Source organism: Dipodomys merriami, unplaced genomic scaffold, assembly GCF_024711535.1.
Source record: "Dipodomys merriami isolate MVZ:Mamm:240054 unplaced genomic scaffold, mDipMer1.0.p SCAF_37, whole genome shotgun sequence".
NCBI lineage: Eukaryota > Metazoa > Chordata > Mammalia > Rodentia > Heteromyidae > Dipodomys > Dipodomys merriami.
In genome coordinates this window covers 5397963-6551395 of record NW_027205270.1, presented here as the reverse complement: position 1 = coordinate 6551395, position 1153433 = coordinate 5397963, and the positions used below count along the sequence as shown (strand labels likewise).

At 34.1% G+C, this 1153433-nt stretch overlaps 1 protein-coding gene, 1 non-coding gene and 2 pseudogenes across 4 annotated transcripts; 3 read left to right on the top strand and 1 right to left on the bottom strand.

The window, feature by feature from the left end:
* Positions 1 to 103076: 103076 nt before the first annotated feature.
* LOC138804601 (DNA polymerase epsilon subunit 3 pseudogene) lies at positions 103077 to 103512 on the bottom strand (annotated as a pseudogene).
* A 193853-nt stretch (positions 103513 to 297365) lies between these two features.
* Lrrtm4 (leucine rich repeat transmembrane neuronal 4) lies at positions 297366 to 1039299 on the top strand. Of its 3 annotated transcripts, none has more exons than XM_069989098.1 (4): positions 297366 to 297673; positions 298021 to 298103; positions 300151 to 301697; positions 1038206 to 1039299. In XM_069989098.1, exons 2-4 carry the CDS (start codon positions 298100 to 298102, stop codon positions 1038425 to 1038427), a joined length of 1773 nt encoding a protein of 590 aa, XP_069845199.1. In that variant the 5' UTR covers positions 297366 to 297673; positions 298021 to 298099; the 3' UTR covers positions 1038428 to 1039299. The 3 variants fall into 3 exon arrangements, with proteins under 3 accessions (XP_069845199.1, XP_069845197.1, XP_069845196.1); XM_069989096.1 differs by having other exon boundaries at positions 297951 to 298103; XM_069989095.1 differs by having other exon boundaries at positions 297366 to 298103.
* Positions 631012 to 631107, top strand: LOC138804726 (U6 spliceosomal RNA; annotated as a pseudogene).
* Positions 793123 to 793229, top strand: LOC138804736 (U6 spliceosomal RNA). Its single transcript, XR_011365330.1, has one exon. It is a non-coding gene; the product is annotated as a U6 spliceosomal RNA (small nuclear RNA).
* Positions 1039300 to 1153433: the final 114134 nt, after the last annotated feature.

Genomic DNA, 1153433 nt, shown 5'->3' with positions numbered 1-1153433 from the left:
AGAAAATTTTTCATAAAAGAAAACAGGCTATTCATAACTTAAAACAACTCTGAAATTCCATCTCAACCCAGTTACATTGGCCAACATTGTGAATTTAAACAATAACAAATGTTGGCGGGGATGTGGGGCAAAGGGAGTCTTACTGCACTGTTGGTGGGAATATAAACTAGTACAACCACTGAACAGCTATCTGGAGGTTCTTCAAAAAACTAAACATAGACCTTCTCTGTGACTCAGCTATACCACTCCTAGGCATCAACCCTGAATAAACAGGATATGATCAAGACACCTGCACATCCATGTTCATTGTCCTACTATTAGTACTAGTCAAGATATGGAAAGGGCCAAATGCTCACACTACATGAGTGGATCAAAAAAATGTGTGCCTACATACAATGGAATTTTACACAAGCATTAAAAAGAATAAATTAATTTCATTTTCAGGGAAATGGATAGAACTAGGACAAATCATGTTAAGTGATGTAAGCCAGGCTCAGAGAGACAAATGGCAAATGTCTTTTATATGAAGAAATTAGATAATAAATGCACTGGAATATGATAAATTATACAGTATTCTAGATATTCACACACAGTGAGGCCAAAATAGGATACCTTTAGTAGAAAATCACATAGGTAGGGTGCCCAAGTGGTTCTTCATATTTGTATAAAATAATAGACATATCAAAAGAACTCAGTCTTGGTGACAGTGGTTCAAGCCTGTAATCCTTGCTACTCAGGAGGCTGAGATCTGAGGATCATAGTTCAAAGCCAGGCCAGACAGGAAATGCAGTGAAATTCTTATCTCTGATAAAACCACCAGAAAACCAGAAGTGGCACTGTGGCTCAAGTGGCAGAGCGCTAGCCTTGAATAGAAGAGCTGAGGTTCAGAGCCCAGGTCCAGAGTTCAAGCTCCATAACCAATACATAAATAAATAAACAAATAAATAAATCCCGAGATATGGAAACAAGAGCCCTCTTTTTTCTTGTTTTAATTTTTTGTTTTATTTTTTGATGATTCTATCTTCTTTACCTTATGCATTATGTATTCTTCAGAAGGGTTAGGAGAGGGCCCAGAAATTGAGGGAAATGGGTGAAAAAGTGAAGCAGTGGACCTCCCTGGACACTCATGAATCTGAACTATAAAACTTCTGGGTGGAGATGGAAGTGTGGGACTGGGAAAGAATGAGGAAACAGATGACAATGTATTTTTAAAAATGCACTCATTACCTGAATCATGTAAATGTAATCTCTTTGTACATTACCTCTATAATAATAATAAAGTAAATTAACAACAATTAAAAGAGACAGAGATGTGCACCATAGATTTATAGGGTACATATATACATACCACAACTCTCTATATACAGATATATATATATATAAATATTTACACATATATACCATACATTTCTAACTTTCCAATATGTGTTTGTTAACACATATATGAATAGAGAGGCAGTTGTGTTCTACTTTACACATGCCCTGTCCTTACTACTATCTGTGTTTAGTACAAGATGACCTACATGTTACAAAGAATAGTACATCATTATCACTCAGAATAAAAACTCACATTAGGATCTGTGTTTGGGATGAAATACATATACATTATTATACTAAAAATTCAGCTTGCTCAATTTATTCTTCTCTCTATATAGCTAAACATGTCTTCTCACTGTCTCCATAGAATTGAATTTTCCAGTCTTTCAAATAATTTTAATAACATATGACATTCCCAATAGCTTTGTTTCCATATGTACCTATATACATGTATGTATATATAGAGATATGTATATATGTATATACATGTATTTTTGTAGGTATGGATATGTACAGGAATATATGTGCATATCTATATCTATAAATATATATTTATTCCTGTTCTGGTAAGAAATTCCTTTACAGTACTGAAAAAAATGTCCATAGGCTTAATGTACCAATTTATTTTCCTATTCACCTACTGAAAGACATCTTGAGAGTTTCCAAATTATGGCAATTATGAATAAAGCTGCTACAAACAGTGCTATGCAGGTTTTTACAGACATAAGTTTTAAACTCATTTGGGTAAATTCCAGACAGGGTAATTGTCAGACCATATGGTAAGAATTTGTTTAGTTTGGGAAGAAACTGCCAAGCCATCTTGCCAAGTGTATGTACCATTTCTTGTTTCCACTAGCACTGAAGGAGAGTTACAATTCCACTGATCAAGTTTGGTTTCACTAATGTTGCCATACTCACAATTTGTGGTAGTATATCAGTTTTTAAATATATAATTACTCTAATGATAAATGATGTTTTAAATTTTACATCATATATATATATATATATATATTTGCTATTTCTTTATCTTCTTTTTTCAGGTATCTCTTTAGATCCTTTGCAAATTTTTCATTCAATCTAATTATTATTTTAGTATTTTGAGTAACAGTTATTTTCAGATATATCTTTTTATAATTTTTTTAAATTTATTTTTTCTTACCATCCCTGACCTCCTATCTTCTCCCTCCCCCCGCCAAAGTTGTAAAGTTCGTTTTTCGACATAACGTCTTGTATGATGGGTCCACCTATAACCCTATTTAAACAATTTGTTTTTTCCCTTCCACTACCCAAGTTATACCAACATCAAATACAGTGAAAACTGGGGTTATACCGTGGGGGAGGGACATACAAAGCAACAAAAAAATCATCTTATAAATATGTTAGAAAAAATAACATAACCATTTGACTCCTTATCTTGGGGTTCATTTCACCTAACATCAACTTATCTGACCTTTTCTGCTTGTTTCAGACATATACTAGTTATTGAAAATAAGGGAAACTATGGGACCTATGTTTCTCTGGGCCTAGCTTACTTCACTTAATATAATTTTTTCCAAGTCTTTCCATTTCCTAACAAATGGGGCAATGTCATTTTCTGATGGAGGCATAGAATTCCATTATGTGTATATACCACATTTTCTTGATTCATTCATCTACTAAGGGGCATCTGGGTTGGTTCCATATCTTAGCTATGGTAAATAATGCTGCAATAAACATAGTTGTGCTGGTAGCTTTAGTGTGGTCTTGTTTGTGATCATTTGGGTAAATACCCAAAAGTGGGATTGCTGGGTCATAGGGGAGCTCTATGTGGAGTCTTTTGAAGAACCTCTATACTACTTTCCAAAGTGGTTGAACAAGTTTAAACAACCATCAAGAATATATCCTTTGTCAGTATTTTCTCTTAGACGTGTCTTCTCATTTGTTATTTGAAAAAAAAAATCATGAACTGAGGATTTTATATTCAATACTGGGGATCGAATAGAGGGCTTCAAATATGTTAGAGCTATTGTTCTGGCTTTGTGCAAAATATATGTAATATAATGAAGTTAGCATGTCAGTTATCTTTGTCATGGATCCTGTCTTAACATCTTGAGGATTTATCCAAATGTTGGTATTTTTATGTTCTCCCTTAGAATTTTGTAGTTTTGCATTTTAAAAGTATAAAATCCATTTTACATTAATTGTTGTGTCAGGTAGTTAGGTTACTAAGATTTATTTTAGGTATGTGATCTCCACTTGTTTAAGAATAATTATATATTTTGAAATTGAACTTTAGGATAGAATTCATTCATGATTATCATATTATTTTGTTCTAAAAATAATGTTATTAAATTATTAAATTATAGAGAATTTCCAAGATTTGCACAGTTCTTTAATGAAGTGAACAAACAACACATGACTTAATAATCCACTAAATATTAAATAACATTTCTAGTTAGTAACATCATATCCTTCTGAAGTTCAAGAACACAGTTTTTTTGGGTTATATGTTTTTTAATACCGGTTTGTATATTTTCTTCATTTCTAAGAGATCCTCAATTTCTAACGTGTAGTGTCAATATGTACATATATATGCTATTATTAAATATGTTATATAGAAATGTACTAAATACATAATTCATAATATAGAAATTATTATGAAAAATAATGTTTTTAAATAATATATTTTACATATAAAAAGAATTACTAAATTTGTAAAATAAGTATGAACAAAGAAGTAAACAATTTTGGCAAATACTTATTTAAGAACATTTTTTTCTTTTCATGGGAAAATAATTTTTCAAATTAGATTTTACAGTTTTCCAACATATCATTTAATTGTGGGACAATTATGCTCAAAATATAAGAACTAAGAAATTTTATCACTTTTAATTTCCATATGAACAAATCACAACATCTCCCATTAAATGAAAACATATAAATAGTAGTTTATAATGCATATAGGTATGTACATCTACATTTATACATTTACATATATATATACACATGTATATATACATATGGAGAGAGAGACAGCCCACTCTGTTAATTTAAGTTTTATGCTACGTAGTACAGTATCCTACAACAGTTAAGAATGTATCATTTGATATTGTTGTTTTGTGTTACAGATATATGATTAAATACAGTCTTCTTGCCTGGTGCTGGAGCCCCATCCCAACCTACTCAAGGTTTAAATCTAGGTATTGGGGTTTGTAGCTAGCCTGGGCAAAATGTTTATGAGATTCTGATCTCCAATTAATCACCAAAATCTGAAAGTGGAGCTGTGGCTTAAAGGATGGAGTGCTAGACTTGAACAAACAAAAATCTGGGGCAACATCTCTTTCCTGATTTCAAGCATCCAGTACTGGAGTTCAAGCCCCCAGACCCTGAGTTTAAGCCCCAGGACCAGCACACACACACACACACACACACACACACTTCAGACACACATATATACATATATTCTTTTTGTATGAGTACATTTCTTATCAAGCATTGTTGCCTCCTCCTTTGTTTTTCCCCTCCCATCCCTTCCCTCCCATCTCCACAACTACATTCCCGCCCCCCCACCTGCCCCTCCCTAAATTGTAAAGTTCATTTTTCAACATAGTGTCTTGTACATTTCATTGGTGCAATGGGTCCACCTGTATCCCTATTTAAACAATTTGTTTTTTCCCTTCTGCTCCCCAAATTACACCAACATCAAATACAGTGAAAACAGGGGTTATACCGTGGGGGAGGACATACAAAGAGACAAAAAATCATGTGGTACCTTATAAATACATTAGAAACAATAGCAAGCAAGAAAGCAAAAACCACTTGTGTCCTTATCTTGGGGTTCATTTTGCTTAACATATTCTTATTATATATATATATATATATATATATATATTCTTACAAATAATTTATATACATCAAATATTTCAGAAGTTAGTAATATAAGTGAAGAATCTAGGAGCCACATTTGTGCTCTGAGCTATTAAAAAAAAGGAGAATCTAGAGGTGTGGTTTGAAGCCATCCTATACAAAATGTCTAGAAGATTATATTTTTCATTCCCATAGTAATGAACAAAAGCAAAGTTGAGTAGTTGCTCAGTTCTACCTTAGCAGGGAAGCCAGACAAGCAAGGATTAGGCCCTGAGTTCAAAATACAGAAATGGGGGAGAGAAAAGAAGACAGAAATAGAAAAGATGGAAGGAGAGAAAGTAGAGAAGTTAATGTGATCAAGCTTTCAGACATTAAATATAAAAATGAGTATTATGTACATTACCAAAGGTTATATGTACATGGGTAATCTATTGTCCTACTGTCAAAGTATGTACATTATTTTTCTCTGTAGATTTTAGACATGATACATGTTGTGAATATCCTATGAATTGAAATTTAATTGTTGATAAAAATCTTTTCTTTCTATGGGCATACTATTTGCAATTTCAATATCTAAATATATTGAGTATATTTCATTATTTTTAATATTTTGTGCTTTGTCTTTTAAAATTAAAATATCTGTTTCAAGCGGTTTCAGTATATCTGGAATAATTTGACATTTCACTATTAGTTTTTAGATTATCTCAAGTAATAAACTGTAGGTTCGAATTTAGGAATAGAAGAGCTAACCATAATTCAATTAAAATTTCAATGTTTCTGGGCACCAGTGGCTTGCATGTATAAACCCAGCTACTCACCAAGCTGAGATCTAAGGATTGTTGTTTGAAGCCAGCCTGGACAGAAAAGTCCATGAGATTGTTATCTCCAATTATCCACCAAAATGTCAAAAGTGGAGCTGTGACTTCATTTATGGAGTGCTAGACCAATGTTCAGGCCCTGAGTTCAAGATCCAGCATCATCACAAAAATACTAACAACAATAATAATTATTCTCGATGTTCAGATATGCAAAAATGTATCTCAAATATCTAATAAGTAGTAAGAACACTGCACATCAACTTTTAAATATCCAAGAAGTCAGTGTTGCTTTTTCTTTCTCCTTTACCTAATAGATTGAAACAGAAGAGCAGACTTGCCAAAGAATGTACCCTGATGAGGTGTGTTTAATGTTAATTTTCTTGACACCATTGTCAAAGGTGGAAGGGATATTTGGATGGGTCAAGAAGTGTGGTATATGTCAACAACAAAATTTTACTCATTTTTTTAGAATGATATTGTATCATTTGTAAAGAAATGAAAGGACCTAATGAAGTGATTCCAGCCTAGAAAGAAAGTCTGCATGCTTTCTTGCATATGCAGAAACTAGAATTCATTTATAACATATAAGTAAATGTGTTGGGTGGTATGCAGGCTATATACATGTATTTACTGAAATACATTGGATCCAAGGGAGAATTCAAATAGTGTAATCCCTTAGAAAAGCAAAGTAAAAGTTCAGCAAAATGATCAACACCAAGAAATAGGCACTCTAAAGGAGTTGGGTGGGGTCAAAGGAAGAGGTGTAGACAATAGAAGAGGAGACCTAGGGAGAGAATACAGTCAACATTTCAATATGTGTCTGGCAAAGTTAAGAAAAATGAGAGATGGGGTGGGTTGAAAAGGAAGGGCAAGAATTTTGAAAGGGATGACAGTGATCAAAATGCATTGTATTCACAAACTGTTTAGTTTCATGTCAACTCTTTTCTACAACTCAAAGATAAATTTCTAAAAAGATAATGTTCAGTCTAAAGTGATTTACTGTCTCTTTAGTACTCAGTGACATCCCTCATTGTCATCTTTGCTGTACTTTTCTTTGACATATTTCATCTATGAAAGTCTCATTCAAAACAACCTAACGCGGAATTTGCTGAGCCATTTTTGTGGAGGTACACCGATTGCTTACGTTTTCTTTGCTGTGCAATTCTGGTTTGGAGTTTAGGAATTACCAGACTCCATTTAAATTGTCTACCATTCACTTCTTACAAGAAGTTGTTTTCAATTTTAGCATGATTTTGTATAATTTACTGCAATGTTGTTTATTTTTTCTTATTCTCTTCAAATTGTAATATCAAATTCTGGAAACTTTACCTCAAAATTTTTCCATCTAAATTATTCTTGTGAAAAGCATGTCTATCTTTTTAATCCTTTATTTTCTTTTAATGGTTTATAAATTTTTGTTTTTACTTGCAAGTTTATAAAATTTACTGAAAATAAAATATTTTTTTTAAAAAATCCTTTGGAAAAGAAATAAAAATTAAGAAAATTAAACATTGAGTTTTTTGTCAGCCAATTTTTAAATGTTTCCCTGGATTGTACTTATGGTTTTGATGTTAGTAAGCATAAATATATTAACATATATTTATAATTACAAATACATTGTGTTGACAATTGGTTTTCAAATTTGATTCATGTCTTAACCATTTAACTTGGAAAAGCATTTTCAAAATAGATTGAGTCTTATTTCCTTCCTGTACAAATTTCAGTCCATATTGTACCTTTCATAATTCAATATTTTATATTGATTTTATTTCTGTTTTATTGTGTTTGGTACTTTTCACAAACGTATAATTGTTAAATAAACGTATAATTGTTAAATTTTAAATTCTTTGTTTTTAATGAGGTTAAGTCTGCTTTTTTCTTTTCCTTTTCTCTGTATGTTTTTACATCTTTTTTTATTTTTTAAATAATTTTATAGAGACTAAGTGATTACATAAATTTCACAAATTTCAGAGTATTGTGGGATAGTGATACTTAAAGTCACAAATACATTTTATCCTCCACAAGGCAAATTGTCATTACCATGGCCTATAAAGTTTGTGAATTTTATAAACTTTGAGAATACAACTACTTTTCCATATTGCATGAAATGTACATTTCTTTCCTTTTGCTTAGTGTGAACTGTTCCATCTTTCTCTCTCATTTCCTCCCTCCCATCGCTGCCCTTGTATTGCTTAGTTCATTTTCATCAATGTCTAGCACAGCTAATGGGCCCTTTCGTTGTATATTTTCCTGTTTCCCTCTGATTCTGTGCCCACCTCCTACTTCCCTAAGATGTGCACACGCACATACCATATATGAGGTTAAGAACATGGAGTCATCTAGAAATGAACCTTTTTTATTTTTTATTTTCTCCTCTGTTGTTGTCTAGCTTTCTCTTTTTTAAAATAAGTTTTTTTTATTGTGAAAATACTGTACAGATGGGTTACAGTTACATAGACAAGGTAATGAGTACCATCCCTTCCACAACTACCACCTCCCCCTTAAATTGTAAAGTTCGTTTTTCAACATAGTGTCATGTACATCTCATTGTTACAGTGGGTCATCTTGTATCTCTACTTAAACATTTTATTTTTTCCCTTCCCCTCCCCAGATTATACTGACAACAAATACAGTGAAAACAGGGGTTATACCGTGGGGGAGGAACATGCAAAGCAACAAAAAAAATCACATAGTACCTTATTAATAGGTTAGAAAAGAAGAAAGGAAGAAAGAAAGAAAGAAAGAAAGAAAGAAAGAAAGAAAGAAAGAAAGAAAGAAAGAAAGAAAGAAGGAAGGAAGGAAAGAAAGAAAAAACACGTGTCCCTATCTTGGGGTTCATTTTGCTTACTTCATCTTATCTGGTCATATGTACATAGCTTTTGACCTTTTCTACTTGTCCCAGACATATACTAGTTATTGCAAATAAGGGAAACCATGGGACCTATGTTTCTTTGGGCCTGGCTTACTTCATGTAACATATTTTTTTCCAAGTCTTTCCATTTCCTAACAAATGGGGTGATGTCATTCTTTCTGATGGAGGCATAGAAATCCACTATATATATATCGATATATGTATATATATATAGATATATCGATATATATCACATTTTCTTGATCCATTCATCTACTGAGGGGCATCTGGGTTGGTTCCATATCTTAACAAATTAATTACTTTTACAAAGGGATTTCATCCCTATATTTTGTCAAAATACCATTTGATGTTTTGAGCTTATCATTTTCACAGCATTATAAACACAATCTTTTTTTTTTTTGTCGGTCATGGGGCTTGAACTCTGGGCCTGGACGCTGTCCCTCAGCTCTTCAGCTCAAGGCTAGGGCCCTACCACTTGAGCCACAGCACCACTTCCAGTTTTCTGGTGGTTTATTGGAGATAAGAGTCTCAGACTTTCCTGCCTGGGCTGGCCTTGAACGTGATCCTCAGATCTCAGCCTCCTGAGTAGCTAGGATTACAGGCATGAGCCACCAGCGGCTGGCTAAACACACTGTTGTGTTACAATAAAAATAATATAGTTCTCAGAAAATATTGTACTCATTTACTCAGTATTTTGGGGGGTAGTCAGTCTTATTTACTTATTTATTTCATTTTTGTGTCCATCGTGGGGTTTGAACTCAGAGAGTAGTCACTGTCCCTGAATTTTTTGCTCAAAGCTAGCACTTTACTACTTGCAGGACAACTCTACTTCTGGATTTGTGGTAGATAATTGGGTATTTCACAGATTTCCTGCCCAGGCTAGCTTTGAACAAAGATCCTTACATCCCAACCTCCTGACTTAATAGAATTACAGGGGTGAGCTATCTGTATCTTGCTGTAGTCAGCCTTTCATAAAAGTAAACTAAGATGATCTATTCACTGTACAGTAATAAGCATACTTTTCTCTTGTTGGTTATTAGTGCAAAATTTCAGTACATTTATACAGCCATAGGCTTTTTATTAAGTTTTTTTAAAATACGTTTTTATTGTAAAAATACTGTACAGAAGGGTTACCGTTACATGAGTAATGAATATATTTCCTGTCAAGCATTGTTACCTCCTCTTGTTTTTCCCCTACCCTCCATTCCCTCCCACCTCCACAACTACACTCCCCTTCACCCCCTCTCTCCCCTCCTAAATTGTTATTTGGGGGTTTTTTTTGAGGGGGGGTTCGGTCGGGGGCCTGAACTCTGGGCCTAGGTGCTGTCCCTCAGCTCTTCATCTCAAGGCTAGCGCTCTACCACTTGAGCCACAACGCCACTTCGGGCTTTTTTCTTTTTGCTTATGTGGTGCTGAGGAATTGAACCCAAGGCCTCATGCATGCAAGGCAAACGCTCTACCACTGAGCCACCTTCCCAGCCCCAACCCCACCTAAATTGTAAAGTTTGTTTTTCAACATAGTGTCTTGGACATCTCATTGTTGCTATGGGTCAACCTATGTATCCCTATTTAATCATTTTGTTTTTTTTTCCCTTCCCCTCCCCAAGGTACAGAAGTGTATATACAAGATGCAGGGCACTGATATCAAAAACAGTGAAAACAGGGGTTATACTGTGGGGGGGGACTATACAGAGAAACAAAAAAAATCACATGATATATTATAAATCCGTTAGGAACAATAGCAAGAAAGAAAAAAACAACTTGTGTCCCTATCTTGGGATTCATTTTGCTTAACATCATCTTATCTGGTCATGTGTACATATGAGTTTTGTTTTAATCATTCTATTTCATTCCAGGTTTCTGAACAAAGTAGCAAATCAGACAACCCTCACTTCTTTTCATAGTTCTTCAAAATTCTAATTTCCACATTATACTCATGTTGTAGCTATAATATGAATTTTTAGTTAGTAATAAATCAGACAGTTTGAGAATGTAAATATTGACCACTCTTTTCTTACATTTATAGTATCTAAGGTAATTTGAACCACATCTGTGATGATTCTTAAGTTGAAAAAAATCAATGTTAATTAAGATGGTTCTCATAAATATTTTATTTAAATCTATATTGGAAACCATAAGACTCAAATAACTGGAAATTTTACAGAGTCAGCACTATGACCTATTTTTTTTTAATTCAAACTTAAAAAAATTGACTAGTCAGCAGTCAAATACAGCCTTTGTTTAATAATAATAAAAATTTTTGAAAAAGTCCTTTTGGACATATTGTAATTATCAACTAGATTGTTTCCTGTCTCCCTGATAAATCACATTAGAACAGAATTGAAAGCACCCATAATTTTTCTTGTTTAGACTTTTGCTTTTCATCCTAAGCACATTAAGTGATTGAAATTCAAATTTTAAAAGCCCAGCTTTTTATTTCCAGTGCCACTGTTATTCTTTCAGCAATTCACTTGACCTTTCCTTTCAGTCGGTAATAGTGGTAGAAATAATGACTTTCTCTACAATAATGATCATGAGAGAACAAATAATTTTTATAATGACAGCCTGTACTTCGTGAAGAAATGTTCTATAAAAGAGAGATTTATTATCATTATTATATAATTTTCTTGTTTGTAAGGCAGTGTAATCGTGAGACCTCATTTTTATTTCTGGTACATTTGGATGATTGCGGAATGATCTGAAGTGTGGTTTTCAAACCCTTAATTTTTCAGAAAACAATGAAATCAATGTATATTTCATGCTCTAATTTTTTGAAAGAATTATATGTATTTAGAATGGCTTTTTTCCCTGTCCTCATTCCATTAGTTTTTCCCAATTTTTGATGAGCTGCAATTTTTTACTCACATGAGAATTGTCCCTGATGATTTCTTGAGTTAATTCTCCAAGAATTGTTCCATTCCCTTCTCCTATAATAATTATATTCAATGAGTCTGCTCTTGAAATTTTTTTCAGAACATTAATTAATTCAATGTTTTGTAATTTAAGTTTTTAAAGAGCTTTAACTTATGTCAATTTACTGTAGTAACTCATAATTTTTAAGGATATAGTATCTTTATCTAAGAAACCTTTGTGAACATAGATCTTCCCTTTCTCAAAATTATTGTACTGTATTCTTGTTTTGTGCATTTGTGTTTGTGTGTGTGTGTGTGTGTGTGTGTGTGTGTGTGTGTGTGTGTGTGTGTGTGTGTTTGTGTGCTTTTCTCTGGGATTGGTCTTTTGGGCTTGGGTATTGTCCCGTAGCATTTTTTTTTTTTGCTCAAGGCAATCTACCATTTGAACCAAGGCTCTACTTTTGGATTTTTTGATAGTTAATTGGTGAGAAGACATGCAGACATTTTTGCCCTGACTTTGAACAGAGATTCTCAGATCTCAGCCTATTGAGTAACTAGGATTATAACCATGAGCCACCAGTGCCCAGCTATTTGTTGTTTTTATAATAAAATGTCAGTATCATAAATGTTATATATATTATTGTCATATATTATGATAATATAATTATCATCTTAAAGATGATAATTATAATAAGCAACATTTAGCTCTCAGCCATATTAAATTAATGTACTTATTTAAAAATATTATGTTTACTCAAAGAATACATTTAAAACATCATGTCAACTGTTATGTATCCTGGACAGAAAATATAATAAGATCAGATACATCAAAAACTTTCAAAGCCTTTCTAATGATTAGAACATACAAATTAAAATATTTTATTTCAGAAACAAAGAGTAGTTACCAATGGGAAGAGAAAATTTGCCTATCCTATCATACATAATTTTCACTTTATTAACTTGATTATGTTATACTAAATGAATGGTACTGGATTAAAATGCAATTTATAAGGCAGATAAATTTTATATCTGGATTGATCTTGAAATTGGGTTAATTGTTTTAAATACATATTTCTATCATCCTTATACATTTTTATGTTATTTCAGAGTAATTAAAATGGAATTCGGATATACATGTGAGTTTTCAGTCTCAAAAGATAATAAATTAAACTCTACTTAAGGCAACATTTCTCTAATCTTTTCCTATTTTCCTATCTCTAATTCTTCCATCTCTCCCTGAAACTAGGATTCCTTTTCTACTAGGCAGATTATAAAAATCAGAAACACTTTTTCTCAAATATTAGCTAGGAAAAAATATAATAATTTCCCCCTGCCATTCTACTTAACAGCTAAAATAGAATCAAAACTCTCATTCCAGAAGAGTTCTACAATGATACAAATGTGTGGCCAAAAGTATCTTGATACATGTGCTCTGCTGTTTCCCACTCATCTACTATTAGATCATACTGATTTTTCATGGCTGTCCATAATTTATTGAATCTCAGCCAGAAAATGAATAGTTCAGCCTGCATCTTTGAGTCTTTAATTTGAAAACTCTCATGTCATATAAAACTATAATCAAATAAACTTGTCAGGGTTTGCTCTTGCTAATTGATCATTTGTTACAGAGATTTCAGCCAAGACTCTTTTCCGTGGGCAGGAAAGTGATCACTCTTTTTGGGGTAGGGGAGGAACTAGAAAAGAGTTTTACTACAGAGCAAAGGTACAAAGTACACACTCAAGAATCATTGATTATACCTTTTCTGTACAGAGTTATTCTCACAAGAGTTCCAGAGGTATTTCAGACGTACTTCCTTTCTTCATTTTTTTTCTCTTCTCATTTGTAGTGGTAATTTTGTTTCTTTTATTTACTGGTAAAACATTGAACTATGAATCACTGATTCTAGTTGGCCTGAATTTATGTATGTTCCTATAATATTGGCAATTAAGGGATAATTTAAAAAATCTCTTTCTTGGATTCAGATATTTGTGTAAGAAGTCCATCTTTGAATATCCATTGTTTCTAGAATATTCTAGCAGGCACAAAATCTGTAAAAGCTTCATATGCATGAGTGGTGGTAATTAGTTATACCTAGCTTCCCTCTGCAAATAAAAAGTGTCTTAAAGAAAGAATGAGTGCTATTTTGAGAAGTAGAGAAGCCAGCAAGGAAGCACATAATAATTATAAATAAATAAATAAATAAAAATGGTAAATAAAAATGAATTATGAACTTATAAGTTTTAAATACAAAGAAGAAGCTTCTAAGAGACAAGAAGTGGAAGGTATATTTGAAGGAATAATGTGAAGAGCAACTGAATAAATTAGCCAGGGAAGATACTTGATAATCACAAAATAAAATATTTATCATGGATATGAAGTTTAATTTTTGCTGTTACTGGTGATGGAGAGAGTTTCAGGGAGAGATGCAAGACTTGTACACATATCTGTCCTTCTTTTATTGTTATTATAAAGGTAAAATAGAGATGTTACAGCTACATCAGTCAGGTAATGGGTACATTACATATTGAACAGCATTATCTCTTTGCCTGTTTTCTCCAAGTTTTTCCTTTCCAACCCCCTTCTCCCAAAAAGTTGTATAGTTCATTTTCAACATAGTGTTCAGTGAGTATCATTGCTGAATTTGTTGACTCTTTGTCACACTATTTCTGTGTTCCCTTTACCCTCCCCCAAACAGATAAACTTACACAAAAGAGAAAAGGTACAGAAATCAAAACCAGAAACAAATGAGGGGAAAAAAAGAATCAAAATGACATAAAACCTTGTTTCTATTTTTTGGAGTTCATTTTGATAACCATCATTTCATATGATCATATGCCCATAGGTATTTAACCTTTGTGTTCCTGTACTAAGAATATTCACCTTTGGTCTCATTGTGTGAATGTCTATAGTCCTATATACTTTATCATGTCCAAATATAATTTTTGTCTTTTACCCTCCAGTGTGTTTATTTGTAGATGTTTTGGGGGGTTGGTCATGAGGCTTGAACTCTGGGCCTGGGTGATGTCCCTCAACTCTTCAGCTCAAGGTTAGCACTCTACCACTTTAACCACAGCACCACTTCTGGCTTTTTCTGCTTATGTGGTTCTGAGGAATGGAACCCAGGGCCTCATGCATGGGAGGCAAGCACTCTACCATTGAGCAACCTTCCCAGGCCCTACTTGTAGATTTATAGATGTTGTTCTGAACGTGGCCAAAATAGAATGCTATTACACTGTTGGTAGAAATGTAAACTTGTTCAACCACTCAGGAAAGCAGTATAGAATTTCCTGAAAAGACAAGGCATAGAGCATTACTATGACCCAGCAAGGCACTCCTGGGCATTTATCTTATAGAACAACCAAAAGGCCACACTAAAGCTACCAGTATAAGCAAGTTAATTGCAGCATTGTTTTCTATAGCCAAGATATGGAATCAACCCAGATGCCCCTTACCAGGTGAATGGATCAAGAAAAGGTGATTTATATACACAAGGGAATTCTTTGCTTCTATCAGAAAGAATGTAAAATTCACAAAGAAATGGAACAACTTGGAAGAAATTATATTAATGGAAGTAAGCCAGAACCAAGGAAACATAGGTGGCATCATTTCCCTCATCTATTGCAACTAGAAAGTGTCTATAAATCTACAAGTAAATGCTTCTCCCCTCTCCTCCCCTCTCCTCCTCTTCCCTTTTCTTTCCTTCTTTTCCTACCATTTTTGCTCCCAGTCCAGGTCTTGAACTTGGCCTTGGTGCTGAACTGAACTTCTTTTGTTCAAGCTAAAGTTCCACCACTGAAGCCACAGCTCCAACTCTCACTTTTTTTTGTAGTGGAGATAAGAACCCCGTGAACATTTTTGAAACAGCTGGTTTAAGACTGATGATTCTCAGATCTTTGTCTCCAGAGTATCTGAGATTACTGGCATGAGCCACTGGCATAGATGTTTACATAGATTTTCATCACCCACAGAGAAAGAATTCAGAGGTTGGGAGGAGGTTTTATTACAGAGTAATAGCAAACCCTCAAGGGAGAGTGCATCTCATGATGAGTCGCAAATAGTTCTTATGAGCAAGCTTAATGAAGGAGATGATTATGCACAAAATAAGGAGAGGAAAAGGCAGGGGATTTCTGGAATAAAGTCCACTCTCATTCCTGGCTTTATGTGGATTTTTACGATGTCATAACATCAGATCTCTGATGAGATAATCCAGTCCTATAAGGCTCATGATGGAGAGATGACATTTATAATGAAAAAAAGGACAGTTTGGAGTCATCTATATAGGCCATATTGGTCCTACTCAATGCTGACAGCATCTGATTTTTTTACCTTTTAAGCAGTTCCACTGTTATTGGAAAGTCAGTGCAGTAGTCAGATTCAGTAGTCAGGTGATGGAGATTGCTAGCAAAACGAAAAAGCTAAAGAAAAAAATAGTGAAAGTGACAGTGAAATTTCCTATAGAACAAGTACACTTTCAATTTAGTGAAATCATGTCATGTCTGGATTGAAAACTACAATTATTTTTACCCTAGGCTTTTGTTATTTTTAATTGAAATTCAGGGGTAGGTGCTTAAATCCCTCCAGGAAATCAATCCAAATGCACACTACTAGGGAAAGTTCACTAAATTATACTGCATATGTGAGAACTAGGTCCTTCTGACCCCCCAGAGTATGGTTAAAAATAGGCCTCACTCTCTGTTTATGGTAGATATCTGTTGTCTGAGGAATGTTGGTTGTACCCTAATCTTAGCCTCTGATCAAGCCTTTTTTTTAATCCTAAAGTGGCTGAAGGACTCAAAGATATGTTCTGAGCTGGGTGCTGGTGGATCACTCCTATAATCCTAGCTACTCAGGAGGCTGAGATCTGAGGATCAAAGTTTGAAGCTGGTCGAGGCAGAAAGATTCCTATCTCCAATTAACCACTCAAAAACTTGAAGTAGCCCTGTTATTCAAGTGGTAAGAGTGTTAGCTTTGAGCACAAAAAGATCTCAAGGACAGTGCCTAAGCCCTGAGTTCAAGCTTAAGAACAACAACAACAACAACAGCAACTACATCTGGCTCTTGGTGAGCAATTTCTCAATGTATTGAGATCCTCTCTTTACCTTTTACCAATGGGGATCTCTTCTACATACTTACTGACTGATGTTTTTCAAAAACAGGGAGCCTTGGGGAAGCCTCCTTTTAAGTTTCATTTGTTTATTGACATCCTTTATGGCTAGCTGCTATCAGCATGGGGTCTGCCTACCACCACTCTGCTCTGACTTCCTGTTGTAGTTTTCTGTTTCCCCCTGCTATCTAGCCTGCCTTAACAAATCCACTATGTATGTAAATGTCTATACACATTTTCAATTGTTTTATTTATTTATTTTGCTTACATCAGTTCTTTAATATTGCACTGTGCCTCTGTTTACCTCTTAACACCACCTATCATGTGAGGGCTGGCCTCATATGTACTCACTGAGCATCTCTAGCTTATTCTTGGCTGTAAAATTAATGGGATAAAAGCCCAGAAACGTAATGACTATAATTGTATGCATTCATTCTGCTGATCTGTCTTCTGTGGGATCTGTAATCTGGGGGTTCTCTTTGTCCATTTGCATACAATGATGAAGCCCAGAGCCCCTCCTACCATGCCCTACCACCCCATCATGACAGAAAGAATAAAATTGAATTATGAGGGTCCCGCTGAATGTAGGGAAAGCGAACAGGAAACCAGCAGGGAAGGGTTGGGTTGCTTTACTTACCAAGGGTACCAGCGAACACTTCTTAAAAGAGACAGCTTTGAACTCAGAACCACAAATCTTATGAGTATTTAAATCATAGCTGCTTTTCATTGGTCCTAAATCAAGGAATTGAAGATAGGCTTTGTCCATCTCGTTGAAGGGCTTGTGTTCATTCACATAAGCGAGTGAGCACACGCATTGTGCACAACTCTGCTTGTAGATTACCCTGGTTCTGGAACCCAAATCAACCCAGCCTCTGTGTTTGCATGTGGGCTCAGTCCAGCAGCATCCACCAACCATCCTCCAACTTGCATTGTAACACGTGGGGTATGCAACTTCTTCCAGGGCTAAAGGTTAGTGAAGACAGAGAAATGTACGTTCATAGCCCTGATAAGAGTTCAGCATGAACCCAAGCACTGTGAATCAATAAATTCCAAAGAAATATATTCCATAACAGTAGAAAATAGATATTATCAGCATACCACATCACAAACACTCTGATGAGCTTCCCTTCTAGATTTGCAATTAGGACAAAGCAATAAGATTGAATATAATCTATCCAAAGTTCTGCCTATTAAAATTATTTCTACATGGTTGTTACTGTGTCACATCATCTCTTGACAAAATTTTACTGAGAAAGAGAAATGTAAAAATTTCAAAATATGATATCAGGCTTTCTGAACAAGACATTTTAAATTCATCGGGTCTAAGTTTAAATGACTGTTTCTTTATTGAAAAAAAAATCCTTCGAGGTCTATAATTCAAGTAGTGATTTTATAGAAAATTAGTTATTTTAAATTTGTATTATTAGTTCCAATAGTCCCATAATGTGAAGGATTGTTTTATTCCATAAATGATATCTTTAGTGCTTTCATCTGAATTACAATTTCTGAATACTTATGGTTCATATCTGAAGTATTTGTTTCCTTTTTAATTTTTTATTATTATCTTTAAGTAGTTATGCAAAGAAATTCTCATTCTACAAAACAGTATGTGAGTACAAGGTGTCTGACAACATTGTCACCCCTCGCTCCTTACCCATCCCTTCTCTCACCATTTTTTAGATTGAGATTAGGCGATTACATAAATTTCACATATTTCACAGAATAGTGGAATAGTGATACTTAGTTAAAGTCACAAACACATTTTAACCTTCAAAAGGCACCTTATCATTATCATGGTCCATATAGTTTGTGAATTCTATGAGCTTTGACATTACATATTATTTTTTTCTACATCAAGTGATGTTTACATTTCTTTCCTTTTGCTTAGTATAGGCTATTACCTCTTTCCCTCTCATCCCGCCCATCTAATTGCTGTCTTTGGGTTGTTCAGTTCTTTATCTTCTATGTCCAGTGCAGCTGATGGGCTACTTTTTTGTATGTTGTTCCATTTTATATTGTTTTCTTTTTTATATGTTTGTTTGTACTTTGTATCTCTTATCATTGCTGTAAGAAAATGAAAGTAATGCAATTTTTTCTTGATAATATAAGAAGGAAATTCTAGCTGAGCACTGGTGGCTCACACCTGTAATCCTAGCTACTCAGGAGGCTGAAATCTGAGGATCATGGTTCAAAGCCAGTCCAGGCAGGAAAGTCTGTGAGACTCTTATCTCCAATAAACTACTAGAAAACCAGAAGTGGCACTATGGCTCAAGCAGTAGAGTGCTTGCCTTGAGCTAAGGAGCTGAGGGATAGTGCCCATGCCCAGAGTTCAAGCTCCATAACCGACATAAAAAAGGAAACTCTTAAGATTTAAGCTAGAAAAATAATAACTTGTTTCATAAGAAAAATCATTTTAATATTGTAAAGTTAAATATAAGCAGCAAGGAGATTAAAAACATAATAAAACAAGCATGAGGCAAAAAAATATTAAAAGGTTAAAGATATAAAATAGAAAGTAAAGGAATTCAATAAAGCTAAAGGGTAAAAGTAAAAGAAAGAGATGTGAATAAAGTTTAAAATAAATGATGCATATCTAGAAATAAAATTAGAAGCAATATACTTTCTATAAAATACTAAGGTGCTCTGTGTTCATTAGATAAAAAGTTTAAACTGAATAATTACAATACTTGGAAAATTAAGAATAAGTATCAAACTCTAAAAAAGTTAAATTCCTGAAAATTAGGTATAACAAAAAGAAAGAATGTCCAAGTTTTACCAAAACCACTTTTACATTAATATTTAAGTCTTTCTGATGTGGTAGCACATGCATTGTCATCCATGTATTTGGGGGGTGGTTCACAATTACAATTTCAGGCCAGTCTTCAATATAAAGTTTCAGGTCTACTATACTGAACAGAAAGACCCTGTTTTGAAAAGTGAAAACAAACAAAATGAAGAAAACAATAAAATGTAGAGCCTATACAAATGGTGATGATTGTTTATACCTTCAACAAAAATGATTGCTGTGGATATTATGCCACAAATAGACTCAGGTAAATGGCATAATAGCCAAATTTTTATTCTGAATCAATCCATCATCTATGCTTGTGACTTTGAATGTCTCATTTCAACTATTTTATTTTATTTTTTTCTCACTGAGTGTGTTTGTGTGAATTGGGGCTTCAATTCAGAAGCTCCTTGTCTTGTTTTCCTTGTTCAGGGCTGGTGTTTTATCACCTGATTCTCACCTCCAAATCTGGCTTTCTGCTAGTTAATCAGAGATAAGAATCTTGAGATTTTGTCACTAGGGCTGGCTCGGGACCTGACACAGCAGCCTTCTGAGTTGCTAGGATTATAGGCCTGAGCCACCAGCACCAGATTTCCACTATTTTTATCTTCACCCATTCATGTGTCATTATCTTCCAAGAGCTGCATTAATATATATATATATGTATATGTATATGTATAATTGTAAAAATACTGTACAGAGGGGTTACAGTTACATGAGTAAGGTAATGAGTACATTTCCTGTTGAGCATTGTTCCCTCCTCCTTTATTTTTCCCCTACCATCCCTTTCCTTCCCACCTCGCCAACTGCTCTCCCCACCCCTCAAAAAACTGGAAAGTTTGTTTTCAACAGTGTCTTGCATATCTCATTGTTACAAAAGGTCAACCTGTACCTTTATTTCAGCATTTTGTATATGTATGTATATGCATATACAATGAATATACAAGCTGCAGGGCAACAGAATCAAATACAGTGAAAACACAGGGGAAGATCATACAAAGGAAACAAAAAAATCACGTGGTACATTATAAATGCATGTGTCCCTATCTTGGGCTTAATTTTGCTTAGCATCATCTTATATGGTCATATGTACATAACTTTTGAACTTTTCTACTTGTCAGAGACATACCCTATTGCAAATAAGGAAGACCATGGAACCTATGTTTCTTTGGGACTGGCTTACTTCACTTAATATAATATTTTCCAAGTCTTTCCATTTTCTAACAAATGAGGCGATGTCATTCTTTCTGTAGGAGGCATAAAATTCCATTATAAATATATATATATATGTATATGTGTATACATATATATATATATATATATATATATATATATATATATATATACACACCACATTTTCTTGATCCATTCATCTATTGAGGGCATCTAGGTTGGTTCCATATCTTAGCTATGGTGAATAATGCTGTGATAAACATAGTTGTGCTGATATCTTTAATATAGCCTTGTTTGAGATTGTTTGGATAAATGCAAAGAAATGAGATTGCTGGGTCATAGGGAAGCTCTATGTGGAGTCTTTGAGGAATCTCCATACTGCTTTCCAAAGTGGTTGAAGAAATTTGCACTCCTGTCAACAATGCAGTGGGTTCCCTTTTGACCACATCCCCTCCGGCATCTGTTATTAGATTACTTTATTATAGTCTTTCTAACTGGTGATGTGGAATCTCAATGCCTCTTCAGTAAATGGTGCTGGCAGAATTTGTTAAACACCTGTACAAAACTGAAGCTAGATCCTTATACATCACCCTACATCAGAATTAAATCCAAATGGATAATAGACCTCGAAGTCAAATCAGAACCCTTAAAACATTGCAGGAATAGGAGAAACCCTAGGGCTCCTTGACACAGGCAGAAATTTTCTTTAAAAAGACCCAGAAACACAACAAATCAAAGAAAGGTTGGACAAATGGGATTGCATGAAACTGCAGAGCTTCTGCATGGCAAAGAACATTGCTAACAAGATCAATAGAAAGCCCACGGATTGGGAGAAGATCTTCACTAGCTATACAAAATACAAGGGTCCCATAGGGGCTCATATCTAAAAATATACCTGGAACTCAAAAACTTAAATCTCCCAACAACAAATCCTCAAAGAAACAACTGCCCAATAAATAAGTGTGCTAAAGACTTAAAGACAAACTTCTCTGAAAAGAAAATAAGAATAGGCCAATAGACATATGAAGAAATGTTCAACTTCTCTAGCCATAAAAGAAATGCAAATCAAGAGCTGCATTCTTTAGGACAGATTTCAAATTCTCACAAAGTTTTGCTGTAATGAATTGTTATTGCAAGAAGAAAAAGGAAAATATGAAGGCAATCAAAAGTCAAAGTTTAGTTTATGGTCAAACTACTTGTTTCTCTTCCTCTGATACCTCTATACCGTTTATGTCATCACACTAACATGAAATACATTAATATCTCATTTTTAGAGCCTCCTGTCTACATTCAAGCCATTATTCTCCTTTTCATCTCAACTTCTCCCACCAACTTTAATTATTTTTAACGTATCCTCAGACTCCTCTTCTTTTATAACAAACTGTTCTAATCCCTCCTCCAGATACTAAATATGCCATTACAACTGACTCTACTCTTTACACTATAACCAATTTTGCCTTTATACTTTTTCTTTGTAATTTGCATAACTATAATTTCATTTTTTAAATCTTGATAAAAAATATTCTCTTTTGAACTTAAATAATTTTATGTCCTCTTTTATGGTGAAACTGGTTAACTTACTATATTTTTCCATCCCTAATTTCTTGTTTTGCAGTATGTTATAAAATCACATCACTTTTTGTTGTTGTTGTTCTTGTTGTTGTTGATCATGGAGCCTGAATTCTGGGCCTGGGAGCTGTCTCTGAGCTCTTCAGCTCAAGGCTATTACTCTACCACCTGAACCACAGTGCCACATCCAGCTTTTTCTGCTTATGTGGTGCTGAGAATTGAACCCAAGTCTTCATGTATTCAAAGCACCTCTTTACCACTGAGCCACCTTCCCAGCCCTCACATCAGTTTTTCATTGTCTCCACTGTCTTCCAATTCAATGCTTAGTACTCATTTTAGTTGGTTGTGATCAACATTTACAAAAGGTAGCTTTACTTTTTATTTGTAATGATGAAAAATAGCAATTATAAACAAGTCAGACACAATACTGATAAGATTATTTCAGAATATTTTGAGTTTAGTTAAAAATATGTGCACAGATATTTATCTTTGTATGATGTGTTCTGTGAGAGAGCCTGTTTTACATGTATTTTGCATATTGTTTGCTTCTTTGGAGACTCTAGCCAAATAAGACCATATGATAAATGTTAGCCCATGTTGGAATGTCTCTATAGTTGTATATTGGAAACCATGGTTGATAATTGTGGTATAGGCATTGTATAACAATTAGGAAGGGAAGAGAACGTGTGTGAAACAAGAAACAAGCAACAAAGAGGAGGAAGATGTATAACCAGTAATATGCCCAAGAGATGAGAAACAGAATTTCAATGTGAGAATGCTCTAAAATGTGAAATGAATGAAAAAAAAATGAATAAATTAAAAGGCAGAGTAAAATCCTACTGACTGAACAATACCTTAATTTGCAATGAAAAATCAAGTTTAAATTTTTAATAAGCCAGGATAATCATATGCAAATTATTATTTTTACTTTCAACCATTACTCAAATTGACCATTCATCATGTGTATTTACCAATATATAGAGGTATCACTCTGTACGAATTATTGAGTTCAACTAAAAATAACTTTTACTTCTGCTTTTACCACCACATTATCCCTAAATTGAAGGGAAAAGCAGATTCCAGAGCTGGTTCTTATTATTTCCATAATGATAGGACTGTAATGGCAGTCTAATGATAGTAGTCCCAGTGACTCCATTCTGAGAAAGAAGTGAGAATTGCACATTTATTTTAGCAAATAAGCACACAGTTAATTATAGCTTTTGGCTTCAGTCCGCCTTTCTCCGGATTCTTTGGAAGCTAGTTTCACATAGTTCATTAAAATAGCAGTTTTTGTTAGAGTGACAATGTTTTTTTTTAAAAAAATGATGTAGGCATAAAACTCTTCTGTAACTAAGGACACAGGTCTTCTCTTTCATTGTAAGGATCTAATAACTATTTATTGCCTAAACAAAAGAACAACTACATGGCTAAGAATTATCTCTATGGGTTCATCTTGCTTTCAAGAAAATGTGCTTAACATGATATAGTCTTTGCTTTTGTTGTGATCATTAATGTTTGCACTAGATATGTCCTGAATTCATTTGTGTTCCTCATTGGGATGACAACAGATTTGTACATTTTTAATGAGATCACAGTGAGGGTACTCCTGTTTTATATAGATTACTGAAGTAGTCAAAGGTGCTTCAAAGGACCAGTAATAAAGAACACAATGGAGGCTCACTGGAAGTGAGACAAGGAGGTAGCTTCAAACAATCTAAGGACTAAGGACTTTACTAGAGTATCATGAGGAGAATGTCATTTTCAAAAGTGAAAATAGTGGAGATTGAACCTAGAAGTGATATGAAAGTTGGACAATGCTTAACTGTGACACTCACCATACCAGTTTAACTGAGGAAGTGGTTCCTTAACAGACTCTACCTCTAATAAAGAGAAGGTTGGAAGAAGTTTGTCAATTAGCCACACACACACACACACACACACACACGCACACACACACACACACACACACACACACACACACACACACACACACACACACTGGAATTTTACTCATCCATCAAGAAGAATGATTTTATGTCATTTGCAGGAAAATGGATGAACTTGGAAAATATATATTAAGTGAAGTACATCAGACTCAGGGATACCAAGGACACATTTCCTCTCATATATATATATATATATATATATATATATATATATATATATATATACCCATACATATATATTTATGTATACTTATACATATGTGCATGTATATATATGTATATATAATCATGCAAACATAAAGGGTCATGTGAGTAAACTCACAAACATCTAAAGCACAGTATGTGCTTGGAAGGATTGCAATGTTCTAATTCCTTCAAACAACTAACTTACAATTTAATAAAATGAACACCAAGAAGGTGGAAGGTTTGAGGAATAAGATAGGAACTGCAGAGTAGTAGAGAGAGAAAGGGTAGGTAAATGCAGTCATAAGAGTCAATTCAAATTTGTGAAAATAAAACCAGGTAACTTGAATTGGTGTGTGGACTTGGGGATGATGGAAGAGAATGATGATGGTGATAATTGTTCAAGATGTTCTGACAAACTGGCATGTTGATTTAAAACAACTTTGTACAATTGCTTAAAGATAATGCTAATAAAAATGGACTATGTTAGATAATCTCTATTGTAATTTCTTGCTGAATCTGAAGCACTCAGATAAATGTGTATCTGTACATATCATTTAAGTAGCTCTAAGAACACAGATCTAATGAATATACTATCTAATGAAAATCTGTCAATTAGGGATTCATTGTACCCGCATGCCACCTACATAGTACCTATATAGTAACTAAATAGTACCTACATATATTTGGCAACATCCATATAAATGAGCTGCTTAATTAATGTGGATCAAGAACACTTTGTCACCATTTTCCTGAAACTGATAAGAAATCAGGATTTCTAACAATGACTCCAAGTTTGATGTTTTCAAATTATAAAATGAATACAGAAATACATATTTTTGTATACTGTAGATTGATGTTGAAAATTATATTGCAACACTATGCTTGAAATCAAAGTTCACAAATTATTAAATCTGTGATTACAGTGAAAGAAATTTCCAACTAGATTTATATTGATACTTAGATTCATAATTTTAGGACATTTTCTTGGCTAAATATCATAGATGGAATAACACAAAGAGATCTTTCCAGTGATGATATAGCTAACCATGTCTATACACACACACACACACACACACACACACACACACATATATATATATATCCACACATATATACACATATATAAATATATAGCTATAAACATTATATATTCACCTACGAATACATAGCTCTAAAACATATAGTTAAAATATAAGTCAATTTATAGAAATGAATGAAGCCCTTTTCAATAATGAAAGATATCTCATAATCTCATCTCCATTAAGCTGAAGAGCATCTCAACTACCCTCATTTCATAGGAGCACTGAAATGACACTAGCCATAAGTAGCAGGAGGAAAAATAGCCAGATACAGCTAACGAAATGTCCTCAGGCTTCAGGAACTTCAGCTGAAATTTGGTCATCATAGTCATTTCTGATACATAAAACAAGATGACTTCATCTTGCTGACCTCACAATTTTTTTGAGAGACATCAATGTGCAATCAGCAATCACAAGCCCCTGATTATATGTGAGCAATCCTGAATGTTGGAGCCAGGATACTCTATTATCTCTTCCCTACAACATTCCCCATCAATAATGAATGAAGATTAAACCAACAGAACATTAAATGTATCCTGCACAGCAATTTTGAAGAGGATGAAGGACTAAAAAGCAAATTCTATTTACTAGTATTCATAGATCTGAATAAACTAAAGTGTACAAGAGAAAAACAAGGATATTCACAATCACTAAACAATGTCTTGCTAACTAAAATATTAAGATATTTCCTCTAAATATGCAAAATCAAGCAAAACCTCTGGTTGGAATTTCAGGCTCAGGGCAAATTTCCTTTAGTCAATTATTTTTTTCCTCAGACTATAACTAATATAATCTATGTCCCTTTCCTCTTTGAATAAACTTTTTGTTCAATCATATAAACATGTCCGCCTTAATAGCAAATGTTTTAATTTCTAATATTGCTGAGTATAACAAAGACTGAGAGTACACTAAAATGTTGCCATTTATTAGTATTTAACTTTAAAACAAAAGAACTAGAAATATTTTGTTTCTCTATATTCATCGCGCACACACTTATTGTTTCATTAGATTTTTGTGAAGAACAGGAAAATGTTAAACAATTGAGAATCCCAAGACAAATCTCAATATTTGTTGACTAATGAAGTCTTTCTGATGTTTACAATAATATGCCAATATGAATGCCATGTATTACCTAATATATGGAAGATGTTTTTGTTTCTTTCTTTTTTTCCCATTTTTGCCAATCCCTGGGGCTTGAACTCAGGGCCTGAGAACTGTTTCTGAGCTTCTTTTATGCAAGGCTAAAACTCTATCATTTGAACCACAGCACCACTTCTGGCTTTTTCTGTTAACGTGGTACTGAGGAATCGAACCTAAGGCCGCATGTATGTTAGGCAAACACTCTACCAACTCAGCCACAATCTCAGACCCTGGAAGATTATTTTGTGATGTAGAATAATCTAATTTGCAACCAATATTGTTGTTGTTAAATGCAATTTTTTTTATATTTTACCATCTTCAGTTGAAGGCAGATCTCCACCTTTCTCTCTTGACAAATGCCCATTACTTATTTGACAGAATCTATGAGCCCATTGTTTTACATGGAAAAAACGAAATATCCAAGTGTGATTTTGTTAAGTATGTTGAAATAAACAGGTTATTCTAGTTTTTTTTCCCGTGGTATCACTTTCTTACCAAGAATCTGGTAAGAATAACCTTACTAGATAGAGTTAGACGGAGGTATATGAAGATGGAACTAAAGCATGGAAAGAGTGAAGGTTGTAAAGATAAGAGAAGTCAGACACTAAGTCATTCAGATGTCTTCAGGCTAGAAGAGTCAAAGATTCTCCAAAGAGCTTCAGAAGAAGCTGTGGAGTAAGTCTATCCAATGCTTTAATTTTAGACTTAAGAAGGCAAGCACATTTATGTTTATTAAACTATTAAGGTTATGGTAAATTTGAGCAAGAACCTAGCATAATACCTCAGAAAGGCAAAGGTACATTCAACAAAATAAATACCAAGAAATAGGGTACTGGGAAGGGATGGGTTAACTTCAAGGAGAAAGGTGAATGAAGAATATAGATGAATGAAGAATAGATGAATGAAGAAAAGGGGAGGAGAATGCAGTTAAGAACTCAATGTAAATAAGGGAAACCATGGGACCTATGTTTCTTTGGGCCTGGCTTACTTCACTTAATATAATTTTTTCCACGCCTTTCCATTTCCTAACAAATGGGGCAATGTCATTCTTTCTGATGGAGGCATAGAATTCCATTGTGTATAGTATAACCCCTGCTTTCACTGTATATGATGTCGGTATAATTTGTGGAGGGGAAGGAGAAAAACAAATCGTTTAAATAGGGATACAGGTGGACCCATTGCAACAATGAGATGTACAAGCCGTTATGTCGAAAACGAACTTTACAACTTTGGAGAGAGGATTTTGTGGAGGGGTGGGAGGGAGAGAGGATTGGGTGGAGGGGTGGGGGGCGGATGAGAAGGGATAGGAAGGGGAAACAAAGGAGGAGGCTACACTGCTTGATAAGAAATGTACTCATTATCTTGCCCATGTAATTGTAACACCTCTGTACAGTATTTTCACAATAAAACAAAAAGAATTCAATGTATATCCTACGAAACTGAGAAAAGTGAGGGATGGGTAAATTGGGTAGGATGGGCATGCATGTTGAAAGGGGTAAGGGTTGATACTGATCAACGTACATTATACTTACAAACTGTTTTGTTAAATGGCAACACCTTTGTGAAACTACTTAAAGATAAAAAATGATTGTGGTATTTTATTTCTATATTAAGAAGAAAGAAATTTAGATTTTATCTTAAAAATCTAAAAAATGTAGAGTATTTTTTCACCTAAAAATGGGCATTTGTCAGGGAGATTGTTCATTGAGTACAGTCTTGATGAATTTTGAAAAGTATAGTAGAAGAAGCCTGGATTGCTTTGAACAAACTTTTGGCAAAAAAATATGAATGTGAAAAACGTTGTCCATGAAGCTGCAGAAGGAAATAGTTGGGTGACAAATAGACACAATCTGACATAATCATTCTATAGAGATCGTCAATAAAATAATACATTGGAATATTTTGAGAATTAGTTCTTGGATGTGTTGATCATCACCAATAAGAGTCTTGCCATACCTAACTGAGGTGGTGTGGGTGATTGAGACTTTTTAAGGATCTTGAATTGAAGTGGAGCTTCTCACGGACGTTGGGTTTGGATGAATGTATTTGTAATGGATGTGAATTTCCCTGAGCTATTGGTCTAAGTATCAACATATTTGGGGGTGTTTTTGTATTAAATATGACAATGAGAGGAATTTTCTGCCGACATCTTTGGATCCCTTTTCATTTTAAGGTATAACTGTGTCAGGTTGAATTATTATTTTTTTCTAAATGTGTAATTTTAAAATTCCTAAAGTCTTTTTGTCAAGTGTGATTTTTTATTTTATTTTTTAAATAAGTTTTTTATTATGAAAATACTGTACAGAGGGGTTACAGTTTCATGACCACGATAATGAGTACATTTCAAGTGTGATTTTTAAATGGCTTAATTTTTACATGCTCAAAATTCATATATGTATTTTTTCAAAATATTTGTAGTAACCTTGTTTAATCACTTTGCAGTATGGAGGTTCCTTAAAAGATTACACAGGGGACTGGGAAGGTGGCTCAGTGGTAGAGCGCTTGCCTTGCATGCATGAGGCCCTGGATTCGATTCCTCAGCACCACATAAGCAGAAAATAAAAAAGCCGGAAGTGGCGCTGTGGCTCAAGTGGTAGAGCACTAGCCTTGAGCTGAAGAGCTGAGGGACAGCGCCCAAGCCCAGAGTTCAGGCCCCATGACCAGACCCCCCCCAAAAAAAAAAGATTGCACAGGGGACTGGGAAGGTGGCTCAGTGGTAGAGTGCTTACTTTGCATGAATGAGTCCCTGGGTTTGATTCCTGAGCACCACATAAGCAGAAAAGGCCAGATGTGGCACTGTGGTTCAAATGGTAGAGCACTAGCCTTCAGCTGAAGAGCTGAGGAATAGTGCCTAGGCCAAGTTCAGGCCCCAAGACTACCAGCACCAACACCACCACCAACAACAACAACAAAAAGACTACACAAAGGGCACCCCTATGACCCAGTATTCCCACTTTTGGGCATTTACACACACGATTACAAACAAGGCCATACTAAAGCTCCCAGCACAACTATGTTTATTATAGTATTATCCACCATAGCTATGATGTGGAACCAACCAAGATGCCCCTTAGTAAATGAATGGATCACGAAAATGTGATATATATATGTATATATATATATATATACACATATATATATAAATACATATATACATGTATATGAATATATATGTATATATATATGAATCTATGCTTTTATCAGAAAGAATGACACCTCATTTCTTAAGAAGTGGAAAGACTTGGGAAAAAATCATATTAAGTGAAGTAAGCCAGGCCCAAAGAAACATAGGTCGCATGTTTTCCCTTAATTGCAATAATCAGTATACATCTAGGATAATCTTACCAGACAGGCAGAAAATGTCAACAGTTATGTACATAATACCATATAAGATGATGATAAGTGAAATGAACCCCGAGATAGGGACAAAAGAGGTTTTATCCTTGTTGCTATTGTTTTTAATGTAATATGTGATTTTCATTTTTTTTTGTTTCTTTTGTATGTTCTACCCCATGGTATAACGCCTGTTTTCACTGTATTTAATTCCAGTGCCCTACATCTTGTATATATTTTTTTCTAATTTGGGAGGAGAAGGGAAATAACAAAGTGCTGAAATAAGGATATAGGTTGACCCATTGTAACAATGAGACATACAAGACACTATTAAAAATGAATTTTACAACTTCGGGTCGGGGGATGGAGGTATTGGGGAGGTAGGGAGGGAAGGGATAGTGGGTAACAATGCTTGATAGGAAATGTACTTATTACCTTACTCATATAACTGTAACCCCTCTGTAGAGTATCTTTACAATAACAAAATAAAAAAAATATAGTCATCATCTCACTACCAGTCATTTTACTAGATACTTCTGGCATAACAGAAAACAATAGAAAGTACAATTCTTAACCAAGTACAATTCTTTAACCAAGCACTAGTATCAATATCAATAACCCTAGCTATACAAGAGTCCTAAGATTTCAAGAAGTGTAGTGGATGGTGTAGAAAAAGTCCAAGAGTACCCATATACAGAACAATCTTCCAAAGAAAAAGGGCTGGAGATGTTGCTACATTGTTAGAGTAGCTGACAAACAAGCAAGCCACACAAGCACAAGTATAAGACCTTGAGTTTAATCCAAAATACACACACAAAACACAGTTCATAAATTCTTTTGTCTAGTGGAAAGAAAAAAATCAATTATTTAAGATGCATGAATGGCTAGGCACTGGTGGCTCACGCCTGTAATCCTAGCTACTCAGGAGGCTGAGATCTGAGGATCATGGTTCAAAGCCAGCCAGGGCAGGAAAGGCTGTGAGACTCTTATCTCCAATAAACCAATAGAAAACCAGAAGTGGTGGTGTAGCTCAAGCAGTAGAGTGATTGCCTTGAGCTGAAGAGCTCAGGGACAGCACCAAGCCCAGACGTCAAGCCCAACAACAGACCAAAAACAAAAACAAAAACAAAAAAACCCCAGATGCATGAATGTTTACAGTGATCAATTCAACAAATGGAAAAAGCATAATTACATGAACATTAAAAACAGAATTAATTTAACTTAGCTGAAAGTTATTCCCTGAGATTTCTTATATTTATGAATGATTGCAGTTAATTTAGAAAATCTTATAGTGTCATGTGTAGCATAGACTAATAATTAGTGAAAATGTGGCTTTGGTGTTTAAAATATTTGTGAGAAATTTATTTCTAAAATAGAAAACAAAATATAGTCAAAGCTCAGCAATAAGACAAGAAATAAGCATAAAAATATCAGATGGCATAAATAAAATTCTGATGTGAAAATAGGGCAATATAATTTAAAAAACATTAAATATATGTTTTGATTGTATCTCTAATACAAATTTTATGTATTTCTTAATTATTTTAAGCTTAAATAGATTTTTAAAAATATAAAAATCTTAGAATGATACACATGGGAATAGAATACTTAAAAACTCCTGAAGAAAACAACAAGAAGAACAACAAAATACACACAAATGCAAAAGCAAAAATAAACCCTTAGAAGCCTCAGTAACCAAAAAGGAACATGTCAAGGTTATTGTAGGCTGAAATACAAGATCACTCTGAAAAATGGCTATAGTAGTTAAGTTGCCAAACAAACCATACTAAAAATTAAGATGCTTTGTTTTTTGTTCAGATTCAGTTATATGTTATTTGAAAATGACAGTTTTCAATAAAATCACTTTTCTCCCCCAGGATAGTAAGCAGCTTACAAAGTGAATCTAAATAATCCCTGTCTCCTAGTATCCATGCCTGTACCTAAATATGTCTCCTGGGTATGAGCTGGCTCCTAAGAAATGAAACATACCAGAAACACATTTTGAAATAAATATGTTAGTATAACATTGAATTTCAATTTGCATCTGACACTTGTTTATCAAACCTCCTCTCTTTTATAGGCTCAGAGAATGATATTTGTGTTCAGATAAAAGAGATAAATTGTTTGGGGGGGCCTGGTCCAAGGACTTGAACTCAGGGTCTTGGCACTGTCCCTGAGTTGTGTGATAAATGTTAGTGCTCTACCATTCAAGCCACAGCTCTACTTCTGGTGTGTGTATTTGTGTTTGTGGGGAGGAGCATTAATTTGAGATTAGAGTTTTACATACTTTCCTGTCTGGGCTGGCTTCCTATTGTGATCCTCAGATCTCAGCCTCCTGTGTGGCTAGGATTATAAACATGAGCCAGACAAGTTCTACAATTTTAAGACATATTCCATGATTTTTTGCTTATTTGATTAGTTTCTTGGGTGGGTCACATATCCCTGCCTGCCACAGGTACATTAGTTAAAGAGAACTTCATGGTGGATATGCAAAGGCTTCATAGGTTTTGAAAAAAATAGAAAGAATGGAGAAGTTCCATAACATTTACTTTCTTAACTATTTAATTTTACCAGTAGTTTTTTTTTTTTGGGGGGGGTCCAGTCGTGGCGCATGAACTCTGGGCTTGGGCACTGTCCTTCAGCTCTTCAGCTCAAGTCTAGCACTCTACTACTTGAGCCACAGCACCACTTCCGGCTTTTTTTATTTTTGCTTATGTGATGCTGGACAATTGAACCCAGGGCCTCATGCATGCAAGGCAAACGCTCTACCACTGAGCCACCTTCCCAGCCCTTTACCAGTATTTTTAAAGCTTGAACCATCCAGCACGTTTGATAACTTAGAACTGGTTTGTCAAATCCAATATCTGGTATTTTTCCTCTTCATCTTGTGATAATCCTCACCAAAATATCAAAGTATTCACTGGCAGAAAACTTCCTTCTACTGTCTAGCCTCATTCCTTCCTGCTGCAGGAAACTTACTCTCTCCCCTGAGCCCCTTTCCCTTGGAAAAGAAGGATATCCATGGAAACAAAAAGGTGAAATCAGAAAACAGAAAAATAAAATATTGTTAAAGGGCAAAACCTCTTGGAAAAGAAAAACTCCAGGCTAAGGCTGACCAGCTTAGCCCCTTCACATCCTTGCTGAAAAGCAAAAGAACATCTCTCCCTCTCTCAAGCTTCCCAGGCTAGCAGCTTTGCAGTTTACTACAAAGTTTGCTGAAGCCACTGACAACCTTGAGGCTTATCACCAGCTGTTCTGAGTTACTGTATGAGTCAGGAGCTTATAATAAAAATCATTTCTGGGGCTGGGAAGGTGGCTCAGAGGTAGAGTGATTGCGTTGCATGCATGAGGCCCTGGGTTGGATTCCTCAACACTACACAAGCAGAAAAAGCCGGAAGTGGTGCTGTGGTTCAAGTGGTAGAGTGCTAGCCTTGAGCTGAAGAGCTGAGGGACAGTGCCCAGGCCCAGAGTTCAGGCCCCACGACTGACAAAAAACACGACCGACCAAAAAAAAAGTATATATATAAAATTTCTGTAAAAGAGACTAATCCCATCCAAGGTTGTATTTTGACTTCTGTAATCCAAAGATATGTTTTGACTTCTTGTAATCAAGTATCAATAGTGTCAATTGCATTGATCGAATGGGTCATGCTGACCAAGTCAAGATTATGTTTTGCCTATGCGCTTGTGACTCAAGGCTATGTTTTGCTGCTGTAACCTTGCTTGCTTGCTTTGGCCAACATCATCTATGTGAAACCCCTTCCTATAAAAATCCCCTATGAAAAACAAACAGGGCTGGTCTCCAGCTCTGTGAGCTAGGGACAAACGCCATTGTGGCTAATAAAAGGCTTCCAGCCAATTTGGCGTACTGGTTCCTCCTGTCACTGATTGTGGGGTCGAGTCCCACCAGCCTCTGGAAGCTGGATATTTCAATCTTATGAAATCAAATCCTGATTTTATTATGCTACAGAGAGTAATTTCTTAACTTCAGAGAGTCTAATTGGCTGCTTTTCAGATACAGGTACACTTAGACAATACTGTCAAATCATAATCTCTTGTAAAATACAAAGAACCAGTAAAATAATGGCACATAAATGTAACTTGGTGAGGAAGGCCTATAACATACCTGTACCTCTCATTTGTCTAACAAAATAACTTGTTCTAAATATAATCTGTTTGGGCCCCTAGGGCTATAATGATGATGTTGGTTATAGTTCTTATTTCTGGCTAATTTACCCTCATCGCGTTTATTCCTTAGATTTTTTTTTAACAGTCAAATACAGAATTTGTGATGTTAACCTAAGTCAAAGTTCTAAAAAAAGCAATGATCTATTTTAGAAGTGTAGAACATTAAACTATGGAAACAGAATGTAAATGTATTACCAATACGCTTTAGTAACACAATCTGTATGCATTATAATATACGTTTAGTTTTAAACTACAAACATGTTATAATATTTATAAAGACCAAGAATCGGTCTGAGAATTAATGAAAGCATCATACATAGCTGGTTCAAATTTTTTTCTAATAGATTTATTTGCTCCTTAGAAATAAAGAATTGATTTTAAGGATTGACTGAGCTTAAATGAGTTGTACAAAATCATCAGATATTTCTACTTATGTGTGAACCAGTCTAGAGAGAATAAAGTGAACATAGAAATTTTGAATAATTAATTATTCAAACATTAGTTTTAGATTGCTGATTGGTAAGGAGTTATTTCCTGAATATATTTGATTTAAATTTTGTCACTACTGTTTCTATTTTACTAGCATAGTGTGAGGCCACATGGATTGGTGTGAAGAAAGCTAATTTGGCTTGAGATAGAGCTGAGTTTACTTTTTGATTTTGGCACTTATATGTGTGATCTTGAATAAAACTTTTCTGAAGCCTAATTTTCTTATGTGTAAAAATACGGAAAATCAAGACTAACTCATTGGAATATCTCATAGTCATTAATGCTCCTGAGTAAATTTATTTAATCTGTTCCCTTTCTGACCACAGGCTAATTATATCACTTTCTTACTACTGTGGTTTTTAGGACCAGGAGACACCTGCTGATCAATAAGTTGTGAGTAGAGTGCTTTCCTTTGGACTGGAAAATTTAATTTATTTAAATGTTGTCCTGACCTCTGTGGTGATGATAAAAGGTGTTATACATAATAGCTATCCTATATCCATAAATGAAGCCAACATAAAGAATAATCCAAACTACATTCAATAGACATATAAACTTAGCGAGCAATAGGTCTTTCTTTCTTTCTTTCTTTCTTTCTTTCTTTCTTTCTTTCTTTCTTTCTTTCTTTCTTTCTTTCTTTCTTTCTTTCTTTCCTTCCTTCTTTTCTTTTCTTTTCTTTTTCCTTTTTTGTCAGTTGTGGGGCGTGGACTCTGGGCCTTGGCTCTGTCCCTCAGCAATTCAGCTCAAGGTTAGCATACTACCATTTGAGCCACAGTGCCACTTCTGACTTTTTCTGTATATATCATGCTTAGGAATTAAACCCAGAGCCTCAGGCATTCAAAGCAAGCACTCTACCACTGAGCCACCTTTCCAGCCCCAGGTTTTTATTTCTTAAGCTTCTGGTATTGACAATTTTATTGTATCAAATGCTAAAATACATTTAGTGACAATTATTGACAGGGCAAGAGCTAATACATAAAATGGAGATTTTTTGATAGTAGTAGATATTGGAATGTCTAATAAATGATAGTCGTATCCTATTCCATCTTGTAATTTTTCAGAGTGTCTGCTTTGACTCCAAGGTCTTTGATCCATTTGGAGTTGATTCTGGTGCAGGGTGATATATAAGGATCTAGCTTTAGTTTTCTACAAGTAGTTACCAATTTTGCCAGCACCATTTACTGAAGAAGATGTCTTTCTTCCATTGTATTTTTTTAGCTCCCTATCGAAGATTAGATGGCTATAGGTCTGTAGGTTCATTTCTGGGTTTTCAATTCTATTCTATTGGTCGTGTGGTCTGTTCATGTGCCAGTACCAAGCTGCTTTGATTACTATGGCTTTATAGTAGAGTTTGAAATTTGGTATTGATATTCCTCCAGCAGAGTTCTTTCTGTTGAGGATCGTTTTTGTTGTTCCAGGTTTCCTTGGTACAGCCTGAAATTTTCTTAATAGAGACCAGAAACACAACAAATCAAAGAAAGGTTGGAAAAATGGGATTGCATGAACTTGCAGAACTTCTGCATGGCAAAGGACATAGCTAGCAAGATCATTAGAAAGCCCACGAATTGGGAGAAGATCTTTACTAGCCATACAACAGAAAAGGGTCTCATATCAAAAATATACCTGGAACTCAAAAAATTAAATCCCCCAACAACAAATCTTCAAAGAATCAACTGCCCAATAAATACGTGGGCTAAAGATTTAAAGAGAAACTTCTCCCAAGTGGAAAGAAGTGTGGCCAATAGAAACATGAAGAAATGCTCAACCGCTCTAGCCATAAAAGAAATGCAAATCAGGTGGACCTGTTGCAACAATGTGAAGTACAAAATGTCATGTCAAAACCAACTTTACAATGTCGGTGGGGGGGGAGGGGGGTATAATTGGGTGGGGGGAGGGGGGAGGCTGGGAAGGGATGTGAAGAGTAAACAAAGGAGGAGGCTGCAATGCTTGGTAAGAAATGTATGCATTATCCTGCCCATGTAATTGTAGCCCCTCTGTACAGTATGTTCTCAAATAAAATAAAATTAAATTAAAAAAAAAAAGAAATGCAAATCAAAACAACATTGAAATACGACCTCACTCCAGTTAGAATGGCTAAAATCAAGAACTCTAATAACAACAGATGCTGGAGGGGATGTGGGCAGAAGGGAACCTTACTGCATTATTGATGGGAGTGTAAACTTGTTCAACCACTTTGGAAAGCAGTATGGAGGTTCCTCAAAAGACTCCACATAGAGCTCCCCTGTGACCCAGCATTTGGGCATTTACCCAAATGTTTACAAACAAGCCCACACTTAAGCTACCAGCATGACTTTGTTTATTGCACCATTATTTACTCTAGCTAAGATATGGAACCAACCCAGATGCCCCTCAGTAGATGAATGGATCAAGAAAATATTGTGACCAAGTACAGTTCTAGAAGACTTGGATAAGTTTAATAAAATGTAATATGTGATCTAATTTTGTTTCTTGTTGCCATTATTATATTTTTCTGCGGCTATTCAAATATCATTTTAGAATCTTGCCTATAGGCCATAAGGTTAGAATCATATATATTAAACAATAAGTTCAAGCATATAAAAAGCCAGATTAATATTGGAGGAGAATCATGCTGTTGTCATTTGGAAAATTAAAAAAAGTATTTTGATGTCATACTATTTTTCAGTTGCACTATCAATTAATTACATTGTTTTATCTAAAAGCGAAATTATTTTTATTCACCTTCTTTGACCTAGTTTACTAGCCGCACAATTCATTGCTTTGGGAAGTTGATTTAAAGCCATGATGTCTTGTTAAAAACCAAAACAAAAACAAAAAATAAAACAATTTTCTTCCTTTAATGTGTGTTCTTTGGAATATCTTTTCTCATGTAGTAATTTATTTGTGGAAAGAACAAAAGAAATTTCTCTTTCTACCATCAACCTGTCTCTTATCTTTATAGGCATATGACTGTGTATGATAGGGGTGTGTATGCGTGTGTGTTTGTATATCTGTGTGTGTGTTTATGCTCTATATTACTAGGTAATTGCATATATAACAACAATCTATTCACCTTAATGCAAGTATCTTGATTTTGTGTGCTGTCCCTCTAGGATATTTAAGATTAGTAGGGCCATCTTAGTAGGGCCATTGAATATATAATCACTGGACCTCTCCATAGAGAATTACTTGTTTTGGCATTTTAAGCAAGTGTTAATCAGAAATGTTTAAAAGGTCCTGAGATTGTTTCAGTAATGGCACACCACATACACACACATACACATACACACACACACACACACACACACACACACACACACACACACACATACATACCCATAGCCACATGCAAAAAATATGTAATGTAACAGATTTGTTGGGAAAATCAAGAGGCCATCATGGTTTATATTCATCTCCCTTTTCCATCATGGTTTATCTTCATCTCCCTTTTCCATCACAAACCATATTCTTCTTGCATTCTATTATAAAAGAATCTTCACTGGATTTGTTCCCCCATTCATGCCATGATCCCCAATCTCTTCCTTTGGTCTTGGTAGTAGAATGATTCAGAGAATGTGATCCACAATATGTTATTTCAACTCTTTTTTATTATTATTGAAACAGTGATGTACACAGGTTTCCAGTTGCATAAGTCAGGTAATGAGTACTTTTCTTTTTGAATAGTCTCACCTTTTCTCTCATTTTTCCCAGTTTTTCCTTCCTGACCACCCTTTCCCACAAGTTGTATAGTTCAATTTCAATATGGTGTCTAGTGAGTATCACTGCTACATTTGTATCCCAACAGTGACTTTATATATATTTTCTTCTTTTCAAAACACCATCGTTCCTTGACCTCATATATTCTTCTTTTCTCCCTCAATCAAACTTTTCATGACAACCCAGTTTTCCATCTATTTCCTTGCTTATGTGGCTGTTGATTCTCAGATATACATGTACTCTACTTTCTTACCACCTACATAGATATGTTTAAATTCAACTAAACACATAAGTTTAAATTAGAACACAACACTTATTCAAAGCTATTTATTTGTATTTTGTTTTTCTTGAAAAGGTACTGAACTACCTGGTATTCTTTACCTTATACCTGTATGTTTCTCCCAGTATGAGCATAAAGACTCCAATAAAACAAAACTCTTCTTTCGGGCTAGAATTTCACAGTGTTTGGGAAATTATAGTCTTTAAAACAACATTCCCTTCCAAAAATACTTAAAATACATGTACATAATTTGAGATAAATAAAATGTAGAGAAAAGGGATAAATAGTGTTGAGCAGTATAATTTCCAGCTATTGGTCCCTCTGTTTCTTTTCAGACACGTATCCAAATGCAATGCTGTGAAATAACAATTCTTATCTTTGTTGACCTGAAGTGCAAATCTTAGTTTTCACTCTCCAGTGTGCAAGAATTGTTTACATCTATCACCTTGATAGAGGTAAATGATAAAAATGGACTCACCCTTACTTTAAATAAAGTTTTCCCAATGAAATATAAATTATTTATAGTAAATTTACTACAAAGCCTAGATTGATTTTGTGCACTAATGCTGGGCATGATGTCACATTTGTTTGGCATTTGTTGTAATCTCAGCACTATGAAGGAAGAAGATTAGAAATTTGAGGCTAGCCTGGACTATGAAGGAATTCTAGACAAATCTAGGTTAAGTAGTAAGAACTCATCTCAAGTCATTCAACAAACAAATAGTAAATAAATAAAAGATGGTTTATTCTTACCACTGCAAAAAAATTAAACAGAATGGCTTCAGAGAAAATGAACCAACAAACACAATGCTTTAAATTATCGATAGCAGAAGACTGAAACTTATTTATAATGATTCTAGTCAATCTTATCTATGCCTACCTAACCACAGGAATACTGCACATACAGCCATAAAATCAAATTTAATAATTATTTCAAGAGGACTATATGCTTCTTAGTTGCTGTTTTCTTGTGTGTATAGGCCCAATAGATTTATTGGTAAAATAGCAAAAATGAAGTAATATTCATTTCTTTAAAGAATCTTCAGTGGTAAAAAGACTATAAAAGTAAATTTCATGCATATAGTGGAGCATATAGTGATTATTCAATAAAGAAACATGTAAAGACAGGTTCCAGTAAAATCCTGGTTACTTAGGAGTTTGATAAGTCCATGCCAGCTCATACAGGAAAATCTGTAAAACTCTTATCTCCAATTAACCACTAGAAAACTGCAAGTTGCACTGTGGCTCAAACTGGTAAAGATCTAATCTGAGATCTAATCTTAACAAGAGTTTGTAAAGATGTTTATATATACATTTTTCGAAACCATTTCCTCCTGTATAAATTCACAGAAGTCTTACAATTTTCCCATATTACCCACAAATGAAAATTAAATGCATTGAATGTAAGAAGAATTTCTGTGGAAACATGTCATTCCAAATTAAAAGACATTAAAAGTGATATAAAACTCTTCTTATTATTTAATAAGTATTTTTCATTTAGTAATTTAATCTCTTTCAAGCATTTCAAAAAAGTTAATGCACTTTTATTCTTTTCCATAACAATTATTTTTGTTCATTGTAACTGTAAAATTCTATAGTAGCTTATCAACAGCTACCTTCTTCTTTTAGAAAATGCACTTCTGTGAATCTTCAGTGTAATTATTGTGGTCCATAAAAACTGTGTTTTTATATTGGCTTAGGATAATATGCTTTTTACATAAAAATAACTTATGGTTACTCTCTCTTCTGTTGGTAATTATAACCCAAGTCCATAGTGGTAATAAACTTTAGCTGAGTACTTGATGTACCACTTTATTTTATTCTAACTGCCTTTTTTCTATTATGACTATTTATTATATCTTCATAAATGTGATACACTGCAATAGTAAAGTGCAAAGCCACAACATTTCTAACTCTTGTCGTTTTTTTTTCCCTTAGCAAATGTCTCAAATTTTATTTATTTGGAATATTGGAGACTATCCCAAAGCCATAACATCTCAGGTGCTTTTATCATGAAAATAAGAGCTGTATAAACACAGATTATTGAACAAACCATCATTCCTTTTGAGACAGGCCTGTTGCGTCTGTGGCTTTAGTTTTAAGATTCTGCGAAGTAGAGGAAAGCATTAGGATTGGAAACAAAATAATTTTATCATGAGGAAATATGATGAGTGGTATCAATTATTGTTCTTACTAAAATGGAGAACTAACTTAGTGTATTTCTTTTCCAATTCACTTCATAGAAAGATAAAATTTATACATTCTGTTTTTATGGTTTATCTCAAATATGCCTCTTCCGTACCTTCCAAGAATTACCACTCGGTTTTGGTTGTTTTAAATAATTTCTTAAATTGTTCTTACTTTAATAAATATGTAAATTTATCTACAGAGATAAAACTGTTCCTGAAATTGGAATTGAACACACTGGATTAGGTGACTATTTTGTCAAAGAAGCAAAGAGGGATGTGGCTTTCTTCATTTATCTATCTTTGAGAGGGTAAATAGGGCCCAGAGATGGTGGAACACAAAATAAATGCAGCAGTGATACTCACTAGACACTATGTGGAAAATTAACTATACAACTTGTGTGTAGAAACAGCAAGAAAGGGAGGGAAGGGGTGATATTGTCCAAAAAGAAATGTACTCTATCTGACTTATGTAAATTGAACCCCTCTGTACATGACCTTTACAATAACAATTTAAAAATCAATAAATATGAATTAAAGGGAAAACCACATGTAGAACACTTGTGGCTCACCTCTGTTTAAGTAGTTACTCAGGACTTCATGGAATTCTCAATTAGAGATGTGGCACAAGTGGCAGAGAAGGAGCCTTGAGCACAGAAGGTCAGGAAGAGTGCCCAGCACCCAGGCCCAAAGTTTCAGCCTTAGTAAAGCTAAAAATTAATAGATAGATAGATAGATAGATAGATAGATAGATAGATAGATAGATAGATAGATGATAGATAGATAGAATAATAAAATCTATCATAAATTTTGAAAACAAATAAATAAAACCAAGATGAGTGAGATGAGATGAGATACATAATAGAAGGTTGAACCTTGGCTTCTCCATAGAATCACTGGTTTCTTCTGGGTATCAATAGCTTATTCCTATAATCCATCTGTTCAGGAAGGTGAGTGCCAGAGGATCTTGGTTCAAAGTTTAAGCAGAAAAGTCTGTGACAGTCCAACTGTAAAATAACCAGGAAAATACAGACTGGATGCATGTTGTTAGTGATATATCACCAGCCATGAACAAAAAAATGAGGAAAAGTGCAAATTTCTGAGCTCAGGACTAGGCACAGAAAAGAACAAAGGGCTGAACAGGATTAAATACATTATATACACACATGGAAATATCACAAAACTCTGCCCCCTTATACATTAATAAAAAAAGAAAGTCATTTGATTATTTTATTTGTTTGACTGAGGCATTATTAACAACAGAAAATCCCTATTCAATTATATTGTTTCAGCATTGTGTTGGTTGGTATTATATTATATTGCTTATAAGTTTGTATGTGGCAATTTGGTGAAAAATTTCTACATCTAATGACATTGTTATCAACATTTTAGACTGTTTGCAATCCATCTTGCTTTTCCTTTGTTTTTTTTTGTTTTTAATATACTATATGATTTTTTGTTTCTTTTGTATGTTCTTCCACCTATTGTATATCCCTTGTTGTCACCATATTTGATTTTTGTAGCCTAGTATTGCATATACATTATTTGAATTAGGCAAGGAAAGGAGGCCAATAGAATGGTGAGACAAAGGACAATGGGTGGACCAATGCAATAGTGATATAAACAAGACAATATGTTGGAAATGATCAGTACAACTTGCTGGGGGGGGGGAAGTAGAAGAAAAATAAGAGAAGGGGTAACAAGTTTGACAAGAAATGTACTTATTACAGTATGTTAACCCCTCTGTACACTACCAAGACAGTAAAAAGTAAATAAATAAACTCAGTTTTCTTATCCTACCTTCAATCAAACCTTCTGATTAAATATTTCAAAGTATCTACATTATCTTCTTGCTTTTCTTAGGATAAAATTAGCTTTTTATTCTATGCCTTTCTTTTCTTTTGAGAGAGAGAAAAGTATTAGCACCTGCTGTGCTTTCCTTTTAGTGTTTACATTTTCGGACTCCTTATGAGTCTAGGATTGATGGTGTTATGTAGAAAGGCAACAGCAGCAACAGCAAACAACAGAATTTCATTTGTACAAATGCCTTCTGATGTATTTTTGCTCATCCTTTAATAGAGTGAAATCAACCAGTGAGGATATTCTTTCTTTAGGCTGGGTCTTCTATTCTGAGTTAATTGAAGTTATAATTAAAATTCTTTTTTTAAATTTTTTTAATTTTTTTTTTATTGTGAAAATACTGTACAGGGGGGTTACAATTACATGGGCAAGATAATGAGTACATTTCTTATCAAGCATTGTAGCCTCCTCCTTTGTTTCCCCTTCCCATCCCTTCTCATCCTCCCCCCCACCCCCCCCACCCAATCCTCCCCGTCCCCCCCACCAAAGTTGTAAAGTTCATTGGTTACAAACAAGACCACACTAAAGCTACCAGCACAACTATGTTTATTGGAGCATTATAATTAAAATCCTTAAGAAATATATTCTCGGCTGGACACCGGTGGCTCATGCCTGTAATACTAGCTACTCAGGAGGCTGAGATCTGATGATCACGGTTCAAAGCCAGCCGGGGCAGGAAAGTCCATGAAGCTCTTATCTCTAATAAACCACTAAAAAACTGGAAGTGGTGCTGTGGCTCAAGTGGTAGAGCACTAGCCTTGAGCTGAAGAGGGCAGGAACAACACCCAGGCCCAGAGTTCAAGCCCCATGACCAACAACAACAACAAAAAGAAATATATTCTTGTGTTTCTGAAAAGCTACTCTTTGGCTCAAGACTGACTTCTGAGCATTGTAATGTGGAATTTACTGAAGTTGTCACAGTTTATACTGTTATGTAAAATAATTTTAATTAATTTTAATGTATAAATAATACATGTATAATATCTTTCATTTGACTTTTTCTGCAATGAATAAATGTGGGAAGTTATAAATTGGAAATAAACCAGAATTTAAATGAATAAATCTATCAAAAATTTCACAGGGAATTTTTAAATCTGATTGCATAAAATGCTTTCTTTTTAGTTTTTTTTCCTGTTCAGTTTTGCTTTCCACTAACATATAACAAACCTTGGGAGTCTTTCATGTGTATACGTGTGTAAGGGTGGACGTGTGTGTGTGCATATGTAAATGTGTTTTCTCATGTGGCATTTTTCTGTTTGAAGATTGCATAGCTGATTGCATAGATTATCTTTTGTTGGTTTGTTTTTATTTTTTTTACTGTTTATGAAGGGGTACTGGAGTTTGAATTCTACACCTTATGCTTGCTAGGCTAGAACTCTATCAGTTACTCATGCTTCAGAGCCTAAATTTGCTGGATATTTAGAGATTGAATCTAGCAAACTGCTTCCTGGACTGGTTTTAAACTGTGCACCTAAGGATATCAGTTTCCTGGGTTCAAATGTATGAGCCACTTGTGTGAAGCATTCCTGGCTTCTTATGTATTACAATGTTTTGTTTTCATAAATTTTGGTAAAGTCTCTTCTACCTATAAAAAACCATCTGCTATGCTCTTCTACTATCTATCAAAAAACATATTTGAAACCACATCCTATTTGGGGAAACATACACATACACACACACACACACACACACACACACACACTCTTAGAAGCAAATTTTATAACTAAACTGTATGTACAGTTTGGAGTTTATTGAACATGTATCAAGCACTGACAATAAGAGTAAGAATGGCACATATTTAGTCATAACAAAAGTTATAACTGGAACACTAAGAACAATATTACTTAAGTACAAACATTTAAATGATCCTAATATCTCCTGATTGGTAAATGGTGACTACTCATTTGAAGTACAGACTTTATACTGGAAAGCACACATTATTATAGATGTCATAGCATATAGATCTGACAAGATATATGATTAATCAGTTCATTTGGGTGATTATGACCTTAAAGTCCAAGTAGGAGAAGACTATAGGATATAGATGGATGTTATACTTGGAACATATGATCACAGAGGAAGTCTCTGTTCAAAGTATACACAGAAGCAAACAGAAAAGAATGTAAGCACACACTAGCAATGTTAGCATTATTCGTTACCTAAATATAAGCTTATGAGACCTGTTTTTAAAAGAGAGAATAGAAGACATTTTAAGAAGAAATACAATTGTATAAATTGCTTAGAAAGATACAAGTTGGAAAGTTTAAAATTATTTAAGATAATATCACTACGGAAATTAGTCAGTATAGATAGTAACAATGACTAACTTGAAATTTCCCCCAATATATGTGAAATATATCTTCAAATGAGAAAAATGTCACAGAAGCTTCAAATGTGGGTGTGTCAATGCACACTGCAAGAAAGAGCCGAATAAAAATATTTGCAAGAAAGTAATCAACCCAACATCTAAAATACATTTCCTTGTGTAAAATTGTGATGACTAAGAAAAAATATCATTCATGCCATTATTTTTATTTTGTACTTGGTATCATCATGATGTCAGTCATACTGAATGCATATTAAGTATGCCAAGATAATAAAAGCATTAAATGATAGATGATTATGGCAGTATGATAGAAGTATTATTTTGCCAATATACTTTTAAAACTTCATCATTATTAATATCATATTATTATCATTAAGTAGTTGTACAAATGAGTTGCCATTCAACAAAGCAGTTTATGAATACAGTGAATCATGATCAATGTCACCTCATTCAACATTCTCACTCATCCTTCCCAACCTATCTCTTTCCTTACTTCCACTTCCCTTTCCTAATTTTGTAGGATTGAATTCTTGACTATGTTTTCCCCTGGGCAACATAGTTCTCACTTTTACAGGTATATTACAATTAGGGCTTTATTTTTTAACCATATTGAACAGAATTATTTATATATACCTTCTCAAAGTGATTTATGTATTGATTGATTTTTTTGTGGCCATGGGACTTGAACTCTAGGCCTTGGCCCTGTCCTGAGCTCTTCAGCTCAAGGCTAATGCTCTACTGCTTGAGCTATAGCACCACTTCCGGTTTTCTGAGTGGTTTATTGGAGATAAGAGTCTCACAGACTTTCCTGCCCAGGCTGGATTTGAACCGAAATTCTCAGATTTCAGCCTCCTGAGTAGCCAGGATTATAGGCAATAGTCACTGAGGACAGTCTCTCAATGTGATTTTTTAAAATTTTGTCTTCTCTAACTTTCTTCTACAGTTTTTTAAATAAGTTTTTTTATTGTAGAAATACTGTACAGAGAAATTACAATCACATGAGCAAGGTAATGAGTGCATTTCTTTTTTTTTTAGGCTTTTTTTTTATTGTGAACTTTACAATATGTGGAATAATGAGTACATTTCTTATCAAGCAGTGTTGCCTCCTCCTTTGTTTTTCCCCTACCATCCTTTCCTTCTTCCCATCTCCACAACTACATCCCCACCTCCACCCCCACCCCTGCCTAAATTGTAAAGTTCGTTTTTTGGCATAGTGTCTTTTGCACTTCATTGTTGCAAAACAATTTGTTTTTCCCTTCCACTCCCCAAATTATACCAACATCAAATATAGTGAAAACAGTCTTCTACAGTTTTTATATTTCACATTATATTTCTTATATATATTGATATATATAGAGAGAGAACTAAAACTTTTTAAAGAAAATAATTTGTTTCCCAATCTAGCATATTTGACAATGTGTTTCTGAATAATACACAACAAAATAGCTATATATTTTCAAGTTCATTTTGAAAATAAGTATAGCATTAACGAATCTAAAGAGATTCTGATCCTTTCTTTTTCCTCCTCATAGCTATCAATCTTGTGTGTCTAATCTACGCTATTTTATTGTTACTATGTCAATATTCCTAACAAAATATTCTTCATTACTATAGTGTTACTTTCTGTGTCATTTATTTGATTGTACTACTGTTTGGAAATTTAGGATTGAAAATGATCCTTCTTTCTTTATTTTTATTTTTTTTTTATTGTGAGAATACCATACAGAGGAGTTACAATTACATGGGCAAGATAACTAGCACATTTCTTACCAAGCATTGTTGCCTCCTCTTTGTTTCCCCTTCCCATCCCTTCCCAAACTTCCCCCTACCCCCCACGCGCTTTTCCCCTCCCCACCCCAAAGTTGTAAAGTTCGTTTTTTGACATAACGACTTGTACATCTCATTGTTGCAATGGGTCCACCAGGTTGCTCAATTTCACCTTTCTATCTGGTAAAAATACATAAATTATTTCTTCATTTTTTCCATTTGACAATTTTTATTTTTCATGTTTTTGTTCCTACCTGTGCAGTAATTTCCATGAACTTATTTTAATTATTTTTATAAATTCATTTAGTTATTCCTTCTTTCCCTGGTACCTATTTTGATTTCAGTTATAATTCATTTTGTGTAGTTAATTTACAAAAGGTACCTATATTTATATGTTAGTGAATATAAAGTTTTCTGTGAAATATTGCATCATTTATTTCCAAAGATAATGGCCAGACACATATTTTTAAGAAACATGTAAATCAAATTCCCATTGGTCCTGTTTAGTTTTTATTTCTACAGTTGTAACATCAAAATATTTTTCCAGAAGAGTGAATGTACATGTTGCTGTGCTGAAATCTAAGTCCATGTTATAGTTTTAAAGATAACTCCCCAGTGAACACTGACACTTGGTTTCTTTCAGTGTTTTCTGTTGCCTGCTATTTTATTCAAGTAGTCCAAACCAGAATGACCATCTTTATTTGTTTAGAATAACATAAAAGAATGCTAAAAATTTGGAATTGTTAACGTTAAATTTTTACTTGTGCAGTGTTTTTTATTTTTTCTTCTTTTATTATGTCTAAGGTGAAGAGAGCATCTAGATTACACACAGGATTCCATAGAAAGCAGAATCGAACACAGATTTGTACATATGTATGCCATAAGCACTGTGGAGTATGTAGGAGTGAACAGGATTGCTTACAGGAAAGAATTATGCTATGATAAAGATTACCAGTCGAGAATCTGGTTGAAAATCTTAGTTCCATTTGTCTTTGTGTAGATGGTATGGAACAAATAAGACTGTAAAAATATGTGGTTTATAAGGAAAACTTACTCTCAAATACCTTGAAGGAATGTGAGAAGTCAATTTCCATAGAGAAATAAGTTGAACTGAGCTATATTTGCATTTGCCTTGGAAATTTCAGATGACTGTTCAGAGCTATTCTGAAGTCAAAAGACTCTGCCTCTGTTTTTTGTTTTTTGTTCTTGTTTGTTTAAATTGTTAAGATGCTGTACAAAGGGGTTGCAGTTACATGAGTAAGACAATGAGTACATTACTTGTCAATCACTGTTACCCCTTCCCTCCCTTCCTTGTTGCTGTCCCACTATCCTTCCCTCCCCCCATCTCCCACATTCCCCCCTCCTCCCCCCACACCCAAAGTTGTAAAGTTCATTTCCAATAAACTGTCTTCTGTGTATCCTTGTTGCAGTGGGTCATCCTGTGTCATTTCAGCATTTTATTTTTCCCCTTCCCCTTCCCTGATTAGACATATGTATATATAAGATGCAGAGTACCAAAATCAAGTAGTGACAACAGGGGATAAGCCATAGTGAAAAGAACATACAAAGGAAACAATCACAACAAAAAAGTAAAAACACATGGTACATGTAAAACACTACCAATAAAGACAGGCCTTTTGTGTCCATATGGGATTCATTTCACTAAGTAATGTCTGATATGGACATTTGCACATGGTTTTTCAGCTTTTCAGTTTATCTGATAAGATTATCCTATATGTGTATTAATTATTGCAAATAAGGGAAATCATGGCATGTAAATTTTTTTAGGACTGGATAACTTCACTTAATATGATTTTTCCAAGTCATTCCATTTCCTAACAAATGGGACGGTGCCGTTCTTTCTGATGGAAGCATACAATTCCATTGTATATATGTACCACATTTTCTTCCATCATCTACTCCTATAATCAAAAATCTAATAACAACAGGAGGGGTTGTGGCTAAAGGGAACCCTACCGCATTGTTGGTGGGAGTGTAAACTTGTTCAGCCACACTGGAAAGCAGTATGAAGGTGGTTCCTCAAAAGACTCCACATAGAGCTCCCCTATGACCCAGCAATCCCACTTCTGGGCATTTACCCGAATGATCACAATCAAGGACATACTAAGGCTACCAGCACAACTATGTTTATAGCAATATTATTCAACATAGCTAAGATATGGAACCAATCCAGATGCCCCTCAGTAGATTAGTGTTTCTTGTTTTAACAAGTTACTGAACATAGGAAAATCTAATGGTGTATGCTTGGGTGAGAACTTAACTTTCACCCAGGACCTGTGATAGATTTATAGAGTCTTGTGCTATCAGTAAAGTCTCTTCTCTGAAATGAGCTTCCTTGTCTTAAAGAGTACAGTAGCATCCGTGTATTCTACAGTGATATAAAAATCCATGTAAAATGTTTACTTATTCATTTCATGGGAATCTCCATATTTTGCATTATAACTCCATATTGATTGTATCAATATATAGCTTATACCATGAATAATCAAAATAAAACTATTCATTTAAATGTCCGAAAGTTTCTGTGGGAGCCAACATAGCAATGATGTCATTTTGAGAGTAATTTCTTATAAAATAAAACGATGATTTCTAAATTCCTTAGTGCATCAGTGAAAAGTCACAAGTCAAGACTGCAAGGTTTATATTGCTTTGATACTTCATAGAACTGAATGATGAACTGAAGAAAGCATCTATTTTCCAAGTCAGAGGACTACCATCATGGAAAGAGACAGCTCTGCTTGTCTAAAGTCTTTTTCTCTCTGTTTACTTCCCATGCGATTAACTTCAAGGAGACAGAAACTCTCTCTCTCTTTCTCTTTCTCTCTCTCTCCATATATATATATATAGATATAGATATATATAGATATATATATGCCAATAAACCAATCAACTAAGCTTGAGAGATGACATGCCTATATTTGTTTGCATTGCCTATGAGATATCAAACCTCTAAGCTACCTCCATTATATCCTGTGAGAGAAAACACACAATCTGCACAGAAATATGGCTTAATTGACAATCTTGCTGAATATTTCTTGTTCAGCAGGTTTTGTAAAGGGTATGAACACTTCACAGATATCCCAGAAAATCATAAGGGAACGTGAAGAGGGCCATAAGAGCTGGGCTCTAACAAAGGCAAGTGGCAAGTGTGGTGCCTTTGGAACTGGTGAATAGTCTTGAATACAGAGATGATGTGTTGAATACTGTTACATATCCACCAGTTTAGATTGAAGAAGTAGAAAGTAGTGATAATTAATATAGGACTGGATCAGCATAGACCAGTACACACAATAGTAATCATTGCTTCTAGTGGTAGACTATTTTCCAAGCCCTCTCTAAGGATGGAGCTAAATGATCAGTAAGAAAAATCTGTGCATTCATTACAAGGAAACTGAAAAAAAAAAAGAGGAGTTCAGAAAAGAACTGTGAATCTGGGATGATTGCAAATTTAGACTTCCTAACTCAGACTGAATATCATTGTAAACTCATGATTTAGCAAGTTCCTAATTGGATAGCAATCAGATGACATGGGAAATTATCTAGTTATTGAATATAAACATGCTACATATTGAGAGCTTGTTAGGCTGAATTTGTTTTGCTATCCCAAATATGCTGGTAACTTAACTAGAAACTTCATTTAAAATCTTACCTTTATAATTCTCTTATATAAATATTTTTTGCATGTTCTAGTTGTTTTTATTCCTCACTCCAGACACTGGTAATTTCATGGTAGTTCCTAAGAAACAAGTTACCTTTTAATTAAATTTATTTGTTGATATTGTAAAGGTGATGCACAGAGGAGTTGCAGTTATATAAATCAGAAAAAAGAATACATTGGTTTTGAAATTAGTAGCTTCAAAAGTGAACATTAGTAAACTAATTAGTTCCCAAATACACAAAAAATGTCACTCCCTTCAACATTCTCTCCCATCCCTCCCTATTTACCCCTTTCCCCCTATTCTTAATTTTGTAGAATATGCACTAGATTCGTTACTACATTCAAGCCACCTTCTCCTCTTCAATCCTGTACCTATATCCACTTAACTCTATCCCAAAACCTCCTGGTGGTATAAAAATGTACTAACCGAAATATGTTAGATTAAAGGAAAAAATCAAATAATGTAATTCTTTAGCAAGTCAGTCAATGTTTAACAATGTAATCACCAGAAAACTATCTTCAATAGTCTGGTATCTTCTATCTTTTTATTCACTTTAAATAACTTTATGGTACATAAATGTAACATGCTTTGTAAATGTGTTTATCTGATAATTTAAATATGTGCAGTCATTTTATGGTTAGCATTTTAATTGTTTTCTGATTTGAAAATAAACCATATATCTCTAGTTCTTTCAAAAAATTCCTACTTTTCTCTCACCAACCTTTAAAAATAAGTTCAGTGAACCAGTGACTCATATCTGTAATCCTAGCTACTTAGAGAACTGAGATCTGCAGATCACGGTTCAAAGAAGGCCATGCAGGAAAGTCTGTGAGTCTCTTATCTCCAATTAATCATAAAAAAAAACAAACAAAAAAATTAAAATAAGCTCATCTGCTGAGAACTATACTGATCCAAAAATACAAGTAAATTAAAAAATAAGATCATTGGCTGAGAGCTATACTGATCCAAATTCACAAATACATACAGTTTTAAAATATGAAAAAGGATACTGGAAGTCAATGTACCTAATGCAAAATTACAAAAAGATGGAGATGCTTATAAAATGAAACCTGCTTAATTTGCAAATGTATGTGAAAAATGAATGTGTCCAAAATAAGAGGAGATATTTAATATCTTATGAAGCTTTTGCACTTCAATGTTTGGGAAACATGAGAATTTTCATTGCAAGGAAAGGGTTTACTTACTTACTATAATTGAAGCCTATTATTTAAGAAATTCCACAATGAGCAGAGCAAGGTAACTCTCTTTCAGCTCTTCACAGTTATCTAGAAGCGACACATAATAAATACTATTATCTCAATAAAATGCATTGAATATTTTATTTGCGGCTTATGCAGACAGGTAGGAAGCCCACGATTTGTACTTGTCATTGGAGACTGTTGAATAAAGACTGGAAGTGAGAAAAATCATATACAGGTAGGAAGAACTATTATCATTCATTGCTGAAGAATGGCATATTATTTATCAAACAACAGCAATGATGTGATAATCTATAATGTGTATGGAAGGACAAATTCATATGAGAGGAAAACAAAGCATACAACGGTGGAGATCAAGATAAAAATTTGAGATATATTTTTAAAAAACCCTATCCGTGAAAAGGATTTTAATCATAATGAAACATCTGCGTTTTAACAATAACAACAATTTTTTTCTGAATTTCAAGTATGTGGATATATGTTGATGTACTTACATATGTGTATATGTAAACATATATGTTTGTGTATATATTTATTCATTTGAACATTCATATAACTAACTATGTCTTTAGAAGTTAAATAGACACTAAAAATTCACATGGGTATTTCTGGAGAGGGCTTTGGTTGGATTAATTGGATCTAAGAGAATAATACAAATCTAAGATGATTTCATTAAAGTGAAACATTAAAATGCAATTTTATGTAAATATTTTCTGTTTCTGATTGCTCCTGGCATCATAATAATACACTGAATTTTTATCTTTATGTGCATATTTACTAATTTAATGGAGTCTGTTTAGGTTTCAGGCACAAATCTCAAATCTTCATAAATTACTTCTTTTAATCAGTGAAATGGTTGAGGATATGTTTAACACATTTCTTTAGGAGATTTAATTTTTATTTAAAATACTAAAGCAATATTGGAATTAAATAAAGAATTATAAGAGTTAGGAGTATCGTTGTAATTTTATTAAGTCTTCTCTATCAAAGTCCTTTGGATCAAACTGCTTGAATAGCAGTTTATCTGTTCACTTGATTTTCAGATTTGAAATTGTTCATCATTTTATTGAAGCCTAGCTAAAGGAATATAATGGAGTTTATAGACAATGACTTCATAGCATCATGTCAAATAGGTTTTTTTTAATATTTTATTTTTATAGTACTTAAATAATTTGAGAATAGTAACACAAATTTTGGAAATAATGCTCATGAATGTTCTTTTTGGTTACTCTAACACAAAATATCAATGTCTGCATTTGTATATAGAAAAATCCTACATTTGTTGTTGGGGGGTTTAATTTTTTGAGTTTCAAGTATATTTTAGATATGAGACCCTTGTCTGTTGTATGGCTAGTGAAGATCTTCTCCCAATACGTGGGATTTCTATTGATCTTGCTAGCTATGTCCTTTGCCATGCAGAAGCTCTGCAACTTCATGCAATTCCATTTGTCCAACCTTTCTTTGATTTGTTGTGTTTCAGGGTCTCTATTCAGAAAATCTCGGCCTGAGCCAAGGAGACCTAGAGTTTCTCCTATTCCATCCTGTAATGTTTTCAGAGTGTCTGCTTTGACTTCGAGGTCTTTGATCCATTTGGAGTTGATTCTGGTGCAGGGTGATATATAAGGATCTAGCTTTAGTTTTCTACAATTAGTTAACCAATTTTGCCAGCACCATTTACTGAAGAGGCTGTCTTTCTTCCATTCTATTGTTTTAGCTCCCTTATCAAAGATTAGATGGCTATAGGTCTGTAGGTTCATTTCTTGGTTTTCAATTCTATTCCATTGGTCCTGAGGTCTGTTCTTAAGCCAATACCAAGCTGTTTTGATTACTATGGCTTTATAGTAGAGTTTGAAATTTGGTATTGATATTCCTCCAGCAGTGTTCTTTCCGTTAAGGAGCGTTTTTGCTATTCGGGGTCTTTTATTGTTCCATATGAATTGTTGGATTGCCTCTTCTATTTCCTTGAAGAATGAGGTTGGAATTTTGATAGGTATCGTGTTTAATTTGTAGATAGCGTTGGGAACTATTGCCATTTTCACGATGTTAATCTTTCCAATCCAGGAGCATGGGAGGTTTTGCCATTTTCTAAGTTCTGTTTTGATTTCCTTTTTCAAGATTTCAAAGTTTTCATCATAGAGGTCCTTCACTTCTTTGGTTAAGTTAATTCCTAGGTATTTTATTTTTGTGGGACTATTACAAATGGAGTTGCTTTCCTAATTTCAGCCCCACTTTTCTCATTGTTGGCATACAGAATAGCCATTGATTTTGGGGGGTTAATTTTATAACCTGCTACTTTGCCAAAGTTTTGAATCAGCTTGAGTAATTTGGGAGTGGAGTCTATGGGATTCTTTAAATACAAGATCATGTCATCTGCAAAGAAGGAGAATTTTATTTCTTCTTTCCCTATTTGGATCCCCTTTATGTCTGCATCTTGTCTTATTGCTGTAGCTAGGCATTCTAATACTAGATTGAGGAGAAGTGGAGAGAGTGGATATCCTTGTCTTGTTCCTGAGTTAAGAGGAAATGGCTTTAGTTTTTCACCATTAAGTATAATGCTGGCTGTAGGTTTGTCATATACAGCCTTTATTGTATTGAGGAACGTTCCACTGATTCCTAATTTTTCCAAAACCTTCATCATAAAGGGGTGTTGGATCTTGTTGAATGCTTTTTCTGCATCTATTGAGATAACCATGGGGTTCTTATTCTTGCTCCTGTTGATGTGATGAATAATATTAATTGATTTGTGTATATTGAACCAGCTTTGCATCCCTGAAATGAATCCTGTTTGATCGTGGTGTATGATTTTTTGGATGAATTGTTGAAGTCGATTGGCCAAAATTTTGTTGAGAAGTTTTGCATCAATGTGCATCAAAGAAATGGGTCTATAGTTCTCTTTCTTTGATGAGTCCCTGCCATATTTTGGGATGAGGGTTATGACGGCTTCATAGAATGTGTTCGGTAGTGAGCTTTCTCTTTCAATTTCATTGAAGAGTTGGAGGAGTATTGGTGTGAGCTCTGCTTTGAAGGCCTTGAAGAAACATCTGCCCAATAATTAAGTGGGCTAAAGACTTAAAGAGAAACTTCTCTGAAGAAGAAAGAAGGATCGCCAATAGACACATGAAGAAATGTTCAACATCCCTAACTATAAAAGAAATGCAAATCAAAACAACATTGAGATATCACCTCACTCCAGTTAGAATGGCAAAAATCAAGAACTCTAACAACAACAGATTCTGGAGGGGATGTGGACATAAGGGAACCTTACTTCATTGTTGGTGTGAATGTAAACTTGTTCAACCACTTTGGAAAGCAGTATGGAGGTTCCTCAAAAAACTTCACATAGAGCTCCCCTATGACCCAGAAATCCCACTTTTGGGTATTTACCCAAATGTTTACAAACAAGACCACACTAAACCTACCAGCACAACTATGTTTATTGCAGCATTATTTACCATAGCTAAGATATGGAACCAACCCAGATGCCCCTCAGTAGATGAATGGATCAAGAAAATGTGGTATACATACACAATGGAATTCTATGCCTCCATCAGAAAGAATGACATTGCCTCATTTGTTAGGAAATGGAAAAACTTGGAAAAAATTATATGAAGTGAAATAAGCCAGGCCCAAAGAAACATAGGTCCCATGGTTTCCCTTATTTGCAATATCTAGTATATGTATGAGTCAAGCGGAAAAGGTCAGATAATGTGATATTAGGAAAATGAACCCTTAGATATTTATTTTAATGTTTTTTTCTTTCATGAATTTGTTTCTAACACATTTATAAGATTATCTCTTTGTTGCTTTGTATGTCCCTACCCCACAGTATAACCCCTGCTTTCACTCTATTTGATGTCAGTATAACTTGTGGAGGAGATAGGGAAAAACCATTTGTTTAAGGATACAGGTGGTCCTGTTGCAACAATGAGAAGTACAAGTTGTCATGTCGAAAACGAGCTTTACAACATTGGTGTGGTTTGGAGAGGAGGTGGGGAGGATTGGGTGGGGAGTGGAGGGGGAGGCTGGGAAGGGATGTGAAGGGTAAACAAAGGAGGATGCTGCAATGCTTGATAAGAAATGTATGTATTATCCTGCTCATGTAATTGTAACCCCTCTGTACAGTATGTTCACAAAAAAAATAATAAAATAAAATTTAAAAAAAGAAAAATCCTACATTATAAAAGTTAATGTTTCCAGTGAATCTTACAAGAGAAACTATACATCTATAGGGAAATACAAAACAGAAGAAAAGATTTTTAAATTTATTTCACAATTTGTATTTAAAAAGTAGATAAAAATGCTTGAATCCTGTGACAAGATATAATCCATAAAAGGAGATTTTAAGTTAGTTAAAAAATCAATAGATTGAACTTTAAAAGTGAAAAAAAATCTGAAAAGCTAATTATTGGCAGAAAAAAATATTTGCAAGCCATGTATTTGAAAATTACTTACATCTAAAGCATATTAAAAATTCCTAAACACAACAGAGAAAGGAGAAAATTAGAGACTTTGAAAGCATATGAATGATATTTTACTAAATATGAGTTATGATTCCCAAATAATCACATATAAATATCTTAAACATGTTGGTAGGTACAGAAATTCAAGTTTAATTGAAAATGAAATATCATTACACACTAACAACAATGGCTAAACTGCATATATATATATATATATATGCACCATGAGACTGTATATGTATATATTAAACACATACACATTTGTAATATTATAAATAGCAATATTAAACTGGTGAAACAGTAGAAATCAGTATGCATTATGTACTTTTCAATGATTATGAAGAGATGAATTTGTAGCTATATTATAAAGAATACCTTGCAAATTTTTCTAAATTATTTTAATTATAAATAAACAAGTTAAAAGTTAAAAACATATGTAGAGAGCTGTTATCATTTGGAAACATAATTGCCTAAAGTAATAATACATCATGTTTAATTTGAAGAATACATAAAAGAGCCATATATTTGAATTTATTAAATAATATGTAATGCCTATTGTTATGGGAATAAACATAACTACAGAGAGGAATTTACAAATCATAAGGGAATTGTTCCAATTTATTTATGGACACTCTGTATGAAAAAATAATCAATTTCTTAAAGTATGGGCAATTTTATTTAATGTAAGGTAAGAGGAAACATAAATAAGAACTCTTTGATTTCTAAAAAAATTATCAATTCTAGGAGTTGTGGGGACTTCAGTTGAAGATGATGGTGTCTTGATTATTGTTACCTTTCCATCATTCTCTCCAGTCTATTCCAACTCCACACTTTCCCTCACATTCCTCGGTTTCATTTTCATACATTGACTGTATTTGCCTACCCTTCCTCTCTCCAGCCATGTGCCTTTTCCCCATGACTTCTTCAACCTCCCATACTTCAGCATCCTGATGTTCATTTGGTGAATTTGCAAAATAGTTTATCTAAGGTGTTACATCATTGGAATCCTTCCCAGGTTGAATGTATATGTACATGCCCTGTATGTGTTTTATAAATGTCATAATGCATATTTAATTTGTTTAAAATTAATTCTGTGAAACAAAATTTTGTGAAAGAGTCTGGGAAGGTGGCTCAGTGGTAGAGTGCTTGCCTTGCATGCATGAGGCCCTAGGTTCGATTCCTCAGAAACACATAAGCAGACAATGCTGGAAGTGGTGCTGTGGCTCAAGTGGTAGAATGCTAACCTTGAGCTGAACAGCTGAGGACAATGCTCAGGCCCAGAATTCAGGCCCCATGACTGACAAAAAGAAAATCTGAAAATAAAATGTGAAATAAGCTTCTAAGTGTTCCTTAATAAGTAATTTAGTACACATACAGAATCCTCCCAGAGGATGCACATGGAAATTAACAAACTAAGACATTGAAGTGAGCTATATTGTGATGGCTCACATTTGTAATATTGGCTGCATAGCAATCTGAATATCAAAGCAAATCTGGATATAAAAGTCCAATAGAAACAATTTCCAAAAGTAATCAGCAAAAAGCCAAGAAATGAATCAAGTGATAAGAATCGTGAGCCTGCTCTGAGTTCAAACCCTAGTGTCAAAATAATAAGAAAAAGAAAGAAGGACAGAAAGGCAGACAAACAGACGAAAGAAAGAAAGAAAGAAAGAAAGAAAGAAAGAAAGAAAGAAAGAAAGAAAGAAAGAAAGAAAGAAAGAAAGAAAGAAAGAAAGAAAGAAAGAAAGAAAGAAAAAAGAAAGAAAGAAAGAAGAAAGAAAGAAAAGAACATTCTGTTACAATGTTAAAGAAATGTAAAAATTCTGTTATTAGGGACTGGGAAGGTGGCTCAGTGGTAGAGTGCTTACCTTGCATGCATGAGGCCCTGGGTTCGATTCCTCAGCACCACATAAGCAAAAGAAAGCCAGGAGTGGTGCTATGGCTCTAGTGGTAGAGCAGTAGCCTTAGCTGAAGAGCTGAGGGATGTGCTAAGGCCCAGAGTCCAGCTCACCCCCCCACCAAAAAAGAAAAATAAAAAAATCTGTTTTTAAAACTAAAATATACTTGAAAAAGCAAAACTTTAGATGACTTAATGAACAGGAACAAAGCAACTTACTACAATCTAATATATGGACTGAGAAGAATAAATAAGGTACAATAAATTGCTTACATTAGAATTAACATGCAATAAAAAATGAGGGGGAACAAAGAGAAAAAAATTAAGTCAAGAAATACGAAATACGGGCTGGGAAGGTGGCTCAGTGGTAGAGAGCTTGCCGTGCATGCATGAGGCCTTGGGTTCGATTCTTCAGCACCACGTAAGCAAAAAGATAAAAGCTGGAAGTGGCGCTGTGGCTCAAGTGGTAGAGCGCTAGCCTTGAGCTGAAGAGCTGAGGGACAGCGCCCAGGCCCAGAGTTCAGGCCCCATGACCGGACCACCCCCAAAATATACCAAATAATAAATTCCATTAATTCTTTTCTTAGTAGATAAATATTTAAGTAACTGAATTATATTAAAAAATCTTTAGAGAAAGGAGACACACACTTATACATCATTGGTAAATATTAGGAAGAATATCTAAACTCATAAATTAATATGATATTTTGTATGTTAATAAGAAATAGACAAGAACATATACATATATCTTAATAAAAAGTGAGAAATCAGTCACAGAGAATATAGGTATAATAAAATAAAATGCTGTAGAAATCCACAGAATATTAAACTTTATTGTCACATTTAACAAGATTTAAACATAAAATCAACCTTCAAAATTCAATTGCATTATTAAGTATTAGCTATAAAATATACATAAACAGTATGCATTTTTCAAGACCTCAGATATAGGAAAAATGTATGATATGTTTAGAAATTTAACAAGTATATATAGGCTAGTGGTAATATTTTGTGTGAAATATTTGAAATGACCTAAATTGAAGGATATTGAAAGATATTTCAAGCTCAGGAATAGGATAGAAATACCCACACATTGTTTTTTCTAAATTGAGCCTATCCAAATTAAGTGTCATGTTCACTAAGTTTATAAAAGATAGTAATGCAACAAGTTACACATCTAAGAAATATGGATTATGCTTTTGGTGAAAAATATTTGGGTCACATTCTATATGTAGCCTAAAAGTGGAAAAAGAAAACCTTTATAGAAAGTACAATTGTTTGTGTAATATTTTGGATCTAAAAAGTTTCTCTGAATGGAACAAAATTAAACATTAAATAAAACAAGTCTGAATTTCTTTTGAGTTTTTCTCCAGAAATTCAATAAAAGAAACATAAAATTTTCACTAAAAACTACATTAAAAAAAAAAAAGAAAAATGTCTCTATCAGCTTGGACATGGCACATACTCATATAAAGTATTATTATTATATACCTAATCTAGATACATCAGAAGGTCATGTCTATACTCAAATGTTAAAAAATATTATTTTTGTGAATCAGTATTTGAGCAGAAAATTTGTATTTCCTTCTTTATCCTTGTTATTTTTATTCTTTACATGTTTAGGTTGCCACATAATCATACATATTCATAGATTATGATATTATGCATTTATTCATGTAACTGTAATGATTAAATCATGTCCTTTTTGCAAAATTTTAACATTTCCTACTGTTAAGTCTATCAAAAATTCTGTTAGTTATTTGGAGATACAAGGTACCTTCTGTTTAGCCATGCTTAACTCACTGTGCATTACAACACGGAAACCTTATCTTTTTATATCACTGTAATGAGAAACACATGGTTGTAATGTTGTGCCCTTTGATGAATTCCTCTGTTTTCCCATCCTCCTACGCTTCTCCACTTTTTAACCACCACTCCACTCACAATTTCTATGAAATTAGCATTTAAGTTTTATATTACTGAGATCATGTTGTACATATCTTTCTATGAAAGGCTCCTTTTCCGTAATGTTTAAACTTGCTTTTCTGTAATGTTTAAACTTGCAATTCCCAGTAAATGTATAATTTTTCATAGATCTTTTGTATATATAAACTATAGTGATGTATAAACTGAAAATTACCGGAAGTTTTAATATCATGTCCATTGACATTTTTATTGTTGTTCTATAATTGTATATAAGTATGTCATCAATTCTTTCCAATTTTCTTGTCCCCAGTTGTCAAAGTAGCCTGTGTTGTCATTTTCAGTCTTTTAATATGGGAAGAACAGATGTACAGCCAGGATTTTATTTTCAAGGAAAGAGACTGGGCTGAAAATGTGGCTTAGGGAATCAGTGCTTGCCCAGCATGCATGAAGCCTTGGGTTTGATTCCTTTAATTCCACATAAACAGAAAAAAGCTAGAACTGGTGCTGTGGCTTAAGTGGTAGAGTGCTAGCTTAGAGCCAAGAAGCTCAGGAACAGTGCCCATGCCCTAAGGTCAAGCCCCAAGACTGCCAAAGAGAGGGAGAGAAAGAAAGACAGACAGAGACAGAGACAGAGAGCACTGTTTATAATACCCGTCAGTGCAAAAATAAGGAAAACTCTTTTTGCTTACTAACTTATTATCTAAAATTCTATATTCTAACCAAACACTATCTTTAATTTTATTTTGTCTTTAACTTATAAGTCAAAATAAATTTGTAACAAGTTCAGTTTTCAGGTTTTGGCTATTATGGCTTGTGATAGTATTATTCAGCTGGGTGAAATTTTTGTATGTAAATAAATAGATTTTAGAATGGGAAAAGAAGGATTTCAGTAAGTTGGTTTGGTATTCCTTTTTATTCATACTATTTATTTTTCAGTCAAAATGTTTTACACTTCTGAAAGATTTATGTAAATTAGATTTTTAATTTGTTTTATCTTTTTATTATCTTTAAGTAGTTGTACAAAGGGGTTTCAAGTCAACTAGTAAATACTTGAGTGTCAGCCCTTTCAGGATTTCCTACTCCCATACATCCCAAACCCACACATTCCCTCAAGTTACCAGGTCCCATTTTCACATGTATATATTGACTGAATTTGCTGAAAATTTCTTTGGTGCCAAGAATGGAAATTAAGTAGCTTCTTCACAGTACCAACAATAGCTACTAGTAGCTTTGAAACAATTCATATTAGTTAGAAATAATGTTAAATGCATCCTCTGAATATCTCATTCAATCACCAAAAAACTAGGGAGTACACATAACTTTGCTGTCCAGTTTTCAGAGAAAGAAACTGAATGTAAAGACATATAAAGGATTTATTCCTGAAATCACAGCAAATTTCTTTATTTATCCAGGACTTTTCGACCTAGGACCCATTTGAAACTCTTGTTTTATAAGGTATCTTTAGCAACCCTCATAAATTAAATAAACAAAAGACAAATATAAAAAACTTAAAAATGCATTGAATGCATTTAGGGAAATCAGAAGGGATGTGGAAGATATCCAGCATGTGGTGAATTTAGAGGATCATCAAGGATATTTCTTTTTGATAAAATTACAGAAATGTTTACCCCTAATAAAATTAAAAAGTATGTGTCAATACTAATCAAAATAAAGTAAAATCACAGACACATGCATGACTACTTGATCTTTTGAACCATGTTTAACTATGCTTATCAGTGCCTTTGTTAATTTCTACAAACTGGCTTTAAAGATGACAGTCTTCATACACTTGAAATAGCCAGTAGAATTCTGTAATCACAAGAGAAAATATGTACCCAGCACTAGTCTAAGATGCTTTACATGCATCACTGATGCTCAATGCAATTTTGTGATAAAATCCAGATGCTTCTTTCCACTTGTAAAATCACATTAAAGAAAGGATAATGTACAACATTAATCATGTCATTTTACTGGATAAATCATAGGGGATTCGTCTAAATAATCAAAGGCACTAAATAATCTAAAAACATAAATGCCATTAAAGAGAAAATAAGTGAAATTCTCCCATGGGTTAAGAGTCCAATTAAAATGGATATGCTTCATCTACTTGCAAAATGGGTAGATTAGGTAACATCATCCATAAAGTAAAGGAAAATACTGTCAATATATAGCAGTATCAGCACAAAGCATTTGAAAATAGATCCCTCCATACACCAAATACCTGAATCTAACTTAAAATAAATATTGTTTATTATTAGACTTTAGGGCAAGATTTCAGTAGTGTAAAACAATTAACCTCGAAGAGTCTCATTGGAAAAGTGTTATGTAACAAGTCTTAATAGATCAAATAATTCTTTTGGTTTGCAATGTGGTAAGAAAAGCAAATATATATAATCATTTAAATAAAATACAAATTGAAATTATAAGCACTGAAAATAATGTATATAAGCACAAATGGAATATCTGATATGCCTTTTAAAGAAATTCTAGATGATTCATAGTGTTTCCTAAGATTATTAAAGAAAGGGAAACATTGAATTTTGTGAATTCTAAATCACAGGAAATCGTACTTTTTGAAGAACCCTAAAAGAGAAATGGTCAGCATTAACAAATATTTGGTGATATATACACTCTGTTTGATTTAAGGAGAGAAAGTCATTGTCTTAAAATATGGCATTTGGGAAGTTGCCATAGAGATGGCCACCGCTGCCATAATATGGAGGAGAGATGAGGAAATTGGGAAAGACTTAGAGGAGCAGTATTTGCAAAGCCATGGAAGTCTGAGTAGGTATTGACTCTTACCCTTGCCCTAATCAGTATAATATGGTGGGCACCAGATTGAATGAAGAAAACTTGAGTTTTCTCAATTATATATGGATGTACATAATAACATTTACATAGATATTTCATTCTTTATGTATAATTCATTAAGAAAGTGGATTTTCAGCAGATTGATAAAGCTGACTCTCTTGTTAAGGATTTGATAAAGAAAGGTAAGAGGAAGGCTATTAGTGGAAAATCAAAGGGTGTAAGGCTTTTATTCATTATCAGAAAGAGGGGTTTGGAAGAGAGGCAGTAATTTTTTTTTTTTGGTCCGGTCATGGGGCCTGAACTCTGGGCCTGAGCACTGTCCCTCAGCTAGCTCAAGGCTAGCGCTCCACTACTTGAGCCACAGTGCCACTTCCAGCTTTTTTCTTTTTGCTTATGTGGTGCTGAGGAATCGAACCCAGGGCCTCATGCTTGCAAGCAAGCGTTCTACCACTGAGCCACCTTCCCAGCCCCAGGCAGTAATTTAAGTTTAAATTCAACACAGCTGATGAAGTCTGGTGAATGGATGCATGAAGATTGTAGAGAATGTCAGAGAGAAACATAAAGAACGGTAAAGGTGAGCTTATGGCTTTGGCTTTCAGTGTTACAGCTGAAGGAATCTTTCAAAAGGTTGTTTTTTTGTGGTACACTGTGTACTTAGAAGGTAGGTACAGATTACAATGTACAAAATGGGTGCCCATTAGGGATTGTATTCTATGAATATCAGAAATACTTTAAGACAAATGAAGAGTAGAAAAATCCTACAGGCAACTGAAACTCTGTATATAAGTAACAAATAGAGTACATTTCTTTTTTTTTCCTTTTTCTTTTTTTTTGGGGGGGGTCCGGTCATGGGGCCTGAACTCTGGGCCTGGGCGCTGTCCCTCAGCTCTTCAGCTCAAGGCTAGCACTCTACCACTTGAGCCACAGCACCACTTCTGGCTTTTTCTTTTTGCTTATGTGATGCTGAGGAATCGAACGCAGGGCCTCAGGCATTCAAGGCAAGCACTCTACCACTGAGCCAATTTCCCAGCCCCAAGAGTACATTTCTTATCAAGTATTTTCACAATAAAAAACTTAGTAATATTAAATAAATAAATAAATAACAAAAAGTACTCTGTCATCACTCTATGTATGCTGGAAGAATTAGGAGAAAATAGAATTCAGAAGTATTCACTTCTAATAAGTAAGTCTTGTATATAGTCGTTCTTAAGAAATCAGTTTAGTTTTGTGGGAGGATTTAAATTCTTATGATCAGTGCTATTCGTGATCAATATCAGTTTGTTTTTCCTGCATTATAAATTAGAAATATATTTCAATTTCCCATCAAAACCAAATCTAACAGAGGTAAGTAAAAGAAAAAGAACACCTCAAACAGTTGTACATTTACTGTATTTGGTGATGGGATGGTTTTCAGAAGCTGACTGAGCAGTTGTCATTTCTTGAAATTATTTGAGAACTGAATAACAGAAGCTGGCCAAAAGTGAAATATAAGCCTACTTGAGAACTAATGCAGAGAAAACCGTTTGTAAAGAAAACTTAAAAGGTTTACTCCCCAGACAGAAGCTGCCTTGCGTTGTCTCTAGCCTGGTTTCAGACAAGAAAAGCAAATACTGAAGGAAAAGTCTCCAAAGTGGATATCATGTCATCTCATAGAGATGTGTGGAAGAGAAAATAAAACTGATAGCTCTCACAATGACATTTCAACCATTGTTCCTGCAAGAATTTAACTGTATCTGGCTTCTGGTCCACATGTCATATTCCCAGACCCTCATCTAGAACCCTCCTGTTGCCCATATAATTCTCCATGGCATGTCTTTGGACATATGCATTTTGATTCAGATCCTGCTTAATTTTGATCATCTATCCAGGCCCCTGCAGCTCATTTAGATAATGACCTTTGAGTTTAAATTTAGCTCTGGATTTGTTTTCTCTTGGAGTTCAAGTTAATCATTCTGGTTCAGTTTAAAAGGACAAATAGTTTTCCACATGATGATTGGGAAAGGGAAACTATATGTTAATGACTTGTCTCAGTATTACTCTTCTTGCCAGCCCTGCTCTTTGGACGCCTGTGTCCTTTTATCACCAAGGAAAATCGTTACATCCTTGTAACGCTATGTCTTTCATTTTCATCAACATCAATTTTCATCTCCCATCAGGGGTGCAAATATGCACTTATACATCACTCTCTCACATCTGCCCAGACACTAGAAGAGTACATGCTTCCTTTGCATTCCTCTGCAGTTTCTAAAAAGAGTCCCCTAGGTGGGGGCCTCCATTTAGACACTAACCATCAAGATTAAAGTACAGTTTAATTTCATTTTTACTACTGCCCTTAAAACTGAAGCCAAAATTAGTATTGTAAACAATCTATAAATTGTAGCTGCACTACAGTATGTTAATGCCATTTTTGTTACATTGTTTTTGCTGTTTTGCCTCTACACCCCTAATGCTCTGAAGTAGAGAGAATGATGAGTTAAACTGTAAAGAAAATATATTAAGTAATTGTACATTGGGATTACAATTCCATACATAATTCAGGTTATGAGTATAATGCAATCATTGTGTTTGTTTCCAGTCCTAGGGCTTAAACTCAGAGCCTGGGCGCTATTTCTGAGCTTTTGTGCTCAAGGTTACTGCTCTATAACTTAAACCACAGCTCCACTTCTAGCTCTTTGGTAATTAATCAGAGATAAGAGTCCAGGTCGTGAAGAGGAGTTGGGGAGGTGGAGAGGGAAGGAATGGAAGAGGAAAAGCAAAGGAGGGGTGACAATGCTCTATAGGAAATGTCCTCATGTAATTTTTACCCCTCTGTACAGTATCTTTACAATAATATACATACATACACACACACACATATATTATATACACACAATAAAAAAGCGTCTCATGAAGCCTGCATAGGCAGGCTTCAAACCACTATCATTCTGTTTGTATCAATTTGTTTTCCATCTCTAATATTCATTGTTTTTAGTGTATGTTAATTACTAAAAAACATTTCTACCATCACCATTAACAAAAATGGTAAGACACATTATTTTTTCTTGTCAGTGATTTTCTTTAAGCAATGTTCCTGAAACATAAACATTTGAAATGGGCATACATGATGATTATATTTCTATTTGGAAAGTTGCTGTATTTGCTTTTATTCTTTTTTTTTTTGTTCTGTTTTGTTTTGTTTTTGGAAATCCCTGTCCCTTATTAGTTGTGGTTCTGAGTTCTCAGATCTCTACATGCATCAACTTCTTATTGGGGGAGTCCCTATGCTCTTATGTTTTAGGGTGAACCTTGTGTTTGCCCTCCATTTACCCCTCCTGTAAGATCTTGATATCCTATATAATTTGTGCCTCTAGGAAGGAATTCTATCTCCCTTTCTAAGTGAATTGACCTGCCTATTTGCTACTATCCCATGAGTATTGTTGTACTCACTTCACATTTTTTTCTTACCCTGCATGTTATCCTAGTCTCTTTAGTTTTCCTGACTGGTGGAGACAAACTGTTGAAAGACCATGTACATGTGAGCATATGAGCCCCGAGTAATTCTAGTTGGCATTGGAATTTTGTTATTTGTTACTTTAGTATGTATTTGAGTTAATGTATTAGAACAAGTTGTCTTTTATTTGTATACCAGGAAATTTTATCATAAATTTTTCATTTAAAAATTCAATTTTTAATGCTTAGCAATTAGGAACCAAGTAAGTGGCTATGTCTTTGGCCATTGTTATCTTTCAAGATAAATACCAACACATAAGGGACATCAAAACTAATTAGAACACAAAAGGCAACATTTAATACCATTTAACAACATTTAAAAAATTCATATGCCAGTATAGTAAATTTTTTACTTTTTAGTACTTTTAAATATATTTTTTTAAATTTTTACTAATAATTCTATTATAGCTTGTATATCATTTAGCACTACTTTTGATTTATGTATTCATTCGTTTTTGGCAATATTGAGGCTTAAACTCAGGAACTGACTCATAGTTGCTGAGAAGATACTCTACCACTGAGTCAGCACAATAGCCCTTGATACGTGCTGGTTATTTTGGAGATAGAGTTTTACTTTCCATGTGCGTGTGAACCTTGAGGGTAAGTTGCCTATTTCAAGCTTCTTGTTGCAGTTGGGTAGACAGTACGTGCCCAGCTTCTTCTAGGGAGACAGTCTCATAGACATTCTATCTGGGGCTAGACTTTAACCATAATCTTCCTCACGTGTAGCATCATCCCATGAAACTAGGATGAGTTGTAAAGAAAGTCTTCTGAACTTTTCTAATTAGGATGGGCTGGAAGTACTATTGGCCTCTTTTAGCCTCCAACATGCTAGCATTACAGGTGTCAGCCATCAATATTTGCATAGAAATATTTCTTTTAAATATTTGCTAGTCAGAAAGTTATTAGGGCTTCATGTCAAATCAGGCATATGGTTAGCAAGGATCAATCTCAGCACAGAATTTGGGCTAAATGCTATACACCTGGATATATATGTATATAGTATATATATGTATATGTATATGTATATGTATATAGTTGAGGTGTAGATTGATTACCATGTAATCATGTAAAGCCATGTAAAGCCAACCCAGGCAAAAGATGAACATTAAAAAAAAAAAAAAAAAAAACTAGGAAGGGGCTGGGAAGGTGGCTCAGTGTTAGAGCGATTGTCTTGCATGCATGAGGCCCTGGGTTCGATTTCTCAGCACCACATAAGCAAAAAGAAAAAAGCCGGAAGTGGCGCTGTGGCTCAAGTGGTAGAGCGCTAGCCTTGAGCTGAAGAGCTGAGGGACAGCGCAGAGGCCCAGAGTTCAGGCCCCACAACCGGAACCATTAAAAAAAACTAAAAAAGAAAACTAGGAAGTACTATTTAAAAAATAACTAAAATAGAGAAAAAATAACTAAAATAGGTGTGGCTCAAGTAGATCAACTGTCTAGTAATTGCAAAGCCATTAATTCAAATCCTTCTGTTGAAGAAAATAAAAAAGCTTCTAATTGTAAAAGATTTAGATTGTTCTAGTTTTTGTTTTACAATTTCATTTATTTAATTTGTTAATGTCTGATTTACAGTATATTTTGGTGAATATATCCAAGGGTTTAAAAGAAATGTTTAGCAAGTAGGTTCTATACATAAAGTTACCTGTACATTTCAGATATTATATCTTCCCTAAACTTTTCTCTAAAATTTAATCAGTTACTTGGACAAGAGGTGTTGAAGTCACATAATTGTAGATTTGTCCATTTTTCACTTTACTGCTGTCAGTTTTTTCTTAGACACTTTGAAACTTGGTTTTATGAGCATACAGATTTCAAACTTATGTATTTACTTAAAAGATGAATCTGTTTTCACTTATGTAATGCACCTGTTTATTTCTAATATTGTGTTTAATTTGTTGTGTATTTTAACTCATATTAAAATAATCACTCTGCTTTTGTTACAGAGTTCATATGATATAAGTTTATATGATACAATATTTTCTGTACTTTATATTTGAAATACATATTTAAAAAATAAACTAAATTCTTATAATGAATATAGTAGTACCTTCTCTGTGGTTTCCTTCCTGCATTTCAGTTAATAGTATTCAAACATGGCACAAAAGCATTATATAGAAAATTTTGAAAATGAATCTAATGACATACTTCAACATTTTAAATTCCAAATAGTTCTTAGACATGTTATGTCTAAATTGTGCCTTCTTCAAAGCCTGTGCAAACCTCTGGAAAACTCAGATTTTAATGTTGCATTTGTATAATAGCACATACATATCTCTTAGAAGAGAAATACACCTTTCACACTTATTAATGTTCTTTAGTGATCTTGATAGAAGGTGCTAGTTAAATTATATTTTTTCTAGCACTATATTTAATTGGCATAGATCTAATGCAAGTAACAATTTTATTCAACTGCAAGATGAGGAGTTTAATATATCTGGCAGTAAAGAAAGAGATTTTCTTTATTTGACATTGTTGAATAAACCTTACTAATCCTGTTCCTTTAGCTTTCCCATATTTCTAGGCTAAAGTTTAATAAAAGGCTAAAAATATCAAGGTTCCTTTAAGCTTCTCAAAGCTTAAGCCTGGAGAGGAAAAAAAAGATGTTATCTTAGGGAGGCTGTGGCTCAGAATCATTAAAAAGAGTAATGGCAAGTTCACAGGGCTAAGTTTACAATTCTCTTTGTATATGGCAGAGACACCTTCTCCTAGTGAACACTTTATCTACTTTCAACTCGCTTCCAAATCACCAAAATGGAGGCAAGAGTCCAAGAGATATTTGACAATTATAGTTTATAAGGTACTCCAAAATGTTCCCTTGAGTGTTCAATCTGTCTTACATACGATGTTTGTTTCTTCATTTACAAGTTAGGCTGAAGCCTCACTGTAGGTAAGGGAGATATTTTCACAAACTCTAACCTACACAGCATGCTTCCTATATGGCATTTAATACTTTGTAATTTAGAATTTTGATGGTACCTAGACATGAGCCCCTTGGTGGGATATTTGGTGGAAAGTAAAAACACATTTATTAATACTTCTGAAAAGGACTAATTTTTAACTTTAAGTATAAAATCAACAAGTCCAGAATTGAGGCAAATGCATTGTCCAAGTCTTTATAACCTAATTCCATTTCTGTTTTCTCTAAATTTGATTTACATTTATATTTTAATTTCCTGAGCAAAATGTCTAGCTCATAATAGTTCTTATCTTCTTACTCTTACTCTTATAAAAGTTGATATACAGTGTTCTGATTTTTGTTGTTTTGCTAAAGATTCTATCTCCGACTTTTTTTCTCCTTCAAAGGAAAATTTTCCATCTTTTGTTTTTAATCTTCTTTAGTGTGAAAATCTCATGCTTGTATTCTTTGTAACATTTCTTTGCACATAGACTTTATACTTTATATTGTAATGTTTTTAGCTATTCCTTATATGGTTTTAAGGAATGTGTAGTTTTACTCAAAATCTTTATTAAATTTGTTCTTTGTTATTTTAGGTTATTTTTTGAAGATAAGGAATATTTTTAGAGGAAAAGTGTTCCAAAGATTATATACTTGTGTTTCTGGAACTTCAATATGGGTAAGATTATGCAAAAGACTGCTTTGTCTCAACAGATGTGGAAATACTACAGTTACGTTTATGTCAGATATTATATATTTTCTTATTGAAGTATTTATTACTGCCAGTAGAGAATTGTTATGTGCAGACAATACTTGCTGAGCCTAGGAAATAATATAAGCAAACCAGAATTTTTACTAATATGTAGCATATCTTAGAATTGTACATGATGGAGGAAAATGGAATATGACAATATAAAAAAGTAGATATGGGGGCTGGGAAGGTGGCTCAGTGGTAGAACACTTGCCTTGCATGCTCGAGGCCCTGGGTTCGATTCCTCAGCACCACATAAGCAAAAAGAAAAAAGCCGGAAGTGGCGCTGTGGCTAAAGTGGTAGAGCGCTAGCCTTGAGCTGAAGAGCTGAGGGACAGCACCCAGGCCCAGAGTTCAGGCCCCACGACCGGATCCCCCCCCCAAAAAAAGTAGGTATGTACATGTACATTGCTGTGTTAGCATATGATAATTACCCATAGAAAAACTATAGAAGGATGAAGGAATATTGGACAGGTCAGTGAGAATAAATTGTAGTTTATCTAAGGCTATTTTTGAAGGCTTTAGTAAGTAAATACTTTACTTGACAATACTGAGCACAATAGAAATCCAAGCAAATGAACTTTCGTTCAGTAACATTTTTGAGGAAGAAAAATTGAAATTCAAAACTTTTCTTTGGAACAAGTTCTAAACTTTTCTTTCTCTGTGAAGAGTGCCTTATCTCCATGTTAATTTCATTATGGAAAGTAGAACGTGTTGTTTCATATAAAATTATTGTTGTGTATTTTTCACCTCTGACTTGATGCAATTAGAATTCTTGCTGTTGACAGGCACCTAATATAAGTAGATCATGCCAAGCAAGTTCTCTATCTTAAATTTAACCAGCTGGATAGTGTTTCTCAGTGGTTAAATCACATTTCTTTGCTTAATTTTTAATTGTTACTATATTATAAAGGTGATACACAATGTTATTACAATTTAAAGTACATTTCTTTCAAATATAGAACTGGAGTTCAAATCTTGGGGCTGCCAGAATGACATAAATAAATAAATACTTTCTCTTTTTCCTTTAAACAAATGAAACTTGTCTTTCTGTGTGGGTTAATCTTTTTTGTACGGTTTTTTATTGTAAAAATACTGTCCACAGGGGTTACAATGGCAAGGTAATGAGTACATTTCCTATCGAGTATTGTTGCTTCCTCCTTTGTTTTTCTCCTTCCATCCCTTCCCTCCCAGCTCCACAACTACTCCCCTCTCCATGTTGTAAAGTTCATTTTCAACATAGTGTCTTGTACATCTCATTCTTACAATGGGTCAATTGTATCCCTGTTTAAGCATTTTGTTTTTATCCCTTCGCCTCCCCAAATTAGAGAAATGTATATACAAGATACAGGGCACCAGAATCAAATACAGTGAAAACAGGGGTTATACTGTGAGGAAGGAACATGCAAAGAAACAAAAAAATCACATGGTACATTATAAATATGTTATAAACAATAGCAAGAAAGAAAAAAATGTGTTTCTAATTCGGGGTTCATTTTGCTTAACATCATCTTATATTGTCATATGTACATAGCTTTTGACCTTTTCTGCTTTTCCTAGACATGTACTAGTTATTACAAATCTTTTTTTTTTTTTTTTTGTCTGTGGTGGGGCTTAGCGCTCTCCCGCTTGAGCCACAGCACCACTTCCTGCAAATCTTTGTTGAAACTTTCTTTATACATTATTCAATTTAACTTCTGCAAGTAAAAGCTTGCATAATTGACAGTATCACTCAGAAACACTCATAATCTAATTAATCCGTATACATGTATCAGTATATCAATCAATGTAAACCATCATTTCAACAGACTGAAGAAAAAGATAACAATATCATGAAATGTGAAAGGATCACTTGACCAAAAATCTCTCAGAATTTCCACTCACTTGTACTCATAATTGGAATGGAAGTTCTGGCTGACAGTATATGTCAATGAATGAATGGATCAGAGAATGCATGCATGCATGAATAGATGAAATTATATAAAGACATAATAGGAAGAAAATTATATATGTACATATTCATAGTTGATTTAATAAATCAGTGTAAGCATGATCCAAAAAATAACACTAATATATCCTGAAACTAATAAGAAATTAGAGCATGTTTGTTCAAGATTAACAAAGGATAGTCATTTTTTCTCAGATGCAAGCAATGAACATCTAAATATATATATATATATATATATATATACAGAGAGAGAGAGAGAGAGAGAGAGAGAGAGAGAGAGAGAGAGAGAGAGAGAGAGAGAGAGAGAGAGAGAGAGAAAGAGAGAGACGAGCAAAGGGATGTATGGAACAGGGATGGGTGAGAAAGTTGAAACAGATGCCTAGATTAAGATACAATGTATTCATAAACTCCTTCATTAAGTGCCCAAATCTTTGTACAAGTATTTAAAAATGATAAAAAATAAAGTAGAAAAAATAATTCAAAAAATTACATCAAACAGAAGGAAATGCAAAGACTCCTCAAAAAAGTAAACATAAAACTATCCTATGATCCAGCAATTCCACTTCTGAGCATTTACCCAAAAGACTACAAAAGAGGTTATGCTAAAGCACTAGTGTGGCCAAGTTTATTGCAGCACTATTCACCATAGGAAACATATAGAAAATAGAAAATTCAAGGAAATGTGGCATATGCACACAATGATATTTTGGCCATCTATTAGAAAGAATGATATTATTGGACCTTTTGTGAAGAAATGAAAAGACTTGGAAATAAGTGTTAAGTGAAGGGGTCTGAGTATCCCTTATATATGAAAACTAGAATTAACTTAAAAACTCATAAGTAAATGCATTGGGGGGCATATTAGTGTTTACAAATGTATTAACTGACATATAATAGATTCAAGGGAGATGTCATATAGTGTAATTCCTTAAAAAGAAGACAAAGTTCAGCAAAATAAAACACAAGGATGGGGTGGGGTCAAAGGGAAAGTGGTAGATAAAAAAAGGAGGAGAAGAGGGGGAAATATAGTCAAGAATCCAATGTATATTCTCCAAAATCAAAAAGAGTGAAGGAAGGTTGGAATAGGGGAGCGATGGATGAGGATACTGAAAGGGTAACTTCGATCAAGATATATTGTATTCATAACTAATAAATGGTGACTCTTTGTACAGCTACTTAAAGGTAATAAAAAAGAATCTGCTTAATACATTTTAAATGAGATAGAGAAAGCATTTTAAAAAGAATTATCAATGACAAATAGATACATTAAAAATCTACATGCTAATTAATAACAGAAATGTAAATGAAACTTCATGGGTTTATCTCATGACAATCAGAATGATAATCATTAAGAAAACAGACACACTCTGTGATTCTTCTGTTTCTTTTGTATGTACTTCCCCCACAGTATAACCCGTTTTCACTGTATTTGATTCCAGTGCCCTAGTTTGAGCCATTGTGACGATGAACTGTACAAGACACTATGTTGAAAACAAACTTCACAATGTGGGGGGAAGGAAGGGATGGTAGGGAAAAAACACAGGAGGAGATAACAACGCTCTCAATAGGAAATGTACTCATTACCTTACTCATGTAACTGTAACACTTTGTACAGCATTTTGACAATGATATATATATAATAATGATATATATAATAATATTATCTCTCTATATAAAATCCTAATACTAGCTATATGTATATAGCTAGTATGTGAGCTGGTGGCTATGTTTCAAAGCCAGCCCAGGCAGGAAAATCTATGAAACTCTTATCTCCAATTAAGCACCAGAAAACAGGAAGTGCCCACCTTAAGCTGAAAAGCTCAAGGAAAGCACCCAGGCCCAGAGTTCAAGCCCCATGACTGACAAAAAAAGAAAAAAAAAAGCCACAACAAATATGTGAAGGGAAAGAACCCTCATATGTTGTTGGTAGTAATGAAAATTAGTATTGCCACAAGAAAATGAGTATGGAGTTTGTCCCCAAAGTTAAATGGCAACTATCATGTGATACTAGTTTTGCAAAGCTGGTTCAGTGTCTGTGAAGTGTGTGTGAGTCTCTGAGTTCAAGTGTGAGCACCACACACAATTGTAATCTTAATACTAGCTAATCAGGAGTCTGAGATCAGAGGATCAAGTTCTAATCCATCCAGCACAGAAAACATACATGAGACCCTTATCTCCAGTTAGCCACCAAAAAAAGCTGGAATTAGACCTCTGATTCAAGTGGTAGAGTACTGACCTTGAGTAAACGAAGCTCAAGGACAATTCCCAGACCCTGAGTTCAAGCCCCAGAACCATCAGACACACAAAAAATTACCTTTAAAGTTGCCAATTTTTTCTTACCTTTAAGATGTTATTTTATTATATATATATATATATATTATTGTGAAAATACTGTACAGAGGGGTTACAATTACATGAGCAAGGTAATGAGTACATTTCTTATCAAGCATTGTTGCCTCCTCCTTTGTTTCCCCTTCTCATCCCTTCCCATCTTCTCCTCCTCCCCCCTCAAAGTTGTGAAGTTCATTTTTTGACATAACGTCTTGATACTGAATATATTTTAATGCATTGGCTTAAAATTACAATTATATAATGTTATATTAATATATTTTACATGTATTTACTATAAAAATGTTTAAATCAAGGACTGAATGGCTGAAATGAAAACTGATTAGAAAGTTGAATTCTATTATTTTTCCTTACATACTGGCAAACTCTGGAGCAGATCATTTGATTGACATGCATATGAATTCATAATAATAATTCTAGATTAAAATTTTTCAAAGCATGATTTTAAACTACTGTGGCAAGAAAATGAGATAAATAAATGCAAGTTAATGACATATTCATAAAATTATACTGAATGTGGTTAGAAGACAGGCCATTGTTTTGCAGCTTTTTTAATTCCTTTCATTTATCATACCAAATATTTTATTTTCTCAAGGTTATTGATAATATATTTACAGTGTTCTAAATTTTAAAATTATTAAACTCTTGATTTGTTTAGGAATGAAGCTTAGATAGAAGAAAACTGCCATGATTATGTCAAATCAATAAAATGTAGAAGCCATACAAAGACATATAAAATTTTCCTTCATATGAAGATTGTATTTGCCTTCTAAAATAATCTTTATTAAGTGACTTGACAATTCCCCAGATCTTGCCTCCCTAGGGACTCCTTCCTGAAGAAAGACATTTCCAATTGGAAATTAAACCAAAACTTTGACTAGACAAGGTTTGTCTCCATTAGTTCTTTTACCAAAGACCAAATAGTGCTACATACTAATGAATGGGACAATTGTCTTGTCATTTCAACTGATTGACATTACATAAGAGTTAAAATTTTAATTCTAAGATCAAAATTATGAACTAAGGAAATCTCAATTTGAAATTTGGGATACATAACGATGTATATGTGTGTGTGTGTGTGTGTGTGTGTGTGTGTGTGTGTGTGTGTGTGTGTGTGTGTGTGTGTGTGTGTGTGTGTGTGTGTGTGTGTGTGTGTATATATATCCATTGAAAGGATCAGAAAAATAGTTTCTTATTTAAATAATTTTGAAAACTACACAAGAGCCAAAATAAAGCATATGTTTATCTTCTATAATGAAAAGGAAAAAAATAGCAGATATATTTTAAACATGACTGATTTGCCTTACTTCATTTCAGGGCTTCAATAATTAGTGGCATATGTTTGATTTATAAAAATATATTAGAATGATTATTTCATAAAAGTGAAGAATTATTGGCATTTATCATAAAAATAAAACTCTTTAAGGTAAAATAAAAAAACCTTTAAAATATAGACATAGATACATGTTTTTTGTCATTAAATTCCAATTAGAATTCCATGTGGAAAACATGTCTTGAAATTTATGTTTTATACAAAGCCATGTTCTAAATAACTATACAAAGCACAAATATGCAAACAAAAGACAAACATAGCTCCTTTCCAGAAGAAGATACAGAGGGCAAATAGAGAGATGCTTAACCATGAAGTAGCTAGTTATTAGAAGGCAAATTCAAGATGTAACAGTTACTGTGCTACCATAAAAGAAAATCTTGTTGTATATTTAACATATTTAATTTAGAACAAATACCTAACACATAACCAGTATCAAAACAACACTTTGTGTTTAGGATCTAATTAGTTTCCCAACATGGAATCTAAATGTGCTGACAAAGGCAGGCTTGCAAATAAGACAAATGAATCATTGGGTTGATTATGGCAGAATGCAATGTAAGTGATGCCTATGAGAAATTATTCTGGAACAAGTTAGCACAATTGGAGAGACATCATTGGTATTTTGCTTTGTGAAATATTCACAGGTAGTCAGAGATATGATAATCCTCTACTTTTGAATATCCCTATTCCATGCAATATACATCTTTTAAATATTAAAGAAATATTTTGAGAAAAAAATGGGCAATTAAAGCCGGGAGCCGGTGGCTCATGCCTGTAATCCTAGCTACTCAGGAGGCTGAGATCTGAGGATCGTGGTTCAAAGCCAGCCCGGGCAGGAAAGTCCATGAGACTCTTACCTCCAATAAACCACTAGAAAACCGGAAGTGGCGCTGTAGCTCAAAAGGTAGAGCGCTCACCTTGAGCTGAAGAGCGCAGGGACAGCGCCCAAGCCCAGAGTTCAAGCCCCATGACCGACCAAAAAGAAAAAAAAAAAAAAAAGAAAAAAAATGGCATTTACAGAAAATCTGTTTAAAGTTAACTTGATAATTATTTCAGATATTCCCAATCAGTAAATATATGTAGAAAGATAGAAGAAACTATTTCTTTTAGAACTTAAGGGGATATTTTCTGTGTGTAAAATAAACCTTGAAGCACACACTTACTTGGTGAAAACAGAAAGAAAAGATGACTTTTTCATAAACGTTGTATTATGTACTTCAGGGAAAAGTCAGAACTCAAGAGAGGTGAAATAGAAGGGCTGTGCGGTAGTGTGGCTAAAGGAAGTACAATTTAAAAGTAGTATACCTGAGCAGGGTCACCTTTCATAGGGCCCTGCCTTGATCATTAATCGAACAAGATTTGTGACAACTTTGACTTCACAGTTGTTAGAAGACCTGGTCCAAAGTCTAATTATGATGTTAACAGCATTTCTTTAAAGCTTTTTTTTTTCTTTTATCATTTTTGCTTTCAATACGCATTTTCTTTTAATGTTTTACAAAAGATCGGCCCTCTTTTTGTACAAGAATTCAAAAGAACTTTAAAAGGAAGATACGGGACTCGTAAGTCTATATTGAAATAGATCATTTTTCACCTGAATTGTTGCCAGAGTCAGTGTTTTGTGAAATAAATGTACAATTGTGTCTTCATCCCAACCTAAATTATTTGTGGAATGATCCCTAGTGAGTAGAAAGTGAGTGAGTGTGTGTATGTGTGTGTGAGAGAGAATCACTACTTTTCTAAAGCTGGATAACTGATTTTGTCGCAAAAAGTATAAAAAATGTCTATTAATATTATTGATTTTTATTTATAATTATTCAAATTAGATGGGCTTGATTTTTAAAAGTGCAAATACCTTGATAATCAAATACAAAATTACATAATGCTCATTATAGATGATTGTAAAATAATAGTTTCCAAGCTTAACAGTCAAATTCAAAAGGAAAGCAGAGATTGTGAACTTATCTGTATACTCTAAGAATTGAAAGATGCGCTCTATGAAGAAATAAGGTGCAAGTTTGCTTGTAACTGAAAGCAAAATTACCTTTATTTATAAAGATCCATGTACATTAACAATTGGAAGATATTTCAAGAGATTTTATCATTTACATAAATATATTTTAAAAACAAAAAAGCCTTTTTCTTCACATATGATTATATAGTTTATATACTTTTGTACATTAATTTTATAAAACATGATTAAATATTATCCTTAGAATGGAAAAAAAGGACCAGAACAAACATACCATTTCAAAGAAAGACAGTTAAGTGTCTTTGGAGTGAACACTGCTTAAAAAAATAATTTAAATCTGATTTCTTTCTAGACCTGGTCCAAAGTAAGTCAAATCTTATCTGCAATATGCATCAAAACAGTTGTATTATTACCTCAAATTCAGAAAAAATTTTAGTTGTCTTTGAAGATCATTAATTCATTTTTAACAGGGATGGCCAATAACTTTGTTCCTTTTCAGTGATTAAAGGTACTTTTCCCTCCTTTGAATTTATGAATGCTTTTTTAATAAACCTATCAGTTTTTACTAATGGAGTTTTCACCAAGATTGCATTAAATTTATATAACAATTTGGAAAGGATTACTCTCAACAATATTGTGTTTTCTAACCAAAGAATAATAAAGTCTTCAATGTCCCTTATTACTCTGTGGTTTCTATGATTTTCTTATTGTTTATGCATTTTCTCCTGACACATTTTAATTCTTGATGTAAAGGAGACTTAGTAGCTTCTAGGAACTAAATATCAAGATAAGTTGTCTTAGTAAACTAAAAATTATAAAATTATAAATTTTGAAGGTACAACAATAACAAACAAACAGGTAGAACAAATGAAACGAGGAACATTTGGGGCAATTTGTATTTCCAGATATAATAGACCAACCAAGCGAAATGAACCCCAAGATAAGACACAAGTTGTTTTTTTCCTTTCTTGCTATTGTTTCTACCATATTTATGATTTTTTGTTACTTTGTATGTCCCTCCCCCATGGTATAACCCCTGTTTTCACTGTATTTGATGTTGGTGTAATTTGGGGAGCAGAAGGGAAAAAACAAATTGTTTAAATAGCAATACAGGTTGATAGCCGGGCGCCAGTAGCTCACACCTGTAATCCTCGCTACTCAGGAGGCTGAGTTCTGAGGATCCCAGTTGTATTAATAAAGCTACAGTATTAAAAATTAACTTAAGGATTCAGATGTAGTGGGACATTCCGGTTATCTCAACTACTTGAGAGGGAGAGAGAGGAAAGACTGAAGTTCAAGACTAGTCAGGGCAAAAATTAACAAGACACTATCTCACAAACAAGCCAAACATGGTAACATAGCCACCTGAGAGTCAGAGGTAGGAAGACCATGGTCAGAGATGAGTTTGAAAATCATTTGCCTGGGACGTAAATTCAAACTAAATTCAAAGGTTTTGGGTCAACCAGTAGAGAGATAACAATGCATGGTAAATTTAATCTTCAGTCATGACCAAAAAACAAACAAACAAAAAAGTCAGGTATCGGCAGGTGCCAGTTGATATAGTATATTTGGAAATATATAATAATAGTCCTGAGTCCAAACTTCAGTTCTACTAAAGGGGTTTTTTTGTTTGTTTGGTTTGGTTTGATTTTATGTCACTCATGGGGCTTGAACTCTGGGCCTGGGCGCTGTCCCTTAGCTCTTCAGCTCAAGGCTCATTTATTTCCACTTGAGCCACATTGGCACTTCCACTTGTCTGGTGGTTAGTTGGAGATAAGAGTCTCAGGGACTTTGCTTTCCCAGCTGAATTTGAACAGAGATCCTAAGATCTTATCCTCCTTAATAGCTAAGATTACAGACAAGAGAGACCGGCGCCTGGTTTAAAGGAGTTATTTTCTAAAGATATATTTGTGGAACTCAAACTTTCAGTCCTAGGTAATTTTCCAAATGCCTGTTGACTGTTATGTTAAAAAAAGACAAGGCCAAAGCTGTTGATTAAGCAAATCTAACTTTATTAGCCCTATTTGAATAGGAAATATTACAAATATAACACAGTTGAAGATTTTCATGAAGGGAAAGCTAGGAAAGAATAATTATAAGTTTTATAAACCTGTGCTGTGTGATATTGAGGTAGAACTTGTAATCAGTGTAACTATTTGAGATGGGGCACAATTTATGATGAAGTGGTTCTGAAGGAATGGAGAAAGTGAAGTAAGAGCGTTAAAGGAGTCTAGAGCAAGCTGCTGGTCTTGATAAGAAAGCTATTTCACTGGGCTCACTTTCATATCTCCAGAAGCAAGGCAGATATTTACTTATTCTAAGCAATTTTAAGATAAATATTGGGAAATGGTCCAGCATTCTTCAGTCCAACTGTAGAAAATCATGTCAATTGTCATTCTCCATACAAATTGTCAAATTGTTCTCAATAATCCTTCCATGAACTTGGATGTTTCTACATTCCTCTTGAGAGATTAAGTGCTGTCATTATTTTTTGTATTTGTGAGGATATAATACTTGAAATATCACTTATGGACATTCATATTTTGATGTGCTACATAGCCAAGCATGCTTTTTATTCATGCCTTTCTCTTAATATGTTCTATAACTTAATAAAAAGATAAATAGGAGTTGATCATCAGTCATGCAATAAATAGCATTATTGAAGTTATGCATATACAAAACAAGCATTTGTTTCTTCTATAGAAATGCTTAGAGAAATATGTTGAAAAAGAAGTGCTCCAAACATCAAGAAAAACATATATATTTATCTCATAAAAGTCATTTATGTTATATTTTCACTAAATCATCTCAAGTACTGGACAGTTTAGTGAGCAAAGATTGTTTGGGAATATTTCCAAAATGAGCCCAGGTATTGAATCTTTCATGTTAAAGAACTGTGACAATGTCAGTTGGATGAGGTTGGCACCTCTTTTCAGTCTGAACACAGGGATTGCACCTCACACCTATCATTCTCATGCATAGTGACTATCAGTAAGAGTTGAATGTGATTAGCTGGACTGATTTATCCAAGCAGAACTTTCCTGGCAGGTTTCAAAAGAAATACACCTAAATCTTATAAGCCTTGTGAAATACAACCTAAGAGGGGATAATTCCAATTTTATATACCAAAAAGCATTGCAGGGCATTTTTTTGTGAAAGTAATACACATTTCAAATAATGCAATAAGATCTAATGATTTTTCAATTTATAACTTTGAAATAACTTCTCATGAAAAAGTCACTTTATTAAAATGTAAAATGTAAAACAATAACATGGTATCTTTTAAGATTAGAAGAAACACATACTAGACTCATTTAAGCTTTACTCACATGCAAAAGAATAAACAGTAAGAAATGTTGAATTTTAAAATATGTAGAGTAAATGTAGCATGGATAATGAAGCTCACAGGTGCATTTTCTGCTTTTATTAACTTTTTGTTATAAAATGACCAAATTTGCTTAATATTTTAGCTGAGCTTTGTATGTAAGGTCATATATATATATATATATATATATATATATATATATATATATATATATATATATATTCTTATCACCAATGTAGTTCAGAGCAATTTAGATTCTTAGACTAAAATAGATACACTTTGAGGACAAAATAATTCATAAGACTATCACCAGGAAATATTTGTTAAATTTTATATAGTTTAATATTTAGAATTTTAGATTATTTAGTAACTATTACTTGGCAAATTTGCAATCACTTGAAATAACATTATCTATAAACTGATGGAACTATGAGATGGGAATAAATCACAGAATAGGATAAGAAGTATTAATCTCTGTCTAATATAATGATCCAGTTTATAGATAAGAAACAGAAATGAAGGAAGATGCCAGTCACTGGTGGCTGACACCTCTAATCCTACCTACTCAGGAGGCTGAGACCTGAGGATTGTGGTTCAAAGACAGTCCAGGCAGGAAAGTCCATGACACACTTACCTTTAATTAACCACAGGAAAACCGGAAGTGGCTCTGTGACTCAAGTGGGAGATCGCTAGCCTTGAGCTGAAGAGCTCAGGAACAGTGCCCAGGCCCAGAGTTCAAGCCCCATGACTGACAAAAACAAAACAAAACAAAAGAACACCACCCAAAGTAAGAAGGAGGAGGAGGAAGAGGAGGGGAAGGAGAGGGGGAGGGGGAGGAAGGGGAGGGGGAGGAGGGAGGGGGAGGAGGAGGAAGAAGAAGATTTAGGTGACCTATTCTGTATTATGGGTTAAGGACAAAGGATAGCATGAGGGCCCCTAATTCTCATTTCTAGCATTCATTCTGTTCTGCATCAGGTCATTTCATACTTGACCACTTTTCATTCCTCCAGAGAAAACAAAATTCTATAAAGATTCTGAGGGAACTTTTTTGATAGCATACTAACTCCTCAATAAACATACCTCAAAACAGTGAATTTTCTTAAAAGTATACTAACAATTACATTGCTATAGATAAATATTAGCATATATATGTTATATATGTGTATATATATGTATATATATATATACATATATATATATATATATATATATATATATATAAAATGGGAAGCTCTTAGAGGGGGTGATTCTTAAAGTCTAAAAGAATATGTAAAAGACGAATTTTTGTTTCCTTACCGAAACTGCCACATTAGGTATTAATGTAATTACGAATAATGTAATTAGAAATTATAATGATTCTTTACTCTCTTTTAGACATTGCCATACAAAACAAATGACTGTTTAACAAAAACTATTTAAACTTGATTCTGATTTATAACTTTTGGGTATTTTGACCATATGTACGTATGTACATATAAATATTTATGGTGTTGTATTTCTCTGTGTGATTTAAATTTTCCTCTTTAGCTAGCTACAGTGATTTTTAAAGTATCTATAATTAACCCTAATTACATTTTAATGAAGAAACTAAAACTTGTTTTAAAAAATGCCTTCAAGCATATTTAAGGCTATCTTATAATAGTCATACTTATCAGTTGTTATTTTATCTTTATTTTTAATCCATTTAAGTGATATTGCCTGAGTGTCTCCTTCTTGACTATGTTACCACTTGTTTGTCCAATAACTTCATATTGAATATATTAACTTTCATCATATATACATATATCTAGCATATATATATATAACTATGTCTTTTTGAAAGTGATTGGAGAAAATGTTTCACATTAATGGTCAGTAATTTACTTTTATATCCTGAAAGTAAATTTTCTGAAAGAACCATAGTAATCCTGTGAAAATGAGAAAATGTAGCATAAATCTTACACTAGTGTCTACTCACATTCACATTTCTTTACTATCATTTGTAGCTTCTTAATGAATGACCTCTCCAATCACAATCAAAAATACATTCAGGTTTTTAAAAAATGTTTTATTTATTAATATTTTTGATGATGCATAGTAAATGAATAAGGGTTATAACCAGCCTTGGAATACTACCCAAAATTAAAATATCAGAGATGACTTCAGTCTGTGATAACATAATAGACAAAACCATAGTCAGGAAGTTCTATGTCTGTGTAAATGCTGTCCTTGTTTTTATTGAGTATTCTGCTAGTATTAGCAGATTCTTCCAACTGCACTGTCTATAGGAAGAATTGTTTGGCAATAGGGCATGTACAATAACTAACTGATGATTTACTATGAGGTGAAGTTTCTCTAGCTAGGCTTCTGAGGGCTAGTCTCCTTGCTTCAGGGAATTTTAGAATTAACAATTAATTGTTACGAATTTACAAATGAATCAGACAACTACTGCACAGCCAAGAAGAGCATTGCAGCTCTTCTGGTGTAGTATCTATGCTCTGGGCTGCAACTTCTATTTCCTCTAAAGGCACTGGTGTATGTTCAGGGATGACCTACTTCTGGGGAGCTGCTGGAGCTGCCTTTTCTTCTGAGTGAGAAGGTTTTCTTGTTTTTTTGTTTGTTTGTTTGTTTTAGATGACATGCTGCTCTTGATTGTATTTATGAAGTGCAACGAACAAAGTAGTATCTAGGGAACCCATTCTTCAGCCATTGGCTGAAGTTCTTTGTCCAGTTTGACCATGGTTGCAAGACGATTGATTGTTAGGCCAACCTTTCCCTCATCTCTAGCCTGTAGATTGTCTTGTTCCTCTTCCTCTTCTTCACTTGTTCAGGCATATAGCCCCTTCCTCATTGATGGATTTGAACATATTGTTCATTTACTTTTCTGCTCCAGCTTTATTTGCAGCAGAAGCTTCTCCATACTCTTGGGTCCAAAGCATGTTGGAAATTTGTCAAACAAGCATCTGGAATAATAGGATGGTGGTGAATTCCTCAGTTAGAGTTACATAAGTCAGGTAATGAGTACATTTCTTTTTGAACAGTGTCACTTCTTCCCTTGTTTTCTCCCAGTGTTTGCTTCTTAATTCCCCTCCCCCACAAATGTATAGTTCAAAGTTGTCCAGTGAGGATCACTGCTGCATTTGTTCACCCTTTATCCCACCATCTTGCAGCTGATTCTCTTACTCTTTTTCATTGTCTCCTAAAAAAAGAGGGATACTTCAGTCAGATTAACAAAAGTAATTTATTTGATATGAAGATGTCTATTGAAATGTTAGCATTAGAATAATTCTTATAAACATAGAGTCTAATTTGCTATTCATTTTTAATTTTTTTCTATTTATTTTGTTTTACTTATTGTTGAGTTAAAACACATTTGTGATGTGAGAGAAAACACCCTGGTGCATATTCTCACACAGGGCACTTGAAACAAATTCAACTTGTCCTATTGCTTTAGTCTGCTTTCATCTAGAGCAGTTCCTAAACTTTTATTTTTTTTCTTTCTCTTTTAAATTAGATTTTTTTATTATCTTTAAGGATTTGTACACATGACTTACCATTCAACAAAACAGTTAATGAATACAATGTATCTTGATTGGTGTATTGATAAATTTTCTCTATTTGCCACGGACAATCACCTATGATAAGTAACTTTAAGTCAGAAAGTCTTTACCTTAACTCATGTTTTCTGAAGTTTCAGTTAATGGGTATGTAATTACACTCCTTTGGACCTATGATGAGGCAGCATAGCATAGTGGAAGCCTCTGATTGGAAGCTGACCCTCTCATGGTTGCTTTGAAGCAAAGGACACAGGGGAAATGGAAGTGATCCTAAGATCTCCTCATGAGCATGGCCAAAATAATTTCTTCCTTCTGCTGGGCCATAACCTTTTGGAGTCTCATACTTCCCAATAAATTCATAGGCAATATAAAACTCTAGTAAATATTGTCTTTGGGGCATCAGTTATTTATGAAACCATAACAGGCAACCAGTTCAGCTAGTTTGTTAAAGTATTTTTTGTTTAGCCCTGTCAGACATTTGCTCATTATGGTTTTAGTTTATGCATTTTGAGAGTATTATAATGGAACAATGTGCCCATTTCATTACATTGTATTAGATGATGTTAGGGAAGAGTTTCTTGAAGATTCTTTCATATTTCACATTTCAGTGATATTAGTTACAATGATTTATTTATTGTGGTGTCCTCCAAGCTTCTCTACTATTGTGTTGCCTTTTGCAATCTATAAATATTTTTATAAAAATATTCCAGGCTAGAGTTAGCATCCATTTATGATTCTTCTGTCTTTATCATTTATTTCCTGGTTATTAATTTACATTTTCCTCTAACTAAGACTTTTCTCTTTTGTTATCATTCTTATATTTTCCATCCTGAAAGTTTGGAAAGGTATTACTTTAAGGTTAGGGCTAAATACATATCCATAAATCATAAATGTTGAGAGTGTATATATCTAAACATGTAAGTATACATGTAAATGCAAATATACATGTTCTTTTTCTATGCTTTATGGTCACAGCAGAACTGAGCGGCAGGTACAAGCTTTTATATAATCTTTTGCTAAGTTTTAGCAGCCTCCTCAAGGTAGCTCCAAAGAGCTACCTTAGCTCTAATCAACTTAAAGTCTAGACATACCATTGCATTAGTATGAAGCTTTGCTTTTATCCGTCCATCACTTTGAATTAATTTGTAGTTTGTGTATCCACAATTCTATTATATTCACAGTGATTTCACACTCTGAAAACAGTATTCTCCATCCATTTTTAATACAAGCATCTATTACCTCTATCTTTTTGCTATTTTTATGACTTTATCTGTTAGAATAATATATATTGGGATTCATCACACTGACTTAGTTCCTCATTAATATGAAAGCGAGAATCTTCTATTTTTATGATGGTACTGGAGCTTGAATTCAGAATGTGCCACAATTCGTGCAATCCCTTTAGGAAGGGTATCTGGGTTGTTTCTCAGGCTGTTTGTCTATAATAAAGATCCTACAGACATCAGCGTACAAGATTTTGCCTATGTTCTTAACTCCTTTGAGTAAATTGTAAAGAGTGAATATTGAAGTATATGGTAAAAGTAGGTTTCATTTTATAAGAAAGAGTCAAAGGGTCTCGGAAAGTGGCGATGCCATTTTGCAATTCCATAATACAAGCTCTACATCTTCATCAGAATTTGATATTGTTAGTTTCCTGAGTGGAATGCTTATAAATATATGCAGATTTCTTGACTTTAAAAATATAAAGAATTTAAATAGCCAGTCAATATCTATGAGTGCCAAATATATGCAAAATATGTGGAGGACACAACTGAACTGCAGGGATCCTAATAAAAATTTCATTAGCACACTCACCAAAACTGCTGCAGTCATAGTTGTGTTTTTTCCAGTGCCTTCAAGGAAAATATCTTTTGTCATTTTCCCTTCATTTTCTTGTCTACAATGTCTGGCACAGAGCCTTGCATTTAGGAAATGTTCACTTCTAAGTATAAAATATTCATAAAAGTCCTAACCTTGTGGAAAAGCTACTTGGGAAGAGAAAAGACACAAGTCAATATAAACAGACAGTGAGTATATAAAATGCTCTGGGAAAAAAAGAAGTATGTCAGAAGTTATTATGCAATGAATTGCCACATAATTGCCCTTGGTGGAGATTAACTATCTGACCCCAGTACATTCATTTTAAAGACGTTTAATACTACTCAAAAGATACTTAAATATTTGCATAAACTCCTTTAATGTGTATTAGGAAATGTATATTGCTCCTAATTTTATTTTCTATACTATTAAGTTAATTGGCCTTCTTTAACCCTTGCCAGACCTGTTACAGCTGATGAACAAGTAAGCAACACTCATATGCCTTTTCCTCCAACTAAAGTTATCTTTTTTTTTAATCTATCAGGAGGTATTTTTTAGGCATTTTTATATACTGTTGGAGTTGCCACAACATCTTTTAAATAGGATGTAAGAGAAATGCTGAATTCCATCCATTCCCTTTCAATAAGTTGAATGGATATTATCCAGATTTATTATTTTTTTCTGGTCATGATGCTTGAACTCAGGGCCTGGATGCTGTCCCTATGCTTTGAGTTATAGCTTCACTTCTGGTTTTAGTTGGTTAATTGGAGATAGGCATCTCATGGCTTCTCTTTCCTGAACCGGCTTCAAACCATCATCTTCAGTTCTCAGATTCCTCAGTATCTAAGGTTACAAATGTGAGCCCCCAGTTTCTGACAATGATTTACAAATTTTTATAATGCAGCTTAATTATATAAATCCCCCAAATATGGGAAGTTGAAAGTGTTGACATTCAAATTTTCTCAGCAAAGGATTATATCCTATAAGATACATAGAAATCTTAGAGAGCTAGATTAAGATACTGAAAATAATAAGAAATGAAAACTTCCATTTGTATTTTCTTTTGTCTCATAGAAGATGTTATGGTGACAAGTAGATTAATGTATATGCAGAAATCTCAGCACTGTGGGTGAAAGTACCCAGTAAGGAACATATACATTTGATTTCCCCTTTAGTTATGGCTCATTTAGTATTTGTTAGCCAGTCTCTTTCAATTCCACTCTATCTTCTTGAGCTCCTCAATCCCAGATTCAGATTTGGTGAAACTCCAATTTTAAGGTCCTTGTTCTACCAAATTTAATCTCTCACGAAACCACAAGGAAAATAAGGACTAAATAAAAAGTTACACGCAGGAAGTTTCAACAGGTCTGGCCATAAAAGAAATGCAAACCAAAACAACATGAAGACTCAACCTCATCACAATTACAATGGTCATTATCAAGAAAACTAACAACAGTTGCTGGGAGGGATGTGGCCAAAAGGGAATGATACTAAACAGTTGGTGGGAATGTAAAGGTGTTTAACAATTCTGGAAAGTAGTATGGAGGATCCTCATAAGACTAAATATCTTCCCTATGACCCAGCAATTCTCCTCCAGTTTATTTATCCAATAGACCACAAACAAAACCACACTAAAAGTCTTAGCACAACCACGTTCATCACCGGACTGTTTACCATAGCTAAGATATGGAATCAACCCAGATGCCCCTCAGAAGATGAACAGGTCAAGAAAATGTGGTCTGTATACACAGTGGAATTCTATGATTCCATAAGAAAGAATGATTTTGTACCATTCATAAACAAATGGAAATACTTGGAAAAAAATTATATTAAGCAACATAAGCTAGACCCAAAGAAACATGGGTTGCATGCTTTTCTTCATTTGCAAACACACTGGATGGTAAAATTAAAACAAACAAACAAACAACTAGACATGATAACTTGCACAGGATTATAGACATTACTGGAATGAGACTATGGCAGATATTCTTCGCAGAGGATCACAGAGGTTCAGTAGCTATAGGCATATAATCATATAGAATGTTTACAGAAATGAGCTCCAAGAAATGGAAATAAGAAGTTTTATGTAATTTTGAACCTTTTTTTCTTTTCTTCTTTGTTGCTGTTTCTGAATTCTGTACGTTTTGTCTTGTATGTAAGTTTATCTGTTTGAAGGAGTTTAAAAGGGGGCACAGACATAGACAAAGAATGAACAAATACAGTAGTGATACTCACTAGACACTGTTGAAAATGATCTCTACAATCTGTGAGGGATGGACTTCAGGCTGGAAAAACAAAAAGAAAAAGAAGATGTGTCACTATTCAAAAAGAAATTTACTTGCTATCTGACTTATGTAACTGTAAACCCTCAGTACATTGCTTTTACAATAAAATAAAATAATAAGAAAGTTAACTTACAGGGCTGTCTTCATTTCTCATTGTATCTGTAAGTTTGTACTTTCTTCAAGCTACCTTCACTGTCAGTAACCCATTCTAAGCCTCAAAGAACAATATGGAAAATGTTAACCATGAAGACAATTACAGAAAATGATTCATATTTGAATGAGCTAAGGTATCCACAGGGAATGTAAGACATATCCAAAACTGAAACACCTGTTTTTCTTGGTATTTCTTATTCCCTGACATCCAATTTTGACAGTGTATATACGTGTTGACTTCTTTGCAAGTTCACCTTATTTTTATTCTTCAACTTTTTATTCTTCAACTTTATGGTGATGCAATTATTATGTAGGCATCCAAAATTTATTCCTATGTATTTGAAGCCTCTACATCAGTTAAACCTCATATTTTGAAGCCACACTATCAATCACACAATTATCTCTGTGAATCATGAGTCCCTACCTTAAAACTAGCATAGTTGGCTGCTCACATTTTGAGTCATCACAGTGCCACAATTGCTTACTTATTATCAGTGGAATCCATAGTAAATGAGAAACATCCTTGGCCAAGCAATGGTGGCTGACACCTGTAATTCTAAGTAGTCTAGGTCCAGGTATATTGTAATTCTAGATCCCAGGAGGCTGACATCTGAGGACTGATGTTTGAATCCAGACTGGGCAAGAAAGCCTATGTGACTCTTTTTTGAAATTAATTTAATTTTATTGTAAATGTGATGTACATTACCTAACATAAGTAAGGTTATGAGTACATTTCTTGTTGAACATTGTTACCCCCTCCCTCACTTTTCTCCCACTTTCCTTCTATTCTTATCACCCTCCCCCCACAGATTGTAAAGTTAATTTCCAGCATAGTGTACTGTGAATATCACTGTTGTTGCATTGGTTCACCCTTTTACCCTTGTCCCACCATTTGTGATTCCCCTTCCCTCCTTCAAGTCAGATAAACATATATAAAACAGAGGGTACCAAAATTAAAACAATAACAACAGGGGATAAAACAAAGGGGAAAAAAACTGAAAGAAAAGAGAAGTAACTTTGCACAATACATTAAAAAACAAACAAACACACACTATTGTTTCCATATCTTGGAGTTCATTTCAATTACCATCATTTTTTAAATAAGTTTTTATTGTGAAAATTCTGTACAGAGGGGTTACAGTTACATGAGTAAAGTAATGAGTACATTTCTTACTCAGCATTGTTGCCTCCTCCTTTGTTTTTCTCCTACCATCCCATCCCTCTCACCTCCTCAAAAACACCTCCCACCTCCCCCACTCCCACAATCCCCTATCTCCCTACCTTCCCACCTCTGCCTAAATTGTAAAGTTAGTTTTCAACATAGTGTCTTGTACATCTCATTGTTTCAGTGGGTCAATCTGTATCCCTATTTAAACATTTTGTTTTTTCCCTTTCTCTCCCCAAATTATACTAACATCAAATACAGTGAAAACGGGGGTTATACCATGGGGAAGGGACATACAAAGCAACAACAAAAAAAAATCACATGGTACATTAGAAATGATAGCAAGGAAGAAAAAAACACTTGTGTCCCTGTCTTGGGGTTCAATTAGCATCATTCTATATGGCCATATGTACATAGCTATTGAGCTATTGTGATCTGCTAGGACTATCCCAGATATATACTAATTATTACAAATGAGGGAAATCATGGAGCCTATGTTTATTTAGGTCTGGATTACTTCACTTATTATGATTTTTTTCCAAGTCTTTTGATTTCCTTTACAAATGGTCTGACATCATTTTTTTCTCATTGAAACATAGAATTCCATTGTGTATATATACCTCATTTTTGTGATCTGTTCATCTACTGAGGAGCATCTGAGTTGGTTTCATATCTTAGCTATGTTAAATAACATTGCAATGAACATGATTTGGCTGGTAACTTTAGTTTGGCCTTGTTTGTGATCATTTGGGTAAACGCCCAGAGGTGGGATTGCTGGGTCATAGGGGAGCTCTATGTATAATCTTTTGAGGAACCTCCATACTGCTTTCAGATGGAAGAAAGACAGCCTCTTCAACAAATGGTGCTGGCAGAATTGGCTATACATGTACAGAAAACTGAAGCTAGATTTTTATGTATCATACTGCATCAGAATCAACTCCAAATGAATCAAAGACCTGGAGGTAAGAGCAGATATCCTGAAAATATTACAGGAAGGGGTAGGGAATACAGTAGGGCTTCTTAGCACTGGGTGAAACTTCTTAAATATACCTAGATCTCAAAAAAATAAACCCCATGATAACAAATAGAAACAACCACTCATTAATAAATGGGCTAAATAATTAAAAAGAGACTTCTATTAAGAGGAAATAAGAACAGCAAATAGACACATGAAATGTTCAACATCTTTGGATATAAAAACACAACTTAAAACTTCGTTGAGATTCCACCTCACCCTAGTTAGAATGGTCATTATCCTTTGGCACTTATCTCCAATTTAAAACACCTGAAGGCAAGAAATGGTGTTTTGGCTAATTGTAGAACTGTAGCCTCAAGCACAAAAGCTCCAAAAGGAGCCCTAGGACCAGCACAATAAATAAACAAGAAAACAAATAAATAACTAAATAAATATGATATTACTCTTGTTAACCAAAAATTTCAGAAATGTCAAGGTTTTAGAAACAAGAGGAAAAAGTCTACTATCAGTAGCTCACATATAGAATCCTAATAGTTGACAGTGATCTTGATGGAAAGTCAACAAAACTCCATCTCCAAGCCAGGCACTGGTGGCTATGCCTGTAATCCTAGCTACACTGGAGGCTGAGATCTGATGACCTTGGCTCAAAGACAATTGGGGCAAGAAAGTCTATGAGACTCTTATCTCCAATTAACCAACCAGAAACCTGGAAGTTGTTCTGTGGCTCAACTGGTAGAGTTCTTGCCTTGAGCTGAAGAGCTCAGGGACAGCACCCAGGCCCAGAGTTCAAGCCTCATGACCAACAAACTAATAATAATAATAATAATATAATAACTCCAATTATGTACCAAAAGGCCTGATTGGAGGTATGACTTATGTGATAGAGTGCCTTTCATGAGTAATAAACCTAGCAAAAGTTCAATATCCTGGGTTCCAGTTTCAGTATTAGCACACACATGCGCACGCACGCACACACTCACACACACACACACACACACACACACACACACACACACACACAGAAATCCCACAGACAAATCTCCAAATTTCCCCTTGCCTCCTCTCTTCTGCTCTTTTCCTTCCTTGAAGGTTCTATAAGATGGCCTAGTTTCTGTTCTATTCAAAGTGTGGTCTCAAGACCAATTGCATCTCATCGGGACATGTCTTGTCTTGGACATGAAAATTCCTAAGCCTTTTGCAGACATGCTGGATTAGAAAGTATGGAAAGGGAATTTGCTTTTAAGAAGCTCTTCAGATATTTCTTACTTGTACTGAGATTTTTAATCTAATATTTTAATTTAAAAACTCTTAATGGTCATGGATATAGTAAAAAAAGAAGGCAGTTTAGGAACATTTTCAGAGAAATGCTTTCTGTGGAAAATGAAGTACAGTGCTATGTGAATAAACAGATGGTTATTCATTTGTATCTCCTATTTTAAATGAAGTTCTCTACATTTGGGTGAGTGGGAATTCATATTTTATTTTTTTCTTTCACTTGGCCTCATCTTTAATTCTTAATTTAGGTTAACAGTAATAATTAAATAATTTTATAGAACTAGAAAGTTTTTGATAAAATTAAAAAGGTATCCCGTTGCTATTTTGAGGTTTGTATTGAATGTTTTCATTCCCTCAGTTAGAAGCAAAGATCATTCTTCCATAAATAGAGAATTTGTATCATATGCTGAAACATGGAATGACTTTTTTAATAGCTCAGCTATAAACCATTCAACATAGGGGTCTGTGATATGAAGGCGGGTGGTGTGTAATGTAGGGTTTAATTAAATTGGCTACTGCTATAATTAAAGGTTTTCAGTTATTAATGTATCACTGTGGCAAACATTTAATTTTTATCTCTCTAGTGAAATCCTTATTAAAACAGGATATTAGGGAATTTAAGTAGAATTTGCTGAAGAAATGGTTTGGATTCTTAGCTGTAACTCAGTTTAATACAATGCTGCAATTGTTTTCTTTTTAAATAGAAAAGAGGACTTTGAAAAGCAGCAGAAAATGAGCACAGTCTCAGATAAGAGAACAATTGCAATAAAAAAAATTTCTATTGGGTATAAAGAAAGGAGTATGGGAAAGGAGGTAAGTAACCTGTCCATGCTCACTCAATCACTTTGACAATTTAGAATGTCAAAACTATACCTGAAGTTTAATATTTTGCAAGATTATATGTTAAGAAATACTGGACATATTCTATTTGCACCTTTGAAAGGGTGAAAACACCCCTTTAATCTGCTGTTTTTCAGTTTCCTCTAAGGATTACTGTTAATTTAAACAGTTTCTCTATTGCTGCTAGTTGTAAATAAACTCTTAACTAGAGGTATTTTCCTTCAATTGTTCTACAGAGTAGATGCAAAGTTAGTGTTTACTCCTTGGAAGAGTCTAAAATTCTGGCCTGGCAGGTGTCACAGAGAGAAAGAGAAGAAATAGTTTCACATATCAGTTGACCCTAAAGCAACCCCATGGTTAAATAGAGTTGGCAAATATTATTTCCTATATCTTCTTTTGCATGATTCAAATCATATGACACTCTATTGCAAATTAGGAGTTTTGTAGTTAGGAAATATTAGCCATATCATTTATATCAAAATCTGTGAAGCTAGATTATCACAGGGGCTCTTCCCATTTCACAAATGCAGTTCTGCAGTTTATATCTTATAAAATAATTTTGTTGTGGAAAGAGCCTTAGCATTATGAGACCACAAATCTTCTTCCCAGAACTATTCAATAGCCATGTGAACTGAGAGAAAGTAAATATGTGAAATATCACTTTTTCATCTCTAGAATAAGGTTAAGAACAAGCTATATAGGTTTTCCTTTGAAGATTAAATAAATGTGTTCAAAAACTTGACAAATTTTTAAGTGCAGTTGAAGAGCTCATTTAAATATGCTCCTTCACTTCCCAAAGTGTCATTGTGTGTATTTCCTAGCCCTTTTTCTGTGAAGTGGAAGAATACCTTAAATTTCACTAGCATACTAGGGTGCTAAATATTTAATCCAAGAACTAGTTTAAAAGACCATTAAAAATATACAATGAGCTGGGTGTCAGCGGCTTACATCTGTAGTCCAAGCTATTCAGGAGGCTGAGTTCTGAGGATCTCAGGAAAGTCTGTGAGACTCTTATCTTTAGTTAACTACCAGAAAACTGGAAGTGGTGCTGTGGCTCAAGTGAAAGAGCACTTGCCTTGAGCTGAATTGCTCAGGGACAGTACCTAGGCCCAGAGTTCAAGCCCCCCATGAATGACAGAAAAAAATATATGTACATATATTTATTTACCAGGAGTCTTTTAATGTCAAATACTTTCAAATTCAACGCTGTCTTGACTTTAAAATTAAGCCATTAATTCTATCATTAAATTTTACCAAAGTACAGAATGTATATATCTACATCTCTATCTATATTCATATACTTAAATATAATCATGCACATATAAATCATATATTTATGTATGCACATATTTATGCAGATATAAAATTTGTCTTATATATTTTATTATAACATATTAATATGTACAAACATATTTATAATATATAAATATATTATAATTATATAATTATTCATATAATTACATAAACATATAAATTATATATGTGATGTCTAGTAGATTATTAATAGCAGTTACTTTGACCAAAAGGGTTTTATAGATCCATGCATCACAATAAGTAACCGAAGTTCAATGTGCAGTATATATTATTCAAGATTTCTTTTAAGATATAGCACTTGATTTAATATGATTAGTTGGAAAAAGATAATAGAGTGACACTAATTGGAGTTTTCCTTATTATTAATTTACAGACAGGAAATAGAAAGAAGAGATTCAACAGCAAGCCCAAGACTTTTCTATTAGACATGAAAAAGCTCTCTGAGATGACAGGCATGGTGAGCTCCTGCCACTTACTGGGAAGTCCTGTATGGATAGACCTTTTTTTAATACCTTAGTGGTAAAGAACACACTTTATTGTCTAAAATTATATGAATTTGGGAAGACCTATTTTTTTCGGGGGGGGAGTCTGGTCATGGGGCCTGAACTCTTTGCCTGGGCGCTGTCCTGCAGCTCCTCAGCTCAAGGCTAGCGCTCTAACAATTGAGCCACAGCACCACTTCCGGCTTTTTTCTTTTTTCTTATGCGGTGCTGAGGAATCGAACCCAGGGCCTCATGCATTCAAGGCAAACACTCTACCTACCACTGAGCCACCTTCCCAGGCCCAGGAAGACCTATTTTGTTATTGCAAACTTCTTATCCTAATAAACTAGAATTAGATAATAGGTCTTGCAGGTTTTTCTGCTCAGACTGACTTCAAATCATCATCTCAGCTTCCTGAGTGAGTAGCTAGGATTTAAGTGTGAGCCCCAGAAATCTGACCTTGTAAATCTCTTTCAAGGAATTGGAATTAGAATTGGAATTAGAATCTGTGACTTTAGGGTTTTCTTTCCCCCAAAGCTCTCAAGCGATTGTTAAACTTCATAAAGCTTTAGGATGTTTATCGTAGTCTGCATATTTTATCTACATTAATTAAATAGTAATGGTTTCACCCAGCATATAACAATATGTACCAGATATTTTATTTTGGAGATTCTGTAGCAGAACAGAGCCCACTAATTTCTAGGCTGACTAACAGGGCTCAGCTATTCATATTTTTTTTTTTATATATTCCAGGAAGGAACTGACAGTAAATGATTTTAGTACAGGATAATCACATCTAGTATTTAACTGACTTTGCATAAAGAAGAATCTATGCCATCCAATGCTTCATTTTAACTTTTAAACAGTTTAAATATTGAAAAATGACTGCTATTTATACAGAATGTAATACGGATCAAAATTACTGAATGAAGAGATTATGCATGCTCAAGTGAGAGCTGGGATAAACAGTCTTTCACTCCTTGATTTCTTTGCAAACAAGTCCATGGTGGCAGAATTTATCAACTTTATAAAAAAATTACATATTTTACAAAATCTAGTGTGGGATATATCTTACATGAGTAGACTCTATTTAAATGCTAATTTTAGATTCCTTCTATCATAAAAAAGATTTTTAAAAGTCTGTGTGTTTTAAATGTTAATGGCCTGCTTATCCCAGGACATGACTTGGCATTGATAGTTAGGAACAGAAGAATTATCATTGGAAAAGGATAAGAAAAGAGAGAGGCAGACATCAAATACTATTGAAATTGTTTTTTTGCAACTATGGAAATTGAAGGAGGAAACCTGTTCTTTGTGGGTGGAGAACAGGGAATAAAACACCAAGGGTGAGATTGGTTAGGATATAATGTTAATATTTGTGGAGCTACAACAATGAAATCTTCCCATGTAATATTAACAGGATAATTTTTCAAAAGAGAGATGTATGGAAAATCTAAATTTTCTAGTGAAGGATACATATTATAGAATAAGAAATTATTTTAAAGTTTCATTTTGAAAATAGTCTTACCTAACTAGTATAATATTATTTTATGACAAAAAGCAATGCTTTTAATCCTAGCAGTTTACCATTGAGGAAAAAATAAGCAGTTGTATCAACCTTCTTAACACAGTGTCGAAAAATATGTCTAGGTACTTGACATTTAAATTTTAAATGGTTTCCTTACTTGGCTTGTATGTGTAAGATTTTAACAGATATACTAGACAGATATCAGATCACCTCAAAGTAAACAAACATAAGTAAAAATGAAAAAGCAAATAAAGGAGTTAATAAGAATGATAATTTGAGAAGATGGAAATGAAGCACTTTTGCTCTATCTTTTAGGTATTGACCACAGCTTTAAGAGTAAATAGAGGAAGCAAGGGAAGGGGGGAGTATGAAATAATTAAGCAGCCCTGGACAAATTAAGGCTGGTTGGACCTTACCTGCATTCTAGTCTCGCAAAAAAGACCATGAAAAAAATTTATCACTTGAGGAAAAAATCTGGTAGATAACATTTTTTTTCTGAATAGTCTGCCGGGTCCTGCTGTTTTCTTTAATGTTAATCATGCATTTATTTTATTTATTTATTTATTTATTTTTTATTTTTTATTTATTGTGAAAATACCATACAGAGAGGTTACAATTACATGGGCAAGATAGAGTGCATTTCTTATCAAGCATTGTTGCCTCCTCCTTTGTTTCCCCTTCCCATCCCTTCCCTTTATCCACCCCCCCCACTCCCAGTGTCAAAGTTGTAAAGTTCATTTTTCGACATAATGACTTGTACATCTCATTGTTGCAATGTGTCAACCTGTATCCCTATTTAAACGATTTGTTTTTTGGTTCCCCTCCACAAATTATACCAACATCAAATACAATGAAAGCAGGGGTCATACCATGGGGGAGGAACATACAAAGCAACAAAGAAATCATCTTATAAATATGTTAGAAACAATCGCATGAAAGAAAAAAAAAACATTTGAATACTTATCTTGGGGTTCATTTCACCTAACATCAACTTATCTGACCTTTTCTGGTTGTCTCAGACATATACTAGAGCTCGCCTATGACCCAGCAATCCCACTTTTGGGCATTTACCCAAATGATCACAAACAAGACCACACTAAATCTACCAGCACAACTATGTTTATTGCAGCATTATTTACCATAGCTAAGATATGGAACCAACCCAGATGCCCCTCAGTAGATGAATGGATCAAGAAAATGTGGTATATATACACAGTAGAATTCTATGCCTCCATCAGAAAGAATGACATTGCCCCATTTGTTAGGAAATGGAAAGGCTTGGAAAAAATTACATTAAGTGAAGTAAGCCAGGCCCAAAGAAACATAGGTCCCATGGTTTCCCTTATTTACAATATCTAGTATATGTCTGAGACAAGCAGAAAAGGCAGATAAGTTGATGTTAGGTGAAATGAACCCAAAGATAAGTATTCAAATGTACCTCACATTTTCAGGAAATCTTTCCAATGCTGAATCAAGTTTGAAGGAAACTTAGTGGTTTATCCTTCTGCCTGCTTTAAATATGACAGAGTAAAAGGACATACATGTGATTAATATGATTAATGCCATCAAAGATTAAAACAATGTAATGACTTAGAAGTAAATAAAAACAATACAAAGAACTGGTGAGACGTCAGGTGCCAAGAACAGGGAAAAATCTTGTGTGGGCTTCATGGAAATCTTTGAACTTAAATTTTGAAGGTAGATAATGGACAGAAGAGCAAAAGGTGAAGGAGAAGAAGGAGAACTTTTCAGCTGTACAAGTTAAATGAAAGTACACAAGAAGTATATTTAAGAATGTTTTACTTTTGGGATTGGGGGGGAAGGGGGAGGCTGGGAAGGGATGTGAAGGGTAAACACAGGAGGAGGCTGCAATGCTTGGTAAGAAATGTACGCAGTATCCTGCCCATGTAATTGTAACTCCTCTGTACAGTATGTTCACAAATAAAATAAAATTAAATTTAAAAAAAAGAATGTTTTACTTTGTATAATAATAATTGTAATGCAATTTAAGACAAAAATAGATAAAAATAAAAATGTAATTTTAATCACATTTAACTCAGAAAGAGCAGGTACCAGACTAAGGATCATAAAATTAAAAATAAAAGTCATGAGGCTTGACCTCTGGGACTTGGCACTGACCCTGAGCTCTTCAGCTCAAGGTGAGTGTTCTATCATTGAGCCACAGCACCACTTCCAGAACACTGGAAGTGTTGCTAGAATTAAAGGTGTGAGCCACCAGGACAGAGCCTTAATTTATTCTTTAATGGGTATTTAATTTACATTGTTCCTGTTCTCTATATCTTGCTAATACTCTAGTTTCAAGTTAGAAAGCTACCCAGTTGAAATAAAGCTAAGAAATTGATTTTATGAATCAAAGGTGCATCCCCAAATACAGTAAATTATTATTCTTATGCTACTTTATTACCCCATGGATCAAAGATAATTCTGTAGAATTATTTTCCTTATTTTTCTGATGAGATAAAAGCATGGTCCATATATCCCTAGTGAGAAATTCCTAGGAATTCAAAATTTAGATCGCATCTCCTGTGAACATTAAAAACAAACCTGTCTTTTCCTTTTTCATTGCACCTAAATTACTTCCTTTAGATTCATAATTATTTACCTTGTCTTCCTTTCAGTGTGACTAAGTAAATATAAACAGATCGACATACATAGCGTATCCTCTAAGTTAAATTTTGAGTATTTACATCACTACTTAAGTAGGTAAAGTCTTTCAGAAGAGATTTTGGAACACTATCTGTATAAAAGATTTCATTATGTTGACCTCTGGACTAGAACCATTATCAACTCTCATTCAGAAGTTAGAAGGCCCCAAGACTTTGTTTCATTCCTCATTCTCCAAATACCTCATTTCCAACCAGAAAATTGTTTATTTTCTAAAGGCAAAGGAAAGGCTCATGAAAGGAAGAACAACATGAAGCAGTATCATCTGAGTATTTTTTCGAAATTTTTCTAGCACAGCTATTATTTCAGATGACAAGAATTCATGTTTCTATTGCTGTTGCAATGTTTTTCTCTTTTCTTTTTTGGTTAGTTTAAGATTACTTCCTCTTCCATTGCTTGCATATTTCTACCCCTTCCAATCAGAAATTTCTATCAGCTGACAGGTAGCTGTGCTTGGATGCAGGTGCACAAACTTGCCTTCTAAAAATTATACAGTTTTTAATATCTCTGAGAACATTATTGATGTACTTTCAAGAGGGTACTAGTGTTTCAAACTGATATGGAAAGCAATGATGACACAAAAGTTGACACCTTCAGCCTCTATGTGCGTGTTTGTGTGTGTGGTTTAATAGTAATTTTGAACTAAAGCCAAAATATTGAAAAAGACCAAATAAGAGCTCAGGAAAGTTCCAAAAAGTCACTTAAGGGATTACTCTAACCTTATTCTGACACAGAGGTATTAGAAGGGTATAATGGGTCCATGAGGAGATAAGAATTTCATTTACATAGTTTTCTTTTTTTATTCTATTGAAGGCAGAATCAGGTATAAGACATGTTACTAAACCTAATCCTTAATATGTACTCATGGAGGAACTCCTCACAGAATTCAGAGATTTAAAAGTGAAACACCAAGGCTTTCCATTCCCTAACAAATGGGGCGATGCCATTCTTTCTAATGGAGTCATAGAATTTCATTGCATATATATATATATATATATATATATATATATACATATATATATATCACATTTTCTTGATCCGTTCATCTACTGAGAGGCATCTGGGTTGGTTTCATATTTTATTTATTAATAAGTTTTTTGTGTGTGAAAATACCTTACAGAGGGGTTACAATTACATGGGCAAGATAATGAGTACATTTCTTATCAAGCATTGTTGCCTCCTCCTTTGTTTCCCCTTACCATCCCTGCTCTCCCATAGTTCCATATTTTAGCTATAGTATAATGCTGTGATAAACATAGTTGCACTGGTAGCTTTAGTATAGTCTTGTTTGTGTGGGTAAATGTCAAAAAGTGGGATTGCTGGGTCATAGGGGGGCTCTATGTGGAGTCTTCTGAGGAACCTCCATACTACTTTCTAAAGTGGTTGAACAAGTTTACACTCCCACCAACAATGCAGTAGGGTTCCTTTTTGGCCACATCCCCTCCAGCATCTGTTGTTATTAGAGTTCTTGATTATATCCATTCTAATTGTGGTGAGGTGGAATCACAATGTTGTTTTGATTTACATTATTTTATGGCTAGAGAAGTTGAGCATTTCTTCATGTGTCTTCATGTGTCTATTGGCCATTTTTATTTCCTCTTCAGAGAAGTTTCTCTTTAATTCTTTAGTCCACTTATTTATTGGGCATTTGTTTAAGTGAAGTAAGTCAGGCCCAAAGAAACATAGGTCCAATGCCTTCCCTTATTTGCAATAACTAGTATAAGTCTAGGACAAGCAGAAAAGGTCAAAAGCTATGTACCTAAGACCATATTAGAAGATGTTAAGTGAAATGAACCCTAAGATAGAGACACAACTTGTTTTTTTTCTTTCTTGCTATTGTTTTTAATATATCTAAAATGTACTATGTGATTTTTTTTGTTTCTTTTGTATGTTCTTTCTCTGTGACATTCGGTACCCTGCATCTTGTATATACATTTTTCTAATTTGGGGAGGGGAAGAGAAATAACAAAATGACGAAACAGGATAAAGGTTGATCCATTATAACACTGAGATTCCAGAGACACTATGTTGAAAACAAACTTTACATCCTGGGGGATGAGGGAGGTGGGGAGGGAAGGGATAGTAGGGGAAAAACAAAGGAAGAGGTAACAATGCTCCATAGGAAATGTACTCATTACCCTATTCATGTAACTGTAACCACTTTGTACACTAATTTTACAATAAAAAACATAAAAGTTTAAAAAATGTGAAACACAAGTGTTGGCATCTGGAAGATAACATTTAAAGGAAGCATTATTCTAAACAAATATAGCTGCTGGCAACTGTACAATGACACTGTTGGTGAGTGAAATCAGACCCTGGCTCAATGCATCATGGTAATGAGAAGACCCTTACTGTGCAATAGCACTAAAGGATTTGTCCTAAGACACACATAAAGCTCATTTTTAAGAGATAAATTCATGCTGATCTGAGAATTCACTTACTTCTTTAACAAGACACACATAAACTAAAATTAACAGCAAAAATGGCACTCACTTGTAAGTTAAACTGATGTAAACTACATAGGAAATCAGAAAGGGGTAGAACATGGACAGAAAGAAACTAGCTGTAGTTTTCATATATGGATCAGATTCTGACCATATTTATGGATTCCTTAAATAGGAGATGAAGTGAGTAAGAATATGTGGAAAAATAAATTCATTAATTTAGTCATTTATTTATGAGCATTTACAGCATATGACTTATTATAATGTGTTGTGTTGTTACTCCCTAAAGTATTCATTCTATTTTAAAACAAGAATGTTCTTTATTTATCCAAAGCATTACAATTTCTCAAAAGTCTTCAATCACTTATCAACAAACTTTTCCCTGTATCCCCTTAAAAAGTGTCCAACCAAATTATATATTACACTAACTGCCAACCTCAAGTGCTAAAGTAAGACAGAACATGCTTGGTATACTGAATAGAAGACTAAGAAAGGCCAACACAGATCTTTTAGAAGGTGTTAAAGAAGAAGGTTGTGTGTGTGTGGGGGGGAGCTGATATTCCTGAGCACCATCATTTTTCCCTCAAAGTTGAAGAGTTTCAAGAAAACATTTTTAATACATGGTACTAAGGAATCAGAAGGATTTGCACCTTGGGATAAAAACAGATTTTCAAAGCTCCTGGATTGGCAAACAGATTAAACGAAAGTGGGAATAGAAAGCAGAGAGAAAGGAAACAAGGAGAGAGTAGCGCAGAGGGATAAAGTTGCATCTAGGAGAAATAAAGTCTGGGGCTTGTCACAGATTAAGAGAATGCAAATCCACACCCAATCTGGGAGATGGGAAAGAAAAGAAAGCCTGGGATTTTACACCTTCCAGGAGGTGATACTAAAACTATACAATGTCAGCAGTAAGGTCACATGTAGCACTATGTAATGTCTTGTAAAATCTCTGTGGCACCTTTGCTTGACCAACTTCAATCTACACTACTAATGTAAGGGAATATTTATTACCAGACTGCAGCTACCCAGCAAGCAAAATGTTCTGATAATAAAGAAGATCTGCAAGCAAAGTTGGTCTAGACAAAAACAGAAAATGTTACTGTGTCAAATAAAGAGATGAGAGAAGGTCAGCTTTTCAGTCATTTCCTAAACTTCAAACATCCTTTTCTTTTTGTATGGAACCCAGTGCCATCCATAGCAGCACAAGCTAGATGTTCTGTCACTGAGCTATATCCCAGCCACCTGGCCATTCTTCATAAACTACTACTGTATTACCAAATACAGTACAATCAAATGTACTCTGACTATGATTAAAACCCCAATTTTTCCTGAGCCCTCATGGCCTCGGTGATCTGCAACACAGCATGGTAGAAATTCTTTTACTTTTATGGGGAGAAGGGGGATAAGGGATCAAAACACTACCTACATGTATGTTAAAGTAAACAAAAGATGTCAATTGACCAAATTAATTAGCATTCAGAATCCTCCTTACTAAAAGTCATAACTTTCAGACCAATCAAGCAAAACAGGATTCTGCTATTCAGGTTATCTGAGTCTGGGAGAGCTGTTTCTGATAATTCGACTCCATTTTTATTTTGATCTCAGGTACTTGTGCCTAAGACCATTTACCCAGCAGGGAAAAGTTTCATATAAACACAAAATATTTCCCAGTGCTATCTTCTACTATTCCGTGCTGTCCACCCTACTCTACTCGGTCTTCTAGTTCCTCCTCGTGGTTTTGCTCATCTTCTTCCAATCATTTTAATCTTCATCATTGTCCTCATCTCTGCTCATCTGGCTCTCCGAATCTGTTTCTTTGTCTTTGACCTTCTTCTTTTACTCTGCAGCTTCCTTCTTGTCTTTCAGCTTCGGCCTATATGGTTTCCAAAGCTTCTTTCAAGTGGGTAATGAACCATTGAACACCTTCTCTTCCGTGATGGAGAGCACATCGCTGGCATTGAGCTTTCTTTTCATTGGGACTGTTTGGGCATAGGATGTGGCATACAGATCCAAGACACTAGCATTGCAGGAGATGATGCCCTGGGCCTCCTTGGACATGTTGACTCGGGGAGCATCTCCTTGATGATCCAAGAGATGACAGCGTTGGGTAGATTTAGGTCCTTGGGTGTTTGTGTCATTGCCACTGCCAGGGACCGAATATGCCCGCCTCAGCAAAATATTCATTCTTGTAGGAAAGTATAAACATAAAAATCGTCCTAAGACTTGTTTCCACGAACTTGATTTCTTTATTTTCCATTCATATTTCTTGTTGGGTTGACTCATAATTTCCCATGATTCTATATTGCCAATATCTCTTAAATGTTACTTTATTCTAACCTTATTGGTCTTATAGCACTGAGAATAATACTGTGATTACTTCCATTGAAACATATTCATTTAAATACCAAAATTTTATTTATGATATCTAAGTCTATCGACAAAGAATTTACTCCCATTTCTTCACTTACTGTGCAAATAATTTTTAGTATGACCTTTTATGTTACTCACAAATCAGTCTCACTTGAGGCTAGAAGGTTTGAGTCACAATTTTTGATGGTTTGTGGAAAGGAATTCATTTAATTCACGCAACACCTTGATTACTCTGAATGGAATTATCCTGGGTCAAATAATAGGGTTATAGTACTAATTTCATTACAGTGGAGCTCAAGTTTAATTTGAAAACACTGTAATGTGCAAGAGAAAAGGTCACTATTCAACATCTAAAGATTAATGTGAAAATTATAGAGAAAATAATATTGCTCCACAATTATATGCATCAAGTTAATGTGTTCCCTACTGGAGAACATAAAGTAAAATCACCATAAGGTCTAAAAAGGAAAATAAGAATTTACTCAGTACTTTATCTCATCTTTTAAAGGAAATTGCCATCAAAATGAAAAAAAAACAACTCTTCATTACACATTTTAGCAAAATAATATATATTAGTCACCACAAAGAATTTTAAATGATATAGGAGAAAAAGTTCTGTTATCTGTGTTTTCCAATAAAATAATATTACAAATGAAAATTTCCTCATTTTTCTCCATGCCTGATTAAGAAACAATTGCATTTCATTTCCAAGTATAAGAATCAATCCATATAATAAAGTCACATAACAGAACAATTGAGTGTTAAAAAGATTGATTATTACATTTGATATTATGCATTATACATTAGTGTACAAAAATTGTCATATGGATAGATTCTATCTGCTATAATAAAAAAAGTCTCTACTATGTATTCCAAAGTTAGTTTTAGCCTCTCCTGATCTCTGAGGTTATGAAAACTCAGTTGGTTTGGAATAGAAATATCCTGTTGACAGCTAGGTTAAACTCAAAGGGCTAAAACTCTGGAATCTTGTGCGGTGAGAGTATGAGATTGTCATTAGAGAACAGATGAAACCATCCATCTCAGAAATAAACAAGACAGACAGAAAGATAAAACGGTCATGACCTTAGGTACAATGATATGAGAACCTTCAAAACTCTGTTTTTACCCTGGCTATGTGTATGGTCCAGAAAACACAGGAAGAATGATGAACAGAAATCAGAATACATAAAGAAGCCAACAGGTAAATAGTTTGCCAATTTTCCAGACTCGTTTGGAAAGCAAGGTATGTCTTATGGATAGTTGACATAAATATTAATCCTTTGTTTTATTAAATAAGAATACCAACCAATAAATCATGTCCTTACATGCTGTCTTCTTTTTCCTTTAATTTATCCTCCCTGGAATTGCACCTCTTAAAATAATGTTGCCTTGAAATTTTACCTTATGATTGGTTTCCTGAGAACATTTACAAAGAATAAAAATAGATAATATTTTCTTATCTTGAATATCCTCATGATGAGAATTTCAGAGTAATATATTATAGTATTGAATTAAAATCTCTTTCATGATTTGACACCTATGTTTTGTTGGCTTTGAGGTATCATCAGAAGAGCAGTGTTAATAGCCTGTCAGTGAGTCATTTGCTAATCACCTGAATTATAACCTGTCTCAAAATTATATCATTTTGAGAAAATGTTCCACTGATGTATGTTGAAAGAAAGATGGCCTTCCAGTGTTCAGTTTTATAATTTCACAAAAATATTTTAATACCTAGTTATTTTCGAATTCTGCTCTTTTAGAAAAAAAATCATTTGGAAAAAGGGTAGTTCAGGTTTTAATTGCTTGAATTATTTTAAAGTGATAAAGCCAATAAAAGATAATTTTAAAATCTAATATAAAAACAGATGAAAGAGCCGGGTGCTGGTGGCTCATTCCTGTAATCCTAGCTACTCAGGAAGCTGAGATCTGAGGATCAAGATCCAAAGCCAGCCAGGGAAGGAAAGTCTTGAGACTCTTATCACCAATAAAACACCAAAAAATGGGAAGTGGTGCTGTGGCTCAAGTGGTAGTGCTTGCTTTGAGCTGAAGAGCTGAGGGACTTGCCTAGGCCCAGAGTTCAAGCCCCACAACCAACAAAAACCAAAAACAAACAAAATGGATGAAAGTTCTTCCATTTTTTATCATCATTTATAACCAAGGGAAGTAAGTTCATGTTTGTTCCCTAAAATTTGTGGAAAATCATACTAATGATCTCCATCACCAGAAATTATATGACATAACAAACCCTCAAAATTACAGAAGACAATGTCAAAGCTATACACTATGGAAATAAAAGACCCCCAAATCCACTATGCTCCATTTCTCTCCCGTGTGACATAAAGTTGCAACAGTACCCAGAGATCCTGAGGAGTTTCAGCACATACCAGAAGAAGTAGCCTGAGCTTAAGTATGAAATTTCTAAAAACAAACAAGTAAAAGGAAGACAGGCATATCACACTCTTAGATTTAGAAAAGTAATTTCTAAATGCTCAGTTATAATACAGGCAGATTAACATGTTCTATTTAATAAAGCCAGTGGTTTTAAAGCAACAAGCACAATTTTAAGCTTTTAATGCTTTATTATATAGTAAGCATTGAAGTAAAATTGACAAGCTGGGTGCTTGCTTGTAAGCTCACTCCTGTAACCCTACACAGAATGTAATCTACACAGGATGCTGAGATTTGATGATCAAAGTTTGCAGTGGCCCAGGCAGAAAAATCCCCAATTAACCACTCAAAAAGCCAGAAGTGGTACTGTGGCTCAAGTGGTAGAGCACTAGCCTTGAATACAAAGAGGCTCAGGGACACCCAGGCCTTGAGTTCAAGCTCCTCAATTGACTAAAAAGTAATTAAGAAGTGATATTGACAATTAGATGACAAACTGAATGTGTTGTTGTTGATGCTGATGTTTCTGTTGCTGCTGCTGCTGTTGCTGATTGTTAATAATGAGGAAGTTTCAGACATTTTAGACAAAATAAAATTACAAGATCAGGTAATTATTGCCTTTCATAGAATAAAAGAATGAAACAAATCTTACCAATTATCAGAACCTTGATTCCTAGACATACATGTATCATTAAATTAGGAATGCTCTGAAACATTTCACTATAAGAAAAACTACAACTTATAAAAACTATTCTATAAAAGCTAGAAAAATAAACTAAAATGAAAACAAGAGAAATGAACATGAAAATAAAAATGGCAATCAAAAATATTAAATATAAATATAATCAAAACTATTAAAATAATCAAAACTATTTTATAAATATAAAAATGGCCTTGAAGCACAATTTCACTCCCTGGAGAAAGGGCCAAAAGTGGGAGAACTTTATGTTTTGAATTTGGCAATGTGATAGAGAAGGAGAAAACGAATAAGATTATTGCAGGATTAAGTGAATAAGTGAATAAAAGAAAAACTGGCAGGGCAGGATATATCAAAACTAAGATTTAATAATGAAGCCAGGTGCTGGTGGCTCACCTCATAATTCTAGCTACTCAGGAGGCTGAGATCTGAGGGTCATGGTTCAAAGTTAGCCCAGGTGGAAAAGTCCGTGAGACTCATCTCCAATAAACCACAAGAAAACCAAAACCGGAAGTGGCGCTGTGGCTCAAGCGGTAGAGCGCTCACCTTGAGCTGAAGAGCTGAGGGATAGCTTGCAAGCCCAGAGTTCAGGCCCCATGACCGACAAAAAATAAATAAATGAATAAATAATAATAATAATTTAATAATGATCATTAAAGACAAACAACTGAAAGAGTGAAAACTGAGAAGAAGAAAGGAAAAGAAAAAGAAATGATGCTTATCAAAATGATCTCCAAGAAATGGAAACAAGAGGTTTCTTTATTATTGTTCTGTTTGCAGTTATTTCTATTTTCTTTTCCTCCCCTTGGTTTATTCCCTGCTGTCTGTGTTTTTATTTCTGTACACTTTGTCACATATAAAAGTATCTATTTTTGGGAGGGGAATCAGAAATGATGGGACAAAGGGTCAACCAGCCACAGTGATACTCGCTAGACACTATATTGGAAACGAACTTTACAATTTGAGCAGGAGGGGTGTAGGGAGGGGAAAATTGGGAGAAAATGAGGGAGGGGTAACACTGATAAAAAAGAAATGTACTCATTACCTTACTTATGTAACTGTATTCCCTCTTACATCACCTTTACAATAAAATTTTAAAAAGAAAGGAAAGGAAGACAGAAAGACAGACAGAAAGGAAGAAAGAAAGAAAGAAAGAAAGAAAGAAAGAAAGAGAGAAAGAGAGAAAGAGAGAAAGAGAGAAAGAGAGAAAGCGAGAAAGAAAGGAAAGAAAGAAAGAAAGAAAGAAAAAGAAAGAAAGAAAACTAACACACCATGTCAAAGGAAAAACTGCATTTCCATCAGTATTGTAATACCACCACCATTGCCAAAAACTGAATCAATCTAAGTGGTTATCAAGTAACAGATAGATTAAAAATGTAGCCAGGCACTGGTGACTCATGTCTGCAATCCTAGCTATTCCAAAGCCAGCCCTCTTAGGAAAGTCTGTGAGACTCTGCTCTCCAATTAACCACAAAAAACCAGGGGTGGTGCTATGCTCAAGTGGTAGAGTGCTCACTCACCTTGATCTGAGGAGATCAGAGACAGAGCCCAAGCCCAGAGTTCAAGCTACAGACTACAAAAAAAAAGCAATGTATGATTTTTCACTTAAAATTAAATTAACTCTTTCCATAGGCCGCCATATGATAAAACTGTAGATTACAAAGTTAAATGAAATAACCCAGGTAAGAAAGACAAGTGTTACCTGGTCTCACACATTGGCTATAAACAAATGTGATCCCATAAAACTAAGAACAGAATGATAGTAAGTCCATGTTAGAAAGAGGACAGAGGATGAATAATTAATGTGGTATTAATCAATGAGTTCTAAATTGTATTTAGATAAGAAGTTCTGTGTTTCTTCATAATAGGGCCATTATAGATACAAATGATATTCTATGCATTTCAAAAGAGCTAGAAGAAAATGATTTCATAATGAAGAAATGGTAAAAGTTTGTAGGTTTGGGTATGTTTAACTCAATTTAAGTATTACAAACAATATACATGTATTAATATATTAGATGTTGGTTCTAAATATGTACAATTTTATTTCCTTAAGTATCAATTAAAATTAAATTGAAAATGGAAATGAATTGAGTTTACACTATGCTTTTAACCACCATGTTCATGAAGAGCTATACATAAACGTACTTTATTTGCAAATGTTTCTAAAGGATATAAAGTATGTGAACAATGAAATCATTAAATATGGTTCTAGTTATTAAAATAAAAAGAAACATTCAAAATGATGAAAATGTGTTTTGCTAGATTTTCATTTGTGTTCTATTCAAGCATCTGTAACAAAACTACTTTAATTGTAATGCTATTGTTAAGCTTGCTCTCCTTTCCTGTACTTAGTCATAAGTTCCTAACTTAGCCTTATGCCCAGCATAAAGTAGACACTGTCTATTTTAGTCCATATGTAAAAATAGTATGTTAGTCACTTCAAGAGCTGTTTCACCATTGTTCAAATTTCTTGAGTTCCTTTTCTATTCAAAAAGTACTGTTCTTTGCTTTATAATCATATTAATTAACAGCTCCATCACGATAATTAGTTACCATTTTCATGTGTACTTCTTTGTGGGGAGCATATCTAAAAATCTTTCTTTTGCTAATTTCAATCTTACAGTGTAGTAATATTAGCTATGTATTTTGGAGATTGTTGATCCATCTTATTCCAGGATCTTTGTAATATTTTATGATCTCTCTATTTCCTTATATCCTTAGCCTCCATAAATAACTTTATCTAATTTTAGCTTAATTTTTATTCATATCTGTCCAAGGGAAATTGTATCAGTATCTTAAAAAATATGTGCACTCTCTATGTCAACAATAATCAAGATATGGAAACAAAGATATCAATAACAGATTAAAAGGTTTAAAGTGCCATATTATTGCAGAAGACTACAATAGAATATGATTTTTGCCATGTGCTAAAACACCTGTGAAAATGAAGGACTTTATGTAAAATAATATAAGCTAAATCCATAAAAGAAAAATATCTCATGTGTAGAATTTTTAGGTGAAAATTTTGTGGTTTTAAAGAGATATGTTTTTAAAAAGGATGTTGTTACTGCTGTTACAAGTACTCTATCCATGAGCATTGTAAATCTCACAGTTTAAAACTGGCTAATGGCTAAACATTGCATAACCCCATGTTTTATCCTTTAGTCCCCAAACAACTTTTCCTTACAGTATAATGTTATGCTTAGTTCTCTAGTTTTTCAGGCTATATATGTTCAAATGATCCATACATATTTGTAGAATATTGAATTTTCTTCTTTGTACATTATCAAAATTCAGTTAGCTATATTTGAATACATTTATGAGTATCTTGTTTAGGTTGTTGGGCCTGAAGTCTGGGCCTGGGCGCTATCCCTCAGCTCTTCAGCTCAAGGCTAGCGCTCTACCACTTGAGCCAGAGTGCCACTTCCGGCTTTTTGCTTATGTGGTGCTGAGGAATCGAACCCAGGGCCTCATGCATGCAAGGCAAGCACTCTACCACTGGGCCACCTTCCCAGCCCCTGGTTTTAGTATTTTAACTTTTTTCTTATTTTTGCTTTTTTATGATCTTTAAGTAGTTGTATGAAAGTTTCCACTTAACAAAGCAGTTTATGTTTTGAATCCATCTTGATCCACATCACCCTTTTCAGTCTCCCCCATTCTTCTCTAATGAACCCCTTCTTCCACTTTTCTTAATTTTGTAGGATATACATTAAATTCTTGACTGTATGCTCCCCACCATCTCCTATTCAACTGTCATTGATTTCTGTGTGTTTACAACTCTCAGAATTATATTTCCTTGGGTAATATGTGCACATAGAAGACTTCCATGTAAGATGGAAGAATTTCTACTTTAGTATTTGTTATCCACATATTTTTTTACTAAATGTGTAGAAAACCCTTGCATCTTTCAAATTTTATTGTCTGAAGTGCAAATTGTTGCTTAATCTGTCATGTTTCCGGAGTGAAGATTACTTCTGGAATCATAGTGAGGTGTCACAAAGAATAGTCTATAGGTTGGGAGGAAGGATTTAAAATGGTTGTGTCCTTGACCTCAAGAGTTCCTTTTGTTAGTTCTTTTCACAATCCTTTCAAATACTTTGTACCTTGATTAGCATTGCTGTAAAATATGAGTAATCAGCATAACAAGCCTAATATGTATCTGATACTTTTAGTCTGCAGTTAAAAATGTTCATAGCAGAAATAATTTTTTTAATCTTCAAAGCTATCTAATATTTAGTGGCTATATATTTTATTTCGATTTTTTTTGTTTTTTGTTTTGTTTGTTTGTTTGTTTTTGCCTGTCTAGGTCTTGAATTCTGGGCCTGGCTGCCCAGATCTACCATTTGAGTCACAATGCCACTATGGCCTTTTTTGGTTTGGTTTGGTTTGGTTTTTGTTGTTGTTGTTGTTTGTTTATTGGAGGTAAGAATCTCACAGACTTTCTTGCCTGGGCTGGCTTAAAAGTACTACAATCATCAGATCTCACCCTCTTGTGTAGCTAGGTTTACAGGATTGAGCCACCAGTACCCGACCTTCAAATGTATTTTAATGGCATAAAAACACTGAAAAAAGTGAGAAGGTATTTAAGAACTAGAGAAATATTTAGCTATTTAAAATTTTACTGGTCTGTCCACAAAATCATAACAATAGAATATACAACATATTGAGTTTGTACCATTTGCCAAATATTGGTGGAAGATTAACATTAAAACTAGGCAGAAGTCCTGTTTAGGAGAAGCTCACATATGTTGGAGGAGAGAAAACAGAAATAAAGAAGAACATGTTTTAGTACAATCATTGGGTTGTGAAAGGGAGGAGATGGCAAACCAGGCAGCTAGAAGAATACATAGTTACCCTAAATATGAAACCTTAAAAAAAAACTCATAGTGTACTCAATCTGGCCGTGTTGAATTATTATTCTCAGACAATGCTGCCAACTTTGAGAAGAGACATTGAATCTTGCCCTGTCTCATCCACATGCTCCAGATTTTAAACTGGAGAGTGCTACTTTTCAGAATTTTCCCAGTTCAGTATTTCTTCTAGCTTTTGCCTCTTTCACTAAATTGTAACTTCTCAGAGATAAAACTAGCAGAAAAATTTAAAATACTTATTTACACATAATAGGTATCTAATATTTTTTATTTACATGTATATAATTAAACACACACACACATATATGTATATAGAGTCGTTCATGTTAGAAGTACTTAATTCTAACAGGCTAGCAAGCAGAAAGCTGTGAGTTCAAATTCTAGGAGCATATAAAAATGAATATTTCCTTTAATGTTAATGATTTGTATATTAAAATATATGATACATATTTCTTTAGTGCACTCATGAAAATGCATAATAAAACGTTATTTATTTTCACAATGATATTATACAGTGTTAAAGTATTTGAGAACGAATAGAAATTTGAAGGTGTGAAGAGAAAAATAGTTGCTTATTTTTAATATTTTTTTCGTTGAATTTGCCTTTTGACTCAGTTTTTCTTCAAATAAGTAACTGAGTACCTGAAATTGCTCACTTAGAAATTGCATCAAGTCCAAACTGAAGTTTTAAATATACTTTTCTGCATTGTGTATATTTTGAGACTTGTTTCTTGGGAAGTGCAAAAGATTTTATTACTAACTTAAGATTGCTATAGAGAAAGTGTTGAAATTTTATCCTGAGAGCAATAAGGATTCTTTATTAATTATTAAGGAAAAGTTAGTATTCTTAAGCTTTCTGTTACCATATCACATACCTGCCACTATCAACTTGTTAAGCGTTAAGGCTTACTTTGGTTCATAATATACATAGTTTCATTTCTTTAGCTCCATTGCTTTGGGCCAGTGGTAGCATATCATGACAGATTATGATAGCTAGGGAGTAGAAAGAGAACAATAGGAAAGGACCAGGGTCCAATAATCTCCTTCAACAATACATTCATCTCCTCTCCTTGCTATGACAAAAACATCTACTTTGCCCCACTGACTTAACATTCTACCAGTTGAAACTGGTGTGGAAGGCTTTTTATCTCCTGAATCTTTGATGCTTGTTGAAAACATAGCAAAATGTAATATATTTTGTCTTTCAATATTTTATCAGTGTTCATTAAAGCACCTCCTTTTTTTCAATGTTCTTTGATCCTTAAAAATACTCAACAGAAGTCAAAAATTTCTACCTCTGACAATAAGCATGGTTGCTATGGAAATAATTATGACTTTTAGTGTGAAGAGAATAAAAAAACTGGTGAACTCAAAATGTTAAGAAATAAATACACTATTATCATGCAAAAGTGCTTGGTGGAAAGAGACATTTAAAAAGTATATTCTGGATTAAACAGAACTGTTTCTAAATAGAGCTTTTTCAAAAATCTTTAAAGTTTTGGCAGCTCTAAAACTTCCAAGAAGTGCAGAAAATTGTGAGCTATGAGCATGAGTTGTCTTATTCGCTTATGATCTAGGTAAATGTAGAAGGAAAACCAGGGTGTTGGGGATTGAACCTAGTGTTCAGAAATACTCCACAAGTGCTCTACCACTGAGCAATATTCAAGCAAAGCTGCCTCGTTCCCTTCATTGTCGTCGTCTCCTCCTCCTCCTCCTCCTCCTCCCCCTCCTCCCCCTCCTCCCCCTCCTACTCCTCCTCCCCCTCCTCCTCCTCCTCCTCCTCCTCCTCCTGAAATAATTTTACAATAAAATGATTAAACCTTTAGTTTACTTGTTAATACATGGTGAAAATAGTATGCATATATTATTTTCCATTTCAGGTTGTTGTTTAAGTTTTTGACCTTAGTATTACCATACTTTCCCATTTCCAATGGAATAGTGTATATATGAAATGTTGTGTAGCTCAACTGGTAAGAGTGCCAGATTTGACCAAAAAAGCTATAATGTAAGCCAGACGCCAATGTCTCATGCCTATGTAATATTAGCTACCCAGGAGGCTGAGATCTGAGTATCACAGTTCAAAGCCAGATGGGGCAGGAAAGTCCATGAGATTCTTACCTCCAGTAAACCACCAGAAAACCGGAAATGGCACTGTGGCTCAATTGACAAAGTGCTTGCCTTGAGCAACAGCACCCAGGCCCAGAGTTCAAGCCCCATCACCACCACCACCACCACTACTAACAACAGCAAAAACAACAACAGAAGACAAATGAAAATGCTACAGTGCCTAGGCCCTGAATTCAAGCTCCCAGACTCTTTGATAAATACAGAAGATTTATGTATGTGTGTGTATTTATATATTCTTAACTAAAAATTGGAATAGTAAGCAGAATATTTTATTCTATTTTAATGAACAGGAATTGTCAAATATCTTTGAAAAATTGGATGCCCCTTTATATAAGGAGAGAACATTCTGCGATGATTTGAGTTGTTTTATTTATCTTTTCATTTAACAAAAATCATTTACAAACTTTATACTTTGCTATATGTTGTGTGTTTTTCCATCTGATTAGATACTATTTAACATAGTTTTAAAGAATTGGAAAGTATTATCATTTTGGGTACATTATAGTCACTGAAAGCATGTCAGTACAAATGCAGAATTTTAGATTATAAATAATACACACGTAAATAGGCATGTAACATAAAATCTCCATATACAAGACTAAGCAGAATTTCTTTACCATGTTTATGTATGACTTTTTGAACAAATGGAAACAATTTTTTTTAGGATTAATTTCTAAATATTTTGCAAATACTAGAAAACATATTTTTGGAAGATTTAATAAGATTTGCAAAGTTGACCTTCAGAAAGTGGTGAAAACCTTCAATATTTTATTACATGTATTAATTCATTCAATAAATATTTCCAGATTGAGTGGTAAATAGGGGATATTTTGTTGGATACTAGGTGTGAATTAGATACAGCATACATACTTTAAAGGAAAGCAACTGACTTCATGACATTAATAATAAATATGCTATTATTGAAATTATTCAGTGCTCTGAAACAAAGAATTTGACATGGTTCTGATAGAATTCTATGTATGTTAACCATTAATATTCAAATATTTGTAACTCTTTATTATTTCTAGGAAATGAAGTTCCTGGAATCATGTTTAATGTAGTAGTACAGTTGTACTACTCTGAAAATGTGGCAGAATGATAAAATTTATTTTTACTTTGTAGTTCAAAGCCTCAATCAAAGGATTAACAATCTCTGGTAAAACAGCTCAGGAAAGACAAAGTTTAAAGTTAACAATCTGCATTTTTGCTACATTTGAACGGCTAAAACTCAAGTTCTATCCTTTTGGTTACTTCAACCTTCATATTGCAACATAATTTAAGTTTTCTCTGCCCACAATCATGAAATATTCATCCCCATAGTAAGTAAAGACCCTCAGGCTAAAAGCAAATATAAACCTCACATGATTGATCAAAAATTATAAACAGTGGACAAAAAATGAACAATGGCCGAAACTTGGAAATTTCAGAGGAAAAGTCATGTACACTCATGTATTTGTCAGAAACTGGAAAGCACGTGGAATTGGACATGGTGAATACAATTTGCTATTTTGATCATTCTTTCAAAAATAAAATATCCATTCTGTATCAATGATTTATAAAAGTTAAATAAACCTATGTGTGAAGGGCAAGACATTAGCACTGCTTCATCTCCAAAGTATCAGTGACTTAACAGTCATTTTAACTTCTGTATAATATTTGAAATTAATTCTGGAGGATCAGAAAGTTTTCAAAATCTTTCTGAAAGAGTCATTGGTCAAAATTCCAGCAAAGCTTTCCAGAATTTAATATCAGTAAAAATTGAGTTCACAATTTAGGTATACTGAGAAAATGAATTATGCTGGTTCTTTGTAATACAAAGAAAACTAAATAGATTGTAAAATACCATGATTTATTGTCAACAGTGCTGATAACATTGGAAAACTTGATGGCCATTTATAACAGCTGGTAATTAGTTATTTTTATTTATGTTCCACAGTTTATATGAAAACCTGCTTAGATCCAGATAGAAAACTTTAATGTTACATTAGTTCAGTATTCATGAAGGGAGAAACACAGACACAAAAATATACATGAGTTTGTTTCTTATTTACACTAATACTTTCATAGGATAGCAGGTGTAAAAAGTAGCTAACTTTTATACTTATTCATGTGAACTGCCAAAATTGCACGGTGCTGATGTATCCACACGTGTCTCAGAGGAGAGAATACTAAAGGTCATTCTTCTCTACTTTAACCTGGAGAAGTCACCTAGCTCTTTTCAGTTCTTCTAGTTTCCACATTGCTCTACCTTTTCTGTAGGAGACAGAAAGGGAAGCAGAAAGTAACTAATAAGCAGGATGTGCTTAGCAACAAGGATCATGTGACTTAATCACATTTAAAGTCTACTTAATGAATAGCAAGTCTCATATTCCGATATTGGAGAGGAAAGCTGCCCATATTTGTTAGGGAGTTCTGTTGAGAAGACCAATTTCATTTTCTATCCTGAGTCAAAATCCTCAAACTAAAGTGTGGCCACCTGCTGGTAGATGTGGTTAAAAGAAATGATGCAAGTCAAGACTACTCTTAAACTGTATGAATATTTAGAACACATTTTTTCTGCATTACCCATTTCAATAGTTACAAGAACATTTAACATACATAGTAAATGCCAGCTTCAGATTAATAGTATTCAGTGTATATATACATATGTCTATGTATATACAAACAATAATAACAAACCTTCATGAAATGAGTAGTTGAACAGCACTTTTAAAGAGCCTTCAAACTACGCTTTCATTTGATGAAAAGCATCAGAATACAATGATTGACAGCATAGGTCTGAATCTGTTTGCAAGGGAGTGTATCTGTTGAACACTTACCTGAGATGTGTGTTGCTTGTCTATCTGGAAAACCTCAGGAATAAAATCCTAGCTCTTAAGTCCCTGTACTTTAAGTGAATAAATTTATATAATGTTCTTAGAATCATGATTGGATTATAGTGAATATTAAATAAATCGTATTAAATAGCTATTATTGTAACCCCTGATTTTTATCTGTTCATGTATAAGGCTACCTCATATAAATGAAGACTAATTCAAACAGACAAAGTGGCATAATTTATGCAGCTATTACACAACTAGAAAGAAGAGAAACATAAACTAAAACTTAAAAAATTATTTGGTGTGCCAAAAGCTAATTTCAGGTCATTTCTCTATTAAAGTCTTAAAAATCAATAATATTTCTGTGTATTCGTTTTTGTATTTTAAGGCTATATAGTATCCTACAAAAGGATTGCTAATCAATAAAAACTAATTGCCCATTGTCTAATTGTTTATCAGAAGTGCTTTGCATAATTAAATTTATGAACACTGCATGGAAAATTTTATAATACATAAGCACAGAGATAGTCTGCACTTATTTTGTCTGTCATGGGGCTTGAACTCAAGGCCTGGGCCCTGTCTGTAAGTTTGTCTTCCTTTCTTTCTTTTTAAATTTATATTTGTTGTAAAGGTGATTAGAGGAGGGTTATAGTTACGTAAGTAAAGTAATGAGTATAATTCTTGTTGAACATTGTCTCTTTCTCCCTACTTTTCTCCTGCTTTCCCTATCTCCCTGACTCCCTTCCCCTCCCTAAGTTGTAAAGCTCATTCCCAACATAGTGTCTTGTGAGTATAACTGTTGCATTGGTTCACCCTCTGTCCTCTTGCCCATCATTTCTGATTCCCATGCCCATCCCAAATCAGATAAACTTATATACAAGACTAGGGGTACTGAAATAATAAAAAAAAATCACAAAGGGATAAACCAAAAAAGGGGTGCAAAAGAAAGAAAACAAATAACTGCGTACAGTACACTAAAAACTACAAAACAAAAAAAACACTAAAAATCAAACCAAAACAAAACAAAAAACACCTCATATAGTTCACATCATATAGTTCATTTTGAATAACATAATTTTATTAGGTCATATGTATATTGTCATTGGGTATTGTGATGCTCTGCTAGAACTAGAACTATCCTAGACTTATACTAGTTATTACAAATGAGGGAAACCTCATTGGGCTTGGTTTACTTCAATTAATGTGATCCTTTTATATCACTTTGCACTAGATTCAACTTCAAATAGATCAAAGACCCTGCAAATATTATAGGAAGGAATAGGGGAAACATTAGGAATCCTTGACACAAGTTGAAATACAGCAAATAAAATAAAGGTTGAATCAATTGCAATTGCATTAAACTGCAGAGGTTTGCACGGCAAAGGCCATAACTAGCAAGATCAATAGAAAGCCCACAGACTGGGAGAAGATTTTCACGGCCTATACCCTCAGACAAGGGCCTTATATCTAAAATATACCTAAAGCTCAAAAATTAAACCCCCAATAACAAATCTTCAAAGAAAGAACCACCTCATTCATAAGTGGGCTAAAGACTTAAAAGAGAGATTTTTCTGAAGAGGAAATAAGAATGGCCAATAGACACATGAAGAAATACTCAACATCCCTGGCCATAAAAGAAATGCAAGTCAAAATCACACTGAGATTCCACCTCACCCCAGTTAGAATAGCCATTATCAAGAAAACTAGTAATAACAGATGCTGGTGGGGACGCGGCCCAAAGGGAACACTTCTACACTGTTGGTGGGATTGTAAACTTGTTCAACAGTTTTGGAAAGCAGTATGGAAGTTCCTCAAAAGGCTAAACATAGATCTCACCTCTGTCCCAGCAATCCAACTCCTGGACATTTACCCATATAACCACAAAGAAGATCATACTAAAACTACCAGCACAACTATGTTCATTCCAGCATTATTTACTATAACCAAAATATAGAATCAAATGAGATGCCCCTTGGTGAATAAGTGGATCAAGGATCAAGAAAATGTGATATATATATATATATATATATATATATATATATATATATATGTGGAATTCTATGCAATAGTGCTGCCTTATTCGTAAAGAAATGAAAAGACTTGGTAAAAATCATAGTAAGTGAAGTAAGCCAGGCTGGATTCTAATGGCAATCTTTAGATCTCAACCTCTTGAGTACCTAGGATTACAGGCACGAGTCACCAGCACCCTACTTCTTATTTTTGTTTCTTTTGTTTTGTTTAAGTTCAAGGGAAGAGACAGTTGTATACTTTAAAAATAGAATATTTAAAAAAATAAAATAAAATATTTTCCTTTAAAAAAATAAAATAAAATAAAGAAAAAATAGAATATTTACATTATCAGGTCTGAGAGTAAAATATGCTTTCATCATTCACTAGTCAAACAATAAAAATGTCCTTATAATTTCTAACTCTTTTAGGTAGAAGAATTAAAATAGCTCTATCGTATTATTTGAGGAAATTGAAAAGTAGTTTAGATTTCCCTTGGTTACTTAAAAATATTGGTTACTTCCAATTTTCTGTTGGAAGTATTTTTTATGAATTTATGAAATGGACAAATAAAAGTCAAAATGTAATTATCCATTAGAGGAAATAATCCACTGCTATTATTAAAATAATGATATCTTAGAAGTGTTTTAGGGCTCTGGCATCATTTAGCCTTTGTATGAACTAATTTCAGATCAGGTAAAAGAAAAATAATATTTGGCTTCCCTTACTTTTTTGTTTAATGAACACAGAAGTTCTTAACACATCAGAGTAAGTTTTAGCCAGAAAAAGTAACTGGCTATTAACTGATGCAGTCTATCCCAATTACAAATTAAAAGATCCACAGAGAATGAGAAATAATGAAAATAAAAGAAGACTATGAGAAATAAAGGATAAAGACTAAATGGTACCAACATCAAATACAGTGAAAACAGGAGTTATACTGTGGGGGAGGGACATACAAAATAACAAAGAAATCTTCTTATAAATATGTTAAAAACAATCTCAAGAAAGAAAAAAAACATTTGAATCCTTATCTTGGGGTTCATTTTGCCTAACATCAACTTATCTGATTGTTTCTACTTGTCTCAGACATATACTAGTTATTGCAAATAAGGGAAACCATGGGACCTGTGTTTCTTTGCGCCTGGCTTACTTCACTTAAAATAATTTTTCCAAGACTTTCCATTTCCTAACAAATGGGGCAATGCCATTCCACAATGGCATAGAATTCCATTGTGTATATATACCACATTTTCTTGATGCATTCATCTACTGAGGGGCATCTGGGTTCCTTCCCTATGTTAGCTATGGTAAATAATGCTGCAATAAACATAGTTGTGCTGGTAGCTTTAGTATGGTCTTGTTTTTGATCCTTTGGGTAAATGCCCAAAAGTGGGATTGCTGGGTCATAAGGGAGCTCTATGTGGAGTCTTTTGAGGAACTTCCATAGTACTTTCCAATGTGGTTGAACAAGTTTACACTCCCACCAGCAATGCAGTAAGGTTCCCTTCTGGCCACACCCCCTCCAGCATTTGTTGTTCTTAGAGTTCTTGATTATAGTCATTCTAAGTGAGGTGAGGTGGAATCTCAATATTGTTTTGATTTTCATTTCTTTTATGGCTACAGAAGTTGTGCATTTCTTCATGTGTCTATTGGCAATCCTTCTTTCCTCTTCAGAGAAGTTTCTCTTTGTTGGTATAATTTGGGGAGGAGAAAAAAAAACAAATTGTTTAAATAGGGATACAGGTGGATCCATTGCCACAATGAGATGTACAATACACTATGTTAAACAAACAAACTTTACAATTTAGGAGGGGGTGTGGGAGTGAGTGTAGTTGTGGAGGTGGGAGGGAAGGGGAAAACAAAGGAGGAAGCAACAATATACTCATTACCTTGCTCATGTAATAGTAACCCCTCTGTACAGCATTTTCACAATTTAAAAAAAAGTCTAATGACAAGGAATTGCTTCTTTCTTTTTTTTTTTTTTTTGGGTCCAGTTGTGGGGCCTGAACTCTGGGCCTGGGCGCTGTCCCTCAGCTCTTCAGCTCAAAGCTAGCGCTCTACCACTTGAGCCACAGTGCCACTTCCGGCTTTTTTCTTTTTGCTTATGTGGTGCTGAGGAATCGAACCCATGGCCTCATGCATGCAAGGCAAGCGCTCTACCACTGAGCCACCTTCCCAGCCCAAGGAATTGCTTCTTAAACAAAAAACAAAAAACAAAAAATAAGTAGCTATCCAAAGAATTTTGGTAATCTGCCACAGATTTTCTGAATTACAGTTTAGCAAATCATTGCAAATCCCCTAAAATTTGTATTCTATTTTACCTAAGAATCCAGTTTGGAAACATTTATCCTCATAAATCATCATGGACTTATAAGAACACATGTAGATAACAATTAAAATATTTAAAAAGACTAAAATGATAAATTTGTTATATAGTTTTAGGATGTGATTTTGTTTATTTTATTGTTATTATAAAGGTGATGTGCAGAGGGATTGCAATTACATAAATCAGGTAATAAGTACATTTTTAGAGTCTTCATAGAGGAATGGGATGGGGCTGGGTGGAGGAGGAAGGGAACAGTCTGTGTTCTTACCACTTCCAACCCTGAGAGCCATAGGTAGTGTTCTTTTCATTTCTTTCTCTGACTGAGGAGACAAATTTCTATCTAAGATGCCAGCAACAGCGTAATAGATGATAGAACAAAAACATAATAGTTGATAGAGAACTTCAAACAAAAAGTTAATGACATTAATTAACATTATTGTCCCTGAAAGGAGATCTTGAGCCAGGTGCTACTTTTAATCTGTTAAGTAGAAGATGGTATTTACTTGGCAGAACCAATGTAAGCATTAGACAAGAGAAAGAAAATAAATGAGATAACATGTTTTCGTTTACCAAGTACATAGTAATCAATTTAGATAAATTGAGGCTATCTACCCACAAATCATTTGTATACAGAACTGAAGATAGAAACAAAACAACAACGTGTCAATGCTTGTCTTACACTCTGATGAAGACTGTTAGACAACAAACCTCAACTCAACAGACTAAAACAGAGATAATGAAAACTTGATAAACATGGTAGCTGGATGCCGATATTTTCAACCCTAGGCAACTGATTTAGCATACCAGATTTAGCCTATGTCACACATATGCTCCACCTTCCTCTGGGCATTATACTACATGTTTTCTATTAATTGAAAGGACATGTTGGCCATGTAGGAGGTCAACTACTACCCTGGCGTTAGAGGATTCTTTCACTTTCCTCTTTCAGTGAAACCATTTAAAGTAGTTTCTGTAGCCTATGTATTTTGATCATGAAGTCTTTTATTTTTTCCCTCTCATCACTGCCTTCTTGGTCAGCAAATAGAGACAAACTTGCATGCTTATGCTTATTGTTGCTTTTCAAATTTATAATAAACATATAGGACTTTTGATCATCAATATAAAATGGATAATTTAATATTAAATCATTAATGATATTTTATTATTGAAGTGCTCTGTTCTCTTTGCTTAACAGTTCTTCATATCCCAGAGAATTCATATTTCAGCTATACAGCATAAAACTATAAAAAATGCTGGCTACTTGGGCTGGGATGGTGGCTCAGTGGTAGAGTGCTTGCCTTGCATGCATGAGGCCCTGGGTTCGATTCCTTAGCACCACAGAAGCAAAAAGAAAAAAGCCGCAAGTAGCGCTGTGGCTCAAGTGGTAGAGTGCTAGCCTTGAGCTAAAGAGCTGAGGGACAGCGACCAGGCCCAGAGTTCAGGCCCCACGACTGGAACCAAAAAAAAAAAAAAAGTTCTAGTGTGAAATTGGTGTTACTTTCATACCAAATGGGCAGAACAAGCAGCAGAAACACAAGAAAAAAAAATGCTGGCTACTTTCGCAGCACTCACTGAGGAAAATATTGTTATTATTTTCAAGTGAACATAAGAGGTATAATTTTCAGGAAGCTTAATCACATTTTTAAGTTAAAATGATGGCTTTTTACAACTTTTGACCTTCTAATAGTCAAGGCAAGATACGTAATTGATGCGTATTGTTTAATGGTGCTAAAGAAATGAGTCAAAGTGACCTTTTGATCATGGTTCTACTCAGAGATTGTGCCAAGGCAGCAATTGGCATAATAGAATTTACTCAGTGGGTCCCAGGTGTGTAAGTGTGTATGAGCGTCTATATTCTTTAAATCCCTTAATGAAATTGAAAGACAAACTCAACACAGGATCCTTGCCAGCTGGACATAGATGAGTCACATTTAGCTCTTCCCTTGTTCACCTTCATGTGATAGAGACAATGAATTTAAAATTTTTCTTTTCATTCAGCCATTGCATTCAGTCTGGCAATATAAATGGCTAACAATTATATGATGTTTATCAGTTTATAAAAATTATATTTCATTCCTTACCCCATTTTCTTCTCAACATAGAAGACATACATTGGAATCAGAATTATTTTTCATGTGGACTAAAACTGAAGCTGAAAATCCAAGATCAATATCAACACAATTCTCATGTTTATACATATTTAGGTAATTTTCATTAAAATATGTGTAAGAATTCTACACAATATTGTATAAAGTAACAATTTTCCAAGGAAATGAATAAAATAAAGATTTCAGAGATTCTGATACATTTATGGCTGGATTAAAATTTTACACTTTTGTTCATTTTTTTAAATAAGTTTTTTATTATGAAAATACTGCCCAGAGGGGTTACAATTACATGAGCAAGGTAATGAATACATTTCTGATCAAACATTGTTGCCTCCTCCTTTGTTTTTTTCCTCCTATCCCTTCCCTCCCATCTCCACAACTTCTGATATATTTTTGACTGGATGAAAAATTTACACTTTTGTCCATTAGATTTACACACATAGTTGAAATTCCATCAGAAATATAAATGAATGCACAATAGAGTCTATTAGCATAACAAATAAGAGTACTTATCCCACAGATTAACTGAACAATTATTCTACAATAAAGCTGTCCTTAATAAAAAAAGAAAGAAAGAAAGAAAGATCAAAGAAAAGCTTGCAGTTTTGTTACTTCTCACTGCCACATAATGAGAAGAAAAACAAAATAAAGCAAAACAAAAAAAAATAACATGATCAAAGGAAAGCTCACAGCTACTATTCTACTTTTGAGGAAAACAAATAAAATTGATATTCATTATGATAAAGTATAGGGACAGATACATTACATGATTTTCTCGGTAGTGGGGCTTGAACTCTGGACTTGGGCACTGGTCCCTTTGCTCTTCAGCTCAAGACAAGTGCTCTACCACTTGAGCCACAGCACCACTTCTGGTTTTCTGGTGGTTCATTGTTGATAAGAGTCTCACAGACTTTCCTGCTCAGACTGGCTTTGAACCACTATCATCAGATCTCAGCCTCCTGAATAGATAGGATTATAGGCATGAGCTAACCACAAGTGACACTATTGGGAATTTTTTATATTTAAAATCTGAAAGGAACATCAATATACAAAATAGTTATATGTAAACAGATATCTAAAGATGTAATGCTATTAAAGTACTTGGATATTATAGATCAAGAATTGATTTTGAGGATTATACACACACATATGTATATATTTACACATACACACAATCATATGCATATAACCATGATAAAAATTAAATATTAATTTATATATTAATCTAGCATCTAGCTTGCTAGCTGGCTATCCATCTCGTGTTTTTCTTCTGATATTTGTCAAGTTGATATAGATCATTAATAAAATTTGAAATGAAATTTGTACTAATATTGATCTTTCAATAAAAATTCTAAATGAAGAATTTTTGAAACTAATTATAGTGTCATCGATAATTCAATTTTAGTTTATAGTTTTTCAAATGAGAAACATATAGTTCTATGTTAAATGCCTTATCATTTATGCAATAACTAATCATGAATTTCTACTAAAAATCTTTTCATAACATACTTTGTTTCAGTAATTTTTTTCCATGATAATTTCAATTTTCTTGTAACTTTTGACTTCATCCACATAATATAGGGTAATATATTTGACTGTGGCAGTATATAAATTTTCTATTTGGATGTTTTATTGGTTTTAAATGTATTATATCGCATAGGTTTTTGCTTAGTAATTATCATGTGAACCAGGTCTAATTCACAATATTCAAAATTATTCAATTTCAAATATTTTATATATTAGCCTATTTTATATTTAAATTGTATGGGAAAAGTATCTCTTGGTTAGTCCTTAATTTAGGTTGTACTCACTACATATACAATGATAAAACTTCATGCCAGAGGATATTATGGAATGTTTTCCCTTGTGTTATAATTCTATCATTGATATGGTTATATCTATGTCAGGACTGTATATTTTTATATTTTATACTTTATATGCTGGATATCTTAATTTTTATAAAATTATTATTTATTTATTTATTTAGTCAGTTGTGGGTCTTGAAATCTGGGCCTGAGCACTGTCCCTCAGTTCTTCAGCTCAAGGAATGTGCTCTACCACTTGAGCCACTGTGATATTTCTGGTTTTCTGGTAGTTAGTTGGAGATGAGAGTCTCATGGCCTTTTCTGCCTGGGCTTGTTTTGAAATGCCATTTTCAGACCTCAGCCTCCTATGTAACTAGAATTACAGGTGTGAGCCACTGGCGCTAGGCTTAAAATTATTGTTTACAACAAGGAGATGTACAAGAAACTATGTTGAAAACTAACTTTACAACTTTGTGAGGGGTGGAGCGAGGATTTCGGGTGGTGGGGATGAAAGGAATGGCAGAGGAAAAATAAAGAAGGGAATAACAATGCTCGATAGGAAATGGACTCAGTACCTTGCTCATGTAACTGTAACCCCTCTGTACAGTACAATCTTTACAATAAAAATATACTAAAATATTGTTTACATAACATAGTGAGTTCTAAATATCATTGAGACATTGTTTCTGCTACATGTTTTGTAACTATATTCTTGAGTAGATGCAAGTTTATTATTGGTAGTGATTTCTTTTGTATGGCAAATATTTATCAATACATCAGATTTTAGTATTAGTTAAGAGACTTCTCTCTGTCTCATTCCATATCTCTTCTGCATGATTTTATGATGTTCTATTTCCATTTTCCCCATTGTGTTGACTTGAAATCAATTTCAATTAATGTTATAGAAAGAATATTGATTTTATAATATAGTTTCTAGGCCCTATTTGTTATATACAGATTCCATTCATTGCAGCTAACTAGTATATTAAATCTTACAAGTAACCTTCTTCCTTCTTAGTACATGTAATTTTATTTGAATTACACTGTATACCTTTACCATAAGAGAAAGAAATATTATTTTATAAATAAAATATACAACTTTGCCAGTATTTCATATTTTACAAAAGCATAATATACATATATTCTGTTGTCTTTTCAAATCAATCTATTACAATCAAATAGAAAATCAGCTGTTGAGTAAAATATATTTTAATATGATAAATTGTTATAAGCCACATGTACTGTGATGCAATTACTCAATTATGATATAAAAGCGAATAGTAGCTATAGACAGTGCATAAATAAATAAATGTAATAACAGTCCAATATAATTATACCTAAAAATAAAAAACAACAAAGTTAAGACACATTTGCTTATCAGCTGTGGTTTACTGACTTCTTTAGACAAAACAATGGGTGAACTAAGACAGCTATAGTGAATTTTTCACTATTGTGTGAGCTGATACATTTTATCCATGCAATGAGTATGGTAATGAAACAAGACATAAGGATTTACTGCCCTTTGAGTCACTGTTCTATGGCAAATGACACTTTCCTGCTTTTGGATGAAAATTACAATAAGCTACTTTATTTTTGTAACATTCTCAAGTAAGGTAATCACTTCAATGAATAAATAACACATATATTCTAGAATAATTAGAAAATATGCAGACAATATACAAAGCTTTAGCTGCCACATTTGCTTAGCTTGGATTGTAAACAAATGTTATGTTCTTTGGAAACATGGGGATGTATAATTGGTGTAAACATTTCCACTTGATTGATTCATGTTTTCTAATCCATATCATTTTATTACTTTCTATCATTTTAATCATTTTGATTAAAAATGATTGATTTCAATACAGTGTGAACATCTGTACAGATGTAAAATGAACCCCCCTATAATTAATGTAAGCTAATAAAATATGTATGATGATAAAAACGAGTACAGAAAGTTAATGCTTGACAAATAGACTCATGAGATTTTCTTAATTTATTTGAGCATGAGAGATTTTTTTGACTTATAATTTTTCAGAGAATATTTGTGGGAATGTAATAGAAATCTAGTACCTTAGCTAAAGAAACAAAACTTGAAAATTCAGTGATGTTTCAGAAGGAAAAGTCAATAGTTGGTAAGTGTTATCTCTGTTTATAATCAGCTTGTTATAAAGATGAACTTTCATTCTACAAGAGTCTGTACTCTATTCCAGAAAACAATTATACACTGGACCTCTTACTTCTCTGGTCCACATATGACTTAGATGAGACACTATTTTCTGAGATATTTTGATAGAATGGGATAATTCCATCATGAGAGAATTTGTAGTGTGGCCTCTATTGCTTTAGTGACCAGACACAGGCCTGTGCCTCACTAAGGGGTGTACAGCAAAATGTTTAAATCTGTATAAATACTACTTCCTAAGGCTGCTTTATATAGCAGAATTTCTAAATTCGAGATTGAAAAATATCAATTTAACATTAGTTGCACACATAGCATCGAATGCAATTAGGAATTAAATGCATGAATTCCAGTGCCCTATTTATGTATTTGTATATCTATTGAAATCTACTTTGCTTAAATATTTACATTGCTTAACATTTTAGGCAGTCAAATTTACTATCCTTTATGATACACAGTGTTTTTAATGTCATATAATTTTGCTCTTCTAATAGTCCTAGATTTTTGACTTCTCAGACTTGCTCTGTGATTCCTCCTTCATAGAAGTTTTTCCCATATATATATACATTTTTTTACAATTATATATATATAATTGTAAAAATACTGTACAGAGGGCTACAGTTGCATGAGTAGGATAATCAGTACATTTTTTTAAATCAGTACATTTCTTATCAAGCATTGTTACTTCCTCCTTTGTTTTTCCCTTACCATCCCTTCTCTCCCAACCTCCCCAAATCCTCCCTCCCCCCAGAAAAATTCTAAAGTTTGTTTTCAACATAGTGTCTTGTATATCTCACTGCTACAATGGGTTAATCTGCATCCTTATTTAAGCATTTTGTTATTTCCCTTCCCCTCCCCAAATTATAAAAATGTATATACAAGATGCAAGACACTAGAATCAGATACAGTGAAAACATGGGTTATACCATGGAGAAAGAACATTCAAAGGAAACAAAAAGAACTGCATAGTGATTTATAAGTATATTAAAAACAATAGCAAGAAAACAAAAACAAAAACAAAAAAAACACTTGTGTCCCTGTCTTGGTGTTCATTTCATTTAATCTCATCTTATATGGTTATATGTACATAGCTTTTGACATTTTTTGCTTGTCCTAGTTCCTACATGAGCAAATTGGAAAGATGTGAAACCAACAATTTAATGAGGCACCTAAAGTTCCTTGAAAAGAGCAACAAGCTAACCCCAATCCATTGACAGAAACAAATAATAAAAATTAAATCAGAATTAAATGAATTAGAATCTTCCCCCCAAAAAAAAAACTATAGAAAGAATCAACAAAACAAAGAGTTGGTTCTTTGAAAAAATTAATAAAATTGACAGACCCTTAGCAAATCTTATCAGAAAAAAAGATAATACACCCAAATAAACAAAATCAGAGATGAGAATGAAAACATCACCACAGAAACAACCAAGATTCAGCATATAATAAAGGAATACTTCTCAAACATTTATGTTAAGTTTTAGAATCTGAAAGTCATGGATAGATTTCTAGAAAATATTGACATGCCTAAACTAAACCAAGATGATTTAAACCAACTTAAGAGACCCATATCAAGCATCAAAATAGAAAAAGCAATAAGAGACTTCCTACCCAAGAAAAGCCCAGGACTGGATAGATTTATGGATGAATTCTACAAGGCCTTCAAAGGAAAGCTCACACCAATACTCCTCCAACTCTTCAATGAAACTAGAAGTGAAAAATCACTACCAAAATCTTTCTATGCAGCCATTATAACCCTCATCTCAAACCAGGCAGGGACTCATCAAAGAAAGAGAACTATAGACCCATTTCTTTGTGAACATCAATAGAAACTCCTCTACAAAATTTTGGCCAGTCAACTTCAACAACTCATCAACAAACAAGCAAAAAAATCATACATCATGGGGCTGGGAAGGTGGATCAGTGGTAGAGCGCTTGCCTTGCATGCTTGAGGCCCTCGGTTGGATTCCTCAGCAGCACATGAGCAGAAAAAGCCAAAGTGATGTTGTAGCTCAAGGGGTAAAGAGCTAGCCTTGAGCTGAAGAGCTGTGGGACCAAGGCCTGTAGTTCAAGCTCCATGACTGACAAAAAACAACAAGAACAAAAAACATATACCACAAGCAAACAGGATTCATTTTAGGGCTGAAAAGCAGGTTCAATATACACAAATCAATTAATATAATTCATTACATCAACAAGAGCAAGGATAAGAACCACATGATTTTTTTTTTAATAAGGGGATAAGGGTGCTGGTGGCTCATGCCTGTCTGAGACTTGAGAATCACAGTTCAGAGTTAACCCATGTAAGACAATTTATGAGACTCTTAAGTTCCAATTAATCAACAAAAACTAAAGAAGAACTGGAACTCATGTGGTAGAGTGCCAGTATTGAGCAAAAAAGCTAAGGTACACCTGGAGTTCAACACCAACAACACCAACAACACCAACAACAAAAATCAATAAATTATATTATGACTCAATCTCAGACACTATTCTTGCTTAAAGAGTGGTTATACGAGATCTTGTCCAATTAATGGAATAATTACTTATATACTGATGTATTCATCGTTATAATTTCAAGCTTTGCATTTCTTTTATAGATTTGCCTTTTCAAAGTGACTACAAAATTTCTTTAAAAATTCTTAAATACAAGCGCTCCAAGCAGATAAGGTCAAAAGCTGTGTACATATGACCATATAGGATGATGGTAAGCAAAGTAAGATGATCCTTAAGGTAGGGACACAAGAGGTTTTATCTTTGTGCTGTTGTTTTTAATGTACTATGCGATTTGTTTGTTTCTTTTGTACGTTCTTCTCCCATGGTATAACCCCTGTTGTCACTGTGTTTGATTCTGGTGCCCTGCCTCTTGCATATACAATTTTCTAATTTGGGAAGGGGAAGGGACATAACAAAATGCTGAAACAAGGATAAGTGTTGACCCATTGTAACAATGAGATGTATAAGACACTATGTTGAAAATGAACTTTACAGTTTTGGGGGAAGGGGGCAAAGGGAAGTATTGGAGAGGGGGGTAGGGGTGTAGGGAAGGGAAAAAAACACAAAGGCGGGTGAAACAATGCTCAACAGGAAATATATTCATTACCTTACTCATGTAACTGTAACCCCTCTGTACAGTATCTTTACAATAAAAAATTAGAAAAGAAATTCTCAAATACAGAAATTTATTTATTGAATCCTTACTGATACTTTCAAGTCCTATTAGCTATATCACTTCTTACCTTTTTCTATTCAGTCTATTGCATTGTAATAAAATATTAACAACAATCTTATCCCAAATATTGTCTTTTAAATCTTTTCAGTACTTACCAATTTTTTTTAGCAAGAATCCCATAATTATCAATGTCCAGAACATTTCATACCTGTTTTGAAATTTAAAAAGTATTATTTGATACTTTTATTTTCAATACAAATTATGTAAAAATATGGTCACTTGGAAAAGGGAAAAGATTAACCTTTGCTTAAAAATATTAAAATATTAAAGAAACAAGAAAAATTAAAAATCAAATAATCTTTTAAAATAATAATTATATAAGGTTGTGATAAAATTTGAAGCAAAGACACAGTCCCTTATTTTTAAATACTTGGTATTCATTAATTCACAACAGAAATTTTCAAGTATATTTTATTCATAAAAACAGTAGGTAAGCTGGGCGCCGGTGGCTCACGCCTGTAATCCTAGCTACTCAGGAGGCTAAAATCTGAGGATCGTGGTTCAAAGCTAGCCTGGGCAGTAAAGTCCGTGAGACTCTTATCTCCAATAGACCACCAGAAAACCAGAAGTAGCGCTGCAGTAGAGCACTCGCCTTGAGCTGAAGAGCGCAGGGACAGTGCCCAAGCCCAGAGTTCAAGCCTCACGACTGCAAAAAAAAAAAAAAAAAAGTAGGTAAAAAAGGTGTAAAATAAATAAGAAATACTTTGGTAGAAATTAATTGAATAAGTTAGTAAAATTTCTTAGTTATCCCAGTATTTATATGTTTATTACTTTTAGTTATATTTTCAATCCATAAAAATTGATGGCATATTGAACATTGAATTTCTATGTATTTTTGGTTGATATTTTATTAGGTATAAGACATTACTATAATTATTTGAAAATAGTATTTATAATAAAATTACAAATATGTTTACATGTATAGTATGTATAAATTGAATTTTAAATGTGTTTTTACTATTAAAATGTCTGTTCTACTTTGAGATGATTATGTTTGTCTTTTTATTTATTTATTTACTATTTTGTGTGTGTGCAAGTCCTAGTGTTGAATCTATTTATTCATTTATTTTTGTTTTGTTTAGTTTTAGTTTTAGTTTTAATTTTTTATTGTGAAAGTACCGTATAGAGGGGTTACAATTACATGGGCAAGATAATGAGTACATTTCTCATCAAGCATTGTTGCCTCTATGACTTTGGTACAGTCCCTTAGCTTCTACTTGAGCAATAACTCAATTTCCAGGTTTTAGGTGGTTGATTGAAGATAAGAATTTCACAGACTTTCCTGCTCAGACTGCCTTTGATACTTGATCATTAGTTGTTAGCCTTCTGAGTAGGTATGATTACAACATGAGCCACCAACACTCACCTATTTACTTTGTTTGTTTATTTTGCCCGCCATGGGGCCTGAACTCTGGGCCTGGGCACTATCCCTCTCAGCTCTTCAGCTCAAGGCTAGCGTTCTACCACTTGAGCCTCAGCACCACTTTTGGCTTTTTCTGCTTATGTGGTGCTGAGGAATCGAACCTAGGACCTCATGTATGCAAAGTAAGCGCTCTACAACTGATCCACCTTCCCAGCCCACCTTATTTATTTTTAATATGTGAATTACTTTTATCAGAATTTTTATGATAAACCATACTTGCATTCAGAGAGTATTCTCAGTATTCTTACATCATGTGCAAGTTTGTAAACATGTACAGAAAATGTGCAGTTGTGTACATCTTAATTACATATATGCTGTCAATTAAGAGCTGGTATTTTGTTATAATTACAAATAAAACAGTTATAATTGTTATAAAAATATTCACAAAACATTGTCTACCATTTACAGGTGTATTGTGTGTGTGTGTGTGTGTGTGTGTGTGTGTGTAGTGTTTAAGAGTCAGCTTAGTTTGTACTAAGCATAAATAACATATCAATTTATTTTCTTAAACTTTTCTTGCCAAGTGATATTTATTATTAGTCTAGTGAAGTATATGATTTTCCCTTACTAATTGCTATAGTTTATTCCAGAAAGGAATAATTTCCTAGAATGTACTAAGAATTCATCTCAATAAGCCTGATTGATATATCCCATGTGAGGTTTCTTAAGTTATAGATTAAATTTCGTTTATATTGTAGAATGTAATTTTTTAGTGTTCTGTTATTTAAAATTTTTAAGAATGTTAAAACATACTACCATATTGGAATTACATGGGAAATTTAATTCTACTTTAGTGAACTGACAACAGGTATCTAGTTAAAATTTAAAAGCAACTAAGGAAAATATCCTTTATTCATATTAAATACTTTGTGTCTGAAAACTTTTATTTTGTGCATATGATATTTTGGTTAGCTGAAAAGAGATGTCTGCAGCTACATAAAAATAAAACCAAAGAAATAAGCAAAACTGAAACATTACCAAACATTTATGTTTCATTAATAACTTGGTTCTTGACAGCAAGCATATTTAAATATATTTGGATGGTTTTGTAGCATCGCTGTTCAAAAGTAAAAAGTATATGCAGGAACAATGTGCTAATTCCCTTGTATTGCCTAACACAAAGAACAGTTTTATTTCTTTTTTTTTTTTTTTTGTCAGTCATGGGGCTTGAACTCTGGGCTTGGGCGCTGTCCCTGCGTTCTTCAACTCAAGGCTAGTGTTCTACCACTGAGCTACAGTGTCACTTCTGGTTTTCTGGTGATTTATTAGAGATAAGAGTTTCACGGACTTTCCTGCCCAGGCTGGCTTTGAACTCTGATCCTCAGGTCTCATCTCAGCCTCCTGAGTAGCTAGGATACAGGCATGAGCCATAGGACCTTGGCTCATATTTCTAACCACTCAAGCATTTCAAATATATTATTGATCTTATCTTATATTCACTTTTTGCAACTTTTAAGATCAAATACTCAGAAGACAGTACTAACCAGATTAATTCAATCTTTCATTCAGTTACCTTATCTGTAGTATGAACTGTGTAGTTAAAAAAGAAAAATACAAAACGTTCATTTATCCTTGCGTGTTAACATAACTAATTACAATAGTTTGTATCTATTTTACTTTTGTGCCATATAGGCTAGATATAAATATTAATATTTTAATAAGTTTATTTTTTAAGTTTTCATAGGATTTATTTTATTATAATAAGATAAAACTGAGAAATGAAAAAAAAAGAAAGACCTTCCTCATGGAAGAAATGGGAGAAAATACTACTCAAGTCTATTTTCATTTAGCTTTACCTACAAGTTTCTCTATTTCTTTTTCACTCAATATTCCTTTGTTCAATTTGGGTTTTCCTTCTGAGGTAATTTTTCTCCTTCACTCTGTCCTTATAAGGATATAGGCTGACCCATTATAATAATGAGATATACAAGACTCTATGTCAAAAACAAACTTTACAACTTGGGTGTGGGGAAGAATGTAGTTGTGGAGGTGGGAGGGGAGGGATGGTAGGGGAAAAACAAAGGAGGAGGTAACAATGCTAGATCCTAAATGTACTCATTACCTTACTCATGTAACTGTAACCCCTTGGTACAGTATTTTTACAATAATGTACACAAAAGTAGAAATTGTTTCTTTTTTAATTTTTTTAATTTAATTTTTAATTTTTTTATTGTGAAAATATTGTACAGAGGGGTTACAATTACATGGGCAAGATAATGAGTACATTTCTTATCAAGCATTGTTGCCCATCCTTTGTTTTCCCTTCCCATCCCTTCCCAGCCTCCCCCAACCCCCCCAATCCTCCCAGCCCCCCTTCCAACCCCCCACCAAAGTTGTAAAGTTCATTTTCGACATAATGACTTGTATATGTCATTGTTGCAATGGGTCCACCTGTATCCCTATTTAAACGATTTGTTTTTCCCCTTCCACTACACAAATTATACCTACATCAAATACAGTGAAAGCAGGGGTTATACTGTGGGGGAGGGACATACAAAGCAACAAAAAAATTATCTTATAAATGTGTTAGAAACAATCGCATGAAAGAAAAAAAATTCTTCATGAGATATTCTCAGTCTTTGTCTAAAAATGTTATTACTGCCAAGACTTGAGTTTTTTCAAAGTATAGATTCTGAAACTGAGTAAAATTTACTCCCTCAAATTTAATATAATTTTCTATCATCTTCGTTTTCCATATCAACTGGGAATTTCCTCTAAATAGCTTTGTATCTATTTTGCATTTTTAATTTTTATTTCTATTGCTACTTTTAAGATTGTCTGGTGTTTGTGTGTTTGTATGTATGTGTGTGTGTATTCTTGTGTGTGTATGTTTTGTATTTAATCATTGGTAAAGTTATACCATCATTGAAAAATCCTAGTTTATATCATCTGTAGGAATTTACAACCATCATCATATTATTCAATATGATGATGCTTTGGGGTATTTCTGCTTTCTCTGTGTAAAGTGCTTATGAAGCAACTCTTTCCATTATCTGGCAGACGGCTCAGAATTTCTTAGAGAATTTGAACAAAACAAGAATCTCCCTAATATCTGGAAAAAGTAATGTCACCTAGAATAACCTAACCATGCATAACAAACCATAACAAATATTGAATTTTATCAATATTATTGAAGGACATTCATAAGCTCATTGGTGTTTACAGTAATTAATGGCATTGATCATCGACACAGTAAATTGGTGAGGGATATAATTTTCCACATATACTTCATTGAAATAAATAGCTAAAAGTATATTCCCAAAACTAGTTACAAAGTGAAAACTGGGCCGACCCTTGGTGGCTCATACATCTAATACTAGTTACTAAGAAGGCTCAGTTCTGAATATCTCTAAAACTCCTCCCCAATTAACTACAAGAGTCCAAAAATAGAGGTGCTGCTGAATTGAAGTTCTGAGATCAAGAACTAATAGTGAAACCAGACACTGGTGGCTTACTTCTGTAATCCTAGCTACTAACTAAAAAAATGAGATTTGAGGATTGTGGTTCAAAGTCATCCCCACCAGGAAAATCAGAGAGATTCTCATTTCCAAATAAATACCAGAGAACAGGAAATGGAGCCGTTGCTCGAAGTGGTACAGAGTTAGCCTTGAGCATAAAAGCTCAGGGACAGCAGAAAGTCGACAGGGCCCAGGCCTAGTTCAAGCCCATATCCTACAAAAATAAAAATAAAAATAAAGTAAAAAGACCTAATAGTGACACTCACACAAACATACAAACACACATATACACATACCAACCTTAATTAACAACACCAACAAAACAATAACAATAATAATGAAGAAGAAATGAGAAAAAGTAAGAGACTTGGGAACAGTGGCCAGAGAATGTGCTCTATATATCATAACCAACAGGAAGATTAAAATAAATTTTATCTTCTATGGAATAAATTCACACAAAGACAAGGAAATGTTTATAAAATTATACAAAGCTATACATCTGTATTTTAAAATCCCTCATGAAGGTCTAGAAATATATTTTCAAAAAAGATATGTATGTTAGTACAATTTGTAATCTCTTAAATAGAGTAAAAATTAAGTTATGCATGCCTCTTGAGAAAAAGCTCTCTAAATTGAAGAATTATCCTGGTCTGCTTTGAATTTCTCATCAACAGAGTAAAATGTCAGGAAACAATGGCATACCAACTACAGAAACCTGAGTGGGAAACAGTCTAGTGAGAATAGACCCAAAGTGAGGAAGAAAAATCAGCAAAATTGTACGTTGCAGAAGGTGAGGAGAAACATTTGAAAGGTTTCATGTTTACTAATGAGAGGATAGTTTGTCATCATAGGAAATAAAAACATATTTGTGCTTGTTTCTAAACTAGTCTGGAGTACTACCTTTTTGTATCTGAATTTTGAGTGTGGGAAAAATGTAGCATTTATTTTCCTGAAAAATGGAATTAGTATTTATTAACTAAAATAGAACTGATACAGTAATTTCATTTCCAAGAGTTTATTTTCATAAGGAAATTTAATACATTGCTGAACAAAAAATTTTCAATTTTTTTCTAATAAAATTTTAAGCTATGAAGAATGTTATAAAACATACAAATGTAGCTTTAATAGAGAATGGTTTAAAATATATTTAGTGCACTTAAAGTCTCCTTTAATAGTACAGCTTCTGTTTTCTATAAATGTTGGTTCCTATTTTGAGTGATAAAAAAAACAAATGAATAAATAGTATGCACATCTAGTTCCTGTTGCTTTTGCCTTATAGGCCAATATCATATCAATGAGTCATAAGTTGGACCCATCATTTAAATAAAAGAACAATTGTTTACTTATAAGTATAAATTAGAATATGAAACAATACTAACCCAAAGTGTTTCCCAAATCATTGACAGCATTTTGGTCAATTCTTTTCTTTCTTTCATTCCTTTTTTTTTTTTTTAATTTGTTAGTCGGGAGGCTTGAACTCTGGGCTTGGAACTGTCCCTCAGCTCAACAGCTCAAGGCAAGCACTCTATCACTTGAGCCACAGTGCCACTTCCAGATTTCTTGTGGTTTATTGGAAATAAAAGTCTCACGAACTTTCCTGCCCAGTCTGGCTTTGAACCGTGATCCTCAGATCTCCTGAATAACTAGGATCACAGGTGTGAACCATAAGTGCCCTACTGGTCAATGATTTTCTAGGCACAATATTTCACAATTGTAAATTAAAGATGTTATTCCAGAATGAAGCTGAATATACTCTTACCTACTTATCATTATATTTTTCTTATTTATGAGATATCAAAAATACTAAAATTGGGAACAAATGAAGAATTATTACTAAGCTAATGAATATCTGGTAAAAAACCAAAAATGTAATTCTGTGTACAAATAAACCCAAGATGCTTGATAACATATATATTACACAATTATATGCTATGATATGATAGAAGGAGCAAGGCAAAGTATCTTAAAGTTTTATGAGAAGCAAATATGTGAGGAGATGATAAGGGGAATAGAGAAAACATTATAAGTAAATTTCTCAAAACACTACAAACTGATTCAAGAATGGCTAGAACATATAAATTATAAAATGTAGAGATATTTATTACTTAATCATTTGATAAATGTTAAACACCTGGAAAGAATGGAGAAAGAACAGCAACAATGAAGGAGATATTATTCCAATCACAAAAGATTATAATTCCAGGGACAAGTGTTCCATCACTAATTCTTGTGGACTACTTTCTACTATATATTGAAGAGAAAACATATTTATTCCAGAAATCTCCTTGTAGGATTTTGTTTATATATTTTGTGAGGAGTAGAGAAAGCCCTCCATCCATGAGTTCATTCTTTCTTCTCTGGCTTCCAAGTCATTACGCTTAGAAAACTTCCTGGGAGTTATAAATTTTCAGTTTTCAGAGGAATACCTTATCTTGAACCTGTGTGGCTTCCTGATAGTTTGTTTGTCATATTACTTGTCAATTCTTTCCCAGTCTTGGGTAATTTTCTCAGTCCATCTGTGTATTGATCAGAGATAAGCTAAATATTGAAAGCAACTCTGGATTTCTCATTTTTATCCAGGCCTCTGATTTGTAAATCCCAATGACCTACCTCTCCTAGACTCTTAGGTTTATGTCTTCCAATCAGGTCGTCCATCAGTCACTGCTCAGGCACCCCACTTCCATTTTGAAGACCGAACAATTTTTCTCTCTTCAAATTTCACGGGGAGGCAGAATATAAAATTGTAACATATGTAGGGAAAAAGGGAACACTATTACATTGTTGGTGGGAATGTGAACTAGTATAACCACTCTGGAAGGAGGTCTGGAGTATCCTCAGAAAACATACAATTTCCCTTTGACCCAGTTTTGAGCAACTACCCAGATCCTTAAAAGTCAGGACACAGTAAAGATACATGCACATCCATATCCATTGGTGCACCACTCACAATAGCCAAGCTATAGGAATAATCCAGAGAGATGAGTGGATTAATAAGGAGAATATACACAATGGAATTTTACTCAGCCATTTGAAATAATATGATTATGTTATTTGCAGGGAAATGCATGGACCTATAACAAATCATGCTAAGTGATGTAACCCAAACTCAGAGAGATGAATGGTGTGTGTTTTCTCTCATATGTGAAAGTCAGATGTAAATTATCAGTAGGCATGGTAACTGATCCAGGACTTCAGTCATTCACACACAGACTAAAGGAGGATAATCTCAAGGGAAAAACACAAAGGTGTACTTTCTCTGAACATTTACAATATTTTCTATGGAAACAAACTCCTAGAAATCAAAACATGTTATGTGGGGTGTATATGTTTCTTTTATTCTTGGTGGTAGTGGTGATTTCTTTTTGTCTTGGATTTCTATTTTCCTCTGGAAAGGTAAAGGGGATGTACAGAAAGAGAGTAAGGAAAGGTGAACAAATGAAATCATGCTTACTCTTTACCATCTAGCCTCACAAACAACCTCACTCACTGCAGTGAGAATGGCTGTTATATAGACACACATATGTGTGTCTATATATGCATTTGTGCATATACATATGCATTTATACTATTATATATATATATATATATATATATATATATATAGAGAGAGAGAGAGAGAGAGAGAGAGAGAGAGAGATTGATCCAAGAGCTGATAGCACACAGTTGTAATCTTATACACTCAAGTAACTGAGATCTGGAGGATCATGATCTGGTAAAATATGCTGCAATAAACATAGTTGTGCTGGTAGCTTTAGTGGGTCTTGTTTGTAAAGATTTGGGTAAATGCCCAAAAGTGGGATTGCTGGGTCATAGGGGAGCTCTATGTGAAGTCTTTTGAGGAACCTCCATACTGCTTTCCAAAGTGGTTGAACAAGTTTACATTCCCACCAACAATGAAGTAAGGTTCCCTTCTGTCCAATCCCCTCCAACATCTGTTGTTGTTAGAGTTCTTGATTTTTGCCATTCTAACTGGAGTGAGGTGGTATCTCAATGTTGTTTTGATTTGCATTTCTTTCTTCTTCAGAGAAGTTTCTCTTTAAGTCTTTAGCCCACTTATTTATTGGGCAGTTGTTTCTTTGAGGGTTTGTTGTTGGGGGATTTAATTTTTTGAGTTCCAAGTATATTTTAGATATGAGACCCTGTCTGTTGTATGGCTAGTGAAGATCTTCTCCCAATCCATGGGCTTTCTATTGATCTCCACAAATTATACCAATATCAATTATAGTGAAAGCAGGGGTTATACTGTGGGGGAGGGACATACAAAGCAACAAAGAAACAATCTTATGAATGAGTTAGAAACAAATGCATAAAAGAAAAAAACATTTAAATACATATCTAAGGGTTCATTTTCCTAACATCACATTATCTGAACTTTTCTGCTTGACTCATACATATACTAGAAATTGCAAATAAGGGAAACCATGGGACGTATGTTTCTTTGGGATTGGCTTACTTCAATTAATATAATTTTTTCCAAGCCTTTCCATTTCCTAACAAATGGAGAAATGTCATTCTTTCTGATGGAGGCATAGAATTCCATTGTGTATATATACCACATTTTCTTGATCCATTCATCTACTGAGGGGCATCTGGGTTGGTTCCATATCTTAGCTATGGTAAATAATGCTGCAATAAACATAGTTGTGCTGGTAGCTTTAGTGTAAACATTTGTAAACATTTGGGTAAATGCCCAAAAGTGGGACTGCTGGGTCATAGGGGAGCTCTATGTGAAGTCTTTTGAGGAACCTCCATACTGCTTTCCAAAGTGGTTGAACAAGTTTACACTCCCACCAAAAATGAAGCAAGGTTGTTTCTGTCCACATCCCCACCAGCATCTGTTATTGTTAGAGTTATTGATTAGAGCCATTCTAATTGGAGTGAGGTGGTATCTCAATGCTGTTTTGTTTTGCATTTCTTTTACGGCTAGCGAGGTTGAGCATTTCTTCTTGTGTCTATTGGCCATCCTTCTTTCTTCTTCAGAGAAGTTTCTCTTCAAGTCTTTAGTCCACTTATTTATTGGGCAGTTGTTTCTTTGAGGATTTGTTGTTGGGGGATTTAATTTTTTGAGTTCCAAGTATATTTTAGATATGAGTCCCTTGTCTGTTGTATGGCTAGTGAAGATCTCCCAATCCGTGCACTTTCTATTAATCTTGCTAGCTGTGTCCTTTGCCATGCAGAAGCTCTGCAACTTCATGCAATCCCATTTGTCCAACCTTTCTTTGATTTGTTGTGTTTCTGTGTCTCTAATTAAGAAAATTTCGGCCTGAGCCAAGGAGACCTAGGGTTTCTCCTATTCCATCCTGTAATGTTTTCAGAGTGTCTGCTTTGACTTCGAGGTCTTTGATCCATTTGGAGTTGATTCTGGTGCAGGGTGATATATAAGGATCTAGCTTTAGTTTTCTACAAGTAGTTAACCAATTTTGCCAGCACCATTTACTGAAGAGGCTGTCTTTGTTCCGTTCTATTGTTTTAGCTCCCTTAGATTAGATGGCTATAGGTCTGTAGGTTCATTTCTGGGTTTTCAATTCTATTTCCTTGGTCCTGAGGTCTGTTCTTATGCCAATACCAAGCTGGTTTGATTACTATGGCTTCATAGTAGAGTTTGAAATTTGGTATTGATATTCCTTCAGCAGTGTTCTTTCTGTTGAGGTGCGTTTTTGCTATTTGTGGTCTTTTATTGTTCCATATGACTTTTGGATTGCCTCTTCTATTTCCTTGAAGAATGAGGTTGGAATTTTGATAGGTATCACGTTGAATTTGTAGATAGCCTTGGGAAGTATTGCCATTTTCAGGATGTTAATCTTTCCAATCCAGGATCATGGGAGGTTTTGCCATTTTTTAAGTTCTGTGTTGATTTCCTTTTTCAAGATTTTAAAGTGGAAACACAGTTTTTCATTGATAAAAACAGCAGCACCTCAGTGAATTATTCAGCTCAACCAGTGAAGCATACTCCTCAATTAGATACAGAGAATGCAAAAAACATAAAATTATACTGTATCAGTTTGTTTCCTGGGTCATAGAACAATTTAAAATTATGAGTAAGGCAGACATCAATGGGATCATGAACTGTTTCAACTGTGCCATGAACTGCAATGACAAGAGAATATTCAAATTGTAAATTTTGTAACTTATTTATACAATAGTGCATATTGATTATTGAGTCATGTACTTGCTCACCAGTTGGTAATTATGTGTTGAAATGTATGATATTAGGTTCTAATTTCATATCTTCCTAAAATACTAAGCTATTAAACTTGCCAAGAAATTGTATAGTTTCCATATACTTTCCAAAAGTCTTCTGCATCCCTTAGTTTTTCAATTGCCTCTAGAGTGTTACAAGCTCCCAGAAAAGCTAGTCAAATAAATTTCAATTTGTAAATACAAATTATGAGGATTAGGTACAAAGAATAAAAGACAATTTATGAAACTATATATGATATAATTTATCCAACATGTGACTCTTTTATCAATACACTTACATTTTTAAAATCTTAGCTTTCTAGATACTACAGTAATAAAATTTACAGAAATTAATGTTGAATTAAGTTGCAAATAGCAAACCAGTATAGTAGGTCATTTCTAACTGTTCAAAGCCATAGTACGAATAAAGAGAAGGTAAGACAATGAACTTTCTGATTGCCTAGACTCTACTAGTGAGTCTCAAATTTTTTAGGAGTCAATAGGGATTATGGAAAGTAGCATGGGTACCTACTATCCCTTCCAATTTGTTGTTCAGGCCTTATGAATATGGGTTGTAGAAATGAAAAATCATTACATAATCTTTCTCTGAAATTTACCTCCAGGCAAAGAACAATAGGTAATTTACAAAGTGTGACTGGTACTTCACATTTTTATCTTGAGCTGAAGGACTTCAGAGAAATTTACTTTGGATCCAGAAACATACTTTGACTATGCTGCTGAAGAATCTGACTTAGTTCTATCAAATGCAGTCACACATTGTGAAGCTGTTTGATAAGATGATTGTGAATGTTTGAAGAGTGGGGGCAGATAATTTCTTCCTCTGATCAATCTTACTTCTTTGATAGGTAATCCATTAACAGTATTTCTCAAACTCTATCATGCAAGACAAGGTATGTGATAATAAAAATATAGGTTAACAGTTATAGTCACACCATTTGATAATTAATTATTCTTGTCTGCAGATCAATATCACACTTAAAATCCTTTGAAATGAAACCAAATTTCCAGAGGTAGGAGTAGTATGACACCCCTACAACAATTTCATATAACATAGTGAACTATTCAGACATCTTGGGAACTGTTCAATACAGAAAGCATGCTGTCAATAATATTTGTGTACCTAAAGAATCATTATAGTCTATGACAATGTAGGAATCCATAAGATAAGGTCGACACTGTCTTTCCTACATTAGTGTTCTCCATAGACTTGGCATAAATGATTTCCTTATATATGAATTACACATTGTACTATATTTATTAGGTTACATATTTGAATTGGACTTACTGGTTAATTTGATGAACAAACTGAATTATTGACCAATAAAAGATTCTACAGTAAAGAAGGACCTGATACTCTATCTTCTACCACAATAGTAAAGCAGAATAAATATTATGTTTGAAGGCAATGAGACAATAGAGCACACTTGTTATATTTTAATTGTTGTGCAACAATTTAATTTAGGAAAGGGACAGGCTTATTTTGACTCATAGGTTCAAATGTCTTAGTCCAATCTGGTGACTCCACTTCATTAGACCCAAAAAGAAGTAGAATGTAGAAGATACCTTGTGACAGCCAGGAAAAACCAGACCAAGGGGGCTGAGAAGGTGGCTCAGTGGTAGAGCACTTGCCTTGCATGCATGAGGCCCTGGGTTTGATTCCTCAGCACCCCATAAGCAAAAAGAAAAAAAGCCGGAAGTGGTGCTGTGGCTCAAGAGGTAGAGCTCTAGCGTCCAGCTGAAGAGCTGAGCGACAGCGCCCAGGCCCAGAGTTCAGGCCCCACGACCGGACCCAAAAACAAAAACAAAGACAAAAACAGACCAAGGGAGGCAAGGGAAATAGGAGTTAGAGATAGACACCTAGACAAACAGAGACAGAGACAGACAAGCAGACAGAGACAGAGACAGAGATAGACAAAAGACAGAGAGATGAGTTAAAGAGAGATAGACAGGGAGACTTAGAGAGAGTTATATTCTATATTTCCATGTTTATATACCTCCTTCCTTCCTTCCTTTCCTCCTTCATTTTTTGCCCCTGCCTTGATTTCCTTTTAAATTGAAAAATATTTTAATATTTGTGCATAAGAAAGATAACTATTAAATCAATATATCACATAATGTCTCTACTTATAAGTATGTATTATAAATCAACTAATTCAGAAGAACCAAAAGGCAGAAAAGAAAAACTCCACATGGGGTTACAGTAATGTTTCTGATAGTGAAATATATGAATATATACATATATACATAGACAGAGAATCTCTATATATATCTCAAAGACTGATTTAATGTATTTAATGATTTGTTTTCAATGGTTGCTCTCAGAAAATGAAAATTTAAATACATTATTGCATATTAATTAATGATATTTAAAAGACAAAATCCTTTGGAAGATAGATATTGTGAATAATGCACTATGTCTAGCCAAATTTTCTTTTTTGTCACGGTGCTTGAAATTCGACCTGGGCACTGTCCATCAGCATTTTTGCTCAAGGTTAGTGCTCTACCACTTTGATCCCCAGCACCACCACTTTCAGGTTATTCAGGGGGTGATACTTGGAGATAAGAGAGTCTCACTTTATTTGGAGATTAAGTCTCACTACTGCCTGGCTGACTTTGAAACTGCCCGGGCTGATTTTAAACTGCAATTCTCAGATCTCAGGCTCCTGAGTATCTCAGATTACAGTCATGAGCCACCAGTGCCAGACTTTGCCAAGCTTTTATCAGAACAGTATTGAAAGTGTACTATCTTTAACCATTTCAAGAGAAATACATTATAGGAAGGAGGTACTGCAGATACCTTGTCAATATTTCAAAGTTGGCAGTCAAAATAGTATCTGATTTCAAGGAGGATGATTTAAGAACACAGAAAAGATAAATTACCAGAAAGCAGTATTTAAAAGAAACCTTTAGATTAATCATTGCAGGGTTTGATCTATAGATCTATTTAGCACTGAGTGACAAAATTGAGGGAAATGACAGCCATGTAGACATTATAAAATTAAAAATATCATCACAAGTATACAAATATTTAAATCCAAACAGTAATAAAAATAACTTTAGAATGTACTCTGGGATGTAATCAGAATTTATAACATTGGCCTTGCTAACAACTATATATATATATATACTATTAGCCAAGAAATCTTTTTAGATTAGTGTATTATATTCTTAGTACAATAGAGCAGTTCTCATGTCAAATGAAGAATTAGACAAGAGTCTTATATAATAGCATCTCTCCACAAAAAGGAACAGTTAGGTGGCAGGAAGTAAAATTGTATTTGATTATTAAATACTTAACTGGTTTCTACCACTGTCAGTCTGCTTAATTGCTTTGCACTTGTCAAATGCTTTAGATGACCATACATGATAGATCTCTCTCTTGTTACCCAAGGGAAATTAAAAGTGTGGTCATAGAATGCTTTTCCTTCATTACAAATGCTTGCATTGATTTGATTCAATTTTTACTATTTCCTATTTTTTCTGTTTTCCAAAATAAACTTTGCATTAACCAGTTCACTCTCTAAGGTTTCTCTATTGAACCACTTTTTCTAATTTAAAATGGAAAGAAGATCAATATTGTTTTAACTCAAATAGTCTTGGTCTTCATTCTTTGCCTCTTTGGCTAAGTGCCAATCGAATTTCTGTTAGCAACACAAATGTGAGGCAATCATATTAAATAACTTAATGTCAAGCAATCATATTAGTTCATCATTCATTCTATTTTGGATAAGTTAGGCTTCTTAGTGTTTTTCCTCTATTATGCATATTTCTATATTCTGACACATATTTTTCTCATATGTAATATAATTAGGTATCCTCTTGCTGCTCACAGTATAGTTAGTGACAACATATGATACTTTCTGTAATTGGCTGACATATCTAATTCATAACATTAAGGAAACTTTATATATTTACCCAGAATAATTTTCACTTTTAAATAATGTTATATTGTTCACTCACTGGTTTTTCTATAGTATTGATTTATTATAACTATGTCATTGATTTATTTGCAGTATCTTAATTTCAAAGAAACAAGGAACAGATTTGATTTGTCTTAAAAGTAGTGATGAGGTTAACCGGAAAGCCATTCACATGCTCCAAATTAGAGAAATAAATTATTTCCTATTTGTAGATCATTTTCTTCAGACCATTATCCTACAATTATTATAGATCATTACTCTACATAGCTCATAGGAATCAGCTGGCTAAGCAAGACTGAGTTATTTAAATGATCTCCATACTCCACGCTTTCTTGGTTCAGTATATTTGATTAACACAACATTCACCATATCAAATTCATACATTTCTCTACCATCTATCTTGTATTTCCATTTCTACTTTGCTAACTAAGGCCAATTATTTTTCCTGAGTGTCTAGTTCTTCACTTCTCTTAAAGCAGCACTCTCATTGTTATCTGTATTTTCCCTCTATGCTACAATGCACTTGGCCAGCATCTGTACCATTTCATAGCAGAACCAATTAACAGTTGAACTGAAAAGTGATTTAGAGTAATACACTGCAATACACCTTTTAGAAAGACTATTATAGCTCAGCCAAGAAAACTTTTAAGTCTAAATATGGATGTGAGAAACATAGTTGTGCTGGTAATTTTAGAATGACCATGTTCATGGTCTTTTGGATAAACACCCAGAAGTGGGATTGCTGGGTAATAGAGGAGCTCTATGTGTAGTCCTTTGAAGAACTTCCCACACTGCTTTTCAGTGGGTGAACAAGTTTACACTCCCACCAACAGTGCAGTAATTTTCCCTTTTGACTATATCGCCTCCTGTATCTGTTGTTATTAGAATTCTTCATTCTAACTGGGGTGAAGTGGATCTCAGTGTTGTTTGCATTGGAATTTCTTTTATGTCCAGAGAAGTGGAGCATTTCTACATATGTCCATTGGCCATTTTTTGTACATTCTTTTCATTGTAAAGATACTGTACAGAGGGGTTATAATTACATGAGCAAGGTAATGACTACATTTCCTATTGAGCATTGTTACCTCCTCCTTTGTTTTCACCCTACCATCCCTTTCCTCCCATCTCCACAACTACATCGCCTCCCCCCCCCCACAGAAGTTGTAAAGTTTGTTTTCAACATAGTGTTTTGTACATCTCATTGTTACAATGGGTCAACCTGTATCCTAATTTAAGCATATTCCCCCTTCCCCTCTCCAAATTAGAGAAGTGTATAAGCAAGATGTAGGGCACCAACATCAAATACAGTGAAAACAGGGGTTATACTGTGGGAGAAGAACATACAAAGAATAAAAAAATCACATCGTATGTTATAAATACATTAAAACAATAGCAAGAAAGGAAAAAGATATTTGTTTCTTTATCTTGGGGTTCATTTCTCTTAACATCTTCTTATATGGTCATAAGTACATACCTTTTGGTATTTTCTGCTTGTCCTACATATGTACTAATTATTGCAAATAAGGGAAACCATGGGGCCTATGTTTCTTTGGGCCTGGTTTACTTCACTTAATATAATTTTTTCCAAGTCTTTCCATTTCCTAACAAATGGGGCAATGCCATTCTTTCTGACAGTCATCAGCGTTGGTTCCATATCTCAGCTATGGTAAATAATGCTGCAATAAACATAGTTGTGCTGGTAGCCTTGTTCAAGGCTTTGTGCTATGACCTTGTTTGTGATCCTTTGGGTAAATGCCCAAAAGTGGGATTGCTGGGCCATAGGAGAACTCTATGTGTAGTCTTTTGAGGAATCTCCATACTGTTTTCCACAGTGGTTGAACAAGTTTACACTCCCACCAACAATTCAGTAGGGTTCCCTTCTGGTCACATCCCCTCCAGCATCTATTGTTATTAGAGTTCTTGATTATAGCCATTCTAATTGGGGTGAGGTGGAATCTCAATGTTGTTTTCATTTGCATTAAGGAACATACAACTATCCAAGACAAATCCAAGAAATATGATAGAGCTATTCAACATTTAGAAGACACCATCAGAAGGCCTAATCTGAGGAAAATCGGTGTAGGGGAACACCTAGAGACAGAAGTTAATTGTCTAGGAAATTTGTTTAACAGGATCCTAGCAAAGAATTTCCCAAACATGCAAAAAGATAGGCCCATTCAGATACAAGAATCTTTTAGAATCCCAAATAGACCAGACCAGAACAGGACATCCCACCATCACAGTATAATCCACACAGGATCAATTCACACCAAGGAAAGGATCCTTAAAACTGTCAAGGAGAAAAGATCAATTACCTATATAGGCAAAGCAATTCAAATAACCTCAGATTTCTCAGCAGAGACAATTAAAGCAAGAAGAGCCTGGAATGATGTATGCTATGCCCTAAGACAAACAACTATCAACCAAGAATACTGTACCCAGCTAAACTCTCTTTCATAAGGGAAGGTCAAATAAAGCCAACGATGCTTGATAAGAAATGTACTCATTACCTCGCTCATGTAATTGTAACCCCTCTGTATGGTATTTTCACAATTAAAAAAAAATAAAACTTTCCATAGTAAAGAAAAACTGAAACAATATATCTCCACCAAACCAACCCCACAAAAGATATTGACCATTTTTGTTTCCTCTTATTTGTCTCATTAAGTCTTTAGCCCATTTATTAATGCAGAAGTTGTTTCTTTTGAGGATTTGTTTTTGGAGGATTTAATTTTTTGAGTTCTAAGTATATTTTAGATATGAGGCCCTTCTCTGTTGTATGGTTAGTGAAGATTTTCTCCCAGTCCGTGTGTTTTTTATTGATCTTACTAGCTATGTCCTTTGCCATGCAGAAGCTCTGCAGTTTAATGCAGTCCCATTTGTCCAGTCTTTCTTTGATTTGTTATGTTTCTAGATCTTTACTTATGAAGCTTAACCCTGTGCCATACTGTATCCCTTACTCCTTCCTGTAATATTTTCCATATATCTTCTCTTATCTGGAGGTCTTTGATCCATTTGGAGTTGATTCTGGTGCAGTATTATATATGAGGATGTAACTTTATTTTTCTACAGGTGTTTAACCAATTTTGCCAGCATAATTTACCGAAGGGGCTTTCTTTCTTCCATACTATTTTTTTGGCTCCCTTATGAAGGATATTTTTGGCATTTCTTTGCTGACCAGTTTCTAGCTAATCCATGGGTTACAATGATCATCAAGTATCTTGACTACTTCCAAACTAAGAAACGTAAAGTAGAATTCTAGACAATTTCATTATCAGGACAAGGAGTGAACAGTTCTACCAGGTTTTTCGAACTTAGGGAAATCTGCTGAGTTGCATAAAAAAGCATGAATGTTATCAAACAACCTTATACTTTTCTGTGTGCCAAGGGTGAAAGATAAGAGATCAAATTTTAAAAGCCCAATAGCAAGTACAAATTAATTTTATAGCTCCTGTAGAGAGTGATCATCTACAAAGATTATTTCTAGCATTTAAGAGTTGCTGGTTGCTAAGGCTTTGAGAACACTATATTTATCTTTTGGAAATAACTGCTTATATGAACTGTACAATCCTCACCTCTGAGAATCTAGAATTTTAGAGATAGATTGCTGTTTAGCTATGTTTGTAATGGCCCTTAATATCTGATATCTGGGTGTTTATCTGTTAGATTATTTACAATCTCAAATTACTCTAGGTTGTAACATATATTACCACAAATGTGGTAATTTTGTTATAATTATGATAATGGTTAATAAAATCATATGAAAGTATAAGCCTTTAAGAGAAAAAGACTTGCAGTTATCACAAGATGGACATTTAAAAATACTTACACTTCTGTCTCTTTCTTGAAGCAAAATGTACTGTAAATTCGATTGAAAATGTAACTTTAAATGTAATTATATAATTGACAAGTATCAGTAGTTAAAATGTGGTATATTCTTGAAGCAAAATGTAGTGTAAATTCGATTGAAAATGTAACTTTAAATGTAATTATATAATTGACAAGTATCAGTAGTTAAAATGTGGTATATTCTTGAAGCAAAATGTAGTGTAAATTCGATTGAAAATGTAACTTTAAATGTAATTATATAATTGACAAGTATCAGTAGTTAAAATGTGGTATTTTAACTACTGATACTTGTCAATTATATAATTACATCTATTTATGATAGACAATATAAAATGTATTAGTCCCAAATTCCAAGCAGTTAACATCAGTTATTTCTTAAGAGCTGATTTTCATTTTGTTTTTTTATTTATTTTGTGCAAATTTTGATCCCCAGATAAGTACATTATGCCCATTGTTTATAGTCTATCTCCTTAATAGAATGGCAAATTTGAGCATTGTCAGAGACTTGATGGATAAAAATAATAAAAATGTTGTTATTTGTCCTATTACAAAAATGTTCTCCATCTCTGCTTTATAATTCAATTTTTTCAAATTTATACTATAGAGTGTAGACAATAGCCCATTGACCAATTCTTTCCTGAAAGCAAAGTCTTATATTTATAAAGAACACAGATGTTTGATAGAATTAACATTTGACAGCCAGTATAAAGTTACAGGTGGGAAAATATACCAACAGATGCAAAATTTTGTCTCCAGCTCTATTTTAGTAAGCTATTCTAACAGTCATTTTTATTTAGCTAAAAATATTTGTATTACAATCCCAGCTTAAATAAGCTTTGTGTCTCTCTGTTATGATACTTTCGTTTTTTTGGTATTTTTCTGAAGGCTTTTTGAACAAAAACAGATGGGATTCCAGAACTAGAGGATCTGTATGAATATTTGTAAAAAGATTTGTTTTTAAAAAATGAAGAAAAAGAGAAAGGTCTGTTGATATCTTAAAATCAAATGTAAAATATAAAAACATTGTTTTCATTCACAGCTTTGATAATAAAATTATTGAATCATTTTTTCATACATACATACATACTTTGATTATGTATTTAGAATATTTCCAGTTGAGAAATGAAAATGTATTCTTTTAAAAAGTAGATTGAGCACATACATCACATAGCAGCCCACCAAAAGCAAATTAAATGAAGGTGAACAGAAGAAAAGAACTTTTCTCAAAATCTACAAAAGCCTTAGAGATGGATATAAAGTTCATTAATATTAAATATAGATACCAAGAAAGGGATGTTTTCTTAGTGTTTATTGTTCCCTTACTGAATACAGATCTATTAAACTGAAGAAATTAGAAAGTTCTTAGAACAAAGCCAGGCAGACATTTCCTCAGAATGCTTTATAAAGAGGTTTATAAATCTTTCTCTACTCTATTTAATCAATAGCCAGGACAAGAGACTGAGTATTATATCACTAGGAGCTGATAACGTCACATATCAAATGACAATTACTTTATTTGTTTGTTTTAATAAAATAATTTTCTAATGGAAAGTCCTAGTCTCTGCTCTCAGCTCCCATATATATATATATATGTAATTACGTTAAGGGATTATTTGCTGATCAAAAAGCTTTATATAAAGTCCGGTATCACATGGAGGCTGAACAACACACTGCTGAATCAAGAGTGGGTCATGGAAGAGATTAGAAAGGAAATTCAAATGTTCATGCTTTTCAACAAAAATTAACACACAAATTACCAACTCCTCTGGGACACAGCAAAGGCAGTACTCAGAGGCAAGTTTATAACTCTGAGCTCCTACATCAACAAATTGGAGAGATCTGAAACTAGCAATTTAATGACACATCTAAACCTCCTTGAAAAAGAGCAGCAAGATAAACCCCAATCCACTAGACGGAAAGAAATAATCAAAATTAAATCAGAATTAAATGAATTAGAATCCAAAAAAACTATAGAAAGAATCAACAAAACAAAGAGTTGGTTCTTCGAAAAACTTAACAAAATTGACAGACCCTTAGCAAATCTTATCAGAAAAAGGAGAGAACACACCCAAATTAACAAACTCAGAGATGAGAATGGAAATATCACCATGGAAACAACCAAGATTCAGAACATTATAAGGGAATACTTCTCAAAACTTTATGCTAATAAGTTTGAGAATTTGACAGAAATGGACCTTTTCCTAGCAAATATTGACATGCCAAAACTAAACCAAGATGAGTTAAACCAGCTCAACAGGCCCATATCAAGCATTGAAATAGAAACAGCAATAACAGACCTCTCAGCTAAGAAAAGTCCAGGACCAGATGGTTTTACAGCGGAATTTTACAAGGCCTTCAAAGCAGAGCTCACACCAATACTCCTCCAATTCTTCAATGAAATTGAAAGAGAAAGCTCACTACCGAACACATTCTATGAAGCCATCATAACCCTCATCCCAAAACCAGGCAGGGACTCATCAAAGAAAGAGAACTATACACCCATTACTTTGATGAACATTGATGCAAAACTTCTCAACAAAATTTTGGCCAATCGACTTCAACAATTCATCCAAAAAATCATACACCACGATCAAACAGGATTCATTTCAGGGATGCAAAGCTGGTTCAATATATGCAAATCAATTTATATTATTCATCACATCAACAGGAGCAAGAATAAGAACCACATGGTTATCTCAATAGATGCAGAAAAAGCATTCAACAAGATCCAACACCCCTTTATGATGAAGGTTTTGGAAAAATTAGGAATCCATGGAACATTCCTCAATACAATAAAGACTGTATATGACAAACTTACAGCCAGCATTATACTCAAAGGTGAAAAACTAAAGCAATTTCCTCTTAATTCAGGAACAAGACAAGGATGCCCACTCTCTCCACTTCTCTTCAATCTAGTATTAGAATGCCTAGCTACAGCAATAAGACAAGATGCAGACATAAAGGGGATCCAAATAGGGAAAGAAGAAATAAAACTCTCCCTCTTTGCAGATGACATGATCTTGTATTTAAAGAATCCCATAGACTCCACTCCCAAATTACTCAAGCTGATTCAAAACTTTGGCAAAGTAGCAGGTTATAAAATTAACCCCCCAAAATCAATGGCTTTTCTGTATGCCAACAATGAGAAAAGTGTGGCTGAAATTAGGAAAGCAACTACATTTGTAATAGCCCCACAAAAAATAAAATACCTAGGAATTAATTTAACTAAAGAAGTGAAGGACCTCTATGATGAAAACTTTAAAATCTTGAAAAAGGAAATCAACACAGAACTTAAAAAATAGCAAAACCTCCCATGCTCCTGGATTGGAAAGATTAACATTGTGAAAATGGCAATTCTTCCCAAGGCTATCTACAAATTCAACGCAATACCTATCAAAATTCCAACCTCATTCTTCAAGGAAATAGAAGAGGCAATCCAAAAATTCATATGGAAAAATTAAAGACCCCGAATAGCAAAAGTGCTCCTCAACAGAAAGAACACTGCTGGAGGAATATCAATACCGAACTTCAAACTCTACTATAAAGCCATAGTAATCAAAACAGCTTGGTATTGGCATAAGAACAGACCTCAGGACCAATGGAATAGAATTGAAAACCCAGAAATAAACCTACAGACCTATAGCCATCTAATCTTCGATAAGGGAGCTAAAACAATAGAATGGAAGAAAGACAACCTCTTCAGTAAATGGTGCTGGCAAAATTGGTTAACTACATGTAGAAAACTAAAGCTGGATCCTTATATATCACCCTGCACCAGATTCAACTCCAAATGGATCAAAGACCTTGAAGTCAAAGCAGACACTCTGAAAACATTACAGGATGAAATAGGAGAAACCCTAGGTCTCCTTGGCTCAGGCCGAAATTTTCTGAATAGAGACCCGGAAACACAACAAATCAAAGATAGGTTGGACAAATGGGATTGCTTAAAGTTGCAGAGCTTCTGCAGGGCAAATGACATAGCTAGCAAGATCAATAGAAAACCCACAGATTGGGAGAAGATCTTTACTAGCCATACAACAGACAAGGGTCTCATATCTAAAATATACTTGGAACTCAAAAAATTAAACCACCCAAGAACAAATCCTCAAAGAAACAACTGCCCAATAAATAAGTGGGCAAAAGACTTAAAGAGAAACTTCTCTGAAGAAGAAAGAAGGATGGCCAATAGACACATGAAGAAATGTTCAACATCCTAGCCACAAAAGAAATGCAAATCAAAACAACATTGAGATATCACCTCACTCCAGTTAGAATGGCAAAAATCAAGAACTCTAACTAAACAACAGATGCTGGAGGGGATGTGGACAGAAAGGAACTTTACTTCATTGTTGTTGGGAATGTAAACTTGTTCAACCACTTTGGAAAGCAGTATGGAGGTTCCTCAAAAGACTTCACATAGAACTCCCCTATGACCCAGCAATCCCACTTTTGGGCATTTACCCAAATGTTTACAAACAAGACCACACTAAAGCTACCAGCACAACTATGTTTATTGCAGCATTATTTACCATAGCTAAGATATGGAACCAACCCAGATGCCCCTCAGTAGATGAATGGATCAAGAAAATGTGGTATATATACACAATGGAATTCTATGCCACCATCAGAAAGAATGACATTGCCCCATTTGTTAAGAAATGGAAAAACTTGGAAAAAACTATATTATGTGAAATAAGCCAGGCCCAAAGAAACATAGGTCCCATGGTTTCCCTTATTTGTAATATCTAGTATATGTATGAGTCAAGCGGAAAAGGTCAGATAATGTGATGTCAGGAAAATGAACCCTTAGATATGTATTTTAATGTTTTTTTTCTTTCATGCATGTGTTTCTAATGCATTTATAAGATTATCTCTTTGTTGCTTTGTATGTCCCTCCCCCACAATATAACCCCTGCTTTCACTATATTTGATGTCAGTATAACTTGTGGAGGAGATGGGGAAAAACCAGTTCTATAAGGATACAGGTGGACCTGTTGCAACAATGAGAAGTACAAGTTGTCATGTCCAAAACGAGCTTTACAATGTCGGTGTGGGGGGGTGAGGGGTTGGGGGGGATGTGGGAGGGGGGGGAAGGAATAGGATTGGGTTGGGGAGGAGGGGGGAGGCTGGGAAGGGATGTGAAGGGTAAACAAAGGAGGAGGCTGCAATGCTTGGTAAGAAATGTATGCATTATCCTACCCATGTAATTGTAACTCCTCTGTACAGTATGTTCACAAATAAAATTAAATTAAATTTAAAAAAAGCTTTATATATTTAATATTATATACATAAATGATACATATACATAAAACCTATAAATGGTACAATATGGATAGTGACCACAAATTGTAAAAATTTCTCATGATATAATGGGTGGAAATAGCCTCACAAAGCTAAAATAGTGAAAATGTTGGCAATGGATACCTCCAATTTAGAATAGAAATGTGGCCAATTTTATTTTGCTATGCCTCCACAGAGTCTAAAATAGTCATGTTACTTCTATAGTAAGAAAAATGATTTAAAATTGTCATATACCTTAATCTTTCCATTATATTCCTATGTCAAATCATTGTTATTCCTTTTATTAGATGTATTACATTTCATATTTCAAACATTCATTTATAAGCTCAAAGGGTAACTGATGAAAGGTTTAGTGCTCTTTGCTACCACCAGGAAGTAGTGCACTAAAGCCTTAAGAGGAAGGTTGAGAAGCTATAATTAACTTCAAGCACAAGAAAAGACCTATATGATGTGATTATGATAGTTGTTGACACCATTAATTGCAGCTTAATACTATCTCTTGGTTATTATGCCGTGTACTAAATTATCTTATTAAAGAGATTAAATGTTTCTTGTTACCCTCACAATAATTAAAGCACTACACATTAAGAAAATCAGGAAATACTGTTTGAATTATAAAATCATAATATTATATCTATATTTTAATGCTAATTTCAGCATGGGTACAAGTATGCAGGAAGACTAAAAATATTCCTTTAAATTTGTTACTAAAAATGATCTTTGATCAAGTAACTAACATGTAGACATGTATGGAAAATAAAGAGCAGCTAGTGAAGGATGAGTGAATATGTTCAAGGGGTGACCTTGGTCAAGATATATTGATTCATAAATTGCTTTATTAAATGGTAACACCTTTGTACAACTACTTAAAGATAATAATAATAATAAAGCAGAAAATAAGAACAGTAAGGTTTATATACAGATCTATATACAGAGATACACTTAATTATCAGTCAGTTGCAGAGAGGAAAAGACATTTAATATATAGAAAATTGGCTATAAGTGTGCTAGGAGGGATAGATACAGACTTAGGTAACTAGGAGGCTGGTGAGAGTAATGAACATCACTTCCTAAGAGGTGGTACAATTGTGGAACTTTCCAGTTAGAGCTGGAACTGTGAAGATGAAGCTGATAATCTCACTCCAAGGCAGAGAGAGAGAGAGAGGAGGAAAAATAGTACCATTTCTCTTCCTCCTTCATCCACTGTTAGATTGAAAAAAAAAAATAGAAGATAGATGCCCTAGAGCCCATCCAAACAGGCCTCAGTTGTCTCCTGCAAAACAAAGCAGATTTCTGTTGGAATGGATCAGGGAACAAGGAGTGATAAACCAGCAAATTAGCAAAGACTGAATAATCTTCACACCAGCAATCATTGTACAGACATAGGTTGGAAAAAGTAACATGGAGATATGTTATATATAAAACCTTGTTAAAATATTGAAGATATACTTTCATATTATTTTAAATATTTTATCATCTATATTAGAAAATGTTTCAAATATCATACATGTATTATTTAAAAATCCATATCAACTTTCCTTACAAGTCCTCCCTCAAAACAGAAACCAGAAAAATAAGCAGTACTTCCTATGTTTAATAAATAATGATGTTAAGCCGGGCATAGGTGGTTCATGCCTGTAATACTTGCTACTCAGGAGCCTGAGATCAGAGGATCACAGTTCAAAACCAGCCTGGGCAGGAAATACTGTGAGACTCTTATTTCCAATAAACCACTCAGAAAACCGGAAACGGTGCTGTGGCTCAAGTGGTAGAGCAGTTGATTTGAGCTGAAGTGCTGAGGGACAGCACCCAGGCCCAGAGTTCAAGCCCCACAACCAACCCAAAAAAAAAAAGGTAAATAAATAAAAAATAAAAAATACCAATGATGTTTTGCTTTATGTTGATGAGTTATGATTTCTGTTCTTTAAGTGGTATTTTTGGGAAAAATCCAAACTCAACACATTGAACTTGAAGCTCTTAGTAAGTGATAAGAAAAAAATCTTCAAAATAAAACAGATAAATACATCAATATTAGATTCATAGCATTACAAATTAGAGGTAAGAAACTCTTCAATCTGAAATTCACAATGTTGTTGATATGGATTTCAGAAGACCCTATCATTTGGATTTAATTCCTTTTTTTAGACTCAGGACCTTCTGCCTCAATAGAGTCTTATCTCTAGTTAAGCAGCAAAAAGCGAGAAGAGGAAGTATGGCTCAAGTAGTAGGGTGTCCGCTCTGGGCAGAAAAAGCTAAGCAAGAGAGCAAGTCCCTGAATTCAACCAAGTCCTAGTACTGCATTAACTAATATAAGGCTAATTGAATAAATAAATGCAAATTAAATGTGCATTTGCTTCAGTACATTTAAATGACTTTAACTGATGACAAAAAAGGTCACAAAATTCATCAAAACCATCATAGCCAAGAAGAGATCTTAAGTAAGGAACAGAGTATCTCTGCTGTTTTTTGTTCATTAATATATTGTATAAAACATTCATAAACCTTATTCACTGTGTTTTCTTACATGGATTATTTATTTGCTATTTTTATCCTTCCTAGATGTAGGTTACATTTTTTTGGGTGGAGTTGTGAAATCTATGAACTAGAATATTGCCACTTGTTATCAAATAGAAATGTTATTTAATATAACACTAAAAGTAGCAATACCACAAAATTTTATTGAGAAAGGAATTCTTTAAAACCAAACAGCTACCTGGACAAACAAGTGGCTCGTTTGGGAACATGCAAACATGTCATTATTTTGCTGTTGGAAATGAACTGTACAACTTGGGAGATGTGGGGAGGATGAAAAGTGGAAGAAAATTGAGGGAGTGGATAACAAATTTGATAAGAAATGTACACACTACAATTATATATGTTATTGTAACCACTCTTTACATCATCTTGACAAAAAAAAAAGAATTAAAGATTTTCCTTTTGCATCAGGAGTATACATACTTTTTACATCTAACCAAACAAGCTTTCATATTATTTTAATAATTTTTACATCATTTTGAACTTTTGTTTACTCAAGAACTTTTGGGAGAATGAACTATATTAGGACTCACATTTTTTATTATAAAATTTTGTCCTTCATATCAGAAGTGATACAGAAATGTATTTTTCTGTGGGTTTAAAAATACAAATCCAATAAATATATATACATTTATCTGAATTGGGGAAGGCAAGGGAAACAACAAAATGGTGAGACAAAGGACAAGGTGGGAACCAATGCAACAACAATATTCATAAGACAAAATGTTGGAAATGATCTGTACAACTTACTGAGGGGATGGGCAGAGGGAAAAGTTGGAGAAAAATGAGGGAAAAGGTTACAAGTCCAACCAGAAATGTACTTATTACCTTATTTATGCAACTATAACCCCTCTGTACATCACCTTGTTAATAAAAAATACAAATGAATCAGAACATTTTGTTCTTCATTTGGCATGCTCACACAGAACAAATATTTTCTCAGTGACAAGGTTTTAAGTTCTATTTTTTAATTGAATGTTTCCATAACAATAGGAATTTTGACGTGAAAATACCCAAGATTAGTCTACTGAGATATAATTGGTCTTCCTGGATCATAAACAAGATGTTTTACCGTGTTTTTGTTTTTAGATGCTACCCTTGTTTTTCCTTAACTTTTGAATTGAGCAATTTTAGGTACTAAGCAAAATAAAATATTAACCTTACAAATTTGACTTCTATATCCCAGTGGTATATTGTAAGCAAAATTGAGATAAGTGGTATCTATAACTAATGCTTTATACTGTATCTATTCATTTCAAGCATTTTTGAAACTGTAAAATATATGTTTTTAGAATAGAGACACCTTAGAAGGTGAACAACATACTATTGAAAATAATCACTTTCCTGAAGTAACTGCTTTTATATGGGACCAGTTTATTCATTATTTAAACAAAGCTAAATTGTAGGAAATGCTTTGGGTTTTGCTTTGATGTAAAGGAGATATTATAAGTCAATGTATTATAAAATTTTATATACATTTATGTTTACCTGGGAAATTTTAGGGTTATATTAATAATGAATTAATATTATAAATACAGTTATCAATCATTTTATGTATATATTGTGAGAAATACTTTGGTAGGCAGTTTTGCCTGGTGAATCGCATAAAGTTTATTTACACAAGCTTCAACAGTATAGCTAACAAGTATTTCAGGTATGTAGCAGAGACCACAACTCCTAGGCTAAAAACCTGTATATCATATTCCATAATCAATAGTTTAGGGAATTGTAACCCAGAGCTAAACATTTTCACTGAAACAGACAAAAGTTTCAGAAAAATATAGGATTAAGAGTGATGAATGATTTACCTTGCAGGACACTTACTACAAATGAAGATTGATGGACCAAAAATTGCTTTGGGGAAAATGAGTGAGTTATCGCAAACAAAATATATAATTTATAGTTTAGGTTAAAGGTAATGTGTGTTTTCAAAGAGAGTAAAATAGGAATGAGTGGGATTATACATATTATCTGATAATCAAGCTGTATTACATATTAATACATATTACACAAATTAATTGATGAGTATTACACATATAGTTTATGAGAACAAAGTATGAATACTGATATTTCTAATGTAGAAAAAGTGTAGTAAAATATCTACTGCAAATACACAAAACATGTGTTTAATAGAGAAGAATAATGTTGTATCACAAAAGAGACTCCTCTGAAATCAATACTTACTTTACATTAATGCACCTGATGTATAACATCTTGATATGTAGTGATACCTTGACAATTTAGATTGTTTGTCCTGAAACAATACACTTGTATTTCACAGTACTCTTCTGGGAACTGTTAAGATTTTTCATCATTTATATCCAATCTTAAATTCATTAAGTATATGTTTGTTCATAATCTATCAGATTCAAGGCACAGGCATCTCAGTGAGTAAAACAAACAGATTAATAACTAAATCATAAAATTTTAGAAAGTAATCAGGAAAACAAAGTGTAGATATCATGGATTGACATTTTAAATAGGGTTGTTCAGGAAAAACTCACTGAGAATTTTAACCAAGATTGACTATAGAAAAGAGGGTACCTTGCATGTCTGAGGGAAAGCAAAGGAAAAGTATGTTTTTGACTGACTATAAGATGTGACACAGTTGAAAGTAGCTAAAAAGGAAATTGGGAAAATTGTTACACAACTTCTGTATGCTTATGGATATTGGTTTTTGTCTTGAACAAAATGTGAAACTACTTGCTGTGATGTGAACGAATATGTGTGTGAATATTTGCGTGTGTTCTAGTTTTAGGACTTAAATTTAGGGTGTGGGTACTTTTGCTGAACTTCTTATTCCAGGCCAGGCTGTACCGTGAGTCACAGGGACCCTGGCTACTTCCACATATTTGGTGGTTACTTTTGATAACATCTCACAGACTTTCTTGCTCCAGCTCATTTGAACAGTGATCCTCAGATGACAACGTTCTGAGAAGATAACATTATAGGCATGATCCACTGGCACTTAGCTTATTTGGTGATTTTTACATGAAAGAAAAACAAAATCAAAATTAATGTTATAGAATCATTCTTATATTATTTTTAGACACAGATCCAAAATATTTCAGAAATGAAGAGATAGACTTATTTGAAAATTTACTAACTAGCCAAAAAATAGACTTCAAAGATGAGTATGGATGTGGTGTTTATAACAAGTAATACTATTCTGAAACCTTGTGAAGATAGATCAAGAAGTTTTCCTTCTGGTTGCTGGTGACTCATGCCTATAAATTTAGGTTCTCAGGATGCTGAGGTCTGAGGATCACTATTCAAAGGCAGCCCCAGCAGAAAATCCATGAAACTCATATCCAGTTAATGTATTTTAATGTTTTCGTTTCTTTCATGCATGTGTTTCTAACGCATTTATAAGATTATTTCTTTGTTGTTTTGTATGTCCCTCCCCCACAGTGTAACCCCCGCTTTCACTATATTTGATGTCAGTATAACATGTGGAGGAGATGGGGACAAACAAGTCGTTTAAGGATTCAGGTGGACCTGTTGCAACAATGAGAAGTACAAAATGTCATGTCAAAACCAGCTTTACAATGTCGGTGTGGGGGGGGGAGGGGGTATAATTGGGTGGGGGGAGGGGGGTAAAATTGGGTGGGGGGAGGGGGGAGGCGGGGAAGGGAAGTGAAGGGTAAACAAAGGAGGAGGCTGCAATGCTTGGTAAGAAATGTATGCATTATCCTGCCCATGTAATTGTAGCCCCTCTGTACAGTATGTTCTCAAATAAAATAAAATACAATTAAAAAAAAATCACCCAAAATGCCAGAAGGGGAGCTGTGGCTCAAGTTGAAGTTCACTACTACTATTCAGCATAAAAACTCAGGAAGAGAGCCAGGAGGAGGAGGTGGAAGGGTGGGGGAAGAGGAGGAAGAAGAAGAAGAGATAGAGGGAGGAAGGAAAAAAAAGAAAAAGAGAAAAAGAAAAAAAAGGAAAAAAGAAAAGAAATGTTTTCCAAATATTAGATTTGGCTTGTTGTTGCTGACTTGCCATGTGGCTAGTACAGCCAATTATGTGATAAATACCAGAGAGCAAAAGAAAGATTATATATGTGCAATACTGATGCTCCTTATTCCTCCAACTACAATTGTAAATAAGAAATTTGGGTGTGGTTTCTGATTTGTGGAACAAATCTTCAATACAAATATAAACAAAGGACTTACTAAAATTGAGATAATCATGAAGGAATGTCGCAAGGGAAATAATAAAGCCAAAGCAAATAAAAGAATTAGTAACTGAATCTTGAATTTGAACTTGAGACAAATCCCTGTTTAATGAAAAAACACAAAAATTGTCTAAGATGAAATAATCAATAACATAGGAATATACCTTTGAGTGTGATATATTAGTAATCAGGTACAAAAACAACAGTGAATGAGAAACTGTGCAAATGTTCAGATAAGGTAATACTTAAAAAAATTAACTATTCAGTGAAGTAATTGTTATAAATGACCTTGTAATGAGTGATGGAATAAAAGAGAGAAATCTGATTTAAAAGGCTTTAGGACCTCACACCAATACTCCTCCATCTCTTCAATGAAATTGAAAGAGAAAGCTCACTACCGAACACATGCTATGAAGCCATCATAACCCTCATCCCAAAACCAGGCAGGGACTCATCAAAGAAAGAGAACTATACACCCATTTCTTTGATGAACATTGATGCAAAACTTCTCAACAAAATTTTGGCCAATCGACTTCAACATTCATCCAAAAAATCATACACCATGATCAAACAGGATTCATTTCAGGGATGCAAAGCTGGTTCAATATATGCAAATCAATTTATATTATTCATCACATCAACAGGAGCAAGAATAAGAACCACATGGTTATCTCAATAGATGCAGAAAAAGCATTCAACAAGATCCAACACCCCTTTATGATGAAGGTTTTGGAAAAATTAGGAATCCATGGAACATTCCTCAATACAATAAAGACTGTATATGACAAACCTACAGCCAGCATTATACTCAAAGGTGAAAAACTAAAGCAATTTCCTCTTAATTCAGGAACAAGACAAGGATGCCCACTCTCTCCACTTCTCTTCAATCTAGTATTAGAATGCCTAGCTACAGCAATAAGACAAGATGCAGACATAAATGGGATCCAAATAGGGAAAGAAGAAATAAAATTCTCCCTCTTTGCAGATGACATGATCTTGTATTTAAAGAATCCCATAGACTCCACTCCCAAATTACTCAAGCTGATTCAAAGCAAAGTAGCAGGTTATAAAATTAACCCCCCAAAATCAATGGCTTTTCTGTATGCCAACAATGAGAAAAGTGTGGCTGAAATTAGGAAAGCAACTACATTTGTAATAGCCCCACAAAAAATAAAATACCTAGGAATTAATTTAACTAAAGAAGTGAAGGACCTCTATGATGAAAACTTTAAAATCTTAAAAAAGGAAATCAACACAGAACTAAAAAAATGGCAAAACCTCCCATGCTCCTGGATTGGAAAGATTAACATGGTGAAAATGGCAATTCTTCCCAAGGCTATCTACAAATTCAATGCAATACCTATCAAAATTCCAACCTCATTCTTCAAGGAAATAGAAGAGGCAATCCAAAAATTCTTATGGAACAATAAAAGACCCCGAATAGCAAAAACGCTCCTCAACGGAAAGAACACTGCTGAAGGAATATCAATACCAAATTTCAAACTCTACTATAAAGCCATAGTAATCAAAACAGCTTGGTATTGGCATAAGAACAGACCTCAGGAACAATGGAATAGAATTAAAAACCCAGAAATGAACCTACAGACCTATAGCCATCTAATCTTCGATAAGGGAGCTAAAACAATAGAATGGAAGAAAGACAACCTCTTCAGTAAATGGTGCTGGCAAAATTGGTTAACTACATGTAGAAAACTAAAGCTAGATCCTTATATATCACCCTGCACCAGATTCAACTCCAAATGGATCAAAGACCTTGAACTCAAAGCAGACACTCTGAAAACATTACAGGATGGAATAGGAGAAACCCTAGGTCTCCTTGGCTCAGGCCGAAATTTTTTGAATAGAGACCCGGAAACACAACAAATCAAAGAAAGGTTGGACAAATGGGATTGCATAAAGTTGCAGAGCTTCTGCAGGGCAAATGACAGAGCTAGCAAGATCAATAGAAAGCCCACCAATTGGGAGAAGATCTTTACTAGCCATACAATGGACAAGGGTCTCATATCTAAAATATACTTGGAACTCAAAAAATTAAATACCCCAACAACAAATCCTCAAAGAAACAACTGCCCAATAAATAAGTGGGCAAAGACTTAAAGAGAAACTTCTCTGAAGAAGAAAGAAGGATGGCCAATAGACACATGAAGAAATGTTCAACATCCTAGCCATAAAAGAAATGCAAATCAAAACAACATTGAGATACCACCTCACCCCAGTTAGAAAGGCAAAAATCAAGAACTCTAACAACAACAGATGCTGGAGGGGATGTGGACAGAAAGGAACTTTACTTCATTGTTGTTGGGAATGTAAACTTGTTCAACCACTTTGGAAAGCAGTATGGAGGTTCCTCAAAAGACTTCACATAGAACTCCCCTATGACCCAGCAATCCCACTTTTGGGCGTTTACCCAAATGTTTACAAATAAGACCACACTAAAGCTACCAGCACAACTATGTTTATTGCAGCATTATTTACCATAGCTAAGATATGGAACCAACCCAGATGCCCTTCAGTAGATGAATGGATCAAGAAAATGTGGTATATATACACAATGGAATTCTATGCCTCCATCAGAAAGAATGACATTGCCCCATTTGTTAGGAAATGGAAAAACTTGGAAAAAATTATATTAAGTGAAGTAAGCCAGGCCCAAAGAAACATAGGTCCCACGGTTTTCCTTATTTTTAATACCTAGTATATGTATGAGTCAAGCGGAAAAGGTCAGATAATGTGATGTCAGGAAAATAAACCCTTAGGTGTGTATTTTGATGTTTTTTTTTCTTTCATGCATGTGTTTCTAATGCATTTTTAAGATTATCTCTTTGTTGCTTTGTATGTCCCTCCCTCACAGTATAACCCCTGCTTTCACTATATTTGATGTCAGTATAACTTGTGGAGGAGATGGGGAAAAACCAGTTCTATAAGGATACAGGTGGACCTGTTGCAACAATGAGAAGTACAAGTTGTCATGTCCAAAACGAGCTTTACAATGTCGGTGTGGGGGTGGTGGAAGGGGGGGGAAGGAGAATGATTGGGATTGGGGGGGAGGGGGGAGGCTGGGAAGGAATGTGAAGGGTAAACAAAGGAGGAGGCTACAATGCTTGGTAAGAAATGTACTCATTATCCTGCCCATGTAATTGTAACTCCTCTGTACAATATGTTCACAAATAAAATAAAATTAAATTAAAAATAAATAAAAAAAGGCTTTAGGACGTAATTCAAAGAAACATAGTAGAGACAATTAGCAAATATAGTTCTTTTTGAGGACTTGGTTACAGAAAGGAGCTAAGAAGTAGGACATAACAAAAATAATGACATATTAAGTTCTTTATATAATTTGAAAGAGAGAATGTTTCTATGTAGAATGAAAAAATAACTTTGATGAGAAATTAATAGAGCTAGAGCAAGAAAAGGATTATTGGAACCACCTGCTTAAGTAACTGAGGAGCAATAAGTTTAGTGTGTAAATGGCAATGTTAGCTTCAGCCAAACACAGATGGCTCAGTGTAGTAGTAAGTGGGAAGGCAGATCATTTGGTTACAGATGGTGGAAGGGTGTTAAACAGAGTTGTGGGAGTTTGTAGAATTTTGTTTCTGATTGTTTCATTGTTTTCAGAAAATGAGAAGAGCTGAGGGTGAGCACAGGAGAACATATGTTTTCTACAATAGAGGAAAGATGAAACAGATGTTCAAGGAAAGGTTAGGATAGATGAGTAGAGAAGAGGAAGGAGAAATCCAGTGAGTTAGATGCATTTCTGGACCACTTCAAGATCCTGGCCACAATTTAGTGTTGTTTGTGGAGACAGCTTCTTTCCCTTCTGCTTATGGTCAAATTTAGTTGCCTGAATGTGGGTGTAGAGTAGGCAGAAACATATTAAAGTTGGGATCTTAGAAAATGAGCACTGTGATACAACAATCTTTCTGAAGGTGGAGAAATAGAGCAAGGCATTGATGTGGTACCGTTCTGAGCAGAAAAGAAATCAGGATAATGGAACAATAGTGAATTAACAAATCCCTTTTGCTGTGAGATCATGAGTGTGATGTTTTGATTCTGGAGGATATGAGAGGGTTATAAGGTCTTGAATGTGATACACCAAATGAAAATTGTGAGATTCAAAGTTACTGGAAAATAAGAACCATAAGACAAGACTGTGGATGTCTGTGGTAAAAAGACTGTGATGAACAAGACCATTCAAAGGGAATTAAAGCAAATAAGAGCATCAGGTTTGGGGAGAAAGCCACTGAGATTTAAACATAGACATCATAATGAATAGATTAGCAAATATGTAGAAACAGAGAACATCGAGAATTGGTATACTAATTGATATTATATAAATAATGAATGTAGTTTTCTAGCTGGATTATGATTGTTGGCGAAAATCTTATGACCTTCTACCTTAAAGTGTTAATGTATTAATATTTTTCGCTATCATTATTTGTGTTTCTCTTTTCAGCTAAACATTTTGTTATTTTCTGTTTGAAAATTTAATAAGGATCTTTAATAGTGATCTTTGAGTGACAAAGATTTTATATAATTGATTTCTTATGGTTAATTCGGATTCGTGTTCACTTCATCTGACACATTTGAGAATTATAGGAAGAGAAGGTTTTCTACCCCCGTGGTGAGGAGGGGGGGCAGGGGAAGAGTGCAGTCAGTCCTGGAGATGGGAGGGAAGGGATGGTAGGGAAAAAACAAAGGAGGAGGCAACAATGCTATATGACTGAGACAAGAAGAAACGGTCAGATAAGTTGATGTTAGGCGAAATGAACCCCAAGATAAGGACTTAAATGGTTTTTCTTTCTTGCTGTTTTTTCTAACATATTTATAAGATGGTTTCTTTGTTGCTTGGTATGTCCCTCCCCCATGATATAACCCCTGTTTTCATTGCATTAGATGTTGGTATAATTCATGGATGGGAAGGGAAAAATCAAATTGTTTAAATAGGGGTACAATGAGATGTACAAGACGTTATGTTGAAAAACGAACTTTACAACTTTGGTGCGGGGAGGGAGGGAAGTGGGGAGAGATGGGAAGGGATGGTAAGGGGAAACAAAGGAGGAGACAACAATGCTTGATAAAAATGTACTCATTACCTTGTTCATGTAATTGTAACCACTCTGTACAATATTTTCACAATAAAAAAATTCATGGGAGAAGATCTTCACTAGCCATACAACAGACAAGGGTCTCATATCTAAAATATACTTGGAACTCAAAAAATTAAATACCCCAACAACAAATCCTCAAAGAAACAACTGCCCAATAAATAAGTGGGCGAAAGACTTAAAGAGAAACTTCTCTGAAGAAGAAAGAAGGATGGCCAATAGACACATGAAGAAATGCTCAACATCCCTAGCCATAAAAGAAATGCAAATAAAACAACATTGAGATACCACCTCACCCCAGTTAGAAAGGCAAAAATCAAGAACTCTAACAACAACAGATGCTGGAGGGGATGTGGACAGAAGGGAACCTTACTTCATTGTTGGTGGGAATGTAAACTTGTTCAACCACTATGGAAAGCAGTATGGAGGTTCCTCAAAAGACTTCACATAGAGCTCCCCTATGACCCAGCAATCCCACTTTTGGGCATTTACCCAAATGTTTACAAATAAGACCACACTAAAGCTACCAGCACAACTATGTTTATTGCAGCATTATTTACCATAGCAAAGATATGGAACCAACCCAGATGCCCCTCAGTAGATGAATGGATCAAGAAAATGTATATACAATGGAATTCTATGTCTCCATCAGAAAAAATGACATTGCCCCATTTGTTAGGAAATGGAAAGGCTTGGGAAAAAGTATATTAAGTGAAGTAAGCCAGGCCCAAAGAAACATAGGTCCCATGGTTTCCCTTATTTGCAATATCTAGTATATGTATGAGTCAAGCAGAAAAGGTCAGATAAGGTGATGTTAGGAAAATGAACCCTAAGATATGTATTATTGCTATATTATTTAGGGTGTTTTAATCTATTTTGATTTTTTCATTATTTTATACTGCTTTACATTATACCTCTATCCTCTTTTTTATAAAGTTAATATTACATTTAAACAGGGGAGTTATTTATCTTCTTTCCCATCCTTCACTATAGTATTTATTTTTCATATCTTAGTATGGTAATAACCCACCAAATTACTTTATAAAATAGTATTAGCCAAGAAAATTTACATGCTCCTGACATTTGAATAAGTTTTTAAATTTTTTTTCTGTTTTCATAAACTTTTGGATTGAGAACTATAGTCCTTCAAATCTAATCCCTTAGATTCATGAGGTAATCCTGATTTAATCTTGGAATATTTTTGATGATACATTCTTTGGTCAACCTCATTTTTTATTTTACCCAGATATATGTCAGTTGTCATATATGTGTTATATTTTTTACCTAAAGGAATCACTCTTCTGGGTACTGGGTTTGTTGACTCTTATGACCTCAAAGTTCAATCCCTAATGACAATGTCATATGCTGTATGTAAAGTGAAGCTCTGAAAGTTGTGTCACTTACTCAGAAATGGCATGCAATCAGTGACTAGCTATAACTCCCCCCCCCACTTTCTTCATTCTACATCTCAGAAACATCAACTCAGATCTATCATATTCAAAGAATAGCAAAACTTCTTTTCCAAGTGGATCACTTGTTCCCCTTCTCCTAAGACTCTCATTCCTGAAGGAATTTTTATGAAAATGTAGTGCAATTGGCCCACAATATCTCAGATTTGACAATTTGGGGGAAAGTATAACTAATAAAGGGCTTTGGAATTACATGTCTCTGCTTAGTGTTGCCAGTTAAGGGTGGATTATAGGCAATTTTAGGTGATATATGAAAGCCAGTGCTGCTTTTCCAGCTAAAGGACAAGAAAAAAATATCTGAGTGTCTGAGGACTGGGTTTTGAGATTAAGTGTAAGAGTAGCACTGTTCTAGAGTTTCAGCTGATTTTAAACTTTGTTTTGTGCATTCCACCAAAGTCAAGACCCTAAAAAGGAGTAAGCCACAGGAATGGGATGCTGGACTGTGTATATATGTCTTCAGCCAGTTTCTTGGATACCTAACACAAATGCTTAATACATACTTTTATCCTAACATGAATGCCCAATATATAAATGTATACTTTTACCTATGTATGCTACAGAAAGAGTCCATGTCTGTCTTGAATAAAAGAAGGTCCTCACTTGAAAATAAGGCAAAGATCTCAAAATAAGTGATAATATAACCCATCATCAACCTATCTCTGTTTTATTATGATCTTTTAGCCTTTATTTTCCATGCATTTAGTTTAACTTTATTTTCCCTCTTGAGTTCTTTATTAATTCTTCAGATTACTTTCCTAATTCACTAATTTTATATTGATATTTTTCATCTTCCCTATAAGACAATAAATAATAAATTAAAAATATTTTGTATATGTAATGATTTTGTCATATTTATGGATTAATAATATGATCACGTTTTATCTATCACCTTATTTTGAATATATTTATTTTATTTTCTAATTTTCATAGCTAAGCAACTTAGGGGTGTGATTTAGCTTTTTATTAATTTTTTGTTCATTTGCTTCACACTTCCACACACATTTCTTCATGTAGGAGTCTGTTCCCTTTTGTTTGGAGATTGAGCAAATCTCAGTTTAGGTTGAGTTCCTCTTCCACAAAGAGTGTTCAATTATTTTGTCTGGCAGTCAGGAAGGCAATCCACTTGGGTCCATTTTAAGGTGATTTCTGGAATGGACTTCATGTGTGGAGATATGCACATAAAGACCATCAGTGTGTGCATAGTCAAAAAAGCAGAATGCTACAGGAAAGAAAGTATTTTGTCCTTGAAGGCGGTTACATCTGCACTGCTGTTGTTGATCTAAAGTTTGTCAGTAACTATCTGCTGAGAAACTCTAGTTCTAGTATCCACTGACTAGTTTCCTCTCACTTTATAAAAACATATCTATATGTATATGTGGAAAAAGAGATGGGTATATTTTTTCCAGCATTATCAAGTATTCCAAAGCTCCAGAAGTCTTCAGAATATATAGTCTGCTATTTTTCTGAGTTCTGTAAATCCCACTGATGTCTAACTTTTAGTATTGTGGATGAAAAGTTGATTCCAATGCTGATATATCTTCTTTTATACAATAACTCTTTTTTAAACATAAACTCTTCTCTCATATATATTTTCTTTTATTGTATAAGTTCATAAATTTCATTGAAATAGAGGGGCCATTTTTTTAAAGTTTGTAGATCTGATACCCACACTTTTCTAACAAAAATCTAAGTTAGTCATATTTGGAGCTTTATTCTCTAAGTTATGCCATGTTGGGAGCTTTATTCTTTAAATTATTTCTTCTATTCTTAATATTTCTAGCTAGCCATTTATTTTTCTTCAAAAATTTTTCATTGAAAAATACTAGATCTAACTTTCTATTTAGACGCATCTTCCCTTTTTTTAACTTTTCATTAAAATTTTAACATCTTCTAGAGCAAATTCATTTACAAAATTTCACATCACAAACCTTCTGTTGCTTTTATTTTGTTTATGAATGCACACACATATATAGAAACAAAAGTTGTCATTGTAGCTTACTGCTACAAGCGACTTACTTCTACCAACAAAATGCAGATGAATTCTAGTAAAAGAGAATACAGTTAGAGTATCTTCACAAGTCATAATTGAAGCATGAGATAAACAGCATCCTGACAAACACACTGCCTTTTCATTCTACCATCCCTATCAGCTCTCTCATCCCACCATATTTTTTTACCACCGATACAGAAGGGAGAAACAAAACAAAACAAAAGAAAAAGCAAAATAAGCCCTCCCTTGCAGGATAGCAGGTTTGGAAATATTTCAACTTCAGTGTTCAAGAAATTCTGACTATGATATCTGTGAATTAGCAAATATTGCTAAAATCATTATGTCTCACTATAATATACTCAATTTTTGTTACTTTTTTAAATAAGTAAATGTACTTGGTTCATGATATGAATATATACAAATATATACATATATCTTTTGCAGAAAGCTCATATCAGAAGTAGGTGTATTAAAATATAATTCAAAATAAAGCAATTGGGTTTTAAAACTAAATTATCCTGGAATATATGTACACGAAACCCCCCTACATACAAACATGGGCATCCCAAATTCTCTTCTTTCATTATATTTTGCTGCTTAACAGAGATTCACAGTGTATGTCACAAGATTTGTTTAACTAGCAATCATACACATTAAAACCAAAGAAAGGTAACAGGTTTGCAAATATACAGGAGCTAAATATGATGATTTTAATAATATCATTGGAATAAAGACATAATACACAGATATAAACATGCTGACACACCAACACACACCAACATGCATGCATGCACACACACACACACACACACACACACACACACACACACACACACACACACACTTTACTGGTTCTTTCAGGATAGTTGTGTTCAGGGTTTGAACTCAGGATTTAGCACTTGTGTGGTAGATGTTCTGCCATTTGAACTATATCTCTATCTCGTTTTGCTCTAGTTATTAAAGTAATATCTTTTTTTGGCCTAAGTTGACCTGGACTATGTTCCTTTTATTTATAAATCCCTGGGTAGCTGAAGCAAAAGGTATATTTCTTTCCTTATGAGGTCAGTTTTCAAAAACTTTTTACCTGGGCTGTCAATCACTACCTCTCAATTCTTACCAATTTCCAAACAATTTTTTAAATAAGCGTTAAGTATAATGAAAGTAATATAAATAATGTAACTTAAATGTATGCAAAAAAATAATTCAAAGGGAATTTTTTTCTGATCTTGTCCCATGAACTCTGGGTCTGAACACTGTCTCTTGCTCAAGGCTAGTGCTCTCTCTTGAGCAACAGTGCCACTTCTGGCTTTTTTTCTGATCTAATTACAGATAAGACCTGGGCTGGCTTTGAACCACAGTCCTCAGACCTCAGCCTTGCCTCTGGAGTAGATAAGATTGAAGGTGTGACCCACCAGTACCCAGCACTAGGGGACTTTTTTATGCTACATAACATTTTAATTTGTCAAATATAAAATATAACCTGCATCATGTCTATGACATTTTACTACCAGAAATAACCATCTAATGAAGGATATACCCATGGCTACTTAATAATTGCCCAAAACTTAAAAAAAACAAATTCACATTATTTTATATCTGTATTTATTAGAGCACGATTCTTCAGGGTAGAAATTTTATTCCTAGGGAACAATGGCAGGGATCACTCAATAGTACATAAATTTATGTATGGCCCATAAAGTTGTCACTCATCTCTGGCACATTAGTAGGGATAGAGACTGGATTCACATTGGCACTTCTTTTCTCTCTGGAACTTCTAGGTTGTTCATAAATGACCTCTGAACCTCATTGACATCTGAGATCTCCAATACCCAGTCTTCCCAGAAACCTCAATAGAAGATTTAAGATTCCATGTGGCTCAGCCTCAAAAGTCTCCTATCCAGTCATATTGTCCAGATCAAAGGAAGAGACATTATATCGTACTACTCTGTAGAAGCATCATTGAATTTGAGGCCAGTTTTAATTTCCTACAGCTGTACTTTGTCCTTATGCCCAGGGTTTTTTCCCCTAGAAAACTTAATCAGATATAAATATTATTTTGTTTTTATGGGGACATCTAAATATAATTGATACTTCCTGGAAATAAATTTCTGCTGGCACTTCTAAGAAATAAACACCAAAATCAACAACAACTTAAATGCATAATCTTTCCTCTCCAGGTAAGAACATTGGTAAGCAAAGCAACAAGGATTCTAAATTATGAGGTAGAAGAAAATTGAGAAGTGACTAGAAAAGCAGTTGTCATGGTGAATCTGAGATCATAATGGAAGGGGAGAGTGAAGAGGTAAATTAAGACATCATGAGATTAAATTCAGCAGTAGCAGAAAATTATTTCCAAATCTACTCACCTGCTGCTTAGAAACTGTGGCCAATTCTTCTTCTTCTTCTTCTTCTTCTTCTTCTTCTTCTTCTTCTTCTTCTTCTTCTTCTTCTTCTTCTTCTTCTTCTTCTTCTTCTTCTTCTTCTTCTTCTTCTTCTTCTTCTTCTTCTTCTTCTTCTTCTTCTTCTTCTTCTTCTTCTTCTTCTTCTTCTTCTTCTTCTTCTTCTTCTTCTTCTTCTTCTTCTTCTTCTTCTTCTTCTTCTTCTTCTTCTTCTTCCTCCTCTTCTTCTTCTTCTTCTTCTTCCTCCTCTTCTTCTTCCTCCTCTTCCTCCTCCTCCTCCTCCTCCTCCTCCTCCTTCTTTTTAGAATTACTTTCTAAAGTATGAGCCTATGATCCAGAGTTGTAGAATTTGGTGGCAGTCAGGCTGTGTACTTTCTATCATTTAATAATGTGACTGTACACATTTCACCTAGAAGTTTAATATTTAAAACCTCTGATTAGCACTTATTTCTCTTATTTTGTGTCTGGTATGGGGATGAAGGCCTCCTCCACTTGTTAACTTTTAACTCTAAATTTTGAGCCTCACTTGTACTTCTGGGTTTTTGCTAATTAAGAGGAGATACAAATCTTGAGAAATTGTCTGTCTGGACTGCTTACAATCACAATTCTCAGATCTCAGCCTCCTGAGATAGCCTCACCCTCCTAGACACATATTCTTAAGGATAAGGGAATCAAACAAGGGTTGGAGCAGTTGACCGAGAACAATGAAAATATTTCAGCTTCCAAATCCAGCTTGGTTTGGATACGAAGACCCCAGCCCAAGACAGCGTTTGCTCATTGTATATAACAGTGCTATGTATATACAATGGTATTGAACAATATATAATGGATAGAATAGAATTGTATATATAATCATCAAAATTAAGAATTATTTGATAACAGTTTTTAAGAAAGAAAGTGTTAAACAATTTCTGAAATTATAGGAATTATGCAGCTATTTGGCTCTCAGGCATATTAAATTAAAAAGGGAGAAACTATGGTAGGTGTAATGTACAGGATTTGTTTTATATAATGTAATTATGGTGAAGACATTTTGTGTTCTTCTATGGTGAACATATTCTCTGTTCAATGGAATTGTTGTTAGGTAAGAATTTCATTCCTTTGGTCTATGAACAGAGAACCTAACATAGTGAAAAAGACAGAACTTTGGGTATATAATAAAATGTGTTTTATATAGCACATATAAATGGTTCCCTTGAATTTTGATAGAGATTGGAAAGTCGTGTTGAACAATATAGACACATTAAGGTTAAGAAGATTAAGAATCAACAAGTGTTTATGTCAGATTACAAAATTAGAGATTTACTAAGGTAGTTTTAAAATAATATTATGTATATTTGTTTTCCTAATGAGCCATAAAATTGCTTGTTCTACTTTCTTCTGGAGGAATAAGTAGTATAGATGTATGTGTGCAGTCCAAGAACTTTCTTTTCTTATGGACTTTTTTTCACATTACTATCTTAAACTTCTTAAGCATAGTTTGCAAGTTGACTACCTGACTCTTACTACATTCACAGCAGTCTTTTAACAGACATCTCTGAGTTCATAGATAAGAAAACAGAGCTTTTCTACAATATTACAGATATAGACAGCAGAAATATCAGGCTGATCATCAGATATATTTTCATATGAGACAGGAAGTTTTGAGCTCATCCTTCAAAATGTACTTTAAAACAGCATTTAGCTGTACATGGAATAGATTCTTGTGTAAGTTATGCCACTTGTTTAGATAAGTGGAAGTTTGTATTGGTCTAGCTAAGAGAGTAGAAATAGAATACAGGAAGATGTTTCTTCCTAACATTTCAGAATAACTTTCAAAAGAAGGTTTTGCCAAATTAAACTAACCAGAGTTTAAACCTGGCAGCTAACAAAGATCTACTCGGATATTACTTATTTTCTTCAAAACATTTTTGTTTGAATATGGTTAGGAAAATGAATATTATTTCTGTTAATGGAACAAAACTAGGAGCTATGTGTGTTATATGAGATCCTATAGCTAAATGGGAAATTGTAAAGTAATCTAAGATGTGCAGGAACTGACTGTCTCCTTTATGTTGGACAGAAGAAACAGAAAGGGTAATACTAGGAAGTCTGGGAAATTTAGAATGAATTGTAGTAACAGTGTAACTTCTCTACATGCATATGAAGTCATGGGAGGAAATACTGACCAAAAGGGATTCATGTCTACAAAAATAAAGCCATTAGGAGCCATTTATTGCAAAGACATTGAGGGCTGGGGATTACTATCCTCTCATTGGTTGTCATCATCTCCCATTATCTCTCCATTGTAAATTATATTTTAAATTTAATTTTATTGTCAAGGTGTTACAGTTACAAACATAAGGTAGTGAGTGCATTTCTTGTGTAACATTGTTATCTTCCCTCCTTGTTTTCTACAACTTTCCCTCCCTGCTAATCTCCCCACCAAGTTGTAAAGTTCATTTCCAATACGTGTTCTTGGGAATATCACTGTTGCATTGGTTCACACTTTGTCTCTACATTTTGTTGTTCCCATTCTTTCCCTAATTCAGATAAACATATATACAGTATACAGGGTATATGTATATGACAACATGAAATTTTAATGTACTATGTGAAATTATTTATTTTTTCTTTTATTCATTATGATCTTTACAAATATGTCTTTAAATTTCTAAAACAGTCATATTTTATTTTATGACTAAATTTAATATATTCAGCCATGACACACATGATATTACTACCTGTTATTTAGGAGTGAAAGTTCACATTAATATAGCACAGCACTTTGATTTATTAGAAACATAGAAGTTAATTAACCTGTAAAGATCAGTCAGTGGTTGTTACAGCTGTAATTCTAAGAAATCATTTTTAAAAGATATTTCACATTAAAATTAATTATGTAAATTACAAGAGACTGAGTTTTCCCATATAGATTACAATCACTCTAATGGTATTCACTTTATATATAACATACTACATGATGGAATTAAACCCATGTCTTTTTTTAAATAGTTTTTATTGTAAAAATACTATACAAAGGGGTACAATTACATGAGTAAGGTAATGAGTACATTTCCTATTGAGCATTGTTACCTCCTCCTTTGTTTTTAGCCTACCATCCCTTCCTTCCACCCTAACTACTCTCCCCTTTCACCCCACCACCGAAATTGTAAAGTTCGTTTTCAACCTAGTTTCTTGTACATCTCATTGTTACAATGGATCAACCTGTATCCTATTTAAGGATTTTGTTTTTTCCCTTCCTCTCCTCTAATTAGAAAAAAAATGTATATACAAGATGCAGGGCAATGATATCAAATACAATGAAAATGAGTTATACCTTGTAGGAGGAACATACAAAAGAAACAAAAAAATCACATAGTACATTATAAGTACATTAAGAAGAACAGCAACAAAGATAAAGCCTCTGTGTCCCTATCTTGGGGTTCATTTCACTTAACATCAACTCATATTGTCAAATGTACATAGCTTTTGACCTTTTCAGCTAGTTCTAGACATACACTAGTTATTGCAGATAAGGGAAGCCATGGGACCTATGTTTCTCTGAGCCTGGCTTACTTCACTTAATATAATTTTTTCCAAGTCTTTTAATTTCCTAACAAATGAGGCAATGTCATTCTTTCTGATGGAGACATAGAATTCCATTGTGTATATCTATATCTATATCTATCTATCTATCTATCTATCTATCTATCTATCTATCTATCTATCTATCTCTATAATCTATCTGTATCTATATATATCATCTATCTAGATAGATATCTATCGAGATAGATTGTATATCTATATAGATATAGATAGAGATATACTGCATTTCTTTTATTCTTTTTATCCCCTATGTTTTATCTCCATTGTATATTATTGGTGTTGCTGGGATTAGAGATGATGTTGTAGCCCATGTGTCATCTCCAACCATCTCTACAAAGAACTTGACACTCTTCAGAGAGCTATTTAAAAAACTAAACAAAGGGCTATATAACTCTAGAGAAGAGGATTGTAACAAGAGCAACACAAAAAAAGCAAAATTTCTCAATGCTCAAATGTAGAGAAGACTAATGTTAGAAGAAAATCATGATTTACCAGCATCCTAGTAAAGAAGAAGATGGATGGAAGAAAGGCTGCAGATTGTAAAATTAAGGTTGTATTATATTGAATGAGACGGTCAAGACACTATGTTGAAAATGAACTGTACAACTTTGGGGTGGGTGAGAGGGAGGAGTTGGCATACATATCTTCTTATTGTTTTATATGTTATATCTTCAAGACCTCATCTTTGAATATAAAATCCACTCTATCTGTTTAAGCAATAATCAATTGAAGTACATTTTAATTATCTGTAGTATACTAACACAAAATCCTGTGAATTTCTGTGCTAATGAAATTACCTTTTTCTATAGATCATAAAAACCAACACATATTTTCTGAATATATAGCCCTCACAATTCTTCTTTACAGTCCTAGTTTCCCCTGTAGCCCATGATAATTCATAGAGTCTTCATCCATTAGAACAAGATTGTGGGTTTTTTACTCAAAGATGATTTTTAGAACGTTTATGACCGTACCATAGTCCAATTCCTATCCCCAAACTTCATTAATTGATTTATTTCGACCCAGTGATGCATGGGTTTTAAATCACTGGATGGAAATCTGATAGTTGAAAAGAAGTGGGTTTGAGGTGGCACTGAAATGGTTCATTCTTGTATCTAATTCTAGTTATAAGAAAATATGGTTTTGTTTCAAACTCTCCTGAAGTTAAATTCACTCCTTATAAAAATATAAGGATGATAGCACCCTTAGATCAATAAAGATGCAATAAAGACTTTAAAATAATATGAAAATTAAAATGTAAATAATATATCATAGTACTTCTTGGTAACATTTTTATATAAACAAATAAGACTGTGATGAGGCCCAACAAAATATTTATACAAGTGTATACTTGGGCTCTAAAAATCAAGAGAAAACAATAATACCATTTTCTTATAATTGTCTATCAGTTCACTTGACTTTGTAGCATATTATCACAACCATAAGCCCCATAGGCTCAATTTCTTGAAATCACTTCCCAACAAAATTTGTATTGTCAAGTAAATGAGAACTTTCATCTTTTACTTTTCTGTTGTTGTTTATTAGGGAAGTAAGGATTTAGTGCATACTGTTCTACATTGCAATCCATAGTGAAAAGTTCTATCCACAAAAAATAGTTCATTTACATGACAAGTATTCATTTTCAAATTAAAAACTACCAAGAGGCAATCAAAGTAAGCCCACAGTATTTTCCCTTGAGACCTGTGTTTTGGAGGAAGATTGGTTGTTGTCTGACATGATCTATCAACTTTGAGAAGCTAAGGATTATTTTATGCCTGCAGTGTTTGGAAAAAAGCTCAAAGATCAATTCTAAATTCATAGTTGAAGCCCCAGGTTTATGTCCTATAATAAATTTTTTACAAGTGAAAAAGGAGCTGAAGAAATAAGATATGTAAGAAATCTGTGATTGAAAGTCTTTGCTCCGAAGAAAGTGAGAAGTGAGCATCCCTCCTAAAGATTGTGTTCAGTCTCCCGCGAAGTATTTTAGCTGATACAGAAGTGAATTAGAGGAAGTTCAAGAAGAAGGAATAGTGCAGATACTGAATATTGTGACACATGCAGGAGTATCACAGTCAGATGGTTATGAATACTCTTAATGGGTGCTGCTCTTCAGTAAATGAAAAATAAAATGAAACACAAAGTATATTTTTCAAATGTAAAAGCAGTAGTCACTAGGGAAAAAAGTGAATTCTACTGTCGTGGGTTAAAACAGAGGAAAGAATTTAAGTTACTAATAATATTTCTGCTCAATAAAATCTTCAACTCTGTATATATGCAATATATAATTGTGTATGGGGGAATATATATGCATATATATCAGTAAAACTATCAAAAACAAAAATGGATCTATGTGGAAGTGATTAGGAAAGATAAGGATATAAACAATTATTATGTATGAATATTACCAAAATGAAGGAACAGATAAGAGAACAAATACTAAGCTTCACACATAAATATTTAGTTTCTTCTTCTGCAATATGGGGACATGTATGTTCAAAGACAACATTTCACTTATTTAAGACTAATTAATAATATGGGGAAAGTAAAATGGTCAAAACATATATAACTACCTAGATTTTTTATTTTAAATGATTTCTTAAAAATAAACTTACAGGTTGTAACAACAACCGTGAAGTGATTTTGTATGTTGAAAAATTAATTTTGTTTAAAGTGGCATAGATAAAATTGGATACATGGTGAAATTTTAACTATAAACACTAAGTATTGCTTTGCTAACTGTGTGTGGTGTATGTGCTTGCATATATTTGTATGTGTGTATGTATGTCAGTGTATGTGTATATTTGTATGTGTACATGTGTATGTGTGTATATGTTCTATCATAACATCTGATGTATTTCTCACTGTGTACCATGTTTTCAAAACTGTTTAAAAACAAAACTGTCATATACTGTCTATATTACTTTTACATCTATACTTAGTCAATGATGATAAAATGTATGCTATTACTAAAAAGTTGCTACTTTCTTGAAATTTTTTTTGGACGTTCGTGGGGCTTGAACTCTGGGCCTGGGTGCTGTACCTGCACTCTTCAATTCAAGGCGAGCATTGTACTGCTTGAGCCACAGCACCACTTCTGGTTTTCTAGTGGTTTATTGGACATAAGAGTCTCACCCACTTTCCTGCCTGGGCTGGCTTTGAACCATGATTTTCAGATCTCAGCTTCCTAAATAGGTAGGATTTCAGGATTAAGCCACCAACACCAGCTTTCTTGAATTTTATGAATAAGTTTTACCTTAATTTATTGATGATAACTCCAAATTAGTGGACATTTCCATAGGGTTCCTCCTTAAAAATGGTTGCAATTTCTTTCTTATAGATGATGTTTCAACCCTTTGAAGCAAAGAGAGACTTCTGGATTGATTTTGTAAAAACTAAAAGTGAAGTCTCTGGGTACATTGCTTATTTACTTTGGAGATTTGATGTAAAATTAAGAATTGGTGAGAAAATGAACTTTAGAGGAAAGCATATTGGAACTTATTCTACCTTATTCTATTTTTTTTCTCATTCAAGTACCTGAAAACTACTAGAATAAGCACTGCACTTCCTTTAGGTGGGACAAAAGTAAACTGAAAATTGTGAATAATTACTGAGCCAATCTAAAGCATTTTCAGGTAATCGATATTTTCTATCAAAATGACCTTCTCTATTCTCTTGCTGATTAATTTGTTTTTGTACTAGTACTGCTTAATACCCAAATAAGCAAGCAGTAGGAAGGGGATTTCCATGACGACCAGTGGATTACTTTTGATCTGCAGAATTGCATTTACTTTTGCTCTTCCTCCCTTCAGTGCAAATGTTCAGTGCCAACAAGAGTATTGTCCTTATGCCAAATCTCAAAGCAAGGCCAAGGAATGCATAATAAAATAACACAATCATTAACTGATGATGAGAATTTATTGAGAACTTCAAAGTCAATTGCAAAGCATGTTGGTGTTCACATAGCTAAGCCTTATTCATAAAAATCTTACTCAGAAAAATCTGAGGTGTTCATATAGATGGTTTTCTGTTTACTGAGATGGAGGTAAAGAGTGTATTGTTGAGTTACAAAAGTTAAAAAAAAAAACATTTTTCAGATTGGAGGGTGAAGGAATCACTAGTACAGCTGTGGAAGTGGGCTTAGGACATATTACTAGTTGTGTCTTTGGGGGATATTGACCTTAATGCTTCATATTTGTTGTTCTATAAATTATTTAGAAGAAAACATATATTATCTTGAAATAAAACTACCTGATATTTTGTGCTCACTTGCTGTATTGTTGTTCTTCCTAAGAATGAATTTTAATATTTCTTCTTCATTAGTAGAGGGTTTTCTAGTTCATTTATAATTAGCAGCCATATTGAACAGAAATTACAGATTCTTCACAAATTTATTTCCCTACACATGCATGGCCTTACTTATCATTCATAGTCCTTATCAAAGTGATAACACACTTGTTCCAGTGTTCCAACATACATTAACACAGTATTATCATTCAAAGTCCTTAGTTTTATTATGGTTCATTCCATTTATAAACTCATAATTTGTTTTACATGCTGTGAATTTTCCTAAAAAAATTATTTTTCATGTAATGTATTTTGTTGTAAAATGTATCACTAATAATGAATTTTAAATTTCAGAAAGTTCCTTGAGAAATAGATTTACCACCTAATCTGTTCCTGGTAAGTTATGGTAATAAAACTTCATTTAAAATATGGCAGTGGTTCTGGCATTTTCTTCAGAAGTGAAATATGTCTGTAAAATCTTACTGATGTGCAGTAGAAATTAGTATATTTTGGAGACTGCTGGAGGGAATTATAGGTTCATAAGAAGCATTTGCATATCAGTAAAATCCAGCACCTTCACAAACCACATTTTCCAGATTTTTAAACACATTTTCACTATGATAATTACATTCATTTTGATTCCTCAATAATCTCTTTTATGACCACTATGTTTTGTAGAATGACTAAGATTGAACACTTGCAAGAAACAACTTCAAATGCACACTAAGATATCTTAATATCAATAATATTTTAATAGAAAGGGAAGATGAAGTTATCTTTCCAATGTTACCATATTCTATAATACATTAATGTTATTCTCATTCAAAGTTTGTGTCCTGATGTTAGCCTGAAAAATGTATTTCAGCATCCTTTGTTTTAATCTTACATTCATTTTACTTCTGGTTTTATCCATAACAGAAAGATAAAGTATGTTCTCCAAAGAAAATGTCATGTCTAAATTTTGGAACCTAGAAATGGCTACTATGGAGATTCTATTTGATAGAATTTACTTTTCCCCCATTTAAATTCCTATTAAAAATAATCCTTCCCTTCAGTCTCTTTATGATTTTGTACTGAGATTTCAGAATTCCTTCAGAAGCATAAGTAGCTGTCATGTGGTCAAAGTGTAAAAAAATTAGTTTATTCCTAATACCTCAGATTTTATTCTAGCTTCTGATGTATCAGTTCTTTTTTCTTTTGGGGAGGGGGGTTCCGGTCGTGGGGCCTGAACTCTGGGCCTGGGCACTGTCCCTCAGCTCTTCAGCTCAAGGTTAGCGCTCTACCACTTGAGGCACAGCGCCACTTCCGGCTTTTTTCTTTTTTGCTTATGTGGTGCTGAGGAATCAAACTCAGGGCCTCATGCATGCAAGGCAAGCGCTCTACCATTGAGCCACCTTCACAGCCCTGATATATCAGTTCATAAAGCTGTCAAAAATGAATAAACTATTGGCCTAAAACCAACAAAACAAGGCACTAATAGCTACCTGTCCAATCTATGCAAAAACTTTGCAGTTTCTTTAAATCTTGGCCATTAGTTTCTTTTGTGTGTATTTGTGTGGGTCATTGGGGCTTGAACTCTGGGCCTGGGTGCTTTCCCTGCACTCTTCAGCTCAAGGCGATTGTTCTACCACTTGAGCCACAGCACCACTTCTGGTTTTCTAGTGGTTTATTGGTGATAAGAGTCTCACAGTGTTTCCCGCCTGGACTGGCTTTGAACCATGATCCTTAGATCTCAGCCTCCTGAGTAGCTAGGATTACATTCGTGAGCCACCGGTGACCAGCTAGGCCATTAGTTTCTTTGTCCCTTAATTTGAACTGAGATACCATCACATTCTTTTTTCTTACTTCCAGAGTTTTTATTCTTTATATTCATTTTTCATTTTTCATGTGATAAATACACTACTTCTAACATGAAATGTCTACCATTTATTAAGAGATTTTTGTGTGTGTTTGTTTATTTGTTTCTAGTCGTACTGAGGATTAGCATAGATTCTTGCCCTAGCTAGGCAGGAGTTCTACCACTTGGGACAAGTCTCTTGTCCTTTAAGAATATCATTATTATTTTTATAGTCACCATCAACTTCCATCTCCAAAACAACACATTTTAAGCAATAGCTTCAGTTTCCTGATTCCCTAAAATGATGGCAGCTAAATTCTTCTTTCTCACACTGTTTGACTACTTTATGTACCCCATACAAACAGAATTATACACTAACATTCTATGTTCATCTTAACTGATTCAGCATAGCATAATCAAGATTCCACCATGTCAGAATTTATTTATTTTACAGAACAATATTCTATTCAATGTATTCATCCCCTTTTTGTTTATCCATTTACACATTCATCTCTGGATACTTTGGTTGCTTCTCAGTTTTGACTATCGTTGAATAATGCTGTTATGAACATGAGCATTTGAATGCTCTTTAAAACTCTGCTTTTAATTTTATAGCCACCCACCCAGCACACACGCACGCATGCGTGCGCTAACACACACACACGCACACACACACACACACACACACACACACACACACACACACACACACACGACAGAGAACTGAAATTACAGGATCATATGTTAATTCTATATTTAATTTAAAGAAAATACCATACTATTTTCCTCAGCATTTATGAAACTTTATTTAGTGAACCATGGCTCAAATTTCTCTGCATCCCCATCAGTGCTTGTTATTTTTAAGTTAGTAGCCATACTAATGAGTTTGAAAAGTTTCTTCACTATAACTGGTTTACATTTCCTTCATACTGTGCTGCTAGTATCTTCTTGTGATCATATTGACTATATATCTTTTTTAGTGAAATTTTATTGAAGTTCCTCATTCATTTTTGGATTTAGCTGTGGTTTTCTCTTTGTGTTTAGGAGTTAGTTACTATAGACATTGTCATGATCAGACTTCTGATTTTTGATTTGTTGTCTCATTCTTTTTGCTTTTCTGACTGTTGATGCTTTTTGTATAAAGATATTTTAATTTTATTAACAATGGCCATTCCAACTGATATAAGATGGAATCTCAATGTTGTTTTTATTTGCATTTCTTTTATAGCCAGATATGTTGACCAATTCTTCATGGGTCTCTGGGCCATTTGTATTTCATCCTCAGAGAGGTCTCTCTTAAGGTATTCAGCCCACTTTTTTAATGAGATGGTTGATTCTTTGGGGGTTTGTTTTGGGGAAGTTCAATTTCGTGAGCTGTTGGTATATTTTCGATATGAGACCCTTGACTGTTGTATGGCTAGTGAAGATCTCCCAATCTGTAAGCTTTTTACTGGTCTTGCTAGCTATGTTCTTTGCCATGCAGAAGCTCTGCAGTTTAAGGCAAACCCATTTATCCAGCCTTACTTTCATTTGTTGTGTTTCTGGATCATTATTAAGAAAGTTTTGACCTGTGCCAAGGAACCCTAGTGTTTCTATTTCTTCTTGTATAATTTTCAAGGTATCTGCTTTTACCTTGGGGTATTTGACCCATTTGGAGTTGATTCTGGTGTAGGGTGATATATAGGGATCTAACTTTAGTTTTCTACACATGTGTAGCCAATTCTGCCAGCACCGTTTACTGAAGAGGCTGTCTTTTTTCCATTCTATTTTTTAGCTCCCTTGTCAAAGATTAGGTGGCCGTAGGTCTTCACATTTATTTCTGAGTCTTCAAATCTTTCCATTGGTACCCAGACCGGTTCTTGTGCCAGTACCAAGCTGTTTTGATTACTATGGCTTTGTAATAGCATGCGAGGTTCAGTATTGAAATTCCTCCAGCATTGTTCTTCCTTCTAAGCATTATTTTTGCTATTTGGGGTCTTTTGAAATCTAAAAACAACAGATGCAGGCAGTGACGTGACCAAAGCAGAACACTACTACACTGTTGGTGGGAGAGCAAACTTGTTCAACCACTCTGGAAAGCAGTGTGAAACTCCCCTATGACCCAGAAATCCCACATCTGGGAATCTACCCAAATGTCCACAAATAAGGCCACACTAAGGCTACCAGTATGACAGTATTCATCGCAGCATCATTTACCATAGCCAAGATGTGGAACCAACCCAAATGCCTCTCAGTAGATGAATGGATCAAGAAAATGTGGTACATATACACCATGAAATTCTATGCTTCCATTAGAAAGAATGACATTGCTCCATTCCTAAGGAAATGGAAAGACTTGGAAAAAATTAATATTCAGTGAAGTAAACCAGACCCCAAGAAAAGCAGATTACATGATCTCCCTCATATGTAAGAACTAGAATATGTAGGAAGGAAAAGATGGTAGGAAAATAACAAAGGATGAGACAACAGTGCTCCATAAGAAGTGTACTTAATACCTTACTCATGTAACTGCAACTCCCCTGTGCAATATTTTTTCAATAAAAACACTGAAAAAAAGAACTAGAATACATAGAAGATACTCTAAACTGGGGATCTCAAGATCCCAAACGCTTAGTGCGAAGGACTATACATAATGAATATATATGTATTAAAGCTAACTCCAACTTTTGGGAAAAAAGAGGTGCTCATTAGACCCTCTATACAGATCATTCTTTTGCTCTATTGTTGTTTTTCTTTCCCCATGCTTTCCCTCACTTGCAATAATTAGTATACATCTAGGATAATCTTATCAGATGAGCAGAAAAGCCCAAAAGCTATGCACATATGACCATATAAGATGAGGCTAAGCAAAATGAACCCCAGATATGGACACTAACAGTTTTTCTTTGTTATTGTTATTGTTTTTAATGTACTATGAGATGGTTTTGTTTCCTTTGTATGTTCTTCCCCCTATGGCAAACCTCCTGTTGTCACTGTACTTGATAGTGGTACCCTGCATCTTGTACATACATTTGTCCAATTTGGGGAGGGGAAGGGGGATAACAAAATGCTGAAACAAGGACACAGGATGACTCATTGCAACAATGATACCCACAAGACAGTATACTGGAAATGAACTTTACAACTTGGGGAGGGTATTTTTTAACATGCTCTGTTTTTCTTTTATAGGTTTAGATATTGTCACAAGTATTTCTGCATCAGTATGTCAAAGAAAACTAACATTTATTTTTGTTCCTTGATAAGTCTTTCTTGGCATACTGTCTCTCCCTAATGACAACGTCTCTCCTGTTCTTTCTATCACTGTGGGAATGAATAGGACTTCTTTTGATTTGCAAAACTACTAGATTATGCCTCAAAGAAACCATTAGCAAAGAGGAAAGAAAAAGAAGAGAAGAAAGTTTAATTTATTACTTTGACACAACAACAATTTCTCTACTGACATTTTTTTCACCAGAATTGGAAATAAACAAATAACACTTTGAATTAAAACCAACAAAGGGTATTAACTCTGGGCCTCAAAAGTAGTTAGATAAGTCATATTAAGTGAAGTAAGCCAGACCCAAAGAAACATAGGGCTCCATGTTTTCCTCATTTGTAATAATTAGTATATATCTAGGCTAGTCCTAGCAGAGGATCACAATAGTTCAATAGTTTCTATGATCATATGAAATGATGATAATAGAAATACACTCCAATATGTAAACAAGAGGTTTTTGTTATTTTTAATGTACGGTGTGAAGTTATTTCTTTTTTCTTTCATTTTTCCTCCCACTGTGGTTTATCCCCTGTTGTCATTGTTTTTGATTTTGGTACCCTATGTCTTGTATGTTGTATATACATTTATGTGATTGGGGGAAAGGAAGAGAAATCACAGAATTGCCAGACAAAGGACAAAAGGTGAACCAATCCAACAGTGATACTCACAAGACATTATGTTGGAAATTAAGGTTACAATTTGAGGGGGGAAACAAAGTTGAGGGGAGGGAAAGTGGGAGGAAATTAAGGAGGGTATAACAATGTTCGACAAGGAATGTACTCATTACCTTACTTATGTAATCCCTCTGTAATCACCTATACAGTAAAATAAAATATTATTTAAAAAAGGAAAGTATTAACCATGAATATTTTCATTTGTTAATGACTAAAAACCGGCTGCTGAAAGACCTACAGTGAAAAATAGAAGGAAAACATTTAGATATGATGTAATTGTACTCTCTAGCATAAGAATATAAAACCCAGGCTAACTAGAGGTGTACATTTTATTTCTTTTTTTTATGGAGATGATGATTAATTTATTTGATTGCACATGAATTTAATTTAAGGATAAGTTAGGTAAGCTGGCAATTGTTGCATGAGAACTGACTATATTTGTTCAACTACTGTAGCTGAGTGTCATCGCTTTCCCAAATCTTTTCATCAATATTGGATGGCAATTCTTTATTTGTGTATTGCGTATTCAACACATTTGTCATATTGAAACCAACTTAGTAGAATGAAACATATCACATATCATATGCTCTGTCCCTTTCCGCAATTATAATTGCCCACATAAAGTTCTGGTTTATACATAATGAAAACTCTCATTACCAAATATGTTTGTATATGTTTGTTTTTGTGTATATATTATACTAAACCAACCTCAATGGAAACAATCTTAAATTACCAGGCAGTTATTTAATACTTTGGATTTCTAATTTATATGTTTCCTCTCTCATGCCGATATATATTTGCTTGGTGAAAAGTCCTTAAACTAAACTTCCATCCAAAATATGGTGATGGAGAAAATGCAGAGTATTTGCCCTTCAAATTTCCTTTAAGATGTCCCAAAGTTGTTTGATTCAGTCAAAAGAGATTTTATTGGGAGGAGCGAGGACTAGTGCATCAACTAGAAGAATTCTAATATGGTGCTACTTAGCTGTAATTCCAGCACTTATAAGGAGAAACATCCAACTGTAACCATTTAATGAAATGTTAGTTCCCATGCTGAAAAATTGCTAGAATATGTTTGTTGTTTGCACATTGCTCTGTTGCTAATCTAGTACAAGATGGCTCTACATAGTATGTGGGCTATTGGAAAGAGACATTAAAAGAAGCTTTCTTTGGCCCAGATTTATTCATTTATATTTTACTTGTCAGTTATATTGACTGATTTTTGGATGATTCTATAGTAGTGATACTTAAGAATACTTCCTAAACCTGAAAACATTGACATTTTATTTTACAAATAAAGAGAAATCTAGGGAGAAATCTAACAAACAAGGACAAAAGCTGACATTAGTTATCTATAAATGCAGAACATTATTCCAGATCTTTACATATTAAAACAATAAGTATTACTATATTGTACATTCAAGGAGATGAGAGATTTACGGATCTTTGTTTCATGAGTTCTCCTGAATTTGCAGTTAAATTGTAAGCTGAGCTTGTGACTAACACAATGGTTCAGTTCCAAGACAGTAATGGAGTGATCTTTTTCCACAACAGCTTTCATATGTGACTGTTAAGAGGCTTGGGCATCATCACTGCGTGGATCATGCCTTATGTCATAGAAGTTGATTGTGTCCAGAGTGAGCATTGAGAATAAAGTTAGGGATAGTACATCAGACAGATATCAGATTATTTCTGTAATCTGCCTTTTAAAATGAAATGTTTTTAGAACTTCTTAAAGGGATGGGTTATTAATCCAGAGTAGTGATACTAGGACTTGGAGATAACCAATGGTTACCTTTTAAGTACTGAACATGCTTAGCTTTTCCCAAGCATTTTTACTAGTAAAATAACAACTCATTAAAATCCAAGATAACCAAGGACAGAAGTGGACAAAACATCATGATAGAAAATGAACACATAAACACAAGGACCTAAAAGTTAGGCTTTGGATCTAAAGACTTATGAAATTTTTACAAGTCGCTTATTGTGATAATTAGAAACTTGCTGAAAATTAACTGTATAATTTGTGTGTTGGGGGGAACAATTGAAAAAAAACTGGGAGAAAATGAAGGAAGGGGAAGGGTGACATTTTCAAAAAAGAAATGTACTCTTTTCCTGACATGTAACTGTAACCCCTCTGTATATCACCTTTACACTAACAATAGAAAATAAAGAAAAATAAAAACCAACATGGCATATGTGAAAAATGTTAAATAGAATGTCCAAAAACACAAATGAGAAGTACAAGATTACACATAACTTAAGAGATAATTAATGATTCAATAAAAATCAGAATAAGATGCAGAATTGGTCAGGTGTGTGTGGCTCCTGTCCATATTTCCCACTGCTCTGGAGGCAGAAAGCTAAAGATCACAGTGCAGTTAGAAGCCAAATCATGGTTATTGAGGTTTTGTGATCCTCTCCTAAGAATCTTCTCCTTTGATATTTGAAATGAATTTCATCGAAATAAACTCCAAAAAATAAATATGAGCGTTTTGTGGTTGCTGTTGTTATTCTGCTTTTCGGTTTTTGTTTTTGTATGCTTGTTTGTTTTCTACTCTGTGGCTGTGTTGGTTTCTGTACCTTTTGACTTGTAGGTAAGTTTATCTGCTCTGGGGAGGGTAAGGAGAAGGGGAGGGACAGGGAGTGAACAGTCGCAGCAAGGATGCTCACTAGACAGTGTGTTGAAACTCAACCGTAAAATGTGTGGTGTTGAAAATCAACTATAAAACTTGCAGGGGAGGGGAATTGCAAGGGAAAACTGGGAGAACACAAAGAAAGAAGTGATGCTTCTCAAAAAGAAATGTACTCATTATTTGAACTCACACAACTGAAACCCCTCTGTAAAACACCTTTACAATAGCAATAATATATCGCATCTCAAGCAAGAAAGACAATGAAACTTTTATTTCCAATTAACTACTAAACAACCAGAAGAAGAGGAAAAAGTGCTGAGGGACAACCATCAGGCTCAGAGCTCAAGCACATAAAAAAGAGAGTGCAGAATAAAAGAGAATTAATTTAAGAATTTGAAGACTTAGATCTCTTTCCTAAGAAGGAACCTAAGGAATACAACCATAAATAGTAGGTAGAGTCAAGAAGAAATCTGAAATCTAGATTTATAAAAGAAACAACGAACACTTAACATAGAATACTGAATAATAGCATATCAAAAATGCTGAATTTATTGTGGCTTTAATATTTATGTTCTTTCTGTAATTAATCAGCAAAAACTGTCAACAGAATTTCTATGAAAGTCTTTATTGATTAATTATAGTGTACTTTCATACTAGCCTAAATATAGAAATGAGTTAGTTTTAGAAATTATAGTCTGATTCAGTGTTACAATTTTACAAAATATATGGTAACTGTAATAAAGTTGTTCACTCGGTAGATCTTCAGAATGAAGCAAAAGAAATTTTCAAATGTTTAACCACTATGGCTGCAACCTTTTGTCTTCTTGAAGAGTTGGGACTAGAATCTAGGCCTTGCATATTTTAGGCAGCCCTCTACTACTGAAATTCATCCTCAGCCCTAGGACATACATAGTTCAATAAAATTCTTCCCAGGATTCAAACCAATATATAAAATAAGCCTTCTTTTGGTGATGCATTCATTGCTAATTTTGTCTAGTTTCTTGAGTTTTACACATTTTATAATTGAAACTCATAATTAATGATAGGAAGAATTTTCATTGACAGTTGCTGTGATATGGTTTTATTAAAGGAAAGTGGTGCTCAGTGGTGTGTTGAGAATGCTACTGGCTTCTGCTGGAGCCCATGAGTGCTGCTTTCCCTCATTCTGCTCAGAGATATTATCTTGTTAGCTTTCATTTGGCTGGGGAGAATTTTTACACCATGGAAATCTGAAAATACTACAAATCTGGCTTGTTTATAGCAGAAAGCTGGTTGTGAAACATTTACCATCACATCCCAATACTAAGAAAAACCAAACAATGACATAGTAGAAAATATATCTATTAAACAATTCATAATTCTCCTGAAAGATATACATGTCTAATACACTTATTTGTTCAAGAGTAATAACATTCATATTTAATATTAGATACCAAGTATCTTCTTTCCACAACTCACTTCATATTCTTCTTGTCATCTTACTTGCCATTTAAACTAAGTTATTATTTTCATTTTTTCTTAAGTCATTTTTGTTTAATGTTTATCCTCACATAATTATGCATGGAAATCCAGTAAGATTTATACTTCTATTGGTCATTATTTATGAAACAAGAAGGCCTTAGAGAAATGACTATAGATTTGGTTCTACCTAATAACATCATAAAATGAGAAGTATATAAATATAAGGCATATTAATAAAAACCACATCTTGCTGAGAGGAACACAGGCTTTTTAAATCACAGGTGCTAATGAGAACATACCTGACAAGAATGGGAAAAGCTGAACATTTTACACAGACATATGAGTGTAACAGTCACTGAGATTTTTACCAGGTATATAAATAAAGGCTCATACAAGAGATAGGGAAATGTATTTAAATACTTTTTAGCATATTTTTAACCTGTTACCAATTTCTAATATTTCCATTTAAATAGATCATCTTAAAGAGGAAGGTTAGGGTTTTTTTGTTTTTTTTTTTTCACATTAGAAATAATCGGATTTTATGAGTGATTAATGAAACTTAAAAAATTGTTAGAACTTATTCCTCAGGTCCAATTCAGAATTACAGAAAAAGAATAAGCATTTTCAGAAGATACAATGGTAAGATAGACACATATTAAATTTGTTAATATACCATACAAAATAATAATTTAATCTCTACAGGTAATTTTATTAGCTATGAATTTAAATAAATTAGCTTTTTAGTCCAATATTGTAAATGAATATGACTTTATTGTGCTCATTATTCTGTTGCTAAAATATGTAAGAGGTATGCAGTTCATATGATGTTATATATACTTAGTAAAGTCTTTTCTCTATAGCAAGGGGTTATGTAGTCTTATATGTATTCAAAGAAATGCGTATATATACATATATATGTAATTTATATATATAGTTCTATACTATATATTTTATTTTATATTTATTTTATTATTTGGAAAATAGGAAGTTTCATGACTACTACATTTTTTTCATATAATGGAATGAGTACTACTAAATAGACATCCTTATGCTACTGTGTTTTTAATTATAGGGACTATTTTATATATCCTTCAGAAAAATGAAATGAATTTATCAAAAGGATGTATTAATTAAAGTCCATCAGTTTCAAAATTTTTGATAGATCAGACATTTTTCTTACTTAAATTTCTGAGAAAATAAGCTATATGTGGGTCAAAAACCAAGCTAGTGAAGATCTTCTCCCAAAACCTGGGCATTCTATTAATCTGGCTAGCTATGTCCTTTGCCATGAAGAATTTTGCAATTTCATGCAATCCCATTTGTCCAACCTTTCTTTGATTTGTTGTGTTTCTGGGTCACCATTAAGAAAATTTCGGCCTGTGCCAAGGAGACCTAGCATTTCTCCTATTCCATCCTGAAATGTTTTCAGAGTGTCTGCTTTGACTCCAAGGTCTTTGATCCATTTGGAGTTGATTCTGGTGCAGGGTGATATATAAGGATCTAGCTATAGTTTTCTACAAGTAGTTAACCAATTTTGCCCGCACCATCTTCACTAGCCATATAACAGACAAGGGTCTCATATCTAAAATATACATGGAACTCAAAAAAAATAAATCCCCCAACAACATAAACTCAAAGAAACAACTGCCCAATAAATAAGTGGGCTAAAGGCTTAAAGAGAAACTTCTCTGAAGAGGAAAGAAGGATGGCCAATGAAGAAATGCTCAACCTCTCTAGCCATAAAAGAAATGCAAATCAAAACAACATTGAGATACCACCTCACCCCAGTTAGAATGGCTATAATGAAGAACTCTAATAGCAACAGATGCTGGAGGGGATGTGGACAGAAGGGAAAGCTACTGCATTGTTGGTGGGAGCGTAAATTTGTTCAACCACTGTGGAAAGTAGTATGGAGGTTCCTCCATAGGCTCCACATAGAGCTCCCTTATGACCCAGCAATCCCACTTTTGGGCATTTACACAAATGCTCACAAACAAGACTATACTAAAGCTACCAGCACAACTCTGTTGATTGCAGCATTATTTACCATAACTAAGAAGATATGGAACCAACCCAGATGGCCCTCAGTAGATGAATGGATCAAGAAAATGTGGTATATATACACAATGGAATTCTATGCCTCCATCAGAAAGAATGACATTGTCCCATTTGTTAGGAGATGGAAAGACTTAGAAAAAATTACATTAAGTGAAGTAAGCCAGGCGCAAAGAAACATAGGTCCCACGGTTTCCCTTATTTGCAATAACTGGTATATGTCTGAGACAAGCAGAAAAGGTCAAATAAGTTGATGTTAGGTGAAATGAACTCCAAGATAAATATTCAAATGTTTTTTTTTTCTTGTGATCGTTTCTAACATATTTATAAGATTATTTCTTTGTTGCTTTGTATGTCGCTCCCCCATAGTACAACCCCTGCTTTCACTGTATTCGATGTTGGTATAATTTTTGGAGGGGGAGGGCAAAAACAAATCATTTAAATAGGTGGACCCATTGCAACAAGGAGATGTACAAGTTGTTATGTCAGTAAATGAACTTTACAACATTGGTAGGTGTGGGGGGGAGGGGGGGGAGGGGTGGGGGTGTGTGGGGGAGATGGGAAGGAATGGGAAGAGGAAACAAAGGAGGAGGCAACAATGCTTGATAAGAAATGTACTTATTATCTTGCTTATGTAATTGTAACCCCTCTGAACGGTATTTTCACAATAAAAAGAAAGAAAGAAAAAAAGAAAACCAAGCCAGTATGGGGAAGGCTAATTGAAAATATTACAAATATCATGAATTTTTTCAACCTTATTATTAAAAGAATGTTGATGGTTCTATTAGACTTGGAAATATGAATGGTTTATTTGATCTACCTGCATAATAAGCCTGAAATTCTATAAAGAACATTGCCAGATCATGACTTATTTTTCATAGAAAATAAAGAAGCTAGTATCTTGAAGAGTATCCTTAAGTCAAATTCTAGTAAAAGTCTGTATTTCAATCCCATATCAGTAAGAACAAAGTATATTGAAACTGGGAATATAAACAATCTGACAGATAGATGTTTGTGAATTTGTTAGATGTTAGATATTTGTAGGTACATCTTTGGCTGGTAGAATAATTTTCCAGCCTCTTAATTTTCTCTCATACTCTGCAGTGAAAGGGATGCTTCCCGTCTTTGCTTACTTTTATAATATTAACTACAGTGTTGTTTGCAATAGGAACAATTGTACACATAAATTTTTAGACATCTCAAAAATTTAAATCATATGTAATTTATTCTTATGTGCATGTATGCAGAGGAAGAAAACCCAGTGTGTAAATATAGATGCATATTTCTTAATATAATAGCATGGTCTTTTTTAACTTTTCTATTCCAGAAGAACACAAGTAATACTAATAAATAATTAATTTTTACAGTTTAATCATTTTTCCAATGAATAATCAAAATTTTTACTATAGAAGCACAGCACTAGAATAATAGCTTCTTAGGAGACAGAGATCATGGGATTGTGGTTTTAAGTTAAATAAATCTCCACGTCAATCAATGTCTGGGTGCACTAGCACACGGCTATTATCCCAACTATAGCAAAGGAGTGCAGTCCATGTGGACCCCTGGGTAGATGAATACCTACCTAGCAACTACCAGTCCTTTTACCCAATCTGCAATTCTATATACATACAACTAAAAAGAAAGTCAAGTATCACTAAAAATTACTTTTAAATAAACCTCAACTTTAGAATACTTTGAAGATGCAAAATGTCACAAAATGTTATTATTATTAGATGTTCTTGTCTGTACAGAACAAAAGTAATAATGTCAATTGCTTACTGATTAATAAAAGGTGATAAAATCACAATTATATCAAAGTATTTAAAACTGAGTCAGTCCCTCATTTTCTATGAGTAAGAAAGTCAATTAAACTTTCAATGTGAGAAAAAGTATGTGACATCTAAGAGAAAACAGTAGCTGTAATTCGTGACTTTTTGGTGTTTCTTTTTTATTGTCAATAACATAGATATCTAGAATAATCTTAGCAGATGAGCAGAATAGCTCAATATCTATGTGCATATGATCACATAAGATGATGCTAAGAGAAATGAACCCCAAGACATGGACACAAGAGATTTTTCTTTGTTGTTGTTTTTTATGTACTCTGTAATGTCTTGTTTCTTTTGTATTTCCCACCCCCCATTGTTTATCCCCTGTTGTCACTGTATTTGATTTTAGTACCCTGGGTATAGCATATACACATACCTGAATTAGGGAAAGGAAGGGGACAAATATTTGGTGATACAAAGGACAAAGGGGAAAGCAATGCCACAGTGATACTCACAGGAAAATCTGTTGAAAGTGATCTGTACAAAGTTGGGGTGTGGAAAAGTGGGAGAAAAATGAAGAGAGAGTAACAAGTTTGGCAAGAAATGTACTCACTACCTTACTATATATCTGTACATCACCTGGACAATAAATAAATAAATAAATAACATGCCTTGATAACAGAAAATGAAGTATCAAATACAGACAAAACTGTGCATTGAAAAAAATGAGGTTAAGTTGGGGGGGAGTGAGGGGAAAAGGAGGCAGTAACAATGTTCGATAGGAAATGTACTCATTACCTTACTCATGTAACTGTAACCCCTCTGTACAGTATCTTGATAATAAAAATATTTTAAAAAACAGGATTTAGCTTTTATGTGTAATTTTCCTAAATGTGATATTTCCATAACTTAGAAAGTTATTATAGAATGTAGAGCAAAATAATTTTATATCAGGAATATTAAAAATTAGTTAATGTGTATACTCGATATTGCTCTATGGTGTCATTAATAGTATTCCTTGATTTAGGTTACATTTCTGATTTGAAAGGTAGGAAAGAACATGTATATATTTCCCCATGGACAGAACCATTGATTTGCTTCCACAGAGCAAACGAGTGTAATTGAAAAGAAATATTGAATAAGTAGAACTATACTTGAAAAATCATCATTTCCAAACTATATGCGAGTTCTACAAAATGTAAGTAGATTAAGAGCTATTCATATTTTATGGATATGTAATTTTCCAATTTCCACTAAAGCATACAGTAATTTCACATTTCTGAGTAGATATCAAACTCAGATCTATTATTTCAAATATCTCTTCTACAAACTATGATTACTCTTAGTCTCTTAAACTTCATTCCATAATCACTAGATTATTTACTCATAAAATATCATTTAGTGGCATAGGATATCATTTTAATTAATTGATTGCTTGTGTGAATCCCACTGGACAACAACTCTTCATAAGAAGGAAGAATAATATTAGTTGCACAGAATTGGAATTAAACATTGTGAGGCTGCAAAGTCAGGATTGTATTCGTCCTACTTTTAACAAATATTACACTTCAGTTTAATACTGAGGCACAATTTTCTTAGCTCTATGGAATATGTCAGGGTGGAAAACCCCAGAAATTTGAGAGGTAGAAACAGGTGACTAATGAGCTCATTGCCAGGCCTGGAAACAATTAGTGAAACCCTCTCTAAAAAAGGAAAATAGGAAAGTGCTAGAAGCATACATAGCTCAAATGATAGAGTGTGCACGTTACACTCGAAGCCTTTGGTTTAATCTCCAGTACCAAAACATAAGGGAAATGTTAAGGTCATCTAGTTCAGTTGTCCATATTACGTCCATTTCATTCCCACTTGGATAGAGTGCTAAGGGGAATGCATTGGGGCTTTCAAAAATATGTGTTGTTGAGAATAAAGTGCATCCTACACAGAAAATTGATAATGGAAAAAAGTCTTAAAGATATTATAATGATGACGATTTAGAAAAGTAAGTATTAATGAAAAGAGATAAAATTAGTATAGTGGATCTTTCAATGAGAATATAACTTTTCCCCAGGGACAAAGGATAAATACTCTAATACATAATATTTCTTTTATTAGGAAACTCTAGAAGATGAAAAGTATATAACTAAGAAGAAAGAATAAGATATAAAAAGGAAGCTACCTTGTTAAATCAAGCCTTTGGAGATTTTTATATTTTGAATTCTGGCACAATTGTAGCTTAACCAATTAGATGAGGACATTTTTGTATGGCTATATTGCCACATTGTAATTCCCAGGTCTCATGTGTCCAACATTAAGATGATTTTTTAATTAAAGTTCTTATAAGATATCCACATTGTATAGCTAATTATAAATTCTAATCGCAAGATGAACCAAATAAGCCATTCTCAATAGTGAAATAGCCATCTGTCAGAAAACCATTCAGACTATAAGGTTAAGGCTCATATTAAGTTTTCACACAGCAGGTCAACTGGACTCATTGTCAAGATTTTTTATTTATTTTTTTTTTGTCGGTCATGGGGCTTGAACTCTTCTGGGCCTGGAAACTGCTCCTCAGCTCCTCAGCTCAAGGCTAGCACTCTATCACTTGAGCCACAGCACCACTTCCGAATTTTTCTGCTTATGTGGTGCTGAGGAATTGAACCCTAGGCACCATGCATTCAAGCCAAGCATTCTACCACTGAGCCACCTTCCTATACCTTTTATTTATTTATTAATTTTTTTGAAGATTTCTTTTTGTCTGTAGTGGGGCTTGAACTCTGGGCCTGGGTGCTGTCTCTCAGCTCTTCAGCTCAAGGCTAGCTCTCTACCACTAGAGTCTCAGCGCCACTTCTGGTTTTCTGAGTGGTTTATTGGAGATAAGAGTCTCACAGACTTTCCTACCCTGAGTTGTCAGGAAAGTCCTCAGATCTCAGCCTCTTGAGTAGTGAGGATTATGGGCGTGAGCCACAGGTGACCGGCCATTTTTGAAGATTTTTAATGTCAATTTTACTTGAATTTTAATAAAACTTCTTAATAGACAAATATCTCAAATGACTAAATATGAAACCATATCAAAGTAACAAAAACATGATATATGAAATAATAAATTGCAAAATGAAATTTGACCATTTTTATGTATTTTATTTACTCAGTAATTATGGGAGGATATATGTCAGACAACTATGGCTGTTTTCTATAATCAGGAAATTCTCAACAAAATCTTAATATAGTTTTTATAAACAGGTGGAAAGCTATAAACACCAGTTTGAGAAACAGCCCATTTTATTGATCCGAAAATAAATAGTTTACTAGTTACAAGATTAAATATGACTTTCTGGATATATTTCAAATTTACTGATTTCTGTGCCAGGACCTTTCCACCCATCTTACTTTAGAGATTTCCCAATGAAAATACTTGGAATCATTCTAGGCCAACATTGCCATCAATTAAATAATGTCAAATATCTTAGTAAACAATGCATATAAATATTTGCTATTACCAAATAATCACTATGTATCATAAAACAGTTTGGCATGCATTTGAGTAACTGTAATAAAATAATTTTATTAAAAATATGGTAATATAATGTATATTGAAAAAGCTTGTTGTTACAATGCATAGGTCTTCGGCAATCCCTCAAAAATGCATATGGTCCACAGCAATCTCTCAGAATGCAGGAAGATATTCTGAATAATAAGAATTCAATAATTGTATTAAATATGAATAAAAATGTAGTTCCAGATCATTGATGTGTATGTATTTTGATGTCTCAGTAGGGTATACTCTCTGCCTTATAATCAGTGGCTATTGTTGCCCTTTTTGTGGGGTGGACCTTTCTGCCAGACCGGGAATGCACTGCAAAAACTTTGAAAATATGAACTGCCAATTAAGTGCAAACCTATGGCTGAGGAGACTTTCTCAAGTTTCATATATTATAAAATGTAAAATATTTAAATGAGAGTTACGATTGTCATGCTATTAATTGCATGTTTCTTATGGACAAGAATCATATATATTTGCAATTTATTGCAGAAGTGAGGACATTGAAACATCCATAAAGAATTAAATTCCCAATTGGAAACTCCATAAGGGAAGGCATTATATTTTAGATTACTTTTTCCTAATAAAACTGCACAACAATTGTCATGGATTACACATTTATATGTCCCTAATCACCTAATTAATAAAAGAAATAAAGAGACAACCTAATATTTAGCTATATAGAGAAAGTCCCCAGGATTCAAATGAGACTCTTAATGATGCATATTTGTACTTTAGTTAATCCACCATAAATATGAAAGTATTTTTAAATACTGTTTTCTTAAAAAGAGAGTCACAAGAAGAAATGTTCAAAAGAATGAATTTTGCAGTTTAAAAGAATAATGCTTATTATTATCTATTATTACCATTTTTATTTTCCATCCTGGCTAGTTTGTGCCTTAAGTCTTATCTCTTGTACCTGATGGTAGCTATTTCATTTTGAATGTAGATATATTTTCCTTCTCTTGCTACACCAAAGACAAGAATCTTGTCACAACTTTTTGTGAGTGCTAGAAATAGTTTTCATACTAGCATGAAAGTGTGCTGTTTACACTCATGTGTGCATACATGTGCAAAGGTTTGCTCATTCACTAGAAGGACTTCTTGCTGCTTATCAGCCTGTTATTATATTTCACTGTTTGTAGAGAACATAACATTCTTTCACATTACATGGCCTCACAGGTCCCCATTGTAGGAAACAAATGTGAAATTTGTTTATGGAGTAACCAATTTTTATTGCTTCACTTTATGACTATAATAATTTATGATATAAATATAATTTTTATAACCTACTGATACCTCACATCTTTATTATTTAATTTTAAATGATTATGAAAAGTAAGAGCATAATTATATGAGCTGCCAAAAATGCATCTGGTAAGACTGACAGTTTCTATTCCGGTATGACAGTATCCATACATGTTCATTAGTGTCAAAGATGAATACTGATACATGGTGTAGTGATTTTGATTATTATACAGAAAAATAAGATAGCTTGTCAATTTAAAATAAATCTAGTTTTTCATAGTATATTGACGTAGAAAACTTCTCTAAATGTTTTGTTGTTGTTGAAGATTAAGCTGGTTTTGTGTGTGTGTGTGTGTGTGTGTGTGTGTGTGTGTGTGTGTGTGTGTGTGTGTGTGTGTCCTGTCCTGGAGCTTGGGAGTTTTCTTCTTCTCAAGCATAGCACTCTACTACTTGAGCCACCGATCCACTTCTGATGTTTTAAAAAAATTTATTGTTATGAAAAGAGATGATTCACATAGGGGTTATAGTTTCTAAATACTTTTAGACATTAAAATTATTTATTAAATTGCTTTTTCCAGGAGAGATTTTATTGATTTTTGTCTGATTTAACATTGATACTTTATCTGATTAGATATTATAATTATTTGTAAATTTATTTTTTGCATTTTAATGTTAATTGTTACATATATAATATATCCTCTAATTCTTCCCAATTTCAGTATCACAATTAATTCATCATTAGAAATTCATCTAAAATTCTTTCTATATATATTCAAATATTATATTTTAAAATTTTAAATAATCTTTCCATATCTTATGTTTATAGCCAAAAATAAATTTGTATATTAGTACATATGGGATATATATGTATATGACATATAACATATAACATATATGTGTTATATATGTTAATATATTAAAATATTCTTACATTATTATAAGCATGTCAAAGTACTCAATGTATAATCCATATTATCTGGTCCAATTATATAATTATTCAGCTAAAACATGTATTGAGGTATATTTAATATTGTTTTTTTTCTACTACTAACACATAGATTTAGAGACATAGGGTAGTTATTACAAATGAGAGAAACCATGTGGCCTATGTTTCTTTAGGTGTGGCTTACTTTGCTTGATATAATTTTTTCTAAGCCTTTCCACTTCCTTAAGAATGGGGCAGTCATTCTTCCTTATGGAAACATAGAATTTGATTGTGTTTATATACACATTTTCTTGATCCAATTATCCACTGAGGGGCATCTGAGTTGATTCCATATGTTAACTATGGTAAAAATATGCTGCAATGAGCATGGTTGTGCTAGTGGCTTTAGTGTGGGCTGGTTTGTGGTCATCTGGGTAAATGCTCGGGAGTGGGATCTCTGGGTCATAAGATTGATTTCTAGAGTGGTTGAACAAATTTACATTCCCACCAACAGTGTAGTATCATTACCTTTTGGCCCCATCCAAGCCAGCATCTGATATTATTATTAGTTTTCTTAATAATAGTCATTCTAACAGGGATGAGATACAATCTCAATGTTGTTTTCACTTGCATTTCTTTTATGGACAGAACTGTTGAACATCTCTTTATGTACAGATTACCCAATTCTTACTTATTATTCAGAGAAGTTTCTCATTAAGTCTTTAGCCCATTTATTAATGGGGTTATTGTTTCTTTGAAGATTTATTTTGGAGGGTTTAATTTTTGGTCTATAAGCATATTTTAGATATGAAGCAATTGTCTGAGGCATAGCTGATAAAGTTCTTCTGCCATTTCATGGGCTTACTATTTATCTTGCTATTTATGCCCTATGTTATGCAGAAATTCTACGGTTTGATGCAATCCCATTTGTTGTGATTCTGAATTTTAGGAAATTTCAATCTGTGCCATAGCATTTCCCCTATCCCTACCTGTAATATTTTATTATATCTGATCTTACATTGAGGTCTTTGATCCATTTGGAATTGATTCTGGTGTAGGGTGATATATAAGGATCTAACTGCAGTTTACAGTACATGTGTAGTCAATTCTGACAGCATCATTTGTTGAAGGATCTGTCTTTCTTCCGTTCTGTGTTTTTGCCTCCTTTATCAAAGATTAGATGACTGTAGATCTGTGGGTTCATTTCTGGTTCTTCAATTCCCTTCCAATGGTCCTCGGGCCTGTTCTTGTGTCAGTACCAAGCTCTTTGTATTACTATGGCTTTGTAATGGAGTTTGAAGTATGGTGTTGACATTACTCTAACACTATTCTTCCTGCTAAGGATTGTTTTTCCTATTTGGGGTCTTCTATTATTCCATATATTTAAAAAAACTTGCTTGTTCTGTATCATTGAAGAGTATGTTAGGATTTTGATAAGTATTGCATTGAATTTGTAGATAGCTTTGGGCAGTATTGCCATTTTCACAATGTTAAACCTCCCTATGCAGAAGCATGGGTGATATAATTACACTTGGACACAATTAAGAAAAGAGTACTCTAAGCATTGTCACAAGATGAATAAATTATGATATTCTTAGGAGAGAATCACAATGGCTCAACATCTTGTGCATATGACCATATTGAAATGAACTCCAAGAAATGGAAACAAATTTTTTTGTTGTTGTTGTTGTTTGTTGTTTGTGTGTGTATGTCAGATTTTTTGTTTGTTTGTTTTGTTTTGTTTTGTTTTGTTTTTCTTTCTTCGGGCCTGAACTCTAGACCTGCGCATTGTCCCTCAGCTCTTCAGCTCAAGGCTGGTTCTCTACTACTTAAGCCACAGCACCACTTCCAGCTTGTTCTGCTTATGTGGTGCTGAGGAAACAAACCCAGGGCCTCATGCATGTAAGGCAAACACTCTACTGCTGAGCCACCTCCTGAACCAAAGGATTTTTTGTTTTTATTGTCCTGTTTCCAGTTATTTCTTTTTTCCTTTGGTTTATTCCATTTTGTTTTGATTTATGTACCTTTGTCTTGCATATAAGTTTATTTGATTTGTGGAGAGGAAAGTTAATCACAGAAATAGTGGGACAAAAGTTAAATCAAATTCAGAAGAGATACTAGACACTATGTTGGAAACAAACTTTACAACCTGGAGGGAGTGGAGTCAGTGGGGGAATATTTGGGAGAATATCAGGGAGAGGGTTACACTGTTCAAAAAGAAATGCACTCATCACCTGACCTATGTAATTGTAGCCCCTGTTTATATCAACTTTATAACAAAATTTAAATTAAAAGGTGTTTTCAACAGATTAATGAATTTAAAATTAAAACCAAGATAATTATATGTTTATTCTCAAGATGTGTCTTGTCACAGAAGCCTACTTATATATCATATTAATTCCAAGCATCAAAATTTGATTAGAGTTCCAAAGATATGGTCTTATTAACACAATGTTTATCTCTCCCCAGAATAACTACAATGTTTTATTCTTTTCTAACTACAGTTGCCAGCATTTGCAGAAACAAATGTCAAACCTTTTGTATTTCAAGACTTGTGTTCCTATTTTAAATGTTAGGGAAACTTCTCAACACAAATTAAACTACTTACCTAAGTGATATATGAATAAGCTTATATAAATATTGATGTAAAGGTATTAAATTTTTAATTACTTTCAAATCAGTCATTATTTTTAGCTCTGTATTATTCATAGAATAAATTTCATTACAAATTCTATAAGTTGATAGGCAAATGAAATAAATAGATCTTAAGGAGAACTAATTAAATTCTTAATGTAATATATAATCAATTTGTTGATGCATATGTATTATTCTAAATATCTCAAATACCTTCTTGATTTTGGTGTTCACATTAAAGTTGTGGTACATTTTACCAGGTTTTGTAAAATCAGATATTTAAATGGAATATGAAGCCAGGCGCTGGTGGCTCACGCCTATAATCCTAACTATTCAGGAGGCTGAGGTCTGAGGATCGCGGTTCAAAGCCAGCCCGGGCAGGAAAGTCTGTGAGACTCTTATCTCCAATAAACCACTAGAAAACCGGAAGTGTTGCTGTGGCTCAAGCGGTAGAGTGCTCATCTTGAGCTGAAGAGTGCAAGTACAGCGTTCAAGCCCAGAGTTCAAGCCCCACGATCGACCAAAAACTAAAAAAAAAAAAAAAAAAAGAACAAAAAATAAAAGTTAAAAAAATAAAAAAAAATGGAATATGAAGCATTCTGTCATCAGAACACATTCAATACCATAGGTCACCTAAAAATAAACTGATTCAATTAAAATGTTTTAACTTTTCTTTTTGTTTTTTCTTTCCACTTTTGATCAACACACTGTTTTATAAGTTTGTGAAGCAAATGTCATGTGTTAATTTATGTGTTCAGCATATAATGTGCAAATCATAGAAATCATACTTATTGAGAAGAACATGGCTGAAATCAGGAAATCAACTCCTTTTGTAATAGCCCCACAAAAAAAAAAATAGCTAGGATTAACTAAAGAAGTGAATGGCCTCTATGATGGCAACTTTAAAAACCTGAAAAAAGGAAAATAAAGAATAACTAAAGAAGTGGAAAAACCTCCCATGCTCCTGGATTGGAAGGGAAAATGGAGATATTGCCAAAACCTTTCTACAAAGTCAGTGCTATACCTATCAATGTCCCAACCTCATTTTTTTCAAGGAAATAAAAAGGCAACCCAAAAATCCATACGAAAAATTAAAGACCCCAAATAGCAAAAAGCAGTCCTTAGCAGAAAGAACAGTGCTGGAGGAATATCAATACAAAATTTCAAACTCTACTACAAAGCCATAGTAATCAAAACAGCTTGGTACTGACACAAGAACAGATTTGAGGATAAATGGAATAGAACTGAAGACCCAGAAATGAACCCTCGGACTTATAGCCACCCAATCTTCAATAAAGGGAGATTAAAATAATAAGATGGAAGAAAGAGAACCTCTTCAGTAAATGGTGCTGGCAAAACTGGTTAAACACCAGTACAAAAATAAAGCTAGATCTGTATTTATCACCCTGCACCAGAATCGGCTCCAAATGCTATGACCTCCAAGTCATAGCAGAAACACTGAAAACATTACAGGAAGGAAAAGGAGAAAATCTAGGGCTCCTTGGCACAGGCTGGAATTTTCTTAATAAAGACCCATAAACAACAAATCAAAGAAAGTTTAGACAAATGGGATTGCATGAAACTGCAGAGCGGACATAGCTAGCATGATTAGTAGAAAGCCAACCAAATGGAGATCTTCACTAGCCATACAATGGATAAGTGTTTCATATGTAATATATACTTAGAACTCAATAAATTAAATCCTCCAACAATAAATCCTCAAAGAAATCACCACCTCATTAGTAAGTGTGCTAAAGATTTAAAGACAGACTATTCTGAAAAGGAAATAAGAATGGCCAATAGGAGCTGATTTCCTGATTTCAGCTGTGCTTTTGTCATTGTTGGCATACAGCAAAGCCATTCATTTTTGAGGGTTGATTTTATACTAATACTGCTACTTTGCCAACTTTTCTAATCAGCTCAAGTAATTTGGGAGTGGAGTCCCTGGGATTCTTTAAATACAATATCATGTCATCTGCAAAGGGGGATGGTTTTACTTCATCTTTCCCTATTTGGATCCCCTTTATGTTTGCATCTTGTCTGATTGCTGTAGCTAGGCATTCTAATACTAAATTGAAGAGAAGTAGAGAGAGTAGACATCCTTGGCTCATTCCTGAATTTAGAGGAAATGGCTTTAATTTTTCACCATTAATGAATGCTGGCTGTAGTTTGTCATATACAACCTTTATTGTATTGAGGGATGTTCCATGGATTCCTAATTTTTCCAGAACCTTCATCATAAAGGGGTGTTGGAACTTGTCAAATGCTTTTTCTGCATCTATTGAGATAACCATGTGGTTCTTATCCTTGCTCTTGTTGATGTGATGAATTATATTAATTATAAATTAATGGATTAGTTAATAATATATTAATTATATTAATTGATTTGTATATATTGAACCAGATTTGCATCCCTGAAATGAATCCTGCTTGATCGTGGTGTATGATTTTTTTGGGTGAATTGTTGAAGTCAATTGGCAAAAATTTTGTTGAGAAGTTTTGCATCGATTTTCATCAAAGAAATGGGTCTATAGTTCTCTTTCTTTGATGAGTCCCTGACTGGTTTTGGGATGAGGATTATGATGGCTTCATAGAAAGAGTTTGATAATGAACTTTCACTTTCAATTTCATTGAAGAGTTGAAGGAGTATTGGTGTGAGCTCTGTTTTGAAGGCCTTGTAGAATTCAGTTGTAAATCCATCTGGTCCTGGGCTTTTTTTAGATGCAAGGTTTCTTACTGCTTTTTCTATTTGAATGCTTGATATGGATCTGTTAAATTGGTTTAACTTATCTTGCTTTAGTTTCAGCGTGTTGATATTTGCTAAGTAATCATCCATTTCTTCCAGATTTTCAAATGTTAACATAATGGTTTGAGAAGTAATTCCTTGTAATGTTCTGAATCTTGGTTGTTTCTGTGATGATTTTCCATTCTCACCTCTGAGTTTGTTTATTTGAGTGTGTTCTCTTCTTTTTCTGATGAGATTTTCTAAAGGTCTGTTGATTTTGTTAATTTTTTCGAAGAATCAACTGTTTTGTTGATTATTTGTATGGTTTTTTTAAATTATAATTCATTTAATTCTGATTTAATTTTAATTATTTTTTCCAGTATACTGGATTGGGGTTTAACTTGCTGCTCTTTTTCAAAGACATTTAGATGTCTTATTAAATTATTGGTTTCAGATCTCTCAAATTTATTGATGTAGGAACTCAGAGCTAATATTCCTAGGAATTAACTAAAGAAGTAAAGGAACTCTATGATAAAAACTTTAAAAACCTGAAAAGGAAATCGAAGCAGAACTTAGAAAGTGGAAAAACCTCCCATGCTCCTGGATTGGAAGGGTCAACATGATGAAAATGGCAATAATTCCCAAGGCTATCTACAAATTCAATGATATTCAATATTCCAACCTCATTCTTCAAGAAAATAGAAGAGGCCATCGAAAAATTTTTATGGAAAAATAAAAGACCCCAAAAAGCAAAAATGATCCTTAACAGAATGAACAGTGCTGGAGGAATATCAATACTAAATTTCAAACTCTACTACAAAGCCATAGTAATCAAAACAACTTGGTACTGGCACGCACAAGAAGAGACCTCCAGACCAATGAAATATAATTGAAAACCCAGAAATGAACCCATATACCTAATCTTCAATAAGGGAGCTAAAAAATAAATAGAATGGAAGAAAGACAGCATCTTCAATAAATGGTGCTGGTAAAATTGGTTAATCAAATGCAGAAAACTAAAGCTAGATCGTTATATATCACCCTGCACCAGAATCAATTCCAAATGGATCAAAGCACTCAGAGTAGACACCCTGAAACCATTACAGGATGGAATAGAAGGAAACCTAGGACTCCTTGGCACAGGCTAAAATTTTCTTAATAGAGACCCAGAAACACAACAAAGAAAGGTTGGACAAATGGGATTGCAAGAAGCTGCAGAACTTCTGCATGGCAAAGGACATAGCTAGCAAGATCAATAGAAAGCCCACAGATTGAGAGAAGATCTTCACTAGCCATACAATGGAAAAGGGTCTCATATCTAAAATACTCTTGGAACTCAAAATATTAAATCCCCCAACAACAAATCTGCAAAGAAATAACTGTCTAATAAATAATTCCTCTTCTCTGAAGAGGAAATAAGAATGGCCAATAGACACATGAAAAAATGCTCAACCAATGTAGCCATAAAAGTAATGCAAATCAAAACAACATTGAGATTCCACCTCACCCCAGTTAGAATGGCTATAATCAAGGACTCTAATAGCAACAGATACTGGAGGGGTTGTGGCCAGAATGGAACCCTACTGCATTGTTGATGGGAGTGTAAACTTGTTCAACCACTTTGGAAAGTACTATGGAGGTTCCTGAAAAGACTCCACATAGAGCTACCTTATGACCCAGCAACCCCACTTTTGGGAATTTACCCAAATGATCACAAACAATACCATACTAAAGCTACCAGCAAAACTATGTTTATTGCAGCATTATTTACTATAACTAAGGTATAGAACCAACACAAATGCCCCTCAGTAAATGAATGGATCACACACACACACACACACACACACACACACACACACACACACACACACACACTATGGAATTCTATACCTCCATCAGAAGAATGACATTGCCTGTTTGATAGGAAATGGAAAGACTTGGAAAAATTATAGTAATTGTTTCTCTAATTCACAGTAACTAGTATATGAGTGGGACAAGCAGAAAAGGTCAAAATCTATGTACATGTGGCCAGATAAGATGTTGTTAAGTGAAATGAACACACAAGTGTTTGTTTGTTTGTTTATTCTTGCTATTGTTTCTAACCTATTAATAAGGTACCATGTGAGTTTTTTTTGTTACTTTGTATGTTCCTCTCCCACAGTATAACCCCTGTTTTCACTGTATTTGATGTCGGTATAATTTGGGGAGGGGAAGGGAAAAAAATAAAATGTTTAAATAGGGATACAGGTTGTCCCAGGGTAACAATGAGATGTACAAGACACTGTTGAACAATGAAATTAACAACGGGGTGGTGGGGGGAGTAATTTTGGAAGTGGGAGGGAAGGGATAGTAGGGGAAAAACTTAAGGAGGAGGCAACAATGCTTGATAAGAAATATACTCATTACCTAACCCATGCAATTGTAACCCCTCTGTATGGTATTTTCACACTAAAAAAAAAATGTTCTCCTCTCCTTGCTCATGTAACTGTAACCCCTCTGGTACACTATTTTCACAATAAGAAAACTTAAAAAAAAAGAATGGGCAATAGACACATGAAGAAGTACTCAACTTCTGTAGCCATAAAAGAATTTAAAATTAAAACAACATTGAGATTCCACCTCACCCCAATTTGAATGGCTATAATTCAGAATCTAATAACAATAGATGCTGGAGGGGATGTGGCCAAAAGGGAATCCTATTGCATTTTTGGTATTAGTGTAAACTTGTTCAATTACTTTAGAAAACAGTTTGGAGGTTCCTTAAAAGATTCCACATAGAGCTCCCCTATGACTCAGCAATCCTACTTTTGGGCATTTACCCAAATGATCACATAAAAGACTATACTAAAACTACAAGCACAACTATGTTTATCACAGCATTATTCATATAGTTAAGCTATGGAACCAACCCAGATGCCCTCAGTAGATGAACAGATCAAGAAAATGTGATACACACACACACACACACACACACACACACACACACACACACACACACACACACACACACACGCACACACACGGACACACACACACACACTGGAATTCTATGCATCCATCAGAAAGAATGACACCACCCCATTTTTTAGGAAATGGATAGCCTTGGAAAAAAGACATATTTAGTGAAGTAAGCCAGGCTCAAAGAAACATAGGTCACATGGTTTCCCTTATTTACAATAACTATTCTATGTCTAGGACAAGCAGAAAAGGTCAAACGCTATGTACATATGACAATATAAGATGATGCTAAGTGAAATGAACCCCAAGATAGGGACACAGAGGTTTTATTTTTATTGTTGTTGTTTGTTTTTAATTTATTTTTAATGTACTATGTGACTTTTTTTTTCTTTTGTAAGTTCTTCCCCCATGGTATAACCCATGCTTCCACTGTATTTGATTCTTGTTCCCTGAATCTTGTATATATGTTTTTCTAATTTGGGGAGGAAAAGGGAAAAAAACAAAATGCTGGAACAAAGATAAAGGTCGATCCTTTGTTACAACAAAATGTTCAAGTCACTGTGTTGAAAACCAACTTTACAACTTTGGGGAAGGGGGATGAAGGAGTTGGAGAGGTGGGAAGGGAAGAGATGGTAGGGGAAAAGCAAAGGAGGGGGTAACAATGTTTGATAGGAAATGTACTCATTACCTTACTCATGCAACTGTAAGCACCCATACAGTATCTTTACAATAAAAATATATATTAAAAAGAAATAATTCTTATAATCTATAAAATTAGTCATTTCTTTGGGGTAAGCACATTCAAAATGCTATCTTCAAGGTGTTTTGGATTTAAAGTGTATTATTATTTATAGTTACTCTAAGCACTTAGCTTAGCTTGTACTTAAAACTTTTGAGTAAAGAAAATTTGCTTGCATATGTATGTTAGATATGCATTTCATGGGAGTAGGTTAGAGATCTGGATCCTGTTAGCTCTCCTTGAAGTGTGGACTTGTGTTTCTCACTCTTCTACAGAGGGCTGATTCCATTTATCTTCCATTGGGGCTAGATGGTAGCCAAATCTTAGAGCTATACACATTAGACTGTCCAGCCATCAGATATCTAAGTCAAATTATTCCCTTTATTCTTTTTTTTTTGTGGATCCTGGGGCCTGAACTCTGGGTCTGGGCATTGTCCCTCAGCTCTTCAGCTCAAGGCTAGTGCTCTACCACTTGAGCCACAGCACCACTTCCAGCTTTTTCTGCTTATGTGTTGTTGAGGAATCAAACTAAAGGCCTCATACATGCAAGGCAAGCACTATACCACTGAGCCACCTTCCCAGCCCCTATTCCCTTTTTTCTGTAAATTATCTGGACATTAGTGTTTTGTTATAATAGTTAAAATAATATCAAGATAGCTATTTCATTTTCCCTGATATATGTATTGATGCTCAATATGTATTATTCCCTCCTTTTCAAATAGATTTTTTTTAGTTTTTCCTTCCAGTTTCTTAAATTATAAAGCTGGGGTATTTAGCTAATGTTTCTTTAAGAATGTACATATTTCTTTTTATTTTTTGTCAGTCATAGGGTTTGAACTCTGGGCCTGAGCCTGTCCCTCAGCTCTTCAGCTCAAGCTAGCACTCCATCACCTTAGTCACAGCACCACGTCCAGTTTTTCTGGTCGTTTATTGGAAATAAGAATTTCATGGGTTTTCCTGCCCCAGGTTGGCTTTGAACTGTGATCCTCAGATCTCAGCCTCCTGAATAGCTAGGATTACAGGTGTGAGCCACTGGCTCCCAGCTAAGAATGTACATATTTCTTACCACAAACTTTTTCTAAGTACAACTGGTGCTATATCCCATATATTTAGTGAATGTATTTTTTTGCTTTAGTTTGATAAAATGTATTTTCTATTTTTTCTTTCATCTCTATAGTTTTCTAGAATGTGTTACTTTATCTATCTATCTATCTATCTATCTATCTATCTATCTATCTATCTATCTATCTGCTATTGTGGTGTGGATTTCTGTTTTTATTCCACATCATTGAGGGGAAAAATATATAAAATTTGTGGTGTGCTGCAGTATGTTCTGTGTGCATTTGAGAAGAATGTCTATCCTACATTTATTTACTAAATATATGCACTCGAGGAGTTTGAAAAGAAAAAGAAAAAAGATGGAATGGGGAGTAAATGCATTTGATGAAATCATAGGAGAAAGTGCTTAATTTGAGGGAAGGATTTGGACATCTACATTCATGCTGTAAAAAGTACAGTGGCAATGATTGTCATAGAGATAATATTTCCACACAGAAACATTTCAGGAAGAATGGAGCAGGATACCACACTAAACCTTGAAACATGAATATATAATTAGCAAACTATCCTAGAATAACAATGAGATATACAAGACGTTATGTCGAATAACAAACTTTACAACTTTGGCTGGGGGTGAGGGGGATGGGAGGGCAAGGATGCTGAGGGGAAACAAAGGAGGAGGCAACAATGCATGGCAAGAAATGTACTCATTACCTTGCTCATGTAATTGTAACTCCTCTGTCCAGTATTTTCACAATAAAAAACTTATTAATAATAATAATAAAGAAATGTACTCATTACATTACTCATGTAACTGTAACCCCCCTGTACAGCATCTTTACAGTAAAATAAAATTTAAAAATAAAAATGAGGAAGTGGTGCATTTACCCGAATGATCACAAACAAGACCATACTAAAGCTAACAGCACAACTATGTTTATTGCATCATTGTTTACCATAGCTAAGAACCAACCCAGATGCCCCTCAGTAGATGAATGGATCAAGAAAAGTGGTATGTACACAATGCAATTCTATGTCTCCCTCAGAATGACATTGCTCCATTTGTTAGGAAATGGAAAGACTTGGAAAAAAATATATTTAGTGAAGTAAGCCAGGCCCAAAGAAACATAGGTACCATGGTTTCCCTTATTTGCAATAACTAGTATATGTCTTAGACAAGCAGAAACTATCAGATAAGTTGATGTTAGGGGAAATGAAATCCAAGGTAATGACTCAATTTTTTTCTTACTATTGTTTCTAACATATTTATAAGATTATTTCTTTGTTGTTTCCTATGTCCCTCCCCATGGTATAACCCCTGTTTTCACTGTATTTGATGTTGGTATAATTTGTGGAGGGAAAGGGAAAAAACAAATTGTTTAAAAAGGGATGCAGGTGGACCCATTGCAGCAATGAGATGTACAAGACAGAAGTTATGTCGGAAAAACAAACTTTGGCAGAGGGGCAGGGGAGGGGGGTGAGGGCAGATGGGAAGGGATGGGAAGGGGAAACAGGAGGAGGCATCAATGTTTGATAAGAAATGTACTCATTACCTTGCTCATCTAATTGTAACTCCTCTGTACAGTATTTTTACAATAAAAAATTAAATTAAAGTTTTAAAAATGAAAAAAAGAAGGTCTATGCACTGCCAGGCACCAGTGGCTCAGGCCTGTATTCCTAGCTACACAAGAGGCTAACATCTAAGGATAACAGTTCGAAGCCAGCAGAGGTAGGAAAGTCCACGAGACACTTATCTACAACAAACCACCAGAAAAGTGAAACTGGCATGTGGTTCTCTAGTTGTAGAGTGCTTGCTTGAGCTGAAGAGTTCAGGGACAGTGCCCAGGCCCAGGGTTCAAGCCACACAACTGACAAAAACTCGTTGCAGTCAATTTATACAATTATTATTTTTAAAGAGAACACTTACACTGTAGTATCAGATCCTAAGTACAGATATAATTTCTGGGTTATTCACAATAAAACATATATATCTGTTACAAAAAAAAGAAGGAATTCCATTGCTAAAAGAAACAGTGTTATTATAATGGTTACAATGGCTTACATGATTACTTTTTTTTCTTTTTCTTTTTCTTTTTTCCCAGGGCTGAGAACCAAACCCAGGGCCTTGCGCATGCCAGGCGGGCGCCCTTCCACTGCGCTAAACCCCCAGCCCCTTACATGATTACTTAAGAGAGGATTTTCAAGATAAACCCAAAGCATACTGGAATGTATAACAAAAACATATGCTATATGAGGACTGCTAGAAAAGTAAATACTTTAAAATATTCAGGATCATTAATACTGGAATAGTAACATCTAAAATCTCTAAATCATTTATGATTTTTCTTTCTTTATAATTTATGTTTTTTTCTGCCGGGCTCTGGTGGCTCACGCCTGTAATCCTAGATACTCAGGAGGCTGAGATCTGAGGATCGCGGTTCAAAGCCAGCCCGGGCAGGAGAGACCGTGAGACTCCTATCTCCAATAAACCACCAGAAAATCAGGAGTCACACTGTAGCTCAAGTGGTAGAGTGCTCGCCTTGAGCTGAAGAGCTGAGGAACAGCGCCCAGGCCCAGAGTTCAAGCCCCACAACCGACAAAAAAAAAAATAATAATAATAATTTATGTTTTTTCTGTTCATTTGTTTAGATAATTTTATATGGCCTTTGTATTCAGTTCTTCTGATTTCAGTTTGTATTCAGTTCTTCTTCTTCTGTTTCCTCAAATCTTCTTCTGAATGCCTTCAGTAAGTATTATCTTTAAAATCTCTACTTAAATATTTTCTCTTCTTTCTTGATATCTTGATTTGCTTATAAATGTTCTAGCACTCATTCAGCAGGTTTGTGATAATTATTTTGAATCTTTAGAGCGAATCACAGACCTCTATATTTCAAGGTCAGGTTTTTTTTTTTTTTAATTTATTAAGTTCCCTAGATTGGATCATTTTCTCCTATATTTTTATGTGTCTTTTAAGTTTACATCAGAATTGGCACATTGAATAAAAACCTTTTTTCCTTGGTCTTTATTTATTGGCTCTTTTTAGGAAAAGACAGACCCATAATATTAAGGGTATACTCTGAAAAATTCTCATACCCTTTCTATGGTTGCATTTGTCCATTTAAAGGAATGAGTTAAAACATTCTCTCCCTTCCTTCCTTCCCTCCTTTGTTTCTTCCTTCCTTCCTTCCTTCCTTCCTTCCTTCCTTCCTTCCTTTTCCTCTTTTCTTCCTTGATTCTTTCTTCCTATCTCTCTTTCTTATCCCATAATCTTTTTTTTTTTTACTATTTTTTTTTATTGCAGGAGTCGATTCTAGTTCATTCTAAAGCATTCTTTCACCCCATCAAGGAAACCTCTACCTTGTTTCTTCAGTTTCTTGTAATTTCTAGGCATCTAGAAGATGCTGGCTTCCAGAGGAGGTAAAGAAAATTTGGATGCAATTTGTTTCCCCTTCACAGTGAGTAGTCAAAGATTCAGGACTTTCCCTGTTTATTGAAATGGGGACCATATTTTCCTAGGAAAGTGACTTCTTTGCATTGTATCGTTTGTATTGACTGTGTCTTAAAATATTTTTTAACTGTTATGTGGATTCACTGCAAATGAAAGTGGCCCATGTATTTTTTAATTTCTGTGCCCATCATTTGAGGGAGGTTTTGAGACTTCCCATTCAGCCTTTTACTAATATTAACATTGTACTATTTAATTTTTAATTGTTACTTACCAATACATGGAAATACAAATAAAATGTTAGTATCAAATAACCAACAGTGTTTCCAAGTGGATTATTTATAAGAGAATTTTAAAACATTTCTCAGAAATCTCTTCATGGATTGTTATTTTTAAAATAAATAAATATCGGATATCTTCTTTTCATATGTTTTTAATAGATTTTTGGAACTATCTAGAATGTCTAGTACTATATTGAAAAGAAGTAGTAAAAGAAGATATCTAAGTATTTTTGGCTTGTTTCTAACTAAAGGGAAGATATTAAGACTCTCACCATGTAGCCTTTTAACATGAGGATCTTCATCTTATAGAAACAATAGCTTACTAATACGAAATTATACAAATTCTATATCTGCCTTGGGAATGAGACATATAAGATCATATTTTTATTAGTTACAGAGTGTCCACTAATGATCTCTATGCTACATTTAAAATTGTTAACAGATGTTTTCAATGATTCCCTGAATTTGTTATATTAATAAATTCAGGAATTACTACAAATCATCAAATAAATAAGGAGTTGAGAATTCAAGTAAAATTTATTTGAGTTTTTTTTGGGGGGGTCGGTCGTGGGGCTTCAACTCTGGGCCTGAGCATTGTCCCTCAGCTCTTCAGCTTAGGGTGAACACTCTACCACTTGAGCTACAGCGCCAGTTTTCTGGTAGTTTATTGGAGATAAGAGTCTCATGGACTTTTCCTGCCCTGGCTTACTGTGAACTGAAATCTCATATCTCAGCCTCCAGAATAGCTAGGATTATAGGCGACCAGTTTATCTGATATTTTTAATTATCAACATAGTGCAATTAAAAATAAAGTACTATAGTAATTTTCACATTTCTATCTTTTAAAATGAGATGATATAAGGGTTTTCACCATTCTAACTTTTAAAGTTTTTCATTTTTTAAAAATTAATTTCTGCAATTCTCCATAGTCTATGATGGATTTTTTTTTTCTGTCGATCATGGGGCTAGATCTTTGGGACTGGGAGCAGTCCCTGCATTCTTCAGCTAAAGGCTAGCGCTCTACCACTTGAGCCACAGCACCACTTTTGGTTTTTGGTATGGTTTATTGAAGATAAGAGTCTCACAGACCTTGCTGCCTCGACTGGCTTTGATATGTGATCCTCAGATCAGAGGAACTAGGATTACAGGCATGCGCCACTGGTACTGGGCTTCTATGATGGATTTTAATGATCTATGAGAGATGATCAAGTTCTAGTTTATAAGTTGTCATTTATTATGACTATAACTCTTACTAAACATGACATTTAGCTATTCTGGTTATTCTCCCAGATGGTCAGGTAGCCAACGTTAAGTGAAATGAAAATGTCAGAAATTCCTTTATATCATGTTAAAGAAGGGATCCAAAGACTCAGAAGCAAAAATCTTTCATTTGATTTTATCAAGAGGTCACTGAATGAATCCAATTGGATACCATTAAAGAGAAAATAGAATAACTACTTTACAAAAGCTCTAAGAAAAAAAAAATTTTGGGGGGGGGAAGTCTACTCGTTGTTTGCATGATTGTTGAGTATTTGTTTGATACATAACTTCAGCTTCTTCATTGTCATGGGAGTTTCTGTGATGATTCAAAGGTAAAAGTTCTTTTGCTGTTCAACCTCCATTACATTCAACTTTCAAACTTTCTATGATTTATTTAAAAGATGTTCTTTCCCAAGGTTAGAATTGAGATAGAACTAGGTTTTTCCAATGATCTAATAGTTTTATTTTCCTCCAAAATCCAGTTAACTTGAAAATAGCCTTCAACAATTTGAGATATGATAGAGTAAACAGTAAATAGGGTTAGCTGATTTTTTTTTTTGGTTGTGGAGCTTGAACTTTGGTCCAGAGAGCTGTCCCTCAACCCTTCATTTCAAGGCTAGCACTCTCCCACTTGAGCCACAGTACCACTTCTGGTTTTCTGGTGGTTTATTGTAAATAAGAATCTCACAGAAAAAATTATATAAAGTGAAGTAAGTCAGGCCCAAAGAAACATAGGTCCCATGGTTTCCCTTATTTGCAATAACTACTATATATCTGAGTCAAGCAGAAAAGGTCAGATAAGTTGATGTTAGGGAAATGAACCCCAAGGTAAGTATTCAAATTTTTTTTCTTTCATGCAATTGTTTTTAACATATTTCTTAAATGATTTTTTTGTTGCTTTGTATGTCCCTCCCCCATGGTACAACCTCTGCTTTCACTGTATTTGATGTTGGTATAATTTGTGGAAGGGAAGGGCAAACACAAATCGTTTAAATAGGGATACAGGTGGACTCATTGCAACAATGAGATGTACAAGTCGTTGTGTCAAAGAATGAACTTTTACAGCTTTGGTCGGGTGCGGGGGGAGTAAGGTAGGGAAGGTGATGGGAAGGGATAAGAAGGGGAAACAAAGGAGGAGGCAACTATGCTTGATAAGAAATGTACTCATTATCTTGCCCATGTAATTGTAAACCCCTGTACGGTATTTTTACAATAAAAAATAAATTAAAAAAAAGAAGAGTCTCATGGTCTTTCTTGCCGGGGCTGGCTTTGAACCGTGGTCCTCAGATCTCAGCCTCTTGAGTAGCTAGGATTACAGGTGTGAGCCACAGTTGTCTGGCAATTTACTGTTTTTTTTTTTTTTTTTTTAATCACCAGAGATGCTGCACACTTCTTCATGTGTCTACTAGCCATTCATTTTTCTTCTGGGAAGTCTCTTCAGATCTTTAGCCCATTTATTGATTGTGTTCTTATGTTTTTGAGGGTTCATTTTCAGGGTTTAATTTTTGAGCTCTCATATATTTTTGATATGATGCCTTTGATGGGTAGCTAGTGAAGATTTTCTCCCATTCTGTGGGCTTTCTATTTATCTTGCTAACTTTGTCCTTTGCTAAACAGAAGTCTTCAGTTTGATATAATCCCTTGCATCCAGCCTTTATTTGCTTTGTTATGATTCTGGGTCTTCGTTTAGGGAGTTTTGCCCTGTACCTAGAAGGCTTGGAGTTTCTCTTACCTCTTCCTAATATTTTCACAGTATTTGGCCTTACATTGAGGTTTTTTTTTAATCCATGTAGAGTTGATTCTGGTACAAGGTGATATATGGGTATCTAGCTTTAATTTTCTGCATGTAGATAGCCAATTTTGCCAGTACTATTTTTTGAAGAGGTTGTCTTTTTCTAGCCTGTGTTTTTGGCTCCCTTATCAAATACTAGGTGGCAATATGTTTGTGGGCTTATTTTTTGTCTTCTGTTCAATTCCATTGGTCCCCAGGCCTATTCCTATGCCAGTACCAAGCTGGGTTTTTTTTTTATTACTATGACTTTGTAATAAAGCTTAAACTTTGCTATCAATATTCCCATAGCTCTGTTCTTCATGTTGTTTTATTTATTTTTTTTTATTTTGCTATTCTGGATCTTCTATTGTTCCTTAAGAATTTTTGGATTGATTTTTCATATTGCCATGAAGAAGTTTGTTGGGATATGGATGAATATTGCATTGTATACTGTTCCAGGAGGAATAATCATTTTTACTAAGTTAATTTTTCCCAATCAGAAGCATGGGATATTTCACCATTTCCTTAGGTCTGCGTCCTTTACATTTTTGGTTAATTCCTAAGGGGTTTTTTTTTGAGACTATTAAAATGGAGTTGCTTTCCTGATTTCAGCATCACTGTGGAAAGCAGTATTAAGATTCCTTAAAAGACTAAAAATAGAGATTCTCTATGACTCAAAAGTTCCACTCCTGGGTCTTTACACAATTGACCACAAACAAGGCTAAACTAAAGCCACCAACACAACTATATTTATTGCAACATTGGTTAGCCAAGATATGAAATCAACATAGATGTCCCACAGTGGACTAATAGATCAAGAAAATGTGATATATATATATATATATACATATAATGGAATATATATATATACATATATAATGGAATTGTACTCATCCATCAGAAAGAATGATACTGTACCATTTTATATTAAGTGAAGTCAGCCAAAACCAATGAAACAGTCTGCATGGTTTCTCTCATTTGTGACAACTAGAATGTGCCTAAGTGACCAAAAATATAGAACTGAGATGATAAATTATATAGGACCCTAGTCATTAACATTCAGAGGCCAAAGAAGGTTAAACATAGTAGTAGTGGGCAAAGGCTCAATAGCTATAGATAGATGATCATATAAAATAATATTATATAAAGTGAATTCTAAAAAAGGAAACAAGAGACACTTTTTAGTTGCTATCACTGCTGTTTTTTGTTCTCTTTTTCTTTTGCATTGTTTGTTACTTTATATTTGGGAAGGTAAAGCAGGACACATAAAAAGGTGGAACAAGGATGAGCAAATAAAACAGTGATGTTCACTATGTAGATAATAAACGGTATATCTTATGGGTGGGAATGGGAGGGAAAGATTGGGAGAGAGATGGAAAGGGAAAAATGATTCAAAAAGAATTGTACTGCTTGTACATGATGCATATAAGTGAAACCCCTCTATCAACTACACAAAAACATTTGAAAAATGAATAAATAATATTGAAATAGTAAGAATAAATGTGTTTTTAGCTTTAACTTAGTATCTTTGGGAGAAAATATACAGATGGATATATGGGGGTGGGGTTGTGAAGCTTCTAAGAAAACTTGAAAAAGTAATGTTATAAACATACTTCAAGAATCAATATCGCAGATTTTATATGTTTAGTCACTCCTAAGTAATACTTTCAATTTTCAGATATGTAAAAGTCCCTGACAAATCAAGGTAAATGTATCATAGTAAGTGAACAAATCCAAAGTTCTAAATTGAATGTTACCATTTGCATGCATGTCTTTAAAATGAAGATCTTGCTTTAAGGAACTAACAAAAATGTTTCTGAGTCTTCTAATTCATGGAGCCACACTACTATAACTTAATTCATTTAAGCCTTGATGAATATAACTAATTCACTCCTTTATCCATATATTCCCTAGATTCTTGACTTTGGTCATTAGAAAAAAATATTTTATGTGATTGTGTTTTTTTTTCTATGCATGCCACAGTGAATCAAGCTGAGTAAATCAATTGTCAAGTAGAATGTCCTGCTATATTTCTATATGCGTACATTTGTATATTTTCTCCAAATTTTGGGACAATTGTTTTCTTAATAGAACAAAACATACTTGCCTTTAAATCCTACAAGGTAAAGATAAAATAATATTGCATGTTTATCGATAAGGACTTGTTGCCTGAAATGATTTTTTGTATCTAATTGTTTTTAAGTCAAGATTAAAATTATAGGATTAGAAATAACCCTGCTGATTTAAACAGGAATATTACTTAATAGAGAAACCTAGAAATTTCTAGGAATGGCTTATGTGCTGTTATTTCTGCTATCATTAGAGTGATGGAAGGTAAGGAAGTTAACATTTGAGCACATGGTGTGTGTGTGTATAAATATAGTGTGTGTGTGTGTGTGTGTGTGTGTGTGTGTGTGTGTGTGTGTGTATGTGTGTGTGCTGATCCTGGGACTTGATCTCAGGGTATAGGCATTGACTCTGAGCTTTTTTGTACTCAGGGCTAATATTTTACCACTTGAGCCACAGCAGCACTTCTGGCTTCTTCTAAGTAGTTTATTGGAGCTAAGTCTCATGGACTTTCCTGCCCAGGCTATCTTAGAACCACTATTCTTAAATCTCAGCTTCTGGAAGTTAGGAATACAAGTGTGAGCCACTGGAAGCTGGCCATTCCCTACTTTTGAGACCAGGGAAGACTCAATGCTTCCTCATCTGTAGTGAAGAAAAAAAGAAAGAAAGAAAGCATAAACTAACTCTTCCTCCATAAATTACAGCCAAGGTCCTAGGCTGTGTAATTTTCTGGAAAAATTATTTATTTCACATACTCTGCTTTATCAATACTGATAAACTCTGAGATAAAGGACACAAGAAAGTCATTTAGCCAAGCAACCGCTGTTGAGCATTTCCAAGTGGCATGAAAGGTTTAATTTTTTCCTTCAAATTAGTTAAGTCCTATAGACAAGACTATTTAGCAGCCTATGTGTATTTGTTACTATTAGAGTCAGTTGTTGATGCTCTTTTTACTGTTTTCTTTGGATTATTTATTCATTATTTTCCAAATCTCTTTAATCATGTTAAAAAGAATATGATAGTGAAGTTATTTAAATTTTCTATTGCCTTCCAAATAAGTATTCAAACAAATGCACACATGTAAATATATCTCTGTGTGTATGCATTAAATCATTTAGAAGTATGTGTGGAGCAATATTAAATCACCTAGAAGGCTAATGGATAATGGGGAAAATGTGAAATTCTTGATATATTTAGCAGACATGCCGTTAAGTTAACTGCAATAAAACTGATCTCCTTATAGGTACAAGTTACAGTTTTCTCAATGTAAGTGTTCAAATTCCTGATGTAGTTGTATAAGCAAAAGATAGGAAGATATTCCTACAAATTCTAAGTAGTATGGCAATAAATTCCACAATTTGAGAAAAGTTATCTAATAATTTCAGTTTGTGAAGTGTGATCCAGATGATATCCTGACAATCTCTGTTATAATGAGAATAGGTAATTGTCATATCCTCTTGCTATCTCTGTAAATGAGGAAAGTATGGCAGGATTTGCAGATTATTTTTTGCTTTTGAATAGACATAAAGCTTTCCCTGAAGACATGTGCAATGTTGCTTTCTTCAGCACACCCGTTCATTAGTGTCAAAAGTTGGACACGAACCACAGGCTCATCAATGGTTGATGGATAAAAAAGACATTGTGGTATATTTATTAAATTAACTATCACAGAGCAATAAAATAAATTAAACACTACAACAGGCTACCATGTGGATAAATCCAGAAACATAATACTGAGTAGAATATGGCACAAATTCACAATGAATGTTTTATAAGTTGATCAATATTTACTGTAAATACCAATTCAAAATGATCATCTTTATACATTTAGAGATGTATACTGTAATAACAAATTGCTTCTTCTCTTTCCTATCAGTATTTGTAAAACCTAAGTATTGTAATACCTTGGATTACATAGAGGGTAATGATTTTTTTGTGTTCTTGTTTTGGCTGAAAAGTGGCAACAAAAGTACAAATGTGGTAACTATGATCTGAACAATTTGGTGTATGCACTTTTTGTATGAGTGCCTGATGATTACTGAAAATTTCAACAAATATAGTTACTGATAACTTCAAGTTAAAGGTAAATTAACTATCATCAATAAAGAGAAGAAAACAGTAAATGCATTGTATAATGTATCATTAGTATGGTATCAATAACTCTAGAGAAAGTCAAGGACTGTTTTTTATGTATTTAAAATAAATTGAAGCATTATTCATGTCGGGAGAGAGACTTTTATCAGGAAACATAGTTACCATATTAATCATGTGAAAAACCTGAGATCTCAAAAAAGAAAAAGAAAAAAGAAAAGAAAATCCAATACAACAAAAATAAAAAAATTATGAAAAACTTTAGGAGGTAAAGAATATTTTTAATATTTATGAATTATGTTTTAGGAACTCCAAAGGGTAGAATTTAAGATAAACTATTATCACAAAAATAAAAGCTTAATTCAACAATGTTTGATTAAATTTACAAGCAAATGGAGACTAAAGTATGTTTCGAGACAAACTCATTAAGAAGTAATGAATATAAAACTCATAAGATTAGTATGAAATACTCAATATTCATCAATTTGGGAGGAAAGGGAGGATTTTTATTTTTACATAGTAATAATATCATGGCTCTTTTGAGACCAGTTGCTTGAAATAATTCACATTGATAAATGTAGTTCATTGCCTTTCAATTATTATAACTGATTTAACTTAGTATTTCAGAGCTGATCACATTATTGATGAATATTATGCAAAAAATACTGAAATAAATGTAAGAGAATTGCAAAAATCATTATAAGAAATGTGGAGATACATAGGTAGGAAAACATGTGATTAGGGCTAAATAAGTCACTTGTGAATTTAAAGCAACTTTTTAAAAATTTTGTAAAAAAATGAAAAATAATGCAATTAATGAATGTACTATCTTATCCTTGTCAAAAAATTCCCAGCAGAATTTTTTTTAAATGGTCAAAAAATTTTATCAAAAGCAATGCTTATTATTTTGGGAGGGTTGTTTATGTTCTTGTTTTCTAGCTGGTCTTGGGCCTTGAACTTTGGGCCTGAGTGTTATCTCTGAGCTTTCGTGCTCAAAGCAGCACTCTGTTCTACCTCCTTAGCCACAGTTCTGATTCCAGTTTTTTGTGGTTAATTGGAAGTAAATACCTCATGGACTTTCCTATTTTTTCTGGCTTCTAACTGCAATCCACAAATCTCAGTTTACTGGGTACCTAGGATTACTAGCAAGAGCCATTGGTGCCTGGTAAGTACTGGTTTTTATTCAAATTTTATTTGTTTTAAATTAACATAAACATAATGAGCAATTAATATGAAGTTCTATGAAGTTCTATGAAACAGTGTTGCATAGAAATGATAATAGCATTTCAAACATTTCAGTACAATGTAGTAAAATTAATTTATAAACTTAATATGCAACAATGCTGCATAGAAATAATAGCATTTCAAAAATTTAACTACAATATAATACTTTTTTTTTTTTTTTGCTGGTTGTGGGACCTGAACTCTGAGGAGGTGTCTCTCAGCTCTTCAGCTCAAGGCTAGCACTCTAGCTACTTGAGCCACAGAGCCACTTATGGTTTTTTCTGCTTATGTGGTGCTGTAGAATCAAACCCAGGGCTTCATGCATGCAAGGCAAGCGCTCTACCACTAAGCCACCTTCCCAGCCCCTAAATACTATTAATTAATAAAATTGATATAAAATTATTTATGCACCTTCGATGAAAATAGAATTATTAGGAAAAATAGGACACTAGCTTTCTTCTTTAATTTTTGTTTGTTTTTGTCAATCATGAGGCTTTAACTCTGGGCCTGGACCTTGTTCCTCAGCTCTTCAGCTCAAGGCTAGCGCTCTATCACCTGAGTCACAGCACCGCTTCCAGTTTTCTGGTGGTTTATTGAAGATGAGAGTCTCATGGACTTTCCTGACTGGCCTGGCTTTGAACCATGATCCTCGGATCTCAACCTCCTGAGTAGCTAGGATTACATGCATGAGCCACCAGTGCCTTGCTTTCTTCTTTTATTTTTAAAGAACTTTTAACAATCTCTTCTCAGAGACTGACCCACCAAGCCAAACAGTAATATTGTTTTTTTCTGATTTGTTTGATCATTTCTGAAACAATATCAAACTGATGTAATTATTTTGATTTTCAAATGACTTAATACTGGTCAATATAAATAAACCATTATTGTTTTTCATTAAATAATTTTGACAGCATCAAGGTGCTGAAATGTGAAATGATGAAGCCAATATTTTTCTTACATATCCAAACATAAAAAAATGTTTATGACTTGATTGACATCTCCCATCATCTATGTAATTTTTTTGCCTCTTACTTAACTTCACAATTTTTATTGTTGCTGTTTACATTCTGGATTTTGGAGGGGTTTTGCAACTGAAGTTTGTAATAAATGTTGGCGTCTCCATTACATTCAAGAATTGTGATTAGTGGGCTGGGAAGGTGGCTCAGTGGTAGAGTGCTTGCCTTGCATACATGAGGCCCTGGGTTCAATTCCTCAGCACCACATAAGCAAAAAGAAAAAAGCCGGAAGTGGTGCTGTGGCTCAAGTGGTAGAGCGCTAGCCTTGAGATGAAGAGCAGAGGGACAGCACCCAGGCCCAGAGTACAGGCCCCATGACCGGACCCCCCCCAAAAAAGAATTGTGATTAGTTAAAAAAATAATATGAACTACATTTTTGTTGCTGCTGTGATACTAGAGAGGTGGTAATTCATGAAGACTGTGAATTAAAATAATTTTTCTAGAAAATATTACCAAAGAGATCACAAATACACACACACACACACACACACACACACACACACACACACACACACACACACACACACACACACACACACACCATGTTGTTTGCCCAAAAATGTCTATAGTAATGGAAAAAGTGACCAGATATACATTTTAGTTTTGATTGTATGTTTGCATAAAAATTAAAACTTATTTATTAAAATAGTCTTAAGAAACTTGTAAAGTTCATTTTCAACATGGAGGGGTATAGATTTGGAGGTGGGAGGGAAGTGGAGGGAAGTAACAATGATGGATTGGAAATATACTCATTACCTTGCTCATGTAACTGTAACCTCTCTGTATAGTATTTTTACAATAAAAATGTACAAAAAGAAACTTGTAATTAAGCAAAAAGAACTATAAGCTATAAGGGGAAATAGATTTAACTTACTAGAATTCTATCATTTAATTTAAATATTTTCTTAAAAAGTTGGAGGAAGAGAGGTAAAAGAAATTAGTTGACTAGATTTTTATCACAGTACATAAAATGGATCACTCTTACACAGTAAACCAGATAATTGATTGTTGTAGCACTTTGTAGCACATTGTAGACTTGTGTTTTTTTCAGCAAATGAGCACAAAAGTCAGTCAACGTTGAGAATACAGTTATGAACTGCTCTACAATTTCCCAAATTGGATATGACAGAAGAGTTAATTAATTATAATCATGAACATTGAAATTTGCATAGGTTAAATACTGTATTCTAAACATATTATTTCTGTTTGTGATATTCAATTATCCCAGGTAATGTAATTAAGGCACAATGATTTGGAAAAATTGACTCAACAAACCCTTTTATGCTTTTCTCTGAGAAAAAGAAATAAAGAAAAGATCAAAATGAGCTAATCTTTTGGTAAAGTAAAACTACTGGGTAACCAAGTATCTTAATAATGATAGTAAATGGATTGATGTGATAGACTAGCTCATAAGATGTCACAGTGCTCATTGTGATGAGACATTTGGAAGGCTTTTGATTGGCTTCTGCATAATTCCATCACCTATCAAAGTTACCTTCCTTTATTTTCCAGTCTGTTCCTGGTGTAAAAACTTCCGTTCTTCCTCAGAATATCTGGAAAACTCAATAGAAATTACATATTCCATATGCGTACTTATTTTATGTCTTCTTTACTGCCTTTATATCTCCTCATTATTCCCTAGTTTTACTCAAATTCCCCTCCTTGCAAAAGATTTTACATTTCCAGATGTATATTTTATTCAATTATGGAAGACTTGAAAATATTGTCCATTGCTCTTATTTGCTGCAATTCAAATAAATTTAACTTGGTTTTGTCAATATATGTCAGGAAAAGTGCCTGGTATATTGACAGCTATGATCAATGTTAAAAACAAAATTATTTGTGTTTCTGGAAATAGTTATATTGATGGATAGAGGGAGAAGAAAAGGAAACTCAAAGAAAGAAAGATCTTCTAAAAAATGTAAATGGAGCAAAAAATGTAGGTGGAATCTGATTCCAGCAACATACTTATATTATTTCCACTGAAATAATGAAAGTCAAAGCTTCCCATCTTTATTTCATTCCATTCGGGGCACAGATAAATTACATAGAAGGAAAAAAAGTATGGGGGGGATGGATGTGGTGCTTGAGATATTTATTATATTTATTATAACAATTAAAGGAAAAGAGACACAGCTTGTAGTGGTCATTGTTACAGAGAAAATCACAGTATGAGCATATCTACCCAGGACAAAATGTTAGTTTAGACAGACTCCATCTCAACAAAGATGGCAAGTATGGTGATCATATCTATAATACCTCTATGAAGGAGGTCTAGATAGGAGTGTCAGTTCTTATGTCATCCCTAGATACCATAACCCACCCCCCCCCAAAAAAAAAGTACGGAAACCTTTTCTTTATGTGTGGTTCAAATGGTAAAACATTTACCTAACAAATGCAAAGGTAAAGTTTTAACCTACATATTGACAAAATGTAAAAGAAGATAGGGATAGCAAAGTAACTAAAAGGGCAGAGGAATTTTAGGAAGATCCAATATATAAGTCAGGCACTTCCTAGCATTTCTGTACCTAATAATGTAAGTTAAACAGTATTAATTTAATCTTGAAAAAAGGAAATTTTGCTTTTGTTTTTCATGACATAAAGAATCTCAGTGCACTAATTGAATGAGAAGAAAAATTGAAAGAGGCTCAATGAAAGGGTATGCTAAACCTCCGATGGTTTCCTTCTTTCTCACATAAAGACTGGAGACATAAATTTGATCTTTATCATGTGTGTACCCATGTGTATAGTGCGAAGATATTTCAGTGTACGAGTGATTATACTCTAATAATGCATACACATACAGATATGCATAAAAACATGTAGAGTCGTATTTGGAAGGAATATATATATCTATATGTATTTGGAAGGTGTATATACTGTATATATGCATATGTGAATATATGTATATATGGTGTATATATATGTACATATCCATATTAATACATATGCATATATGGTGTATATATATGTACATATATACACATTATTACATATGTATGTACATATATGTATACACAACTTCCAAATGTGATTCTATATTTATATTGTAGAAAAGTAGCATATGTATGTTTTATTCCCCTATTATTTTTCCTACGTTTGACTGTGAGTATAGATCATAGTATAGATTACCATTTACATTCTATGGTACAAATATATTTTGCAGTGGTATCACTGAAAAACAGCCAGTGATTTAGGTTATTTGGGATAGATATAGAGACTGAGCAAACATGACAGGATTACATTTTTGAGGAATCCTGGGAGAATGCTTTAAGGGACAGTTCTGATATTGCTAGAGTTGAAGATATTAGAGCTTTATTTATGGGAAATGGCAGATTTGATATAGTCAGTATTACACAGTATTTCTGTTTTTTTAGTTTCTAGAAAAATGAAATTATAATACCAAGTATTGATCCAATATCCCGAGTTTCTATACAACACTAGTAGGGTGGCTATATAAGCTCTGTTTATTAATCTGGCATGCATTTTAAGGTTTTGGTTACAATATGAGTGAATGGAAACAAATTTGGGACAAATGTTGCTTTGTAAGTCAAGATTTTTATGGGTAGTTCAAGTCAATAAAAAAGATGGCCTCATATTTTAATTTTGAAAAAGAAAAGAGAGAGAAATCCTTACTCAAACAATCCACTGAGAAAACTAGAAAAATGGTTCTCAAAATGTGCTTGCTGTATTAATGTTTAAATCCAATAGCACAGCTTTTGTCCACAAAGTGTCCTTTGTGCCTATATTTCCTTAAGAATCACTGTCACAAATGAAACCAAATAGAAAAAAATTGCAAGATATCATAAAACAGTTTCTCTGAGATTTTCCTCTGGCTAATTTTTTTTGTCTTAAAATAAATTACTTTACTTTGAAATCAGTTATTTTAGCAGAGCAAGATTTAATTTTGCAAATAAGAAATTAGCTAATTAACCAGATTTTTCAATGGTAATAAGAATGAAAGTTTCTCTTCTCAACCTGATAAGCATAAATTAATTATAAGACAGATTATCAGAGCAGTGTCTAGCCCAGAGAAAATCAAGTCCGTTACTCTCCATATGAACTCAGAATTTAGTAATATTTATTTCTTAATTTTTTGACTTTTTTCACAATTTACTGTGTGGGTAAATTATTTATGTTTGCAAAGAAGATGAATTGTGGCTTGCAGAGTAAATTCATTTACATATCACCATGTTTCAAATAATTTTAGGTCTTTTCCTATGAATAATTGTTTTTTAGTGTGGCAAAGACACTAGAAAGATGGGAAAATAGACCATATAAAATAGAGATTTTTTTATAAGATTATCAACATTAACATATGATAAATATTACAGTTTTAATAGAATAGTTTCAATGCTCAATCATGTTTGCTAGTACCTTCTTAAACATGTAATAAAAATTAAGATGTTAAAATATGTACTAATATTAGAAATATAACAGGGTCCCCATACAATTCCTTCTTTAATTTTGCCATTTTGAAATTACGTTTCTACAAATTGTAAAGCCACCATTTCGTCAGCAGTTAGGCTGTCGTAGAAAGTCATGTACTGAATAATTTCATAACAGAGCCTGTTTTAAAATTGTGGCATTACTATATAATAAAATTTTAACATATTGAGATGGTATCATTGGCTTTCTATTTCTGATGTTTGTCTCTTTTATAAATTTTATTTTTACTCTGAGTTTTAGAGAGTTATAATTACTAATGTTTAAGGATGTTTCAGAGATTTTAAGAATGGGTGTTCTTACATGAATCACTTAATTTCTATTACTGTTTTTTTTTTCCATAAATGTGGAATTAGTCAGGATACTTGTTTTCTTTAGTAAGTACTTTAAACAGAGATTACCTTTCAGGTTTTGGCAAGAGAATTAAGTTCATTGAATTTGTATTTGTCAGTGTACAGTGAGGTCATTTATTATACTAGTTAATCAACTCTTATTATCTGAATAATATCTTCTTTGAAATATTAATCCGAATAAATACCCACTTGATTTCACAAGTAATTCAAAGAACAATCTATTATATGTGCTAGGTACTACGTGCAGATTTAGGTAGTAATATGGAGCTGTCAGGGTGCAGATATGAGTTTCTCAGGGCAGCTTCACGGGGTGGAGGGAGGTGGTTTTTGGTTGCAAAGAGAACTGAGTGGCAATGAGGAAAAGGCTGCTGATTAATTTTGTTAAAATAAAACCCAATCCCTACTACCATTATCCTGAAACACCACTGAACTGCTCTACTAATTAAATTTCAACATTTGATATGGGTACCTAGACAAAATGCAGATCTTGTATCTTTTTATTGTCATTTACTTAAAATGTGTGCTAGTCACACAACTATTTAAATTTGAGAACCACTGTTTTATATAACTATGTAAGAATAAATTCAGGATTGCCCACTACTATCAGATAAATTTGCAGCTAGCCGATGACTTGAAGATTTTTGTTAAAATACTTATGTTTCAACCTGAATTGCACATCTGCCTGCACAAACCCATGCTTTCAGTCACACATTGCTTTAGTTGATAGGTGCTGAGTGCATTAAGATACATCCGTGCAGCTCAGCTTCCAAGTTTATCATATGTATCAGTTGCAGCAGAGGGAAAGCATTCAATTTTTCACCGTTTTTGAGCAAGTTTTGAATTTTAAAAGTAGGTACAAAGAGGACCACACTACCGGAACTGCTGACAGGGCTTTGGGTCCAGTTAATTGCTGTAAACAGAATGGTTTCTAATGCTCCTTTTAGCTACGTGTTTGTGGCTGCCAGCAGTGCTCAATCGGGCCTTTATACATTTCTTCTTTATCTCTGACTCCAGTAGATTGGCATGTGAACCATGCGCTGCTGGTGTTTGAAGAAGTGCAATGGATTTCTACAAAGCTATGAATATTTCCTGAGCCAGACACAACCAGATCTAAATATTACAATTTCAGCTGCAATACTGTAATGCCTGAAAATCTTGGGATTGAAAAGCCAGCAGAAAATTTAAATGTTCAGCTCATTTCTTCATTTATTGAAAATTATTTCAGTGAGTACAAATTTGATGACAAGGTATTTCTCCTTCACTACTTACAAGTTTTTTTTAACTATTTGCAATTTAGTATTTTAATCTGTTAAAATATGAAATGATATCTCTTTTGTGAAATTTTATTTTATTTTATTTTTTTAATTTAATTTTATTTTATTTGTGAACATACTGTACAGAGGAGTTACAATTACATGGGCAGGATAATGCATACATTTCTTACCAATCATTGCAGCCTCCTCCTTTGTTTACCCTTCACATCCCTTCCCAGCCTCCCCCCTCCCTGAAATTTTATTTTTTGTATTAAAAATATATCCATAATCCATTTTCTCCACTAACTGCAATGTTAGAAATACAATTACTATTTTTTTAAATTAACTATAATTGTAATTTTTCATATACAAGCAATCTAACAAGAAATTCACAATTGGTAAGAAGTTCCAGATTAAAATTTGTTTCTGTCCATTTCTTTCTCCCTTCCTGCAATTCCTTTCCCTCTACTCTTTCCTCCATTCTTTTCTCCTGTCTCCTCCCTTCCTTTCCTTCTTTCCTTCTTTCCTTCCTTCCTTCTTTCCTTCCTTCCTTTCTTCTTTCCTTTCTTCCTTCCTTCCTTAATTTCCTTTCTTCCTTGTTAATTTCCTTCCTTCCTTCCTTCCTTCCTTCCTTCCTTCCTTCCTTCCTTCCTTCCTTCCTTCCTTCCTTCCTTCCTTCCTTCCTTCCTACCTTCCTTCCTCCATCTCTGCTTTCCTCTTCTTTCCTAATGTCTCTTCTTTTTTTCTCCCTTCTATAACTCTGTTAATGAATTCTGATTACAGGAAAAAATGATATATTTCACACATGGATATTTTTGAGAAATATTGGAATTATATTATTCATTAAAATTAAGTTAAAAGAGTTATAATATGCATTTGAAGAAAAATAATGTCCTAAGAAACTATGAAGTTTCTTATGAGACATATAACAACGTATTTTTTTCTGTTATGAGTCCAATTGAATCTGTTAAAATTTTGAGAGATTACAATATAGGAAGAAATGGTAAAAGTTAGTTATTTATGTTACTCCAGATCTTATATCATAGAAAACATCATTTTTTTTATTACTGTACAAATGATGTAAAGATGTACAGAGGAGTTACATGAGTCAGGTAATGAGTACATTTCTTTTTGAATAGTGTCACCTGTTCCTTCATTTTCTCCCAGTTTTTCTCTTCCCAATCCTCCTCCCCCATGTATAGTTCATTTTCAAAATAGGGTCTGGTGAGTATCACTGCTAAATTACTTTACCCTTTGTTCCACCATCAGAGAAACTTACATACAAGAAAAAGAGTACAAAAATCAAAAATAGGGACAAAAGGGGAGGGGGTGGGAGAGACAAAAAAAAAAACCCACAAACAGAACAATGAAAAAAATAAATCTCTTGTTTTCAGGGCCCAATAGCTATGTTTGTATGATAATATGAAATAATGATAATTGAAATGAGAACCAGAGAACAAACATTCTATGACTAATATTTTCTTTGAAAACCAACCTTAAAGTACTTTTAACCTGCATCTGTATGCTGTATACTAATTTTTTTCTACATTTTTATTCTAGTGGAATTTTAATTCTTTTTTTTTTTTTTTTTTTTTTTTTTTTGTCTGTCATGGGGCTTGAACTTTGGGTCTGAGCGCTGTCCCTGAGCTCTACAGCTCAAGGTGAGCCTTCTACCTCTTGAGCCACAGCGCACTTCCGGTTTTCTAGTTTATTGCAGATAAGAGTCTCACGGACTTTTCTGCCCTGCCCAAGTTGGTTTTGAACCGTGATCTTCAGATCTCAGTCTCCTGAGCAGCTAAGATTACAAGTGTGAGCGACCGGCACCCAGCTAAATTTTAATTCTTGATGGTCGCATTTAACCTTTTCATAAGATCAAATATAATATGGTTCTTAGGTGTTCTCGGTGACTGTGTACAACAAAGTTAACACATTCCAATCAAAATCAGTGTTTTTCTCTTACAAAACATATAGCTTCTTCAAATGCCATTGTTTTGAGTATGGAATAGCTTGTTTCACTGTAAATAGCATTGTAATAATTTCTATGTAACATTTGTAAATCAAAGATTTATTCTTAGATGTTTGTTGCAGTCTTTGGGGAAGAAAAAATAATGTTTATGATTGAGATTGATCATAATGCACTATAATTATAAATTGATTAATTAAAAACTCTTCCTGCATTTTTAAAGTACTTAAAAAGGCATCACAAATCTAGTGTCTATAGGACAGGGATAGAGAAATTTTTGATACCAAATAGCAGTGTCTCTAGCAATGCCAGTGAATGTGCAATACTGATCCATGAACATGTGTAATAATTTAAAAGATTCTCAAAAACTAGAAACCTAAGAGAAGAAAGCAGGCAAACATCCCATAAAAACATTTTCAATGTTGCCATCATGAATAAAGACAAGCAGTAGACTGAATAGAAAATTGATGCATGCATGAAAATTTGCATATGTGTTGGTGAATAAATATAAATAAATATTTATGAATGTTTTAGATGACTCTGAGCTTATGACTAACGATATGGGAAACAATCTTTTAGTCTATATTTCTTTTCAAATGCAAAAACATAAGTAGGGTTAAGGAAAAAACTCAATATAGAAGTAGAAATATATATATATATATATATATATATATGCCCAGCCTGATATGGCTTAATTTTTGGCCTTTACATTTATAACAATGCTCAAGAAGAAACGTACTCTTACCTTACACATGTAACTATAACCCCTCTGTACAGCATCTTTGCAATAAAATAATTTTTAAAAAGATATGAATATGTTCCAATTCTGAAGACATATGAGAACATTTTGACCACAATGAACTGGAAAACACACTCTCTAAAGGAAACATTGGTAGATTTGATTAAATCAAAATAAACTATTATTCATGTAGCCAGGGTATAAGGGACAGTGAAAAAAAATCTTGAAGAATTTATCTATGATCTATAATGGAATAAACAGACACCAAATATAACTATATGAGAATTTCTACGAATGCAAATGTAAGAACTCATCCCCACAAAAGTAAAACACAGACGTTTAGTTTTTATTACCATGTGGAGAACCAGGGACCCATGATCTAAATAATCTTACTAATATTGTTTAATATCTCAATCTATACTATTTAGATAAGTCAACTGAAAAATATTTGATAATTGGCAAGGGTATAAGGAAACACATACTCCATACACAATGTTAGAAGGTTAATTAAACTAAAAGAAAGTCAAATAATTTCATTACCAAACATAAAAACATTCCATGACCTTCCAATTATGGTTTTAAATGTTTATCAGAATGCTGGCATCAAACATTTGTATATGTAAAACCCTCCATTGTAATATTTAATGTAATACAAAAATTTGGAACAGAATAATATTTTAGGAAATTTTGGAGGATAATTTGATACACACAAAAGAAAATGGTTAGGCCACTATTACATACAGGAAAAAGATTTTTGAAGCATAAAAATTTTAATATATAAAGTAAAATTCCATGAAAAAATGTTAGTATGTGGGATAGAAAGTTGTATGGGAGAATATCAGTGTCAAGGTATATTATCAATGTTGTTTTGATCTGCATTTCTTTTATGGCTAAAGAAGTTGAGCATTTTTTCACGTGTCTTTGGCCATTCTTATTTCCTTTTCAGAGAAGTTTCTCTTTAAGTCTTTAGCCCACTTGTTTATCAGGCAGTTGTTTCTTTGAGGATTTGTTGTTGGGGGATTAAATTTTTTGAGTTCCAGGTATTTTAAATATGAGACCCTAGTCCGATGCATGGCTAGTGAAGATCTTCTCCAATTTTGTGGGTTTTCTATTGATCTTCTATGATGCAAAATTTTTATTGCCATATTCATGGTAACAGAATAAACTGACATATATGTATTTAGAAAAGGTAGAATTTCTAGCCATACAATGGACAAAGGTCTCATATCTAAAATATACTTGGAACTCAAAAAATTAAATCCCCCAAAAACAAATCCTCAAAGAAACAACTGCCCCCAAAATAAGTGGGCTAATGAGAGAAACTTCTCGGAAGAAGAAAGAAGGATGACCAACAAACACATGAAGAAATGCTCAACTTCCCTAGCCATAAAAGAAATGCAAATCAAAACAACATTGAGATACCACCTCACCCCAGTTAGAATGGCTATAATCAAGAACTCTAATAACAACAGATGCTGGAGGGAATGTGGACAGAAGGGAACATTACTTCATTGTTGGTGGGAGTGTAAACTTGTTCAACCACCTTGGAAAGCAGTATGGAGGTTCCTCAAAAGACTCCACATAGAGCTCCCCTATGACCCAGCAGTCCCACTTTTGGGCATTTACCCAAATGTTTAAAAACAAGACCACACTAAAGCTACCAGCACAACTATGTTTATTGCAGCATTATTTACCATAGCTAAGATATGGAACCAACCCAGATGCCCCTCAGTAGATGAATGGATCAAGAAAATGTGGTATATATACACAATGGAATTCTATGCCTCCATCAGAAAGATTGACATTGCCTCATTTGTTAGGAAATGGAAAGACTTGGAAAAAATTATATTAAGTGAAGTAAGCCAAGCCCAAAGAAACATAGGTCCCATGATTTCCCTTATTTGCAATATCTAGTATATGTATGAATCAAGCAGAAAAAGTCAGATAAGGTGATGTCAAGAAAATGAACCCTAAGATATGTATTTTAAATGTTTTTTTTCTTTCATGCATTTGTTTTTTACGCAATTATAAGATTATTTCTTTGTTGCTTTCTATGTCCCTCCCCCACAATATAACCCCTGCTTTCACTGTATTTGATGTCGGTATAATTTGTGGAGGGGAAGGGGAAAAACAAGTCGCTTAAATAAGGATACAGGTGTACCTGTTGCAACAATGAGAAGTACAAGTTGTCATGTCGAAAACAAACTTTACAACTTGGGGCGGGGGAGGATTAGGTGGGGGAGGAAGGAGGATGGGAAGTGATGAGAAGGGTAAACAAAGGAGGAGGCTGCAATGCTTGGTAAGAAATGTACGCATTATCCTGCCCATGCAATTGTAACCCCTCTGTGCAGTATGTTCACAAATAAAATAAAATTAAATTAAAAAAAAAAAAAACAAAGGAGGAGGCTACAATGCTTGATAAGAAATGTACTCACTATCTTGCCCATGTAAATGTAACCCCTCTGTACAGTATTTTCATAATAAAAAAATAAAAATTAAAAAAAGAAAAGGTAGAATTTTACAAGAAGCTAAAGATTCCTTTTTTATTATTTTTTTAATTGTGAAAATACCGTATCGAGGGGTTACAATTATACGGGCAAGATAATGAGTAGATTTCTTATCAAGCATTGTTGCCTCCTCCTTTGTTTCCCCTTCCCATCCCTTTCTATCTCTCATCCCCACCCCTCTCGCCCCCAGCCAAAGTTGTAAAGTTCATTTTTCGACATTACAACTTGTACATCTCATTGTTGCAATGGGTCCACCTGTATCCCAATTTAAACGATTTTTTTTCCCTTCCCCTCCACAAATTATACCAACATCAAATACCTCACCTCAGTTAGAATGGCTACAATCAAGAACTGTAATAACAACAGATACTGGAGGGGATGTGGACAGAAGGGAACCTTACTGCATTGTTGGTGGGAGTGTAAACTTGTTCAACCACTTTGGAAAGTAGTATGAAGGTTCCTCAAAAGTCTCCACATAGAACTCCCCTATGACCCGACAATCCACTTTTTGGCATTTACCCAAATTTTCACAAACAAGACCACACTAAAGCTACCAGCTTTAATGTTTAAGAGGACTTATTAAAAAAACATTATTATCCAGATTTTTAAAAATCCTAAGTAAAAGTGTAGGTTAATTATAAACTGAAGTTTTTGTGTGACACCTCCTTCAAAATTTACATCCGAAAAATACCTCATTATTGTGTGAGAACAATTTCTTTCATATTACTGTTTTTGATGTCACTAATTTTTTATAAGATGCATTTTAAAATGTATTTTATTTATTTTTGCATCTGATATTTAATTATTTGTATGTTTATTTATTTTCATGTCAGTCCTGGAGTTTGATCTCATGGCCTGTGTCCTGTCCTTGAGCTTTTTATCACAAAGCTGGAGTTCTACAACTTAATCCACAGCTCCATTTTTTGATAGTTAATTGGAGATAAGGTTCTCCTTGCCCAGGCTGGTTTCTAACTATGATCCTCAGCTCTCAGCCTCCTTAATAGCAAGGATTACAGGCATGAGTCAGTTATGTGTGGATTACTTTTTATTTTATTTTAATTTTGAAGCACAGCTACATGAGTTTTAATGCTGATTCTTACATTTAGTAACTGGACTATTGGATAACCTCCTTTCTTGGCTCATTTAATTAATACATATGTACAAAGATAAAGTAACTACATTTTTCTAAGGTACTTGTGAAGCAATAAAATCTAATAAAGTGTTGACCAATCTCCACTTGAAATGAAACTATAAAAGTCTCATTTGACATCCATTGTAAGTAAGTTACCCAGCCATATCTTCTACTTCACAGGCAAACAGGAGCTACAGGGCCCTCAGTAAATCCAGAAAAGATGAAAGGACTTTCTAAATTGCTTCCAATATTAGTTTTTTTAAAGTAATACTTTATACTTGGTTTTCATACTATTCTGTTTGTTCAGAAATATAATCCAAATCCAGAAGTATAATTCTAAGTATATGAATAATACAATACTCAGAGTGTTTACAGCCTACTATGCTTAGATCTGACCTTGCTGTCTGCCTTTGATGAGCAAAACGACCACATTACCCAACCACCTAAGACAGTATCCTATCTCATATCACTGTTTCATGAAGAGATAAAAATCAATTTCTTCCCATTAAAAATATTTATTGTTATTGTAAAGTTGATATACAGAGCGGTTATGGGTACATAAATATGATAAAAATACAGTTCTTTTTGAGCAAAATCACTCCTTTCCTTGATCTTTCTACTTTTCCCTCCTATCTTCATGGGTTGTAGAGTTCATTTTCAACATAGTGTCTAGTGAGTATCTTTGCTGCATTGGTTCACCCTTTGTCCCATTCTTTCTGTACCTCCCTTTAACCTCCCAAAGACAGATTAGTGAACAAACAAGACAAAAGGAAATGAAAACTAAAACAACAGTAAAGAAGAAAAGAAAAATGGAAATGTTAAACTTTGAGTACAATACAATGAATTCACTGTTAGGTCTATAGTGTTCTATAAATAAAAGGATTTATATGTAAATGTTCTTCAGATAAATAGATAAATGACAATAGAATTGATCAAATGGAATGATAATAAAATACTCCACAATGAATACAAAATAAGGAATAATAGGAACACAAAATGAGATTATAGTTGATTTAAATCTAAATAAATTATTTTAAGGTCCAATTAAAACTAGACAGTTTCAAGTGGCAAAAAGTAGGCAACTATATGTTGCTTCAGGAACACTTTAAAATAAGAAGCGTTCATGTATGAGTTTGAAGTAAACTACTAGAAAAGTAGATGTTATGATAACACTAAATAATAGAAAATTGAATTGCTTAAGTTATTATCCAGAACTATTAGGTAGAGTAGATACCAAGAGAAATAGCATTGCTATGGAGGAAAATAAATTATACATAAAATTGTCAATTCACCCGATTTTTAAAATAATTGTAACAAAATCTGGTAAAAACAGATTTTCTAATTATTTTCAGAATCACTGAACAGCAGTGATAAATCACTTAATGATAAACCAGCAAGATATAAGTCACCTATACAAATCTATCAATAGTTTTTATTTCACATATAATTTTACACCATTCCATCCAATTAAACAGAATAATTACCATCTTCAAATGCACATAAACACTTCACCTATATGCACAGTATTCTAGACCAGAGAACAACTGACATAGTAAATAACAAATGAAAGGTTTCTAGGGGAAAAAAAAGCAAAGCAAAACAAAACAAAACAACAACAAAAACTAACAATGTAAGGTATTTGTCAGTTATTTGGACCTAAAACAATATAACCTTAAAAGTTATTGAGTCACATCCTCCCCTTTCCTTTCATTTTCGTCTGCATTTTCTTGCTCAGAAAAATGTTTGCTATACACTACAATTTAAATTGTATGAGTGCTTGAAAATAGTAAAGTTTTACAATGGAAACATTGCACAAGTATCTTGACTCTTTACCTTTTAAATTGAACTCCTGAGACCTCTTTTTTCCCACTCAGCAACATCACCATATTTTTCTCAAGAGCAATATTTACAATGCTCAAAGATGAAAATTTCAATGATTTTTTTCTTTTCTCTGTTCAAATCACACTTCACTACTCTCAATGGCAAATGAATATTGAATAATTTAGAAATATTGCCATAGGATTCCAATCCTCTATATGTTCTAATATAAACCATGAAACAGTGCTAGACCAATGCTGCTACTTTTTCTTGTAGTTTCCCTCTTTTTTGCTTTGTCATCTAGCAAAACTTGGTAACTCATATTTTTCTGACTGTATAAGATCTACTTTATAAGTGATCTGCAGATTCAGATTTATTTTTTAAAAATATCAAATTGCTTTTATCAAGCTGCATTTCAACTACAATCAAAGAAAGTTCATATCATTAATTGTTCTTGTCAATATTTATAATCAGACTTTATAAAATTTTTTAACCATGTATGGTGAAAACACTTTTAGCCATATATAAATTAACAATGGTTATGCATTCTGCATGTGTGATAAACAATTTCCCTACTATGTGAACACTATAAAATGTATTTATATAAAGTTGGATGGTTATATCACCAGGCAACATAATTCTATAGAGACATTATTTTGTATGTGGGCTATCATTGACAAAAATAGCTTGTGGCATAAGGTCTTATCTCTGTTTTCATGTTTAAATGTGTATGTATGATGGTGTATGTATGCAGATATATATGTAAATATCTACTCATAAGAATTTCTTATAGAAATGGTGAGGATGTGCCTTGTATTGTGACTATAAAATGACTCTTGTCATTCAAAACCATTCTTCTAATGCAATTATTTTACAGGTTGTCTAGATTTCCTTTTATGATATAAATATGACACATTCTTCTTCATACCTCTTCTCTACATTGCTACAAGAAAAGTCTTAAAAATTATCCTCAACCTATTTTGCATTTCTCTGCATATTTTTCACTAAGTTTTATAATGTACAGATTATTGTATAACATAAAACTATTCACTTGAAAACAACATGGAAGCAATTTGTATTGGCTCAGACAGTGTAACATTAAGAGAAATTCATTATGTCATGAAAGTCATTTATGTATTTAAATAAAAAGGAAAAACAGGTACTTTATGGGTAGAATGATGTTGACATGATTCATGGTTGTCTTCATGTCTGACTTGATGTCAGAAGCTTGATAAGGCAGATTCTGGTGCTTTGAGATAATGACTCAGCTGAGAGGTTTTCTGGTTATGCTGTTGACTAATCCCAGTCTCTTCTATTTCATCCAACCCTCTGGTATGACAAGCCAGAAGTTCTGTTCAAATTTATCTCTTGTATCCTTATACTCAGATTTACCCCAATCCTGCATCTTACACACATCCAATAAAAAATAAAAATAAAATAAAAAAAACAAGCGATGAAGATGGTCTCTTATGACAGCTAACCTCCAATCCTCCAATGTTGTCCCAATTGTTTAAGCCTGGCAGGGGCCTCAACCTATGAGGGGCCCTGTGACACACATAGTAAGTCAGATCCTCAAGGGACTGCTCAGCCAATGATGGCAAGGTGACCCAGCATTTTTGTCTAGATCTCAGAGTACTTATTTTTTTGGTGATCTTGAAGAGAAGGCATGTCAAATGGTGTGTAAGACTTTGTGTTCAGAACTTGACAAACAAATGATGTTTGGAAGGTGATTATGAGTTTCATCAGCATTGTAGAAAGTGATTCACCAGGGCACAAGGAAAGACTATGAGGCAATAAAAAGCAGGGCTATCTTTACTACCTGTCCTGCCCTTCACCATATCCTTCAAGATCTTGTGGTCAGCACCAGACATTGCTGATTTTCCCCACATGCTAAGCTGGCTCTGGAAAACCAAATACAGATCAGTTATAAAGGTATCCACCTATTTGTACAAGTAATGGATACTTCTCTGGTGGCAACTGTGCTAATCATTTTTTTAATTAAAAAATAGAGCTGAGTGCCTGTGGCTCATGCCTGGAATCCTAGTTACTTAGGAGGCTGAGATCTGAGGATCATGATTCAAAGCCAGTCTGGGCAGGAAAGTCCTTGAGACTCTGAACTCCAGTTAACCACCACAAAACTGGAACTGGCACTATGGCTCAAGCGGTAGAGCACTAGCCTTGAGCTGAAGAGCTCAGGGACAGTGTCCAGGCCCAGAGTTCAAGCTCCACGACTGACAATATAATATATATATATATAGAGAGAGAGAGAGAGAGAGAGAGAGAGAGACAGCATGTGCACAAGAATGTACGATCTTTAAAATACTATTTTTTGCTTATGTGATATTATTTACTTATTTATTAGCATATATAAGTTGAACTGGGGAGATTTCAATGTGATATTTGCACTCATGTAAACCCTGAATGCTGATAAAACTCAACTCTTCTATCTGGATCCCTCATCTCACTCCCCCTTCTTAAAATCATTGCAAAACATTTCATTTTATTTTCATGGTGCAAAGAAACTGCATTTATCTTATTTCTCATTCACTCTGTTCACTAGACCTACTATTTTATTTTCCTAGCATTTATTTCTTTTTACTGTGTATATATTATCTCAGATGGTTTTCTTGTGGTAATTAAGATACGCATGTATTCTGTTTTTTCTCAAAATTACTGCTTCTATTGCTTTCTTTTCTTACCCAAACACCGTTGGTCATAGGTTTTTATTGAGGTCCCTTATGCTATAGTCATAGATGCACTGTGTTTATGTAAAATTCACTCTCTCTGTTTTTCCTTCCCCTACTTCCCTTATCTCCTTACACAGTCTCATAGTTAGAATCATTCTCTATATGTGTATATGTATATGTATATATGCATTTATGTGTATAAATGTATGTCCATTTATGTGTGTGTGTGTGTGTGTGTGTATGTCCCTTAGATTAAGATTCCACATATGGGCAAAATAAGATATTTGGCTTTTTAAGTTTGCCTTTTCTCTTCCAACATGATGTTTTCTAATTTCATTCTGGTTTGATTTAGCTTTGTGGCTATTTAAAAAAGGTGTGTATATCTGATCATTATTGTATATGAATTCTGTAAAATCTCTTGCTGAGTTGAACAATTAGAAAAGAGGGCTGTACAGGTTTAAGCACAAAGACGTTTTGTCTGCTTAAATTTCTTTTTTATTATATTCCATGATTTATAGCAATAATTTAAATATGTGTCTGTCACTTTCTCTGTGATATTGCTACCATGAGATTATCCATTGATACAACGGGAAGAATTATGATAATGTTCCCTCACTAAGACTAGAATAGTCCTGCCAGAACCTGAATGAACTGCAATGTTCTCTCACAGTTGCAGCCAATAAATACAAACAGTCCAGGGCTAGTGTGAGTGTTTCAATGTAGCTCTCCTACCCTAAACCCTTGGAATACCTGATTGTTACCTAAAATGCTATTTCAGCATCTTTTGGAAACTCTATTTTCTAACATGTGAAAGGATGGAAGAGCAACAATCTGTCTCTCTACTTGGATAACTCATTTTATGATGCCAGTCTAAAGTCAATCAGCTGAACTTCATGAACATGACCGTACCAAGGTTTTAGTAAGCAAGCATGTATATAAAAACAAATTGTTTAAATAGGGATACAGGTGGAACCATTGCAACAATGAGATGTACAAGATGTTATCTTGAAAATGAACTTTACAACATTGGGGGGGGGGACAGTGTGAGGGGGAGGGGATGGGAAGGGATGGGAAGGGAAAACAAAGGAGGAGGCAACAATGCGTGATAAGAAATTCACTCATTACCTTGCCCATGTAATTGTAACCCCTCTGTATGGTATTTTCACAATAAAAAAAAAAGAATAAGAACAAAATGGAAAAGGGATAATGAACAGTCACATTTTCCACAGTGACACTATTCATTTGTAAATTGAACTATACTTATTTTAACACATTGGTCTAAGCTTAGTCTTCAGTGAACATCTGTATTTGAATTTCTGATTCAATATTTGGATATTTGGTGCTTAATGTTTCTTGAATAATGATAGAATCATTATGCAAATCATACAGAATATATATAGTGATCACACTGGATATCATATCATTCCATTTTTTAAATAAATAAGATGTAAATTATCCTATTTCTGTGACAGACATTTCCTTACATTCCTCCCTTTTTATCAAATACATTTTTGTTTGGTTAGCAAACACTAAATTTCCTTAACAGAAGAAAGATAAGGTATACTATTAAAAACAAACTGAGTATCTCCCATTCTCAAAAGGATTACATAAAGTGTCAAAAAAAAAAAAGTATCGGTGACTTTTCTCCCATTATAACTATGCCAGTCATTCTTACCTTTCCATTTCTGACTATTTTAGCAACTCATATGGAGAATTTCAATCATTGATTTGCCCCTTAGCTTCTTGACTAGCATTTTCCTTTCCTTGAACATAATTTGTATGTGAATTAAAATTAGAATATCATTTATTTTTTTTAATTCTTTGTGATTTTATACTATATAACCCTTGTGGTAAGTTACATTTTACAACTTTAAAATATTATGACTCTCTTCCTTTAATCAATTTTTAGTTTTGAATTATTAAATTGTATTTCCCTTTCCCCCTCCTTTTTGGCTTATGTACAAAATTATGAATGCATTAAGAGATCATTTATTAACTTTTTATCTCCCGAAAAGCTCAGAGCAAATAAATTATTTATTATAACAAAAATATGCCTTCATTAACTGACAACTTCATCTAGGTTTTTCAGCTACCATAGTTTTAGTAATTCCTCAGATGTCAAGAAGGAGAAACTAGCTTTATTGACCATGTACTTGTCAACTACAATCGACTTAGTCTGGAGAGGTTGACAATGAGGTTTGGAAGTTTACGTTAAATGAGATTCCATGGAAAAGTTTGCTGATATTAGGACAATATGAAAGCTTATTTAAGAAAGACTAGGTATCTCTGAGTGTCCTGTGTAACAGGTAGCACCTAAGAGACTTGATGAAATGCGGATTCTGTTTTTGTAGTTCTGGAGTGAGACCCAAAGTAATGGATCTTTAACAACCTATCAACGGACAGGCAAGTAGCTACTCCATAAACTGAACTCTGAGTGTGAATGTGATAAATGTTCTCTGATAATCAGACCATTTCTCACAGAGATGTTTTCTGGATTACATAAATGAAGATTCATGTGTGCTTGCAACAAGTACTTATTGAATTTTTACTGTGTATTGGATAATTTTGTAGGAGTAAAATCACAGCCATGAATAAAATCAGATTCCTAGGAAACATGGTGTCATATGTAATTTTTAAGTTAGAAATGAAAGAGCTATACAGCAGACTCAAACTGTCATCGCTCAACTGTATTATGCAGAGCTTCAACAAAGCTGTTAGTGAGCCTAGACCCAATGTTCATGGTTTAAAAGTTCCAGTAGGGATATTGTCTTCATTAGAACAAAGAGAGGATGTTTCTTTAGAATAAGTCTAGTTTTCAACAAGAAAATAAGATACTCAATTAACTGTTAGGTCCCCCCAGGAACATATGGCCATTCAGGATTGATTGGTCTTCCTGGGTACACATCTGGCTCCTTCCCTGGAAGTCCCCGCCCAGCTTTGGTAACCCAGGTAACTGTCATACCTGGGAGCGGTGGGAGGTCCCCAGGCTCTGAGATTTTTCCTGAGCCCGCACCTCCTCTGCCGTTTCCTATCTATCAGTCCCCATCATCCCCATCATTAGTGCTCCCCATTATTTTGCCCTTGGGCCCCTTGCAGCCTATCCCTCGCCCCTTGCCCCTTGTCCACCTTCCCTTCCATTCCCCCCCCCCCCGCCCTTCATGCCGCCATCTGTGCAGGCTGGCGGTAGGCTCTCCCCCAATGAACTCTTTTCCTACTGAACCATGCGGCAGTTTCCGTTGACCCTTACAGTAACCAATTATTCAGGTGAAATTACATATAATCCTATTAGCATTCCTTCATTTTAGGGACAAGTTTCTTTTTTTTCTTCTTTCTTTTTTGCTTTTTTCCTTCCTTTCCTCCTTCCTTCCTTCCTTCCTTCCTTCCTTCCTTCCTTCCTCCCTCCCTTCCTTTCTTCCTCCCTCCCTCCCTCCCTTCCTTCCTTTCTTCCTTCTTTCCTTTTCTTCCTTCCTTCTTCCTTTCTTTTCATCTTCCCTCCCATCTTCCTTCATTTCTTCCATTCTTCTTTTTCTCTCCCTCCAGTTCTCATGTCCATTGAACAAGCCAACTACTTAGTCACAAATTAGTAATTTGATAAAAAATTTTCCCCACAATTATATGTTATTTTAATAATTATAATTACCTTTGCATAAATACTTTTGGAGTACCTGACTAAAAGTACCTCAAATATTTAAAAAATGCAAAACACATGAAAAAAAGGAATTCGTTTGAATAAACATGAATGAAGATATGCTTCCATTTCATTTTTTTTTAAATTTTTTTAAGTTATACTCTGCACTGCCAGGTTCAAAATAATCATTCTAAAACCCTTGGGTAGAAGTAAAACTGAGCTGCTTAATATTTTGTAATCAAGTACATATGTGATTATATATGCTTGTTAATTTAGAGGATAAAAACTAACTTCACTCTTCCTCTCTATTCTTCTGTTTTTCTCTATACTTGTGTAAGAAACTGCATTAGCTACATTATTTATTTCAGAGACAAATGGCATATAAGAGTCCCACTGGCACAGACTTTTAAGGAAAGGTGATCAGGTTAAACACTGTTCAAGGGAAAGCAGAACTTTTGAAAGGTTACCAAAAAATAGGAAAACATGCATTCTATTATTGATGTCAACATGGATTTTTTTTCAAAGAAAGAAGTAACTTACCCCTGAGGGTTTAAAGAAAAGTTAAACTCACGAAAGTCAAATGACTATTTCTTCTAAAGTTTAAGTAATATAATTATGCATTATAAAACAATCATAAAATTCATTACATTTTATATTCTCTTATAGTTTCTAAATGTGTTCGCAAATGTTTTGATATAATTTTGTCATCATAAATATCCCTGAGAAAGAGGATAGGGAGTTATTAATTTTCTCTCTTATTCTCAGAAGCAACCCCAAATCTTTGCTGAGTAGATTAAATATGCATAACTTCATTTTTCATTCCCTGACTGATTTCACAGTCAATATCTTAATATTGCTAAAAGAAGTTGTCTTCCTTAAACTAAAGGCTTTGTGATACAGAGAGAATATTTATAAGGTAATAAGTAAAGAGGTATTTTTATGAAAGAGAGCTCAAGTATTAGAGAAAAATCATACTTCACCTTTATTATAAAACTAATTATTGGAAGGGAAACATTTCAACAGATCACCTAGAATTTCCCATAAAATAGTAATATATTATATATGTGTATATACTTATATATGAATGTACATGTGCATATATTTTCAATTTTTATTAAAATGCACTTTGTTTGAGGATGTATTTGTGTGTGTTTTAAGATTTAACTCTCACCTTCCTCAGTCTAGCAGATTCCAGAAGAAATCACCTCCAGACTGGGAATTTGCGAGCAGAAAAGCTGGGGTCTTTGTTCTGCAGTAAAGCCTGTAATAGAAGTCAAGGTCTCTAGGTTAAATAACAAGCTCTTGTTCAAACTTGAGTTTAGTATGAGGGTAGTGGATTTAACACCATTGAAGTTCAGGGAAAATGACACTAAAATGGTCAGGGAAAATTGAAGACAACAATTACATAAGAAACCAGGATATCTCCTCTCTACAATGAAGTTCAAAGATGAAAGAGAAAAACTCATTAAAGGTCTCTCCATATTTCTATCAGATTTCTTGTATTTGAATACCATAAATATATTCCCTTGTTAACAGACAGGCATTTTGGGGGAGGAAAGATTTGTTAGCTATTTTTTGTCCCATGCTAATGTACATAAATACCTATCATATATTTATCATGTAATATATGTAGATATAAAGATATGTCTATATATTTCCATATATAAGCCTTTATCAGTATATCTGATCATGTACATGTAGTACAGATATTTCAGATATGAACCACAGTTCCACAACTGTCCAGAAGATGTGCAATTTAAATTTTCCAAGGATATCATTAAATAAGTTAGATGGAATATATTTAATAATATTTTATTTAGTCCAATAAATTCACAATATTTTAACTTTTAAAATATGTTAATCAAGATTTATTGCATGATTTTATACTACATGTAATAAATATACAACAGAAGATACTATCTTACATTCTTAAGTATGTAAGATGGGAAAAATGGATAATTTATGGGATTATGTTTTTCTGTGTTCATGACTAGGCTAATAAAAGTCCTATGCTTTTAAAGTAGGGAATGGGAATAGCTGAATTCCCTTAGCCATATACATGAATGAGGAAGATTGTAAAAAAGTCATTTCCCTCTACACCTTGTTGGAAAACTTAAAAGCGTCATAAGAATATAAAGATAATATTTTAGTAGTCACTCACCATTTATTTGCAAAATTAAGCAAACTGAATTAAGTTGGGTATTTGGGAAAAGGTTTTCTTTCATTTATATATTCTAAGCAATACTTGCTAATTATTTTGTACATGTATCATTGCACAAAGTTTCATATTTCTTTTTTAAGTACAAGTCATGGGAAGAAAGAGATTTCATAGAAATAAAAGAATACCTTAGACTGAAACATCAGGCCAGTATGTGTCATTTCTATCTAGTTATACTTTTTGTTCAAGTATATTTGGGGAAAAGGTGTATGCAAGCAATTTTGAAGTTCAGGAAGTTCTGTGACAGGAAAGCTTGGATTTTGCCAAACAAAGTAAGTTTGCTACACTGAAGATGGTAAGAATAGAGATTCAAGGACCAATTCAAGTAAAAAGCTACTGAGACCATATCTCAAAGAACAAGCCAGATGTGGTAGTAAATGCCTGTAATCCCAATTACCATGGAAGAGGTAAATAGGAGCATCCTAGTCCAGCTGGGGGGAGGAAGGGCGGGAAATCTGTAAAATTTTGTCTAAAAAATACCTAAAGCAAAAGGGCTAGAGGCATTGCTTATAAGAAAGTCATTTTCTACATAAAGGGTAGAGAGCCATTACCAGGGTATTAACTAAAACCCCATTGCTTTGTACCTGTGATAGATGTGAGTGTGTGTGTGTGTGTGTGTGTGTGTGTGTGTGTGTGTGTGTGTATACAGGTTCTTATTTATGCCAACAATGTAAAAAATGTCTTTTCTCTTTTACTACTGGTTAGGCAAAATCCCTTCCTCAGCCTGTTCAAGAAGCAAGCCTGGATGGTAGGAGAAAGAATGATAATCTTGCTTGTGATCATTTGGGTAAATGTCCAAAAGTGGGATTGCTGGGTCATAGGGGAGTTCTATGTGGAGTCTTTTGATGAACCTCCATACTGCTTTCCAAAGTGGTTGAACAAGGTTACACTCCCACCAACAATGTAGTAAGGTTCCCTTCTGTCCACATCCCCTCCAGCATCTGTTGTTATTAGAGTTCTTTTTTATAGCCATTCTAACTGGGGTGAGGTGGTATCTCAATGCTGTTTTGATTTGCAGTTCTTTTATGGCTAGGGAGGTTGAGCGTTTCTTCATGTGTCTATTGGCCATCCTTCTTTCCTCTTCAGAGAAATTTCTCTTTAAGTCTTTAGCCCACTTATGTTTTGGGCAGTTGTTTCTTTGAGGATTTGTTTTTGGGGGATTTAATTTTTTGAGTTCCAGGCATATTTTAGATATAACACCCTTGTCCATTGTATGGCTAATGAAGATGGTGCTGGCAAAATTGATTAACTACTTGTAGAAAACTAAAGTTAGATCCTTCTATAATCACCCTGCACCAGAATCAACTCCAAATGGATCAAAGACCTCGGAGTCAAACCAGACACTCTGAAAACATTACAGGATGGAATAGGAGAAACCCTATGTCTCCTTGGCACAAGCCCAAATTTTCTTAATAGCGACCCAGAAACAAAACAAATCAAAGAAAGGTTGGATAAATGGGATTGCATAAAATTGCAGAGTTTCTGCATGGCTAAGGACATAGCTAGCAAGATCAATAGAAAGCCCACAGATTGGGAGAAGATCTTCACTAGCCATGCAATGGAGAGGGTTTCATCTAAAATATACCTGGAACTCAAAAAATGAAATCCCCCAACAATAATCCTCAAAAAAAAACAGCTGCCCAATAAATAAGTGGGCTAAAGACTTAAAGAGAAATTTCTCTGAAGAGGATAGAAGGATGACCAATAGACACATGAAGAATTGCTCAACCTCTCCAGCCATAAAAGAAATGCATATCAAAACACAATTGAGATACCACCCCACCCCAGTTAGAATGGCTATAATCAAGAACTCTAGTAACAACAGATGCTGGAGGGGATGTGGACAGAAGGGAACCTTACTGCATTGTTGGTGGGAGTGTAATCTTATTTTTTATCGTATATTTTTATTGTAGATACTGAACAGAGGGGTTATAGTTACATGAGTAAGGTAATGAGTACATTTCCTATGAAGCAGTTACCTCCTCCTCCTTTGTTTTTCCCCTACCATCCTTTCCCTCTCCACTTCCTGAACCCCCACCCTGCTCCTACCACAACCTGTAAAGTTTGTTTTCAACGTAGTGTCTTGTACATCTCATTGTTACAGTGGGTCAACCTGTATTGGAAGTGGAACTATGGCCAAGTTATAAAGTAATAGCCTAGAGAAAAAAACTCAGCCCTAACTTCAAAGCCAGGACTGACCTCCTTGCCTTACCCCACCCCCCAAATTTAAAGAGAATGGAAGGAATTTTAAAATGTCACAAGAAAGCATCAATATATTACAGAACCAGTAAGACCCCAAGGTTGTTGGTCCTCTAAGCATTTTATGCAAATTTAGGAAAGAGATTATTCCAAAAATATACAAGATCCTCATGGATGATATTGTAAGCCTAGGAAACATGTCATGCTTATGTTAGAATAATAATGTTAAATACAGTAAGATGAATGACTTACATTATTATTATGATATATAAGGTTATGCAAATATGTTAATAGTGAAGAGAATCAGGCATTACTTCAAAATACCATTTAGGTAGAGCAAGAAGCTATTCTTGAACATGGATTGTCTTGATTGCTATAGTTCCCAAACTGAAAGTCTGGAAAACCAATTGCAAACAAATTGCAATTTTTTAATCAGGATTTCTAAGTAGTATGGCTTTCTTAGTTATCGATTGATTGCATATGACCATAGTCCCTTTGGTCTACTATTTGAGATGTGTGAACTTGACCTTGTGAATATTATGAGTAACTTGGGAATTATTTTTTAAATAAGTTTTTATATTGTTAAAATAATGTACAGAGCGGTTAGAGTTACATGAGCAAGGTAATGAGTACATTTTAATAGAAACATACTTTATAGTGTTTTATCTTTAAAGTAGTAAGAATTTTATAAATAGGTGTCACATTGACCAAAAAATCTGATTCTAATCCACTTTCCATAAAAATATATTAGAGCATCAATTTTCCCTGTAGCAAATGTTTATTTCTCAGCCATGGTATAGTCATTATATATTTTCCATTATGTATTTACTAACTACAAATTTTCTATTGTGAGATGTTGGCAAATTTGTCTTTGCTTTTGTTTATTGAGCTTTCCCCTATTCTCCCTGTATGACTCTGTCATACTTTCCTTTCCACTTTTCCTTTTTTACCTCTTCCCCCTCCTCCTTCACTCTCTTTTTCTCCCTTTTCCTCCCCCTTTTTCAGAATCACTTTTTCTTCTCCTCTTGTTTCTCCTGTCTCTCTCTCCACAGTTACCTGTTCACCCATCCTGCCACTTTGCAGATAATTGTAGCTTTCTCTCTTTTGGAGCTGAAAGTTCTACATGGCTTTTGAGTAGAAAACGCAAGAACTTGTTTTGTTTTGTTTTTTGCTTTTTTTTGCCAGTCCTGGGGCTTGAACTGAGGAATTGGGCACTGTCCCTGAGCTTCTTTTGCTCAAGCTCCCACTCTACCATTTGAGCCACAGCACCATGTTCAGCTTTTTCTGTTTATGTGGTACTGAGGAATCAAACCCAGGGCTTCCTGCCTGCTAGGCAAGCACCTTACCACTAAGCTACATTCCTAGATCCAGGAACTTATTTGTTGTGTATATAACTATACAGATTTCCTGCAATTACTGAGCCATACCATTAACACATTTTCTTTTTTGGTGAAATTAGTTTCAAATCATGACCTCACACTGTCTGAAAGGTAGTATACTGCTGAGTCATGCTTTCATATTTTATATTTGAAAACTAACCATGAGGAGTATTGGAGTTCTATATGGAGATCAGAAAATGTTTTTCTCTCTTCTCCATTTCATTCTGCTTTAACAGTTATAATAAAATGAATCTTTGCTTAAAATTACAACCAAAACAAAACAAATAAAACATTAATGACCATTTTTTTATTATTTTTCAAAAACTCAATGTACTAGGCATGGTAGCAAATGGTTCCAATTCCAGATAGCAGATGTAAAAAAGTTGAACCTGAGGCTATCGTGAGCTACATAGTGAATGATATTCTATCTTAAAACACCCAAAAGCAAACAAATAAACCAATGATCAGGAACAGAAAGAAAAACATCAGTGGTAACATTATAGCTGTAAAACATTGTTACAATATTTTGTTTACAGACTAATTTTAACCTGTCTGATTTTTCTTTCTTTTTAAAATGTACTAATTTTTATTATCAAAATTCCTCTCAAGTAACAATATAATTATTATGAAAGTGTGTATCCCCATGTTACTCATGTTCCCCTTGCAAAGGTTCTCTCAGGGGGCTGATGTTCAGAGCCTCATGGCTCAAGGCCAGTCTAGGCATAAAGTTCGTGAGACTGCATATCCCAAATGAAAAGTGAAAAGCCAGTTTGGAGGTATAACTCAAATGGTAGATCACCATTCATGCCTGCAGGAGGTCCTGAGTTCAACAACAGTACTGGGAAGAAAAAGCCTATTCTTACAAAAACTATTTTTTAAAATTTAATAATTCTGTACTAAAATGACTAGGCAAACTAACAAACCCCATTTAACTTTATGATTACTAGGTCATGAGTTCTCTTTTTATAAGTTAGCTCAATGACTAACATTTCTGTCCACTGAACAAATAAGTAAAGATAAAATGAAATCCAACTTCTCTCCACACCTTAAGCTACCCATCACCTGACCTCCTCCCCCATATCCACTAGAGATTTCTCTGAAGTATTTTCAATGTCAAACTGCTCTGACTTGTACTCAAGTCCATGTGGCTGTTCAAGAGAAGAATAGTTTGCTTTATACCCATCTCCTAGTGATCACATAGGAATGGCATCAATAGAAGGGCCAATTTCTCCTGGTTTTGTTTTGTGATTAAATTCTGGTAATAACTACTATGGTTGTGCCACATAATCTCTTAAATGAATTGTGAGAAAAGCACTGTAGCTCATACCTGTTATCATAGCTACTCAGGAGGCTGAGATCTGAGGATCCAGATTTAAAGCCAGGCAAAGCGGAAAAGTACATGAAAATCTTATCTCTAATTAACCAAAAACTGGAAATAGATGTGTGGTTGGAGTGGTCAACTGCCAGCCATAAGCAGAAAAAAAAGGCAAGAGAGAATATGAGGCTCTGAGTAAATGCCCTAGTGCCTAGAATTGGCACAATAAATAGACAGAACGACAGACAGACAGACACATAAAACTCACTAAAAATAGGAAGAAAAGAGGAGCAGGCTCCCCTGGAGTAAATTGCACTCAGGGACTGTTACTTTAAGACATGTCCTGAAGAGTGACATTTGGATCCTTTCCCTCTCAATGAGTCTGTGACAGTTTATAATCAATGGCCTTAGAAGTGTAAACATTCCAGAAGTGTCAATGATCCTAATATTTTGACACCTGAGCATGTGCCAAACTTATATCTGTCTTCTCAAGCTACTCAACTCCCATAAATCAAAATACTAAATTTTTAATACATACTCGAGAGAAGACAGAGAAAGTGTTCTACTACTGTAGCAAAGAAAATGTACTTCTGAGTTTTATATATCCAAATTACCCAGCACACTGAAAAACACAGGTCTTCTCCTGAGATAAGGAAATGAGAACATTGTAGAAGGAAGTGTACTTTATTATAATTGACTGGAAACAAAGAGAACAGTTTCTCTTCAGCTGCTAGCTCATCCTAATTTTGTTTTTACATATATTTCCACAAAAGCTGAAAAAAACAGAAAAAAAATTGAGTTGAATACTGACAGTTTTTTGGCTTAAGCTGCAGCAAATATTGCTAGGTATGTCAAATGTGATTAATATTGCCTTCATCCCATTACATCAATGTAATTCACCAATGCTCTATTTGAGCAACTGTGATCCAAATCTCTTTTTCATATGGACATGCTGATGTGAGAGTATCAAGATAAGGTAACTTTGCAAAAAATGATGACTGAATTTTTTCTAAGCTACAGTTAATGACAGCAAAGAAAAGAAACAGACATTGATCATGCTTTAATTGGTTAGCACATTACTTTTGATCACGTTTCCTCAATATGATGAGTACATCCTTTCATTTTTGCTGGTTCGCCATTATACTTTTTGATTGTTGCAAATTGCTCAAAGGAATTTGTCATCTGAAAAGATGAAAGACTATCTTTCCCCTTATTCTACTGTTCTTAAAATTCTGAAGGATCCAGGATATTGTAAGTTTATTTAAATGCCAAATATAGGAATCTATATCAGTATCCTCTGGGAGCTCAGGATACATTCCACAAAATGACCATGAAAGAAAGACCCATCTGTCCTTTTTTATGTTGTTGATTTCTCTTCCTTAATATTCTCTCTCTCTCTTTCTCTCTCTCTCTTCTCTCTCAGTCCTTTAGTTCACGTTACTACTAAGAGCATAAATTACTTTCACAATTTGAAATATTTTCCCATATATAGTTTGTCAGGAAGAAACATACATACAAACAGTTGTCTTTCTATCACAGAAATTTTGTGATTCTTCACTGGATCAAGTCTTTTACACCTCATCACAACTTGGTTATTTCATATTTGGATTCAATTCTTATTTATGTTTTGAGTTCATGCCTCTCTGAACATAATTTTATTTCAGCTTTAGATTTTCATGCATGGAATAATTTTGTCCCCTGGTTCCAGTTTGTCCTTACCCAGACTTCATTACTCATTTCTCACTTCTTTTTCATGTTTGCAACTTTAAATCTTTTATTTATTTTTTAATTTATTGTTTTTTAATTTTATTGTCAAGGTAATGTACAGAAGGGTTAAAGTTACATAAGTAAGGTAGTGAGCACAATTCTTGTCAAACGTGTTGCCTCCTCCCTCATTTTTCTCCCACTTTCCCTCTCCAAACCCCTTCTCCAGAGTTGTACAGATCATTTCCAACATATTTTCTTCTGAGCATCTCTGTTGCATTGGTTCACCTTTTGTCCTTTGTCTCACCATTTTGTTATTCCTCTTAAGATTTGGAACTAACCAAATACCCCTCATCACCTCATTAGATGAATGGATCAAGAAAATGTGGTGCATATATATATATATATATATATATTATGTAATGAAATCATATGCTCCATCAGATAGAATGACACCACCCCATTTGTAAGGAAATGGAAAGGCTTAGAAAAAATCATATTAAGTGAATAAACCAGACCCAAAGAAACATAGGCCCCATGGTTTGTCTTATTTGTAATAATTAGTTTATTTCTGGGATAATCCTAGCAGATGAGCAGAATAGCTCAATAGCTATGTACATATGATAATATCAGATGATGCTAAGCAAAATAAATCCCAAGACATGAACACAAAACTTTTTCTTTGTTGTTGTTATTTTTAATGTACTATTTGATTTCTTGTTGCCTGTATGTTCTTCCCCCTATGGTTTATTCCCTGTTGTCACTGTATTGGATTTTGGTACCCTGGGTATTGCATATACATTCATTTCTTATTTCTGTACTATGACTTTTCAGAATAGAATCCAATGGCTTATGCCTGTAATATTAGCTATTCAAGACCTTCAAATATGAGGATTTTTTTTGTATTTTTTTATTGTGAAAATACCGTACAGAGGGGTCACAATTACAAGGGCAAAGAATGAGTATTTCTTATCAAGCATTGTTGCCTCCTCTTTGTTTCCCCTTCCCAACCCTTCCCATCTCCTCTCTCCCTCCCCGCCACACCTTCCCTTCCCCCCCCCCTCCGCCCCAGCCAAAGTTGTAATGTTTTCAACACAAAGACTTGTACATCTCATTGTTGCAATGGGTCCATCTGTATCCCTATTTTAACAATTTGTTTTTGCCCTTCCCCTCCACAAATTATACCAACATCAAATACAATGAAAGCAGGGCTTATACCATGAGGGAGGGACATACAAAACAACAAAGAAATCATCTTATAAATACGTTAGAAACAATAACAAGAAAGAAAAAAATTTTGAATACTTTTCTTGGGGTTCATTTCACCTAACATCAACTTATCTGACCTTTTCTGCTTGACTCAAACATACACTGGTTATTGCAAATAAGGGAAACCTATGTTTCTTTGGACCCGGCTTACTTCACTTAATATAATTTTTTCCAAGTCTTTCCATTTCTTAACAAATGAAGCAATGCCATTCTTTCTGATGGAGGCATAGAATTCCATTGTGTATATATACCACATTTTCTTGATCCATTCATCTACTAAAGGGCCTCTGGGTTGGTTCCATATCTTAGCTATGGTAAATGCTGCAATAAACATGGTTGTACTGGTAGCTCTAATGTGGTCTTGTTTGTGATCATTTGGGTAAATGCCCAAAAGTGGGATTGCTGGGTCATAGGATAGCTCTATTTGGAGTCTTTTGAAGAACCTCCATACTACTTTCCAAAGTGGTTGAACAACATTACACTCCCACCAGTAATCCAAATGTTCAAAGCCAGCTTGAACAGGGAAGTCTATGAGAGCTTTATATCAAATTAACACCAAAAATCCAGAAGTGGAGTTGTGGAGTATCAGCCTTGAGCAAAATTGATAAGGGACAGTCCTTGGGCCAATATTTCAAGCCCTAGTATCAGCCCAAAAGGAATGAAAGGAGAGACACAGAGACACAGAGTTTGAAATGAAAAAAATGGAAATAAAATGGAATAACCTACAGTGATATTTTTCTTGATATAATGTAGAACAGAATGTAGAAGCTAAAGTGTAAAAAAAAAAACCTGAATTACTGAAGTTTTCGTAAACAAAGGTGAATATTGAAGCTTTAATTAGGATAAATAACAGTATGAATTTATATTCTCCAAGGTGAATTTGACTGAAGTGTCAAAAGATTTAGAGATAGTGCAGAATTATATTGCTCTGTCAGGATGTGGTATGGTTGGTAGGTAAGCTTCATGGACAGATAGAGTCAAGAAGATGGACTTTCTCTTCTCCTTTATGAGACAAAAATGTTCAAACCCAGTTTTATATATATATAGTTTTATATATATAGTTATAAATATAGTTATATATATATGTATATACAGACACACACATTAAATATACCCTTGGTTTTTTCAATATCAGTTTTTCTCAAGTTAAATTATCTCTATGAATTCCTCTGTATTTGATTTTTTAAAAATTTATATAAATGTGAAAACTATTTTTAGCTTACTGTCATGTAATAGTCTGTTTTACATGACTGTATGTCTAAAATATTTTCAATATACATTGTGAAACATTTAAAATTTTAGGTAGTTTAGTGCTTCATTCACATTTATTTAATGTGATATCCATTATTTTAATATTTGAGATTGCGATCAATATAAAATTAGCAATGAGATATTTGAGATTTCTTAAGTAATTTGTCTCCAAATTTTTCCAGTATGTATTTTCCACTTCATGTCATTTTAATTTTTGTTTTATTTTTCTCCACTCTGAAAGCTCAAGGGCTCCCTGTAGTCAATAGATAAACTACTGAACATCACAGGTGTAATCATCTGCAACTTCTGTGTCCAAAACAGAATTCTTAATTGTTCTCTGTAAATTGTATTTAATGTCTCTTGACTCATAAAGCAAGATCTTCTTATTTCTTGCATGCTGGCATTAAGTTGTATTAATTGTCCACCCCTCCCAATTTTTAATTAACAGTATACTTAGATCTTTTGTGTTTTGTTCCAAGTAGGAAAGTAAGCCCATGCGGTCTGCCTTCATTCCCCATCTCTAGAATACTGCTAGAACTTGCCTAGACCTTCCAGAGGCCAACATCTACCTCTCTTCTCCCTAAGTATTGCTTCCTTTCATGATGTAATTTGAAGCTGAATCATATAAATGTTAAGATATTCCCCTAAAAACTTTGTAGAGTCTTTAGTGTTTTCTACATACATGACATTTTTATTATCACAAAATGCAGAAAATTTTATTTCTGTCTCTTAAGTTGGATACTTTTTTTTTCTTTAAATGTTCTGGATAGTTTTCTAATGAATAGAAGAGATGCAAAGATAACATATCTCATCTCTTCCTTCAATATATAAAATAACCCATATGCAATTTCAATGTATAATGAAAGTCATAGAAAACAGTATAAAAAGTCCTTAAAAATTAAAAAAAAAGAAATGCAGGGATAATATGATACATCAATTCTGAATCTGAGTATATTTCCAAAGAAATTCAATGCAATGCCTGGAAAAGATGTCTGCACTACATGCTCAAATTCCTTTTCATATTACTCCTGATATGCAAACTATATGTCTAGATAATAGAAAATGGATAAATATATAATGGAATATCATTTGGCCTTATCAAAGAATACCTACTACCCATAACAACATGTCACAACATGAAATATAACATAAATAAATAAGCTAAATGCACAACACATACTGTGTGATCTACATTTTATGTGGAATTTGAAACAGATGAAATAATTATAAGAGTGAGATGACATATTGATGAATCTACAGTGGTAGGTAAGGAGGAATTGTGAACCTTATGGTATAATAGTTCAAATATACTGAACATTTATATTAAAAATCCAATATGCAGACTGATTGCTAGTAATATTTTATTTTATATTGAAATTTGCTAAGAGGGCAGATGATTAGATATTTGCATCACACCACTAAAGATAATAAAGGATGCTTATAGAAATGTTAACTTATCGGGGTGAGGGAAAGTGGGGAGGATTAGGGGAGGGGGGGGAGGATGGGAAGGGATGGGAAGGGGAAACAAAGGAGGAGGCTACAATGCTTGATAAGAAATGTACTTATTATCTTGCCCATGTAATTGTAACCCCTCTGTACAGTATTTTCACAATTAAAAAAAAAAGAAATGTTAACTTATTTGCAATACAGTAATCTTTTCATAGTGTATACATATATCAAAATTTTCACAACTAAATATGGGTTATCCTTTTTGTGAAATCTACTATCATTATTAAATCTAGAAAAAAATAAAACTTGAAACTAATTTCCATCACTTTAAAAAAATCCACATTGTGGAGCTAGGAAGGTGGCTCAGTGGTAGAGTATTTGCCTTGCAAGCTTGAGGCCCTGGAATCGATTCCTCAGCACCACATAAGCAAAAACAACCTGAAGTGGCATTGTGGCTCAAGTAGTAGAGCGCTATCCTTGAGCTGAAGAGCTGAGTGACAGTGCCCAGGCCCAGAGTTCATGCCCACCACTGACCAAAAAAAAAAAAAATCCACACTGCTATCATAGCAGGTATTTCCTCAGTAATTAGGTTTACTTTCCCTATGTTTCCATTTATATAAATGAACATTTACATATGTAATATACAAATGTACATTCCTATTTGTGTAAAATAATGTTCTATAGACTAATTTCCATGATGGGTATTGATAAACTTCTGCAATTCTAAGGTGTGCATTAATATATTTTCTCATTTATTAATAAGAAGTGACCTGGTTTTTGTGCAAATAATTGGACCATACGATTTATGATAGTAATGGAAAATCAACAAAAAAAATTAATATGTCCAAACAATATTTCTATGGTAAGAATCAATATAGGAAGATTTTATAACAAAGTCTAAATAAGCTTTTCAGCAGCTAAAAAGTGTTGGGAGGGAGCATCTGATTCTCAGCAGTATTACTTTCTTTTTAAATCTTTTCATCACTTTAGTTGCAGAGAAAATTTGAGTAGATGTGTCCAAAATGTGCTTTTCTTCTAAACTATAGAATAAAATTTTTGATGGAGAAAGAAGAATTGAATGAACTTAGTTTAATATCTACTTTATTTTCTGGCATTGGGCAGTTAAACATAATAATTTAATGTATTTCACTTAAAGTTAATACGCATATGAAAATTTAAACGGAATTCGAACATCCATTTACATATATATGAAAATTATGCAGGAAAATCTGTGTGAAGCTCAATGCAATTCTGGAATGCAATGTGAGGTCAGTTGTAGAGATTATGTTCATAGCCCTGGTTCAGTTTCCTGCACCACAAGATGCAAGTGGCAAAGGGAAGAAAAATGTTGAAGTATTTGATTAATTTTCAAACTTTTTGATCATCATCTCAGGTTAGATGAAAATAATTTTTATTACTTTATCTAAATTGTATACCATTATTTAATTGATGTTTTCTGCATTTCAATAGTAAGACTAATATAATTAGTAACAAGTTCTTGTTCTATGAGCCTAATATATTCAGTAGAAAGAATGCATGGCCCTTAGCCAATCTTTTCCTAAACCTTTAGCACTTGCACAGAGACTTTTCACTATGATTATAGTTATGAAGGCAGAAAAACTCATTTTTAAATTTTAATATATGAGGAGACTTAAAGTGAAATCAGTTTTTAAGACATTGAAGTGAAAACAATAATTAAGATACCATATCGACTGTTGTTTTATGTATTTTTAATTGTAAAGATACTGTACATAGGGGTTACAGTAATATGAGTAAGGTAATGAATACATTTCCTATCAAGCATTGATAGGAAATGTTCCTTTGTTTTTCCCCTACCATCACTTCCCTCCCCACCTCCCCAACTCCTCCCTCCTCAAGTTGTAAAGTTTCTTTTCAACATAGTGTCTTCTATACCTCATTTTTATAATAGGTCAACCTGTATCCTTATTTCCCTTGTATTTGTTATTTCCCTTCACCTCCCCAAATTAGAAAAATGTATGTACAAGATGGAGGGCACTGGAATCAAATACAGTGAAAACAGGTGTTATACCATGGGGAAGAACATACAAAAGAAACAAAAAATCACATAGTACAGTATAAGTATATTAAAAACAACAGCAACAAAAATAAAACCTCTTGTGTCTCTATCTTGGGGTTCATTTCTCTTATCATCATCTTATATGGTCATATGTACATAGCTTTTGACCTTTTCTGCTTGTCCTAGACATATACTAGTTATTGCAAATAAGGAAACCATGGGGCCAATGTTTTTTGGGGCTGGCTTACTTCACTTAATATAATTTTTTCCAAGCTTTCCATTTCAGAAAGACATCACCCCATTTGTTAGGAAATGGACTGCTTTTTTATAGTTTAGGAAAAGATTATGTTCATAGAAATACAGTTGTACTTACACAAATATTTTAGTGTAAGAAATAAAATGTAATTTTCTTAGTGTTTGCTTACTCAGATAGGATATTACCAATATTAAAGATTTCTATTACTTCACCCATGACATAATTAATTACCATGTATTTCAAGGAACTCATATTGGTTATGTTGATATTGTTATTAATTATTCTTTTCATTATTGTTATCATGCTTTTTAATTGTTATGCAAAGTTTTGAAAACAGGAATAAAAGTAAATTTTATAAAACAATGATGTTCATAAAACTAGACAGTAAAATGGTCAAATAAGAGTGATAGTGAATCAACACATACAGAAAAAATGATAAAGTGAAAAACAACATTGTGTTTAAAATTCAGGCATGCAGCTCAGTTGCATGCTACTCCCACCAAGAAGAAAAATACAAGCATTTTATGTGAAATGTGGCTGTGTGGACTGTTACTGGCAGGGTTACCAAATAGTTTAGCGATGAATCAACTGCGTGGTGACATGTAGACAATTTAACTGAGGTCAAAAATTTTACTGAAGGGATAGTTTTAAAATCTGCCCTTATTGAAAGGATTCAGCTCCACTGCATACATTTAATAGAACTTTCATAATTCCATGGCCATGGTATTTGATGGTTAATATTTGCTATCTTTCTTTACAAAAAATTAAGCATTAGAAAATAAATTTTAACTATATCAACTTGGTTTCAAACAGAGAACTTTAAAGACAAATCACACTCTTTTTTTACATAATATAATTCTATATAATCATTCTACTTATTTTTTGAACCAACCCTCCCAGGTCAATGTGGATCATAGTTTGTTTTGAGTTCTGTTATCTCTCAGGACCCTTTCTTCTTTCCTTCCAGAACCCTTCATCCCTAAATATGAAATAGCCATCATGGAAGAATCATTACTAGCCAGATGGACAAGAAAAAAACATAATTAAGAGAAACAAGTATAAAATCACATCATATTTTGCTTCAAAAGCCATGGAAATAAGAATAGAATGAAATAGTATCTAGAAATTGCACACTAACCAAGAATTCTTTACTCATCCAAGTAATAAATGTAAGAAAAAATGGGAAGGAAATATGTAATCTTTCAGTGAAGCAATAGTGGAAGAATTTACCATACATAGCTTTGTAAATAAATCCTATAAGATATTTAGAATGGAAGCAACAATGCTTGATAAGAAATGTACTCATTACCTTGCCCATGTAATTGTAACCCCTCTGTACGGTATTTTCACAATAAAGAAAAAAAAAGAATGATGTTGCTCAGGAACAATGTGCAGAAAAAAGACATTACAAATGAAACAAACACAAAAATAGTGGTAACATATTACTATTTATTCTAGACAATAGAAAACTTCACAAAGTAGCAGTAACAACACTATTGGGTGGTTCTGGTTTCTGTTCTGTTACAAAATACTTAGGTATGGGGCTGGGAAGGTGGCTCAGTGGTAGAGCGCTTGCCTTGCATGCCTGAGGCCCTGGGTTCGATTCCTCAGCACCACATAAGCAAAAAGAAAAAAGCTGGATGTGGTGCTGTGGCTCAAGTGGCAGAGCTCTAGCCTTGAGCTGAAGAGCTGAGGAACAGTGCCCAGGCCCAGAGTTCAGGCCCCACGACCGGACACTGCCCCCCCAAAAAAAACTTAGGTATGATTTGAAATTGGATTTAATTTAATTAGAAATCTTTATAGTTATTTGCAACACCATTCATAAGGTAAAAGAAAATTGATCATATAAACTGCCAAATAAAATAAAATTAAAATGGTAGAAAATAGAATAAAAATGATTAAAATTATGATGACAAATAGAAAACAAATTATAAACAGTAAATAGCAACCAATTTTATCGATAATCATTACTAATGTGAATAGTATAAATATAATCAGTTAAAAGGCAGAAACTATCAAAGTGAATATAAGCAGGAGATCTAATTCTAAGCTATGATGTAGTGTGCAGTTCCTGGCACACTGTCACTACTTCTAAGAAGATGAATCCATTAGACACCAGTTATATAACTTTATCATTTTAGTGACTAGAAGTGGTAGCTACAAAAAAATGAAGAAAAACATAATTTACATGTCACTGCATTTTCTATATAACAATTACATTTTCTTAAAATGCAACATATATATAACATTTAATAGAAAATATTTAAATTCATCTGGTATGTTTCCTAGAAAAAATAAATAGTACAAATTAATGTATAATTTCTCATAGTTGCATATTATATCACAGATTTTCATATGGACACAGTCTCAGTATGTGTTTTATTTTCCTGACCCTTAATTTCGTTAAAGGCAAGGTGATATATTCTCCCTTTAGTACTTAGTACCATGTCAATTAATGGAATGCCCATCTCATTCAGATCTACATTTCCTTTCAATTCACATACATTGTGGAAAATTTTGATTTCCTTGAAGAGATACTCTAAACACAATTGCTCTCTTTTTAAAATGCAAGCTGTACAAGCACTCTGACATAGTGAAGCTTAAATCTACAACAGAGCGTCTTGAATCCCTCTAAGAAATAATATTTTTATACTTGTTAAAGTAATGAAATCAAAATCCCATTTCTCTATTCCTTCAGGAACATATCGGAAAGAATTTTTTTTCTGCCCCTCCTGAATTTGTTGGATATTCATTATAATGAATAATCCCAAACAAGTAGGCTGTCATTCTCAAAATGCCATGCTAACTACAATTGTCTGTTTTCAAATTTCCAGTTACCACAACATCTCTGTTTATACATGTTCTTTCCTAATTCCCTGCTAGATTGAGGATCCTAGTTAGTGTCAAAAGAACTTGTTTGGAAAATCAATATATTTTTGTTTTTGAGATAGTAGCTATCATTACGACTAAAATATTTAATTTTTAGTGACACACAAACTATTCTTCTTTCTTATGTTCATAGCTGGACAATTGGAAGGGAAAGGTGACCAGCCACCATTGCTGGAAGAATAATTGGCAAAAGGATGTTAAGAATCTGTATGCATCATGAGAGCATGTTGGAATACATCGTGCTGTCACTGTAAATGAATTTTACTACCTACAGTTTACTGCCAATCTTTAAATTATATAGGTCCATTACCCAATGCTAGCTATAGCTTGGGAAGATCCTTATTAAAACTCATAATTCTGTGCTCATTACACTGTATTCTTTGAATGTTTATTATTGCAGTGTGCATCATTTGAGTCTGTAGCATGTCACATCCTATTTGCTGTGGATAGCAACATAAATCACTCAACTTAAAGTGCTTATTTCACACTGCATATTTCCTACTATGGTAATTTTTTTAATGTTGCATGTGAGTGCTTTAATTACATATTGATTTTGGATTTCTTCTTAATCAAGTTCCCTGGGAAAATTCTTGGGTTTTAGAATAGGGGAAATCAAATATATAAAGATTAATTTTTATCTTCTTGAAAATTTACTCAAATATTGTAACAAAATATGAACCATAGCCTGAGACTATATATAGAAAGGCACCGCTTGGTGGAAAAAATTGCAAACCATTTATGCAAGTAATTTGTGTTTCAAAAAGTTGTAATTTTTTCAAAATAATGATTTTAATGTCCTAGTAAGAAAACTTTCTTTGAAGTTATTCAATATCTATAGTACTTTCTTCTCATTTAATGTTTTAGAAAGTATATGAAATTATAAATACCTGAACTGACATTAAAAATTGCTAGAAAATATTGCTAATTTGAAAACCTGACTCCTCTGAATATATGAGGAAAAACTTCTGGTTTTATATCCCTCGGAGTAATCTGAATAAATTACATTATATTTCTGGATTTCAGAATCCTTGTGCGGTAAAACTACAGAAATTCTAGATCTATTGCATCAGATACTCCTGATGCCTTGTGAAGGACCCTGGAGTGCGATGGACAATTTCTTAGGTCTGCACATCCACAATGGCCTGGGTGCTTGGGTAATTTCCTTTATAAGACACGCTTCAACATTACTAAGGACATTCCTTAGGAAACTGAAGCAATCTTTCATTACGTATAGCCTTTGGCCTTAAAATCTTAGTCCTTTGGCCAAAACAAGACAGTTTGATATTCTTTTTTTCATTGTTCAACATTAGTCTTTTTAATATGTTCTTATTCTTATATACTGTTTTATTGTTACTGTTATAATTATTTTATTGTTATTATAAACATGATATACAGAGGGATTACAGTTACATAAATAAAGTAATGACTACATTTCATGTTGAACAGTGCCACCTCTTCCCTTATTTTTGTCCAGTTTCTTCCTCCTGATCCTCCCTTACAAGCTGTTTAGTTCATTTTCAACATATGGTCTAATGACTAGCACTGCTGCATTAGTTATTTGTTCACTGTGTGTTCCACCATTTCTATGCTTGCCCCTTACCCTCCCCAAGACAGATAAACTTACATACAAGACATAAGGTACAGAAATCAAACATATTTCAATTAGAAAAAACTCTAAGAAACAATAACTCAAAAAATGGGCTAAAGCCTTTAGGAGAGACTTCTCAGCAGAAATAAGTATGACCAATAGACACTTTAATTGTTCATCTCTGACCATGAAAGAAATGCTAGCCGGGCACTGGTGGCTCAGGCCTATATGTCTAGCTACTCAGGAGACTGAGATCTGAGGATCGCATTTCAAAGCCAGCCAGGGCAGGAAAAGCCATGAAAATCTTACTTCCAATAAACCACCAGAAAACTGGCAGTGGCGCTGTGGCCAAGTGGTACGGCCCTAGCCTTGAGCTGGAGAGCAGAGAGACAGTGCCCAGGCCCAGAGTGCAAGCCCCATAACCACCACCACCAACAACAACAAAACAAAGAAATGCAAATCAAATGAACATTGAGATTCCACTTCACCCCATTATCAAGGGAAATAACCATAACAGATGCTGGCCAGGATATGACCAAAAAGGAATGCTACTACACTGTTGGTGGGAATATAAACTTGTTCAACCACTCTGCAAAGCAGTTTGGAGTTTCCTCCAAAGACCAACCTAGCAGTTCCATTCCTATGCATTTATCCAATAGACTTCAAAGAGGCCATACTAAAGCTACCAGCACAACTATGTTCACCACAGCATGGCTTACCATAGTCAAGGTTTGGTATCAAGCCAGATGCCCCTTAGCAGACTAATGGATCAAGAAAATATTGTATATGTACAGTGGAAGTTTATGCTTCCATCAGAAAGAATCATACTGCACTATTTGTAAAGAAATGGAAAGACTTGGAAAAATTAATCAAAGTATGCCATACCCAAAGAAACATGAGTTGCATTGTTTCTCTTATATGTGGCAAGCTTTCTTGAATCAACTTCCTCTTCCTCTTCTTCCTCTTCTTCTTCCTCCTCTTCTTCCTCCTCTTCTTCTTCCTCCTCTTCTTCCTCCTCTTCTTCCTCCTCCTCTTCCTCCTCCTCTTCCTCCTCCTCTTCTTCCTCCTCTTCTTCCTCCTCTTCTTCCTCCTCTTCTTCCTCCTCTTCTTCCTCCTCTTCTTCCTCCTCTTCTTCTTCTTCTTCTTCTTCTTCTTCTTCTTCTTCTTCTTCTTCTTCTTCTTCTTCTTCTTCTTCTTCTTCTTCTTCTTCTTCTTCTTCTTCTTCTTCTTCTGCAGTTTATAAATACAATGCATCTTGATTAATGTCACATTTTTTAAAAGGTCAACCATTCCTTTCTTACCCACCCCTTCCCTCACAGTTCTTAATTTTGTAAGATATACATTTAATTATTGGCTTCATTCTCCCCACCTTCTCCTCTTCATTTGTGAAGCTCTTTCCCTTTGACTCTAACCCATTCCTATTAAGTACCCATTTTCTAATGTTTATTTTGTTGAACTTCCACTTTGCCATTCTTAGGAATTACATGAGTTGAGTTCTCCCTTGAATCTACCATATTTCAGTTAATACATTTATTTACAATTTCATAACAAGTAATGTAAGTTTAAAAGCTAAACCTAACTTCCACATGTAAGCAAAAACATGTACTTGTTTTTATTCTGGGCTTGACTTACTTCACATAACATAATTTTAAAGGTCTTTCAATTAACATACAAACGGTACAATGTTCTTATGCTTGAATAATAATGAATTTTCTTTCCCATTGTGCCATTTTTTTCTCCATGCTCTGATTCTAAGATACCACTGCTCAATAAGGCACATACTCATAAGTAATTTTGCAAGAGTATTTCCATGGGACTTATCTAAAAAATTTGACACACGGTTAATTCATGTACATCATCTAAACTAGAACTGATGCACTGCAAGCACCAAACAAGTACTACAATTTAATGATTAACATTGCTTCAAGGGAAGCAAGTTACTTATGGTTACTTTAATAGGACCTGCAGAAGATGGTAAAGAAAAAAATATATAAGCACTTCAAATAAGATAATGACTTTTACTGAGTTATTAATGATTTTATTTTTAATTTGGTGAATAGATAAATATTGTTTTTTCAATATTGGACAGGACTGGTGCAAATAGCCTAGTAGGTCATTGACTACCATGTATTAGAAGACCTTGGAAATTATTGCATTACCATTTCATTTGTCACTACAAAAATGTATGAATATACTAGTAGAAAATTCATGACTGTGCCAAATGTTAGTTCTATCACAAAATATGTGTAGGCAGATATTTTATCTGTCTGATAGAATACAGGAACTAAGTGGATTGTAAACCCCAATTGTATAATCTTTTGTTATTTCTTTTTTCTTAATTGTTGTGATAGACTAAAGAGAAAGTAAGACGTGTTAGCAACCTATTGCTTATGGGATTGCATGAAATTGCAGAGCTTCTGCATGGCAAAGGACATAGCTAGCAAGACCAACAGAAAGCCCACGGATTGGGAGAGATCTTCACTAGAGATACAACGGACAAGGGTCTCATATCTAAAATATACCTGGAACTCAAAAAATTAAATTCCCCAACAACAAATCCTCAAAGAAACAACTGCCCAATAAATAAGTGGGCTAAAGGCTTAAGGTGAAAATTCTCTGAAGAAGGAAAAAGGATGGCCAATAGACACATGAAGAAACGCTCAACCTCTCTAGCCATAAAAGAAATGCAAATCAAAACAACATCGAGATACCATCTAACCCCAAATAGAATGGATATAATCAAGAACTCTAATAACAACTGATGCTGGAGAGGATGTGGACAGAAGGGAACCCTATTGCATGGTTGGTAGGAGTGTAACCTTTTAAAGTTCCTCAAAAGACTCCACATAGAGCTCCCCTATGACCCAGCAACCCCACTTTGGGGAATTTACCCAAATGATCACAAACAAGACCATACTAAAGCGACCAGCACAACTATGTTTATTGCAGCATTATTTACCATAACAAAAATATGTTCCTTAGTAGATGAATGGATCAAGAAAATGTGGTATATATCCACAATGGAATTCTATGCCTCCATCAGAAAGAATGATATTGCCTCATTTTTTGGGAAATGGAGAGACTTGGAAAAAATTATATGAAGTGAAGTAAGCCAGGCCCAAAGAAACATAGGTCCCATGGTTTCCCTTATTTGCAATATCTAGTATATGAGTCAAGCAGAAAAGGTCAGATAAGTTGATGTTAGGTGAAATGAACCCCAAGGTAAGTATTCAAATGTTTTTTCTTTCATGCGATCATTTCTAACATATTTGTACAATGATTTCTTTGTTGCTTTTCATGTCCCTCCCCCACGGTATAAGCCCTGCTCTCATTGTATTTGATGTTGGTATAATTTGTTGATGGGAAAAGCAAAAACAAATCGTTTAAATAGGGATACAGGTGGACCTACTGCAGCAATGAGATGTACAAGTCATTATGTTGCAAAACGAACTTTACAACTTTGGCAGAGGGGGGTTGGGGGGAAGAGGGAAATGGGAAGGGATGGGAAGGGATATGAAGGGGAAACAAAGGAAGAGGCAACAATGCTTGATAAGAAATGTACTCATTACCTTGCTCATGTAATTGTAACCCCTCTGTATGGTATTTTCACAATAAAAAATCATCTGTACATGTTTCAAGAATTATACTAGAATGCTATCCATCAAAATGTCATTAACATTTTATAAACATATAATTTATTTTATGCAAAGTTGCATCAATGTGTCCAGTGCCATGTGAAAGGCCAGATGAAAGTCTCTTTCAGTTCTGCAAACTTCATAATTAAATAGATGATTTTGTTTTGCAACAACTAAACAGCAAAGTCATACTCACAATGTGAAAATAATTAACTATTATCAAGTCAATAATTATTCACAGAAATAATTTCATTTTGTGCTTTTTAGGGGCAATATTTAAAGAAATTATGTAATATTTTTAATGTTATAGGAGGCCTAAGTAATAAGATACTAGTTTTTAAACTATGAACTAACAACTCTTCATTTCCTAAAAATGTCATTCTATAAAAATAAAATTGATAGTAATCTTGTAATATGGTTCTACATAAAAATAAATTTCATTTCATTTGAATTGGCTATTCCTCTATTTGATATGCAAATACATATTTTCAAAGGAATGGAATAACTCCTTCATATCAGTAACAAATAATTATGCATATTTACATTCATAATTATTATGAAGGGCCTTCTATATCATTAGATATTGTGTATGAAATTAAAGAAGTGATTAGCTACTACTCCATTGCATAACTTACTAATTTTAAAACATTTATAGATACTTTGAATATCCCTAATTATGTACAGTCTAACAGTGCATATTAGTGCACCAACATCTTTCTACTTATACAAAATTAATATTTCATCATAAATTATTTCTTAAGTTTTGTAATAGTATATGACACTTCCACATTTATTTTACAGTGTAGGATGGGCCCAAGGTTTCATAATTGTTATCCTTCATCTCCTTATTTGGAGATTGGGAGGTCTGTGGTTTGAGACTAACAAAAGCAAACAGTCAGTGAAATCCTGTCTAATTCAAAATGGTTGATGTAATGCCTGATTCTCTAATTTCATACTGGGAGAAACAAGTAGATGTATCAAGTCCAAGCTGTCTTCAGAACCAGATTTCATACTCTGTATAACTACAACATAAAAGGATGGACATTTTTGTTCTAGAATACCTCCCACATTCCTGGGCTCTACTTTAAAATCATTAACAAATTCATAGAAAACAGTTTTTATTTTTCACTGGTCAGTACTAGTGTTTCAACTCAAGGTCTCTAGCTTGCTCTGCCTTCAGTCCAGCTTTATGCCAATTACGTAGATAGAGTCTATTGAAATTTTCTGCTCAGGCTAGCTTCAAAGTATAATCAATCAACTAGGTTTAAACCCCTTGATTAATTAGGATGAAAGGAAAAAATCACCAAAACCAAGCTACAGGCAAGATCTTCGTTGGTTTGTAAACTAAGTATTTTAATTGGTTAATATTTGTACTTATATCACTTCATATTTTATATATTGTGTGTAAGATTTTTGTGATATTAAGTCACTAGAAATTATCTCTCTACATCAACAATCAACTTTCATCTAGCTACCATGCATGTTTATCGTCTATGTATCTCTCTATCTCTCTATCTGCCTATATTATTATCTTTCTGTTTATATTTTATTTCCATTGAGCTATCATATTATTGCAGTTTATTGTATGAATATGAAACATTGAAATATAACACTCAATATTTGCTTGTTCTTTTTCAATGGCATGTCTGTGAGCTGTGTTACACACTTAGTGTTAGTGTGTTATAAATGATGTGACAGGGAATTGGTGTACCCCCAGCTTCTGCAGAGTAGCTTTGTAGACTTTACAGGGGCTGGGACCATTCCAGTACTCAGATTTGGATGGCAATTGCAAGTTGCCATCCAGTAAGGAACATCTTTTCCAGCTTCAAAATTCAGCTTAGACATACAATTTTATTATTAAGTAGCAAACATGAAATAAGGGAAACTGGGAATAACCATCAGGAGGAATCTTTGTTAAAAACCTCAAGTTTTAGATCAGATAGTCACATGCAATTTCATGGGCTCCTTTTTAATATCAAAAATATTGTTCCTCAGCCGGGCGCTGGTGGCTCACGCCTGTAATCCTAGCTACTCAGGAGGCTGAGATCTGAGGATCATGGTTCAAAGCCAGCCCGGGCAGGAAAGACCGTGAGACTCCTATCTCCAATAAACCACCAGAAAACTGGAAGTGGTGCTGTAGCTCAAGTGGTAGAGCGCCCGCCTTGAGCTGAAGAGCTGAGGGACAGCACCCAGGCCCAGAGTTCAAGCCCCACGACCGACAAAAAAAAAAAAAAAATATATATATATATATATATTGTTCCTCAATTTTAAAGATATTACTGTTGATTTTATTTAGTTCTTACTGAAGTATCTCTATTGGGCCAGATATTTGCTTTTTTTTTGGGGGGGTCCGGTCATGGGGCCTGAACTCTGGGCCTGGGCGCTGTCGCTCAGCTCTTCAGCTCAAGGCTACCGCTCTACCACTTGAGCCACAGCACCACTTCTGGATTTTTTCTTTTTGCTTATGTGGTGCTGAGGAATCGAACCCAGGGCCTCATGCATGCAAGGCAAGTGCTCTACCACTGAGCCACCTTCCCAGCCCATATTTGCCTATTTTTGAGTGGTTTTCCTTCCCTGATACACTATTTATCTATTTATTTATTTATAAATATTATTATAAATGATAATAATAATAAACCTTTGCTTTCATTTCTTGGAGTTCATTTTGATAAGCATAATTTTATATGGTCATATGCTCATAGCTAATAAGCCTTTGTGATCCTCTCCTAAGAATATCCTCCTTTGTCTCACTGCGTGAATGTTTAAACCACTGTTAAATTAATGATGTCCAAGTGTAATTATTTACCATCCATTGGGTTTACTTGTAAATTTTAGGCACATTCTAATTACTACAAATGAGGGAAAACATGAAGCTTATGTGTCTTTGGATCTGGTTTACTTTACTTAGTATACTTTTTTCTAAGTCATTTCATTTCCTTACGAATGGAGCAATATCATTCTTTCCATTGTGTATATGTACCACATTTTCTTGATCCATTTATCCATTGATAAATAGTAGACCTCAAATATGGCTATCCTTTTGAATCTGTCTCATAAAACACTGGAATGACAGTGATTCTCCATCATACCTTGGATAATAGGCAATAGCTTTGAGGGGGGCTGCGGGGAGGTCTGGGCCCTTGAACTCAGGGCCTTGAACTCAGGGCTCTGTTTCTAAGCTTTCTTGCTCAAAGTTAGTGCTCAATCACTTCGAGCCATAGCCACATCTACTTTCTGATGGTTCATTGGAGATAAGAATCTCAAGGACTTTTCTGCCGTGACTGGCTTTGAACAGCAATCCTCAGATCTCAGCCTTTTGAGTAGCTAGGATTACAGGCATGAGCCACTGGCACCTGACTAGGTAACTTAATTTGCTGTTTCTTTGTGATGTTTTTCTTTATCATTTTCACATAATGCAAAGTCTTTCCACAGTCCATATTGTCAAAAGAAAATCAACCAGGCTGGACCTGATAGCATTTACCTCTGATCACAGCTAATTAGGGAGCAGAGATGATAAGTTTGATGCTAGACCAGGCTAACAATAATAAGCTAATCATGGTGGTATGTACAAATAACAGCAAGCTCACGCAGGAAAAAGTCCTATCTTTTATGAAAAAAAAAAAAAAAAAACTAGAACCAGAAAGGTTGCAAACATTACTCAGTTGTAGATAATTTGCATAGTCAGGGTGATTTTTTTTTAATTCAATCCCTAGTATTGCCAGAAAAATTAAATAGAAATTAAATGGAGAATAAATTATTACCAATAACTGCCTATATTAGTATTGACTGATGTTTTGTTAACCCTTTTCCATTGCTGCTACTTCAGCAGCCAACATTCACAATGTAGTTCTTCTTTCTGTCTTCACCAGAAATCAGAATAGGACTGTCATATTCATTCAGTCTGGCAAGTTGGTCATTTATCTGTCACTTAAAACAAATCAAAATTATGTGAGATGTGAAACATATTTTAACACAATTTTAACCTGGATACTTTGCTTTCTTTACCTTGAATTTCTTTATGAATGTGTATAAAAATTTAGACATTTGGGAACCTCTAGCTAATGAACTGATATCACAACATTTTCTGGAAATTTAAACATGTTTTTAACTTATTTTCTTTATTAATATATTTAACCAATTTTTGCCATTGTATTCTTTCACATGAGTATTCTAAAGTATTTATTAAGTAATAGATGGTTGTTTATAGCAAAACAGTTTAAGAATGTTTAAGAATGTTATCAGATTACCCACACAAAAACTTGTTTTAGAGCTGGAAAAGTGGCTCAGTGTTAGAGTTCTTGCCTTGCATACATGAAACCCTGGGTTCGATTCCTCACCACCACATAAGCAGAAAAAGCCAGAAGTAGTGTTGTGACTCAAAGATAGAGGTCTAGCCTTGAGCTGAAGAGCTGAGGGACCGAGACCAGGCCCAGAGTTCAGGCCCCATTATCTACAAAAATAAGAACAAAATTCATATTTTGTATGTGAGCTTTTTATGTATAACCATGTCCTCAAAGGAATTTTGTATCTGCAGCACAACACCATATTTTAACTAATGTTAATAGTATAACATAATTTTAAGTTGATTAATTTTTACTTCTTGCTGTTTTGTTAGATATAATAGTAGTTATGGAACAATATATCAATTTTATTTGCTCATTATTCAGATGATGGATGAAATAATTAAGTATACTATGCAATAAAGACAGCTCAGTAAGATAAGAGCTGACAATTAAAAAGGTCCTCTGAGAGAAAACAGGATCTGACTCTGTTATCATGTTTAATAATGTTGCATGATAACTTTTAGCAGTTTCACTTGAAGCTAAGAGACATTTGCATCAATAATGCTTTACAAATATGTTTTTATAAGGGATAATATTCCCCACTCTCAAAATAGATACTAAGATAAGAAGTCTCCAGGAAGCACTAATTGGACTCTTGTGAATAAAATCTCCATCTATTTTTAAAGGATATTTGTGCATTACCAGCAGACTATTCCTACTATAAACTGTTATTACTTCTAAGGAATACATGCAGTAAAGCCCTAAGTAACCATTCAGATTGCCCCAAGTACTTTCTTAGCTGGTAGTTCAAAAATACAATCCTGGAAGAATGCTTGTGTTTAGAAGTAGTGTAAAAATCAGAATCATTATTCTAGCATAATTTCAGTCTAAATAGTTAGCTCTGATTTCAGTGCTGGAGGTTGTTCCATGAGCACAGGAACAGTTAGCTCTTTTCTCAGCTGTAGCATAATTTCAAACATTAACTCAAGTGGGTCACACATATTCTACCAAAATATGTCAAGTATGTACATGCGAAGTATATCACAGAAGTAGATCCATAATTATGTGGAATAATTGATACAGTTTTATTTAATCATATTCATTCACTCTGTATTTCCTTCTTTTCTTTTCCCTTCCTTCCTTCCTTCTTCCTTTCTTCCTTTCTTCCTTCCTTCCTTCCTCTCCTCCTTCCCTCCTTTTTTTTCTTTCCTTCTTTCCTTCTCTCTCTCTCTTACACACACATACAGACACACACACACACAAACGAACTAATATTTCATGATTACAATTAGTTGCTGGATGTCATTGTGGCTCTTATAAAAATATCTGCCATTGCCCTATATATTTTTATTAAACTCCTTTCTCTGTAGTAACTTTAAATAAAATACTTCACCTTAAAGCACATATGTTAAAGAACACATTTAGTGCATATTCTTTTACTAATCCATCATGTAATAAACAAAAGCCTATGACAAATTTCAACCTCCAATTATATTCAAACTGTTGTACGCCCTTGCTCCAAATTTTCTTTGCATGTTATATTTGCTATCCTTGACTTCATAATGACTTTGCATATTTCATAAATTCCTAGCAAGTTACATATGATCCAAAAACTTTTATAATTCAAATGTCAACTTTGCTTTCCTTATCAACAAAACAGAATTATTGGATTAGCAGAATGATCTGATTTGTTCTCAAAATCTATATTTATTTCTATTTTTTTCTGCAAATGGATTATGACAAATGAAGTTTCTAAATGAAGTCTGTGAAGGAAGCTGGTAGACATCCCTGTCCTCGGATGTCACATTCTGAAAAAAAAAAAAAAAATCAAAGGTTAAAAAAGTAGAGTGAGGACTGGGAAGGTGGCTCAGTGGTAGAGCGCTCACCTTGCATGCCTGAGGCTCTGGGTTCGATTCCTCAGCACCACATAAGCAAAAAGAAAAAAAGCCACAAATGGCGCTCTGGCTCAAGTGGTAGAGCGCTAGTCTTGAGCTGAAGAGCTGAGGGACAGCGCCCAGGCCCAGAGTTCAGGCCCCACGACCGGACCCTCCCCCCCAAAAAAGAAAGAAAGTAGAGTGAGTGATACCTGTATCAATCTAACACTTAGTGGAGGAAAAATGCTCAGAAAATTTTATTACATGATCTGCCAGTTCTTGGACAAATGTCCTTCCTTTGACATTTGCCATAATTAGGTTTGTACTGACAACTATCTCTGTGGACCAAATTATATGTGACTCTTGAGACCAGGCCATAAAAGTTAATGCATCATCTTTCCTATTTGGTTGTAATATCGTTGATTAAAGGCATGTGCTATCTACTTATCCCATGTCAGTCATGGAGGTGGAAGCAAAGTCCCATGGTGAGGCCACATAGAGTTTTCATAATCAAGCTATCTAATCCCAGCTGCCAATACTGAGAGAGCTTGTAGAGTAAAATTTATTCCTACTATACCTGGTACAAATTCTGACTCCTGAATCTTTGCACTTCACACACATGTGGAATAGAACTGCTAAACTGTGATTCATTTATTATAAAACAAATCGTCCCTTTATCCAATGTCATTAACCTAGAGAAGACACTGGGGATTTCTCTAAAATAGATTATAGATTATGACTATTTTGAGAGAAGGGCAAACTAACTCAAGAGATTCACTAGCTACCTGTTCTAGAATAAACAATGGGAATCCCAAATAAGTCAAATAACACTGACTTCCTTGAGTAGCAAATGAGAGGTACCAAGGTAGGAGGCTGGGGTCATGAGTGCTGGAGTTTGAAAGAATTAAATTTAACCTTGTTAGCTATATCTGTTTTTGTTTGTTTGTTTGTTTGTTTGTTTTGTCAGTCTCGGGGCTTGAACTCTGGGTTTGGGCGCTTTCCTTGCATTCTTCAGCTCAAGGCCAGAGCTCTACTGCTTGAGCCACAGCGCCACTTCCTGTTAGCTATATCTGAATGTCGTACAGTGTCAGGAGCAAGAGAAGGTGCTGTTTCCAACATACTTTGAGTTGATCTGCCCTCTCATTCATAACCCTACACAAGCCTCTTGCAAAGGAAGATTCACTCATCCATTCCCGAAGCAGCAGCTCATCCTCAATCACCCAAACTTCTAAACACAGAAGAGATAGAAAGAAATGTGGACCCATTACTACAGTGTTGAGTAGCCCCTACTCTACCCTATTCAGAAGCAGCTGGGCCCAAAGAGAAGAGTACAAGAGTGAGATAATTACTGTACATTTGTAATGCATCATCTTGGTTGTTCTGTGTAGGGTAGACTGGAGGGAAGCAAGGGATGCTAGTGGAAGTGAATAATGAGAGAGCCATAGGTGATCCTTATTTATTTTATTTATTTTATTTTTTATTTTGCATTGGGAGTTATGTCTTTTCTTATTATTGAGATAGCTTTTAAAACAACGCCTTAAAATTTATATGGCTAATAGATCTTCCTGAATTAATTCTTTCACTTTATGTATTTTGTAATTTCTTGCCTTCCTTTTGATTTCCCTTTAATTTTTTGTGGTGTTATTTGATTACAATATAGCATTTAAATACTTTATTTTCTTTAAAAATGTACTTCTCTAAACAGAATTTTATGTCTCTAAAATAGAAAAAAGAAAAAAGCACCAATGTCAACTCAGTGAAATAACTATGTCATCATCATCCCTAACTCCTAATACATTTTAAACAAATGAACAAAAAAAGTAGCTTCACTGAATATGTGACAAACACTATAATCAAATCTAATCTGATTCCCGAATATCCAAGATAGTTTCATAGTATACAAATATCAACTGGCCCTCAATGGTTCACACCTGTAATCTTAGCTATTCTGACTGTGAAGTATCACAGTCAGCCTTGGCAGAAAAGTTAGAGAGACTCAATTTCCAATTTATCAGCAAGAAGCTGGGCTGGAAGTATGTCTCAATTTGTAGAGTACCAGCAAGAAAGTTGAACAAATGCTAGGACTTGATTAACAAATAATATATGCTGTCAGATTGATAGTTTAAAAATAACTTTTTATTTGGAACTTTAAGTTGATAAAATGGAATGCAATAAAACTATGTATGTGCCTTTTAATTTCATGTAGGTTTGGTAAACACAGCAACAAATAGCTTATGAACTTAGTAGAGCTTGTATTAACTCCAAATCATGAAGCAATAAATACTTCCAAAGAAACAGGCAAACGGATTCACTCCTTTGCTTTTGATCATCTGTGTGATTTTACCTTCTTAGTTGTTTCTGAGTCAAGGACTAGACCATGGTTTCTCCACTTTGCTTATCTTGATTGAATAAATGAATCTTGTAGTGATACATTTTGAAATAACATTAGGTAAATACTAAATTATTTAAAGTTAAACTGTTAGTTAATGTCACTTGGCTGTTCAAAACATGTTATTTAATTACGAAAATTTAAGTACCACAGAGATTGTTGAGTATTTTAGGGGAATAAAATTTATCTCACAAAGAAGAACAAAAGGAACTAATTGGTCAGAGAATAGTCATGTTTGTGTTAATATATGCAATCTGCATACCTATTCACTTATCAATAAACTAATAGAAGATTATGATATTAACAGTGCAAGTACTGTTTAGGGAGAGGGTCAAAGGGTCAAAGTAATAATGGATGTTTTAAATTTTATAATTCTTTTGAACTTTTATTTATTGTGTGTGTATATTTCGTAATTACATGTGCATTTTTATGGAAGATAATTTCCACATAAAAGTGCCATATTTGAATTTAATATTTGCATTTATATTGAAAGGATAATGGCAGTATTCAATCACCTTTGTTACAGGTTGACTTTCAGTAGAGTTGCAGCCAAACAGTGGCTATGAATTTCTCCATGAGGTATGAGAACAGCAGGTATGCTGGGTGCCAGTGGCTCACATCTGTAATCCTAGCTACTCAGGAGGCTGAGATCTGAGGACTGTGATTCAAAGCCAGACCGGGCAAGAAAGTCCATGAGCCTCTCATCTCCAATAAACCACCTGAAAACTGGAGTGGTGCTGTGGCACAAGTGGTAGAGAGCACCTTGAGCTGAAGAGCTCAGAAACAGGCCCAGAGTTCAAGCCCCACAACTGACAAAACACCACCACACACACACACACACACACACACACACACACACACACACACACACACACACACACACACACACACACACACACACACACACACACACACCTACCAGTTATGAACACAGGAATGGTCCCAAGCTAGCTTTTACTTTTACATAAAACCTAGAACAAGGCCGGGCGCTGGCTCACGCCTGTAATCCTAGCTACTCAGGAGGCTGAGATCTGAGGATCGCGGTTCAAAGCCAGCCCGGGCAGGAGAGACCATGAGACTCCTATCTCCAATAAACTACCAGAAAAGTGGAAGTGGCGCTGTAGCTCAAGTGGTAGAGCACTAGCCTTGAGCTGAAGAGCTGAGGGACAGCGCCCAGGCCCAGAGTTCAAGCCCCACGACCAACAACAAAAATAACCTAGAACAAAACTTTCAACGATTTGCATAGGTTTCTGAGAATGAAAACAGACAGCAACCATGTTTTCCTATAGAAACTACATACACATATATATATATATTGTTATCATTTTATCCACTGCCAGCCCAATCTTGAATATCACTGGAAGAGCAGCTTCCTGGTATCTTCTCCTAGTGAATGATTGATGCAATAAGGCATTTGCCAACATCCCACAGACATGAACCTCTGGGATAGCCTGGTGTGGTTGTAAAGTTCTATTGTGTTGCAAAGCAGTTTCTCTCCACAGAAGTCTAAAGCATCACAAAGGGAGAACAGCATGAAGCTTCTAAGAGCTTCTGTGACACATTATAGACTTGTTTATAAATCTTGTCTTGATTTACAAATTGACACATCTTGGCTTCCAGGAATTCCAGAAACTATATTTTCTACTCTGAAGCATAAATGAACATATGTTAGAGTAATAATTGCATATTACGTCTCCTATGTTTCTTTCCTAATCATATTAGGAGTAAGAGCAAGTGAATTCTTAGCCTATTGAATTTTTCTTAAGTTGACACAAATTATAGAGTTTAAATTTATTAAGAATTGCTAAGTTTGAATTATTCTTATGGCACTCAAGACACAATTAACTAACTCTAGGGCTGATCTTTTATATAAATGATAATTTCTCCTGCATAAAGAAAGAATGGTTCTTTTGCTGGCAAATAAAAGTCTTCTTTAATAGTATCATTTTTATTTAAAGATAATACAAAATTTAAATTGTAGTCATAAAACTACACTTCTATACTTAATTATATTGTGTTTTCTTAGTTTCAAGAAAGTATTGATTACAGAAGAATAGTTTTGTGTCTGTCCATCTTTTGCATTTGATTGTCATGTTTATTGAGATAGTCAAGTAATATTGCTCACAATGAACATATCTCTTTCAGTTAACCTGAAGTTTTCAGTGACTGATAGTTGGGAAATGACACTGTGAGCAATATGATGGCTGAGAAATTTCTTATCCTGAAAATGCCAATTGTTTTGTTTCAGAAATATAGAATTCTAATTTTCCATTTTGAAAATTCTTTGGTTTTTCCCTATCTTCGCTTCCCTTCCTACCTCCCCAACTCCAACCTCCCCCCACCATCAGAAATTGTAAAATTCACTTTCAACATAGTGTTTTGTATGTCTCATTGTTATAAGCCTGTATCTTGTTTCAGCATTTTGTTATTTCCCTTCCCTTCCCCAAATTAGAAAAAGTGTATATACAAGATACAGGGCACTGACATAAATACAGTGAAAATAGGGGTTATACCATGGGGAAGAACATACAAAAGAAACAAAAAAATTCACATAGTATATTAAAAACAATAGTGGCAAAGATAAAAACTCTTCTGTCCCTATCTTGGGGTTCATTTCTCTTAGCATCATCTTTTTTGGTCATATTTACATAGATTTTGATCTTTTATGTTTGTCTGGTAAGATTATCCTAGATGCATACTAGTTTTTGCAAATAAGGGAAACCATGGGACCTATGTTTCTTTGGGTCTAGCTTACTTCATTTAATATAATTTTTTTTCCCAAATCTTTCCATTTCCTAACAAATGGGGCAGTGTCATTCTTTGTGATGGAGGCATAGAATTCTATATATGTATATGTATATATATATACATACATATGCATATATGTATATATGTACGTGCATGTATATATACATATACACACATACATATATACATATATATGACATGTTATTTATTCTTATTTGAACAGTAATGTTTGGGTTACAGCAGCTGTTATGGGGACTTACTACTACTGATAACTATTGAGTAGAGATCAGGGATGTTCTGAAATATCTTACAATGCACACATCAACCCACCTGTAAGAATTAGCTAGTCCAAGTTGTCCATAGCACAAAATAAATAAAACTTCAATTCAATAATCCAGCTGTCCTCCCCCACTCACAAAGTAGACTTGGCCTTAAATACTGAGCCCATCAATTTCTTTAAGAGCCACCCTAGCAGTCCAGAAATCATAGACCACATAATTCAAGTTAAACATGATTAAGAGTTGCATTCAGTCAAACCGCTTAAGTTAACAAGTCAATCAACCACAAGTCACAAATCAATGATAAAATAAGCTTTATTATCTCCAACATTTTCTTATAGGAACCATTTGCAAAATCAGGCAAGTAGAAAGAATGCTCAATGTTGAGGTATTAAAGGTAAAGACAGAATACTGAAAAGCAGTTTAGACACATGATTATTAAATATGTTTTGTTTCATCTTTTGTATTGCTCTGTGATAACCTGAACATATCGAGGACATTTCCTACACACATGTGCTCTGTTTATATTAGCCCCCTCAAAAAATACCTATCCTATCCTTTACCATGCGATTTCATTAACACTTGAAATAACTTTAATCTAAACTGTTTTATAGGTTTTATACAACTATCGAATTAAGACACCAACTATTGCTTAGTTTAGAATTTTCTCATAAAATTTAAAATGATGATTGTTAACAAATTTGAACTACAAATAAAACTGTCCTTTTGTGGAATTTCATAGCATGATCTGTCTCTATATAATATACAATATAGGTAACCATAAATGCTTGTGTTTATATTGATGTAAAATCTAATCCCAAAAAACTTCTTTCTCTTGACTCAAATAATAATTGTTGTTGGCTAAAATTTTCTCCTATATAAAGTTAGATATACCCTCTCTGGCATGAAAGATTGTACAAATTTGGCCTGAAATAATTTACGTACAGATTCAATTGTTTGGAGAGTTTTGCTGATATTTTGGTTGAGAGACAAATGACTTATAGACTCAAAAATATGTCTTATACCACTTTCATGAGCCAAGGGGCAGCTCACCTCATTCATATTATTTTATAGTGTCAATACTAAACCTATCATACTCCTTTGCTGTACATTGTGGAATTTTAGCATTATCTTTTGTAATGCAGCATAATATTCTTTAGAAGAAATGCCAATTATTTTAAAACCCATTTCTAATTCTATACTAACAGAATAATAGACATTTAGTATACTTTCAGTCAAAGTGTAGCATATTCTTACTTCCCCTAGGTCATCTTCTAGTCAGTGAATTACATTTAGAAATATACATGTGTGGAGAACATAGAAATTGAGAAGAAAAAGAGATTTTCCCTCTAAGTCTTCTGATTTTACTTTTAGTTCAATTGTTTGATTACCATGGCTTGATGTGACTTTAAAATCTAAATTAGTTCTGTAGGTTAGTCATTGTTCATACAGTTTCAGGGTAAAAGTCAAACTGGTTAACCCCTGAAGGAAACATGTGGTGGGGGGAACAAGAAGAGAGCACACACATGGTGGGAGGAAGCATGAATAAATATGGTCACTATATTTAATTTGAATTATGTAAATATTAAAGTATGTTATTTGAGGGTAGGGATCAGAAGGGAAATAATGGGATAAAATAATATGTTAATTAGGCATGGTGGTTTAAGCCTATAATCCTATATACTCAGGAGGCTGAGATCTGAGTATCATGGTTAGAAACTAACCTGGGGAGAAAAGTCCCCAAGAGACAGTTACTTCCAATTAACAACTCAAAAACTGGAAGTGATGCTGTGGCTCAAGTGGTAGAGTGCTAGCCTTGAGCACAAAGAGGCTCAGGACAATGCCCAAGCCCACAACCAACAACAAAGCAAATAAACTAACAAAAATAAACAGATATGTGACATATATCAAGATGTATTGTTAAATATTCTCTGACTTAGGAAACTGTAACTTCTTCATACAATAAGAAAATTAAAACAAAAATATGATAAAGAACCCATGATTAATAAAATATCAAAAGTTAAAGTTAAAAAAAAAAAAAAGAAGTCAAAGCCAGGCTCTGGTGGCTCAAGCGTGTAATTCTAGCTACTCAAGAGGCTGAGATCTGAGTAGCACAATTCTAAGCCAGCCTGGGCAGCAAATTCTGAGAGACTCTTATCTCCAATATACCACTCAGAAAACCAGAACTAGCGCTGTGGCTCAAGTTGTAGAGCACTGGCCTTGACTAAGAGCTGAGGGATCAGAGCTCAAGACCCAGCAACCAACCATAAAACAAACAAACAAACAAACAAAAAAAAAGTCAAACCTAGTCAGTACTGGATCTCCTCTGGCACATGGAAAGCCTTCCATTCTCCACACTCTTAGTACTAACTAGACTAGGAAAATAGTAAAGCAGCCTAGGGATGCTTCAAAATCTACACTTCAAAATCTACATGCTCTTCTTTTGAGCTTAGCTTCTCATACACAAAAGTTACTTATCTAAATAGATCCAGGAAGGCATTTTTGGATCCTAGCACCTGTCTAGAGTTACAAAGCATAAATTTCCCCAACCTGCTTGTCCTTTAAACAAGTACTTGGATCTTGTTTCTGAAGTGAAAAAGAATGGATATTATGTTTTGCTTCCACTATGTGGAAAACATCACTGATATAAATTTTCTTGTCTAAATTTGCAATGCAAGTCATGATACCCAGAAATCCTTAATTATTTATGGAAATTTCTGAGCTCATATATTTAATGAATTCTGCACATCCATATTTTGACAAATTATTTCCTGGACTGACTTTCTGAGTTCAAACCCTACTGTCTATATGCATGTGGAACACACACAATATAAAATAAAATAATAGAAGTGACAAAACCCTCTAGTGATCACAAAACCCCATGTAGACAAAGAAAAGATGAACAGAATTCTCACTCTTGGATGATCATTTTCTTAGCAAAAGCAATGAGGAATAGCATAATGTTTGTGGACTCAGTACCTACGATCAATCTCAGTATGGGTTTATCCTGTACCATTTAATAAAATATATCACATACAAGAATGGAAGACTAATCATAGAAAGGGCTATTTATATTCTCTGATTTCTACAATACATCTGCTTGCGGAAGTAATCTACATTAGTGAGGACTGCAAGGAATCCAGAGCTCTGAAAACATTGAGTGCAATGTCAAATGCAGTAAGCTAAGCAAACCAGTCACAAGAAAGTATGGATGTGAAAGGAAATAGCATGGAATGAATGGAATTGAATTTTTTTTTCCTTGATGGTTGGTGTATGTTTAAAACTTTTCTTATTCAAATTTGCTCCTCTTCTCTCCTAAAGAGATTTGTCCTTTCTTGTGTTCACTTGATTTTATTCATTATAGCACACACTAAACACATATCTTTGGTTCAGAGTATGGAGAAGATTGTTCTCTACAGTAAAAGGATAAAAAATGATATATATTTCATAAAAATAAATTCAAAAATCCAAAAGTAAAACAGTAAAATGATTCATTTTACTTATTTTTAAAATAAAAACAATAACATACAGCCCAAGGCATAATCATTTAACACAGAAAATAAAGATCACTACAGACGTATAAGAGGAATAATCTAACAAAGAAATACACTGATTTACATGTACAACTAACTACTGGAGCACTTGGTTATGTCAAGCAACTACCACAGAACATAAAGAAAGAGAGAGGCTTAATACTAACACTGAAAGACATAAATATCACACAGCCACCAATAGGTAGATCATATAGAAATCCTCAAAGAAACAACCACCTGATTGATAAGTGGGCAAAGACTTAAAGAGAGACTTCTCTGAAGAGGACATATGAATGGCCAATAGACACATGAAGAAATACCAACTTCTCTAGCCATAAAAGAAATGAAAATCAAAACAACATTGAAATTCCACCTCACCCCAGTTAGAATGACTATAATCAAGAAATCTAATAATGACAGATGCTGGAGGGGATGTGGCCAAAAAAGGACCCTACTGCATTGTTGGTTGGAATGTAAACTTGTTCAACCACTTTGTAAAGTAGTATGGAGGTTCCTCAAAAGACTCCACATAAAGCTCCCCTATGACCCAGCAATCCCACTTTTGGGCATTTATCCAAATGATCACAAACAAGGTCATACTAAAGCTACCAGCAAAACTATGTTTATCGCAGCATTATTCACCATAGCTAAGATATGGAACCAACCCAGATGCCCCTCAGTAGATGAGTGGATCAAGAAAATGTGATATATATATATATATATATATATATATATATATGTACACACACACACACACACACACACACACACACACACACACACACACACACACACACAATGGAATTCTATGCTTCCATCCGAAAGAAAAACACCACACCATTTGTTAGGAAATGAAAAGACTTGGAAAAAATCATATTAAGTAAGATAGTCCGAAAGAAACTTAGGTCCCATGGTTTCCTTTATTTGCAATAATTAGTATACATATAGGATAGATAATCTTATCAGATAAACTGAAAAGCTCAAAAGCCATGTACATATGACCATATAAGATGATGTTAAGTGAAAGATGATGTTAAGTGAAATGAACCCCAAGATATGGACACAAGAGGTCTGTCTTTACCGTTACTGTTTTTAATGTACAATGTGATTTTATCTGTTGTTTTGGTGGTTGTTTCCTTTGTATGTTCTTTCTCCTATGGTATATCCCTTGTTGTCCTTGTACTTGATTTTGGGACCCTGCATCTGGTATATATATTTGTCTAATCTGGGAAGGGAAGGGGTAATAACAAAACGCTGAAACAAGGACACAGGATGACCCATTGCAACAAGTATACCCACAGGACAGTATATTGGAAATGAACTTTACAACTTCAGGCAGGGGGCTGGAGCAGTTAAGGAGGAGTGGGGAGGAGTGTGGGAGGTGGGGGAGGGAAGAGATAGTGGGACAACAACAAGCGAAGGGGTAACAATGATAGACAAGTAACGTACTCTTTGCCTTACTCATATAACTGTAACCCCTAACATCTTTACAATAAAATAAAAATAAAGTAAAATAAAAAGACTCCACATAGAGCTCCCCTATGACCCAGCAATTCCACTTTTGGGCATTTACCCAAGTGATCACAAACAGGCTATACTAAAGCTACCAGCACAACTATGTTTATCACAGCATTATTCACCATAGCTAAGATATGGAACTAACCCAGATGTCCCTCAGTAGATGAATGGATGAAGAATATATATATATATATATGTATATATATATATATATGGATGAAGAATATATATATGTGTGTATGCATGTGTATATATATATATATATATATATATATATATATCATATACCTCAATCAGAAAGAATAGCACTGACCCATTTGTTAGGAAATGGAAAGACTTGGAAAAGATTATATTAAGTGAAGTAAGCCAGGCCCAAAACACATTGGTCCCATGGTTTTCCTTATTTGCAATAACTAGTATATTTTTAGGACAAGCAGAAAAGGTCAAAAGCTGTGTACATATGACCATATAAGATGATGCTAAGCAAAATGAACCTCAAGATATGGACACAAGGGATTTTTATCTTTGTTGCTGTTGTATTTAATGTACTTATAATATACTATGCAATTTCTTTTGTTTCTTTTTTATGTTCTTTCCCTGTGGTATAGCCCTGTTTTCACTGTATTCAATTGTCCTGCCCTGCCTCTTGTATATACATTTTTTTTAAATTTAAGAATGAGGAAGGAAATAACAAAATGTTGAAACAAGGATACAGGTTTACCCATTGTAACAAGGAGATGAACAAGACACTATGTTGAGCTGGCGCAGGTGGCTCACACCTGTAATCCTACGTACTTAAGAGGCTGAGATCTGACGATCGAGGTTCAAAGCCAGCCAGAAAGTCCGTGATCCTCTTATCTCAATAAACCACTCAGAAAACCGGAAGTGGCACTGTGGCTCCAGAGGTAGAGCTCTGGCCTTGAGCTGAAGAGGGCAGGGACATCGCCCACGCCCAGAGTTCAAGCCCCATGACCGCCTCCTCCCTCTCCCCCCCCCCAAAAAAAAGACTCTATGTTGAAAACGATCTTTACAGCTGCGGGCAGGAGGAGAATTTGGGGAGGTGGGAAGGGAAGTGATGCTAGGGGAAAAACAAAGGAGGGGGTAACAATGCTCAATAGGAAATGTACTCATTACCTTACTCATGTAACTGTTACCCCTTTGTAGAGCATCTTCACAATAAAAAGTGTATATTAAAAAAAGAAAAGAAATCAATACAACAGTTAAAATGAAATTACACTTTTTAGATCAGATGCACTTAATAGAGATCTGGAGAATAGGCCCTTCAGCATCTACAGAATGTGTCATACTTAAATAAGATTGTGACATAGTTTTTCAAAATTTATCATGTGGTAAGTAATAAAATCTTTACAAATAAAAGAACTAAAATTATCTATTACATTTTAACTTACCTTAATCAAACAAAACAATAAATAAACAGCAAGAGAAACTCTATAAATCATTCCAAAACAAATTGAAAGACTATATTCTTTAATGACCAGGATGTTATTAAAAATGTCAGAAGAGATAGCCCCACAAAAAATAAAATACCTAGGAATTAACTTAACCAAAGAAGTGAAGGACCTCTATGATGAAAACTTTAAAATCTTGAAAAAGGAAATCAACACAGAACTTAAAAAATGGCAAAACCTCCCATGCTCCTGGATTGGCAAGATTAACATCGTGAAAATGGCAATACTTCCCAAGGCTATCTACAAATTCAACGCGATACCTATCAAAATTCCACCCTCATTCTTCAAGGAAATAGAGGAGGCAATCCAAAAATTCATATGGAACAATAAAAGACCCTGAATAGCAAAAACGCTCCTCAACGGAAAGAACACTGCTGGAGGAATATCAATACCAAATTTCAAACTCTACTATAAAGCCATAGTAATCAAAACAGCTTGGTATTGGCATAAGAACAGACCTCAGGACCAATGGAATAGAATTGAAAACCCAGAAATGAACCTACAGACCTATAGCCATCTAATCTTCGATAAGGAAGCTAAAACAATAGAATGGAAGAAAGACAGCCTCTTCAGTAAATGGTGCTGGCAAAATTGGTTAACTACATGTAGAAAACTAAAGCTAGATCCTTATATATCACCCTGCACCAGAATCAACTCCAAATGGATCAAAGACCTTGAACTCAAAGCAGACACTCTGAAAACATTACAGGATGGAATAGGAGAAACCGTAGGTCTCCTTGGCTCAGGTCGAAATTTTCTGAATAGAGACCCGGAAGCACAACAAATCAAAGAAAGGTTGGACAAATGGGATTGCATAAGATTGCAGAGCTTCTGCAGGGCAAATGACATAGCTGGCAAGATCAATAGAAAGCCCACCGATTGGGAGAAGATCTTTACTAGCCATACAACGGACAAGGGTCTCATATCTAAAATATACTTGGAACTCAAAAAATTAAACCACCCAACAACAAATCCTCAAAGAAACAACTGCCCAATAAATAAGTGGGCGAAAGACTTAAAGAGAAGCTTCTCTGAAGAAGAAAGAAGGATGGCCAATAGACACATGAAGAAATGTTCAACATCCCTAGCCATAAAAGAAATGCAAATCAAAACAACATTGAGATATCACCTCACTCCAGTTAGCACGGCAAAAATCAAGAACTCTAACAACAACAGATGCTGGAGGGGATGTGGACAGAAAGGAACCTTACTTCATTGTTGGTGGGAATGTAAACTTGTTCAACCACTTTGGAAAGCAGTATGGAGGTTCCTCAAAAGACTTCACATAGATCTCCCCTATGATCCAGCAATCCCACTTTTGGGCATTTACCCAAATCTTTACAAACAAGACCACACTAAAGCTACCAGCACAACTATGTTTATTGCAGCATTATTTACCATAGCTAAGATATGGAACCAACCCAGATGCCCCTCAGTAGATGAATGGATCAAGAAAATGTGGTATATATACACAATGGAATTCTATGCCTCCATCAGAAAGAATGACATTTCCCCATTTGTTAGGAAATGGAAAGGTTTGGAAAAATTATATTAAGTGAAGTAAGCCAGGTCCAAAGAAGCATAGGTCCCATGGTTTCCCTTATTTGCAATATCTAGTATAGGTATGAGTCAAGCGGAAAAGGTCAGATAATGTGATGTTAGGAAAATGAACCCTTAAATATGTATTTTAATGTTTTCGTTTCTTTCATGCATGTGTTTCTAACGCATTTACAAGATTATTTCTTTGTTGCTTTGTATGTCCCTCCCCCACAGTGTAACCCCCGCTTTCACTATATTTGATGTCAGTATAACATGTGGAGGAGATGGGGACAAACAAGTCGTTTAAGGATTCAGGTGGACCTGTTGCAACAATGAGAAGTACAAAATGTCATGTCAAAACCAGCTTTACAATGTCGGTGTGGGGGGGGAGGGGGGTATAATTGGGTGGGAGGAGGGGGGTAAAATTGGGTGGGGGGAGGGGGGAGGCGGGGAAGGGAAGTGAAGGGTAAACAAAGGAGGAGGCTGCAATGCTTGGTAAGAAAAGTATGCATTATCCTGCCCATGTAATTGTAGCCCCTCTGTACAGTATGTTCCCAAATAAAATAAAATACAATTAAAAAAAAATGTCAGAAGAGGTAAAACTTTTAAAATCCTAGAATCAAATGAAAATGAAAAAACACACACATAAAACACTACCCACTAGACACAAAGAAGGTAAGCCTAAAATGAAATTTATTGCTATAATTTTCTACAAGAAATTTTATTTTATTTTATTATTATTTTGGGGGGTGGTCTGGTCATGGGGCCTGAACTCTGGGCCTGGGTGCTGTCCCTCAGCTCTTCAGTTCAAGGATAGTGCTCTACCACTTGAGCCACAGTGCCACTTCCGGCTTTTTTCTTTCTGCTTATGTGGTGCTGGGGAATCGAACCTAGGGCCTCATGCATGCAAGGCAAGTGCTCTACCACTGAGCCACCTTCCTAGCCCCAGGAAATTTTATATTTTCAAATAACTAAACAATGAATTTTCAAGGAATTAGAAGAACAAGCCAAAAAATAAAAAAAGATCGAGATATTAACAGCTTGAATTCTGACTTTTCTAGCTCTCAAGTTCCTTAAATAATTACATTAATTATAAAAGGAAGTATCATTACCAAAATCACTTTAGAAAGCTACTATTACCCTAATAACAAAACCAATAAAGGATTTTAAAAAAAGATATGTATGCATCAACATAGATGAGAAAATACTCAGTGGAATACTTTCAAACCAAATTGAAAAAAATTGAACAATACAATAAAATACTATACTGTGTGACCAAGTTGTTTTCCTTTTAGGGAAGCAAAGATGGCTCAACATATACAACTTAATAATTGTGATATAACACATAAAGAAATTCAAGGATAAAAGTCAGATAATAAGGTCTAGAAGTGACTAAAACATACCCCAGTATTACAAAATAAAGGAAGATGATGATAGTGAATGGCGATATTTGCAATCAATGTTTGATAAAATTCATTGTCCCTTCATGGCAAAAGCCACCTAAAGTCTAGAAATAGAAAAAATATACTTTATAATGAAGGCTATATATCACAAAACTATAGCTAACATTAAAATTATTTATTATATACAAATATTATTCCATATTATACTATATATAGTCATGTTATGCATATACATGTGCTGCATATTGAAACATTATAGTGAAAGAATTTCTTTAAAACAAGAAGAAGATACAGTGCTCTTTTCACCACTTTAACCCAGAACAGTCAAATGAATGAAATAAATAGAATATAAATAAGAAAGGAATAATTGAAATTAACTGTTTGCCAATGATATGATTTTACACTTTAAAATCTGAAAGACTACAACAAAGCACCTTAGAACTAAGAAATCAGTACATTTACTGGAATACAAAAACAAGTAAAATCAGTAGCTTTCCTGTACATTAAAAAGGAATTCGATAAAAAATATACATCAGGAAACCAATTCCATTACAACAGCAAGAGGAGAAAAAAATACATCTAGGAATAAATGTAAACCTAAAGCAATGACAGTATAAAAGACAAGATAGGAATGGATGAAGAAATTAACGTAAATTCCACAATTACAAATGGAGAGCTAATAATTTTTAAATAGCTCTACTATCAAAAGTGACCTCTAAATTCATTATCCATCAAAATACCACTACCAATAGTATTTTTTACAGATTTTGAAAAATAATCTTAAACATCATATGGAAGCTTAAATGACTCTGAATAGCCTATGTATTTTGAACAAAATGAACTCTAATGTAGCCTTTAAAGTAACTTATTTCAACTGAGAGAGAGTGAGGGAAAGGGTGACATGGTCCAAAAAGAAATTTATACCTTACCTGACTTATATAAGTGTAACCCCTCTTTACAATATCTTTATAATATTTTTATAAAAATAACTGATTTTTAAAATAAACTGCATAGCTATAGTTTCACAAAATGTAGTATTATATACAGGTACATAGATCATTGACAAAAGTGTCAAAACAAACATTGATGAGAGAAAAAGATATCTCTTTCAACATGTACTGGTGGAAAATTGCTATCTGCATGGGGAAGACTAAAAGAGAACCCTATTTTTCACACAATTCAATGATTAACTAAAACAGGATCAAAGAACTCAGTATAAAACTTCAAACTATAACTATCAGAGGAAAAGATAAATAGAGAAACACTTCAAGAAAATATGAACTGCAAACAATTTCCTGAATAAGACTAAAGCTCAGGAAATGAAAGCAAGAAGTAATATATGAGATTACATAAAATTACAAAGCATCTGCATATCCAAAGGAATAATTCACACAGTGAAGGAACATCCTGTTTTGGGGAGAAAATTCCTTGCTGACAATTCATACAACAGAGGAATAATAAGCAGAATATATAAAGAACTCAAAAAAGTTAACATTGAACAGATAATCTAAGCAATAAAAAAATGCTCCTTGAAGACACTTCTAAATAATATAAATATAATATAAACAAATGTAAGAAAAAATGGTTGATATCTTTAGCTGTTACAGAAATAAAAGTTAAAATTTCACTGATATCATCTCTCCAAGTAAAATGACTATTATCAGATATGTGTTGCTATGTGTGTATATATATGTATGTATGTATGTATGTGTGTGTGTGTACATATAAATTTACTGTCCAGGAAAGTGGGAAAATGATCCTCACAATAGTGTCTGTCCCAATGTAAATTAGTACAGCTACCGTGGATAATAACATGGAAGATCTTCATTTCTGAAAAATTTAGAATAAACTAATGTTTGAAACATTTCTACCTCTCTAGAGTATATACTTGAAAGAATTAAAGTCAGTCACAATTGAGATACCTGTATACAATGTTTATGAAGGCACTACATACATACGTTATTTTACTACATAAATTATAGTTTTGAAAACTCATAAGTATATAAATATTTACAAAAGTAGAATATGCAGATTTTAAAATGTTGATAGCAAAGAGCTACCCATGCAAGACTAATGCCACAGCAGGGAGCAAAACTATAGAAAGAAAATAAATGATTGTATGGTTAATTTACATTTTTAGTAAATTTATTTTTTTAATAAATTTATTTTTTTAGTAAATTTATTTTATGTGTGTTTTCTCTTTGGTTATTTTCAGTCATTTATTTGTCATGTAAGCTCTTTGTAATGTGTCATTTTTCCCCATCTCCATACCCATCATTATTCTTTATCCATTTTATGCTGCTACCATAAATCCCTGAAATCTAGAAGTCTAACAATGCTTTAAAATTCTGGGTTTCAGAACAAGGAAGAGAAAGAACAACCACTTTACCAAAGGATTTATGGAGACATATATAAATTCAACTGGCTGTTCATTGTTATGAATGGTCCACACTTAGATGCAAGGTGTGCCAGGAGGAGCAGCCTCTTTTATTTTGATAACTTTATATTTCCAAAGTATTCATACCTCATTATTTTCTTCTCACTTTCAGTAAATAAAGAGTTTTAGAAGCCTTTTCCCCACACCGAGCCAAGGGCAAAATCCATGAACTACAGTAAACAATGCAAGGAATTTCATTCTCTGGATATAGAAAATTATTCTGTGGTAAAAATAGAAAAGAAAGGGATCCACTAGAGGCACTTCATAAAATGAAATATTCATTGGTTCATGAAACTAAATATACATGGGGCTGATGTAGAGATCTCTTAGAACCAGAAGTACATGGGAAATAACATATTGAAAATTAGGCCTGAGAAAATGGATCAAAGGGAACTATATATATTTAGTTGCTAGATCAGGCTATATCTAACTATGGAATTTTCATTTACATAGCTAAAATAAATTTTCATTTTACTTTCAATCAGTTTGAGTGAAGATATCTTTCCCTTGTGACTTTAAGTTCTTTAAGTGTCCCAGTTTTTTAACCTTTCTATTGGGGACAATAAATAGTATCAAGAAAGAAGGAAGATATTGAAAGTGACATTGACTGGCAATAGCAACTTATTACTTGATTTATTTTGTGAGTAATAGCTTCCAGAGTACGTGTATATATATCTCAATAGTCTGCATGTTGTCCTGTTATACATGAAGAAATAAGTATGAAAGAGGCCGAGCAGGAAAGTGACCTTTTATTATTCACCTGCAACAGGTGTTGAAGTTACCTTGCTTATCTTTAATGGTCTAGGGAGCCTAGGATAGAATAAAAATGAATTCCTCAAACTAGGCTATCATCATTTCTATTGTCACTTATTGTTATTACTACTTCTACTGCTACTATTATTATTATTGTTGGTGTATATTGAGGATTGAACTCAGAGCCTTTCCATTATTAAGCATGCACTTCTACTACTTGAGCTAAATCTCTGATCCCTATCAGTTATTTCAATGGTGATGTATATTTCTTAAAGTTATAATACAATTTTGGGAGTTCAGCATAAGATTTGCCTGTTGTGTAAACCAAATGTTAGCATGTAATGTGATTCTGTCTTCTTATAGATCTTTGACCAAATGTTTAAAAATAAATTTATAAAGTAGTCAATCATTCAAGCAACCATGAATCAATTGATATATCAAGATGAAATAATATACATGTATACCCTAGTTATAGGAACATGTTGGTAAACATTGCTGACTGATACTCCAAGTGTAATTGCAACATGAATATTGTCTGTTATTGTTTATATTGAGCAAGGCAAAGTGAAATGTCAACATTTCTTGAAGCTTTGTTTATTCGTTAATGACATGATCCACTTTGCTCAGAATACAACTTAGAAATGCTGAAAATATATTTCTCATTTTTGCAATACATACAATTAAATAAGTAAATACACAGTGTTTTTTTAAAAACATGATAATTAGCTTAATTGTGCAGGGGGATTTCATTGTGACACATCACGACAACATGCGCTGTACCCCAGTCTCATTCCTTCCGTTGTTCTCCATCACGCCCCCTCCGTGTTCTTAGAAGTTTCAATGTTTTATCTTTGTCTATGCATACAAGTGCAATATATCTACTTTCATTTATCTTCATTTTGCCATATTCCATTCTCTGCCGCCTACCCCAAAACTGAGTTGTTTTTACTTTCCCATCTTCCCTTTGTTATTGTCATTGTGTGTGTGTGTGTGTGTGTGTGTGTGTACATGAATAGCACAACAAGGTTTCTCACCATAGTATCCTGCTTAATCATATATTATATAGTAATCAAAACAAGTCCCTCTATTGCTCTCTCTTTCCTTCTCATCAATTCCTATTCTTCATCAGCTTTAAGTGAGATTTCTTATGTAATTCTCATGGTCTTATGGTCTTTGGTATTGTTTGCCTCGTTCATTCTTCCCTAGGCTCCCAGTTCCCAAACAGTTTTCTCTTAATCTGAATAGATAGCTACATGGTTAGATAGATAGATAGATAGATAGATAGATAGATAGATAGATAGATAGATAGATAGATAGATAGATAGATAGATAGATAGATGGATACATACATACATACATACATACATACATACATACATACATACATACATACATACATACATAGATCCTTGATATTTTAGGTCTAAATTTCATAAATGAAAGAGAACATGTAATATTTGGCTTTTTGGCTTTGGCTTATTTCCTTAACATGGTGGTCTTTAGTTCCATCCATTTTCCTGCAAATGACATAATTTCATTTTTCTTTATCATACATTATGGTATATATGAACTTATTTTATCAACCCATCACTTATCTGGTACTGCAAAATGATTCCAGTTTTATTATTGTTAACACAGCAGCAATAAATAAGGGAATACAGACATCTTTCTTGTATATTGATGTAAACTTTGTCAGATATGTTTCCTTTCTGACAAACATTCTGACTGGGGTAAAATGGATGTTTCATGTACTGTTGATTTCTTGTGTATATTAGCTATTTGAATTTCTTCTTCTGAGAATTGTCATTCAACTCCTTTGCTCATTTACTAATTAGGCCATTTGTTTTTTGCCTGCTTAGTTTTTTTTTTTAGCTTTAAGTATTTTCTGGATATTAATTCTTTGTTGAATAGTTGACAAAGGTTTTTTTTTCTATGAGTTTTCCCTTTTTTATGATCATTATTTCTTTTGATGATCAGAAACTTTTAAATTTGATGCAGGCTAATGTTCTTCTTTCCAGGGTAAATAGAGTCTTGTTCAGAAAATTATTAACTGTGATTGTATCTTCCAGATTTTTCCCTAAGCTTCCCTGTAGCAACTTTAGAACCTCAGATCTTCATTTAGATATTTGATCCAGATGTATTTGTACAGGTTGAGAAATATTAGTCAAGTTTATTCTCCTGCATGAAGATAACTATTTTTTAGCACCATTTGTTAAAAAGGCTGTTATTTCAGCATTGTATGTTTTTTGGCATAAAAAGTTTGGCTATAGCTATGGGGTTTTATTTCTGTATTCTTAAAATTAAGGTCTTTTTTTTTTTGTCAGTCATGGGTCTTAAACTCCACCTAAGCGGTGTCCCTCAGCTCTTCAGCTCAAGGCTAGCGCCCTACGACTTGAGCTACAACACCACTTGCCGTTTTTCTGGAGGTTTATTGGAGATAAGAGTTTCACGGACTTTTCTGCCTGGGCTGGCTTTGAACCCTGATCCTCAGATATCAGCCTCCTGAGTAGCTAGGATACAGGCATGAGCCACTGGCACCCAGCCAAATTAATTTCTTTTTAATTTAATCTTTTATTAATACTTTATAATTTTTGTCAAGTTTGCACACTCAGTAATTTATGGAACTTTATAAATTCTTGGTGTAACTACACACATAATGGTCAATTTTATTTTACAATATGGAGCAACTACATGCTCTTAGAGGTAGCAAAAGAATCTTATGATCTTAGTTCATGAAACCTCAAGTCAGTAAATGACTACATATGGTACATATATTAGTCAAATATCATAACTTATCTAAAGACAAAAAGGTTTGTCCAGATTACAAGCAGGTATTCACAGGATACCTGTGAAAGGAGTGGCAATATATTTAGTCTCTTCCCTTTTGCTTATCATGTGCAAATTTACTGTTTTCCTGACCTTTTTTTTGAAACTTCTAGGTTGATTGGAACCATTACAAAAAGAATTTGTGATCTCCAAGACTAGGAAATGTTTCTTCCTTCCTTCCTTCCTTCCTTCCTTCTTTTCCTTTCTTTTTCTTTTTCTTTCTCTCTCTCTTCCTCCTTTTCTCCCTCCTTCCCTCCCTCCCTTTCCTTCTTTCCTAGTTTCCTTCTTTCCTTCCCTTCCTTCCTTCCCTCCTTCCTTCCTTCTTTCTTTCTTTCTTTCTTTTTTCTTTCTTTCTTTCTTTGTTTCTTTTTCTTTTTCTTTTTCTCTCTTCCTCCCTTTCTCCCTCCTTCCGTCCCTCCCTTTCCTTTCTTCCTAGTTTCCTTCTTTCCTTCCCTCCCTTCCTTCTTTCCTCCCTTCTTTCCTTCCTTCCTTCCTTCCTTCCTTCCTTCCTTCCTTCCTTCCTTCCTTCCTTCCTTATTTTTCTCTTGTTCCTTTCAAATGGAAGGACTGATTGAAAAGAATCCTCAAATTAATCACAAACAGAACAGAATTATTTTTGTATTTTTCTGGTTCCTGTCTACACTAACTTGCCTTCAGGTTGTTATTGTTGTTTGATTGTTTATTGGTCTGTTTTCTTTGGCAACACATTCGTAGACTCTTCTTGTTAGGGGGTCTTATCAGGATTCGAAAAGACTCCAAGCTTATTTCCCACATATTCTTTGTTATAGAAGTTGTATGTACTTGTTTATTTTTTTCATGACAAATTATTAAAGTGAATGCCAATTACAACAAAACACTAAATCTCTTTCATTCTAGGAAACTCGTTTACATTTGTTTATTTTTCAAGATCTAGACATCACTGTAGCCTGCTGAGATCACTATTGCAAATAATAGCAAGCTTTTCAAGAATTTTTCAGTAGTCCATTTCTTTACACTTGTTGAGAAGCTGATAAACCCAGTAATTTTCCTTAGATGCAGGTGTGTGTGTGTGTGTGTGTGTGTGTGTGTGTGTATGTGTGTGTGTGTGTGTGTTATGAATGAGAGAAGGAATTATCAGGCCACTTTTTTCCAAACAAATCTTCCATGCAGAGTCTTCTGTCACTTGCAAACTTCTTCAACTTATTATATCCTCAAAGTGTGTTAAAAAAAATTCTGTATTTGATCTTTAACTTCATCTTTGTAAAAAAAAAATATACATAGTATATTGCATTCTTGGGAATGCAGCAATTTTCTAAGATATTTTAAACAAAAATTGAATTTTAGCCCATTTCCCCACTAAGTGGGGGGATTTTAGCCCCATTAATAACATTAAGTATGTTTATACTGTAGATTAAACAAAACAATTATACATACATAAAAAAAGAAAATTATCATGGGCTGGGAAGTTGGCTCAGTGGTAGAGCGCTTGCCTTGCATGCCTGAGGCCCTGAGTTCGATTCCTCAGCACCACATAATCAAAAAGAAAAATGCCGGAAGTGGCACTGTGGCTCCAGTGGTAGAGCGCTAGCCTTGAGCTGAAGAGCTGAGGGACAGCGCCCAGGCCCAGAGTTCAGGCCCCACGACAGGACCCCCCCCCAAAAAAAAAAAAAAGAAAATTATCATATGTATATTCATTCATTTTAGAATTTTAAAACATGGGCAAGATATCATAGTTGTTAAAAATCAAATTCATCTTAATTGGATTTTACAGAAAAAATAGTTCTAAACATTTTATTTTTTGCTTCATTCCAAAGAGGGGGAGGAAACTTGGAAATTAACCAACTGCCTTTTATTTCCTTCTATGATTTGAGTACCTTGCCTATATCATTTACTTTATGTGTTATGGACATTATTTCCTGTTAGCCAATCAAATTTTTATTCTGATTTTAATACATTATGTTCTTTTTCATGAACATATGGTTCCCTTTAAGGAATGGACCACTCTTAAAAATATGTGAGTGGGAGCTGGGAAGTTGGGTCAATCAATGGTAGAGTTGCATGCATGAGGCCCTGGTTTCATTTCCTCAGCACCACATAAACAGATAAAAACAAATTGTTAAAAAAAAAATTTTAAATAGGGATACAGGTGGACCCATTGCAACAATGAGATGTACAAGATGTTATATTGACAAATGAACTTTAAAATTTTGGTGTTGGGGGGCAAGGGGGAGTGTGAGTCGGGGGAGATAGGAAGGGATGGGAAGAGGAAACAAAGGAGGAGGCAAAAATGCTTGATAGGAAATATACTCATTATCTTGTCCATGTAATTGTAACCCTTCTGTACTATATTTTCACACACACACACAAAAAACCAGCTGGAGGTGGTGCTGTGGCTTAAGTGATAGGGTGCTAGCCTTGATCTGAAGAGCTGAGGGTCAGTGCCCACGCCCAGAGTTAAGCCCCCCATAACTGACCAAAAAAAAAAATAAAATGGGGGTATAGTTTTATTGTTTTGAACAAACCTGATATGTATCCTTGTATCTTTGATTTTAATAATCTCCTTTCAGTAATCACAGTGATACTGCCTCTTAGTTTATGCATTTATATTTTGATAGATTTTAAGTTTTAAACCAAATGTATACATTTCTAAAATACATATTCAGGTATCAGTGAATAAAAAGGAGATATATTTTGGGAACATTATGCTTTTCCCTCTCTGCAGAAATCTTAGTAATTACCTACTTATCAATATGAATCCATTTTATGTGTGTTATTCATATGATGAGCCCTTCTTTTTATTATTATTAAATGGCAAATAATGTAAAACTAATAGTATTTCCACAAAAATTAATTTGCAATAATTCGAAGCAATTCGAGATGCTTATGTAAAATTCATTTAAAGCACTCACTTCTTCTAAATTAGGTTAGCAATTTTATCTAGCAGTCTTGCTCTGCATTATAGTGGTTAATTCTTCTGGATTATTTAAAAATGTTATCTGCCAGAGTATGAAGAAATAAAATAATAAGATTGAGGATTCAAATGGAGGTGATGCATTATATCATTTATTAGTTTTTTCCAATGTTCAGTATAAGAGTAAGAAAAGCATGTATATTTTTCAAAGCTACCTACCTCAGATATGTGTGATTTCATCAGTCATAAATTCTGAGGATATTGCACAAAGTTTAGAGAAATAACTATGATAATACAGAAGAAGTAATATAAAACCTTTTGGTTTCTCTAGAATGACATGTTACAATAGTGGTTTTCAAAAAAACAAGTAACACTATAAATATGAGTTCACTGAAGCAAACTTGATTGAATTTTCTGAGCATGTCCAGCTGGAATTCTACTGTTATCTACCTTAGTTTTTATTTGATATTTTCATATTTGTTACAATTGTATAGATAATAAATGTCTTAAGATTAAAATTTAAGATTCACTGTCATTTTCTAGGTTGTTCAATAAATACATAAAATGACAGATTATATGTGATTGATGAGGATGAAATTTAATATTTAATCTAAATATTTTTAAAACTTTCTTGGGAAGCAATCACATCATTTTCTTCTGTGCATAAGATTGTTTTCCTGTGTGGTTGGCTTTATAAGTGTAAGCAAATACAAAACTAAAGCATTAATAAATACAACTAAAATTGTTTCTAACTTAAAAAAAAAAAGAGACCACAAATCACCTGTAACAACAGTAGAAAATATGCAGGTCAAGGCAACTCTTTACAATTATTAATCATGTTGTATTTACAGAAGCAGTATTTTACACAGCATTTTCTGTTGAAAGGAAGAACTCTTTAGCATAAAGCATTGATGATTTATATTATTGGGGAGAGAAAAATAAAAGTGATCCTGTGCCTTTAATTTCCCTTTCTGAGCAAGGGAAGGCTGCACACCACTGACAAGCTCACTTGTTCCCGTCTTTAATGTGCAATCTGTTTTCTCCAGCGGAGGGCACTCAGTGTATCACAAACTCAAGCATTAGCACCAACAAGCTCTGAGCATCATCAGTCTCTGGAAAGCCTTCTGAATTAGACAAGGGCTGCCTCTCAGCACAGCTACAAAACACTTTAAACCTGACCAGCTAAATGGATAAACCTAGCCTGCATAGCTTTTAAACTGGGGTCTCCTACAGCACAGGAGGCCTACTGGCTTCAAGAATTGAAAATCCAGAGGATGAATTGCTTTATCTGGAATGGCAAAAGCCAGCACAAGAAGGAATGTCAGGTATTCTGAAGATTTCCTTTTTTTCCTCTCTTTTCACAGAGAAGTTGGTTACCACCGAGATGAGCTGTAGCTCTTCTGCACAGATTGCCAATTACTGCTGATGGGTCTCTGGTGAATTACACAATGGTCCTCAGAGCCTAGAAGCCCTCCCCCCTCCCCCCCCCCACCCCCCACGGCTTCCTTCTCCCTGCCCCTCCATCCCACCCCTGCTGATTTTTTAAACATATGTGTGTATATATATATTTAATTTTTTTTTTGCCTGTCCTCTCCGGGGAAGTTTGTATGGGGCTACTAGCTCACATGTGGGATCAGAATGTTGTGAATGACAGCCGCACTGTGTCATGAAGGTGATGGAGGTTTCCGCACCAGAGACCAAATAAGAAGAAAGCTGAGAAAGGGTTGGAAAACGTTTTCGAATGACAAAGAATGGGTAAGTGAACTTTTTGTTGTTACCTTTTTAGCCAAGCCGATCGGCTTGCCTTTTTCTATTCTCAGCCATGGCATTAGCTGCTAAAAAGACAAGGAAACAGTCAAAAAGCAGCAGCCTTTGAGTTTGTCAGTGAACTCAGTAGACTTGTTACTGTTTTTTGTTTGTTTGTTTGTTTTGTTTTTAATAGCTCATTTTCCTTTTTGTAGCTTTTTTTTTAAATCCATAAATGCATAACATAGACTTAAACAGACTCTAGAGAAATCTCTTCAAGACTGTCTCTACCGTCTGCACATCCACAGCTTGGGAATTGAGCATGAGATAAATAATGCGTTTGCTTGTGTTTCTTGATAATATTAGCCAGGCTTGTATTTCTGGTTGCCGAAGAGATCGTTGTTACCACTTTGCTCCGTGTGTGTAGGGGTGGGGTCCCTACTTTAATCAGAGGTTGTGCAAGGGCTTGTTTAATCTTTAATGCTGTCTCCGATGCACGGCTCCCAAATTTCCAGCAGTCATTTGCCAGTCTTATTTTTCAAGTGCGACTGGCTATCTGCCCCCCTCCCCCCAGCCCCCCTTTCTCCTGTCTGGGAGATCTGGAATGTATTTCAATGAGTCTGAGGTTGGCCGGAGGACAGAGAGCAAGATCGAGTTTTAAATAAATAAACCTTAAAAAAAAACTTAACTGAGAAGAATGAGGCTTTTTTAAATTAAACGTTTGGCAGATTGCCTCTTGGTTAAAAATATGAATCTGAAAGAAATACAAGGAATCGGCAGCACATGGTATTTTTTTTTCTTTCCTATGGTTAAGAAATAACAGATTTCTTTAGGATAGAGGGAAGAAGCCCCATAACATGCAATGATTTGGAAATGCAGCCTAAGAGCCAGGAGATTGCAACTTTGCGGGCTTTCTGAAGTTAATGGAGGAAGAAGAGGAAAAAGAAAAAAAAAAAGAAAAACAAAAGTCAGTGTCAGAAATCTGAGTAGGTCCCAATGGAGGCCAGTTAAAGTCTGATATTTCCTTTCCCTGCTTGTACTTCCAATTTGCAAAAACCAAGTATATGGAAATCAGCCGCAAACTAACAAATACATGTTTGTTTGTTTGTTTATTCCATATAAATTTTTCAGAAGGATTTTGCAATCTTAACTGTGCTGTATTCTCTCTGATTGGGATGGTTCTAATGCATAGCTTATGTTTCACTGGGGAAAGAGCCACAGTATGTAATCATATATGCTTATTAGCATATCAAGGGTAACTCAAACTATTATTAGTCTTCTTCCCATGCCTCCCAAATTGCCGCTACTGTTCCCCATGACACTTTTCCAAGCTCCCATACTGCCCTTGCACTGTACAAGAAGTATACAAATCCAGGCATGATAGACCTGAATTACCCTGACAGTCTCCTAAAGCTCTTTTGCTAAATCATAGCCCGTTTACTCAACTAGGAAAGATGTACCAGTCTCCATCTATTAAGTCTCAATTTTCCTCTTACTGGAAGATGTAGCAGACTTCCTTTTAATACTGTTGCTCATCACAGTAACTAGCCAAATATCATTATTACTAAAATGTTAGCATTCTGTGAAAAGAAAGGGTTGGTTGTTGCCTCTCAGTGGTGAGATACACACGGGAACTCTCGAAAGTCGGATAGGAGCTCTCTCTCTCTCTCTCTCTCTCTCTCTCTCTCTCTCTCTCTCTCTCTCTCTCTGTCTCTCTGTCTCTGTGTCTCTGTCTCTGTCTCTGTCTCTGTCTCTGTCTCTGTCTCTGTCTCTGTCTCTCTCTCTCTCTCTCTCTCTCTCTCTCTCTCTCTCTCTCTCTCTCTCTCTCTCTCTCTCTCTCTCTCTCTCTCTCTCTCTCTCTCTCTGGTGAATAGAATATCCAAGAGGAAAGAATTAAACCTAAATAGGAAAATAACTCTCTCAATATTACATGTGTTCTTAAATCAAATGCTCCATTACTACTCTAGACAATCCTCATGCCTTGCTTTGGGGAGGCTGATGGTGACGTATTTTAACAGCTTCACAATGTGCATTTGTCTTCTTTTTAATATTGTAGGTTTCCATTTAATTACGCAGCTGAAAGGCATGAGTGTGGTTCTGGTGCTACTTCCGACCCTGCTGCTTTTTATGCTCACGGGAGCTCAGAGAGCTTGCCCAAAAAACTGCAGGTGTGATGGGAAAATTGTGTACTGTGAGTCTCACGCTTTTGCAGATATCCCAGAGAACATTTCCGGAGGGTCCCAAGGCTTATCATTAAGGTTCAATAGCATTCAGAAGCTCAAAGCCAATCAGTTTGCTGGCCTTAACCAGCTTATATGGCTTTATCTTGACCATAATTATATTAGCTCCGTGGATGAAGATGCCTTTCAAGGGATCCGTAGACTGAAAGAATTAATTCTCAGCTCCAACAAAATTACCTATCTGCACAATAAAACATTTCACCCAGTTCCCAATCTCCGTAATCTGGACCTCTCTTACAATAAACTTCAGACTTTGCAATCGGAACAATTTAAAGGCCTGCGGAAGCTCATCATTTTACATTTGAGATCTAACTCCCTAAAGACTGTGCCCATAAGAGTTTTTCAGGACTGCCGAAATCTTGACTTTCTGGATTTGGGTTACAATCGTCTTAGAAGCTTGTCACGCAATGCTTTTGCTGGCCTTTTGAAATTGAAAGAGCTTCACTTGGAACACAACCAGTTTTCCAAGATCAACTTTGCTCATTTTCCACGTCTCTTCAACCTCCGTTCCATCTACTTACAGTGGAACCGGATTCGCTCCATCAGCCAAGGCCTGACCTGGACTTGGAGTTCCTTACACAACTTGGATTTATCAGGGAATGACATCCAAGGCATTGAACCAGGCACATTTAAATGCCTACCCAACTTGCAAAAACTGAATTTGGATTCCAACAAGCTGACCAACATCTCCCAGGAAACTGTCAATGCATGGATCTCACTAATATCCATTACTTTGTCTGGAAATATGTGGGAATGCAGTCGGAGCATTTGTCCACTGTTTTATTGGCTCAAGAACTTCAAAGGAAATAAGGAAAGCACCATGATCTGTGCTGGACCTAAGCACATCCAAGGGGAAAAGGTGAGCGATGCAGTGGAAACATACAACATCTGTTCTGAAGTCCAGGTGGTTAACACGGAAAGATCACATCTGGTCCCTCAAACTCCCCAGAAGCCTCTGTTTCTCCCCAAACCCACCCTCTTCAAGCCTGATACCACCCAATCCACCCTTGATACAGCAAGCCCTTCCCCGGGGTTTCAGATTCCTGGCGCAGAGCAAGAATATGAGCATGTTTCCTTTCACAAAATTATTGCAGGGAGTGTGGCTCTGTTTCTCTCGGTGGCCATGATCCTCTTGGTAATCTATGTGTCTTGGAAACGCTATCCCGCCAGCATGAAACAACTTCAACAACATTCTCTTATGAAGAGGCGGCGGAAAAAGGCCAGAGAGTCTGAGAGACAAATGAATTCCCCTTTACAGGAGTATTATGTGGACTACAAGCCTACAAACTCTGAGACCATGGATATATCGGTTAATGGATCTGGGCCCTGCACATATACCATCTCTGGCTCCAGGGAATGTGAGGTATGAACCATGATCCTCTAAAAGCGTATCTACTGCGGGGAAGGAGAGGTAAATGTTTGAAGCCCTAGAGGTGTCTCTAATCACTAGAAAGATTAATGACCCTTTGCTTTTGGGTTTTGCTCAGTGTGAAAGGTTACTTAATTAAATTACAACCACCAGGAAATTGACTGCTTTTGTTTTAATGGTTGAATATTGAAGGAAGTTCGTTCAAGGATGAGATTAAGTTGGAATAAAGCACGATGTTAAAACACTTGCTTTTTTTTTTTTTTAAGAGTTTGTATACAGGGGTTGGACGTTAAATCACATATACACATAAACAAAACTCCTTTTCCATTCTGAAGCTTATGCCTGGTTCTTGGTGTTTGACTTTTGTCAATGGAGAAAAAAAAAAGAAAGAAAGAAAGAAATGAGGAGCCAGTATAATTTGAAGAAAATAAATGAGTTTACCAAAATTTCAGAAGGTAACAAAGATTTAAACCAAAGAGCAATCTACCCAAGGGTTGATTTTTTTTTGTTTTATTTGTTTTTTAATTTTGAGTGAGAGCATGCAGTAAGGATTCCACAGTCCTGTCACTTGGTATTTAGCTATATCAGCAGAGAGAATATGTGAGACTTCCTGGGGAATTGTGTCAATTTATTTTTATTTATTTTTAATTTTTTTAAAAAAATGTAGGGTTCTTTAATCTTCCTTTCTTCATTGTATATTTTTTCCAATTAATGAGAGCATTCCTCAAGAGCATTCTAAGTGATGTGTATTTGTGTATAGTTAGAATTAAACTTAAATTCTCTGCTTTAGATACATCCCTGGCAACTTGTATGAGGCCAGGATCCTGTGGATGGATTAGCAGTAATGTAATGACAGGAGTAACAGGACTATTTGTCATTTTACTGGCATCCACAAAAGAAATGACATGTATTCTTATTAACATTTTCTACAATGAAGCAATTCAATATTTATAAATAAAAAGAGTAAGGTTTATTCTGGGTATTCTCCCTTTCTGTAATAGCCTCCGATGGAGGTATGTGTTTCATGTTGTACACTTTTTGTTTATATGAGAATATGTTTGGGCTCAGTTTCTGGTCGTTTACTTTAAAAGCATAAGAACATGTTAATAAGTAGAAAAATAGTCACAAATGTCAAACTTGTCAATGGGTAATACCAGATGTGATTTATTCTTTCCTTAGTGAAATTGATCAGAATGTGAAAAGACTGTGACTACGAAGGCCTTGTTGCTAGAATTAAGTATCCAAGACAGACTGTATTCTGGCAATATGTGCTTTCAGTATCTGAATTTAGACAAATTCCTTTTTTAAAAAAAGTTTTAATGAGCATTTAAACACCTTGCCCTTTCTAATGCTACTTATAACAGTTGGAAAATATTATTTGCTCTTTGATAATTTGTACTCCAACTTTTCCATAATCCAAAATGCAGATGCTAATGAAATTTTTTTCAGACAAAGCACTGAATTTAAAATAATCTCCAACTAAGTACAACTGGACTATTGAACTGTCCTTTATAAAGTTCCTTTTCCTCTATTTTTGTGTATTTATGAAAATAAGAGGCATACTCTCAGAAAATAAATCCCAGAAAGAAACTTGTATAAGCAACTGCCCTTAAAAATTAAACAGAATAAAAGTTTATCATAAAAGTGTGACAAAGCTTGATGTTTTTCTTACAGGCCCTCTTCTATGATATATGTGAATGTAAGTTATGTAAATTTATCCTATTGTATTCTGGGTTCTCTATATATTTTGTTATCCTTTAAAAGCCTTGCAGCATGAAAACAGAAGTAGCATCTAGGCTCATCTGTTTGGTTTCTCTTGCATTCTGGAATGGAATGGGATTTTACTTATAAGAATCAAAACAAAAAGGAAAGAAAAAGAAAAAGATTATCAAAGAGTTTGGAATTGAGATCATGTGTTTTAGAACTTTCCTGGAGATATTATACAGCTCATACTCTTATATTTTTTCCCCCAAAACTTTAGGCATCACCATAGTAGACTTAAAATGAAGTTGTTTTATCCTCTAAAAATGTGTTTAAAAAGACAGTCTAATCTCATGTGTTAAATATATATGTTGTTATGAAATTGTACTTGTCTTGTTCAGAATAAATATGTTGGTAAGGGATTAAACAATGAAAAAATTATTGAATATCTTCATGTCCCCCTTCTTCCCCCCCCAAAAAAAAATGGTTGGCTGGACTCTTAATATTGCCTCCATTTAGAAACATAAGGAGATGCAATAAAGCTACATCGAAAGGAACATTAACTTTTCTTGGAACATATACACATAAAAATAGTTTATATACCCTGGGCAGTGGTGGCTCACGCTTTAATGCTAGCTACTCAGAAGGCTGAGATCTGAGGATCGTGGTTCAAAGCCAGCCTGGGCAGGAAATGAGACTCTTATCTCCAATAAACCACTCAGAAAACTGGCAGTAGTGCTGTGGCTCAAGTGGTAGAGCACTAACCTTGAGCTGAGTTCAAGCCCCATGACCGACAAAACAAAACAACAACAAAAACAAAGCAAAACCGTTTATATAGCTACTACCAACATTATAAAAGGTTATAGATAGATACAAAAAATTGAGGAAAGAAAGTTGAAGAAATTATTAGGGAAATCCAAATTTCTTTTTAATTCTTTGTCACCCAGAATTCAACTCTCCTGTTGATAAATATTTCTTTGGAGAAAATTCTCTACCATATACAGTAAAGAGTTGGAATGCTTTTCCCAGGTTTTCTGGAATTTTTGAAAGATTACATTTGTGTTCAATTTGAGACTGTTTGTATTTTCCATAACTCTTGAATGTCAATAATTTAAAACTAGAGGATCATTGATATATTTATTGTACCAAGTTTGTGAGGTATTGTTATTTTATTTAAAATGACAAATTCTATGTAATAAAGCCATAAATATTTTACTAGAAAAATATAGTTACAAATGTTAATTTCTCAGAGTGCCTTACAGAAAAAAATAATTAAATTGAATTTTCCACTTTTCAACTAAGTATATATTTAGTAGCTAAGAATAGTTAAACTGCTCAGTTAGACTGTTTTTTTTTTCAGAGTAAATCAAAAAATTAATATTCCTCATTTGGGTGACATCTGTGAGTTACTGTGCACATATAACACACAGATTTTGAAATTCAATCATTTTAGCACTGAACTTTGCATGTTTTAATTTTGAAAAGTCCATGTATCCCTGGCATAGTAATAAATTGGTGGAGCATATTATAATGACATAGAGAGTAAAGATTTCTCATATCTATAAAAGAGGAGTAGATAGTTATGAATGATTAATATGATTAATGGAACAGTAGGACATATGCATACATCTCAATCATTATACTTAGAGTGGATCAGTGGGCTTGATTGAACTGAATCATTTAATTTGTCTTTAATAAGTACCCAGAAAAGAGAATTTAAACCTTACAAGATACATCTTTGCCTAAAACTTACTAAGATAGTATTATAAAATGGCATTTATTTTAGAAAACAATTTGGGAAAACTTACAGCATTAATTATTCTTACATACTTTAAAGAACAAAGTTTCCAATCCTTTTTTTTGTAGGATTTGTTTGTTCAACTGAAAATAAAAAGGCCAGTTATTGTTTACCTTTTATTTAAAAATGTGCAATTGATGAAACATTAAAACAGAGTCTCTATATCAAATATTTAAAATGTTCATGAACTGATATCTAATGCTTAAAGATCCCATAATTCTAACAGTGAAGTGATAAGAAAATGGCAGTGTCAATGATGATGTAGACAAATATTTTAAATATATATTGTAAATAAATATTTTGAAATGCAAGAACATATTTGTTGTCTGTTTGAGCTCCTAGTATTTCACTGCTGTAAAGTGGGTGGTATGGACCATTTCTTTCAATTCATATTTATAAAGCAAAAGTATCAATCTAGGGTCAAATTGCTGACAGAGGTCTGTTTTTGAACCAATAGGAGTTGATATTTGCTTTTTGCTGAATGGATTTCTAAGGAACAACAACAACAACAAAAATAGAATGTATAATGGTAGAGGATACTAAGGGAAGAGCATCATTGACTATTATAAACATTTTACCAGTATAAATTTATAAGAAATATATTTTGTTTTTCTGATTACTGTGTCACAATAAAATTTGTACTTACAATTCTACCTTGCCTATTACAAAAACTTCTATGTATGTGAATAGAAAGAAAAAAATAAAAATACCTTTTTATTTTCTTGTACTGGTATTGAGGCCTGGGGTTTGAACTCAGGTCTTGGGTGTTGTCTTTTAGCTTTTTCATTGAATTGCTGGCACTCTACCACTTGAGTCATGGTGCCACTTCCAGCTTTTTTATGGTTAATTAGAAAGAGGCTTAAAGATTTGTTTGTCTCCTGCTGGCTCTGAACCAGTATCTTCAGATCTCACCCTCCTGATTATCTAGAATGCCAGGTGTGAGTCATCAATAACCGATAGAAAAATAAATTTTCATTACTGTAACTTATGACAATTTTAAATATTTACAATATTATTGAAAAAAACCTATGCTGGAATTTCAATGATTTGTTAGGAATATTATTCACGTATATTGCATATATATATTATCTTAAATCATCTCACACTTACATCTTCTAGCATTTTTCTAAGATGAGAATTTATGGTAGGCACATATCTTTATATATACAAGACAGGGCCATTTTGGGGTCACTTTGTGCTAATCATTCCATTCAGCTAGCATCGTATTTACCAACTTAAAACTGAATCCATATTAAAAATTATATCATAATTCTATTGCCGTTTTCACAAGTAAAAAATAAAAAGTTTCATAAGATATGGAATAAGAGTAGAACTATTTTTACTCCTTAGGCAATTTGAAAAGAAAGAACTTGACTTATTAAAATGTGTAGTTGTTTCTCCCTGTTTTAGGGGAAAACCTAACACACTATCAACATGCATGAGCATGTAATCGGGCAGGCACACACAAATTTTAAACTCTGCCAAGTACCTATTTCAAAAGCACTTAAGAATGCACTTTTTTTTAAAGTCAAGTGTCTGAATTTGATCAGAATAATTTTTTTCTTTTTTTATGAATAGGTTCTCATTAGAATTTGCAAATGGTAGAGGTGAAGAATGACAGCTGACAGAAAGTCCTGACATGAGTAATTTAGGAAAGCCTTTTAAACTAAAAATAGTTCAATTCTTTTATCTTGAACTAGCTGGAATTAGAATCTCATAGACAAAGGTTGAATCCTTGTCTGCATGCTAAGACCCTAAGCTGAGGAATCTGACTAAGGTCATAAAATACATAGCATTTGAAAAAACGTGGTAATTTCCACATGGTTCCAGAATTTTTCATTTTTGTGCATCTCTACATTCCATAAAATCTAATCATCCCTAGATCTTCCTAAGAATTGCATTTATAGATAGTTTTATGCTTTAGAAGTTTCTCAGCAGTGGTATCACTGATGTGGTGACTACTCAGAATTTTCATGTCTCTGAGAGTTTCACAATTCACAAAATTAAAAAGCGAAACAAGGGTAACTTGTATGTCACTAGATACTGGCATGATGAAAAATTAGTATGTCTTTTGAGCAGTGAAAACCATGAAGTGATTTTGAATTTTTTTAAATTAAGACTGCTTCTTATAGTACCAGAAGAATCATCATTCACTGAATCAGTTTAATAAAATCTCAGTATTCTTGAGTAAAGGGAAATTATGGAACCATTTTTTTCATGTATTCTGTCAGCCATTAAAATTTTAACTATAAGTTGGGGAAAGCTGAGAAAAAGCACAGTACTTCTTGTAGTAACAAAATCACCAGGTTCTAAATGATACCAGCTTGAAACTGCTAGATACTTTTGTACAATACTATGTCTTTGAACTCCTATTGGAGAGTTTTAAAATCAGGCCTTTCTTGTCAAGAGAAAAGAAGTTCTAAGAAAATATATCTATGGGAAATCCATCCTAGGAAATACAAATGATATATGTCATCGCATAGATTGTAATATTTAAAAATATGAGCACTGGAAATGTAATTAAAACAAAACTAATAAACATTTCAGAAAAGATGGATTAAACAGTGAGAATGCATTAAAAAAATCAGAATATCCTTTTGTAAAATACAAAAAGAATCATGATGGAAAGGAAAATAGAAGTTGAAGTCTGGATATGAAATCATCAATCAGTCAGTGAATAAAGTAATTTTTGGTAATATGATTATTCATATATAGACTTGAAATATTCTATCATTTAATCGTAAATAAATGTTATTGTGAACAAAACCTGCAAAGTCATTTTGAATTATTATGTAATTAAAGTCATGTGTGATAAAACATCCATATATGGCATACAACAATTTCTAAATATTGACAATTATACAATTATATTATAGACAGGTAGTAGTTAATAAATACTTCACTTTTAAGTGTTTTGTATTAATTTTCCCAGTATATGTGATTTATATTCAAAGCAAACATTCTAAGAAGATTTAAAAAATGAAATTATAGAAATAGCATTGTTGCTTTTCTGAACTTTGGTTTGTTTATAACAGTCTCTTTCTATTTTATGTCAATTTCTCATCTTTCACTGAAATGTACAGTCTTCAGAGAGAGAGAGGTAAACAGGTAATCCTTAATCTCTCAGTAAATGTCATCTTATTTATTTATTTATTTATGACAGTCGTGAGGCTTGAATTCTGGGCCTGGGTCCTTTCCCTGCACTCTTCAGCTCAAGGTGAGTGCTCTGCCGCTTCAGCCACAGCACCACTTCCAGTTTTCTAGTGATTTATTGGAGATAAGAGTCTCAAGGAGCTGGGCGCCAGGGTGATTCACGCCTGCAATCCTAGCTACTTGGGAGGCTGAGATCTGAGGATAGCGGTTCAAAGCCAGCCTGGGCAGGAAAGACCAAGAGACTCTATCTCCAATAAACCACTAGAAAACTAGAATGGTGCTGTGGCTCAAGCGGTAGAGCGCTTGCCTTGAGCTGAAGAGCTGAGGGACAGCACCCAAGCCCAGAGTTCAAACCCCATGACCCACAAAAAGAAAAAAAAAAAAAGTCTCATGGCGTTTCCTGCCCGGTCTGGCTTTGAACCATGATCCTCAGATCTCAGCGTGCTGAGTAGTTAGGATTACAGGCGTGAGCCACCAGTGCCCTGTTTTTTGTTGTTGTTGTTTGTTTGTCTGTTTTTTGCTTTTTTTAAGATCAAAGTCTTGTGTTAGAATAAGCTAATTTATAGTAAATATTTAAGCATACATTAAAAGTCAAGTAGACAATAACTATGACTTCATAATATTGGACACACTTTATCGTTTTCAGTTTTTCATATGTCAAGCTACATTATTTAAGAAAACTATTTTTTTAGGCTCTAAGTAAGCTAAAACATGTATCTTAGAACATATGAATTGCTTTTGTTGAAGAAGGGGTGGATTTTCAGAGCACAAAAGTGAAATCCATGACTAAGAATATTTTATTTGGAAAGGCAATGCTACTTAGTTCATATTTATTGTACTTTTGCTGTTGTTGTTGTTAAAGAAGTCCCAAGTTTTATTTAGCTGCTTCATTTTAAAATCAAATGTCATTGGATAAAGAAGTGAAAAATCAACTCCACTAAATAACAAACAAATGATTTTGGGTATCTGTTTTATATTTGATCCTTGAATCCTGCATTTGCTTCTAGAGAGATACATTTTGAAGAGTTAAGAATTATTAGAAGTTTATTTTCTAATTTAATAAGTGTACTAAATGAATTTATGTTCCAGTGAACTCCTATGAAGGTTGCTTTGTTTATTGCATCATAAGTTAGATTTTTGATGCATTCATCTATCAAATGTTTTGATAGTGAAATTTACATTTTTAAATTAACACCAATCATTGACAAGTAGGTCTAAAACAGCATGGAAAATGGAGAAATATAGTTATGTCTGAGTCATTTTAGTACGGTGACGGTAGATGAAAACTTGATATACTCTTCTATGTTTATAGATCTTCAAAAGTAATAGCAGAGGGGGCAGCTTTGAAGTACCTTAGGTTGATGGCCAAACCACAACATGGACCCATATTGTATAGGTCCAGTGGTTAGATCAAAGGGTGAAAAAGAGGTCTTAGACTTGAAACTGACTTATTTCACTTCTCTACGATTGGACAAGTAAATATATATCTGACCTTTCTGTGATATAATTTTTCTATCTATTGAACTGGGATAATAACTTTCCAAGTAACTTGCTGAAATGATTAATGTGTGCTATTGGAAAACCACTCTGAAGTTCTTGATAAGAACTTCAGTGTAAATAAAAATGATTATAAATCGTACTGTCTACTGAAAGATGCAAAATGCACTGCTGCTGTATTATTTTCATTGCTGTTATTAGTTATAATAATGCTTATAATATTTTCAAATGTAGAATCAAATATGTGGTTACATTTTTACTAAAGAAAATAATAAACCTAAATGTTCGGTCCCTGTCCAGAGATGGTAATATGTAATTATTTATACCATTATTTCTAAATTATTCTCTTGGCTGAACAATTTATTCACCTTTCTATGGGTTGCAGAAACAACATATATTCCCAATATTATCAGATACTACATTTCAGTTTGTTTTCTTTAGAGTATAAGCAATTATAATTCCACAAATAATTATATCACATACAGGAGTTTTCAACTATTTATAGATTGTTTATTAGGCAAAATAACTTGATCAATAATTTCAAGAAGACTTGATATTTCTGTGATATATATATATATATATATATGTGCATGTGTGTGTGCAAAAGATAGTTACAAGGGAATTCTATATTATATAATTAGACTTTTCTCTCTCTTTCTTCTTTCTTTCTTTCTTTCTTTCTTTCTTTCTTTCTTTCTTTCTTTCTTTCTTTCTTTCTTTCTTTCTTTCTTTTCTTTCTTTCTTTCTTCTTTACATTTGCCGGTTCTGGGGCTTGTACTCAGGGCCTAGGATCTGTCCCTGTATCTCTCTGTGCTCAAGGTCAGTACTCTACCACATGAGTCAGTGTCCCTTCTGGGTTATTCTGAGTAGTTCATAAGAGATAAGAGTCTCATGGAGTTTCCTGCCTGGGCTGGCTTTGAACTGTGATCCTCAGATCTCAGCCTCTTGAGAAGCTAGGATTACAGGCATAAGCCACCAGCACTGGGTTAACTGAACTTTATATACTATATATTATGTACACTATGTATTATTATATAATATATATATCATATTACATTATCATTATGTAATCAATATATACTAAAATGTTATATAAATATATGATTACATTTTAATAATACATACTATTTCTAGACTATATAGTTTTAAAGTAAAAAATATTTCTAAGTTTTCCATAAAAAATTGTCGATACCATTGTCAATTGAGTGAGTATCACTAGTAAATGTGCTTTAAAATAGCCTTATTCATGGAAAACAGAGAAAAAGAAGAATCTTACCTTTGTTAGTGAAGACAAACAGTTTGCTGTGTGATTAGAAAAGTAGAATTCATTATGGGGAGTTCCACTTCATGCTGCTGTTGTTTTCTATTTGGCATTCTGGGTTGGATGAAGGACCTGTTGGACCCAGTTTATGGATTTGATCTAAAATTCTATCCATGTGCCTTCATACTGGATGATCACAGTGATACAGGATGCTCAGAAATTAGTCTCACTTCAGTATTATGGTCTAGCAATGTCCCAAAGTCAGATTACTATCTATTTCTCATTGCACAGTGCTCTTAGTGAATAGGTGTAGATCCCTAAGGGCAAGTCTTGAAGGAATTAGTACCAGTATAAATTTTATAGGGCCACAGGGTACTTATCCAGAGAGCTTGGCATCCCTTTTGTGTGTGTGTGTGTGTGTGTGTGTGTGTGTGTGTGTGTGTGTGTGTGTGAATGGGTGTTTTCTGGGTCTCTCAAATGGCTCAAGGATGAAAAATTATTTTAGTATCTTGATAATTTGAGTTAGATTTCAATTAGGCTAACAACAACCTCCTCTGCCTGTGGATATCAATTACATATTTTGTAAGCTATCTATAAACTTTTATGCTTGAGACACTGTGGTACAGTAGTTAACAAATTGTCATTTGTATCTCTGGCTCTTATGGTTCTAATTTGAAATCCATTATTACAGCAACTAGAACCAGCATATATGCGTTGATGAAGTGCAGAAACCTGACCTATGCCACACCTGGATACCAATTTTCCTACTATATTTAGGATCAAATTTAGATAATAAATGTTCATACCATAGTTTGAATTACAGAGAAAACCAACCACAGAATCATTAAAAGTGACTTTACTCTTTTCAACCATTTTGTCCCCAGAGGGCAAGGTCATTCATAGTAAAGTCAGAATTAATTTCCTTTTTGTTTTCTTATTATTTATTCCATACTGAGTTTTGGGCTCAAGGGTTCATGCTTGCTAAGCACGCATTCTATCATTTGAGCTATTTGCAAGTTTCCTTTTTACATTGGTTATTAGCCAGATAGGTTCTTGCCATATGCACTGGCAAGTCTGGAGTAGATCCCTCCCATTTGTACATGGCAATATATTCAAACATTTATATAGACAGAATCTAGGGAACATTTATTTCTGTAACCATGGCTCATTGACCTGTGACACCAAATTAGGTTTTGGGTTTTTTTGGTTTTTTTTTTTTGGCAAATTTGCTTGACATGGGCCAAAATGTCTGTCTCCTTTTAAAAAATTAATAAATGGATGAATGAATATTATTCTAGAAAAGTTGCTTAGCTCACAATCTTAAAAATTGAAAAAATAAGGGAATGTAAAATGTTCATTTAGAAAATGCTGAATTATTGAAAGTGTGAAGTTATTTATAAGTTAAGCTAAGCCAACTTAATATGAGAAAGATTTTAGAAATTTTTAAGAAATATAGGTGTTTTTACTTCTATCACATCCAGAGTTATATGAGATTGAGTATGATAAGTAATGGGAAATTAATCTGATATTTGAAGTTGTAAGTATATGTTTCTATATGTTTCATTGAAGTTTCATATTCTTATGACAAATCAGACATTTATTATAACCTTTTTGCATAGATACATTCCTAGAATAGGAAAAACGTCCAAAAATATTCTATTAAAACTCCACTCATAAAATTCTAAAAATTATTAATCTTTCCAAATAAATATAATTTTATTACTAAATGTTCTGACTTTTATTGTACAAGATTTTTATTTAGTATGCAAAATTATTACTTATTATATAATAGTTGACTTTTTAAGCTACAATATTTTACCTTTGGATTTATATATATATATATATTTTTTTTTTTTGGGGGGGGGTCCGGTTGTGGGGCCTGAACTCTGGGCCTGGGCACTATCCCTCAGCTCTTCAGCTCAAGGCTAGCGCTCTACCACTTGAGCCACAGCGCCACTTCCGGCTTTTTTCTTTTTGCTTATGTGGTGCTGAGGAATCGAACCCAGGGCCTCATGCATGCAAGGCAAGCACTCTACCACTGAGCCACCTTCCCAGCTCTGGATTTATATTTTTGTTATTTTGCAAGATGGCATATGAATAATCCTTGTTGTCAATAGTAATAATTTACATTATTGTTTATTTTATGATTTCTATTTTTCATAGAACTTTCTCATCATGAGTTTCAAAAATGTACACCTAGCAAATGTACATTTAGAAAGTTATTTGGTTGTTTTATGTGTTTACATCTGAATCTTTTTTTTTATATTTTATTTTATTTTATTTGAGAACATACTGTACAGAGGGGTTACAATTACATGGGCGGTATAATGCATACATTTCTTACCAGGCATTGCAGCCTCCTCCTTTGTTTACCCTTCACCTCACTTCCCAGCCTCCCCCCTCTCCCCCACCCAATCATACCCCCTTCCCCCCCCCACACCGACATTGTAAAGCTGGTTTTGACATGACATTTTGTACTTCTCATTGTTGCAACAGGTATTTAAAGAATCCCATAGACTCCACTCCCAAATTACTCAAGCTGATTCAAAACTTTGGCAAAGTAGCAGGTTATAAAATTAACCCCCAAAAATCAATGGCTTTTCTGTATGCCAACAATGAGAAAAGTGTGGCTGAAATTAGGAAAGCAACTACATTTGTAATAGCCCCACAAAAAATAAAATACCTAGGAACTAACTAAAGAAGTGAAGGACCTCTATGATGATTCTTAAATCTCTTCTAAATTTTCATTAATATAAAATATAAAATAGAAACTAAGTTATTCCTACTAAAGAATTACAATTATTATTCCAGAACATTTTACCCAAGAATATAGTAAATGTTTCGTATATAGAAGTCATTGTTATGCATTTTATGTTTGCCCACAGAGTAACTATAGTTTGGTTTTCTGAATCATACTTTTAAACATCACTGTAGTTTTTCATTATATTGTGATTTTTATAAATGTTCTTGCTTTGTTCACTAAATTCTATATGTATACACAAAACAATTAATTTTTATTTTAAATAAAAAATTTTATTTTTCTAGTATTTTCCCTTAAAATAGATATGCATACACTATTTTATATCTATGGATCCTAAGTCTAGGAATCTTTTTTTTTTTCCTGGTCCAGGGTCTTTAACTCAGGGCCTTGGAGCTGTCCCTGAGACTATTTGTGCTCAAGGCCAGTGCTCCACCATTTGAACCACAGCTCCACCCTGCCTTTTTCTGAATAGTTTATTGGAGATAAGAGTCACATGGACTTTTCTTCTTGGGTTGGCTTTGAACTGTGATTCTCAGATCTCTTGTCTTTTTTTTCTTTCCTTCACCACCTCTCCCCCCACCCCCAGGCTCTCTATGTCTTTCATTTTTTTGCTTGACAATACTGAGGACTAAGCTCAAGACCTGATATTTGCTAGGCAGACACTCTTGTCACTTGAGTCATGACTTAATTCCATTTTTACCTAGGTAATTATTAAGATAGGATCTTGCTTCATTACCAGTTGACAAGTACTCCAGTGATGAGCATGTGCCACTTCAGTCAGCCATTGTGGGCCTCCTGTAGCTAGGATAACAGGCCCCCTCTTGGTTTAAATGACCGCTCAAGAACATATTTTTGCCTGGGCAGGCCTTAACTATGATCCCCATCTCCATTTCACAAGTAGCTAGAATTATAGGCTTGAGCCACTGCAACTTGACTTGACTTTAGAATTCTTACATAGGTCATAATATGTGTGCATATTTATACACATCAGTAAATAGTACAATTTGATTACCTCAATTAATTTAATAGTTTAATTATATGGAAATAAAAATATTTCCATTTCTTACATGTACTGCAGTTCTACTGGCTAAAACATTAAAATAATATTAAATAATTAGATCTTCTGGGGTGAAATTGGTTTTGTGAAATAACATTTGAACTTTATCTTTCCACTTATTCACTTACTAAATCAACATAAGTAGATTTCTACTTAAAGTAATATCTTGCAATTTCATACTATTTCTGTACCATCGAGAAAATTTGTCTTAGCAAAACTTATTTATCAAAACTATAATGAATACAACACATTTGCAAAATCTAAGTTTAATAGGATGGATACTAAGTTCTACTGTGGAGGGGAAGGGCAAAAACAAATCGTTTAAATAAGGATACAGGTGGACCCCTTGCAACAATGAGATGTACAAGGCTTTATGTCGAAAAACGAACTTTACATCTTTGGTGGGGAGGCGGAGAGGAGAAGTGGGATGGGAGGTCGAGGAGGGGGGGTTGGGAGATGGGAAGGGATGGGAAGGGGAAACAAAGGAGGAGGCTACAATGTTTGATAAGAAATGTACTCATTATCTTGCCCATGTAATTGTAACCCCTCTGTATGGTATTTTCACAATTTAAAAAAAAGTTTTTTTTTATTTGCTCTTAAAACAGAATATTGAAAATATAGATTCTTAAAAAAACATTCATTTAATTGAAAATACAACAGGTATGATAATTTGTTTCCTGTAATAAATATATTTTCACTATCATCTATACCAGTCATATTTTATCTGGTGTAATCGCTATAGACCAATGAGCTAGAAACAAAAGGAGCTTGTGAGCTCCATTGGTCTTTACAGTTTTAATTCAAAATCAAATGGTTTTATTAGTTGCATGTTTTCCTTGAAGTACACATACAGAAAAAATATATTGTTTATTTTAATTTTTGTATAATTTTATTAATTTCTTCTTTATATTTGCTAATGGCTTATACATTAAAATATGCATAATAATTACTCTCAACTTTAAAGGAAATTTTGCCTGTATTCTTTATTCTTTTTTCTAGAGTATAGTTTTATTATCTGAATAAATCCTATCAATACTCTCTGATATTCTAAGTCAATTTAAAGTAATAATTCCATTGCATTTCCATGGATAGTCAAATTATTTCTTTTTATTTGCATGGGGGGGCGATGTTAGCTGTCTATTCTTGTCAAGCACAAGATAGCAAGTATTTATACTTTTAAGCTATTTGGTCTCTGTCACAAGTGGTTTTTTTGTTTTTTGTTTTTTTCATTGTAGCATCAGAGAAAATACATTGAGGATGAACACATCTGTGCACAGAAAATCTTACAATCAGAAAGTAGCCTGGGTTTGTTTTACTTATGGTAGCTCTCTCTCATACAATTACTCTCTCATCTTCCTCTCTTTACCTACTCCTTCCCTTCATTTATATACGCAGAATGCATTACCAATTATTTATTAAAGGGGAACAGAATATTGCTCAATTTAATTACTTCTTTGTGTTTCCCATTATGAATCAACACTCCCTGACTTCACATATCCTCCTAACTACCTAACACCCTTACTCATCAATCCCCATTTCAGGTATCTTTGCACTGGCCTCCCTTTGACTCCTGTTATTCATCTTTGTGTAAGAGCATTTCAACAAACAGTATTTACCTCCCTTCATTTAACTCCCACTTATTGCCTCCTGAGGAAGCCACCACAAAAGTCCTCCTGTGGTCAAATTACCCTGACTTCCTTTTGTTAACTTCCATCTAGTATGCTGAATGGCAGGTTCCAAGGTTCATATTGCCCTTTAGTTTACTTAGTAATTGCCTTTGTAAGCTACCGTTACTACTTGAATCTCACCCATCCAAGGGAAGACAACACACAAGTATTTACTCTTGGACTTTATAACTCTATTAGCTAGTAATGTCTCATAACGAATAATAAGTTAATAACTATTTCTTTATTACTTTTGTTATTGTTTGTATTAGTAGAGGTTTAATTTCAACCTGTAAGTTTATTAGTATGATTTATCTTCTTGCACTCTCCCCACTGAGTGGCACCACCAAGCCCTACAATTTGTCTTCTTCAAAGTCATTATCTTCCATCATTCTATTTCATCTCTGCAAATGCTCTCAGATTGCCTGGTTCTATTTTTACATGTAGCTTGAATATTACATCTGGTTTTGTCCACCCTTCCTCTCTTGATTTGTGTGATGCCCTTCTGTATGACTCCCCGCCTCCCCCCGACAAATAATGTTCTAACAACTTACAGGCATTCATTTGGTTACATTAAGTCTTCATTTGGTAAATTAAGTCTTCACAAAAGTAATATCAATGCATTCCTACTCTGAATATACTAGTATATATCACATACTCTGGTGAATTTGTGTATATCTGAAAAAGATCTTGTATATATTCCCATGTATTTTATAAATTGGAACTTCAAAATATGAGAGAAAATGTGCACTCTTTGCCATTCTAAATCTGACTTACTTTTCCATGTCCATTCAAATGACCTATTATTTTTCCTGACAAGTAAATTGCATTCCTTACATAAATACACACACATACACACATGTATATATATATATGTGCATATGTAATCTATATGTATCTGTATTTTCATGTGGGAAATGTGTTTAGACAGGCAGGCAGGCAGAGGCAGGCAGGCAGACAGACAGACAGAAATAGGTGTGATTCATATATGTATATATATAGTGTATATATGTGTGTGTATATATATATAGTGTGTGTATGTGTTTTGTGTGTGTGTGTGTGTGTGTGTGTGTGTGTGAGAGAGAGAGAGAGTGTACCAGTGCCAGCACTGGTACAGTGCTTAAAATCAGAGCCTGTGTGCTGTCCCTGAGTTTCTTTTGCTCAAGGCTAGTGATCTACCATTTCAGCCACAGCTCTACTTCTGGCTTTTTTGTATGATTAATTAGAGATAAGAGTCTTATCTCTGGGATGGCTTCAATCCTCAGATCTCAGCCTCTTGAGCAGCTAGAATTACAGTTGCAAACCACAGGTTCCCAGTTTATATCTATATCTATATATCTATATATATATCTATGCCTATCTAGTAGATACCTACAATATGATATATATGCATATATATATATATATATATAAAACATTTACTTGATTCTTATCTACTGTAAGGGCATCTGGACACCTGAACTGTTTCCATAACTTAGTTGTGGTGAATAGTGAATCTACGTACATAGGTGTACAACAGTTTTAAAATAAATATTATTGAAAGAATAAATTATGTTATATGTAATTTAGTGTCTTCATTTATTTTGTTTGCTAAAATAAGAAATTTTATCTTTAAAATTGTTGATTGTTTCCTTTATTAAAAGTAAAGAGCTATAGATTTACTTTAGTGTACACATTTGGGTGTAACTCAGTTTCAAATATTCATTTTTATTAACATAATTTTATGAGTTTATGGTTATTATTAAATGCATTTTCTTCAATGATTGTGCACATATTTAATTTTGCACAAAAAGAATTAAGCAGAGCAACTTATACTTTTATTTCTAGCTAACTGGGATGTAGCTAAGAGGGTTAGATTTGAGTTCAGCCTCAGCAAAAAAGTTAAAAAGACTTATTTTGAACATGTTTTTGTTGACAAATGTCAGAATCACCAGTTCTCATAAGGCAGAAGTAGGCAGATCCTGATTTCTGGCTGGACCAGGTCTAATGTGAGACCCTATGTGAAAAACAATCCAATAACTAAAAACATGTTACATGGCCCAAAATTGAAGTCCCAATTTTATTATTATTAATAATAATTGCAGAAAATTGTAATGTTCCCATTTATATTTAATATATAAAAAGCATATTTATGTATCAGTATGTATTTGTCTATACATAATACTACTGGATAATAATTTTTTTGTGTGTTCTTATGTGGTTTTGAAGGTTTTTTTCCCACAAGATTTCTGGGAAAAACAAATTTAATATTATAACATTTATACTTTTTTATTGTATTTAATTATTTATAATTTATTTTATATTTATTATTTTTAAATTTATTTTTTTGTTTTTTGAGAAAGTGATCAGTTTCAATTACCATCAATTGTACTTGCTGCTCTTTTGCCATATACTAGGTTCTTTACAATTTCTTATATTTGTTTGAAGTATGTATGCTGTTTTATTTTATGTTCATTTTATCATTTTGTGACTATAGATTCTATGTGGTTATATTGACAAATAATATATTTTAAAATAATTTATTAATGACTTCTTCTATGAACACCATAGAATTTTTACTTAGAGTATGCCATTTAATTGTTTTCCATGTAATTTTGAGTGCAAGATTAGAAAATTGTCTTCATATAAATTATTCTAAATTTTAATTTATTTTTCTGTATTTGCAGTGTGCTACTAGTAATTTCATTTGAAATTATTATATATTCAATTTTATTCTTATTTAGTAGTATTGTGGGGTTTTTTCCATGCATGCATATCTTCAATTCAATCAACTTTCTATTATCAATAATTCTACTTAATTTCTCAATTTCATTTGTCATCTAATCACATTTAATGACATTTTACTTATTAATTTTCAAAATTAATAAGTAAATATATTTAAATATGTGAGTAGCATACATATATTGGTGTCTTTTTTACATTTTTGATGCTTTCACATAGTGCTTAGTATAATAGATTGAAGCATCTTTTCTTTTCTTTAAATTTCTTTTCTTCTTATTTTGGTGCCAGTCTTGGGAATTGAATTCAGGATATCCCTGAACTTTTGTACTCAAGGCTAGTGCTCTATGGCTTCAGTCACAGCTTCACTACTTGAGCCAAAGCTTCACTTCAAGGTTTTTGGTAGTTTACTGGAGATAAAGGTCTCATAGATTTTCCGTCCTGGGCTGGCTTTGAGCTGGATCCTGAGATCTCAGTCTATAGAGTAACTAGGATTACTGTTGTAAGCCACACACCCTCTGCTTCATTATCTTTATTTCAAGCCTTTTGGCCAAATTTTCATCTAATTTCTGTTGAATTATATAATAATATTTTCACACACATTACTATTTTCTACTATTTTTTCCTATTCTTTTATATCTATTGCCTTTATCCTTTCTAGAAACCAAATCTAGAACTTAATATTTTATCACCAAGTCATTGTGAATACTCCGCCTTCTTCTGGATATTTCTGTACATTTATGAGTTAATATGGTCTTTGTCTACTTCAAAAATATACTTCATGGTAACTTTACTAATCTAAATATTTGCGCGATTCTGAGTTTATTTCATAGAGTATAGCTTTACAATTTTTCCACAATAATAAATAAAATGTTATCATTTTTTCTTAATTTGTTAAAATAGTTTTATAAGAATAGACATGGTATTTGTGGATATCAATACAAACTTTGTAAATATGATGTTTAATAAAATATCTTTGATATACTTATAAACATTGTCTTTTTAGAAAAGCATAATCTAGAGTGCATTAGTATTTGAAATTCTAAGTTTTCCTTCTTATGGTAAACTTTACTTATTTATGATAATTAGTATTAATTAAATATATTATAGCAAAATACTACAAGTGGAAATATATTTAAGAGAAGTTTATTTGAAAATGCATTTAAAATTACCTTATGAATTTTGTTCTTAATACAATATATTTTCCTTTTTTGAATATTTTCTGTTCTGTAATATTGATATTGTGTATAAATTTGGATGATTGTATTTTATCATATTCCCAATATAACCAGAAATTATAATAGAGTGAATTCTGATTCTAGTGGTGCTTCACATTATTTTATTTGGTTCAATAAATAGTGCAATCTATATTTTGTCAATTATCTTCTGTTCCATCCTCATTGTTAAAATTCACATTATTTTACTTTATTGATCAACTTGCTGTAATGCTTATCATTAGAAGTTATGAGGAAGCTTTTTTATTTTATTGTGAAAATACCATACAGAGGGGTTATAATTACATGGGCAAGGTAATGAGTACATTTCTTATCAAGCATTGTTGCCTCCTCCTTTGTTTCCCCTTCCCATCCCTTCCCATCCTCCCCCCCCTTCCCTCCTTCCTTTTTCCCCCTTTCTCACCCTCACAATGTCCCCCTCTGTGACTGCCACAATAATTCTGAAGAAGCATGAGTGCAGATGGAGCTTTCAGAGATTAAATAATATTTACAATTGATAACAGTTAGATGCTTCTGCAGGGAGAGGCTCACAATGTGTCAGTCTGGCAGTGCTTCCCAATTAAAATAGAATTAGACAAGCTGCTCTGCACTCTAAAGGAAAAATAACTTTTCCTTCTTCATTATCTTCCATGGCTCTCATAGTCATATTTATGGTATCTGGAGTAGCAAGAATAGGAAAGCCAAAATAAGACTGTGAATTTAAAATGCTCTATATAGGATAATCATTTACCCTAGACAAACTCATGTGCATTGAATGACAAGAGATTATTGTAAACAAACAGAATTATTAATTAGTAGGATCTATCCAAAGTTATTATTTGCACTGCGTGTAAAGAAATCAAATTTTTATGTATTTATTTGTTTATTTATTTTCTTCGGGGGACAGGTCCTGGCTTTTAAACTCTGAGCTTTTCTGCTCAAGGCCAGTGCTCTACCACTTGAGCAACAGATCCACTTTCCTACTTTGCTGGTGGTTAATTGGAGACAAGAGTCTTAAGGACTTCCCTCCCTTAGCTGTCTTCAAACCATGATCCTCAGAGCTCAGTCTCCTGGATAGCTAGGACTACAGGCAGAACCACAGCACAGGCTTAAACTTTGAAATTTTTGGAAATAGTCTAAAGTTTTAATGTTTTAGAAATAGTTTCACTGGGGGCTTTACAGTATTTACCGAGGGTGTGCTTCAAATTCTATTCATCCCCGTTTTAAAAAGAACATTATAACAAAAATAATGATAGGACTAGGCAGCTTATTTTCAATCCTTTGTTCACATATGACCTTTATCTCTATCCCAGAGACAAAATAATAACTGGAATAACTGGGCCTGCTCAGGTAAGTATGTATAGACCTAAAATTAAGATGATATTTTCTCAAGGATATATGGATTTATTGGGTCAGAACTTTTTGCACAAACATTTCTCTAAAATTGAAAACAAAAACAAAAACCACCAAAGTGACAGCTTCTTGTCTCAGGCTATTAACATAAAGTGGGTTGAAAATGGGAGGGCTTACTCCTGGTCTGTATCCAAAGACATGAGTCAAGGTCAATCCCCCTGTCTTTGGTTATGATAATCAACAATGTCTCAGATTTTGGAGAAGCAAAAATAAAACGGGTCATGACTGTGAACCGATAACAAAGTACCAGAATCTGGTCTTTGAGAAGCCAAGAATACATTTTTGCAGCCATAAAAGACTGATAATCCAACTTAAAGCAATGAGTGTTGAAGCCAATACCTAAAAATCAATGTATAATCTACACAGTGATTGATAGTTATCTCTAATCTTAAATCAGATTCACTTCAAAATTGAGTTTCTATGTGCAGGCATTTAACAAACTTGGATTAGATTTGTGTTGATAATATAGTTAATAGTCTTCTCATCACGGCTGAAGGACTGAAAACTTTCTACTTGTGAAAACATTATTCCAGTACCTGGGAAAAATGAGAATAAATAATATTGCCACAACATAGTATTATAGGCTTCTGGAATTGGGGGGCGGGGTGAGTATAATTGTGTTTTAGGGTTAAATGAATCTACTATAATCTTGAGTAATTGGTAGAAAATGTGTATTATCAACAAGTTCTGTTAATACTGAATATCAGTTAGGTGAAAGCGAATTTAGCTTATATCTTTGCTTGCTTGCCTACTACCTGTTTCAAAAGTGAAGAAAACCTAGTAAGAGAAGCTGATAGACAGGGCATGAATCAGGATCCACAAAGGAAGTCTAAAAGGGGAAACTAAAAAGCAAATAAGTGGATTTGAACACACTAAATAAAAATGTGCAAGAGGAAACTAGCTTCAGGAAAAAATGTAGAGTCTGGAAAAGGTACTTCTGTAATTTTCTACACTCTCTATGAAGACAGTTTTTCAGATGATATGCTCTATTGGAGGAAGCAATTTTCACGGATGGTAGAATTTTCTCCTATTATATGGGAGAGATATGGTTAAATTCTTGATGAAAGATTTCTTCCAATTGAGTTTGAGGTCCACAGGTAATGAAATTTGAGCAAATCTGAGCAAATGCCATAGGCTGACATAGATAGGATAAAATTTAAAAGAAAATACTTTTTTTCCCCTTTAGAGATCTCTTGTGGTATAAAAGAACTGGGCTCATAGAGTACCTCAGCCATATTTAGCTTTGATATCATGAGCATACATTGTAGCCTAGGTCAAACATCCTTTTTGTATCTTTTAAATAATGATTCTGTATTCTCAGATTAATAAGAAAATATCAGGTGATAAAGAACATTATATAGATTCTGTTATTTAGTGAGTCCATATACAAATGATGGTTATGTATTATGCTACTTACTGTACTGGTTTGGCCCTATCCCAGACATTACCAATGTCTGTAACTATTATTAGCAATATGAGTCTAGAGTACGACGTGTGGTGTGATTTTGTATATGTTATTATAGAAGATAAATGTGTGGCTGGGAAGGTGGCTCAGTGGTAGAGCGCTTGCCTTGCATGCATGAGGCCCTGGGTTTGATTCCTCAGCACCACATAAGCAAAAAGAAAAAAGCCGGAAGTGGTGCTGTGGCTCAAGTGGTAGAGAGCTAGCCTTGAGCTGAAGAGCTGAGGGACAGCTCCCAGGCCCAGAGTTCAGGCCCCACGACTGGACCACTCCCCCCCCCAAAAAAAGAGAAGAAGATAAATGGATTATGTATATGTGTATCTCTATGTGTGTGTATATATATGCATATCTGTATGATGCCATATATGCCCAAATATGTCCATGCAAAATACATATGTATAAGGATATATAGATATGTACACTTGCATTTATGTAGTATAGGATGTGGAGATATGACTATACACAAATAGTTAAGTATTGTATTCTTGAAGATCTGAAGCTATAGAAATGTGTTACATAAGGAATACATAGGCAAATATCCTGACTGTAGACTGAAATAAATAAACTCTATGACTCATACTTAGATTAATAGCGGTGCAGAGACATATTGTCTCAACTAGTTCTATCTTTAATTTACTCTAAAGAAACAGAACTAAGCCAGGTGCTGGTGGCTCACGCCTGTAATCCTAGCTACTCAGGAGGCTGAGATTTGAGGATCGCGGTTCAAAGCCAGCCCGGGAAGGAGAGACCGTGAGACTCCTATCTCCAATAAACCACCAGAAAACCGGAAGTGGCTCTGTAGCTCAAGTGGTAGAGCACTCGCCTTGAACAGAGTTCAAGCTCCATGACCGACCAAAAAAAAGAAAGAAAGAAAGAAACAGAACTAATAAAACTAACTTGAAGCCGGGTGCTGGTGGCTTACACCTGTAATCCTAGCTACTCAGGAGGCTGAGATCTGAGGATCACGGTTCAAAGCCAGCCCAGGTAGGAAACTCTGTGACACTCTTATCTCCAATAAACCAGTAGAAAACCAGGAGTGGTATTGTAGCTCAAGCGGTAGAGCACTCACCTTGAGCTGAAGAGTGCAGGGACAGTGCCTAGGCCCAGAGTTCAAGCCCCATGACGACGACCAACACCACCACCACCACCAAAACTAACTTGAACAGAACATCATTAATACAAAACATGGAAATGTATCAAATAAATGCAGAAAATAATAAAAATATTTATGAAATAAAATTTTGCTTCTTAAAGCAAGCAATGAAATTGGAAAATTCTAGTTAGATTGACCTGGAAAAAGTAAAGACAAATATTTCTGCAATGAGAATGCTAAGATCATTTCAGATACTTGATGTATGCAAAGCATAATACAAGGATACTAAAAACAAGTTTAGCCATTGAACATGGTAATTTAGGTGCAATTTCTAAATGTCTTAAAAGATACAAACTACCAATATTTACTTAAAGATAACTGGAATATCTCCACATCTATTAAAACAGATAATCTAAATGTGCCATGATTATTACAGAAATTAAGGATTTTTATAACCCTCTTCATAAATATAAATTCCACCATCTACTAGTGATGTCACTGCTAAAGTCTACCAAATGAAAAATATCAAAATTTTACACAGAATGAAGAAAACTGAAGAAAAAAATTGAAGAGGAAGAAAGGAATTCCAACCTATTCAAAGGGAAAAATCACTACCTTGACATAAAAAAGATGAGTAAATTGCACCAAAAAAGCTGAAGGCAAATATATCCAATTGTACATGCCAAATTTATACAAATTTAACAAACCATACTCAAAATTACATAATCATGACCAAGAACAATTTATCCCCAGCCTACAGGTTGATAGTAATTTTCAGATAAGTCAGTGAAATTAATCATATGATTGCCATCTGGACATGTCACATTATTTGGCAAAATCCAACATACATGTCTATAAAAACTGAACAAACTAGCATAGCAGAAAACTTATTGGAAAAGACTCCAAAATTTTTTAATATCATACATGAAGGGGAAAAAATGACTGTTTTCATCTTAAGACCAAGAACAGGTCAGTCTTTGAATTTATTGCTCAATTTAGCATTAAATAGAAATTCTAGTCAATGAAATAAATAGGAAACAACTAATAAAATGTCTCCATATTGAATTTAAAAGATAAAAAAATTACTTTTCTGTGCAGGTTCTATGACCTCTATTATCTCTATGACCATAAATGTAAAGGAGCTCTATTAAAATTCTTATTAACATTAATGATTTCAGCATGTTTACAAGGTGTCTTGCTATCAATTATATAATAATGCACACTTATTTAAATAATTGATGTTACTTATGTAATTCTTCTGATTCTCTGTGACTCCTGAGAGATGTTTCTCAACTCACTTTTATATATATCAATAGTCATGGATTTATTGAAATCTTCTTCATGAAGTGGTAAAATTGTTAATTTATTAAAAAAAATCAATCTTAACATAGTCTGAGGTTTACTTACATAATTCTATACATATTAATTTTTAAAATTGAAATTTTAGACTTTGTACTTGCAGTCTTATATTCTTATAATTTCCTTCTCCATTGCCACATATCTGACTTAAATACTGATGGTTTCTATATATCATATATATGTGTATGTGCACATAATCCCCGTATATAGATAGATGGGTAAATACCCTTTTTTCTTAATTTTGCTTTCCTTCTGTTTATCCCTATTCAAAATAACTGCAAGAAGTATGTACTGAAGATACCATGTTTTTTTGATTTTTATCAATTATTATTTATGACATTCTCCATATCGATCATTATTGTCTTTTCTCCTAAAGCTGTATTTAGGAGAATTACTATACAATTTATATTATTAAATAAATTTTAGTTTTCAAATTTTCTTTCTTGTTTCATAATGAAACACAGAAAACCATGTGCTATTCCATTTGTCTACAACTAGTAAATTTCAATGGGCACATTTCTAATCAGAGATAATTTCTAAATTGATTATATTTTCTGTTATGGTATTAGATTAAGGACAGTGTTGTAATTTTACATACTTGTATGTGTTGCTTTATAGAACTTTTAAATGAATATTTCTACATTTTTATTATGTTACACTTGCTTATTTTTTCTGTATGAGGAAACTCAAACTTTAATTTTGTACTAGTTCTTTAATCTTAATCTTTTATTGTATGAATTTTAGTGTAGGCATTATTTTATTTCAATGATACCAATTTAAGAAATTTATATGTTACTTCTGGATAGCAAGAATTAAAAGTATATAAATGCATATTGCTTGCAAATATGATCTTTACATAAATTCTGTATAGTTTTTGTAAATTTTTTTTAAAAATTTACAAATGTATTTTCCTAATATGCTTTTCAAATAGTATGAATATTATTTTAAATATAAGTTTTCTTTTCAAATCAGGTGATATCCCTTAGTAAAAAGATTTATATTTATTTCAGTTGATTTTTATCTTGTGGATGAGTTAAATTATTCTTTCGTATAGTCAATAAATAGATCATGTTTTCTTTTACAAGTGTAGTTTGCTTTATATTGTTTAATATTTTTTCACAGTATCTGTGAAATACTATCCCTATCTTTATAATTGTTTTAGAAAGTTTATTCCTTGTTTTGTATTCTTTAAAAAAAGTTTTCTGTCAAAAACAATGAAATTTTAATTTTTGTAATTATATTTTTCCTAAAACAATAAATTTAATATTCCTTACACTTTCTCTTATTCAAAAATATAGTTACCCTTAAATCTAATTTTCTTATTTTATTGCCCTTTTTCTTTCTTTCTTTCTTTCTTTTTTTTTTGGGGGGGGGGTCCGGTCGTGGGGCCTGAACTCTGGGCCTGGGCGCTGTCCCTCAGCTCTTCAGCTCAAGGCTAGCACTCTACCACTTGAGCCACAGCGCCACTTCCGGCTTTTTTCTTTTTGCTTATGTGGTGCTGAGGAATCAAACCCAGGGCCTCGAGCATGCAAGGCAAGCGCTCTACCACTGAGCCACATTCCCAGCCCCTGTCCTTTTTCTTTCATAGTATTTAGTTTTCCTTTAGGGCATTGTGGATAGTTCCCATGCCTCCATCATTCCTCACAACATTAAGCATCTTCTATATTGCCTACTCTAATTATGACAGGAAGTTTCTTATTCTGCTGCATGAAGTAGAAAGTTTGAACAACCCTTGAATTTAGCCAATATGCACCAGTCAGGATGATAGAATTCTTTATATAATGAATCTCTTTCCTCAGTATAGATTAAGATTTATTTTATTTTTACATTCAACAAATTTAGACTCGGGACTTCATATTTTCTTGGAAGTTAACCATCACTAGTCCTCTTTCATACTGGTTATTTTTGAGGTAGACTCTCTCTATTTGCCCAACACTTCCTCTTGGATAACTGTGATGTCAGAGGCATGTTAGTACATAGAGTTTGCATCCTTTGAGATGGAGTCTTGTGACTCTGCCAATACTGTCCTGCAGCCACAAACCACCCAATCTCTCCTTCCAAGAGGCTTCAGTTGGCAAAAACATAATATTGTGTCCAGCTATGGCGTGAGATGGTATTTTACCAACTTTTCTGCCTGGATTGGCCTTGAAATGTGGTATACTAAATTCTAAGATTACAGGCATACACGACTGGCTTCCCGCTTTTGCTATCCTTTTAAAACGTTAAATCTAAAGTTTCCAATTGATTAGTATAACAAGTCTTTTTTTTCTTCTTTTTTTTTTGTTGGTCATGGGGTTTGAACTCTGGGCTTGGGCGCTGTCCCTCAGCTCTTCAGCTCAAGGCGTGCGCTCTACCACTTGAGCTACAATGCCAGTTCTGGTTTTCTAGTGGTTTATTAGAGATAGGAGTTTCACAGTCTTTCCTGCCCCTGCTCGCTTTGAACCGCGATCCTCAGATCTCAGCCTCCTGAGTAGCTAGGATTACAGGCTTGAGTCACAGGCGCTCGGCTCAGGGTATTTTCTTGCTAGGTCTACCTAGCACTGTTCTACCACTCAAGTCAAACCTACTGCACCTTGTAAATTGTAAAACTATTTTCACTACTAGATATATATCTTTACTTTTAGAGGAATTTTAGTTTCTATGGACACATTTTATTTCTTTATGTGCAATGTTTTCTTTTATTATGCATTTTTCTTTCATTTTACTCTCAGTTTAAAAAAGTACACCTCTTTAGCAAATTCTCATTTTTTCATTCCTTCATTTTGTGTCAATTTTTGTTAGCTAGACTCAGTCTTTACATAGATGTTGGCAGGACATATAGGTAAAAGTGCTGAAATTTCCCAATGTTTCTCTGAATGGAATATACCTCTTTGCTTCCTATATAATTCTAAGTTAGCAAGGCTGAGACCAAAGCTGCATATAGACACATAGTGTTCCATTACTGATGTTGCTTTATATGAATGTAGCATGTATGATATTCATAAATGAGAGATTTCTGGAAAGCTTTTCATTGGAGGTGTTCATTTGTTATGTGTCTAAGGAAAATAATGGAGAATAAGGTAGGAATTTAACATTTACTTGGCTTTGTTTGTTTTTTAAAGAACTACTGTTCTCAAAACACAAAGTTTGCTCATTCCATGGACTGAGGCCTATGTAGAACCTTTAGCAACACAGCTGCTATGTCTAATGGTTTCAATAAAACATCCACATATGTTAAAAAAGAGATTTGTCTATCCTAGTTTAAAACCCTATTTATTTTTTATTTGGATATATTTTGATAATCAATTGGAAGAAGATGTATGTCTTTGTAGCAATATTCCATTTTATATTAAAATAATAAATACAATTATTACAACCATATAATTATTGAACTGGACATAGTTTTCTTAGTCTAATTTACCTAATTTGAAAGTTGAAACCATCTATTATAAGAATTATGGCATCTTTTATTATGTAATGTTATTTTATAGTAATTGAATAATATCAAACACAGTTTGTAAAGTCTGAACCTATTTACAGTTCTGGGTAAACAAAATATTCAATGGTAAAAAAGCAATAATTTCCATTGTATCAATTAATATCTTCTATCACATTCAATTTTCCTTTTAAAACCAAAATATCCTAAGAGAGAAATTTAAAAAAAAGTAGTACATGAAAATAGAATTTAGAAATCTAGGGATATCCATGTATCAGATTTGTCCTTGCCTTGAAGAATATTGCATATTTATTTATTTAATCAGTAAATTATTTAGGCATGGCTCATGGCATGGTTCATGGGTGACGGTGATAATTATTGCTTAACACTATGGTCCATGCATTGGAAATAAAGAAACATTTTATATAGTTGGCTTGTCATGTCTGATGTCGTGTGCCTTTAGTTGCAATCTACTTTGGTGGCCTAAACAGAATAATTTCTTAAACTCAGAAGTTTAAAGCCAGCTTGAGTAACAGAGTGAGATACTGTCTACGAAAAGTATTTATTTTCACAAATAAGTGTGTATATGTGTGTGTGTATATCATGACTATATGTTAAAAGGTTGCTTAAGTTTTTAAATATCAAGACTCCATTCTACAAAATATTTTAAAGGCTAGTTTCTATGGAACAGTAATAAACAGTAAATATGTTACAGTAAATGAAAGGTGAAAGGGCTACTGGTGGGAATAGTTCATGTGTTTCCTGCTACCAATGTGAAATATTTCCACAGATTAAGACAAATTATAGTTTCCTAAGGAGAAATTTGAAAGTATCAGAAGGAGAGATCTTAGAGTTGAAGTGTTAAGATATACAATCAGACATAAATTCATGTATTCCTTATCCATATACCTGTGAGGTATAGTAGTGGGATTTATGCATTACTTCATTATGTTTTAGGAGCTAGAAAGTAAATAGGATTATTAAAGCCCATCATGTCATGCCAAATAATTCTGTTTCACATAAGGTCATTTCTAGAAATGGGTACAAATATATAAAACATTTGAAGTCAATGAAAAAAAAGGCAGAAGATGCAAATCAGTTCCTTAAGTTATTCTACTGATTATGGAATTGTATTATAGACAAATTCACATTTATTTGTACTGTATTTCTAGAACAGAGTTGTGTATTGCTTGATAGATCTTCAAGTATGTCCTTTTGAATTTACATTACAGTTTCTCTTTCCATCTAATTTTTAAATTTTTGTTAGTGAAGTGACATGTAAGGGAAATTAAAATGTAATCCTTTGATGTGCTGTGAATTGTTTGTACAAAGAAAAATGTTGAACTGTTTAGTTTTATATTCTTTCTGCAGGTTGTATTAATTCTGGTACTTCTTTCATTTAAAGGAGAGATGACCATTTCTAAAATATACATATAATATTTTACTTTTTTCTAAGATTTAAAAGTATTATCATTCTTGAAAAGTGGGAGATGACATATATATTCATAGTTACTTTGTCTCCATTTCCCTATACATACTTAAAGTTATACAGTGACCTATCACAAACCAAATATAAGTAGTTATTTAAATTGATTAAATTTCTTATTACCTATGAACATGTTATATATTTATTTGAAACTGTTATATCTCATGTCTGAGCATTTAAAAGTAGCTTAATTATAACCAATGCAGAAAAACATAAAAATTGTACATAATAATGAAGTAACAATATTTTAAACACATACACATTACATAATACTTAAATCAGGCTAGATTTATCTGTCTCCTTAAGTGATTACCATTTTCTATAGGGAGGGAATTGGGAAAGGATGATAAGGGGAAACAAAGGAGAAGGCAACAATGCTCGATAAGAAATGTACTCACTGGGGCTGGGAAGGTGGCTCAGTGTTAGAGCACTTGCCTTGCATGCCTGAGGCCCTGGGTTCGATTCCTCAGCACCACATAAGCAAAAAGAAAAAAGGCCAGAAGTAGCGCTGTGGCTCACGTGGTAGAGCGCTAGCCTTAAGCTGAAGAGCTGAGGGACAGCGCCCAGACCCAGAGTTCAGGCCTCATGACCGGACCCCCCCCCAAAAAAAAAAAAAGAGAGAAAGAAATGTACTCATTATCTTGCTCATGTAATTTTAATGCCTCTGTACGGCATTTTCACAATTTAAAGAAATGTGAAAAAAAGGGAGAAAAAAGAGTCTCATGGACTTTCTTGCCTAGGCTGGCTTTGAACCACGATCCTCAGATCTCAGCCTCCTGAGTACCTAGGATTATAGGCGTGAGCCTAGCTAACTGCCATTTTAAAATGTTCTTTAACTTTTGTTGCCTATGATTTCTTCTCATAGTTTCTTAGTTTCTTAAGCATTTGAATCTTTAATTACTTAGGTCACTTATATAAGTTGTATTAAGTAGAGATTTGCCTTCATATAGTTCCCATAGGATTGTATAATGATAATTTTTCCTTTCTCCCGTAAATCTTTTTAGGACCTTTGTTGAAAAATCACTTGACTGAACATGTATAAGTTTACTTCTGGACCCTTTTTTGTGTTCCATTTTCCTAAGTTTCTATAAATTTCACAATGGAACACTGCTTAGGTTAGTTTTCTTGCAGACTTGGTTACAGGTAGAATGATGCTTTTTTCTTTAAACGAAAGTTAACCTTTGCTATAAAGATCTTTTTATATAGATTTAAAGGTATATTTTTGTAGCTGTGTGAAAGTGTCCTTAATTTAATAATTACAATTAAACTGTAGCTAACTTTGTATAGTATAGTTATTTAATGATAATGTTCTACAATATATAAAAATAAAGTGAAATTTTGTACTTCGTGTGTACTTCAATTTATTACATCAATATTTTATAACTTCCATTATATGGATCATTCACTGTTTGGGTTAATTTGTTGTACTTCTGTCTTTTGTGAATTAGATTGTTTATTAGGTTTCCATTTGTTTACTATTGGCATACCTCACTAATACTGCTTTTTGTGGTGATTTTTGTCCTGAAACACCACTGAATTTCTTTACTAAATTTAACAATTTTATTGACATAGTCGGAGATTTTTAGTTAAAAAATCAAGACATCTCCAACAGTGACCATGTGACTCCCACTTTTCTATCTGGACTGTCTTTCTCTTTCTTGCCTGTACATCTACCTAAGACATAGCAATATGTTTAACAAAAATGCCTAAAATGAGCACCTTGCTCCCGTTGTTACAATGTCTTCAGCTCTTCCTGTTCTTCATTGAGTTAGCTGTTGTCTTTAATCAACAGCTTTTATTATGTTGAGATATAATCTTTCTATACCTAATTTATTCTGTGTTCTTTATGTAGAGTGATAGAAGGCTGAATTTTATCAACTGTCTTTTCTGCATCTATTGAAATGAACATATGTACTTTGTGTGCTTTTTATGTGGTACCTCAGTTATTGATTTGTGTATATTGATCAGTATTTGTAACCTGATGATGAATCTTTTTAAAATGTTATTAGATCTGGTTTACTATTGTTTTGTTGAAAAAAATTTAAATTCATTAAGGATGTTGTCTTTTACATTTTCTTACCTTATCTGACTTTGATGGCAAGGTAATGCTGGCCTTCTACCAGGTAATTAGCAGAATTCTCTTTTCTTTTTTCTCAGAATGATTTACTATCATTGATATTAGTTATTTTAAATTTTGGGTAAAACTCAACAGTAAAGTTTTCTGATCAGATCCTGGGATGTTTTCTTTTTTCTTTTTTTCCATAAAAGAAATGCAAATCAAAACAACACTGGGATGTTTTCTTAGATGAGAAAATTTCCATTTCTGCTTTAATATCATCACTAGCTTTAGGTGTATTTAAATTTTCTGTTTCTTCATGATGCAATATTGTTAAGGTTAATGTATTTAGGAAGTTCTTTTCTTAAGGCTTATCAAATTTGTTGTTGCAATATTATTCATGTTAGTCACTAGAACTACCATAAATTTCTTTGGTGACAGTGGTAATGTTCCTTAGTGTCTTTGAATTTTTTTCCCATTTGTGTTTTATTTTTATTATTGTAAGGCTACTGTACAGAGTGGTTACAATTACATGAGTAAGATAATGAGTGCATTTTCTATCAAGCACTGTTACCCCCTCCTTTGCTTTTCCCCTACTATCCTTTCCCTCCCCACCTCCCCAACTCCTCCCCTGCCCCAGAAGTTGTAAAGTTCATTTTCAACATAGTGTCTTGTATGTCTCATTGTTACAATAGGTCAACCTGCATCCTTATTTCAGCAGTTTGTTATTTCCCTTCCCATCCCCAAGTTAGAAAATTGTGTATACAAGATACAGGGCACTAGAATCAAATACAGTAACAACAGAGGCTATACCATGGGGAAGAACATACAAAAAAAGAAACAAAAAAAATCACATAGTTCACTAAAAACAACTGCAACAAAGGAAAAAAAAACAAAAACACAAAAACTCTTGTGTTCTTATTTTGTTTAGCATCATCTTATATGATCATATGTTCATAGCTTTTGACCTTTTCTGCTTGTTTCTGATCTTATTTATTTGATTTTCCCTCTTGCATTTTCTTGGCTAGTCTAGCTAAGAGTTAATATATTTTGCTTATCTTTAAGGACCATTCTTAATTTTAACTTCTGAAGTAATGTTTAGACTTTGTTTCTTCTCTATCTTTCTGCTCTGATTCTTACATTTCTTTCTGTTAATTTTATTTATTTCTTTGATTCTTTTAGGTTCTCAAGATGCAACAGTATGTTGTTTGAAATCTTTGTTGTTTTATGATGTCTCCATTGATGTCCTTAAAATTTCGTATTAATACTAATTTCTGAAAACTTATCCATCCATTTTGGAATACTATACTTCAATTTCTGGCTTAAAAGTCTTTTAGTTACCTACTTGATTGCTTCTTTTAAACATTTGTTATTCATTTGTGTCATTTTAGGGTTGCTAACATTTTTGGTGGGGATTCCTAATTACATACTAGAGTCAGGGAATATATTTAGTATGATCTCAATTTTTTTTTGAAATTCCTGTTCCGCCTATGTTATTATGATTTGTACTGGAGAATGTTCCTTGTATTGATGAGAAGAATGTGCATTCTGTAGCTTTTATAAAGAATATTCTGCAAATGTCTTTTAGTCCCATTTGGTTTAGGGTACAATTTATTTCCACTCTTTTAGTTTTTTTTTTGTTGTTGTTTTAGCTATTTTTATTGTTCTTTTTCTTGATGATAATTTTATTGTGGATGATCTATCCATTACTACAAGTCAGATGTTAAAATTTTCTACTACTATGTTTATTGAGTGTTCATATTTTTAGATCTATTAATATTTGCTTTTGGGTATTTTGGTGCTCCAATATTAGGTGCATAGAATTTTTTTGTTAATTGATCCTTTATGGCATTTATTATCGCATCTATTGTGTTTAACTTAGAGCTATTTTAAATGTCTTACACAAAGTTACTATTGCTATTTTTTGAATACCATTGCCATGGGTATATTATTACACCTTTTAAAATTCCCAGATTAAGTATTTCTTAGAGATAAACTGTATTTTTTTGTAAGCAACTGCACTCCTTTAGAGTTAAGTAAACTACTGTGTATCTTTTAATTTGAAGTCTTAATCCATTTACACTGAAAATAATTATTAATATAGTGTTAAATATACACATTTTATAACTTATCTAGTTTTATTGCTATTGCTTTATTCTCAATCTCTTAGTGTATTATACTTACTTAGTATGTAATTAGTATGTAATACATACTTAGTATGTATTTTTTTATTACCATTCTTTAGTTTTTGTTTGTAATAGATTATTGACTTGTTGCATTCAAGAGAATTCAAAAACAAATATTTTTAATCAAAACAAAGGTAATTTTAAATGATAATAACTTTACAAGACCATAAACAATAGAGACCAAAATTAAGTAGAAAAAAAAACTAACCAGGTGCTGGTGGCATATATCTGTAATCCTAGCTAGTCAGGAAGCTGAAATCTGAGGACCATAGTTTGAAGTGAGCCTGAGCAGGAAAGTCTGAGTGACTCTTATCTCCAATAAACTACTCAAAAATACCAGAAGCGGCACTGTGGCTCCAGTGAAAGAGTGCTAGCTTGAGCAAAATGAAGCTCAGGGATTACACTGAGGCCCTGAATGCAAGCCCCAGATCCTGCAAAAACAAAACAAAAATTAATGAGAAAGTTACATCCATATTTTTTGCATGTTGAATTTTACTATCTCATGCTATATTTTTCTATATTGTCCATTTTAACTTATTAATGTTATTATCACACCTGAAATAATTATAAAGATAATTACTATATCTCTACACTCAGATGAATTGTTTGTTATATTGTCTGAGATTAATATTAACACAATTTCAGAGGTACAAGTTTGTTTTCCATATTAGTACTATCTTATATTAGTACCATATTTTCTTTCCTTCCTTCCTTTTCTTTCTTTCTTTCTTTCTTTCTTTCTTTCTTTCTTTCTTTCTTTCTTTCTTTCTTTTTTCTTTCTTTCTTTCTTTCTTTCTTTCTTTCTTTCTTTCTTTCTCTCTCTCTTTCTTTTTTTTTTGGGGGGGGCCTGTTGTGGGGGCCTGAACTCTGGGCCTGGGCACTGTCCTTCAGCTCTTCAGTTCAAGGCTAGCACTCTACCACTTGAGCCACAGTGCCACTTCCGGCTTTTTTTTTCTGCTTATGTGGTGCTGAGGAATCGAACCCAGGGCCTCATGCATGCAAGGCAAGCACTCTACCACTGAGCCACCTTCCCAGCCTCTCTTTCTTTCTTTCTTTCTTTCTTTCTTTCTTTCTTTCTTTCTTTCTTTCTTTCTTTCTTTCTTTCTTTCTCTTTCTTTCCTTCTCTTTCTCTCCTTTCTTCCTTCCTTCCTTTCTTCCTTTCTTCCTTTTTTCTTTCTTTCCTTCTTTCTTTCCTTCCTTCCTTCCTTCCTTTCTTTCCTTCCTTCCTTCCTTCCTTCCTTCCTTTCTTTCCTTCCTTTCTTTTTCTTTCTTTCTTTCCTTCTTTCTTACTTTCTCTCTCTCTCTTTCTTTCTTTATTTCTCTCTCTCTCTCTTTCTTTCTTTCTTTCTTTCTTTCTTTCTTTCTTTCTTTCTTTCTTTCTTTCTTTCTTTCTTTCTTTCTTTCTTTCTTTCTTTCTTTCTCTTTTTTTGATTGAACTTGGGAGCTGTCTAGCCATAGTGCCACTTCTGGCTTTTTCTGCTTATCTAGTATTGAGGAATTGAACTCAAGACCTCATGCATGCATTGAGCCACCTTCCCAGATCCTAATAACATATTGTCTTTCCATATTTTATTTTATTCCAAATTTTAGTTCACATTAAAGTTTGTGTTAGGTGCATAGAGTATCCCCTTAAACAATATATTCTAATCAAAATTATCGCTTGAGTTTCTATAACAAACTATCTTACAAAATTTTTTTCAAATCGTGTAGTTGTAGATTTTCACCAAGAATAAAATACTCAAATATCCTGAAGTCATTGTGAGAGTTTAAATGTATGTTATAAGTAAAGCCTTATAATGTGATACTACAGAAACAGAAAAAAAAACATGAGGGGTGGAAAAGTATAATATTCTTTAGTTAATGAGTTACTTTACCTATTAAATGAAATCTATTCTAAATAAATATATGGATTAAGCATTTGAAACTAGTATTTGACAATGATTGCCAGTTACTTGTATTAAAATTAAAGGCAAAGAAGGTGTCCTTTGATATCTTATTTAAGATTTTAAAATGTGCCAGTCCTACATTTTTAATAGTTTGAAACATCCTTAAGATTTATGATTCCTGTAAGCATTCCAATTTGAATGAAAACATTTGCTAGTTGTGTTTTTAGTTTATTTTTATCTAAATAGAATAAAATATAATTATAGTAGATCTGAGGTGTGTGTGTGTGTGTGTGTGTGTGTGTGTGTGGGTGTGTGTGTGTGCGCTCGCGCGCGTGTGTTAATCAATTCTACTGGATACTTTTGTGTTTTAAACCAGATATGCTTTTTATGACAGTGTGTATTTCCTCCCCGCCCCACTCCTTCCGGCTTTTCAGTTGTTTCCTGAAGTCTCGAAAATCCCATGTAGGGTAATCAATTTATAAGCCAAAGCCTTGTGGGGAATAAAATGAAAAATAAATGTTCTTCTTTTTCTCTCACAGTTGGAACACAGAGTGGTCAAATCACATTTGGAAAGAAAAACACAACAACTTCAAATTAGTGAGAATCATCTATGGTCTTCATACCCACTTCTATCCATCATCTCTTTATGAGAACACAAAAAGACACTAATTAAAGCTCACAAAAGTTTCACTATCCATCAACCTGTAACATAAAGCATTTTATTTTAAACTGCAGAATATTATTTCATTTATAAAGCCAATTAGAAAGTTTCAGTACATAAAAGCTACAACAAAAATTTAGAGCTTTTGTATTCCTATTGAGGGAAATGGTGCATTTTATGCTTAGTATTGGCTCCTGAAATTAGTACATGGAATAAAAAAATAAGTAATCCTTACTTCTCTTCTGTTTATCATATGAAGTGAGTTAAATTAAAGCACAATATCCTCCATTCTTTGGATGATTATACTCCTTGAAGTGGCACTTTCCATTTGATGTACCTACAGAAAGAACCTGAAAGGGGTTGACAAAAACCACACGTTGAATCTCACAATACTAAACAGAAAAAAAATGAACATGGAGTGGCTCCCCACATATAACTGGCCATGGTGGTATATTTGCCATGGACAACTTTTCCTTATGTACATCTACACTTTGAGTGATTAAGCGCCTCCAAAAGTTGGAAAAAAAACACTACTTTTTGCTCAGTTTACATTTTATAGATTCTATATATTTCAGGACTTGGACAAGGACAGAATCCACCTTCCTTAGTTTTCTCATTCTGCAATATAGACAGAAAGGCAGGGTGACAAATGGACTTCTATGCTAAAGCAAATTCATTGCCTTCCTTTGCTGAAAGAAAGTGGATTGTAGAGCCAGACTATTCCATTGGAAGTTTAGCTTTGCTAAATTCTTAATCTTTGATTCTAGATAGATTGTATTAATACTGTGAACTTCAAGTTTCCTCTCTGTACAATGGAGATAATCACAGCTACTGCCTACCACATTTGTATCAAGAATGCAATGGGCAAAATACATGTGATAGTTTAGAACAGCACCTGGTGTGTTGAACAAAGTCAGTTAATATTACTAATAAGAGTGAATAAATGAAGTGAAAGATTTGGGACCCTGCTCATGGAAAACAAGCAAATGAGTGTCCAATGCTATATTTCCCTGTTGGTCCAGTCTTCACATATGAAAATTATCAATCAATGCAGATGTGACAGTATCGGATGTGAAGAAGTGACTCAGTCCTTTTCAGTTACATTTGGCACCATTGTGAACAAAAACAAAAAGGAAAACCTAGTCAACGTTTGTTCTAAATATTCTCTTTTTTTCTCTCTTTACCACTCTCTTCTCTTCCACAAGAAGCATGTTTGATTTGTGTGTCAGTTTTTGAGAGTGTTTTATAGCTTTCATTGCACTCCCTACTGCTGGAAATGCTTTATTTTCCTATGTTATTAATAGTGGCAGTATAGAGTAGTTAGAGAGATATCTATCTAAGAACTGCCTTAATCGATTTGCTTGAGACTGCTTGCCCTTGCAAGAGTGACCTGTGTTGCCCAGTTAACAGTTCCACAATAACACTAGATGAGGCTGTTACTAATTTTCCAGGGACTATATGCTCTCTTCTCTTTGCATTGGTAATATATTCAAGTAGAAGAACCAATTCATCTTAATAGGGCAAAGGGACCAAGTTTGACACAAAGCATCCCTAAATAAAACCGAACACACATTGGGTGTTGGTGGTTCACACCTGTAATCTTAGCTGGTCAGGAGGCTGAAAACTGAAGATCTCAATTGGAAGGTGGCATAGGAAAAGAAAAGCTGGTATAGGAAATCATCTTAATAGGGCAAAGGGACCAAGTTTGACACAAAGCATCCCTAAATAAAACCGAACACACATTGGGTGTTGGTGGTTCACACCTGTAATCTTAGCTGGTCAGGAGGCTGAAAACTGAAGATCTCAATTGGAAGGTGGCATAGGAAAAGAAAAGCTGGTATAGGAAAACAAAATCAAAAGGAGTAGATAATATTTTCTAAATCAGCTCTTTTTGGGGAGAGGGAGTGGACTCTGTCATTCTTTCTGTATGTGTTTCCTTAAATTTAATCATCTTGTTGAGGTAGAAATCCAAAGATAACCTTCACTGATTAGGCAGAATTTGGGGAAATTTATATGGAAGGAATGTCACTTAATGACACAGCATAGTATGAGTTAGACACCACATCTCCCTTTATTCAAATTCCAGCCTTTGTAAAGCTAACTAACACTAGGAACCTCTCTAACACTAGGAAGTGTTGAAGAACTTATGTGTATGGTGATTGTATCACTGACATAGGACACATTAGACAATGGGAAACTGTGAGATATTTTTAGATGGAAAACTGAGAGCCATATATAAAATACTTAAAATGTATTTCATATAAATGAATATATATATTTGTTTGGGGATTCAGAGATGATCTGGGGTTTGACTTCAAGAACTTGCATTTTCTAGCTTACTAAGCAGACACTAACAAGCACTACACTGCTTGAGCAATTCTTCCACCTGAAATTCTGTTGTTGTTGTTGTGGTTTAGTTATTATATTAGCATGGGTCTCAAAGTTTTAACCAGAGCTGGGTTCAGACCATGAAGTCTCTATATAAAGTTCTTTGTCCAATGGTAACCCAAGCCTACACCCTATGCATGACTTACTCTGTGAGATAGGATCTCACTAAATATCTTCCCTGGCCTAGCCTCAACTGGATCCTCTCAATCTCTGCCTCCTGAGTAATTAAATACCAGAGTTACTGTACCTGGAAAAAATGTGGCTGGTCATTTAGCCCTTTACTGTTTTTATTCTACTGGAATACCAGGTAGTTGACAGCCTTTGTGAGAAGATGAAGTGTGCAATGGATCTAAAGGGGTCTGAGGAGCCATGGGCATTAGAGGGAGAGAGGGCAGGAATTGACATGAGGAATTGGCAGGTTTCATTCCTAACCCTGACACCCACTGTGGCTTGGGACTTTCACGGTAGTCATTCACTATGTAGTATGTACTTCATGCAGGTCACACTCTTTTCCGAAGTCACTAGGTCTGTTAGTGTCCTTTGTTTAGGAGTCTGGAGAGATTAGCATCCTGCTAAGGTGCTCAATGTCCAGTAAACCCTCAGGACTGGCTTTTTGAAACCTCCAGAGCTTTTACACAGTAGATTATTTGATCTTTTACTGTCAGTTATACTTTGTTAACAGAAAAATATTCATTTCCGAAGCATCAGACTTCCCATACAGTCTTATGACAGGACTTAGAGTACATTAAAATACATTAATATTTACCTTCATTTAAAAAAGACATTAATGAAAAAGGGCAAAATGAGAATGCTTAATAGTCAGAAAACGTTAATACCAAACTATATCCAGATCCTTATAATCATAGAGGATATATTTCTATTAAAAAATAAAATTAGGCCGGGTGTCGGTGGCTCACACTTGTAATCCCAGCTACTCAAGAGGCTGAGATCTGAGGATCACAGTTCAAAGCCAGCCCAGCCAGGAAAGTCTGTGAGACTCTTTTCTCTAACCACTGGAAAACCAAAAGTGTCACTGTGGCTCAAATGGTAGGGTACTTGCCTTGAGTTGAAGAGCTCAGGGTCAGCACCCAGGCCCAGAGTTCAAAACCCATAACTGACTAAAATAAAAATTTAAAAATTTAAAATAAATAAAATTGGAAACTCACATGTGACGATTAGAACAGAAATCATCATCCCAGTAGAGTCCAGGACCTATTGCCCTATAGAAGTAAAATATTTTATACATAGCTTTTGACCTTTTCTGCTTGTCTTAGACATATACTAGTTAATGCAAATAAGGGAAACCATGGGACCTTTGTTTCTTTGGGCCTGGCTTACGTCACTTAATATATTTCTTTCTAAGTCTTTCCATTTCTTAAAAAATGGAGCGATGTCATTGTTTCTGATGGAGTTCATAGAATTCATATATATATATATATATATATATGTATATATAATTTTCTTGATGCATTAATCTACTGAGGGGCATCTGGGTTGGTTCCATATCCTAGGTATGGTAAATAATGCTGCGATAAACATAGTTGTGCTGGTGGCTTTAGTATACCCTTGTTTGTGATCATTTTCATTCACTTTTATAATTTGTGGAGGGGAAGGGATAAAACAAAATGCTTAAATGGGGATACAGGTTGACCTGTTGTAACAATGAAATTTACAAGACACTATATTGAAAACAAAGTTTACAACTTGTGGGGAGGAAGGGGAGAGGAGTTGGGGAGGTGAAGAGGGAAGGGATGGTAGGGGAAAACTAAGGAGGAGGTAACAATGATCCATAGGAAATGTACTCTTTACCTTACTTATGTAACTGTAACCCCTCTGTACAGTATTTTTTTTTTTTGGTCGTGGGGCCTGAACTTTGGGCCTGAGTGCTATCCCTCAGCTCTTCAGCTCAAGGCTAGCACTCTTCCACTTGAGCTACAGTGTCACTTCCATCTGTACAGTATTTTTATTTTAAAATAAATAACATATTTAAAAAACTGAAAAAAAGATGTAAGAGATTTTGAAATCAAAAGAACAAATAGAACTTTATTTTATCTAACTGAAAATCTTGAAAATGCTGTTGTTTTCTAGGAAATACACTAGTGTGTCTATGTCTGTGTATTTCCAGAGAAATCTTCACAATCAATAGGCAATTCTAGAAAATTTGAAAGTTGTTCATTATTAACTTATGTATGAAGACAAAGTTTCACTTTGGGGGAAGAATAAAATATTAAACATACTCAATAGCTGTTAATGGGTGATTTTCTTTTTAGGTATATGAAGTCTTTTCAAATAATCCTTGATGAATTTAATAATTTAAAGAGGAAATGGGAGAAAAGATTAGATTGGAAATGTCGTGAAACTTGAGCTGCTGTGAATGGTAAATGTATTTGCATAGGTATAAGGATAAATTTGCAATTTAAAAATAACATTTTATCCTAAATCATATTTTATATCTATAATTTACAAAGATACTTGCCAATGAGCAAAATTTGTTTCCATTACTTCTATGCACATATTCATCTATTTTGATTATATGTGAAGTATAAATGAAAAGAGATGGAAAGAAAATTAATAGAGGGAATAAATAATATTACATATGATGTGGTTTCTGAGACTGAACAATATTTTCTTTAAGCAACCTTGCAATTGAAAATTTATATAACCTTGAAGAAGACCTTCAACATCCTTGTGCCTGATCCACACATTTGTAAAAGAAAATGCATAATTATTGTAGAAAGAACATAAAGGTTCAACTATTATTATAAGGCTATACAACTCATAGGGATTATGCATTTTAAATTAAATAGTTCTTTTTTAACGAATGAAAAGAACATAATTTGTAGGTACTAGGAGTTTGAAATGCAGAATCAATAGAGCCAGTGCTTCGACAGGAGTCAGTTTAATATTTCCAGCTGGCAGAAAGTTTCCTATTTAGAGATTCTTTGCTTTTGCCATGGACGTGTCCATCCATTTCATCACTTAGAATTTCTCAGATGTATTTTATTAGGTGTTATTTTACTTTAAATGATGGCTTTTGCTTTTCTTCAGTTTCTGTGAATCCTCATTTAGTCTTGTTTGGAAATGCACAAGAGAACTATGAGTACCTTATAAGTTCTTCTCTCTTTCTTCCTCTCTACTTCTTCCCAGTCCTTTTATATCTATTTCCATATCTCTTTTAATGTATCTCTGTAGAAAGAAATCTCAGTAAATCACTCTTATACAGGCAGCAGTTTGGAAGCTTTTATTTTCACATTCGTAGGATAAAAACACAGAAACACATCTTCTTTTACAATTATTATTCCATATAATAATCTATATACATATACATTCATTTTTGTATCTTTCGTTATCAACCCTTAAAGGAAACTATTCTTCAGTTAATTTTTCTGGTAAAATAGGTTGCAACAAATGGTAAACTCTTCTCTTTTTTCTCTTTTATTATAATTTTATTGTTTTTAAGATTTTTTCACGAAGAGATTAGTAGTTAATTAGCAAAAATAGATCTGTACTGACTGCAATATAGGGTTCATTCTGTGCTTTAAAATATCCCAATGGCACTTTACTTGAAAACTAAACTAAATACCATTGTAAAAATTTTCCAAAATAAATTTTATTTTGATTATCCATTTAGCTACATATAGTCCAAGTTTCTATTTTTCACTATATTCTAAAAGTTTTCTAAATGGTGTGTTTTTATTTTTCTTTTCATGAAAGATTTAACTTAAATATCAGTGGTTTTTAATTTAATTTAATTTTTTATTTTACTACTAGAGTTAATTTGTGGCTCTGATTATGCTTTGGTCAGATCAGTTAATTTACATATTTTCCAAGTTAAAGTTCATGTGTACTTACTTTCAACTTAACAGTTTCCCAGATATTCCAAGAACACAAAGGGCATCTTTGTAATGTAAGTGTATTTGTAATGTAAATTAAGCCCTGAAATGACACCTGCCAATTGTACTAATTAATTTTCTGACCATCTCCTTTATAATTATGTAAGTTTTTTGTGTGTGTATGTGTGTTAGAGACTACTTCCAAAGAGTAGGAAATGAAATACTGAAAAATGTAATGGATGTGTAAGTGTGACTCGTGCACTCCAAGATATTCTTAGTAAGAAATGGGCTCTCTCTCAGGAGAGAGCTATTGCATAAAAAGTTACTTCATGTTAGGTAGCAGTTAATTCACATCATGTAGCAATCCTAATAACTTTCTGAATAAATGAAAAATTTGGAAACACATGATCCTGGAAGAACTAGAAAATATTCAGGGAAATATTAGGAAAGCATGGTGAGGAAAAGAATGTGTGATTGCTGAAGGGACAGCTCAGTGAAGAACTTTTCTCACTACCCATACCAAATAGCTGATTCAAACAAACATCAAAGAGAAGAAATATTCATTTTGACTCACCCTGCCAGGTTATTTGGTTCCTGGTCACAAGGCTCCATGTTTCCTGGACTTTAGTGAGACAGTCTGCCAGCCTGTGACAGAGGTTTATCAGTTTGTGACAAACAAGAAGCAGGGAGTGAACTTGGAAAAGAAAATACCCTCACTACTCAGATGCCTTCCCTACCACCCTTCTTTCAGAGAGGCTCCTACTCTTAATTGTTTCAGACATGCCAAGTTTCAATAGACTAATCCACAAGTCTGTGAGGGATACTTCATATTCACACAGAGCAATGACTAAGAATGGGAGACTTCATCTGCTTTCAGAGTATATTATTGGCTTCAAGTGGTTTATGAGTCTTTGTTCTTGGTAGAAAAGAAAAATTATGGGCATTTTTTTCCCCTAAGAAAAGGCTCCACTGCTTTAGTTAAAATTTCTAAATTGTATTAGGAAAGATCAAGATTGATTAGGAAAGGGACACAAAAGCTTTCCTTTTCTTTGCATAGTAAAATCTTCAGGAAAATCATAATGAGAGCAATAATATGTACAATGGTATGATGGAAAAATAGGTTTTGTGAAACAAAGGCAGAGTTATAGATGAATCAATCATTATGTATATATATAAATATATCATGTATTTTACATGGACATTTATATGCAAAAATGATTTTAATTGAAAATATAAGAAATGTTAATATTCACCATTTCAAAATTTCCTCAATTTCATACAAAACACATTAAAAGAATTATATTTTTACATGACAAAGTTATAATATGTTATTTTATATTTTAAAACACTGGTTGATAGTTTAACATATTTCATTTGTTTAATAATGGAGATTCCAAAACACATCAATATTATCTACTTTAGGCAACAAATTGCATACACTTTAGAAACAATAGAAATGAAAATTAAAAGTAAAAGACTTGCTTTTGACTTAAATAAGTGGCTTCACTTTTATTGACTATTCAATATATTTTTTATTGTAAAGATACTATACAGAGGGGTTAGTTACATGAGTAAGGTAATGAGAACATTTCTTATCAATCATTGTAAATTCCACCTTTGTTTTTCCCCTACCTCTCCATGTTCTCTCTCCCACCCACCTGAAGTTGTAAAGTTCATTTTCAACATAGTGTCTTGCACATCTCATTGTTAAAATGGGTCAATCTGAATCCTTGCTCCAACATTTTGTTAATTCCTCTCCCCAAATTAGAAAATTGTATATAAAACATGCCAGGTACCTGAATCAAATTCAGTGAAAACAGGGGTTATACCATGGGGGAAATCATAAAAGAAACAAAACATTACATAGCATCTTAAAAACAACAGCAACAAAGATAAAACCTCTTGTGTCCCTATCTTGGGTTACATTTCGCTTAACATCATTGTATATGGTCATATGTGTTTGTCTCATAAGATTAGCCTACATGTATACTAGTTATTGTAAATAAGGAAACCATGGGACCTATGTTTCTTTGGGCCTGGCTTACTTCACTTAATATAATTTATTCCAAATCTTTCCATTCCCAACAAATGGGGAAGTGTCATTCCTTCTGTTGATATATATATATATATATATATATATATATATATATATATATATATATATATAACATTTTCTTGATCCATTCATCTACTAAGGTACATCTGGGTTGGTTCCATAGCTTAGCTATGATGAATAATGCTGCAATAAACATAGTTGTGCTGGTAGCTTTAGTATGACCTTGTTTGTGATCTTTTGGGTAAATGAATAGCCCCATAAAAAGATAAAATACCTAGGAGTTAACTAAAGAAGTGAAGGACCTCTCTGATGAAAACTTTAAAAACTTGAAAAAGGAAATTAAAACAGAACTAAGGAAGTGAAAAAAAAACATCTACACTCCTGGATTGGAAGGATTAACATCGTGAAAATGGCAATACTGCCAAAAGTTATCTACAAATTCAATGTGATACCTATCAATATTCTAACCTCATTCTTCAATGAAATAGAAGAAGTAAGCCAAGACCCCGAATAGCAAAAATAATCCTTAGCAGAAAGAATAGTGTTGGAGGAATATCAATACCAAATTTCAAACTCTACTACAAAGGCATAGTAATCAAATCAGCTTGCTAGTGGTACAAGAACAGACCTTAAGACCAATGGAATAGATTAAAGACCCAGAAATGAGCCCATAGACATATAGCTACTTAATCTTCAGTAAGGGAGCTAAAAAAATTAGAATGGAAGAAAGACAGGCTCTTCAGTAAATGTTGCAGGCAAAATTGGTTATAAACCTGTAGAAAACTAAAGCTAGATCCTTGTATATCACCCTGAAGAGAGTCAACTCCAAATGGATCAAAGACCTTGAAATCAAAACAGAATCCTGAAAACATTACAAGAAGGAATAGGGGAAACTCTAGGGCTTCTTGGCACAGGTTGAAATTACTTAATAAATAAAAACACAATAAATAAACACAAAAATCAAAGAAAGATTGGACAAATGGATTTCATGAAATTGCAGAGCTTCTGCATTGCAAAGGTCAATCTGCATTGCAAGATTAATAGAAAGCCCACAGATTGGGAGTAGATCTTTACTGGCCATACAATGAACAAGGGTTTCATATCTAAAATATACTTAGAACTCAAAAAACTCCCCCAACAACAAATCCTCAAAGAAACTACTGCCCAATTAATAATTGGGCTAAAGACTTAAAGAGAGACTTTTCTGAAGAAGAAATAAGAATGGCCAATAGACACATGAAGCAATGCTCAACTTCCCTAGCCATGAAAGAAATGCAAATCCAAACAACACTGAGTTTCCACCTCACCCCAGTTAGAATGGCTATAATCAAGAACTCTAACAGCAATCCTTAGATAGGTATTTTAATGTTTTTTTTCTTTCATGCATGTGTTTCTAATGCATTTATATGTTTATTTCTTTGTTGCTTTGTATGTCCTTCCCCCACAGTATAACCCCAGCTTTCAATATATTTGATGTCAGTATAACTTATGGAGGAGATGGGGAAAAACAAGTCATTTAAGAATTCAGGTGGACCTGTTGCAACAATGAGAAGTACAAATTGTTATGTCAAAAAGGAGCTTTACAATGTCGGTGGGGGGGGGAGGGGGGGAAGGATTGGGGGGAGGGGGGAGGCTGGGAAGGGAGGTGAAGGGTAAACAAAGGAGGAGGCTGCAATGCTTGGTAAGAAATGTATGCATTATCTTGCCCATGTAATTGTAACCCCTCTGTACAGTATGTTCACAAATAAAATTAAAAAAAATAAAGATTTAAATTCTACATATGAGAAAAAAAGAACTCTAATAACAACAGATGCTGGAAGGGATGTAACCCAAAGGGAACCCTACTACACTGTTGATGGGAGTGTAAACTTGTTCAACCATTTTGTAAAGCAGGTTCCTCAAAAGACAGCACAATATTTTAAAACTATTGGACTCTACTGTAACAAACATGAGATGATTGGAATTTTCACAGCATGCTAGAAATGGAACATTTCTTTCTGAAAACAATTTGGAAATTGAAAATATTTTAGAATATATGTATCATTTAATTTAAAATTTCATATCACAGAGACTGACCTAAACAATACTGTTTTTCATTATTTCCTTATTTGTAGAAAAAACAGAAGGCACTTCATCTATATTAGTGTACTGTACCTTCTTCAAATAAAATTTAGGTGCTTAAGTAATAACTAAATGATAATTTTAGGAGAAATGGTTTGGTTTTTGAACATTTTGTTAGTAACTTGTGCTATCTAGACTTTTCAATGATACAAATTGTTTGCACAAGCTTCAGGTACTTTTTGTCCATTGGGAAGAATATGATCACAAACAAAAACTAAATTAATTTCATAGGGAAAGAAAAACAATATTTGTAAACCAGCACTCTCTTTTCTTCTATGAAAGAATGAATTTGAATTTGAATCTCTTCCCATGATAAAACACAGTTGATCAAATTTTTTAAAAAGTCTTATCAAAGAAGTTTTTCTTTTTTGTTGTTTTCAATGTACTATGTGATTTATTTTTCTTTTGTGTCCCCCCCGCCCCCATATGGTTTGTCCTCTGTTGTCACTGTATTTGGAATCCGATGTATTGTATATGTTTATCTGAATTGGGGAAGGGAAGGGGAACAAAAAATGTTGAGACAAAGGACAAAGTGGGAACTAAGGCAACAATGATACTCATAAGACAATATGTTGGAAATAATATGCACAACTTTGGCGGAAAAGTGGGAGAAAAATGAGGGAGGGAGTAACTAGTTCAACAAGAAATGTACTCACTACCTTACTTATGTAACTGTAACCCCTATGTACATCACTTTGACAATAAGATTAAAATTTAAATTAAAAAATGGAAAAGAAAAAAATGATGAAAAATTTTAAAATCTACATCATTTTCTTTTGGAAGAAAAGGAAACCTTAAATATTTTTGTATTAAGAATGAGTGTTTTAATTATTTGAACATTTTATCACATTATGCATTTATTATTTTTAAAGGATTGCCAAAGACTTTCTGATCTCACAAACTCATAATTGACTCCAAGGTGACCATTCCTACACCTACTGAAAACATCTAATTTGCTCCTTGATCCTGAACATATTGGATTTAAAGAGGTCAAATATGAGTTCATTATAAAGTAAAGAGAAGAAAACCAAAGGGTAATGAAGTATTTATCAATTTGGTTCCACATTCCCTTTGAGATTTATTTGAATTTCAACCATTCTATTATATCACTCTAATTAAGATACTTTTGGGCCTAAACCAAATCTATTATATTTCGTCTACTGCAGCCTTAATGGTGACATTTCTGTAGAAGCTCTGAAAATGTCTTATTGAAACAGGCTTCTGTGGCTGATTTATGCACAGTAAATATTCTAAGATCTGGCAATTCAATTCAGTCAGAAACCATGTGTGAACATGTCAATGAAGCAAGACATGGAGCTGACAATTTATTTTTTAAGTGTTACATACAAAAGTACCAGAAGTCCAGGACAGATACTTCAAAAACTACTAAATGTCTTTCATTTTTTCTTTTTTTTTATTGTGAAAATACCATATAGAGGGGTTACAATTACATGGGCAAGATAATGAGTACATTTCTTATCAAGCATTGTTGTCTCCTCCTTTGTTTCCCCTTCCCATTCCTTCCCATCTCCCATCCCACCCACCAGCCCACCCCCTCACACCCCCGGCCAAAGTTGTAAAGTTCGTTTTTCGACATAACGTCTTGTACATCTCATTGTTGCAATGGGTCCACCTGTATCCCTATTTAAATGATTTGTTTTTTCCCTTCCCCTCCACAAATTATACCAACATCAAATACAGTGAAAACAAGGGTTATACTATGGGGAAGGGACCTACCAACAACAAAGAAATCATCTTAAAAATATATTAGAAACAATCGCATGAAAGGAAAAAAAAATTGAAAACTTAGCTTGGGGTTCATGTCACCTAACATCAACTTATCTGACCTTTTACTCAAAGAAACAACTGTCCCAAAATAAGTGGGCTAAAGACATAAAGAGAAACTTCTCTGAGAAGGAAATAAGAATGGCCAATGGACACATGAAGAAATGCTCAACTTCTTTAGCCATAAAAAATTCCACCTCACCCTATTTAAGGAATATAACCAAGAAATCTGAAAACAACAGATGTTGGAGGGGATGTGGTCAAAAGGGAACCCTACTGTATTGTTGATGGGAGTGTAAACTTGTTCAACCACTTTGAAAAGCAGTAGGGAGGTCCCTCAAAAGATTCCACATAGAGCTCCCCTAAGATCCAGCAGTGTCACTTTTGGGCATTTACCCAAATGATTACAAGCAAGGCCATACTAAGGCTACCAGCACAACTATGTTTATTGTAGCATTATTTACCATAACTAAGATATGGAATACACCCAGATACCCCTCAGTAGATGAATGGCTCAAGAAAATGTGATCTATATCTATATGTGTGTGTATATATATATATATATATATATGTATATGTATATATAAAATGGAATTCTATGCATCCATCGCAAAAAATGACATTGCCCCATTTGTGAGGAAGTGGAAAGACTTGGAAAAAATTATATTAATTGAAGTAAGCCAGGCCCAAAGAAACATAGGTCCCATGGTTTCCTTACCTCTTTTACTGTTTTTCCTTTTTTTAGGTAACCCTTCCCACATTTCAATTTTAAAATGATTGTCTTTTTTAAATTTATTTTTTCTGCCCAAATGATAGGAAGAGAGAATGCATAAAATCACTTTAAATGGCATGGCAGATTCTTTTTTTTCCTATGTCATTGAACCAGAAATGAAACAGCAAATCCATCACCATAACAAGCAATAAATCATATTATCTGCCTCAACCAATAAAACAAAATGTAACAATGCTCTCATCCTCCTGACTCACATTGAAAGCAACCAAAGTGCAAAGAACAGTTCCTGAGTGCCAATCATGGAATGAGAAAATGATTATTTGTATGAATGATGTACCAGTAGGATTGGCATGACCAAACTTATCACAGCTTCAAATTCTACTAGCCAAAGAGATGGGAAGGCACACAAAAGAGAAGGAAATCTCTGTTCCATTTCTCTATTAGTATCACAAACACCAGTGCCAATAAGGCTGTCAAGCAGATGTTTTGGTTTAAATACCCCTGGAAGTAACTTTATCGAAAATCAACACAAATCACAGTGAACTATTGGTTCTAACTTCTCCAAGAAACAATTAAGTCAAAACTACTGCTAAGAAGGCCTCATGAGAGGAAAAGCAAGGCTGGAGTTCTGAGTATAAAAAGGTTCTTCGTCACAGTTGTCAAGCTAAAGAAGTCAGGTTAATGGTCCTTTATTTGATTTTACTTGAGCACTAATTTCAGTAATTTCTAGAAAGTAAAACAAACAAACAACAACAACAACAACAACAACAAAAAGCCTAATTGAACTATTGTGTAAGTGCTGTAGAAGAAAGCATTCCCATTAGCCAGAGGAAAAGCGTAACTCATATCTAGTAATATTTCTGTGTCTATGTCTGTGTGTGCGATTTTGAGTCTTTGGCTTCATACCCTCTTATTACCAATTTTATCTTAAAACTACCTCATTTTATGAATCCATTAATAAATAATTATCTGGATATTGGAAGAAAGATTAATGTGATAAAATGGTTACTCATTATTTAAATTTTATGTCATAATATTTAGTCATTTTTCAGATTGCTTTTGTATTCATTATATTCCTTATTCCTAAGACAATCCAGAAATGTGGGCACGGAAGCTTGCAACAATTCTTCCTAAAGTGAACTAAATGTATCTTGAGTTGGAAGTAAATTTCATTTTTTCTGATTCTGTACTGTTGATCTTTGTGAGACTAATTTCATATTTAGCTCAATTGCTGTACAATAATTATTTTTGCTAATTCTTGTTTAGAAACAAGTTACATGGGTGAATGTTTAACAGAATGATGATAGATTCATGTTTGAACTAGATATATATGAAATTACCTAGTTGTGTTATATTTGTCTCTTCCTTAATTGTACTGATTAATATTTGATTATTCCCCAACTTCATCATGAATATTACTGAATTGGTTATGGATTCTGGTTTTGCTTTTTAGCAGTTACCATTGTGTGACCTTAAGTGAGTGTTGACATCCTTGTTCTAGAATGTTGCATGAATAAAAAGTACACAGCACATTGGCCCCACATTGAATTATAAAAAGATACATTACACATAATGTATGGTTACTACTGAGCAACTGATATATTCCAGGCTTAAATGGAAACATTGAAAACATATGAGAGAAAATTAAGCAAATCTCTGCTGTTATAGGATTCCCTCTATTCTAGTGAAAAGCAGAAAAACAAGCAAGTATGATTTATTCTATTTATCATTATAGTTATATTTTAACATATTGCCATGAATATTAAAGTAACATATTCTAAACCACTGAATAGGATGTAGATCCCTGTGAGCTTCTGATAACAGATATTCTTGTCAAGCTATCAGTATCTCATTTTTAGTTGTGTTTCTGTTTAAAGACACATATTTAATATATCTTGCTGATTCACTAACATAGAACTTTAAAATGAGTATTATATCTCAGATCTGAACAGAGTGCATCTAATACATTTTTTCAAAATAAAGCACATCCCAGCTTTCTGGTAGTAGTAAACATGACAGAAATGTAAACAAAAAGTGCCCAAAATGAAAAAAAAAACCTAGTGCAAAACATAACATGGAAATGTTTTCTCTGTGAGAGCTGAAATATGAAGAGTCACCTTGTTTATTTCCAACTGAAAGCCTGTTTCCCAAAGATGCAAATGATCATGAAAGAATTTCAATGATTAAAATACTTTTCCAGTTGGAAAACTGCTAACTATATGTTCTAATTATTTCCAAATATATATATATATATGATGTGTTTATATAAATCACTATTTTGAAAAAGTTATAAAATAATAAACCAAAGTTAAAAGACTAGAGATTTCTACTAATCAAGATGAGGATTCTATATATCCACAAATTCATGAAAGACTTCTATGATAAACTGGCATTTGTCAAAGAACCTCCAGAACATTCAAGAAGGTTGCACATATGAAACACAATAGAAATATCAAGACCATAACAGCAATATACATTTAGAGTCATGGAGAGAATTCTAGAGATGATACATATATCAGAAGTTAGCAAAATATAGCAGATGTGTACAGCCATGGTATTATAAAATTCCAGCATGTGGGAGGGGTGGCAGGAGTCCTAGGATAAATTCTTGAATATTAATCAATAGCTGCATGGTGATCTTTACTATTAACTGAGTCCCGCAAAATGTCCTATGGTTTTTATAGTTAATTGCCCAGATTTGTTTGTAGTCTAACTCTTCTAATTTAAATGATGAGGCAAAGTTGTCATTGGGAAAAACATTAGGTGCCATTTTAGAGATTATAAACTGTAATTTTGTGTTCAATACTTGCAAATGTAAAATGTTAAGGTCAATATTGTTTAAAATTAAAGTGAGGCAGCATAAGCCACAAGTACCAGTGGCTCCTGATTGTAAGCCTAGCTATTTAGGAGGCTGAGTTCTGAGGACTGTGGTTTGAAGTCACACCAGGAAGAAAAGTCAATGAGACTTTTCAGGGGAAAACAAACAAACAACCAAACAAAAAAACTGGAAGTGGAGGTGTGGCTCAACTAGTACAGTACCAGACTTAATTAAAGTGCTAGGCAAGAAATCAAAGCCCTGAATTCAAGTCCCAGAACTAGCGCATACACACACACACACACACACACACACACACACACACACACACACACACACACACACACACACACACACACACACACACACACACACACACACACACAGAAACGCACTCAGTTATTTGTAGTGGCCTAGGTAATTTATTAAGACTTTTTCTAAAATAACTATCAATGAATTAATAGGAGCTGAGGTTATTGCTAAATGGTAGACTGTTTGTCAAGGATACAGAAGATTCTGAGTTGAATCCTCAGTAATGAAAAAACTGAAAGAAGGGAGGGAAGGAAGGAAGGAAGGAAGGAAGGAAGGAAGGAAGGAAGGAAGGAAGGAAGGAAGGAAGGAAGGAAGGAAGGAAGGAAGGAAGGAAGGAAGGAAAAGAAGGTGGGGGAAAAGAAGGTGGGGGAAAAGAGGGTGGGGGAAAAGAGTGTGGGGAAAAGAGGGTGGGAGAGAGGGAGGTGGGAGGGAGGGGGAAAAGAAGGAAGCACTGATTAGACTTTAGACCTTAGTGTTAGGGTAAATTTTTATAGGATATTAACAACCAAAAATGGTGATTGTGCCCTAAATGTTCTAATATTACCTGATGCAATGATTCTTGTCTCTACTCAAACTTTACACATCTGACTTATTTTTCTGCTCAGTGAAGCTTTATTGGATAACAAATGTAGTACCTTTTCTGGAAGCTAATATTTTAGTGGTTTTAAACTGTGTATTCTATGTCCTCCTTTTCAAAAGTGTTTCCCCAGTTCAAACATGTGATTTGTCCTATTTTTGATACAGTTACTATTTGGTATCTGTTTTATTTAATTTTCAACATATTTGACATCAATTTGGTGTGACTTGCAAAATTCTTATGGCAATCCATCTGCTTGTGCATATGTCAACAACCAGGATACATTGGTATAATCTTTAACACTTTTAGGAAAAGTAGGATTACTTGGGATGAAATTCTACCATAATATGATTTATGATAATGTTAATGGCCTAATCCCATGGACTTAAAACACTTTTGCCCAGTCTAAGCATGTATTCTTGCTTTTCTGCAATTTTATATGAGACTAAAGAAACTGCTTTGTAGCTCTAATTCTAAGCCTGAGTAATTTGCACTCTTATTCTATATGACCAAACCATGCCTTTCAAAAAGAGTTTACAATCTTACATTTCCAAGAATTAAAACCGATTATCATTAACTATTCCTTATTATATATAAAATTTTGTTTTAATCAACTATACTAAACTATTCCACATGTAAAATGGAGATAATCATGGCTGCTTATATATCTTCAGTATAAAATGTTTTAGAAAAAGTCAGGTTGTACTTTAAAATGTATAAATTACAACATGAAATATATTTAGAACAGTATGTGTATTCATGTGTAGGTTTTAAATATATCTAGTATATGCACACATAAAATTTTAATCACTTTCCTTTTTCTGAAGAAGATTGATATCTTTAGTTTGCTGTAATTCATCATCTCACTTTCTTTAAATCTTTTTATATATTCATCAAAATTAGGGCCTTTATTCTGGAATCAGATGGAAATGAAATAAAGTCTTTGGCTTTCTCATTTACATAATTGTAAAATTTTGATTTATGTGTTAACCTGGCACTAATTCCCATCTACTTCTCAGCAGAGCCTTTGCTGTTAGCAGCAAGCTTGTTTTTTCACTACATTAGCTCTCTATTACTAAATTTCAGTTTGAATTCTTTGTAAGATTTTTTTTCCTGCCTCTTGATACATTCTCCCTTTCTCTATCAAATAGGCTTCTGTGCTAGGAATTTATTAGTTGCCTTCTGTCAAATAAAGGCTCTTCTGTGTGTGCTGTAGTTTACCCAGGGCCCCTGCTTTCAGAGACAAACCCTTGCTGCTTCTTTAGCCCAAGAATCCACTGTAGATTTTAGAGATTACTGCAATCTTACTCCTCTCCCTTAAATGTAAATACTGAGTGAGAACTCAAGCAAAACTCTTCTCCTTTGGAATCTGCCTCCTGACCTTCTCTATATTAATTTATAAGAGGGCAGCTGAAGTTGGGCATTATAGGCTCAGTCTCTCTTCTTACCTGTGGTACCATCTGTGCCAATGGGGCATGATTCATTCACTCATAAGTAAAGAGCTGAATTAGCTTTTATTATTGTCACAAATGTGGCATAATGGACACATAATGGACACATTTAAGGCATTAAAGTCTCAGTCAGGCCATTTGGCAGGTGTTCTTACCATGTCTGCTATGACTTAAAGTTCTGCCTTGCTCTGGACAGGTTAAAGGAAGGACAAAAGATCTGTCTGGACCAGTCAGGATCAGGAAGAACAAGCTAGTGTGTAAAATTATTCTACCTACCTGATTTCTCCAGTTAAATGTTTGTTCCTAGTACTGGTCCAAGAGTATCCATGATGGCCCCAGGTCACTCTGGTCTTGGTGTGCCAAGCAATTGCCCGACATTTCCATCTTCTCCATTAGACCCTAAGCACAATGAGAACTTGTTGCCCATATGCCTAAGGATTTTGTTTTCAGATTTTCATGAATACACAAAGCCTACTTCAGAAGTATCAATTTGAGTTTACCTTAATTAATTTGGCAGTACAATGAAACAGAGATGAATTTTCCCAACTGTGTTCAATCCTGTGGACCAAGTATGTCTCTAAGATGTCATTTCATTCTCAATTAATGGTGACTCTTAGTTCACATGCTTCCCACGAGCACATCAGAGCATGGTGTTCTTAGTAAAACTTAAGTATTTTTGTTACAGGAAGACTCAAATGGAACAGCAACCAAAAAAAAATCAGTGTCAGTTAAGCACATTGGTAATTAATGAAGCATTGACGAGGGAGTTTTCCCAGCTGTTCTCTGAACTTTGGGCTTTATTTATCAGAGAAGAAGCAAACAGGAAAGAAAGGAAAGGAAGAAAATAAAAGGAATAAAATACTACAGACACTGGCAAGATATTCCATTATAATTATGAATCATACCAGAGAAAATTATAAAAAGGAACTCTAATAATATAAAAATTAAGAATACATATAAAACCTTGTAGTATCCTCTCCTTAATAAAAAGCAGAAACACACACACACACACACACACACACACACACACATACACACACACCACAAATATACAAAATACCTTGTCCAATTGTCCAAAGTATTTTGGTATTGAATTTCAGTAACAATATTCGGTTTGCAAACAGAAACAGAATGTTCATAATTTGGAATTTTTTAATCTGAATACCAACTATTTTCCTGGAGATAGATTCTTTCAGAAAGAAAGACAAGCAAAGGAATTTTGTGGTGTTGATGTTTTACAAACTCAATTTTCTGATTATAAAAATATCAATGATTGAAAAGCATGACATTATCCCCTAAGTTCTAATAAAATTGTAAAATGTTAAGATGTTTTAAATTGAGCTAGATGGTTAAGATGGTTTATTAGGTGGCTCTAGAGATTTACATGAATAACATTTTCCTTTGTACTGAAGGCATCTCTCTACACTAACAACTCACTCCTAAGGGAATAAATTCAAAATATCTATACTTAGCTGCCAGATACTCTCATTATTATATGTTCCTTGCTCAGTGGTAACCAAGCTCAATTTAATTCAGATTCCCCTGAAGTAATTAATTTGGGGTCTTTTAAAAAAAAGCAGAATTCAGAAGAAGCAAGGTTCTTTTTGCTTCCATCCAATTAAGTTCATAAGCCTTTACTCTCCCCATATGCCCCTTTCTGATAAGCTTTGTTCAGAATTGAAGCTCTGTGGAGAGCTGATCTCAATTTAATTCTATTGTTTCTAAGAAATGTATCCTATAGTTAAAATCTTCTTGTTTTTTGTTGTTTTTTTCTCTCAAACAAAGATCTTCTCCTTACATAAAAAGAGTCATGGTTGCTTAAGGCCAGAGTTAGACAAGTTTTATGTTCTGTGAATGGATTATAATTGCTAAGAAGATATAAAGGCAAAGACAAAATAGTCCACAATGCATTTGAGAAGCCTGCTGCTTTTGTCATTACCTTAGGTACCAGCTGCCTTAACGTATTGTTCTAATACCAGCTAATCAGTAAAGAGTCCAGAGACACAATTATCTGTGAAAAACAGAGAAATTTGTTTAAAACAATAAATCCAGTCCTTCACTACACTACCACCAATGTGCACACACAATTCTGAAAATTTATTCTGAAAGAAAATGTTTCTCAGGGCTCTTGGCAGGTGAAATTTTTGGAAGAAAAGCTTCTTAAATGAAAAGTATATGGAACCCAATGTGGTTTACTGTCTCAGAAAATCACATTTTTAGTGTTTTATTGTCGCTCCATACTATAATATAAGCTGTTGATGATCTAACTATAACCAGCAGCATGATAGTCAAGAAATGTGTTACAACTGGGAAGAGGAGAGAGAAAATGGGAGAAAAATGAGGGAGGGTATAACAAGTTCAACAAGCTATGTGCTCACTGCCTTACTTAGGTCACTGTAACCTCTTTGTACATCGCCTTGACAATAAAATTAAAAATCAATAAATTGAAAAAAAGAAATTTGTCACTGATCATAGCGTCTAATAATACACAGTGATCAGCTACTTTAAAAATGCCAGGAAAATTATTATTCAATATGTGTTCATTTATCAGTGAGTAAAATCTTTTCTTTAGAAGGAAAGTACATGAATGAGCTATCAATATAAAATAAAACATAATATGGATCTCAAAAGATAGTGTGCAATAAAAATTCATCAGGTGCATGTATTTCATTTAACGTGCTTTAAACACATTGTACATTTTTCTTATGAGATCATTTCATCAACAAATATTAGCAATGTGTAGAATTTTTGTCCTCTAATAATTTGCATTTTAGAAACAAGTCACCCCAAAGATTGTCTTCAACCCATAACTCATTTTATTGTATTTTTTGATAACAGACAGGGACAGAGAAAATTCTATGAAATTTTAATAAATAGGTGACTACACTTTCCTTACTAGCTTAAACTTAATTCAGTCTGGTAAGACAATGGCTTTTTCGTAGGAGGGTGAATCCAACAAGGTCTGTAAATGAAATCAATACAATCTTAGAATCACTTTCAGAAATGTAGAATATGTAATGACCTTTTACTTTACACAAAATATGATTGCACAGGTAGGCAATTTGTGATTTTATTTTTCCTTCCATTGATTGCTAATTAGGTTGGTTGCAAGTCATACTTTGTTTCCATTTCCAAGGCTTTGGGAATATTTCATCATGCATGCAGCAACAGCAGGAATATCAAAGAGAACACTGTTGGTGGATTTTTCTGCCACCTGTTTTTATTCTTTTAATTATGTTTTCCTGGTGAGCCAATCCTGAATTGCCATATGTGAGAACATTTCCTTATAAGGTTTCTTTACCAGGTTATTAACTGGTACTATCCTCCAGGAATGACAGCAAAACTGAGTCAGGAAGCTTGAAGAGAAGCTTGGGTTCCAAATAAGCCCTGTTGCTCTTTCCCACCAAACATTTTCAGTTTTTTTCAAGGCAGAATGCTAAACTCCTGTAATCTCTAAATGAAAGAAGAGTCTTTCCAAATCTCTAGACTGATTTCCTTTCTCTGACAAGAATAACAATTCTTTGTTTGTTTTTTTGATAATGACTCACTTCGCTTTGACCTATATCTGGGACATGTGTGATTTATATTTTGGAACTCACCTCATGGTTTACACAGCACTGCGAGGGGGAAAAACAGCAAGAATACAACCCTTACAATTGAGCATCAGAAGAGTTTCCATGGAGTTTCACAAGAGATATTGTGCACATACGACCCTTAAATCTCATTTTTTGCAAAGAAAGTATCCTTTAAGCTTCCAAGTTAGGTAAATAACTAGAAGAAAAAAAGTTAGATATTCTCTATTGTTCTCAGATTGCTCTCAAAGAGGAATGAATGAATTCAAGGTAGCATTTTATTTTAATGCTCAAGGGTTATGTACTGGCTAACGTTAATTAATATGTTCAAAAAGATAAACAAAAACAGCCAGTACATTTTTGCCAAAAACAAACCTATGAATGGAACAAACAATTAGAAAAAGCATAGCAATTAAATTAGATATTTTAGGCAGCTAACTGAAGAAATAGTCTGCGGCTTCCTTTTTTAACAATGAGAAAATATTTCTTTTTATAAATTACCTTGAAGTAGTTGTACAAAGTTGCCATTTAACAAAACAGTTTGTGAATACATCTTGATTCATGTAAACCCTTTCCATATTTTCACATACACATATTGAATTATTGATTTCATACAATGAACCCCAAACTCACACACCTGTTCTCTTCATTTCTTCTAATTCAGTATTCCTAGTTTAAGTGGCCAAAATTACCAGAATGAAGCACGTTCAGTTTAATGGTTGTAATGTTCCCACACCATCAGAAGGAACGGCATTTCCTATAGAGATGTTCCTTATGTTCAAAATGAACAAGCAGCATGACTAGAAATTTGAGAAAATGTTGATGTTTGTTTTTTGAAAAGTCAATAAAATAGTCGTCTATAGAAAAAATGTTATTTTTTATAATTACTGATCATTTATATAATATAAATATTTTTATTGCATAGTGGCAAAGTACTGTAGTGGGTGAAATATTTTATTTCAATCTACATGACCTGTCATGCTCTTTATTCATTCATTCATTCATTTTTGTTGGACATGGGGCTTGAACTCAGGGTCTAGACACTGTCCTTAAGCTTTTGTGCTCAAGGCTAGTGCTTTATCATTTTGAGCCCCAGCCCTACTTCCAGTTTTCTGGTGGATAATTGGAGAGAAAAGTGTCACAGAACTTCCTGCCCAGACCTGCTTTGAACTGTGATCCTCAGATCTCAGCCTCATGAGTAGCTAGGATTACAGGTGTGAGCCACCAGTGCCCATCCTGTCTGATATTCTTAACCTCTGCAGTGGAAAGCCGGTGCATACATCCAGTTATAAACTTTAGTAGATTTTTAAACAGCTTTCAAAGAGCAGAACCAGCAATATTCAAATACCAATGATGGAAAGTTCAGACACAGAATATATTTCTCCAAGTTCAATTATATGTGCAATAAACAGAAAATAAAATCCGCAAAGCACTTGGGTATCTCAGTAATCCTATCTTCTCATCAGAGTGAGTTTCAGAGGATAGGGATTCAAAGCCACAGACTTCTTCTGGGCAGAAAAATCTATGCATCTCCATATCCAAATCAAGATTGAAAGCATAGCTCAAGAGGTAGAACATCAGCTATGTCGAAAAATGAACTTAACAAATTTGGCGGGGATGGGGGTTACGGAAATAGGAGGGCAGGGATGGTAAGGGGAAACAAATGAGGAGGCAATAATGCTTGATAAGAAATGTACTCATTACCTTGCTCATGTAATTGTAACTAACTCCTCTATACTGAATTTTCACAATAAAAAACATATTAATAAAAAAGACAAGTGAAAGTAGAATTCCCTGAATTAAAACCCAAGTATAGAAAAATAAATATATATGTTTGTATGTATGTATGCATAAGTGGGTGTGTTTGTGTGTGTGTGTGTGTGTGTGTGTGTGTGTGTGTGTGTGTCTGTGTGTAGAGAGATAGACATTGAGAGAGACACAAAGACATATAGAAATACAGACAGAGAAATAGGTTAGTACATTAGTCTCAGTCTATAAGACATTCTTTGGAATTGCCAGGGTCACACCAATTAGTTAAAATATAACTCATTTATTAAAAGTAATTTCCAGTACTAGGATTAAATCAAAGAAAATACCCTTATAGAAAAGTTTGTAAAATATTTTACCTCATACTTAGGAACAGAAAGCCAGTTTCTCTAAGAGATAGAAAATTCACTTTTGAATTGTTAGAACAAATATTTAAAATATTTTAATCTTTTAACCAGCATATATTTAAAATAGAATGATTTAAAACTTAAAAAACTGATCAATTAAATTTTGCACATGAATAATTATTTTGGCCAGTGAAACTTATAAAACACTATCTTTAATTGATTTTTATGAGTATCAGAACTTTCTAAAATGACATTAAGAAATAGTTTTGCTAGGGCAACATTTGGGTTTTTACTTTCATGACCTAAATGACATGCACAAGAGTTTTATTACAAACATCTTCAGATTTGTACGTAGAATGACTTCTCTTCTGTCATAAAATAATGATAAAATACTTAAGAAACTTAACTGAGAATAAAAATTCAGTCCAGCATTATTGAACAAATTTAAATAGGATACTACGTTTTCAAAATAAAATGGAACATGATACAGTGTAGCTCTGTTGTAGAGCACCTTGGGTCTCCAGAATTTTTAGGATAAAAATTTAGAGACAGAGTATGGAGTAAAAGGGAGGGAGGGAGGGAGGGAGGGAGGGAGGGAAGGAAGGAGAAAGAGACAGAGAGAGAGACAGAGAGACACAAACAGAATCAGAGAAACAAAGAGACAGAGAGACAGTCAGAAAAAGTGGAGGAAGAGATAGGGTAGAAAGAGAAGAAAAAAGAGGAGAAAGCGGGAAGGAGAGGGAAGATGAGGGAGAGAAAAGAAGAGAGAGGAATGGAGGTAGAGAGAAAAGAAGAGTAAGGTAGAGAAAGAAAGAGGGGGAAAGGTGTAAGAGAGAACTAAAACTAGCTTTTAGTTAAGGGCCAGCCTATCATTGTATTAACTGTGGGAAAGCTGTGCTGATCAGCAGCTATGGAGATATTTTAGTATTCGGTCAGCCTCTGAGATTTTTTTTTCTTCCTCTGGGCACTGGCAGACATGGACTTCTTTCAATTAGTTCACTCAAGTAGAAAAAGCGATGTAGAAGATTATCATTTTTCATCATAAGCATAAGATAGATTTTGATTTGATGAAATGCTCATTGTAATAAGAATCACCATGCACCTAAGGATAATTCTTAAGCAGAAAACTATTGCTAGGTGCCATGGTTAACTCCTGAACATTCAAAATCCATCACCAAAAATGAATATAGAAAAGACACAGCATTCTGTATGAGGTTTTAGGGTGTTAGATTTTTTATCTTGATTTTATTAAGTTGAAACTAATTTCTCCTCTAAAATTACAAAGATTCTCAAGTGAGTATTTGTAAATGAACTCATTATTCGTCTGAATTGCTGAAATATATTGCATAGGAGTTTCACTTGAGCTTGGTACGAAATACATTTAATAGGATCTATTTATATATGGGTCCAGAATTCCCTTTGCATGATATAATTCAAGAGCCCAGTATTCTACTGCTTAACATTGCATAGTTTTCAAGGAAGATCATATTTAAATATGAATATAAGAGCATATTTATATGATTTATATTTATATTAAATGTTAAATCATATTTAAATATGAATTTATATATTTTTCAAGAAGGGAGTTAAAATTGGTGTATATATTATATTCAAAAATTTAAAATTATCCTAGACATAATGTTCTCAGTGATAAAATCATCTTATTTGTGTGACCGTCATGATCAAAGTAAACTTCATATCCATTTACCCTCAAGAGATCCACAACTAAATACAGAGCCACAAAGTTTAAAGGAACCCAAGACAATTCTGCAAAATATGGTATGATAGTAAAGCAGACTTTAGGAGAATAATCCTCCCCTCATCCATTTTTTTTAATATTATTTTATTTTATTTGAGAAAATACTGTACAGAGGGGCTACAATTACATGGGCAGGATAATGCATACATTTCTTACCAAGCATTGCAGCCTCCTCCTTTGTTTACCCTTCACCTCCCTTCCCAGCCTCCCCCCTCCCCCCACCCAATTATACCCCCCTCCCCCCCCCACCGACTTTGTAAAGCTGGTTTTGACATGACATTTTGTACTTCTCATTGTTGCAACAGGTCCACCTGAATCCTTAAACGACTTGTTTGTCCCCATCTCCTCCACATGTTATACTGACATCAAATATAGTGAAAGCGGGGGTTACACTGTGGAGGAGGGACATACAAAGCAACAAAGAAATAATCTTATAAATGCATTAGAAACACATGCATGAAAGAAACGAAAACATTAAAATACATATTTAAGGGTTCATTTTCTTAACATCACATTATCTGACCTTTTCTGCTTGACTCATACCTATACTATATATTGCAAATAAGGGAAACCATGGGACCTATGCTTCTTTGGGCCTGGCTTACTTCACTTAATATAATTTTTTCCAAGCCTTTCCATTTCCTAACAAATGGGGAAATGTCATTCTTTCTGATGGAGGCATAGAATTCCATTGTGTATATATACCACATTTTCTTGATCCATTCATCTACTGAGGGGCATCTGGGTTGGTTCCATATCTTAGCTATGGTAAATAATGCTGCAATAAACATAGTTGTGCTGGTAGCTTTAGTGTGGTCTTGTTTGTAAACATTTGGGTAAATGCCCAAAAGTGGGATTGCTGGATCATAGGGGAGCTCTATGTGAAGTCTTTTGAGGAACCTCCATACTGCTTTGCAAAGTGGTTGAACAAGTTTACATTCCCACCAACAATGAAGTAAGGTTCCTTTCTGTCCACATCCCCTCCAGCATCTGTTGTTGTTAGAGTTCTTGATTTTTGCCGTTCTAACTGGAGTGAGGTAATATCTCAATGTTGTTTTGATTTGCATTTCTTTTATGGCTAGGGATGTTGAACATTTCTTCATGTGTCTATTGGCCATCCTTCTTTCTTCTTCAGAGAAGCTTCTCTTTAAGTCTTTCGCCCACTTATTTATTGGGCAGTTGTTTCTTTGAGGATTTGTTGTTGGGTGGTTTAATTTTTTGAGTTCCAAGTATATTTTAGATATGAGACCCTTGTCCGTTGTATGGCTAGTAAAGATCTTCTCCCAATCGGTGGGCTTTCTATTGATCTTGCTAGCTATGTCATTTGCCCTGCAGAAGCTCTGCAACCGTATGCAATCCCATTTGTCCAACCTTTCTTTGATTTGTTGTGTTTCCGGGTCTCTATTCAGAAAATTTCGGCCTGAGCCAAGGAGACCTAAGGTTTCTCCTATTCCATCCTGTAATGTTTTCAGAGTGTCTGCTTTGAGTTCAAGGTCTTTGATCCATTTGGAGTTGATTCTGGTGCAGGGTGATATATAAGGATCTAGCTTTAGTTTTCTACAAGTAGTTAACCAATTTTGCCAGCACCATTTACTGAAGAGGCTGTCTTTCTTCCATTCTATTGTTTTAGCTTCCTTATCGAAGATTAGATGGCTATAGGTCTGTAGGTTCATTTCTGGGTTTTCAATTCTATTCCATTGGTCCTGAGGTCTGTTCTTATGCCAATACCAAGCTGTTTTGATTACTATGGCTTTATAGTAGAGTTTGAAATTTGGTATTGATATTCCTCCAGCAGTGTTCTTTCCTTTGAGGCGCGTTTTTGCTATTCGGGGTCTTTTATTGTTCCATATGAATTTTTGGATTGCCTCCTCTATTTCCTTGAAGAATGAGGGTGGAATTTTGATAGGTATCGCGTTGAATTTGTAGACAGCCTTGGGGAGTATTGCCATTTTCACGATGTTAATCTTGCCAATCCAGGAGCATGGGAGGTTTTGCCATTTTTTAAGTCTGTGTTGATTTCCTTTTTCAAGATTTTAAAGTTTTCATCATAGAGGTCCTTCACTTCTTTGGTTAAGTTAATTCCTAGGTATTTTATTTTTTGTTCCCCTCATCCATTTTATGGAGTAGAACATGTTCTTTAATTATTACTCATCTTTTTAAGCAAGAAGTAGATGTCTGAATTTTTGCAATAAATACCAGACTTTAAAATATTCTATATTCTCTAATATTATAATTTATATAGTATTATATAATTTTTTTTCTAAAAGACGCATAGAAGACATCATATTGTCAGAGGCAAAAAAAAAAGTCAAAGTGATGTCAGGAGGCATGGTATTGATAGTAGGACTGTCAGTCATTAATTCAATGTGTATCAGTTTTGGTTTGGATATAAAATAACTACTAAGGCTCTTGTGTTGAAGGCTTGGTGTTACAGTGATTGAATCATACTCATTTTATCAGCACATTAATCCAGTGGTAAGTTCACAACTGGATGTGTTGTTAGGAAGTGGATGTGGTACCACTACGTGTAAATGTGCCTTTGGTGAGCGTGCATTGTCCCTGATCCTGCCTGGGCTTTCTCAGTGAGTCTTCCTGAGGTGAGCACCTTTGCTTCTCCATGCCCTCTCTACCATATCTATTTTCTGGTCCCTTATTCACTTTGGTCTGGTTTGAGGTGAGCAATCATATTTCTCAAAGCTCTCCTGCCATACCTTGTCCCTGATCAATGCCTCTCTTTTTCTTTCTTCCCTTTGTCTATCTTGAAGTGAGCATCTTGCTTCTTGTTCCCTTCCTACCATGACATTCTGCCTTATATAAGCCCACACTGCTGGAACCAATTGCTCATGGATTGAAATTTCTGAAACTGTGAACCACATAATTCTTTCCTCCTCTGACTAGTTTGGTTGTCTAATTTAAAAACAATATCTATTTAAACAATTTGTTTTTTCCCTTCCTCTCCCCAAATTATACCAACATCAAATACAGTGAAAACAGGGGATATACTGTGGGAGGACAAACAAAAAAACAAAAAAATCACATGGTACATTATAAATATGTTAGAAACAATAGCAAGAAAGAAAAAAATCACTTGTGTCCTTATCTTGGGGTTCATTTTTCTTAACAACATCTTATCTGACCTTTTGTGCTTGTCTCAGACATACACTAGTTATTACAAATAAGGAAACTATGGGACCTATGTTTCTTTGGGCCTGACTTACTTCACTTAATATAATTTTTTCCAAGTCTTTCCATTTCCTAACAAATGGGGCAATGTCATTCTTTCTGATGGAGACATAGAATTAAACAGAGACACAGGTTGACCCACTGCAACAATGAGATGGACAAGATGCTATGTCGAAACAAACTTTACAATTTTGGCAAGGGGTTGGGTGTGGGGTTGTATGGGTGTGGAGATGGGAGGGAAGAGTTGGTAGGGGAAAACAAAGGAGGAGACAATAATGCTTGATAATGAATGTACTTACTACCTTGCTCATGTAACTGTAACCCCTCCTCTATACAGTATATTCACAATTAAAAATCATTAAAAAATATCTAGAAATAGTTTACAAATGGGCTGTGATTCAACATGTCAACATGCAATTCACCTTGATCATTGTCTTCTCTCCCTTATGGATCCCAACCTTACCTGACCCAAGTTTTTTTTTAAGGAGTTTATTCTGTGTTTTGTTACCATGATTTTAAAAAATGACAAGCACAATATTTAAGATGACATGGATCACATGTTTAAACCTTTTGACTCATTTATAAATGTCCATGGAAATTACCAAAATAATATAATACAATAAAAAATACCTAGCAATGTTAAAATCTAAAATGCCATTCCCACATGGAAAATATTGGAGGAAAGCATACAAAATACATTGTAACAAAGAACAGGTTAAAAGGACAGTCGACATCCATTGATCTTCTGCAAGGAAGGAAAGCCTGCCTGGAAGTATTGGACAAAGCCTGCCTGGATATATTGGGCAGGTACTTTGCTACAAAGTGACTCTTTTGTTTGAACCATTATAAGCCTGAGCAAAGGGCAGCCTGTACAGGTCAGTTGGGATGCACAAATTAATCTCATTATTCCCCCCAGATCTATATCAAGCACCAGTAAATTCCATGGGACCCCCCTGCTTTAGTGCTACCTCCTTGGTTACAATGGCATGTATGGTATTTAAATAATAAACAGGGCTCTGCTACAGCTGGCTCCAAATGAATGAAGCTCTGCCAGTTCCAAAGAGTGCCACTGACCCAGCTAATGCCTGCTGTTTTGAGAAATACACAAAAAGAAACAACTTGGCAGGAAGGTGAAGCACTTTGTCTCTGCTCTTTCTGGCTCTATAGTCCCCTTGCTACTCCATCCTGGCAAGGTAAAACAGAACAACTCTAAAACACGTCCTTTATTTTTTGTCTAGTCCTGACATATTTGAACAGGGATCAACACAATCTGTGATAGATCCCATCTCAAATCCCAAAGCTGGAAATGAATTATTGACTGTTTGTACTTGGTACAGGTGAAACAATATTGGACATATGCAAGGACTAGGATTTTAAAAGAAAGTTAATCGAAGGATGCAAATCAATGCTACCTATAAAGAATATTTATATTTTCCTTATTCCTGGATTATATGAATTTTCATGCAATAAGGCTATCACCTTGTAGGGTGACCTTGCTTCCCTAAACCAGGAAGGACCGGTGTAGGGTGCTGCAGGATTGCAACTCTAAGGATGAAGTCTCTGAATAGAAGCCTATTCGGAAATAGAAGGTGGCAAATGGATGATATTCTTCCAAGAGTCTTCTAGATATAGGAGATAGATAGACAAAGATATACATTTAGGAACAGATTGGGAATCATTTAGGGACACAGAAAATGGTGGTATAGAGCAAGCCAAGGAAATTAAGAAGTATATACTATAAAGTGCCTGAAGTCTCACAGAGATCATTAAAAGAGCAATAAAAAGTTCTTCAAATGATATTCTTTTGCCTCACACTTGCTAGGCTCATGAAATACTATTGGGCCACACCCTCAGCCCACTTTTTTTTTGTCACTCATAGGGCTAGAACTCTGGGCTTGGGCGCTGTCCCTGCACTCTTCAGCTCAAGGCAAATGCTCTACCGCTTGAGTCACAACGCCACTTCCGGTTTTCTAGTAGTTTTTATTGGAGATAAGAGTCTCACAGACTTTCCTGCCCAGGCTGGCTTTGAACCTCAGAACTCAGCCTCCTGAGTAGCTAGGATTACAGGCATGAGCCACCTGTGCTGGGCTACAGTCCACTTTCGCTGTTGTTGTTGTTGTTCTGGGCATTGAGGAAATCTGTCTATCACAAGCTTCTGCTTGTTAGGATCATAGCCCTTCACCACCATGACCTGTTTCCCTCCATGAAGAAGGATTCGCATTGACTTTCTGTCCAGTTTGAAATGGCGACTTGATGCTCTCAATCCTAGCCTTCCTATGTAGGTAGATATCTATCTGGTGTCAATCACAGAGTCTGGCTATTGGTTGAACAAGTTCTTGCAATCTTTTTGGTAGAGACTAACCTCAAACTAGGATCCATCCATTCTCAGCACCCCAGATAGCTAGGATTATAAGTATTACCTACTAGCTCCACATTATTTTTAAGCATTTTAATGTAAATTACATATAATATATGTATGTATGTCTTGTATATTCATCACTGTGCCTTCTTAAGGAAGAGGAGCAAAGGCAGGAATGTTGGTGTGGAAAAAAGGGTGTTGCCTTGGTCCAAGTAAAAGTGAATGTGATAGATTGGACCTCCAGCCAGTGAGATGGATAAAGGAATGCTCCATCACTGAAGTTTAAAAGCGTTTTATTTTATATATGGATTGAGGTTGTTAAGAGGTAGAAGAGAGGAAAAAAATAAAATATCAAGATGATTTTTTAGGTTATCATATTCAAATTTACTGAGAAATAGAGAGCTGAAGTGGAACAAAGAAGAACCTATGTATTGTGCTATGGATTTGCTGATTTAAAAATATCTTTTAAACTCCCAGGAGTTATAAAGATTGGAAATAGAGCTTAAGATTCATCAATATAGAAATGTTATATTTTAAAATCACTATGAGCAAGCATAAATTTCCGAAGGGAAAGAACAAAAAGTAGGCTAGCCAAGATCACCAAAAAGAAATAAAATAGTATTTGCAAAAAATAAGGGTTCCATAAAGAAGAGTAATTTTGGAGAAATAAGATGGAAATGAGGGATGGTAGTACAGAAAGCTAGAGAAGGAAGCATGCTGTTGGAGGATGTGAACAACTGGTAACTTTCTAGAGCAACAGAGGGATATGAGGTCAGGATTTATGCTACTGGCCTTGCAAATTGTGCTCAATGATCATCTGGTTAAATTTTTTCCAAGAGTAAAAGGGTAAAAGATTTATTGAAAAACTAGCTGTAAAGCAGAGAGGCTCTTAGGATTGTGGAATATGAGGTCAAATGGGAATCTTATTTGAGAGAACTATATTAAAATATGGGATTGATCCAATGGAAAGAGACAAATTGAGGATGTTGGAGAGAAGGGATATTCTTGGGAATTACCTCAATAGATGGAATGCTACATAGATTTGAAAGACACAAACTGATTGATTAGCATGAAAAATCCTAAACTATGTTAGTTTGAGAATCATAATTGTGAAAAGAAGTAGGGAGGAGTCCTAGATAAGAGAAAATAAAATAGTTTCTTGTCTTAACCATATTGCTACTGGTGAATTAAGAAATATCAGTGTTGTTAAGAGTTTGATTCAGAGGAAAGGTATGAAAGCTTTTAAGTATTTCAGGTTGGCAAAATAAATATTCTGAATTGAAAGGATATTAATTTAAAGATTATTATCATAAATGCAAAGTAGTAGGGATTTGTGATTTCTCCACAGCAATAGTCAACTGATTGAATATAACTAGTTCTGAGATGTTCATGGAAGAGTGCAGAGTAGAAGAGGGGGTACTTTTAACACATTGACAGGAAATGTATTTGATTTACAGATAGCACATATTAAACTATTTTTAAAAGGTCAATCAAGTCACAAAGAGATGCTATTGATGAAACACCAATGGACTACAAGCAAAGGGATATTGAGGGAGGCCATGAGAGTTGAGAGTGTTCTTTTATGCTAGGAAGTGAACTATTCCAAACAGACACTTAGATTGAAACCCACTTTCCGTAAGAAACAGTTTATGCCTTTGTAAATGGGAGATTAATATGTACAGGCTTAAAAACAGCCATTAGGCAGGAGAGATTCAGAATCTATGAGGCAGGTGCTGAGTAGATCAAGCATTAAACATCATACATCTCAGGTAGTAAATAAATGAGAGAGAAAGACCAGAAGCTCTGAGGTAATAATCAAAGTGGAGGCAAAGAAAGGAGAAAAGAAGATAAGTTTGGGAACAGTAGCATAAGGAATGATGAATTCCATGTTTTTCAAGAACTCCAAGGTCTCTCCCATTCCTACGAAATCAGCTCTTCAAGTATTATGATACCGTGCCTGCAAGACACTGAAAATAAAAATTACAGCAACATTACAAAGTTTACCTTTGAACAGTGTGAAATTGTTAGTGACTCAAGACTTATGAACTTTTACAGATACCTATGTGTAAGCGTTTTTCAAGTAATGTGGATAGAACCTTCTTACCACATCTTACTAATTCTACCTTAAACTGTCTTTCCTCATTATGTCCTGTTCTGATACTGGTATCTTATTTATATTCAAAGAAATCATTTGTGTGGAAGGATGGTTCGAGAGAAAAAGGGTTAACAAATATCTTCATTGTATTCAATTACTTTATATAAAATCTCATCTCTAACCAAGTGCATGAACCTCCATGTTCCATTTTTAACTCATGAGGAAGAATAAAGATGATGTTTAAATTGGATCCAAATATCAATTAACAGATATCTGTCGATAGCTTCTTTACACTTTGAACAGGATTAGATAGATGTTGTGTGAAAGGATATAATTTAACGTGTCATGTTTATGCCATCTTTTACAGAGGGTTGGGTGCTGTTTAACAGTGTTGTTTTTTAGATATATCTCATAACCAAAATTTTAGGACAAACTGAGATTGTAATGACTACAAATGACTTAAGGAAGGGTTTTGGTCTGATAAATTTTCAAAAGATGCACTATGCTGGACTAGATTTATAAAGTAAGTCCACAATTATACATATGTGATCCAAAGGATGCTATCAAACACGGTTGTGTTTTTATATAGTCCATGTAAAATAATTTAGAGAATTTTTTTTACAAGAAAAGGAGTCTATTTGCCAGCCAAAGCTGACAAGGCCACCTCCCCAACAGGAGAGGGACAAATGGTGACCATCCTTTGTTCAGGGTCAAACTTATAGTTAGTGGGGCTAGAAATGAGAAGTACAAGAAGTCCTCTCTGCATGTTCAGCTGAACACTAAGGATGGCACATAGCTAAGGCAGAGTTTTCTTTTTTTTCCCCAAAAATTTGTGGTTTAATTCAGCTTTGTTAGTATAGGTAGTCCTTGTTTTAGTCTTCCCCATTTGCATTGGATGTCTTCAAATTTTTTATTATATATATATATATATATATATATATATATATATATATATTTGAACAATTTAGGTGGGGGCAGGGCAGGGGGGAGTGTAGTTGTAGAAGTGGGAGGGAAGGGATGGTCCGGAAAATCAAAGGAGGAGGCAACAATGCTTGATAAGAAAGGTACTCATTATGTTGCTCATGTAACTATAAGCCCTCTATACAGCATTTTAACAATAAAGAACTTATTAAAAATTTAGAGAATTTTTGTAAGAGTAATATGTTAGGATTATTTTTCAGACTTTGTATAATCATAAGGCTGGTAGGAATTTTGGAGCCAGGAGTCAAACTTACAATATTATATTAATCTAGATATAAGTTTGTATGTACTTCAACTAATATGTTACACTGAAAATTAATGAAGAGGTAAAATTGTCCAGGTGTTAAGTGTGTTACAAGCAATATAGTTCTTTTGGAAGAACAACTATCGGATTATTTGATAATATTTCAACTCTGCCATCTGTTGAAAAAGCATGAAGACGAGTTGAAGACCCTTAGTGAAAATTGCTTTATGCTTCTGTAACGTGACACATTTCATTTTTTTCTACTTTAAAAAATTCAGTCCAAGGACAGTGATCCATTTAGTTAATATGCTGAAAACAAAACTACACTTGTTTAATTTCATTAGTCATATATATATGTATATAATATCTATATCTATATCTATATCTCTCTCTATATATATATAAATTTTGTCGGTCATGGGGACTGAACTCTGGGCTTGGACACTGTCCCTCAGATCTTCAGCTTAAGGCTAGCCCCCTACCACTTGAGCCACAGTGTCACTTCCTGTTTTTTCTGTTTATGTGGTGCTGAGGAATCAAACCAAGGGCTTCATGCATGGGAGGCAAACATTCCACCACTGAAAGAACTTCGCAGCCCTCATTAGTCAAATTTTTTAACTAACTACATACTTAAAAACAAAATCAAAGGCTGAACCAAAAGGCTCCTTCTTGATTATTTTATTGTCTAAAATTGAACCTTAGACTTAAGTTTGGTATTAACAGACTATTGAGAAATATATATCTTGGCTAATGAAAATATTACATGATAATTATTTTATGCCATATAATCTTTTCGAATGCAATTTGTGTACAAATATGTGTCTGTGAATTTATGTATATATGTGGTTTGATATCACCCCTAAGGTATATTGCTGTAAAGAAAATATATAGCTACGAAGTAATACCTAATGCCAAGTGTTAACAAAATATCTTAGCAAAGTTTTTTTAATGCTTTTAATATGTCAATTATTAATTTTCATGATTAAATTTTATCTGGAAATTATATCTTAAAGTAGTTTAGAGGACATTCCTCCAGTAAACTCTCATTAGTTCCTTCTGCATGGCCATCTAACCAAGATACTGGGAATATATTGAACAAGTCAGACACAATTCCTCATATCTTGGAATCATATGTATGGTTACTAAAGAGTTCCGCTTAAGCATTCAGCCTACAAAATCAACCAATGTTTAATGCCAACGGCAAGAGAAACAGACTCTGAGCAATTTAAGTAGGAGTACAATTCATTGACAGTAGAACTGAAGAGACAGGATTTGGGGTGACATCTCCAGTAGCAGTGGCCAAATCTATGTCAAAAATAATGATCGAGCAAAGCAGCACTACAGTTACATGGCACCAGAAGCTGAGGCTGGCACAGCTGACCCCAACACAGAGCAAACTGGACCACAGAACTGTGCTTCTGGGAACTGGATGAGGCTTTTGCCAAATGTCTAACTTTTCCCACAATGAATGCTTTATAATCCCTGCTGCTTCATATCACTGGTTTCTGGTTCAGGGTTTGTGGCAAGTGCAGATAATTGGCAAAGGCTACCACCACCAGTTCATTGTACCCAAGTACTAAAGGAGACTGGCAACTGAGCCTAGCACTTTTAGTTACTACAATGTTAAGAATGTTTTTTCTCGTGAGGCCTGGGAATCTAGTAAAAGAGGAAGGTGGTTCAAAGTCCTAAAATGACAAATAAGGAAGAAACAAAAATGATAAACATGTACTCCCTGTAATTATCTAATACAGACTGGCTGCATTACTGATATTTTTTTATTGTGAAAATACTGTATGGATGATTACATGGGCAAGATAATGAGTACATTTCTTATCAAGCATTGTTTCCTCTTCCTTTGTTTCCCCTTCCTAACCCTTCCTATCTCCCCCCATCCCCCCATCCCCCCCATCAAAGTTGTAAAGTTCGTTTTTCCACATAACGACTTGTACATCTCATTGTTGCAATAGATCCACCTTTATCCCTATTTAAATTTTTTTTATCCCTTCCCCTCTATAAATTATACCAACATCAAATACAGTGAAAACTGGGGTTATACCATGGGGGAGGGACTTACAAAGCAACAAAGAAATCATCTTATAAATATGTTAGAAACAATAAGCAAGAAAGAAAAACCATTTGAGTCCTTACCTTGGGGTTCATTTTGCCTGACATCAACTTATCTGACCGTTTCTGCTTGTCTCAGACATATTCTAGTTATTGCAAATAAGGGAAACCATGGGACCTATGTTTCTTTGGGTCTGGCTTACTTAACTTTATATAATTTTTTGCAAGTCTTTCCATTTCCTAACAAATGGGGCAATGTCATTCTTTCTGATGGAGGCATAGAATTCCATTGTGTATATATACCACATTTTCTTGATCCATTCATGTTGTTTTGATTTGCATTTCTTTTATGTCTAGGGAGATTGAGCATTTCTTCATGTGTCTATCTATTGCACAACCGTTTTTCCTCTTCAGAGAAGTTTCTCTTTAAGTCTTTAGCCCACTTATTTATTGGGCAGTTGTTTCTTTGAGGATTTCTTGTTGGGGGATTTAATTTTTTGAGTTCCAGGTATATTTTAGATATGAGGCCCTTGTCTTAAACTTAAATTTTTTGAATTCATTATTTCTACAAATGGGAAAAAGAAAATTGCCATGATTTTGTCTGTTAGAGTTCTTTTCTTTCTCAATGTAAAATCTGTCCAACATTAAAATCTGTCCAAGGCATATATTATATTGGTTAAAGTAGCCAGAATCCATAAAATAAAAACATATTAATGTACAATATATAGCCAATGACAAGAAGCTATATGGATAATTTCTTAGAATAATCTCTCTTTTATACCTTCCATTAGTACATCTACTGTATTCTCTCTCTCTCTCTTTCTCTCTCTCTCTCATATGCACACACACACACACACACACACACACACACACACACATATGCACACAGAGACTTCTAAGGATGCTTCTAATTTATGTATGATCAACATCGTCAAATTTCAAAGATGACAATCTCTGTTGTAAATATATTGAAATGTCTTAAACTTGACACCTCCCATACATACATTGAGCAGATTATTGCCCACTGACACCGTTATATATGAATGAATAACTTACTAAAAATTAAAAATGCATTATTATATGCATTAGGAATACTCAGAAATAATTCACTTTAGATTCTTGGCAAAGAATCTCTACTTTGAAAATTAATACATTACAGAAAATATCACTGTACAACTTGGTGTTGGTATGCATAAATTGTATCTCAAAAACACTCCTGCACAGACAGAAATGTCCACATTAGTTCATAATAACCAAACTGGAAATGCTTCAACATCCTTTAATGGAAGAGTGAAAAATGCTTTTCACTTTATGCAATAGAAAATTAAGATGAAAACATACAATTTCTAGCTATATACAGCAACAAAATCTCAATATATAATTAAATGAAAGGAGCAAATCACTATGTGTGTGTGAGAGAGAGAGAGAGCAAGAGTGAGAGACAGATATAGATAGATATCTATATCTATATCTATCTATATATACATATAAATACAATTTTTAAAAGAAACAAACAGAATTTGATAGTATCCTCTATGCATTTTCAATACAGTTTTTCATAAAATTTAAAACAGGTCTTAGATTGTTATTTAACCGAGTAATAGAGACATTTATTGTGGGCATTACTTGATTCTAGAATCTCTTCTTTAACCTCCCTTTCCCATTTTAACCTTTGTCATGGATTTAGCAATGTACCTATATCTCTTAATCTTAATAGAACATCCTGGTTTGAATGTCAATCTACCACTTGTTATTTATTATTTAGCTCTCTCTATTTATCTATCATTGATTTAACACACTTTTTTTGTTGTTGCTTATAAGACTCTTACCTATGAACTATAACTAAGAGAGGACTTTCTTTGTCAGCTCCTGTGTCTGTAAGGTGAAAATTACTTTGACTTTCACTGAAGATATAAATCCTTTTTTTTTTTTTTCCTGGTCCTTGAATTGGTGCCTTATTTGCTTAGAATTCTATGTTAAGACCTTTCCATTTACGACATATTAAATTGCAAAAACTATTTTCTTGGTATCTCCTAAGTCCTTTGTAAAGTTAGAAAAAATTATGTCTGAATCATTTTTCCTAAAAAGGGAATCTATGAACCAGATATGCTTCACTTACATTTGTTTCTTTAAAAAATATCTGAAGTAAGCCTCTGAATTATTCAGGATTTAAAACAATTCTTGAAAGTACTTTATACTAATTGAGATTTGAGAGTCACTGACCCAGATAAATATTTGTTGAGTTAATATTCTTACTTAATTGTTTGATTGATTCTACATTACCAGTATTCATTACTTCCATCCATTGTCCACTTTTATCTAAAAAAAATTATCAGCCTTCATTTGAGACAATGTTGAACAAGTTTAGAGGGTTACACTTAGAGTAGAAAACAATAATTACAAAACTAATGGTGATATATACCCTTTAAAAATTCCATGTCAAATTCTCAAAAATATATCTGACCATTTAGTGGGCTTTATTGATTAAGATTTCATGAATTGATTTTACATCAATGAGTGGTATGAAATTAGTACATGTTTAATTACATTCAGAACCTCATTAAAATTTTTTAAATATTGTTAGACTTTAGCTACTTAAGAACATATTCAGTGTTACAGAATTCTTAGCTCTACCATATACAATTTATTTCACCAAAATGTTGAGGAAAATTAAGATAAAATGAGATTGTTTGTGTCAATCAACAACACCTCAAATTCCTCCCATGTATTCACCTTTAAAAATCATCTTCCAACAAGACAATTTTTATAATATGATAGAAAAACTAAAGTGAAATAGATTTGATAATGGAAAAAAAGGGAAAAGTTGACATGAAGTTCATACTGTTAATGATCATTTAAAATGTGATTTTTATCCTATTAAAAGCAGATTATAACCAGACATATAGAAATGATCTATCTTCAGCTCTCTTTCCCTTCTGGGTCCTAAGAAATGGCAAGAATTAAAAGGGAATCAATGAAGCTCTGACACTCCTTGGTTAATATAATAAGGGCTGCAAAAGGCCATGTGTAGTCAGTTATTGAGAATAGAGCCTGTGGATCCCCTTCATTTCTAGATTTTTGGATACCTGCCCACCATTGTTCCTGTGGGGATTCAGGGATGTCCATGTTTCAGCTTCCTAGTTCAGTCACATACAACTTGAGAAGGAATGATTTGAGCATATGAGTTGGTGTTTGAGAAACTGAGACAGTTTAGGATCAATATTTGCTAGTCAGAATGGCAATCATCAAGGAAACAACAACCAGGGGAAAAGGAAGCCTTATAAACTGTCAGTGAGAATGTAAACTATTTCAGTCTCTATGGAAATCACCATACAAGTTTCTCTAAAAGCTAAAAAGCATATTCCCATATGATTCTCCTATACTATTCCTAGGTATATATCTAAAAATATTAAAGCCCATAAGCAATATAAATACCTACCTATTCATCCATATTTTTTGTTATTCTGGAATGAGTACAGGTGCTCGTTACCAAAGAATGGATAAAGAAACTGGTATATGTACACAATTGAGTAGCATAAAACCTAAAAATATGTCATTTGCTGGAAAATGGATGGCCTTGAACAAAGCCAGATTCAGAAACACATATATTACCTTCTGTGTATATCCATATATAAGGATAATAATGGAAGGTGAATGGCTTGAGAAGAGGGTGAGGCCAGTAGGACGAAGCAGGGGAACAAGGCAGTTGAGCAGAGGGATGTAATATGATTAAAATGCACTATATTCTCATATGTCAATGTCTTTATAAAACTTAAGATTTTGTACAATTAATGCAATCAAATGAAAGTATGTGTGCATAGTATGTAGGGAAAATGACAGAAGGTTATAATGACAGCTGCTATGTTGCAGAGAAAAGAGGGATACACAATATAAGCCAGCAAGGAAAGTTAGCAAGACATTTCAAAAATAAATAATTGATAGTTAAAGTAAAAAATAATTGCTAGCGAGAGAGAAATAATCAGCCATATTGTAAGGAAAATATTACTGCTAGTACAGCTACATTCATAGTAGAAAATAATCATGCTTTCTATTAAAAATATCATTAGGGTTAGAAAGGTTATTTTTGCTGATAAATGTTTGTACATACAGAGACCGGGAATATAATCATTTTAGAGATGCTTGCAATTTAACATTTTATATATTAAGCAATAAAACCACATAGCTACAGTTATTAGTAGATAAATCCATTATCAGAATGGCATATTTTAACGTGGCTTACTCAATAAACTAGTAGGATAAAATAAAAATATATAATAAATCTAAATAAAATAAGTTTGACCTAAATACTTAAACATTTACAGAATGCTGGCCTCAACTATAGATATTCCCAACTTACTAAGCCTTAATTTAAGACTTGCACATTAGAAAATTATGACAGTGTACCCATATATCTCTTTTTTATTTGTTTATTTTTTACTTTCAGTACTATACTCAGTAAATTATAGGACATATTGCTTTACTATGTATCTTAAAAGTTCCCAAACACCTATACAGTAAAATTGAGTCACCAGGTAGTGGTACTGTGGGGAAGTGGTGGAAATTTTAACATGTGGGATAAATAGATCATTAGGGTATACTTTCAAAGAGGACAGAGGGATTGCAGTCACTTCTTCTTTCTTCCTATTTCACACAAGTTAGGAGATGAGGACAGGGGCCTTGATCCATAATATGATCCTACTATAATTCACTGTACCACCAGGACCAAAGTAATGGGGACAAATGTTTATGGGTTGAAAACTCAAACCTTGTAAGCCAAAATAAACTTTATCTTCAAGATAAGTAAAAAAAAAAAATAACTAAATTGCAATGAAAGAATTAGGGGCAGGGCTGAAGTATAGAACAATTGCCTTGAAAATATGAGTCCCTGGATTTCATTTCCCTTATTGAAAAAATGAATTAGGTAGATGATAGATATATAGATGAGAGTGAGAGAGAGAGAGAGAAAGAGAGAAAGAGAAGATTTATGTAGATAATTAGAAGTTAAGGAATATCATTATGAGAGCACAGGAAGAAAGAGTACAAGGGGAAATTGAAAGGACAGGTATGATTTCTTGTATATTAAGGCATCCAATGAGAACCAGACTTGATTAATGTCTCATATTTTTGATCAACCAAAAATCATCTTCTCTTTTGAGGAAACATGTAATCAGGGATAGCTGAAAGCATGCATGAATAAAAAAAAGGCATATATAGATTCTCCTAATTGTGTTTTCTAAATCTAATTCCTCTTCAAGTTTGCATTTCCCCTTTGTCCCTTTGGGTTTAATGGTCAAAATTACAAACCAGAGAAATGAAGTTCTCCTCTAATTATTGTTATTTAAATATTCAACACAATGTTAGCCAGCTGAAACCTCTTGGAGAGCTAGAGTGTATCCCTGAGTTCGCTGTATATTTAAAAAAAAAAAGTCTTGATATTACTTGCCATTTCAATTCATTCACAGTCACAATTATACATTCTCCTTCACCCAAGATTATATAATAAAGCTTAATGATTCAAATATCAACAAAATGTGCCCTGTGATTGAGAAATATGTTATCTTATCACGTTCAATAATTCAAGGTAGAGTAGAACCCAAATAAGAACTTTTCTGTACCTCTGCCCTACTTAGTGTCCCCGGAAATAGAAGTACTCAGTAGTTGTAATAAGAAACTTAGTATTCTTCACATTTATATAACTCAGAATGTCAGCATAGCAAATGTTGAGGATTGTGGGCTCTGACTATTTCACTTAAGCATTGTGTGCTGTATTCTCATACATATAAATTAATACCACATTATAGTAAAGATATAGTGATACAAAAGAGATACTCAGGATAAATGATGGCCTATACCAAATGTTACATTATTCCTCACACCAGATATCAACACAGAAAATTGTTCAGTTCTCCCCCATTTGTTAGATAATGGAAGGAAAAGGATGAGGTTGGTCCAGTACTGGAAGAGAGTAAAAGCACGTCATCTTCAGTTCTGACATGATAGATTCCAAGCACCAATTTTTCTATTGTTAGTACAAATGCCGTTCAATTAATTTTTATGTATATAATTGGTCAGAGTCACTGTGAAATGGATAGTATATTTGTATACATGTACATGCTTATAAAATATTTTACTTTCTTATTCTTGGGGGAAAATAGACCTAAGAAGGAACACATTGTGAACAAAAATCATGTTTTGCAACCTCCTTAATGAGGCATTTTGATTAAACAATTCCGGATTATGATTTTAAAACTGAAGCCACAGAGATGAACAAGGATAATGGAAATGTATTTTTATTTCCTTAATAATATAAATGGAACAAACAGAAGCAAAGCCAAGTCCTTTTCTGCTAGATCTTTAGCTATTGTTATTTGAGGCAAGTCAAAGATTAAAGATGAGCTTAGGAATGGTACTGTGTATGTTCCATCATTTTTGTTTAAGGTTGACCTCTATTAGAAGCCAGGTGTACTCAGGACTTAGCAGTCATCCTTTGGTTTCTAGAGTTAAACCACAGCTGAACAGGAGGTCAAAACAAGCTGAGCTATTCGCAACACAATGGCTGATTCATATGCAAAATTGAACTGACAGTGACAAAGAAGCTAATGCCACCTTCTGTGTAGTATGGCACATGTCCTACTTTCTAACCCCTGGAGAAAACATAAGAAATTAATTATAGAATGATTAAGGAAAAGGGACATTTTCATAATTTGTTTCCTCTCTTTCATACTTTTCTACTGATTTCCCTTATGGTTCAAACATTTAATCTGCTGTTTGAATAAGCAGTGCCTTCTCTGCTTCTATGTAACACTGGAAATATATATTAAAAACAAGTTTACTAATGCAACCTTGAAATTTTTTTTGGGGGGGGGATCTGGTCGTGGGGCCTGAACTTTGGGCCTGGGCGCTGTCCCTCAGCTCTTCAGCTCAGGGCTAGCACTCTACCACTTGAGACACAGCGCCACTTCCGGCTTTTTTCTTTTTGCTTATGTGGTGTTGAGGAATCAAACCCAGGGCCTCATGCATGCAAGGCAAGCACTCTACCACTGAGCCACCTTCCCAGCCCCACAACCTTGAAATTTTTACATCCAAAAGACATTACTCATTTTTGTTGTTGTTCTATCAGTGGAATCCAACAACACTAGGAAAGTTTGCCAACCTCATTAAACTTTGGTAGAGGGCTGCTATAATGTGCATATGTGTTCCTAAAAACTACTGTTCTGTGCAAAATTATGTGATAAAATCCATAGTGTGTGTGAGAAAATGAAGGTAAATCATAACACTCAAACTTTGCCTATGACAAACAGGAGAACCTAATAAAAAGTGTCATAAAATATATGCATTCTGAATGGATAAGAAATATGGAAATAATACTTATATCTAAATAATCTAATAGAAACAGAAATACTATAATAATTATAGCAAATGACAGCACTTTTTGAAAACAAATGATAGAATCGTTGATGCTTGTGAATTATTTGAGAATGACAGAGGAAGGCTGTGGAAATTGGACACAGAATATGGTTGTGTATGGTTAAGACAGCAGGTAGACATTGAAGATGGTGTTTCAATCAAACACCCTTCAGGTAGGTACAGATTTTTCATTTACTTAATGTTGTAGTAGGCACAGTTTTACATAAGCAAAAATATTCATATATAAATGTCCTTATAGAGATAGTTGCCTACTAATTAATTGCCTTGGAACAAATTTGATTTTTTGAAACATATCTTATAGTGCAACTGAGAATGTTTGGAGTTAGGAAAGTTTGAGAAAACTTGCTGGTAAATCTTCTCTCATAAATATCTACATGTAAATTTGTATACTTAAGCACATTATTATTTGCCATAAAATATCCATTTGAAATTTTTGTCTCTGCCAATATATTTGAAAAGTACTCTTGCCTCACTGGCTTTTGCATTCCCCTCACCTTCACTGGTAATGATCTGGATTAGTTTGGCAGTTCAGTAAGAATCGAATGCTTATGTGACTGGTCAAGGAAGGTTCAAATTTATTCTTAGGCATATGTCCAGGTTTATGGGTTTTCTAGTGGCTCTCCAAGCCTGAGATAACAGTTATATTGTTTTCTGTGAACATGAAGACTGTCAGATTTCACCAACTACAAATCAAAGGGGTTTCCCATTTACTTTAAGGAGAAAAAGAGTTGTTACGAGACATGCATGTAACATGCACATCATGATTTCACAGGCTTCATTCTCGATTGTTGTTTTTTTATGGCCAAAATGCAGACCCTGACTCTTGTTTATATCAATAAAATTTAAGAGGAAAACTGCCTAACTGATGTTAAATATTAATGAAGCAAATAAGATATGAATTTATACTGGTAGTAGACCAAATTATGCCCCACAAAGGATAAATTATCCCAGGTTACTAAGTGTAAGATTAACTTTAGTTTATTCCAGATCTCTTTGTATGCAATACGTCACATCATCTTGATGAATGCAATCAATTAGTGTTGTTGTCACTATAGATCAATTTGAAGCAGTTGTCTTTAACCAAGTAATTCTTATACCCAGAGGCTATTTGACAATTTACAGAGACTGTCATTGCTAGGAGTGTTCAATGTCTAGTTCGTGGGAGATGACTAGAAATGATGGTAAATACTTCACAGTTTACAGAAGAAGACCCCATGGTGAAATTCTATGACCTAAAATATAAGTAATGTTAATGTTAAAAATATAATACATTGGAAAATAACATTTTTTATTAAACAATTAGGTCATATTGAAGGTAACATTTAATAAAGTTCTGATGTATGGTATCTATAAAAGTTATATCACAAAACCTGGATTTATAGCTCACTGGTATGGCACCTGCTTATTAGGTAAGGCCCTGAGTTCAATAACTATCACCACACATAAAACGTTATAGGTGACACATTGAATGATTATATAACATATCAGTCCCTTATCCTGTTCTGAAACAGAACATATCTCATAGGTTTTGTGTTATGATTGCATCTCATTTGGTAGACAATCCTTATTAATTATATTAACATCCTCACTAAGTAATCTCCTTTTACTGCTTGTCACATGACACAAGGTTTTGAATACTTTCTGGAAGTTTTAAAAGTTTTATTGAATTTTCAAAACAACCTACAGAATAGATGAATTATTTTTTCTTATGGAATTTTTATAAATAGTTGACAGATGAGGAAGCTGATGGGTTTGGTAAAAGTCCACATCAAACTACTTGCCATCAAAAAATAACAATGAAGGTAATTTACATAGAAATCCATATTATTTATCTTAAGGTTAAGGTCTTCATATTTATTACAACTGTGTCAAAACATCTTTTGTTTGGGAGTGTAACAATTGTGGCTGTTCTTCACTGATGCTCAGGAAAGCAGGAAATTTTACTGGAGCATTCTCAGCTATGTCACATCAAGATCCAAAAATTATTTGCATGTTCATCAGAAAACATGGTTAAAAGAATGCATAAAAAAGCAGAAAGTGGATAAGATGTCAAATAAAATATATTAGACGTTTGATATCTGAATGGTAGAAGAAAGGCATGCCAATTTCAAGAACTGAAAGAAAATACTTTCTTGGGGGCAAAGAAATAAAAACTTATTTCTGATAGGTACCAGTCTTCATTGAGCATTGTCTATGTTGATTCACATAATTCTCTCAATAACCTTCTTTCAAATATATGCCTGTTTTTAAAATGAAAAAACATAGGTATGGAGAGATTGAAAAGCTTGTTCTGGCCAAGCAGAAAGCAAGCAACCAAGATAGCATTAGATCTTGCACTAAGGTGGAACATCATATTCTTAACCCTGCTCATTCTTAACTTAGAGAACATGCTTAGGATCAAGAAAATGAAATGCTGAGGATATCTGGACAATTTCTAACCGTACATCATTTAGGAATTGGTCAGCTTTTGCTGATCATCTCTGTGTATATGAGTGTGTATGTGTGTGTGTGAGTGTAAGGAAGAAAAGAAGGGCTATCTATGCATAGTAATGTATATGGCATGAAGATATCTTAAAGATCATAGTTTGTAGCCCATGCATCACTAAGTATCTTGCCACAAGAAAGTTACTCAGTAGTGCTGTTTTGAGTCCAGAAATGATCAGTTTTTAATGAAATTAACATTAAAATGTTCTTGTATCCTAAAATTTTATTTAACTTATGCAGTTTATATAAAGTAATAAATAATAAAGATAAAATGGCCCATGTGCAAAGGGTACAACATCACACCACCACTTACCTCTTTACATCATAGAAATTAATTTTGTATCTCCAATGATCTCTACACTTAATTCCTTTACAAAACCAATATAACTAGAAAGTATTCAAAAGTCTTTTTAGTGACTATAATAGGAGGCTTCATATCAGAAAGTCTAAATTTTTGTAAGAAATGTAAAGGGAACTTTGGTTGAGGAAGTAGTCACATGGAAACTTCACTATTTGACTCACATCAGGCGTGCCTGTGTAACCCAGGTATCTTTCTTCTATGTGGACAACATATTAGATACCGACCTGTGAGTAACTAGATATAATACATGTATCAGATGATTGAGTGTTACATTAACAAGAGAGAGTTATGATAAGCTACCTGTCAGTGAATTTTATTATGCTAAACACCTTATATAAATATCCATTAAACTCATATATTTGCTCAAATGGCCCTAGTGGTATATCCTCACGAAATACAAATCTAAACATAGCTCCCATGGTGTGTTTAAGATAAGATCATCTATTCTTTTTATCTGTGTCTTTCTTCAAGCCTTTCTTTCTCCTTCCACCTACTAATTCATTTTATATTTTTTAAAGTTTACAACTAAGAGTGTTATTTTTGTTAATGTATGGGAGTTGGATAATGCTAAAGTATGAATCAGTTTGGTGAATCCATTTAATTTAGAAAGAAATGAATAAACTAAGTTATTTAAAATGTCAATATTAACAAATGCATTATGTTTTATTCTAAAGTAAAAATGATAATTTGTGCTTTGAAAAGTTCTTATGTTAAGTTACATTTTTTTCCCATTGATTAAAAAATTCTGCCCATATTTGTTTTATTATCCTAGTGTTTCATTTATTTAACAATAGATAATACAGTATTAATAAGTTGTTATTTATGATAATTAATGTTGTTTGACAACTTGATTGGGTGTAGAGATGCCCAGGAAATCAGAAAAAGATTCCTTTGGTGTGTCTGTGAGGACTTTCCAGAAATGGTTCACAAGGGCTCTGATCTAACCACCTAACAAATAGTTTTGTCATGGAAGGTTTGAAAAATCTGTATATACTACTGGGATGTGGTTGAAACTGTAACAGTATGTTCTGATTGAAGGAATTAAGTCACACTAAACATCTTTTTTTGTTGTTGTTGTTGCTCGTGGGGCTTGAACTCTGGGCCTGGGCGCTGTCCCTCAGCTCTTCAGCTCAAGGTGAGCACTCTAACACTTAAGCTACAGCACCACTTCCGGTTTTCTGGTGGTTTATTGGAGATAGGAGTCTCATGGTCTTTCCTGTGCCTGGCTCACACTAAACATCTTTAAGTCTGTATTTTCTCTTGGTCCTTTTTCTGTTTCATCCTGCTTCCTAGATGCCATTAGTAGAGCAGCTCTATTTCACCAGTCCCTTGCTGCCATTGGGGACTGAAATGTCTAAAGCCATAAACAAAATGAATTATTTTTATCAATAATACAGTCACCCATTCTGTCAGATTTATGAGTAAGCTGACTAACACATCATTTATTGAGAATCAGACATACTGAGATTAAATTTTATTTTTAATGCACTAAGAAAAACATGTACTATCAGTCCACCCATCAATATTTTTCAAAATATTTTTTAAATAATGAAGTATGTTAACAAGTATGTGGGCATTATGTTATCCATGGTACTTTTCTCTGAACCCCATTCCATTTCACTGAACAATTTCTACTATGACACCTACCAGATAAAATTTCACCTGTTCAGGCCCTTGTCTAATTACTGTAACTCATTAAAGGAGGAGGCATTTTTTTCTTTTATGTGGTATGGGGTTTTGAATTCAGGACCTTGCACTCTAGTCTTGTAAAATAAACCTGATCCACAGATCCAGCTGTTTTTCATGGTTATTATTTTTGTAGCTCCAATCTTCTCCTTTTAGGCTTCTTCTTTTTACTGGGAACAATAGCCCATGACACTTTCACTGTGTATACCCTCCCTCTCTCAAGAATAAGATCCATGGAAGTTTCAGCCCGAGGTAGCCTGGCACCATGATCCTCCCAAGCTCAGCCTCTTACATAGCTTCAAATGACAGGCATGCACCACTAGGCCAAGCTCTAAGTAGAAAATGGATTTCATGAATTTTTCTTCCCTGTCTGGTCTTTAATCATGAACCTCTCATTTCCTAAGGAACTAGGATAAGAGGTGGAATTTGTAAGTTCAAACTTCTCAGTTCAACTTCACTCTTTATTTGTGAAATCTGACAGAATAAGAGAGAGAAAAAAAGCAACGACTACAAACTAGATTGGTCCTACCTATGTCTTCTGGCTTGTATTACACAAAATGTGTTGTTTTTATTTTCTTTCCATTTGAACAACACTTTATTCCTTTGAGATTGCTATTAGTTATGATCACTCATGACACTCAGTTTTGGAGCATTTACTTTTTCTAATAATACCATTAGTGCAAATTAATGCTATTATTGAAGGAGAATCTTACAAGTTACAGGTACCCACAGAAGCATTCCATATAGATTATATCACTCAAATCTTATCATAACCATAACAAGTGGCTTCGAAGACTATGATTTTTAACTTTGCTCTGATTATCAGTCAGTATATTCACAATAAGAGTTAAAACCATTTTCATCCATCAGTTCTTGACCCAAGTGTCACTTCTTCAGGAATGTATTCTTGCTGATGCAAGAATACATATCAAGGCTTGGATTTTTTTCACCTCACACATTGGAATCCAGTACCACAATATAGGAAGTTTGTTTTTTGTGGGTTTTTTTGTTTGTTTGTTTTACTCATCAGGTTCTTATAGAACCTGTGTGATAACAAAAATACTAGGTGTTATCAACAGTACATAATGGTATGTGGAGTTACAAGGAAATTTCACAACTTTTATGTCTTCAGCAAAAAAGTAATGAGAGAACTCATCACACATGTAGCTTTGAGGGAATTCAGGTAGAAGAGGACAATGCACCACATACTTGCTAAGTGATTAGCAGACATAATATTAGGAGGAAGAGTTTTGAGTTGTGCTATGAAAAATTCCATCTTGCTTTGATTCAAGAACACTAAAAATTCTACCACATTTTAAGAATGGTGAAATACTACCTATTGTAAGACTCATTTATGTTTGCTTTCTATACTATTTTGAGAGAATTGACGCTACTACTAAAAAAAGTCTTTCTTGTCAGTCTTGTACATTTCACTAATAATGTGCATTTCACTAATGAAATAATATTTTAGATTCATTTGTTTATTGAAATGGGCATTGATTAAAGGAAAGGTATATAAAATAAATGGGTGAGAATATTTCTTAAAATCCCTTTGCCTTTAGTACCATTATCATCTGTATTAGATTTCAAAGTAGACTCCTCTAGTGATCTCTTTCTAGGATTTACTTTTCTTCAAAGAGTATTGCATGTTGCCTCTGCTGTTTTTGCTTTGCTTGTTTTCTCATACTCAGTATTTTTCTCTCCAAGATGATGACTTGTATTCTGCATATTCTCTTATTGATACACTCTTGGACATAAAAGTTATTTCTTTAAAGACTGCTACTCAATAATCAGAACTCCGAACTTACTGGAAGAAATGATTGTTAAATGACTATACAGCTAAGCCATCAAGAAACAAGTTTATAATTACTCAAACAAGAAAAATTCTTTTTTCATTTGAGGTAAACACCATGAGAAAATACGTTTTTGTTGTTGATTTTTGGTTTTGGGGTTTTGTTGTTGTTTTTCTCTTTAGTTTTGCGTTTTACCAATATCATGGTTTAGATTCCAGACTCGCATTTATTTATTTTAATTTATTATGTATATTAATTTTATTGTTAAGATGCTGTTCAGAGGGGTTAGAGTTACCTGAGTAAGGCAATGAGTAGATTACTTGTTGATTATTGTTACCCATTCCCTTCCTGTTGTTCCATTAACCTTTTCCTCCCCTACCTCCCACACTCCTCTCCATCCCAGCTCATGTCCCCCTTCCCCACTGCCCAAAGTTGTAAAGTTCATTTCCAATGTACTGTCCTGTGGGTATCCTTGTTGCAATGGATCATCCTGTGTCCTTGTTTTAGCGTTTTGTTATTACCCTTCCCTTCCTCAGATTAGACTATATATATATATATATATATATATATATATATATATATATATATATATATATATATATATATATATAAAATTCAGGGTACCAAAATAAAGACTCCCATTTATTTTTAAGGATCAATGAAATAATAAAGATTATATATGTGTATTAATTATGTGTCTAGAACTGCAATAAATACTTTAAAATATTTATTGTTTTAGTTATCAACACTCAGGCAAGATGAGTTTAAATCTCTAATTTACAAATGAGAAGAAAGATGGTCAAAGAAAGGCATATGTAACATAATATAAATTAAGGGACATATAAAGCTTTCTCTGAAAATGTGGAATAACAAACTCGAGAGTTAATAAGGAGATTGTAGCATTAAATGAGTTAAGGTACTTAAACATTTAACTCAAAACCAGGAAAATTATATGTTCCCAATCATGCTAATAGTTTTACATCATTTATTTATTCAGCAAGAGCATTTGAGCATCTATGAAGGAACAACTGTGGTTCTAGATTAGTTATTAACATTATAATATTTTAAAAAACTAAAAAACAACAAAAGAAACAAATTGGAGACAAAGGACAAGGGGGGAACCAATGCAATAGCCATACTCACAAGACAATATGTTGGAAATGATTTGTACAATTGAGGGAGGTTTGGTGGGGAGGTAAAATGGGAAAAAAATGAGGGAGGGGTAACAACTTCAAGAAGAGATGTACTCATTACCTTATTTAAGAAATGTACTTATATTGGGTGGGGGTTGAAGGGAAGGATGGGAAGGGTTAGGAAGGGTAAACAAAGGAGGAGGCTACAATGCTTGATAAGAAATGTACTCATTATCTTGCTCATGTAATTGTAACCCCTCTGTACAGTATTCTCACATGCACAAAAAAAGAAATGTACTTATTACCTTACTTAGGTAACTGTAACTCCTCGGTACATCACCTTGACAAAGAAAGAAAGAAAGAAAGAAAATCCCCAAACTATTTTTTGCTCTCTGAACCATTCATCCTAGTGGATTGTTAATAAATATATGCCATTATTAATTCTAAGTTATACTAGATTATCTTCAAATCAATGTAAACTATACAGTGTTTATGAAATAGTAACTTTCAAAATTATTAAAATATACAAATACATTAACAAAGTTAATTCTTTAAAGATGACTACTTTAGTAGTGGATTTAGTTCATTGTGAGAACCATAATGGTGTGTGTGTGTGTGTGTGTGTGTGTGTGTGTGTGTGTGTGTGTCTGTGTGTGTCTGTGTGTGTCTGTGTGTGTCTGTGTGTCTGTGTTTCTATATATCAAGCTAGGATTCAGGGTCTGGGCACTGTTCTGAGCTTCTCTGTTCAAGTCTAGCATACTACCACTCCAGCCCTTTGCTGGGTAATTGGAAATAGAATCTCATGGACTTTCGTGGCCAGACTAGCATTCGCTTAAGATCCTCAGGCATCAGTCTCTTGAGTAGCTAGGGTTGCAAATATCAGCCACCATTGTACAGGTAAGAACCAATTCCTATGGATAAGTAATATAAACATTTCCAACATATACAAATGCAAAATAATCCAACTTCTTTATCTATATATGAAATGATCAGTCATAATTACTACAATTAAAATAAGACACTTTGTCCTGTAAAATTAAATCTATATGGCTGACGTTTGAACTTTACTAGGGCATATAAGGGAAATTTCCTTTTGTTCATGGTAATAAGGGGGCTCACGTCTTCACACTTGCTAACCAGGTAGCTGCTTTTACCATAAAGCCACATGCTAGCCCTACTTTCCCTGGATGATTTTTAGATAAATCCTCATTCTTGCCTAGGCATGCAGTCTGTCTGTTAAGCTTTGTCAAAAGCTAGAACAAGCGGATTATTCCACAACACCCATCTCTTTGTTGGGAAATAGATCTCTTTAAAAATACTTTTATTTTATTGTAAAAGTGATGTGCAAGAGGGCTTATAGTTACATAAGTAAGGTAATGAGTACATTTCTTGTTGAACGTTGTTACCCCCCCTCATTTTTCTCCCACTTTCCTTCTTCTCCAATTCTCCTCCCCTCCAAGTTGTAAAGTTAATTTACAACATATTGTTCTGTGAATATTTCTGTTGCATTGGTTTACCCTAAGTCCTTTGTCTCATCATTTTATGATTCCTGTTCCCTTCCCCAAGTCAGATAAACATATATACAAGTCATAGAGTACCAAAATAAAAAACAGTGACAACAGGGGGTAAACCAAAGGAAAAAAATAAATGAAAGAAAAAAGAAATAACTTCACACAGTACATTAAAAACAAAAACAAAAACAAGCAAAAACCACCCTCTTGTTTCCATATTTTGGAGTTTATTGCAATTAGTATCATTTTATATGGTCATATGTACATCTCTATTCAGCTATTATGATACTCTGCTAAGATAATCCTAGACATATACTAATTATTACAAATGAGGGATACCATGGAGCCTATGTTTCTTTGGGTCTGGCTTTCTTCACTTAATATGATTTTTACCAAATCTTTCCATTTTCTTATGACTGAATCAATGTCATTCTTTCTGATGGAAGCATAGAATTCCATTGTATATCTATCGATCTATCTATCTATCTATCTATCTATCTATCTATCTATCTATCTATCTATCTATCTATCTATATACAATGGAATTCTCTCTCTCTCTCTCTCTCCATATATATATATATTATATATATATACTATATTTTCTTAATTTATTCATCTACTGAGGGGATCTGGGTTAGTTCCATAATGGTTGGTAAATAATGTTGCAATGATCATAATTGTCCTAGTAGCTTTAGTGTGGCCTGGTTTGTGATCCTGGAAAAGAGATCTCTTGAACTCTTGTGCTCTGAATCTTTCCAATCTCAGCCTTCTTATTAGCAAGGATTACATGTATAAGTCACTGAAGCCGAACTAAAGAAAAAATTCTTCATGAGTATTACTTAGTGTTTTGAAAATACTATGGGTATAAAATATAAATCGTATTTGCACTGCCATTGGTAAGAATCATTTCAGTATCACTTAATGAATTCATAACCGCTGAATTGGTACTGATTTGCAAAGTTAAAAGGCAGAAGCTGCTGAGTTTTCATTTATTTTGGCATTAACATTCTGAGAGAGCAATGTCCAAAATAAAATTATTTCTACAGCAAACATTTAATTTCTTATTAAACACTAGAAGATAAACATATTTCTGGCTTTAGTCCCCAGCAGACTGTAATTCTATGAGCTGTTATTACTCTCACATGATTGTTAATATATAGTTCAGCCTATTTGGAGTATATTTAATATCATCCATCTCTTATTTGCTAGTGCCATATTCTTTTAATTGTTATGCTGTTGAATAAATATATTATTAGATAGGGAATACATCATTTTTATCTATTTGGGTATTATCTTTAAGGGCATACTTTCTGAAATATGCAAGCTTAGTTCATTTTGCACTATCTGTAACATTTGAAATAAGTAATCACAATTTCTCAGTCTCGTTTCTACAACCTATAAAATCAGAACACTATACAGGATTCTGGGTACTTTTGCTCCAAAGCTTAATTGAGATAATATATGTAAAAATACAGATGGCTTTGGATGCTAAACAGTGCATTAGGAAGCATATATTGCTCTTAATGTATTAACACTACTGAATTCTTCATGTAACCTGGTATGCATTCTAGATCTTATTGGACCAAATTTAAAAATCAATTTTGAGCAAACACTTACAAATTGTTTTGTTCCTGAAAGATCATTACTTCCCCCTAAGTTTCCTTACTGAATGAATTCCGTTTTTTATCTGAAAAAGCCATTCTTTTACACATATTTTCCTTTATTTGGCTATATTTGGCTTATTAAGTCACATGAACATATGATAGAGGGAGGAGCAAAAAGTAGGTGGAAGGAAAAAAGAAGAAAAAAATATTTATTTGTAATCCCTTTCTTACCACCAACTGTGTTCATTTATACATTTACAACCACATTCTAACTATTCCAAATAAGGGAAACTACACAACCAATGTTTCTCTGGATCTGGCTTCTTTTGCTTAATATAATTCTTTTCTACGTCTTTCCATTTCCTTACCAATGGTACAATATAATTCTTTCTGATGGATGAGTGGAGTTCTATCGGAGAGCACAAATAGTATAATAATTGAAAAAGACTAAGTCAAAGCCTAACAAAACAAGTACCAGGAAATCAGTATTTGCAAGTGCGGAGGGTAGGGCTAAGGGGAGAGGGTAGAAGAATAAAGAGGGAAAAGAGGGAGAATACTGGCGATAATTCATTGCATATACCACACACAGAATTGAGAAATAGAAGTTAAGGGACAGGGTGAAGGGGTGGGGGTGAAGATGTTTAAGTGATCAAGATACATTGTATACATAAACTGATTTGATAAATGACAAAAAAATGAAATACATAACCTAAAATTAAGAAAAGTGAGTGAAGTGGGGGTTGGGAGAGGTAGGTGAGAATGATGGTGGTAGAGATTACATTGATGAAGATGCAATATAATCATAAACTGCTTTGGCAAATGACAACTGCTCTGTACAACAAGATATTAAAAGAGAAAAAATATGCTGATTTAGCTGTTAGTTATGTGTGGGTCTGGTGAGGAGCTTTACATGTGAAATTATCTGTTAATTTTTACAACATATGAATTAACTTTCAGTTTTATTCCTCTTCTAAAGTCAAAGAATTTTAGGTTTAAAAGGGACAAATTTTAAAAATTAATGTATTCTTTCTTGGATATTATTAAGATTTATACAAAGATGGTGCAATTCCACAAATCAGATCATGAGTACAATGCTTCTTGACAATGTCACCATCCCTTCCTTCAATCCCTTCCTTGGTTGTTGCCCATTTTCCCCTCACATTCTTACTTACAATTTATTAAGTTCATTTGCTACACAGTACACATTGGATACAAAAACTGCATTTCTTCACCTTTCCTCATTCCATTTCAATGAAAGGAGGCAACTTCTTTTTTTTTTTTTGCCATCTTTCTTTCTTTTTATTGTGGTGCGGGAGGAGGCGGGGAAGCGGGGAGGATTGGGTCGGGGGTCCGGGGGAGGATGGGAAGGGATGGGAAGGGGAAACAAAGGAGGAGGCTACAATGCTTGATAAGAAATGTACTCATTATCTTGCCCATGTAATTGTAACCCCTCAGTACATGAGGCGACTTCTTTATCCCTGCATTATTTCATCTTCAATCTAAATTGAAAATTGTAAGCTTAATGCTGCTGACTTAGCAATGTACTCTTCAATGAGTCTACTAAGTAAGTTTTGATCTTGACTTTGACTAGAGTAACCTTCAGAAGTATTTCTTATTTTCTATCTATAGCTTGTCTTAGTATTTGAATTTTTCTTATTATCATTATCCAGATTGTAAAGGTCACTTTTAGGCTGCAACTTATATATTTACTGTTAACAAATAATAATGAAGCATTTAAAGTATACATCAAATTAGTGTTTAAAATCTATGTTATAAATATTAATTTCCATGTGACATGGTCTATATTAAGATTAATTTTCACATCTGTCCTCAATTCTATAAATGGATTTAATACTCTACTAAAATACATGGTTTTTATTACAGCATTTGGCAATGTCATATATTTATATTCATTTTAAAATGTATTTATATGCCACTTAACATATACTTATATATACTTTAAGTATATTTATATATACTTTGCAATGATATTTTCCAGGCTCAGAAATAAAATTCTGTAGTCTAGCTATTAAAAATACAATTTTCTCTTTGAAGAATAATTGTTAAGTTAAATCTCTGTAACAATTAAAAATAATATTAATGCTGTAAGTATAGAAAATTATAATTATGTATATACTGCTAATTGCTTACAATAAATAATTAATTCATTGCTTAGAATTAATTGCTCATTCCTCCCTGTTTCCTTGTTCATGCCATGTGGCAAAAACTAAAGGAAAATTTGTGATAATTTTTAACATTAAGTAAATACATGCCTATGTATTTATTTTAGGGAAGAAAAATATTCAAAATAAGTCGGGTGTAATATTAAGTGTACCAGAAAAATAAATAAATCTAATATAGTGATTCCTTAAGTTATCTGGCCTTATATTTCCTGTCACATGATTCAGTTAATATCTGCAATCTAGCTTTTATGTTCTATGACCCTTTTATTGTCTCATGACTCTTTATAATCCTAACTCTTACAAAAATAATGTTAATGTTTTACATTTGTCTAGTAAGTTAAATACCCCTCATAGAAGTATTTGTTTTTCAATTCAATTCAATTATTTTACATGAAAAGGTTATGCCCCAATTTCCTCCAAGCACACTGGTTATTTTTTAATATATTTTATTTCAGATGTAGGGTGTAATAGTTCTACAACTATAGTGTTAAAAGTCAGTGGCGTTGAGATAATACAATTATCTTGTTTTCTTGCATGAGTCAACAAATAGAGTTCATTAGAGGGTTGAGTCTCTGTATAATATGAAATTACAAAGCATATTTAAAATCTCTCATGCTTGCCTGCCCAGAATGGCATATTTAATAACTTTCAAGTTTCATGTAAGAATAGCATTTATATTTCTAATTTTGCAAATACATTAACATTTTGATTGATCAAAAATTCAGATTAATAATATATTTAGTCAACTGGAAATGTAACAGACCAGTATTATTCAAAGGTCATCTTAATTAAACAGTATATTCCTAGTAGATTGGCTAAGCTCTTGGTCCTTTCTAATTAGATCACTGTCAAAGCAGATAATCATGATTTTCTTTCTCATTTTACAAGCCAGATACATACATTACTATTATAGATCCATTATGTATGCTAATGTTTAAATGATGGATTTATGGATTCTCAGTTGAGGAGTTGATGTAGATGTACCTAGAGTAAGCAGTAACTTTTGTTATGCCCTTAAACTCCGCTAAAATTTTAAAGGTTTAGAGTTTGCAGAATAATTTTTGTACACAAATGAAGCAATATCTGTAATACATACATCAAGTGGCTATTATATATAATTATAGAAGAAAATATTACTAAGATCGATGGCTGACAGTTATTCTTCCTTTCCTCTTTTGACTATATTTTGTTGTCTAATGGTTGAATATTATTGAATTGGAAAAAAAGGTAGAGTGTGAATAATTGCATAATACAATGTAAGTGTATATCAAAACAATATGAATAACCATAAACAATGAAATTTTATTCATCCATTAGAAAAGGTGATATAGCATTATTTGTAAAAAAAAATTGGAAAGACTTGTAAAAAATATGTTAAGTGAAACAAGAGACCAAGTATGCTTATTTTCCCTTACATGTGGACACTAGATTTAGTTAACAAATTCATAAATACATATATTGGATTGTATGCAAGTACATGCAAATATAATAGCTGAAATATGGTAGATTTGAGGGAGACCTCAAAGAGCACAAGTCCTTAGAAAGCAAAAATCAAAATTCTGAAAAACCACCAGGAAATGAGTACTTGAAATACGTCAGATAGGAACAAGGGAAAAGGGTCGATGCATAAAGAGGAGAAGAGAGGGAAAATGGAGACAGGATTCCAATGTATAGCCTATGAAATTAAGAAGAGTATGGGAAGGGATGGGTAAGAGAAGGCTGAGTGGAAATGTAGAAAGTGATGACATTTATCAAGATATACTCTTTTCAACTCCTTTGTACAGCTATGCAAAGATAATATTCATAATCATACACATACAAGAAATAATTCTTGTAAAATCTTAACAATTTAAAAAATATCATGAGGCAAGGGAAAATGAGATTCAGGGGCCAGGATCTTGGGAAGAGTTTGTGCTACCAAGGGAGTTGAATAAGGTAAAATAGATTATTTAAAATTATAAAAATAGAGCAATGACTCCTGTTGAAATTATTTGGGGAAATGGAGTGTGGAGATTGATAAAAGGGTGAAGATAGACTTGTAAACATGTGTGGAAAAGAAACAAGTCCCCCTACCATAACTAATAAAAAGATGGTATGTTATGATTTATCCCCTATTTGTCATGGCAATTTGTTTTAGAAATTGTTGTTTGCTTACATTTCATTTCTAGAATTTAAATGATTATACAATAAATTAACCCATCTTTCATTATTTCAAAATTTTCTTTCTCTTAACATAAAGCTCTGCCCTCTAAATTTAAGTTCTGTTGTATAAAAATCAATTATGTTGGGCTGGGATAGTGGCTCAGTGGTAGAGTGCTTGCCTTGCATGCATGAGGCCCTGGGTTCAATTCTTCAGCACCACATAAGCAGAAATAGCCAATAGTGGTGCTATGGCTCAAGTGGTAGAGCGCTAGCCTTGAGTTGAAGATCTGAGGGACAGTGCCCAGGCTCAGAGTTCAGATGCCATGACTGACAAAAAAAATCAATTATATTAAGTACATAATGCCATACACAATATTATATATTCAATTAACCTACTTGAACATTTATATGTACATAACAACCTTAATATCAATGTTAATTTCTAGTCACACATTGGCAAAGTACCACCCAAACACCAGAGTATGTTGTATGGCTAGTACCTTGACTTTATCACAACATATTTGCCCTTTTATAATTCACTGAAATTTCCAGTTCTTTCTTTGGGCATTCTTTCAATGGTTCACAAAAATATATAGTATGTTTTTACTGGATAATTGAAAAATATTAATATTTCTTTTAATACATTTTCTTAAAGCACTTAGTCCTATCTAAAATATCAACATATCTCTTCATCATACATTTTCCACATTTCCAGATATGGTAGCTCACAAAGAGGAAATAATTCATATTAGTTGAAGGCAGAAATAAAAATATCTCTGTCACATTATTCTTTTATTCCTCTTTCCCTAAATGATTCTGATCAAGGTAAATATAGCCCTAGTCTCTTGGACCTGTAGTTAACACTTTTTATGTTTATTAATTATTTTTATTACAATATATAAAATATTATTTAGGAAATTAGAGAGTATACACAGACAAGGTAAGTGACCTGGTTAAAAATTTTTAGCTGAGAGCTGAAACAATTGAATTACAAGATAGCTGAGTATTACTGTATCTCAAAAAAATATTCTCTGGAGCAATTTATTTCTATGAATTGCAGATTTGTTTGTGAATCCAAGTCTTAAACATCAATTATGATACCAACAGAAATCTCAGAATGTACATCAGAATAGCTGGTGAAAATAAAGTCATCTGTGTAGAAATTCAACCACCTTAAATGTTATCCAGTGATTCTGAACCAGAGACTTTCTCTTCTTCTTAGGTACTATTCACTAATGCCTACAGAAAATTATTTTCATATTTGGGGATGGTGGTCCTACTGGCATCTAGTGTCTAAGGATGTTGCTACATGTCCTGTCATGTACAGCATAGATCATCAGAGCAAAAGATTGTTAAGTAAAAGGTATCAGCATTAACATGGCAGAAAGACTGTGTAATGCAGACTTTCTCTTGATCTACAAATCTAGAAAAGCAATCTTATATTCCTTCATAGCTTAAGATGATAGATACTGGCCATGGTGCTTAGCAATAGCCTTGCTTCAAACTATGATCCTCTTCTTCTCCACCTCCATAATAGCTAGGAGTGTTGTAAGGTGAATCATCCCAGAACCCACGTTTTAAAATATAGAATATTGGAGTCTTTATTATACAGTTAACAGGCTGCAGGCCGCCTGTTGTTACAAAGGTCTGCAGCATGCAAATACACATAACACAGCTAGGAAACATGCTAAAGAGGAAAGAAATAACTAAAACAATACCAACAAGCCAATTCAGCTCCAATGGAGGGCTGAACTGGGACTCCATGATGACTGGAGACGAGCCAGGAGACAGGACACAATCACAGAGACACACTGGGCATGGTGTCCTGGTCGCTAGGCTGGTCGGGGCCTAAATAGGTTGGCACAGGGGGCAGACCCTCAGGAAGTTCCCAATCGCAGGCACTGGACTGACAGATTCAGTAACCTATCCGCAAAGTGCCTGCCCCTGTCTCCAGGGATCTGGGCATACCCATCACCTGGGAGGTAGATGATCGTCAGGGGCTTTTCCTTCTCCCAGCATGAAGACAAGATGCCAGACCCCATAATCCATCATGTGGCCAATGTGGCACTGGCCAGACCTGAACTCCTCACTTCAGGAGGATTCATAAAAAAGTAATGTGCCAGTTCAATCTGAATATTTTTCCTTATTCTGCTCATTTGATATTCTGACTACGACATCATTCTGGAGTTGAATGTCCTCCATGTATATCTTTAATTTATTATTCTATGGCAAGGTGTCTATGAGAATGTTGCTAAGGTCTGCACAGTGTGAAACACTGCCTGCGTTTAAACTGCCACATCGTTCTGTTTACTGTTACAGTAACATATACACATACATGAGAAGGTAGAACCTTAATGCTATTGAAAGCTCATGAAACTAGCTCAGAAAACCACTTCCCTAGGATTCCAAATCTTATCTAGACGTTCCAATTTTTCCCCTTTGAAAGAAGTCCAGATCAAAGTGAGAAGTAAAACAATAATCTATTGTTCAGAAGATTATTTCAATGCCAACTTAATTCATTTATCCTTCCTCTCAGGTTTTACCCTGCCTTTGTGAAAAGCTGGAATGAAAGAAATTTATTTACTTGTTGCATAGCACAACACTAGTTTAGACATTCTTTTCACCTGTTGAAGTCCTGTATTAGGACTTCAGGGTTTTAAATCTTCAAAGCAAAAGTAGTTCTAATCCCTGCCTATTATTTCAACTCTGATATACTTAGATAAGGAGTTTAAGACCACTTGACTACATAATGAAACTATGTCTTAAAAAAGAATAAAACAGTAAAAGCAGATAATCATTAATTTTTCATTTTATGAGGTTGATGTAACTTCTGTTAATTTATAACAGTTTTCCTAAATGACTTATGCAGATGAAGGGTTAAAAATGCACAGATAGGGCTGGGAAGTTGGCTCAGTGGTAGAGCGTTTGCCTTGCATGCCTGAGGCCCTGGGTTCGATTCCTCAGCACCACATAAGAAAAAAGAAAAAAACCGGAAGTGATGCTGTGGCTCAAGTGGTAGAGCGTTAGCCTTGAGCTGAAAAGCTGAGGGACAGCGCTCAGGCCCAGAGTTCAGGCCCCATGACCGGACCAAAAACAAAAACAAAAAAAACCCAAAAACAAAAAAATGCACAGATAAACATGAAATTATTATATAATAAATGTATCATTGCTGTCTACTTTATATACTATGTTATGTTTAGACTACTTCAAAGGTTTAGTGTTTGATATCTAGAAATTAATTTCATTTGTTATCATCGGGGTAATGGTGAGATGGAAGGTTAGATTCCTTTCAACTTGGGATTCCTTTCAACTTTTATCTTGAGAGTAATAATGCTGCTTCTGTTTGATCTTTCAGTATTTTCATTAAAATATAATATGTTAGCCTCCTTTATATTTTATGCATACCATACTTATTGCTTTCTATCTGTTTTCTAATATTACTATTTTTAAGGAAATAATTGAGTGTCCTGTAGGACAGGAATACAAATAATTGGTTAATTTCCTAGTGAGAAAGCTCACAGGGTAGGGATTTAATCCCCAGATCCACATGTTCTATTTCTTGAAATTTGCCTGAGTACTTTCAAAAGACTGCACATTTTCTTTTCTCAACTTTTCCTACACGATTTTACTCTTAAATTATTATAGAAGAAAGATCTACTGGCAAGAGAGATTTTAAAAATATACTCTAGGGAACCAGGAAAAGAGACAATTGGAAATTCTTTGGTTTTATTTTTTTTGGAGTATTTATTTATTTATTTTTTTATTGTGAAAATTCTGTACAGAGGGGTTACAATTACATGGGCAAGATAATGAGTACATTTCTTATCAAGTATTGTAGCCTCCTCCTTTCTTTCCCCTTCCCATCCCTTCCCATCTTACCCCCCCACCCCATTCTTTGGATTTGTAAGATAGTATCAAAATTAAAGCAAAGGAGGAAGACATATGGAAAGAGGCTGTCTGATTTGAGCCTTACATGCTTCCTGTCTGTATCTGGAAGGGAATTGAACTCTGCCTCTTGTAATAATCCTCATCAATACATTCTTGGGTTGCAAATCTGTATACATTCATATATACTCCTGTCTATACAAATACATATCTATCTCTATGTTTGTGTTGTATATGTACCTCTTTCCACATGTGTACAAATATGCTTATACAAACATTTATCTCTTAACATCTTATCTCTATGTCTTCGCTTCTGTCAAAATCAACCTCCACTAATAAAATTGTCACAAGCACATATGCATTTGTTGATTTGCATTTAAAAAAGAGTCTTGCTTTTCTTCTGAGAAAAAAAGCTATATAATTTAGAAGGTGGCATTAACTTTTGCCAGTGGAAACATTTTCTGTAAATTGAGTAGATAAATCTGTCTTCCCAAAATTTTATTCATAATATATTTTAGAAGACTGTGCCTTCTGTAGGTTGCCAAATAAATTCCATCTTTTAAATATGAAATTCTCTTAGATAAAGCTTTATATTCTCTAAATTCTGTTTGTTAACATCTGTTTAAAATGTACACAGGTAATGATCTCTGGGGTAGTTTGGACATCCAATACTTACACATGAGAACTGCTTCATGGACTACACTTAGCGGAGTTACAATGTCAGTACCACCTAAAATTTGGGTCTTACTCCTCATTTCTCAGTGTACTGAAGGCAGGGTAGAGAACTATGGGATTATTATTGAATCTTAGGTTTTAATGTTGCTTTTCCTGTTGAGATATAGAATCTCCCCAATCTCCCTATTCCCCACTCTCTCTTAAAATATTATTATTCTCATTTACGAATTCAGTTTATGAATACATATATATGTATGTATATATATATACATATATATATATATATATATATATATATATAATTTGGATTTTGGATTGCATTTTCCCATCTTTTCCTCTTAATTCCTCTACACTTTTCCCCTGACACCACACCACCCTTTTCTAATACCCTCTTCCTGATGTTTCATTTTGTTAAACTTTGTTTATTTTGCTTTTTAACAAATTACACTATTTGAGATCTCCCTTGAATCTACCATATTAAATAAACAAATTTGTATACACTTGCATAACATCCAACATATTTTTATAAGATAAATCTATCTTCCATATATATGGGAAAACATGCATCTGTGGTCTCTCTGGGTCTGACTTACATCACATAACATACATTTTTTTCCATTTATTTTTGGTGGTTTTGGTGGTGGTCAGGGTGCTTGAACTTGGTGCTATCTCTAAACTTTTGTGCTCAAACTAACACTCTATCACTTTGAGCCACAGCCTTTTCCAATTTTCTAGAGATAAGAGTTTCATGAAACTGGGTGCAGGTGGCTCATGCTTGTAATGCTAGCTGTTCAGGAGGCTGAGATCTGAGGATCACCATACAAAGCCAGACCAGAAAGGAAAGCCTGTGAGACTCTTATCTACAATTAACAACCAGAAAACCAAACGTGGCACTGTGGCTCAAGTGGTAGAATGTTCACCTTGAGCTTAAGAGCTCAGGGACAGTGTCCAAGCCCAGAATTCAAGCCCCACAACGGACACAAAACAAAACAACATACAAAGAATCTCATGGAATTCCCTCCCCCAGCTGGCTTAGAACCATGATCCTCACACTTCAGCCTCCTGAACAGCTAGGATTATGAGCACAAGTGATGCAATAGCATTCTTTTTTAATGGATGAATAAAATTTCATTGCCTTCATCCATTTGTCCATTGAGGGACATCTGGGATGATTCTATACCTTCCCTATGGTGAATTGTGCTGCAATGAACATGATTGTACTGATGTCTTTACTGTATCCAGTTTGTAATCTTTTGGGATAAATTCCTAGGAGTAAAATGATGAATCTATTCTTCAATAACAGGCCCTAATAAGAATGATTCTTCTCTACATTTCTGACTTTATTCTTTCAGATTCCAAATATAAGTGAAAACTCATGGCATTAATATTTATATGCCTAAATTATGTGCCTAACTTTTCCTTAATTACTGAATGCTACTTCATTGTGACATATAAATCTCTATTGATACATATATGTTCATTATATATTATAGATATAGATATACATAATGGATATATAGATATAGATGGATTGGATAGGTAGATAGATAGAAAGATATTCATATTAATCATGATGAATGCTTAAGTGATTCCATTGTGAATATGTCCCAATGCAGATTCTTTTGATATAGTAGTTATATGTTTAATATTTTGAAGAACCTTCACACTGTTCTCCAGAGTGGTGAACAAGTTTATATTCCATATATTTCTGTAACATATTTTAAGGCAAAGACTCATACTATAGTCTTGATCAACTTTGAATTGAGGATTTTTCTGCATTAGCTACCTGAGTGCTGACATTACAGATGTATACAGCAAAACACAACTTTAGTTTTAAAATTCTGGTGTATGGAATAGAATCAGAATTTGTAAATAGACCAATTTGTAAATATTGATTGTAGTCAGTATGATGTGTTAGAGTATGTGTGTTGTGAAATGACTCGGCTAGCTAAGTAACATGTATATGGTTTCACATGTTTATAATTTTTGAGGTAAAAATTTGACATGTGCTCTCTTCTGTTTATTTTTAGTATATTATAACATAGGTTCCAAGTCATGTACCATTGCATTTGACAATTTTGTACTTGTATGAACATCAAAAACTGCATGCACACACTAAGACAACTACAATAATCTTATGACATAATCTTATGGAATTTCAGTGACATATTCAGTTTTCTCTTAAATGGAATGCTATTATATAGCAAATGACTGGATAATATTATTAACTATAATCTCCAATTTGGCCAATAGATCTCTATGCTTCTTCATCTACTGAACTGTGCCATTTAAATGTTGGGTTATTTGAATGATATCTTCCTTTCTTCCATCACAGGCCCTAATAATAATGATTCTTCTCTGCATCTCTAACTTTAAATCTTTCAGATTCCAAGTGTAAATGATAACTTGTGACATTCATGTTTGTATGCCTAAATTATTTTCTTTAGTTATTGAATGCTATTTCAATGACATAAAAATCTCTTTATCTATCTATCTATCTATCTAATATAATATGCATATATATCCATTATATTATATATATAATATATAGAGAAAGATAGAAATAGATAGATAGATTGAACAGGTAGATAGACAGAAAGATATTCATATTAATCATGATGAATGCTTAAGTTGACTCCATTGTGAATATGCCCCAATGAACATAGAAGAGCAGATTCTTTTGAAATACTAATTTCATTTGCTTTGTCTATATAGATATCCAATCGTGGGCTTGCTTTTTGGATGAAAGAGCATATTGTAATGCTTAGATCCCTTTGCTGGATCATAAACTCTACCTCACAAGCGATTATTCTATATCTAGAATAGTTCTTTAAATGCTTTGCTTTCTACATGCCCACATGTGAAGGAGCTCAATTGCCATTCTTACCCCACACGGGTAAGAATTCTTCCTGTATTTTACTCCCACTGACTCAGCATTCTTATGCTTGAAAGAGCTGTGATAGTTCACTGTGTACACCCACTTTTAAGTTATTTATAAAAATCTTTAAATAATATTACTGTCAAACCTGAGGAATGACATCCTTAAACTTTCCCACTAGCACAGATCTAATTGAGCTCTGTACTTTTTTTCCTCATTTTTTCTGCTCCCATCCACAGGAATCAATGTGCATTTGTTAAGCAACATACTGTGTGTTAGAACAGGGTATACCATTAGTTCTGAGACATTAAAGGATTTTGCTGCATCACAAGACAATCAAACTGTATGTGACTTTTAAAACAATCACAGTAATGTAACTTTGCTTAAGAAGGCAGTGGTGTTTATATTTTACTCTTCTGGTTATTGAAGAATGAGTTACCTTCTCTGTTACATATATTGGCAACTTATGGGTGACATTAACTTTTCTTCTCAGTTTTGAACACTTTTTCAATAGATGACTGAAATTATTCAGAGTCTATATCTGAAAAAAATGCATACAATACTTTAAGTTTCTAACTACAAATGGAAAAAAGCAAGATTTGGCTATAAGCTAAAATGTCTTCTTATATGGGTGATTTCCAAATGTCAGAATATGAACCAGGGCCAGTATCCTAATGGCAATTTTATCAAACCAAGAGGAATTGATAAACGGTTGGATATCCATTACATTTTCACAAAAATGTTACATTTATTTAATCAAAATCTGTCCTAATGTCTTGATTTGTTTTGGTCTGTGTATTAATAAATTCTAATTTTACTAAAAACATTGTTACTTAAAAAGGAACTCGAGCATTTTTAATGTGGATAGTCAGTAAAATAGAAAAGTAGTAAATGTATGCCTTTCTTATTTCTCCATTTTTATATTAGTAATATAAATATATGTATCAATTAGCAAAATATTTCATCTATGTATTTATGTTTATATTCAAAATTAGGTAAAGATTATATACCAAAAACTAAAGTGTTCTTTTACATATGCTTTCCCTATGGCAGTCAGTCAGCCAAATCCAATAACCCGTAATTCCCTATATTGAAAATATAACAATGCATCAACAATACAACTATTTCATAAAGAAGATTCATTTTCAAAACAGAGTTTAACTATCTCATACTGGACTAAGGATTTTAGCTTCAAACTACCAATAAAGGAGACTTTTCTCTCTATTGTATATGAATATATCAGTGGTCATGTGTTTATGTATGTAAAATTATCAAGAATAGCCAGGTGCCAGTGGCTAACACCTGTAATCCTAGCTACTCAGGAGGCTGAGACATGAGGATCATGGTTCAAAGCCAGCCCAGGAAGGAAAGTCCATGACACTCTTATCTCCAATAAACCACCAGAAAACTGGAAGTGGTGCTATGGCTCAAGTTGAAGAGCATTAGCCTGGAGCTGAAGAGCTAAGGGACAGTGCCCAGGCCCAGAGTTCAAACCCTATAACCAAAAACAAAAAAAAATAAAATAAAAAGCAGGAATATTCACTATATAAATAAACAAACCTGTATAAGATCTTTTATATCAAATCTCTGTATGACAGAAATTTCTCCCTTATATTAACACAGTGCTAAGTATTATGTGAATACTAAGATTAAAGTAAGCAAGGATTGAGTCCTGAACTTATAAATTAAGATTTCAAAGTAGATAAAGAGATATAGTCCAGAATCAGCTAGATAACTGATTAACATGGGTTTGTTGAAGAAAGCAAGTGAGATTATCTTTCTAGGACACCAGAAAAACCTACCATTTTACCATCATCAGATCAATGCTATAAAACACATAAGTATAGAAATAAAACCACAAATATTCATTTACTTATTTAAATAACTTGTTTAAATTAATGGATATTTATTGATTTATTTCAGTATATACATATATTGTTGTTGGTCATGGGGCTTGAACTCTGAGCTTGAGCACTGTCCCTCAGCTCTTCAGCTCAAGGCGAGAGCTCTACCACTTGAGCTACAACACCACTTCTCATTTTCTAATGGTTTACTGGAGATAAGAGTCTTACAGACTTTCCTGACTGGGCTGGCTTTGAACAGTGAGCCTCAGATCTCAGCCTCCTGAGTAGATTGGATTACAGGCATAAGCCACCAGTGCCCAGCTCAATAAATATTTTAAATAAATAGATTCATAAAAATAAAGAAACAAATAGTTGAATATAGATAATGAATTGTAGGAGATGAGGAGGAAGAACGTACATGCTTTAGGTCTGTATTAAAACATGAATAATTGTAGTTTGGATTTAGAAAATGGTGTTAGTAATAGAGATGTTTGAAACAAATGAATATATATGTATATATACATACATATGTATATTCAAGATGATTTTTTCATAATAATGTATGGAGGAAATATGGATGTTAAGTGACAATGTTAACCAATAAGAAATGATTCATGGAACTAGAAGCAGAGATTTGAGACATTCAATAGAAGCTGAGAAGGAGGAAATGTCTATAGACTTCATTAAGAATGAACTCTGCCTTAATGACAAATTGGTTATATATTTACCTAGAGATGTAAATTATTACTTGAGAGCCTAAGAAATTATTTAAGAAATAGATAAAAGCTTTAGACTGAGCCTTGAGATCTTCAAATCATTAGGACATATAATGCTACAAAGATGGCAAAGAATTAATTTCTGTGCCAAGAAAGACAAGAAAAATAAGGAAGTCAGGTAAATTCAAGAATAGTTCAATAACTATAATCTCAGCTTAGAAGCTATATGGAGATCGTCAATATATATCAACTTGAAAAATCACAGGTTGATTCATTTATTGCCTTCATAAAATATTGAAAGTAGATTGAAGAACCAAAGTATTGACTTAATTTGTAAATTGTACAATAAGTTACATAATGGAGATAGAATGGAATAGAAGTTTCTTGATAGATGTTTGTCTAAATTACTCCCCAGTTTTCAGATGCTTTTTTATGTTGAATAGAGAATAAAAGAAGACAATTTGAAGAAATATAAATATATATGGGGACAATTATTAAATACTGAGTTTCGCATTGTAGGAGTGCATTTTTATTTAGTATATATGTTTTAACTGGAATTTTTTAATAGACACTCTGTTAATCATCCACAAGATATTGCCTCTGTGATTCAAAGATGTTTCATACTCCACTTAAAATATGAACCATCTAAAGTACAAAGACTATTTTAGTCAAACCTCCTGGAGCTTTGAAGCATTTAAATTAAAAAATGAACACTAACAATGGACTCATTAACACTTGTCTATGCTGTCCATGTCATCCCCGAGTCTACTGTCAAATATAGATTGACTTCTACCAGGCACGTAGATTTACTTTTAAAACAATTGTGTAAAGAGAGTGTTTGTTCTTATGGAATCTTTGCTGGAAAATATCTCAAGAAATTCATATTGTCAAGGAGAGGACAGTATATAATTGTCCCTAGGATGTCATTTGGAAAAATAGGGATATTTTTATTCACTAAAATACTTCACCTATCATTGTCATTTATGCTTTAGAACTAAGAGATTATGTGATTGTGTCCAAAGTAACAGTAAACTTATACATATACTGTATCATGGAACACTATTGAAGGCCAGGGAATTGAATATAAAACACACAGTAAAAAGCATTCTTCAAGGTGGTTGGGCGAAAGAATATCACTTAAATATTTTAACATGTCAGTGTGTTTGTGATTCCTTATCTTGGTAACAATAGCAATAATGAAATAAAGTATAAAGTGCCAGCTGTATGTCCAGTAGTACATGTCATCTGCATGTGGGCTCAGAGTTCCAGCATCACAGGCTACACAGAATCTTGATTTCAGATGTCAAACTTTCAGTTCTTAAAATTGACATCTCCAAAGTTATGAATATAAATGGTTTAAAGCACATAAATAATTACTGAGATAATTACAAATTGCATGTATAATTTAGAACAAAGATGTAATGAATGGAAAAGGCAAACAATTTCATTGACAACACAATTAATTCAACTTTATTATTAAATAGGATTTGAGTAACTGTTCTGAAGAAATTGTCCTTTAGAACCTTGTATTTCTGAACTGTGATTTAAATAATTTGAATTGTCTCAAAATCTATGCCCAGCTACGTATTTGTTTGCTTTTCATGGAGGCTAGGCAATGATCTATTATGTTTTTGTAAACAACTTCTGGTTCAGCATGACCTTCCAATACAGTTCCGACTCAAAGATGTTAGACATTTTCTTTGGTTTTTCCTGCCCATCTACAAAAATAAAGAGTGAACAAACAAAGGTTTATAAATGACTTCCATTCTATTCTAATGCTGTCCTGAGATATGGAGACATAAAATACCAAAAGGCTGGCCACCTCTCACAAGAATAGAAAGAACTTGTTACTGATGACAGCACAATGCCAAAAATATTAGGCCCAAATACTTCATTATCTTAGACTAATCATACAGTTCTTGTTTAGGTATTTGTGATAGAATGTTCAATTTGTGGTAACCAAATGCTTTTGTAATCATTGCACAGTGATTTGTCTATGTCTTAATGATGTTTAGAACTATGAGATCTTACATTCAGTTATTTAAATTCTGGGAATTACTCCAAAGAGATGGATTTATACAAGACCTATATGCCCTAGAATGAATGTTTGGGTAGGAAATTATGTTTTGTGCAAAGAATATTTATTTCAACACCATTTATAATACTGAAATGTAGAAAGAATTAGATGGCAAGTAGGGGATGAAAAGTAAATTAAACAAGTAATGCTTATTTAATGGCTCATTATCTAGCAAGGAAATGACTCTTGAAAGTGAGTTATGCATAAAGAAAACTTATATTCATATAAATACAAAGTAAAAATTAATATTTAAAATTATATACTATTATATAATATTTCCATTTTGTTCATGAATAAAAATGCGATATCACTGCCTCTATAAATGCTAAGCGTTGCTACACAAATATTTTTGTTTTGCTGATATTTCATCACTTTTTTTCTTAGTGTGACTTCAATGATGATTAAATAGAAATTTGTAAACTTTTGAAAAATTGACTACACAAAACTTCAAAAGACACAAAAAGTATAAAGGAAAATGATGTACTGTTTTTCATAGCTCTAAACTGTTTTATCATTATTCCTGTATACTCCACTTTCTTCCAGATTATTTTAAAGCAAATAGCAACAAATCACACCATTTTTCAAGAACAATTTCAATCCAATTTTTAAAAATAAGAATGTTCTTTTAAAAGATGGTCATCATATCATTGTCACACCTGGAAGCCTCTAAGTTAGTTCTTTTTAAAATTGTCTTAAGATAGGTTCTTCCTGTGATGTCCATGCTGATCTTGTACTCCAGATCCTCCTACCTCAATCTTGTGAATACATAAGGTTATAACTGTGTATCACTATATCTGGCTAAAAATTTTTAAACACTGGACTCATGTATTTTACTATTTTCACTAATTTCTCCCATATGTTTATAAAATTCTTTCTGCTTTCTTGCTTCATTTAGAAGCAAAATGGATTCCAGCTACTAAAATTGGTTATTGTGACCCTTCTGACTCTTCATACATTTTGCAATTTAGGTTTTGGAGAAACAGTGATGTCTGTCCACTAGTAATAGTCTTTCAATGCATGGATTAAGCAGATTACATCTTGCAAAAGCTAGTTGTTATAGCTTTCCCCCTACATACAAATGATACATTTATGAAAGTATTAAGTGTATAGTATAGTGTTTTGTATTGTTAGCATGGCATTATCTGTTGCTGATAATGTCAAAGTTTAAATGCTGTTATAATTTGCAGCAGTGTAGTTTACTTTACATATCTTTATTTTAACTGAAATACTTGTACAGAGAAAAAGAATTATCTATATCTTTTCTACTGTTTGATTATCACCAAGTTCCTCAAACTGATGCTTCTGATGATTTGGGACTGCATGGTTCTTTTTTATGACAAATCATTCAGTACCTAATTGGATTTATAGCCACATGCTTGATCTCTTCCAACATGTCTGCACCACACTCTAGACTCTTTTTCAGGCATTGCTGATGAGCTTGAGGCAGTAAGGTATCTCTAACTAGGACCACTTGATAGCCCTAAAGTTCATATAGAAAAGCCAGGTATACATTTGATTAGTTTTCAAAATCATGAGTTATTTTTCAATTTTAACTTGGAGAAGATAGAGGATATTCTGTTTTTGTGGATATCCTTATGAGCTCATGATTTTAAGTACAATTTATGTCTTTGAATTAATTGTAGAAACGATTTCCATTTTGTTCATGTTTTCTTATTTTTGGTGTGTGGGAACATTTAAGTTGATTTTGAAATTCATTTGGTACATTTAGCATCCTTACTTTCTACTAGGACACGCTCATCTAGGCTAATTTTGTAAAATTCCTACACAGGCTTGGAATTCACTGCTTCTCCAATATAATTTAGAAATTATAATTTGGGGTTAAAACAGCTCCTTAGGTCTTTTTCCCCAGTGAACAATTATATGTACATAGATATGAGCACACGTATGTGTGTTCTCAAACAAAGATACACACACACACACACACACACACACACACACATACACACACACACACACACATTTAAATTCAAAATTCCACTTCAAAACACAGGACCTTTACATCTTTGCCTATATACCTGTATTTCTCTTCTGTAATACCATAAACATTATTACCTGATGACATATAAAGTATCACTTATTTATTTATTTTTCTTTCTAGTGGTAAACAGACTTTAAAGTTGTCCTTAAATATCTACCTCCTGGAAGTCTAGTCCAAGTTAAAGCCCATCCTCCAGTGAGAGATGGGCCCAATAATGCACAATGAATACAACTAGGGGAAAGTGATAGAGTATACTTATGGGATTATGTCATAACGTTGTTTGACTTTTGTTGTCTCTGTCCAGTTCTTTCAATTATTTGCTCTCAGGAAGTACATGTGCTTTCTTAGGTGAGACCTTTAAGTGAGACCCACATGTCAGTCAAATGAGATTGTCATTATACCATCCAAAAAAAGAACTTAGGCCTCCACACTAATAGTCCATAAAGAACTAGGTCTTGTCAATAGCTAGGAAGCAGATTCTCTCACAGTTGAATTGTGAGTTGATCTTGATGACTGAAATGCAATCTCACAACTCCTTTGCTACTTTTTGATCCACCTCAAGAATAGCATCCCTTTAAATTGCAAGCAATTCTTCATCTGCTTTTATACCTAGACCTCCAATAAGTAATCTTGAGCTTCTATCTTTGTATATTTTTACCAGGGTGTCATTAGTGTAGATTCCTAATCATAGGATTTCTTTCCAGAAACATAAACATGTATGTAAATTTATTTCAAGATAGAATTACTTTCTACTTTCCTACTAGCAATTCATGAGACTACTTCCCTATGGCTTCTCCCACAGAGTATGCCTGGATATAGCCAATGTGACAGGTGAGAATGTGGCACCTCAGTGCCATTCCATGCACAGTTCTTGATCTAGGAGAAAGGCTCAACACCTTTTCCCAGATTTATCAATCATTTTTATTTTCAGGTGAATTATTCTTTTATACCTGATGCCCTTTGCCATTAATATTTTTCTTCAACGAGATCTATGCATGTTAGGTTTACTAGTAAATTGGTGTATGAGTGAAAAATATTTTTCTATTTCCTATTTTTTTCAATGAAATTTTTATATTAGAAAGCAAACTTATGGTCTGGGAAGGTGGCTCAGTGGTAGAGTGCTTGCTTTGCATGCATGAGGCCCTGGGTTCGAGTTCTCAGCACCACATAAGCAGAAAAAGTCAAAAGTCAAAAGTGGCACTGTGGCTCAAGTGTTAAGAGCGCCAGAGTTGAGCTGAAGAGCTGAGGGACCCCATAACAGACAAAAAAAAAACAAGCTTAGGAGTGACCTAAAAGAATAATTTCCCTGAACAACTAATATACTGTTTATCAAAATGAATACCACAAAGTAAAAACATATTTTGAAGGTTGGACAAAAGGAGAGGCACAGGGATAGAGGGAAGAAGGATAAACAAATATAGTCATTATATTCAATCTAAATTATATTAAAATGGTAGCCTTTGGTGCTAGTGGTTCATACTTGTAATCCTAGCTACTCAGGAAGCTGAGATCTGAGGATTGGTTTTCAAAGCCTGCACAGGCAGTAAAGTCTGAGACTGTAATCTTGAGCTGTGGCTCAAGTGGTAGAGCACTAGCCCTGAGCAAAAAAGTTCAGAGACAACAGCCAGGACCTGAATTCAAGACCAGAATCAGCATACAAAAGAAGTTGTAGCTGATTCAATATTTATTTTATGTTTATCATTTTTTCTCTTAGTTTTCTTCCATTAACATTTTCATTCTTTGTTTGATGTTCATTGATTAGGATGACTAATAAATTGCACAATTTATTGTTATTTTAAAATAATTGTATTTGTTGGATTGGAAATTTTACCAAATGTTCCTTTTCTATTGCAATGTATTTATAAATAAAATCACAGAATATACAAATAAGATAAAACTAAGATGTTATTTTAATGGTGATACTGCAAGAGAATAAACTCAGAATCATTTGATTAGATATTCAAATTAAGGAAGCTTCAAGTCTTGGAAATATGCAGAACAAATTTTTGTAAGGAAACAGGTGAGACATTGTGATATGTGTCACTGATAACTAAAATTAATCAGTGTTCATTTCATTTAAATATGAATGTCAGAAGATAAATTCAAGGATGAAGATATTCAGTCAGATATCTTGCTAGTTATAGTTAAATTTGCATACTTTAAATACTCATTAATTTATGTCCTTAAAATCAGAAAATATGTAGCTTTTCTGCGTGTTAGTTGTAAATTGAAAATTAAAAAATAAACCATTCCATATTTCAATAATTTCTAATTAATAATCATTCTCTTGATAAAATCCTTAGTATTGCTTGCAAGCTGTGTTGGAAATTCCAACTATTGGCTATAGATATTAACAGTGAATAGAAAGGAATTTCAGTCAGTGACTCTCTTTAGGAACTCATACTATGAAATGGACCACTTATGGCCAGTCTAACAGTGAAATTAAATGGGTGGAGCAATCTCTATCCCACCTTTCTCCTCCCCTCTCCATTTCCCTCCCTCCATCCTTCCTTTCTTCCATCCTTCTTTCTTTACTTCTTCTTTTTTTCCGGTCGTGGGCCTTGAACTCTGGGCTTGGGCGCTGTCCCTACGCTCTTCAGCTCAAGGTGAGTTCTCTACCGCTTGAGCCACAGTACCACTTCTGGTTTTCTAGTGGTTTATTGGAGATAAGAGTCTCTTGGACTTTCCTGCCAGGGCTAACTTCGAACTGCGATCCTCAGATCTCAGCCTCCTGAGTAGCTAGGATTACATGTGTGAGTCACCATCGCCCGGTTTCCTTTCTTCTTTCATTCCTGTTTCTTCTTTCTTTCCTCTTTAGCCTTCCTTTCTTCCTAGTTTTTCTCCCTCTTTCCTTCCTTCCTACTTCCTTTCTTCTTTCTATACTTCTTTGCTTCCTTGTCTTGGTTTCATATATATATATATATAAATATGCATATATATGTAAACATCTATGTAGATATACTTGAAAATATTAAAAAAGAAAAATGTACCTATGAATCTGATGATGTCATATATTTTTTAAATGAAGTGATGTGCCTCAATTAAATCTAATGTTGTTTCTAACAGAATATTAGGTTTCAGTCCTCCATAGCCAACTTAATTGTGTTCTAATTAATAAGTAAATAAAGGTTAGAACTTAAAATAAATATCCCATTTTGCAGGAATAGCTGGTGTCAGATGATGCGCATATCTTAATTCTAAGTGTTTTAGCTACAAAAGTTCTTATTTGTTTCCTCCAGATACCATCTTCTGACAATGATAATAATCAAGTGCTAGAAACCATGACAAAAATAAAATCTATTGGATAGATGATTGACCGAGATTTTTTTCCCCCCATAATTCTTGACTCTGCACCTTCAGGGTGAAGTGCTAGCTGGAAGGATTCCAGCCAGATTTAGTTTAAGTGACAATCCTTTAGCTGACATGTGCTTTGTTGATAAGTCCTCCCATGCTGGAAATTATTTTTCTTTTAAGACCACCAATATTACAAAATTAGAACCCTATATGATTTAATCTAAATTGCTTGCTGAAAGCCATTTAAAACTTAGATTATACCAGTACAAATTTTTAGAGATCAAGCCAGCCTAAAAATAAGTTGTTGAATTATAATCACCATTTGATATTATGAAATACAAATTCAATTTCAACATTTGTTCCTTTTACTCTTATTGCCTTATTTTTAAATAAATGGAATATATATTTTATGTGGTACACATCTGTGTCTACACATATGTATGCAGGCATGTGTATGTGGATATAACTCACATATAACAAAAGAATATATGCATGTAGAATATACACAAATAAAAGCCGGGTGCCGGTGGCTCACGCCTGTAATCCTAGCTATTCAGGAGGCTGGGATCTGAGGATCGAGGTTCAAAGCCAGCCAGGCAGGAAAGTCCGTGAGAGTCTTATCTCCAATAAACCACTAAAAAAAATGGAAATGGCGCTGTGGCTCAAGTGGTAGAGCATTCCCCTTGAGCTGAAGAGCGCAGGGACAGCGCCCAAGCCCAGAGTTCAAGCCCCACGACCAACCAAAAAAAAATAATATTAATCTAAATTTTAGAGTTTATCCACAGTATTAGTTTTTAAAAATTAAAATTTCATATTATAATTACAAACATTTATTTAGTAGAGTGTAATGTTTCAATACATGGATAGAATGAACCACAATGCTTGATAAGAAATGTACTCATTACCTTGCCCATGTAATTGTTACCCCTCTGTACGGTATTTTCACAATAAAAAAATGATGATAGTATTTCCATTCCCCATCACTCTATTTCTTCATAGAATGAATAATAGGTAATGACAAATATTAGTCACTCTTCTGTGTTATGTAGCACTTATTCTTATTTCTATTTTTTTTGGTATTTGTTATTCAATCACCCTATATTTCTCTTCTGTATTTTGCTAGCTTCTTACAATCGATATCTTGGTTTCTTTTGAGTTGTTTTTTTTTTTCAATTTCACATAGGAAATAACATGAAATTTTTCTGTGCCCAGATTACTTAACACAACACCTCATTGTTATAAGGTGTCCCACCAGAAGAGACTACACCGACACAGAGTACAATTAATAGAAAGTCTTTATTAGCCGGCTGGTGACTACAATGGGTCTTTGGGACATTCAAATGCAGTCCTAAGCCCTCTTTCAAGCCTTCTTTTAAGCAAAAGGTTTATATTCTTGTTTGCTCAGGAGTGGAAAGTCTCTAATTGTTATTTCCTGCAGGTGCAAGCCAAGCAGGAAATTGCAGAAGCTAAACAATGCTGTAAGCAAACAGTATGCGAGGGCAGCGTGACCATTACTTTCAAACATTAACGGAACAATGAAAACATGTATTTTAAAATGTCAAGTCATAAGGAAATAGTCTCACTGGTGGGGGTGCTTTTTGCATCTAAAATGAAGTCACAAAATAAAATGGCGTTACAGAAGATAAGGGTAGACTCTAAGATGGTGAGGTTTGAAAAAACTATGACACCATAGTTCTATTTATTTTGCTGCAGGTGACAGGATTTTCTTTGTTTTATAGTTGAAGAATATTCCATTGTATATATGTACTTTATTTTCTCCAGTACTTAATCTGTCAGTGAACTAGATTGTTTTTGTACTCTAGCCATAAGAATGGAGTTTCAGTAAATATTGTGGCACAGTTATTTGATACTGATCTTATTTCTTTTAAATTATTTCTTCTTCTTCTTCTTCTTCTTCTTCTTCTTCTTCTTCTTCTTCTTCTTCTTCTTCTTCTTCTTCTTCTTCTTCTTCTTCTTCTTTTCTTCTTCTTCTTCTTTTCTTCTTCCTCTTCTTCTTCCTCCTCTTCTTCTTCCTCCTCTTCTTCCTCCTCCTCTTCTTCCTCCTCCTCTTCTTCCTCCTCCTCTTCTTCCTCCTCCTCTTCTTCCTCCTCCTCTTCTTCCTCCTCCTCTTCTTCCTCCTCCTCTTCTTCCTCCTCCTCTTCTTCCTCTTCTTCTTCTTCCTCTTCTTCTTCTTCTTCTTCTTCTTCTTCTTCTTCTTCTTCTTCTTCTTCTTCTTCTTCTTCTTCTTCTTCTTCTTCTTCTTCTCCTTCTTCTCCTTCTCCTCCTTCTCCTTCTCCTTCTGCTTCTCCTCCTCCTCCTTCTCCTCCTCCTTCTATTATTATTATTACTATTATTATTATTATTAGCCTGTCCTGGAACTTGAACTCAGGGCCTGGGCACTATCCCTGAGCCTCTTTGTGTTCAAGTCTAGCTGTTTAAATAGGGATACAGGTTGACCCATTGTAACAATGAGATGTTCAAGACACTATGTTGAAAAATGAACTTTAGTATTTAGGTGGGGAGGGGGGAGTGAGGGGGAGTGTAGAGTAGCTAGGATTACAGGCATGAGCCACTGGCACCTGGATAGATCTATTAAATATTTAAAAAATAACCCAGTGGACATGGTTTCTTTGACCATTGAAGGCCCCCAAACTCTTGTTTTCAGACACTCTTGTGCATACCTGTAATAATAGCACTATGGAGAATGAAACGAAGTTCATGAGTTTGAGACTATAATAATACACATATTTCTAAGAAAAATGTAAATAACCCTTGTTTAATGGATGAAAAACTTAAGGACAGAGGCAATGTAGCATGTTATAGTTTTTGCATATAGACTCCTTGACCTACCTCTAAAACCCAGAGTTGGTCCTGCTTAATAGAATGAAGGATGGAAGGAAAGAAGGAGGGAAGGAGGGAGGGAAGGAAGGAAGGAAGGAAGGAAGGAAGGAAGGAAGGAAGGAAGGAAGGAAGGAAGGATATCACAAGCATAAGCCTGAAAGTTTGTTTTGAATTATTAAAGAAAAATGTATGGTAGTTAATAAATTCATATTTTAGAAGGATTTAAAGTACTTTTTATAACTAGATCTCAATAAATTGAATCATTAGCGTATTTAATAATGCTTCAATTAACATTCTTCACTTAACATACTAATTTTTATCATATTCTTTTTATTTGGCTCAATTCCTTCAATATTCTGCCAGTGAATACTCCCTTTATCTCAATACAGAGTTGCAGTTTTGTCTAAAATGTAATCTATTGTTTCTGTTCTTTTTTTCAGCAATGAAGTAAAGTGATTTTGTACCCATTTTGATGGTGGGTAATTATAAATCATTGTAAGGAATAGGATATTGTGAACATCTCAAAGAATTAAATTATAAAAATAAAATTAAATAGAAATAAAAAGTTAAAGTTTCAAGAAATACCATGCGATATGTAATGATTTTAAAAAAAACTAAGGAAATTTTTATCATCATAGAATAACAATTGTTTAGCTATTTATTGTTGGTCATGGGGCTTGAATTCTGGGCCTAACCACTGTCCCTCAGCTCTTCATTTCAAGGTTAGCACTCTACCACTTCAGCCACAGCACCATTTCCACTTTTCTGGTGGTTTATTGGAGATAAGAGTTTCACAGCTTGCCCAGCTCAGGTTGGCTTTGAACTACAATCCTTAGATCTCAGTCATCTAAGTAGCTAGGATTACAGGTATCAGACATGGGCACCCAGAGAATAACAATTAAAAAAATAATAATACCACCTTGTGTTCATTCTCCTGGAGCTCATTCATCTTAATGAGCTTACAAAATCACCTTTTTGAAGTGAAATGTTTTTACTTGTCAACCATTGATCATTCATATGTAGTAACAATTTGAAAGACCACGAGATGTAAAACACATAATTTTGGAAATATGATTCTTCAAGGTGGAGAAGTGAAAGCATTAAACAAAAGGACAGCTATAAATCATTATTTTACCTTCAAGAAATTAAATCATGTGACATAGACAAAAAAGAATATAATTGTATAAACTCATAACATTTCCTGATTCTAAACTATACTCTTAAAGAAATAATAGCCAACTTAGTGTAGATTTCTTTTAAAGAATTTCTTTCATAATCTACTAATAAAAACCAAATTATAGTCACATTTGGATTTAAGAAGCTAACTAATGTAGTCAATAACATTACTTGCTATTTGTGTATATTACAAATATTTGTGGTACAATTTATTTTTAGTTTATTTTTTTAGCTACAAATGATTGGACATGAGTGTTAAATGTCCACTTTAGTGTTAATGCATGTTGATCAGAATCATGTACTCCATCTCTCTTTGGAAGTACTTTATTATGTACTAAAGTCTTGTATTTAACTTTTTTTTTTTTTTTTGGGATCCAGTCTTGGGGCTGAACTCTGGGCCTAGGCTTTGTCCCTCAGCTCTTCAGCTCAAGGCTAGTGCTCTACCACTTGAGCCACAGTGCCAATTCCGGCTTTTTTTCATTTTGCTTATGTGGTGCTGAGGAATTGAACCCAGGGCCTCATGCATGCAAGGCAAGCGCTCTACCACTGAGCCACCTTCCCAGCACTTGTATTTAACTTTGGACCAAAAAAAATTAACTTTGTGACTTTGTTTTGGCACCAATGGAATTTCAAGAGTAAGATATAGAAACAGGAAATCCCAATACAAGATACCAAGAAAAGCTAGGTATTATTTGAAAAAAATTGTAAAAATGACATGTAAATTTTTTTTGTGAGCATTTATTCTTGAAAAGTAATGGGTTGATTTAGCAGTTTTGTGCTATGCTAAAGGAATAGACAAATGTATGGTGATACAGAATGTTCCATGCAGAAAAAATTTGTTCCATGCATATAAGTAATGTCTGGTTGTAAATTAAAGAACAGGCTTTTTGGAAGAAAAAAAAAGTGACTGAATTTTCTTCATTGATAAAATTCAAAATCAGCCGGAAATGTTAATTGTAGTAAAACTAAAAAGTGAGAAATTCTAGAACTTGACGTGCCCTTGTACCTTGAAGAATGGACAATAATCTTCACCTGGCAGATTTACAGAGTGTAATCTAATGAGAAAAAAAAGTCTTACATTTTTTTCTAAGCTAAGTATGATAGTTAATATGCAGTCAATATCCTTAGTACTTTGTGTGGCAGTATGGTGTTCCTAGAGACAGCCTCCTAAAAGAGAAATATAAATCAAATATTTGAGCAAAGTGGATAAATGAATGCCTTCTTTAGTGATTTTCCAGCAGATCTGATTTGCCATGCACTGGAGTTCAAACACAGCATTGCAATTTGAAATCCTAATCAATATTCACTCCGAACCTAAATTGCTACCATCAAATCTCTCTAAAACTTGCTTTCACAGGGACATTGAAGGCCAACTGTTCTTCTTCATATTGTATAAAAATGCAAAAGTATAAAAGCTGTTGGAAAAATGGTAAAGTGTATATTAGATTTTTATTTTAATGCATGGTTTTATAGCCAGATAATTCAAAGACTATAAATAGATGATTGATGCAAAATATATGTGAGGGACAAAAAGTATGTGAGGCACATAGGGATATATGCTCATAGATTATGTTAACTAAAATATACATATCTTATTTGCATGGCAGAAAACAATATATACTCTTAGTGATTCTAAACAGTCTGTTTTGCTGCAAAGAATATGTTTGGATCAGTACAATCATCTATCAGTATGAGAAATTGCACAAGAAAGTACTTCCTTTACTGATCAAAATTAAATTTAAAACCCTGTCTTATGGAATTCATATTCTGTAATTGGTTTCATTGCTGATAGTGGTTGTGCTTGGCAATGAATTAGAGGCTATTCAAATAGGCTGTGAGATAAATAGAATCATAAACTGGTCTCTTTGGGATCACAAGAGGTCACTAACTCAAAGTTTAGTACAGGGGAAGGATTCTTTGGTCAGTTGAAACAAATTACTAAGCAGTCCACATAACTTTAGAACAGAACTTTAGAACTGTTTCTTAGAACAGTCATCAGAAAAAAAATGTAGCTTTGTGTTTATTAGTCTGCCTGTCCTTGAAAACAAGGATCTGGCTCTTTGGATAGTCTAGAACTTCAATTTCAATGCCTATTCATTGAATGGAAGTAATTTGATAAAATGATGGAAAGCAATAGAGATGGAAATAGAGAAAACATAAAAAAAGAAAGGGAAAGACACTTGACATAATCATATTGCATGAATATTTTAATTCCATTTCCCACCCTTTGCTACTAAGGAATATTTCAAATATTTCCTTGTTTTCATAGTATAATGAAAGACATTCACAGTAAGTTCTCTTAGGGAAAACCCTCATTCACTTTTGATAAGCAAGTTGTTTATCAAGTTACTCTTCAGACCCCAGCTTTTCATATAATCTATAATATCTCTATTATAGATATTATGTTGTGGGCATGTCTCAATGTAAATACACGAAAATTGTTAGTTATATTTGCCAAATGATTTCCCACTTACAATACTTATGTCCATACGTGCCCTCATAATTTTATTCTACGAGATGCTAGTGTACATTTTGGGGGCATGAAGGAAAGAAAACCTGTAGCTGTGATTTATGTTTGGCTTCTGGAAAATACTTTTCACATCATATGACAGGTATCTCCTGTCTAATTTTTGGACACAATCACTTGTAAGTTCTACTGCATTGTACTAAGTTATTAAGAACATAAATCTAACAAGTACTGATGATTGGACCAGAATAAAACACATAGTACATCAAGATCAAAGAAGAGCAAAGAAGCACTTCCCTGGGCTTTTGAAGGAAAAAACCTTTCACTGTCTTTAAAATGCTTTGATTGAGATTAGGAATGAGGTGTTACAACTGATTGGCTACTAGGCAAAGGGAACCATCTATGAAACCAACTGATCTTGCCAAGAACCTGAGGCCCCAAATCCTAGGATCTTGTTTCAGCATTAACCACTACCAAAGACAACCTGTGTTTCTTTCCTTTTAAAAAAATTCCTTCAAGTTTATAAACTAGTAAATTTATTTTATATTCAATCCAAATTGAGCCAGTATGTCTTCAAATAAAATGAGAAGGATTTTCTTTTTAATGATGCAGGCAATGGATGGGGGGGGGGGTTATAACATCTATGTTTGAATCATGGTCTTGCAAATACCACTTGGGAACCAGTCAATTCTACAGCAGAGAAAAATGAACAAGAAAAAGAGGAGTATGTTCTGCTCATGTCAAATCATTATTTAGAGTCCCAGTATAAATTGTATTGCAGAAACAAATTTCAAATAATATATTGATTATTAATCCTACTAATATCTCATCCAGTAATAAGCTAGGACAAGTGTCACTTACCTCTTAATAACCAAACAAAGTACACAAACTATGGGGCTGGGAAGGTGGTTCAGTGGTAGAGTGCTTGCCTTGCATGCATGAGGCCCTGGGTTTGATTCTTCAGCACTACATAAGCAGAAAAAGCTGGAAGTGGCGCTGTGGCTCAAGTGATAGAGTGCTAGCCTTGATCTGAAGAGCTGAGGGACAGAGCCCATGCCCAGAGTTCAGGCCCCATGACTGACAAATTAATAAAAAAGAAAAAAAGAAAAAGGAAAAAAGATTGTAAAATGTTGTGAAGATATTTAAGTGAAGATATTTAAATTTCCCCTCTAAATTTATTAGCTATCTGGTAAGGCTTATTTTATTTTCACATGTTTCAAAATAATATTTCTCACTCTCAGTTGTTGATATGGATTAAATACTATTCATTGCTAATTTTTACACCCCTCCCCCCTGAGTACTTATATGGCCTAATGAGGTTTGCAGGTTTTCACCGCACAACCTGATTTGTGTTTCAAGGTTGTCAAATCTCCATTTCAAGACAGACATGATTTGAGGCATTCAATTTTCCTTTGTGCAGGAATGATGTCCAATGAAGCTGCTTGGGAAATTCAGGGAAAAGGAGGATTGCTCAACAAGAAGGCATTATCCTTAGATTAAACACATCTAACCCCTTGAAAATTTTGTGCAAATACATAATATATGCAAGGTGGTTGAACAGATGTAACTTTAATATGCTATTGAGATTTAGGGATACCTCGAGAGTAGAATGTATTAAGAGGCAATACTTTTCTTTTGTCTTCTAGTCTTTGTTCAGATATAGTTTATTTTTCTCAAATGTTATCCCTGCTATCATCTTGGCTACCTTGAAAACAAAATCGTCCAGTGACAATGTATGCCTACTTTCCTTGTATATTTCATTCATCGTCCTCTCATTTTTGGCACAAGGGAGGTTTTCATATTGGACCTATGTAAGATACCTATGAATAATGTCCTAGGAGGAAGCAATGAGCCTGTGGAATTCAGGGACATGTGGTCCATTTTTCAAGAGCTCCTATAAAGACCACGGTCAAGCTTTTTTGGTGAACAAAGAAAGAGAAAGGTCAATACTACAGAATCTCATTGTTCAAGCAAAGTGACAGAAACCCGGTGACATCTTGACCCCAGAATCTAAAACCAACATTCCATTATCAATACTTCATGTGCTCGTCAAAAATAGAAATAAGAATTTATTCATTCGTGACTTTTCTTTCAGAGCAAAGTCTGCCTTATAGGATAACCAAACAATTGCTTCTCTACATTCGCTAAGAAAGCACATTGGTATGGTAGTAGATGAAAATCTATGGTCAAAACTCATTGGCCTGTTATCAAATGCTTCATAGCACATTTAGGGCAAATTAATAAGTGACATGAATCTAGTCTGCCATCTCGTATCTTGCAAATAACTACTTATTAACTCAAGAGATAAGAATAAAAAGACAAGGCTAGGGGACAGATTAGTAATGGAGCCTTTGTAAGGGATCAAGAGGAGACGGAAATGAGTGAGCTCCCTGAACTCATTGTAGGTAGCCCTGAAACTTTCATTCCATAAGTAATTTTCTTTGCATCCTTCTCTGATGTTTAGGCCTAATACTTCTAACCATCTTAATTTTTCTTTCTGGCAGATTAACATCTCTTTAAAAATACGAATCTTGTCTAGCCTATTGGTTACATTTGTATTCTCTGAACACTGTGCCCTTTTTATTTATTTATTTTATTGTTAAGATGTTGTACAGAGGGGTTACAGTTACATGTGTAAGTCAATGAGCAGTTTACTTGTTGATCATTGTTACCCCTTCCCTTCCTTGTTGGTGTCCCATAATCCCTTCCCTCCCCTACCTCTCCTACTTTCAGGAATCATTTCTATAGTTTGTTACAGTGCCTTTTAGAAGTGCCTTCTATAGAGTAAGTTTTCACTGTTTCTTGAGTAGCATTGAGCTCAAGATGGTTAGCTTGTTTGTATTTGTGGCAATGGTGGATGTGAGATTCACTTGGAGAGAATCTAGAAAACATGGTGTACTCTGCTAATTTTAGAGTGGAAGACGATTTTTTAGACCCTACTCCCAGAGGATTACTGTTTATATCTTATTAAGAATCACTTCTTTTGTTACTGTAAAAGGAGTGTTGATATCCAATACATCTATCCCTAGGATAAATTTCACTTTGACCAAATTTTCTTCAACATCCTGTCTTCTTAGTGAGGGTTCCTATCCTCCTATTATGCACCCCATCCTCAATAGACCTTCCCATAGGTCCTATCTCACTTAATTAGCTATCTGCCAGATCAGAAAGCAATCCCCAATCAGGTGCTAGCCAAGGCGTCCTATGGTGTTACATCCTGTAAAGCAATTTCAATTTAATAGGGAAATGCAAGGACCAAAATCTTTAGGTCTTAAGATATCTAATAAGGGTTTCAAGCACCAGAGTGGGAGCTATTTCTGGGAAGGGAGGTCTTTAAAACAAACCTTACAAAATCACAACAGAATTGTTTTGGATCATGTGGCTGGCCCCATTTCCCCAAATAGTAGGCCTTCCTTATACCTCACATAAAATGTTTCTGCTCATTGTCCTCACACTGAATTATAAAGTCTTGATTTTAAATTCATTTCAGTTGGTTGTACTTTTGTATATTTTAACAGACTGAAATTTATTTTTCTTCTTAAATATATATGTAGATAGATAGATATAAATAAAGATATATATATATATATATAAAGAGAGAGATGTAGATAATAGGTAGGTAGATGGTAAGCAGACAGACTGACAGACTAGTTCGACAGACAGACAGACAGACAGACAGACAGACAGACAGACAGATAGATAGATAGATAGATAGATAGATAGATAGATAGATAGATAGATAGATAGATAGATAGATAGATAGATAGATAGATAGATAGATAGATCAAGAGATAGATTTTAAAATTTATTCCTTTAGAGCTGGGGTATGAGTCTGTGTCATGGAGCTTTATTAACATCTTGATGTCTTGGATTGGATTCTTAGTGTTTGTGGGCGCACACACACATACACACACACAGAGTTATCCTTTCCTACATGTCAAGAACTCATGCCTTATAAAACAAATTCAGTGGGGTAGGGGAAGGCTGATTAATCAAGCTGCCACCATTTAGGAACCAAGTCAAGTTTTTCTTGGTGGTTTTCTACTGTTTTCATTATATGATTAAGTAGAACTGCCAGTAGAACAGAAGAAACTTTCTAAGAAATTGAAAACATGGTCAGCCATCCCTCTGTATCAGTACAGGTATAGCATCATGAGCTCACAGATAGCAAAATGCAGATGTCCAATACCTAATATAAAAAGTCAATGTATTTTCACATAGCCTATTCATAACACTAAGTACTTAAATGAAACTTAATTACTTATAATACTTAACACATTTAAATTTTATATAAGTAGCTCTTATATTGTTTAAGTTATGATGGAAGGAAAGAAAAGCTGAACTTATTTATTATTTGAATTTTGTATGTGTGTCATTTGTTTTAGAATCCATGGATGTGAAGTTCACAGATGGGGGGTTACTCTATTTGTCCTTTTCTATTTTAAGAATGATTAGCATATTTCCTTAGGTTTATTCAGTAAAGTACAGCATCAGATCAGGGCAAATGAGATGTTACAAATGACAGGACTCTTCTACAAAAACAATTTGGTGTATGAATGTTATGCGTTTTTTTAGAGACTGAAAAATTTTACCTATTTCTCAAAGAGCATTGTCAGTGATTTGTCATTTAAAAAATTTCAAAAATTGTGAAATACACACACACAAATACAGACTTACAAACATATACACACTCATGAGAAACCAAACTAAACAAGTAAAAGACTTTGGTCTGAAGATGACCCCTGCAAAATTCCAATGTTGGCAATGTGATAGTATTTAGAAGGAAAAAGCTGACAAGGTCATAAGACTTCTCATGAACAGGAGTAATTACCTGAAACAATGTCATAGCAATACAGTATATGATCATTCCTTTGTCCCTTTGTTCTCCCTGAAGATAGAGCAAAAAAGCTGCCATTAATTCCTGGTCCTTTTCTACCCAGATTCCAAAACTATTAGAAAATAATGTCCTTTTTAAGTTACCCAGGATGAATGCATGCTGCAAAACTAGCCAAAACAACCTATGAAAAATTAAACACATAAATGAAAATTCTTCCTATTAAGTGAATGATAATATGGAACACGTCATCTTATACGTATTACCAGCTTGAATCTCATGCTAATACTGTGAGAACAAACTGTTCTATGTCTTGTTGTTTTTGCTGTCATTAAATATCTTGATGAAAATTTCATGCAACAGGATTCAATTTTCCCTAACACACACACATACTCTCTCTCTCTCTTTCACACACACACACACACACACACACACACACACACACACACACACACACACACACACATACACACACACACAACAGCAGGATTCAATGTTCACTAGCAAACATATTCAATGGAATGTGTATGATTAGATGAACACAGATTTATTTTCATCATCTTATTTCTAATATTTTCTCAATACAGGTAAACTATCAGGAGCAAAAGATAGTAGGAAGAACATGTACATGCGAATCATTATACACTTTCTTAAATAAGTATTTAATTGATATCCCTTTTGTTATTGGAATGTATTTATTAGACAAACACTCCACCAATATGATTAGGTAGTAAGGATTCACAATGGGCACATTTTTTTTTTTGCTTGATGAACGCTACTCCAATGCACAATACAAAGAAGTAAAAAGCAATTATAATCCATAGTGACAAAGTTACTATGGGGACCCAGGGCTTGACAGAAGAGAAACACCTATCCCTGGCAGGGGTTTTCACAGGCTCTTGGAAGCATTCAGAGTTCACTGTTATTGTGAAGGGACCCAGCATTCTTTGGTCCAGTTGCTGCAATCCCTTTTATGAGAGAACACACAATAAGAATTATTTGTGAACAGAATTTTTGCAAATTAAGAATTGATTTTATATTACAATTCTTAAGGATTTATAGTCTAAAGTCAACAGATAGATGAACGTCTTTAATTACTGGCAACATATTTAATGATTTATTTCAAAGTGGAGTTTAAGACCTAATTCAAAATCAACAGCTTTCTTTTTTAAAAAAAATATGTCTGGTATTTCAAGCCATGATAAACACTGAGCTATTATGATTTTGAATATGTACTTTATAGAGATATGAGAAGTGTTTGAGGTGACAGGTCTGTTCACTTTGTTTTAAATATTATGCAATGTATATGTAAGTGTAGTACACATAACATATAACATATAACACCCCATAAGTATGCACAATATTTTGGGTGTATATTAAGAACACATTTAAGGAAGGCAGTATGTCCAATAACTATAAGAACCCTAGCTAATCAGGTTGCTGAGAACAAGAGGAGTGTGATTTGAAACATACTGAGACAGAAACGTTAATGAAGTCTGTCTTTAATAAAGCAACTGGAAACATGAAAAGCCAATTAAGAGTGCAGAGCCATGAGTTCAAATTCTGCTACTGGCAGAAACAAAACAAAACAAAAAATGTAAAGGTATTGAGGTTTTTCTTTTTTGTGTGTTTGTTTTTATTTTTTTTTTGTTTTTTTGGTGGTCATAGGACTTGAACTCTGGGCCTGGGCACTGTCCCTCAGCTCTTCATTTCAAGGTTAGCACTCTACCACTTGAGCCACAGCACCACTTCTGGTTTTCTGGTGGTTTATTGGAGAAAAAAGTCTTATGGACTTTGATGCCTGGGCTAGCTTTGAACCATGATCCTTAGATCTCAGCCTCCTGACTAGCTAGGGTTACAGGCATAAGCCACTAGTGCCTGGCTAAGTACTGAGTTTTTAACAAAACTTCATTAAATTAGGATGCACATTCAGTTGCAGATATGAGAGCAGAGATTTAAATGCCCTGGATTAAAATGTAAGAAGAAAAGATATATTAAGCAGTAGTGGAGGTCAGTGTAGACATGAACATATTATCATCTTACTTAGAAACATCTTACTTAGCTAGGATTTGAAAGCATCTGTGCTGAACTCTGATTATAAAAACGGAAAATACTGACAAGCAAAACCCTTTCTTACAAAGACTGATTCATTTTCTGATTTTTGCAATGGATTTTTATATAGGCGTTCCTGTAGTCTTTTTTGCCCAATGAATTTTATTTGCAAGTATTTGAGGTTTTCATAACAATGTCATGGGATGCATATACAGAGTAACAGCAGAAAAATGTACCTCTGATCTCATATTTGTGTGTGTGTGTGATGAGAGCAATTAAAACAAATATAACAACTATCTCTAATATAATTTTGTTACCTGTATCTCCCATTTGACACACTATCTTTAAACATGTTTCTCTTAAATATGTGGATTGTATGCTTTGAAAAGATATATCTCTCTGGGGCTGGCAAGGTGGCTCAGTGGTAGAATGCTTGCCTTGCATGCCTGAGGCCCTGGGTTCAATTCCTCAGCACCACATAAGCAAAAAGAAAAAAAGCTGGAAGTGGCACTGTGGCTCAAGTGGTAGAGCGCTAGCCTTGAGCTGAAGAGCTGAGGGACAGCGCCCAGGCCCAGAGTTCAGGCCCCACGACCGGACCCCCCCTAAAAAAAGATATATCTCTCTGTTATCTGGTTTTTCTCCCCTTTCCTATACAGAAGATAATTATTTGTTTTCCATCACTGTTTATTTGGCCTCTTTGACATTTTTGATTTGTCTTTAGGTTCAACATATAAGTGAGATCATGTGATATTATTTTGTGTTTGTGGTTTATTTCATTTAGCATGATTTTTCTCCAGATCCATATATAAGTGAAAAATGCCAGAATTGGCTTACTTTCTCATCTTAACAATACTTCATTCTGTGAATATACTGCACATGTTTTTCCATCATTTTTCTCTTGGAGTTGTTTCTACTGCTTACTTCCCTCCTGAATGATTTGCAAATTTTGTTCTGAAATTTACCAACATTAATATAGAGTTTATGAGTTTGGACTAAGCAAATGAGTAACTAGAAACTGTTATTTTGGTGCCCATCTATTTATATTTGATCAGCAAGGCTACACCAACAGAAATTTAAACAATGTTGGGACAATGTTGGAAGTAACACTGGCTCAGAGTGGGAGAGTCCTAGCCTTAAGTGGAAAAGTTCAGGGACAGCCCCCAAGCCCTCAGTGCAACCCCCCCCCCGAAAAAAAATAGAAAAGAAAAGAAAAGAAAAAAGGAATGAGTTCATGTGAGATTAGTTAAAGTTAGAGTAATTAAGACAGCTTTATGAATGGCAATATAGACCTATTTAAAGTCTATTAAATGCATATAATGACACTTATTATGTTCTTGCTGCTAAGATTTATCAATGACACTTATTTACTAAAATAAACAAAACATGAGCTAACAATGAACTTCAGAGTGAATCAAAACACCCATTCAAAATTATGTTTGCTTTTGTCCCAAACTGTAGCTTTCCTCTAGTGTATTTGGTAGGCCAGAATTAATACAAAAATTCAGCACTAATTTCACCTTTATAAAAAATCAAGTTCAGAGCATATCATAAGCTTAATATAAGGAGAAATTTACATGACCTACATATATTTTATTTTATCCTAGACAAATATTATGTTCTTTGACCCTGTATCAAGTTGTTCTAAAATGAGAATGAGTATAAATTATCCATATATATATAAATTTATCTACCCTGATGTATGCCATGAAGGAAACAGACAGATATCAATTTTGTGAGGTTCTCTTGTTAAGATTTACTTTTAATTACATGTAAGCTCAATATTCTGAGGTGAAGAAACCAATTTTTCTCTATAGTTAGGCAATTTCTATTTAAAAGATTGGCTTTATTGACCAACTTCACCATAGTTAACTTTGTGGGCTATGCACCCACAGCCTGGTGGAAGGAAATTTACTTTACCTGGGGAATTGTGTAGTATATATTTTCCAGGAAATTCCTATGAAAATGGCAAAGAATACTTTTTGGTACTAATATGTTTTAAGATACAAAGCACTATGACCAGTACACATACCTTATTATGTGTAAAGTTAGAGCATAGAATTGTTTTTACTACATTTCCTTCTATGAAATTCAAGCAAATAGTTTTCTATCACATTGTGAGAGTCTATATGAGCTCATTCCATGCAGCATGCAGAGTGGTGCTAAAACCATCAATGACAACTGTATTTTTGGTTAAATGTATCTCCACTAGTTGAGAATAATATTAGTAAAGAAGAAAGTATGTGTAAGTGTAAAAATCTCTATTATAGATTCCATTACATGTAATTAGTTATCCCCTCTAATAGTTGATTAATATATTTCTTCTTGCTGCAAATTCTACTCAGCAGTTTTTAGATATAGATCATGTTTCCCTTCTCTTTTGCTTAATATCTTCTTTCACCGCTGAAGAAAGAAAGGAAGCTATGGAAAATATTTAGACTAGTCAAACATGAGTAATATTATTGGCCCATGGTTAACTCATTAACTCATTCTTACAGGGAATATGTCATCTCTCTATCTCTATAGGTGATACAGGGACAAAGAAGACATAAAGTCCATTTGCAGTGATTCATGCTTATAATCCCAGCAACTTGGAGGAAAATATAAGAAGATTGCAGTTTGAGGCTTGCCTAGGTGAAAAAAAGAAGCTAAGAAGACTTTGTCTCAAACAACCAGTAGGGTGCATACCTATAATTCCAACTATGCAAGAGGCTGAGGGCCAGGAAGATTAAGGTCCATGTTTTCTCCACCAGGAAAATAAAACACAAGACCTTACTTAAAAAATATTTTTAAAAATGCTGGGGTTATGGCCTTATTGTTTGACTACTTGTGTAGTAAACTCCAAACCCTGGGTTCAAAACACTAATATCACTAAAACAGAAATGATAAATCTATAATCCTCTTTTTGAGGTTTCCTATGTAGTGTGACAGATATATGAACAGCCAAAAATAATAGGGAGAAATAAAAGTTATGGAATCCAGCAGAGGATCACCATATTAATCCAAGGATCATAGAAGGACACTGTCTCCCTCTTTAGTTCAGTAAAGCAGAGATAATCCATGAGATATGACAAGAGAAGATTCTAATAGACTTGACATGGTAGATATGAAGTGCCAGTTCATGTTTTCAAATTCCACTTCAAGGCCACTTCTCAATTAGATCTATCAATACCTCCTTCTCTTTTCCTGGAGTAGCACTCTCACTAAATTCATTAAAGCTGATTAGACGAACGTTCCTGAAGGGTATGTCTTTGTATTAAATATGGGACATAAATTGGTATTAGTTAAGTGCCTTCTGAAAAGTAGAGGGGGGAAAACTCAGTGTAGAAGAGGAAAGATAAGCATCTCTCTATCCTATGCTAAAATGAAGCTTTATTTTAAGACTCAGGAATATTACATTCAGGAATGTGCTTGTCATCCAGCTGAACAGAAAGCAGGTTTTAAGAGCTAGAATGACAAAAAGTGGGTAACTCATGAATCTCACTGGTCTTCTCCCCATTCAGAATCTTCTTCCACCATGCCCCGCCCCACAGTATGGATAGTGATGAAGTTCACAGTGTTGCTTGGCTTTGAATATTTCCAGAAAGCCCTCAAGTTAGAATTATCCTTTTACCCATAAATCAAAATAAATAGTATTAATTTGGTTGCAATTAGGATGAGACTGATAAGTGGAAGCTTTCAACTCAAACATCTGTGGAAGCTGTGTTTTTTATATTAGACTTTCAAAACCACAGTATAAAAGTAATTTAAATCATGGCTTACACCTGCTATTTGATAAAGTTGATTGCAGAGTGTTTAATAAGTGTATGAATTTAAGCTACAAATGGAAATTATTGGATTTGCAAATAATGTGAACATTTGAAGATTTTAAAAGGAAGGTAGAAGCTTATAAAATATTATAAACATTAAATGTCAGTTGTCCAATAATCCTTGTTGTTTGAACCAATGCTATTATTACTAATATTATGATTATTATTATTAATTTTACCTTTATGCCATGCTGTTACTTTCTTAGCATTCCCCGTGGCCATTTTAATTAGTTTCCCACCACTCTATGTATTAGGCAGATGGTTACTATGGTGAGTTAACTAGCTGGGAGAAAACAATTTTCTTTCTGGAAATATTAGGGGGCTATAATATAGTTGAAAGACAGCTTAGTTCTCTCTCCGTTACACTTGATATTTCATTAATCAGAGGTCATTTGATGTGAATACAGACATTGTGCTGTATATTCCCCTAAAGATTGCATTGCCTAATGAAAAGTGCTTTTCATTCTCTTAGTGAAGCTTAGTCTCTAGCAGAGAAAGGTCTAATATTTTTGAAAAATTCGAAGATTTCCATATTACCATCTTGAGATGCTGAGCCATCAAATTGAATAAACCACTGTCTGTAACATCTAGCAGCCAGCTGAAATAGAATGACGGGAAAATTAGAGATAGTAAAATGTAAAGTGTATGCTTTTTCCTACTACACAATTACAACAATTTCAAATTTGCTTTTCATTTCTATAAATTAGATACGTGACAATTTTGTAAAGTCAAGTGACTTGCTGACTCAGAAACCAGATTATCATCATGAACCATTAGCATGATAAGAACTGATTTAAAAGCTATTCACTTATAAAAAAACAATAAACAGGAATAGAAATGGCATTGTCTTATTTATGTAGGCAAGAAAACTTATAATTCCAATAGACCCTTATTGAATGTAAAGGCAGATCATTCAAAACCATGATTATGAAGTGGAAGGTGTTATATTTAAGTATGAGACATTATTCAAACAATAAAGCATATGGATATTTATTTTCCACTAGTTTAAAAGAAAAATCTATCAATTACATTCTCTCTATATTTGTATATGATATAATACTATTATATTATACATTAAATTATATAATGTAAATGTAGTATTATATATATAGTATTTGCTATATTTACTATATATACTATGTACATGTTTATCATCTATATTATTTATATATTACATATATGTATGCATATATATTGCATATAAATATCCATTTCCCACTTAAATTTCTGGAGGGAAAAACGAAATTTACTTATTCAGAAATAATCTGAAACCAACCATTAGTCATATTTAATACTAGTTATTAGAATGTAAGGACAGGTTTAATTTTGAATTTGATTTCAAGATGAAGGTAGCAAAATGTGAAGCATAAATCTGAAAGCAGATAAAGAACTAGGATACAGGTTGGTGTTATCTAATCCCACCCTAATTATCTAAGACCTGCTGCTTGACAGTCATACTACTGAAGGTACAAATAATTCATCAGATTCTTATTCAAAACAACAAAAGGCAAGAAACAAATAAAAGGTCAATAAATCAAATGATGAACTTCTGTTATCATGTCTTCCACACAAATTCTATTATTTCTAATACATTCATTCATTCAACACTGTTTCATTTAATTATTAAGCACCAGTCTATGCCAAGCATTGTCCTATTATAAGTTCAGGAAAACTAACTAGAACAAAATATAACCCTTTACTTCAATATATGAAATTTACATGGAAAAGACATGAAGTGACCATAATTATCAGTATAGAGTTACAGAATTGAAGATAATCTCAAAATTGAAATTAGTTCTGTAGGTGTAGATCCATGAAAACAAGATGACATTAAAAGGTTGAACACTACTTTATAATCTCCCCTTCTGTCTTTTTTCTTTCTTTCTTTCTTTCTTTCTTTCTTTCTTTCTTTCTTTCTTTCTTTCTTTCTTTCTTTCTTCCTTCCTTCCTTCCTTCCTTCCTTCCTTCCTTCCTTCCTTCTCTCCTCTCCTTCTCTCTTTCCTTACTTTGTTACTTGCCTTTCTTTTTCATTATTTTTCTTTTTCTGGTGATTGTCTTGGTACTAGAAGGAATTGAAAAAAAGAATATTTATTAAAAATTCAGAATAGAAAGTCAGATTTATCATGGAACGCTTTTCCCGAGCAGTTAAGTACTTTCTACTTTATTTGAGATTGACAATGAGACTGTTTCACAGTTTTTTTTTCTGTAAGAATACGCATGATCAGACTTATATATCTGAATGAATTCTATGCCTCAGTGTAGAAAATGAGCGAAGGGAGACAAGAAAATGTTTCTAAGAAGTTAATAATAATTTTGCTGTCAAATTAGGTTGAGATCACTGGGAAGTATGTGTATATTATTTTATGAGAAAGATCAAAAACTTTCTTACCTGTCAACACTAACAAGTGCCTTATATTATAGATGCTCAATAAATATCCACAGACATCCATGAAGACATAAAGCAAGAACAATGTGAAAATTGTAACATGATAACCTAAATTGAAAACTAATGCAATATTGATTAGTATCACATACTAGTTTAGTGGTTTAGGATGAGAGACCTGAATCAAGCAGAATCATGTGATGGGACAGAAAAGCAGCCTATTATGTAGATGTGAGTATGAGTTACAACAGTGGTGAAAACAAAAATAAGAAAAAGAATATTACTGGTTGTCAAAAGAACAATTACCAGATAGATAATTTTCTAGAATGGAAAAACCTCTTCAGGTTACATGAGTACAGAAGAAATGATGTGTGGGACATTTTGTTCAATATGGGTGTCTAGTTAAAATTAAAGCAGTGTAATATTGCTCACCATTGTGTATTTTTAATTTATGATGTATGTATATGACATTATTCAAAAAATGAATGTATCATAAGTAAAAACAACATATCCCACATCTATCCCACTGAGTTTGACAGCCAAGCAATCCTGTACATGGTAGAATACCTCTTATGTTTCATAGTGCTCACTTCACTCCCAGAGAGCTGGAGTTCTCTGTCCCTGATCATGTACCATACGTCTCTACCCAAAAAAGATCACAATTCAAACCTACATGAGCAGTTTGTACTTATTTAGTGTCATGGTCACACTATTGTAGAGTCAAAACGTCCTAAATCACACCAAACTAATTAAATGATTAGTAGGTGGAAAGAAAATAATTTACAAGCACCGACCAACAAATAATTTATTAAAATGAGTAATGTTTTCCTTTATTTTGAGATTACGGAATGTATCATTTTATATGCAGGTATATTTTATAGACTTGTGTTTAAAAAAACTGATACTTAGTCTTTTTAAAGATAAGAAATATTGTACCATGATACCTGTGACTCACATGCATGCACACACACGCACACACACACACACACACACCTGTAATCCTAGCTACTGTTGAAGCTGAGATCTTGACAATTGTGGATTGAGGCCAGCCAGGCAGGAAAGTTCAATAGTCTCCACCTCATAAATCCAGCAAAAATCAGGTCTGGCAAGTGACTCAAGTGTTAGAATGCTAACCAAGAAAATGCAAGGTCCTGAATACAAACTCAGTACTATATCTCTAACAACAACAACAACAACAATAATCAGTAACTTTTAAAAATACATAAGAAAAACTTTGAAATCCTGCAGAATCTTACATTGCATTTTGCTTTTTTATCCCAACATTATAACTCAAGCTCCTGAATTCCAGTCTAACCTTACACAATACAAAAAATAAAGATTTCTATGCATTTAATGGTAGGCTTCAGTCATTTTTAGCTACTAAAATGTAATTTACTTATAAAATAAAAAATCAGAAAGATGAATTAATTATATCCCTGTGGCAGTATACAGGAAGATAAACTGTCATGTTCCCAGGGATTGGGGTTAAGTATGTTTTTTAAGGTAATATCAACTAAAATAAACCTAACTTGTAATTAGTCATTCATTCACTTGAAATAACAATTCATTCAATTCTCATTTAAAATGGTTATAACAATTCAATTGTTATATTTGTTATAATTGTTATATTTTTCTCTGCCTGCATAGCAGGCATTGGTCTACATACTAGAAGGGCAATGGCCTGTGAACATGACTGGCATAGTGTATGGCTTATATTAAAATATTACAGTGGAGGTGGGCAAAACAAACAAAATAAGATAATATTTGGTGTGCCATTACACAATGATATATGATTATAACTGAAATTAAAAATATAACAAAGATACATTTTTATTGTAATTATAATGGAATTGTAGAAAGAGGTTACAATTTCATAAGTCAGAACTGCTTCATTTCCTACCACTTTCCATTTCCCCTCCTTGCCCACAAGTTTCATACTTCATTTTTTTACATAACATATATTGAATACCATGACTGCTTTTGTTCATTCTTCCTTCCTCCATTCTTGTGCTCCATTTTTGTCCCCCAAAAGACAGGAAGAACAACAAAAACAAAATCTCAAAGCAACAACATTATCAATAATAATGATGTTAAATAGCATATTAAGAAAGTGCTCACTGAAACCAAGATTACCTAATGGGTAAGAGAGTGAGACATTTGTATATCTTAGAAGATTGATTCTCAAATATAAAGTACCTTTCTGGCTGTTCTAAATTATTATGAGAGTAAAACTATAAAGAATTCCAGGCAGAGAAAAAGTAGAGGAAGATTTGTCAAGAGCATCCCTTAGCTGTCCAGAAAATATTCGAAGTCTGAACTCAGGCAATAGAATAGAAGCAGTGGAGGATAGATTTGTTTTTGTTTATAAACTACCTGCCCATGCTGATAGATGCAACTTTGGATTAAAGAAAAATGAAGCCGAAGGCAGTTCTAAGACTTTCAATCACTGAAGCTGAGTGAATTACAGGGCCAATTACTCAGCAGTAGTCATTACAGCAAATTGGAGAACCAATTACTCAGTTGTAGGCAATAGAGAAAAAAGTAAGCATTGTGGACAAGAGGAACAGTCATTTAGCATGTGGGGGAAAATAACAAAAGAATATAGTATCATGTAACCAAGCAAAGCATGTACTTAGAGAAGACTGGAGCCCAGATTGGCAGATACTTGGATTTAAAGCAGATATAAAGGATGGAGAACAGGTCACAGCCAGTAACATTGGAACTGTTTATGGGACTGGGGTGAATTGTGAAGATGTAGGTGTGGTGCAAAGACATTTTTTTGCACCTGCTCTAGAGGAATTTTTACCAGCATGAAGATCAAGGATGAGAACCAGTTTAGAAAGATGAGGATACACACCCCTGACAAACATCTTTTGAAAATGATTGTCCAGAATCAAGGGGATTATGAAAATACAAGTTTAACATTATGCACCAAAAAGGAAATAGCACAATCACTAAAAGGCAGAACACAGAAAGACAATGATATGCACTGTTGATACATAAAAAAGAATGTCTTTATACTTATAAATTTGGATGTTTGCAGTTACAAGTATGCTATAATTCAAGGATAATTTGGAAATGTTATTCCAGAGATAAAGGAGACATATCACATCTTGGGGAAGGGCCCCTGACAGATCTACACAGCTCTTGAATGAGTACGAAAATCTCCTATATAGCTTCTTTATATTCCTGTTTCTGTTAACTGTCACACACTTCTGATCTAGGGGTTCAGATGAATGCATCATATTTTATTTAAGATGACAAACAATTTGATCCAGTTACAATCACATCCCTCTGGTCTGTGAACCATCAAGTCTCTGTAAAACATCCTTTCTTATATTTTTCCTGATTCATTGTCTGTTGATGTCTGCATTTAATTAGCATAAATTAGGCTTAGAGGTCTTCCCTCCATTTCCACCTTCCAATTTACTGAAATTTTTCTTTATTTTTATGCATTGCGGTAAGGAAGGACTGAAAATATAAATAATGGCCATAAGATTTGGAATCAGAGGATCTGAGGACCAGTCTTGATTTTATGATTTATTCTAAAATGGGAGTTTTGAAACCATCTTTTGGACATTAATTATATGAATTAAAATATCTTTAGAGACTTAGAAATGGGTTCTGATAATCGACTATATTATGAAGATTCAAGTAACACAGAGAAATACAAAATTCTGCATAAATTGCATGTGTCATTATTAGCTCTCAGCATTACATTATGTATTCTCAACATTCTTTAAACATTCATTCCTTGACTGAATAAACAAATCAAAGACTCCAAACATTTGTCAATTATTATGTCTTGCTGTATTAACATCGTAGTTCTTATTGTATACAATAATTGTTACTGTATATAATAATTGTTGTATACAATCTATACTTAGGTAACACAAAGAATCACAAAAAATAACAATACACTGCCTTCAATGAATACTTAACCTTCTTGTAAGAAACATATTCAGACATTGATTTCAGTTGACCTTGTTCAACTCTTGCAGAAACAATGCCACTTAATCACCTAAGCTCCTAGTGCTTTAGAAAAACAAGTGTCTTGCAGGTTGCTCAGCCTCACTAATGAATAGTCTCCTCTGTCAGCCATGTCATTGGAACATACACCTTTGACATTGTTGTTCCTTAAATTCTCATAACTTTCTGTGCATTGATTCTGTTTGTCAAGAGAAAAAATATCTTTCATCTGTTTTGGCCTTCAGGGAGATTAAAAATTGTTTCTTATCACCTGGGAAGGGTTCAAATACTATGCCCTGGGAGATTTATTCAGAAAAGTTCTAACCAAATGTAGACCATAGAAATAGATACTGATTTAGGTTTCTCTTTCTCTCTCTCTCTCTCTCTCTCTCTCTCTCTCTCTCTCTCTCTCTCTCTCTCTCTCTCTCTCTCTCTCTCTCTCTCTCTCTCTCTCTTCTTTCTGTCTTCTCTCATGATATCCCTTTTTCTATTTTTCTCCCTCTATCTCTATTTTTTTCCTCTGTTCTACTTATTCTCTCCCTATCTTTCTTTCTTCATTCAGTTTTTTAACATTCCTTTATTTATTAATTTATTTTGTTGGATTTAGAATCCTAGATTCAGAGATGTGGGCCTGATTCAGTAAGTAAATAGTCTTTCTCTTTTTTGGGGGCAGTCATAGGGCTTGAACTGTAGGCTCAGATGCTGTCTCTGAGTTCTTCAGCTCAAGGCTAGCACTCTACCACTTGAGCCACAGTGGCACTTCTGGTTTTCTGGTGGTTAATCTGAGATAAGAGTCTCATACACTTTCCTTGCCCTAGCTAGCTTTGAACTATGATCCTCAGATCTCAGCCTCCTGAGTAGTTAGGATTATAGGGGTGAGCCACTGGCACCCAGCTTCACTTGCATTTTCTTGTTTTTCTTTCTTTCTTTTTTTTTGTTGGTCATGGGGCTTGAACTCTGGGCCTGGCTGCTATCTCTCAGCTCTTCAGCTCAAGGATAAAATACTACCACTTGAGCCACAGCACCATTTTCTCTTGTATTTTTTATGGAGTATTGGATTATCCATTGAAACTCAGGGTGAATAGTAACTATGGCAATATGCATTTTGTGGACAACCTTTTAACCCAAAAAACTGAGTGAAAAAATACAGGGTAGTTGTAGTTTCCACCTATAGGTCACTGCAGACACTTCAAAAAATTCTTTGTGTCCAATCACATGAAAGGATCCTGAGCAAGTGAGATCTGGAGTATGCTAATGCTTGCTTTAATGATGGTGGTACACAGTTAAACAAAGGAGTCCTTAGTGATGAGGGAACTGAGAACCATAACCTTATGAACCTTGTCAAATAAGCAGTTTGGCATTGATCAAATTTTCATAATGCATTGATTTCCTTTATGCAATCATATTGAGATGAACAGTAAGGGAACAGATTTCAAAGAGAGAAGAAATTGGTATTTTATCAGTTATCTGTCAAATTATTATGTAATAGGGATATGGTACATGTAAGAGACATCTTTAACTAATAGATATTTAATGAGTAGAATATGTGCAAATGTGTTTGTGTATATAAACATATATATGCATATGTTTGTGTATATGTATATACACAAGTCTGGAATTGAATCTAAGGACTTGCAAATGTTACACCATTGTTCTGCCACTTAAGCTCTTACCCTAGTCACTTTGTATTTATTGTGTTTTTTTATTGACTTTTATATTCTTACTCAGGTTGGTGTGGTATTCTCAGTCCTCCTGTTTTTTCCTCCAAAGTATCTGGGAATTCAGGTGTGGATCACTCAGTACTCCCATGATTCAAAAGTCCTGTAATCTTCCTTATTTTACTGACTCCAGAATATTTATATCAGTTATAGATGATTTTTTGGGGGGAAAGCATGACTAAGTGTTTTACCTGTTTTCTCCTTAAGAAAACACAAGAAATAAATACTTTCAACATGAGATGACAAGATGCAAAATTGGCATTAGTCTACTTAGTATTCAAATTGAACTCATTTTACAGAAGAGAAAGTTGTAACATAGTTTTACATATCTAAAGTTGGTGAAAGTTAGGGTAAGAATTGAGTTAGGTCTGTTCCACTGAGGCCTAGAGCATAGAATGCAGTTAAGCACAAACACATATATACTCAACTCTATAGTCATTTGTTGTTGCTCAACAAAACTAGTATATATTTTGCTACAGGGGAAAAAACTGTCTTTACTAATGGCAAAACATTTAAATTTTAATCAGAAGTGATCCATTCAGTTTGCAAGTGCCAACATTTTGTTCTTGTTTTATAGAAAATAAGATTCATTTTCTACCTAGTATTTAATTCAGGTTATATATTTGTTTTGATTAAATGAAAAGAACGGAACTTAGCTACTCTAAGAGATTGTATGACCCAGGCTGGTCCCTCTCAAAAAAGGAAATTCCAAATTGTACTTTAAATTTTTCCATGTGTCTACATGGCATAACCAATATTTGTTTGTTTGGCTTTCTTGAAATACATGTGCTTTGTATAACAATATCCATTTTGACAATTTTCTGCTATTTATCATGCATTTAAGATAATTAATTTTAAAGAGGAATGTTTAAATAATTCAGTTGTTTTTGTAACTTTCCAAAAAATAATTGAGTTTGTCACAAAGCTGACCCAATGGAGATCGTTTCTTATCTATTAATAAATCAGTAATATTCAAAGGGTGTCTGAAAATAGGACTTCAACACTGTCACTGGCTACAAAGGGGGCTTTCTCTCTTTCATGTTTTCCTTTTAAGCAACAATGTTTTGAATCTCTGTCCAAAGACATTTCAAGCTGGGACACCGACAGTGATTTTATCCCTTGGGGTTTTGTCCCTTGAGAACATGTTGTGCCTCAACAATAGTAAGCACCCAGGCACGAAAAAGTCATTTGGCCAAGGCTGATCTCAACCTTCTAGTCCTTTGATCCTAATTCCTGAGATGTTCAACTGTAATTGTGCTGCAGTCTATCTGATAAGAAGAGAGAAATAGCATGTGATTTCTATGACTGCTGACAATCCTGACAGACAAAATTTAACCTGGTTGTCAATAAAAGATAAGTGTATTGGTTAAAGAAATCTCTGGGTATTTCCATCATAGCTTCAGTGTATAATATGCCACAATATATTTGGACAAAGTATTCTTTTGTTTTACACATTTAGACCACAACTTTCAATAGTCCTAATTGAATTTGAAGTTGTTACAAATAATTATCTGTGACTATAATATTTATTGATGATGCATATTGGTATATCCTTTCTCTTCTTGTTACTTTAGGGATTTTTTGTTTATTGAATGTGTACTATATCTATATCTATATCTATATATGCTTTTGATTATTGCTGAAGAAAGAAAATCACCTGCATGATATTTGAAGCCTCTTCACTGCCAGCAAATCTATTACTAAAGTATATTTTTGGCTGTCTTCATGGGGGAAAAATGATGGATGGATGTCCATATAGTTAAGTCATTGATGTAGAAGCCCTTGTAAGGGTGGCCAAGGTTAGTCTCAGTAGGAGTACTTTGAAACTTGAATGATTCTCCCCTATGTTGTTCCTGCCCCCAGCAAAGGATTTGCTTTACCTCCTTTTCTATATCTCAAAGACCAGCTTAGAGAGGTTTGCAGCCTCATGAGACACCTAGATCAGAGGCAAGTGATTGTAGTCAGTGTGCTCAAATTTCACTTATTCCTGAAAGAAATAGTACAGCAAATTTGGAAGTTGTTTTTTATTCTATTTTTTTTAATTTTAAATTCAGGATAGATGAAGGGGCTTCTCCAGGAAGAATTTTTTCCACTCCAGTTCTTTTCAGGTATATTTTATGGATTTTTTTTTACATTTTTATTGTAAAAATACTGTACAGAGGGGTTACAGTTACAAGAGTACATTTCCTATCCAGCATCGCTGCCTCTTCCTTTGTTTTCTCCTACCAACCCTTCCTTCCTCAGCTCCCTCCCGCCCCAACCCACGCCCCCACTGTTGACATTGTAAAGTTCTTATAACTCTCATTGTTACAATGGGTCAGTCTGTATCCCTATTTAAGTATTTGGTTTTTCCTTTCCCCTCCCCAAATTAGAAAAATGTAAATGCCGGGCACCAGAATCAAATACAGTGAAAATAGGGGTTATACAGTGGGGGAGGAAAAAAATCAAAGAAAGTTTGGACAAATGGGAATGCATGAAACTGCAGAGCTTCTGCATGGCAAAGGACATAGCTAGCAAGATCAATAGAAAGCCCAAGGATTGGGAGAAGATCTTCATTAGCCATACAACAGACAAAGGTCTCATATCTAAAATATACTTAGAAATTAAAAAAATAAATCCCCCAACATCAAATACTAAAAGAAACAGCTGTCAGATTAATAAGTGGGCTAAAGACTTAAAGAGAAACTTCCTCTGAAGAGGAAATAAAAATGGCCAATAGACACATGAAGAAATGTTCAAAATCTCTAGTCATAAAGGAAATGCAAATCAAAACAACACTGAGATTCCACCTCACCCCAGTTAGAATGGCTATAATCAAGAACTCTCAACAGATGCTGGAGGGGATGTGGCCAAAGGGAACCTTACAGCATTGTTTGTGGGAGTGTAAACTTGTTCAACCACTTTAGAAAGCAGCATGGAGGTTCCTCAAAAGACTCCACATAGTGCTCCCCTATGACCCAGCAATCTCACTTTTGGGCATTTACCAAATGATCACCAACAAGACCATACTAAAGCTACCAGCACAACTATGTTTGTCACAGCATTATTTACCATAGCTAAGACATGGAACTAACCCAGATGCCCCTCAATAGATGAATGGATCACAACATGTTGTGTATACACACACACACACACACACACACACACACACATGGGAATTCTGTGCACCCATCAGAAAGAATGGCATTGCCCCATTTGTTAGGAAATGGAAAGACTTAGAACAAAAATATATTAAGTGAAGTAAGCTAGGCCCAAAGAAATATAGGTTCCATAGTTTCCCTTATTTGCAGTAACTAGTATAAATCTAGGACAAGTAGATAAGGTCAAAAGCTATGTAACTATGACCATATGAGATGATGTTAAGTGAAATGAACCCCAAGCTAAGGACACATTTTTTTTCTTGCTATTGTTTTTAATGTATTTATAATCTATTGTGTGGTTTTTTGTTTCTTTGGTATTTATGGATTCTTTCAGCTTTTTTTTGTACTTAATTAGCAGTACCTTCCTCTTTTCAGAAGTAGCTTGATCTATAAGTTTTTGTTATACTGGATTTAAGTTGAGAGAGCTTGAAGATTTCCAAGTGGGATGTCTTCCTTCTCTATTCATAATGTGATACCAATATTCTCTGCTTCTGCATCCCTTCATTCATTTAGTTCACTGTTTAATGTGAAGAGAATAGCACTTTCAGTTGCCTATTCTTGGGCCATTGCAATTCTCTGAATTCCCTCTATGTAATATACTGTTGCTCTTTGGCATTCTTAGAATGTTCAGTTAAGTTGCTATATCAGAAACTGAGAATGTTATATATCACTGTATAACCAGGAGATAGGATGATACGGCTGAAGTATTTTCTACTTACATTTTAAATTATTTTTTCACCTCACATCTGCAATATGAGATGGTAATTTATAGATAAAAACAATAGATTTAAATTTAATAGATTTGGTAAAACAATAAAAGGAGAGTGTGTTCATTTTGATTAGAAACTCTAAATGGAGGAATCAAATAAGCAAAATTTCCCTTTCCTACCATCACTTAACAACATTTAACCAGTCTTCATGATATGAAAAGGTGTGTGTAGGCACAGTGGAAGATATAAAGATGAATTAAACACAGCTCTTACATATAAAAAACACTTTAAGAGAGACAAAAATATGCATAAATAGCTAAAATATAAGCAGAAAAATGATGAATGCCTCAAGGGGAGCATAAACAATATCTGCTAGGTTGAACAGCTTGTTGAGATTACTTCCTTGCTGAAATAAAAAATGTAGAATGCATAAACATAGTTGCATGCCTGAATGTGAACACACCCATCCACCTTTGAAAGGGTCCTATTAAATAGTAATCACTCAATCATTAAGATGAGTCAATCTTTTGGAGGCTTCAATAAAGATGCCAACAAAATTAAACATGTCCTAATATAGCATCAAAGTAAATCAAAACATGAGCCTGTTTAAATACTCAAAGAAATGTTTCAGTATAGATATCAGTTATAAGAAAGGAAACACAAAACAACTACTAATGAGAAAAATTAAAACCTTAACAAATATCACAAAATCACCATTATATCTAATTATTTAAAAGTTAGTAAAAATTGTGAGACAAGCTGGACCATTTAAGCAAAAAAAAAATAACATCTAAAGAGAGCATCTGATGTAATATTGACATAAATACTAGGAAATACAAAAGAATCAGTGTTTCTCAGTGTACTGAGTCTTTTGCCACATAGATTTCATCAGTAGATTTTAAGCATGAAAGTTTCTAAAGAAACAGCAGACAAGTTCATCACATTTATTACTGTGTAGAGATAAAGACAAATTTTTTTAACTTGAATAAGTTGAGTCCAAGTTAAGTTTATAAAACTTCAAACAGCATGAACTCTGTAGGAATTTTGAAACTTGAGATAACTTCTTAAGAAATGTGAACTTACAAAATTCTACATATTACCCAAAAAGGCTTGGAAGAAGTTGCAGATGAAGTGTTCCCTTGGAAGGCATTAATTACTATGTCAGTATGACCAAAACTATATAAGCTCAAGTACAGGACACTGTAGGACCTAGGTCTGTATCTTACACTGACTTAATTTGCCTGAGCTACCTATACAAATTAGATAGCATTTAATACCTACTTTATTGTTTGTTTTTCAATGCTGCTTTCAGCTCAAGGAGAAAGAAAACATTGGTATTAGGAAATCAGGACTTGATTGTCATAAAAGCAATGATGGTTTGTTAATTTCCTGTCTAACAATCAAACATGGAAGTTATGAGTTTTATAACATAGTAAAGGTTAGTCCATTTATTTTTTGACTGATTAAAGATGTGAACCACATTCACCTGGAAGTGCAACTATTCTTGATTTAAAGTTATAAATGGCACCAAATGAAGCAAAAGAATGCAGATAATCTTTAATAGTGTAAGAGTGCCAGATGAAATTTGGGACAGTCTGTTAAATTTGAATTTCAAACACATGAGAAAGATTTTTATATGAAATCTGTTTATACTAAGTATGTGCTATTAATCTGAAATTCAAATTTAATTGGAACATACTATAATTCATTGTTGGTCTAGACCAATTTCCACGTGCCAAATCAAATCCTCCTCCCCACCCCCCAAAAAATTAATCAACAAGTAGCTTCACCCATTCATGACCATCTCTCTTCCAACTCCTTCTTACTTTAGATCCAACTAATTCTAACAACTTCCTAAGTGCTTCATTTTCCTCCTCTTTGAAATTACTCTATACCTCATAGTAAAGGGATTGCTCTAAATGAGAAAACTTATAACAGTGGCTTGCTTACTGAAAACTTCTCAATGGTCCCCAGAGCCTTCTGCATAAAATATAAATTCCTTATTGAGTAATGCAAAGCCTAAAGTGGTCTGGCCCTGCCTTCTTCCACAGTTTATTTGCTGGAAATTAAACTCCTGCCATAATGAGCTGCATTTTGCCATGATTACTCAACCTAGAAAGATCTGAACATTTCCCCACATCTTCCCCAGGAGAAGACCTGCTCACCCTTTTGAGCCTAGTGCCTTTTCCTTAAGTTATCTTGTGGTGTTCCAATGTTAGCACATTATAACAATCACCAAATAGTTCTGCAATTGCCTTTTCACTCCTTAGTCTCCTAAGTAGACTTTATGCCCTGGGAGGGAAGAGACTTCTTTTTAAACTTTTACACACACTGTTTGACACATTTATTTTTAAAAAGTGCATTGAACTCAGGAGAAGATTTTTGGTTTAATAATGCATCAGGACAGGAGGTAAGATCAGATGAAAGCACTTTGCAAAGCAAAGGCAACCAGAAGAAAGCAATTTGCAACAGTGGTTATATGTTGTCTGCCATTGTTTAGTATCACAGCTCTTTTACTAAGTGCTAAATTAAGTATATATATATATATATATATATATATATATATGTTAAAGAAGATATATATATATATGCTATATATTCTATATCACATATAGAATATAGAGAAGAAAAGTAGATATATCTATAGATATATTTGTGGATATATCTATATCTAGACATATCTAGCTATATGTCATATACTACCCTACGTATGTCTAGTTATAGATAAGGTATATTTATATCTAGATATAGAGTACATACAGAAGAGTACAATGTAATATTTTGATATATATACACATAAAGTTATTAAATCAAGATATTTAAAGTGTGCAATTCCTCTATACTTATTATGATTTTCTGGTGAGACCCTGAATATCTACTTACAGAAATCTTCCAATATGGAGTATATTTATTAGCTATGGATACTACAATGCAGAATAATTTTCTTGAACTTCCACTAATTCTTTCAGTAATGAATCCTCAACTTGACTCTTTATTTTTGCCATAGTGTGTAGTATTGTCATGAATATGAGTTATTAGTATGAATTTTGTAGACTTAGCAAATGACTTCCAATTAGTTTTGCAAACATTATATGCAATATCTTATCTAATGAGTATTAGAGATGAAGGTGAATTGACTGATATGATCTTAGAAATAATTTCTTTATCACAAAGTAAGGTCTTAAAAAACTTGATATCATTTAAGTTCTAATAAATAATGTATGGGTAATATTCACTTAATGTAAAAATAGCCTATTCTACCCACCTTGCCATTTACTTCCTGTCCCAGAGGTAACCATCTTCAGTTCCTTATTTTCTTGTCCAGAGACTCTATGCAAATGTGAGTAAGCATATGCAAATAGAAGCATACTTAAATTTTCATTTTTTCCATGAGTAATTAAACCTTTAAGTAATAGAGCATATCAAATTATAAGGCTTTAATTTGACCTATACAAGCAATAGTTTTTATAAGAACATTATTTGTGCTTGGTGCCAGTGTTTCGATCAGTAATTAAGTATTTAAATATTCATTAAAGAAACATTTATAATGTCCTGATTGCAGATTTTCAGTGGGTCATGCTCCAAAAATTTTTATTCCTTTGTATTGTCTCAAGTTTTATTAAAATGAAAAGAGAGCCTCAGAGAAGAAATCCTATTTTGTTTCTTTCACTAGTTTTCTTCTGTTAAGTGAATTTTTTAAATTTATTTCTGTAACTATAATATTCATTCTCTATGCTTAAAATGAATAAAAATTAAAAGAAATCTTTCATTATATATACCAAGTTAGGGATACTTCATCACAACTATAAATGGATGCAAGTAAAAAATTACTTGATTATTTTGTTCAAAGTTTAAATTTCTCAATTTTAAATATGGACATAAATTTTCATCTTTTGAAAATTAAATCAAGCTATTTTACTTCCATAGAACATTTTATTTCTATGAAAATGAAGCATTTTAATGGGAAATGTAACTCTATATAATATGAAGAACATTCTACTTGCTAATGTTAAGATTAGTGATCAAACTTCCCTATGCTTTGTCATATAGCTAGCTATTTCATAGGGAAATGTGTCTTGGTGCTGTGTGACCCTAATTGTGACCACAAAAGTGAATATGGAAAAATAGATATCTCAAACTTATGGGAAATTATGTGTCACTAAGTAGGAATTATTGACTTTGTGGTAAAATTACACATAAATTTAGGTATGTTCTCTTTTCTTTCTTAATCTTTTCCACTCCATCGCTATGGAGAACCATAGAGATGGAATCATTATCCATTCTGCAAGGTAGTATAGCACACAAAATTTTCAATTCTTAGTTGGATGTACCTTTAATTTAACAGGTGTATGACAAACTCTGCAGAAATTTTCCCCCAGAGTATGGAAAGTGTTAATATGAAAGTAGATATTCACATTATTATGTTATGCTGAACCTTCATGCCAGATTAGAAGTTGCAAGGTGGCAATGGATTTGTCAGTGTATTTTGTGATCTACGGACACCTCAGATCAAAGGTCCTTCTTATCCAGGTTTAAGAATAAAATTATCAGACAAAATTATCATATTTTCTGCCTCATGTGCTAATTGTTTCCACAGATGCTTCTCCTTGGATTCAGGAAAGCTAAATATTGTATCTGGCACATGTAAAGATCTTAAGAAATTCAAAGAAGGGAGGAAGAGAGGTAAGGATAGAGGAAGCAGGGAAAAAAAGGAAAGAAAGAAGAGACAAAAGAAAAGAGGGATGGAATGACATATATAGACAAATTGATATAGATAAAGATATATTTTCAGTAAATTGCTATAAATAACACTAAAATATTTCACCAGTAAGACTGCCATGGCTACTACTGAAGAAAGTCTGGTACAAATTGTCCAACTATGTTCTATGATTCAAGTATAATTAATACTAAGTGAATTCACTTACATTATTGGGGGCTCCTTTGGATTTGATGTAAGTGAATTTGATATATAAATAAGTATAATAGAAATAGAAATAATATAACTTATTCTAGTGGAATAATATTTAGTAATCTCAAAATTGTCAATACTACTTGTAACTGTGACATAATTGCACCGAAGGAATAAAAATAATGTCCATACTAACAGGAAGTAATGAAAGTATGGAAAAGAGAAACACGTAACTATATTCCTCCAAAATCAATTCAAATATGATTTTAGACTTCTTCAGTATTGCTGTCAACATTCTGGATGCCTGATGGGAGAGAGATAATATGCTGGCCTTTTAATTATGAGATTTTTTGCCACCAGCTGAAGAGTGAATGAATATCATTACATCGGGACTGAATACTGTTGATGGTCCAAATCAGCCTTACCATATATCGTCTAGTCCTTCTTGTATTCCTCTTATTCCTTCCTACAGGCACAATTTATATATATATATATATATATATATATATATATATATATATATATATATATATATATATTTTTTTTTTTTTTGGGTCCGGTCATGGGGCCTGAACTCTGGGCCTGGGCTCTGTCCTCAGCTCTTCAGCTCAAGGCTAGCACTCTACCACTTGAGCCACAATGCCACTTCCAGCCTTTTTTCTTTTTGCTTATGTGGTGCTGGGGAATCGAACCCAGGCCCTCAGGCATGCAAGGCAAGTGCTCTACCACTGAGCCACCTTCCCAGCCTCACAGAGGCACCATTTAAATAACTGTTTTCAAGAATGCTTATATCTTTCCTATGTTTTCTTCTTGAAAATATCCTGATGTTTCCTTATTGAAGGTGGCCATGTCCATCAGCTTTGCACACTTGTCCAGGTAAAACAATGTCCCATGAAGAAGTACCCTATCAACAGTATAAAATCCAGAGAGAAGGGTGATTTGAGAGGCAAAACAGTAAGGTCCCAACTTAACCATGATTCTATGGAAATACAGAGAACAAATTCAAGTATCCTGTGCATATTCTTTTCAGAGTCAGAAAATCGAGGTGTGAAGGCTTTCTATAAGCAGGTTCTCTTTTCTAAACACATAACAAGATAAAATGATTTCATAACATCTCAGACTTATGCTTCTCAACTCATTATCATTTTTTAGCTCTTACGTAATTTCTTCACCAGGCAGAAGTCGACAGAAAGCTCAGATTGAAATTGCAGTAGTATGTGTTTTGTGTCTACACGATTCCCTCCTCACCATGAAGGGGATGTAGAGCAGTCTAGCCTGATGCTGCTCATGCAGTGATTTTTGTGGCCACCAAGAAACCTTGAGTTTAGGAAACCCTGGTAAGTAAAAAGGGTTGTTATCAAATACCCAATATTTGACTTTACCAATGTACCCACAGAGAGATACATGGACCGAAAATAAATATGTCCTTTGCTCAGAGGCATCCAAGAAGAGATCCAAGAAAAGAATTGCACAAGAGATCCAAAAAATATTATCTCCCAAATATCTAAAGAATAATTCAGTAAACAAAAAGCAAAAGCAAACCCAAGAAATTCACTTTGATACATAAATTTTTATACATATACTTCTGTGTGTTCATGTTCCTGAAGAAGCACATGGGGGCCATCACCAAACAAATGTAGTGGTAAACTAGAATCTAAACATGTCCATACTTTCACAACATTTTCTTTTATGTGGCATGACCTTGTGAGTTGCTAGGCAAGTGTTCTACACCATGATCTATCTACACCATGATCTACATCCTTAGCTCTTTCGTGCACTGGTTATTTTCAAGTAGAGTCTTAGTTTTTGCCTGATCCTGTACCTAGACTGTGATTCTCCTATATTATGTTTCTTATCATTGTTGAGAAGACACATTTTTGACATTGTGTCCAACTATTTCTGTTAAGATTTAATTTTATGAATATTTTGCCTTGGTTGACCTAGAACCTTGATCCTTCTCAACTCAGCCCCCAACTAGTTAGGATTATGTGCATCATACCTGACTTCCAGGGTTTTTTTGTAAATACATTTGTTCTAATTCATAAAGTAACTCTATAAAATGTTACAATATTCTTAATTATGGAAGTACAGAATCTCATATTTATGTAACAAATACTTTCTTCCTCTAATCATATACTACTGCATAATCATACCAAGATTTAAATTCAAAATCGTCAATTGAAAAGCAATTAAATGACACCTTGGAAGTGAATGAATAATAACCAACTTAAAAAATACGCTATTTATTGTAAAAATACTGAACTGAGGGGTTACAGTTACATGAGTAAGGTATTGAGTACATTTCCTATTGAGCATTGTTACCTCCTCCTTTGTTTTTCCCCTACCATCCCTTCCCTCCCTATCTCCCCAATTCCTCACCACCCCCAAAAATTCTTGTTAATTTTCAACATAGGGTTTTGTACGTCCTACTGTTACAATGGGTCAACCTGTATCCCTATTTAAGCATTTTGGTTTTTTTCCTTTCCCCTCCCCAAATTAGAAAAGTATATATACAGATGCAATGCACCATAATCAAATACAGTGAAAACAGGGTTTATACCATGGCGGGGAGAACATACAAAAGAAACAAAAAAATCACATAATATATTATAAGTATGTTAAAAACAATAACTAAGAAAAAACCACTTATGTCCCTGTCTTGGGGTTCATTTCACTTAACATCATCTTATATGGATATATATATATATATATATATATATATATATATATATATACATATATAGCTTTTGCGTTTTTCTACTTGTCCTAGACATATACTAGAATAACTGAATTTTGATCACAACAATTCTTCGGTTTTGTTGACATAGGGAATACATTGGATTTATGCAAGTAAATTATTAAGAAGTAGTAATGTTCATTCTTTAAACGTGCCAATATAGGGTAAATAATAGATTTCTAGATTTATGAAAGCCATCACACTTGTGTTAGAAACCCAAATTATCTAGTTTCTCCAGTGTTTCTTTTTTCTTCTCTTTCTGAATTTCTAGCTTTCATGCTTCAAATATGATTCTTTGTTAGGTAGTTTCATGTCGAGTTTTGATCAATGACAGACTACACAATATTTTCTTTTATAAATAATCCATTTATTCTCCATCCTGTAATTTTTAGATGGTAACAGATTGGTCCCATGACCTATTCGGACACTCCACCATTTGAGCCACAGTCCTTACCCTTTTCTTTGTATTTTTCTTTTGAAACAGATTCTTAATAAATTTGGCCCCAGGCCTCAATCTCACAATTCTCCTGCTTATGTGTTCTTAGCAGCTGGCATTTCAGACTGGTATTACCTACCTAATTTCTGTATCATAATTTCTAAGTTGTATCATGTATTATATTTAGGTCTGTTTGATTAAAGTTAAAAATAATATATGATTATAAGAATAGATGCTTCTTATTAGCTTACTAGAAAAATTATTTTTACTAGAACAAGGGTTTAAAGCTGTTTGCTTCCCAATGTATGTTTTAAAGTAAGTATATTTTTTGGGGGGGGGTGTGGTCGTGGGGCCTGAACTCTGGGCCTGGGCGCTGTCCCTCAGCTCTTCAGCTCAAGGCTAGAGCTCTACCACTTGGGCCAAAGTACCACTTCCGGCTTTTTTCTTTTTGCTTATGTGGTGCTGAGGAATTGAACCCAGGACCTCAGGGATGCAAGGCAAGAGCTCTACCCCTGAGCCACCTTCCTAGCCCATAAAGTATTTTGATAATTTTAAGAATATCAGAAACAAAGCTCCACTAGTCTAGGAAACTAGTCTTCTTTAAGTGTTATCAGTGTTATAACACAACTGTCCATACAGTCACTGCATAAGCTAACTAAGGAAGAAAGAATTAAAATACATAAATATTATCAAAGCCAATAATTGCTAAGATAATTTCTTCTTACCAGTGAAATCTGCTTTGGAAATCACTTTGGAGCTACAGTAAACACAAGTCTATTATCTTGCTTATTGTAACTGTAGCTGTGAGTTGACTTAGTTTTGGCTAAGCCCTAAGGATACAAAGTTGAAAATGTACAGTTAGAAACATTAATGGAATTTATGAAAATCAAAGGGGTCATAAGAGTATAATGTACTGTGTATCACTTTTGAAAATTTCTGTTTTCCATTATCTCCTGATCTATTTCTCAGACTCAGTGTTTAGTCTACTGAAATTGTGAATAATAATTCATCAGGCTATGGTTATTTATCTCCTAAAAATGTATTACCCAACTATAATGCATTCTGCCTTTCTAAGAATGTGCTCATTTTCCTCTTCATGTTGGCTTTCTGGACCCTTCTTGTATGTCACTTGGAGGATTAAAAGGAATTGGTATACCTTAGAGATGACAGAAACTTCATAAATGCCTACTATTTGACCATTTTATTTTCACATTTTGCTATAGCATGAGTACTTATCACAAGAGATTTGTCTTTACTAGAGCTGAATTGTGGTTTAAAGCAAGATAAATGGCAAAAAAAACCCATGAAGCTTAAGTATTCTCCATCGTTTTACTCTTCACTAGAAATATTATATCTCCCATCAACACTAGTTTACTAAATTTCTATTTACTAATATTTTGTCAATTTCCTTTCAAAAGATAACATCTTTTCCTTTTAACTGAAAGGACATGAAGTTAAATTACATAGCTCATGCCCCATATTTTCTTTAAATGTTTGCTTAAACACTATTTTTCATTCTTCAATAAGCCTTATGCTTCTTCAACTTCTAAATCTTGATATAAAATGTCTAGATCTTGATATAAAATGTCTATTGCTGGTACTAATACTGATACAGATGCTCATACTGATCATGATACATTGTATTCATAAATTGACATGTTCAATTGTAATTCTTTGCTAAACTACTTAAAGATATTGCAATATAATTGTAAAATAAATAACAATAAGGAAAATATGGCAAAATAATTAGCATTAATTTACAGCTTAATAAACATACATTGTACAAAATAGTTTCTCAGTTTATTCTAATGAACTAATGAACACTTTTGAGACACTAAATGTTTGAATAGCTAAATAATGTGTGTTATATGGAACAATAAGTTTATAAGGAATTATAATTAAATGTTTTTGTGACATTCAAATAATGCTGCTAAATATTGTGAATTTAGTTTAGTTTTAAATAAGCCTGCTTATTTTCCAAAATATATTACAAGTTCCTTGAGGGAATGGATAATACATTATATTTTTGCCAGCTTAATAATAGGTCCTACGTTTTTGCATACTATAAGTTCTTAATGAATAGAAAGTTCTCCAACCATATAAAGCAAATTGTAGGATTTTTGTAGGTTAAATGAGATAGCATGTATAAATTGCTTACAGTAGTGCCTGGTACATTATCAACTGCTTGGCAATTATTAACATAACAGTTATTACAAAACCAAAACGAATAAACAAAAAATAAATTCAGATGGAAGACATGATGTTTACCAGTCAGTGTAATGTGTAACTGTGAGGATCTTCACAGACATTCATTTGCCCAGTACTTGCCAAAACTAGACAGCAGGATCCATTGTGCTATTGAAGACAACTGAACTGCATGAATGCTTCAGGGTCTACCTGACTTCACAAGTTTACTTGTAGATAAGGCAAATGTCCATCAGGAATCCCGGCTTCAAAACTTAGACTCCAACAGAATTTAAGATGAAGCTACCATAATTAGACACCTCTGAAGACATATTATCAGGTAATGTTTCTTTCAATACTGATATGCTCTCAGTGTGCTGGAATCATCTACATAAAGATATGACTTATTCAAAATCATGTATAAGAAGATTTTTAAAGCCCACAAACCCACTCACACTCCTAAAATGGAATAGCTCCATGAAACAGTCATAACTAATTGTCATGGGGCTTGAACTCAGGGCCTAGGCACTGTCTCTGAGCTTCTTTGGCTCAAGGCTAATGATCTACCACTTGAGACACAGCACCACTTCAGGCTTTTTTCTGTTTATGTGATACTGAGGAATCAAACCTGTGGCTTCATGAATGCTAGGCAAGCACTCTACCATCGAGCCACATTCCCAGATCATAACTGAAAATTTTAATTAATGAAAATACAACATAACTAAATGTGAAACAAATATAAAATAATATTTAAAATAAAAATTACAGCATTGTATTTAAAGAAATAAAAATCAATAATACCACGAAAAAAGGGAAATACATCCAAAATCATACTGAATATTATATAAAAATAATCATGTTTATAGTTTATAAAATTAATAAAATAAAAAATTAAATGAATCATAGAGAATAATTAATATCCAAAAGTGTGTCATTTGAAAGTGATACATACATGGAAAGATTACAAAGGGGGAAATACCAAAAATGAAAAAATCAATATTTAATATTTCAAAATCATTTTAAAACTATAATAAGATGTTGTGTAATCATTCCTAGAATATCAATTACCAAAATATTTTGAAACATGTAAATTTTTGTATAATTAGAAAAGTAATTAAATTAGTTTAAAAATATTAATTGACTTTTCTTTTAGAAAAAGACAAAAAAAGTTAGCATGTTCTATAAGTTAATTAATAAACAAAGAGTATTTGTTCTTTAATTCAGAACTACTTCACAAAGGCATTTGATAATATTTAGTACTCAACAAAATATTCCTGCCCTTGGTAGAGAGATAAATTTTAATTTGATAATTAGTATTATCACAAAATTTTAGAAAACATCAAACTTAACAAGAGAATTAGAGCCCTTGTTTGAAGTCAGATAAATCCAAATAGCTTCCACAGGTTAATATTCTTTGAAGATTCTGTCTAAAATAATTAGAATTCAAAATGATATTAAATTTATAACAAAAACTAAAGTTGTGAAATCCAATATGATTATCCACCTGTCATATTTACCTATTTTCTGAAAAATAATGTATATACTTTATTATTGATTGATTAATTGATTGATTGATTTTTCTGGTCCTGAGGCTTGAACTCAGAGCCTGGACACTATACCTGAACTTTTATTTTTCTCAAGTCTATTGGCTATGACTTCAGTAACAGTTCTACTCCTACATTTTTTGCTGCTTAATTGGAGATAAAAATTTCATAGACTTTCCTGCCTGTGGTGATTCTATACCATGATCCTCATAACTCAGTCTTCTGAGTAGCCAGGATTACAGCCTTGAGCCGAACATGCTCAGTATTTACATATTTTTAGAGATGGATAATTTTGCATAAAACATTGGTGGTGGCATTGTATATTAGAAGTATATAGAAAATACAATTTAGAGAAAGGAAACCAGTTCCCCCAGACTGGATTGCTCAAACCTGTCTGTACGTAGCAGAATCAGTGAAACTTGGAGAAATTAGTGATGAGCCTGGAGGATCTGCTAGATCTTGGAGGTGGAAAAGTACTCAGCATACAAATTTTGGAGGTGTCCCAGTAGAACACGTGAGCTTACTTGACATAACTCTTTACAGCCAAGGTAGCAACATGTATGCACAGTATCTGTTGAACATGGTGTGTCCAGTAAACTAGTCCCAAGTGATATAAACAATTGGGACAAATGGAACATATAGTCAAAAGCTAAATTTCCCATGCAGAAGAATCACAGGCTTCTTATAAATATTCCCACCACTTCAATGAGAGGATGCTTAATTCCCCATTCCTTGTCTGTGACTTGAGCTTGATAACTTGTTTCCAGAGAATTGGAAAGGGTAAAAAAAAAAAAAAAAGTAGCTTTAACAGTGGTAAGACCCCACCCACTGCCTCAGTTGGCTGATCAAGGTTATTACTGTCAGTGATAAATGTTCTGCATAACAAGAAAATCACAATAGTGGAGAATCATGAAGAAAATATTTTATCTGTGTGGTTTTCCACAAACCTGAACCTCAATCTAGTCCTGAGGAAAGTATAGGCTAGGGAATAATAAAAGAACATTCTAAAACAAATAACTGACTCATTCTCAAAAGTGCTCCCAAAGTCAAAGAAAATCTGAGAAAAGGAGGTGAATGTATGAGATACAAATGTAAAGCTGTGGATAGACATAGAGAATGAGAAGGGAAGACTTGAGTCAAAACTAGTTTGATTAAAACAGATGAGTTCAGTTAATCGCAGTGAAGTAGTGTAGACTTCTTATCTGAGATAAATGTGACATAGCATGAGGAAAACCTGGCAGGAGTATCACTGGAATCCCTTGTGCTATCTTAACAATCTAAAACTATTCCATTATTAAAAGCTTATTTAAATATTTCTTAAAAGGGAAATTTTTCATAAAAAGAATTTCTCAAGGTACCTAAGAATAAATTTTACAAGAGGTACAATTTTCATATAAAAAACTTCTTGAAGTACATAAAGATCTGAGTGTTAAAGATATTGATCATCACATTAAATGAGAATTAATACTACAACCACGTCTAGCCAAAACTTATGATATGCTGGGTCAGAAAACCATGTCTTACAGACTATATCCATCCCATGGCCTATTTTTGTACATAAGTTAAAAGGGTTTATTTGTTTATTTTTGAATTTTTAATACATTGAGGAAGAAGTGTGAAGGTTAAGAAAGGGAGGAACAAAGAAGGCAAGAAGAAAAGTAGGCAGGCAGTAAAGCAAAAAGGAAGGCAGGAAGTCTGGAAGGGAGAAAGGAAAGTATAAAGACAAACGTGATCTGTTTTACCTGACCTGTTACAGAAATAGTTTGTATTAACAGCAAGGTTGATAACTGCACCTAACACATGTCAGGTATTTTCTAGGGGATGAACTATTTTAACGTTTTGTTCTGGTCATGTAGAGATATTCACGTTTTTCCATTTACAGAGACAGAACCAAGGTACAGAGTCCAATAGTTGCTTGCCAAGATCATCAAACTAGGAAATAAACAATAAGACATAGATTGTGGCTCACCTATCTCCTCTGGTGGTCCTATACTTTGCCTTGATTTAAATTATCACACTACCTTTACAAAGAGTTTATATCTAGGATGTATGGAAGGCTAGAAGCTAGTATTTAGATAATAACTACAATGTACTCTTTTTTGCTTTTCATCCCTCTGTATGTTTCTTAATTAAGCTATATCATTTCTGTCAGAGAAAGCTGAAGGTAACTGTTGTAATTTAACAAATATCTACATATCTATGTTATAGTAATAAATGTATCACATCTATTCATAAAAGAACAAGTGCTCTATTACCATTTTTATATGAGCTAGCTTCAAACACATAGAAACATGTATAATAGTAGCTACCAAGGCTTGCAAATAGCAGGAAATATGGGTCTTTCCAGATGAGGTATGCATGCCTGTAATCCCAGCTACCTGGATGGTAGAGATCAGGAGGCTCGTGATTAAGCCAACACAGGCAAAATCATGGTGATTTTTTAATCCTTATGTCAAGTATGGCAGTCTCTCTTGTAACCCCAAGGATATAGGAGGCCTAGGTAGAAGAGTTTTGATTGAAAGCTGACCAAAAGTGACAAACACAAGACCTTACAGATAGAATAACTAAAGCGACTTAATGGTTGACTCTTTGGCACAAGAAATAAAGGTCAGGCCTACCAAGTGCTGGACCCCAAGTTCAGTACTACAGCATCATCACCATTTTCCAAAAGAGCAGGGAATAGGGAGTTTTTGTTTTGTTTTGTTTTTGTCAGTCATGGGGCTTGAAATATGGGACTGAGCTCTGTCCTTCAGTTTTTCAGCTCAAAGCTAGTGCTCTACCACTTGAGCCACAGCGCCACTTGCAGTTTTCTAAGTGGTTTATTGAAGATAAGCGTCTCACAAACTTTTGTGCTTGGGCTGACTTTAAACTGTGATCCTCAGATCTCAGCCTCCTGAGTAGTCAGGATTACAGGTGTGAGCCACTGGTGCCTGGCAGGGAGTATGTTTATTAGGTATAAAGTTCCAAATATTTAGATGACTATCTTCTCAGATTTGCTATGCCACATTTTGCCTATAGTTTGCAATACCATTGCACATGTTTTAAGAGGGTATATCTCTTACTATTTATATTACAAAATTAAACAATTTACAGAAATTCACAGAAAGTTTATGGAATATGTGCTTATTAAATTTATTGTTGTGATCACATCAGTATATATATGTATATGTGTTTATCAATTGTATAAAATATTCACTTTTGTATGTCAAAAATAATAAAGTGGTTTATCAAAAAGGAGAAATAAACAGAGGTCACAGGAAAATGTTCTTAAAAGAAATTTAGAATCATGTCTATTTTTTAAATTAAATTACAACACTTCTCATGCATTTGGAAAAGTAGTATATAAATACTCACAAAGTAGTAAGGGCCACATAGAGAAGAAAAAGCCAAGTTGATGGAAGAAGAGAGTGAACAGAGAGGTGACTTTTAAAGTGTATTGCAAAAAGGAATTCGATAAGAAACTTAAGGAAAAGAAAGCTAAGAAGTGTTGAAGATTAGAAGAAATTTGAGCAAGGGATTGAGAGTTTCAAAGAAGTTCTTCTAGATATTTTAAGCTCACTGGAGAAAAAGAAAACATACTTTTTTCTTCAGTTGTATGGAGAGATACAGACAGACAGACATACTAGGAAATTGTGTTTTATTTTGTTTTAACCCAAAATAATTTTTGGATTTTAAAATTTACCGTAAAAAAGAAAGTAGTGGTGCTATCATATTATGAGAAATTCTTTTTTTTAATTTAATTTAATTTTATTTGTGAACATACTGTACAGAGGAGTTACAATTACATGAGCAGGATAATGCGTACATTTCTTACCAAGCATTGCAGCCTCCTCCTTTGTTTGCCCTTCACATCCCTTCCCAGCCTCCCCCCTCCCCCCAATCCCAATTCTGCTCCTTCCCCCCCTTCCCCCCCCCACACACACCGACGTTGTAAAGCTCGTTTTGGACATGACAACTTGTACTTCTCACTGTTGCAACAGGTCCACCTGTATCCTTAAACAACTGTTTTTTTCCCCATCTACTCCACAGGTTATAGTGACATCAAATATAGTGAAAGCAGGGGTTATACTGTGGGGGAGGGACATACAAAGCAACAAAGAGATAATCTTATAAATGCGTTAGAAACACATGCATGAAAGAAAAAAACATTAAAATACATATCTAAGGGTTCATTTTCCTGACATCACATTATCTGACTTTTTCCGCTTGACTCATACTTATTTTTTTTTACATTTCTCTTTTTAAAATGTATTTTATTGTAAAAATGTCTTATAGAGGAGTTATAGTTACATAAATAAGGTAATGAGTACATTTTTTGTGGAGCATTGTTACTCCCCTCCTTTATTGTTTTTCTACTATCCCTTCCTTCCCCCAACTCTCTCTCTCCCCAGGCCCCAAGTTGTAAAGTTCATTTCCAATATAGTGTCTTGTGAGTATCATTGTTGTAATTGGTCATCCTGTGTCTTGTTTCAGCATTTTTTTGGGGGGGAGGGTCGGTCATGGGGCTCGACCTCTGGTCTTTGGGGACTGTCCCTCAGCTCTTCAGCTCACGGCGAGTACTGTACTACTTGAGCCACAGCGCCACATCCGGTGGTTAATTGGAGATAAGAGTCTCACAGACTTTCCTGCCTGGGCTGGATTTGAACCACGATCCTCAGATCTCAGCCTCTTGAGTAGCTAGGATTACAGGTGTGAGTCACCAGTGCCTGGCTTGTTTCAGCATTTTGTTATTCCCCATCATCCCCAAATTAGATATACAAAATACAGGGTCCAAAATCAACTATAGTGACACAGGGGATACACTATAGGGGGAAGAACATACAAAGGAAACAAAACAATCACATGCTACAATAAAACAGCAACAACATGGTAAAACCCCTTGTGTCCACATCTTGGGTTCACTTCACTTGGAATCATCTTATATGGTCATAGGTACATAGCTTTTGAGCTTTTTTGCTCATGTGACAAAATTATCCTAGACATATAGTAATTATTGACAATGAGGGAACCCATTGAGCCTATGTTTCTTTGGTCTGGCTTGCTTCATTTAATATGAATTTTTCCAAATTTTTCCATTTCCTTATGACTGGGGCCATGTCATTTTTTTGATGGAAGCATAGAATTTCCTTGTTTTTATATATGTGTGAATAGATATACATATATATATATATATATATATATATATATATACAGACTAGAGAATTCTTGATCAAGAAAATGTGATATATATGTGATATCACATATATATATCATATATATATATATGTATCACATTTCCTTGATCAAGAATTCTCTAGTCAAGAATTCTGAAGGCAATTAAAGTTGGCAACAATAAATTTAGGCAGTCATTGTGAGTACAAATCACTCTCCCAGGAACATGGTAGCTGGAAGACTTCCTTACACAAACTGTTCTCTGTAAATACCAAAACCACTAACTAGCTACTGAACTTAATTCCTTATTAGAAAAGTTTAGAATCTATGCAAAGATGTTGGTGTTATTCATATATAAATAAATACTTTGGAGAAGACAGTTAGTGAATCCTACTAGTTATCTAAGACAAAAATCATAGGTTACAGCAGAATTCTACAAGGCATTCAAAGCTGAGCCCACACCAATACTATGAACTTTTCAATGAAATTGAAAGAGAAAGTTCACTACTGAACTCTTTCTACAAAGCCATCATAACCCTCATCCCAAAACCAGGCAGGGACTTATCAAAGAAAGAGAACAATAGACCCAATTCTTTGATGAACATTAATGCAAAACTTCTCAACAAAATTTTGGCCAATCAAATTCAACCACTCATCAAAAAAATCATAAACCACGATCAAACAGGATTCATTTCAGGGATGCAAAGCTGGTTCAAAATACACAAATCAATTAATATAATTCATTATAACAAAAAGAGCAATGATAAAAACCACATGGCTTTCTCAATAGATGCAAAAAAAAGCATTTGACAAGATACAACAACACTTTATGATGAAGGCTCTGGAAAAACTAGGAATTCATGGAACATTATTCAATACAATACAGGCAGTATATGACAAACCTACAGCCAGCATTATACTTAATGGTGAAGAACTAAAGCCATTTCCTCTTAACTCAGGAATGAGACAAAGATGTCCACTCTTTCCACTTCTCTTCAATTTAGTATTAGAGTGCCTAGCTATAGCAGTAAGACAAGATGCAAACATAAAAGAGATCCAAATAGGGACAGATGAAATAAAACTCTCCCTTTTTGCAGATGACATGATCTTGTATTTAAAGAATCCCACGCACTCCACTCCCAAATTACTTAAGCTGATTCAAACCTTTGGCAAAGTAGCAGGGTATAAAATTAACCCCCCAAAATCAATGGCTTTTCTGGATGCCAAAAATGAGAAGAGCACGGCTGAAATCAGGAGAGCAACAAAAAATAAAATACTTAGGAATTAACTTAATCAAATAAGTGAAGAACCTCTATGATGAAAACTTTAAAAACCTGAAAAAGGAAATTAAAACAGAACTTAGAAAGTAGAAAAACCTCCCATGATCCTGGATTGGAAGGATCAACTTCATGAAAATGGCAATACTTCCCAGGTTATCTACGAATTGAATGTGATACTTATCAATATTACAACCTCATTCTTTAAAGACATAGAAGAGGCAATCTAAAAATTCAATTAGAACAATAAAATCCTTAACATAAAGAATAGTGCTGGAGAAATATCAATACCAAATTTCAAACTCTACTACAAAGCCATAGTAATCAAAACAGCTTGATACTAGCACAAGAAGAAATCTCAGGATCAAGGGAATAGAATTAAAAACCCAGAAATGAACCCACAGACCTACAGCCATCTACTCTTCAATAAGGGAGCTAAAAAAAATAGAATGGTGCTTGCAAAATTGGTTAATCACCTGTAAAAAACTCAACCTAGATCCTTAGATAGCAATCTGCACCAGAATCAACTCCAAATGGATCAAAGACCTCGGAGTCAAAGCAGAAACCCTGAAAACAATACAGGATGGAATAAGAGAAACTCTAGGTCTCCTTGGCACAGGCCAAAATTTCTTAATATAGACCCAGAAACACAACAAGTCAAAGAAAGGTTGGACGAATGGGATTGCATGAAGTTGCAGAGCTTCTGCATGACAAAAGACATAGCTAGCAAGATAAATAGAAAATGAACAGATTGGGAGAAGATCTTCACTAGCCATACAAGAGATGAGTCTCATATCTAAAATGTACCTGGAACTCAAAAAATTAAATCCCCCAACAACAAACCTCCAAGAAACAACTGCCCAATAAATAAGTGGGCTAAAAATTTAAAGAGAAACTTCTCTGAAGAGGAAAGAAGGATGGCCAATAGACATGTGGAAATGCTCAACCTCTCTAGCCATAAAACAAATGCAAATCAAAACAACAGTGAGATTCCACCTCACCTCAGTTAGAATGGCTATAATCAAGAACTCTAATAACAGATGCTGGAGGGGATGTGGCTAAAAGGGAAGCCTACTGCATTGTTGGTAGGAGTGTAAACTTGTTCAACCACTTTGGAAAGTAGTATGGAGGTTCCTCAAAAGACTCTTTGGTGGGGGGGGGGGAGGATTGGGTGTGGGGGTAGGAGGAGGATTAGATTGAAAGGGGAAACAAAGGAGGAAGCTACAATGCTTGATAAGAAATGTACTCATTATCTTGCCCATGTAATTGTAACCCCTAAGTACAGTATTGTCACAATATAAAAAAAAAGACTACACATAGAGCTCCCCTATGACCCAGCAATCCCACTTTTGGGCATTTACCAAATGATCACAAACAAGACCATACTAAAGCTACCAGCACAACTATGTTTATTGCAGCATTATTTAGCATAGCTAAGAGATGGAACCAACCCAGATGCCCCTCAGTAGATGAATGGAACAAGAAAATATGGAATAGATACACTATGGAATTCTATGCCTTCATCAGAAAGAATGATACTGCCCCATTTGTTAGGAAATGAAAAGACTTGGAAAAAATTACATTAAGTAAAGTAAGCCAGGCCCAAAGAAACATTGGTCCCATGGTTTCCCTTAATTTCTATAACTAGTATATGTCTGAGACAGGCAAAAAAGTTTGGATAAGATGATGTTAGGTGAAATGAACTCCAAATAAGGACACAAGTGTTTTTTTTTTCCTTGCTATTGTTTCTTACATATTTATAAGGTGATTTTTTTGTTGCTTTGTATGTCCATCCCCCATGGTATAACTCCTGTTTTCACTGTATTTGATGTTGGTATAATTTGGGTAGGGAAAAGGAAAAAAAAAACAAATTGTTTAAATAGGGACACAGGTAGACCCATTGAAACAATGAGATGTACAAGATGCTATGTGGAAAAACAAACTTTATAACTTTGGGAATGGGGGGTGTGTGAGTAGTTGTGGAGATGGGAGGATAGGGGTGGTAGGGGAGAAACAAAGGAAGAGGCAACAATGCTTGATAATAAATGTACTCATTACCTTGCTCATGTAATTTTAACCCCTTTGTATGGTATTTACATAATAAAAAATTTATTTAAAAATTTTCACAATTCAAAAAGGTGCCCAAATTTGCCCTGTTTTAAAATAACCTAAATTTTAAAATAAAAAAGACAGATTTTTACACTCAAAAGAAAGAAGCAGGAAGAAGAGCAACACAACAAAGGAGGGAAGATAAGAGGGTAAATTTGATCAAGGCTCACTATGTGCATATATGGAAATGTTAACTTGTCCAATTAACATGTACAAATAAAAACATGGATGTGGAAGGATGCAATAGTATATGTATTATTCTAATAAATCCTATATTATAAAAGAACAAAAAATAGGAAAATGAGTGCTAAGTGTTTCTAAGTAATATCTTTATTTAATTTCCAGTTAAATAATAGAGGACAGAGGACAGTGCCCAATTCCATTCCACATCCTGCCATGGAAATAAATGCCCTACCCTACCTTCACTTCCATTTGCTTTGCTATTCTTTCTTAAAGCCATAATCTCACATTTCATTGCAGATGGTTTACCTTAAATTTTAGTCTTTGACTTTCTTGCAGCTATTTCTTCCTTCACTGCATCTCCCTGTCTTCTCTTAATTGCATCAGCCTTCCCAAGATTCTATACATTTACCCTGCAGGAGAAACCGCAGCTAGACAGAAAGTGTGATGAAACTTGCTCTCTAGCTTCAGGTTGTAGCCAATGGAAAAATGGCTGTGTTTGTCTCCTTATTGAGTTTCTTACATTTAGAAAGGCATTGTGTTGCTCCACTCTGTAAATTGACCAGTCCTCCCTTTCATATTCTTTCTTCCTTCCTCTCTCTCTCTCTCTTTCTTTCTTTCTTTCTTCCTTCCTTTCTTTTTTTCTTCTTTCTTTCTTTCTTTCCTTCCTTCCTTCCTTCCTTTCTTCCTTCTCTTTCCTTTCTGTCTTTCTTTTCCTTTATTTCTTTCTTTCCTTCCTTCCTTTCTTTCTTTCTTTCTTCCTTTCTTTTTTCTTTCTTTCTTTCCTTCCTTCCTTCCTTTCTTCCTTCCTTCATTTCTTCCTTCCTTCTTCCTTCTCTTTCCTTTCTTTTTCTTTCTTTCTTTCCTTTTTCTTTCTTTCCTTTTTCTTTCTTTCTTTCTTTCTTTCTTTCTTTCTTTCTTTCTTTCTTTCTTTCTTTCTTTCTTTCTTTCTTTCTTCTTCCTTTCTTCCTTTCTTTCTCAAAAGACGTATGAGTTCAGTGTCAAGATTACTGTTCCAATGGTCAGCATAAATGGTTATTCATGACCCATTCAGTATTCCTGAGAAATTGTAACCATCTGATGGAATCATTTTCCTCTTGAAAAATTTTATCAATCATGTTACTAGTTCATATTACAGAGTCTAAAATCTGGTCTCTTTCTTCCTCATGTAAGTATGTGTATAGTTCTGTCCTTCTGTGTATGTCTGTCTTTTTAAAAATTTATTTTTATTGTAAAGGTGATGTACAGAGGGCTTATAGTAACATAGGTCAAGTAATGAGTACATTTCATTTTTATTTTTATTATTTTTTTGTCGGTTGTGGGGCCTGAACTCTGGGACTGGGTGCTGTCCCCCAGCTCTTCAGCTGTAGACCAGCGCTCTACCAGTTGAGCCTCAGCCCCATTCTGGCCTTTTCTGCTTATGGGTGCTGACGAATCGAACCGAGGGCCTCATGCATGCAAGGCAAGCACGCTACCACTGAGCCACCTACCCAGCCTTCATTTTTATTTTTTAAAAAAATGAATCACATTTGTCTACCGTGTGTGTGTGTGTGTGTGTGTGTGTGTGTGTGTGTGTGTGTGTGTGTGTGTGTGTGTGTGTGTTTTGGTACTGGGTCTTGAACTCAGGGACTCACTCTTATTTGACATTTTTGCTGAAGACTAGTGATCTACCATTAGATCCACACCTCCACTTTCAAATTTTCCTTTGTTTGTGCCAGGTTTTCCTGTACTTCCAAGTAGAGGGCACTGGTAAAAATGTAGATGTTTGTGTGTAGATTACTGTGGACCACTTGTCTGATCTAGACTTTCCTGACTCTGTATTAATGGGAATGTACCTCTGCAGAGGCATCCCAAATTCAGTACATGCCCTGTTAAATTTCACTTCCTTACTAATTACTTTCCATATCTATTAAAGAAATGAAAAACGAAACAGAAAAATGTGATAAAATCAAAAAATTAATTATTGTATGTGGTAACACAACCAAAATTTTCATTTTTATATTTGTACATGTTAATTCCTGAGGGTTGTTTTACTGCTGGCAATCTCTTATGAATACTACTTTTTCCAAATCAAAAATTAAAAGGAAAACTGTGCAAGGGTACTGAAATATACATGAAACATGGCCTCCTTTTAATTGAAGGACAATTGCTCCATTTTGTATTTTATATGTGCTTTGCATTTATGTACGTGAAGATTGCAATATAAAACAAATTATTTTTCTAATATTTTTCCCAAATAGGTTTTCTTATGGAAAACAATTTTGATTTTCTATAATAAAGCAACTATATATATATGATTTGTTTACTTTTCTTAGACTTATAGTTCCTTTGGTCAGTGGTACTAGAATTTGAACTCTGTGCCTCAGACTCACTTGGCATGCTTGCAAGGCTAGTACTCTACCATTTCAGCTATGCCTACAGAGAGCTTTTTGCAGTTTATTTTGGATAAAGAGTCTCTTAGAATCTCATGGACTCTTCTATCCATGCTAACCAATAAACATGGCCCTGAAGATCTCAGCCTTATGCATCTCTAGGGTTTCAAGTGTGAGTGACATGCACCTAATTGTTTTGTCATTCTTAATGACAAAGTTTCATAATGACCAAGTTTTAATAGATCCTAATTATGAGTTTTCTACCAGTTGACATATTAAAAGTTTTAAACAATCCTTCATCTTTTATTTTTGTCTCTCTAATTTGAAGGTGCTCATATTATATACTTTACTGAGTGTTGCTATTTGTTTTGAGGGAATACGGCATGTTCTATCAAAGTCTCTAAAATAGATGCCCTTTTAAACTAAGAGTGCCCTAAATCTGGTTGATATTCTTTATGACCCTTTTTAGTAAGCTTTTTTCTCCCACTGAAATCATTAAGTTTGTTTCTGTGAGCAAGTAAATTGTGTTTGACCAGCTGTTCTATTGCACTCATTTCCAGAAGAATTGAATTTGTTTCTGAACTCTGAACTCACAATAGCTAAACTTGGCAAAATGTGTTTTCTTATCCCTGCCCAAAAGACCAAGCATACACAGTTATTTAGTGTAATGTAATTTTGACTGGTGGCTTAAAATGAAATGGTGGCACACAACAGCTAGACCAGTTTATTTTCTATGATGGTCCATTTATATGTGTTTATTTTTTGTGTTGCAGAGTGAAGAAAGAGCTAAATATCCTGAGATATCATTTGCAATATAGTTGTCTTTATTGGATCAATATTAATATATGTTGGGGTTATTTTGCTAGGTCTCAATACTTAGTAACATTTCACAGTTTGTAATGTAATGACAATATATGATTTATGATCTTAATTTAAAAAAAATTGTGCTAGCCGGGCGCTGGTGGCTCACGCCTGTAATCCTAGCTACTCAGGAGGCTGAGATCTGAGATTTGAGATCTGCCAGCCCAGGCAGGGAAGTCTGTGAAACTCTTTTCTCCAATAAACCACCAGAAAACCAGAAGTGGTGTTGTAGCTTAAGTGGTAGAGCACTAGCTGAAGAGCTGAGGGACAACACTCAGGCCCAGAGCTGAAGCCCCACGACCGACAAAATAATAATAATAAGAATAATAATAATTGTGCTTCTTAAAATGTCATAGTTACTGTGTTTATGAAAATTTTGATATAATTCTATTTTTTTTCTTTTTTTGCTGGTACTGGGGCTTGAACTCTGGGCTGGGCACTATTCCTGAGCTTCTTTTGCTCAAGGCTAGCACTTTAGCACATGAGCCACAACATCACTCCCAGTTTTTCCTCAGTATTGGAGGAAAGAGTTTCATGGTCTTTCCTGCCTAGCTGGCTTTGTACCTCAATCCTCAGCTCTCAGCCTCCTGAGTAGTTAGGATTACAGGAATGAGCCATGGGGACCTTGCTTTAGGAGGATTCTTCTCTAATATGATGCGCTTCATTTAACAAAACACATAATATACTGAAAACAATTAGTCTACCTTAGGAAAACATAAAAATATAAGCAAATGAAAATGGATCTGTTGAGAAAACTTCTCAAGACGTTTTACCTCTAAGATTGTCTTTCTAAGGATGTTTGTATAATGAAATAACTTAGAAGAAATGGATAGATTCTCCATGAGAGGCAAAGCAGATTTTCTAGTGACCAGAATAGCAAAGATAGTATTTTCCTCCTACACAATGTTGGACAAATCTTTCAGTAACCCTGTATAACTGAGATTTTCCTTACCTTTGGTCTTTCTTGGACTATAATAGAGAGACAGTACGTGTTCAGTATTCTCTTAAGCCATTTGTATCACTGCTGTGGGAATTTAATGTCATAGGAATTCAATGGAAGCTCATGCTTCTGCTTCTATAAGTACAGACTTTATAAGAAGTTCTGAATGCCTTCCACTCATGAGCATTGGGTTTTACACCTGTGAGTATAAAACTGCCTGACTAGCCATTTAGTTTTCAAACAGATTAGATTCTCATTCAACCTTTCTAATGCATTCATTTCTTATTATTTTGTTCACAGCTACAGTGTAAACACAGTAAGGGAAGATTTTAAGAAAGTAGAGTTTGGTGGTTCATAAAAGCAGTAAAGTTGAACCACCCAGATCTTATATGTGAATTCAAAGAGTATCTCCAAAGTATCACAAAAAAGAATAGTTTAGCAATAGGGGAAGGCTACTTCATACTTTGTTTCCTAGAAAATAATAGAAAGAATAGCTATAGTAGTACAAAACTGAGTAACAAAGAACTGGAAAGTGAAAGGAAAACAAGCTTGGAGAAGCAAGTCAAACTCTTCTAGCAAGTAACGTTATCTCAGGAAGAGAGTAGGGAGGAAACTACTGTTACCTAACTCTACCATTGCAGATAGTAGAAAATGTAGGTCTTGCTGAGAGCCTGTCTGAATTGAAAGAATATGCATCTCTATATTCTGTATACATCTGTAGACTTTATTAAATATACATGGTTATATTATAGTCTCTATAAGAACTAAGCTCCTTTAAAGTAAGTGAGAAGGATAGTTTTGGAGCCTACCCTTTTCAAATCTTTTTTGTTGTTTTTAGAGGTTTACTTGCTTAGGAAGGAGGCAATTGGTACTGATTACTATGTATATTGGAATAAAATTTGAAGTTTTCTGCATATCCTTGGATCTCATTGATTGTAAATTCACATATGTAGTTGACCATCCCTATGATGAATCAGTAAGTTATCCTTTGATTCTCTAATAAAATGACATTTGCATAATACTGTAATACTTTTCTGCTATTTTGTGATTTCCCCTTCATCTAACTGAGCCTGTTACAGATTTAACCCGTCTTCTTTGAGATCATATATTAATGAGGTACCCTGGGCATAAAAGTAGTGTTAATTTGTAGGAATGTCTCGATCCTTTTATTTTTGAAGTTTAGCCAGACCATGTCACCAAGGAGTTGTGAGTGATAGAGAACTTCAATGAGGTACTTGGCAAATTCATGTCAGAGAAATTCTTAATAATAATAAATCCTCTGACAAGACAAGAGCACTTAGGTCTGATAGTGACAGTTTAGTTTACAGAAATAAAGCCAACGTTCTCTGCTCCATTTTCATGGTTTGAATGGTTTAAATCATGCTGTTTGGCAGATAGCTACATCAATCCATCTCTTCCTATCTAAATTCTGCCATCTTTGGCTAGTCATCCATAGACATATTTCTAAACTTCAAAAACAAATCAAACTATGTTTGTTCCTTTTTGTTTTTCAGAAGCCATCAAAATAACCTCTCATTTATAGTTTGGAAATGAATAGAATCATTGACAAATGACATAACACTCTATTTTCTTCAAATTAGGTTCAGAATTTTCTATCAAATCTGTTTTTTTTTAGAAAAGTTTATGTTTTCAAAAAGTAGCCCTGTTAGGGGCTGACATTACTGAGTTTAGATTCTGTAGCCCTGTTAGGGGATGACGTGACTGAGTTTAGATTCTGTAACTTGGTGGTATTGAATCTATAATCTTATCCAAGAATTTCTCTCCATTTTCTGCCCTTTCCTTGATGCCCTTAAGATAAGGTTAGTGTTTTCTTTTTCTTTTCTCAAGGTTTAATTAGCTCTAGTGAGAGTAGAGTTCATTGGAAATGCTATGCTATAAATAATTTTACCTCATATCCGATCCATAAATTCTACAAGTGTCTCACCTGCCGCCTTCTCTTCCTTGTGTTAGCCAGAAAAGTTTTACATTGTCCTCAATCCCAGATTTTTTCCCTGATTGTCCACATAGCCTTACTGAGCCCAGAAATTTTCATCAAATCCTTTTTTTCTAAATTGATCAACAATGGATTATAACTGTAGCCAAGCATCATGGCTTTTTATTATTTTACTTAAGTTTATATTTATGACCATTAAAGGATGACAGACATATATCATGTTTTGAACTAGTATATGCTGTATTGATTTGAATCCATGCTCTGTTACTTTTTCTGAGCTTGTTTATCTTGTCTGTTCATTAGAATTAAGATATATTGTTTTTTAAATATTTAACTACTTTAAAAAGATAGGTAATATTTAAGAATCTTAGAAGTAACTCAAATTATCCTAAGGACAAGGGCAGAGAATTTTCAGAGAAAAAAAATCAGATGTGCATACTACATATGAATCTCATCTCTCTTTACATTACTGGCTTATGACACATTTGCTTTTTCTCTTGTACCCTATGCCTCTAAGTCTCTAAGCCATATTCCTGAAATAATATCTGAATCCCCTAGGAAGAAAACCATTTTCTCTCCATTGTTCAATGATCCAATTCTTCAGGAAAAGACAGATTTTCTAGCTTGGGTACTCATGTGCATATGATTCTGGGAGAAGGAATGAGAGAGAATCCTCTAAAGCCAAACAGAGAAACCTCTTTCTTTTAAGCAACCATTGGCAGTATTGGGATCACTATATAAACCTATGTTTGAAGCAGAAGGATGTTGCATTTCACCAGGACAAAGCATATGTGCTAAAGCACAGAGTATATAGAGCACCATTTTCAGTGGCATTTCAGAGGATAATAAAAATGAGCACCTAAAATGTAGTATTATATAAAAATTGAGTGTTTGATTTTAATTCATTTAAACTTGAATAGTAGTAGGTAGCTAGTGACTATTGTGATGGACAATGCAGCTACAGAATCTTGCAGTCATCTAGCTCCAATGGAAGCTATTAACATAGGATAATCTATAATAGTTCAATGAGTTTTAAAAAGTAGACTGAGTAAACCATCCTTTTACAATACAGAATGCTGAGGACACAATCAGAAACATCATCTTGTGTCATTCAGAAGTGGAACAAACCATCCAGGAAAGGTGTGTTATGCCTATATCCTAGCTAGTAGGGAAGCTGTGATCTAGAGTTTGGGGTTTCAAAGTACTGTTTGGGCAAAATGTGAAAAAGACAACATCTTAATTAAAAACTAGGTGTGGTTATTTATTTCTGCCATCCCAGAAATAACCAGAGTTGTAAGTAGAGAGTGGTCCAGGTTGTCTCAAACAAAATCTGATAGGCTATTAAAATAATGAAGGCTAAAAGGGATGAAAGCATACTTTAAAATGTCTAGTGAGTGTGAGGCCTGAAGCTCAAACTCTGATCTTGTAAAAAAAAAAAAGAAGAAAAGAAGAGGAACAAACTATTTACGTTACATAACATTTTGTATTATCTATAGTTTTTCCTGTTTTCCAGAGACATGGAAGTGAAAGTTTTGTGATAATAGCACATTAGAACTGCTCACAAAGTGCAGAAACTAACCAAAGGTTCCTCTGAACATTTCCAGTGCTAGGAGCAATTACCAAGAGTGGAAGTGTTTTGCAAAACAAGAAGATGGTAAATAATAATCTTTACCTACTCAATGCTTTCTCTTGTAATATGCCTTATAGACAAATCATTCAATCCAAAAAATGCTATGTCTGAAATGTTTATTCCTGATCATTTTCTCATCCCATGTTATTATCTAAAACCAAGTTGCAATTATGAATGAAGATAGCTTTTTGCCTTCATGCAGATTATTGTCAGTGTATTGCTAAACAAATCACATACTGAAAATGCTATGTATAAGTGCTTTGCAAACCTGTTAGGGGGCAGGGAGGGAGCTAGCCTAGATTAGTACGAGGAGATGATTTCTCTTTACAGAATACTGAAAAAGAATACTGAAAAAGGAGCTCAAGATAATTAGGTCAGCAAGGCAAAAATGATCACTTCAAGTAGAGAAGTGAATATTGCTCAAACCCAAGTACTGTTCCTTCAGGTAAATACCCAAAAATGGGATTGCTGGGTCATAGGGGAGCTCTATGTGGAGTCTTTTGAGGAACCTCCAAACTACATTGCAAGTGGTTAAACAAGTTTACACTCCCACCAACAATGCAGTAGGGTTCCCTTCTGGCCACATGTATGTTTATTGCAGGATTAGTTACCATAGTTAAGATATGGAACCAACCCAGATGTCCCTTAATAGATGAATGGATCAAGGAATTGTGGTATATATACACAATGGAATTCTATGCCTCCATCAGAAAGAATGACATTGCCCCATTTGTTAGGAAATGGAAAGACTTGGAAAAAATTATAAGTGAAGCAAGCCAGGCCCAAAGAAACATAGGTGTCATGGTTTCCCTTATTTGCAATTACTAGTATATGTCTGAGACAAGCAGAAAAGGTCAGACAAGATGATATTAGGAGAAATGAACCCCAAGTAAGGACACAAATGTTTTTTTCTTTCTTGGTATTAGTTCTAACATATTTATAAGGTGATTGTTTTCTTGCTTTGTATGTTCCTTCCCCATGATATAACCCCTGTTTTCACTGTATTTTATGTTTGTATAATTTGGGGTGGGGAAGGGAAAAAACAACAAATTGTTTAAATAGGGATACAGGTGGACCCATTGCAACAATGAGATGCACAAAATGCTATGTTGAAAAACAAACTTTACAACTTTTGAGGGGGGGAGTGTAGTCATGGAGATGGGAGGGCAGGAACAGTAGGGAAAATCAAAGGAGGAGGCAACAATGCTTGATAAGAAATGTACTTATTATATTGCTCATGTAATTGTAACCCCTCTATACGGTACTTTTACAATAAAAAGAAATATAAAAAAAAGAAAGGTACTCTTTAACTTCTTCAACCATAACCTCTCTGTACATCAACTTTACAATAACAATGAAAATTTAAAAAAATAAAAATACATTAAAAAGTAATGAGAATTGAATTACTCTTTTTTAAATTTTTATTATTATTATTATTTTGGGTCTGGTCGTGGGGCCTGAACTCTGGGCCTGGGCGCTGTCCTTCAGCTCTTCAGCTCAAGGCTAGCGCTCTACTACTTGAGCCACAGTGCCACTTCTGGCTTTTTTCTTTTTGCTTATGTGGGGCTGAGGAATCGAACCCAGGGCCTCTGGCATGTAAGGCATGCGCTCTACCACTGAGTCACCTTCACAGCCCCTGAATTACTCTTAAGTTCAGTCAAAATTTAATTTAATTAAAAAAGATTTTGGCAAAATCATGGTGACACAGAACAAGTATCTCAACATTCAGGAAGCTAAGGCAGAAGGTTCATGAGTTCAAGTTTACCCTGGGCTATACATGGAGACTGTTTCAAAAAGTAAACAGACAGGATGAGTTTTATGCATCAAGGAGGTAAATTTAGAGTTGTGTTACCAATAGTTATATCCAGAGGATGGAGGTGAATAAATGTATCTAGAAAATAAGCAGGTGATAAGATTTTCTTCATTGACCATAGAATGTTCCTGAAAGCATCAATAATATGTACTGTTATATTATTGGGTAAATTTTATTCCACTTAATGCTATTTTGTATGCATTAAGAATCAAAATATAGAACTGAATTCTTCCTCTGGAAAGTGAACATATTTCTTTTTTTATCCTTTTAAAGTTTATTAATTCTTACATCTCCTTAGCATCCACGTCTATCCTCAAATAGAAGATTAGTAAATAAAACTTTGGGTTCTGAAAATGTTGATGGAATCTTAAAAGTAAGATGTTTCTTGTCAAAGGGATCAATGTTGGTTTCAAAAGTTTGATTTAAATAAATGTTTATCTGCTAGGAGGTAGGATTATATGATTATATGATTATTTATGCTGTTCCACTCACTCTAAAAGCAATCATTCTCCACACACAAAAATCACTACAACAATGATAATATCAAAATTAATAAAATCATTTCTGGTTATAATGTTGATTCTGGGAGATGTTAGTTCTTTGCTATGCTTGCCTACAGTTCACATGGGTGTTTCTTGGGATGGATCTAGTCAAATTGCTGCCTTACTTCTGGAGCTGGTGGCCACATTAGCTATTACTGGGAACAAGTTTCATAAGACAGTAGATGTAGCAACAGGACAGATGAAATGGCATAATGGGAATTAGAGAAGACCCAATAGAAATCCAGCAGGCTCTGTTATTCCATGGAGACGTGTATTCAATTCACATTTTGGCTGCTAGGCAATCAGTGATGTCCCTTTAAAATGTGTCCACACAGAGATTTCACCTGTAAGTGAATATTTTAGCCCATTTACCATAACACATCCATCCTTGCTTGGACTTGAATTTGTAATTTCCTCTAATTCTCTAAGTTCTTTAAAGTGTAATCAGTTATATATTTTCCCTAAACACTTTTCTTAACCGTAACAGTTCGCTTGGAGACTTCTTTTTTGTAGGAATTTAAGAAAAATATTTTGTAAGGGGCAGAAAGTAAACATTCTTGTGCTCAGAGCCACCCAACCTGCTATGATGTGGCAGGTGTGTTGATGTCAAATGCAAATGTTCTGAAAACACAAAGTAAACAGGATTTTTTTTTTGCTAGTCATCCATGTCATTCTCTACTTCTGAATACACAGAGCAGAAGAGAGCCTTTACCAAGTGAAATTTGCCTTTTGCGATTCAAATTTAGGTGTGTGGAGAGGGAACATGTGCAGTTTATCCATCTTCAGTAATTCAGTAGCTGTGGTAAGAGTGTCAATCATATGTGCAATTATATGGCACTTATCTACGTCACTTGTAATTGAAGCTTTCATTATACCAGAATGCATTTTAGTTTGATTAGTTCTTTTTTTATTTTTGAATTCTGAGTTACATATGTAGTGAAAAAATATGCATGATCCCTCTTAATAATGTTTTTAAAAAAACAGTCTGTAACCCTTGCATATGTGAACCTTGTGGTCCACACATACTGGATGGAATCTTTTATGGTAAAATTTTCCCTACTCCACCAACCTTCTAGGAAAGACCAGATGTTAAGTAGACAAAATTTGGGAAACATTTTCATTAGTCATTGAATATTTAATTCACAATTTTGAGTCAGCATGAAATTGAGTCAGCATGCAAAGCTCAATAATACATTTAAGGATCACAAGACAGAATACATAAAATTGTACATGGCCCTAGTTAAAGGACATAAGGAAAACTACTACCAATGCATTTGTCCCAGGAGATGACAGTAACAATAAGTGACCTTGCTGGATTCCATCTTGTGTGTGTCAAGATCTATTCTAAGCAATGTGCTACATTCTTGGGAGAATATTTCTTTCCTTCCCTTCTACTTTTCTAACTGTACAGTTTTATTATTTTTCTTCCTTTATTCCTAGGTTTTTTTCTGATTAAATGTGTACTTTTCTGAAGAAATAGGAGAAATCATAATAGAATCATATAAAATATGAGATTATTCTTATTTTGTTTTATTACAAGCCATGGCAAATTTGCCTGTGGATTTTAACTATGAAGGTGTAAAATAAAGGGACACTTTAAGATCACAGGACATAAGAAATTATCCTGGGGCACAAGAAAGAACAGTTCTGAATTTATGGTGATATCGAAGCAGACTGAGATGGCCTGGAACCAAAATAACCACCTGAATTCAAAGTTCAGCCTGTTATAATATTCTGTTTTAACAATGATGTTAATTCGTTAACAAGTATCCATCCTGGGAACAAATGACCTGGCTTCAAATTCCCATCTTTGTCATTTACTTATTGACCTGAGACACATTTTTAACATCATTATGCCAGAATGTTCTCATTTGTAAAATGGTATGCAATAAAAATCATTGCCATATGGATTTGTTGTTAAATACCTAAAAGTATTTAAAATTATGACTCGTTTGCCTGGTTGTTATGGACAAAATGAACGATAAAGGAAGGCATAGTCATGGATTTCCTTTTTAAAAATATTTATGGATTTCTATCTTTTGGTCTTGCTGGCAGCACATGTACAACTCCACTGGCCTTCTTCCTACCATGTACCTTTATTCTCCATCAATGGACTTCTTTTGAGCCACAAGCGAATTGATAAAACCCTACACCCTTTTCATAGGGCACAAGAAAGAATAGTTGTGGGTTTATAGTACTATCTGAACACATTGAGATAGACTGGGCAATATCCACCTGCAATCAAATTCATCCTGTTACACTATGCTATTTTTAGGGGTGATTCTTTAAGCCAGCTGATTTCTTCCTCATTTTATTTTTCATAAGAAAACAGATAAGATGTTTTCTGAATGATGGAAAGTCTTGGAAAAACTTATATTAAGTGAAGTAAGCCAGGCCCAAAGAAACATAGGTTCCCATAGTTTCCCTTATTTGAATGATATTTTTTAGAATGTCCAAGGTATGGTGTTTATTAATTGCTTACAATTACTGAAATTATCATTGGATTGAGTAATTGAATGTCCTTAATTAAAGTTGCCTCTTGGCAAGTGTCTTTAATGTGTAGAATCATTTCATATTAATATATATTTATACGAGGGGTTACAGTTACATGAGCAAGGTTATGAGTCCACTTACTATGCAGCATTTTTACACCCACTTTATATTTCCCCTACCCTTCCTTTCCTCCCCACCTCCCCAACTCCTCCCTCCCCTCTCTCACACCACCACACCCCACCCCCACAAAGATGTAAAGTTCATTTTCAACATACTATTTTGTACATCTCATTGTTACAATGGGTATTCCTGTACCCTTATTTGATTTTTATTCTTCAGATTATGTGTATTTCAATTTGAGTTTATGTTCATCTCACATTGGTAGACCAGTTTAGTGTATTAGAACCTTCTTCTGACTTGGAAATATCAATAGGAGGGCATTTGGGGGAAGGGCGGAAAAAGAAAGATTTCCCCAATAGAAGATGGGAAATTCTCTACTATATCTCCCATGTTGGTCATGAATCCCAGGAATTTACAATCTTACAACAACTAATTGCATTTGAAAATAATTCATGCTGGGCACCGGTGGCGCATGCCTGTAATCCTAGCTACTCAGGAGGCTGAGATCTGAGGATCGTAGTTCAAAGCCAGCCCAGGCAGGAAAGTCTGTGAGACTCTAATCTCCAATAAACTAGAAGAAAACCAGAAGTAGCACTGTGGTTCAAGTGGCAGAACTCTAGCCATGAGCTGAGGGACAGCACCCAGGCCCAGAGTTCACGCACCACAGGAAAAAAAAAAAAAAAAAACAAAGTAATTCACCAAGTAAGTACAGAAGGCCAGGAGATTCATGTATGAAAATAAAGTAGGAAACAGAAAAAAGAAAACAAACAAGGAGCACTCTGATTAGGATATTATCTCTGGGAGCAGACACCTCAATGTATAATCATGTCTTTGTCTTATTTCTGTCCTCTAACTGGGCTACCAAGTTTCAGTTCATAACCAATCACCCCTATTTATAATGCATAGCAAATTCCCAAGTACCCTGTTTTGAAATTGTCATTCAAGCCTGAGACAAAGGGTCTGGGTAACCTTAAAATCAGTCTTGTTTTATGTTCATTGAATTTAGAGTACTGGTTCCAGTCACAAATTTACAAATATTAACTTTTTTTCCCCTCTTAGACCTACATTCTTCATGAAGAATAGAAGAATAAAAAAAAAAAAAAGGAAGCATTTAATTCACATGGCAATGGATAAAGGAGGGAGTATAAAAAGCAAATATTCCTTTGTCTTATTTTTTTTCTAGTAGGGAGGAAACAACATTTACAAAGATAATTGAGAGAAACAGGCATGCAAGGTTTGGAGAATGGAATAAATATTTTGACAAGATTTTGAAGGAACTCACCAGACACATGTTGGGAAAATTCTGCAAAACCTACTATCCTAGCTGGGTACTGTTGACTCATGCCTGTAATCCTACCTACTCAGGAGGCTGAGATCTGCGGATCTCGGTTCAAAACCAGCTGGGGCAGGAAAGTCTGTGACACTCTTTACCAATTAACTACCAGAAAACAGGAGTGGTGCTGTGGCTCAAGTGATAGAGTGCTATCCTTGAGCTGAAGAGCTGAGAGACAGAGCCCAAGCCCACCGTTCAAGCCCCAACAAAAAACCTTATTTTCTGACAAAAAATTCATATTTTTCAAGATGAAACAAAGGTGACAATTGGGATATAAAACTGTAATATAATTTTATAAGTGAAATATAAAGAAGAGCATTAATTTGTTCAAAGTGCACTGTATACATGCATGGAAACACGCCAATGAAACTCCTCATATTATAAATGTATGATAATTCAAAAAAAAAGACTAAAAAGTAGTAAGAATATCTTCCAAGCTCAGTGGGTATTAACTCATATGAAAGAAGGGGGACTGGTGAATAATTAGTTTTAGCTCAAAGGCAATGTGAGAAACTTGGCCTTAAAGTAATACAAAATACTTATTATTTGATTAACTAACTAGGAAGTTGTAAAATAAGAAAATAAAATGAGTAGAAACAAAGATGAAGAATTAGCTGACATTAAATTATGAAAATACTATGTTGAAATGAACTTTACAACTTTGGGGTGGGGATGGCGAGGTAGCTTTGAAGGTGGGAGGAAAGGGATGCTAGGGGGAAAACAAAAGGGGAGGCAACAATGCTCAATAGGAAATGTACTCACTACCTTGCTCATGTAACTGTAATGCACAAAATTATAAAAATCTAATAAACCACATTGCAAAACAATAAATAAAAGTTCCATTCATTTATTACATGGTTTCTACAATAAAAAATATCAGAGAATAAAAAATATTGTAAACTAGGAAAACATTAAAACAAAATGAAAAGCAGAGGAATAATACAATTAAAATGTATAATTATTTTAGAACAATTTGCCTACCTAATAGAGAAAATGGCCAAAGTATTCAGAGAGGTAATTATCAAAGTGATTGTGTGTTAGCCAGAGTATATATTAAGTATTTCGATTTTGCAAAAAATGAAAGAAAAAATTAAGTAAATTGATAAAAATGAAAAACTTGTTGGGCTGGGAAGGTGGCTCAGTGGTAGAGCGCTTGCCTTGCATGCACGAGGCCCTGGGTTCGATTCCTCAGCACCACATAAGCAAAAAAGAAAAAAGCCGGAAGTGGTGCTGAGGCTCAAGTGGTAGAGCGCTAGCCTTGAGCTGAAGAGCTGAGGTATAGTGCCCAAGCCCAGAGTTCGGGCCCCATGACCAGACCACCCCCCCAAAAAAAAAGAAAAAAAGAAAAACTTGTTAACTAAAGGCATATGGTAATGAACAATTTTCTTCATTGGTGTTGAAAAGTCAAACATATCTTTGGAATGAAACTCATTAATGTACATTATCAATATTTTGCTTTTTAACTATTAATTCAATTTCTCATTATTATATAATTTTAACATTGAAATATTTAGGTAAATTGCTCAAAACATGAGTACTATGAAAATGAAATCAATAGAATTCAATGATTTGCTGACACAAAACATGGTTTTAAGAAGAAAGATTAGGAAAATGATTCCAATAAATTACATAGGAGGAAATCTGGGCCTAAATCAGTACAAATGATACAATCATAATTTTGTCTCAAATATAATACATTGAGATAATTAAAAACTATCAACAAATAAAAATATATTAAAATATAAGTAATATAATGTATATTATAATAAATGCTCAAATAATAGCAGTCCTGCATGTTGAGTGATTTTTCCATTTTTCCATCTTTCTTGTCACTGAAATGAACATTCATTACTTTTTAAATCTTACTTGTATGAACTCTGTATATATATGGTGCCCTAAGTTATCTTTAATGATAAAATATATAATAAAGTAAATTATGCTATCTGACTGTTAAAGTTACTTAAATTTCAAGTTTGCTGTGATAACCTGATGTCTTTTAAACGTCTTTGTCTTTACACCTAAGACAGGTACAGGTATAGTTAGAACAATGTAATTGGGTTCAGCAAATGAGTAAAGTTCATATTTATGTACTAAAATCTTGAGAAGTGTTGAAGATGACATTTAGCCCAGCTAGATTCTTTCCCTTTAGTTAGTATTCTGGAGGACTGGGCAAAGACTTTTCTAAGCAGTGATAAAAATAACAAGATATATCTGAATATTCAGTCATGTTCCTTCTTTCAATATATTACAACTATGCAAATTTAGTATGTTGTGAGACATGGGAAAAGTTTCCCATCAGCATTATCCATTTTATAACACTGTAATGGCACTTAGTTTTTTTTTTCTTAGTTCTTATCTGTGTTTTCTTCTTCAGTAGCAATTGAAGTTAGCCACTTCTTCTATTATCATAAAAAAGTAAAACAAATTTAGACATTCTGAAGTTAGAGAAAACCAGTGTGAATGTCATGCCTACACATAATAAAATAGCTCAGGCAAAACAATTTAATCTGATTCTAGTTCATACCCATGAAACATGAAAGAATATAAAGTACAGCATCTAAGTATTTTAAGCCACTTGACAAGTCAGGATTCCACTGTAAATTTCTTCAAAATAAGAGAGTGCACAGTAAAGTACTCAGTATAAGTACTTCATAATTATGACAGGAAAGGACACATTGTATATGTTCAGAAAATTCAAATGCATTAATTAATTTGACCTTCAGCATAATTAGAATGCCTGAAATATCTCTAATACCCTCATTTTTCAGGTAGGAAAACTGCCACACTGAAAGGTTAAATGATCTATCTAAAATATCACAATCTAAATGTAGTCTGGGCTTTGGATTGGAATTCAATTATTTGGTTTCATAATTATTTCAAGTGGGCATTTCCACTTTTGTCATTATACATACTTAACGTGACTCAAATGATAGAATAGGTAAAGCAAACATCTGGATAGATTATCTCACTGTTTCTTTTTGATAGGTAATCCTCAAACAAACTGGTTTCATTCTCAGTTCTAACCAAAAGAAGACCCCATTTGATTTTTTTTATTATTGGGAAAATACCATACAAAGGGGTTACAATTACATGGGCAAGATAGTGAGTACATTTCTTATCAAGCATTGTTGCCTCCTCCTTTGTTTCCCCATACCTTCCCTTACACTCTCCACCCCTTACCCCCATACTCCGCTACCAAATACTACCATAGTTTATAAAACCCCTTTCTCCGTCTTATATTGAGTATGTCAGGACAATCTTTTGATTTCTTTGGTTCCTCAATTCTCCTTTTTCCATCACTCTATTTCTTTTGAATTCTCCTCTTGATAAAATGTCCCTGCCACACAATTTTGCTAGTAGAAACTTGCAACCTTAAAAACCTAGAATACTTCTGGACTCTCTCCTTAGAATACTTTCCAGACCATCAATGACAAAACAGTCGCCAATAAGTCCTCTTAAAATGTTGCAATGGTCATGTTGCTCCTCTCAATAAAATCTTCAGTTTTTCAATTGATCTACAAACCAATTATTAAAAACAGTATCAGCCGGGCGGTGGCTCACGCCTGTAATCCTAGCTACTCAGGAGGCTGCAATCTAAGGATCACAGTTCAAAGCCAGCCCAGGCAGGAAAGTCCATAAGAACCATATCTTCAATAAACCACTAGAAAATTGGAGGTGGCACTGTGGCTCAAGCGGTAAAGCGTTTGCCTTGAGGTGAAGATCTGAGGGATAGCACCCAAGCCCAGAGTAGTTCCAGCCCCATGACCAACACAAATAAGAAAAAGAAAAAAAAAACAGTATCTTTTGGCATTGTAGTCTTACATTCAATTTATTTTCAAAATAAATTACAAAGAAGAGTTGACTCAAGTTCCTTTACACTACCATGAACCATCAAAACCAGCTGCTCTTCCTTATCAGGACTGATTTACACAGGATATTTTCTTTCTTTCATTCCAGTTTTTTTTCATTTGCAAGTCTATGTTACATGTATATTTAAGTTTATTCTTCTTGACACTTTAGTACTGAGAAAAACAAGCAGAATTCATGTTTTCTCTGTTTTTTTTCCTAAGTCTATATATTGTTTGTAATGACAGCAATTTGTTCCTGAAATTGATCAAGAAAATTAGAGATTAATAGGAATAATTCATTTTGGTACCAGAAATATTATAGAGCAATACTTTCCACTGACTGAGAAGAAATCCTTAAGGAATTTTTTTCCTGGTACCAAGGCCTGGGACTTGATTTTACTGCCCGGACGCTGTTCCTGAACTTTTTTACTCTACCACTTCTTGTCACAGTTCCACTTCCAGCCTTTTTTTTTTTTTGGTGGTTAACAGAAGACAAAGATCTCTAGGACTTTCCTGCCCATGTTAGTTTCTAAATGCATATTTCATGGGTAGGTTGGATTACAGGTGTCAGCCATAGATGCCCAGCCAGCTACCTTTGATTATTATCTGGATTCATAATCAAAACAAGGCAAGTCTGAAAATAGTAAAACACACACACACACACACACACACACACACACACACACACACACACACACACACACACACACACACACACACACACAACAAAAACAAAAACAAAAAAAACTAGTGGCCCGTAAGAGATGAGGAAGAGGTAGAGTTCAGCTAGAACTATCACTGCCTGTCAGTGATCAGAGGCCAAAGGTGGAGCTGGGAGTTCACTTTGTTCTTTCTTGCAGAAGGCCCTAGCTACTGGCTAACTAGTGTGGAATGGTGAAGACCTCTTCCCTTGGAGCTAAAGTATCAGCATAATTTACACTCTGGAGACCTCTGTGATAGGACTAAAACTGAAAGTGACTGAAATCGGTTCAGTGCTTGTCTTTTCCCCTCTACTGCTCATGCATCCACAACTCTTTCACCAACGTTGTCCTTGGAGCACTTCTTTCAATGAAATACTACCTTGATGGCTGTTTTTCATTACTGCTTTTCGGAAATTTGTTACATTTTGTGTGACTGGTGGCAGCCAAGTTGAGAACATGTTTCCCAAACCAACAGCTACTGTGTTTCTTGGGAGTTTATTAGAAATGCAAATTCTATGCCCCACATCATACTTAAGTAATAAAATTCCTAGCATGTATGTCTAAGACTCTGAATTTTTAAAAGTTTGGAAAGTAATGTTTATACATGAAACTGAAGTTTGGTGTGCATGTGTGCATGGATGTATGTGTATGTGTCAGTTTGGGGGCTTCAACTCTGGGCCTGCTGCTGCCCCTAAGCTCATCAGCTCAAGGCAAGTGCTCTACCACTTGAATGACCATGCCACAGTCCATTTATTTTTTTGCTATTTATTATAGATGAGTCTCATGGACTTTCCTGCCTGGGTGGCTTTGAACTGTGATTCTCAGTTCTCAGCCTCCTGAGTAGCTAAGATTACAGGCATGAGCCGCTGGTGCCAAGCTTAACATATGATTTTTGTCAGACAGTTTCCATTTTGGAGTGAGAGCACTTAACATCCATCCATCCAGAAAGTTTTCAGAATACGGTGCATGGTAGTCATATACAATATATTTGTTGAACGTATTCTTCTTATATAATCATAACAACCGTTCTGGCTAACAATTCACAATTTCTGTGGCTAGAGAGTAAACCTGAGTATCTACCAAAGGCTCATTTGTAAAGGCATGGTCTCTAAGATGGCAACATTGTGAGGTGTCATGGATTTCCAAGAGGTAGGAAGTTCCTAGGTTGTTGGAGGCACAATCTGAAAAGTGATTGTGGGCGCTTACTGTCCTGGTTTGAGTTGTGTCTTCTCATTGCAGCATATGCTTCCGCCATTGCTAGGCAGCACACTTACCAGAAGCCCAAGCTAATAGTGTTGCCTAATCTTGGACATGGACTTCCCAAGTTGTGAGCCAAATTATACATTTCTCTTTAATAAGCTATTTGGCTCAGGTATTTCATGGTACTAATGCAAAGCTGACCACTACACCAAAACCACTCATCTATCATCTTTCACTTGTTTCCTTGTATCTGGCTAGCAAGACAAATATTCCTGATGTATTTTATTATATTTTATTGTAAAACAAAGTCGGGTATATAGAAAATAATGTAGCTTAAAATGGTAAGCCGCCCTCACACTAAAAATATATTTTATTACAACCAGAATAATCAAGTGTTATATAATTTCAATATGGTATTACTATCACTCTACCTGCAACTCAAAATATACACATATGCATGTTAAGTGCATTTTGATGTGAAGTAAAGGAAATGGTTAAACTGTCCCAGTGGAATGTCTAAAATGTGTTATCAATGTTTTATATTATGATTTATCCACAGATACCAAAATAAAGCAATTACTCTTCATACATGACATTAAAGAGTTTATAAATGTTATAAATATGTAACATATGAAATCATTTATAAATGTTATGTCTGTAAGATATGAAATGAGTAATAAGTTATTCACACCTTAACACCCTTTTTACACAAAGAAAAATAGTTTTAACTTGCATTACGAGTTAACATCTATAAGCTCAAGGAAGTAAAAATATACTTACTATATTTTCATCTTTAACTATTTACAATTTTTTTAATTTTCTAAGATTTTTTGTATCTAAGCTTATTACATGGCATATATAAAAGCATATTTAAAAGAAGAAAATGTTTGCATTTATTTTTCTACTAAACTTTGGAACTTATAAATACAGAAGTCCATATTTAAAATTGCATAATTTATGTTATACTATTCAAATTTATAGAATATTTAGCTTAAACTTCCACTGTCTAAAATTATTCTTAAACATAAATAAAATTATATCTTGTTTTAATTATATCCCATTCTAAAAATCTTGCATTTAGTCTTTTAGTTACTTTATTTTCTTTAATCAACCAGCTAAATTTCACAAAAAAGTCATTTATAGTTGCTTGTACTAAGAAATAAAAACAGAAGTACTTATTCTTGTTCTTCTCCACAAGCTATAATTTTCAGCTCAAATTGCACAACAACAAAAATAGTGTATAGTGGTTTTAAAAATGGAATTGTGGGCTGAAAGGATCTCTGTACATTTAGACCAATAGTTCCTTGTACAGAGCAGCTGTGTTAGCCTGGACAAACTGTAGCTCCTGAAATGTAAACACCTGGAATCATGAGAACTGATTACAGCTCAGTCCAAGCAGTCCCGTGGGACACTTAGTATTTTAGATGAAATGAGCCATGCATAAAATTAATTGCAATTCCTGGAGTTCACCAAATGATCCACGGGTGATGTGGATGACTTAATAATTGCCAGAATAATCTTTCTTCAGTGCATTAGGTCACTGAGGGAGAACTTATATTTATTCTTCACTGCAATCAAAAGTTGGAAACCAACAAATTTCCCTCCGGCCATCTGGTATGCTGTACATCAGCTCAGTAATATGACTTTACTCCTAAAATCTAATTTTTATTGCAACATTGGTAAGGAGAACTAAACAAATCACTTTATACTGCTATTTTATGAGAGGGAAGATCAGATCAGTAACAAAAACAGAGAGGCTTCCACAGAAGGAAAGTTTTTTCACAAAACTAGAACTTTCGTTGTCAGTTGATGTTCAGGTGATTTAGTAGGTCTGATAATATGCGTATGCACCTAGACCCTTCATTTCTTCATTTTCTTCATTGTAATTCTTCATTCATACTGTGAGAAGTTTCAACCAGAGTAAAAATGTGACATCGCTAAATGAGTTGTGCAAAATAAAGCCAGGAGACTATTTCAAGATATGGACTAGGAATATAATCAAATGTTCCTAAGTGTATTTTATAGCCATTATTATTTGTGCTTAAAAATATTACTATGGGAACAAATTAAACCCCAAAGCATACACATTTTTTCATATATATTTTTGAATTTTGCTTGCTTCCCTGATATGTGAAACACAGGCTGATATTTTACAACTGGTATGTGGATAGTATGTGTTATTTCTTACAAACTGGAAGAGCACTTTAGTAACAAATACATTAAAATATTAAAAACAACAAAATTTACACAGTGGTTGCCTTCATAACTAAATGATAAATTAATTTACAATAATTAAAGTAATAATAATTGTGTAGACTTTTTATGGACATCAACTTGGTCAATAGCACAGAATCTCTTTCCATTGAAAAATCTCTTCTATTTCATTCAACACAGAGAGAGAGAGCGAGAGAAAGGGCGAGCAAGCGAGCAAGTGAGAGAGAATGAGAGAGAGACACAGAGACAGCGAGAGCTCAGTGAATGTCTGTAGTTACTGCTTTTTGAGGCTGAAGCAAGCTTAAGTCTAGTCTGATACAGAGTGAGACTATCTTTACAAAAAGCATTTTCATCATTTCTTTGGGGCAATTAAAAAATTCCTTTGTAAGCATTTTCCAGGATATTTTTGTAATTTTAAACAAAAAAATTTTAATTCCATCAATTTCCCTAAGATCTTGCTGGAATACAGAGAAGAGGCTCTGTTTTTTGAGTACTCTGTATGTGGCTACTATTTGCTATTATTTTTAATGGCTTTTCACTAATCCCTAATATCATCACTAGAAATAGGGCATTATGCCTACTTTTCTGATGTTATTACATTTTCTTATTACATTTACTAGATCCACCATATTATTGTTGATTGAAGAAACATCTTCATCTACCTGCCGATATTACTGGAAATGCTTTTAGAGGCTTAACATTTATAATCATATTTGCTGTCAGTTTTAATGGTCTTCTATTTTTGTTTTCTTTAGAGTTTTATTGGAAATGGCTGCTACACTTTATCAAAGGTCTTTTCATTTAATTTTATCATTAATCTATGGACATAAAATCATATCCATAGTTTTTTTGTATCTAACCACTTCTCAGTCATGTACTGAATTCTACCTTGATTTATTTTTATGTTAATGACTTCTATTTCTTATTCATTTTATACATTTCTATAGCTGCATTCATAATATGTGGTTGTAATATCTGTTTGTGTCGATTTGGTCATTTTACAAAGTAGACTCATTGGAGATATTTTGCATATACAAAAGGATATAAAATTATAAAAATCATAATAAAACATACAATTTTGATACAATGTTTTTAATGTTTTCTCTAGATACATATTATTTCAAATACAATATTTCCCTTTGCTTTCTGATAAGGTTTATTTTACTTTGTAAATATCTTATATCGTTTTGATGGCATCTATGGATATATCAACATATAATTATACAATTTTATTTTCACACCTGTACTGTGCTTCCTTATGATTCTATTTAAAATCAGCTTTTGTTTAGCTCTCTCTGATTATCTCTATAGTTTTCTTGTTTTATGACTAATACTATGAAGTTTAATTATCAATTCCAAAGTACGCTTACATGAACACTTAGATAAAAAAATGACTGATGTTTATTTCCATGGTAGTATATGAAATAACTCTGTAATGTTATTGAAGGGCATTCCACAATGCTGTAATAGCCAAGAAGAAGGAATTGCAGAGTGATGTGTGGAGGAGAGTCAAGGTTATCCAGTTTAATATATACAAATTTTGTGATTGGAGTTAGTGCACAATAAAATACATGCAATTACTGTTCATACATTGTAAACCGTCTTTTAATTTTGTAATCAATTTTGAAAAGTTAATTGTGACCATTACTGCTTTACTATTTAAAACATATTTGGTAACTATATTTAATGAAAACTTTATTATTTATTAAATAAATTGAATTAGCCAACATTATAAGTTAATCTTTAATCAATACATTTTATTCTATCTTAATCATACTTTTTTTTACTTTCCTTCCAGAAGTAATATTTCTCTACAAAATGTCGCCATGAAAGGAATATTTTATATTTTTTCTCACAGTCTATACATACATTAATTTCTCAATAACCCTATTTCCCTGTGTAAGTTTATATACTTACATATGCTAATTTAGGTCCTTGTAGATACATATTCTCTAAGTTATTTTTTTAAAACATATTTTTCATGTTTTCAAACTGAAATACTTTCTTTTACAAAGTATTTTTCATATTTAAATTCATTTTAATTCATATTCTACAGATTAATTTCATATTAATTTACCCATGTTTTCCTTGGGTAGAATTTTTTAAATAAATTGACATAGTTTTAAATAAACTGTAGTTGATGTCTTGTAAGTATGTGCACAACCAATAGTTCCTCTAAATATAATTTGTTTTCATTTTTTACATTCATTCATTAATTTATTTTTTCTCTCAGTTCCACTTTATATAATCTTAAAAAAATACAAAACCTCACAGTTGGCTTCCAGTCTTTATTATTTAAGTTATTGCTAACATAATTAATGCTTTGCTCTGACATACTACTCCTTTATTTTTTAGTATTTGGCCATATGTATGTGATCACCAAATTCTGTAGATACAAAGCAGTCTGATCTCTTCCACAAGCACATGTCTTTGCCAAAAACACTGCAGTATGTACAACCCTTTTCTTAAGCAAAGCACCAAAATGTTCTTTATTTTTTTACAATGTACTCTATTTAGATGTCATTAAAAAATCACACTTATGATATATGTCACTTTGTTAATTATGTATTTGACTCACTGTACTGATTGAGTTATGTAGTGTTGTGTTTATCAATAGTTTGGAGTCCATCACTATATTTTGGTTAGTAGTATTCTATTTTAAAAACTCTCCCTATGCAGTCTGTTGATAATGCACATTTAGATTGTCTTTATTTATGTATTTTTGTATTGATAAATGTACCTATTAGAAACATCCAGTTCAACTTTTTGGTTAATGAGATAACAAATTAACATGGCAAATGAGCATTTAAAAAAGAAAGTTGTAGTTCTCAAAGTTACTTACTGTCATTTGTGGGAGTCCCAATTACAGCACCTTCTTGATCACAGTAGGTGATGCTGTGATGTTGGAGTTCTGGTGGTGTTGCTGTTATTTATCCTAATGGGCATATGTCAATATTTCATGTTTTTATGTATATTCTAATGGCATAAATTGGTGAATATTATTTAATTTGATTATTAGTCATCTGTATATTTTATCTTGAGATATCTGCTTAAATATTTACAACATTTTTCCTCCATTGAGTTGGTTTTGATTGTTGAGAACTTTGAGTTTTTTATTCTGATTAAAAGTTGTCTTTAAAATCTGGGATTTGAAATTAATCTTTCCAGATTTTGGACTTGAATTTATGTTTCTTACTGTTAGGTGGCTCAGAGTATACAATTGAATTTTGATAAAGTTGCTATTTTTTTCAAACATATTTTGACAGTTTCTATTTTTCATTTTAGTTAGTGTGGTATACCATTTATACATAATGTGATTAATGATACATTTCCTTAGATCTGCCATTTCATTGTCTTGTATTTTTTGGTTCTTTCTTTTTCTTTCACTCTTTTAAACTATATTATGCTATTATAGTTTAACTTTTTGTAACTGGTGCTATATGATTCATTTGTACAAATCACAGTTATTTCTGTAGAATTTTCTGTTTTTTTAGTTTTTACATGTTTAATTAAATTATGAATTGGCATGAACTTTGAGTTTATTCATTTTGTTTGTCACATTAAGAAGTTCCTGATCTTATTAGATTTGGAATTGTATCACTGTCAACAACTTCCAGATGTCTCAGTTACTAATTGTTTACTACAATTTTTTTGCATTAGATTTCCTGCCTCTGGTGCTACATTAATAAAAATATTAAAGTGTCATACTGTCATACAAGATTCCACATTTATTTTCACCAAACTTTATTCTCTCTCACATTAAATAACTCCTATGAATGCGCCTTTACCTTTACTACCTTTTTTCCCAGTGGAATTTCTATTCTTCTGTGAAGACCATCTGCTTCTGTTTAATTCTAAAATTTGCTTTAAATTATCCTTTATGCTTTCTATTTTTACTCTGAAATTTGTTAGCCCATATTCATTTAAAGTGTCTATATCCTCACTTCCTGGAGTATTTTATAAGGTGTGTTTTCAGTCTTTTTCAAATAATCCCAGCATCTATTTAATCTCAGAATTAATGGATATGGTAATTTTCATATTATGTACAGAATACCAATACTTCAATGACCTATTTCCCTAGAGATGCTTATATCAAGTATTGCAACTTTCTGAAATGTATCCAACTAGCCTAGCTTCATTGCTTTGGACTACCATCTTAAATATAGCTTTTCCAGAGAAGTCTTCCTTGGCTACTTATGTAGTTACATCTATGCAACTTGGCTATTAATTTTCTTCCCAGGTAGCATAAATATATCACTCTTCACAAAGATAATTGACTCAGATAGATCTTTAGCAAAAGAGCATTTTAAGGGAAAAACAAACAAGCAAACATCAACAATCTCCTACACACACACACACGCGCGCGCACACACACACACACTCACACATACATAATACCTTCCAAATCTACCTAGAGACTTATTTATGATTCTGTGTTCTCTAATAATTGCAGCCATGATATTTTCCAATTGTTTAATTGATATTTTTATCTATTAAACATTTTTTCAGTAATTCAAATACAGTAGTGTTCATAAAATTAGTACAGTTAACAAATTCATACTCTCTCCATATTTTAAAAATTGGTAATTAAAATTTTTAAATAGTATCCACAATAAATATATGGACAACTACTAGTGGGAGAACAGCTAGTAATTAAGAGTTAACATATATTAATAAAGTCCAATATCTAAGTTCCATTTTTGAAACTCTAGCATTTCTAGTATTTTTTGTAAAACATTTTAATATTTACCTTAAAAATGATTTTAATAGAATCAACTCAAGTACCGAAGAAAAATCTCATTGTCCTATATTTTAGAAACCTGAAAAATCACCATTGTCTATGGATAAAATTAGCTAAACCTATATTTCTTTGAACTCCTCGGGCTGCAAGTGACAGAACTCCAATGAAGTGGCTAATGAAAAGCTGAAGAGGCAATGTTTCAATTTATCTTAATTGACAGGTGAACTGGCTTCATGTTGACTAGATATACTTCAGTAGTTCCTCCATCCTGATACCAATAATGTGGCATATTCTGTACCCTCTACAAACTGTCTTCTGGAAACTACTATTCTCTTCAAAAAAATTTATCATTGGAACTGCTCATAACCCTTTTTTTTTCATCTTTTCAAAAACCTTCTTTAAAACTTTAAATGATTTTTTTCTCCTGTATTCTGTCAAGCAAACTCCAATCCATGTTTAAAATATTTATTTGGGGCTGGGAAGGTGGCTCAGGGGTAGAGTGCTTGTCTTGCATGCATGAGGCCCTGGGTTTGATTTCTCAGCACCACATAGGCAGATAAAGCCAGAAGTGATGCTGGGGATCAAATGGTAGAGAGCTAGCCTTAAGCTGAAGAGCTGAGCAACAGGTCCCAGGCCCAGAGTCCAGGCCCCACGAACAAAAAACAAAACAAAATAAAATGGAGGTTGATAATGAATACAAATTCCCTTATCTGTCCCAAATATAAATTATATCAGCTAATAGGTCTCGCATAATGTAAATGTATAACATTCACATTTTTAATTTAGTCAATATATATTTTTGAGATTCACTCTTTTACTGAACAACAATACATATATTTTGGTCTCCCTAAATTGTAAAGCCAGCAGTAGAAAATAGCATGCAAATAATTATCCGACTATATGATAGTGAACCGTAGTTTACTACCATCCCTAGGATTGTCCCGTGGTTGCTGAAGTAACTGAAAATAACTTGAGGTAAGGAATGGCTTACACAAAGGTGCAGCGTTAAGTACACATCTCAAGCTGAAGCAGGGCCCACACTGGAAAAAAAAATAAAGTAAAAACAATTCACATGGTGGTGGAGGATGGACAAAAGCATGAACAAAGGCTCAAAAGAAAAGGAGAATATGATTCTTCCCATAAATGGAGTAACAACAAACAACCTTTCAGGACTTGATCTTAGATGATGAGCCTAAGATAAGAAATCTTGCATTGAGTATTCTGCCAGACTTTGAGAACTGTACAGAGGTCTTTAAGTGGCCTCTGTAGCCAGAGATTGTCTGGCCTATGTTAGTTTTTAATGGCATCTTACTGAGTAAATGAACCTTCATGTTCTAACTGGCGTATGGGGTAATGAGAGCATTGCAGTATATATCCATGTGTCCAAAGAGGATTTCCCTTTACAAGTAGATCATCAAAAAAACTAAATTGCAAAATGCTTCATATTAGTTATTTCACACTACATGATTGTTCACTGACATAAAAGTATTTTATGAACTTGTGTGATATGTGCTGTTAAATATTTACTCCATACTCTTTTTTAAAGAAAATTCTTAACTCTAAAATGTAGATTATGCTTCCCTAGGCAAGGTCTGTATTTTCATTTTATTAGCTAACTTGTGGTGTCAAATGCTTGAAAAGAATATTGAAACCATGAGTTATGGAGGCCAATATTAAAATCAGTTCTGATGTTCCATAAGTGATAAATCAAGAGAATAGAAACATAGTTGGGTTATAAATTGCTTTATTTCTGTATTAATGTTAATTCCTAGCCCATAATTCCATCCCTACCAATTTTTCCCTATTTCTTTCTCTCAGCCTGTGACAATAAAAGTGATTCAAAGGTCAGCAACCCACATACAAGTTTTATTTCAGTTAATTTACTATTATTTCAGAATTTAAGCTTATATTTGATGCTTTGGATGCAAATAGGTAACCTTTACTAATGATTTATAAGAGGCCAGGGAGTATAATTTACTCCATAGATGAATTAAGCCATGCATTCTTTATAACAGAATTGATCATATTCCATATATTACATTTAAAAGTAACGCCATATAATGGTTGCTCCAAGGTTTGTAAGCTCATAAATTGTGAATCAATGTCCCTTTGGGGACATACTACTTAATGCTTCCATCTCTGGCTATGCATGGATGAGGCATGTATGAACACAGATATAAACACACATCTCCACATTAATTAGGCCATGTAGATGTAAACTAATAAAATAAAATTTACTCTATGCTTCTTCTAACTTTCCCCTTAAGCTCTATACCTATTTCTTATTAACTTATTAAATAATATAGCATAAAGTGGTACATTGCACTTCTCATGATACCTGTTTTATACCAGCCTTCACTCAAATCCATGCAGACACTTTCAAATCCAGTGGCCTCCCAAACACAAAGGAACATCATTCGATTTAGGAAAGGCAGCAGCAATCACTGGAGAGGATAAACCAGGTGGGAAAGTTCATAGTACAAAATGCTTTCCATGACAACTTTACTTTGCTCAGGAGAGGGATCCCTTTTTACTTCATTTCTCAAACCACCCTTGTCCTCTGAATCTGGAGATCTGACATTTCTTACCTTCTATTTTTTATATATCTTACCTTGGTACACAACGTATGCAAAGTGTAATGCCCTCAGCAATTACCTCCATGATCTTTTCCACTTCACTTGCCTTATTTCTAATTGTGGACATTAACACATGCATTGCAAGGAGATGAAGTTAATGCCATCATTCATTTAACAAATACTTGTTGAATGCCTGATCCATGCCAGCAACTAATTTAAATTCCACAAAAAATAGTTTTGTCATACCTTTATGTAATTATCTGGAAAGCCATACAATTAACAAATCAATTAATGTAAAGAGCACTGCCAAATAGCGCTTTTTACTTTTGATAAAATAGAGCAGGAAAAGGAATTGAGCATTGTGGGATCCAGGAGAGAATATTTTGGAAGTGGGACTTAGCAAGACCTCAAGAAGTTGGCATTTGAATGAGGCATTCATGGACTAGAGAAGAAAGCCATGTCTTCCTGAATGATAACATAATATTTGCATTTCATTCTCTTCAAATTATTCAGGTCAATAAGGATGGAAATAAGCCAACTTCATAGAAAAATATGGTCAGTAGGGCAGAGAAAAGCAAAGTACAAGTTCCTCCAGGTAGAAGTGCATTGTTCTTTGATGCCTTCGCATAGATGTGAGCTCTATGTAATGCCTGTGTAGATGTGCATCCTACTGAACTTCTAAGCTAGTGGTCAATAAAATGTCAGCATAGTAAATACCTTCAGTAAACCACTTTAATGTAATGACTTACTAGATAAGTGAGAAACATTGGTGCAGTGGCTACACCATCAGGAATATGAAATAGATACAAACACACACACAGGCACATGCACACACACACACACACACACACACACACACACACACACACACACACACACACACAAATACACATGCCAGATTTAAATAACATTGGCCACATAACAGGTACTTGACATTCTCCTTTACTATAACTGCAATGCATCAGTAGGAATCAACTTACTGACTGTTGAAAAAGATCATTTTAGAGGCTTGAGGGGGTAGAAATGCTGAACTTAGCCACAGGTGCCAACAGATCCTGATAATGAGAGGTCCTTGCTTGACACACAGCACTAGACTCAGCTGCTTTCTCAGTGCCACACAATATAGTGACGGCAGAGAAAAATACTGTCTGTTCTAAAATTGCTAAATTCCGGAAAGATAAAGTCACATTTAAGAGATTTTTTTACATAGTAATTTAAAGAGATCCCTGAGAGTACAGAACTATCCATTAAAATGAGGAATAAGAATAATTTTGAGCCAGATATTGAAGGAAAAAGGCCGTCTTACTACAAACTGGTAAAATGTTTTCTCTTTCTCTCTCACTTTTTCTTATTTCATGGAAAAATAATGCAACTACTATTGAGCAGTGACTGAGACTCTTGTTCCCGTAAATGGAGCTATTAACACTCAGTTCCTTCTCTTCATTCTGCATTGTCTGCAATATGCAATGTGTGCTTCAGAAGAAGAGGTGAGTGTGACAGAAGCTTCATGGTCTCAGTGTCTAGCTCATTGGCTAGCTGCTTGTTAAAAAGAAAAGAAAAAGAAAAAGTTTGCTAATCCCTACAGTAAATTCTAACTAGTCACATCCAGAACGATTAGGCATTTTGTTAACAATGGATACTTTGCAAGTAGCTCCAAATCTGCAGGGAAAAAAACCACAGACTAAGGTATATATAAAATTTCAGTCTATTTCAGTCGTGATGTTCCAAAATTTTTAACTATATCTTGCACTGCTAGGTCTAAATCCCTTTTTTGTGGCAGGAAATGTTCAATTCATTACCTTATAAGGAACACCTCACTAAGGAGTTTTATTTTAGCCTCACACTCAGTTTACAAAATCCATGAGGACAGAAGTATTTTCTTCTTTTTAAAGATTCAAGGGGGGAAATGAAAGAATGGAGAGATAACTTCACACAATATATTAAAAAAATAAACTCTTGTTTCCATAGCATCATTTTAGATGGACAAGTGTACATAGCTATTGAGCTATTGTGATCCTCTGCTAGGACTATCCTAGACATATACTAATTATTACAAATGAGGGAAACCATGGAGTCTATATTTCTTTGGGTCTCTCTTACTTCACTTAATACGATTATTTTCTAAGTTTTTCCATTTCCTTAAGAATGGAGCCATGTCATTCTTTCTGATGGAAGCATAGAATTGCATTGTATCTACTACATTTTCTTCTTCCATTCATCTATTCATCTATATAGTTTATCTGATTTGGGGAAGAGAAGTGGGAAAACAAATTGTTGAGACACAGGACAAAGGGAAATGATCTTTACAATTTGGGGTGGGGAGGAGTTAGGGGGAGGGATAATGAGCGAAAATGAGGTAGGGGTAACAATGTTCGACAAGAAATATACTCACTACCTTACATATGCAACTGGAACCCCTCCCTGCAACACCTTTACAATAAAATTAAATTACAAAATAAAGATTTGGTTGAGAATGGGGCTTAGTAATAGGCTTGCCTAGCATTCATGAAGACCTGGGTTTGATTCCTCATTGCCACATAAACAGAAAAAGCCAGAAGTGGTGCCCATGGCTCAAGTAGTAGAGTACTAGCCTTGATCAAAATCAGGGACAGTGCCCAGGCCTGAGTGCAAGCCCCAGGACTGGCATATATATATATATATATATATATATATGTCTATATATGCATATATATGTCTATATATACATATATGTATATATGCATATGTACTGGCAAATATATATAAATATAGTGGCAAATGTATATGTAAATATAAGTATATATAATAAATTTATAAATATATACATATATATACACATACATATATATGTATATATATGTATAGGGATTTGAGACCAAATAACAACTAAATGTCACATTTTGTGTCAATTCGCAGTCCTGCTAGATGCAAGTGCCCATGCCTTTATTCTATTAGAATGAAGCTGTAGTTAGTATCTCAAATAAATTATATTCTACACATTAAAAGGAAACTAGAAGAAAAGAGGACTCTTATTTTATTTTTATGTAAACATGATGTATCTCTAAATAGAGAAGCAGAATGTAGAAAAATGGTGGAAAATTAGAGAGAATGAAGATAAATATACCTAGAAGGAATATAACAATACCACACTCAACCCAAGGTTAGGGCTTCCAAACATTGAAATGTGAACATTGACAATTGTGTGATTGTATAGTAAAAATGTTACATACAATGCAATTTAACAACTACTGAAAATAAAACAAATCCAGTTAAGAATTAAAAGCCACAATTAAGGATAAAGTTTCATTTTGTACCATTATATACTTAAATAAAACATTTGAGGCTATAATCTTAGCCATATGTGGTTGAACAACAAAATTGAATAGTAAGATACCCTTAAAATCTATTGACATGGCCTAAAAAATCCCTATGATAAATTGTTATGACCTCTTTCACACAGCAGTTTGACATACCATTATGTTTTTCTACTTTAATGAAAAATCAAGTCCAAAAATTATGAATAAGGTCTATTTAAAAGTATTTGCTAATCATTAGGACAGCAGTGTGCTTCTATTCCATTAGTTCTCCCCAGAAATTCTAGAATTTCTGAATGTTAATTCAGCCAATTATCTATTGTGAATTGTCGTATTTATTATTTGGTTTACTTTTCCTGCAATTGAAGCCCTCTTAGAAAAAAAAAACATGAGGAAACCTAAAAAAATGTTTCTTTTATGTTTTACCAGATTACATTTAGAAGTTTACCTTATACTTTAAAAAAATCAATAAAGAAATTTAGAGAGTTTACAAATATGAAATAGATTTTACACTAAAACTAGAAGGAAAGTTCTTCCCAGAAAACATATTAACATTTGTAGTACTTGTGAAAATATTTATCTCTTAGATATTGAAATTGATCTCAATGAAAAGATGCTGTATTATTCTTATATACTACAAGGAAACCAACAGAGACTACAAGACAAATAATTACACTTAGGTAGGACTAATTAAACAGCACTCTAAACATTCACACTGTGAGAACAAAGTTAGGAATGGATCACAAGGGCTCCATATTTATGTTCACATGATCATGAAAAATCCTGCTTATCGAAATGAACTTCAAGAAATGGAAATGAGGTTTTCTTTGCACTGTTTCCAGTTTTCTTTCTTTCTCTCTTTCTCTTCCTTTCTTTCTTTCTTTCATACTTTTTTCTTTGTCATTGTTATTGATTTCTGTACCATTTGTCTTATAAGTAAGGTATTCTGATTTGGGGAGGGGAAGGGAAAGCACAGAAACAGTGGGACAAAGGTTGAATTAACTCAGCAATGATACTCACTAGACACTATGTTAGTAATGAACTGTACAACTTAGAAGAAGGGGGATCAGGAGGGTAAAAATTGGGAGAAAATAAAGGATTGTTTAAAGACATTGTTTAAAGAGAAATGTACTCAATATCTGACTTGTATAACTGTAGCCCCTCTGTACAACACCTTTAAAATAAAATTTTAAAAATAAATATTTAATATTCAGAGAATTGTAAATTTCTGTACTTGTGTACATACATTTGTTTCTCTGAGAAACAATCCCAATACTTTTCCATATATATCTCACAGGCTGAACACAAATAACTGGACTGTTTCTCTAATATGCACTATTATAAAAATTACTGAAAATATAGTAGTCATGAAATACATTCAAAAACAAGAATGCTCAATACTTTGACTGTTATTCTCCAAGTTATTTTCAACATCAGCTCTACTCCAGGCTAGATGAAAATAAGGATTTCCTATATATTGTTAGCAATCATGTGGCTTCAGAGAGAAGTGTCCTTCATAGAACCCTTCATTTTCACTTTTGTATGTACTTAACCTATTTGTATTATCCCTTTCACAAAATCCCCAACAAACATAGAGAACAGATCACAGGATCTTGGCATTTCCTTCTCCAAGAATTAGCATAATCATGGGTTTGCATTGCTTCTTACATTATTACCCAAGTAACATTGGATGGAGTGATGGAGAGATGCACAACATAGAGAGCACCCTTGGACTTGCTATATAATCTTAGGAGATATTTTTAACTTGCTTTATATCTTCCTAGGATTGCTAAGCCTGCATCATTAAAACAATGCATGCCTGAAGTAAAAGAAAATAATTCAAACATGAGGTAGAAAATGAATTGGAGAGCCACAAAGAGATGAAGTGAAAACAAAGTAAGAATGTTCTTTGTTTCCAGAGTTAGTTCCCTAAAGTTATGTTTTCCCTATATGCCAATCATTTTATAAATATAATTTTCATTTTATTTCAAATGCTATAGAAATGTCAGTACATTACTAATGTTCTTTATAAATAGACTTTTAGATAGCAGTTTATCAGCTTATTATTTTTTATCTGTGCAGGAAAGAACTAGCTGAAGGCTCTCTCCTCTCATCGCTCAATAAAACATAAACAATTAGTAATATTTTAAATATCACTCCTTGATTGCAATCAGCACTACTGAATAAAAATTTTTAATTGGATATATGTCAGCACCTTCTGTGGGTAGTTAACAAGTCATTTGAACTATGTTGGCACATTATAAGTAGTCAAGATTAGGGAAGCAAACAATTAAATAACAAAGCAGATCTCAAATTTTTCTGAATACCCAATCTGGACTAAACAAATGATTCTCCACCTACAGTCTTTTCTGTTGATTACCCCGTCTGAGTTGCATTCCTTAATCAAGTAACATTTCTAAAATACAAATTAGAGCCATTCACTCCACTGCCAAAGTTTCTAACCCAATCATGTATTTGGTGGATTCGAACCTGCCTTCTTTAACCCTCCTGGCTCTTACTTCATACTCTAATGAAGCACACACACTCAGTTACTTTTCTCTGTTTCTGGACCCTTACCTAAATAAATTTATAAATTACAGCCATCATGGGGCCTGAACTCTGGGCCTGAGCGCTGTCCCTCAGCTCTTCAGCTCAAGGTTAGGGCTCTACCACTTGAGCCACTGAGCCACTTCCGGCTTTTTTCTTTTTGCTTATATGGTGCTGAGAATCGAACCCAGGGCCTCATGCATGCAAGGCAAGCGCTCTACCACTGAGTCACCTTCCCAGCCCCCTTATTATATTAGAATTCTTATCTACCACTTACCATCCTTGGCTTATCAACCTATCTAAGAAAATTCTATACATTTCTTATATATCAAAGCAAATATTGGCACTCAATAAAGTTCCATCACTTCTTTCTCCATTTGTCATCTTTTATCTGACAATAGGACAATATCCTCTGTACTTCTCCCCCGCCCCCCCCCATCCTTATGTATTCAGGTGTCAAGAAATTTATGAGCATGTGTCACTTCCTTGACATGTTGATTGTAGGATCAATTACTGAGCACCATCAGTACAGGAGCCATGATGTGTACCACCTCATATTCTCAGTGCAACCATGGTCAAGGAGAATTGCTAGCTTTATTTTTCCTTTGTCATTTAGCAATGTTGAACATAGTTTAGATTTTTCCAGCCTAATCTTTTGAGTTTTATTTGTATTGTTTTTTTGAGACAACATCTTGCTATGTAATCCAGGCTTCTCTGGAGCTCATATAGTTCAGATAAGCCTTAAAATTTTGGTTTTCTAACAGAGGGCTTAGGTTCTATGTGTATGGCACTATATCCTACTTTGTTTCTAATTTCTTGTCGATAGGAATATAAACATCCTAACATTTTGTGTCTAGAATGGTGATTCCAGTAATCCTCACTGAAAACAACTCTGGGAAAGCATTGGTGGCTTATGCCTGTAATCTTAACTACTCAAGAGGCTTAGGCCTAGAGAATCTCAGTTCAAAATAACATAAGAGTCTTTATCTCCAGTTAACTACCAAAAAGCTGGATTGGTAATGTGGCACAAGTATTGGAGTACTGAGACCTTAGTTTAAGCCCTAATACCAGTACCAAACAAATCCTATCTGAACACATATTAGATAGTCATTAAATATGTATATACTCAAATAAAAATACTTAGAAAGTCAGAGGGTACAAGAGATGAATGGATGCTGTCATATGAATATTTATTTTCATAACGTGGTCAGTTATATGTTGAGTTTGTTGTTGAGTGAGGTTGTGTATATTACCAGTATTCCCTGGGGCAGTGCACATTCTTCCTTCTTTCATTCTTTCATTGATCATTATTATCAGGCCACTACAATTTCAGGCAATAGTTTTAGGATGCCTTTCAATGATAGTTACTAAAACTTTAACTTCCAAAATACATTATACATTCATGAACAAAATGTGAAGCCCAAGGGGAGTGTGCAATGGGCTGTGATCTATGGTTTACAAGTGCTGTCGTAGGAAGAAGTTACACAGGACTCTTCCCAGAACTTAGCAGATGATTTATTCCTATTTAGGGATTTCATGCTGTACTATGGGCACATAAATTTAAACAACTTGACAAATGGCCTCTATACTTCAACCCTGATAGCTCAAAAAGGTACTGTGTATGCTTTGTGTATAGAATCTTTTGGAGCAGAACTCTCTGGAAGCTGAATGAAACAATAGTAGCCTATTTGGTTCAATGTTTATCTACTTGGACATTTATCTACTCCCTGACGGATTTTCTTGGTCACCTTTAATAGAGACACTTTGACATGGTTAGAGGCCTTGGGGGCTCTACTTTCAGGATCAAGATTCTTATGACCTTGTTTCTACAGGCTTTCTGAAAAGTTCCCTTATCTGCCTAAGTTCTAGATTACTCAATTCTTATCTCTTCCCTGAGCTTTCTATACTAAACTCACTTTGCAAGGAGAGATTGAAGTCACCGAAAACATCTAGCCAGATTTTTGTTACATACTCCTTTACTCTATTACAGTCCCAAAGAGAGACACTTACAAAAATTTGGCTGAAGGTCAAAAGTCTTTTTTCTAGGTCACTTTAATTCTTCTCTAAATCTATTGAGATCCTCTAAATTTTAGCCAGATGGTGGCATATTTGCTTGTAATCTCAGCATTCAGAAAACATCAAAAGGATTGGGATTTCAAAGCAAACTTGGGCTATATAGCATGACATTTAAAACAACAATAACAAAAAGCAAAATAAATAGCAAAATTGTGCATGTTCCTCATAGTTCCTTTAGTACTGAAAAATGAGTATGTAATTTCATGAATAGTGTTGACCTAGTGACCCAACTCTGCTATGCTGATTCTTCCTTTTTCACATATTAATGAATTGGTCGACGCTCTCCTCTTTAACTGCTTATCAGTGTATTTCAGTGAAAACTCAGAGTTTTGAGAGGATATTTTCTTCTGTCTCTAGACTTGCATGCTGAGTTTTGTCACCTGTAAAGTGGAAAAAATAGCAAGAGTTCTTAAAATGAAAAAGAAAGCAGGAAGGGAGAGAGGAGAGAGAGGGAGTTAAGGAGGGAGGGAGGGAGAGAGAGAGAAAGAGAGAGAGAGAGAGGGAGAGGGAGAGGGAGAGAGAGAGAGGGAGAGGCCAACAGAAACACAGAGACCAAGACCGAGAGACTGACAGTGAAAGGTGAGAAAGAATATGACATCTGCCCTTCTATTACTAATTTTTCCCCTTTTCAACTATACAGTAGTAAAAATGTCAGCTGGAACAGCCATCTTCAGGATTCTCCATAGAAACATCAGTGCACTCTGTGTCAGCAATCACCATGAAGCTGGAGAGGTGGCTCTGCCTGCCTGAGCAGGATTTTTATGGGGCTGGGAATTTTCAAAGCTGTTATTCAGTTAGACCTAATAGCAACAACCTTCACCTACACCTTTGAGCTCACTTGGACTTTAAATTTAACTTAATCTCAGGTTATATCAAGTGGGCTATGGAGTTAATGGATAAAACCTATTTGCTGAAATTATAACTTTTATTACAAAATAAGAGGTCACCTAGGGTTTAGTACAGTCTGTAATAAGAAATGCAATGCCATGTCTCTCAACATGTGTATTTTTAAGAAAGGCAGATTCTAGCTGTAAATCCCGGAAATGATGAGTGTACCAAAGAGTCTACTTTTCTTCTTTTGTGTTTTTTTTTTCTCTTTCGTGTGACTTCTCAGCACTTCCTTAATTTTTTCCCCTGTTTATTTCTCTTGTCATTTTTCTTTGTATCTTTTCTTCAGTTTTTATTTTTATTTCATTCTGTCTTCTCCTTTTTAAAAAAAATAATTTACATTACATTTCTTCTTAAATTTGTCCCCTTGTAAATTATCTACTGAGGCAAGATCTAAATGCATGTAGGCCTGCCTATAATTAATTGAAAGAAACATTGAAGGCAAAAAATGACTGTCATCAATCTTAAATGTTGTAATTATATAAAGTAATAAAAATCCCATGTTTTCTCTTTCGTTTATTGCTACTCAACCAAATTACAATCTTATGTTCTTTTTTTCTCTTACTTATAGAGATGTGACATGATGAAACAACAATTTTACATAACAGTCTTTATTATATATATATTTAAATAGCTCTTCACTGTTATCAATATGCTACTAATTACTTTCCATTAAAAAGAGAGCGGGAACTGTACACCCACAGTGTTGTATAATATTGCGAAGTTGGTGGAGCAAAGTTTGAAATTACATATCAACACAATTTTTATCAGAGATACAAATTATACCATCTTTTCCTTTAGAAATTTCATAAAACCAAAGCATAAAAAGCCTCAATGAAAAGCAGACAATGCTATCATTTATATCATAATGTATGAAAATATTTATATAAATAATTAACATCTTTACTATCCTTCAGTCTAGGAGAGGAACTATTCTCTGCATTTAACTCTGAATGGATATTTTGTCCTTGCTCTTCAACTATATTCCCCTATGAAGAGACAGCTAGAGATACAAATATAAAACACTCAAATGTATTTACTATAAATTTTTGAGATAAAAAAGATTATATAATAAAATATATATTCTATATAAGTATGCTTAACTTGGCTAAAGGATAGATAATTTTAAGGACAATCTTATTGACATAAAAGTATATATTCAAATGTTACTAAGCTGGAGGAAGCCTAGAACACATCTGTTAGGGTGTTTCTGTGTCTTCATCTGTTTTCCTCTAGGAATAAGTAACACAAGTATTTGAATGAAGATCTTCAGGGTAGATGGGTGAGGGAAGGAGCAAGTAATCTTCCTCCTTCTCCTGTTTTCTCAAATGCTAAGACATCACATTTAGGGATAGTGTGACCTGAACTCTTCAGAAGCAAATTATGAGTGGTGTATATGTGATACATCATTAACTCAAGTGCTGGCTAGGGAACAATAAAATTTTTACAGCATTTTTCTCATACAGAGTACCAAAAGCTGACAGTTATAGAATATTTGATACCATTTCAGAGTCTCCTTACAAAAGAAAACCAAGGGATAAAATTTCTCAAGATTAAACATGAAAGTATCCTCTGAAAAAGTGATAATTTTGTTGACAAGTGATTGTGTTGACAAATGATGAACCAGCAACTCCAAATCTTTGTGGAAAGCCACATTTTCCTTGATTTATGTTTTCCTCCTTCCTATGCTACATTTACTTTTTATGATATCCACACCATCTAATCTTATTGTCATTCGTTTTTGAATCCCATAGCCCTCTATAGCTAAGGAATGACTTGACATCTGCACTTGCTTAGCTCATAGGGGTCTTAAACTCAGTATATCCCAAACTTACCTCGCATGTATGATGAGTTCCACCCCCAGTGCACCTAAGAATTTGTTAGGCTAAAAGATTAAAAATCATTCGAAATAACTGTCTTAGTTATTACTTTGGTTGTCCTAAAAAACAAGAGATATTATAACAGCAATTTGAGTAGATGTTCTCTGTAAAGTGAAATAATCATTTGCTGTATATGTAGTTCTGAGGAATAGACAGTAGTTCATTACTTCAAAACATGTCTCAACTTTTTCTACATAAGGGATTCATGGTGTTTCTAGCAGCCCACTTTCACAGGAGATGGTTCAGAAACAAGGAGTGGGTATATACCATGGCATCAGGTTCATCCACACAATTTAAGTGATTTTCAATATATATTAATTCAAATTCTTAACTAATAATTCAACTAATTACCTTTACTACCAACCACCTTTGTCCAAGGCAATACTTTTGCTCCAGGCAAATAAAATATCCTATTAATTCGCTTTTACAAATCAATTTTTATGCTTGTTTAATTAGTCTCCAAATCATTTTCACTGACATCTATAACATATAAAATGAAACCATATCCCTGTCTTGATATGCTTTGGAAGAGTCTCTGAATCTATAAATTAATCTCTAAAATGCAGTGTGATCCTGTCTTTGTTAAACTTTCTAGTCACATTCTGAACTATGTATTCCATGCTTTATTCTACCTTATGTGTAAGGAGATATTTGAGTTTTCTCACAACAGGAAGTTGCTTTATGCCTCAGGGCTATTATCTATGCTATTGACTCCTTCCTGAACACTTTACTCCAGAGGAAGCTATTTGTAGAGAAAACACCAATCTTCCCCTTACTTCCTAGACTCCATTTGAGCTTGTTTTTACTTTTTCTTACTGCAACTTTAGTTGGTGACATCTTTCACAACAATACATTTATGTGTTTATGAGCTTACTTGTTAAGTAGCCTAACTCCTTCTAGGGTTCACTGTACTATTAAGTATTAAGCCTCAAGAAGGTAAAAGTGCTATCCATTTTACATTTGCAGCTGTCTCCCATCTACTAAACACTTTTAACACAAGCTAAATTCTTAATAAACATTTTCAAGAAAGAAAATATCAATAAAGCAAAATACATCTGTGATAAGGGAAGGAAATCAGAAATATGATAGCTGTTCTAATCTGAACTCTATGAAAATTCTGTTACTTATTTACTTGGGTCCACTTAAAGTCATTGGTGAAATGCCTCAATTATTTGCAATCTTAGAAAACCTAAACTGAAAACTAATAAAAGCAGCTTAGTAATTCTCAAAGAACTATTCCTTACTTTGTGATTAAGATAACAAAAGTACATTTTCTAAGAGCTTTGCCAGTATTAACTACTGGATTTTTGTATAAATTGGAGACCATCAATTTCCCAAATGTACTGGTTAAAGGAATTGAGACCCAACAAACTTGGTTTGCCCAAGACGATACATATAATGAGAGCAAAGCCAGTTTTCAGCACTAGTTTCATTCAGAATGTCCATACTTCAGGCTGAAAAATGTAAGTTTACAATTATGAATAAGCAGTATGAACAGTAATAGCCATCAATTAAATGTAAACTCTTAAGGAGTACCTCTTACCTCACTACATTGTTTCTCTTACCGATAGGGACTGGAGATAGTTAAAAAAATGTTGACCTCCCTAACAGCTTTTAACATGATACTGTTCCACTGGAGAGCAACCAAATAATCTGTATGTTCATTTCCATTAATATTGTATTTTTGTTTTCAAGAAGCAGAAACAGAAAGTAAGTTGTTATAAGAAATAAAGGGAAATGGTTGGGCCAGAAAATTCCTAAAGTTTAACTCCAGGCAAAGATAAAAGTTGTAACAATATTTCCCATAGTTCAGTTTATTTCAAACTCTGCTCTTGGGTCTTTATCAAAGGCAGGTTCATTATGATCTCAAGATAATACCTAAGAATGGCTGCTGGCTTCTTTATGATTCAGGAAAACAAAGTTTCTTAATTCCCTGCACAAATTTTGGGGAAAGAAGTTCTAAGATTTTCCGTGTTTGGAATAACCTTGACCAGGAAATAATCATAGAAGATTTGTTATGGATTTACTATGTTTGGAATGATGTTGATCATGAAGTAATCATAGCAAATAGAAGAATGTCAAGGGACAATCAGCAAGGACTAAGTCATTGTTCCCAGGAAGATGATTAGAGAGGAAACTGATGTGTGATCTTCAGACTCTACACAGAATGCAGTGTCCATGGAAAAGTCAGTTTCTTCAGATATTATTGAGAAGCAGTGGATGACATTTTATGGACAACAAATGAAGTTTGATTATAGATATATAGTCATATAAAATACATAAATACATAGAGATAGAGAGATAGGTAGATATACCTATCTCTCTAGCTATCTATATGTAGATACATCTATTTATTCATCTCTCTGTATATATATATATATGTATGTGTATATATATATATATATATAATATGTGTCAGATGGAGTAAAGAAACAATTATGCACAGATTTAGTAACCTTTTTAGTATCCATGGGTATATTTTTCCAAAAGATCACTATTGAGGAATATATAGAATTTGGTACTCAAAATTAATTCAAATGGAATTATATCACACATACCTTATGTCTGAGCATCTGTGACTTGACACTTCATAGAGAATACTATATTACTGATGCAATTTTTTTTTTGTCTGTCATGGTGCTTGAACTCTGGCCTGGGCACTTTCCTTACACTCTTCAGCTCAAGGCAAGCACTCTACCGCTTGAGCCACAGCATCACTTCTGGTTTTCTAGTGGCTTATTGGCGAGAAAGAGTCTCACGGAGTTTCCTGTATGGGCTGGCTTTGAACCATGATCTCCAGATCTCAGCCTCCTGAGTAGCTAGGATTACAGGCATGAGCCACCAGCACCTGGCTGATGCAATTTTTTTGTGGTAAACATTAATGTTGCTCACCAAAAAATAGGTATTTTTGCATGCTCTTCATCTTGAATATAAGGATGTTTGATTAAGTTTACTTAGACTTCCTACTTCATCACTTAAATTAACTAACCCATTTTTCCTCACTTTGAAGAAACCTTTTGAATATAGGGAGTTATAGTGTTACAAAATTAGAACAAAGAAACACTCCACAATTTAAATAATTTGCTCACAAATGGTGATAATGCAGGACCGACAAGGACTTCTCCACATTAAGCTGAGATGCTTAATGTATATGTGGGAGATTAACATTATTTTTGTTAAATATATTATATTTATGGTTGGAAAATTGAATTTAATGAGTTTACATAATGAGGCACTTTTCTTACATTATATGTGTGTGTGTATGTTTGTGTGTGTGTGTGTGTGTGTGTGTGTGTGAGTTTGTGGGCACTGTCTCTGAGCCTTTTTGTACTCAAGACCAGCATTCTACTTCTTTTTTATTTTAATTTTATTTATTTGTTTATTTATTTATTGTTGGTCGTGGGGCTTGAACTCTGGGCCTTAGCACTGCCCCTCATCTCTTCAGCTCAAGGCAAGTGCTCTACCACTTGAGCCACAAGGCTACTTCCAGTTTTCTGGTGTTTTATTGGAGACAAGAGTTTCATGGCCTTTCCAGCCCTGGCTAGCTTTAAACTGGGATCCTCAGATCTCAGCCTCCTGAGTAGCTAGGATTACAGGAATGAGCCACCAGTGCCTGGCTGCACTCTACTTCTTGAAGACACAGTGCCACCTCAGGTTTCTGGCTTGGCTGCCTTTGAACCAAGCTCTTCACATCTCAGCTTCCTAAGTAGCTAGGATTACAGGTGTGAGCCATCATCACCAACCTTCCTATATTGCAATTTTTCAGGCTCATTTTGGCAACCTGTTATGAGCCCTTATTGATATTGTGCTTTGTAAAGTGCTTCTGATAAAGCAAATTTTCTTAGAACACCAGCCCTTATTTTTATCGTGAATCCTAGGATTTACATGAATATACTTTGTTCTCATTGGACTCAGAAATGTTCCAAGACTTGGGAAAAATATTGTTGAATTATTTGTTGAAGTTACTTTTTGTTACTTCATGAATATGGAATCTTTAAAAATGATCAGAGAGCATGTTCTGGGACTCTGAGTTTATCATGAAAATGGCTAGAAGAGTTACATGTGGAGTATATGCAATAGAAGTCATTATTTTACAGTCTCATGTATATTTGGCTCCTACAGAAAGACTGATAAACACATACCATTATGTGGTTTAAGCTACCTAACTACCAGGAAAATTTGTAGGCCTCCTCAACTACCCACCTCTACTATTTAGAAAAAATGCACTGTTATAAGTGACACCTCTTTTGTGAAGCTGAAAATACCACCTTTGGCAACAAAGAGTTTGACTTCAAATGGCACCTCTACTACTTCTAAGGTATACTTTATCTTAGTTGATGTTGAAGAGTTTATTCCACAAGTAATGGAGGAAATTCATTTTTAATAAAATAAAAACATCTTTGAACTTTACAACTTGGGAGGGAGGGAGAAGTTGGGGAGGTGGGGTGAGAAGGGATAGTAGGTGAAAAACCAAGAGGAGGTAACAATGCTTGATAGGAAATGTACTCATTATGCAACTGTAAGCCCTCTGTACAGTCACTTTACAAAAAAAATATAAAAATAAAAAGTAAATCAAAAAATCTTTTCCCCTCTCTTTAGCTCAGAATTTCCTTCATTAAATTTTAATTTAAAATAATCTACTCAGACTCCTCAAGATGATGTAAAATAATGAATTCTATTGAATTTACATCAAAGTCATGGAGGGATAGGAGATTTCTCTGTCTTGTTTTCATAAAACCTTAGGTCAAATGCTCATTCTGGAGTTTATTCTTTCCCATATTTTTGAAATTTAAAAACAAAGAAAGTAACATAATTTCTTCTCGGATTAATTCATTATTTTTTTAAAATAACAAAGATCAGAAACAATTATCCCTTGCTAATGTCTATTTAAATAATCAGATTTTTGGCATAGTACATATATATATATACATATATACATATATATATATTTAGTAAATATTAAATATGAGGTGCTTGTCCTCCCTTGTCCTCTTTCCTCACCATGAATATTTTATGTGAAGTCATAACAATTCATTAAGTTCTCCTCTCTTTTCTGTCAACACTTACATAAAACTTACTGGGTTTTAGTATCAGACAATAACCCAGGGTAGTTAACAGACTTCATTTTAAATTTTGAAGTGTTCCCTAGGAGAGAGTCCTCTGAACTTCCTGAACTAACAATTGCCTTCTGGTTCTGTAACAGGGATTTAGATCAGAAAGTGCTCTCATTTATATACCTAACATTTTCAATGAAAGGCAAACTGAAAAATTGATTTTCATTGCATGGGCACACACATGGGCTAAAACATTTTACCAATAAAATCTACCTCCTGTTTCTTTAGGCTTGAAACTTCAATATGCAGAGGAAAATCTGTGCAGTCATGTATGAAAGAAACATTTTTCTATTCTTTTATCAAAGGATCACAGGACAAATAGATTGATAATGCATCCATGACTATTAACCAGCAGATGGTGCTTTTAGAAATAAAGTTATAATAGTTTACTTGAATATCCTTATTGCAGAAATAAAACTAAATGGAAATAAGAAGAGGTGACATTTGACTATGACATGAACTAAAAATATTTTATTGAAATTTTTGTGTTTTTACCAAGCTCAGTACAAATTTTCTAATATCAGTATCCACTTCTTGTCATATAATGAGAGAGATGAAAATCAAAGAAGCCGAAGAAGCATAAATTAGAGAAATTTGGTTATCTATTTAAATGTTGGATACTTATCTAGTTGGAATTTTCTAAATACTAGCATAACACCTATTGTTTTAACTCAAAATTGGATTGAGAACACATTTTCTTTCTAATAATTCTCGTTATATTATTTTAAGTATTGAAATTAAAATGCTTAATTAAGTTATGTGGGTAAAATTACCAACAAAATACATTTCTTGATCTCTTACAACAACATTAGCATTTTCTTTTAATACCTTTGTTAGGTTTCTTTCTTTTAATAGGTGCTCCATTTTTCTTATATCATCTGAATGATATGATGCTGTTCTGGATGGTCACTTGGAATCCTTGTTGGGGAGAAATTTATTTGAAATAGAAACAAAAATAACACAATCTGGAAAACAATGCAAATTAAAGGCAATCTTTAAAAACTTAGAGAGGAAAATTAGCTTGACTTGATTTTGATGGAAAAATAGTGTATGTATAGGTAGTCACAATAGAGAAAGGAAACAACAAAATGGTGAGACAAAGGGCAAAGGGTGAACCAATGCAACAGTGATACTCACAAAACACTATGTTGAAAATGAACTTTACAATTTGGGGATGGTGGGAAGGGAAAGTGGGAGACAAAACCAGGGAAGGGATAACCATGTTTAACAAGAAATGTACTCATTACCTCACATATGTAACTCTAACCCTTCTTCACATTACCGTTACAATAAAAATAAAATTTAAAAAATCTAGAGCTAGGTGCCAGTGGCTCATACCTGTAGTACTAGCTACTCAGCAGGCTGAGATGTGAGGATCACAGTTCAAAGCCAGCCGGGGCAGGGAAAGCCGTGAGACACTTATCTCCAATTAACCACCTAAAAACTGCTGTGGCTCAAGTGGTAAACTCTTGCCTTGACTTCAAGAGCTGAGGGACAGTGCCATGTACAGAATTCAAAACCCAACAAACAAACAAACAAACAAATACATCTAACCTACCAAGGAGCCTATGGCTCACTCCTGTAATCCTTAGCTATTCAAGAACCTGAGATCTGTGGTTTGAAAGCCATATAGGGAAAGTCCTTGAGACTCTTGGTTTCAATTAACCCTGAGAAAACCAGAGGTGGATCTGTGGTTCAAAGTCCTAGAAGGCTAGCTTTATCAAAAGAACTCTTGGCCAGTGCTTCGGCTCTGAGTTCAAACCCCACAACCTAGACAGAAAAAAAAAAAAAATCTAAGCTTTCAGAAATGAATGCTTTTCTCCATGACCAATGTCTGAGAGGTGACCTCATTGTAGAAATTAAAGAATGTAGATAAGAAGCTATCAATTTTGCAAACTGAAGCATAAGAATCTGCACTAATTTTATTGCTATTGTTTTTAGCCTTAAGTCATTTGTTAAGATGTCATTAAGACTGTGCATGGTGCATGTTGTTCCTTTTTCACTTGGGAATGAAAAAAATACAGCAGGTCTGATATAACTAGAGGAAACACGAGGCTGAGAATGTAAAGTAGATAGTGTCTGAGATTAAAAAAAAAAAAACAAAAACAACAGCGAGGAGTAGGCGCAGCAGAGGGTGGATGGGGAGCTAAAACAAGCAAGACCGTATTCCCTAAAAGAGCAAGGTAATGGCTTGTGTTCTTATCTTTTCCTTTATATCTATATTGGAAGTTAATGAAAAAGAATTTGCTATCTAAATAAGCAACAATCAAAAGAATGCCTTGTGGCGATTCTCATAAAAATCACCCGAGAAGACAAACTTAAATGGTGAATCCCCAGTGGGGGGAAAATATGAATTTTAACTCACTGGATGAATAACATATCTTCCATGGACAATAAATCTCGATTTCAGTATAACCAACATATTATACTTACTTCAAAAATACTTGTTTCTATAGTTTTTAAAGCCAATGGTAAAATATGTTGAAAGTACTGTCTTTGTACAACTTCTATTTACATCTGAGGACATTTTTAAGTATATCTGTTTGAAAGCCTGGCATGTTGATTTTCCTAAAATCATTAATTAATTTATTCACAATGACATCAGAGGAGGAAGTAGAACAATTTGGAAATGATCAGCAACTGTTTTGCCTTCTAATTCCCTTGGCCTCCACTCCATCCACCCTTTGTCTTGTCCTCTACACTTCAACTTGAAGGGGCCAAGTCACAGATAGTTAAATGGAAACAATTAGTTAAACTGTACAATTTTTGTTAAGATTCAATTCTAAATCCTAACCTAAACAATGACTGAAAACCCTGATATGTCTCATCAGAAAAAGAAAAGTTGAATTCTGAGTGTAACCAGTAGAATTTTTTTAGGTTTAGTGAGAGAGACTACCCAACTAAGAGTTGACAATTTAACTGATATTTAACATACTAAGGGTATTTCAATTTACCCCAATGCCCATTCTTCCAATTTAATTTGAAGTTAGTAGAAATTATTTTAAAAACAGATTCACTATTCTGTTTTTTTATAATTTATTTTCAAATTAAAACTACTAATATGTGTGTTTTATATATAGGTCCTAAGGTTTCCCTTATTTGGAATAACTAGTATATGTCTGAGACCAGCAGAAATGGTCAGATATGTTGATGTTAGGTGAGCTGAACTCCAAGATAAGAATCCAAATGTTTTTTCTTTCTTGCAATTGTTTCTAAAATATTTGTAAGATTATTTCTTTGTTGCTTTGTATGTCCTTCCCCCACGGTATAACCCGTTTTCACTGTATTTGATGTTGGTATAATTCGTGGAGGGGAAGGAAAAAAAATTGTTTAAATAGGGATACAGGTGGACCCATTGTGACAATGAGATGTACAAGATGTTATGTCAAAAAATGAACTTTACAATTTTGTGGGGGTTGGGGGGACACAGGGGTTGGAAGGGATGGGAAGGGGAAACAAAGGAGGAGGCAACAATGCTTGAGAAGAAATGTACTCATTGCCTTGCTCATGTAATTGTAACCCCTGTGTATGGTATTTTCACAATAAATAAATGAAGTGGCTTGTAAAAACAGCTTCCTTTTTCTTAATACATTCTGAATATATATCACAGGCAGAAGAATTCTTTTTAGAACCCTTTGCAGTAGTCACTTGTCAGCATTTACCTATATGGCAATCCCAGTACATAACTTGCTCTAAATGAAACACAAAGATATAAACCTTTGAAATTATATTATAAGACCTTTCATGGTACGTACTGAACGTAACTTAACATATGATCTTTATTACTTTTACCAAAAGTCCATTTTTTTACTTCACACAGAGAAAACATGAGAAAAACAATTATTGCAATCCCATTTGTCCAACCTTTCTTTGATTTGTTGTGTTTCCGGGTCTCTATTAAGAAAATTTCGGCCTGTGCCAAGGAAACCTAGAGTTTCTCTTATTTCATCCTGCAATGTTTTCAGGGTGTCTGCTTTGCCCTGTAATGTTTTCAGGGTGTCTGCTTTGACCCCGAGTCTTTGATCCATTTGGAGTTGATTCTGATGCAGGGTGATATATAAGGAGCTAGCTTTAATTTTCTACAACTGATTAACCAATTTTGCCGGCACCATTTACTGAAGAGGCTGTCTTTCTTCCATTCTACATTTTTAGCTCCCTTATCGAAGACTAGATGGCTATAGGTGTGTGTAGGTCTGTGGGTTCATTTCTGGTTTTTCAATTCTATTCATTGGTCCTGAGGTCTGTTCTTGTGCCAGTACCAAGCTGTTTTGATTACCATGGCTTTGAAGTAGAGTTTGAAATTTGGTATTGATATTCCTCCAGCACTGTTCTTTAAGGATCGTTTTTGCTATTCAGGGTATTTTATTATAAGTGAAGTAAGCCAAAATCCACAGAAACATAGGTCCCTTGGTTTCCTTTATTTGCAATAACTAGTATATGTCTGAGACAAGCAGAAACGGTCAAATAAGTTGATATTAGGGAAATGAACCCCAAGGTAAGTATCCAAATGTTTTTTTTCTTTCTTGAGATTGTTTCTAACATATTTATGAAATGATTTCTTTGATGCTTTGTATGTCCCTCCCCCACAGTATAACCCCTGTTTTCACTGTATTTGATGTTGGTATAATTTGTGGAGGGGAAGGGAAAAAACAAATTGTTTAAATAGGGATACAGGTGGACCCATTGTGACAAAGAGATGTACAAGATGTTATGTCAAAAAATGAACCTTACAATTTTGTGGGGGCTGGAGGGACACAGGGGATGGAAGGGATGGGAAGGGGAAACAAAGGAGGAGAAAGCAATGCTTGATAAGAAATGTACTCATTGCCTTGCTCATGTAATTGTAACCCCTCTGTACAGTATTTTCACAATAAAATACTCATTAAAAACAATTAGTGTAAATTATATTAGAAAAACAGAATAATCTTAATCAAAAAGAGCCAAAATCATTTGCAATTGTTAATGTTTTTTTTCTTTCATGTGATTTTTTCTAACATATTTATAAGATTATTTCTTTGTTGCTTTGTATGTCCCTCCCCCATGGTATAACCCCTGCTTTCACTGTATTCGATGTCGGTATAATTTGTGGAGGGCAATGGGAAAAACAAGTCGTTTAAATATGGATACAGGTGGACCCATTGCAACAATGAGAAGTACAAGTTGTTATGTCGAAAATGAACTTTGGTGGGGGGGGGGAGCTGGGAGGATTGGGGGGCTGAGGGGAGGATGGGAGGGATGGGAAGGGGAAACAAAGGAGGAGGTTACAATGCTTGATAAGAAATATACTCATTATCTTGCCCATGTAATTATAACACCTCTGTACAGTATTTTCACAATAAAAAATAATTTAAATAAAGAAAGTCTGATGAAGTGTGACAGATGGGAAGAGCCATAGGAGATATGAAAACTGAATGCAATATCACATCTTGGGTTGAATCCTGAATTTGAAAAGCTTATTAATGGTCTGGCTAAAAATCATCCAAGTAATAACTTTAAAAAATTCTATGAATATAATTGTTATATATCATCATTTAAAAAGCTTTTCATTGTTAGGGGAATATAGATGAAAGTAAGAAAAACATATTCTATGATTAAGAAGTCAGTTACTTATCATGTTCATAATATTCAAACTTAGATGACAATCAGATTTAAATTAGCTTTGAAGTGTTGAGTGCTTTCAATTTTTTGTTAATCTATCTACCTATAAGTACATTGCTAAGAAATGTGTGACCATTGCTCAATAAATTATCTACTAAAATTATAAATATCAGTTTTATATTCAAAACAAACAAATACAAAATACATGCCATTGAAATAAATCAGTTCTGCCTCTTCCTTTTCCCAATTTGGATATACTATCCAATTTCAAGCCAGAATGAAATTAAGCAAGGGGATTATTACATTTGGTCTTTGTCCCTTGAATATTATAGTTCTCTTTTCCAGGTGTCATTATAATTTCCATCCAGAAGGTAAAGTGATCTGAGGCAGTTCTGTAGAAGCTTTGGGTATCAGTTTGCTTTTTCAGTGAATTAAAAAGAAAAAAAAATAGGTCTTTCTGAGTTTCTCTACAGGAACCATTTCTGGTCATTTAAATCTATGCCACTCAATCTAACTAATTTATCTAATATTTCTTTTTCTTTAAAAAATGAGAAAAACATTTAAAGATAAAGGATCTGTACAGAGACAGCATCAATAATGCAAAATATTATGAGGAAATTTAATCTTCTCTATGTATCTTAACATGTTCTCAAATCTATGTTGGGCTCATTTTATTTTCATAGATCTTAAATGTCAGGAGCTTCTCCTCTTATTCTTGTTTTAGCCATAGTCAGTATACAGTCTGGGACATGTATTATCTATGCAGAGACCAGAAACAAACTAACAAGCCCTATGGACTTATTATGAGTTCAATAGACTACCTTCCAGGCTCCCCTAGGTCTCCACCTCAGCTGTGTGTTACCAGAACTGACTGGAGTTCAACTGTTTTGAAGGACCTTCAAGTAGTATCCTCCAATGTTAGGCATTGTAAAACACACAAAGAAAAAATGTATTTATTTAAGGTGTAGTATTGTTTTGCCAACATCCCATAGAGTAAGAAATATGATATATATTGAGAGATAAAATAACTCTATAAGTACTTAAAGAATAAAGTCAGAAAAGTTAAGTGAAGGCTACAAGAAGAGTATAAAGAGAAGATGGCAAAGTATTAATTTTCATTTTAATATCAAGTAGATAAATCATGACCTAAAAGGAGAATATTTCTTTTAAAATAGAAAATGACACCAAACATGGTTAAATTAACCACAGTTACTAATTTTATGACATGGCACATAACTGCAAAGATTACTAATATACTTAATATTGTATAACACGTATATTTGATGTGTAACTAATTTCCTTTATATAGACTTTGTGCATGACAAAACAGAAAGTTTTAGTTTTGTTTGGTTTTTTTAACCTTTTATTTTTTATATTTTATTGTAAAGATACTGTACAGAGGGGTTACAGTTACATGAGTAAGGTGATGAGTACATTTCCTATGGAGCATTGTTACCCCTCCTTTGCTTTTCCCCTATATCCCTTCCTTTCCCACATCCCCAACTCCTGAAGTTGTAAAGTTTGTTTTCAATATAGTGTCTTATAAGTCTCACTGTTACAATGCGTCAACTTGTATCCTTGTTTCAGCATATTGTTATTTCCCTTCCCCAATTAGAAAGATGTATATATAAGATGCAGGATACCATAATCAAATACAGTGAAAACAGGGGTTATACCATAGGGGAAAGAACATACGAAAGAAACAAAAAAAATCACATAGTACATTAAAAAATAACAGAAACAAGGTAAAAACCTCTTGTATCCATTTCCTGGGGTTCATTTCACTTAGGATCATCTTATGTGGTCATATGTACATAGCTTTTGACCTTTTCTGCTTGTCTGGTATTCTTATCCTACACATATACTAGGTTTATAAGGGTTATGTACAGAGGGGTTATCATTACATAAGGCAGGTAATGAATCCATTTCATTTTTAACAGTGTCATCTCCTCCCTCTTTCTCCCCTCCTGACTCCCTTCTCCCCATCCCAGTCTGTATAGATGTATAGTCCTTTTCCAAATAGTGTCTGATCAGTATTACTGTTAGTTTATCCTTTGTCCCACTGTTTCTGTTCTTCCAATTTGCCTCTGCAAATCATATAAACTTATACAAAAGACAAAGGGTACATTAATATAAAACAGCAACAAAGGGGAATAAATTAAAGAATAGAGGAAAGGAAACAGAAAGAATCGCAAACAATACCATGAAAAACTGCTTGTTTCTATTTCTTGGAGTTCATTTCAATAAGCATCATTTTATACGATCTTATGCACATAGCTATTGTGTCCATATGATTCTTTCCTAAGAATAGCCTCCTCTGTTCTCACTGTGTGAATGTTTAGAGTCCTGTTTAATTAACCATGCCCAAGTGTAATGATTTGTCTTTTACTATCCATTGCATGTATTTGTTGATTTATAGGCATATTCTAATTATTGCAAATGAGGGGGAACATGAAGACTGTTTCTGGCTTACTTCACTTAGTATCATTTTTTTTACAAGTCTTTCTGTCCTTAAGAATGGGCAATACCATTCTTTCTGCTAGAAGCATAGAATGCCATTGTGTATGCATTCCGAATTTTCTTGGTCCAATCTTCCACTGAGTGGCATATGGGTTAATTTCATATCTGTGCTCTGGTAAGCAATTCTGCAATGAACATGTCTGTTTTGATGGCTTTAGTGTGGCCTGGTTTGTAATCATTTGGATGCATTTCCAGGAGTGGGATTGCAGGAGTGGAAGAGTGTTAATTTATGATTTTATCATCAAATATTTGTTTCCACTGTATATTTCCTTTTATCTAGTGATTTATTTATGTTCTATGAGTTGAGTTCTTAGATCATTTCCAATATTTCATTACTAATAAAACACTGTGAGAGATTATGAACTGGTACTTACCAGTATTTTATGACTTTTTACCACTGAATATAGAATTGTAAAGTATTTAATGGTTTAAAATTATTTTGAATTTTATTGAAAGACTACAATACAGAAAATCAATCACTGTTTTTGTTTCTACTTCATATGAGAATACTTGTTTTGTCAAACCTTTTCTAACTATGTAGGCACATTTTATTTTCTTATTTTATTATCCTAAAGTAATTTTACAAGGAAGTTTCCATTAAAGCAAGCAGGCTATTCATACAGTGTATTTTGACAATGTCACCTATTTCAACATTCTTACCCCTCCTTCCCTTATCTGTTCCTTCACTCATTTTTCTTAATTCTGTACAATATACATTGAATCTTTTACTGTATACTCTCCTCCAAGGGAAAACTCAAATAGTACAATTCCTTCTAAAGGCAAAGCCAAAGTTCAACAAAATGAAGTGTAGTCACTTTCTTTTTTTTATTGTGAAAATACTGTACAGAGGAGTTACAATTACACGGGCAAGATAATGAGTATCAAGCATTGTAGCCTCCTCTTTTGTTTCCCCTTCCCATCCCTTCCCATCCTCCTCCCACCCCCCCAATCCTCTTCATCCCGCCACCACCAAAGTTGTAAAGTTCGTTTTCGACATAACCTCTTGTACATCTCATTGTTGCAATGAGTCTACCTGTATCTCTATTTAAACTATTTGTTTTTCCCCTTCCCCTCCACACACTATACCAACATCAATTACAGTGAAAGCAGGGCTTATACTGTGGGGGAGGGACATACAAAGCAACAAAGAAATAGTCACTGTCTTTTAAAACATCCATGGCACTTTGTTGGAATTAGCATACCTTCAACTATTTCTTGCTTACTTTATTTTTGTGATAGACATACAAAATTTATGTTAACTAATCATTTTGAGACTTTTTTATTATTTATTAATATTTTAGAATATATACTTGTTTCCCAGAGTCACTGTGTAATTCCTATTCATCTTTCTGAGGAGACTCTACCTCCATCACTTCCTCTGATCTGGACAATACCCTATTAGAAAAATCTTAAAAAATCCCATTTACATACTGGGAAAATGAGGTTACATCATATAACTTGCACCCAAATATGTAATCACCATAGCTCCATTAAAGAAAATATTCACACCAGACAAGATGAACATACACAAGTTGGTTTATTCCCACAAGATTTTCACCTAGCACACAAACCAAGATTGGTTCTTTCTTTCAAAGAGTAAACAGAAGAGTTTCTATGCATTAACATATATGTTCGCTAATTATGTTTGCTAATTAACTGCACTTGAGAAAGAGAGAATGCTCTTTTGTGTTCAGGACAGAGGCTCTTTTCTAGATTGGATCAAGTTTTCCACCAAACTTAAGGTCCAGTTTCCGAGGGCAACTGAGAAATGTGACTCTATTTTGCACGATGATTGCATTTTAAAGAAACAGTTTCTAGATGCTTGAGAATGACAGTACTAGTTTTGAGACTGGCAAGGGGCTTTACTAAGATATTTGCATCTCCAAGGGCAGAGAAAGGATTCAAAGTTAAAATGTTCTTTCAGAAAAAGAATTGTTGAAACCAAGGAGAGGTTAGGGGACTCCAGTCAGAAATAACACTGTCTCCAGCCAAGCTAAGGGGACTGTAAGACATTTATGTTTATTCCCAGTAGACTTTGACATCCTGACAAAATAACTGAGGATAAGTCATACTTCCTACAGATAAGTTTAGCAGCTGTATTTTATTCACAATTCAGTAAATTTTATGACACTAACAGTCTGCAATATAATAACTATAAAAATGAGAAAACATTTATGAAAAAGTATTTAAAGTGGTGGCATATATTGGGAAACTTTCCTTATTAATGTATTAGAAACACTGAATCAATATTTTATAATATCATTACTAATTTCTACTTGGCATTACATCAGTTTTTTATATACATAATTTAAAATACTAGTGGCCCATGTAGGTTGTGGTCAAATTAGTAATGATTATGGGTACATGTATATACTATACCAAAGAAACATTTAATTTTGAATCTATATTAAAAAATAGTATGCTCTTATTACCAAGTGTACTATGGATTCCAGATAATTAATTTCCAATCCTCTAAGTATCCCTGAGTGGAAGGCACTAATTTCATCTGTGTCTTTCAGGTAGGAAATGTAATTACATAGGCAATAATTTGTTCCCCTTGAGTAATACACCCAGTAAATGATCTCTCAGAATAACATATTAGTAAACCTATCAAAAATCAATCACATAAGTGAAAAGAGGTAAATACATTCTGCCCTTATCCTTAGAAAACTGATACAGATGTGTGTATAACAAATATAAAAAGCCTATAAACCAAAACTGGACTGAATTTGACTCTGACAAAAGTAGGAGTTTTAATTTCTTAATTAATATTTGAGTGGAAGGATATATATTTACAATCTTAGATTACATAATATATATGACAAATGGGTTTGTTTTCCTTTGTTCACTGAACAAAGGAAATATCTATATTTTATCTTATTTTTCTTTTTCACCTCAACAGCCCAACATTTGCTCTTGGTCTTTTATATTTTACAAAGGCCATATTAAATCTATTTCTTAGTTAAAATTATTTGATTTGGTGGAATTTTACTATTTTGTTTTGATTGGCTTATTGCATGACTGATTATCATTGAATTAGATATGATTTTAGGAAAGATGTAACACATATCACAATTTAAAATTGGAAGTATGTATGTATATGTGTGCATGTGATATACACAAGTTAGTATGTAGAACTGAATTAAACTATATTTTTAAAAAAGGAAAAACAGAAAGTTATACATATTAACTAAGAAAAGTAAATTGAAAAAGTATTTCCATCTTCAAAGTAGATTTGTTTTTTTGTACTGAGAGCCTTGAGCATGGTAAATATGAACACTGGAACTTACCCCCAATTCCCTAAATTTCTAAATTTTATGTGTAAAATCTTTAAGTAGCTGTATAAAGGTATTTTAATTCAACTTGTGAGCACAATCAATCTGTATCAATATTACCTTTGCTATCATTATCCCCCAGATTTACCCAACCCCACCCAAAATACTGAAGTCCAATTTTGCATATGTACTTTAAACATTTATGCCTGAGTTCCCTCAACCCTCCTCCCTCGATTAATTTTAGTTCCAGTGTAGATAATTGATGCTGGGTCTTCCCATACAAAATTATCCAGGAATCTTAGCCAAATAAAGTATTATTTGAGTAATTGATTGATGCAACTACATGAAATTCAATAGCAGCATTTTTTTTTGTGGCTTGGTGGGACTGTACTGGGGCTTGAACTTAGAGCCTCAAAACTCTCAGTTGTCTTTCCTTCTCAAGTACCACTTGAGCCACACCTCCACTTCTGACATTTTGCTGGTTAATTGGAGTAATAGTCTCATGTCCTTTTCTGCTTGGGATTTCTTCAAACCTCAACCTCACATCTGGGGCTTTTTAGTATCTGGAGGACAAGCATGAGCCACTGGCATCAGGTCAATAAGCATTTTTCACAAATTAACACTCAGAAGAGATTTAAATACAAATAGATGTGGAAATTAATTAGTTGTACTTTATTATAATTTTACATATTATATTACATATAATTATAATATTACATATTATAATTTATATAACATTTACTAAATAGTTAGAATAATACTTTTCAGTGGAACTGATACATTACTGAGAAACAAAGGAAAGAGTTATCACTGACAATAATGTTTGAAAAGTGAAGTATAGGGAAAGACCAAAACATTCAAGGAAAAATACCACAGTTTTCATTGTTTGAATACCCAAGGCAGACATACAGAAGTATAGTATGGGGCTGGAGGTTATAGAAACTCATGATGCCCCTCAGTAGATGAATGGATCAAGAAAATGTTGTATCTATACACAATGGAATTCTATGCCTTCATCAGAAAGAATGACATCGCTCCATTTGTTAGGAAATGGAAAGACTTGGAAAAAATTAAATCAAGTAAAGTAAGTCAGGCACAAAGAAACATAGGTCCCATGGTTTCCCTTATTTGCAATATCTAGTATATGTATGAGACAAGCAGAAACAATCAGATAAGTTGATGTTAAGTGAAATGAACCCCAAGATAAGGACTCAAATTTTTTTTCTTGCTTGCTATTATTTCTAACATATTTATAAGATGATTTCTTTGTTGCTTTGTATGTCCCTCCTCCATGGTATAACCCCTGTTTTCACTGTATTTGATGTTAGTATAATTTGTGGGGAGAAAGGGCAAAAACAAAACATTTAAATAGGGATACAGGTCGCCTCTGAGTTTTAATGCAACTTCATTTTCTAACAAAGATAGAATTTTCATTGTTCTGGCTTTTCAATGTATTTGTTTTTAATCTGTCGCTAGTCTCTGTCTTGAACCTACAAGTAAATTTGTGTTCACTTCCTCAGTCTTCATCGTTGCTTCCTCTCTCCAGTGGCTTTGCAATGGAGGCCCATTTTGGTGTTCCTTTCAAGATCCCATGGATCGCCATGGATTTAATCCATGCATGAAGCCTCTCACACATGCTGTATACCAAATGTTAACCCAATTGATTATCAAAAGAAGTGATTTTTTTGTTTCTCTTGTATGTTCCTCCCTCCTGATATAACCCCTGTTTTCACTGCATTTGATTCCGGTGCCCTGCATCTTGTGTATACATTTTTCTAATTTGGGAAAGGGAAGGGAAAAAACAAAAAGCCGAAATAAGGATACAGGTTGACCCATTGTAATAATGAGATGTACAAGACACTATGTTGAAAATGAACTTTACAACTTGGAGCAGGGGAGGGAGAAATGGGGGGGGGGTGAAGAAGGGGGAAAGACATGGTAGGGGAAAAACAAAGGAAGGGGTAAAAAAGAAGTTTAGAAGAGAGGGCAGCACTGAGTCATCACACTTGATTGGATGCAAATGAACTTATGAAGCTCTTCACCAAGATTCTTGGCTTTATTCCACATGAATATTCGCTGCTTGGGAATACTAAACAAAGCAATTACTCCTGAGCTTCACACTTCACTCCTATGACTCTGTGAAACTAAGACAAAACTAAAGTCTCACTTAAATACAAAATGACATACAGAGAAAAACCTACTAAAGTTGCAGGCTTTAAAATTTATCCAATTTTTTACTTGTCAAGTAACAGTTATCAAAGAAAATATTTATATAAATATATATTTATAATATAAACACCTTATATTTAAATACTAGTATAATAAATTAAATATATTATTATAAAGTATTTGTAGATTTTAGTTCTATAAATATAAATTTTAAAATTTACTTGACTTTAAGAAATCAAAGGGATTAAATTTTAAAGAAACTTCCAGAATCATACAATAATTTGGAGATATTCTGTAGGCCCATTTATTAAGCTCAACTTGCCAGAATGTAAGCTTCAATTGAAGTTAAAATTAATTCTGAAAAATAAAATATGTGAATCATATATAGAATATTGAAATATTTAAAGAATGTAACACATTAAAATATAATAAAAATGAGGAAAAAGCATATTTTTGTGGTATCTGTGTGAAATATAAATATATGTATATATCAGATACACATCCACACATGTGTGTATATATATACCCACTCTCTCATATATGTATACATGCATGTATATGTATACATATATAAAATGTACATGCAAACATTCACATACATGTATAATATATGTATAAAATACGTATATGTGTATATGAGTATGTACAGTATGACACCATGATTATTATTGTAAATTCTGCAATGTTCACTGCTATTAAGACCGTATTTGATCACTATATTTAATCATGGTGCTCTTTTATACAAGTTCAGGTATTGCCATACTGATTATAGCTGTCTGATCTTTCTTCCTGTAGCAGTTGCTGGACTCTTACATTGAGAAAAACCACATCAGACAATAGTTTTGTGACAGATGTTCTGTGTTTGATTGAAGGAGCATAGAGGAAAATAACAGTTTCTCCATGCTTGTGAGACCACAGTTGAAAATGAGCCATTGTCCCCCTTCCAGACAACTGCTATCAAACTCACAGAGCCTTGAAATAATTTGCAGCCTGCCCTGCACTAAAATGAGACTCACATAGTCCTGGAAGCTGGCAAACCACACTATGGAAAGACAAGAAAGCTCCATTTACCTTTTCTGTAAATTTAGCCGTTAAAACGAATGATAGTACGACCAATGATAAAAGCAGTTGCAAACATTTTATTCATTTATTGTTTGACATGACATACATTGTCTTCTTTATATAAGTAGTTCATTTTCATTGTGAATTACTTTTAAGAAAAGAGAAAATAATATAATGGAAATCATTAGTACTCTTATATATTCATATGTAAACATACCATAAACATAAATTAATCCTACATAGTTTTATAGCTTTCTTTTTCACTTAGTATGAGATTAAAAAATTGTGCTTAAATAGGTATTTTATATCCATGTAAATAAATAATTGGAAAAAAACAAAATTTCCTATATTTAGACTCTATCCAGTGTTCTCTGTCACTAATAAGTAAGTCTGTCATTAAATCACAAATGAGGCCATTGATAATGGCTAAATGATGTCTGTTCCAATGGAAGTTTATTTGCCAAGCAGGACGTGTGCCAGTGTTGTTCTGTGGGTCTTAGCAATCTGTATTAACCAACAATATTACTACTTTTATTGTTACTCTTATTATCTTTAAGTAAGTATCTTTGTGCAAGGAGTTTTGCCATTTAACAAAGCAGTTTATTCATACAATGCAACTTGATCAATGTCATCCCTTTCAACACTCTCACCCCTCTCATTACCCCTTCCCTTGCTTTTCATGATTGTATAGGATATGCATTGAATTCTTGACTGAATTCTCTTCATCACCTGCTCTTCTCCATTTGTCTCCTCATTTCCCCTCTACTTCACCTCTCTCCTCCCATGTCCTAGTGTTTATGATAACTTAGTTTTTAATAACTACATAAACTGCCATGCTGCAGCAGTAGTTTGGTTTACTTAAACCTTTTGTTTAGGTACCATTGTTTCCAACCTTTATTTTTAAAATGATGTGACCCAAAATTGCATGATAGGTATTTTTCTCAAGGTAGTGACTCTGATTTCTGAGGCTTTCTTCGCATGAACAACTTTTGCATAAGGACTATACTTGAGGTCTTCCCCCTTCACACTGAGACAGTCTCAGTGGCCTTTGGAAGTAGTCCCTTGATACCTTGATAGGTATGCAATTTTCTTACACTTCACTTCCTTGTATGTCATTCGTCAAGGGGAAATAACTTGAGTATCTGGATAATTCTTTTGCATTACTTAGATGGTTGGTGAAATTTCCTTCTTAAGGTTTTATATTTCATAAGTCTCTACCATAGAAGGGAAAGTCAGAGATGTGTCATTCTGCCCTTCCTAAAGGATTTGATTTTTCAGTCCATCTTGTTATTCTAATTTGTAATTCTAGCTTCTTCCATTACATATTGACAATGGTGTGCATGGAAATATCAAAAGCTGCTTCATATCTGCTTTTTCATCTTGAATGTACATTATTCTTTTTCCTAGATTCATTAATAGATAAGCTTGTTTGGGCTCAATTAATTATCCAAAAACTCACCTTTTAGTTTAATTTTGAATGCATAAAATTCACACTAGGTGATTTTGGGTTCAAATTTTGATTTTCCTGACTTTAATATTATGGTTAATATTTTTTGCTCATTATTTTGTTTGAGTTTCAGGTTTGCATTCTGCAGAAAGCGAAATTTTGGCTAACTGATCACATTACCCATCTGCTCAATAAAGCATAATGTGGTAGAGATTGCTAAATAAAATAGTGTGGTCTACAAAAGACAAATCTCTTTTGTCATGCATGTCAGTGAAAATATGTTGTTATGATGGTAGGTAGCAGGAAGTGGGAAAATGCAGGAGAGATAAAGGAAGGTAAAGAAATTTATCTCCTCACACAGTGTGGATCAGGACACTTTGCCTCTAAAAAACAGATTAATCAATATAGACTTAAGAATGTTATTGATTAAAAAACTGTTATAAATTATAACTCATAAAAGGAAAGAAACTCTGAACTAAATTCTTCAAATAATTAGTAGATAATCATTACCAGGATTTGAGTGTTAAGATCTATGAATTATGATATGAGGTTGTTACTTAAAATTAGATCAGTAACCAATATTTTTAATCATTGAAGTGTTTTTTCTTAGAATTGGGAATAGAAGTTCAAGTGTGAGTCTTTCATTTATTAACCCTTAGATCTTTCATATATATTTGAACTGTATTTTATCAATAATAAATGAATTTCTACAGTCATATCACTATCATTAATTCCTTTAATTTTTATGTAAAATTCCAAATGTGAAATGGGAGCATTCACAAATATATTAATAATATTGAAATATTAAATCATATAAGCAGGCTCAAATCATATAAAGAAAAAAATGTACTACTTTGTAATGAATGGTGAACTCTTCAAACCTGGGACCTAGTGTAGATACGTATGAAGAGAAACACGAACTAAGACATAAAAGCAATATACATATCATATTTCAGAGGTGATAGTGATACTCATATTTCAAAGAGAATTTCACATTGTTCTCTAAGGTATTGATAGTTTATCTAAATATACTTTAGAACTCAAAGTAGGCTACAGAAATTCAGAAAATCAAAACATAGCTACAATTTGAGAAAAAAATTGTAAAACTATATCAATCACATTTTATTGTTTACCAATACCCTCCATTTCCATTTAATACCTTATAAATTAGGTAACAAACACATAAAATAATATTTATAAAACATAATAAAGAAAAAGTCAGTGCATTGAATCTTTCTCTGAATATAGTTGGTTTTGTTTTTGTTTTTTACTCTCATGCCTGACTAAGCGAGGTATTGGCATCATAGAAAATTGCATTCATTTTATTATACCTTGGTTGCAAATTAACTGCTTACAGGAAAAGGGGGACATATTAAGAATTTATCTGTTGCAAAAGCTGAGTAGTTATTTCAATATTAGTAGTGTCATATTTGCATAATATTTTGGGGTATGTCAGCTTCCAAAGGCTCGGGGGTGACTTCATATAAACTACCACATTTAAGGCTTTTCCAATAGGAGACCCATCTGCAATATCCAAAAACCATATAGTACCATGCAAAAGAGCTACTGTGGAGAGAAGGTTTCTGTCGCTACCTGACAAGAGTCTTTGTTCCTGCAGCATGTATGTCACATGGCATTGTTCAGGTTGCTGCAGGACCTGTCTGTGCTGGGGGATGCAGAAAGACACAAAATTTGCTTTCTCTTGTTAATTATCACAAAGACAGTGTATATTTAATCAACTTCCTTATTTGGGTGTATACATTAACCTTAACTTGAATCTGAAATAATTTAGCTTCAGTATCTAATAAAAAAATTACAGAATTGTTAAGGGGATGGAAAAGTGAAGAGTGTTTTATATTCAGCTAGGATTGTACCTACATAGGATACTATATCCACATAATCAGTGACCACATCCCTGGAGAAGTAGATGTAGTTGTGGGCATGAAGCCCTAAAATATGATTAAATATAAATAAAATATTGATTTCAAAAGATGTGATTCAATTTGTACTCCAAAATATATACACAAATAATTATTTGTATATCTATGCTTTGAAAATAACCTATAGGAATTCTTTATAATGGTTCTTTGGTATATTTTTAAGAGATTACAATGTATAAGCTTGCTTTTTCATTATAAAAATATAGCCTAGATGAAGCTAGGTATACTATTGAAGGATAAAGTAGATGACTAGATATACCAGCACTTTATACTTTCAGAAAATACAAAATCCCCAGCTTTTGCTCTGAATTGCAAGTATAACATAAGAAAGTGGTCTGGACAACTTCTAGTAGTGTAACAAAACAGTGATTTTAAGAGCTCAGCAGTAACATAAGCATATGCAATGAAAATTTTAAAACATGTTTTGACTTTTAGAACTATGCTTGTTGAATATTAAATACCTAAAACTGTGAGTGCCTAAAGCATTTCATTCAGCATAATGTACATAAACCTTGGAACTATTTTAAGGCAGTAGTTTTAAGATATGAAGAGCAAGCGTGAGGAAGAAGTTTACTACAAAATATTTTGTTGTATAATCAATTTGTTACCTACTCTCTATATTGAATATTTGTTTCAGAATTTTTTTTTTGTTTTTGTTTTTTGGGTCCGGTCATGGGGCTTGAACTCTGGGCCTGGGCACTGTCCCTCCGCTCTTCAGCTCAAGGCTAGTGCTCTACCACTTGAGCCACAGCACCACTTCTGGCTTTTTTCTTTTTGCTTATGTGGTGCTGAGGAATCGAACCCAGGGCCTCAGGCATGCAAGGCAAGCACTCTACCACTGAGCCACCTTCCCAGCCCCAATTTCAGAAATTTTTGAAGTGAAAAAAGTGATTGTGAGATGAGTAGAGATTTTAAGAATGTAATAATAAACTTCAACACATTTTAATCATAATTTTTAAAATGTTAAAAGGTTTATATAATATGGAGCATTTCTATTCATATAACAGGAAAAGTAAAATTAGATAATCATGAATGGGTCAACAGCAAAGATAATTGGTATTATGTTGGGGTTGAAATACTTTCTTTGGGCTTTAGAAACAATACTAAAACAAATAAAGTAATTAATTTACATATATCAGCCCTTGCAATCTCAGCTTATGTTGTGCAATATTCACAGAAACTAATGTGCATTTAAAACTGTTTCCTTCCTTTTACTCATGCATCTTATATGATTTTCTATGAAGAATCAATTCTCTATGAAGAATGAACCCACAACACATTAATGAAAATTATGTTCATTTAGACTCTGTATAAACGTGAGTATAAGGAGACTTCAAATGAAATAGTTGTAACAATTAGATGATATTTAATTCATCACGAATATTTAAAATATCATATTTTAGACTTCAGAGCCAGGAGAGCATTCATTTAAAGATGTCTTCACTTTGGGCTATGAACTGGTGATTAAATCACTTTAAGCTAGCTATGTATTTGGAAAAAACAAATAATAATATAAATTCTCCTAGCTAATTTAAAGACAGAATGAGAGTAGGGAAAGCATTATATATAATGCCTTAAGGCAAACTACATCTTAGTTAATACACTAACTCAACCATTAATTTCTGTTGCATTAGTATGGGAAAGCTGGCAGCAATTGCCATATACCAGAAAAGCAAGAAACTTTTGCTGTGTTTTTGTTTGTTTGTTTGTTTTTGTTTTGTTTTGTTTTGATTTTTTGTCTGAGGGGGTGGGAGGGCTGGCATTTTCATGAAAGAATTATTTTTTCTCTTACTTTTTCTTTTCTTTTTGTTTTCTTTTTGGAGGTTGTGAGGCTTGAATTTGGGGCTTAGGCACTGTACCTGAGTTCTTCTCAGGGCTGGCGCTTTACCACTTGAGCCTCAGCAACACTTCCGGGTTTTTTTTTATGATTATGTTAGAAGAGTCTCACAGACTTTCCTGCTGAGATTTGAACCATGATACTCAATTCCCAACCTGTTGAGTAGCTAAGGTGTGAGACACTGGCACCCAGTTTTTTGTTTTCCTTCTTTCCTTCCTTCCTTCTTTCTTTCTTTCTGTCTTTCTTTCTTTCTTTCTTTCTTTCCTTCCTTCCTTCCTTCCTTCCTTCCTTCCTTCCTTCCTCCCTTCCTCCCTTCCTCCTTTCCTTCCTTCCTTCCTTCTTTCCTTCCTTCCTTTCTTCCTTTCTCCCTTCCTCCTTTCCTTCCTTCCTTCCTTCCATCCTCCTCCCTTCCTTCCTTCCTCCCTTCCTTCCTTCCTTTTTCCTTCCTTCCTTCCTTCCTTCCTCTCTCTTTTTTTCTTTTTTTATCTATCTTTCTTTCTTTCTTTTTTATCTTTCTTTCTTTCTCTTTCTTTCTTTCTTTCTTTCTTTCTTTCTTTCTTTCTTTCTTTCTTTCTTTCTTTCTTTCTTTCTTTCTTTCTTTCTTTCTTTCCCATTCATTCTCCATAATTTCACTTGTAAAAGTAGTTTCATGGAGTAGTCTTCATGAAGACCATTTTTCCACTAAATCTGCTGATTTCAGAAACTTCAAATCTACTTTTCATATTAGTTCATTCTTTTAATAAATATTTTTGTATATATAATATGATTAGTCTGTTTACAAGTGTAGAGGACAAAGTCCACTGCCCTTTAACCTATTCCCTTGTAACTGATAAGATCTGGGCTAACAATCACACCTTCCTTTGGCCTCAGCACCCATTCATCATAGTTTTTCTAATTCATTATTTTCCTTCTTCCCTGCAGGAGACATGTAGAGAAGCTTTCATCTCATTGACAATATAAACTAAAACTATCTCTCTGTTAACAATCTTCCATTTTTTTGAAGTCTACTTTGAAATATTGATCAGTCAACTATGGCAAATACACTAAAGGGGTTTCAAATGTGTGACTCTAACTTTAAGATTTATATTAGAAATATTTCTCTGAGACAGAACACAGAATGTGAGACAGATTATAAAGTATTGTAATAATTCAGGAAAAGAAGGTCTAAGGTCTTGAAAAATGGAGGGCTTAGTAGGGATATCCTATTTTATGTAATACATGCTTCAGGCCACATTAACAATTTGTTTTCAATTATTTTTCAAGCTGAATATTAAAACATTAGCCTCATGCATGTTTAACATACAAAATTTCCACATTTTCTTGACATTATCTTTTTAAAAAATTAGTCTTTCTCTCTCCATTTCCTAATCATTCTGTGATAACAATGCCCCAAAGTCATTCTACCATTTCAGATGGGGGCATGTTTGTAGACAGCTTCTCAAAGGCATTGCAAAATACCATGAAGGGTTTAAAAAGACTGAATACCTGCATTACCTATTGCCAAAACATCCACTGTTGATGAAAGTATTTCCATGCATTATAACAAATCAGAGTAACTATGAACAAGTATTTCTTGGGGAAAAAAAATCTTCCCTTTCCCATGAAGTAGAGTGTGGAATTTCTTTCTTTATTTTAGCCCTCATACCACTGATAGGCCTCTTCTTACTTCAACCCTGTAATAATGTCTTATTTTATCAGCTGCTTCAGAAGAACTCTCAAGTCAAATAATTATTCTTTTTGAAAGACTCATCTACAAGGAAATCAGTATCAAAATGTTAAATTTCAGTGACTAAAATATATTATATACTGATTACAACAAATCTGTTAAAGTTCTAAATCAAAAGTAGATGTAGCTACTATTTCTTGAAATAGTGTATAAAGAGGTAGAAATAATTCTATGTTAAATCAAGACCAAATTGCATAATGACTCAATTATTTATTTGTGCATTAGGTGTAGATTTTATTACTTTAAATTTGGAACTCATTTTTTGGGAATATCTTTGATGGAAATTTTACTGCCCTAAGATGAGTTTATAGTGAAGACTAAGAAAGTATGTCTTTATTTCTATCTATTCCTCTATGCCTTCTTTGATGCATGGAAAATGAGCTCATTTCTGCTTAGTTCTTTCTTTCTACCTAGATGACATAGAAACGAGAAAACTATGTCTAAAATAGCTTTTAAATGATTTCTCCTTTTCTCATTCCTGGTGAGTCTTCCATGACTTTCATATTGTGAGGGGTTGCTAGGCAATACCTTAAGTTGTATTTCTTGCAGTTCTTTAACTTTCCCATGTTACTCTTAAGTTTTCCATAGAAGCCATACACACACATTGTGTAGATCTATGTGAGGTTTTCAAATTTCTATCACACCCAGGAATGACCCATTTTTAAATGAACAGAATAGGATAGTATTCATTTACAGTCCTATTAGCCAAAAAATTCTGCCTAATAAAGCAGACATAGGGAGAAATATAATTACATGAGTGGATTGCCAGCTGTCTCCTGAATTCCTTTTATATCCCATGGGGCAGAATAACAGTGACTGCAATTACAGTTCAAATCTCAAAGGGATATTAATGTTGGAGGTTTAGCAATAGTGTTCCTTTTTTTACATCAAGTTGTATTATTAAAAAGATGGCTTAGGAAATTTGTGCAATATTATTTCGTTCATAGTAATTGTTGTTTAATATAGCTTCTGTGAAGTAATGGCATAAGAAAATCTTTCCTTGACAATATGTGAAGATGACTGGGATTGAGAGAGGTGAGGGAAAATGATAAAAAGGTGTGATGTCAATCAAGATTCATTGTACTTACAAACTGCCATGTGGCATTAAAACACTTAATAGAAATAATTGAGGATAAGCCAACCAATCAATCAATAAACACACCTTCTTAGGACATACAACATCTCATAAAACACCATATTTCTTTTTTCCTTCATAAAAATATTATTAAAAGCCAAAGGCTGGTGGCTCACGCCTGTAATTCCAGCTACTCAGAAGGCTGAAATCTGACAATCACAGTTCAAAGCCAGTTCAGGCAGAAAAGTCGGTGAGACTCTTATCTCCAATAAACAACCAGAAAACAGAAAGTGGCATTGTGGCTAAAGAGCTGAGAGGACAGCACCCAGGCCCAGAGTTCAAGCCCCACAACTGACAAAAAAATATTTATATATGGATATATATATATATGCATATATATGGTAGTTGTATGAAGAGGTTACAATTCCATAAGATTATGAGTTCAATGCTTCTGAATTGATGTTACCCCTTCCATTGTTTCCCTCATTATTTCTTTTCCCAGACCTACCCTCCAGTAAGAATGAATAAAAGACCATTCTTTTTACAAAATATTTTCTGATGATTTTTTTCCTGTTAGTGGTCCTTATTTAAATTCTTTCTTTTTTACCAGCAATTTATTTTGTTTAGTGTGACACTCTTAGGTAATTTAAATTTAGTTACTATATAAAACCTCAAAATTAAGTGTTATTGAATGTTCTGTCTACCTTTGTGACGTAACAAAGGAGGTAGGGACCATAATACAAGTCTGGGAAAAAAGAAAAAATGAACATGGACAACATTACGAAAGGAATGATTCTGTACAGAAAGCACTGGACATTTAGATGGAATTAGATGAATTGTTACCCCTCATGAACTTATGTAATAACTTATATAATTAACTAAAAATTAAACATGCTTCATATTTATCGTTATGAAATTTGGTAGCATGAAAGTTGAAATCATTTTGTATAACTGCTTACATGAAATTTTAAAGAAAGCTAAAAAAAGTATTATCCATTTTCTTTTGCAGACACATTTAAGTTTTTAGAGTCGAATAGAAAAACAACCTTAAATATTTTATGAAGTGTGTATCGCAGAATATACTGACAATATGTGTAGGTTATTTTTCTATCATACAATGAGGGAAATTTCCATTCATTTAGTTATTCAAAATGTTTTTCCTTTTACTGCAACTTGAATTTTACTCTGGTTTATAACTTCTTTAACTTAGTACGAATTGCAAATTTATCTGTGATGTAATAGAAAGCACAGGATATCATATGATGGAAGATATCCATATGATAAAAAACATGGAATAATGAGTAAGTACTAAATGAACATATAAGGTACAAATTAAACATACTGAGTTAAACAATCTTGAGATTCTTCTCTACAAAATGGTAGCTAAATACTTGATGACATAAATACAAATATTTTACTTACAGCACTCACATAGGGCTGTTTATGTGCTAAGAATGCTGTTAAATGATATGTATGCTCATTATAATGTATACTTTACCACAATCTATGTGATATTTACTGTGAACCATTTACTTAAAAATAAAGAATTGTCATTTTTTAACCAGTCCAAAATTATATACCTGATCTATGGTAGTACTTGTTCGCAGTTCTAGGCTGTAGTCCTGAATCTCCTCAATTCTTTTTTTTTAATTTTTAATTTTTGTGAACATACTGTACAGAGGGGTTACAATTACATGGGCAAGATAGGCAAGATAATGAGTACATGTCTTATCAAGCATTGCAGGCTCCTCCTTTGTTTACCCTTCACATCCCTTTCCAGCCTCCCCCCGCCAGCCCCAATCAATCCCCCCTTCCCCCCCCCCCCCCCCCCCCCGCACCAAAGTTGTAAAGTTCGTTTTCAACATGACAACTTGTACTTCTCATAGTTGCAACGGGTCCACCTGTATCCTTAAACGACTCGATTTTCCCCATCTCCTCCACAAATTATACCAATATCAATTATAGTGAAAGCAGGGGTTATACTGTGGGGGAGGGACATACAAAGCAACAAAGAAATAATCTTATGAATGAGTTAGAAACAAATGCATAAAAGAAAAAAACATTTAAATACATATCTAAGGGTTCATTTTCCTAACATCACATTATCTGACCTTTTCTGCTTGACTCATACATATACTAGAAATTGCAAATAAGGGAAACCATGGGACGTATGTTTCTTTGGGATTGGCTTACTTCACTTAATATAATCTTTTCCAAGCCTTTCCATTTCCTAACAAATGGAGAAATGTCATTCTTTCTGATGGAGGCATAGAATTCCATTGTGTATATATACCACATTTTCTTGATCCATTCATCTACTGAGGGGCATCTGGGTTGTTTCCAGGTCTTAGCTATGGTAAATAATGCTGCAATAAACATAGTTGTGCTGGTAGCTTTAGTGTAAACATTTGTAAACATTTGGGTAAATGCCCAAAAGTGGGACTGCTGGGTCATAGGGGAGCTCTATGTGAAGTCTTTTGAGGAACCTCCATACTGCTTTCCAAAGTGGTTGAACAAGTTTACACTCCCACCAAAAATGAAGCAAGGTTGTTTCTGTCCACATCCCCACCAGCATCTGTTATTGTTAGAGTTATTGATTAGAGCCATTCTAATTGGAGTGAGGTGGTATCTCAATGTTGTTTTGATTTGCATTTCTTTTACGGCTAGGGAGGTTGAGCATTTCTTCTTGTGTCTATTGGCCATCCTTCTTTCTTCTTCAGAGAAGTTTCTCTTCAAGTCTTTAGCCCACTTATTTATTGGGCAGTTGTTTCTTTGAGGATTTGTTGTTGGGGGATTTAATTTTTTGAGTTCCAAGTATATTTTAGATATGAGTCCCTTGTCTGTTGTATGGCTAGTGAAGATCTCCCAATCCGTGCACTTTCTATTAATCTTGCTAGCTGTGTCCTTTGCCATGCAGAAGCTCTGCAACTTCATGCAATCCCATTTGTCCAACCTTTCTTTGATTTGTTGTGTTTCTGTGTCTCTAATTAAGAAAATTTCGGCCTGAGCCAAGGATGCCTAGGGTTTCTCCTATTCCATCCTGTAATGTTTTCAGAGTGTCTGCTTTGACTTCGAGGTCTTTGATCCATTTGGAGTTGATTCTGGTGCAGGGTGATATATAAGGATCTAGCTTTAGTTTTCTACAAGTAGTTAACCAATTTTGCCAGCACCATTTACTGAAGAGGCTGTCTTTCTTCCATTCTATTATTTTAGCTCCCTTATTGAAGATTAGTTGGCTATAGGTCTGTAGGCTCATTTCTGGGTTTTCAATTCTATTCCATTGGTCCTGAGGTCTGTTCTTATGCAAGTACCAATCTGTTTTGATTACTATGGCTTTATAGTAGAGTTTGAAATTTGGTATTGATATTCCACCAGCAGTGTTCTTTCCGTTGAGTAGCGTTTTTGCTATTCAGGGTCTTTTATTGTTCCATATGAATTTTTGGATTGCCTCTTCTATTTCCTTGAAGAATGAGGTTGGAATTTTGATAGGTATCACATTGAATTTGTAGATAGCCTTGGGAAGTATTGCCATTTTCACAATGTTAATCTTTCCAATCCAGGAGCATGGGAGGTTTTGCCATTTTCTAAGTTCTGTTTTGATTTCCTTTTTCAAGGTTTTAAAGTTTTCATCATAGAGGTCCTTCACTTCTCTGGTTAAGTTAATTCCTAGGTATTTTATTTTTTGAGTGGCTATTACAAATGGAGTTACTTTCCTAATTTCAGCCACATTTTTCTTATTGTTGGCATATAGAAAAGCCATTTATTTTTGAGGATTAATTTTATACCCTGCTACTTTGCCAAAGTTTTGAATCAGCTTGAGTAATTTGGGAGTGGAGTCTATGGGATTCTTTAAATACAAGATCATGTCTTCTGCAAAAAGGGATAGTTTTATTTCTTCTTTCCCTATTTGGATCCCCTTTATGTCTGCATCTTGTCTTATTGCTGTAGCTAGGCATTCTAATACTAGATTGAAGAGACGTGGTGAGAGTGGACATCCTTGTCTTGTTTCTGAGTTAAGAGGAAATGGCTTTAGTTTTTCACCATTAAGTATAATGCTGGCTGTAGGGTCCTCAATTCTTAATCAATTATTTCTTTTTATATTACCTGTATGACCAAAGTTTAAAATATTTCTGAATTTTTCTTACACAGTAACATAAAAATATGAATATGAGTACATTAGCTATGGTAAGAGTTATAATAAAAATTTTGGAAAAATATTTCTGAAAATTAGGTGTAATATCACCCTACATTTTCTAGAAGATACCAGTTTAATGTGCTCTACTAGACAATATAAAAAGTTTTTTTCCAGATAAACTTTTTTCTTCTTTTTTTCCCAGTCCTGAGGCTCAGGGCCGGGCCTCTGTCCCTGGACCTCTCTGTGTTCTAAACTAGCATTCTACCACTTGAACCACAGAGCCACTTCTAGCTTTTCCTGGGTAGTTTATGGGAGATAAGTTTCACACACTTTTCTGCCCGGAATGGTTTTGAACCATGAACTTCATATCTCAGCCTCCTGATTAGCTCAGATTACAGGCACGAGATGCCAGCACCTGGCACGAATATGATTTTATTTTTTTGGTGGGGGGTGGTCAGTTGTGGGGCTTGAACTCAGGGCCTGGGCATTGCCCATAAACTATTTTGCTACCGCTTTAATTCTCCCAGGTTTTTTTTAAAATTTAATTTTATTTTATTTGAGAACATACTGTACAGAGGGGCTACAATTACATGGGCAGGATAATGCATACATTTCTTACCAAGCATTGCAGCCTCCTCCTTTGTTTACCCTTCACCTCCCTTCCCAGCCTCCCCCCTCCCCCCACCCAATTATACCCCCCTCCCCCCCCACACCGACATTGTAAAGTTGTTTTTGACATGACATTTTGTACTTCTCATTGTTGCAACAGGTCCACCTGAATCCTTAAACGACTTGTTTGTCCCCATCTCCTCCACATGTTATACTGACATCAAATATAGTGAAAGCGGGGGTTACACTTTGGGGGAGGGACATACAAAGCAACAAAGAAATAATCTTATAAATGCGTTAGAAACACATGCATGAAAGAAACAAAAACATTAAAATACATATTTAAGGGTTCATTTTCCTAACATCACATTATCTGACCTTTTCCGCTTGACTCATACCTACACTAGATATTGCAAATAAGGGAAACCATGGGACCTATGCTTCTTTGGGCCTGGCTTACTTCACTTAATATAATTTTTTCCAAACCTTTCCATTTCCTAACAAATGGGGAAATGTCATTCTTTCTGATGGAGGCATAGAATTCCATTGTGTATATATACCACATTTTCTTGATCCATTCTTCTACTGAGGGGCTTCTGGGTTGGTTCCATATCTTAGCTATGGTAAATAATGCTGCAATAAACATAGTTGTGCTGGTAGCTTTAGTGTGGTCTTGTTTGTAAAGATTTGGGTAAATGCCCAAAAGTGGGATTGCTGGATCATAGGGGAGATCTATGTGGAGTCTTTTGAGGAACCTCCATACTGCTTTCCAAAGTGGTTGAACAAGTTTACATTCCCACCAACAATGAAGTAAGGTTCCTTTCTGTCCACATCCCCTCCAGCATCTGTTGTTGTTAGAGTTCTTGATTTTCGCTGTTCTAACTGGAGTGAGGTGATATCTCAATGTTGTTTTGATTTGCATTTCTTTTATGGCTAGGGATGTTGAACATTTCTTCATGTGTCTATTGGCCATCCTTCTTTCTTCTTCAGAGAAGCTTCTCTTTAAGTCTTAAGCCCACTTATTTATTGGGCAGTTGTTTCTTTGAGGATTTGTTGTTGGGTGGTTTAATTTTTTGAGTTCCAAGTATATTTTAGATATGAGACCCTCGTCCGTTGTATGGCTAGTAAAGATCTTCTCCCAATCGGTGGGCTTTCTATTGATCTTGCTAGCTATGTCATTTGCCCTGCAGAAGCTCTGCAACCTTATGCAATCCCATTTGTCCAACCTTTCTTTGATTTGTTGTGCTTCCGGGTCTCTATTCAGAAAATTTCGGCCTGAGCCAAGGAGACCTAGGGTTTCTCCTATTCCATCCTGTAATGTTTTCAGAGTGTCTGCTTTGAGTTCAAGGTCTTTAATCCATTTGGAGTTGATTCTGGTGCAGGGTGATATATAAGGATCTAGCTTTAGTTTTCTACATGTAGTTACCCTAATTCTCCCAGGTTTTGAGTGATTAATTGGAGTTAAGTGTCTAAAGGGGACTTTTTTTCTTGTACTTCAAACTGTGATCCTCAGATCTCAGCCTTCTGAGTAGCTAGGATTACAGATGTGAGTCACCAGCACAGGCCAGATAAACTTTTTAAAATCTTCATTATCTCTCACCTTGTCCTCATACTCATTGAAGAAGTGTTGTTTTGATTCCATAAATCTGTCAATGCATTTTATTTGGAAGTTAAAAGAGTTTTTAGTCAATAAGATATAATGTATAAACTTCTCTAGATTTCTTGCCCATTTTTCATATTTTCTATGTTTCTTGAGATAGATAGTATGATGGTTAAATGTAGGCATTCATTTTTCCTATAGTCCATTTTAGAAAGACACAATTAAAAGGAACAGATATTCAGCCACATAGAAGAGAAACAATATCCCAGGTCTTAGAATTCAGGCTGAGGCTGGGCGTAGGTGGCTCACACCAATAATCCAAGCTACTCAGGTGGCTGAAATCTGCGGATCACAGTTCAAAGCCAACCTGGGCAGGAAGGTCCATAAGACTCTTGTCTCCAATAAATCACTCAGAAAACTGGAAGTGGAGCTGTAGCTCTAATGGTAGAGTGCTCGCCTTGAGCAGAGGGATAACACCCAAGCCCAGAGTTCAAGCCCTTCCACTGACAAAACAAAGGCTGAATTTTGAGGAGTAGGTTGCTCAGGAGTTGGCCATAAAAATATGTATTTAAAATTATGAAAGGGTAAATTATATCTCAAGCTGTTTTTAAAATGACTGAATGTGACTTCTACCTATATACATCTTGACAAGTAGGGAGAAACCATAAACTTCTCTATTTCCCATTTCTCAAGGACTGCTTTGCATTGCTGCCAATCAGTCCATGTAAAGTAAAATATTAGAAAAATGATTATTAGTATGTAGTTTTTATTTTGATAATTTCAAAGCTCCATTGGAAGTAGTAGGAAATTTTTATAAAGCTAGGTAGGAACAAATTTATAATATATTCTGTATATATTTGGAATTAAGTTGGATATTTTAAATTATGAATCAATACCAGTAATTATTAATAAATAAAGGGTTAGAATGTATAACAAAGTAAGATCATAATAAAAGCTGCCAATACCTAATTTTGTTCTGGAAAATAAAGCAAAAAAGGCATTATTTTTGTTCATTATTTTCTCCTCTAATGGTATCAGCAGGATGTTGTAAAATGAATGCAATATCAATTAATTGTAAGTTTCATGAGGCTAAAAGTAGGAGGGGACTGGCAAATTGTCTTGTTAGATTGTGTTTTTACTTGAACATGTGTCAGAGTGGTTCTATGCTGGGACATAAATGCTTCTTCTAGGATTTGAGACACCTGTGCTGGATCCTTTTACTGCAGAGATAGTGGTAGATGTAAGAATTGCTTTTAGTGGCTGTCCTATAAAACAATTTTTAGAACCACCTGTTTATCTTAATTAGATTGTCTTCATTTGATACCAGATCACAAAAAACAGCAGGAGATTCATTACCAGTGACTGACTAATCAACCTGTCTCTTTGTTGAGCCCTGGCAGAATTTGCCTTCTTCTTTTTGAGTTTCTTATACAGATCACATGTTCATTCATCATACTTAAATACCTTTTTCATTGTGTATAATTTAAAATTTAAGACATACTAAATGCTTTTGAGAATGATGAGAGGTGTTTTTTTTATTCAATTGCCTGTTAGGTGGAAAAACATTTCACAATCTGGTTTGTGTCAGGATTAGAGTAACGTTGTTCTCACAAGATATCACCAGTGTAATAATGTGGAACACTAACCACTTTAATAAGAAGGAAAAGGAAATCAAAGAAGAAAACATCTTTCAATACATTATTATTAATTTAAAGTTCTACTGTCATGGTTCTTTCATTAGTGTGAAAGTCTAACAATATCTTGAAGAACTATCTTTAGAGACAATACCCAGAGGTTGCTAGGAAGAAGACAGCCAGGTTTAGAAGAAGAACTGTAATGTATATAATCTATCAACTAAACAAACTACCAAACAAATAAACAACAAATCCAACAATATAGGTTTGATTAATCGTTAGGTCTCATAGCATATTATGGAAGAAAATAAACAGGGAATAGAAATGAACAATGAGTGCAAGAAGACAATCCTTGAAGATCAACTTTTTAAAGTCTACTGTAGTTCACTCTTTTCTCTAATTCTTGCTTTTCAAGAAAATATGAAATAAGAGATAGGCGCCAAATCAGGCCTACCATTAATGTAGTACAGGTAACAATAAAATAATTAGAATGATTTGCTAAGAAAAAGACATAATATTTCATTAAATTTTAGTTAACAAGCTACAGATTTACATAGCCCAAATTCTTCCTATTATGCCAAACTAATAAAAGGGAAATATATGCATCAATATTAAGAAACATAGAAGGGGCTTCTGCAGCCCCCTTGTGGCATGGAAAATGACTGAAGAAAACTTGCATGTATAAGCAGAAGATACATTTGAAACAAAGCAACAAAACAAAAGAACAGGAGGATTTACAAATGGCAGAATACTGGACCCACCTCTATTCATCTGTGGAGCTGTGGTGAGAGGGTTGAGGTGCAGGGAATCCTCTCTCTGCTTTCAACCCAGATGCCATCCTAAGACACAAACACAGCTCTGTGCTTGCTGAGTAGAGCTAGTAAAGTTGGCTAGGCTTCCCTTTGCTACACTGTCTAGTCTTCCAATAATGTCTTTAGCACATTTCTATGTCCATTAAGCAAACTAATCTCCAGGACACAAGTAAGTAAGAACAAATCCTATGTAGGCGGCCCAGCTGTCAATGGAAAGAACCACTTCTGAACTAAGGCACTTAAAGCAGATCAAGTTCCCAATTCTAGGTCAGTCATGTAGTGTTGTAATGAGAGACAAATTCTAATTATAATTCTTTACTAGCTTGAAACACAAATATATACATATATATATTATGCTTTCAAATAAAATAAATGTATGTAATAAATATTTTAGTTTCTATATTTAGTATGGCCACAAACTGCAGAACATCCTATTATAAGTAATGTTAAGAAGGTGTATCATAATCCCTAAAAAATTATAACACTTATTACAAAACAATAACAATATTACTAGTAAATTGTTAGGAAAAACAATTTCTGCCCTACCCGATGAAATAGAAATAATAACATTAATATTTTAAAAATACAAATTGAATTAATGGTATACCACACTACTTTACTATTCTAGGCATAGTGGAAATACATTTTTTTAAATGCTGTTGCTAGGGACCAAATCCAGGGCCTCCTGCATACTACAAAATGCGCTACCACTGTTACAAACACAAACAACAAAATATGATTCTTATTTTGAAAAGAGCAGTACTGTGTTTGAACTCAGAGCCTCACACTAAATAGTGGCCATATTGATGAGTTATATTTGCAATCCAAAATGTTATTTTAAAAAATAAAATCTTGGTCGAGTGTCAGTGGCTCATGCCTGTAATCCTAGCTATTCAGGAGAATGAGATCTGAGGATCATGGTTCAAAGCCGGCCTGGGCAGGAAGTCCATGAGACTCTTATTTCCAATAAAATGCCACTAGAAAACTAGAACTGGCGCTGTGGCTCAAGCGATAGAGCGCTCACCTTGAGCTGAAGAGTGCAGGGACAGTGCTCAAGCCCAGAGTTCAAGCCCCACGACTGATCAAAAAAAAATGTAATTGTCAGTATTGAGTGGACTTTGGAGAAATTATCTCAAATATCTCTATTGTAGATACAAGCATTTATGCATTTTAGAGGGTGGAATTTGTTTTAGCCATTAAAACAAATGAAAATAATACATTTTTTCTACTTATTTTGAGCAATAGAGTCTACAATTTTTAAGCTATTATATAGAGATTTAACTGCAAATATCTTCTCTGTAAAATCTATAAAACAATAAGGCCATTGAAAACAAACATTTCTAATATATACATTATAAAATTATGGGAGTGATCGAAGCTGCATTGTACCCACTCCCAACATATATTTTCCTATCTTATCCTGTAAACCTTAGAAAGTGACTTATTTCAAGGTAGATTGTCTGGTGGTATGACTATTTTTAAAGGAAATAATAGACTGATCCCAGTCAAATATGAATGCTGTGATTTTAAGAAGAGGAAAGATGGCCACAACAAATCCAATAAGAGCTGTGAACATCTGTGTCAAAGGAAAATACTGCAATCCTATAAACTTGGAAGAGTTTCTTGACCACATTCCTCTATCACAGCCCTCCAGAAGGAAGCCATGAACCAATTGCCTCATTTTGGACTTCAAATCCCCCAGAACTCTGAGATATTATGCTTCCCAAACATTCAGTACTTATGACGACTGCCATAGCAAACTAATTTAGTAGTGGTCACACCACACAATTGGAGATAATACTTTGTCAATATTATTCACCAAGAATGAATTAGCCTGGATTCACCAGTGTAGACTTAAAAGACTTGATCTATGTAAGAATTACAACTACATTTAACTAATGATGTATTTGAATTTTCAGACAACAAAATCTGATGAGAAGAATGTATAAGTAGCAGAAACTTTTCAGGTTAAAATTAATTCTCTTAAGATACACTAACAAATTCAGGAAAGGGGAAGAACATAGTCATAATAAGAAAAATATGGGAAGGAAATGAGTTGGTAGAAAATGTTGAAAAGAGTGACATGGATCAAGATGCAGTGTATTCATAAATTCATTTGTTGAATGTCAATTCCTTTGTACCACTACATATGTGTGTGTGTGTGTAATAAAATATAATTTTAAAATGTGAGTAAAAGAATAACTTGTATAAAAAACTACTTCTGCATTTCAAGTAATGTGGAAGGCACTATAACACTGTTTGTAAAGTAATTCAAAAATAAGGAAAATCATACTTGCTTTAAACCCTTAAAACAAACTATCTTGGTTTTCTTTCCAAAGACCTGATAAAATTGATGGCAAGTGACACAAAAGCACTATGGCCAGCAACACTATCATCACAACTATGCCAAATTGGCTGTACCTTCAAAATGAAATAATTTTGATTCACTTGTAGTCATTTTCTGTTTATAAATTTTCCTTGTTTCCTGGGTAACATTACGATATGTAAATGCTATTTAAATATCACGCAAGGACTAAATAAGGAAAACAGTTATACGTACTGAACAATTGTTTTACTTTTTTCCATCAAACTCCATAGAACTATATTTTATCACGGCCAATACAGTACAGAAGATGATAGAGTATAAATCCTAGCAATGTTACCCAAAGCAACTAAGCTCAATTCTTTCCAGTGTCATTTTGAGTTCCCTGTTGCCACAGTTGCTGCTAGGAAAATGCATTTTTCTAAAGGATTTATAAATAATGATTGCACTGTTTTTAGCTCTTTGTAGTGAAATACAATATCCAGGACCTCTGAGAAGAATATAAATTCAAACACAGGGGAGCCATTCATGTCACACTTGAGTCTTGTTACAAGGAGGGCAAGAAATGCATTTCAGTGGCACCCATTAATGCACACTCTCCTGCTCACTCAAAAAATAAATTTCATGTTGCTATGTTGTGAAGACATACAGAAGACTAGCTTTAAAATTTGAATCTGTTTGTGTTGAACACAAAGAGATTTCTATTATTTCTTTTTCTCTTCTATTGCTTATTTCCTTCATTCTTTTAAATAGCAAATGAAGATACAGAGTCAATAGGAAGGAATATGCTTTATCAAATGCACAGATTATGCCATTTAAAATAATAGAGAAATTTTTCTTTTCAATAACAAGAAAAGCAACCACATCTATTGGTTATAAATTGATTTTGTGTCTCTTAATATACATAAAATATTTTTATTTAAGAGTCATTTCACTCTGTATTTTCTCAAAAATGACAGTATTTTGGAGAAAATTGAATAAGTAAATAATTGAAAATTGAAAAAATGATCAGTAGTCAATCATTGAATTATTGTTTTCTAAATGTCAATATGTTATCTGAAGAAGGAAATAAATATTTGGAGAAAATAATAATTTAATAATATATGAATGATGATATAGAGATAAAATTATATTTTTATACATCTATATATGTGTGTGTGTACATACACAAGTACATAAATATGTTCGCACATATGTATGATATACATATATCAATGCATAATATGTGCATTTGCTCTAACAAAAATATGCTACATGGCTGCTCTAAGACTCAATAAAATGTGAAAAATAGCATTTTCAATCAGTTAAAGCAACAAGGATGAGTTATTGGTATGTTTCAAGTGAAGTGCTTGTTTTGCATTCATAAGTATGTCCTGCACTGTCATTGAAAGGATCTTTCTCCTTTTTAGTCACCCAAGTGAAGTGCTGGTTTTCGTTCATAAGTATATCCTACGCTGTCATTGAAAGGATCTTTCTCTTTTTTAGTCACCCAGGGAGCCCCTAAATTGACAGAAATACCATCCTCTCATGACATGAGAAATTCATCATGAGGCTTCTGATTTACATAGAAAGAGGAGGAGGGGACTGGAGCTGCAGGGTAGATCTTCAGCAGGCAGAAACTTGGATCACAGTACATTACCAAAATGTGCTCACACAGATTTGCCTCCATGCAAGTGATAGAGTAGTGTCTTCCTCTCCTGTGTTTGAATGAAGATGAGGTAGCACTTCATGGACCAACCACTATGTTTTTTCTCAAATTCTGTATGCTATGCTCTATTTTTATATACACAAAAGATGAAATTTAGATTTTGTATGTTTTGTATTCTAACCAAGATAAGTTTCCACAACAACATTGATATGTTTGTGTTAATAAATAAGCAAATAATTTTAGAGATGTTCTGAGTTTTCCATTATATAAATTTAGAAAAAAGGAATCCACTTTATTTCTTTGTCTCTTGACCTTTTGAGCCATGTATTCATTCCAATACATGCTATATATTATTTAATATTATCTTTCCTGTTTTGTATATATTTTTACCTTTCACACAGGAATAAGTCACTACTGTTTTGGGAAATGAGTATGCTTTTGTGAACCTAGAGTTTCAATTCAGCAGACTGACAGAGAATTGATTGATCCCTAAACTTGGAATTCAAGTTGGAAAATAGAGAGACCTTGTCTCAAAAGAAAGAAAAACTTTTTTTATTAATACGATAGCAAATGGCTGTAATTCATTTTATTCAGGAGACAAAGATTGAAGAGTTTGCAGACTAAGGTCAAATATGAATCTCTTTCTAAAACTTAACTGAAACAAAAAGATTAGAGGCATGGCTCAAACAGTAGAGCATCTATTTAACAAGTCAAGGCCCTGGGTTCAATTATCAGCAATGTAAAATAATGTCTCTAAGTGAGCAAATAATAACTTCATTGATGTTATATTCTCATTGTTCCTTGTGAAAAGTTCTTAATTCACACATACACACATACACACACACATACACATGATAAATTCGTATATATATATATATATATATATGTATGTATATATGGTGAATTTATATATATATGTGTGTGCGTATGTATAGAAACATATATACATATATACACACACACATATGGAAATAATTAGTTTTACTCCTATTATCCTTTTTTGGGTGGTGCAGGGATTGAACTCAGGGCCCTGTCCTTGCTAGGCAGTTGCTCTTCCACATGAGCCATGTCCCTGCCCTTTATGGGGACTTTATTATTTTTCAACTGGGATCTTGTGCCTATGCCTGGACAGATTTCCATGTAGTTAGGATGACAAGCATACAACACTACATCTGGTTATTGATGGAGATGTGCTTTTATATTTGTGCCAGGACTATTCTTGAACTACAATAGTCTTGATTTCAACTTTCCACATATCTGAGATGATAATTGCACACAATGACATGAGCTAGGTACTTGAGTTTGAATGAATCACTTCATACTAACTATACAAGGCTTTTGTCCCTTTAGCTACAACCCCAGCCCTTCACACCTCACTTAATTTAAGATAAAGTCACACATTTTTAGCAGGCCAGCCTGGACCACAACCTTCCTATTTACACTTTGCGCATTTTTGAGATGCATTTTTGAGATGAAGGATACATAGAACCACATCCATTTATTCTTTGGACTAGAGGCTCACTAACATTCACCTAGGCTAGCCCAGAACGCTAACCTTGGGGATCTCCTGCTCCTACATAGCTAGAATTACAAGTGTGAGACACCTTGCCCAGAATCAGTTTCTTATGTAACAAGAAATTTCCTGAAATTTCATTTCGCGCCATTTTCCCAATATGCCATATTTTCCTGTAGACTTCTACTGAAATGTGGTAATAAAAAGAGCAGTTGAAACCGGGCGCTGGTGGCTCACTCCTGTAATCCTAGCTACTCAAGAGGCTGAGATCTGAGGATCGCGGTTCAAAGCCAGCCCGGGCAGGAGAGACCGTAAGACTCCTATCACCAATAAACCACCAGAAAACCGGAAGTGGCGCTGTAGCTCAAGTGGTAGAGCGCTCGCCTTGAGCTGAAGAGCTGAGGGACAGCGCCCAGGCCCAGAGTTCAAGCCCCATGACAGACAAAAAAAAAAAAAAAAAAGAGCAGTTGAGTTGACCAGGCCAATATACTGTTTTTTTTTTATACAACATAGAAACCTTTTTCTTGGCAATATGGTATATTCTAAAAGCATATTGTGTGAAAGTGATGAAAGCAAGATAATGTTTCCAATTCTACTGCAAAGGAGTGTTACATCTGAGAGGAGAATTCTGAGTTGAATTTTATCATCCCAAATACAAAGAAGCAAATCTGGCTAAGATTTATTAAATAGAAAAATATAGATCAAAAACTAAAGCATAATGACCAGTCCATACATGCTTGTTTGCATTGTTTTCCTCTTCCCAGTTTTTTATTGACAGTTCCAAACAATTTTCTCTTACCTGAAAATCTGAAACACACAGAACTTTCACTAACTAATTGTATGTGAATATCTTATATTACATTGAAGCATATCATCTTTACTTGCATGTGTATATTTCTAGCATTGGAATTATATTTGGTTGACATGTGTAAATAAAAAGAAATGTGAATTTTCCTTGTAGAACTCTACTTTCCTACCAAACCATTGTGAGTTTTGTAAAAAACTTCTGTTTTGTGTATGTTTTCTGGTACCAGGGCTTGAACTCAGAGCCTGAATGCTATTCCAGAGATATTTTTCTGAAGCCTAGCGCTGTACCAGTTGATCCCCAACTCCATTTCTGGTTTGATTGTGGCTAATTGGAGTTAAGAGTCTCATGAACTTTTCTGCCCAGACTGGCTTTGAATCTCCATCCTCAGATCTCAGCCTCCTGGGTAGTTAGGTTTATAAGCGTGAGCCACCAGTGCTAGCTTGTAACTTTTTTTGTTAAGCACAGTACATTGATCTGACAGGGGAAATAAAGATTATTTTTTTACCAACAAGGTATAGTTTCCTCCCACCTCTCAGTTATGTAATAAGACAAAAAATAACCATTTTTTCAGGTATTAAGAGAATCTATGTCAGGCTATGCAGTGTTGAACAGAACACTGTCCCTATTTTGTTCAACTTTCATAATATGGAGTTATATATGAGATGTGGCAAAAAAAAAAGTATATACCCACAGTAATAGCCTTCTAGATGAAGTTCATCTACAATGAAGCATCAAAATACGCCTAAGTTGGCAGATCACAAGAGAATCAGAAAACATAAATATATCAGGGAACAGATGCAGCAAGGAGGAACACAAATTCCAAGAACTCTGAGCAATTCAATATGGATGATGTATATTTTTTTCTGCTAAATCATGCACCTAATGGAAGAAGATAACAAAAAGAATCTGGAAAGGACTCAGAAGCCAGGCTTGGGCCTTGATCTGCAGGAGCTATGTGACTTCACTGAATTAAAACAACCAAAGAACACTTACCAGGTGCCTGATCACCTTTCTTAATAATACTACGGGATGTCTTGGAAAGTTGTCACCTGAGGGACAGCTACTCAAACACATTAAAGTCTACACTGGTGTGGAGTTGATGCTTTATAACTTACCCTCTGTGTGATGAAACACATCGTTTAAGAATTTCCTTTCAAAATTAGCATTTTTTTTTCATTTTTTGGGTCCATAGCATAGCTGAATTTTTAAAGCACTCTTTTCTTAAAAAGCAAATGCAGATGGTAAAGAAACAAACCCATGCAAAATATCACAATTAGATGATAATTACTTCTGAATAATTCTTTATACATTTGATTTTTTCTGAGAAATTAAGAACTAAATTAACTAAGGAGCAGACAGAGAGAGAGGCCAAAGAAAATCATAAACAAATGCTTTGAGAATAATGGGAGTAAAAATAAGAAAAATGATATATATTTATTGATATTGAAGAGTTTTTACCTTGGAGGTTTTAAACACTGAAATGTTTTCATTTTAAGCATAATTGAAATGATAAAAATCTTACCACATAATCCTTGAAAACAAAATTCAATCATCCTGCATGCTTTAGGGGCATAAATAGACCTATCTGGGTAATAAACTTAGAGTACAAATTGTCAGCAGTAAGCCAGCGTTCATTCCAAATAATACCAAAAACACAGGCTTACCTTCTTGATCCGTTCTTGTGTTTATTGGTATGAGACAAAATAGAAGCTTTCATCAACAGTGCATTATGAAGCCCATGGTTAATATAAATGTTAATCAGGGTTATGATAGTAACTCCGGGGATTATGGTAATCACAGAGCATAGAAAAGAAGCATAGATGTTTCAACTCAAGTGTAAACATGTAGTTAATGAAGGGCACAAACACTTAAAAGTATTTCCATGCACACAGGTTTAGAAACATTGAGACTATAAATTCTTCATCTATCTGATTTTCCTCTGGAAAATACGAACTCCAGGTTTTATAGTAATGGTTAAAGGATAAAAGGATACAAGATTGAATTGGGGGAGGAAGTTAAAATATACAGAGATGGCTATACTTCTGTAAACACCTTTCATTCTTGCTCATAATGGTCAAGATCAAATTCAGGAATGCTACAGTGATTTTAACTAAATGTTTCAACAACATGTATAAATTAGCAACTGCTTTAAACACACACACACATACACACACACAAATCCAAACATATTATCAACATGACTACATATCAGAAAACAACCACTCATTTTCAAATATTATAAATGTCAATATTTCCATTCAGTGACTAAACAATACATTAATTGATGAATCATTTCATATGTGCCTTTCCAAATGTTCAAAGATAGATCAGAGGTTACAATTCTGTAGCAGTATTATGAAGATTTCCCCCAGCTGACATCTATAATACCTCTGAGAGGAAGCAAGACTCTAATGTGCCCTTCCTTCAAGTAAAATGAAACATAATCAAATAATTATTTCCTAAAATCAGGGTACATTATATTTCATTTTTTTCAAATTCACTTTTGAAATAGAAAAGTATATGTTCATTCTTTTGTATGTAGTTTTCTTGTGTGAGTGCTTATGAATTGATTGTCTAAAAAATGACAATTATAGGTATATGTATTTAACACACAAACTTGGATAATAATACTTTAAAATTGGTATGTTTAATCTTTTTTATAGGCCTTGAATATTATTGTGGAAATGACTTTTCAATTTTTAATCTTTTAGTATTGGGGATTTATTTATTTATTTCCCTAATCTTTATATTGAGGACTTATTTCTTCCCCCCCTCCCTTTTTTGGTGCTTTTATTGATCCCCAAACCGTGAGCAAGTTAATCAAATACTCTACCTCTGATCTATATCTCTGATCTCTACCTCTATATCTATATTTCCATCACACAATTTATATATAATATATGTATGCTTATATATGTATATATTTCGACCCTATCCATCTCATATTAACTAAGTAAAATGATTACTAATAACAATCATCAAAAACATGTCTCTCTCTATATACATATATAGATAGATAGATATCGATATATACGTATATATCTATATACACGTATATATCTATATATATGTATATCTCTTTCTCTCTGTCTCTGTCTCTCTCTCTCTCTCTCTCTACATAGAGAGAGAGAGAGAGAGAGACAGAGACAGAGACAGAGAGAGAGACAGAGACAGAGACAGAAACAGAGTGTGTGTATTGGTCCTAGGGGCTTGATCCCAAGGCCTTGGCACTATCTCTGAACTTTTTGCTTAAGACCAACTCTCTATTACTTGAGCACAGTTCCACTTCTTGTTTTTTGTTAGTTAATTGGAGATAAAAGTTTCACAGCCTTTTCTGCCAAGGCTGACTTTGAACCTTTACCATCAGATCTCAATCTCCTAAGTAATACCAATGATTTTAAAAGTCAATATAAAATAACAGAATAGCTTATTAAGTTTTGACATCTGGAACTGATATATTTCAAGCTATTTGTATTTTACTGAATTATTCATTATTATAGTATGATGCATAGTTTTACTTCCAAGAAAATTACAAATCAAGTCAACCTGTTATCTAGATTTTTAGTCAACATATTGTTCAGCATAATGCACAAAAGTAATTTTTCAAATTAATTGGCCTACATAATTCTTTCAAATCTGTAAATAGTAGGACATATAACACTTTGTCACATGTTTAATAGATCATGATTCCCTCAGTACCAATAAGAATTTACTCTTACATGAAACAACAGGTGGAATATGTAATTATATGTATATCTAATTATATGTAAAATATATAATTATATATGTACTTATGCATGTATATATGTAATTATATATGTAAATTATATATAATTATATATGTCATTAGTTTTATTGAAAATATATTCATTATCTTATTACCTTATCTGGTAGTATGGATCTTTTATGTTATTTATTGAAGTTGAAATTCATGCCATTTTATTACTCTTACCAACTATTGGCTCATCCTATATTGAAAAAAAAAAAGAGATAAATTTAACTGGGAAAATTTATAATACCTTAAAAATGTTGACTGGCCTCTTTCACTTAATAATATCAACTTCTAACATTTGTATTTGTTTCACAGGAATGAAAGACCATGGATTTTTATAACATTTGCTTGCAATCTTACTTGCCATTACAACTTTTAATAGTTCCACTTGCTACATGAATTTTGTTTTCTATTTTATGTTGGAAATGATTTAATTTAAACACTTTTGATTACTTGCAGCAACTATTTAAACTTATCACAAATGAATTCTCTCCTATTACAAGCTAAAAATATGCCCATTGATTTTTAAAGATAATTTGTGCTAGAATGGTCTTAGAAATGTATTGGATTTTACTGAAAGAAAAGAGGAAGGCAAGAGGGAATAAAATCATAGTGTTATTAGAATAATGTTTTCAGCCCAGTTTTGCAGATATCAGAAGTTTGTATCATTTGACCTTTAGTTAAATACTGTGAGCTTCCAGGAATAAAGTCTCTATATAGTTGCATTAAGTATTATTGCTCTTATCTTCATCATCTAAATTCAATCTTTAAAGTACTTATGATTCACCTCTCACTGTTGGGTACTTTCTTTAATATCTCTGTAATTGTAAAGAAGGCTTTGATGAGTGTATTAAAGTTTCCCCAACCTCCAAGTGAATTGCCTGTTTAGTAGTAGATAAGAATACTTTAAGGACTGTTGAGATTATCAACATCAATTTCCTTTGATTTTTTCATTTTCAAATTTCTTTAAAATACAACTTTTCCTGACAACTGTGAAATTATGTGTGCAGGCACCATGTCCAAGTGGAAGGAACACAGAAGTAGTTCAAAGATAAAAATTATAGTCTTAATTTCATCATTCTCTTATATGAAATACTTAAAAAATTACTGATACCACCTACAGTAGGAATAACCTTGAATACTATCTCACTTGAATTATTAGAATTATTCAGGAATCTTTTTAAAAAGCCTATGCATTTAAATAAATATTTTCAATGATTCATGTACATGTATTTGTATAACTTTGGGGCGGTGCATTTGGGGGAGGGAAAGTAGGAGAAAAATGAGAGAAGGGGTAACAAGTTAATCAAGAAATGTACTTACTACCTTACTTGTGTAACTGAAACCCCTCTGTGCATAACCTTGATAATAAATAAAGAGTAAATATCCTAGATATTTTAGGATTCTGATTTGAATCCAGCTTGAACAGGACAGTTCATGAGGTTGTCATCTCCAATTAATCAACCCACGCGCCCCCCCCCCGCAAAAAAAAATAAGTGCAAGTGGAGCTGTGGCTAAAATTGTAGAGCACCGACCTTAGGTGAAAAAGCTTACACCTCCCCTCCCATCCAAGGCCTTAAGTTCAAAACCCAGGAGCAGAAAAAAGAAGTAAACATTTTATTTGTTCAAGGAAATTTTAAATCTAGCTGTGTTTTTTTTCCCCTAAATCCACTATTTATATTAGAGGAAAGACATTAGCTTCAAAAAGCAAGATATTTTATGTATGAAATAAAATGTAATTTTCCCAGAATTTTGATAAATTAGCACAAGTGACATATGTATCAGCTAATGTCAACCAATATTAAAAGAATATCACATTTAATGTAACTGATTAATTAAGAATAAATATATAAAGAATGTATAAAGAATAAATGTATCTACAAGTATGATCAGAAACGTGTGTCAACTTGATTGTAGGTGAATGAAGATATGGGAACCATTAGGCTGCCCATGAACTAACTCAAATGAAAGTGATCATCTCTTCTTTGACAACAGAAGAAAACCTGTAACACAATTTAGAATCCATCTATGGAATCTAACAGCATTATTTTTGATATGCATAGTAAAAAAACAAGGAACAAGGTGCTTTATATGAGCATTCAGTGTAAATTAAATTTCTTTGTCATTCCCACTGTGAATATTTGCCACTTGAAGTTTGTTATTAAATATTTTATATAGCATGATAAAAGCCAGAGAATTGGCACATTGTTCTAAGTAGGTATGTTTTCCGTTTGTAAATTCTGTGTTTCATTGGATTTTGTGACTTTATTTGAATGTGTTTATTTACTTTTTCATATCTTTACCCAGGTTATAACATTTGGTAATCCATTTGTCTGTGTTTTTACACTCTTGAAATGCTGAAACTATTGGGAGTAGACTGTAGATAATTTAAAGTGTATAAGTATATACATATGTTATATGAAAACTGTTGAAATTTTATGTAAGAATGTTATGCGTTTATTGAATCTCATATTGCAGAAGTTACAATCATTGTTTATGTGTGAATACCAAGAGACTATTGTGTTATTCAAATAGAAATTCCAGTAAATAACTAAATGTAGAAATTATAAAATGGAAATACTGTGATTTCTGGATATCATGAATAATAGAGTATTAATCTTACTAGACTGTTAGCTTCTTGTAGATATTCACAAAAAGCACTGAGCATGTTTTCTGGAATGTAACAATGTAAATGAAAAGAAAGGCATTGATCAAATATTAGCTAAATAAGATTGACATTGATTTCAAATGAAATTCTTGAACCAATTATGAACAAACTTATTAGTGACTAACTGAAAGTAGAAACAGATACCACTTAGCTTCAATAAAGGTTTACAAAGTATAAGTCATGTCAGCCTAATGCAATTTTTCCTCTTTAATAGAGTTTGTAGCTTAATAGATTAATAGGTTTGGGATATAGTGCAGAAAAATCTGGATTCTGGCTAGGCATTTGACAAGTTTTGTGATTTTTTTTAGTTGACAAGATAATTAAAATAAGTTGCGATTAGAAGCAGCTTCTGCCCCGGCGCTGGTGGCTCACGCCTGTAATCCTAGCTTCCTAGGAGGCTGAGATCTGACGATGACAGTTCAAAGCCATTCTGGGCAGGAAAGTCTGTGAGACTCTTATCTCCAAAAAAACCACTGGAAAACTGGAAGTGGTGCTCAGGGACAGGGCCCAGGCGTAGACTTCAAGCCCCATGACCGACCAAAAAAAAAAAAAAAAGAAGAAGAAGAAGCAGCTCTGCTTGAGGGCTATGTAATGTGTAAATCATTTAAAAATAGTAAAATAATAATTATCTGTAACTATTTATGTGTAAACCATTTATATGTGCGTCACAGTTTGTTTGTTGATTTGTTTTGTTTTGGTTGGTCGTGGAGCCTGAACTCTGGGCCTGGGCACTGTATCTCAGCTCTTCAGCTCAAGGATAGCACTCTACCACTTGAGCCACAGGGCCACTTATGATTTTTCTGAGTGGCTTATTGGAGATAAGAGTCTTACAGACTTTCCTGCCCTGACTGGCTTTGAACCGTGATCCTCAGATCTCAGCCTCCTGAGTAGCTAGGATTACAGTCATGAGCCACTGGTGCCCGGTTTTGTCACAGTTTTAACTTTATTTCTAATAATCTGTGAAATACGATATGCATTATTTACATTAGAATGATGGCAAAGAGAACTGAAGAACTTGTTCTGGGTCAATGGGCAAAAGAACACTCAAAAGTACAACTAATCAGTTAGTTTAACTTCAAATGTTTGGTGCAAAGGACCATAGATAATGAAGCATATTAACATGAACTCCAATTTATGGAAATGAGAAGTTCTTATTAGATCCTGTATATAGTTGTTCTCTATTGTTGCTTTTTCCTTCGTTACTCTTAGTTTTGTGTCCCTCATGTTTTGCATAATAGACAATGGAATATGTGAAAGGGAAAGGGATCACAGAAACAGCAGAACAATGGATGAACCGCAGCAACACTGATACTCACTTGAATAGTACAACTGGGAGGAGATAGGGAAGCATAAGTGGGAGATAAAGAGGAATGGGGTAATGATGATTAAAAACAAATGTACTTATTGCCTTACTTACCCCACCTCATCATCTTTTCAATAAAAAAACAGAAAATAAAATATACTAAAGTCAAAACATAACAAAAAATGACATCCATAAGCACTGTGAGGTATAGTATTTGACTTGTTTTTCATAATAGACATTTTAATTAGTTATAGCACTGAAGATAGAAAGGGAACATCCATCCATTTGGGCATTAGTCTATATGAAATAATAGGAAATACTCTGGACAATATAATGAATATTAGAATTATCCCAAATACATTCATTTTTTGTCACTACAATTACAAAGTATGGCTTAAATCATCAAAAATGTATTGTATTTGAGGTATATTGGCTTAATATTATGGGACTAACAGCCATGTGTGGACAAAATCTGTCCCTTAAGGAGGCTGTAGGGGAAAATTTGTTCTATTTTCCTTTCTTTCTCCTAGATAGGCTAACTCTACAATCCTTAGCTTCTAGTTACATTCAATCTTCAGATCTAAGCTCTATTGTATTTCTGAATTTCCTCTCTCTATATTCTTTTAAATCCTTTATTCATTACCTATTTCCCATATGTGGTTATTGTTCTGGCTTCACTCAAATAATTTGGATTAATATCTCTAAGGCCAGCTGCCTAACAATCTAAATTTCATGTCAAAATGAAATTCTCCTTTGTCTGGTAAGCCAATATCTTCACAGTGTTCAGGGACTTGATATGGATAACTTATAGTTGAAAAAGTTATTTTGCCTACAAAATCCCTTATTCTTCATTCTCTATGTTGCAAGAGTAAATTTCTAGTGTAATCTTTATCAAGCTTTTCTCACATAACAGCTGAAGTTCCTAATCTAACCAGTTTTCTTTGCATAGTTTATTCTTCATTCCTTTATAGATACAGGGTCTATAACTATGTTCAGATGTCTAAGACCTATAATGGTTCATATGTTGAAAATTATTGAAGTTAAATAATAGGTAGATATTAATTATATTAATGTATTTAGGTTTATTTTCATTATTTTATATAATAAAAGTTTAAAAATAGACTCAATTATTTTATAATGTTCTATAATACTCATCTATATTAGGAAAGTAGTAATTTGGTAAAGAAGTATGTGAAAAATTTGTGTAAACCTAATAATACCCTTGTTTGATATTAACATAATCATTAAATAAATATTGAACTACAATATGTTCTTTTGAGCACCACAATGAAAGCAATGTAGAGAAACTGTAACATAGAAGAATGGACATGATGATTCATGAAGCACAGTATACACAATGAATCTGATGAAATATTGATTAAATTTTCTAACATGAAAGAAACCTGGAAATGTTTTTGAGGTTACAAATAATTGTTGTTTCCATAGATGAAAGGATTGTCTTGAAATAAGTGAATTTGATATTAATGTTACATGAGTAGCATAAAAATCACTTTTTGTTTCTTGGACTTTTAACCTTCACAAGCTTCTTCTACCATAAACTTATAAAAAATGACATAACGACTTGTACAACTTTGGTGCGGGGGGGGGGGAGGATGAGGTGGGGGGGTAGGAGGATGGGATGGGAAGGGGAAACAAAGGAAGAGGCGACAATGCTTGATAAGAAATGTACTCATTATCTTGCCCATGTAATTGTAACCCCTCTGTACAGTATTTTCACAATAAAAAAAACGTAAAAAAAATGATAATAGATGAAATTCAGATCTTTTATAGCTTGAAATAATCTCTAAAACCAACCTCTAGTTCCTACTTGGTTTCTGACTACCAAGTCATAATTGCCTGTTTAGGACACACTGAATTATTTTAGCAAGTAAAATTTCAGTGTTCTGGATAGTTCACAAAGGGCATACTAGGCATGTTTGCTTCACATGGATAGGATGCATATGCAGTATTAGGACAGTGAATTTGTGGCTAAGTAATGAACTATCACGCTCATAAGAATAGTCTGGGAGTAAAACTCCAATTTACCAAAGAATATTGAGCCAGACTTGGTGAGGTTCACAGAACATGAACATGAATACAGAATTTTAGCCAGAATTCTGTAATCTGAAAGTACCATGTGTGCACGGTACTCTGCATCTTCCATTCCTACTTGTCTCTTCTTTTTGTGCATACATTGATAAAATGTCCCCTTTGTAACTTCTTGGTTTCCTCTAAAAGTCAGACTTTTGGATCATTAATTTTCCCTACCAATTTTTTCCCAATTCATTTGGGGGAATATCTAGTTTGGAAAAAATTTTAAAATGATATTTGATATTCAGTTCCCATTACTTTCAGCCATCATCAGTCTCTTATCTCTCATCGTAAGGTTTAGATGTGTGAAAAACAAATTTAATACAGGCCAGTAAAGGCTGCATGATAGATAGAAAGTGAAATTTTAAGCTCCTTCTTACTGTCATCAATAATGCTATATTAAGAGATCTTTTTAATTTTAAATTTTAGGAGATTCAACTCATGGCTTCACAATTGCTAATCAGATGTTTTACCACACTCCTAGGACTTTTCTTTTAAAAAAGAGACTAGCTTTATGTGCAGGCAGCTTGGATTTCAATCTTCTTATTTGAGCTACTCTGTATCAGTGGGTTGGATAATATACATTTCAGCACACACAACAATTGATTGAGGTGGAGTTTTACATTTATTTATTTATTTACTTACGTATTTAGCTTGCCATAAAGGGCCTTTGAACCACATTCTCCTGAAATCCACCTCTCAAAATAGATGTAATTTGAGTCTTGAGACATGGTATTGGGTTATAACTGGTTTTGTAAACTGTTTTAAGTGTGAACTTAACTTTGCTACATTTATATGCTTTATCTCTATAGTTTAAAATAATTTTGGTATTTGGGAATAGTTTTTAAAAAAGAAAAAGATCATGGTGGAAACAGGTCTGTCTGTTTTGTTTCGCCCAAGTTAATTTTACCAGTTAGAAGTGAGCCAAGATAAAGAGATACTAGACAAGAAAACCTGGCTTTGAACCTGGGACTTCTAAGTATAAGTTTGATGCTCTTTTTACTCTGTTATGTGACCTTTCCAACTAAAATGCCATATCTTCCCAACACGATAATTAGTTTTCAATGTGACAGGGAGGCTGCGATTCTTCAGAGAAAGAGAGAGACAGAAACAGAGATAAATATTTTAAAGTCCCAAGTAGAATAATCCAGTTAACCCTAGAAAATAAATTTGATTTATTTTTCTTATGAAATTAATCAGGATTGGAATTAATCTGAAATGAATAGCTTCAGTTGTCTCTTCCTTGGTGTGCCATATAGAGCTATTTTCAAAGTATTCAGCGACATTTAAGAGTAAATATGACAAGCAAATGTAAATGTAATTACACAAGTCATATATGGTGTGAGTCATTTGTAAAGTTCACTATGAATGAGCTATTCTGCACAGAATCAATTTGTCACTTAAGAAAATTAGATCATCTGGTTTTACATATGAAGGGAGAAATTTAACAGTACACTAAGCTCTGCTGGAGCCCAAAAATGTCCAAATTACTATTCTCTCATGGCTTGATTTCAAGCAGTCTAACGATTAAGATATTCTCCATTTACCCCTTCCTTGACAAATGCTGGTAAACACATCTGAAAAATATGGTATAAATTTAAAATGTTGACTATCTGAAAGGATATTTGAATAAAAGAGGATGTGTACTTCTACTGGCAGGCTCCTGAGGATGGCAGATCTTGTAGCACAAGACTTTTGATTATCTATAAGATACAATTAACAAATACTTACTTCTCTCTGTGATAGTCTTGGCAAGTTCATAGAGACAAATGTTAAACTTTTACTGAACTAAAATTGCTATATGAATTATTAGACACTGAACATGGTGGAATTTATATTCTCAGAAAGTATGATCTCAATGCCATTGGCAAATATCTGCAATTGGTTTTTTTTAAATAACTAGTTGCAAATTGTGAAAATATAAAAGAAAGAGGTTGCTGGGTCATAGGGGAGCTCTACGTGGAGTGTTTTGAGGAATCTCCATATTACTTTCCAAAGTAGTTGAACAAGTTTACACTCCCACCAAAAATGCAGTGGGATTCCATTCTGGCCACATCCCCTCCAGCATCTGTTGTTATTAGAGTTCTGATTATAGCCATTCCAAGTGGGGTGAGGTGGAATTTCAATGTTGTTTTGATTTGCATTTCTTTTATGGCTCCAGAGGTTGAACATTTCTTCATGTATCTATTGGCCATTCTAATTTCCTCGTCAGAGAGGTTTCTCTTTAACTCTTTAGATCATTCATTTATTGGACAGTTGTTTCTTTGAGGATTTGTTTTTGCGTGGTTTATTTTTTTGAGTTCCAGGTATATTTTAGATATGAGACCCTTGTCTGTTGTATGGCTAATGAAGATCTTCTCCCAATCCGTGGGCCTTCTATTGATCTAGCTAGCTATGTCCTTTGCCATGCAGAAGCTCTGAAACTTCATGCAATCCCATTTGTCCAACCTTTCTTTGATTTGTTGTGTTTCTGAGTCTCTATTAAGAAAATTTCAGCCTTTGCCAATTTACATGAATGATCACAAACAAGACCACACTAAAGGTACCAGCACACCTATGTTTATTGCAGCATTATTTACCATAGCTAAGATATGGAACCAACCCAGATGCCACTCAGTAAAGGAATGGATCAAGAAAATATGGTATATATACACAATGAAATTCTATGCCTCCACCAGAAAGAATGACATTTCCCCATTTGTTAGGAAATGGAAAGACTTGGAAAAATTTATATTAAGTCAAGTAAGCCAGGCCCAAGGAAACATAGGTCCCATGGTTTCTCTTAATTTCAATAACTAGGATATGTCTGAGACAAGCAGAAAAGATCAGATAAGATGATGTTAAGTAAAATTAACCCCAAGATAAGGACAGGTGTTTTTTTCTTGCTTGCTATTGTTTCTAACGTATTTATAAGGTACCTCATGATTTTTTGTATGTCCCCACTCCCCTGTTTTCACTGTATTTGATGTTGGTATAATTTGGGGAGGGGAAATGGAATAACAAATCATTTAAATAAGTATACAGGTTGACCCATTGCAACAATGAGATGTAAAAGAGGCTATGTCAAAAAACAGACTTTACGATTTAGGTGGGATGGGGGAGTGTAGTTGTGGAGACGGGAGGGAAGGGATGGTAGGGGAAAAATAAAGGAGGAGGCAACAACGTTTGAAAAGAAATGTACTCATTACCTTGCTCATATGACTGTAACCCCTCTGTAGAGTATTTTCACAATTAAAAAAACTTATTAAAAATGAAGAAAGAGGTATGCTGCATCACATGAAGGGCAATTATTTCAAAATACTCACCCTGAATTGTTCCTTCTGCTCTAACAAGTACTGTGGAGATGAAAGCCCCTGACCTTCCTGAGTACTTTGTACAGGAATGCATCTCTAAGAGCACCATGAGCACATAATATTGATGCTAGGTATGAGGTTTTATTTTAAAGAAAAATAAAAGGAATCTACTAATATGGTTACACACCCATTGTCCTTTTCTTTCTTCAGTAGACCCAAAATTTCGTCTCTCTTGTTTATTTCTGTCTGTGGTTATTTAATTGCTCCTTATTCTTTATCAAAGAAAGTTCTCCAATTGCATGAATTCTAGACTAGAAAAGTACAGAGGTTAAAATTCGCGTTTTTTCCTTGTTTTTATGTTCTTTCCTTTCACAAATTAATCTAGTGGCTAAAGTTAGAGATAGCACACTCATGCACTCATGCGCAAACACACACCCACAACCACACCAGAAAATCATGCATCACTAGGACTACATACATTTGATATGACAAGATTCTTTCCTTCCTTCCTTCCTTCCTTCCTTCCTTCCTTCCTTCCTTCCTTCCTTCCTTCCTTCCTTCCTTCCTTCCTTCCTTCCTTCCTTTCTTTCTTTTTTCCTTCCTTCCTTATTCAAATCTTGCACTCAACCTTTCTTTGTTTCTTGTGTGTAAAGCAAAAATTAAAACACAAACAAATAGAAAATTCATGCAAAATTTAAGCACATGTAAAATTTGGTGCTAGTTACTTATGCTTGTAATCCTGTCTATTCAGCAGTGTAAAATGTGGAAAATAATACTCCCAAGCTAGCCCTGCAGAGGGTCTTTGAGACTAGATTCCCAAAATACCGAGACCCTGTGTTCAAACCCCAGTATCTCCTATTTATATAACAATGTCGGTCAAATTATTGTGCATGCTCTGAATTTTCACTTTATTTTTGAGACAAGGTCTAGCTCACAGTTCTTCTGCTTTACCTGCTTATGTGCTGGATTACAAGTGTGCATCACTGCGCTTGGCACTGCATCATGCTGAATGTATTTGTGGGATCTGTATACACAATTACATAGATAATTATGTCTGATTTATAAATTTAAATTTTGTTTAAGAATATATACTAATCTTTTATTGCTTTAATCAGACTGCATTTGAGTCAAGAGAAATTACAAATTACTATTTAGCAACAAGATAAAACACTGATCAATACTTTATAGGGAAGGAAAATCTAAACATTACAAAAAAGCTAATCTTATCTTACAGCATTTTATGATCTAGCTTAAGAAGTTATAAAGAAATTCCGGAAAGAGCAAACAACAATGTAAATCAGTATAGGCGGGCACTAAATCTGTGAGCACAGAGAATTCTGTAGGCATATTTATAGCCAGTCAGAAATGCTTATCCATAACTCAAGATTTCTTTTAATGGTCCATGGCCAACATGTTCTTTTTTCCACTGAGGTCTTTTTCTTTAGACTCCTACTCTCTCTCTCTCTCTCTCTCTCTCTCTTTCTCTCTCTCTCTCTCTCTCTCTCTCTCTCTCTCTCTCTCTCTCTCTCTCTCTCTCTCTCTCTCTCTCTCTCCCCCCCCGTGTGTGTGTGTGTGTGTGTGTGTGTGTGTGTGTGTGTGTGTGTGTGTGTGTGTATGTGTGTTTTGTTGTTTGTGAGGCTTGAACTCAGGGATTGGGTTCTGTCCCTGAGATTTTCTGATCAAGGCTAGCTCTCTACCACTTTGAGCAACATGTCCACTTCAGGTTTTCTGGTGGTTAATACAATATAAGGGTCTCACAGGGATTTTTCTGCTCGAGTTGGCTTTGAACCTCTATCGTTCCTCAGATTTCAGCCTCTGAGTAGCTAGGATTATAGGCATGAACCACGGGAGGCCAGCCACTCTGATATTTTGAGAGCATGTTTGAGTTCTACCATTTTGCATACAGAGTCAACCCTGCATCCTCAGGGAGTCCACACATGATAAAAACCCATGAGGTTTAAGCAACCCAAGCAGACAAGGACTCTCTATTCCTCTATTCCTCCTCCAGCTACACATTGGCAAGGTATTTGACTTCTGAAACTTTAGTAAAGAAGATTCTAGTAAGAGTTCTTTATTCGTGTATGCCCATTTAAAAAATTTGCCATGTCTATAACCATAGCTGAGCAAGCTGAGATCTGTGAATCATGGTTTTGAAGCAGACTAGACAGAGAAATGCAAAAGGCTTTTACCTCCAAACAACCAGCAAAAAATCAGAGCTGAAGGCATAATTCACATGGTGTAGCACTAGCCTTGACTGAAAACGTTGAACTGTCTCAAGGCTCTGACTTCAAGTCCCAGTACCAGTAAAAATAAATTAAGGAATAAATAAGTAAATTTTTATACAGGGATAAATTCCTCAGAAATGATCACATATTTATTCAGTAATAACAGCAGTCCCTTTTGTTAAACTTTTTGATACATTCTAGATTGGCTTTATTAATATCACTCACACATTACCTATTAAGCAAATACATTTTTGTCTTTGAACACACAGTTTATAAAATATTGCAATCAAACTGGAAGTATTTTTACTGATTCTTTTAAACATTTTCATTTTCCCTATAACAAAAGATGTCTAGAGTTCTGAACAGATTTCTTATGTATACAAGATGACTTTCATTACATGTGTAGTTTACACATCTCCATCTGCATTTTGAGGTACTATTAATATCACAAACACAGATACAGCAGGCTACTAAAGCTACCTTTCTGATTAGCCAATGAGAATTAAAACCCCTGGATGCCACCTGACCTAGATGCTTATTAACCTTTTTGTGATGGATTGTTTAGTCCCCTCATATTCAGCATGGACAACTTCGAAGTCTTTATCTTGGTTGTCCAAAGGCTTGTTACTGTATGTGTGTGTAGACATGTGTGTTTATATATGTGAGTGAGGAAATATAATTAATCATGGAAATGGGAGCTTTGGAAACAAAAATTTGAAGTTGTTTTCCCAATCATAAATCCTTCCAGAATAATCAATGAATCCAGACAGCTATCAGAATGTATTGCTAGGAAAGACTCAGCAAAAATATTTTATAATGCTTATTTCATAAGAAATTTTTGATCACTGAAATATATAAGAAATGAGCATGTTGCAATTGTCTGTTAAAAAGAATATGTTAGATATGCCATGCTAGGATGCATAACTTGATACATTGCTTATATAAAAAAGAAATAAATTATCAACAGTTTAAGAATCTTATAAGTTTGTTTGTTTGTCTGTTTTGGTATCAGTCCTGGGGTTTAATCTCAGGGCTTGAGCACTATCCCATAGCATTTTTGCTCAAGGCTAGTACTGTATCATTTGAGCTACAGTTCTATTTCTAGCTTTTTTTGTGCTTAATTGGAGAAAAAAGTCTCATGGACTTTCCTGCCCAGGCTAGATTCTAACTATGATCCTCAGATCTCAGCTCCTTAGGAGCTAGGATTACATGAGTTGCCAGAGCTCAGGTAAGTTTTGGGTTTGTAAATGCCTTTTCAGGTGAAATACAAAGCTGAAAAATTTATGCAAAGAAACTCTAAAATGTCTAGTGCTACTCTTATCTATGGTATTTTTGTTGTTGTATCAAGGTTTAAACTCAGGTACTCATGCTTGTTGGATCAGGTGGCAATCTACCTTTCAAGCCATGTCTCCAGTCCTACTTTTTAGCTTTTTTTTGGCCGGTAGTGGGGCTTGAACTCTGGGCCTGGGCACTATCTCTTCAGCTCAAGGCTAGCACTCTACCACTTAAGCCACAGTGCCACTTCTGGCTTTCTAGTGATTAATGGAGATAAGGGTCTCACATGGACTTTCCTGCCCAGTCTGGCTTTGAACCACAATCTTCAGATCTCAGCCTCCTGAGTAGCTAGGATTATAGGTGTAAACCACCAGCACCCAGTTTATATTTCTTTTTACAGATACTGTCTCTAAGACTTTTCTGTTTAAGCTGGTTTTCAAATTGTCCTCGGGACAGAGCAACCTGTAGATAGACAGGAGCCAAGATTATAGGTGTTAGCAACAGGCACTTAGCTAAACCATGGCTTTATATTTTAAATTGAATAAGGTATTTTATTTTATTTTATTGTAAGGGTATGTCAGAGGGGTTACAGCTACATAACCAAGATAATGTTACTTACCCCCTCCTTTGCTTTTTCCTACTTTCTTGCCCCCTAACTCCTCTCCCCCAAAAGCTGTAATTTCTAATATAATGTCTTGTGCGTATCACTGTTGCATTGGATAATTTTGTTTACAAATTGGATATAATAAATGTGAGCATAACTTTAAATATATTTAGAAATGAAGGTCTGAAATCTAATACCCACAAAATTCTGTATTTCCTGTTGTCATATTATTTAGGTTTTAAAAACTAAAATGATAAATTCTCCATAAAGTCTATCCTGACCTCTGAAATATTTTTACAAGGTGTCATTGATATGAGTTTGATCACTAATCTATTTTCCCCCCAAGTGGTAAATCTATATGAAAATAAAAAAGAATTTATTAATTATTAAACTTTTGCTATAGTGGTTCTAAAATTAAGGTAATGGATAATATGTTAGAATTCTCTTGGCACATAAGAAAATCTAAACTTTTGAAAATAAAACAGATGCTCTGGAATCACTGGACTTGTTTTTAATTTATGCAGCTTTCCCATTAATAGCATTATCTATTCAACACATCCATTATATATCTTCACTGTTAATTTAGGCAGAAAAAATGTAGCAACTTCAAAAGGAAATCTTCCATTAAATTAAGAATATTGACTTTAATGGATGTCCCAAATAGACATGGAAATTAACAGAATGAAAAAAAACAAGTTGATTAAAAGTGGTCACATTCCAATTTGTTATGTCAGATAGAATGAAAAGATTAAGATGGAATTCACTAAGAAATGAGAATGATGGAAACCTCTTTGTAACCTAAAATGCATGTCTTGAAATTCTACTCGAAAAATGCGGCTTTTCACAGTTCTCAACAAATTGGTGACATGCCAAACAACACAAAACAAAAACACACCTTAATACTTAGGAGGCTTATTTTGTTGTGATGGTCAGAGGATTAGAGGAAATCAATACAATTGTTTAATCACCTCATTTCAGGGACTCTCTACACATCCTCAGCCATAGTAAATTACTGCTGCTTCCACTCCTTCTCCACTTCCTCTCCCCACACCCCATCCTTTCAAAAATCACCATTTTTTACATTGATTATATTGCTCTAAATGCCTGTTCAAGTGATTTTCTTTTTTTTTCCAATATATTTTTTTAGTAACTTACTTTTATTGTAAAGATCTGTACAGAGGGGTTACAATTAGATGAGTAAGGCAATGAGTTCATTATTTGTTGATCATTGCTACCCCTTCTCTAGTGGTTATCCCTTGCCCCATGCCCAAAGTTGTAAAGTAAGTTTCCAATATACTGTTCTGTGGGTATCTTAGTTGCAATGGATCATACACTGTCCTTGTTTCTGCATTAGTTATTCCCCTTCCCCTTCTTAGATTAGACAAATGCATATAAAAGATTAAGGGTACCAAAATCAAGTACAGTGACAACGGAGGATATACCATAGGGGGAAGAACACACAAAAGAAACAACCACCAAAACAAAAATAAAATCACATGGTACATTTAAAAATAACAATAAAGACAGACCTCTTGTGTCCTTATCTTGGGGTTCATTTCACTTAGCATGTACATGGCTTTTGAGCTTTTCAGCTTATCTGATAAGATTATCCTATATATATACCAATTATTGCAAATAAGGAAAACTATGGGACCTAAGTTTCTTTGGATCTGGCTTACTTCACTGAATATGCTTTTTTCCAAGTCTTTCCATTTCCTAACAAATGGGGTGGTGTAATTATTTCTCATGCAACCATAGAATTTATATATATATATATATATGTGATATATATATGTCATATCTATATCTATAGATATAGATATATATCTATAGATAGATATATATCACATATATTGATCCGCTCATCTACTGAGGGGCATCTGGGTTGGTTCTATATCTTAGCTATGGTGAATAATGCAGTGTTAAACATAGGTGTACTGGTAGCTTTGGCATGGCCATATTTGGGATCATTTGGGTAAATGCCCAGAAGTGAGATTGCTGGGTCATAGGGGAGCTCTATGTGGAGTCTTTCAAGGAACTTCCATAGTGATTTCCAGAGTGGCTGGACAAGTTAACACTCCCACAAACAATGCAGTAGGGCTCCCTTTTGGCCACATCCCCTCCAGCATATATTGTTATTAAAGTTTTTGATTATAGCCATTCTAACTGGGGAGAGGTGGAATGTCAATGTTGTTTTGATTTGCATTTCTTTTATGGCTAGAGAAGTTGAGCATTTCTTCATGTGTCTATTGACCATTCTTATTTCCTCTTCAGAGAAGTATCTCTTATGAATGGGGCAGATTTTTCTTTGAGGATTTGTTGTTGGGGGATTTAATTTTTTGAGTTCGAAGTATATTTTAGATATGAGGGCCCTTGTCTATTGTATGGTTAGTGAAGATCTTCTCTCAGTCTGTGGACTTTCTATTGATCTTACTAAGTCCTTTGCCATGCAGAAGCTCCGCAGTTTCATTCAATCCCATTTCTTTGATTTGTTGTGTTTCTGGGTCTTTATTAAGAAAGTTTCAGCCTGTGCCAAGCAGCCCTTCTAGGGTTTCTCCTCTCCTTCCTGTAGTGTTTTCAGGGTGTTTGCTCTTAGTATGAGATTTTTGATCTATTTGGAGTTGAATCTGGTGTAGTGTGATATTAAGGATCTAGCTTTAGTTTTCAACAGGTGATTAACCAGTTTTGACAGCACCATTTACTGAAGAGGCTGTCTTTCTTTCATTCTATTTTTTTGGCTTCCTTATCAAAGATTAGGTAGCTAAAGGTCTGTGGATCCATTCCTGGGTCTTTGGTTCTATTCCACTTGTCTTCAGTTCTATTCTTATGCCAGTACCAAGCTGCTTCAATTCCTATTCGTTGTAGTAGAGTTTGAAGTCTGGTATTGTTATTCCTCCAGGATTGTTCTTTCTGCTAAGGAATATTTTTGAAATTCAAGGTCTTTTATTGGTCCATATGAAGTTTTGGATTGTTCTTCTATTTCATTCAAGAATGAGGTTGGTATATTGATGAGTATTGAATTAAATTTGTAGATAGTCTTGGCAATATTACCATTTTCATGAAGGATGTTAATCCTTCCTATCCAGGAGTATGGGAGGTTTCTCCCACTTTCTTGGTTCTGTTTTAATTTCCTTTTTCAGGTTTTTAAAGTAGTCATCATAGAGGTCCTTCACTTCTTTAGTTAAGTTTATTCCTAGGTGCTTAATTTTTTGTGTGGCTATTACAAAAGTAGTTGCTTTCCTGATTTTAGCTGTGTTCTTCTCATCAATAGCATACAAGAAAGCCATTGATGTTATTAGAGCTCTTGATTATAGCCATTTTAACTGGGGTGAGATGGTATGTCAATGTTGTTTTGATTTGCATTTCTTTTTTTGGCTAGGGATGTTGAACATTTCTGCATGTGTCTATTGGCCATCCTTCATTCCTCTTCAGAAAAGTTTCTCTTTAAGTCTTTAGCCTACTTATTTATTGGGCAGTTGTTTCTTTGAGGATTTTTTGTTGGGGGATTTAATTTTTTGAGTTCCAGGTATATTTTAGATATGAGACAGGTATATTTAGATATGTATGACTAGTGAAGATCTTCTCTCAATCCATGGGCTTTCTATTGCTCTTGCTAGCTATGTCCTTTGCCATTCAGAAGCTCTGAAATTTCATGTAATCCCATTTGTCCAACCTTTCTTTGATTTGTTGTGTTTCTGAGTCTCTTTTAAGAAAATTTCAGCCTTTGCCAAGAAGACATAGGGTTTCTCCTACTCCATCCTGTAATTTTTTCATAGTGTCTGCTTTGACTCTGAGGTCTTTGATCCATTTGGAGTTGGTTCTGGTGCAGGGTGATATATAAGGAGCTAACTTTAGTTTTCTACAAGTGATTAACCAATTTTGCCAGCACCATTTACTGAAGAGGCTGTCTTCCTTCCATTCTATTTTTTAGCTCCTTTATGGAAGATTAAATGGCTATAGGTCTATGGGTTCATTTCTGGCTTTTCAATTCTATTCATTGTTCCTGAGGTCTGTTCTTGTGCCAGTACCAAGCAGTTTTGATTACTATGGTTTTGTAGTAGAGTTTGAAATTTGGTATTGATATTCCTCCAGCACTGTTCTTTCTGTTAAAAGATCATGTTTGCTATTCAGGGTCTTTTATTGTTCCATATGAATTTTTGGATTGCCTCTTCTATTTCCTTGACTAGTATATGTCTGAGACAAGCAGAAATGGTCAGATAAGTTGATGTTAAGTGAAATGAACCCCACATTAAGGACTGAAATGTATTTTCTTTCTTGCTATTGTGTCTAACATATTTATAAGATATTTCTTTGTTGCTTTGTGTGTCCCTTCCGCATGGTATAACCATTGTTTTCACTGTATTTGATGTTGGTATAATTTGTGGAGGGGAAGGGAAAAAACAAATTGTCTAAATAGGGATACAGGTGGACCCATTGCACCAATGAGATATACAAGATCTTATGTCGAAAATGAACTATACATCTGTGGAGCAGCGGGGGAGGGGGTTGGTAGTGGTGGTGAGGGGATGTGGTGGTGGGGGTGAGGGAGATGGGAAGGGATGGTTAGGGGAAACAATGGAGGAGGCAACAATGCTTGATATGAAATGCACTAATTACCTTGCTCATGTAATTGTAACCCCTCTGTATGGTATTTTCACAATAAAAAAAGAAAGGCATTGATTTTTGAGGGTTAATTTTATACCCTGCTACTTTGTCAAATTTCAGATCAGCTCAAGTAACTTGGGCATGGAATCTGTGGGGTTCGTTACATACAAGATCATGTAATCTGCAAAGAGGGAGAGTTTGACTTCATCATTCCTTACTTGGATCCTTTTATGTTTTCATCTTGTCTTATTGTTGTAGCTAGGCCTTCTAATACTAAACTGAAGAGGAGTGGAGAGAGTGGACATCCTTGTCTTGTTCCTGAGTTTAGAGGAAATGGATTTAGTTTTTCACCATTAACTATAATGCTGGCTGTAGTTTCGTCATACACAGCCTTTATTGTACTGAAATATATTCCCTGGATTCCTAGTTTCTCCAGAGCTTTCATCATAAAGGGGTGTTGGACCTTGTCAAATGCTTTTTTGGCATCCATTGAGATAATCATGTGGTTCTTATACCTGCTGTTGATGTGATGTATTACATTAATTGATTTGTGTATGTTAAACCAGGTTTCCATCCCTGGAATGAATACTGTTTGATCATGATGTATGTTTCTTTTGAATACTTTTTGAAGTCAATTGGTCAAAATTTTGTTGAGAAGTTTTTTTTTATTGTGAGAATACTGTACAGAGGAGTTACCTGGCCAAGATAACGATTACATTTTTTATCAAACATTGTTGCCTCCTCTTTGTTTCCCCTTCCCACCCCTTCCCATCCCTATGGTTATAATTCTCTTTCTTTGATGAATCCTTGTGTGATTTTAGGATGAGGGTTATGAAGGAGTTTGGTAGTGAACCTTCATTTTCAATTTCATTGAAGGGTTGGAGGAGTATTGTTGTGAGTTCTGCTTCGAAGGCCTTGTAGAATTCAAGAGTGAACGCATCTAGTCCTGGGCTCTTCTTGGATGGGAGGTCTGTTATTGCTATTTTTATTTTGATACTTGATATTCTCTGTTAATTTGGTTTGACTCATCTTGGTTTAGTTTGCTAGAAATTCTTCAATTTCATCCAGATTCTCAAATTTATTAGCATAAGGTTTGAGAAATGATTCCTTATAATGTTCTGTATCTTGATTGTTTTTATGGTGATATTTCCATTCTCATCTCTGAGTTCATTTATTTGGGTGTGTTCTCTTCTTTTTCTGGTAAGATTTGCTAAGGGTCTGTCATCTTGACATTAAAACTGTTTTATTTTCCAAGATGTCTTATTAGTGTATTAACCTGTGTCATTGATTAAAAAATAACATACTTAGAGGCATAGAAGGTAAGATTACCCAACATGACCCACCAAACTGTCTCCATTGTGTTCCTCTCTCTGTCTCTCCTGGGGCTTGAACTCAGGGTCTGGGCCAGCAGTATACCACTTGGGAAATAGCATTACTTGTGCCTTTTCTGAATAGTTCATTGGCGGTAAGAGTCTATGGACTTTCTTACCCATCCTGGCTTTGAACCTTGATCCTCATATCTCATCCTCCTGAGTAGCTAAAATCACAGGCATGAGCCACCAGAAGCCCAACTCTACTGTCTATATCCTATTTCACATTTTGATAAATATACTGAGAAAAAAAGCATCTTATAGGAAGTAGTAAAAATACTTACTGAAAAGTGATAGATAGATGAAAATTTCAAAAAGGAATTGCAATTTAAACAATCTTGAAGAAAGTCAAACAATTAAATAGGCCCAACATCTATAGACAGATGGCCCAGATGAACACAGCAAAGATAATGACTAGAAATTATGAACAACATTTTACAATAAAGGAAATTTAAATAATAGGTTTAAATAACTTGTGTTTGTGAGAAAATATATGTTTGTGGTCTTGTTGGTGGAGGTATATTTTGAAGGTAGTTGAAATGATTAAGCAGTCCATGATTATCTCAGAGAACACATTTAATACCATAATAAAGAACTTAGCCATTTTCCAAAAGCAAGTGATAACAAAAAGAAATGGATAGAAAAAGGCATAATGAGATTGATATTATCACATCAACCTCAGTGTCAGTCTAGCTAATGGATTACTGGAAGGTTAGAACTCAGGAAGATCTTTCCAGAGAGCAAAATATATGGTATTGTTCTAGGTAGCTAAGGAATCAGGATTTATAAAAGGTGACTGATGATAGTGTCAGAAATATAAATAGTCAACTCATGGGGAAGAAATATAGTAGAGGTTATGAAATACACATCTTTCAGTTACAGGTTTATGAAGGGTAGAATCATGATCTTCTAGAAAATGCCTCCATAAATATACATTCTAAAGGCCATTTCCTTTTTGTATTTATTGTGATACCAAATTAGAATTCTCTTTCAATTTCTCAGAGAAAAGAGCATTTGAGAAGTATCAAGGAAAGTGGAGCTTGCTTTCACACTAGGCATCATGGAAAGGAACCTCAGATCTAAATAATCTCCTTTTGGGGATCATACAGAAAGGGCAAGAAGATGCAATTTCACAACCTTCCTTGACAAAGCAAGAGCAAGACCTATTACCTTATTCTTACAATTAAGTCTTAACTTTACAATTTTCTAGGTCACTTTTCTAAGCTTCTCTTTTCTTTCTTAACACCAGTGACCCAAATACATAACTTACTAAGATAGAGCCTTTTTTTTCTTTTGCCTAAGACTCTGCAGAGGGCTGAAGCTGTTCAAAGGCTACTTTAACAGTCAATCCTCACATGTTCCACAGTTCAGATCTTAAACAAACATGTGGATAAAACGTTTGCACATTCCTGTGGCCTGATGACCTCAACTTCCTTGTCTACCAGCAGTCACAGGAAGATGGAGCTAAGTTGTTAAGAGTATCTTCCTCTATGAAGCATCAATTTGCTTAGTTACTGCTAAGAAAAGGCCATGTTAAAAAATGTAAACAGATAGGATTCCTTGTTTGTTTGTTTGTTTGTCGGTCATGGGGCTTGAACTCTGGGCCTGGGCACTATCCCTCAGCTCTTCAGCTCAAGGCTAGTACTCTACCACTTGAGCCACAGCACCACTTCTGGTTTTCTGAGTGTTTTATTGAGATAAGAGTCTCACAGGCTTTCCTGCCTTGGCTGGCTTTGAACCATGATCCTCAAATCTCAGCCTCCTGAGTAGCTAGGATTACAGGCGTGAGCCACGGGTGCCAAGCAGGATTCTTTGTTTTGTGAATGTTTTCTCATATATTTTTTTCTGTTCATTCTTTCCTTTTGAACATCCTATTTATCTAATAGTGTGCTTATATAATTCAGTAGTCAGTTTTGAAACTGAAAAATAATTAAAGTAATTAATTTTGGAAAAAACATAACCAAGACTCAACATAACAATCAGAAATATAATGATGTTGTTGTTTGAAAAGCTTTAACTTTTTGAAAATCCATGTGAAAAAAATTCAGCAGTGTTGGGAGGTGTACCTAATTGGAACAGTCCATGTCCTGAGAACTCAGCCATCATGAAATGATCTCTGAAGAACAAACTTATTGTATTCTTCTTTGAAGGATAGCACTCATTATCTCTCAGGAAGATAGAAAGTTCCAGCACCATCTTGAGACAAAGATTAAGCTCTACAAACACTGAATAGGACCTATCGTTGGGATTTCTGACATATATTTGTCTGCTTTCCATAACTGTGACAAATACCTATGGTAATCAACTGAAAAGGAAGAAAAGACGATTTTGGTTTAGGGTTCAAAGGTTTCCGTCCATGCTCAATTGTCCTGTGGCTTAGTGATCTGTAGCACAACATAACAAGAGCAGTTTGCCAATAAGTTCTGATCACCTCATTGTTAGTGGGAAATAGAGAGATAGAGAGACAGTCAGACAGACAGACAGAGTCTGAGACAGACAGAGTTGAGATCTCAATATGTCTTTTGAGGGCATATCCCCAATGATCTAACTTCCTTCCATCTCCTAAAGTTTCCACTACATCCACACAGCTCCACGGACTGGAATCCTAATTTTTCTTCTATGGGCCTTTGAGAGCCATTCTAGTTCCAAATTATATCATTATATCAATCAGTTTCTGTTGTATATAAAATACCCAAACTGTAGTAGTTTGTCACAGAAGCACAATGTAGAGTAGAAATAATTAGTCATTTGGTGGAGCTACAAGTTTAATATTTAAATATTGTACTGTATTCCATTCATTCCTTAAAAATGTTTTTATTATCTTTATGTAGTTGTACAAAGGAGTTGCCATTCAACAAGAAGTTTACAAATACAATGAGTCTTGCTCACTTTCCCTTCTTGCAACTGAGAGGACACTTCTGATAAGAATTAACACTAATCAGATTGACAGGAATTTGTCTCCTCATGGATTCACTGAAGAGGGTTCAGAAAGAATGGATATTATACACATTTATTTTCTTTATTTCTGACAAATGTTTTGCTAAATTGCTAGTTTACATTGAGTTATGTGGTTCATTTGTCAAACTACCAGCCCAGGCCTATTTTCAAAGAGGAGATTGGGAAAAGAAAGAGCTGTCTCTGAATTAACCTGTTCCACCATAACTGACCTAATTTTAGCCTGAAGATTGAAACTTGCACTATTTTGCCTCAAGTTCTTTATATCTGGAGGATTCTGTAGATTTAAAGAATTGTTTCCCTTCTTCCTTCAGTCAAAAGAAGTAGTATTTTCAGGTATATTTTTATTGTTGTAATATTTTTATGTAAAGATACTATACGAAGGGTTACAGTTACATGAGTAAGGTAATAAATACATTTCCTGTCGAGCATTGTTACCTCCTCCTTTGTTTTTCCTCTACTATCCCTTCCTTTCCCCTTCCCAATGCTTCCCTCCCCTCCCCTAAGTTGTAAAGTTCATTTTCAACATAGTGTCTTGTACATCTCATTGTTACAATGGGCCAACCTGTGTCCTTGTTTCAGCATTTTGTTATTTCATTTCCCCTTCCCAAATTAGAAAAATGTATATACAAGCAATAACTAGTACATATCTAGGACAAGCAGAAAAGATAAAAAAATCTATGTACATATGACTATATAAGATGATGTTAAGCGAAATGAACCTAAGATAGGGACACAATTTTTTTTCTTGCTTGCTATTGTTTCTAACATATTTATAATTTATCACATGATTTTTTTGTTTCTTTGTATGTTCCTCCCCCACAGTATAACCCCTTTTCACTGTATTTGATGTTTGTGCCTCACATCTTGTATATACACTTCTCTAGTTCTCTAATGCTTAAATAGGGATAGAGGTTGACCCATTGGAACAATGAGATGTATATGAAACTATGTTGAAAATGAACTTTACAACTTTGGTGAGGGGGGAGTAGTTATGGAGGTGGGAGGGAGGGGATGGTAGGGGAAAAACAAAGGAGGAAGCAACAATGCTCCATGGGAAATATACTCATTACCTTGTTCATGTAATTGCAACTCCTCTGTACAGTATTTTCACAATAAAAATTGTACAAAAGAAGAGAAAAAAGTATATACAAGATGAAGGGCACCAGAATCAAATATGGTGACAACAGAGGTTATACCATAGTGGGTAGAACATACAAAAGAAACAAAAAAAAATCACCTAGTACATTTAAAACAACAGCATCAAAAAACCTCGCGTCCATATCTTGGAGTTCATTTAGTTTAACATCATCTTCTATGGTTATATGTACATAGCTTTTGACCTTTTCTGCTTGTCTAGTAAGGTATACTAGTTATTGCAAATAAGGGAAACCATGGGACCTGTTTTTCTTTGGGTCTGGCTTGCTTCTCTTAATAATTTTTAGTACCCACCACCCACTATTACGGTTTGTGAGATTTTTTTCTCTTGATGACCCTTCTGTAGACACTTGGTTTGCATTCTTTTTTGATTCTACTAAATTTTTTAACAATTATTTTATCTTCTTTCTTGGCTAAAATTCAGTTACAATCATTTTGTCCTCCTTTTATATCTCTTCTTCATTTTTAGTTTTATTGATTCATTTTGGCAACCCTGGAGTTTAAATTCAGAGTCCTGTACTTGGTAGACAAATATACAACTTAAAAGCATACCTCTATTCTTTTTGCTTTAGAGTGTGACATCATACTTTTTGTTACCCTACTTTTATTTTTTGTATTTTCAAATAAGAATTTGTAACTTTTGTTTTGCAGTATGTGGGTATCTCATTTGACTCTTACCAGCATAAAAGAGTTCAGAAAATCCAAGCTATCTAGATATTCCTGTATGATGCCTATTTTCTTTACTTGGCAGTATTGTGTCTTAAACTCAGTGTCTTGTGATTTTTAGGAAAGGGCTCTATCACTTAAGACATGCCTCATGCTCTCTATTTTAATGAGTTTTATAGATTCTGTCTTGAATAAAAAGGCTGGCCTTGGATTTCCATCCTTCTATCTCCTTCCTAAGTAGTTGACTCTATGGTGTCTACTCTTCTGTCACTTTTAAATATCTTCCTTTATTTCAAATAGACATTACATTAAAATAAATTTTTATTATTTTTGTATTTCCTATGCCCTGGAAGTAACTTTTCAATTCTACCATTGTAGCACAAAGGAAGCCGTATAAATATATGATTGTCAATATTCTATTTCAATCAGATTTCAGGTATAAAATAGGTAGCCCTCTAATGTCAGGCATCAGTAACTCATAGCCATAATCCTACCCACTCAGGAAACAGAGATATGTGAATTATGGTTCAAAGCCATATGTAGCAGAAAAGTCTTTGAGAGCCTTAATCTTCCACCAACTAGCAAAAGACAGACATGGATGTGTAGCTCAAATAATAGAATGTCAGTGAAAAGGTGAAGCAAAAGGAGAATGTCTAGAAGCCCTGGTAGCTACACACACACACACACACACACACACACACACACACACACACACACACACACACACCACACACACACACACACACACATACACATACACACACCCACACACCCACACAAACACAAAGTTAAACTTATCCTTTTATATTAGGCCTTCTCATAATTTTCCAACTACTAGCTTTGTTTTTCTCCACAGGTAATTTTATGCTCATATTTGTTCATATCGATCTTGCCAGCACAAAATATATTTTGGAGTATAGTATTAAAAATATTATCTTTCAGTATTTATTTCGGTAAAATATATTTTGCTATCTCTAATTTTCATAGCAATTAGTGAAGCTAGTGTTATTCTACACTCACATTTGTGTGCTTCTTTTGCATTTTCTCTGGATTTCAACACATATTAAATGAAGTTAAATTTCATCTAAAATTCTGTAGCACATTTCTTTGAACATGCTACTGATACAACACGTTACATTCTACTATGGCAATTACTGAAGTTGAAATACAGGTATCAAATGTAACAGTAGAAAGTAAATAAAAAAAAAATCACCTTTCCTGCCCCCACTCTCTTTCTTTCTCCCTTGCCATAGCTTCAGTCTTTCTCTGTTGTTTTCTTAGCATTTTATGTTGACATGACTTCCCTGTTGGTTTTAAAGCTTTCTCAACTTATAGAAGCCATTCCCTGCAACTTCTCTTGGGGAATGGCTCATTATAATTTCCAAAACCCTGTTGTTTTACCATCTTTGAAAACAAATAAATGCAATACTTCTAAACATTCCACTAAAACAAACTAGATTTATTCTGAGGATTTAGTGAGCAGCATTCCAAATGAGATCCATAATGGGCTTTTTAATTAAATGAATGTAGTCATTTCATAGAAGCAATTCTCATTAGTAGAGCAGTATTGAGATGTCCGGGTTCATTCTAATTGTGCTGTGTGTTTATATTAGGGAGACTCATTTTAGGGTTGGTTTGCATAGATTTATATCTAATCATGTCATGATCCCTAATACAAAGTTGAAAGGTACCCACTATGATTATCCCAAATATAGTCTCAATAAAAAATAATACTAATATGTTTTTCTTTAATTTCTACTACAAGTGAGATTTCACATACTTTCTTCTATTCTTTAAGTTAATTTAGGTCTATTTAATGTCTCTTACGGTCTCAAGATTTGAAGATCAGAGTCCTCTCAGTGCAATTGTATTTAGAGAAAGGACCTACTAAGTAAGTAATGAAATGAAATTATAGTTCTTATAAGTAGAGATGTCTCTCATCTCTTTCTCATATCTCTCTCTGTCTTCCTCTCTTCTCTCACTCTCCACGCATGCAAAAGGAGGCCACTTGAGGACTCAGGGATATTATTACCTGTAAGTTAGAGTGTCTTCACCAGAAACTGATTTTGATCTTTAATTTCCAACCTGCAGAACAAAGAGAAAATATATTTCTATTATTAAATTTTGTGGTTAACTCACTTATTTTATTACAGCAGCTCAGATGGAATAATACGTTGTCCAATGAGAAATTTCAAAACTATATTTTTTTTAATTACTTCAAGAGAAATGTTTAATGGAATTTAATAAGAAAAAAAGTAAAGAAGCTTGAGATCAACTTTCTGCTAGAAGTTATAAACTTCAGTACATTTAAGTGTTTCTTTATATAGATAGAATTAGTTAGGAAATGATATTAAAAGTATCAGAACATTGTATCGGTGGAGAATGATACTGACTTCAGATTATGTTTGCAGGTGAAATGTAGGTATAGAAACATATATGCAAATAGCTTCTCTCTATAAGATACACTATGAAAGAATGGGAAACAGTAACTTTATAGTAAGAGAGATTCATTCAGATAATTAGGGATATACATCAATGGTACTACCTGTCTGCCTAGGATAAAAAATTTATTTTAATCACTATACCTTCAACGCTCAATACTTCACTTCTGACTCCAGATGTGTAGATTTTTTCAACACTGTTGTCTAATCTCTGAAATCAATTGATGGTCACACAATTTCAGTTCTAAACCTCAGTTTGAAGACTCAGACTCACAATGTATCCCCATTTCAGGTATAAATTCAAATTAATAGGTGACTCGATGACACATTTGCATATCTAATATGGCTATAAATCAGGAATATCCCCATTTCTTTCCTCATTTGCTTTTGTGACCCCTAGAAAAGAAGGAAATAATTTACCTGTTGAATGGTTGATTTGTTATAAATAATATAACTAAGGAATAAGTGATAGAATGAATGCATAGGACTAGAGTAAGAGTATGCAGTAAGAGTATGGAGTCTGTGGGCTTTGTCCAAAGCTCCACCTTCCATAGGATCAGTCACTCAGAAGCTCTTGAACTACATTCTTTAAGTGACTGGGATGTTTCCTTAGTAGGCCTGGTTGATTTAGTCATTGTCCTGTAGTGATCAACTCAAACTTTAGCCTCTCTCTTTCCCAAAGGATTTAGGAAGATGCTAAATGCATCAGCCTTCTGGAATCATATGGTTGCTTCCTCTAGCAAGCATGTTTTCTTTTCTTTTGTATTTTTTCTTTCTTTTCTTCTCTCTTCTATTCTTCTCTTTTTAATCTCTTCACCAATGCTTTTCTTTTCTTTTCCTTTTCTCTCACTTTTTCACTTTTATGTTCTTATTTTTTCCTTCTCTTTCTTCACCTTTTTCTTTCACTTTTATTTTCTCTTTTTAATATTTTTCATCTCCTCTCCTATTCATTTAGTTTTTCTTTCTTTTTTTCTCTCCCTTTTACCTTCCTTTCTCATTTATTTGTTTCCTTCTATCATTTTCTTTCCTTCTTTTTTAGAGATAGACTTTCATTCATTGCCAAGGCAGTTCCATAACTATTGGGTTCCATAACTGTTGGGTTCCTCAGCCTCCCTTTGGACTACAGGTATAGTGTGTTGTTGCTGACCCAAACATATAGCCTCTACCTACCTTCCATCTTCCTTCTCCTCCTTCCCTCCCTCCCTTCCTTCCTCCCTCCCCTTTTCTTTCTTTCTTCTTTCTTTTTCTTTCTTTCTTCCTTCCTTCCTTCCTTCCTTCCTTCCTTCCTTCCTTCCTTCCTTCCTTCCTTCCTTCCTTCCTTCCTACCTTCCTTCCTTCTTCCTTCCTTCTTTCCTTCTTTCTTTCTTTCTTTCTTTCTTTCTTTCTTTCTTTCTTTCTTTCTTTCTTTCTTTCTTTCTTTCATTCCTTCTTTCTTTCTTTCTTTCTTTCTTTCTTTCTTTCTTTCTTTCTTCCTTTATTTTTCTTTCTTCCTTTCTTTTTCTTTCTTCCTTTCTTTTTCTCTGTACCAGTGGTGGGGATTGAACTCAGGTACTGGGCAGTGTCCCTTTTTGGCTCAAGACTAGTGCTCTACCACTTGAGTCATAGCTCTACTTTTGTTGTTTTGGTTGTTATTTGGAGATAAGGATATCACAGACTTTCCTCCTTGGGTTGTTCTTGAAATATGATCCTCAGATCCCAGGCTTTGGTGTAGATAGGATTGTAGGTGTGAGCTACTAGCAATTAGCTCATGTTAAATTTGCAATTTGAGACACCACAGGGTCTTCTGGCCAATGGGAGATCATAAGACACTAAAACCTCAAGTTTTCAGGGTCACTGGAAAAAGGAAGGATATCCTGGATAATGACTCTCAGATTTTTCACTGCTGTGACAGGTCAAACTTTACACATGCATTGTTTTCAATTACATTATGTGAAAAATGAACTATATAACTTGTGGGTAGGGATGAGAGGGGGAAAATAAGGAAGAACTTAGGAAGGGATGACATTGTCAAGAAGCATTGTACTTGTAACCTGGCTTATCGAATTGTAACCTTTTTATAGATGAACTTAATAATAACAATAAAACTTAAATTGAAAGATTATATATGCAACTTCTCACAGCCTATTCCCTATGTCCAGTGGTTCTGTCTTGCTGTTAAATAACTGACTAATGGAGGGAATAATGTAATATGTAACAAGCAAAAATTAATTAAGTCATGTTTTTCCTCATTCTTTATCTTACTTCCTTCTTTCTAATTTCCTTTATGAAATTTTATTTTCAAAATCTTTGAAAGAACTTTTCTTAAGACTGTGTATTCATATTTTTTCAACTCTTTCTGTAGAAACTATGGACTCTAACACACATGTCATTATTTCACTTAATAGGAAACACAATATTCATATACTCTATTCCTGTCTAAGATTTGTCAATGAAAAATTAATAAGGAATGCAGAATGAATGTATGTACAAATATATTAGACATACTTTTGTTACTTCCTAATGATGGAAAAATGTATGCGTTAAACTACTAAAACCACTACTTAAGACTATTTTCAATTCTCATTCCAAAGTACATGATTGGGTTTGGTAAGGCTTTATTTTTCATGAGGAAATTGTCCTCTTCCTTTCTAAATTGGATAATTACCATTTTAACAACCCACTTCAAATGCAAATATCCAATTGCTTATGAGAATGCTATGTTTTGACATGCATTTATTACATGTGTGACTATAAATATAGTTGAATCAGCTTTTGCATGCTATTTGTAAACTTGTTTAATAATTGCTTTTCATAATTAAATCAAGAAGTAAATGACAACAAATTACACAGCTTTCATGATGTGGTGGTTAATGGCTATTAGAAACATATATTTATAAATTATAGCACACAATAATTTGGTATAGCAAGTGTTTTTATCTACCTTTGTGCATTGCTTTATTATAAATATCAACTGATAACTAATAACAGCCATCTACTAACTGTATACACATATACACACACACACACACAACACTTGACATTACTTCTAATTTTGTTAGTGATTGGTGAGATAATAGCAAACCTCATTCAGGAAGCCTGAGAGGCCTCCCCTATGCACTTTTCTGCTCTTTGGGTTTTGTAGAACATGGGTTTCTTCTGAAAGTTGTCATATGAGTTTGTTTGGACCTATATAACCCATTTCCCAACCCATATCTTTCTATACCTACATATTGTGTAAATTCAAGAAAAAAAAAACAAGCAAACAAAAAAACTGCAACCTCTACTTTAAAATATAACAAACTTACTACACTTTCTTCAGACAGAATTATTCACTGATATTTGCAAAATGAATCTTGTTTTTGTTTTTTTTTCTTTTTTAATTTTTGGTTGGTCATGGGGCTTGAGCCCTGTCCTTGGTCTCTTCAGCTCAAAGCAAGCACGCTACCGCTTGAGCCACAGTGCCACTTCCGGTTTTCTAGTAGTTTATTGGAGACAAGAGTCTTACAGACTTTCTTGCCAGGGCTGGCTTTGAACCGTCATCCTCAGATCTCAACCTCCTGACTAGCTAGGATTACAGGCATGAGCCACCGGTGCCTGGCGAATCTTGTTGTATTTTAAGCTACTTCTTTTAATTCATGTCTTAAGCATGACAATAAGTTTTTTTTTTCAATACAGGAGAGTTCTACTGTATTGCTCTTATCATTCAACATAATCAATCAGTTTTATTTGACCTACAATTCTCTTGACCTAGTCTATTCTACTGGATCATTTGGTGCATCAAACTTCACTTGAAACATAAACTCATTGTGTCAATAATGAAAAATTTCATTTCTTTTCAGCCTCAACATAATACATCTTCTCTAAATGTGTACTGTTTTCTATCCTAACCACATTTCTCCATTTCTGGGTCTTCATTATGGCTCTTTTGCTCATCTATAATATTAGGGACAACTGTCTAAAGCAAGTGTTCTGTCACTTCAGAAATCTTGCTTGTTACCTATTGATTTCCATAGGTCTCACGCTTTCTGTAGGACTAGTTCCATGTTTCTTATCTATTTGTTCATTTGTCTGTATTTTTTCTTAGATTATCAACAAAGGTAAATACAGCTTGATTGTTTTTGCTTTTCCAAAGGCTCTGGATACTTGCGTGCACTTGATAAGGTTGTCCAAGCTGTGTGCTAGGGCTCACACCTCTAATCCTAGTTACCCAAGAGGTTGAGATCTGAGAATGGAGATTCAAAGGCAGCCAGAGCAGGAAAGCCAATGAGCCTTAGATCCAATTAACCACCAGAAAAATAGAAGTGGCCCTGTGGCTCAAAGTGGTAACACACTAGCCATGAGCAAAAGAGCATAATTCATTATAGCACCAGGATACTTTTTATTTTTTCTTTTTTAATTTACTTGATTTTTTTTGTTGTTGTTCTTACTGTTGTTGCATTATAGGGATAAAATTCAAAGCGTGTTAGACAAGTATCTTCTTAATTATTGTCCACATTATTCTCCTAGATGAACATTATTATCACCATAGCCTTTTTTGTATGAATGTATTTGTGAAACCTTTACTACAATAGCTAATCAAGATACCAAAGTATTTCATTGACATAAATATTCTCATTGTGCAATTTGACCTGTCTTATGGTAATGTGTCCTGAGCCATTTAAGAAGCTGCCAAGCTATTTTCCAGTAACTCTGCTACAATGCATCCTTTTTAACAATGAAAAAAGAGGAAAGGTTGAGTTTCTTTTATACCATTTTATAGGAACTATAAATTAACAAAAATGAATGTTAATAAAATTTGATTTAAAAGTATTTTGACACTGTTAAAAAGGAAATGTACTCATTACTGACTTATGTAGCTGTAACCTCTCTGTACATCACCATTACAACAACATTTGAAATTTTAAAAAAAGAAGCATTTTCCCCGATTTCTGTATTTTCCTTTTTTTTTTTTTTGGGTCCAGTCGTGGTGCCTGAACTTTGGGCCTGGGTGCTGTCCCTCAGCTCTTCAGCTCTACCACTTGAGCCATAGCGCCACTTCTGGCTTTTTTCTTTTGGCTTATGTGGTGCTGAGGAATCGAACCCAGGGCCTTAGGCATGCAACACGAGTGCTCTACCATTGAGCCACCTTCCCAGCCCTGTATTTTCCTTTCAATCTCAGGTTTACAAACACTTCATCAAAACCAAGGTTTCAATTACTTTCTCCTCAATTTCCTAGTTGATTGTTTGGTTTTATATTTTATATTTAATTATCTACTTAATTTTAGAGTTGATCATCAGATAAGTATATTTCCAATGTGGTTGGGTCTAGGTTGCATTTTACATATTATTTCTATTTGTATCCTATTGCTTCCATATGAGTTGCTAAAAATATTTGTTTTTCTCTTTTAGTTTTGTTGGCTGCGTGTATACTCCTATGCCAATAACACAAAGATGATGATTATTTGAGCTTTGGCTTTTTAGTTACAGCACCATGTAACCAAGCTTGCCTGGAACTCATATCCCCTCTTGGAATTACGACAGTTTTATCACAAATATTGAATTCAAATGCATGGATAACTCATCTCCTTGTAATTGTTGAAAATAATTACTTCAGTTTTGTCTTGTTATGCTAGAGCTTGAACCAGATTTGTAAGATTGGTAGGTAACTGTTATACCACTGAGCTAAATACTCATCTCCAGTTTTGTTACCTTGAATTAAAAATGTTTCATCTATACAAATGTATAACTTTCCCTATTAAACCTTTACTTTTATCACTTCATGTACAATTCACTTCATGTATATGTACAACTTCATGCACAATCACAACATGTACAATTACAAATATTGACATGTTGTAAATGCATTATAATTAATTATTGTTCCTACTTCTTTTGACATACTGCCTTTGAAACATGGATTATGGAGGAGTATCTTTTAAAAAGTACAGTGTCTACACTGGCCCTGGTGCCTCCCTCTTATAAATCCTCAGGGGGCTGAGATCAGAGGTTCATGGTTCAAAGCCAGCCAGAACAGGAAAGTCCATGAATCTCAAGTGTAATTAACGAGCAAAAATCCAAAAGTAGAGCTGTGGCTCAATTGGTAGAGCACTAACCTTGAGCACAAAAGCTTAGGGATATCATCTAAACCCTGATTTCAAGTCCCAGGACTGATACAGACACATTTGTACAAACACAAGAAAAAAAGTGTGTGTGTGTCTGTGTGTGTGTGTGTGTGTGTGTGTGTGTGTGTGTGTGTAGTGTTAGCTCAATTTGGAGATATCCTTATGATCACTTATTATCAAGAAATATATTCCATATGATTTCAATTTTTTAATGATTTAAAGTTTGTTGAAAATGTGGTGTTTGATATGTGCTTTTTGGATTATGAAAATAATATATAACCTATTTGGTGGTTGAATATCCTAACATCAATCATTGCCTATAGTTTGATAATGATGACTATGAGTTAATGAATGTAGTTGTCTGTATTCTGCTTAATAGTCTATAAGTGACTGAACTATAAATATGGAAACTGTGTATAATAAATTTATAAATTAATCTGATATGTTCAAGAAAAGTTTTCAAAATGCATTAAAATATCTTCAATTATTCTCTCATTAATTCTTCCAGAACTTTGGGACTATAGTTGTTAAAGCTTTTATAATAGTCTTAGGTGAATTTAAGTTTCATGTATTTGACCACATTATTTTTTCTACCACTAATGCTGCATAATTTTGATCATGTCTTTTTAATTTTTATTTTTTAATTTATTTTGACATCTTCAATGAAATTTCTATACCTTATTTGTATCAAGAGTGTTCATAACTATTCAGAAAAATGATGGACAATTTTAATTATGTTTTACTACTTCTATCACCTGCATCATCTTAATGTTGATACCTGATGGTTTTCTTTTCTAATTCAAAGTTTCCCTGGTATTTTGTATATCAACCCTTTTGTAACCCTCAGTAAATTTGTATATCTGGGAGATGCTATATGAGACTGGATTTCATTTAAGTGCTGCTTTCTCGATTTGATAATGCAGTATTTCCTCTGAGAAAGGGAAATTATTAAAGTGCAGCTTTCCCGGCTGTCCTCTGTTGACCATAGGAGCAGGAAGGACCATCTTTGATAGTGGACACTTAGGAAGTCTGAGTTTACTAAGTCTATTGTGACACCCAACTTCTCCAGCTGAGCTTGATGTAGAACACCTTCTCATTCTCAAGAAAGGATAACAGTAAGGGTTTCTACCATAATCTCCTCTAACTCTGAAGCACAGAGAAGCCTAATCACTATTTGAAAAGGATGAAAGTCTTGACTTATTCTCTGATTTAGGTCCATAGAGATGAAGGGGCTGGACATTTCTTTGTAGCCAGCAGAGTAGAGTGAAAATTTAACAACAGGCAATAGATGTCATGAGCATAGACAGAGCAAAGGTTTCCTTCTGTGTTGTTAGGATGAAGTAAAAAGGCTATTTTCTGTATGTTCTCTACTGGGTTGTTTCTTCTCTGGTCTATTACAAAAAAAACAGGTCTTGGTAGGTATTGTTGCTTATTCTATTTTGTTTAAGTCTCTCTTTTTGTTTGTTTATTTAGCTGTGTCCAATGGTATTTCTAAGTTTCTAACTTTTTCATCACTAAAGCTGGAGTGTAAGAAACACAAAGATAGTCAAGCAACCTCCCCATTGAGTCTTTCATTGGATGCTAGCATCCTTGCAGTTATCACCTTTCTTATGTTTTTAAAATAGTACTTAGCAGGAAAAAACAGCAAAAATTACCCCTACTTCATCTGTCTAGAAAAATACATTTTTTGGTAATTTTTTTCATTTTATTTATTGTAAATGATTTAATGGATTAATTTCTTAGTCCTCTGGAGAGCATACCATTTTAGTTTATTTGTTGTAGCTACTATATTGTTTCTCCCAATTAATTAGCATATATTAATTATGTAAACATATCTCATTGAGATTTTTCCATACAAACACAATATATCCCAATCAAATTTATTCCTTCTATTTCTAAAAGTTTTTTTTTTGCTGTACTCATAAAGCTAAGATTGAAAGTCAGAAACAAAATGTATAGACATTCATTTTTATATTTGCACCTTATAGCATTTGCTTCCTGATTGTGTGGACACAATTGTCTTCTAGATATCTAACATTGTTAGTACATAAAGCAAGTCTACCATTAATTTAAAATTTTTGTTGTTGTTGTTAGGGATTTCATACATTTTTGTGTCCCCCAAAATACCTATAAACACATTATTAATATACTTGTCTTTTCCACAAATTGAAACACCTCTATGATTCTATATGACCAGATTACCTACCGGATTTTAAGTAAAGTTGACCTCCAAACACATTTTCCTGCAATACAGAGGATTCGTTTTTATCACTACCTGATCACTGATTTTCACCTGACTCCTAAATTCAATGTATGCCACCTATTGTAGTTTATATTACTGCTATGTATAGTTTTTGCTCTGCTCCCAAAAATTAATGTTCACTTTTCCCCTCAGGTAATTTCTGAGAAATTTCCTAATGTTGTTATTTAATTTATTTACTTGGTTTTTTACAGTACCTATTATTCTGTACAAATTTCTCTATTACATTTTTTTTTACATCAGCTATTATACTGTTTTAACTGAGGTCAAAACATTTGTTTCAGGCTGGGAAGGTGGCACAGTGGTAGAGTGCTTGCCTTGCATGCATGAGGCCCTGGGTTCGATTTCTCAGCACCACATATGCAAAAAGAAAAAAGCCGGAAGTGGCGCTATGGCTCAAGTTGTAGAGCACTAGCCTTGAGCTAAAGAGGTGCTGAGGGACAGCACCCAGGCCAGAGTTCAGGCCCCATGACCGGAACCACCTACCCCCAAAAAAAAACAAAAACAAAAAACAAAATTTGTTTCTGTGAACAGCTGCCACTAAAATTCCACTGAAAATATTTTGCATGTGGATGAGAATCTAAGGAAATAATTAGGAAATGAAGACTGATCATTGAACGGGAGAGAAGTAGAGAGGTCATGGAAACCCTCAGACATCCTTTATGGGGATTCAACAAATTTTTAGCATATGGATGTTTGGTTAATCAATTTGAGTAATTTTTTTGTTTAGTTTTGAGTTTTAAAATAGGTAGGCTGGGCTGGGAAGGTGGCTCAGTGGTAGAACGTTTGCCTTGCATGCCGGAGGCCCTGGGTTCCATTCCTCAGCACCACATAAGCAAAAAGAAAAAAGCCAGAAGTGGCGCTGTAGCTCAAATGGTAGAGCGCTAGTCTTGAGCTGAAGAGCTGAGGGATAGCTCCCAGGCCCAGAGTTCAGGCCCCACGACCCGACCCCCCCAAAAAAAAATAAAATAAAATAAAATAGGTAGGCTTGCATCACCAGGAATGTTATAAACAAACTAGAAAAAGAAAAGTGAAAATGGAAAGGAAAATAGAAGGACTAAGCATCATGATTTGTCTCTAAACCAGTACAAAAGGACTAGCAAATCATATGGGTGACAAAAGAATGTAAAGGGAATGCAATTGTTCAGGCATTAGCAGATTTACATAATTTTTAAACAAAGGATTGGGTGACACAGTTACAGAAAAGACTATGTAAAAGCACCAGGAAAAGACAGTCATGAATTAAGCAAGATAAAGACCTGAGAATAAATTTCTCTACCAACACCTTGACAACAGATTTTAAGCCTTCAGAATTTGAGAAAAAAAAAAAAAACAACACAACTTCAGAGTGTTTAAATTTCTACCTACCCAAAAGAAGAAAATCCAGTTGTGTCCTCATGAATAAATAGCTATATATTCTTGATTATAATTCTTTCCCTTCTCTATGGTTTCTTTTCTTCCTGTAGGATACCTCTTCTCTCATTTCAGGTATTGGATGACCTTTCCCATGGCTATGGTTGTATCAAGATTTACACTCCCCTGAAAACTTACAACACTCTAGACCCAGATATTCTGAAATAGGCATTGTTGAAACCAGCACCACATATTTATGAGGTCAGCTGTTGTCTGGAATTTAAGAAATGATAGGTCTGATGCCCTTTTGTCAGATCCAGCTCACTTGGTATTTTTCTTCTTTTTCTTTTTGCCAAAAGTCCTTAAATTTCTTGCCAGTGCATGGGAATATTGAGAGTTCTATGCAAGCATGTTGAAATATTGATATTTCAGATTTTTCATTTTAAAGTAACATAATTATGCCTCTGAGTTCCATTTTCAGTAAACTGTCAGAAAACTCAATCTTGGAAATTTTCATTGCTAGCAGCCATTACATTACCCAACATATTTAGGAAGAGAACCTTTTGAGAGTTTTGTATTCATTTTTATTTTTTATTTTTATTTTTTGTCGGTTGTGGGGCTTGAACTCTGGGTCTGAGTGCTGTCCCTCAGCTCTTTAGCTCAAGGCTATCGCTCTACCACTTGGGCTACAGCGCCACTTCCTAATAAGTTTGTTTTTTTTTAAATTGTGAAAATACCGTACAGGGGAGTTACAATTACATGAGCAAGGTAATGAGTACATTTCTTATCAAGCATTGTTGCCTCCTTCTTTCTTCCCTTTACCATCCCTTCCCATTCTCCCTCCCAACCCCCCTACACCACCCCCTTCGCCAATGTTGTAAAGTTCGTTTTTTGACATAAGGTCTTGTACATCTCATTATTGCAATGGGTCCACCTCTATCCCTATTTAAACAATTTGTTTTTTCCCTTCCCCTCCACAAATTATACCAACATCAAATAGTGTGAAAGCAGGGATTATACCATGAGGGAGGGACATACAAAACAACAAAGAAATCATCTTATAAATATGTTAGAAACAATAGCAAGAAAGAAGAAACATTTGAGTCCTTATCTTGGGGTTTATTTAGCCTAACATCAACTTATCTGACCGTTTTTGCTTGTCTCAGACATATACTAGTTATTACAAATAAGGGAAACCATGGACCTATTTTCTTCGGGCCTGGATTACTTCACTTAATATAATTGTTTCCAAGTCTTTCCATTTCCTAACAAATGGGGCAATGTCTAATTGAGGCACAGAATTCCATTTTGTATATATACCACATTTTCTTGATCCATTCATCTACTGAGGGACATCTGGGTTGGTTCCATATCTTAGCTATGGTAAATAATGCTGCAATAAACATAGCTGTGATGGTCGCTTTAGTGTGGTCTTGTTTGTGATCATTTCGGTAAATGCCCAAAAGTGGGATTCTGGGTCATAGGGGAGCTCTATGTGGAGTCTTTTGAGGAACCTCCATACTGCTTTCCAAAGTTGTTGAACAAGTTTACACTCCCACCAACAATGCAGTAAGGTTCCCTTCTGTCCACATCCCCTCCAGCATCTGTAGTTATTAGAGTTCTTGATTATAGCCATTCTAACTGGGGTGAGGTGGTATCTCAGTGTTGTTTTGATTTGTATTTCTTTTATGACCAGAGAGTTTGAGCATTTCTTCATGTGTCTATTAGCCATCTTTTTTTCCTCTTCAGAGAAGTTTCTCTGTAAGTCTTTAGCCAACTTATTTGTTGGTCAGTTGTTTCTTTGAGGATTTGTAGCTGGAGGATTTAATTTTTTGAGTTCCAGATATATTTTAGATATGAGACCATTGTCCATTGTGTTAGTACATTTCTTATCAAGCATTGTTGCCTCCTCCTTTGTTTCCCCTTCCCATCCTTTGCATTCCATCCCCCCACCCTCCGCCGTATCTTCAGTCCCCCTCCAAAGTTGTAAAGTTCGTTTTTCTTTTTCTTTCTTTCCTTTGTGTATTGTGAAAATACCATATAGGGGGGTGACAAATACTGTTAATCATTTTTAGAAAACTAAAGCTAGATCCTTATATATTACCCTGCACCAGAATCAATTCCAAATTGATCAAAGACCTTGGAGTCAAAGCAGACACCCTAAAAACATTAAAGGAAGGAATAGGAGAAATTCTAGGTATCCTTGGCACAGGCCAAAATTTTCTTAATAGAGACACAGAAACAGAACAAATAAAAGAAATGTTGGACAAATGGGATTGCATCAAATTGCAGAGCATGGCAAAGAACATAGCTAGCAAGATCAATAGAAAGCCCACAGATTGGGAGAAGATCTTCACTAGCCTTATAACAGACAAGGGTCTCATATCTAAAATATATTTGGAATTCAAAAAATTAAATCCCCCAACAACAAATCCTCAAAGAAACAACTGCCCAATTAATAAGTGGGCTAAAGACTTAATGAGCACATTTCTTATCAAGCATGGTTGCCTCCTCCTTTATTTCCCCTTCTCATCCCTTCCCATCTCTCCCTCCTCGCCCCTTACCTTCCCCACCCCCCACCCAGCAACAATGTTGTATAGTTCCTTTTTCGACATAAAGACTTGTACATCTCATTGTTGCAATGGGTCCACCTTTTATTCAACTCCATCACAGTGAAGAATTTGCTAACAAGATATCATGTAGGCAGATCCCAGAACCCTATATAGCAATTGGCAAACCAGTCAGGAGGAGTGGATTCAAGTGGCTCTAAGTCATATTCCATCCTTATTACTTGGTATGTGGCTGTAGCATGTTATATTAACCTCTCTTTCTGTTAGATTTCTAACACACAAATGTAAATTCTGTAAGTTGATATCAAAAGATTGTTTGGTGAAATCTGAATAAATAGAAATGCAGAGCAGTCAGTTGTAGAGAGCTAGCTTTAGGAACAAAGCCAATATTCTTTCCCCAGTTTTCCATTTTCTTTGGGGTGGGGTTTGAGTGAGAACACAGATTAGTTAACCCCCTCTTTGTCTCTGTCTCATTTCCATCTCCCAATTTATTTATTTTATTTCATTTTTTCCTGAACCTGAAAACTTTGTACAAGGGAGGGGGAGTGTAATTTAAGGTATCTCTCTAAAATTTTCAGTCCTTCCTGTTCAGAGTCACCCCTATTTTAATTTTCCCCTATCCTGTGTGTTCCCTCCTCCAGACTCATTTTCCATTTCCCACTTCCTTTGTCCCAGATAATTTCCCATTTTTATCAGCTTTTCTAGAATTCTCCTTTCTGGAATATGCTTTGTTGTACTTAAAATATCACAAAAGAACAGCATTCATTTACTTTTTTCTCTAGCTATTTAACAATATGTGGAAGTTAAACTCAAACCTCATCTATTTTCTGTAAATGAGAGGAAAGGAAGAAATGCACGAAACAATTAGGAAGACAGGGTCTAACGTTTATAATTTTAATATGAATAATAGAGTTCTAGACTGTCTATGTTTTACAATGTTCTATGGTATCCAGAATTATATGGATTGTTGTTTTAACTAGGTACATTTTAAGATGATATTAATAAAATTATAACAATATAGAATTGAACAGATAGCCTGATCCTGATCTGTTTTGTCTGCAACCTGTGTGGAAATATACATAGTACACAATTTACTTAGAGGAAATCCAAAAGCATACATCACAATTCTTGCTTTTGATTTGCTAATTTATTGTTAAACATACCTGTGATTTCACAACACTTTTGATAGTCTATTAATAATGTTAATAGAGTTCTATAAACTTAAATCTCAAGATTTATGTCAGATTGAGATGATTTTTAGCAATATTTTTTTAAATGAAATATTGTCTTCTCATTGAAAATTATTGTTCTTAGAGTAATTTATAATTATATTTATAAAATGAATTCATTTTTTTATGTTGGTCATGCGTCTTGAACTCTGGGCAAGGGTTCTGTCCTTGAGCTCTTCCGTTCAAAGTGAGTGCTCTACCACTTGAGCCACAGTGCCATTTCTGGTTTTCTGGTGGTTAACTGGAGATTAGAGTCTCATAGATTCTAATCAGACTGCCTGGGCAGGCTTTAAACTTTGATCCTAAGATCTCAGCTTCCTGAATAGCTAGGATTACAGGCGTGAGCCACTAGTGCCCAGCTCAGTAATATTTTTCATTGTTAGAGTAGTTTTAGGTTTACAGGAAAATTGAGAAGAAAATATAGATATTTGTTAAATATCTATATTTGTCCTCACACACATTGGACGGATCACCCACTGATAGTTTGTTACCTTGATGAGCTTATCCTGACATGTTAATTCAGTCCCTGGTGACCTGTAGTTTAAATTTGATGTTGTGTTTTCCATAGATCGTGACAAATTTACAGCAAGTATTTGCTGTAATGGTGTAAAATAACTTTACTGACATAAAAATTCTCTGTTTAATATTTATTTTTCTTTCCCACAAACCTTAGCAGCAATCAACCTTTTTATTCTGTTTACAGTTTACAGAATATGTCCTGGGGTTAGAATCATAATACATATAGCCTCTTTAACTGGTTTGCTTTGTTTATTATTATGGATTTAGTTTCATTTACAAGTTTTCATTACTTAAGAGCACATCTATTTTTAGCCTAAATAAAGTTTTATTATAGGGATATCTCATAATATTTTATCTATTCATCTACTGAAGAATATATTAGTTGATTTTCAGTTTTGTTTTGTTGTTTTCTTAGCAGATATGGGATTTAAATTCAGTGCCTCATACTTGCTAGTCATATCTCTAATCATTTTTCCTTTCATTATTCTATGAATACAATCTCCTTTCCAGGCCAGTGTTCCAGGCCAATCTGGATCACAGTAGTCATGTTTGTTCTTCCTTTTATAGTGGTGATGAGAGGCACGATCACCCCAGACATCAATATTATTAAAGTTGAATTTCAGAAATGTTTTGTTCAGATTGCCCAGGATAGTGATCCTCTGGATCACAATCTCATTTGTAGCTAGAATAACAGTTGTGAACTAGCACATCTACATGTTTCTATGTGCTGGCAAATACAAATAAAGCTGTTTAAACATTTTCAGACAAGTTTTTGTGCAGATATAGTTTTTAAATCCTTTGTGTAAATATCAAAGAATATGAATACTGTACTGTATGCTTTAGTTTTGTAAGAAAGGAAATAAAAAGTAAAGTAATATATTAATAAATTATTTAATGTTGTCATAAATGCATTTTGCATATACATGATTAGTATTAATAAACATAGTGCCATATTTCAGTATCTTGTTTTATAAATTATTATATGTCTTACTAGCAAAAATTCAAAGCATTAATTTTAAAAGTCCCAAATGTAAGCCTAATGCTTTTGTTTCAATAGTCTTTATGAACCTATATTGGAAGAACAATTCATTCTGACTTTTTGGGGCTGCTCAAAATTTTATCTTCTTGCAAGGTGCCACTGGCTCATTCCTGTAACCCTAGTTACTCAGGAGGCTGACATCTGAAGATCCTAATTTGAATCCAACCCGGGGCAGTAAAGTTAATCTTCGATTAACAACCAAAAAACAACAAATAATTTTGTGACTCAAAATAGTAGAGCACTAGCCTTAAGTAGAATCTCAGGGGCAGTGCCCAGGCCCTGAATTCAAGCCTCAGGACTTCCAGGGAGAAAGGTGGAGAGATAGAGATCGAGATCGAGATAAAGACAAAGAGAAACAGAAAGACAGAGACAGAGAGACACAGAGAGAAATTTCTCCAATCTTTTAATCAGAGAAAATATCAGTGAAACAAAATCAAGAGGAAATGTAGTGAGCAAGTAGGTTACAAAAAATATTTCACTTAACATTCTTACATGATTTGTCACTTTGAAGCTCAGTATGTATGTTCTAAACAGACCAGAATCTGGCAAGATATTCTTGTTCTGAGTACTTTTATGATGAACAAATAGACCTATTGATTCTAAAGAACTGTGTAAATTTACCATGTCTTGGAACTAGAAAAAAGAAGAGAAGTTTTTCATGTATCTACAAAAAAAGTGTTTGGTAAGGCATATATGTATATGTTTTTGTGATACTTCAAGTCAACAACACAATTTTTAATGCATTGAAATTATAACCTAATCATTATTGTAATTTTAATATGAATTGTATCTTTGAAGTTATATGCTTTGCTTTTATTTTATAGTTAACCCTGATATTTTAATAATGTAACATGACTGGTAAATTGTCAGTGTTTATTATTAAAAGTAATTTATATTGAGTGCTATTAAAACAACTTATAATACCCTTCTGCTTATCTGTTAAAAATTTTATACTAATCAATATAGCTTCAAAACATCTTAACTTATTAGAATATTTAATAATCTAAGAAATTTAGTGATAAAGTTATCATTTTAAAAATATAAAAATTTTTATGACTATCAATATGAATCATGACATATCACATTTTTTAAAGAATCAAAACTGGTATACTTTTCTGAAAATAGTCTTGTAAAATTATTCAGAGGTATCTTGATTTGGTTACTAGCTGAAATATAAGCACAATAGTGATGATAATTTTTACTTCTCTGTAAAGAACCTTGAAGACCATTGTCAGCTGATCATGCCTACATTGAGAGGAAACATGGACTTTAGATTTGTTTTCAGTTGGGGAACACAAAGAAGACAATACCTAAAAAAATCTTCATTTGGTAGAAATATCTATGTTGCCAGGAATATTGGTAATTTTGTGTAAACTTCAGTAGCCACTAGATCATTAGGGCTCTTGTGTTCATAAGTTCATTTTAGCTGACAAGTTAAATGTTAAATTTAACATGATCAACAAGAAATATACTCATTATCTTTTGTATAGAACTGTAACCCTTCTGTTCATCATCTTGACAATTGACAATAGAATTAAATTAAAAAAATAAAACACATCTGATAATTAAAAATAATCTAATTAAAATATCAAAGTCCACATTTACCATTTCTTGACTTCAGAAGTACACATTTCAGATATATAGAAATCTACTTGTTTAAACTTATAATGTGCCAATATTGGATCCATTTGTAGATCCATGCCTTTTAAATACTTTCCATCAGATTTGTCACTCTATGTACCAGTGATTTATTTTGCCTAATTTCCAATTTATTACCAAAATGAGAGGACAAATTCAAATGGAGATAACTCTTATTTTCTAAGTATTTTGATTGTAAGGTTATAAAGTGTTGATCTCCCACTAAATCTAGTAAAATAAATTGTTTAGTCATTTGTAAATGTTTATATCTAGAATTACACACATTTCAAACTCATCAGTAAAATTGGCTATTCCAACCAGGAATGGAAAAACACATAAATAATTCAACTAAGAATTTATTGAGTATTTAAGAGGCATCTAAGATTGATGAAAGTGCCCGGTTATAGATTGTTGACAAAGTAGATTCTGAGGAATTAGCAATGGCTAGATTTTCTCTTCTAGGAATATAATTCATTCAGTTCAAATGAGGCTTCCTTGTAACAGGGTTCACTATGAACTGGAGAGGGAAATTATACATCTAATATGGTTGAGAAAAGTATTCTATACTTGCTATTATTCCCACTTCAGAGCCTTATATAAACAACCATTTATTTTCCTAAACCAAAATGAGATATATTTTCTCTGAAGAAACAGATAGTAGAGTAGTTTATGTGGATTCCTCAAACTATCAAGAAAATATCTTCACATTAAAACATATTTGATTATATTTCCCTTATATAATAGAAATCTTTTTCTATTTGTATCTTTCCATGATATTGAAGCACATTTTTTCTCTCAGTCATATATTAATTAATTTTTTTCACATATTCAAACCTAAAATGTAGCAAAACCATCATTTCAACATTAAGATGTGTCAGGAACCCTAGACAAATGAAGTGTTTTATATCTCAGGGTATCTCCAGTTTAAACCAGGTGTTCGTTTGTACATCCAACTGAGGCTATATAGGAGAATGAGCTACTTCCAAATAAACTCATGTAGATATTGATAGTATTTATTTCTTCATAGATTTGGACAGAAAGACTTGAATCTTGGCTGTTGTTGATCAGAAGGTTTGCTCAGTTTTTGCCTGTGCTATTTTTAATAGGATAATTAAAAACATTTTATCTTGCCTTATAAAGTAAGGGTATGGTTGAGGTAAGGATGTTGTGCGAGAGAAAGAATGAGAGCAAAACCAGTTCATTTCACAGAAACTTAAACATGGCAAGCCATCAATTTTCTCTATTTTACATATTAGTATTAGTTATGTATAATTAGCATTATGTACTAATTAGTAATAATTATGAACTAATGTCTAGGAAGGGAAGTGAAATATCCTGTATGCATAGCAGGACAGGACTAATTTCTGAAGCTTCCTGACCTTACATCTTTTATTTGTAGTGTCCATTAATCCTTTTAACATTGTTTTTTCCCATTGTGGTGATACAAATCTTTTATATATATATATATATATATATATATATATATATATATATATATATATATATATTATATCCATTCTTAATTACAATGACCTTTGAACACCATTAAACAAAACTCAAAAAAAAAAAAAACCCAACACTTTATCCAAGGGTGAGCTTTCAATTGTCACTTAAAAAATAAGGCTTCTCTGTGCCCCAGTGGCTCACATCTGTAATCCTAACTACTCAGAAGGCTGAAATCTGAGAATCACAGTTCAAAACCAGCCCAGGCAGGAAAGTCTTTGAGACTCTTGTCTCCAATAAACCACCAGAAAACTGGAAATGGTGCTGTGACTCAAGTGGTAGCGCTAGTCTTGAGCTGAAAAGCTCAGGGATGGTGCCCATGCCCAGAATTCAAGACCCCATTAGGGACAAAAAAAAGGCTAAAGTTGGTAAATATACATAACATAAAATTTAGCATGTAACCTTGTTTAACTAAGCAATTAAGTACACAGAGATTTCTTAAAGTTATTAAGATTGAGAGAGTGGATTTTTTTTCTTATCTGAAATTAAATTTTATTCTCAACTAAAATGTCTATGTAGAAGTTACTATTAGTATTGCAACATTAATATGAGGGGAAAGAGACACAAAGTCATGTGCTTATTAGAGCCAAATCAATAAAAGTATCTAAATCCTGTGAACAAATGGGCAGCTTTTTAAAAGTCTGATATTTTCATATATGGATGGTTTAAAGTGGATAAACAACAAATAGTGTGGATCTAAATACACAACATTTTGAGACTTATTGATGTCAATATATTAAAAAAAACTTACTAGTATAAATAGCATGGTTTATACTAGTATAAATACGAGTATAAATAGTATAAAGGCTGGACTGGTAGACAAATGAAGAAAAGAAGAGGGGGAAAATGCAGACAAGAATTCAATGTATATCGTACAAAGTGAGCCAATGGGGCAGGCATGGGAAAGATGAATGAGAATGTAGAAAGGGGTGACATATATCAAGATATATTGTATTTATAAGCTGCTTTGTTAAATGATAACTCTTTGTGAACCTACTTAAAGATTTTTAAAGTCATTGCCTCAATCCATGGAAATGTATGTTACTATACTGAATACCAACAGATGAATCATGATATTTCAAACTATTTCATAATCATCTACTTGAAAATGCCTTTTAATACTACCTCCTAAAATCATATTAAGCGGGAACAGGTTTTGTACACTGCTAGACTAACATAGTACCAGAGGCTATATCGGAACTGTAGTCACAGATTATTTGAAATCATTATCATGATTTGGTTTTGTGAGCTGAGGAGACAAAGTGTCTTTCCTAAGATGCTAAACCAAGCCCTTTAGGCTCTTTTCTTTGCATGATTGAATCTGCTGTCCACTGAAGCTCCTTTGAATGGATTGCACAGAACATTAAGGATAAGGAGGGTGGTCAAGTCAACACAGAGGACATATGGCTCCTTTGTATGATTTTGTTTTCATGTCCTTTTTTCAATAAATCTGACCAGTATTCTGACAGATGTGCCATGTGATAAAAACCTAGCCCATACTTACCCTTGAAATGGTCTTAAATAAAATAATGCATAAGCCATATAACTCCCAACAACATTAATATATAGAAACTATTTGTTGCACAAAAGACACATTTGATATTTTGTTTGTGAATTGGAATTTAACTGAAAGTACAATCATAAAAACATTGAAAATGTTCAAAGTGTAAATAATTTTTAACACAGCAAACTTGATATATAAGATGTCAGATGTGGAAAATTAATGAAACCCAACTAAAAGTAGAAGCTTAAATTTCTTTGAAAACTTCACCAAGAGAGTAAAGAGAAGTCATATAAAATATAAAATTTTTAATTAAGTATTTAAAATAAAGGATTAATAAACAAAATAGAAAAAGTCATAAACTAGTTCCATTTGGGAGAGTTCTAAATTGTCAGCTTGTGGTATAAAAAATGAAAATGCTAACTTTAGAGTTACATATTTACATAATGTTCTGTATTGCCAAACAAGATTTACTTGCTTGTTTAGAAACTATTTAATTCACCATTAACAAGTAAAAGTAGGGATGGGAAGATGGCTCAGTGGTAGAATGCTTGCCTTGCATGCATGAGGCCCTTGGTCCAATTCCTCAGCACCTCAGTGGAAAAAGCCAGAAGTATCTCTGTGGCTCAAATTATAGAGTACTAGCCTTGAGCTGAAGAGCAGAGAGACAGCTCCCAGACCCAGAGTTCAGGCACCACAACCAACTCACACACACACACACACACACACACACACACACACACACACACACACACACACACACAAATAAAATTAAAAAAATAAAAGTAGAAAATTCTATCTAGCTATATCATAACATTCATGAAGTTTAGGTAAATTTACTTTACAATAGAAACTAAGTATTTTTTAGCTATATGCATGTCTATTCTAATAGCATAATGAAAATAATTTTACTTGAAATTCAACTTTCACCAGATTCTTTAAAAAGACACAATATAATAATGGCTAAATCTGACAATTATTTTATTAATTAGAACTCGTGTGAAAATAATGATCAAAACTTAAAATATGAATTATTTAGTCTACTTTTCATTATAATTTATGTTGTCTTTTATTATAATTAAAAGAATAATCATTCCTTTTTAGAAAACATATTAAATGTATAAAGCATATGAGAGAGAAAACCTACCATTGTTGTTAATATTCTTCAGTCAATGCTGTCATCATGATTATAGCAGTATGGGGGAGTTAGGTCATAGGCAGCATGTTATATGTGTCCTCTTCTCATTTCCCTAATTTCATATGCGTGCAAACCTCTACTGTAGAGATAATTAAAAGCACAACATTGATTAACTATAATAAATATAAAGATATTACTAAATATCACTTCTGTTTTCCTTAATCAATTTTTTACAGCCAAATATTTCAAGACCTTATCCAACCACTAGTTATGTAACCCTTTGACTATCTGGCAGTCTTTTCTTTCTTTCCCTTTCTCCCTTTGTCACTTTCCTGGATCTTGTTCATTTTTGTTGTTACTGTATTGATCTAATGGTGTTCTTAATAAATAGAGATGTATGAGAAGAATACTGGTATATTGTTTATATGTCTGTAGTATATGCTCAACAATATGTAGTGCATTCTCAGAGGGATTTAAAAGTTGTTTGGCAAATAATTATTATGAAATAATAGATTGATAAATATTGTGATTGTTTAGTGTATGCCTTGGATGAATTCGAGTGTTACTTTTAAAATGTTATGAAATTAAAAATAATAGTAAGGTTCTAAAAACCTCAAGTGGAGTGCTTTTTTTTTTCTTTCATTTTATTTGAGAACATACTGTACAGAGGGGTTACAATTACATGGGCAGGATAATGCATACATTTCTTACCAAGCATTGCAGCCTCCTCCTTTGTTTACCCTTCACCTCCCTTCCCAGCCTTCCCCCTCCCCCGCACCCAATCATACCCCCAACTCTACTATAAAGCCATAGTAATCAAAACAGCTTGGTATTGGCATAAGAACAGACCTCAGGACCAATGGAATAGAATTGAAAACCCAGAAATGAACCTACAGACCTATAGCCATCTAATCTTGGATAAAGAAGCTAAAACAATAGAATGGAAGAAAGACAGACTCTTCAGTAAATGGTGCTGGCAAAATTGGTTAACTACATGTAGAAAACTAAAGCTAGATCCTTATATATCACCCTGCACCAGAATCAACTCCAAATGGATCAAAGACCTTGAACTCAAAGCAGACACTCTGAAAACATTACAGGATGGAATAGGAGAAACCCTAGGTCTCCTTGGCTCAGGCCGAAATTTTCTGAATAGAGACCTGGAAACACAACAAATCAAAGAAAGGTTGGACAAATGGGATTGCATAAGTGGAATGCTTTTGATGTGCCAATAAATAGAAGACTAGGCACTGAAAATTAGAGAAATAACAAGAATCACATAGCTCTCTTTTCCTGTAGTGATTTTTTTAATGAAAGGAAAATAGACAATAAATAATAAGTTATTATTGGGAATATTGAACACAAAGAAGAAATAGAAGCAAGATGAAGGCATAAAAAGCATGTATAGTAGATGTATGTGGCAATTTTTATGAGAAACTTTAAGATGGAAATCCTAACAAGATGATTATCATGCTGAGATTTGAAAAACTAAGGGTACAAAACAATCAAGTAGTTTTGAAACTAGTATCCTAGGTAGGGAATCATCTACTGTCAAAACCCCAAACAACATCTCACCATTCAAGGAGGAGTAAACACAGGTGGAAAACATATTTTAGAAAAATTATCAGATTTACTGACAGCTTGGAAGTGAGGCATTAGAGAAATTATCTGGTGTCAAGATGGATATCAGGTAATTGTGATCATCCAGAAAATTGTGGTTATCATTTAATTATGCTGGGAAGCAAGGTTAGAGATTAGCAAATTTGATTTCTTTTATTTATTTAGTTTTTATTTATTTTAGTATGATTAACATAAGCAAGAATATATTTATTTTGTGGGGTTTTGATTTTTCATAACTACTGGGATAGTGCTCTCCCAATTGAGGCCCACCTCCAGTCTTTTATTTTCTTAAATATTTTTAATATAAACTATATTTGCACAGGGAAACCTAGACTTGATCTTCCTTTTTACACTTCCCACCATACCAGGGATGACAAGTACATGACACTTGACACTATGTTTATGAACACTTCTTTTTGCCCAGGCTAGATTGGGTCCACAATCGTTCTGACCTCAGCCTTCTATATAGCTGGTATGACAGTTGTACATCACCAGCTCTTAACCAAAATTTCCTCATAGGTCAAGAGGGATTATGACACATTTGAATATATAACAGAATAAAGGATTAATAGAAAACTTCCAGGCTGGAAATATAAAATTGTTACTTTATTGCAAGTGACAGTTTAAGTCATGAAACAAGACAAGATTCCCCAGACATGAATAGAGAGACAGCATATATACAGGGGGCCAAATACTAGCCCAATTTACAATTAATAAATTTAATTATTATGCTGAAATGAAGAACACATCTATTTTAAGGTAGGAAATATGTAGTGCTCTAGAAACCAATTAAGAAGAGTTTCAAAGGAGAGTCAAAGTATGATATATGTTGGCAAATGCTACTGTTGGAATGAGTGATATAAGGATAAAGCAATGTTCATTTGAGTTGGAAACAAACTAATTCGGTAGCTAGTTCATAATTTTCCTTACAAAATATCAGAAAAAATGGACAATCAAAGCTCATAACTGTTCTTCATGTGTGCTCATTGAGAGACAAAGGAAAATAGCTGGATATATACCTTGGTACATCCTTATTTAAATGTAATCCCTGGAATCCACTGCAAATGGACATCATCCCCCAAGTGAAGTTGTTTGACTAGTGGCATTAGGAATTGTATGCTGCTTTTAAAAAAATATTTTATTGCCGGGCGCTGGTGGCTCACGCCTGTAATCCTGGCTACTCAGGAGGCTGAGATCTGAGGATCGCGGTTCAAAGCCAGCCCGGGCAGGAGAGACCGTGAGACTCCTATCTCCAATAAACCACCAGAAAACCGGAAGCGGCGCTGTAGCTCAAGTGGTAGAGCGCTCGCCTTGAGCTGAAGAGCTGAGGGACAGCGCCCAGGCCCAGAGTTCAAGCCCCACGACCGACAAAAAAAAAAAAAAAAAAAAATTTATTGTAAAGATGCTGTACAAAGGAGTTACAGTTACATGAGTAAGGCAATGAGTTCATTACTCCTTCGCTTGTGTTAAGAAGCACTTTGGATGTGAACAAGGACAGGGCACAGTTAAGATATGTTTTGGCCAAATGTTGGCTGTAGTACAGTCGTGCTAATTCAGCATTAATGGTTGGGAGTGTCACAACAATTTCCATGGAGAGATCAATGGGCTACAGTCCAAGCCTTGAGCTTGTAGTTGTATAATTCAGCAAGCTGGCAGCAAGATTCCTTGCATGCATAAGGATACATGGTCAGAAGAGCCTTAGATGTTCTTCTGATATGATCAATTGGTTTAAACCTCAGCTTTGAGGTGGTCAGGATTGAAATACCTGCATGTTGGGTTTGTCCGGTTTTCATGGAGATTCACAGGAAGTTCCATTCTTTTTCTATGGTGTGAGTCTACAGGACGTTAATTAGGAACAAGGATGTTAACTTCTTCTCTCTAGGAGGAACAATATCAGATTGAATTGACTCAAGAGGAAAAGGGAGGGTAAGAAGTAGTATTAAAAAAGGAGATCACACTTGGCAAAGCAAATATGAAAAAAAAAATGTGGAAAGTTCAAAGTTTGTTGAAAACACCCTGGATTTAGACAGTACTCAATATAATTGAAATCTCAAATCTGTTACAGCCCCTGAACAAAATAACACTTTTAATTCTCAGTTTCTTGAGATTTTCACTGCCCAGGCTTGCATTCAACTATTGCAATCTGTAGTTAGGCCCTTTATGAAAACAAAATTAATATCACTTTTAATAACATCTCTATACTTACAATGTTTACTTTTGGATAAATCTATTACTATGTAAATACTAAAAACAGGAAGAAATAGAATAATTTTATGGTATGTCATTCTGTGAAGAGAATAAACACCATCTAGATATATGCATAAGGCAAAAAAATTGATAAACATAATCTTATTTTAAAGAATAGAAAATATGCTTGTTTAAACTTTTCTCACCATACAGTTATAAGTATTCTTGGAAAGACAACAGTTATAGTTATTGAACAATATAATTTACAAATCTAACTGTGGAAACTAGATGCCAGATTACTGTGTGAACTATATTAAAATATAATGAGGCAAGAAGAGACAGAAATGAGAAGTAAACCAGCGAGACACAAACCCTACTATGTACCCAACATGGTTAGATTAATTCAATGAACTAATTTATTTGGGGCAGTTTTTTTATGACAATGACCCAGCTCAGTTATTATATAATATTGGCTTTGTGATAGCAAAAATACCCAAAGACTCCTTGATTATGTACTAATGTAAAACTCACAAATTTCTTCACCTATTCATTTTTTTTGCTCCTTAATATTTTTTTAGTTTCATTCCTACTCAATGACTCCAGCCTCTTAAAGTCACTTTTAAGAGAATATATTGAATCATTTATTAAATTGTGTTTCTAACTTTCAAAATATGCTCATTAGAGCTAAATTATTTTACTCAGCAATGCCCATTGGCAATAATATTAAAATAAAATAAACATTGAATGTGAGCTATGGCAATTTAGAAATGCATAATATTATTATTTCTTTTCCTTTTGTTTATTGGAGGCTGTATATTAAATTCCTAAAGCAGATTGCTGAAAACACTCATAAAACTGGAGTTAGGGGCTGAAAATATCACAAAAATCTGCTTGTTCATAAAGGAACAGTTTACCTTGAGAAATAGAGAATCATGTGGCAATGATATTAACCCAGTCTCACTTGGTCCTCAGATTTGGCTGGTAATAAACTGATAGCAGTGAATATATTTCTCCATGCACCTTCACATTTAGCTATAAATGATCACATGGAAAATATAATCTGGAATACAAGAGTGAAGCATTGGATGTTGACAGGGAAGATGCACTTCCGTACATGAAGGCATTGTGCTTGCAATCTACCTAAAACCCATGTCACGCTGAGTTGTTCAATTATTGTTGACTTGTAGTGAAAATGCAATCAATTCTATTTTCACAATAATATTTCTTAACTGTGTTATTTTCTGTAGACCTGTTCCTTCTATAAACTTGTCAAAACAGGTTTATAGAACATGTCTGCATGGAGAAAAAATGCATCAAGAAATACATGTTAAGCCTAGTGACTATGATTTATTTATTTAACTTTTGAGAAAATATTATATAATTTGATGGATGTTTCTTTTTTTTTTGGTCGGTCATGGGCCTAAGGATGTTTCTTTAAAATAAGTGAAAAGGGGATATCTGAACTGAGTATTAAGTCTCACACTTATAATTGTAGATACTTAGGATACTGAGATCCAAGGATCTGGGTTTGAATAAGACTAAGGCAGAAAATTCCATGAGATATATTTTGCCACAGCTAACCAGTAAAAAGCCGCAAGTCGAGGCATGACTAATGTAGTAGAGTCCCAATAGTAAAGTAAAAACTGAGTTTTTGCCCCTGAGTTCAAGCACTAGTGCAACTAGTAGAAATGTACTGAGGAAACACTTGTTTTCAAAACATTAGGAGGTAGAAACAAACAGTAACAATAGCAGGTTTGGCTATTTGATAATATAGAGCTTAAACAGACACGTGTGTGTGTGTGTGTGTGTGTGTGTATGTGTGTGTGTGTGTGTGTGTGTGTGTGTGTGTGTGTGTGTGTGTGTGACAAACATATAGAACAATGATAATTTCTAGAAAGGCACAGAAGCAGTATCTGACCATTTGCAAATTTTTATTATTTTGTGATATCTAATCATACCTTCATTCATTTTACCCAGGATAGGAGAAGGAATGGAAGAAAAGAATTTTCTGGTAAAAATATGTGAAAGATATTGTCTTATTCAAACCATGTTAAATGAAATGTTAAATAGAAGAATTAGAGTTCATTTTTAAATTTTGTTTTTATTGTATGTCAAATTACTAATAATAAATATTTTTATTATGAAATAAAATATTAAAAATATCGGTTCAAAAATTTATAACTATAGATTGTAAATAAATATGTAAAAGATTAAGTTAAATGTACACACATTTACATTCATCAGTTTTACTTCATGCAGTCAGAATGAATTACTTAACAGATGTAGTTTCTACTCACTATTCATTCCCAAATATAGGCGTTTGATGTCATCACTGTAGATAAATAAGTACATCCTGTTTTGTCTTTAAAATATTTTATTTCCATGTGCTAATTTATACAAAAAGTAAAAATAAAATAGCCAGGCAATTCAAATGAAGTTTCCTGTACATTTAAATTTTCCTCTTAAATAAATGTAATCTATTCAAGGACATGGCTATGTGATGTATTTCATCTATATTTAACATAACATGTCTATGTCTAACAAAATGGTAATTACTTATTTGTATACAGTGTACACTATGTTTGTGCATTATTAATAAATTATAATTTTTTGGGGGGGTCCGGTCGTGGGGCCTGAACTCTGGGCCTGGGTGCTATCCCTCAGCTCTTCAGCTCAAGGCTAGCGCTCTACCACTTGAGCCACAGCGCCACTTCTGGCATTTTTCTTTTTGCTTATGTGTTGCTGAGTATTGGAACCCAGGGCCTCCTGCATGCAAGGCAAGCACTCTACCACTGAGCCACCTTCCCAGCCCTAATCAATTATAATTTTAATGAATATACTCTAACTGTAAAAAAAATTTTTTGGTCGGTCGTGGGGCTTGAACTCTGGGCTTGGGCACTGTCCCTCAGCTCTTTAGCTCAAGGCAAGTGCTCTACCATTTGCGCTACAGTGCCACTTCCAGTTTTCTGGTGGTTTATTGGAGATAAGAGTTTCAAGGAGTTTCCTGTCCAGGCTGGCTTTGAACCGCAATCCTCAGATAGCCTCCTGAGTAGCTAGGATTACAGGAGTGAGCCATCGGTGCCCAGCTTCTAACTGAGAATTTTAAGGCTAGTGCCATCATATAGGGGTAGGTAAGCACTGTAGACCTAAAATGTACTCAATAAATACATATTGAGCCGGGCGCTGGTGGCTCACGCCTGTAATCCTAGCTACTCAGGAGGCTGAGATCTGAGGATCGCGGTTCAAAGCCAGCCCCGGCAGGAGAGACCTTGAGACTCCTATCTCCAATAAACCACCAGAAAACCGGAAGTGGCGCTGTAGCTCAAGTGGTAGAGTGCTCGCCTTGAGCTGAAGAGCTGAGGGACAGCGCCCAGGCCTAGAGTTCAAGCCCCACAACCGAAAAAATAAAAATAAAAAATAAATAAATACATATTGAGGAACAGAAAGAAAGAAAATAAGATGTACTCAGATAATGGATAAGGGGTACAATAGACAATTCAGAAATATTGGCCTTTACTAGTGCCTTTGAAATGACTTCTCCAATCACAAGAGTTCAAGTCCTCAAGTTATTTTCCGTGATATTTCATCTCCATGATTTCTTTTCTTTAACATGAATGAGAAATAGTGTTAAACAAAGATCTTCCCCAAATGAGTCCTGTTTCAAGTGAGAAACATCAGTCTCAGAGGTTCTCAGCGCTGTGAACTAAGTCAGTGTTCATCATATACATAATTGTTAAGTCACATTATGTTTTTTCCTCTATGAATTTCTCAGTGAGTATGTGATCTAGGAATTTAAATTTAACAAGAGGCCTTGAGGTTTTCTGATTTATTTTTTTTTTCATTTTTGTTTTGTGCTTTCAGTGACTCAAAAGGCTGTGCTTCTTGAATAATTATCTGGATTGTGGCTAATATAAGCCCCTTATATAGGCAAAATAGATACAACCAATAGCTGGATTGTAAACTCTGCTTCCTTATGGCTCCCTAGGCACTCTTCATCATCATTAGGTCAGGTCTCCCAAATCTATGTACATGAAAGCATATAAAATGCAGTTTTCCCGGGAAATCAATGAAATGCTATCCTAAAAACTGTAGAATTTTTCTTGCTTAAGCTTTCAGTCAATTTAATTAAGCCTACCTAATTATTAATCAAGAAATCATGTTGAATTAAAAATCAGATTTTGCTATTTTGTGATATTCTGGCATATTACATATAGTTTTTCTTTACAATTTAACATATCACGCTTCCTCTTTAGGGCTAGCCCAGCTTCTGGGCTATTCTTCTTTTCCTCCTTTTCTTCCTCTTCCTTCTTATTCCCAATATCAACAATGCTTTGCCTGATTTATGACATTTATTTCTTCAATGGAAGCATCATACATTTTGGACAAATAGTTCTATAAAATCTACTTTGTGTAACCTCATGACAGTTGTTCATGTGAAACTGGATGTGTAATGCTAAATATTTATTGGGTAGAGCTAGAAGGAACATTTGATAATGTCACCAAAGAAGGAATGTATTTCATAGGATATTTCAAATATTTGGATCAAATGCCTATTTCTCCAAAGCTTTTTCAAGCTAGAAACTTTAAATATTTGATAGACCTTAATACTATTTTTAATATCACAGAGCCAATAATTCACAAATGTAAAGCAAATTGAGGGGGAGAGGCATGATACTAATTTCTAGGGTAACAGGAGAGCAATATTTTTTTCCATGCATCTTATCCCACAAAGAAAGTCACATTGAAGAAAAAAATCTCAAAATAAGACAAAATAGTCAAAGTAACTTCATTCTGAGTAATCTTTAAAGGAAAATTTAATGAATATTATTGCATTATTCTTTTTTCTATATGTATCACAATGAGTATAGTAGTCAACAAAGAAGACATAATCCTGCAACATAATGACATTTAGAGTGTATTTATTTGCAAAACAGTGTATGTTGCATGCCCTCAATAGTACTCAAGAGTAATTAGATGAATGCAATTTATGTTAAATGAATTAAATTTTAGTAATTGCAGATGGAAAGATTTAGAGCTTATAAGGATTTAAAAAGAAAAAAAATGCTTCAAAGTAGAAATGGTTGGACATAGAACAAAACAGCACAAAGCAGAATAGGAGCAGGATTGACAGGGTTCCCAATATTGCTAAATCTAGCTGAACCCAATTCTAAAAACACAATTTATCTTATTGGCATATTATCTTCTATATAAAAGCTGAACAATTATATGCAGTCTTTTGTAATATAGCCTAAGTAATTCCCAACAAATACAGAAAAAAATATCATTATTCCATATTGATATCTCTAGTAGAAGGGTTTCAAAACCTGAGTGCCTTAAAGTGAGACATTTTGGCTAACAGGATGCTCTGAAAAAGAGTAACATGTTACACAGTGAAATTTATGGAGCAAAGTAACTTGAATAATTTTTAAACAGAGTGAATTGAATGGCTAGATACCAGGCTCCCATATTCCCTCAAATCTTGAGTCATGAGCCTAGGGTCAACACTTTTATTTTCAAAAGTCTCTCCAACTGTTCACAATTTGAAAATCTCTGAAACATGATTCCTTTAACAAGGCTTGTTACCATGTATAGCCTACATTTTACATTTTCAAGTGGAAAACATAAATCCGCATAAAAAAGTATTCAAGTGGGAAATTTTAAGGATATACTGACACAAATGCATCATATACCTCTTACAATATCTATTATTATTATTCATATTATCTTTATTATCTCTACTTTTGACTTACTCCATGGTAAAATGAAATGTAATTTGAGGTCTCTCCTAGGTTCTTTTTAAGTTTGAAATTATATTAATAATATCTCACTGTGCAATTTATCCAGAAAGATTAGTGTTGCCTTTCTGCTATTCTAGCAATCCTGTAAATATTCTGTGACCTAGTGAACTCAAGTCCAGAATCATTGCTGTGGTAGGATGGGTTTTTAGGCATCCTAGTCCTAGGCTTTTCTAAGGAAATAGAGATGTTAGCAATACTATACAAGCTCGAGCAGTCAGTCCAGCAGACAATTGAAACAGGGTTCAAGTGGTATCAGAATGTGTGGCCCTGAGTCCAGAGGAAGATGGCAGAAGAGAAACTGGGGACTGAACAAGCTGCGGCACAGAATGCATGGCCCTTATGTTTGGTCCAGAGGTGTCGTGCTACTAAAAATAATAATTAAAAGCAAAAATAATGTTTATAAAATATATTCATTATATGATGATTTAGATAATCTCACATGAGAGGTTAAAAATCTCTGAGGCTTTGCTCTACTTGACACTGTTCAGCACTGGCAATTAAAATCAGTCATTACCAAGAAACTGTGTGGACCAAAGATCAAATACATGTTTAAAAGAAGAGAGAATCTGGTTATTTGGCTGGTTCTGAAGCAGCTATTATCCTGCAGTCATTGGAAATAAAATTGGTAGGAGCTAAGTATCAAAATTTCACCCCAAAAGGAAAACTTTAATTAATTTTTGTCTTAAGATAGAATTAGCTATCTAAAGAGAAGATACAAAGAATAAAGAATAAATGAAGGCTATAATTCTACACTGCAAAAAATATAGGGTTAAACTCAATTATAAATAGCCCTGACATCTTAAAGGTAAATGTCTTAAATGTGAATGGATAAAGAACTATATGATTGTACCACATGACTCTGAACTGTACTTTGGGGGAAATTAAACTTCTGATTAACAAAGCATCTATATTTCCTTTTTACTTGATAAAGTGTTTGAGATGACTTGATGTGTCTATGAACCTCTTATCAGCAAACCATAATCATTTGTCCTTACTTTGCTGGCCCCTACTGTTTTACTTATTTTTTCCCCAATCTCTTAAAAATGTGAGTTTTTTGTAATTACATTACTAATTGAAATTGAAACTTAAAGATTTTATAAATGATAAATAAAAAAGCTAATTGGTAGGTCATGTTTTACTTATGTTAACTGATAAAGTACTAGCCATCTTAAATTGGCAACATTAAGCCACATTGGAATATATGGTTAGTCCTTAGCAGCTTACTAAAGAGACAATAAGAACATTACCAGGTATTACACAGGGCAGTTAAACTGCACAGCAACTCTGATTTTAATACTTAAAATTTTAAATTCAAAGAAAGCATATGTCAGATTTTAAAAACTTATTATAATACCTCACACAAAATTATGTCAATTTGAAGTGCAGATAAGAGACCAGCACTTTAGGACACTAAACACCACAACATCTGTTTAATTCAAAGAAAGATTATTTCCTGACAAAATTCTAAATAAACCTTTTCAGCAAGAAGAGTTAACAGATGGTGATAGAAATTGTCCATATCAGCAGTTTATCAATGGTAAAATAAATATTTAATAATGAATTATTTTGTCCCTAGACTTTCTTGATAGTGTAGTTAAGGGAAAACTAATAACATAGCATCATGTGGAACCTGAATAAGTGTGGACTCAAATATGTTTTTGTCATAGGTATTTTTATATTAAAATATTAAGGTATTTTAACATATTCAATTGACTTGAGACCCCACTTAAGTTTTGACATTGCATGGAATAAATGTTATCACTCTGAAGGCATGAAATACTACAGCATTAATAACTACATGTATTGGGAATATGCTTTGAAATTGGTATAGTTCTGGGAATTATGCATGGAATATTATTGAATAACATTAGAAGGTCTATGAAGAACTATTATAATCCCAATAAATAAATAAAATTGAAAAATCAGCTAAAACATTAATAAACAGAATTAGGATATGAACACAGGGTCTGGTAAATTCTCTTGCAAAACTTTATCTTATACATTATTTGAATGGCTCTATTTCCCTCATTTAAACATTAGATTTGTATTGTCATATTATCTTTACATAACTCTCAATTAAAAACAAATTTTAATGAGCTCTTTATTCCCTGAACTTAGGTTTATGCTGAGAATCAAAGGAACATTTCAATAGGAAATCTTGATCCTCTCACAGAAGAAATTTAAGTGTTTATGTTTGAGTTTCTCCTAAATCTCAGGATACATCCAGTTTTTTTTTTGTTGTTGTTATGACCCTTTGGATCCATATGTGAAGTCTTGTGGCTGCACTGCTACCAAAGGCTTGATCAGCCTTTCCATGGACCAAGGATGATGATAGCTCCACCTGCTTCAGGATTTTCACATTGTTTCTGCCAAAGTTAAGGCTAGATGTTACAGACATGAACACCCACAGGGAAATAATAGATCCTCCAGAGGTAGAGAAACTTCTGCTGTTTTATGCCATTGAAAAATAATGTAGGGACTACTTTTACCTATTTGTATAATATCATGATAGCATCTAGTATTACTGAAAATGTATTATATACCAGGCTTATACACGCATACATACACACATTTGTTCTTAATAAAATCCATGTGAGGATGCATTAGCACCATGAAGATTTTATGGGTGAGAAATTTAAGGCCCATAGAGTTGAAATAAGATGACGAGTTCATATAGTAAATTGAGAAGCTGATGAGGTTAAAAATCTGTTTCCATAGCTTGTACTTTTAGCCATTAGTCTGCATTCCTCAGACCTTTGCTGTAAAATTGGAAATACTTCTTCCAATGTCCGACAAGAAAGTAGTTTTGCTACTTTTAAAACTGAAGTGAATGCTAACCATATTGAATATCAGATGAAATTATGCTTAAGGCTATCATTCTTGATAGAATTATCTGCTACATTTTTTGTTACCTGCTAACATTTATAAATATTAGCTGATGTTTATGAAAATGGTGACACCATTAATACAGAATAATTAATTTCCGCTGGATGAAAAGATCAATTTGTAACATTGAAGCAATGTTTCTAATGTCTAAAAATCTTTGAGGGCTGGGAAGGTGGCTCACTGGTAGAGCATTTGCCTTGCATGCCTGAGGCCCTGGGTTAGATTCCTCAGCACCACATAAGCAAAAAGAAAAAGCAAGAAGTGGTGCTGTGACTCAAGTAGTAGAGCGCCAGCCTTGAGCTGAAGAGCTGAGGGACAGTGCCCAGGCCCAGAGTTCAGGACCCATGACCGGACAAAAAAATAAATAAATATGTAAATAAAATTCTTTGAAAAGAATATATGTAGTATAATTTTAATGAAGTACAATAAAATTTATGATGTGATTAGTGGGTACAAGGATATGAGATTTGATGCTCAGAAATAAGAATTTATTGCTCAAATATCTCATGTAGTCTCAAAGATCCCATGCCCCAAATAAAGATCTTATTTTAATTGGTAAGAATATAGCATGAAAAATTTTAGTAAGAGTTAATTATACCTGATCTTTAGGCTACCTACTTCAGAGTTATTATATAAGATATAGAATAATATAAAGTTAGAAAAGATACTGTTACAAAAATGAGCAAGTACACATTTTCAAATGAGTGTAAATTATTTACTTAGGTCTTTGTGTCAAATGCCTGTAAGAAGGAGAGATTTATTTTAGTTCATGGTTTCAGAAGTTTCAGTTCATTAGACTGGTTCAACTTCTAAAGCCAATTAAAAGGTAGCACATGACTGAAAAAAGTATAGTAAAGGAAAATGTTCACATCATGGCAGCCAAGAACCAATTAGGAAGGGTGCAGTAGATAACAAAAGAGTACAAAATAGAACAATAGAAAGGGTCAAGATGCAATGCCTAAAGGCAAGACTTTATTCACACAATTCCTTCCCTTAGGATCTATCTTCCATGTTTCAACCACTTCTCAATAATGTATTCAAACTTGGAATCCATCATTAATTAAACCATTGATTACGGGCTGGGAAGGTGGCTCAGTGGTAGAGCGCTTGCCTTGCCCTGGGTTCAATTCTTCAGCACCATATAAGCAAAAAGAAAAAAGCCGGAAGTGGCGCTGTGGTTCAAGTGGTAGAGAGCTAGCCTTGAGCTGAAGAGTTGAGGGACAGCGCCCAGGCCCAGAGTTCAGGCCCCACGACCGGACCCCCCCCAAAAAAAATAAATAAATAAAAATAAAAAAATCCATGTCAATAAACCATTGATTAGGCCAAATTTTTCACAGTCTAATCATGTTAAGACTTTAATTTACAGAGAGCAGCAAAAGAATGTTTTGCTGACCTCCTGGTCACATCTCAAGCCAAGCAAGTTGAGATTCAAATTTAGCCATGAGAGAGTGCTAGAAAGTCTCACTTATTTGATAAGAAAGTTTGCTTACCATTAATACATAGAGGAGCACACATATTTAATACGAGTCATGCATATTGTATAAATTACTTAGTATTTATGAAGTAGTAGTTACAAATTTCTAAGTGAATTTGTAAGGAAACTATAAGGTTTAAACACATCATCTTTTTAATAATTATTCGTATTTTGCAAAATAATCTACCTATTATAATGTTTTTCTTTCTAAGCATTATCAACCTAAACATGCCCTTTTTTCCTTCATATTATACTTTGGCTTATTTTTCTTTTTTTGTTATTGTGAAAATACTGTACAGAGAACATACAAATTACCAGCTCCTCTGGGACACAGCAAAGGCAGTACTCAGGGGCAAGTTTATAGCTCTGAGTTCCTACATCAACAAATTGGAGAGATCTGAAACCAACAATTTAATGAGACATCTGAGCCTCCTTGAAAAAGAGCAGCAAGCTAAACCCCAAGCCAGTAGATGGAAAGAAATAATCAAATCAGAATTAAATGAATTAGAATCCAAAAAAAAACATAAAAAGAATCAACAAAACAAAGAGTTGGTTCTTCAAAAAAAACAAAATTGACAGGCCCTAAGCAAATCTTATCAGAAAAAGAAGAGAACACACCCAAATAAATAAACTCAGAGATGAGAATGGAAATGTCACCACAGAAACAACCAAGATTCAGAACATTATAAGGGAATACTTCTCAAAACTTTATGGCTTATTTTTCTTAACATGTAATTCATTTTTCATGTAGCTTCTGAATTTTTATGCACATGTAGAATAAAAACAGAATCAGTATATTTCATTAGTTCTGTTATACAGTACTATCTACCCAGCATGGATCAGGTGCCATTTCAAGTAGTATACATACTAGACCTTGTTCTACCTACAAGGAGCTTATTACTAAGTTTGAAAAAAAATCATGGTGAATTAATAAAAAAGTACAAAACAAAATTTAATTTTGTAGAAAAATTATAATATATAGCAGGTAATGATATAAAATTGACCATATTCACATTATATGAAATACAAAATAAATATAGGTGTCAGATTTGAATACTTAAAGGATACCTAAGAGATATTTAGCATAGAAGTCTTCTTAAGAAAGTTTTAAATTATCAAGTCATGGCTCTGTAAATAGAATCTCTCTCCTGGCTTCACTGGTATTAAATTGACTGTGCTTAGTGAATATGAATGCATTCACTTGCCTTACTACTTTGCAGGAAAAAGTAGTGGTTAGAGTAATCATGTGATAATAGTAATTGTAATTAATAAGAAATGCATATCTATGTATATTATCAAATAACAGGTATTTAATCTTCCATAAAATATGCCTCTAAATTACTTTAAGAATCAAGTCAAATGAATTGGATGCTAGGCTTAGCAACTGTCAAATATTTCTTTCTTTTTACTTCCTTTGCCTTCTGGTTCCCTGTTAAGTGTGCACAAACATAAGACTGATCGTAAAATTATGGGTGATCCACAGTCTCACGGTACTTCTCCCCATTTAGTTTTGATTTAGGCAATGCCGGATTCATTTCCAATTATAGCAACCTACTTGCTGCCCTCTTCTGGTTCTTTCCACCCCTGTCCTCACAGCCTTAACAGTTGTATTTGGATTGCAATATCCTCCCTGTGAGCTTCTAGCTGAAGGATTGATCATATTTCTCAAGTATTTATCTTTCCATTGTCCTACCCCCTTCAGCTCAGCTACCTAAAATTTTTGTATCTAATTCCCTGAGTTTATTTTTTTTCAGAGTTACTTGGATTTTACTGGACAGATTCTGAGCAGTACAGAAGTGCAGACAAATATTTTCTGAATGGAGTTGACAGTGTAGTTGCCTACATTCACATATCTTTTACGCTATCCAGGCAGTAAGTGAGCTACCAGCTCTGTCATTTATTACTCATCAAGCTTCCTATACCTACCTGCCCATAGAAAGAGTACATCCTGTCTCTTTACAAACTCAGGGCCTAGGTGTTGACCCTAATCTTTAGTACCCAAGGCTACCACTTGAGTCATAGCACCACTGCTGACTCTTTCTGTAGTTCCATGGAGTTAAGAGTCTCACAAACTTTCCTGCCCAGGCTGGCTTCGAACCATATTCTTCAGATCTCAACTTCTTGAGTAGCTCAGATTACAGTCTTGAGCAACCAGTGCCCAGAAATATCTGCCCCCTGGTTTTTTTTGTTTTTTGTTTTTTTTTTTGAAGCCACTGGTTTAGTGACTAAGGTGAACTTGCCTAATAGTAAAAGATACTTCTACCTTTGCGGAGAATAGTTAAGTTGATAGTCATCGGTTGAACGTCAAAAGAAGATAAGAATTTCCCTGGTTACATCAAAAATGTCACCAGATAACTGAGAATGCATGAGGAAATGTGACATATCATTAGAGCTAAAAGTAAACATTATTAGATTCTTATTAACACCATGAAACAGCTGTGTGTTGTGGAGTTATGGGGAGAAAGAGAGCAAGTAAAACAGGTATACGAGATTACTCAGGAATGTGACTGGAAGACAAAATAAGGAAAGCAAAATGATGGTTTGTGCTTAATCATAATGGTGAATTTATACAGAAAGTTTCTTGTCATTTTCCAAATTAATTTTAAGGTTGCTCTGTAATCTCCCCCCCAAAAAACATTCTGTTTAATTAACTACTACTCATTGTAACTTATTTTAAAGGACTTTATTCTTTGTAAATATGAACCAAGATAAAGGAAAGCTTTCTGTTGGGAAAGGAAAGGAAACAGGAAAAAAGAGAACTTCTAAAAGCAGTTTCCAGAAAAAGTAACCAGAAGTTAAAGACTCTTAATTTCTAATTCCAGCTACTAAGCTGGCTGGAATCTGAGGATAATTGTTTGAAGCCAACCTAGGTAGGAAAATCCATGAGACTTGGATCATCAACCGTAATCATTAAAAATCCCATAAGTGAAGTGCTAGTCTTCAGCAAAACAAGCTCAGTGAGAGCACCCAAGTTCTGAGTCCAAGTCCCAGGTTGGGCACTAAATAAATAAATAAATACATAAATAAATAATAAAAATAAGAGAAAAAGCAGGCATGATTCCTGTCCCTGTGAAATAAGCAGTAGATTTGAACAAAAAATAAAATAAAATAAAATAAAATAAAAGCAACACAAAGCCCAGAGGTGATAAAGCCAAAGCCAAAGCTATTTTGTTCTTGTTTTTTTTTTTCTCCTTCAAATGGCCAGTCAATCTTTTTGCATATCAGAAATTGTTAACTAGGTAATTCTTTCTATAAAAATAGATCTTGGTTTATTTGTAATGAACTTATATAGTCTTTACAGCATCCTGTTAAAGTTAGAAAAGCTGGACAGATGGCACTATGAATGTTTTCTAGGTTGAGAACAGAAATTCTTCAACCCAGAAGTCAAAGAGTTACTCTTCCAGAAGCAGGAACGGCAGAATGTGAAGCAGATTTAATAGGTTTTGCTTTTGTGGTCCTGCTGAGTTACTATTCTCCAAAACACACAAAAGCTGTTTTCACCTTGTTCTCAGTCTCTCCTAATGGCTTTTTCTAGATAAAAGTATATTCAATATGTGATTATTGAGGTCAAAACATTGTTTCACAGTAATTGTTTTTTGTTGCATTTTATGCCTTTTGAAAAATCACAGAAGAAAATTACAGTTCACTGGACCCCTTATTTTTTGTGGTAAATAAATTATATGCGAGGTAAGTGGTCAGATTGATAACATGTTTGTGTGTTCCTACGAATGAACATCATTTAAATTTCACCAATGTGGATTATACATAACTCTAAAATGTCATCTAAGATTAACAGAACATTGATCCTGCCATTGCAAAAAAAAGTAACAACAATTTTTTTTGTGATTTTACAGTTTGTAATAAATTGTTTTATTTATTTTTTTCTTTCAAAGAAAAACTACTCAAATATATTGCTTTTCTCAATGCCAACAAATTGCTAATACCATGATCAATATGGTTGAGCATGAGAGTGACCTTTGAACTTTCTCCATACTTTAATGTTCAGATTTAGTGTTTAAGCATGGAGTCTGGCCCCAGTGTGGCAGATCATGCAGCTTACAATTGAATTCTGCATTGAGGGATACTTAAAAACAACAACAACAAATCAGGAAGACAAAGATTTTCCCCCAAGAACTGTTTTCTAATTTTGATAATTAGATAATCAAAGTCTTAAGAATGTAAGTCCTAAAAAATTGGGTGGAGGAAGATAACCTGTTATCCTAGATAATCTGAAGGCAGCAATAAGATGTTCTCAACTAAAGCAGAAAAGGGCTGCAGAGAGATGGCTCAAATGGTAAATTGCTTCCTCAGTAAGATCAAACCCCAGTACTGTTATAGTAATCATCATCATCATCACAATAAAATTTGATATATAATTTAATATGAAATTTCAAAGAGGAGAAAATTGGGTGTTTTAAATTTGTGCTGAATCACTAGTCATCAACATTTGATAAACGTGCTGTTCTTATTATTTTTCAATTTATTTGCCTGTACAGGGCCAATAGTCCCCTGGGTTAATTCACTGCCAATTATAATTACTTGCTATATAATATAAATATAACTACTCTTCCACATCACATCAAACTTTCAGGCCTTCAGGTTCAGGATTATCTAAGAAACTTAACTTTCTCATAGCTTAATTTTCTAGCCAATAGGTTAGACTGGAATATTACTATTCTCAAGCAATTATCCTTCACAAGTCCTTTGATTCATTTCCTTATCAGAAATCGAATATTTTAAGTGTGAAATAATTTAAACTCCTCTATCACCTGGCCAGGAATATGACCATCCAGACTCTCCAGTATGCTGTGCATAATCTTCATCACAATCTTTCCTCTTCCCTCCTTCCTTCAAACTTTACATCTGCTCTGGATCTTTACTCTGCTTAGATCCTTTCATAAAGAAAGGAATCCTTGCCCACATAGTAAATACGTTTTGTTTACAAAGCATTGTTGTGCTTCACCTAATGAGAAAGCCTTTATAATGTCATTATTTCTACTTCATATGTGTCAGTAAGGGAGAAAAAGGGGTTAAATTTTTATGGAAACCAGTTCCCATATATAAATAATCAAAAGATATGTACATGGATCGTCCCCGCTGTCTTCTACATATTGAAAGAAACCTTTTTCCCTGGTGGGAATGTACACTAATACAAACACTTGAAAAGGTACCTTAGAAAGCGAAATATAGATCTTCCATATGACTCACTCATACCACTCCTAAACATCTACCCTGAGCAACAGGAACCAGGATACAAGGACATATGCACATCCATGTCCATTTCAGCACTGTTCACAATAGCCAAGATATGGAAAAAACCCAGATGCCCCACTACAGATGAGTGGATTCAAAAATAGTGGTACCTATACACAATGGAATAATATGCAGCCATTAAAAAGGACAAAATAATGGCATTTGCAGAGAAATAGATGAAACTAGAGCAAATCATTTTGAGTGAGGTAAGCAAAGAGCAAAGATACAAATGGTACATGGTCTCCCTGATATGTGGATGCTAAAGCCAGAATGCAAGGAGATATGACAAAGTAAACAGGACTTGGGAAACAAAGGACTTCCACTCATTTTGTTGTATCATTGTTAAATGTGTGTGTGTGTGTGTGTACACACACACACACACACACACACATACACACACACACACATATATATATATGTGCATGTTTGAGGGAAGCTAGGAGGTGGATACAGAGAGGACCATCAGTTGCACTGGACATTGATGAAAATGGACTAAGCAACTCAAAGGCAGCGATGGGAAGGAGGGAATGAGAGGGAAAGCAAACAGCTTACACTAAGCAAAAGGAAAAAAAATGTAAATATCACCTGATGTGGAAGAAATAGTTGTATTGTCAAAGCTCATAGAATTCACAAACTTTATAGACCATGATAATGACAATTTGCCTCATGCAGGTTAAAATGTGTGTGACTTTAACTAAGTATCACTGTGAAATATGTGAAATCACCTAATCTCAATAAAAAAATTAAAAAGAATATCTGGTGGTGGTCTTTGTTTATGATTTATTGCTTTGTTTATTGGAAAATGTTATTTGTGATAATTTATTGCTGATTCTGCTTCTGTCACATACACTACCACCTGTGTGTGGGTTTTTCCTTTATAAGTCATGCCGTGAGAGATCTTGGTTGCTATCCTCCATTACCTGAAGAGAGGGGTGTAGTCACTGCACAGCTAATAAATACTGCTTGCCCTTAAAACAAAAAAAAGAAGCCTTTTTCCCTACCACAACTTTTACTTACCAGTACCTATCACAGCACAGACTATACATAAGCTGTTTTATCCATAAAGAAAAAAATGATCTATTTTTATATAAGTTATAGAACATGTACCACACTACTTGTTGAAAATATTAAAGAGAACTTAAAGACCTGCTGAAATCATTAAACCACCAAAGATAGCCAGTGACTCTCACAGGAATTTAAAAACAGTTGCCTGATATAACATCAAGAAGACTGACTTGTAAAACGTTCTGTGAACATATAATAAATAGTCAAATGCTATGAGCTTAAATCCACAGTAAACACTGAGTAAGTCACAGCCAGGTTGAAGGTCAACATTGATTATTATCTCATTCTGATGACAAGAGAACTAAAGGTAGCATCTAACTGTTTAACAGAAGCTTCCTGGTAAGAAAGGGAAATGAAACCAGGAAGTGCATGACTTTTTTTAACTCCTTCATTCTGAATTTCAATGGGTTGCAAACAAAGGAAAAAATGGTGTTTCATTTTGTATGGAGTTTCTCAAGCTCTGGAGTGGTAAATTATCCATGCACATTCTTTAACCTCTGTGAGATGAATTGAGTGGGACAGGTACATGAGCTGAAGTTATTTTAGGGACTTCTCTGTAATAACTTTGGGACCCTTTAAATTAGCTGTCTTAGATGTAAAATGTGACCCATACCACATTATTTAAGGATGTTTTTATTGATCTGTCAACAAATCTTTTGGAGGCTATTAGAGAATAGAGAAAAATTGAACTGAAATGTTCCACTAAAATAATTTTGAAATCATTATGTCGTATTGAAACAAGACAAGAAAGGCTCCAGCAACATCATTATTAATAATGTCTGAAGTTGATGCTGAATGTGTTCATCTAGCATTCATAACACAATAAGTATATTCTCCTCATAGTAGTCAAGATATTTTTATAACAAATCTGCTGACAATACTCAATAGATTTCCACTGAAATCAGAATAACATTTAGATTGCCATTGCTCTCCGTATGTAGAGTCAGAACCTTATCCCCTTTCTGACCTCACTTCACTCTTCCCTGTGGGTTTGCCTGAGTCTCTTTTGCTCACCTGGTCATTCACAAAAGGCCCGCACACCTCCTTCTGAGAGCTTTTACTTATTCTTCTCCTTTGCCTCCAATAATGTCCACTAAGAGTAATGATAGCAGCACAGTGGAAGTCCTATGTGCAAGCCACCTCTCATTGCTTAGATCTGAAATAAATACACCATTTCCCTAGGAGACCATCAGTGATCCTCTAATCTAACAGAATCCAATTCATCATGCCCAGTTTTCTCCATTTCATTGCCCATTATTATTTTTGTCCAGTGTCCTGTTCAATATCTAATATATTATTAGATATTAAACAGGATTAGATATTAATATCTCTTCTGATCATGAATCTTCATGAAACCAAAGTAATTGTTTTTGTTGTTACTATTATTTTATTACCATTACTATGACATTACCCCAACTTTAGGAAAGTGGCAATTCTAATAGAAAATGTGTGTGTGTAAAATATTTATCCTTTTCTAATGATCACCTAATCAGTGATTGCCAAATACACAGATTTAGATATGTCTCAAGTTCATTGTGAAATTAAATGATATCGATAGTCTCCTAATTTCACATCATAGGAACTTTATCTAAGAATGTGGTTGAGATATCATCACATCAGTTCTGCATGCTGCTGTTTTGTTGAATTAGAAGGGCCTTTGACCTGTGTGGTTAGCTGGCAGGTTAGGTATGGGAATTGATTTAATTTAATTCACAGTATTTATTTAGCACTGTTATCTCACTTTTCTTCTTCCTGGTGTGGGAATTAAATTGAAGTGTCTTTAACTTTCCTTATCGAGTTAGAGTACAGACAATAAAATATTTCCTCACAATGAATCACTAAGAGCAATAATAGGGGAAAGGCAGGGCACTGGGAGTACAAAACGCTGAAATACCTGACTTACCTTGGTATGTAGTAAGAGTGCCAAGGAAGAAGTATTCTGTGGCTATAGTAAAATAGATAGGAGGTAGACAGAAGAAGTCTGATCTATTATCCAGATTAATTGCTAGAAAACTGACGTTGCAAAACTTCATCGTTTTTCAGGCAGCGTTCAATCATTTGTTTCTAATACAGTCCATCTGGCTTACTGCTGCCATTATCACCATCATCCCCATCATCATCCCCATCATCATACCCATCATCATCATCATCATCCTCACCATCATCATCAATCATTATCATCTGTCATCATATGTTCAGTGAAAAGTTACTTCCAAATATTTTCCATATTTTAGTCAAGTAATTTTTGTAACAATTCTAGTAGTTGGTATACATATTTGTTTTACTTTCTATCTGAGAAAGCTCACACTATATTATTCTTCAGTTCATTTTGTGAGTAAATACCATATGTGTCTGTGCTCTGCTGCTGCCTATGATGTCTGTGTTAAGTTTGGGTCATTAAGGAGATGACCTCTTCGATTCACAACATTGGTCAAGAGTAATTTAAAGAAAGGAATGAGGTGTGGAACGTGATCAGTGTCCAGGTCCTCAGGCACAACATTGACTTAATGAGTTGCGGGTCATTTCAGATATAGATACCAGCCACAATGCAGCTTCAAATAAAGACTAGGGTTGCTATAGTGATGTACTCAGTGACCTACAAAAATGGAAAATGCATTCTAACCCAGGTGGCTAAACTAAATATCAGAGCTGCTGATATTTAGTTTTGTCTCATATTTATTTCAAGGAAACAGTGCACTTCTTTATCGCAATCTTATAATGGACCTATTTGAGCATAAAGGAAATGGCATGCAGTAGTTCTACATCCTCTGATCCTAGTTTCTTTCCTTGACTTATATATGCACTTCTCACAATCTAGGGACCTCTGTGCACATGGTGCCAATCTTTGGAGCATCGTTCTGGTGCAGCACAATTATTATGGCTACCTGACTTAACTCATTTTCAAATCTGCATTCCTTCTCCTCTTCAACAGCTACAGTGGATACCTGGAGCTCTACCTGCAAGATGGGTCCCACTGCCATATTCCTTAACCAAGGCCAGTGTCTTTTGGGACTCCCATTCCAGTGACATACACTGCATTTTCAGCCATAAAAGTTATCCAGTTCTAAAAGTTTTTCCTTCTTTCTTCCTCTCTTTTGGTCAGTTGTAAGCCAGTGTCTAAGGCTTGAAATTTAAGGCCTAAGGCCTTACCCGTTTTAGGCTTTGAAATCCAAACTATACTTTGTACCACTTTTGATAGTTGTGCATACCTTGACAGGCACCGTCCCTTAGCTATCTTACTCAAGGTTATTTCTCTGCTTTTGAGCCATGCCTGGCCTTCTGGCTTTTTGGAGATAACTTCTGGTTCATTGGAAATAAGAATTTCACAGGCATTCCTAAAGAAGGCCAGCTTTGAACCATGATCCTCCTATTTCAACCACCAGTGCCTGGCCAAAAATAAAAATCTTTTCCTTTTTAATCTTTACCAAAACCTTTCAATTATTATGAATTCCAGGCTGTATAAAACAGCATTTATTTAGACTATTGTCACTCCCACTGAATTAACTTGTCCATTCCACTACCGATGAGGGAAGTCTGCTTTTATCTTGGAAGACTTCAGGGAAGTAGAGATAAAGACAATGGTAAAAGTTCGTATTGGTTTTTCCTGTGTCATAGTCACTACTTGTATTCCGCTTAGATTCCATATGGCTATCTCAGTATCTTGTTGTTACCAGGTAGACATGGGCTATTACTTTTATTTGCCTTACCCAAAAGGAATTGCTACTCCCAAATCCTTTCTTTTCTTGCAAAATTTTAACACTTGCATCATTCTGGATTACCATTAAGGTAATGTTCATGTACGAGTCTCAAAATGTGGAAACAGTGGCCTGAAGGCATTTCCAGGAGCTGAGCTCTTTTTTTAGCTCTCACTTCAGATATATTTTTTAGAATTTTTTAAATAAGTTTTTTATTGTGAAAATACCACACAGAGGTGTTACAATTACACGAGCAATGTAATGAGTACATTTCTTATAAAGCATTGTTGCCTCCTTTGTTTTCCCCTCCCATCCCTGCCCTCCCATCTCCACGACTATTGTGCCCATCCTCTTTGAGGATGGAGACTTATTTTTTTAATGTGACATCTTCAACTTAGAAAAATTGGCAAGTAACTGAGATGTCTGAAAACAAATACTATGAAGTCAAAATATATCATGAAACATCACAAATACAACAACATGACAACCATATTAGCTTTCTGAAACTGCCTAAGGTTTTCAACTAACACTAAGACCTGATCATACTCCAATAATATTCACCCAGGATACCACAGTCAGCTACAGATTTTGAATACCATGTGCTAATATCACCCTGAGTGTGTCTCTAAAGAAGGCCTCAGCTTAATTTCTTATACTCTGTCTTACAAGAGAAAATAAATATCCAAATTCCAATATAAAATGGGAATGTATTTTGGTTGACCATGTTAAAAAAAGAAGGGTGGGGGTATTTATGTGTATATAAAGTAATACATGTAGTACTGCACTAATAGTGCTATTTGTACAACTCTTTGAATATCAGGAGTTACTTGAAAATGTCAGGACCCAAAACTGTACTTTCCCATGTCTGGGATATTCCTATTTCAAGTAATCTGATTATGTTCTTCATTTCAATTTCCATGTATAGGAAATATGATCATCAGCAGAAGTGGTGATTTTTAAGGTAGACCTGAGGGGAAAATGAAACATCAGGATTCTCAGAGATCTAATAAGTTTGCTTAAGTCACTGTCTCCAATATCTGGGGCTGTTTCTATTTCTGGTGCTTTTTACTGTTACCTACAACATGCACTGAACTGAATAATTTACCATCTCACCTGACAGCACCTGTCATTATAAAAATTGCCAAGCCAGTTAAGAGAGTATCTGCAGAATGGAGCAACTTAAACTTTTAACAACTTTCAAGAAAACCTAGACTCATCACCTGGGCTTGTCAGCTTGTACATGAGCTCATCTTTGAATTGCAGAAAGTTGGCAGATTCGAAGATTATATATGACAGATCTGAAATAGCATTGAATACAATCTTCCCTAGCAGTGCCTCTGATAAGAAGCATCATGAAGAAATCAAACTTAGAAATGTGGTAAATACTTAGCAAATTGAAAGAGATTAGGATCATAGTTATTAGTTGTGATTTATTTCACTTGTGTGTAATGAAATTACTAGCATCAGTGATTTTTTCAAATATTATGAGGATATTGGTGATCAATGCTATAGAATCCTGCTTCTTTGTGGCATACATTTGATTTTTTAGTCTTATGCTCCATTTAATCCATTTCACCAGATTGAAAAGCACTATATTTCTATATTTGAACATCTTTCTCTCTTTTATTCACACTCTCTAAAGCATTATTATATGCACACTGAAACACAAACATGCATATGTTTATGTATACACACATATGTGTGTGACCATATAATACATATCTTTGTATCTATGTGTATGTAATAATGCATGTATGGTAGTATATTTATGATAATATAGTATAACACAATAATCAATGATGCTACTGTTTTAAGTGTTAATATCTTATCCAAAAACTTTAATTAATTAAACATATGTTGTACTCCTAATGATCACAGATCCCATTCTATTGAATAACCAAATTTGTTAATGGCTTAAAACTGAATATAGGTAAAAACAAAGAAATGTGTGACAATTGGTTTATATCCATCTTTTTATGATGCCATACACATTTTAAGCTTTGAAACCCAAAATATACTTTGTATACTCCTTTTGATAATTGTACAGTAGTCTCTAAGGATCTAGGTTTCAACCAGAACAGAGAATCCTTGGTGGTAAGACTACAAATTTCTCTCCTTTTTATTTTTTATTTGTACATTGACTGTTTCCTTTTATCTTTCATCTATGGTAAATCATTATTTCTAAGCCACAATAACATAAAGAATTATCCTCTACACCTCATAGTTTTTGGTTTACCCTTGACATAGGTGGTTCATAGTGATTTGATTACTTGTATTTTCCTGATTCATACAAAAGGAAATTTGCCTCATGTTTTCTCTGACACAGAGAGATGACAGTGACTAACTGGTGGGGGTGGGAAGGCGGTTGGGCAAATAGAGCTTAAAATTGCCAAACTCATATTTTCTAAGCAGTAAGTCATAAATAACTTCAAATTCTATCGAGTTATCCTTTTCTGGTTTAATGAGGGACAGAAGAACAGTCATCATATTAAATTATGTCAGTTTTTCTGGGAACAAGTGACAGAACAAATCATTTCAAAGTCCCTCATTCTACATTCTAAGAATCCACAGAGGATTATAACCATTGACCTTTGCAGCAGCGAGCTGGAAATGGAGAAAAAAAATAAATGAAGATTCTCTTTTAGTGAACAATTTTATCCTAGCCAAAGTGTTTCTTACCAACAACCCACAAATATACAATATTGTCAAACCATAAAACTTTAAGAAAGAACTTTTCTGGTGTGTAAATCCATCTTTTTAATAATATTTTAGAAAAGTAAGTACTTTTTCCTTTATAATAGGGGATAGGTTTGCATTTTTATATGTACACATTGATACATACTCACATATCTATCTATCTATCTATCTATCTATATAAACATATACATAGATATACAGGTATATTCTCATACTCTCATGTCCAACTTGGATAAGAAAGTCCAGCATTATTTCCAAGAGCCTTAAGAGATTCCATCACAGTAAAATATTTGAGGAATTTATTATTTTTTGCTTAATCTAGAATTGCCATATTTCCCTCATGCCTAGCACCTACCACTTTGAGCCACATCCCCACTTCTGGCTGTTTGGTGTAGAACTGGAGATAAGAATGTTATGGCTTGCTCATATAACTTCCTCTGTACAATATCTCTTTACAATAGAAATATATATTTAAAAAAAGAATGTTGTGGGGTTTCCTGCCTGGGGTGGCTTCAAACCATGACCCTCAGATCTCAATCCCCTGAGTAGCTGACATAAGAGGCATGAGCCACCAATACCACCTTAAAATCACATGTTTTTAAGAACTGTTTTATGTTGTCTTACCTCCACTTTGGCATTCTGTCATCACCAAGGATGCTTTAGGGACTGTCCATCACATAAGATGCTACATGAAGGGGACAAGGTTTTATGTCTAACCTGTATAAGAAAGTCCAACATTATTCCCCAGAGCCTTATGAGATTCAATCACAGTAAAATATCTGAGGAATTTACTAGTTTTTTTTATGCTTAAACTAGAATTTGCCACATATGTTTGATATATTAAATTAAGATTCTGTTTTTTAACTGCCACTTAGAAACATTGAAATACTGGGGGAAAAGCTGACATTGAAATACTGTGGAAATTTATGGCCCATTTATGAGTATTTTTTCAAATGCTTTTGATTTCTAACTTTATCATCCCTTTTTGAGTTAGATATGTTTCTTATTAATTCATTTTATTGACTAACCCTTATTAAGCATCATCATAAAATGACTGTTATTTGTATTTGACGTACAATAACATGTGAGCCTAGGATGGGGAAATTTGTGTCACTTCTGTCTGGATGATTCCTTTTTATTGTTTTTGGTTTTGGGTTTGTTTTTTTTTTTTGGTCATGGGGCTTGAACTCAGGTTTGAGTGCTTTCTCTAAGCTCCTATGCTCAAGGCTAGTTCTCTAGTATTTGAGCCATGTCACCATTTCCTGGTTTTTGGTGATTACTTGGAGGTAAGAATCTCATTGACTTTCCTTCCAGGGATGGCTTTGCCTGAGTAGCTAGAATTAAAGGCATGAGCCACTAATGCCCAGCTTGAAAGTTATTTCATCCAAAATTTTAAAATTTAACATTATTTTTGAAGCTTTATGTATGGATCCAGAAATAGAAAGTAATCTTAGTATGAATCTTAGTATGCTTATTTTATTATTGTTTTCTTTTGTTAAAAAAAGAAAAAAAATGAACCAAATGACTAATTCAAAATTAGATGCCTCAGTGAAAGTAGAATTTACTGATAATGAGACATCATAGACAGTAGTTAGGAACACAGCTTTGGAGCCAGACAGTCTGGGGTCAAACCCAGCACATTTAGTTATCATCCATTTGATCCTGGGAAAATTGCTCACTCTTTGCATTTTTGATTTCCTTGTATGTAAAATGAGCCTAATAATTGTACCTGCCTCAAAGTGTAGCTATTTTGAACCAACTGAGTTCAAACACATAAAATCTATTACCTGGTATAAACAAGAGCTGGAGAAATTTTGCTATGTTTATTATTGTTACAAAGTAAAACTTTAGATTTCTAGCTAAGGGTCTTCAGAAAAACATTCACTTACCATCTCTATAAGAAATAATACAGGAGGATGAGTTAGCACTTAAAAAGCACTATTAGAAGGCCATTTCTCATAGAAGCTCAAGCAGGACAAAATAAACCTATAGATGCCAAGAAACCAGAAATTCTGAAGCTGGCAGGTCAATCATCGAGTGTATCCTCCAATGGTACAAGGGCTAAGAAGCCTCCTGGCTCCCTGGGCATGTATTTTTTTCAGAGGATGGTCACAAGTAATATGAAAAATAATGTCTCTATGAACTAGGATGTGATCTATGAAGATGATATGATAGCTGAAGACAGATTGTTCTGGGTACATATTTCACTAAGTAGTGAAATCTGTGCAAAGGAGGAGAAAATTGGTTAGGCTATTGATCAACTGAGGAAAATGCTACAATGATTAGAAAGATGATTAGAAGGAAAAACATTGATTTAAAACCTAAGTAAGGTTTTTTATAATGTGATTTCTTTTTTTCTTTTTCTTTATATTTTATTCAGGGGACTGTGCTTACAAAACAATTGCTTTACTATTTCAATCAGATTCCCCCCACACACACTTTCTAAACTTTAATTACAGTTTAGAAATGGTCTCATGTTTTGGCCCATTTCCATCTTCCTACTTTTTTCATACCTGAGATTTTATTCTTAGTTAACTTGTTGACATAGAGTCTCACTAACATCTTTTATGCCTGGGCTTAACTTGAACTACTATCCTTTTGATTTCTATGTCCAGAGTGGCTAAGATTACAAGTGTGAGTCACTTAACCAGTTTATAAATCTGCTTTATAAACCCTGAGCCAGATATGTCTAAACTTTCTATTACTTACTAAACTACTAACCCTTGCTTCCAAAAATAAAATTTCAGCTCGGTTTGATTGAATCACAACTAATTTTCATAATCTGATGATAGACAAGTAAAGTCCTAAAATAAACCAATCAGCTAAACTGTTGCATTCACAACAAACAGAGGCAAAAAAATCCATAATTCTGAGCTAAAAGCTTGGTATAAGGTGAGCCCTTACTATTGCTCCAGATCTTCTCCTTTTCCTCATCATAAGAAAGCATGAACCTTCTGGGACTATCTGGTGTGACAGGCTACTATTCAAGAATATAAGTGGTTGTGACATGTTCTAAGAAATGGCATATGGCATGTCCAGGATAGAACTTTCATGGTCCCAATGAAGGCTCAGTGGCAGTGGGATTTAAATGATATGCATTGAGTGAAGCTATTCTCAAAGCATACATTGCATAAACAAGAAATTGTCCTTTCTGTGTAAGCGATTGAAGCCTTGAGAGTTTTATTGTACTACAACATAATCTAGCCTAACATAACCTACCTGACATATAGTCATATTAATATAATATTAAATGGAATGTTTTTCTTTGTATCTGAGTAGAAAAGAAAGTAAATGATAATAGAATTCCAAATAGGATTTTCTGTGGTTGACATAATAAATCCAAAGAGAAGCGCATCATTCTCAATGTCTCTGCACTAGCAACTGAGTTTACAGATGAAAGAAAATAATTAAACTTGTATCATCCCATCATTCCCTATGCTCGTGATCTACTACATAAATGGGTGAGATGTGTGAGATTTTCAGTGTAGAAAGGAAAAAAAGCTCAACTAAAGTGGGTTAATTACTCAGCTTCTAGAGTAAAATGAGATATACATAAAAATAGAGATCCAAAAATTATAAAAAATACACCTCACTGAGGTCCTAATCTAGTACACTATAAATGATCACTTTTGTATTTATCACTTAAAGAGTTTAAGGTTTTAAATGAAAGCCAGCCCAAAAGTGTCAAAAAAGTGTGCTGTCAACCTGGTTAAGTAAAAGCCCTTATCTGTACTCTCTGTTCTGGATGCAAAAGGTAAATGAGCTAGTCTTACTTGTTAGGGTTTAAGAGTCAGGGTTGGCTTCAATAGAGATATATTAGTCTATAGAAAAAAGTAAGACTTTGTTTTCTGGAAATGATTTCAGGCAGATTAGTGGGGGGTAGGAGATTTACTGTAGTTACTAGTAAGTTCTTGAGGACTTTCTGATATTTTTGCTAATGGCTGAGTACTTAATGAAAGTCTCTAGAAGTTTTTGAGAATTCTGACTGTTCCATGTAGAGACGCACCTTCTATTTCATCTGTTATTTAGTTGGCTTCAGAGTTCTCCATTATCCTTACATGTTCAAGTGTATGCTATGCAGGGTCTTCATATCTGAAATACACATAGAGGATTCTGACTGATGTGTAAACTAAAATTGACTATTGTGTTATCTCATAGGAGAGTAAGAGTAACATAATACTGACTCAATATGAGATTTACAACACATAATGAAAAATTGTAGTGTATTAATAAATATGGGGTAAATTAACACCATTGGAAATTATTCTTAAGTGGAATATTAAAACTGTGTAAAATCATTTTGATTTTTCGAGTCTTATTGTTCTTAAAAATATCTCAAATCATATATGTCTAATACATGCTATATTTATATATGTGTGTGATTGGGTTCCTGTATGAGCGTGTCAGTATGAAGTCATAGAATAATGTTTAAATATTTAGAAGGTCTATTGTGGATTCCACATTTTATCTGTCCATTTTGCTGTGATACGTATTACAATTAATCATTATATTGAAGTCAGATGGATTATTAAACAAAAATAAATATATTAGTTTTTCATTATTTGATAAAATATATACTTTTGATTTTTCCAAAATTAAATTTTATGATAAGTTTACTTCAGTAATGTTATTTCCGTGAAATTAAGGGCAGAAAAGTGTTTGAGGGAGTAAATGATCTAGTGAAATGAAAAGAGTAGAGAAGAACTAGAGGTGAAACCAGTAGGATTTTGTCTTGTATCATATTGCTCTTAGGTGGGAAAACCATGGAAAGATTCATTAGAGACCCATTTCCATTGTTAAAATGAGGGGTGCCTGGTGACATGCCATATGGTTATTTTTTTCTCACAGAACTGTAGAAAAGTTATCAGACTCCCAATTTGAAGAAATAAAATATAATGTAAATTTCAGTCTAAACCCAAAACCAGCTGTTTTTCTTTAAAAGCACAATAATAAGAAAATGTTGGCCTGTGCCAAGGACACCTAGGGTTTCTCCTATTCCTTCCTGTAATGTTTTTAGGGTGTGTGTTTTGACTCTGAGGTCTTTGAACCATTTGGAGTTGATTCTGGTAGAGGGTGATATATAAGGATCTAGCTTTCTACAGGTGAATAACCAATTTTTCGGGCTCCATTTACTGAAGAGGCTGTCTTTCTTCCATTGTATTTTTTTTGTAGCTCCATTATTGAAGATTAGGTGGTTATAGATCTGTGGGTTCATTTGTGGGTTTTCAGTTCTCTTCCATTGGTCCTGAGGTCTGTTCTTGTGCCAGTACCAAGCTGTTTTGATCACTATGATTTTGTAGTAGAGTTTGACATGTAGTATTGATATTCCTCCATCACTGTTATTTCTGTTAAGGATCGTTTTTGCTCTTCGAGGTCTTTTATTGTTCCATATGAATTTTTGGATTGCCTATTTGATTTCTTTGAAGAATGAGGTTGGAATATTGATAGGCATCACATTGAATTTGTAGATAGCCTTGGAAAGTATTGCCATCTCATATCTGAAATATACCTGGAACTCAAAAAATTAAATCCCCCAGCTACAAATCCTCAAAGAAACAACTACCCAACAAATAAGTGGACTAAAGACTTAAAGAGAAACTTCTCTGAAGAGGAAATAAGAATGGCCAATAGACACATGAAGAAATTCTCAACCTCTCTAAACATTAAAGAAATGCAAATCAAACAACATTGAGATTCCACCTCACCCCAGTTAGAATGGCTATAATCAAGAACTCTAATAACAACAGATGCTGGAGAGGATGTAGCCAGAAAGGAATCCTACTGCATTGTTGGTGGGAGTGTAAACTTGTGCAACCAGTTTGGAAAACAGTATGGAGATTCCTCAAAAGACTCCACATAGAGCTCCCCTATGACCCAGTAATCCCACTTTTGGGCATTTACCCATATGATCACAAGCAAGGCCATACTAAGACTACCAGCAAAAATATGTTGATTGCAGCATTATTTACCATAGCTAAGATATGGAACCAACCAGATGTCCCTCAGTAGATGAATAGATCAAGAAAATCTGGTGTGTGTGTGTGTGTGTGTGTGTGTGTGTGTGTGTGTGTGTGTAATTTTTTCCAAGTCTTTCCATTTCCTAACAAATGGGGCAATGTCATTCTTTCTGATGGAGGCATAGAATTCCACTATATATTAGAATTCTCTTATATGATATACATATATATATAGAGAGAAAGAGAATTCCATTATTTATAGATGGAATTCCATTATATATAATATAATATATAATATATTATATATACACAATGGAATTCTATGCCTCCATCAGAAAGAATGACATTGCCCCATTTGTTAGGAAATGAAAAGGCTTGGAAAAAATATATTAAGTGAAGTAATACAGGCCCAAAGAAACATAGGTTCTATGGTTTTCCTTATTGCAATAATTATTACTTGTGTAGTACAAGCAGAAAAGGTCAAAAGCTATGTACATATAATCATGTAAGATGATGTTAAGCGAAATGAACCCCAAGATAGGGACACAAGTATCTTTTATCTTTCTTCTTATTGTTTCTAGTGCATTTGTAATGTACCATGTGACTTTTTTGTTGCTTTGTATGTTCTTTCCCCACGGTATAACTCTTATTTTCACTGTATTTGATGTTGGTTCTCTAATTTGGGGAGCGGTAGGGAAAAAACAAATTCTTAAATAAGGATACAGGTTAACCCATTGTAACAATGAGATGTACAAAACACTACATTGAAAACTTTACAAATTTGGCAGAGGGAGGGGGAGTAATTGTGGAGGGAAGGGATGGTAGGGGGAAAACAAAGGAGGAGGCAACAGTACTCAATAGGAAATGTACTTATCACCTTGTTCATGTATCTGTAACCCCTCTGTACATCATATTTACAACTTAAAACTTACAATAAAAGGACAATAATAATGATTGCTTCAGAAGCACATATTGTAAAATTGAAATGATACAGAGAAAATTAACATAGCCCTTTCACAAGGATGATTCCATGAAGCATTCCATATTTAAAAAATAATATTTATAGTAAAATAATATCTGCAACTGTTACTTTTGAAAACAACTTTGTATTAATAACGTTTCCTGTATTTTTTTTGTTGTTGATGGTGATGGTGGTCGTGGTTGTGGGGCTTGAAGTCTGGGCTGAATGCTGTCCCTCAGCTCTTCAGCTCAAGGCTAGTGCTACCACACAGCAGCACTTCCAGTTTTCTGTTGGTTTATGGGAGATAAGTGTCTCACAGATTTTCCTGCCTGGGCTGGCTTTGAACTTGATCCTCAGATCTCAGCCTCCTGAGTAGCTAGGATTACAGGTGTGCTCCTCTGGCGCCCAGCAATAGGTTTCTTGTATTCTTGGATTATTATTTTATGAGAAGATAAAAATTATTTTGATATGTATTCTTTTTCCTTGATAGTTTTGTTTAAAATATACTGACTAGCATGCTGGTAGGGAGAATAAAATTTCCTTTCTTTTCTTTCTTTTTTTTTAAATACTCTTCAACAATGAGGCTAAAAAGACTCAAAATGTTTGCTGATTAAAGGAAGGAATAAATTTACCAAAAATAAGGAACTATTTATAAGAGGTGGTACAGCCATCTTAGTATGGGTTAAATATAGACATGTGACCGGAGAAAATTGTGGTTGTAGAAATGACTTGCTGAAGGAGAATTCTTGACAGAACAGCCTGTTATACCTGAGGGCACAGCGTAAGTAATGGGAAGGAGGGAAGCAACAAGGTTCCAATATAATCTCATCAGTAAACCATAAGGCAGCAGTAGCATCACAGTGGGCCTATTTAAAACTTAATGTTTCCTAAGCAGTCAGTGTTGGTCTATAGACCTCTTTCACCCTCTGATTTCTGTGTTTGTTAGATTGAAAAAAAAAATCACGGAGCATCTTAGTAGCTGTGGATGAATGGATCTGTTACAAATGGGTTATGGATGAGGTAACTACTTGTCTAGCCATATGGATCATTGAAAGCTTCCTGCCCTTGTGAGTCAAAAGAATTAGGATGTATCGTGCTTCCACTTTTAATCAACACAAAAATCATTCCCTTCCATATTCATCCCAATGCAACTCATCTTTTAATCATCTTCCATGTTGTAACTCCAAAACTCATTTAGAAACTCTCAGCAGGCGCCAGTGGCTCACACCTGTAATCCTAGCTACTCAGAAGGCTGAGATCTGAGGATCACGGTTCAAAGCCAGGCCAGGTAGGAAAGTCCTTGAGACTCTTATTTCCAATAAACCACTAGAAAACCGGAAGTGGAGCTGCGGGTCAATCCATAGAGCTCTTACCTTGAGCTGAAGATCTGAGGGATAACGCCCAAGCCTAGAGTTCAAGCTCCATGACCAACAAAAAAGAAAAAGAAAAAAGAAAAAAAGAATAGAAACTCTCGGTGGTTGGTTAAAAAATGTAACCATAGAATTTCATTTTGTATATATACCACATTTTCTTGATCCATTCATGTACTGAGGGGCATCTGGGTTGGTTCCATATCTATGGTAAATAATGCTGCAATAAACATAGTTGTGCTGGTAGCTTTACTATGGTCTTGTTTGTGATCATTTGGGTAAGTGCTCAAAAGTGGGATTGTTGGGTCATAGGGGAGCTCTATGTGGAATCTTTTAGGAACTTCCATACTACTTTCCAAAGTGGTTGAACAAGTTTACACTCCCACTAACAATGCAGTAAGGTTCCCTTCTGTCCATATCCCTCCAGCATTTGTTGTTATTAGAGTTCTTCATTATAGCCATTCTAACTGGGGTGAGGTGGTATCCCCCAAAAAAACATATAACCAATAACATGGGGAAAACAAAACAAAACGAGTCTTCACTAAAGCTATAGATAGACAGAAAGTATTAATTCTACTAAATACATCATTTTGTAAGGAGAAAAAACACTGATGATAAAATATAACACAAGTATTAGATATGAAGTTACTTCCTGCCAACTTGCTTTTATCTCAATGAATTATTTCTTACATAAGTACTTTGGCATTTTAATTGGATGTACGTTTAGTATTGCTTTCCACAATACCATTATTTTCAACTTTTGAGAAATATACCTTTGGCAGATTCATTATTTTTTTCTTCATTTGGCAAAAATCTCTTAAGTAATTACTTTACATTAGCCCATGAAATAGACAACAGAAAACATGACACAATTTTTATTTCTGAGTAATAAGACCCAGTAATATAGTTCAGGAAGTTTTGAATTCCTTTTGATCCAAAGACTTCTTGATGAGGACCAAGTGGGAAATGCTAACTGTAATTGTTATGAGATAGAGCATGTGATTCCTGATGATTTGGAAGAGATTAATGGAGGAAGAATTATCTTAATAATGTTTTAAAGTAGATTGAATTATGCATTCCATATTACTAAGAGGTTAGAGGTGCATAAGAGTGGATAACAGGAGGCTTAATCATAAGTCATAAGTGCCCAAGCATAACAAAATGAAAAAAATATATTCTAGTGTTCTCCAGCATTGTGTGGAGTATTATACTTGATAATAGTTATTATATATATTTGTAGATCACTGGAGGAGAGTATCTAAATGATGCCTGGAACAACATCATGACAAAGGAGTAGGGGCATTAACTGTCCTGATTTCATCTTTATATATCATATATGTGTATCCATTTATTATATCATACTCCACATATTTGTACAAATTTAAACAATAGCATTAAAGAATGGAAACACTGGATATGTTTGTGTCAGGATCTCGGGATTGAATGTGCAAAAACAATTTAAATTCTGAGAGTCAGTTTGACTAACATTCAAAGGAAGTGTTGTAGATGATTAAATGCTATATATGTTAGCCCTATTCTACCACTTTGTTGCCTGTAACATATTGTTTCCTCTCAGGTCTTCATTCATAAAATAGTGTACTAATACCTATGATGATTATGTGCCAAGTGCTATACCAAAAGTTTATGAACATCATCTCATAATATACTTATCAAGCTCAAAAAGTTAATTCTCATTGTCCAGAGGAAACAACTAAGCTCAGAAAGATTTAGTATCTTACAGAAAGTCACATCACTGGTAAATGATGGGAAAGGAATTCTCACTAAGCCCTCTTGGCTTTCCATGGAACTACTTTAGTTACATTATTACCTATTCACAGGGTGTAGGTTATATTGTAGCATGCAGGTGGCTTAGAATCAATGATGCCATCTTTAATGAAAAGTAATCTCAGGTACAAGCACCTCTTCTCTGTGAAAAATAAAGAATGTGGAGAAATATGACTCCCCATATTAATGATGTCTGATTTTGAGCATTCACCTCTAAGATAGAACTCAACATGTGTAAATCAGTATCTCTTGGTTATAGGGTTGCCTTTTTTATGTCAAGGATGATCACCTGGTCGATTCCAAAGACAAACTAAATAGCATTCTCTGCTGAGCGGTTTTATATATAATCATCATAACCTCAAGTTTTGGAGATATTACCTAGATACACCAGAGATATGTACAGAGTACACAGGAATAACTCCATTTCCTTTGCAGTTTTTCATCAGTTCCTAAAGATAAAAGCATCAGGACATACTCATTGTTAAAATATTCTGAAGATATAGTCATTCTTCTTTGGAAATATGTTTTCAATTACTTATTCCTAGGTATTTTGTGAGGTAAGAAATACACATTATTCGCCACATAAACAACTTCCTTCCCCATGAGACATGGGGAGAGGTTTGAATTGTCTTCTGAATATTTACTCTTTTTTTTTGTTTGTTTTGATCCATCATGGGGCTTGAACTCTCGGTTTGGGTGCTGTCCCTGTGCTCTTCAGCTCAAGGCAAGTGCTCTACGGCTTGACCCACAGCTCCACTTCCGGTTTTCTAGTGGTTTATTGGAGATAAGAGTCTCACAGACTTTCCTACCTGGCCTGGCTTTGAACGGTGACACTCAGATCTCAGCCTCCTGAGTAGCTAGAATTACAGGCATGAGCCACCAGTGCCCAGCATATTTACATTTCATAAACATATGATATTTTGAAAACAGTATGAATATTAAATAGCATATTCATGGGAAGCATTTTAGGTCTTTCACTCCATTGTGGTGTCTGTGCATGTGTATGTCTATATGTATATGAGTGTGTGCTTGAGAGAGATACAGATAGAAGGGATATTAATGAAATGAATTATAATTATGTAAATGTCTGAAGAACTAACTCAAATTAAACAGTTCTGAATCCTGACTTTCTATCTCTGAGGAAAACCACAGAAGTTCTTTTTTTCACACAAATTAAATAGATTAAAGTCCAAATCATTAAATATACTTGTAAATATCCAAGAAAACGTTGAAATGTCAAGGCATTGATATAATTTTAGTAGTTCATTAGATTGTACTTATGGAAATGGCTTTATCATTTTGGTACATAATTTGTTTTTAATATATTTTAGAATAATATTCACTAAAATTTTAATAAAATATTTTGTGATAGAAGAAAAACTGTAAGTAGAAGAACCAAATATAGAAAAGTAACATATTAACCCAGAAATTTTGCATGATATAGCTACATCATTTTAGATCAATATTAGAGTATAATGATAAAAATTACTAACATTTTGCAACTCTTTCCTTTGTTGTTTTAAGATTGTTTACTTTTCTATTTTTATATAATTTTTCTTCTTTATAAAAATATTTTACTCCCATTAACTTTAGTCCCAATAATTTCACAATAGAAATCAGATATTTATATTTTTTCTTGATTTAAGTGTGGATTATGTAGACTTCAGTTATTCTTTGTGATACTCAGTCCTTGTATAATAATAATATCTTTCCCTATTTAAGTGAAAAGTCTATATTTTTATATTTTGTATAAGATGTCATGGATTGAGCTTCATTAACTGCTTTGTTGGGATACTGTCCCAGTTTGAAGATTCTTTCAGTTAAATTTTGTAAGCTCATACATTTTTGTTTGCAATGAGCCATTGTTTATTGATATACATTGTCAGTTCATACACAGGTACTCTGACTTAACTCGAGTTTTACATTATATTAGGTAGGAAGATGGCTGCTGCATATTGTTATTTTTCCAAACTTTGAGAGATATCCATTGATTATCTTTCTGCCTACATTTTGAAACTATCTTACTGAATTATTTTTCCTGATTTAATTATTTTCATTGAATAAAGTTAAATTTATTCATTAACAAAGAATGCACATCTGCTTTTTAAACAATATTAGCTATCTTTAATTGCAAAAACAATCCTTAGCAAGAAAAATAGTGCTGGAGGAATTTTAATACTGAACCTCAAACTCTATTGCAAAGCCATAGTACTCAAAACAGTTTGGTACTGGCACACGAAAAGGCCTGAGAACCAATGGAATAGACTTGAAAACTCAGAAATGAACCTGCAGACCTATGGCCACCTAATCTTTGACAAGGGGGACAAAAAAATAAGATGAAAGAAAGATAGTCTCTCAATAATTGACGCTGGCATAATTGGCTAAACACGTGGAGAAAACTAAAGTTAGATTCCATATATCACCCTGAACCAGAAGCAACTCCAAATGGATCAATCAAAGACCTCTAAGTAACAGCAGATACCTTGAAAATGTTACAAAAAGAAATAGAAGAAACACTAGGGCTCCTTGTCATTGGTTGAAACTTTCTTAAAGATTCAGAAACATGACAAATTAAAGAAAGGTTGGATAAATGGGATTCCATAATCTCCAGAAATTCTGCATGACAAAGGACATAGCTAGCAAAATATATCAAAACCCTACAGACTGGGAGAAGATTTTCACCGCCCATACAAAATACAAGGGTCTCATGTCTAAAATATACCAACAGCTCAAAAAAATTAAATTCCCCTGAAACAAACCCCCAAAGAAACAACACCCCATTCAAAACTGGGCTAAAGACCTTAAAGAGACCTTTCTGAAGAGGGAATATGAAAGGCCAAGAGACACATGAAGAATTGCTCAACATCTCTGGCTATAAAAGAGATGCGAATCAAGACAACACTGCGATTCCACTTTACACCAGTTAGAATGTCCATAATCAAGAAATCTAACAACAACAGATGCTGGAGGGGATGTGACCAAAGGGGAAGCTATTACACTGTTGGTGGGAGTACAAATGTGTTCAACCACTCTGGAAAGCAGTGTGGAGGTTCCTAAAAAACTACACAAAGAGCTCCCCTATGAACCAGTAATCCCATTTCTGGGAATCTATCCAAATGTCCACAAACATGACCGCTTTAAACTCACCAGTATGACAATGCTCATCTCAGTATAGTTGACCATAGCCAAGATATGGAACCAACCCAAATGCCCTTAGTAGATGAATGGATCAAGAAAATGTACATATACACATGGAATTCTATGCTTCCACCAGAAAGAATAATATTGTTCCATTCCTAAGGAAATGGAAAGACTTGGGAAAAAATTACATTAAGTGAAGTAATCCAGACCCAAAGAAAAGAAGTTTCCTTCATTTGTAAGAACTAGAATACGTAGAAGATGCTCTAAACAGGGGATCTCAAGGTCCCAAACGCTTAGTGCAACTATATATAATGAAGTATATTAACTTGAACTCCAACTTATGGAAACAAGAGGGTCTCACTAGACCCTGTATATAGTTTGTTCTTTTTTCACTAATGTTTTTTCTTCATTTCTCTTAGTTTTTTGTACCTCACATTTTGCATAATAGACAATGTAATCTGTGAAAGGGAAAGGGGATCATGGAAACAACGGAACAACGGGATAGACCCAGCAACATTGATATTCACTTGACACTATGTGGGATAGGAACATTACAACTTGGGGGCGGGGGTAGGGAGGAGTAAGTGGGAGATAGAGAGGGATGGGGTAATGATAATTAAAAACAAATGTGCTCATTGTTTACCTTGTAACTGTAACCCCCGCCTCATCACCTTTTCAATTAAAAAATAGCTATCAATCTATCCTTATTATGAATTATAAACATTTAAACCAGCTGTGTTTTTCACAGAATATTCCTAAGTAATTTATCTTTTTTGTTTGTTCTTTTATTCACTTTATGGGAAGTGATATTTTATAATAAAAGCTTGTTTATGAATTGCATCTCGAGTAGTAGCTAATTTTTAACAGCTACCACTGCCTTCCCTTAAATCCACTTTAAGCATTTGTCTTTTTTGCTCCACCAGACATTCAGTCAAAATCAAATGTGCTAAGAATTATTCTGGGCCCTGTATTAAAGTCTTTGTAATATAAAACTTTGTTCAGTTCTCGTCTGCTCCCCCTTCCTAATGATCTTTACCATCTAATATCAAATTGGTATTACAAGGCAAGATTATCCATTGGTATTTTGGAAACTGTTCTTATTGCACACACATGGACTTTTCCTTCAGCCAAATTGTTAACTATATCTTCACATCCCTCTCCTCTGCACATCTTTAAACATCTACCTGTTTTAGGTCATCCTGCATGTGAATTAATTTTTCCTCATTAGGAGATTTCTTTTGTGAAATCACATGAGATTCAAATCACATGGACTCAAATGACAGTTACTTCTCCTTTGTGTGTGTTTTTTTAAATTCTTCTAACTCTGAAGAAAAAAATAGTGAGCTTTACTAGAATAAAATACAAAGCAAGAGTGGAATTTATGTGTGTGTGTGTGTGTGTGTGTGTGTGTGTGTGTGTGTGTGTCCTAAAATGCCATATAATTCAATGTTTACTATTCAAGCCTGATTCTGAGAGTATGTTCACAGTGTCTAAAATGATTAGAACAGAATGTCTCATAACATTACACTTTCACAATATTATTCAATGTTTTTGTGATACTCATTTGACATAGCTTTTATGACAAATAGATACTATCAACTCATAATGCAGTAACATAGATGAAACAATCAGAATTTCCTTCCAAATGCAAATTGTAGTGAAACTGGCATATATTGAACATCATACTATTAAAAAATAGTAATTTCATGGTTTTCCACAAACTTTCGGTAGAAAGAAAACCATCATGGATAATTTTATTGGAACAATAGGTCTGCAACAAGTCTATGAGAAAGGAAGCATTAAATATCCAGTTTATTGTTGGGGTAACTGAGGCAAAAGAAGCTATGTTAACTCTGCAAGTATAAAGAATAAATGTGAGTGAAGACACATACCTTAGATTTACCAGCTGCATGTTTTTATTAATTATATGATGAATGGTTCTGTGTAGACTAAACAACACTGAGTAGGAAAGAGTCGGGGTATAGATAGGCCAGAAGTGTTGCTTTATATCCTATTCTGCATGCTACTGCCCTGACTTTTGAAAGACAGATGTTGAGTCTCTGCCGGTGTTGTTAACAATTGCATTGTCATTACTCTCTGAGTCTGTCAAAGTGATGATTCCTGTTGTTATTTCTGATTATTGTTAGGCTGTAATAATCTAGCAAAACTCAGAGCAATGTGTCTTCTATAATTACATTCCACTTAATTTGATTTTTGATGCTATATTCTTAGATTTTGAGTCAATGTTAGATATAATCTCAGAAAAGAATTTTAATAAGTTGTCTTGCTTTCTACTGTCTAGTTTCCAATAATAATTTTCATCAGTCTCTTGACTATAAAGCCTTGGTAAAACTTTTGATTCTATTATAACTTTACACAGCATATTCAGATATTGTTGAAAAGTAATTTTGTGAGGTGTTGAATTTCTTTACTTTTGTATCCCTGAACAACAGCGAAACTAGTGATTTAAAAAAAATTAATTCTCTAACTCTGAATCCAAGATGCTTTTCAATTTTGACTGCATTAGACTAGCATTCTGAATATAAGGTGATTATGATGATAAGAAATCAGTATTACCCTAGTAATAAAATAAGCTGGCTCTTACTCTCATTTTTTTTCTCCTCCAACTGAAGCCAAATCATCCTTATTAGGACAGTTTTATGGTCTAATTTTTAATAGACTAAAACCTGGTGTAAATCAATGGAAAATCGAATCTTAAACCCCTAAAACCTTAAGTGACTTTACTCTCAACATAACCACACTGTCTTCTTGAAATACTGAGGAATGACAAGTCATTACTTACTTAGTGCAATACTTGTCAATCAACTGAACAAACAATCACAAGCTGCACTAGTACCATTCAACAAAACTCCAAGCAAGCAACGTGCTAGGTGGACAGGTAAATATTTCAAAGACCACTGACTAAAGACATTCCTAAGTGGAATTATTCTGAATTTGTTCATTGACTTCTTTGTCTTAGTAATGAGTACACTGCCAAATTAGATTCCTTAAAATAGAGTGATCTTAGCTCATATTGTAATATTTCAAGAAATATCTATTTTATTTCCTAAACATCACTTTTTTGCTAAAATAGAAAAATTTCTAGGTAATGACTGAATCACCCATTCCTCTGTCTTGGCTTTCCTGTGTCTTAGTTTTATATATCTTTGTGTTTTCTATCTTCGACATTGACTTTTAAAGGTATTTTGAATTATGCAAAAATGTTCTGAAAAGCAATTTTTAAAATGCAGATTAGAAAACAAAAATACCAGAGTTTGAAAATTTTAAGTTAACAGATATAAATGTGCCCATATAATGTATGTGGACTTAGCTAATATGAGAAAATTTAGGAAAATTTTCATTTAAGTATATTGACTAATCTTTTAAAAGAGGAGTCTTTGCAATATGAATCACATGTTTTCTAATTGTATTCTGTGGCCCAAAATTTTCATCTTTAACTTTGTATGTGCGAACCTTCATGCATGGTGCGAATGGTGTGTGTGTGTGTGTCTTTGTGTGTATGTCTGAGTCTCTGTGTATGTTTGCTGGTCTTGAGGCTTGAACTCTTGGGGCACTGTATTCTATATTCAAGGCTGTTATTCTACCACTTGAGACATAGCTCTACTTCCAATTATTTTTAATGATTAACAGGAAAAAAGGGATTCATGAAAGCCTGGGCTGGCTTCAAGCTATATTCCTCCTATTTGAGCTGTTTTAGTATCTAGGATTACAGGGAGGAGCCACTGTGCATAGCTTTACCTTAAAATGTATATATTTTTTAGTACTGGGTTTGAATTCAGGGCTTTGCACTTACTAGCAAGCACTCTATTACTTGAGCCATGCCTCTAGTCCAAGATTTTTATCTTAAAGAAATGACACTTTGTTGAAAAGTTTAGGTTAAAAAATGTCTCAGACAAAATTTGTTCTCAGTAATAAAACGTCAGGAACAATTTCTGCTCATTACTAAGGGAGGTATTAAAGTATCATTTTTTTATAGCTACAGAGAAAAGACTGCAGTCATCAAACGATCACATGAATTAATGAGACAATGGGAATTGTTTTTTAGAATTTATGTGTTATATAATTTTATTAAGATTTTTAGGATTTATGTGTTATATAATTCCACTATCCATGCATTATTCACTAAAATATTGAAAATTATCATCTCTGAGCATAATAGTTCCAGACAATTTCTACATTTATGATGCTTTTGAGCCATGTACATGATAACAAAATATCCCTTTGTTAAAATGTAGAATCAATACATAGGAGGTAACAATAACTGGGATCTCTGAATCTTGTGTCCAATGTACTCTCCCAAGTATTTACAAGTATTAAACTTATTTAAAATGAATGAGGTCATTGCTGATGTATCTACATAAATATCACGTTTAGAATTATGACTGGTGTGAGATTCCATCTCAGTAAACTTAAACAAACATTACACAAATAAGTTTTTCATGAAATTAAAAATATATCTTCCTTATGACTTTTTGCATTGAGCATTCAGAAAGAATCAGAAAACTTCCTCTCTAGAGGCTTTGTCCTGGACAATGAAATATGATTGAAAGTGACATATTAAAGCACAAAGAAGTCAAAATATGAACCCTAGCTACATAGGATAGAGCATCATTGTTTGAGAAAACCCCAGACAGAAAAGTTTGTGAGATCCCTTCTTAACTGATAGCTGTTCAGAGTGGCACATGCCAACCATTCCAAGCAATAGATTAGAAAGTTCTGTTCTCCAGAGCTGCTTGAGCAGAAAACCCCACAAGACTCCATCTTCCCAGGAGGTAGCTGGAACAATGATAGGAAGCTTAAAGTATATGTATTACAGCTTAAGTACAAGGAAACAAGATGCTATCTCAAGACAGCCACTGAAAAACAGAGCTGGAGTTATGGCTCCACTATTGCAAGTCCAGCTAGGGTCATTGTTGAGCAAGGCCCCATTTCAGTAAATAGACTCAGTTTAGAGGCTCATACTTGTCAGCCCAGATATGAGGTTCATAGGCTGAGCAAGCTGAAATTTGACAACCCACCTGAAAAATAACAAAAGCTTAGTAGCACTTTTAAACAACTTGCCTAGAAAGCATGAGTCCCTGAGTTCAAACTCCAGTTCCAAAATCCAGAAAGCAAAAACCACTCAAGAATTTACTACCTGTATATAACCTACCAAAGATTATAATTCAGAAAAAGAAATCTGAGTTCTCAAGATAATATTGTGCTAATAAATAAAAAAATGGAATTTCATGGATCAGGATGAATGATAGTGCCTCATTTGTAGGGAAATTATTTGTGAGGAAATGGATGGACCTGGAAAAATATTTAAGTGAGTTAAGTCAGGCTCAGAGAGATAATGGATGCACACTTTCTCTCATATGCAGAAGTTAAATCCCATTTATAAATATATATGTAAATATATACAATTTATGAATATATACACACGAATGTATTACTAAATTTTGTCCAATGCAGGGAAGAATTCTATTGATATAACTCATTTGAACAACTAACTTAGAGTCTAAGAAAGGCAATATCACAAGGAGGGGAGAAACAAAGGGAGAGAGGAAGGGTAAGTTAATGAAGTGATAATATGCAATGTAAACATGTGGAAATGGAATTGGAAAATTGATGGGATAAATGGGGTTGGGAGAGATATGAGAGAATTATGAAAAGGGATACACTGATCAAGATGCTTTGTACACATAAACTGACATATTGAATTGAAACAGAGTAACTACTTAGAGATAATAAAAATATTGTTAAAATTAACATAGAAATGATAAAAATAGCATGAAATAAGTTATGATTAAAATATAACACCATATTATGGAGAAATATAATAAGAATATAAATAACAAAATAATTGCAGAATTAAACCATTTTGAGACATCCCTTTTGCAGAAGGCAGGTGATAAGTTATATTGTATATAATTACTTAATAATAAAATTAAATAATGATGCTACTTTTTTGCTTTTCCTATTGTAAGAATACAAATCTCATATCTGATTTTGCTTTTAATGGACTACAGCAAAATGACCTATCTAAGAAAACGATGTATACAATTGAAAGGAGATAAGGGGGGAAAATGAGGAAAAGTTGAGGGCATAAATTTGCAATAGAGATGAATCTAAAATTCCCCAACTGCAGTAACTACTTGTGTAAATGATTGTCTAAAAGGAGAGATTATTGGAATTTATTTAAAAAAAAAACAAACAAACTAGGCCAACAACCTATCTGGCTTACACCTGTCAGCACCTTGGGAGGAGGTTTGTATCTCAAAGGACTGTGTTCAAAGCAAGCTTGTGCCAAACATTTGTGAGACCCACTCTGAACCAAAAGCTGATGCAATGACAGGTATCTAAACCACATCTGCATGAAAGGTTCAGATCAGAAGAATTATTATCCAGCTAGCATAAGAAAAAGAAGACCTTATCAAAAAAAAAAAAATCAGAAAAAAAAAACTCACACCTGCAATACTAGCTACTAAAGAAGCTGAGATCTGAAGATGGCAGCTCAAAGGAATCCCAGGCAGGAAACTTCCTGAGACTCTTATCTCCAATTAATCACCAGAAAACAGGAAGTGGTGCTGTGGCTCTAGTGGTAGAGCCCTAGGCTTGAGCTGAATAGTGCACAGACAGTGCACAGAGTTCAAGCCCCACTACCTTTAAAAAAGAAAAAAAAAAGAAGGCTGGAGGCATGTTTCAGTCAATAGAGCTCTTGCCTACAAAGCACAAAAGCCTGAGTAAAATCCTAAGTATCTCTTTGTTTGATTTGTAGTATGTATCAAAATGTGAGAAAATGAAAATATTGCAACCACAAAAAAAATAATAAGAGGTAAGATAAGCTTGTGGAATACTTAATGAAAAACAATTGTCCCTTTTCAGGAAGGTACAAAACAGTTTATACTTAGAGATATTCAAAACACAATTTGACGTGTTTATATCTTTCAAAATAATTTTAAACCACTTCATATCTAACAGCATAATAGTGCCTAATGTAGGATTTGATACATTTGTGAAGAGAAATTGAGAAATCTACTTTTCTAATGGGAGATTTAAAATTGTTTCCCATATTTTAAACTTTGTATAGTAAAATAAATGAAGTAAAAATATACACATAAGAAATAGTCTATTGACAGATGATAAGGTGAGCATTCTGGTGTGTATGTATCTAGACATTATACTTTGTCAGATCCCTTAGTAGTCTCTTTCTGCCTCTCACTGTCACTGCCTCTGTCTTCCTGTCTCTAAAGGAAACCGGTATTCTGAATTTTATCGCATTTCTTCATGGCTTATTCCACCCACTGCACATCTTTGAATACAATCGTTTCAAAGAGACATATTTAAATCTCTATACATTCTCCCTCTATCCCTCTCTTCCCTAATAATTTCCCTGTTGAAGAGCCTGAGCGATTACCTGTGGACTGTATCAGTCTGGAATTTGAAGATGGCAAACCCATAGCACAGATCATCATGTTTTATGTCCCTGAATTTCATACAAATTTTTCACTAGGTGTATGTATCAGGTTCAACTCACACTAGATACTTTCATCAAGACCCAATGTGACTCAGGTGCCAGTGGCTCATGCCTGTAAACCTAGCTATTCAGGAGACTGAAATACAAGAAATCGCAGTTTGAAACCAGCCAGTGGGCCAAAAACTTGGTGAGATTCATTCTCTAAAATAACCATTAAGAAGCCAAGCTAGAAGGTTTACTGAAGTGGTACAATACCAACAGTGGAGCAAGCCAAGTGTGCTTGAAGCCCTGAGTTCAATCCTGGTACCAGAAAAAGAAAAGAAAGGAAAAGAGAAGAGAAGAGAAGAGAGGAGAGGAGAAGAGAAGAGAACAGAAGAGAAGAGAGAAAGAAATGGAGAGAAAGAAAAAGAGAAGGAGAGAAGGAAAGGGAAGGCAGGCAGTCAGGCAGGCAGAAAGGCAGGCAGAAAGGCAGGAAGGAAGGAAGAAAGATAAAGGATTCCACATGGTAAGGAGATTTTTTTCTTCAGCTTTGTGTTCCTCCAGCCAAAAAGACATCAAGATGTATATCAGTATAAAAAAACTGTACTTGTACACATGCAAAATACTTTAAAATGTGTAATGTTAATATGTCAATATATTTTTGAAGTATATAAAATTACCTTGTATTGTGAAATACAATGATTAATTATTTTACTTTTTAAGTCAAAGGTTAATTTTAAAGAAAAGGAATTCTACATAACACCAAATGTAGATGTATTTGTGGTCTGAATCTTTAAAAATTACCTTCTTGGACCTTGGATAATATGCATATTCTCAATATATATTAATATGGCTTTGCAGAATTTTTGGCCTCTTCATTATATGTTAACTACCGTGCTGTAATCACCTTCTTTATTCTCTTTCTCTAAATATCTGTAAAAACTATACTATAGATAGTAACAAACTATAGAAATGATCCTTGGACATATATACTTCTATATGTTATATATAAAATGTAAGTACTATAGTTTATAAATAATAAATATGTAAACTATACCATATATAGTTTAGGCTTCATTACACAATAGGAAAAGTTAATAAAGTAGTTTTTTTTCTTTTACTGGAATAATGTGGTCATGTGAAATAACTGATGCTATGAGAGTAATATACCCACTAATCACCTTGAAAAAAAGAATACCATTACTATGAAGTGGATTTCTCCATTGTGTATCTCTCACATTCCAATGATAATAGGCCAACTCAAATTTCATGTTTACATTTACTTTTTAGCACTGTTATATCGCATATATTTCACTCATACTACATATGATATTGATTTACATGGCATTATTAAACACATAATACTTTTCAATAGATAATGGATTTTTTTCTTCTCTATAACTCTTCATGTTTGGTAATAGCATATTTATAAATCATTCTCCTTTAAATAACTTAAGAGTTTTAGTTTAACTTTACAAAATCACTTTCTCATATTTGCCTAGTTAGTTTTTTATTGGAGTGTAGCATTTTACTTTTTACAGTAACCACCAATATTCCTTTAATGTTTTAGATTTTTATAGCTTTCATTATATTATTTTGTAATTGTGTTTCTATTTGCTTAAACCTGCTCTCCCTTGGTACCTTAGTTCTTTTCATGTTGTTTATAAATTACAATTATTTTTAACCAAGTACTCAAATTTAATGTGATTCTCCCCATTTTTGCACACAAAAACACCTTTGGGAGTCCTTTATGCACTAAGAAGGGAGCCTAGGGTTCTATTTCTTTAGAAGTTAAGCTTTCATTGCAAATAGGGTCTTTTTTTTCTTCTTCTGGTCCTTTCTTCAGAAATAGATCAGCACTTGAAAACTTGTGCAAATTCCAAGTTTGCTAAATAAACATTTCCTAAAATGGAGGCCAACAACCACAGCTTGTGCCACTTGGAAAAAAACAAAAACAAAACAAACAAAAAGTAGTCCTCATTTGTGTCTGTTTCTTTTCTTGCTTGGAACCCATAAACATCTTTCTTTGTGTTTTATAGATGAAATATATGTTTAAAAATACATATAACATATGAAATGTCTACATGTTTACAGCTAAATTTTGGTATCACTGTGATTTATAAATATCCCTGTATTGATGAAAAAGTTAAAATGTTTTATCTTTTGATTTTAACCATGTATTACATTAGTACAGTCAGTTTATGAAATGTATATTCTTTAAGTCAGCTTAGTGTAGATATATAAAATTGAAAATTCATTTTATCTTCCAAATCCAAATGATGTTCCTCTTTTACCTGACCTTTGGCTTACATACAAATTAGTGAGTGCTGATTTTCTTCTTGTTTTCTGTAAAAATTAAACAGATATATGTGATTATTATGGAAATAACTTACTAATTCCCACCCAAGTCAGTTAAAATAATGATGGATGCATAATTATTGAAAATGGCTTTCTATAAGAGCCCATTATGTTTATTTGTACGAAAATTAGGACTTAATAGCACCAGCCTCAATGCAAATCAAATCTTCTTTACTTCTAAGAACAACACTCCAGTGAAGATAACATCATTATTTCCACTTTAAGGGCCAGAGGCAGAGCATTAGAGTAGTTAAGTTTTTAACTTGAATAAGAAAATTGCATTGAAGTCAAGAAATGAATGAATTGCACTCTCAAAAACCGATGCCTGTCCTGTGCCTGCCTTTCACAGAAGCTCTTTACCCTTTGGGAGTCTCTCAATATGTGGGTAACTCAACTTTTATACATCAGTATTTGTCTTTTCTGATCATCTATTTTGTTTTTGACATAATAAACAAATCTACTCTGAATGTTCTTATGTATGGGTGTAGATCACCATTGAAAATTTACCTCTCAACACAATGTAAGTTCCTGAAAGTAAGGCCACTGGATTCAGGGCTTTTGTGTTGCCTAACATGCACTTTCGTGCATAACATTTCATAAATGTTTTATTAATAACATGCTTACATGTGTATTAATGTTCCCTTTTTCTTTTATGTGTACTATCCTACTTATAATAACCATCTTTCCTTTTGCCAATTGTCAGTTGCATTGCCAAAAGCCAGAAACAGACATGTAATATAAATTATTTTTAGGGGTTGACCACATCCTCAGTTGTTTAGTCTAATCTTACATTGAAGAGTTATAAAGATGGTAAGAACATGACTAGGGAAAGAAAGAAAGTTTATCATTTGCATACCTAGCTGAAGTCTAAAATTTTTCATTGGAAACTAGAAAGATGGGCTTGTCACAGCTTTTATAGGAATATTGACTGGAGCTTTTGAAGTCTTTACAGAGATAAAAGATGACAGTTTACATGAGCTCATAGCTCCTTTGATTTTGGAATTGTTTGATATCAGCCAGATTTTAGTAATTAGAAACATTGAAAGCAATAGCATCTCCTAACCATTGTGATACTATTGTAAAAGTTTTAATATACTTTGAACATAATGTCTTGAAACATGTGGTGTAATTAATAAATGTCAACTGTGGATCATTATAAGCTCTTAATAATTAAATGCTGCCTGTATGCCTAAGGATAAATACACTCTTTAAATCAAAATGATATTACTTTCCTGACAAATTTGCAGTGTTGATTGAGATTTTTGGATGAATATACTTGAGTTATGAGCTTACATTTTCTGTTTTCCTGTAGGTAGAATCTAAAAAGGTTCATCAGATTTAGCATTACATTTTATGCTTCTTTATTAATCATAAAGCTTTCCCTTTTACTCAAATGACTATTCTACATGGAAATGAAATAAAACAATTTTCTATCGTAAAGTGGAAAGTCAGCTATCTAAGCAAGGCATATGTACCTTAATGTTTAGACATGTAAGGTATGATTCTGCATACATTTTAATGATAATAAGTGCACTTATCTTGTTTATTGTTTTGCTTGGGTTTGGTCTGGTTTGTTGTTTTAGTGCTTGAACTTAGGTGCTGGGTTCTGTCCCTGCACTTTTTTGCTCAAGGCTGGCACTTTACCATTTTTGCTGCACCTTCATCTTGAGCTTTTTGGTGATCAATGAGAGATAAGGATCTCACAGGCTTTTTAAGTCTTTAGCCCACTTATTTATCAGGTAGCTGTTTCATAGAGTATTTGTTGTTGGGGGATTTAATGTTTTGAATTCTAAGTATATTTTAGATATGAGACCCTTGTCCATAGTAGGACTAATAAAGATCTTCTCTCAATCTGTGTGCTTTCTACTGATCTTGCTAGTTATATCCTTTGCTATGCAGTACTTTTGCAGTTTCATGAATTCCCATTTGTCCAACCTTTCTTTGATTTGTTGTGTTTCTGGGTCTCTATTAAGAAAATTTCGGCTCTGCCAAGGAGCCCTAGAGTTTCTCCTATTCCTTCCTGCAATGTTTTCAGGGTGTCTGCTTTGACTTCAAGGTCTTTGATCCATTTGGAATTAATTCTGGTGCAGGGTGCTATATAAGGATCCAGCTTTAGTTTTCTATGGGTGTATAACCAATTTTGCCATCATCATTTACTGAAGAGGCGGTTTTTCTTCCATTCTATTTTTTAGCTCTCTTTTGGCATGGGGAGGGAGAAGTTGGGGAGGTGGGGATAAAAAGAGAAGTTAAGGGAAAAACAAAGGAGGAGGTAACAGTGCTCCATAGAAAATGCACTCATTACCTTATCATGTAACTGTAACCCCTCTGTACAGTATTTTTAAAATAAAAATACATAAAAAATAAAAAAGGCCAGTCCCAGCAGACCCTCTAATCCTGCCTAGCTCTTCAAGAAGTGAAAAGGGACAGAAAAGAAAGAAAAAATGCCAAAGCAACATGCAGGTACTGGGCAGAAGGGAAGCCAGTGAATGACTGGGGAGGGACTTAACCCCAGTTGCCATGCACAGTCTTAGGCCAGCCCACCAGAGGCCATGCAAGAGCCACATGGGCTGCACATCAGCCACAAGTTAAAAGGCAGAGCCAGAACCTAGAAGAGCAGTGTCGTCAGGATTTACCAAGTTTACCCAGCATCCCAAGGATGTGACCATGGCCTTGGGTGGCCTCAGCCTTTCCTCATAGAATTGTGGGTACACCCTTCCATGCCTCCAGTTCGCCTTTCAAATATGTGATTGCACTAGCTCTTTCCATATGAAAGAACTCTTCCTTAAATAAAAAGTTAAAAAATTAAAAAAATAAAAAGTTTAAAAAAAGCTCATAGGCTTTCCTACTTGAGTTGGCTTGGAACTTTGATTCTCAGATTACACTCTTCAAAGTAGTGAGCATTTCAGGCATAATATACTGGCCCTGGCCTATATCTTGGCTTTAATAAAAGGAGAAAATGACACTCTTTTTGTATTACATCAATAGATATTAGTGTTTTTATGTATATATAAATTTAGGAGCTGTGGAAAATAGAGTGACTATCACACATGACAAGCTAGGAGAGTAAGAGGCTTTGCCTGTAAATTGGCACCAATTATTATACGGAAAGTAGGCAGGTCCATGTTGTCTCCACATCCTCAGACAAACCAATGATGGCCCATCACCAAATGAATAACCCTGAATTATCTGTCACACTTTAGCACTTATTTCTCTAGAAGGCTGTCAGTTGCTTTGATTGGACATGAAGTCATCTGTGAGAATAAAGGCCCTAATGTATTGGAGCACATTGGAAAGCAGGAGAAATCTTAACAGTAAATATCAATAAAGGAAGGTGGAAATTGAATTGAATGAAACTGAAAGAAAAATAACAAGTGACATATACTTCGTATTTTTCCCATCTACTACTTTAGTTTACATGCAAAAAGCCTTTAAATTAGATTTGTTCTTTGACTTCTGAATGAAAAAAAAAAAGGATAAATGGTCTAAGATCCAGAAAATCAAAAAAATCATTTGCAAGTTTCCACATTGGATGTAATATATAACTTCAAAATAAGTCCTCTAAATGTCATAAATGGTACCAGCTAGTAGAGTCAAATATCATGTCTCCTATGATGTTCATGAAGACATTTGTTGGACTGGTTTGTAATCTCAATTAGATACTTCATTATAAATTTTTGTCATATCCAAGAATAATGTTCTGATGGCAGAAAATTTATCCAGGGCTTGGAGCAGGGAAACTGGCTACTTGTAATTTTTAACTTTCTTCTTTGAAGTTTTCTAATTGTTGGTTGAATTATCTATTTTGCCAGGTTACAGAGTTACCTATTGAAATACCAATTTTATAATCTTCCACTGAAAGTAACTACATTACTCATTTCAATTTCTACCTTGTTTATAAAAAATAAAATGGTCCCATAATAATGAATAGGACCATAAAGAAGCAGCAAGTTAGTTGGAAAGATTTTTCAACCATTTCCTCTATATTTTACAATAAACAAAGGGTATACGGCTTTTCAGCTCTATAAATTTACTTATAATGCCTAAATTCATTCTATTGTGTTTTTTATTAAGTGATGTTTTAAAAAGTTTATGAATGTAGTATTTGTGAAGATGTGCATACTCGACTTCTGTGATCATAATGTCCTCGTTTCTTCTATTTTTTCAGCATAGTGGGATTTTTCTCTTCTCTTAAAATCCAATAATATTCAACTGTGTGTCAATATCATTTTTATGTCCATTTATCTATTGATGGCCAACTTGGATTAACTCCATTCCTTGGTTATTGTCACTAATGCTTCAATTAATATGAATTTGAAGACATCTCTTCAAATATTTGAATATATGCCTAAACAAAGGATTGTTGGATAAAAGTTGACATCAAAGGGTTGCTGCAGAGTAACACTCTGATTCTACTTATAAAAGACTAGCTGCGCCTGGAGCTGGTGGCTCACGCCTGTAATCCTAGCTACTCAGGAGGCTGAGATATGAGGATTGAGGTTCAAAGCCAGCCTGGGCAGGAGAGACTGTGAGACTCCTATCTCCAATAAACCACCAGAAAACTGGAAGTGGCGCTGTAGCTCAAGTGGTGGAGCACTCGCCTTGAGCTGAAGAGCTGAGGGACAGCGCCCAGGCCCAGAGTTCAAGCCCCACGACCGACAAAAAAAAAAAAAAAATAGACTAGCTGCAGTAGATTTAATAGGATTTTTTCCTGAGATTGTCAGGTAAGGTAAGCATGGAACTATTGCTTCATGACTATAAGTTTTCAAAAATGCAAGAATAACTTGGCACTGATTTATGCTTGTTATCCTAGCTAATCTGTAGGCTGAAATCTGAGACACTTATCTCCAAATAATGACAAAATAAAAGCTAGAAATGGAACTGTGGCTTAAGTGCTAGAGTACTAGCCTTCAGGAAAATTAAATTTATATCTATTATACCTTAATAAAGTTGGTGATAAAAAGATGTGTGGGCATGTTTAGCATGATAAATGAATAAAATTAATTAACAACTTAGGAAATTGGAGATACATGCCCATGAAATAAAGTTTATGTGGATGATATGAAATTGCAGCATGCTGATTTGGTATTAAAAACATTATTACAAGAGAATCCCATACTGCATTATAAGTACATTAAAAACAATACCAAGAAAGAACAAACCACTTGTTTCCCTCTTTTGGGGTTCACTTAGTTTAACATAATCTTATATGGTCATATATATTTAGCTTTTGACCTTTTGTGCTTGTCCTAGACATGTACTAGTCTCTTGTTTCTTTTGTATATTCTTCCCCCACAGTATATCCCTTGTTTTCACTGTAACTGATTCTGGTGTCCTGCATCTTGTACATACATTTTTATAATTTGGAAAGGGGAAGTGATATAACAAAATGCTTACATAAGGATACAGGTTGACAATGAGATGACAAGACACTTTGTTGAAAATGAACTTTACAATTTTGGCGGGGGGAGGGAGGAGTTGAGGAGGTGGGGAGGGAAGGGTTGCTAGGGGAAAAACAAAGGAGGAGGTAACAATGCTTGATAGGAAATGTACTCATTACCATACTCACTTAACTGTAACCCTTCTGTACAGTATTTTTAATAAGTTTTTTTATTGTGAAAATACCATACAGAGGGGTTACAATTACATGAGCAAGGTAATGAGTGTATTTCTTATCAAGCATTGTTGCCTCCTCCTTTGTTTTCCCCTACCATCCCTGCCCTCCCATCTCCATGACTACATCCCCCCCCCAACCAAAGTTGTAAAGTTTGTTTTTCGACATAGCATCTTTCACATCTCATTGTTGCAATGGGTCCACTTGTATCCCTATTTAAACAATTTGCCCACTTGTATCCCTATTGAAACAATCTGTTTTTGCCCTTCTCCTCCCCAAATTATACCAACATCATATACATTGAAAGCAGGGTTTATACCATGGGGGAGTAACAAAAATATCACCTTATAAATATGTTAGAAACAATAGCAAGAAAGCAAAAACCACTTGTGTCCTTATCTTGGGGTTCATTTCACTTATCATCTTATCTGACCTTTTCTGCTTATCTCAGACATATACAAGTTATTGCAAATAAGAGAAACCACAGGACCTGTGGTCTGGTATACTTCACTTAATATAATTTTTTCCAAGTCTTTCCATTTCCTAACAAATGGAACAATGTCATTCTTTCTGATGGAGGCATAGAATTCCATTGTGTATATATATATCACATTTTCTTGATCCATTCATCTACTGAGGGGCATCTGGGTTGGTTCCATATCTGAGCTATGGTAAATAAAATCCTGCAATAAACAGATGTGCTGGTAGCTTTTGTATGACCTTGCTTGTGATCCTTTGGGTAAGTGTCCAAAAGTGGGATTGTTAGGTCATAGGGGAGCTCTATGTGGAACCTCCATACTGCTTTCCAAAGTGGTTGAACAAGTTTTTTTCTCCTTGACAGCTTTAAGGATCCTGTCCTTGGTTTGAATTGATCTTGTGTGGATTATAATGGGATGGAGGGATGTCCTGTTCTGGTCTGGTCTATTTGGGGTTCTAAAAGCGTCTTGTATCTGAATAGGCCTATCTTTGTGCATGTTTGGGAAGTTTTCTGCTAGGATCCTGTTAAATAAATTCCCTAGACCATTAACTTGTGTCTCTAGGTGCTCCTCTACACCCATTATTCTCAGATTAGTCCTTCTGAGAGTGTCTTCCAAGTGTTGAATAGGTCTATCATATTTCTTGGATTTGTCTTGGATAGTTGTATGTTCTTTCTCTATAATATGTAGGCTGTCTTTAATCCCAGAGATGAACAATAAAAAATAACAAATAAAAATTCTTAAAATTGGAATAATTGAAAATTATATATGGATAAATAAATAATTCTACTATTAAAGAAGTTAAGCCTAAGAGGTTGTGAATTGAGGAATACATTTCTGGATTAAGTATGTGCATAATGAGGTCTAATAATCGACCACTGGTATATATCTGGGGATGAACAGAACAGGGGCGGGTAGAAGATCTTGTATCTCCCCTGTGTCCATAACCAGTCTCTTGGTGGAGTCTCTGGTCTGCTTGTGGTGTTTGGTTTTCCTGAGGCTTGATTGGTTTCATAAGTCAGTTTGTTTGAGCAGGCAGAAAAATGCTTTGTGTTACCCAGGAGTTTGTGATCCTCCTCTCAGGCTAGTTCAGTGGGAGGGAGATCTGTTTTCAGTATCACAAAGGTGGGAGATGGCTGTTTCCTCTCACTTGGAGTTGCTGTGATGAGGGTAGGTTCTGGGTAGGGCTGAGTTTTACCAGCAATCAGTAGCTTTTCTCTTAGGGGTTAGCTCCTGAAACACTCACAGAGCCCAGCCTGGAGCCATTCTCATGGTTTTTGTTTACTGAGTTTTAATTGTTTGCAGTGGGGGGGGGGGAAGCCTCTGGCTCTGTTTAATCAGTGAAGAAAGTCACTCCTCCAGGGGCAGAGCTTCTCTTCCTGGGCTAGTGACTTTCCCCTGGGTGGAGCTGAGCCTGGCAGGACAGGTCAGGTTCCTGTGACCTGCTGAATGGCTCCAATTGTTTTATTCCAAGGTCTGAGTTGGAGCTAGTTGCTCAGTGGAGCCTTTGTCAGTATCAAAGATGGAGATCTTCTCCAGTGGTGGGGGAGGAGCTGCTTTCCCACCCCACCTCCATGAAAAGGAGTGAGGTTGTCAGGGTTCTACTCACTCCAGACTCTTGGTTCCTGGGCTATCCCTGGTCTGTGAGCAGCAGGATAAATATTTCTGCTCCTTGTCAGTTCTTGCTGGTGGTGAGTAGAATCTGCTCACAAGTCCCGTCTGGCATCTTTGTCCCAGACTCTTTCTGTTGGTATGGCGGCCATGGCCACCACAGCCATGGCTGTGCTCAGATCTGTCTCCTTGACCAAGCTGCCCGGATTTTCCTTCTCTGTACTGTGATGGCACAGTTGGTGTGATTCCTTAGTTTAGGACTGTTCACTGGAATACTAAAACTGCTTTCTATGTGAGAGCTTGTTTAACCTCTAGCTTCTCCTCTGCCATCTTCCCCCAGTCTTCTGAAATGAGTTCTGACATTGAGTTTGAACAACTGGATCATTCAGTTGTCAACCAGTCTGGCTCTCTGCAGCTCCCTGATTTAGTGCTCACTATAACACAGACCTATAGGATTGTAGACACAATTTGGTTTACAAAAATTCTATTTATTTTTTAAAGGAAAAAGAAAACAATGAAAAAAAGTTAGGTTAAAATAATGGAGTAATGCAAGAACATTTATGGAAGCCTGAATTTTTTTCCAACTACTTTGGAAGATAGAAAAAATAGGAAATCATATTCCATTTTATCCACGTTTCTCCTATTCTAAATGTGTTAACTGTATTTTGCAACCTGATGAACTCTAAGCAAAAGTTTTCTTCTCATGTTGCATAGCCTTACCCAATAACTGACTTTTGGTTCACTAGGAAGAGTCAGAATCGATAAACATGTTTAGCTCTTTGTCCTGACAAAGATGACATTAATAAGGCAGCAAAGAAAAAAAAACAACATCAGTGTCTATTCATTTACTTCATCAAGTTGAAAATGCATGGAGGAGAGGTTGTATGGAGTTCTGGGTAAAGGCAAGAAGCATTCCCTCTGAACAGGACCTGGAGTGAGGCAGAAAATGACTGGGATGGCCGCCCAGAAGTCTAAGTTCAGTGAAGTATGAGATGTGAGCAGGTTAGCCCTCACGATGAGCCATGCAGCCACTAATGAATGTGCACCCCACCAAGTCACATTCAGAAGATTTCACACGTGTGTTCCTTTTCACAGAGATTTTTCTCTAGCCGTGTAAAGTCTCTCAGAAAGGTCGATGTATCAGAAACCAATTTTCTTAATGAAAAGTCATGCAGGTTTCAAGTCCCCTGACAGAGTGGTTTCCATGCTTCTCACACATCGGATATATTTAACCAGTTCTTTCCAGAATACATTGTAGAACTAGATGAAATAATTTTGTCTTTGTGTGAGATCCTGTGAGTCTCTGATTGTTCTCTAATGGAGCAATGGATCTTGGAATTAACAGAAGTTTCAATGAATGTTGTTTCATGGAACTACTTGAGAGACAAATGGCACCACATTTGAGATTTTAAAATTTCCAACAATTATATAGTGAACAAATGACACCACAGATAAAATAGAATTTAATGTTTGAATTTGCTCAGTGGATCTGAAATGTGATATTGTAAGACGTAATCAGAAATAAGTTACTATTGAGACATTTTACATTTTTATTTGTGAAAATACTGTGTGTATTACTTCATCCATTACCTATTACAATTATGATAAGTCACAATTAGAAATGGCCACTTTCCCTTTTAGTGTAAATTCCATAGTATTCACTAATATATCTTGGTTCTATCAGAGACTAGTGACATATAACTGTAATGCTAGCTACCCAAGAGGCTGTTAATTGAAGACTGCAGTTTAATGCCTGCTAGGTAGACAAATCCATGAGAGTTTTATATCCAGGTAACAGAAAGAAGTTGGAACTGGAGGAATAGCTCAAGTGGTGTTGCATCACCTTAAAGCAGAAAACAAAACAGAACAAAACAAAAAAACAGTGAGAAATTCCAGTACAAGCCTCAGTACTGACACAATAAATAAACAAACAAACAAATAAATTTAAAAAGATAATGAAAACAACTTTTGGTCATTCATTCTGAAAAGCATGGTGTGAATAGATACGTTAAAAATAATGTATTGTTATTGTAAAGGTGATGTCTACAGGTATTACAGTTACATAGTCAGGTAATATGTACATTTCCTTTCATACAGTATCTTCTGTCTTCTCACTCTCTTCAGTCCCTCTCTCTTGTCTCCACCTCATGTGTTGGATAGTTCACTTTCATCCATGTCCAGTAAGCCCCACTATTTTGTTTGTTTGTTTTGTGTATTTTTTAATACTGTCAGTATTTGCATTTATATTTTTTGTTTTTATTATAAAGGCAATATACAGAGAGATTATAGTTACCTTAGTCAGGTATTGAGTACATTTCTTTGAGAACAGTATTATTCCTTTCCTCATTCTCTCCCAGTCTTTTTTCTTTTATCCCTCCTGACTCCATCTCAAGTTGCATAGTTCATTCCCAACACATTGTCTAGTGCGCATCACTGAACTAAAGAAGTGGAAACAAGGGTTTTCCTTTATATTTTATTTTATCTTATTTTTTGTTTGCTTTCTGCTTTTTTGTCACTTTTTAAAAACAAAATCTCTATCTTTCATCTCTATCTTTACAATTTATTAGATTTGAGGAGGGGAAGGAGAAACACCAAAACAGTGGGATAAAGGGTGAACTAGTATAAATACTTTTTTCATAAAGTTTTAAATGCTATTTTCAAATACTATTTTTTATAAGGTTATCATTTTAAATTTGTCAAGATCAGTTCCCCTGTGTACATTTAATTATGCATGTTACATAACACATTAAAACTACTTGTGTTGTATATGTTACATAAATATGCCCACATATACAATATATGTATATAAAATATGTTATATAATACATATGAGTATTTAAATATAGTGAATAAATGCATATTACTGTTCTGACCGCAAGGCTCTGTGAACTTTGGTTTCTAATTTCAACCATAGGAAGTTTTGTCTTCTAGATTCCATACTTTCTACTGTGCTATGAAAACTCTGCTATTCATTTCCAAAGTCTGAATTCTGTATAGTTATTCTGTCGTGCCTTGAGACCATTATTGAAAGAAAAGATATTTCATCCTGGGTTTCATGTCTTTCGACCTTTAGATCTGAAAAGTTAAACTAAAATGAAACACCAAATTTTTAAGTAAATTAAAACAAATTTTCTATGAGTGACAATACAGAGATTCCAGAAGCAGTTTGGTAATATTTAACGATTTCAACCTATGAATAAATTCTGAGTGATTCAAAAATAATAAAAGCCTCCAAGTATTTGTGTTAATGTTAAATAATTCATTTAGCCATTTTAGTAGCTTTTTTCAGTGGAGGGACACCATTTTGTCACATTTTTCTCCTTTCTTGTGAAAAATTGCTGAAATGAACTGGGTGTCAGTGATTCAAGCCTGTCATCCTAGCTACTCAAGAGGTTTGACAATCAGAGTTCAAAGCCAGCCTGGACAGGAAAGACCATGAATCTCTTATTTGCAATTAACCCCCCCCCCAAAAAAAAAAGCAGAAGTAGAGGTATGGAGTGCTAGCCTTGAACAAAAAGAGATAAGGGACAGAACCCAGACCCTGAGTTCAAGGCCAGAACAGGTATACACACACACACACACACACACACACACATACACACACACACACACACACACACACACACACACACACACACACACAATACTGGAGTGATCTCATGTGATACATAAAAGAAAATTAGATGGATCCAGTTTATTGACAGGCCAGTTCAAAGTCATCACTATCAGACAAAACATGACATGACAAAAAATAATGGTTTTAATTTTAAAATGATATAATTTTCCTAGATACAAATAGGGATAATAAATAACAAGATTGGTGGAATTAACCTTTTTATTCCACGTAATTCATTTTCACTGAATCTATAACAAGGTTGAAAGAAACTATAAAAATACTTAGTTAAAAGTTATATATATAATGTAATTCTATGCCTCCATTAGAAAGAATGCCATCACCCCATTTGTTAGGAAATGGAAAGACTTGGAAAAATTATACCAAGTGAAGTAAGCCAGGCCCAAAGAAACATAGGTCCCATGGTTTCCCTTATTTGCAGTAACTAGTATTATGTCTCAGACAAGTAGAAAAGTTCAAAGCTATGTACAGACGACCAGATAAGATATAGTTAAGCGAAATGAACCCCAAGATAGGGACACAAGTATTTTTTTTATTTTTTCTTTCTTGTTGTTGTTTCTAACCTATTTATAACGTACCATGTGATTTTTCTTTTGTTGCTTTGTATGCCCTATCCCCCCTCTGCCCCAGGGTATAACCCCTGTTTTCACTGTATTTGAAGTCGCTATAATTTGGGGAGGAAGGGAAAAACAAAACGTTTAAATAGCGATACAGGTTGACCCATTGTAACAATGAGATGTACCAGACACTATGTTGATAAACACACTTTACAATTTAGGCGCAAAGGGGGGGACGGGTAGAAGGGCAGGGGGGAGGGGGAGTGTAGTTGTGGAGATGGGAGGGAAGGGATGGTAGGGGAAAAACAAAGGAGGAGGCAATAATGCTTGATAAGAAATGTACTCATTACCTTGCTCATGTAACTGTAACCCTTCTGTACAGTATTTTCACAATAAAAAACTTAAGAAAAAAGTTAACCACAGTTTTGTTGGTTATTTTATTTAAAACTGCAGTTGATGGATATAACAGAGTAAGACTTAAGTACCTTTACTTGTGGATGACAGTGATGTAGGTATAGACCTGCTTGGCCCAGGAGTCCTGAGTACATCAAACTTAATGACACAGCTAGACAGTGAGACATATGTTACAGGAGCCCGTTTAATTAGGACAGAAACTGTGTGCACAAGAGCAGAGCAGAATTAATGGCACATTGTTTCTCTCTGAGCTCCATGGGGTTGGTTTTTCTGTGATTAGAAAAGATCTATCACAAACATTATGCCAATGGATTTCTACCCTGTTACCAAGACATTCTTCATGTGGGACTGCATTTTCATCTACACAAGGTAGTTTTCTCTCCTGGATTTTATACTCTCTCCTCTATCATCCACATTCTAAGTATTTTTTTTTTTTACAAATTGTCCCTAGTTACTATACCAATATGATAACAACTTATTTGGAAATCTCAAAGCTTCAGTTCAATTCCTCCTCTCTTTAATTCAATTGAAAATTTAACAAAAGTATAAACTCACAAAATGAAGAGCATTGATATGAATTGGGATAATTTATAAGAAGGCATATACTATACATTGTACGTAGTATACTAATTAATAGGAAAACTATGAAGTATAAATATATACTTATATACATGTACATTTAATTTACATCACCTTGCATATTTGCATATAACATACATTTGTAGGGTATGTGTGTGTGTGTGTGTGTGTGTGTGTGTGTGTGTGTGTGTGTATGTGTGTTGAGGTCAAACCTAGAGCTTTGACTTGATAGACTAGCTAGTGTTTTACCACTGAGCTACCTATAAAGCTTTACTTTCTGTATTTTTAAACTTTGAAGAGTTCTTAATATTAACATATGAAATTTATTTCATGCAGACCTTGGGTTTGTGAAAAAAACTCACTTTACTTTAATGACTTAACAACATTGGGAAATTTTGAGGCTGAAAGTTTTCTTTAATTTATAATTTAAGTTCCCTCTGTAATAAAAATAAATGGTTTCTGTTAGCCATAATTACAACATGGCTAACATACACTAGCAGGAATTAAAATCCTCATTTGGTGGCATACAACCACTTATTTTACAGTTCCTACCTTTCTAACTTTTACATCATGAATATATATATATATATATATATATATATATATATATATATATTTGGTATTCCTTGGGTTGCTATTGATTTCAACCTGGCAAATTTACTCTAATACAGCCTTGGATGTTTTGCAAAATGAAATGCATTTGTCATACCTTGAAGCGTATGATTATATATTACTAAATCTCTTCATGAGACTTGAACTAGTTTGGTTTTCTCTCTCTCTCTTTTATATAGTCTCTTGAGAAGATGCAGAACTACAGATGATGACAGTTGTGGCAGACAGCTTCATCTATGTGCCAATGTAACTTTCTTATAATATTTATCCTCAGTTAATAGAGAAAGCTTGCCATGCCCTGAGGCTCTCTTTGCATTGTGTTGTCCTTCCCGGAGCACTCTTCATAGACAGACAGATAGCCCCTCCTCATTTGGCATTAAGTATATAGGGTTTGTCTTAATTATGCAAAGCATCTCTGTCCACTGCCACATTCCTTCTCAAGAGGTCCATATTCGATGACTGATTGATGTGGAGTCTAAAAGGCCTGACCATCTTTCATGTACCTTGGGACAATTTAAAAGTAACTTTATTGGTCTTGAGCTTCCCAATGAGTTGACAAAATCTATAATCAAGACTTCATTACAGCTCAACTTCTCCTTGTGCATAATTTACTGTCCTTTCCTATTCCTTCCGCAGATGTTCTCTCCAAAGGGCATTTGTTAATAAATAACCTACACATTAGACCATCTCTGAATCTTCTTTCAGAGGAACTGACCCTGCAAAACTAAGTCATGTAGAATGCCACAGGGTATTTCATCTTTGTGAATATATTAATGTAGTGAATGGCAGGAGAAATATGCAATATTTAGTTCTGTCCCTAAATAAATGAGAAAAGACTCCCTTCCAATACCTCCTTTTCTCTCTTAAACCAAAGTTGGCATTCACAGTACTTTAATGGTGTTGCTTAGTTATTTTACCAATGGGTTTTTACTATAATCATTGTGAATGATGTATTAGCTGGGTTTTCCCTCAATCTAGCCACACCTTATGTGTAGCTTTCGAACATTTTGACATACTTGTAGCTTAGGAATAATGTAGTGTTCCTTACATATATGTGACATGTAAGTTTTTTCTTACATTATTATTTCTCTTTATTTTGTATAATATTGATTATGTTCACTGGAATTTTGGGGAGTTGGGTAATACAAAAAGGTTGAGTACAACTCACAATCATGTAGCAGATCAATGTGATATATTGCTATCAATATCAATGGAATTTTCTGTGCGACAAAGGATAATTAAAATGTACACTGCAGTCCACCAAATAAGAATGAATACGTTCCTTTTAAAATTATATATGAATATTAATATGTAATTATGCTCTAACATACATATTAATTCAAGTCAATGAAAAAGTTTATCAGTTTCCTTTTCTACTAGATTTTGTTTTGCTCAGAATGGTTATAATTGGAATATAATTGGAATTAAGAAACTAGTGGGGCTGGGAAGGTGGCTCAGTGGAAGAGTCCTTGCCTCACATGCATGAGGCCCTGGGTTCGATTTCTCAGTGCCACATAAACAGAAAAAAACAGAAGTGGCGTTGTGGCTCAAGTGGTATAGCACTAGCCTTGAGCTAAAAAGCTGAGAGACAGCACCCAGGCCCAGAGTTCAAGCCTCATGACCAAAAAAAAACAAAAAACAAAAAAAACTAGCCATAAACACAATCTTGCGTGAATTTCAATTCTGGATCCGTCACATCCATCTGTAAACTGGATATTATTCCCAGGATTAAATTTAAAGAGTTGTAGGAAAAATAGTATTTTCATGAAATTGTTAATCCAGTTTGTGATATACAAAACCTTAAAACATACAGGAACTTGAAGAAAGGCATGTGTTGAGTTGACATTGCATTATAACTGTTGGTGCTAACTTAGATTAAGGGTATTTATAAAATAAGGAAAATATAAGCATTTAATTTACCACAATTCCTGGAAATGAAAACTTGATTGATGCTGGGTATTTTTAAAGGAGAAGTGACTTTACCATTCTTTATTCTTTTTTAATCTGTAGGTGCAAAAGTAAAAGAGGAAAATTAGGTAAAACAAAATGTACAAAGATTCTGTTATAAAAATCACATCAAGAGATATATTTGAGACTGGCTTGAAAATATTTTAGTGTTGAAAACATAAAAATATTATCAATGTCTGTTTTTTTTCCTCAGGGCCTCACACTCTTGCCTTTTTTTTTGCTTAAACTTGGTGTTCTACCATTTGAGCTAGGACTTCAGAACACAAATTTGTTAATTGAAGATACAGTGTAATAGAATTTTTGTCCAGTATTCCTTCAAATGTCAATCTTCAGATATCAGTCTCTTGAGTAGTTAGAATTACAGGCATGAGTCATGAGTCACTGGCATTAAGCATTTGATATCATTTCTAAAGTCTGTTAGATGTACTTAAATCACTTGATTTAAGGGTCAAGTTGGGTCTTCTTTGAGTAATATTATTTGGCTATGTATGTGTAATGTTGAATTAAAAATTAGTTGTTTTTGGTTTTCTTTTCTTTTTGTCTTGTTTGTTCATTTATCTGTCTTTAGAAGGTTAAGATGGGACACAGAAATGGAGAGACAAAGGATTAACAAAGGCAGTAGTAGTACTCATTAGATACTGTGTTAAAAATGAATTATATATCCAGGTGCTAGTGGTTCTTGCCTGTAATCCTAGCTACTCAGGAGGCTGAGATCTAAGGATCACAGTTCAAAGCCAGCCTGGACAGGAAAATCAGTGAGACTCTTATTTCCATTTAACCACCAGAAAACTGGAAGTGGCACCACGGCTCAAGTGTTAGAATGCTTTCTTTGAGCTGAAGAGCTCAGGGACAGCACCCAGGCCCAAACTTCATGCCCCACGACCAACCAAAAAAACAAAAATTATACAACTTGTGACATTGTCTAAAATCTATAACTATAACCCTTCTGTACAAGAAAAAAAAATGAAAAATTAGTTGTTGATGTACTTTGATACCAAATTTAAAGTATCACTGTATGTTTATATGTATATGTCACTATATACATATATATAAACTGATAAATACATAGTACATTATGTTATATAATGTGATAATCGATGAGATTTGGAGAAAGTTTTTGCATGTGTATCTTTGTGTGTGTGTGTGTGTATCTGTGTCTGTGTGTCTGTGTCTGTGTCTGTGTCTGTGCCACATTTTCTTGATCCATTCATCTACTGAGAGGCATCTGGGTTGGTTCCATATCTTAGCTATGGTAAATAATGCTGCAATAAACATAGTTGTGCAGGTAGCTTTAGTGTGGTCTTGTTTGTGATCACTCAGGTAAATGCCCAAAAGTGGGATTGCTGGGTCTAAGCTTCTACTCTCCCTTTTTTTCTTCTCCCCACTTACTTCTCAGCATCCACCATCTCTTCTTTCCTCTTGTATCTTTTTCATTTTTCTCATAAAAAGTCCTGTTTTTAAGTTTTCTAGGATCTGTATGTGAACCCAATTTCATGCTTTGAAATTTACTATCCAGTGTCATAGTAGGACAATATGTGATCTTTCTATGAGATTGTATATGTTCAACACAAACTCTTAAGAATAGAATTAAGGACTTTATAAAAGAGACTTCACAGAGCAGGCAGCCTTCTTTTTTTGCTTTTATACAATGTAAGAACATAACTTTCAAGATTCCATCACAGTGGGTAAAACCAGGCCTTCCTCAGTCTGCAAATTCTCTTGACATTTTGGTCTTGAACTTCTCAACTCCCAGTATTATGAGGAATACATTTCTGTGTTATGTAAATAATCAAGTCTATGGCACCTTGTTATATCAGCACGAGCATATAAGATAAAATCCTCCTGGGGTGGTTTCTCCTATGTAATAGTCAGGTATGGTCAAAGAACTCACTTAAAAGGTAAAATTTCCAGATCCTACCTTTAAAAATGTTATTTTCAATACTCCATAGATAGCATAAAGTATCGATGAACTGGATTTTGACAAAGTGAACAAAGGGGAGATTTCATGTTCCTGAGCAATATATGTTTAAATGAAGTATGTCATTATACTACTATAGTGCTATCAACTCAAACTTTGGTTCTATTAAGATACAAATATATGTTTGTATTTCTGAACAAGTGACAAGCCAGTTCTGAGAATTCTGTTTCATACGATTGCTAAACTAGAATGTGATAGCTAATTTGTAATGGAAACACATATTTTTAATGTTTTTATTGTAAAACTACTGTACATAGGGGTTACAGTTACATGAGCAACGTAATAAATACATTTCCTATCAAACATTGCCTCCTCCTTTATTTTCCCCTACCATCCTTTCCCTCCCTCCCACCTCCACAACTACCCCCCCCCCTAAATTGTAAAGTTCTTTTTTCAACAAAATGTCTGGTACATATCTGTTACAATGGGTCCACCTATATCCCTTTTTAAGCATTTTTCCCCTTCCCCTTCCCAAATTAGAGAAGTGTATATACAAGGTACAGGGCACCAACATTAAGTATAGTGGAAACAGGGATTATAGCCTGGGAGAGGAACATAGAAAGAAACAAAAAAAAATCACATGATACATTATAAATACATTGGAAACAATAGCAAGCAAGAAAAAAAAACACTTGTGTCTCTATCTTGGGGTTAGAGTTGAAAGAATTTTAGAAGAGTCCATTTTCCAGGTAGATTTCACATTTAGATAGTTGTTAGTTTAACCTCTTTTGATTTCATGTTATCTGTCACTAAATTTGGAATAACACTGATATCTAACTCAGAGGCTAATGTGACAAATAGTTATAATTTTGTTTTGTTATTACCTAAAGCTTTGCTTAGCTCATGTTTACATATCATATCTACTCTCTTTACCAGATGACAAAATAAAATGAAAGTAATGTTAAATACAATTATATATTTTAATCTAGTATTTAATACCCCAAATAACCGTTGTTATTATTTTGACTCAGGAAATTTCTTTAATACTTTCTACCCATACAGATAATTATAAAAATGTAAAATTACAAAACTCTCAATAATTCACAGCATTCAATTATCCAAATAGAACATGGAAGACTAATAATGTACCAGAAGTTGAGAAAAAATTCATTCTTGGGAAACTTGAACAAATAAATTATTCCAATGTGTTTATTAAAGTTGGATCAACACAAAGCCAATATGTTCAATTGTGCTTATTTCTGTGTGCAATTCAATATTTTCCTTCTAACTTCCCTAGTAAGAAATCTATTACAAAACACTGATACACATTAAAAACTATTATGAAAAATAATTCAAGTTCTTGACTGGAAGCTTTTCTTCAAACAGGTTTTCTCCCCCCAGCTCTGGCCTTTGGAAAATAAACACAGATGAAGTCTAATGTGTCTCATATGGAAGGCTGCATTAGACAATATTTCCAATCACATATAAAATCTAGTAAGAGAAATAAGAGCAAACAAAGAACTAGTTTATATTCATGTTTTAGTATGTTTCTCACACATTATGCACACATATTTTTCTGAACATGAACAAAAAAAGACCTTTCTTAATTTTTCTATCATATATGTTTACCATATTCCTAAAAGTATCATCTTCTGTGATACTGAGTTAAGTGAATGTAAAATGAAGTAGAATAAAAATCTGAAGCTGTTTTAATGAAAATGTAATTGTGGTTACATGATCTGGGTCTAAAACATGGAGTGGACAATGTCCTGGAATATTGTGGGAAGAACATTATTGAGCTGGGCATTGATGGCTCATGCCTGTAATCCTAGCTACTCAGGAGGCTGAGAGCTGATGATCATGGTTCAAAGCCAGCATGGGCAGGAAAGTATGTGAGACTCTTGTCACCAATAATCCACTCAGAAAACCAGAAGTGGGGGCGGGGAAGGTGGCTCAGTTGTAGAATGCTTGCCTTGCATGCATGAGGCCCTGGGTTTGATTCCTCAGCACCACATAAGCAAAAAAAAAAAAAAAAAAAAAAAAAAAAAAAAAAAAAGCCGGAAGTGGTGTTATGGCTCAAGTTGTAGCATGCAAGTCTTGAGCTGAAGAGCTGAGGGACAGTGCCCAGGCCCAGAGTTCAGGCCCCACGACCGGACTCCCACCTCCCCCCCCCAAAAAAAAAAAAAAAAGAAAACCAGAAGTGGTGTATGGTTCAAGTGGTAGAGCACTAGCCTTGAGCTGAATTGCTGAGGGATAGCGCCCAGGCCGAGTTCAAGCCCCATGACCAACAAAACAAAAACAAAAAACAAAACAAACCACAAGAACATGATTGAAAGAGGTATGTGTCAAACAATCTTGGTTTACTCATTCATACTATTCTCATTTGGTAACTGGGAGCAAAAAAATTCTAATCACTCTAGAAAAGCCTATGCCCTTATTTATATAAAACTGGACAAAATCACTGAGGAACATAGAATCGGGTGTGGTTATGGAAATACTCATGCCCCTTCATAAGTGCCACACATTATCAGAGTCAGAACTAGTATGAGGCAAGATTTGCTATTCAGTAAATAAATGCTTCCTAAATAAGGTTTTAATATGTTTATTTTTGAGAAAGACTGTGTGATAAGAGATATTCTTCTAGGCAACTCCTTTCTCTGATCTGGGCCTCACCATTTGACAACTACAGTTTTGTGGGGAAAATATTGTAGAATGACTGTCACACTTTGCAAGCCGTCACTTATTTGACATGGATAAGTCCACTGTACTGCCAAACCTGATCAAGCAGAGATGTCCCGGGATGCTTCGGGAAGATAGGGTTAAACATTCTGTAGAGTACACTTTTTGCTCCCCTTTCCTTGTGTTTGTCAATGATTGATACAAGTTAGGATGAATCACAGAATTTCCTACTGACATAGCACCTTAGGCCAAACAAGTTTTGGGTGAGATTTTTTTTTTTCAAACACAGTAAACGCTGATAACAGCTTCAGGGAAGAGGGGGGAAATGGAAAGGAAAGCAAGTCAAAAGGCATTGGGCAATAATTTAACTTTTCACTGTCCTAGGCAGAAGTGAAGTGCTACTTCTTCCTAGGAATATTTAGTCCTAGGTATATTTAGTCCTAGGTATATTTAGTCTTCTGAGCAGCATTTTATTTTGTGGAGGGATTGTGTAAGCATTGTCCTCCCATACACTTTTCTTGTAAGAGTACAAGTGCTTGCTGTCAGAATTTAGTGGAAAGTCTGGTATATGCATCATGGGACCCTGGGGAATCAAAGGAACAATCAGTCCTGTGGGCTATGGCAGACACTGTTCTGTTCTTTTATTTTTACATTACGAACTTCATCTGCTAGACGAATTCAAAGTTCTCAGGCCATAACTGGGGAGTTAGATCATTGAAAACATGACTTGAGAGAGAAAAGCCCAAGAAAATCCCAAGAAAATTTAGTAAGAAATTATATTTCCTTTTATTGGGACCACCCATTTGCAAAGACACAGTACAAAATCAAACTAGAAAAAGAAACTTCAGTACAATTTTCAAATATAAAAAATGTCAGCATAATACTCTTTCTCATTAGAATTCACAGTGAAATCTGTCTTCTGACTATTGGAGGGAAGCACAGGGATGAAAATATTTTGCATGCTCTTACCAGATGGGGTTTCTTGGAGTGATTATTGTACAGATGAACGATTGCTTATTGTGTCTGTCAAAAGTGAAGTTCCAGGTACACCAGTAGGAAAATTTTAGCATTAAATATGAAGGTATATATATCATAACATGTGTCTGCAGCTTGCATAATTTCATATTTTTGACTCTTTTGATTATTTCATGCATATTAATCCAGGTATATATCTTCAGGTAAAGAAATATGACAATTTTAACATTTGTTTGGACATTATCCTTTGCATTCTGATTACCTTCTTAGAAATGTATTTGCATTTTTGCTGAACTTGGAAACTTAAAAACAAATCTTTATCTGACACATTCCAGAGGGACAGGACTTTAGGTGGTGCTTAGCTCTATCATCTCACTAGAGACTGTAGCTAAACTCTTTATCAGAGCTATAATTGTATTTGAAGACCATAATCTGTTAGAGGTTTAGTTATTCACACAGTTTTATTGTAGGAGACGTCTGTTCTTGTCATGTGAGCCATTTATATGTCTTACATTTCTACATCCACAGTAAATGATAAGATAAGCAGAGAGAGGATGATACAGAGGAAAACTGCAGTCATTTATAATCTAATCTCATTTGTGACATATTACTATTTACATAATATTCCATTACTCAAATAGTATCAATCCTGGACATACAAAAAGGAACTACATATACTAAATGCCAGAAGTCAGGAATCTTTGGGGTCTTTCTTGGAACTGAATTACAATAACCCTTAGCTTTTTTGATTCACGATTTATGCAATGAAATTCAAATGAACACTTTTCATTGGCTTTCCTATTGGATATGTGTAGTGTCTTCTCTGTGCCTCTCCAAACTTGCAAAGTAAACATGTAAACATATGTTTACTAGTAATTGAATAAAAATTATAGCTAGGTAGTACTCAGGAGCTTACTAGAGTTAGGTGGTCAGGATCAAAACACCATTGTGAATGGCATCCAAATTGAGAAAAAGAGGAATAAAAATAAACATCTCTTAGGTAAGTGGCAGGAGCATATTGTGTGACATCCTCAGTGTATTTTAGAAAGTAATAAGAGATTAAGGATGAGAAAGAGAGGGAGATATTATTGTTGATAAATCAGGGAAATCTAGAAATTAAAAGCAGAATTTAAAATAAATTTAAAGACGTTTTACAAAATCCTTGGCATGGGCTGAGAAGGTGGCTCACTGGTAGAGCGCTTGCTTTGGATGCCTGAGGCCCTGGGTTCGATTCCTCAGTACCACATAAGCAAAAAGAAAAAAAGCCGGAGGTGGTGCTGTAGCTCAAGTGGTAGAGTGCTAGCCTTGAGCTGAAGAGCTGAGGGACAGTGCCCAGGCCCAGGGTTCAGGCCCCACCACCGGACCCCCCCAAAAAAAATCCTTGGCATTTCTTAATATAATTCTCAATTGTCCTCATAGAAGCTGTATAAAAATATGAGTATCTATCCCTGTTTCCAAAGGACTCCAGGCATCTCCTGGAAAATGCTAGGGATGAAAACATTTTGAAGGGATTAGATGCCAAATGTTTCTTGTTTCTTGTTTTGGGCTCCCTCATCTATTTTGTTTGAATATTTCCTGGGTGTTACCAAATCAATTCTCAGAGAACCCGGTGAATACTTCCAAAACTTGCCAAGAGTGGCCTGACCAGACCCTTGTGCCATTTTACATTTCTCTCTCTGTCTCAAAGTTCACCTGTAGGATGAGGAAAAATCCATAGAAAGTGAGTTAAGAGAATTGATTTTCCATGAAGGGAATCTGTCTTTCTTAGCAAATGGACTCTCTTCTAATGGAGTCACTATTTTACTTACTTTTGGGATTTCTGGATGCATAATATTCTCTTTCCATTGCAAATGGGGAAATACAGTACACGATAGGCAAGGAGACAATATGGAAAATTATATGGAAGCCTAGATTATCATACTCTTCATTTAGGTCTCTTTGTTTTCTAAACCAGAGTCTCAGTATGAAGGCCATATTTACTTAATCATCTAATGCTCATAGCTCATGATGCTTAACTGTAAAATTTGTCACTTTGATCTTTCATTGTACCTCTTCAAATTTTATTGATATGTTCATTCATTAGATTATGTCACCAAATTTGTACTTACTACTAAGAGCAAGATACAAAAAAAGTTGAGATTAAATTATTATGAATTTGATAAACTGACTCATGCAACTAGAACACACTTTACTATTAACTTATATACTTTTAACACAGGAGAGACAACATTCATAATAATATTTATATGTACACATACATGCACATCTATTCTATTTTGTGTTTTGTATGAATATATATGTAAGAAAATGCATGTATGTCTGTATTGTATGCAAATATACCTTGAAAATGAAGCACAATTTGTGTATAAACATGCACAAATGAGTGCCTTTTGTTTTTGTAACAAAAGATCTGATGGTTAATTTCAAATAAAATTTCTATAATGCACAATGATTTTTCAAATTTTATGAACTGGAAAAGACTAAATTTGCTGATATGGAGATAAACATTTTTATGTCTTCATATCCTTTTTCATTACTATCCTCCCCACACACAGAAACACAAACATGAAAAATATACAATAATGTGCATATTTTAATGCTTTGTTATATAGGACAAAATTAAAATTTAGGAAAAATACATCTAAGGTCTATCCCTTATGTTTGTGCAATTATTTTGAAAATCAATATCAACCAGTTTCATATAATAATAAGAACAACAACTTGAAACATAGATCCCATGATTTCCCTTATCTGCAATATTTTAGAATAGGTCTAGGATAATTTTAGCAGATAAGCAGAATATCTCAATAGCTATTTACATATGAACAGTTGATATGATGCTAAGTGAAATGAATTCCAAGACATGAACATAAGAGTTTTTTTGTTGTTGTTCTTAATGTACTATGTGATTTTTTTGTTTCCTTTGTACGTTCTTTCCCCTATGGTATATCCCCTGTTGTGACAGTATTTGATTCTGATACCCTGGTATTGCATATACATTTATTTGAATTAGGGAAAGGGGAACAACAGAATGGTGAGACAAAGGACAAGGGGGGAACCAATGCAACAGCGATATCCACAAGACAATATGTTGGAAATGATCTCTACAACTTGGGGGTGGAGCAGTGGGAGAGGGAAAGTAGGAGAAAAATGATGGAATGGATAACAAGTTTAACAAGTAATGTACTCATTTCTTTACTTATGCAACTGAAACCTCCCTGTACATCACCTTGACAATAAAAAAGAAGAACAGCAATTTATCATTAGGATTTTTATGGAGCTCTTATTTGGAATTTAGGGAAGGAATCAACTGGATTGTTCCTGTTGCTTATTCAACTCTTGTCTAGGTTCAAAGTGCTACTAAATAGCTACACAAGTCTGATTGCTGATTCCTGATGTTCAAAGAACACATCTGAAAGTCATGAGGGACAATACAATAGATGTATTTTTGAAAAGTCAGCACTTTTCCTTGTAATGACTTGAAGAAGATGGATGTTGAATACTGCATTATAGACCAAAGCAATAGTCAGCATTTTACCTTGCTGCCATTGTCTCTTGACAGCAAAACATGCTGTCTGGATTAATGCCTAGATGAGTATGAAACTAATGAAAAATACAAATATTTAATTGAGAGAACTGTGAACATAGAGAATTATTTCAATATTGGTAGTTTAATAAAAAGTGGATAAGCAGTTAAAGAGGCAGCATGATTTATCAGTCTAAGTTTTATGACAAGAATACAAAAGAAATAGATTTTAAACTTTCCTCGGCTTCCATCTAACACAAAAAATTATCCCACTGATACTTGTGCTTCCTTTGTGGGCGACAGTGCTGGGTTTTGAAAGTAGAATCTCCATATTTGCTCCCCAGAATTCTACCAATTGAACCATCTTGGCAGGTATTTGTTTTATTTTCAGATAGTCTCACCTTTTGCCCAGTTCAGGCTTCAACTGTGATGCTTCTTAATTCTGCCACACACTTAGCTATGATTGTAAGTGGCAAATACCATGTCTTTACACCTGGCTGCTGCTGCTTCTTTTTATTTCTTTCATCCTTCTTCTTCCTTTTTCATTCTTCCTCTTCTCCTCTTCTTCCTTCTTCATCTTCCTCTTGCCCTTCTTCCTTCTTCTTCCCTCCAACTCTTCCTCTTCTTCCTCCTTCATGATCATACCATGTCATATCTTCTCATCACATTTGGAAGATGTTCTTATACTACACTTACTTATTGCCATGGTCATATCAAGATCATGATCATCACCATCATCATCATCTCATCATCATCATCATCATCTTATTCTTATTTTTTTATCTGTCTTTTCATTTTTATTATTTTATTGTCTTGTAAACTTTTTGCCTGGGTTGACTTTGAATTGTGGTGATCTAATGTCCACTTTCCACCCCTAGAATTATGGACATGAGCCATCAAGGCTGCTAAGGATATTGTCCAGCTAATTTCTATATAGCCTTTATCTCTACTGCCTCATGGCTTCCAATGCCACACAAAATAGAATATTTTGTCATATCTGCTCATCACATTTGGAAGATGTTCTTATACCACACTTACTTATTGCCAGGTAGAGAATAAAGTTGAGCATGCATGGGAAGAAGGTTATAACATGCAAAGTATGTTATACCTTTGAAATTTAGTTGGAATTCTGGCATGTATACCATAGAAATTACTTGTAATAACAACTAATAGGCATCAGCATAAGAAATAATAACTCCAAATATGAAAAAACATTAACATGTTAATTTTTGTTTAAGCAATTCATATAGAAAATAAAGAAATAAAAAAAAACCAAAGTAGAAATTTCTTAAATAGAAAAAAATAAATTCTCATCTTCTAAATATCACTCCAAGTATTTGAAGTTTTGTTATTTCACCATTTAAAATGCTATTTGAAATAAAACATTACCCGTTGTATTCAGGACATGTTATTGTGGTTACTTTCTGCTCATTTGAATTTCTGGTTATCACTGTTTTTTGCAAAGACTTAGTCCCAGAAAACTTCACAGAAATTTGTGAATATAGGGAAATATTGCAACAAACCCATTTAGTTTTCTATGTAACCCAATTTGGTTTCTTTTCATTTGTGTGCAACTGTAAAGTAGACCTCACAAAATGAAATAATTCAAAGGCTTTCCAAAGAAAGCTAATTTACTTCAATGAGAGTATGTGTAAACCTTGACAAAACAGTAAGTTTAAAGATTTAATTATGAATCTATTCATTACTCTCCACCACAAATGAGTAATATTGAGTCTTACATTAGGGAAATTTTAGTTCAATTAAGTTTGATTTGTTTATGTTCCCTATTTTTCTCCTTAAAGTTATTTTTTGTTTCCTTGATTGGGTCTCACTATTAAAATTAATTTGGATGTTAGTGTCAGACAAATGTGTTTTCTATGTGTGAATTTACTCTAATTTCCTTAACATGTTAAATAAGGCCAGTAATTTTTAACATATGAGCTCATCATCCTTTTCTGCCTCTTGCTGGAAAAATATTTGAAAGTTTACATATCCTAAATATATTGGACCCTTAAGGAAACTGAGAAGCTATTAAACCATTTGATTTGTTGTACAGAGGAGTTGCAATTCAGCAAAGAAGTTTATGAATCTAATATATTTTAATCAATGTTATCCCTATCATCATTCTCACCCATCCCTCCCATCCTAGCCTTACCGTGAGTTTTGTGCCACTTAGATTTTGACAATAAGTTGTTTTTATTTTTTTGATAATTGCCATTTATTGTTAACTTTGTGAAACAGTAGTCACTGGGGGAAAAGTTGGACCTTTAAAATATTTTCTTGTATTTTTCCATGTTTTTTTAGTGCCAGTTGATTATACAGGGGGTTTTAGTTTGACATATTCATATATGTGTTCAATAAATCTCGATAATCATTTCCACTCTCCATCTTACCCCTCCTCTTCTCACTTCAATTTCAAAAAGCTTAGTTGTTTCATTTTAATATTTGTCTAGCCTTGACAATATTGAACAGCGATATTAAATAACTCAACAGGGTTTTTTAATATCACATTTTTTATTATTGTTTTTGTTTGTTTGGTTAATTCTTATGATTCAATTGTCACCCAAGCACTCGAAAAACATCTCCAGCCCTGCTTTTTTGCTGATTATTTTGAAGATAGAATTTTGTGGACTTTCCTGACAAGACAGGCTTTGAACCTCAGTCCTCTAGATCTTGTTTTCTAAAGTTGCTAGTTTCCAGACTAATGAATATCATACTTCCTAAACTGCACAATCAGATTATAATAATAGACTATGCTGTACATGTCTCTTTTTTATTGTGAAAATACCATACAGAGGGGTTACAATTACATGGGCAAGGTAATGAGTACATTTCTTATCAAGCATTGTTGCCTCCTCCTTTTTTTCCCCTTCCCATCCCTTCCCATCTCCCTCCCGCCCCCCCCACCCGCTTCCCCTCTTCCCCCCACCAAAGATGTAAAGTTTGTTTTTCGATATAACATCTTGTACATCTCATTGTTGCAATGGGTCCATCTGTATCCCTATTTAAACAATTTGTTTTTTCCCTTTCCTTCCACAAAGTATACCAACATCAAAAACAGTGAAAACAGGGGTTATATCGTGGGGGAAGGACATACAAAGCAACAAAGAAATCATCTTATAAATGTGTTAGAAACATCAAAAGAAAGAAAAAAAACATTTGAGTCCTTATCTTGGGGGTGCATTTAGGCTAACATCAACTTATCTGACCTTTTCTGCTTGTCTCAGACATATACTAGTAATTGCAAATAAGGGAAACCGTGGGACCCATGTCTTTTTAAAGTTCTTTAAATATGTAAGTATAATAGGTTTGAAATTGTGAAAGTATTCTTGAGTTACTCATTTTTAAAAGGTTATTGCTAGAATTGGTTATACACATGAAGAAAACTGAAATTAGACCCTAATATGTCACCCTAATATATGCATCAGGATCAACTTCAAATGGATCAAAAACCACAATGTAAGACCAGATACACCAAGCATATTAAAAAATGGATTAGGGGAAGCACTAAGTTCCTTGGCTCAATCAAAACTTCCTATCCAGAATCATAACAAATCAAAGAGAGAATAGATAAACAGAATTACAAGAAACTGAAGAGTTTCTGCATGGCAAAGTACATAGCTAACAAGATAAATGGAAAGCCCACAGAATGGAAGAACATCTTGACTAGTTCTACATCAATCAATAGCCTTTTATCTAAAATGCACTCACAGCTCAAAAAAATTAAACTTCCCCTAAACAAATCCTCAAAGAAACAACAACCAATTAAAAGAAGGACTGAATACTTAAAGAGAATTCTCCAAAAAATAAATAATAATCAATAGACACACGTAGAGATATTTGACATCTCTGACCATAAAAGAAATGCAAACTGAAACTACATTGAGATTCTACCTCACCCCAGTTTGAAATGCCATTATCAGTAAAACAAATAATAACAGATGCTGACAGGGATATGGTCAAAAGGGAATGCTACTACACTGTTTGTGGGAAACTGGTGCAACCATTTTGGAAAGCAGTAAGGAGGTTTCTCAAAAGACTGAACGTAGGGATTTCCTGATAGATGCTCACTTCTGAGCATCTATCCAATTGACCACAAACTAGACTATACTAAAGCCACCAACATAACCATGTTCATTGCAGCATTGTTTACTGTAGCCAAGGTATGGAATCAACCCAGATGCCCTTCAGTAGACAAATGGATCAAGAAAATGTGAAATAGATAAAGAAAGAGAGAGTGAGTGAGTATATTTACACACACATGCACACACACACACACACGCACACACACACACACAATGGAAGTCTATGCTTCCATCAGAAAAAAATGACATTGCCTCATTTGTAAGGAAATTGAAAGACTTGGAAAAAAATTACTAAGTAAGCCATAGGTTGCAATTTTTCCTTCATTTTTAATAACTAGAATGTGCCTATAAATATACAAGTAAATCCATTGGACAGTTAAAGACAAATAACTGCACCTGGACATGATTAAACATCAATTTAATCATTCACCCAGTGAGAACAAAGGAAGATATTCTTTTTTATTGTAAAAATACTGTACAGAGGGATTACAGTTACATGAGTAAGATAATAAGTACATTTCCTATCAAGCATTGCTACCTCCTCCTTTGTTTTTCCCCCACCATCCCTATCTCCCTCCCCCCCACATGTTTGTTTTCAACATAGGGTCTTGTACATCTCATTGTTAAAGTGGGTCATCCTGTATCCTTATTTCTCTTCCCATCCCCAAATTAGGAAAACGTATATACAAGATGCATGGCACAGTAATCAAATACAATGAAAACATTGAATATAGTGAATACAGGGGTTATACTATGGAGGAAGAACATTCAAAAGAAACAAAAGAATTACATAGGACATTATAAGTACATTAAAAACAAAAGTAATAAAGATCAAACCTCTTGTAACCGTATATGTGGGTTCATTTCACTTAGATCATCTTATATGGTCATATCTACAAAGCTTTTGACCTCTTCTGCTTGTCTTAGATGAATTCTTAATGCAGATAAAGGAAACCATGGGACCTATGTTTCTTTGAGTCTGGCTTACTTCACATAATATAATTTTTTCCAAGCCTTTCCATTTTCTAACAAGTGAGACTGTGTTGTTCTTTCTGATGGAGGGATAGAATTCCATTGTATAAACATGCAACATTTCCTTGATCCATTCATCTACTGAGGTACATCTGGATTGGTTCCATATCTTTTAGTATGACCTTGTTTGTGATTTTTTTGGGTACATGCCCAAAAGTGGGATTGCTGGGTCATAAGGGAGCTTTATGTGGGTGTTTTATGGAACCTCCATACTGCTTTCCAAATTGGTTGAACAAGTTTACACTCCCACCAACAGTGCAGTAGGGTTCCCTTTTGATCACATCCCCTCCAGCATCTTTTGTTATTAGATGTCTTGATTTTAGCCATTCTAACTGGGGTGAGGTGGAATCTGAATGTTGTTTTGATTTACATTTCTTTTGTGACTAGAGAAGTTGAGCATTTCTTCATGTGTCTATTGGCCATTCTTATTTCCTCTTCAGAGAAGTCTCTCTTTAAGTCTTTGGCCACATATTAATCAGGAGGTTTTTTCTTTGAGGATTTGTTGTTGGAGGATTTGATTTTTTGAGTTCTAAGTGTATTTTAAATATAAGACCAAAGGAGGATATTCTTAAGAGAGGATGTCAAAGGCTCAATAGCTGTGTGCATAAGATTAAATAAAATTATGCTTATTGAAATGAACTCCAAGAAATGGAAACAAGAAGTTTTATATTGTACTGTTAGCAGTTCTTTTTTATTTTCTTTTTTTCCATGGTTTATTCCCTTCTGTCTATTTTTTATTTCTGTACTCTTTGTCTTGTATATAAATTTATCTGATTTAGGGAAAGGAAGGGGAACCACAGAAATGCTTCAACAAAAGATAAACCAATTCAGCAGTGAAACACACTAGACCCTATATTGGAAATGAACTATACAACTTTAGAGGGAGGGAAGACTTGGAGAGAATCAGGGAGGGGTGACACTGTTCAAAAGAAAATGTTTTCATTATCTGAATAATGTAACTGTAACCCCTCTGTACATCATCTTTACAATAAAATTATTTTTAAAGGTTATTATTAGCCAGGTGCTGCTCCCTCACCCCTGTAATACTAGCTACTCAGGAAGCTGTGATCTGAGGATAGCAGTTTAAAACCAGCCTGTGCAGGAAAGTCCATCAAAATCTTTTCTCCAATTAATCAACAGAAGGAAACCAGAAGTGGAACTATGCTTAAGTGGTAGAGAACTAGCCTTGAGCAAAGGATCTCAGAGACAGCTTCCAGGCCCTTCCCCTCCACAAATTATACCAACATCAAATACAAAATCACTATATGTATTTTCATGTTTCAAGAAATGTTTTCAATGTACTTGACTCTGAAATAATGTTCATAATTTGATGTTGTATATTATTAGCTTTAAATACTTCACAGTGAATTAAACAGTTTTACTTAGGAAATGTTTCTGTAGTTGAATTTTATAAAACTTGAAGTTTTCTTCACATGGAGAGCTCTGTATTTGACTTGCTTGCTTAGCTTGCATTCTGAGACTTGAGCCATGACTCATCACTGATTTTTGTTATTTATTTTAAAAATACTGTCTTTTGGACTCCTTTTACCTCTGCTGGATTTTGAACACAATGTTCTGGATCTTGTCTTCCTAAGTAGCAATAGTTATAGCTCTGAGCCAACAGTGCCTGACTCTTTAATATGTCTACATGCTAGTACAATCCTTGATGAACACTTTCTGTATTTAATCTTTTATAGTATAATATATAATACATGATTGTACAATTTTCTGTTTGTAACTGGAATCAGACTCTCATGTTGGTTAGGGAAATGGTTTATGACTAGAGCTGAACCCTTCTTTGTACCTCTGCCCGCTAACTTGGATTGCAGGCTTTCACCACTGGGCCTGACCAGGATACATACTTGTTTATACCTACAGCTAATCACATGGTAACCCTTATAATTTCTATCTTCTAACTTTTTCTCAAAAGATGGAAACTTTGAACATCATTTGACTTAATTGTAAAAAAATGTGTCTGGCTAATATCTTCTATCCAGGAAAATTGTACTAAAACCTACCCAAAAATAACAGGGAAATCCATTCAAAGGAAATCCAGTTTGTATGGCAAATGATTGAAGTTTCAAGAAAATTCATTTTCAACAAAATATATTGTCTTATGAATTATTTCAATCACATATATATGTATATATTCTACTTTTGTAAACAACTTCTGTCCATCTTAGAAACTCAAATTTTGCAATTTGTCAAATCTACAAAGTTAGTATTACCATAATAGACATATGAATTATTTTCAGTATGAAGCATCAAATCTAGAGTCTTGTTACCCTTCCCCCTTTCCCCCTCATTTGAGGAGACTAAACTCCAATTAACCTGAGAAGAGGTTATTTATATACTATATTCTAAATGCATTTCATATTTATTTAAAAAGATGCTTCTATTGATGACATTTGTATAATGAAAAGCCAATGATTGAAAATCATTACATATGATTCAGTTTAAATTTTTATAGATGCCTCTCATTTATAAAACAAAAATCTAGAATAATACAGCTAATGGAAGAAAAAAGAGGATGTTACTAGCTTGCATTTCACAGTTTTTCCCTTATTTCCAAATAAAATGATTTTTTTTAAACTCTGCAAGAAAGTGTGACACTGAAAGTCCATTTCTTGGTCTTATTTAGGTTCCATACCACTATCTACTAGTTTACCACACAACCTTCTTTAAATATATATGTGTGTGTGTGTGTGTGTATATATATATATATATATATATATATATATATATATATATATATGCTTTAAAATTCTTTTCAAAACATGAGGTTCTGCATTGAAAACTATGAGTGATGTTATAAAGCCAAATTAAATTATATGTTCTCAGATTGTCAGAGAACAAGAAATGTTGGTATAAAAGTGTTTTCCTCCACTGACACAAATATCATGCCTCAGTGAAGTGGATGAAGTATTTGTCTCAGACTTGTCACAGTTATTCTTTAAATGTGCAGATTTGACTACCAAGATAAATATTGTCCTTATGTTAAAAAAGTCATATTTTAGATACTGTTAAGTCATTTCTCAGTGGACTTGTTTCTAAGAAAATGATCATAAAAAAGAAGGATGATCCAATCTGGTCTTATAATGAAGCATTAGAGGCATTAAATTACTTTATTGACCTAGAAAACTAGTGAAGTATGTGAATTCCTTATGTACTTCATATCTGAATCTTTTAATATGACCCACTTTAATATCCCTTTGTATTATTGACCTAATACTGGAGAAGAGATCTTCTTTAAGTAGCGTGAATAACTTTCCTTCTGAAATGTATTTCTTTATTCTGAACAAAAACAAACAAACAAACAAACAAAAAACAAAAAACATGTATTTTCCAAGGATTACCATATACCTTTCACCTATATTTCTGATTAAATCCTAATTTGAAATTAATTAATGTCTATCTCATTTTAGCCAACTTCTATGTGATAATTTCTTTTAAAAATCACTTAAGAACCTTGTAGAATATGTGTATGAAGCATGTTAACCTGATTGAATGCCTTCATGTTCTCCCATGTATTTCAGACTTTTGACACTCTCCAGAACCAATAAGCTTTATGTGCAAGAGACTTGCAAAACAATTGGTAAACTTCCAGCACATCTCTTCCATTTTAGTGATCATTGTGGAGGCTGGTGGAGTGATATAATGTTTATCATGCAGAGTCATCCTGAATCAATGAATGCATATATGGATGTGCTGGTAGAGACTGCCCAAAAAGTAATAAAATGTCTACAGTAGGTAGTATTTGTTAAAGAATTGAGAAATGAGCCAGGCGCTGGTGGCTCACGCCTGTAATTCTAGCTCCTCAAGAGGCTGAGATCTGAGGATCATGGTTCAAAAGCCAGCCCAGCAGGAAAGTCCGTGAAAGTCATACCTCTAATAAAACCACTAGAAAACTGGAACTGGCGCTGTGGCTCAAGCGGTAGTGCACTAGCACCCAATCCCAGAGTTCAAGCCCCACGACCGACAAAAAAAAAAAAAAAAAAAAAAAAATTGAGAAATGGTGTGGAGAGAGGTATGTGCTATCTCCGTTTAAATATACCTCAATCTTGCTAGTATACCTCTTGAGAAAAAATGGACCTTAGATCAAGCAATTTCAAATTCATACTTCAGTTGCAGTCACAATCCAAATAGTAGGAAAGATACACAAAAAAAGAAAGTAGGCTACTTAGAGCAATGATATTTAAAATTGTACATATTAATATAAGGTTCATATAGAAATTCTGTAATGAAAGAAAACATATCACTGACTAAAACTCCTTTGTCAATTTTCTGTTATCAATTATATTGCTACTTGACTATTTTTTGCTCTAGTCAGCCTCAGTGCTAGGAACAGGTTCAACACAAAATGTGATTAAGAGCTATGATTAAGAGAAAGCCCCTGGGTCAGAGGTTAAGTTGATTTTTGACCCTAGTTCCTGTTTGATAACAGGATTAAGCCAATATCCTTAATATGAAAACAAAACCTAAAACAACCAATGTTGCTTTTCCTAAAATGTAATATGAAACATAACTGAATACGAAGAAATTATACTTTCACAATTTTGAGGACAGTGTTCAGCAAAATGAAGTTTCATAAATCTGTAACTCAAGCATGAAGTTTTATGTATGAAAATTAAAAAAAAATCAGAAAAAGAAAGAAGTGACTAAAGTCAGAGGTATGGTAGAAATGTGGCATTAAGCAGACAATTAAGTTCACACTCAATAGAGAATTGGATCAATTGACACTTCAGATCGTAAATTCTTGTTTTTTTGGGGGGGGGCAGGGAATCTGACTTATGGCTATTTTTTATTATTTTTTATTTCCTTTATTATTGTGGAAATATCATACAGAGGAGTTACAATTACATGGGCAAGATAGTGAGTACATTTCTTATCAAGCATTGTTGCCTCCCCCTTTGTTTCCCCATACTATCCCTTCCCCTCTCCACACCCCCACCCCACACCCCCCTACCACCCCCACCCCACACCCCCACTCAAGGACATTTTATATTTTAAAAAGCTAGTTTAGTACATAAAAGTGAATGGAGCATATCCCTTACTCAAAATAATTGGGGCTGAAATATTTTGGATATTAATTTATTTCAGATTTGTGAATATTTGCAAAATAATGGCATACTTATGGATGGGATCCAAGTCTAAACATGAAATGTATTATCATTTCATATACACCAAAGCCACAGAGCCTGAAGGAAAGGTTCTAAAATATTTTTTAATAATCTGTGTATCAAACAAAGTTATTCACTTGTAACATCATATCAATACTCAAAATGCTTCAGATTTCTAATTTCTAATTTATGGATTAAGAATCTTTTTGTTTTTGTTTTTGTTTTTTGGGTCCAGTCGTGGGGCCTGAACCTGGACTTGGGCGCTGTCCCTCAGCTCTTCAGCTCAAGGCGAGTGCTCTACCACTTGCACCACAGCGCCACTTCTGGCTTTTTTCTTTTTGCTTATGTGGTACTGAGAAATAGAACCCAGGGACTCAGGCATGCAAGGCAAGGGCTCTACCACTGAGCCACCTTCCCAGCCCCAAGAATCTTTATTTTGTGTGTGCCAGGAACAGGACTTAAACTCAAGAACATGTCATTAAAAAAATAGTACTCTACTATCAGAGCCATACCTTCATTTCCTGATTGTTCCAGATAAGTCACATTAACTTTTCTGTCCAAGTTGATTTAACACCAAAATCATGAGTGTTCAACCTACTGAGTAGCTATGATTACAGACATGAACCAAAATTGCCAGGCTAAGAATTCTTAAACTGTAGCATCAATCTTTCTTTATATAAACTTTTGCTCAATGTGCTTGATGTTGATTTTCTATCATGTCTCAGCATAATTAATAATATTTCTTTTTTAAAAAAGACAATTGGTAAAAGATACATAAATTTGTATGGTTCACTTAGTCTTCAGGATTGTCTCATTTGATCGTCAAAGAATTACTATGTCGATATTATTACTATTTTTTACAAGTGACGATACTAATGCCTAAAAATATGAGTATATTGTCCTTCAGCTCTCAGATAAATAACAAATAATAAATCAAGAAGCATAATTTCCTCCACGACACATGTTCTTAACCACCAGCCTTTCCTTTCCTCTTCCAGAGATATCCTTATTAATTTCAGGTATAACGTGTGATTTAGATTTTAATAAATTCCAAAAATAATCATTATCTGAAGTATTCATTATCAAAAATCTCGGAAATAACATTTCAGGAATTTTGCATGGATTGTTCACCTGTAGAAAATCTTAAACACTAATAAGGATCCACCAAGGCTGAAAGAAACTGTAAATGTTTCAACTCCAAGGAAGCATGTTTTCTCTTGTATTGGAAGTTTGATCTAATTTATGAATACATACACAAACATGCAAGGTCATATGTATATATAACAATCATGTAAATTGTACTGTATATTTAGGAGACAATTGCAACTTGAACAAAGACTTACAGTCTGACAAATTGTATACAAAGAACCTAAAAATCAAAGTATCAGGGAAGGGTTTGAGGTCCAGGACAGAGAATAAATCAATGAAAAGGGAAATGGTGTAAGCATACTGTTATAATATTCCGTGTGTGTGTGTGTGTGTGTGTGTGTGTGTGTGTGTGTGTGTGTGTGTGTGTGTGTGTGTGTGTGTGTATAAATGAAGCTAGAAAAACTGAGATCATGGGTGAGGTTTGGAGAGAAGAAAGGGAATGATGAAAGGGGTGACACTGCTCAAGATATATTGTATTCACAGTTGCTAAGTTGATTTGAAACTCCTTTGTACAACTACTTAATCATCATTTAAGATAATAAATAATAGGCTAGTAATATTGCATACAGTGATATTACTTGCGAACATTAACCTTCTTTCATGAAGAAATACATAGACACTCTTCTGACTTGCAAGGTTTTGTTTTTTATAAATAATAATTTATTTATAATAATAATTTAATAACAATGTTAGCAGTCAGTATTATTCAACCAACATATTCTTTGATCATGTTTGGAAATGAAGCTTTTATTTTAATTTTTATGCCTGTCTTGTTTGTATTCATTTTGTTTCCTCCATTTCCAAATTAGGTAGCTTGAAATAAGCTCTTGTCTCGTGACAGTATCTCTACAAATCCCCCAATTTCTGGCAATGGCTGTATTTTACAGAAGGCTGGCAATGTATAAGCAAATTAGGTCAGTGTGATGGAGAGAGAGAGATTCCTTAAACATAGTAAATTTACTCTTTGTTATGGTATGTATTTCTAAATGCAATGAATATATGATATGGTGATATACTCGTGAAATAAAGTATAGATTTCAGCTGTCTGTTGTTTGCTATGTATCTCTACAGTGATTCTTGAATTGTGCAGATGGAGGCCAAGTTCTAATGGCCTGGAATTACATCTCCTCAAACAGCAAAAAAATAAAAACAGCCAATTAACTCCTGAAATTGTAAAGCACAAATAAGCTCCAGTACCTAGAGCAATATAGGCTTCTTGAATGTTTTTGGAATATTTGAATAAATTAAGCCTTTTCTCTTCATAAGATTTAAAAAATCATATGGAATTTTATGACCTCAGGGATACACAATATGACTTTCCCACACCATTACAATTTTCTTTCATAAATCTGCATTAGCTGAGTATATTTTTCTATCAACTTAATTATATAAATAAGTGTGTTTGTCAATGCTGTTTATTTTTTAATTTTGTTTTCAAAATGATGGACAGACGAGTTAGAGTTACATATGTAAGTGTACAGTTCTTGTCAAATATTGTTACCCTCTCCCTTGATTTTCTCCCACTTTCCCCCCACACAAATTGTCTCCAAGTTGTAAAGCTCAATTCCAACATATTGTCTTGTGAGTGTCACTGATGCATTGGTTCATCCTTTTTCCATTTGATCATTAATGACATGACAAATCATTTTTATTGATTCAACTATATTTGCATGGATTATATAATTCATGGGAAAAATATGGAAGGCCAAAATAAATGAGACTATAGTAGTCTGTTACATACACAATCTAAAACATTTCCCAATTTTAAAAAAGAAATTTGATGCACGTAATACTTGCATAGCTTTTCAGAGTTTTTACAATGAAATTAATGTAACATTAAAATTGCATTTTATTAATTTATTCCAAACTTTATTTTTACGGTTTAACATTAAAATTATGTTGTTCATGTGAGTTTTAGTGAGTGAATGTGCTTGTGTGTATGTATGTATAAGTTTGTATGTATGTATATATATATATATGTATATATATATACATATATATATATACATATATATAAATGTAACTTGACTATTTAATTCTCTATGATCACAAGAAAATCTTACAGGGACAATGAAAACAGCAGAAGTAATTTGTAGTGGTTTTATTGTAAAACTTGGTAAACTTATTAAAAATAATTGAGTTGTACATTTATTTCTTATGATAGTTGCTCTTTTAAAGGAGTGTACAGAACAGTGTAAAGTCTTCTATTTGCATAAAATGAATGAAGGAAAAGTACTCACAATATGACAGACACCTCACTTACTGAAATTCTCCCAGTCTTGTAAGCAAAAGTTAAGTTACCAGGCTGCAATTGATACTTATTCTCATTGATATAAAAGGAAAATAGAGTAATGTTAATTTTAATATTATTTTGTTAAAAGTAATCTCTAAGGCTTATGATGTCTCTTTGAAATGTGACAAAGATATATATGCAATAATTAATTTGATGAATCTTGATTTCTCTTTTATTTTCCTCTACAAATAATATCTTAGATTTAATTTAAATTGATTTTTTGTATGTCTTTTAGTGGATTCAGTTAAGAAAAAATCCGCTGTTCTAGGTTAAGAGGTTATAACCTTTTAAATATTCCATATACATTTCTTGAATTACTTAAATGTTGATGACTTCTAATCCAACTAAGAAATCATATCACTGCAGAGTTTCATAGGTAAGATCTTGCTGTTTTTCAAGATGTATTGGTAAAATATCATGGTCATCTGAGTTTTCTGAATTGCTTCCTGTGCACAGTAAAACTTACCTCAGAGGAAGCTTATTACACCCACTCTAATGCAGAATATATATTTCAACCCATCATCGGAGTCTCTCACACATTTATTCGTCAGCCAAATGCTTTGTATATCATTGAACATTTACTATCATATCTATCAATGAAAAAGGGAATTTTCTTTAAATTCACCCGAGTTTCACCTCTGGTGGTCATGTGAAGCTTGATTTTAAACAAATGTAGTTTTATATTATCACATATTCTTGCCATGCAGCTCTTCAGGAAAGTCAAGTATCTTAATTGGAGTATTCCAAAAAGTGAAGTAACCAGCTGTAAATTCTTTGTGAAGAGAAATCACAAATAAATGAAAATAAACAGTAGTAATGATGGATAGAAGTTACTTATAGCCAGTTTTTATATAATTATGTTACAGTGGATTTTCATATGTTGAAATTAGTCAGATGCACTTGGCCAATTTAGAATCAGATTTGGGTACACAGAGACTTTTCTTTCTCTTTTCCATCCTCTTTTCTGATACATTTCCCTCTCTGAATGTCCTGACTTCTGTTGTTTTCAGTTTCTCAAGTCAGTTCACTCAACGCTACTATAGTGCTTCTTGTGTTGGCCTCAAATGAAACATAGAGTGTTTTGACATTATGATGTGATGTCATTACAGTGTGAATTCTTGTTTGTGAGATAACGTGTAGAATTAATATTGGGGTTAAATTTTGGTCAATGCAATCATACCATTTTTGTATGTTTTGTTAAAAGTTAAGATGCTAAATATTTACACTTTTCATTGCCTGCAATTTCTATTATAGTTATTTAACTGCAATCTTTATAGTACAAAGGCAGTGATGAAAAACACATAAACAAATGAGTGTTCAAGTATTTCAATACAAATTCATTTTCAAAAGTAATCTCCAAATATATTTGTCCCACCAGTCCTAGCATGGGGGCCACTATCGTATATATGGTCAAATTGAGGGTCTATTGAAGTCTTTCCTGTATGCTCAGTTTCCTGAATCAGATCCCAAATTCCAAAGTTTCTAGTTGTTATCTCTGACTTCAGTATTTCCCTGCATTCAGAATCTTATGGAAGAATTTACTGATTTGGGTATAAAGATAACTTGTCATCTAACCTTTGGCCAGTATTGTGTCCATTTAACAACTTGAAACATTTATTAAATAGATTGAAATGCTTGATAAGGTTCCTCATAGAAGCAGGAAGAGATGTTCAGGTTTGAGGAGTTAGTAAGGACTGAATGGTACTGGTATTCATGGGGAATTAGGGAAGAGTCTCAGGAGAGGAGCCGTGTACAGCCCAGTGTGTATGATCCATTGTGCATCTGGTATTGAATTGCCTAGAAGATATGGCAAACTTCAGGTGAAAATACAGAAAGAAACTTCAAGCAAGTATTTTTGTGCTGTGGCAGTAAATCAGACAGCAAACTGAGAAGTAAAGAGAAAGTTTGTCACTTCCACATGTCTCCTGAATGATCACAATAAACTGATTGAGGGAACGTGGAAAATGTACTGTATAGAATCACATGAAAAAAAGTTGTTCTAAGAGAAGATGGGTTTGGGGTTGCAAAACAAAGGTCACTAATCAGGACAAACTGGATTTAGGTATCTTCATTTTTCAGTTTGAAGAAGTTAACTATAGTGATCACTTGTGGGGTACAAGCACAAGAAATATGAGATATTCTGAAATACTGCTTTTCAAAATATATATAGAAATCTAAAAGTTGATTATTGCCTTATTGGCATCAATCAGGGTTTAACATCATCTTCTTAGTCTCTACGTTTTTCCACTGGAGTGTCTCATGTTAGAAAATCTCAAGTTTTGTATGAGGACTTGTGACACGATTGAGAATTTATCATATAAATATTAATTTATTATACCACTGGATTAATATTAATATTTATAAAATTAATATTAACAACACTCCTATGACATTATATTCTAAAGTATTACTAGGAATATTAAATGATTAATTATATTAATATTAATTATATCCCCATATATTATTGATAATATGATATATAAGTGTATATATGCACATATATACATATACCTTATTTTTTTAATTTTAATTTTAATTTTTTGTGAACTTACTGAACAGAGGGGTTACAATTACATGGGCAAGATAATGAGTACATTTTTTATCAAGCATTGCAGCCTCCTCCTTTGTTTACCCTTCACATCCCTTCCCAGCCTCCCCCCCTCACCCCCTCACCCAATCCCCCCCTCACCCCCCACCCCCCAACCCCCCGCACCAAAGTTGTAAAGTTCGTTTCGACATGACAACTTGTACTTCTCATAGTTGCAACAGGTCCACCTGTATCCTAAACGACTTGTTTTTCCCCATCTCCTCCAAAAATTATACCGACATCAAATATAGTGAAAGCAGGGGTTATACGGTGGGGGAGGGACATACAAAGCAACAAAGAAATAATCTTATAAATGAGTTAGAAACAAATGCATGAAAGAAAAAAAACATTTAAATACATATCTAAGGGTTCATTTTTTTAATTTTTATTTTATTTTTTTGGTCAGTCATGGACCTGAACTCTGGGCTTGGGCGCTGTCCCTCAGCTCTTCAGATCAAGGCTAGTGCTCGACCACTTGAGCTACAGCACCACTTCCAGCTTTTTCTACTTATGTGGTGCTGAGGAATCGAACCCAGGGCTTCATGCATGCAAGGCAAGCACTCTACCACTGAGCCACCTTCCCAGTCCCTATTTCTAACCTTATTTACTTATTTCTGATACCGTCTATGAATACATCACATGTTAGATCATAAAGAGTTCTAAACAAATAACTTTTATATTTTCAGTGAAATAACTTTTCTAGGTGATAACATTATTTAAAAACAACAGTTGATTTAGTAGAAGCTTGAGAGCATTCAAAAACTTGCATATATTTAAGTTTAAACTCTCAGAGATATAACTTGACAAGCCACATGATATTTCTTTAACAAAATAAAAAAATCCTGATATTTTTAAATTTTTCCCTCCAAAATTTGATTTATTTAAGCTAACAAGAACATGGCCAAATATTGAATTTAATTACTCCATCTGTTATGACGTTAAGAAATCTCACTTTTGGGAATTGTAGAAATGTATTTAAACACATAGGACCCTGACTTTCATTTGCAGCATTGCAAACATTCACCTTTCTTTTTGTAGTAATTAGTACTGAACAAGCCTGAATTCTTCTATCCTTCAAATTGTGGAGCAATCTGGAATTGTCTGATAGCTTCTTGGTGACAAGGTGTTATTTGACCTCTATACCTGCTCTTTGCTGTACTGGGGTAAAGATTTGACTCCAATCATCAAGTTGCTTTTTATTTTGTATTTATTCTTTATTTTTTTTAATTGGGGACTTTTTAATCATGCTACATTTCCCAATTTGTGAAACTTTTATAGTATTTGTAGTTGGGCATGGGAAGAAAATCAGTAGAACTGTTGAAGTTTATTGTGCTATTTTATAATGAGTTGATGGCTTTAAATAAATTTCTCAGCCTAAGTTAAAATAATTATTGATAAAGCAATGGATACTCTCTCAAACAGACAGTAGGATAAAAATCCATCATTAGTTTAGCGAAAGAATAGTTGGGAGAAAAAACAGATAATTTCATTATTATAAAGTAATTGTGTATTTATATAGAATATCTTGTTTTGGACTACCAGTACACTCCCAGTGCACTCCCAATGGACTCCTTAATGCACTATGTATTAAGGAAAACTGTATGTGTTCATTATAAGGTATATTAAATAAGTAGTTTCATTAGGTAACCAGTAAAGAGAACACTACACTGTATTCAGTCAGGAGAAGAAGTTTATTTACTGAACTGCTGATCCAGCAGTGCTTGGTGGAGAGGCATGGCCCAAGGGGTGACCCACTCCTGGGCCAGGACTTATCTAGGTCAGGGATAGGAAGAGGTTTGGCCAGGTTGGGGTAAGGTGTGACCACACCAGATCTGGGTGTGACCTCGGGGCCTGGGACCCTCTTATGGTCAGATGGGTGGCATGACTAGAAATGGCCCAGGATGTGGCCTTAGCATGAGGGGGAGGTAACTGCTTCCAGGTGTGCCAGTGACAGCAATCCGGCAGAGGTAGTGAGGTGTCTCCACAGGGCCTGCGTGCCTGGGGCAGACCATACATTCATAAGTAATATTAGTAATTAATTTAAAAGTCTGTAATTGCCAATTCACATGAAATGAGACAGCTCTCTTTTTCTGTTTTTCCCTTTGTTAATTCTTTTAGTAAAATGAATCCTTGCTAAAATTTAAATTTAAATCATGTGAAATATTTATCTTTATGTTCAAAAAGTGAAAACTTTGAACTTAAATTGTCATAATTAACCCAATCATCTGCTTGCTCAGATGCTTGATATTGTATTTAGTTTGATTATACATTTGATATTGGTAGTCAATAGATTAATTGAACCAATATTAATGATATTTGTTTGTTTGTCCTGGTTTTTAAAAATCATTAAAATTTCTCATGAGCAAAAAAGAGAAAGGGTGCTAGTTTTTGCCATTTTTTTATCTAATAAAAATGAAACACTATAAAGTGTATGGATGTCTCTTGAATACCCTTCATCCATTTTCATCTTACTAAAAGTAACATTTTTCCATAATATATTATTGATCATTTTGCTGTGTTTTCATATATATGAATACATATATCATATATATGATATATATGCTATGTATAGAATAAATATGACTATATGTGTATTGATAGATACTGTCCATATATAAATATGTATAAGGATATATGTGTATAATTTAAATTATATATATGTTTATGCATATATACATGCACTTTATTCAATTTTTCCATCTTACTATAAGGGATGTTTTATAGGTGAACATATATCATAATTCATGTATTTTTCTATGGGAATTAATACTTATCATCTTGCATGGTTTCAAATGAGCAAATGTTTCTCTAGATTATATCTAAGGTTTTCTATATTTGGTTGATAATATACTACAATATTTTATTAATTTATATCATTACCAAACATATGAGATCTTCATTGTCCCACGAATTTTTCCAGCATTTGACATTGTTTTTGTCAAACTTGTAGTTGTGAAATGCTATTTATTATTATTTAAATGTTAGCCTCCATCTTTATTTTGGGTATTTATATTTGGGTATTTATGTTATTGTGTTTAGCCTTATTACTGTGCATTCAACAGACAGCAAATTCCTAAGAGTGGATAGAGAAAAAAACGTGCCAACCAAAATTGTCTAGGAGTGAGATAGACAAGTTTCTGATCTGGGTGCCAATGTGGGCACTGGGCCAGGCAGTGAATACAGACCAGCAAATTCTCTTCTGGAATGCCTAGAATTGTTTGATGATAATGACAAGCAATTTATCAAAAATTCTTCACATTCCAGTTTGCTCTAGCTGTTATAATCCAGAACATTGACTCCCTTTGTCCTTTCTACGAATACCATTTGTTGAAAACCAGATTCATATTCTAGATTTGCTTTTTTCTTCTTGTGATGATTCTTTTTTCTCATCTTCCCCACACCTAATTTTGTGTCTATCCAGAAAAGCAGTAGCTGTCTAGGTTTGATCACTGTCAACACTTTTAATACATTTTTATTGTAAAAAACATACTGTACAGAAGGGTTACAGTTACATGAGTAAGGTAATGAATATATTTCCTATCGAGCATTGTTGCCCCATCCTTTGTTTTTCTCATACCATCCATCCTTCCATCCCCCACTCCACAACTACTTCCCCCCAAGTAGTAAAATTCATTTCAACATAGTGTCTTTTTCATCTCATTGTTACAATGGGTCAACCTGTATCCCTCTTTAAGCATTTTGATTTTTCCCTTCTCCTCCCCAAATTAGAAAGTTGTATATACAAGATTCAGGGCACAGGTGGACTCATTGCAACAATGAGATGTACAAGATGTTATGTCGAAAAACGAACTTTACAACTTTGGCGCAGGATGGGGGGAGTAGGGAGGAGGAGATGGGAAGGGATGGGAAGGGGAAACAAAGGAGGCAACAATACTTGATAAGAAATGTACTCATTACCTTGCTCATATAATTGTAACCCCTCTGTATGGTATTTTCACAATAAAAAAATTTTAAAAAGGAAGAAACGAAAAGAAAAAGAGTCAAATACAGTAAAAATGTGTTATAACATGGGGGAGGAACATAGCAAAAAAAACAAAAAAATCACATAGTTCATTATAAATACGTTAAAAATAATAGCAAGCAAGAAGAAAATCTGTGGCCCTATCTTGGGGTTCATTTCACTTAACATTATCTTATATGGTCATGTGTACATAGCTTTTGACCTCTTCTGCTTGTCCTCAACTTATACTAGTTATTGCAAATAAGGGAAACCATGGGACCTATGTTTCTTTGGGCCTGGCTTACTTCACTTAATATAAATTTTTCCAAGTCTTTCCATTTCCTAACTAATGGGGTGATGTCATTCTTTCTGATGGAGGCATATAATTCCATTGTGTGTGTGTGTGTGTGTGTGCACGCGTGTGCGTGTGTGCATATATATATATCATATTTTCCTGATCCATTCATCTACTGAGGGGCATCTGGGTTGGTTCCATATCTTAGCTATGGTGAATAAACACAGTTGTGCTGGTAGCTTTGGTACGGTCGTTTGTGATCATTTGGGTAAATGCCCAAAAGTGGGATTGTTGGGTCATAGGGGAAGCTCTATGTGGAGTCTTTTGAGGCACATCTTTTCTGTTTTCAGTTTTAAATTTTATTGTAAAGGCAATGCACAGAGGAGTTACAGTTACGTAAGTCAGGTGATATTTACATTTCTCTCTGAACAGTATTAACTCTTCCCTCATTCTCTCTAAGTTTTTCCCCTCCTGACACTCCCTCTCCTCCATGTGGTGTAGTTCATTTCCAACATTGTGTCTAGTGAGTATCACTGATGAATTGGTCACACCTTTATAAATGTTATAGACAAAAGGTACAGAAATAAAAAACAGTGACAAAAGGAAATAAACTAAAGAAAGAAAGAAAAATAACCACAAACTGTATAATTAAACAAACCTCTTGTTTCCATATCTGTGAGTTGATTTTGATAAACATCATTTTGTATGATGGCCATTATCAAGAAAATTAATAATAACAAATAATAGAGGGAATGTGACCAAGAGGGAATGCTACTACATTGTTGAAGGGAATGTAAACTTAGTCAACCACTCTGGAAAGCAGTATGGAGGTTCCTCAAAAAACTATAAACCTAGAGCTTCCTTGTGATCCAGCAATCCCACTCCTGGGCCAGTCCATTCTAAAACTGCAAGCACAACCATATTCAATGCAGCATTGCTTACCATAGGTAAGATATGGAATCCATTCAGCTGCCCTGTAGCAAATGAATGGATCAAGAAAATCACACACACACACACACAAACATACACTCACACACACACACACACACACACACACACACACACACACACACACACACACACACACACCATGGAATTCTATGCTTTCATCAGAAAGAATGCCATTGCCCCATTGGTAAGAAAATTGAAAGATTTGGAAAACAACTTAATATATTAAGTTTCAATAGTTTTGAAACACATTTTGGTACATACTATGCCCCAGGAGGATATAGTATCTAGCTAAGTAGTCTTTTTTTTTTTTTTTTTACAAGATTGGAGCATGATTTAGATGACAGTCAAACAGCTCAATTATGAAACTGTTTTATAAAAATTAGGTGAATGTAGCCTTTTTAAGTCATTGTTTTAATTTTCAAATGCTTGTACATGGAAGTTACAATTCAATATGTTCATTTTTATTTATCAGAGTCACCTCTTCACTTCTACATCTTTTTTCTTAATTCATTTCACAGTTTCCACTTTCTCTTTCAAACATGAATGGTAATTGTCTGTATTTGCTATCCCTCTGTCTTGCTCCCAGCAATCCCTCCCATTCAATTTTGTTTCAGTTTCCTGACATGAATTCACTTCTTTCAGAAAATCTGAATCACAGTCACAACAACAAAAACAAAATTCTTAAATAAGGATACAGGTTGACCCATTGTAACAATGAAATGTACAAAACACTATGTTGAAAACCAATTTTACAACTTGTAGGGGGGATAATTGTGGAAGTGAGAGGAAAGGATGGTAGGGAGAAAACAAAGGAGGTAACAATACTCAATAAGAAATGTACTCATCACCTTGCTCATGTAACTGAAACCCCTCTGCACAGCATTTTTACAACAAAAAACGTACCAACAACAAAAACAGACAAAAACAAAAACATAAATAATTACCACCGTCCATGATGATAATAAAAGAGCTGTTCTTCCAAATAGATCTTCAAATTTAATTTTGAAAGCTGGGCGCCAGTAGCTCACACTTGTAATCCTAGCTACTCAAGAGTCTGAGATCCAAAGATAGCGATTCAAAGCTAGCCAGGGCAGGAAAGTCCCCGAGACTCTAGCTCCAATTTACCACCAGAAAACTGGAAATGGCATTGTGGCTCAAGTGATAGAGTGCTTTCCTTGAGCTGGGGACAAAACCCAGGCCCAAAGCTCAAGCTCCATGACTAATAATAATAATAATAGTATGGATAATGGTGGCCCTTCCTTTGAAATAAATTTTAGGATTTTTATAGATTTTTTTTCTTTTTTAGAATATTGGGCTTGCTATGGAAGTTTACTACTGAACTATGGCTTGGGTCAATTGTAGATCTAGGATCACATTTTAGGCTGACTAGTATTTCTGGCTTTGTTTTGTTTTTTGTTTTTGTTTTTAAAATGAATATTTAAGAAATGCTGTTTCTTAATTACATTTAAATTATTTATAAGATCTATACTTTCATTATACTTTATGCTTACAATTTCTATCTGGTTCTTCAATCTAATCTAATCTAATCTAATCTAATTTTTGTGTGCCTGTCCTAGTAATGAACTCAGGCCCTGTCCTTGAGCCTTTTTCCTCAAACCTAGTATTTTACCATTTGTTCCACTTCTGGTTGTTTGGAAATTAATTGGATATGAGTCTCATGGACTTTCTTGCCTAAGCTGGCTTTGAACAACAATCCTCATATCTCAGACCTGAGTACCTAGAAATACAAGCATGACCTACCTGAATCCAGCTTGTTCATTCTTTTGTTTTTTATAAGCATGGATGACTTCTGGATATTGTAGGCATATGTAATATAGTGTATTCATGTGGAATCAGTGTCTTCTAGCACCCTAGAACTTCTTCCCTCTATTTGACAATGACTTCGTGTCTACTGACCACTCTCATCTCATCAGTCTTTACTTGTTACTCTTCCAACACTCTAGTAACAAACAAAAATTTATATTTCCTATGTGAGAAAAGAATGCACAATACTTCTCTTTCTGCTAATTCAGTTAACTTAACTATCTGCAACTCTACCCATGCCATCACTGGTGTCAGAATTCTGTTGGTTTTAAGGCTGAATAGTATTACAGTGTATAAATGTATCACATTTTCTTTATAAATTCATCCAGTGGTGGACAATTTTGTTGAATGTAACTGTTGTGAAAAGTGCTGCTGTGAACATTCAATGCATACATCTCTTCAACAAACTGAGTTCATTGTTATTCTATAGATATACAAAGTAGTGGCTTTGCTGGGTCAAAAGCTAGCTTAGTTGTAAGCTTAATTTTTTTTGAGAAAACTTCAAACTGCTTTCCATAATGATTGTACTAATTTGCATTTCTAAACAGTAAAATGATTTCCCTTTTCTCAACATCCTAAATTGATCATCATTTTCCTTTCTTAAAATAGGCATTCTAACAATTGGAATGTGATTGAACTTTTAATTCTCACTTTCCTGATGATACATTTTTTGGCCAATTGCATTATTTTTCTGTAATGAAATGCTTTTTGAGACTCTGCTCATCTTTAAAATTGCATCACTCATTTTCTGGCTGTTACATTGTTGTGAATACCTTTAAAAACTTTTGATCTGAGTCATTTACCAAATATATATATATATATATATATATATATATATATATATATATATATATAAATACCTTCTTAAAACTTCATTGCTCTTTTGCCTTTATTAAATATTGTCTTGTGGTGTAGAAACTTCTTAAATTGATGCAATCCTATTGGTCTTTTTAAAATTTATTTTACTTGTAATTTTAACTTGGCTTTTCGAATCTTATCCAAAAATTCATTTTCCACAAAACTATTATACTGCTCTCTCTCTCTCTCTCTCTCGCTGTCTCTCTCTCTCTCTCTCTCTCTCTCTTTCTCTATTTCTCTCTTTCTCTTTCCTTCAGGGTCTTACAATTATGGGTCTTGCAATCAAGAATTTTATCCATTAGGAAATGATTTTTGTATGTTCTATGATATGGGTCCTGTTTCTATACTTTTTGTGGGGAGCGAGGTTGTTTACATGCAATTTTCCCAGTTTTGTTTACTTAAACATATTATTTTGTAGAATTTGGTGTTCTTCAAGCTTTGGTTGATAATTAATTAAGCATGAACTCTTGGATTCTTTCTGGGATTTCTCTTTTGTTCCTTTGATCAATGAGTCTGTTGTTGTTTTTTTTAATGCCAGTACTATACTATGTAAATTATAATATTCTTTTAAGATATTTTGAAAACAAGGATTGTTTAGTATCAAAATTTTTTATCAACATTACCTAATTATTCAGTCTTTTAAAAATGTATAGTGACATAAATTATGGGAGATTTCCTATATTTCTTCAAAAAGTAACATTAGAAATTTGATAGAAATTGTGTCAAAACTATACTTTTGATAGTCCAGCTGTTTGTTCAATTAATGAGAATACATTTTGATTTGTTGGTATCTTGATTTGTTTAATCCATATTTGTAGTTTCCAGTTACCTTTACTATCAATTAAATCTATTCTAAATATTTTAGATTGCTATATTTTATTGTAAATGTAGTTGTTATCTTAACTTTTAAAAAATAGTTTGTTGTTGTTACATAAAAGCATTATTGATTTTTATATGTTTACAACTTTACTGTGTTTGCCTGTAAATCCTGGGTGGTTTCAGTGAAATATGCCATCACTAAACAATTTCACTTTTTCTTTTTTATATGGATAACAAATAAATTCTACAGTGTATGAAGCTTCGAAAAGAACTGAAAGCTCTGGCGTGATGTCAAGAGGCATATAATGCAGGCATGAATTTAATAGGAGGTTAGTAGTGTGGGTTGGATCATATAATAGCAGGAGGATCTGGAAGAAAAATCTCAGTAGACTCATCAACCTATAATAATGCTGGTTAAAGAGTCCAAAGTCTCTATCAATACTTTCTCCTTGGAGATAGTCTGAGTATTTGATAGCCACTCACATGAAAGTGTGGAGTAAACTCTGACAAATAGAAGAAGAAATTCACTAATCAAGATCAATTCTCTTCCCGTTCCTCTGATTTGTTCAAGCAAGAGCAAACATTCAGCCTGACATGAAGATGTATAACTAGCTTAGTAACATTCAACACATTCTCTATATTTGTTGTTTCAATTTTCTTTCCTTTTTCCCTTCATCTGTGCTTCTCTGGCTTGCATTTTTTATCTTTTCTGTGGATGAAGGGAATCTTGGCAAGGGCACAGTTTCATTACTTTAAATTCTGTACATATAGATGCCAACTCATTAATTATCTTTGGTTATTACTTTAGCATATCTGAGCATATTTATTTAATACTTGTACTTTTGTGGATGATGTACTTATTGTCCTACTATTCTGCTCTGAAAATACTATACATTATTCTTTGGTTTAAAATTCTATTTAAATGTTCATTTGAACTTTATAATAACATTAATCACTTTACCCAATCCATTTTGTGATTATTATTATATTCAATTGAGTTTGAATCCTAGTACTGATTATTTTGATGGTTTACACTTATTGCCATTCATTCTTCATATGTTTTTTCATTTCAAATGTTGAGACGAGTTGACACCTCTAGATGTAATCTGCAATACCTCTACAAGGATTTGTTTAAAATCTAAACCTCATGCATGTATTTGGTCTTAGTGCAGCCAGACATTCTGCTTACTATCAACCTGGGAAAAGGTTGAGTGAACTATTGATGGCAGTTTCTCCTGAACCACGCGGTAACTGTAAAAATCATTTTGCTTAAATGGTCAGACTGGCTGTGACTTTTAATTTTCAGAGAGATTTATATTTTTCTTTTCAGATTTCATGCCAGGATAGACAAATTCATTTGTTTTGCCATTCTCAGCTAGAAGGACTTTTTAGTACAGCAGCTCACTTGGGATGTCAGCGATAGAGTTGAACTTGAGAGGATGTGTTTGTGGGGATATGTAACTACCTTCTTAATGCAATGTGCTGGATTTTTTGTGTGTTTGTTTTTTATTTTATTTTATTTTTGTCTACAAAGTCATTCAAACCTAAGCTGCGTAATAAGCAGACTCTCTTTATATACCAAGGACTACATACTGGTTGTTTTCATTCCTATTAGCATGCTGATTTCTAATTCTGTCTTCTTTTGTGCCTCTAGTAATATTTTTACCTTGGGAGTTCAGCTGCAATGTTTAAAAGGTTTTATTTTTATACTGATCCCAGAATCTCTGAGTGTTCTTTGTGAATTGTTTCTCCAGGTTATTTAAATAATATGATGACCAGAAACAAGCATATTTTCTGACACTGAATTGTGGTTTTAATTCACAGTACTGGTTCTGTACTAGCTATGACCCTAATCATATTTCAAATTATTATATAGGACTTCTAAGCATATATTTCTTTAAAAAAGACTCACATATGAAAAAGCTAAAAGGAGATTAACATTGAAAAATATTGGGGAAAGGAGAATCTATGGCTGTTGGGAGCCCAGGTAGGTTATCAGCTACATCAACTCTGTAATGTTAAGCTGAGTTCTTGTAACCTGCTTCCTTGACCCTCTTATGTCATCTACAAAATAAATAACAATGTCTGTTTCCTCAATTACTGTGACAACTAAATTAATCCATACACAGAAAGCATGTATGACAGTGTTGGTGATTTAAATGCTTTATGAATATTTTCAGTTACTATTAGTATTTTTCACAATCCACCTTCAATGAATTTCTGAATTACTTAATCCATATGATCAGGGCTGTTTTTCACAGAGTGTTTTTTCTAAGCTGAATTTAAGTTACTTGCTTTCTCTCTGAATCAAACATTAATGCAAATTATAGTGCTATAACCATAACATGGTAGAGTTTGTTCCTTTTGGCTCTTTATTTACCATAAAAGTATAAGGATAAGAATATTCATGCAAACAAGAAATCTTTAAAACATTTACAAACCACGAACATTTAGAAACCATTTGATCTCCATATAAGTTTTATATTGCCTAATCATTTTGCAATAAGAAGTCATATTTAAACTAGCAGAAAATCATATTCAACTGTTTCCATGAAGTTAAATATATTTTTCTTGGTAAACCTTCAGGGAGTTTTAATGGGCAGGAAATTGTGTTATATATATATATATATATATATATATATATATATATATATATATATATATATATATATATATATTTTGTTGAATGTGACCAAATGCTGTGCCAGTAATTAGTGTTCTCTGTTAAAATATAATTCTATGTCTCAAACAGAATAGGAAATTATTTATTTGTCCTTCTATTCTTAACTTGGGAATTAGGATCCATTTAAACCTCCTCCAGGAAAATTCAAGGAGAAAGATGGAAGCACCCACAAATACATGGAGAAATCTTTAGACATTCTAAATTTCAGGAAAAATTAAGAGGATTAAAATTACAGTTGCACTGGGCTCTGGTGGCTCACGACAATGATCTTAGCTACAGAGAAATCTGAGATCTGAGGATTGTGTTTCAAAGCCAAATTCAGCAGGAAAATATCCAAAGACTAGTAATAAACCACAAAAGGCCAAACTGGAAATGTGACTTAAGTGATAAAGGGCTAGCCTTGAACAAAAGAGATCAGGGACAAATCCCAGGCCTTGAGTTCAAGCCCCAGTACCAGCACCAGAGAGAAAGAGAGTGAGAGAGAGAGAGAGAGAGAGAGTGAGAGAGACAGAGAGACAGAGAGACAGAGAGACAGAGAGACAGAGACAGAGACAGAGACAGAGACAGACAGAGACAGAGAGACAGAGAGAGACAGAGAGAAACCTGTAATCATTTCCTACTATTTGTTTGTTTGTTTGCACTTTTAATTTTTTATTAGCTTTAAGAAGTTGTACAAAGGGATTCCAATTAAACCTGTCAGTTTAGGAATGCAACAGATCTGGGTCAATGTCATTCATCATTCTTTCACTTAATCATTCAAAGGAGTTTTACAATTGGAATCCACCTCCTTCAAATACCAGACTTTGGCTATACTCATATATGTTTATAATTTAGGTCTAACTTTGACATATCTTAGAAAATGTGTGCCTTTAATATCTCTAAATTTGACTTACCTATTTAACATAATTTTCCTAGATATTTCCCTGCAAATGATATACTATTCTTCTTAAAAAATGAGTAGAATTCATACATACATTTTCTTGATCCATCATAGTGAATCCAGTCTGTTTAAATAACTTGACAATGGTGAATATTGCAACCATGAACATGCATCTACACGTAACTTTATTGTATTAGTATGTCTATTCTCGAAAACAAATAATAACCAAGTTCAAATGACGATGAAAAACAATGTCTGCTAAAACATTTTCTCCATTTTTCAAAGTGTGATAATATTTTTCTTGTTATTAAATACTTTGGATATGGGTCCTTTATAAAATTATAAATTTTAGAATAGTCCTCCTAATCCATGTGTTACTGTTTTCACTGTTTTAATCTTTCTGGTTGTTATGAGCAATGGTGGGACTGTAATTTTATATAGGTCTATGTTTTATGTGTTTTTATAAATAATGAATAAAATACAAATATGCACATGTACATATTCAAACATTTTCAGTTTTCAGGATGTAGAGCTAACACAGAAATTTTATGACCAATTTTACATTACAAAGGGGACTCTTCTGTATACCATTTTTAAACTGTCTTAATAAATTAAACTTTGATATACTGACAAATGTGTATATACAAATACATAATTCTACAAATATATAATATTTACAGTTATATACCAGAATATATATGAGATATATATATATACCAGAAAGCTAATTATAGACTATACAGAACATAGTTGATGCAAAAATAATAGAAAGAATATGGAAAGTTAAGGAGAATGTCATAACAGCGAAGTAGAAATTCCTAAGATGTTAGAATTAAAGGAAAAAATTGCAATGTTTACTAAGCATATGTTTATTATCTTCAATAGAAGAAGCTGTGCAAATCAGAAATTAAAAATTTTTTGCCTAGTAAAAATTCATTATAATGAAGGAAAAGAACAAAAGAGACTGACTTTTGAGTACTAGGTTCTCTCCCAGCAGGTAGTCCAGTATCAATCACATCATAAGTGGTCACAAACCAAAATTATAGTAAAAAAAAGTTAATCAATAAAAGTATCTGAGAGTGAATGGTGTCTCAGAATAAAATGTGAAGACAGATCAATGTTCCTGAAATTTTACATGGAGAAAAATAGATATGAGTAATTAAGGCAGAAACAGAGCTGAGGAAAGCCTTCAAGGAAAGATTCATTCTTCAGGAACCTGTTTATGTTCTTGAAACATTACAAAATATCTGGACAAAAGACTAAGAAAAAGTTTAGGTAAAATGTGGACATAACCAAGGCTGTATATCTTAAATCTTTCATAGAATATGTATGGGTTATGACATAGTATTACATTTACCCTGGGATTAGTATGCCTATTTCATCTGATTATTTAAAATAAAATCTCCAAAGCTGATCAAATGTGTCCTTGTATATTTCCTGATGGAGTCTGTGGCTGTCCCTGCTGGAATATTGCTTCCAGAGATGAAGACCTTTGACCAGTTTAGTGAGATATTTAGTTGACCCAAGATATTTTGGCCCATTGCTAAAGGCTGATAAATTTTCAATGTGCAACATTATCAGAAAATGAGGTCTAGAATGTTAAAAAAGAGCTTATCCAGAATGTGTGTCCAAACTGATAAACTGCTATTGAAATATAACATTTGAGAAAAAAAATATATATAGGATCTCAAATTTGAAAATATACCTGCCATTTTGAGGGAGGAAAGTCACTTTTTTTTAGAATTAAACTTTGTAAAGTGGCAAAAGCCTAATTTTTGTTATGAATGGTAGATGGAAGTCTTTACCATCTAAGTGTATATCCATACATGTGAATTTTTTGTATATTTATTTAAATGCATCTATATCTGTTTTATATACAGTAACTGCAGTCAGTTACTACATTAGGTGCTAAGAATGCATCAGGGACAAAAATAAAATGCAGCTAATTTCCTATGAGAAAGACAGCTATCATATAAAGTTTATAACCATACAGAAGATATTTATTATAATAAATGGTAGAAAATATAAAGGGGTGTGGGGAGTCAGTTGTATAAGCAAGGGTGGAGGAACACTGGAAGTATGAATTAAAACAAGGACAGAACCCAGGAACGTATAATGCATGTGTGTTGTATGTGAACAGGGTGCCCTCAGGACAGCACATGATAATGACTCAGATCAGGGTATTACATTAACTCTGTTGGCTGTAAAACTTATGAATCTTATATGTATTTAAATTGAAGCTAGCATTGGTTTGATTTTTAAGTGAGGAATGAGAGAAAGAGGAGTCAAAGATGACTTTACACACTTCTACTTCTAGAAATTGTTCCCATTAACAGAGACAGTGGATACTGATAAGTTAGGTTAAGGTAGAACACTCATCAGAGTGTTCAGTCAGCTAAGGGCATATATAATTTGAGAAGTTGGTGAGATTTCAAGTAAGATACATTCAGAAGAAAGTAAAGATAAAACAAGTAAGCACCCTTTTAGGGTTACGTTACAGAAGAGTGTTAGGTCAGCAATTGGAAGTTGCACAAGTAAATGAAGACTAAGAATTGAGCCCAAGGAATGACTGAGTCCAAAGGCAATTTACAATCACCAGCAGACTGGAGACAAGAAGAAAAATGAGTGGAATGGGTTGACACAGCGACTAGTCATGCCCATGAAAAAATAATAATAAAGCAAAAAAAAACCAGATGTAGATCAAATTCTAGAAGCTAAGTGTGGAAAGAGATTCAAGTTGAAGCGAGTGATAAACATTTTTAAAAGTTTCTGAGGTTTGTTAAATAAACTGAGAATATTGAATTTAATAATGTAGTCTCATGAAATATATTGATGAGAGCAATTTTAAAGTCTGTCAGGGTAATATTTTGATCTGAATGAGTTTAGAAACAATGAGATTGATAAAATTTATACAATATAAAGAATTTCTTAAAAGAATAAACAAATATAATATTTTGTTTCTAAAAATATATTATTGTCTTAACATGCATATTTAATATTAAATCAAATTAAAAAGTTTTCACTCTATGTGTTGTATGTGACCACCCTAAAACTTTCAGAACCTTCAAAATTAAAATAAGAAGCAAAGAGTGAAATTGAAGCTCTCTATTGTTTTATTATTTAATAAACTGTATTTACCTAAGTGACATTGATCATTATGCATTGTCCTTATGAACTGATTTGTTGGGCTGAGATAGCTCAGTGGCAAAGTCTTTGCCTAGCAAGTGCAACACCTGGGTACCAAAAAAGAAAAGACAAAAAAATACAATTAAGCAAACAAACATAAACTGGGTGGTTGATGGTAATTCCTTTGTACAACTACTTAAAGAAAATAAAAAACTATTACTAATTATAATAACAATAACAACAGACTTTGTTCTTCATTTTTCTTGAAGACTGGAGTTCATTAATCTACGTGGAAAATCATTAGGTATTTAGTATTTCCACATGAACTCAATAAAAAAGTTTCAAACACTTAGGATCTATACATTTAAATTCATAACTGATAGACAAAATAAGATTTCCTCATATAAATATATTTTTTCTGTACTTATAGTCTATTTGGTAGATTCTGAGTTTCCCCAAAACTGCCATTGCACTTTGGAATCCTAGCTCTATATGATGGCATTAAGAAGTCCTTTTGAAAGATTAAACAATGAGTTCTAAATCCTCAGACAAGGTCTTAGTACCCTTGGGAAGTGTTTTCAGGGAGCTCTGCCCCTCTTCCACACATGGGACTGAGATGTATTCTATGGAAAGGAGAGGACCCTCAGGAGAATCCGTTTCAGCCAGTGGTCTGCTCCTAGACTCCCAGCCTCCAGAATTTGGAGAACTGAATGTGTGTTTCTTAAAAAGTTCCTCATTCAGTGGTATAGAGCAACTTGAAATTGGAAGATTCTAAAAAGACATTTTTAACTATTCACTCCAGCTGGAGGTATAGCTGTGGCATAGCACTTGCCCAGGAAGTGCAAGGCAGAAGTCAAATTTCGGAGTACCTACCTTCCTTCTTTCTTCCTATCTATCTATCTATCTATCTATCTATCTATCTATCTATCTGCATGTATATATATGTATGTCAAAATAAATCTGCATATTTTCATCATCCTTTTGGCTCATTGTAAAAATTTCTTTTTTATTGTGAAAATATAGCACAGAGGGGTTAAAATGACATGAACAAGGCAATGAGTATATTTATTATTAAGCATTGTTGCCTCCGCCTTTGTTTCCCTTTCCCATCCCTTCCATCTCCACTCTCAATGTCCCCCCCTTCTTTGTCCCCCCCGTCCTCCCTAAAGTTGTAAAGTTTGTTTTTCAACATAACATCATGTACATCTCATTGCTGCAATGGGTCTACCGGTACCCTTATTTAAACAATTTGTTTTTTCCCTTCCCCTCCACAAATTATACCAACATCAAATACAGTGAAAACAACGGTTATACCGTGGGGGAGGGACATACAAAACAACAAAGAAATCATCTTATAAATATGTTAGAAACAATATTAAGAAAGAAAACCATTTGAGTTCTTAACTTGAGGTTCGCCTAACATCAACTTATTGTAAAATTCCTAATCACTATGTGTATCAGATAATTTGTATCTAATGTCTAAACAAAATATCCAAACATAATGGCAAATTTTACAATAAAACATTCCAGTTCAACTATGTTTAGATATTCTAATTAGCAAAATATTGTTTATTAAAAATGGTTGGGCTGTAAATGGTGGCTTAGTGGTAGAATGCTTGCCTTGCATGCATAGAGGCCCAGATTTGATTCCTCACCACCACATAAACAGAAAAAAGCTGGAAGTGGCACTGTGGCTCAAATGGTAGTGTTAGCCTTGAGCAAAACTAGGGACAGTGACCAACCCCTGAATTCAAGCCCCAGGACTAACAAAAAAAATTATACGTTTTAGCCAGGTGTTGGTAGCTCTTGTAATTTTAGCTATAGGAGGCTGAGATCTCAGGATTTTGGTTCAAAGCTGGCTTGGGAAGAAAGACCTTGAGATTCTGATCGTCAATTAGTCATCAAAAAGCTGAAAATAGATCTTTGGCTCAAGTGGAAGAGCCCTATACTTCAGCAAGAAAATTAAGAGACAGCATCTAGGCTTTGAGTTCAAGTCCTAGGACAAATACACACAGACACACAGACACACACACACACACACACACACAAAGTATATGCTGTATAATCAGTGACAAGTATCCATGGTTGCATGGACACTTGTTTTTTCCCTCTCTGGATCGAGTTTCTCTGTTATTGACAGGACAAAAATCAAGGTAGCACTCTATAAGTGTATGTGTATGTGTGTGTGTGTCTGTGTGTGTGTGTGTGTGTGTGTGTGTGTGTGTGTGTGTGTGAGTGTGTCTGTATGTCTTGTGCATGCATGCATTTCCAAAAGGAAAGCATTGCTCCTTGATGTGTTATGGTTTTAGAAAAAATAGTTATGAAAAGAAAACTACAATGAAAGAAACAGAAGTTAACATTCAGAACCATCCAACCATGCCAGTCCTTATTGTATTAGTTTGAGGCAGATAGCTCCAGTGGCTCAGGGGATGCATAAAAACATTAATGCCAATGTTACTTATTGTCTCAAAGTAAAAGGTAAAAGCACAAAGTTACAAAGCAAATTCTACTTACAAATCTGAAAGAGTAGCTCAACTTCTTCAGACAAAGAAAAGTTTAGAATTCACTGCCTTTAAATTTGGGAATCCAGGTATAGAAAACTATCCTAATGAAAACAAAAGGAAGCACATTATTTTTACTTCATTGTGTCTGTCTTTCTTCACTTACAAATGCAGTGCTCCTTTTGTTTCAGGGGACGATGAAGATTAATTATTTGACATGTACTAAGTACTAAGGATGTGTTCCATGGAGCTTTCTCATTAATCAAAATGTACACTCCTTCAATCTTGGTCAGTGTATTGTTTTTAAGGGCTACTGCTAAGTACATCCTACACTTGTAATAACAGACCAAGAAGCAACACATTTATTTTAGTTATTCCCAGAAACATACTCTAGATTTTCTATTTGGTTATTTTTGGCCTTAGGATATCATAAGAATATGTATATATATATATATATATCTCCTTGGAGGTTTGATAAGTATTGTACACGCTAGGGTTTTTCAGCAGGTTCCCAAGTCACTGAGCTGTAGCGGGGGAAAACTACTGAGAAGGCTACATAACAATGCCACTAAATGGTTTTCAACCATAGTCTATGAAAAATTAGAGATAATTATGAAAGCTATAAATGTCTAAAAGAGGCATGGGCCTAGCAGAGTTTCCTAAACTTTCTGACCTGATTTCAAATAACTCTTAAAAATAGAAAACATCTCTGTGATGTTTGATCTAAGGATTTTTCAAGACACAGAATAAAACTTACCAGATTCTTAGAAATGGGGATAAACAGATTCTTTCCCTGCTATAAGGATTAGGTTCCCACACAGTTTGGAACTATTATAACTATTATATTATATTGTTATACTATATTATAACAATTATAACTATTCAGTAAATATAGAGATAATAACTTGACACTTACAACAAATTCTACTCATACTGGCTATAAGTAATCAGGTAAACTTGATACATGAAAGCAACCTTTTGTAGCATGTTAATAAAGCTATATAGAGTTATCTTCATTTGTATGTAATATTTGCATATCCCTATAACTCTATATACATATACAAGGTACAGAAAGGATATTTAATCATCTTTTCCAGCATTCTCCACTGCTCAATAAATAATGTATGAGAAAATGGTTTATAATAGGTATGACTCCTTTTATTAACTTCATAATAATAAAGTAAATAGAAAGGAGAGAAAAATATATTTTTGATAAAGTAATAAACTAATACAAACTTTGACACTAATGAATCCACCAGAAATCTAAAAATAAGTCAGTTCTCTGAACTGCTGTTTTCTCAGAGGCTACTTTTGAAAATAAGCTGGAATTAATGGATAATTTGGACAAAAGAAAAATTATCCAACTGTAGTACAGACTAAAATGATTTTAAAATGGGAAGGACGTAAAACAGCATGTTCATTTGCATGATGTTTCTCTTGTCTTTTAAAATGACACATATTTTTGGTCATTTAGAAGCACATTCAATGATATTACCCACACTTTATTTGTATGCAACCAAAAACAAAGGTTTTAATTCTATTCTTCCAAGAAACAAGAGAAAATAGTCAGATTCATTTGTTATAAGTAAGCAGAAATAGTGCAGCATATCTTACTTATTTTCTTTGCAGTAGTGATTGTAATGTCTGTTTTTTATGCACAACTTTATTTTCCTGCTACACTTCAGGCTTAAAGAGTGATTGGGGATGAATCTCATCCCATTTTCAACCTGTGAACTAAATTGCATCCCATGAGGGACTCATTTGGTGACATATTCTATAAAGCTTTTAAACTATATAAATGCATCACAGCCTATAGATAATATTTTTGCTACAAATTATACTAGTTAGTAAGTTAAACCCAGGCATTGAAGGATTTTTTTCTGTCTTCCAAGGACAAGAAAGTTATGCTAAGTATTGTAGCTCAGTGACAAGTCATTTATGTTAGATATGATTTTAATTAATGTTTTCCCAAGCTGCATCATCTTTCTCTTAGAAGAATGGTTCTGAGAAAATGAAAATGACTTTTTGCTTTGTGTAAATGTCAGATGATCAACATTATACAAAAAAGTTCTGAAATAAATGAAAATCATGGTTGGAAAACAGTCTATATACCAAACTTAAGAATGATCCCATAAGATAGGAACTTATCTCCTAAACCTACTTCATTTAAACCCAAGTGGAAATTGATTCCAAGGACCACATTCAAATTATATATGTATATATATATATATATATATATATATATATATATATGGGAGAGAATGATAAACCTATATTATGACAAATGTATAAATGCAAATGTAGTAGGCTGTCAGCCACACCACATCTCAATTACTGTGAAGCATGTCACGAATCTTTGTGAGATATCAACCTAAATATAAACCTAGGGCTCTAGTTATTCTAAAGCAATTTAAAACAATTGAATTTCTGATTACTTTCCCAAAACAAATAAACAAACTGAAACAGAATACTAGATAATTTGTGATTCAGCCTAACTTTCATTTTGCAAATTGAAGTAATAATAAACTTGTCCTTTCAAATATCAATTGGAAGAGATCGGAAATATGTATTATATATATATATATATATATATATATATATATATATATATATATATCCATACACACTCATACACATACACAGGGCAGGATAGCATGAGATGAGTTTTGTGTATGTATATTTATGTACACTTATATGTATATATGTATAGGAATGCATATGCACATATAGGTATGCATAGGTGTGTATATTCATGTGTACACATACATATATGGAGAAGGATTGGGATTGGGGGGGAGGGGGAAGGCTGGGAAGGGATGTGAAGGGTAAACAAAGGAGGAGGCTGCAATGCTTGGTAAGAAATGTACGCATTATCCTGCCCATGTAATTGTAACTCCTCTGTACAGTATGTTCACAAATAAAATAAAATTAAATTTAAAAAAAGTATATAGGTGCAGTAAGAATTTCTAATAAACTATAAGAGTAATAATAATAAAATATAACTGAATATATTTCTAGTTTTGAGGTAAAATAGCAATGTGGATTCCATTTCAATTCTGGTTTAAACTGGCCATGTTTGTAGTGTGTACATTTTATCAACAATACTTCCACTGAAACAACTAAAATATACAAAACAACTAAATCCTATTAATTCTGAAAAAATTAACTTATGAAAAAGCAGCTTTCAGTGTAACATCTGGAACATATTTTATTACCTCACCACCTGGCCCACGTTTGCAGTGCCACCTGGGAATTACAGAAACATCTATTCTCTGCTTTGTCTATCGCTTAGTTTAAAATGTCCAAACCTGCCTGCATTGTTCTGCTGTTGTTTTAACATTTAGAGTTACTTTCTAAAACAACTCTATTTCCCTCTGTTCTTTTCAATAGTTTTCTTTTTTGTTTCCAGTTGATTGCAATAATCCACAGTAAAAAAAAGTACATGCAGTCAGGTACATACACATTCACAACTCAGAGCAAAACAAATTTTGAATTATTAGAACATGGACATTTAGTGGCCAAAGATTATCATCAGCTATATACTAAAAAAAGTGACCAAAACAAAACAAAACAAAAAATCCTTCAACTTTTGTCCCTTTTGCTCACACCTGTGATCCTAGCTACTTGGGCGGCTGAGACCTGAAGGATCATGGCTTGAAAGCCATCCTGGATAGAAGTCCTTGAATCTTCTTCTCACCTACCCAGCAAAATGTCAGACTGGAGATGTGTCTTAAATGGTACAGTGCTATCTATGAGCTGGAAAGTCAAATCAGTGTACATACCATGAGTTCATGCATTGGTAACAGCACAAAATTCTCCAGAGGTAGTGAATATTTAGGGTTTGGTTTGTATAATGCCAAGTACTTAATATACAATATTTTCTTATATTTTCTTATGTCTCTCCATTTCTAAAATATGTCTATGACAATAGTAGAAAGTGTTCAAAGAATTGCAGGCAAAGGTGCATTTGTTACCTGCCAACAGAAAGATACTAATCAGTAAGGCTCAAGAGACCTAACTAGCAAAATCACGTCTCTATCCAGCAACGATTGCTTAGGAGCCAAAAACTTATGCTTAATAATAAATATAAATACTGATATTAAAAAAAAACTAAAGAGGAAATATACAAAGATAACCTCAGAGGCATTAAAATATCCACTAGAATATTTAACACTGCAGACAAGTAGAGTGTTTAATATTGAATTGCTAACTAAAAAGAATGTAGAATTTGTCAGAATGAAAAGGCACAATGAAAGATATTGAAAAAAGTAATGTTGACTTAAGAATGCATTTATCATATGTAAATGATAAAATTGTATTTATTCAATAAAATATCCTCTGCTGAAATAAAACAAGAATATACAAAACAAAAGTATATTCCATGGTCCTGGAATAAACAGCTGTAGGTCACATATTAGTCATAGTAAATATTCAATTATTTGCAAAAATAAATTATGTGTCTCTTATGTGGATACATAGACATATATATGCACATAAATATGATAGAAAATAATATCATCTATGAAGGAAGAAAATGAGTTTTGTATGGACATTCTACCACTGAGTCAAGTCTCAGCCCAATATGATCATATGAATCTTAAGGCTATCATGAAAAATGCTAATCATTTGTGGCACACTACACTGAGATATGATATATGAAATGTGTATATGTGTTATTGTATCAGAGAAATGCAATGCATACTGGAAAAAGGATTTTAAAACCATAAAGTTTGTATCATTCACCTGGATAACTAGATTAAATACAAATTCTGATGCTACTTGCCTGGGACTCCAAATGACTTAGTCATGTCTGATTATCTACCTGTTTATACCAATGATGCTACTAATCTTAACATTGAGACTTTGATGTATATGGCATCCTTCAAATTTTCTTATGATTTTGGCATTCTCAATATTTTTAGTAACACATTGTTTATATTTATCTATTTTATGTAGTGAATTCAAATTTAAGATTTATATTACTAAAGACAGGATGGCACAAAATGACAATAAATACATTTAAACCATATATCTATTTCCTCATATCTTCTCTGTAATCTTTAGGGTAAATCAGCAAAAATGTTCCTTGTCTGAACAAATCATCATCTTCTGATGCTTTCACTGATGATCTGACAGGTACAAATAGCAGTAAATGAGAAAACCATCAACCTTGGGAATTATGAGGGATCTGAGGGAGAGCAGTCGTGTGTAACCAGGGCAATATATTGAAATCTTAAATAATCACTTGTTCTATATCATTGGATCCATTCAATTTCAAGACATATTTCTGTGTTTAGACCAACAGGGGTTCTTGTTTTTTTCATACAAATAGTGTCTAATTATGCTAAAAAGCTTTTTGAGTGGTTACCTTATAACAACAATGACATGAGTTGCTAAAGATCACCCATTTAGAAGGGATCAACCTGCAATTTTAAGTACAGTCAGCATTGTAATTACTTGGCTTAATTTTCCCGATTGTTATGCTGTTGACAGGAGCCATTATATCTCAATCTGGTGTTTTAAAATTGACAGCATGCAAGGCAAATGTTTGAATATTTAATAATATTTTTCAACTTCGCATTTTCTTGAAATTTCATTTTAATATACATATAAATATAAGTTTAGTAATATGTATTTCTCTAGTAGGCAAAAATCAATGAGCACTTTTAAGGGATACAGAAAATAAGAAAATAATTGCAGACTATGTAAAATGCATATGCTGGGAGAGACTCATCATGTCACACACCTTTAGTTCTCATGCTTCATTTATACTAGTGAGACCTTCATTCTAACTAGGCCACAATTTACTGAGGCATCACGACAGAGGAGGGTACAGAAACCAGAAAGCAACAAAAGGGAAAAAGCAGAAGGGGGGAAAGAACCTAAAACCGTAAAATAAAGGAAAACCTTGGAGTTCATTTTGATGAGCATCATTTTATATGGTCATATGCACATAGTTTTTGAGCCCCTGTAATACATTGCTAAAATTATCCTCCTTTGGTCTTCCTGGGTGAATGTTTACAATGCTGTTTAATTAACCATGTACAAGTGAAATTTTTTGTCCTTACTATTGATTGGGCCTAGTTGTAGATTTATAGGCATATTCTATCTAATTATATAAATGAGGGAAACCATGCAACCTATGTTTTTTGGGGTCTGGCTTACTTCGCTTCACATAATTTTTCCAAGTTTTTTCCATTTCCTTAGAAATGGGAGAATGTCATTCTTTCTGATGGCAAAAAATTCCATTGTAGAGAGCTGTAGATCATAGCAATTAATAAATGGATTTTTAACATATTTATTACTCTAGTTTGGAAACAGGATTGTAACAGAGTTGTATTTGAATTTAGCTTAAATTAAAGGAATAAATATATGCTTTTATGTATGTATTCATTTATTTTATTTACTTAGTTGTTTGTCAATATACTTATGTTAATATGCTAATATACTTATGAGGAATTGCTAATTCTTCTTCTTCTATATTTAGGAGAGACACCAAGAACAGTTTTCTCCAACTCATTTAAATTTTGTAAATTCGTACAGAGTGATTAAAAGATTTTTAATAATAAAAACATCTGCATACCACTCAAAAATTCTCAATTTTGGGGATGGGAAGGTGGCTCAGGGGTAGAGCACTTTCCTTGCATGCATGAGGCCTTGGGTTCAATTCCTCAGCACCACATAAGCAAAAAGAAAAAAGCCGGAAGTGATGCTGTGGCTCAAGTGGTAGAGTGCTAGCCTTGAGCTGAAGAGCTGAGGGACAGCGCCCAGGCCCAGAGTTCAGGCCCCACAACTGGACCCCCCCCAAAAAAATTCTCAATTTTCATTAAATTTTATTAAAATAGTTCATACCATCATATAATACTATTTTAAGTATCAGAGAAAGCACAGAAGCACAGGAATATCTAAGTATGTCAACGATATATAGGCTGGAAAATTTTTACTATTTGAACATTCTCACCTAGGAAATCAAAAATTTTGTGTTTTATAATTACTAAATATGTTCTAAAGATCACAGCAGGGGATACTATATGTCACAGTTACATGCTTTCTGAAACATTTTAACAATCTGATTTTCTTCTTGAATGTTTGCATTTCAAACCTTTTTTCATTGGTGCTATTGGTATGTCATGATAAACTCAGAATAACCATTAGAAAAAACCCAACAATTTCTCTGTTCAAGTTTATTTATAAACCCCCACTTCATAGGAATATAACAAAACTTTCTAAACTTGATAAAGCACACTTAAGAGAAAGAGTGAATGTCACAGGGAATTGGCACCTGGACATTTTTCTGCTAATATCGAGAATGGACAGGTATATCTACTTATTTATAACCACTCCTAATTTGAACTAGAATTCCTAACATAAACAATTAGGCAAAAATAAAATGAAAGATATATGGTTTGAAATGTACTAAGCCAAACCACACTGGATTTGAATATAATACATGTTAGCCACAGATAAACTGAAGGTTTTTAAAAAATGTATCAGAATGACTAAATGTGTCCTGGAGACCTGTAGAACACAATATAAACACGAAAAGCTATATAATATAAAAGTGAATTTAACCAGTCATTCCATCTCTAATAGACTAAGCAGTGGAACACTGAATAAATTTAAAAAAATAAGCTCGATGTATTCATTGTAAAAAATTCGTATTTTGGAAGTAATTAAAGAAAATATAAATAAATAAAAAAGATATCCATGGATTGGGAAACATTCATAAATTGAGAGATACTATTAATTGAAAAGCTTCCTAAATGATTATACAAATTCAATGCAATTGTTGACAAACATCCAACTACTTTTTAACATAAATAAATAATTTGGTTCTAAAATTGGTATGGAAATATAAGGTTCATAGAATAATAATAAAGAAATCTTAAAAAGTGGTAACTACACTGGGCACTGGTGGCTTACTTCTGTAATCCTAGCTACTCAGGAGGCTGAGATCTGTGGATCGTGTTTCAAAGCCAGCCTGGGCAGGAAAGTCCATGAGAAACTTATCTCCAAATAAAACCACTAGAAAACCGGAACTGGTGCTGTGGCTCAAGCGGTAGAGCATAGCCTTGAGCTGAAGAGCGCAGGGACAGCGCCCAAGCCCTGAGTTCAAGCCCCAGGACCAACAAAAATAAAATGAAATAAAGTGGAAACTAATTTGGAAAACTCTCACTTCCTAATATCAACACTTACTACAAAGTTACAATAATGAAGCTAAGAAAATAATTACAATCATGTAATATCTGAAAATTATTTTGAAATCTCAAAACACAATAGAAATAATAAATAAAATATTAATAACACAATTCAGCAATGAGAAAAGATTCCAGTAGACACTAATCCAAGGAAAATACACACATCTTTTAACATTATTAGTAAAGAGAATAATGCAAATCTAATTTTAAAAAGACATTACTTCTGGGTTTTCAATTCTGTTCCATTTTGAGATCTCTTCTTGTGCCAGTACCAAGCTGTTTTGTTTACTATGGCTTTGTAGTAGTTTGAAATTTGGTATTGATATTCCTCCAGCACTGTTCTTTCTGTTGAGGATTGGTTTTGCTATTCGGGGTCTTTTATTGTTCCATATGAATTTTTGGATTTGCCTCTTCTATTTCCTTGAAGAATGAGATTGGAATATTGATAGGTATTGCATTAAATCTGTAGATAGCCTTGGGAAGTATTGCCATTTTCATGATGTTGATCCTTCCAATCCAGGAGCCTGGGAGGTTTTCCCACTTTCTAAGTTCTGATTTGATTTCCTTTTTCAAGTTTTTAAAGTTTTCATTAGAGAGGGCCTTCACTTTTTTGGTTAAGTTAATTCCTAGGTATTTTATTTTTTTATGGGGCTATTACAAAAGGAGTTGCTTTCCTAATTTCAGCCACACGGTTCTCATTGTTGGCATACAGAAAAGCCATTGATTTTTGAGGGTTAATTTTATACCCTGCTACTTTGCCAAAGTTTTGAATCAGCTTGAGTAATTTGGGAGTGGAGTCCATGGGATTCTTTAAATACAAGATCAGGTCATCTGCAAAGAGGGAGAGTTTTACTTCTTCTTTCCCTATTTGGATCCCTTTATGTTTGCATCTTATCTTATTGCTGTAGCTAGGCATTCTAATACTAAATCGAAGAGTAGTGGAGAAAGTGGACATCCTTGTCTCATTCCTGAGTTAAGAGGAAATGGCTTTAGTTTTTCACCACTAAGGATAATGCTGGCTGTAAGTTTGTCATATATAGCCTTTATTGTATTGAGGAATGTTCCCTGGATTCCTATTTCTTCCAAAGCCTTCATCATAAAGGGGTGTTGGATGTTGTCAAATGCTTTTTCTGCATCTATTGAGATAACCATGTGGTTCTTCTTGCTCTTTTCGATGTGACAGACCTATAGCCATCTAATCTTCGATAAGGGAGCTAAAAAAATAGAACAAAAGAAAGACTTCCTCTTCAGTAAATGGTGCTGACAAAATTGGTTAATTACATGTAGAAAGCTAAAGCTGGATTCTTATATATCATCTTGCACCAGAATCAACTCCAAATGAATCAAAGATCTCAGAGTCAAAGCAGACAGCCTGAAAACATTACAGGATGGAATAAGCGAAACCCTAGGTCTCTTTGGCACAGGCCAAAATATTCTTAATAGAGAGCAAGAAACACAAGAAATCAAAGAAAGGTTGGACAAATGGGAATGCATCAAAGTGCAGTGTTTCTGCACAGCAAAGGACATAGCTAGTAAAATCAATAGAAAGCCCAACATTGGGAGAAGTTCTTCACTAGCCATACAACAGACAAGGGTCTCCTATCTAACATATAATTGGAATACAAAAAATTAAATCCCTCAATAACAAATCTCAAAGAAATAACTGCCCAATAAATAAGTGGGCTAAAGTAAGCAGGCATTTCCTCAAAAACTTAAACAGAAACTATCATGGAACCTTAATAACATAGTTACATACTCAGAACTTTAAATATGTCTATAAATTATCTCGTAATATATGTTCAGAGAAATACTATTTATAATAGAACTTGATGAAATTAACACATAGTTTATTCAATTGAATAGTATATAACAAATGAAGTTTAGGCATACACTGGAATGCTATTTAGCATGAATCGCTGGTACATGCTGAGACAGAGTTGAATGTTAAAAACATTAGAGCATACTTATACAATTAGCCACATACAGTTATGTAAAATAGATGGATCTAAGAAGATAGAAAATAGATGAACAGTTATCAGGATCTGGGAGAGAGGAAGAATGAAGAATGAATGCTAACAAATGGGGACTTTCTTTGAGAGACAATAAAAATGATCTGAAATTAGCAGTGATTGTAAGACTTCTTGAATATACTAACAAATACTGAGTTCTTTATTTGAAAAGAATGGCTTTTATGGAATGTAAATTATAATTCCATTAAGGAAATCTAAAAGAATGAGAATAGAACTTTGTATCTGCCTGGCAGATGTTTCTCCTTTCCATTTCACAGACAGGCAATTTTTATGAAAGTTATATTTCAACAACATTTTGGAATTCATTGTTTTATTTTTATAGCAGATTATACCCCAATAAATCACTTTCTTTATTTCTAAAAATAGTATTTTATATTTCACACTCATAGTTACTAATAGAGATGAGTTAATATGTAAAAATTCTTTTCATATTTATTTATTTACTTTTTCCATGGATTAACAGTGTGTAATTTGGTATGCCATCATACTTTCTATTTACACTGTCACTTTTAAAATGAAAAATGTTCTTTCTCTTTTTATTTTCAATATATATCAAAGCTAGTATTTGCTTATGCTTCCAAAAGAATTTTATTTTCCATTAATTTTGACTATGCTGACTAGAGCATTTTTTTCTTTAAAGGGAGTCTGTCACTGTGACCAAACACTGAACAAAAACAATTCATAAAAAGGAAAATTTATTTGTGCTTGGTATCTAAGATTTCATGTTTATTGGTTCTGTTGCTTTGGTAAGACAGTTCACTATAGAGGGACTGTGAAGTGTCTGCTCACTTTTTTGAAGACAATTTGAAAAAGGGAATTTTGGATATGAGACCCTTATCCATTGTATGGCTAGTGAAGATCTTCTCCCAATCTGTGGGCTTTCTATTGATCTTTCTAGTTATGTCCTTTGCCATGCAGAAGCTCTGCAATTTCATGCAATCCCATTTGTCCAACCTTTCTTTGATTTCTTGTGTTTCTGGGTCTCTATTAAGAAAATTTTGGTCTGTGTCAAGGAGACCTAGGGTGTCTCCTATTCCTTCCGGTAATACTTTAAGGGTGTCTGCTTTGACTCCAAGGTCTTTGATCCATTTGGAGTTGATTCTGGTGCAGGGTGATATTTAAGGATCTAGGTTTAGTTTTCTACAAGTAGTTAACCAATTTTGCCAGCAGCATTTACTGAAGAGGCTGTCTTTCTTCCATCCGATTTTTTTAGCTCCCTTATCAAAGATTAGATGGTTATAGGTATGTAGGTTTATTTCTAGGTTTTCAATTCTATTCCATTGGTCCTGAGGTCTGTTATTGTGCCAGTACCAAGATGTTCTGATTACTATGGCTTTGTAGTAGAGTTTGAAATTTGGTATTGATATTCCTCCAGCACTGTTTTTGCTGTTAAGGATCATTTTTGCTATTGAGTGTCTTTTATTGTTCCACATGAATTTTTGGATTGCCTCTTCTATTTCCTTGAAGAATGAGGTTGGAAAATTGTTAGGTATCACATTGAATTTGTAGATAGCCTTGGAAAGTATTGTCATCTCATATCTAAAATATACCTGGAACTCAAAAAATTAAATCCCATGAACAACAAATCTTCAAAGAAACAACTGCCCAATAAATAAGTGGGCTAAAGACTTACAGAGAAACTTCTCTGAAGAGGAAAGAAGGATGGCCAATAGACACATGAAGAAATGCTCAACCTCCCTAGCCATACTAGAAATGCAAATCAAAACAGCATTGAGATACCACCTCACCCCACTTAGAATGGCTATAATCAAGAACTCTAATAACAACAGATGCTGGAGAGGATTTGGACAGAGGGAACCTTACTACATTGTGAATGGGAGTGTAAACTTGTTCAACCACTTTGGAAAGTGGTATGGAGGTTCCTCAAAAGACTCCACATAGAGCTCCCCTATGACCCAGCAATCCCACTTTTGGGCATTTACCCAAATGATCACAAACCAGACCACACTAAAGCTACCATCATGACTATGTTTATTGTAGCCTTATTTACCATAGCTAAAATATGGAACCAACCCAAATGCCCCACAGTAGATGAATGGATCTAGCAAATGTGGTATATATATATGCAATGGAATTCTATGCCTCCATCAGAAAGAATGACATTGCCCCATTTGTTAGGAAATGGAAAGACTTGGAAAAAATTATATCAAGTGAAGTAAACCTGGCCCAAAGAAACATAAGTCCCATGGTTTCCCTTATTTGCAATAACTAGTATATGTCTGAGGCAAGCAGAAATGGTCAGATAAGTTAATGTTAGGGCAATGAACACTAAGATATGTATTCAAATATTTTTTTTCTTTCATGTGATTTTTTGTAACATATTTATAAGATTATTTCTTTGTTGTTTGTATGTCCCTCCCCCACAGTATAACTCCAGCTTTCACTGTATTTGATGTTGGTATAATTTGTGGAGGGGAAGGGAAAAATCAAATCGTTTAACTAGGGATACAGTTGGACCCATTGCACCAATGAGATGTACAAGTTGTTATGTAGAAAATGAACTTTACAACTCTGGTGGTGGGGGGGGGAGGATTGCTTGGGGGGCGGGGGGAGGACATGAAGGCATGGGAAGGGGAAACAAAGGAGGAGGCTACAATGATTGATAAGAAATGTACTCACTATCTTGACCATGTAATTGTAACCCCTCTGTACAGTATTTTCACAATAAAAAAAGAGTGAAACAGAAAAAAAAGAAAATGAGAATTGACAGAGATCCCAATATCCCAAGGACACTGCACTTCTGTCTTTATCTCTCAAGGTTCATCACTTCCCAAGAACACCCAAGTCTGAAGAGTAAGTCATTGTACATGGACATTTGTGAGACATTCATAATTCACAGTATAGCACTCAGATAAAATTTCCTGTTCTATATTGGATCACTCCACCCGTACTTTCTGTTTACTATTCCACATAATGTATCATTGACAGTCAACGATTCTGATTCTTTTGCTAATAATATTTGACAGTCAAGAATTCACAATCACACCCTTTTGCATGTTTAACGATGCTCTTATGCTTGAGTCCAACACAAGTCCTTTTTGCTTTTGTTATTTTGCCTGTAATGTCTCATGATTTTTTTTCTCAAACTGGCTGGAACCACCATCTTCATATGCACCCTTCTGAAAACCTAAGACTACCAATGAAATGGCTAACACTTTGCTCAGGCTAGCTACAAGGCATCATCTTTCTAACTCTCTTTTGTAGTGGCTGGAATTGCAGAAAGTAGGTGTGGAATGATCCAATATAGAATAGGAAATTTTATCTGAGAGCTACAGAGTGGATTTTGAATGTCTCACAAAGGTCCATGTGCAAAGGCTTAGTACTCAGAATTGGGTGTTCTTGGGAAGTGATGAACTTGCAGAGATGGAGGCTATAGAAGGAATAAAGTCAGAAGTGCATTGTGCTTGGGATATTGGGATCTCAGCCAATTCTTTTTTTCAAATGGTCTTCAAAAAGTGAGCAATTATTATGACTAATTCTTTTTTAGTGGTCTTCTTAAAGTGTTTATCTCCCTTTTTATCCCCCTGGGTGTTCTTTGTCTTATCTTCCAATCATTAAACTATATTCTACAGTTCTAATATTTACAGTAAGTTTTACCACCTTAGGTAGCTTCACCAATGTTTGAACCATTCTAGCTGTTCCTCTGTACCCTCTCCAGAGATGCCCACTGCCTGTACTGAGGCTTAGATTTTTTTTGTAAGTATCCAGTGATCCTAAACAGAAGAAGTGAAATCCCAACAGTACATTTATCTAATATTCAAGATCAAAGGAGACAATGTTGAATAAATTCAGGAATTGTAAGAACACAGATAAAGTTTGTCATTTTGTGTTCAGATCATATTGTGATATTCACCTACCATTGTAAGATGGATGCTTCACACATGCAATGTGCTGGACAAGTATGACCCATCTTATGAAACAAATTGCAGCCACATATTGTTATTATGTTTTCAAGTTTCATACTAAATGTCACATCTTTGCTAATTCATAATTTATGAAATGACAATAATTAGTGTTGTCATAAAATGGTTTTCATAGGCAAATACATATGTACATAAGCATGCACATGTATACCTCAGAAGCTCTTCTTTGGTAAATGAAGGTCTCCTGATTATTTTGCTATTTTCCTTCATTCTGGCATTTGATCAAAATAAACTCTTCAATTAATGGAAACTGTTAAATGTTTACATTAAATGCTTTGAGTGCTCTTTCTGTCTATTGGTATCCTTCCATTGTGTTTTAGGGATCTTGTTTTGAACATATAAAGCAAAAGTGTCTGAAAATTGGTCTTTTAGACATGACTCTCTGACTACAGGTGGTTGTTTCTTCTAGGCTGGTACCAGTCTTGTGTGCTTAGGGTGTTTAATCAACCACCATGGCAATTCAGCATCCTTTCTTGTCTTATAATTAATATGGCAAACCCAGTAGGCCCAAAGCTACTATTTCCCAATTTTATAGATAGAGGTACTGAGTTATACAAAACCTTAAGAAACATATATAAAGGTCACAAAATGGTAATTGATAAAACCTGGGTCTGGAAAAAGCAATCTGAGCACTCCACCAACATATTGCTTGGCTTCTCACTGAAGCAAGTTCTGGGGTGATATTTACATTGTAGACAGAGAGAACTGAATTTTAGTATAACAATTTTCTCTTATTTGATCTGCTGTAAATTATTTGTTATGCTACTCTGGATATCTATACCTTTAGAAGTTAGAAGAATATGCCAAAAGGATAATTTGTTACTATTTTAAATAAATATGCATTAAGTATGATTTTGGGGAACTGTAGAAAATATTTTACATATAGGATCTCACTTAACATGTTCTTCAGTTTCCATTGAACGAATATAAAGGTGAGAGCTTTTGTTTGATATCAACCATGAAACTATTTGGTAAGTTACAAATTAATTTCAGTTCAGCATCTAATGTGAAAACAATCATATGTATGATTAATGGAGCCTCCTGGCTTGGGATTTTCTGAGTTTTAGCTGAATTTTTCCCCTGTTGTATCTTTTTCTTTGTATAGAGTTGTTTTATTTTCCCTCAATTTTCAGTCCCAGGGCATTTTCCAGCATTACATGAAGTTTCATTTCATATAATCCAGAATATTATTCTGTCAGTCTGTGATGCAACAAAATGTGATTTACTGGTGTTTGGAAGTATTTTTTTTCACTTTGTGAATAAATATGTATTTATCATCTTCCATGACAAAGCGGAGATGTGAGTCTGTTATATTAAGTCCCAAGAGTGCTGGGTACTTGTGGGTCACTCTTGTAACCCAAAGTCTAGGTTCAAAGCCAGCCCAACAGATAAATCCAAAAGATTCTTATTTCTAATTAAACAAAAAAAAAGCCAGGAGCAGGGTTGTGACTCAAATGGTAGAGTCAGCCTAAAGTAAAAAAAAAGCCAAGCAAGATCACAATAGCATTATTTTAAGCCCCAATATTGATATATACACATGCAGAAAAAAATCCCAGGACCCATTATCAACAAATAAAAGGGACAAGAATCCACTTTACATTATATTTTAATGATTTTAATGATCTCCATTGTTACATGTGAGTTCTCTGAGGCAATGAGTGTCTGTGTTTTGTCTCCATGACTTCTGAATCTCTCAATGCAAATTGATGTAAAGTTTAATGGCTCAAATCTGGCAAATTTCGGTGAAAAGGCAGTTGTGCCAACTAATTAGTAGTAGTTGTATTAAATTCCCTGTGTAATGGGATTTAGTAATATTTGAGGGGATTTTGATGAGAAGAAAATGAAAAGAAGCTTATGAATTATCCATAGTAATGCTCATACATGATGATAGGTTTCCAATAAAACATTAATATTATTAATTATTATTACAGGTTTGGATCAATATATGTTGAATGAACCACAGTAGAGTGCAAGAGGTGCTATAATCAACCTTCATTATAAAGTTAAATTAGATTCTGAAATAGCCAGGGACACGTTGTGCTGTACTGGACAGTCTCCAGAATATAGGTGACATCTTAAGTTCCCCAGAGCACATTAACTCTGTTAATCAGAAAAGCAGGGGAAAAACTTAGAGGAAGGGGTTTATCAAGAAATCTCAGCCCATCAGCCCAGAGAAATTATTCCAGAGCCCTTAATCTATGAAAAATACCCCCTGGCTAATTTTATGGACATACCTGAGAGTCAAGCAAATCTAAAATTGCATTTTTTCTTAGTGAGGTGAGTGAGCATTTGAAGGTTACTGAACAGAATGACAATGTAACCTTACCTGAAGATAGATTAGCCTTTTGAAGTTAGGCATTTATCTCCCTTGCCTGAAGAACACAGCTGGTACCTGAGCTAGGGAATTCTCACCAAGCTCGTTTCAAAGAATTTGTATTTGTGTCTTCTATGTGTCACAATTTGCTTAAAACTCTCAATGTGAAAGTAAAGGTCAATTTTAAAGTCCTCTTTCAAGATGTTGAGATACTACTACTTAGTGTTTCTTACCTTCTATGCTTTATCTCTTCTATATACATCACAGAGATTGAGGCAATTATCAGGTTGTCCACTGAAGGTCTACTTTAATGATACATCATCATGCTGCTGCAACACATCATTTCACAGTAATCACTTCCCTAAGCTTATAGTATTATCTAATGTGGATACTAATAGATATGATTAGAATCCTTTTTCCCTTTATCTAACCAACAGTGAATCTGTTGTGAGGTGATCATTTTCACATTATATATTTTCAATTGTGTTTCCATATTGCTTGTGTATATTAAAAAGTAAGAAACCATTGATAAAAGTTTTTTTTAAAAATCCCATGCTGCAATTGTCACATACACACAAACACACACACTTTAATGTTTTCTCTAATAATAATTTCCTAATAATTTTATTTGTGTTATTATTTTTTAAATATCTTTAGTATCTTTAAACATAAAAAATAGGATATCTGAATCTTTTACTGACATTTGGTAGACATCCAACAACCATAGGCTGATTGTGAGACCTGCACAACAATGAAGGTATTAAACATACTTATTATATATGTAGAATTTTCAGTGCAATGTAATAAGCATGTGGTATTCTAAGAAGTATTTTAAATTGAGTATTTTTAAACTCTGTTGAATTTAATTTTGTCTGGCAGTACTGGTCAATTTTTAATGTTAATGAAGTTCATGAGGTATAAAGGGAATTGATTTGGTTCAGAACTCAAATCACTTTGCCTTTTATGTATAATGGCAAATTTTTAGGACTCTGGAAAAGAAAGCAAATTTAGAAAGGAGTCCATACATATCTCCTGTTAACAGAACAATTATTATCATAAAAGGAAGGCTCTATTTTTGTTTCATATGTTTTCTTCACAAGACACTCATTGTATACATAATTTGCTATAAATACAAAGGCATAAGCTATAATAGCCAAATAGCAAAGACACATGGCTAAGGACATAACATTACATTATTCCAAACATAATTAACTTGATAGATGTAAAATTAGTCTTTAGAAATCTTACTAAGAAATGAAACCTGGACACAATGATAACCAGTGGGTAATAATACCATGGAAGGACAAGGTGAATTAAACATAGAAGAAAATTCTATGAGCCTTACAATTTCTACTCACAACGTCAATGTCTCCCTCTCCTTTTCTGTACCATGCTGCAAAATGCCAACATCAATGAATATTAATAGTAGATAAGCTTTGGAGGTCCACAAGCCACCTTCTTCAGCTGAACTTTATTGAAGGCAAGTATAAGACATATTGAAAGATATGAAAATACATTGTACTGGGAAGGTAGATAGGGGTAAAGGAAGGGAAGAGAGCAAAGACAAGAGAGGAGAGCAATAGAGGAGAAGAGGTTGATGAGGGGAGGGGAGGGGGAAAGCACAGAAGAGAGGAGGGGAAGGAAAGGAAAAGGGACAGGGAAATGGAAGGGGAAAAGAAAAAAGAGGGAAGTGGGAAAAACAAGATATGGGAGAGGAAGTGATGGGGAAAAGGAAAAAAAGAAGAGAGAAGGAGAAGAAAAGAGAAGAAAAGAAAAGAGGGGAAGGTAGAGGAAGAAAGAAGAAAATTCCTGGATTAGTCTGCTTCTATTCTAGAGCTTAATGTATCAGTATAGTCATTATGCATATTATGTGGGCAAAAGTACAGAAGTACCAGTTCATTTTCTAGATAAGGGTTTGTTGTTGTTGTTCTGTTTCAGTCGTGGGTCTTGAACTCAGGGTATGGGCACTGTCACTGAGATTTTTTTTGCTCAATATTGGTACTCTTCCACGTAGAGCCACAGTGTAACTCCGAGTTTTCTGGTGGTTTATTGGCGATAAGAGTCTCATGGACTTTCTTGATGGGGCTGGCTTCAAACCGTGATCCTCACCTCTTAGTAGCTAGGTTTACGGACGTGAGCCACCAGTGCCCAGCAGAGATAAGGTTTTTATGAGTTAGAAAATCTGCAATAATTATCATATCAGAACACTCATCAGCTTAAATACTGACTAAAACAATTATGAAACTTAAACTGATGATATTAAATTGCATATTAGTTACCCTACACAAATCTTGAGTTTTATCATTTTTCTTCGGGTACTGTTATCTTGTACACTTACAGGTTTTGAACAGATAATATTTTACATTACATTCTGCTTTTCTCCCTAAGGCATGCTATTTGATTAATGTAGCTTGAAGCTAAAATAAAGTCCACACTCTGATGTTTCCATCTCACTTAGAGTTCATGAGTTTTTGTCTAATGCAAATGGAAATCACCAGTTTGGAGGCCATCCAATAATGTAAATAGAAAATTACCCAAGAAAAGATAAGTATTTCTTATAGGGTTAGTCCAGGTCAAGTTTGAAAAAAATTAAGAAAATATAGTGTTCCTCCCTCTAAACTCACTATACTGCTTTCTTATCTATCCCAGTAATATCGTGGAACACAGCTATTTTTATTGTACTACATTCTGGAAGATCAATTTTATAAATTCTCAAGGAGACTTCTTGAAATATTTCTTTAACTGTATCATTAAAGCTATCAACAATTCCATGCTTTGTATGTAGATGCTTTTGAAAGTCCTCTGGAAGTTCTATTACCTCATCAACAAACAATAATAATGTGGCAAAACTAGATGGTGCACATGAGCATGAAAGAGAGAGAGAAAGAGAGAAAGGATTTAGAACTGAGATGCTTCAATTCATTCAAGATCATTTACATTAATGAATCATAGTTTCATTGAAGTTAGTGGCTAGAACTAGTATAAAGCTCATTCATTATGGTAAAAATAATGAAACACTATTTTTGATAATTGTACACATAAATGTGCAAGGCGTGGCACCTTCTACTAATATGAGAACTTGCAGTGTTGCAAGCAGTACAATCTTTTTATTTTATTTTATTTTATTTTAAATTTTATTTTATTTTATTTGAGAACATACTGTACAGAGGGGCTACAATTACATGGGCAGGATAATGCATACATTTCTTACCAAGCATTGCAGCCTCCTCCTTTGTTTACCCTTCACCTCCCTTCCCAGCCTCCCCCCTCCCCCCACCCAATTATACCCCCCCCCACACCGACATTGTAAAGCTGGTTTTGACATGACATTTTGTACTTCTCATTGTTGCAACAGGTCCACCTGAATCCTTAAACGACTTGTTTGTCCCCATCTCCTCCACATGTTATACTGACATCAAATATAGTGAAAGCAGGGGTTGCACTGTGGGGGAGGGACACAAGCAGTACAATCTTTTTATTTTTATTTTTTGTCGGTCGTGGGGCTTGAACTCTGGGCCTGGGCGCTGTCCCTCAGCTCTTAGCTCAAGGCGAGCGCTCTATCACTTGAGCTACAGCACCACTAAGCAATACAATCTTAATCATGCCCACCTATACTCTCTACTGAACTCCCTTCTGATGGCATTTGAATTTTTTAATAAAATCTTAGACTGAATCAGTGGACCTGCCTAAAGCAGACGTGGTTAGTCTCATTTTAAAAGCTTCTACATCAAATTATGTGGAAAAATAATTAATGTGTGAGCTTTTGGTATCTCAACAGGTTTATTACAACATTTTGATTTTTAAACCTATCTTTTTCAGATTCTCTTAGGCAAGAGTAAATTTAAAAAGAAACTATTGAAGGCAGCTATAAAGCTTAATATTTGAATTACTGGCATTAGCAAGATGAATTAACTTTTAAAATTAGCTAAATATAATTATAATAATTAAAATTTATATTACTATTTATAACCTAAAGGTTATTTTATTATCTAATTTGCTTCTCCCTATGATGTTGTAGTGTAGGACAACTAATAGGTACTCATTTAGTAGATTTAAAAGAAACTAAGCTTTAAAAGACCTCTTTTGGTTGTCTAACATTAAAAATCAAGGATGTGGGAAAATTAGTACTTGAATTAATCATTATTATCCTCAATGGAATGTTTTATAAATCGTGAATTTCTTTTTTTACTGATGTAGATTTATAAATTCCTCCTCTTTTTACTTCATCTGATATAGAAAAGTAAAACTATGAGTTCATGTGAATTCATATAAATTGCATTAATGTAATAATCATTCATGTTCAAAGCATCATGCTAAGGGCTTTCCACAAATTCTCCTTTTACCAGCACTGTTTTCATTTATTCTGAAATAACAGAAATTTGGATTTTAAAAATACTACTGTACTTGTTTTACACCATTTGTTTACATGTGGTGATATTAATGCTGAACTGTAAAATTCAGGAATTAAAATGTGACCCTGTAATTCCAAAAAAAAAATTTGGATTTTAGATAAGCTGTACATTTATATTAAATAACAATAAAACATTTTCATTTGTAAGAAAATCAAATCTCCAGCTATTTAGCATCATACATGCTGGCTTTATCATATATAAATAAAGGCCAAAATCTGTGTACATATGACCATATACGATGACATTAAAGCTGGGCGCGGTGATGCATGCCTGTAATCCTAGCTACTCAGGAGGCTGAGATCTAAGGATCACGGTTCAAAGCCAGCCCCGGCAGGAAACTCCATTATACTCTTATTTCCAATAAAGCACTAGAAAACTGGAAGTGGCGCTGTGGCTCAAGCCGTATAGCGCTTGCCTTGAGTTGAAGATGGCAGGGACAGACCCCAAGCCCAGAGTTCAAGCCCCATGACCGACAAAAAAATTAAAATAAAAATAAATAAATAAGGAAAGAAAGAAAGAAAGATGATGTTAAGCGAAATGAACCCCAAGATAGGGACACAAATCTTAGATTTTAGGTTTATTTTGCAAAAATATTTTAATCATTTTAGTATAAACAAGAATATATACAGCTAAATTTATTTAAATTCATATTTTAAAATGATCAAATGTATGTTTCTCAATTAATTTTCCCAGAGACACTGAGATATTTTCCTAAGTATATTTAGTCTCAATTTTTCCAATTTGATATTTTATTGGAAGGGTATCTTCAATAATACAAAAATGTTAGGTATTTTCCCCCAAACGGATCTGTAATATCTTTCCCTTCAAAAAAATTCATGAGGAATAAAGTTAAGTCAAATTTTCCCCTTTCCAGAAGCTATTATTAAAATCTAGGCATATTCCATTTTAGATGATTTTCCTACTTGTTCCAGAGATGTTATGGTCAAGAAAATTGGCTTAATTGGCTCAAAGTTACATAGCCAAACTGAAATGGAATCCAGGAAAAAAAAAATGACTCTAGTTACTGCAGGCTGTCAAATAGAATGAAGATCTTTATATTCAACTACACACACATACACGCACACACACAAGTACACACACAGGACAAAAAATATACTTGCTCACTAGTGTCACACAGAAAGATATTGCAAATGCGGACCCTGGCTTTCCCACATTTATCATTCCCAGTGTATATGATTGTCCATAGCTTTACCCTGACTCTGAAAACAAAAACAACAGCAAAGACAGCAAAAGAGCTCTGTTTGGACTATGCTAAGGATAGATGATTATTTGACAACCATTCCAAGATGTGAAATGGGGATTTGGAGAGGAACTGGAAATATAATTTGGAATATTCACAGACTGTATTAGGCAAATTAAATTCATTTAATAGAAAAATTGATTTTAGGCTAGGGTCAAAATATTTTTTGCTTTACTGTTAACTGCCAAAAAGTGGTTGGGAAATATCATTGGGTAAACATTTCTTCCTTTCACCATTTCCTACTTTATTGTCACTGAATGTAGGTTCCTCAATACAGAAAACATCTAAGAAAGAAGAGTGTTCCTCAGGCTTAACAAATTCCATGAAATGTATTGAACTGCAACTTAATACCTTATGGTGGCATAATTCTAACTAAATAATGTTGCTCTATGGAGTATGTTCTACTTGATAACTAAGAAGGAAATTTACCCCACTTGTGAACTTCTATTGACTCATTGTAATTTCTTGATATTTTAATATCTAAGGGTTAAAGCTACTCAAGTGAATAACAAAAAAGTGTAACAGGTTTGAAATGTTTAGACAACTCTACTAAAGAGTCATCTGCTATGACAAGATAATAGTTTATTGCTGAAAGACAAATGGCCTTTCCAATCCAAAGACTTTTGGCTTGATTTTCTTTTTTTTTATGAGGCAAACACAATATATTTATTTTGAAGTGTGTTCTTTCAGGATGATAGTTGAGTTCTGTTGATTCAAGCATACTCAAAAACATGCATAACAGGTCAATTTTAGCTGCAGATTCTGAAAGCCATTACCAAGTTTAACAGAAAGAACTGAGAAAGTTTAGTCCAAAAAAAAAGACTTTTCAGAATGACTTTAATTTTTTTTACTATCTCTTGTTATACAAAGGAGTTCCTATTTAAGACATGAAATTATGAATACAAGGTATCTTGATTAATGTCACCCCTTTCAACATTCTCACCCATCCTTCCCTTGAGTTCTTTTTGTACAATTGTAGGATTTTGCATTCTTACCCACTCTCCTCTTGTTTACATCTCTATCCTTGACCCCTCACTCAAGTGCTGATTTCCTAGTGTTCATTTTGTTGATCTTCTGACTTTGTCTTACAAAGGAATTATACTGTCTGAGTTCTCCCTTGAATTTTCCATATTTCAGTTAATATATTTGTATACATTTGCATAACACCTAATGTATTTACTTATAACTTTATTAGATAATGCTAGTTTCTATGTGTAAGGAAAAACATTCAACATTTGTCACCCTGGGCCTGACTTACTTCACTTTAAATATATTTTCCCAACTCTTTCCATTCTATACAAATGATACAATATGAATCGGTGTAAGAAACCTGTTTAAAATAATTATATATCTTAGAAAATTATTTGGGTCCTATGACTAATATAGAGAACAAGATTGCAAAACTGCATCTTTGAGAGTTTTCACTAATTACCTTCATTGTATAAAGTTTTAATATTTATGATTTTTGTTTTATAATAATATATGTTCTGACTTTTATCAAGGAAGCTAAGCATGCTAATTCCCTTTGAAATATATTAGTAGTACATAAAGATATTCCAAGGTATTTTTTTTTGTCGGTCCTGGGGCTTGAACTCTGGGCCTGGGCACTGTCCTTCAGCTCTTCAGCTCAAGGCGAGTGCTCTACCACTTAAGCTACAGCGCCACTTCTGGTTTTCTGGTGGTTTATTGGAGATAGGAGTCTCACGGTTTCTCCTGCCCGGGCTGGCTTTGAACCACGATCTTCAGATCTCAGCCTCCTGAGTAGTTAGGATTACAGGCGTGAGCCACCAGCGCCCGGCTGGGTATTTTATTTTAAGCAATGAGTATTAAGAAAAGAAAATGCAGACTGAGTAAGGAAGCACACAGGGAACAAAGACAAAAGATGAGCGACAAAAAAAGAGAGAGAAAAATGCATTAAATGAGATAGGATTTAAACTACATTTACTTTGTAATGGACCTGCCTCTCTCTTCTCTGATGAACGCTGACTCGGTCTTGAAATTGCCTTTCTAGCAAAAGCTTTCACTAAGTTGCTTCCTTCCAGTTTTAGCACCATTCAATAGTTTACTTGTTTCTTTATTTCACTGTTTCATATTGAAGCATTTGACATATTACCGAAGACATTATTTTTAATCCCACTGGTTCAGGTATGGTCATGTCTATAAATCTCAGGCACCAGGAAGGCTGAGAAGGGCAAGAACATAATTTGAGGCTTACACATATCCCCTCAACCAATAAGCTTACCAATGGTGCCGTATGACATAAATCCCAGCTACATGGGAGGTATACTTAGGAAGAACCTATTTGAATGCTGTCCCTGAACAGAAATAAAAGTCTTTATATGAAAAATAATTAAACTGAAATATATTGGGTATTGGGTATGACTGTCTTAAGAAACACAAACACAAAAGGAAAAAAAAAGGAATGAAAAGTTCTGTGAATAAGTCTGTGGTTTAGAAAGTGATAATATCCATAAACAGATTCAAGGTTCAAACAGATTGTTTTACTTTAGCATTTTTTTAGTTTAGGAGGTTAATTGTTTTGAATTAGAAAAGCCAAAGAAATTAGAAAAATAAATTGTGTGACCCCAAAAAGTTGCTATAAAAGGAAATGGATGCCAGAAGTCCATGAACAAAAACTATGTCTAAAATTTAAAGAACAGACAAACCTTGCAGAAACCAAATAGCTCTGAAACAGGAAGCCAGATAAATTCTGGCATAAGAAATCTACAATCATGGCTGAGCCTGGTTTGCATGCAAATATACATTATACCCATTGTGAGAGCATTTCTAAACTTTAGGTTCCTTGACTCCTTGGTGAGTATAAAATAGTGATTCATAATAATAACTTTCAATTAAATATACCTCCCTACTTCATTTTCTTTGTCCTCTCGGATGTATATATATATATATGTATATATATATATATATATATATATATATGAATACATGTACATGTAATAAACATGGATCGTGTGTGTGTGTGTGTGTGTGTGTGTGTGTGTATGTGTGTGTGTATGTTTCTATGCCAGTTCTGACTCTTGAAATCAGGGCATGGAGCACTGTCTTTGAGGTTTATTGCTCAAGGGTAACAGAACCACTTGAGCTACAAATCCACTTTTTTTTCTTTTTGGTGGTTTTTTTTTTTGGCGGTTTTTCTTGGCTTCCAATTAATAATAGTAATTAGTAAGAATGACCACTTGGCCCACTTCTATTCAGGCTCAGATGTAAGTAGGGTACTGACATTTCATTTGAATACTTTCCTGGATTCTAATGGACAAAAATAGACTTGAAAGTTCTGAACTAACTTGCTGAGTTCTAACTGCCTTAGAATCACACAAGCCAAACTAAATTTTATGTTATTAATAGTAAGAAAAGATAAAATTAACTACTACTTCACTATGGCTTAACAAGTAAATTATATGTTACTACACTGTGAGTTAGTTATTCCTTTAATTAATGGTCTTCTTCAGCCTAATGGTAATCCAATTAATTTGTTTAACTTGTTCCAAATTTCAAAGCATTTCACATGTATTTTCAAATGGCCTACTCTGCTAAGCACATGTTATACTGTTACACTACCTCCTTCCACAATATTTTACGTACGCCTAGGTTTTCACATAACATATCACACATACATCTATACTACTTTTTTTTTACAGGATTTTCTCAACAACAACCAAAACTGTTGGCAGTACTGGGATTTTGACCTCAAAGTCTCAGATTTGCTAGATAGACACTGTTAATACTTAAGAGATATCAGTTGCTCTTCCTTTTCCTTTTCCCCCTTCTTCTTCCTCCTCCTCCTCCTCCTCCTCCTCCTCCTCCTCCTCCTCCTCCTCCTCCTCCTCCTCCTCCTCCTCCTCCTCCTCCTCCTCCTCCTCCTCCTCCTCCTCCTCCTCCTCCTCCATCCTCCTCCTCCTCCTCCTCCTCCTCTTTTTGTTTCTTCTGTTTCTGCTTCTTCCTCATTCTTCTGCTTTTTTCCTCCTCCTCTTCTTCTTCCTCCTTTTTCTTCTCCTCTTCCTTTCTCTTATGTATTTTTTTGTTTTACTTTTTAGATCGAATGTCCCACTGTTGCCTAGACTGTCCTTAGGGGACGGTGATTCTTCTATATGGGAATATAGATATTAACCATTATTCTACATCTATTTTCTTTTATTTTTATTTTTTTGTCAGTCATGGGGCTTGAACTCTGGGCCTGGGTGCTGTCCTTCAGCTCTTCAGCTCAAGGCTAGTGCTCTACCACTTAAGCTACAGTGCCACTTCCGATTTTCTAGTGGTTTATTGGAGATAAGAGTTTCTCTGACTTTCCTGCCTTGGCTGGTTTTGAACTATAATCCTCAGATTTCAGCCTCCTGAGTAGCTAGGATTACAGGTATGAGCCACCACCCAGTGCCTGGCTTACATTTATTTTTTTAATAAGTTTTTATTGTGAGAATACTGTACAGAGGAGGGGTTACAGTTACATGAGCAACTAATGAGTACATTCCTTATCAGCATTGTTGTCTCCTTGCTTTTTCCCCTACCATCCCTTCCCTCCCATCTCCACATCTACACTTCCCTCCCCCCCACAATTGTAAAGTTCGTTTTTTGACATAGCATCTTGTACATCTCTTTGTTACTATAGGTCAACCTGTATCCCTAAGCCAAGCCCAAAGAAACATAGTTCCCATGGTTTCTGTTATTTGCAATAACAAGTATATGTCTGAGACAAGCAGAAAAGGTCAGATAAGATGATATTAAGTGAAATGAACCCAAGATAAGAACACAAGTGTTTTATTTTCTTTCTTGCTATTGCTTCTAACATATTTATAAAGTACCATGTGATTTTTTTTGTTATTGTTGTTGCTTTGTATGTCCCTCCCCCACGGTATAAACCCTGTTTTCAACGTATTTGATGTTTGTATAATTTGGGGAGGGAAAGGGAGAAAAAAACAAATACATTGATTTTTAAAATGGAATCCTAGTAACATTTTTGCTCTAGCTGTCTTCAAAACACAATTCTCCAAATTTCTGCCTCTCAAATAGCTAGTTACAGAAATCAACCATCATGCTCATCCCCACAAAATTATTTTATATTATAGAGATCATAAATGTATGGTCATCTTTCTGGGTTATTTTAGGTTTTATAGTATATAAGTTCTCTGTTGCAATTGCATTTGTCATTGGAGTGTAAAACCAATCATGAGAACACAGCGTACAAAAAGTGGAGAACCTTATGGCACAAAAGGTCTTTATTTACCATGACAAATATTTGCCATGTAGTCTGCATTTTACCACATTCAGTACTGGAGGACCTACAGTATAGCTAGGTAAGGAATACCTAGATTGCAATCATATTTCCAATTTGTAGAAATAATTGATTTTTTTCCTTGGATATTTAATAAGAGAAGGGTATTATATTTGTGGCCTACCCTTCTCCAACAGATGATCTTTTTCAGGGGAAAGGGAATTTGATTATATTTTGTCCCCACACCCCTTGTATTAGTAAAATTGAAAAGTTAGCACTCATGTACCCAGATATAGGTAGACTTACTTGAATGTAGAAATACGTATGAAGTGCCAGGCACTAATGGCTTAAGCCTGTAATCCTAGCTAATCAGGAGGCTGAGATCTGAAGCTCATGGTTCAAAGCCAGCCTGGACAGGAAAGTCCGTGAAACTCTTATCTCCAATAAACCACCAGAAACTGAAAGTGGTGCTGTTGCTCAAGTGGTAGAGCACTAGCCTTGAGCTGAAGAGCTGAGGGACAGTGCCCAGGCCCAGAGTTCAAGCCCCAGGACTGACAAAACTAAATAAATAAAAGAAAAGTATGAAGTATGTTTTCAGTGAATTGTTTTATCTTATTTTGTGTGTAATTTCTGTAACATTCTGTGCAAACTTTTAATCACTTTTTCCCCAATAACTTTAACATTTCTGATGATTTGAGTCTTGGTTTGTCTGTTCTCTGTTGTTAAATTTATATTTTAGACTTATGTTAGTTTTATTCTTATTATGGCCCTCAGATTATTATCATTTTATTTCTACAAAATTTAATTATAGGAAAATATGCAGTACTTTTGAATTTAGTGAGAAACGTAACTTTAGAAACTTTAGAATTTGTTTCTGACTTTCTTTTGTGCAAGAGGGAGACTGAGCCAGAGAAATTTAGATCTCATGGTTTCCCTTACTTGCAATAATTAATATACATATAGGATAATCTTATCAGATGAGCTGAAAAGCTCAAAAAACATGTACAAATGATCATATAAGATGATACTAAGTGAAATGAATCCCAAGATATGGACACAAGGGGAAGTGGAAAAGGGAAGGGATAATGGGACAACAATAAGGAAAGGAAGGGCTAACAATGATCTGATTGACAAGTAATGCCTTATTCATGTAACTGTAATGCCTCTTTACAACACTTAAAAATAAAATAAAATAAAAATAAAAATAGGGAGACTGAAGAGAAAGGGAGATATAGATACAGAGACATAGAATGTGTATGTGTGTTTGTGTGTGTGTGTGTGTGCATGTGTGTGTGTGTGTGCGTGTGTGTGTGTGTGCATATGTGTGTGTGTGTGTGTGTGTGTGTGTGTGCATTTGGCTAGGAATAGGATCCAGAGTCTCACACAAGCATTCAACCCCTCTGGCTGTGAGCTGTATTCCCAGCCTTCTACTTTCTTGAACAAAACTATTTCATACAGAAGTATGTTCCTAAATTTTCCATTGATTTTCTTCCCTTTCAAATGCCTTACCTTTCAATTTCTACATAGCTATTGCCAGATTGATTTTCTGAATAGGAAATGAAAATCTGAGCAGGAAAGGAAAGGAAGGTCAGGGCTAATTTCCATTAACATATAAGTGTGTTTTATAGTTGGTTTGCTTTCTTTCTTTTTCTGTTTTTTTTTTCTTTTTGTACTCATGAGCCTATAGGTGGAGGGAGATCAAAGGAGGCAGGGCAGGGCCCATGTGCTGGTCAGTTTCCGCTCCTATTGGTTGTCCCAATGCAAAACAGTTTATTATGCGATGTTGGCCCTGCTCTGTGCTCTGTGATGGAAGCTCACTTTCTCCTGGTGCATGATCTGCCACAGTCTTGCCACTTCAGTGAGAATAATTTCTGTTCTGTGGAAAACAGGAGATCTGGTTACAAATAAATTGTTTGCAGGAATGGGTTGCAAATGAGTAAGTCAAAAACAAATTTGTTGAAATGGTAAATTGGTCAAAAATGCATTTTTCCAGACACTGATTTTGCAATTTTTCCAGTCACTGATGCCTGATTTATTTTTAAAGTAGCAATTACTCAAACTAAAGAAATTGTATTCTGATTGTTTCTATTTTTAATAACAGTGGTCATCCATTGCTAGCCTTTCTACATAACAACCAGAATTCTTCAAGGAAGCATGTTCTTTGTAGTCATAAAGTTGTGCAATTATGACAAAGGTGGTAATAATTGTCATGCTTATTTGGAGTGGTGAATTAATGAGAAATACTCTAGGTTTTTTTTTTTTTTTCATCTCAGTGATACCAACTTAATTTTACCTATATGAACTCCATTTAACCACACAAAAATTTAGGTCTTTGAATCACAAATAGATTGTATATTACACTCCCATAAAATGCCATGCAGAAAAAATCACTACAGATTTTACTGTGAGAAACATTTGTCTAACATCCCTCTTGTTCATCATTACATGAGTTGGTTTCAATCACCTACCATGATCAGTTATTTGCAAAGCAAGGAATGCTTCGGTGACAATGTTTTAAAATTAGCAATTGAATGTATTGACATTATTTTTACTTATTACTTGCAATAGGGTATTTTTTCCAATTGTTGTGTTTTGAAAAGTTCACTTGGTACCATTTTTCTTGCTTCCTAACCTCTTGCTCATTTGGGTAGGAACTTATAAGATCTGAGGCTTGCTTTCCCAGGGTCATTTCCCAAGAGCCTTTTATCTGTAGACTGATGCCAGAAAATAACTTCTATTTTAGAATGTTAAGCTGCCCTAGTTTCATCTTTCAGAAGAGGAAAACTGAGGCAAAGTTTCATAGCCACAAGTCAAAGAAATCCACATTCTATATCAGATATACCAAGGCAGAACCAGAACTCTAAAGTTCATTTGAAATATCTGCTGTCATTTTTTTAAACTCAGATAGTACATTTCTAGATAGTAGTCATTATCTTTGATTTATCTCCCACTCATATCAACACAGGCTGTTTGGAGATTCATATCTAATTCTCTTTGACTATGGTTTGGATAACATGCATTATTAAGCTTATTTAAATTTTAGTGCAAATCTTTAGTTTAGATTTCCTTTACATTGTTGTTGTTGTTGTTTTGCCTTATTTTGTGCTGTGACCTAATTGTGTACCCAATGTTCTTGTTATGTTTGGCAAAGATACTCATTAATTCTATTACCTCTAGCAGGATCAAAAGGGAATTTTGAAATGGCTAGCAGCTACAGATCAATACCGTAACTCAATAGAGATAATTATTGGAATCACTAGGAGACTAGCAAGCTGTCAGATGTAAGCAATCATTTTAGGCCTGGTATAAATCTGCAGAAAACACAAAGCAAATTTCAAGAGTGTAATTTTTTTAATTGAAGTCTTAGACCTACAGATGTCTTTCTGTTATTTATTTCTATAGATCTGTTATCATTAGTTCTTGATGGCATATATTGATTTTAAAATACTTTGGTTCACTCAGTTTCATCCGGATCCTAATTCTTCCATCTATTTTTATTTCTCAGTCACAATTCCTGTTTGCTTATCTTACCACATTAAAATTTTCTTACTTATAAGATGTTTTAAAATATGAGACAATGTCATTCTTTCTGATGGAAGCATAGAATTCAATTCTGTATATATACCACATTTTCTTGATCCATTCATCTACTGAGGGGCATCTGGGTTGGTTCCATATCTTAACTATGGTAAATAATGCTACAATAAACATGTTGTGCTGCTAGCTTTAGTGTGGTCTAGTTTGTAATTATTTGGGTAAATGCCAAAAAGTGGGATTGCTGGGTCATAGGGGAGCTCTATGTGGAGTCTTTTGAGGAACCTTCATGCTACTTTCCAAAGTGGTTGAACAAGTTTACACTCCCACCAACAATGCAGTAAGGTTCTCCTCTGTCCACATCCCCTCAAGCATCTGTTGTTATTAGAGTTCTTGATTTTATATATATATATATATATATACATATACATATATATACATATATATCCCCTCCAGCATCTGTTGTTATTAGAGTTCTTGATTACATATATATATATGTATATATATATATGTATATATATATATGTATATATATATATGTATATATATACGTATATATATGTATATATATGTATATATACACATATATATATATATATGGGGTAAGGTGATATTTCACTGTTGTTTTTATTTGCATTTATTTATGTCTAGAAAGGTCGACCATTTCTTCAAGTGTCTATTGAACATCCTTCTTTCCTCTTCAGAGAAGTTTCTCTTTAAGTCTTTAGCCCACTTATTTATTGGGCTGTTGTTTCTTTGAGGATGGAATTAAGAATTGGCAGTGATCAGTTATGCAAATATAAAAGAAAGCATTGATATAGATCTGCAAATGGAAACATAGTTTCTTGTGAAGTTAACAATGTCTGCAACATATTCATCTTATTATACATATGCATTTTTCAATTTGCTAATTATAATTTCTTTCTACCTGTGAGGTTGCATCAAGGGTATGCTTCTTTATCTTTCAGATTCCAGTTAACTTTCTGATTTTGTTAAACTATGTGAGTGAAAAATGTCCTTTACTTTTCAATTTTATTTTTAATTCTAACCTGAGATCCTTACATCCTTTACAAAATCTACTGAGTAGGGATTACATTATATTGGTGAATTCAAATGGAAAGCTCTTCTATGGCATATACCCTGAAGAAAAATCAATAAGGCTCAGTTTTACATCAAGCAATTGTTTTCACTATTGTTTTGTATTTCTGTCTCAGCATCTTCAGTATTAAAAGGAAGCGGTTAAAGGGAAAATTAATAGAATCTTTCACAATGATATTTACACACAGATATTATTGTAGAGTAGTAAAAGAAGCACTTACAAACATGTTGTGTATATTCTAACATAGTATTATAAAACATGCTATGGCAATTCATTTTCCTTTAGATCAGTAACAACTGGATGAAGAAATACAAGAAAAGTTTATATCAACTAGATGAATAGCATGGACACACATTATCACGTAATTCTCTTGCTTCCCCTCTCTTGTCTCCTCCTGCTTTCCACTCTCCTGCCAGTTCTGTCTGGAGCTTGAATTCAGGGCTTGAATTCTGTTGCTGTGCTTAATGCTAGGGTTCTGCCACTTGAGGCAAAGCTCCAGTTCCAGCTTTTCTGGTGGTTAACTGTAGAAAAGAGTCTTATGATCATGCCTTCCTAGGATGGCTTTGAACTGCGTTCTTCAACACTCAGCCTTTTGAATAGATACGATTACAGATATGAGCCACTGGTGTCTCCACTTAATTCTCTCTTTCATGAAAAGGAAGAAAGACTTTGTCTGGTGTTTCATTTCCTAGGTTGTTAGTGCTCTGTTGACTTGTTTATTTTGTACTGTTTTTCCTATTCTCTTGTGATAAGTAGTTGAAGACACCCTAAAGTACTCATTTCTTAAAATTGTGTGTGTGTGTGTGTGTGTGTGTGTGTGTGTGTGTGTGTGTGTGTGTGCTTGTATGTGTGTGTGTGTGTGCCAGTAACCCAGTTGGAATTCAGGCCATGGGTGCTGTCCCTTAGCTTGTTACACTTAAGCCTATGGCTCCAACAATTGTGCCACAGCTCCACTTCTGCCTTTTTGCTGGTTAATTGGAGATAAGAGGGGCATGGATTTTGCTGCATAGGCTGGCTTTGAACCAGTCTGAATAACTCAGCCTGCTGAGTAGCTAAATGTTACATATAAATTGCTCCTGAACTTTTAGTAAAATCTGAAAATTCACATGTCGAATGCCCAAGGAATCAATACATTCCTTAAACCATTAGCCTATTTAAAGAGAATGAGTGGTAACTTTGAAATGATGCCTCCACTGCCACCAAAACCATCAAGTTACTAGTTTACACTTTGGCAAGTTGAATCAGGTTAAATAGAAGAAAAGGGAGAAAGGAAGGAAAAGTGAACATTTTGTTAAATTGTGTCATCAACCTGGTTTTATGTAATAAGTTAACGCTAATAGTTGAGAGTCTTACAAAAGAACTGATTTTATAGACACCTAGGACTTTTAAAAGTTATATTTTTATCCCAGAGAAAAAGTATGGAAAGTCATTTATAGCCATGGCATTACATGTATTAGTTTTTGAAGTAGACTTGTACACATGGCTAGTGTTCCACTGGGAGAATTAATTTATTTTTGTTTCTACCTCTTAGTTCTAGGCATTGAGATGATGGATTCAGCCTGATTCAGAAGCTTTGTTTTGAAAGTTAAACTTCTGTGGTCCAGACAAGCATACTTAATTCATCTGACATTGAGAACATATTCCTAAAATATATAATAGAAATGGAAATGATTTCTTCTCTCTCACTCAGCCTCTGTGCTACTAATTTCCCACTTTTATAACTAACTCTCTAGTTTATGGTGATCAATAGCTTTAATATTTTGTGTTAAATGGATCTTCTGTGCAGGGCTTTCTTGTATATTATACTGTGTTTAATACAATATTTAGCTTTAAAAAATCCTATTCAATGATAATAGTTTCCACCCCTAGGCCTGCCAATCAAAACATTTGCAGATTACATGAAATGTCATTGGGGTAAAAACCACCCAAGGTTATGAACTATTGCTTTACATGTAAGTATTACTTGTTATTAATATTTTGTGATCTGTTTGGCCTAGACACATACAGAGTCATTTTAGAATAGAAGTTGCTAACATGTTGAATCTTTAGAATGACTGAATGAATGAATGGTCAAAATATTGGAGTGCTTACTTCCAGCAAATAAAATGTTATGCAGATGGAGTATATACTTCACTAATACTTCCGTAAGCCTAGGAAATAAGTATAATTACTTTTCCATCTTACAGAAGAGGAAAGTATGTCTTGGAGTCTTATATAATGTCAAGCTTGTATGACTAGCATAAGTTAGATAATAGGTCTACTTTATAATATTCAAGATATAAGATCTGGTCACAGATCTACTTTATTCCCAACTGTACCAAACGGAATGCAACAAGAACATTTGTTCATGGTGTGACTGCATAGCCTGAATAGGTGTTGTATTCTGTATGGTTGGCTGCCTGCTGCAGAGTCAGCTCTTCATAATGATTCCACACCTTTATCAATTTCCTTACAGAAGCATCTAATTCAACTTAGTTTTTATGGATTCAAGTTTTAAGTCAAACTGACAAATCAATAAGGCTCAGTTTTACATCAAGCAATTGTTTTCACCATTGTTTTGTATTTCTGTCTCAGCATCTTCAGTATTAAAAGGGACCTAAACAAATTAAAATAAAAAATAAACAAAAGTTCTCATATCCACAAGAATAATCTGACATCAGGACTTGATAGAATTAGCAAAGGTGGGAGTAGATGACAAATTCAGAAGACATACCCAGGCAGAGGAGTAGTGTACTTCCAGTGGCCAACTTCCTATTGTTGCCTTTGAAATTATAGTGCCAGGTTTTCCTGAATCTATTGATTTCTAAGGAATAATAATAGTCCATGATTTGCACATGAAAACTTTTAATTTTATAACATATTGAAAACAAAAAAAAACAAAGGAAATATTGGCTCAATCAAATCTTTCTCCTGAGTAATGTAATAATTTGGATTATGTTTTTATTAAACTTCTGTTCCAAGTGGTAACTGATAGAAATAAAGGAGAATGTATGGAGTCCCTACTATTTAAAAAATAATATAGTGTAAAAATTTTAACTTACAAAACAAGTTTTAGTATATATATATATACATATATACATATTTGTATATGTATACATACTATATGTACATATAGTATAGTATACATACTATACTATACATATATGTATATGTATATATGTATATGTATATGTATATGTATATGTATATATATATATATATATATATATATATATATATATATACTATGTCTGGTGGGTATGCAAAACAAACTAAAAGTTGTATTCTGTATTGGTAATAGATTTTCTGCCTCTATTAACAGACAGCTAAAGCCAATTATTATCATTTTTAATCTTGACTTTTTGCTTTTGTGGCACATATTCCACATGCGGTAATTTTTTTTAATTTGCACTGGTATGGATGGCACCAAGAATAAATCCAAAGCCCATCAAGTCTGACAAATTTGCTGTTTAGGTGAATGTTATTTTTTTAAATTCACCTTGCCTATCTTTTATTTTTTTTATTTTTTTTAATTGTGAAAATACTGTACAGAGGGGTTACAATTACATGGGCAAGATAATGAGTACATTTCTTATCAAGCATTGCTGTATTATATACATTCTTATTTTTATTTTCTGTTTTTTTTTCAATTTTTGTATGTTATTTGTATAAAGAAGATGCATTATGATATTGGCATACATATGGATAATATACTTCCATCATATTTAATGCTTGATTACTCTTTCTAATTCTTCCCTGCCATGTCTTCCATGTATTTCTTGCATCTTTAGCCAGGTACCATTTTTGTTCAGTTGGAATGAGTTAAGGATTTCTCAGGAAGAAAATTGATCATTCTGCAACTCAGCATCAATTGTGCATGTGTCAAAGCATCAAGGTCTCCCTCCTGAGCAATATCTAGTCATTCTGTCAACAGCATCTCTAGGGATTTCATCAGTGAGACTTTCTGCCACTGTTTTGTGGCATTCAAATATCAGATTATTTTCCAAAGGATGATTTCTAGCTTGACAGAACATATTGGTTGGCAGTAAAGCTACATGTACCACAGACTCATAACATTTTCCTAGGGAAATTTCTTCCTGCTACAAGTCCTGCACTTTGTTGGTATGTTTAAATTGTCCCCACAATTAGTTTATGAATTACTGTAGGGGAAGTCATTTGTCTTGGAGAAGTGAACATGTATTTGGTAATCAGGTACATTTTATTCTAGACATCTAGAAGGGCTTTATTGTATTTTGTAGATTATAATACCACCTACCTAAACACCTTCATTTGAAAAATATCAAAGTAGGATGCTAGACTTAGCTTTCATAACGTAAGAGCAGAACATTTTTAAATGACACTAATCAAAATAAAAATGTAATTCCATAATAAGGGACTTTTCCATGCATCTTTTATTATTATTATAAAGGTGATATGCATAGGGATCACAGTTAGATAAGTCATATAAGTAGTGCATTTCTTTTTGGACAATATCACCCCTTCCTTGCGCTTTCCCAGTTTTTCCCTCCTGTCCCCATGCACAGTTATATAGTTCATTTTCAACATAGTGTCTAGTTAGTGCACTGCTGCACCCTTTGTCTCAACATGTCTCGCCCCCTTTACCTTCCCAAAGTCAGATAAATAAACAAACAAGATGAAAATAAAAAACAACAAAGAAAAGAACCCCTTGTTTCCATTTCCCAGAGTTCATTTTGATAAATATTATTTTGTATGATCAGATACAGTTAGGTATTGTGCTTTTGTATTCCTCTCCTAAGAGAATTTTAAAATATATTTAGCATGTATTAGTTGTACAAAAGGGGTATTCAATGTGTTATTTCCATACATGCATACAATATACTCTGATCAAAATGCACCCAATCACTTTCTTTCTTCTCTCTTCCCACATGTAAAAATAATTTCAACAAGTTTCATTGTTCTATGTTCATGCATATATACAAGGTATTTTACTTGCTCTAACCCTGCCCTTCACACTGTTACCCATTACTCATCAGACATTGTTTACATTCCTGCCATTCATGTTTAAATCACATATTAATTGCACAAAGAGCTTTCACTGCAGTAGTTCACACACCCATACACACACACACATGTCAGATTAATTTGCTACTTTCTATCATTTAACATCTTTCAGTGAGTTTTGATATGATATCTTAACACACAGATGCCATGAATTTCACATACCTCCATTACAAGACATCTGATGACCTAAAGGACAGCAACTAGATTTTCAAACAAATAGCATTCAAAACAAGAGGAAGGTAGATGATCTCTTGGAGACATACTACCATAATTAAATACAATGTACATATTAAATCTTTATTTTAATTAAGTATTAAACATATATTTCTGAGACCATCTTAGTAAACTGATTAAGAGTTGAAATGAGATGCTATCAAAATACTGCTTTTTATGTCATGAGTCACATGTAAATTTATCTAAAATAGTGAAAACATTCTAGGAAGCAAGCATAACCTCCATCCCAAAACAAATCTTCATCAAAGAAAAAGACATGTCGAACCATTTCTTTTATGGATGTTGATAAAAATATTCTCAATACATTTTTTGTCAACTGAATTCAACAAATACTCAAAAAATTATACACTATGAGTAATCAGTATTCATTCCTGGGTTGCAAAGCTGGTTTAGTACACACAAATCAATTAATATAAATCAACAACACATCAACTGACGGTAAGAACTATGATGATTTCAATAGATGATTTTTTTTGAGGGGTTGAAGGTGATTGGTCAAAATTTTGTTGAGATGTTTTCCATCGATGTTCATTATAGAAATGGGTCTATATTCTCTTTCTTTGATGAAATCTTGCCTGGTTTTGGGATGAGGGTTATGATGGCATCATAGAAAGAATTTGGTAGTGAATATTCCCTTTAAATTTTGTTGAAGAGTTGGAGGAGTATTGGTGTGAGTTCTGCTTTGAAGACCTTATAGAATTCAGCTGTAAATTCATCTGGTCCTGGAATTTTCTTGGGTAGGAGGTCTCTTATTGCTGTTTCTATTTTGATGCTTGATATGGGTCTGTTAAGTTGGCTTAACTCATGCCAATATTTGCTAGATATTCATCTATTTCTTCCAGATTCTCAAGCTTATTAGTATAAAGGTTTCAGAAGTATTACCATATAATGTTCTGAACACAACTTCATGGTAAAAGCTCTAGAGAAGCTGGAAATCCATGGAACATTCCTCAATATAATGGAGTCTGTGTATGACAAACCTACAGCCAGCACTATACTTAATAATGAAAAGCTAAAGCCATTTCCTCTAAACTCAGGAACAAGACAAGGATTTCCACTCTCTCCACTTCTCTTCAATTTACTGTTAAAATGCCTAGCTACAGCAATAAAAGATGAAAACATAACGGGGATGCAATTAAGGAAAGATGAAGTAAAACTCTCCCTCTTTGCAGATTATATGATCTTGTATTTAAAGAATCCCATGGATTCTACTCCCAGATTATTTGCACTAATTTGAAGTTTTGGAAAAATAGCAGGGTATAAAATTAACCCTCAAAAATTAATGGCTTGTCTGTATGCCAAATAAGAGAAGAGCACAGCTGAAATCAGGAAAGCAACTCCTTTTGTAATAGCCCAACAAAAAATAAAATACCTAGGAGTTAACTTAACCAAAATAGTGAAGGGCCTCTGTAATGAAAACTTTAAAAACCTAAAAAAAAAAAAAGAAAATTAAAGCAGAGCTTAGGAAGTGGGAAAACCTCCCTGCTACCGGATTTGCAGGATTCACATCATGAAAATAGCAATCAATATTCCTATCAATATTCCATCTCATTCTTCAATTAAATAGAAGAAGCAACCCAAAAATTCATATGGAACAATAAAAGGCCCAAATAGAAAAAAAAACCCAAAACAATCTTTAGTAGAAAGAAAAGTACTGGAGGAATATCAATACAATTTCAAATTCTACTATAAAACTATAGTAATCAAACAACTTGGTACTGGCACAAGAACAGATGAGGACCAATGGAATAGAACTGAAGAACCAGAAATGAACCCATAGTCCGATAGCCACCTAATCTTTGATAAGGGAGCAAAAAATTAAAAACTAGAATGGAAAAAAGTCAGCTTCTTCAGTAAATGGTGCAGGCAAAATTGGTTAAAGACCTATAGTAAACTAAAGCTAGATCCATATATATCAGCCTGAACCAGAATCAACTCCAAATGGATCGAAGTCCTCAAAGTCAAAGTAGACACTATGAAAACATTACAGGAAGGAATAGGAGAAACTCTAGTGCACCTTGGCACAGGCCAAAATTTTCTTAATAAAGACCCAGAAACACAACAAATAAAAAAAAGATAAGGGAAATGGGATTATATGAAACTACAGAGCTTCTGCATGATAAAGGACATAGCTAGTAAGATCAATAGAAAGCACACGGATTGGGAGAAGATCGTCACTAGCCAAACAATGGACAAAGGTCTCAAATCTAAAACATACTTCGAAATCAAAAAATTAAATACACCAGTAAAAAATCGACAAAGAAACAACTGCCTGATAAATAAATGGGCTAAAGGTTTAAAGAGAAATTTCTCTGAAGAGAAAATAAGAATGGCCAATAGACACATGAAGAAATGCTTAACTCTCTAGCCATAAAAGAAATGCAAATCAAAACAACACTGAAATTCCACCTCACCCCAGTTAGAATGCCTATAATCAAGAAATCTAATAACAGATGTTGGAGGGGATGTGGCCAAAAAGAACCATACTCCATTGTTGATGGGAGTGTAAGCTTTTTCACTTTGGAAAGCAGTATGGAGGTTCCTCAAGATTCCACATAGAGCTCCCCTATGACCCAGCAATCCCATTTTTGGTCATTTACCAAAATGATCACAAACAAGACCATACTAAAGCTACCAGCACGACTATGTTTATTGCAGCATTATTTACCACAGCTAAGATATGGAACCAACCCAGATGTCCCTCATTAGATGAATGGATCAAGAAAATGACATATACATATATATGTATATATATATATGCGTCCGCATATATATATAGAAAATGTGATATATGTGTATATATATATATATATATATATATATATATAATGTAATTCTATGCCTCTATCAGAAAGAATGACATCACCCCATTTGTTAGAAAATGGAAAGACTTGGAAAAAGTTATATTAAGCAAAGTAAGCCAGACCCAAAGAAACATAGGTCCCATGGTTTCCCTTATTTGCAATAACTAATATAAGTCTAGGACAAGCCAAAAAGGTCAAAAGCTAAGTATGTATGACCATGTAAGATGTTGTTAAGTGAAATGAACCTCAATATAGGGACACAGGTAGCTTTTTTTTTTACTTTCTTGCTATTGTTTCTATTGTTTTAAACATATTTAAAATGTACTATGGGATTTTTTTTTGTTTCTCTTGTAATTTCTTCCCTCACAGTTTAGCCCCTGTTTTCACTGTATTTGATGTTGGTGCCCTGCATCTAGTATATACATTTTTCTAAATTGGGGAGTGGAAGGGAAATAACAAAATACTTAAATAAGGATACAAGTTGGCCGACTATAACAGTGAGATGTACAAGGCACTATGTAGAAAATGAACTTTACAATTTTGGGGTGGAGAGGCGTTAGGTAGAGAGGTGGGAAGGGAAGGAATAGTAGGGGAAAGCAAAGGAGGAGATAACATGCTCAATAGGAAATGTACTCATTACCCTACTCATGTATCTGTAACCCCTCTGTACAGTATTTTTTACAATAAAAACATAAGAAATCTTTAATAGAATTAAAAATGTGTATATATGTCAAACCTACAGCCAGCGTTACACCTAATGGTGAAAAATTGAAACCATGTCCTCTAAAATCAATAATGAGCCACTCTGTCCACTCTTCAGAGTAGTACCGGAATTCCTAACAAAAGTAATAAGGCACAAGACAAACATAAATGGGATCCGAATAGGGAAAGAAGAAGTGAAACTCTACCTCTTTGCAGAGGACATGATCCTGTATTTAAGGAACCATATAGATTCCTCTCCCAAGTTACTTGAACTGATCTGAAACTTTGGCAAAGTAGGAGGGTAATAAATTAACCCATAGAAATCAAAACATTAGAATGGCTATAATCAAGAACTCTAATAACAACAGATGCTGGAGGGGATGTGGACAGAAGGGAACCCTACTACATTGTTGGTGGGAGTGTAAACTGTTCAACCACTTTGGAAAGTAGTATGAAGTTTCCTCAAAAGACTCCACATAGAGCTCCCCTATGACCCAGCAATCCCACTTTTGGGCATTTACCCAAATGTTCACAAACAAGACCACACTAAAGCTACCAGCACGACTATGTTTATTGTAGCATTATTTACCATAGCTAAGATATGGAACCAAACTAGATGCCCTTCAGTGGATGAATGGATCACGAAAATGTGGTATATATACACGATGGAATTCTATGCTTTCATCAGAAAGAATGGCATTGCCCCATTTGTTAGGAAAATGGAAAGACTTGGAAAAATTATATTAAGTGAAGTAAGCCAGGCCCAAAGAAACATAGGTCCCATGGTTTCCCTTATTGGCAATAACTAGTATATGTCTGAGTCAAGCAGAAAAGGTCAGATAAGTTGACGTTAGGAAAATGAATCCTAAGATATGTATTCAAATGTTTTTTTTTCTTTCATGCAATTGTTTCTAACACATTTATAAGATTATTTCTTTGTTGCTTTGCATGTCCCTCCCCCACAGTATAACCCTTGCTTTCACTGTATTTGATGTTGGTATAATTTGTGGAGAGGAAGGAAAAAAACAAATCTTTTAAATAGGGATACAGTTGGACCCATTGCAACAATGGGATGTACAAGTCGTTATGTCAAAAACGAACTTTACAACTTTGGTGGGGGGGAGGAGGAGAACTGAGTGGGAGGGCGGGGAGAGGAGGAGAAGGGATGGGAAGGGGAAACAAGGGAGGAGGCTACAATGCTTGATAAGAAATGTACTCATTATCTTGCCCATGTAATTGTAACCCCTCTGTACAGTATTTTCACACTAAAAAAAATAATCTGGAGAAATCAGTAACTTTTCTGTATACCAACAATGAGGGAAGAAAGATTGAAATCAGAAAAGCACCTCTATTTGTAATAGCTTCAACAAAAAACCCTAGGAATTCACTTAAGCAAAGATGTCAAGGCCCTCTATAATGAAAATATTCAAAACCTGAAAAAGAAAAATAAAGCAGACTTAAGAAATGGAAAAATAAAAACCTTCCATGCTCCTAAAACATCAAAAAGAGACTGCATTAAAGACATGACAAGAGTCATGTAAACAGAAAAGCTGCAAATCCCTGATTTCAAATCCTTCCATCAGAAAGAAAAAAAAAGGAAGAAAGCATTTTACCATAGAAATACTTTGGATGTTGACTCGGAGATCTATATACATTTCTTCATTTCAAACAGCTCTGCTTTCATAGAGGTGGGTCAAGCTTAGATTTTTTTTTTGTTTTTAGTTTACCACATAAAGTATTGCTTAAATTCTCTGAGGCAAATGGTAACATTTGGAATAAACATAAGACATATAATTTTCAGATATTATTTAAATGATCCCTTTAAGCAATGTGAGTTCTAGTCTGTAGAAATAATCCTATGTGCATTTTATGTAAGAAGGCTTAAGTTTCTCTAGTATGAATGATCCCATGGTCTTTCAAATCAGTCCTCTAAAGTGAGGACAAAGCAAGGGTTGTCTAATGCCAGTCATTAAATCACACACTCTAGAACCCATGTGTGAGAAGTTCTTTTTGAAATATGCACAATACTACCCTGCCCAAGATGTGGGCAGAAAATCAGTTTTGCCTAAGCTGAACTGAATAATTGACCATTTTGATATTTTAAATATAAAAAACTTAAACTTAAAATTTATTTTATAGCTGACAAATACAGCTTAACATCCATTAGTTATTATTTCAGTAGAAATCCTTCATCAGCATAAAATGAAGAAAAAAATTGGCAAGAGTAATTATGCCAGATTATAAGATCATTAGACTCTTCTTGATTAGGCATCTTTCATAAAGTTTGGCTGTAATCTACACATTTACACAATAATATTCCAGTTAGGGTTAAATGTTTATATTTCATTATTTTCAAATAAGATAGTAACTGCTTAACTCATTCTTTCCTTATGCAATGACCCTATTGAACTTGACTTGAATAAGCTGCATAAATTGAACTCAGTGACATGTATTTTGATGTCTTAACATTTCTCATCAAAGGAAGGTGCTGGTTGCTCACAAGTATAATCTAGCTGCAGGAGGCTGAAATCTGATTATCAAAGTTAGAAGCTAGCTTGGACAGGAATGTCTGTGAAACTTTTCTCCAATTAACCTGCACCAAAAATCTGAAATTTGAGCTGTGGCTCAAGGTGGTGTTGCGCTAGCCTTGAACAAAAATGGTCAGGAACAGTGCCTAGTGCCCTGAGTTCAAGCCCCATGATCGACAAAAGAACAAAACAAACACACACACATCTAAACATAATAGAAATACTCTTCATGGAGACAGAAATTTCTCAGGAGCATTTTGTGTTGCTATGTGATGTGTTGCTTTAGAATAGAACAATCCTTGTTGAGTATTCCATGACTGAGTCTTCATTTTCTATGCCCTTGTAAACAATAATTCTGACAATCGGCAGGAAAATTCTAACCCTACAGGAAGTGACTTGCCATCAGATTAACCAAAATGACTAGGTTAAACTCTAATCTGTGCACAAAATGAAAGAAGTGGTTTTTAATCTCCCAGATCCATGTTTACTTATACATTAAAAAAATGCAGGATACTGAAGCACAAGTTACAAAGCAGCAAAACTTTCCTCCTGACTCCAAGAGTGGAATTGAAATGGCAAAAACACATGAAACATTGTGTACCCATGAGAAACACTCAAAAAACTCAAAACATCTTGAGGTGAAAAAGAGAGTCCCCGCCCAAATTAGAAAAAAAAATGTATATACAAGATGCAGGGCACAGAAATCAAACACGGTGAAAACAGGGTTATAATGGGGGGAGAACATACAAAAGAAACAAAAAATCACACTGTACATTATAAATATATTAAAAACAACATTGAAAATGACCTTTACAACTTCGTGGCAGGGAGGGGGAGATGTGGGGGAGGAGTTGGGGTGGTAAGAAAGGTAGAGGAAAAACAAAGGAGGAGTATCAATGTTCAATAGGAAATGTACTCATTACCTTACTCTTGTAACTTTAACCGCTCTGTACAGTATTTTTACATTAAAAATATATCTTAAAAAGAGCCCCATAAGTCATACCATTAGTATTAGACTTAATTTAATCCCTTTGGTTGACACAGAAAATTCTTACCCATGACCAATTGGGGATATTCCAAGGTACTTGTTCAAGAGCCATGGGGAGGTGATAGTAGGAACCACATGTCCCTGAGGCTTCAAGTTAAATTATTTATAACATGTATGGCCTCATTTTTAGATAAGCATTATGTTCTTGATTAATATTTGCTAATGACCATTCCAACAGGAACACTAAGGAACATATTGTTCAAATAAATCATTTACATACCACCACAAGAAGCTTTGATATTATTAAAGTATTTCTTACAAGATGAAAAGGGCTTAGTTTTTTCCTGTACAAGAAGAAGATTCTGTGTTTTATTCTAGTCTCAATTATATACATAAATTATAATCCTTATATTTTTTATTTGGTTTAGTACATAGCTCTAGATATTAGATAACTGCAAGCGTACATCAAATTAATTTTCACAATAAGAGGATACTCACACTACGACTTTGAAAATATATTTCACTTTGTAGCATGAAGTAATTTGAAATAAGTTTTATTGTATGATTTCCCACAGACCCATCACCCTTATATTTAAAATTCTAACATTTTGTCATATTGTTTTATTTTTTCTTTCTTTCAATTTTAATTACTATGAAGTAGTTAGAAGTGCTATATTCACTTACCACTAAATGTATTCAAGGGTAAGTGCTAAAAAACCCTCTTAAAATAAAGGATTCTTTCCTATACTAATAGTATAGCTATCAATGCAAGGGAAAAAAGTGGGAAATGATATTATTTAACCCTCTGTCCTTCCAAAGAAATTTACATGCTTAATATTCATCCAATATAAAAATAATTAACTAGTTAGTAAATTAAATATTTAAAAACACAAAAATCATATATTTCAGTTTTACGTCTCTGATATTTAAAAAACTTTTAAACATTTCTCATTCAGATGTATAGGTAAAGAAATTTACTTTGGTGATATAAACAAGAAGCGTATTGGCTCCTACATCTTTGCTCCTTTCTTTCCTTTTCTTTTTTTCTTTTGGTCTGTCATGGTACTTGAACTCTGAGCCTGGTCCTGGTCCCTCAGCTCTTCAACTCAAGGCTAGCACTCTGCCACTGGAGCCACAGTACCACTTCTGATTTTCTGGTGGTTAATTGGAGAATCTTACAGATTTTCTTGCCCAGGCTTGCTTTGAACCATGATCCTCAGATCTCAGCCTTCTGAGTAGCTAGGATTGCAGGCGTGAGCCACAGGTGCCCAGCTTGCTCCTTTATTTTCATAAAGTCATTCTCAGTATCATGTCACCTTACTGCCATGTATATTGGAAAATTAATATGATTATGACTTGAGTATTCACTTCTTTTTTATTAAAAAGGGATGAGCAGGGGGTTACAGTTACATAAGTAATGCAATGAGTACATTTGCTTTTTAGTTATTGTTACCAGAATCACCTTCAAATGGATCAAAGACCTCAGAGTCATTATCTTTCATTTACCCCTCTCTATTCTCCCTACAATTTGTAATGTTCCTCTCCAACACAATATCAAATGAGTATTGTTCATCCATTGTCCTTCTGTTTCTGTAATTCCCTTTCCATTCCTCATATTGCATCATGGAGGAAGCGACAATGCTGGAAAAGAAATGTACTCATTACCTTGCTCATGTAACTGTACAGTATTTTCACAATGAAAAATGTATTAATTAAAAAAAAAGAGAGACAGGAAAAAAGAAAAACATGAGGCACAAAAACTAAAAGAAACAAAGAAAAAATAAAGCAATAGATAAAAAGAACAAACTGCAGGTAGGGTCTAATAAGAACCTCTTGTTTCCATACATTAGAGTTGATGTTTACATGCATTATTATTTATGGTCCTGTACATTAAGCATTTGGGTTATTGAGATCCCCTGTTAAGAATATCATACAATTATTCTAGTTCTTACAAATGGCAGAAATCATTTCACTGAGTACTCCACTTCTGCAACTGCCACCTGTGAAAATTTCATTTCATGATGCACTAATAAGAAATCTACTATTTATTCCCAAGTCAGGCTTCATGAGCTCCTTCTATATATTGACTTTACTGAAGCTTAGTTAAAAATTTATCAACATGACAATCAATTTTGGCCTCATATGTTATGAATTTATTCAAGCTTCATTTAGAATTACAGTAGATTGAACATGACCTTTTAGTTATTTCATGTATAGAATTTGTCAAAATCTGTAAGCACTTAACAAATGAATAGGTATAATTTGGACATAATATCAACATAGATGAGATGATATATATGAGAGTCACATAAAATGTGCTTTATTTAAGGGAAGAGCATTTATTTTTAGTCACTATTTTGCTGATGTACAAGTTCACACAAAACTTTTTTTTTTTGGCGGGGGGGAGAGGTTCGGTCGTGGGGCCCGAACCCTGGGCCTGGGCCTGTACCTCAGATCTTCAACTCAAAGCTAGCACTCTACCACTTGAGCCACAGTGCCACTTCTGGCTTTTTTCTTTTTGCTTATGTGGTGCTGAGGAATCGAACCCAGGTCCTCATGCATGCAAGGCAAGTGCTCTACCACTGAGCCACCTTCCCAGCCCCACACAAAAGATTTATATTTTTATATGGTCCCATAGGTTTGTTCTACAACAACAAAAATCTACAATGATTAATCAAATGAGAGTTTTGTTTTCTCCTCCTTGAACATCTGTTTTACAATATTAACACTTTCTTCATGAAAACAAGACATGATAAAATTCAGTATTCCCTTGTTTATGAGAAAGAAAATAGTTTATCATAATTTCAAGTAATCATATCTCAACAAATAATGATTTTGCAAGTTTTTACTGATATTATCTCATGAGAAATTTTTTGTGCTTTGTTTCTTTTTCTATTTTACTGTATTAAAATAATTTAAAGATAAACTCCTTTCATGAAGTTAATGTTGGTTTGATTATTTTTAAAACACTTTGGTATTTGCATTAGCACTAATCCAAAAATAAAAATAAGGAAGCTAAAAAATAGAATAGAAGAAAGACAGCCTCTTCAGTAAATGGTGCTGGCAAAATTGGTTAATTACATGTAGAAAGCTAAAGCTTTATCTTTATATATCACCCTGCAATAGAATCAACTCCAAATGGATCAAAGACCTTGGAGTCAAAGCAGACGCCAGGAAAACATTACAGGACAGAATAGGAGAAACCCTAAGCCTCCTTGGCATAGGCCAATATTTTCTTAATAAAGACACAGAAACAAAACAAATCAAAGAAAGGTTGGACAACTGGGATTGCACGAAGCTGCAGAACTTCTGCATGGCAAAGGACGTAATAGCAAGATCAATAGAAAGCCCACAGATTGGGAGAAGATCTTCATTAGCCATATAACAGACAAGGGTCTCATGACTAAACTATACATTGAACTCAAAAAATTAAATCCCCCACCAAAGAAACAACTGCCCAATAAATAAGTCGGCTAAAGACTTACAGAGAAACTTCTCTGAAGAGGAAAGAAGGATGGCCAATAGACACATGAAGAAATGCTCAACTTCTCAAGCCATAAAAGAAATACAAATCAAAACAACATTGAGATACAACCTCAGCCCAGTTAGAACTCTAATAACAACAGATGCTGGAGGGGATGTGGACAGAAGGGAACCCTACTGCATTGTTGGGGGAGTATAAACTTGTTCAACCACTTTGGAAAGTGGTATGGAGGTTCCTCAAAAGACTCTACATAGAACTCCCCTATGACCCAGCAATTCTACTTTTGGGGATTTACCTGAATGATCACAAACAAGACCACACTAAAGCTGCCAGAACAATTGTGTTTATTGCAGCATTATTCTCAATAGCTATGATATAGAACCAACCCAGATGCCCCTAAGTAGATGAATGGATCGAGAAAATGTGGAATATATACATAATGGAATTCTATGCCTCCATCAGAAAGAGTGACATTGCCCCATTTGTTAGGGATGGAAAGACTTGGAAAAAATTATATTAACTGAAGTACACCAGGCCCAAAAAATCATAGGTCCCAAGGTTTCCCTTATTTAAAGTAACTAGTATATGTCTGAGACAAGCAGAATGGTCAGATAAGTTGATGTTAGTTGAAATGAACCCCAAGATATGTACTCAAATGGTTTTTCTTTCAATTGGTTCTAACATATTTATAAGATGATTTCCTTGTTTCTTTGTATGTCCCTCCTCCACTGTACAACCCCTGTTTTCACTGTATTTGATGTTGGTATAATTTGGGGAGGGGAAGGGAAAAAACAAATTGTTTAAGTAGGGATACAGTTGGACCCATTGCACAATGAGATGTACAAGACATTATGTCGAGAAACATACTTTACAACTTTGGTGTGGGAGAGGGGGTGAGTGTAGTTGTGGAGGTGGGAGAGAAGGGATGGTAGGAGAAAAACAAAGTGGAGGCAACAATGCTCGATAAGAAATGTACTCATTACCTTGATCATGTAACTGTAACCCCCTTATACAGTATTTTCACAATAAAAAACATTTAACAAAAAAGAAAGAGAAGAAACATTCCATTAAAAAAACCTAATGATACTCATTTGTGTGATATTTGGATTTGATCTCAATTCCTCATTCTTCCTATGGCACTGCTCTACTCCTTAAATGAAACCATTAGCCCTGCTTTTTCTAGTTATTTTTGAATTAATGCTTTCGTTTTCACCTGGGTATACCCTTAAGCCAAGATCTTACTTCCCTTGGGCATTTCTAGGATCAGAGGCCCAAACCCAACTGTCCTTCTTGGAGATTTAGGCTTTTATTTGCAAGTCTGGGGCTTGAACACAAGGTGTGAGCATTGTCCCTAAGCTTCTTATGCTCCAGGCTAGCACTCTACCACTTGAAGTACAGTGCCACTTCTAGCACTTTGTTTTTATTTGGTACTGAGAAATTGATCTCAGGACATCATGCATGCTAGGCAAACACTCTACCAGTAAGCCACATGGAAGTCTTGTAGAACTTTCCATCCCAGGCTTATCTAAAACCCACAAATTTCCTAATTGCAGCCTATCAAGTAGCTTGGAGTGACAGGTGTTGAGGTCTCATTCTCGTTACCTTTTCTGTCCAGGTTGGCCTCGAATCTGGAACCCTCTTATATTACTCTAAAAGTAGCTAGGACTGCAGACCTCAAAGTCCATATATATTATAAACATAGGATAGAATTAAATCATCCACGTTGAATGCAGTATATAGAGTAAGATTGTTAATCATTTTAAAATAGAGTAATTTTCCAACACAGGACAAATTGGTGAAGGAAATTGTTTTATAGAAGTGTACATCATTTTTAACAACTGAGGATACAAGTCACAGTGCTTGTTGTGCATGCTAGGCAAGCATTCCACCATTTGAAACATATCACCAGATTTTTTGTTTATATTTTGGTTTAAGGGCTGGATATCACTACCTTTACTGAATATGGCCTTGAATGTATTTCTCCTGATTACAGCTCCTGTAGCTGAGATTATAGGCATGAGTTACAATGACTGACTAGAAATTTTAAAATAATTTAACTTCAAAATTGCATCTGACTGCTAGTCTTAAATGCATCTCCTATAATTGAGCAGAAAGGTTCATGGTGACAGAATACGAAGATGTATATAACTGACACTGAAAAACTGTCAGTTTTTTCCCCCAGAAAAACACAGAGATTGAAATAAATAGGTCTGCATAAAAGCTCCTATTATCTTCTGGCTCCCTTTAATTTAAAATAAGGATATTATTTTATAAGTTTTAAAAATGGTTTAGATTCACCCAGCTGTGCATTCTGTGGTAGACTTACACCAACTATCAAAGAAAAATTTAGCCACCACTGTTTCTCATCTTTAAAAGCTACCTCATATGCTCTTTTATTCAGATAACGGATCTCAGCAGATTATTCCTTAGCTTCCTTTGCAATTTCTATAAATGAAATACTTTCCTTGTTTTATTTGAGCAATTCTTTGAATGGCTTTTACTGTTAATCCTGCTCACATTATACTGCAATTATGTAGCCTTGTTCTGTTTTATTATGGACTAAATGGAGCATTGTGAATGTATTGACCTCCGACAGATCTTTAGAACTTCAAATACTATCTTCTGTAATTTGCATGCATTTGAAATCTCAGAATATAATAAAATGATAGTATATGTGCAATATAGTGTCTAAACTTACTTAGTTAATCTAATGTAAGAAAGGTTAGAAGGATGTGCAACAGTATGAGTGTCTTCTTAACTGATTTCCCTCTGTGTTTCAGGATTAGTAGAGTCATCAGAAAATCTTGATTAATTATATCTTGGGAATCATGTCTTGATGTTTGGCTTTGTAAAGGCAGAAAAGAACAAAAACCTATGTTGGAAATGCTAACATTTCACTTCTATCAGTAGCAACATGCAGACACTGGTGGGGATAATCTGTATCCAAGTCTGTAGGGCAAATACCACTGTTTTTGGCCAATTTCAAAGACTAGATTTTGATTTCAGCATAGTGATTAAAGTTTGATCTCTATTTGTCTATATTTAAAGTATTTCTGTAGAACTAGTTAAAATCATAAAAATAATATTGAATTACTTTTCACTATTTTTACACAAAAATCCACAGTGATTTTATGTAGATAATTGATCAATAAATATTCAGAAAGAAGTTATAATTGTTCTAAAAATTAAGCACCTTTGTAGCTCAATCTGGAGAAAATCTACTTACTGCCATTACATATTTTATTATTGTTATTGTAAAGGTCATGTACAGAGAGATTACACTTACATAAGTCAGGTAATAAGTACTTAAAAAAAATATCGGTGGTGAGGCTTGAACTCTGGGCCTGGGTGCTGTCCAGTGCTCTACCACTTGAGCCACAGCACCACTTCAGGCTTTCTGGTGGTTATTTGAAGATGAGAGTCTCTTGGACTTTTCTACTGGGCTGGCTTTGAACTGTGATCCTCAGATATCAATCTCCTGAGTAGCTAGGATTTCAGGCATAAGCCACTGGTGCACAGCATACATTTCTTTTTGAACAGTGTCATATTTTCCTTCATTTTCTCCCACTATTTCCCTCCTGAACCCACACATATTGTCTAGTTCATTTTCAACATAGTGTCTGGTATCACTGCTGCATTTATTTACCCTTTGTCCCACCATTTCTATGATTATAATACCCTCCTCAAAACAGGTAAACTTAAATACAAGACAAAAGGTACAGAAAACAAAAATAGTGACAAAGGAGAAAAAAGCAAGATAACAAAAATTTTTGTTTCCATTTCTTGGAGTTCATGTCAATAGATATTATTTTATATGATAATATGCACATAGCTACTGAGCCTTTGTTATCCAATTCTAAGAATATCCTCCTTTGGTCTCATCTAGAGTCCTGTATAATTTACCATTTACCAAGTGCATTTTTTGTCTTTTACCATCTAATATGTTTATTTGTAGATTTTTACACGCATTCTACAATGTGCTTATACAGTATAAAATGTGCCTTACAATACAATACAATGGGACATACAATACATGAGGAAAACCATGCAACCTATGTTTCTTTGGTTCTGGATTACTTTGTTTAATATACTTTTTCCACAAGTCTGTCTATTTCCTTTTGAATTTTACAATACCCTTCTTTCTGATGGTAACATAGAATTCCATTGTGTATATATACCACATTTTCTTGATCCAAATTTGTCTACTGAGGGGCATCTGGGCTTTTCTCATTTCGTGGCTATGGTAAACAAGACTGCAGTGAGTATGGTTGTGCTAGTAGCTTCAGTGCAGAATTGTTTATGTTCTGTTGGATAAATGCCTAAGAGGCCCTGGGTTTGATTCCTCAGCACCACGTAACAAAAAGAAAAAAAAAGCTGGAAGTGGCGCTGTGGCTGAAGTGGTAGAGCGCTAGCCTTGAGCTGAAGAACTGAGGGACAGTGTCCAGACCCAGAGTTCAGGCCCCATGACTGGACACCCCAAAAAATATTGTTTTGATCTGCATTTTTAGAGATATTGAACATTACCTCATGTGTCTGTCACCCATTCTTGTTTCTTCTCCTGAGAAGTTTCTCTATAGCCAGCTAACACTTGATAAGGGAGCCAAAAACACAGGATTGAAGAAAGATAGCCTCATCAACAAATGGTGTTGGCAGAATTGGCCATACATGTGAAGAAACTGATGTTAGATCCTTATATACCACCATGCACCAGAATCAATTCAAAATGTAGCAAATACCTCAATATTTCCAGATATATGAGAAAAAATTCTGACCTTTAAAATGGAAACATTTAATAATTTTTTCCAACAACATATGGTTTTTTTTCCAACAACATATCATCATGAAAAACAATCTGTCAGGAGAATAATAATTTCTAGACTTAAAATTTTATTTTACATTAAGGCACTTAACACATGGAAATCAGTACAGTAAAAGTTCAAATTAATATAACTGGCTACTATGATTTAACCATTTATTTTGCAACATTAACCATTGCAATGGAGGTTAAATTAAACAGTGAACTCCAATTTGGCAAGTAGATTAGCTTATATTTCTAGTTTCCTCTTTTCTTTCCAAAGACAGTTCAAAAGAATCCACAATAACACATTCTTCCCACTTAGAGAAAACTAGAGTTAGCCCACTATAAACAAAATAAAGTAAAACTTAGAAGTTCTCTGTATAAAAGCTTGTCTTTGGGTACCTTTGACATAATTTTCAGTGTCAGGATGATAGTCTTATAAAGTATTATTTTACAATTTAAAATATGACACAGAAATCTTAGTGATGGAGCTTCATATCAATAAAATATTATAAGAGCTATATTATTTGATAACAGATATTAACATTACAAACTACAGTGCTGGGTATAAGTTGTCTTAATCATTATTGAATTGAATGAAGACTACTGTTGGGAAATCAAGAACAGCTCTTTCTCTATACATCTCTTTCTCTATGACTTTAGGAGAAAACATTCTGGTCACAGGCTAGATAATTAGAACCTAATGAGGAAACCCCATCCTATAGTGTATGTGATGTCATGGGCTACAAGCAAAATATTCAATTTGTTTCTTTCAGTTCCATTACATTGAGGGGCTTTCTAGAGCAATACCAGGCAATTAGAGGTAGGAAGTAGGAGACATATATCCTTAGAATGCTAAGTAACTGAGAAAATATAGATGAATCGATAGATCGATAGATAGATAGACAGATAGAAATATATTTAAATAGAGTTCCATCAAATGAAGAATTTTTAGAGCATTCTTCCTATAACCTCAAGTTATTTAAGAATTTCTATGCCTTGCTTTTACTGTTACTGTTGTTGTTTTTGTTACCAGGTTGATCTCAAGTGCATCACACTGGCATGTTCAGTGCTCTAAGTGTATCAACTGAGCTAGACTTCATAGCTGGCTTTTTTGTTGGCTTATTGGAAATGGAATAGCTGTAACTTTTCTGCCTAGGCTGGCTTTGAAGACGATTTACCAAGTCTCACCCTCCCTGGTAGCAAAGATTACAGATGTAAATTACTAGCACCTGGTTTCTATTCCTTTCTTGACTAGAAGAAAATTATTTAAGAATTCCCCAGATTTGGCAAAAGAGGTGTACAGATAAAACAACTCTCACCAAAATCTTCTAGTTAAGAAAAGAAAAATCTCCTGGAAAAGAATCTTCTTTCTCCAGAGTCTTTTTTTTTTGGGGGGGGGGGCTGGTCGTGGGGCCTGAACTCTGGGCCTGGGCACTGTCCCTCAGCTCTTCAGCTCAATTCTAGCACTCTACCACTTGAGCCACAGCGCCACTTTCGGCTTTTTTCTTTTTGTTTATGTGGTGCTGAGGAATCGAACCCAGGGCTCAGGCATGCAAGGCAAGCGCCCTACCACTGAGACACCCCTTCAGAGCCCCTCTTCAGAGTCTTAGCACTATTTTTTTGACAGGCCAAGAACAAAAATTTTCAACTCTAAAGTGTCCATGGTAGCTAGGTGCTAGGGCCTCATGCCTATAATCCTAGCTACTCTGGAGGCTGAGCTCTGAGAATCAAAGCTAGCCTGGGCAGGATTTTCTGTGAGACAGTTTACTTCAGTTAACTCTAAAAGCTGGAGGTGAAGCTGTGGCTCAAGCCTTGAGCAAAAAATCTCAGGGATAGTGTACAGCCCTAAGTTCAAGCATCATTACTACAAAAATAAATAAAAAATGAATTTAATTGTGTGAGTTTAGCTTATCTCACTTAGCATGATGATCCTTTGTACTATACATTTTTATGCAAGTCACATAATTTTAGTCTTCATTAGATTTGAATAATATACATTATGGTACATACATAGATGGTTGGTGAAATGAATGATAGCACTAAAAAAAGTTTGATTTGGGAGCATCAGTGAGAAAAAAGAGTATAGAGTGTAAAAAGATGATACTGATCAAAGTTGTCTATATATATGAATGAAAATAGAACAATGAAAGCTGTTGAAATGTTTTCCAAAAATAAGAAAAAGATGCAGGACATGAGCAGCAGTTATAGAAGGAGTGAAATTAAATGCAATTGCACGGGGTATATTGGATGCAATGAACCTCCAATGTTTGACTAACATTCACTAATTAAAATGAAAATAAAGTCTGTATTTTCTACTGAGTGTTTAGGAGAATACAAAAAATAATACCAATGTCCCAGAGAAGCTATGATAAAATTTAGAATACAGATATAACTGTGGAAAAATAAGTTTTTAGAGGTTGCCAAGAAGTAGATGACTATAAAAATTGTTGAACTATTAAGCACCAGTTGAAATTTATCTAAGAGGCTGATCACATGGCTTTACTAAAAATGATATGGCAAAGCAAGATCTACAAGGTAGGAATTTTTTTTTTGTCGGTCATGGGGCTTGAACTCTGGGCCTCGGCACTGTCCCTCAGCTCTTCAGCTCAAGATTAGCGCTCTACCACTTGAACCACAGCACCACTTCCTGGTAAATGAGTGGTTTATTGGAAATAAGAGTCTCATGGACTTTCCTCACTGGGCTGGCTTTGAACTGCGATCTTCAGATCTCAGCCTCCTGAGTAGCCCAGATTAAAGGCTTGAGCCACTGGCACCCGGCTTTGGTAGGATTTTTTTTTATCAAAAGAGTTACAATGTATTTATTCAATAATCAAAATAGTATAGGTAGTAGCACAGAGCTTTCTGAGCCAAATGGAATCCATAAATAAGATAGTCTATTAATTTGAATGTATACCATTTAAAAGTGATATCAAAAAATGCTAAAACCAACCAAATGTAATTGAAAAGTTATTTTCTTTTATTTATTACTAACAATATTATAAAATAATGCTAAATACATGCTTGGTTGTTTGTCCAACAAATGGTTACTTGTATTTTAAGAAAACACATATTGAAATGTGTTTCCATCCTTCACCTATCAAACTGACAAGGATAATCAATAAAGCCCAATGTTTTCACAAAGTATGAAGCCATTATTCCTATCGGTTTGGATTAGAAGCATTTTGCATTAACGTGTACATCTGTCTTATGTATAGTCACGAATCATAACTCTGAAATTCCTAGCAATGATTTCATTTTAGATGAAAGAAATGGGCACTAGTAGAATTTAAATGACCAGCACAGACTTTTTTAAGGTATAGCTTTTCATTCTCTGGAAAAATAGCTTGAAAAAGGAAACTTATATCAGGTTAATGAATTTGTCGTCCATGATATTGTGAAACCTCCAAATAGCTATATAGAGAAACCTAGATATGCTTTCAGTGTAATGGTCTTTATTTTGCAATTATTTTACTAGTCTATCTTCTTTCCATACTAACAGATTTCTCACACTTCTTTTTTTCTCGTGCCAACATAAATGCTTTACTTTGATACTCCTGTTTATAACATAGATGATTTTAATCAGTTGAGCCATTGCTATACATACATAAATATGTATATATGCTATCAGTTTATGCTCTTTAGCTTTTAGATAGTATTGCCCATAACACTACAGGAATAATATGTCTTAATAAATTAAAAGTCCAATCTAATTTAACAACCTAGAAAGATATAGTTGAAGTGTAGAATGTAAAGTCAATTAGACTACTCCTCAGTTAATCACATGTAATGCTAATGATGCAGGTTTTAAAGTCATTTATAATAATTAAATACCATTGTTTACTAAATTTGTTTAATTTCCAATAGCAATCAAGTTTTCAGTGTTAAATGCTTATATAATTTTATTGTAAGGTACATTTCAGAGTACTGTACTGCTTTTGTGAAAAGAGCACTGAGCCATGAAAGAGTAAGGCAGAGTTTAGTTTCTCTTCACTATATAATCTGGCAGTGCCCTTTTGAGAGAAAAAAAATATTATTTGAACCATTTGACTCAAAAGGATTTTTCAAGGTTTAGATGATAAAAGTGTAAACTCAAATCTTATTTTATTTGAAAGAATAATATATTATTTCCAACCTTTCAGTTACTGTTCAGTTCATCCTAAATTTAGCTCAAAACAGTAATAGTATACCTTATCTAAAGACTGAAATGTATAACTAATAATGGCTGTAAAATGGAAATAGAAGATAGATAATTCAAGGTAGAAATCAACCAAAGGAAAATCAGAAGCTCTAAAAGAGCAATCTGTCATATATATGAATACTGTAGAAAAGTACCTGGGAAGGGAATATTAACACGCTATAATCATCTTGGATACCCTCTCTTGCTATAAATTGAGTAGTATTTCAAATTTCCCTGAAACTAATTTTCCTGAAGCTAGAATCTCTGATTCAATTTGAGCTAGCATGTATTAAGATTGAAAAAGAAAACAACATTAAATAACAAAATAAGACTGCAACAGAAAAACAGAAATTAGATAAGTTTTAAAAAGAATTTAAATTTTAAAAAATACATAGATCAAGATTAAACTAGGAGGAACATAAAATTAAGTAATAGAACCAACTGTGTCATAAAAGAAGCAAGTATGACACAGAAAGGACAAGAACATTTAAAGTTCAAGTAAAGAAGAAGGAAAGATTATAATATTCAAGGCATTTTAAGAAATGTTACAGGAAATAAAAGGTGAGGCCACTTTGTGTAGGATGACAGACAGAATTAAAGGTACACCTCATAAATATAATGATCTCAAGCAATAGAGTTTAAGGAAGAACATAGTAGTTAATTCCTTGGGTTTGTTTTTAAAGTTAATTTATTTACTATTTTTGTTTTTTAGTTTATTTTGGTTATGGTGTGTATTTTATGTTCTTTTGGTTTGCTTTGCTTTTTTGTTTCTTGAGGTGTGGTTGTTGTTGTTATTTATTTGGTAAATTGTCTTGGTTTCTTGCTTGATACATCCAAGAATTGAAACTTAAAAAGTCAGTGATATATAAACGCCAACATGAATGTAACAATAAACCCCAACAAATGTGTTCTCTCTACAGGTAAGGACATACTATGAAGGCAGAAAATATTTACACCATTGTTCTTTTCCATCCAAATGTCACAGGAATAAAAACATTGAAAAACAGATAAACAAACAAACAAGTATGACCACTAAATCACCCACTGCAGTATAGCTCTGTGGGCAAAACAAATTCCCATCCTCTGAGGTCATAACAAATCACTTCAATATTCCAACAAAGTTGTATTCGCTAAAGCAGAGTACTTAGGCATAGCTTCAGCATTAGCTGGTAACAATGACAGAGGCAACCCTATAGTCATCCTATGCTTAGATATCTATGGAGAATAATGCAAAAGAAACAATCAAATTTATCCTGGTGTATATGTCCCAAAAGATACATATTCATATAAACCCATATGTCTCTTTCTTATATCCTTATTCTTACCATCAACATTTATTAAGCAAATCACAGTTGGTACTTTGCATCAAATGCATCCATATTTGCAATTATCTAACAATAAAAAGTAAAGTCTTTTTTAAAGTTATCTTTTCATGATGAAACTAGGAAATGATGATCCAATCTCCATCAAAACTTTGAAAATGTATGAGGTTTAATTTTTAAAAATACACATTGGTGAGGCAAAACTAACTTGGACACGTTTAATGTGTGGGGAACATTTTTTTAAGATAATGACTTCATTTACAATTACCCAGTTCCGGAATCTATTCGGACATCTTTCAACTGGAGAATTGTTGAACAAGCTGTGTGACTTTATAACATACAATATTACTTGGAAATACAGAGGACCATTGATGCATACAGCAACCCAGATGTTCAGATAATTATGCTGAATGAAGAGTCAATTCAAAAAATATTGTACAATTTCATTTTTTAAATGGAGAGCAGTTATATTCTGATAATGTGAAAGACCTGGGGATGTAAGAAAAATAGCTGTGCCTATAAAACAGGAATAAGAACCTGTGTCACGATGGAAATGTTTTGTGTTCTGACTTGATCAGGACTCATATATAGATTGCTGTTTTCAAAGATATTGCCATTGGACAAAACTGGGTAAATGATGAAAAGAAGTTGTTTGTATTACATTTTGATCACTATATGTGCACCCATTATGATTTCAAAATAAAAAGCTTGCTATTTTTAAAATCCTAGTTAATCATGTTTGGAGAATGGCATTTATGAGAGTCCTCTAGAGGAACCGAGAAAATACAACACATATAATGTAAAAGGAAATTTTTTACTTGCACAATTGGAGGCAAAATAATTCAATGATAGCTATCTCAAATTTTTGAATGGCCAAAAATATTTAAAAAGTGATCATTTTTCTTTTTTAAAAATAGTAAATAGTAAATAGTAAATAGTTGCTAATAAATTTGACTATATGTTTCTCTTTGAGTTTAACACTGAGTTAACAAATTATGAATGAAAATAAGTTTCTCTGTAGTAATATTTCTACTAATAAAAAGTAAAAATTGCTTGAATTAAAATATCATCATTTTTTCAAACTCAGAGAAATAGTAAATACCAATGATTGTCAATATGAAGGCTATGGATCCTTATTTGAGAGAAAAAAAAAAGCTGTTTCATCAACTGAGTAAAAACTCTGGACTCACTTGTCTTTTTACAGAACAGAAACCAAGATAATGAAACACATACAATTACTATGAATTAACAAAATGCATAGGATTAGAAATGGAGTTCCCTATGGGTCTTCTATGCATAAATACTACCAGAACAACAAATGATGCAGGATAATTCACAGATTGAACAGATGTAAAAGATATAACATCAAAACTCAAGCAAAACTTAACTATTGTATCTAGATACATCATTTGAGATAAAAACAAGGAAAAAAAACACAGGATGGTGATTTTTCCATAGGTGAGGGGAGAAATTTATTTTGTGATGGACCTGAAATCTTTGCACAAGACTTCTACAAAGCTGGTAAAATTCTGTTTTAAGATTTGTGTAGTAATTACAATGACATTTATCTTTTAACATTCCACTAAGTTCTGTGTTTATCTTTTATGTTTCACATTAAAGGTTTAATAATTATCAAAAATGAAATTATTAATAATAAAACAGTCAACATACTTTTGACCAAAAAATAAGGAAAAGTTGACTTAATCATGTATTGTACTCAAACATTCAATTGTTTTGGTAGTTCTTCCATGATCTAGCCAGCATGTCAATTTAATTTCTTCATTTGAGAATAGATCTTCTGATACAGCCAGTCTGGTCTCCAACTAAAAATCTTCCTGCCACAGCCTTCTTAAAGCTGGAATTGAAGGTGTTACCATGTGTTATTATTACCCAAGCAAGTAAAGCTAAAACCTCTATTCGCTCATAAATGACTTATTTATGAGGCATCATTTCACTTAATAAGAATTTGAATTTGAGGAGAGCAAAAAAGATGAAATAATTAGCTCTATTAATTTTAGAAATAAACTAAAGTAAAAACAAATAGGATAAATCTAATCTCTAATAAGAGCTTTTACATGCTCACCAATTATTATCCCCCTCCTCCAAATACATGGAATGATGAACTACTAGCTATACATCAAAGAAGGGCCACATATCTAAAATATACTTAGAACCCAAAAAATAACACCCAAAATTAAACCCTCAAAAACTCAACAATCTAATCAAGAAATGGGCTAAAGACTAAAAGAGAGACTTCTCAAAGGAAGGAAAAAAATAGGCCAATAGACACATGAAGAAATGTTGAACATCTCTGGATATAAAAGTAGCAAATATCTTATAAATGTTAGAAACAATAGCAAGAAAGAAAAACCATTTGAGTCTTTATCTTGGGGTTCATTTTGCCTAACATCAACTTATCTGATGTTTCTGTTTGTCTCAGACATATACTAGTTATTTTAAATAAGGGAAACCATGGGACCTATGTTTCTTTGGGCCTGGCTTACTTCACTTAATATAATTTTTTTCCTAACATATTCATAAGATGATTTCTTTGTTGCTTTGTATGTCCCTCCCCCACGATATAACCCCTGTTTTCACTATATTTGATGTTGGTATAATTTGGGGAGGGGAAGAGAAAAAACAAATTGTTTAAATAGGGATACGGGTGGACCCATTGCAACAATGAGATTTACAAGAGGTTATGTCGAAAAACGAACTTTACAACTTTGGCGAGGGCTGGGAGGGGGTGGGGGGGGGTTCGGGTATATGGGAAGGGATGGTAAGAGGAAACAAAGGAAGAGACAACAATGCTTGATAAGAAATTCCGGGCGCTGGTGGCTCATGCCTGTAATCCTAGCTACTCAGGAGGCTGAGATCTGAGGATCGTGGTTCAAAGCCAGCCCGGGCAGAAGAGACCTTGAGACTCCTATCTCCAATAAACCACCAGAAAACCGGAAGTGGCGCTGTAGCTCAAGTGGTAGAGTGCTTGCCTTGAGCTGAAGAGCTGAGGGACAGTGCCCAGGCCCAGAGTTCAAGCCCCATGACCGACAAAAAAAAAAAAAAAAAAAGAAATGTACTCATTACCGTGCTCATGTAATTGTAACCCCTCTGTACGGTATTTCCACAATAAAAAATAAAAAACAAAAAATAATGCAAAAAAGTGCCAGTCAAAATAACATTGAGATTCCAGTTCATTGTTAGAATAGCAATTGTCAGTAAAACTAACAATAACAAATTCTGGCCGGATGTGTCCAAAAGTAACCCTTTTACCCTAGGTTGGAATATAAACACTTTCAACCTCTTGGAAAACAGTATGGAGGTTCCTTAAAATACTAAACATAGAGCTTCCCTATGACCCAGAAATTCTACTCTTGGACATTTATCCAGGGGACCATACACCAGGCCACAGTAAAAAACCAGCACAACCATGTTCATTGTAGTATTGTTTACCATAGCCAAAATATGGAATCAACCTAGATGTCCCTCAGTGGATGAATGGATCAAGAAAATACAATATATATTTACAATGGAATTCTACTCACCCATCAGAATAAATGATATTGTACTATACATAAGGAAATGGAAAGACTTAGAAAAAATTATATTAAGTAAACCAAGCCAGAGTCAAGGAATCATAGGCTTCATGATTTTCCTTACTTGTGATCCTGGAATGTGCCTATAAATCTACAAATAAACATATGAATGATTAATATATTCATCATATATAATCAATATATATTAGTATATTATATATATGCACTTGCACTGGGACATGTGAAATTGTGTAAGACTTAGTCATTAACTTACTGTGGCCAAAGGAGGATATGCATAGGAGTGGTAGACAAAGGCTTCAATAGTTATGTAAAGATTGTAATATAAAATAATATTCTATGAAATTAACTCCAAGGAAAGGAAACAAGAGGCATTTTTAGTTGTCATTGTTGTAGTTTTAGTTTTATTTCCTTTTGTCTTGCTTGTTAATTTGTTTTTATTTGGGGAAGTGGCTCTGTGGCTCAAGTGGTAGAGTGCTTGCCTTGAGCTGAACAGCTGAGGGACAGCGCTCAGACTCAGAGTTCAAGACCTATGGCTAACAAAAAAATATATATATTTGGTAGGGTAAGGAAGGGCCCATAAAAATTGGAACGAGGATGATCAAATACAACAATAATACTCACTAGACAAAATGTGGAAAAAGAAACTGGATATGTTGTAAGTGGAGACCAGAGGGAAAACAGAGAGAGACAGAAGGGGAGACACAATTTAAAGAACTGTACTCATTACTCATTACCTGACTCATTTAAATATAACCCCCTGTATGTACATCACCTTAACAATAATAATAAGAAATAAAAATAAAAAGACACCCTTAAGGATTCTGTGGCTATGTTGTGGAAGAAGTCATAAAATTTTCTGATTTACTAGTATTTTTTCCTTCAATAAAATTTCTCTCCATTATACAGAAAAATTGTGATTTAATTTGTCAATGTTATTTATAGCTCCATGGCTAATATTGTATACAATATTGATATTATAAGAATTGAAAAAACTAATTATGCATTTATTGCTTACATAATTATGAGCTAATTATACTACTAATGGAAAATGTCTTTTATGGCTCTAAGACTTTAATAAAGATATTTTTTACAATCTTTGCTTGGCATTTATTGCACAATAAATGTCTTCATAAATATAAACTCAATGCTTCCTTGAGATAGCCTATTTAAAATAATAAATGTGTGTGACAGTGATTTTATTTAGAAAATATGACTTTTAAATACTGAATAGATTACAATTGATGTTGGTTCCTAGAGATTATTGTTTTTTATAGCTAGGTTTAATGTCATTCTTCATGAGATATTTATTTCTGCTTGGGTTTTTCAGTCACTTTTCAATGTGAAAATACCAAGTAACCATGAGTTGTGTTGTCTTAATAGAGCTTTCTTCTTTGTTGTCTGTGTGCTATGCTATTTCAATCTAGTTATTTTGAGAAAACTAAACCACAGGTACATAATTCTTTCTTAGTGCAATGAGTCTATGGTTTATGGTTTAACAGACAGGTATAAGGCAGATGGAAATAAACGCTACACATATAATGTCCTGTTTCACTAGGGCTAATTTACAAATAATTATTCCAAACTTTTTATTTTTGAAAAATTACATACCGCATTGTAGAATAGAAGTTTTATAACCAAGTCAGACTTAAAAAGTTTCTGATGTAACCTATTAGAATATACAAGAAATAATGATCAGATATGTAAGCTATAAAACTTAAGGATCAATTTCTCAAAACAGAATACCTCATTAAAATAACAGAAAGAAAATGGATTTCAATAAGAATCCAGGCATTTTTGCTTCTTTAGTTATTTACTTTTTCCCTCAAAAATATATATTAGTACCAATTTCTGCTCTAATATTTGATAAAATGAATAATATTAAATGTTCATTTTCATGGAATTTCCAACCAGGTGCAATACTATGTGTATCACAGTCCAATGGCAAATGCCGGAAAGCAAACAGAAAAAGGACAGGTTTTGGGATAACAACTTATATATGAGATTTTATTTATTTATTTATTTATTTATTTATTTATTTATTTATTTATTTATTTATTTGCCAGTCCTGGGCATTGAACTTAGGATCTGGGCACTATCCCTGAGCTTCTCTGACCCAAGTCTTTCACTCTACCATTTGAGCCCCAGCATCATTTCTGGCTTTTCTGTTTATGTGGTACTGAGGAATCAAACCCAGGACTTCATGTGTACTAAGCAAGCACTCTACCACTAAGCTACATTCTCAGCCCTATATATGAGATTATTATGCTAACCTTTCTGATATGGTGATGATTGGAGAGTGGCCTGAAGTAACTAAAACACTTGTCCATGTGGCAATTGAAGGAACCACAAAGGTAGAAGGAAAGCGGTTCATGAGGAGTCAAATGCAATATTCTAGGGCAGTTGATGGAGACTGTATCAGAACCTTTATACAGATGTCAAAGGCATCAGATTTGCGACATCTGTTAAAGTATTTTTATCTCTTAATGTTTGAGTCATGATAAAAAAAAGTCAGGATAACAAAGGAGGTGTTGACAATCATGTTAGACAACAAGTTCTGTACTGACATGGTTTAGCGGGAGGTAATGAAAATATTCAGAAAACGTTAGGCAGAAGCACATACTTCTATTTTAATTCACATGAATAACGAAAATTTATAGATGTCACATACATATGCACATAAAATAAATTATAAATGAGACAGTGACATGTTATTGTCTGAAAATATTAATTGTGAAGTCACCATAAGCCATGACATAAAACTGTGCATGACACAGATGCAAGCATACCCTGAAAGCAAGAATTAGGGATTAAACCACCTTGAGATTAAGAGAGGTTGAGGGAGAATGAAACACAGACCTTCAACAAATGTGTAGAATTTATAACTCTGTTCTTGCTGAAAATAAGTAATCTTTGACACTGTGAATGAATATTGTTTTACATTAATGTTTGTTGGGGGGTGGAAATATAGTAGCTTGAGTGCAGTGCCTGGCAATTGGCAGGTAAGTGTCTTCCTTAGCTGGAATGTCTTACTTAGCTGGAATAAGAAAGTGTATCACTATCCCAATTTATGGAGGTTGACTCTAAAACAGTTTAGATTACAGGTGTGGGTCATCATACTTGACTCATGTTACATTTTTAATGAATAAAAGAAAAATAGTAAAACTAAAATTTAAATTTAGTATTGATTTATAGGCATATTCACACAAACCTCATTTTAAATTCCACCTATAATTATTACCATGATCAATTAGACATTATGTACGATAGGGTTATACTATAATACTGTAACTCTTGAATTGTTTATTTTAATCTTGATGTTTTTATTGATTCAGATTTTCTCCTGAATTTCTGGGCATCTTAGATTCATTGCCTTTGAGTCTACCTTTTTTTTTAGTATTTCAAGATAGATGGTGATTCTTTTATTCAGAAGCAAATACTTCTGCTCAAGAGTTCATTGTTTTTATATGTTTGGTTATTACTCCACTTTCCTAAAACTCTAATCAAAATGTTAAATTTCTTTTTTCTGTATTCCTTATCAAATAACCTTTTCAAGTTTTCATGTCTGATATTCACGTATAAATATTCAATATCATCAGACTTGTGCTCATTATAAATTCTTCTAAGGAATACTCATTTTATAGCTTATGTATAACTTACTTCTGTCTCATTTTCTCCTCCTTTTTTACTGTTTTCCAACATTATTCTTTTATTATCATTGTGCTTTTTGTCTGCCCCTCCCTTTTGTTTTTTTGCCTGTTCTGGGGTTTGAGCACATCCCACTTGTGTTGCTTGCTTACACAACGGGCAGGCCAACTTTGGCTGGGCCTCCAGCCCAGGTTTTTGATGATTAGTTTGGAGATGGATTCTCAAAGACTTTCCTTTCCTAGCCAGCTTCAAACTGCTCTCAGCAGCTCAGCCTCTTGATTAGCTAGGATGATAGGAGTGATCTACAGTACTTAGTTGCTCTTCTTGTTTCTTTATTGGTCTCTGTTTAATTTTAACCAACATTCATCCAACTTTTGTACTTAGTTGCTCTTCTTGTTTCTTTATTGGTCTCTGTTTAATTTTAACCAACATTCATCCAATTTTTGTCCTCTTCTTTTCAGAAAATACTTGTTTTGGTTGAAAATACTGACAGGTTGAAGTGATAGAAGAGGTCTTCTTATCTTCTTTCAATCTTATGTTCTAGAAACTATTTTCCAGGCAAAATCATTGAGGGTTTAGTCTCCTGGACAATTTTATTTCCTATCTTTATACTCCCTTGGACTTTTACAGAATTCTTTTATTAAAGTGTGGGGATGGGGAGAAACAATCTAAACTTAATGCATTTTTCCTGGAAATTCTCTTATTAATACTTTTAAGTGCTTTCTGACACTTGATTTCTATTCATACTTTTGACTCCTAGCGTTCTACTTCTATATCATTGAAAACTTGCCAAAGTTCTTAGCCTGTACACTTTCCTTTCTTCATGAATCATATACCATTTGTTACTGCATTTTGCTACTCCCAATATTCCTTTGGAATTTTGGCTTGAAAATGTTTGACATTCCTTTACTCAGCTGTATTCCCAGCTTTTGAGCTAACATTCTTTATTTCAATGCGAAGTCTAACAGAGATAGCAACAAAAATCATAGTTTATGTATTTTAATGCAAAATCCTCTTCAGACATTAAATGAATGTGAAAAATTACGACTTTTAATAGTTTTACATTTGTGAAAATTTGTTTCTTGTTAAAAACTTGGAGACCATTACTGAATAAAGAGAAATGATATAGCAAATAATTAAAACATTCCCTTGCTGATTTTATTGATTATTTTTATTCTGCCTTTGAGCAGTATCAATGTTTAAGTATTAACAATATCAGTCATCATATAGACCTGTGAATGCATCATTTGGATATTGGAAATATATATTATATTTGACATGGATGAAATGTATAAACATGTAAAATTAATGCAATGCACATCATATCTCAAATGCTTTAAAATGTTTAGTATTTCCTTTGCATAATATTTTAAAAGAAAAACAATCAATAGGACTAAACTAGATGAAATGACCCCTTAGCTAATCACAACTAACTATAATCATTTAGAAGCTCTTAAGAAGATACATTATGCACTCTGAGCTAATGCTCTAGTAGTTTGTACAGTCATGCCATTTGTTAAACTATTAAAATACTTCTATACTGGTTTGGTAAGTAGTTTTTCCCATGAGACCCCTGAGTGCATCCCCATCCATTCTATTCCAGCCACCTGGCTACTGAGATTAGGGACATTTTAATGGTTTAAAACCTTTAAATCACTGATGCGTGCCTTTACTCAAAATTAATTTTGTCATGCTGTGACTATTCAGTCTCATAGCTATTTTTAAAAGCACTTATTATTTCCTTTTTATATTCAGTTCATCTCCTCCAACTTTGTAACCTTTTTTTTTTTTAAAAAATAAAGCAATCCTTAGATTAAAGGATCTCTTCCCCATTAAAAATGGAACATTACTCTAACATAGCTTCTCCTTTGGTACGTAGGGCTTGGGAATAAAAAGTTGACCTTAACATTTTCCGTGTGAGGAGAGTCTCTTCACCTCTAGCATGGAGGATGGTGCATAAATAATGTAGAGGAGAAAAAAGGAAGGTCTTACTTGGGAAGTTGAAGGATGAGGAAATTGTGAGGATGACAGTGTCCCAGTGAGCTCATTTTTTGCAATTGTCAGACCACCTTCAAGCAGCTTAATCCATTCCAGAACTATAACTTGGGATGAAGGATTTGTTTGTGTAATTAAATCATACATAATCCTTAAATATATATATATTCTTTCAAAATACTATTTCTGAAACTATGAATTCATACATATCCTGATGCATTCACACATCCATATTATTCATGCCTACTCATTATTTTCATTTCATATATAGATATTAAGGCTATCTTTGCAATACTTGTGTATACCTGTAGTCTGAACATTCACTTCCTGTAACATAATATTATCTCAGAGGAACAAAATAATGTTTTAAATAGTGTCTTGCTTATATCTGTGTTATTGTATGCAACAAAATGCAAATTTCCTTGCAAAATTTAATGTTTAGGACAATAAACTCCATTGCTAGGTTTTATCAAAAGATTTAGCTATGTATGGTAAAACTGTAATAACAATGGGATAACAAAATTTAAATATGTACACAATGTGTACATATATTAAAGCACTGTATATTATATGCTTGAGTTTATGTTTTAAAACTTTACCCTTTAGTAGTTGTTTTTTAAAATAAGTTTTTTTATTGTGAAAATACCATACACAGGGGTTACAATTACATGAGCAAAGTCATGAGTACATTTCTTATCAAGCATTGTTGCCTCTTCCTTTGATTTTCCCCTACCATCCCTGCCCTCCCATCTCCAAGACTACTCCCCCTCCCTCGCACCACCTAAATTGTAAAGTTTGTTTTTCGACATAGTGTTTTATACATCTTATTGTTGCAATGGGTCCACCTATACCATTTGATATTTAGCCTCTCCAAACTTAGATGATGCCTAAAAACAATACCATCACAATATTCTTTTTGATTTAGTGGGATAGAAGAAGCTCATTTTTCTACTTATTTTACTGGCAAAATAGAAGAGCCAAAGAAGTTATCTTGAGCTGAATTTTGTTTAAAGTTGTCTTGGTTAACAAAGCTGGAATAACTGAAGAATCTTCTTATATGTCATATTTTACCCTGTGTGCAAAATATGGCCTCTTCTTTTGATTTAGTCACAGATAGCAAGCCCAGAGTCACATGCTTATTGTCCTTATTTGTATCTTGTGTGCCAACATGCTTTAGACCATAGTGTTATGTGAATCAATATAAGATGATTCACATTGCATACATGTGATATAGTGTGATTTAATGTGGACCATTAGAGTGACATACTCTCTAGCTCTTCCTTTTGTCTCTTATCTATGAAACATAATCACAGCCTCTCACCACTCCAATTATCTTAAAACAATCATTTTTTAAATCCATAATCTCATTATGTGTATCAATTCTGGTTGAAAAACAACTTTTTGCTTTCTCTTCCTTCAATGTACTCCTAATGCTGTAGGAACCCATAAATTAAAGACAGATTTCACACTAATGTTCTCAATATATAATGATGACTCAATTACACAATAATAAAAATAGATACACCATGGAAAAAGTTAACAAATAGGAATCAATATTTGGGCCATAATATTACTGAAATAATGAATATGTACATTCTCAGAACTCTCTACTCAACAGAAAAGGAAATCCCTCAATGCTCAAAATTTTTTGCTTATATTGACTGTAGTTCTGACCTGTGAGACATTCTTTTTTTTTTAATTTTTTATTGTGAAAATACTGTACAGAGGGGTTACAATTACATGGGCAAGATAGTGAGTACATTTCTTATCAAGCATTGTAGCCTCCCCCTTTGTTTACCCTTCCCCTCCCTTCCCATCCTCCCCCCACACCCAATCCTCGCCCCCCCAAGTCCTAAAGTTCATTTTTGACATGACAACTTGTACTTCTCATTGTTGCAACAGGTCCACCTGTATTCTTATTTAAACCACTTGTTTTTCCCCTTCCCCTCCACAAATTATAGCAACATCAAATAGAGTGAAAGCAGGTGTTATACTGTGGGGGAGGGACATACAAAGCAACAAAGAAATAATCTTATAATTGCGTTAGAAACAAATGCATGAAAGAAAAAACATTTAAAATACATATCTTAGGGTTCGTTTTCTTAACATCACCTTATCTGACTTTTTCTGCTTGACTCATACATATACTAGATAATGCAAATAAGGGAAATCATGGGACCTATGTTTCTTTGGGCTTGGCTTACTTCACTTAATATAATTTTTTCCAAGTCTTTCCATTTCCTAACAAATGGGGCAATGTCATTTTTCTGATGTAGGCATAGAATTCCATTGTGTATATATACCACATTTTCTTGATCCATTCATCTACTGAGGGGCATCTGGGTTGGTTCCATATCTTAGCTATGGTAAATAATGCTGCCTGTGAGACATTCTTAATTGTGTGAGAATCTCTAAGTTTTTCTCCAAGTACTTCAAAATCCTAGAAAATTGTGTGCATATAAATGTCCTTCCATTCTGAGCTGCCTCTGTGCCTGAATTTCAATCTTTAACTACACCCTCAACACTATGGCTCCACAAACTACATAGTAGCTGGTGATTTTGCTTTGTCCCTTTCATTGCATTTCTGTAGTAGAATTCGTTTTATTTTGAGTAAAGAATTAAGAAGATAATACAGTCAATATTCTTAGAACTACTAGGTTCTAGATTTAATCCTCCTCTGAAACTCTTTTTTTATATCATAGCTCTTTTGCTAGATGGAGAGGTTAAAGTTTTCTTTTTCAGACCAAGTGAGGTTTGTATCCTCAATAATTTCACTAATATTCCATGTAAATTTAAATTTTCTACCTTCCTACACTTCTCTTTCCCAACATATTGTTTCATTCTCAAAATAAGCAAATTTAAACTATCTAACCTTAGTATCCTCTTAGAGTCTTAAGTTTATTTAACATTTCTGTGTATCACACATTACCTAGTAAATGTACTTACCAATCATTTATTAAGCATAGATCACATTTTATGCAAAATGTGGCCCTAAGTTCCTCCTTTCCTTTTCTTTTCTTCCGTATGTATATTTATTGTAAAAATACAGTACAGAGGGGTTATAGCTACATGAGTAAGGTAATGAGTACATTTTGTATTGAGCATTGTTACCTCTTCCTTTGTTTTTCCCCTACCATCCCTTCCCTTCCAATTTCCCCAACTCCCCGCCCCCCCGAAAATGTAAAGTTCATTTTCAACATAGTGTCTTATACATCTCACTGTTAGAATGGTTCAACCTGTATCCTTATTTAAGCATTTTGTTATATCCCTTCCCCTCCCCAAATTATTAAAATGTATATACAAGATGTAGGACACTAAAATCAGATACAATGAAATAAAAGGGTTATATCATGGGGGAAGAACATATAAAAGAAACAAGCAATCCCTCTTTTGGGCATTTACACAAACGATCACAACCAAGTCATACCAAAGCTACCAGCACAAGCATGTTTATCAAGGTATTATCCATAATAGCTAAGATATGGAACCAACCCAGATGTCCTTCAGTAAATGAATGGATCAAAAAAAGTCACACACACACACACACACACACACACACACACACACACACACACACACACACACACTCACACACACACTTAATTCTATGCCTCCATCAGAAAGAATGACATTGCCCCATTTGTTAGGAAATAGAAAGACTTGGAAAAAATTATATCAAGTGAAGTAAGCAGGCCCAAAGAAACATAGATTCCCATGGTGTCCCTTATTTGAAATAACTAGTACATGTCTCCCTTATTTGCAATAACTAGTACATGCCTAAGACAAGCAAAAAAGGTCAAAAGCTATGTACATATGACCATATAAGATGATGTTAAGTGAAATGAACCCCAACACAGGGTCACAAGTAGTATTTTCTTTCTTGATATTGTTTTTACTTATAATGTATTATGTGATTATCCTTTTCTTTTCTCACTAACATTTCCTCTATCATTCCTCAGCCTTCCCCAGCTACCTTCTCCTGTCACTCTTGTAAGTCTTACACTGAGTTACCAATTAACTAATGCCAGCACTGCTTGAGTTTTTAAAATAATTTTTTATTGTGTACAGAGGGGTTACAATTACATGGGCAAGATAATGAGTACATTTATCAAGCATGGTAGCCTCCTCCTTTGTCTCACCTTCTCATCCCTTCCCATTCCCCACCCAATCCTCCTACCCCCCCACCAAAGTTGTGAAATTCATTTTCGACATAACGACTTGTACATCTCATTGTTGCAATGGGTACACCTGTATTCCAATTTAAACTATTTGTTTTTTTCCCTTCCCCTCCACAAATTATACCAACATCAAATACATTGAAAGCATGGGTTATACCATGGGGGGAGGGACATACAAAGCAACAAAGAAATAGTCTTATAAATGTGTTAGAAACAATCGCATGAAAGAAAACAAAACATTTGAATAAACTTATCTTGGGTTTCATTTCACCTAACATCAACTTATCTGACCATTTCTGCTTGTCTCAGACATATACTAGTTATTGCAGTAAGGGAAACCATGGGACCTATTTTTATTTTAGGTTTATACAACATTAACTTTAAATATATCAGATAAAATAAATTTTTTTCCTGCAACTGAAATCACTTTTCTCTTTTACAAACATCACTAACCTTTACAAATAATTACCATGTGCCTGGCATGCTTCCATATTGCATCCTAACAACTGTTCTTTCAGCAAGATTAAAAGCATTATTTAATGTGATTGTTAACTCAAGTTGAAGAGGTCTATGATCTCACCAACACGATGCAGGACCAAAAAAAATCAAGTTGGGATTCAAGTCCTTCTTTTTCTGATTGCAGAAGCAGCAATCTTAAATACTTCACAATGCAATATACATGATAAATTAGTTGATGATTTAATCATGACAAAGATTATCAACAATCTCAATATTCTCTGTCCTCTTATTTATAAAACAGGGACAAGTTTGGTATCTGATAGTATGTTATTGAATAAATCTCATTTTGTAAAGCTCAAGATTTTCTTGTTAGAGAAGCTATATTCTGACTTTATATGGCAAGCCTAAAAATTGGGTTTCCATCTTCTATGCATTAACTATTTTACATAGTACTGTAAAATGAACAGCAGATGGGAGAATTCTAAGATGTGATATTTGAGACTGAAGCTGTAAATTCACTGTGTGGTATGTGTGTGTGTGTGTGTTTAAATGCACTCTCCCCACACCTTTAGATTCTAAGCTGATAGACTAAGTGAAAATAAGCTGCATTTAACAGTGTTAAAGAAATTATATGTTTTAACATTTTTGAACATGAAACTAAAAAAAAAAATAAAATTTAAATAAAATATTTGAAAATGAAAACAAAGCCTTAAGATCTGACCTTCATGAAAGAAAAACTAATTGAAATAGATATATCATTTCTTTTTCATTTTTTAAATTTTTATTAGTAAGTTTTTTATTGTGAATATACCGTACAGAGGGGTTACAATTACATGAGCAAGGTAATGAGTACATTTCTTATCAAGCATTGTTGCCTCCTCCTTTGTTTCCCCTTACCATCCCTGCCCTCCCACCTCGATCCCCCACAACCCTCCACCCCACCCCACCCCTCCGCGAAAGGTGGAAAGTTCGTTTTTCGACATAACGTCTTGTACATCTCATTTTTCTTAAGTGTAAATTATACTTTTCAAACTTTATCTGGGAACAGAATTCCTTTAAGAACCCTAAACATTACCTTCTACTATTTTCAGTCAGGAAGTTTCAGCTGAAAGACAATCTTCAGTCTAATTCTTGAATGTAATCCAAGTAAAGGGAAATGAAAATATTTCTTACTATAATCAAGACCTAGTGATCCTAGAAATTGGCATCAGTGTGGCTGTTATTATAAGAAATAGAAGTTCGTCTGTCTTCGGCTCTGAGGATGACAGTAAAAAGTCAGAGTGCATAGCCCACAGGAAGTATTCCACACAGCACAGTGAAGCAAGAACAATCATCCAAACACTAATATGATTGGGCTGCTACTTCGTTTGTTCTCTGAAATGATGTAAATAAGAAAACTCCATCCATCAACAAATAGAAAGACCTCAGGGGTTCTTCTTGTATCAAAATGTGCCTCACACCTCTCCTAATCTTTTGACATCTACTCAGGAGTCAGGAAAAGATCAAAGATTAAAACATGTGTAAAAAGCAGTCAAGAACAGAGAATGCTACAAAGTAAAACGTACATGTGAACAAAGGAAAAAAAAACAGTTTTGTTTAGTAACTCTATTCATCACATAAGAGTAAATGTTTGAAATGGAAGCAAGATTTCAAAATACAAAATAATACATTCATAATTTGTAAATAAGAATCTAAACACAAATTGTTCTACACAAAATACATATGATCCAGATGTTTATTTATACGGAAAAATTTACAAATTGACATATCATTAGAATTGTTCTCATTTCATCCCTTTAGGCCAACACTACTTGATTTTAATAAAGATATTTCCAAATATGTACTTTTTTGATAATAATTCAAGCCTGCAAAATATCAGTGATGAGTAGAATTGGCATATTCTGGAAATTTGTGAAAATCTCAAGTTGATAAATAGTAAGACTATAACAATTCCAAAATATTTCTATAGTATACATTGCATTTATTTTTGTTTGTTTATTTATTTATTTATGTTTTTTTAACTACAACCCTAGGTGGTGGTGAGTGAAGGAGGAGGAGAGGAATTACTTATCTGCATAGTAGATACATATATATAGTCTGTTTCATTCATGATAATGTCAAATTCTGATGAAAATTCTCTTACTGCAAATTTCTTCTATGGACAAAATGGGCAATTAGATGAAATATTTGCTTTCTACTTCCACTTATGTAAATGTTCTATTTAGTTATATTTATTTACGTTCTTAGGAGGTATAAATAATAGAAACAACATGTTCAAAAGAGAAAATTATTTTATAATGGTTTTAATATTTATTTTAAAACAGTATATATGAATGCAGATGAGGGAGGTCAGTAAAGATGCTTTCTGTTGTACCAGAAAGTTTCCAGTATATTATTATTTTTACTAGAGCATTCAAAATATATGCACCAGTAAAAAAGGACTCAATTTAAACACAATTTTGAGAGAATATATGCATTTCTTAAAGTGGCAAAACAGAGCAAGCCTTAGTGAAATTCTCTTCCTTAGTTTGTACAGTACATTTCATTTCTCCACACTTTGATCTCATCTATGATTATTCATTTCCCTGAGAATTTTGCTTGGTCACATTTAATGGATCTCAAAGAAACAGCAAAATGTCTAATACCTACTCAGTTTTCTCTTTCCTCTTGCCTTTGAAATGAGGAATAGCCCAGGTACTTTCACGGAGTATTTGAAAAGCAGCATGGAGTTGTCCTCCTTTGTTACTATGAAACATAGAAAACCCGGCATGGCCCTAAGTATAGTCAAATAGAGAATGCTATTACACATTTCTCTGTTGGTATCTTTACTTTATTTAAAAAAACACAATCAATAAAATATGGTTTCACAAATCTCCAATTGGCCTTGTTTTCTACTCAGGTCCTGCAGCCAGAGGCAGCAAATGTTGAACAAGGCAATAGGTAAGAAAGAATGTGAAGTTTTCCTGAAATAGAACAAGTAATTCTAACATGTAATTCACTAGAGGAAGCACTTCAAGGCCTCCATTTATCATTTTTGAGCTGGGGCGGGGGTGCTGTGGGAGAAAGTTTATTTGCATTTTCAGAAACAAAATATGCTACCTTTCTTCAGACAGAGCATGCCAAAGAGGGAGAATCCACACAGCCCAGCTGCAAGAGATGATCACCTGGGACCCTTCCCTGCTGGTGTAACACGTCAGGATGTTTATAACATTTCAAAGGCAGGAGAAAAATATCACCTTGTATTTATACTGACCCTCTAAACTGGGAAAATATTTGTCAGGTCATCATTTTATCCACAGAATTCCCTTCTTTCCATATTCATAGTCTTATCAAAATCAAAGCTGATTATCTCGGCTGGCATTCACCTTGCTGTTTCAGTTTCTCTGAGAGGTTAATTTCTGTAATCTGTAGATATTTGCTGAAACAATTCTAATTTCCAAGATTTTTGTTTTGTTTTCTGGCTTATCTTTTGTACTTCATGATTGACTAGCTGAATGAGTTCCATATGGTCATTCATTTTTTTTCTCTCTCCAACAGTGCTATTTCTCACAAGCAGAGCATTCTCCCTGTATCAGTCAGCAACAAGAGCAGGGGATAAATGTTCAGGGATTTATTGAGCATTATTACCTTATCTGATTGTAAAGACTGACCAGAGAAGGTCAAGATCTGTGAGGTAGATTGCCAGAGCACTAACCTAGAAATCTGGAAACAAACAAAGCTGTTGTTCATGGTGATGTTTTCTTTTTTATATATTATTTATTGTTATTTTAAAGGTGATATATTGAGGGGTTACCATTTCATAAGTCAGGTAATGAGTAAATTTTATTTTAGACAATGTCACATGTTGATATTTTCATGAGAAAAAACAAACATAAAAAAACTAATATTGGTCTTTTACATTTTTGCAAGTTTACTAAATGCACCCTGATTATCTCGGATACCCTTATGCCACCTAACTATTATGGACATTAATGTCATTACAATATTAGTAACATTTTTATTAAGCAACTAGAAACAGTAGCAGGCTAGATCAAAACCTGTTCTCCAGATAATAAGTCTCTCTGAAAGAAATGAAGAATCAAAATATAGTACAATTCTGTCAAAACTTAGAAGGAACTGTGTGACTTTTCTTTTCCTTGCTGACGTGCCGGAAATGACCAATTACTTAATAGTAATATGCACATTAAACAGGTATATTATTCACAGTACTGTGGGGGTAATTTACTATAGATACTGTCTATATTTTTTGCGTTATTGGAGGATGTTTCTTGAAGGACTTCTAATATAGCACAAGTTGAGCATGAACTCATACATCTTCTGCCCCATCCCATATTAGATACCTTAAATGTGTTAGGAATCTTTCTTTGGGCTAAAAATTATATCTGTTGTTTTGATTTTGTGTATGTTGTGCTGTTCTAGATTTCTAAACCTCCTAATTCTGCCAAATGTCTGCATATTCACATGACTTTGAGTATCACCATTTATATATTGTGTCTCCATTTATTTTTTTTTCCTGGAGAGTCAAGCTAATAATTTGAAAAACCATTTCTCTTCCTAAGAGTTTATGGTGCTTTCACCTGAAAAATTACTTTTGAACTTTAACTACAAGTGAAATTTGCATTCAGCAATCTGGCCTGGATTTTCAATGTATTTAGTTTTATTCCATGATAGGTAAACAGTTAAATGATTTTATGGTAGTTTTTATTTTAGTTAAAAAAAAAACAAAAAAAGCAGAAGAGATAAATAAACCAACATGGTCTCTAAGTATAAAAACTGACTGCTATGCACTACAGGAAGTTTCATTTGAACATCTGGCTCAATCCCCCATGCTGAAAACTGAAATGATATCTCAAAGGGAAAACTCTAGGATGACAGGACTTGAACATATCCAAGCAATTTCCCTATCTGTTTATGGTATGGTTATATAGCAACAATGAGTGAAGCTAATGCTACATTTCCCCGAATTCTTTCCCTGCATATCATAGGCTTTGAACCAGCCATTAAAAAAATATTTTTCAGGAGATGTGAAAGTCAGAAGTAAGGCAGAAGTAAAGCAACACACACTTTGGTACTTGAAGTTTGATTCAGGACTTCAAATCCTGTGGCAGTCTGGCACATTTGTCAGTGATTTTTGAGCTCACCTGGGCAACCTGAAGTAAAACATGGAAACTTTTAGTTTCTTCGTCTTCTCACAGATTCCACTAGAGAATTCCAAGATCTCAGCCCCATGGGATTTTGTTTGATGGGGAAATGCACCAAGCTGTCATATGAGCCATGTCCTCTAGTTTATGCACAGTGAGGAAAACATAAATGTGTAGCTGTTTACCCATGTCTACTACCTTTGGTTTATTCTTATTTATAAAAAACATTTTTAGCTGAGTGCTAGTGTCTCATGTCTATAATCCTAGCTACACAGGAAGCTGAAAACTGATGATCAAGGTTTGAAGTAAGCCCACAAAGGAAAATTCAAATGACCATTTTCTCCAACTAAGTAGCAAAAAGTTGAACATGCTGGTATGGCTATAGCACTAGGCTTGAGTAAAAGAGCCAAGCAAGAAAATGAGGCCCTGAGTTCAAGCCCTAGAATAGAACAAAAACAAAAGAATTTTATTTTCAAGTATTTCTTGTCTTTAGAGATACCAGGGTAAACATTAAATACAGAATCTACAACTTGCGTAGAGGGCTGGGAATATGGCTCAGTGGTAGAGTGCTTGTCTAGCATGCATCAGGTCTTGGGTTTGATTCCTCAGTACTATATAACAGGAAAAGTTGGAAGTTTTGCTGTGGCTCAAGGGATAGAGCACCAGCCTTGAGCACAGAGAGGCCCAGGGAGAGAGCCCATGCCCCAAGTTCAAGCACCAGGAATGGAAGAAAAACAAACAAAAAGCAAAAAAAAAAAAAAAAAAAAAAACTTGTATAGATTAAATGTGTAGCAGCAACATCATTATGAAAGTTTTAACTTTAATAAGTATTCCTTATCTAGCTCTATTCTGCTTAATGTAGTAGTTCTATGAACTTAATATAATTAGCACAAATTTATAATTTTAATGAATATAAAATGTGATATGGATTGCATGATGCTTTCACCTGGGATGGATCGCTGTTGGATGGATGAACTTGCAGACTTCTAGGGGCTGGGTTTCTGTCTCCTCTTTTGAAAGAAAAGGAATAGGGTAATGGAATGAATTTTGTTTTGTTTTTAAGAAACAAGAAAATTGCCTTTGCACTACATTTGGTTGACTTGGATTTTTTTGCACAGTGAAGTCAAGCTGTGAGTGACACTGGACACAAGATGTATATGAACACATATCATGGACGCTTAATGCTGGAAACTTGGGGGTCAACATTTCCTTAAGATATTTTGACCCACCTCCTCCCCTCCCTGTTCATTGATGTGTCACCTTTCTTAATTCTCCTGTTGCCTCCACCTTTGACTCACAGGGAGGCACAGTTTACCATCAAACAAGAGCAAACAGAACAATTTACTTTCTTGAAGGCATGCAGAACTTGGGGTGTGTATATATATATATATATATATATATATATACAATATTATATACATATATATATATGTATATAATATTGGCTTAAAAGTCTATTTCTCTAATATACATTTTTAGTCTGTGCCCAAATGTGTTTTCAAAGAAATCTTATTTTCATACTAAAAAAACAAAGATTCTAAATTATTTCACATGTAATGTTATATGTTATTATGGTTGAGATAATAAAGTTGAAGATATTATTTCAAATAAAATTGTTTCTTATATTGTATTTTTTAAAATAGACATTCAAAAATTAAAAATTCTTATATATGTTAAATGATAGGACTTGCATTATCTTTCTACTAGAAAGGTATGATTGGGATTACTAAAAGTAATTCTTACTATCTGATTAAAAATTGCAAACTCGGTGTCCTGGTACATACCTGTAATCCTAGTAATCCAGAGGCAGAACTGGATGGACTAAGGTCTAATTTAAGATGTAAGCCAAGACAAATGCATGAGACACTATCTGATGAAAGAAAGAAGGATAGAAAGAAAGGAAGGAAGAAAGAAAGAGAGAAAGGGAGAAAGAAAGAAAGAAAGAAAGAAAGAAAGAGAGAGAGAGAGAGGAAGGAAGGAAGGAAAGAAGGGAGGGAGGGAGGGAGGGAGAGAGAGAGAAAGAGAAAGGAAGGAAATAAGGAAGGAAGGACTCAAATGATAGAAAACTTGGCTTAATTTAATTTTCTTTCTTCCAAAAATAATTAAATATAATTTAGTAAGAGTTGAAACAAAATCTGTACCTGGATACATTCTGTTCCTATGACGATGTATAACACTAGAGAAAATACTAAAAACAATATTCAACATCCATCACTCTGATTTGGTTTCCATTGTTGTTTTTCATATGGTTATGTCAAGAAAATCATTACATTCTGCTTCCTTCATTGTCCTTAATATAGAATCATTCTCAACTTAGAAAATTGCTTATGGCATGACATTACTTTTCTTATCTCTTACTAAAGAGAAACTCCATCCATTTACTTAATCACAATTATTCTTCAATGACCACTTTAAGCATCCAATACTACTCTCTAGGTAATGGGTGGAAGTGCAAAAACAGATGCAACATTCAGCATGATATCCTTCCCTATGTGAAATTAATTAGTAAGAAAGACAGCTATACTTTGATGCTAATTGCAACAATCTTCGCAAGAACCAAGACATAGAATCAACCAAGATATTTCTCCATCAACAGATAAATGTGTACGGAAAATATTGTGTGTGTGTGTGTGTTTATACAATAGGATTCTATGCAGTCTTAAGAAAGTAAATCCTTCCACTTGAAGGACATGAATCAACTTGAGAATATATACTATGTGAAATCAGTGAATCATAAAAACAAATACTAGTTATTCTCTTTTCAAAATTGAATGCAAATAATAAACAAAATACACTAATAAAATAAGTGAATAAAATGGCCCCCCCAAAAAAGAAAGTTGGAAAGACCAGGGAATATTAGTTAAAAGTGCTACAGTTTCAGTTAGGTAGGAGGAATAATTTAAATAACTTTATTGCATGTTATGGTGACTAAAGCGTGTATGTGCAAATTGCTCAGACAAAATTTATATTTTCTTGCCACACAAGGATAAATGTGAGGTATTGTATTAGTCAGTTTGACATAGACACTTGACAATGTATATATTTATCAAAATGTCATGTTGTGCATTATAACTGCATATAATTTTTACTTATGAATTCAAAACTTTAAAGCAGATGAATACTTTAAATAAAAACATGGACCCTTCCTTAAATAATTTTGGCTTAATAAGAGGCGATAGATAATATACTCCTTTAAACAAGAGAGAGAGAGAGAGAGAGAGAGAGAGAGAGAGAGAGAGAGAGAGAGAGAGAGAGAGAGAGAGCGAGCGAGAGAGAGAGAGCAACATGTTCATAATGGGAAAACAGTGGAAATGATCATTTCTTTCTTACATTACCAAGAAATGAAAATTTGCCTTGTGATAAATACCATGAATTTATTGACAGAAAAAATTTACTTACTATAAATTCAATTTTATTAATTTGAATCAAACAAAGAATTATAGAAGAATATTACATGGAAGGATCATTGACATCTGCCAATAATCAAAATATGCCCAGAAGTGTGTTAGACCTGATGTGTTCAAGTATCATTGCTTAAAATGCAGGGCTTATCAGAATCTGAATTTTATTTTCAATTGTAGACAGGGAGCCAAGGATCAATTACAGTGTTATCATCAAGCATGAGAGAATCATACCTCTTGGTGCTTTTAAATGTGTTTATTAATATTTAATGTGTCTGTAGGAAGCTTTGAAGGATGTAGTTTATGCAATTAGAACATTTAAGAAGGATGAGTCAGAGTACATGAATCATGTTTGTAATATGTTTTGAAATTCAAATCACTCGCTGATTTCCAAAATAAATGCTGAAGTTCTAAGGAAAGTTCTGACAGGACAAAAGTCTGACAAATGAAAGAATGCCTCAGTAAAGAAAATAGAGGATTTATTTTATAGGCTACAATGTTGAAATTATACAGCAATTTCAAGTGAAGAATCCATTGGATTTTATATTTCATACTTTTTTAAAAATTTTTGTCAGTCATGGGGCTTGAACTCTGGGCTTGGGCGCTGTCCCTGGCGTGTGCTCTACTGCTTGAGCCACAGCTCCACGTCTGGTTTTCTAGTGGTTTATTGGAGATAAGAGTCTCACGGACTTTCCTTGCCAGGGCTGGCTTTGAACTGTGATCCTCAGATCTCAGCCTACTGAGTAGCTAGGATTACAGGTGTAAGCCACCAGTGCCCGGCATATTTTATACATTTTAGATTGAAAGGTTGGCCCAGGAGTTTTCTTTGAATGGTGTCAGGTCTCTAGTTACCCAGAAAACATGCGAAACTTCAGTGCCAAACCAGTTTTGGCAAACTTACAGTGATTCCATTTCTCATAATGATGTACCTTCTGAATTTGCTTTCAAATTTCAAATGGTAGTAAATTGCAGTGATTCACAGTATGTGAATAAAACAAGACATGAAGATATCAACAAAATTGTCTAACTGACTTTTGTCTCTCTTTCTATCTCTGTCTCCCTCACTCTCTGTCTCTCTGTCTGTCTCTGTCTGTTTTTCTCTCTGTCTCCCTGTTTCTCACCCTCCATCTCTCTCTCTCTCTCTCTCTCTCTCTCTCTCTCTCTCTCTCTCTCTCTCTCTCTCTCTCTCTCTCTCTCTCTCTCTCTCTCTCTCTCTCTCTTTTGGCTCCAATGTGGCTTGAGACCTGGCATAGTTTTTTAAAACAGTAAAGTACTACACAGAAAGTGCTAATCCAGTAAGAAACAGTGAATCCTACAAGGAGAATGTAATAAGCTACTGGAAAAGCATTGCTGGTTCTTCCTCATACCTTCAGGCCTGGAAAACAATTATAGAAATGGTATATTTGGAATTCACATTGTCCAAGGAAGAAGCAATAAATTGACTAACTTAATGTACACAATTTAACTACTGATGTAAGCTCAAACTACATGGCAAACACACCTCAACAAGAAAGAAAATGTTTAGTCCCCTATCCAGACATTACACAAATGTATGACTTATAGGCATTACATTTCCAATAGTTACTGAATTTATTCTTTCTTTGACAATGTTATTTGTTCATGAGGATAATGATAGTAACTTGATTCTTAAAGTTTAACTAATGTCTTAACCAATTGTAAAAATCAAACAGGGAAGACCAGGTATTCTAGCTTCTTGGTAACGTTACATTATTTTGAACATGTTGACAATCTGATAAATGAATTAAAGGATATATTTGTGTTTCTGCCTGTAGAAATGATTGAGGTTTGAAAAATATAATAGAGAATAATTAGAAGTGGGAAGAAGTATTAGGTTTTCAATAGCAGGCCTTTTTAGGATGCTGGCATAAAGATAAAACTGAGTATGAACCAATCAAGTAACTTTAGGTACTTAAATATAACATTCATTTTCCTTATCATCACAGTGCATTGGAAGTTTCCATTTGCTTTCTTTTCATTTTCGCTCTCATAAACTCACCTGGTCAAAACTAGTAAGTATTTGGTTAAACAATTGGATTTCAATTCTGCAGACTGATATAATTTATAACTTACTTCCATATTTCAGTTTGGTGCATTGGAGACTAATACCATAGATAACCTATGTGAAAATGTGCAATTTCAATAAATGAGTCAATTCACTGAAGGAACCATAAAGCTGTATGCAGGCTGTCTTGGATACAGGACGTAATCACTTAACCTCTGTTGAATTTTTGTTGTTATTTTAGTTAAAATGTTGCATACAGTAGCTGATATCCAGATTAGTAATTCAGAAATGAGCCAGTTTTCCATTCTTAGATCTTCTCTGAAGCAGAATATAAGTTGCTTAGCCTTTCTTTTGAACAGACTCATTACAAAAGCATTGTAAATATTCTTCTTTAAGCTACACATAGGTCTTCATTATTGTAATCCTATCAAGTCATTAGATTTAGATCTGAAGATCTAGAGATGAAAAAGCCAGAAATGAAAGTGTGGAGATGGGGAAAAACAAGTCGTTTAAGGATACAGGTGGACCCGATGCAACTATGAGAAGTACAAGTTTTCATGTCAAAAACGAACTTTACAACTTTGGTGTGTGGGGGGGGGTGGGATATTGGGTGGGGGGTGGGGAGAGGCTGGGAAGGGATGTGAAGGGTAAACAAAGGAAGAGGCTGCAATGCTTGATAAGAAATGTACTCATTATCTTGCCCATGTAATTGTAACCCTTCTGTACAGTATGTTCACAAAAAAATAAAAATAAAAAAAAAGAAAGTGTGGCACTAATTGTAGTATGTCAGTCAAGAGAGAATAGAAGATCCTGAGTTCAAATCTTAGTATACACACACACACACACACACACACATACACACACACACACACACACACACACACACACACTACACTTCTGCTTTATTTTCTCTGGAAAAATAAACAGTTATATCAGATTGCAATCATATTCACCAAATTTGCTTGTCAAATGTAAAATTTAGTAGCTTACCTATTTTGTCACAGACCTCAGAATCAGATATTCCTTGGCTTTCCTATAAAAAAAAACAACCTGATTTTAATAGTAGAGTTTCTTTACCTTGCAAATACATACTTTAACATTAGAATGGAATTTGATTATATATCCAATATAATGTATCTTAGCAGATTTTATATGCATGAGTGCTGCCTTCTGATTGATCTTTTAAAACCTCTATAGCAGTGTGAACAATGTCTACAAATATTCAGTGTTTATTTTAATATAAAACCCAGGGGAGAATAACTATTTAACATCTTTTTTGACTCACATTCTTCGGTGTTTCTTAATCTTCTCTTACATAGCAGAGTTGCAAATGTGCACATATTTTACCTTGTATGGGCAAAAATTAATATATCTCTTAAGTTCTTATAAGCAAAGTTCTAATTCTCTTGAGTTCCCATTCAAATTTCCCCAGTCGAAATTGGATATTTCTATTTAACTCAAACTCTTCCTAATAAAAGGTAACTGAAAAGTTATAAAATACATTTTAAGCACCAATGGGGGAAGCTGTACATTAATAATCTACCAGTTTCTGTATTGAGTCTGGACGCAGGGGAAGTCTGCATGAGTGTGTTTGGCTATAGACATTATCTGGTGCAGCTGTTTTTTTTCCAGATCTTTATTCATCTTCATAGACTTCAGAATTTCCCTGGCTTCTGTCATAGTGTCTGGAGGTAGTGCTCACTGACTGTCAGCTAGTTGTACAAGCTTAAATGGCCTCTAGCTACCAGTGTCATTGCTCCAATTGTGTACTCCTTATGGTCTGACCACAGACATTTCTAATCTTCCAGTTTTGTTGAGGTATTGCATTACTCCAGAAAGTCCAGGACTGCAGATAGCTCAGCTTTAAAAACTTCATCTTGTTAATGACCTCAAGCTCTGATGATGAGTTCTTACTGAAGATCCCACACATTCTCCTTACCTTTTAACCCTGTATAGTTCATAATGCCATTAAGGCAATATGACTTTGCTAATGCACAATTATGATTGGATGTTATATTGTGTTGCTTTTCTTTTATTATCCAAAAAATGAAATTTCCTTGGAAGCCTTACTTTTACCACCATTACCCAGTAGCAACCTCTTTTGCTATTAGATGAGAGAGAGGGAGAGGGAAAAATCATTTTGGAATTTAGATTTGTATAAAAAAAACATGATTTCTTCTGTGGAAAAATAACGAAAGCAAAAAAAGCTGTGGTAAAATTCAAACGGTAGAGCAATGGCCTAGAAAGATGGAGTCACACTTTTCACAAAGAAGAAGAGGTTAGTAAATGAACAGTACAAGTTAAAGTGAATGTACAACTCTAGTGGGAGAGGCAGTTTAGATTTGGTGTCTCAAGGCATATCTGAAAAGTATATCTTTGTAGCAGAAAACTAAATGGTGAGAAAAAAGCCAGTTTTGGGATGGTCTGAGGATTAGAACAACCAAGGGACCATCAAGGGCAGAGAGAGAATGGGTGCTATGTTCCCAGGAAATGGAAAGGGCACCATGAGGTAAAGCCTTAGGGACTTAAGCAAAAGAGTGGAACATTTTGTTTTCAAGAGTGCTGTGGCTCCTGAAAAACAACTGGACTAGTATGGAACTATCAATAGTTACAGGAAAGAGTCATAATCTAAGTGAGTAATAGATTCAGATTGGACAATATCAGAAATGATTGGTTGCAAAGTGAAAGACCTACAGAGTATGAATGTTGACATATGGACTTTATTATTTCCCAAAGTTCTGGATGCAGGAAACCAGAAATTTCTTCAGCTTCATCTGAGGTATTTACTATACTTTCCTCATAAAGACTTCATTGTTACCAAGTTCTTCGTTTTCCATAGGAGAAATCTCAAATTGTATTCCTTCTCACCTTGTGGACAAATTCATACTTACCAGCAACTATACTCTAAAAGCCTATTTGCTTTTATATTTTGCTATATTAGCTATATATTTTCCTATGTGCTAGGAAACTAGCACATATATTTGGAAAGAGGCCAATGAACATTTGAAAACAAGGAGGAACACAGTTATTACTTGAGAACAGAGTGTGACATTGAAGGCCAGCAACAGAAATCTGACGTTGAATCTAAATGTAAACATTAGCATGTATTTTGTAAATTGTATGAAATAAAATAAATCAAGTGTTACTAACATAAAGCTTGTTGAAAATGCTAGGAACTCGAAGGCTTCAGAGGAATAGTCTAGCATGCAGCAAGAGTGCAGAATATTTTAAGGAGCTTTGGCTAGAGTAAGACAACTGGTATCAGGAATCATTTAACAAGGATAGCCAGTAGAAATGAAGGGATTATTTGTGCAGATCAGAAACCATTGTCCAGGTAATGTAAACTTTGTCAAGGACTTGAGATAGAGCATTTAAGTCTGAGGCAAAGTATAAAAGGTGTTAGATGAAGCAATTGTCAAGGATAAATACTTGGAAAAAATTATGAATATCGCTCTTTACAATCATTGTGAAATGATTGACTTGGAAGTACTATTAACTATTGACTTCTACTATTGACTATGAAAGGACTGATTTCACTATCACTGTAGGTATAGAAAACAGACAATCTTCTCTGGTAAAACCTAAGATTTTTTTTCATAAACTGGAGAGAGTCTTATGAGGATGTGTTGATTTGAGTATGTACATTTATTCTATGCTTACTTCTTGTCCTCAAAGATGGAGTAACAGAACATCTCTCATGAAAAGGAAGGGAGCATTTGACCCACTGAACTCCAACTACTGAAACACAATGGCTTTGAAGTGTTGGATTACACTGAGGGAATAGGGAAGATTACATTTCTCAAATTAAGACCCTAACTTCTTATTGCACATATTAATCATTACAGATCCTCTGTTCATTATTGTAAAAAGGGGTGATCATAAAACAAGACAATTACATGAGTAAGGTAATAAGTGTATTTTTTGTCAAACATTGTTATCCACTCTTCATTATTCTCCCACTATCCCATTCCTCTCCCACCCCTCCCCTTCCCGACATAGATTCTTATGATTATAATGATACTCATCCTTTGTCCTTGTGTCACCATTTTATTATTCCCCTTCCCTTCCTCAAATCAGGTAAATGTTTATACAAGACACAGGGTATCAGAATCAAAGACAGCGATTGCCAGGAATAATCGAATGGAGAGAAGAAAAAAGAAATAATGTAAGAAGAAAAAAACTAGATATGGTACATTGGTGACACAAAGGTCAACAAGCAAAAAAACCCTGCTGTTTCCATGTCTTGGAATTCATTACAATTAGCATCGTTTTGTACATAGCTATTGAGCCATTATGGTTCTCTGCCAGAACTACCCTAGACTTATACTAATTATTCCAAATGAGGTAATTCATGTAACTGTAACCCCTCTATGCAGCATCTTTACAATTAAATTTAAAAAATTAACCTACATCAATAAATATATGTATATATGCATATATGATGAAATTTTACTGAGCCATAACAAGAAACTGCAGTTATATCATTGCAAATTACATGTGTGAAATAAGCCAAGATAAAAACAAAACAAACATAACATTTTAACTTATTCATGGAACATAAAACTTGATTGGAACCATGGTATTTTTAAGAGATGAGCAGTGGGTAAAGAAGAAAAGAATGATGGAAAAGATTAATATTGAATTTCATTGTGCCATCCATAAAGACAGTTCAAGAAAATTCATTAAAATCTGTTGAAAAGGCTGGAGAAATAAAATAATTTAATCTGATAAAATTAAAAAATATCACATAGTAGCTCATCAATTATTATAATTGAAATAACATTAAATTAGTGCTCGCTTTGGCAGCACATATACTAAAATTGGAACGATACAGAGAAGGTTAGCATGGCCCCTGTGCAAGGATGACACCCAAATTCGGTAAGCATTCCATATTTTTACACCACACTAAAGCTACCAGCACAACTATGTTTATTGCAGCATTATTGACCTTAGCTAAGATATGGAACCAACCCAGATGCCCCTCAGTAGATGAATGGATCAAGAAAATGTGGTATATATACACAATGGAATTTCATGTCTCCATCAGAAAGAATGTCATTGCCCTATTTGTTAGGAAATGGAAAGACTTGGAAAAAATTATATTAAGTGAAGCAAGCCAAGCCCAAAGAAACAAAGGTCCCATGGTTTCCCTTATTTGCAATATCTAGTATATGTCTGAGTCAAGCAGAAAAGGTCAGATAAGGTGATGTTAGGGGAAATGAACCCCAAGATATGTATTCAAAATTTTTTTATTTTCATGCGATTGTTTCTAACATATTTATAAGATTATTTCTTTGTTGCTTTGTATGTCCCTCCCCCATGATATAACCCTACTTTCACTCTATTTGATGTTGGTATAATTTGTGGAGGGGAAGGGCAAAAACAAATCGTTTAAATAGGTATACAGGTGGACCCATTGCAACAATAAGATGTACAAGTATGTCGAAAAATGAAATTTACAAATTTGCTGTGGTGGGGGGGTGGGGGGCAGGAGGGGGGAGAAGAGGGGGATATGGGGGACGGGATATGGGAAAGGATAGTAAGAGGAAATAAAGGAGGAGGCTACAATGCTTGATAAGAAATGTACTCATTATCTTGCCCATGTAATTGTAACCCCTCTGTACGGTATTTTCATAATAAAAAATAATAATATTAAATTAACCTGACCTTGGTGGCTCATCCTTTAATTATAGCTACCCAAGATGCCGAGATCCAAGCAGATCCAAAGAATCACAGCCAAACTCAGGGGGAAAAAATTCCTCAGATTCCATATCCAAAGTAATCAGCACAAAAGCCAGAAGCCAGACTGGAGGTCTAGTTCATGTGGTTGAGAGCCAAATAAACAAGTTTGAGCAAGTGCAAGCAAGAAGTCCTGAATTCAAACCTAGTAGAGGCAAATAGTAATAACCATTATATGTAATTTAAAGTAAGACAGTATGGAGAGAAGAAAAAGTATTAGTTTTATGTCAATACCAAATTTATCTTTTACTGTGATGTACATGTTATCCCACATTAATAAAAAAAATCCCACATTCAATTAAATTATGCGATGTTAGAGGAAGCAAACAAATAAACAAGACAAGATTCAGAACTGTACAGGTAAACCTGAGTTAGAATTCTCTTCTTAATATAGCTATCAAGGGAACAGTGACAGATGTCTTAGGGGCAACTTTGAAATGACACAATAAATCAATTACTTTGATGAAGCTAAGCCTATCGCTTCAGAAACAAGTCAGGATAACATTCAACAGCACAAAATTCCTGGTTGAATCTTCATATTATTTGTGCTTGTTTCAGGAGTTAATTTTTTTAAGTAACATATATTTTAATGTCTCAAACTATTCTCTGAGACATTAAAGGGGTTTCTTTTCTCAGAATAAATGTTAAAGATGCATGGTATCTTTCCAGCAGCCAATATATTCCCAGGAAATCAGAACTAGAATGTTCCTTCGTCAAACTGACTTCATTGTGACAGTGGAGAGACACAATAAGTTAACTTCAAAAAGAGAAACAATGAATTCAATAAAATAAATATGAATAATTCAAGGTACTGTGAAGCTGATCTAAATGCAAATAATGACTATCATTGTGGGGAGATGTAGGACTGACCAGTGTAGCTCCATTATTCTCTTAGTCTTCAGGTCTGCCAGTTTCCAGCAAAATCCAAGACTGTTGCCTCTAGTTTGTGCTCATCTTCACAAATTGCAGAAGGAGGGGACAGCAAACTGATGCTTACTACTTATTACTACCTAGACATTACTTTTCACCAAAGGGAAATTCTTAACTTTACAATCTACTGTCCTGTAGGTCACTGAACAGTGTTCAAATTACAGGTTGCTAAGTGTTCTATCTTCTCCATTGCTGCCACAGATAGAACCACTCATACCACGACCATAACCATGAACCTTTTTATTAGCAGAAATGTTGCTGAATATGTTCTGTGATGCTGTCATTTGTTATAACCTCTGGAATCTGAAATGCCAGCAAGGGTGCTATGGAAAGATCCTATAATTAGTATCACTTTATTTCCGTGAGAAAACTTTTACAACTGAGAAGGACATATCTTTATGGTCAATCCTAAGGAGGAAATTGCTCCCTGTTAAGGTGTAACATGTTGTTAAGTCTAAGTCACCCCACAGTCTCACTCACTGCCTTAACTCAGGGTCATATTTGTCTATCTATGGTGATACTTTTCCAGTCTTTCTACATCTAGGCCATTGTCTGGGGCTTTTGAGAGTTCATCATGTTAAATGAAGCTAAAACCCCCACAAAACACACAGGTTATATTTTTCAGCCAATCTTCAGTAAAGTATAAAGAGTGATATATTGTACAGTTTCCTAGGTGAAAGAAGCTATTATCATTGTCCATTTAGTTCTTTCCATAGTATAGAGGGCTGTCACAAAATCCTTATACACTTTTAAACTGTAACAATTTAGTTTAAGGTTTAATAGAAAACCATTAAAAACTGGCCTGTTGAAGCAGTTTGTAGAAAGTGTGGAAACGACATTATATAATGTTTCTACATGATTTCATCTTTTAGATCCTGAGAGAATTGGAACATAGGTGCAGGTATGGTAATTCTAAATGGTGTGCTGTGGAAGGCAAATATGAATTCAATATTAACAAGGTGAACAGAATTTGATATGCCAGATTTATGCAAATTGTTTGTGCTATACGTACAGCATCAGTGATTGAAATTTTAAATTCTGAAATGAGGAAAATATAGAAAAACTTCAAATATCCTCTTTTCCTTCCCAAACTCAAAAATAGAATAGTTCTGTTTTACTCTACCTAGTCTAAATATATACCAATTTTATAAAATTGAAAGAAACTGTGTACCACACATTATCATGTGCAGATTCATCATCAGTCCCATCCTTCATTTTTTCTTTCTTTTATGTTTTATTTCTTGAATTTAAAGACATTTTATGGCCCTATGATTGGTCCCTGGAGAGCATTAAGTCACAGAATTCATTTACTGTGTACCAGTTGCTTAACTATATCTCAAGATTCTATCAAGATATTTTCTAACTATTCACTTGAAAATTATCTCTACTCCCTGGTAGGAGATGGAAAAAAACAAATATTAGGACCAGTAGTTTCAGTTGTATACTGTTGAGTAATATGTTTTATCATAGTGATTTAATTACATTGATTTATTGATCTTGCTACAGTTCAGTTTGAAAGTGTTCCGGATGAGTCATAACCACAGCAGTGCAATAAGTCAAGATCAATTAAAAGAAACTAGAACTTTTTCCTGATGGTAAAAAAAAGGAAAAGCAAGAGGGGAAAATCAGAGGAAAAGGGTAATTAGGGATTGTGACAATCACTCTCTTCTCTTAAATTTTTTTTCCCCTTGAAGCAGATAGCTATGAATAGTGATTATCAGACTGCATTGCCTTCAAAACTCTGCAGGGATTCTTGCTTAATTGTACAGATTTCAGAGTCTCCACCTATGCTTTCTTCTGTTGTTATTATAGCATTTTTATTATGTGTGTACATTTATATGCTTGTGTGTAACAAATTTGTGTACTTAATCAGTACTGAGTTAATCCTTACAATTTGCAATCACAAATGGTCCACAGAGTAACAGTAATCTCATTCTTACCTGCTCAAGAAGACATGCATATGCAAATGAGAAAACGATCCATGTCCTCTGCTCTCTCATTGGACTAATGATGTAACCTTCTCAACCAACACAGGAAAGAGTAAAGATGAATCAGAATAATCTACATAAAAAGCCAAGTATAGAGTACTGAATAAGGTATAGAGTTTTTAAAAGATTAGGCCAATTTAGTATAGAAATACAACAAACTACATAGTCTGAAAGAAGATGGCTCAGGTGGTAGAGAAAGTTAGCAAGTAGAAGCACCATGATCTTAGGAAAGAGTAGTTTGAGGGTCAGGAGGTCTCATGAGACAGAAACACAATTTGTCTCATCATTTTAGGACCTCAAATATATATATATATATATATATATATATATATATATATATATATATATATATTTCTTTTTTCTCATCATCAATTGGTGATGAAGCCTTAACTGGATAGGAAATGTATTCATTACCTGACTCTCATGTAGCTGTAACCCCTCTGTACAGTATCTTTACAATAAAAAAGTAAAAATATTGTACTGACTATGGAATAAGACAATTGGAGAAAGCCATCTCAGAAACATTCTGGTTCTGCATACACTGTAAAAATGAGTTGGCAACACTCTATCCTTCAGCTCCATCTCTGGTTCCAGCACTTCCTTTCCATAGAATACACTTGCCAGACGCCATCTGTGCTCCATTGTTTTCTGACATATCCAAAAAAATCATTTAAACATTGACAATTAAGTTTGCAAAGACTACATCTCAAAAAAAACAGTTATAATTTAGGCTAAGCTCTGATGTTCATAAAATTATATATATATATATATATATATCTGTATATGTATATATACATGTGTATGTATATGTATATATAGATGTATACATCTGTGTATTTAATTGGTCGTGTTCCCTTAACAAATATTGCCAATGATAATTTTCTCATAACCCCCAACTGTGGCCATAAGTACTCAGGAAGTTTTTCACATTTTCAAGTAAAGATGTCTGATATTAAGAGTATACTTAGGAATCAGTGCAGCCTTATAGTCATCCTGTTTTTAATGTTAATTTTCATTGCTTTATGTTACTAAAGAATTTTTTGCATTCTCATATATAATCTAACTGGAATCTAATAAGTAGCTCTATTTAATTTTTTTCTTTTAAAATAATTATTCTGTTCAGAGTATCTGGAAAATAGATATGATAGATGAAACAGCAAAATTATACACACAGGAAGCTTTCTTTTTTGGGTCGTTAAAGAATCTTTCTGTGATTAGTGTCATTTTGTGATTGTATAAGGTTGGAGAGGTTTTACTCAGATCTTTGAGTCTCCCAATCTGTGTTTATTTATACAAAGAAAATAGATCTGTGGTATTTTCCTTTTGCCTTGAGGATACAGAATACACACATGTGTGTTCTGTAAAGAAAATTATGGACATTGTTGTGGAAGGACCACCAAAGATGAGAACACATTATGCAGGCTTTTGAATATTTTGGCTGTGAACTCTTCTGGGCCTCTCTCTTGTGAGGAAATCACTATTATCACTGAGCCATACCTGGAGCCATAGTTTTTGTTAACTGGTTTTGAGATAAGATCTTGTTTCCAGCCTCTGTATACATTCAATCTGTCCATTGTAGGCTACCCATTGGAGCTAATATTATAGGTGAGAGAGATCATGCCCAGCTCACCATTGAGAAGTGGGCTAGAAAACTTTTCTGCGTAGGCTGACCTTGTACTGTGATCCTACAACTATCAGCCTCTTGAGTAGTTAGGATAACTGGTGTTATCAAGTATGCCTGGTTCTAGTCTGACTTTTAATGATATATTAAGTGTTCACATGTAATATCTTTCAAGACATAATCACGATACTTCCATTATAGCAACATGCCCTCTTTTTTACCTCATACTTACTTATGACGACTTATGATGAACTAAATAGCATCTAAATTAGGCAACATATTAATACTTATATAATCACTTAGTTGATTCAATAATGCATTGTTACATTTACAAAATATAAAATAAATAATGAGTCTTCTTAGAAAAGATAGTAAAAATAATAGAGTTATCCATGAGCTTAATTATACTGTAGAAAATAAATAAGTCATAATTTTGTTATAATATCTGTAAGTAGTTATACAAAGTTTTAATTCAGCATATCAATTTATGAGTACAATGCACCTTGATCAGTGCTATGGAACCTTCAGCTTCCCTCTCTCAGAAAGAATCACTGGCTTTGATGATTAATTTTAGTGTGTGCTGGGGCTTGAACTCTGGCTAGGCACTGTACTTGATTTTCTTTACTCAAGACAAGGGCTCTACCAATTAAGCCACAGTGTTACTCCTGCTTTTTTCAGTGAATAATTGGAGATGGTAGTCTCTTGGACTTTGCTGCCCAGGCTGATGTGCAGCCTTGATCCTCAAATCTCAGCCTCCTGAGTAGCTAGAATTACAGGGGTGAGACACGAGGGCTCAGCTTTTGATTTTTTTTTTAACTGCTTCTTCCTAAATATCCTGTGTAGCAGTTCCTTCAAGACCTTTTATTTTGAGAAATTCTAAAAATCTCTATGGAAACATAAGATTGGTTATCAGTTTCCCTGTACCAATACAGTCCAACCCTTTAAAGCTTATATCACTCTGCACTCTTTTTCTTTTTTTCCTGCACAAGGTTTAGATTTTTACTGATTTATTTTTTACACAGATTTTCCCAAGCCATCTTGTGCTGACATGTGGGCTCCATGAGCACCATGAGTGAGTGGATTCATATCATGCTGGACCACTGCAGTTCTGATCAGCCTCCTTCTCCAATTCCAGCATTAGCTGGCAAAAAAAAAATTGGTGGGCTATCTTACTGAGTGTGCTACAGCTAAGAAATATTAGACACTTCATGCTTTTTTCTCAGCTTAGGGTCTTGGCTCAAGTCCTTCAGTATCTACAATATGTTTTGCATCTATAAGCATTTGTTATATGTGCATTCATGGATTGAATATTTTCTTTTCTTCTTCGTTCTTTTTTTCTTTAGATAGGGTCTGCTATGTCACCAACACTTGAGATGACCTTGCTATGTAGCCGAAGCTTGCTCAACCTCAAGATCCTTAGGCCTCAGCTTCAAAACTCCCTAGTGCTAGGATTACAGACACAGCCTTCAATGTTTTTTACTTATTTATTTTTCTAAAGGAATGAAGGCCACTGCTTACATGCTCATTTGTTTTCTGCTCCTTGATACCTTTCCTTCCGTTTATTTGTAGTGCTTGCAATTAGACCCAGGATGCTTATAAATCTTCCTACTCTCCTAGGTTAATTATATTGCTGAATTCATGGGCTATTTTTAAGTTCTTAAGTTCTCTTTGTGCTTCAGATTTTGAGGCTGAGAATAATTTATGTTTAAGAGGGATTTCTCTCTCCATGGGTGTATATTTACATTGTACTTCCATTGCTCATCCATCTGTTGCTAGTTGTTTCTAACCCGAAACCACCAAGTTTAATATTAACATTGTATATTTGTATTAGTTCTCACTTGGTCATGATATCACAATTATAGGTCCTGACTCTAGATAGCTATCCGGTGGGCTTAGGAAGTGAATACTTTTCTGCATGATGCTTCTTTGAGCATGGCCCTTTCTCACTGTCTCAGAAGAGGTATGGTTTACTCTAATAAGGGCCATCCTGTAACAACCTCCAGCAGCCTTGGATCTGGATACTCAACCATCTTCCTTTATTTATTACTGTGGGTTCCGCTAGCAGCTTTCTTTCAGTGAGGTGTCTTCATGATATAGAAAGAACATTAACTGTTTGGACATAAACTGATAGGGAAGACTTCATATAAACTCACAACAATAGACCTGAATTCACAGAATGAGCATTCTTTATTCAGTCCTCTGAACACAGATTCAAAGGTGAGGGGAAAGGAAGGAAGGAAGGAAAGGAGGAAGGGAGGAAGGGAGGAAGAGAGGAAGGGAGGAAGCGAGGAAGGGAGAAAGGGAGGGAGGAAGAGCAAGAGAAGGAGCAGGAGGAGGAGGAGAGGAAGAAGAAGGAGAAAGATATACTACATTGAAGTCAACTGCCTTCCAATTATGTCTACATTTAACTCATTTGAAACATCAAAACAAGAAATTAACTAGGTAGTTCTTTGAATTTAAAATTATTCATTATTCCTCTCTGACATTTTTTTTTCAGCAGTGAAAGAATTTCCACAGAAAAATCATACTGCATATTCTACAATACTGAAGTTTATTTCATAGGCCATATTTCCCCTTACATTCCCAGTTCTCACAATGTTACAGACTTGTCAGTTATAATCAATGCTTGATTTATATCAAAATGTCAGGAAGATATTTGAATGGAGATTTCATTTTCCTACTTGGATAGGATCATGTAGCTTCAACAAAATCTGTCATAAAAAATAGAAGTTCCTAACTTTGTCCAAATAGAAAATTTTGTGCACTTTTTTAATATTTGCTAGAAATTAATCTTAAATATTTGTCACTATCTCAAAAATACACTTATATGCAATACTCCAATGCTGTCCTGCCTGGGCATGCCATGAACATAAATCAATTAAAAATGGTTAAAAAATTATTCCTTTAACTTGGATGTTGGTTGGGAGGTAAAGTTTTGAAAGATTTTTTTGGTAGCCAGACAGTCAAAAATATTAGTGTGTAAAATTTTATCTTAATGAGGTAACCTACTGCAACTTCAAGAATGCTGGTAGGCATTAAAATGTTCCTAGCTCAGAGAAAAGCTTTTATTACACTTGACAATGGTAGTGGTCAGAGCTCCCTCATGGTTCCCAATGAAGCTACCAAGGGTCCTTCTTGGATGCTCAAAAATGAGGCTGGTTGTTACAGAAGGGAATGTGGTTTTATGGGTCTTTTTGAAAAATTAATTTAAAGCTCCATTATGTCAGAAGGCGGTGACAGGTGGTTAGGAGGAAAAACTAGTAACCTAACTGTCAAGTTCACCGTGACAAATCTCTCCTTTACTACTTATGCCTAGGATTGTTATTTCCTTTCTGTTTTCTGATCAGGTTAACTTAAAGAGTGTGAAGTATCATTAGGAATGCTTTTGATAAAACTAGTTAGGGGCCAAGTGGGAATTTATCTTCCTGTAATGAAGAATCCTGACCTTATATTTTTGACACAGGATCAGTGACCCCACTAGTTCACTAAAGTCTCAGGCTTCCCTGGCTTTTCTGTTCTACCAACTTTAATGTGTTGGCCTTTAGGCTTTGGCCTTTAGCTGTAAGCAACCTTTCCCAATTTTGCTATATTCCAGCTTAGAGAAAAGAGAGAGCCTGCTAGTAGAGTAGGAGCCCTCAACAGTCTTAAAGAGAAGAATATTGTTTAATTGCCACCCACACAGATTATGAATGTATAATAGCATACAATACAACAATATTTGCCATGTTGCCCCATTGTTTCTTCACTTTGTAATAAACACAGAGCCACCACCAGACAATCATTGTCTTTTAGTACTAAGCAGATATATGCCAAATATTTTTAAAACATCAAAACATTTCTAAATTTGAAAACAAATTTCAATCAGTATACATCAGTATTAAACCTAAAACAATTATATAATTGATAATATATCTCAGAGTTAGGAAAACATGCGATATTAATCACAGTACTTTAATTCTCATGATCCTTTCTGTGTTAAGTGTGCTTTCTCTAAAAGGAGATTAACATTTTAACATGTAAGTTTTATTAAACACATGAATAATTCATTGTTGTTCAGGTAACTATATGGTGAATCTAAATTCAGAGAATGCTCATAGACAGAGATTGCTCAGGCAGCACTGGGAATTGCTGTGTTTGTTTACAGGTGGGTATTTGTTTAATGTTTAGTACTCCTAGACTTACAAAGAATGCAAGTAGGTGCTTGCCGTGTGAAAGCACATTTTCTTGTGATATTCTGATTGAATTTTTCTCTAAATGTGGTCATTTTAAAAGCAAATATGATTAAAAATCTTTCATTTTTTATTTCATTGAAATTGTATGTAGATTTGGATTAGTAGAATGTGATTATTCTTCAACAATGTCATGCAAGATTGAGAAGAAAAAGGTCAGATAAAAAGCATTATTGTTCAATAAGCTCTGACTTATAGTCTTAAGAAAAGATTAGTAACTTCAGGTTCTCTAGGTCCCTTTCTGTCTTACTCTAACTACATCAAGCTTAATAAAATGCTGCTGAATATTGTAAGGATTTTAGGCTGGTATAAATGAGCTTAATCATTGGAACACCAGTTAAGAATTACCTAGATTTGGGAGGTAAACAAAAGAAGAGAGGAAGGGGAGTTAAATACAGTGATAAAATATAGTGTTCAAAATTAAGAAAATTGAGGGAAAGTTTGGAGTTGGGAGGAAAAGGAGAGAATGATGAAAGGTGATATGGATCAAGATGAATTTAATTCATATACTACTTCGTTGAGTGACAACTCCTTTGTACAACTATCTAAAGATAAAAAGAAAAATGTTTAAAAAGCTGCCTAGAAAAAATACTCAGATTATAAAGGTAGTGTGTTCATTAGTGGCAGAAAAAATTAAAAGTATATCTTTACTTAGTTTTGTCTGTAGCCTTTAGATAACCATGTAACATCTACAGCCATAAATGAAGCAAGACAGACCCAAAGAAACACAGACTGCATTGTTGCCCTCATTTGTAATAACTAGAATATGTATAGGATATTCTTAGCTATGTACATATGACCATATAAAATGATGCTTATTGAAGTAAACTCCAAGAAATGGAAACAAGAAAAAAAAAGAAATGTTTCTCTGCTTGTGACAAAATAGCCATAGTTTAGGAATAGGATTATAATAAAATATAAGGTTGTAACTACTTCTATCTCTACTTTACATTTCCAAATATGTCCTATTATTTGCAAGTCAACTTAAATGCTGTCACTAAATATTTATGTTGTTTTTATGTCCTTCATTCTTTCCATCCCCATATTTTCCCATGTCTCTTCACTGATCTGCTATTAGGCTTTGTTAGTCTGGTCAACTTTGAGCACATGTGGCTTCATCCTCAGTGTTCACCTAGTCGTATTCACAGGGAGCAAAGATGCTTGGAAAATTATAAAGAATCACACAAATTCACCTCTCCATTATTATCCTTGAAATGAGGTTAATACAACTCAAAATATTCTCTCTCCTTTTTAATTAATTAATACACAATGAAAAAGCCTGGTTACTTGAAAGTATCATCTTTTCAAGGTCCAAAAGTATTTTCTATTTCACATTTCTTGAATTGTTACAAGGAAATTACATAATTAGTATGCACGCTTTGAAAATTTCTTGGAGCTTATTTTGGTGAAATAATTCTTAGGATTTTTTTATTCAAATGAAAGATAAGTTGAGTGAAATAAAGTTGGTGGCAGACTTACTCTTCAAAGAGAAGTAGAAGAAATATGACAATGATAGGTGAAAAAAGTATCTATGACCAGATTTTGGACACCACATAAGATTGATGACAGCACAAATGTAAACAGAAACTCATTGGGCACAATCCTTATACCAGTGAAGTCATGTCTATGTTTTGTGATTGCTTTCCTTCTGTCAATGAGACAGTAGTGCTACTCCAAGGAAGTTACATTCTTGGTTGCTGAAAGAATGAATCAAGACACTTCATGCTTCCTCAATTCTATTTTTATACATTTAAAAACAAAATATTTAATGCATGCTATGTATTATTTATCATTTTCATAAAATTTACACATGATAATGTTAATTTCATTTGATTGAAATGCACATGTGTAACAAAAAAGATCACTAAGAATTAATAGCCTGTAATTATATAAGACATCCATACAGATACACATCTCTCTCTATTTATATCCATTGCTCTACATAGAATCCTCAGACTACCCAGAGTAGGTATTTTATTCTACTCATATTCCAAACAGTATTGATATGAAACTTCTATAACTAAAGTAGTTTTGGGTGTGCAAATGAAATATCAGGGTAGATTGGATGCAGTTGGTGTAGATCCTATGATGTAAATGTAGAGTTCTGGCAACATACATAATGAATGTTGTAAGCTATAAATTTGTGAGTAAAGAATATTGTAGGAACACTTTCTTTCCTATCTTTTACTACCTTTTGATTTTCCCTTTTAAGGTAGAGACTGAATTTTATAGCTACATTTCCGTATTCTCACATACAACCATTGTTTGTTTTCTTAAACAAAGGTCAATGAGTTTCAAGAATGAATGAATGAACACTATCATTTTTTATTGTCATCAGGATAAAGAATTACTATATTTCTTTGTTGCATGTGAGTATTTTATGGCACACATTGGATCATGTATAGTTGTAACTAGAATAAACAATGTCCAACAACTATGAAATGTCATGTTTCCGTTTTGTCCAAAAGAAATTGAACATCAGGGTTAAAGAACAGGTAAAGGCAAAGATAGAGTATTATACTTCACTCATTAACATTTTAAAATTTAATCGTAAATAAACATTATATACAAATACATGTCAAAATACCTCCACTCACCCATTAAGGCTATGTTCTCTTCAGTCATTGTTACTGGCTTTTTTTCGAGACTTAGGTTACAAACACTGGGATTTTTTTCCATGGCTACCAAATACTGACTATGCTTACTTTTAAAGTTGTTGTTCTGGAGTACCTCTTAGTACTGACTTACAAACTGCTCCGTGATACTTTTTAGCTGCTAACAACTCTCACAAACATTTTTCTGTCTTATTTATGCTTATGCCAATAGCAGTCTGCAGGATGAGTGGCTTTTTTTTCCTACCATCTCTTGATTCTGCAAGCAGCACATAGTCTATTAGAAATCTATTCTTTTTTATTATTAAGTTTAGGTATTTGTGCAAAGGAGTTCCCATTTAACAAAACAGTTTATAGATGCAAAGTATTTTGATCAATTTCACCCCCTTTCAACTTTCTCACCTATCCCTCCCCTACCAACACCTTTCCTCTCTCTGCTTAATTTGTAGGAAATACATTGGATTCTTGACTTCGTTCTCCCCTCTTTGCCTCTTCACTTTCCACCCCTTTCCACTTTCCCCCCCATTTTTGAGTACCTGCTTCCTAGTATTTTATTTTTGCTGAACTTTGACTATTTTAATTCTCCCATGAACCTATCCTACTTCAGTTAATGTGTTTGATACCACCCACACATTTACTTAGAGGTCTATCAGCTAAATCTAGTTTTCACATATAAAGAGAAAACAAGCATCCTTTGTCTCTCTAACCCTGACTTACTTCACAGTTAGAATGGCCATTATGAAGAAAATAAACAACAACATATGCTGGCAAGGAAGAGGCCAAAAAGAACCATATAAATGTGGAGGAGGAAGGGTGTGTGTATTTAAATTTATATGCCTAATACAGGCACTTAATATGGTGGTTCATGCCTGCAATCCTAACTACTCAGATGGCTGAGATCTGGAATATCAAGATTGGAAATCAGCCTGGAAGAGAAGTCTGGAGACTCTATCTCCAAAATTACCAGTAAAAAAGCCCCACTGGAGGTCAAGGGGTAGGTCATCAGAGAAAATGTAATCTGAGCAAATCAGTGCTCTAAATTCTAAATTTTGTGCCATTAACAAATTGTATGCTTGGGGCTGGGAAGGTAGCTCAGTGGTAGAGTGCTTGCCTTGCATGCATGAGGCCCTGGGTTGGATTCCTCAGCACCACATAAACAGAAAAAGCTGGAAGTGGCGCTATGGCTCAAGGAGTAGAGTCCTAGCCTTGAGCTGAAGAGCTGAGGGACAGTGCCCAGGCCCAGAGTTTAGGCCCCATGACCAGCAAAAAAAAGAAAAAAGAAAGAAAAAATTGTATGCTTGAAAAAATTGTAAACAATATAATTTTATTGCTCAGAATGACTTCATTTTATTTGAAAATATAAAATGCTAAATTCAAAATAGCTTGGATAAAAGAGAGACTCACTAAAAATGCTACAAGGATGCTCTTGAAATGAAGACAGGATTTCTGAGTCCGAAATACAAATTGTTCCAGGGTATTATTCACTGTCATTATGGTACATTATCCATTTCTTATTGTTGTTACTCTCTCATCATTTATAACATACTATTTCATTGATGAAGACTGGCTTTTTAGCTGGGCGCCGGTGGCTCACACTTGTAATCCTAGCTACTCAGGAGGCTGAGATCTGAGGATCATGGTTCAAAGCCAGCCTGGGCAAAAAAGTGCCTGAGACTCCAGAGTTCAAGCCCCACAACCTACAAAAAAAGGACTGGCTTTTTATAATCTTAAGTATAATGGCACTTGAGTTTACAGAGCATAATTTTATGTATCTAGGGAGAATCTAATATTATCTATCATCTGACATCTAGATACAGACAGAATGGGCTGAAATGAGGTCAGGAGCTTCTTCTACCCCGCCTCCACCAGTCACCAATGGCTAGGCGTGCTGAAGGTGACTACCTGGATAATCTAGATTACTTTGCATCAGAGGGACTATTCCCAGCAGAATGAAAAAGTGGGAAGGAATATGGTGACACAGTGGACATGAACTCATTTTAAGCCTTATTAATCCACTGTTTCGTACACTTTCTTGTTAGAGTGAACTGAAATATCTTCAGTTTCATCTTTGCTAATTTCATATCTCCCATCTACAGTTTATGGTACAATTAAAACTTATGCTCCAAATACAACCAATCTCTTCTAAGTCATAAATATATCATTGAGTGTGGGTTTTTTAATTATTTTTATTTTTGTGCTTCATCTATTTTCTTCTCTGTATCTTTCAAAATATATTCTCTAGAGTCTGGATTCAGCATCTATCCACTGTGCCCCACATTATTCTGAATTGCTATAGTATCTAACATTATGTGGCAGTTATTTCTTTTTTCTCATTATATGAGCAACCTGGATTTATGTAACTCAGATATCTCCTTTATATTCTTAGTCCCGAATGTCTAAATGATCTTTTGAAATGAGGCCTACTTTCCCTACACTCTCAAACTCTGCAGATATATGTGAAATCAAATCAATAATAATAGAATATCACTTGCTGTTGTTTGTAACTGTTTGATAAACTAACTGTACCTACTGAGGACTTGTGGGTGTCCAAAAGATGTTTACGTGTATGCGAATCATAATCATGTTTATGATACTGGAATTGGATGTTACTCAGTTAAACAAGTGTTAGGCACTTAATTCAGGTCAGCCATCACTGTCCATCACATGCTGGACTCTCTGATGGATGAATAAGAGACAAATCTCCTTTACTCTGCTCTCTACCATTTCCTATTACCTAGAGATGTAAGGATTTCAAGTTGTCTTTGATGGCATGGCTACATCTAAAGGGCACATTGGTATGTTGTTCTACATAAAAATAGCATCTATAATATACATTTATCTCTGTCACCTCAGACCTCAGACACCATTTATTCTACCTGGTACAGGGGAAATACTACATTTCTCTGCAATATCCAAATCCCATCCTCAATTTTTGATACCAGAATCCCAAAATTTCCTCTTCCCCCTTCTGCCAAAATAAATATGTTTTCAAGTAAACCACTTACTTTAAGAACTATTTATCAGTTTCTCAGGCATGTCCATGCAAGATTGAATCTCAATTTCTATGGAAAATCAAAGCCAGAGTGATAGAATCTCTATAAATATTCATTTATTAAATAAATGGCAAAACAAATAAAAGAATGATTAAAAGCATTGTGGTTATTCCCCAGTTTCATTTTTGTTCCATATATCTATTTCATCCATTGCTTAGAATTCAAGAGCCTTAAGCTAGAAACTATATAGTTAGCAAGCAGTTGAATTGTGGAAAATAAATGTAGAAGCAGAACATTGAGAAAATAGTTTTTTATGTTATATTAAAAAATGACTCCAGTCCTTACCATTCATCATTACCAACATGACTGAGAAATAAAATCTTCTAACTTAAGTCAAGTATGTGCCTTCTTTTTATTCAATAGCTAAATAGCTAAATATCAAATAGCTAAGCAGTACTTTTCTGTAGCAGAAAGGAAAGAAACTTGCCTTCTGAACTGATCACACTGAACTGGCTGATAGAGAAGGGAAATTTTTTTTTGTAGGCCAACAGGGAGCATAGTTTGGGAGAGCTCATAAAAGAAAGAAAACTATGAGAAGGCTAATGGTTGCCATCAGAATATAATTTGTGTAAGAAGAGCCAGATAACATATTAACCTTCCCCATAGAGTCATAAGCCATAGGTTTGACCATATGGAAGCTCACATTCACACTGAGTGAATGTAAATAAAGGTTTTCAACTCCCGAGCTATCAAATCCATTTATGTTTCTGGCTCAGCAAGCCTCTCAATTCTTTCCCAGACATAGTTAGCATAAAAGGGCATCCTACTGTTTTTACCACATTTGAATTAAAAAAAAGTTTGTGCCCTAATCCTTATTTGTTGTCTTCTAATAAGGTTTTGAAAAAGAAAATATTTCCTATACTTTAGATTGCTCCTTCATCACTGAAATATAATAAAGAACCATCAATTGGCAACTATTATGCAAGTAGAATGAAGTGTCAAATTTTCCTACTTTAAATGTTATCAGTATTCCAAAATAAATAAACCTGTACTGTGAGTTGTATCTGTGAAGACCAAGGAAACCAATAACAGTTTGCAATCATTATTGCATTAATGCCGAGGGCGTTGAGAGGAAACCTCAGAAATTTTTGGAAATCAACAGGCTGCTTGTTCAAGTGTGAAGGACTGCAGTGAGCTAATGCTCTCTTAGCCTTCTGAAATTCTCTTTTATATTGAGAACAAGTCAACACTTGCAATCACTCAGTGAGCTTTCAATGAAATGTTTTCATGCTGTGGATACTCACCATAAATGAAAATTTTCACCAGGCCCATAATATTATGGATATTTATACTTAAATTGGTTATAAAGACAGAATATCATTTCTAATAGATAAACTTAGAAAAATATTTCAGATCTGAAAACATACCAAAATTGAGAGTTGGAACAGGAAATCATTTTAACCTGTACAAAGTGTTTTGTAAAAATCAGTTAAATAATTAAATAGAAAGATACTGGCAGTATGATTAAGCTTGCCAAGAGATAAGGAATCAAGAATCATAGTATGTTACACAGGTCCAAAATCTCAGGTACCCAGGAGATAGAGATGGAAGGAATCAAGGTAGAAATCTATTCAAGATAAAAGTTAGCAAAATACCATCTGAAGTGATGGCACACACCAGTACTCCCAACACAGAAATAAACCAGATGGGAGGATATTGTTTTTGTTTTGTTTTGTTTTATTTAATTATTAATAAGTTTTTAATTGTGAAAATACCATACAGAGGGGTTACTATTACATGAGCAAGCTCATGAGTACATTTCTTTTTTTTTTGCGTGTTTTTTTAAATTTAATTTTATTTTATTTGTGAACATAATGTACAGAGGAGTTACAATTACGTGAGCAGGATAAAGCGTACATTTCTTACCAAGTATTGCAGCCTCCTCCTTTGTTTACCCTTCACATCCCTTCCCAGCCTCCCCCCTCCCCCCCAATCCCAATCCTTCTCCTGCCCCCCTTCCCCCCCCCACCGACGTTGTAAAGCTAGTTTTGGACATGACAACTTGTACTTCTCATTGTTGCAACAGGTCCACCTGTATCCTTAAACAACTGGTTTTTCCCCATCTCCTCCACAAGTTATACTGACATCAAATATAGTGAAAGCAGGGGTTATACTGTGGGGGAGGAATATACAAAGCAACAAAGAGATAATCTTATAAATGCATTAGAAACACATGTATGAAAGAAAAAAACATTAAAATACACATCTAAGGGTTCATTTTCCTGACATCACATTATCTGACCTTTTCCGCTTGACTCATACATATACTAGATATTACAAATAAGGGAAACCATGGGACCTATGTTTCTTTGGGCCTGGCTTACTTCACTTAATATAATTTTTTCCAAGTTTTTCCATTTCCTAACAAATGGGGCAATGTCATTCTTTCTGATGGAGGCATAGAATTCCATTGTGTATATATACCACATTTTCTTGATCCATTCAGTGGACAGAAAGGAACCTTACTTCATTGTTGGTGGGAATGTAAACTTGTTCAACCACTTTGGAAAGCAGTATGGAGGTTCCTCAAAAGACTTCACATAGAACTCCCCTATGACCCAGCAATCCCACTTTTGGGCATTTACCCAAATGTTTACAAACAAGACCACACTAAAGCTACCAGCACAACTATGTTTATTGCAGCATTATTTACCATAGCTAAGATATGAGTACATTTCTTATCAAGCATTGTTACCTCCTCCTTTGTTTCCTCTTACCATCCCTGTCCTCCCATCTACCCCCCACCCCCTCAGCCAAAATTGTAAAGTTCGTTTTTCGACATAATGTCTTATACATCTATTGTTGCAATGGTTCCACCTGTATCCCTAGTTAAACAATTTTTTCCCTTACCCTCCACAAATAATATCAACATCAAATACAGTGAAAACAGGGGTTATACCATGGGGGAGGGACATACAAAACAACAAAGAAATCATCTTATAAATATGTTAGAAACAATAGCAAGAAAGAAAAAAATCATTAGAGTCCTTATCTTGGGGTTCATTTCGCCTAACATCAACTTATCTGACCTTTTCTGCTTGTCTCAGACATATACTAGTTATTGCAAATAAGGAGGATTGTTGTTGCAGGGCAACATTGGACAAAAGCAAGACACTCTATGTGAAAGTTAAAACACATATAGGTTCTGGAAGTGTGATTCAAGTAGTGGTACCTTCATGTAGTAAATTCAAAATCCCAAGTTATAACGCCATTACTGTTTGTCATTTACAGAAGTAAGATTAAGGAAGGAACAAAATTGCTATCTTAACTGGAGGATGTCCATTGAAAGTGAGGAAAGTCTATACAGACATGATTATATATTGACATGTGCACAACCACACTCATGGCAAAGTCAGTGTATTGGTGCTCTTCAGAACCATGTAAGTGAATGCAATCAGATGAGGTGAATGCGGCATTAGAGAAAGGAACTTGTCTCAACAAAGACTAGCAGAGAAGAAAAGATACTAGTGAATTATATACAACCAGGAGTGTAAATAATTACTAAGGATTTAACTATTTTTCTTATAATTAGTGATTTCTATAGCCAGTCTCCTTATTCATGTTTGTGGTTGTTTTCCTAGTTAATGTTTCGACGTAATTAAAAAAAATGTGTTTCTTGGTATCAAGCTTTTCAGAGATGCTGAACATATATATATATATATATATATATATATATATATATATATATATATATACATACATACAGACATATATATGTGTGTGTATATACATATATATATACATACATAAGATGCCGTATGGCTTTGCTTATTCTTTTATTTTAAATACATCTTGATGATATATCATGCATTTTGATGATTTATCATGCCATTATTAAAGGACTCTCGTTACTGGTTTGATATGAGAGCAAATAGAAAGTTCTACAATATCATTTATACATATAATGACAGATTGTATAGTACAGTACAGTACAGATAAGTTGAGGCTTTATATAGAATTTGAATTTGAAACTGTAAGAGCTGAAACTGGTTTGTATGCATTTAATATAGAACAGTTCCTCTTTCTATTAATTATAAAGAGAACTATAATTCAATGTAAACAACATTATTTCCACGAAGAATGACCTATACGACAGACAAACCATGACAAATCAAGTTCTCCCCCACAGTATAACCCCTGTTTTCACTGTATTTGATTCAGATGCCCTGCATCTTGTATATACATTTTTATAATTTGGGAAGGGGAAGGGAAATAATAAAATGCTTAAATAAGGATATAGGTTCATCCATTGTAACAATGTGATATACAAGATACTATGTTGAAAAATGAACCTAACAACTTGGAGGGGGGAAGGAGGAGTTGGGGAGGTGGAGAGGGAAGGGATGATAGGGTAAAAACAAAGGGGGAGGTAATAATGCTCAATAGGAAATGTACTCATTACCTTACTCATGTAACTATAACCCCTCTTTACAGTATTCTTAAATAAAAAAACATAAAAAGAATGAAATCAATTTATTTCATCATGGGAGTTATTTTCAAAATGTCCTTATGATATACAAGTTAGTTCCTAATTGTTGTGTCCAAGTGATACAATTAGCTAGATGTGAATAAATAAATAAATGTATAAGAAAAAATATGATGAAATTTGACCTGTTTCTTGTAAGCTTTTTAGGTCCTTTTACTGTGCAAAATTATTTTTTATTAAACTTGATATTTATTTAATGTCTTCTACTTAGTAAAAGTTTTCCACAATCACCACATTTGTTTCAACTTTCATTGTTAGTTGAATTATGGTTCTTTTATTTTTTTTCACTTGTTTACTTTTCTTTCCTTTTTTTTGGTCAATACTGTGGGCCTTAACACTTAGCCACATTACTATTGTGTTCTTTCTTTCTTGTTTTCTTTTTTGTTAAGGTATTTTTTAAGTATGGGCTCCTGTTTTTGCTCTTAGACTAGCTTAGATGATGATCTTTCTACCACTATCCTCTAGCACAGCTAGGATCACAGACATATACCACCATACCTACTGGTTGAGATGGATCTTTCTAACATTTTTGCTTAGAATAACTCCAAACCACAACCTTACTTATTTCTGCCTCTGGGATTATAGAAACCATATCTTCTTGATTCTTTAATTTGAATGGACAAAAACTATGATGCAATGATGTTAAAATGTCCAGATTCATAAGAAATGTAAGACTTGGCCTCATATGGTAAGAGCAAGATATATTTACACCATTTTAAAATTCTTCTTGTAAACTTCCATCTATTCTGTCTTTTTTTTTCTAGATAAATAGACTAAAATTTCTTATTTTTTATTCTGTTAACTTTTGGCCTCAAATCTCTTGTGAGCAAATGAGACTGAATTGTTTTTGCCTAGAGTAGCCATCCAAAACTAGAATGTACCTTTTGCTACTGCATAGCAACAAAGATCCTATTTAGGAAATCACTGTAAAGAAGAGAAATTTGATGAGAAAATAAGAAAACACAAGTATGAGCTAACCAGCCTGTGATATGCTATTTTCTCATAAATGTGGCAAGCGTTACTCAGACACAGGGCTTGAACTTCTGTTGTTAAATGTTTTCTTTCTTCTTTTTTTTTGTTTTTCATTGTCAGTCATGGGGCTTGAACTCTGGGCCTGGGCACTGTCCCTCAGCTCTTCAGCTCAAGGCTAGCTCTCTACACTTGAGCCACAGCACCACTTCTGGTTTTGTGGTGGTTTATGGGAGGTAAGTCTCATGGACTTTCCTGCCCAGGCTGGCTTTGAACCACAATCTTCAGATCTCAGCCTCCTGAGTAGCTAGGATTACAAGCGTGAGCCACCAGACTGTTTTTTGTTTTATTTTGTTTTGTTTTGCTTTGTTTTACCTGGATCAAGTGATATTTGTAAAGACCCCTACATACCTATATCACATAATTTATCAACCATGAATGTCAGAGAGTGGGGGAAAAAAGAGAAATTTTAAAAACTGAAATATCAATCAAAGTATTTAAGCAATATACACCAAAGAGCTTATTTTATATTACTTGTATCTGCATGTCATTCATGATATTCTGTCATTAAAGAATGAAAGGGTATAAATAATGGCATAAAGTGGTAAAAGGATAAAAAGCATGTAAACTTTTTAAAAATTTGAAATACTTCATTATTTATCCTCCACAAAGACTTTTAGAATATTGAATTTATAATAACAACATATCAAGCTATTCAGCTGTCTGTATTCTTTTTAATATTACTGATATTTCTTCCAGTCCTCATACCATATACTGAAACAGATTATACTGATTTGAAATTCCACACTTATTAGTGACTGATATATTTGGATACATCTCAGCATTTTCTTCACTTATGTTGTGTTATATGAATCAAATAGTAATTTTGTGCTGTTTATTACAAGATTATAGCCACAGTGCAGATTAGTTAATGCCATAAAATTCACCATATGTTGCAATAATAATATAATCATTATTTTCAAATATGCTAGTGCTTTCATGATAAATGTTACAAGCTCAAACACCTGTTTTTTTTTCAATTTTAGGATCAATAAACCTAAAATATGTTTTAAGTGTTATCATTTTTAATATTTTGTCATTTCAAAATCCATATATGTATAATTTTTTCTATTAAAGCAAATAAATTAATAGTAATATTATTTAGAATTGGATATCATGTATTAATATGAACAGATGTTGAAATCTTTCTTTAAGGAAGCAAAATTACTCTCAAGAGCAGTGTACTAGCAAGATGCTTTTTTTTCAAAAAGAAATTGAGAATACATTTCCTCCATCTTGAAAATGTTAAAATGATACTCAGTATAATTTGCATCTTTCCTTTGAATATGGGTTTTATTGATCTTTTATTTAAGAAAAGGTGTTCAATTACATTTATCTCATGGCATGTAATTTCAATGTTGAGAATTAGTAACAGAATGACAAATGTGGAGAAGGATTGACAGCTGTTGGTAATTGCATTTGGTACTTTGGTTGTTCTGTTCCATCTAGACTTCTATATTTCATTTTGTCATCCTTTATACATTAAGCTAACTCATCCATCTTTGAGAAAGATGGAAAATTGCGTAAGTGGGTTATTCACTTGTATTAGCTCTGATAGAATAGAAATGAGCACCACCGTCAAAGTATATATTAGAGCTCATCAGAAGGACTGCAATGTCCCTTCTCTAACACGAAAGGTCATATATTCTTGGGCAACATGTTCCGAACACCAAGGAAGGATTCTTTCCTCCTGAAAACTTCAGACAACAAGAGAAGTAAACAGCATGTCTACTTTCAGAATATACACATCCAAACATGAATTTCCTGTACTATATACAATAAGTGATTAAAATGATCACTCAAGAATGCTAACAAAATTGGCAAAAACTCAGCAATACAAATTCATTAGAAATGTACTATTTTACAAACCTTATAAAATGAACATTGCTTATAGTGTGGGACACCATCAATGACTACTTTCAGGACATTTAGTGATCATAGAAATCACATTCGAATGCAGTTATCTTGTCTACCATCTTTCACTGCCAGCTATCAGTCTACACTGAACCACTATCAGCATAACTACTTTTTGCAACAAGATTATAGTGTTTCCCACTAATTTGAGTGAGATATTTTGTTGTTTAGCATGGATAGTATTTCTATTTTAATCTGGTCCAAAATTAAACAATAATTTGAAATTTTTGTAGAAAAAAAGATTTCTGCACACTCTTCTAACCTGTCTCTTAAAGAAATACAAGAAAAAGGAGTGCAGAATAAATTGTAGCTATGGTTTTCTTTTTTTCTTATATATTATATAATTTCATTTCTCGATTATCTCTTTGTCGGAGATGATGTGGTGACACCAAACCTGTGATGAATTATAAACACATGGTTAGAAACAGTTATTTATGAATATGCTTAGACTACTGCCTCACATACAAAAGTAGGTTGAAAATTGTTCAGGAAATGAATGAATTACAATATTCACAAGGACACATTGGCAGGTGGCTTTGAAGTACTACTAGTGAGCAATGTGCAGATACTAGGATGAAGCTACTTATTTTCTCTTGAGAGAAGTTCCCCTAGTTTTCAACCTATTGACATGCCAAGTTCCTCGTCCTCAGTCCTCTCATTGGTTGAACAGATTGGACTACCATTTCTCATAGAAGTTCTACTGGGTTCCTCTTCTTCACTGTGACTCCCTCTTCTCTGGTACTTCAGTTGAGAATGGCTGCAGTCTTACAAGATGGGGTTGATTTATTTGAATGCGTTAAAAATGACGACCAAGACAGATAAATTTGACCCCTTAATAGGAAAATTTCTCCAAATCTATTCAGAGAATCATCTGTATCTTTACCAGTCAGTGTGATTATTATAGATATAAACAAAATGTAAAACCCTAAAGGAAAACAATAATAGCTCAACAATCAGTGTTTGCATTCCTCTTCAGAATGATTTATGGACTAAAATATAACAACATCCCCATGATTATTATTCTTTCTTTTATAGAAAAGTAAATAACCATTAAAACATTCCATATGTAATTTAAATCTCATCGATTTTTTTCTTGTGCTGTTCTATCTTACATTTTTGGAAAGGGATCAGGAGAAAATATTCTTTTTTTTTTTTTTTACTACAAACCAATAGACTTTTGCAAAAAAGAACCTTACAATATTTGTTAATACATTTAAGCATAGATAGTGTAATACAATTCTCCGACGCCACATTTTTAACTCCATACTGACTGCATTCCAACATTTATCCAGTGGAAGATCAACACTGACAATTTTTTCTTGGCGTTGGAGCTCTGCCTAAACTTGAGGCTGGAGCTTCACTGAGCCCGTCTGACAAAATTGATTACCAGTCCATGTGTTTCCTAGCATCCTTTCACTATGTCCCTTATAAAATTTAACGCACAGTAATCCTCTGCTTGTCTCATACTCCCTCACCTCCTGTCACCTAACTGTAGAGATCAGTGGTTATGAAACTTTACAATTGCCTGGAGAGCTAATCAGGGGTCATAATTCCATGGCTCCAACTCAGCTCCAGCTCGAATTTGGGTAAGTTTGTCTGAAGAAGGAGCATCTATAATAAACATATGTTGATGCTGACAAAGACATGGAGAAAGTCTCTTATTAAGGATCTGTTTTATCTGTATGGAAGGGCAATATTCATCTTATGCAACTGAGTCTCATTCCAGTACCAGCCTCATCACAGTGAGAATGACTCAAATCTCCATTTCAGGAATCTTAGTAGCATTAAACTACCTGCTCACTTCCATACTTCTGTAAACTGCCATTGTGTTTTATGTCCAATGTGCTTTAGATTCTGGGAGTCCAGAATTAAGATATAAAGAGTAAATGAACGCATGATCTCATGACTTGTGGGTCATTCTCATCTTAACACAGTTCCTCCATACTGTTCTTATCTCAAAGTCATAACTTAAAACTGCAAAATTAATTATAACTCAACTTCAACACATAACTATGAAATTTTGTTATAATTGGAGAACTGTATTGTAAAACACTTTCAAATGAAATCCACATATTCTGTTGTAAAATAGAAATCTAATTATATTGCTACAGCTTTAGGTGGTGAGGTTTAGCTTTATATAAGTTCTGGAAGAATATATGTGAAGATAGTGTGAAATGACTTCAGGGAATGTGTAAGAAATTACACATTTCATAATGCAAACAATTATTTTCCTGAGGTTATTAAACCAAAGGTAAAAGTCTCTTAATCTTTATAACATTAATATGATGCAACACAAATATATCTGGATCTATGTAACTGTTCACAAGACAATACCACATCTGTAGATTAAGAATCCAAATAAATATATTTGCCATTTAATGAAAAATAAATAGCTAAGGGGGTATCTTGAGAATTTACAATATAGTTAAAAGGATTTTCTCACTATTCACGCTACTGTTAGTTGTCTGAAGTACATGGGAAAATGACTTTTAGAAATGAATAGGATATACCATTTTGTCTAAGAAAAAGGAAAGATAGGAAACAGTTACTTGCTTCACTGTGTATGTTAGGCCCTCAGAGATTCGAAATAGTCTATCCTTTTTACTTCCTGTATTTATTATAGTTGTCTGACTATGAATCCTAGGTTTTTAGCCATTTTAGATGTCATGGTAAGAAAATGGCATGGTGTGTCTAGGGATTAACACTTAATGCCTGCTTTGAAATACACCTGTGGAGTAACCATGGCTGCATCACTTAAAGCTGTAGGTTCCAATTTCCTTTGTCTAAAATGAGGGAGTGGGACCAGGTGACTGCTAAAATCATTTTTGGCTTAAATCTATATGGATGTGTTTATACTATTCCGCAAAATAAAGGTATTCTGAAGACTTGAAACTTTGTACCAACTATAAATTGTTTCTATTCCCCAGTTTGTTATTTCCTATCTTCTATTTTCCTTGAAAAACATGTATTGATTCCAGCTCTTTTGGGTTTTGTGAGGTTTAAAGAAAATAGTACAGCTGAAATAAGTGTCAATTGGTCCAAAATGTGTTTGGACAATGCAGAAAAGTCTAAGCTTATTAATAAGTGTCATTGTCATCATTTACCATCATCATTTTCAACATCACAAATAGTATTCTTTTAGCTATTTGTTGTGGCATCTTGGCCTGTTTAAATAAAAATGAGGTTGGTGGTTCAAGTGGTAGATCCTTTGTCTAGAAAGGACAAAGCCATGAGTTCAGACTCCATTATTAAGAAAAAAAATCAGTAGAGTAGTACAAGACAATGTTCCAGCACAAGATAATATCCCATGATAACCTTTGCCAGGCACAGCTATAATTCCAGCTACATGAGAAGCAAAGGTTAAAACGAAGGTTTGAATCCAGCTTGGGTAACAGTGATTCCTTATCTCAAAGAGCAAGGTAGATGCTGCATATCTGTTATCCCAAATACATGCAAGTCAAGTGGATGGAGGATCATGTTCCAAAGCTAGCCTTGGACAAAAGTAAAACACTTCCAGAAAAAATAAAGTAAAGGAAAAATAGCAAGGGGCATGGATGAAGTGATAGAGTATTTTCTTAAAATGCTACCAAAATTTCATTATAATGGACTAAGGAATAATTTTTCTGAAAAACAAGTGACGAGGAAAAGTCATTTTCACCATTTCTTTAGTACCTGTCTCATCTTTACAAATGATCAGTTAGAATGCATTTGGACTAAAGTCATGAAAAATACTATTTTAAAGATAGGCCAAAAACTGTTTTTAATTATGAATCTCAATTACAAAAAATACATGCCTTCAACTTTAGGAAGGGAAATTTCTGATAAGATACCAGATGAACTACATCAAAAATTGAGAAGTCTTCGGGACAGCAAAAAGAGCAGTAGTCTCTTTATCAATTAGTAAAGGCTAGATGACGGCAAGGTAACTGATAGCTTCTAAGGCTCTGACAAATGAGCAAGGTTTTCATGTAATACATTGACAACAAGACTCTGGGATTGCAATGCCTTTAAAAAGATGTTGTAAATCAATGATAAGAGAGATCTACTTTAAATGGTTTACTGAGAAAAAGCCTTTGAACTTCCAAACACAGGCCAGGGACCTGGAGTGTTTGAAGGGCAGTTGCGGAGAGATGCTAGGGATGGACCAGGAATCATGCACATGTCTTTATCTCTGACTCCTTTCCTGTTTATACTTTTCTCCTACCTCACAAACATTCTTCTTCTGACTAATCCAAAATAAAAGAGTCAGCAAAAGTAAAAATTGTCTAAGGATTAAAGAAAAGCTCTCAGGGAAGACTGGGCTGGCTGAGGATGAGAATTTATTTTTGAAACTTTAAAATAGCTGTCTTTCTCTCAAATGGTAGAATATAAGTAGCCAGGTAAAGGGATGGATGGATAACTACATAGATAAAGGTAGAAGAGAGAGACTGAGCACAATGACAGCAATCAAATAATTTCATTTTGTAGGCCTTCACTTTTATATTTTATTTACCTGATATGTGATGAGACTGTAAATTCATTTCAAGGACTGTTTTTGTTCTTTAAAAAATCCTAGTTTTTAATTCACAGTAATTTTATCATCATTACTAAAGTAAAAAGTTTTTACATATGCTTTCCAAGCAACTTTTTGCTCATGTTGATATTGCATAAATGAATGACTTAATGGGTACAGGAGTGGTAGCTCACTGGTAAAATTCAAATTTGTGTTCCTTTATTTCTTTACTTGCATCTTTAATGTTTTATATCATCCCTTTGCTTTAGTAATATAATAAATACATAAAGAATAACAAGTGAATCCTCAGTCAACATTTATTCATTCTAATTGAACAACTGCATGCACCTGGCCCTGAGGTAGTTGCTGTGAACACAGAGCCACTAAGACAAACCAATTCTTCCCTATTAACGAGGTGAAATTAGTATTATGTCACTATTCACAATGTTTTATTAAAAGAAAAGAAATAAAGCCTTGACAATTAGCAGGGTTTCGAAAAAATGTGTGGCTAAAGAAAAACAGTAGTTTAAAAAGAAGAACCATGACAGCCCCAAATAGATTTTGTTATTAATATAGCAAGTTTGATGAATTCCAATAAGAGAAGAGAAAACAATTAATGCAAATGTTATTTGTGAAGAATTTTTTTAAAGGTGTATAAGAATAAAAAGATCTCTTGACTGTATTTTAACAACATTTCAGAGATGAAAATGTATTTCAGTAAGCATTAGGAGGTCTACTAAATCATGTGGGGAGTGATATGATGAAATTGCAATACTGATGGATTAAACTTATTGACTGATCCAGGATGGACTGGTAGGCAGTTTAACATGTAATCTTACTGTCTGTGGTGATACCGACTGTGCAGTTAGACACAAATAGATCAGAGACCTACCAGGAGATAAAATCTGAAATCTTTTCTGATTAATTAGTTTTAGAGCTCAATAAAGACAGAGATGTCTGGAACAGATTTCTGGTTATGCATTTAGTTGAATACATAGATAGTTGTGCAACTAATGAAATACAGTGGAAGGTCAAGTATTTCTTCTGAGAAAAAACTGCTAGAACAAGCTGCAATAATACCAAAACAGTAAGGCTGGTGGGGGCAGGAGACTCACAAAAGATATGCAATGAAATTTTGACTAAGAAGGTAATTAATTTTAAAGGCATTTATCAGATACACTGGTGGGATGATGTATAATGTAAAAATATAATTATAGGCTATTCAAAAATTATATTAGAACAAAAATAGAGCTGAATGGATATCTTATGGAAATTATCTAAATATCTTGAGGAAATAAACTAATGAAGCCAACATGGAAAGTTGTCAGACAGGTAGAAGTCAAACCAGCAAAGAACACTGAAATGGAGTCCTTAGAGAATTAATTGACACTGTCAAACACTGTAAATGGCTTTATCAAAATGGAAAATCACACATTGAGAGTGTTCATGAAATTGTCATTAAAAGTGTGACAATATTACTTAGATAGAAGAAGTCTGATGGAAAAAATTACAATGCAATGTACATGTAAGGCAGAAAGTCAAAATTCTCTTCAACAAAATTAGTAATAAAGTAAGGAGAAAAATAACACAATCTCAAAGGGAGAAAGTCAGTTGATAGATTTTCTTGTTGTTGGTGTTTGCTTTTGTATTGTGCAAATTTGGAAGAGGGTATGTATACATGAAAGCTTCTGAAAGCATCCAGTGAGATGTTTTTTTGTTTTGTTTTGTTTCTTTTTTTAAATCAGCGAACAATAAATCTGAGGGCATAATATGGAGAAGAAAACCAAATAAAGACACTTTGTTACATGAAAATACTCCCAATCGAGTCCATACACTTACTATCTTATTCTCTGTATCATCTTCCTGCTTTTCTTTCCCAGTCCACCTTACCTGATATTTCTGTTTTGTCTCTCTGCCTTTTCATCTCTCCTTCTTTCTCTATTTTATTTAGAATTGAGTTATTTATTTGCTTGGTTGTTTGTTTTGTGCTGGTCCTGGGTCTTGAATTCTGGACCTGGGCTCTGTCTGTTTGTGCTCAAGGCTCACTTGAGACACAGCTTTACTTTTACCTTTTTAGTAGTTAATTGAAAGTAAGATTCTCATGGGCTTTCCTGATTGGGCTGGTTAAACCACAATCCTCCTTTCTCAGCCTTTTGAGTAGCTTTGACTACAGGTGTAAGCCACTGGCTAACAATTCAGTTGTTGCAGAGTTCCAATTATTTATTGCCATTGGATATGAAAACTGTTGAAAGGACTAGATTTGGAATTTTCAAAATAAAAATAGACGGATCCTTATTGTAATTAAATTTTAACTAAAATTTAATTAGATTTTAATTAAAACTGTTGAAATATGTATTCAGACCTAGCTCTTGACACTTGGTACTCTAGTACCTGCTAGGAAATCTCTCTCAAGTTTGATTTGAAGATAGGCAATAGGGACCTGGTTTCAATCATCCCCTCCAAAACATAGACTATTGGACATGTTCAAAGTTAATTTTAAGTATTCTATTCTTACTATGTATAATGATAATCATTCAAAATTTAATTCTCACAGTTTAGTATTGTCTTCAAGCAGCAAGAATAATTTATATAATGATGACAACCTTTTAACACATATTTTTACTTACACATATATTTTCAATTTCAATATATTCACAACATGTTACAGGATTTATTTGACTGGCTTAATGAAAAGTAAAAATATTAGGGCCAACCATTATTCAAAATGTGTGCCGAGACTGTTTTGAATAATGTGGGTTTTTTTTAATTTGTGGACACTAATAATTCTAAAAATTGAATATATATTATTTCAAGTTATGAAGTAGAGAAACATTTTTTATGACTCAAGAAGAATTTTAAGAATAAAAGATGTTTCCATCAAATGTTATGGTCATACACTTTTACATCTTTGTCTTGTTGGTATGGCAGAAGACATTTAATGGGTTTTCAAATGTGGAAAGAACCTCACATAGCTGAAATAATTGCTATTTCCTCATGGAATCCAATTTTTTCTACATACAATCTTGAATTTGGTAGAATAATAATTTCTTGAGGCTCTGTACACCAATTTCTATAAGGATATTGATCTGATATTTCATTTTACTCTTATCTATGCTGCTAATTTGTTTTCAGAGTAATACTGGCTTCATCCACTGACATTGGAAATATTCTGTTCATATCCTATTCTAAAATTGATCATTTTGCCAATGAAACTAGGCTCAGTGCTTTACTTTTAAAGAGAAAAATACTGAAGTTGATTCATTTTCTTTAATGCCTATAGGTAAATTCGATTTATCTATGTCTCTTTGCTTGAATTTTGGTAATTTGCTTTTTTCAAATAATTAGTTCACTTCCACTAAGTAATCGTATTTGTATATGCAAAGCTAGTTATAATATTCTTTCATAATTACCTTAGTAGCCATGAGCCCTTTTATCATAAAGGTGATTTAGATGATTTAGAGAGTAGTTACAGTTGCATAAGTCAGGTAATGAGTACATTTCTTTTTGAACAGTGTCCCTCCTTTTCTCATATTTTCCCCTCCCATTTCAGCACAGTGTCTAGTGAGTATCACTGCTGAATTTATTCACCGTTGTCCTACCATTTCTGTGCTGCCCTTACCCCCTCCCAAACAAATAAACTTATGTACTAGACAAAAGTTACAGAAATTAAGAAAAAAATGACAGAGGTGAAAAAATTTTAAAAAGAAGCAAAAAGCAAAATAACAAAAAAACCCTCTTGTTTCCCATTCTTGGAGTTCCTTTTGATGAATGTCTATTGAGCCTTTGTGATCCTCTCCTGAGCATTCTCCTTTGGTCTCACTGAGTGAATGTTTACAGTACTATTTAATTTATCACGTCCAAGTGTATTTTTTTTGTCATTTACCATCCATCATGTTAACTTGTAGATTCACAGGCATATTCTACTTATTACAAATGAGGAAAATCATGCAACCTATGTCTCTTTGGGCCTGGCTGACTTTGCTTAACAAATAACTTTTTCCAAGTATTTCCATTTCCTTAAAAATGCTACAATATCCTTCTTTCTGATGGAGGCTTAGAATTTCATTGTGTATCTATACCACATTTTCTTGACCCATTTGTCCACTGAGGGCATCTGTAGTGGGTTCATATTTTGGCTATGGGAAATAATGCTGCCATAAACATGCTACTACTGTTGGTGGGAAAGTAAACTTGTTCAACCACTCTGGAAAGCGGTGTGGAGGTTCCTCAAAAGGCTAAACATAGAAGTTCCCTGTAACCCAGTAATTTTACTCCTGGGAATTTGTCCAATATGCTGCAAACACAGCCACACTAATGCTACCAGCACCGCCATGTTCGTTGCAATATTGAAGTCTCTTCTTAAGCTTAATCAGAAGTTTATCAGTTTTACAGATCTTAGCAAAGACCAAATTTGTTTGAATTGATTCTCTTCAGTATTTTTCTGATTACAATCTTATGTATCTTTTTAATTATTTTGTCTTTTTCTGTAAGACATAAGTTTAAATTGCTCTTCTTTTTCTAGTTTCCAGAGGTAGACACATAGGCTACTAATTTTACAACATTCTTTCTAAGATTCACATTACATAGAGAACTCTAAAAGTGTAAATTTTAATTTTCAATCTGTTCATTTCAATATGTAATAGGTAGTAATGAAGCCTGGGGAGTTTTTTGAAATTTATTTAAGTACATAAAGCTTGAACATACTCATTGAAAGATTGTTTGGCAGGACCACATGAATATGTCAGATGCTCTGACATATTATTTGGCTTTCCTATTTCACACTACTAGTAAGGAACTAGGTGTTTATAATGAGATGTTTGAAATAATGCTAAAGTCACATTTACCACTGTGTCCTTCCATGTACTGTTTATCATCTTATTCCTCAGTTTCATGATCTGTAAGCAAAGTTATAGCTGATATTCCATTATTCTATTATATAATCTTTAATACTGATAGGATTATATGGAATAATATGTATGTCTAATAAGTATGTATAATTCATATTCATGTTTCTCACTCACATTGAGAACATTCTCTAAACCCCAGAGATAGTATACCCATAGAGTGAAAGACGCCATTGTAGAAATTTCCAGTTGTAGAGATGAATCATGTTTAAGTGGGAGTTATTAATGTCTTTTTTTTATTTTTAGCCGTAACAAAAGCTTAAAGATTCAGAAACTAAAATGAAGGCATATTATTGCATTATAATTTGGGGAAACTGCGATCCACTTATATCTCATATCGAAGATTAAAAAAAATACCCTAATTTATTACAAATCCGTATTTTAGAACACAAGAAAAAACTGAGGATCAGAAATATAAGATGAATTTTGTGGGGTAAATGTATTAGTTACTTTGAAGGTTTAGAATCTAACATATTTTTAGAGTGCTGGTTGCTTTCTATGCAGAGTGCCTTTTACCTGAGCTATCTGCCTAAAGATAAATGAAGAACAAAATTCTGAAAGACCATTTATGATAGCCTATCTTGAAGCTTCCTACATTGGCTAAGACAGAGGTCTGAGATTGCAGTTCTTTTGTTGATTAATAATTTTTTTTTCAATCTACAGACGTAATATTTCACTTAAGTCATATTGTGGCAATTGAAGGATTTAATACTTAGAAAACATGTATACCAATTGTGTTTGCACAGCACCTTTTCCCAATGCCTAATTACTTCCAATTATATTAAATTAATATTTATTCAATCAGACATCCATTTATTAATACCCCTACAATTTTAGATGATCAAAAAGGTAGTATTTTATCCCATGCAATAAGATAAACTGTTTTTATACTGCTGTTTTAATAAACACAAATGAAAATAGGAAATCAATGGATTGGCCTCATGGATGTTGATATAAAAAGTAAATAGGATTTTTCAATCCCTTATTATCAGCAGTATTGGTTACAAATCATATTGGAAAAACAAATAATCTCATAGTATCTGCATAATTTATGCCTAATTATTTGAAAATTTATGCATAACTAATAAAAATGGTAAGTATTTATTGTATGTTTGCAACATAACAAATATTCTTTAAAACACTTTAAATATGTTTATTTTAAACCTCTTAAAGGGGTAAGAATTAAATTCCTGATATTTATTCTATTAAGTTAAGACCCTGAAATTTTTTATTTAGGCAAAGAAACATATAATTAATCAATAAATGACAACTAGGTTTAAATATTATGTCATATGCCAAATATGGCATAAAGGCCCAGTCTATTTATGTGCTGAGTGGAGGATGGGTAGCATATGAAAGTCGTGATTTGCAGGAGAGCAGTATATTCTGGACAGAGATCTTCACACCAGTTTTGAGTAGAGGGGAGTAAAAAATTGTAAGCTCTCTTCTGTTCAGTCCATATGTTCAGATTATTTGGCTAGCCCAATCAGGTTCACTTGTTTTCAGAACTACAGCTTCAAGGTCAAAGTCAAAATTTTGAAGACTACAAGTGAAACTAATGATTCATTTTCAACTGAGTCTTGCAGAATTTTAGGAAGCAGCTGGATTTCATATGATTGAGAAAATTTCTCTGGTGATCAGTACATGCTGGAGGAAGGACACCACCCTGGCCTCTGCACAGTGGACCTTCTGCCTGGAACAACCTTCAAGTATCTTCATTTTGAAAATGTTGCTTTTTCTGAATCATCGATTATTCTTTTCGAAAGACAAAACTTCAAAAGAAAAAAAAAGAGTATTGAACTTAATACTGAAACAGTTAATCTCCAGTCACTGGGATTCCACACACACACAAAAATTATTCTCCGTTCAGGTATTGGTGGCATATGGATTACTTAGAAGTCTGCAACTTACAGGGCGAGTTCCGGTAGTCCCCTGTAGAAGCACCTGCCTAATTGGTATGAATTTAGTGGCTGTCGCCAAATAGGTTCGCTACGACCATTTGGCCAGTAACAAATTTACTTCCGACTTCGAAATAAAGCAAAGGGTAACTAATGGGAACTAAGATCATCTGAAGCTTCTTAGAATGCAGGTTATGGCAGATGTTGGTACTGACGACCAGATACGATTTATCTAGAAGCATACATCAAAGGCAGGGTAGCAGAAGCCTGCTACCTGGCCATTGTGGGCAGCCTGGTATTACCTGCCTCCAAGCTTGGCCTAGCACTTGACCAGAACGTTGACTGTCAGATCTGGCTCATGAGTCAGATTGAAGGGTCTACTGCAAGCTAAATGCAAGTTTGGTTCTAAATATCAAAGGAGGTACACAGTACAATCAAAACCACATTATTCTCCATAAGATTAACCAAGAAGAGTTAACACAAGGGTGGGAAAACATGGTCCCACAAAGCTGAAGAAAGAAGCAGGAGAAACCTTTATGGGTGAGTCTCCCCAGCCACCTTCTTTAAGAAGCACAAAATGAGTGTGGATGGAGGAGCCCAGTGGTAATTGGACAGAAAGACTTCTCCAGTCTTGGGTCATACAACCACAAATTGGAGAATTATCCCATCTTTTCAAAGACTGGTAGTTTTGAATCAATAGTGTAACCTCCTTTCATTTCTTGCCTTTCAGTTCCTTTAAGTAGTTACTTAAACATTAGCAAGATTTGGGGTTTTTCCTTTCATTTTGAAAGATGTTGAATCAAAACATTTTAACTTATTTCCAAAGACAGTGACACAAGAGGGGGGAAAGAACCAAATTCACTGACTTTGTGAGGTTACAAATCCCTATAAATGAAAGAATAAAAGCCAACCTGGTAAGGGAGAAGAAAGCTTATATCTGAGAAGAATGCTTTATTAAGGCTGTCCTTTTGGTCCATGGCCTCAACATTTACTAGACCATTAATTGTGTTGAATAGTGGAGAGGCATATACGTTTAAGTATCAACAAAACACCAATTTCCTTTAATATTAAAGTTAGGAATTTATGAAATTTTCATGTTTAAGTCTGTTAACATTTTTAGCAGGACCTAGATTATTATAACTCATATAAAGACTGCTCGAAATGTCATAACTGAGCCTTCAATGACTTTCCTACAACCACTACTGGAAGAATATTACCATGACATAGTTTATTACCCCTCCTTACACATCTACAGCAAATTGTAAAGACATGTTCTACAGGTTTTGGTTAACTTTGGAGACTTTCTAGCCTCATTTCTGGCACTATAGCCTCAATATCACATATTTCTTGTAGCACAAACAGAGGAGTGCAATGCCCCAGAGAAAAATTAACATGCATCAAAAAAGTGCAGGAGAAGAGCACCTCAAGACTGTTTGATGGTCAAATATGATGCTCTTGAGGAATCTAAAACTCTTAAGCAATTCAAGAATGCAAATTGAATGCAATTTGAAACTGTAATTGCTGTCAACATGTGGGCCCATCTCTTGATGCTCACAGTGAATCCTAGTTTTAAAGAAAACTTCTAAAGACTTCCTTGCATATATTTTTCCTCATTTTGTCTTCATTACTACACAGTGGTGCTCTTGTCACAGGTAGAACAAATATGATTTTCATTTTATCTGTTAGAGTGTGTTGCTTTTCTAAAGCTCATTGTTGGTTCTTGTCATCAGAATGGTCTATCTTCAGCTTAAATATAGTAGTTGCACACATACAATATCATTTTTGGTCTTACCTGTATAGCTCTGATTTTAGGTTTTTTGGGTATATCATTACAATATGGTAGGAGAGTTTAGACTACATTGGTCCATTTAAGAACCCACTTTTCCATTTCTTGTCAACCCCCACCCCCAGTCTCAAATCTCTAGCCTCCAGCTACACTGGCAGAATGCTGTCTGCCTGGTCCTGACCACAGCTGAAGAATATTCCGCTCCTAATGATCCTTGAGGTTCTGTAAACCACCTTGCTTGCTTGCCAAACCACTACTTGTGTGTGGTTCTGGCCTTTTAAAACTCTGCCCGATTGGAGGTCACTAATTCTGGCTGGATGGCTGGCTAATAAAGGTCCTTTGTCACCTTTGACTGTGTCTCTTTGGATTTCCCAACTCCAGTGTTGTTTTAGTCTGTGCTAAATTTCTCTCTTGAATAAACTTCTTTCTTTTTGAAAAAAAAGTGTCTTGTGGCCCTGATAGGCACTTTAATCTTTGTGTAGTCTTGATATCCAAGAAATTATTATTGAATGGAATTACAGAAAATCCTAACTTCTGGACTGGGAAGGTGGCTCAGTGGTAGAGTGCTTGCCTTGCATGCATGAGGACCTGGGTTCGATTCCTCAGCACCACATAAGCAGAAAAGGCTGGAAATGGAGCTGTGGCTCAAGTGGTACAGTGCTAGCCTTGAGCTGAAGAGTGGAGGGATAGCACCCAGGTCCAGAGTTCAGGCCACACGACTGACAAAAAAAAGACCTAATATCTTCTGTGTATATCCTCTATTTAGTGTGCATGATATGGCAGAAGAATATGAGCCTTTATGTGCATGATACACCTGGAGGGTACCTAAAGTCTGGCAATGGACTTTTTGTGATATAACTTTTGAGAATATGAATCATTAATAAAAAGAATATATATATATGATCCAAAATATTTATATGGTTCCAAAGGCTATGACATCATTTCTGGAAAAGTTATGTTTTTAATGAGTTTTTCATATTATGGTGATAATTTCCAAAGTGTGGTTTGTGAATCATTCATATATGAATTATATTGGTTCTTAGATCGAAAATCAGAAATGTTTAGACATCAAATTGCAATATCAGAGAAATGGAAGCCTAGTGACTGCACATTTGCCATCATCTCATGTAATGTACTTCATTGCTGTTCTAGAACAATGGATCTCAATTACCAAAATGTATGAATTTTTAACTCAATTATTTCAGATTGGTTTTGAGGTTCTTCAACTACAGGAAAACTCCTTAAATTATCTTCTCCTTCTGCATATATAGACTGATATAGCAGCTTAAATGAAGATATAAAACTGGCAGTGTTTCTTGGGGCCTGCCTTACTTCACTTAATACAATTTTTTCCAAGTCTTTCCATTTTCTAACAAATGGGGCAATGTCATTCTTTCTGATGAAAGCATAGAATTCCACTTTGTATATATACCACATTTTCTTGATCCATTCATCTATTGAGGGACATCTGGATTGGTTCCATATCTTAGCTATGCTAAATAATGCTGCAATAAACATTGTTGTGCTGGTAGCTTTAGTATAGTCTTGTTTGTGATCATGTGGGTAAATGCCCAAAAGTGGGATTGCTGGGTCATAGGGGAGCTCTATGTGGAGTCTTTTAGGAACCTCCATACTACTTTCCAAAGTGGTTGAACAAGTTTACACTTCCACCAACAATGCAGTAGGTTCCCTTCTGTCCACATCCCCTCCAGCATCTGTTGATATTACAGTTTTTGATTACAGCCATTCTAACTGGAGTCAGGTGGTATCTCAAAGTTGTATTAATTTGCATTTGTTTTATGGCTGGGGAGGTTGAGCATTTCTTCATATGTCTATTGGCCATCCTTCTTTCCTTTTCAGAGAAGTTTCTCTTTAAGTCTTTATCCCACTTATTTATTAGGCAGTTTTTTTTGAGGATTTGTTGTTGGGGGATTTAATTTTTTTGAGTTCCAAGTATATTTTAGATATGAGACCCTTATCTGTTGTATGGTTAGTGAAGATCTTGTTTCAATCCGTGGGCTTTCTATTGATCTTGCTAGCTATGTCCTTTGCCATGCAGAAGCTCTGCAACTTCATGCAATCCCATTTGTCCAACCTTTCTTTGATTTGTTGTGTTTCTGGGTCTCGATTAAGAAAATTATGGCCTTTGCCAAGGAGACCTATGGTTTCTCCTATTCCACCCTGTAATATTTTCAGAGTGTCTGCTTTGACTCAGAGATCTTTGATCCATTTGGAGTTGATTCTGGTGCAGTGTGATATAAAAGGATCTAGCTTTACCCAAAGAAACATAGGTCCTATGGTTTCCCTTATTTTCAATAATTAGTATATGTCTGAGACAAGTAGAAAAGGTCAGATAAGTTGATGTTAGGTGAAATGAAACCCAAGATAAATATTCAAATTTTTTTTTCATGTGATTGTTTCTAACATATTTATAAGATGATTTCTTTGTTGTTTTGTATGTTACTCCCCCACAGTATAACGCCTGTTTTCACTGTATTTGATGTTGGTATAAGTTGGGGAAGTGAAAAACCAAAATGTTTAAAAAGGGATAAAGGTGGACCCATTGCAACAAGATGTACAAGTCTTTAAGAACTTTACAACTTTGGTGGGGGAAGCGGGGTAGTGGGGATATGGGAAGGGGAAACAGAGGAGGAGGCAATAATGCTTGATAAGAAATGTACTCATTATCTTGCCCATGTAATTGTAACCCCTCTGTACTGTATTTATATAATAAAAAAGAAAAAAATGCTCCTCTCAAAACAAAAAAACAAAACAAAACAAAACAAAAACCTGACAGTACAAAACAGATTCTGAAAACTTTACAGGCTTAGGGTTTATGCTCTGAAATCCAGAAAGGAAAAATGAAAAGGAATTCAACCTGTGATTGAGTGGTAAGAATTCCTGAAATCCCATTAGCTGATCAAGAAAATAGCAACAGACCTTTGTAGTCTCAATTTAACTCTCAGAAAACTGCACCCTGAAGGCCAAATCCATCCCCAGTTTGCTCTGGTAAATACATTTTTTTTTATTGTAACACAACCTTGCCCTGTCATTTATTTATTGCCCATAGGTTGTTTCTATGGCACAATGGCAGATAATAGTAGTTTTGACAGAAAATACCAACCCAGAAAAACCTAAAATATTTATTGATCCTACACACACACACAGAGAGAGAGAGAGAGAGAGAGAGAGAGGGGGGGGGGTGTTTACCTTGATTTAGTTTAGTTTTACCTCTATGAAGTATCTTTTCAATAGGATAGCTCAATCATATATTCAGTAAAAAATGAAAGGTTCTCAACATCATATTTGCTTGGCTCAGATGAAACAAATGTAGGAGAGTTTCAAGTGTTCTAGTGACTAATTATAAGGGTGAGTTCAAGACTATAAGATTTTTTTGTAAACCAAATGGTCTTATGTGAAGTGTCTAAATTTACCCTTTTAGGCATCCAGTTTTTAAACAACTATGCAAAAAGCAGAACTAGAGTTAGAACATTATTCTTCTCACTGTAGGTTTTCTCCTCTGGCTAGGTGTTGGGTTCATCCTAATCACCTTTTCAGTTGGAAAACCCATCAGAAAACAATAGAAGACAGACAATCAAAAAAGTAGAGCAATGGAATTTTTTCTCAGCATTTTCCCTGGTTTGCATCTTAAATTCCTTGAAAGAGATGATGACAAAAAAGCTGATACTCCAGCAATACCAGGGTCCAAAATAACTAGCCACTAGTTGTAAGTGGATAGTTTCCTATCAATATTTTATGCCATGTTGAGGCAAATATTAGAAAAATGTGTCATCCTATGGAATTTTGTGGTAAATAAAATTTCTAAATGCTACATTTTGAGCCGTGTTAATTTAAAGCTCATCTATTTTTAAATATGCCTTAGGATCTCCAGCTGTGACCAGTGAAAATTGAACCAATTACAATGGAAGGGTTGGTCCTAATTAAAGGAAAATAATATATAACTCTTGAGAAAAAGCTTGCTGATTTGGCAAAATTATGAAACTCATAATTTCATAAGAATCTTTTATAAATGAGGGAGGGGGTGTAATATATTCGACAAAAAATATACTCACTATCTGACTTAGGTAAATGTAACCTGTCTCTACATCACCTTGTCAATAAAATTAAAATAAAAAAGAAGCTTATATGTTTAGAGATGATAATACTAAAAATTTAGTGTGGTCCATTGTGAGAAACTTGAATTATTTCTTGTTATATTAAAGCCTATTTTGATCATAGGAATAAAATATTTGTTTGGTCATTACTATGACCGATTTTTTGTTAAAAATATTTGTTAAGGTTATAGGTATTCACTTTTAGGCAGTCACTTTTCAACATTTTTTAAGACTCTTCTTCCATTGCAGAAGGTTAATTTTGCTAGTTACAATATTCTGCTTGCATTTTTAATTTCAGCACTTTGAATGTCATCTAATTTCATTCTGACCTTGCAACTTTTCTGCTGAGGAAAATACTGGTAATTTGATGGTTACACCCCTGTAAGTGATAAGTTATTTTTCTCTTCTTGTTTGGAAGTATAAAATTTCCCAGAGAGCTGGGTTGTAGGTTATATGTTCATATCTTCATTATCTCCCTCTATGGAATAGTTTTTTCTTCCAATTATAAACAATGTGGCTTAGTGAAATGACAATATTGGTTAAAGATCCCATCCTAAACTATGATCTTGTCTGAGAAATTGTCATGTCCTGCTTGATTTTGGGAGAGCTCAGAAAAATTTGTTTTTTAATTAAGTATTGTTGATATATCAGTTTTCTTATGGAATAAATGTCCAAATCTTCTCACTGGTGACATTACTATCCTCTTCATACCTTGATGTTCTTAAGAGTTTTCTCTGCTGTAAGAAAATATTACCATTTTGATGCCAGGCTACTGGTATCCTATATGCCTATAATATTTGGTATTTGAAGACTAAGGATTGTGGTGTGAAGAAACACAAGACAGGAAATTCTGTGAGAATGTCGGCTTAATGAATCCCCAAAAGTGATTCCCAGAAGTGGAGCTGTGGCTTAAGTGGTAGAGCACTAGCCTTATTCAAACAAGCTCCAAGACAGTGACCAAACCTTAATTTCAAACTTGAAAACTGCCAAAAATCAAAAGAGGAAAATCAGATATTCCATTAGCTCTTTTCTCTAATATACATATGAAGTATCTTCTTTTTTATTAAGTTATTAGGTTATAATAACTTATCAGGGAGAAATTATATTGTGGAGAGATTAAGAAAACAAAAATTCTAGGAAGAATTTACTATGAACATGGGCAGGTAAGAATGGTTGGTGTGCCTGGCTTCAACCATGTTCGACTTCCTGGGATGATTTCTATACAAATAAAGTGAAAGGATGGTTGGATGGAAAAAAAAAGACAAATTCTAATGAAAATGATGCCATCCTTAATAGTCATTAATTATATTTCTTACACCTTTATCATTGAGTAAGATATATGTACCATAAATAGCTGCTTCTAGTCTGGTAATAGTTTTATTATTAAACCATATTTGTCAGATGACATTAAAATTTTTAAACAACAATATAAGGAATTGTAGTAAATAAATAAAATTCACCACATATTTGTTTATATGCCAGTACAATGTCTTCAGGTGAATGACCATGAGTTCAGAGGAATCTCACAATCTTGCTCAGCTGTATCACTTAGTTTGTTCTCTACCCTTGAACTACGTCATTTCCAGTTATTTTGCTGGTTACTCTGATATGAGTCTACATGGACTGGCATTGAACAAATCTTAATATCTTCCAAAATAACTAGGATTACAGGAGTAAGCTACCACTACTCATCAAAGAAATCCTTCCTGTGAATTTTTTAGTGAATATTCCAAATGCTATTCAGAGAACTCGTAGTCTGTTATTTGACTCTTCTATGATAAAATCATCATTATGATGTTTATTTCTTCCATAACACTGAAAAATATTAATATGCAGATTTCTTCTTAAATTATATTGATTTATTCCTGCTCAACACTGTTGAATTGGAATAGAACAGAATGCATGTGAATGCATCTGTCTGGTATATTTGGAGGCACAGTGTCAGGAAAACAAATGAGACTTTCCTGACATCTGAGATACTCAAGTTCATTTTAGCTTCATTAAAGATGCACATTTAGATACTGGACAAAACAGCCTCTGAGTACCTCAATTACAGGATGCATTAATGGTGACATGGAGTGCTCTCTCTAGGAAGGCAAGAGAATATGGCACTATTACCCAAGTAATAATTTGAGTCTCTATGGTTCCCACTATAATAGACTATTATACGCCCAGATATCAGTTCTTGACCAATAACCCTTAACAATGCAGAAGGCATCATGATTAATTTTGAATCTTATATTTGCATGAGATTTTTTTTATTTCTTGTCTTTGTAATAAACTTTACAATTATCCAGAACTAGAAAAGCTAAAGTAAAGCTAATGAGATCAGTAAAGATTGAAATGTAAAATTTAAACAGCTAAGAAATACTTGTCTTTTCCATTCAAACATGAACATAAACCTTGTAAGTTATAAATTGATATTCTGTGCTTTTGCTGTTATGAAATCATCATATTGTTCTATCACCAAAAGCTTATTATAGAAGACTGGAGAATCAGCATACTTAAAATAATCTCTCTGTCTATTCTTTGCTTCAGTACAAGGACAGTTGATTCCCAGGCACAAATTATGGTCAAATTTAGTAATAGAATACAAAGAGATTTTTCAGAATTTGAAAGGAAGTCATAGTGTTCAGAAATTAATTCACTTTGAATAGTTACTTATACAGAAGGTTAATTTTTCCTTTGCAATTATTCTTAGATTTTTTTGTCTACAATTGTATCTATTCAGGCAACACATATTTATTGGCCATGAAGAAATAAGAAGCTAAATAAAGTTTTATTTTATTTCATAGGATTTAGAATGTAGTGTTAATGTGGAAGAGATTTCTATGGAATGAGAATTAAACTTGCAACTGCTCTTAGTAATGTTTTCCTTTTTGTAAGAATTTGAAAAACTTTGTTTTCAACATTAAAATACATATGTAAGGAGTCTAATTTATTCCCAGTACAATGTTTTGTAAAATATGTCATATAAAGATTTAAACAACTATTTGTTCTGGTCTAGGAGATGTTAAGTAGATGGGTACCATTTTATTCTAACATCATTTCAAACATGAATTTTTTTTTTCTCCCTCAGTGTTGATAGAATTTTTCTAACTAGTTCTCTTTAGTTGGCATTAGACAAACTTTGGAAACTATATGCCAAAATTATTTCCTGACATATGCTTGACTCAGCTGAGCTGTGTAAGTGTAAGGTTCTGATGAATGTGTGACCAACTCTATTCGAATACCTTAAGCAGCCCCATGAACATGCTTCCAAGGACACCTGGGGTAAAATGCAATGATATCATTGAGACATTTGAAGTAAACGTTTAGGATATGCTTCTTGCCATTAGTCAAAGTGCAGAGTTGCTCTTACTAGTCCTTGGCAAAGCTGTTTAAGCATTACTGAGTTCCCATGCATCTGTTCTGAAATACGTTTGGAAGAACTTAACTATCATTTCTTCCTTTACATTGCATTTAACACCACTGTTTTCATCATATTAATGAAGTCATTTTTATTTGTTTGGATTATGTGCACTCAATTTAAACCTGAAGTTAGCCCTCTTATGATTCCTTATAGAGCATTTATTTTAACCATTAAAATAATATATATTCTAGTACATGAAATACTGGCTAGAAAAAATAACCAATGCATGTGCTTTTTTCTTGGGTTTTGATTTCTAGAACTAACATAAATGAATTTGTTTGCCTTAAGGTGTTAAGTTTGTGGGTTATTTTTCTTTACGAGTTGACAAACAGAAAATACTATAGAGGAAATATTTGTGCCATCCACAAAAGATGTTTAGTAATCTTGAATATTAGTAGATGTTGAAAATTGGACTCCTATGGAGCCCAATTTCCTATTTAATTATATACATATATAGCCTACTTCACCAGACACTTGTGTGCCTGGCTTGCACACAAAATTACTGGCATATGGTTGAGCACTGGTGGCTAATTCTTAATTTGTCAGAAGCTGAGATCAGAGGATCATAGCTTGAAGCTAGCAGAGCAGAAAAGTTGTGGGATTCATCCCTATTTAACTAGTAAAAAGTGGGAAGTAGAGGTGTTGTTTAAGTGGCAGAGCTCCAGCCTTGAAAGAAATAGATATACAAGAGCAGAAGACAGGTCCTGAATTCCTGTTCCAGTATCAACACATAAACTCCCTCTCTCTCCCTCCTTCCCTCCCCCCCTCTGTCTCTCTCTCTCTCTTTCTCTCTAATATGCAAGTTACCTTACTGCTTAAAATGACAAATTGCAGTGTCTAAAGGTATACTATCTTGAGCTTCCTTGATATACTTGTTTTTTCCTACTCTACACTGTGCAATCCATTCATTGCTTTATAATTTAATATAATTTCATTTTCTTAAGAAAAACTTGTTTGAGTTTACAAAAATAACATGTATTAAATTTTAAGAAAATTCTTATTTAAAAAATCCTAAGAGTATTTTTATTTGACTTTTCTTTCAAGAAAGTTGCTAGCCTCTTAAGACTAGATTCTATGTCACATTTAATAATAAATTTATTTTACTTAGTTGCTATAGGTCAACAAATCTCCTTGGTTGATGTATTTGTTGATTTTCAACAATTCTACATTTTTCCCATATCTAATTTTTCCTACATCACTTATATGGATATAATGGAACTCAACTAATAATCTTGATTGTTAAATACTAATGATAGTCAACATGCTGATGGAACAATTATTGAATCTTCTATATTTTCTTATTATTATTAAAATTAGTTGTCTACTTAAGTAAATACTAATGTGTTAACAACATCACAAGCTTGTTTAAGCATTCTGATTTTTCTGATAATAAATCAAATTGTCAAATTTTCAACTATGAAATAATCATCACAATTACTAGTACATTTTACAAATTCATCAACTAAAACAGAGAAACTGTATGAGAGTAAACAAATCTAAGATCTTTCAACCACAACTCTGGTCAGTGAACATTACCATCTCTGCTATCTTTTTGGAACATATTCATTCCATGCCAACCTCCACAGTTGAAATCAATCTCATTGCTCAACTCTGGCTGAAACATTGCTTTATGGAACATGCTGTAAACTTTTCAAGCAGAAAGAATTCTTTTTTCTTGAAGTACTGTATTTCTTTCCTCAGCAGACCAGGATTTTCACTGTCTTGTATTGGATTGTACAAGATTGGTATCTATGTTGGGTGGAATTCCATGAGAATTATGAAGCTTGGATTTTTCATGCTTGTATTCCCAGTGTTAATACAGAGCCAAGGCATTGTTCATGTCTTCCCAAAATTTATTTCCTCTTTAATTCTCTTACTTGTATGAATTTGAGTATAAATATGAGCTATTCACTAGGGTAAATTAAGCCTATAAATGACTTAAAACAAAACAACTGGTGTAAAGACATAATCACTCTAGGCTTTAAATCTCATACAAATAGCTTAATGAAAATCAGAAAATTATGTTAAGGCAAATCTGCCAAATGCCATAAATCCCTTACCATAAATTTATAAAAATCAAGTTATGATTAATAGTATTATTATAAGTTTGAGATTTCATTACTGAAGACTGCTGAATTTACTTGCAGTTCAATGTTTAAATGTAGTAAGATTAAAGCTATTCAATGAGTCCTTATAACTTGTAGCAAATCATCATTACTTCTTCCAATTGCTATTGTAATATTATTAATCATAATGAATTCTTTTGAAATTCAGTGGAGCAGCAATGAATTATTTCATATGCATTTCAACTCTGAATTAGCTTCAGTGCCTTACCTATATAAGAACTGTCATTAAGTTACCACCCAACACCTGGAGAATCATAATCAGTCCAAAAGTACTGAGAGCAAATGAAATCACTCTGACCAGCTATACTGCAAATGAAATGCAGAAAATGAAAAAAAAAGAAAAAGATGAGACATCCTAAAATGCAGCATTTCTAAATAATGTAAGATTATTAAATTTCCTTTCCAAATAGATCCGATAGACTTCAATGAGAAAAGATTAAAATGGAAAGACATTTGTCTTCATGCAACAAAATTCAAGTGAATTCAGTTATATAGGTTACACACATCTTCAGTGTAATTGAATGGTAAGCAGGATTTATGAGAATAATAAGTCCATGGCTCCAATGTCTATTTGTCATCATCTCTCTGCACTGTTTTCCTGGTCACAGTAACAACAGTAAGAAAGACAGGAAGAAACCAAAACAATCTAGCTCATCCTGTCAATAAATGGATTTTTTACTCTGCCAAATGAAATACTTGTGGGTTTGTTTCTATGCAGTTTACAGCTCTCACCATATTTAGGAATCTCCATTTTTAAAATATATTTATTGCTATTATAAAGGTGACACACTTATAAAGGGTTACAGTTTCATAACCCAGGTAAGAGTAGGTTTCTTTTTGAACAATACCACCACTTTCCTTGCTCTCTCACAGTTTTTCCCTTCTACCCCTCCTCACAAATTGTATAGTTATTTTCAACATAGTGTCTAGTGAGTCCCACTGCTGCCTTGGCTCACCATTTGTCCTTCCATTTCTGTGCCTCCTTACCCTTTCAAAGAAAGACAAAATGAAAAGGGAAAAAATTCTCTTGTGTCTATGTGGGCATCTCCATTTTTAATCAGCATTTGCTTTTATATCCTATTGTGAATAAATTATAACAAAAAAACTCTATAAGCCTGTTATAGCATGAATTGAAAAATGATTCCCTAATTCAGAATATAAGGTAGAAGATTAGAATATCTGGAACATTTCAAATTTCTTTTTTTATATATGTTTTTATTGTAAAAATACTATACAAAGGGGTCACGGTTACATGAGTAAGGTAATGAGTACATTTTTTTTAATCGAGCATTGTCGCCTCCTCCTTTATATCCCTTACCATCCTTTCTTTCCCCACCTCCCAAACTACCGCCCCCCCAAAGTTGTAAAGTTCTTTTTCAACATAATGTCTGTATATCTCATTGTTACAATAGTTCAGCCTGTATCCCTATTTAAGGATTTTGTTTTTTCTCTTCCCCTCCCCAAATTAAAGAAATGAATATACAAGATGGAGGGCACCAGAATCAAATACAGTGAAAACAGCAGTAATTCCGTGGGGGAGGAACATGCCAAAGAAACAAACAAACAAAAATCACATAGTACATTATAAATATGTTAATAACAATAGAAAGAAAGAAAAAAACATTTGAGTCCCTATCTTGGGATTCATTTCAATTAATATCATCTTCTATGGTGATGTGTACATAGCTTTTGACTCTTTCTGCTTGTGCTAAACTTATACTAGTTACTGCAAATAAGGGAAACCATGGGATCTATGTTTCTTTGGGCTTGGCTTACTTAAGTTAATATAATTTTTCCAAGTCTTTCCATTTCCTAACAAATGGGGCAGTGCCATTATTTCTGATGGAAGCATAGAATTACATTGTAAATGTATAACGTATTTTCTAGGTCTCCTTGGCACAGGCCGAAATTTTCTTAATAGAGACCCAGACACACAACAAATCAAAGAAAGTTTGGACAAACGGGAATGATGGAGGCAGAGAATTCCATTGCATATATATATATATATATATATATATATATATCACATTTTCTCGATCCATTCATCTACTGAGGGCTGAGGGACATCTGGGTTGGTTCCATATTTTAGCTATGGTAAATAATGCTGCAATAAACATAGTTGTGCTGGGAACTTTAGTATGGCCTTGTTTGTGATTATTTGGGTAAATGCCCAAAAGTAGGATTGCTGGGACATAGGGGAGATCTATGTGGAGTCTTTTGAGGAACCTCCATACTGCTTTCCAGAGTGTTGAACACTTTATACTCACACCAATAATGCAGTAGGGTTCCCTTTTGGCTACATCCATTCCAGCATCTGTTGTTATTAGAGTTCTTGATTCTAGCCATTTTAACTGTGGTGAGGTGGAAGCTCGTTGTTTTGATTGCATTTCTTTTATGGCTAGAGAACTTGAGCATTTATTCACATGTCTATTGGCCATTCTTATTTTCTCTTCAGAAAAGTTTCTCTTTATGTCTTTAGCCCACTTACTTATTGAGCAGTTGTTTCTTTGAGAATTTGTTATTGAGGGATTTAATTTTTTGAGTTCTAATTATCTTTTAGATATGAGACCCTTGTCTGTTGTATGGCTAGTGAAGATCTTCTCCCAATCCGAGGGCTTTCTATTGATCTTGCTAGCTATGTCCTTTGCCATGAAGAAGCTCTGCAGTTTCATGCAATCTCATTTGACCAACCTTTCTTTGATTTGTTGTGTTTTGGGGTCTCTATTAAGAAAATTTCAGCCTGTGCCACGGAGCCCTAGAGTTCTCCTATTCCTTCCTGTAATGTTGTCAGGTGTCTGCTTTGACTCCAAGGTCTTTGATCCATTTGCAGTTGATCTTGGTGCAGTGTGATACATACAAATCTAGCTTTATTTTTCTTTCTTACAGGTGTTTAACCAAATTTGCCAGCATCACTTACTGAAGAGGCCTTTCCTTCATTCTATTTTTTAAGCTCCCTTATTGAAGATAAGTTGGCTATAGGTCTGTGGATTCATTTCTGGGGCTTCAGTTCTATTCCATTGGTCCACAGTCTGTTCTTGTGCCAGTACCGAGCTGTGTTGATTACTATGGCTTTGAAGTAGAGTTTGAAATTCAGTATTGATATTCCTCCAGTCCTATTCCTTCTGCTAAGGATCATTTTTGCTATTCAGGGTCTTTTATTTTTCCATGTGAATTTTTGGATTGCTTCTTTTATTTCATTGAAGAATAAGGTTGGAATTTTGATAGGTGTCACATTGAATTTGTAGATAACCTTTTGAAGTATTGCAATTTTCATGATGCTGATCCTCCCAGTCCAGGAGCATGGGAAGTTTTTCCACTTACTTAGGTCTAATTTAATTTCCTTTTTCTGGTTTTTAAAGTTTTCATCATAGCGGTCCTTCACTTTTTTGGTTAAATTAATTCTTAGGTATTTTATTTTTTGTGGGATTATACAAAAGGAGTTGCTTTCCTGATTTCAGTTGTGCTCTTCTCATTGTTGGCATACAGAAAAGCCATTGATTTTTGATGATTTGTCGTATACAGCCTATATTACATATGAGGAATGTCCCATGGTTTCCTAGTTTTTCCAGAGCCTTCATCATAAAGGAATTTTGGATCTTGTCAAATGCTTATTCTGCATCTGTTGAGCTAATCATGTGTTTCTTATCCTTGCTCCTGTTGATGTGATGAATTACATTAATTGATTTGTGAATATTAACCAGCTTTGCATCTGTAAAATGAATACTTTTAGATAGTGGTGTACTATTTTTTCTGATGAGTAATTGAAATGGAGTGGCCAAAATTTTGTTGAGAAATTTTGCATCGATGTTCATCAAAGAAATGGGTCTATAGTTCTCTTTCTTTTATGAGTCCCTGCCTGGTTTTATGCTGAGGGTTGCAGTGGCTTCATAGACAGAGTTTGGTAATGAACTTTGACTTTCAATTTCATTGAAGCGTTGGAAGAATATTGGTGTGAGTTCTGCTTTGAAGGCCTTGCAGAATTCAGCTGTAAATCCATCTGGTCCTGGGTTTTTCTTAGATGGGAGGTCTCTTATTGCTGTTTCTATTTTGATGCTTGATATGGGTCTGTTAAATTGGTTTAACTCATCTTGATTTAGTTTCAGCATGTCAATATTTGCTTGGAAATTTTCCATTTCATCCAGATTATCAAACTTATTATCATAAAGGTTTAAGAATTATTCCCTCATAATGTTCTGATTCTTGGTTGTTTCTGTGGTGATGTTTCCATTCTCATCTCTGAGTTTATTTGTGTGTGTATTCTTTTGTTTTACTGAGAAGATTTGCGAAGGGTCTGTCAATTCTGTTAATTTTTTTCAAAGAACCAACTCTTTGTTTTGTTGATTCTTTCTATGTTTCTGTTAATTCTAATTCATTTCATTCTTATTTAATTTTATTTATTCGTTTCCTTCTACCAGCTTCCGCTTTAGCTTGCTGCTCTTTTTCAAGGAGGTTCAGATATCTCATTAAATTGTTGGTTTCAGAGCTCTCCAATTAGTGGATGTAGGAACTCAGAGCTATAAACTTGCCTCTGAGTACTGCCTTTGCTGTGTCCCAAAAGAGCTGGTAATTTTTGTGTTCATTTTTGTTAAATATCACCAACATTTTAATTTCTAATCTTTTTCATGACCCACTGGTGGTTCAACAGTGTGTTGTCCAGCTTCCATGTGTTATAGACTTTCTTTGGTTGATTTTGGCATTGAGTTCTAACTTTATTCCCTGTGTTCTAAGAGAATGCTGGGCATAATTTCAATGCTTCTGAAATTGGACAAATTTGCTTTGTGACCTAAAATGTGGTCTATTTTGGGTATATTCTCTGTGCTGCTTAATAGAATGTGTATTCTGATGCTTCTGGGTGAAATATTCAGTAGATGTCTGTTAAGCCTAGTTCGTCTATACAGTTGTTTAGATCTGAGATTCCTCTGTTGAGTTTTTGCAGAGTTGATCTATCTAGTGGGGATAGTGGTGTGTTAAAGTCCCAAATAATTAATGTCTTTGGATAAATTTGGGTCCTCCATTGTTTGCTGAATAAATATTTGGAATTGTAATGTCCTCCTGAAGGAGAGATCCCTTAATTAATATGTAGTGACCTTCTTTATCACTCTTACTCATTTTAATTCATAGTCTGATATTAATATCTGATATTGTATCTGATATTAGTATGGCAACTCCCGCCTGCATATGGGGGTCGATGCTTGGTAGATTTTATTCCAGACTTTCACTTTCAGAATATGTAGTTTTTATGTTCAATGTGTGTCTCTTGAAGGCAGAAGATAGAAAGATCTTGCTTTTTAATCCAACTAAACAGTCTATGTCACTTAATTGGAGAGTTAAGTCCACTAATATTGAGAGTTAGGATTGAGAGGTGTTTAGTAGTTCCTGCCATGTTATCCACCTTCTTGGGGGCTGTGTCAATTGGGTTCTTCCTATGATTCTTGGATTCTCTATTTGGGTGTGTTTTTTGGACCTTTATTGTGCTCTTGTTGGTTTGCTATGTGTAGGACATCTTTAAATATCTTGTAAGGCTGGGTTGGTGGAGATAATATTGTTTCAGTTTTCCTTTGCTATAGAAATTTTTTGTTTGACCTTATGTTATGAAGTAGCGTTTAGCTGGGTACAGTAATCTTGGTTGATGGCTGTTTGTCTTTGTGGTGTGGCATACATCATTCCAGGCCCTTCTTGCTTCAGTTCTCTCTGCTGAGAAATCTGAGATTATTCTGATTTGTTTCCCTTTATAGGTGATTGATCCTATAAGGATCCTTTCCTTGGTCTGAATTGATCCTGTGTGGATTATAATGTGATGGTGGGATGTCCTCTTCTGGTCTGATCTATTTGGGGTACTAAAGGCTTCTTGTATTTGAATAGGCCTAGCTTTTTGCATGTTTGGGAAGTACTCTGATAGATCCTGTTGAATAAATTTCCTAGGTCATTAACTTCTGTTTCTAGGTGCTCCTCTATACCCATTATCCTCATATTAGGCCTTCAGATGGTGTCTTCTAAATGTTGAATAGATCTATCATATCTATCATATTTCTTGGATTTGTCTTGAATAGTTATATTTTCTTTCTCTGTAATATCTAGTCTGTCTTCAATCCGAGATTCAAACTTCTGCATGGTCTAACCTACTGTTAAGACTTTCGACTGTGTTTTTTTTTTATTACCTTTCCTTCTAATTGGTCAGCTTTGATGGCTTCAAATTCTTTGATGGAGCTTTGTCTTAGAAATTATACGACTTCTTTACTACCTTAATTTGGTTTTCATTGTTCATTCTCAAATTCCTTAGTTAATTGGTTATGGTTACATTGTGCTCCCTGTCCTTCTGATGGGCTCTATGCAGTATTTCCTTTGTGGTCTCTCTGGATTTCTTCAGCTGTCTATTTGTGGATTCCATGAATACCTCCATTGATCTTTGTCTATACTCATCCCATTTACACAATTCCTATATTAAATTTGATTAGCTTCCTCAAGCTCACAAAATTCCTGTATTAATCTCTATCTATTCTCAGGCTGCTCATGCAATACCTCTTAATGTTTGATTAGCTTCCTCACGCTCATTAAATTCCTATACTAATTTTTGGTTTACTTCATCTCACTTCCTATCACACTCACTCAGAGTCCTTTGTAGGCTTTCAATCTTTTCATTCAGCACGTTTACCAGTAGTGTTTGTAGATCATTTTGGGAACTCTCCTCTGGATTATTCATTAACTGCTCTATCACCTGATTATCATGAGTGGGAGTTGAGTTACCTGGATTTGCCACTTTTCTTGTGTTTCTCCTGATTTTTTTTTGCCCATTTGGTATTAAAACAAAACCAATTTTGCTCTAGAACACTATTTTAAGGCAAGCATCAACCAGAATCCTGTAGTTGCACAGATTAATTGACTCAGTCAGAATGAGTACAGATACAATCTAGTTCAACAGATACAATCTAATTCAACAACAAACAACTATGGATTAATGGACTAAGAGCATCAAAGAGGGAGTCAGCAAATGAGAAATTATTAGGTTTAGGGAGAATTTCAGGGAGAAAATAAGATTAGAGGAATATAGAGAGGTAAAAGGAGAGAGGCAATTTAACCAACCCTAGTTTCAGAGAGGAAACCGATACAAGGAAAGGAGGAGAGAGAGAAAAAAAAGAAAAAAAATGAAAAAATTTAAATTAAAAAAAGAAACATTTAAAATTATATAAGTATAAAGAAAAAATGCTGATAGAAAAGGATAGAAGGAAAGGAGGAGAGAGATAAAAAGGAAAAATGAAAAAATAAAGCATTTAAAAATGAAACACTTAAAAATTACATAAGTATAAAGAAATAATACTACTATTAAAGAGTTAAAGCTAAGAGTTTTTGAAATTAGTAATTAACTTCTGAATTAAATGAAGGATATCGACGATATATGGGGATGAGCAGAATAGCAATTAAGTCCTGCAATAACAAAAAGACCAAAAATGAAAAGACTAAAAAGAGTTTAAAACACACATGCGCACACACACACACACATACACACACAAACACACACACTCACACACCTAAATTAAATATTATGAAAAAATTTAAATATTTTTAAAAAATTAAGTAGAAAAAAGAGTTCCTTGCGTTTTTTTGGGGGAGGAGGGGTGTGGGGGAGGGGGAATGGAGGGAATCTTGTATCTCCCCTGTGTCTGTATCCAGTCTCTTGATGGAGTCTCTGGTTTGCTTCTGATGTTTGGTTTTTCTGTGGCTTGATTGATTTCATAAGTTGGTTTGTTTGAACAGGCAGAAAGAAGTTTTGCCTTACCCAGGACTTTATGATGCTCCTCCCAGGCTAGTTTAGTGAGAGGAGATCTGCTTTGACTAGCACAAAAGAGGGAGATGGCTATTTCCTCTAGCTCTGAGTTGCTGTGATGAGACTCTGTTTACTCAGTGAAGAAAGTCACTCCTCCAGGGGCAGAGATTCCCCTGAATAGTAAGGGCAACTTTCTCCTGGGTGGAGCCTAGCTGGACAAGTCAGGTTCCTGTGACCTGTTGAATGGCTCCTATTGTCTTCTTCCAAGGCTTGAGATGTGTGCTAGCTGCTCTGGCTGGGTCTTTGTCAGTATCAAAGATGGAGTTCTTCTCTGGTGGTGGGGGAGGGGCTACCTTCCCACCACTGCTCCTTGAGGAGTGAGGATGTCTTGGGGTACTCACGCCAATCCCTTGGTTTCTGGACTGTGATCAGAAGGATGAAGATTTCTGCTCCTTGTCACTTCTTGCTGGTAGTGAAGAGAATCTGCTTGTACACTGCCTCTGGCGCCTTTGTCATGGTGTCATGGTGTACATGGTGGCAGCTGCTGTCTCTGCTGCAACAGACACCAACCAGCAAGTGCTCAAATCAGTCACCTTAACCAAGCTGTCTGGATTTTTCCTCTCTTGCCAAACTCTCTGTACTATAATGGCACACTTGGTGTGATTCTCAAGTCTAGGACTTCTCACTGGAACACTAAAACTGCTTTCTATGAGAGAGCTTGTTTAGCCGCCAGCTTCTCCTCTGCCATCTTCCTCCAGATCAACCCACTTCAAATTTCTTTTAATTCTTATTCTTAGCTTTTATTCAAACTCTGTTAATATTTTGGTGTAAATTTGAATAGTCCCTCAAACTTAAGGATTTAAATATATTTTACTAGTCAAGTATAAATAATATTATGGTTAGTGATATAGCATGTTCATTGTATTTTAACTCTTTTCCAATGAGCAGCTGCCCTTCAAAGTCTGCCCTTCAAAGTTATTTATCATAGGCAAGATGTTGATTGCATGCATCGATGTGAACATGTGTCCATACCTACATACACAGTTGTATGCATATATGCATCTATTTTTCTGTATGTCTTTGTAATGGTATTTTTTGTCATTTTATCTATACAGTGATTCCTAAATATAATAAAATGTGTTTATTAGTTGTATATATACATATGTATATATATATATATATATACACACTCATATACATGCATACTAAGAAACATTCAGATACTTCAACATAAGTTGTTTATATGAGGTTCATAAAACAACTCATTTCCCTATTATTATACAAAGCTTGTGATGACTATTCCTTAAATAAATTTGACTGTATATCCATTCATACTAAGTTTATTTTATCAGATAAGACATAAAGCCTAACCAATCCAGATTTTAGCTTTCTCAGCTCTGTAATGGAAACTGTCAGCAAACTATTAAAAGGCTTAAATGAGAGAAAGGATATAACTTCTCAGTGTAACCTGAATATGCTGAAATATATTCAAATAACATTAATTGTACTTATTTTGTTTTGTTTGTTTGTTTTGGTTATGGAGCTTGAACTCACAGCCTGGGCCCTGTACTTGAGCTCTTTTGCTCAAGGCTAGTACATCACTTTGTGCCACAGAGCCACTTCAGGTTTTCTGGTGGTTAATTGGAGGTTAGAGTCTACAGATTTTTGTACCCAGGCTAGTTTTTACCAGGGTCTTCAGATCTCAGCTTCCTGAGTACAGGCATGCACTTCTGGCATCCAAACAATTCTACTCCTGATACTACAATTTCTTATCAGCTTACCACACTATTCCTTCTGTTGTTAATTTTCAGTGGACAATGACACAGCATTTCTCCTATTTTGGACCTCAACTCATTCTTCAAATTAAAAGATCATAAACAGAGTTTAAAATATCTATTTCTAACAACTGGTGCTTGTGATTTCTTTATATTTCGGAATTAAGTCTTCAATAGTTGTTATTCCTTTTAGTTCTTCCTAGTTTAATTGAAATATTTTTCAAGAATGGAACTTTGTCCTTTGTTTTTGTTTCCACCTGTGAATAAGAGGTGTGCCTATTTGTCAGAGAGGACATATTTTGAATAATGGTGCATAAGTCGATTTTTGTATACTTTAATAATGCTCCAAATGATATTTCCAAATTGTACTGGCACAAATAACTTCCACTTTCTATGTTATGTAATTTGGTAGATTGCTAAGCAACTTCTCACTCTGCATATGATTTAGGAAAACATCTAATATTTGTTATATTTCAATATGATTGCTGAAACTGACAATGCTTCATTATAAAGATAAACTTACTTCTTAAAGTAAGTCATGAAGAAATTATTTTCTGAGAGAATTGAGTTTCAGAAATATTAAATTGGTAAGTTTGTTCACTAGTTAGAGGTAACAGTGGCTCAATATGCATGACATTTGAGTATTTTGGGATCACTTTAGTGCTAAATTTTCTTCAGATTGTAGAAGTCTAATATCCCTGATTTCATATGTAGACTAGAGCTGTATGACCAAGCAGAAATAGGAATGCTGGATCAATTTTTTCCAAGCAAACAAGAATAAAATTTGTACTGATCTTATATTTGTTCTAAAGTTGCCTTTACTGATATAATGACCCTACAAATAGAGACATCAGTAACACAGTGTGATGTGAAACTTCCTACTTCATCTTCCCAAAGACACATTTAGAAATAATATCCACGCATGATGAGATTCAATCTAAAGACCCAAAGTTTTCAAAGTATGTTGAATATATATAAATGTGTGTCTCTCTCTGTGTATATATATATATATATATATATATATATATATATATATATATATAGCATAATAATAAAGAATGGGAAATTTGGGGAATAGTTACTCACCAGAAGCCTTTTCCACCATTGTTTATCAAAGCATTTATATTTAGAAAAATATTTACATCACATATTCATTATCCACTGACATTAGATATAATATGACTATATTTAGGCAAATTGACAAAATGGATACTGTTTAATGCTTGTAGAGTTGATTTTAAGTAAAAGATTAAAATATCATTAGCATCTTAATATTATCCCTTCTTTGTTTTTAAGAGAAATTGCATGGAAACTAAGCAGAAATGGTGATACATAATTTTTTAGTATATTTTTTGAAATATGGATAGAACTATGGCCATGAACCATGAACAAAAGGTTATAATCTAGTATTGCTGTTATGAGTACAAAATTCTGCTGTCATGCAATGCTTTTGTTGAAAAGTAGTTACATAGACATATTCATATTTCTTCATCAATCTTTCAAAATGTGACTACTTGACCTGTTTAATCCCCCTAATTGCTGTTTTTCAACTCATTCAGCCAACATTTTATTGTTCCCTTCATTTTGTTTTTGATTTTCATTATAAAATCTTTTAATAAGGAATTGCATTGCAGATATACAAGTACTTTTCATGTATCTAATAGACACAACAACTTAAACATGTTATAATCACAATGCTGCTTATTTAATAACAGCATATTTAATATTCTTCCCTATTCTAAAACCCTTCTCAATGCCACCAACAAAATCAGACATTTTCTCTATTAGTTTATTTTTATATTCACCAATATTGCCCCATACCTCATAGAGCCATTTTCAATCTGCTAAAATAAAACATGATACATTTTATGGTAGTGGCATTTTCACAACAAATGTTTCTACACTGAAAAAAGTTGTTACTCTGAGACCAATAAATATACATTAAAGTGAATCCCATTCTCTTCAGGAAAATATAAAAATGATATTTAGGTGTGTTAGTTTCTTTATTTTATGATCATTTTCCCCAGAGTGGAGGTTTCTTGAACATCTTACCTTCTCTTCCCAAAGATAAAAGGAAAACTTAAGTGATTACATTTGGTAAGAGTCATTAGGTTCTTATTTGTTTGTAATAATCAGCATGCTATTATATCCTGGGTTTTACTATATCCATGATATTGGCCAGCATACAGCTCTGTTAATCTTGAATTAAACCATTTAAGTTCCTATTTCTGGATCATAACTCCCCAGAGTAATTTCTATTCCCTGCAAACAGATACCTATGCTGAATTCACAACCTAAAAACTTTCCAAGGAAGCTCTGTACAAACCTGTAATTGGTCAATGCCCTTCTGAAGGACACTTACACATACTCTTCACTTTTGCTAGTAGATTATTTAAATTGTTTATTAATTTGCCATAAGTATCACTTTTGATTGCCTTTGATAAAATTTCTGATCCTTCTTATTAAACAAACCCTGGGAACATCTGGAAGTTACTTTTAATTTTCTTCTTTTTTAGAGTTACATAAGTAAGATAATAAATACTAATAAGTACATTTCTTCTAAAACTTACCCCTTCCATCATTTTTCTTCCACTTTCTTTCTTAACTACATTACAATCCAAATTTTTAGAAATTAAACAAAATAAGGGTTTGGGGACAAAAAATGATATAACAGCATAATAAGCCTCTGCTATCTTTGCCTCTTGCCTTTCCCCACTAATTCCTTTTCAGGAATGGACATACCCTTAACTGATTCCTGATATGATTTTCCCCTTCATAAATAATAGTACTTATGCACTTACTCTTAAAGTATTGGTTGGGTTAGTACTTTTCTAGAATGGTGAAATCCTTGGAAACAAAGCCAATATTTCCAATCAGAGAATTATTAGTTTTTTAACTAAATTAATGAATAGTGATATATGATGAAAGGATCAGAGTTCTACAAGAATCAATATGAAAACCTGAGAATGTGAGTTAAGGGTAGCAAGGTGGGGAGCTGGTAAGTATGGTTCCAAGTGTGGTGTCAAAAAATAGGAAAGTAAGAACAAACATGAAAAGGCATGAAAGATAGTGCATGACGTGAGAAAGAACTAAGACCTGAGAGGTGCAAGTTATGGCGATGAGCAGATGCCGTATTTAAACTTTAGAATGGAGTGGGATGACACAAGCTCCACCTAGACTAATCGGCCAGATACTGGTGGTTCACATCCATAATCCTAGCTATTCAGGAAGTTGAGATCTGAGATTGTGGTTCGAAGCTAATCCCTGCAGGGAAGTCTGTTAGACTCTCATCACCAATTAACCACCAGAAAACTGGAAGTATGCTGTGGCTGAAAGTAGTAGAGCACTAGCATTGAGTAAAAAGGCTCTAGGACACTGAGTTCAAACCCCATGACAGACCACCCTCCCCCCAAAAAATAACAAATAAATAAAATTAAAAGGAAATTGGGCTGATGCTGAGGGAGATGACATCAGGGAAACTAATGAGAAGGTATAGAACTGATCTAGGCAAAACAGTATGACATTTGCAAAAGTGGTGCTGGGTTTGGGAAATGATTGAGAATATAGAAGATGTAGGCAAAAGAATTCATGAGCCTTCTGGCATATAGGACTGGGATAAAGGAATAAATAAGCCAGGCAGTCAGTTTGATGTTCCTGTCCCTGATTTAGGAAACGAGTGGATTACAGTTTTATTCATAGAAGTACACTATAAGATAGAGATTGGTTAGTGGTATTCTGAAGCTTTGAATCATACAGAATGCACAACTGAAGCTATCCAGAAACAGTAGATATAGAGTCTGAATCTCATAAAATTGGCAGCTTATAATGTCATAATGTCAAATTGAAATCAATAGTAGGATGAGCTGTAATGAGGAAGCACAAACTATAAAGAAGGTCTCTGTGGAACACCTACAATTTCCAGTAAATATTTCAAACAAGTGATGTCCAAACCAATCTGCAAAATAACTATTAAGGGAGCTTTATAAAAATATGATGGCCTAGTCCTCATCACAAGAGGATTATCCTCAGAATTTGAGGATTTGGTGATTTCAAGCTCCAGGAACTGATTGTTTTATTAACAGCTTTCCAAGAATTTAGTGTAAATGGAAGTTTTGAAACTACGATGTGGAATTGATTTACAGATGATCATTTCATGGAACCCCAGGTATATGTGTTTTTAGGAGTCTTAAGATCTAATTAAAAAATTATTGTAAAGGTGATATACAAAGGGGTTACAGTTACATAAGTCAAGTATTGAGTATTTATTGTTGAACAGTATCATGTCTTCCCTCATATTCTTCCATTTTTTCTCTCCTAATCCCCTCCTAGATAAATTATATAGTTTCAACATAGCATCTGTGATTATCACTGTCTGCATTAGTAAACCCTTTGTCTTAAGATCTTATTGATCATTTTAATTGTATATGAAAAATGTTCAGTAAATGAAATTTTAAGAAGTGATTTAGAATTATATTTTGCTACATGATATCATGGATTACTTAGACTCTTATTAGAAGTTTTAATACATTACGTCATGCAGTGAAACATTAAAACCTTTTTATCAACACCATGTAGATGTAAAAATTTATACAAAATACTACATGTTGGTAACTTGCCCAATGTGCAATTGTAAATGTAATAACAGTGCTCATAAAAGTTGAAGTCAAACAGCTGTGACATATGTTTTTTAATGAAAATCCATATATTTCTTTTTTGATAAGGTTTTTTATTGTGAAAATACTGTACAGAGAGGTTATGGTTACATTAGCAAAGTAATGAGATTTCTTATCAAGCATTGTTGCCTCCTGCTTTGTTTTTCCTCTACCATCCCTTTCCTCCCACTTCCACAACTACACTCCCCACCACTCGCCTAAATTGTAATGTTCATTTTTCAACATAGTGTTTTGTACATATAATTCTTTTTATGTCTGGCTAAAAAATCTGTGTTGAGAATGTTTGTATTACAAGGAATAGTTACTCCAGAACTTCAAGTATAAAGGATAAATATACTATAATACAATATAATATATATATATATATAATTTTATCTGTTCTCCTCAGGGGGCATAAATGTCAATTATCTCTAAATCTTTTAAAATAAGTTTTTATTATGAAAATACTGTACAGAGGGGTTACAGTTAGATGAGCAAGGTAATTAGTACATTTACTCTTACTTAAAGCATTTGGAATATATTTAATATAAATAACCATCCTTTCCTTTGCATCAATCAGATATTACTCAGTGTATAAAAGGAATTATAGTTTATGTGCCTCCCACTGGTAACAACTGCTGTCAGTGTAGTTTTTACTTCATTGCAATTTTCACATTTATTTTAGTCTTACCTATGAACAATATTTTCTAGATAGTTTACTTTAACTTCTCTTTATTGTATCTTTTATTCTTTTTCTTCTCTTCTTAGAGTCTTCCAGCAGATAAATTAAATTCCAGCCAGAAAATCACAAAGATAGTTATTTGAGCCACATTTATTATGAAAATTAGCCAGAATCATGAAGAAAACAAAAATGGAAGGAAGCAAATAGATATTGAAGTTCTGTATGAAGCTTAATGTGTTAACCATGCAGAAGAAGAAGAAAAAAGACTCCAAGAAAGTGATATCTGTCAGAAAGCTACTGTTAGTTGCATTCTAGGCATAAGCAAGTAAGGACAGTGTAATGTGAATCAATACTCGCCTCAAAAACTCTATGAGATCTTGATAGCTGTTGCCTTCTCAAGCATTCATATCTACAAAAAACAACAATGAGTACTATTGGCACACCAACTGTTTTTATGTTTCTCAGTATCATGTCCATTGAGCACAGCAATAAAGCAACAAGAGGTATCAATCAAGAAATTCTGGGAAAATGCCTTAGAATAAAAAAAAATCTGACAAAGTAAATAGGAATGTTCTGTAGCCAGGTAGAAGGCAATGAAGAATTGCTGCTCCAAAGGATATAATTCAAAAGTCAGATTAATTAAAGCTGGCTGAAGTAATAATTTGGAGTTAAATATAGGGTCAGGAGGAAATAAAACATAATGAACAGTCAGAAGAGAAGTGCTGAAATTTTTCATAATGATAAAATATTACTTCTGTTCTTGTATTACCAAGACTAATCTGCTAAATATCTACCAAAATTGTGTTTGGTTTTCCATAATATGACAGTATCACTAGGGCAAAATTGTCTAACCAAGAACTATAATCATGGCTCCAATATTCTGTGACCATTATTCATCAATGGAATGTGAGAAAGATGAACATCTTCCTCTGGCTTTTAAGAAATAAGCATGTCTTCATTACCACTTTTTTTATTTCATATTACATATAGTGAATACCAAGACCTTAGGGAATCATGGGGCTGTGGTTTGGGGCATCTGAGTTCAGGAATTGTAGTCAGGGAGAAGATTTAGCACTTTTGTAAATTAAGATTCACATTTTAGTAAATGTGAACATATAGCATTTTCTTATAACTGCCAAAAATAAACCTAAAATATAATTGCTGAATTTTATTTTATTATATTTTTGTTTTTGTCTGTCATGGGGCTTGAACTCAGGGTTTAGCCACTGTCCCTGAGCTCTTTTGCTGTAGGCTAGCTTTCTATCACTTGAAACATAGTGCCACTTCTGGGTTTCTCGTGTTTAATTGGGGACAAGAATCTTAAAGACTTTCCTGCCTGGGCTGGTTTTGAACTGCAATCCTCAGATCTCAGCCTCCCGTGTAGCTAGGATTAAAGGCGTGAACTACCGGTACCCAGGGCTGAATTTTATTTATGGCAAGTTATCAGTTAAAAATGCAAAAAGTATTGGTTTTTTTTCTTTTAATAACTATGAGAGACTTGGTATTGGTGCATTTATTTAGAAAGTGGAGGGGGGAAGTTAAGGGGTTTTTCCATTCTCCAAACTTATTAATGATCTACTATGATAAACTTCAGAAATACTTTTTCATGACCAATTATGTTTGCTTAGTGATTTAGACTTCCTGACTTTTATAACTTGTGATATGCCATTCCTATGTTATTAACTTCATTGTTGGTATATGAACATGTGTGTTTTAATTTTCCTTTTTTTTTGGTTGGGGGTTCATTGGGGTCAGTTAACAAAAAGATACCTCACCAGTAGACTGACATACATAAAAATATATAAGTTGTACATGAGGGTCAATAATCAGTATGTTTGATACAAATATTATTAGAAAGCATAAATATACAATCCCTGAAATAATGGTGAGTATTTCTAGATGTATCATGGGAATGGGTATACACTAAGTCAGGAACATTTTACTGCTTGTACCTATTACACTCTACTGAAATGATCTGATCTGTAAATAAAACACAATACATATACTTATAGTAAATCTTACGTTCAAAGGATCGGACCCCAGTTGGATTAAGGCTATTCTTAGTTTTCCTTTCCAATTTATTATATCTAAGATCTAATCTTAGCATTTTGATATCAAGAGAAAAGTTTAAAGAGAGAGGAAAGAAAACCAATGAATTTTGTCTGTGAATTTTAGTATAAGTTGTCTAAATAATGGCAGCAGTGGACCCTTTGGTTATCCCTTACTCTAGCTACCAGAGGAAAATCTTATACCATGAAAAGTTTTTACATTTCAGAACCATATAAACATTCCAATTAAAAGATGTCCACCTGGTAATGGAATGTATTCAATGTCCTTGACACAATGTCAGTGTTATCAATATTTCTACTTTTAGATAAAGGACAATCAGGGAAATAATTGAGCAAGATTAAATATCTTTCAGCTTTTCATAGAAGCCCATGGGAAAAAGTGAATAATGCTAAAATGAGAATAAATGTGACGATAATGATGACTGTAATGATGAATAGCACTGCATATATTATTTATTTTCACATATCATACATTATTGAAAGTTATAAATACAATACTTCTACATTTTTCCAATGAATCAGTTTTCAAAGAGACTTACTTTTTTACCTAAAATATATAAATTTGTGAATGATTTTTGAGTTTGTGTGTGTATGTGTGTGTGTGTGTGTGTGTGTGTGTGTGTGTATGCGTATGTGTTGAGTTTCTATGTGTATGCTGTTCGTGGGACTTAATCTCTAGGCCTCGGCAATGTTCTTGGGGTTTTGTGCTCAAGGCAAGCCCTCTACCACTTGAGCCACAGTGACATTTCTGGGGTTTTTTGGTGGTTAATTGGCAACAAGAGTTTTATGGGCTTTCCTGTGCAGCTTTGAACCATGACCATCAGATTTCTGGTTATGATTGCATGAATAAGCTACCATTTCCTGGCTACAAATAAATGCCTTCGACTCAGTTATTTTCAAAGTATTTTATACTTTTCAGTTCCAATAGTCTTATTTGAACATGGTTCCAAAAATTTTAACACAAATTAAGAACAACACCTCATGTTTACAAGTGTCCATCTTGCAATGTATTACCATATGTACACATATGCATAGACACAATCATATTTATGGTATGATTTTGTAAAATTTTATTTGGTTATTTAACTCTATGTTAATTTAAATTAGATTTATGAAATAAGAGGTATGTTTAAAATATTTTATTTCAAGTTGATGTTAATAAAATATGAAACAATTTTTCATACACACATTATTTACTCCTGACTTTCAGATAAACAAAGTAAAGACAAGTAGCTAAATATATACAGGGAGACATAAATGCATGAAAAGACACCAGGTCTCTCTTTTTTTTGTTTTGTTTTGTTTTGTTTGGTCGGTCGTGGGGCTTGAACTCTGGGCTTGGACACTGTCCTTGCACTCTTCAGCTCAAAGCGAGTGCTCTATTGCTTGAGCAACAGTGCCACTTCCAGTTTTCTAGTGGTTTATTGGAGATAAGAGTCTCATGGACTTTCCTGCTCTGGCTGGCTTTGAACCGTGGTCCTCAGATCTCAACCTCCTGAGTAGCTAGGGTTACAGGAGTGAGCCACCAAGCCCAGCTGACACCAGGTCTCTTTAGGCTACATGTACTCCCAGGTCTCAAGTGTTCACTTGACTACACCATATTCTACATAAGCCAATAATTCCATGAAAATCATAGGAAAGCCAATTTGAATTTATTCATGGCCTAAGAAAACTAAATTTGACTTTTCCAGTAGCAAAGTATGTCTTTTAGGTATACTTTTTTTTTGTAAAAATAAAGCAGAGTACATCTTCATTAATTTACTTAAATAAATATGCAGTATTTAAATTTATATGCTTTTCTTCCTTCTCAGAACTTGTGTGTCATGTCCATGCTGACTTAAGGAACAATCATATATATCCTAAAAAATACATAAACATCTTAGACCACACCATTCACCCTCGACTGTTGGCAATATTTTAGTAAATGTAAAGATTTCTTCAGTTTTCCTGTTAATGGTTTTGATTATAGCAGCACCAGGGTACATATTTTATATTACTTGCCTTCCTCCTTCATCTGCATCTGCCCCCCCCAAAAAAAACTTGTCTTCTTCCATCTCACAAAGCCTTTTCCTTTATTTAATTTCATTATTCTTTGAATCTCCACCTAACTGCAAATTCATTTTCATTCTAACTCTACATATTCTATGACCAGGTATGTATTTGGAATAAACAGTACAAACAGTGTTTGAAATAGTCTCTTGCTAACATAGGTCAAATGGGTAATTTTGTTTTTTTGCTTGTTTTTTTTAATTGTGAAAATACCATACAGAGGGGTTACAATTACATGGGCAAGATAATGAGTACATTTCTTATCAAGCATTGTTGCCTCCTCCTTTGTTTCCCCTTCCCATCCCTTTCCAACCCCCCTCCCCCGCCAAGTTGTAAAGTTCATTTTTTGACATAACGACTGGTACATCTCATTTTTGCAATGGGTCTACCTGTATCCTTATTTAAACTATTTTTTTTCTACCCCTCCACAAATCATACCAACATCAAATACAGTGACAGCAGGGATTATACTGTGGGGGAGGGACATACAAAGCAACAAAGAAATCATCTTATAAATATGTTAGAAACAATCTCATGAAGGAAAAAATAACATTTGAATACTTATCTTGGGATTTCAAATGGGTAAATTTTAATACATTATTTTGCTCAAAACTCCATTCGTAATAGGAGTGAGGTTGAAAAGTATCACTAATATTGGAGAAGCCTAGAACAGTTCCTCGTTTTTTTTCCTTTGTTAAAGAATATTTAGATTGATTGAAGTTTTCACTAAGATACACTGTTTACTATCAGAATAATAGAAATGTGTTATATTTCCAGTGTCTGTGCAAATAATGCTATAAAGGAAATGTCCTCAAAGAATGTCTTAGAATGCCAACCCCTTTGGGGGCTGGGAAGGTGACTCAGGATGGTAGAGTGCTTGCCTTGCATGCCTGAGGCACTGTGTTCGATTCCTCAGTATCACATAAGCAGAAAAAGCCTGAATTGGTGCTGTGGCTCAACTGTTAGGGTGTTAGCCTTGAGTTGAAGAGCTGAGGGACAGCGCCAGGCCCATACTTCAGGCCCCATGACAAGAAAAAATAAATAAATAAATATAAAAGAGTGCCAAGCCCTTTTGGGGAACCTCCATACTGCTTTCCAGTGCAGTTCAATAAGTTTACATTCCCAATAACAGTGTAGTAGCATTCCCATTAGGCCAAATCCCTGCCAGCATCTGTTATTGCAAATAATAGAGTTTCTAACTGGGGTGAGGTAGAATTTCAATGTTATTTTGATTTGTCTCTTTTAGGGACAGGGATATTAAACATTTTTTCATGTGTCTGTTGGCCATTCTTACTTCTTCTGAGAAGTCTATGACCCAGCAATCTACTCATGAACACTTACCCACTGGACTCCCAAACAAGTCTACACTAAAGCTACCAGCACAACTATGTTCATTGCAGCCTTGTTTACCCTAGCTGAGACATGAAATCAACCCAGATTCTACTCAGCGGACAAATGAATCAAGAAAATGTTGTCTATATGCACAAGAGAATTCTATGTTCCCATCAAAATGGATGATATTGTACCATTCCTAAGAAAATGGTAAGACATGAAAAAGATTACATAAAATAAGTCAGACCCAAAGAAATAGGTTACATGGTTCCCTTCATTCGTTACAGCTAGAATGTGTCTATAAATCTACAAGTAAACACACTGGATGCTAAAAGACAAAAAATACTCTTAGACATGATAAATTATACAGGACTCTAGACATTCACAAAGTGAGACCACAAGAATATATTCTTAGGAGAGGTTCAATACTTATTTGCATATGATCTTATAAAATGATATTTGTCTAATTAACTCCAATAAATAGAAAAATAAATTTTATGTTATTTTGTTTATTTTTTCTTCTCTTTGTGTCTGTTTTTGATTTCTGTACCTTTTGCTTGGAGGAGTGTAAGGAGAAGCACAAAAATGAAGGGACAAATAGTGAACAAATACAGAAGTGATACTCCCCAGATACTATGTTACAAATGAAAAATATAATTTTGTGTAGAGGGAGGTTCAGGAGTGAAAAAGGGGGGAAAGGAGGGTGGAAAAACAAGAGAAAAGGTAACACTGTTCAAAAAATGTTATTTTTTCCTGACTTATATAACTGTAACCCCTTTGTACATCACCTTTAGAATAACAATTACAAAAAAGAGTCCTAACCCTATTCAGAAGACACAAGAAGATCTATAGAGAATATCTTTCTCCATAGAGTAGAAAGTTATTCAACACTAAATCCACTGTTCCTCTTTCTAAAATCTACTATAATGTCCTTTCTGGAATCCCCTGGACATATGCTAGGTTCTCAATGTATGATTAGTTTCAAGACGTTTGTAGAATTTAAACTTACAGAGAAACTTGATTAAAATAATAAGAACTTTTGTTTTAGAGGTGAAAAACTTCAAACATTTTTGTTTGCCTTCCCCATGGATTTACTATCTAGTTTTTCTATAAAAAAACTGCCATCTTTCAACCATAAGCTTTTATTAGAGTGTTCATTACTGAATATAATTAGGATCAATCAATTATAGCACATAATCTTAAGAATGTTTCCTGAAATAAATATCACTGAAATAAATATCACTAAGTTTTAAAGCTAAACTCTTTTTGGACAATCTGCTAAAATAAAAGGGAAAATGATCTGCACAAAATATAATATCTCATTTTGTTCAATGAACCTCATTAGAGTCCAGATGTTTAATACACAAATATGTTTCCCAAGTGTCAATTGATATCTACCAAAATATAACTTCAAGCAATTAAGAAGCTGTTATAAATAAGCCATTTATAACAAAATTATGAGCTATAATAACAGTTAAATTGTTCTGAAAGAATTTTTATAATTATAGATAAAAAATTACAATATTTGATATTCTCTTGTTTGTGAAATTATATCACTAGTTTCATCACTATTTCTATAATGGGATTGGATGACACTCTACTAGATTCTTAGTTTAAAAGACAATTGGGAGAAAATAAAGGACTGTTTAAATGTTATCCAGGAGTTCATGACTGAGCTATGCTTCCATACACATAGTCCTTCCATGAAGATTTAGTGAGCTTTTGCTTCTTGCAAGACACAAAGCAGACTTTTTTAACCTATTTTTATTTTCCTGTAGGGGTGTCTGTGTGCTAAAACTAGCTCTTGCCAGTTTCTGAGTACTGAGTCTGCATTCCTTTTCCCAAATCCACAGTCAGTGACTTCATACTGACTCCTTGGAACTAGTTGCAGTGGCAACACTTATGACAGATTGGCAGCTGCCCTGAAGGAATGGTTTTGCTTTGCTTGGACAAATGATTCTTACATATTTGTTAGTGAATCAGTAATAAAAAATCTTACAACAGGGGCTGGGAAGGTGGCTCAAGGGTATAGTGTTTGCCTTGCATGCATGAGACCATGGGTTCAATTCCTCAGTACCACATAAGCAGAAAAAGCTGGAAGTGGTGCTGTGGTTCAAGAGGTAGAACATTAGTCCTGAGAGGAAGAGTTGAGGGACAGTGTCCAGAACCAGAGTTCAGGCCCCACAACCGAATAAGAAAAAAAAAGTCTTACAACAGTGAGGGAACAGTTGTTTGAATCTGCATATTAAAAGTAATCAAAAACTGTAGTAATCTGAATTTTAACAAAAGCTAAGATTCAAAAATTGCCATTGCCATTTCTCTAGAACTCACAGGACAGTCATGTATTCCATAATTAAGTGTGCTTATTTTCCTTGAATACATCTATGAAATTTGCATTGGTAAATTTTGCCTTCCATGGCAGTTTATCTTTCTGGTACTTTGGAGTACTATGGGCCTATATATACACTCAATTTCAGCATTACACATAACCTAATGAAATGATGTTTCTGCAGAAATCCTATGAGTTGAAAGGATAGGCTTCTTTAAACCTTCATGAGATTTTTCTGCAGAGCACAGTTCTCCATTATCTACTCTTGCTTTGAGAACTGGAGTCCTGAAGCAAAATGAACATTGTCAAATCAGTGTGAACTTTATCGACTTCTCAATCTCTGCTCAAAGATGGTATTGCTCAGTATGAAAGCATCTGGGTAGGACAGAAGATTCCTAGTGTAATTTAAATCTCTATCTTTAATATTCAAGTAAAGCAGGGAAAAGAAGAATGTAAGATTGGGGTGAAAAGTTAAAGTTTTCATCAACATTCCCAGAAATATCAGATTCCTCAAAAGCTCTTATTTCTAAGTGCTAATAAATGCCCAGCAGGGATAATTCATTGATTCTGCCACTAATGCTGTGCTCAGATGTTTCTCCCTCTCTAGTCATTTAAATCAGCAGTCTCTGATCCAGGAACCCCTTGTAACTGAAGAGATTTATCTGGCAGCTTTCAGTCAATATAACAAATCCTACTGATACACTGATACACCAATGTATGATTATACTGTGTAATATTATTATTACAGAACATAATATCCTAGAAGATGTGTAACTGTTATATTAATGAGGCTAATTTTAGTGATAATTTTTAGAAATTAATGAGCACGCCTCTTCATTTATATACCACAATCTATTTATTTTTTAATTACTCCATATTGTCAAAGCTGTGAAAATTGATATTTATGGTGATACTACAAAATTATCAATATCCATGTGTAAGAAGCTCTTTTTCTAACAGTATGAAGGAAAAGCAAATGTTCATTTTGAAACCTAGGAGAATAATTTTAATAGATGGTAATGTCAAGGTGCACAGTAATGGAATGATACAATATATAACTATATTGGTTGAGAAAGTGCATTTCATTCATTGATCAGCCACTAATTAAGAGCACGATAAAATGATTTGAAGATAGTATGGATTTAAAAATGATCGTTGTCATTGAAACAATGATTTACTGTTTTATTCTGTGTTATTCATGTTATACCTAAGACTGTGCAAGTAATTAGGAGTTGAGAAATTAATAACAGGAAGATAGATATGATAAAGTATTTTCTGTACAGACTACAATTGAATATACAAATTTCAAACCTTTGAAATTAAGTTATTTTGGGTAAATATTTTCTTTTGGTACTTATTTGCAGACACAGGTATGTTTGCATATTGAAAATATATGTGATGCAGTGCAATGGCTCATGCTTGTAATCCTAGCTACTCAAGAGGCTGAGATCTGGAGAACATAATTCAAGCCACACTAGGTAGGAGATTTTATGGGATTTGTATCACAAATAAAGTACTCAGACTCAGCCACATGTGACTGAAACTCAAGGAAAACACCATGAGTTCAACTTCCAGGACTGACAAAAAAAAGACTAAAGGAATATTTCTTTGTCAAAATGCATATAAACTTATATATATCTACATACAATATGTTCACATACATAATATAGAAAGTATTATATAAGATATAAATTATAAACATACATATAATATATTATCTAAATAATATATTATAATTTATATGTACATATATGTACATGTGTATATATTTATGTGTTATATAATCCATTATATGCATAAAATATATAATTTTTTTCCTCCTCCCCTCCACTCGTTCCAAAAATATATAATTTTTATAGTATATTATATAAAGTTCATAAAATATATGTAATATATAAAATATTATTCTACTATATAGGAATATTATATATAGTATATATAATTATATAATTTAATAATATATAATAATATATTTATGTATGATACATTATTATATATCATGTATATAATAATATATGCAATTATATAATTATACAGTAAGAATTTCATTTATTAGCATAAAATTATTTAATAATATATTATAGAACACACATATATAAATATATGTGTATATCTATTTATATCTATTATATCATTCATTTAATAATATAATATTATGCATACTATACTATTTACACTAAATGATTATATATTATAATATGTCACAATAACATAATAAAATGTAATTTTTAATAAAATAAATATATCTTCTATTTTATATATTTAGATATATAATATATGAAATATATATACACTACAAATACAAAGTCAAAATATTTTAATATGAATGAATTTGCTCTCTAATTCAGAAATACTTTTAGACATTCCTCTTTGTGGCATACCATAAATTGACATTCTCTTTGTGGCACACCACAAAAATAATAAAGGCAGAAAGAGAAAGTAAATGTCCTAAAAGTAAGTTTATCATATTTAAAAATTTATCATGGGGCTGGGAAGGTGGCTCAGTGGTAGAGTGCTTGCCTTGCATGCATGAGTCCCTGGGTGTGATTCCACAGCACTACACAAGCAGAAAAAGCCCAAAGTGGTGCTGTGGCTCAAGTGGTAGAGTTCTAGTCTTGAGCTGAAGAGATGAGGGACAGCGCCCACGCCCAGAGTTCAGGCCCAATGACTGACTAAATAAATAAATAAATAAATATTGTCCTGTGTGGCTTTATCTGTATGAAGATTTACTGTCTTACACTAAATCTCATAATGAACTTTGTTAATAATTAAGAAATATCTCTATTTGCAAGGAGGAAACTGATACATGATTGTTAGAGAGACTACGTGCTAGACTGAGCCCAGGAAGAGAGTCATCCTCCTTAACAACGTTCTTTGCACCTATGACTTTCACACACAATACATTTTGATGAAGACTATGAAGAAAAGAAATGTCTTTATTGTAGTTGATTATATATTCACATGAAATTTAAAGATACTGTGGTACAAAGCAAGAAGGATATGAGTACACAAAAAGACAATACTTATTTCCCTCGGTAATTAGTTCTGGAAACACTCAAATAATGTCATAATTTCTCCTTCTTGTATATGAATACATTTGCCAATTTTTATCAAGCTAATTCAGAGTTCCAGTTAACTCAGGGTTCCAGTTCAGATTAGCCACTTGTGATGTGGTTGTTTCTGTGTGATGCTTTGATGCTGATCATATTTGTGTCGGTCTCAGCCAGTACATTGTACAGCACAGGAATAGAATAAACATGATGCAGTTTACTTTGACAAAGGGATGGAGCAGTAAGGATCAAAAAATGTCCACTGTGACTTTAGAGGTCAGTTCACAGGTGAAAGTACCTACAGTAAAACATCTTGATGTGAGACATGGATTTGAAACTTAAGGAACAAAGAAAATTGCTAAGTGGATAGTGTGGAAAAAGGCTAAGAGGAGAGAGAGGGGGAAGCAAAGAAAGAAGAGCAAGGAAAGAAGAGAGAGAGAGAGAGAGAGAGAGAGAGAGAGAGAGAGAGAGAGAGAGAGAGAGAGAGAGAGAGAGAGAGATCAAGTAGGTTATGTTACTGGGAACCTTGTCCCACACCTGTGAATAAGTGACAGCATTCTAAGAAAGACCAAGAATGAAATTACAATAAAAAAAAAAAAGCCAAGCAACTTTGGTCAGAATAAGAAAATGGTTTCTCTGTTGCATTTTCCCTTTATGTTGTGTTTAAGGTGTTTATAATTTTGATAATATCCACCAATATTACTTCTAATGCTTTCTAAACATATACTATGCCAACATTTTTTCTTAATTTTTAATTTTAAAGGATCTTTTCTCTCAATGTCCACTTTTCATCTCTCTTTTACTTCCCATTGTTGTTTTTTCCCTGTAAATATTTGCTTAGAAGACAAAATGATCAAAAAAAAAATAAAAGAAGAGTTTAATATGTCAAAAACCATACAGTGTCTCTGTATCTCAAACAATGCTGGTAAATGTAGTATATATAGCACCAGGTCAGGGGTACAAAGATCTCTTTGAATGCCAGAAAATGATTTGGCTACCATCACCACAAGTGTAGGGATATGTAATTACTATGATTTATGTTTCCATAGAGCTTCATCACATCTTGTGGTGTTTAATGTTTTCCCATTCATCAAAACACCTCCTAAGTATCTTTAATAATAATTTGTCATTACTGTATAGAGTAGGAGACTAAGGAGAGTTAAGATGCACGACTTTGTGGGGAAACCTCTCCAGGCTTCTAAATCTGGGCCTTTTATTCCATAGCCCTCACTCTTTCCACTACAGCATGCTGAAGTCACTAGTGAAAAAGCACTCCATATGTCACACAACATGCCGTAAGATTGTCCAACTCTTTTGAAGAAAATCTCCCAGAGAAATCAATGACCAAGAGAGAATTGCAGCAAGCAGATGGTGTCATCAGATCACTTCTGGCGTGGCATCTGTGGTTACTTCTGTGTTTCTAGATTGGATTGTACTCACATCCTAAGAGCCAACATGTGCAACAGAAAGAAAATAATCACCACTCAGAACAATGCCTGCAGTACAGACACTCTATGAAACTGTGGATGGGTACATGTTGCATGCCAATAGGTGTATACACATACGTGCACACACACACACACACACACACACACACACACACACACACACACACACACACACACACACACACACACACACACACGTATCTGCTGAGACTCTCCTAAGGTTCAGGGATTGACATAAAGCCTGGAAGCCTAGAGGCCACAGTATCCCCAAGAGACTCACCTAGAAATCACAGTACTGGAGTTTCAGTAAACCCCCTCCCCACCTAATTACACATGGTGCTCAAGGCAAAATCCCATTAAGACAAGTTTTATGGATTTGTTGTGGACTGTTAGAAATTACACTATTAGTACACAAAGCCTGAAGTCAAAATAGTGTTGATTTTCAGCTTTCTGCAGATAAAATAAATGGGAAATAAGGCAGAGAAGGAAAAATACCCCACAGTTTTCCAACCTAAACTGGATTTTGTGCTAAGAGAATTTCCTGTGATAAATTGAACACATATGCCTCCTAATTTTATTCCCCATTTTTAGAGTTTTACTATTAACCATATCCTACTATTTATTTTTCTTCATTCTGAAAACATGGCATAATGATAAGATATGTGATTGTGATGTCACTTAGGTTTTCTCTTTGAAACAATGTTAAATCAGTCACATCAGGAGCTGGTGGCTCATGCCACTAGGTAACTCAGGATTCTGAGTTCTGATGAACTCCAACTGACCACCAGAAAACTGGAAGTAAAGCTGTGAGCCAGTGCTAGCCTTGATCACATACATTCAGAAACAATGGCCAGGACCTGAGTTCAAGCTCCAGGACAGGCTAACAACAACAAAACAATAACATAAAGAGTAAATCAATGATTCCTAGTCCTAGTACTATTCCTGGCTGATGAGTCCTGGTTTTTCATCATATATATGCATATTTTTCACACCATAAACAAAACAAAACCTCTTTCTCTGTTCCAATAATATCTCTCATTCTTATTTTTATGACCAAGTTATGACTTCTTCTGCATCAAAACTGTGGAATGAAATAGCTCACTCTATAAGGCAGAGTTGGAGACTTATGCTGGAGGTGTGATTCAGCAGTATAGCACATGCTTACCATACCCAAGGTCCTGGGTTTAATCCCTACAAACAGAAGGAAACAAAACATGAAATCAAGAACATCACAGAGGTGTCTGGACCATTGGTAAGATAAGCTTATGTATTGGGTTTCTAGTCATCCTTGTAATTTAAGTGATTTCCCCTCCCTCCAAAAAATCATGTTTAAGGTCAAGTACTAATGGCTACTACCTGTAATTGTAGATAGTAAGGAGTCTGAGATGACATGAACACAATTTAAAGCCAGTCCTAAGTAGAAAACCATTAAAGAGCAAATGGTTAAAATAATCATACCACATTACTACCTTTTGTAGTCTTTACTTAATTTTTGATGGCATACCTAAAAAGAGGGATGAGAAGAAAAAGTATCAATAATTGTGTAGAAAGTCTAACAAGGATTTTTTTATTACTTGAAAAGATGAATGCTTATTCAGTTAGCTGAAAATAACTAAGAAGCCCAATGCTAAGCTATAGTTGTCCTTTGCTGCTCATCTACAGAATAGGTAAGTTTAGATTTCCTAGCATCTTGAGATATAGCCTCATCTTTCCTTGAAATTATTTAAGGCATGCTTTCTTTAAGCTGCATGAATCCATATTTGCCCTCCATGTTCCAGCCTTTCATCTTCCATCACTGATTGTTCCACATCATCAAAAATCCTCAAAGCTACATCGTGAACAGTGGTCAGGCCCATAGGCATAATACAGAAGTTGATCTTGAAACCACAAAATTGAACGTCTTTACATCACAGCCCCTAGTCCTGTACTTGTTTAAACATATTCATAGCACTTCAGAATGGTTTTTTGCTGTTATTCAGTCAATTATACATGCCTCTACTTTTAATGTTTTAAAAGAGAGAACTGACAGTCAAAATAGAGAATTCCAATTAACACTGAATTTTTATTTTATCAATATTTTAAAGGATTTTAAGCATCAGATATAAAGTGCGATGCTGAAGTGTGACTTTCATCACAAACCCAATTTTCCACAACCACCCGCCTCCTGTCCTTCTTTTCAATTAAACAAACATTTACTGCATGACAATTGTGTGTCTGCTAGGAAACTGTACAAAACTTAGACATTTTTTTCTGCCTTACAGGAGCATGAAATTTAAAAAAAGGCAATGGGATATGTAGTTTATAAAGTTAGCCAACCTATTTGAATCATTTTGGTGTGATTTCTCTTTGAGAACAAGAGTTCTAGCTGGAAGGGGTTCTAATAGTGCATGTCTGTTTTGTTAGCACTCTGAAAGTTGTGGCAGGAGGATCAAAAGTTTGTAGCTAGCAAGATCAGTAGAAAGCCCACGGATTGGGAGAAGATCTTCACTAGCCATACAATGGACAGGGGCTTAATATCTAAAATATACCTGGAACTCAAAAAATTAAATCCCCCAACAACAAATCCTCAAAGAAACAACTGTCCAATAAATAAGTGGGCTAAAGACTTACAGAAAAACTTCTCTGAAAAGGAAAGAAGGATGGCCAATAGACACATGAAGAAATGCTCAACCTCCCCAGCCATAAAACAAATGGAAATCAAAACAACATTGAGGTACAACCTCACCCCAGTTAGAATGACTATAATCAAGAACTCTAATAACAACAGATGCTGGAGGGGATGTGGACAGATGGGAACCTTACCGCATTGTTAGTGGGAATATAAACTTGTTCAACCACTTTGGAAAGTAGTATGGAGGTTCCTCAAAAGACTCCACAGAGAGCTCCCCTATGACTCAGCAATCCCACTTTTGGGCATTTACCCAAATGATCACAAAAAGACTACACTAAAGCTACCAGCACAACTATGTTTATTGCAGCATTATTTAGCATAGCTAAGATATGGAAACAACCAGATGCCCCTTAGTAGATGAATGGATCAAGAAAATGTGGTATATATACACAATGGAATTCTATGCCTCCATCAGAAAGAATGACATTGCCCCATTTGTTAGGAAATGGAAAGACTTGGAAAAAATTATATTAAGTGAAGAAAGCCAGGCCCAAAGAAACATAGGTCCCATGGTTTCCCTTATTTGCAATAAGTAGTGTATGTCTGTGACAAGCAGAAACGGTCACATAAGTTGAGATAAGGACTCAAATGGTTTTTCTTTCTTTCTATTATTTCTAACCTATTTATAAGATGATTTCTTTGTTGCTTTGTATGTCCCCCACGGGTTGGGGGAAATGGGAAGGGATGGGAAAGGGAAACAAAGGAGGAGGCAACAATGCTTGATAAGAAGTGAACTCATTATCTTGCTCATGTAATTGTAACCTCTCTGTATGGCATTTTCACAATAAATAAAAAAAATAGTAGAAACCAAAAAAAAGGTTGTTGTTAGTTTGGCCTATGCAGAACGTTCAACTACTGGAGCTGCCTAAATAGAGCCTGTTGTCAGTACCACCACTACCATGACAGAAACAGTAGTAGAAGTAGGCCTGAGGTAAGCAGGAGAATATAAGTGAGTTCAAGGTCAGCTTGTAAAGGAGATCATTAAAAAAAATATGACATCTATATTTTAACAAGTCATATTGGAGAGTAAATCATGTTGCTTACTAGAAGAGAGTTTGGTCCTGTATGTGACATCATTTTTGCTTTTCCTTGTATCTTGTGCCAACTGTTGAACAGCCCACCAAGAGACATCAGTACTTTTAAATAGAGTGATCATTATGAGACCAGAACTTTACTTAAATTATAAATGAGGGGTACAGAAGGCAAAATGTAAGAAGACAATATTCATTTATTTGCTATGTTGCAGTTTATTTATGAAGATTCCACATATTGCAAGTGATAGAAATGTATATAAATTGTTATTATTTATTTATTTTGGGGGGGGAGGTCGTGGGGCCTGAACTCTGAGCCTGGGTACTGTCCCTCAGCTTTTCAGCTCAAGGCTAGCGTTCTACCACTTGAGCCACAGCGCCACTTCTGGCTTTTTTCTTTTTGCTTATGTGAGGAATCAAACCCAGGGCCTCATGCTTGCAAGGCAAGCGCTCTACCACTGAGCCACCTTTCCAGCCCCATAAATTATTTTTTAATTGAAATCCAATCAAGGCCATGAAGTTTGGCTGTGAAGCTTTTGCCGTTGTTGTTGTAGGTTTATTTTCCATCCTTTGTCTGTTTGTTATTTGTATTTACTTCTTTCTTTCCCATACTGGGTGTGTAGATTTTTATGACTATAAAGATCGAAAAACAATTGCATCTTGGACTTCTCCTATTGAAGAAGTTAATCCTCTTAAGTTGTAAAATCTAAGGGAAGGAACGTTTTCATTCTAAACTATATCAAGTATGAACATCAATATGATCATTTTCTAAGGCAGTGCTATTGAGCAATGGGATCAGCTCCCACAAAAGGTTAAATACATACTGAGGAAAACCTCTAGGCAAAAATTCACCACAAAACCAGAAATATAAGTTTTGCAGAATACTAATTATCATAAACTAAAATGTCATAAAATAACCATAGAGCATTGACTATTTGTAAATAGAATGAAGAAATAAATAAAGCAGATATATTCTGTAAATATTTATTATTTCGATAGAGGTTGCTCTGACTTTGCTCTAATCCTAATGAAACCAGGAGGAAATCTTGTATTTATGTGAGTGTGTCTGAAATGCCTGAGGAAATTTTAGGATAAGGAAGAGATTGTGATGCTTTTATTCTGTTCTGTGGTGTTATAATAGGGCATTACAGTCTAGGTAATTTATAATGTTTAGGAATGTATTGATGATAGTTCCAGACAATGGGAAGTTTCAGATCAAGAGGGTAGCATCTGGAAAAGAGGTAACAATGCTCCACAGGAAATGTACTCATTACCTTACTCATGTAACTTTATAGTATTTTTAGAATAAAAATATACAAAAAAAAAGAAAGTCAAAAGGAAAAATGGGAGGTAGGGAAGGAAGGAATAGGAGGGGAAAAACAAAGGAGGGGTAACAATGCTTGATAAGAAATGTCCTCATTACATTACTCATGTAACTGTAACCCCTCTGTACATTATCTTTACAAAAAAAAATAAAATAAACAACAAAAAAGAAGGTCAAAAAGAAAATGGAATAGCAAGAAAGTACTGAATCCATCTTTCCATAAGGAACTCACATCCCATTCTAAGGAAAACGTTGTGTTTATAGCTGTTGCAGCTATAATGGTGTTCACCTCTTTATGGGTCAAACTTCTTTCAGTCCAATCACCTCTCCTTAGGCTCCATCTTTCAGCATTGTTACATTGGAGATAAATTACCAACACATGCTTTGAAGGCATACAACCCAATGGTACCATTTCAACCCTGGCACTAAAAGTGCATTTCTTTCTTACATGCAAAATTCATTTCTTACATTTATAATGGTCCTAAAGTATCTTCTCATTCCAGCATTAAATCAAAATGCCAAATCTCAGTGTAGCATGTCAAACAAGTATGTGTCAGATTGAAGGTAGAATTCATTCTGAAGCAAATCCTCATCTAACTGTAAGCATATGAGAGCAAAACTAGTTATCTACTTACAAAAAATGGTAGAATATGGATAGAGTAGGCACAGGAAAGTAGAATTTCCTTTATCCTTGACAAAAGCAACATTATGATAGTAATTGTAGCAATTCATATCAGCTATGGCTCAGTCCTATTTTATTTCTTCAATCTCTAATAATAGAAAATGATAATCTTTTCATTAGGATAGAACCCAAGAATGGTTGTTTTGCAAAAAAGTTATTGGATATAATATAGACTTATTTGGTACTATTGTTGATGAAAAATGACATAATTTTATTTGAAGATTTTCTTTACAAAGCTGTTTTTACTTTACTTAAATTTAAAATGTTTCTAAGATGTTAAACTTTTATAAAAATACTCATATACATTCCATATTTTACTGATTCCTCTAAATATTGAGTGGACAAGTTTCTAATCTCAAAGAAGGAAATAATTCAAATTCAGGAACAATTTGATTTTTTAGTTTATGAAAAGTTGAAATTAAGATAAGCTCATTTAGAGTTCACAATTCCTAAAAACAAAGTGTCGAGTTCACAATTCTTATAAACAAAGTGTCAATCTGACCTCATATTGTTGATGAGGCTAAACATTGGGAAGAAAAGACAAAGATGGCAACCTGATTCTGTCTTTAAGCTCTTGAAAGCTACTTATTACTTTAAGAAGAAAAGTATAAAGGCAAATATGACAAGTGTACTGGATAGCATTAGTAAAAGGTCCTATTCTTTGTAGGATACTCATGATATAAACACTCGTGTATTCTTCCACAGATCCATAGTGAGCACAGTTTTAGTATAACATGACATATGTACTCAAGTTTTCACTTTGTTTCACAGAATGGCACTACAAACACCACAGAGCTTGTGGTAAAAATGAATTTGAATCACAATGTACAAATGTGTGTTATAGACATTGAAGGAAAGAATAGAACCTAGTAAACTATCACATACTTTTTTTTTTTGCTTGTTCTCTAGCTTGGACTCAGGGCCTGGGCACTGACATTGAGCCTCCCTGTGCTCAAGACTAGCTCTCTACCACTTAAGTCACCGTGCCACTTCTGGCTTTTTCTGCTTATGTGGTACTAAGAAATCAAACCCAGGGTTTCATGCATGCTAGGCAAGTACTCTACCACTAAGCGACATCCTAGCTCCATCACATACTCTTTTTTAACATTTAATTTTTATTTTAAAGATATTATACAGGAGGGTTACAGTTACATAAGCAAGGTAATGAGTCCGTTTCCTATAGTGCATTGTTACCATTGTTTCTCCTTTGTTTTTCCCCTACCATCCTTTCCTCACCACCTCCCGCACATCTCCCTCCCCACCCCCCCTGCAAAGTTGTAAAGTTTGTTTTCAACATAGAAAACATACATAGAAAATGGATAAGACATATATAAATACTACCCCCAAAGTGATGCTACTATGAAAAGGACCTTAAATTTATTTGAATATCAAAAGGTTTGTTGGTGGTGTAACTTTTTCCTGCTGCTTAATAACTTCCGACTTGATGGTTTCATTCTTTTATTTTATTTTAGTTTATTTTTGGTATGAAGTTCTGTAAGTCATAAGATGGGTTGGAAGTGGATCTTCTCTGCTGAGGGCTCATAGTCTAAAATCAAAGGATCAACGAAGTATAGAGTTTCTTTAAAATTGCGGACTCCAGTTAATTTCTCAGGTTATTCAAATTGCTGACAAAACTAACTTTAAGAACTCAAAACTAAGGCTCTCAGAATCTGTCTTCTCCATTAGTTCAGTGAAAAAATAATATGTTTCTTTATGTATAGGAGAATATCATTTCTAACCTCAGGACTCACTGATTAGGTTAAGGTCATTCAACTAAAGTGAACTGATAAAGAAACTTAATTATACCTTTAATTTTTTTATCATAATATTGAAAGATATATTTCACCATTTATGCCATGTTTCATTATTTAGAAGCAAGTTAAAAATCTCCCTCGTTCAAGAGCAGACAAAAAGATGATGAAATGAGTCATTGGAGGTTATACTGCTGTTTAGGATCAGAGTATTCCAACTTATAAATTATTATGAAGAGATGGAAGAGGGTCATATGAGTTTTGATGGGATTGTTAATGCAGAATGTGGAGGAATGACTTACTAATTCATGTAGTGTACAAATACCAATGGTAAATGTGTGAAGTTGAATGTATTTTATGTTTTCTCACATCACAGTGCAATTAATTTGAGAGAATTGAAGGAAATATATTCAAGTATAATATAATGCAACTTGGATGATTGGTTCTAATTTGAAGATTGTCCTGATGATCTCTATGAAATGTATTTTACTTTGCTTTTAAAGTAAGTGTTTTAGACAAGTGAGCTTTCAAAAGTGGTTGTCTTTCTATTGTGGATCCATCAAGAAAGGCATAAATAGGTTTGTCTTTATTTATCTTTGTTGGAGCTGTTCATAAAATGCTGTCCCATTAATCAAGGTGTCTTGATAATTTGAAATGTCTATATAAAGCCTCAATATAACTTCTTCCATAAGGAATAAAATGTGACTAGGAAATTAAATGCAAATAATCTAAGCAACAATTTGAGCCACGCAAAAAGTTCCATCTCTACAACAATAATATTAAGGTACATCATCATGAGTATATCACCTTATTCATTCCAAAAACGTAAAACAGGAAATATAATACTGTCCTTGAATATAATCATTTATTACTTTATCCATCATTTAAGTGACCACTTCAATTAATTCTGAAATAATTGAAGATGCAGAAGGTGTTCTAATTATCCACTATAGAATGCAGTAAGGAAGTAGTATCTAGAAATTTTATGGAAAATTTCCATAAATTTTCTAGTTTTTAAAATTGGAGAATATTATGTAAAATAGAAATGCTGTAGAATTTGACTAAAAGAAGTGCTATGTAAACTATAATTTCAGAAATGCAATGAAAAAGTTTTCTATAACAAACGAGACATGTGTAAGCACTAAATATTTTTAAGGTACAAAAATGCAGTGGATACAAAGCATGAAAATAAGATAAATAATCTCTGTGAAAATGACTCTCAAACTGTTTCTAGAACTGATAGGATTTGCATTTCTTTCATAGCTATAGACTTTGAGCATTTCTTCATGTGTCTATTAGCCATCCTACTTTCCTCTTCAGAGAAGTTTCTCTTTATGTCTTTAGCCCACTTATTTATTGGGGAGTTGTTTCTTTGTAGATGTGTTGTTGGGGGATTTAATTTTTTTGAGTCGCAGGTGTATTTTAGATATGAGACCCTTGTCCACGGTATGGGTAGTGAAGATCTTCTCCCAATCCCTGGGCTTTCTATTGATCTTGCTATATATGTACTTTGCTATGCAGAAGCTCTGCAATTTTATGCAATCCCATTTGTCCAACCTTTATTCGATTTATTGTGTTTCTGGGTCTCTATTAAGAAAATTTCGGCCTGTGCCAAGGAGACCTATGGTTTCTCCTATTTCATCCTGTAATGTTTATCAAAACAATATTGAGAAACCACCTCACCCCAGTTAGAATGGCTATAATCAAGAACTCTAATAACTACAGATGCTGGAGGGGATGTGGACAGAAGGGAACCTTATTGCATTGTTGGTAGGAGTGTAAACTTGTTCAACCACTTTGGAAAGCAGTATGGACGTTCCTCAAAAGACTCCACATAGAGCTCCCCTATGACCCAGCAATCCCACTTTTGGGCATTTACCCAAATGTTAACAAACAAGACCACACCAGCTACCAGCATGACTATGTTTATTGCAGCATTATTTAACATAGCTAAGATATGGAACCAACCCATAGGCCCCTCAGTAGATGAATGGATCAAGAAAATGTGGTATATATACACAATGGAATTCTATGCCTCCATCAGAAAGAATGACATTGCCCCATTTGTTAGGAAATGGAAAGCCTTGGAAAAAATTATATTAAGCAAAGTAAGCCAGGCCCAAAGAAACATAGGCCCCATGGTTTCCCTTATTTGCAATAACTAGTATATGTCTGAGTCAAGCAGAAATGGTCAGATATGTTGATATTAGGGAAATGAACTCCAAAATACGTATTCAATTTTTTTCTTTCTTGCCATTGTTTCTAACATATGTATAAGATGATTTCTTTGTTGCTTTGTATGTCCCTCCCCCACAGTATAACCTCTGTTTTCACTGTATTTGAGGTTGGTATAATTTGTGGAGGGGAAGGGAAAAAGCAAATTGTTTAAATTGTGATACAGTTGGACCCATTGCAACAATGAGCTGTACAAGTCGTTATGTCAAAAAGGAACTTTACAACTTTGGTAGGGTGGAAGGGAGGGTTAGGTAGGGTGGGGCAGGGGGGGAATGGGAAGGGATGGGAGGGGGATACAAAGGAGGAGGCAACAATGCTTGATAAGAAATATACCCATTATCTTGTCCATGTAATTGTAACCCCTCTGTACAGTATTTTCAAAATAAAATAAGAACTGATAGGAATTAATGATTTTTTACAAAATTTATATCTTAAAACAATGAAACATAATAAAAGAAAGATAAAGTTTCAGTAGGTGAAGACAAACAAAAAATTATCCCTGCAAATATTAGTATTAGGCAAAGTAAAATTCTAGTATCATTTATGGGATTCATTGAACACTAGTTACATAGCATCTACGAGAGTCAATAAGACTCCAGAGAGTTCATCAGTGAAGTCTACATAAAACACTTGCTGGTTTTACAGATCACTCAGCAGGGTCTTACTTGGGGGTCATAAAACCTGGCTTTATTCTTCCTGTCCAGGGTATATCCTTTTCTGTCCTATTGGTTGTAAAATTATAGCTTAAGATCTCTGGGGAAAGAAACAGCTCTACTGAGAGAGAAGTGTAATGGGTTAATTTAGAAATTACAAGTTTTCTTTTACTATCCCTGAAAAGGAAAAGAACTTGATAGTAGATAACTAAAGCAGGTAAAGCTGTTGCTCTGTCAGATTCATATTCAAGGTTACTGTGAAAATGCCTGTTTTTTATTTTGTTTTGTGAAACAGGAATGATTAACTGTAAAATATGAAAAATGCCAATAATACAAAGACATAAAAGAAAAAGAAAAACCGAAGACATTTTAATGCTAGTAAAATTTTGATGAAATCAAAACACTTTTTTGGCGGTCCAAGTTTGACAATGGCATTGTGGTTGTGTTTTTGAAAAGGCGTTTATTTTTTGAGACTGTGTAGACACATAAGTTACAAATTGTGGAAAACTTTGGAAGCATGGAGTGGGAGAGTGGTTGAAACAAGTGTACCCTGTTGATAATAGTTAAAAGGAAGCAAAGGGTTTCAAACTGGTCAACAATTTTTCTACTTTAAATGCATTGATATTTTCCACATAAAAAGGACCCAGTACCAATGGCTCCTCTACTATACCATCCAAATCTAATTTCCTTTTTTTAATGTCAATTTGTAACACTAAAAAATGTAAAGGGAGTGAAAGATATTGCATTCATTAATATATCAATACGTGGATTTTCCTGAACATATCATGTCACATGTTTTGGTGTTTTTCTTCACTTTAATGTGCTGCTTTAAATACAATGCTATTTTTTTATTGTAAAGGTGATTGACAGGGGGGTAACAGTCATAAAAGTAAGGTCATGAGTGTATTTCCTTTTAAACACTCCTATCCCTTCCCTCATTTTCTCGTGCTTACCACTCCCCACTCCCTACCCTCTCCCCCAAGTTGTAAAGTTCATTTTCAACATAATGTTTAGTGAGTATCAATATTGTATTAGTTCATTCTTTGTCCTGCCATGTTGATGATTTCCTTTCCCTTCTACAGATCAGATAAACTTAAATACAAGACAAAGGACATAAAAAACTAAACAGAAAGAAAAACATAGAAATAGCTGCATACAAGACATTTAAAAAAAACCTTCAAATTATACCAACATCAAATACAGTGAAAACAGGGGTTATACCTTGGGGGAGGGACATACAAAGCAACAGAGAAATATCTTATAAATATGTTAGAAAAAATAGCAAGAAAGAACAAATATTTGAGTCCTTATCTTGGGGTTCATTTTGCTTAATATCAACTTATCTGACAATTTCTGCTTGTCTCAGACATATACTAGTTATTGCAAATAAGGGACACCATGAGACCTATGTTTCTTTGGGTTTTGGCTTACTTCATTTAACGTAATTTTTTCCAAGTCTTTCCATTTTCTAACAAATGGGGCAATGTCATTCTTTCTGATGGAGGCATAGAATTCCATTGTGTATAGATACCACATTTTCTTGATCCATTCATCTACTAAGGGGCATCTGTATTTGATGTTGCTATTATTTGTGGAGAAGAAGGGGAAAAAAATTGTTTAAATAGGGATACAGGTGGACCCATTGCAACAATGAGATGTACAAGATGCTATGTTGAAAAAATAACTTTACAACTTTGGCGCACATAGGTAGGGGAGATGGGAAGGGATGGGAAGGGGAAACAAAGGAGGAGGCACCAATGCTTGATAAGAAATGCACTCATTACCTTGCCCATGTAATTGTAACCCCTCTGTATGGTATTTTCACAACAAAAAAAAACAACTCTTGTTTCCAATTCTTGGAGTTTTTTTTGTTATGCTTCATTACATATGGCCATATTTAGTTAGCGATTGGGCGATATGATCCCCAGCTAATAATATTATAGGCATATTCTAGTTATTAAAATATTATAGGCATATTCTAGTTATTACAAATGAGGGATACTATGCAACCTAGACTTTTGGGCCCTGGCTTACTTCACTTAATATAATTTTTCCAGGTCTTTACATTTCATTACAGATAGGGCAATGCCATTCTTTTTGACAGAAGCACAGAACTCATTTTTTTGTGTATATATACCACAATGTGCAAAGTACTGAGCTAATTTAGTTGAAATTTAAATAAAAATCAAGTATATATAAATTGCTAAAAGATTATGTGTTTCTTAGTTTTAGATGTATCAGGGAGAATATTGGAACTACATCATGTGAACAGGGACTAGATTATGACAGAACCAAAAGACAGGATCTCTGTCATTTACACATTGACCCTAATGACAGTTTCACCAGAAACAGTTTTTAATCATCAAATGTTACTAGTATACCAAAGTGTATATTAGATGGTGCATAAGATTACTTTAACCAAACAAGATAGTCAGATGAAATGAATTTCAAATATAGTTTGTCAATATATTTTATATAGGACATTCACAAGTAATTTGTTCAGAAGGTATCAATGCAAACTTTAAGAACATTGAGGCTTTTTGTCAGCTTCTACACTCTTGTAAAAATTTCTCTGTAGAGCTTCAGGATGGAGATCATAGCTCCAAACATCCTGTCCTCTAATGATTATGCTTAAAGTGTTCAGGAAGTTTCATCCTGAAAAATTTGCCTTTACTGAGAGATGACTTGAGTTCTTCCAATGTTTTTCCTGAAGGTTCTTTTTTTGGGGCGGGGGGAGGGGTTGTTGTTGTTTTTTTTTGCTGTTGTTGTTCGGTCTTGGGGCCTGAACTCTCCCTCAGCTCTTCTGCTCAAAGCTAGCGCTCTACTACTTTGAGCCACAGCGCCACTTTCGATTTCTTCTTCTTATGTGGTGGTGAGGAATTGAACCCAAGGCCTCATGCATGAAAAACAATCGTTCTACCACTGAGCCACCTTCCCAGTCCCTGAAGTTTCTTTTTAATTTTGTTGCTTTGTTTTGTATATCCAAGGCTGGAGGTCCAAGTAAGTTACAGTAGTTTGAATACACAGTTACTGGTAGCAAGATGACTGTCAGTGAAAGCCTATATTTTTCTTTTCTTTCAGGGGTTATAGTATTAATAGTTGTGCTTAGACAGAGCTGTTTCATACCTACTTGTCTGATGTTCCTCAACCCTATACAAAGCCCTCAACATGACATTTCTGTGATCTGTACTTATTGGAAATATTTGGCATGCATGTTCTACACTGTGACAGGGAGCAATGGGCATATCCATGCTGTTCCTCCTGCAAAACACTACTATAAACTTCTCCTGAATTTTCCCCCACATAGCTTTGCATCTGCTTATTTTAGTCTATTTTCCTTTTTGCAATGAACCATAACCATGAGTATATGAGCTATGCTGAGTCCTGTTAGTTCTGGTAAGTAATTATGAAATTTGGGGACACATTGGCAAGGCTGTGGTCAGAATAAGAGGCAATGAGGAGCCCAATAACATTCATAACCATGTTCTTCTTATGCAATGGAAACTCTTTACCTGAATTGCCACTGAAGACTTCTTAATCTTCAGTGATCAGACTAAGGTCATAGGGCAGTAGCTACCTGCAATAAAGGCTAAAGTGTGTGATAGATTAGCCTATATCATGTGAAGGGGATGGTTATTAAGTAGTGTCAAGTAAGAAAATGGCTGCAAATGAGGCCACAGAGAGAGTTGACACAGAGGCCATCCAGCTTTGCTGGATTCAACATTCTTCACTTTGCCCAGTCTCACTTCTTCAAAATGCTTTTAATTTTCTTTCATAGTTTTTTGCATACACACACACACACACACACACACACACACACACACACACACACACACACACACACACACACACACTTCATGGCCTATATTTTATAATTTATATGGATCGTCAAGTACACTCCTGAAAAAGTGGTTCAAGCCAATGGGAAAATGAGACATAAGAATAAATACAGAGTTACAGTAAGAAATTTGATCCACATTCATACACAATTGAATATTGGAGATTAAAACTGATTAATATGATAATTTTCTTGTACTTCAAGGAAAAACCTTTGCATCTGAAATTATATTTAAAACAATATTTATTTGCTGGACTGATTTTAATCCTTCTATAACAACAGGCAAAAGTTTCTTTGATTAAGGTAATATGTTATTTTCTTGTACTGATGTGCTATTACAGTTTTTGGATTTCATTTTTTTTATTAATTTGTCACTGATACTTCCTTTTGAAAAGAGAGTGTATGGGGAATTATGTTGAAAAAACAATTAGCTAATAGAAGTAGTTAACTCACCCAATAGAAATGAAAATAAATGATCCTCTGTTCAGAGTACAAAGATATGTTTTGAACAATGATAATACTACCAAAACTAATGTAAAGAAAAGACTTAATGAACAAGATTGAAGAAACAGGCATAGTGGCACACTTGTCTTTCCCACATTTGGGAGAAGAAGTTGAAGCAGGAGGATCCTAAATTTGAAGTTGTACTAGGCTGAACAAACAAACAAACAAAAACCTTTTTGAAGAAGGACTTCTGACAACATTGTGTCTTATGGTTCAACAAACTACTACCCAGAGACCAAATAAAGCTTATTTTCTATTTTTAGTAATTAAGGTCTATTGTAATACATACATGGTTATCAGTTTCATACTATTTATGGTTACTTTATATTACATTGGCAGACTTGTGACATAATAGCAAAGACCAAATGTCACAAGATACAAAATACTTCCTATCTGACTCTTTACAAAAACAAAAATTAGCAAAGCCTTGGATGACACTAGAAAGAATATATTAACAAAAGCATAATCCAAAAAAAAGCTTTTAGTGCAACTTATCAGATGTTATAAATGTTTTCCTGGGATGTTTGAGTCAATAAAGAATACAACACAACTGTATGTGATTATTTCAAATGTGTCTAGTTTATAAATATTTTAGGTGGAGGCAACAATGCTTGATAAGAAATGTACTCATTATCTTGCCCATATAATTGTAACTCCTCAGTACAGTATTTTCACAATAAAAAAGAAAATGCAAATATATATATATATATATATATATATACATATTAGGTGGAGTTATCTGTACTTACATTAACTAGATATAACTAGATGAATTTTCCGACTTAGAAGAACTTTGCTGTTCCAACTGATAACCAAAGGTAGTTCTAGCAACACAGTTATATTTTTGCAATTTGTAATTTTGTGTCATAATATTTCTATCTCCAGCCAGGCACTGGTGGTTCATGCCTATAATCCTAGCTACTCCGGAGGCTGAGAGCTGAGGATCACAGTTCAAAGCCAGCCTGGGCAGGAAACCCCATGAGACTCTTATCACCAATAAGCCACTAGAAAACCAGAAGTGGCACTGTGGTCCAGCTGCAGAGCACTCGCCTTGAGCTGAATAGCTGAGGGTTAGCACCCAAGCCCAGAGTTCAAGACCCACAACAGAAAAATAAAAATAAAAATCAAATCAAATAAATATACATATATATTTATTTATTTATCTCCAAATATCTGAAATTAGTGAGTACAAAGTCACTATTAACATTTAAGTTATCTGTTTATCAGGGATTTCAAATTATTCTCTAGATTCTAGATTCCAACTTAAAAAATTAAACGTAGTTAAAAAACTTAAATTTGTTCAGATGGTAGTAATTTATCATTCAGTTTTGCTAAACATAAGAATTTTTCAGCTAATGTGATTTAATCATTGTAATCCCTCTTTTTATTATTCTTTCCGCTGGGAATTGAATCTGATTTATGCTTTATCTTCAGCATCTGCTCTGTTAACTCTCTTCTTTCTTACCACTTCCATTTTTATTTTTAACTTTTGATTGCTCACAAATTTTCTTATATATATTTATTTATTCATTTATTTTATATTCAATTTTATTGTGAAGATCATGTACAGAGGGATTACAGTTACATAGGTATAATAATGGTTAGATTTCTTGTCAAACATTGTTACACCTCCCTTGTTTTTCTCCCACTCTCCCTCCCTACCAATCCCACCCATCAGTTTGTGGAGTTCATTTCCAACATACTGTCTTGTGAGTATCACTGTTGCATCCTAATTCAGATGAATGTATATACAATATCAAGGGTACCAAAATCAAATACAATGAAAATGGGATAAACCATGTGGGGGGTGGGGGGAAATGCAAGATAAGAGGAAGAACTTCACATAGTACATTAGAAACATCAACAACAAAGAAAAGCTTCTTATTTCCATATCTGGGAGTTCAAATCAGTTAGCATCATCTTATATGGTCATATGCACATACCTATTGAGATATTGTGATACTCTTCTTGGATTATCCTAGACATATTTTCAATTGTCTTCACATATGTTGATTGTGTTTCTGCAGTACTAATCTATCTCAGTGATCAGATTTTCTTTAAAAGGGAAAAACACACCTCAATGAAGTTACTCATTATTTAATAATTGCCCTACTTTCATATAAACAGTGTGCTACTGAATCTTAATGGGAAATTAAAGAAATAAGGTTTTTCTCATTTCTTATAAAATATATTGTATAAAACCATTTAAATAGGGATACAGGTTGACCCATTGCAACAATGAGATGTACATGTCCTTATGTTGAAAAACGAACTTTATAACTTTGGTGGGGGGTGTGGGGGTATGGGAAGGGATGGGAAGGGGAAACAAAGGAGGAGGCAATAATGCTTGATAAGAAATGTACTCTATATCTTCCCCATGTAATTGTAACTCCTCTGTACGGTATTTTCACAATAAAAAAAAATTGTTGTATAAAGCCGGGCGCTGGTGGGTCACGCCTCTACTCCTAGCTATTCTGGAGGCTAAGACCTGAGGATTGAGGTTCAAAGCCAGACAGAGCAGGAAAGTCTGTGAAACTTTTATCTCCAATAAACCACTGGAAAACTGGAAGTGGTGCTGTGGCTTAAGCAGTAGAGCATTCCAAGCTGAAGGGCTAAGGGACAGCGCCCAAGTCCAGAGTTCAAGCCCTACAACTGACCAAAAGATAAAAGAAAAAACAAAAGAAAAAAATACTATTGTATAAAGAGAAAGTCCAAGAATGAATTCATTATTTGAACATTTTCATTCTTTCCTTTTTTCTCTAACCTCTGAAAATTGAGAAGATATATATATATATATATATATACACATATATGTATATATATACACATATATATGTATATATATACATATAAATGTATATATATATATATATATATATATATATATATCACATTTTCTTGATCCATTCATCTAGGGTCACCTAGGTTGGTTCCCTATGTTAGCTATGGTAAATAATGCTGCAATAAACATAGTTGTTCTGGTAGCTTTAGTATGACTTTGTATTTAAAGAACCCCACTGAATCCACTCCCAAATTACTCAAGCTGATTCAAAACTCTGGCAAAGTAGCAGGTTATAAAATTAACCCTAAAAAATCAATGGCTTTTCTGTATGCCAACAATGAGGAAAGTGCAGCTGAAATCAGGAAAGCAAATCCTTTTGTAATAGCCCCAGAAAAAATAAAATACCTAAGAGTTAACTAAGGACCTCTATGATGAAAACTTTAAAAACCTAAAAAAGGAAATCAAAGCAGAACTTAGAAAGTTGGAAAACCTCCCATGCTCCTGGATTGGAAGGATCAACATTGTGAAAATGGCAATACTTCCTAAGGCTATCTACAAAATCAATGTGATACCTATCAATATTCCAACCTCATTCTTCCAGGAAATAGAAGAAGCAATCCCAAAATTCATATGGAACAATAAAAGATCCTGAATAGCAAAAACGATCCTTAACAGAAAGATCAATGCTGTAGGAATATCAATACCAAATTTCAAACTTTATTACAAAGCCAGAGGTAGTTTTTCCTAAGCACATTCTCCTTAGTCACATACTCTAGTAGAATGTCAAAATCCTCAGCTTTGAGGATAAATAACATTGCAATCTGAATTTCAGAGAAAAAAAAATCTTATCTGGATGCCAGTGTCTCATGCCTTTAATCCCAGTTACTCAGGAGGCTGAGATCTAAGGATCATGGTTCAAAGCTGGCCAGTGCACGGAAAGTGTATGATACTCTTATGTACAATTAACCACCAGAAAACCAGAAATGGAGCCGGGGCCCAAGTGATACAGTGCTGGCCTCAAGCTCAAGAGCTCAGAGATAGTGCCCAGGCCCAGTGTTCAAGCCCCATGACCAAAAAAAGAAGGAAAGAAGGAAGGAAGGAAGGAAGGAAGGAAGGAAGGAAGGAAGGAAGGAAGGAAGGAAGGAAGGAAGGAAGGAAGGAAGGAAGGAAGGAAGGAAGGAAGGAAGGGAAATGGAAAGGCTTGGAAAAAATTATATTAAGTGAAGTAAGCCAGGCCCAAAGAAACATAGGTCCCATGGTTTCCCTTATTTGCAATATCTAGTATAGGTATGAGTCAAGCGGAAAAGGTCAGATAATATGATGTTAGGAAAACGAACCCTTAAATATGTATTATAATGTTTTCGTTTCTTTCATGCATGTGTTTCTAACGCATTTATAAGATTATTTCTTTGTTGCTTTGTATGTCCCTCCCCCACAGTGTAACCCCCGCTTTCACTATATTTGATGTCAGTATAACATGTGGAGGAGATGGGGACAAACAAGTCGTTTAAGTATTCAGGTGGACCTGTTGCAACAATGAGAAGTACAAAATGTCATGTCTAAACTAGCTTTACAATGTCGGTGTGGGCGGGGGGAGGGGGGTATGATTGGGTGGGGGGGGAGGGGGGAGGCTGGGAAGGGAGGTGAAGGGTAAACAAAAGAGGAGGCTGCAATGCTTGGTAAGAAATGTATGCATTATCCTGCCCATGTAATTGTAACACCTCTGTACAGTATGTTCTCAAATAAAATAATATAAAATTAAAAGAAAGAAAGAAAGAAAGAAAGAAAGAAAGAAAGAAAGAAAGAAAGAAAGAAAGAAAGAAAGAAGGAAGGAAGGAAGGAAGGAAGGAAGGAAGGAAGGAAAGAAAGAAAGAAAGAAAGAAAGAAAGAAAGAAAGAAAGAAAGAAAGAAAGAAGGAAAGAAAGAAAAGAAGGAAGGAAGGAAGGAAGGAAGAAAGAAGGAAGGAAGGAAAGAAAGGAGGAAAGAAAGGAAAGGAAGGAAGGAAGTCTTATTAAGATGGGTGACATTTGTTTTTTCCCTTCCCCTCCCCAAATTTTACCACATCAAACACAGTGAAAACAGGGCTTGGACCGTGGGGAGGGACATACAAGACACAGATGGACCTATTGCAACAATGAGATGTACCAAACGTTATGTCGAAAAACGAACTTTACAACTTTGGGCGGAAGCAGGGAGGATGGGAAGGGGAAACAAAGGAGGAGGCAACAATACTTGATAAGAAATGTACTCATTACCTTGCTCGTGTAATTGTAACCCCTCTGTATGGTATTTTCACAATAACAAAAAAAAGGTGACATTGATCAACATGTACTGTATTCATAAATGTTTTGTTGAGTGACCATTTTTTGAGCAACTCCCTAAAGAATAAACTTTAACAAATAAATGCAATAAGTATTATAAATATGTCTGAGGTTATATCTCCAAACTACCAAAAGCTTAGGTGAAACATTTCATTTTCAATTTGGATTACTAGGGCTTTATCCCATTTCATTGTTTCTTATAGTTACCCAAGAACTTTCCAAAAGTATTTCTGAGTAGATACTCCCCATAGACACCTCACTTTCCCACCTGTTTTTTCTCCAGGACAAAGTTCCAAGTGAGGCAGATGAATCCAACCTGTTCTCAAACTGTATATCATAAATCACTATTGATTGTATTTTTGTGTTATGAAAATGTTTCTGAGAAACATTAAGAAATTTTTGATATTTGCAAGATATTTTTTCCCAGATCTAGCACAGTTAATCAATTATCATCAATTTAGAAGTTGGATTTCTCTAACTTCTGTATTAAGCCAAAGTATCAAGTTGATTTTTCATCAATGAAAAATTTCATTTTTATTTCCTGGGCATAAAATAACTGAAAAAGCCTTTCTGTTTTAAATTAAAATTATTTAGCAAAATGCATTTGTTCTTTATTAATAGCCAGAACATAATGAAGTACCAAATATGATAGCAAAATAAAACAGTTGAACTTAGAAATACATTGATTATAAGAAAGAAAATAAAAGTTTATATTAAATAAATTGAGAAAATACAATTAACTAAAATTTAACACACAAATTAAAGAATCAGATTTGAAAATATGTTTAAAGGAAAAAGAGAAAAGTTGGTCATTAGAGAGAGAAGAAGAATATATATTAATACATGAATTTCTCAACTGCCTCTCTAGTATCCTACTCAGTGATTCTTGTTGGTGAACACATGATATACCTTCAATAATTTTTTTTTGGTAATGGGGCTTGAACTCAGGGCCTGGCCACTGTTCCTGAGTTTTGTTCAAAGCTAGCATTCTACCTCTTTGAGCGACATGATATACCTTCAATAATTTTTATTTTTGGTCATGGGGCTTGAACTCAGGGCCTAGCCGCTGTTCCTGAGTTTTGTTCAAAGCTAGTATTCTACCTCTTTGAGCCACAGCTACACTTCATTCCATTTTTGGGTGGTGGTTAATTGGACATAAGTGTCTCATGGACTTGCTTGCTTGGACTGGCTGTGAACTATTATCCTTAGAGTTCAGCCTCCTAAATACCTAGGGTTACAAATGGAAAATACTAGTGCCCAGCTTCAATAATTATTTAATGCCACAACCAAATGAATACAACTTATTTACCATATAAACAGAAAATATTCAATAACCATTTGAGCATGATTATTTGATCATTGGTTTTATAGCCAAGGCTTTAAAGAAATAAATATATTCCATCATGAAACAATATTGAAGATAGCTTAAAGTAAAATAAACAAGTAAGAGGAATATATAGTGTCTTCTTACTCACAATGAAAATCAGAACAAAATAATATGAATAACAAAATGAAATTAACTTAAATGAAACAGATTAAAAATACCATATCAAAGGAAAAAAGTTATTTAAAAAATATTCTACATGTAATTCTGTACTAATAATGTAAAATTACTGATATAATTAATGATGTTATGATAATGTAATTAATTTCAAAAAGAAAACCAGGGCATATAAATTGAACACAAACTTTGAAAAAAATTTAAAATGTCTAATTGTGAACACAGTAAAAGATAGCTTTATGAATGGCATTTTCAAACTTCAGAAAATAGTGTTATGTTAATTGCACTTTAAAAATACACTTAAAATGTCTAACACCAGTGGCTTCAACATGTAATCATAACTACTCACCAGTCTGAGATTAAATTTCAAAATAAGCCCAGACATATAAATCTGAAAGAATAGTGACTCTAACCAGAACAAAAGAAGTCAGGGCATGAATTAGTGGCAAAAAAAAAAAAAAAACCCACATTGATCAAAAAAGCAATGATAGAGTGCTAATCCCTGAGTTCAAGAACTAGTATCAACACACACACACACAAATTTAAGTTTTCATGTACTTATTTAATATAGAAATAAATGTTTCTAAATGATTGACAAACAGGACTATGATTGCTTTCTGGTACTGAGAAAAAGACATCCTGAGAGAAACAATTAGGAAGAAAAATTCATTTTAGTTCACAGTCTCAGAGGTTTTGGTGAATGATCTTGCTGCTTATATGGTAAGTGAATACTTCATGGGGGGAGTGTGTGTGTACAGGAAGAGATCTGTCTGCCTCATGGATTACAGTAATAGAGATGGAAAGATAAATGAAGGAACTGAGAAAGGATAAGGACCAATAACATAACCTTCTTCTGGTAAACATCACCTCTGAAAGGTTATGGAAATCTAGTATAGTAATAACTCAGCCCACATGACCCTTGCTACCTCCATTCCTCTCTTTTACTGTCCAGACTTCATGAGGTAGACAGGCCACCTCCAACATACATACCCTCCATGAAATACTCACTCACAGCATAAATCAATATGGTTATGGACTAAAACCTCTGACACTGTGACCTGAAATGAGTCATTTCTCTCATATACTCAACCTCCCAAATAACCTAACTTTCTTCGACTAAACATCATTTCTGAGAGGTTTCTACTAACTCTCCGTAGAACTACAAGGTGAACATGACTGTAGTAGCACATGGCCATTAGGTGAAGTGAATATATAGGATACAAACCATACCAGTACAAACACTTTTAAATCTATAAAATGCTGTAAAATAACAAGTTTCCTATCACCACTATCAAGTTACATATTTTCTAGTAATTGTAATCAATATAGAGAATATTTGACTTGTAATGGGTGCTGTAAATATTGGGAAACAGATAAAAAATTTTATTCTTATTTTCACTTGTTAAAGTTATCAACTAGAAATATATATATATATATATTCTATTTAAATGTTTCTGTTTGACAAGAGGTATCAGTAAGATATTTACTTAAAAATACCTGATCAATTATATAAAAGAAAAATATCTGACAATTATGTAAGAGAAAATGAATAGTATTCCAATCATGTTAGATAAACTATATGTACCAAAAAAAGTAAACAAAGGAAAATTTTATTGCTAGACATTTCTGTTTCCAATATATCTAGACAAATAAAAAATATAACCACATTCCAAAGAACTTGTCATGATCATAAATAAGCAAACCACAGGAGACATTAATATAAAGATATGCTCAATACAAATAGTAATATTGTTAACAAAATTAATTAAATTTAATTTACAAATATTAACACAGGATGGTAACTAGTGTTTCCAAAGTTATAAAAACATTGTCTATGATATCAAGCCTCTCTGTTATTTTTAGTTAAATATAAATTATAATAACCTTCATAAATGACATTTTCCAATTTTAATAACATTAGAATTTGACAGAATTTATTCCATGAAAATAATTAAGAGTTTATAAAATTAGATTCAGAAGAATTATTTTGGCATTGCTCATAATTTGTAGGTAATGCAAAGAATTCTAATTGAAAAATGTATTGAAGTTATTAAATAACGAAATAGGCCTTGTCCATGAAATGAAATATGTCATTTGTAAAACATTATTTTATTACAATTTATAGGAGTTTTATTAAGTAAAAGAGAAAAATGATTTATATGTTTGCATGTAACATGGTCTTCTAATTATATGTACACATAACATTTAAAAGCATAAACCACTGGTTACTCTTTTTTTCTTTTTTTATTGTGAAAATACTGTACAGAGGGATTACAGACTTTACAACTGGTTACTCTTTCTATTTTATTAGTTACAGATATGTCATTTCCAGCTACATTCACACACACACAATTATCATCAATTGTCTTTCTCATCTTTCCTGAGTTTATATACTATGTACAATCAGGAAAGTTAATAAGCTTATTTTATTTTTAGTGCCCATTCTCTCTCTCTCTTTTTCTTCTCTTTCCCTGTTGTTTTCTTTCCTCTTACTCTTTCTCTCTGATTTTCTTTTTAAAATTACCTCTTTCCTCTCTCTCTCTGGCTTGTTTTTTTTTTGTCTCTTATATTTGATTTCTTCTCTTATAATGAGTATACCAGAGTTGTATAATGATCTATTCAAGATGACACTAATTCACATTCCACTGCCATTAACTCAATCACAGAAAAGTTGTGATTCTTTAAGTACAGATTTAAAATTTTTGAAACTCTTGACAGGATTACAAAAGTGAATAGACACAGTTGTACTGTAGTCTATTTTTTAGAATCATTGCTTTATATGACAGCTTTTATTCTTGACTGGCAAGGAATTTTATTTTGTTTTGTTTACGAAGTCTTTACTGAGCTCAACTAATTGTAAACTTCCTAATAATGTTTAATTTGTTGGAAAATGTTTTGATGTAAATAATTACCTTTTACCACACTGGCATCTCAGCATATTTATGTAAAACATTACAAATGAAAATTTTCTTTGTAAATGTGGTATCTAATTGACCTTTACTCTGTGAGTTGAGCCAAAATGGTTGCTCCTAACATTTATTGTTAAAAGACATTTTGCACATTTTCCTTTCAATTTATTCCCTCAGTAAAATGTATAAACATTAGGATCAAAAAATTCAAGCTCATATTCAGTAACTTATCTATTTAATATTGTTCAATAGTTCACATCTTTTGAGTAAATCTATTTTAGGAGATTAAGTCTTCACTCAAATTCACCAAGATGATTATTGCTTGCTCTCTTGCTATTTTGTCTTGATTCTCTAGGATGGCCAGAGAGGACAGAATCTGAACAGTGAAAAAGATTTGATGTATCTTTCTATCTCAGAAGCTAACTGAAAAAAAAACGACAAGAAAACATAGTCTGAATCAGTGAATGCAGTTCACCATACCTAGCATCCTATTAATCAAGATAAAAACATTTTACACAAAAGTTGTTTTATACAGTCCTTTGTGAATTAAGTGACTGTAGCATTTTTGTAGTCATTGTAAAGCATTCTTCAGAGACACACAGTTTCTATTCATAATGATTAGTAAAGAATTTAAGACTAGTTCCATCTTTGAAAGAATGTGTATGCTCATTAATCATAAATTCATGACATGAGAAACTGACAAATACAAATCGCTAATAATAGTGCTACACAATGAAGCCTGTTCAAAGTAGCTGTTAATGTTTGAATATAAAATATCCACCAGCAGTTCATGTGTTCAACACCTGAGTCATCCTTGAATAGCTAACTGTTGCTCTAATTTGATGCTAGTTCTGTGGCTGGTACTTTAAAAAAAAAACATAGTTTCTCAAGTTTCTGGAAGTATTAGAAGGTGGGGCATATTAAGAGAAAGTAGGACTCTTTGAAGGTTGCACTTTGTCCATACTGACTTTCTCTCTCTCTATCTGAAATGAGGTAAACACCTCCCATCCTTAGTGAAATTCTTCTTTACCCTGATTTAGAATCAATGGCATCAAGCAGGTGTGGACTGAACCATCTGAAGCATGTGTCAGAATAAATTCTTCCCCCCTTACATTGCTTTCTCAGGCATTTTTGTTCAGAAGCACAGAAGTAGCTAATATACTACTTGACAAGTGTATTGCTCATGAGTTCTTATTATGAATTCTAGCCACCATAATATTTAAATATTGGATATTTGATTTTGCATCAAAGTACAATATTTTTAACAGTGTAGGGTTTGAGGATGTGTTTTTGAACTTCAAATTTGTTTTTGTCACTGTTCCAATAGTCCTTTTAGGGCACTTGCACATTCTTCAATGATCAGATGGATTCAACCTGCATTATTTATGTGTGATTTCTCACAAATAGAAGTAAAACAATATAACAAATAAAAAACTCAAAAGAATTAAATATATATTGGAAATGTGCTGTATAGAGGGGCCACAGTTACATAAATCAGGTAAAGAGTACGTTTCTTGTTGAACAGTGTTACATATTCGCTCATTTTCTGCTGGGTTTCCCTTCATGTCTCTCCTTAGCCCCAAGTTGTATAGTTCATTTCTCACATATTGTCTAGTGAGTATCACTGTTAGATTGGTTCACCCTTTGTATTACCATTTCTGTGCTTCCCTTTATCCTCCCCAATCAGAAAAACTTATATAGTACACAGAGTACAGAAATTAAAAACAACAACAAAAAGGAATAAAACAAAACAAAAAGAAAAAAAGAACTACAATTTGTACAAAAAATAAAACCCTCTTGTTTCCTTTTCTTTGAGTTAATTTCAGTAAGGATCCTTTTATATGACCATATGCACATAGCTATTTAGTCCTTGTGATCATCTCCTAAGAATATCCTTTCTTGTTCTCACTGGGTGAATGTTCAGAATGCTGTTTAATTAATCATGTCCAAGTGCAATTATTTGTCTTTACTATCTATTGGGCTTATTTGTAGATTTATAGGCACAATCTAATTACTACAAATGAGGGAAAATATGCAGCCTATGTTTCTTTGGGTCTGGCTTACTTGCTTAATATTTTTTTTCAAGTCTTTCCATTCTCTTCCAAACAGGACAAAAAGATTCTTTCTAATGGAAGCATAGAATTACACTGTGTATATATAACACATTTTATTGATCCATTCATCCACTGAGGGTCATCTGAGTTGATTCCATATCTCAGCTATAGGAAACAATGCTGCAATGAACAAGGCGGCTTTAGCACACTCTAGTTTGTGGTCATTTGAATACATGCCCAAGATTGGTATTGCCAGGTTATAGAGAAGCTCTATGTTTAGTCATGAGTTAGCTCTATACTGATACTGCCTTCCATAATGGTTGAACAAGTTTGCATTCCCAGCAATAGCTTAGAAATGTTTCCTTTTGGCCACATCCACACCAGAATGTATTATTTGGATACAGCTAGCAAGATAAACAGAAAGAAAGCCCACTAAATTGGGAAGATCTTCACTAGCTATGTATCAGACAATGACATATATCTCTAATATGCTTAGAGCTCAAAAAATGAAACATTTCAAAAACAAATCCTAAAAGAAACAATAAACCAATTAGCAAGTATACTAAAGACTTAAAGAGAGTCTTCTCTGAAGAAATAAGAATGGCTTTCAGATACAGGAAGAGACATTCTACATCTCTGGGTATAAAAAAAAATGTAAATTTAAAAAACATTGAGATTCTACCTCACACCATTAGAATGTTCATTATCAAAAGAAAATTTAAAAACAGAATGTCATATTTCCATGGGTACATTATACAGCTAATTTGATGCAGAAAAACTTAGTTCAACCATCATTATTATTGGTTGTGTTTAAATATTTGTATGATCTGCTTTCCCTTGCCTTTAATTTTGTGAAAATACACCTCTTTCCCTCAAAGCAAATGGTGCTCAAAAAAGCAAGATTAAGAACATATGAAAAACTAGAAAATCCACAAAATAGGGCATAAAATGTGCTTATTTCAAGTGATAAAATAATTTTTACATAAGTAAAAGGTGACATTTTTGCTGGGCTGCATTGTGGAAGAATGAATTAAATGTCTACAGTATAGTATTGAACTGAGCATCGATATACGTGGACATTCATGTTTTTTCCTCAGTGCTGATCTCTTGGGAACATGCTGATAACAAGCATCTACAATATAAATGGCATGTGATCCTTTAAGGTTACTTAAGACATTTTTTACTCTCAGAAATACTTATATTATCCTACTGAGAGATTTATAATATGCCATTCTATCAGACCTCTCACACAAATATGGAAGGGTCATAGATTATTTTCTATTGTAAACATTTTATTATAATAATTCACATGAAAAGAAAAAGCAATTATATATAAAGCATAAGCCCCATCTAATTGAAGGCTTCCATAACTATTCTACTTGCAATTTCTTTTGCCCTTGAGCAATAATCTCTTAATCAAATTTGATGCAATGAATGTGGTTGGCATCTTTTTAAACAAATACAGTCCCTCAAGTAATCAAGTATAAGATGGTAAACTATGCAATAAAAGCTTGAAGATTTAAGCTGGGTGTAAGTGGCTCATGCCTGTAATCCTAGCTACTCAGGAGGCTGAGATTTGAGGATCGCAGTTCAAAGCCAGCCCAGGCAGGAAAGTCCGTGAGACTATTATCTCCATTAAACCACTCAAAAACCGGAAATGACGCTATGGCTCAAGAGGTAGAGTACTTGCCTAGAGCTGAAGAGTGCAGGGACAGCGCCCCAGCCCAGAGTTCAAGCCCCAGGACTGACCAAAAAAAAAAAAAAACAGAAAAAAAAAACTTGAAGATTTGTTCTTCATCGTAGATTATATACACCCACAGATAAACACAAAAACACAGTATACATACAAAGTGTTTGGATTGAAGAAGCAATATTTACCACATAACTTTTTTTGGGGGGGAGGGGGTCCGGTCGTGGGGCCTGAACTCCGGGCCTGGGCGCTGTCCCTCAGCTCTTCAGCTCAAGGCTAGTGCTCTACCACTTGAGCCACAGCGCCACTTCTGGCTGTTTTCTTTTGTGGTGCTGAGGAATGGAACCCAGGGCCTCAGGCATGCAAGGCAAGCACTCCACCACTGAGCCAACTTCCCAGCCCTTACCACATAACTTTTAAGTAGTTATATACATAGGTCTATTCAGTTGCTATACATCAAATACAGTTATCCATAGTATATATTAAGCATACAGAAAATATATACTCATACACTAAGTATATATATATATGTATATATATATATATATATATATATATAAACTAGACATACAGAATGATAGATAGATGGTATAGATATACCAAGTTTATGTATTTTTATATTGACTCCATGTGACAAGATTCTGGGAGACATCCATTTTCTTTTTTTGCCTCCTTGAATTTTGTGTACTATATTTTAAACAAGTGGCTGAGTTTCCCTACCATTGAAACCTTCAGATATAGTTAACATGTTGACCCACTTCTATTGTGAATAGCTTTGACTTCTTAAAAGTGCTGTTGATTACTGAGCTTTAGTTTTTTTTTTTGTACAGACCAACTAAAGAATTCTGATTTTCCTTAGTGATGGTGCTTTAGATGGTTAAAAGTACATATTCAACTTTCTTTCAATTTTTACACATTATTTTAATTTTGGAATTTGATGTGTAAATCTACATATATGCTAGGGGTAACCCACTAATATGTCAATTTTTATTTTAAAAATAAACAGTGTTAATAAGTTTGTGGCTACCTGTTTTGTTGCATTTTTGTCAAGGTTTATTACAATTAAAATGACATGAATTAATTTCATCATTGTAGATCCCATAGGGATATCATTCTTGTTAATAAACTAAACCTTAGATATAGTTTTTTTCATTGTAATATCATCAAGTTGTAGATATATTTATCTAATGTCATTACAACAACAAAATCATGTTTTTGAGAGCAGGATAGTAATTGATTTTCATTTCATGATCTATAGTAGGATATTTGACAGAATGCTAAATGGTGAGCAGTTGACAGTATATAATCATAGACAGCAATATGTATTCATCTCAGTTTTATCTGTTCCACTGTAATGAATCTGGGCAAACATTTGAAACCATGAGCCGTATGTTATTTTCATAGGCAATGTTTAGCTTATGAAAACTACCTTCAAATGTAAACACCAAGACATAGAAAACATGAAAATTTTCAGCATTTGTTGGTATAAAGTCCACCCTATTTTTCTGTTACTTTGTGCACTTTTTTAAATAAAGGAAGCATACCAAGTTATTCCAAATCTCAGTTTTTCCATGATTTTGTTTTATTTTTATTTTTAATGCTTGTTATTCTTTTCATTTTTCCTAGTTTTTAAACATTTATTCTGACTTCTGATAATTTGACCAAGCAAACTATGCTCAATGAATTGTCAAATTTTCATTAAGCAATTATTTGGTGCAGATTTATTACATGGTTGATTTGCTAAGCTACTCTGACCATTCAACAACAGACAACCCATAAGTTTACATAATTAGTTGCTCTATCATGATAGTAATTTCAATAGAGTAGAAGGGGCTATGAATTTATAGACTGTTATGCTCAATCCTAACTGTGGAGTAGACTTGGGAAAGCTCCTCCATTTATTTTCATTTCCTTCTCATTAGCATATGAGAATCATACCTATCATTAATGTTGCTGCTGCTATGAAAGTAGCTTGAATATAGATAATTTGGTCTTCAATATTTTCACCAAATTGCATGTTAATGTTTGAAGACTAGTTACTGTATTTGATGCAAACACATTTATAAGGATTTTTTGTGACAAAATTTCTAAATTATTAAAGACAACAGTATCAAAGAAAACATGCCATGGTATCTGATTTTGGTACCTGGGTATTGTATATACTTTTAATCTGAATTAGGAAAGGAGAGTTGAAGGACAAAGGGTGAACCAATGCAACATTGATACTCACAGCACAATATGTTGAAAATGAACTGTATCACCTGGACAGGGGGAATCAGGGTGGAGGGAAAGTGGGAGAAAAATGAGGGCGGGATAACAAGTTTGACAAGAAATGTACTCACTACCTTATGGTGTAACCTCTCTGACTATAAATTAAATTTTTTAAAAGCTGCTGAGTTATTAGTCAGTAGAGGTAATCTTTCACCAAGTACTTCCATTATAAAAATATTACACAATTGAAAAAGAACGATTTAACTTTCCTAAGTACTATCTTTCTACAATAGTTTATTAGTTACTGAATCCACTAATGTTTGGAATACAGGAAAGCAGCACTTTCATCTCTCATATATAGTGAGAATGAATTGAGGATGTGTCTCTTTTTAGTTTGTCCCAATTACTAGTTTGTCCCTATTCATTGTGACTCAAAGTCCTATTTTCTCTAGACAACAATGTCAAAAACAAAAATTATCAAGTTTACATAAAAATAAGCCTTTGTAGTTTTAATGAAATCTGGCTGAAAAATAAGTGGAACAGTTCAGCATACATAAATGAGTCCAGAAACTGTGGGATGTGATTGACAGTTTAAATTACATTAACCTTGACCCACCCAATGTATTAATTTATTATAGAAAAAGCCAGTAGGAGTCCCTGGAAATGGAGCTAATTATGAGACATCAAAAATGGTAAGAATCCAAATGAACGTGATAATATTTTCAAAACTCTTTTCAAATGCACGAGGGAAATCTAACAATTTGGGGCTAATATACAACTCAGTAAAGTATTTCTAAAATGAGGACAGCTTATTTCTTTTCAAGTTTTCAATGAAAAAATTAAATGATGGTGCATTAGAGACTTAAAGAACAATTCCAGATTTTAAATGACAAAGTTTACTAATTGACGTTATCTCACATATGGACAGTATCCTCTGATAAACTTCAGGGACCCTCTTTTAAGCCTTACTCCTACAAGACTCCTCTCCACCACCACATCAGTATGATTCCATTCCACAAGTGTTAATAGAACAACAGAGAATTTAGCATTGCAGTGTTTTCATTTAACATTTGAGGAAAGCATGTCTCATATTTAATCTGCATTAAAGTACTTCCTGTGATATTCCATCAAAAATTACTGTAAGAAACTTAAACATTTCAATGATTTTGTAAATGTAAGGCATTCTTATGGGGTTTTTTGCCTTTCAATGATGCTGGAATAAACACCCATATGTATAACTTGTTTTTTATTTTTTTATTGTGAAAATACTGTATAGAGGGGTTACAATTACATGGGCAAGATAATGAGTACATTTCTTATCAAGCATTGTAGCCTCCTCCTTTGTTTCCACTTCCCATCCCTTCCCATCCTCCTCCCCGCCCCCCACCCAATCTTCCCCGCTCCCCCTCCCTTCCCACCAAAGTTGTAAAGTTCGTTTTTCGACATAACGACTTGGACGTCTCATTGTTGCAATGGGTCCACCTATATCCCTATTTAAACGATTTGTTTTTCCCCTTCCCCTCCACAAATTATACCGAAATCAAATACAGTGAAAGCTGGAGGTTATACTGTGGGGGAGGGACATACAAAGCAACAAAGAAACAATCTAAGTGCATTGTTTATTTCCATTAGATTATTTAGTAAAGGGCAATTATTTATTCATGTATTTAAGAAGTGTTTAGAGAAAACTAGAGGCATCAAAAACTATTTTATGATATGGAATTTAGGAAAGAACTTACTAGATACCATAGATGAAGTTTGAGTATCCCTAGTAGACGTAAGTGAGCAAATATAAAACATATCATAAATCTATGCTAGATCTACACTTTGAAAATAATTATAGGAAAATATAGAAGTTATGGAGGATCTCATTTCAAAACCATTTCCTGCAGAAAGTCTACTTGACACTATCCTTTAAATAATCAGCATAAAGCAAGACATCAGGGGTATCTCAAGTGGTAGAGATCCAACCAAATATAAGTATGAGGCCCTGAGTTGATACTAGTACCCTCACTTCCAAGAATAATTGAAATAAAGAAAAAGAAAGAGACAGCTTTAAAGTTAATATAATATGAAGTTGCAAAAGTTGTGATGTATATACCTAACACTTGAAAGTCACATTCTACATGTGAAGAGACATATGAATAGTTCTGTCTACAATTCTAGTAGCAACCTTGAGATATGCCTGAAGACTTGCTTTTAAAACCTGAAGTTGTTTCACTTTCATTTATGTCTAGAATAATTGGTAGTAAAGATAATCGTGCATTCCATTCAAGGGCTTAGATTTATTTTTGAGATGGTACAGGTGTTGCTTGTTTCTTCTATCACCTTATAAGTTTAAATTTAATATTGCTAAGTTATCTAAAGGCAACCTGAAAGAAGACATTATTAGGCAATATCTGTTTTGTACTAAACAACTAACATTCATTTCCAAGCTTGTTCCCTTGTCTCAGGTTCTAAAAACATGTGAGCAGCTTTCAGACTTGCTATAGCAATAACAGCAGGGTTGTTAAGCAACCACATCCTTTCTGATATTAAAATAACCTAAGAATGATCATTTTAGCTAAGTTGGCTTGGATTTCTCATCCAAATACTGTTTCCCAAATCCAGAACAATGAAAACTACATTTTATAGATTTCTTCTTATTGATGTTTCAAAAATATAGCTCATCCTTTTTTACAATTTCTATCAGTTTGGTAAAAATGGTTTACACGTGTGTTTTTTAAAATTATTTAATGTTCATCTTGCATTGTTGCCAAGTAATTATGCTTCTAGTACAAGGAATGAATCATCAAAATATGCACAGCCTTCACAACCCTTAAGCCTGTACTGTCAGAAGGTACCAAAAAAACACTAAGTTGAAACAAACAAACAAACAAAAATATCAGAATGACTCTTCATACCTTGATTGGATGCAACCATCATTCAGAAAATGAAAATACAAAAGCACGTCATGCCTTTGAATAGAATCCTTCTCTTCTGGCATCACATCACTAGTGCATGGGCAGCAACAGTTTGAACCATCCAAACTTTTGTCCATTTTACCTTTTATATTTTATTTTTGAATGTCAGCCATCCCATGAAAATTTGCCTCGAGATAAGTACCATGGTGCTTAGTTTTTGTCATAAGACCAATCCCAATTTTTCAATACAAAGAACAAGCAGAAATGGTGTGTTGTGCCTTTATAATGAAAACTGTCCTATATTTCTTTTAGGTAGTGTATCTTCCACTTTACTCCATTTTTATAATCCTGCCTGCATAGTATATGATATTGAGCATCTAAATTGTACTTCAAGTGATCATTTGGGCATATCATGTCCAAAAGCATTTATTAAAAAACAAAACTGACATGTACCTGAGCATGTATGAAATGGAGAGTGATTCTAACCAATGTAAATAAGAGAGCTCATTTTTATGAAGTAATTAGACGTTCCATAAAAGATTCATTGTGGTCCTCATGTATGAAAGGATGGTATTTAACATCTGCAGGACAAAGGAAAGTGTTTTCCCAAGGACATGGACTTTGTTTGGCATGGTTTTTCACCTGATTCACACACACAGTAGCACACGTGCCTGCTGAGTGCTTTTATTCCTCCTGTGAACTTGACAGATGTGATCCCAGTGAGGGTCCACCATCTTCCACAGCTGAGTGGAGCCCATATGTTATCGAGAAGAGAAAAAAGAAAAGAAGAATATTAATTCAGTTGTCCATATAAGTAATTGGGGTTCTATAGCCACCCTCCAGAGTTTGCATAAAAGGTAGCCATTTCCTTACTTATTTATATTTTTTTAAAAAATGAGTATTGGGCTCACCACCACCACTATATTTTTTCCAATGTGTTTACCCCTATGGCTCTTTATGTCCTGTTAAAATGGAGAGAAGGCACAGATTGCTTTCTTCATTGCTCAACTTGAAGTGTTTGTAGGATTTATGGGCAGGTAATGGTGAGACCTAGAGCTCAAAGAAAGAGTAAAGAAATATTGAAATGTCTACCAGTCTCATGGTTCTTGTTTTCTTCTTATCTTTTTGACTTTTTTTTTTTTGTTAGAAACCATGACTAGAAAGGATGAGTCCCTCTGAGGGCTGTGTTTTTGATTGCACCCCTTGGAGCATGAATGATTATGGATTACCATGACATCCAAATCTACCTTGGTACTGAATAGGTATCAAATTTAGATAATACTTGTGAACTGAATAGTAAGAACTTAAGATTACAAGACATCTAAGGATTTTTGAAATACATATATGTGTATACACACACACATATGCTGACAATACTTAGTCTCATGGATAAATGATAGAGCAATTTCAAAATAGACTTAATATAAAAAAATAAAGGTAATCTATATTAGGAAGCCTATTTGAATATGATATGTTTTAGTCACAGAAAATCAGTCTAACATATTCCACATTTTATATAAATAGAGGTCAAATTAACACGGAATTCTATAAAAAGGAGAAATTGCAAATAGAATTTCAAATGAGATATTAAAAATTTTAATGAGAAAATATCTATTTAGAATTATTCCAATAATTGTGGCTCTTTAATCTTTTTAATAATTACATTGTTTTTTACTATTTTTCTTTATTTTAGAATTAAATGACAATTTTCAGTATCTGGTAAATGATTTTGCTAAAGAAATGAAAGCTGGCTGGGCTGAGTCCTGAGGATCATAGTTCATAGCCACCTTAGGAAAGTTCATGAGACTCATCTCCAATAAACCACCAAAAACACCAGAAGTGGTGCTGTGTCTCAAGTGGTAGCGTGCTAGCCTTGAGCTGAAGAGCTGAGGGACAGTGGCCAGGCCCAGAGTGCAAGTCCCACAATGGAACAAAAAGAAAAAAAGAAATTAAAATGGTACAATCATATTTTATTTTTAAAACATGACAATGTATAAATCAAGTTGATAGTGATTAAATTAATTGTATTGTCAATGTGAATATACATGCACCTAAACACAGTGTGTACAGGCATATAAGTATACAAAGATAATATGTGTATCACACAAAGATGCACAAACATTTGTACTCAGCTATTTAGAAAGAAAGTTTAGAATCAGGTTATTAAAACTTTTATTAATGTGAGTAGCTTTTTCACATTAAAAAGCCACTAAAAGCCCAGGCCTGTATCACCATACATGTAATCCCTGATAATTAGATGGCAGAATTAGGAGGATCACAGTTTGATGACCTCCATGTTGACACCTGTCTGAATAACAAACTAGATATGGAGGTGGTTCAAGAGAGCCTGTGCTATATCACCAGAAACACTGACTAAAACCAAATAAATAATAGAAATTTAAAAAGAAAGAAAAAAGAAAAAGAAAAGAAAAAAATCACTTAAATACTGCTTGATCATCCATATAAACTTTGGGGGCACAGTATCAAAGTGATTAACAGAGTATCATTTGCTCTCATGTTTGGAAATCCTACTTACAGGGCTTATAAGTATTTTTAAATCTTTAGATTAAAAAGTGTCTTGTTCTTGTAATTGGAAGGAAGCCCTGGGATTTAATTACCATTAAGGATAGACAACTGTCTATGTAGCTTTTCACTAGAATGAATCTTCAACATCTCAAGACAAAATTAATGGATTGCTGCGGTCAAATGAAGTCCAGTTTTTAAACTCTAAGATTCTACCTGGCTTTCAATAGTGTTTGTGGTACACTTATTTCCTTTCATTGATCCTGGATGAGACATTCACCAGAAAATGACCTCAGATCTTTTTGGTCTTGATAAGATAACAAAACTCCCTGAATATCCTGCAGTCATCTCTCTAGGCAAAGTTTGCAGAACAGAATGTCCTGTGATTAACAACAGGCAATATGTCTTGTAATAGTGTGAATGCTTGAATACTTAATTTCTCAATAATTTTATCTCAATTTAACTCTCCCAAGGCTCATCTCTCTCTTTCTGCCTCCCTCCCTGTTTCTCTCCCTCTACCTGTTAATCTTCTCTCCTCTTCTCTTCTCTTCGTATCTCTTTTTCTCTCTTCTCTCCTCCATTCTTTTCCTACATAAAATGAAATGTCAATAAAGGTACAAACAAGAACATATTTTGCTGGATTTAGAAAACACTGTGAATAAGGGGCACATGTCTCAAGAACACACAGTCCTTTCTGCCATCCTGCCTTTTAGACAATTAGTTCACCTTTAATTCCTGTACTTGGATCTTTGTAGGCAAAGTATTATTATGTATGTGTTGCCACTTTATTGTCATCACCATAATTTCTTAATTTATGTAAATGCAGTGGAATACACCAATAAACTTTAAGAACCATGGAATCTCAAAGGAAATGATAAGCCAAAATTTCACTTTAACTTTATAGAAAGTAAAAGATTTTTTTCATTTTTTAATTGTTATTGAAAAGATGATGTACAGAGGAATTACGATATAAATCAGGGAATGCATATAGTTCTTTGTGAACTGTGTCACTTCGCTCATTTTTTCCTAGATTTTCCCTGCAGATTCCACTCCCCCACCGGTTATATAGTTCATTTTCAACATCTAGTGTGTATTACTGCTAACTATTTTTCAAGCAATAGAAATTTTCATTTCAACTCAGTAAGACCTCACAAACAGCAAACAACATTTTGAAGTCTGAATTAAAATAATTATTCCACACAGTCAACTCCTGTTTATTTTCCCTTTTCTTAAAAATGTCTGAGCTGCCTATAATATTTACTGAAGAAGCATTTCAAAATGTTGATCAAGGATACAGAAGTAAAATAATGATGAAGAAAATGCCATTAATTTTATTCTAACTACAATTAATCCAGTCACACCAAAGAAGACATAATCTTACCCATTCCCATGTGAAATTTAAAACAACCCTGAGAAGTAAGCAACTGTTTCAAATACAATTCATCTGATAGTTGTTTTCTTCACTGTGATATTTCCCTTTTAGGTCAGAGTTTAAATGGAAATATTATCATAGAATTTTTGTCTTTTTTATTGGGAAAATACCATAAAGAGGGGTTACAATCACATGAGCAAGGTAATGAGTACATTTCTTATCCAGCATTGTTGCCTCCTCCTTTGTTTTTCCCCTACCATCCCATCTCCACAACTACAACCCCCCTCCTCTCCCCCCCCAAATTGTAAAGTTCGTTTTTCGACATAGTGTTTTGTACATCTCATTGTTTCAATGGGTCAACCTGCATCCCTATTTAAACAATTTGTTTTTTTTTACCTTCTCCTCCCCAAATTATACAGTGAAAACAGGGGTTATAATGAGGGAGAGGGACATACAAAGCAACAACAACAAAAAATCATGTGGTACCTTTCAAATACGTTAGAAACAATAGCAAGCAAGAAAGAAAAGAACAACTTGTGTCCTTATCTTGGGGCTCATTTCCCTTAACATCATCTTACCTGACCTTTTCTGCTTGTCTCAGATATATACTAGTTATTACAAATAAGGGAATCCATGGGACCTATGTTTCTTTGGGTCTGGTTTACTTCACTTAATATAAAATTTCCTAACAAATGGGGCAATGTCATTCTTTCTGATGGAGGCATAGAATTCTTTTGTGTGGAGTCCGGTCATGGGACCTGAACTCTGGGCGTGGGTGCTGTCCCTCAGCTCTTCAGCTCAAAGCTAGCACTGTACCACTTGAGCCACAGGGCCACTTCCGGCTTTTTTCTTTTTGCTTATGTGGTGCTGAGGAATGGAACCCAGGGCCTCAGGCATGCAAGGCAAGTGCTCTACCACTGAGCCACCTTTCCAGCCCCTGGAGGCATAGGATTCTATTGTATATATACCACATTTTCTTGATCCATTCATCTACTGAGGGGCATCTGGGTTGGTTCCATATCTTAGCTATGCTAAATAATGCTGCAATAAACATGGTTGTCCTGGTAGATTTAGTGTGGTCTTGTTTGTGATCATTTGGGTAAATGCACAAAAGTGGAATTGCTGGGTTATAGCACAGAATATTTTTGTATGCAATTTCCCTAGGCCAAAAAAATAAACAAAAAGTTTGTTTTTTTGCCAGTCCTGGGGCTTGAACTCAGGGCATGGGCACTGTCCTTGAGCTTCTTTTGCTCAAGGCTAGCACTCTACCACTTGAGCCACAGGGCCACTTCTGGCTTTTCTTGTGTATGTGGCACTGAGGAATCAAACCTAGGGCTTCGTGTATGCTAGGCAAGCAATCTACCACTGAGCCACCTTTCCAGTCCTAGAAATAACATGACCTAAATAAAGAGGAATTACATACTTTCTCTCTTTTCTAGGGGAGAGGGTCTTCTTTGAACTCAAAGCTTTGTAGTTTCAGCATTTTTAGTGATATCTGGTGTATTGTCACATGATCCAAAACTCAAGTAGAGTTTTTTGTTTTTGATTTTGTTTTTGTTTGTTTGTTTTGCTAGTTATTTGGAAACATACTTTTCTACCCTGGCTGGCTTTGAACTTCAATCCTCAGTTCTCAATATCTTGAAATGCTAGAATTACAGGTGTGAGTTTCTCCCAAACAGAAAGTATCAGATAATTGATAACTACTGATGTGAACTAATCAACAGTTAATTTAAAATAAATAAAATATTTTACATGGTGATAGTAGATGCAAAAATTTCATACTGCATTTCTACAGTAGCAAAGAAAAAGTGTTGATTACAATAAATACTATAAAAGAAAAACACAGAGGAAAGAAGTAAAATAGTCCAAATTAAACTTTAGACAAAAATGTGAAAAGTATAAATAATTTAATAGAAATTAAAATTAATGTGATATTTGTGATTAAGTATAATTACAATAAATTTATAATCCAATTAACTCTAAGCCTAGCTATTTTTATTTTTTATTTGTTAACACTGAAATACAAAGATGTATAATGTATTTTAAGCAGCAAATTTATAAATAAATAAGTTGTAATCCTTTGAAAATAAGCATCAAATATTTCAGATCCAAGTGTCTGTGAAAGTGTAAGAGTACAAAATCTTTATATAACACAATTTATATTACATGCATAGTTAGGTTCCATGCAAACAAACATGAAATGCTTGACATAAAGTTGTATGTCAGTATGAAATCATAGAAATTATTATTAATTTCTATAATTTCTGCTATCTAACTTTAGAATTTCAAACTACTTTTTCCACTTATGCCAATTTGTAAGTTACTTCCTTTCAAAGAATATATTAATACACATACAATTTTATGTGTGCACACAAAAAATGTGAGCCAATGTGTATAATGTGTGTTGGCATGTTTATTACACATTTTTATTTTTTAGTTAATTTATGAAATTGGTTCTATATGTTATAGACTTTTAGTTTAGGAGAGTACTTTGTGGTAGTTTTTTTTGAGTGTTTTCTAACTTACTCAAATGAATTCTAAAATTTTCTGCCTGTTCTTCTAATCTGGAAAATATATATACAAAAATAATAGTTTCTTTGGCTGATGAGAATATTTTTGGCTTTTTAAAACTGCACAGTTTTGAAAGTTTCTTTCTTCCTGCTCATCCAATCAGCTCAAATCTTGTACATCTTTAGCTGGTGATCTTCATTCAGTGGGCATTTACTGAGCACAGAGTTATAGGCTACATGAATAAAAGTGTAATGAATATACTGTCCCTGACTTTTATAACTTGTAGTCTAGTAAAAAAAATTTTAACTCCACAAGTCATCATTCACATAATCTTTTTAAAGCGTTTTTTCCTTTATTTATACAACTAAGCATGCATTTACCAAAACTTAGGAAGTTGGAATTGTTTTAACCAAAAATGATATAGGAAGCTAGTAGAAAAATAACATAAAGAATAGAAAGCACTCATAAAGATTAAACATAGACATAATCTGTTCCTGAAGGAAAATCATTATTAATATTTTAGCATATATATTTAGAGCATTTTATCGGTGCTTGTATTTTAGGATCATACCACACATTTAATTTTATATAATGCAATTCTGCTTTCTATTATATTGCAAGCACTTTTCCTCCTCATTAAAAACACTTTGAAGTCATAATAACTTTATAAAATTGCATGGTATGTGTACAACAATTTTCTTCAAAATGCCCACTTGGATATTTAAGTCGTTTATAATTTTCCTTTCGATGGAAGTTTTATTCATATGTGTTTATTCACTTTTATATTACCTTTTAAGAAGATATTATAGGAACTGGAATTACTGAGTTCAAAATGTCAACAATTTAAAAGCTTTTGGTTTAAATTGTCAATTTACTTAGTCTTTTTTTTTCTTTTATAATCTCCAGTGCCCAGTTGCTTTCTGCTTTTTGCTTAAAATTATGAACATATAATATATATCTTTATATAACATATATGATTTAAATATTTTTAAATATGTTATTATACTTAAATGTATCATTAAAATACATATATAAATAATAATTTACATACAAATTTACATTTTTTTGGGAGAAATGGGATTTGAACTCTGTGCCTTGTACTGTCTGAGCAGATCCTCTACTGCTGAGCCATCCCTCCAGTCCTTTTATAACACAGTTAATTTTCGTTTCTTATCTAGCTGTCTTCCCAGATATTTGACCAGAGTGTGAAACACTTATATTTTGGCTTCCCATCATAGCTGAAATGACAGGCCTTCAGCACCAAGTCCAGGTTCTTCTATTGAGACTGAATCTCATGGTCTTCTTTGTCTACACTGTTCCCTAATGACAATGCACCCAATACATTCTCAGTCTCCTAACCATCCTGATTTTCAGTGTACCACAATATGTTTTTGTATTTGTTCACTCACAATCTACATGTCTTTTAATAAGGATGCAATAATCATTGGGCATAATAATAGATTTAGCCTTTTCTAACCTTGCATTTTGTACTAGGTAATTTTTGTTCATTAAATCTAACATTTATAGTATTTATCATTTCAACTTCAATAACTGCCTTTGGATTCTTTGCTTATTTCTAATTAGCTTTATGACTTGGGAAAATTACTTAACATCATTAACCTCTTTTTTTTTTCTTTCCAGAGAGGATTATACATTTTATCAGTATATACTTCATGAAGTTGTGATAATACATTAATTTAAAAAGCAATATAAAAATGTCAATTACAAAACACTCAATAAAAATGTAATTCATAGATGATATTTTTTTTTTTTGTTGGTCGTGGGGCTTGAACTCTGGGACTGGGCGCTGTCCCTCAGCTCTTCAGCTCAAGGCGAGCACTCTACCACTTGAGCTACAGCGCCACTTCCGGTTTTCTGGTGGTTTATTGGAGATAGGAGTCTCACGGTCTCACGGTCTTTCCTGCCCGGGCTGGCTTTGAACCGCGATCCTCAGATCTCAGCCTCCTGAGTAGCTAGAATTACAGGCGTGAGCCACCAGCGCCAGGCTCATAGATGATATTTTTTAAAAAGTTCTAACATTTGACTTGCTAAGATTCAATCAGCAATCAAACATCCAAATCTTGATTAGGTTAAAGTTAGTATAAAAGACCTTGACTCCTCACAGTCTATCTGTGTTGTTTGAACTGCCTGAGAACAGTTACTCTAGGGTTTAAAAAACAATTCTTTATCCCAATATTGAGATCTGGTCTCTGAATCTCATGTTACTCTGCTTATTTGGCGGTCCACATATTCCATGCTACCAGCCTACCTCTTTTGCTTGTTATTTGGGAATGGAGTCTCAGATGGGATAATCTTTCCTTCCTGGGCTGGCTTTAAATTGCCATCTTGTAGATATCTGGCTTCCAAGTAGTTAGGGCTACAAGGTTAAGTCATCATCACTGGAAATAAGAGAGCTTTAAATCCTCTCCCCAAAGTGCTTCTGAAGGTAAAGTATAAAAGCCATGCTCACAATAAATGGAGCATTTGGTCAACAACTATTTGTGGGGTATGAACCTTGTGCTAGACATATTTTTACATGATAAAGAAAAACAAATTAAAAAGGGAGTAGCTTTTCATCTTCAAGTGTTCATACTATCATGAAATGATAAAGTAAACCAGAGAAATAGGTTGAATTGTTACCAGAGAAGACCGGCTGGTGGAGAATTGACATTGAGTTTATAGTAGTCTGCTTGAAGATGGACTGTGTGTATGTAAGGCCCCGACTTGGGTACGGATAGGCCCATAGCATTCAGGCATGTGGAAACAGCTTTTAGAGTAGCCAGTTATTTCAACTCTATGGCCACAATAAACACATGTAACTTTACTAAGACAACTTGTATAGGAGTGTAAACTTGTCTGGTAGAAGGTAGATTGAAGGGGTGATGTTGGAAGCCAAGTAACTCACAAAGGGATAAAACAAATAATTGAAGCAAGAGAAGAAATAGACTGAAGCTGTGACCAGAGCTTGGAAAATAGACTTGTGCAAACAGTAGGTTAACATGGACGGAACTGCTTCACAGGTCAGAGTGGGGATTCTTCACTGTTTCCTATTTCGAGAGACCTGTTGAGTCAGGAAACTATTAAGTGGGGTGAGTCAAGTTAGCTACCTTCCCTCCTGGGATATTTCATTTGAAATTCCTTATTTATTTATTTATTTATTTATTTATTTATATCAGGAAACCAGTTTCCAGAAACTACCTTTGTTTCTGGCTTCAGATTTCCAACAAGTCTTTGACCACTAACAGAGTCAAGAAGGTGGCCTGCTAAACTGTTTAGGTGGTAGTCATCCTGTTTCTATGAGTCTTAGTAATTTATGCTTTTCTAATAATAGTCTCATTCCTGTGGAATTTAGTTGAGTCAGTGAAATGTCATATTTCCAATCTGTAAGAGAAATATAAAGAGGTGTTATCAAATTTTCCACATCATTTTATTATTAAAATATATTACTGAGTAATATTTTTCACTAAGAATTAAGTGGAAATGATGTAAGAATTCAGGCCACTACCACTCAGACAAAATAAATGATAATAACTTTCATAGAAAACCCTAACCCATGCATACAAACAATACAAAATAGAAAATATTGATCTCTTAGATAGAAAACATTGAATCAGTTCAGACTTCTTTATCTCAGACTCTGAGGCACAGCAATGCATGCTAAGTACAATGGTCTTCAAGTGCTTGAAATTCAATTTCAAACCAAGTTATGGCTTACAGGTAATGGCAATAAAAAGAGCTAGTCAAAGAAAATAGACTTAACTGAATAACCCTTTCACCAAGAAGAGGAGTATTGAAGGAATTTATGTGTACACTTAAATTTTGCAGTCATGTCCAAATGCATATTAGTAATGGTATTATATATTAGAAGTTTATGTTATTAAAATACTATATTTTAAAGAAATAAAGATGTGGAAAATTTTTTATATATTCTGGAATAAAAATGAGAACAAATGGGAAAAAATGTTCCATATGAAATTTTTGCTGTCTTGTCCTATTTTTCTTCTTGGGACCAAATAGGTACTATTTCATTTTTGACTATGGTTATTCAAAAAATGTAGCTTTCATTTTTCCCCATAGGATGTAGCATCAAAAGAAATTCAAACACACTCTTAAGTTTACTTAACCAAAAAATTAACATAAATTCAATATCTGTGGTGAAATGAACAGAAAAATAAAGAAGAGACCCTCCCATGCAACACACACACACACACACACACACACACACACACACACACACACACACACACACACACCAATTAAATGACTATAATGACACATGCATTTCAACTCAGCCAAGTCATTTTCTTAGGTAGTACCCAAACATGCAATCCCAGCTACATTGGAAAGGCAAGATTTAAGGTTGAAGTCAGCCTTTACAAAAAGCAGGTGAAATAACATCTGAACCAAAGAAGCTGTGTGTGGAGGGATAGAACTGTAATCCAAGCTACAGTAGAAGATTAGACTGAAAACTGCTTCCAAGACTGGCTACAGGCAAAAATGCAACACTCCAAGCAAAATGAGCTGAGACATGACTCAAGTGGTAGAGTGCTTGTGAAACAAGTGTGAGGCCTGTAGTTCAAACTCCAGTACCATACTATCTCCTCAAATGAAAGTTTAGGCTAAATCAGTCATTTACTTTTTATTATTTAGGCCTTTAACTGAATCTATTTCCAAGCAATGTAAAAAACTTTAATATGAGAAAAGTAAAGTTTCTAAAAGCGACAAATGAATGGTCACTTTCTGGCTTACAATAATGAAATAAATGCAACAATAACTATATATTAATTTAATTTTTAATAGTTATATTTCAGGTTGGCCACTTTTGCTTTGAGTTAAAATTCTAATAATCATAGGCATTATTTCACATTTCACCCTAAGCACACTAAGTAACATGCAATTATGTAGCACTGATCTATTGGTTGATTAACCATTGTTCTTAATACAAAATAGTAATTAATTGCAGAAAAACAATAGTCTTAAAAAGAGTAAAAACAAAATAATTTAAAAATAAACCATGGTATTTAAAAACATAAACTTTGTTTGGATAAATTACCCTTAGGTCACAGGAAATTATGGATATATTAACTACGAAAGAATGATTTTGCAATCATATTGTTCAAATTAGACATTAATAAAACAATTGAAAACCCTTACAAATGATATAGAACAAGAAGACACTGATAAAAGTAGTAAAATTTACTCTGTGTGTGTTTGTGTGTGTGTGTATCTGTCTGTCTGTCTGTCTTTGTATGTGTGTGTGACTGTGGCTTGAACTTCAGGCCTTGTGCCATCACACCTTTTACACTCAAGACCAATGCTCCATCATTACTAATCACTTGAGTCTAGCGTGTATGCGTGTGTGTGTGTGTGTGTGTGTGTGTGTGTGTGTGTGAGTGTGTGTGTGTGTCTGTGTGTGCTGATCCTGGCACTGGTCAGGGCATGGGTACTTTCTCTGAATTCTTCCCAGGATGACTTAATTCTCAAACCTTCTGAATATTTAGGATTATGAATGTGAGCTGCCCTGGCTGAAAGTTAATTTTAATTCATAAAATACATTTAAATTTAAATGTTAAATTATGATATTCTTGTTGGTGGTGGTGGTGGTCATGGGGCTTGAATGCTGGGCCTGGGCACTGTCCTTGATTTTGTTTAGCTCAAGGGAAGCACACTACCACTTGAGCCACAGTGTTGTTTCTGGTTTTCTGGTGGTTAATTGGAGATAAGTCTTAAGGACTTTCCTGCTGGGGTTGGCTTTGAACTGTGACCCTCAGATCTCAGCCTCCTAAGTAACTAGGATTATAGGCATGAGCCACCAGCACCTGGCCTAAATACAGTCTTTAATACTCACTCAAATCCTGTGATTTAAAAAAAATCTTTGAATTCATAAGTTATCCTAGACATGTGCAAAACTATGGGACTATTACTAAATTTGGAATGTTAGACATTGAAAACTTTTATTTTAAACACTGTGATATCAACATCAAAGAAAAATCATCTCCTTTATTTTGCTAATGGCTATATTTCTTATTATTATCAAGTTTTATAGTATTTTTTCTGTTTAAAAACAACAAAATGTTAAATAGATAGATATGTATGTGTACATACACATATGTACACATACAAGATTTAATCAGCATCAAAAAAACCAGATAAGTAAAAATAGTAGATGTGGGTTCTAGAAGCATGCAAATGCATTACTATATAAAATAAGAAGCAGAATTGTCTAAAATTTATGAAACAATGGCTGTATCCTGGAGGAATGTAAATAGAAGGGAAGAATTTATTAAATCAAAAAAAGAATGACATTCAATTTTGTTTGTAAGAATTTTTTAACAAATAACATCTGGAGCTAATACAAAAAGTCATAGTTACAATATATTAATTTGGGGTAGCTTATATATAGTTCTTCATTAAATTAAACTTTTTATTTTCTATAATTTTATCTAAGAATAATAAAATTAAATTTATTTTACCATCTTTTAACAGAAAAGTCTCATTAATAATAATATTCACTGATATATATGCTAGATTTTAATATATGTTTATGTATATATATATGTATGGTTATAACAGTTCTTGTATATATTCTAGATTTTAAGGTGGCCACACTGACATAATAATGTTCAAATCTCAAAGCAACAATGCAGAATTTAAGCCAATTTTATCTAGTAGATCTCAATATTATATTTGGTTCTTTATTAGCTTTTAATTTTCATCTTCTAAAATAAGAAATACTGTAAAAATATTTTTACCTAAACTATAAATATATAATTTGATAAAATTAATTCAAGTTTTATTCAGTTACAGCAGAATTTCTGTCATGCTCTAAAATCTTTCTGTGGACCAAGTTCAATACTAAGTGTGTATAAATTTTAACTCCTGGCTTAATACCAATTAGACTTGATTAGAGAATAAGTTCCTTTGGGACAACTGGAGAAAAGCTCATTAAATTCAATTATTGTTTGGCAAAAAGTTACATGATGGTTATTTCCATAAAGGGTATTTACAGTTGGTAAATATTTCTACTTGCTACAAGTTCCTGTGTCAGCGCTTCTCTAATGAAAGATGCATTTTTATCCACACTCTATATTAAAATCTTTCCCCAGTAAGAGTCCACTGTGGCAATTTCCTCCATTTCCACAAATGTGCTATCTTGAAATACATTGATGCCATTGGTAAACAATTTTAATTAGTATTTGGTAAATAATGAGCCATTCATGTCCTCAGATATTATTCAGCTATTCAAAATCATGTTTCCATTTTATTTATTTCTTTAGGCAGCACTGGGATTTGCACTCCAAGTCTAAAGCCTACGTAGCACTCCAGCATGCATTCAGACCTACCCCTGGCTCTTTATTTTTGGGATTGAGTCTCACTTCCCAATCCTCCAATGCTTCCTGTCACTTCTGGAATCACAGTGATGCACTAGCACATCCAACAGCCCTCAGTTGAGGTGGAGTTTCATGGATTGTTTTTTTCCTAGACTGAATTCAAGCAACAATTTTTCCATTCTGTATCTCACAATTGAGAAAGATTGCAATCATGAGCCACTTTCACCCAGTTTATATTTCAAATGATATATGCAATGTATACTTAATAAATCACACTTAATTATAAACGTATGTGTATCAGATCGATCCAATAATTCACCTCAGCTATTTACTTTTTATTTCTATTTTACCATATAATATATATGTTTCTTTTAGGACTGTAGAAATATGATATTAGTGTATATTCTCATTAGGATTGTACTCTAGCCTCAAAAATAAACAAAATAAGGCAAATTGTGTCTGTGTTGGTGTGTGTCTGTGTGTATGTGTATGTCTGTGTCTGTGTTTTGAAAGAAAGTTACTCAGGGAATGGATAGTAAGTGTGACAAAGCAAAGCTTATAAAGTCAAAATGAAGAATTTCGTCAGTATTCTTTAAGATAAGATATAAAGACTGAGCAGAATTTAGGCAGACAGAATGTTCCAAAAAGTTGAAACTAAGAGGAAACCTATATGTAAATAGAAAAACTTACATATTGCCAACACAATATGCCATACACTTGCTATAAAATATCCCACAACAATAATGCTCTGTGGAAAGTAGACTTTTAATTGATAACAAGAACTGTTTTCTGGGTTCTAAATTTTTATTAAATTTTAATTTGACTAACACAATCTCTTTTTAAGTTAGAAAACATTAACCTTATAAATTTTCAAGACAGTCAAATGATCAGAGAAGACTGACCTTCAAAAGAAGCAATCGATACTTAAATTTATTCTGTACACCATTCATGGCTTCTCTTGTGTTTAAGTACATTAGCATCAGGATGGGGATATCCATCTATCACCTTGTTCCACATGTTCTACCTATTACCATTTCTGACTTACAGCAGCAGAACATGATAATTAACAATAAGGTCATCTGGTAAGGTGTTACCCAGAGCATGTGTTTATCTCACACATTCTAGGGTTACAAGGTAATCACAGAATTTAAACATTGAGCAAAGGATTAGTTTAATTACCTGGCTGAATATCAAATGAGAAATCAATAGTTGCTTAGAGCATCTAGATTCTCTTTCAAAACTGTTTTACAACCAGTGTCTGTGCTTGTGTATATGCAGGGTCATGTGACTGATCAGGTGTTTAGGAATGAAGTTGTAACAAGATTTTTTTTTCCAAATCATGGGTGTGAACGCTGGACCTGGGTGCTGTCCCTGAGCTTCTTTTACACAAGTCAAATGCTTTACCAAATAGATTTTTTGAAGTTTGCTAAAGATAAGAGTCTCATGGAATTTCCTACCTGGGATGGCTTTGAACAGAAATCCTCAGATCTCAACCTTCTGAGTCACTAGGATTACAGGCATGGCTAACAAGAAATGTTTAGCAGTAATGCTTGCAAATAAAATTTAATCAAAAACTATATTTTTCAATTTATTGTGAACAGATAATGATCTGTTTAGAAAACTTGAAATTTGAATTTTCATCTCAATCAGAAAGGACATAATTTCTATGCTCACCATCTTACACAAAATTAGGTTTTCTGTTCTTTATATCATTGATTTTAGCATATCTGCTGGTATTAGAGGGAGATGAATGATATTCGAGTGGAAATATTTTTGTGCACTTACCAGTAGTAAAATCATATATGTACCTGCCATGTAATTGACACAAAATTTAATAAAAAGGTGAAGAAAACTATTAGGAAGTGGAGATATTCAGAAAACAACTTCAAAGTGCACAAAGACACTTTGGTTCATAATTGTCATTTTCTCCTATTATTCACACCACTTTCATCTTTGCTCTTACATGTACACTATTGCAGTGATTAATTCTGATTTTAAGAGAGATTCCAAAATTTTTCATCTATCAAGAAATTTTTATATTCCTTTCTGTCAGTTACAATCACTTGATTCATTTATTCTGAGCACTGCTATTTGTTGAGAAATAAATTTGTATTAGCTATTCATTGACACTTAACAGATTATGACAAACTTAACAGCATAGATTAATTACTTTACAGTTTCTGTGAGTTAGGAGTCCAAGTGTGGCTCAGCTTTATTTTCTGTTATTGGTCAACACTGAAGTTCATCTGAGCGTTCTGACAGAGTCCTCAAGCTCACTCATTTAGCTATTTCTAGGGTTTATTTCCTTACAGGCAGTATAAGTGAAAAACAGATTCCTTGCTGATTGCCAGAATTAACTCTGTTTCTTTTCATGTGCCTGTCTCTAAGGGTAGCTTGGCTAGCTTGATTAAAGATAGGAAGGGAGAGCCTGAGAGCAATGCAAAACCTGCATTTGTATATTTGAATATGAGAGGGAATCCTTTCAACTTTGTCACCTTACATTAGTTAGAAGCAAGTGATTCAAATGACTCACACCTAAATCTAAAGAAAATAAAGCAGATTATGAGTGTCAGGAATCAGGGATAACTCAGAATTAAATTTGTTTGTTCAGGACACATAAATTATGATAAAAAATCTTTTTAAGGTGGATATGTATTATTATATAAGACATCCTTAATTAAAATTTTAGCAAGATGCTCTAGATTTGTATGTTTTGAACAGGCTGTAGTTTATACTTTGAAATATTTGTCAGATGCTTGGCCATACTGATGCATAGTCCCACTGTCTGTAATATCATATTGGACAGAAATCTTCAAAAGGTAATTTTTTATTGACATATATAAGCACAGTAACTTCAAGCCTTAAGTCTGTTTTTGTTTTCCTTGCAAGTAGAAAGGTTTGGGTTTTGTACCCTACGTGCATATCTGTATATTTATGGGTATTAAGATAATAAGGCTCTATAGAAAAAAAATGTGTCACTGTAAAACATGGATAACTATGTGAATATATCGAATTTTTCCACAGATTTTATAATCTAGTTCTGGGTTGCCACCTAATTATATAATCAATAAGATTTTGAACTATGACATAGTCAGTAGGAAGGGCTGTGGATTCAGTAAGAGAACAAATCTTATAACAAAGGTAGGGCAATTAATTTGTGGGGTGGCAGGGACCCCGTTGATTGGATGCATATCTATAAGCATTTTCTTCACTTGCCACCATTCAACTGTCTGCATTCCTATGAGCCTTGTGTATGATGATACATAGTAAGTACAGGATTTTCTTTTTGTTGTTGTTCTTAAAATATATTTTTATTGTAAAGATTCTGTACAGAGGGTTACATTTACATGAGTAAGGCAATGAGTACATTTCCTATCGAGCACTGTTACCCCTCCTTTATTTTTCCCCTACCATCCCTTTCCGCCCCACTTCCCCAATTCCTCCCCTTCCCCACAAAGTTGTAAAGTTCATTTTCAACATACTGTCTTATACATGTCATTGTTACAATGGGTCATCCTGTATCCTTATTTCAGCATTTTGTTATTTCCTTTCCTATCCCCAAATTAGAAAAATGTATATACAAGATGCAGGACACCAGAATCAAAAACAGTAAAAACAGGGGTTGTACCATGGGAGAAGAACATACAAAGAACCAAAAAAATCACATAGTATATTATAAATACCTTAAAAGAACAAGAAAGATAAAATATCTTCTGTCCCTATCTTGGGGTACCTTTTGCTTAGCATCAGGTTATATGGTTATATATATATATATGAAGTTCTTGACCTCTTCTGCTTGTCCTAGACATATAGTAGTTATTGCAGATAAGGGAAACCATGGGACCTATGTTTCTTTGAGTCTGACTTACTTCACTTAATATAATTTTTTCCAAATCTTTCTATTTCCTAACAAATGGGGTGGTGTCATTCTTTCATTCTTTCTGATGGAGGCATAGAAGTCCTATATATATAGGACTATATATATAGTCCTATATATAGGACTCATATATATATATATATATAGGACTCATATATATATGAGAGAGATATTATATATCATATATATTATATTTTCTTGATCCATTCATCTACTGAGGGGTATCTGGGTTGGTTCCATATCTTAGCTATGGTGAATAATGCAGAATTTACTTACCAGCTTGGGATTTCTGTGGAATTACAGGTCATATTGACTCTCCCTCCTCTCAGTGAATATCCATGATTTTTCTAACTAAAGAAAATCACTTTGAAAGGATGAAGTCCTTAGTTTCCTGAAAAACTGATACGTACAAATATGGAGCAAACTAAGAGTTCTAGAGAAATTAGAAAAGATATATTCTGTTATTCACCTAAAGAGTTTGTATCAAAGACAATATATTCATTCAACAATGTTGACCTACTATCTAACAAATTTCCCAACAGTTGCTTCTCTTTTCTCTTCTTGTCCTCTCTCTCCCTCTCCTTCTATTCCTCTGCTTCTTTTCCCTTCATCCTCCTTTTGTTCTTCACCTACTTCTGTTTCTTCTTTTATTAATTATTTTAGAAATAGAAAACTTTTATGAGAAAAGCCTCAGTTCATATTTTTGGAAAGCCCATCAAAGTGGCAGGTAGATTCAAGATTGTAAGACTATAGCCATATAGTTATTATTTACCAGTGCAGACTTTAGTGTAACATGTCAGGATATGTTGTCTGTGAAGACTTTAATGAAAGATGTCAGGGTATGTTGCCTATCTATTACTGTGCAGAGCATAAGGTCCTTTTGAACAGGATGTCAGATAAACATAGTTAGCAAGGTTGCAGTTCAAAATGCAGAAGTAGGCAAAGTTACCACTAGTATGCAGAAATGTTCAGCAAACAGGAAACCTACCAGGACTCCAGTGGAATAAAAGATGTCTTTCTGATAAGAAATAAAAGAAGAAATTTAACTGCTATTGAGTACTAAAGACCCTGGATGTTCTTTAGGAAATGGAACTATTAATCTATAGGCTTTGACACTATTGCAATTTGAGTAATAGTGTTCTGCCACTCTAAATCTATTTCCAAATCTCTTTCCTTTACATTATGTTGCAAATCCTTCCTTTCTATCCTAAATAAATTATATTGTTTTTCTCACAGTAGTGTGTATTAACAAGAATGCAAATGTAAATTTATTGTGTCAAAGGTAAACTACTGCAAGATATTTTTCATCATTGTTACGTTTTTTAATTTGTATGTAGCTTTTCTTCTTAGAATATTAGCTGCCTTTAAAAACTGTTTTCCCCCCTAAGAGATTTCTTTCAACTTCTATTAAAATCTTATAATACAGACACTCAATCCTATTTCCTATGTTAAATAAATTTATATTGCCTCTGGTTATATTGTAGCTTGATTTTGAACAGAATAAGTTAACTTTCATTGCAAAAAAAAAAATAACAACCATGTTTTTAAGTACATATCTGGAGTTGGCAGGCATTTTTAGAAATTTCCCCTGAAGATCTGACCTTTTTAAAATATAAATCAATTGTCTCTCCTTTCCTACCTCCCATTCATTTTTTTTTCAGAAACAGCTTCAGAATAATCTAAACATGATCCTATGAGATCTGTTAGTTTTGCCAGTCTGAATTTATAAATTTAAGGTAAGCCTAGTAAAAGAAATACAGTGAAAGAGACATAACCAGCCCTGCTTTGCAACCTGAAAGGCCAAAGTTAAAGCTCAGCACCTCCAACCTGCTACTTGCACGCATTTGACTTACCTTCAGGTTATACTAGCTTTGAAGCATAAAGCCCTAGGGAAGTAAAATAAAGTTGCTAACAATTGGCCATGCCATAGGGTTAAGTGAATTCTCTATCCTTTCCTGAAAACAATTCTAATAGGGTGGCTAGGGAAGGTATAATGAGAACACAGTTGGTTGAGCAGCGCCAGGGACAGAGGGTAATTTAATGGGGAGTAAAATATTGAAAAGACTGTCTATAACAGTCCCCAGAATGATCATACACCTACTTCATTGTCTTTCATCTGAATCTGATTCAATTGCAGGTTTTTATACTGTGTTTTATTTAAGTGGCCAGCCTCCCACCTACATGTTGCCTATTGCAAATCCACTGGATATTTTTATTATGTTCTTAGCAATAATTCTGCATAGAACTAGACAATATAAAAATAGCCAATCTGCCTTAACTTGAAGCAAAGCTCCACAAGGCCTTTTTATTCAACTAAGTCTTCAACTAAATCTTTTCTCTAATATAATCTTAAAATAGCCCCATGAAATTGCTGCTTGATCTGTGGGAGTTTAACACATGTATACAAGAGGAAAAAAATAGCCACATGCAGCACATAAAGCACATTCAGATTGAAAGGTGCTATATAAATGGGAGCGGATTTTTTTCTTTTTTTTCACACTCAAAAATTTTGTTAAAAATTGACCAGAGTAGGCCTATAGATAGAAGATACTGAAATTTTAATAAATGTGATTCAACAAGTAGGTGTATAAACTTGGGTCTTAAATCTGCTGATATATTCACGAGCTGTAAGATTTTGCAAGAAATAATAGCAGTTGTTGCTGTTGTTTAATACATAGCTGTTTTAAAGAGTTTTGGATGAGAAGGACCTCTAATCTTAGTATACATATACATATATATATATATATATATATATACATATATGTCATCTGAAAAAAATTCCATCATATGACTTTGTGGTTTTGTCCTGACTCAGCCCATGAAACTTCATATTGGCCAGGATCTAGAGATTTGTAGAAGACAGAAGATCTGTGTCAATAGGAAATGTTGCTACAGCTGGACTGATTTAGTAGGGCTTTCTGGGTTAACATGGCTATAAGAATCAACAAGTAGCTCTCATGGAGCTAACTCTTCTGGAAAATTTCAAAGGGTTTGTCAGCCATTAAAACCTAAATCATAGAGTATGAGTGTATTTTCTCTCCTAACAGGACTGAGAAGGATTATAAATACATAGGTATATTAATAAGAAAGGGTTTGTCTGCTAGAAAATATATTCTGTTTTTAACAATGCATAAGTAATAGTGCTACCACTGATAACTGAATTTCCTGCTGTTGCTGCTGGTGGCCAGAATCCACACAGAAACCTTCTGACTCAGCAGCCAACAATCTTATAACAAACAATGCTTTCTTAATATTGTGGGTTTCTGCTTAGGGCAGACAATGCTTGCCAGTGTTTTAATGCTATGCCAGTGTGACTGTGTCCTCCTTTGGGTTCATATCTCAGGACTGGAAGAATGAAGTCCAGAGCAACATACCATGTGAAGAACTTCATTCAGAAGATGTATGTAGCTCAAAGGCTGCTCTTAGCAGCCATAAGTTGCCCACTCTCTTCTTCAAGTGGCTGTTTCTGCATCACTGACTCATTCTATCTTTCAGTATAAATCTTAGCGTAAGTGTGTTTATACCTTGGAATGTGCTCTGATTGGTTGCCCCTATTGAATTAAGTTTTGGATAGTAACCCTTAATGGGTCAGATCCCACAGCATTCTGAATGCTTGCTAATTCCTGATGGGCCCCTTCTGCAAGCCTTCCATCCAAGATGATGGGAAGATTGTGGAAACAGGTAGGTAAGAAGGGAAAAAGGAAAAGAGAGGCATGGGATTCTGAAATAATTTCTCTTTACTTCATCTATTCTTAATCTGCCAAGCCAAGATGTTGTCTGTAAAGACTGGCTCCTAATTTTCTCCTTCTGAATCTGCAAATCTGCATGTGTAATAAAGCTCAAGGTTAAGCCAGTGATCACATATTAAAATAGTCCCCCAAAATTGGAGGAAATCTATGCATTGCAATGAGAGTGTACTGTTGTGCTTTCAGAATCACTGTAGCATCTATTGTACCTTAAGTTAATGGTAAATATGTCTTCAAGTGAAAAGTCCCTGAAGGATTTATTATTGCAGTTACTTTCTACCATTCATAAAAAGAAACAATAACAGCAACTAAAAACAAAATAAACACATGTAGCATTCAAAGGCCCCCAGAGGAAACCTACCACTCAGCTCTGGTATATCCCAGTTTTGGGCCACATTCCAAGGGTTTTATCTTTAAAGCTTTTAGACTTGGACCAGTTTGTGTCCTGTTTGGTTTGTAAACATGATTTGAAGGCATTCATATTTTCATTCTGTGGCAAAATTTCTTGTGAAACCCTAAAGTAACCTGTCCAACAAACATCACCCCGCATGTTAATTCCTCTTGCTCAGTTTAGTCCATCATTGCCACTAGCTTGTTGACTGGTACAATGGGAGGAGACAAGATTTACCTAGCATGTTGTGATACCTCGTGACATATTAATCAAGGGTTGTTTGAAAAAGAGGACAGTTCAGAGTTTAAAGTTTTGCCTTAAAAATAAAAAAAGAAGACAAAAATCCATTACAAAAATTAGCGAAGAAAAATTCATACATATACACACATATGCATGTATGTATGTGTGTTTGCTGAGTCACAAGAAAATTGGAATTGCTCTGAAGGAAGAATGGTAACAAACAGAGCTGATCTAAACCCTGAGGAAAACATTCAAAATGAAATTAGTGTACCACAATCTTTTCTTACCAGAATGCTTGTTAAGTTATTAGAGAAAGATGGTGAGAGGTGAGTTTGCTCCTACAATTAAAGAGCACAGACAGAGGTTTAAATCAACTTCTAAAATGTTTGGTGACAATTAGAGGGGTCTGTTACTCTAACTTAGGATCAATCTGGTATGGAGGTAGACAATATGAGTTCTTCTAGGGCCATAGTATATTTTTATTCTTGACACCATAGTGCAAAGATCTAGTCTTTACTTATTTGTGAGATATGGAACATTACTGAGGTCCATTCACCCTGCTCTTTTCATTCTAGTAAGTTCAATCATATGGAGAGTTTTAACTGGTCATCAAGACAGTAATATGTATTGACTTCAAAAGAACTTAAATTATATCAATTTGGAAGATTTTGACATTCAAAATATTTGATGTAATACCTGCTTATTTTCAGAGTTCAGAGGTACATTTAATTTTTGTTCCTTACTTGTACTATGCACCAGAACAGGTCTAAAATTTCTTTAATTCATTCTTAAATGGGGCTATTAGATGAAAATAATCCTCCCTGTCTTGTTTAAATACAGATTTTACCTACTATTTGGTCAATATTTATGTCCAAACAAGTGTATCCCTGCCTGATTTATTCCTGTGAATTAAGATATGTTGTTCAATATTTTCTTGATCAATAAGTATTATTTGAATTTTGAGTTTTAAATAAGTAAGAGATAGTACTCAAAATTATGTGAGTCTAAGTATTTGATGAGAAATCTAAAAAACCAGGATCTTACTTTGGGGCAAGAGTTTGATGAAGGATAATATATTCTGTGTTTAAGTGATGAGTAAACACTGCCAAAAATTGTATAAAAATATTCTGCTTTAGAAGGAACTTCATATAATTTTAGAAACTTTCCTCAAGGTGATTACTGAGGTAGGTGGGTCACAAGGACTGGAGTTGTAGAATCAATGCTAAATTGACCTTTGACTCTCTTGCCACTTCCCAAGAATATACAAAAATTGTTCCTTAAAAGGACCAATTATTGAATAGCTACTAGGTATGAAAAAATATGCTCAATTAAATGTGAATGCATACAATAGAGGATAGTTAGATTGATGATAGATAGCTAGCTACTTTTGACATTTCAAATGCAATAGTTAACATTATCATTGAAATATAATTATTTTGAAATGGTAGAGAAAGTCCTAATATAGTCATACTTTTTTACTTTAACTTTTATGAAGGCTAGTGAATAGTGGGTAGTAAGAAGAGCTTTGCTCCCTGTCAATAAGGCTCACAATGAACAAAGGGAAAGCAAAGAATTAACAACAAATGCTAAGTAACTTCTTAAAACATTGTATGTACAAAGCCATTATTGAACATTCTATGGAAGAGTATGTTGACTCTTATCTCCCAGTCAGAATTGAGGGTAGGGAATATTTTCAGGACTGCTAATAATTCATATTGTCATGAAGAGGATAATTATGCAAGAATGGAGTTTTGGATAGAACCAGAAGCATCATTTGAGAAGAAAATCCTCTCTCTAAAGTTTCCAAAAAGTGCTTTTAAACATTTAACACAGGCAATTTCAGGAAAGAGAGAATTTGCATCTCCTGAGTATTTCATTCTATCTTGGATAACTTAGTTTTAAATCTAGAGGAAATGATGTGACATGGCATTCTGAATACCTCCATTGTCTAAACAAGTACAATAAGTTCAAACCTTAATCGTCCTAACCATATTAAAACACTAGATGAAAACTGGACTCATATTTTTCTTCTTTAAGAAGAAAAAATGATAAAAATTTCCTAAGTCATTTAGCAACCCAGATCATCATCATCTAAGTGGGACATCATTTGTTTGGTTTCCCCTGGTAAAATATGGTGACCTACTTAAAACTTAAATCTGTTTAAGCCTTTAAGCTTTTTCTAAAAACCAGAATGCACAATTAGCATTTATTCTTATTAATTTATTTTGTTAGATACACTATAATAGCCCAACTACAGAAAAACTTTCTGCATCTCATACAACCATAAATTCATTTCAGATCCTCAGGTGTTGGTAATGTGTGACAATAAGATTGCTTTGAAAGGTAGATAATGAGAAAATCTGTTAGAAATCATGCTGTAAGTAATACATAAGGAGACATACCATTTTTTCCTTCTCAGCACTTACTAATACCAATGGAATTATTTATTATATAGAGAGCAGACACCTATTGACCATTCTTATTTGAAAACTTCTGTACCTGACTTCAGACACTGAAAGGAGAAAAATTTAAGATAAATAAATATAAAACTCTCTCTGAAAAATATGTTGAAAAATGCCAAATTTAGAGTCAAACAGTAAAGGATTCATATCCCCTGTCTACTGCACTAGCTTTGTAAGCATGAGGACATTACTCACCTCTGGATTTAGTTTTTCTGACGTGAAAACACACACATTTAATTATACCTGTCTTGACAGGATATTACTGTGAGAACTGAATTATATGCAAGGACCTGGCTCTTGGTAGCTAGATTTTCTCTCATCTCAGAATTTTATAATAGCCGGGGGGAGATGGACAAGTCCATAAGTAATAGAAGAATATGAATGGAAGCAGTGTGCGCATGGTAGGCAGAAATATTCAGTTCTGGATGTATGTAAGTCACTAACTATATGCTTCAACTTTTGAATACTGATATGGTAGTATGTTTCTAAATACTTGCCTGGCAAAAGTAGATTATTGAAAGAACAAAAATGAATCTGGAAATAAATCTGCATTGGATTATAAAATCAATATTCAGATAGCATGCGATCTTTAACAAAGAGACATTTCCTAAAGAATGCATCTTGCCCATTAGGTATCTTCATTCATTAAACTTATATTTTATTTTTCCATTTAACTCTAATTCTCTTTCAAATTCAACACACATATACATGCTTAAGTTCAGCATTTTTAATTCTTGGATAGCTCAAATATCATTCAAAAGATTTCAATTTAAGAGAGAAATTGAATTTGCAAAATGTACTTTGGTATTATCATTGCTTTATTTTGTTCATATATATATATATATATATATATATATATATATATATATATATATATCATTCCCCTTCTGTCTCCATGAAGTGCAGTCTTCTTTTTCTTTTAATGAGGAAGGTCATACTGTTACTATCTATTGTTATTATACCTAGTGGAGAGCAATGCCCTTCAGAATGGTCCTTTCAAGAAAATAGCATTTGTCTATATTTGGCATTTGCTTCTCACCTGAGCAGTGACAGCTTGCATTATCACCTTCTCTAGACACCTTTCTGAATAAAGAACAAAGGTCATGGAAAATTTAGGAAAAGTCAACAAATGATAAGTGATTGATAGGTCTTGAAGATAGCATTTTACCAGTGATGTTATGAACTGTCATTTATTGCAAGTTTTCCTTAATTACTGGAACAAGACCTCACTTGAAATGTCTGTTTCAGGAATATAAACACATTACACCACCTGATTTTACCATCTAGTTATAGTGTCCATTGTTGGCAAATACTGGCTTAAATTGGAAATTTGTAGTCCTATTATTCATGGTTTTTATCAAATTAAAATAATAGAACTATGAAGTGTCATTGCATGTAGCAATGTAAACATTAAAAGCCTGCCTTTGTGTATGTGTGTGTATGTGTATGTGCGTGAGTGCACGTACACACACACACACACACACACACACACACACACACACACACACACACACTGCTCCTGAAGCTTGAATTCAAGATTCAGGACCTAGGCACTGTCCCTGAGCTTATTTGTTCAGGATAGTACTCTATCTCTTAATCCACAGCTTTACTTCTGGCTCTTTTGGTGGTTACTTGTAGATAAGAGTCTTGAGGTCTTTTCCACCCTGGCTGGCTTAAAACTGTGATCCTTAGATCTCAGCTTCCTGAGTAGCTAGGAATACAGGTATGAGCCCATAGGCCCAAGGAAAAAATGCGGCTTTGATTTTAACTGTAAAGTACAAGTGCCTATGTCTGTGGCTGAACAATAACACACACATACACCAAGAATAAAAATAGTTTAGAAATCCTCAAATAGTGTATTCTAGTCAATTAATGCCTAATTTGGCAACAGTGTTTTAATTATTTTGTGCATTCCAAAAATCTACACGGCCACTTGATGAATTTCTTTATCTATCACTATCTATCTATCTATCTATCTATCTATCTATCTATCTATCTGGTTACTTTATAAACCTATATATATATACATATATATATATGTATAAACATATAGAGAGGGAAAGAGAAAGAGAGAAGAAGAGCAAATAATGTTTTATGTTATGAGAAATTCAAACCCAGTGTCATTCTTGCCTCAAGTGTTCATCTCATTCTCTAATTCAGAACTATAGGTTTCCACAGCCATTACTAGCATTGATTATTATGCTTCACTGTATTATGTTGAGACTCAAGTAATCAATTGAACAGTCTATCAATCTGGCAGATCTCAAAGTTTGTCAAGATTAAGCCTAAGACCAGCATAGGAGATTATTTGTCTTTTTTAATATATATATTTTTTATTTTGTTGTAAAGGTGATACGCAGAGGGGTTGCAATTATGTAAGTAAGGTAATGAGTACATTTCTTATCCAAAAGTGTTATCTCTTCATTGTTTTCAACTACTTTCTCTCCCCCTGACTCCCATTCTCCCCAAAGTTGTACAGTTTATTTCCAACATAGTGTCTTATGAATATCACTGTTGCATTAGTTCACCCTTTGTCCTTTGTCTAACCAGTTTGTTGTTCCCCTTCTTTTCCCCAAGTCAGATAAACACATATACAAGACACAGGATATCAAAATCAAAAACAGTGACAAAATGATAAACCAAAGGAGGAAAAAATGAAAGAAAAACAAAATAATTTCACATAGTACATTTTAAGAAACCCTCTTGTTTCCATATCTTGGACTTTATTTAGATTAGCATCATTTTATATGGTCATATGTACATAGTTATTAAGCTGTTGTGATCCTCTGCTAGGCCTAACCTAGACATATGCTAATCATCACAAATGAGAGCAACCATAGAGTCTATATTTCTTTGGGTCTAACTTACTTCACTTGAAACAATTTTTTCCAGGGCTTTCCATATCCTTACAAATGGGCAGTGTCATTCTTTCTGGTGGAAGGTAGAATTCCATTATATATATATATATATATATATATATATATATATATATATATATATATATATATATATATACATAGCATTTTTATCAATCCATTCATCTACTGAGGGGCATCTGGGTTGTTTCCCTACAACATTCTTTAATTAAATAGAAGCAATCCAAAAATTCAAATGGAGTAAGGTAATGAATACATTGTTACCTCCTCCTTTGTTTTTCCCCTACCATCCCTTCCCTCCCCACATCCCCAACTCCTCCTTCCCTCCCCCTGCCTCCCCTCCCTACAAGTTGTAAAGTTCATTTTCAGCCTAGTGTCTTGTACATGTCATTGTTACAATGGGTCAACCTGTATCCTTATTTCAGCATTTTGTAATTTCCCTTCCCCTCCCTAAATTAGAAAAATGTATATACAAGACGTAGGGCACCAGAATCAAATACAGTGACAACAGGGGTTATACCATAGGGGAAGAACATAACATACAAAAGAAATAAAAAATTACACGGTGCATTATAAATACACTAAAAACAACAGCAAGAAAGATGTAACAATTTGTGGGCTAAAGATTTAAAGAGAAACTTCTGGGAAGAGGAAATAAGAATGGTCATGAAGAAATGATTAGGCATTTTTCAAGAAGAGATTTTTTGGTTAATCTACCATTGTTTTTGAAGTTATGCAGTTCTAAACTCTTCAGCATATGTCATGGCTTTGGGAAATTTCAAGTTGACTCATAAATTAGCAGGAATCTAAACTATCAATGATTTGAAATATTATAAAAATTCCAATAAAGAATATATTTAAAATGTACTAATTCATATCTGCTAACCAGTACAATCATTATACTTTGAAATTTTCAAGTATATTTCAGAAGCTTGAGAACAAAGTGATATATGCATTCATATATACTTATATATATTGTTAAGGAACAAATAGATATTTTTCATTGTCATTTAAAGAATGTGTCTGCCATTGTGACAACATTGCTTTACTTGTGGTGAAATAGTGCAAACTCTTCAGAATCAAATAGACATTCTAAGAGTCAGGCTTCTCTAGAGAAACAAAGCCACAGAGCCAATAAAACAAAAAATTGGCTCATACACAGAAAGTTGACTTTTGTAGCTGGAAGGGCTGAGTCAATTTTCAAGGTGAGTGAATTGTCTGAAGTCCCATGAAAACTGACAGTATGACCTGGGTGCCAGTGGCTCACACCTGTAATTCTAGCTACTTAAGAGGCTAAAATCCATGTGGATTTCAAACCACCACTGTGGTTGCAGCTAGCTTGAAAAATCCCTGAGAGATTCTTATCTCCAATTAACAACTCAAAAACTGGAGGTGGCCCTGTGTCTCAAGCTGTAGAGTGCTAGCCTTGAGCACAATGATGCTCAGAACAGTGCCCAGGCCCTGAGTTCAAGCCCCAGGCATGCCAGAAAGAAAGGAAAGAAAAAGAAGGAAAGAAAGAAAGAAAGAAAGAAAGAAAGAAAGAAAGAAAGAAAGAAAGAAAGAAAGAAAGAAAGAAAGAAAGAAAGAAAGAAAGAAAGAAAGAAAGAAAGAAAAAGAAAGGAAGGAAAGAGAGAGGGAGAGAGAGGGGGGGAAGGAGGGAAGGAAGGAAGGAAGGAAGGAAGGAAGGAAGGAAGGAAGGAAGGGAAGGGAAAGGAAGGAAGGAAGGAAGGAAAGAAGGAAGGAAGGAAGGAAGGAAGGAAGGAAGGAAGGAAGGAAGGAAGGAAGGAAAGAAGGGAAGGAGGGAGGGAGGGAGAAGGAGGAAGGAAAAAAAAGAAAGAAGAGAAAACTGATAGTATTATTCCATTCTCAATTCAAAGACCTCAAATTCACAGAATTTGTGATGTCATTTTGGTTGGGGTTTTTTTTGTTAAGAAAATCAGGAAAAACAAAAAATTTTCATTCTGATTTTTCTCTTGGTATAAGGATAACTTCACATAGAGAAGAATATTCATTTCACTCAGTCTACCAACTTAAATATTAATTCCACCCAAGAACAGCTTCTTAGAAACATTCAGAATCATATCTGACCAAAGTAGGGACAAATTTTGGTCTAGTAACGTTGACAGGTAAATTCCATAACACAGATATGAATTGCTCATTCTTTTCTCACATGAATGTCATTAATAATTTTCTTTTGATTAGTTATCTAAAAAAATCCACAATGAAAAGATATGATACATGAGTAGTCTAAGTATCATATAAGGTGTACTCCCGCACCTTGTAGGAGAAAGTCATTCAGATGGTCAATTACACTTTGTGTTTTCAAAATATTATACTTGGTAAATAATTTATATCTTTATTTTTATGTTAACTTAATAGCCTGTTGTTCTTTTTTTATGTTTTATTTTTATTGTGAAAATACTGTACAGAGGGGTTACAATTACATGGGCAAGATAATGAGTACATTTCTTATCAAGCATTGTAGCCTCCTCCTTTGTTTCCCCTTCCCATCCCCTCCCATCCCCCCTCCGTACCCCCTCCACCCAATCCTCCATGCAAACCCCCCCTCCCCGCACCAAAGTTGCAAAGTTCATTTTTTGACATAACGACTTGTACATCTTATTGTTGCAATGGGTCCACCTGTATCCCTATTTAAACGATTTGTTTTTCCCCTTCCCCTCCACAAATTATACCGACATCGAATACAGTGAAAGCAGGGGTTATACTGTGGGGAAGGGACATTCAAAACAACAAAGAAATCATCTTATAAATGTGTTAGAAACAATCACATGAAAGAAAAAAACACATTTGAATACATATCTAAGGGTTCATTTCCCTAACATCACCTTATCTGACCTTTTCTGCTTGACTCAGACATATACTAGATATTGCAAATAAGGGAAACCATGGGACCTATGTTTCTTTGGGCCTGGCTTACTTCACTTAATATAATTTTATCCAAGCCTTTCCATTTCCTATCAAATGGGTCAATGTCATTCTTTCTGATGGAGGCATAGAATTCCATTGTGTATATATACCACATTTTCTTGATCCATTCATCTACTGAGGGGCATCTGGGTTGGTTCCATACCTTAGCTATGGTAAATAATGCTGCAATAAACATAGTCGTGCTGGTAGCTTTAGTGTGGTCTTGTTTGTAATTTGGGTAAATGCCCAAAAGTGGGATTGCTGGGTCATAGGGGAGCTGTATGTGAAGTATTTTGAGGAACCTCCATACTGCTTTCCAAAGTGGTTGAACAAGTTTACACTCCCAACAACAATGCAGTAAGGTTCCCTTCTGTCCACATCCCCTCTAGCATCTGTTGTTTTTAGAGTTCTTGATTTTAGCCATTCTAACTGGAGTGAGGTAGTATCTCAATGTCTGTTGTTCTTGTATTGCTTAAATTGCATGCTTATTTTTCCTATTAGGGAAGATCAGATAATATTATTGAAGTAAAAAGAATCAATTAAAACAAGTTTACAAAACTCAATTTCATAAAAGTCAAAAGCAAGAGGCAGCATTTCTGATGCAAATATGTGTCACTAAAAACATTCTCTTTATCAATGCAAACAAAAAAGCAGAAATTTGAACTGGTAATTAAGGAACAAAAGATTATTATGTCATTCTTCCAAAACAAAATTTCATCTATTATACTTCTAAATAAAATATCTGAAACAAAAGAATATAAAGTACAGTGGCAATGCCTCACGTCTCTAATCCAAACTACTTCGAAAGCTGAGATCTAGCGGACTGAGATTCAAAGCCAAAGGGGAAAGAAAAGTCCAAGAGACTCCAACTCCAGAAAAGAGGCAAAATACTGAACTAAAGGTGTGGCTTAAGTGCTAGAGTGCCATCTGTGAGCAAGTAACCTGAGCTATTGTGAGTCCCTGATTTCACACCCTAAATAAGTAAACCCAACAACCAAAAACAATAAAACAAATACGTTGATATACCAAAACACTGAGTAATTTATTTTTGTTAACAGCTTGCACCTTTTAATATATTTTTTGTCTTTTGAGTCAATTATTTTTAATCATCTTTAAATAGTTGTACAAAGGAGTTGACATTGATCAAAGTAGCTTATGAATCCAATGGATTTTGAGCAATGTCATCTCTTTCAGGTTTCTCACTCATCCATCCCAACCCACCTCTTCTCTCACATTTTTTATTTTGTAGAATATACATTGAATTCTTGACTGCATTCTCTCCTCCTCCAATCTCCCTTTGATTCATTCCTCCACCTCTTTCCACTTGATCAAACCCCACCCATTTCTGTTACCCATTTAGTGATGGTTATTTTTTGAACTTTGCCTTTGCTGTTCTAAGGAATTATACTATTGAGTACTCTTTTTGAGTCTACCATACTTCATTTAACACATTTGCATACTACCAAACATTTTTACCAAACTAATTCTAGTTTTCGCATATGAGAAAAAACATGCAATCTTTGTCTCTCTAGGTCTGACTTTCTTCACTTAATAGATTTTCCACTCCTTCTGTTTCCTTGCAAATGATATAATATCATTTTTAATGTATGAGTAAAGTACCATAGTGTATATAAACCACATTTTCGTGATCCATTGGTCCATTAAGGAGCATTGAGGCTGATTCAATACCTTAACTATGGTAAAGATCTAGAAACAGAGCAAATAAAAGAAAAACTTGACAAATGGATTTGTAACAAACTAAAAAGTTTCTGCAAGGCAAAGGATAAAACCAACAAGTTAAAGATATAGCTTACAGAATGGAAGATTTTTGCCAGCTACACATGGAACAATTCCCAAATATTCAGAATATATGGAGAGCTAAAATCTAAACCCTTAAAGAGCCAGGATTTAAATAATAAATGGATAAATGAACTAAGAAAGATTAATCAGAAAAAAATTAAATTGGGCAATAGACACATAAAGAAATGTTCAACACCTCTGTCTATAAAATAAATAAAAAAATCAAAACAGCATTGAGATTCTACCTCACCTCAGTTAGAATGGCCATTATCAAGAAAACTAACAATAACAAAGCCTGTCAAGGATTTGGTCAAAAGGGAACCCTAATACACTGTTGATAGAAATGTAGATTTGTTCAACTACTCTAGAAACCAGTATAAAGGTTTGTCATAAAACTAAATGCAACCTATGATCCAGCCTTTCCACTCCTGGGAAATTATTCAATTAATTTTTATAACAGAAGAAATTTATGTTTATTTTGAAAGAAAATAAGAAGAAAGTAGACATGAAAATAATTGCCAAAAGTACTACTAAAAGTCGGCCAGTATGAAATGTTGTGGTATATCATTTATCTCAGCCATAAATATACATGAGAAATTATTAATAGACTAACGTGTGTGTGTGTGTGTGTGTGTGTGTGTCTATGTGTCTGTGTGTCTGTATGTGTGTTGGTCCTGGGGTTTGAACTCTGGGCTTGGGCACTGTCCTTGTGCTCTTCAGCCAGCTCAAGGCGAGTGCTCTACTGTTTGTGCCACAACGCCACTTCCAGTTTTCTAGTGGTTTATTGGAGATCAAAGTCTCACGGAGTTTCCTGCCCGGGCTGGCTTTGAACCGTGATCCTCAGATCTCAGCCTCCTGAGTAGCTAGGATTACAGGAAGGAGCCACGAGCACCTGGCCTTAGATTAACTTTTTTATGAGCCTGGGGCATGAACTCAGACCTTGGGTACTGTTCCTTAGTTTATTTTTATTGGTATTGTAACGGTAATGTACAGAGGGGTTATAGTACATGAGTTAGGGAATGAGTGAATTTCTTTGTGAGCACTTCCCTTGATTTCTCCTCATTTTCCCTCCTGACAGCCATTCCTCACAAGTTGTACAGTTCATTTTCAATATAATTGTCTAGTGAGTAACACTGCTGCACTGGTTCTTCCTTTGTTTTCTGTGCTCCTTCATACATACTCTCCCCAAACCGATCAATAAGACCACAGATCAACAAGGCAAAGTTTCAGAAATCAAAATCAATGAGAAAGGAGAAAACAAAACAACAACAATATACCTCTTATTTCTATTTCTTGGAGTTCATTTCCATAAACATCATATTATATGATCATATGCACATAGTTATTGGGCCTTTGTGATTCTCTCCTAAGAATATTCTCCTTTGCATATGCATTTATTTGAATTAGGGAAAGGAAGGGGAACAACAAAATGGTGAGACAAAGGACAATGGGGGAAACAATGCAATAGCGATATACACAAGACAATATGTTGGAAATGATCTGTACAACTTGGGGGGTAAAGATGGGGGAGGGAAAGTAGGAGAAAAATGAGGGAAGGGGTAACAAGTTTGACAAGAAATAAACGTATATTATCTTACTTATGTAACTGTCACCACTCTGTACATCATCTTGACAATAAAAAAAATTTTTTAAAGAATATCCTCTTTTGATCTCACTGTGTAAATGTTTAGAGTCCTGTATAATTAATGATGTCTAAGTAATTTTTTTTACTTTTACCATCTAATGTGTTTATTTGTAGATTTATAGGCACATCTAATTACTACTAATAAGGGGAACCATGCAACCTCTGTTTCTTTGGGTCTGGTTTACTTCATTTAATATAAATTTTCCAAGCTTTCCTATTTCCACACGGATGGTGTAGTATCTTTTTCTAATGGAAGAATAGAATTCCATTGTGTATATACCACATTTTCTTGATCCATTTATGCTCTGAGTGACATCTGGGTTGATTCCATATCTTGGTTATGGTAAGCAATACAACAATGGACATGGTTGTGCTTGTTTGGGGTCCTTTGGATAAATGCCCAGGAGTGGAATTGCTAAGTCATAGGGAAGCTCTATGATTAGTCTTTTGAGGAACTTCCATACTGTTTTCTAAAGTGGTTGCACAAGTTAACATTCTAACCAACAGTGTAGTAATGTTCCCTTTAGGACACAGCCCCATCAGCATTTCCTTGCTAGTTCTTGATAATGGCCATTCTATCTGGGGTGAAATCTCAGTGTTGTTTTTTATATTTTCATTTCTTTTATTGCCAGAGAAGTTGAACATTCTTCATGTGTCTATTGACCCTTCTTACTTCTTCTGAATATTTCTCTCTTTAAGTTGTTAGGGCATTTATTAATTGGGCTGTTACTTCTTTGAAAGTTTAGTTTCTGATGGATATCATTTTTTTAGTTCTAAATATACTTTAGCCATAAGGCTCTTGTCTTATGCATAGCTAGTAAAAGTCTTCTATTCTGTGGGTTTTCTATTCATCTTACTAGCTAGGTCCTTTGTCATGCAGAAACTCTTCAGTTTTATGCAACCCATTCATCCATTCTTTCTTTGATTTGTTGTGATTCTAGATCTTAGGAAATTTCAACCTGTGCCTAGGAGCACTAGTGTTTCCCCTGTCCCTTCTGGTATTATTTTCATGGTCTCTAGTCTTAAATTGAGGTCTGTGATCCATTTGGAATTGATTCTGGTGCAAGGTGACAGTTAAGGTTTTAGCTTCTGTTTTCTGCATGTGTATAGCCAGTTCTGCCACACCATTTTAAAGGATCTCTTTCTCAGATACTTAGTTTTTTATTCAGAACTAGTTTTCTAGTACATGAGTTATAGATCCACTTCCAGGTTTTCAGTGGTTAATTGGGGATGGGAAGGGGAAGCAAAGGAGAAGGCAACAATGCTTGATAAGAAATATACTCATTACCTTGCTCATGTAATTGTAACCCCTCTGTACTGTATTTTCACAATAAATTTTTTTTTTTAAATCTCACAAACTTTCTTGCCTGTTCAGGTTTCAAACTTTGATCCTTTGATTTCAGCCTCTTGAGTAGCTGGGATTACAAGTGTGAGCCACTGGTGTTCTGCTATATATTGATTTTAATAGCATTAAAATGCAGATGTATTTAAAATGTAAACAAAAATTTCAACCATTTATATTCTTTACTTCCTGTTACAATTAAGTATGAAGATTTTTCATTTAATATGAAGACATTAAATCCTTACATTAACTTCCTAGAAATCACAAATCTGGAGGAAAAATATAAAATGTGAGACCTGTGAGTTACTACTTCATAGTAAGAGATGTACCTATATATATATACGTATATATATATATATATATATGTATATATATATATATGTATATATATGTATATATACATATAGATATATATATATATCTATATGTATATACATATAGATATATATATACACACACACATAGAGAGAGACCTTGTGAATATGTATACCAAAGTATACACTTTAATTAACAACATTAATTGGATATTGAGAAGCTGATAAAGATAACATCTTATTTTGTCTTAACCTATTTCTTCAGTGATCAATAGGATTGATGACCAAAGTGCATATTGATAATTCTTTTAATTGTTTGGTTGAATTTTCTCTGTTTAACCCCTTCTGAAGGAGTTATACACTATCTTCTCAGTTAGAAAAGAATGGCTTTGCATGAGTTTTCTCTTGACAATATCTAACCCACTGTTCTCCTTGCCTAGTCGAGGGTACTAGTAGTGTTTCATATATCTGCAGAGCAGTACATACAGAATCCTGACAATATGAAAGGCAATTTTCCTTCTTCCAGCCCCTGTCCTATACACATCTGCATATATATATATATATATATATATATATATATATATATATTCAAAAAATTACTTTTTTGCATGGTAATGATATTACTATTTGCTTTTATATTTAATTTTTATTAAAATTATATTACATTTTATTAAAATTATATTACATTGTTATACTCTTTGTGGTTCTATTAGACACAGGGTGAAGAATAAAACTCAAGCTGGTGGTATACATAAAGTATATTTTCCCCACCACAAATCTGTTGCCATAATGTGTCTTGTAGTTTAGTTTTCTCTTAAAGGAACCTTGATAAGTTTCTTGATATCATCTTATTATTTGTCAAACAAGAGAAAAACTAGTTTTCTTTATAATAAAGTGGAAAAAATAATAGTTTCAGTAGATTTGATTGTCAGTTAAAGGGAAATGTGTTTGTTTTTGAGTAGAGTATTTTAAATTCTAAGGATAAATGGATCTCAGAGCAAGTATTCCTGTTAAAGAATTGTCAAAGTGTATGAGTCTGAGTGTTCACAATGGTCAGTGTTTGTCCCATATATGAATAAATGACGACTACCACCTATTTCACTCTTTTTTTTTCATTTTGAAAATTTAATTGGATTTTCTTATACATTTTTTATTTCTATTTTTTGCTTCCATATGTATGGTGGGCTTAGCACTATAAATCAGAGCTTAGGTATTGTCAATGGCTAATCTTTTGGGCTCCCATAACTTGTGCCTGTTGCTTCTTTTTTCTCTTAAGTTATTCACTTTGTTCCTTCAAGGAAAATTCTCCAGAACATCTACTATAGCAATTGTCTGGGCTTGCATCCTCTTCTTCCTATTGTCTATTTGACTAAATATTGCCTCTCTTTTAAGTGTTTTTGTTAAATGTCATTGCCTTGCTGTATCCTTTCTAGAGGGTCTAATTACTGTAATAATTTTCTTTTTCAGACCACTAGATTCTCTTTCCTTTCTATACGTAGATATCCTTTTCACTTAATCACATTTATCAACTTTTAATCATTATATAACATAGTTGCATAATATTTATTACATGAAGATTCAAAATAGCATTAAATATTATGTAACACATTACATAATATTCATATTGTACTCATTATTTATTGGTTTTCTTTTCTAAAATACAACTCTATGAAAGAAAACTATTTATGTTTTATAAAATATGCCTCTCAAGTGCTTCAAGTAGTTCCTAGATTATAGGTACTCAATTAATATTTATAATTAAATGAAATGAGAATATGTTATGGAAGACAGTTTATAGCAAACACAGTCACTGATTATCTCAATAAGCACCCAAGAAGAAGTGCACTAGACGTTCAGTGATTGGTAGATTTAAATAAGGTAAAATGAGAATATTTATACATTTACAGTTGGATTTTTTTTTTTTGGTCCATCATGAGGCTTGAACTCTGGGCCTGGGCACTGTCCCTGAGCTGTTCAGCTCAAGACTAGTGCTCAACCACTTGAGCCACAGTGCCACTTCTGGTTTTCTGGTGGTTAATTCATGATAAGAGTCTCCTGGTTTTTCCTGCCCGGGCTGGCTTTGAACTGTGATCCTGAGATCTCAGCCTCCTGAGTAGCTAGGATTACAGGACCACTGGCACCAGGCTTACAATTGGAAAATTTTAACAATGCAGAACTCTTTTTTGTATTTTGTTTTTTTTGTTGTTGTTCTTGTTTTTTGCAGATTTATCTATGTATCTTGTTTTTTGCAGATTTATCTATGTATCACTGGATCCAAGATTACATACTTGTTTTAAAAAAATATTTTCAGAATTTGAGTTTTTGCTCTTGTCATATCAGATTGAAATATAATTGCCATTGGATGTCATGCTTCCATTTAAAGGCTTATGTGTTTATCGAGGAAAAAGAGAAATTAGACTCTTAGCACATTAACCCTTTTAACAACCAAAAATCCTCCCAGGAACCTCCTAAATTATTACAAATTTCTTATTGTTTCAAACTTGTCACATAACCGTCTGATAACTACATAAATAACTGTAAATATAGTAAGATATGTTCTTCCACTATTGTCTTGGAGTAATCATAGTTGATCTTCAGGAAATGGAATTACAACCCTGAATGAAATCAAGAAATAACTGCAGAGAAAAAGGGGACCATGAGGATTGCCTGGTGACTACTTCTAAACATATATATATATATGTATATATCATATCTATATCATATATACATATATATGATCAGAGAAGTGGTAAGAAGTTTGACAAGAAATATACTTATTAACTTACTTATGTAATTGTAAACCCTCTGTACATCACCTTGACAATAAAAAATCCAAAAAAAGATGAAAGATTTCTTTAAGCATTAAAAACACTTACGAGACTGAAACAAGTATGCAGCTATAAAGATAAAGCATACACATATATATATGTATATATATATATATATATGTATAAAGAACTTTAAACATATTCCCAACTTGGAGAAAAATGCAAATCAAATTTTTGACAATGAGAAAACCAAATTTGTAGGAAATTATCTGTGACAGTTTAATATCATGTAGAATCAAATATATCATGATTTCATGTGTCCTTGCAGAAATCTAATTCCATTATATATCTTTTGTTTCTTGGCTCTCTAAGAAAGATCTTATTCTAAAATTTATCTTAATAGCTATTGTAATATATTTAACACTATGAAAAATTTAAAATAGTATGTACTGTCATGACCTTTCTTTTTAGAGATTAATGTATTGATTTTTATATGCAAAAGTCCTTTCCACATAGAGAAGTAGATTTAAAAATATGTCTTGAGTAGTATTTCATACATAAATCAACTTCAATTTAGCCATGCACCTTTTCAAAGATAACTTTAACATCACAAAAGCAAGAATAAGAGTTTTGTCATCAACAAAAAAGCAAGAAAGAAAGCAATTGAGTTCAGTTTATATGGTGGCAAGTGCTGACAACAATTTGGATGTGGAAAGAAAGGCAGACAAGTTAAAAATAAAAATAGAAAAAAAAGAAAAGTAGAAGAAAAACAATCTAGAGTGACAAAAAGTCTATCTCAATTCAATTCAGTTTTGTTGATTGTATTTCTGAACATCACTTGAATCAATATCTACCTCTTTTCTCATAGCTATGTCACCTCCAATAACTTCCTCTTCAATTCATCTGCCACACTGTACCCATAGTTACCTCTCATGAGCATTAATCTGATATTAATCCTATATTCATCTCAAAACAAAACTGAAAAATCTATAGCATTTCCAAATATTAAACTCAAATTTTTGAACACAGCATTCAACTTTTTTTCTTTTTTTTAATTGTGAAAATACTGTACAGAGGGTTTACAATTACATGGGCAAGATAACGAGTACATTTCTTATCAAGCATTGTAGCCTCCTCCTTTGTTTCCCCTTCCCATCCCTTCCCATTTTCCCTCCACCCCCCAACCAATTCCCCTCCCCCTGCACCAAAGTTGTAAAGTTCATTTTAGACATAACGACGTGTACATCTCATTTTTGCAATGGATCCACATGTATCTTTGACAGACAAGTTATGCCTCTGTTCTCCTTTTTCATCATTCGTCTTGCTCTACTTTGCAGAATCATATTCTTTCCCTGACTATTCTGTTTTGCTTTGCTTTCTTGCTTTCTTTCTTCCTTCCTTCCTTCCTGCTTTCTTGCTTTCTTTCTTCCTTCCTTCCTTCCTTCCTTCCTTCCTTCCTTCCTTCCTTCCTTTCTTTCTTTCTTTCTTTCTTTCTTTCTTTCTTTCTTTCTTTCTTTCGTTCTTTCTTTCTTTCTTTTTTCTTTCTCTTCCTTCCTTCCTTCCTTCCTTCCTTCCTTCCTTCCTTCCTTCCTTCCTTCCTTCCTTCCTTCCTTCCTACCTTCCTTCCTTCCTTCCTTCCTTCCTCTCTCACTTTCTTTATTTCTTAATTTCTTTCCTATTTTATGACAGTACTGAGGCTTGAACTCTAAGCCTTTTGCTCTCACATGGCTTTTTCAATGATGGCACACTATTGTTTGAGCTTCTCTTCTAGTCTGGAATTTTACTGATTGATTGGAGAGTTTTTTTTTAGACTTTATTGCCTGAGTTATCTTTAAATGTAGATGCTCAGACCCAACATCCCAGAGTAGCTAGGAGTAGAAGCATGAGCCACTGGCACCAGATTTTATTCCTTCTAATAAAAAATTTGTTTCTTGTCTGAATAGTTTCACACCATGTTTAATGAAATTCTAGCTTTATCATTGTTGATTCATGCCCTAAACCCTACAAGAACCACACCACATTTTTTTTGTAGATCCTGTAGCTTGTTCTCAAGGTTTGGGCACTATCCTTGAGCTTCTTTCTGCTTAAGCCTAGTGCTCTACCACTTTGAGCCACAGCTCTATTTCTGGTTTTCTGGTGGTTAATTGGAGATAAGGGTTTCACAGGCTTTTCTGCTCAAGCTAGCTTTGAATCACCATCATCAGATATCAGCCTCCTGAATAGGTAGGATTGCAGGAGTGAGCCACCAGCACCCAGCTATTTACTCTTTTTAATAACATTAAAATAACTTTTGTCATGAACTAGATTATATGATATTTTAACTTAATCGTTTGGGTTGTTTGTATATTTTATCCTATACTTTGTGCTCTGAAAGGGTTAAGAATATCTTACCATTAATCTCTGATACAGAACTAATTCAATTTTCATTCTCATTAAATTAGAAAACAAGTATTCCATAGTACTGTGTACTCAGAGAGGAAACAGAAGAAAGATTTTTCCAAAAAGGGCTGATGTGACCACACTAATTTAGCAAATAATAATATAGTTGGATGTGATACTGTTTCAAGCAAGTGAAAGTCTATGAGTTCAAACCACTTACTACCACAAAAATGGCTATACATACATGCCCACCCACATACATATTTACATACAAACATAAGAAAACAGTGAATTGCATCTAAGTTTTTCCAGACCAAATCATTAAAAATATTTAACAAAGTGAATAAATAATAATTGTTTTTACTTGGACTTAATGATTGGAGTTGCGATTTTACTTGGACTTTGAGGTAGCCTAGTTACAATGGGACTTGAAAGAATGTCTAGGAGAGAAAGACAATGGTTGAGGAGGGAGGACTTCAGGAATAGAGAAAAGCTGTCATGATAGTAGCAGCCTCAGCTGAAGCGACATTTCCAGTGTGTGCTGGGTGGTAATGAAACGTGGATTCAATAGAATAGGTGTTATGGGAGGTTCTTCAATTTGGAATTAGAATAATAGAGTTGGAATGTACATCTTGCTTTCTCATTCTGTGACCTTCACTAAGGTGGCTGTGATAATAAGATTCAATATTGCAGATAGGATTCCACAGCACATTGGGTAACAGCGCAAAATTATTAGTTGTATCTGAATAGCAAACAAAGTTTACTTGAATCTTTAGTCAGAGTTTAATATGATGCAGCCTTATTAAAAAAGTGATCTGTATTTAAACTTTACAATCATAAAGGCAGTGTTTTTTCTTTTTTTTCTTTTCTTTTTTTTTCTTTTTTTTTCTTTATAATCTTAGAGTTTGTTTCAGGGTTCAAATAGTGTAAAAAATTTTTCCTGAGTCCAGGATCAAAAAACTCTTGTTTATTTTGCTTCATCTCATGAAGACTGCCACTTTGGAGACAAGGACTTTGAAGAACATTAAAAATTGTGTCAAAGATGAAGTAGTCAGTTAATTAAAAACCTAAGCAGGTCATTTGCTTAGAAGAGACATTATCTAGTCTTGGAAAGGCCATAAAGATCTCTCACAATACTGTCATATTAATGATAAGACAACTGGGCCCCTGTGAAGTCAAACAACTAAATCCAGTAGCAAATAATTTCTATTATGAGAGTCTCCATGATCTTAAAACCACAACTTCTTTCTCAGTGGAGGGTTGAGGTGGGCATCTGTTGGCAAAAGTTAGGTCAATCCTATGTCTTTCTCTTCAGATCTTTTAGGTAATTCACCATGTTCAATGTAAACCCAATTTTAAGGCATGAAGAGATGCCCAGACAAAAACCCAAATTACATTTGCAGCAAAAACCCCTACTATTTCAGTACATTAGCTACAGATTCAATAAAGGTAAAGTGGTTGTTAAGCTTTTCAGCTTGAATGGCATCATTTTTTTATTGCACTTGGAAGAAAAAATGTGGTGGCACCCACCCAAAATCATAAACCCAGAGCATCTAACAAAAGATGCTGTGAGCCTTGAGCCATTACAATTTCAGATTTGGTGTGCTTCCCACTCGGTAAATCACCTGAAATTTACAGTTGCACCTGCAAGCCCAAGCTTGAGACTGAACTCTTAGATAAATAGAATTGTGCACAGTGCTCCTTGAATATGCACTCTTAGCAAAACTGGGCCCTCAGCCCAAGGGATCAGGGTTTAGATTTACCCAGACTGGTTGATTCTATGTAGCCAAAATCAATGAGAGCTTTGGGGACTGCATATCTTCAGAAATAATGTCAATCTTTTAGATGTCCTAAAGGAAGCTATACTAAGACAGGCAAGAAAACGAACTGTCAGTGCTATAAATCTTAGTTCTTATTTTCATCCATTTCTAACGTTCTGTGAGATTTTCTACCTTTCCTATAATTATTAAGGATTAACAAATTTTAAGACTCAGCCAAGTATAACAGAATACTAATGATGCTGGACCAGGTGCAAGGAACCATGAGCATAAACACACCTATGACACGAGACAGAATCCCTACAGATGAGCAGGGGGAAGAGCAGATTGACAGTTAATAGGAATCTACTATGTTCAGAGTGCTCTACAGATAAAGCATATGCATAAATAATTTATCTTTCCTGGTATCGTATTTCAACTTTAAAAATGTAGCATTCAATCCTGACTGTAATGTTGAATAGAAGTTATTTTCAGCCCCATTATCAAATGGCCAAGTGGAAGATCAGAACTATTCCTTAGTTTGTAAACAGCCCTGAATTATTAAGGAGACAAAAATTTGGTCCCTTTTTTTTTCTTAGTTCTCATACCAAATCATCCTGTTTTCTCATATCCTGTAATGTTTAGCCCATAGCCACTTGATTCTATAATCTATATTGCTTTATTGGGAATTCTAAACTTTAGCCAGATCATGGAAGATAGAAAAGATACAAACTAATGAACAGAAGGGAAAATAAAGTGTAACTGAGCAAAGAAGGTTTTTACATCAGGAAAGGACTACTTTGGAGACAGTGATGTGTCTGTCAAACTTGAAGATTTGTGAGGAAGAAAAGTGAAAACATGAATTTAAATTGAAAAAAGTTCTAAAATAGTGGAGGTTTCAAAATTCAGAAACAAATAGTACTTTCTTCAAATCAAATCTCTGTCACAGACATGATAAATAAATTTCCCCATGATTCACCAACACACTTAGAGTTTTTTTTCCAGCAGAACCCACCAGATAATCCTCCTGTTCCTTGTTGACATATAGTGAAAAACTATAAATCAAAAGAGCTATTTATTATTAACATCTCATTTTTAAAAATTATTTTTCCAGAGCTGTCATGGTGATGTACACCTGTAATCCTAACTACTCAGGGGACAGAGGTAAGAAGATCAAGATTGCAAATAAACAATCCCGGCAAGGATAAGGAAATACTACATGTAAAACACACCTGGGCCATAGCTTAAGTGGTAGAGTGATATCATGAGTGAGGCCCTGAATTTAATTCCTTGAACATGCCTGCAAACAAACAAAAAAGTCTCCAACTAATCTTAACAGATTGCTCAGTAATATTTTAGTTACTGTTAGAAAACTTGGATAATAAAACACAGCCTCATATACAAAAAAAGTGTAATAAAGCTACATGCACTTGTTATTAAAGTATTTAAGTTTGCCATATAAATTCCACAAATAGTGTTTTTGTAATTTATTTGCCCAGAAAATTTTTAGATACACTATTAATCAATATGGATGTTTTTTTCTGCTACAGAAAACTACATTTTTAAAAGTCATATTCAATGCAAGTATAATTAGCAATGCATTCACTTCAATAAAATGTTCCCTCTAATAATCAAAATAAATACCATTTTCCTCTTTTCCCAAATAGAAACTTTTCTGATTACATAAATAATTCAAAAGATAAGAAGAAAATAACGTAACAGTTTAAAGGAACTCAGAATCTCCTCCTGGCCATATAGTTTTCATAAATTAAAAATGTACTTTAATAAACTAATAGGAGAAAAGCTACACATATAGACAAAAATTGAGTTAATGATGGAAAGGAAAGTCACTGGCCTGTGTGTGGGTGGGGGGACTATTAAATGCAAAGAGCTTATCTTACAAACTTTAAATTTTTCCCTCAAAATATCTTTGTAATATTCATAACAATTGTTGCAGAAAATAGATATTTTTGTTGGATGATTTGTTCCAAGTAAAGCATGTTAGGTCTGGAAAGAATTTTCAAAACAAGCTCCATGCATCAGAAGTAGAAATACATTATTTTAGAAAACTTAAAAACCTTTCTTTGACCTAGCTGCCCAGAATATAAATAATCACTTTTGGATACATCAGAAAGAATAAATTGACTACCCTAGTTAATCATCCTTGGACTAATATTTGTTCTGTTTTGTCTTTCAAAATCCAGTTCAAATACTATTTTCTTCTGAAAATCATCAAATCTTATAGCTCAAAAAATTTTTTGTTTGATTGTTTGTTTTTCTTTTCATTTTCAACTCCAGTAACTCTTTCTTTGTTTTTATCCGGTAACACTTTAACTGTCTGATATCAGATTTTTCAACTATACATATTTCCATTTCTTTCACCAGATGGTGAAAGAATGATGTTCTTAATACATATTGACAAACACTTTGAGTGACTATTAGCATTTTTATATAATCATTCAAAATAAGAGACTCAATTTAAAATTGTAACTGCTCGAATATATTTCAAACAAAAAGAACTTTTTCCTTTGTTCTTTTTTTTATTGGACATTCGATTTTATTCTCCTAGGAGTGTCATTTACTGAATGCCAAAGAATTCCAGTATGTAAACAGCACAGCTCTCATATTTTCAGTACACCTGAATTTTAGTAAGGTGAAGGACATTGACTCCCTGTGGTACCTTGCTCCACATGTTGGTCCCTTTAGCACTTTGCACCACATGTTGGCTTCCTGTGATATTTCCTGTCCTTGTTTTCCCTGGGGAAAAATTGACATCATTAATTCTTTTTAGATGAATACTAGAAAGAGCATCAAACTCTACTCATGTGGTTATTGTCTTTATCTCACTGCCTCTTCCAGTTTTGAACATTTTTTCTTTTTTTCACATATATTTTTGGTTGTACAGATACTATACAGAAGGGTTACAGTTGTGTTTCCCTTCTCTTCCCTTCCCTCCCCACCTCTCCAACTCCTCCCTCACCAACCCAAGCTGTATAATTCCTTTGCAACATAGTGTCTTGCACATCTCACTGTTACAGTGGGTCACCTGTATCCTTGTTTCAGCATTTTGTTATTTCCATTTCCATCCCCAAATTAAAAAAATGTATATATAAGATGCAGGACACCAGAATCATATACAGTGAAAACAAGGGTTTTACCATGGGGGAAGAACATTCAAAAGAAACAAAAGAATCACATAGTACATTATAAGTACATTAAAAACAAAAGTGAGTATGATAATACCTCTTGTGTCTCTATTTTTGGGTTCATTTCACTTAGCATCATCTTAGATGGTCATATGTACATAGCTTTTGACCTTTTCTACTTATCCTGGGCATATACTAGTTAAGGGAAACCATGGGAACTATATTTCTTTGGGCCTGGCTTACTTTACATAATATAATTACTCCCAAGTCTTTCTATTTCCAAACAAATGGGGTGGTGTCATTCTTTCTGATGGAGGCATAGAATTCCACCACATATATACATAATAAATATATGTGTGTGTTTATATATACATATACATGTATATTTGTATATATATATATACATATATATAGCAAAATGTGATACATATATTTTTTTTCTTGATCCATACATCTACGGAGGGGCAGCTGGGTTTTAATTTCTTCATGTGTCTATTGGCCATTCTTATATCCTCTTTAGAAAAGTCTCCCTTTAATTATTTAGCCCACTTACTAATTGGCAGGTTGTTTCTTTGAGTATTTGTTGTTGGGGGATTTAATTTTTTTCAGTTCTAAGTATTTTAGATATGAGACCCTTGTCCATTGTATGGCTAGTAAAGATCTTCTCCCAATCTGTGGGCTTTCTATTAATCTTGCTAGCTCTGTCCTTTCATGCAGAAGTGCTGCAGCTTCATGCAATCCCATTTGTCCAACCTTTCTTTGATTTGTTGTGTTTCTGGGTCTTTATTAAGAAAATTTCAGTCTGAGCCAAGAAGACCTAGAGTTTCTCCTATTCCTTCCTGTAATGTTTTCAGGGTATCTGCTTTTACTTTGAAGTCTTTGATCCATTTACAATTGATTCTGGTGCAGGGTGATATATACAGATCTAGCTTTAGTTTTCTACAGGTGATTAACCAATTTTGACAGCACCATTTACTGAACAGGCTGGCATTCTTTCATTCTATTCTTTTAGCTCCCTTATCAAAGATTAGGTGTCTATAGGTCTGTAGGTTCATTTCTGGGTCTTCAGTTCTATTCCATTGGTCCTCAGGTCTGTTCTTGTGCAATTACCAAGCTATGTTTTTTACTATGGCTTTGGTATTGATATTCCTCCAGCACTGTTCTTTCTTTCTTTTTTTATTTCCTTTGGGTCCGGTTGTGGGGCTTAAACTCTGGGCCTGGGCGCTGTCCCTCAGCTCTTCAGCTCAAGGGTAGTGCTCTACCACTTGAGCCACAGCACCACTTCCTGTTTTCGTCTTTTTGCTTATGTGGTCCTGGGGAATTGAACCCAGGGCCTCATGCATGCAAGGTAAGCGCTCTACCACTGAGCCACCTTCCCAGACCTGTTCTTTCTGCTAGGGATTATTTCTGCTATTTAAGGTCTTTTATTGTTCCATATAAATTTTGGGGTTGAGTCTTCTATTTCCTGGAAGAGTGAGGTTGGGATATTGATAGATATTACATTAAATTTATAGATAGCCTTTGGCAGTATTGCCATTTTCACAATGCTAATTTTCCCAATCAAGGAGCATGGGAGGTTTTTCTACTTTCTTAGTTTTACATAGAGGTTCTTCACTTCTTAAGTTAACTCCTAGATATTTTATTTTTTGAGGGGTTATTTCAAAAGGAGTTACTTTCCTGATTTCGGCCACACTCTTCTCATTATTGGCATACAGAAAAGCCATTGATTTTTGAGGGTTAATTTTATACCCTGCTACTTTGCCAAAGTTTTGGATTAGCTTGAGTAACTTGGGAATTGAGTCCATGAGCTTAAGACCATGTCACCTGCAAAGAGGGAGAGTTTTACTTCATCTTTCCCTGTTTGGATCCCCTTTATGTTTACATCTTGCCTTATTGCTGTATCTAAGCATTCTAATATAAATTGAAGAGAAATGGAGAGAGTGGACATCCTTTTCTCGTTCCTGAATTTAGAGGAAATGGCTTTAGTTTTTGCTCTGATATGGGCTGTAGGTGTATCACAAACACCTTTTATTATATTAAGAAATGTTCCCTGGATTCCTAGTTTTTTAGAGCCTTTATCATAAGAGCTGTTGGATCTTGTCAATTGCTTTTTCTTCATCTATTGGGATAATCATGTGGTTCTTATCCTTGATCTTGTTGAGATGATGAATTATAATGATTGATTTGCATCTAAGAACCAGCTTTGCATACCTGAATTGAATCCTGTTTGATCATGGTGCATGATTTTTTTGAAGAGTTGTTGAAGTCAATTGGCCAAAATTTTGTTGAGAAATTTTGTGTTGATGTTCACCAAAGAAATGGGTCTATAGTACTCTTTCTTGATAAGTCCCTTGCCTGGTTTTGTGATGAGAGTTATGATGGCTGCATAGAAAGAGCTTGGTAATGAACCTTCAATTTCAATTTCATTGAAGAGGCTGGAGTATGAGTTCTGCTTTGAATGCCTTGTAAAATGCTGTAAATCCATCTGGTTCTGGACTTTTTTTGTTGGGAAGTTTCTTATTACTGTTTCTATTTCGATGCTTGATATGAATCTGTTAAAATGGGTTAAGTTATCTTGGTTTAGTTTGGTCATGTCAATATTTGCTAGAAATTTGTCCATTTCCTCCAGATTCTCAAGCTTATTAGCATAAAGCTTTGAGAAGTTTTCCCTTATATTGTTCTGAATCTTGGTTGTTTCTGTGGTGATGTTTACATTTTCATCTCTGAGTTTGTTTATTTGGATGTGTTCATGCTTTCATTTCCAAAATATGTTTGATTTTGTGGGTAAGGTGTTTCTCTTGAAGGCAGAAGATAGAAGGATCTTGCTTTTTTTTTTTTTATCCAACTAGATAATCTATATCACTTAATTTGAGAGTTATGTCCATTAATATTGAGAGTTAGGACTGAGAGGTGTTTGGTAGTTCTTGCCATGTTATCCACATTCTGGGCACTGGGCTAATTGGGTTCTTCCTATGATTCTTGGATTCTCTGATTGGTGGCTGTTTCTTAACCTTTATCATTCTCTTGTTGGTTTTCTATATGTAGGACACCTTTAAGTATCTTTTGTAGATCTGGTTTGGTGGAGATATATTGTTTCAATTTTTCTTTGCTGGGAAAGGTTTTTATTTGTCCTTGCATTATGAAGATGAGTTTAGCTGGGTACAGTATTCTTGGTTGATAGTTGTTTGTCTTTAGGGTGTGGTATACATCATTCCAGTCTTCTTACATTCATTGTCTCTGCTGAGAAATCTGAAGTTATTCTTATTGGTTTCCCTTTATAGATGATTGATCTTTTCTCCCTGACAGCTTTAAGGATCCTTTCCTTGTTCTCAATTGATCTTGTGTAGATTATAATGTGACAGTGGGATACCCAGTTCTGGTCTGGTCTATTTGGGCTTCTAAAGGCTTCTTGTATCTGAATGGGCCTATCTTTTTGCATGTTTGGGAAGTTCTCTGCTAGGATCCTGTTAAATAAATTTCCTAGACCTTTAATTTCTGTCTCTACTCCCTCCTCTACACCCATTAGCCTTAAATTAGACCTTATGATGGTGTCTTCTAAATGTGGAATAGATCTATCATATTTCTAGGATTGGTCTTGAATGCTTGTCTGTTTTTTTCTCCATGTTTGGTTGTCTTCAATCCTAGAGATGTGATCTTCTGCATGGTTTAACCTACTGTCAAGACTTTCTACTTCGTTTATTTATTTCCATTCCTTCTAATTGGTCATATTTGATGTCTTCAAATTCTTTGTTGGAACTTTGTTTTAGATCTTGTATGGACTGCTTTACCTTCTTATTCGTGTGTGTGTGTGTGTGTGTGTGTGTGTGTGTGTTCATCTTCAAATCCCTTAGTTGATTTGTTATAGTTTCATTGGACTTCCTTGTTGGGCTTCATTCAGCGTTCCCTTTGTGGCCTCCATGGATTCCTCCAGCTTTCTGTTTGTGGATTGTAGAATGCCATTATTAATCTTTGTTTATTTTCATTATACTCATGCAATTCCTCTAGTAATCATTGAGTAGCTTCCTCCAACTCACAAAATTTCTGTAATAATGTTTGGATAGCCTCATCATTCTCATGCATTTCCCTATCACACTCACACAGAGTCCTTTAGAGGCTTTCAATCCTTTCATTATGCATGTTTGTAGAGCATTTGAGAACTCTCTTCTGGATTATTCATTAACTGCTCTGCAAGCATCAACCAGCAGCCTCTAGTTGCACAGATTGTTTGTTGCAGTCAAATGAGTACATGTACAACATGTACAATCTAGTTCAACAGATACAATCTAGTTCAATGACAAACAATTGGACTAAATATATTAAAGAAGGAAACCAGAAATTAATAATTTTAGGGAGAATAGTGAGGAGAAAATAAGATTAGAGGAATGTGGGAAAGAAGGAAGAGAGGGAATATAACCAAGACCTAAATTCAGAGAGAGGAAAAGGAAAGAAGGAAAGGAGAAGAGAGATAAAGAAAAAGGAAAAAAAATGAAAAATAAAAAAATTCAAAATTTAACACTCAAAAATTATGTAAGTATATAGAAATAATACTACAATTAAAAGAATTGAAACTGAAAGTTTATGAATTGAGTAATTGATATCTGAATTAAGTACACACTCAATGAAGGATAAAGTCTAATAATCAAAGATAAGCATATATCTGGGGATGAACAGAACAACAATTAAGTAAAGCAGAAAAACAAAAAGGGCCAAAAAAGAAAAGAGCAAATAGAATTTTAAAAAAAAAACCTGAAATAAAAATGATCAAAAAAGTAAAAGACATTTAAATTTTTTTTTAAATGGTAGAAAAAAGAGTTCTTGATTTTTTTTTTTTTAATAGAGGGGAGATGTCTCTCCCTTGTGTCCTTAACCAGTTACTTGGTAGAATCTCTGGTTTGCTTGTGGTGTTTGTTTTTTCTCTGGCTTGTTTGGTTTGAGCAGGCAGAACGAAGCTCTGCCTTACCAGGGACTTTATGACCCTCCTCTCAGGCTAGTTCAGTGGGAGGGCCATCTGCTTTGAGTATCACAAAAAAGATGACTGTTTCCTCTAGCTTGGAGTTGCTGTGATGGGACTAGGATGTGGGTAGGGTTGCAGCCTGTCAGCAATCAGTAGCTTTTCCGGAGGCACTAGCTCCTAAGGCACTCATACAGTCCAACTTGGAGCCATTCTCAGATTTAAGTTTACTGAGTTGGCAATTGTTTTTCTTTTACCCTCCTGCAACTGTGTCTGGTGTCTGTGCTGCAGGGGGTGGAACAGCCTCTGGCTTTGTTTACCAGTGAAGAAATTTGCCACACCCATTGGCAGAAGTTCCACTGCCTGGAAAGGGACAATATTCTCTGAGGTGGAGCTGAGCCCTGCAGGTCAGGTTTCTTTCACCTGTTGAATGATTCCTATTGTCTTCTTCCAAGGCCTGAGCTACATGCTAGCTGCCCTGGCCCAGCCTCTGTCAGTATCAATTATAGAGTTCTACTCCAGTGATGGGGAGTGGCTACCTTCCCACCACTTCTCTGTAAGATGGAGTGAGGATGTCTTGTGGGGTACTCATGACTTTCCTTTGGTTTCTGGGCTGTCCAAGGCCTGTGACTATCTGTGGTCATCAGGGTAAAAATATTTGCTCCTTATCAGTCCTTGCTGGTGGTGAGTAGAATTTGTTTACACATCATCTCTGGCTCCTTTGTTCCATGCTCTGTTATATGGCGGACATGGCAGCTACTGTCACCACCCCTACAGACAACAGCGAGTGCTCGAATCTGTATCCTTAACCAAGCTGCCTGAATTTTTCCTCTCTGGCCAAACTCTCTGTATTATGATGGTACACTTGGTGTGACTCTCTAGCCTTGAATTTTCACTGGAACACTAAAACTGGTTTCTATGTGAGAGCTTGTTTAGCCCCGGGCTTCTCTTCTGCCATCTTCTTCTGGACCCCTCTTTCTTTTTTTTCTGTAATGGATTGCTATAACTTTATTGGGTAGATGTTCCAATGCATAATCCTTGAGATAAATTGGCAAATGATAGATAGATACATAGATAGATAGATATTTAAATATATAGATGAATAGGTATATATACAGCTAATGCTTACAAACATATATTCATATAATGAATACACGCATATCTATAAGGTGCTATCAACCTGATAACAACAGTTACTGAATCTCTATTAATAGTGTGGTTATGATGATTCAGAATACCAGCATTAATTCTGTGCAAAGTCTTATTCTTGATGAGGTTTGTCTATGGGACCTCAGGGCAGCATGAGGAGACAGATGGCCTGTAGGTTACAAATTGCGTGGAGGGTCTCACCAGGCTTAAGTAAAGGGCAAACCTTGAGCATGAATATCTTGTTAAATTCTATACTCCTCATTTTTCACATCATCCTGAATATCTCCTCTTTTTCAAATTGCTTCCATTTAATCAGGTTATTTGCAGACTTCCAGAACCTTCCCAACACCTTTTCCTTCTGAGATGGCCATCTCACTGGAGCACTGAACAAGAGTCATGGGTAGGAGTGTCTCTTCCCCACTTTGTTATCAAAGATTTACTCATTTCTGCACCATTCATTTAAGAAATTCTGTCATACTTTAGAGACCTTTAAAAATAGCCGTTTCATTTTTGAAGTAAAAAAGACTAGAAAATATTTCATGTGAGCTCTCCTGCTGTGACTAATATTTTATAGAAAAATCTTGTAGTACAAAAGAATATATTTTTAGTATCCTCAATGCTCCCTTCTACCTGGGTGCTTCTGCTCCTATGGCCAGCCTCTCACTGCTCCTGTCTCCTGGGAGAATTTATCATCCTATGTTAACGGGAGTTCTTGTTGAAATTTTTGCTCTCTGTCATATCTTGCTTCTAATATCCTCACACCATTGCAGTTTCATATTTAGTTAAGTTTAACAGTTGTATAATATGCCCTGATTTATTATACTAACTGCCTGGTCGTGTCTTGACAATGTTCTTCATCTAGACTTTATAATAAATCTCAAAATATGTGCTCTTGTTACATCAAATGGATTAAAATAGCATAAAAGAAAGATAAGGTCTGGGGAGCTAGAATTCACATAAAATGAATTCACTTGACCATACAAAATAGTCCCTAAGAGTATGCTTTTAAACCAACCACCTCATTAGTACCTCCTGAATGGAAACTTGAGTTGCTTATTTTATGTTTTTCTAAATGAAGAGAATATATTCTTTTTCTATGACTCATCAACCTGCAAGCTGAACTCTAACCACATAGTATGTAAAGATCTGGTAGCATCACACCACATTTGCTCATTATGAACCTCTAAGCAACATTGATCCATCATTAAGTTAGACATATAATGACTTTGGAAGCGAAGATTCAGAGACATAATTGTCAATAGGATATATCACAACATACTCTGAACAAGAGACAAGGTAATTTTCAACAGTGTTAGTTAGAATGATGCATCATTTGTTTACTTCTTTACCAAATTTCTGCTTAAAAATGAAGGTGCTTACCTGTGAATAAAGAAACAGTTGTATTTAATTTTGGCTGAGAAAGATATGAGCACATAAAGGTAGAAAAAGAAAAATCAAGTTTAGTAGAGCATGTCTGTAAACTCAACTCCTTAGGAAACAGAGATAGAAGGGGAGGATTGTGTTTGATGTCAGTTTCAGCAATAACAAAATAAGATCCAAATCCAAGCAATAAGCCAGACAAGATCCAAATCCAAGCAATAAGCCAGACAAGATCCTTTATGGCTCTAGTCCCAGCTTTACGGTATGAGGCTGGCTGTACATGGGAAGATTGTAGGCAGAGTTTGGAATTGGTAAAAATGTGAAACAAGACCTGTTGCAACAATGAGAAGTACAAAATGTCATGTCAAAACCAGCTTTACAATGTCGGTGGGGGGGGTATAATTGGGTGGGGGGAGGGGGGAGGTTGGGAAGGGAGGTGAAGGGTAAACAAAGGAGGAGGCTGCAATGCTTGGTAAGAAATGTATGCATTATCCTGCCCATGTAATTGTAACCCCTCTGTACAGTTTGTTCTCAAATAAAATAAAATAATATTAAAAAAAAAACAGTGCTAGGGTGTGCCTTAAAAAAAGTGCAAACAGGTATAATGATTCAGCTCCTAAGAAAACAAAAGTTATGACTCTTGAATTAAATGTAAAGTAAATACTGTTCATGTTTTAAAGGATGACTTCAGAAACTGGAAACCCTTGTATTAACATTATTTTAATTTGCTTAATGAGAATTTTTGAGCACACAGGTAATTAATGTTGAATGATATGCTCAGCTTCCTCCTAGACTCAGCCCTCACCAGCACTCTCTAATCCTGGCCCACCTTCAACCATTCCTCAGGCCAAATCATATTATTTTATGTGTTTATATTTAAATATATGATTCCAAATCACAGAAGTTATTTCATTATAACTCTATCATCATATATGAAAAACTACAAAATAATTTATTGTTACTGTCCAAGATATATTCTGTTTTGAAAGTTCCAGTTACTCTTTTGTTTCTAACACCTGTGCAAGTCTCTCCCTCATCTATGAAGTAAACTTGAAGGTTTAAAATAAGAAGTTATCTGTGGGAATGAAATTAGATATATATTTCTATATATGTGTGGGATGTAAGCACTTACCTCTAAGAATGAATCTAGGCTTACAAATCAGTGAATTTTGAAAATCTTTAGAGGGATACATTAAAAACTCTTGAAGGGAATACTAAAGTTCTCAATGGATCTCAGTTTTATATATAAAAGAATGAACCTGAACAAATGACAAGCCATACTTTGACCAACTTTTAATTCCCCTTCCCCCCATCTCTTCTTCCTTAGCTGACCTCTATTGGCCATTTTGCTACTAGGAGGGGTGGTCCACAGAGAGCCGGCTACACTTCCCTTTACTGAAATCTGTCTATGTGAGAAAAATTAAACTGGCCATCACTAATTGACATGGTTATTGATTTACAAAGAGTCATTATATGTAACCCCCCATTTACTTCTTAGCATAACTGTGGGGATTTGGGGGATTTTTTCAGAAAAAGCAATTCTCTATCAGAATACATGTTCAGGAAAAGTAGATAATCCCTCTCATACAGGCAAATCTCCAAAATGTCTCTTAATTATCCACACACATTAAAAGGGACATTCCCTCCTCTATTTTTACTGGGAACTCATATAATTCTTTATTCTGATATTACTTCTAAGAATATGAATAATTTATATGTTAGAATATGGCCAAGTTAAAGCCAATGTCTAATGTTAATTTTTGTAGTCCTGGCAATGGATGAAACTTGCCAGTTTCTCATAGTTAATCAAACAATATACCATGAACTATTTCTTCTACCTCTCTTTAATTTTTATTTGGTAAATATTGTTCAGTTGTCTCTAAAAAATGTATGCACCAGCATACTTCAGAAAGCATGAACAACAGATAATATCTGCATGCAACTACATATGCAAATATACATGTGCATTGACTCAATTACAGAGATGTAATTTCACTATCTTTCATTCTCTGCCACCTTTACGTAGACAGGAATATAAGCCAGTGCTCAAATGTGAAAGTGAGAACTGGAGAGTTAATGACAAAGGTCCAAGTTTGACTATGACATTGTAAGTATGAAGAGCACAGCAGAAGAAGGTAAAAATCCTACACAATTATGCAATCAGGTGGAGTTAATTCTCCTTTCTTCTACTTTACTGATTTGATGATATACACAAAGGGGAGAGACATTTGCTTTTCTCAGTCCATCAAATTAAAAGATTGATCTCTTCTAGAAACATACCTGTAGGCCATCAGAAATAGGGCCTCTCCAATGCTCTGCCATCCTGTGACCCAGCCATGTAGACACATCACAAGGAGCATCCAACTGTGGATGCTATGAGCAGCACTTGTAAAAGATGGTTCTCCCACAGCCTCAAAACACCTTTCCTTGCAATTCCTCTCCATTTGTTCTGTGAAAGGTGATTCCATTATGCTTAGGATATATTGCTCTGATTTCTTTTCTTTCCTTATTTTCTTTCTCTTTTTCTTTCTTTCTCTCCCCTTTTCTCCTTCCTTCCTTCCTTCCTTCCTTCCTTCCTTCCTTCCTTCCTTCCTTCCTTCCTTCCTTCCTTCCTTCCTTCCTTCCTTCCTTCCCCTCCTTGTTTCTTTCTTTGTTGTTTGTACATCAGCACTGTGTCTTGATCTCAGAGCCCTGAGCCCTGAACAGTTGTGAGGAATTTTCCACTCACAGCTAACAACCTATCATTTGATCTATGTCTCTATCACCTGCTTTGATTTCTAATGCAGTTGAACATCTGATACTTCATTGGACATTTTGTTTACATTTTATTATCTAGATGTATATATGTTTTACATTTTTCACTCAAATATTCATGCTTTTCATTTTGGATGCTACTTTTCACATGTTTACAGAACAGTTTTGTGGTATTTTGCCAGGATCCCAAAGTGACCATGAACTTCCTGGAATTGTGACATACAGAGGGGGTCTTGAATACTATTAATCATTGAAACTATATGTCATTGCAAAATTGAAGATTTCAAATTATTTCATGATAAAGCAATTCCTTCTTAAAGTAGAATAGATGGTGGTAAATTTATGATTAGAAATAAGAATCCACACATCAGTTTTAACTTCATTCTCTCTTTCTGTCACTTTCCCTGTTTCAATTATAAAACAGAGAAACCATACCTAATCGGAGTTTCTGTTAAAATGTACCCAGTTCGGGAGTTTTATTTTATTTTATTTGTCATGTTTTGCTTTTGGGTGTTTGTTTTATGATCTTGTCAACCATATGTCAGGATCAGCATGGGGGACTTTAGTACTCACTGATATGGCTCCATGATTTTAGCAGATGACAGCTAGAAACCATCAAGAATACTTAAGCACCTGGTAGGTGATCATAAGTATGGTTTGGAGACCCAAGAGAAGTGAAGGAAACAGGCTGACTCTGTAGAAGATAACTTTTGAGAAGAAGCCTTTGCCCCAGCAATTTTGAAGTTAATTTTGAAATTCTGTTTTGCAATGATTGAGATTGTATTACTTTTGTTTAAAGTGGGTTTAGTTGAAAAAAAGAAGAATGCTTACTTGATCATTTTTGTGTTCTACTAAAAGTTTATATAAAATTAGATCTGTTCAATCTTCATATCATGCCACTATATTGGGAAATTTACTTTCAAAGGAGAAACAATTCTTTATGATGAATAATAATATTTAACAGAAGACTAGGATTAAGACCCACAAATCAAAGTAGAAGAGAGTCCTTCTTCAACAGAAGTGGAGTTTGGACAGAAGACATTCAGCCTCCTGTGGCTACAGGGCTGGTTGAGTGCCTGAGAGAGAATAAACACTAAATGAATAGAGGAAGAAATTCCAGAATCAATGAATGAGACAAGAATTTTCTAATTCAATTCAGACCTTGAATTCACTCCTTATACCCAAGGCACTAAGGTTTTCTTGCAATACATTTTTAAAAATCATTCTTTTAAAATATATAATTGTATTTCAAATTTACCTGAACTCTTCCAAAATATTTAGCCTTATATAGAAAAGATTCTTTTAGAAATTTAAAGAGGTTTTGGCATATATCATATCCAAAAGTATGATCACCTACTTCATGCTATGAAAAGATTTGTGTTGGAATGTTATGTTAACACCACATAATATTTTCACAACAGTTTTCCAGAATAACTGTCTCACACAAGCTTGCTCAATGAACTGGAAATTCAGGACTTAAACAATCAAGAGGATCGCTTGTTAGAAAACAAAAGAGTCATATATTAGAAAATATTAGTGCTTGATTAAAAAGAAAAAAGAATGCTATTTATTGGATAATGTTTTATCTAATTATTGAAACATAAAAGAAGCCTGACTTCCTACTTATTTAATTTTAAATAATTTAAATTTAGAGAATTTAAGAGGTATAAAATATTTTCTGTTATAAAATACTTTAAAGGGATATTTTTTCTTTTATCTGTGAATATTGTCTTTGCTGACCCCTGATTTGGACATTTTACATAATATGTGTTTGAGCTTAGGAGAGCTTCCCTTCCTGAAATTGTGTCATTGGAGGATCAAATGTCTGTATCTCTCTATTTCATTTATTCCTCTGTATTGTCTACAGTAATTAGAAAGAGTTTCTTACTTTCTACATGTAGTCTTTTTTTCTCATTTTTTCAACAGTTTCATAATGAACACTATGTTGTAGTAAATATCCTTGGGAAAATGTCACAAATATATTTCAGTAAAGTATGGTTAATTCACAGAAGCCTGAGGGTTATCTGGCTCTCACAATGCTTCCCAGATTCCCTATAGCATTTCACAACAGCAATTTGTCAGTCAGTATAAAACAATTACATAAATTAGAACAGGTTGGGGAAATTTTATTTCCTGAACAACACCCTGTGTGTCCTTGAATAGCTGATTATTCATTTAGTATCAAACTCCAAAAAAGTTTCCTATCCATTTCCAAAGTGATATCTAGTCTGCCTAGATTTGCCTTCCATCCATGAGTCCTTATTAACACTTCCTGTGTTCATTGTCAAAAATCAAGAATATAATTTCACTCAACTAACACCAATTCTTCCAAGATGCAGTTTTACATAATTCTGGATGTTATACCAGGTGTGATTCAAAGAAGAAACTGGCTGTAACATTTCAGAACTCAGTAAGTGTTAATAGGAGCTGAAGCAGAGAAGGACATAGTGGCTTCCCTAGTGATAGAATAGAGGTGGGATGGAGAGACAAAAGTCTACTAAAGCTAATTTGCAATGAAAGGAGGTAAGAAAGCCAGAATATGTTCCCAGGAGTTGAAATTCTTTAACTTTGTCATTAAGAACATAGGATGGAGGGCCTGAATGTTCCCATTATTTGTTGCTGATGAATAATTTATCATTATTGATTTAGAAGTGTACATTAAACTCATTGCTGAGAGCATTTCTAAATGAACTAATTGCATTCCTGGAGGTAGGAAAATAACTATTATAAATATTCTACAGAGTAAATGAGTTGAAAATATGATTTGGGATGACTCAGCCAAAATCATTTCTTATAGTGACATAAATTGAATGAAAAGGTTATTAGGTGCCTCTTTTAGATTAATTACCAGACTTTTATGACACTTTTCAGACTATAAATATAATAGTACTAACATATCTTGAGCAACCCCCAGATATGCTGCTGTTTCAGCCTTGTAAATACTCAACTTCTAAGAAGTCCAAAGGCGACTGAATGATTCAGTTTAAGTCTCACAACACTTTATAGACAACTCTAGGGAAATCCTCTGGTTTCATGATATTGTAAGGTATTTATACTAGAATTTGTAGTAATATGTTTTAACAAGTTTTATTAAACTAGGTTGTCTTAAACCAACACAAATTATCACCAAATTGTAAACTATAGCCCACACCCCCCACCACTAGATATTTTTTCTCTTTTCCTCTTGTGAGTATGAGAAAAAACTTTCATATTAATTGACAAAAGCATGGCTTCCAGTGATGTGGATTCTCATTCCAACTGTGCTGCTACTTACTATTTACATTTACACAAATTTGGAGTCAATACTTGTTACTTACTATCTTTGAAAGTGTTTTTTTTAATTGAAGCAGTATATAGTAGTAGAGTTTGAAGCTTAAGGGACTCTACCACAAACTCCTCCTTCCCTTCCCTTTGTAGGTCAGGTTTTTTTTGAGACCACGCTTTGTTTTTGACCTGGCATATATGTAGACCAGAATATTGGTGTTTTTCACTTTCTGCCATAACTGGAATGGCGGGCATGTATACCACCTGCTTCCTCCAAAGACTGTTTTGCCTGGGGTTTGCCTGGAAACATAAGCCTCTTTATCTTAGACTCATGCATGTCTGGAAGCTGCCATAATAACAGGCTATTTGAGGAGTGGTTCTCACATGCACACCTCAGTTTTCCAGGAAATTTATTTCCCCAATCTCAGCCTCCCATGGAGCTAGGATTATAGATGTCTATCATAGCATCCAGCATTGGTTGAGAAGTGTTGAGGTGATCCTTTCTTCCTGGGTTACCATCTTGCTTATATCTGCCTCCCAAGTAACTAAGGATAATAGGCATGAGCCACCAGTGGCTGGCACGAGCTTTTTGTTTCCTTACAGACATTCTCATATGAAATTGTTACTAGACTCAAATGATATGGATAGAAAACATTTAGTTCATTCTCCAATGCAAATTCACTCTATTAATGATTATCAATATGACCTTCACTTTTTTATTTACACCTAAAATTAAATTGAAGATAAAGGAGAAAACTGTTTGAAAAAATTGCAGAAATAAAATGAAGATTAGAAATAAGACAGGAAAATATAGAGAATGTATTGAAGTAGGCATTTTCAAGTGTTTGAATGCAAATAATTTAGCACAAGCCTGAGTAAAGGAATTATCTCTTAAGTGATTACAATAGGACAAGAGCCTGGAATATCTCATTTCAAGCTCATAAAGCCTGATTAGATATAATCATTCTTTTCTGTTTATGAAAAAACCTAACATATCTGAAACTTTTTATTCAAGAAGGCTATGTGTTTGGACCAATTTCATATAAGCAATATACTATTGGCAAGATGAAATCACTATTGACAAGAATACATTTTATGTGAATACTTGACATTAGAAGTGGTTCAGATTTTAGAATATTTCCATATACAATAGCATGGTTGTTGGTGAGTCCCAACTGTGAACACAGAACTAATATATGCTTTACTGACACCAAATGCATACAGCATGAACTAAATTAATCATATATATATATATATAACATTTTAAATAATTTTTGATTAAATAAAATCTATTTTTGATGAAAAAAAATCTCTTTGTAGCATAATACTTGTAGTTAAAATGTTTCAGATTTGGACTGGGAGGGTGGCTCAGTGGTAGAGTGCTTACCTTGCATGCATGAGGCCCTAGGTTCGATTCCTCAGCACCACATAAGTAGAAAAAAAAAGCCAGAAGTGGTGCTGTGGCTCAAGTGATAGAGTGCTAGCCTTGAGCTGAAGAGCTGAGGGATAGCACCCAGGCCCAGAGTTCAGGCCCCATGACCGGACACACACACAAAAAAAAATAGTTTCAGATTTGGGGTTTGGGGTTTGCACTTCAGATTTTCTGATTATGAACTATATATATAATATATATATATATATATATTATATATATGTACATATATAAATATATATATCTCAGACAAACTCTTTTTGGTTCTATTTTTAGATTTTTGTTTTACCCTCACACATTTATATTCCAAGGCTGGAAAACTATAAAATAGAGTCCAAAAACTTGAGTCGATGAGACTCATTACAAATACTTGAATCTTTGTTTTCCCTTAGCTTCTCTGTCATCATCAAATTTCTGTCATTTATCCTTCTCATGACTAAGAGAAAAAATAAACACAAAAACAAAACCAAACAAAAAATGTGTTTCCTGGGATTCAGAAGATTTTGTGTTAATTTACAATTTAAAGGCATTCTTAAACTATATTATCTCCTGAATTTGGCTAATTGATTTGACTTATGATCTCATGATCAAGAAATCAGGAACATTTTCAGCCATTTCTCACTATTTTTCCTCTATTTTCTAATAGTTCTTGATGAAAGTGTCTCATAGTCAATACTTAGCTCAAACCTGTAAATAAAAAGGTAGTCTACTAAAATAACTTCCCTAAGTGACCTGAACTCAGAAGTTTTGGTTTGTGCACAAAAACAGACCCAAACAGAAGTCTGACTTTTTAAGTTATTGAGTGAGTTTTGTTACTGATTATCTCAATGTTTTCTTTTTCCCCAGAACATGCTTTCAGAATTTATGGGCACTTCTGACTTTATTTGGTTAGTTGTGGGGCTTGAACTTGGGGCCTGGTTGCTGTCCCTGGCTCTTTTGCTCAAGACTAGCACTCTACCACTTTGAGCCACAGTGCCACTTCCGGTTTTCTGATGGTCAATTGGAGATAACTTTTTTTAACCATCATCCTCAGATCTCACCCTCATTAGTAGCTAGGATTACAGGAGTAAGCCACCAATGCCTGTACTTACCACTGTTTAAATAGAATATTAGTAAATTCCTGTTTTAGACTTCAAGTGAGTAAATCTTGTGTTGGTAGTGGTGGTGGTCATGGGGCTTGAACTCTGGGCCTGGGCGCTGTCCCTGAGTTCTTCAGCTCAAGGCTTGCCACTTGAGCCACAGTGCCCTTCGGTTTTCTGGTGGTTAACTGGAGATAAGAGTCCCATGGACTTTCCTGCCTGGACTGACTTTGAACCATGATCCTCACATCTGAGCCTCCTGAGTAACTAAGATTAGATGTGTGAGCCACTGGTGCCTGGCTTCAAATGAGTAAGTCTTAATAGTATTATTAATATAAGTTTAAAAATAAGCTAAATAAGTGGATTTATTGTAATTTTTTCTTCATTTATACATATTTGAAGAATTTGACCACAAAAGTCTCATTATTATATATGTGTCTGAGTTTACTATCTATTCAGTTTATGGTATTAAAAGTGATAATTTTTAATATTAAGAACCATCTGTCATCTCATGTATTGATACACATTAGGAGACAACAAGGCACTCACTTTTATTTTCACTGAGGTTTTCCTCCCTCTGTGCTTTTCTTTAAACTTTATTAAAGTAGATTGAAGAATTGATGTTTAAAATGTCCAATTAAATCAATATTTGAAAGAGGAAACTTGGTCAAGGAATTCAGAAGGCTTACTCAATATAAATAAGTTCAGAATTTGAACCTATGTCATTCTAGACAAAGGATAAGTTAAAAATTAAGCAATGATTCCTTTAGCCCCATGAAAACATTACTGGTATTTTCCATGTATTTTTTAAATCATTCCATGCATAGGAATGTTGTATTTTAGAAGCATGTACTTTAGGCCAGAGTTGGCCTTAAGGATTTCAGGGTTACTATCTCTCCTAAATGTCTAAATTACTAACATTAAAATACTTTAGTGTTATAACCAAGTCTTCTAAGTTGCTATTTTAAATGTCATCAACTTGTTCAGCAACCTCACCTTTCCATGAAAACACTCTCTCACAGTGAAACAATATGCAATATATTCTTTCTACCATTTTTAATGAATATCATGTATGACTCATCTTTTCAAAGCAGCTGTATATTTTATACATTTATCATCTCTATAGGAAGATTATAAGCTAATATAAGATATTTTGGTATTTCTACAAATTTTAGACAAAAAAGAGTCTGGACAATTGAATACAAAGAAAGCATTCATATTCCAAATGGCATGACCAGTGAGACAAATATGATTGTAAGTGGAAAATATACTTATATTTCTACTTGCAATATAAATATAACCACAACAATTATACATTACCTAACGTCCCTTAAAGAATAGGTATTAAAGCAATCAACACTTTGAAGGCATAAACAAAAAATACCATTTGTGAAACTATCCTGGAACTTTTGTAAGAACAAGATTGCACTGATCAAGATCTGAAACTTAATTTCACTGAGAAACCTCAAGTCAGTGTTCCAATGCAAAATTCACCAGAGTTTAAACATAGATATTCTTATTGAAAAGAAAATCCTGTTGCAGTATTATATGCTTAAAAATAGCCTCTAAGTCCAATTCCAAACCAATGGCTTATTTGTTACAGTCATGGTTATCTTTTTTATTAATAAGTTTTTTTATTGTGAAAATACCGTACAGAGGGGTTACAATTACATGACCAAGGTAATGAGTACATTTCTTATCAAGCTTTGATGCCTCCTCCTTTGTTTCCCCTTCCCATCTTTGCCCTCCCATCTCCCCAACAACCACCCACCCTCCCACTCCCCCAGCCAAAGTTGTAAACTTCGTTTTTGGACATGTGTTACTACATACATCCTGTCAAATTACTTGTGTTAAAGATAATGACACTGAGGGAAAAAGATAAAAAGATATAATAGAAAAACCTATAAGTTGTCTTCATAGTTAAATAGACTGCTATATACTTACGCCATCTGCAAATAAAATATTTTCCACTTTTTCTCTAAAATTCCTATTTTAGAGCAAATGGAAAATATTTTCATTTATTATGATAAAAAAAACAGACCCAATTGTCATGTTTCATAATGAATATGTAACACTTTGTTCACTAGATTCACTTTTGGAGATAACTATGGTGAAATAAAATAATCACCAACTTTCTATATATTTTCATAGCAGTCAGACCATTGTGTATCAAAGAGCTGTGCTGAATATAAAACTTATGTATTTAAAGGTATTTTCTAAAATATCTAATCTTTCCAGAGTGGACATTAAAAAAATGTTAGAATTTGGGAAATTTGTGGATTAAACGTCTCCAATCCATTCAGAACAAACAATGAAATTTGAAGAACAAATGACATATTTACAATCAAATTTCACTTCAGGGGTGTGGGTGGATAGCCACACAGGATCCTTTCAAAGAGCACTAGGAGCTTGACAATAAAACTCCTTACCCTCTGTGATCACTCCCTTGCAGAGTTCATTTACTTTTATGGTTTCGACCATTATTTCTATGTTAAACAACTCCCAAATCAGTATTTCCAAGCACAGTCACTCACCCTGGTTCTTAATTTATATTTCACTCCCAGGCCCACATAGGTACCCTTGACTGCATCCAGCAAGCAAGTCACCACTGTTGTGTGTACATATCCTCCTTCATTTTTCAGCATTAACATCACATCTCAATTTTCGTGTATCCTTCACCTCCTGGTTCCATCGGTCAGTGTGTTCTCTAAATCTTCTTTTTCCTATTCCTCCATAACTCTCAATTTCAACCCTTGTACCCTAAAATATATTCATCAGATCACGTTTAGACAGGCTGAAGATATCTTTGTCTTGGATGACTCTACCTACACCAGAGGTGCTGCAGCTGGCCTTTAAATATATATCCTCACTGCCTTAACGCAAAATCCAGTTATACCTGAAAAGCATTTCAGACTTTGGTAATTCGTATCTGATAAATTAGTCTTTATGTATTGAGGAAATTCTTCTAATACATCTTTATATATATATATATATATATATACATATATATATATATATATATATATCCAGTAAACTGGATACCTGTGCAGGTAATTTAAATCTTAAAAGGAAAAGTAGGAATATCCATTGATTTGTATGTCCCTCCCCCATGGTATAACCCCTGCTTTCACTACATTTGTTGTTGGTATAATTTGTGGAGGGGAAAGGAATAAACAAATTGTTTAAATAGGGATACAGGTGCACCCATTGCAATAATGAGATGTACAAGACATTATGTCAAAAAATGACCTTTACAACTTTGGCACTGGGAGGAGAGGGTCTGGGGGCGGGGAGGAAATGGGAAGGGATGGGAAGGGGAAACAAAGGAGGAGGCAACAATGCTTGATGAGAAATGTACTTATTACCTTGCTCATGTAATTGTAACCCCTCTGTACAGTATTTTCACAATAAAAAAGAAAGAAAAGTAAAAATATTACTTCACACTTCAACAAATATTCCCTGGAACCAAAGTAAATATTCATCTTTTCTATCCTGTAAGCAGTATGAAAAGGAAAGAAGAATCACTTCAAGGGTGTGTTGAAACAGATAGAAAATGAATTATAGTAAGTCAGAGATATGTAATCTACTTGATGATTGGGGAAATCTATGTGTGTGTGTATGTGTGAGAGTGAGTGTGTGTGTATGTGTTCATTTGCCCTAACAGCTTTAATAAACCAGAATGCACATAAATGATATATGTTCATATTCAAGATATGATAAGCTCTGTAGGAAAGCTAGAGAGCCTAAGATAAACTTCCAAATTGCTTATAATTAAATCGGTTATAGGAAATTCAAGCAAAGGCAAATAAAATAAAAGAGAACACAGACATCTTTAAGTATCAGAACCTAATTTGTCTCTGTTTGTGTATTGTAAAACCACTGTTCAGAAAATAAAAATTTACATTACATTATTTTGAAAGGAGGCAAATCATAGATTTTCTACGTAAACAAAGCCCTTCACATCTTCCTGTAAATCATTAAAACATTTTTATTCACAAGCATAACAATTCACTGAAGGTTTTTATGAAAATTAATGCTTTCAAGATGTTAACCGTCAAATGACCTAATACTTAACCAAATCGACCTGTTTATATGCAGAAAACAAAGATAGTCTACCATGTCAGATGTTGACTATATTTGTTTTCTGCACGTCAACAAACATAAAACAGCATACAGTTATTTTAAAGTAGTAAAATGGTGACAATACTAAAGATTCCATTCACAGATGCATGGTAGATGCAACAGCAGGACTTAGAATGGGCTAAATTCTCAGGACTGATGGGGAAGAGTTTAATGACAACCACAAAATCCCAGGAGAAAGGGTGAACTGAGATGTTAGCATTTTAATATGATTCTCCCAGATGTCAACGTGTTCATTGGTGTGTGAACATATTCATTAGAGCAAGATTTCAATTTAGATTGTGAATTTGGGATAAACCACTTTTCCAGTCATTTTAGTAAATGTTGAAATATTGAATGATCACATATCAAGAGATTCATCATATTTTTAGCTCCTAAATGGTGTGTTTGGAATTATATACTTTATAGAATTGAACAATAATAAAATCAACTGCAAATATATAATAAACAAGAAAGAAAGGACTATTTGCATGATTATTAAAAATAAAGTATTGCTAGGTATATATAGAACAGACAGGCAAAAATGTGGTTTTATGGACGCAGGTTAATTTAAATAACAGTTTGAAGGAAACACACATGCACACACATACACACACAGCAATGAAAATATAAAAGAAGCAATATCGAATTTACAAATAGTATTCAGTAATTGTAAAACACCAGAAAGATATTAGATATTCCTATAATTAGCATATTCACTGTACACATGAATGTTGGCCAGTATAATAAGTGAGATGGAATCTTAGAATTGTTTTGATTTGTATTTCCTTATGGCCAGGAATGATGAGAATTTCCTCTTGTGTTTCTTTGCCATTCTTACCTCTTCTGAGAAGTCTCTTTTTAGCTCTCTTGCCTATATGGTCATTGGTTTATTGAGCTCCTAGTATATATTGGATATTAGGCCTTTATCTAATATATTGCATGTAAAGAACTCCTCCCAATTTGTTGGTTGTCTTTCTAGTTTGGTAACTATGTCCTTAGCTTTGCAAAAATATACTACTCTGCATACCATCAGACAAAATATGATAAAGGCACCTGTACATCCACGTTGTTTGCTGCACTATTCACAATAGCCAAGATATGGAAACAGCCCAGAGGCCCAACAATAGATGAGTGAATTAAAAAACATGGTAACTATACACAATGGGGTTTTACAGTGCCCTTAGGAAGAATGAAATAATGTCATTTGCACAGAAATGAGTGGAGCTAGAACAGTCATGGTAAGTGAAGTAAGCCAAGATCAGGAAGATATGTTTTTTCTGATATGTAGAAATTAGATCTAATACACTGAGATATGATAAATTATTCAGGATTCTAGATATTCACATACAGTGAGACTAAAAACAGATACTGTTAGGAGAATATCACAAAGGTGCAATAACCAAGTGCCTTTTCATATTTATCTAAAATAATATACATATTGAAACAAACTCCCAGGTATGGAAACAAAAGGCCTCCTTTATTTTTCTCTTCCTTCCTTTTAATTCTTTAAATTATTTCAGTTTTTAGTTTTTGATGATTCTGTCTTCTTTACCTTATATATGGTATATTCTAGGGTACATACTTGGAAAAGTTAGGGGGAGGATACAGAACTGAAGGGAAAAGCAGTAAAAAAAAATGTAGCAGTAGAGCTCACTGCAAACTGATGAAAGTGAACTATATAACCCCTGGGTAGAAAAGAGAGGTAGGGGCTGAGAGAGAATGAGGGAACAAAGGAACTATACAAAAAGAAATGTACTCATTTTCTGACTCATGTAGTTGTAATCCCTCTGTACATTACAGTAATAACAATAAAGTAAATTAATAATAAAAATCAAACAGGAAAAAATAATTAGATGACTGAAAAGTAAACTCAGTGGTAGGTGAGCATTTGCAACTATAGTCTGTAATTCAAACTACAAAAGAGTTTAAGATCTAGATCAAATTTCGTAAATCGCCTATACAGAAAACTCCTGGAGACCCTTTCAACAAAATAACTAACAAAAGCTGAGCTAGAAATGTGACTCAAATGGTAGACTTCTAATCAAGAAATCAAAATATCTTAAGTTCAAATCCTGGTACTACCAAAATAAAGTCTTAACCTTCAACAATTCTGTTATGTTACGAAGTATGTTATAGTGGTACATAAGTTCTCTCTCTCCCTCCCCTTCTAACTCTTGCTGTCTCTCTATGTCTCTCTCTCCACATGCAAAAAATATACTAAAACAAATCATGTTAAGTAAGGTAAGCTAAAAGCACAGAGACAGCATGCTTTCTTTTATATGTGGAAGCTAGAATTAAAGAAAACAAGGTTAAATAAATTATACAGGTCTCTAGTCATTCACACACAGTAAGACCAAAGGGAGATACTCTTAGGTGAGGAATAGAAAGGTATAAGGCCTATGTACATTTGATCATAAAAAACAGCATCAAAATAAACTCCAGGACACAATTTTTTTTCTTCAAAAATTACATAAACAAAATAAAACATAAGGATAGAGAACTAAAAGTCAAGAAGAACTAAAAATCAATATATTTTGCTAGTACTTTGAAGAAATAAAAAATAAGCTCCCAGAGGAGCTTATCAATGATTGATTCTGATAACTGAAATCAGATAAGGTTATTTAAAGTTGAAACATATAAATAAAAGGAAGAAAACAGTAGAAATAGCTGACATTGTCTATAAGGGTTCATAGCTCTGTAGATTCTGAAAACTTGTTTATTAATAAGAAAACCAAGGCATACTACACACTCAATTATGCAATAGTCACTCAGTTTTCTCATGAAAACATGACAATAATCTCATTGGTTAATTATGGCATGTAAAATAATGAGATTTTTTGGGAGATTTATATGTTAAATCAGTCATATAAAAGCTGCTCAGAGTCCTGTGATGCATGGTGTTTAAACTCTAAAGTTAATTAGACAGACAATTAGTCTTTTATCATCTGTCAGGAGTGCTGTGTAATTCTGCCAAAAAGAAGTGGGTTAAATTAAATGACCGTGCACATTTCTTCATTCCCTATAATCCTGTTATTTTAAAAATAATTTTGGTCAAAATATATGAGTAAAAGCTATGAAGTTTACAGTCTTGTTAATTAAAATGCAAGGCAGAAATCCATAACTTTGGGAGAAGGAAGAGTAGGAAACTGTTACAATATCGGAATATATCATTTTTATATTTGAAGACATATATAATACCAATAACCCAAGGAAAAATGAGAAAGAAGTCAATTAATTGCAATGTAAGACTGTTCTACATGCATTAACTTTTATTGCAACAAAAATGCACTGAGTAATTATTCTATGCACATAATGAACTACACAGGGGAAAAAAAACCCTTCTAGTCTACATGTGATCACACAGGATCTGGGGAGGTCTGGCCAATTAGATATTTATGTTGTATTGAATGATCAAAGATCAGATGATGGTACAGATTCTTAGAGCTCTGGCTCCAAAAGAAAGATAACGATTAATAGAGATAACTAATAGTGGTATTTAAGTGAGTTCCATAGACAGTAGATTCCCCAGTCCTTATAGGGTTGTAGCAAAACCACAAAGGTACATGTCTAGCTTACATCTCCATCTCCTCTATTTCCAACTTCCAGTTCATCCTGCTCTCAAACCACTCTGTATATGTGTATGTGTGTATGTGTGTGTAAATATATATACATATATTCATATATGTATATATTCATATATGTATTTATATGAAGTTAAAATTTAAAGTCTGGTTATCACTATATTTTGACCTAACCAATGGCCACTCCTTGTGAATATCATGGTTTTGGGCAGCCAATCTTCAATGGAAATGGACCTTGAGATCATTTGAGTAGGAATATAATACCCTTGTCTCTTAGAATGTTGACTAGAATGACAGCTCAGGTTTTTCGTATGTGGGCAGGCAAAGCTGGAATAAACATTAAGCTATGGTCTTTAAAGCTGAGAATCTACACAAAGTATATTAAATATGGTACAATATTATAGAATAAGAATTTCAAGATCTAAATACTGATCCAAAATTAGAAATGAAGAAATTTTAAAAAATATGTTCAGGGTAAAATTATGAATGGTAAGGATGGCTGTAAAGTAAATTGAGGTAATTAAATGAGTTCAATGCCATGATTGGAAGTGTGGTTTATCCTTCTATAGTGACAGAGGGAAAGCAAATTAGAAGGTAAATTTGCTTTCAGTTACCATGGAGAGGCAGTAGGTACTGTGTTCACAGGAGCTCAAATTAAAATCTTTTGCAAGTAAAAAATCAAAGGTATGTTGAGCACTAGTGGTTCACACCTATAATCCTTACTATCCAGGAGACTGATATGAGAATTTCTGTTCAAAGCCAGCTAAGGCAGAAAAATCTGTGAAACTCTTATCTCCAATTAGCCACCAAGAAGTCAGAAGTAGAGCTGTGGCTCAAATGTCAGAGCACCAGCCTTGAGTGCAAAAGCTAAGGGAATGCCCAGAATTGAGTTCAAACACCAGTACCAGCATGCTTGTGAGTAAGCACACACACACACACACACACACACACACACACACACACACACACACACACACACACACACACACTCACACACACACACACACACACACACACAGAGTTATAGCCAGTTTTGAAACAGAGAGAAAAATTCAATCATACCTAGCATTTATGCCACCATGGTTTGATAGCTGTGTAAGAAATTTTTAACTCTCTAATGGATCTATGTACTTTTCTCTGTCCTCTCTCATAGAGTAGTATTACACCAACATTTGAGAATAAATCTTTCGCTCCTTCCTAAGTGTCATCATTTCATTCTCTGAACACTTCAAAGCATATGAATGAAGTTAAGAGGACTAACATTGAGTCTCTTTGCATAGTGCATTAGAATGATATTGCTTCCACTTCATATTCCTGCTCCATTTTCAGAAACTATACATATAAGGCTTGAACCCAAATATGCAATTATGAAAGAATTCTTATGGACATTTTGCTCTTACATTTTGAAAAGCTTTTCTACTTTATTGAAATAGTGGAGGAAGCAACAAATCTTTAGAGAATCTGATGGTACCCAGACACTGCTTACACAGTCAGGCTATTTCTAACTACCTGGTCACTGAAGGTTAAAAGTACAAGAAAGGTATTTTTTCCAACTCAAAATGTGGTAGTAATAACAATGATCAAAGAAATGATTCTTGTTATTAAATACAAATTGAGTGCATACACACTTAAATCTGAGCTAAGGTTTTTCTCACATAGGCAATAGATCTTTTATTCTCTCACTGCCTCCCAAGAGCAAATGCAATGCCATTTTCTTGTGTATTCTGAAAACAACATTTCATTTGTCTAATATCTTCCCAAAGTAGACAGTTATTTTTAGAATCAATAACTGTGTAAAATGGAAATTATGACTCCCAAGGAACAGCAACAATATAAACAATATTATTATAGCTATCTACTTCCCCATAGAGAGATGGCTTTAAAACAGACATGACAAGAGAGGAGAAAGCAAGCATAAATCTCTGGCATCATGATAAGTATTAGTATTGTCTTACACTAAAGCAATGTATGTATAATCTTGTTGTCACCCAACAAATTCAGTCTAAATGCAGAATTTAAGAAATAAAACAAGTTAAATAAATTCATTATCCTCACATACAGCTCTTCACTGCGAAAATAAAAGTTGATTGTAGTTTTCAGGTAGTTTTAAGTTTTGAACTTAATGTCTCCTGCTTTTTCCAAAGGCTTTCTATAGATTGAAACATACACAGAACTCTTTGCTGTTTTACTTATTTGTGCAGGTAAGGGTTTGCCTTGAAGGTCTGCATTATAATCCTCTTATCTATAACTTCCAAAGCAACCATTACCATTGGCCCATATTCCATCCCCATCTTACTGATTGAAATGGTATCTTAATGGTAGCCCTAGTATAAAAAGTACATTATAAAAAAAAATCTCTGAAATTTTGCCCTTGTTTTTTAAGGCTCCCAAACATTTTTTCCCAAGTACTCAAAAATAATTAGAGCCTGCTAACTAAAATGCTCACAGAAAGAGTCAAACTATACACCAATTTTTGGACTTATTATTTCCCAATGACAAATAATGCCACAAGGGCTGAGAAGGTGGCTCAGTGGTAGAGCTCTTGCCTTGCATCCATGAGGCCCTGGGTTCGATTCCTCAGCACTACATAAGCAAAAAGAAAAAAGCCGGAAATGGTGCTGTGGCTCAAGTGGTAGAGTGCTAGCCTTGAGCTGAAGAGCTGAGGGACAGTGCCCAGGCCCAGAGTTCTGGCCCCATGACTGGACCCAAAAAAAAATTTTTTAAAAAGAAAAATAATGACACAAAAACTGGAAATCTTGATTTCAGTGAGAGAACAGCATTATCTCCAGAGGTCCAACACCATGGGAAGCCAAATCAAAATCAGAAGGCACTTTACTGATTTACCATGGGTAGTAATGGTCTCAGGTGGTAGAAATACTTGAAAGTCCATTACATCAGTCTATTCTCTTCATAAGATGCACATGCACAAGGATCTGAAGGTGGTTTGGTGAGTATAAAACAAAACAGAGAACCTGATTGAATCAAACTTAGGGCACTTGTCTGAGATGGCTAGAAGCCACTCATGACTGTGATGAGTTTCCTTTCAAGAATGGAAATTGCTTTCCCTATGGCTACAGAACTTTGCACTTTTTTCTACTCCTGAGATGGGCTTCCTTTAGCAGACAGATATGTTGAAGTGATGATTAATGTACACTCTTTACTGCATGGTTCTTGAATCAGTGTGAAGAACATCTTCCCTGGTGACTTTTCCTTTTATCTCTTATGACTGATTATGATCATTCTAAATGGAACAGGATATTTTAAAATAGTATAATACAGCTTGCTTAAAGTACTGATAAGTCCTTCTGGCTTTATACAAAACTACCCATTTCTTATTCTGAATACAATTTTTTGGTACTTGTTTAAGATTATAATGGCTCGTGTATTTCTTTCTTTAACTCATTGCTCATTTCATTTTCCAATGATCTGGTATGATCCATATGAAGGAAAGATGCTCCCATCCATTCAAACTCTACTTATTGTTTCACCTCCTGACTCTTGTCTCCTACCTGCCCTGAAATTAGAAACTTCCTTAGACCAATCACCTCTATTTGCCTTTTTGAACTGGTTTTTAAACTCCTTTGATACATTTGAATCAGTATTTATTGGTCATTCATTCAATAATTATTTACAAAGAGCCCTATATATATGTATATATATATATATATATATATAAAACATATATTTAAGTTCCCTTTAAGTATGAGATTTTAACTTTTCCTAGGCCAAGTACTTTTGACTTTGTGTTATTATCACAAGTAATTCTTAAAAGATGATTAGCTTGATACACTGAGTATGAATGATGGTATTTATTAGAATATCAATTTATTGCATTTCTTATAGTTTATTGACTAAGCAAGTAGATACCCCAAGGAGAATCTTAAAACAGTATATGTAACCTATGAAAATCATGTATACATAAAATAAACACAAGGTAAATTTGTCTTTCCACTAACTTATGAAGGAACTAAGCAAGTTTTATGAGGGCTATTGAGAGAATATAAAGAACACACACAATTACAGATTAGTAACAGAGAACAGAGGCGTATGGGCTTTTTATTAGAAGCAGGTAGTTGAAAAAATTCAATTGAACCTCTACCAGACAAGATAAAATTTGCATGTCTATGGAAAAGAAGTATTTTTGAATTATTATGAGCCACATATAATTCTCCTAATTTTAAAATAGCTCAAAGACAATGAAAGATGAGAATCAGAAAACCCCAAAATGGTCCTCTAGACAATACAGAGCACACTAATTTATTATATTATTATTAAGAAAAAGAGTCAAGTGCCAGTGTCTCCCACCTGTAATCCTAGATACTTAGAGGGTGAGATCTGAGGATCATGTTTGTAGACAGCCTTCCAAGAAAAGGCCCTTTGAGACTCTTATCTCCAATTAACTGCTCAAAAACCTGGAAATGGCTCTGTGGCTCAAGTGGTAAGAGCTCTAGCCTTGACCACATAGAAGTTCAGGGATAGCACCCAGGACCTGAGTTCAACCCCCACAACGGACCAAAAAAAAAAGTTTATTTAGCACAGAGCTTGGAATATTCCTAATATGATGGCACCAGGTGCGGTGGGGACCTCCTTGGCTGAATCCCTTCATGATGAATGGAAATTGTAGGGGTAAAATGTGATAGGAAGAGATCGCATAAAGAAACAAGAAGTAAGAGACTAGCGTCCCATGGTCCTTTCAAAAGGCACATCTCCAGTTGGCCTAAGGATATCTCAATGGGATCCACCTCCTAAAGAGCTCATCTCCCTAGAAATATGCACAAGATGTCAAAGTATCACATCAAAATAAATAATTTACATATTCCAACTTCAATATTCTAGCCTACAGAAATGGTTGCTTAATAAATATGAAAAGTGGTGGTGGCTCACACCAGTAATTATAGCTACTCAAGAGACAGAGATCAGAGAATTATAGTTCAAAGCCAGCATGAGCAGCAAAGTTCTTGAGATTCATCATCTCCAATTAACTACCAGAAAGCAAGAAGGAATCTGTGACTCAAAGTGGTAGAGTACTAGCCTTGAGCAAAAAAGCTCAGGGACAGCACCCAAGCCCTGAGTTCTAATCCTGTGACCTACCAAAAACAAAGATAGATAGATAGATAGATAGATAGATAGATAGATAGATAGATAGATAGATAGATAGATAGATAGAGATATGCAAATTAAAACTACATATCTTACATTGCAACATCACCACATTGAGGACCAAAATTCCAGATTTTGGGAAAATATACATAGAGCATGGTGAAACCAAAGCTCAGTTTTCTACCGGAGGACAAATCCTTATTTGCTAAACTCAAGCCTTACCAAGTTTTATGTATTGATTAACTAAGCTGAAGTAGAGTAGTTTACAAAAATTCATTGACATGGTTAGAAACTCATCATAACTTAGATCTTATTTTGAAAGCTTCTTTTACTTTAGAAACATTGTTAAGCTTGTATATATTTTTCCTCATATGATTATTTGTATGTATGTGTGCATTTGTGCACAAGCATGTAAGTGTAAGTGTGTGTGTGTGTGTGTGTGTGTGTGTGTGTGTGTGTGTGTGTGCTGGCACTGGGGCCTGAACACAGGTACTCATTCCCTTTCTGGTTTTTTCTTTTGTTTTGTTTTGTTTTTTGTTTTTTGTTTTTTCTCTCAAGGCTAGCATTTTCCTTGAGCCACACCTTCATTTCAGGCTTTTCGTTGGCTACTTGGAGATATAGCTCAAGAACTTTTGTGTTGAGGCTGGCTTCCAACTATCCTCACATCTAAGCTTCCTAAGATGTAATGCACAAGCCACTAAGGCCAAGCTTCACGTGATTATATAAACATTATTTGTAAGGTATATTTTCTTTCAAATCTTCAGAAATGTTTTGTTAATATTGTTTTAAATAGTTTCATAAATAACTGATAGAATTGCATTATTGTATATAATGTTGCATGCAGATAGAGTTTATTTGTATTGAATCTTTTATTTCAAATTCCCTTTGCCAATGGACCACTATGCCTTGGTTAGAATTATACCTCCAACATGAGTCAGGCTTCGGGGTACCTACTTCCTCCCTTTGCCTCCTAAGAATTTAATATTTGTTTCTTGCTGAATAACTTGAATGTTCATGTTTTCAGTAAAGTATTGACTAATGTTTCTTTTTTTTTTTTTGGTCCAGTCGTGGGGCCTGAACTCTGGGCCTGGGCGCTGTCCCTCAGCTCTTCAGCTCAAGGCTAGCGCTCTACCACTTGAGCCAGAGCGCCACTTCCGGCTTTTTTCTTTTTTTGCTTATGTGGTGCTGAGGAATCGAACCCAGGGCCTTGAGCATGCAAGGCAAGCGCTCTACCACTGAGCCACCTTCCCAGCCCTGACTAATGTTTCTTTAACCTTTTTAAATTTTTTAATTTATTGACTTATTATTGTCATCACTGTCTTATTTTTATACTTTCAGATGACAACTATCTTTTTATGGTTCACTGTAAGGTTGATAGTTTCTTCACCAGTAAATGACAATTTTATCCATTTTTTATTCTTTGTCCTTGTTTAGTAACAGATATATTCTTAGTTAGATTCATTTTTAATTAGAATTCTAGGATTAGAATTGGTATATTCATTTCTATTTTCACCACTCTGGTGACATTTTTAATTCCATTATAACATTCAGTTGACTTATATCCCGTTATTATGCCTAATTCTCTTTCTAGCTTTGCCTTTGCTTAGTCAGTTCATATTATTATTATTTCAGGTCTTAGTATCTTTTTTTTCTAGCTTTAATTTCCAAAAAATCCACCTATTATCATAATTTTCTAAATCACAAAGTACTTGCCATTTGTAATCTCAAAAGTAAATGTTTTTGGATACATGATCTTTGACTGTAGGATATCATGTTTTAATTATATCAAATATTATTGAACATTTTATGGACTGGAACGACTGTATTTGTACTCCTTTGTCAAGCAATTTTTTTATTTTACTTTGTTTTTCTTAACCATGATATATTACTTTTCTTGGTATTAGGATACCCTTCAAAGTAATTTTTAGCCCCTGTGACTACATATATTTGACACTGAGCTATGTTGTAGGAATAGAGAAGCAGAGAGAAGGATGAACTCACTAGGGAGATTTTCCATTTCTGTTGAGTAAAACTTCTCATTTCCTTATGGCCCACTTTTATGAGATAAGAATGTAGATAGAAAAAAATCTCTCTGCCTGCTAGAATGAATATTTGCTAGAATGAATATTTGCTAAAATATCCATGAATTGTCTTCTAGTCTACTTGTTTTCAAAGCAGTTAAAACCAAGAAGTTGAAATCATCCAAGTAAAATAAAGTAGTTCAACTCAACAGTAATGTCAATATTTGTGATTTGTTTCTGCAATACATTTTCCGGATTTCCGCTGAAATAGATTTGGTCTCTGGGGTCTTCATTCAATCAGGTTCTATAAATTTCATACCTAGAAATACGTTTTTAGATATTCTATGATGTTTCAAAAATGATGAAAGCTTTCTTTTCTTTTAAAAATATAGTAATTATGTTAGAATCAAGGACAACAGGAGTTAGACAACTGTCCTCCATTATATGTAAATACTCAGGGAGGCATTAGACCTTCCTTCCATTTTAAACTTAATTCCAACTGAAGTGACTAGGGACAGATACAAGTATTTTCATACTAGATTTTTTTTTATTTTTCTTAAGGTGTTGAATATAGGTTTGGGAATAAATTAAACCAAGTACAATCATCCCCTCTAAAATATATATTTTCATGGATGTTTGACTTTGTATATCTGTACAAGTACACTGCACATTTTGTTTTAGCTGGATTGAATACTATTCATAGGGGTTTCTAGTCTCTATATCTGTACTCATCAATATCTATCACTTGTTCATATTTTTAAACACTATTACACAAAGAAATTTAAATTTGTGTATTTATGTATACAATGGATCTACCATTTTGAATATAGTCATAGTGCCAATGAGATATATACCTCAGCCCTCTTTGCTGACAACAGCCTTTGACTTTACATTGAGAAAGAAAACATGAATGTTAGACACATTGCATGGTATCGTACCAATTTTTCCTAAATTCTGGCTTCCACAGTAGTAAGAAAATGAGACAAAAGGGTTTTTTTTGTTATTTTGCTTTTTATTTTTGTTTTCCTTTTTCCTCTCCTTTGTCACTATTTTTTATTTTATATACTTTGTCTTGTATGTAAGTTTGTTTGGGGAAGGGTATGGGGGAGCACAGAAATGGTAGCACAAAGAGTGAACAAATTCAGCAGTGACACTCACTGTACTGTTAAAATAATCTATACAACTTGTGTGAAGGAGGGTCAGGAAGGAAGATCTGGGAGAAAACAAGGAAAGAGGTGACACTGTATAAAGAGAAATATACTCATTACCGGACTTACATAACTGTAACCCATAAATACAGCACCTTTATAATAAAAATAATTTCTTAAAAAAAGTGAAAGGAAGACAGTGATTTATCAGACTTCTGTGCTTTCTTATACTACTACTTGTGTATTACCCTGGGGCAATTTGTAACTTCCTGAGTCATCTCCAAGCCAACTAGCAATTCTTTAGCTATAAAACTTACCTAGCTTTGAGACTTTTCTTATCTAATTTGACGCAGTGGGAAGATAGAGAGCCCTGGAACAGAATGTGAATGAAGCTGAAAGTTCCAAGATGTTGGTCTGAAGAATACCCCATACTAAGAAACCAGAGAGAAAAAGCAGATTAGTTCCTAAAGACTGACAGACGCCATGCAAAATGAAAATTTACACAGCATTAATTTGTTAACAATGGAGTTAACAATTTCATTACAGTAGAATAGACACAATATTGGATTAAATAGAATGGAAATTGAGCAAAGGGAGCATATTTATACTTCAAACAAAATGAAAATCAAAATTTTAATAAGGGAAAGAAAACAGTTGGGGTGACCACCACAGGCCATGTAGGATGGAGAAAGTATTCAGTCAGTTAACACTGTTGTATCATCACAGGAACATGGCAGCTCATCTAGGAGGCATTGTCCCACTAAGGGAACAAAGCAAATCAATAAGATACTATTTTAAAAGATGTATTGGAAGAAAACATTTAACTAAAACAATGCTGATTTACTCATTGTTGTTTCTAAATTAGAAAAGAGAGGAAGAAAGATTAACAGTTTAAAATTCTGTTTCAAAGAATTATGTATTACCCAGTTGTTTATGATTTTTTAATTTTTTTTTATTATGAGAATACCATACAGAGAAGTTACAATTACATGGGCAAGATAGAGAGTACATTTCTTATCAAGCATTGTTGCCTTCTCTTTGTTTCCCCCCCACCCCCATTCCCTACTCAATCCTCTCCCTCCACCAAAGTTGTAAAGTTCCTTTTTCGACATAACGAGTTGTACATCTCATTGTTGCAATGGGTCCACCTGTATGATTTTTTGACACAGAGTTAAAAAAAATGCAATGTCCATGTTTCTATTGCCATCTGGATGCTCATTAGCTTCTGAAAAAATTTGCTCTGAATTTTCATTCACTTGCCATTTAAGAGAGAATGAAACCCTTTCTTGTCATGTCCAACATGATTATGGTTTATGAATGATAATCTGCTCTATGATAACTGCCACAACTCTTCTTTCCTAGAGAAGAAAACAAATCTATTCACATAAAATATATGAATCATGCATATCTGAAGCACAATGATATTTTTCTGCAGCCCAGATTTATTAACAAAAATATGGTTATATTATTTAAAATATCACTTTTTTCACAAAATATTTCAATGATTTTAAAACACTTTACATTTTAAATGAACTGAAGGAAGTTTTCCAAGACAGTGGCAGGAGACTGAAGTAGTTACATTAGGGGCATACCTTCATTTTCTGGCTGCAATTCTTACTGCTCCCAGAACATTTTGGTGCCGAGAATGGGAAAACAAAATGCTGTCTTACCAATATTATAGCTACGTGACCTTGGATGGTTTAACCCTTCTTATCTTTTCTCTTATTTATCTTTGAAAAGTAATATTTCTTTGGTGATTATAGGATGTACTAATTCAGTCTCCAGCCTTCCTAACTTGGAAACATTAGTTAATTGCTCCCCCCACTAAGTCCCAACCTCAACTCCACCTGCACAAACCATTTTCCTTATACTTACTTTTTTTAATTGCAGAAGTATTGTATTAATAACCCTTGTTTTAGCACCGTGTAGAAAAATTTCTAAACCCATTCCATATGACAAATCATTAGGAAAATTAGCCTACTTTCTTTTTATGTTTTCTTATAACCTAACAAGTTCATGTATTATAAATCTAACATTTTAAGGATTTAATTGACTTAACTTGAAAACACAGAACACATTTACCAGGCTGTGTCTATACTAAAATGGAATAGTACTTCACTGTGGGTATGATTCTCTTCAAAACTGCAACTTCATTTCTTTTCATTTACCTTTTATATGAAAGCATATTTATGTCTTTAAGCACTAGAAAAAGTAGTTTTCTCTAAGTAAAAGCAGCATTCATACAGTCCATGGGGAAAATTGAATGAAGTCACAGAAAGGGAGAGAGAACAAGGGGTAATCTGTGGATCTGGAGCTCTCTGACCAGCTTCATCATCTGCAGTTTATATGACTCTATGGTGGTTGGTTCCATCCTTAAACAATGGAGAAGCTAGACAATAACTTGTAAGACCATATACCATAGTAACAGCATCGCTAAAGTTATATATGCCGGTTATAATATGATGCCAGATTCTATTCCTATGAGTAAGATTCATCACTACATCTATGTATCTGTTCTCCTGGTTACTGCTTGGATATGTCTGTTGAACAGCTAGCCTGAAGCTACTGTATTTGAGGATGGGTCAGAAAATTTACTACAAATCTATATATAGTCCATATTCTAAAGAGCCATGACTACAGTGGGTGATGATGGTCCTGAGTGCTTTATGAGCCTGATGAGGTAGGGACTTAGAATCTACACTTTTGCTAAACCTCGTTAATCGTTTTGCAGATGGACAAGCCTTGTTAGGACAGATTTTGATATCAGCTTAGTCAAATTCACCAGGCACACAAAGAAAGCAGAGCTGACATAATGATGACATTTATGAACTTTGCAATATGAGTGATATTCTGGGAGAATTAAATGAGGACACAAATCTATGAAATCCCATTTTTCCACCTCAAAATTAATAATAATAGTAATAAAATAGTCATCAAAATTGTAAGAAACAAAATGTAATTTTTAGAGAAACTTTCAGATATACATGTGAATACACCATACATAAAGAAAAGAAGGGAGAAATTGGGAGTGAGGGAACAGAAAACACTGTACTGACTCATGTAATTGTAATCCTTCTGTAATCCACCTTTTTTAATAACAATAAAGTAAACAATAAAAAACTTTCAGAATAACTCCATGCATTGTAGGGAGAAGTTAAAATATTCAAAATATAGGAGTGTGTTCCTCTCTGGCAATCTCCTATCCCATTCCATCTCACTTCACATCACATTATTCCATTCATCTCTTATGCATATTTACATTTCTTTATATATACTGAAAAAAATCAGCTCTCCCTACAGCCTCTAATGCTTGCATTCAAAATGATGTCTATTATTTTCTTCAAAAATAACCTTTTTGTGTAGTTTTCAAACTTCTTGTCATCTTCAAATATATCTTTTTTATGAACCTGTCAATATACTATTCCTTCCCTACAATTATTACTCTTTCTGTTACTTACTCTTTCTATTACCATGCAAAACTTTTGTCAGATTGTGCTTTAAGCTATTACAGATATCAAATCATTTAACCAAAGAGAATACAGTTAATTCCATCTTCTGTTTCAGCTACCATAAACTGTATTACTAGTCTTGTGGACTTGCAAAGAACTGTATAGCTGAGAGACAGATGTAGTGTCCTGTAATTAAACTTGAGTTCCTTGCTTCTGATACGCCTAAGGCCAATTCCTTCTCTGTAATTTAAGCAACAGAGTCATACTTTGCCTAAGTTTTTTTCTCTTATTTGAAAGCAATAGTCATCCATCTAATTCACAGAATTAGTCCCCCTTCAGATTCAGGTTGGTATATTAGTTTCATCCATCTTTGTATAGGGTGGAGTTCATTTATTTTTCTGTATGAAGAGTCATTGACTCATTCAAAAGAAACATTTCAATTTTATTTAGTGTATTTTTTCTTTAATTAGATATATTACCTTGTGTTTCAGAAAGCAGCATGTTTAAAAAATGTACAATCTTCCACGTTTCCTTAGTCACAAACCTGCGTATATGCTTTATCACAGTCACTCTGTGTTTCCAAAGTGCAGGCAAATGCAATCTCTTTCTCTCTCTCTCTGTTTTTTCTCTCTCTTCTCTTTCTTTCTTTCTCTTTATTTTCTTTATTTATTTCTCTCTCTCTTCTTTCTCCCTTTCTCTATCTCTCTGCAATACTGAGTTCTCAAACCATATCCTCCCCCTCATCTCTGCCTCATGAATAGCTGAGATTATAGACATGGTCCATATATATTTTTCTCAATTTTCAGTAAATGTAGTACATTTATATATACATATACACACACATACAAACATGAAATTGTACACCAATACCATATATTTGCATCTTGTCTCCATTTTTTCACTTGATAGTATAGTTTAGGTATATTTTATTAGCAAATATAGAGCATCTTTATTTATAAAAAGTCCCTTTGATCTCCTTATGGATGATATACTACACATTATTTAGCCTAACTTCTCTAGGAAAGATTTAGGCTACTATTCAACATTGTTGTCAACATAATTTGCACATCTGAGAATATTTTATGAGAGTAATTCCTAGGAACAAATTATTGGGTCAAGTTGCACATGAATGCTTAGAATTGAGGCAATGAGTTATTTGAGGAAAATAAGCACGTTTTACTCTATGTTGCTAAGAACATAAAACATAAACCAAGAAATACTGAGCACTTCTGATGCATTTTATTTACAAGTCATATGACCAGTACAAGGGGTGCAGTGGCGAATAAGCATATGCATGTTTATTGTTTATTTATTTTTTAATACCAGAATGTGTTTTGAACTCCGGTGCTGTCCATAAGCTTTTACTCTCAAGGATACTGTTCTTCTACTGTTTGATCCATAACTTTACTTCTAATTTTTTTAAATTTTTGATTCATTGGAGATGAGAATCTCAATGACTTTTCTGCCCAAGCTGTCTTTGAATTGTGATCTTCAGATCTCTGCCTCCTGCTTAGCTAGGACTGCTTAGCTGGGACTGTTTTTTTACCCTCATAGGTAAAAAACAAAAAAAGTTGTTAAAAGGATATCTAAAAGCTCAGTCTCAGGGAACAAAAATTATATATACTATGATAAGCTTTCTTTATTTCTAACTTAAAATTCTGCAATTAATAATTCATTCAAAGTATGTATTTTCTCTTCAGAGGCTTATTAAGAATATAAACACTACTGAAAAATGTGAAAGCTATAATGAGTTATACCTACAGTATATTTGTAGCCACACGAAATCATGATATTTTCCCTATCTACCTCTTTCTATGGAATATATAGATTTTCAAGGTGCCTAGATTAGATTTACTATTTCACAAATATTTGCTGAATAGAATATTAAGTACCAAACTAAAAATTAGGTGATTTCATGTGCAACTTGTCCCAATAATTTGCTCCTAGAAATTATTCTCATAAAAACACTCTCAGATGTGCATCTTATGTTGACAAAAATGTGTTGAATAACAGCCTAAATGTCTCCTAGAGAAAGTGTTAGAATTTGGTGTGTGCTGCATTGTTGTTCTGGGGGCTGGGGGATGGGACACAAAGTCGCAGATGCCACCTCTATTGACCATGGATGGCTAACACCATCACTGTTAGCATGCTGACAATATGACAACACATACATGATACATTTTTGGAAAACGATACTTTACCAAATTGTATAATCTCCATAGAATCATGACAAAAACTTAAACTTTCAGACAAATATCAGTTTAAGAGAAACTAATTACAAAGTTCATAGCAAGTTGGGTTTGGGGGGGGAGGTTAAATTCCCAGGTCCTATTGTTTTAGTTTGAGTATAGTATTAGCCCTCAAGATCCATGTGACTTGGTCCCCAGGAGGAAAAACTAGAGAGTAGTGGAGCCTTTAGGAGGTGGATTGTAGTCGGAGAACTTCATGTCTTTTGGGGATGGCCCTGGGGTGGGGGATAATATGACCCCTTCTACTTCCACTTTTGCATCCAGGCCATGAGCTAATTGAGCCAGTTCCACTATGCACTGCTGCCTTGATGAACTGCCTCACTGTTGCAACACTGATGAGTAAATGAGTAATCCAGTACTGAAAGCTCAAAATTGGAGAGTTGTGATAAACCTTTCCTCTCTTTTTAATGTTTTTCTGTGCTTGCTGGTACTAGGGCTTAAACTCAGAGCCTAGCCACTGCCCCTTAGCTTTTTCACTAAGACATCTTTGTGCTGTGCGCCTTGGGGACTTCCTGTCATGATATTGTCTGCAGACCTGGTATTCATACTTTTCTGCACAAGGCAGAGCCAAGCAGGACCAGGGTTGATTAAATATATCTGATGAGACAGCCGATGAGAGATGGTCCTTGTCTGACAGAAGCAAGATTATACCACTCATGATGATTTAAGTAAAGAAAAATTGTTCCTATAAACAATTCCCCAGAGGGATGACTTCCTGTATACACCTTTCTGGATGAAATATATAGACATGCTCCTCCTTGAGTGGATCTGAGGAATTGTCTTTTAGTAGAAAAATGTATGAACTCTTTTTAAATCTGACCTTGGAAAGCTCAGTTTTAAGTCTAAACTCAAATGTAGGTATCAATTGAGATTGCATTTTCTTCTCGTTTTTGGTCTAGGTACAAAAAAGGGGGGATTCTTTCTTGACAAACAGTTTTTATGCAACAACTTCTTTGACAGGACAATGTTGGGCTGGAGGTGACCCATCTCTAACTTAAAGCCAGTAATTATACTGAATTAAGTGTCTCTTGGTGATACATGCTCTTATCCAGCTCATGCTGAGCCTATTAAATCTCATTTCTGTCCTAACAAGTTTTCCCAGTCGATTTAAGCCACAGTTTAGCAAGCTGCCACTCTCGGATCTTCCCCACAGTCTCTTAAGAATAGAGAATTTACTGCCTGGCCCTTACACCTATCAGCATTTGTTAACCATTATCCCTTCTCGGAGAGCATTTCATTGGTTAGCAGCCAGAAAAACACTCAATGAACTTTTCATTCTGTCGGTTCTTCTATAGTATCAGGCATAAACATAATATAATTAAATGTCAAAGAAGTTTATGTGGTGTTTAAGTGACTAGAATGGATTTGAGATCTGAAAATTGGATTAGATATATGAGATGGAGGAAGTGCACATTGTTTCATTCCTCCTTCCAGACCTCAAAGGCTTCCACTGGCTGTGTTTGTTACTCAGTTAAACTATAAATTTTTCTTAGTGCTTTATGAAGTTCAAACAACTCCATTTATCAAAGAGAGTATAAGTTATTGTAATGTTTTATTACTATAGGAAAAAATAAGCTCAGAATTTGAAATGCAATTCTTACACAATGTATTTAGTATAATGGGAGTAAGAAAATTGGAGATTAATGTAAGAAAAGTGAATAAACTTATTGTATACAAAAGTGGTGCATGAGAACAAACAGGAAAGAAATACAGTTGTGTGTCTTTCCCCCTGAATTCCACAATGTAATATCTTCCAAATCAAATGAAAGATAACTGACAGCCATTGAGAGTTTGGGTTCTAACTGGCTGCTTTGTAAGATTTCAAGACAAATAAAGTGAACATGTTAAGACTTTTGTTCAAAACCAACAGTGTAGAGCAAAGAGGGACTCTGCTGAGAAGAGATTAGTTCTATTGGTGTTCACATTTGTCTTAGCTTGACCACTTTATACTATATTCATACACTCATCTTCTAGATGCTAGCAAGGCAGATAGATACAAAGCTGATACACTGACTGAAATGAGAGGCAAAAAAGAGTAGATTTCCCTTTCAGATTATGGTGTATAAAACTCACAACTTAAGGGAGAGTACTAAGTCAGCTATTTCATCTGAGTTCTTGGGTGACCTGCTTTCTTCCAGTGAAGTCAGTTTTGTCCAGGCTCTGTCTTCTGGATGCTCCTGAGTGCCTAACTAAGTTGTTCTGTCCTCATTTACCATTTCTTTAGAAATGTCTATTCATCTGTTTTAGAACTTTAAGCCTCAGAAAGCTACTGTATGTAAATTACAAAACTGGACATAAGACTTACGTGAAAGCAATATGGGGTAATTAGACTTTTGTTTTCTCTGGAAATGTTAATTCATGTAAGTTCAAATAATATGTTTTGCAAGGCTACAAAATGTTTGATGTTAGTTAAATCCTATTGGAGCTAAGTCTTCCCAGAAAGAAATGACTTGAAAATTGGAGGCTTGTATCTGATATATCAATGATACAGAGGGGCTAAGGTAGATATGGAGGGAGATAGAAGGCTTATGGATTAAAAGGATTTTTCATTTGCATGTTTATTTTAAATATTCACATTCAGATAGGTTCTGATATATTTGCAGTAGATCTCATTACTATTGTTATAGTCAGTGGTTTCAACATTGAAAAATTACTACTGAATAAAATAGCATTTTTCTTAATAGCCAATCACACATTTATAAAGGAGTATATAATATTGACTAATAACTAGAGCTGACTTGGGTTGCAGTTCTGTCAGAAAACATACTCAGACCTAAACTGTATGCTTTTATGGTTTTTCCATTGGTCCCAAAGTGTTACTGGCATCAAAAGGACAATAGTCCTACAAAAGCCAGAACTATAACAATTTAGTGCAAAAATAAAATAGAGCTAGAATTCAGCAAAGAAAGTTAAGGTTTCCAGTAAGCTGAAAATTAAAGACTCATGTATTATTATGATACAATTCCTATCTATTTTAGGATTTTTTTAGCAAAACATTTAATACTTCTTTTTTAAATTTTACTAAACTCTATTGATGTCTTCTTATAGAAATGATCACAGAGCAATCATATCAAAAATAGTTTGAATAGGAAAATAAGCACTTATACTCATGAGCAAATGGAAAATTTAAAGAAAAAGTAGTTACAATCACAGTTAATGAGATTGTTTGAGAACAGCTAACCTTAGAAGCTGTTGGTGGAATATGAGTTAGAAAAACCTGATATAGAGCTAACCTGTGCAAGGTCCACATGTTTTTAAAGTTAGCTTGTTCTTAAATTTTTACCCTAAACACATAAACTATCCAGCTAATGGAGGATGGTTAGGTCAATTAATGGTGACTATTATATGTCACTCGCTTTCAAGCATCTGGAGTTAAAATGATAAAAACACAAACAGATAATGTGTCCATCTTCAATTTACATCCTAGGGGGGAAAAGGAAACATAAGTAAAGCAAGTGATTTTCTCAATTGCTTTGGTCAAGGAAGGAGTCTAGAAGGTGGAGACATTTGTGTAGGAGATGTAAATACTGGGAAGGGTATGTGAAGGGAGTGATGTGTCTGGGCAGACATTTTACACCAGAGAAAATGGAAAAGCACAAAGAAATGAAATTGGTGTATTTAAGGATCACTAGGAAGCAATTGGTACTAGAGCTAGTGAGAGAGAAAAGGAAGAAGAATCATTCAAAGGCAGCAAGGCTCCATCTTCCAAATTCTTGTAAACTCCGAGCATACATTGTGGGTTCTTTTCAGTGTCATGGGAAGATGTGTTGAAGCAGTGGAGGACATATATTAATTGATATTTGATCAGTGGTAGGAGGGACCAACGTTAGAAGATGGAAGTTTGTATTTTCATAGGCAAAAGGAAGGAACTGATCATAGTTTTATGAAATGTTAATAGTGGAAGATTAGGATAGGCGTTATGAACTTATTTTTAATTTAATTGTTGATAATGACATGAAGATTTTTCCAAGAATGACTGAACTTGGGTCCTGAAAAATATAAGTTTATGAGAAAGTTTCCTGGCAGGAGATCTGAGTAGTTGAAAGATGGAGGTGAACTAACAATAGAGGATGTGGAAGGACCAGATGGGGGTGTGGGGTGTGGTTTATGGATAGTAAAGAATAATAAATGGAAATGTTAACAGTGAGGACAATATTACAGAGAGTAAATACTATATGACAGTAAGCAGTTTAAGATTGTGTGTGAATGCGTGCATTATGTATGTGTGTGTATATATAAAACTGACCTGTGATTTTAAAAAAAACAGTTAATATTATTTTTCCCCAGTTGGTGTAATGATAGCCGACTGGTTTTCTTTGCCATTTCATCCTCCATTTTCCTAAATTTTTTAAAATATAAACATGTGTATTGAGTCAGAGGGGAAAATCATTTGAAATAACTTTGAAGATGATGGAGAAAGATAATTGGGGTAAAATATGGATGCAAAAACCCAGCTGTTAGAAAATCACTTGGAGCATCTGACAAACATAAAACACAGCTGGTGTGGAGGACAGAGATATTATATAATTTGAATTCTTTACTGTCTCTGCTAAAATGGAAAAGAAATGAAAGAAAACAAATCTTTAAAATAAGAGGATTGCCATCTATTTTCTGAGTTGAACTAAAAAAATCCAGCCGAAAATTCTCAGCAATTCGTCTTGTTTGTGAATTTCCTAAGAATGTGTTGAAAAAAGGGCATGCATCGTCTCCCCTAACTGAGCCAGATGAAGGTAGATTCCAGAATTGTTCTGCACTAGATCTATGAATTTGGAAATAGTGTTCAGAATTCTCACATTTATTGTTGAGGAAAATAAAATTGTCTGCCAAGATAAATCCAAGGGGCCTTCTATTATATTTTAAAATACAATAAAAATTATCCTGATTGTACATATGTGTGTGAGTGTTTGTATGTGTGTGTGTGGATAGATAGATAGACAGATCGTTTTCAAAGGGTAAAAGCAAGACAACCCCTCAATATTGAAATGACTGTATAATTCAGGTGGTTGAATTCTGAATGACTCCTCTCTCTTATCTGTGGGCTTAGGTACTGTTGGTTTGTTTCAAAAATGACATATATTATTTGAGTGACACAAATACTTTGTTGTTAAACATCAATAGTGATCTGAGTATGTTGGGGTATGCTGTAATCACAGCTATGTGGGAGGCCATCAGGAGTGGAATTAGTCTGAAACAAGCCCCAGAAAGAAAAAACTGGAAGGCCCTATCTAAAATGTAAAACAATAAAGGCTCTGGGAGTGTCTCAAATGATAAGATACATGTATAGCATGCATGAGGCCACAAGTCTAAACCTCCGCCAAAGCAATAATTAACCTTATAAATAATTCAGAACAAATATAGAAGGATGTAACAGAATAAGTCAGAAAGTGGGAAAATAAAAATATGAAAAACCATGATCATATTATATAGAAGACTCCACATAGAGCTCCCCTGTGATCCAGCAATCCCACTTTTGGACAAGACTATACTAAAGCTACCAGCACAACTATGGTATTGCAGCATTATTTACCATAGCTAAGATATGGAACCAACCCACCAGATACCCCTCCTTATATGAATGGATCAAGAATATGTGATATATATATATATATATATATATATATATATATATATATATATATACACACACATACACACACACACACACACACACACACACACACACACACACACACACAATAGAATTCTATGCCTCCATCGGAAAGAATGACATTGTCCATCTGTTAGGAAATGGAAAGTGAAGTAAGCCAAGCCCAAAGAAACATAGGTCCCATGGTTTCACTTATTTGCAATAACTAGTATATGTCTGAGTCAAGCAGAAATGGTCAGATAAGATGATATTAGGTGAAATGAACCCCAAGATAAGGACACCAGTGGTTTTTTCTTTCTTGCTAATGTTTCTGACATATTTATAAGGTACCATGTGATTTTTATGTTCCTTTGTATGTCTCTCCCCTATGGTATAACCCCTGTTTTCACTGTTTGATGTTGGTATAATTTGGGGAGGGAAAAGGAAAAAAACAAATTGTTTAAATAGAGATACAACAATGAGATGTACAAGATTCTATGTTGAAAAATGAACTTTACAACTCATGCAGGGGCAGTGGGGAAGTGTATGCGTGGAGATGGGAAGGCAGGGATGGTAGGGGAAAAACAAAAGGAGGAGGCAACAATACTTGATAAATGTATTCATTACCTTGCTCGTGTAATTGTAACCACTCTGTATGGTATTTTCAGAATAAAAAATTTATTTAAAAAAAGAAATCACTATTGTTTATAAGACATTGTACAATTTGTTTGTACAGTGTACAATATAATATATTATATACTATAGCTGTATATATTCATACATATACATGCACACATAGTATTTATTATGGGAACATATTTATCTATTTCATATTTTTGCATATTCCTTACCTATGAAATATCCATTACTTCTGGTGTTAAACACTGTTGTTATGCTATAATTCATTTGACTTGTTTATTAGACTATTTCATGGGGAATTTCCACAGTTAAGCAGGACTGATAATTTCTTTTGGCTCAGTTCCTTGAAGTAGAATTGTTAAGCAACTAAATAGATTTTTATTCAAATGGATACATTCCAGTTTGCACACTCCCACAATTGTAGCAGCCAAGAGCACATGGAACACTTCACTTGCAATTTATTGTAGAAATGTGTTCAAATGTTTCTCCATTAATTTGTTTAATTTGTAGTAATATTTACATAGACAAAAGTTTATAAGACATTGTACAATTTAGGACATATTTCTTTGTGATTTTTTTTTTACAACTATCAAAAGGCAAAGGATGCAGAAGAGAAAGTGATATAAACTGCAGAGAGAGTTAAATGTTGATATTAGAGAACTTTTTATTTATTTTTTATTTTTTAACAGTTTATTTTTATTTATTTTTATTTTTTGGTTGGTCGTGGGGCTTTAATTCTGGGCTTGGGCGCTAGCCCTGGGTGCTTCCCTGGGCTCACTCAAGGCGAGCGCTCTACTACTTGAGCCACAGCACCACTTCCAGTTTTCTAGTGATGTATTGGAGATAAGAGTCTCACGGACTTTCCTGCCCAGGCTGGCTTTGAACCGCCATCTTCAGATTTCAGCCTCCTGAGTAACTAGGATTACAGGCAAGAGCCACCAGTGCCAGCTTAGAGAACTTTTTATGTCACTCCAGTGCAACAAATGCCTACAGTGCAGAACTTGATAAAAATCCTTCTTGCAGAAATAGTAAGAGCATGTGATTTTGTAGTTTTGCAGAGATTTTGTCAGTAGGATTATTTCATTTCCTTTTAAATAGACTTAATCTGTATCTTTTAAAATCTGGGGTTCAGAATTGTGCCAATAAGATTATATATGGAGTATTGTGTCAAAATACATGTGAATGATCTCATCTTCTGCAAACTATTTTTTCCATAACTACAAAAATTTCATTTTTCTAAACATGGACATTTATATAAGGTTTTTATTGTGAAAATACTGTACAGAGGGGTAACAGTTACATGAGCAAGGTAATGATTACATTTCTTATCAAGAATTGTTGTCTCCTCCTTTGTTTTTCCCCTACAATCCCTTCCCTCCTACCTCCACAACTATAATCCCCCGACCCCCAGCCTAACTTGTAAAATTTGTTTTTCAACATATTATCTTGTACATCTCACTGTTACAATGCGTCTACCTGTATCCCTATTTAAATATTTTGTTTTTTTTTCTTCCCCTCCCCAAATTATACCAACATCAAATACAGTGAAAACAAGGGTTATACCATGGGGGAGGGACATACAAAGCAACAACAAAAAAAATCACATGGTACCTAATAAATATGTTAGAAACAATAGCAAGAAAGAAAAAAAACCACTTGTTTCCTTATGTTGGGGTTCATTTCGCTTAACTTCATCTTATCTGGTCATATGTGTATAGCTTTTGACCATTTTCTACTTGTCCCACACATTGACTAGTTATTGTAAATAAGAGAAACCATGGGACCTATGTTTCTTTGAGTCTGGATTACTTCACTTACTATAAATTTTCCAAGTCTTTCCATTTCCCAACAAATGGGTTGATGTTGAAAGGTTGGACAAATGGGATTGCATGAAGCTGCAGAGCTTCTGCATGGCAAAGGACATGGCTAGAAAGATCTATAGGAAGCCCACAGATTGAGAGAAGATCTTCACTAGCCATACAATGGATAAGGGTCTCATATCTCAAATATACTTGGAACTCAAAAAATTAAATCTCCCAACAACAAATCCTCAAAGAAACAACTGCCTGACAAATAAGTGGTCTAAAGAGTTATAGAGAACTTCTCTGAAGAGAAAATAAGAATGGCTAATAGACACATGAATACATGCTCCACTTCTTTAGCCAGAATTCTAGAGAACTTGTTTCTCAACCTGTTTGTTACTCCATCAATAAGATGATAAAATTGACTTGGTATTTATAAGAGTATGTCAAAAGGTACCAGGAAAGATATCCTGCTTCAGTGAGATGAAATGAGTCAAGGAGAAAGATTAAGTGGGAGACATCATTTAACTAATTTCCTCCATCAAAGATGCCAGAACATAAGCATCAGGCTGTTCATCCAGAGAGGACATCCTTGATCTCAAGGATCCATGTGAGAAACACACCATGTAGAAATGATACAGATCAAGAGTAAGAGATGAAGACTAATGTGTGTGGTATGACAGAAGAGCAAAATAGTAGCTAGTCATATCCCACTAAGAAATGAGGTTAAAAGAGTAGTAACTGAAAGATAAACTATTTTTTTCTCCATGCCTTTCATCCATCTAAAACTTCTGACAACCGGCCCAAGAACTTAAAATGTCTCACCCACATCAACACTCTCCTTTGGATCAGAGGGAGTTTCTATGATTGTGACTTATGACCAAATGTGATGGGTAGTGGCAGGAATGTAAGAGGTGTTAGAAACTGAAAATTTACATTCTCATTGAACTAAAGCAAACAAAATCCACACAAGTACATACATGCCCCCATATATATGTGTATGTATGTGTGTGTGTGTGTGTGTGTGTGTGTGTGTGTGTGTGTGTGTGTGTGTGTGTGTGTGTGTGTAGTCACTAGGACTCAGACATCGGCAAGATCATTAGAGTTTGAAATTTCCAACATTGTGATGTATCTTGCAAGGCAAATTATGTTCCTTCCAAGGAGGCACATCACTTAAGGTATTGGAGGTATCCTTCACAGGTGATTTTTTCTTGGTAAAGAGGAGAAGATTGTTCTAGAGCAGGAAGCTGCAGAGAAAAGGAAAAGATGTGGAACAGACCCTGATGCTAGAGTTCCTGATGGAGAGTCTCATTTGCTCAATCATCTTCCTCTATGTTCTTGCTGTTTTTTTTTTTTAATTTCTTGCTGTAAAAGCTAACACATACTGTTCCTTGACATGAATATTCTTTTTTTTTTTTTTTTAGAAGTAGTAGTTCGGATGTCCTCCAACTGATCACAACTTAACTCTAGGGATTGAAACAGGGAGGGGTGAATAAAGTTTGTGATTCAGCTCCATGATACTTATGAATGCACAGTGTGTAAAGGTAACAACTTGATACATTCTACATGGTTATATAGTATTAACAAATCACTGAATACTCTGGATTTGTAGCATTTAACAATAGCAGTATAACCTGAATTCAGGAACAAACTAGAACTTCAATTTGGTGTCTTATGCAATGAAGACAATACAGATCCATTTATATATTATAGAGTTTTCTATGTTGAGCAGTAACTTATTGAAATTAATAGAGCTAAAATTATCCTTTTTATTTTATTTTTCACAGTCTGTTGCTTCACTTAGGTATGGTCAAGCAGTATTCCAAATTATTACACAGAAAATACCAGTAGACATTTTAGATCACAGATTATTGTGAACAGCACAATGAAATCTCATGTCATCACAATTCATCCTGTCCAGAATGCAAATCTGCCTTAATCCTGAAAGGACACTGACTGTTCTCCATGATTCACTTGGGAGCAGTCTTGGTTTTTTGTTTTGTTTTTAGAAGTACTGTTGTACTGTCACAAAGCTTACAGATGATAAAATTCTTTACAATCCATGGTTTCAGTAACCAGGGATCTAACTCTTTGATTTGTCCATTTTTCCTCCACCCAGACCAGAATCTCCTGTCATTTGTTAAAATTTGCAATGCGTTACTTTTAGATAACAAAAGCTAAACTGATATGATAGTGCTGTGATATAAAGTATTATAATTCTCGCACTATATATGAGAGAGGTGGATAGATTGATTGGTTTCCTTCTTGTCAAACACATCTGACCTGTGATTTGCAGTGGCAATTAAAGAAAAGGAGAATTCATGTGATTGCTTCCACACCTAGCCTTACATTCCTATATCTCTATTCCTAATGACGTCATAACCATGAACTCCTTGTCAAGTTGTGGCAATAAAACAGCAAAAACCAAAACAACAAACAAAACCAAAACAACAAAACATAAGGCTGAAACATGTTTGAGAAGTCAGTATTGAACTTGGAATAAGAAACATTATCTCCATGAAACTCAACTTTTATCTGTATAATACAAAAAACAAACCTTTGTGAAGTAGCAATTAGAATATGAAAAGAAACACTGTATATAATAATTATTTTGGAAACAATAAACCCCATAGACACAAAACTATTTGTCAGTATTTTTACAGAATTCAATATTAGAAAAATGTCTCTGTGTGAGAGCCATCAACCATAAAACTGTTAATACTATCCTCTTTAAGCCAACTCACAGGGTCTTCTTCCTATGATGAGACTGACAGAATAGGTATACAGGATATTAAGCAGACACAAGGTGACACAATATTGTATTACTACTTTCCTTTGATAGGATTACCTTTAAAAAGACAGCATTAAATTTTAATCTAAACTTAACCTTGCTTCCGAAGATTTCTTGCAGTTATTTTGAAAGTCTCCCTCTCACATCTCCTGGGCTATCATTAATCTCAGCCATGGCTAGTCCATGAGGGTTAAGTAGAGAACATTACACTCTGTGTCTTTGCTGACTTCCCAGTACTAGAAACCTGACCTTGTGCTTGAGCTCATTTTTGTGCTGATTGAGTAAAAGAGAGTTTATTCACTCATTGCCTTTGTCCTGATTCTGTGTTTAAAATTACAATAACTGATTATAGTTATTCATCAGGGGAGAGCTAGGGCAAATAATGTGATTGGATAACTCCTTTGCTAATCTAACTCTCAAATGTTTCTCCTCCACACCCGTATTTCTTGTGACCCGGAGTCAGAGTCAATTGCTGTTCTATGCACGTTTTTGTAGGACCTTGTACTTACCTCAATTACATTTCTTAACACATTGTACTGAAACTATTTATTTACTTGATTCTCCCAGTGAACTTTGGCCTTCTTCAGTTTTAATCATGACTACATCCCAGCACTTAGAATCAAGGATGTTTTCTTATAACAATAGCAACAATTCCAACATTTATTTGTCTCTTCCTATTTCAGGCAAGATTCTAATTATGTAACATGTATTATATCTGTTAAATAATGGAGTTATATAATTTTTAAAATTTTATTTTATTATAGACTTCTTGTATAGAGGGGTTACAGTTACATGAGTAAGGTAATGAGTACATTTCTTGTTGAGCATTGTTACCCTCTCCTTTAGAGTTATATTTTTATGATAAAATATTGAGCTCAGGGCTGAGAAGGTGGCTCAGTGGTAGAATGCTTGTCTTGCATGAATGACTTCCTGGGTTGGATTCCTCAGCACCACATAAGCAGAAAACGCTGGGAATGGCACTATGGCTCAAGTGTTAGAGTGTTAGCCTTGAGATAAAATGCTGAGGTACAGAGCCCAGGTCTAGAGTTCAGGATCCATGACCGGCCAAAAAAGGAAAAAATATGTGCATATATATATATATATATATATATATATATATATATATATATATAGAGAGAGAGAGAGAGAGAGAGAGAGAGAGAGAGAGAGAGAGAGAGAGAAAGAGAGAGAGAGAGAGAGAAAGAGACAGAGACAGAGACAGAGACAGAGACAGAGAGCTTACTGACTCATATGCAACCACACATTGAAAGTTTTACTTAACTCATAACTCATATAAGTTGGATGTTATAAGTGATTGAAAGAATCCAAAAATGCACAATTTATGTGGAATTAAAGACTGGTGAGATGAATTTCCAGGTAGATAAAACCTGACACCTTTCTATTGAGAGGAAGTGAAGATATCAAAAGTCCTGTTTTTTTTTTACTTTGCAGATAAGAATTTCTTTCTATTCTTATAAAATATCCTCCTTGGATCAGAATCAGATATCTAGGTGAGATTCAAATTCTCAAGTAAATTATGATATCATGAATCTTAATCTTCACAAAATGAGTCATCTGTGCATCATCTAGACAAACACTAAATTTCCTCCTAAGTCCAGAGATATATTCTTTTTTCTATATTTATCCCCCAATCTCCATCTTCAGCTGAACACTTAATTGTTAAATTATTATACTGAGCTTAATACACAACTGATTCCCAGCTGATAATCTTGAACTCCCAGGAAAGTATAAAGCATTAGTACATTTCATGAGAGATTGTATAAACCAGGCCATAGAGGTTGATAAAAGACACAAAAGTAATTACAAGCCAAGTTGCCAGTGATGGCAGGCACATGCTTTTAAGACAAATTTTAGGAGAAAATCAATTATCTACAAGCCAATTGCACTCTGTGTCAATCGACTGTCCATTACTGATAAGGGGAGAATACTTGTTTGGGATCATGTTATTACGGTTCTAGTCTGTGATCAGTCTAGCTTCATTGCTTTGGAGCTTATGACAAGAAAATTTGGTGTAATAAAATAATTAACTTCAATATTACAAAGTAATAAAAAAGGAGATGGACCCAGTCCCTCAATCTACTTTCAAGTGCCTCCCATCACCTGAAGACTTCTTGTTAAGCCTCATTTCTTAAAATTATCACCACCTCTTAATAATTTACCCTGGGATACAAGCTGTGAGTACATTAAGAGTCAGGGACACTAGCACCTAAGTTAACTCCGATAAACTTGTACTTCTCAACTAGCATTATTTTCATATTATTTTTATTATCTCCAGATCCTCCCCTATTAGACATAACTTTTCCTCACTGATAGATCACTGATTCCTTCACAGCTATATTCTTTTTTTTCTTGTCTGATGGCACACAACACATTTCTCCAGCAGTGGATAACAAGACAGACTTTTCCAGTGAGTTCTCTGTGTACTTACATTGCATAGGCTTTATGCTCCCCAGTCATTGAGATTCAGTTGAAAATTATAAGGAAGTAAAATTGAATTTACTCTGCTAAAGGAACACTTCTACACGGTAGGTGGGAATACAAACTACTGCAACCATTATGGAAATCAGCATGGATATTCTTCAATTCAACTGAATAGAACTATTATGCAATCTAGCAATGCTGCTTTGGAGAATATATCCAAAGGAATGTAAATCAGAACACAAAAGAGGCAACCATATACTCACTTTGATTATAGGGCTATTCACAATTGTCAAGCTAAAAAAATGGTCCAGATGCTCTATAACTGAGGAATGGATTAAGACAATAAGGTACATATTCAAAATGGAATATTACTCAGTCATAAAAAAATAAGGAATTATGTTGTTTTTAGAGAAATAAATTGTATCTAGATAATTATGTTAAGCAAAGTAAACAAGGTTTCCTTTCATAAGTGGATAAAAGACTTAACCTGGAGTCAGTGACTCACATCTATAATACTAGCTTCACTGGAGGATCTAGAGGATAACAGTTCTACATCAACTAGGCAGAAAAGTCCATGAGACTTCATTCATTTAACTAGCAGAAAGAGAGGTTGCAGGAATCACAGGAGTAGTAGAACACCAGCCACAAGCAAGCCAAATGAGGATGAGGTCCTGAGTTCAAGTAGTAAAATCAAAACAAACACACACACACACACACACACACACACACACACACACACACACACACACACACACACACACACACACAAAACCAGAACAAATAAACATACACATAAACAGAACAGATACAAGAGTATATACACACAGGTAGACAGACAGACAGATACAAAGATAAATAGAACATGTTTTGTTTTGTTTTGTTTTGTTTTTTGTATTTTTGGTTGGTCCTAGGGCTTGAGCTCAGGACCCTGGGTGCAGTCCCGAAGCTCTGTTTTGCTCATGGCAAGTGTTCTACCACTTTGAGCCACATTGTCATTTCCAGTTTTCTGGTTGTTAATTGGAGATAAGCATCTCATGGACTTCCTGCCTGTGCTGGCTTCTAACTGTTTTCCTCAGAACCCAGCCTCCAGAGTAGTTAGGATTACGGGCCTGAGCCACAAGCTCCTGGCCAAAAGCTCCTGGCTAGAACCTGTTATTTTTGTTTGTTTTTTGTTTTTTATTATTGTGAAAATTCAGTACAGAGGGGTTACAATTACATGGGCAAAATAATGAGTACATTTATTTTTTTTGGGGGGGGGGTCCGGTCGTGGGGCCTGAACTTTGGGCCTGGGCACTGTCCCTCAGCTCTTCAACTCAAGGCTAACGCTCTACCGCTTGAGCCACAGCAACACTTCCAGCTTTTTTCTTTTTGCTTATGTGGTGCTGGGGACTCAGGCATGCAAGGCAAGCTCTCTACCACTGAGCCACCTTCCCAGCCCAATGAGTACATTTCTTATCAAGCATTGTTGTCTCCTTCTTTGATTCCCCTCCCCATCCTTTCCCTGCTCCCATCCCTCTTCCCCCTTCCCTCCCCACCTCCCACCTATCCACACCACTTCCTCCCCACCCCCGCAGAGTTGTAAAGTTCATTTTTCAGCATAACCATAATGACTTATACATCTCATTGTTGCAGTGGGTCCACCTGTATCCCTATTTAAACTATTAGTTTTTCCCTTCCCCTCCACAAATTATACCAACATCAAATACAGTGAAATCAGGGGTTATACTGTGGGGAAGGGACATACAAAGCAACAAAGAAGTCATCTTATAAATATGTTAGAAACAATCACATGAAAGTAAAAACATTTGAATACATATCTTAGGGTTCATTTCCCTAACATCAACTTATCTGACCTTTTCTGCTTGACTGAGACATATACTAGTCATTGCAAATAAGAGAAACCATGGGACCTATGTTTCTTTGGGCTTGGCTTACTTCACTTAATATAATTTTTTCCAAGGCTTTCCATTTCCCAACAAATGGGGCAATGTCAGTCTTTCTGATGGAAGCATAGAATTCCATTGTGTATATATACCACATTTTCTTGATCCATTCATCTATTGAGGGGCACCTGGGTTGATTCTATATCTTAGCTATGGTAAATAATGCTGCAATGAACATAGTTGTGCTGGTACCTTTAGTATGGTCTTGTTTGTGATCATTTGGGTAAATGCCCAAAAGTGGGATTGCTGGGTCATAAAGGAGCTCTATGTGGAGTCTTTTGAGGAACCTCCTTACTACTTTCCAAAGTGGTTGAACAAGTTAACACTCCCACCAGCAATGCAGTAAATAGGGTTCCCTTCTGTCCACATCCCCTCCAGCATCTGTTGTTATTAGAGTTCTTGATGATAGCCATTCTAACTGGGGTGAGGTGGTATCTCAATGTTGTTTTGATTTACATTTCTTTTATGGCTAGGGAGGTTGAACATTTCTTCATGTGTTTATTGGCCATTCTTCTTTCCTCTTCAGAGAAGTTTCTCTTTAAGTCTTTATCCCACTTATTTATTGGGCAGTTGTTTCTTTGAGGATTTGTTGTTGGGGATTTAATTTTTTGAGTTCCAGGTATATTTTAGATATGAGACCCTTGTGCGTTGTATGGCTAGTGAAGATCGTCTCTCAATCTGTGGGCTTTCTATTGATCTTGCTATCTATGTACTTTGCTATGCAGAAGCTCTACAATTTCATGAATTGAAAACCCAGAAATGAACCTACAGACCTATAGCTATCTAATCTTTGATAAGGGAGCTAAAAAAAATAAAATGGAAGAAAGACAGCCTCTTCAGCAAATGGTGCTGGCAAAATTGGTTAACTACTTGTAGAAAACTAAAGCTAGCTCCATAGATATATCACCCTGCACCAGAATCAACTTCAAATGGATCAAAGACCTCAGAGTCAAAGCAAACATTCTGAAAACATTAAAGGATGGAATAGGAGAAAACCTAGTTCTCCTTGGCACAGGCCGAAATTTTCTTAATAGAGACCCAGAAACACAACAAATCAAAGAAAGGTTGGACAAATAGAACCTGTTTTTAAGTAGCTGAATGTTTGAGAAAATTGAAGTGTTAATCCAAATAAAGTACTGTGGAAATGCCATGGTATAAAAATATTGTATATCCAGTAAAAATACACATAATAAAATGAATTGACAGGAATACACAAAAAGTACTGTCTACGGTATAGCAGGGATAATGGAAAGGGTTAACAAGGGTAAATACAAGAAAACTTTGTGTAAATATGTGTAAAATAGAACAATGAAGTTTTTGAAGTTAGTTTGGAGGTAAGGAATTATATGGGAGAATGATGAACGAATGATGAAGACACATTATATTTATATATGAATATGACAAAATGCAACCCCTTTTTAAAACTGACATACTAAACATGGGGAAATAGAAAAGTGAAAAAGAAAATAAAAATCCAAACTGAACCAAACCAAATTAAATTTCGTTGCGCTCAACCAATCAGTGTCAATAACTTGCTGACTGAGGTAACATTGATTTTGTTGATATCAGTATAAAAGAAGAGAATAAAAACAGCAATGGAAGCAATATGAAAATCTAGTTCCATCTGCATTTTTAAGCAAACCATTTTTATTTGTCAACCAAGAAAATGATGTATTCTTTAGCAGCATCTAAAAGTCTGTTGACACAAGATAAAGACACTGAAAGGGGACCACTTATACCAGAATCAGAGAAATGGAAAAAATTGTCTGAATCCATCTGCATCTCCCCCAGATACTTTTAAAAGCAAATTTCCTCTCTGCTCTTACTTTTTTTTCTTGTTATTTTTCTCCTCTACCCATTAAAATGGAGAAAAAGTAATGGAAAATTGAACCAAACCATTCCTTTAAGGGATTAAAAGAACTGCATGAGTTGGATGGTGGTGGCCCGTGCTTGTAATCCTAGCTACTCAGGAGCTTGAGATCTGAGGATCATGGTTGGAAGCCATACTAGGCAGGAATGTCTGAGACCTTTATCTTCAATTAAGTAACCAAAGAACTAGATATGGAGTTGTGGCTTAACTGGTAGAGCACTTAGCCTCGAGGAAAAGAATATCAGGTACAGCTTCAAGACCTTCATTTCAAACCCCACAACCAGCACAAAAAGAAACCAATTCTAATAATATCTACTTTTATTTGGGGTATTTGGGGGGGGCGATTCTTAAAATGAGCCCCATCACATGATTGAAAATAATCTACCAATCTTGCTAAACAAATGCTAGGAAACAAATGCATCAAGCATTTGTTTTTCATATGTGTATTCTTGCCTTTCCCTATTACAACTGTTCTTAAGCAATGTGATTGCCCCAGTGTTCAAGCCTATAATTTAAAGGAAGTTGATCAAGTAGAAATGATCATTTTAAGTGTGGATTTTTGTTTTTGGCGGTTGTGGGATCTGAACTCTGGGTTTGGGTGCTGTCCCTCAGCTCTTCAGCTCAAGGCTAACATACTACCACTTGAGCCACAGCACCACTTCTGGCTTTTTCTGCTTATGTGGCGCTGAGAAATCGAACCCAGTCTCTTGCATGAAAAGCAAGCACTCAACCACTGAGCCACCTTCCCAGCCCAGTGTGGATTCTTTTTAATGGCTTGTTTGAAAAGATAATTTGGAATCTTTTAAAATGTACTTTGCAAATAGGACAAGGACTTGTACTTTTCTTCTCATCTAAGGTCTTTTGAGGTCAGAGTTGAAGATGGAACTAACATTTTCTGTACTCACAAAGTATTTTGAAACATAGGCATTGATAGATGCTACTCAACTAAAAGGGCATATCATTCAGACCTTGATTAAATGCCTTGGGAATGGCTCAATTCTGCCACAGATACTTCTACTTACAGTTTATTTTGCTTTTAATTGGCCAACAGGAAAAGCATTTCTCTTCTTCCTCATGCAACTCTGTGGATTCCTTGGCTGCTCTTGGTCTTCTAATTTCTGTTAGAAATAAAGCAAAGAAGTTAGTGGCTTAAAGTCATGATTACTTAAATGTGAGCTCCTTAAGATTCTTCCAGCTCAAATTAAATTCATTTTTTAAAAATTTTATTTTATTGTAAAGATGCTGTATGGTTACATGAGTAAGGCAATGAGTACAATACTTGTCGAGCATTGTTACCCCTTCCCTTGTTGTTCTCCTACTATCCCTTTCCTCCCCTACCTCCACACTCCTCCTTACCCCACCCCACCCCTGCCCAAAGTTGTTAAGTTACTGTATTGTGGGTATCATTGTTGCAGTGTGTCATCTTGTATCCTTGTTTCAGCGTTTTGTTATTCCCCTTCCATTCCCTAGATTAGACAAATGTATATACAAGATGAAGGTTACTAAAATCAAGTACAGTGACAACAGGGGATATGCCATAGGAGGAAGAACATACAAAGGAAAAAAATCAAATAGTACATTTAAAACAACAAAGACCCCTGTGTCCATATGTTTGGGTTCATTTCCCTTAGCATCATCTTATATGCTCATATGATCACAGCTTTTGAGTTTTTTTTATCTGATAAAATTATCATATATGTATACTAATTATTGCAAATGAGGGAAATCATAGGACCTAAATTTCTTTGGGAATGGTCTACTTCACTTAATATGATTTTTTGCCAAGTCTTTCCATTTCCTAATAAATTGGGAGGTGTCACTCTTTTTTTTAATATTTTTTTTAATTTAGATTAGGTGATGACATAAATTTCACATATTTCACAGTATTGTTGGAATAGTGATTCTTTTTTGTTTTTTTTTGTTTTTTGTTTTTTTTTGGTCCCGTCTAGAGGCCTGAACTCTGGGCCTGGGCGCTGTCCCTCAGCTCTTCAGCTCAAGGCTAGCACTCTAACCACTTGAGCCACAGCGCCACTTCCGGCTTTTTTTCTTTTTTTTTTTTTGCTTATGTGGTGCTGAGGAATCGAACCCAGGGCCTCAGGCATGCAAGGCAAGCGCTCTACCACTGAGCCACCTTCCCAGCCCGTGTCACTCTTTTTGATGGAAGCATAAAATTGGTTAAACAACTGTAAAAAACTAATATTAGATCCTTATATATCACCCTGCACCAGAATCAACTCCAAATGGATCAAAGACCTCAAAACAAAAGCAGATATCCAGAAAACATTACAGGAAGGAATTGGAGAAACACTATGGCTCCTTGGCACAGGCCAAAATTTTCTTAATAAAGACCCAGAAGCACAACAAATCAAAGAAAGGTTGGACAAATGGGATTGCATGAAACTGCAGAGCTTCTGCATGGCGAAGGACATAGCTAGCAAGATCAATAGAAAGCTCACAGATTGGGAGAAGATCTTCATTAGCTATACAACAGACAAGGACCTCACATCTAATATACTTAAAATCATTTAACAAGTAATTTACAACATCTCAATCATATAAAAGAGAAGAGTAATATTTTTTATTCTGATATTTTAAAACATGTGATCTAAAATGTATTCTTATAGCCTTTTATAAAGAGGACTATCACAAACATATTCAATTTAAATTAATGGCAAATTCTATTAACTCCAGAAACATAGCCATATTAACAGAGGAAAAATCCTTCTGAGATGATCACATAAGGGGTAGTTAGATGATACTATAAAAAATAACAAATTGTTTAGCTTTTCCAAACCAAAACTTATTGATATGAAATATATTTTTCTGGAAAGTTTAACTGAGCCATTTAGTAAATATATATTTGATCTTGCAAATTATCTCATCATAAATTGACGGTCTATTTTTCTTAACGTGTCTAATATTATTTAATTAGATCACTTGTTCTACTTGCTTCGGGTGAAGAGGAAAATGAGAAAAATGCCCTCTAATTACAAATGCTGCAAATCAATCACAAAGAAGTTTTCATTCCTAAATTTAACACAGACTTTTCAAAAAGCAAATGCCAGAGGAAGGAGTGGGGGGGGGGAAGGGATAGTGGGAGAGCAACAAAGGAGTGGGTAACCATGTTCAACAAGAAATATACTCATTACCTTACTCATGTAACTGTAAACCTTCTGTACAGCAACTTTACAATGAAATATTTTTTAAAAAAAAGCAAATATCAATGGAAACACAAGACTAGAATTTTGAATTAGATATTTGTACTTCCTCCTCAGAGAATGTATGCAGTGAGTTCTTGGAGAATTGAAATCTCAATATTTTATTTCCTAAACTATTAGTAAATTAATTTTGACACAGCTAGATTGGAAGAGTGACAATCAGAGAAAGTTGTCTACAGGGATTTTGAATGTAACAGATTAAAATGAAAGCCCCAAAACATAGCAATAAATTTTGGACTGACATGGGCTGCTTAGAAAGGAATCCATTTTGTGAAAATAATTTATCCTACAGTCAAACTATTTACTATGTGCTGAAGTAAACGTACAATTTTCTTTGTTGTATGTTTGCTCAACCATCTTTTCAGTGTTGTGTTTTTGTGAAACTAAGTAAATATTATTATTGAATATTATTGAATAAAGTACTGGCCGGCACTGGGATGGTGTTTTGACAAGATGCTCAGATGTCAAATAATAATACTAATAGGATTGTAGAAAGTTACTCATGCATGACATAAAGAGAATATCAAATATCAAATATCAAAATTAGTAGTAGTACTTAATAATGGAGAAATGAATCAAATTACATAGAATATTAGTTTTGATTTTTTTATTGTGAAAATACCAAACAGAGGGGTTACAATTTCATGGGCAAAGAAATGAGTACAGTTCTTTTTTTTTTTTTATTGTGAAAATACTTTACAGAGGGGTTACAATTACATGGGTAAGATAGTGAGTACATTTCTTATCAAGCATTGTAGCCTCCTCCTTTGTTTACCCTTCCCATCCCTTCCCATCCTTCCTTTCCCCCTACCCAATCCTCCCCCCCCCAAGTTGTAAAGTTCGTTTTCGATATGACAACTTGTACTTCTCATTGTTGCAACAGGTCCACCTGTATCCTTATTTAAACGACTTGTTTTTCCCCTTCCCCTCCACAAATTATACCGACATCAAATACAGTGAAAGCGGGGGTTATACCGTGGGGGAGGGACATACAAAGCAACAAAGAAATAATCTTATCAAGCATTGTTGCCTCCTCTTTTGATTCCTCTCCCCATCCCTTCCCCTTCCCCGCCCCCGCCCCACTTCCCCCTTTCCCTCCCTCCGCCAAAGTTGTAAAGTTCATTTTTTGACATAACGTCTTGTACATTTCATTGTTGCGATGGGTCCACCTGTATCCCTATTTAAACAATTTTTTCCCTTCCCCTCCACAAAGTATACCAACATCAAATACAGTGAAAACAGGGGTTATATCGTGGGAGAGGAACATACAAAGTAACAAAGAAATCATCTTATAAATGTGTTAGAAACAATCGTAAGAAAGAAAAAAAATTGAATCCTTAAAAAATTGAAAATATGGTATTTATTCATTTTATATGGCTTAATAAAAGACTGAAATCATCAGCTTAGTCTCATTGCTCAGTTAAAAAAAAAGACATGTGATATTTTTAAGAGCAAGCCATACTTCTCTTGACTCCAACTATAGAGTCAGAAGAACTTTGAGTTGCACTTTAGCCCAAGAAACAAAGGTATATACTGACCCTGTGCCAAAATCAAGGGAAGGTAAAAAGGTTGGAGGCACAAGGTGGAGCCCTTTGTTTGCACATTTTTAATTAGCAACTATGTATTGTACAAAGGGATTTCATTTTGATATTTCTATATATTCATAACATGTACCTTGATCATTCTCACTCTTTCTGTAACTTTAGCATTCTCCTCTACAGTTCTGACCAGCTTTAATAAGCTTTGTCATTACAATTTCACACATTATGTGAAGTATGTTGGTCATATTTCCGCCCGGATGCTCTCTCCATTAATTAGTCCTCTACCCATTTAGTATATACTCTCAGGTCAGGACCCATTTTATGTACTAATTGTTTATCAGCTTAGTGTATGATAACTTCACCAACAGATTTCACACCTGCATATAGAGTACTGTTATCAGATTGACCCACTTGGCTTGATTGCTCTAATTTTCCACCTCCCCACTATTAATTTATAGGACTTTTACCCAGCATGTGGGAGCCCCTTAAGTTCAATGCCCAGAACCGCAGATGCATTAAAAAAAAGATTTATATATCCATACATGCTTGTATTATTTCAAGGGAAACAATAGCCTTCTCTGGCATCCATTTTTCATTTGGCCATATACATAAAAAAATTACATATGCTTTCTCATACCTTTCAAAGTCTACATAAAACCAGAAAGCAAGCATCAGTGAATACATCTTAAGTGGTATGTGAATAATGTATTGAATTGAAGAAACAAGAGTTCCTTTTCAGAAGCCATAATTCAAAGCTAACTATATTTCATCTTTGTGATACTATTATATTCTGAACTAAATGGTAAATCACATAAATATTAATATATTGTGAATCTATTGGGTTGTTTTAGCACAAAACTCATTTACATAATTAGTCATTTCTGTTGTTTCTCTTACAAAATAAAATAAATCATTTTCATCTCTGTCCAAAATTCAACTTGCTCACCCTCTAATTGTAACATTTTTTCCTAATGGACAATCTAGATACTACAAATCTCCTTTGTTATGGCTCTTTTATTCTGTATGTTCACGCATACAGAATAAAACATGCTTCGGCATCAACCTCAAATCTTCAAAATAGAACATTGCCATTTTAACACAAGTCTACTATTGAACTTATTTTCTATTTATTTGAGCTCAGATAAGTAAGGTGTTCACAATAAATATTCATATGGATTGAAAGTTTCTAGGGATGTAGTGGTACAAAGTGGTATGGTGAAATTTGTGAGTAAAGTAACACAAGTTTTCATCTTGCGTGTGCTTCTATGAGCACTGTAGTTAGCCAAAGTTAGACCATGTTTGAAAATAATAAGATACATAGGGAGCTCCAAATCTCAGAAGGAAAGGCCATAGGTCCCTGATGTCTATCATATAGGTATCACACAAGAAGCCAATACTATGATAATTTTATTTTAATTTTGCATAAGAAATTAAATTTAAATTTGGAGTATAATTCTGAGATATTTCCTATGGGTATTTTGTTCAGAAAATATACTAAGTATGTGATTTCCAGGTGCTAAAGGTAGCTGTTAACTGGCTGTTAATGATTAATGTGTGTAGGATTTTAATCTGGTGAAATTAATAGAACTCGTGGTTATCATATTGAACCCTGAGCACATGCCTGAGGTAGTGAAATGTGAAAAATTAAAATGGTTAAATGAGACGGGCGTCCATGGCTCACACTTGTAATCCTAGCTACTCAGGAGACTGAGATCTGGGGATTGCAGCTCAAAGCCAGCCAGAGCAGGAAATGAGACTCTCATGTCTAATTAAGCACCAGAAAACTGGAAGTGGTGCTGTGGCTCAAGTGGTAGAGAGCTAACCTTGAGCTGAAGAACTGGGGGACAGTGCCCAGGTCCAGAGTTCAAGACCCATGACTGACAAAAAAAAAGTTAATGGCAAGTTTTATTCTGCATGCTTTATCATCATTTAACAAATTAATAAATTGCCCCAAATAAGGTACATATGGCACATTTTTAAGTGGCAATTTGCCTTAAATTTAATATGTTTGGTAATGTAATAATGATTATCTGTGTGGAAATCCATCTTCACAGGTATTACTAATATCACCTGATGATCAGAATATTCTGAGCTTTTTGCTTGCCTTGGACTTGGCTTAGGGAAAAAGAAAAATTCTATTGAGAGTTTTAAATTTTAATGCAGTCTTTCAGTAGGGTGCATACAGTAGTTTAAAGTTGTTAGCAAAGAAGAACACAAGCATTTTGAGACCGGGTTCCAGAGTTTCTCAAAGCATGAAGTATATGTTGGTAATTCCTTATAAACATCTGACTGAGCCAGTTTCCTAAATTAGAAAAGTTTCATCAATGAAAAGAGTGGGGTAATAAAAGCATGGTAATACAGAGACTACGCTGGGTATGGAAGAGGAGAGAAACGTGAGGGGACAGTGAACAGGCCTGTGAGAAGATAGATGGCTTCGGTATTGTCATGCTGTTTCCTTTCTATTGAGCTTTATATGTACATGGTAGAAATAAAATGGTACCCTGACGTGCAAACACAGGAGTCTTAAAAGTGCTTACATGTCCTTAATCTCTGTCTCTGACTCTGTTTATGTTCGTCTCTTCTGTCACTTTCACTCTGTCTCCCTGTCTGTCTGTCTGTCTGTCTGTCTGTGTGTCTCTTTCTCTCTCTCTCCCTCCCTCTCTCTCTCCCTCCCTCTCTCCTCTCTCTCTCTCTCTCTCTCTCTCTCTCTCTCTCTCTCTCTCTCTCTCTCTCTCTCTCTCTCTCTCTCTCTCTCTCACACACACACACACACACACACACACACACACTAGAGACTTCTATAGTGACTGTCACTTTTGATTTTTTTCTGGTTTCTCAAAAATAGATTGTGTTCATTTGTTGCCCACTTCTGCCATAAAGGTCCTCATTCCCAGTATGACCCCTGCAGTCTAGATGGTACAGAATAGATGAAGGAAGATCTGTGTACTTCTCTTCTCCCTGACTTCCTGTCATAACTACTGCAATTGTCTCTTTTCTCCAGCAGGTCATAAGCATCTAACAGAAGGACTTGTTCCAATTTTGCTACTGTATATTGTCCAGGACTGGGTTTAGTTGCAAGTGGAATTAAACATTAAATAATAATGCTAACACTCCAGACAATGTTAGAATACATCTATGAGCATGAGAAAAATGAATTTGTCACCTATTATATGTATTTCAGATAATAAGTTAAGTGGCTTGCTTAATAATAGGGCTTTTTTTCTACTTTTATCAAATCCAGACATTTTTTTCATTTTCTTTTTAAGACATGTTTTAAAATGTTTTCCACCAATCATGTACAGTTGCTGAAATTACTAATTTAAATTAGCATACTGTGCTTATTTTGATATTATTTCCTTCAATTAGCTATAATTATCTTGAACTGAAGATTCATTGAGTATTTATAGAGTTTAGGAAATATGTACACATTATGCCTTATAAATAAAATATATTGAATTGAACAACAAATACCTAATATCTTTACTCATAAATGTAAAATTTGTCTTTGGATTTTATTTGCTATTTTCTAAATTATTTTATGACTTATTTAGCTCATTAAAGTCTGTGTATGTGTGTGCATGACTGCATCCCCTTTGAGAATATTTAAAGGTAAGTTTTTATGTTTTATTAATATTGTTTCCTTACTTTAGACTCTATTTTGTATGTTATTATCATTTCTTTTTCTTTCACTTCAGTTTCAGGTAACATAACATTCTGGTATAAATATGTGCTTGTTGCTTGTATTTATTCTATTCACTACATTAGCATTTACTGAAATAGTATGCCAAAGAATGACATTGTCAAAGAAAAATTGCTTTGGACAAAGTGAATTAGGCAAGAAAAAATTTATTCAAGACTGTTGGGATAGCGTCAGGAATCTTGTACCAGAAAGAAACATTAAATACTGTATGTTTTGCTAATGATCATTTATGGAAATCATGATCTTAGACTACCAAGGTTCTTTTTTATTATTGTCAAGGTGATTTTCAATGGGATTACACTTACATAAGTAAGGTAATAAGGACATTTCTTGTTGAACGCTACCAAGGTTCTTAATAATTGCACTTCCAAATGATTGCTCTAAGATCCTTGCATAGACAGTTAAAGTTATCAACCTGACAAGAGATATATTGCTTTGCATTACACAGGAATAGAAAAAGAATTTAAATTGCGAGTTTTCAAAATTTCTCTTTTTAAAATTTTATTTATCTATATATTAATTACAAAAATAGTGGATTTCATTATGAAATTTACATATATACATATAATGTGTTTTTGTCATATTCATGCCCTCTATTACCCTCTTCTTGCCTCTTTCCTTCTATTTTCTCTTCCACTAACAACACCTCGTTTTCTTCCTTGTTTTCCCACTAGATCTCACATGTAAGAAAAAAAAAGTACATGTGATATTTATCTTTCTGAGTCAATATCTAGTCCACCTATTTCCCTGCTACATACAACTTCATTCTTTTGTGCAGAAGAATAAAACTCCACTTTTATGAGTGCCACATATTTCTTTTTATTTGGCTGTGAGTACCTACCCTGATTCCACACCTAGGAAATTGTAACGAATGCTACTAAATAAATGGGTATGCAGGTGTCTCTATAGTAAGATAACATTCATTTTTCTGTGCGGGGGGAGACATGGAGGGAGGGGGATGGGGAGTGTGGAAGTGGATATGTGTGTACATCCAGAAGTAGTACAGATGTATCATATATAAATTCAATTTTTACGTTTTTTTAAAGGATCCTCCATAATGATTGCCATAGACTGATTTACATTTGCACAAATACTATATGAGAGTTCCATTTTATTCCATTCCCAAGAACATTTCTTGTGTCATGTATCCTTAACAATAGCTATTCTGACTGGAGATAAATGTAATCTCATATTGCTTGATTTTTGGGCACAGATGGCTGAAATTATAAATTTTCATATATTTTTCAGCCATTTGTACTTTCACATTTGAAAAATGCTGAGTTCACTTACCCAATTCTTTATTATTATTATTATTATTATTATTACTATTGTGAAAATACTATACAGAGGGGTTACAATTACATGGGCAAGATAGTGAGTACATTGCTTATCAAGCATTGTAGCCTCCTTTGTTTACCCTTCCCATTCCTTCTCAGCCTCCCTCCGCCCCCCCCACCCAATCCTCCCCCCCCCACCAAAGTTGTAAATTCCGTTTTCCACATGACAACTTGTACTTCTCATTGATGCAACGGAACCACCTGTATCCTTATTTAAATGACTTGTTTTTTCCCCTTCCCCTCCACAAATTATACCAACTTCAAATACAGTGAAAACAGGGGATATACTGTGGGGGAGGGACATACAAAGGAACAAAAAATAATCTTATATATGCGTTAGAAACAAATGCATGAAAGGAAAAAAAATTAAATATATTATTAGGGTCATTTTCCTAACATCACCTTATCTGACCAGCTCTGCTTGACTCATACATATACTAGTCATTGCAAATAAGGCAAACCATGGGACCCATGTTTCTTTGGGCTAGCTTACTTCACTTAATATAATTTTATCCAAGTCTTCCCATTTCCTAACAAATGGGGCAATGTCATTCTTTCTGATGGAGGCATATAATTCCATTGTGTATATATACCACATTTCCTTGATCCATTCATCTACTGAGGGGCATCTGGGTTGGTTCCATATCTTAGCTATGGTAAATAATACTGCAATAAATGTAGTTGTGCTGGTAGCTTTAGTGTGGTCTTGTTTGTAAACATTTGGGTAAATGCCCAAAAGTGTGATTGGCTGGGTCATAGGGGAGCTCTATGTGGAGTCTTTTGTGGAAATTCCATACTACTTTCCAAAGTGGTTGAACAAGTTAACACTCCCACCAGCAATGCAGTAAGTAGGGTTCCCTTCTGTCCACATCCCCTCCAGCATCTGTTGTTATTAGAGTTCTTGATGATAGCCATTCTAACTGGGGTGAGGTGGTATCTCAATGTTGTTTTGATTTGCATTTCTTTTATGGCTAGGGAGTTTGAGCATTTCTTCATGTGTCTATTGGCCATCCTTCTTTCTTCTTCAGAGAAGTTTCTCCTTAAGTCTTTATCCCACTTATTTATTGGGCAGTTGTTTTTTTGAGAATTTGTTGTTGGGGGATTTAATTTTTTGAGTTCCAAGTATACTTCAGATATGTGACCCTTGTGTGTTGTATGGCTAGTGAAGATCTTCTCCCAATTCATGGGCTTTCTATTGATCTTGCTAGCTATGTCCTTTGCCATGTAGAAGCTCTGCAACTTCATGCAATTCCATTTGTCCAACCTTTCTTTGATTTGTTGTGTTTCCGGGTCTCTATTCAGAAAATTTTGGCCTGCACCAAGGAGACCTAGGGTTTCTCCTATTTCATCCTGTAATGTTTTCAGAGTGTCTGCTTTGACTCTGAGGTCTTTGATCCATTTGGAGTTGATTCTGGTGCAGGGTGATATATAAGGATCTAGCTTTAGTTTTCTACATGTAGTTAACCAATTTTGCCAGCACCATTTACTGAAGAGGCTGTCTTTCTTCCACTTAATTTTTTTAGCTCCCTTATCAAAGATTAGATGGCTATAGGTCTGTAGGTTCATTTCTGGGTTTTCAATTCTGTTCCATTGTCCTCAGGTCTGTTCTTGTGCCAGTACCAAGGTGTTTTCATTACTATGGCTTTAGAGTAGAGTTTGAAATTTGGCATTGATATTCCTCCAGCAGTGTTCTTTCCATTGAGGAGCATTTTTGCTATTCGGGATCTTTTATTGTTACATATGAATTTTTGGATTGCCTCTTCTATTTCCTTGAAGAATGAGGTTGGAATTTTGATAGGTATCGCATTGAATTTGTAGATAGCCTTGGGAAGTATTGCCATTTTCATGTTGTTAATCTTTCCAATCCAGGAGCATGGGAGTTTTTCCCATTTTCTAAGTTCTGTTTCTTATCAAGCATTGTAGCCTCCTCCTTTGTTTCCCCTTCCCATCCCATCCTCCCCCAACCCCCACCAAAGTTGTAAAGTTCGTTTTCGACATAACAACTTGTAGATCTCATTGTTGCAATGGGTCCACCTGTATCCCAATTTAAACGATTTGTTTTTCCCTTCCCCTCCACAAATTATAACAATGTCAAATACAGTGAGAGCAGGGGTTATACTGTGGGGGAGGGACATACAAAGCAACAAAGAAATAATCTTATAAATGTGTTAGAAACAATCGCATGAAAAAAAAACATCTGAATACATGTCTTAGGGTTCATTTCCCTAACATCAACTTATCTGACCTTTTCTGCTTGTTTCAGACATATACTAGTTATTGCAAATAAGGGAAACCAGGGGACCTATGTTTCTTTGGGCCTGGCTTACTTCATTAGTATACTTTTTCCCAAGCCTTTCCATTTCCTAACAAATGGGGCAATGTCATTCTTTCTGATGGAGGCATAGAATTCCATTGTGTATATATGCCACATTTTCTTGATCCATTCATCTACTGAGGGGCATCTGGGTTGGTTCCATATCTTAGCTATGGTAAATAAGGCTTCAGTAAACATAGTCGTGCTGGTAGCTTTAGTGTAGTCTTGTTTGTGAACATTTGGGTAAATGCCCAAAAGTGGGATTGCTGGGTCATAGGGGAGCTCTATATGGAGTCTTTTGAGGAACCTTCATACTACTTTCCAAAGTGGTTGAACAAGTTTACACTCCCACCAACAATGCAGTAAGGTTCCTTTCTGTCCACATCCCCTCCAGCATCTGTTGTTATTAGAGTTCTTGATTATAGCCATTCTAACGGGTGAGGGTGAGGTGGTATCTCAATGTTGTTTTGATTTGCATTTCTTTTATGACTAGAGAGGTTGAGCATTTCTTCATGTGTCTATTGGCCATCCTTCTTTCCTCTTCAGAGAAGTTTCTCTTTAAGTCTTTAGCCCACTTATTTATTGTCACTTGCCCAATTCTTGATGGGAATACTTGCATCTTTGTATTTTTAAGTTATTTATAATGTGAGTATGAATGATCTGTGGATGAAGAGCCAGCAAAGCTTTCCTCTCTTCTGTTCACTATCTTTTCTGTCTTGGGGCTTGAACTCTGGGCCTGGGCGTTGGTCCCTCAGCTCTTCAGCTCAAGGCAAGTGCTCTACCACTTGAGCCACAATGCCACTTCCGGTTTTCTGGTGGTTCATTGGAGATAAGAGTCTCAGGGACTTCCTTTTTCAGCCTACTGAGTAGCTAGGAGTAGCCACTTGAACCCAGCTTACACTATCTCTTCGATATGGTAACTCTTTTGGTTGCTATGTGAAATTTTTTAAAATTGATGTCATTCCACTTATCAATTCATGAACTTATTTCCAGAATTAGTGTAGTTCTATCCAATTTTCCCCTGTATTTTCTTGTAGGAGATAATTTCAAAGTTTTAAGTCTTTGATTCTTTTTGAGTTGATTTTTAACAGACAAATACTTAGTTTCAGTCTTTAACATGTAGACAGTTTTCCCAGCACCATTTGTTAAGGAAGTTACTTTTTCTTTCTAGTAGAAGATTTTTGGCTCCTCTCTCAACAATTATATGGCTGTGGCTGTATGAGGTTATTTCTGGGTCATGCATTCTAGTCTATTACTCTACATGTTTGCTTTTGTGCAAGTACTGCATTGGTTTTATTGCTGTGGTATAATTTGAACTCCAGCTATTTTAATATTAATGATATTTTTAAATACTTTTTCTCAGGATTGCTTTCACTGTGATTTTGGTATACATAAATTTAAGATTTTTTTCCCCATTTCATTTGGAACCTTGATAGGGAATGCCTTAAATCTGTAGATTAACTTTAACAGATTACTCATTTATAAAAAATTATTCTGCTGATCTATGAACATAAGAAATCTTTCTATTTTCTGCTGTCTGCTAAATTTTAAGTACTTTATAGTTTAATTTATTTGGTCTTATAATATCTGAGGTTATGTTTATATCTAGGATCTTTTTTTTAGAAATCATTGTGAATGGGACTGTTTTCACGAATCCTCTTTAAGTGAGTTCATTTGGGTATGGTTTTTATGTATCCCAATACTTTGATTGAAGTGTTTACCAATTCCCAGATTTTTCTAGTGAGTCAGGATTTTTAACAATAGGATGGTGTTATCTGCAGAGGTAATTTAGTTCTTGTATATTTATTTGTATTTTTTTACTCCTCCTTTTGTTTCATAGTTCTGATTAAGAATTCAAGCATTACATTGACCAAGAGTAGTAAAAGCAGACAACTCAGTCTTATTTCTGCAGTTACAAATAACACTTTCAGCTATCCTTCATTCAATATAATATTGGCTATAGGTTTGTCATATGTAATATTTTTATATTGGTATTTTCCCATTTCTAATGCCTTGGGATTGGATTTTTATCATGAAAATCATTTTATTTTGTTAAAATCTTCTTCAGCATTTATTGAAGTGAATGTCATTCTCCTTGCTTTTGTTTATATACCAATACTAAATTATTGTTTTACATGTATCAAGCCATTTTTGCATGCTTACAATAATCCATTATGACCTTATTAATGTGTTTTGGAATTCAATTTGTAATTCTGTGGTTGATAATTATTTTGTATATATGTTATTCAAAGAAGTCAGCATATACATTTTTCATGTGTGTGAATGTGTGTGTACCATATGTGGATTAGATAACAAGGAAATACTCACTTGAATGAGTTTGGAAGTAATCCTTCCTCTTTTACTTATGTAATAACTAGTGTTCTTTAAAGTGAGAATAAAATTTGCAACCTTTGGTTTCTTCTTTGTTAGGAGTCTTTTAATATTATGGCTTTAATTTTCTTGTTTTAAAAGTTTTTCTGATTTTTGTTTAGTCCTCTTGGTTCAATTAAATAAGCCCTAAAAATTTCCAATTTAAGTGAATATAAGGAGTCAAAACATTCCTTAATTTTTCTTTGGATGTCATTGTTATATATTATTATAACTACTTTTTCTCTTTGGTGTTATCGATTTATATATTCATTCTATTTGTTAGTTTTGTTAATTTTTTATTTGTTTATTTATCTATTTTGCAGGTCCTGGGGCTTGAACTCAGGGCCTGGGCGCTATCCCTGATCCTCTTTGTGCTTAAAGCCTATGCTCCACTATTTAAGCAAGAGCATAACTTCAAGATTTTTGGAGATGAATTTCATGGACTTTTCTGCCCAGGCTGACCTTGAAGCACAATCCTCAGATTTCAGCCTCCTGAGTAGTTAGTATTACAGGCAAGAACCCCCTGTCCCTAGTATAGTTTTAATAAGTTTTTATCTTATTTTTCCCCTTTAAGCCAAGCCTTTGTTGCATTCTGATTACTTTTTTATTTAGTTCCCATTTAATTAATGTTAGTTCTACTCTTTACTATTTCTTTCCTGCTCCTACTTTAGTAACTCCTTTTTAGTTTTCTAAGTCATTCCCTGACTTATCGAGCTCATTCTGATTCTTTAGTGCAGACATTTTTAGCTATAACCTTGTCTTTTGTGACTACTTTCACTATATCCTGTGGTTCTGGTATTTCCTTTTCACTTTATTCTTAGAGTTTTAAAAAATTTCCCATGCACTCTTGTTTCCCAATTACAGGTGGGGCAGACCCTTGACATTTTACTAGCTGTCCCTAGTCATTGAAAGCTTCAAATACTTTTTCTTGGGGTAGAAATGGGATGCAGTGATCAGTGCCTCTGAAGAAATTACCTGTTCCAGAATCCATTATTTTTTCTGCCATTTAACTTTTACATATAATTAATAGCAGTAGCTTATCCCTATTCTAGGACCTCTGGTAGTTACCTTCTCTAATGGATGGCTGAGAAGGAAAACGATTTCTATTCCCCACTGTGACTCTGATTGGTGGCCTCCTACCCCATGGAGCTCTCTGCATTTCTGACTCAAGTCTTTTTTTTACTGAGAATATCTTTATAATTATACAAGTATCATACATACAAACAACAATCACTTGGGGAATATTTCTGAGCACGAAGTTCAATTCCAAATCTCCATTTCACCCACATGAGCTATATCACACATTCATCTTAAGATTTCGGTCCCAAAGGAATGAGACACAAACTTACTACTTTTTTGGACAGAGAGCTCAAATCCAATAGAACCTGCTACATACCATAAACAAAGCCAAGTTTTTTCTTCATTCTTCATACCCTGTGTGTACCTGAATAAAACTTAAAGATGTGTCATCAATTACTCATAACCATTAAAATGTTAAATCTGACTCCATGCCCCCCAAAGTTTTAGGAACTATGCCAGTATTTACAGACCCCAATAAATTATACATAAGCAAAATCTATACAGTCAATACAGTTACTCAAAGTACAGTCTCTGTAAGGACTTGGGAAGTATCAGGCTACACCTTGGGCTTCCTGCTTACCCTTTTCAAGTTCAATGGAGAGAAGAAAAAAATCAAGATCTGAAATAAATATGCAAATACAGCTTCTGCTCCTGAAAGGAACATCTAGTTTTAAAGAGTCTCCCTTTTAAAGAATAATGAGAATCACAAGAAAAAAAAGATGAGACAAGAAAATGACATCATCAAGGTCCTTCTCTTGTGGTGAGAGAAAATTTCTAAGCCAGCCCTCAGTGGATCAGTGGCTCAATGACTGATCCTTAACTGTCTTTCCACCAACCACCACTTTGAATAGTAGTTGTTCTCTTTAACATCTCTAGCCACCAGAGATGCACCACTAGTCCATCAGCCTAAAATAATCAAAGTAAATTCTCCTTATTTATTTATTTTTAGCTTTTGGTCGGTTGTGGGGTTTGAACTCTGGGCTTGGGTGCTGTCCCTCAGCTCTTCAGCTCAAGGCGAGTGCTCTACCACTTGAGCTACATCACCACTTCCGGTTTTCTGGTGGTTTATTGGAGATAAGAGCCTCATGGTCTTTCCTGCCCGGGCTGGCTTTGAACTGTGATCCTCAGATCTCAGCCTCCTGAGTAGCTAGGATTACAGGTGTGAGCCACCAGCTCCCAGTTAGTAAATGCTCTTTAAAAAGTGAAGAAATCTATCCAACTTACCCTGTATATGTCAGCATTTTTTTTGTTTTTGTTTTAGTTTTCAGTATTGAGGCTTGAACGCAGGCCATAGGCAATATCTCTTACCTTTCGTGCTTTTGTACCACTTGAATGACAGTTTACTTCTATTTTTTTTTTTTTTGGTAGTTGGATAAAAAATCCCGTGGACATTCCTTTCCCAGGCCATCTGCAAACCATGATCCTCTGATCTCAGCCTCCTAAATAGCTAGATTACAGGCTTGAGTCACTGAAATTTCTCTCTGGATCAGTTTTATAAGTAATCTATGAGGGTTATTTTTTTCACATATTTACCCCTTTCAGTAAATCATTTTCATTATTTTCATATAGTATGCCCTACACTTGTCACTATTCTTTCCTGATTTTTGTAACTCAGTTGTGATAACACAAACAATCATAAACTAAATGGTGACATTTATTTCTTGTGAGTATAGAACCTTTAAATTAAGATCAGAGGTAGATCTACTTTCTGACAGGGTTCTCTTCTTGAGCCATCGATGGTAATTTTTGCTGTTTCTTCACATGATGGAAAGGAGCAAGAGAGCTCTCTAGAATAATTTTTTATAGAAGCACTACAATTAATGCAATTGTTCTCCCCTAGTTACCTGACTATATTCCATGAACCCACATCCTAACATCACTATATTAGGATTGAGATGTCAAGTAAGAACTAAGTTGAGGGAAGTCCACGAGCATTTAATCAATAGTTCTATTCTTACATAATCCCTTGTAAAAGTTTTCATTTGTCTGGTACTTTACTTCCATGATTTGAAGTGAATGGTCTTTCTTTTTTTTTCACTCTCTCTCACTGATATGGTGAGGGAAATACTGGGCCATAGCTTTCCTCAAAATCAAATTGGGTGAGTTTTCCTTAAATCATTCATTATTCACATAGCGAGATAAGAGTCCTTCTCATTACAGAAATTCAGGGACTGGTGATAAAAACAAGACATAGAGCAAGTGAGGGAAAAGAAGCCATCCATCCTGTGTGTATGTCAAGAGAAAGAAATTCTGTGTAATACCTGGGCTCACCTCTATGCTTGTAACCGCAGAAGTTGCTTTGAAGGCCAGACTTAAACTAAACAGTTTTTCATACAACTGGCAGTAATTCAAGCATATAGACTCACTATTTAATGGGACCATTTAACCAACATAGCTCTAGTGACAGTCTGAGGCCTCAGATCTCTTTTGTAGCTACTTAACGGGCTATGGGAGGACAATGGTTTGAAGGATCCAGGAAGAAACCATTCTGCTGGCCCATTGTTCTTCCATTCCACATTCTTACAAGTACCATCATTTTTATGGGACTTAGTCCCACCTCATCTTGCTCAGACTAGGTAGTTCTTAGTTATCCATGTTTTCTCCCTTCTGGCTACTTCACACTGCATTAAGTCTTATAGCAATCTTCTAAGATCGTAGTTTCTACTTTTCCCAAATGACTGATAGAGGAATTCCAAACCCATAATCTTCCTCCCATCTTTTTCTTCCTTTAATAATTTCATTAATGTGAACATGAGAGAATTTGAGAGGATTAGAAATAGGTGGTCATATCATCATATTTTTAACAACTTGTCATCTTCTAAAGTTTTGATAGGATTAAGGCTGGCTTTGAACCTTAATTATCAGATCTCAGCCTCCTGAGTTGTGAGGATGAAAGGTGTGAGCCACTGGCTCTTCAGCACTTGGTGAGTTTTTCTCCTGTCTGCACATTGGTAAACTGAGAAGTGGAGTCTGACTCATATTAAGCTAAGGCCAACAGCCTGCTCTGCCCACTGGCCCAGCCCCTAGAGCCCAATTCAGAAGTCCCTTAGAGGAACAACAGTCAATAATTAAGTCCTAAACTGGAGGCATTTAAGGGATGAAAATAGTAGTTTATCCTGAAAGCCAGGCATTGTTAATTCTTGCCTGTCGTCCTAGCAATTCAGGAGGCTAAGAGATCTGAGGATTGCAGCTTGAGGCCAGCTTGGGCAGAAAAGTCTGTGACTCTTATCTCCAATAGACTGGCCTTGAGTGAAAAAGCCAAGCAAAAGTTCAAGGCCCCAAGTTTAAGCATTAGTGTCTCTCTGTCTCTGTCTCTGTCTCTGTCTCTGTCTGTCTGTCTGTCTGTCTGTCTGTCTGTCTGTCTGTCTGTCTGTCTGTCTGTCTGTCTGTCTGTCTCTCTCTCTCTCTCTCTCTCTCTCTCTCTCTCTCTCACACACACACACACACACACACACACACACACGTAATCCTGAGAAAATAAGGCCGGCTCTGAGACAAGGCATGTTCTATGCCCCCAAGAGCCAGCACAGGACAGGTGTCGGTCCTGAGCCCAGCACAGTCAGGCACTGGTGCTGTCCCCAATCCCACAGAAAAACACACAGGGATAAGGAAATAGTAGAGCACAGATGGCATCCAGGAGCCTCTGACTTGCCCATCTGGCTGTTTCCAGCCAGATGGAGGATGGAGCACCCCTGGGGATGGACAGCTGGGACACAAGGGAGGAAGCTCCAGGGAGTTCTGGGCTGAGAGCTGAAGCACCACCCTAGCTACTCTCCTGGGTGCACCTGAGCCAGGCCCAGGACCAAGAGTTTCTGTGGGATGGCCTTGGGGTTTGAAGCTTAGCAGGCTAGCCCAGGCAGGGGCCAGCTTGTGCCTGGAGGTGAGTGCATTCATTCCTTGTGAGTTCTGTGTGTGTGTGTGTGTGTGTGTGTGTGTGTGTGTGTGCATATGCCAGTACTGGGGCTTGAACTCAGGGCCTAGGTGCTGTTTCTGAGGTTTTTTCAGTCTTGCACTCTACCACTTGAGCCACATCTCCACTTCCGGTTTTCTGGTGGTTAATTGGAGATAAGAGTCTCTCATGCACTTTCCTGCCCAGGCTGGCTTCCCCAGATCTATTTGAAACAATGAAAAAAAAATTTTGATAGAATTACAATCTGGAAAAGAGAAAAATATACAATAAGGTGCTGCCCTAGCATGGTTAATTGTGGTTCTAACATCTGCAAGAGATTGTATTTGACAAACTGTCACAATCTTCTTGGGATCATTTCTAACTATTGTTTAAACAAACAGCCGGGGGTAGTGTTCTACTTTTTGGGTATTACAGAGTGAGACTACCTTGGAATCCTGGAACATGCAGCACAGTGTGAAAACTTAGTTGACCTAGAAAAGCTCTCTAAGGCACCACAAAACAATTAGAAATTCAAATGCATGAAAATGGAGGCATATTTTATTCTATGTCAAATGTTCCAATTGTACTACTGGGGGGCAAAAGACCTTCTATGACTTTGTTGGTTGAATTTTTTAATGCTTAATATATAAAAGGAGATGTACTATGTTTTGCTTACTTTTGATCAGAGAGGATCAATGCATTTTACAATTGGTTTTTCATATTAAAATAAAATGACTTCTAGGAAAACAAGCTGGGTTTTTCATTCCAAAAAAATAACTAAAAATTTAACAAATACAAGATGTCATATATCAAAAGTGTCAGGTATATAGTCCTAAATTGCTTGGGGTTTACATAGATACAAGTCACAATTCTAAAATTTTATACTTAAAATAGTTTGCATGTATTTCCTGATGACAATAATTGGAAAATAAAAATCATGACAACATCGATGAGAGTGATAGAGATTCACCTTTAGAGCTGTAAAATATTATTTCTCATGGGGAACAGATTTCCTGGAAGAATGAGTGTTTAAAATGAGTTTTGAAGGACAGGGCATATAAGGTTTGAGAAATATAGTAACTGTAGTCCATTCCACATATACCACAATACAACCTTTTAAACATAACATTGTTCATGTAAAAAACAAGTCCAATTTCCTTCTGAGTGTCTTTCGGTGATGTATACTTTTCTGCTTTAAGTGCATTGGTTGCTGGATATTCTCTAGCTTCTACTCTGCAGCCAGCGGTGTGTGGAAATCACTCTTATAGGCCACTCAAACAAACTCATGGGCCTCTGACATACAAGTTAGATTCAGTAGTTATGGGACAGGGTAAGATAATTTGTATTCAAAATCAGTTAATTTCTGATGTCGTTGATTGTATGGGGCAAACACTTCTCAGTTTTCTAAAACTGTTGCTCTATTGTTTAGTGCTTGATCTAAGCCTAGTGAAAACACAGAGATGGAATTTTGTGTAAAAAGAATTGTCACCCTGGTAGATGTTTTCTCTGAAACAACTGACTTGCAAAGCAGTGCTCCACAAGGTCTAATATAAACATAGGTCATCTAAAATCCTTGGCAAAAGGCTGATTCAGATTCAGTAAGTTTGCAGTGAGACTTGATTTCAGAATTTCTATCCAACTCTCGTGAGAGATGGCTAACTACAAGAACAGAGTGGTAGAGGATATTGGGTGTAACATTTTAACAGCCATGTTTATATATTACCTTTGTCTGCTTCAAATAAGTTTTTTTAGGGGAATCTTAAACCCCAAATTCATCTATTTTATTCCACTATTTAGGTTATATTAGCATTGTCAATTATTCTCTAAAACTTTGTGAATTCACCAAAAATGGTCAAAAAGTAAAAGTGTGCTTTAGATATCTTCTAAATTGCCTCATTCATTTTTCTTATCAGTATATTTTCTAGCCTTACATCTTATGGGGGGGGCAAAGAGGAAAGAACTTTGTATATTCACTGGGTACCTTTTGTATATATGTCTTTCAGGACAGATTTGGTCTACATAAATAGAATTTACTAAAGTAGCAAATAGCATTTTATGACTCCATGGAATGATGTTATACATGCCATCCTGTGGCATTGCTAGTGACCTTCACCTGCCTCTTTATAAGACTGATCCTGAAATGACTTGGTAATTCTAAGAAGACCATGAAAAAAACATGTGTCATTTTCTTCAGTTATGCCACAAGATGCTTCATTCCATACCCTGGTTCAAAGTTTCCATAACACTGGTATCAAGACATTCATATCAATAGAAAACAATCCTTTCTGCCATTTGAATGTCACTTCCAATATAGTGTCTCCCCAGTCCTTTCTATACTGACAAGAATGAACAATAAAATTAATTTATTCTCCCAATTGTTAAAATACGGAACAACTCCAAACAGAAAGAATGATAGACTGGTTTTGCTAATGACTTTGAAATGGCAAATAAAAGCATCTTTGTTCTTATCCTTTAACGGAGATATTTTAAATAATTGTTATAAATAACAAATCATACTTTTTACATATTTGAGTATTCATTTATTCCCTTGAGAGAAAAATATAGAGAAACCCATTGGATTTACAAGCATAAATTTCCAGTTCTATATTTCCATGTAAAAGTTTGGGGAGAAAGTATGTTATGAATTGTTTGTACTAGTTTGTACTAAGTTGTAGAAATAAGGAATATATTTCTCTGGGCATAGAAATCACAAACATTATTCCCTTGGGCAGAGATACCTTGTATATCTTAAAAAAGAATATGTAAATCTCTTTAAATTAAACATCAAACCCAAGTAATTAGTTTGGTTTACAAATTTGACTTGTCTTAATAAAAAGACAATATTCATTCTACAACAGAATTATTTCACTCATCTAAGAATGCATCCATTTATCATTATATCAGCAGTACTCAGCTTTTGATATTAAGTATTAAAATGCATTTTTATTTTGAAAAATAGGAGGCAGAAATGATCATCCTTCAAACTGCTGCTAGTGAAGCAACAACTATACTGTCTCATTACTATCATAAATCCTTAGGAAAAAAGATTACATTCAACATCAACATTTTATGTTCTTAAACCAAAACACTAACATAAATAACATCACTTTGTCTCTTTTGAAACATTTCATGTTGTTATATAATGTGCAAATAAATTAAAATCTGCTTTTGTATATTTCTTAACTACAATTGAATAAATGTCATGAATTTCATGTGAAATTGCTTATATTGTCCTATCAAGTGACTAGCACTGGGAAAGTTAATGTTTAAGTCATTTAATGCAAACATTTTATTAAATTCAAAGCCTTCTTTAATATATATATATATATATATATGTAAAATGTTTCTGATAGTTTGACTAACAGTGAGACATGTGACTAAGAACTGAATGAGGCTTTTCCAATAGTTTCCTAGGCAGAGTAAGTTTTGCAAAGATGGATGGCAAGGGAAAGGGAAGAAAGAATGGATTGAAGAGGAATGCAAAATAGTGGGAAAGAAAAAACACAAAGGGAAAGAAATACAAGAGGCACGAAGTTCTGGACAGAGCAGTCATGAGAAGAAGGAAAAAGGAATCTGATGTTCGATGTCATCAAGACTTTCTTTGGACTCCATCCTGAAAAAGGGTTGGTGATTCTCATATCAACGATTTATTGGAGTCACATAGGTGGAAATTATAATAACAAAGCTGTTTATTTCTAAAGACAGGTGAATGTTTATGGAAGTAGCTAAATATGAAAGCTCAAGATCTTTCAGTCATTAGCTTTCATGGTCAGTGTGTAAACCTAAGCAAATCATTTCACTCCTGGCTCGCCATTTTTCAATCTTTTAAATGAGAAACATGTTAGCACCTAAATTATAGATGGCATGTGAACATCAAATGAGCTAATTTACACCAACCACTTATCACCAGTCTCAGAGGCATCACTTAATAAATGTAAGCTATGATGCTTTCTAGAAGAGTTTGCCAACTCTTCTCTGATTTAAATAACCTGAGCACAATATTAAATGTTAATATCAGTTACCATATATAGGCCTAAATTTCATGTAAGTCATAATCTCAGAAGGAAACATTATACTGGCAAGGTTTTAGCCAAGGAAAGTTTTTTTTTTTAAATAGAGACATGAGAATAATATTCAGAGAAAATTTGCTGATGTTAACAGAGCACTCAAATATTACCAAAAAAGGTCTTAACATGCTCTCCCTTTCTTTGATCTGAAAGGGAAAAATTAAGGCAGAATGTTACCAGATCTAGGTAAGTGTTGCTGCTTCCAAAAGTGGACAACGTATACAATGCAAATCTTAGATGAGTATTACATGATAGATAAAATAGTTTATCGCATTTAGTCAAAACCAGAGAGCAAGGTAACTTGGTGAAGGCGAAGGTATCTATACATGAAATGAACTCCCATTAAATTAGAGATACTGCAATTTTAGCTTAGTAGTTCTAATCCTTTTGTGTGTTGTTAGATAAAAAGAGCACTGACACTCATAAGATATTAAGAAAATAGATTAATGTAATGGCCTTGAACCAGACATCATGGAACATGGAGAATATATGAATATATATGCCTTCAACTTTCAATCTGTGCTATCCTAAATGAAACAAAAATAACACCAAAAAGAAAATAACAGCTGAAAAACATTCCATTCATTTAAAATCCCCCTCCAAACTCTAGCCTTATTTAAATACTATTGAAAATAGCATTGTGTAATGAAGGATGGAAAGATGCTCAAGCAAGAATTATATGAATCTTCATTATCATGTGGACTCTGACATAAACTCTCATGTTAGAGACAGATTGCAGTGTTTGGAGACAATAAATACCCTGATTCTCAGATATCTTTCCAATGGTTAAATGTATAACTCAGATAAAAACTGTTTGAACACTTGTGTTATACTCCTGCAATGCAGGGACTCTGAAGAAGTTATTTCTGAACATATACAGAAGGACAAGCATTACTTTCTCACAAAGTGATTCATCAACTACAGACACATTCTTCCCATTATTATTACAGTATCTAGTATTACCATTCTGTGATGACACTGAACAAGTACTTACTTGTGTTAGGATAATATGTCTCTAACAGTTTATAAGCCTTAAATTACAAAAATTTATTCCTCACCTTTTTTTTAGGGGGGGGGTTGGTCGTGGGGCTTGAACTCTGGGCTTGGGTGCTGTCCCTCAGCTCTTCAGTTCAAGGGGAGCACTCTACCGCTTGAGTCACAGTGCCACTTCCAGTTTTCTAGTGGTTTATTGGATTTAAGAGTCTCACAGATTTCCTGCCTGTTAATCCACAAATCTCAGCCTCCTGAGTAGCTAGGATTTCAGGCATAAGCCACAGGCACCCAACTTTTCTCACCTTTCTTAAAGCCAGGAGTCCACGATCAAATTTCTAGCAAGGTATAGTTTCTTTGGAGATGCCCTCCTTTGCCTTATAGGAACAAATCTTGTTGACATGTACTCATATAACATCTTTCTTTATGTATGAGAGACAGACAGACAGATAGACACAGAGACAGATGTCTCAATCCTATTATCCTATTGCATCATTGCTCCTACTTTATAATTTCAAAAGTCCCTTAGCCTCTATCACCTAGTTCCAAAGCTACAGCCTCAATTTTACTAATTTATAAAACCATCAGTCACATCATATACTTGTCAGCTTCAACTATCATAACAAACCTGTAAGCCTTGGTGGCATAAGCAACAGAAGTTTTAGTTTCTTGTCATTTTATATACCAGCTTTTCATACACTAAAATGTTTTCTATGTATGTTTCATTTAAGGGCCATCATTTCTCTGGGAGTTCATACGACATATTGCTGCTAACACCTAACACAAGGAAAGAGATACAGAAGATAAGCCTGTTGTTGCTTCTTCTTGTAAAGACAATCATGCCATCCAATCAGCAACCAACATTATTAGCTCATATGAACTGAAATACATCTTTAGAGGCCCTGTAATCTAATATAACCATAACTGGAATTATAGCTTTAATTTACAAATTGGAGAAGGACACAAAATTTTAAAATGAGAGTCCCACCATAATAATATAATGAACTGAGATCAGACATGATCAGGCACGTTCAGGGTGGTATGGCCGTAGGTCCCATGGTTTCCCTTATTTGCAATAACTAGTATATGTCTGAGACAAGCAGAAATGGTCAGATAAGTTAGGTGAAATAAACCCCAAGATAAGGACTCAAATGTTTTTTTCTTTTTTGCAATTGTCTCTAACATATTTATAAGATGATTTTTTTGTTGCTTTGTATGTCCCTCTCCCACAGTATAACCCCCTGTTTTCACTTTATTTGATGTTGGTATAATTTGGAGAGGGGAAGGGAAAAAACAAATCGTTTAAATAGGGATACAGGTGGACCCATTGCAACAATCGGATGTACAAGGCATTATGTCGAGAAACGAACTTTACAATTTTGGCGGGCAGGAGAGGGGTGGGGGGTTAGGTGTGGGGGGAATATGGGAGGGCAGGGATGGTAAGGAGAAACAAAGAAGGAGGCAACAATGCTTGATAAGAAATGTACTCATTACCTTGCTCATGTAATTGTAACCCTGTGTATGGTATTTTCACAATAAAAAAACTTATTCATAATTTAAAAAATATATAATGAACTGGATCAAGAGTCTAGAAGCTCTGGTCTTAGGAAAAATAAAAAGGAGAAGAAAGGGGGATTGATGGCAAGCATGTGTCCTTTGTGATGCTCAAAATATCCTAAAATGTGTTATGAAAGTTTTCATTCACTTTAAATATCTTCTACTCCATAGACTTCGGGCCACTGGGGAATTGTATTTCATTATCTCTTTCTATTCTCTTCCATTTTCCCAGTCTTTGCCTTCTTTCCCCCCAAATTCTCTCTCTAGTATCAATCACATTACATGATCAAGAGGAAAGAGGAGGAAAATGGTATTGTCTATATTCACTATTTGTTTAATTTAATACAAGTTTTCTGCTTAACTTAATGAATTAACTATAGTTTTAAAAGTATTATATAGTATATATAGTAAAAATCAACACACACATATATGCTTATAGTTCCAAAACTAAATTCAGTTTCAAACATACTACAGTCAATTCCAGGTATTGAGGAGTTCCCTGATGTTCTAAGTTCTAAATATAGTCCTTTTTGCAGCAACTTTCTCTATATCTATCTATCTATCTGTATCTATATCTATATATATGTATATATATAATTTTATGATCATTATTATTTTCTAACTAATTAGTAGACAGAAATTCAGTAGCAGTATAAAATTTTATTGTTCTATTGAACATTATTGGCCAGAGTCAATGAGCCTTCCTGAGGAAAAACTAAAGTATATTGTGTTAAAATATAATTAAGAAATAAGAACTCTTAAATCAATATGCTAAGAACAGTGGGAAATTATGCTCTAGGCTAGACACACTAACTGGAGTTAATATCAGCAAGTCAAGGACAAAGAAGAAATATGCTGATTAGGCATGATAATAGATAAAAAGTGACCTGCTCATGCAGTCAGAAGCACAGGATATCTAAATCATAAATAACAGAAAAAGTAACATAATCACAAATTTAACTTGAGTTGAATGTTAGGTAGGAAGTAACAGAACTAGAGATTTATTGATCAGGGAGTGATTTTGGTAGGAAGAGTAGAAGTGCTGCATGGAGAACCAATACTAGAGGAATGATGGTAGTCTTTCCCTCTCTCTGTCTGTCTGTCTGTCTGTCTCTCTCTCTCTCTGTCTCTCTGTCTCTGTCTCTGTCTCTGTCTCTCTCTCTCTCTATATATATGTGTGTATCTCTTTCTCTCTATATATATGTATCCCTCTCTATGTATATATATGTGTATATGTGTGTATGTGTGTATATTTATAAGTTGAGTATAGGCCAAGAAAAAACATATCACGGTTAATTTATCCAAGTTTTCTGGAACATATCAGCCAGTCTAGTTTTATTGTGAAATAAGAGCCAAAAGGATTAGAGAAGTCTGTGTTCTGTAGTGGTGTAGAACTATAATGACATAAACATGGCATGTGTTGGAAGTAAGTAGTTAAAGGAAGTGACAATATCCTGTGATCTTCAAAATAGCAGCTGGAATTGAGGATCAAATAGAGAATGGTATCAAAGTGCCTCCAAGAAGCTTTCTGCAGCCTCACATCTCACATGCAGATGATATCATCCGATGATTTACTATCACAAATAGCTAATTTCATCAATTATGTGATGACTCTTATTATTTGCAGTGTCGGAGGACATCGTTTTATAGCCCTCTGTGTGTCTGAGCATCACTTTGATTTAAACTAAAGATGAATTTAATGATCCTTTCCTAAGTTTCTCCTAGTCATTACTGCTTACTTGCTAACACTTTGGGGTTTTAATTCTTTTTCTTTCCTTTTAAATTTATCGCTTGATGGAAACAATTGAGAGGTTTGTACATTTTTCAACAGTGGGAGTCTTTATTAGCTTTTAAGTAGATAAAAATATCCCTTTTCCCCATAGTACAAAGTGGAATTGGCTATTACTACCATCCAAGTAAATTAAATTACTTTAAAAAATAAAGGAGTAGATTGCTAAAATGTTTAGACAAAGGAGTTCTCTAGCTGACTGAACATTTATGGGCACTTCACCACCACAGTAAGGTAAATTCACCTACAAGTAGCTATTTAGAAAACATGGGCGTAATGATAGTTGTTAAGTTTGCCCAACCGAATTAGCCCTAACTTCAGACAAAGGAGTTGAATATCTATGCAATCAAATTGATGATAATTCTAAGTATGGTGCTATAATCATTGACCGAAATATGAATGGGGCTAAGTGAATAAGCTTAAATTGATGAGACAAAACATAATCAGTAGTAATGAATAGAACCTAAAAAAAAAAAGAGAAAGTTTATTTGGAAATTCAAAAGCACACCTGTAGACACTGTTTGGTGGCTTCAGATTGGAACATAGTCTACCTTGTTACAAGTCAAACACTCCAGGAAGAAATAGAGAACTGGGTAAACCATACCTTGTGCTCCCTGTTGGGCTTATAACTTTAAGAGATAGGAAATTAATTTAACATTAAATACTACTGTCAGGCCCGGCTAAACATTTGAATCAATTGAGATGTCTTATTTTATTTTATTTTATTTGTAAATAATGGGGTCAGGCCATATCTGAAATTAATCCTCATCTAGTTAGGTATAAGAAAGGGATCAGAAATAGGTTAGTTTTTTAAAAATCAGTACAGATTCATCAGAGCTGTAGTCATGACTAAAGAACTACCTTGAGAAGTTTGAGTGGCTAGATAATCTCAAATGGTAAACCAAAGAAAGGAAGCTTTCCTTTCTTCTTGGTGTCTGAATTAGAGGTGATTGTTTTTTGTTTGTTTGTTCATTTTTTTGGCAATGGGGGCCAAGAACACAAGTGTAACAATGTCCCAATCTTCTTATCTTGGGCAATGGTTAGTCTAAACTGCTCATTATAATTTAGTTATGACTTCTTGGCAAGAGACTGAGGCAGTTGGGGTTGTGAGGTGAGGATGATATCAGCAAAGGCCAGGATATATAGTATGTTTCATAAAAGGTTAAGTGTTGAGTGAATTGCTTTTGGAGAAGAAACAATATATTGGTTTACATACCAGAGCAGAGGTCCTGCCTATATATACAAGCTCCCTATGGTACCAGCCTTCTCTGTGGATTAAGAAGCATCCACTTTCTAGATCACCAACAACCTGATAATGTTCTCCCTTCATCTTGTCACTTTTCACACACCTCTGGGATGACATTTTATCATACATAATTTTACAGTGTACGATTCTGCTCATATTCATCTTCTATATCAGGTTATAGGCTATGTTTATTACTTATTTGTAATTTTTAAAAATAGTTGTACAAAGAGACTTCAATATCTCAATTTATAAGTACCATGTATCTTGATCAGTATAATCCCTTCCATTATTCTCCTACCCCATCTCTCCCAAATTCACTCATCCCTTTAAATTACCTAGCTCCATGTTCATATATGCTCATTGGGTATTATAACTACATAGTTTCTTTAAGGTCATGGAAAGCTTTGTTCATTCTACCATCTTTAGCTCTCATTGTAATATCATTCATGTGAATATTTGTAGGCTAAAAGCTGAATGGAATCTGAGACCTGTTAAAATGTAAAGCAAAACAACAGTAGAGAATGGAAAAGGAAAGGGAGAAGCTCACAGTTTTTGAGGTGAATCCCCTCTGAAAGAAAGACAATTCTCTAACAAATATGTCTCACAAATTTATACATTCTTTTATTGCATATTTAATTTGAGTATTCTAGGCAGACACTAACCAACCAGTCAAAACAGTACTTTGACAATATGGAACTTAGATTGGGCAAAACAGACATTAAAGCAGCAAAGATAAACATCATCAAAGACATTTACTGTTTTGATAAATGTTGCATAGAAAATAAACAGGGCACTGAAAAGAGGAATGGCTTACATATGTAAATTATGGTGGTATGACATTTTAGGCTAGTTGTTTAGAAAGGTTATCTCTAACAGGACCTTTCACAAAGTTCTAAAATAAGCTAATTCCAAAAGGAAAAACCAAAGAAAGAAAGACAAGAATACAGAAGGACATCATTGACAGAGAATGTATAGGAAAAGGCTTATTGAGACTGAGAAGAGAAAGGATGCTTATTTTTAACTCTCCACAGATAAAGCAGAGAGTGGGGGTCAGATGTCAGTTTATGATTGAGTGACCTTTGGACCTAATTGCTTTACACAATGAGACAAGTTCCCTTGGTCCTGTGTTAGAAGCCATGGTATACTCAGGGCTGCTTCCATGGTTCAAGAGTGTCCTGTAAGATCTTCACTAAGCGGTCAGTGGACTTTCATCCTGCAGGAACAGGTTTGATCTAAATAGCCTGAAAGAGAACTTCAACATTCCCACCAGGAGGGTCAATCTAACTTCCAAGGTTGTGGGAGTCCAACTCTTTGGCTGGACACCACTGAGAACTTTATTTTCTGAGAGACCTGGACCTACAATTAGAAATCTGCAATGCCCACTAGGTAGGAAGACTTTCTTTCTCTGCTTTTCTGAGTAGGATTATCCAATAGAAAACACAAGGAACTTGCATCCAGATCATCTTGTCCTTAATTCAGTGGTTAATTCAGTAATCCTTATCCTCTGTCACATACTCAAAATCTAGCACAATATTTATGTGCACAAAAAAGCACAAAGAACTAATTTCACTTTTTTAATGGATGAAAATAATACTTCAAAAAATTAATATTATTTTAACACATGAACCTTAGTTAAAATTCTAAGTTTGGAGTCTATAAATAAAGGTTTATTGAAACGCATCCATGTTCATTCATCCACATATTGCCTAACCCCACTTTCACACCATAAAACAGAACTCATTCTTTAGTTCAGAGTTTAGTAGTAGCAATAGACTCTCTATGAGCTGTATGCTTTTAATATTAGCTGTTTATGGAAAAGGTTTGTCAACCACTGTGATAAATGTCTACCATATGAATGAATGAATGTGCACATAAATAAATAAACTATGATAGCAAATTCACTTTCATATAATTACACCTTAATAGGATATACTCTGTGGCAGTGATCCAGAAATTATCCTAGACCTTTACACTTTTCATTTCAAATGTGAAACCAGTCTTATTTATGTATCATTCTGTTAGCATAAAATATATTTAATCAGAATAAAAGTCTTGATTACATTTTCTAAATGGGCATCTTCTATTTTCATAATTAAACATACATCACAAAGCTTTTTTTGTTTACATTAGAAATGATCATACTCCCAAGGACTTCCACTTATACTAGAATCAAAATAGTCAATTCATTCTATCAGGTATTGTAAGTACTTCTGGGGTTTTCCTTCTTCTCTGTATAGGTTATGAATTCTAACCTGGTATATACTATTCTGCTTTATAAAGGCAGAATAGTAATCAGTAATTTATCTTAATGGAAATATCCCTATAGTCTTAAATGTGTATTTTCTGACTTTATAAAACATTGTAACAATAAGACACACAAGACACTATGTTGAAAACTTACAACGTTGAGGGGAAGATGGAGAAGTTCGGGAAGCGGGGAAGGAAGAGATAGAGGAGAAAAACGGGAAGCGGGGAAGGAAGAGATAGTAGGAGAAAAACAAAGGAGGGGTGACAATGTTCGATAGGAAATGTACTCATTACTTTACTCATATAACTGTAACCCCTCTGTACAGTATCTTTACAATAAAAAAGGAAAAATATTGTAAAAATATTGGTAGAAGATGCATTGGGAGTGTCCAAAAGTGACATACTTTCAAAAGAAAGATAGAAAGTTACATGCTGGGTATCCAAGAGACATTCTCCCCATAAGTTTAGGGCAGAATACGTGGTTTTAACACATAGTAAAGTAGCCTATCAAACAAATGAAAACTAGAAAAGTCTACACTATGCATTGGAGAAATTGAAAGGGAATTTGAATGAAGAATGTCTTCATAGTGTGGCCATTTCCTGTTTTTCTTCCCTTTTCCAAATTACTAGAATGTATTAGAATAAAAAAAACTCACACAGAAACACAAAATCTGTTGTATGTACTGACAATTTCTGCTTTAATTTGCTTCCTTTTTGTACAGTTTTAATTTTTCCAAGAAGAAATTTGGGCATGCATAATGACCAGTCTCTTTCCAGGGCACATCATGATTGGACTTCTAATACTTTAGGAAAGATTTGTCCTCTCTGACTATTACTGAAATTTTCACATTTTTCCATTGATTAGAAAATAATGCAGAATATCACATTTTATCATCTCTATATTTTATTTAATTACCTTAGAGACAAATCTATGTAGACATATTTAGATGGGATGGTTGGTTACAATACATCATAGGGGATTACTTATGCTCCCTAATTCAGGGACCAGAGTCATAGAAAGGAAGCCTTGAGAAATTAATAACAGTTAATTAACTCAGCTCATTAGCCCAAAACCTCACTGAAAGCTGAGAGTGCTGCTAATGTAATAAGCTTCCCAGTTAATGGAGTCAAAGCTGACTTCAAAGAACAGATAGTACTTCATTCATTAATTTAATCAACTCTCTCCATACCTCATGGACAGTCCATCTTGGTAAGAGAATAATAAAGATGCAAGGGGAAGTTCTGTACTAATACTCCATGATGGACTTGAAAGTTAAAATTTGGAAAACCACCAGTGAACAAATAATACACATTTCCAACCTTAAATAAAAGCACAGCAAGATAAACAAATTCTATACAGCAACTTTTCTCAGAACTTAATGTACAAAGGATCCAAAACAGTCCAGCCAACATAAAAATCAGCATTTATTGTTCTTAGAATTGTATTTTCTACTATTTCACACAGATAAGCCTGTGAACAAAACAGAGTTGGAATAGTTATTAACATGGACTGCTATCTTTTGTGTTTCTTGGAAGATTTTTAAACATATCAATACATCTAATAAATAATTGAAGAAAATTAATCATTTTTCATATTAATTATAAATTTAATTTCCAACAAAATGGGCAAAAGGATGCAATTATATTTTTCATTCAGTGAATGCCTAAACATCTATTATTTATCTAAGCAATGCTTTCAATGAGAACACATTTTATATTGTTGTTCTTTGCATGTATTCCTAGTCAATTTGCCAATCACCTTCGATTTATCATCTGCTCTTGAGTTTAGGACCTTTCCTGTTTTTCTGGAGATTCTTTTCTCTTTTAACTACTTTTGGGGAGTGAAGTCATTGTATGCATCCAGGATTAAGTTGTCACAGATAGTGTGGGCCTTTACTGGAAGAGGAGTTTCTTACCATTAATTAACCAACTGGAATAAAGTATGTGTAGAAGCCAATGACAAGCATGTTTCACAAAGTTTTCTGAGACAATACCTCCTTCTTCTTCATTCTAGTTCAAGTATTGTCCTTCCTTATTATTCCATTCAGGGAATTCTGAAAAGGAGTCTTCAGTTACTTTACTTCCTGTGACTCCACTGTTCTGCCACCTCCTCCTCCTCCTCCTCCTTCCTCTCCACTTCTTAGCAAATCACTAGTATAAAGGACTCTTACTTCTGTAAAGGCTCTTTCTCCAGCTTTTCCTACAGTGTACATGAATTATATGTTAGTATCCTTCTTAATTCATTCTTCTTCCTTGAAGAAGTTTCTTGGATGTTTGGATTTGGTCATGAAGAAACCTTTCAAAGTAAAAAAAATACCCTTGATACAAAATACTCATTTGCCTAGCTGAATGGTGATCAGAGTATGAACTATCAAAGATCAAGTCTTCACAATCTGTTTGGGAACAGAAGAGCAGCTCTTAATCTTTCTAACAAACTTTATACACACACACATATATATATAGAGAGAGAGAGATAAAAACATAGAGGTTACTTTGAAAGTTTTACCGTTTGGCAGACATCAATAATCGAATCATTTATTGATGATTTCAAATTTAGAAGTAAACCTAAATGCATCATTATAGAATGTGATCAAATAGAATCATTTGACAATTTGATCTGAGTTCATTACTCATGATGGTTGGAATAGGTAAAACTTAGGAGCTGTGATAGTCAAGTGTTGAGTCAAGTGTAAGAAGGTATTTGAGAGCATGACATGCTGAGATTATCAGGAAAATTCAATTGAGAGAAACCCTAGTAAAATCTGTGATCCAGGTTTCAATTGTTGCTGAGACACAGTGATGTTTTTATTCATCCCTCAGATTAGCTGATAAATCCATTCATGTATTGTATGAGCCAATTCTCTTTCTATTTTATCCTACTAACTTAAATGCACTGAGATTCTATCAGCTTTAATCAAAATTCCTGAAAAGAAATACCAAAACCAAACTTGTTTACTATACTTATTACCTATCTGTTCTTGTCACACACTAATAAACTGAGTAGAATGAATTTTAAATAATATATTCACAAATATAGCTTTTCTTTTTTGTAGCCTTGGTAATAGCCATAGGAATATAAAATAACCTTCTGTAGCAGCTGGTATGGAAACTAAGAAGCACACTCACCAGCAGCACAGAACACATTAACAAAAAGACAAGAATGGATTTGGCTACTGTAGTGCAAAGTGTCTAGGACAGAACTGAAGTCAGTTCAATACTAAGAAGCAAACACTACTAATCCTTTGACTGCTAATGTATGTTTCTGCTTGCTGTGCCTTGTTATGGCTGCTTCTTTGTGCTAATAAAGTATGTTTGGTGTTCTTGTAAAAAAATAATAATATATTCACTTAGCAATTGTCCTTCATTTTAAAAGCAATTCCACTTCCAATGAACCCAGTGTCCATCTTCATTGAGGAATTCAATTATGTTGAATTCTTTATCATGATTTGTATGATAGTACTTTTTCAAAGACTCTTAATAGTCCTCGAGTAGCCTTTAATTCTGGATATTAAAGATGAAATGTCATGGAGGACATTGAAAATCAACTTTTTAAGACTTCTGTTGAAGGAACTCATATTGAAATGTGAACAGTGTTCATGAAAACTTAATAAATAAGATTAATGACAGTCCATAATAATTTAAAATGATAGACAGTATACTAGTTACAACCAAAGCAAATACTTTTGACAGAAAAGGGTAACTATTGGAATTTCTTGCTCATAACAAAGGAGAACTTCAAAGGCCTTTGATCAAATATATCAAAACTTCATTTCAAATTTCTCTCCCATTAACTATTGAGATACATTCATTCCTCATTTTCAGTATAATTTACATAGATATAAAAAACAATGGAATCAGAGTCAACGTTCAAATTTTGAGGCTATATCTATCTGTAATTTCACCCTGCCTGAAAAGGTTTGAAAATATTCTATTCCTCTGACTGAATTGCTAACACTCTTAGGTCCTATAATTAAGGGGATTGTGTCACTTAATTTCTTTTCTTTCTTCTGCTCCCTCCACTATATTGGAAGTAAAACATACTCAGAGAATATTATAAATGAAGACTTTAGAAAACTGGAGCATACACTACATTTTCTCAGCTTCTTAGTGCATAAAGCAGATTGAAAGCCTGGATTACAAGCTCTCGATGAGAGTCTGCTCCTTGCATTTCTTTGAGTCTCAGCTGAGGCCAAAAAAAGACAGGATACACTCCCTAAAAAGATGCTGTCAGTGTTAAGACAGAGTAGCAATATGTCTTCTTGATGTATTTCTTGTTTCCTAACCATTAAGGAGGAATGGTGAAATGGGTAACATGATCAAAATGCTCACAAACTGACTGCTCAATTGAAAACCCTGTGTAAAATGACTTAAGAGTAACTACATAATAATAAAAGGGGTGGAGGTTCTGGAATATTGAAATTTCTAAAAGTAAAACAGGTGACCCTACTTTCCTTATTTTCAGAGGATTCACCTAAAGCTTAAGAGATTGAAGTGATCTTAAATTAGCCATAGGAATGTTTGCACTTAATCAACATCAGATTTCATTATAAAATATCTTTTATAAAAGTTTAAGTGTGATTTATATTCAAAAAAGCAAAAAAAGAAGCAAATGGCAGAATTTCCATTATATATCTCTATTTCTATCTATCTATCTATCTATCTATCTATCTATCTATCTATCTATCTATCTATCTATCTATCTATCTATCTATATCTATTCCCCTAATGGGATTCTTTTATTTTCTGTATATCCACTGTCTGTAAATAAAACATGGTTTCCAGAGCAGCCAATGAGTAGTCATGCATGCTAACAAGGACATCTTTAAATAATGTTATTCTGCGGAGCTACAGAGTGGAGCCCATCAGAGAATGGATGGAACACTGGGACCCTTAGAAAAGCTTGGAGAACACATTTACAAAAATACCAAAGCTACATTAAGGGATACTTTGTTTTGACTACTGGAAAGGAAACAATGATGCACACAGGGACCCAGGTGGTTAATGTACTGTACATTATTACTCTAAAATACCAGACCTCTGTCTTTTAGCTGCTCAGAAACTACAACTTTAGTTGATTACATTGAGCCCTACAGAATAGAATGGAAGAATAAATGAGCAAATGATGCAGATATTCTTTCAAATCTTGCCAATTCACATTGCTGTTGAGATGTTGTTACTGGTCAGTTTATTAGAAGGGCACTTTACAATTATTTCTATCCTATAAGAAGTTCCAAAGTAATCTGCAATACAAGAGGGGAAATGATATGAACTTTTGTTTATATCAGTAAAGAAATAATAATAAATATTTTACCTGTGAGAGAAAAACAAGTTTTCTGAGTTCAGAAATGATATAACTAGAAACCTAAACTCTGTAGTGAATTCAAGTGCCTTGACTTTGACAGTCTATTTAATTTGAAAACAAATGTCATGTTTTCTTAGCTATGAAATTGTTCTCTTTCATTATAGTTTAAATCTAATGTCTATGTAAATACTAAAAAATCTAATAATGTGGACATATAGGTTGCTGGTTTTCCCCTTTAGATTAACTTGCTTATGCAGAAGAGTGTAAGGCTCTGATTGACCTTTACTTTCATTTCTCATAGATTTTGGGGTTCAAGTATTAGCTCATTGCAATAACTGGAGAAAGCCCAGTAAGTGTGCAATATAACAATTTAGAATCATAACCTGTGCTTTTTCAACTTCAGAAATTTGGCTACTTTGGAGGCCTGAATCATTCCTTTAAATGAAAGGGTAGAATGCAACCCAGTGCTTGTGGCTGTTATTGGGAATACCTTAATCAACAAGTTAAGCTATTTTCCTTTACCTATTAACCAGAAAGTAAAATGGATTGTGCTGCCCAGGGGTTGATCTTCTCTAAACCATTTCTTCCTATTGCAATGCCTATATGAAAGTATTTGCTTGATTTCTCAGCATTGTCAGAGTTCTGGTGACCCATGACCTTCATCACATAGATCTCTCCCTCCCTGACACACTGACATACTCTAGAGATTTGCCAAAATAGAACTTGCTGACAAACATTTCATGCCCGGACACTGTGCTGATATATAGAGGTTTAAATGAATAAGGAATAATAAAACACACAGAACTACAGATTTGTAGTAAGGTATATTAGAGCTAACTTAATATTTGGTATCTAAGAATTAAAGCCAGTTATCCTACAGTCTGTTTATCACACTTTCAGCACTCAAACTCATGACAAATATCTAATCAAAACTATTAAACACAACTTTGACTGAATATGTTTTTTTGAGGCTAGACTTGTATATATCATGACTTTTACATATCAACTCATTTAATCGCAGGCTATTACTATTGGCAACTAATTCATTACTGTTATTATTACATAATTCATTTCACTACTTCTTGAAAGACTTACTTAAAATAGTGCTGACTCTCCATAGAAGTCATTATGTCACATCAAAATGCAAATGTGTTTATATGTATATAGAGATAATATGAATATGAATATAATAAAATATATGTACATAAATTCATCTTTATTAGGTATAATTATATAAACACATTTATCCATATATTATAGAATATACCTTACTATATATACATATTGAAAGAGTTTAAAGAGAAGGAAAGATAAAAGCAAGATAGGAACTTTATACAAGCTATTATCAATCATTTAAAATTGATCTATAGTCTGAGTTTGTTCTTTGATCACATATTTTTCATTAAGAACGTTGCAACACACAAACACTGATATGCACGTATGAAGATTCAAAACAAAATTCTCAGAAAAACATGTCTTTACTGCTTACTCTGATACTTTCTATTCCTCCTCAATTAATTTTTAAATGCTTTCCTGGTCTACTAGATTAATTTCACAACCTACTAATGAGTTGTGATCTTTCATACAAAGTACTACCTGTCTACATCTTTATAAAAATGTGCAGAGGTGAATTTTATTCTAATAAGGTGTTAAAAACATAATTCTCATGCAAATAATATTTTTTATAAGAGTGTATTAATTATATTAGTGAGGATACCAGTAAGAAAATACTAGAGGTTGTTTAAAGGGCTCTTGAGGGACTTATGTAATAATTGGAAGAATGACTGCTAAAGATAAATTCACAAAGACAGATTTAAGATTGGTAAAATTTCTACAGAATAATTAGGCCAGAAAATCTTTTATGGTCAAGATCTCTACTGAACTGTAAAATAAATCGATTTAGTTTCTGCAGTAAACTATAGTAAAAGTCAGACCTAGTCCAGTCAACAAATAAACAATATACCTATTATATTTTTTCTTTATAAATAAAGAACTAACTTCCTGTGTTTTGAGGTGCATTCATGTAATTCCAGCACATAGGAGGGTGAGGCAGGTAGTTCTTGAGTATGAGAACAGCCTAGCCTATTCAGAGAGACCTTGTCTAAATAAAGGACTAAGAATGTGCACTGGTATCAGAGACTCCTTAGTTCATAATATCTTTATTCAAGTGTAGAGATGTACCTACTATGCTTTAAAATTCCCTGTTTGTTATTTATGTTATTTCAAATTTCATGTGGTGATATGTTAATGATACACACATACAGATGTAGAACGTGATTTTTTGTACTTGATTTTGTATGCAAAGTATGCATAATTTGTTCTGAACCAAGATTTGAGTCAAGCAGGATCAATCATTTTTGGTTAAATTGAATTTGTTTTTTGTTTGTCTTTAAATTAGTAATGGAATCACTGGCTGATAACCTGAAATAGCACGGAGAATAGAAGTATTATCTGAGGCGTGTCTTCGGCTATCTGCAGCGTTTCTGTAATCAACCCATCACTCTTTCTGTTTCTCATACCCAGATACCACACCACGTGAAGCCGCTGCCCTACTACAGCTATGAACAGCCAGTGATCGGGTACTGCCAAGCCCACCAGCCGCTACACGTCAACAAGGGCTATGAGACCATGTCTCCAGAGCAAGAAGAGAGCCCCAGCCTAGAGCTTGGGAGAGACCACAGCTTCATAGCCACGATTGCCAGGTCGGCAGCACCGACCATTTACCTGGAAAGAATAACAAATTAATGGTGAAACCAACCAACATCTCTTTTGGGGAACTTGCCACGCGGAGGGAGTGATTTCATTTTTCAAGGAGAATGGTTTGCCCCAAACCGTGCCCCCAAGCAAGATCATCGTTCATGTGAAAACATGTATGCATAGAGAAAAAGGGAAAACCAAAACTGCTTACGATGGTAGCAGATGCAAAGCCACTGCAAAACCGGGAAGAATTGTTGAACCTTCTTTGCTTTAAAAAATATGAAATAAACAAAGATGTTCCCGGATGTAAATAGTCAAAGAGTGTTAAGTTCTTGTAAAAATAGATTTCACCATAGCTATCTATAGGTTTGTTTGTATATTTGATTTTTTCTACACTGCATGGTTCCTGGGCTGGAGAAGCACAGGAGGGCTTGTACAAGGGGTGGGTGGGAAGTTGGGGCGACATTACAGTTTTCCTTGTTAGGTGTGTGTAACACTCACAGAGTTCATCCCAATTGCTTTCGTTTTAATTTTCCTTTAAAAAGCTCTTCATTCTTGTTTGTTTTATTGTATTTTAGTTTCCCCCTCCCCACCGGTCAAGTTTATCTCTTTCCAATTCTAATCATGGGCATAAAGCTCATGTTGTTCCAAAAGAAAATTTGAACTAACAAAGACCACAAATAAAGTTGACCACAAGTTTGATGAAACTGTTGGAATGAAAATTCAACAACATGAGAAAAATATCTCTTCAATACAAGACAGTAGGAGTTTCATTTCTATTCTCATTGTCAGTGGACACTGTGCAATGTACTAAAGAGACCTGTGAAGATCTGGGAGTGTGAAGGAAAGCAAGTTTTTCGTGGACTGAGGGTTTGTGGACCATGGATGAACCTGCCACGATGACCAATTTCTAAACACGAGATAATGTATAACATTGCTTTTAAGTTACATATTGATTAGCTTTTGTGTAGTTTTTATCAATAAAAGCAAAAATGTTAAAAAAATAAATATACTATTTTGTGGTTGGTACACCACAGTCCACCTCCTGTTGAGTGATTTCGATTTATGGATTGCTTAAGCCTTTATTGAGGTAATTCAGTAAGAATCACTTAGTATCTGTCAAATGCTTTTTGTGGTTTCACGGTTAGGTAGGGAAGCCCTAAAAGGTTGAGAAGAAATATGAGGCCTGGGTTATATACCAACATGTTACATCGTTAGTTTTGTAGATATGTGGTCTTCCTCTAATGAAATAATATAGCATGATGAAAAGATAAATATCCATGGGAGATTTAGAAGCTGCATAAACTTTAAGGAGAAAAATGACTGCATGAGACTTTATTACTAGCTAAAAAGAAGCATGGTGGCCATTTTTTAAAATAGCTAAGGATACACTCATCAGTTCAAGTGTTTTTTTTTTTCTTGATATTGTTGTGCTATGATACTATATCTCTGCACTACTCAGACTCTTACAACTAATCTCTTAATATACTCACTCTTCTTATAATCTAGTTTTATTTTGGGGGGGGGAGTCCGATCGTGGGGCCTAAACTCTGGGCTTGGGCACTGTCCCTCAGCTCTTCAGCTCAAGGCTAGCGCTCTACCACTTGAGCCACAGCGCTACTTCCGGCTTTTTTCTTTTTGCTTATGTGGTGCTGAGGAATTGAACCCAGGGCCTCGAGCATGCAAGGCAAGTGCTCTACCACTGAGCCACCTTCCCAGCCCCTCTAGTTTTATTTTTTTTAATAAAATAAAACGAAATTCACGTCAACAATTTTAAAAATGATGCTTATACAGAGTTGTACTACTGGATGCTTTTACGACTAAGTTGGCAATTGTCATTCATTTAAAGTCCTATAATCTTCATATCAAAGTAAATAACCTCAGTATATATTTTGCTCCTGAAAGCATTCTGTTTTGCTGTTGCATAATTTAGATTTTCTGTTAAATTCTACCTTAATTGGAATTTTTTTAATGCCATACTAGAGGGAATTTCATCCAAGGGAAAATTTTGTTTAGATTTGTTTTGGCACATGATGGAAAGGGCCAATATTGTCATATTCTAGCAACTTTTCTGTTAGTATTGATGATAAGTTTAAAAGTTAGAGATATTTCTTTGGCATTGTAGCATTTCTTTTTTGACTTGTTCAGTGGATTTGGCATGCATTTGTACCAAATTAATGGACTTTACAAATACAAGGATTTGCTTATTTCTTATTTTCCCCTTGTTCCCATCTACCCAGTATTACCAGACAATCCATCCTTACTAGAGTTAATTTACTGGAAGCCACCTCAAAAAAAAAATCTTATAAAGTAAAAGTTAAATCAGCTACAGGTTAATTCTTGCTCTTACAACCAAAAGAGTCATAAATTGATTTGATTCCTTATAGCTTTTAAAGCAGGAGTGACATATGTCTCTGTAAGTCACTTTCTTTCCATTCTTCATCCATTCATGAGCCAAGTTCTATAAATTAATTGCCCCAGATTGCTTCTTCTCCTTCAGTCTGTAAGAATGCCTATAACTCTCAATTGTGACCCTAGCAAAGAGAAATATTTTCAGTCTTTTAGAAGTCAGGAACACTACTTATTGATTATGAGGAAATGTTAATGACTTCTGCAAAAGAAAGTTATGATTTCATTCAAGAGTTGCCTAATTAGAAATTTGATTTTATACTATAATTTCATTGAGACTCTAAAGGCTATATACAGGTTCTAATTTCAAAGTTAAATAGTCTCACAGAGTCCTTTTTTTATAGCAAGGGCATTAAGAATGCCTAATAGCCATTAGGATTGTAACACAGTTCAGACTGGAACAGTCAATTATCCAAGCATTGTGATTAACTTTTTTTCATAAATACTCCTAGTAATCCTGAGTTTGGTTTTACTTATTACAACAAGTAGTAAGTAACTCTCTGGGGTCAGAAGCTTGATAGATATGTACATGGGAATTACTGTAGCTTACATTTTCATCTTGTTGAAGCTAAGCTCACAATATTTCATGTATGACCTTCTGAGACTGAGGATATAAATAATAAAAGGCATAGCTTGTGATATTCCAAAGAAACTCAAATACTTTCTGATATGAAAGAATATAAGAAGTTACAATATTTTAAACAGTTTTGCTTCACAATACAGCAGTATGGGTGGTAGAGAGGGATCAAATAAATGCCCCCAGCATTTCTTTTTTGCTTCAGGCTATAATTCCATGAATGCAAGTGAAGATATTGCAGACTTACAGGACTCAGAAGGGGCTGATGCCAGAAAAGAGAGAAATATAGTATCTCTTTGGTAGACCTTTGCATTCTCTGAGTAATCAATGTATTTTAAGTATATTCGGCAATTTGGGTTGATACATAGCTTAACATTACTCTATGCTATATTAAGAACACCAAAAAGTCATAGAAGAGTACTAAAAACAGATTTTTTTCAAATGTATACTTGGCTGGGCAAGTTACATTTGGGCTATATGGTTGGTCTCATACATCTAAAGAGAAGACTTAAAGCATAGAAATCAAAATGTTTAAAGCTGTATAATCTATTTTGTATGTTATGCTAAGGAAGACCTGGAAATAGAATCATTCACTGAATAAAGGCATCAATACCCACCATGCCTGTAACCAACAGTGGAGAGAAGAAAAAGCAGCAAACCCTCTCTGCCTTACAGGTCCATGAAATTGAAGAAAAAATGATAGTTTACTATTTAGTTGATGAATCCAAACCTCCTATGGTATTAACCAAGTCCTTGACAAACTCTCTATCTTGGTACCATTTCTGAAACAACAGTCTTTCATGAAATTTTATTTGTGATGTCTTGTATTAAATTACCCTTAATTGCCTTTCATTTACTAGCACATAAATAGTAGCCATTCAAAATTTGAAATTATGGGGCTGGGAAGGTGGCTCAGTGGTAGAGTGCTTGCCTTGCATGCATGAGGCCCTGGGTTCGATTCCTCAGCACCACATAAACAAAAAACAACAACAAAATTTGAAAATATTCAGCATTTAAAATAAGTTTAACTTCACCCAATTGAAGTGCCCATCTGTAGCAACATTATCTTAACATTACTTTTCTGTAAAACATTTTTTAAAATATGCTGAGGAAAACTAATAGATTATGTTCTTTATGAAAGCAAGTGAGTGAATAATAAAGAGAAAATATAGCTTTCAACTAATTTTGATAATATTTCTCTAAAACTTTAACTTAGTTCAAACCTAAGTTTTTTTTTTTTAATAAAATTTGAGTACAATACCCACTTTATTTATTAGCAAGATAAAGTCCTAATTTCCTGCAGGATTCATTTTTGAAATATTGGCTTCAGATTGCTCTTCCTTTGGCCATAAAAAGCACCTTGAAGATAACTATTTCAGTGTTTACAAATGACACCATGTTCTTTTATTTCTGAGAAGCATGGAAGAAAGTTTATATATTCAATCTGCTAATATTAAGTCAAATTCATCTGGATTAAATGAGAATGAACAATGATGAAAACTGGGTATCATGAATTGGACATAGATTTCTTCACAGACAATGCTCCTCTTGGAAGAGATGAGGCTACTTGTTTCTTCTACGTAGGTCATTTCACAATCATCACACATCCATAAAGAGAGCATGGAAATGAGAAGAGCCTATATGCTTTTAGTCTACCAATTCCCCACCAATCATTTGGCTTGGTGAAGTCACACATTCTTCTGTTTGCTTGGCAGCAATTGTAGGAATAGTAAGCTTACTACTGCTAAGGAGTATGAGAGAACCAAGCATGCCTAGCGTCTGTCCCATCTAAAACAATTGTTTTCAAGATCCAAGAGTTCGATTACAGAGTTCGCATGGATTTGAGGCTTCTTGTGACTGTTGTTTGTTTTTTGAGATGATTGAAAATAATTATGCATTAGAGGATTCCAGTAGTATATTTCCTTTTGAACAAAACAAACATCAGGAAGCTGAAACTTGTTTTGTCAAGAGGAATGTGAGTTCAAAGGAAGAAGGACAGGAAAATAGGGAGAGGAAGGGCAAATGTAGTCATAATACAAAATACACATACATGAAAATGCAAACAAGTAACTTGGCATGGTTTGTGTTGGGACAGACGTGGTGGAGAATGATGGAAAGAATGACATTGATCAAGGGCTGGGAATATGGCTTAGGGGCAAAGTGCTTGCCCTGGGTTTGATTCCTCAGTACCACATACACAGAAAAAGCCAGAAATGGCACTCTGGCTCAAGTGGTAGAGTGCGAGTCTTGTGCAAAAAAAGAAGGTAGGGACAATGTCCATGTCCATATGTTTAAGCCCCAGGACAGGAAAAACAAGAATGACATTGATCAAGATGCACTGTTATCATACATGGAAATGTTGAATTGAAATCCTTTTCTTCAACTACTTATAGATAATAAAGTTAAGTAGGTGTAAGCTCAGATTTTATAAAACATTTCCAATGTCTTCATATTGGAAATAGTGATGGCCTGTATGATGAAGTTTCCATGGAATCAAAAATGTTTATATCATCTATCTAATGCTTGAGCTTTGCCATCTCCTGTGGGATGGTAATCACTGATTTTAGACTGTAAAGGGAATCTATCTTAATCTGGACATAAAGATTAATTGGGTGAGTGAATTAGTCTACACTGACCTCCAAAACAAAAATGGCATAACACTAAACAACACAATTGTCTTTTTCTCATAGTCTAAAGGCAAGAAATCTAAGATTAAGGTTCTGGAAGAGTAGAATAGGATTCTGGCTGTAGTCCTATATTGCTGAAGCTATTTATGTCTCATCTGATGTCTACTCCTAGAAGAAGCTAATCCTGTTAAATGGAGTCCCCAGTCTTGGGACTCATTTAACCATTCGTAGCTCCTTATAGGCATTATATCCAAATATAGCTACATTGGTAATAAAAGCTTCAATATATACACGTAAGAGGAAACAATTCATTGCATACTAGGGAGCAAACCAAACACAAACCCACAAACAGCTACACAGTATGTACTAGAGTAATCCAAGCATTTCAGAGAAGAAAAATATATAATGAAAGTAGATCAGTTCTGTGTTGCAGAGGAATGCTTAAAGACAGTGCACCAGTAATTCTGAGTGGATCTGTACTCTAAACTCTAAATGTTTTATCAGGACAGACTATATGGTTTCTTTTTCACTCTATTTCTTAATATTTTATAGGGAGTTAAAGTAAGTTTTATACCTTCTTAATTCCTGAGGAACACCTGTTTTTTTTAATTCCAATCTAATTTTGAACTAGTTCCTTGTTGTAGTTTGGCAAGAAAGCTTCCAAAATCAAATAACCCTTAGAAAGCTGCTCAGATAGTCTGAATGTACATTAATATATTAAAAACTGAGTATTCTTATAGTAAAGAAAGGCAATTCAGGTCATCATTCCAACATTTTATTAGATTTCAGAATATTTTTCATTGAACTAAAAGCTATTGAGAACCTATACAGTTAGTTACCTGCAGGATACAATTATGAACACATTATACATCTGCTGATGAGATCATCTAAAGAATAAAAGTAGAAATATTTAAAGTGGGTATGGCATTATAAAAAACTACTATTTAAATCTTTGAAAGATGTTCTACTCCTTAAAAAGTATTTTAATTTTATCTAAGTTATCTAAAACTTTTATCAGAATATATTATGCAAAGAATACATATGACATCACTCTTTATAAGCAGACCATCTGAATTCTTTATATTTAATTACACGTTGACCAGGCATTGAACTTGTTCAATAAATTGGAGAATTTTAGCTTTGGTAGAAATTCAAGTTGCACAAAAAATATTGCTGTCATCAAACATTGGAATTGATATAGCTATAAAAGCAGGAGTAATCTTTTTCTCAACTCAAATTAAACCACAACAGATAATATATGACAACAAATTTCAAATGAATGTCTATTTATTAAATTAATATTTGATAAACACCTCTATCAAACATTGTCCTGTTAAAATTGTGGTATCCTCAGGAAGGTTTTACCAATAAATTAGTTTTATTTCATGCCATCAGTGCTGCAATAAGGAAGAGTTGAGCAAAATTGGAACATTTTCAATAGCTAAATAATTGGTAGATGAAATAATTGGTCCAGCATAGAACTTCTGTAAAGATGATGAGTAAGACAGGAAAAGTATTCCAAATAAGGCAACTCTCAAACCAAAAATTAGAAAGTACATAAATGATTCAATAAAAGATAATGCAGTAAGGAAAGAGATGATACTAATTGAAGGTGCAGAAGAAATCTCAGATTGAACACAGGACTGTACAATTTCCCCTCTCAGCAACAGAGCAGTCACAGACAAAAATTAATTAATAAAAATTAATATTTTTGGAATTGATGTAAAGACTAGATGAAAGAAGATTGATCTGAACTTTAAAAATTACTTAGGGATTACTAGTATATACACCTGGAAATGGTGAAGGACTTAAATAAGAAAAATATCAATGACAACTGAAAGCTAAGAACCACTGAAAGAATGAAGTTTATTTTTTCTGTATCTCTCCAAACATACTGTATTTAATAACCTATAACAATTTTGCAAAGTGAGCATTTCAATTATTGTTAACCACAAATGAGGGCTTAGGGATTCAGCCAATGGAGAAGTAATGGTAGCAAAAGTTAAAACCACGATTAAGAACCAAGATGTCTTCTTTGAAAGAGTCACACATAGCACCCAGACATTGTAGTTTCTCAGACTCCACATGAGAGCAATTGAGCTATTAAAAAGCATCAGGAATATTGGGCTAGCAACATTCAGGATTTCAAGCCAGAAACAGAAGTTGTTAACGAGATTGCCTGTAATTTTGGCTGGAGCAAATGAAACATACTAATGTTACCCAAGCAATGACCTGGTTTGTGATATAAAAGCCTAAGTTTCTCTTTCAGACATGTTAGGTTTTAAGAGCTTAGGAAATTGCAAGAAGTTTCATTCTGAAACTGTGATATATGTAGACCTGAAACTCAAGAGACTCTTGATGCTATCCATACCAGATTTGGGGACTGAAAACATGGGAGTCAAAGAAATGCACTCCATAGAGCATGTAGATTAAGAAGAAAAGAGAACCATTGTAACCCCAAGGATCATCAAAATTCCATCAAACAAGAAACAAGAAAATTAGGCAAGAAAAAAATACAACAGGAATGATATATTTATTCGAAGAAAAGTAAAAACAGAAGATTCCATTTTGGCAAATAACAGAAAGACCTGGTCTTGGAAAGTAATGAAAAATCTGTTACTGGCAGTTTTACCTTAAATATCTGATGACCAGTTTCAGGGTTTGCATTTGCATTAGGAAGGGGATACCTTGACTCCATCTAAGGATAAAATCCTCTGATTTGAATATTTTCCCATTTTCCAAGACATATTTTTTATCCCTAAAACCCCAAATTAGGTGATGATTTTTACTAACTGAGATAGAAATATGCATTGTGGAGTTTATTTTGTCCTCCTTTTTTTTTTTTTTTTTTTGTCGGTCGTGGGGCTTGAACTCTGGGCCTGGGCGCTGTCCCTCAGCTCTTCAGCTCAAGGCGAGCGCTCTACCACTTGAGCTACAGCGCCACTTCCGGTTTTCTGGTGGTTTATTGGAGATAGGAGTCTCACAGTCTTTCCTGCCCGGACTGGCTTTGAACCGCGATTCTCAGATCTCAGCCTCCTGAGTAGCTAGGATTACAGGCGTGAGCCACCAGCGCCCGGCTTGTCCTCCATTTTTAAAAAAATTTAAGTTGATATGAAGTTATTGTAAAGAAGATAGGCATATTAAACACATAAATCCAGCTTTTCTAGATTTTTCTTTTTAAGTAGAGATGTAGCAACTTTCGGTAACTCATGTAACTTCTAATATGTTCCTCAACAAACTGGACAGGGAGATGCTTTGTGCTCAGCAGAACATTTTCCTCTCTAGTATGCAACATTGGAAAAGACTTCATCACCAGCATCCCCAATGGTGAAATTTGAGACCTGTTAGAATCTTTCCGTTATAAAGTCAGAGAACGTGATCTGAGGCAATTTTCTGTACTTTCTTTGCTATCCATGTAGCTGGTAGGAACATCCTGGCTCCTTAATTTAAGAGTGAGGAAAAGGTTCCAGGTATAGCTAAATCCACATATACCTCAATACATAACAATGCTAATTCATGGATTGTTGTTCAAAGCCCTTGAGCTTTCAGTGGTCTTGTTATTCCCTGAAAGCAGTTTACCATTCCTCATACCCATTACTAATCTAGCAGAAGCAACTATTGTATTAATTAAATACAAGGTCTTGTTTATTTCTCTAGAAATGTCTTTTCAACAGTTACTTTAATATTAGTAAAACAATTTAAATATCCCCTTTTGTTTTTGGTCATGGGGTGTGAACTTGGGGCGTGGACACTGTCATTGAAATTTTCAGCTCAAGCTGAGCGCTCTACGACTTGAGCCACATCACCACTTCCAGCCCTTTCTGTTTATGTAGTGCTGAGGAATCAAACCCAGGGCCTCATGCATGCAAGGCAAACACTCCACCATTGAGCCACCTTCCCAGCCCCAGTTTAAATATTTCTATTGTTAAATGAAAATGATAACTTCTTAAAACATGGTCAAAATTACTAAATGTTATTTGTTAAAGCACGGTGATGAAGGTCTTATTCAGGATCCTAATGGATAGATCAGGGAGTTTTGCAATATGAGAGTAAGATTAGACTCAGAGATAGTCAGAGAGTAGAGCTTAGGTTAATGAACAGTAAATCACAAAAAGGAAATATTAAAGATACAAGTGATTTTGGCCAAACAAGCCTAATATGATATTTTTTCCTATCAGTCAAGGTAATTATCTATCACCTGGGAGATAGTTAAGGATGGAAAACCTGGTCAGGTGAATAGATATGTACAGTAAATGATTCTTGCCACCTTGACCTAGCAGGTTAAATCTGAAACCTGGACCTCTACTAAAAACTACATGGATGGTCCTAGGATAAACTTGAGAGATTAATCAAAGTTAGGAAGGGGGAAATCTTTATCAAGACTCTCAGTTATCATGTATGTATATGTGTGTGTGTGTGTGTGTGTATGTGTGTGTGTATGAATGTGTGTGTGCGTATGTGTGTGTGTTGTGTGTGTGTTTTGTGTGTGTGTGTGTGTGTGTGTGTGTGTGTGTGTGTGTGTGTGTGTCTATGCTCAAGTCTAGCACTACATCACTTGAGCCACACTTTCATGTCTGGCTTTTTTGATGCTTAATTAGAAATAAGACTTTCACAGACAGTTTTATCTGGGCTTGCTTCAAACCACAATCCTCAGACCTCAGCCATTTGAGTAACTAGGATTATAGGCATGAACCACCATTGCCTGGAAAACGTAGCATTTTAATTTTTTCTAGTCCTTTTGACATTATACTCACAGAGGTTCTTGATTGCTCTTACCCGTCACAAGGTCACTCATATTTACTCTAATGTTATTATACAGTTCTTTCTAAACACCTTTTCTTGATTATCTATCTTCAGTGTTGTATTTTCAAAGAGCACCTTAGTATTTGGTGATCTTCTTCAACATACGTAGATCAAAAGGGGTAACAAAATGGTACCTTAACATTGGCACTGGAGACTGTCTGAGAATAATTATGGAAGTGGTTTACCAACTTGCCATCAAAAGTAAGATCAATTACTGTGCCTGGACAAGCCCTAATTCATACAAGTCTCAACATTCTACTTATACTTCAGAGTGAGGTAAATTACTTGCATGTATACCAATGAGCCAGCTATTTGAATTCATAGCTTGTTTACCATCACTGCTGTTAGATTCCTAAGGAACAAACTCATTCTGTCAGAATGTAGCATTCTCCTGCCCTCTGTATTGAAACCTGAGAAATATTGACTACTTTCTACACCAAAGGAATAATGTTCCTCCTCAGCTATCTTTCCGTTATAAAATTATGTTGTCAAGCTTTGATAACCCTCCAATTTCAATTTCTTTTTAACAGAGAACAGTACAAATACATCAAAAAATTAAAAGATCAGCCCAAATATTAATGTGATTTCTTCAAGGCATTGGCAAGCAAATAATGAAATATAATGCTCTGTTAAGTTACATGGGGGAGATACTTAGATCAGCTTTAATTTGGTTGTAAATTGTTACCTTTTGAAGCTAGAACTGTGGAAGATTTGTAAATGTTTTTGTTATTTTTATTTTTGCTAGAGATTGTGGTGTTTGCTGAGGAAACAGACACAGGTGGGTATGGCACATCTGTAAATCTTCTTAGATTGAATCACAAATCAGAGGGAGTCTTTTCTGCTGTTTTATTTATTTATTATAAATGTAACAAAAGATATACATTGACTATTCTTTACTTCCTCACACTTCCTGTAATTTGTTTGTACTATTCAGGTGGAACTGAATCGGATACCAACTGATAAACATATTTTATTATTCTCTTAAATTTTCACTCATTTCCATTATCATTTAGTATTATTTGTTTATAATTCTTTATTATCCCCCTAAATAGTCAAATAATCCGGTGGTCTTCAATATCATATGAATCAAATAAACCCAATAATCGGCTCCTAAAAATATAAGTAACTCCTTCTCAAATTTATGTAGTTCTATGCAGCAATAGGGAATATTCAAAAGTGTACAGTAGTTACTTCTGATTTGGAGTTTGTTTGTTTTTTGTTCTTCATACTATTCAGTCAGAGAAAACTAATAAGTGCAAAGTTCCAGAAATAAACGTTCACAATTTTTAAACTGTGTACTAAGTGGTGTAGCAGGAGTGTTCTCCTCTGTCTGGGACATGAAACAGTCATATGTCCAGTGAATCCATATGTATTTATTACCCACATGTTAGCCATTTAGGAGCTTTCTCAAGTATACTTCAGCACCCGTACAACTAATCCTTTATTTTACTTAATAATGGCCCCAATACACTGATAATGGTGGTTCAGATATGCCACCGAATAATTGAAAAGGGCTTTCTTTAAATGAAAAGGTGAGACTTCCCTACTTAAGGGGGGAAATATGCTGAGGTTACTAAAATTGACAATATGAATTATTTTTAAAATTAAATTTAAAATATAGTTAGGTTAGTATAATGAATGGGTTCTGGAGTCTCCTGAAGGTCTTGGAATATATCATCTGCTATATGACCACATCTCTTTGTCCACATAGATCTCAGTGAGGCAGTGGTGCCAAGATTGTTTTCTAAATTCTTAGACTAGACTTGACCAATGCAGTCAATGATGGCAACATTTACAACTACCCCTTCTTACAATTATGCACAAAACTTTGGGACTGACACATTCATTTACCAGCACATCCTTTGCTTATTGAAGACAGAACAAAATGCCAAACAACAGAAATTATTTCAGGAAGGCTTGTACACAATGGAGCAGGGATTTCATTTAGTAGTTTTGATTTTGTCTTTTAAAAAAAGCAGCACATAATAGCTGCAGTAACCCATAATAGTCCATCAGTTATCACTTGGCTAGTGAAGTGGTAAATGTCTTAATGAGAAAAAGATTTTTCATGGCACATGTGACAAACTAATAATTGGTTGACAGAGTAGCATTTAGAAAGGGCAGCTTTATATTTTTTTTCCTTTTTAAAAATGTTTTTCTTGTAAAAATATTGTACAGAGGGGTTACAGTTACATGAGCAAGGTAATGAGTCTATTTTCTCTCCAGCATTATTACCTCCTCCTTTGTTTCCCCCCACCATCCCATCCTTTCTTGCCTCCCGAATTCCATCCTAACCACCCCACCCAAGTTGTAAAGTTCATTTTCAACATAGTCTATTGTACATCTCATTGTTACAATGGGTCAACCTGTATCCTTATTTCAACATTTTGTTATTTCCCTTCCCTACCCCCAATTAGTAAAATGTATATACAAGATGTAGGGCACCGACAACAAATACAGTGAAAACAGGGGTAATACCCTGGGGGAAGAACACACAAGAGAAACAAAAATATCACATAGTACATTTAAAATACATTAAAAAACAGCAAGAAAAAAAATTTGTGTCCCTATCTTAGGATTCATTTCACTTGACATCATCTTACATGGTCATATGTACATAGCTTTTGATCTTTTATGCATATCCTTGACTTATACTAGTTATTGCAAATAAGGGAAACCATGGAACCTATGTTCCTTTGGGCCTGGCTTACTTCACATAATATAATTGTTTCCAAGTCTTTCCATTTTCTAACAAATGGAGCAATATCATTCTCTCTGATGGAGGCATAGAATTCCATTTTATAACAACATTGACATCCACCTCACACCAGTTAAAATGGCTAGAATCAAGAAACCTAATAACAACAGATGCTGGAGGGGATGTGGACAGAAGGGAACCTTACTGCATTGTTTGTGGGAGTGTAAACTTGTTCAACCACTTTGGAAAGTAGCATGGAGGTTCCTCAAAAGACTCCACATAGAGCTCCCCTATGACCCAGTAATCCTACTTTTGGGTATTTATCCAAATGATCACAAACGGGGCTTTACTAAAGTTACTAGCACAACTATGTTTATTGCACCATTATTTACCATAGCTAACCAACCCAGATGCCCCTCAGATGAATGGATCAAGAAAATGTGGTACATTTATACAATGAATTCTATGCCTTACATCAGAAAGAACAGCATCACCCCATTTGTTTCAAAATTGAAAGCTTTATAATTTTTATTTGAGATTTAAAAATTTGATTGACTTCCAAATAATAAAGGTATTGATACAGTATTTTTTCATTTTATTATCTTTCTTTCTTGCTGGAAATGACTAGAAGTTCACGTTATGAATTAGTAATGAATAGATTTTATCAGTGACTGTGATATAATATACATGTACATTGTAGAGGGCTTTGAAATCTCCAGACTATTTCTTTTTCATATGCTACTAACATAACATGGTCTCCCAACTGTTGAAAATCGAGGTTTGAGAACTTCTTAGACAGGAAATTTGTCAACAGACTGATGAGCTTGGCAGATGTTGGATCCAGAAAAAGTATGGGAACTTTGTACCATCCTTGTGTAAGACCTTAACTTGTGCTCCCTGGTCATCTGGCAGGTTTTGAATAAACTGCAGTATCAAAAATAATAATATGCACAATTATAGTACTTTCTCAGTTTTGAGAAATATTCTGGAGAAATGGTTTTCATGTTAGGATCCCTCACATGGTAGTCAAGTCAGACTAAAGTATAGATAAACTTGCATTTGAACAAGGAATAGCTGGCATTTGAACAAGGAATAGTCTGTGAGACTGAGACTTTTATCTATGCCATCTAAAATAGAAGGTAATTAGTGTCAGAAAATTGAACTGCAGGAAAATCAAAGAATTAATGTCATAGCAAATAATCAATATGTGACCATCCTTCCTCAAATTATATCATCTGCATTTACTGTAATTGTTCAATCATGTTGTCTTCTAAGATAAAGATATTGTATGGCAAGCAAATTTTAAAAAACAGTTTCCACTAACTATATTATTCTTGAAATTAGAAAATACATAAAAATGAAAATATAAAGGAAAATGTTTGTGAGCTTAACAACCAAGAAAAATTACATCTGAAATATGTATATACATATAAGTTACATATGCATTTGTTAACATATGTACAAGTAATGTAAAAAACTAATTTTAAAACCTTCGTAATCATTTGTATACTGAATTTGCCTTTCAATACATTATTAACATTTGACTATGTTGAAAATGGTCTTATAGAATATTCTTTTACAGTTACAAGTTATTATTAGAGGATTCCATAGTGCTCCATTCAATTACTATCTCAAAATCGATACAGCTATTCATTTTGTAAGCCTTATGACCCATGATGTATGAGGTCCCTGTGTGTGTGTGTGTGTGTGTGTGTGTGTGTGTGTGTGTGTGTGTTCACTTTTGTATTCAGAAGAAAGATAAAGGCCAAAAAAGATATACATGAATATTTTTGTTTTAATAGGTAATTACTAAGTATAAATTTATTTGGAGTTTATGCTTACTGAGCAGTTTGAGTTTATTCACATACAATTTTATCTTTTTATGGGTTTGAAGATCATCCAGAATTTACTTTGGCTTATCACTACCTATTTATGAATTCTGGCTCTGAAGTTACAGCTCAAAAGTTGAATAGTTAACTTCACTTGACCTCAGTTTCCCCATCTACAAAGTGAGAATTATTATTACTTACCTCATAGTATATATTTCAGGAATAGAAAAGATATTGATGGAATCAGGCTTAGACACAGAACCTGGTAAAAATTCGATGAATGTTAGCTACTATCAATATGTAATTTTCTTCAAAATGTGAATTATCCCAAGATCAACTAAGAGGCAATTATATCCTCACTGATTAAACTACAATATTTGCCATACTAGACAAACATAAGTGACATAGTATGTCCTTTGTACCTCTGGATGTTGTCAAATAAAGTCGGGATCATCCTTGAGAAAACCACCTCAATAAATAACCAAGTTCTCCAATGCCAAGTTCAAAGTTTGTCTAATTCTTGTAAATAAATCCTAATATACCATCTGTGTGAAAGAAGTAGGCTTAGCAAATGTCAAAAGGGGCATTGACAGAGGAGGGGTCAGGAAGAAATTCCTGGGAGCCTAGAAGTTTTCCACAGAGCACTCCCTTTTGACTTTCCATTGCATGCCAACCTCCTCAGGCCAGAGTGCTGAACATCTTCTATGTCCTCTGAATATTGGTTCTAAACCTAGAACCAGACTTTTCACACTTAACTATTTCTTAAGGCATAAATCTCCATGGAGTCTTTTTTGAGTACCGTACCATTGGGACAAAATAGGGTTTCTTTTTGTACATGATTTTGTCAGCTTTCCTCAAAAATTTAAGTAAGATTCATATGTAAAGGGAATAAAATATCATCTCTCTCCTGTAACCTAAGAAAATATCACAGAGGACCCACAAAGTTGTCTGGTAGCAAAGAGCCATGATAATTGCACAGGAAGTCAGGACATTTGCCCTGGAACTTATGTTTCATCTGGATGCACAGTGACATAAATGGAGTATCTTTCCAAGCAGTAAATTTCAAAAGATACACTGAGTCATGTTTGGACACACAGGCAAGTGAGAAGCTTGAATTAAACACCCTGTCACTAATCACCTATGATGGAACCACTTCCATTGCAACAAAATGCCTTACAAATAACCATCTTGATCAGGGACCTTACCAAAGTAGTTAGGTAGTATGATAAGATAGGATGATAGATAATAAGTAGGATGAAAGATAGATAGATGGATAGATAGATAGATGGGTGGATAGATAGATAGATAGATAGATATACTCAAATAACAATAATTATAAGCAAACAAGAAAGGATCATTTACAAATCCAAACTGTTGCTGGGTGCCAGTAGCTCACATTTGTAATCTTAGCTATGCAGGTGACTGAGATATGAGCACTGCAGTTTAAATGCAGAGTGGACAGGAATGGAATGTCCCTGAGATTCCTGTCACCAAAAAGCTGGAAGTAGAGTTGTGTTTCCAATGGTAGAGCACCAGCCTTGAGTAAAAAGTTCAGGGACAGCACTCAGGCCCTGTGATCAAATCCCAGGACTGCACAAAAACAAACAAATAAAAATAAACAAAATCACAAAAAAGCTGTAGTCATTTCCCATCCTAACTACACACTAGTAAGAATCTGAAGCAGATTGCTGATAGATGGCAGACTCTCTCTGAGCCATTGTTTCTAATTAAGACTGTGATTACCAGTTGGAATGTGAACATAATAGAAGAAAAAGAAAGATTTCAACCATATATGAAATTGATCTTTGTAATACTAGATTTTTAATAAGCACAACTCAGTTAAGGGATTAGACCAATATGGTCATTGGACAGATAGACAGCACAAGGAGAAACAGATTTTCAGCTGTGTCTTAAATTCTCCCCTAAAAGACACGTGTTAAAGATTTATGGCACTATTAGGAGATGGTGAAACCTTTAGGAAGTAGAGCCTATTAGTGGAAGTTAGGTCATTAAGGAGTTTATTCTTGAAGGAAAATTGGAGCCCTTTCCTCTCCTTTTTGTTTCCCGGCTAAGCTGAGGTAAACAGACCTCTTCAACCATGGATTGCCTTTGTGATATATGTGCCACATGGGCCCAAAGCAACTGTGACTTCAAAGTTCACAAGCCATGAGCCAAAATAAATCTTTTCCTCTACTTAAGACACAGTTATAACGCAATGGAAGCTCACTAACAAAAGTTGCAGGAAATTTTGAATACATTGCCTTCCAATTATAAAAATAAAATGTAAACATGTATTATTATCCCTGATTTTTAACTTTTAGTCAATTTCATTATATTATGTCTTTGAAGGCACCAAAGAACTAGCCTATTTGAATTATTCATTGCAGTTTAGTTTATGATAAAAATATGTAAATTCTCCTCATTATTGCGTACTTTTGTGAGAAATTTTAGGCCAGTGGTCCTCAAAAAGTGATGTTTCTCTCAGTAGTAGAAACAGAGCTTGGGAATGGACTGGAAATGTGCTTCCTGGGTCTCTTATCTAAACGGGAAGAACCAAAAATTCTAGGAAGGAGCCAGCAAGAGTGACATGAACATCTGGATATGAGAACCACTGTTATATACTATTCTCTGGTGAGTTTTGGCTATTTTCCACTTACTTATTTCCTTTCATGTTAATGAAAACATTATAGTGTATCTTCTTGTCTAGATTGATGCAGAAACCAATCACTGAAAAATCTCAGTGACTGCCACAAGTGGAATTAGATCAAATAAAAATACAGGAGTCACAAAGTGTCTGCTCTGTGTGAGGAGAGAGCATGCATGGAAAATAATGTACTTGCCATTTCAATAAAAGTACAGCTCTGAACTACCTTCTGTTCAACATATATGGGTGTCTACAGAAAGCGAATACAGTGCCATCCTTCCAAGTCTTGTTTATCACAGATTAGTTAGTGTGGCATCATGAATTGCAAAGAAGTGTTACAACAGATTTACTGCTTTCAGCACAGAAAATCACATTATATCATCTTTTCAATTCACAGTGTGTCCATTTGGTGACATGCTAGTACAGAATAAATAGTTCCTGGTGGGCTTTTTATGATCCTTGCCAATGTAGATACCAAGACCTACCCACCCACTGAATCTGGGGTGGACTTATTTTCATTTTGCCTCAGTTTCTTGTATGATATAAAATTCCCAGGTAATCCAAGATAAGTGGATGTGTTAATAATTATGTATAATATTTGTAAAATTATTTAGTAATTACTTCTATTGATTAAATATATAAAGCAACACACACATTGCTATATAATCCAAAAATTGCAATACAATATCTAGTTCAAGTTTAAGTAGCAGTGTAAATGATCTTTGCCTTATCATATCATGAGTATGTTAACTAAAATACTTAGACAAGCACCTAGTATGTAATAATGTGATATTATTATCACACCATAATTGTAAGATCATTGTTAATTTATGATTGGACACATCTGCAATCTTGGTGGTTGGATGGGTATATTTGCAAGGGCAGAAACAAAGAAGACTGACTGAAGCCTGGGATGAATTTTGCAGTGGATTTGCCCTCTTGCTGGACAGCATTATAATCTGAATTCACTTTTGTTGTGACATAATCGTTAGGACTGGGTTGATCTTGAAGCATGAACTATGTAACAAGCAGTGCTTCTAAAGCCCCATGGCTCTTTTTCCCTAATAGTTGTAAAGATAGATCTACTTGTAAAATGTTTGCAAGGTGGGCAATATCTATTGGATGAGATGTTTGTAGAACTTCTGTATTTGTCAAACTTGCTATATTAAAATGTATCCTGAATGAAGGGGTCTTGTAAATAAAATGTGTCTAAATACTGGTGCACCTATATGACATCTGAATATTACTATAAACTAATGTTCAGATTAGTACAGATTAAGTAAAGCTGTAGTCAGATGTGGATGGTAAATTATATCAAATTTTATTATAGGTCTTTCACAATAATGAAATCAGCAGGTATTCTACTATGCTTATGTTGAAGTTTTATATTATTTTCTGGATAAACAGGCTTCAATAGCATCAGTAGAAAGAGGACATCTCTGATGAACCTTTCAAGAGAATTCACAAAAACATTCTCAGGTGCACTGCAAAGTATTCCACAGGGAGGAGAAACATTTCTCAGGTCCAGAAACTGGTCCAATAAGAAATTTCTCCTGTGTGACTTGTTCAATTGCCCAAGAAATAAGCTAGTCTCATGGCTTTGTTAGTCTTTAGTTTAATCATCTTTTACCATCCTTAAATGCTTAAAATTTAACATTAAATTTAGTACACTTCCATTAAGACTATGGGTACCTTCTACTAAAGATATAATGAATCATGCCAGTGTATCTTTAGTATACTTCAAGACCATGAACCACCTTGCAGGTGAATTGTCTGGCTGCTATCCCAACTTTTTGTCCTTGATGGAGCTGGTAACTTGACTCCTGCTGTCTTCATGAGTCCACTTGTGCTTGTCTTTCATTGTATATGCTTAAGAAACCATGAGTCTGACTTCCAATTTCAGTTAAGGATTTGAATAGATTGCTGCATTTACTATTATTTCTGGGACAGCAGTGCTTGTTAATCAAGTTCTATTAAAATTTATTGCAATATATCTATCTATGGCATAAGATATGCTAATGCCTATTATTACATGCTTTTGATAGGAAGATATGTGAAATAAAGCTATGCTGTGCCATAGATGGAGACAGAAAAGATTCCCATTCTATGATGGGGCTCACACAAAACACAAACAGATACTATAGACAATTTGGGATCTCTGATAATCAAGAAGAAAAGACTCTAAGTGCACCATCTTGATACAATGTTTCAGACTATGAGATTTCTGATTGCTAACTAGAATAATTACTGATTACCACATTTGTCTAATTCACCTCCCTGGTTCTAGATGTGGTATGTGGTATACGGAAACATCCATTTTCACATTTGTGGTCTTTGACACTTGTTTACACAACAGAAAAGTAATGAGAATTTAAAAATAAATAAATAAAAGGAAAAAGGAGAAGCCAACCTATGGCCTGTGGTTATTTTTGTCTTATAGGGATCAAGTTCCTCAAATTTTAAATAATATTCCTAGTATATAATTTGATTTTGAGGTAATGAATTAAATTCTTATCATATATATGAAAAATAACAAACAAAAGCAGCAATAAAACAAAAATAAAAACTGAGAAAATAAAGTAGTAAGAGATCAGATACTACAGGTAAGCAAAGAAAGTGGTTGATAGAGAATAATAAACATATGTCAATATGAGTAAAATTAATGTGGGTGAGAGATTCCCATAGAGGAAGAGACAAAGGGAAAGACAATGACAGTGTGGTGAGGTGGGGTTAGGGAAAGGGTTGAGAAGAAATTTGAAGTTCCCATGTACACCAGTTGTGATAACAAAAATAGCTATTACCATCATACTATTAATATAATATATTAATAATGTCATTGATGATAAGAATGGTCATGATTATGTTCCTTTTCTTTCTTTCTTTCTTTTTGTCGGTCGTGGAGCTTGAACTCTGGGCTTTGGCGCTGTCCCTCAGCTCTTCAGCTCAAGGGTAGCACTCTACCACTTGATCCACAGCGCCACTTCCGGTTTTCTGGTGGTTTATTAAAGACAAGAGTTCCACGGACTTTCTTGCCTGGGCTGGCTTTGAACCACCAATCTCATTTCTCAGCCTCCTGAGTAGCTAGGATTACAGGCATGAGCCACAGGCGCCCAGCATGATTATGTTCTTGAAGGAATTCTTTCTAGGTAGCCTAGGCTGTCCTGGAACTTGCTGTATGGCTCAGGCTGGCTTCAAACTCCAACCTCTACCACCTGAGTGCTTGTATTAAAGCAGCACGCTGACTGCCCAAAAACTCTGATTTATTTTAATGAAGATTCTATATTTGCAAGGCAACTCTTTTTTCTACTTTTGTGTGTTTAATAAATAGACTCTAATAAAGTCTTTTATTTTTATCTGTTCTTACAAATAAAAGACTTTATTAGATAATTTTATTTCCTGCTATTTCTCTGTGAATTTGTCTTAACAAATAGGATTATCAAGATTTAAAACGATGAAGTATATGGATCCAACATCCTAAATATAGGAACTTTATGTAGGCTATATCTCATTTACACTGAAGAAATAAGTGTAATAACATCAATATTTGTAGTTTGACCTCAATCATGTTTGTATGTCTCAACATGAAAGACTATGAAGATTATTCTTTTAAAATTTTCATTTGGGATAATCTTGTTTTTTTAGAATCAAGAAGGAAAAATTGATTTTTTTTCTTTCTTCCCAGCTAGAAGTTAATACGAAAAGATCATCTTGTATCTTATTATTTCACTAGCAAGTAACTTGCTGAATGGATATATATAGAGAGAAATGTCTAAAATATATTTTAATACCTTTAATGCTTTGTAATTTACAAAGAAAATTTAGCTCCTTTTGATAACACTTTCATTTTTATCAAGCTATATTATTATTCACTGTTATGGTGTATACATCAATGTAATTTGAGATATGTCCAATAAGCAAACATGAAATCAGCTTGCAATTTCATCTCTTCAAATATCAACTAATATATGTGCTGAGAATCTTGTGTTTTCTGGATATTTTGAGATAGAGTTTAGATTCTCTCATCCAATAGTTACCCTACAAGGCTATAGGAAAACAGAAATCATTCCTCCTTTCTCACTGTGTTTTGGTGCCTATCTTGAGCTATTTTCTGTCTTCCTCCCTACTGCCCTTCTCAATCTCTAACCACTCTTACTCTAATCTGTTCTATAAGATTCACTTTCTGATTTGCACAAATGAGTAACAAGATGTATCATTTGTCCATTTGTGTCTGGCTTATTTTACTTATAAGGAACTTCAGTTCCATCTATGTTCCTGCAAATCCCAGGTGTTATCTCACAATATTCCATTACAGATGATTGCTGCTTTAGAATAATATTGTTGATTTACAGAAAATAAACCAACAATGAATAAGCCTTTAGATTTTCTATGACAATAGTAAGTACACAAAGGTCAAATCAGTATTGCTCAGGCAAACAGATAGCAGCAGAGGTCACCAACTTCCTTCAAGTTCTGGAGGACCTGGAGCACATACTTTTTACTTGTCCTCATGACTTAAGCAAAAAGAAGAATACAGGAAGTGGGCCAAAGAATGATCTACTGTGTGAATGCCCTTTGAATTCATGTTTTTTTTTTATAACTCATTTTGAGAAACTTTTAAGTTCCTACTGCTTAAATATCTGGACACCTAGACATGTCGGCCTGGGACCTCCCAGCAGAAATGTTTATAATATCTGAGAACATTGACATAGATGATATGTTGGGTTATTGCAAGCATATAGTGAGTAGAGGACAAGGTTATTCTTAATTATCTTAAATGTACAGGAAAGCCCTTCACAACAAAGTTATATGTAGTTCAAAGTGTCAATAATGTTACCATCAGGAAATGGGTATGAAATATTTTGATTTGAAAAGACACAACAGATTAATGAGGTTAAGAACTGGATAAAAATGAGCCAAATGCTAGAAAGCTCTTCTTTGAACAAAGAAGTATATAGTGTTAAGTCATCCAAGGGTGGACACAGAGAAGTCTAGACATTCCTATAGCCAAGTAAATTGAAGAACTCCATTAGCTTGTCAGAGAAAATGTTATTAATTATAGCATCCTTGACCAGATATGGCAAGGTAGGTGCCATATCTGGTAAGTATTTTCCACACCGCAAGTTACGATCCATTGATTATGACCTACAAATAACACTAACTTGATAAGTTATTTCTCACACTGACAAACATGAACCAGAAGGAAAGAGACTAGAAAATATTTAAATGTAAGACATTACTATATAAGAATTCTGACACTTTAAAATGTATGAGCATATTATTGCTTAGAATGACAAATATATTTAGTATAGATCACAGCTAAAATGTTTTTAAAGAGAACCTCGCAGCAATGTTTATAATTCATTTCATCAAAGCATTATTAGTTTGAGTCAGCATTTGTTCTCTGTCAAAGATCTGTTCACTAAATGAACCCCAAGATAGTGACACAAAAGGTATTAACTTTGTCGCTGTTGTTTTTAATGTACAATGTGTTTTTGTTTTTTGTTGTTGCTTCTTTTGTATGTTCTTCCCTCATAGTATATCCCTTGTATTCACTGTATTCACTGTGTTCATTATATTTATTCTTGTGTCCTGCATCTTGTATATACACTTTTCTAATTTGGGGAAGGGAAGAGAAATAACAAAATGCTGAAATAAGGATACAGGTTGACCCATTGTAATAATGAGGTGTACAAGACACTATGTTGAAAAGGAACTTTATAACTTTGGAGGTGGCAAAGTTGGGAAGGTGGGAAGGGAAGGAATGGTAGGGGAAAAACAAAGGAGGGGTTAACAATGCTCAATAAGAAATGTACCCATTACCTTACTCATGTAACTGTAACTGTAACTCCTCTGTACCATATCTTTACAATAAAAAAAGTATAAAAATAAAAAAACTAGGAGTCATTTGCAAATTTGTGCAAGAATAAAAATTTATTTTAAAAAAGATTATGAAAGGGACTGGGAAGGTGGCTTGAGTGGTAGAGTGCTTGCCTAGCATGTATGAAGCCCTGGGTTTGATTCCTCAGTACCACATACACAGAAAAAGCCGGAAGTTGTGCTCTAGCTCAAGTGGTAGAGCACTAGCCTGGAGCACAGAGAGGCTCAAGGACAGTGCCTAGGCCCTGAGTTCAAGCTGCAGGACCAGTAAAAAGAAAATAAAAAAAAAGATTATGAAAAATGAAAGATATCTGCACAAATAATGGTGGTATTTCTTTCTTAGGAAATGTTATAATATGCTTTACAACAGTTCCATAGTGAATTCATGTTAGTATTCTATTCATGATAAACATATAAATCATTAGGAAATCTTGCTACTCTTTGAGAAAAGGCTGAAAGGTACAGAGGTAAGTTCTTATCACATGAAAGTGAACATATAGAGGAAGTTTGGTTACATTTAAAAATAAATTTTGTAAGTTTATGACCCAAATCTAGAATGAGTTTAAGTTTGTGATGAAGTGGTCTTTGAAGTGATTTTCATGTGTGTGTAAAGGCTGGTTTTAGGGCTTGAACTCAGGGTCTGTGTACTGTCCCTTAGATTTTTCATTCAATGTTAGCAATCTCCCACTTGAGAACAGCTCCATTTCTATTTGCACTCCTCAGATCTGTCTGGTGAGTAGCTAGGATTACAGGCATCCACCACTGGAATCTACGTTTGAAGGATCATTAACAGAAAAATTGGCACTTATTTCAATTGATAAATTACTCATGATTATTAATAGAATTTAACATTCTCCCTATTAGTAATATTATCAACATAATTATAAAATATAAACATATTGATATTGCTAAAGTAAAAAAAATAAAAAACACATACATACAGTAATTCTTATTGCTGTTCTTCCTAGTCACAGCAAGCTATAATGGATCACTCTGCAGCACAGCAGCTTTCAATGAATTTCCAGGAATTCAAATATTTATGGTAAACAGAACATCATAAGTATGGAATGATGTATAAATCACAACTTATTTATGGACTATTGCATGTGATAAATTGTTTGCAAATATTTATAAACCATTCACAATGTACACTAACCTTTTGAAATGATTTATCATGTCATGGAATACATAAAATTATGACAGGTAACAAATTTTCTCTAAAATATTTACAATGAATCATTGCACTAATATGAATTAGTGTACTCATTATTTCAAGCCATTGGTAATTGATTTACAAGTTAGTTCTCAGTAAGGCAGATGAGGCTTTATGACTTAATACAAATATGCCTGTACAGGGCAGTTAGGGATTCATATTTTAAGTCTTCTTCTTAGTTCCTTGTTGAAGGCTGGATGGGACTATTATAAATTTGGGCAGTAAGACAGTCATAAATTAATGATCTAAGTCAGCTGGTAAGAATTTGGCAAGTGAATCTAAATTAAAGGTATGGAATGATCCAAGTCACAACCTAAGTTAATGTTTAGCTTCTTTTGGAAGGCTCTTCTAGGTTTTTATTTCTTAAGGGAGCCAATCTCAGTTCTCTCAACTTTAAGCATGTCTTTTGAGCAGTCACAATGAATTTCACTCTTAAATCTTTTTTCAAAAATTTTGTAGGGTGAAGAAATAAAAAAATGAGATCATTTGTGTATCTAAAGAAAATGGAAGTGTGATTACTGTCCAGTAAAATAATAATAATAATAATAATAATAATAATTTATTCCTCCTGGGAAAAGGTCATGCAGGTTTGTTTCAGTCTATTAGTTAGTAGAGATGTACCAAAATGTTTATCCTTAACTATAAAGGACATGCAGATTGCAAATGGCGATGAAGGGAGAAGAATACAACAAATACTGATAAGGATGCAAAGAAATGGAAGCCTCATTAACTATTGATGGATATGAATGCAACTACTATGGAAATCAGTGTGGAGTTACTTTAAAAAATTAAAAATATATCTCCTTTTGACCCTGCCATAGCATTCTTAGGCAAGTATCTGGAAGGAGCCGAACTCAAGAAAGACATTAGTATACCCATGATTATGCAGTTTTGCTCTCAATAGACAAATAAATGATGGACCCACCGACCTGTAAATGCATAAAAAAGACTATGTATCTATCGATATGGTACATATATATGGCATAGATAAATGCACATGTATAGAATATCACTCAGCCATAAAGAAAAATAAAATTATGTAATTTGCAGGAAAATAGATAGAGATGGAAGTCATTATGTTGAGCAATATATGCTAAGGTCTTGAGGAGGAGATGGGGAAAAACAAGTCGTTTAAGGATACAGGTGGACCTGTTGCAACAATGAGAAGTACAAGTTGTCATGTCGAAAACGAGCTTTACAACGTCGGTGGGGGGGGGAGGATTGGGGGGAGGGGGGAGGCTGGGAAGGGATGTGAAGGGTAAGCAAAGGAAGAGGCTGCAATGCTTGGTAAGAAATGTATGCATTATCCTGCCCATGTAATTGTAACCCCTCTGTACAATATGTTCACAAATAAAATAAAATAAAATAAATATATGCTAAGGTCAAAAAGCCAAATTCTGAATGTATGTACACACACACGCGTGCACACACACACACACACACACACACACACACACACACACACACACACACACACACACACTCCTTCATGTTATTAGAATAGAACATTTTGGGGAAGGTCAACCATCATGAAATCACAACACAGATGCATTTCATCTAGGCTTTGAATAAAGATATTTTCTGAATGACCCAAGAGACTCATGTCATCTCCAATAGCCAAATGAGAGTGGAGCAAATTGTGAATTTACCATAGTGGGTAACTTTCAGGTTTTTCACAATACTTTATAATTCAATGGTGTTTTACTCTAAGAACCAGCCTGATGGAGTGCCTTCCCACTGTAAATTATCATCAGAGAAATTAAAAACTACTGAAATCACTCTTACATTTTCTGTCTGGAAGAAGTTGTTTCTTTTCACATTTTATAAATAAAAGCATACTTTCTCAACCTTATTAATAATATCTTCTGGAGCAAGATTTTGTTGCAAGAGATTATCCTGTGTCCCACAAACATTTCAGCAACTTCTTTGGTCTTTACCCACTAAGTAGATAATAGTCTACAAATATCTCTTCTTTTTTTAAATAATAAGTTCTTTTATTGTGAAAATACTGTACAGAGGGGTTACAATTACATCAGCAAGGACAAGAGTACATTTCTTATCATGCATTGTTGCCACCTCCTTTGTTTCCCCTTACCATCCCTTCGCAACACCCCCCTACACCCTGCACCAAAGTTGTAAAGTTTGTTTTCGACATAACATCTTGTACATCTCATTTGTGCAATGGGTCCACCTGTATCCCTATTTAAACAACTTGTTTTTCCCCTTCTACTCCACAAATTATACCAACATCAAATCCAGTGAAAACAGGGGTTATACTGTGGGGGAGGGACATACAGAGCAACAAAGAAATCATCTTTTATATGTGTTAGAAACAATAGAAAGAAAGAAAAATCATTTAAGTCCTTTTCTTGGGGTTCATTTCACCTAACATCAACTTGTCTGACCATTTCTGCTTGTCTCAGACATATATTAGTTATTGCAAATAAGGGAAACCATGGGACCTATGTTTCTTTGGGCCTGGCTTATATTAAGTGATGATACAAATGTCTCTGGCATGGCAAAATTGTCCCTGGTTAAGGATCAAGATACAGTGGCCTAATGCAAGTCTCATGGCCAGATCTTATTTCTACAGGGTGAGGCTTAAATAGTCATCCTGTTGGAAAGGGCTTAACACTTGACATGGTGAGGTATCATTTATGAACAAATGGTAATTCATTTTACCACAGGGCATACCTTGCCCGTGTTAGAGAGTTTTTGCTGAAAGGAATTTTTCTGTTGGTTTGCTTGTTTGTTTGGCTTATTCAACAGGTATGTGAAAACTGTACTCAGTAGATAGCACTATTTGCCTCCACCTGAACATTCTGTGCCATTATCTTATTTCTTATTCTGTACTGAACATTAAAAAAAAATGGCAGTGCTAGGATTTGACTCAGCATTTCATTTCTGCTTGGCAGGTACTCTCCCTTTTAAGCTATGCCCCAAGCATTTTTATTCTGTATTACAGAGTACAAAAATTAACTTACATAGTTTTTGGTGAACCCTGATTTCCAGTGCAGGACAGGTGTAAGTGTTCTTTACAAATGAATTAAGTTTTAACTAAATGGACAAACTAAAGAATTAGAGAAAAAAAACCTTATCCACCTATGAAAAATGAAAATACTAAGTTAGAATATAAGGCCTAGAGAGAAAAGTTTCTGGAAATCATATATACATATAATGCACAAATTGATTGACTATGAAGGGTGTACACATCTAATCTATGCAAAAATTTTATACTTATCAGGTTTGTCAATCTGTATTCAGCAAATTCAGGTCTCCTACAGCATAATTAAAACAGAATTTTACCTCTGTCAGAGTGCACTTGAAAGTGTCACATCAATAAATATGAACATAATCTTTTCTTGAAATTAACCAATAATAAATTGATGATAATTCTAATAAGCATGGGACAAAATATTATAGCAATCCAAGTAATGAATAGGACAGAGTGTAGGGATGGATGTGTTTGTCCCCAGTGGTGTGAGATTGCACTTCTTGTCCATCTTGATCTGATCAATACAGGAATTTCACCTGTGTGGCAAAATAGCCTGAAGAAATAAGTGCTCTTGTAATAAATCTCTATGTGCATTCACCAATAAGTCAATACAGTTAATGTATGCCATTTGAGTAATCTGATTACACAATTACATACCTCAGTGCAACAGAGTGCCAATTTTAAAATACATTTTGATCTTTTTTTTTTTTTTTTTTTTTGGGTCCGGTCGTGGGGCCTGAACTCTGGGCCTGGGCGCTGTCCCTCAGCTCTTCAGTTCAAGGCTAGCGCTCTACCACTTGAGCCACAGCGCCACTTCCCGCTTTTTTCTTTTTGCTTATGTGGTGCTGAGGAATTGAACCCAGGGCCTCATGCATGCAAGGCAAGCGCTCTGCCACTGAGCCACCTTCCCAGCCCCTTTGATCATTTTTACAGTGGGGTTAGTTTCCATCTAATGTCAATTACTCTGTGTAGAGATATTAATTATACAAACATTCATATACAAAGAAAAATTAGTCTTAATGTAAGCTTGATATATGAAGGGAAAAAGAAGAATGACAGAAATTATTGTCAAATGATTTAGTATTTTATGTCCACAGAAGACTGTAGTTGTATATAAACAGTGATTATGCATAGTCATGAGTAAACAAAACATGTAGGAAAATGCAATATAATGCAATAAACATCCCGAAAAAGAAGATTGGCAGAAATTATCACCAAATGATTTACTATTTTATGTCCACTGAAGACTCTAGTTGTTTATAAGTAGTGATTATGCATAGTCTTATGACTTAACAAAACATGTAAGAAAAATGCAATATAATGCAATAAACATCCATTTATTTGACAAAAATACATATACACAAATATATGTAAATTAATTCATGGACTATATTGCATAAAATGAACAGCTAAGAGAAAACAGTTTCAAGTCTGAGAACTACATGTAAATACCTAGCTAAGAAATGACAAAGCCTTTACCATCTTTTTCTTTTTCTTTTTTTTTTCTAACAGTGTTGGGGTTTGAAACTCCAAAGAAAAGATCAAAACACAAATCATCTACAGGGTAAATTATAAAACATTCCATCAGAAAATAATCATAAAGAAATTAGTAAACTATGTTACCAATTAATGGAAAAATGAGAAATTTTATTGGAAAAATCATGTTGAATGTATTTAAGAGAAAATGGAACTAGGTATAAATTGAGGGATGAGAGATGGGGGAGAATGATGAAAGTTGTGACATTGATCAAGATGTATTGTACTAACAAAGTGACATGTTGAATTGAAGCCCCTTTAAAGAAACTCCTATTTTAGAATAATTAAAATAAATATTTAAAAAAACTTTATTCCAGGGAGATAGTTTATAATTAACTTTTTTGCAATTGGGTGTGTAACACCCAAAAATAACAAGAATTTAACTTAAATTAAAAAGAACAAAGCAGATATGAAAATAAAAATATCATTATTCACAGTATGTATGTTTTTGTAGTTTTATATAACTTTGTATCTTATAGAGACTACCCTTTATTTTTAAATCTGAGTTTTTCTCAAATAGAAGAAAAATATCTTATGATAATTACATTATCTATCTCCTGCAAAATGATTCCAGAAATTAATAATAAATAACCAAAATAATCAAGATGCTTGGAAACTAAAAGCATTATCCTTAATAACATTCAAGTCAAAGAGAAATAAAAACGGCAGTTACCATCTTTACAAGATTAAAAATAAAGATAACAGGACTATATATCAAACTGTATGACATACAAGGATAGGTAACTTTGATGGAAAATAGTAGTAACAAAAATTTTCATTATGAACCAAGACAATAAGGAAGTCAGCATTTAATTACAATGAAAAGGAAGAACAATTTTGTACTGCTACAAATGAGAACTAAAACTAAAAAAAGTAGATAAATAAATAAATAAGATTTGAAGAAGAGGGAGAATAAAAGCAAAGTGAATGGATCAGAAAAATCTAAACATTTAGGAACAGAGAAACAACCTTGGCATGGTGATTTGAAAAGATCGATGTAAGGAGTAGCCTTCTGACAATGCTATTCAGAAAACACCCATTCAAAGGGCACTTGACTTAGAAATGTTATGTAACCATAGAGACCTGCAACATCTGATGCCATGTGAAAATTGGAGTTTTTTGTTTCATTTATTATCGTTTTATTCTTATTTTTTCTACAGAAGAAGCTTGAGTACTTCTCTGGTTGAGGGTGAGAGGGAAGAGATAGGAATTTGTTGAAGAATTATAAGAGGGGAAATCAATAGGAATTGCCTCACCCAAGAAAAACAGAGCACAGGTAAGGACATCTCAATGTTGTTTTGATTTGCATTTTTTTTATGGCCAGAGAAGTTGAGCATTTCTTCATGTGTCTATTAGCCATTCTTATTTTTCTAATTTGGGGAGGGGAAGGGAAATAGTGAAATGCTGAAACAAGGATACAGATTGACCCACCTATTGTAACAATGAGATGTACAAGACACTACGTTGAAAACGAACTTTACAACTTGGGGGGAAAAGGGGCAGTTGGGGATGTGGGGAGGAAAGGGATGACAGAAGGGAAACAAAGGAGGAGGTAACAATGCTTGATAAGAAATGTACTCATTATCAATTGTATTCTCTCTGTATGGTATTTTCACAATAAAAAAAATTAAGAAAGCTAAGTATATAATAGAGAAAAGTTCTTTTCTTTTTTTTATTGTGAGAATACCGTACAGAGGAGTTACAATTACATGGGAAAGATAACAAGTACATTTCTTATCAAGCATTGTTGCCTCCTCTTTGTTTCCCCTTCCCATCCCTGTTTTTGTAAAACGAAGAACAGGTCGTTGTTGAGTGGGGTGAGTGACTGGATTCAAGGCTGGAAAACATAAATGGCAGTTAAAAATAACTATCCAAAGGAATTTAGATGGAAAAGTCTCTGGGGAAACACCACCTAACCTCTAGACAGTGGCAAAAGAAGCATTGGATGACAGCAGAGAGCATTTAAGAGCCAGATTCCCCTCTGAGTCTTTGTCTTTGCCAAATATTTTCTACTAAGGTACCTGTGGGTTTGCTGAGTTCTTTGAAAATCTGGCACCTGTGGGGAAATGCTGGCAAATGTCAAATGGCTGACAAGCAGCCATCCCATTCAGATTTGATTTGGTAAAAGTGGTTATGGGTAGGGACTTTAAACAAGAAAGCTCTGTCAAGATTATTATGTGATATAATGTAACTTAGAAACCCCTAGAATTTTCCTCACAGTAAATGTGGAAGATTTGTAAGCAAACTGGCTCAGGAGACTCACATAAAGGATGTCGCCATCTCTAGATGTTTTAAAACTAAGAACAATTGTTGAGGATAATTGTCTCCAAATTAATTCATAAATGTGTTACTATTGTATTTACAATCTCGGTGAGATACATGTATTTTTGAAAATCCTATACAGTATTTAATAATGTGCAATAATGTGAACAAACTATTTTAAGAAAAAATATAATGGAAGGAAATTGATGTTTTCAGAAGTCAAAAATACAATTAAGTTCTAATAGCTATAAGAAATTTATCTTGTGGCCTAGAAAATCATTCATATAAAACCTAAATGTCCAAAAACAAATCCAACATCAGACCTTGTGTTTAAGTTTATACTCATGTGTTTTCATATGTGTATATAATTTAATGTTTTATAAAGTTAGCATTTATATATTAGAGAAAACTGCAGTCAGTTACTTATATTGGGAAAATTGCTTTGACACCAAAAAATAGATTTAGAGTTTCTTTTTCTAGCATGCCTCCAAATAAGACTGAAATGGAAATATTTAAAGGCATAATTATAAAGAATTTAACAAGTATAAAAATATACACATTAAGTACAGAAAAATAATATAGAGTAGATGAAGATGAATGAGATTAGGGTAATAATATAAGCCAAATACATAATAATAAGAAAAATCCAAATAAAATTCAATGTCATGTGGACTTTAAGATAATTTGAAACATGAGGAGGCAATATATAGTGAGGTCTAGAAAGTGAAATTAAGCTGTATATGTTTGGTAATACCTGTCATCCCACCAATAAGGAATTAGAAGAAAGCTCGGGCCTCATAAGCCAAATTGGACTATAGAGCAAGATACTATGTTACCTCAAAAAAGCAAAACAGTTATTAGTGATATTATTTATATAACAAAATTAAAATGGAAAAATGATAGAAGTACAAATCAGTGGTGCCTAGAGGTCAGTATTAAGGGAAGAGGGGTAAAATCTTTTTGATGATAAATTACTTCTGTGCCATGATTATAATTGTGGTTGCTCAGAATTGGTTTTTTTAAGCATAAAACTGCATACACACAATGGTAAGCCAGTTTCCTGTTTTGGTAATTTTATTATAGACATATATGATACAATATTGGAGGAAAGAAAATTAAATTATGAACTACATTTTTCCAATTTCACAAATATCTGTATAACTGACTCAAAATAAAAGACCTTATTTAAAAGATATGACCCAGAAAACACCAATAAAATAGTAAGTTTTATAAAGGACCATTTCATATATATATTAACACATTAAATATATACACAGAAAGTAAGAATGCCAGAAATTATGTTTTATTCCTCCATAATCAATTGTAATGGAAATAATTTTTTCAAATTTATTAAATTTACAAAAAATAATCTGGCTTGAGAAAGTGAATATTTTTACATGCTACTCTTGGCTATTCTAATACTAAAAAATTATCAGTTGTAAAAATCTAAAATTGCATTTTTTTGCCTCAGCAATATTTTTTGTTATTTATTATAAAGAAATAATAAAGAAAATCTTAATATATGAAATATCAAATTTATATATTGAAATTATAATATTCGAAACCTGAAAATCACTAAACTCCAAATGCAGCAAGCAGTATAATTGATTGGAGGAATATTACATTTCCATGAGAGACGTCATTCATGATTGACAATGGTTATAATGTTTTCCCAAAAAGCAGGTATCAGCCAGAGTACAAAAATAACATGAGTGTGTGTTTATCTTTGAAAATCTATGTGTGATGTTATTTTGTGAGAGAACTATTAATAACTTAGATTTTTTGTTGTTTTATATATTTCAATTCTCATCTTGTTTCTGGACTCAAAATGGCTTATATTTTATGGTTTGTGTCATTTTACTTCAAATTTGATTTAATTTTTAAAAAAAGAATATATGTTTACAACAAATGGTTCTAGAAGGATCTACTAGTAGAAGGATCTACTCTCAAAATCCATCTGTGGAATTTTACTCCTCCCTCTGGGAAGAATAATACTATGTCATTTGCAGGAATTGGATGGACCTGGGGAAAATTATGTTCAATGTAATAAGGCAGGCTCAAACAGATAATGGACATATGTTTTCTCTCAGATGTGTAAGTTAGATCTAAATTATAAACATATATGTAGCCTGGCACTGGTGGTTCATGCCTGTAATCCTAGCTACTCAGGAGACTGAGATCTAAGGATGGTTGTTCAAAGCCAGCCAGGACAGGGAAGCCTGTGAGATTCATATCTCCAATTAACCAGCAGAAAATTAGAAGTGATGCTGTGGCTCAAGTGATAGAGTACTAGCCTTGAGATGAAGAGCTCAGGGACAGCTATCAGGCCCAGATTTCAAGACCCCACGACCGACTAAAAAATAAAATAAAATAAATGTAAATGTAATCATATTCTGAGTCATAAGCATATATACATAAACATAAAAACTAAGATATGGGCAGTACTGTAATTCCTTTGAACATTAATTTACAATTTAACAAAATAAATTCTAGTAATTTCAATCATGCTTGTAAGGGATAGGTAAGTCAAGGAGAGGAAATAGACAAATGGAGAGAGGAAGGGCTGTGAATGTAATCTAACTTGAAATGTGAGTACAGTTGGGAGAGAAAGGGTAGAGGTCTGAAAGGGATCAAGAATTACTGAACTCACAAGCTGATATGTTGAATTAAAACCCCTCTGTCAATTACTTATAGATAATAAAATTAAAAATAAACCCCATTAGGCACACTCACAATCCAAAATGACTTACTTCATGTACATCAGTACAAATTATTATTAGCAATATGATGCTGAGTAATGTGTAATTGTGACATTGGACATTGTCATTTATTTTAACTTTCAATATCCACATCAAAGATTTGTTGGCTTTACCTTGTAATTCAGCTGTATTCTTGTGTCTTTCTAAGAAAATGTAAGCTTCTATTCTTGTCTGAAACAACATCGTCAATCTCGTTAAAGGTGAATAAGAATATTAGAGACATGTGTGACAACCGATGTGGAAAAATTAGGTTCCTGCTGGCAATTACCCATCAAGAGCAGTTTGACTGATTGCCAGAGTTAAAACACATGCAAACTGTCAGCCATCATAATACGGCAAATATCCCAGAACCTCGGTGCACCGCCAGGTAGAAATTCAGTTTTCACTGCTGGGAACCTGCCCTCCATGCCAAACATTTATAATCTCCCATCAAGTGAGATCTACACATTCAGAGACGTCCATCATTCCAACAGTCAAATAGATGTCCTGTCAAGCACATTCAATGGATCTAATGATAAGTTGGACAAGAAGTGACATGCTACACATGATTGAGTAGAAAGGGCATATCATACACAATTCCTCCTGTCATACTTTGTCATTCCATTTCTATATTTCGGTAAGGGACCTAACCTTGACATTCCATAAGTTTGGGTATTATAGCCAATTAATAGGTAAAAAACAAACACAAATGTAAAAAGTTTTAAAACAGTGTAACACGACAAGATAATAACAGAATTAGTAACAACAAACTTAATCTGCTGTCATTTGTGATACATAAGCAATGTTTGTTGATTTGTGTGTTGAAGGCAAATATTTCAAAATTCAATGATAAAAAGAATTCAAACAGCCTAACATGGAATGAGTGAAACTTAACTTCAAATTTTGTATAAATCTCCAAAGACATCCTCATTATTGTACACTGGGCTGATGTTTATAGGTATTAGCTCCTTTAGTTTGTGGCTATGTTTCTTCTTATGTAAATGAAATATCTATAAATCAATATTGCACTCAGAAATTGTTCACTGAGTTTGATTATGAGAAAATCCTAGGCCAGAGAAAACGAACTGATATGTGGCAGAAATTATCTTCTAAAATTGATGAAACTATTAGCCATGTGGAGTAGGTGGATATGTATTTACTTCTCCTTGGGTATTTTTTATGAAGCATCCATAAAAGGACAGAGGATAATAAGGTATCACCAACTTGGTGAGCTGAGATGATGCCTTTTTCCTTTTAACTCCAGAATATAAAAAGAAGACACAGTCCTAGATTCTTTTGAAATGTGTTCTACAATTGCTTTATAAGCTTTTATTAGAAAGCAAGAGAAAAAGCAAAAGACAACACACCTGTAATCCTAGCTACTCAGGAGGCTGAGATCTGAGGATTATGGTTCAAGCCATCCAAGCAAGAAAGGTCCATGAGACTATTATCTCCAATCAACCCCAGAAAACCGGAAGTGATCCTTTGGCTCAAGGGGTAGATGCCCAGAGTTCAAGCCTCATGACTAACTCCTCCCCACAAAAAAAAAGTGTTCCAGATATTTAGGTGTCGAAAAGTAATGTATTTTGAACTTACATGACATGATGAGACATTTAAAAGAAGACTAGGTCATAAAAAATCCTTTCCCACAAATGGGACTGAGATTGGATTGCCATGAGGAATTCTTGAGGATTTCAACTAATTTGGCTATCCATCCCCATCCTATGAGAATATACCATTCTATCTCATTTAGAAGGATGCAAACTTTACCAATCAAACCTAGTGATACCTTGAACTCTCTAGTCTCTACAATTATTACAATTTTTTTAAAAAATTTGGCACTCTGTTAAAACATCACAAATAAGAATAAGAAAGACATGATTCCAATATTATTCTGTTTGCTAGGGCCGGTAAAATCTTATATTCATAACTGCCTTTGAGGGTAGACTTATAACCAACATATTTATGACCTATCATTTGCTCTTTGTTTTTGTATTATAGGAGTTATTTATAAGCTCTACATAATAATATTTCCTAAATGGATATATATGGTTTATAAATATCTTCTCCCACTTTGTTTCTGTGTGTCCTACAACACTGTTATCCTATGGACTACACTGTTATCCTATGGTTTTGTTGTACTACTTTCTCCTCTTTTGTACTCATATACTGTCAGTTCTTTGTGGAAGTTGTTGTTCTTGTTTGTTTATGAATAAATAAAGCAGAATTAAGGACCTGGTTATATAAAAATTCTCACCCTTCTATTACAAGCCTCTGGGGTAAACAATAAAAATAAGACAACAGAAATAAATACCTGGAAATTTTTGGGTGACACAATCCTTGGATCCTCCAGACCCACAGCAGATAGTGGAGAGGTTGACAAAGGCCTGTTGTCTTGTTTGAAGAAAAGATCCAGCATGTGCCATTCTGGTTAAGTAAAATGTATACAAATTTATCAGTTGGATTGGTATATCTGAGCATCTTTGTTCCTGATATTCTAGTCTCCCCCAACCTCCATCCCCAACACCCATGCATAATTTGCTGAAAATTTAAGAGAGGGGCAGTCAGACTTTAATTGTCCAGTAAGAGTTGTCATTTTCAAAAAAAAAAAAAGAAAAAACCATAGTGCATTCCAAATCCAGCTCTTTTACATTAAAAATTAATATTACCCAAAAGAAAAATAGACAAATAAGCTAGACTTTCTAACCAAAGGCTAATTTATTAATTTATACCAATGTACATGATCCTTAAGATAGTCTTTCATATTTGATATTTGTTACTAAGTTTTATCAATATTCTTATCAATCACCTCAAACAGTCTCAGTAAACAGTACCTGCTAGCTCATGCTATAGTCCTAGCTACTAAGGAGGCTAAGATCTGAGGATCACAGTTCAAAGCCAGCCAGGGCAGGAAAGTCTGTGAGAATCTTATCTCCAATAAACCACCTGAAACCCAGAAATGGCACTGTGGATCAAGTGGTAGAACACTAGTCTTGAGCCAAAAAGCTGAGGGACAGCACCAGGCCCAGAGTTCAAGCCCCATGACCATCACCACCACCACCACCAACAGCAACAACAAAAACAAAAGAAATATCACATATCTTCAACTCACTAGGATACTAAGACATTAATATTTCAAAACAAATGAATTTTTAAAAAAACAATATATAAGTAATCAAAAGTATTTGAGATAATTATTAGATTAAAGTCCATCTCACTAATGAAGTCTTTAAACAAAGAAATGAAGAATTGGAGAATGGAAAGGTAACACTTTACGCTTAAGCAATTTGTCTAAACAGAACAAATTGCTCCTAGAATCATGACCTGTGAATGGTGACAGGAAGTAAATTACTGACAACTTATGAAACAAGTGTACTTCTTGTCTCCTTAAAATATGAAATATTTTACTAATCTTTGTATCTACGACATGATTCACATCTTTTAACAGAAATTCTTTCAAGTGTTCTAGTAATTATCTCCTAGAAACAAGTTAGAGGTAAAGCTCAGAAATCAAATACTTTTCAGCGACTGAGGCATCTCTCAGTTACAGTAGAATTTGATTCTTTTTTTTTCAGTTTTTAAACTAAATTCAAAATCCCAGTAAAGGAAGTACAGGAATCTGCTTATCTCTGACAAAGGACTGAATGTCATTTTCTACCATGTAGACACTATGTCGAAAATGAACTTTCCAATTAAGGCAGAGTAGAGGGGGTGGAGGTGTGTGTGTTAGGGTATAGTCGAGGAGGTGGGAGGGACAGGATGGTAGGGGAAAAACAAAGGAGGAGGCAACAATGCTGGAAAAGAAATGTACTCATTACCTTGCTCGTGTAACTGCAACCCCTCTGTACAGTATTTTCACAATAAAAAAACTTATTTTTTAAAAAAAGTATTGCATGCTAACATCCTGACAACTCCAGCTGTCAATGAGGATACAAACAAGAGCTTATCCCTTTCTGAGGGCAATCTGAAGGGAACAGCTCCATTGTAATGCTGTGTCAATTATACTGGGCATTTGTCAAAACCCAGAGAATGAATCCTTGAACAAATTTTAAAAAAACAGAGATAATTTAGATGGCCATTAAATCCATTTACCTTATGGTAAATTCTCTTATTTTCTCAATTTCCAAAATTAATTAAGTCATAGAGAGAATGAGCAGTTATCAAGTTATCAAATGTATAGCAGGACTGAGCCTGAAGGTAAAGATTTGAAGTCAGGTTTAGAAATCCTCAGTGACTGCAAAGTAATAAGGGTGAGAGATGTCAGTTTTTTTAAGGAGATTTAATGCTGTATGTTCCAGCACCTCAGACAATATGTATGTTACACACTCCTTAAAGAGTTTGTAGAGGGCAGTAGTAGACTATAGACTTAAATCACATAAAAAGTAGATTTCTTGATTTTCTATGTTTTGGGTTTGTCTTTCAAATTTTAAGCCAAAATTAAAGTTCCCCCCCCCAAAAAAAAATACATAAAAAAGTGCTATGTCTCAAATCATGAGGAGGTACTAAAACTAGAGTGATAGTTTGGTAAATTCTGATAATAAAAACGTAAGCAAATTAAAATGGACCAAAAAAAATGACTGAAGGGATCTAACCCAGGGATAAAGAAATGGAGGAACAGAAAGTGGGGAACAGAAGGAAAGGAAAGGAAAGTAGATACAGAAAGAGAATAAAGTTCAAACAAAGGATTTTTAAATAAATACAGTTACATTCTCAACAACAAAGTGAATTGGATGATGTGCTTTATGTGTTCAAACTGGAAGTTCCAAGCAAGATCAATGGTAAGTATGGAAGAATAATTACATAAAGGAGAATAATTACATAAACTAGAAAGATGACTGTAAGGATTGGAGATGCACGACTCTCTCATAGGCACTTATGACCATATTATCTGATTCACACCAGGGTAAAAGTGGATGAGAACATGTGTTCAATAGTGTGCTATTGACTTTGGGGGGGGGGATTTGGTGGGGGGGGGAGGCTGGGAAGGGATGTGAAGGGTAAACAAAGAGGAGGCTACAATGCTTGATAGGAAATGTACTTACTATCTTGCCCTTGTAATTGTAACCCCTCTGTACAGTATGTTCACAATAAAAAATTTTTTAAAAAACTTAACATATTACCCAATATATTATAAAAAAAGAAGTTTACTTATTACCTTGCTCATGTAACTGTAACCCCTCTGTACAGTATTTTCATAATAAAAACTTATTTTAAAAAAGAAAAAAAAATAGTGTGCTATTGGTAGGACAAAAGAGTTTTAAAATACTAAAGTGGATGTGTTTTGGATAATGCCTTCCTAATGAGAAATCTAGTAGCACTGAAAAACAGATAATTAAAGGGGATATTGGAATTTTCTGATTTCTAAAATAAAAACTAGGAAAGATTCATTGATAAGATATAGAGACTATATTGAATATCCTCTGAAAATGTTATTTTCAATTTTAAAGGATTTTATATTTTTAACATTTATAAAGTAATTTCTTCATAGTTTCAGCTTGAAATCATATGTTCTCAAAATCTGATTTTGCTAAAGCAGTTCTTTTCAAACATACAAAGAAAGAAAAAGGTTCTGAACCAATGCTACTTAACTGCTGTATTAAAATAATGCTGAAAACAGTATTATTTTAATTAAAAGGTAAGTGCTGCATGATAATATACTCCACTCTCCACTACTCTGGTGTTAGCAAATAATGTTTAACTCTCCTTGTCTCAGCCCATTAGCTTCTCCATCTGGTTATCTTATTATAGTGGCTCAGTAAATTAGTCAATGTTCTTATAACCTCCAGGAAACCCAGAACAGGTCATGTCTTTTGCTAGATTGACTGGAAATTGCTATCATTAGGTGACGATGCCTGTGTTCTCTCCAAGAGTTAATGGGTAGCACTGCAAAATGCATCTGGGCCTTTCTTTGTAGAGACCCTGAAGCAATGCAAAGATGTATGAGCAGGGCTGCTGCAGGTTCATTCCTGAAAATACTTCATTAGCTTCAACAGTTCCAACTTTTATCTTAACACTGAATTTCACTTGTCCATTAATATAAAACCTGGGTTTTATGTTAATGCCTTGGTTCTGTGATGTGCAAATGTTTATCAGAGACTTTCTGAAAGTCTTTGCCATTAGACTGTCATGTGGCTAAGGGTCAAGACTAGATCATTAAGAGCCTAAAAATTATACTGGGACTTTTCTCCTTTATTTCTGTATGATTATTATATATTATCAAGTAATGCACTCAATTGTGGTTTTTAATCTGAATTTTGCTTTGATTTTTTTGGTAATTCAACCTTATATTCTAACCACATAAAAATGAAAAACTAAGCCAGGCACCAGTGGCTCATACCTATAATCTTAGCTACTCAGCAGGCTGAGATCTGAGGATCAAGGTTTGGTTCAAAACCAGTCTGGCAGAAAAGTCTGTGAAACTCTTATCTCCAATAAATTACTCAGAAAAAGCGAAGTGGCACTGTGGCTCAAGATGTCAAATGCTAGCCTTGAGCACAAAGAGGCTCAGAGACACACCAAGGCTTTGAATTTAAGCCCCAGAACCCACAAAAAGAAAAAAAAAAGAAAAATTAAAATGACCATGGTATTTAAGAAATTATGAACTTTAAGATAAACACTACACAAAATTTGGGTAAATATGAGTCAAATATTAAGAGTAAATGTATACCTTTAAAGCATTATATTATAATCTATGTGTAGTGTCTATATCAGTAGTTCAAACAGACATAGGCAAAATAAAGAATTAGCAAAGGAACATTAGGATAGAAGGATAGAAATGATTGCATATGGTTAAAAAATTTAAAAAAATAAGTTTTCAGAGGTAATTAGATTAAATTTTGCCTTTGGGAAGAAAGAGATGGAAAGCTAGAAGGAATAAAAATGTTTTTGTTTGGACAAGCTTGGTGGCTACCCTTGGAATCCCAGATAAAAAGAGGTAGAAAGATCTTGGTCCGAGATGAACAGGGCAATGTTGGGGGATGGGAGGCAGGGAGTTTATCAGAAAAATAAACATACACCAAAAGGAATTGGAGTATTGTTCAAGTACTTGCTTGCTTAGCAAGATCAAGGCCATAAGTTCAATATAAGAACCACCCAAAACAAAAACTGAGTGGAATGCTTACGTTCTTTTCTTCTTTGGAAAAATAATACATCTGTACACCAGACTATGAAAGATGTTGCCAAGTAAGCTTAAAGTATAATTTACCTTATGAAAAATTGCGAATAAAAAAGAAAACTGAAGAATATGTCCTTATCTAAATACCAATCACATTAGAAAATACAATGTGGCTTTTGTTGCTCAGCTTGGGTGTATTTACAGCATAAAGAACTCAGAAAGAGAATGTGCTGTGCAAAAATCTATCCAAATGCACCATTTTCTTACATAATAATTCTACTCTTGCCTGCAGAGATGAAAGCTTACTATTTGAGCAAACATGATATTTTAGTATGAACACACCTATTTGGGAAGCATGAAAACCCTCTTGTTTGTATGTGAAATCTTACGCATCTTCCTATCAATCTTATTTCCTTACAATAGAACTTGCATCTGTTTTAACTTTATTCTATGATGTAAATAGGTCCTGAGTTTAAGTGAATGTCACAATGAATTTTACTAATATGAGTTCGTCTATGTAAATGTCTATGAGTCACATATACATCTATCTTTTACACTATGGATAGAAACACAAACAGAATAGAATGGACTCATTTGTGTTTTTTTTTAAAAAGCTGCCTTATTTTATATCCTGCAACATTAAGAAAGCAAACAGTTTGCTTTATTGTGGCAAATTGTGTTAAGTAGTTTTAGTTTTCAAAGGCTGCCACCCTTGTGTGTAGGAGACAGTAACAGCAGGCTAATGTGTCAAAGCAGCATGGCATAAACACAGGGTCAGCCAAACCTGATAACAATGTCAGCAGGGGAAAAAAATCACAGCAACCCAAGGAGATTTCATGTCGTTGTATCTCTAGCTGATCCTAAGGTTGTGATTTCTGCTTTGGGACATTCCCATCGCACTTTATTTTTGTGAGTATGTTTTGTTCCTCATCAGGGCCCTGGTGCTTCACCTCTATCATTACATTCAGTTTTCCTTGCAATAGTGCTGCAGAACACCGAGGAAAGAAAGCCTGCTGCCACAGAGGACTGAAGTGAAGAGCTGAGTATCAGGCTAACACATTTCCTCAAGCCTAGCAGAATCTGAGGAAGGATGTGGAATGATGGCGTTTAGCAAGGAAAAACTAGATCTTGGGCTCTGTGATGGAGCTTTTTACATTCTTTGTGTTCTTTAGGTGCAGTGCAGTTTTCTTTTTTCTTTTCCATGCTTTCTGCTCTGAAAATACACGTTAGCCATGACAATGTTCAATGACTAGTGAAAACATGGCAGCTACAGGGACACTCACCTAATAATATACTTGTATTCTTCTAGGAAAACCCGTGGCTTCTTATTGCTGCCAAAAGTCAATGTGCATGTATGCAGTATACTGCGACATCACTTTCCTTCACAGAAGCACCTTAATAGCTTATATGTTCATTTATCATTTAAATCACAAAACAAATATTTTGTTTAATATTTTTAAATATTTAAGAAAATATGTAATGTACTTAATCATGCATTACATTAGATACATTGTTATATAAACACACACACCCACACCCACACATGCACGCACACATGTACACACAGTCTGAACATCCCTAATCCAAAATCCAAAATTGAAAATGGTTCAAAATAAAAAAACATTTTGAGCACCAATACCACAACTGGCAAATGTCACACTTAATCTCATGTAACAATTCACAGTTACAATGTAAGCACTCTAAACAGGTTATCTAAAAATACCTTCATGACATATGAATAAGGTATATGAAATACAAGTAAATATCAAGTTCATACTTGGGTCTCATTCTCAATATAAATTATTATATGTACAACATTATTCAAAAACTTAAAAATACTGTATTAAAAAATCCAAAGAGCTTCTTCTCAGCATTTAGAATAAGCAGCATTCAGTCTTTAATATATATTATATAATATATAAGCATGTACATGCATAACGTAATATATAACTATACACATACTAAAATTTACTTTTTTTGCCAGTACTGCGGCTTGAGCTCAGGACCTGGGCACTGTCCCTAAGCTTCTTTTTGCTCAAGGATAGCACTCTATCACTTGAGCAACAGCACCATTTCTGGCTTTTTCTGTTTATATGGTAATGAGGAATCAAACCCAGGGCTTCATGCATGCTAGGCAAGCACTCTACCATTAAGCCACTATTCCTAGTCCCACTAAAATTTACTTTTTTTGTCTATCATCATTTTGTCCAAATTTCTGTTTTCTCTTTATCTTTGGGGGGGGGGGGGCTTTAAATTCCCTGTTAGAAACTATCCTGTACTTTTTTTTTATCTTTGATTATTCTGTTTCCAGTTAGAAAGTTCATTGGATAGTTATATGTATGGGTTGGGTTGTGAGTTTCTCTGAAATATTACCACTTTGGCTATTTTCTGGGGCCTTTTCACGTTAAACTCCTTAGGTCTCCCTTTTGAGGCTATTCATATTTTCAGAGCTTTCTAACCTCCAGCTAGGAGAGTGTAGATTCAGGTGAGAGTACTTTGGAAGTGGGGAGGGAGGAGGGCTTAGTTGTTCACCATTTGCCCCATAGTAACTGAACTAATTTCTCTGTTCTATCATCTATCAGTTGGTCTTCCTGTATTTAACTACAGAATAAATATACTTGGAAGAGAATGGCACCCATACCCTGTTGCCTAGAGTTGGAATAAGACATACTATGTTCTTATTTTTATGTTTTGTGTAATATTTTTCAATTTCAATTCTGACTTTATTTTTGCACTACTGGGGATTTGACCCAGTGCTTCACTCATACTACTCAAGTGTTCTGTAACTGAACTAAGAATAGGAAGGAGCAAATAATGGCGTATGCTATAGTAAAAATCTAACATTTGAATTACACGTTTGTACTGATTTTGAAGAAACAATTAGTCAAATCCAAGAACAAGAATGATTGTGAAGAAGGTACTTAATTGAAGATTACAGATTTAGCAGGACTATGACATACAATGCTAGGACACAATATCACTGGAGGTTTTCTCAAAGAAGAATTATTGGAACAAGAATACCACTATTGAAATGATGAGCAGAGTAACAACAAAAGAATGAAATATATGCTTCCCTTACTCAGAGAACACACTTATTCCTGCATTAGATGGCCAAAAATAAAAGCTCTGGGGAAGCAAGAACTTTTAAACAGAATAATGAATGTAAATTCCCACAAAAGCACTTAGGAAATTAGTTTTAGGATTGGAACAGCCTTCAGAATTCCTGTGGAACAAAGGCTGCCAGTCTGATATTTGCATAGGCTATGTGCTTGGTTGTTCTCTATAGCTTCAGAAACATGGGAGACACATGACTTGTTATTATATTGTTCATTTATTCCTGAAGGAGTAGTAATGCTTCCATAGGATAAAGCTAAACAGGACCAAATATGAGCCCTGTGCATGAAAGCTGGTAATTCATGAAAAAACAAGGGTAGATATTTTGATACATATGACAACTTTGTGAAAGTAAAAAAAAAAATCTGCTGATAGAGTAAAGGTCAGTTGGGATATTTTCTAGTGCATTCATTGCATTACTTGAGTTATCTTGCCATTTGTTACGTTAACTGGCAAACATAGATAACTTAGAAAAGCATTTTTAAGATGGGAGAGCAGAGATGTGATGTATTTTTGTCTATGATATAACCTTGTGTCTTATCTTAAATTTAACTAGTAGAAGACAATAACATAGCCAACCACCGGTGGTTCAAACTGCAGTCCTAGTTATTTAAGGGCTGAGATCTAGAACATTATGGCTGTACATCAGTCCAGTCAGAAAAGTCTATGAGGCCACATCTACACAGAAAAAGTTGGGCATGGTGGCATGAGTGTGCCATTCCAGCTATGGCAGAAGGTTAAATAGGAGTATCACAGTCAAGACTGATCTGGTCAAAATGTAATGCCCTATCTCAAAAGAAACCAGAGCATAAAACGTCAATGATTTGAGTTTAAACCTCCATACAGCCAAAACAAACAAGCAAAAAAAAAAAAACAATACTAGGACAACTAAAAATACATAGGACAATCAGTAGAAAATGGGCTTAAATCCCAGTTCTACAGAATTCAAGTGATATGAAATATCTCTGTCATATCATAGATAGGATAAATAATGCTGCAATAAACATAGTTGTGCTGGTAACTTTAGTATGGTCTTGTTTGTGATCATTCGGGTAAATGCCCCAAAGTGGGATTGCTGGGTCACAGGGGAGCTCTATGTGGAGTCTTTTGAGGAACCTCCATACTACTTTCCAAAATGGTGGAACAAGTTTACACTCTCACCAACAACACAGTAGGGTTCCCTTCTGTCCTAGCTAAGATATGGAACCAACCCAGATGCCCCTCAGTAGATGAATGGATCAAGAAAATGTGGTATATATACACAATGGAATTCTATGCCTCCATCAGAAAGAATGACATTGACCCAATTTGTTAGGAAATGGAAAGACTTGCAAAAAATTATATTAAGTGAAGTAAGCCAGGCCCAAAGAAACACAGGTCCCATGGTTGCCCTTACTTGCAATAACTAGTATATGTCTGAGACAAGCAGAAATGGTCAGATAAGTTGATGTTAGGCAAAAATGAACCCCAAGATAAGGACTTAAATGGTTTTTCTTTCTTGTTATTGTTTCTAACATATTTATAAGATGATTTCTTTGTTGTTTTATATGTCCCTTCCCCACGGTATAACCCCTATTTTCACTGTATTTGATGTTAGTATAATTTGTGGAGGGGAAGGGAAAAACACAAATCGTTTAAATAGGGATACAGGTGAACCCATTGCAACAATGAGATGTACAAGACATGTCGAAAAACGAACTTTACAACTTTGACATTGGGTGGGGGCGGGAGATGGGAAGAGATGGGAAGGGGAAACAAAGGAGGAGGCAACAATGCTTGATAAGAAATGTACTCATTACCTTGCTCATGTAATTGTAACCCATCAGTATGGTATTTTCACAATAAAAAAAGTCAGAAAAAAATCTCTGCCTTTATTTCCTCATAGATCCAATGTGATTGAAACGTTATTTATCAGAGAGAATTTTTCTGGATGTTAATGGAAATAGCACATGTGAAATATTCACTTCTTTCCATGCTAGCTACTTTTATGAAATTTATTTTCAAGATTACTTCTAGAACATTCTTCTTAACACTTACAAGTAAATAAAATAATTTCCATGAGGCATCTTTAGGGCCATCCTGATTCCTTATATTTGGCTCCTAGACAAGGTTTGACAGGGATTTATGAATGTCTAAAATATTGACAGAACAGTTTATGAAGATTACTAGATTTAGGATAAAACAAACAAAAGCCAAAAATCAACGTGGAAAGGATAGAGTGATATTTGCTTTACAAGTAAACAATAAATAAGTGCAGAAATATCTTCCATATAATACTTGCAATAGGTTTGAAATTATTAAAATATGCTTTAATTTTTAGTGGAGTGATTTGGTACATTTCATGATAAAATTCTCATATATCCAGTTTCTTTCACCTGCTTGGCTGCTTTCAAGTTGAGGCTAAATTAAAGTATATGTGTCACCCAGCCTCTGTTCCGCCCTGACCCTGACTAGGTCAAGCACTCACATTTACAGACCTCTCAGCAGAAGCCAGGCTGGAACAGGAGAATGGATACATGAAGGAACCACTGGCTGATTGCACAGTTGATTATTTAGTAGTTTTCCCTAAGTTCTCTGCCTAACTTTAACATGAGTCATACTTGTCATAAACATTCTATCTACACTTTGTTTGACTTTTTCATTTCAGAGCTTTACCTACTCTTTGCAAGGAAGGATTGTTTTCTGATTTTCCAGAGATCATTTTCTTAATTTGTACATTATTTGAGTTCATGCAATTATTTAATTGTACATTTTTGTTTTAATGCTTTCCACATCCTCTGCCTCTCAACATAAGAATAATAAGGAAACCAGTAATTCAGTAGCTAAAACATATGCTAGACCTACTCTGTGACTTAAAATCTAAAAAAGGCTTTTACAGATCTCATTTTATCTTACAAAGTAATAGCAAATGATAAAAAAGAGGCTTGGAAATGTTAAGTGATATTTGTGTAATATGTGCAATAAATTTGAAACAACAAAGCTTTATTTTAATTGTTTATCTGGATAACTGTCCATTTTTAAAGGAAAGCCTTATGTGTTTAGTTCAATAAATGTATATTTAGAGCAAAAGTAGCTGCTAATTAAATAATATTCCCCAAAAGACCTGTACCATTGAGCATGACAGTCTAGATGAGATCTCAGCTTTCTCTGAAGATGGAAGTCATAATGTCTATTGCCATACAATGTGGTTCAATGGCAAAAGGAGGCTATATTATTTATATGCTCTTTAGATCTGATAAGAACATTCCAAAAGCATAAAACAATTTATTTCTCTGAACCAGACATGACTTTCACAATGCTGACATGTATATGGGGTTTATGCATTGCTGGTAGAATGACCAAGTACATGCATTTCAATAGCAGTATTAAATGGACTAGATGCTGTTAATCAATTCAATAAGTGTGTGCATAGGGTAATTTCAGCCTCAAATATTGTAGATACCATTTTAATAGAAATTACAGAGATGCTTATTTAATGAAATAAGTATTTATTTTATGATGGTATCTGACCTTCTTCATAAAATTATTGTTTTAAAGGTGGATGCTAGGCTTTCTAAGGCTAGAAAATTACTGGGATGAACAAGACAGGTGTGACAAAATGTATCTGTTAACCATACTTTGGGGTTATATGGTGCAGAAAACTGAAATTAGAGACATTATCTGCTAATCAGATTTCAGAGAAAGGTATGTGGAAGCTGAAAATAAAGCCAATGGAAAGAGCATGATAATATACGTTTCTGTAATGTTACATCTGTGAGGGAGGGCAGTTTACCCAGAGGGGGAAAGGAGACAGTGAATCATTTTATCTTTGGAACTCTGAAGGGCCTTAGCACGTGTGCTGTGCCTGTGTTGAAGCCGAATTGTAAAGGGATGAAGGAGAAAACACTTACTGGAACATCTGCTACACAAACCACTTCAAGAAAAAGAAGCAGGCAGCAGAATAAGCACATCTGCCTGCTGTTCGGCATGTGCCAGACAGACCTAACCTAACAAGGAAGGGCATGGAGGCCCCTGTGTCCTTCAGATTTCCCCTGAGCTTTGAAGGGAAGAATGGAAGAAGGGTTCGTCATCCAGAGGGTGCTTTAAGATACAGCGACACTCCTCTCAATCTGGTCACCAAATGGGAAGCTGTCTGTGTGTGAAATGTAATCACAACAGCCAGGGCCTCAGAGCAGCCTTTGGAGTCAGTTGATCATTATTTGTGAAAAATCACTGTATCCAACTACATAGTTGGGAAAGCTCATTCTGTTTCACCAAGTGAGTCTGTGCGGGGGAGGGCAGGGAAATCACAGCATCTGCAACCGCATCAGAGGCCATGCTTCAGACTGAGGACTTACGGACAGGGTAAAAATAACACTTGTTTAGAATCCTAAATTTCTGTGCTTTGCATACTGAGCATGCCACCATTTTATATATTAACAGATCTTGAGAAATAATTTAAGGAACAGGATTACAAACTAAATACTAGAATAATACTATGGCTTCCCAGATCGTGGGTTATTTATGACAAAAGCACTCCTTCCCCATTCCCCACAGCTTTCAAGTCTAAGCAAACTGTAACATCCTATAAATACCTGTTAAAATGTGCCTCTGAAAACAATGGAAAAATTCACTAATATTAAGATCTAAATAATTGATTAATCGAGAGATTTCTAAGCCTTTTCTTTGGCAGATATTTGTGGAAATCCTGGCTTATCAACACTCTAATTTTTATTTATTTATTTATTTTTATTTATTTATTTATTTATTTTTGGGTCCAGTTGTGGGGCCTGAACTCTGGGCCTGGGCACTGTCCCTCAGCTCTTCAGCTCAAGGCTAGTGCTCTACCACTTGAGCCACACCGCCACTTCCAGCTTTTTTCTTTTTGCTTATGTGGTGCTGAGGAATTGAACCCAGGGCCTCATGCATACAAGGCAAGCACTCTACCACTGAGCCACCTTCCCAGCCCTAACACTCTAATTTTTAGAACACATCATTGTACTATCTTCTATGCCAGAAGAAACTAGGCAGATATGATTTGAAAGACAAGTTTAAGGACAGTATTTAAGAAAGCAGCCAGAGTAGTTCTTTACAATATCATTCAAAAGGAAGAAGACGCCATAGTTTCTGTAAAATCATCACTATCTTAGTGCTAAAAGCAAATGAAGAAACCCAAAAGAAAAATAAGAATTTTGAAACATTCTAGTCTCTGTTTATGATTTAAGGAAACACATAATAACTAAGGAATCAAGTTAAAGAAAAAAAAGATCTACAAAAGGACTTACAGTGACTGATTCACAAAGGTGAGTAAATCACAGCTTTCACACTAAGACCAGGACCTAAGGAAATAAATTTTTCCTCATACAACCTTTTCATCATTGTGCTAGAAAATCCGAACTCGCACAGTAAGAAATGAAAAGTGACCCTGATGCTCATGGCTCACGTCTGTAAACCTAGCTTCTCAGGAGGCTGAGATCTGAGTATCTTAAGTCAAAGCCAGCCTCAGCATAAAAGTCTCTGAGACACTTCCTCTGACTAACAACCAAAAAGCGAGAAATGGAGCTGAGGCTCTAATGGTAGAGTGAAACTTTGAGCAAATGAGCTCAGGGACAGTTACCAGGCCTTGAGTTCAAGCCCCAGAACTAAGATACAGGAAAGGAAGGAAGGAAGAAAGGAAGGAAGGAAGGAAGGAAGAAAGAAAGGAAGGAAACCATGGTACCTATGTTTTTTAGATCACTTAATATAATTTTTCTGCTTTTTTTTCATTTCCTTACAAATAGGGTGGTGCCATTCTCTGATGGAGGCATAGAATTACGTTTTAAATATATATATATGTATATATATATATAATCTCTCTCTCTCTCTCTATATATATATATATCACTTTTTTATTATTGTGAAAATACCGTACAGAGGGGTTACAATTACATGGGCAAGATAATGAGTACATTTCTTATCAAGCATTGTTGTCTCCTCCTTTGTTTCCCCTTCCATCCCTTCCCATCTCCCTTGCCCCGCCCCACTACCCCCCCCAATGTTATAAAGTTCGTTTTTCGACATAACGATTTGTACATCTCATTGTTGCAATGGGTCCACCTGTATCCTTATTTAAACGATTTGTTTTTTCCCTTCCACTCCACTAATTGTACCAACACCAAATACAGTGAAAGCAGGGGTTATACCATGGGGAAGGGACAAAGCAACAAAGAAATCATCTTATAACTATGTTTATTTTGTAGCATTATTTAACATAGCTAAGATATGGAACCAACCCAGATGCCCCTCAGTAGATGAATGGATCAAGAAAATGTGATATATATATATATATATATATATATATATATATATATATATATATATATATATATATATATATATAATGGAATTCTATGCCTCCATCAGAAAGAATGACATTGCCCCATTTGTTAGGAAAATGGAAAGACTTGCAAAAAATTATATTAAGTGAAGTAAGCCAGGCCCAAAGAAACATAGGTCCCATGGTTTCCCTTATTTGTAATAACTAGTATATGTCTGAGACAAGCAGAAAAGGTCAGATAAGTTGATGTTAGGTGAAATAAACCCCAAGATAAGTATTCAAATGTTTTTGCTTTCATGCAATTGTTTCTAATATATATTAATTTTTCTTGATCCATTCATCTAAGGAACATCTGAGTTGGTTTGTGGTTAACTGTGATAAGAGTCTTAAGGACTCCTTTTTCTAGGCTAGATTTGAACCATGATCCTCTGATCTCAGCTTCTTGAGAAGCTAGGATTACAGGCATGAACCATTTGCAGCATCACACTAATTCTTAATTTTGTATTGAAAGACAAAAGAGCTAGAAATGCCCACACAACAACAAAAACCATGAAGTTGGAACACTGACTCTATTTTACTTCAAGACAGCCTACTATAGTATAATTCAAGGCACTATGGTATTGTTAAAAGAGCAAACATGTAGACCAGATAAAGAAAAATGGAGAGTATAAGAACTAAATTCCATTAAAATAGGCTGTAGATTAAAAAAGGTTCCTTTATATTCTTTCAACAAAAGACAGGAATGACTGGACTTAAACAAGTTAAACAAAATGCAGTAGATCTAGGGAGAGATTTTGTATCTTTTACAAAAATTAATTCAGTGAATTGTAGTCCTAAATATAAATTGCAAAGCTATAAAATTGCTGAATTATCACACAAGAGAAATTGTAAATTATTATTGACATAGCAGGGATTTTTAATATATAAAACCAAAGTCATGATTTATGAAAGAAAGAATTAATAAACTGAAGTTCATTGTAATTACTAGCTTTTCTTCTGTGAACGACAATCAAGAGAATTCAAAACAAAGTCACAGAGTAGGAAAAAATATGCTTGCAAAAGATGTATCCTATAAAGGAAATTATCTAAAATATAAAACCGAACTCTTAAAACTCAACATTTTTCTTAACTGATTTATATATAACTTTATTCTGTGAAAAGAATGGGATTTTATTTTCTCATATCTTTTCTATTTCTACTAATCTCCTGAAAGTTGTGGTGACTTTTAGTTGACTCTGAAACTTTATATAAATCATAGTTGATAACATAAACTCTTTGTAACTCAACCACTTAGTTGTAGATGATTATATTTTATAATTTTATCTGAAGGTATTAATCACCTTTATTTTTTCCACTCATTTTGTATTTTTTCACACCTCTGTTTCAATTTTACTCAATACAATTTGATTTTCACATTGAATAGTCAACATTTTTTAAAGTGCTTTGTTAGTTAAATATCAGTTTCACATTTACCCTCATATCTTAAAACCTTCTGATTTCTTCCTATGGAATGGCTATACTAGTGGTCTTGTACCACATTCCTTCCTTTATGTTCTGTTCATATTACTGAGTGTGATAGTCTTTCTTCCACAGGTTTCAGTTAATGATTTTAAAAAATAGCCCTAAATTTATTAAATGACACCATCTTAAAGAAGCAACTGAGAAAATGTTTTTAAAAACCTAAATAATATTTGCAAACAACCTAAAGATATTTGCAAGCAATAATCAATACAATGTTCATTATTTTACAATAAAAACAAAATTGAAATTTATAACCAAAATTTGATACTAAAATCTAATTATGACATTTTTTTCTTTAAAATAAAAGCATAAAGACGTGAGAATCAAAGGAAAAATAATGGGCAGAAGGGAAGACATTTAAATACAATTTTTAGAACTATGAAGCCTAAGAAAACAATGAAGACTTCAAAATGTAAAAAAAATTAATTTATTTATTCAGGTGAAATTTAAAACAGCTAAAAATGTGATTCCTTTGTGAATAAAACCTTCTTAATCACTATACAAAAAATAAAGAAATAAATGACTAAGAATGTGAATTATGAGTAATAAAATTCAATATCATAATTGTGTTGTTTAATTTAATTCCATTGCACTTAAAATTCTCAAAGGGGTCTGGGAAGGTAGCTCAGTGGTAGAGTGCTTGCCTTGCATGCATGAGGCCCTGGGTTCTATTGCTCAGCACCACATAAACAGAAAAAGCCAGAAGTGGCACTGTGGCTCAAGCAGTAGAGCACTCGCCTTAAGCTGAAGAGCTGAGGGACAGCGCCCAGGCCCAGAGTTTAGGTCCATGACCCGCCAAAAAAAAAAAAATTTCTCAAAAGCATTTTGTAGATGTTTTTAAGTTTATGAATAAACTTAAGGCCTTGTGCATGTACACACACACACTTTACCACTGAGTTCAATGACAACTATTCTTTTCTGGACCCTGTCAAAATGACTCTTTATTTCATCTTAATGAATGCTAAGATATGACTTGATTTTATACTGTTTGCTATGTTAATGCATTCTAGAACACAAGTAATGTAAGCCATATAACACTTAAAAACAGTTATGCTTGTAATAAAATTGAGCTAAAATTGTGTATGTGTGTGTGTGTGTGTGTGTGTGTGTGTGTGTGTGTGTGTGTGTGTGAGTGAGAGAGAGAGAGAGAGAGAGAGAGAGAGAGAGAGAGTTTGAGTGTATCCTGAGACTTGAACTCAGGGTCTGGGTCCTGTCCCAGAGCTTTTTGTGCTTAATGCTAGCACTCTAACACTTGAACTAGAGCTTCATTTCTGGATTTTTGGTGATTAGCTCAAGAAGCTCAAAGACTTTTCCTGCCTGGGCTGGCTTTGAACTCTGATCCTTAGATCTTAGCCTTAGATCTCAGTAGTTAGAATTACAGGCATAAACCCCAGGTACCCAACTAAAATGAAATCTTAAACTAAAAAAAGGGAAGAAAAATCAGTCAGGCTGATTTTTAAAGTGTTATCTATGGTTATATATTTAGATGATTACATCAGAAAAACAGATAGCTAGGTATGTAAATGATAGACAGATTGATTACCTGGTGGACAGATAGATACATATAGATACATATGCCATACATAAATACTACATACATACATACATACATAGAGCATAGATACATGGATACATAGAGTCTTTGGCTTAATTTATATGCCAAAGTAGTTTCATGTATTTTATTGGACATTAAAAAATCATGAAAGAAAAGAATTGAATATAGAAATATAAGTGATTCTAAAGAAAATATCTTAAAGAAACTATAAGAAAAAGGCATATTTAAGAAAATGTTCTATATCTCAAAACCTCACCATAAGCACTATGAAGAAACAGCAAACAAGAGTGATAAGAAAAAAGCCACCTATCACCAAAAAAATGTGCAAAGTTTCTCTTAATACAAGTATTAATAGATGTGACTATTTAGAGCCTTCAACCCATGCAAATTTCCTTAAACCTCGGTCCGTTCCAAGGAACCAGATATTTTATCAATCAAACTCTCATAGTATTTGACATCCAATCTCTCGTGAAGTATATGCTCTAGAAAACCTTTGAGGATTAAACTTCAAAACCAGCTAGAATAGTCTGATAGCTTCTACCTCATTTAAGCAAGAAAATCCATGCTAGCGATGAAGTTTGAATGTTAAGGGTGACAGGTATGAGCAAGTAAGGAAAATAAGCATGAATGTAACATGGGACTAAGACATGGAACATGCAGGAAGATAATATACTTCAACAATGGAAAGAGCCAGAAGGATGGAGGCCTGGCCTTTGCTATTGCTAAACCTTTTTCAAGTATGTTTATTCATGGAGGTGTACAGCTCTCTGGCTCTAGTTTTAGCAGCTCAATGAAAATTTAAGAGACAATCATGACTATAAATTATTGTTAATGTACTTCAAAGTTATAACTGGAGGAATATTTAGAGGTGACTCAAAATTACTAAATTATTTTGACCTACCCCTTCCAGGTGAGGTGGAACTAACTTTGTACATTATCATATTAAAGTTTTCATCCAGAGTCATCTTTGTCTGCTCATTTTGGAATATGTGATGTATGACAAAGCATGACTTTGAATTGAGGATGTTCAAGAATGTACCCACAGTGTATATAGGATGATGTCTTTCTGTATGAATATGTATGAGTTCCCATAATGAAAGCATATTGCTTTCTTTGTTTAAGAAGACACTAGGGATTTTATCTAGTGCTCTTATTTTTTTTAACGTGTTGCATTGTTAATTCTCATTTGTCCCTACTGGCTTTTGCACTCATCAAGAGGAGAATCAATTTTATGCCAGCTACAATAGGCTTCCTGATGGCCCCTGTGCTGACTCTACACCTGTAGTATTAATATTCAGGATCCAGGTCATCAGGGATGATTATGTGTAATTGGAACTTGAGCTGCCTTGCAAGATAGTTCACAGTCTTCATGATGGACCAGTTTTGTAGTGTTTTGCTTACGGTCATTGTGTTTTTTTCAGGGCTTTTAGAGGCCTAGCATGATTGCCATTTTCACATGAAGAATCAATTGAAAGAATACTTTTAGGAAAGGGAAGCTAAAATGGAAAGATAGAATGGGAAGCTAGAAAGGGAAGTAAAGGATAGTAGGTCCTTGCTTGTCAAGATAAATCCTGTGGCAAAGATGAGTCTTCATTTTTCAAGAAAGTCTGGTGCACCAGTTTCTTTGATGCAAAAGATCTGATTTTTTTTAAAAAAGAAAACCTCCTATCACAACTTGACTATTGCAATAAAAATAGACTAATGTTCAACTGTCTTTACCATATCCTGTCTTGTAATGCTCTGGGTAAATGCCCAAGAGTAGTATCTTTGGATCATAATGTAGTTCTTTGTTTGCTTATTTGTTTATTTTTTTTTATTTTTATTTTGAGGAATCTCCATGCTCACTTTTAAGCTATTCACAATAGCCATATTATGGAACTAGCCCAGATTCCTTACAAAAAATGAGTGGAACCAGAATATCTAATACATACACACAGGACATTTTTTTTATCTATCAGAAAGAATGATATTGAGTTATCTGCAGGAAAATGGATGAACCTAAAAAAAGTTACGGTAAGCAAATCAAGTCAGGCTCAGAAATACCAAAGGCATATATTGGACTGGGAATGTGGTTTAGTGGCAAAAACAGATCCAGGACAGTGCCCAGGCCCTGAGTTCAAGCCCCAGGACTGGAAAAAAGGCACGTTTTTTCTCATATGTGAAAATGAGGTCTAAAATACAAACATAGTATATATGTATACACACAAATCAATTAAAGAACTGTATAATTACTTAAAGAAGCCAAGTGGTATAACTCCTCTGAACAAGAAATGAACTGTTTAACCAAATGAACACCAGAGAGTAAAAACATATTGGGGGGTGAAGGTGGATAAAAGGTAACACATGAATGGAGGAAGGAATGGTGAACAAATGTAATCAATATAGTCAATAACATCCACCACTGGATACAATTGGACTCTAGACTCAAATCAGTTTTGGTAAGTTTTCCAATGGTTTGTGAATATAATTTATGAATATATATCCCTTGGAAAAGATTTTTGTGGCTATCTACTACGGACAAATAAAGAAAGGCATGAACAAAATTCTATGAAAATGATAATGTTTTCTAATAAAGTTATTGAAGTTGTTTTGCCTAATAACCACTAATTAAACATATGAATGACAAATTCCTTGTGTGGCTGGGAAAGATACTAACAGTAAAAGTAAAATTCTGTTTACTATGGTATATTGAAATTGGGCTGTGTAGAAATTGCTGATGGTAGCTTAACTTGGTATACCAAGGGTTCTAGAAGAAAATTTGATAATATATATCAAAATCCTTAGAAATTTGTGTCTATATCATCTTTGACCTAGCAACTCTACTTCTCAAATTTTAAGAAAACAATTTTAGCTAGGAAGAAAATTTATTTTTAAAGTTATATCTATGTATATATATATATATATATCCAAAAATTAATCACAGCAATATTAATAATGGTAAACTATTGTAAATAATCATCCAAAATAAATATTGTAGAAATATTATGGTAGAAATATATTATTTTCTCTCTTTCTTTGAGAAAAAGAAATTCTCATTAAGGAAAATAAATACTAATAATTTCTAATCTATCATAAAAATGTATAAAATATGTAAATATATATACAGATAGAAAACTATAATATGCATATTATGTATGTATAGGCAATATACATCCCTTAAAATTATTAGAAATCTAATAATATATTTGTCATTACTGAGCAAAATAAAGCAGCTTAGCAAATGTTGAGTAAAATATTAACTTAGATTTCTACATCTAAGCATGTGAAAGTTAATATAAAATGTATCTGGAAGAGCTAGTAGTAAAATATTTATATTCATAGCCTGTAAGAACCAGAATTATAGATATTTGTTTATCTTCATTGTTTGCTTGATTTTAATTTTTAAATTCTTTAAAGTAAAACAATTTTGCTTGAATAACTTAAAATTTTATTGTATTTAAGACTCTCAAGAAAATCTGCTTATGAGGCTAATCCTAGCATTTTGACAACTCAGGTAGCTGTGTTAAAAATCAACAAAAAAAGGATGTAAAATTTGAAATGTTGAAATTTTTTCTTTCAGTTTTTCTTTCTTTCTTTTTCTTTCTTTCTTCCTCTTCATTAGTTTTCTGAATCTGACACAAAAGATTTAAGAAGCAAATTACATGTCGATGTTGTTTTCCATGTTTCTCCAGATAGACTATTCACACCTAAAGCTATGGTGTTTATCTGTCCAGTGGACCCAAAAAAACACTGTTGGGAAAATACAGGAAGGACTGTGAAAGCATGTGATGATTCAGAGAATGGAATCTGTAGCATTTATCAGTACACTGCAGTTCTAACAACCAGGTAGTCTCAGGTTAAGAAGGGAATTTGATCTCCGACATTTATCTTGTGTTCTATTTCACTTGATGTCTTTTTGAATGAATGGAACAAAAGCTGTGAATTAAATACACATATACATGCACGCACACGCACACACACACCTTCATATTATAATTTTACTTTGTTCACGACATCAACTATTCCTTGTGGTTGATTCAAAGCAGGAGCAAACTGTGGATTCATACTACACAAATTCATCCTCTCCAAACTTACGTAGCTATTCTAGAACATTTTGTAAGGTTGTCTTTTGTTATGCCCCGCTGTAAAACCTGATGGTAAGTGTACTGTAAACATAGAAAGGTCTAGCTAACAAATGGGTCTCTAGTCATTTTTTCAAAACCCATTCCTGTTTTAAGATAATTTACTTGTGAATTGGAGTGTGTACTTTATTTAGAAGTTCCTTTATTATTATTTTTAGGGTTTTAAAATTATTTTCTTCCCAAATGTCACAGAATGTCTTACCACCCATCTGCTCAAGAGGCATAATTATGAAACTGACAGTCTTTTTTGACACCTTCTTGAAGTGGGAGGAATGAACACATTTTCATTCAGTTTGGGAACTCAGATTTTTGGCTTTCTTCTTTTATAAGATTGAATCTTTTGAACAGGGTCCACATTACATAAGTATCTGTAAGATGTGTCAGAAAACAAGAATGGTATAGTGAAATTCCTTGGTAAATGTGCTTAACCATTTAAGACAGGGCTGGAATTGGTGATCCTCCTTTGAGCCAACAACTGGCAATTTCCACCCAAATATTTAGGAAATTTTTATGTTTAAATATCTGTCTTATCAAAACAACATAGACAACACAGGATTGCTGGTCTTTTTAATAGTTGTTAAGCTATACTGTAAATAATAGAATAATGGCAGTGATAATAAATCATAAAACGTTCACTGAAATTATAGGAATTAGTGTCTGTTTTAAAATGTTTGGCAACCAATTCTTATTTTTTTGAAATACAAAAAAGAAAGCATCTTATGTTTACAAAAGCATAGAGTACATAAGATATCTCAGTCAGCCTCATAAAAGACCAATTGAGGACAATCTGGTATGTATGTATTCTTGATAAGGTGACTCTTTTCATTATAGGCTTTGGTTACATGTGACAAAGTAACATTTCTGAGTGACATTTTTGGCACCAGAAAATCGGGATTTTTGTGACTAAGTACCACTTCAAAAATAGCTATTTTTGTAATAGTGAGCATATTTCAATTCCAGAAGTAAAAGCTCTGAGTAACAAGATATCTATTTATATTATAAAAGTTTTAATTCAAAGAGCATATCCAAAGCTAAATAAAATAAATAGACAGAGACAAAGGTGTGAAGAAACAATCTCTAATTTTCAAATATAGTTATTAAAGAAAATGCCTTTTTCTAAACTTTATATGGAAAGTTAGCTCAGTCAGTACCTACAGCATAGCATGCAACAACTGTGGAATATAGCCAAGGCACTGGCATGAGCTCCAGCCCTACCTTATAATTTAAATAAAAACACAGACATGTTAGAAATGTGTCTACATTTACATAAAAGTTCCAGATTAGGGTTGAGGGTGGGGAGGGGAATTATGATGAAAGGGGTGATATGGAACAAGATGCCTTGTACTTGTAAATTCATTTGTTGAATGGAATCTCCTTTGGACAACTAAATATAATAATTATATAAACAATATATTTTAAAAGAGTTTGAGATTAGGTTTTTGCAAGGGGAAAAGTTTATCAATAGTGTGATTCATCAGTGAAAGGTCAAATCTGCCTAGATAGCATCCTAGAAATAGTTTATTGACAGAAACACACAAATATTATGTCCCTGCATGGAACCTACTTTTCTTACCTAAAAGCTATCTGGGTAATGTTCTCTTTGAGCATCTCTTCCAAACAGATAATTAAAATCACTAGCACACCAAGAACTTCAATGATAATGAAAACAGGTAGGAAAGAACAATTTGTCAGTTACCTACTAAGTAACTTACTATGAGACAGCTGAGTGTTTTTACTAGCCTACCAACATTAGAGAAGGGAAATCAGTGGTTCCATTGTTGTAAAGTCAAAGAGAGGACGTGATGCCCAGAGTTAGAATGTAGCAGGACAAAATGTTTGGCCTGATTCTCATTTCACATCCCTTAAGGAAATACTGTTGGGATAGGAGACTATACAAGATAAAGAGACTTGCATTCCTTTTATGGCTAGAGCATTTGAGCATTTCTTCATGTGTCTGTTGGACATTCATATTTCCTCTTCAGAGAAGGTTTTATCTTTGTTGCTCTTGTTTTCAATGTACTGTGTGATTTATTGTTTCTTTTGTGTGTTCTTCCTCAATGGTATAACCCCTATTTTCACTGTATTTGATTCCAGTGCCCTGCATCTTGTATATACATTTTTTTCTAATTTGGGGAGGGGACGGGAAATAACAAAATGCTGAAACAAGGTTACAGGCTGACCCATTGTAACAGTGAGATGTACAAGACATTATGTTGTAAATAAACTTTACAACTTTTTTGGGAGGAGGAAGGAGCTGGGAAGGTGGGGAGGGAATGGATGGTAGAGGAAAAGCAAAGGAGGGGATAACAACACTCAATAAGAAATGTACTTATTACTTTACTCATGTGACTGTAACCCCTTTGTACAGTATCTTTACAATAAAAAATATACAACAGATTCAGAGTCTTTTTTCAGTTTTATAGCAGATTTTAAAAGTAAGAATAACATATGACCATAAATAGAAAACAGGGAATAATAGATGAAGTATTATTTTTAGATTTTGGCAAACCATTGGATTTAGATTGAGAGGTAATTTCTCGTGTACAATGGAGCATCCAAACACAGTGTGTATTTGTGTGTGTGTGTGTGTGTGTGTGTGTGTGTGTGTGTGTGTGTGTGTGTGTGTGTGTGTGTGCATGCATGAGAGAGAGAGGGAGAGAGAGACAGAGAGAGAGAGAAAGAGAGAGAGAGAGAGAGGGCAGACAGGCACACAGACACATGGAAGAGCGATTTTGAGGTACACAAAAAAAGAAGCTTCACTTATCATCATCTTATATGATTATATGTACATAGCTACTGAATTATTCTGCTCATCTGCTAAGATTATCCTAGACATAGACTAATTATTGCAAATAAAGGAAACCATGGGACCTATGTTTCTTGGGTCTAGCTTACTTACAAATGGGGTGATGGAAGCATACATATATATATATATATATATACAGATATATATATATCATATTTTCTTGATCCATTCATCTATTGAGAGGCATCTGCATTTCTTTGTTGTTGTTTTTAATGTACCATGTGATTTTTTTGTTTCTTTTGTATGTTCGTTTGTATTTCTTCTGTTTTTACTGTATTTGACTTTGGTACCCCAGTATTGTATATATATTTATTTGAATTAGGGAAGGAAAGATAACAACAGAATGGTGAGACAAAGACAAGGAGTAACCAGTGTAACAACGATATACAGAAGACAATGTTGGAAACATATGTACAATGGGGGTGGGGGTGCACAGGAGGGAAAGTAGGAGAAAATTGAGGAAAGGGTTAACAAGTTTGACAAGAAATGTACTCGTTACATTACTTATGTAACTGAAAACCTCTGTATATCACCTTGAGAATAAAAAAATAAATAAATTTTTAAAAGAAAAGTTGAGACAGGTATGTGTGAGAGAGGGAAAGAGAGAGAAAGAAAAAAGTGAGAAAGAGGAAGAAAGATTGTGTTTTTATGAGAATGTGTGTTTCTAGCTCTGAAAGAAATATAACAATTTTAGAAAAATCTAGCTAGATATCAAAGAGATTTAAAATAAATACTTTCTTGAGCTACTGTACTATTTTTAATTCCATAGGAATTTCTCTGTGTTCTTTCATCTGTGTGTGAAACAAAGAGATAAAAGAGAACACTTGCATAACGTAAATTGCTTCATAACTATAATTTGACATCAAAGATTTTGTAATCGGATGAAAGTACAATATGGCTATAGGAGTTAGAATGCAGTTTCAGATTAAAAACTCCCTCTTCTGAACTTGGAGGTCTTTTATCTAGATATTAGGGGTCGTAAAAAACACTGGAAGGATTGTCTGAGGTGAGTAAACCCTATATAGACACTTCTTAGAATCCACCCTTTGGAAGAAGTGACAAATCTGTTACAAACCAGAATCTTGAGAAAGACAGGAGACACTTCTTGAGTGATGATCTGGAGAAAGAGAACTACTGTTAAGAGTTGTAAGCCTTAGATACTTGCTTTAGCTGTTTGTTATGCAACAGCAGTATGGTTGCTTCAAGGACAATTGCCTCGCTCCCTACTTAGCTTAATTACAATTTTAGTGCTTAGGCAAGTGTATCTAAATGGTGGCTCCTAAATTATATCTGGAAACCCAAGTGCAAGGGATTCTGGGAAATGTAGTATTCCATTGTCCAGGCTTTGCAATAGTAGAAGGCAGCCTAATAGGAATTTAGGACAACACAAAAGGCAACTGTACTCGATTTTGATACCCTGCGTCTTGTATATACATATGGCTAATCTGGGGAGGGAAGGGGAATAACAAAACGCTGAAACAAGGACACAGGATGACCCATTGTAACAATGATACCCACAAGACAGTATACTGGAAATGAGCTTTACAACTACTTCGGCGCGAGAGGGGCAGGAAAGGAGTGTTGGATTTGGGGGAGGGAAGGGATAGTGGGACAACAACAAGGAAGGGAAGAGGTAACAATGATCAACAACTAATGTACTCATTGTCTTTCTCGTATAGCTGTAATCCCTCTGTACAATATCTTAATGATAAAATGAAAAGTAGGAGAAAGTGTTGGACAACTCATAGGCATTATGTAACTAATAAGATAAGCAAGCATTATTGAACACAGAATAGCCTTGCAAACTACTAATATAAAAACAAAAACATATGCTGGCAAAATTCCTAAAACCTGCAGTATAAACTTGGTTCCCCAACCTTTCCCAAGTGAAATGATACCAGACACAAAAACATTTCAGACCAAGTCCAGACCTCTTCTGGACCATGTTCTTTTTTTTTTTTTTTTTTTTTTTTTCTTTGTCGGTCATGGGGCTTGAACTCTGGGCCTGGGCGCTGTCCCTCAGCTCTTCAGCTCAAGGCGAGCGCTCTACCACTTGAGCTACAGCACCACTTCCTGGACCATGTTCTTTATTGCACAAGTAAAGAAGGTGAACAATTCCATTAAAGAGATTTGAGCCTTGAACTACACTGGTTGTTGAGGTATATGTCAACTGATCTTTCCAAAATGCAATTGCACTTGTGTTCGCTAAGCACTTGGAGAATTATCATCCATATGATAAATTCATATTGCAGATCCTAAATGAGTTTTTATGTGACATAGTAACTTTTAAAGCTTGCCAAAACTGAAATGTTGGATAAGGTGTTGCTAGCTTTCAACATGTGCTAATTGGGTTTGCCTACCCAGATGGCATAGAAGGAGGAAAGAAAGCAGAAAGGAAAAAAAAAAGGTTACAGTTGTTAAACTGTTCTAATCATGAAAAAGAATAGGAAACACTGTACAGAAACAAGTCATTTCATGTCTGTTTATATTGGTGGTGATAATAGGGGGATTTCTTTTCTGTTTATCATATTTGAGGAATTTGTATGTCCAGTTGCTAGTAAGGGGAAGAAAAGAATGAGTAAAACCTTATCTCCTATAAGATTCAGAGTGTAATTCTCAGAATCTCTAACTTAAAGTGAACCATCCACATTTTCCAATTATATAAATGGATCTGGTGTAGCTGCTTAAACACAGTTGCATCTGCATGAGAAAATTGGTAGGACTTTTTGTTTCTCTGCAAGAATTTATATTGAGATTCAAACCAATAATTATATATATAGGCTCGATTCTTTGCTGTGCTTGAAACCTGCTAAAACTGAGATATAATTTTCCATGTCAAAGTGACTAAGAATCTACTGTCTGAAAAGAACTTGTCATTTTCTATTTATGATTTGTCCTTCTTGCTGCTCTTACTGATCTAGTATTAGATGTTTCACTGCTTTTGTGAAGAATTTATGCTTGTCACATTTTTTATTGAGATACAATATTTTATTATTTTAATAACTTTTTTACATTTTTATTATAAAAATACTGTACAGAGGAGTTACAGTTACATGAGCAAGGTAATGAGTACATTTCCTATTGAGCATTGTTGCCTAATTTATAATACCTAGATTTTTAGCAATAACTTTCTGACATATCAGTAACTAAGCTAATTAAGGAATTTTACCTTGCATTGGTGTCTTTTTCTGATATTACATGATATTTGATTCTGTCAGAAGATTTAGCTATCTGATAGAGCACATGCACCTAGAAAGATGGCATTCTTAGAAATTAATAAATGATTGATTTGGAAAACAAACAAGAGGCTTTATTCAATCCAATGATATTTATCATAGAAGTTTAAATTTCAAAGATTCTGTTAAATTGTCAGTTTGATGTGGAATCAGAAGTTAATTATAAATTATGCAACCATGTTTTCATTTGTGTCAGAATGCTGAAATACTTTGAATGTGATTCACAAGTTTGACAGTGAGAGACATTATAGAAAATGATTAGGAATAGTTACAAGAAAGCCACATTAATGTTCAGTAATGAAAAGTCAAGCATAGATAATATACTGTTTATTGGTGTAGAAAATAATTTTTGCCACCTAAATTTCTCTGTGGGAGTAGTGTGTAGTTACTTGGGAAAAATATACTGAAAGAGAGAGATCTTCATCCTGTCACAACTCTTCTCTGATGATATAGTCAGAAGAAACAAAGTACATTCAATTTTAAAAGTATTTTTCAGATAGATGACCAAAATACAGGTAAAATATTTTAAGCAGACAGAAAAGAGAGCAACTGATTATTAAAATAGAATAATGGCTCTCATTCACTTTTGTCAATGATGGAAGATCTTTTTAATCATACAGGGCAAAGGTAAATACATAAGATAAAGTGCTACAGGCAGGTATATAAGCAAACATCTAATAAAATCATTAAGCAATATTTATGTAACTGTTGGCTAGGTGTTCCCAAAACTAATAGAAAGAGAAATGTATATTAGAAATATAAGCTAATATAGGTGACAGTAAAAAATAATATATGAACAATACCCATAATTACCCTCAAACTTTTAACAAAATATTTATAATTGCCAAGATTTTTTTCCAGTTTTACTTTTTTTGTGTGATGGAGTAGAAGCATTTGAACTCAGGTCCTGGTGATTGATAGATAGGTAATCAACCACTTGAGCCATACCTCCAGCTCTACCTTTTCTTGGTTAGTTAGAAAATGTGGGGAAAATATTTACTGTTAACTCTGGCCTCAAACCAAGATCCTTTATAATTCAGCCTTCTGAGTAAGGAATATAGGAGTGGACAACAGCTCCCAGTATATTTTTAATTTTTAAAAAATTATAATGAAATATCTTTCTTTTCTTAGGAAAATTAAGATATGTAAACCTATTTTAATATTGCCTGGTATATAGGAGTCCTACAATAATCTGTATTTTAATAAATTTCTTTGGACCCTCTTTAAAATGGTTCATAAAACATCGTGTTAACCAACACCAATCTATATGCTAACACTCCATCTCATGTGCACTCAGTACTGGTCGGTTTTGCTTGCTTGGCACAGTATGACTATCCCAGTGGCAGCTAAGTAAAAATGTCAGAGGGGGCTGTCTTTGGCCAGTATAACTCAGTAGTAGGCTTTCCCATCAATTCTCCATTACTTTATCATGGAAAGAAAAGTTCAATCTTTTTCTTTCCTTTTTCTTCTAGTATTTATCACAGTGTAGTACATTGAATTGTGTCCACTCTGCCCAGAAATACATATTCAAGTCTTAATGCTCCCATACTTTTGAATAAAAATGTACTTGAAACAAGGTCTTTGAAGATGTAATCACATTAAAATAAAGTCATACTGAATTAGGATGAACCCAAATTCAATGACTAGTGTTTCAATAAGAAGAAAATTGAGATCTGGGCAGCCAGGCAGAGAGTATCCACATATAGAGGAAAAGATAAAGGAAGGTATGAGAGTGATGAAATCTCAAGTCAGGCAATGCCTGGGGCCACTAGAAGCTGGAAGTCACAAACATTCTCTCTCAGCACCTTCAGAGAATGAAGCCTGGTGATACTTTGATTTCAGAAGTGTAGCCCTCAGAACCGTGACAGGATAAATTCTCTTATTTTGAGCCACCCAGTTTGTGGCAATTTGTCATGGCAGCCTTAGGAAACTAATACATGTGGTTGGATACTAACTTGTTTACTTTAGATGTTCCGCTTATTGTCTGTTTCCCTTCAAGTGAATGTTTATCTCTAGAGAACAGAAGTTTGTCTTCTTAACACTATATTACCAGTAAATGCAATGATGCTACATGAGGCACAGTGCTGAATTTAATGAAACGATGGATAGATGGATGGATGAAAGAATATAATAAATCACAAGTACTAATATAAGTATAAATAATAATTCACTACAGTAAATTCTCTATAATGAATTCTTCCTTAATTTTTCATCAATATCTTACAATTGAATAAAAATGAAATAAATCTTTAGTTAATTGCTAAGAGTTTCTTTTTTGGGAATAAATAATTTTTAATTGGAAAATTTAAGTAATCTGAATTTTTTTCTTTTTTTTTATTGTGAAAATACTGTACAGAGGGGTTACAATTACATGGGCAAGATAATGAGAACATTTCTTATCAAGCATTGTAGCCTCCTCCTTTGTTACCCCTTCCCATCCCTTCCCAACCTCCCCCCACCCCTCCCACCCAATCCTCCCCCCCCATCAAAGTTGTAAAGTTTGTTTTCGACATAAGGACTTGTATATCTCATTGTTGCAATGGGTCCACCTGTATCCCTAGTTAAACGATTTGTTTTTGCCCTTCCCCTTATTTGCAATAACTTGTATGTCTGGGTCAAGCAGAAAAGGTCAGATAAGTTGATGTTAGGGAAATGAACCCTAAGATATGTATTCAAATGTTTTTTTCTATCATGTGATTGTTTCTAACACATTTATAAGATTATTTCTTTGTTGCTTTGTATGTCCCTCCCCCACGGTATAAACCCTTCTTTCACTGTATTTGATGTCGGTATAATTTGCTAAGAGTTTCATAACTACCCTCCATAGCAATAAGGACAATAAATAGTTATTAAAATTTCCCCTAATTGGTATAATTTTTATGATTTTAGGAAAAATATTTTAATAATCTAACTTCTTTGACTTTTTCCTTTAATTTATTTTTTGGAACCATCATAGAGGATGATATATTCTACTTTTAACAAGGATTGTTTATAATTGTTTCAAGACTTGAAATAAGCAAACTAATAGAGTATTAAGAAAGTAATCTTGGTAAAATTAGGATTAAGTGGGTAAAAAATAAATATAAATCAGTATAGCTATCTGAAATATTTTAAGCATAGCATTTAGTAAGGACTTTTCCATACTGTTAACAAAATATCAAACTCTTAACAAGTAGCTTAGTTTTATACTAACTTTGTGCATATATAATTATAATTGCATATGTGTACTTAAAGACTCCATAGGGTAATAATAATTATCCTAGATTATAGTATTTGGGCAATTTTTTCTTTGTATTTTTCTCTATGTCTCAGTAATTCTATAAAGAACAGTTTTATTTACAATCATAAAATAATACAGTGAGAAGTATGGAATTCATAGCTCAGCTATGAGAAGAATGCATGTCCTTGGATAATGCTAATGTGTCTTTTATAAATCATATGCTTGCATTTTTCTGTCAATAACATATTAAAGTCTAAAGACTTTCTATAGCTAATGATGTAGTGCAAGAAATAATTAGCCCATTTACAAGTCAGAGTTCATTGACACTCCTCTTGGGAAGCCTAATAATATGTTACCTTCAGCCTTACCTTGGTTCTACCTCAGCTTGATAAACTATAGATCTGGAGACAATACAGCTATAATACAGCCACAGGAAACCCACATGTGTTTTCTATTCTATAAGACACTAATGGCTTTAATAAAGGTTAATATTCTTCTTCTGTTCTGATTATTTCTTTGAAAACTAAAAGAAAGGGGACGATCATGCTTAAGAACTCAGGGTCCTCCTGATAGGATATGAAGGTACGAATATAAATGTAGTTGGTTTACTACCAACTGCTCTGAATTGATGAAAAATAGCTTTGCATCACCACCCTTATCCAATGTGATTAAATGAGAACTTTAAGCCCAGGTCTTCCTGGGTTCTTTTAAGGGGAGAAAGGGTTGTAGGACAGCCAAGCCTGTGCACAGAACCTGCCTTCGTGCTATGTGTTTATTTCATGTCTAAGGGTCCTTTTGTCATTCTTAAAATAGTATAACATAGTGACAACAGGGAATAAACCAAAGTGGGGAGGAGGGGGGAAAGAAATAACTGCAAACAGTACATTATAAAAACCTCTTGTTTCTATTTCTTGGAGTTCATTTTAATACGCTTCCTTTTATATGGTCATATGCACCTAGATGTGGAGCTTTGTGATCCTCAGCTAAGAATATCATTGATGTCTTCTAGTTATTACAACTGATACAAACCATGCAGCCTGTGTTCTTGGGTCTGGCTTGCTTTGTTTAATATAAATGGTTAATGCCCTGTTGTCCCTGTTTCTGATTTCTGTACCCTTTGTCTTGCATATAAGTTTATCTGATTTGCTGAAGGGAAATCACAGGCAGTGCAGAATAAAGGGTGAACCAATGCAACAGTGATACTCACTACACATTATGTAGGAAATGAACTTTACAACTAGGGAGGGAGGGAAGTTGTGGCGGGGAAGTGGGAGAAAATGATAGACAGGGTAACATTGTTCAAAAAAAAAAGACATGCACTCATTACCTTATGTAACTGTAACCCTTCTTTACCTTCTTAATAATTTCCTTTTCTCAAGAAGAAAAGAGATATATTTGCATTCTTTTCATGCTACTACTGGAGCTTGAACTCGGGACCTTGTGCTTCTTCTGGTGCTCTATTATTTCAAACACTTCTCTACTTCTAGCTTTTATTTTTTTGTTAATTGGAGATTTGTCTGACCAGGCTGACTATACATAATGATCCTCAGATCTCAGCCTCCTGAGTAGCTAGGATTAGAGGCATGAGAAGGGCTTAAATTAAAAAGCATATTTATAGATGTGTCTGTGTTATTTCAGAGACTATTACTAAAGGAAGCTCTACTCTGAATGTGGGCAGCACCATTCCATAGGATGGGCAGTGGGGGTGCGAGGGTAGTCCAGACAGAATACATGGGAAAATAGCGAACTCCTGCTAGCAAACATGTTTCCTTATTAACTGAATGTTAACTGTTCTTCTCTGTCTTGCTTCACTACCATAGAGGACTGAGAACCCTGAAACTGTGAAATAAAATAATCTATAAGAAATCTTACTGACACAACACTCCAGAAAGTTCTTTCACTATTCTTACTTAGAAACATACTCTTTCAGTCTGAAAGAAGATCACTGAACTCTGATCAACATATCAGTAACAACCCTTCCTATTGCCCTGTTAAAAGTCCAGAGGAAGCCAGGTACCAGTGGCTCATGCCTACAATCCTGGCTACTCAGGAAGCTGAGATCACATGGCAGTCTGAAACTAGCCTAGGCAAAAGAAGTCCCCATGAGGTTCTTATCTACAATTAACAATGCAAATGCCAGAAGTGATGCCCTGGCTCAAGTGGTGAATTGCTAGCTAGCCTTGAGCACAAAGAGGCTCAGAGTCAGCACCCAAACTCTTACTTCAAGCCCCACAATGAACAAACAAACCAAAACAAACAAATCAAAAAAACAAAATATCAGTGCAAACGAATCACAATCTTCAGAAGGCTTGACCTGCACTGAGTCATTTATCCCTGCTTAATTGCCAACTATTGCTTCAAAACTCTAATTTTATATGATAAAACTATTTGGAATGTATTCAGATTTTCAATCCAATTGGACTATAAGCCTTATCTTTCCATTCATCTTCAACCCATTTCTTTTCTCAAAGGAAATACAAATTATAACAGATCTTGATTATTATAGTACAAAGATGAGGTTTAGGATTTGAACCTTGTAAGAACACTGTCCAATCAAACACTGCATTTAAATTCCTAACACATATTTATTACTCAGCTACCATTTGTTGATTAAAAAAGATATGAGTGAAGTGACGTTCAGTAATATGAATGCCATATAACTTTTATCACATATAGAAAGACAATTTCAAACATATCAGAATAGCTATAGAGGCATAAGTGCAACTTATGTTTTATTTAGTGCAAGATGTCTTTCCACATCTTAAAGAAAAACATGGACCACAATGCTTTTCTTCAGACTTTGGAGAAAGGACTCCCGTGAAGTAGGAGCTTACTCAGAATTACACCCACAGTATATCCATCACTACAGGGCTCCATCCCCAGAGGGGACACAAAAATGTTTTGACAGATTGTTACTGGACTTTATTTTGCTTTCTAGCTCTTAGTCATATCAAATAAACAACACAAAAACAAATACCACAATTTTCATTAACTGTTTGCATGTTACTAACTTTGCATTTCACCTAGATGATTTTTTTCTCTTCTAAATAATTTTACACTAAGGACAATGTGCATGCAACCTCCAAGTTTCCTCAAATTGAATACTCTGCATTTTGGGAACTGTATCTTTTCTTTATAAAGATATAATATACAAATTTTAATACCTGTGCAATAAAACTGTGGAGCCAGAAAGAAAGTATTCAGTGTTGTTTTTGTTTGCTTTTGCGGAATAATAATTTTAAAGCATTTTTTTAGTTTTTACTGAAGTCTTTGCTTTCCTTCTGTTTGTTTACTTATATTTAAATAAAATTTAGTGATTTTGTGATCTTTAATTCAAGAAATCAGATTTTGTATTTAGTGAGTTAATCTGAGGTACTGTGACTCCAGTTGATGTGGAAATATTTTAAAAATATGAGGGGACATTCACACTGTAAAGAGAACTGTTTCAGAAAATGCAATGGGCATCACCACTTAGAAGGATATATTGTGTCTTCTTCTTCAATTTAACCTTTTGTGACCTTTTAAAGGTCACAAATGGGTTCCTTCCTTCACACATTTGCAGTCACTTGCTTCTGAATTGGTCTGTGACCAGAGTAAAAGGAAAGAAGAATGTCATTGCTTTCTGAGTATAGGGAAATTATTGTTCTTTAGTCATTACTGTTACCAAGAATACACCTTGGTTCTTTCACAAATTCAAGTGAAATATCAAAATAATCGCCACTTGTCATATTAGATGGACAAGTAAAAATACTGCTGCAAATGTTTTCATAAGAGGATAAAATCATATTACATGATTTCAATTTTTTTCTTTGCTGTGAGAACTCTTTCATTTATTCATTTATATAGGGAACACTTAGGAAAAGTGTGAATAGAATGCTATTAAAAGATCAGCTCGATATCTTCACTTGAAAACTCACTACTGTGCTGGCCTTGACATGACCTATAGAATTTTGCATTGGCAGGAAACCAACTTTGAAATTTGTTCTATAGCAAATCATCATGGCAATATACTTCCAGGAATTAAATCTTTTACATCGTGTGGCAGTGTTGCCAGAGAGCGTTCAGGGTCTCTTCTGATAGGAACCAGGAAGGAGTCTTTGGCCAGAAATTCAAAGCCATATGTTAGTCCTGTCAAAGAATGATATGGATCTGCTTACAAAAACCTTGCTCAGTGGCTCTGCCAGGAACCCTGTAGCTGTGTCCTGCCGGAAAGCCACTGCATGCGTTATCACTGCCAGAAATTCATGCTGCCCTGGGATAGTCTAACAACACTGAAAACTCAACCTCTGGGATTCTACTGCCAGACTTTAACTATTAACAGAGCCTGTGAGTCTATTACAGGGAAGTAGGTCACAGTTGCTCTCTCTAGGGTAAGGGTGGGCAGTACTGTTGGCACCTAGTCCTTGAAGCTAATTAGCTTTTTGGATAGGATTCTAGGCAGGATTATTCATTTACTATTGTACATCTACTTTAGATAACATTTTCCAATCATACACTTGAACCTTATTTTTACTTACAGAGGGGACATGAGAAGATAAATATGAAGTCAAGATATGTTACTATATGAGAAAATGTACTAAATATTAATTTCATGTGTGTTATTCATAACCTAAAGTATTTACCCATGGTTCCACCTTTGATTTGTGGCACAAACCCATATTGTGAAAAGTAACACCCACCAATAGTTACTATTATAGGAGGATTTTATTTTTTTTAATTTTATAGCACAATTTAAAAATACTCTAAGTAAACTAAATATGAACTTTGAATACTGGGACTTGAATTTGTTAAGACAATTTCAGTTTAAGTGATAAACCTGCTTATGAATGTTCTGTATAAATACAGTATATTAAGAATGAGATACTACAGGCTAATGCCAGTTTCTGAAATACAGAAAATAGTCCACAAACATGGACATACAGAACAACTGAAAAAGTACATAGAGGAGTTACACAAATTTTATATTTTTGTGCTTCATAAAATATAAATTTGTAACATGTTGGAAACTGAAAATAAAAGCAATCTATAACAGATAATATTTACAACACAGATACGTTAAAGGATGTTTGCTTTAGAAATGAAATCTCATCATTTTCTATTTTGTTCCTATAGACTTAGCTATTCAGCCACAGGGTGATTTAACTTTTCATTGAATTCTGTTCATCTAGACTTTGTCCATCATTTTTATTATGAATATCAATGTTATAGCGTATCTAAATTGCTGTAGATGTATATTGATAAAGCAGCTAGTACCTCCAGCATAAGCCCCTCTTTCTATCCAGTATGCAGTTTTATTCTGAGGCTATTTTTTTTCCTGCCCCCCCCACCTACATCTCCCTCTCCCCCCCCCTCCAGCCAAAGTTGTAAAATTTGTTTTTCAACATAACGATTTGTCCATCTCATTGTTGCAATGGGCCCACCTGTATCCCTATTTAAATTATTTGTTTTTTCCCTTCCCCTCCACAAATTATACCAACATCAAATACAGTGAAAGCAGGGATTATATCGTGGGGGAGGGACATACAAAGCAACAACGAAATCATCTTATAAATATGTTAGAAATAATCACATGAAAGTAAAAACCATTTTATTTTGTCCAAATAGTATCATTCTTGTCTATAACTAACTTTAAAAAATTACTGTAGCTGGGAGCTGGGGGTTCACAACTATAATCACAGCTATTCAAGAGGCCGAGACCTGAGGATCATTGCTCAAAAGCAGCCTGAGCAGGAAAATCTGTATACCTTTTATCTCTAATTAATAATGAGAAAACCAAAAGCACAGCTTTGGCTCAAAGTACTAGATTGCTAGCTTTGAGCAATAGAGCTCAGGAATAGTACCCAGGCCCTGATTTCAAGGCTGACAACCAACAAAAATAATACATAAATAATCATTATATATATATATATATATATATATATATATATATATATATATATATATATATAAAATTTGCCCTCTGTTGAGAAACCAATACATAGATTCTGTGTTCTAGTTACAGACAAAGTCAATCCAAAAACATTCTGGTCCTTAATTTGTTTCATCATGGCTAAATTAGGTCAAAATTATGTTCATATGATTTAAAAATAATCTCTTTGTATAATATTTTACCATCTATTTTATTTACCACTCATATTCCCCTTCTCCCAATGTTGGTGACCATGGTAAATAAACAGGCAGTCTGCTCCTGAGCTGTATCCCATACATTTTTAACAAATCTGGATTCAAGTGATGGTTCAGGCTCCAACAGCATAGGTACATTTTCCATTCTGACTCCAAATTTATGGGTCCCAAAAGATCTAGTCCACCTCTTTTATCCAGCAACAGTTTCAGAGACCCCAGTGTTAGCTGAATTTAACAATACAGCAGCAAACGTAGTTCAGTTACATATTGTCTATTTTTTCAGGATAGTAACCATATGGGAGGAAAACGTTAGCACAATATTAAATGATTTTCTACAAGAGTTAATTGGTATAAAATAGGAAATAGTATACTTTTTTTAAACCCTACAAAAGAATAACTCAGAGTTATATTTAACATGTTGACATTGTTATGTCATTTTATTTCATTTTAAGGTGGTGAAACTATATGTAGGACATATCATTTTATAAGTTCAATACAATAAAGGCAATATATTGCTGCAATTTTATGTTTATCAATACAGAAAATATAATGGTCTGATGAAAATTCATCAGAATGCTGATAATCAATATGAGAACATTTAAGATTAACTTTTCTTTTAGTCTATGTACTGTTCAGAATTGTTTTAATATTTTATATGCATTTTAATTTATCAATACTTTCATTTAAAATTTCTACATTATTGCCATTTATAGGAAGTACTTTTACATATTGAATACAATGTAAATATTTATGTCCTAGTTATACTTGCATGGTTTTACATTTATGTCATATTATTCTTTTTTCTAGTGTGCTATATATTTTGTTACTTCTTTGGAGATAAGTCTTTCAGAGTCATCCCAGGCTGTATTTGTTCAAATTATAATCCTCAGATTTCAGCCTCCTGAGTAGCTAGAATACAGGCATGAGCCACCAATGAGCCAGCTTTTATATTATTAATTTTTAAATCATTTTAAACTGTGACATACTTGCACCTTTCCCTATAGCTTAAAAAATATTCTCTTATTCTTTTACTAAGCAAACTATCATTTATTTCTCACATTTCTGTTCAACTTCTCTGTCCAATGAGTAGCTAATATATTGTTTAAATTTTGTTGACTGTGTAAATAAAACTGACTGTATAGTTTCAGTCTCCATATAGTTTTTTTATTCCTAATACATGTTATTCAAGTATGAATTTTTGTATTTTTTTTTCCTTTGCCGTTTGTGGGGTTTGAACTAATGGCCTGGGTACTGTCCTTGAGATGTTTTGTTCAAGGCTACTACTCTATCACTTTGAGCCATAGCTCCACTTCCAGTTTTCTGGTGATTAATTGGAGTTACATGTCTTAGTAGACTATCCTGCCCCTGCTGGCTTCTAAGAGCAAACGTCAGATCTCAGCCTCCTAATAGTTTGGATTATGGGCATAAGCCACCATTTTAGCACAGCTCAAATATAATTTTTATTGGAACAAACTACAAAAATATTTGAGGAATAAATATTACAATTTTCTATACTGACAATGAGAGGACTTTAGAAAAAATTTGTAAAATGGTACCAAAATTCATACTTAATGTTTTGATATAAATTGTATATCAGCTAATTAAAGAATCCTAACGTGTTTTTATTCTTCTGTCTTCTGCAGTCTGATTAAATAAATTTGTTTAAATCAATGGATTATTATTATTCTTTTGATGTAGCCTCACAAATGCATTATCATGCTATTTATATATTGTATTGTATAGAGTATCTTCTCTATATGCATTAATTATGTAAGTATTTTTTGATTGTCAAGATCAAATGACAATTATATGATAGCTAAATATGAAGATGGTGGGGTTTTTATATTTTTCTAAGCTTTAAAAATCTATATAGCAAAATTCTTTCTCTTTCTTGTCTTTCTTTTATCTCCCTCCAATATGAACAATTCCTTTAAAAGTTAGTAGTTGGTTATCTCCTTTCCTGGTCTTTTCCTTTAGCTTTAGATGTGTGGTTTCTCATTTGATCTATTGTTCTTTCATCTAGAGTCATTTTATCTCTCCACAAGAAGCCAAAGAAGAAAAAAATGAATCTTGTCTTCCCTTTGCAGAGGCCTTACAAATTAGAAAAACTACTATTAACAAGTCTTCACAGCATGGTACTGGATGGGATGGCAGGATGGCACTGTATTTAATCTAGGAATATAAATTAGTTTTAGGCCATAGGAAGAGGTTAATAAATGTTTTTAAAAAGTCACAAGTATAATTATGATTAATGTTTTATTGTTCTAAGAAAATCTCCATTTACTATTAAGATGTGCTGTAGGCCAAGAACTCACCGGGAATAAGATTAAATATCATGCCCAAAGGAAGATTGTTGTTGGTGTGTTAGTCAGACTTCTTTCTCCATGAAAAAAATACCTGAGAAAACCAAGCAGGAAAGATTTATTTTGGCTCACAGTTTCAGAAGTTTCAGTCAATGACCACTTGGCCTGGTTGCTCTAGGGCCTGTGGAGAGGCAGTACATCATAGCACAACTACATAGCAGAGGAAGACAGCCTCATCTCATGGCAACCAGAAATCAAAGGGAAATAGGAAGGGACAAAGACAAACTACACCCTTCTGAGGCATGTTCCCCAGTGACCTGCTTTCTCCAGCTAAACACAACTTCTCAAAGTTGTTACCACTTCCTAAATCCTGCCAATCACTGAGAAAGTAACAAACTCATTAAAAGATTTATTCATGGAGTCAGAGCACTCAAAATTCAATCACCTCACAATCCTTCTATTGTTGCATGAGCTTGCTTTTAGAAGAATTTTAGGATCCATATCATGAGTTAGTCTCCTCTAGCGCAAAATGAATATGAATGTCAGTCAACTTTGTTCAAATGCAGGGAAATATTCTTGCAATTCCAGTACTTCATAGTTAGAAAAAAATTTAGTTTTGTTTTTCTGTTGCTTCTTTTATGAAATATTTCTGAGAGTTTACAATGGTGCAAGAAATGTTCCTAAGGATAGAGTGGTAATCACACAAAAATAGTGGGCTAATACAGTTTATAGTGAGGGAATGGATGTGAGTATTTTCAGGTAATCATTAAGTATCTCTATAATTGTAAAGCACCCCAATGAGTTAGAGAATGATAGTCTGAATTTAGGTGCCACTTTGAGAATCCTATGAAGCCTAGTTGAGAAGATGGAGATGGTCTGAAAGATAAATGCTAAGAATGAGACAGTCACCTGAAGATAGAGTGTAGATAGAGTTAATGTGAAGAATCTAAAGCAAAGTGTAATTTTGGCTTCCTCCAGATACTCACTGGAGAAGAGATTGGTTGTCTGAAACTCACGATTCAGGAAGATGGGATCATGCGATCAGAAAGTCAGACCTCAGTCTACTACTTGGGACAGCAGTGAACTTGAGACTTGGTTTTCTCACAGTGGCCATTCTGTCCCTGTCTTTGCATCCTGTTGTCTGCCTCACTATCTGATAGATTCTTGGTAAAAGTGATTTGAAATAAATACAGACACTGAAATGGAGAATGCATCTTTAATTATAGCTACTATTTTTAAAAAGATCAACATACAAAAACAAACACTGAAAGTGGATTATGAGTATTATTTTCTTCTCTTTAGTAAAACATGTCTCAGAAGCTGCTGTTTTTTTCTTCTTTCCTTTTCTCACAAATTGTAGAAAATGAAATATAATTAACTCTCGATAAGAGTTTTCCATTTGGTTAAAAGGAAAACAGTGACAAAGAAAATTAAATTTCCCTTGAAAGTAATTGTTTCATAAAAGAAAACCCAAATATTATGGAATGTTTTTAGCTCCAAAAATAATGAGTCACTTTTTTATACTGCTTAAAACTATTGAGCAACTGTAGTGCTATGAAATTTCAAAGATATACTTTGTATTCAATTCCCATATTTTTTCCCTTTTTCCAATAATAGGTAGAGTGAATTTTCCTAGTTTTTCTTATTTAATTTCTCTTCCTCACCTCTTTTTCTTATCTACACTAAAGGACTGAATTGTCACTGTCATTTCTTATCATTCATAGGGACCTCAATCTTCCCTGATTACTTGGTTCTGTGATGGGCTGGTAGTCAGTCATCACACTCTGCTATACTTGTTAGGCCACTGGAGTATTCCTATGTGGCTTGTTAAAATAGGGCTTCTCCAGAGCTACCTATATAACCTGAGATGGCCTAGCTGCTCTTCTGGGTGTTCTCAGTAACTCCTACCACTAGGCCCAATGCCAGGATCCCAAGACTATGCTCTATCCTTGAAGTACCTCTCTACCCTAATTGGTCATGTTATTTCCATATATTTAAATGTTATTTAAGCTTCCATGCAATGTGTCAAAGCATTTTAGTCAGTTTCTTCATGACAAGTAAAGAGAATATGGCATTCCAAAGTCATTGATGTGATCTCTATCTATCTATCAGCTAGCTAGCTATCTGTCTCTCTGACCCTTTTTCTACCTATCTATATTTGATTTATCTATTCTTTTGGTTGTTTGCATATTTTTTTGTACCAGTTCCAGAGCTTGAACTCAGGCCCTTGAATTCTTTTTTAGGCTTTTTTGCTCGCATCTGGAAGTCTACCACTTGATCCAAAACTCCAGCCTAGAATTTGTCAGCTAGTTCCAGAGAGTCTCAAAGAGTTTTTTCTCCAGGCTGGCTTTGATTGTGATCATGTAGCTGTTAATCTCGTGAGTAGCTAGAATTATAGATGTGATAGCCATCACTTTAAAGAAATGAAAAACAAACAAACAAATAATCCAAAAACAAGGCAGAGTTTGCTTTGATAGAAGACATGCAAACTGGCTGACTCTAAAACTTATGACACAAAACTAGGCAGAGTTTTGTGTCTCTGGCACTAGAAGTTGTGTGAGGCACTTTGATGCATGAATATATCTTTTTAAAGGAAACTTTAATATGAGATGGAAAGAAATCTATTTTTTATCAGTCTTAAGCCTAGTAGGGTTTGAAGGAACTTCCTAGGGAAAGCTGTTGTTCATTGGTTGGAATATTTCTATAGTCTGGGTTGGTAGCAAAGAACCTCATAATTGTTCCTTCAGGATTATTGATGACAGATTTTCTTCCCATTCTGAGTTCTAGTTAAAAAATTTTAATACTTAAGTGTAAATACTCCACTAGAGACATAAAAATGTTTACCCTGAATTTGAAGTAAATAAGACTACCACCACACATCATTTTATACTTATGATGTCAGCAGACAAATAGGTCCAGAAAAAGTGTCATGGTGCTGCTATCTAAGCCACAGCTCTTGGACATCAACTAGTTACCTTGCTACACACTGGTTTTCATTTACCAAAAAAGATCACAAACCAGAATGCAGTAAAGCCACCAGCCCAACCATGTTTATACTCACCATTGCCAAGGTATAGAATCAACCCCCATGCCTTCATCAGAGGATTGAGTCAAGAAAATGTGATATGTATACACAATGAAATTTTACTCATCTGTTAGGAAGAATGATATTTTGTCATTTGTAAAAATATGGAAAAACTTGGATAAAGTTATGTGAAGTGAAGAGAGTCAGGACCAGAAAGACAAAGGGCCCATGCTTTTTCTTATATGCAGAAGAGAGATTTAGCTTATAGATTCATAAGTAAAAATGTTGGGTGTTATGCAAGTATATGCAAATGTATTAACTGAAGTACAGTATATTCCAAGGAGCTCTCAAATAGTATAATTCCTTAGAAAGCCAAAATCAACATTTAGCAAGCTAAAACATGCATTCAGGTACTTAAGTGGGGTAAGGTGGGGTCAAGAGGAAGGGTTAGAGGAATGAAGATGGAAAAGGCTGCAGAAATGTAGACAAGAATATAACATATAGTGTACAAGAAAGAGGAAGGTAGGAAATGAATGGGTAAGAAGGTTGTAATGGTGACATTGATATATTATATCCATATACTGCTAAATGGGAACGCTTTTGTACAACTAAAGAAAACAATTTAAACTATTTTCAAGCAATTAGAACAGAGGACATACATAGGCTTTCCTGAAGTGCTTGCTGTTAGTACCAGATACCAGGTTCAAGAGTTACAAAGTAAGATCACAACAACACTATATAAGCAGAGCCATTGAAAGTTCAAATCTAGTAGGACTAAAGATTTGTGCTATAATTCTGTGGAAAGGTTATTGACCAGCTGAAATGCTGAGTGAAGATAAAATAAAACTTAATTGTGACTAAAGAAAGCTAACCATAAATATACCCCAAGTTGTAGCTAAGGACTATGATGTAGAGTACTGATTTTTTTTTCTTCTCTCTGGGTATTTTATTGACAAGAGGAGGGAGGGATAGGAATAAGGAGGAAGAGAGTTAGAGAGACACACACTGAGAGGATGTTTTTTTTATGTTTCTTTTTCTAATTTTACTACTTGTTGAATATAATGGTTTAGCTAGTTTCATAACTTTATCAGGAAAAATTAAAGGAATCTGTAATTTTTCTGCCTTTATTTTTATTCTTACTTTATTATTGTAGGGCTTGAACCCAGGGCCTGGACACTGTCCCTGAGCCTCTTTGTGTTCAAGGCTAGTACTCTACCACATGAGCCACAGCATCATTCTGTTTTTTGAGTGGTTAATTGGAGATAAAATTTCATGGGGATTTTTCTGCCAACGCTGTCTTCAAACCATGATCCTTTGGATCTCAGCCTCCTGAGCAGCTAGGATTACAGGGGTGAGCCACCAGTGCTGGGCAGGAATTTGCAATTTATGGCACATGATAACATGTTATGGGTAACATGTTATGGATGACTTAGAATGTCTTTTTGTGACAGTGAAATATTTTATTTGCTTGCAATATGGCATAGTTGCATCATAACAAGAAAAAAATTGTTTATAAGTAAAGTATATATATATATATACTCTTTACCTATGTTGAACAACCAAATATATTATCAGTAGATTTTATTTTTTCTTGTCTGTCATTTTGAATACCCCACTATTTCCATGAATTTCTTTTTTTAAAATTTAATTTAATTTTTTTATTGTGAGAATACTGTAGAGAAGAGTTATAATTACATGTGTAAGATAACGAGTACATTTCTTATCAAGCATTGTTGCCTCCTCTTTGTTTCCCCTTCCTATCCCTTCCCATACTTCCCCCACCCGATTCCCCCCCCCAAAGTTGTAAAGTTTGTTTTTCGACATAACGACTTGTACATCTCATTGTTGCAATAGGTCCACCTGTATCCCTAGTTGAATGATTTGTTTTTTCCCTTCCCCTCCACAAATTATACCAACATCAAATACATGAAAGCATGGGTTATATCGTGGGGAAGGGACATACAAAGTATTTCTAACATTTATAAGATGATTTCTAGGTTGCTTTGTATGTTCTGTGAATTTCTTTTATGCTTCCATTAAGTCCACAATCAGCTGCTCCCCCATAGAAACTGAGAAGCTTTCTTTCCAGCAAAAATTCAGATAAAGATTATAGTTCTTAACCTGAAAACACATTCTATGACCTAGAAATAGGACTTATTAACACATAGATGCAGGACCATTGTAGACTTAGTTCTGGTGACATCATAAAGAGAGAAAGATTAGTTTTCTGGATTTAACAATATGCACAGTTTCAACATGAAGCAAAACAGAACATTTGGCATCCATTGACAGCAGCTTCAAATAATTCTGTTTGTACCTGCTTACTTCCTCCTGGTTTTTATGTCTGAGCTAAAAAAGACCTGGTTATTTCCATCTGAAAATTAATGCTGTTGGGATAAAGTCCAGGACGAACATCTGTAATTAGAATGCCTTGTAATGGAACAGAGGAATTTTCCTATTGAGATTGATCATTTGGGGAAAGATGTGGCAAGATAATGTCACATTAAATACAAGGATTCTGATTTTCATCTGGGGAAGGGAGCTCCTGTTATTTTCTCACATTGAATTTTTTAATTGGAAATCTAAATACACCATAATGAATGTGCAAGAAAAGTATGACAGCCTCTGGCTAGAGTTGAAGAGTTCATTCTGATAAGAAGAAACCAGTGTGGCTCATGGCTTTATTCTTTTTTCCCAGGCTCCATGAATGACTATGGTTCTTCCCTCCTCATTTAAATTCCCTGATTTAGTTTCAAATAATATAGATGATTTTTACTCTTATAGTTGAGGCCTCCAGTTATAATGAAAACAATTTTTAGTGTGCACAGTGAAAGTTTCCAATTAATGAGATTTCAAAAGTCTGATCTTTCCACCTCTTTTGCTTAACTATATAGCTCACAATAACTTTTAAAGGTTAGCTCATCACTAATTCAGAGATCCATGTTCCAGATCTATTGTGGTCTCATTATTGAGGTAGATTTCAGTGTATGCAGACTCATTACGAGTTGCGAAATGCTACACTGTCTTCACTCTTTCTTCAATATCCAGAGTGCTAGGCATGTTCATTAACAAGTCACCTCTGAAAGGCATGCATTTTATGAAGTAACACCATTAATTTCCCGCTTGGAGCTCTGAAAATTTACTATTATTTTCTATTGACCTTCTTTTTTCTGGTAGATATTTTCAACAATTTTCTCTCAAAATTATTATGTGGACATAAAATTGGATATTATTGTTTTGATTCCCTGAGTTTTTATATAAGAAAACACTTTTTGCTCATCATGAAGCATTTTCTATTGCTATAAAAATAAATATCTAAGATGTCAACTCTTAGTCTGACATATATGGAGTTTGGAAGATGGCAGTTAGTTCTAACAAATATGAGGGTGAAGAAAATGAAATATAATCCACAAATGTTCTTAAATTCACATGTGTGAGCAAAGCATTGCTCCCAAATTAGAGAGCAGACAAGTAGTTACAGAGAATCACAACTTCTTAGACCAGGACAGAGCACAGGCCCAGTGTTCAAAGGAAAACAAAATAAAAATAAAATTAAAAATAAAATAAAAATAAGGGAAGAAAGACAGGAAGTTCAGTCAGGAGAGAGAGACTCATGGGAAGCATGAGATATAAAATAGAATTTTTTTGTCAGTCATGGGACTTAAACTCTGGGCCTGGGCGCTGTCCTTCAGCTCTTCAGCTCAAGGCTAGAACTCTACCACTTGAGCCACAGTGCCACTTCTGGTTTTCTGAGTGGTTTATTGGAGATAAGAGTCTCACAGACTTTCCTGCCTAGGCTGGCTTTGAATCTTGTCTATATTCCTAGATTCTTAGGAGGAGACATTGGAAGGATCAGGGTATCCAATGAACCGATTAACTAGGGACAGAGTTAGTGAAAATTCATCTCAACCAGCCAACTGGACTTGGTAGTATGTACCTGTCATCCAGATATATGGGAAGCATAGGTAAAAGTCGCTTAGTCCAGTTATATATATTTCTGAGACACAAACATGGAGCACAGATATTATGTGTGTTTAAGACAACTAAATAATTTACCATTAGTTGGAGACCATTTAGCCACATATAAACTAATCAGTTGAATGGTGACTTTCTTGGTCTAGCTTTGTAAAATCAGGAGCCTAACACTCAATAGGAAATCAATCTTAATTTCTATTGGATTAATTTTATTTTCATTGTTCTTCTTGCTGTAAGGTCATGAGAGACTACATGATATTTACAACTGTAGATTATCCTCCCATTTTACATGCATTTTTTGTCGGTCGTGAGGCTGGGCAATTGTCCCTGTGACTGGACAATGTCCCTCCACTCTTCACCAGCTCAAGGTGAACACTCTAGCACTTGAGAGAGCCACAGCAAAAATTTTGGGTTTCTGGTGGTTAATTGGAGATAAGTGTCTTGTGGATTTTCCTGCCTGGGCTGGCTTTGAACTGCTATCCTCAGATCTCAGGCTCTTGAGTAGCTGGGATTACGGGGTGAACCACTAGCATCTGGCTTAGATACATTCTTGTTAAGCGTAAAATAAACCATCCATACAGTACCAGTTGAGTTGCATGTTATTAGGATCAACATCGTGAAAAGGGCAATACTTCCCAAGGCTATCTAAAAATTCAATGTGATGCCAATCAATATTCCAACCTTATTCTTCAAGGAAATAGAAGAAGCAAGCCAAAAATTCATATGGAACAATAAAAGACCCCAAATAGCAAAAACAATCCTTAACAGAAAGAACAATGCTGGAAGAATATCAATACCAAATTTCAAACTCTGCTACAAGGCCATATAATCAAAACAGCTTGGTACTGGCACAAGAAGAGACATCAGGACCGATGGAATAGAACTGAAAACCCAGAAATGAACCCACAGACCTATAGCCACCTAATCTTTCATAAGGGTGCTAAAAAATAGAATGGAAGAAAGACAGCCTTTTCAGTAAATGGTGCTGGCAAAATTGGTTAATCACTTTTAGAAAACTAAAGCTAGATCCTTATATATCACCCTGCACCAGAATCAACTCCCAATGGATCAAAGAATTTGAAGTCAAAGCAGACACCCTGAAAACATTGCAGAACAGAATAGGAAAAACCTTAGGTCTCCTTGGCACAAGTCAAAATTTTCTTAATAGAGACCCAGAAATACAACAAATCAAAGAAAGGTTGGACAAATGGGATTACATGAAGCTGTAGAGCTTCTGCATGGCAAAGGACATAGCTAGCAAGATCAATAGAAAGCTCATGGATTGGGAGAAGATCTTCACTAGCCATACAACAGACAAGGGTCTCATCTCTAAAATATACTTGGAACTCAAAAAATTAAATCCCCCAACAACAAATCCTCAAAAAAACAACTGCCCAATAAGTAAATGGGCTAAAGACTAAAAAAAAAACTTCTCTGAAGAGGAAATAAGAATGGCAAATAGACACATGAAGAAATGCTCAACATCTCTAGCTATAAAAGAAATGCAAATCAAAACAACATTGAGATTCCACCTCACCCCAGTTAGAATGGCTATAATCAAGAGCTCTAATAACAACAGATGCTGGAGGGGATGTGGAAAGAGGGGAACCCTACTGCATTGTTGGTGGGAGTGTAAATTTGTTCAAACACTTTGGAAAGTAGCATGGAGGTTCCTCAAAAGAGCATAAAAAAAAGCATAGAGCTCCCCTATGACCCAGTAATCCCACTTTTGGGCATTTACCCAAATGATCACAAACAAGACCATACTAAAACTACCAGTACAACTATGCTTATTGCAGCATTATTCATCATGGCTAAGATACGGAACCAACCAGATGTAACTCAGTAGATGAATGGATTAAGAAAATGTGGTCTATATACACAATGGAATTCTATGCCTCCATCAGAAATAATGACATTGCCCCATTTGTTAGGAAATGGAAAGACTTGCAAATATTATATTGGTTTTTTTCTTCCTTGCTATTTTTCCTAACATATTTATAAGCTATCATGTGATTTTTTTGTTGTTGTTTTGAATGTCCCACCCCCATGGCATAACCCCTATTTTCACTGTATTTGAGGTTGGTATAATTTGGGGAAAGGAAGGGAAAAAAGAAAATGTTTAAATGGGATACAGGTGGACCCATTGCATCAATGAGGTGTACAAGATGCTATGTTGAAAAATGAACTTTACAATTTAGGCATGGTGGGGGGGAGATGGGGGAAAAGGCACGGGGGTGTTGAGGAGCTGGGATGGATGGGATGTTAGGGGAAAAACAAAGGAGGAGGCAACAATGCTTGATAAGAAATGTACTCATTACCTTGCTCATGTAATTGTAACCCCTCTGCACAGTATTTCACAATAAAAAACTTATTTATTAAAAAAGAAAAAATAGAAGACAAATCCCAGAAACATAAAGGCAGAACAAATTGATTTGAATATCTTTGGAAGTACTTTTTATCTTAAGTTACCTTCTGTAAGCTACCAAGATAATTTCTAAAAATAGTCTATTGGAAGTGGAAATATTGATATGGTTTCATAAAAATTAGAGTAGACTAGAAATAGGACAATCATATTTTAATCCTGAGTTTGTTACATTTGACCAAGCTATAGTTTAGTTTTAATCATCATGTAATTGTATTATTAAGTGATATTTAATAGTGGTCTATCTAGAAAATTCCACATAAAATTCATAATCCATCAAAAAGATTGCTCTCTGAACACTATGAAATTTGGTTTGATTTCCAAATTAGTATTAATTTTGAATGGGAAAGATTCACCTGGTCACCAAATTTAAAGCCCAATTTGAGAGATTAGTCTGTCAGTCCTGTGTCCCAGGGATTATAAAACCAACAATAAAGGAAATCTTCCAGCTCCCTCATGGGCTAGAGGATTCTCACCATCATCACTTCTGTATCTCTGCCTTCATCAGTTTGTTTCTAATAAAGCAGGAACATAGATACTCTTTCCATTTACTTTCTTGTGCTTAGTTGCCAGACCAGGCTTGCTTCATGAAATATAACACCTTTTTGAAAAAAGAAGGAGTGTGAGGAAGACTTGTGAAACAGCCACAGACACTGGTAACAGTCACTTTACTTTCAACTTGAAAGCCAGGAAGGGTCTGAAAAACTTGGCAGTGTTGACAAATCTAGTTAATGATTCTTAACATATGCAAGCCTTGCAATCTTCCCCATCACCTAGAAGACAGTTGGTGGAGGCAAGTATACCCAACCTTTCACTTTCAGGTAGAGAGTGAAGACTATTTATATGATAAAGGCAAGTGCTGAGTACATTTATCAATGCCCTGCATGACATAGGTACCACTGCAAATGGATCATGTTGGGCTGAGCTGCTGGACAGCCAAAGTAAATATTGTAAGGCTAAACTTATTTCTGTTCTTAGTTCTTAAGAGATTTTAGTTGGTATATCATTCCATGAGATAAGGCAAGAAATACAAATTACAAGAAACAGAAAAAAATAGAAAGAGAAAAAAATAGAACAATTAACCACAAGATTTTCTTAATATAAATTTGATGGTGGAAAATCAATGAAACTAGATTTGAAAGACAGTCCTATTACTGACAACAAATCATGTTTTATCATGATGAGTCATGATCTGTCCAACAGAGTTCTTTCCCAGGAGAGCAGTACAGAGCCAAATCTTTCCTTCTCATCAGAGTTCTTTTATTGAAAATCTTAAGATTCATATATCTTGCAGGCCATCAGATATGGTGTTTTGTTGAAAATGTGTTATAGCCTTGCCTTTGATTTCGACAAAAGAAACATTTTTAATAGGAACCAATAAGGACAAGGAATTTTTTCTGACTATATGGGTTACTTGTGATGTAGATAGTTTAATATTTTTATGGATAGGTAAGTAATGTTACAGAGGAAATTTTAAATACATCATTTAATTTGGTAACCATGGACTACATCATCTCTCACCCAAGGATTAAGCCATGTTTACATTTCTACACAAGTATAACCAAGACTAGACTAAACAAAAATACACAATTTAAACTACAGGTAGCAATACTGAGTATTTACTATGTGCCAGGTATCTATTTATACAATTTGCATGTGTTACCACATTTTCTTTCCTCAATAATCTAATAATATAAATAATCAATAATCTCTTAGTAACTATTGTTATTAGCTCTCATTCTATTCTACTGAATTACTTAGGCATAAGTAATTAGCGATCTTTCTAAAGATTATTCAATAAGCACACACCAGGACTAAAGACAAAACCAGGTTTCAAGTCAATAACCACATACAAAATGATCACTTAAAATGAATTCATTTTGTAATTACTGCCCAGCGTATAGGCCATTTCTCCCACTGACAATGAGTGGTGACTTGCACAGCAGGTGGGGAAATCATGTTCATATTGAAAAGTCAGTTTCCCTCTGGCCCACCAGATCTTGAATTCTATTCAGACATTGCTGGCTAGACATCTTCAGCTGTTTCCCTCTGCTTACTCATCTCTCTCCTCTCATGGTTCACTGGTTTTCTTTCTAGAAAAAGTTTTTACAACTTTATTTTTTACTATTTTATGGGGCAAAAAGAAGGTTCAGAATGACAGTTAAATGCTATCATCCTTATTCTTAGAAAATAAATAGATGTAGTATTGGTCATTTTTCTTAATAATTTTTATTGTTATTTTACTTTTTGTTGGTCATGTTGTTTGAACTCTGGGCCTGGGTACTGTCCCTCAGCTCTTCAGCTCAAGGCTAGCACTCTACCACTTAAGTCACAGCACCACTGTCAGTTTTCTAGTGGTTTATTGGAGAAAAGATTCTCATAGACTTTCTTGCACAGGCTGACTTTGAACCATGATCCTCAGATCACAGCCTCCTGAGTAGCTAGAAAAACAGGTGAGAGCACCTGGCAATACTTTTTTAGTAAACAGTTATACAAAAGAGTTTCAATGAAACATATACATATTATTAAATGAAAATCATGTCATCTAAGAATCCTTTCAAGGCAAAATAAATTATTTCTGAAAAGCAACCTTACTGCTTAGAATCTAGTATGAAATAAATCCAATTTGACTTTTACAATCCTCCAAGAGTTGAAACTTCAAATTTGAAACTTCAAATTTATGAAACTTATAAAATCAAAATAAAATTAAGAAATATATGTCTTCAGGTTTTGTTATTCAAAAATACTTAAACAGATAATATGCAGGGGCAATTTTTTAACAAGTCTCATTTTTAAAAATTTTTTTTATTGTGAAAATACTGTACAGAGGGGTTACAATTACATGGGCAAGATAGTGAGTACATTTCTTATCAAGCATTGTAGCCTCCTCCTTTGTTCATCTTTCCCATCCCTTCCCAGCTTCCCCCTCCCCCCCACCGAATCCCCCCCCATCAAAGTTGTAAAGTTCGTTTTCGACATGACAACTTGTACTTCTCATTGTTGCAATGGGTCCACTTGTATCCTTATTTAAACGACATGTTTTTCCTTCCCCTCCACAAATTATACCGACATCAAATACAGTGAAAGCAGGGGTTATACTGTGGGGGAGGGACATACAAAGCAACAAAGAAATAATCTTATAAATGCATTAGAAACAAATGCATGAAAGAAAAAAACATTAAAATACATATCCAAGGGTTCATTTTCCTAACATCACATTATCTGACCTTTTCCGCTTGACTCATACATATACTAGATATTGCAAATAAGGGAAACCATGGGACCTATGTTTCTTTGGGCTTGGCTTACTTCACTTGGCTTTACTTCCCTTAATTGATAAGGGAGCTAAAAAAATAGAATGGATGAAAGACAGCCTCTTCAGTAAATGGTGCTGGCAAAATTGGTTAAATACTTGTAGAAAACTAAAGCTAGATCCTTATATATCACCCTGCACCAGAATCAACTCCAAATGGATCAAAGAACTCGAAGTCAAAGCAGACACTCTGAAAACATTACAGGATGGAACAGGAGAAACCCTAGGTCTCCTTGGCGCAGGCCGAAATTTTCTTAATAGAGACCTGCAAACACAACAAATCAAAGAAAGGTTGGACAAATGGGATTGCGTGAAGTTGCAGAGCTTCTGTATGGCAAAGGACATAGCTAACAAGATCAATAGAAAGCCTACAGATTGGGAAAAGATCTTCACTAGCTATACAATGGATAAGGGTCTCATATCTAAAATATACTTGGAACACAAAAAATTAAATCCCCCAACAACAAATCCTCAAAGAAACAACTACCCAATAAATAAGTGGGCTAAAGACTTAAAGAGAAACTTTACCCAATAAATAAGTGGGCTAAAGACTTAAAGAGAAACTTCTCTGAAGAAGAAAGAAGGATGGCAGATAGACACATGAAGAAATGCTCTGCCTCCATAGCCATAAAAGAAATGCAAATCAAAACAACATTGAGATACCACCTTACTCCAGTTAGAATGGCAAAAATCAAGAACTCTAATAACAACAGATGCTGGAGGGGATGTGGACAGAAGGGAACCTTACTTCATTGTTGGTGGGAGTGTAAACTAGTTCAACCACTTTGTAAAGTAGTATGGAGGTTCCTCAAAAGACTCCACATAGAGCTCCCCTATGACCCAGCAATCCCACTTTTGGGCATTTACCCAAATGTTTATAAACAAGATCACACTAAAGCTACCATCACAACTATGTTTATTGCAGCATTATTTACCATAGCTAAGATATGGAACCAACCCAGATGCCCCTCAGTAGATGAATGATCAAGAAAATGTGGTATATATACACAATGGAATTCTATGCCTCCATCAGAAATAATGACATTGCCTCATTTGTTAGGAAATGGAAAGACAAAGTCTCATTTTAATTCAGCATTCACCTTGTATTTTCTGTGTAGTAAGTGGACAAGAAATTTTTCATACATGTGTGTTCATTTTCTTTGTAAAAAGGTGAAAGTTAGTGGGCTGCCTATATCAGAGCAATAAAAATTATATAACCTGTTACAGGTAATTCTTCACTGTAGTAATTATACAAGAATAATAGATAAACAAAAAATAGATGACTGAAATCACTATAATGGTCATTGACATACTGTGAAATGCCATCACAGTTCAGCTCCTTTTTAGCACCTCAATTTGTGGTTGTTTTCGACCATAACTGGCTCAGCTCTGTGCTTCCCCTGAAAAACATTCCTAAATCTTAAGCCAAATGTCTGCCAACTTCTGAATCCTCACAGTTTTTACAGGCTATGTTATCAAAGCCCAAGTACAACTGACAAGCTCAAACTTTCATCTTGCCTGGTCTACTGGAAATGAACAGTTGATTCTGTCAAATTACATTTGTGTAACATCTTACAATATAAGATGCTTTCATTATTTGATACAATGACCCATTTTCTCATCATTGTCCCAGAAGCCCTGTAAATACCCATCATTATCCAAGAGCTACGATGTCGGAAATACTCAATGCAAACTTAAATCCTTATCATTCCAATACAAATTCTTTTCTAAAAAATAAACATTGCCTATTATAAAAAGGATTTTTAGAAAAACAATTCATTTTCAAATAAATGATTTATCTAATGTGATCAAAATAAATAGAGAATAAGATGAAAGGCCATATCCTGTCCCCACCCTGAAAGTGTTTTCAAGCTTCAGCTGCATTCAACATGATCCCCATTAGGTTTGTCTAATATGCAATCCTGTCTCACTTATTTAATTGACCCTACCACCACCACCTCCATAAGTAGCCAACTGAGGGCAACTGAGTGTAGTTGTGGTTTCATCCTGCCAACAGAGTGGAGAAATACTGTAGATCATGCACAATTCATCATGCAAATACAACATATGTCCATATGCCCAGGGACTGGGAGAAATCACACCACACCTTGAGCATGCCACATATCCTCACTAAATATTTATTCTTGATTGATGAATTGCTTAAAATATGACCAGGTCACTAGGAAATCAGGCAGGAAGCCAGTCAGAATTTTAATGAGCTTGGCTTTCTGCCCACTTCTATCATAATCCGTGCCCTTCTTTCCTCACTAACATTTAAGGCTGTAAAGCACAACCTGTCATCTCATTCTCCATTTGGCTTTCTTTTTTTTTTTCTTTTGCTTATACAGAAATTGTAAATAAATTCAGTTATATTGGCTCTCACAAGTGGCTTTTAAACCATAGTACACATAAAAGTCACCTTGGGGAGCTTGTTAAAAATGCAAATATACTCCCTGATTTCTCCTTAGAGATCTGGAGTGAGACAAAAAAAAATGTGTGCATTCTAGAAAACACTCTTGATGTACCTTGTTTTACAAAGAGAGATTGTATACTGAATATTTATATTTAGTTTTGGAAAGAGACCTAAAAGATTAGCAAGTTTTTAATAATGTTTTTCTAATAGTTTGCTACATACATACATACTACACAAACATATACTATGAATATAACTGCATTATATAACAATATGAGCACAAATCTAACCATTAATCCAACTAGACTTTTTGATGATTGTCATAACACAGTTTTATTTTTTATCAATAACAAAATCATCTCTCTGATAGGACCCACAGAATTGTTATTGGGTTCTGAACAATGGCAAGAGTCAATTTAAGCTATCATTAACATGGTAGGAATGGTTTTGTTCTAGCATCGAGGCTTGAATTCAGGGCATCCCAGTTGCTGGGATATTTACCCTCCTCCCCACCTCGGCTTCAGCCATGGATGTCCATTTTTTGCTTTGCTTATTTTAAAGGTAGACTCTAGAGGTTTTGCCCATTCTGGCTTCAGAATATCATCCCCCTGCTTATGCGATTTTGAATAGCTAAAAATGAAGTTCATACCGCCTTAGGAACTCACGCTACCTTTATGCTTAGGAACTCTTGTGGGTACAAATGTTCTATACAACAGCAATAATTTCAATTTAGGATTCTGAGACATGTAAGCAAAGTTCTCAATGTGTGTTTTAGGTTGATCCATTATAACAGTGATATGTAAAATACACCTTGTTGAAAAAGAACTTTACATCTTGAGGTTGGGGGAAGGGAGGAGTTGAGGAGGTGGGGAGGGAAGGAATGATAGGAGAAAAACAAAGGAGGAGGTAACATTGCACGATAGGAAATGCACTCATTACCATGCTCATGTAACTGTAACCCCTCTGTACAGTTGCTTTACAATAATATATATATATATATATATATATATATATATATATACAAAAAAAGATTTTTAGAAAGTAAAACAAAAGTAAGAAAAATTACAAGAAAACTAAAACCAGCTTATGCATAAATAGTAATCCCTGGTGGTATTCTTTCCTAATTGCTGAAGGTAGGACCTGTGTATCCTTCGTTTACTAAGGATAAGCTGTCAATTTTGAGAATTAAAAAAGACTAGATTATGTAGTAAAGTGATTGCTCAGCAAGCATAGGCCCTAAGTTTGATCCTCAGTACCACCAAAATCAAAACCAATTACAGAAACAAAATTAAAAGAGATGATGTAGATTTACTTATTTTATTCAGAAACACAAATGATTGTTAGGTGTCTAGAACTGACAAAACAGATACACTTTTTGTTCTTGTTTTTTTGGACCAGGGATAGAGTTTGAACTCAAGGTTTAGATGCTAATGTTTGTGAGCTTTATTGCTTAAGGCTAATACTCTACAACTTGAGCCATAGTTTTATTTCTGAGGTTTGTGTTTGTATGTGTGTTTGTGTGTATGGTTTGTATGTGTGTGTGTGTGTGTGCGCGCGCGTGTGTGTGTGTGTGTGTGTGTGTGTGTGTGTGTGTGTGTGTGTGTTGCTTAATATTTTAGTGTTTAATTGGAGATGAGAAGGTCACAGACTTTCTTGCCAGGGCTTGCCAGACCTCAGCCTTCTGAGTAGCTAGGATTATAAGCCTGAGCCACCAACACCCAGCAGCTTAATTACTTTTTTCTATTTAAACTTTAATTTAATTAGCCGGGCACTGGTGGCTCACGCCTGTAATCCTAGCTACTCAGGAGTTCAAAGCCAGCCTGGGCAGGAAAGACCTTGAGACTCCTATCTCCAATAAACCACCAGAAAACCGGAAGTGACGCTGTAGCTCAAGTGGTAGAGTGCTTGCCTTGAGCTGAAGAACTAAGGGACAGCACTCAGGCCCAGAGTTCAAGCCCCACTACCAAAAAAAAAAATTTAATTTAATTGTAAGGCTGATGTCAGAGGGATTACAGTTATATAAGTAAAATAATGAGTGCATTTCTTGCTGGACATTGTTACCCCTCCCATGTTTTCTCCCACTTTCCTCCCTACCCCACTCGCCTCCTTGCCAAATTGTAATATTCATTTCCAACATAGTGACTGAGTACTGCCATTACACTGATTCACCCTTTGTCTTTTGTCTCACCATTTTGTTATTCCCTTCCTTTCTCCAAATCAGATAAACATATATATATATATATGTATATATATATATATATATATAAGACACCAAAACAACAACAACAAAAAAACGTGACAAAGAGGATAAACCAAAGCACAAAAAAAGGAAAAAAAAGAAAAAAAAGGGAAAAAAGAAGGAAAGAAAGAAAAAATCACTTCACATAATAAATTAAAAAGCAAAGAAATAGTAAACCTGTCTTGTTTCCATATCTTGGAGTTTATTTCAATTAGCATCATTTTATATGGTCAAATGTACATGGATATTAAGCTATTGTAATCCTCTTCTAGGACTATCCTAGACATATACTAATTATGACAGATGTGGAAACCATGGAATCTATGTTTCTTTGTATCTGCCTTACTTCACTTAGTCTGATTTTTTTCCCTGTCTTTTCATTCCCTTACAAATGGGGTGATATCATTCCTTCTGATGGAATCATAGAATCCCATTATGTATATATACCACATTTTCTTGATTCATTCATCCACTGAGGGGCATCTGGGTTGGTTCCATATCTTAGCTATGGTAAATAATACTGTAATAAACATGGTTGTGCTGGTAGCGTTAGTGTGGTTTTGTTTGTGATTGTCTGGGTAAATGCCCAGGAGTGGGATTGCTGGATAATAGGGGAGCTCTTGAGGAACCTCCATACTGCTTTCCAGAGTGGTTGAACCCATTTACATTTCCTAAATTGCCAGCTTAATTTCTTCTACATAGTTACATGCGTTGGAAGTTAGCATTCTCATTGTGAAAGGCAAAGTTGAACACTCAGATATCTTAGACTAATGAGTTTTCTGTCTCTAAATTCTTTGTCTTAATTACTTAGTTCAAATATTTAATAAGAATTAATATGTATCTCTTTGTAAAACCTATCCCATATGATCTATCATTCTGGTGGGGCAATAAGTATTGGAACCATATGTTACCACCCATTGCTCAGCCAGATCTGATGATTATAATATTTAATAAATTGGAGTCAACATTAAGGCAGGCTATAGTCAGCAAAACAGCAAGTATTTATGTAATCAACCAAATGTGCCTAGCTAAAGCCTTCTGGAGCTACCAATAAATAGCAAAGCATAGACTCTAGTGTGAAACTGCCAGCCTTGCCCTCAATTCCCCTTTTATTCAGCGTTAGGAGTTTGAGATGCTAACAAATGTCTGCTAAGCCTTAGCCAACTTGTTTGAAAAGATGTTATACCATCAGTGGTTATGGAACTCTCTTCCCACCAGATGACAAGAGTCTGTCTGCAACCTGTTGTGTTGGTTTTGAGCCTTTGGAGAGATTGTGGAAATAACATTGATTGAATGCAAGCATACCTTCATCATCAGTGAGAATCTTCCTCTATTCCTGTGTTTGAGAATGATGGCTACCATCACACCCAGACTTTTCTTTGTGTGAAACATTATTATTTAACTCCATTATGTCCTTTGTGGTACTTCATCTTGATGGTGATAAAGCACCTCTCAACAGAATTCCCTCCCCTATGTTGGCTTTAGCTCAATAATTACTATGACATACACAGGCCATTTTATGCTTGGGACAACTGCCCTTGATGACCCAGTGTCTAAATCTACTTGACAACCTTGTTATTCTGTATCTCCACAGACATATCATGTCTCAGAATATGACATTTTTAAAAGTATGATTATTATTTTCTCTGAGGCATGATCTAGCTGGATCAAGCTATCCTCTGTTAAACATTATAAAATTGAGGATTACTTTTCTATGCTTTTAATTTTATCAGGATTTTTAGAGTCATATTTTTTTTGCTATAGCTCTGTGGAGTCTAGAGGAAACCTAAAACGGAAGTTGAATTGAACATAATAATTTACTTTTATCCTGTACCTACTTTTCATTACCTAACTGACTTTTATAGAAATAAGTGTGTGCATATTGTGTTATGTGTACATTTATATGTGTATTATAATTATAATACATGTGCTATCTACATACATGCAACTGCATAGATATTTTAACTCTGTGTGTGCTATTGGCATTATCTGAGCAAATCATAAAAACTCAGAATGGTTGCTAATTCAATGTTATAAAATTGGATAGTTTTGAGGAGATTTAGTATAATGGAAAAACACGAAAACTAACCTATATATTCTCAACCAAGAAAGACGAACATAGTTCAGGTGCCAGTGGTTCATGCATGTAATCTTAGCTACTCCTGAGGCTGAGATCCGAGCCACCCAAGGTAGGAATGTCTGTGAAAAACTTCTTTTCAATTAACCACCAAAAACAGGTAAAAGTGGGGTTATGGGTCAAGTGCTAAAGCTCTAGCCTTGAGGGGAAAGAAAAGTTTAGCGATATCTAAGTTGAAGCCCCAAGATCAGGGGAAATTTTTAAAGAAAATTCTGACACAGTGGCACTCATACACAGCACAATTTTGAGTGCTACTTAAGAAGACATAAAGTGAATATTTAGTTTTTATAAAATTGGCTGAGATTTAATACCATTCAGAATGTATTGACCTAGGAAGCTCAAGTATATAAAATAATGCCAAAAATTACCGCAATGAGAGCATTGGTTATAACATATTTTTTTCTACCATGGGATGAATGTGGAAACAACATACCATGCATCTTAAGAACTAAAAGACTAACTAAACATCAGTGCAGTTATTTGCCTGAGGATGTTCTCAGCTAATGCTTCTACATGCTTATCAAGAAACTATGTCATAGCAACCCCCTATGATTTCTTGTCTCTGATTCAAAAAGTAAGCGGCTGAGAAGTCATGATAGCTGTCTATAAAACCCCCCCCCAAAGTCACAACCACCACCACAGCAAACCAAAACCATAAAACCAAATTCAGCTAATAGAAATGAACAACTTCCCATAGATTCTTTAACAACTAGGGTCGCAAATCACTAATCCCCCCAAAAAAGGAAAAAAACAGGGTAGAAAGACAGAATCATCATTTACTGGAACAGAAACCCCCATAGGAACTGTATAATTGCAGATAGTCTAAATTGAAACTGGTGAATTGCTGGAGGCTGAGTGTGGACAGGTTTGAGATTTAAGACCCATTGGTGTCACCGCCTTTGGGATATACCCATATTTTTGTGGATATTACCTCCTGTAGCAAAACCAGAATCTCACAGTGAGAATTAGATAAAAACCCCTTTCTGCTTCTGGTGGGAGATGTGGTAAAAAATAGTTCTTTAAAAATTAAGCATTATGTTCATTACAATGTTGATCCTCAGGAGAAGCTACTGCCCCAGAATCTCACTGACTAAAGAAAGGCATAATAAATGTGAGTGCCCTCTAGTCCTCCTGCCTCAAGTAAGGAACTAAGGGGACTGAAAGTCACTGCCAAATGGAGCAGGATTTCTAGAAGACTGAGACCTAATTGTAAGGCTATAGAATACTTTCCCTTACTTTGTATTTTCTATCCAAAAAGCTCCTGTATAACCATAGTGAGATACAATGGAATGAACTCAGAATCTCTGTATACAGTCTGTAGGGAAAGTTAAACTCAATAAAGAATACAAGAACAATAACGTCAAGGAAATTTTAGTGTCTGACAATAAAGCCACAACAAAAACTAAAGGACTTAGCCCTAAGATAAAAATCTAAAGTCATACAATAAAAACCTACCTTACTTTGGTTTGTTTTTGAATTCAGTTTATCTCTTCCAGCTTACAGCTGTTTATAACAAACAGTTCCAATGCACACTAAAAGACAAAAAAAAATCCTTTAAGGAAACTAATCAATAGGACTAGACTTAGATAATACAGAGATGTTGAAATTATCAGACTGAAAATATAAACAAACATCATTAATATACTAAGAGTTATTATAGAAAATAGATAATACACAATATGGAAGGCAATATAAGCATTGAAACTAAAAGTGAATAAAATAGAAAATCTAGACATCAAAAACACTCCAAAATAAATGATAACTAAACATACTAAGTAAAGATGTCAGTGCTTGAAGAAATATCAATAAACTCATTAAAATAAGAGAAAAAAGTAAAAGTTATAAAACTGAATATCTAAGAATTGTGATACAACTGCAAAAGATTTAAAATAAACATAGAATGCATAGCAAATGGGAAAAAAGTAAAACATTACAAGCAATAATATTGAGATTTTACCAAAACTAGTATTACACATTAAACCATAGATCCTGGAAGCTGAGAGAACACCAGACAGTGTAAGTTATAACAGTGTAAATAATATACCTACGTATAAAATAATAGAAGTGAAGAAACTAAAAGAGAAACATAATCTTGAAGGAGAACAGAATTTGTATGCAGAAAAATCATTCTCCAAATGTGAAGTGAAATGAAGGCTTAGTCTGGCAAACAAAACTTGAGAAAATGGTCATCAGCAACCTTGTCCTTCAAGAGATTTCAAGCGGGGCACCAATGGCTCACACCTGTAATCCTAACTGCTCAGGAGGCTGAGATCTTTGAACCGAAAATCTCAGTTCAAAGCCAGCCCGGCAGGAAAGTCTGTGAGACTCTTATCTCCAATAAACCACCAGAAAACCGGAAGTGGCACTGTGGCTCAAGTGGTAGAGTTCTAGCCTTGAGCTGAAGAGCTGAGGGACAGTGCCCAGGCCCAGAGTTCAAGTCCCATGACCGACAAAAAAAAGAAAAAGAAAAAGATTTACAGAGAGAAAGTAAATTATGTGAGTCAGAAACTCAGATCTAAATAAAAATTGAACACTAGAATTAATAACATGGCTCATCTGTGTCCTTGTTTCACTGTTTTGTTAATCCCCTTCCTCTCCCCTGGTTAGACTAATGTATATACAAGATGCAGGATACCAAAATCAAGTACAGTGACAACAGGGGATATACAATGGGGGGAACAATATACAGAGGAAACAAATAAAAAAGAAATCACATAGTGCATTTAAACAATAATAATAAAGACAGATCTCTTGTGTCCATATCTTGGGGCTCATTTCACTTAGCATCATCTTATATGGACATATGTATATAGCTTTTGAGCTTTTCAGCTCATCTGATAAGATTATCCGGTATGTATAATGATTATTGCAAATAAGGGAAATTATGGGACCTAAATTTGTTTGGGCCTGGCTTACTTCACTTAATATGATTTTTTCCAAGTCTTTCCATTTCTAACATATGCGATGGTATCGTTCTTTCTGATGGAAACATAGAATTCCATTATATATATGCCACAATTCCTTGATCCACTCATCTACTGAGGGGCATCTGAGTTGTTTCCATATCTTACTATGGTGTATAATGCTGTGATAAACATAGTTGTGCTGGTACTTTAGTATGGCCTTGTTTGTTTTCATTTGGGTAAATGAACTGTTTTCTTAAGACACAAAAAGCCAGAATATATTTCATTTTAATCAAGGAAACAAGACTGGAGATCTAAAAAGAAAAATGCAAAGTCTGGAAAGTAAAAGGCTACTAAAAGCAAAGAGATTAACATAATACCTAAGAATGAGAAAAAATACCGTACTTTTACTGACAGTAAGATTTAATAAAACAAGTAATCAAAGAAATGATAAAATTTGATACAAAAACTTGTGAAGATTAAGTTGGGAAGAAAGTGCATGAATAGAGTCCTATTAAATAATAGAGCATCCTTGGGACTACTCCATCTAGAGAGATAACATTCTATTTAGAGAGATTAAAGCCAGCTTAAATAACATTAATGGCCAAATAAAATATATCTATGTTGCTGGAGGCACCCTAAATAATTTGAGACAGTAGCACAGTAAATAAAATCTGAATAGCAAATAAAATGTGTACATATGAATAATAGATGAATGTATTAGTAACACTGTGAAGACTTTTATTCCTATTATTAAAACTCTATTTAAGAAAAACATATTTGGCTAGGATGCAATCATGTAAGTTCAAACTTTCCTCAGCTGAGTTTTTAGCACAGTACTTTGCACTACAACTTATTAGCGATATACATAAGATGTCTTGGGGGTAGAGGAGGGCTGATATATGTACTTTGTGTGTGAGAATCTCATACCTTTCCTACCATCTATTGAGTGAGTTCTTCTTGATTTTGGGGAATCATCTACTTTCATTTCTACTAAGCTCAAGATTTTTTTCCCTGAAATATTAGCTCTGTGCTATGTTTTTTCCTTATCCTAATATCATCCCTACTTACATTTGGATTCACTGAACATAATGGCCATATCTTACACCTGCTATTGTTCATCAACAATTTTGAAATGAGCCCAAGTTAAATAATTTGTTTATCATTATGCTTAAAAGTAACAAGCTTTTCACTTGGGATATAAAAGGAAAAATAAGTAAGTGAAAGCATATTTTCCTGAATTTTCCACTAAGTACATTTTGAAAAACAATGGTAGATCCTTCATTCTGTCTGAGACACAAGTGGAAGCTTGTTGATATGATCATATTTCTGTGTCCTATATGATGTTATAGAGTATAGAAATCCAAAACTGACTTTATTTCTTACACATTAATCTAAATTGAAGATTCATTTGGATGTTCACTAGAAACCTCAGAAATACATGTATCATAAAAGCATCCTTGGAAATTTTATCCAAAATAGGATTAACCTATTTGTACCTTAGCACATATTTCAAACACTATTAAATGGCTTTTTTTTTTCATTTAAGTTATCTGGCTTGAACTCAGGGCCCACATGCTATCCCTGAGCTCGTCAGCTCAAGGCTAGTGCCCTGAGCCACAGTACCAATTCCAATAGTTACTTTTTACTTACTGTAAATACTAGACAATACATGTGGCATTGGCATTCTACCAACTGTCAAGCTTGTCCTGCAACTTACTAAGCACAAGAGAATAAGCAGAGAAATGAAGGAGAGTGGGATAATGATATCCCCACACTTTAGCAAAAATAGATGACAAAGGAGCTAAGCAGGCATAGCAAAATAACTATATGAAATATGCTTTTTCTGGCTCTCACTTGGTATTGTAGCTCACTAGATAAAAGTCCGGTGACTATTTGAAGAAAAGCGAACCTTTACTTAAGGTAATATTTAACATGAGAACAAATGGATTGCCTGTTTATATCTACAGATCTTTTAAAAGAAAGAAAACAGTTCAGCCCATGTAGTTGGAATAGGCACAATACTGTAGTCAGTTGAATTGCATGCTCTCTCTGAAATTTCCTATCACTGGGGATAACCAAGTTCTGAAAGACAATGATGGAATAGATACAAAGAGATCAAGGAAGAGTTGTAGACAATTAAAAGATTTTTCTGAATAGGGCTCAATGTCCCCATGCATAATTATACCTAGTGCTAATTTTCATTAAGTACATCATCAAGCATATTATGTAGTTACTTTTGATATATAAGATTTAGAAAACAAAGGGATAATTTTAGGAAAATGCATTCGGACTTATGAAATTTTTATCTTTACATAAGGCAATATTTAGTATTAGAACAATAATATATATGCATATATAGTATACATGTAGCATACCTATTCATATATCCAGTCAGATAGTGGAAAGTGAAATTTGGAAGAACTTTTCTTTTAAGGCAGGAAATGGAGATCTCAGAGATCCCCAACATTGATTATTCAGGTGTTAATGGGACAGGTGATTGAATATAGAAGAGCTTTATAATGGGAAAGCCAAAAGAACATGGCTTGGGGAATTGGCTAAATTTGCCACAGAGAAGAGACATGAGGATGATACTGATTTAATTTGATAGCATTTCTCTCTCCAAATTGGTCTGTGCATTATTTATGTTTAACAAACATTTACGTGTGCTTGTTGTTATATCTCATCAGCTTAAATCATAAAGAGAGAATCAGAACTTGTGACGATACACATTTTTTAATTTTCATGGACATGAATATTTTCCCATGTATATAGTATGCAAAGTTTATCTGGAAAACAAGGGGACTCTTGGGAGTCATGAACAAGACTGATATTCATGTGGGAATTCCAATTTTAAAGCTACTATATGTTGTTTTATTCTTCTACTTGTCTGAAAAGTAAAACAGCTTATTTAGAGAAAAAAATACCTAATCAACATCTGGAGAGTCAAAAAGTGGGAAGAAACCCACATAAAGAAGCCACCTCTGAAAGAGAAAATATCTTGCAACAACAGAAAAGCTAGTCTGGAACTGGCACATTCACTACATTGGAGTCTGAGCAAAGAGTAGATGTTCACGTAAAGAAAATGTGGTGGAGAAAAATTGAAAATGGAGTAGATAATGAATGGCTTTAAATGCTGTGTTAAGAATGAAACCACAAAGGAGGAGCCAACAATGCTTGACAAGAAATGTACTCATTACTTTCTCATGTAACTGTAACCCCTCTGTACAGTATTTTCACAATAAAAAACTTAAAAATTTAAAGAATGAATAAAAAATAACAGAATGAAACCATTTCATAGCCATAGACTACAGATAGGACTGTTATCGTAGCGTGTAGAAAATATGGTTATATTTGGACAGGTATAGAGGCGCTGAACCTGAAACTCAGTTACGGAGAAATTGTAAAAGGAGAAAAGTATAAAATGGGGAAATGAGGATGTTAACTAAAATACTCAAAGTCAGGTTAACGTTATAAACCAATTAATACACCAGGAAATATGGCCTGATAGTTCATACCTTTAATCTTATTCTAGAATAGCCTAGGTAGAAAAATCTACAAGATTACATGTCACTGAAGAAAGTGAACATCTTAGATGTTGTCTACAGTTATAGCAGAAGAAGAAAAGATGACAGAGAAGATTGCTGTCCAGGCATATGCCTAAAGGAGAGCTTATTTAGAAAATAACCAGTACATAAAGATGGGTACATGGCTCAGTGGTAAAGTGTCTGCCTAGAAAACTCAAGGACATTCAGTTTTCTAACTTCTAACTACATATATTCACATATAAGATACATATATATATATAAATTAATGTTTATGCAGATATATCTTTGTTATTCAACTGTTATAGAATCAGGCCATAAAGGATTCAGGTTTGTTATTAAGGTTTGTAATCGTTCATGAGTGAGAGAGAAAATATATTTTCTATTCCTTTCAAAGCCTTGGCATTACCAGGGATAATGGTAATTATGAAACCTCCAAGGAAGAAATGAGATTCTCAAAATCCAATGCAGTGGATTCAATTTGCTTTATTCCCCAATGGGTATCACTGTGAGCCTTAGACAGGGCCAGCTGCAAAGAAGCAGGGAAGAACTTGCAGTTGCCTTTAGAAACCTGCCCAGTAGGAACCTTCCACCTCTATTCATCCTGTCTGCTGTGCTTTAATTCTCTACCCCTCCTCAGGAAAGCATTCCAAAATTCCTCTACAGCACTTGTTCTGTCCTCCTGCTAGCAATTATCTCTCTGGCATACAATTGTTGGATTATAAATCTGGTCTCCATCCTCTCTCTGGCTCAGAGTTCTTTTAAAATAAAAGAGTATTTCAATGCCTTCAGTATTCCTAGCTTCTAGAAGAGTGGCAACAAATATTTTAAGTTCTTAATACTTTGTTCAATCCATCAAGGAGAAGTGAAACCTGTGTCATATCAGTAGACAGAAAGCCACCTGTTTTTTTTTTTCCTTCTTTAGAAGAGTCTGTTGTCTGTAGGACCAGATTGTTCTAGAATGTCTATCCCCTAAGCCTCAATTTTCTCACATCTTAAAGATAAAGGAAATGTTTTTTTCCTCCACAAAGGCTTACCTTGATGGTTAACGAGTGTGTTCAGAACATACAGCAGACAGCAATAGTGCAATATAATATAATTCTCTTTCATTTTTCTGTTCTGACTTCCAGATTCTCAACTTTGATTCTTCATGCAAATTCATGGTTCTAAAACACATACAATGATAATTCGTTACTTGGTAATTGTCTTTATAAATACTTTCTCCTTTTTCCTTGTGAACAATCTCTAGTCAGAAATAAAAAAGAAAAATGAGTTGCAATGAACTTCCATAGTGATGAAGTCATTGAGTAGCTTGTATGAGGACTGATTTTAACATGTCAGATCAATTGATAAATCACTCATATATCAACATTCAGTTATTACTAAACACTGAAATAAAGCATTTCATGTTGGTTCATATCATTTCATTTATTTATTTTTATTTGGTGATATTAGTGATTAAACTCAGGGACGCCAAGTTTTCTACCACTTGAACAATGCCTTCAGTCCTGTGTATTTATCTCTGAATCCATGTATACCTGTATTTATGTTTGTATGTATTTCTGAGATAAGGTATCACTAGCTTTATAAAATCTTGCTGACATTACCATGTGCTGAAGGAACTTGAGATCTTCCTTCCTGCCTTTGGCTCCAGAGTAGCTGTAGGTGTGTACTTACTACCACTCTTGATTTATGTTAACTTTTACTTCCTGAGTAAAGCCCTAGTCCAGTTTTCTCAGCCATTGAATGTTTTTGTTATAAGCAATGGAGATAATACATGTTAAAAATGTTTGGTACCCAAGCAGTGCTTAATCCTGAATACCCATCTATTATATCAAAATTATGTGACTTCTGCATTGTCTTTATTATTTTGATTTTTCATAAATCACAAATTCTTTTTCCAGTTTACTCTTCTTTACCATATAATTTTGCATACTATTTAATTCTGTACATGGTATTTCCCTAATTGATAGATTTTGACCCCCATTGTATCAATCATACATTCCTAGCTCTATAAAACACTTTTATGGACCTGTTTTTATGATCAACTTTGCAGGCATCCTCATCTTTTTGCATAGTATAAATTTCTAGAGTATGAAGTTTTAGGGAAGATTGTATCTGTACTGTCAAGATAATTAATAAGTATTGGCAAATTGCACCATAGAAGTGTCGAGTTTAGATTTTTACCAAATTTCCCTCTTTTACTGTTTATTTTTTCCCTTGGGGGTGTTTTAATATTACATGCACGGGGGGGCATATATTTGCTGCCTTTTTTAATGAGAATGGTTTTTTGCTGATTGTTGCTCTGCATTGAACACCTGCTGAGTTTATACTGCCTCTTTACAGCTTATTGACCTCTGCTATTACAGTAGTCAATAAAATACAATCATCATTTGTTCATTTCTGGCAGTGGGACAGTAGAAATGGAACGTCCTTCAGGTAGTGACACTTGGAAATGTTGAGTGATACTTTTAAAGAGAATGCCATCTGGTCCTGGGCTTTTCTTAGATGGGAGGTCTCTTATTGCTGTTTCTATTTCAATTCTTGATATGGGCCTGTTAAGATGGTTTAATTCATCTTGGTTTAGTTTCGGCATGTCAATATTTGCTAGGAAAAGGTCCATTTCTTCCAAGTTCTCAAAATTATAAGCATAAAGGTTTGCGAAGAATTCCCTTATAATGTTCTGAATCTTGGTTGTTTCTGTGGTGACGTTTCCATTCTCATCTCTGAGTTTATTTATTTGGGTGTGTTCTCTTCTTTTTCTGATAAGATTTGCTAAGGGTCTGTCAATTTTGTTAATTTTTTCAAAGAACCAACTCTTTGTTTTGTTGATTCTTTCTATGATTTTTTTATTCTAATTCATTTAATTCTGATTTAATTTTAATTATTTCTTTCAGTCTACTAGATTGGGGATTATCTTGCTACTCTTTTTCAAGGAGGTTCAGATGTCTCATCAAATTGTTGGTTTCAGAACTCTTCAATAGCTAGCACGATCAATAGAAAGCTCACGGATTGGGAGAAGATCTTCACTAGCCATACAATGGACAAGGGTCTCATATCTAAAATATGCCTGGAACTGAAAAAATTAAATTCTCCAACAACAAATCTTCAAAGAAACAACTGCCCAACAAATAAGTGGGCTAAAGACTTAAAGAGAAACTTCTCTGAAGAGGAAAGAAGGATGACCAATAGACACGTGAAGAAATGCTCAACCTCCCTAGCCATAAAAGAAATGCAAATAAAAAAAAACCATTGAGATACCACCTCACCCCAGTTAGAATGGCTATAATCAAGAACTCTAATAACAACCAGAAGCTGGAAGGGATGTGCACAAAAGGGAACCTTACCGCCTTGTTAGTGGGAGTTTAAACTTGTTCATCTACTTTGGAAAGCAGTATGGAGGTTCCTCATAAGACTCCACATAGAGCTCCCCTATGACCTAGCAATCTCACTTTTGGGCATTTACCCAAACGATCACAAAAAAGGCCATACTAACGGTACCAACACAACTATGTTTATTGCAGCATTATTTACCATAGCTAAGATGTGGAACCAACCCAGATAGATGCCCCTCACTAGATGAATGGGTCAAGAAAATGTGGTATATATACACAATGGAATACTATGCCTCCATCAGAAAGAATGACTTTGCCCCATTTGTTAGGAAATAGAAAGACTTGAAAAATATTATATTAAGTGAAGTAAGCCAGGCCCAAAGAAACATAGGCCCTATGGTTTCCCTTATTTGCAATAACTAGTATATGTCTGACACAAGCAGAAAAGTTCAGATAAGTTGATGTTAAGCAAAATGAACCCCAAGATAAGTATTCAAATGTTTTTTCATTCATGTGATTTTTTTCTAACATATTTATAAGATGATTTCTTTGTTGCTTTGTATGTCCCTTCCCCATGATATACCTCTGTTTTCACCATATTTGATGTTGGTATGATTTGTGGAGGGGAAGGGAAAAAACAAATCGTTTAAATAGGGATAGAGGTGGACACATTGCAACAATGATATGTACAAGACCTTATGTCAAAAAACGAACTTTACAACTTTGGCCAGGGGTGAGAGGGGGTAGGCGGGTGGGTGGGATGGGAAATGGGAAGGGATGGGAAGGGGAAACAAAGGAGGAGGCAACAATGCTTGATAAGAAATGTACTCATTATCTTGCCCATGTAATTTTAACTCCTCTGTACAGTATTTTCACACACAAAAAAGAGAATGCCAAAGCATAGACAAACTGGCAAAACCCAAAAACAAAAAATAATTCCTCAGGTACTATAAATAATGAACTCAAAATGACTGTAGTTTTGCATTAGAAGTTTGGCTTCAGGGGATTCTTGTCATTTGAAGTCTTGCCATGCAGGTAAAGGAAATGATGCTTCTACATTGACCATGGAGTTGTTATGAATGTCCTCTTATTTGCTGTGATGATGAAAATCTAGCATATACTCTACATGAAAAGGTGACAGGGAAGTAAACCTCCTAACTCAGGAAAAAGAGAAAGAAAAAACAACCCTCCTTACCCTCTCAGGGTGGCTGGGGCAATTACAGGAAAAGTCTTCTGAAAAGTCTTCTGAAAAACCATCCCAAATTTGAGTTGAATGACAGGACTTGGGAGATAAATGATAGGGTTTTTTGTTTGTTTTGTTTGTCTTTGTTTTTGTTTTTGTTTTTGTTTTTGTTTTGGTCATGTGGCTTGAACTCTAGGTCTGGGGTGCTATCCCTCAGCTCTTCAGCACAAGGCTAATGCTGTACCACTTGAGCGAAAGCACCACTTCTGGTTTTCTGGTGGTTAATTGGAGATAAGAGTCTCATGAACTATCCTGCCCAGGCTGGCTTTGAACCTCAATCCTCACATCTTCGCCTTCTGCCTAGCTAGGCATGATCCAACAGTGCCTGGCTAATTTTAATGTTTTATGAGTCAGATTTTCCTCCATGGAGGAAATATGCTTTTTTCAAAAATATTTACTCAAAAAGGAAATATACTAGGAGATATTATTTAAATTCCAAAGGATTCAATTACCCTAGAGAATTATGTATTATTTCCTTGTCTTAGATGGTAGCCTCTCTGTGCAAATTTAATCCTCAAGTTTCTTCTTCTATACTGATCAACATAAGAAAGGGGATGAATTCAGGATTAGAACTGTGGCTCAAGTGATAGAGCACCAGCCAAGCAAGCATGAGCAAGTTCTTGAATTCATGAATTCAAGCCCTAGTAAAAAGAAGAAAAATTTTAGTGGCTTATAAATTCCCAAAATTAAAACAACAACAGCAACAATTATTCTTGGGCAAATAAGATGTATGACTCTAGAACTATAAACCTAGAAATGATCTTAGAAACAACCATGGGAGAAAAGGAAATGCAAATTAAAATTGCTGGTAAAACTCTATAGAGATAAAAATGTTAAAGCTAATAGAATCAGTTCATATATAATAATGGGAAATCCTTGGTCTTTTTTTTTTGTTGGTGGTGGGCCTGAACTCTGGGCCCGGTCACTGTCCTTCAGCTCTTCAGCTCAAGTCTAGCGCTCTAGCACTTGGGCCACAGAACCAACTCCAGCTTTTTCTGCTTATGTGGGGCTGAGGAATCAAACCCAGGGCCTCATGCATGCAAGGTAAGCACTCTACCATTGAGTCACCTTCCTAGCCCAAATCCTTGGTCTTGATTGCTCATTACATAGTATGTTCAAAGTGAGTAATTGTGTTGTGTACAAATTATAGCAGAGTAATAAATCTTCTAATATCAATGAAATAACTCTTTAGACCCCTCAGCGTTGGAAACATTTTATCAGTAACAGAAGTCTAACATTAGCTATATCTAGGCATATTAAAGAGGCAAATGTCATAAAGGTCTTCCCTATGATCTTCAAATGAAAATTGTAGATTATATATGGCCTCAGGATATGCATGTGGCATATGTATTGTCATAGCACACTTGTGTAGTGTATGTATTGTCACAGACACCTGTGTAGTCCATGCATGCTCATAAGACACCTTTGCAGTCCATGTGTTATCATGGGATACCTGTGTAGTGTTAGCACTGAACAGGTCATAGGACACACATGCAACATATATATGGTCATAAGACACCTAGGTAGTGATGTTTATTATTTGTGTCCTTTATAGTAAATCATTTATGCTATATTCATGACACAATATAGTATTCAAAATGAATGAATGGACTCCCTGTAGCAACATGGATAAATCTTAAAGCAGTCCCACATAAAATTCCACAATTTATGAAAAACATGAAATGTGTATTATTGTTGATATTCTACACATATGTGTAGGAAAATACTAACAACATCTGCAAAATTACTCATCAATTTCACAACTTAATCTTTTTTTTTTTACTTTTCTTAGCATTTAACCTACTTTAAATTATCCTAGTTAATTCCCACCTGTACTTACAAAAGTGATCCCAAAAATTTACATAAGCAAACAACATATTAGACCAAGTGATAACAGTCATGTGTAGTCAGGCTTCACTGAATGCAGTCTAGTACTGAAAAATATCTATGATACGGGAATTATTAAATGAAAGTTAAGTGCGGAACCTTAGCTTTATATATACTATCTTAATGCTATTCATTTTAATTCACAAATTGCTATTTATTTCATTTGGATATTTTATATGTATGATAATATTATGTTTCTGAATACTTTGTAATTAGCAGTTTTCAATTTAAAAAAAGTACTTTTTTTCTCTGGAAATAATGAACTTCTACTCTTAAATATCTGCAGTATTTACAAAGTACTATAGCCTGGAGTTTTCTTCATTGCAAACTCCAAAACACTCATAAAGTCTTTTTTTATAAGATTTTTATTGTGAAAATACTGTGTAGAGGAGTTACAATTACATGAGCAAGGGAATGAGTACATTTCCTATCAAGGATTGCTGCCTCCTTCTTTGTTTTTCCCCTATCATCCCTTCCCTCCCACTTCAACTACACTTCCCACCCTCTATCCCCCTCCTTCCACCTAAATTGTAAAGTTCGGTTTTCAACATAGTGTCTTGTTCATCTCATTGTTGCAATGGGTCAATCTGTATTTAAACACTTTGTTTTTTCCTTTCCTCTCTCCATATTATACCAACATCAAATACATTGAAAACAGAGGTTATAGAATGGGGGAGACATATACAAAGCAACAAAAAAAAAATCACCTTATAAATACGTTAGAAACAATAGCAAGAAAGGAAAAAAAAACACTTCTGTCCTTATCTTGGGGTTCATTTTGCCTAACATCATCTTGCCTTAATTAATGATATTACAGTAATTCTATCTTAATTTATAACTTCAAGGAGAAAATTATAGTGTTTCATAGTGTTTCATGTAATAGCTCAGTATAATGCTGGTTATTATATACATAATATAAAAATTATTATATATCTCTATATGATACATAACAACATGGAAAAGACTGATATCTCTAAAACTATACATACAGAAATTGATATATGCAATGTTTTCATTTCAGAAATAATCAATGAGAATTTCAATGGTTTACTTTTTCAGTAATTGAATATTGAATCCCATTAGTTGTTTCTCTTCATTAGTTGTTCTCTAGCATATTAACGTTAAAAGCAACCTAGAATAGTTGCTAGTTCAGTCTCAGACTGCCTTTACTAAGAGCTGTGCTGCCTTAAACATGACTGCTGCCAATTGGTCTATACCTCTGTTGGTTTATGTCATTTTGCAATCACTTCATACAAGTGTGAAATAGCTAGGTTTAATTAAAGACAGTTAAGCACCTAGAACAGTTTCTGGATTAAAAAGCAATTAATAAAATTCTAGCTCTTGTTAGATCAGATTTATTATTTCCTCTATGTATTGTTAAGAGTATTTTTTATAATAACCACCAAACAATATAAACACCTGTAGTCTTTGGGAATAGTATATTAAATAATCTCTCTTCTAAACAAACTGAAGTGTACTATAATGTATTCCTTACTACTGGACCATTACTTCTTCAGAATAATGTTATTTGATTATGTACCAATGTATTTTTTTAAGATTTTTATTTTTATTTTGCCTTTAAGATTTTAAATCTATGTAGATGTAATACATCTCTAATACTACCTGTAATTGTGTCTGCCTTTGTGAATTTACAATCATTTTCAAATGACTAACATTTCATAAAATAATTTTAGGGACTTAAGCTATTCAAAATTACTGGATGGTTAAATAAAATTGATTGTTTCATAAAATCTTGTATTAAAATGCCTTGCATGTGCTCTCTCTTCTCTGCTTAGTTCTTTAACAACTCTTTGAATTTTTTTATGTTATTATCCAACCACTGTTATTAGCTACTAAATCATCCCACCCATTCTTTGATATCTTAAAATTATAAGTTCTTTCAAAATGTGTATTGCATTTTGGATTTCAAATTAGTACTTTAGAATTGTATTTCCAAAAGCATTTTGGTACCAGCATCAATACATTCTTTGTTCATATGTAGAAGTTTCAAATTTTATTATCCTAAATGGTTAGTGATCTTGTCAGAGCTAGCCAATTTTATTGATGTTATCTAACAAAATTAGTTCTTCATTCTATCCATTCTTCTTTTTCTGAAATTGAATAAAGTATATACATATTTTATATTTGTCATCAGTGTTATTTCCTTATTCTATGTAGCTTATTTTACTTGTTTTTCTCCACTATTTACTCCTCATTTAAAAATTGAAAAGCCTAGCCAGGCGATGGTGGCTCACGCCTATAATCCTAGTTACTCAGGAGGCTGAGATCTGAGGATACCAGTTCAAAGCCAGCCCAGGCAGGAAAGTCTGTGAGACTCTTATTTCCAATAAACCACTAGAAAACTGGAAGTGGCTCTGTGGCTCAAGCTGTAGAGCGCTCTTCTTGAGCTGAAGAGCTGAGGGGCAGAGCCCAAGCCCAGAGTTCAAGCCCCACAACTGACCAAAAAAAAAAAAAAAGCCTATTAAATCTTGGTACAGTTTTACTAATAACCTGTAATGTTAAAAAAGAATATCCTTTCTGGCAATAACCTTTTTTAAATTTTTATTGTGATTAAGTGATTACATAAATTTCACAAAATTCACAATACTGTGAGAGAGTGACAGTTAAAGTCACAAACACATTCTAACCTTCATGAGGCATATTGTCATTATCATGGTCTATAAAGTTTGAGAATTCTATGAGCTTTGACAATACTGCTATTTCTTCCACATAGGGTGGTACGTATATTTCCTTCCTTCTGCTTAATGTTAGCTGTTCCCTCTATCCCTCTCATTGTCTCCCTCCCATCGTTGCCCTTACTTTGCTTAGTTCGTTTTCATCAATGTCCAGTGCAGCTGAGGGATCCCTCTTTTGTATTTTTTCTCCTGATTCCCTCTGACTCTGTGTCCTCTTCCTAGCTTCCCTCAGATGTGTAAGGTAACTCCAGACTGCTCTAAGTGGCTTTAGAGTGCATTTCCACCAGCAGTGCAATAGGGTTCTTCTTTTTCTGCATCCCCTCAAGCATTTGTCTTTGGCTGACTTTAGGATGTGGGCCATTCTTACTGAGGTAAGGTGTTATCTCAGGGTTGTTTGTATTTGCATTTCCTATACAGCCAGAGATAGTGAACATTTCTTTGTGTTTCTTTGCCATTTTTATCTCTTCTTCTGAGAAGTCTCTCTTTAGTTCCATTGCCCATTTAGTAACTGGTTTGTTAGGTTTGGATTTGTTAGGTTTGAATTCCATGTATATAATGGATATTAGGCCCTTGTCCGATATATTGCTAGTAAATATTTTCTTGTTGGCTGTCTTTCTAGTTTGGTTGCTATGTCTTTAGTTGTGCAAAAACTTTTTAAGGGTAGTCCCATTTGTCGAGTGTCTATCCAATTTGTTGTGACCCTGGGACTCTGTTCAGGAATTTCCTGCCTGTGCCTATAAGTTCAAGGGTCTCTCCTACTCTATCCTGCAGTAGTTTCAGGTTTAATGTTAAGATCTTTAATCCATTTTGAGTTGATGTTAGTGCATGGTGACAGGCTGGGGTCCACTTTTGGTTTTCTGCATGTGGCCACCCCGTTTTCCCAGCACCAGTAGTTGAACAGGCTGTGTTTCTTCAGCTGTATGTCTTTGGCTCCTTTGTCAAATATCAGCTGACTGTAAGCATGTGGTTTTATTTCTGGATCTTTTAATATATTCCATTGGTCTTTGGGTCTGTTTTATGCCAATATCACACTGTATTTTTTATTATGGCTCTATAGTAGAGTTTGAAGTTTCAGTTTCATGATCTCTCCCATGTTTGTGTTTGTTTGTTTTGCTTAGAATTTCTTCGACTACTTAGGTTTTCTGTTGTACCATAAGAACTTTTGGACTGTTTTCTTTATTTCAGTAAAGTATGTCATTGGAATTTTAATGGGAATTGCATTGAATTTATATATCAGTTTTGGCACTATGGCCATTTTTACTATATTTTCTGTCTATCTATGATCATGGAAGGACTTTTTTTATTTCCTGGTGTCTTCTGTGATTTCTTTTTTCAGGTTTTTATGGTTTTCATTAAATAGTTCCTTTACATCTTTGCTTAGGTTATTTCCTAATTTTTTGAGGTTATTGTGAATGCTTTTGTTTCTTTTATTTCCCTTTCTGCTTGTCTGTTGTTGGTGTACAGAACGGCAACTGCTTTTTGTGTGTTAATTTTGTATCCTGTTACTTTGCCAAAGTGGTTTAGAAATTCTAAGAGTTTGGGAATGGAGTTTTTTAGATCATTGAGGTATAATACCATGTCATCTGCAAAAAGGGATAGTTTACCTTCTTCCTTCCCTATGTATGCCACTCTAATGTCTTTTTCTTGCCTATTTACTCTGGCTAAGGATGCCAGAACTATATTGAAGAGGAGTGGTAAGAGTGGGAATTCTTGCCTTCTTCCGAATTTTAGGAGAATTGGTTGTAGTTTTTCCCCATTAAGTATAATATTGGCTTTTGGTCTGTCTATGGCTTTTATTATTTTAAGGAATGTTCTCTCTAGAGGGGATGTGTCCAAAAGGGAACCCTACTGCATAGTTGGTGGGAATATAAATTTGTTCAACTACTCTGGAAAATAGTATGGAGGTTCCTCAAAAGACTCCACATAGAGCTCCCCTATGACCCAGCAATTCCACTGTGGAATTTCACAGTGATCATAAACAAAACCATACTAAAACTACCAAGACAATTATGTTTATCGCAGCATTATTTACCATAGCTAAGATATGGAACCAACCCAGTAGATGCCCCACAGTAGATGAATGGATCAAGAAAATGTGTTGTATTTAGAATTCCATTATATATATATATATATATATATACATATATAAGTATTCCATTTTATATATATATATATATTGGAATTCTATGCCTCCGTCAGAAAGAATGACTTTGCCCCATTTCTTAGGAAATGAAAAGACTTGGAAAAAAGTATGCTAAGTAAAGTAAGCCAGGCCCAAAGAAACATAGGTCCCATGGTTTCCTTTATCTGCAATAACTAGTATAAGTCTAGAACAGGCTGTAAAGGTCAAAAGATATGTACATTTTGCCATATAAAATGATGTTAAGCAAAATTAATCTCCAGAGCTTTTAACATGAATGAAAGTTGTATTTTATGAAAAGCCTTTTCTGTGTTTATGGAGATAATCTTTTTTCAGTTATCCTCTTCTACATTCTTACCCCACTTCAAACCTCTTCCCTTACTTTTCTATTGTTGATATGATGGATTACATTTATTGATCACGTTAGATGTGATTACATTTATGTTAAACCATCCCTGCATCTCTGAGATGAAGCCTATTTGATTGTAATATATGATTTTTTATATGTTTCTGGAGTCTGTTGGCTAAAATTTTATTGAGGAGTTTTGCATCTGTGCTCATCAAGATTTGTCTGTTTTGGTTTTTTGTTGTTGTTGTTGCTGTGTCTTTGCCTGGTTTGGGGGATGAGTGTGATATTGGCTTCAAAGAATGAGTTTGGGATAGCTCCCTCTGTTTCTATGTCTCAGAAAAGTTTGACGAGTATGGGTTTTAGCTCCCCTTTAAAAGTCTTACAGAATTCTATAGTGAATCCAACTGGTCCTGGGTTTTCTTTGTTGGAGAAATTCTGATTGCTTCCTCTATCTCATTGTAAAATATTGGCTTAGTTAATTGATTTATTTCTTCTTGGTTCAGCTTGAGCAATTTGTATTTCTCTAAAAAATTCATCCATTTCTGCTACGTTTTCCTCACTTAGTGAGTATAGATTCTGGAAATAATTCTTTATAATTGTTTGAGTGTCTTGGGTATTTGTTATAATTTTTACCATGGCATCCCTGATCTTATTGATTTGGGTTTCTGCTCTTCTTTTTTTAGTTAATCTTGCTAGATGAACTATCCCAAATTGATCAATTTTATTTAGTTTTTCAATAAAACAGCTTTTTGTTTTATTGATTTTATTTATAGTTTGTTTAGTCTCTATCTTGTTAATTTCAGCTCTTATTTGAAGTATCTCACTCCACTTTAGGTTCAATTTTTTCATGCTTTTCTAGCAGTTTTAGTTGCAACATGGCATTATTTACTTGGTCTGTCTGTGTTTTTTGATGTGTGCACTGAGAACAACAAATTTGCCCCTCAAGATTGCTATTGCCGGGGCTGGGAAGGTGGCTTAGTGGTAGATTGCTTGCCTTGCATGCATGAGGCCCTGGGTTCGATTCCTCAGCACCACATAAGCAAAAAGAAAAAAGCCGGAAGTGGCGCTGTGGCTCAAGTGGTATAGCACTAGCCTTGAGCTGAAGAGCTGAGGGACAGCGCCTAGGCCCAGAGTTCAAGCCCCATGACCGGACCCAAAAAAAAAAAAAAAAAAAGATTGCTATTGCCATGTCCCACAGTTTTCTTTGTGATATATATTTATTTTCATTGAATTGTAGGAGCTTTGTAATTTCCACTTTAATTTCTTATGTAATCAGGTGTTACTCAGAAGTGTGCTGTTCAGTTTCCATGTATTTGATTAGTTTCTATGATGTGCTCTGTTATTGAGAACTAGTTCTATTCCACTGTGGTTGGAAAGAATACAGGGTATTATGTTGATTCTCTTGTATTTGCTTAAATTCCTCATATGAAATATGATTTGGTCTATTTTGGAGAAGGTTCCATGGGCTGCTGAGAAGAATGTATACTGGATTGTTGTTGTAGGATGAAAAACTTGGTAGATGTCAATTACTTCCACTTGAGATATGGCATCATTTAATTTGGATGGTTCTTTATCTGGCAATGATATTTAATTATTTATAATTTGCAATTTTCTCTTTCTGTGATTTGTTCCAAAGAAATGTTTATTTTTTTAACTTAGGTAACCAGGAGTAGGGGATATGAATGAAGGGGTGAAGGAAAGGAGGACAAAGGCAATTCTTTATTGTATATATCACAAAATTTAGAAAAGTAAGGGAAGAGGTGGTTTGAAGTGGGGTAAGAATGTAGAATGGGATAACTGAAAAAAGATGCAT

Bases quoted from the DNA above. Each gene is read 5' to 3' on its own strand.
- Lrrtm4 (XM_069989098.1), top strand. The intron at 301,698-1,038,205 runs GTATGAACCATG...TCTCATACCCAG, and splicing joins CTGGCTCCAGGGAATGTGAG to ATACCACACCACGTGAAGCC.